The sequence below is a fragment of the Schistocerca cancellata genome, chromosome 4, assembly GCF_023864275.1.
Source record: "Schistocerca cancellata isolate TAMUIC-IGC-003103 chromosome 4, iqSchCanc2.1, whole genome shotgun sequence".
Classification (NCBI taxonomy): Eukaryota; Metazoa; Arthropoda; class Insecta; order Orthoptera; family Acrididae; genus Schistocerca; species Schistocerca cancellata.
In genome coordinates this window covers 583,511,486-584,563,903 of record NC_064629.1, presented here as the reverse complement: position 1 = coordinate 584,563,903, position 1,052,418 = coordinate 583,511,486, and the positions used below count along the sequence as shown (strand labels likewise).

The 1,052,418-nt window shown below is 43.7% G+C and overlaps 1 protein-coding gene and 3 pseudogenes across 1 annotated transcript; all 4 read right to left on the bottom strand.

The window, feature by feature from the left end:
* Window positions 1-194,235: 194,235 nt before the first annotated feature.
* LOC126183839 (relaxin receptor 1-like) lies at window positions 194,236-1,041,958 on the bottom strand. The gene is made up of 20 exons (XM_049926099.1): window positions 1,041,866-1,041,958; window positions 640,105-640,218; window positions 639,928-640,036; window positions 630,918-630,986; window positions 602,064-602,135; window positions 596,826-596,969; window positions 490,229-490,297; window positions 472,549-472,620; window positions 444,861-444,932; window positions 440,223-440,294; window positions 398,637-398,708; window positions 356,864-356,935; window positions 336,177-336,244; window positions 320,417-320,584; window positions 298,752-298,897; window positions 275,542-275,692; window positions 248,509-248,638; window positions 242,104-242,297; window positions 208,184-208,395; window positions 194,236-194,354 (listed from the first exon to the last, which is right to left on the bottom strand). The coding sequence occupies exons 1-20, from the start codon at window positions 1,041,951-1,041,953 to the stop codon at window positions 194,331-194,333; spliced, it is 2,118 nt and encodes a 705-aa protein (XP_049782056.1). The 5' UTR covers window positions 1,041,954-1,041,958; the 3' UTR covers window positions 194,236-194,330.
* On the bottom strand, window positions 545,175-545,291 carry LOC126185770 (5S ribosomal RNA; annotated as a pseudogene).
* LOC126186118 (5S ribosomal RNA) lies at window positions 621,084-621,201 on the bottom strand (annotated as a pseudogene).
* LOC126185718 (5S ribosomal RNA) lies at window positions 1,008,455-1,008,572 on the bottom strand (annotated as a pseudogene).
* Window positions 1,041,959-1,052,418: the final 10,460 nt, after the last annotated feature.

Here is a 1,052,418-nt window from a genome sequence, read left to right as displayed (position 1 = left end):
AAATACAAAACAATAAATAGGTGTTTACTTACTTTTAAAACCGATTAATCCTTCTGAACGAACAAACGAGAACTTGGTCGGCCCGAGGAGCGAGCAGCGGAGTGGGGGAACTAGCCCCGCCTCCCTCTCTCAGGCGAAGTCATCAACCACTTTTTGCAAGTCAGTGGTCTTTGTCAAAGTCCTTTCTATTGCAAGAATAGACAAATAACTTAGGTGTTAATCCGACATTGAATTTATTAAATATCATTTTATACGTCGCATACACGAAAATAGTCTTTCACATGATGCAGAGGAAGCTGAAATAGTCACTGCTATTTGACTTAATTTGTACAAATCGTGCCGGCCGGTGTGGCCGAGCGGTTCTAGGCGCTTCAGTTTGGAACCGCGCGACCGATACGGTCGCAGGTTCGAATCCTGCCTCGGGCATGGATGTGTGTGATGTCCTTAGGTTAGTTAGGTTTAAGTAGTTCTAAGTTCTAGGGGACTGATGACCTCAGATGTTAAGTCCCATAGTTCTCAGAGCCTTTTTGCACAAATCTTGTAACGCAATTTTATATTGCTCGAAACAGCTTGAGAAATGCAAGCGAACTGTCAGTCTTCGCTCTAGTTTGCTGTTCATGTCTAATGATAAGGTTTTCTAATATCTTGATTTCTGCCTCCAACGATTCAATATTGTATGAATAATTTTGTGCCAACGGCACTAATATTTGTTTATCCATAAAATATTCACTTTTTGGATTTAAAAGGGTCATTCTTTTTATTATTCCACAGTTTGAAATAAGACATCCATTTACGAAATACTAAAGATTTGAAATCAGTTGGCTGTACAGGTTCAAGGCTGTCATTATCCGCCAAATCACAAACATATTTCTTAAGATTCTTTCGGCACCTTTCGAATCCTACCAAAAAGAAGAGGAATCTGAAGGAATATTACCACCTATTTCTTTTGCCACATGTATACTTTCCTTCCATACATCAATGAAACCTGAAGCTGATTCTCGCATTTGATTGAACTGATCGCTTGTAGCTTCTCCTAAGTCGATTGCAGCAACAATATCACCGTGTTTGCCCTGAAGGAAACACGTGAACATGTGAAAAGGCATAAATGAAAAAGGAAAGAAAAATTTGACTTTGCACTAAATCCTGATGCCTCTGCTGCTCGTTCTAAATTTTCTGCCTGAATGTTTAGTAGGGATACAACGGTAGCTTCAACTGTCTTCTTCACAGCCAGACATGAAGCGTATTGACAGGCCCATCTAGTGTCACTTAACTTTTCTAATTCCACTTTTCCAAACTTCATTTTTATTTGTGTATCAATAAACATTCGATGCACTGCTGACCCATTGAGTCCCTGCAGTGTCATAATAAAAATCTGTAGCCGACTTGATCCCTCTGCATGTTGCTACTACGAAGAGATTCAACTTATGGTACATACTGTGTGCCTGTGTGTGTGTGTGTGTGTGTGTATGTGTGTGTGTGTGTGTGTGTGTGTGTGTGTAGATACCTTGTGGAACTTCCCAGCTTAAAGGGGCTTGAATACCTGCGCAACAACCACTCATAACTGCAGCTCCGTCATATGTTTGTGCAATACAGTAATTTAAATTAATTCCAAAGTTCGCTGTTTTATTTTAATGGTGACTAACAAAGAAGAAACATCCAGATTTTTTGCAGGTTCAAAGCCTAAAAACCTTTTGTATATGTCACCATATAAATAGTACGGAATGACACTTGATAACTGCTCAGTTTTTGAACAATGTTTTGACTCGTAACCATTAGGGCAAAATACTGAGCATTTTCACTTCATCTGAGATATCTTCTAGCACGATGTTGCTCATAGTGCTAAGAATTTCGCTTTGTATATCATGAAGTGTGTATTTTTCCCTTTTAGATTCAAGTTTTTTCCTAACACTCAAATCTACTTTCCCTATAAATTCCACTGACTCTAAAAAATTTCCCTTTTTGCACTATCTTTCGATTTATTATGACCTGTTTGAGTTTCTCCTTAAAGGGCTGTGTATCGAAGTACATCGGCAATCGTTTTTATGTATCCTCTGCTTTCCTGAACTTAACAACGCATACGTTTCATCTAACAGAGCGGCAACTGTTGAATTCTCTCCAAACATACTTTCTAAATTTTTAAAAGGCTCCAAAGCAACTACAGAGTTTTGTGTGTGAAGCCCTTCTCATGCTCTTTAAAGCCGGAAGTAGCCTCTATTGCACTTTTCCAAATAGTTTAAACCCTCACACACAAAACTAAGTAATTCGCTTTTTGTGCCTTGAGTTTGGGAACGGCGAAAATCGACGGACAAAAAAATACGCAGCATCATGTACGATGCTATATTCCAGCCATGGATTAGTTTTGTACCAACCTGGCTGGAGATTTCTGTTTCTGTCTCCAAACATGCGAAAAGTAAAATGCCTTAATAGAGGCTGTTTTGGTTCGTCAGTAGGTTTCGCAGATATATCGCGAGATGCAGCAGACGAATTCGTGCTGCTGGTGCTATTACTAGCAATAGAAAATAATTCTTTACCTTTATTTTCACTGAGTTTTTCATGTTCCAACTGTTTTAATTTCTTTCCTACTTCCACTTCATCATCATCACGAAACACAATCTTTTCTACGTCGCTTTCTGGATCGTGGAAACTAGCCTACAGATGTAGATACTGTAATGTCCTCGTTTGGCTTAATAACGTTTTGATGCAGACTGAAGAAATCTGATATGCTAGGCCGTTTTGTCGCGTTACTACGTTCAATTTCCATAATATGCATAGTTCACTGCCAAACAGCAAAACAGAGACCACAATGAAATCAAATATGCCTTTATTGTTTACCGTTAATGCAAAGTATTTAACACACGCGCAAACACAAAACAGACAGTGGGAGAGAACCGTTCGTTCGATACATCGATCGACTAGTTTTTTCACTTGTTGTTCAACAGGTGCGGATCAACGGATAGATGTATGTTAATTGTGTAGTCATAAAGTCCATTCGAATGTATTTGTACGTCGATACAAGTTACGTTAATTGTATAGAATAAACTGGCCTACCTCTGGCGCCGCCACTGGCTCACCTGCCAATCTTGCAGACTAACGCGTTGTGCGACAGACCTTACGAACACAAGGGTATTGATTACAGCAAGACAACTGAAAACTTGGTCCAGTGGTGGCATGTAACTGAACCAGTCTAACTCATGAAGTAAAATCTGTCTATGGATCTCTGTTTACAGTTGCGTTGTTTGTTGTGTTGTTTACTGATCAATTTATGGCCATCCTGTATTACAATGATAAGCTCTGAGAATTTTCTAGAATATGATGAAGGGACTGGAGCGCTAATGATTTGTATAGGAATTTATCTCTTAGGACATGAATTGGGCGAAACGTATTTTATTTGTGATAAACTGATTAATGTGGTGACAATAGAAACGAGGAGAACACGGCAATGCCACCACCCAACTTCCCGGGAATTTCACCCAGTGGGAGAAGTGTCAAAATAAGCGAACACGTGTCTCAAATTATCCGTTCTTAAAAAAACGACAGTCAAAGTTTTTGGGTTTTTTCCGAGGTACTTTATGTGTTGTATTGCAGCGCGTTATCCTCAGACGGAAGGGTGGTTCAGTGGTTTGCGTCGTAGACACATTAGGAACACAGATATTCAGAACACCACCAGCATCGTCTGAAGGCTGGTTTGCCTCAGTGACACTTCTTCGTATGAATCTCACTCGGGAAAGAAACGCCGTTAACACTGGCGAAATTTCACGTGTTCTCAATAATTTCGGCGCAAACCATACGAGGGGGATCACTTTTCCGAAAACTAGCGCTTGAAATTGATTATGAATCAAGATACCCTACAGGAATTTCACCGCAAACAATTTCAAATAATTATCTTATTTTTTAAATTCTTTCATCTGACATACAATTAGTAGACGAATAAGGACAACATCATACCAATACACACTGAAAAACATTCGTGTAGTGAGATTCTATAGACATGGGTATATAAATGAAAACGAAAATAAAAGTAATAATCGGGTTTCGAACACGGGACGAAAAATTAAAAAAAAAAATCTGCGACGCTAACCACTATGCCACCATTTCGTAGGTGAAAATTTCGCGGTAAAGTAGACATCGACACATAGAGTATCTACGGATAAGGCGAGACACGCATTCGCTTATTTTGGCCCCTCTTCCACTACACGAAGTTTCTAGGAAATAGGGTGACGGCACTAGCCTTGTTCTCCTCGTAAGTTATAATTGCTTTGAAGTAATGGGATAGGTGGTGGACCACCAACAGAATAAATATACCGCATTTATAACGTCACAATGTTTGTGTGTCTCATGTGTCGTTTAGTATAGAGCGTTTTAGTTGGGAACACATATAATAACTAATGTACAGATATATTCCCGGAGGGGCTGTATTATTTGGTTTATTTGACAAGTTTCGCTCATCAGATGCGAGTGTTCTCATATATTCATTTCCCTGGTGGCAACACGTTAAACTATTAAAGTTTAAAGCACAATTGGACACCATCGTCACGGTTCTTTAAGCCTTCTGTGGTTCTTAACCTCTAAATTAATTACAATGGTCACTGTGTCCCCTGCAAATCTTAGTTTGTTAAAAATGTAATAGTTACCAGTGTCTCAGATAATTATAGTTGTTACTGGTAATGAAGCTGAACTGAACTGTAACAACAGACTTTCACTTCACATTTAGCAGATTTTTCGGATATTTCGCGAAACCTTTCATTGAAAATATAAATAAACAAAAACATGTTATCACTAGACTCTTCTTTCTAAAAAGTTTCTGAGTGCCGCTAGAAAAAGTACATCGTGCCGTTTACATCAAACTGTAATTACTTAAAAAGTACGTATGTTGTGAATATACAAAAATACCACTCGTTTACGAAATTTTACTTGCAGAAATCATGGTTTAGATTTCTTGAAAAAATCACGATAAATTTGTAGTCTCTACGCAACGTGGGACGCCATTTACAATAAAAGCATTAGTCACCAGCCTTAAACAATATCCCCATCAGTTCCGACCTGCCACATACTTTTATACACTCCTGGAAATTGAAATAAGAACACCGTGAATTCATTGTCCCAGTAAGGGGAAACTTTATTGACACATTCCTGGGGTCAGATACATCACATGATCACACTGACAGAACCACAGGCACATAGACACAGGCAACAGAGCATCCACAATTTCGGCACTAGTACAGTGTATATCCACCTTTCGCAGCAATGCAGGCTGCTATTCTCCCATGGAGACGATCGTAGAGATGCTGGATGTAGTCCTGTGGAACGGCTTGCCATGCCATTTCCACCTGGCGCCTCAGTTAGACCAGCGTTCGTGCTGGACGTGCAGACCGCGTGAGACGACGCTTCATCCAGTCCCAAACATGCCCAATGGGGGACAGATCCGGAGATCTTGCTGGCCAGGGTAGTTGACTTACACCTTCTAGAGCACGTTGGGTGGCACCGGATACATGCGGACGTGCATTGTCCTGTTGGAACAGCAAGTTCCCTTGCCGGTCTAGGAATGGTAGAACGATGGGTTCGATGACGGTTTGGATGTACCGTGCACTATTCAGTGTCCCCTCGACGATCACCAGTGGTGTACGGCCAGTGTAGGAGATCGCTCCCCACACCATGATGCCGGGTGTTGGCCCTGTGTGCCTCAGTCGTATGCTGTCCTGATTGTGGCGCTCACCTGCACGGCGCCAAACACGCATACGACCATCATTGGCACCAAGGCAGAAGCGACTCTCATCGCTGAAGACGACACGTCTCCATTCGTCCCTCCATTCACGCCTGTCGCGACACCACTGGAGGCGGGCTGCACGATGTTGGGGCGTGAGCGGAAGACGGCCTAACGGTGTGCGGGACCGTAGCCCAGCTTCATGGAGACGGTTGCGAATGGTCCTCGCCGATACCCCAGGAGCAACAGTGTCCCTAATTTGCTGGGAAGTGGCGGAGCGGTCCCCTACGGCACTGCGTAGGATCCTACGGTCTTGGCGTGCATCCGTGCGTCGCTGCGGTCCGGTCCCAGGTCGACGGGCACGTGCACCTTCCGCCGACCACTGGCGACAACATCGATGTACTGTGGAGACCTCACGCCCCACGTGTTGAGCAATTCGGCGGTACGTCCACCCGGCCTCCCGCATGCCCACTATACGCCCTCGCTCAAAGTCCGTCAACTGCACATACGGTTCACGTCCACGCTGTCGCGGCATGCTACCAGTGTTAAAGACTGCGATGGAGCTCCGTATGCCACGGCAAACTGGCTGACACTGGCGGCGGCGGTGCACAAATGCTGCGCAGCTAGCGCCATTCGACGGCCAACACCGCGGTTCCTGGTGCGTCCGCTGTGCCGTGCGTGTGATCATTGCTTGTACAGCCCTCTCGCAGTGTCCGGAGCAAGTATGGTGGGTCTGACACACCGGTGCCAATGTGTTCTTTTTTCCATTTCCAGGAGTGTAATTACTTCGATTCTGTTTCCAGGTAAGTCAATAAATGTGATACGAAACAGCATGTTAAAATAACAGTTTTTTCTATGGAAAAGGTACATATATGGTGCTTGTTGTATAAGAACTCAGGATAACTTTCGTCTGCACTGAAACAACATTATTATTTTCTTCTTGATAATTAAGTAATTGTAAAGTAAAGTGAAATGGCTGTATTGACTGTGACATGTCTGGGGATGGTTTCAGTTGTCTGATTGATAAGGTTTTCTGTCTTCGTGTATTTTTATACCTTTTATTCGACCTGTGCGAGTCTTTGATCCTCTGTGTAAACGTTGAGCGTAGATAGCGAGTGGGTGGAGAGTATAGTGTAATGTTAATATTGTCGATCACAGTGGGAAAGAAAGAGAGAATGACACGTGATACCGGCACATTGCGTACACCTTCTGATCAGCACTAAGAGGGTGGCCCAGCTTAGCGTCATCATCACTAACTGTATCACGTGCCTAACTCCATTGTACCCTGGCGGATGGCCTCATCATCAGTTACAACTTCTCCTGTTGCCGGCAGATTTATGGCAATGAAAATTTCTTTCACAGCTGAGGATTCCGCCCATACCCGGGGGGCAAGGGGGGAAAGTTCACAAGCTCCTCCCCGCCCCCCCCCCCCAGGCTCGCAGAAAAAAAATATAGCGCTTTGAAGTATTTTTATTTCAAGAAAAAGATTTAAAAATCGGTATTATGCTCGTCCGTAACAAGGTTGGAACTGGAGCTTTTTTATGGCTAGTTACAAGTCACCATTCGTCTACCAAAGCATTAAAAATACCCCACACCCCCAGGTCTAACCCGCCAATCCCCTCTACCTCCCCTCCCCTACAAACCTTCGTAAGGACGCCCTTGCATCAGTGCGAATTACGGTTGCAGACAGTTGATATGGGTCTGGACAAGGTGAGCAAGGCTTTGCTGACAAAGCTGTCTTACCAAAACAACAGGAGTAGTGCTGCTACTCTTCGCGAGTATCGACACATTAAACGAATGCGGAGAGGTCTTCTTTCCGCGTTGCTGTTGAGGAACATGATTCGGAAGTTCCAATTAATTGCCGGCCGGTATGGCCGTGCGGTTCTAGGCGCTTCAGTCTGGAACCGCGTGACCACTACGGTCGCAGGTTCAAATCCTGCCTCGGGCATGGACGTGTGTGATGTCCTTAGGTTAGTTAGGTTTAAGTAGTTCTAAGTTCTAGGGGACTGATGACCACAGATGTTACGTCCCATAGTGCTCAGAGCCATTTGAACCAACCAATTAATTGGCCATTTTGGAATTGCTCCTGGGAGAGGCCGACGGCTAATTGCGCCACAGACTGTTGAAGGAGTTACTGTTCCATGGCTGAGAATCTTGGCGCAATATGCGATCTTCAAGCAGTGTACGAGCTGCGTCATGACAGCTGGACGTTCTATGATCCACCGTTTGAAAAGTTGTGAAATGATATCTCTAGTGCGGCTACAAGCTGTCTGGATGCAGATGGTCGTCACATTGCGTGACTTCCCTCTTATGTGGAAATTAAAATATGTTTCTTTCACTGGTTCATTCGTTATTTCTCTTCCACATGTCCTCACAAATGTTTCCACAAGGTTTCATTGGCCAACAATCACTCATTTTTCAAGGGGACCCTCTCAAATAGCGAAAGTTTAATTACAAACATCCTGTACACCTGGGCCCTAACTGCTTGTCATCTCCTAAACCTAGCCCGTGAAGCAATGAGCCACGACGCACGCTCTCCAAGCCGAGAGAACTGCGTATCAGTGGCGGCTGATCAGATGAGCGAAGGTAGGCCAGGCCTCCTCACTTTTCTGTAGTAATGGAGCATTAGCAATAATTATCTTTACGATAAATCCTTATGAAGTTTTGGCAGCGAATGCGAAAAATGTTAGCTTCTGTTGTTTCTTCTAAGCCACCAGCACCAGAGAGCAAGTCAAAGTACGAAAGCTTGGTCCTAACCTAAAGCAGACAGAGGCGCGAAGCATATGGCGAGGAGGGCAGACACAAAACAGGTCGCCTGCAAAAGTTCGGTTGCCATGGTAACCGTTACGTCACTGCTGGAAGCGGGAGAGCGGTACGTGCTGTGCGGCTCCATGCCACGGGAGGCGTTGCCTTGGCGCCACCTATATTGGTTTCTCTTACGTTAGTTGTCCTCATTTGTAGTAAGTACGGATAAAGCCCAGCCTTGTACAAGCACTGATGTAACAATTTTGAGTGAGGATATCTTTACTTCCTTGTAGGAGATTTCGGTTTCAAGGAGATGTGAAACTGAACGACATGAAATTTGAAGGAAGGACGTCCAATACCAGGCATACACCTCCTTTGGAAAGAAAGTCCAAAACATATACATTCGAAACATCACGGTATCAGCGGAACAAGTGGGTTTTGCGTTTGTCCTACAACAGAAAAATTATACTTCTGGCCGTGATTGCTCTTCAGCACAAGAAAAACTGTATGGTCTGTTGAGGGTTTCGACGATCTCAAGAATCTTTCTAGAGGTTTAAGGCGGCATGCTTCAACTAAATATCATCTAAGTAGTTTTATTTCAGTTAAAGAACTATCCAGACAAATGTTTAATATTTCAGAGCTACTTAATAAACATCACAGACCACTGGAAGTCAGATACAACAATGAAGTGAAAGCTAACAGAGAGATCATGAAAATTCTAATTGACGTCACACATATTTTGTGTAAGAAGGGGCTCTCTTTCAAAGGTTATTATGAGACAGAAGATTCCCTGAATCCCGGAAATTTCAGAGCAATATTTAAACGTGTGCTAAACAGAAACGAAGATTTGAAAGCACACTGGAAGAAAATGGGCTATTTGGGGGATTTTCAAACACTATACAATACGAATTTACTGATTATTTGTGAATATATACATTCAAATTTTTATAGGATCTGAATTTATGCTTTCATTGCGGGCTAAGCAACAGAAGTTTTGGACAAGTCACAATGCTCAGTTGTTGTGAGGCTGATGGACTGCAACGGCGACATTCAAGAAGATTTTCTGGGATTTCACGATGCTGCTGCTTTATTCATTGCGCTGATATGAAGAACAAAATGGCCCAGGCATATGACTGTGCATCTGTTCTGGCAGGAGAATTAAATGGCCTGCAAGCTAAGGTCTGTAAAACTGCCTCTCACGCTCTTTTCACTCAATGTTTGGCACATCGTTTAAATTTAGTTTGGCAATAGAGCTGTTCTTGTATAAAACCAGCAAGGACTTTTTTCTCCATACCCCAGGATATTCCTGCTTTTTCCACCCTTCTTCCAAGCGCACAACAATTTTGGACTGTATAGTTGGTATCTCTCGATTCTCGAAAACCGTCCGGAGCTAACTGAGATTTTAAATGAAATAATCGACTGTCCAGACTCTAGTACAACAACGACAGGAGAAGACTGTGGTTTCAAAAATAGTCTCCTAAACTTTGACTTTGCTTTTCTTCTCTCTCTTTTTCAAAGCATATTTTGAAGGATTGACTGATTATAACATTCTTCAGGAAAAAAAACAATGATTCCTAGTTTCGCAACAATGCTGTCTCAAATGCATAGATCACACGAAAAACTTAAGAAATGAAGATAAACTGATCGACTTTTTAAGTTCCACGAAATACTTGACTAATTCACAACCTGAGGCTTCCATGAATAGAGTTGAAATGATGGATGAATTCATTGGCACTCCACTGAAGTCAAAATACAGACAAGTGTACTTCGAGGTATTGGATAATACTGTAACACAACTGGAAACAAGATTTTTCACATTGTGATAAACTGCTCTTCCTTAAATTAGGTGATATTACTCAGTTCGCGAATTATGTTCAGCTATTCCCCATTGACGGTGAGGATGCATTATTACAAATGTATGGTGGTCCTTCAGTGGCTCGCAGTTGCGTGTTGAATAGGGGCTATATTTTCTTCCCAGCATAAATAAATATTTGTTTCACTCGTTAGTTCGAGAGAAGAATGACTGAGAACGAGAGGAACAGCATGGCCCAGGATCGCTTATCAGCTCTTGCTTGTACCTCAGTTGGAAAACGAGTACTGCTAATACGTGAAAACCGAGACATGTGGTATGACGATGTCATCGAAACATTCGGCAAGAAGAAGGATCATCGGGTTAATTTGTTTTACAAGTAATAACGCTCAAACACCCAATTTTCCAGTTCGTTTGTAAATAACAGTGAGTGTCGTTATTAAGTAGTAGTAGTAGTAGTGGTGGTGGTGGTGGTGGTAGTGGTCACCGTCGTTGTCGTTTTCCTCGCCGTTAGCAACGCTAGGAAAGGGTATTTTCCAATATACTTCCTGGTCTCACCAGAGTTTAGGCCCATGATCCGCCACAGTTGCGCATGCATAAACACGCATGTATGCTTGCGCTTTTGAAAACGCAAGTGCATGCGCAAATTCAAACAGAAAACAGGAACGCGTGGATGCACTCTTAATGGCATTTTCGAAGGTTCCAATAAAGAGTGAATTTCTCTTGCGAACGAAAACAGGGCTCTGGTTAGGGGCTATTACACTATCACATTTATTGGTTCAAAAATGGTTCAAATGGCTCTGAGTACTATGGGACTTAACATCTGAGGTCATCAGTGCCCTAGAACTTAGAACTACTTAAACCTAACTAACCTAAGGACATCACACACATCCCGAGACAGATTTATTGGATAAAAAAATTTGATCAGATGTCGGACAAAAAGCTTTGACAAAAATCTCTAACGAGCCGCAAAAATGTGGTATTACACTGTCATCCAATATTTCATCAAAGTTTCGGAATGGCGGACAGCAACTTGTTACTGTGCTCTGCAGTTGCGTGCTCTACAGTTGCATTGTGTTTGCATTTGGAAGAGGAGCGGGAAAAAGGAAAAGGAAATGCGCTTGGGTGTGGCCTTGTGTGTCACGGCGAGATAATAAAAGTACACAACAAAACCTATTACGGGAGCTGTCATTCGGGGACTTAAAGTTGTATGAAAATTACTTGCGAACGGTCGAGAGTACATTTCAGTATGTGCTCAGGAAAGTGGTTTCTCATATTACGAAGCAGAACACTCACCTCAGAAGTGCTATATCCGCCGAAGACAGACTTACCGTAACACTGTGATTTCTTGCAACAGGAGAAAGCTACAGTAATTGTCAGTATAGCACTGGAATGCCGAAGTGCACATTGACAAAAATAATACCAGACGCTATTTATAAAGCACAGAAAGAGGAATATATGAAAGCAAAATAACTATTTAGTACATAACATAGCCATGAAGAAATATTTTTATTTCTACAAAAGTTGAGATTTTCTCCTCTATATCGTCTGGGGTACATCCTGGGCCTACTTCACGGCTACTGGCCTCTGCAGTGTTTTTATAGATCTCGTTTCTTCTTACTCTGTTTTTATATTCGGGATGCTGCAAGTCATACAGTTCTTCATTTGCCTCTTACATTTCTATCAGTTTCGTTATAGATGCGATGCACCATGTAAATTCGGAAGCCGCGTTGATAGGCATTGAATGTGGGACATTTGCAGCATTCCTAGCGCTCCAAGTGTTACATTTACAATAAACAGAAGGCGAGCAACTTCTTTGATCAAATCTAAGGCGAGACGCTAGATTTGATCAAATAAACTAGACGAAAGGGGACGTTTTACTAAGGTTCCCTATTACACCACGTCCATCATAGTGGACAAAATAACTTTGTCCAATAAATAATGTCGGCCGTCGAAGAGCGTCGACGCGCTCGTCATCTGCTCGGCAAGCCTCAACCGTCAGAGCTCACCATGTTATGTAGTTGGTAATAGCGGAAACAGCCAAATGGATCAGATAGAGAATTACATACTTCGAGTAACACACATAGCACTCTTAGTGGAGTAGTAGATTACGACATGAATATATTATCTGGCTGATAAAATACTGACGGAACCAGTTGTGTATATTTTATAAATTTTTTAAAATTTTGCATTGCACTTTCATTACTTCGATTCGACAATGACTTGTTGGATGGATCCAGTAGTGTTAATGATAATTAAAATGACGTCAACGCCATTGAAAGTATCATGGGTGGGGGTGGGGGTGGAGGTGCAGGATGTTCTGAGAAGTGAGAAGGTCAGGTCATCTCGTCAGAAGAACTTTCCCCTCGGCTGAGAGTTGTGGGTACAGTACCGATGTGGTGGCGTCCTAGGGGTGGAACATACGCGGTGCCATCATCGAGCTGAGGACGCAAAGAACATCGACGAGCCGGGAGAATGAAATAAAATCGTTCCACCACAAAACAACATTAAAAAAAATTTCATAAGCGTTCTTTGTTTTGCGACTTTTCACTCGTATCCTTTTATAATGGAAATCCGGGAGGGACTGCCCCAACTTAGTTCTCGCACCACGGCAAAGACGAGTTATATAGATAGAAATCAGTGCTGTTCAGAAACAGCAAATTGAATGAAGCTCTAGAGCCTGACTGAAGCGGTATACCGAATTTGCGGCTGAATTAACATCTCTTTTAACTATACTCTACCGTAGATACATCGAACAAAAAACAATTCGCAGTAACTGAGAGAAAGCACAGGTCATACTCGCCTACAGGAAGGACAACAGAAGCGATCCCCAAAACTATCCTTCAATGTCGTTGACATCTAATTCTTGTAGAATCTTACTACATATCTTCACCTTAGTACAAACACTAACTTAAAATACTCGTAGCTGTTACTGAAACAAAAAGCGTTTCAAAACTTCTCGAAGCTTTAAAGCTTCACTGTACAAAAAAATGTCTGAAATAATTCTGGTTTGATGCGCTTATTTAGTTTGAAAATTTAAGTAATGTCCCGTTTGTTCTGATTTTACTTTAAAAACTGATTCCTTTTTCACCAAAATAGCAGATATCTACTTGTTGCACTGGTCCATATGGCGAGTTACCTACTTGTGATTTCCTAAAGAAGCCCAGCTGATATCATAATCACACTGATATGCAAAGAAATACATATTAATGTTGAAATATGCAAGAACTATTTCAATCATACACTGATAAGTCGAATCTTGTGGAATAAACTGTCGCTGATTCACTTTTTCACTTTCAAACATACCACGAAATTTCAAAAACAATTGTTATTGTCAGAAGTTATTCACTGCATCTTCAGATGATAATTCACATCCTTCCGAGTTAATGTGGTAGGTTCTCGTAAAATGGTCGATGGTCCTGTCCTAGTACGGGAAGCACCGACTTGAACAAGGACATCAACTCACTGTGCTTTTCTTTTGTTACAGGCAGGACAGAAATGTACAAAGAGTTGGTGTCTGATAGTAAGACCTTCTTGATTTTTCTTGTTTTCGTGTTACGTTCAAGAGCTCTAAACTCCTCATCAAAGTCTTTTTTTAATATCGCATAACAAATGAATGTTATTTTTTGATGTTTAATCAGCACATCCTCTGTCATCCGATTGGCTTCCCATTCACATCTTCTTTCCTAAAAGTCATGTCGTGATTCAGATGGTACTTCCAATAGATAACCTTTACATGGGTTATTTCGTGAACAACATATGACTTGTCACCCTCTCTTACTGCACTTCTGGCAATTGTCTTCCAACCAGCAGGCCAGTTCACTTTCCCGACTCTTTTATGTTCTGTAGGGTCTAACGAATGCATTAAGACGCATTGCACTTCACTATGACCAACAACCATGAATCGCAAATCAATGGTTTGTAGGTTAGATATTTTCTGATCAGCAGTCAACCACATTCCAGCAACAAACGTGTTTACATTCTGTACTCCACAGCGATCGATAAAATTGGAAATGTGGTTTACCATTGCAGGGAGAAATTTGAAATATTCGTACAAACAGTTTGCTGTCTCACGGCTTCCTAGTTTTCATTCTCTTTCCGACCACATGAAACAATCTAGAAGCTGGTAAGATATTTTCAGAGGAATACAATCTCGGTTCTCATCGTCCCAAAAGAGACCAACGTCGTCTATGCATTGTCTACAGTAGCGTTGCGTCCAAGAAAGATGAAGTTACATATGATTATAATACTCAACTTTTAGCAAAAGACAGCACTCGAGAGGAGAAGAACCAAGACAAGGAACTTTTGTGAGTTGCAGCTTCGATCTCCAGCAAGATTTGTTGACACCAATTTAACCCATCAACAATGTTTTGTTCTACAAGCAATGACTGTAATCTAGTAACTTTACAGTGTATGACGTATAATCGAAAGAAGAAGACTGATTCATGTGGTCAAAAATAGAGGGGAAAACAAGGGAATTGTGAGACAGCAAGATGTTCGTGCGAATATTTCAAATGTTTCCCTGCAGTGGTAAACCACATTTCGTATTTTAGCGGTCGTCTAAACAAATTTGTTGCTGCAAAGTGCTTGACCGCTGTTCAGGAAATACCTATCATAGAGACCACTGGTTTAAAATTTATAGTTGTTGGTCATAGTGAAATGGAATGTGAATCATCGCATTCAAAAATCACAAAAGTCCGAGTAAGATTACTTGATAGTTGATACTTCAGGCGTTGGAGCTGGTTTTCTCTAATCAGAGCACTCGTCACACCAGAACCGTTGGCCGTTGCCAAAATGCCACAACGATAGGTTATTTCATTTACAATTCTTTGTCTGACTTTCTTTCTTGATGTGTTTGGATCCCGAATCCTGGGTGTGGCCCTTTCATTTCACATTCATCAGACATGATAACCACACCAAAAACAATACCCTCATATATATATATAACGACCCTAGTGCGGATGAGTAGAAAAAACAAACCCGTAATGTTCGGATACAGCATTAATAGCATCCCGCTTGGCAAAGTCACGTCGTTTAAATATCTGGGCGTAACGGTCCAGAGCGGTATGACATGGAACGAGAGTATCAGGACTGTAGTAGGAAAGGCGAATGGTCCACTTCGGTTTATTGGGAGAATTCTAGGAAAGACCGTATATAGGACGCTAGTACGAGCTATTCCTGAGTACAGCTCGAGTGTCTGGGATCCGTACCAGGTCGGGTTAAAGGAAGACGTCGAAGTAATTTAGAGGTGGGCTGCTAGATTTGTTACTGGTAGGTTCGAACAACACACGAGTGTTTTGGTGGTGCTTCGGGAACTGAAATGGGAATCCCCGGATAGAAGGCGACATTCTTTTCGAGAAACACTATTGAGAAAATCTGGAGAACCGGCGTTGGAAGCGGATTGCAGAACGATTCTGTTGCGTCTGACATACTTTGCGCGTAAGGACCACTAAGATAAGATACGAGAAAACAGGGCTTAAAGGAGGCATACAGACAGTCGTTTCTCCCTCCTTCTATTTGCGAGTGGAACACGAAAGGATATGACTAGTAGTGGTACATGGCCGTAAGGTGGATTACGGAGTATCGATGTAGCTGTAGATGCAACGAAATACACACGTTTCACACACGGCATTACCTAACACTATTGGATCTTTCCGTGCAAGTTGCAATTCAGCGTCATATACACGATTATTATAATGACAGAGATCGGCTTACATTAAATAAGATTAGCACGACACTGCGTGTAGCCGAGTTTTTCAAGGCTCCAATTCATCGTAGCGACTGAGTCAGCTGAGTCGTAAACACAACCACCTTCCACAGTGTCGTAGCGTAGCAAATTGGTTAGCGTGTGAACCTGACGTATAATCCATGGTAGGTTCGGATCTCGTCAGCTGCAACGACATTTTTTGTTAATTTCTAAAGCTAATCAGATGACTTTCATTATTATTTTTATTCAGTTAATTGGTTTAAATGATTTTTTTATTTCTAATACTTCGCCGAGTCATTTTCATAGTCGTGTTGACTTTTTTATGTGCTCTTATTTTCCTTCCTGTCGTTCTTTCTTCGTTTGGAATGTACCTTTGACGCCTATAATTTGCAACCAAGTGCCAGTGCACAGATTTTTAACAGGGTCGGAACTGAAACTTTTTTATGGCTACCTACAAGTCACCATTCGTTCTCCAAGATATTAAAAATAATCCATACCCATTCCCCCTACAAACTATTGTATGGGCGCCTTGATCCGAGTTGAACTTCAATCTCATGACGGAGGCAGGTGACGAAGTTATCTATTTTCTACGAGGTGCTTTGGAACCCTGCAATTCACATGACCTATAACAGTCGTACACACAGTTGCGTGCTTCTGCAGTTCTGAAATGAACAAGAATCATGATGTCCGCCCCTGGATATAAAAGAACAACATGTTAACAAGAGATATAGGCTATGTGGGAGAATATTATTGCTATTTGCAGTCGCTTATACTCAGTTGCTACCTCAATGAGGTTTATGTTGTGGATAAGAATGACTTACTAGTCTTATGAAAATTAATTTAATTTTGCTTCGTGCCCAGTCTTAACCCTCTTAAATGACTTAAACATCTATAGTTGTCCACAACGGAAAAGGTTAATACAAGCATTTTCTCAGCATAATTGTTTTGTTTTGGATTGATTGGTTTCGATATGCATTGTTTCGAACAGCATTTGTTGACTGAATCCTTGTTTACACTTTTTACAACTGAAGAATAGATGAAATACTTAATTTTATTACTGTCTGCTCTTTATGTCCATTGGCCTTCTGATTGACTGTACAGGTTCCAAAACATTAAACTGATTTTTATAGAAGTTTACGTTACCGTATAACGTAGTGCAAAATACACAAAAGGCTGCTGCTCATCTGCTTCTTTTCCTGCCTGGGTAAAGTGGTGTGAGTTATATACGTCTTTCTCTGCTACGGAGTTAGTGACGACAGCAAAATGGGACACTCATTTGCTTGTTGCTGATGCAATAGCTGTTTTCTGGCACCTGATGCTTGTTACTCGCTGTTACATGGATATCCTGCGAAACACTTTCGATGGTATTGCATGTTACAGCCAGCGAACGTCGTGGTTGGAACACTGATGCACACGTTACGGTGGAGAAAGCGTCACGTACGTTGACAAAGACGTAGTGCGCGAACCTTGCTGGAAGTTCAAAGCAGCAGGAAGCCGTGTTCGACTGAATGCGGCAGGCGCTGTGAGGTAACTAAAAGCCTCGCAAATTAAAAGGACATTGAAGCTCAAAATAAGACTGGCTTACAAGCAACCTGAATCTGATTGCAAGAGACATTCTTTTATGGTCGCGAAAGAGGTAGTATACAAAAGTCATGTAACAAACAAGTGTAATGGACCATGAAAACTAAAAGACTTTCAAGAATCTCAGATGTAGAGGAACATCAGAAGTACCGATTATGCTCCTGTTTGCTCCACGTTTTACTGCTCTCTGAAGTTGCACATAAAAGTAGAACTCTGAAGTCAATCCTTACGAGACTCAATGTGAGAGAAGTAAATTTGTTTTCGGGTGTGTTCCTGCTCTGTAGTAGCACATAGAGACGCTTTAAGCTGTAGTTTAGGAACCTGCAGGACGGAAATATTCTATCCTATCGACATGTGGACCTCGAAACCTTTGCGGTATTATACAAAGTACTTCGGACCAAATACTATACCCTACATACTAATCAATAAAAATTTATTTCTAAATTCGATAGTTAGAAGCAGAATGCCATGTACCATCTGATTCAATAGCGCCTTTTGAAGGAACACTATTTGTTACAAAAGTTACTCCGATTTTAATTTTCGTAACATTAACGCCTTTTACCACACTTTTCACAGACTATGTTAATAAATAAAGCATCACAACACGTACTCTATAGTAACTTTGTATTTAATGTTTATTAGTTTTGCAGAAACATAATTTTTTTGTACTCATCTGCGCTCCGTCATATATGTCATATAAGGCTCTGAGCACTATGGGACTTAACAGCTAATGGTCATCAGTCCCCTAGAACTTAGAACTACTTAAACCTAACTAACCTAAGGACAGCACACAACACCCAGCCATCTCGAGGCAGAGAAAATCCCTGACCCCGCCGGGAATCGAACCCGGGAACCCGGGCGTGGGAAGCGAGAACGCTACCGCACGACCACGAGATGCGGGCTGTCATATAAGAACATTATATATTACGCTATAGGACCAAGACGCTGCTATGTTCGTTTTTTTTTTTTTTTTACAATAGGCCTATTTCTCCGTGATTGCCATCATCAGGTTATATCAGATGGTCTTGATGTCCATATACACTCCAGGAAATGGAAAAAAGAACACATTGACACCGGTGTGTCAGACCCACCATACTTGCTCCGGACACTGCGAGAGGGCTGTACAAGCAATGATCACACGCACGGCACAGCGGACACACCAGGAACCGCGGTGTTGGCCGTCGAATGGCGCTAGCTGCGCAGCATTTGTGCACCGCCGCCGTCAGTGTCAGCCAGTTTGCCGTGGCATACGGAGCTCCATCGCAGTCTTTAACACTGGTAGCATGCCGCGACAGCGTGGACGTGAACCGTATGTGCAGTTGACGGACTTTGAGCGAGGGCGTATAGTGGGCATGCGGGAGGCCGGGTGGACGTACCGCCGAATTGCTCAACACGTGGGGCGTGAGGTCTCCACAGTACATCGATGTTGTCGCCAGTGGTCGGCGGAAGGTGCACGTGCCCGTCGACCTGGGACCGGACCGCAGCGACGCACGGATGCACGCCAAGACCGTAGGATCCTACGCAGTGCCGTAGGGGACCGCACCGCCACTTCCCAGCAAATTAGGGACACTGTTGCTCCTGGGGTATCGGCGAGGACCATTCGCAACCGTCTCCATGAAGCTGGGCTACGGTCCCGCACACCGTTAGGCCGTCTTCCGCTCACGCCCCAACATCGTGCAGCCCGCCTCCAGTGGTGTCGCGACAGGCGTGAATGGAGGGACGAATGGAGACGTGTCATCTTCAGCGATGAGAGTCGCTTCTGCCTTGGTGCCAATGATGGTCGTATGCGTGTTTGGCGCCGTGCAGGTGAGCGCCACAATCAGGACTGCATACGACCGAGGCACACAGGGCCAACACCCGGCATCATGGTGTGGGGAGCGATCTCCTACACTGGCCGTACACCACTGGTGATCGTCGAGGGGACACTGAATAGTGCACGGTACATCCAAACCGTCATCGAACCCATCGTTCTACCATTCCTAGACCGGCAAGGGAACTTGCTGTTCCAACAGGACAATGCACGTCCGCATGTATCCCGTGCCACCCAACGTGCTCTAGAAGGTGTAAGTCAACTACCCTGGCCAGCAAGATCTCCGGATCTGTCCCCCATTGAGCATGTTTGGGACTGGATGAAGCGTCGTCTCACGCGGTCTGCACGTCCAGCACGAACGCTGGTCCAACTGAGGCGCCAGGTGAAAATAGCATGGCAAGCCGTTCCACAGGACTACATCCAGCATCTCTACGATCGTTTCCATGGGAGAATAGCAGCCTGCATTGCTGCGAAAGGTGGATATACACTGTACTAGTGCCGACATTGTGCATGCTCTGTTGCCTGTGTCTATGTGCCTGTGGTTCTGTCAGTGTGATCATGTGATGTATCTGACCCCAGGAATGTGTCAATAAAGTTTCCCCTTCCTGGGACAATGAATTCACGGTGTTCTTATTTCAATTTCCAGGAGTGTAATATCGCTGTCTTTGTTGATGTCACGAAAGTGTAAGTTTGCTCCTTTGATAATGGTGGTGCTATATTAGGTGCTAGACTGTAGCTGCTGCAGTTCTTTCTGAAGTTTTCCAATTATTAAAGTTTGTTTCATAATGACGTTACCTGACAGCTGAATTGATAGCACCAAAACAAAACAAAAGACGAACGCATCTCGCAGTATCAAAGCTAAGTACACGAAATGACAAATGGTAGTAGATCAACACAACACAAACACGTCTGTTATTTAGTTTTTGTGAAAGTGCTGTGTGTTAAAATGTACCACATATGTCTAAAAGAACGTGAAGTTAAAGTATGAGAACTGTTCATTGCCATAACAAAAAATTATGGTGACCACTGAAGATACTTTAAAATGAAGTGAAACGCGTTTTGTTTTAATAAGATCCTTATTACAGTTACAAAATAACAAGTATAACTCGTAATACTGCGATTACGGAGAAAAGAGGTCATAAAACAAAGAAGACATATGTACTGTCAATTTGATTCTGGGGAGAGAACAGACCACATCGTCAAAACGGGGATGAAAGAGAAAACAATTTGATACGTAACGAAGTACGAAGTAATTAACTGGTCATAACAGATCTAGAATGGAAGCGATGTTATAACATGGATAAATTGATTTATATTCTAACTTATATTTTCGTGGCGTGATTTTTCTGATTGTAGCTTAGCCACGTGCGAGCACACGTCACGAATTTGAAAATTGTCCTCCTTTTACAGTTTCTCTTTGGATGCAAGAGATGCAGTACACTATACTTGCGCATCACACGTAGCAATTCAGTATCAAAGAAAGTAAAAAAGAGCGTTCGAGAGTAAGTATATCTGTTCTTGCATAACTCAAACCTAACGATCAGCAGCTCACAGTTGTTGTTGTGGTTTTCAGTCCAAAGACTGGTTTGATGCAGCTCTCCATGCGACTCTATTCTGTCCAAGCCTCTTCATCTCCGAGTAACTAGTGCAATCTACATCCTTCTGAATCTGCTTAGTGTATTTATCTCTTGGTCTTCCTCTACTGTTTTTACCCTCCACGCTTCCCTACAGTACTAATTTGGTGATCCTTTGATGTCTCAGAACGTGTCCTACCAACCGATCCCTTCTTTTATTCAAGTTGTGCCACAAATTCCTCTTCTCCCCAAACCTTCAGAAAAGACTTCCTTACACTTAAATCTATACTCGATGTTACAAATTTCTCTTCTTCAGAAACGCTTTCCTTGCCATGGCCGGTCTACATTTTACATCCTCTCTACTTCGACCATCATCAGTTACTTTGCTTCCCAAATAGCAAAACACATCTACTACTTTAAGTGTCTCATTTCTTAATCTAATTCCCTTAACATCACCTGATTTAATTCCACTACATTCCATTATAATCGTTATGCTTTTGTTGATGTACATCTTATGTTCTCCTTTCAAGACACTGTCCATTTCGTTCAGCTCCTCTTCCAGGTGCTTTGCTCTCTCTGACAGAATTACAATGTCGTCGGCAAACCTCAAAGTTTTCATTTCTTCTCCATGGATTTTAATTCCTACTCCAAGTTTTTCTTTTGTTTCCTTTACTGCTTGCTCAAGATACAGATTGAATAACGTCGGAGATAGGCTACAACCCTGTTTCACTCCCTTCTCAATCACTTCTTCCCTTTCTTGCCCCTCGGCTGTTATAAGTGCCATCTGGTTTCTGTACAAATTTTAAATAGTCTTTCGCTTCTTGTATTTTACCCCTGCCATCTTCAGAATTTCAAAGTTGTCAAAAGCTTCCTCTAAGTCTACAAATGCTAGAAACGTAGGTTTGCCTTTCCTTAATCTATCTTCGAAGATAAGTCGTAGGGTCAATATTGCCTCACGTGTTCCAACATTTCAACGGAAATCAAACAGATCTTCCCAGAGGTCGGCTTCTAACAGTTTTTCCATTCGTCAGTAAAGAATTCGTGTTAATATTTTGGAGCCGTGACTTATTAAACTGATAGTTCGGTAATTTTCACCTGTCAACACCTGCTTTTTTTGGGATTGGAAATATTATATTCTTCTTGAAGTCTGAAGATATTTCATCTGCCTCACTAGGTGGAAGAGTTTTGTCATGACTGTCTCTCCCAAGGCTATCAGTACTTCTAATGGAATCTTGTCTATTGCCGGGACATTGTTTCGCCTTAGTTCTTTCAGCGCTCTGTCAAATTCTTCACGCAGTATCATATCTCCCATTTCATTTCCATCTACGTCCTCTACCATTTCCATAATGTTGCCCTCAAGTACATCGCCCTTGTACAGACCTTCTATGCACTACTTCGACCTTCCTGGATCAAGGTAGAAAGCTTTCATCGCATTACAAGCATTAGCTGCATAGATTATTTTGAGACCAGAACTGGTTCATGGTCGCAAGATAGCCTTATGTAAGCTGGTCGAGTCACTGGTAATTGACTCTAATTTATCAAAAATGCAGCAGCTACGATATCGTGAGTTCTCTGTTTTCCGCCGGATAATATTAATCCTAGTATCCCTTAGAAGATAATAGCAAAAAAATGCTGTAAAATATCTATGTAAACTACTGGTATAGATTCACTACAAAAGCGGCTATTATGTTAAAGCAAACAGAAACAGAGTTGTGAGACAAGACCCAAACGCTTGCCATCAGACGTTTCCTTCTCAAAAGTGGCTACGGTAAGAATAAGAGGAAAAAAAGGACTTTTCCTCATAAGTTCTGATAGTAAAAATAGTTATTGCCCCAGAGACACCTGCACTCACTTTAAGAATACGATGCAGACGTGACTAACGATGAATGGAATGTACATCATGTTCCACAGGCATGCACAGAATGGACTGGTTAGATTACCTCTGCCAACAGTTTGCATAGAAGCTGAATAAGCTGTGACTGTCTGTTGTTCAATGTTCTACTGTCAAATGACTCGTCTATATGGACGGTACTCGGCATTACCGACTTCGGTATCCGAGGAGAAGAAAAATAGTACACAACAAAGATGATGAGTGCTTATCATATATGAAATAATCTCGCTGCTCCTCGTTTAAACACGAATATAGTCATAAAATGATGTCAAAAGTATCAAATGAAACGTGACGACGCACATCTTGGGTTGCGCAGCATAAGTATGGACTGAACAAACTGTGATTGGCTTTATTGTTTGCCATTGATTGAAGCGCTATATTCTCATCCGACAAGCAAGCACTGTATTACGAGATACAGCAGTTCAGACAACTGAGCCAATGAGTGCGATACTGATGACTGGACTATAATATTCAACGGAATTGTGCTAATCCTGAATTTACGTCTTCCCACTTTTCTTTCCTGAGCGATGATGACGTTAGGGGCATACACTGTGTAAAGTTTGTGACGAATTTAGCTGTCGTGTAGATGTTGTTCGTGCTGCTGCTGACGGACAAATAGAACATTTGTAATAGCATAGCTAAAACTTTAAGATTTTTTGAGTGTTTTGCAATTCACCTCATGTTCGTAGTATTTTTTATCAATAAATATGGAGTTTTGAAGTCTTGTCATTCTCTTTGAAACATCCCGTAATCGTGAAAAATAATGGTCATGAGTTACACCCGACGTTATTTTTACTAGTGAAGATATCTCTTCGTTAAAAGTGACATTCTGAGTTCTGTTTGCTAGAAACTCTCCAATACTATCTCACAGCACGCCTGACATCCCCTACGGTCGCATTTTGTTCATTAGGTGGCAACGGGAAGTGCATGCAACGCTTTCCGGAAGTCAAAGAACACGGCATCAACGTGGGCGCCAGTATTTGCTGCTTTTTTGCTCTCGGGGACGAGAAAAACGAGCTGGATTTCACACGCTCATTGTTTTTGGAACACATGTTGATTCCTACACAGATATTCGGTCTGCATGAAGCTCATAATATGGGAGCATAAAATATGTACCAAAATTGTACAACAGACCCACATCAGAGATGTAGCCCTATAGTTTTATCGGTCTGTTCGATGACCTTTCTTGAAAACGGGAATGAGCTGAGCTTCTTCTCCAATGATTATGAACGCTTCGTTCCGCCAGCGAACGCTTGGAATGGTACGCTAATGTTAGAGGAGGCGCAAGTTCTTTCGCATACTTTTTGTAGAATCGCACTGGTATCCCATTAAGATCAGTGGCCATTCCTCTGTTAAGTGATTTCAGATAATTGTCTACACCATGTTCACTTATTTCGTTATCTGTCATTCTGACGTTCGTGCGATGATTTAAAGTAGGAACTACAGCGTGATCTTTCTCGGTGAAACAATTCTAGAATAAGATAATTGTTATGTTTTGCAGCCTCCTCTGTGTCATCCGACATTTTGATGCCATTGTGGTCACAGAGTATCTGGATAGATGGCTTCAATCCATTCATTGATTTAACATAAGGCCAAGAATCCTTAGGATTTTCTGTGAAGTCGGTAGACAGAAACTTACTTTCGAATTTGTGGAATGTTTCTCGCATGGGTCTTCCTACGCTAATTTTGGTTTCTTTCAGTTTCTGTTTGTCTGTGAGGCTTTGGCTACGTCTAAATTAGCACTGAAGCTGTCTTTGCTTTCGTAGCAGCCTTCTAACGCGGATAGCGTACCATGTGGAGTCTTTCTCATCCCTCAACAATCTGTTCAACACATACCTGTCTAAAGCGCATTTTACAATACTCTTGAATCGCGCACATTAACACTAAACATTGCTAGTGGTGGAGATGCAATATTCATGTCGATCAACGGGTAATCTGCAGTCCACTTCATGTCACTTTTGCTAATCAGGAAAATCTGTCTATCTTTCTTTGTATTCGTATTTACAACTGTATTCAGTGATGCTTTAACAGCCTTATGATCGCCGGTTCCCTGTTCTAAGCTAACTGACACAAAAAGTTTAGACATGTTTGTCACCAGCAGTCATAAGACGTGACCTTAGCAATCTGTTCTGCGACCCACTGCTCGAGATAATTTTCGGATAGGGCATTTAAAATAATTTTTACTCCATTTCCAACCCTTTCTATCCACCCTAATCAGTTGAGTCTCCGAGTCTATAGCCGGTAAGTTGAAATCTCCACCAATCTCCATGAACAGGATATGTACTCGAAATGTTCTACAAGTTCCCCCTCAAGTGTTTCGATACTACTGCTGCTGAGGCAGGGTGTCTATAAAACCATCCGATGATCATGTTTGATTCGCCATTGACACCCATCTTCATCCAAATTATTTCGCTTTCTGTATCTGGACTAACTTGACTAGGTATTATCGTAAGGTTTGCAGTTATAAACACGCGTCCACCACTGACCGTCAACCTATCTTTGCGATATAGATTCCAGTCGGAATTCATAGTTTCATTGCTGTTAACATCTCATTATAGCCAGTTTTCTGCCGATAGTACTACATGAGCATTGTTATCATTTAGTGAGACTATTTCTGGGTCCTTTCCTCAGACGCTCTTGCAGTTAACTAATATTATGTTAACAGTTTCTTTCCTTGGTATACCATGCCGAATGGTCTTCTTTCCCGATGTGTCCGCTATTTCCCTTATGGGTCCATCATCTGTCTAACACTGGAACTCCCAGTAACAAACAGTCCCACCCTGCACGCTTGTTCGAACTTTTTAAGAAGATCGGCCCGACTGCCAACAGGCGATGCTTCCCGTGAGACTTTCAACAGTGGGCAATACCTCAAACCTGTCTTTAAGGCGCAGAGGGGCAGTCGTGCGGGCAGTACCCACTTTCGCCTTCCGTCCAGAGGTTCGTGACATCGCCACGATTCGCCAGTCACCGTCAGATGAGTGTCGAGCGGCCGGACGTGAGAATCTGGAGGCACTGCGACATCACGCATCTAAGGCGACGCTATAGGCTTTAAAGGAAATAAAGCTTTCTACTGAGGTGCTCAAACGCCGCCATAGCACACAGTAGCAGCAGCCTGTTGCCTGTCGACAGCGGCCAACACAGCTCCCTACTGTTTACGGACAATGGCCAATTACCTCTGCATCCGTGCACAACAGATACAGTCTCTGTCCATCTTTAATCAGTTTTCGTCTATATCATAAGTAGTATAACATTAATACTTGGAGATCGTTGATGAAATCTAAGTTTTGCTGCTACACTATATCTGGTTTTTACTGCACTGCAAAGTAAGCTTACGCAGTGCTGATGCATTAAAATTTACGCGTAAACTTAGAATAAGTTAGTACACAGTACTGTGCTCAGTAAAATACACAGATAAAATTCATATCTTCACAGAAACACATGAAAGGAAAAACTTCACCAGATCCTGCGTATAAAACAGAAGCAGCTGCTGCTGTTCGTTACGCGTCTGCTCGATTCGGATACTCCTGCTACACTGGTACTAAACGTGGTGTTAAACCTCAAATGACACATAACTAATGATGTCAAGTAGACTTCTTAGAAAGAAGTGCGCCTACTTTACTCCAGATCCCAGCGCCCATCATTACTATTTTCTCTGGTTTCGGCTCTTGTGGATGAATGGGCTACCATTCTTTCACAGACATTCAGAGACATTACTGAAGGTGCCCGCAACAGAGTTCGAGCCGTCGTAAAGGGGAAGGGTGAATACATTTCATTTTAATGTCCACTAATCTGTGTCTGTATACTTTTGAACAAATAGCAGATATGGGATTGTCGAGGAGCTCCTGGAAGAGCTGAAAAATTAAGCGAATTCCAGTGTTACATTGTTGATTTTCTTTATTTAAACTTACGAATTGTCGCCTGAATACGTTTCTTATATTTCATTTTATCTGTTTCTACTATCGTGTTATAATTTCATGTATTGACTCTTTCCATGACCATGGAGACTTTTCCTTAACTTGGTTCCACGGAACAATAAATAAATAAATAAATAAATAAATAGTGCGTCCCATATAGGTGACACCGGTAAACGATGCATTTGTTCATCTAACCAACCCTGGAGGCGACCAAAAATGGTTCAAATGGCTCTGAGCACTATGGGACTGAACACCTGAGGTCATCAGACCCCTAGACTTAGAACTACTTGTACCTAACTAAGCTAAGGACATCACACACATCCATGCGCAACGCAGGATTCGAACCTGTGCCCGTAGTAGCAGCGTGCTTCCTGACTGAAGTGCCTAGAACCGCTCGGTCACAGAGGCCGGCGAAGGCGACGAAGCGCTTTCCATAATTTAGTGAGTCACCGTGTCGGCCCCGACCCTCTACGGACGTGAGAGAGCATTTGTGGTCCTCCGTTACCTTAATTAAATTCTGTTAAGCACATCCGGAAGAGGACTGAGCGAGATGTGTGCGACGTGGACCCAACTGTGACCAGGCTCCATGGTTTGTGGGTGGCAGGTGGAGGTTGAGCGACTATTAGTCAGGATGACTTCTTTACGCTTTAGACGTGTCGTGAGGTCCACACCACGGCACACGGCTGCATTCACCAGAGCGGAAGAAGATGGTATACTTTACTAGGTAAGTGTCTCTAATCCAGCTGCGCACTGACGTAGCTGCTCCATCATGTTCCATCAGTTGCTCAAGACTGTTATACATTTTGAACTGTCTTACGCTTAGGACATTTTTAAGAGTTTTCCCTTTCTAATTACATCACCGACGAGAAATTAAACACAGCTTTCTTTTATACACTGGAGTTTCTTGCTGCGAGTATTTCAAACATAGTTAACTGACTGTTTAGTTAGTGCGTGAAGTCACAGAAGTACTAACAGTCCCAAACTGGGGAATGACACACGAAAGGCGTTGGACATACTACATGGTTTTCTGTAAAAACGAGTGAAAAAAAACCGAATGAGTAAAAAAACACATTACTCGCTCTTACTTACACCTAATGCAACTACATCTACATCTACATCTACATTTATACTCCGCAAGCCACCCAACGGTGTGTGGCGGAGGGCAATTCACGTGCCACTGACATTACCTCCCTTTTCTGTTCCAGCCGCGTATGGGTCACGGGAAGAACGACTGCCGGAAAGCCTCCGTGCGCGCTCGAATCTCTCTAATTTTACATTCGTGATCTCCTCGGGAGGTATAAGTAGGGGGAAGCAGTATATTCGATACTCATCCAGAAACGCACCCTCTCGAAACCTGGACAGCAAGCTACACCGCGATGCAGAGCGCCTCTCTTGCGCAGTCTGCCACTTGAGTTTGCTAAACATCTCCGTAACGCTATCACGGTTACCAAATAACCCTGTGACGAAACGCGCCGCTCTTCTTTGGATCTTCTCTATCTCCTCCGTCAACCCGATCTGGTACGGATCCCACACTGATGAGCAATACTTCTTTGTTGATGGACTACATTTTCTAAGGACTCTCCCAATGAATCTCAGCCTGGTACCCGCCTTACCAACAATTAATTTTATATGATCATTCCACTTCAAATCGTTCCGCACGCATACTCCCAGATATTTTACAGAAGTAACTGCTACCAGGGTTTGTTCCGCTATCATATAATCATACAATAAAGGATCCTTCTTTCTATGTATTCGCAATACATTACATTTGTCTATGTTAAGGGTCAGTTGCCACTCCCTACACCAAGTGCCTATCCGCTGCAGATCTTCCTGCATTTCGCTACAATTTTCTAATGCTGCAACTTCTCTGTATACTACAGCATCATCAGCAAAAAGCCGCATGGAACTTCCGACGCTATCTACTATCTACCACAAAAGCGGAAAGACTTACATATATGCAAACGACAATGGTTCTTCCTGCGCAGCCTTAATGAATGAAACAGATGGGGACAAAAGTAAAAATGGTACATTGCGTGTTTTCCGCGACACACTTCACTACAGCTATTGCGTGTAAGTTGCGCGTTAACCTTACGTAGTTAAAATGGGAAGAAATAAACCAAGGTCTTCAGCTATATACTTAAGTCATGCGGGCATCAAGAAGAAAATAATTATATAAAAGTAGAAAGAAATTAAATTATTTTGTACTAGCAAAAATAACGGGAAAATGACAGAAGCAACTCCATCAGTGATACAGCCATGAAAACAGAGGAACTGAGCAGCAGGGGGAAACTTAAGGGCAACGAGATCTGGCCTCGAATCGTTACTGGTGAGCTATGCCGCTCCCTCCCCACCGTCCGTGACTGCTGTATTGAGGAAGCAAGACGCTCTTCCCCCGGGACACTGCGGAACAGATGAGCCGCTATCACGCAAGTCCTCCGTAAAGAATATGCGCTTCCGCTTACTGTTACTTCGTTACCCCTACGGCAATTTGCGACGGATTCTTTTCCCATCTGGTAGACCTTCGCGTGGGCGTTCCTCGTGTGTAACGGCCTTTTCTTTCGGAGCGTAATGTCCCGTCGACAGTGCGCTCATAAAAAGGACAAAAATTTTCCAAGGTACAACCGAGGACAGCAGCTGAAACTTTTACACTTGTGTACGAGGAAATTTCTAGGAAAACCCTTGGAAAAAGAAAACCATTATAGGCGGGCAATGTTGCTTTGAAATATACGCTTGATTGTACAACATTCACAGCAAAAGAAGAGTTCAAATGGTTCAAATGGCTCTGAGCACTATGGGACTTAACATCTGAGGTCATCAGTCAGCAAAAGAAGAACACGTTCTACTGACATGTACTACTTAAATTTAGAAACATAATTCCTTTGTACATTTTCATTTTCATGAGGTGGTTGATAAGAATTGGATAAACATTTATGATAGTTACCTCAAAAACTGCACTTAAGCAGACAAGACACTTTTACTTTCCTGTACCCAAACTTTGTACGTATCACATAATTACACTGATTCTGTAAAGTCGAATTTATTTCACTGAGGCCTACGATGAACGGTTTAACTGAGTGTTCAAATATGTGAGTCTACTTAATGTGTGTTCTGTTACTTTAGGTAATTAAGAGAGTGATCAGAGACAAAGTCAAAGATTATTTCCAGGAACTGAGCTTATCACACAAGATTTGCGTTTTAACAGTAAACATATCTGACGTAAAATTTAACTTTAGAGGACATAACGTTAAGTAAACTGTGGTTAAAATAACTAAAGGAGAAAATAAAATGTTACAGGAAGGCCGTTGGGAGTACAATCTCTTTGTATTACTACACTAAACGAAAAGAAGTGTTCCCATCCATTTAGACACGGGTGTGACTACGTAATGTTAATAGAGAGAAGGCCAGTAGGGACAAATAATGCGGTCTCGCATCTCCACGAATCACATACAGGGTGTCCACCCTAAGAGTTCTCAGGCGCTGACTGCTACCGTCAGGCAGCAGCGCTGCCCAGTCGCTGCAGGAGTACTGGTTATTCTTCGAGGTCTACTGTCTCTGTCATACATATCGATAAAACAAATATCGAACTAGACTAATTTGGGACCGCTCTATAGAACTGGCGAGTAAAATTCCGATTTAAAAACAATTTTTTTTGTAATGAGAAACAAACCGACACTATCTGTCGACACTGGGTGTCATATGAAAGACGCGATGAGTAATTTTTGTATGGTCTGACTGCAGCTACACGTTGCAAAAACGAAATTCCAAATATCTGCTGGAACATAGGAGAAAATGCACCTGACCACTCCTAGGAAGGTCACACAATGTGTTCAGTGAGACTGTTTGTTTCGTGAGGAATGATTTTGCATAGTATCTCAGCATCAGAATCTGCTAGTTTCGCTAACGTGGCTTGCAATAGTAGGAACTGACTAGTTGTAGAGTACTACCACAGCGGTGAAGACATCATTTGACAGCTCATACTGGGATGAACTGATACCAGTCCTTCTGTGGCACAAAATAACATGGTCCGTGTTCACTGCCAGTCTGAAAACGTAGCTAGATCTAGCTATGGCACTCCGAAATACATATCTCGTATTTTAGCACTGCTAAGCCTACCCCTGTGACAGGTATATACTGCCTGACGAAAAGCATCTGGACACCTATCATTGGTCATACCCAAGGGGTATATCAATCCATTGTCTTTACGACGGTTTGAACTCTGCTGGGGACACTTTGAATGGATGTGGAGGAATGCCAGCCCATAACCCGTTCTTACTCAAGAGTCGAAATCAGAGAAGGTATTGATGTTGGACACTGATTAGCGAAGTCGACGTGTAGGTCATCCCAGATATGTTCCATTGCGGGCAGGTTGGGATATGCGCAGGCTAGTTCGTTTCAGGAATGTTATTTTCCACAAAACATTGTCTCACACATGCTACTTCGTGACACGGTGTGTTGTCTTGCTAATACAAACAATCATCGCCTCCGAAATTTTCCTTTACTGTGTGCAGTACGCAGTGCTATGAAATATGTTCATATCCTTCCGTATTTAGCGTTTTCTTAAGCGTAATATGGGGGCCAGACCCTGGCCACGAAAAACATTTTCATACCATATCACCACCTCCTCCGTACGTAACTGCTAGCACTGTAAGTAGCCTGTTTATATGTTTGTACGTTGGCAGCGCTATAGACTGTATTAATATCGCTTACAGCGCTCTGCACCCTCGGTAAGAGACTCTGTCGTTGGACGGAGCAGTTAGTAGTTAGCGAGCGTCCGGCATGGACATGTGTCCTTCGTGGAGACTCAGTGTTGGTAGGATATGCATTGTAAAATGAGGATGGATGCAGTTGGTAATGTTTGGGTAGTGGAATTATTGACAACAAAAATCTTTGATCATTTGCCCTACAACATAGTGTGTGGCAGGTAGCAAAAATGGTTCAAATGGCTCTGAGCACTATGGGACTAAACTTCTGAGGTCATCAGTCCCCTAGAATTTAGAACTACTTAAACCTAACTAACCTAAGGATATCACACACATCCATGCCCGAGGCAGGATTCGAACCTATGACCGTAACGGCCGCGCGGTTTCAGACTGTAGCTCCTAGAACCGCTCGGCCACCCCGGCCGGCGGCAGGTAGCAGTCAAGTTTTAAATCTAGCTTAAAATCATTTCTTTTGGACAACTTCCTCTTCTCCATGGACGAGTTTCTGTTTCAGAAATGGTAAAAAAAGCACATCTAAATGTAGTTGCATGTGTAGAACTAAAAATTTCAGTAATATAAATATTAGCAATATTCATGAGTGTATATATAGTTTGTAATCTGACGTGTTCCACATCATATCGATAAAATAATCGAGAAAATGATCTGCGGAACATGACATATCTAAAACTAAACTAAAACTAAACTATACAATTTTTGTAACTGGATTTCACATGAATAAGGTAAAATCTCCTAAATTCACTGTTTACTCTTCAACAAAAACTTTCTTTTGCTAACCATATGCCTCCTAGTGGTTAGAGCCTATAGCAGTTAGAATCCTTTTATTTAGCTGGATGTAGATGCTACTTGCTGTAATTGGTGTAGTTCATGTTAAGAAGATTTTCTATGAGGTAAGTGACTTATGAAAAGTATGGGTTATTGTTAGGAGTTCTTCCAATTCAGGGCCATTCATTTGTGTTAATTGTTTGAAGCCATGTTGTCATTGTATAGCAGTAAGATTGCATTGGGCTTGTATACTGTGGGTGATAAATGAATAGGTTAAGTTTGAGTTGTCTTTGTCAGGGTAAATTCTGTAGGCCAGTGTTTGATATGATAAGAAAAGTAAACACTAAGAAGTTTCAGCACAACACATGATGGGAGGTAGCATTCTCCACGCATCTGTTAAACCGAAACACTTCCTTAGTATTGCGACAGGGAGTAACGTGATTCATCACTCCGAATCACTCGTTTCCAGTCATTCACAGTCCAGTGGCGTCGCTGTTTGCACCACCTCAAGCCTCGCTTAACACTGACTGTAGGTATGTATGACTTATGAGAAGAGCACTTTGGAACTCACGAGTGATTTCTTCAGCTGATATCATGCGATTTTTACAATCACCTTCCGTAATGCCCGACGGTCGGTGTCCATCAGTACATGAGGTATGCTTAGTTTTGGTTCAGCTGTGGTTGTTCCTTCGTGCTCCACTTCATAATCTCGTCGCCAAAAGTCGATTTAGGCAGCATTAGAAGGATTGGAATGTCCCTGATGGATCTGTTATTCAGGTGACATCCAATGACTAATGCACGTCCGAAGTCACTGAGCTCTCCTGAGAGACCCATTCTGGTGTTACTGCTTCTCTACTGACCATAAGTACTCCACGCTTCGTTTAATACTGGCGGGTTCGCTTCTCGCGGCATCTGGTGGTTAATTCAACATTACATAGGGATGTCCTGATAGTTTTGGTCACATAGTGTATAAGGTTACAGAAGAATAGCGTCACAAGGGCACACAGATTTATTCCACAGCGGAGTACAGGTTGAGCCGATGCCAGCGGCGCAACGGTGAGAGCTGCAGCCGCCCTGTGTGTGCCAGTTGAAGGGGCCCACTACGTCCCTCACTCGTCATGTTATACACTGATGTGGCAAAGGTCATGGGATACCCCCTAACATCGTGTGGAACCTCCTTATGCCCGGCGTAGTACAGTAAGTCGACGTGGAATGGACTCAACAAGTCATTGGGAGTCCCCTGCACGAATACTGCGCCATGCTGTCTCTGTAGCGGTACATAACTGCGGAAGTGTGACCCTTGCAAAATATTATGCACGAACTGCCTTCTCGATTATGGCACATAAACGTTCGATAGGATTCATGTCGGACGGTCTGGGTGGCCATATCACTCGCTTGAATTGTCTAGAATATTTTTCAAACCAATCTAGAACAATTGCGACCCAGTGACATGGCGCATTGTCGACCATAAAAACTTCAGCGTTGTTTGGGAACAGGTAGCCGAACGTAACCAGTTCCAGTCAATGTTCGGTTCAGTTGGACCAGAGGATCAGTCCATTCTGTGTAAACAAAGCCCACACCATTATAGAGCCAACACCAGATTGCACAGTGCCTTGTTGAAAACTTGGGTCCATTGATTCGTGAGATCTGTGCCACACTTGAACCCTACCATCACCTCTTACAAAACGAAATCGGGACTCTTCTGACCGGGTCACGATTTTCCAATCGTCTAAGGTCCAACCGATATGATCACGAGCCCAGGACAGGCGCTACAGGCGATGTCCTGCTGTTAGCAAAGGCATTCGCATCGGTTGTCTGCTGCCATAGCCCATTAACGCCACGTTTCGCCGCGCTTTGCTAGCGGATACGTTTGTCCTGTGTCCCACATTCACTTCTGCGGTTATTTCACACAGTGTTGCTAATGTGTTAGCACTGACAACTCTACGCAGACGCCGCTGCTCTCGGTCGTCACTGCGCTGTCCGCGGTGAGAGATAATGCGTGAGATTTGCTATTTTCAGCACATTCTTGATTCTGTGGATCTCGGGGTACTGAATTTCTTAACGATATACGAAATGGAATGTTCCATGCGTCTAGCTCCAACTACTATTCCTCGTTCAGAGTCTATTAATTCCCGTCGTGCGGCCATAATCACGTCGGAAACTCTTTCACTTCAATCAGCTAAGTGCAAATGGCAGCTCTGCCACTGCACTGCCATTTTATACCTTGTGTAAAGCGTACTACTGCCATCTGTATATGTGCATATCGCTATCCCATAGCTTTTGTCGGCTCATTATAATACAGCTAGGTTGCGCAACTCTTACTGACTCAAAACTGTCAATAACATAACACAAAAATTAAACAGGCTCTAGTCTCACTGGTCCTTCAGAACACATGAATACGCTGATTTTGATTTAAAAAAAGCTCGAACGTTTGTCAACCGTTCGCTTCAAATCTTCCGCGTATAATGCAGCAGACGTCGCAAGTGTTTTCTTGTTTGCTTCTATTGAGCTAACCATGCATACTTGGAAGTTCATTTTTATGGCTATCGAAAGAAAAGAATGGTATCAGCAATTAGTATTTACGAGGCTCTAAGAGAAAGGGATCGATGACCGTAGCAGTCTGGTCCCTTTAATCCCACAAACCAACCAACCTCTAAGAGAAAAAAACCACTATGCGAATATAGTTGATGGGGATCGTACAATTTTTGGAAATCAGATTAGAATCATGGAGCCAGAGGAGCCAGTAGTTCAAACTCTGGTGTTGTATTTGGGTAAGAGTGTTGTCTAAATCACCACCCAACTACTCACAGTTACGTTTAATATGATTTTTCTAATCACTTCAGGCGAATGGTGGGATGATTGTCAGCATATGTACAAGTCCTTCGTTCCACAACCCTATCCGTATCCAACCGGGCAAATGCTGCGTTTGTAATGACTTAGTTAGTGATGGGAAATTAAGTTACACCATCATTCAACCTTAAAATTAGAATCAGTCACTAGAGTCATTTTGGCAGAAGAAATTTCACTTCCTTTGTTCTGGGAACTACGAACGGCCAGAGCGGTGGTAAATTTACTTATCTGATCGGTGGAAGCTATTGCACCCGTCCTTACTGGTATGGATTGTTTACAATATCTGATGATATGTCAGATGATAAAGAGGCAGAGTACATACAACGGAAATTAAGTATCGAAATCAGGGACTGACAGAAAGAGCGCCAGATAAGCCTCAACATAAACTAATGTAATGTTGTGCAAGTACATAGGCGATGAAGCACATGTTGTTCCGTTACACATCGTCCAGTAATGATTACAATCGGTCGCAAACGTAAACTATTTAGGGGTATTAATCCCGAAAGATTTAACATTGAATAATTAGTCTAGATTTTACAAAGGCAAATCCCAGATTCAGAGCTATTCGAAGAATTCTAAGACAGCGAGAATCATTCACAAAAGACGTCGCACAGAACACTGCTTTCTGACCAGTACTGAGGGTTGTTCGTCAGCCCGGTTCCCTTACAAATTAATTTAACGGGAGGGGTAGAGAAAGTTAAGAGAAAAGGTGCGGAATTCATTACGTGTTTATATAATTAGCGTGCGAATCTCACAAAACGCTTAACGATGTTCAGTAGGAAGCGCTACTGGAAAGAAATAATGCGTCACCTGTCCCCTTAAGAGCGTGCACGTTCTTCGAGGCGGTGAGAAGTATATTATTTCCTCTAGTTTACACTCTTGCAATGAGTGTGATAGTAAAATTACGGAAATTTAAGTTGATACGGAGGCCAGTCATTCATTTGAGCACCATCCCCAAATTGAAAAGAAAGGGAATAAAGTGGTCAGAGCGGCGGCTTTCTGATTACTGCCGCAGGTGTAATAAAATGCACGTAGCATAAATTAATGGATGTTTTCCGACTGCCAATAACTTTATAAGACTTAATGACTTGTTTAATCAGTATGAGAGTGATATTTAGATTCATATATGATCCGGGAAACGAGCAGTGATAACTAAGACAGACCCTTCCCGTGGTTACTGATGGAAACTCCGGTATTGTTCTTTCAGGCAGTATTGGTCTCAAATGAAGAGAACTGGGTTCGACAGATTGTAATAAACAAGCAAATCTTATCTGAGCTTTTAGGCTGTTTTCCCTAACCGCAGCTGCAGGCGAACATTAGTAGTCTCTCTTTAACATCGCGTTTGTATAACCTCTTTTTTTTTTTTTAAGGAATGCTGTATTTTTGGGAAACCGAACTCAATGCTTTGGCTACTTATTTGTAAATACGGCACGTGTGAAACAGACACTGGCTAGCGCAGTTATCTTTTAAATTTTCCATGTGAACCGGACTCTAAATTAATGTGAAAATAAACATTGCAGGAAATTTTTTGGAGGTGTAGTTTCCAGGAATAAAAACTGAATTCCCATTTTCGTGCTGCTATGTATGTATACACTCCTGGAAATTGAAATAAGAACACCGTGAATTCATTGTCCCAGGAAGGGGAAACTTTATTGACACATTCCTGGGGTCAGATACATCACATGATCACACTGACAGAACCACAGGCACATAGACACAGGCAACAGAGCATGCACAATGTCGGCACTAGTACAGTGTATATCCACCTTTCGCAGCAATGCAGGCTGCTATTCTCCCATGGAGACGATCGTAGAGATGCTGGATGTAGTCCTGTGGAACGACTTGCCATGCCATTTCCACCTGGCGCCTCAGTTGGACCAGCGTTCGTGCTGGACGTGCAGACCACGTGAGACGACGCTTCATCCAGTCCCAAACATGCTCAATGGGGGACAGATCCGGAGATCTTGCTGGCCAGGGTAGTTGACTTACACCTTCTAGAGCACGTTGGGTGGCACGGGATACATGCGGACGTGCATTGTCCTGTTGGAACAGCAAGTTCCCTTGCCAGTCTAGGAATGGTAGAACGATGGGTTCGATGACGGTTTGGATGTGCCGTGCACTATTCAGTGTCCCCTCGACGATCACCAGTGGTGTACGGCCAGTGTAGGAGATCGCTCCCCACACCATGATGCCGGGTGTTGGCCCTGTGTGCCTCGGTCGTATGCAGTCCTGATTGTGGCGCTCACCTGCACGGCGCCAAACACGCATACGACCATCATTGGCACCAAGGCAGAAGCGACTCTCATCGCTGAAGACGACACGTCTCCATTCGTCCCTCGACTCACGCCTGTCGCGACACCACTGGAGGCGGGCTGCACGATGTTGGGGCGTGAGCGGAAGACGGCCTAACGGTGTGCGGGACCGTAGCCCAGCTTCATGGAGACGGTTGCGAATGGTCCTCGCCGATACCCCAGGAGCAACAGTGTCCCTAATTTGCTGGGAAGTGGCGGTGCGGTCCCCTACGGCACTGCGTAGGATCCTACGGTCTTGGCATGCATTCGTGCGTCGCTGCTGTCCGGTCCCAGGTCGACGGGCACGTGCACCATCCGCCGACCACTGGCGACAACATCGATGTACTGTGGAGACCTCACGCCCCACGTGTTGAGCAATTCGGCGGTACGTCCACCCGGCCTCCCGCATGCCCACTATACGCCCTCGCTCAAAGTCCGTCAACTGCACATACGGTTCACGTCCACGCTGTCGCGGCATGCTACCAGTGTTAAAGACTGCGATGGAGCTCCGTATGCCACGGCAAACTGGCTGACACTGACGGCGGCGGTGCACAAATGCTGCGCAGCTAGCGCCATTCGACGGCCAACACCGCGGTTCCTGGTGTGTCCGCTGTGCCGTGCGTGTGATCATTGCTTGTACAGCCCTCTCGCAGTGTCCGGAGCAAGTATGGTGGGTCTGACACACCGGTGTCAATGTGTTCTTTTTTCCATTTCCAGGAGTGTATTTTCAGTTCATACGTGTTTCACTTTATAGATAAAAACATCTTGACTAGGCATTCTGAAACATTATGTGACTTTTTTGTTTTTGATGTTACTGCACATTGGTACATATTTAAAACAACTAATTTGTTGATTTTGTGCTTAATGAAATGATACAACTTAATTTACTTTTACAGCTTCTGATCAATTTGCTGTGTTTCCCGCGTTACAGCACAGACTGAGAAATACAGTTTCACAGAACTTTCGAGCGTTTTCTGTGCGTTGAAACAAAAATTATTATTTTTTTTCCCTCGGCAGATTTTAGTGCACTGTATAACAGTTTAGCTGTCGTTTGAAATGATGGCTAGACAGTTAACAGAGATTTTAATTTACACTGTTTGTACAGAATAAAGTCTGATGGAAAGGAAACTAAGAATTTTTAAATTGTATATTTGGATAAGACAGGAAAAAACAGTGTATACGTGATTACCAACCTACGGTCACATAGAGAAAAAAACGAAGTCGTCGGGGAAAAATATCTGTGTATATAATTTAATTTCACGAAAAATCACTCTATGAACTGTTTTAAATCTATAATTCCTGTTTTTCAAAACAAAAAGAAACCCACGTAGTGTTCAGAGTGCCATTGAAGTTGGTTTTTGAATAAAAAGCAGAAACATGCCTGCGTTAAAAAATTAACATTGCTACACGGAATATGCAGTTTTGTTTATAAAAAAAAACGAGCTTACAAGTAGACTGGTGTCTGTTCTCGGACTGTTGCTTGGGATACCAAAGTTTGTATCTCGTACCTGACAGATATTGCTCTCTGACCCGGCTCTGAGTTTATTTTGACAGCAGTCCTTATCCTGCAGCTGATTACGAGAAATCAAGTAGTGGCTGAACGTTGCAATACAAAAGACTCTCTCGCAGCGAATTAACACGCGGCGCGACGCCTGAGGAGCGCCCCAAAGCCAGCTGGGTGAAAGCTGGGCGCCGGACCCACGTCACTAAGGCCACTCACTTTCGTAACGAGCGCTTCTGTCGCGACATGCAAGTGGCCAGCCTTTCATTCATCCGCTCACTGCACGTTATAATAAACATAATCGTCACCTAACTGTTCCACCGGACTCACATTCGGGAGGACGACGGTTTGAAAATGGCTCTGGGCAGTATGGGACTTAATTTCTGAGGTCATCACTCCCCTAGAACTTAGAACTACTTAAACCTAACTAACCTAAGGACATCAAAAACTTCCATGCCCGAGGCAGGATTCGAACCTGCGACCGTAGTGATCGCGCGGTTCCAGACTGTAGTGCCTAGAACCGCTCAGCCACGAAAGGGAATGACTAGTATTCATTGCAAGTAGTAGTGATTGCAACTAAATTGTATCCCTTGCGTAATTCCGCTGTGATCTGACGAACACAAAGATATTCAGACTGAATTGGAGTCTTCAGGACGTCCAGACTACTTCGTCACCCGATCTGGAACGTTAACATTGGTGGCAAGAATGACATGGTAAAACTGACAAACTTCATATATCGTCACAATTATTGTTTGCCGTTACCGACCAGAATAAAGGTGTGTGGAATAATCATAACAGAACGTAATAAGAACATTCTCTTGACAGTCCACGAATGGGTTGAGAATGTAAGAAAACGGAATATTTGCCATCTATTCATTTTAAATTGCAACAAGATCGAAGCACACAACAAAAGTTAGTGTGTCACCAGGAGCTGTCGCTAACATTTTCCACACCTGAGCTCACGCAGAACGTTAGCATCGAACGGTTCTGCCGGAAACGCGTCTTGCACGACGCGTACATTGCTACTAGCTGAGTCCCACAGCTGTACGTAATACTCACGGCAAAAATATCCAAAGGAGTGAGCCGAAATTAACATCACCCCATACACATACAGATATGTTTAGCAAATCGCTGGTTACGAAATACTGTTGATCCGAACATGTAGGGTTCAGTAAGAGGGGCGTTTTCTTTGACCTGTACCTTTGACAATTGTTTTGTGGCGCACAGGAGCTTTATCTTTATAAATGAAAATGCTTAACGTTTTTCTGTGTCATTTATTTGTATATACAGCCACTGATCTCACAGTCCTCATACAAACTATGGAGAAGGTAAGACCTGTATCGTAATTCTAGCTGTATGGAGTAGATGATATCCATGAGGGTAAAGCGTAGTGTTGCATTTATGTCGAGAAAAACGAAGGGTCGAGATATGTACAACGTGCCGCATTTCTCTAAGCACCATGGGGCCGATCTCCAATACAATAATCTTGTCTTTACACCACAGCCTGTTCTCCCCTTTCCACTGTCGGCCAGATAATAACATCGGCACACACTATGACTGATTGATACTTGTACTTCATTAAAAAAGGTTTGACTATGAATTTCTGTACAGTCTCAGTATTCTTTTACTTCATTATATTATTAAATAAAAAGCGGGCGTGATGCAGACGGATAGAGATGCTCATAGGTACTCGTTTTCTTACCCTTTGTAAGGAACTGTTGACGAAAAGACAAGAGCGTCGTCTAGAAAGTTGCTGTTACTTACTATTAAGCGTGCGAATAGCCGGTAAAAGAATTAAAAAGTTTCTCCGCCTAATAAGATTTACCCAACTGCTTCTCTCGTGAAATAAGGCCTAAAGGTCAGATTTTAACGCCTCATCGACGTCAGAATCATTGCAGATGGAATACTATTTCCGGTAGAGAATAACGGGGAAAGATAGTGACTTTGATTTGTTTAGGGAACCATCCTCGCATTCGCAACAAGCAACCGAAATCGTAATTCAGGATGGTGATATGAGCATATGGATGTCATCCTTCTTGAATGGAAATCCACTACTTTAACTGCGTTACTTTGATTTACTCACTGAGGGAAGTACCTTTTAATCAACAATTTTAGCTGCACTGGTCAGCCGGCCGGGGTGACCGAGCGGTTCTAGGCGCTACAGTCTGGAACCGCGTGACCGCTACGGTCGCAGGTTCGAATCCTGCCTCGGGCATGGATGTGTGTGATGTCCTTAGGTTAGTTAGGTTTAATTAGTTCTAAGTTCTAGGGGACTGATGACCTCAGAAGTTAAGTCCCATAGTGCTCAGAGCCATTTGAACCATTTGCACTGGTCAAGATACTGTTCACTTTTGGGATTCAGTAAGTGTGAATTCTCTTCTGTTATTCGGTCTGATTGAAAACAAATTGTTTCACCTTTGATACTTTTATAAGATTTGATTAATTCTGACTGAAGAGCTTCACAGGGTAACGCATCACACATTGAGTTATTAAATTCATGCGATAGTCAACTGTGCAACTAAGAACTGAAAAACAGATCAGCGTTGCGATGGATACGAATATTGTCAAACATACCAGTAATAGGCTAGCTTGGCACATGACGACATATGTATAAATTAAAACGTACAAATATAATACAGTAACCAGTCGCTGTGACTTTTCTGTTACGAAACTCGAAAATCCACCATTGTAACAGTGGCTAAATCGATATTTTGACTGCAATGTGATTTTCAAATGTTGAATATTATAAAAATTTTATAATACGATTAGTGATGTCGTATGGTTGAGAAACTAAGTAATGAATTCCGGTTTTTCATATCGTGCTTTAATTTTTGTTTCCGAATTATGTGTCGCGGCTTATTGTATCTGGAGAAGCAGATCAGCAGGCAAACTCTTAAAGTCAGAAACCATGGATATATCTTAAATCATCACGAGCGTTTCTAACGAACTCGCTGTCGACGTGGCTTCACACTCTCTCTAACGAGCATTATTTAACGGGAGCTGTACGTGTTGCTAGAGGCGGCGCAACTGAAGTGACTGGGTGGAGAAAGTCCAACAAGGTGCTGGCCGCTGTCTCTATGTCAAGTATCGTCCGAACTTCTTACTTTCTGCGTGGATATACGCGAACCACGGTAACTTCTTCCGTTTGATGTACTAGACAGTACGGTGAGCAGGCTTGAAACCATTACATTGAGTGAGTGTTAGTGTACATCGTCGGTAAGTAACTGCAACAGATCAGCACTCTTAGTAAATGAGATTGGTAAATTGTGTATCTGTCGTTTGAAACTAACAAAAGTTATTTAATGGGAATTAAAGTTCAGCTTGGCGAGGCACTGCAGGTCGATACGCCATTAAAGGCCGCGAGGGATTAGCCGAGCGGTCTATGGCGCTGCAGTCATGGACTGTGCGGCTGGTCCCGGCGGAGGTTCGAGTCCTTCCTCGGGCATGGGTGTGTGTGTTTGTCCTTATAATAATTTAGGTTAAGTAGTGTGTAAGCTTAGGGACTGATGACCTTAGCAGTTAAGTCCCATAAGATTTCACACACATTTGAACATTTTTGAACACCATTAAGGCGTGAGTCAAACTGTGTTGACTCCCGTGGCGAAAGGTAATACATCAAGTTTCTCTTTCAGGTTGTGTGTGGTTGACGCACTAGAATCGTATTCGAGAAGAGCTGGGATCTAAATCGGGTCCAGCAGTTCCGATTCAGATCTCTGGTGGCTATGCACATGGCTTCAACTGAAAGCCAGTTTCGTTTGTACAAGCTCACAGCGAATGCCGCCTTATTAACAAAGGTCAAGATGCCTACGAGATTTTAGGTCCAGCTTTCTTTTTGTTGTGACTTCACTGTCATCTCGGAATTCAGACTTTCAGGATTCCTATTTAAGGAAGTTTTAGATTCTTACTGATTACTGGAATGACCACACGCCATATACAGCACGCATCTACGTTGCCGTGTCGTTTAACCACTTGCTTTTGTGTGGCAGCGAGCTGAGACTGTAAGCCAAACGCTGGACGTGACAGAACGAGCCCTCTATTGTGAGAATTTGCACGCTGCAGAGATAAGCAAAACGTCAATTACAGACCCCTTTACAGATAGTACTTCACCATGCGATAGCGCATAATGGGAAGCCCACGTAAGAAGTGAAAAGCAGTTTGCTGTAGTAAAAAAAATTCAAATGGCTCTGATCACTATGAGACTCAACTGCTGAGATCATCAGTCCCCTAGAACTTAGAACTACTTAAACCTAACTAACCTAAGGACATCACACACACCCATGCCCGATGCAGGATTCGAACCTGCGACCGTAGCGGTCGCGCGGTTCCAGACTGTAGCGCCTAGAACCGCTCGGCCACTACGGCCGGCTTTGCTGTAGTACAAATAGCTTTATTTTCCTAATGGTCTCATGGATGAAATGAAGAGTGGAAATGAAAAACCTTATAACTGTCAAATGCGACATCTGTCATGGGAATGCAAAAACACTCTATCTCTGCTTGTACACAACTGACGTGCATCCAAAAAGTTGAGAAGGTGTTCTGATACCAAAGAATTATGCTGCTCATTGTATCATTGAAGAAAATTAGAAAATAAATACTTTACTAAGAACGTTCTAAGTACCATACCAGGAAATTGACAGGGTATAATTTTCAATAAGAAATTTTTTTCCAAACTGATTCTCGTATAGAAATAAACAGCAACCAGCCACCGTAAATAAAGCTGTTTATTTACATAAATAGACCCCTTATCGGTTCGAGCCGACAGGTTCCTCTTCAAATGGCTGGACATGTTTATATTATATCTATTATTGTTTACATTAACTGTTGGCTGTTTTTTTTTCCAACAACTAATATGAATTTGGACCGATTTCAACCAAACATGGTACACCTGTCACTTGCTGTCCCTAAACCATCGATGTTGGGGTAAGGACCACCTACTTATCAAAAGGGTGAGGGGTGAAGGAGTTAAAGCAGTGCGGCTCACGACGCACGAATACCCATACTTCAGTCATCTAGTATATGAGAATGAAAACATTTAGTGATCTGCGAAAAACTTTACACATAATTTCAAACGTTTACGAAAAATTTCTACTGGTGAACAACCTACAAAACATCACGAAAGGCACAGGTTAACGCTTACTACATATTCGTTGTCCCATCATGAAGCAAGACGATTTCATTTATTATTTCTTTACTACTTAGTGTATCCGCGATACATTTTGCAGACAGTATTAATGTATACCACTGAACGTAACAGAAGAATCACATCATTGTAACACTCGTAGTTCAGGAAATATGACGTTATAAACACTAAAATGCGTAAAAACTGCTGCATCATGTTAGACGTTTAAATTTATTACTTCGTTGCTACTACATCTATTCGCAACACTTTTCGCATACGGTGTCCGCATATGCCGCTGAATGTACTTACAATAATATATCACTCTACGACTCGTAGTTCAGGAGATACGACATCATGAACATTTAGCTGCGTTAAAATGAAACTGCAGGACGAAATTCGCTAGAAATGAACTATGTACACAAATATATGTGAAATATGTTTGACATTTGCGTACGCGGGCAGAGCCATGGGTAACATGTTCACCCTAAGCCTCTGGTACGATTTCAACCAAATTCGGTGCACATATTAGTTACGGTCAGGAAAGAAATGCTGTGCGTTCTGTTGGAGTGAGCGTGATAACATGGACAGTGAAGGGGGGAGGAGAAGATGGACACACAGCGAGGGGAAAGGAGGAGCTGGACGGGGAGAGGGGTGAGAAGCAGATGAACAGGGCTAGGGAGAGGAGAAAATGGACAGTGGAAGGGAAGAGGAGGAGATGGACACATGTAGGAATGAGGAGGAGAGAGGGGAGAGGAGGAGACGGACAAAGAGAGAGGATGTAGGAGGTGGAATTAGAGGGGAGATGGAGATGGACAGAAGGGGAAGGAGCAGATGGACAGAGGAGGGAAGAGCAGATGGATAGAGAGAGCAGCAAGACGGACAGGAAGTGGTTGGGGTGGTGGAGGAGGTGAACAGAGAGGGGCCGTGGTGGAGATGGACAGAGACGGGGTGAAGGACGAGATGGACTAATAGAAGATTAAAATAAATACATACCCAGGCAGCACAGGGTGCCAAGCTAGTGTAATATAAATGTGAACAACCGTTTGAAAATGAACCTCTCGTTTCGAAACCGGTAAAGTTTCGTATTAGCGCACTCTCCGCTAAAGGAGTGAAAACCTCATTCCGGTAACGGTGTTATTTGTGTAAATAAAAAACATTATTAATAGTGACTCGTTAATGTTTTCTCGTTTGCAAGAATCAGCTTGTATTTTCAACATACCCACGGTAAAAAATGTCAGTTTTTGACGAAATAGCAGGAGGGACGTTTTTGTTCCAAGTGTCATTAATACCAAGGCATTATGTATTGTTCGTGATAATACAAATACAGAAATACAGCATTAGGTTTGTGACTAACAGAGCAGCAGTCAACAAAAAGCACTTCTCATATCTTCTAAATTTTGTAACTCCAGACGGAACCAGAGCCTGCATAAAGACCTTGTGGCATATACTAACGCATTTTTGAAAGACTTTCCTCGTAGTGGCTGCTGGGTCAATTCTAAGGACATGCAACAGAGTACCGAGAACACAAGTAGCACTGAAAACGCGTTTTGTGATGAAATGGCACTTAGAACGTCTTTGATTTCCACTCTTAAAATGGTAAACCTCGTGTGCTATCCTTGTCACACTATCGACAAAAATGATCTTCATGTTGTCGGAAACACACAGAACCAAATTTATTGACCTTGTATTGATACGAGACCTTAGGTCACAACAAAATGGAATGGCTCTCTCGCAAAATACTGCAGTTATAAAATTCAGGACTCGAAATATCGGGAGTACGGTTTGGATCGCTATCCCGCCTTCCTTAATTGGATTTTCGTTATTTCCTAAAACTCTAAGCGAATGATTTCGTCCGCTTGCCACAGTCGATTACTTATACTTTTTTCATACATGGTTTCTGGGTACATGGTTCTTAACGAGACCCTAAACAATAAAAAATAGCCGGTTCCCGGAGCTCAAATCTCTTCAGAACACGTACCACATGTAGTGAAATAATAATCGGAAAACAAGTGTGCGAGTTTACTATTGTAAAACAAAGTCTTGTTTCATACGTAAAACACAGAGTTGTATAAGCAGGCGTTTCCTCTTATCGCGGTTCTTCTAAACGCCACAAATGAAATGTCTTCACGTTCTCAATATTGTTTCATACGTGAAGAGCTTAACAGCTATAAACATATCACTCTTGTTTATACTTTGGAGGAACTTGGAACCTATCACTTTGTAGAAAGATAACATCCGTTATGAGAGCAATACAGAGCCCTAGTATGTGACGCTTCTAAAGCTGAACACGGTAATATTGAACATTTTATACAAAAAGCAGACAAAATGAAAACTATAATGAACTTCATAGGTATGTAAATAAACATAAGACAGTTGCAGAAGAACTGAGGGCAGAAATATTGCTTTATGTGTTTTTTTAAGAAGTTTTGAAATAGTGTTAGCTATACTGGTACTTCTTCATGTGCTTTTCCCTTGTGAAGCTAATATTTTTTCATATGAAAGTCTGTAGTTTTATACCCGCCTTTATAGCAGCAGCTGTCTGCGAATAAATTTCTCCGCTAGCTAAGAACCAAAGTTGTTCCGTATAGCTGCGAGCGATCCCGTGCTGTGCGTTAGTGACGCTGACGCAACAATGGTAGGACACGGAAAGAAAACGTCTACCCCTTTTTTCTGTTCGCGTTGCTACTATTGAACATCGTAAATTACTGTGCTCCGTTTACAATGGAGCTGAGATGGTGCTAATTTGCAACCAGAGTAATGGTGGACATCACAGGCTGATCATAACTTCGCACAGAGACGGATGGAATTTTGATAGTTTTCAGGAATGTAGTGATCAGTTCTGCTGGCACATTTCTCCGAAATTCACTGGTACCGGTAAGTTAAACGAGAAAGAATGTTCCTAAAATATTGAATTTTTAAAACACTATATAAATTTGAAAGCACTTCAGACCACTTTTCCGAGACAAGTATCGAAATTTAACTCCACCATTTAACAGGCAATTAGATTGTCAGAACGCGGCCAGTAGAGTGAGATAATAGACGGTTTGAATCTAAGAAGAGATAATCTTTTCAAACAAAACTTCAAGCCGGAAATTCATAATTTGAATTATTGGGATCACTCTCCTTCTGCGGACTGTCGTATTAAGTTTCGATCATATATAATAAGCTGCGTAATGGATCTTTAACCATTTACTGGGACACATTTTATAAAAGTTTAGGAACAGAATTAGTCTTCTAATCGTCATTGAGATATTCTTGTGTCTTATGAACGTGTCATTGTTCGGTGCAGTGTTTGATGTGAGTGGTTAAGTCTGTACAGTCTGTTAATCTCCACTAGCAACGAGACGTACATACCATGTACAGTCACTTGTTAACGATCACAACACGTTTGAGAAAACCACAGGAAATTTCCCTCTAGTGTAGCTAAGTGAGTAGGGTATTCTATAAAAACGATTCACTGTGGTTATTTTGTACATACACCTCAACAGACAGGGCTCAGAGGCAGGTAGCGCAGTAGTTAAGTTTCAGAAATTGTTTTAAGGAAGGACGATGTTCAGACCCACGCTGGGACATCTAGGTTTCAGTTTTCCACCGTTTACCTAAATCATTTAAGGCGAAAAACGGTGTAGTTCGTTTGATAAAGTCATAGCCGAATTCATCCGTTATCGTTGTCCAATTGAGATACAGGTTCGTCTCCTCCAACACCGTAGACGACGATCTTTAAACACTAAACGGCCATTTGCTTACTTCCAAGAAAAAGGAAGGAAGATTCGGTGTTAACGTCCCGTCGACATCGAGGTCATTAGAGGTGGAGCACAAGGTTGGATTGCTTCAAGCATGGGGAAGGAATTCGGGCATGCCCTTTCAACGGAACGATCCCGACAACTGCCTGGAGCGATTTAGGGATTTAGATTAGGCTTCAGAAACGATTATAAGTTTTACATTATTATTTCAGTAAAGACGGACTAAGAGGAGCAATGGCAAATTGTAATTTTGTAGGATTTGAAGTGGAAATGCCGACCGCACTGTTCTATATTTACTTCTATAACTCACAAGACTTCGTGTACCATTGTAACGTCCTTATTTTCTGTTCCTATAGCGACTGGTGGGCGAAAAGAACCACTAGTGTTAAACCTCCGTATGATCTCGAATTCCTTTAATTTTACCCTCACGATCCTTTTTTGCGATATATATTCAGGAGAGAGCAATAAGCTGATGTATGTCCTAGAAACGTCGGCTGTCGAAAAATCGTAAATCACGACATTCCCCTTGTGTTTAACGAAATGAAACGAAGGAAATGATTTACAAAGTGCCTGTTCGACCGGTTCCTGAGTATTGTTCATCAATCTGGGAGCCTTACCAAGTAGCACCGATAGAAGATACAACGAAGAGGGACGCTTTTCGCCACGGGACCCTTTAGACGCCGAGAGAGTGTTACAGAAAAGCTCAACAAACTCCGATGAAAGAGGCTACAAGACAGACCTTGTGCACCATGGAGAGTTTTACTATTGAAATTTCTAGCGAGTATTAAAGGGAACAGTCGGACGACATACGCGGGTTGTTCTGAAAGTAAGATCCGATCTGGAGCGAAATGGAAACCGCAGTGAAAATCCGATGAAGCTTTGTATAGATGTTTCGGGCAATGTCTCTGACATGCCCGTACAATGCGCCATGTCACTTTTTTCACTTCAGTGCGCATAGTGAGCAAGTAAGGATGCCTGGAAAAATAGTGTCCACCGGCAAGTGTGAGGACCTGGTGAGAGATTTCGAGTATGTCATACAGCCCACATGACATTTCTCGGCCCCACTCTGCAGGTGCAATGTAGATGCTCCCGCAGCGCTTTCGATAGGGGGTGTTCGATCACTCACAATACAGCCCATAACTGGCTCCCCTTCACTTTCATCTGTGCACACATGAATCGCTGGCTATGACATCATATTGGCACAGACAACGAGCTGTAGACCAGCGTAGAGAATTGGCGGAGAGCACGGGCGGCTGCAGTCTATGACGAGGATATTGGAAAGCTGGTACAACGCTACGACAAATTTTTATGTCGGAGAGGCGATTACGTAGATACGTAGCTGGTAGGTGTAGCTAACTGTTGTAACTAAAACATTTTTGATTTTCTCTGTGATTTCCATTTCGTGACCGATCGGATCTTACATTTCGAATAGCTCTCGTAGTAATTCTTCGCACATACGAAATGATCATAAGAAAATTCGAAAAATTAGACCTGATACAAAGGCTTACTGACGATCATTCTTCCGACGCAACATTCGCGAGTGGAATGGGGAAGGGGGGGATCAGTTGGTTCAAATGGCTCTGAGCACTATGGGACTTAACATCTATGGTCATCAGTCCCCTAGAACTTAGAACTACTTAAACCTAACTAACCTAAGGACAGTACACAACACCCAGTCATCACGAGGCAGAGAAAATCCCTGACCCCGCCGGGAATCGAACCCGGGAACCCGGGCGTGGGAAGCGAGAACGCTACCGCATGGCCACGAGCTGCGGGCGGGGATCAGTTAGTGGCACCAAAAGTACCCTCCATTACATACCGTTAGGTGGCTTGCGAAGTATGATGTAGATGTGACGCTTGCCCCTAGAGTTCGATGGGAATATCCCTGGCACTTCCCCATTTTCTAAGGGAGACTGTGACGAAACGCGCTGCTCTTCTTTGGATCTTCTCTATATCCTCTGTCAACATTACCAGGTAAGGGTTCCAAACTAAGGAGCAATAGTGAAGTATTGGTCGAAATGCATACTTTGTGGAACCACTTCATGAGAATTCTCCACTGAATCTGTCGGGTATTTACCTTTCCTAGTGTTTCTATGTGGTCGATGCACTTCAAATCGCCCCGTACACATAAATACCGATGTTCAATGGATGTGACTGTCCCCAGTGCTCGTTCGGCAACCACTGTAGATAGTGTTGCCGCTGAAACTTCTCTGTCGTGCTGTTCTGATTCTCCGAAAAGGTTAATTAAAGGTGTAGAAACGGGTCTTTAAAAACTACGAGCATTCGGTGTGGTAGACAGCGAGGGAAGCGAGCTCGGCAGCGACGTGGCTGAGACTCACTCTTGAGCGCCCAGAGGTGTCCGCGCCGCAGGTCCCGCAGGAAGCCGGAGAGGTGTCTGTCACAGGCGTCAGACAGCGACGGCCTGCGGGGCCAGGCGTCGGCGAGCCGCCGCGGGCTCCAGGCGTCCAGCAGCGCCGGCACGTCGGCCGGGTCCCTGGGCGGCGCAGCCGTGGCGGGCGCGGGGGCGGCCTGGCGCGCGGGCTGAGGCACGCGCATGATGTTGGAGTCGGCGGCGGCGGCGGCGGCGGCGGCCAGCGCCGCGGCGACGAGCAAGGCTGACGCGACCATGGCCGGGCGTGCTCTGGCCGCCGTGCCGCCGTCCCGCGGCCGGCGGGCTCGCACCGCCTGACGTCACGCGCTTTCACTCTCCCCGCGCGCGTCTGTCGTCTGCGCCGTGGCCCACTTCCGGAGCTTCCGAGAAATGCGCACGGGCCCGCCACTGGACACGGACGCCGGACATCGCAACAGAGAGAGCCGCCACAGCTCGCGTGCCTTACCACTCTTTTTTTTCGCGCAGGCTACCTCCGCCGGAACGAGCCCTCGGACTTTCGTTTGCCAACCTTCGTCGATTTCTGCGAAATGCGAGGTCTCTTGTTAACCTACATTTAATACCTGTTCCCTCGTCTTCCATTTCAAGCACGTATAATACAGTGAGGTGAAAAAAATCGCGGGATACCTCCTAATATGGTGTCGGAACTCGTTAGGGTATTCAATATTCCAAGATTCACAGGGTCAAAAGTGTGTCGAGAATATAAAATTTTAGGCGCTACCTCTCACCAGGGACAACGGAGTGGTCGACGGTCTTCACTAAAAGCAGCGGTGTTTGTCAGTGCGAACAGTCAAGCAACACTGCAAGAAATATCAACAGAAATCAATGTGGAATACACGACGAACGTATCGGTTAGGACAGTCGGCGACATTTGGCGCTAATGTGCTATGGCAGCAGACGACCGACGCGAGTGTCTTTGCTGACAGCATGTCATCGCCTGCAGCGCCTCTCCTGGGCTCCTGACCATATCGGTTGGACCCCAGACGACTGAAAAACCGTGGCCTAGTGAGATGAGTACCGATTTCTGTTGGTAAGAGCTGATGGTAGGTCCGAGTGGGGTTCAGACCCACGAAGCCACAGACTCAGGTTGTCAACAAAGCACTGTGCAACCTGGTGGTGGCTCCATAATGGTGTGTGCCACGCACAGTGCAGCAGCTCGACATGGCATGGACTCAGCAAGTCGTTGGAAGTTCCGTGCAGAAATATTGAGCCATGCTGCCTATATAGCTCTCCATAAATGCGAAATCGGATTTTGTGCACCAACTGACCTCTCGATTATGACCCATAAATGTTCGATGGGAGTCATGTCGGGCGGTCTGGGTGACCAAATAGTTCCCTCGAATTGTCCTGAATGTTCTTCAAACCAGTCGCAAATAGTTGTTTCATTCATAAAAATTCCATCTCTGTTTGGGAGCATTAAATCCATGAGTAGCTACAGTTCGTCCCCAAGTAGCCGAACATAATCATTACAGTGAACGATAGGTTCAGTTGTAGCAGAGGACCCCGTCCATTCCATGCAAACACAGCCCGCACCATTATGGAGCCACCACCAGGTTGCACAGCGCTTTGTTGACAACCTGAGTCTGTGGCTTCGTGGGTCTGAACCCCACTCGGACCTACCATCAGCTCTTACCAACAGAAATCTGTATTCATCTCACTAGGCCACGGTTTTTCAGTCGTCTAGGGTCCAACCGATATGGTCACGAGCCCAGGGAGGCGCTGCAGGCGATGACATGCTGTCAGAAAAGACACTCGCGTCTGCCGTCTTCTGCCATAGCACATTAGCGCCAAATTTCGCCGACTGTCCTAACTCATACGTTCGTCGTATGTTCCACATTGACTTCTGTTGATATTTCATGCAGTGCTGCTTGACTGTTAGCACTGACAACTCTACGCAAACACCGCTGCTTTTAGTGAAGGCTGTCAGTCACTCTGTTGTCCCTGGTGAGAGGTAACGCCTGAAATTTGATATTCTCGGCACACTCTTGACATTGTGGATCTTGGAATATTGAATACCCTAACAATTTCCGAAATGGAATGTCCCATACGTCTAGCTCCAACTGCCATTCTATATTTAACGTCTGGTAAATTCCCGGCATGCTGTCATAATCACGTCAGAAGCTTTTTCACATGAATCACGTGAATACAAATGACAGCTCCGCAGATGCACTGCCCTTTTGTTTCTTGTGCACGCAATGCGACAGCTATCTGTAAGAGGTGCATATCGCTATCCCATGACTTCCGTCACCTGTGTGTACACCGCATGACGTAAAAAGTAAAGCACCCAGAAGGGAAGCGAGGAACGAAAAGAAACTTGACGGGATGAGAAGGTGTGGGATGTTACTGCAGCTATTACAAAATCGAGACAAGTTTACAAATAACTTGGCAGTAGTAGCCCACTTATCAGAATGGCGTTGCACCCCTTCTGGCCAGGATGCATGCACTGGTTCGGTTGGGAAGGCTGTCATAAAACCACTACATCCTCTCCTGAGGAAAGCTGACCCACAACTGTTGAAACTGGCCCTTAATATCACGGATAGTGGCTCTGGTGTGGACTTGGCGTCCCAGCTGGCCAGACATGCGTTCTGTCGGGGACAGATCACGGGATCTTGCTGGCCGCAGAATGACCTCAGCATCACACAGGCATAGTCAGTTTGATCATGGTTTTAAGGGAGATGACGGACATCTGACTAGGATTTTGCGGGAAGTTTAAGGCAGATTTAGTCGCAATAAATTTGAGCTTCCGACTACATCACGTCTTCTTGGAATGGGTGACAATGGAGACAAAAATATTAAAAAATTGCCATATTTTCTTTCATTTACTCTAATATATCGTACTTACTCTGGGGTAAGTCCAGAAACCGCGATAAATTTCTTGGAGTTGAAAAGCGTGTAATAATACTCACTTGTGATGTAAATTCAAGAACAGCATGCTCAAACCTATTCAGAGAACTAGTTTTAATAAATATTGCTTCTCAGTATATTTATTTATTACTTGATGAAGTTTGTTTTAAGTAATATATCTTCAGTCCTACTATTTTACTAATGTTTGGAACATCAATTTCTTTGTGTTTTAAACCTTTTAAAAAAAGTACCCACCTTCTTTTGTTCCTGTTTTCACAATACTCAGAGCACTTCGTGCAGTATTAATCTCTTCATATAGAGTATCTTCATTTACGAAATCAACAGTAAATTTTCCTACTATGACTTGTAAATGTTTGAAAGAATGTTGCCTGTAGCCGGCATTACTCCCATTAGCGATGCTTAAGTTACGCTTCCATAACACACAGTAAACTGGGTTACCATTGGAGGCCATTGATTTTAACAAAGAATATAGTTTCACCTACTTCTTTAAATAAACACATGAGAGTATTTAATCGTTTTTGCTTCGTGGAGTTTTTACATCTTCATTGTCACTGTAACAGTACACGATGGCAATTCATTCACTCCTGAAGCAAGTGGAGACACACGTGAACGCTGAACAGTATTGTTAGTACGATTATGGAAAGAAGTATACAAATAACAGAACATCTCATGTTGACTGTCCTGTAGTCAATTTAGAAATGAATAATGTAACGCGTTTGGTTAAACATAAACGTCTGTATAACGGGTTTTCGCGAGTCCTTGTTGCTTCCGTGTGTTATTTTATACAGTACCATAGATGCTGATCGGTATGTGGCGAGCGCATCAGTAATTGCCAGTACGGCCGAGAAACGAGTAGACATCCCCCTCTCACGATCGCTCGACGCAGAGGCTATGCCATTCTTTCCCCGTTCCTCGCGTTCCCTTGGGCCGCACCGTCTTCATTCCGTAGCAGCACGAACACAAAAGACTATACGTCTACGGTATATCGACTGTTAGACGAAAACTTTTCGAGATCTGTCAATCAGGAAAGTTGAATTATCGATAGTCCATCGCTGGGTTATATTTCTATGAGTGATCACTGACGAAATATAAGGGAGAGACAGTTGATTAATACATTACGTGATCAAAAGTATCCGGACACATGGATGATTTCGTGGCGCTCTCCATCGGTAACGCTGGAATTCAGTATGGTGTTAGACCACCCTTAGCCTTGATGACAGCTTCCACTCTCGCAGGCATACGTTCAATCAGGTGCTGGAAGGTTTCTTGGGGAATGGCAGTCCATTTTTCACGGAGTGCTGCACTGAGGGAGGTATCGATGTAGGTCGGTGAGGCCTGGCACATATTCGGCGTGCCAAAACATCCCAAAGGTGTGCTATAGGATTCAGGCAGTACATTACAGAGATGTTATTGTCGTGTAACTACTCCGCCACAGGCCATGCATTATGAACAGGTGCTCGACCGTGTTGACAGATGCAATCGCCATCCCCGAATTGCTCTTCAGCAGTGGGAAGCACGAAGGTGCTAATAACATCAATGTAGACCTGTGCTGTGATAGTGCCACGCAAAACAACAAGGGGTGCAAGTCCCCTCCATGAAGAACACGGCCACACCATAACACCACCACCTCCGTATCTTACTGTTGGCACTACACACGCTGGCAGATGACGTTTACCGGACATTCGCCATACCCGCACCCTGACATCGGATCGCCACGTTCTGATTCGTCATTCCACACAACGTTTTTCCACAGTTCAATCGTCCAATGTTTATGCTCCTTACGCCAAGCGAGGCGTCGTTTGTCACTTACCGGCGTGATGTGTGGCTTATGAGCAGCCGCTCGACCATGAAATCCAAGTTTTCTCACAACCCGCCTAACTGTCATAGTACTTGCAGTGGATCCTGATGCAGTTTGGAATTCCTGTGTGATGGTCCGGATAGATGTCTGCCTATTACACACTACGACCCTCTTCAACTGTCGGCGGTCTCTGTCAGTCAACAGACGAGGTCGGCCTGTACGCATTTATGCTGTACGTGTCCCTTCACGTTTCCACTTCACAATCACATCGGAAACAGTGGACATTGAGATGTTTTGGAGTGTGGAAATCTAGCGTACTGAGTTATGAAACAAATGACACCCAATCACCTGACCGCGTTCGACGACCGTGAGTTCCGCGGAGCGCCCCATTCTGCTCTCTCACAATGTCTAACGACTACAGAGGTCGGTGGTATGGAGTACCTGGCAGTAGGTGGTAGCGCAATGCACCTAACATAAAAAACGTATGTTTTTGGGGATGTCCGGATACTTTGGATCACATAGTGTAAGTGTGTCGAGAGGACAGAAAAAAATTTCTATAATACAAGAGATTCCTGTAAATACGAGAGAGTTGGTCTCACTAATTCATAGAGAAAAGTGCCATATGTGGATGAGCATTGTCCTGTTGGAAAAAGGCATGAGAGCTACACATGAGGACGCAGGATGTCCGTCGCGTATCGTTGTGTCGCCAGTCGCCAAACCATGGTGCCAGAAGTAACACCTCCGTGTCTCTCCAAAACACTGGAAAAAAGAGATATGTCCTCAGATGGCCGCCAAACTCGACGACGGTGGTGGTCCAGGGTAGTGAGAACCGCGATTCACCGCTGAAGACAAAACGACGCCATTCATCAACAGTCCGTGCTCTCTGGTCAGGGCACCACTCCAGACGCAGCTGTTTGTGTGGTGGTGTTAACGGGAGGCTATGCATGGGACGATTATTCCCTTGTCCGGCTGCCGCTTGTCTTCGATTAGTGGTGTGGGATGGCACAGAAAAGCACAGAGAGTCCATTACTTGTCTCGTATGGGAGGCGTAGATGTGAAGCGGTTACGATGTGCTTGATGCACAATACGCCGCGCACCCATTTTGGTGATCAGACGTGGTCGACTGGAACCTTGACGACGAATATTTTGCCGGCCACGGTGACCGAGCGGTTCTAGGCGCTCAGTCCGGAACCGCGCGACTGCTGCGGTCGCAGGTTCGAATCCTGCCTCGGGCATGAATGTGTGTGATGTCCTTAGGTTAGTTAGGTTTAAGTAGTTCTAAGTTCTAGGGGACTGATGACCACAGATGTTAAGTCCCATAGTGCTCAGAGCCATTTGAACCATTTTGACGAATATTTTTGAATCCTAACGTTCCCATCTAATATCGGGACCAGTGTCAGATCCGAATGGCCCACATATCCGGATACTGCACGATTCGACCAGCTAGCTAAACGCAGACTTACAACAAAGTCCCTTTCCCAGCCCCTTTCAAGTTCTGTCAGGTGCTGATAATGCTGTCTCAGACGAGTATGCGGCATCTGCGTGTCCTTCACAGTGATCACTCAACATCTGAAGCTGTTCACTCAACAAACACTAGTCTTGCCTAACCTTTACTACTGTGATGTAGTTCAACACGACACAAACAGTGAAAATTCGAAATGCCTCGAGCTAGTGATGAATGCTTGCGTTAGATACGTATGCAATATACGGTTGTTTGATCATATCAGTCCTTCATACTCCCACCTAGGATGGATACGCCCACATAAGGTACGCGATCTCCCCACGATGTGCTTACTATATCGATCTCTTAGTCACTGGTGCCCCAAATACTTATCTTCTCACATTAAACACCTATCATCATTTCACAACCGTATTACCAGACCGGATACGTCTAGCATCTTGGCTGTACCTTTACATAACATAAAATTTTTCTCCATGTCATTCTCCATCTCAGCCATAAGACTATGGAACGCGCTCCCTGTGATCTGCGTCTTATCCAGAACCACTCAACATTCAAGAGGGAACTCAAAACTTACATATTAGGGACGGTATAGCCACCATTGTTGTGCCCCTCTCATCTCTTCCTTTCTCCTGTCCATCATAGCTTCGAATTTTACCGTTCTATTTCTCTTCCTCTAACCTAGCTACCTCTTCTATATCTCTATCACCCCATTCTATCGTCTTATATCTCTGTTCGATGTGAATAACTCACAAGCTGCAAGAACATAACGAGAACATTCCCAACTAGCAACAGGACTGATTCATAAAAGAAAAATATGTTTGCTTTCGTATACATAGTCATTATTATTATTATTATTATTATTATTAATCTTGATTGTTATAATTATTTTTTTGATTGTTATAATTATCCTTGCATTACTGTTATAATCTCTATTTTTTTCTTTAACATTAATACTGTATAACGTGGTATGTCTATAATGTTCTGTACAAACTGAAATTCATTCAATCTGAGTTTGCCTGGTTAGGTGTAAGAGAGGGCCTGAAGGCCCTAATCTTGCCAGGTAAAATAAATGCACATATAAATAAATAAATACATACAACCTACCAGGCTCGGTAGCAACAATACATATAAATAAGTCTGGTGGCATCTCTACGTATCACAGAGAATTGCAATGTAATCGGAATGCATGCGATAGCATGCGCACGTAACTTGCTCCAAAACTCAGCGCATAAAAACGGGACGTTTCTGTACTCATACCTCGGGTTCTATTCGTGATAAAAAGATGGAGTCAAGTGTTCTGGATAGCCATTGACCTATGGACCATATGTTTGCCCAAGTAAAGGATGACTATCCTGCAGTACAGGGTCAAAATATGAATACTTCACACTTCCTCCTGTTTAGGCAAATGGAATAAATCTGTTGGTTCTTTTTGAATGTCATGTGATCTAAGGTGGGTCTGATGGAACTTATGGGGCTACCATTAGCTTATGCACGATTCCTTAGAAAACCTCAATAAAGCGTTTTTTACACTACTTACACCGTCACCAGCAGACCAAAACCTCTCCCGAGGATTCCAAGATGACTATGCACACATAAAAGGAAAGAGAAGACGTAGTTTATAAACTGACGTATAATTGAGAAATAAAATGTAAAGTGTCTTCGTTGTCAACTGATAACCCCACGTTGTAGTACTGAATAACATGCAACACTTTTTGGTACGCAAAATTCGGTCTGAGGCGTACGAGTAAAATTAGTTTTGCGTTGTTTTCATAAGAGTTACATGCTCTGATTCAACAAGGGAAAGAGGGGAAACAGTGAAAAAATGCTCCTATCGGAGTACAAAAAATGCGAATATGTTCCCGTTTGGTGTGTCCGTATAGGAAGTTACATAGACATACGACTTTATCTTCCCGGTGCTCCTGTTTTCTGTCAGGCGGTCTGTTGTTTAACCACATTAAAGGGAAGGTTAGATTTCAGCATCATATGTATCACGGTTAGTTCTTAAGCTTTAATTATCACCTCGAATAAATCAGGCAGTGACTATGAAATTCGGTCTTAATCCTTCACCCTTCAATGCAACGCATTTTTCCAAACCAAGGATACCTTGGCGGAGACCTTGGCTGTAGTAGTCTGCATATCGGCTCATCAGGAAGTGTCCCATCTCAAAACTCACACGCTCGTTATTCTGGAAATTACTGCCATGCAATGGGTATCTTTAGCTGAGGAAAGAGGAAAATGTCAGTTGGTATTACACTGTTCAGTCACATTAATATGCTCAGCTGGCAAAAGCCTGAATAACCAACTTTCGCATCCCGAGACAAGCAGGAAGAGAGTCAGTGAGGTTCTGGAAGGTACCGATAGGGATGCGCAGCCACCCGGACTCCAGTGCTGTGGCCAGCTGAGCCAGGTTTCTCGTTTGGGGATCCCTGGCGGAAACAGCCCGATCGAGGTGGTCCCGCAGATTCTCGATTGGGTTTAAATCCGAGGAGTTTGCTGGTTAGGGGAGTATGTTAAACTTACCTTGGTGCTCTTCGAAACACGCACGTACACTGCGAACTGTGTGACACGTTGCATTGCCTTTCTGGTAGATGCTATCGTGCCGAGGAAAAGCAAACTGTATTATGCAACAGTTCCCATTGCTCGAACTATCTTGGCGACATAATTTTCACTCTTATCACCCAAGTAGATCTCCTGTTGAGCTTCCGAAGTACTTTTTCTCTGCTACTCTGAATGTTTTACAACCTGAATCGGAGTATCTGTATGACCAACTGAGTCACAATGAGTACCACGTGCAGGCAACACAGTTGACGGCGACCATCGGTATAAAATAATTACAGTGAGCGCTTAGGAAAATTAATTATTATTGAAAATGAATCCCAATGCTTCCACAATAGCTGCACCATTAAATGAATTGTGCAAAGCTAATGCTATTTTTTTTAACCGCACGTAGCTGATGATCACTTTTTTGTGACACCTAAATGTGAGCAGGTTTTGCATTTTCTTGCGCGAGATTAGCCGAGCGGTCTCAGGCGCTGCAGTCATGGACTGTGCGGCTGATCCCGACGGAGGTTCGAGTCCTCCCTTGGGCTTGGGTGTGTGTGTTTGTCCTTGGGATAATTTAGATTGAGTAGTGTGTAAGCTAAGGGGCTGATGACCTTAGCAGTTAAGTCCCATAAGATTTCACACACATTTGAACATTTTGCATTTCCTTACAAATTGCCTACTCAGAGCTCAATACCTTATGAATAACACGACAGAATGCCTCTTAATTCTTAACAACGGAATCTTTCACCTACTGCTTCGGTGCAGTTCTGTCCCACTACGCACCGTATGGGCTTATGTTTGAAAATGTTTGTCTCAGGCCCAGAAGAATTACTCACGCATTGGAAACGAAGCCCTCGCCATTATTTCCGGAGTCGTGATACTCCAGAAGTATGTCTATCTTCTTGTGACCTCTTTTTAACTGTTCACATATAACAAACCAGTTCTGATAACTTTTGCACCTGCCCGTTGCATTTCTGAACTCGCCACATGACTAATGAGACAGCAACAGATCAGCCAACACAATGGGGCAGTGGAGGAAAAATTTGATACCTCTTTTCTCTACGCATACAGAAACATTTAGCACGAAATCGATCGACAGTATTAATATCATGGTTTTTTAGTCTATTATATTTTCCTTATTTATGTTCTGGATTTTTTCAGTGTTTGTAATTCGGAATGTGATTACACTGAGTCTGCTTCTTATGGAATGTGCTTGGAGAATAATGTTGTTGAGACAAGGGTTCTGGTTTGTTGTGAAATTTAGTGTTAAAAGTTGTTATTGTAATATGTATTTTTATTAGTCCTTCATTCTGTACGATTTTTATCATATTTTAGATGTGATTGTGCCCAAAATAAAAAGGAGTATATAAATGCTGACCACTATTCTCCACGGACGGAATACCGTATTTTCGTTCCTATACCAGTTTTTGTTTCTTCGTTGTATATTGATATGGCAAGCTATTCTCAGCAGAATAACGTAACGTGTCTGTTGTGCGTCTAACTGTGACTACGTTCTGCCGTAGTTTTACCTCTCACCACTGCCATATTCAGTAGCATGCCTTACAAACCTGTCGAGGGTGAAGAGGTTGGAATTTCTGAAAGTGGATCGTAACCACTATTTTTACCCTTTGACATGCCTTTCCAACCCTGTGATTTACGCTTTTGTTACGTAGTTTTGTATTCATCTGATACATCTTATTACAGTGCTTAGTGTACCAGTTTTACGGCCGTATTTGCTGACTGTTCGGCTGTGGCAGATGAGAACTGATTGTCTTATCATAGCCTGACTGTTTCTGAGACCTCGTAGTTTAGCAAACACATTACAATATTTCTGCGTCAGCATACGATTAGATCGCTTTCAATATCTTCAGCCGAAAGGAAGTAGAAATTCTCGCGTCCAGCTTGCAAACAGTTTGGCTGGTAGCTAAGCAATGCTGCGGGTCTCATGATTTCACTTCGCCTGTGGAACAGAATAAGTACTGTACGAGCCGCTCGTCTGGTTGGTCACAACACACATTACTTGCATTCTGATCAACCTGTTACACCAGACTGGCCATTCTGGAATTTTAATTAGCTTACCAAAACCCCGACCCCGACAGGTTCAATATTTATTAATTATAATATTAGTCTTTCTTCGTTACTACAAGGAAGGGTTACGAAACTTCCGTGTTCTGATAACGAGTCAGTCCTGTTAGTAAAAGATCAGTCTCGCTTCGAGCAGTTAGCTGGTGTTAGGAGAAAATCCACGTGTAGCAATATAATTTTTAGGCTGGTCGCGCAATGAGTTTCAATGGAAACAGAAACGTCATCACAGCTAATGGCACCCAGAACGACGTCTGATGTCTCTTACTCTCCCTCACTTTTCTTGATTGGATGGTGGTTGAACGCTCTCACATTTGTTAGTATACCTTTTCTCTTCGAGATTACGTAATATATTGCTGCCAAAAGTAGAAGCGTTAAAGAAAGCCCCCCATTCTGCACGATTATAACTTGTTAAAAGCTGTAGCCTGCCAACTGTATGTTGCATTGGCCCATTATTTATAATCACCAACTGCTTACGTACATTACTATAAGGTACAAGAATCCGCTTGATTCTAGTTTACAGTGTGTGTCTTAAGACAATAAATCTTATATATTAGAAATATATTCTTCTCTGAAATTCTTTTTGATCCATGTAACGGCAGGCTGATTGAGTCGTCTACTAGCTTAGATGAATCGGTTGGGAACTTAATAACAAACAGTGACGAATTTGGAAGAGTCGCGATCTCTCTTTCCGGATTTAGGTTTCTCGTATGTACAACCAAGCCAAACACTGGATGTCATTCTCCTGCGGAACCGGCCCGTTTCGCCAATTGACTCGTAATTTTGTGTCTTTAATTTATATTACATACTTATCTCTGTAATTCACACTGTTATCATTATTATATTCTGAAAATTGCACTAATGTTAACTTGACACCGTTATAACTACTGCTGGATGTACGGTGCTGGTCTTTGACTGTTTTTTAAGAACTTAAGTTTGTAAGTCGAACTCTTTATATTGTTCTACTGTGAAAATTGCATTTATGTTAATGTGGCACTTTTGTAACCACTGTTGTCTGTATAATTCTTTCTGCCGGAAGTCAAAAATAAACAAATAATAATAACACTAAGGCACATTATCTGAGTAACAACAGCTGCAGCGATTTTTCTCAAACTTTAACAATACTCCGTGTTTGATACCCTTGGTGTCAAAAGGAACTCTAATGTTAAGGAAATACTTTTGGGAAGTGGGTCTCTTAGTGCTACCCTTAGTTCCAAGTGTTACTACTTTGTCCTTAATCCGTCTTCGAAGTAGAAAAATTCACTTTGTAAAGGATAATGTGTGGAACAATGACCGCTGCCAGTCACAATATTTTTTTTAATAATAGAAGATAATTTTGTTTAAAACACGGTCGGTTCCGGGCTTGTGACCATCTTTATGTGGTTTACATTCAGGTAAATATTTCCATCCCAGTGCTGAAGATCAGTGTTTATATCACAAACAAATAATGTGATGATTACTAAATAGACACAAATGAAACCTCTGGAAGGGGCCAAGCGACATGTGTTGCAAAATACTATAGTCCTAACATAAAACAGGTGTATCCATACAGTTTTCAAGTTACGTTTATCAAATATTTTGTACAAAAATATTTCGTGTTTTACAGGATAACTGTATATTAGACACTATGCTAATTATTGATGCTTCCAAAAAAAAAAAGTGTGTGAAATCTTATGCGACTTAACTGCTAAGGTCATCAGTCCCTAAGCTTACACACTACTTAACCTAAATTGTCCTAAGGACAAACACATACATACCCATGCCAGAGGGAGGTCTCGAACCTCCGCCGGGACCAGCCGCACAGTCCATGACTGCAGCGCCATAGACCGCTCGGCTAATCCCGCGCGGCATGATGCTTCCACATTATGTCTTTGATAAAGTAGTATCACTTTAGATGTTGGTAACTCCAGACACGCATGCACTCACAACATCCAACGTGATTACATTTGGAAAACAGAGGTTATGGTCAAAGAGCTTAAGTCAAGGAAGTACAGGGATGTTACGCATACAGATACATAACTGATATTACAAATTATGAAAATGAAATTGATACATGATTGTGGAGCCGTATCTAGAATGGTTTCTGGTAAATTACGTAAGGTTAAATAGACATTTTTTTCCCAAAAAATTGCTAGTTGTAAGGGGAGCATGAAATTACAGTTTTTGATGTTGGAATATTCTTTTAAAGATATATACAAATGAGTGGTAGCGCTTGTTATTCCACACAACATTTGTAGATTAGACGATATTACATACGCAGTGTGAGCCCGAACTCCAACGACAAAATTTCGGAGGCTGTTCATCGATATTCCTTTGGTGTACAAGGGACCCGTGACCTGCACTTGTTCATTATAGAATAATAGCATTTAGTTTCATTTGTTACTCCCATTTATCTCTCTCTATGGCACTGAAAATATCTGCACACGAAAAAAATTATTCCATTAAATGAAGGCACTTGCTGTTGACAACCGTAATACCCACTTTTCCCATCGCCCTTAAGCATTCATTCAATTGTACTCGTTTCTGTCTATGGTTTGTCGTTCCGACAGTGTCAGTTGTACGTTAATAGTGATACACAGCAGAATGGATAGGTTTTTGCTAATGTAAAGTTGGCCGGCATTTATGGATTTATTGAATGCAGTAGAAGAGCGGTACAACGACGCTATGTTGAGCTATTCCCCTTAGAAACAGCATCTATTTGAGAGTTGTTACATTACTCTATGATTTGTGTTGCCCTTTTTGGTGACTGTATACACTGAGGTGACAAAAGTCAGCCGGCCCACGTGGCCAAGCGGTTCTAGGCGCTACAGTCTGGAACCGCACGACCGCTACGGTCACAGGTTCGAATCCTGCCTCGGGCATGGATGTGTGTGATGTCCTTAGGTTAGTTAGGTTTAAGTAGTTCTAAGTTCTAGGGGACTGATAACCAAAGAAGTTAAGTCCCATAGTGCTCAGAACCATTTGAACCATTTGACAAAAGTCAAGGGGTACCTCCTGATATCGTATCTGACCTACTTTTGCCTGGCGTTGTGCAGCAGCTCGACGTGGCATGGACTCAACAAGTCGTTGGAAGTCCCCTGCATGCTAGCTCTATAGCCGTCCATAATTACGAAAGTGTTTCCAGTGCAGGATTTTGTGCATGAACTGACCTCTCAATTACGTCATGTAAATGTTTGATGGGATTCATGTCGGGTGATCTGGATGGCCAAATCATTCGCTCGAAGTATCCAGAATGTTCTACAAACCAATCGCGAAGAACTGTGGCCCAGTGACACGACATCGTTGTCTGGGGACGTGAAGCCCATGAACGACTGCAAATGGTCTCCATGTAGCTGGACACAACCATTTCCAGTCAATGATCAGTTCGCTTGGACTAGAGGAACCAGTCCATTCCACGTAAGCACATCCCATAAGATTATGGAACCACCACAAGCTTCAAAATGGCTGTGAATTCCTAAGGGACCAAACTGCTGAGGTCATCGGCTACTAGACTTACACAATACTGAAACTAACTTAAACTAACTTATGCTAAGAACAACACACACACACACACACACACACACACACACACACACACACACACACACACAGCCATGCCCGAGGGAGGACTCTACATCTACATATATACTCCGCTGGCCACCAAGCGGTGTGTGGCGGAGGGCACAATTCGCGCCAAGTCATATTTCCCCTCCCTCTGCTCTACTCGCGGATCGCGTGAGCGAGAAACGACTGTCTGGACGCTTCAGTACGAGTTCTTATTTCCCTTATCTTTGAATGGTGATCACTGCACGATCTGAAAGTTGGTGGTAATAATATATGCTCTACATCCTCGGTGAAGACCGGATTTCGGAATTTAGTGAGCAGCCCCTTCTGTTTAGCGCGCCGTCTATCTGCAAGTGTGTCCCACTTCAAACTTTCTATGAGATTTGTAACGCGCTCGCGATGGCTAAATGTACCAGTCACGAATCTTGCGGGTCTTCTTTGGACCTTCTCAACCTCTTGAATCAGATCCAACTGGAAAGGGTCCCATACAGGACTCGAACCTCCGGCGGGATGGGCCACGCAATCCGTGACTTGGCGCCTCAAATCGCGCGTCCACTCCGTACGGCACCACCAGCTTGCACGGTGCCTTGTTGACAACTGGGCTACATGGCTTCTTGCAGTCTACGCCACCCTTGAACACTACCATTAGCTCTTACCAACGGAAATCGGGATTCATCTGGCAAGGCCACGGTTTTCCAGTCATCCAAGGTCCAACCGATATGGTTACGAGCACAGGAGAGGCACTGCAGGTGACGTTGTGCTGTTAGTCAGCAGCAGCCGGCCGAGATAGACGCAGCAACAGGGAAGTAACCAATTTTGTGACTTTTACGAGTTCCTAACCAGAAGCGAATTCTATAATATTATCTGTGTGCTTTAATAGTTTAGTTTCTTGACTTTCTGCATGTTAATTTAATATCTAATAGCCACAGTTATCGCGTTTTCGTTTGTGTTGAAAAGTAAACCGATTTTGTGGCATCTTACAAGTTCCTAATCAGGGGCGAATTATTTAATTTCACCTGAGTGCTTCGATAGTTAGTTTTGAATATCTGCATATTAATCTCATTTATTAGACACAACTCCTGAATTTTCGTTAGGTTCTACAGTAGAGTTCCGCAGCACATGCAGATAGTCCATTTATCTGCACAGTTTAGTTTTCCACAGTCCTTAGTATGGATAGGGACTGTGATTGTTGTGTGAGGATGCGAGACGAGATGACGAAACTTCGCTGTCCGCTCCAGGCTGTGATGGCTTTGGTTACACAGCTTGAAGCTGCAGTGGATGGACACCACTGTTGTGGGCCGTCTGTGAGGATCTAACGGACGTCCAGCACGTCTAAGTGCTCCAATCGGTCCTCACCGGTGGCCAGCCTAGTTACTGCTCGCACTGAGGTTGACCCCTCACTTGTGATCGAGTGGGAGATTGCCCCAGAGCGTAGCAGTCGGCGAAAGACTTCCCAGGGGGCCGTGTATAAGGTCTCCCTCATTATTCTGACAAATACGTTCCAGGTGCTGTCTGTGGCTGACACTATCGCTCAGCCAGATGCCGTCGCCTGTCCTGTTTCAGAGGAAACCTCCTAGCCTGCAAGATCCAGGCAATCATGGAGGGTGGGAGTATTGATAGTTGGGAGCTCCAATTTTAGGCGCGTTATGGAGCTCCTTAGGCGCATAGTTGCCAACAAGGGGAAGAAAGCCAATGTGGACTCCGTGTGCATACTGGGCGGAGTCGTTCGAGACGTGGAACTGGTCCTTCAGGATGCCATGAAGAGCACAGAGTGCAGCCAACTGCAGGTGGTGGCTCGCGTCGGTACCAATGATGTGTGTCACATTGCATTGGATCCTCTATGGTTTCGAGCGGCTAACACAAGTGGTAAAGGCTGCCAGTCTTGCTTGCGAGACGAAAGCCGAGTTGACCATTTCCATCATAGTAGATAGGACCGATTGCGGACCTCTGGTACAGGGCCAAGTGGAAGTCTGAATCAGAGGCTCAGACGGTTCTGCGACCGTGTAGGATGGAGATTCCTCAACTTGCGCCATAGGGTCGTTGGGTCTCTCGGGTTCTGCTGAATAGGTCAGGAGTCTACTAGATGTAGGAGGCGACTAAACGGGTAGCAGGGGCTGTGTGGCGTGGACTGGGCGGTTTTTTTAGGTTAGGGGGTCTCGGGAAAACACAAAGAGGGCTTCAGTCTCAAAGGGTACTGGCCGAACACAGGATGAACGCAGATACAGGTACCATCCGTACAACAGTTGTAAATTATCGTAGCTTTGTTGGAAAAGTACCAGAACTCCAAGCGCTAATAGAAAATACTGATGCTCAAACCGTTATAGGCAATGAAAGCTGGCTAAAGCCGGAGATAAGCTCAACCGAAATTTTTGCGAAGAACCTAACGGTGTTCCGAAAGGATAGGCTAAACACTTTTAGCGATGGCGTGTTTGTTGCTGTTAGAAGTTGTTTATCTTGTCGCGAAATTGAAGTAGATAGTTCCTATGAGCTAGTATGGGCAGAGGTCATTATTGGCAACCGGAATAAAATAATTGGATCCTTTTACCGACCTCCCAATTCAGATGATACAATTGTTGAAAGGTTAAAAAAAAAACTTGAGTTTGATTTCAAAAATGGGCTCGACTCAAACAACTATCGTTGGTGGTGACTTCAACTTGCCCTCGATATGTTGGCGAAAATCCATCTTTAATTCTGGAGGTATGCATAAAACATCATCCGATATTGTGCTGAACGCATTATCTGAAAATTATTTCGAGCACTTATTTACGAGTCCACGCGAATAGTAAACGGTTGTGAAAACACACTTGACCTCTTAGCAACAAATAATCCTGAGTCAATAACGAGCATCAAAACTGATACAAGGATTAATGAACACAGGGTTGTCGTAGCGAGAGTGGATACTGTAACCCCCAAATCCTCCAAAAATAAACGAAAAATATACTTTTTCAAAAAAGCAGATAAAAATTCACTTGACGCCTTCCTGAGAGACTATCTCCACTCCTTTCAAATTAATAATATAAGTGTAGATCAGATGTGGCTTTAATTCAGATATAGTATCAGCAGCAATTGAGAGATTTATACCAAATAAATTAACAAACAATGGAACTGATCCTCCTTGGTACACAAAATGTGTCAGAAAACTGTTGCAGAACAAAGAAAGAAACATGCCAAATTCAAACAGATGCAAAATCTTCAAGATTGGCCATCTTTTACAGAAGAGCCGCTCAGGATAACCGCGCTGTCAAGGCGCTTTGCCACGATTCACGCGGCTCCGACGTCGGAGGTTCGAGTCCTCCCTCTGCATGGGTGTGTGTGTTGTCCTTAGCTTAAGTTAGTTTAAGTTAGATTAAGTAGTGTGTAAGCCTAGGAACCGATGATCTCAGCAGTGTGGTCCCATGGAAACTTACCACCAATATCAAAGTTTTACAGAAGCTCGAAATTTGTCGCGGACTGCAATGCGAGATGCTTGTGATAGTTTCCACAACGAAACTTTGTCTCGAAACTTCGCAGAAAATCCAAAGAGATTCTGGTCGTACATGAAGTATGCTAGCGGCAAGACACAATCAATGCCTTCTCTGCGCGATAGCAATGAAGATACTACCGAAGACAGTACTGCCCAAGCAGAGTTACTAAACACAGCCTTCCGAAATGCATTCACGAAAGGAGACGAAGTAAATATTTCAGAATTCGAATCAATAACAGCTGCCAACATGAGTATGGTAGAGGCAGATATCCTCGGAGTAGTGAAACAACTTAAATCATCCAAAAGTGGTCTTGCACCTTAAAAATATTGGAACAGTGTTATGAGTGCACTTGTGTGTGAATCATATCGAGAAAACTATTGGTTTCCGGACCTACAGGAGTTGGAAAAAATATGGAAACATCAAAAACACAACACATTACCATGCCTAATTTCTGGACAGGTCCTGCACGGTTTTGTAGGGAATTTTGTACCATTTTTCCGGCAAAATAGTGGCAAGTTCTAGTAACGATGCTGGAGGGGGATAGCCATCACAAGTGCTTCTCTTCCAAGTAGACCACAAAGGCTCAATAATATTGAGATCTGGTGACAGTAGTGGCCAAGCAAGATGTAACAATTTATCCCTGCGGTCACGAATGAGTTGTGTTAACTTGGGCCTTTCGTCGTGGAACATAGCACCACCATTGGGTGTACCATGCGATGGACCTGATCAGAAAAAAATGGTCACATAATCCTTGGCAGTAATGCAAACTAGCAAGTAATCATGGGGTCTATGAAATACCACGACATGGCAAACTAAATCGTCACCGAACACTCGCCATCTTTAATTTTTGGAACATGAATTCGGTCAGAAGTTAGAAACAGTTATAACAAGACTCATTAGAGCAAATAACCTTCTTCCATTGCTCCATAGTTCAGGTTTCATGGTTTTGACACCACGTTATCCCGTTACGTGCATTAGCATCACTCATGAGTGGTTTTAGAGCTCCAGTTCGCCCTACAATTCCCACCTTCTGAAATCCTCCTGGTGTTGTTTTGGCGGTGACAGGTTTCGCGAGTAAGACATTCAGCTCTACAGTGACTTTTGCAGCTGTGGTCCCGTATCTTTCGTCACAATCCTCTTCAATGACTGTCCTTCACGACAAATCAACACACACTTTCGTCCGCGTTGTGACTTAGTGGATGATGTTATTCCGCTTTCCTTGAATGCGGTATAAATCTTCGACATGGTACCTCTTGAAACACTTTGGCTGCCTTGGTTACAGAAGCACCCACCATATGAGCACCAAAAGTCTGCCTGCGTTCCAGTTCACTTAGACGCGACAAAATGCACTGACAACTACACGCAACACTGTTCTGGCCACGACTAACACTTGCAACGTATTGAGAACATTGTACAGGTTCCGTTTACGGTCAGTTATAACAGCACAAACTGCAAATTTGGCTAGCATTTGCATTTTTTACCAAGCGTGCGTTTCCCGCTGTGTTTCCATATTTTTGTCCAACCCATGTATGTTTGTTAGTATTGTTGTTTGTTTATTTGTCCTCTACTTGGTCCTTACGTTTGTACGTATAGTGGTTGAACACCCTGTATATGTCAAGCAATTGTGTTTAATCTTTACTTCGAGCTTTTTGTAATGATTTTCGTATTTGTTTGTTGTCAGCCCTTGGTGTCATTCGAAATTGTACAAATGATAATTGGATTGGTGTTAGGACTTGGTTGATAACATGAGAATGATGGTACAAGCCACCATAATAAAATAAGCTCTTCATCTGAGAGGAGGCAGCTCTGGTGCAGTCTTTTAGTTAGGCACGGCAGTGGACGTCTTACATTATGATTAGTAGTGTAAACCCGCTTGGTGAGAGAGGTGTAGTCGTTATTTAAAAGCGCTCTGGGCTTATAAATGACATTGTCATGTTGAGAAAAAGGGAATAGAGTCGGTTTATTTGCTTACATGATGAGCAGTGCCAGGGGTACAAGCGACGGTAACTCCATTAGCCTCAGGCCCGTCCCGGAGGGGAGGGAAGTGAAAAGGTAAAGAAGACTAAGCCGATTGGCGTGTGCTCTGGCGACTCGCAACAGAACACAGCTCCGTTTTGCAACCGCTGCTCCAAGAGCTCTCCGTCTCACAATGCAGGTAACCTTGTGGCGTGATTTGATTGACCAGCTGACTTCACTGGTGACGATTCGACCTATTCCGGCGTGAACTGGTCGAATCTTATCGCATCAGTGGAGACGTAACGGACGAAAAAGGAGTTACTTTTCTTTTTTTTTTAATTCAAAAAATAAAAAACTGTCGATGTTGGTTCCTGGGGGCACGTTGTACAGTAGTATGATGACAACATTGCCCACTGCCATATTCAAATGGAGCAATAAGTTTTTATTTTTCGCTGTATGATGATAAAATTGACGCAATATTTTTGCTAGTAATTCAGTTTTCAATATCACCCCAAACATCAAATGATGAAACTATGGATGTGCAACCCTGAACAAATCAACGACTGCAAGATAAGTATATATCAACAGGAACTGTGAATTTAAGAGACTACTATATGGGGACTCGTTCGCTACGACAAAATATTAAAACACAAGTAGATCTGAACGTGAACCTGTGTGGCCATCATGTTTATGTCATGGTGTTGAAGTATGCCAGTCTAAAGAAGGATACTTTCTTACTTGGAGACTGAAAGAATCAACCAAGGGACTACGCGTGTAATGTGTGCTTGTTACTTTCTCTCCTACCGCATGGTCGTTCGATTGTAGTTTTTGTTTTGCCTCGGACAGTGCAATACGGATGTCCCTGAGACGCAGCGGGTCCTCAAGAGGAACTAGAGTGTCGCCAGAGCTGTGCGGCCACTCGCCTTAAGCGACTTCCGCGCGACAAGGAAGCGGCTGCGCCCCGGCGTTTGAGCGGAAAGCGAAACGGACGCGAAGAAAGTGCCCGCCAGTGACGATGGCAATTTTTTCATTGTGCTGCCCGTTCTTGACCACCAGCGGAAACACTGCGGAAGTGCAGGCTACGTTTCTCCCGTTCTAAATATTTTGTATGAAACAACTGGACGTAAATTTTCATAAGAATTTCGATTACAGAAATAATTGATAACACTTTATCATCTAAATCAAATCTGCATATACAAAAAAAGTTTTTTCCTGGTTACAAAACATTACTTCTAAGGTACTGTGATAGATACAGTTATGCGATTTGTTTCAAATAGTACGTTCACTTATAAAGTTTTTTTTATGGTGCTCGCTACGTTTGTTGCCTTTGGAATGCCTGGGAGATACTCGAGCTCTCTCCACAGTTTCACCCGAGCACGGGGTCGCGTGTTCTATTCCTGGCGGGGTCACGAGTTTTCACCTGCCTCGAGATGACTGGGTGTTTGTGTTGTCCTCGTCATTTCATCATCATTCATGAAAGTGGCGACATTGGGCTGAGCAAGGTTGGGAATTTGTACGGGCACTGATAATTGCGCAGTTGAGCGGCCCACAAACCAAACATCATCATCCAAGGTTTAATCAATGTCTCTTCCGCTACCGCCTCCACAACGCCTCGTATGCGTGCCATTTGTGTTTCCACATCAGGAACTGGTAAACTGAACATTTTATCCTTAACGTATCCCCATGAGAAGAGCTAATAGGAGTTGTCTGGTGAATGTGGTGGCCATGATTTTGTACCGTCTCTACCGATCTGTCTGTCCAGAAAGGTTTCATCCAAGAACTGAATAACAAACAGCATCCTGTGCGACGGTGCACCGTCTTCTTGAAACTCTACTTATGGTTGAAATTCCTGTAACTGAGGTCCAACATAAAGTTCCAACATGTCCATATAAACTGGTGCCGGGATGGTGGGCTCAGTGAAAAAGAACGATCCAATAACTGTGTTGTGCATCACGCACTCACTTTCGGGCTGTCTGTTATCTGCTGTACCACGGTATGTGGGCGCTCCGACCCAGATCCTGTTACTTTCCCTGAGATGTAAAAAAATCACGTCATCGGAAAAAGAAACTTAATTAAAGTAGTTATTGTCTGCGTCGATTCGTACCACTTTGCCCTTTGTGTGCATGGAAATGCACCCGTTTGTATAAAATCTTTACCAAAGTGCTCCAACGGATGGCCGTTTCTCTGCAAACATGGAGCGTCAATTTGCACGAACTACGTTGATATGCTGTACACAACACTATCGTAAATCACTCCAGGTCTACCGCTTCGTGCGTGTCACCACCACTGCCTGTCTCTTTAAATTTTTAATGCCATCCTTTGATGCTCTGCCTGCAGGATGTCGATCATATGCACATCGGAGCAGCGCGTGAACTGTAAAAGGTGATCGTGTTTCATGAACCCAGAAAACACATTGCACCTCCTGCATTGACGCCATTGAGACGGCAGCACTCCCACATTGTGCTGCCTGTACCGATAGAGAGAGAGAGAGGCAGAGAGAGAGAGAGAGAGAGAGAGAGAGAGAGAGAGAGAGAGAGAGAGAAATCAGGTGCTGTTAGAGAACATGTAGAAGTGTGTCCACAAAAACTTTGTGAGTTAATACGTGAGTTAATACGTAAGACATGTGGAAGTGTATCCATAAAATTCTCCATGAGTTAAGTTAGCATTTACAATAAGACACATGGCTGTAACTAACATAGTTCCTTAGAAATAAATTTCTGTAATCAGGTAAAGATTTTATGTTCATCCCATAAAATTTACAGTCCATTGTACAGGACATGATGGAGGGTACTTTGTACCAAAATTTTCGATTTTCTGTCCTAATTTCATTCGCGTATCGAGTGAGGAAAAAAACGGCTGTCAATATGGATTTGTTTATGCAGAGCGATGCTGAGAGAATTAGGTTAAGAAGAGACGCCAAAAGTAGTAGATGAATTTTGTTATTTAGGCAACAAAATAAGTCACAATGGCTGAAGAAAGGATATACACTGTCTACTCACATTAATGCGACCACCTGTCGGAAGTCTGAAAAACCACTTTTGCAGCGCGGATCGCTGTAAGACATGCAGGAAGAGATGCAATGGGGTTCTGGAAGGCACTCACAGGACTATGAGGTCATTCCGATTCCCGTGCCATGGCCACCTCGGTTGAGGACTGATGTTGCGAACAGTCCGATCGAGGTGGTCCCTCAGATTCTCGATTGGGCTTAAATCCTGGGAATTTGGTAGTCAGGAGAATACGGTAAACACATCCCGGTGACCTTCAAACCATGAATGAACACTGCGAGCTGTGTGACACGTTGCAATGTCCTGCAGGTAGATATCATCGTGCAAAGGAAAAACACACTGCACTTAGTGGTGGACATTTTCCCCAAGAATATATGCATACTTCTGTTGGTCCGCGGCTCCTTGGAAACCTCCCTTTTGCATGGGTGTGTGTGTTGTCCTTAGCGTAAGATACACTACTGGCCATTAAAATTGCTACACCAAGAAGAAATGCAGATGATAAACGGGTATCAATTGGACCAATATATTGTACTAGAAACGACTTGTGATTACATTGGGTGCATAGGTACTGAGAAATCAGTACCCAGAAAAACCAACTCTGGCCGTAATAACGACCGTGATACGCCTGGGCATTGAGTCAAACAGAGCTTGGATGGCGTGTACAGGTACAGTTGCCCATGCAGCTTCAAAACGAAACCGCAGTTCATCAAGAGTAGTGACTGGTGTATTGTGACGAGCCAGTTGCTCGGCCACCATTGACCAGACGTTTTCAATTGGTGAGAGATCTGGAGAATGTGCTGGCCAGGGCGGCAGTCAAACATTTTCTGAATCCAGAAAGGCCCGTACAGGACCTGCAACGTGCGGTCGTGCATTATCCTGCTGAAATGTAGGGTTTCGCAGGGATCGAATGAAGGGTAGAGCCACGGGTCGTAACACATCTGAAATATAACGTCCACTGTTCAAAGTGCCGTCAATGCGAACAAGAGGTGAAGAGGTGACCGAGACGTGTAACCAATGACACCCCATACCATCACGCCGGGTGATACGCCAGTATGGCGATGACGAATACACGCTTCCAATGTGCGTTCACCGCGATGTCGTCAAACATGGATGCGACCATCATGATGCTGTAAACAGAACCTTGATTCATCCGAAAAAATGACGTTTTGCCTTTCGTACACCTAGGTTCGTCGTTGAGTACACCATCGCAGGCGCTCCTGTGTGTGATGCAGCGTCAAGGGTAACCGCAGCCACGGTCTCAGAGCTGATAGTCCATGCTGCTGCAAACGTCGTCGAACTGTTCGTGCAGATGGTTGTTGTTTTGCAAACGTCCCCATCTGTTGACTCAGGGATCGAGACGTGGCTGCACGATCCGTTACAGCCATGCGGATAAGATGCCTGTCATCTCGACTGCTAGTGATACGAGGCCGTTGGGATCCAGCACGGCGTTCCGTATTACCCTCCTGAACCCACCGATTCCATATTCTGCTAACAGACATTGGATCTCGACCAACGCGATACGATAAACTGCAATCGCGATAGGCTACAATCCGACCTTTATCAAAGTCGAAAACGTGATGGTACGCATTTCTCCTCCTTACACGAGGCATCACAACAACGTTTCACCAGGCAACGCCGGTCAACTGCTGTTTGTGTATGGGAAATCGGTTGGAAACTTTTCTCATGTCAGCACGTTGTAGGTGTCGCCGCCGGCGCCAACCTTGTGTGAATGCTCTGAAAAGCTAATCATTTGCATATCACAGCATCTTCTTCCTGTCGGTTAAATTTCGCGTCTGTAGCACGTCATGTCGTGGGGTAGCAATTTTAATGGCCAGTAGTGTAGTTTAAGTTAGATTAAGTAGTGTGTAAGCCTAGGGACCGATGACCTCAGCAGTTTGGTCCCATAGGAAATCTGTTGATCCGTTGTGCCTTCCCGAATGACGGGAGCACCCAGAGGAATGCCACGAACACATTCCCCAGACAATAAAGCTCTCTCCGCCGGCCTGGAACTTACCGACGATTGTCGCCGTATGTTTGCTTTCAGACGTTTCACTCCGTTGGAGCATAAGCCGCGATTCATCGGAAAAGGCCAACTGTCGTCACTCAGTGGACATCCAGTTGCTGTACTGGCGTACAGTTTCCAGGCTTCGTTGCCGATGAAAGGAATCAGCCTGGGTGCATGTACCAGGCGCCTGCTGCAGAGGTACATATGGAGCAACGTTCGCTGAACATTCGTTAAGGAGACACAGTTGGTAGTTCTTTGATTCATTTGGGAGGTCAGTTGCTCAACTGTTGCACGTCTGTTCGCCTGTACAAAGCTTCGCAGCCGTTTTTCATCCCTGTCGTCTACGTTCCTTGGTACCAGTTTTGGATAGCGCCATTTCGTCATGTACGGTATATTTTAATCACGGTGGCACGCGAACAAATTAAAAACCGTGCCGTTTCGTAAATGCTTCCAACTTTCGGCCAAAAGCTGATGATCATGCCCTTTAGGACATCAGATAAGTCGCTCCGTTCCCGCACTACGACAACAGCTGCACTGTTTTATCCGCGTCCGCGCCCCCCCCCCCCCCCCCCCCGCCCCCCTCCCGCCACCCGATACGCTGTATATATCCTCCACTGCTAGTGCGGCCACCTGCCGTCTGTGAGTGGTCATTGAACGTTGTGGTCGAATACAGTCGGCGTCACATTATTATGACTGAACCTGTAAAAAGTAAGCTGGCATATTAAGAAATGTGTCTGTCACAAAGGGGAATTTGTTAACATCGAATATAAATTTAAATTTAAGGAAGTCTTTTCTGATTTTTTGTGGAGTGTAGTGTTGCATCGAAGAGAACCGTGAACGATAGACAGACAAGAAGAAAATACAAGGTTTTGATTTCAGTTGTTGTTATCCGTTTATCGATCAGAATCAGTCGAACAGTTCAAAAGTTTTCTCGTCTTTATATTTCCGGAAGGACCCTTGCCTGCTCTTCTCGCCACACTGTTGTCCTGTCCATCTCATCACCAGCTGTTCTGCAGACATTCTACTCCAGCCTGCTGTCTTTACGATCTGTCGATATGATTCTCCCCTGGCCCCCTTTGCCAGTGATTTTATAATTTTCGTAGTCCGAAAGATGGCGATAAGTTGTACATGCACTGCCTTTGAGAGTACTGCGTGCGATCTCCACCTGATAAATTCCAGTAAAGTTAGACGCACCTTCCATCGGATGCTTCTACCTTTTCTCATCTGTAAGAATGGCATTTTCTGTACGGAAAATGAGCTCGCATAAGGATGACATTTAAATCGCCATATACCATAGTAACATAAATACTGGAATAACAGTTTGGTAGTATTCAAGGTGCTGATGGCGTAACATTATTACGGACAGTGTATATCGGTGATGCTCTGTAATGGTTTAGATATTCCATTGTTATTCATGCATGCTAGATGAGAAAGTGGTGCTGGACGAAAGTACTCTCGCCGATACGACGGTGAGTTCTTTGATTTGCTGCGGGAGGAGATTGAGTGGAACTACAGCACACAAAATATTAGCTCATTTTATTACAATATAGATATGAAAACGTACAACTACCTCTGAACATTAGTCACTTGATACAGGCAATTTTACAAGACCCTTCACTTGAAGAACAACTAACATAATATTCACATTAACTTCTGTCTAATACATTTAATAAACTGACGGCCATTCTGAGACGGTGCTGTCGTCTTCATTGATGACTGTGAACTGGGTCGAGCGTTCCTTTGCTCAGTCGCAAGTAGACCATCGATTACGATCTCGTAACGAAGCTGTAGGAGGTGTGGCTACTCTGGCGTTTCTCATTCATTGGCGCGGCATGTAGCGACTATAGTTTAGTTTTCTGTGGTTTCGTTGCGATATGCCAAGCTTGCAGTGGCACCCCGTCCTTTGGTCTACTCTACATTCCTCTCCCTCACGGTCCCCCCCCCCCCACCTCCCCCAAACGGCTGCACTGTCGTCATATAGAGCGGATGTACATGACGACGGCGGGCGGGGGGGGGGGGGGGGGGGTGGCTGACTGAATGGCGACGCAGTGACCCGGGAACACTGGCCAAAAAACAGTCACAGAATGAACGCCAGTATCTATAGATGCAGACGCTGTGGTCGGTTGAATAGCAAATTGATATTCTGAGGTGGCGTGATGACGTTTCGGGGGCATGGCCACGGACGTTGGTTCTAGAAGCTGGACTATCGTGGAAAAACGTTCAGCAGTAGAATGTCTGACATACTCAGAAACGTGCAGCAGCTGGTTTTGGTGTTACCGCTGCAGCCCTGCAGAACCTTGGATGACGTAAGCAGAACGTCCAATGGCTTTTGTAACGATTCTGCGGTCCAAACGCTGTTTTCCTGCAGAGGCTTTGTAGAAGACTTCATCTTTTGACTGAAACTTACTGTGACCTGGCGGAACGAATTGTCACCGCGGCGGCCGCAGAACATGAAACAGGGTACGGTGTCCACGACCATGTAACAATTCCGCCGGTGACTTCCCGTCACGTGGAAAAGAGCAGCAGGAGGACAGAAAAATCTTTAAAGGTTGTTCCCATGTGTGGCGGAACGGAGTTTCTCCATATTGTCTTTGAACGTTCGAACTAACTGTTCAAACTATTGGAAATCGGCAGACGTGAATTATCTGAGACATTGACCACTAGAAGACCTTCAGACAAGTCGATACTGTAACTGCAGAAGTGGTGTATGTTATGGAGGCAACAAAAAGAAACTTACTGTAAGCGTCTACCGCTAACAACCATCGAGTGTTCCAGAACGGACCCGCAAAATCCGTAGAATGCATTACCGTGGTCCGTACGGACATCGGCACGCAAAAAAGCGTTGCGGGGGAGCTGACTCATGTTCCGCACAACCTTTACAAGGAGTTACTTAGTCGGAGCGTCTGGCCCATGCCAAGTACAGTATCATCTGGGGAGTTGCTTCGTGTGAACTACTTCCCAATGACCTTGATGCAGACAAAACTACCCGCTGTAGGGAGTGAGGGATCAAAACCCGCGCATCGTTGTTCTCTGTACGCAACAACAGAATACCTGATAGCGCGGATAGCACTTGACGATTTCTCAGATGAATCAAACGGCCTGTCGGTACCGACAGGTAACCCAGAGAATAAGTTGGTTGGTTGGTTGTTTCGGGGAAGGAGACCAGACAGCGAGGTCATCGGTCTCATCGGATTAGGGAAGGACGGGGAAGGAAGTCGGCCGTGCCCTTTGAAAGGAACCATCCCGGCATTTGCCTCGAGCGATTTAGGGAAATCACGGAAAACCTAAATCAGGATGGCCGGACGCGGGATTGAACCGTCGTCCTCCCGAATGCGAGTCCAGTGTCTAACCACTGCGCCACCTCGCTCGGTAGAGAATAAGTCAGCGTTCAAATGTTGAGCAGTGGGGCTCTACAACAGTTCATATTAATAGGCAGTATGAGAGCCCAACGTTGTAAGTTTTGTGCTGTCTGATAGGGGCATAGTTGGCAAGGTTGAAAATGGCCGTCAATGTTCGATGCTTTGTCAGCAAATATAATTTACAACTGTAAAAGTATTGGTGGAGCTTATTAACACCATAGATAATGGCAAGTGCCTCTTTTTCAAGCTGTCTGTAGTCACACTGCGGTTTGTTAAGAGTTTTCGAGGCAAAAGTAATAGGTCTATCAGAAGAATCAATTTTATGGGAGTGCACAGCTCTGATTTTGGAAGAAGATGCTTCCACATCTAACACGACAGGCATAGCTGGATCAAAATGAAACAGACATCGACGACTTAACTAATTGCTGAAATGCGTTCTGACGTTCTTTGGACCACACGAAAAGAACATTTTTCCAGAGCAGCCGGTTAAGCGGTGCAGCAATTTGAGCATCACTATGGAAAAATTTGATATAATAGGTGAGATTCCCCATGATTAATTGGATTTCCTTGATGTTACGGGTCGCCGGAAGGTCTCTAATCGCATTCAGGTTAGATGTAGCAGGATGAAAATCCTGTGCATTAATTGCGTGACCTAATTATTTCAATTTTTCTTGGAAGAAGGAGCACTTTCCTTTGTTGCACTTTAGATCAGCCGCAGAAAGAACCTGAAACAAGCAGTCTAAATTTGATAAATGTTTAGCAGGCGTATGACCTGTGACTACAACATCGTTCAAACGGTTTGTACAGGAAGGGACTTTCGCTTTTAACTATTCCAGGAACCATTGAAAGCCTGCAGGAGACGAACCACTTCCAAATGGTAGTCTTTGAAACTGGAACAAACCTAAATGTTAATCACACGGTATTGCTTGGACTGTTCGTCCAATGGTAACCGTACATATGCCTCAGTCAGATCTTTGAAAAGTATCTGTCCTGTCCCAGTGTGTCCATCAGTTTTTCCGAACTTGGAAAGGTTCCACGACAGTTTGCGGGTTTACTGTTGCTTTAAAATCGGCACACAGACGTAAAACACCTGAAGGCTCCTTGAGAGTGGCCAAGGGTGATGCCCACTGGCTTGCAGAAACAGGTTGGATAACCCCATTGTCTTTCCATCTTTGCAGTTCATGAACAGCTTGCTTACGTACTTGCGAGGCGGTGAAAAACTGATTTGTAACACCTTGTCTTGTATGCACAGGTTGAACAAATCAAATAAATCTACTTCAGACATGTTTGCACTGCTTCTAGAATTGAGCACATAATACTAAACGGGTTTTGTCACTCCATGAAAAGCTGCGGGAAAACTACAGATGCCAAGTACCAGGATTTCTTGTCCGTTGTAGTCAGATAAAATAGAACTGTGCTGTTGTAGCAGTGGGCTAGCTATTCTGTCATACATGTCTTTAGTATTTGGGGAACCAGATGCAGCACTATGCAACTGTAATGTAATCGTCTTTTGATCCACCCGTAACTGAACGGGAAGTTTGTTCGCCTGCCTGAATATTGCTGTGGAAGTTTTCCGCGGTGCGGATGTGCCAAGCGTCCTGTATGCAATCGTTGACAACTTTGTCACGGTGGCGCGTTCGCATTGCGGCGGCTATTGCCCGAGTCTGGCTTACCGAGGAAACATACTGTTTGAATGTGTCCTAGCTGTCGGCACTGGTAACATTTTGCATCACGACAAGGACAAGATTTTCAGTCGTGATTCGAAAACTACTGGGGATAAGACTTCCTCACAGATTTTTGTAGCACACGTTGTGTACCACGAAACTGAAAATTTTTGCTGCTATACTTTCTGTTCGTCTGAGCACTATTTTTAATCACTTTAACACTATCATGGACTTAAGCCTGTCTTGTGCACTATGAAAAACAAAAATACGCGGAGCCTCAAAGTCAACCGCTGCTGAGTCCACAACTGTTTGAGGTCCCTAATAGACATAACCGTGTTCAGATCAGCATCCAGCAGATTTAGAATTTCAGAATGAATGCTTGCGTCTGACACATTCTGCGTGATTTAATCTCTTAAAATGGCATCACTATATCTGATTCCTCAAGAACACTTAAACTGACAGTGCCTTATGAGCTCTTTGAGTTGGGCAGTCCATTATTTTAGTGTCTGTGCAGGCTGCTGCTTGAGACGAAGAATTTAAACCTTGCTGCTGCAACATGGACCAGAAGCTGAACAAGGTCGTTGTACTTGACTGATTCGGGACACAGTTGAAAACACAGACGGCAAATGTCGGCTCTAACGGTCGACAAAAAGAAAGCATTGCATTCCATACCTGTGATGTTGTATGCAGCAAAATGAACTTCCAATGGCGCCTGATATTCCGACAACTTTTGTTCTTGACTGTGGTATGGGCGAAATTTAGGCGCAGCAACCCGTGGCGGCGCTGCTTGCCGAGAGGGTAGCGATATCCGACGCTGGACAGTGAGTACCTGGCGTTTAATTTGCTGAGTAATTTCGTTTAGCCGGCCGGAGTGGCCGAACGGTTCTAGGCGCTACAGTCTGGAACCGCGCGACCGCTACGGTCGCAAGTTCGAATCCTGCCTCGGGCATGGATGTGTGTGATGTTTTTAGGTTAGTTAGGTTTAAGTAGTTCTAAGTTCTAGGGGACTGATGATCACAGCAGTTAAGTCCCATAGTGCTCAGAGCCATTTCAGCCAATTTCGTTTAATTACATTTCCTGTGGCGGCTCAGATATGGGGAAATATTTGATTTTATACATCAAATTCAAGAACAGGGAGATGGCAACACCAGGCGGTGAACCAACTGCACTCTCCCACACAGTAAGTATGCGGCAGATGAGGTAATTCTAGTCTGCGACCAGCGTCGTCACTATTTGTTGTGCCGAACGAAAATACACTCACCGGTACCACGATGGGTTCCTTGGTTTATTCGGGGCGAGATTGGGAATTATAATAAACAAAATATTAGTTAACTTTATTACAATAAAGATATGAAGATTTACTTAAATTGGTACAGCCCATTTTCACAGGAATGTCTGATTATTTACATCTGTCACTGAATATTAAAGTATCACTTGATAGAGACAATTTTACAAGACTCTTCACTTGAAGTATAACTGACATAATATTGACATCAATTTCTGCCTAAGACATTTAATACACTGGCGGCCTATCTAATACGATGCTGTCGTCTCGATTGGCGACTGCAAAGTAGCTCAGCCACAAATAGACCATCGACTGCGGCCTCGTAGCGAAGCTCCAGGAGGCGTGGCTATTCTGGCGTTTCTCGCTCGCCGGTGTGGCATGCAGCGACTATCGTTTCCTGCGGTTCCATTGCGAGTTCCCAACCTTGCTTTGGCACTCCGTTCTTCGGACGACACTGCACAGAGCGCCTTCCGCACCAATACTCATTTACATTTAACTGTGATCTGTTCATTAGTCACAAACGTCAAGTATCTAATAGCATCTGCCGTCGGCTACAAGTGGAACTACCATATACTAAATATAGCCGTGGGGAAGTCAACTGGCAGAGAGATTTTTCGGAAGAATGCGAAAGACTTGTAGGCGCCCTGCATAGGAGGCCACTAACTAAATCCTCATTAGAGCGATTATTGAACATTACTCATCGATATGAGATGTTTACCAAGTCGAGCTAACGGTACACATAGAGAAAATTCAAAGAGCTACGAAACTTGTTACAGATTGTTTATTATGGACGAAAACACTACAGAAGTGCTCGACTAACTCCAATCAGAGATACTTCAAGAAATATGTTGAGTACAGCGAATAGTCTTATTTTCAAAATTCCAAGAGTCCTCGTTCCAGTTGTAGTCAAGAAACATCCTATTTCCTCCAACGTTTGCCTTAAGCCATCGGCGCATGGACCGAGCAATTTGACGTTGAGAAGCCGGCCGCGGTGGCAGAGCGGTTCTAGGCGCTTCAGTCCGGAACCGCGCTGCTGCTACGGTTGCAGGTTCGAATCCTGCCTCGGGCATGGATGTGTGTGATGCCCTTAGGATAGTCAGGTTTAAGTAGTTCTAAGTCTAGGAGACTGATGACCTCAGATGTTAAGGCCCATAGTGCTTAGAGCCATTTGAACCATTTTTGACGTTGAGAGTTAAGTGTGCCGAGTTTCTGATGTCCTAGCATGGAAGAAGCACGTTGGGGAGTATTTCCGAGCGTGCAGAACACTGTCTGACATGCCAAACATTGTGGACGTGCGGTTGAAAGTTGACCAATGAGATAGAAGAACGCCACCTACGTCACATGCACGCCTTCTCTCTTTAGTACGGACTAGTGGGACGCCATATTGGTTTTCAGTTGAAGCCCATGTGTATATATGCCATCTGTAAGCATCGGAAAATTGAGGATCTCTCGAAAACCTGTCGTTACTTGTACGATTTGTTGTAATAAAACGCCGGTAAACGTCATATTGGTGGCTAAAGAATTATTGTAACTTCCGTCTTTTAAAAGTATGCCGTTTCAAGGCAACGGCGTATTAAAGATCCATAAGAAACGCAATGTTCTTGGTACAGTTTGTTATAATTAAATATGAGTTAGTAACATGTCTATGAGTAAAGCGTTCAGTGGACGGTAAGATGCAAAGTAAGATGTTTCAACATCTATGATTCATATAGTGTAATGAGTAGCGTTCTAATGTAACAAGCCGGCACGGTGGCTGAGCGTGTTCGGTAGGAGGATTAGCTGATTTCTTCAATTAAAAAACTGACTTGATGGATCAGCGATGAACTTGAACAAGCGTCATGGGACTTCCACCCCGAACAAATACAGTAAACAATAACGAACAAAATGAGATTAAAACAAATTTAAAAAAAACACAAAGTGTAAGAAGTTAAGAGATGATGTGTAGCTGGTTAGCGTCCAAACGGCGCAAATTATTGTAGTTACTAGGCTTCGCGTTATCTAATAGGGTCTAATACTTTCTTATTATTTTCATAAAAGTATATTCTATAAAATTCGGTGTTATGTAGATATAAGGACGATCTTTCTGAGGAGTGAGTTTGTTCGGTTAACTTGATCTAAAAGACAGCTCGCACTATTTGCAATAAGATATTTTGCACTTTCTTGTTTTAAATTCTGTATTTCACATATTGTAAAGATTCTGCTGCTGAACAAGAACAGTGATCAAGTTAAGAACTGTATCGCACTATTTGTACTGGAACTCTTATAAGCCGATGTCCTTACTGACTGGACATGGTATACTACGGACAGAACAACATAACTGAAGTGATATCAGGTGTTCCCCAAGGAAGTGTCCTGGGACCTCTACTGTTCCTGATCTATATAAATGACCTGGGTGACAATCTGAGTAGTTCTCTTAGGTTGTTCGCAGATGATGCTGTAATTTACCGTCTAGTAGGGTCATCCGAAGACCAGTATCAGTTGCAAAGCGATTTAGAAAAGATTGCTCTATGGTGTGGCAGGTGGCAGTTGACGCTAAATAACGAAAAGTGTGAGGTGATCCACATGAGTTCCAAAAGAAATCCGTTGGAATTCGATTACTCGATAAATATTACAATTCTCAAGGCTGTCAATTCAACTAAGTACCTGGGTGTTAAAATTACGAACAACTTCAGTTGGAAAGACCACATAGATAATATTGTCGGGAAGGCGAGCCAAAGGTTGCGTTTCATTGGCAGGACACTTAGAAGATGCAACAAATCCACTAAAGAGACAGCTTACACTACACTCGTTCGTCCTCTGTTAGAATATTGCTGCGCGGTGTGGGATCCTTACCAGGTGGGATTGACGGAGGACATCGAAGGGGTGCAAGAAAGGGCAGCTCGTTTTGTATTATCACATAATAGGGGAGAGAGTGTGGCAGATATGATACGCGAGTTGGATGGAAGTCATTAAAGCAAAGACGTTTTTCGTCGCGGCGAGATCTATTTACGAAATTTCAGTCACCAACTTTCTCTTCCGAATGCGAAAATATTTTGTTGAGCCCAACCTACATAGGTAGGAATGATTATCAAAATAAAATAAGAGAAATCAGAGCCCGAACAGAAAGGTTTAGGTGTTCGTTTTTCCCGCGCGCTGTTCGGGAGTGGAATGGTAGAGAGATGGTTCGATGAATCCCCTGCCAAGCACTTAAATGTGAATTGCAGAGTAATCATGTAGATGTAGACTACCGTATGGACAAGGGAGCAAATGTGCATTTTAATAGATCTAACGGGGAAATTTTACGCCCGTCCATTTTGTTAAGAGAGTGATGTGGCAGTTAGACACAGCCGACGCTGCGATAGCATATACCACGTTGAGTCACACGTACCGTATGCGTAAGTCGCATCATTTCTGAGCGTTCAGCAGCACATTGAACTCGGCACGCTCAACTTTGACGTTCGACAGCACAGTCCGTGTGCCGACGGCTTTAGGAGAGTGTACTTAGAGCAATCTGGGCATATACGGAGGCTACTGATGTCAGCCACTAATGGAACAGGAAAAGGGGAAGAGCGAGTGAAGTTTATGATGTTTCTTTCTAACATAACATTTACATCATATCATCATACTCACACCAATTCTTCGGCTACATTTTCTGAAAAAAAAAAGAAAATTCAGTTCAGTAGGGAGGACCATTGTAGAACTCTCCATTTCTCTTCCAAGTAAACTGTAAACTGGAAAATTACACATTTGTACTTACTGTGTGATAAATCGGAAGGTATGTTCGTATTTGAGACTATTTGCGTTATTGTTGTTATTATTGGTATGGACTCAGACTAATAACAATACCTGTTTAACATACAAAGCGCTGTAGGGAAAAAATTACGTAGCAGAAAAGTAGCGCAATTGAAAAGCTACTATTAATATTAGAAAAGAGTAGGAGTTTGTGGAATAATCTCAGTTGAATGATATTGAGAGTGTGTAACGTCTTCTACACCCCGATCAGTGAAAGCACTTGATCGTATCGGTCAAAGCATTTGATCGCGTGATTGCCTACCTGTGGATTTCGGAAGCAAAGCTATTGGTTCCGAATGCCATCGAATCGAAATGGGGAAAAACATACAACTCACTGTCGGGAAAGGCAATGACAAATCACTGAACTATAATATCTTTGATATGGGATTAGTAACGAATAAAAGGATAAAAGTTAGTACTGATCTTTCGCAGAAATAAATACCGGGTGTACATAAAGTCCGGAAACACTTTCAATTAATTGCTGCACAAGAACTAAACATTGTACAGATGTCATACATCTTGCACTTTGAAGAGAAACTATGAAAGTATTTTTACAAATACTCGATATGCGAATCATGAATGACCCGGTAGTCGTCAATACGGTAATCGAATTCTTGCCATACCCGTCCCAGCATGGCACCGTCGACTATGGCTGTCGCTTCCCCTATTCTCTCCCGGAGCTCTGCTACATCACGTGGTAGAGGCGGCACATATACCAGATCTTTAATGTGCCCCCATAGAAAAGTCACACGGAGTGAGATCTGGTGATCGGGGAGGCCATTTCATGAAACTGCGAACAAAACTCAAAACGCTTGTCTTTGTCGTCGTCATTGAGCTTCTGCACTAGCTCCAATTTGAATGGTTTCATAGACAGCTTCTGTCGCAGGACTTTCTACACTGTCACTGGAGACATTTCGAGTTCACAGGATACACGACGCACCGATTTCTTTGGACTGCATATGAATGTCTCTCGTACGCGCTCCACATTCACTTCACTCACACTGGGACGTCCGCTTCTCTTTGCCGGGCGGCCCGCATCTCGTGGTCGTGCGGTAGCGTTCTCGCTTCCCACGCCCGGGTTCCCGGGTTCGATTCCCGGCGGGGTCAGGGATTTTCTCTGCCTTGTGATGGCTGGGTGTTGTGTGCTGTCCTTAGGTTAGTTAGGTTTAAGTAGTTCTAAGTTCTGGGGGACTTATGACCACAGCAGTTGAGTCCCATAGTGCTCAGAGCCATCTTTGCCGGGCACAAGCAACCCGTCGTAACGAATTTGTTGTGCCAGTGGTAAATGGCCTTCCTTGTTGGTGGCTTCTTACCGTACTTGGTTCTAAACATCCAAGTTGTTTCTGTCGAACTCCAACATACAAAAAGCTCGCTCCGCACCTGAACTCGCCATGTTTGCGACTAGCGCTGACTATCGGCAAATTACCAAACTACGCTGTGGTGGTATACATGAAAAACACTTTCAGGGTTTCTCTTCAAAATGACATATGTATGGTATCTGTACAATGCTTGGTTCTTGTGCAATAAATAATTGAAAGTATTCCCGGACATTATGGTACACCCTGGATTTCCTCTGGCTGAATCGGTACGTATGTGGCAGCAGGCACTACCAATATGTTGTTGAACGCCGCGGATGAAAAAGGGATTTTTCTGGGGCTCATACCACGGGTTACATTGGTGACAAAAAGGTATGACAAGTGTTCTGGATAGCGCTTGTGCTATGGACATTTTGTGTACCCAACAGAAGGATCGTCGTACTGTAGCTATCCTGCACTACAGGTTCAAAATTTGAATATTACACATTGCCTCCAGCTAAGGCAAATGGAGCAAATCGGTTGGTTCTTCTTGCTTTAAATGTCGTCGACAGAGAGCTTTAAGGGGCTTGTGGAGGCACCGTTTAGTCTATGTATATCGTATAGACATGGCTTACCAGCCAATGATCTTCTTAAGTGCGGATGCACTCACATTGCCCGAACTTTTACGGGAATCGGTAGATTGACTGCCGCGAGTAATGAGTATAGTGGGCAGGGGCACTACGAACGTAGTGTGTGGACAGTAAGCTGGAAATTTGGGTCTCACGGGGAGCGTGCCAGAGATAAGTTCCTGTTATCGCATTGTCCTCTGTGTCCTCGGTGGCTCAGACGGGTAGAGGGTCTACAATGTAAGCTGGAGACCCTGGGTTCGAGTCCCGGTTGGAGCGCATGAATTCAACTGTCCCCGTTGATATTTGTCAGCGCCTGTAAGCAGCTAAAGGTCTGGATTTCATTGTAATTTATTTTATGTGTGGTTCCTGAGAAAACCCGATAAAGCTGTTTCACCATCAGCGGCGGATATGTAAATAACTAATCGCAGCAAGTTGTTCAAATTTCAACGGTATACTCTCTAGGAGATGTGCAATCTTCCGACATTCAAGCATATTTATCTCTTACCGAGGAACACCATAAAATCATTGTTTTTGGGTACCAAAAAACGAGCCGGGGATTCCAAGACGGCTATACACAGCAAATGGCTGTGATTTTTACCATATATTCCTATGATCCCAATCTCTAACATCCTTCAACATATTCTTGATATCATTATCAGTTTTCGAGATATAGAGGTTCAAATTTAATCTACTCGTAAATACGCATGTAAAATACTGTATGAGGCTGAAACGTGGTTTATAAAGTGCCGTAACAGGGAGAAATATGCTGTAAAGTGTCTCCGTTATTATCAGAAGGGTTGTGGGAACTCCATGTTGTAGTATTGAAGCAAATGTAAAATTTTAATGTTCGTAAAATCCGGTCTGAGGCGTGAAATTAGATTTACGTTATTTCAGTTTCACATAAGTTAACTAACAAAATTTTATTGAGCCATAAAGTTATTTTCGTATGAAGGGTATGCTCTGTCGTAGCAGGGAAAAGAAGGAAACCAACGGAAAAATGCTCAAGTGCAAAAATGGATAAAAAGGCAAGTACTTTCCTGTTTAAAAGACTCTGACTGAGAAGTGGGGTATCACCTACCTCATTCTACTTCCCCCTGCACCTTTAAGAATTTTCACAAAACTTTGGACCTGCCAACATATTTGCAACTTTTTATGCTGAGATAGAAGGAGATAGTGGTAGTGGGAAAGAGATGAGAAACTAACAAATATTGCAAGTTAGTAGACAGTGTTTGTGGTATAGAAACAAGAGGAGACAATGGTATTTTAAGAGAAAAAGAGGGACACAGTGGCAGTGGAGTGGAACGTAGTTGACAGTGCCGGAACAGTGCTAGGAAAAGAGTGAATGAGACAATGCCAGTGGGAGAGGAGCAAAGAGAGGGGGAAAGTTGAAATGGCTGAGAGCCAGTGATAATGAGAGATAATGGTAGTGAGTTGGGTTGAGTGAGTGAGTGAGAATGGGCAAGTGAGAGTGGATCGGTATGAGCGACTTACACCAATGGACTGCTGGGAGTGAGCGGGTTACAGTTAGGGGAGTTTGTGGGAGTGAGAGGTGAGTTGGTTGTTAAAAACAGCGCGAATATGCCCACATGCCAAAATTTTTGGGACAATTTTTAAAGGTGCTGAGGAAGGTAGAATGAGGCAGCTGGTATCCTACTTTTCAATCAGCGTCATTTAAACAGCAGCATATTCCCTTTTTTTGTGATCCGATAGGAGCATTTTTCCGCCAGTAAATTACTTGTTTGGATAATTTTGAAGCAATAAGGTTGCCAGTCAGATTGGACAAACTTCCTGTGAAATTAATTGATTGCAAAATACGTAATCTATTGATTGCGTGTATAACTCGATTACGTAATTTTGTATCATGCCTTCTGATGCAAATATTACCAGCGATTACTGAATTTACTGTGTCTGAATCACTCTGCTCAATAATTTCGGCAGACTATTGCTATCCGATAAAAAAATACTGTAATTACTTTAACACTGAAATGACCTTGAACATGAGGATACATGGACCACCAACGCAACAAACTAACACTTAGATTCACAAATTTTTAATTACAGAAATCAGTCAGATCAGAAAATTAAAACTTTCAAACTACTGAAACTCATTACGAACCATCAGCTGTTGAAACAACGTTGAAATACGGCAACCCAAGCGATCAACAGACAACAATAATTTACATGCGTAAGCAAATTGCTTTCAGTATATGATTAGTGCCAGCATCAAAATTACATTAAAATTATTACTTTCAAATAAAAGTACACTACAGTGAAGGCCTCTTATTATGCAAACTGACTGTTCGATTATTTGTATTTTCTCATGAATTTTTCAAAAGGAAGAAAATTCTGTTGTATATTTGTGATATAGTTGGAATCTTGCAATCAGGAACCTATCCCTGGTCATACTGATAGGTGTTAATAACGTAGTCTGCCACACACAATCTACACTGATACGAAACACTATATTCAAGGAAACTTACTGTTTTCAAAAGAGTCAGTGAGATTTAAAATTTAAATTATTGATCACTCTAAGCAACAGTCTTGTAGTTGTGTCGAACGTTGTACTCTAGCGGAGAGGTTGGTGGGCAGCGACAGTGGCGAAGAATTGCTCCATATCTACATCTACATCTACATCTACATCTATACTCCGCAAGCCACCTGACAGTGTGTGGCGGAGGGTACCTTGAGTACCTCTATCGGTTCTCCCTTCTATTCCAGTCTAGTATTGTTCGTGGAAAGAAGGATTGTCGGTATGCCTCTGTGTGGCCTCTAATCTCTCTGATTTTATCCTCATGGTCTCTTCGCGAGATATACGTAGGAGGGAGCAATATACTGCTTGAGTATTCGGTGAAGGTATGTTCTCGAAACTTTAACAAAAGCCCGTACCGAGCTACTAAGCGTCTGTCCTGCAGAGTCTTCCACTGGAGTTTATCTATCATCTCCGTAACGCTTTCGCGATTACTAAATGATCCTGTAACGAAGCGCGCTGCTCTCCGTTGGATCTTCTCTATCTCTTCTATCAACCCTATCTGGTACGGATCCCACACTGCTGAGCAGTATTGAAGCAGTGGGCGAACAACCGTACTGTAATCTACTTCCTTTGTTTTCGGATTGCATATCCGAAGTTTGTGACAGCTCATTACTTTGTATTATTGTGCAGTGGCATAAAATGTTGCCAAACTACTCTTCGATGTCTATTGCAAGCCACGAGTGTCACGCTTGCGAGAAATCGTATGTTTTTAAGAAGCACCTCGTAAATGTGTGAGAGTGGAGTCCGCCGTTTACGCGTGAGCCCACATCGTGGCTCATACACTATGTGATCAAAAGTATCCGCACACGCCAAAAACCATACGTTTTTCATATTAGGTGCATTGTGCTGCCACCTACTGCCAGGTACTCCACATCAGCGACCTCAGTAGTCATTAGACATCGTGAGAGCAGAATGTAGCGCTCCGCGGAACCCGCGGACTTCGAACGTGGTCAGGTGATTGGGTGTCACTTGTGTCATATGTCTGTACGTGAGATTTCCACGCCCCTAAACATCCCTAGATGTACTGTTTCCGACGTGTTAGTGAAGTGGAAACGTGAAGGGACAAGTACAGCACAAGAGCGTAGAGGCCGACCTCGTCTGTAGACTGAAAGAGGCCGCCGACAGTTGAAGAGGGTCGTAATGTGCAACAGGGAGACATCTAACCAGACCATCTCAGAGGAATTCCAAACTGCATCTGGATCTACTGCAAGTACTATGACAGTTAGGCGGGAGGTGAGAAAACTTGGATTTCATGGTCCAGCGGCTGCTCATAAGCCACACATCACGCCGGTAGTGACAAACGACACCTCGTTTGATGTAAGGTTCAAATGGTTCAAATGGCTCTGAGCACTATGGCACTTAACTTCTCAGGTCATCAGTCCCCTAGAACTTAGAACTACTTAAACCTAACTAACCTAAGGACATCACACACATCCATGCCTGAGGCAGGATTCGAACCTGCGACCGTAGCGGTCGCGCGGTTCCAGACTGTAGCGCCTAGAACCGCTCGGCCACTCTGGCCGGCTGATGTAAGGAGCGTAAACATTGGACGATTGAACAGTGGAAAAACGTTTTGTTGAGTGATGAATCACGGTACACAATGTGGCGATCCGATGACAGGGTGCGGGTATGGCGAATGCCCGGTGATCGTCATCTGCCGTCGTGTGTAGTGCCAACTGTAAAATTCGGAGGCGGTGGTGTTGTGGTGTGATTGTGTTTTTCATGGAGGGGGCTTGCACGCCTTGTTGTTTTGCGCGGCACTACAACAGCACAAGCCTACATTGATGTTTTAAGCACCTTCTTGCTTCCCACTGTTGAAGAGCAATTCGGGGATATCGATTGCATCTTTTAATGCGATCGAGCACCTGTTCATAATGCACGGCCTGTGACGGAGTGGTTACGCGACAATAACATCCCTGTAATGGACTGGCCTACACAGAGTCTTGACCTTAATTCTATGGAACACCTTTGGGATGTTTTGGAACGCCGACTTCGTGCCAGGCCTCACCGACCGACATCGATGCCTCTCCTCAGTGCAGTACTCCGTGAAGAATGGGCTGCCATTCCCCAAGCAACCTTCCAGCACCTGTTTGAAGGTATGCCTGCGAGAGTGGAAGCTACCATGAAGGCTAAGGCTGGGCGAACACCACACTGAATTCCAGCATTACCCATGGAGGACGCCACGAACTTCTAAGTCATTTTCAGCTAGGTGTCTGGATACTTTTGATCACATAGTGTACCTGCTGCTAATGACGTGGAGGGTAACTGAATTCCATGTCTAGAACTATGCGTTCTCCATCGCACACCAAGTTCCAGATTCACTGTTAGGAAGGCGTACCAGCCCTTACCCTTAGAATTCTCTTTGCCCTGTCGTATCCAAGGAATTACAATACTTACCGATAAAAATTATAAACACGGAGTTTTTTATTAGTATGAGCTTCGTAAAAAGTGCACAGGAAACGATGAAAATGACTATTTTACTTTGAATGTGAGCAATAAAGAAAGTTGTTCGTAACTAATATTGTTTTAGGTCGTTACAAGTGCCAACAAAGTTCCAAGAGTTACATGGTATTTAAGCGAAAGCTGAACGATTGTGCAAAATAACGAATGAAGGGAAGGAATACCTCTATGAAAATTTGCTCGATTGCAAGAAAAATTTAAAAAAAGTCGTTCAAATGGCTCTAAGCACTATGGGACTTAACATCTGCGGTCATCAGTACCCTAGACGTAGAACGACTTAAACCTAACTAACCTAAGGACGTCACACACATCCATGCCCGAGGCAGGATTCGAACCTGCGACCGTAGCAGCAGCGCGGTTCCGGACTGAAGCGCATAGAACCACTCGGTCACACCGGCTGGCAGCAAAATTTTTGGTTCATATATTCATTGTGCCCGACGCAGAGAAATTTGTGTTGTTTGGTAAGGGAGACCGCGCAATTGCAAAATCCTACGGTCACTGTATTAGAGAAAATACCGAGACTGTGTCTTACATAACAGTAAAAACTAACATCTACAATGCATGCAATTACTCCACTGAGAATAATGTCTACGTACTTTAAGTTAAACGAGACAGTATACCCGTTGGATACAAGCCATTTAATTGTTTTGTCTACAAGGATAATATGTTCTAAAAATACTGAGAGATTCCAAATTTAGGAGAGAATAATATAAGCAATTATTTGCCTCCAGTTACATCCGAAGTTCATAAATAATCGCCAGCCACTGTACAGCGCATGTGGGAGGTACATCGCAACAATATTGGCTACTCTTTCTCCTATTCCATTCGCGTATGGCCCGAGACAAAGATTAGTGTCGGCCTGCATTGGTTCAAATGGCTCTGAGCACTATGGGACGTAAGTGCTGTGGTCATCAGTCCCCTAGAACTTAGAACTACTTAAACCTAACTAACCTAAGGACATCACACACATCCATGCCCGAGGCAGGATTCGAACCTGCGACCGTAGCGGTCGCGCGGTACCAGACTGTAGCGCCTAGAACCGCTTGGCTACTCCGGCCGGCCGGCCTGTATTCGCAGGACACTTAACCTCCGTGTTATTTTCTTGAACCCTAATCGATGTGAACGACTATGGCAGTAGAGTTGTTCAACGTCTAACGTGGCTTTTCAAGTCCTATGGGAATTAATTTGCAGGAGGAGTAATCATTCTATCCGGATTTGAATACAGATATTAATTTTTTTTGAACGGAATGGATGGTGTCTTGAAGGGAGGATATAAGATGAACATCAACAAAAGCAAAACGAGGATAATGGAATGTAGTCGAATTAAGTCGGGTGATGCTGAGGGAATTAGATTAGTAAATGAGACACTTAAAGTAGTAAAGGAGTTTTGCTATTTGGGGAGCAAAATAACTGATGATGGTCGAAGTAGAGAGGATATAAAATGTAGACTGGCAATGGCAAGGAAAGCGTTTCTGAATAAGAGAAATTTGTTAACATCGAGTATAGATTTAAGTGTCAGGAAGTCATTTCTGAAAGTATTTGTATGTAGTGTAGCCATGTATGGAAGTGAAACCTGGACGGTAAATAGTTTGGACAAGAAGAGAATAGAAGCTTTCGAAATGTGGTGCTACAGAACAATGCTGAAGATTAGATGGGTAGATCACATAACTAATGAGGAAGTATTGAATAGGATTGGGGAGAAGAGAAGTTTGTGGCACAACTTGACCAGGAGAAGGGATCGGTTGGTACGACATGTTCTGAGGCATCAAGGGATCACCAATTTAGTATTGGAGGGCAGCGTGGAGGGTAAAAATCGTAGGGGGAGACCAAGAGATGAATACACTAAGCAGATTGAGAAGGATGTAGGTTGCAGTAGGTACTGGGAGATGAAGAAGCTTGCACAGCATAGAGTAGCATGGAGAGCTGCATCAAACCAGTCTCAGGACTGAAGACAACAACAACAACATTAATTTTACATGTGCTATTCAAGGTGTTGAAGTCTACCGCAGTCACTGTAATGAGCGATAGCATCAGCTCGATTTACACTAGGCGTTCCAAGTCACAAGGCGACTGGTATACACTGAGGAGACAGAAGTCGTGAGATACCTCCTAATATCGTGTCAGACCTCCTTTTGTCCTGCTTTGTGCAGCAGCTTGACGGGACATGGATTCAACAAGTCGTTGGAAGTCTCCTGCAGATATAGTGAGCTATGCTGCATCCATAATCATCCATAATTGCGAAAGTGTTGCCGGCGCAGGATTTTGTGCACGAAGTGACGTCACGACTATGTCCCATAAATGTTCGATGGGATTAATGTCAAGTACCCGAATTGTGCAGAATGTTCTTAAAACCAGTCGCGAACAGTTGTGGACTGGTGACATGACACACTGTCATCCATAAAAATTCCATCTTTGTATGCGAATTTTATATCCATGAATGGCTGAAAATGGTCTCCAAGCAGCCGAACATAACTATATGTTCATTTGGATCAGAGGACGCAATTCATTCCATGTAACCACAGTCCACACCATTATGCAGCTAGTACCAGCTTACACAGTGCCTTGTTGAAAACTTGAGTTCATGGCTTCGTGAGGTGTGCGCAACACTCGAACGCTACCATCAGCCCTTGCCAACTGAAATGGGGAGTCATCTGACCAGCCGCAGTTTTCCAGTAATTTCCGGTCCAATCGATACGGTCACGAGGCCAGGAGAGGCGCTACAGGCGATGTCGTGCTGTTGGCAAAGGCACTCGCGTCGGTCGTCTACTGCCATAGCCAATTAACGCCAAATTTCTCCGCGCTGTTTTAACGGATACATTCTTCGCATGTCCCACGTTGATTTATGTGGTTAATCCATGCAGTGTTGCTCGTCTGTTAGCACTGACAACACTACACAAAAGCCGCTGCTCTCGGTCGTTCAGTGGAGGCCGTTGCCACTGCGTTGTCTGTGGTGAGAGGTAATGCCTGAAATTTGGTATTCTCCGTACACTCTTGACACTGTAGACATCGGAAGAGTAAATTCCCTATGGATTTCCGAAATGGAATGTCCCATGCATATAATACCAACGACCATTCCGGGTTCAAAGTCTGTTAATTCTCGTCGTGCGGCTGTAGTCACGTCGTAAATCTTTTCACCCGAATCATCTGACTAAAAAGGACAGCCCTGCCAATCCACTGCCATTTTATACCTTGTGTGCGCGATACTAGAGCCATCTGTGTATTTGTATATCGTTATCCCACAATTTTTCTCACCTCAATGTACTTCCTTTGTCGGTAGCGTTAGGGGATTAGGTGTATTTTCCCGGGTATAGGGCTGCACACGGGAAAGCTTTCTGTGCACAACAGAAACACTGTTGGTATTGTGGGGCTATTCCTAGCTCTAATCAGAAACCACACAGTTTCCTGTGACGTCACAGGAACTTTGCTCGCCATTAGTTTACAAATTAGGTTAGACAGGTTCTCTCAGACGGCAGTACTGAGTAGCTGAACGATGGGAATTGCTGTGGGCGAGAAAGTAGCCAATTATTCTACAATTACAGTGCAGGTTTTTTAAAAGGTCTCAAATGTTCTACTAATTTTCGAGAACTGACCTGAACTCGATAAATGGAGGACAGAGAGGTGTCTTTAAATATGTTTTGGGTAGACGCCAAGCGACACTTGAGAGTTGCTCTTATGGTTGATCACATAGACTTACAGTAGTTTTAATTTTTGTGAGACAGCGAAATGTAGGTTGACAACCGTGTATAAACATGTGCGATGTCTGCCACGAGCGACCTCCATCAATTGTTTATAAAATAAATGCTGAGCTATGGCTCTGGCTCTGAGCACTATGGGACTTAACTGCTGAGGTCATCAGTCCCCTAGAACTTAGAACTACTAAAACCTAACTAACCTAAGGACATCACACACATCCATGCCCGACTCAGGATTCGAACCTGGGACCGTAGCGGTCGCGCGGTTCCAGACTGTAGCGCCTAGAACCGCTCGGCCACCGCGGCCGGCTGCTGAGCTATGAAGACCTGTTTTACTTATCGATATTTACATTGCTCGTAGTTACAAAATCTGACAGCACAAGTGGACTCTGGGATCACAGACGTGGGATCGACTGCAGCCATCGATTTCATCACATCACACTGATGAAATTCACAAGCTGGATTTCTGTAGTACTTGAGCTGTGCTGAGTGGAGGCTTGGACATTTTTCTATAGACTTCAAGCATAGGTAAAAACCTTCCCTCGTGATGGAAAGAAAGCGGATCTGGCAGGACCTGGACGCAAACTGTTATCGGCAATTCCGAGTTACGTAGATGAACGATGTCGTTCTGGTACAGGTGCGCGTTGTCTGACGTCTGCAATTTTGTTGTAATAATAGCTAGTCGATGGTTGAGATTTTACCTCAAGCCTGAGTAATTTTTCGGCGGCAGCTTTTTTGCAGACCGGTAAGCTAAACGTTACCTGGAGGAGGTGCTACTCAAAGAAACGTCTTAACAAGGTTGGTGAAAGTATTCCTGAACTGTGTGGTTTCCATGGAAATAGAAGGCTTCAGTTTTGGTGTGGTTTTCTGACCTTCATATATGTGAAATTTTATCCAGAAACTTTTCTATTTTGAGACTGTTGACGACAGAGAATCACCTGAGGGTGTTGGCAGTCCACAGGTTAGATCGTGCAATTTCCTCGTGCGCAATTGTATTACTGCAGGGAATGAATCAATAGCGTTATAGCTGTAACCTGTTAATCCAGTGTCGTAGGACACATCAAGGTTAGTGACCCTTAACAAAAACTTTCACTGATATAGCAGTGCAGATAGTTGGCGTGAGTCTTCAACAGTCCCTTCACCGACAAGGGTGCAATTATGACTTCTAGCAGCATCGCGTGCACCACAAAATCTTGGAGCGCATGGTCTGCGGCACGGACATTTTTTCGCTGTTTCGCTCAGCTAATAACAGGAAAATAACATTGTTATTAGTCTGTCTTGTACATCGGTTTTGCAAATGAAACGTCACCTACTTCCAGTGACTGTAATTAAAATTCCCTGAGCACATCTGTTGCATTTTCGTATCGGCTGTTTCGACCTGGCCGGCCGGTGTGTCCGAGCGGTTCTAGGCGCTTCAGTCTGGAACCACGCGACCGCTACGGTCGCAGGTTCGAATCCTGCCTCGGGCAAGGATGTGTATGATGTCCTTAGGTTAGTTAGGTTTAACTAGTTCTAAGTTCTAGGGGACTGATGACCTCAGATGTTAAGTCCCATAGTGGTCAGAGCCATTTTGTTTCGACCTGTTGCGGTCATAGCAATGTCTCTGAATTACTTCGTCGTCTTCTTTAAGGCCAATTTTGATAAGCTCCAACCACAGCGAACGCAAAATGGTCAGATGATCTGAATGATACACGTATCATGCTGTTTTAAGACTGCTGTGGGCCTTTTCTATTCATGTGTCTCCTTCAATATAATACAATCATAGGCACAGGAACATTCAGTCCGTGAAATTTATTTGCACTTTGCTTTAAGAACGCTTGCAAAGTCAATTTTAACTAGAGTGTCAAGAAACTTTCGATAACATAACTTTTCCGTAGCGGGGAGAATGGTGACGTCTGTGATAGGTCACACCAAGTATATAATAGTTCCCTCTTCTAGTTCAAGATGTAAGCATCTGATTGAAACTAATTGCAAAAATCTACCAAATTCTGGAAGGTCATCATGGCGCCTGAAAATAAATGCATTCCACATCCGTTACTAAACGTACTAAACTAAAGGAAGTGTAACTAGAAATGTTTCTGTGTGGCATTATTTGCTTTATAACAACACTCTTGCATTCGTATCAATCTTCCCTAGAATAAAAAGAGAGAAAAACTATTTTCCGTTAAGGTAACGGTTTTCTTAAAGTATTTATTTCACACAACTGTTTTTAGTGGCGACTGTTACAGTAAAGAAATCTATAAAGCACTTGTTATTTGTTACATAAGATTTGTTACTGTCGTTTCTTTAGACAAAAATAAGTAGCGCCAATTAAAGTTTTATTTCAAAGTAACTGTCTGATTGGGAAATAACTCCTCTTAACACGATTCGTTGAGGCTGTGGAACACAGTACAAAAAATTAATGAACATTAAAATGTTAATCAAATTCATCAATTAGGTTTGCAATCTGGTTCCTCAGCCACCTGGCAAACAGTCAGTTCAAAAGGGAATTGTCAGCCTCATCCATGCTGCTTTAGGGTTTGCCTCCATAAGACTGTTTAGAGTTGTCTCGGAACCAGACGTAAGTCTGCGATAATGTTGTCAATCAAGACACTAGTTTGATTAGAGGGACAGTGTATAATGGGCTCTCTGATATTATTTCGTCGTCAACTGACACTTACTGTAGTTATTCCATGCTGATGAAGTTAGGAGTCATTCACAGTTTCGCGAGAGCAACACATAGTCTGAGGGAACTAAAGACTTCTCAATGCTGCCATGCCTCAGAACGAGTGGTTTCTACTGACTCACCGTTATGCTGGAAAAGTTCTTCCTGTTGCAAGTGATGAGTAAGCCATCCGCGCAGACGCCAAAGGCTTTTCCCCGAGAGTTAAGGTGAAAGTATTGTTTCCGTCTGCATGATTTACGCACGTTTCTACTGCCGTTTTACATAAAACCTAATTAACTAATAAAATCCCTAAACAGTTACTTAAGTGTTTAGTCACGCTGTTCTTCCCTTGTGGTTACCCACAGAATGTAATGTGATTCGACCACAGAAAGTTTTACTGTTTTTCAACCGAGGAAGCTGATGAGCGATGGCGTATTATATTCGACCAGGAAATACACGGTACGGACTCAATACCGTAAAAATTCATGAACATTATTTGGGATGAAAGAGAATGAGAACTGGTGGCTTGAGTTTCATCTTCCATTTTTGCCATTTACAAACTCGTACATAAAAAATCCCAGATGCCATACTTTCACACATTTATTAGAGTCATGTCTACAATAACGCCAGAACTACGTTAAGATAAAATGATGATTAGGGGCTGCTTATTACAATAAGTAAATTTATTTAAGGCATTGTAACTTGTCGCATAATGGGAGCTACTTTTGTTGGTTAATAAAATATATCACTAGGCCACTGACGGAGGTATAAACTGAAGCATAATTCTAAAATTGTCATTTGTACAGTAAATGAGTATTCTTTCTTCGTCGGTCAGTGGTTATGCTTTCGAAAGATTTGATAGACGCCTGCAAGATAGCATGCCTAAGGAGATTTTCCTGGGTCAGGAGATTTATTTAGTGAGGCGCCGCAAGATTCAACATTAGGTTCATTACAGTTATTTATTTACGTAAATGCACTTCCATTTAACATAATTATATAACACGTAAAGTCAGTTGCGTTATAGACGACGCAGCTGTCTTAATGAATATACATATTGTTGAAAATTGAAAACAATACCTGAATTCTACTAAGCAACTCGCTGTCACAGTAAGTAATGGAGCGAAACGAATAATGAAGTTACCATACATTACTGATTTAAATTCACTATGACACTGTATTTTGGGTGGACTCATAAATAATGAACATGGTTTTCGTTAAATAAAAGCTTATGATACAGTAAGAATTATAAGCAATGCTCAACCACAACCATTCTGTAAGCAACTGTTTACAACTGTGCAGGAAGTGAGCATTTTAACTACATCTACACTGTAAAAATATGTTACCACGAAATTTACTGTAAACAGTTTATTGCAGTGCAGCGGGAATAATGGTGTTCACAATTATTACAAGATCTTTCATCACTCTTGATGAAATCATATTTTGCCTCGTAAGTGGTTGAATAATGCTGTTAGCAAAATAATTAAGTGCTTAACTAATGATACAAAATGCCTGACAATCAGAAAAGCTATATTTTCAAACCAAACACAGGTTCCTACTTGGCAACTCCTGTTCCACTGATTTCTTTCATTTAGAAGCTTATGGCTTACGTATTGCAAAATAATATCTTACTTCTGCTGTCAAGCTATTATTTTGCTGTTGTGCGAACTCATATGGATACAGTCTGCATAAAACCAAATATAAATGTGAAATATGTTAAGCAGCCTGTAAACTAACTTGTTCAACGACACTGTAATGTCATACTAAAGACACACAGAACTACTAACTAACTAAACTGAACTATTTTTGAATGAAAAGTCTCGGTTCCAAAACTCTTTTTATTAGTCACAATATTGTTGTAATATTGTTACTAACCCCCCCCCCCCATGACCCATGGACCTTGCCGTTGGTGGGGAGGCTTGCGTGCCTCAACGATACAGATAGCCGTACCGTAGGTGCAACCACAACGGAGGGGTATCTGTTGAGAGGCCAGCCAAAGGTGTAATTCCTGAAGAGGGGTAGCAGACTTTTCAGTAGTTGCAGGGGCAACAGTCTGGATGATTGACTGATCTGGCCTTGTAACACTAACCAAAATGGCCTTGCTGTGCTGGTACTGCGAACGGCTGAAAGCAAGGGGAAACTACAGCCGTAATTTTTCCCGAGGGCATGCAGCTTTACTGTTTGATTAAATGATGATGGCGTCCTCTTGGGTAAAATATTCCGGAGGTAAAATACACTCCTGGAAATGGAAAAAAGAACACATTGACACCGGTGTGTCAGACCCACCATACTTGCTCCGGACACTGCGAGAGGGCTGTACAAGCAATGATCACACGCACGGCACAGCGGACACACCAGGAACCGCGGTGTTGGCCGTCGAATGGCGCTAGCTGCGCAGCATTTGTGCACCGCCGCCGTCAGTGTCAGCCAGTTTGCCGGGGCATACGGAGCTCCATCGCAGTCTTTAACACTGGTAGCATGCCGCGACAGCGTGGACGTGAACCGTATGTGCAGTTGACGGACTTTGAGCGAGGGCGTATAGTGGGCATGCGGGAGGCCGGGTGGACGTACCGCCGAATTGCTCAACACGTGGGGCGTGAGGTCTCCACAGTACATCGATGTTGTCGCCAGTGGTCGGCGGAAGGTGCACGTGCCCGTCGACCTGGGACCGGACCGCAGCGACGCACGGATGCACGCCAAGACCGTAGGATCCTACGCAGTGCCGTAGGGGACCGCACCGCCACTTCCCAGCAAATTAGGGACACTGTTGCTCCTGGGGTATCGGCGAGGACCATTCGCAACCGTCTCCATGAAGCTGGGCTACGGTCCCGCACACCGTTAGGCCGTCTTCCGCTCACGCCCCAACATCGTGCAGGCCGCCTCCAGTGGTGTCGCGACAGGCGTGAATGGAGGGACGAATGGAGACGTGTCGTCTTCAGCGATGAGAGTCACTTCTGTCTTGGTGCCAATGATGGTCGTATGCGTGTTTGGCGCCGTGCAGGTGAGCGCCACAATCAGGACTGCATACGACCGAGGCACACAGTGCCAACACCCGGCATCATGGTGTGGGGAGCGATCTCCTACACTGGCCGTACACCACTGGTGATCGTCGAGGGGACACTGAATAGTGCACGGTACATCCAAACCGTCATCGAACCCATCGTTCTACCATTCCCAGACCGGCAAGGGAACTTGCTGTTCCAACAGGACAATGCACGTCCGCACGTATCCCGTGCCACCCAACGTGCTCTAGAAGGTGTAAGTCAACTACCCTGGCCAGCAAGATCTCCGGATCTGTCCCCCATTGAGCATGTTTGGGACTGGATGAAGCGTCGTCTCACGCGGTCTGCACGTCCAGCACGAACGCTGGTCCAACTGAGGCGCCAGGTGGAAATGGCATGGCAAGCCGTTCCACAGGACTACATCCAGCATCTCTACGATCGTCTTCATGGGAGAATAGCAGCCTGAATTACTGCGAAAGGTGGATATACACTGTACTAGTGCCGACATTGTGCATGCTCTGTTGCCTGTGTCTATGTGCCTGTGGTTCTGTCAGTGTGATCATGTGATGTATCTGACCCCAGGAATGTGTCAATAAAGTTTCCCCTTCCTGGGACAATGAATTCACGGTGTTCTTATTTCAATTTCCAGGAGTGTAGTCCCCCATTCGGATTTCCGGGCGGGGACTACTCAAGAGGACGTCATTATCAGGAGAAAGAAAACTCGCATTCTACGGATCGGAGAGTAGAATGTCAGATCCCTTAATCGGGCAGGTAGGTTAGAAAATTTAAAAAGGGAAATGGATAGGTTAAAGTTAGATATAGTGGGAATTAGTGAAGTCCGGTGGCAGGAGGAACAAGACTTTTGGTCAAGTGAATACAGGGTTATAAATACAAAATCAAATAGGGGTAACACAGGAGTAGGTTTCATAATGAATAAAAAAATAGGAGTGCGGGTAAGCTACTACAAACAGCATAGAGAACGCATTATTGTGGCCAAGATAGACACGAAGCCCACGCCTACTACAGTAGTACACGTTTATATGCCAACTAGCTCTGCAGATGACGAAGAAATTGATGAAATGTGTGATGAGATAAAAGAAACCAGTCAGGTAGTGAAGGGAGACGAAAATTTAATAGTCATGGGTGACTGGAATTCGATAGTAGGAAAAGGGAGAGAAGGAAACATAGTAGGTGAATATGGATTGGGGCTAAGAAATGAGAGAGGAAGCTGCCTGGTAGAATTTTGCACAGAGCATAACTTAATCATAGCTACTTGGTTCAAGAATCATGAAAGACGGTTGTATACATGGAAGAACCCTGGAGATATTAGAAGGTATCAGATAGATTATGTAATGGTAAGACTGAGATTTAGGAACCAGGTTTTAAATTGTAAGACATTTCCAGGGGCAGATGTGGACTCTGGCCACAACCTATTGGTTATGAACTGTAGATTAAAACTGAAGAAACTGCAAAAAGGTGGGAATGTAAGGAGATGGGACCTGGATAAACTGAAAGATCCAGATGTAGTACAGAGTTCGAGATAGAGCATAAGGGAACAATTGATAGGAATGGGGGAAAGAAATACAGTAGAAGAAGAATGGGTAGCTTTGAGGGATGAAATAGTGAAGACAGCAGAGGTTCAAGTAGGTAAAAAGGCGAGGGCTAGTAGAAATCCTTGGGTAACAGAAGAAATATTGAATTTAATTGATGAAAGGAGAAAATATAAAAATGCAGTAAATGAAGCAGGCAAAAAGGAATACAAACCTCTCAAACATGAGATCGACAGGAAATGCAAAATGGCTAAGCAGGGGTGGCTAGAGGACAAATGTAAGGATGTAGAGGCATATCTCACTAGGGGTAAGATAGATACTGCCTACAGGAAAATTAAGCAGACCTTTGGAGAAGAGTGAACCACTTGCATGAATATCAAGAGCTCGGATGGAAATCCAGTTCTAAGCAAAGAAGGGAAAGAAGAAAGGTGGAAGGAGTATATAGAGGGTCTATACAAGGGCGATGTACTTGAGGACAATATTATGGAAATGGAAGAGGATGTAGATGACGATGAAATGGGAGATATGATACTGCCTGAAGAGTTTGAAAGAGCACTGAGAGACCTAAGTCGAAACAAGGCCCCGGGGGTAGACAGCATTCCATTAGAACTACTGACAGCCTTGGGAGAGCCAGTCTTGACAAAACTCTATCATCTGGTAAGCAAGATGTATGAGACAGGCGAAATACCCTCAGACTTCAAGAAGAATATAATAATTCCAATCCCAAAGAAAGCAGGTGTTGACAGATGTGAAAACTACCGAACTATCAGTTTAATAAATTACAGCTGCAAAATACTAACGCGAATTCTTTACAGACGAATGGAAAAACTGGTAGAAGCCGACCTCGGGGAAGATCAGTTTGGATTCCGTAGAAATGTTGGAACACGTGAGGCAATACTGACCCAACGACTTATCTTAGTAGAAAGATTAAGGAAAGGCAAACCTACGTTTCTAGCATTTGTAGACTCAGAGAAATCTTATGACAATGTTGACTGGAATTCTCTCTTTCAAATTATGAAGGTGGCAGGGGTAAAATACAGGGAGCGAAAGGCTATTTACAATTTGTACAGAAAGCAGATGGCAGTTATAAGAGTCGAGGGACATAAAAGGGAAGCAGTGGTTGGGAAGGGAGTGAGACAAGGTTGTAGTCTCTCCCCGATGCTATTCAATCTGTATATTGAACAAGCAGTACAGGAAACAAAAGAAAAGTTCGGCGTAGGTATTGAAATCCACGGGGAAGAAATAAAACTTTGAGGTTCGCCGATGACATTGTAATTCTATCAGAGACAGCAAAGGACTTGGAAGAGCAGGTGAACGGAATGGACAGTGTCTTGAAAGGAGGATATAAGATGAACATCAACAAAAGCAAAACGAGGATAATGGAATGTAGTCGAATTAAGCCGGGTGATGCTGAGGGAATTAGATTAGGAAATGAGACACTTAAAGTAGTAAATGAGTTTTGCTATTTGGGGAGCAAAGTAACTGTTGATGGTCGAAGTAGAGAGGATATAAAGTGTAGACTGGCAATGGCATAGAAAGCGTTTCTTAAGAAGAAAAATTTGTTAACATCGAGTATAGATTTAAATGCCAGGAAGTCGTTCTGAAAGTATTTGTATGGAGTGTAGGCATGTATAGAAGGGAAACAAGGACGATAAATAGTTTGGACAAGAAGAGAATAGAAGCTTTCGAAATGTGGTGCTACAGAAGGATGCTGAAGATTAGATGGCTAGATCACATAACTAATGAGGAGGTATTGAATAGAATTGGGGAGAAGAGGAGTTTGTGGCACAACTTGACTAGAAGAAGGGATCGGTTGGTAGGACATGTTCTGAGGCATCAAGGGGTCACCAGTTTAGTACTGGAGGGCAGTGTGGAGGGTAAAAATCGTAGAGGGAGACCAAGAGATGAATACACTAAGCAGATACAGAAGGATATAGGCTGCAGTAGGTACTTGGAGATGAAGAAGCTTGCACAGGATAGAGTAGCATGGGGAGCTGCATCAGACCAGTCTCAGGACTGAAGACCACAACAACAACATTGTTACTAATAAAAACAATTTTACGGCCGAGATAGTTTTCGTTCAAAATTATTCATAACCGGTTGCTGCATTAGACAACCAAAACGGAGTAGAACCGGCATAAACTGAACTAGATAGATCACAGTCTGTATGTCCAACTTTTCATGGTTGTTTGCGGGACTCGGTTGTTCGCTACAGGATGTCAAAACAATCACCTTTCAGCCGTCTAATTTCCAAACTTATTTTAATTGGCTACCAGTTTCGGCTATTTAATACGCGTTCTTCAGGCCTTTAACTGACGTGTAAGAAGATTCCAACTTCGGTTCCAGGCAGCGTTCAAATACTGGTATCGTAATTTCTGCTTTCAATCATCACCTGCCGATCTGGTGCGGCCAAGATGAATTCATGGTCCGGCTGCAGACCTGAGCTGAGTATTGCAACAATTTTTTTTCAAGTTAATTGCTAATTTGTAGGAACTAGGTTCTTTTGTAAGTAATAACAGGGATATAAGTAATTGCTTTATATTGACAATAATTTTACTTTTTTGTGCAGTTTAAAGATGCATATATACATGTTTTTGGTTTTAAAGAAAATGTGGATTATATGCACAGCAGTGAAAAGATGATATATGTACAGCATTGCAGAGATCCACGTTTTTCACACATATATTGCTATGGATTTTCTTTTCTGTATGTTTTATATACAAAGGAGTGAATAGTTGATCTATGTATACAGCATTGTAGGGATAAATTTTCTACGTTTTCACTCTATTAACACTATGGATGTTTTCTGTATGGCTTATATATACAGTAGTGGAAACAATTTTTGAGAATATATATATATATATATATATATATATATATATATATATATATAAGTTGCCAGCAGAGCCTGTTCTGTTGATGGTGCGAATGGAGCGGTCTATTGCCTGTTGAATCTCTGGAACAGTTCTGGAAAGAATGCCACGAAGTGGTTCCTTCATCTTCGGAATCAAATAAAAGTCACAAGGACTTGAGTCCGGGGAGTAAGGTGTATGGTACAAATACTTCCCAGTCCCATAGACCGAACAGAGCAGCCACAGCTTGTGCTGTATGCGCCCGTGCATTGTCGTGCAAAATGATGGGTAGGTTGCGCAGAAAGTGCGCCGCTTCTTTCGCAAAGCTGGTCACATGTGATGCTTTAAAAACGAACAGTAATACGACTTAAGTCCTTGTTTTTAGTATACAGAGTGCTCCACTGATCACGAAATAAGCGTCAAACGAAAAAACTACGAAGTACGAAACTCGTCTAGCTTGAAGGGGGACACCACATGGCGCTATGGTTGGCCTGCCAGATGGCGCTGCCATAGCTCAAACGGATATCAACTGCGTTTTTTTTAAATTGGAACCCCCATTTTTTATTACATATTCGTGCAGTATGTAAATAAATATGAATGTTTTAGTGGGATCACTTTTTTCGCTTTGTGATAGATGGCGCTGTAATAGTCACAAAGATATGGCTCACAATTTTGGACGAACACTTGGTAACAGGTAGGTTTTTTAAATTAAAATACAGAACGTAGGTATGTTTGAACATTTTATTTCGGTTGTTCCAATGTGATACTTGTACCTTTGTGAACTTATCATTTCTGAGAACGCATGCTGTTACAGCGTGATTTCCTGTAAATACCACATTAATGCAATAAATGCTCAAAATGACGTCCGTCAACCTCAATGAATTCGGTAATACGTGTAACGACATTCCTCTCAACAGCGAGTAGTTCACCTTCCGTAATTTTCGCACATGCATTGACAATGCGCTGACGCATGTTGTCAAGCGTTGTCGGTGGATCACGATAGCAAATATCCTTCAACTTTCCCCACAGAAAGAAATCCGGGGACGTCATATCCGGTGAACGTGCTGGCCATGGTATGGTGCTTCGACGACCAACCCACCTATCATGAAATATGCTATTCAATACCGCTTCCACCGCACGCGAGCTATGTGCCGGACATCCATCATGTTGGAAGTACATCACCATTCTGTCATGCAGTGAAACATCTTGTAGTAACATCGGTAGAACATTACGTAGGAAATCAGCATACATTGCACCATTTAGATTGCCATCGATAAAATGTGGACCAATTATCCTCCCTCCCATAATGCCACACCATACATTAACCTGCCAAGGTCGCTGATGTTCCACTTGTCGCACCCATCGTGGATTTTCCATTGCCCAATAGTGCAAATTATGCCAGTTTACGTTACTGCTGTTGGTGAATGACGCTTCGTCGCTAAATAGAACGAGTGCAAACAATCTGTCATCGTCCCGTAATTTCTCTTGTGCCTAGTGGCAGAACTGTACACGATATTCAAAGTCGCCGCCATGCAATTGATGGTGTATAGAAATATGGGACGGATGCGATCGATGTCGATGTAGCATTCTCAACAGCGACGTTTTTGAGATTCCCGATTCTCGCGCAATTTGTCTGCTACTGAAGTGAAGTGCGGATTAGCAGCGACAGCAGCTAAAACACCTACTTGGGCATTCTCATTTGTTGCAGGTCGTGGTTGACGTTTCACATGTGGCTGAACATTTCCTATCCGGCGAACGGTCCGGACACTTGTATGATGTCGTCCAGGATACCGAGCAGCATACATAGCACACGCCCGTTGGGCATTTTGATCACAATAGCCATACATCAACACGATAGCGACCTTTTCCGCAATTGGTAAACGGTCCGTTTTAACACGGGTAATGTATCACGAAGCAAATACCTTCCGCACTGGTGGAATGTTACGTGATACCACGTACTTACACGTTTGTGACTATCACAGCGCCATCTGTCACAAAGCGAAAAAAGTGGTCCAACTAAAACATTCATATTTCCTTACGTACTACACGAATATGTAATAAAAATGGGAGTTCCTATTTAAAAAACGCAGTTGATGTCCGTTTGTCCTATGGAAGCGCCATCTAGCGGGCCAACTATAGCGCCATCTAGCGGGCCAACTATAGCGCCATCTGGTTTCCCCCTTCAAACTGGACTAGTTTCGTAATTTTTAATTTTTTCATTTGATGCTTATTTCGTGAGATATTTGGCCGAGTCACTATCAATGGACCAACCTGTATATGTAACTAAGTATATATATGTAACTAAGTATATGACTAAGTATATATAGTCATTCTCAAGCGAGTAGTGTGAGAATGGGAGGATCCTGATCCCATCCACACAAATGAAACATTTGTCATGGAGCGGCAGGCTGACTTCTAGCTACAGTGCAGTATGTATTGAAAGTGTGCTTGCCACACCATATATGGACCATCATCTGCAATACTGTGGAAGCACTACTCGTACTTGCGAACCATGGATGAAGGGTATCAGACGGATGCCATATTCCTTGACTTCCGGAAAGCGTTTGACTCGGTGCCCCCCTGCAGACTCCTAACTAAGGTACGAGCATATGGGATTGGTTCCCAAATATGTGAGTGGCTCGAAGACTTCTTAAGTAATAGAACCCAGTGCGTTGTCCTCGATGGTGAGTGTTCATCGGAGATGAGGGTATCATCTGGAGTGCCCCAGGGAAGTGTGATAGGTCCGCTGTTGTTTTCTATCTACATAAACGATCTTTTGGATAGGTTGGATAGCAATGTGCGGCTGTTTGCTGATGATGCTGTGGTGTACGGGAAGGTGTCGTCGTTGAGTGTCTGTAGGAGGATACAAGATGACTTGGACAGGATTTGTGATTGGTGTAAAGAATGGCAGCTGACTCTAAATATAGATAAATCTAAATTAATGCAGATGAATAGGAAAAAGAATCCCGTAATGTTTGAATACTCCATTAGTAGTGTAGCGCTTGACACAGTCACGTCGATTAAATATTTGGGCGTAACATTGCAGAGCGATACGAAGTGGGACAAGCATGTAATGACAGTAGTGGGGAAGGCGGACAGTCGTCCTCGGTTCATTGGTAGAATTTTGGGAAGATGTGGTTCATCTGTAAAGGAAAACACTAATAAAACCTATTCTTGAGTACTGCTCGAGCGTTTGGGATCCCTATCAGGTCGTATTGAGGGAGAACATAGAAGCAATTCAGAGGCGGGCTGCTAGATTTGTTACTGGTAGGTTTGATCATGACGCGAGTGTTACGGAAATGCTTCAGGAACTCGGGTGGGAGTCTCTAGAGGAAAGGAGGCATTCTTTTCTTGAATCGCTACTGAGGAAATTTAGAGAACCACCATTTGAGGCTGACTGCAGTGCAATTTTACTGCCGGCAACTTACATTTCGCGGAAAGACCACAAAGATAAGATAAAAGAGATTAGTGCTCGTACAGAGGCATATGGGCAGTCATTTTTCCCTCGTTCTGTTTGGGAGTGGAACAGGGAGAGAAGATGCTAGTTGTGGTACGAGGTACCCTCCGCCACGCACCGTATGGTGGATTGCGGAGTATGTATGTAGATGTAGATGTAGATACTCCTTGGTCATGAGAAACTGTGAGGTCACAAGTGCACACCCTTAGCCTACCTTCAAGTGGCACCTGCATCAATGTGTTATGCGCACATTTTGGATATGAGCCCGACAAACTCCACAGTCTGCAAGCAATTCGCCTAATCTTTCATCTGGTTGATAACCTTTGTGTTCTGAGGTATTGTGTCGTAAGTATTATCGTCCACATATCCAGGTTTGTCAAATTTCTCGGGATTGTACCTGATTACTTCATCAGTACAACAGCTATCCACCCAGTAGATGTGACTGACTGTATCCATATAAAGTGATTTGGGCTCAGCCAAGATTTAATTGTGCAAACGCATAGTGGAATCAATACATGCAGAGTTTGGAGTGGTCCATATACTGCTATAGACAGGCTTTGTAGACCTTACTAAAACCTTAGTCATCTCCACAGTGACTAGTTCTTCGTGGAAGAATGTGGCCCATTTAAAATTGGGCCTGATGATGTAATCTCTGGCACCATAACACGCATCCTGTCAGTATACTAAATGAATTTCATGGTGGTTTCAAATTTTTCCACGGTTTTGCCGAAAGCAGCTTATTCATCAATTTATAAAAAGATTTTAAAAATCACGTGTCTTGAGAGCTCTCTTTTTGGTATTAACATCGATGTACTCCTGCAACCATGAACGCTGCTTGAAGGAGGTGCATCAGTTGATTCTATTAAGTCTCACCCTTAAACTGAGACATTGCTGGAGGTTTCTGCAAAGCAGAATGTACTTATTCCCCAGTTTTGTCATTGGCTTGTGGATGAAATCATTTCGTGGGAATAGGCACCCTGGACACAGTGACAAGTCACTGTGCGTCATGCAAAGTGGCAGGATGTTCCACGTTTGTCTGCAGGGGATATCCCACACCGGTGTCTGTAGCGACATTTTTAATCTCGTCTTTCAGTCTGACAGTTTCATCTTCAGTCAGCCATGGGAAGTCTCCGATAGGCAGATACTGTTGCATGGCGTCTATGTAGAGATTGTTTTTAGATGGCCTGTAATCCTCCTCAATAATTTTTTGGTTATTCACCTTGGTGTACCTGTGCACACATCAGCAAAGTCGCCTGAGAATCCCACATTCAAGAAAAAACAACGTATGAAATTTGTCTAACCGTCTGAGGTTTATATGTGTCTTTCTTAACATTGTGCCCTTCGAAAGCCCAGGTTCGATGAAACATAAGGCAAGATCCAGATTATATGTGCCCATGTAGTCACTCTGGAATTTGTCAACAATGTCTATGAGCAGGTGCACAATGGTCTCCATGTATGTACAGTTTATCATTGGCACCAAATTAGACTTACCGAACTGCTGCCAAAGATTCACCATGTGCCTGTACTCTTCATACATTATCGGAGTGCCTGTGAGTTTGCTGGTCAATGCGATTATATTGGGCATTGTGTTTTTGCAGTTTATATTAAGTGAATCCAGGTATTCATGAGCAAAAACTCTCATCTTCGCCACACGCTGAAACTTTACGTCATGCAGCTTTGGTGAGATGCATATCCTCCGGACACACTGTCCCACCAAATTTCTGAGGAGATATGTGCATCATGAATTGTAATGAACATAGAAAGTGGAGGGGTATTTTTGGGGTGATTCGTTTGGCGAATGAAATGTAGTTTTTTACAGTCAGGTATGACACTGACCTTATCTTTCACTAACCAGAAATCATCCATGTTCTCAACAGCAAAGTGAGCATCATAACCACTCAATTTATAGAAGAAGACAGGTAGATGCTGTGGCAGTTTGTATTTAAAGTTGAATGTATTGCGAGGTGCACTGCGGAAGTTCCCCAATAGATGACAGTGGTCTCTACATGGAGGTCCCGATTTTCTCTCTAGCGGCAGCCCACAAATATGACATTCAACTGTGTGCTCATATAAGTCATTATTCTCCTGCACAGTGGTAATTTGAATGTTTTTGCGACAAACCTTATTAATACTCACTGGAAGTTGATTGAGCCCAGTGAGAAACCATCTTGCAAGATTATCCTCGTCGTACGACTCGAAATGACTGACGCTGGAATCATACAAGCATATAGCGTCATATGCCACTGCATATCGTACATACTATCCTGTGAAAGAGGTACAGGAAGCTGTAGGGTCACCTTCACAGAGTACCACAGGAACTAATAAGGACTCGAAGTCAGCATATACAATGAAAGGAACGTCTTCTGGGTGGTGGGCGTTTTCAACATTTAAAATGGTTCAAATGGCTCTGAGCACTATGGGACTTAACTTCTGAGGTCATCAGTCCCCTAGAACTTAGAACTACTTAAACCTAACTAACCTAAGATCATCATACACATCCATGCCCGAAGCAGGATTCGAACCTACGACCGTAGCCGTCGCGCGGTTCCAGACTGTAGCGCCTGGAACCGCTCGGCCACCCCGGCCGGCCTCAATATTCAAGAACTTTCATCGTGGGTAAGCACTTTTACACATACCAGTTCCTGGCTCGACCAGTCAGCCAGGTTTCTTTCTAAATGCTTGTTCTTCGTGACAGAGTTGAGACATTCGCGGCAAAAATGCCTTGTGCAATAATGTTTAGACAGTTTTCCAGAAAGCAGGTGGGACATAAATTTGCTTAAGATATAGTGATGCTTTTCACCCTCATAAAATAGCAATAAATATGTGTTGGGATGCTGATTAGCTACTTTGGAAAAGTAGTGGGGTCTGACGACTTTATGTCTCACATCTCCTGGCTTGCTTTTAGTCTTGTCTACACCAGACGATAAATGTGACCTGAATAATCAGGGTGTGTCTCTCAAATTTTGGTAGGTCTGGGATTGGGGCAGGAAATGAGATGCCTCCAAAGTTATGATGATCACAGACATCAGTTATTTCATATGTATCTGTAAGATATACATGCTTTGAGTAATAGCTATCACAAATCAGCAGCAACCATGCAAAGCACTATTTACCCTCTTTGGTATTATGGGCATTAATACATGCCTGTTTAGGAGCAATATGTAGAGGAAGATTGATGCAACTGGACTCTTCTTAACTGGATAAAAGACATGTGAGTACATATCAAGGAGGAGTTCACTTCTGAGCGCCTTATCAGATCCTCTTTCCTGCAAATTGGAAAAATAGCTCAGTGTGATGCTCCATACCACCCCACAAACCACGTGTCCCACAATATCACAACATAATTCCCACAAATTTTAACAATGTTTTTCCCTAAAGCATTACCAATTCATTTGGATAGGGGGAGGGAGGGGCATGCCAGGTCACAGTACTGAACTGCCTTGAACCTGATAGCAGTACACCAATGATTGTTGATGATTTCAGGGAGTTTCCTTTCCAACATTTCTCAACAAGCATGAAGGAAAGTAGTCGGGGTTCAGTACCCGACACTCGTATTATAAATGTGGATTTGCAAGATCCTGTCTGCGAAACAACCGGCAACTATGAAGGAGTTCAATGCAGCTGTGAGATTTACCTTGTGTTCATTAACAAGGCAGGCTGTAAGACTACGTCTGCTGCTGCTGGAACCTGGATGATGATGTGCCACTCTGGGCTGGGGCAACACGGCCACTGTATGTGGATCAACCGTGAGGGCACAAACTGGCCGGCCGAAGTGGCCGTGCGGTTAAAGGCACTGCAGTCTGGGACCGCAAGACCGCTACGGTCGCAGGTTCGAATCCTGCCTCGGGCATGGATGTTTGTGATGTCCTTAGGTTAGTTAGGTTTAACTAGTTCTAAGTTCTAGGGGACTAATGACCTCAGCAGTTGAGTCCCATAGTGCTCAGAGCCATTTTTGGCACAAACTGTGACAGCCAGATTGACACTCCAGGCTGTGTCAACAGGGTCACAAGGTGTGGCCACTAGTTTGAGGATGCAGGCTGGGCCAATGTAGTTACAGGTGGTGGTCGCCAGTTTGATTGTTCAAGCTGTTTTAGTGATGGACACATCATCATGTCCAGCCATGGTGTTGTAAGCCTTCGTCCATAAGGTGACAATACTCCTGTACAAGAGAGGGTTACCGATAAATACGCTCATACACAACAGGTATATTCATCTATTAATAATAATAATTTCTGATGCTTGCACTGTGGTTCACTGATGAGTTATTCTATTCAGTAGTCACCTTCATCGTCTGCTATACGGTTTGTATATTCCGATATTTTATGCTCCAGTTCAGCATTTAGATCAAAGCCACCATCCCAAAAATCAGCGGTGAGGGAACCCATGATCTGATCATGGAAGATTGGCTATGCTATGCTTGGAAGCAAGTCATCGACACCAAACGAACTAGCACGCTTACCAGTGCCATCACAATTACCAAATTCGAAACATCCCTTCATAGTGATGCAATAACCAATGCTCACAATTAAGTGGGAGAGGAACTGATCAATGCATTTTATTTTACAGACAACACCTGCCTGCATGTGTTGACTTTATATACCGGGTGATCAAAAAGACAGTATAAATTTGAAAACTGAAGAAATCACGGAATAATGTAGATAGAGAGGTACAAATTGACACACATGCTTGGAATGACATGGGGTTTTATTAGAACCAAAAAAATACAAACGTTCAAAAAATGTCCGACAGATGGCGCTTCATCTGATCAGAATAGCAATAATTTGCATAACAAAGTAAGACAAAGCAAAGATTATGTTCTTTATAGGAAATGCTCAATATGTCCACCATCATTTCTCAACAATAGCTAATCGAGGAATAATGTTGTGAACAGCACTGTAAAGCATGTCCGGAGTTATGGTGATGCATTGGCGTCGGATGTTGTCTATCAGCATCCTTAGAGCTGTCGGTCGATCACGATCCACTTGCGACTTCAGGTAACCGCAAAGCCAATAATCGCACGGACTGAGGTCTGGGGACCTGGGAGGCCAAGCATGACAAAAGTGGCGGCTGAGCACACGATCATCACGAAACGACGCGCGCTAGAGATCTTTCACGCGTCGTGCAATACTTTGGTGTTTTTTTTTTTTTTTGTTCTAATAAAACCCCATGTCATTCCAAGCATGTGTGAATTTTTACGTCTATCTACATTATTCCGTGGTTTATTAAGTTTTCAAATTTATACTGACTTTTTTATCACCCAGTATATCAACTACTGTGTGCATGATACAGGGCGTTTCAAAAATGACCGGTATATTTGAAACGGCAATAAAAACTAAACGAGCAGCGATAGAAATACACCGTTTGTTGCAATATGCTTGGGACAACAGTACATTTTCAGGCAGACAAACTTTCGAAATTACAGTAGTTACAATTGTCAACAACAGATGGCGCTGCGGTCTGGGAAACTCTATAGTACGATATTTTCCACATATCCACCATGCGTAGCAATAATATGGCTTAGTCTCTGAATGAAATTACCCGAAACCTTTGACAACGTGTCTGGCGGAATGGCTTCACATGCAGATGAGATGTACTGCTTCAGCTGTTCAATTGTTTCTGGATTCTGGCGGTACACCTGGTCTTTCAAGTGTCCCCACAGAAAGAAGTCACAGGGGTTCACGTCTGGCGAATAGGGAGGCCAATCCACGCCGCCTCCTGTATGTTTCGGATAGCCCAAAGCAATCACACGATCATCGAAATATTCGTTCAGGAAATTAAAGAAGTCGGCCGTGCGATGTGGCCGGGCACCATCTTGCATAAACCACGAGGTGTTCGCAGTGTCGTCTAAGGCAGTTTGTACCGCCACAAATTCACGAAGAATGTCCAGATAGCGTGATGCAGTAATCGTTTCGGATCTGAAAAATGGGCCAATGATTCCTTTGGAAGAAATGGCGGCCCAGACCAGTACTTTTTGAGGATGCAGGGACGAAGGGACTGCAACATGGGGCTTTTCGGTTCCCCATATGCGCCAGTTCTGTTTATTGACGAAGCTGTCCAGGTAAAAATAAGCTTCGTCAGTAAACCAAATGCTGCCCACATGCATATCGCCGTCATCAATCCTGTGCACTATATCGTTAGCGAATGTCTCTCGTGCATAAATGGTAGCGGCGCTGAGGGGTTGCCGCGTTTGAATTTTGTATGGAAACTCTGGCGCGTGAGACGATACGTGGACGTTGGCGTCATTTGGACCGCAGCTGCAACACGGCGAACGGAAACCCGAGGCCGCTGTTGGATCACCTGCTGCACTAGCTGCGCGTTGCCCTCTGGTTGCCATACGTGGTCGCCCTACGTTTCCAGCACGTTCATCCGTCACGTTCCCAGTCCGTTGAAATTTTTCAAACAGATCCTTTATTGTATCGCTTTTCGGTCCTTTGGTTACATCAAACCTCCGTTGAAAACTTCGTCTTGTTGCAACAACACTGTGTTCTAGGCGGTGGAATTCCAACACCAGAAAAATCCTCTGTTCTAAGGAATAAACCATGTTGTCTACAGCACACGAGCACGTTGTGAACAGCACACGCTTACAGCAGAAAGACGACGTACAGAATGGCGCACCCACAGACTGCGTTGTCTTCTATATCGTTCACATCGCTTGCAGCGCCATCTGTTGAAAATTGTAACTACTGTAATTTAGAAAGTTTGTCCGCCTGAAAATGTACTGTTGTCCCAAGCATATTGCAACAAACTGTTTATTTCTATCGCTGCTCGTTTAGTTTTTATTGCCGTTTCAAATATACCGGTCATTTTTTAAACACCCTGTAAATACTGCAACATTCCTCCAGGACCGGGATACTGTACTAGCCCTGGTATAAACATGCTGCAGACATAATGTCATGTGGCAGTTCTTTGAATTTGAGACACGGCGCACGGCTGATGCATGTCGTATGATTGTTTGCTGGAATGGTGGACGTTGGTGACCTGAAATACTTACCATGCAAACACTGAAAGACTAAATATAGAATATCATTTATTTATCACCCAGAGCGGAAAAGGAGAACGTTCATTTTCTGAATGAGGTGTACACATCAGTTCATACACTAAATTTTGGAGTTATTTCCATATACAGAGAGGCTTGTATTGGTCCCTGGCTGTAAGCAGCTGTCGACTGCTGTCGCTACCAGCGTCATATAAATGGAGTCTCAAATTATTTATCCAATTCTTCACGAGTAGCATTGACAATGTATGTTAAATACTTACCTGAGAGCTGTAACTGGGGTTATGGAGGAATGTCATGAATAAACAAATACAAAACTTTTAACTTCGATAGTCAAAAAATAACTTTAAAAGTATTTGTTTATTTTCTGATGCACACATACAACTGTTGTGTCACTATACATTTGCTGGAGTTTCTGTATTACTGGACGCCCCTGCTTCTCGAGATTCCTTATTGACACACTCTTGAAGATGTTACGCAACCACAAAACCTTTTCATGGTCACTGGTGTAAAGTGTGTTGTTATGATCATAGGTTTGGGGGATGTTACCATATTTTCATATGATGCTCTCTCACCATCACCCACGTTCCATGATGGTAAGCAAGCCATGCAATGGTCCGACGAATCTTAGTACACTGTGCTGTACTAAAAAGTCTGGGAAAATCAACGATTGTCGAATACGTTGTTAACACTGGCCAGTGTTAGAGAAGGCAACATCTTAAAACACAAATTGTCTACACTTGTAAAATCCTTGTATACCCATAACTCAGATGCTTGAGATGTGAAAAAGTTGACGTGGAGTAGAAACAGTGTGCGAATGAGAGATGTTTATAGTATCTTAACTGACGACACTTCTGAAGGAGGTCTTACGCATTTACGCGTGTTTGTCCGTAGACAATTAGCCCAAATGCGTCTACAGTAGGGATGCAGCGCAGACAATCTCTGACATGAGGAAATGCCTCCCCAGATGCGTCCACATGTTGTATGAAGAAGAAAAAACGTCTGCAGTGTTTATCCAGAAGTTACTAATGCCGCCCGCCGAGCAACAGACCGCAAGACGGCGTTGTTGGATGGATGAGTTTGCTTAAAGTTTAAGAGCAAGCCAGTTTATTCATTTACAACTGCTTGTTTTTTCATCTCAGTGTTGTCTAATTGGTGTTTAATGCAGTTCTGACCTAAGTGAATAAAAACAATTTCTGGTTTTTAATTGTAATAATTTTTTTGTTCCCACTTCCAGCTCAAAAGTAACTAGTACAATTTCCACATCCTTCAACACAGTTTCTTACAGGCACGGTCACTTATGTCAAATGTAACACTGTTCACAATAGTAGCTGACATACTCAAATATTGTAAAAGGCCACAATGCTACGGGGTTTGGCTCTCAAAACGTAGCACAGTGACAGACTGTGATCCTTCAGAGATAAAAAGTTAATGGATTTATTTGAATCATACAAACTAATACTGATTGTAGGCATTCCTGTTCAAGTTCAGGGCAACAGCACCAAAGTCATAGGTAATATCTTCTACTGATTGTTCTCTAGTTGACTGGCAGTGTATGAGAATTTTCTTTATCAGATCATGATCTACAGATTGTATTACTGGAAACGAATTAATATGCACTCGTATGTCAGTAAGCCAATCTCGATGGATAGGCTTGGCAAGAAGGCTACTTAATACGTTTCTATCAGCCTTTATTACTTTCCTCTGTAGATCAAACGCACAAAAGAATTAAGGGTAGATGTACAGTACTAATCATCTCCTGGTACCATAGAGGAATGCAGTTGGATCACATGTATAAGAATATGTGGTGTCATGATCACGTGACTCAATGTGTCTTCATCTTAGATCTTTAGAGTATATATTATTGAAGTGGATGTATATGAAAGTGTATCAGTGATATGTACAGAATGGAGATACGCCACATCCAGCTCATAAATCAGCACTGCAGTGTAGTTCGTGTGTGATGTGAGCTAGAGACCTGTTTTAGCTACACTAAGAGCATTTTCTCTAGGAATTACCATTAGTTTATTAAATGTATTGCAGAAAAAATATACCTATACCCAGGGAAATATAATAATATGTATACTGGAATTAAACACATTAAAACCTCTAGAAAAAATATTGATTTATTACAGCTCCATCTCATGTACACATATGTAGACCACCTTCCTCAGAATCAGACTCAGACAATCCATTCCACAGTTATAAATCGCAGCATAAAAACTAAGTTTTTTTGTATTGAATGATGTTCTACATGTATTGTAACTCTTAAAAAACAGTAATAATATATTACTTTTTTTCTTCTTCGAGTATTTAGACTTTTTAAATACATGTTCACTTTCCCTCCATCGAAACTACCTACCATACACCAGTATTTGCTCTGTTTTTTATGCATACTGAATTTACTGTGTGTGTAATCCCACCAATGAGCTGCTATGAAATCACCCAACTTGGAGCCAACACACAGACGATCTAGCATAATACCTCTCAGTGTCATCAAACACATTCTTCACATCGTCACGTAATGGATATACCTGGTCGGCAGAGAAACATATGGCATCACGTAACACATGGATGTATGAAACACTTTGTTATTTTAATAATCTTTATATTTTGCCACACAATCCAATAGTTTTAGTGCTGTGCCGCTAAATACACTTACTACTGAGGCAATAAGATGCTCGCCACTGGTGAGGCCACCGGTGTTGATGTTGTCTGGTCTGAACTCGTTGGTTAGCTAGATTTTAGTGTACAATAGTCTATAGTACAAGCGATACCAGTGTATTTGCTTGAACTGGACCTTCCTACGATGTTCCACATCCCCTATTTCAACTACCGCTGCCATACCTTGGTGTCAAGTGAGATGCCGACATTGACACACTGAACAAAACCGCAGTCGCTCAAATAAAACGTTCTCATCGACAGTAATATCACACTATTTATTAGGAGGGTTTACAATTATGCACGAACTCACTCCCTCCCATCCCCACCTCAGCTGTTGTTTACCAATCACCTTCCCACACCTGCCAAAAGGGTACCCTAGAACCGTTCTCCAAGACAATCAGTGCACTGTGTGTGTGTGTGTGTGTGTGTGTGTGTGTGTGTGTGTGTGTGTGTGTGTGTGTGAAAACGCTCCTCGATGCTTATGAATGCATAGTATCTACCCTCCACATTGAATTGATAGGTTCACAGTTGTCTATAAGAAGGCAGGACAGCAGTTCGTGAGGTTTCTGGTTTAGATGTAAGACTTCGTTCGATAGGTCGGTTGCCATAATATTTAACGTCGAGTGTACTGTGTTTAGTATATTGCACATCAGGTGTGGGAGCAAAGTAGTTTTTGTACGATTTATACAATGCTGATGGTAGAACTATCATGAAAGTTACTTTGACTTTCTTCCATGGAATACCGAAATACACATGTGAGTTGGTCTAATTTTGTTCATCATAAATGGTTTTTTCGAAAGCCTGCGACTGTGAAAACAATGGGTATGTTTATATATCACTTTTCTGCTACGAGTCTATTTTCTTTTGTTCATATTTTACACGTCGTGTGACGAATTGGTTCTCATTTTCAAGGGTATTTTCTCATTGTACTATGCTATTTTTACGTAATGTTTTCGAGGTGAGGCTCTGGTTTGTTTTGCTGACTTTACCGCTATCTATAAAAAACGCACAATTTTTAGTTAGCTATCGATTTTTATATGTAGTTAGTGGCGAAATTTGGAAGAACTTGTACTTACAATTTACTTACGGCCCATTTGCGCAGAATCTCACATATGTTACACATCGCACACAACTTTCAATGCGCAGTTTAAATCGAGAACAAATTACATAAACAGTTACAAAGATGGCTTTAAATGTGGATGACAGTATGATATGCTTTTGTACAGAAGTTATTTATTTTAACAACATGGATTATGCTCTCCTTACATGTATTTTACAAGGGTGCTTATTTCTGCGTGTCACTAATTTTATTGAAATAATTCACCGATACATTTTCAAGTTTTTCGTTTAACACTTCGTCTTCATACTTTCTGAATGTAAATATATCTCCAGTTCTGAAAAATTCATTTTATGCTCTTTGGTTAGTCGTTGGACTTCTTTGACATTTTGCTCTATTTTTCGAAAAAAATGGTTCAAATGGCTCTGAGCACTATGGGACTCAACTGCTGTGGTCATCAGTCCCCTAGAACTTAGAATTACTTAAACCTAACTAACCTAAGGACATCACACACATTCATGCCCGAGGCAGGATTCGAACCTGCGACCGTAGCAGCCTCGCGGTTACAGAAGAAGAAACAGCTCACATTATATAAGTATACTCACAGCAAGCCCACACCAGATTTGATTCTTGAATGTTAGTGTCTCATGCAGAGTTGTTTCATAGTGGTCCTACAGTATACTTGAGCTAGTGCATTGGAGAAACTGTTTTACCGTATGGCTGCCAAATTTTATAGGAATCTACATCTACATTTATACTCAGCAAGCCTTCCAACGGTGTGTGGCGGTGGGCACTTTACGTGCCACTGATGTTAAGACTGTGACATACTGCGTCGCTACTGAAACGGCGGAACACAAGTAGACAGTCAACATAGGTCTGGACAAAGTGAGTGCTGGTTTAATCGTAACGCTGTTTTATCACACACCATCTGCAACAGTTTGAAACACATCCTCTAGTAGAATCGAAGTACTGCAGCATGTTCAATTGCATGAATAGAAACATCAAATATTTAAAAGTGTCCTCCTGTATACGAGTGCACTCTTTCCGGTAAAACAGTTTAATTGTTCGTGGGCGGTCTCTTACTGAGATAGTCTGATCACCTATTTGATACACAGCTACTATGTAGGGTTGTCGAGGAGAGGGAGAACTAGGCTTGAGTAAGGATTGAACATCATTTGTGACCAAAATATTTATTGAACAATGTGTGCTTAAAAGATCAATCAAACCAATTTAGAAAAATTTACTACTAAGCATTCAACAATTAATTAAAAACACTTTAGGAACAATAACGAAAAGCCTCAAAAGTGATTAAATTTCGTAAATATGCACATCCATGATCATGTGCTGCAGTGTTTACTTTGCATTTAAGTAAGACTTCGATACACTGTCACACGGATCCACATTGTACTGTTAAAACATAGGAAACCCAAAATGTTGTGTATGGTTATGAAAATAGCTATGTTCAAGGACAACAAATGAGTTTTACACTTAACTATAACCGCTACAGTAGCAAATACTTTCAACAACTCACAGTACAGAGCCAAGGAAATGTGTTCCAGTTCCTTGAGAATTAATTACTTATCACTAACATTCGATTCCTATAATGAGTGACCATGTAATTATTAGGACACCAAAAACAATTTTAGTACTAGCTTATGTTACTGAAGAACGACGTAAGAATTTAAAACAGTATGTATGCTTCAAAACAACAGCTGCAACAAGAGAAAACACGACTTGTGGATGGCTCCCTGTAGGCGCCGCCCAGCAGCACCAGTACTGGTGGAGCAGTAAGAAATGCAGAAGTCGTCTGCATACAGAGAGGGTGAGACGGACGGCCCTACATCTGCTGCTAGACCGTTAATGGCTACTAAAAATAGAGATACACTCAATACAGAGCCCCGCGGGACCCCATTCTCCTGGATATGGCGGAACTATGGGAGGCACCAACTTGGACACGGAAAGTACGAAGCGACAAGAAATTCTGGACAAAAATCGGGGGCGGGCCTCTGATACCCCACTTGTATAATGTGCTAAGCATATGATGTCGCCAGGTGGTGTCATACGATTTTCGTAAATCAAAAAAGACGGCAACAAGGTGTTGGCGTCTGGAAAAAACTGTTCGGATAGCAGACTCGAGGGACACAAGATAATCAGTGGTAGAGCGACCGAGGCGGAAGCCGCCCTGTCACGGAGCCAGTAGGCCACGTGACTCCAGGACCCAACACAACCGCCGACACACCATACGTTCCAGTAACTTACTAAGAACGTTGGTGCGGCTGATGGGCCGATAGCTATCCACATAAAGCGGGTTTCTGCCGGGTTTGAGCACTGGTATATGGTGCTGTCCCGCCAGTGAGATGGAAAGACACCATCGCACCAGATCCGCTTGTAGTCAGATGAGAGATGTTTAATCATTGTGACTGTGGATCTGATCAGGCCCAGGAGCTGTGTCGGGGCAATGTGCAAGGGCACTGAGGAGTTCCCATCTGTAAATGGGGCATCATAGGGTTCACTGTGGCATGTAGTGGACGAGAGGACTTTCTCTTCCGTCCGCCGTTTGAGAGTGCGGAAGGCTGGGGGAGGGGTAATTCTCCGACGCAGAGGCGCGAGCATATTGCTCAGCAAAGAGCTCGGCAATCTTGTTTGTGTCGGTAGATAACACGCCATTGATGTTAACACCAGGAACGCCTGTTGAGGTCTGGTACCCAAAAACTCGTTTGACCTTTGCCCAGACTTGGGAAGGTGACGTGTGGCACCCAATGGTCGTCACTTACCTCTGCCAACACTCCTGTTTCCGCCTTTTGATAACCTGGCGAACGCGGACACAGAGCTGTTTAAAGGCTGTGAGGTACTCCAGGTAAGGGTGCCGCTTATGCCGCTGTGGAGTTCGCCGACGCTCCTTACTTGCCTCAGCGACTTCCGGCGACCACCGAGGGACTGTCTTTCGCTGGGGGCACCCTAAAGAACGTGGGATCGCGTTTTCCTCCGCAGAAACGATAGTTACCTGCTCAGCCACCACATAGATGTTACTGTGTGGGAGAGTTTCAATGGTGACAGCAGAGGTAAAAGTTTCCCAGTCCGCCTTGCTTAAAGCCCATCTGGGCTGGTGTCCGTGGGCCTGACGCCAGGGCAGTGACAGGAATATGGAGAAATGGTCTCTATCACATAGGTCGTCATGTGCTCTAGTGGATAGATGGAAGAAGGCAGAACTGCACACCGAGAGATCAATGGCCGAATATGTGCCCTGTGCCACACTGACATGTGGCAGCCACGGTATTTAAGAGGCAGAGGTCAAATTGTGACAGTAAATTTTCGACATCTCTGCCTCGGCCAGTATAAACGGTGCCACCCCACAAGGGGTTATGAGCGTTAAAATCTGCCAAAAGTAGGAACGTTTTAGGGAATTGATCAATCAGTGCAGCCAACGCGTTCAGGGGTACTGCACCAACTGGAGGAAGGTATACATTGCAGACAGTTATTTCCTGCGTCGTCCTTATCCTGACAGCTACAGCTTCAAGAGGGGTTTAAAGGGGGGGCACAGGTTCACTGCATACTGAGTTCAGGACAGACGCAGACACCACCTGACCCTTTATTATAGTTGCTATGGTTTCTGTAATATCGCTTATAGCCACAGAGGGCAGGGGTCTGCATTGCGGGAAACCAGGTTTCCTGGAGGGCAATGCAGAAAGCATATGTAAAGCTTAACATTTGCTGTAGCTCATCCAGGTGGTGGAAAAAACCGCCGCAATTACACTGGAGGATGGCGTTATCATGAGGCTGGGAACGCATGAAGCGCGCAAGGAGACAGGCTATGCCTCAGGGTCACCTGCTGCCTCAGACAGTTTTTGTAGCCATTTCCATGCTGGATGAGGCATCAGTGAGATTCAGGTCCGCAGCAGATGCTAAGATCTTCAAGCATCCTCAGATGCAAAACTGATAGGGAATGGTGATGTTGGGGCCACCAGAGGGTCCAGTTTCTTAGCAGTCTTCTCAGTTTGCTTGCTCTCACTTCTCTTTAGAGGTTTGCTGGGAAGATTTCTTCGAAGCAGCTTCAGATGCGGAGGAAGACCGTGAAGCTCTTCGTCCAGCAGCTTTTAGCTCCTTGAGCCACTGGCGAGCGTCCGCTGTGGCATTAGTGGAGACCTTGGAAGAGATGGCCTCGAAAGACCCCTTCCGCAAGAGAGGAGCCGGAGGAGGCTGTTGCTTCTCCAGCAGGGGGCAGGGGACCGATGTCCCCTGCGATTGGCGGGCATTGCTCCCGAAGTAGGTGCTTTGGGAGCAGCGGAGGAAGATTTTCCCTCTACCACCAAGGGGGAAGATGTATTCTGGTGGCCTGGAGGGCCCACTGTTCATGGCACAGAGTGAGGAACCACTGGCGCTTGGGACAGCGATGGTGATATAGCTGTAGCTGCAGCTTGTGTCGACGTCAACCGAATGGGGTGTAATATTTCGAATTTACGTTTAGCCTTTGTGTAAGTCAACTGGTCCAGGGTCTTGTACCCCATAATTTTCCGCTCCTTTTGGAGTACTGGGCAGTCTGGTGAGCAGGGGGAGTGGCGCTCTCCACGGTTGATCCAAGTGGGAGGTGGCGCACATGGAGTATCTGGGTGCAGGGGATGTCCGCAGTCTCGACAGGAGGCGCTGCAAGTGCTGCAGGAAGACATGTGCCTGAACTTCCAGCACTTAAAGCACCGCATAGGGGGAAGGACGTATGGTTTAAAGTCATAGCGGTAAACCATCACCTTGACCTTTTCGGGCAATGAATCACCCTCAGAGGCCAAGATGAAGGCACCAGTAGCAACCCTGCTGTCTTTGGGTCCCCTGTAAACGCGCCAGATGAAATGAACACCCTGCCGTTCTAAATTGACTTAGAACTCGTCAGACTGCAAGAGGTCATGATGGAAAATAATCCCCTGGACCATGTTGAAGCTCTTATGGGGAGTGACGGAAACAAGTATATCACCCAGCTTGTCACAGGCGAGTAACGCTTGGGATTGGGCAGGGGATGCTGCCTGGATCAAGGCTGCACCGTTTTGCATCTTGGACAGCGCTGTCACTTCTTCAAACTTATCCTCAAGATGTTCAACGAGAAATTGAGGCTTCGTCGGTAGAAAAGAGTCCCCATCGGTTCTGCTAATACTAAAAACCGTGGCGAATATGGATCTCTCTGCTGTGTAGCTCTACGTTCCTCCCATGGTGTAGCGAGGGCGGGAAACGATTTAGGATCATACCTGTTTGCATTGTATTCTATCTTGTCCTTCTTAGAGACTGATGGTGTCGTACGGTCACCAGCAAGAGGTGACTAGGTCCGCTTCATTGCGTTTCATCCGCCCTGATGCCACCTACTCCGGTCAGGGGCTCCCCCAACGGGCGCCACTCAGCCACAGCAAAGGCTGACTGGCATGATGGCCATTGCCGGGAGTCCTGATGCCCCAGGAAGACAGGCATCTACTCCTTGGCATATGTGGGGAGTTTACAGCTCAGGCATCAGCAGTGCAATCCCTGTGTTGTCAGGGGGATACTACCAAATGGGTACATGACGGCCCACCACAACGGGCTGGCTACCGTGCTGGATAGTGGGCGCACAGAAATCTAATATTGCCTTGCAGGCGAAAGAGGTCAGGAGACAACGGAAGAAGATGACATAGCCCGGTAAGTGTCCTCGCCCAAATAGTTGAATCGCAGGTGGATATGCAAAGCCATGACAAGAGATTCAGGAGATCTAATCTAAGGGCACTCGTGCACCACTCAAGGCGTCACTCCCCATATGGCCCGCACTTCTGTACAATTTTGAAGGTGGCAGGTCAAACCATAGAATGGGACCTGAACTCATAGGGCCGAAAAGTGAGAGACTCCTTTTAGTCGCCTCTTGCGACAAGCAGGAATACCTCGGGCCTATTCTAACCCCGGATCCGCAGGGGGCGAAAAATTTGTCACAAACAATTTAGCAGTTCGCGTTATGGTATTTTCTGACAGCCTATTTACTGATTTACAATTACTTGGCATCACAGTATGTCCCACAACACTACTGATCACAGGAATGAAAACTTATACAAATAATTAAATACATAATTAAAAAAACGAAACAGGTAGAATGGTGCGTCAAGCAGTTACCTCGGCCCACGCAAATACTGTTCATCAGGCAGCGCAACCCGTTACTTCAGAATCCAGCGGCTTTATCCAGGTAGTTACTCCACGGAAATAAAATATAGGCACCGCCCGAATAACCGAGACAATTCGGCGCATGACATTAGTAACTGCTAGTAATAATCAAATCGTAAGTGATATGTAACCACTCAATCATGGAACTGAACGCAATACGACTACGAGGGTAATTAAAAACCCACATGCCAATAAAGAGGCAGAAACCAAGCCTTCCAGGATTAATACAAAAAAAAATCCGGTCCTTATTACGGAACGTATACCAAAATCTCAACAAGGAGGTTAGTTGGTTGGTTGGTTTGGGGGATGAAAGGGACCAGACTGCTATGGTCATCAGTCCCTTTTTCCAAATACAAAGAACACCCAGAGAGAATAAAAACGAGGAACAGAATAGATCACAGACGATACAGAACAAGAGAAACTGAGACAAAGACAAGACAAAACGAACTAAAACCACACAGTGTGACAGTGGTTGGCCGACCATAGAAATAAAAAAGGAAAAGCCAACCACTTAGAAACACATTAAAAGATCAGTTTAAAATCATAGGCCAAAGGTCAGAATCAACACAAAACAATAAAATAAAACAGAAACACTCAGATTAAAGAATAAAAACTCCCTGCCCTAATAAAACGTAAAACTAAGGCAGCCATAACAGGGTCATCAGATAAAACGGCAGGGAGCGTATCAGGCAGCGCAAATGTCTGCCTGACCACAGCTAAAAGGGGGCAGGCCAACAGAATGTGGGCCACCGTCAAAGCCGCCCCGCAGCGACATACAGGAGGGTCCTCCCGGCGCAGTAAATAACTGTGTGTTAGCCGGGAGTGGCCAATGCGGAGCCAACAAAGGACGACTGAGTCCCTGCGGTTGGCTCGCATGGAGGACCGCCACACAGTCGTCGTCTCCTTAATGGCACGGAGTTTATTGGGTGTAATCTGATCGCGCCATTCAGCGTCCCAAAGCGCAAAAACTTTTCGGCGGAGGACTGCCCGCAAATCAGCCACTGGGAGGCCAACATCCAGAGATGGTTTACTCGTAGCCTCTTTCGCCAGGCGGTCAACATGTTCATTGCCCGGGATACCGACATGACCAGGGGTCCACACAAAGACCACAGAGCGGCCGCAACGCGCAAGAGTATGCAGGGACTCGTGGATAGTTGGTTGTTTGAGGTGAAAGGGACCAAACAGCGAGGTCATCAGTCCCTTGTTTCAAATAGACTCCATGCTGCTAACGGGACATCTCAGAAAAGGCAGAACAATAAAACGGAAAAAGGGGAAACGTAAAAGGGCAGTCACGTTGTCATTAGTAAAAACAAACGAGGAAAGTTGGCAAGAGAACGAACCCAACACTATGCTGAAGCAGCATAGGCAAGACCACCTGTGACTTAAAAGGGACAACCGCTATAATGCAGAAAGTACGGATGGGAATAGAAAAACTAACCAAGCCTTAAAAAGAAGGGGTAAAAACAGAGTAAAAGGGAAAGAAAAGAGGATTCCAGGCAGGGAGGTGAATCGGGAATCTCTGAACACCGCCTACAGTGGGAGACACCCAAACACTCACCGCCCTGCCCCAACACCAGAGGGAGATTAAAAACTTTAAAACTGAGAATAAAAACCACTCTCCCGGAGGAAACCTAGAACCAGAGAGACCATCCGGGAATCGTCAGCCAACATCAAAGGTAAAGTGTGGGGGAGTCTGTACTTCGCACGCAGAGCCAAAAGAAGGGGGCATTCAACCAAAATGTGGGCCACTGACTGGAAGGCTCCACAACCACATAGCGGGGGTGGCTCATCACGCAAAAGGAAACCATGGGTCAGCCTGGTATGGCCAATGCGGAGACGACACAGTGTGGTCGAGTCCTTGCGGGAGAGGCGAAAGGAAGAACGCCATGGGCCTGAATTCACCTTAATGGCACGAAGTTTATTAGACAGTGGAGTAGCCTCCCAAGAACTGGCCCATGACTGTGCAAAGTGGGATTTGATGTGAAGCCGTAAATCCGCTGCAGGAGGGGTTACAGAAAACGGGGGGTAAGTAACTGCTCCCCCAGCCAAACGATCAGCGAACTCATTACCCGGGATACCCACATGGCCCGGGACCCATAGGAAGTCAATGGAACAAGCAGCACGGTGAAGATCAGCGAGATGGTCATGGATGGCAGAGACCAAGGGATGGCGCGAAAAACACCGGTCAATAGCAAGAAGGCCACTCATCGAGTCCGTACATAACAAAACGCGGTTGTGTTGGGATTGTTTAATAAAGGTAAGGGCCCGGGATATGGCCATCAATTCCGCGGTAAACACCCCACATGAGGGTGGCAGCAGATGATTTTCCGTTCCAACAAAGGACGTGAAGGCATACCCAACATGATCAGCAGATTTAGAGCCATCAGTGTAAAAAACAACAGCATCCCGAAACTCCCATAAAATTTGGCGGAAAAAGGAACGGAACACCACCGGGGAGATGGAATCTTTCGGACCGCGACGGAGATCCATCCGAATTCGAGGCCGAGGAACTAACCAAGGAGGGGTGGAGGGGAGGGAGCGAGGAAGACAGGACAAAGAAGGAAGCCGAAAATCACGGTTAAGAGACGCAAGGCGCAGCCCAACCGGTAAACCCGCCCGAGGGCGGGAGTCAGGCGGGCGACGTCCATGGTCTGGAAATAGGATAGAATAGGAAGGATGAGCGGGAGAAGAACGGATAGTAAGGGCATAAGACACCAGAAGCTGGGACCGCCGAACAGAAAGGGGGGGGATCCCAGCTTCAACCAGGAGACTATCAACAGGGCTAGTAGGGAAGGCACCGGTGGCCAAACGGATACCACGATGGTGGACCGGATCCAGCACGTGCAGCGTGGAAGGAGCAGCTGAACCATAAACTTGACAACCATAGTCCAAACGTGACAGAACTAGAGCACGATAAAGACGGAGGAGAAGGGAACGGTCCGCACCCCAAGAGGAGTGGGCAAGGAAGCGAAGGACATTGAGTTTACGGAAACATCCTACCTTCAGGAGTCTGATATGGGGCAGCCAAGTGAGCTTGTTGTCAAAAAGAAGACCCAGGAAACGAAACTGTGGAACCACAGGCAATTGTTGTGCAGCAAGATAGAGCTCTGGATCAGGGTGGACCGTAGTACGGCGACAGAAGTGGACCACCCGCGATTTTAAAGGAGAGAATTGAAACCCGTGTGAGTGGGTCCATGCAGAGGCACGCCGTATAGCCACCTGGAGCTGCCGTTCTGCAGATGCCATCGAGGAGGAACTAACCCAAATGCAGAAATCATCCACATACAGGGCAGGAGCGACCAAGGGACCGACAGAGGCCACAAGTCCATCGATAGCAATGAGGAAAAGAAGGACACTCAAGACAGAACCCTGTGGGATGCCCGTCTCCTGGGTCCGTGGAGAACTAAAAGCAGTACCAACTCTAACTCTGAATGACCGATGGATCAGGAACTGGCGGATAAAAATCGGGAGTGGGCCCCGAAGACCCCACTGATGAAGGGTTACTAAGATGTGATGGCGCCAGGCCGTGTCATAGGCCTTGCGAAGGTCAAAAAACACTGCAACCAAATGGCGGCGCTGGGAAAAAGCCTGCCGAACTGCAGATTCCAAGCGAAGTAAATGATCGATTGGAGATCGTCCCTCTCTAAAGCCACACTGGTATGGGGACAATAGATCCCGAGATTCGAGGACCCAAGTGAGCCGACGGGCTACCAGCCGTTCAAGTAACTTACAGCCAACATTGGTCAAACTAATTGGCCGATAGCTGTCAACAGATAGGGGGTTCTGACCAGGCTTAAGGACAGGAACCACAATGCTATCCCTCCACTGAGAAGGGAAGTCACCCTGGAGCCAGATACGGTTAAACACCCGAAGAAGATGGTGCCGTTGTGGAGCACTGAGATGTTGAAGCAGCTGGTTATGAATGGAATCGGGGCCAGGGGCCGTATCATGAGAAGAAGATAGAGCAGAAAGAAATTCCCATTCAGTGAAAGGTTCGTTGTAAGATTCTGACGCACAAGTGGTGAAACATAAGGCGACAGCTTCAGCCTGCTGTTTTTGATGAAGGAAAGCAGCTGGATAGGAGGCCGACGCCGATGCCATGGCAAAATGGGTCGCAAGATGTTCTGCGAGAACTAATGGGTCCGTACAAATGCCATCTGGGAGGTGAAGGCCTGGGAGGGTGGACTGCCGATGGCAACCTTGGAGAGAGCGAAGTGTAGCCCATACCCGCGACAGAGGGACAGTGGAACCAAGGGAAGAAACGAATCGTTCCCAACATATCCGCTTGCTCTGTTTGATTAAATAACGGGCTTTAGCGCGAAGGCGCTTAAAGGTAGAAAGGCTGGCTACAGATGGGTGCCTCTTGAAGTGTTGCAAAGCTCGACGGCGATCACGGATGGCAATGGCAATGGCCGTACTCCACCACGGGACTGGCCGACGACGAAATTGGCCAGATGAGCGCGGGACAGCAAGGGTAGCCGCGCGAACAATCGCGTCAGACACGTCACGTACGACGTCATCAATACAACCCGACAAAGAGGGAGAAAACTCGACCTGTGCAGTGTATAGAGGCCAATCGGCGCGGTGGAAAGACCAACGAGGTAACCTATCCATCGGGGAGCGGGAAGGGAGCGTGATAATCAACGGGAAATGGTCACTATCACAAAGGTCGTCGTGTGGTAACCAGTGTAATGAAGGGAGGAGAGAGGGAGAAGAAAGAGAAAGATCAATGGCAGAAAAGGTACCAGGACCAGCACTGAAATGAGTAGGGGAGCCATCATTAAGAAGGCACAGGTCGTGGTCTGCAATAAATTGGTCGATAAGAAGACCTCGTCTAGATGGAAAGGCACTGCCCCACAAAGGATGATGAGCATTAAAATCCCCAAGGAGGAGGAAGGGAGGAGGAAGTTGCTGAAGAAGGGTGGTTAAGGCAGCAGGTGTGAAAGTCCTGTCAGGAGGGAGATAAAGATTGCATACTGTGACTGCAGAGTCTAAGTGGACCCTAACAGCAACCGCTTCCAATGTAGTTTGGAGAGGAATCCACGTGCTAGCAATGTCTGTACGGACCAACGTACAAACGCCACCAGAAGCCCGCAAGGGTCCGACCCGATTTCGACAGAAAACACGGAACCCACGGAGGGTCGGTGAGTGAGCATCAGTAAAATGAGATTCCTGGAGAACCACACAAGCTGCTGAGTAGGACGAGAGAAGGGATTTCAATTCCGGAAGGTGACGATAATAGCCATTACAATTCCATTGGAGAACCACAGAACGATGGTTTAAATGAGGGCTGAACACGCTGAATCCAGTCATACCGCCGGGTCCCCACCCGTCACCGACAAGGAGGGGGCGACGTCCATAAAAGACAGGTCAGAATCCGGTTGCGAAGTCGGGGAAGGGACCTCCGGTGGTACCAGAGGCTCTTTGTCCCGGGACTTATGTTTCTTCTTCTTTTCAGGCTGAGATCGAGGAGGGCTGTGTGGCATAATGGAGCCAGCTGCAGCAAGATCAGGAACAGAAAGAGACCGGGCGACCTGGGGGCCGATAGACCGCGGCTCTCGCGGTCGCCGCGCTGCAGCAGACCTCTGACCTGGAAGGTGCCGGGAAGGGGCATCCCGGGAGAGGCGCCCTTGACCGGCAGACGCCGAAGGAGTGGGACACTTCTCCGGCTGGGGAGGGGGAGCAGCGCCCAGAGGAGAGGGGGTGGGAGCCGCAGGGGAGGGGGGAAGGAGAGGGGTCCGGGATGGGGGTAAGGAAGGGGGAGGAAGGGATGAAGATGTAACCAAGGCGTAACTAGATTGCATGGACACAGGGTGCAATCGTGCATATTTCTTACGGGCCTCTGTGTAGCTTAAACGATCAAGGGACTTATACTCCTGTATCTTTTTTTCTTTCTTATAGACTGGGCAATCTGCTGAACGTGGAGAATGACTACCATGACAATTTACACATACAGGAGGGGGAACACAGGGACTCCCCTCATGGAGTGGACGTCCACAGTCACCACAGAGGGGGTCCTGGGAACAGCGAGAAGACATGTGGCCAAAACGCAAGCACTTAAAACACCGCATAGGAGGTGGGATGTACGGCTTCACATCACAGCGATAGACCATAATCTTAACTTTCTCAGGAAGGGTATCCCCTTCAAAGGCCAGGATAAAGGCACCAGTATCAATACGATTATCCTTAGGACCCTTCTGAACACGCCGGACGAAGTGAACACCCCGCCGTCCGAGATTGTCCCGAAGTTCCTCATCAGTTTGAAGGATGAGGTCTCTGTGAAAAATCACACCTTGTACCATATTTAGAGACTGGTGAGGGGTAATGGACACGGGAATTGTGCCAAGGTGGGTACAGGCACGAAGGGCCGCAGATTGGGCAGCCGAAGCAGTTTTTATCAGCAACGAACCCGACCGCATCTTGCTCAGGGAGTCCACTTCGCCGAACTTGTCTTCAATGTGTTCCACAAAGAATAAAGGTTTGACACTGGTGAAAGTATCTCCATCAGTCCTAGTGCAAACTAAATAACGGGGGAAAGGTTTTGCCCCTAGACGACGGGCCTGACCCTCCTCCCAGGGGGTAGCCACGGAAGGGAAGGCCGAAGGAGCAAGAGAAGCAGCACTTGAGGAATCAGTACCACGCAGAGAGACGGCCGCAGAAGAGCGGCCAGAGGTTTGGACCCGTATGCGTTTCATCTGCATAGCGTCCGCCCTGATACCACCCACTCCGATCAGGGGCTCTCCTCACGGGCGCCACCCAGCCACAGCAAGGGCCGTCTGGCACGGCGGCCATTGCCGGGAGTTCCGATGCTCCAGGATGACGAGCAACCACTCCAAGGCATGCATGAGGAGGTCACAGCTCAGGTATCAGAAGTGTGATCCCTGTGTGTTCAGGGGGCTCAACCAAAAGGGTACATAGCGACCCCACCACACGGGCTGGCTACCGTGCTGGCTATGCACCCTAGCATCAGACAACGACGTAAAAGAAAAGGTGGAATGTACTAGAAGGGCACACGTCGGAGACACTAGGTAAGGTGCTCTTCCCCAAATGGCTCACACTACGGAAGAGAAATTTTGGAATGGAGGTCAAACCCCAGAGGGGGACCAAGGAATGCCAAAAGGAGGAGATGATTACGCAACAAAGCCGGAGTGTAAAACCAACAGAACCAGGAGGATAGCGGGGGCCAACATAAGCAAGGACACCAATAGAGGGAGAGGAGAGGGCGAGGGGAAAGGGGTATGGAGGGGAAAGGAGGGGAAGGGAAAGGAAATGCAGCCCGGGAGAGAAAGAAGGCTGCAATGGCTCGGGGCCCCGTGCTCGCCACACACGTATCCACAAAAGAGTTGTGGACCCCCTGGGGGGGACTCGTGGATAGCCATCACCAGACGAGAACGAGGAAAACACTGGTCGAGAGCTCGTAAACCGCTCAGGGAATCGCTACAGATAACGAAGGACTCACCTGAGCAGGACCGGATATACTCTAGGGCTCGAAAGATGGCGACTAGTTCAGCAGTGTAAACGCTGCAGCCAGCCGCCAAGGACCGTTGTTCGGAATGGTCCCCTAGAGTTAGCGCATACCCGACACGACCAGCAACCATCGAACCGTCGGTGTAAACAATTCCAGAGCCCTGATACGTGGCCAGGATGGAATAAAAGCGGCGGCGGAAGGCCTCTGGAGGGACCGAGTCCTTCGAGCCCTGTGCCAAGTCGAGCCGAAGGCAAGGGCGAGGAACACACCACGGGGGTGTACGCAGAGGCGCCCGGAAAGGAGGTGGAACAGGGAAAAACCCAAGCCCACAGAGAAGCTCCTTGACGTGTACGGCGATCGGACAACCCGACCGGGGCCGACGGTCTGGCAGATGGACGACTGACTGCGGGAACAGGACACGATAATTTGGATGCCCGGGCAAGCTTAGAACATGGGCAGCATAAGCGGCCAGCAAACGATGGCGCCGGAACCGCAGTGGAGGTACACCTGCCTCCACTAGTACGCTGTCCACAGGGCTGGTGCGGAAAGCACCAGTGGCAAGGCGTATCCCGCTATGGAGAATTGGGTCCAGCACCCGTAACGCAGATGGGGATGCTGAGCCATAAGCCAGGCTCCCATAATCCAGACGGGACTGGATTAACGCCTGGTAGAGCCGCAACAGGGTAGAGCGGTCGGCGCCCCAGCGGGTGTGGCTCAAGCATCTCAGAGCGTTTAGATGCCGCCAACACGTCTGTTTAAGCTGCCGGATATAAGGCAGCCAAGTCAACCGGGCATCGAAAACCACCCCCAAAAACCTGTGGGTCTCCACCACAGCAAGGAGTTCGTCGGCAAGATAAAGCCGCGGCTCAGGATGGACTGTTCGGCGCCGGCAGAAATGCATAACGCGGGTCTTGGCTGCCGAAAACTGAAACCCATGCGCTACAGCCCAAGACTGCGCCTTACGGATAGCGCCCTGTAGCTGACGTTCAACAGCTGCAATGCCAGTAGAACTGTAATAAAGGCAGAAGTCGTCAGCATACAGGGAAGCAGAGAGAATTTCCCACGACCGCAGCGAGCCCGTTAATGGCTATTAAAAACAGGGAGACACTTAAAACAGAACCCTGTGGCACACCGTTCTCCTGGACGTGGGTGAAACTATAGGAGGCTGCGACTTGCACGCGGAAGGTACGATACGACAGGAAATTGCGGATAAAGATCGGCAGAGGGCCCCGAAAACCCCATCCATGAAGCGTAGAAAGGATGTGATGACGCCATGTCGTATCGTACGCCTTCCGCATGTCGAAAAAGACAGCGACCAGGTGCTGACGGCGGGCAAAGGCAGTACGGATGGCCGACTCCAGGCTCACCAGATTGTCGGCGGCGGAGCGGCCTTTCTGGTACCCACCCTGAGACGGAGCCAGAAGGCCCCGAGACACCAGTACCCAATTCAAGCGCCGGCTCACCATCTGTTTGAGAAGCTTACAAAGAACGTTGGTGAGGCTAATGGGGCGGTAGCTGTCCACCTCCAGAGGGGTCTTTCCAGGTTTCAAAACGGGGATGACAACGCCTTCCCGCCATTGCGACGGAAACACCCCCTCGACCCAAAGACGGTTGTAAAGATCGAGAAGGCGCCGCTGGCAGTCCACTGAAAGGTGTTTCAGCATCTGACAGTGGATGCCATCTGGCCCAGGAGCGGTATCAGGGCAAGCAGCGAGGGCACTACGAAATTCCCACTCACTGAATGGAGCATTGTAAGATTCTGGGTGGTTGGTGCGAAACGAAAGGCTTCGACGTTCCATCCGCTCTTTAATGGAGCGGAAGGCCTGGGGGTAATTCGCAGAAGCGGAACTCATAGCAAAATGCTCTGCTAAGCGATTGGCAATGACGTCGGAGTCAGTACAAACTGCTCCATTCAGTGAGAGCGCAGGGACGCTGGCAGGGGTCCGATAGCCGTAGACGCGTCGAATCTTGGCCCAGACCTGCGAAGGAGTGACATGGAGGCCAATGGTGGACACATACCGCTCCCAGCACTCCTTCTTGCCTTGGCGGATAAGGAGGCGGGCCCGCGCACGCAGGCGTTTGAAGGCGATAAGGTGGTCTAAGGAGGGATGTCGCTTGTGACGCTGGAGCGCCCGCCGGCGATCTTTAATCGCTTCAGCGATCTCAGGCGACCACCAAGGCACAGCCTTCCGCCGAGGGGACCCAGAAGAACGGGGAATGGCAGATTCGGCGGCATTAACAATGCCGGTGGTGACCGATTGAACCACCGCATCAATGTCGTCATTAGAGAGAGAGACTCAAGAGCGGCAGTGGAGGAGAACAAGTCCCAGTCAGCCTTATTCATAGCCCATCTGCTAGGGCGCCCAGAAGAGTGACGCTGCGGTAGTGACAGAAAGATCGGAAAGTGGTCACTACCACACAGGTCGTCATGCACACTCCATTGGACAGATGGTAAGAGGCTAGGGCTACAGATTGAAAGGTCAATGACGGAGTATGTGCCATGCGCCACACTGAAGTGTGTGAAGGCACCATCATTTAAAATCGAGAGATCGAGCTGCGACAATAAATGCTCAATGATGGCGCCTCGACCTGTTGCCACTGACCCATACCACAGAGGGTTATGGGCGTTGAAGTCGCCCAATAGCAAGAAAGGTGGCGGCAATTGGGCTATCAGCGCAGCCAGGACATGCTGCGAGACATCACCATCCAGTGGAAGGTAAAGACTGCAGATGGTAACAGCCGCAGACGGTAACAGCCTGTGGCGTCCACACCCGAACAGCGACAGCCTGTAAAGGTGTGTGGAGAGGGACAGACTCGCTGTGCAGAGTGTGAAGGACATAGAGGCAGATGCCACCCGACACCCTTTCATATGCTGCCCGGTTCTTATAATAACCCCGATAGCCACGGAGGGCGGGGGTTCGCATTACTGGAAACCAAGTTTCCTGAAGAGCAATGCAGAAGAAAGGGTGAAGGCTGATAAGTTGTTGGGGCTCAGCTAGATGGTGGAAAAAACCGCCGCAGTTCCACTGGAGGATGATATTGTCCATGGCTGAGAAAGGCGTGAAAGGACTGGGAAGGCAATTTACGCCGCTTGTTCACTCACTGCCACCGATTCAGTACCCGTATGAGAGGCATCCGTGGCGTCTGAGGGACCAGCGAGATCAAGGTCCTCAGCGGACGCTAGAATCTCGACGTCATCCTCAGACGCAGAGCGCGAAAGGTGCGGTGGGGTTGGTGCCACCGCAAGTTCTTTGGCCTTAGAGGTCTTTCTCTTGGACTTCTCTCGCTGAACCTTGGGTTGCACCAGCTGGGAAGGCTTCACCGATTCAGTCTCCGGGACAGAGGAGGATCGTGAAGCCCTACGCCCGGCCGCTGGTGAGGACTTATGCCACTGGCGGCCGTCATCCTTCCCGCTGGTGGAACCCTGGGAAGGGAGGGTCCCAAGGGAACTCTTACAGTTGAGAGTAGCCGAAGAAGTTAGACGTCCCCGACGGGTGTGAGGAGGTTGCTCCTGAGGTAGGTGGTGCAGGAGCAACCGGTTGGGTAGAGCCCCCCACAGGCAAGGGGGCAGGAGGAGTCTTACTGCTTATCGAGCTGGCTGGAAGTCTCGAAACTGATGGGGCTAGCACAGTTGTCGTAGCAGCTGCATAAGAAGATGTCATTCTCACAGGATGGAGTCTGTCATATTTCCTTTTGGCCTCAGTATAGGTCAGCCGGTCCAGGGTCTTATATTCCATAATTTTGCGCTCTTTCTGAAAGACTTTGCAGTCAGTCGAGCAAGGTGAATGGTGCTCCCCGCAGTTGACACAGATGGGAGGCGGGGCACATGGAGTATCGGGATGAGACGGGCGTCCGCAATCTCGACATGTGAGGCTGGAAGTGAAGCGGGAAGACATATGGCCGAACTTCCAGCACTTGAAGCACCGCATCGGGGGAGGAATATAGGGCCTGACGTCACATCGGTAGATCACCACCTTGACCTTTTCCGGTAACGTATCACCCTCGAAGGCCAAGATGAAGGCACCGGTAGCTATCTGATTTTCCTTCGGACCCCGATGAACGCGCCGGACGAAATGTACACCCCTGCGCTCTAAGTTGGCGCGCAGCTCGTCATCAGACTGCAAAAGAAGGTCCTTATGGTAAATAACTCCCTGAACCATATTTAAACTCTTATGCGGCGTGATCGTAACAGCAACATCCCCTAACTTGTCACAAGCAAGCAACCGTCGTGACTGGGCAGAGGATGCCGTTTGGATCAGGACCGATCCAGAGCGCATTTTTGACAAGCCCTCCACCTCCCCAAACTTGTCCTCTAAATGCTCGACGAAGAACTGAGGCTTTGTGGAGAGAAAAGACTCCGCATCAGCTCTCGTACAAACTAAGAATCGGGGCGAATAACTATTACCTCCATCCTGAGACTTACGCACCTCCCACGGCGTGGCCAGAGAGGGGAACGTTTTCGGATTGTACTTTTCAGCATTAAATTGAGCCCGAGAACGCTTAGAGACTGCTGGCGGCTGGCCGCCAGCGAGCTTCATTGTGGGTCATCCGCCCTGATGCCACCTACTCCGACCAAGGGCCCTCCCCACGGGCGCCACCCAGCCGCAGCAATAGCCACCTGGCAGGATGTCCATTGCCGGGAGTCCTGATGCCCCAGGGAGACGGGCATCTACTCCTTGGCATACGTGAGGAGTTAACGGCGCAGGCATCAGTAGAGCGATCCCTGTGTTGTCAGGGGGCTACAACCAAGAGGGTACATGGCGGCCCCACCACAACGGACTGGCTACCGTGCTGGATCTTAGGTGCAAAACTGTCCAAGGGCGTCGTCGCAGTTAAAAGAAACACTGCAGAGTGCAGCGTGGGAATCGCACCCAGGGACGTATCCTCGCCCAAGAGATGGAAAACGAGCGGGACACCATTGCAACGACGAAAAAGCCGGCTAAAGGTCCCAATGCACGACGGATACAGTGCACCACGTAAGGCGCCCTTCCTCAATTGGCTCGCTATTCGGAATAATTTAGAAAGATGGAGGTCAAACCCGAGAGGGGACCATCACATATGGCCGAAACATTTGAGACTCCTTTTAGTCGCCTCTTACGACAGGCAGGAATACCGCGGGCCTATTCAACCCCCGAACCCGCAGGGGGGCAAGGAGGTTAGGAGACTGGCCAGCCAACAGCAACTTGGTTTGAAAAGAATGACTAATGGTTTAACGGTAGCAAGGACTTCCACGTGGGAGTGAAAATCAACAAGATTTGAATAAATGGCTATGGTTGGCAAACGAACTTCGATTACTTTAGCAGGCAGCACTTTAAATATCAAGCAATGGGAACATATGCTTTTCTTCCAGAATTAACAAGTAAGCCAGTAAGCATCAAGCACATTCACAGCAATTAGTCATGTAAGTAACCAAAGTCGGCAAAGCTATCATATAAGAACGTAAAAACACGAATGTCTTAATTACAAAAAATCGCAAATTTACACTGGTATAAAAAACAGTTGGTACAAACAGGTGCAGGTCTCTCAAACTCGTACTCAGCATACTCACGATTGATGCTTAGGCAAGCAGGAAGTCTGAGCTGATATTTTTAGAGTTCTAATAGCAGTGAAAGTGGGTAAGACGCATAAACAGATGGCGCCATAATGGGAACGACAATAGAAGGAACATTTTGCGAGCCTCGTTCTGTCCCCACATTCACTCAACGCAAGTACGAGTAAGGTGCCTCATCTTAAGTTCTAAGACGGGACACTTCCAGCTTAACCAAGGAATAGCAACTTCGGAGGAATAGTTTCAGCCACCTCGAGTACTCTGAAGAAACTAGGATGAAAACTTATTCTCGAACACGTGGACCCAAGCGGAATACCGAAAGCCAGTCGACCGGCAGAGAAAGCGCACGGCTCAAATCACAAGCCATACCTGAAGAGCCCTTCCTGCTCCGCCGCCTGTTCGGCTCCCTCCTCACACTGCCACTCGCTTACATCAAAACAGCACACCCTCTTCTAGAGGCAGAAATGGCATACAGAAGACGTATTGTGACTTGTCGATACAGAACGGGTCAATCTCCCCCTCCCCCTCCAAAACATAAGCCTCAGACAAGGTTTTACGAACTTTCAATTTCTTCTGACCTCGTTTTACTTGACTCAGATCCTGAGTTCGACTACATTGTCCTACTTATTGATCCTGAATGTGACTGGAGTGGGAACTTCCAACGCTATACGATTCCAGAAAATGTAGAGACAGCTTACTAGGAACCTTACCACATGAACACCTAACCACAACTTTTTTTGAAAAAGTCTACTTTAACGTTTTCTAGACGATGTCCCTTGTTGTACTAAGCCGCTTCTCTGCTATGGGTTTGCTGAATTATTAGCCTTAGCCCTTCACCAGCCATCCTCTGTGGACTCGGCAATGGCGTTGTTGGGCAACAGATCTCGTATGCACCACAAGTTCGCTAAGGGAGCATGAAGGATATAAGATATCATAAGTGAAGCAGGAATAGTCTGATAGGTTTCATGTCTTTCGATATTAAAGGTGTAATTTAACCAGAGCAAGGTATGGTCCCAAAAAATATGAGTTTTTGAGTGGAAGCCAATAAGTGAGGATTTCAAATTGCGACTGACCCGTTCCGTGAATGATGACTGGGGATAGAAGAGCATACTGGCGACATTTAACTCTGGAGAGGAAATAAAAGTTAGAAAACTCCCTAGAAGTAAAAGCAAGAGCATTATCACTATCCAGGACTCTGGAGGGACCAAACCAAGCAAAAATTCTATTCAAATAGCTAATACTGTGTGCAGCTGTAGCCCCCTCCTCTATTAACCACGGTCTGCTACCAAAATGGTACCAGCTACGGCGTAGGGTTGTCTAGGAGGGGGAGGACTAGGCCAGTGTTAGGACTGAACATTTGTGATCAAAATATTTATTGAACAATATGTGCTTGAAAGATCAATCATACCAATTAAGAAAAAATTGCTTTTAAGCTTTCAACAATTAGTTAAACGTTAAGAACAACAAGAAGTCTCAAAAGTGATTATACTTTACAAGTGTAAGATCCCAAACATGTGCCGCAGGGTTTGATTTCCATTCAAATAAGACTTGAATACACTGTCACATTGACCCACTTTGTGCTGTTAAAACGTAGGAAACCTAAAATGTTGTACTTGGTTATGAAAATATCAATGTTCAAGGACAATAAATGAGCTTTGCACTTAACGACAACGTTCTGGAAGTAACAACTCTCAAGAGTTAGGCAAAGAAATTTTTTGGAGTCCAGTGGGATTTAATCACTTATAACTAAGTTTCAATTTCTATAATGAGATACCATGTGATTATTAGGACACAGAACTTTTGTGCAGGCTTATGTGACAGAAGACCAATGAAGAAATTTAATACAGTAAACCATGCTTCAAAACGACAGCCGCAACAGGAAGAATTTGTGTCAAAAACAATTTAAAAATTCGCCTCGTATTTTATGACAGCCTGTTTACTGATTTACAATTGCTTGTTATCACAGAATGTACCACAACACAATTGATAAAAGGAATGAAAACTTACTAAAACAATGACCTTAAAAATTACATTCAGTACCCCAAAAACACACACGCAGACACTTTCAAAAAATACAAAATAAAAAAAACCGAGACAAGTATAATGTTCCGTCAGCCAGTTTCCTTGGTCCATTCGGTTACTGTTGATCAAGAAGCAGTGCAACCCAAGACCTTAGAATCCAACCGGCTGCAACCAGGTGGTTACTCAGAGTAAATCAGATACAGACACCTCCCGGATAACAGAATTATACGCATGGAGCTAGTAACTGCTAGCATTACCTGGCAAGAAAAAGGATCTTTAAGTTCAGCAAATAATTAAATTATAAATGATCTTTAACCCCTCCATCATGAAACTGTAAACAATGTGGCTATGAGCGTAATTACACATCCAGATACCAATAAAGGGGCAGAAACCAAGCCCTCCAGTATTAAAAAGCAAAAAAACAATTTGAGCCTTAGTACTGAACTCATATCAAAATGTCACCAAGGAGATAAGAATATTCGCCCACCAGCCACAACTCAATTCCAAAACAACGTCCAATGGCGTAACGGTGGCAAGTGGCCGGCACGCTGGACGGAAAATCAACAACATTTGAATGGATGCATACGGCTAGCAAACGAACTTCTATTACATTAGCAGACAATACCTTAAATACCAAGAAACTGGCACCAAACCTTTTCTCTCAGAATTAACAAGTAAACTAGTAAGCAGTTAGTGAGATAAACCGAAGCCCACAAATCTACCATATATAAGAACGTAAAAACACAGTATGTCTTGATTACAGAAAATCACATATATACGCTGGTATAATAAGTAGTTGGTACAAACACATGCAGGCCTCTTGAACTCGCACCCAGCATACCCAGAATCGTGGCTGTCACCAAACTCAACATAAGTAATGTACCTCACCATAGTTCTAAGACGGCACGCTTCTATCTTAACCAAGGCGTCGCAACCAAGGACTTCCGCAGAAGGAATAGCTTCTGCCGCTTTGTGTCTTCCGGAGCCGCAGAATGAAAACTTATTTTCGGATACGCTGCCCCAAGCGGAACACCGAAGTCCAGTCGTCAGACAGAGAAATAACACTGCTCGAATCACAAAACGCTGTGCCTGAAGAGCCTTTCCTGCTTCGCCGCCTGAGCCGTCCGACTAACTGCTCACACTGCCACTTGCTTACGTCAAAGCGGCACGCCCTCCGCTAGAGGCAAAGATGGCATTCGGAAGGCGTACTGCGACCTATCGACACAGTACGGCCCTCTATTAACACTGACGGGGAGATAGTGTTTCCATGGAAGGAAGCTGCAATCTGCATTGAAACACTACATATACGCTTCCACTCATATAGGGATAATTTTACTTCAACATCACTGTACTGTGGATTTTTGAACACCACCACTCCACTGGATTTAACTCAGGATACGACAGCATTCCCATGCAGACGAAGACGCGTTTACAGGTGCTCTTGTTTAAGCTGTAACTGACTATAAACAACATTATTTGTGATGACATGGTTGGCCTTTGGAAGTTCTCACTTGACGGGTTGAGCGACTTGACGATAGCTGTTAAGATGTATTTTAGAAACATTTTTAAAATTTGTGTGTGAAATTACGGTTGCGGTGTTCCACCTTACTGAGGTGCTGCGCCTTATGTCTTCATCCAGCGTCCTGCTTTATGTCGCACATTGCTTATGAGGACTGGCTATCGCCGGCCGCTGTGGCAGAGCGGTTCTAGGCGCTTCAGTCCGGAACCGCGCTGCTGCTACGGCCGCAGGTTCGAATTCTGCCTTGGGCATGGATGTGTGTGATGTCCTTAGGTTAGTTAGGTTTAAGTAACTCTAAGTTCTAGGGGACTGATGACCTCAGATGGCAAGTCCCATAGTTCTTGGAGCCATTTGAACCATTAGAACTGGCTATTGTCGGCTGGTGCTCAGTGCACGTGCGTCTGGTTTCAGCTAAAATTATGAAGTATACAGATGTGCACGTAATTATACCAGGAATGTTTGAATATACAACATCCGCGGATGTACTTATACATGTCATATGAATTTTACTACAATAAGTCTCGCTTATGCGAATATTGGGACTAGGGGTAAACATGAGTAGGCTCTAATATACACTCTAAGACAAAAAACCGAAGCACCATGAAATTGGTCACAAATTGACACTGATACAGGTATCGACGGAAAAAGTAAGATTTTCAACTTTGGTGGCAGATAGATGAATGTGAGGCAGATTCAACACGCAGCTGGCAAGGGTAGTAAACAGGAGACATGTCGAAATCAGGACTCAAACTGTTTGCGAATTTACAGTCTGGAACCGCGCAACCGCTACGGTCGCAGGTTCGAATCCTGCCTCGGGCATGGATGTGTGTGATGTCCTTAGGTTAGTTAGGTTTAAGTAGTTCTAAGTTCTAGGGGGCTGATGACCTTAGAAGTTAAGTCCCACAGCGCTCAGAGCCATTTGAACCATTTTGTTTGCGAATTTGATTCCGCGTACCCAGTTGGACAGTAACTATGCCTCGCAGAGAGATGCATGAGCAATATACGCAGCTGTCAGGATTTGAGAGAGGGCATGTAGTTCGGCTCAAAGAAGCCAGTTGGAGTAATCGGCGAATTGCTCGACACTTGAATAGGAGCGATGCGAGCAATCCACGATGTTGGAAGGAATCGGTGAACCAGGGCCGAAAACAGCCAGCATCAAGAAAGAAGCAGTCGACTTAGAGAGACGACATAACGCGAAGACAGAGCAGTCGTCAGAGACGCTCTCAGAGCCTCAGATTAAACATTGTCATCTATCCGACTGCAACCGGTGCTTCACAAGGACCATTAATAGGCGGCTCTCAGAAAGGGGGCTTCTCTCACAGTGCTCCTTGGGCCGATTACCACTGACCTCTGTACACCAGCAAGCCCGTTTGCAATAGTGCCGGGCATATTCGGCCTCGAATCTCATTGAATGGAGTAGAATTGTCTTCAGTGGTGAGTACCGCATCGAAATGAGCCCCAACGATCAGCGAAGACGTCTCTGGAAACGCCCCAGACAGCAGTGGGACACCAGTCTCACTGTCATGCACCATAAGATCCGACAACCAGGTGTGACGTTCTGGGGTGCCATTTCATTTCATAGGAGGACCGTTTCGGTTGTCATCTGTGGCACCTGTAAAGCACAAAAGCACAGTGACTACAATTCGGCGAGACAAAGCCCCCCCCCCCCCCCCCCCCGCTCACGGCGGGAGTTTCTACTGCATGTCTTCGTGTTTGTCAAACCCTACCTTGGCCAACAAGGTCGCCTGACTTCCCCACACTTGAGAAAGTTTGGAGTATCATGGGCAGGGCCCTCCAACCAGCTCGGGATTTTGACAATCTAAATTTGGCACAATATCCCTCAGGAGAACATCCAACTACTCTGTCAGTTAATGCCAAGTCGAATAACCCCTTAACTTATTTCTCTTGAATAAATCATCCAATTTTTATGTAATTACTATAATTTATATGCATCGCGTCTACCGATTTTCGCCCCATTCAGATAATTCCTTCATGGTTCGTTTCCTTTTGTGTTAGTGTATATGTAAACAGTAGACTCACTGGACAGAAATTTAGATGAAACTACTGTGTACAACGTAAAGTGACTGTCAGACGACGATCCGCTATATAATGGACGCAAGCGGCGTCTTGAGCTCGCGCTAGCGGCGTATGAAAGGTGCAGCGCCATACGACACCTCATTTGCAAAAAAATCACAAAATTTCTGTGTTCCAAGGAGAGGGCGATTACGCACACAGTACAGCGCCTGTGTGTTAGCAAAATCACATACCAGCGGTGTGTGAAAGGAATGTTGTACGGCGCCGTCGTAACACCGGTGGAATCCTGGCATCGCGTAACTGGAATAATTTGCTGTATCAATAAAAAATGGATCGAAGGGTCTCTACCCAGCACAGAATAGAACGTAGATGATTCCTGCTGGGCGAGATCAAATTTTTGGGCGGGGAATGGTTGGCGGGAGCTCGATTCCCATTGGACGACCTCCCCTCCCCTCCTTCCCTCCCCATCCCGTGGGTGGCTTTGTCACGTGTCACCGCTGCACAACTGAATAAGCTGTAATATGACAGCAAAGGTCACTCGCAGTTCGGCTCGTGTGCCCATTGACCCTCTACTAACATGGGAACAAGTCAGGCTAGGCGCAAATTGAGACGCGTACAGCACGTGTGACGTGACACGACACTACAGCGCGACACGCACGTGCCGCACGAGTCGCGCGGGTCCAGCGCATATTGCGACGCGTACACATTTCACTGGCGATGCTCTGCGCTGACAGAACCGAGGTGCGCGCAACCTGTCATCTTTCTCAAACGATTTTACAGAAAATATTCACTGAAAATATTTGATTTTTGCCGTACTTGTAGCGTTATATGTCAGCTTCGTGGCGAAGTGTCCATCATCTTGCTAATGGCCATTCTTATTGTGATGTACACGTTTTAGTAAGACACTACGCAAAACTCAAAAAGTTTGCAACGAAAATTAGGGGTCTCTACGATTTTGCGTTTGGTGCGTATGTTGTTGCGTATGAAATTTAGCTAACATGTTAAATTTTTGTTTAGACTTGGGAGGAGGTCTCCATCTGCCTCCGTTCTCGAGAAAATGGATCCCATGTAGCGCGCTGACTTCCGATCTCACGCCCGCGAGAATGAAATGCTCGCAACATCTCTCATACTTCCTGAACCGCTCGAGACATCGAAACGAAAGTATGGCGAATGATAGCACACAAGGAGAAGAGTGTTTTCCCAGTTCATAAACACACCGAACTTTCTTATCTATGGCGATATATCAGTACTTATACTTCCCTTTTTATTTATTTCAGTCCAGTGACTGTAATTTTTTAAGAGTTATCGACAGCTAGCGAAACAAGAGCTCCCTAGTATGAAAATAAACATGAAATTTCTTCTTTTATGTTACTGCAAACCGACACTATGAGGCTTTTTGTAAGCTATTGAGCTCTGTGATTGCCAATTACTTGTTTAATGAGGCACTCCGTTTCGGAATTCTGTCACAATAGCTGCTGTGAGATGAGTTTGGCAAATTACACTGTGACAAAGGAAGTACAATTAAACCAGTCACCAAGAGAAATGTGGTCGTTACTCACAAACGGTGATGCTTCTTCGAATGAGAAAAGGTTAACAACTCACACAAAAATAGATTGCCAATTCTGTTGGAAAATTTGGTGGAACCCACGTAACCCAAGTAATCACAGTGAGGCTTCTATACATTAGATCGGATGATTTTTACCAGAAGCACAAAGGGATCACACCTATGGAGATTGTTGTTGTTGTTTTCAGTCCTGAGACTGGTTTGATGCAGCTCTCCATGCTACTCTATCCTGTGCAACCTTCTTCATCTCCCAGTACTTACTGTAACTTACATCCTTCTGAATCTGCTTAGTGTATTCATCTCTTGGTCTCCCTCTACGATTTTTACCTTCCACGCTGCCCTCCAATGCTAAATTTGTGATCCCTCGATGCCTCAGAACATGTCCTACCAACCGGTCCCTTCTTCTTGTCAAGTTGTGCCACAAACTCCTCTACTCCCCAATTCTATCCAATACCTCCTCATTAGTTATGTGATCTACCCATCTAATCTTCAGCATTCTTCTGTAACACCACATTTCGAAAGCTTCTATTCTCTTCTTGTCCAAACTATTTATCGTCCATGTTTCACTTTCATACATGGCTACACCCCATACAAATACTTTCAGAAACGACTTCCTGACACTTAAATTTATACTCGATGTTAACAAATTTCTCTTCTTCAGTAACGCTTTCCTTGCCACTGCCAGTCTACATTTTATATCCCCTCTACTTCGACCATCATCTGTTATTTTGCTCCCCAAATAGCAAAACTTCTTTACTACTTTAAGTGTCTCATTTCCCAATCTAATTCCCTCAGCATCACCCGACTTAATTCGACTACATTCCATTATCCTCGTTTTGCTTTTGTTGATGTTCATCTTATATCCTCCTTTCAAGACCCTCCATTCCGTTCAACTGCTCTTCCAAGTCCTTTGCTGTCTCTGACAGAATTACAATGTCATCGGCGAACCTCAAAGTTTTTATTTCTTCTCCACGGACTTTAATACCTACTCCGAATTTTTCTTTTGTTTCCTTTACTGCTTGCTCAATATACAGATTGAATAACATCAGGGACAGGCTACAACCCTGTCTCACTCCCTTCCCAACCGCTGCTTCCCTTTCATGCCCCTCGACTCTTATAACTGCCATCTGGTTTCTGTACAAATTGTAAATAGCCTTTCGCTCCCTGTATTTTACCCCTGCCACCTTCAGAATTTGAAAGAGAGTATTCCAGTCAACATTGTCAAAAGCTTTCTCTAAGTCCACAAATGCTAGAAACGTAGGTTTGCCTTTCCTTAATCTATTTTCTAAGATAAGTCGTAGGGTCAGTATTGCCTCACGTCTCCAACATTTCTGCGGAATCCAAACTGATCTTCGCCGAGGTCGGCTTCTACCAGTTTTTCCATTCGTCTGTAAAGAATCCGCGTTATTTTGCAGCTGTGACTTATTAAACTGATAGTTCGGTAGTTTTCACATCTGTCAACACCTGCTTTCTTTGTGATTGGAATTATTATATTCTTCTTGAAGTCTGAGGGTATTTCGCCTGTCTCGTACATCTTGCTCACCAGAGGGTAGAGTTTTGTCAGGACTGGCTCTCGCAAGGCCGTCAGTAGTTCCAATGGAATGTTGTCTACTCCCGGGACCTTGTTTCGACTCAGGTCTTTCAGTGTTCTGTCAAACTCTTCACGCAGTATCGTATCTCCCATTTCATCTTCATCTACATCCTCCTCCATTTCCATAATATTGTGCTCAAGTACATCGCCCTTGTATAGACCCTCTATATACTCCTTCCACCTTTCTGCTTTCCCTTCTTTGCTTAGAACTGGGTTTCCATCTGAGCTCTTGATATTCATACAGGTGGCTCTCTTTTCTCCAAAGGTCTCTTTAATTTTCCTTTAGGCAGTATCTATCTTACCCCTAGTGAGATAAGCCTCTACATCCTTACATTTGTCCTCTAGCCATCCCTGCTTAGCCATTTTGCACTTCCTGTCGATCTCATTTTTGGGACGTTTGTATTCCCTTTTGCCTGCTTCATTTACTGTGTTTTTATATTTTCTCCTTTCATCAATTAAATTCAATATTTCTTCTGTTACCCAAGGATTTCTACTAGCCATCGTCTTTTTACCTACTTGATCCTCTGCTGCCTTCACTACTTCATCCTTCAAAGCTAGCCATTCTTCTTCTACTGCATTTCTTTCCCCCATTCCTGTCAATTGTTCCCTTATGCTCTCCCTGAAACTCTGTACAACCTCTGGTTTAGTCAGTTTATCCAGGTCCCATCTTGTTAAATTCCCACTTTTTTGCGGTTTCTTCAGTTTTAATCTACAGTTCATAACCAATTGATTGTGGTCAGACTCCACATCTGCCCCTGGAAATGTCTTACAACTTAAAACCTGGTTCCTAAATCTCTGTCTTACCGTTACATAATCTATCTGATACCTTCTAGTATCTCCAGGGTTCATCCATGTATACAACCCTCTTTCATGATTCTTGAACCAAGTAGCTATGATTAAGTTATACTCTGTGCAGAATTCTACCAGGCAGCTTCCTCTCTCATTTCTTAGCCCCAATCCATATTCACCTACTATGTTTCCTTCTCTCCCTTTTCCTACTATCGAATTCCAGTCACCCATGACTATTAAATTTTCGTCTCCCTTCACTACCTGACTGGTTTCTTTTATCTCATCACACATTTCATCAATTTCTTCGTCATCTGCAGAGCTAGTTGGCATATAAACGTGTACTACTGTAGTAGGCGTGGGCTTCGTGCCTATCTTGGCCACAATAATGCGTTCACTATGCTGTTTGTAGTAGCTTACCCGCACTCTTATTTTTTTATTCATTATTAAACCTACTCCTGTATTACCCCTATTTGATTTTGTATTTATAACCCTGTATTCACTTGACCAAAAGTCTTGTTCCTCCTGCCACCGGACTTCACTAATTCCCACTATATCTAACTTTAACCTATCCATTTCCCTTTTTAAATTTTATAACCCACCTGCCCGATTAAGGGATCTGACATTCCACGCTCCGATCCGTAGAACGCCAGTTTTCTTTCTCATGATAACGACGTCCTCTTGAGTAGTCCCAGCCCGGAGATCCGAATGGGGGACTATTTTACCTCCGGAATATTTTACCCAAGAGGACGCCATCATCATTTAACCATACAGTAAAGCTGCACGCCCTCGGGAAAAATTACGGCTGTAGTTTCCCCTTGCTTTCAGCTGTTCGCAGTACCAGCACAGCAAGGCCGTAGTGGTTAGTGCTGCAAGGCCAGACCAGTCAATCATCCAGACTGTTGCCCCTGCAACTACTGAAAAGGCTGCTGCCCCTCTTCAGGAACCACACGTTTGTCTGGCCTCTCAACAGATACCCCTCCGTTGTGGTTGCACCTACGGTACGGCCATCTGTATCGCTGAGGCACGTAAGCCTCCCCACCAACGGTTCGTGGGGGTAGGTGTGGAGATTATCCCCTCCAAATTTTTGTAACTGATCGTACAGATACGCCAGCATACTAGGCAGCGAGAAGATAACCTTGTTTTACCTTTCTGCCTTGCTTCTTAATCACATGATTTTATAATATTCCTTGTTTCCTTATTCACTACCCTCTGTCCCTTCTTGCGATCTGAAAACTTCGCGGAGGCATATGATAAAATTCCAGCGGCCAATGGCTCATCAGTTACTGAAGTATGCATTTTTCTTGACAGAAGAAAAACAAAACAAAACAAAACTATACAGATATAAATAACAGAGAAGTATAATGTACTAACGAAGAAAACTAGAGCTTTTAAATGGGGGAAAACGAAACACTACCCAAAGACAGTTAAATTTAGTACACAGTAAGGCAAAATTTATCGTATGGGCAATACCACCACTGCGCATATGCGCCGTTCCGATGTGAGTATATGGCCGGGCTACTTTTCCGCTCCCTGCCTCAAATTTCCCTCGGTGCTTGCGAGGCACGCGCGACGCGTGGCGCGAGAAACTGTGCCACAACCACAACGCCGCGCGACCTGACGCAGGCGCGTGTCGCGTTTTTGTAACTTCACAGGTTCAAATAGGACCGCGCAAATTGCGACATGACGCGACTGGGACGCGAAAAACGCCTGCGTCAGGTCGCGCAGCGTTGTGCTTGTGGCACAGTTTCTCGTGCCGCGCGTCGGTCGTGCCCCGCTAGCACCGTGGGAAATTTGAGGCGGGGAACGGAAAAGTAGCCCGGCCATATACTCACATCGGAACGGCGCATATGCGCAGTGGTGGTATCGCCCATACGATAAATATTGTCTTATTGTATACTAAATTTTATTGCTTTTGTGTAGTGTTTCGTTTTTCGCCATTTTAACGCTCCAGCTTTTTTCGTTAGTACGTTGTACTTATCTGATATTTGTATCTGTATACACTCCTGAAAATGGAAAAAAGAACACATTGACACCGGTGTGTCAGACCCACCATACTTGCTCCGGACACTGCGAGAGGGCTGTACAAGCAATGATCACACGCACGGCACAGCGGACACACCAGGAACCGCGGTGTTGGCCGTCGAATGGCGCTAGCTGCGCAGCATTTGTGCACCGCCGCCGTCAGTGTCAGCCAGTTTGCCGTGGCATGCGGGGCTCCATCGCAGTCTTTAACACTGGTAGCATGCCGCGACAGCGTGGACGTAAACCGTATGTGCAGTTGACGGACTTTGAGCGAGGGCGTGTAGTGGGCATGCGGGAGGCCAGGTGGACGTACCGCCGAATTGCTCAACACGTGGGGCGTGAGGTCTCCACAGTACATCGATGTTGTCGCCAGTGGTCGGCGGAAGGTGCACGTGCCCGTCGACCTGGGACCGGACCGCAGCGACGCACGGATGCACGCCAAGACCGTAGGATCCTACGCAGTGCCGTAGGGGACCGCACCGCCACTTCCCAGCAAATTAGGGACACTGTTGCTCCTGGGGTATCGGCGAGGACCATTCACAACCGTCTCCATGAAGCTGGGCTACGGTCCCGCACACCGTTAGGCCGTCTTCCGCTCACGCCCCAACATCGTGCAGCCCGCCTCCAGTGGTGTCGCGACAGGCGTGAATGGAGGGACGAATGGAGACGTGTCGTCTTCAGCGATGAGAGTCGCTTCTGCCTTGGTGCCAATGATGGTCGTATGCGTGTTTGGCGCCGTGCAGGTGAGCGCCACAATCAGGACTGCATACGACCGAGGCACACAGGGCCAACACCCGGCATCATGGTGTGGGGAGCGATCACCTACACTGGCCGTACACCACTGGTGATCGCCGAGGGGACACTGAATAGTGCACGGTACATCCAAAGCGTCATCGAACCCATCGTTCTACCATTCCTAGACCGGCAAGGGAACTTGCTGTTCCAACAGGACGATGCACGTCCGCATGTATCCCGTGCCACCCAACGTGCTCTAGAAGGTGTAAGTCAACTACCCTGGCCAGCAAGATCTCCGGATCTGTCCCCCATTGAGCATGTTTGGGACTGGATGAAGCGTCGTCTCACGCGGTCTGCACGTCCAGCACGAACGCTGGTCCAACTGAGGCGCCAGGTGGAAATGGCATGGCAAGCCGTTCCACAGGTCTACATCCAGCATCTCTACGATCGTCTCCATGGGAGAATAGCAGCCTGCATTGCTGCGAAAGGTGGATATACACTGTACTAGTGCCGACATTGTGCATGCTCTGTTGCCTGTGTCTATGTGCCTGTGGTTCTGTCAGTGTGATCATGTGATGTATCTGACCCCAGGAATGTGTCAATAAAGTTTCCCCTTCCTGGGACATTGAATTCACGGTGTTCTTATTTCAATTTCCAGGAGTGTAGTTTTGTTTTATTTTGTTTTTCTTCTGTCAAGAAAAATGCATACTTCAGTAACTGGTGAGCCACTGGCCGCTGGAATTTTATCATATGCCTCCGCGATGTTTTCAGATCGCAAGGAGGGACAGAGGCTAGAGAATAAGGAAGCAAGAGTTATTATAAATTCATGTGATTAAGAAGCAAGGCAGGAAAGTAAAACAAGGTTATTGTTGCATGCACATTATCAGCATTAGTAAACCAATTATACAACAGGCTACACAAATGAAGAAAATGGTCGGTATTATTACGAAAGTACGAATATCATAACAGAGTGTCATGATTAGATATGTTTAATTTGTTGAAATGTACTGCTGACAAAGGCAGATTTACTTTCATGACAATGTTTTCCAATCTCCAGCTCACAAGGCACACATGCCTAACTTGTGAATTCCTGTCGCGCGCATTATCCTCCGCTGCTGACAATACACTGATCATTGTGTTGTGCGACAGATCAATTGTTTATTTTTCTCAATAACAACTATTTTATTAGCGATCACACATTGGCAGTTTGGCAAGCCGTAGGTGACTAACCAGTATCTGGCATGTGCCTATCACTCCACATGAAGGAACGCTCGCCATTATTTTAATACTGCTCAGATCAAGAGAAGAAGTAAAATTCTTTCGTAAGTTTCCATTCCAGTCGCTCAGTGTTAAAAATACGATGTGTTACGGGGATTCCACCAAAATTCCAACAGAATTGGCAATCTATTTTTGTGTCAGTTGTTAACCTTTTCTCATTCGAAGAAGCATCAACATTTATGAGTAAATGCCACATTTCTCTTGGTAACAGGTTTAATTCAAATGGTTCAAATTGCTCTGAGCACTATGGGAACTAACTTCTGAGGTCATCAGTCCCCTAGAACTTAGAACTACTTAAACCTAAGTAACCTAAGGACATCACACACATCCATGCCCGAGGCAGGATTCGAACCTGCGACCGTAGCGGTCGCGCGGCTCCAGACTGTAGCGCCTAAAACCGCTCGGCCACTCCAGCCGGCCCAGGTTTAATTGTAACTTCCTTTGTCACAATGTAATTTGCTAAGCTCATCTCACAGCAGCTATTGCGACAGAATTCCGAAACGGAGAGCCTCATTAAACAAGTAATTGACAATCACAGAGCTCAATAGCTTACGAAAAATCTCGTAGTGTCGGTTTGCAGTAACATAAAAGAAGAAATTTCACGTTTATTTTCATACTAGGAAGCTCTTGTTTCGCTAGCTGTCGACAATTCTTAAAAAATTACAGTCACTGGAGTGAAATAAATAAAAAGGGAATTATAAGTACTGATGTATCGCCATAGATAAGAAATTTTCGTGTGTTTAAGAATTGGCAAAACACTCTCCTCCTTGTGTGCTACCATTCGCCAAACTTTCGTTTCGATGTCTCGAGCGGTTTAGGAGACATGAGAGATGTTGCGAGTATTTCATACTTGCGGGCGTGAGATCGGAAGTGAGCGCGCTACATAGGATCCATTTTCTCGTGAGCAGAGGAAGATAGTGACCTCCTCCCAAGTCTAATAAAGAATTCAACATGTTAGCTAAATTTCTACGCAGCAACATATGGTGTAATACGCACCAAGCGCAAAATCGTAGAGACCCCTAATTTTCGTTGCGTAGTGTCTTACTAATATGTGTACATCACAATAGGAATGGCCATTAGCGAGATGATGGGCACTTCGCCACGAAGCTGACATATAACGCTACAAGTAAGGCAAAAATCAAACATTTTCAGTGAATAGTTTCTGTAAAATCGTTTGAGAAAGATAACAGGTTGCCCGCGCTTCGGTCCTGTCAGCGCGGAGCGTCGCCAGTCGGCGCGTGTGAAGTATGGTGTACGCGTCGCGATATGTCTCTGCACCTGGCGTAGCTGCCCGCTGGCGTAGCTGCATCGGAGTGGTCTGAAATAAGTTACAACTGGTGTAGCTGCCGGTGACGCTCTTCTGAGCGCCACGAATCAGCGCAAGCCGCTTAACGCTTCCAGGCGCTAAGCGGCAAGAGTTTCGGCTCAACTTCCCGCAACTCCGGTTGCAATCCTCCCCAGCGGGACTCTCCCGTTCTTGGGTAGGGTAATCTCAGTGTCAGGGGCCCGTTCACGTCGGATGACCCCGCGCACTGTAGGCCGCTCTCTTCTTTCCCCGCTCTCTTGCGCCGCGCATTGCACATCGCGCAGATAGGTCGTAGGGTCTCCCATCTTCCGTAGGGACACAATACACTGCACTTTCGCTGAAAAAAGCAATAATTGTCGTTTCATAAAAAGAGAAAATTTGCCGTACTTCCTTCCGTATCCGAATAAAATTCCTCCAAGCAGCAAAGATGTCTGAACTTTCCTGTGCTTCCCCACCATTAACTCGCAGCAAAGCTACAGCTCAAGAGGCGGGAATGCCGGCTACTCGCGCCAGCATTTCAGTCCCACTGTCCACCTTCCAAGAGACAGTCGGCTTGAAGGACAAGCAGATTGTAGATCAGCAAGAGCTTATCGCACTGCTGATGGGCAGTGAAAATTCACAAACAGCAACACACACACCACACACACAAGTGCCTGCTGAAAACTCGAAAGATATGCCCCCCCCCCCTTTCACCTCCGGCGGCCCAGGCACCGACGGAATTGGAGCTAGAGACGACGGAGGACACAACTAACACAGAAGACGGACCGTGGCAGCAGGTCGGTCCGCGACGCTGACAGCAGCCAAACACGCAAACAAGTGAGAAGTGAGCCCACAAACTCACGAAGCAACCGCCGAGTGCTGTTGCCAACGCCAACTACACCGCAAATTAACAACAACGGCAACACAGGGACCAACACGAACAACCCTGCGACTGCAGCACTCACAAACTCACAAGCAGCTACGCAGAATCCAAAAAAAAAACAAAGAATTTAGTAAGAAACACAACCCCACAACATACTACTCAAAACTCACCGGGGAACAAGCCGCACTGTACGTGGCAAACAAAACAGACTACTCGAATCTGCTGGAATTTCTTAAAGGAAGAAAGGTAGAGCATTTCACGTAGACAACAGTCCTTGAAAAGACACAGCAGTACGTGATCAAGGGGTAGAGTCACGAACCCCAACCGAAACAGTACACGAAGAACTCACTGCTCTCGGATGGGAGTGCATTCGGGTAAACCGAATGACAGAGTTTGGCACAGCGAGACCATCGCACAACTACAAGGCGGAATTGGCCGACACGGCCAAGTCCCGCGGCCTGTTGAAGTTAAATTTGTTTCTTCATATGGTCGTCAGTGTAGAGATTTACAATACGCCCCAACAATTCCACAACTGCCAGCGCTTTGCGCACGCGGGTATCCGATGCGGTCTCGCTCCCCGCTGTCGCGTTTACGCTGGCGGTCACACAACCCAACAGCGCAAACTCCGCAACACACCCTTGCAAGTGCGCCAACTGTGTTGCTGGCCATCCGGCAAACTACAGGGGGTCCATTGCATACAAAGCAACTCTGAGGCGCAAACTAGCGAAACACGCCAAACCTACCGCCATCACAATTCCGAAACCGTCCCCGCGCCCAGTAAGAAGTGGAATATCCTTCGCTGGAGTGGTCACTGGCAGCCCCAGCAGCGCGGGACGGTCAGAGGAGCCCCAGAGCTCAGGACACGCACAACAAACACCCCCAGCAACAGACACACAACAGACAAAAACTACACCTGACACCACACCAGCACCGGGCACACCACACGACACCAGTAACAACACCACCCCACGCCCTGACATCGCGGACTGCAGCCCACCACAGGCTACAAAAGACGCACCAACACAGGGACGACCACAGCGTCAGAGGAGGAGAAGGAGAAACAATCGAAACAGGAGGAACACGACCACACCACAACAAGTACACAGGCAACAGGACACCAATCCTCACGAACACAATCCGGACACCAACTCGACAACCCACACAACACACACACTCACTACAGTGAATACACAGGCGCCCACAACCGTCACACGAACAGCTGACATACAAGCCAGCCCTCACCAGACGCCAACACAGGCACAAGCGGCCGCTAACACGACCTACAACACACAGGCCGATACGCCCAACACTACGTCAACATTCCGGAGAATAATGGAAACATTATTCCCCGGACTCACGACCACCGAAGTAGTCGCGAAGATTATGGGGTGTGTCTCACAACTCTTCACGCAATTCATGTCGAGCACGCACTACAACATGGATAATACGCCACACCAGCCCCGAAACGCAGACGCTAACACAAACTCACAGATCCTGTTTTGGAATGCCAACGGGATCGCAAACAAAAAAGCCGAAATGGCTGCGTTCATGGAGCGAAAGGGTATCCGAATCACTCTTGTGAACGACGCCTCGCAAACAACTAAACATCCCAGGGTATTGCGTCTATCGTACCGACCGAGCGGATGGCAGGAGGGGAGGCGGTACAGCAATCATCATACACAGAGACATAGAACACACGAACATCGAGCTCCCTGCGCTTGAAAGACTAGAGGCCACGGCCGTCAGGGTCAAGTTCAACGGAGCCAACGCCGCACTGGTATCGATATACAATCCTCCTAAAAACATAGTAACACGCGATATCAGCACAGTACTCAACATAGCACCGCGGGTAATCGCCGCTGGAGACCTATACGCAAAACACCCCGGTTGGAACTCACGAATACGAGCCTCCAACGGCGAGAAACTATACAAACACACACTAGGCCGAAACTACATCATACTTGGGCCGGACGTTCCCACGTTCGTGCCTACACAGCCCCGACACAGGCCAGACGTGTTAGACATAGCCCTCATAAAGGGCATCACATGCACACTCAACCTTACTGTTGAAAACGGCCTGGACTCAGACCACATGCCTGTAATACTGCACACGGATGAAACACTGCAGGACATCGAACCACGCAGGATACTTAACTACAAGCGCGCGAATTGGGCACCGTTCAAGGAAACGCTTGATAGTCGTATTCCTGACACCCACGAAATTAACAACACGCAGCAAATCGATGAGGCTGTGGAGGGTCTCACAACTGCCGTCCAAGACGCAATGACTGACGCCATTCCATATACAGCACCAAGACAACACTCGACGGCCCTACCCAAGGAGATCCTGGGCCTTATCTCAATGAGGAACCGCCTCAGGAGATACTGGCAGCGTACCAGGCGCCCGTTATATAAACTGCACGTCAACAGACTCCATGGCATAATACGGGATAAAATACGGGACAGAAACTCGCTGGGATAGATACTATACGTCCTGGCGTGTGGCAGCTACCCAGACACTTCACCAGGGAGAAACATTACATTCCCACGCTACAAGGACCAGACGGCCCAGCCCACTCCGCGTTGGAGAAGGCAGAGCTTATGGCAACAACACTTGCAACGTCTTTAATGCCGAATCTGGTTCTCTCAGACCCAGTATTCACACTTGAAACGGACCAGGAGGTTACACGACTTGTAGCCCAGCCCTCGCGCAATGAAATTAGACGCACTAGCACAAATGAAATCACATGGGCTATCAAGCACACCAACGCTAGGAAAGCCCTTGGGCCTGATGGCATTCAAAACCGTGTCCTCCAGGAGTTCACGGATAAAACCGTAGAATACCTTACACACTTAACGAATGCCATCCTGAAACACCAACACTTCCCTGACTTTTGGAAGGCGGCCAAGGTTCTGATGTTCAGGAAGCTAGGGAAACACCACTCCCTCCCACAAAATTACCGACTCATCAGTGTGCTGTGTTCACTCAGCAAGATTGTTGAGACGATAATATTAAAACGTATCACTAGGCACTGCATCGCCAGACGCCCTAAGACCGGAGCAATTCGGCTTTAGGAATCACCACTCGACAACAACTACTCCTCCGCGTAGTCGAACATACAACACACGGCTACAACGTGAACAAAGCCACAGGGGCTGTGTTCCTGGACATCGAAAAGGCTTTCGACAGTCTCTGGCACAACGGCCTCATACGCAAACTAAGCGAAGCTGGTTTCCCGGACGGACTCGTACGTCTAATACACTCATATCTCACGAACAGGTGTTTCAACACTAACGTGCAGGATAAACAATCAACACAACATGGTATCCCAACTGGAGTACCCCAAGAAAGCATCCTAGGGCCTATCTTGTTCAACCTGTACATTAAGGACTTCCAAGCAACACAAAACATGACGTTAGCCATCTACGCGGATAACACCGCCATCCTTGCGCAAGATTGGAAACCGTCGAACATTAATTCACGAATACAGACAGCACTCGGAACAGCTGATCCTTGGTTGGAGCGATGGCGTATTAAAGTAAACGTCGACAAGTGAGAAGCAGTTCTGTTCACACGTAGACCGAAACTAGTGCGCAAACATCAACACAGTAGACCGATAACACTACATACACGCCCAATACGTTTCCGAGAGAAACTCAGATACCTAGGTGTCTGGCTGGACCGGAAACTTACATGGGGGACGACATCGAGTACGTTGCCAACAGAGCACACGCGAGGCTCAAACAGCTCTTCCCAATGCTCAACAGGGAAAGCACACTGAATAGGAGGGTGTCGAGGTCCATATACATGACACTGATGAGACCTCTGATGACGTACGCAGTTCCCGTCTGGGGATATGCAGCTCCTACACGACTGCGCCGCCTGCAGATCATACAGAACAAGGTGCTACGAATCATTAGCAACGCTCCACGCTACACACGCACCGTGGATCTGCAACATGAATACCGCCTTGATACCCTCAAGGAAGTATTCAAAAAACACGCCGCACCGCTATACAGGAACTCGAGACACTCGAACAATCCTTTCATCCTCACTCTGGGAAATTACGATCACAACCATAGGTGGAAGCACAAGCGGCCAAAGACACTGCTAGCTAGGGCATAGCCACATATGGTAAACTAACATACACTAACAAGCGACAAACGTCGGCAAGCCCCTTCATATCAGCAACACTGACTGGCAAGTACCAGCTGCTATCAGAGCCGACCAACAGGCCACAGCAGGGACACCGACGAGCTCGCCCACTGACGCACAAACAATCCGCCAACATCACCCTACACTGTGCATCCGGTATATGACCTGTCGGACACAAAAACGATAATAAACCTAACTGTTGCAGGTTGCTGACGCTGAACGAGACCTCTACACCGGCACACAGCGGCAGCCTCCGAGCAACACAACCGCACAACTTCAAAGGTATCGACATGCATGATACCCACTACTAACAAAGCCTACCCTTGCTCGACCTATCGCAGGCAGCAAGACATCAGCTACTGCTCTTACCACCCGACCTAACTATCGCAGAGGTTTTTTTCCCTTGGCTCTTGCCTTGGCACTTTTTTTCCTCTGCCCTTCAAACCGCTACCCTTCGTTTGACTTCGACCCAACCTATCTCCAGATGAGCGCGTATTAATGGTTAACTTTAACCAGACGTATGCAAATATCGCAGTACCATCCTGCGACACCTCACATCAGTGAAAACTAACCCTTATGCAGAGATGGCAAAGGGCCCGCGCGACTTGTGCGGATCGTGCGTGTACGCGTCTCATTTTGGGCCTAGCCTAAGGGTCATCTGCTGCATAGCCGTATGTTCAACAAAGTGCGGTAAATGACATGTTTCAAAAGATGAGTGCCTGCACCAGCATTATACTCTGTAGTCAGATCTAGATAATCATTGAATATCATGCGTAACAGAGTGGACAAGCCTCCAACCTCCACGCTATATGGTGGGGCATGGACATCCAACACTTCGTCACCTCCTCGTGTTCTCCGTGTCCTTCAATGACTTCCCATAGATGTTCGCCGGCCGGGGTGGCCGAACGGTTCTAGGAGCTTCAGTCTGGAACCGCGCGACTGCTACGGTCACAGGTTCGAATCCTGCCTCGGGCATGGATGTGTGTGATGTCTTTAGGTTAGTTAGGTTCAAGTAGTTCTAAGTTCTATGGGACTGTTGACCTCAGATGTTAAGTCCTATAGTGCTCAGAGCCATTTGAACCATAGATGTTCACGACAACAGCACGCGAAGAGCCCATCACATTGTCGTTTCCGAGATGCTCGCTCCCAGGCACAGACCAGAAACATTGTTCCCTTTGTCACACTCGTTTATGTCAGTGGATTTTCAAAAAAATGGCTCTGAGCACTATGGGACTCAACTGCTGAGGTCATTAGTCCCCTAGAACTTAGAACTAGTTAAACCTAACTAACCTAAGAACATCACAAACATCCATGCCCGAGGCAGGATTCGAACCTGCGACCGTAGCGGTCTTGCGGTTCCAGACTGCAGCGCCTTTAACCGCACGGCCACTTCGGCCGGCAGTGGATTTTCCCTTTTTCGGTCCATATCGTCGGTAAAACGATTCTCGTTTGTATACTTTCTATGCTGCTTTACATGTCTGCAGTTCGACAATGATGCATTCAGTCTGGCGGTGGGCAGTGGTCATAATGGTTTGGCTCATCGGTGTACCTCTTTCCCTACATAGGCTATTCCATTACTAGTGTAGAACATAAAGTTATTATAACACTTTTATTTGTTCTTTTACCTTTTCATTTCATAATAACGCGGCCAAATACCCGCGAGAGAAATAGAGAAGATAGCCGTACTTATTGTTCGGCCAGCTTATACTAGTGACAGGACATTGAACTTTCGTCAGGATATTTGTCACTGGTACATGCACTTAATGTGGTGAACTAATAATAAGTCTGCAGTAGCCTAATTTAAATCTAGGAGTGTTAAAGCGTAACAAAAAACTACATATTGTCATTTGAGAAGTTATTAGTCTCGTTATTGTTCATTCTGCCAAATAAGAATGGTATAATATTTCTCTGTGACACGTTTTCCAAGTAGAAGTGGAATAAAATCAAGCGACTTACAGTCTGTTAAGTTAATCAGTGGAAAAATTTATTTGACAACAAACTAAAATATTATACACGTACATCATACATAAAGTAAAGAAAAATGCAATTACGATTAATAATACGTCCAGTCACGCGCAGCATAGATAATTGCTTGGTATCTCCGAGACATGCTTTATACCGTTTTCCGCGTATTCACTTGGAGGAGGCCTCCACATGCGTCGAATTTGCGTTGAGAGCTGCTTAAAAGTGGAATTCTTTTTTCCTTAAAACTTATTTTTGATGTAAGACCATATACTTTCAATAGGAGTAGCGTCAGGCGACTGTGAGGGCCAATCCAGTACCTGCACATTTTCTCCTTTTTCCAGTCGCTGCATAGCCTGCTGCGGTTCTTCGGAAGATTGTCCTCCTGCAGTGTCCAATCTTCATTTTTGTCGATGAACCAACGTTTGGCAGTCGGTATCAAAAACAAATTTGTAACATTTCCTGTGCATTTAAAGTTTTGATAAACACGTGCAAATCCCAGAGAAGAATTCAAAATAAGCTAATGTTTTATGGGCATTGCATGAAGGATAAAGGTTCCCTCTAGTAGTTTGTGAAAGAACTAAGGCGATGTCTTTTACATCTGTGTGTAATGCCGACCACGCTCTTACTGAAGACTAAGGGTCTAGGGCACTGAGAATGTTTATGATGTCTGTTTTCGCTGGCTAGTGGCTAGCCGTAGATTTAATGCGCAGCGTAAATAAAGTTCACGCTTCTTGTCACCAGGCGCACATTCAGTAGAGCTGCCAGACGAGGCCAGTTTTTGCAGATACTGGACTAGTTACTGGTATTTTACGAGAGTAATATTTTACCAGCCTCAGTAGACCTGACGTTTGCAAGCACTTTTATATGCATTTAAAATTCTTATGAATCTCGAAAGATTGTCTGCCCAGCGGCCATATCACATGACATTCATTGCCAATGCAAACATTTCTGCAAAGAATATTTCGTAGTATACACACTGGCACTAATAAAAAAAAATATTTGTCAGTTAATGTGGGTGACAAATATTTTTCAGAAGATAATTCAGGTAGATGAAGAGAACTAGTTTTTGTTGCATTCATTGTACAGGGTGTTTCATGTACGGCATACGCGTTGTCTCCGGTGTTGTTACGTGAATCCTTACCTCCGTAGCCAGGTTGGCATCACCACATGATGCTCCGCCCCGTTGCTAGGACCTTCTGGATGTGGTGTATCCGTTGTAAACGATACCAATCTAGACCAGTTAGGAGAGGCGTTAGAAATAAGTAAAAGAAAATCGTTCTACCAGTTAGCACTTTAGAGTGGCGTGTCAGCAGTATCTTCTCACAGTGCCGTGCACTAACTCAAACTGCGGCTGTTCAGAGCATCTGTAGTGCACTGACGGACCAATTCAGATACGGCTGCTCAGCATCAGTACTACACCTCTTCATCACAGTCTATTCATGATGAAGAGGCTGATCGTGAAATGCTCTTTGTTTCCGATTAAGCATTCCTGTATTCATGCGGTTACTTGAAATCGCAGAACAATTGACGTTCGAGTTCTTAACAGCTTCATCAGTTGTATCAAGAGCTTCCGTATGATGTGGAAAAGGAATATGATGTGCGATTAGTGCAACATTAATTACTGAACCTATATTTTTCCATCAAAACATCTACTAAGCCGATTGTTTGTGTACACCTTATCTTTTAGTATTCTTCAAGAATCGTGTGGATTTAAAGGTGAAGAACGGGACCAGAAAACTATGTTACTACCAAAACCTTCTCGTGATATTATCATAGACGAATCAGCAGCGTGTAATCTTGCATTGTCCCACATGAAATAACTGCCTTTCGTTAGTTGTTAATTCTCTGGCAACGAGTTGCAGTATATTGTTCACATACCTGTCAGAAAAAAATGCAGAGTATGATTTTGGGATTCTCGACAGCACAGTCACCAGCACCCTTGCTGGGTGGAAGCTTGCCAACATCGTGAGGGGCAATATCTTTCCCCAAAGTCCATGTTTACAATGTACTGAAGTCCAATTTCCAAATGTAAAAACAGCCTTTATGATGCGCTGAACTGTGGCACTCAAAATCAATGGATAAAAATGAGCTGCGCTGTCGAGCTATCCATTCAGAGCTCGTTGACGTTCTCTCTTCAGCACTTAATTACCTACAGATTCATAAAACGTATTACACTGGTGTCAGCATCAGCGAGGTTGGTGGACAGGTTTACAGCCATGCATAGGCTTGCCATAATTCCACATATCAAAAACTTATAGTTGAAACGTGCAGGACCGAAATTGGTATGCAACAAGCTTCACACATTGATGCATCTTCCCGCTGGAGGAGGAAACCATATGTCAATTGACAGTGTCCTGTTCTCAGTCTGGCGAGCAACACTTTCTTCCATCAGTGCGGTTGGCATGAGGTTCGCCATGCCTCGGTGGTCGATTTGATTGACTGCAGTTTGTTGTTTTCCACTTCCAACCATCCATTTTTCCAATGACGTATGATTCTTCTGTGAAACAATAAGATGACGAAGTGCTGGGGGACAGCACATCGAATTATAACGTCTCTGCACGCTTCTTTGGCTGCTTTGTGGTCTGTGTCCTCTTTCCTGTATCTCGACGTGGCCTGGTGCCCACACTTCCATGGTCACTTGCACCAACGCAGTGTAAATTCCTGATAGACTATTTCTTTCGGCGAGAGCCGGCCTCAGTTGTCTTCCTTCCATCTGCGAAGTATGTTGTCTAGGTGGATGGCAGCATACTGTCGTCTGGTTGAGTGAAGTCATTCTTGGCCTCTCTGGATACTGCTGCTGCAGTAAAGTCCAAAGTGCACCAGGCCGACTCGCTCCTTAGTGCTGCTTTGGGATCTAACGTTCTTAATGCCTGATGGCTATTACCTGCCCGCATACTTCTAGAGCGCGCAGTCACACAATTTGTGTTCTCGTGTGCCCACCCTGCCGCAGGCTCAACTATCATTCATCTGTCTTTTGATTTTCAAAAAATGGTTCAGATGGCTCTAGGCACTATGGGACGTAACATCTGAGGTCATCAGTCCCCTATACTTATAACTACTTAAACCTAACTAACGTAAGGACAACACACACATCCATTCCCGAGGCAGGATTGGAACCTGCGACCGTAGCAGCCGCGCGCGGTTCCGGACAGAAGCGCCTAGAACCTCTCGGCCACCACGACCGGCTCTTTTGATTTTGCTAGATACAAAGCGTACCGGCCATTGTCAGTCAGGTAATGTATCAGTCCAATCGACGGGTTAAGAAATCTGATTTTTGGTCTCTCTCTGATGCTAGAGAGAAATATTTGTGTTCTCCTGCCTGTGCCTAAAGTGTCCCATTCATTTTGCCACAGCTGTAACCCGAGTTCTTTCATTATCTTTTTCGTACTGACCTCAATTCCAAGCATCCTTCTTACTTACATTTGATTGCCCTTTTTTAGCCAGTAATGGGCTCTTCTTTTTCTAGTTATCAAGTCCAGTGGGCATATTCCTAGAATCACCAACAAAGCATCATTGGGGGTAGTGCAGTAATCTTAGTAGCACCCCCTGTTGAACTCTTCTCATTAATGAGGCTGACTTTGCTGGCTGCAATTCATGAGCCCAAACGCTCGCACTGTATCCTACAAACGACGCTAATATAGATTGCTAGTGTGGTACGATTGTTTTCAAGAGAAGTCGAAATTGCCTCTTTTCAATGGTTATAATTTTATTGATCACGTTTGTACCTTTTCTGTTTGATTCCTCTATATGACGCGCAAATTTATGACATACATTCAGAAATACCCTTAGATATCTCGTAACTGCGCTTCTTTCTAATCGTTATATCATTTAATTTTATTTTAGAGTTTCTTGCTAGGTTCCCTTTCAGCAGGAGATGTGTTGCCTTGTGAGGTGCTAGTGACAATTTAACACTTCACCACTAGCTCTCAGGTTCATGGAGTGCCGCATTACATTTGTCTTACGCAATTCTTCTAGAGTCACCACTTACAATGAATAGCACGTCATGTGCAATTGCTTCCAGTCAGCTTGTGTTACCGCTGTTAAAGGCTCCAGTACTACATCTCAAAACTCTGGACCACACACTGATCCTTGCAGACAGCCTTTCGTTATTGCCTTCGTTATTTTATTTCCAGGGCATATCAAAGAAACATGTTTCTCGTGGCAATAATCTCTCAGACAGTTGCAAAGCGATTCTGGACGCTCGAGCCCCTTAGGCGACCAAAGAAAGACGGCGACCATAGTTTATCGTAAGCGCCAGCAATATCGATCATCATCGCGAGGGCGTGCGTAGAATGAATATCTGTCGCTAGCGAAATCGCCTTATTAATTGTGTCACCAGTTGACTTGCCTCTTCTAAACCCATTCTGGTATAGCATTCTGTGATCTTGTAATCTTTTGCATAACAGTTTTTCAGATATCTTGCTGAGAACGTTCAAAAAACAAATTTGGGTATTATTGGATCCTTTATTAATTATCAGCGTCTCAGCACTCTTCCACGGTGCAGGGGCCCTTTCTTGCAAGAGAAATTCCTTGAACACTACGCGCAAGTAATTATCTAATACACTACTGACCATTAAAATTGCTACACCACGAAGATGACGTGCTACAGACGCGAAATTTAACCGACAGGAAGAAGCTGCTGTGATATGCAAATGATTAGCTTTTAGGCGCTCAGTCAGGTACCGCACGACTGCTACGGTCGCAGGTTCGAATCCTGCCTCGGGCATGGATGTGTGTGATGTCCTTAGGTTAGTTAGGTTTAAGTAGTTCTAAGTTCTAGAATTATCAGCGTCTCAGCACTCTTCCACGGTGCAGGGGCCCTTTCTTGCAAGAGAAATTCCTTGAACACTACGCGCAAGTAATTATCTAATACACTACTGACCATTAAAATTGCTACACCACGAAGATGACGTGCTACAGACGCGAAATTTAACCGACAGGAAGAAGCTGCTGTGATATGCAAATGATTAGCTTTTAGGCGCTCAGTCAGGTACCGCGCGACTGCTACGGTCGCAGGTTCGAATCCTGCCTCGGGCATGGATGTGTGTGATGTCCCTAGGATAGTTAGGTTTAAGTAGTTCTAAGTTCTAGGGGACTGATGACCACATATGTTGAGTCCCATAGTGCTCAGAGCCATTTTGATTAGCTTTTCAGAGCATTCACACAAGGTTGGCGCCGGTGGTGACACCTACAACGTGCTGACATGAGGAAAGTTTCCAACCCATTTCTCATACACAAACAGCAGTTGACCGGCGTTGCCTGATGAAACGTTGTTGTGATGCCTCGTGTAAGGAGGAGAAATGCGGACCATCACGTTTCCGACTTTGATAAAGGTCGGATTGTAGCCTATCGCGATTGCGGTTTATCGTATCGCGACATTGCTGCTCGCGTTGGTCGAGATGCAATGAATGTTAGCAGAATATGGAATCGGTGGGTTGGGTTAAGGAGGGTAATATGGAACGCCGTGCTGGATCCCAACGGCCTCGTATCGCTAGCAGTCGAGATGACAGGCATCTTATCCGCATGGCTGTAACGGATCGTGCAGCCACGTCTCGACCCTTGAGTCAACAGATGGGGACGTTTGCACGACAACAACCATCTGCAGGAACAGTTCGACGACGTTTGCAGCAGCCTGGACTATCAGCTCGGAGACCATGATTACGGTTACCCTTGACGCTGCATCACACACAGGAGCGCCTGCGATGGTGTACTCAACGACGAACCTGGGTGCACCAACGGCAAAACGTCATTTTTTCGGATGAATCCAGGTTCTATTTACAGCATCATGATGGTCACATCCGTGTTTGGCGACATCGCGGTGAACGCACGTTGGAAGCGTGTATTCGTCATCGCCATACTGGCGTATCACCCGGCGTGATGGTATGGGGTGCCATTGGTTACACGTCTCTGTCACCTCTTGTTCGCATTGACGGCACTTTGAACAGTGGACGTTACATTTCAGATGTGTTACGACCCGTGGCTCTACCCTTCATTCGATCCCTGCGAAACCCTACATTTCAGCAGGATAATGCACGACCGCATGTTTCAGGTCCTGTACGGGCCTTTCTGGATACATAAAATGTTCGACTGCTACCCTGGCCAGCACATTCTCCAGATCTCTCACCAATTGAAAACGTCCGGTCAATGGTGGCCGAGCAACTGGCTCGTTACAATTACGCCATTCACTACTCTTGATGAACTGTGGTATCGTGTTGAAGCTGCCATCTAAGCTCTGTTTGACTCAATGCCCAGGCGTATCAAGACCGTTATTACGGCCAGAGGTGGTTGTTGTGGGTACTGATTTCTCAGGTTCTATGCACCCAAATTGCGTGAAAATGTAATAACATGTCAGTTCTAGTATAATATATTTGTCCAATGAATACCCGTTTATCATCTACATCTACATCTACATTTATACTCCGCAAGCCACCCAACGGTGTGTGGCGGAGGGTTTCTTCTTGGTGTAGCAATTTTAATGGCCAGTAGTGTAGTTCGCACTAGGACTTGTATTACTTAGGCAGGGATTCATTCTGGTCCGAGAGATTTTTCTTTTTCAGTCGTAAAATTATTTGCCTAATTTCTTCTTGTACGAAGGGCTACACAAATTTATTGCTTCCATAATCTTCCCATAACGTTTTGCGTAATCTACTCTGATCTGTCTCGCCTTCTTCTCCGTCACAGGAAGTAGTGCTTCCTTTAGCAGAACAACTGACTGACTTTTTCCAGCTTTTTGTTGCCTTGCCATAATTTCTTTTGAGCTTGGATGAGGCTGTTGGTGATCGAATTTTTTCGCAGACTATTTTATATAGAATACCCCAGGGATGGGTTTCTAAATTATCCTCCACGAATTGCTTACATCGTTCGAATTTTGTTTTCCATAACTCTTCCTTAAAATGTTGTTTAATATACCTGTATCTATGTAACCTTCGGATAATTTCTTCTTGGGTCATACTGCTCTGGTATAGAATCATGACTCTCCCTGTTTCACATCTTAATTTCTGCAGTGCCTCAGTCCAGATTCAAATTACTTCTCTAGAATCACCTAGCCTTCATTGCTCTATGTGTGGTCACTGTAGGTGCTTGCGCCTTAATATCTACACTATCATCCCATTATAGACTTCCCGGACACTGAAACACTCTTCTTAGTTCTTCCCAGTTACCCTCCTTGATGTTGCGTTTGGGCTTTACGCGCAAGTTTTCTGTAGCGTCTTGGGTTTCCCTTCTGGAGGTGGTATAGTGTATGGTATTATGATCAGTCGACGTTATTCCACTGTCAACATTCCAGCCTTTCACACTGTGTGCTGCTGCCGTATTTTCTGAAGTAACGTTAGTATTTGACGTTGTTCCGACCCTCCCTTCATAGGTTGGCGGATTGCGAGGTGCATTCAATACTTCTAGATTGAGTTCAATAATGGCCCCTTCTAGTTGTCTTCCACGGTCAGGGGGCTATACCACAATACTGACTTCGCATTTGCATCTCAATTCTTCCTAGACGACTAACAATCTTTACTCTTAGGAGATACTCGTCGATATCATCACTAAATTGAAAATACATGGGAACTAGTGTAAGTAGGCTGTTTATGTTTCCTTATTGGCAACGTTACGTAGCGCTCTGTATGAAAATCACTGGCTGTGCTGTGTGCAGTCTGTGGCTAGTTTGCATTGTTGTCTGCCATTGTAGTGCTGGGCAGCGGCAGCTGGATGTGAACAGCGCGTAGCGTTGCGCAGTTGGAAGTGAGCCGCCAGCAGTGGTGGATGTGGGGAGAGAGATGGCGGAGTTTTGAAATTTGTAATACTGAATATTATGAACTGCTATGTATATTATGATTTTTCAACACTATTAAGGTAAATACACTGTTTGTTCTCTATCAGAATCTTTCATTTGCTAACTATGCCTAACAGTAGTGCCTTCCGTAGTTTGAATCTTTTATTTAGCTGGCAGTAGTGGCGCTCACTGTATTGCAGTAGTTTGAGTAACGAAGACTGTTGTGAGGTAAGTGATTTGTGAAAGGTATAGGTTAATGTTAGTCAGGGCCATTCTGTTGTAGGGATTTTTGAAAGTCAGATTGCGTTGCGCTAAAAATATTGTGTGTCAGTTTAAGCACAGTCTTGAATAATTGTTCTAAGGGACGTTTCACTAGGATAAAACTCTCCCCCCAGTTAACATTTCCACACAGATTAAGTCTTCCGAACAATATTGTGATTTTTTTTCACGGTTATGGTTTTGTTAAATACTGTTACTGCTGCCACAGGACGTTGACTTTGGGTGTCTATAGGGGCAGTTATTGCCATTCTGGGAACCTCTCGTGTTTTAGTATACGTGTTTAGTCGCAATACATCTGACGGTAACTCTTCTGCAGCTCTTGTAGCCCTATGCACTACGCTGACACTCCTCTGACAGTAAGATGGCCTATTTTTATCTTCATTAGGGATGGCGGGTACATGATTAGCAAAAACGTAAGAAAACAGAATTCTAAAAACATAACCTTAAGTATAAGATTTCTTGCATCCTCTCAAACTTAAAATCACTTTGGGTTTCCGAGGGCGGAAATTTGTTCAATCCCTGGCTGTTTGTTGTGAAGTCTGATACATCCAGATACATGAGACAGTATGTATACCAAACGGCTTGTTGGCTTGGTCGCATGTGACCTATTCCTGAGCAGCCGCTCAAATATTGGCCGTTCCGCCACATTGAATGGCAATAACAGAAATAACAGAAGCAATTCTAATACACTCCTGGAAATTGAAATAAGAACACCGTGAATTCATTGTCCCAGGAAGGGGAAACTTTATTGACACATTCCTGGGGTTAGATACATCACATGATCACACTGACAGAACCACAGGCACATAGACACAGGCAACAGAGCATGCACAATGTCGGCACTAGTACAGTGCATATCCACCTTTCGCAGCAATGCAGGCTGCTATTTTCCCATGGAGACGATCGTAGAGATGCTGGATGTAGTCCTGTGGAACGGCTTGCCATGCCATTTCCACCTGGCGCCTCAGTTGGACCAGCGTTCGTGCTGGACGTGCAGACCGCGTGAGACGACGCTTCATCCAGTCCCAAACATGCTCAATGGGGGACAGATCCGGAGATCTTGCTGGCCAGGGTAGTTGACTTACACCTTCTAGAGCACGTTGGGTGGCACGGGATACATGCGGACGTGCATTGTCCTGTTGGAACAGCAAGTTCCCTTGCCGGTCTAGGAATGGTAGAACGATGGGTTCGATGACGGTTTGGATGTACCGTGCACTATTCAGTGTCCCCTCGACGATCACCAGTGGTGTACGGCCAGTGTAGGAGATCGCTCCCCACACCATGATGCCGGGTGTTGGCCCTGTGTGCCTCGGTCGTATGCAGTCCTGATTGTGGCGCTCACCTGCACGGCGCCAAACACGCATACGACCATCATTGGCACCAAGGCAGAAGCGACTCTCATCGCTGAAGACGACACGTCTCCATTCGTCCCTCCATTCACGCCTGTCGCGACACCACTGGGGGCGGGCTGCACGATGTTGGGGCGTGAGCGGAAGACGGCCTAACGGTGTGCGGGACCGCAGCCCAGCTTCATGGAGACGGTTGCGAATGGTCCTCGCCGATACCCCAGGAGCAACAGTGTCCCTAATTTGCTGGGAAGTGGCGGTGCGGTCCCCTACGGCACTGCGTAGGATCCTACGGTCTTGGCGTGCATCCGTGCGTCGCTGCGGTCCGGTCCCAGGTCGACGGGCACGTGCACCTTCCGCCGACCACTGGCGACAACATCGATGTACTGTGGAGACCTCACGCCCCGCGTGTTGAGCAATTCGGCGGTACGTCCACCCGGCCTCCCGCATGCCCCACTATACGCCCTCGCTCAAAGTCCGTCAACTGCACATACGGTTCACGTCCACGCTGTTGCGGCATGCTACCAGTGTTAAAGACTGCGATGGAGCTCCGTATGCCACGGCAAACTGGCTGACATTGACGGCGGCGGTGCACAAATGCTGCGCAGCTAGCGCCATTCGACGGCCAACACCGCGGTTCCTGGTGTGTCCGCTGTGCCGTGCGTGTGATCATTGCTTGTACAGCCCTCTCGCAGTGTCCGGAGCAAGTATGGTGGGTCTGACACACCGGTGTCAATGTGTTCTTTTTTCCATTTCCAGGAGTGTATATATATATACATGCCGCGACAGCGTGGACGTGAACCGTATGTGCAGTTGACGGACTTTGAGCGAGGGCGTATAGTGGGCATGCAGGGCCAACACCCGGCATCATGGTGTGGGGAGCGATCTCCTACACTGGCCGTACACCACTGGTGATCGTCGAGGGGACACTGAATAGTGCACGGTACATCCAAACCGTCATCGAACCCATCGTTCTACCATTCCTAGACCGGCAAGGGAACTTGCTGTTCCAACAGGACAATGCACGTCCGCATGTATCCCGTGCCACCCAACGTGCTCTAGAAGGTGTAAGTCAACTACCCTGGCCAGCAAGATCTCCTGATCTGTCCCCCATTGAGCATGTTTGGGACTGGATGAAGCGTCGTCTCACGCGGTCTGCACGTCCAGCACGAACGCTGGTCCAACTGAGGCGCCAGGTGGAAATGGCATGGCAAGCCGTTCCACAGGACTACATCCAGCATCTCTACGATCGTCTCCATGGGAAAATAGCAGCCTGCATTGCTGCGAAAGGTGGATATACACTGTACTAGTGCCGACATTGTGCATGCTCTGTTGCCTGTGTCTATGTGCCTGTGGTTCTGTCAGTGTGATCATGTGATGTATCTGACCCCAGGAATGTGTCAATAAAGTTTCCCCTTCCTGGGACAATGAATTCACGGTGTTCTTATTTCAATTACCAGGAGTGTATATATATATCTGTATTTCATTCATAAAATTCTGTACTCCCTACAAGCATCATGAGGAGGCTGACATATTAATTGGCAAACCGAATTTTCAGAGAAGTGTCATTTTTATCGAAAATCTAGTAGACATTAAACTGAGCAGACTTAATGCAGCCTTCCATAAACCCATTACACTAGGAATGGCGATTTTGCGTATTACCAAGACGCTCCTTTTCGACATCCACTGGACCTACATGTTCCAGACATCACTACCTCAGCCAAATTGGTCCTTCCGCACTGAAGACAGTGACGCTAACCATTTGGCTCCAGAGGTAGCCAGTTTCATTGTGTATGTAAAAACATGATAATGACAAATAAAACCTCCTCTGAATGCTTACATAAGTCAAGCAACAATGTTATAATATATTACAAAGAGACGCAAAGACCATAAAGTTCGCCTTAATGAGTGAACAAGATATTAAAGTTTTTCACTGCGTAACAGCAGGAAATGACATTGATACTTCTTGGTGCACTTTAGATCAGACGTTACATAAAGCATCAGATCCTACTGGATTTCTTGAGGAGATTTTACCTTCAGTAGTAGCTTGAGAATCTAATGTACAACAAATAATAATTCTGGATAATACTGCACATCATCTCTGGGTTTACATTATGGATGCTCTCTAATATTAATTACGTGATTCTTGTGTGGGAGCCAAGAGCATGTAACAGACAAAAAATTACATCACATATCGCGTTTTTGATCTTCTATATCTTTGCGAAGTGGGTAGATTGCAATTGGGACAACTCCCTCCACAGGACCACTCTTTCTATATTGCAGTAGCAGCAGCAGTAACAACAGCAGATGAGGAACTGAACCCGTGATCCTAAACATGTTTACTTAGTATATGCTTGTGAGTTACTGACGAAAACAGTTCGAGAGCTCGTTTATACAGGGTGAGTCACCTAACGTTACCGCTGGATATAATTCGTAAACCACATCAAATACTGACGAACCGATTCCACAGACCGAACGTGAGGAGAGGGGCTAGTGTAATTGTTTAATACAAACCATACAAAAATGCACGGAAGTATGTTTTTTTAACACAAACCTACGTTTTTTTAAATGGAACAACGTTAGTTTTGTTAGCACATCTGAACATATAAACAAATACGTAATCAGTGCCGTTTGTTGCATTGTAAAATGTTAATTAAATCCGGAGATATTGTAAACTAAAGTTGACGCTTGAAACCTCCGACGTTCAGTTGCGTGTTGTAACAAACACTTCATTGCAGGGGCCCAAACAGCTGCAACATACATTGCATTTCTATAGAATGATCTGCCAGCGTTGCTCGAAAATGTCCCACTGGAAACGCGTCGACGTATGTGGTATCAGCATGATGGTGCACCTGCGCATTCTGCAATTAACACTAGGCTGACCCTTGACAGGATGTTCGACGGGCGTTTCATAGGACGTGGAGGACGCATAAATTGGCCAGCCCGTTCTCCTGATCTTACATCTCTGGACTTCTTTCTGTGGGGTACGTTAAAGGAGAATGTGTACCGTGATGTGCCTACAACCCCAGAGGATATGAAACGACGTATTGCGGCAGCCTGCGGCGACATTACACCAGATGTACTGCGGCGTGTACGACATTCATTACGCCAGAGATTGCAATTGTGTGCAGAAAATGATGGCCACCACATTGAACATCTATTGGCCTGACATGTCGGGACACACTCTATTCCACTCCGTAATTGAAAACGATAAGCACGTGTGTACGTGTACCTCGCCCCTCATGGTAATGTACATGTGCGTCAGTGAAAAAGACCAATAAAAAGGTGTTAGCATGTGGACGTAATGTGCTGTTCCAGTCTCTTTTGCACCTAAGGTCCATCACCGTTCCCTTTGGATCCCTACGTAATTCGGTGCTCTCTGATACACACGATCGAACAGCGGAGGAGTGGTACTCAAGCGTCAACTTTAGGTTACAATATCTCCGGACGTAAGTAACATTTTACAATGCAACAAACGGCACTGATTACGTATTTGTTTATATCTTCAGATGTGCTAACAAAACTAACGGGGTTCCATTTTAAAAAAACGTAGGTTTGTGTTAAAAAACATACTTCCGTGCACTTTTTTATGGTTTGTATTAACCAATTACACTAGCCCCTCTCCTCACGTTCGGTCTGTGGAATCGATTCGTCAGTATTTGATGTGGTTTACGAAATATATCCAGCGGTAATGTTAGGTGACTCACCCTGTATATACTTTTTCACAAAAAATGTTGTGAGAGATGACATGATGCCATTTAATAATGAGATAGAAGTGGAAAGATATACATGTGTGGACACTCACAAACATGTGTAAGATGGCATTTAGTAGGGAAATATTTTAATTTAAGTGATGAGACAGTACAGAGGAAATTCAGAAATTTGTTTCTATTTCTAGGATAACTGACAAGAATTAATTAATTTACATGAGGGAGCGTATGTGAATCAGGTGTATACTATATGACGAATGAAGTACAGAGATATGTATGTGAGGAGAAGCAATGATTACTTTGTATCAGAGAGATCACATGTGTGTTTAAGGAGTATAATAGAGTAGTCAAAGTATGAACTACACAGAGATCACGGCATGTTTGAAATGAGCACAGAATTTCCCCTATCCCTCCTCTTTCCAACCATTAAGGGTGTGTTATTAAAATGAATCTTCAAATAACACAAAGTTATATTATTTCTGTGAAAGTCAAAGATAGTTGTGTACATAAACATACATCTAGTATAATATTAAAATGATTCCAAGTCAAAGATATGAATTATATGTCAAACGGTATGGATCCACACACCCATCCCCCCCCCCCCTTTCACACACACAAACACATCTCTGCATTTCATATATAAAATTCTGTACTTCTTAGAACATTTGATTGATTTCTCTGGAATTCATACTGTACATCAAATACTGTACTAGACTCCTTAAACACACGTGAACTCTTTCATTCAAAGTAATCATTTCTTGTTGCAAACGCAAACACACACACACACACACACACACACACACACACACACACACACAAACACACACACACACAAATATACAAAAACACACATACAAAGCTGCCCCGAAACGATTCGTTTTAAGCAGCTGGCACTGTGTCAGGAACGATATCCAGACAGACGACAGCCACGTAGTTGATATAACGTCCCTTTCATAGCTTTCGACAACTGTTAGCAAACGTAATCATACCGTAAAAAATACAACTGAGGATTGGATATGAGCTGCACCGTATTTTTGTACCAAGATATACTTTACTTTTGCCATATGTATCCAAGTGTCTCCTATCTTTCTTTGTGTAACTGGTGATATAGTCATACAGGTTTTGGATATCTCCGTAATCTTTCGCAAATGTTTCAGAAATGCTGCCCCATACATTGTGTTTCACCATTGGAAACAACGAAATTAACAGGAGATATCAAAATAGGAAGTGGTGTGGAAGTAACAAGTTTCTAGTATATAACCTTTGAACCATTTACGCAAGATTAAGTACCATAAAAGGAATAAAATTATAGAAACATCCAAACCCGCTATGACTACATCGCTAATTAGATAAGTATGCCAGAAGTAAGATATATATTGGTCCAAACGTACTCTTTAACTCAAGGACAATCCTCACTTGTAATTTTTACAGTAATATTCCGTTTGCCAACAGTCGCCAAGAGCTCTGAGAAGGAACTTGTATCTATTATGTGACTGTCGCCTGTCTGGATACCATTTCTGATAAAGACATAGTGTGAGTTGCATAAATTTATTTGGTAGGGGCAGCGGAGTCATCCTATATTGGTTTCTGGCTCGGCTCGAAGTTGGTGACGTGCGGCCAGGCAACATTCTATGGTGTTTCGAGACACATTTTACACTACACACTGCAGCGAATACGCAGAATTGCCGATTTATGGTAGTGTCAAATCGTCTGTTGTGAACAAAGTGACCATGTGATGTGGATTCACAAGCGCCTTTCTTCTCAACCCATGTATACTGTGACGCCTCCACGTTATCGAGACCTCCTTGTACAGTATGTGAATCCAGCTTTGGAAGAGGGCAACTGTGTGGAAACCACTGGTTCCATGCAAGATGTGGAACACTTCACGTCGCTCACCCACTGAAAGATCTACTTACTGCAACCTTCCAAGAACGTGTTATCCCCAGACGTTGTTCAGATGCATAGCCTGCAAGATCACCTGCTCTAATTCCATGTGACTTTTGGCTCTGGGGATATCTAAAAGAACGCGTTTACCAGGGACACGTTTGCTTGCTTTCTGTTCTTAAGACAAGTATACAGGAACATGTTGCTCAGATTCCACTGGAACAGCTGAGAACGACTGTCGATCACGGTGTTTTATGGATACAGCCCCTTGTCGGCGTCTCAGGTGCTCATATTGGACAAACTGTGTAAGCGGTGGTTTGTAATAAAATCAGAATTATACCTTTCTCACTTGTTTGACCATTTCTACCTACGTCCTGTTCCTAATCCATCATATATGGAAAAAAATTATGTACATGTATCTTGCATTCACAGTGCTTTATTTGCGCCTGGTGGCCAAAATTGGCACTAATCTTTTTTTTGCAGCGTAAATCGGCCCCATATTGACGCATTAGAGTATTTACAAGTTTCGCTGCCATGCAATAATTACAGTCCACACTGGACCTCTGTGAGCAGCTACACTTTAATTGTAACAACCCTATATACAGTATATATCTTTCATCTTGGAATCATTTTAATATCGTACCAGAGATATGTTTGTGTACTCATTCTTTGATCGCCACCATTTTTAATCATAATAATAACCTTACATTGATTAAGTACAGAAGCATGTAAATACCTTTAGGAAATAATGAATATCTTGACTGTCACAAAATAATGCATATCTGTGACTTTCAAGTTGAGGTTACAAGATTTTTTACTGTACATGTGGTGCAATTTTCAAGCATCATTTTAATACTGCACTCTGTTGGATTTTTTAATTTGTCTCATTATTTCACTGATTATTTCGTGCTTACTAAATGAACCTGTAAAGAAACATGCTGCTCTTCTTTGGATCTTCTCTATTTCCTCTATGAAATCTATCTGGTACCGATCTGAGAATGACAAGCAATATGCACGTACTGGCCGAGCGAGTGTTTTGTACGCTAACTCCTTTGTGAGTGAACTACATTTCCTGAATTTCAGTCTCTTATTTCCATTTCCTGCAGTTAGTTTTATGTGGTCATTTCACTTTAAACCGCTCCTTACGCATAAACCTAGATATTTTATACAAGTAACTGCTTTCAATGATTGTCCTGCAACTGTGCCTATGTGTCGATGTATACGCAATACGGTACATTTGCATTTGCTGATGGTCAACTGCCACTTCCTGCACCAAGTGGCGATTCTGTACTGGTCTTCCTGCATTTCGCTACAATTTTCGAGTGCTGCAAATTCTCTGTATACAACAGCATCACGGATATTGTGACATTATGCGCTAGGACACTTATATACTGAAGAGCCAAAGAAACTGGTACACCTGCCCAATTCATGTACGGCCTCCGCGAGCGCGCAGAAGTGCAGCAACACGACTTGAAATGTACTCAATTAATGTCTGAAGTGGTGCTAGAGGGAACTGACACCATGGATCCTGCAGGGTTTTCTATAAATCCGTAAGAGTACTTGGGGGTGGAGATCTCTGAACAGCACGTTGCAAGGCATCCCAGATGTGCTCAATAATGTTCATGTCTGGGGACTCTGGTGGCCAGCGGAAGTTCCCCGACGAGCCGTAATGTCACTACATAGAAAAACCTGTTTCCCAGAGACCGTTCGTTCTGCCTCATCCGTACTCAGATGTTGATGGTGTGTCCTTTGATATCGGTGTGACGTACTGGTGCTTGGTATTATGTATCCATTTACTTTGACGGCTGCTTAGCGACAATTTGCGTAAAATTGGCACACCGTTCTACACGTCCCCAAAGTTTCGACTCATTCGACCCTGTTTTGCAACACTCGTAAAGCTAAAAACTGTTATTAAAGATGTTAATGTCACGCTGTTAATGTCGTAATCTGAGAATAGGGCGACGCAATATACAGTACGGTGCAGAAAGAGTAGGTTCTGTTGTTTCATAGCATCAATTACTGTTAAAAAACTCGTTTTCTCTAAGCACACCGAGTACGTTACAGCATTAAACTCTACCGTTTCCCCTCTTAAGTACACTATGGCTAATACTGGGGGTAGGTCACTATGTCGCAGCAATTTGGTGAATTGAGGCACGCCGACGAACTCATTTTTTGATTGTCAGGTGAAGACCGCGAAGGCTAATGAGTTTTCTAAGGAAGCCTGCTATTATCACTTCAGCAACACGAAAGAGAAAAAGAAAACATCGCTGTTGATTTTAAGAGGATAAGTGCAGTATACTTCAGAAATGTGAGGTGAGGTTAATTAACGTTTCCAGTTTACGTGACAGTGAGTTGAGAGAAAGTGAGAACGAGCAAACTGTTCTTTTAACAGTTGTTAACTGATCGCAGTTTGAGTTCCTAGTTACAGTTTCCCGCACTTTACACTCCAGAAAATCTCAGGCATTAGTTCATATAAATTGTAAGCGCACTGCCAGCCTCTGGACCGGTAGAAAACAGCAAACTATCCGAAATGGATAAAAATGAAATTTCTCGTGCGCCCCATAAAACAATGTGATATCGCCATTATCGTCGATTCAATATTTGAATGATTAAGTGGATAGCATTAGTTTCAGTTTCAGACTTCACATCGGTAAGTATACCGTTATGCGTCATGTATCGTTATCCGAAGAAAAGTGCCGTCGTATACAGTCAGATCTTGACAACATGTCAGTTTGCTGCAAAGACGGACAATTAACTCTTAATGCTGATAATTTTAAAGTTGTGCCCTTTTAGAAACATAAAACTATAGCGCGTTTGGCTACACGACTGAAACGCATCACCTGGAATTAGTCACGATTCTTTCTGTTATGGCGTAAAGCGATTACATATTGTGGAAGAGACAAAAGGTAAGCATCAATTCAACCATAGGATATTGGAAAACTAAACTTTCTCTGAGGTAAGACTTGGTACGGAACACGTGTGAAACCTGTACTGAAATACAGTGCTGGCTCTAAATTCAGAACACTAGAAAGTTTATTTGTTGACCATACACAGTATTGTAGGAAGAATACATGATTAAATTTGTAGTCGATTTGGGGGTGTACTGGGTGCGAAATTCAATATACAGGGCTGCCACCTCGGACAGAAACAGTGGCTCAAGCCCAGCTCTGCATCGTGTGGAAATGAGCTTGGACGACACATGTGGATCCATCATTCCATTCTACTTCATCTGCATGCCAGACTTCATAAATAACAGTGGATAGCGAGTGGTGACGTACCAGTCCCTTAGCAAACCATAACAAGAAATTTTTAATGGGTGAGAGATCTGGAGAACGGCCTGGTCCGGACAACAATCGAACAACCTCTGCATCGAAGTATGTCAGGACAGTACGAGCATCATGTCGAATTGCGTTATCTCGTTGAAAGATAACATCACGGAAAACTCGACGATAAAGCACGGCCACCGGCATTAACAAGTCATAAATGTAACACCTGCTATCCAAAATTGCCCACTATGCGAACCAGAGGTGATCATGTTGTGTATCTAGTCTCACACACCATACAGTCAGGCATGGTGCTGCTCCTGTATGATGCTGACAAACGCAATCAGGCAACATTCGTTCTCCTCGCAGTCTGTACATATGCATACGTCATCGTGATGCTGTATGCAGAACTGGGTTCGTTTGAAAAGACAACGTGGTGCCACTCCTAAGTCAGTATTGTCGTTGGGAGCACCACTATTGGTGACCCTCTCCGCTTTCACGTCAATAGAAGCTGCAACAATGGTCGCCGCGCTGACAGTACGTGGAGCTTCAGACATCGTCGCACTGTCCATGTGAGTACTTCTCTTGCTTACTACAAATCCATTTCCTGACTCATGTTACATTACGTGGGTGTACGGTCTTCGCCTCTCAGGAGCTAGTCGCGTGAGAATTTATGATCCTGCGTGGCAGTGAGTTTGTCCCTTCTGGACCCATCCATTCCATATTCCCATGACCGTCGTGGGATGTCGACCAACGCGAACATAGTGAAATGATAAATCGCAGTCTCGGTAGGCCGGGATCGTGCCAGTGTCTAATTCCAAAACGTGTTGGTAGACATTTCTGATACTTCCACGATGCGCAACATGCTGTTCTCACCAAAAAATCAACACTGAAATGCTGTTTCAGAATGGGAAACATGCTGCAAAGTATTCCCTTATAAGGGATACTAGGAGTATAAGTGCAGATATTGTGAGCATTGGTACTTAATACACTACTGGCCATTAAAATTGCTACACCAAGAAGAAACGCAGATGACAAACGGGTATTCATTGGACAAATATATTACACTAGAACTGACATGTGATTACATTTTCATGCAATTTGGGTGCATAGATCCTGAGAAATCCCAGAACAACCACCTCTGGTCGTAATAACGGCTTTGATACGCCTGGGCATTGAGTCAAACAGAGCTTGGATGGCGTGTACAGGTACAGCTGCCCATGCAGCTTCAACACGATACCACAGTTCATCAAGAGTAGTGACTGGCGTATTGTGACGAGCCAGTTGCTCGGCCACCATTGACCAAACATTTTCAGTTGGTGAGAGATCTGGAGAATATGCTGGCCAGGACAGCAGTCGAACATTTTCTGTATCCAGAAAGGCCCATACAGGACCTGCAACATGCGGTTGTGTGTTATCCTGCTGAAATGTAGGGTTTCGCAGGGATCGAATGAAGGGTAGAGCCACGGGTCGTAACACATCTGAAATGTAACGTGCAGTGTTCAAAGTGCCGTCAGTGCGAACAAGAGGTGACCGAGACGTGTAACCAATGGCACCTCATACCATCACGCCGGGTGATACGCCAGTATGGCGATGACGAATACACGCTTCCAGTGTGCGTTCACCGCGATGTCACCAAACACGGCTGTAACCATCATGATGCTGTAAACAGAACCCGGATTCATCCGGAAAAATAACGTTTTGCCATTCGGGCACCCAGGTTCGTCGTTGAGTACACCATCACAGGCGCTGCTGTCTGTGAAGCAGCGTCAAGGGTGACCGCATCCATGGCCTCCGAGCAGATAGTCCATGCTGCTGCAAACATCGTCATCTGTTCGTGCAGATGGTTGTTGTCTTGCAAACATCCTAATCGTTTGACTCAGGGATCGAGATGTGGCTACACGATCCGTTACAGCCATGCGGGTAAGATGCCTGTCATCTCGACTGCTAGTGATACGAGGCCGTTGAGATCCAGCACGGCGTTCTGTATTACCCTCCTGAACCCACCGATTCCATATTCTGCTAACAGTCATTGGATCTCGACCAACGCGAGCAGCAATGTCGCGATACGATAAACCGCAATCGCGATAGGCTACAATCCGACCTTTATCAAAGTCGGAAACGTGATGGTCCGCATTTCTCCTCCTTACACGAGGCATCACAACGTTTCACCAGGCAACGTCGGTCAACTGCTGTTTGTGTATGAGAAATGGGTTGGAAACTTTCCTCATGTCAGCACGTTGTAGGTGTCGCCACCGGCACCAACCTGGTGTGAATGCTCTGAAAAGCTAATCATTTGCATATCACAGCATCATCTTCTTGTCGGTTAAATTTCGTGTCTATAGCACGTAATCTTCGTGCTGTAGCAATTTTAATGGCCAGTAGTGCATGTACCCAGTTCATTGTATTATTTGTTTTTTCTCTGCGTCTAAAACACTTCCCGCAAACACGTCACATAATTTACTACCTGATGTTATCTGCGTGGTCGTAAGTGCACCACGAAATGGACTACTCCTGTCTGCGTCCGCACTTCAATACCTGATCTGCTGCCCAGGAGGAATTAAGAATTAAGGGCTTCCTCTTGCAACATGTACTTCGAGATACTAACGAACCTAAAAAGATACTACTCCTAATAGCTGTAATCTTCAGTCTGTAAATAAAGTAAATAGTGATGCAATGTCGTGCAGTACACTTTCCTCAGTGGGCAATAAAAATATCTGCATTTTATACCCATAACACCCTGTATACATAACGTGGATGACGTTGCTCCTACCTACAGCGCGTGGTTGCCCCGAAATGCTAATTATTAGTATATCCAAACATGCGGTATACAACATGCTTCTTTGGCGATTGTTGCATACTGCCTTCAATTTTTTACAATTTTAATAACTAGCAGTGCAGTTATCAGGTTTGACTAAGGACTAATACCATGCGCGTGCTAAGTACGAGTGCTCACAAAGAGTTTACCTATGTCGAGAGTGTAACAGAAATGCTGAGGGAAATCAGTCGTCATTCGTTGAAAGGAAGTCTCATAATTTCTTATGAAAACCTGCTTAGAGTATCCAGGAACTGTTTCATAGTGTGGAATCTGTGAATGTTTTTCAGCCACCTACATTCATGGGTTGGACAAATACACTGCTCGCCATTGAAATTTCTACATCACGAAGATGACGTGCTACAGACACGAAATTTAATTGACAGAAATAGGATGCTACGATATGCAACTGATTAGCTTTTTAGAGCATTCACACAAGGTTGGCGCCGGTGGCGACACCTACAACGTGCTGACATAAGGAAAGTTACCAACCCATTTCTCAAACACAAACAGCAGTTGACCGGCGTTGCCTGGTGCCTGCTTAGAGAATCCAGGAAATGTTTCATAGTGTGGAATCTGTGAATGTTTTTTCAGCCACCTACATTCAGGGGTTGGACAAATACACTGCTCGCCATTGAAATTTCTACACCACGAAGATGACGTTGTTGTGATGCCTCGTGAAAGGAGGAGAAATGCGTACCATCCGGTTTCAGACTTTGATAAAGGTCGGATTGTAGCCTATCGCGATTGCGGTTTATCGTATCGCGACATTGCTGCTCGCGTTGGTCGAGATCCAATGACTGTTAGCAGAATATGGAATCGGTGGGTTCAGGAGGGTAATACGGAACGTCGTGCTGGATCTCAACGGCCTCGTATCACTAGCAGTCGAGATGACAGGCATCTTATCCGTATGGCTGTAACGGATCGTGCTGCCACGTCTCGATCCCTGAGTCAACAGATGGGGACGTTTGCAAGACAACAACCATCTGCACGAACAGTTCGACGTCGTTTGCAGCAGCATGGACTATCTGCTCGGAGACCATGGCTGCGGTTACCCTTGACGCTGCATCACAGACTGGAGCGCCTGTGATGGTGTACTCAACGACGAACCTGGGTGCGCGAATGGCAAAACGTCATTTTTCCGGATGAATCCGGGTTCTGTTTACAGCATCATGATGGTCGCATCCGTGTTTGGTGACATCACGGTGAACGCACATTGGAAGCGTGTATTCGTCATCGCCATACTGGCGTATCACCCGGCGTGATGGTATGAGGTGCCATTGGTTACACGTCTCGGTCACCTCTTGTTCGCATTGACGGTACTTTGAACACTGGACGTTACATTTCAAATGTGTTACGTCCCGTGGCTCTACCCTTCATTCGATCCCTGCGAAACCCCACATTTCAACAGGATAATGCACGACCGCAAGTTGCAGGTCCTGTACGGGCCTTTCTGGATAGAGAAATTGTTCGACTGCTACCCTGACCAGCACATTCTTCAGATCTCTCACCAATTGAAAACGTCTGGTCAATGATGGCCGAGCAACTGGCTCACTACTCTTGATGAACTGTGTACCTGTACACGCGATCCAAGCTCTGTTTGACTCAATGCCCAGGCGTATCAAGGCCGTTATTACGGCCAGAGGTGGTTGTTCTGGGTACTGATTTCTCAGGATCTATGCACCCAAATTGCGTGAAAATGCAATCACATGTCTTTTGCAGTATAATATGTTTGTCTAATGAATACCCGTTTATCATCTGCATTTCTTCTTGGTGTAACAATTGTAATGGCCAGTAGTGTATATGGAAACGCCGAGAGAAATGCATGCTTCAGATAAATGCAGATGCTACAAAGCCTTTAGGTTGCGCTGTTGTACTCGTATTTGACCACGAACAGTACCTGTGAGATGTCCTCAATGCGCTGCAAGTGTCCGTTGCGCTTAGAACAGTGTTCTGTGTAACTGTGTGAGCATTATGTGGCAGCTAAATGAATCTGAACCTGGGCAGATAGTTGGTGCTTCTATGGCGGATGCTGTCGTAACCAGCAGCCGAAGTGTTTGATGCTTCAAGAGGCACCGCATCGAAGATTTGTACCACATACGGGGAAACAGGAAAAACATCTCGACCAAGTCACTACGTTGACGAAAGTGTGCGCTATCATGTAATTGAAGAGGATTGTGAGGAAAAATAAGGAGACGACAGCCGAAAAAGTCACTGCAGATCTGAATGTTGCACTCGAGAACTGTGTCAGATCCAAAACAACACGAAGAGAGCTCCATAATCTGGGAATTGCAGAACAAGCTGGAATTCCAAAACTACTGATCAGTGATGAAAATGTGACTAATAGGAAAATGTGTTCCCGAGCCATAAAACCTGGACTGTGGAGCAAGGAAAGAATGTCGTTTGGTCGGACGAGCCTTGTTTCACATTATTTCCAACTCTTGGCCGAGTTTGCGTCCCAAACGTGAATCATGACGGGTGTTCTGTGATGGTTTGGGCAGCCATATCATGGTATTTTATGGGCCGAATTTATGTCCCAAGGGTGATTTGAGCAGCCATATCGTGGTATTCCATGTACCCCACAGTTACTCTGCAAGGTCGCATTTCTGCCAAGTGTTATGTGACCATTTTGGTTGGTCAGGTCCATCGCATGGTACAGTGTTTGTTCCCCAACGGTGACGCTGTGTTCCGAGAGGATGAGACGGCTATTCGCACAAATTGCATCGTCCAGGACTGGTTTTGTGATCGCGAGGATGAATTTTCGCATCTCCCTTGGCCACCACAGTCACCAAGTCTCAGTATTATTGATCCTTTGTCGCCTGTTTTAGAAAGAAGGATGTGTGATCGCTGTCAACCTCCATCCATTACGAGACAACTAAAATCTATTTTGAATGTCAACGGTTATCCTACACAATATTAGGCGTGGAAAGTGTTGTGTTCGTGATGTTTGCATATTTTTGTCCACCCTCCCCTTCCCCCTCCATATTACTCCATTGGGAAGTGTATTGATAGAATGAGTTTTATAGCAACACTCATAGTCTGTGATACACAATTATTCTTTCCATGTTCTATCGCTGAATAGAACGAGAAGAAAGACTAATGTTTGCTGCAATGGAACGTACCCTCTGCTATGCACCCTACAATGATTCACATTGTATACACGTACAAAATTAAAGGGCCGCTCTGGAGTAAATCATTAGCCAATTTACAGCTCGACAGCAATAACCGTTGGGCAGGCATATACACAGAACCATCTCCTCGCTATGAAATACGGAAACCACCGCCACACATTTGTACCACTGCTCACCGCACATCGTACAGTAAAGCGGTTTTCATGAGCACGGTAGAAGCTGATGACGAGGTACAAGTACGTTGAAAATCATATGAGGTGATGCATCCCTCTTGTTAACAGGGCACTGTAAGACAACAGGCAAACTTTTTTTGTTGTGGGGTTAGTTTACATGGGAGGAAATTAGGCATCTGAAAAGTCTGTCATCGACTCTCGCGAGTGAACCGTACGGAAACTTACTGTCCGATCACCTGCAGAGCAATGCAACGTGTTGGGGAAGCCAACCCATCTCGTTGGTCCGTAGGGCACATGGGTTGGGTTGCGTGGCCTCGCCGGGCTGGCAATCTGAGGACGGGACGGCGCCTACTCGGCGTCAGCGATTTCGAAAAAATTTATGGCATATGCAGGGCTTCGCCAGAAGTGAAAATGTCGGAAGTGGGAGCTCCAAATGGCCAAGCGTTTAGGAAATATAGCATTTTTGGTGCTGGTCGGGTGAGGCATGAGCCATTTATGTTAACGTGTATTCCAGGCAGTCCTTGATGTAACGGAAGGACTTCAGGATGATAATCTAATAGTCGTTGATTGGAGTACGTATGCAGAAAGTTGTTTTTATCTTCAGTTTTTACATTACCTTCACTGCAAATAAATCGAAAAAATGCTCAGTACACCGTATTATTTAACATTTACATTCAAACTGCTACCTGCCTGCCCGTACATATTTAAACGAAATAGTACACGATGTTATCACATTAATGTGACCATCGCCTATGTTTGACGTCAACCTGCAGTAACCACTCACAGAGGGGAAGTGGCAGCATTATCAACTGAGGGTATATAAAGGGAGGGGGGAAGGAGGGAGGGCAACGCGGGAAACAGTTCAGTCGTTATCATAATGCGGAAATAGAGAGATTTACCTGATGTCCTCTCAGACTATGCTGATAAAATAGCTCCATATTTAGCAATCATATACAACCATTCGCTCACAGATAGATCCGTACCTAAAGACTGGAAAATTGCTCAAGTCACACCAATACCCAAAAATGGAGGTAGGAGTAATCCGCTGAATTACAGGCCTATATCACTAACGTCGATTTGCAGTAAGGTTTTGGAACATATACTGTATTCGAACATTATGACGTACCTCGAAGAAAATGATTTATTGACACATAGTCAGCACGGTTTCTGAAAATATCGTTCTTGTGAAACACAGCTAGCTCTTTACACTAATGAAGTAATAAGTGCTATCGTCGGGGGATGTCAAATTGATTCCATATTTTTAGATTTCCATAAGGCTTTTGACACTGTTCCTCACAAGCGTCTTCTACCCAAACTGCGTGCCTACGGAGTATCGCCTCAATTGTGCGATTGGATTCGTGATTTCCTGTCAGAAAGGTGACAGTTCGTAGTAATAGACGGAAAGTCATCGAGTAAAACAAAAGTAATATCCGGCGTTTCCCAAGGAAGTGTTATAGGCCCTCTATTGTTCCTGATCTATATTAACGACATAGGAGACAATCTGAGTGGCCGTCTTAGATTGTTTGCAGATGATGCTGTCATTTACCGTCTTATTAAGTCATCAGATGATCAAAACGACTTGCAAAATGATTTAGAGAAGATATATGAATGGTGCGAAAAGTGGCAATTGACAATTAGTTCTAAGTTCTAGGCGACTGATGACGTCAGAAGTTAAGTCGCATAGTGCTCATAGCCATTTGAACTAAAAGAAATCAGATAAATTTCGATTACGCGATAAGTCACACAAATATGAAGGCTGTAAATTCAACTAAATACTTAGGGATTACAATTACAAGTAACCTAAATTGGAACGGTCACATAGATAATATTGTGTGTAGAGCAAACCAAAGACTGCGATTCATTGGCAGAACACTTAGAAGGTGCAACAGGTCTACTAAAGAGACTGCTTACACCATGCTTGTCCGCCCTATTCTGGAGTATTGCTGTGCGATGTGGGATCCGCATCAGGTGGAACTGACGGATGACATCGAAAAAGTACAAAGAAGGGCAGCTTGTTTTCTATTATCACGAAATAGGGGAGATAGTGTCACAGACATGATACGAATTGGAGTGGCAATCATTAAAACAAATGCGTTTTTCGTTGGGACGTGACCTTCTCATGAAATTTCAGTCACCAGTTTCCTCCTCCGATTGCAAAAACATTCTGTTGACACCCACCTACATAGGGAGAAATGATCATCACGATAAAATAAGAGAAGTCAGCGCTCGCACAGAAAAAAATTAAGTGCTCGTTTTTCTCGCATGCCGTTCAAGAGTGGAACGGTAGACAGACAGCTTGAAGGGGGTTCATTGAACCCTCTGCCAGGCACTTTATTGTGAGTAGCAGAGCAATCACGTAGATGTAGATGTAGAACCATCCATGGATTTCGGACGAAGGGTGGAAGCACTTCCCAAACGGCTAAGTCTTTAAATTGTTTGCGTGGCGTTGTGGTTAAAGTATACCATGCACGGCGAAATGGCGCTATCCAAAACCGGCGCCTAGGCAACTGTGGTGCACCACGGGCCATAACTCGCAAGGGTGAGCGACAGCTGTGGCGATTTGTACGGGCGAACAGACGTGCAACTATTGAGCAACTGACCGCCCAGATGAACCGAGGGGCTACTAGCAGTGTCTCCTCAACGACCGTTCAGCGAACGTTACTGTGCATCGGCCTCCGCAGCAGAAGCCTGGTTCAAGCACCCATGGTGACTGCTGTTCATTAGCGACGAAGGCTGGAATTTGCACGCCATTTCAGCAACTGGACGTCCACTAAATGGCGACAGATGGCCTTTTCAGATGAATCACTTTTTATGCTCCGAAACGTCTGAAATCAAACGCCTCGCAACAATCGTCGGAAGGGTCTAGGACGCAGAAGGGAATATATGGTCTGGGAAATGTTTTCGTGGCATTCCCTGGATGATCACGTCACTGTGGAAAGCACAGTAGGTCAACACAAGTATGCATCTGTCCCTGAAGACCATGACCACCACTACATGCACTTTGTTTTTTCTCGGCACGATGGTAATTACCGGCAGGACAATACAACGCCTCACACAGCTTGCAATATTCGTGCGTGATTCGTAGAGCACGAGGATGAGTTTACCGTACTCCCCTGCACACCGAACTCCCCGGATTTAAGCTCAATCGGGAATCTGTGGGACCATCGCGATCGAGCTGTTCGCGCCATGGTTCCTGAATAGAGACACCTAGCGCAGCTGGCCATTACACTGGAGTCAGCACGGCTCCACATTCGTGTCAGAAGTTTCCAGAATACCGCTGAATCTCTTGCTGTGTGTTTCGCAACGGCCTGCCCTGGAAAAGATGATTATTCATGCTTTTGATAAGTAGTGGTCACATTAATGAGACTGGACAGTGTAATAATATAGGATGAATAGTAGTATTTTCAGAGAGACACAGGACACAAAGCCCGTCTGGTACAATTGGTTCACATGCTGAAGCTCTCACGCATCGTACTATTTGGTGTGGCAGGTGGCAGACTCGCCAGATTGCATGAAGTGTAACACCTACACGCTGGCTGCGCTGTAACATTTCTCTAACGAATTTAAACAATCTATTCATTAAAAAAGGTATTCTCTCACATCTCATAGTCTCATTCATCAGCTTTATGATGAACTGTCTATTATTTCGTTAATGGTCGTAGTTATTGTGATATTATGAAAGTAAGTAACCTACTGCAAGAATTCCGAATAGTTTACAATTTGGTTTATTTTAGGTCACATATTGTTGCATATGAAATGTAGGTAACATATCAAGGAGATCTGTAACTACCTTCGTTCTTGAGAAAATGGATTGTATGGATTGTATGTAACGCACTCAGTTCCCATCAGGCAGAACCACAAGAATGAAACACTTCAAACATTCTTCATATCTCATAGATGGGTTTAAATATTGAAACGAGATTTTGGTAAATAATACCATGTAAAGATGAGAATATTTTACCGTATGGTTAATCTGCAAAACCTTATCTACAGGATGTACAAGTAACTACAGAGTTTTTCAATGAAGTAACTTAATATTTTTAGGGCCATTAATAGCTGCTGAAATGGGAATTGCTATGGGTTTGCAACAAAATAAGTCAAAAAATTGCTTTTACAAACTGTTGACTTGTGTTGGTCTCAGTTGCTAGTTTAAGAATACACTGTTTCAGGATTCCGCGGCAGTTTCAACTGCCTTATAATGATAATGAGGTGAATCTCTGTAACCTCAGCTGTGATTTTGCAAAAGAAGCAGACTGTAACAGGTCAACAATTGAAGTTTAGGTGTTACCAAATACTCGTCACTGATGAGGAAAAGAAGTAGTTTGAGGATAATAATTCAGCCACTTTTGTTGCAATTTCGGCAACTGAAGCTAGACCTTATCCATCTGACCATGAGGAAGATAGGTTCAGGATGAGACATTGTATGTTCAGGATGAGACATTGTATGTGTGTGTGTGGGGGGGGGGGGGAGGGTATGCATATGTTTAGCTGAAAGCATAGTCCTTCCCATGTCTTTGAATACACACGCTTATGGAGATAACGTGTCCTTGTGCCAGTACAGCAGATGGCGATTTCAGCTTACAGCACGCTCAACCTCACAGGGCTCGTCTAAAGGTAGAGTATATCCGGCGCTTAATTTGCGATGCTGTTCTGATCTGAATGTTACAGACCATATATGAAACGTTCTGTGAAGGCGTGTTGCTGCTAGATTTTCTGCTTCCAAGGCCCTACCTGGGATAAGGGCAGCTTTAGAAGAAGAACGGCATTACCCTTGTCGTATGTCCATTATTAAACTAACATATTTGATTCATTCTGTTGCATTAATTACAGTGTCCTCTCGCATTACTGTGACCAACTGTCTAAAACCCTGCTGCAGCGCGGACCGCTGCGAGACGTGTAGAAAGAGGTTCAGTGAGGTTCTGGAAGGCACCGACAGGGTTGTGGAGCCGCGCCGACTCCCGTGCCTTGACCAGCTGCGCTACGTTTCTCGGTTGAGGATCCATCACACAAACAGCCCGATAGAGTTAGCCCCACAGATTCTCGATTGAATTTAAACCCCGAGAGTCTGGTCGCCAGGGGATTAGGGTAAACTCATCCTGATGCTCTTCGAACCACTCACGTGTACAGTGAGTTATGTGACACGTTGCATTGTCCAGCTCGTAGATGCCGTCATGCCGAGGAAAGGCAAACTGCATGCGGGGGTGGACATGGTCCCCAAGGATAGATGCGTTTATACAATGTGCCTTCCGCGATGACGAGATGACCCAGAGAATGCCACAAAAACATTCCCCAGACGATAACACTCCCTCCTCCGGCCTGGACCCATCCGACGATTGTTGCAAGCTATTTGCTTTCAAACGTTTCATGCCATAGACGCCGACAGCCGTGTGTCAGATTGAGCATAAAACTTTATTCGTATGGAAAGGCCCCCTGTCGCCACTCAGTGGACGTCCAATTCCAGTTCCGGTACTGACGTGCAAATTCCAGCCTTCGTCGCTGATGAACAGCAGCCAGCCTGGGTGCATGAACCAGCCCCTGTCGCGGAGGCCCATACGCAGCAACGTTCACTGAACAGTCGTTGAGAAGACACTGTTGGTATCCCCTCGGTTCTTCTGGGCTGCCATTCGCTCAACAGTTGCACGTCTCTTCGCCCGTACACATCCACGCAACTGTCTTTCACTCCTGTCAGTTACGGTCCGTGGTGCAGCACAGTTGGCTCGGCGCTTGTTTTAGATAGCGTCATTTTGCCATGCACAGTATACTTTAATAATGGCGGCATGCGAATAGTTTACAGACTTATCCGTCAGGAATATGCTTCCACTTTTGCGTACAACATGAGAACTGCCGTTCAAATTATGAAATACTAACGGGTCTAAGCGAACTGGATAGAGTCTGCTCGGACATGGTCCTGTCAACTCAGCCGTACGTTGTCAATTTGTGTAGTAGTGTTATATATTGTGTAACTAACTATAATTGCTCGTCAGTAAGAACTCAACATCAAGTCTCATTCTACCGTTCATTAACAGTCATATTTAAGATTATGTGTTGGTGGTGTGTTATCACCAATGTCTGAACTTTATGGCTACTAGCACAGAATGTGGTGCTGAATGCACTTCTCAGTAATCAGTTGGTATCAATCCTGTGATAGCTTCCCAAGTCAAAGCTACCTAATTGTTATTATCAGCCTCGCCGTCACGAATAATAAAGTCGACGCTGATAGGTAAGTAGAAACGAACTTTTTTTGTAGCGATTCGATAAGAAAGAACTTGACAGCTCTTATTCAAACACAACTTTCCCTGTGCCACTAAATCATCCGAAAAGGGAGTACGGTGGGGATGAGAAGTAACCACTAAAAATCTGCAATCATTTATCACACTATGAGCAAGAGAGAGTCTTAAAACTTAATAGGTTAGAGAACCAAGATACCTTTCAGATGGTACAACGACTATTAACGAGACTAACTCACCCTAGCGGAGACAGCCGGCCGGTGTGGCCGAGCGGTTCTAGGCGGTTCAGTCTGGAACCGCGCTACCGCTACGGTCGCAAGTTCGAATCCTGCCTCGGGCATGGATGTGTGTGATGTCCTTAGGTTAGTTAGGTTTAAGTAGTTCTAAGTTCTAGGGGACTGATGACCTCAGATGTTAAGTCCCATAGTGCTCAGAGCCATTTGAACCTAACAGAAACACGATTTGTTTTCGCACAACAGAATTGACTTAATGCTCCTTCGAATTGATAACCTGCCAACAAATTTCATACAACTTGTTAAACTGCTTGGTTAGGTCATATCCATGGCGGTCTGAAGACTGGATTACAACAAGATCTATAGGGACATAGTTAGGGACCGTGGAAGGGTATACTTTGAACCCTTTCAAACAGCTCCAAAATGCTACGTATTTACGCGGATCCCCTAGCGTGAAACTGCAACAAGTATATGCATTGAGGAGCATACTTATCGTTGCCGAATTCAGAAAAGGGTTAGAGGAGTTAAGAGTGGACGCAATGTGACTTCAACATCCCTAAGTTCGATTGACATGTGTTCCTCCTGACACTAGGGTGATAACGGGCAATCGTAATGCCATGGCGACATCGCAGTAACCAACCCAAACGGACTCCTCTGAAGGTATCCGAATTCCGCGTTAAACACACAGCCACAATGCAAGTAGTAGGGGATTACTATACATGGATACTATAGTATCATCATTGTATGCTCAGTACTCGCACGAAATACACGGTTATCTAGAAGAGATTAGTAAGTTGTTGACTATGAAATGGGGCACAGTGTACTAATAATGGTTGACATAAACGCACGATCACTCTGGCACCGTGATCACAGTGTTAAATGGGAAGGATCTGTACAGCATATGTTTGAGGAAAATGACTGTACAGTTCTGGACAAGTACCAGTCTAAATAGTTTATGTGATAACAGGTGTTACAAGGACTCAATTCCAGTGATCATAATGACATATACAAACAAAGAAAGCAGGTCACTTGCATAGCAGAGGCTAACGCGAGGCAGCTTGATCTATCGCGGAAATTATCCTTGTGTTATGTAATGAAGCAGCACTCAATGACAGCCGGGTGGCAGCTCCGGAAGTTGCAGATATACGCCTGGCGGCTTACGAGAGTGAACGGAACGCTCTGCCTGCTTGGACGCTGCCGGTTGCCGACGCGCTGTGCTGACAAAATCGAGGCGTTAACACACCAGCTGTCCTGGAATCTTTCTCAAATGATATTGTAGGAAATATTCGACAAAATATTTGATTCTTTCACATCTTGTAGCTTCAGTCATCAGCTTCACTTTGTAGTACCTATCGTTTCATTAATGATCGTAGTTATAGTGCTGTTTCACAGTTTAGTAATGCACTGGATTTAATTCGAATAGATTGCAAAGAAAAATACCAGTCGTCATGAGTTTACGTTTGGTGCATGTAGTTCAGTCAACGAAGGAAAATTATTGTAAAAAATCATGTAGCCGCAAATTTTTGTACGGTGGTAGGAGGGAGTGTCATGAACAACAAAAAATGTTCAAATGTGTGTGAATTCTAAGGGACCAAGCTGCTTAGGTCATCGGTCCATAACTTAAACTAACTTATACTAAGAACAACACATACACCCATGCCCGAGGGAGGACTCGAACCTCTGGCGGGAGGGACCGCGCTGCCCGTGACATGACGCCCGAAACCGCGCGGCCATGAGCAACAACCAATCCTGGCCAGTGGGCTGTTTGGAATCCGGCTCTCTCCCTTGTCAAAAAACAGAGGGACAGAGTCAATGCTACCTCACCTGCGAATTCGTATTATCGATAGCTCTGTCTTTCGTCACCTTTGGTGGCACTAGTGTTCAATGTGTGTATTATCTTTCCCACATCAGTCCGAGAACAGAGATTTTAAATTTGCATGTACGTCACCTGGCAGTTGCAGTTGCCTTGAAAATGGCAGCGTGCTCTCCAGCCAAAACATCGGCGATGGCTTACAGGCTACAGATCTAAATGTCTGTTGTTAGATACTTTGCTTTTTCCTGGAATGATGTTTTATAGTTTTTTGTTTTTGTTTTTACGTGTTCCTCACTGCGGCTATTTTTCATTACATTATTCACATACTTATTTGGCTAATGTTATCTTGTTTATTTTGCTGCTTGGTGTGTCGAAATAGGCATCTGTATAAATTTGATGCCGTTAACAGAGTATGTGTGTGCATGATTAACACTTTTGAGATAATGAAAAGATTTCAGTTGCAGTTTTTCTCTCCTATGACAAGACTTGCAAAGCTATGGAATTTTAGGCAGCTACTATGGGTGGTAAACTGAATAAGTTGCACAAAGTTATTGCACGATTCCTTTCTTTTATTGTTATTTTGCAGTAGTTTTCTTGAAGATGAGAAGAAGACTGAACAGTATCCTCTGAGATCAATTTACCTTAATCTAGTTTACAGTTGTGTGACAGTGACACTCTACATCTAATTCTAACATGTCATAATTACGAATAAACAATTGCCACAAACTCGGTACTTAGAGTTATTGACATGCAATATTTTCCTGTAACAGTTCTTACACAAGAATATAAAAATGAAGAAAAAATAAATTAATAAAAAAGTAAAATAAAATAAGTTTTTAACTAGAAAGGTGTGTTCTCGATACGAATAATCTGCGCTACAGTGATGTAACGAAGTGAGTATGATGAGAAATGCTTCAAGCTTCCTGCTAAGGACTTCAGCATTTCGCCTCGTGCATGACCTGGAACAACAAATAATCGATGTTAATCAGTTAATACATAACGTGGAAATAATCGAAAAACAAATTTGCATACATTTTCTCTAGCATAGGTACACACTGTTGACCTGCACTAAACAATGTTCTTAAGACTTCAGACTCCCATTTAACTAGAGCGAGGTTCAGTTCCGCAACCAGCCGTCGTAATTTAGATTTCTGTGCCATTAACTACACAACTTCATGTAATTGAAAAGAATGCAAGTGGCTGAACTCCAGTTTATCACATCAGTAGTTCAGGTAACACTGTTATTGAAAACTTCACTGACGTACGTTAGTAGTGCATAATGCATGAGGCAACTCACGTGATGAACACTGTCAGAGTTGAAAAATTTACAGTATAGACAGGCTGCCTGCATGCACCCCACTCTCAGCAGTCTTGAAGACATTCAGCAGGGTCTGCTTTTGTCCAGTGGGACCAATGGAAGACTTATGATGAACCAAGGCAAAATGGATGGCTAATATTCTTATGGAATTTCTAAAACAGTTGTGGGGAAATGCAATTAGACAGTCATTCAAGTTAATGTGTAGAATCTATCGGGCCAGAGACATACCACTGGATCTTCAGAGGAACATGATCTACAGAATCCTGAAGAGAACAAGGGCAAGTAAATGCGAAAATTATCACTCATTAAGCTTGACTGGTCAAGTTTACAAGTTATTGACAAGAATCAGGTACAAAAGAATGGAAAATATAATTTAGGATATGATAGGAGGCAATCAGTTTGGCTTTACGAAACATAAATGTATTAGGGAGGCAGTTATGCCTTATTCTGTAGGAGAGGTGTCCGTGAAATAAAGGCGTTTTTATAGGATTTGCTGACCTAGGAAAAGCATTCAGTCATATAGAGTAGTGAAAGATGTTCGAAATCGTCACAAACATAAATGTACCTTGTACGGAAAGATGGGTGATATACAGTATGTACAAAAAACAATAGGAAACAATGGAAGATAAAGACATAAGTGCTCAAATTAAAAAGGGTGTTAGGCAGGGATACAGTCTCTTCCCTCAGTTGTAAACCCTGTGTATAGAAAAAGCAGTTGAGGAAATAAAAAGTTTCAGAACTGGGATTAAAATTAACGAGAAAATAATATCAATTATAAGATTTACTGGTAAGATCCTCATGCTTCGTGAAAACGAGAAAGAATTACCAGGAACTATTGAATTTGACGAATAGACTGTAGAGCACAGAATACTGACTGTGAGTAAACTAAAAAAAGACGACTGTATTTGAAGTCGCAGAAATGAGATAAGCGATACACAACATCAGAAATGGGATTATTCCAAAAAATTCAGACATTGTTGATTACCTGGGAGACAAAAGCCAAAACTGTCACCTGATATGGAGCAAATACCCCAAAACGCTTAGCAAGGGACGTATTAATGTTTAGTGTGTGGTTATGTTGCCTTTATTTATTATAGTCATTCAGTATCTTTTGTAAGTCATGCATTACGAAGCTTTATTTATCATCCCGAGAAAATAAAGTTATGCAATTAATTTTTAGTTTGTATGCAGATGCATGTCTGCAGTTCTGGTATACACCGGATTCCCCACGCCACAATAATGCAGCATGCCGCTAGAGGAGCCAAAACAAAATGGCGCAGTGCCTTGATATAGTGGAGTATCTTTCGGTAATTCATTTTCTGCATTTCTAGGGGAACAACATCGGAACAAACCACGCTGAGTTTGCAAGAACGAAACATCTTATGATACAGCGCTTAGTTGCACACATACTTCCATTACAGTGAAACAAATGTGATTGACAAAGAATGAAGTGGCACCCGATCTCAGTGTGCAGAATTGGGAGTTGCAAGAGAAGTGGGGGGCCTGGTGCTTGACGACCAGCGTAACACAATTGAAATAACAGTGCAAAAAGTGAAAATCCATCGTGGATAAAATCATTTTGTGTCCCCACAACTGAATAATGCTAATGTTAATGAAAAGCACAATTGTTGTTACATGTGTGTTTATTATGCCACAATTAGTTTCGTTCTGAATGAACATCTTCAGATAACAACATGTACCGGTGTTATAACTAAAAAAAAATATCTAATCATTAGACTGGACGCTACAAGGTACAGGCTAGAAAGTGAGCATCGCGCTTCACTTCATCGACCGCCTGAGACGTGCACATCCTCCAGCAAAGTGTCACTGCAGTTTCTAGCTCAAATCGCTGACTCAGTTTCAATTAGCAGTTTTTGACTAGTGTCATGTTACAGCTTTGCATGTCATATTAAGGTTCAAATGGTTCGAAGCACTATGGGACTTAACATCTGAGGTCATCAGCCCCCAAGACTTAGAACTACTTAAACCTAACTAACCTAAGGACATCACACACATCCATGCCCGAGGCAGGATTCGAACCTGCGACCATAGCAGCAGCGTGGTTCCGGACTGAAGCTCCTAGAACCGCCTGACCACAGCGGCCGGCTCATATTGAGGGTCACTTTAGACACGCGGCAAGGTCTCCCAGAGGAGGGCAGGGGAAAGAAGGGTAGGAGAGGGAGGAGACGGTAAGGGGGAAGTGGAGGGGAGGGGGAGGTCATCCAGTGAGAATCGAGCTCGCTCAGGCCCCTGTCCACATATTGCCCTCATCCAATAGGAATCATTTCAGTTCTGTACCCTTATGTGTAAAGACCCTTATTGTTGTATGAAATTATTCCGATCACGCAATGTCAGTGCAGCATCAGTGTTACACTAGCATCGTACTAGTGTTACGCTGGCGTCGCACCGAATTCAGCGTCGTGCTGCACTGTGGCCTGTGCTGTATCACAATAGCGAGATTTCACTGGCCTTGGTGTATACACATGTTGCGATTCTTCTGCAAGTGTAGCGTCGTGCAACACTCCTTTGACGAACTGCCGGCTCATGATTTTGCAAACACTCTAAGACGATGCGCTGTGTGAGTGATTGCCCTCCTCTTGGCATACGCAAGTGTTATGATTTTCCTGTAAATGCAGTGTCACATGGTAACCCTTCGGGACGTCTTCAGTGCGTGCCGGTGAACACCATGCCGTACGAGTAGCGTTTGACAGCCACTTCGTGTTGTACATAGAGTAATATTATTGACCATAAGAACTTCTTTCCCCTAGTCCCAATATTCACTAATCGAGATGTACTAAAAATGTGTAAATACAGGGTAGCTATATTTAAAATTTCATACATTTTAATTAGAGTGCCTGAAACCTATAGAATGTTCAGATGTCATGCACAACTTTAACATCACACGTTATCAACAATTAGGGGTGCCAGGTCATGTTCTTCAATCTCATTGTGGAAGAATGAACAGTACTATTGCTATTGTTTTGATCCAGTGTCACCTGTCTTTTTGTGCTTTTCCATAACATTTTGCGTGCAACAGCCCGAGTGTCTAAATTCAATTATAAATAACTTGGAAACGGTGCAATGTATCGAATGTTTTTCTTAACAATTATTTCTCAGCACAATCTACCCTGCAAATACCCTCACAACCTTGTATAAGTTGTACCTTATCTCAAAAACCGATTTGGTATACGACGTGATGTCGACAAAAAGTGTTAAATTATCGAAGCATAAAAGACAATTTTATGGAAATTACGATTTCTAAAACTAGGACAGTTGTAACGAGGACAGCCTCAGAAACATTTAAACCCGTAAGTGAAAGTGCAAAGAGGATGTCATAAACTACAGATGGAGGCAGAAGAGTAGAAGAAGAAGAAGAAGGAATCGCTATTACTCATTACATTAACGAACACAAAGGTAGAGAGTTAGACACCGCATACGGGGTCAGCAAGGATGAACCATGTATGCTAGGGAGCCACACTTTACGTCTAAAGTGGGAATACGAAATTTGAGAGAACACAATGTTTATTAAAGCCAATATTCTTCAAAACTTCAATTTCTGACTAGTATCTACCGAAAGAGGGCCAGGCATATGCTGAAATATTACGTATGACTAACACACATATGAAAGACAATATCACAATATGACAGATTTCAGAGCTTTGAGAAACACAAATCATCGACAGACCACGGAGACAGTCATTCTTGTGCTTCGCAAGCCTGCGCACAAAACATTCGCATACAGACACGTCATAATACAGGGTTTAGATCATAGGGCTGATTTCGCCGTTATAAATCAATATTCACGATCAAATAACGATTTTAAAATATATTTTAATGGTTAGAGGCACATATTAAAAATTCACCGCGAGCCTGCCTGTGAACAGTTGTTGTGGACAGGAACGAATCGATGTCCTGACAATCTACAAATCGCCCATGGGGGTGAATTTTACAACAGAAATTTCAAGTTGGTAATGAAACGATACAGAATAAATGACTACTTGAATTCTGTCACACGAAAGCGAGTATTGTGGAACGTTTGAACAATATTATAAATAGCTATATGTGGATGAGTCTCAGTATTTCGCAATGCAAAATTGTGCTTAAGAATTAGGAAATGCAGGTATTCACAGTTTCCGAAGTGCAACATACAAATCTGACATCGCACATCTTAAAGGACAGCATGGGAGAAGAAATTACTGGAGGTGTTTACCTACGGGATTGTAGAAAAGCTCTCGTAGAGCGTGTTATAAGACGTCGAGGTAACAAGGCTTTTGGGAAGTGGCTCGGCTTCCCATCAAAGAACAACAGCTAGGCGAACGTTCACAATTTGGTATACAAACAGGACACGTGAACTTAAAACCATACGGTAACTTTGCATGAGTGCTAGGAAGCACATTAAAGGCAGTGGTGGTATTCTCGATAAGATTGCATTTACCTAGATACAACTATGCGGACCTGCAACGAAGCTGAAAAAGAGTCTAGCTCATGGTGGTAAGGGAATTAGTATACTAGGCAACACCTGCGAGAAGCATGATATTGCTTACATTACAAATGAAGATCATCGAGTTGCAGACTGAATATTAGCAGATCAAGCTAGAGAAACATGTTGAAGAGAGGGAATAGGCATAGGACAGTGTGTTGCAGCATTCCTAGTTGATTAAGCAACGTGTGTCAAATCTAGAATGGGCGCTGGGATAACAGTGAATAATGCGCAGATGCAGAGAAGCAGCTACAGGAAGCTAAAAGGTATAATAGGGCAATGGAGGGTATAGCTATCAATAAAGTATTATGTTTAAAATCATACAAGAAAGGACATGGACTGTTAATAAAAAAAATCGTTCTAACTATACTACTGGACAGACCACTTACCAATACAGATTTGCTTAAACTTGTCAGAAAATTCAAAATCCCAAAATTTTATAGGATGTTTATGAGGAGTACATTACCAGATAGGACGTGGAACGGCAAGGAATGTGGTAATGTCAATTTAGACGTTTTAGGAGGATATGGCACTCACTGGGTCGCATGTGTTTAAAAAAAAGAAATACCTTCTACTACCTTGACTCGCACGGTGTTTTAAGACAACCTGAAGAATTGGGCCGATACTTAACCGACAAGAACCATGTGTTCTACAATTTTCGGCGCTTCCAAGACTTCAGTTCATACACTCCTGGAAATTGAAATAAGAACACCGTGAATTCATTGTCCCAGGAAAGGGAAACTTTATTGACACATTCCTGGGGTCAGATGCATCACATGATCACACTGACAGAACCACAGGCACATAGACACAGGCAACAGAGCATGCACAATGTCGGCACTAGTACAGTGTATATCCACCTTTCGCAGCAATGCTCCCATGGAGACGATCGTAGAGATGCTGGATGTAGTCCTGTGGAACGGCTTGCCATGCCATTTCCACCTGGCGCCTCAGTTGGACCAGCGTTCGTGCTGGACGTGCAGACCGCGTGAGACGACGCTTCATCCAGTCCCAAACATGCTCAATGGGGGACAGATCCGGAGATCTTGCTGGCCAGGGTAGTTGACTTACACCTTCTAGAGCACGTTGGGTGGCACGGGATACATGCGGACGTGCATTGTCCTGTTGGAACAGCAAATTCCCTTGCCGGTCTAGGAATGGTAGAACGATGGGTTCGATGACGGTTTGGATGTACCGTGCACTATTCAGTGTCCCCTCGACGATCACCAGTGGTGTACGGCCAGTGTAGGAGATCGCTCCCCACACCATGATGCCGGGTGTTGGCCCTGTGTGCCTCGGTCGTATGCAGTCCTGATTGTGGCGCTCACCTGCACGGCACCAAACACGCATACGACCATCATTGGCACCAAGGCAGAAGCGACTCTCATCGCTGAAGACGACACGTCTCCATTCGTCCCTCCATTGACGCCTGTCGCGACACCACTGGAGGCGGGCTGCACGATGTTGGGGCGTGAGCGGAAGACGGCCTAACGGTGTGCGGGACCGTAGCGCAGCTTCATGGAGACGGTTGCGAATGGTCCTCGCCGATATCCCAGGAGCAACAGTGTCCCTAATTTGCTGGGAAGTGGCGGTGCGGTCCCCTACGGCACTGCGTAGGATCCTATGGTCTTGGCGTGCATCCGTGCGTCGCTGCGGTCCGGTCCCAGGTCGACGGGCACGTGCACCTTCCGCCGACCACTGGCGACAACATCGATGTACTGTGGAGACCTCACGCCCCACGTGTTGAGCAATTCGGCGGTACGTCCACCCGGCCTCCCGCATGCCCACTATACGCCCTCGCTCAAAGTCCGTCAACTGCACATACGGTTCACGTCCACGCTGTCGAGGCATGCTACCAGCGTTAAAGACTGCGATGGAGCTCCGTATGCCACGGCAAACTGGCTGACACTGACGGCGGCAGTGCACAAATGCTGCGCAGCTAGCGCCATTCGACGGCCAACACCGCGGTTCCTGGTGTGTCCGCTGTGCCGTGCGTGTGATCATTGCTTGTACAGCCCTCTCGCAGTGTCCGGAGCAAGTATGGTGGGTCTGACACACCGGTGTCAATGTGTTCTTTTTTCCATTTCCAGGAGTGTAGATGTGGTTGATGCAGACTTAGAAGGCGATGTAAATACTGAATTGGAGCATAAAATATCGGAATATGCTTGCAGGATACCAAATGATGAAGGTGACAAGTGGATAAAACAGTGAACCACAGCAAAAGTATCAGAAATTACACTACTGGCCTTTAAATTGCTACACCACGAAGCTGACGTGCTACAGACGCGAAATTTAACCGACAGGAAGAAGATGCTGTGATATGCAAATGATTAGCTTTTCAGAGCATTCACACAAGGTTGGCGCCGGTGGCAGCAGTTGACCGGCGTTGCCTGGTGAAACATTGTTGTGATGCCTCGTGTAAGAAGGAGAAATGCGTACCATCACGTTTCCGACTTTGATAAAGGTCGGATTGTAGCCTATCGCGATTGCGATTTGTCGTATCGCGACATTGCTGCTCGCGTTGGTCGAGATCCAATGACTGTTAGCAGAATATGGAATCGGTGGGTTCAGGAGGGTAAATACGGAACGCCATGCTGGATCCCAACGGCCTCGTATCACTAGCAGTCGCGATGACAGTATCTTATCCACATGGCTGTAACGGATTTCGATCCCTGAGTCAACAGATGTGGACGTTTGCAAGACAACAAGCATCTGCACGATCAGTTCCACGCAGTTTGCAGCAGCATGGACTATCAGCTCGGAGACCATGGCTGCGGTTACCCTTGACGCTGACCGAGCGAGGTGGCGCAGTGGTTAGGACACTGGACTCGCATTCGGGAGGACGACGGTTCAATCCCACGTCTGGCCATCTGATTTAGGTTTTCCGTGATTTCCTTAAATCGCTCCAGGCAAATGCCGGGATGGTTCCCTGGCAAGGGCACGGCCGACTTCCTTCCCCGTCCTTCCTTAATCCAATGAGACCGATGACCTCGCTGTTTGGTCTCTTCCCCCAAACAATCCAATCCAATTTTTTACGCTGCATCACAGACAGGAGCGCCTACGATGGTGTACTCAACAATGAACCTGGGTGCACGAATGGCAAAACGTCATTTCTTCGGATGAATCCAGATTCTGTTTACAGCATCCGTGTTTGGCGACATCACGGTGAACGCACATTAGAAGCGTGTATTCGTCATCGCCATACTGGCGTATCACCGGTCGTGATGGTATAGGGCGCCATTGGTTACACGTCTGGGTCACCTCTTGCTCGCATTGACGGCACTTTGAACAGTGGACGTTACATTTTAGATGTGTTACGACCCGTGGCTCCACCCTTCATTCGATCCCTGCGAAACCCTACATTTCAGCAGGATAATGCACGACCGCATGTTGCAGGTCCTGTACGGGACTTTCTGGGTACAGAAAATGTTCGACTGCTACCCTGGCCAGCACATTCTCCAGATCTCTCACCAACTGAAAACGTCTGGTCAATGGTGGCCGAGCAACTGGCTCGTCAAAATACGCCAGTCACTTCTCTTGATGAACTGTGGTATCGTGTTGAAGCTGCATGGGAAGCTGTACCTGTACACGCGATCCCAGCTCTGTTTGACTCAATGCCCAGGCGTATCAAAGCCGTTATTACTGCCAGAAGTGGTTGTTCTGGGTACTGATTTCTCAGGATCTATGCACCCAAATTGCGTGAAAATGTAATCACATGTTGCAGGTCCAATGAATACCCGTTTATCATCTGCATTTCTTCTTAGTGAAGCAATTTTAATGGCCAGGAGTGTATTATTATTAATGATGGATGTAAGTGTTTGTTTGTTTGTTTGTTTGTGTGTGTGTGTGTGTGTGTGTGTGTGTGTGTGTGATACTTATCAGTCCTACCTTTGTTGCAGGATTATTTATGCCTTATGGAGGATGGATTACAACACTGTGGTCAGACCCCCGTATGATGTGTCCCTCATCACCACAGTCTACAGTATCAAACAGGCGGCCAGCACCATAGCGGCCCAGACCAGAAATTCAAATTGGCGACTGCTGCTTGTGACCCTGTCCGCTGAGGCACGAGCATCAAACTGATTGTCACTGCTTGTGACCCCATTGTTTACACCACCTTCAGTGGCCGCGTCGCCCTGGTCTGGAGCACCATGGCAATGTTCTGGATCTAGCAGTAGCAGTACTGCAGCCTGCCTTGTTAGTGAACACCAGGTAAATCATGCAGCGGTTCTGAACTACTCCTTAGGGGTTGGTGTTTTCAGGGATAGGACCTTGCAATCTGGCTCTGATAACACCAATGTGGTGTATCGAAAACAGCTATTCTCCTTTATGTCTGTCGAGCAGTGTTGGAAATGGAACACCCTGAGGTTGTCCACCATCAGGTGCATAGCAGTTCTGTATTGTGAGCTGGTGCATCTCCCCAAGGAAAAGGGGACGACATGTTATTGCACTGTATTTAGAAAGTGGATGCCCCCGAAGGAATAGTACGAAGTTTTCTAACGCAGAGCAGAAAGTTTATATACAGGCGTATAGAGCCACTGTTCCTAATTCTCTGATGTCGTTAAGGACAAGAATATAAAAGTTACTTGTCAGTAATACAGTGTTTGAAAATGCTTCGTTTTCTACACAACAGCCAATGCTCAGCACTCAGATTTTAGATGCCGTTGTTTCAGTTGTTATTCGTTTCATGAAAAGAATGGACTAGAGTTGTTATGTTGATGCATAAGTTAATGGTGTTCTTTTTTTGCATGTTGGCATTCCAGTTGCTATGGGTTTATTTATCGATTGTCATTTTTTCTTTGTAGTTCACTGTTGCTGTTTCTGTTTGCATATTGTCGTTTTGTCATTTGGAGATAGTGAGTGTGGCTGTGGGCGCTAGGAAATGGAGTACCAAGTGAAGAAATCGGAACATTTCCGATTTATTCTTCTGTTTTATTTCAGTAGAGAGGTAGTGTTCAGAGCCATTTGAACCATTTTGAACCAGAGGGCCCAGTCCATTCCATGTAAACACAGCCGCACCATTATGGAGCCACCACCAGCTTGCATAGTGCCTTGTTGACGACTTGGGTCCATAGCTTCCTGGAGTTTTCACAGTGGTCAAATCCTGCCATCAGCTCTTACCAACTGAAATCTGGGCTTATCTGACCACACCACGGTTTTCCAGTCGTCTATGGTCCAATTGATATGGTCACGGGCTCAGGAGAGGTGCTGCAGGCGATGTAATGCTGTTAGCAAAGGCATTCGCTTCGGTCATCTGCTGTCATAGCACATTAACGCCAGATTTCTCCCCTCTGTCCTGACGGATACTTTCTTCGTATGTCGCACATTGATTTATGGGGTTAGTTTACGCAGTATTATTTCACGCAGTTTTGTTAGCATTGACGACTCTACGTAAAAGTTACTGCTCTCGGTCGTTGAGTGAAGGCCGTCAGCCACTGCGTTGATAGTGGTGAGAGGTAACACCCGCAATTAGGTTTTCTGGACATACTCTTGACTCTGTGGATCTCTGAATATTGAATTCGCTAACGATTTCCAAAATGGAATATCCCATGCCTCCAGTTCCAACCACCATTACGCGTTCAAAGTGTGTTAATTCCCGTGATGCGGCCATAATCACGTCGGAAACCTTTTCACATGAATCACCCTAGTTCAAATGACAGGTCCGCCAATGTATTTCCCTTCCATATCTTGTGTACGCGATGCTACCTACATCTGTATGTGTGCGTATCGCTATCCCATGACTTTCGTCACCTCAGTGTAGTTTAGCACTGCCACTTACGCTGCATCAAGACAAACGCACGGCTTCTAATTGTAGTACTCCTCTTATTGTGTTAAACTTTTAGCATAAGATTGCCCCCCTGCATGAGTAGACTGCGACAACATTTTAAATTTTTAAATTCGGTCAGTATTTATACGAAATATGGAAAATCCAGTTTCCGTTGTTCCTGGAAGGCGTTAGATAGGCAACCTGCAACTGGTACTTCCTTCCTGGTTCCGGTATAGTCCCTTATTAATTTAGATGACACCCACTGACGTCTTACTCTTTCCTCGAAAGACGAAAACATTGCGTGGCAGGCATTTTCAAAGGGACGACGAGTTGATTTTCCAAGTGGAAAGTTTCATCGACAGTTAAATGCAGACATCTATAACCGAGATCTCCGCCAAGATGAGTCGCATTGAACAGTGAGTACGGAGAGTGAAACTGACATCATCAACAATTTTCTAGGTCGCGACTAGGTTTTTTCGAAGTGATAATTAAAGCTTTATGGCTACTCATTACGATAAACCAATGGTTCTCAAACTGTGGGGCGCGAACCACAGTGGGGTACGAGTGGTGAGGGAATGGCTCGCGGTATATTAAAAAAATATTTTCTTATTAACAAATAATTACGTTGATCTTCTCCTTCGCCGGCCGTTGTGGCTGAGCGGTTCTAGCTACTTCAGTCCGGAACCGCGCTGCTGCTACAGTCGCATGTTCGAATCCTGCCTCGGGCATGGATGTGTGTGATGTCCTTAGGGTAGTCAGGTTTAAGTAGTTTTAAGTCTAGGGGACTGATGACCTCAGATGTTAAGTCCTATAGTGCTTAGAGCCATTTGAACCATTTGATCTTCTCCTTCCAACATAGAAGATGCTGCTCACCTGGATCGAATTTCACCCAACGTCGGTGTTACGCCAGACGTGGCCAACGAAAATGAAACAGCGGTCATACTTTTATCATTGTTTGAATGATCGGTTGAGCTAGGTGGCGTCGGCCGTCGGCGGAATCGTCCATTGTCGGTTGCACTGCGACTATTTCCTTAACTATCACGAGCAGTGCAAGTTTTGTCTCGTGTATCCCGAAGCCACCTTACAATCTCTTAGACTTCGCGAGGACTTGACCGCAGTATGATACGGTTCCTGGTGAATGATAGACATGAGGACACCCGTGGTCCATCAGCCGGCGGAGGGGAGGGAGATACTCCAAAGGCGAAAACGAGACGGTATGATGAGAACTATTTATTGCTGGACTTCACGAAAACTACGATTAATTGTCAAGACCATTCGCAGTGCGTAATTTGTCTAATCATTTCATCTGCTTATAGCATGAAGCCTAACATGTTAAAGAATCATCTTGAAACCAAACATCCTCAATTAACGGGAAAATCAAAAGAATTTTGGGACCTAAATGTTTCATTATCTTCCCAGAAGAAAACTGCTAAAATTTTGAATGCGAATTGTAGTTTGTTACCAGATTTTTCATAGGATTGCTGAATGAAAGAAACAACACACTGTTGCAGAAACTCTAGCTTTATTAGCAGCGACTGATACAGTGTCAACAATTTTTGGTGACTCATTTGCTCAGTAGTCAAAAAGTATCCCAACTCTAATACCACAGTGCGTAGAGGAATTTTTAGACATTTCTGACGATTTAATCGAGCTGTTAATCGATAAATACATAACAACTGTTTTGCACTTCAAGTGGACGAAGCAACTGATATTCATAAAAATGTCCATTTGACTGCTTATGTTCGTTTCTTTGATGAGATTAACATTCGAAACTAATTGCTTTACTGTGAACCGATACTGAAAACAGCCACAGCTCAAAAGCCTTTTCTTAATCAAAACTAGATATCATGGATAAGTGCATTGTATTATGCACAGGTGGGGCTCGCTGAACTTCAGGAATTCGTGATGGACTGCAGGCGAAATTTAAAGCTGTAGTTCCTGATGCAATATGGACTCACTTCATGATACTTCGGGAGGCTCTGGTTGTTGAAGAACTTAGCCCATCCCTTTATGAAGTGTTGCAAACGGTTATAGAAACAGTTTAACTTATTAAAGCAACTACAAATTCAAGGCTTTTAAAACTGCTATTGGCGGAGATGACTGCTGAACACGTTCAGCTGCTCTTTTCTAGTAATTCTCGATGGATTTCACGGGGTAAAGCACTGAAAAGAATGTTTGAACTAAGGAATGAGGTGTTCTGTGTGTTAAAGGAGAAAAGTCATTCTCTGGCAGACTCTTCCGGCAACGGAGATTACCTATTGAAAGTGGCTTACCTCACTGATATTTTTGATAGACTAAATATTCTTAACACTTCACGTCAAAGTAATCAGACAACAGTACCCTCTTGAAATGAAAGGCGTCATCAGAGCTGCGGCAAAACCGTGTGGAAAGTGACATGTTTGATACGTTCCCTATTCTAGTCCCACAGTTAGAGGGCACAGGTAATCCGATACTTTCAATGGAGATAGAAGCTGGCTTCCTCATCATCTTGCAATACGAAAAGTTCATTTCTTATAGTACTTCAGCGACGAGTTCGATAAATTTAACTGAATTAAAAATCCGTTCAAAATTGCTCCTGCACCATCACGTCTAAATATAGAAGGGCAAGAACAACTTATTGACCTCACTTGAACAGTAGGTTCAATGAAGTGTGTTTCTTGGGGTTTTGGATACATACTAGCAAGGAACTGGCAATGCTGAGCCAAAAATACAATGAAGATCCTGATTGATTTTCCAACGACATACTTGTGCGAGACTACATGTAAGCAAAGAATTTCTGCTATTACATCACGCCTTGAGAAACTTTCTTATCAAAACCAAGCTCATTCATAACATTGAAATCTGTAATTTAAATTTTTGATGACCGTATAAGTCTCGTTTTCTGAAATGTAAATAGTGTAAACTTCATAGTTTTTGAATAAATGAAACTCTGATAAAGACAAATAATTTGTTCCGTATTTTGTTTATAATAATTCGTTTAGTTTTGGTTTCTGTTGGGGAAAATCCTTCTAAATTGAATTTGATAAAACAGAGCATAAGACAAAGAAAATATTTTAAAAGTGACTATTTTTATTAATAAAAATGTTTGGGTGCCAGATACTATTTTTCCTCACGAAGGAGGGGCCAGAGGAGAAAAGTCTGAGAACCACTGCGATAAAACAGATGACATCGTTCTGCTCCTGAACCGTTATTACAAAAGCGGAAGAAGTTCTGTGGCGCTTACTTTGACGAGCGGCAGCGACGTGAGATGCGAGCACTGTGCGTACTGCTGGCGACCGAGTCCCATGGGCTCGCGGCTGCGGCGGCGGCTGCGACGGTCGCACACCAGCCCGCACAGGCGCGCCCAGTAGCGCGGCGTCGTGAACGTGTACAGCGCCGGGTTCACCGCCGAGTTCACCGGCAGCACCAGCACCACCAGCCACGCGTACACCTCGCCTGCGCACCACCACAAATACTTGACAACTAAAACATTGACACTCGTACACCAGACCGCAACCGCACGGCTACATGTGTCATACATCAATATTACAACTGAACTCTGCCCTAAGATGCCTCGGAAGGCGCAATGGTTCCGATAGACCCACCGTGTCATCCTCAGCCGATAGGCGACAGTGGATACGGATATGGAGGGGCATGTGGTCAACACACCGCTCTCCCGGTCGTTGTCAGTGTTCCTGACTGGAGCCGCTACTTTTCGATTGGGTAGCTCCTCAATTGGCCTCACAAGGGCTGAGTGAAACCCGCTTGCCAACAGCGCTCGGCAGACCTGGAAGCTCGTCCACGCAAGTACAAGCGAAGCCCGACAGAACTTCGGTGATCTGACGTTACCACTGCAGCAAGGCCGCTGGCCGTATATCTATACTGCCTCACAAAAAAAGAGAAGCACCCAGAAGGGCAGGAGGAAATGAAATGAAACGTCAAGAGCTGAGAGGATAGCTGGAGTTATTGCAGTGATTACAAAATTGAGTCAGATTTACGAAGATCTTGGCAGCATGTGATTTTATCAGTCTGACATTGCACCTCCTCTAGCCTGGATGGATACACTGAGTTGGTTGGGATGCGCGTCATAAACCCGTTGTATACTCTTCTGAGGAAAGTTGACCCAAAACTGCTGTAGATGGTCTTTGATATACTGGGTACTGGGACTGGCATAAATTTCACGACTGAGCTGGGCTCACACATATTCTGTCAGTGACAGATCTGGGGATCTTGCAGACCACGGAGGTATCTCATCATCATACACACAGTTTGGAGAGACACGTACAATGTGTGGACTAGCATTGTCCTGTTGAAAAATGGCCATATGGTACTGCTGTATGAGAGGTAACACATGAGGCCGCAGGACGTCCGTGATATACCGTTGTACATTTAGATTTCCCTCAGTCACTACCAACCCTGACCTGAAGTTGTAACTGATAACTTCCCACACAATGAGGCCAAGAGTAACACTGCTGTGTTCCACAAAATATTGGAAGAATGGGATCTCTTCGCAAGTCGCCGTCGTACTCGCCGACGATGGCCATATGGAGTAATACAGAATCGCAGTTCATCGCTGAATACAAAGTGACGCCATTCATCAGCAGCCCGCACATTCTGGATATGGCACCAGTCTAAATGCAGTCGTTTGTGTTTGGTGTTAACAGCAACATAGCGTCCCCTACTGCTAGTCTCCAACCGATGACGAGGTATGTCACAGGATGTTTCGGAGAGACAATTTCTTGTTCTCGGATGGCAGGTGCTGACGTGAAGGGTACAACGTGCGTGGTGTACAAATCAGCAGTCCTCCCTTGTGGTGTTCAGACGTGATCGACCGAAACATTGACGACGTGTATGACTACTCTCACATTCCCGTGCAAGCCAACATTGGTCCACTGCCACATCCAAATTCCCCACATATCTGGACATTACACTATTTGACCAGCCCTCCAAATGGAGGCCGACAATGAGACCCCTTTCAAACTCTGTCAGGTACAGATAACGCTGTTTCAAACGAGTACGGGGGATCTCTGTGTCCTTCACACTGATCGCTCAACATCTGGCGCTGTTCAACCCCAGATATACGCTAACAGGCATTGTAACAACACTAAGTACGAACAACGTTAATAAACTCTGGCCGCGCGGGATTAGCCGAGCGGTCTTAGGCGATGCAGTCGTGGACTGTGCGGCTGGTCCCGGCGGAGGTTCGAGTCCTCCCTCGGGCATGGGTGTGTGTGTTTGTCCTTAGGATAATTTAGGTTAAGTAATGTGTAAGCTTAGGGACTGATGACCTTAGCAGTTAACTCCCATAAGATTTCACACACATTTGAACGTTCGAATAAACTCTGGTGCGGGTTTTTCACAAAGAACTGCAATTCCAGTCATTTATATATGCACCGATGGTTCTACTGTCAGTGAATCGAGATCGGTCTCTACCTGTTTCCGTGCAGTCAATGTGAACAGAAATGGATCCAATGGACGTATAGAGTCTTGCACCTCGCAAAATTCCACTGCTCGTCTTCAACGTACCAAAAAACACAGAAACTGGACAATAGCTAATTGGAAGCGTGTAGTGTGACCCCACAAGTAGCGATTTTTATTTATTTATTTTTCAAATGATGCAAGGCGTCGAGTACACGGCTATCGAATGAGGCTTTTAAGCTACAGCGTCTTGGGGGTTGGACTCAGGTCAGAGGTGGCTGCGCGGTGTTTTTCATACTATTACTTGCGCCTACGCATTCAGGCTGCCGTGAACATCACCAAGGATATTTATTTCAATATTCTTGATGACCAAGTGTAGCCATCTCTTCTACATCATCATGATAAGTGTGCTGTGGAGACTCCTGTCTTCCAAGATGACAGCAGTTCTGTTCACAAGGCTGCAAGTATACATTCATGGTTTGACAGCAGTCAGACAGCCTACAGAAGCTCGACTAGTCCACTGAAACATTCGACTTACTCCCACAGAGAATGCCTGAGATTGTTTGGGAGAGAGGTTCTAGTGTAGCGATCTACACCCCGGAAATAAATTTTGAATTAAATATTAATCCCAAAAAAAATATTTCTTGTCTGCCACATTGATTCCTGCAGTAAATATAGTCTATATTGGCCACCCGCATGTGGCGGTTCTCCTCCTGCAACCTCCCCTTTATGTTACACTACATGCACTTAACTTCAGACACTTCCACTGCTCAAGATGTGCCAGATGAGTTACATCTACTAAAACATGTGTAAATATATCTATATCTACATCAGTACTCCGCAAGCCATCTGACGGTGTGTGGTGTAGGGTACTTCTTGTACCACTAACTGATTCCCCCTTTCCTGTTCCATTCGCTAATGGTGCGTGGGAGGAATGATTGTCGGTAGGCCTCTGCATTAGCTCTCATTTCTCGATTTTTCTCGTTGTGATCATTTCGCGACACATATGTGGGAAGAAGTAATACCTTTTTCCGGCTCGTCCCGGAAAGTATACTCTCGAAATTTCAATAATAAAACTCTCCGTGGTGCAAAACACCTCTCTTGTAGCGTCTGCCAATGGAGTTTGTTGACCATCTCTGTAACGTTCTGTAGAAGGTTTAAGATATTATGTTGAAACGCACAACTCTTCGTTTGATCTTCTCTATCTCTTTTGTGTGTCCTACTTGATAAGGGTCCCAGATTGATGAAAAATACTCAAGCATCGGTCGAATAAGCGCCTCGTCACCCTTGATGGATGAATTGTATTTCCTTGACATTCTTCCTATGAATCCCAGTCTGGCATTTGCTTTCCCTACTAAATGTTTTATGTAGCCAATCCATCTAAAATCTCTCCAGATTAATGCTCTAGATACTTTATGGTAGTTACTGTTACAGGCAGTTTGTCGTCAAGAGTGTAGTTGTACAATAGGGGATTTATTTTCCTACGTATGCGCAATACGCTACATTTGTTTACTCTCAGGGTCAACTGCCAGGTCCTGCACCATTCATTAATGCTCTGTTGGTCCTTCTGCAAATCGTTACTGCCCTCTGGCGTTGCTATCTTCTTATACACAACAGTCTGCGAACAGCCTGAAAGTGCTTCCGACGGATTCTGCTAGATCATTTATGTCCATTGTAAACAACAACGGTCCCATCACTCTTCCTTTGGGGTACTCCCGAAATTACCTTTACATTTGTCGAGAGCGACGTGTTGAGTTCTACCTGCAAGAAAGTCGTGAATCCAGTCGCAAATCTGGTCCGATACTCGGTAAGCTCGTATTTTTTTTTTCCATAGTGGCCAGCAATAGTCTTGTCATACTTTGACGTATGCCTTATTCACTCACTATTCGCCTCTGGCAACGCCCTGTAGAATTACTGTCAAATAATCTGAAAGCACGTGTTTAGACTGTGAAGTGAGTGTCAGGAATTCATACACCTTTATAGAAACAGTGTACGTGGAAAGGATTCACAACTTCTACTTTCCTTTAAGTGCGCCAGATTCTTCCACGAAACGCACAGACCGGAGCAGGCACCGGATCTTTGACTTCCACTCCGAGGAAACTGCTCTGCTAGTGCTTTCTCCTTTATGAAATTAGCAGCAGCGACCGGTCCCGACCCCGCAGTGTCAGATCCAGATTCCTGCGAATGTCGGCGCTGCTGTCGTGTGAGCCTCGATGGCGACTTTCTTTTCACGAGCTGGTTTGACTTTCGGGATTCTGCGGAACAGTCGACATCTGGATGGCTCTCTGCAAGTAAACTTGCACCGACCGGAATTCAAATGAAAAACGAAGATTAAAAGAGGGTCAAAATTATCAACACCTATTAGTGTTACAAAAGGGCTGCCACAATGACATTTTATTTTATTTATTCGTAGAAGTGGCTCTCCGAAGATGGAAGAATAACTCAGGGGGATGCGAAACATTGTTAATGATGTACAGGTGTTTTCTTTACGTTTTTCTGATGATCAAGCCATTCTAGCACAAGTTGAAGACGATCCTTATTTCATGATTCGATCATTATATTAGGAATATGACAGATGGGCCGTACATACGAGTCTATGGAAAACAGAATATGTGGTAGTTAATAGTGACACTAGATTCGAAATTCACATTAGTGACCAAACAGTTATGAGACAGAAAGAAAAATTTAAATGCCTAGGAGTGCATGTTGGCAAAAATGTATTGGATAATACAGAAGTAAAATACAGAATAAAACAAAGCAGAAAAGTAATAGAGTGTATGGATTATTTTTGGTGGGACTGAGCTATTTCTAAAAATAAGAAAAGATTGGGTAGACTAATGGTTGAACCTGTCATATGCTGTGAATCAGAACAAATAAATTAAAGGCCTCAAAAGACGGGAATAGCTGTAGAAACGGATTATTTATGAAGCAGCGCCCGAATATCAAGAATCGAGAAAAACCTAATGATGAAGTAATAGGTAGAATGAGGGCAAATAAGACAGCGATATAAAGAATTGAAAGAAAATCATTAAAGTCATATGGGCATTTGTTGAGAATGCCAGATCATAAGTGGTCAAATAAAATTTTTGAATGAAATCACCGGGAAGACGTGACGTAGCACGGTAAGACATTCTTGGAATGACAACATCAAGGAAATAATGGATCATCGCGGTGTATGCAAGGACGATGCCCTTAATAGAGATGCTTCACAGAAGATATCAACAGTAAAGCAAAATATTAGTATTAATTGATCTTTGTATTAATTAATCATGTAATAATATAATAATAATTGTTTAACCAATGTTTTCGTTTTAAACCTTTAAAACATTAATAGCTACGTTCGTTGTATGGGGGGTAGCCGTGCAGATTTAATTACGATCTGGATAAAATAAAGTTACGGTTTGTTTGTTTGCAGGTACATGTCTGCACTCGTGATGCACACTGAAATCCCGACATCACATTATCGTCGCAAGCCCAACTCCATTTTATCAATGGGCTGCACCATTTTGGGGCACCTGGAAGAGACAGAAGTTGGAAACCTAGTCTGTTTGCGAATTTAATCTGCAAAGTTACGTAGAAATTCGAAGACGTTTTATTTTAGGTTTTATGTGCGCCACGGTTACAACATGATTACACAAAATATACCTCGTGACATCAGAGCGAATGCCCCATAAAGTTTAATGAAGTGTGCACCCGCAGTTTTGCCGTTGATCGATATTCGCCTAAAACGTACGTCCTTTCATCCTGTATATGAAATATATTTCCAATTTCGAATACAAACTACCTTCAGTTTGTTCCCGCCTGAACCGCTTTGCCTGGATAAATACGATATTGCAGTGCCTGTTCAAAAATTGTTCAAATGGTTCTGAGCACTACGGGACTCAACTTCTGAGGTCATTAGTCCCCTAGAACTTAGAACTAGTTAAACCTAACTAACCTCAGGACATCACACACATCCATGCCAGAGGCAGGATTCGAACCTGCGACCGTAGCGGTCTCGCGGTTCCAGACCGCAGCGCCTAGAACTGCACGGCCTTCAATGAATCATCTGCCAGGCACTTAAGAGTGATTTGAAGAGTAGCCATGTAGGTGTAGATGCAGATACATTCTAATTACTCATATTAGAAAAACAGGAAGGTCAAGATAAACTTGGCGTAAAAAGTGTAAGGTGGCAGAATAAATGGTCAGGTTCACACCTTACATGAGACCTTTACAAATCGCAATGAGAAGGTGAAGATGACACCTAACGTAAAACGACAGTTATGAGAACATTCGCCTATCAATATGTAATGCAAAAAGGGATGACAGCCAATCGACGGTAATCAACACACCATTCCTATACAACGCATGTCTTTGAGCAGAAGGTAGAACAGGGAATGCGAGTCGAGTCGTTTTTAATTTTGAAAAGCCAGCTCCACAATGTTGTAGCGAAACCGCGCTGTGGGAGTTACGCCAGCAACCACTTAAAGGAGTGGCAGGAAAATGGTTCAAATGGCTCTGAGCACTATGGGACTTAACTGCTGAGGTCATCAGTCCCCTAGACGTACCTAAGGACATCACACACATCCATGCCCGAGGCAGGATGCGAACCTGCGACCGTAGCGGTCGCGCGGCTCCAGACTGTAGCGCCTAGAACCGCTCGGCCACTCCGGCCAGCCAGGTGGCAGGAAAGAGGACAGCGACCCCGGGCCAGGTGATTCAGGCTGGAGGGCCGCCTGTAGCGAGGGCATCGGTACAAGAGCAGAGAAGCTTCAGAAAACTGGATTTCGAAATTCCAACGGGATACGAACAAAAGCAAGTGACGCATTTTCGTCCATCGAGTGTGACACATGGAAAGGTCAATGTACTTTAGCCGTCTAGAATGGGCACAAAACGTTCGATTGGCGAAAACTCACTAGGAAGGAGAAAATTACTGAAGTTTCGATGCAGTTTGATAGAAGGGACGTTGCGATTGGTAGAGGGTGTTTCTGCAAAATAAGAGGAACGCTCCTATTGGTCGAAAAAAGCCGTGATGTGAAAAAGGAACCCAAGTGGAGGGAGGCAGTTCTACCATGAGAGGACAAGAGAGAAATTTTGGTGAGGGCTCTTCTCTGAACTGGCGTCAAGTGGAGAACAGAGCGCTAAACGCTCCATACGACGCAGAGAAGAAATTGGTGTGGACACTGCATTCACAACGGCTGCACTCCAGCTAAAATTAGCTGTAGCAACGTTTAGCTCCAACTGTGGAGAAACGAACCAGCGTAATTAGTTAATTGTTCTTGCAGAACTGAGAGGGCTCTATAATATGTACGCTGCTCCAACCACGCGCGTGTATATCGCCACATAATAAGACTAGGGCTGAGTACATGTTTTCTCGCATAACGAGAAACATAATAAAGTTTCTGCTGGAAAGTTCAGCAAGGGCCAGATTAGTTTTGTAGGAATTTCAGTGGGAGAGAGCGTTCTTGCAGACAGCAGCACGTCGCAGCTTAAGGTAAATACCGTGTGCAGAGGCGTTAATTTTGTTGGTTCACCAGCTTGCGTCCACTGTAAAATCGAGCGGCCTTGGGTAATCTTGCGCTCAAATTTGTCACTTTACTAACCATCCACCGTAAACTTGATTGTCATACTAAATAGTACCGAACTTTGAACCGGAATTTTTCGTAGTACTGGCCAACATCATAACGTATGTGTAGGAGCAGTTTTGTAAAGAATCGTCCAATTAAACTTTCATATTATTGTGCTCAGGATTAATTTAAAGAAACCTCCAATTAAACTTTCATAATATTGTGCTTAAGATTAATGTTATTTCAGAGAGTTAATGTTTAACATTGTTTTGTATAAACTTATTTCACTTTTTGATGTTGGCAAGATGCGTTATCAAAAATGGTTCAGATGGCTCTGAGCACTATGGGACTCAACTGCTGTGGTTATCAGTCCCCTAGAACTTAGAACTACTTAAACCTAACTAACCTAAAGACATCACATACACCCATGCCCGAGGCAGGATTCGAACCTACGACCGTAGCAACAGCGCGGCTCCGGACTGGAGCGCCTAGAACCGCACGGCCACCACGGCCGGCAGATGCGATATCCATTGCGCTGTTTTTATGTTGGCGAATTGAAAACTGTGTGAAAAGCTGTAATTTGGTGAGAAATATTGCGACATTAACTTGTCATTTCACCTCACACAATTCTTCTCAGTTCAAAACAAAACCCCCGCGACCATACAAAATTATTTCCAGCATTATGTGGTAACGAAATCTAAACAACAGAGAGATCATTAGAAAACTGTACGAAACGAGTACGAACGTTAGAATGCGTTGTTAAATATCATCTACAGGGAAGTTCTACAAAATCGTAACTCCCGGAATTATAATGTCGTCTTGTCAGAACGTTATTAAAGAAAACCTACAGTCATATTTTCACAGATTTTCTGTTTTGCAGCATGAGTTACAACTGACAGATTAACCTGTACTTGTTCAGTTTTTCAAGTAAATGAATTGAAATTCTGAAAGTAGTTCTACCGGGATATTTGGTTCCACAGTTTTTTCATTTCTATGGAGGAGGCCATGATAAGGATATCCAAGCATATGTATGAAATCTGACAGAAAATGGGTCATCAGTACGTCGAACAACCTTTGTATCATGTAAAGGTTAATATTTGGTGTCTTATTTCTGGAATAGTTTTATTTTCAGTACCGTTACTCTATGTGTGGGGACTTCAGTACTGATTTTACAGGGCAAAATTATACAGAGAAGGAGGGAGTAAAACATTTCCTATCTTAACTGAATTTACTTTCAACAATGAGTTTCAGTACTTCAGCATTGACTTTTCAGGGCAGAATTATAGAATTAAACAGAGAAGAAAGAGGTAGAACATCTCCTGTCTTAACTGAACTTACCTTCAACTACCACTTTCCCAACAGGAATAAAGGCAAGCAGCAGCATAGCATTAGATGGTACATTTACTGATGTCTAAACAGCAGATAAATTTTATCTGGAATCGGCCACTCATTATCAGACAATGAGACACATATCTTACTATTGTGATGTATTAAGGAAGAAATGGCGAGTATTCGGGTACGTGAGAAATTTAGAGTTACAGTGTAACAGTGAGTACCTTTCCTACGCTTGAGGATCCATCAGTAACAGGATGTGTACAGTTAACACCATTTTGATGATAAATTCGATGTGCCCTCACGATTTTATTGTATTGTATGAAAGCATTTTTTCACTTCGAGCAGAATTCGAGCAGTAATATACAGTCATTTCGGGTAATACAGAGCATCAGTATCTCGCATAAAAGAAATGGGAACTGTACGATGGTTATAGTACGACAAAGAAATAATATTAGAGAGGCAAATATTATGGTTTCTGGAAATCGGATACATAAACAATAGAATTAAATCAAAACAGTTTGATACAAAGATTTTCAGTACGTCGCGTCTTGCAGCTCTCAGGCATTGAAGAACATACATTTCCAATTGTTTGCAATTGTGACAACAGACAAAATGCGAAACTAATCAGTCAAAAAATAAACAGCAGCTTTGGCGCCAAAAATTAAAAATGTGCAGCTTGTAGTGAGGACAGAGATAAACAGAAGAATAAAGAAGTTACTGACGTTATTGAGATATGCGGAAACTCACTTATCGTTTCTAGTATTCTGCGAATTAAGTGAATCAAAACATCTTATACAACGCCAGGTAAAAAGCTTTTTTTCATGATTTTTTTTTCAATGGTGCAAAGAAACTGAATATTAAGGGGTTGCATTTTGACTATACAGTATATCACAGAACACTAGTAAAAACTCTATTATTTAGTGGACAATGCTGTCGCCCTCAACTTGGTGATTCGACCTATATCCAGTCACTTAAATAACACTGAAAGACATTCGAACTGCTTAGATTCAATCCAATCACCTACACGTCACCTCTGTTTACAGGCATCCAGTGGAGAAAATTAGTGTGATATTCCAATACGAATAGTGGGGAAGTCAATATAAGTTCAATCCTACGTAAAATTGTTCTCTACGCCATTGCAGTGACTCTTTCGTCCAGTGTTGATTGTGTAGATACAACACTAAACAATTCGGCAAAAATGTGAACCTCAAGTTGACCCATAGAAGAGTATGTATGATACAGAGTAATAACCGCTACTAGTCACAAAAGAAGGTGACTTTATTTAATGCACGATCGGTTTCGGGCTTATGCCCATCTTCAAGAGGCTTTACATTCAATTACATGTTCCAGCGCTCAGTGTTTGAGATGAGTGTTTAAATAAAAAACAAATAAAGTGATGACGACTAAATAGAGTCAATTGAAACAGTTGAACGTTGTTAAGCGCCATGTGTTGTAAAGTATTATAGTACTTTCATACAACTGGAATATCCATGTCGTTTTCACATTACATTCATAATATTTTTCACAAAAATAACGCCATTTCTACACATTAACTCTATATCATACTTCATGGTAAATACTGGTACTGAATTTGATACAGCAGGTGTTCATAACTTCAGAAACACGTACATTCACAACATCTAACGTGTTTTCATAGGGAAACAGAGGTTATGGCCTACGACCATTGAAATCTAACATCTTTGGCGATAACCTCTGTTTTTCTATGTAAACACGTTAGATGTTGTGAGTGTATGTACTTCTGAAGTTGCTAACACCTACGGTATCAAAGGCATAACATGGAAGTACCAATATTTACCATGATTATAATATACAGTTGATGTGTAAAAAATCGAGATTTTTTTATGAAATGTGATGAATATAATGTGGAGGCGACATGGAAACTCCAGCTGAATGTAAGTACTACATTACTTTACAATACATGTCGCTTAGCAACTTCCAATTGTTTCAGTTGGATCTATTTAGTCACGATAACATGTAATTGAATGTAAAACCACCATGAAGAGGGAACTGGTCGTGCTTAAATAAAACCACCTTCTACTGTGGCTGGTAGCGATTATTATTCTACACCCTATAAAGGAACAGTCACAGAGTTCAGCTGCATCCATTATGGATATAATTCACTTGAAGACTAAGTATACTTTACGTGAGTTTGGTGAGTAAAGTCTGAAATCTATTTGGTTCATTCCATTTATTTTCACTTTTTTTATGAATGTTAACAAGCAAAGCCCTTGTATTGTTTCGAAGGTTACGCAATATTCTTCGACAGGTGCCAGAGAAATCCGTGGTCTGCGCGTGTCCGGTCAAAAGTCATACGAAGGACTCTCAATCTCTGGAATAAAAGAAGGCTACGTTGGTAAGAGCTTGCGTCATACTTGTGGTGTAAGCCATGATATTACTGCTAGTTGAAGAGACGAGGTCGACAGATGTTTCAAAATTAGCGGCTTGACCTCATCTATCAACAGCGGCAGGTACGGCGCGACCTACGCACATCCTGCAGCTAAACTTGGAGCGCCGTTGCTTTCACTCGAAGTTTTTGTAGCAGCTAAAAAAGTCTGTGGTGTGCATCTGTGTGAAGGATACTATTAAACAATCACTGAAATTATCTGTTTTTTCTTACCGAGTCCACGCCTTTTTCTTTAATAACAAAATGCCCCTCCTTATTAGCAATGAGAAAGGTCTCGAATTGTGTTTTAATTTGTTATATGTATCTTGCAGAATTCTAGTGAAGTTTCTCATATATCTTTTGTTCTGCAGTGCTGTCTGTTGATTGTGAATGTTTTCTGGTTGTTTGGCCTAATGTCCATTTACGGGATGGTTAGAAACAGTCTGGAAGCTTGTAAGTGTGTTACAGGTAGGTTTTTCTGAGAGATATTGTTAAGAAAAAGTTCGATACGATGCTCCGTTTCGGAGTTAATTAGTATTGAAGTTAGCCACTCAGTTCGTTGCACGAGCATATTCTAGAGGCGTGCTAGAATCGGTGTCGCGAAACTGTTTCCTAAAGCGGAACAGGAGAGCGTTACAAAAATTAGACATGGGACGGTAGTAATGATGAAACCCGTTCCGAAGTCTGAGAAGTCCATGCTCTATCGTCTATGCTATGAGAACAACTGAAACTAATTGTATATGACGGTCATAGCTGGGCACAAGACCGTTAATCCGTTAATCGTTAATTAACGAAGTTCACTTTTCGAATAACGGATTAAATTTTAATTTGATTAAAAATTAACGCATTATTTAACTACCGTTAACTTTCTTTGAGTCCGTTAATCGTTAATTATGTATCTACCACTTATGACAAGAATGACGCCACGCTGCCCGCGGAAGTCATGTTCGGGTCACGTAGGTGTGCGGTTACTCCGGGGTGCGCGCGATTGATGTAAGCAATCGAGTGTGAGCGAGAATAATTATACAGGCGTTGGCTGTTTATTGTTGTTTGTTTGCTGAGTTTTCGTTAAAAACTACTTTTTGTTCGTGGATTGACTGCGGAGACTAAAATATTGAATTGGATTCTAACTCGATAACTGATGAAAATCGGTGACAGCATTTACGTGATAACGTTAATTTTATATGCAAATCGGGAGAACAAATACTTTTCGATTGTAAACTGTTCTTGGCCGGAAAACATCAACAATTGGGGCTCACACTTCAGCCTTAACAATATGGAGCAACACATAAGGAGAACACATAAATCACTGTCTGCACAGTTTGAAGAAACATTGAAGGTAGGTTCATTTCACTACCGTGAAGAGTTAACGATTAACTTTAACTTCCTATAAATCTCCTGTAAAGTAACGCCTTAACGCGCAACGAAGTTAAGTTATTTATTAACGGATTTACGATAAGCGAAGCTAACTTTTTGATTAACGTTGCCCAGCTATGCTGGCGGGCCACTTGAATTTGCGCGTGCAACTGCCTGTTTGGCAAACTTCAATGCAAAATCAGTCGGTAATGGCGCAACGTATCGAATTTTTCTCTGAACAATTATTTCTGAGCGCAACCTATCTTACAACACCCTTGCAAGCTTTTCAGACGCTTTCTGAATACCCAGTATATCCTTTTCCTACTCTTCGAAGCATTTGAAGGTTAGTACTAATATCTTCTGTGTAGCGTTTATTTTCTGTTAGGTTCCTATTGAATGCATAAACGTAGCTTTCGCTTTTATTAGATTGCTATTCATAATTTATGGTTGGTTTTTGTCCTCTGAGATCAACGAAAAACACGTTAGAATTGCTATACTTAGTTTTGTTATGTCACATAATAGTATTTTTGCTTATCATTTATTTTGTGTATCATGTTTGTTACCACTGTATTATCCGTTCAAAATCTGATTTTGAGATTTGAGCCTTGGAATACATAACACGTTTGATCACGGTTTTTTAGAATGAATCTCATAATGACCTCCTTTATATCCTAATGTTATTTCTTCCGTCTAGATGATCTTTGTTTCCGTCTTTATTCAGTCAACTATTTATAGTTTGTAGCCATGATTAATAATTGCAGTATTAATTATGTTTAATGCTGTTTTCATAGTCTTTTGAGGTGGTTTGATGTCTACTGGCACAGTCTGCCATAGAGTGAAAAAGTGTGTGTGCAATGGTTGATATTAGGACTTACGTATTATGCGGTCGATTGTGGCTGATTTGTACGTCCAGGACGTATACGCTCTTGACAATACCATGATCAATAGTGAAGCCAATGCTTTTCGATGACATCCATTACTTTCGCCATTTTGTTTTTTTTCTCATTATAGAGGATGAGGCGATCGTCTACGCGACACCGAAAATAGATTACCTTACCGATTCATTTATTTTGTCAGAATAATTTATTGTCCAAATGCTCTGTCAAAGTGTTTGCTAGGCCTCTTGCAAGATAGGTCACCACAGACAGGCTACCTTTCCGCATGTAATTTCCTCTTGGAAGATGAAGTAGCTACGTGCAGGGACAAGTTCTGAAAGCATGATAGTCTCACATTAACAAAGAGCAAATAGCTGAAACTTTGATGGAATCACTATGTCGTTCAGGAAATTTATAAAAGATGCGGATAAGCATAACATATATAAAAATACCAATTTCATCCACTAGGAAAAAAAAACAACAGCGATACCAAAAGTAAACGTAGTACATAAGTTATTTTCTTATCAGAGTAGTGATTAATAAAACCGGCACTTGCATAGCAGTGCTGCTTTTAATCGGTACCTCCTGTACTGAGAAGTTACACGGTCCAGTTACATTAATGTCATCACCGCCTATGTTCGATGTCACCGTGCAATAACTACTTATAGACGGCAGGTGGCAGCACTAATAGTAAAGGGTATACAAAGTGTGTCGGAGAGGTGCGGAAACAGGTGGAGTGTTGTCGTTATGCGGAAACGGAGCGTTTTGTCTGGCGTCGAAAAGGGCATGATCATTGGCTTGAGGGCCAAGGGTGGAAGCATTCCCGAAATGGCTAAGACTGTAAACTGTTCGCGTTCCGACGTGGTTAAGGTATGCCGTGCATGCCAAAACCGTGCTATCCAAAATCGGCGCCGAGGCAACTGTGGTGTACCACGGCTGGTTCAAATGGTTCAAATGGCTCTGAGCACTGTGCGACTTAACTTCTGAGGTCATCAGTCGCCTAGAACTTAGAACTACTTAAACCGAACTAACCTAAGGACATGACACACATCCAAGCCCGAAGCAGGATTCGAACCTGCGATCGTAGCGGTTACGCGGTTCCAGACTGTAGCGCCTAGAACCACTCGGCCACCCCGGCCGGCCATACCTGGATCACTGCTTGGCTAAAGGCACGTAAAGTCTGGCATTTGTGAAAAGCTGATTAAGTGATTACCATTCTATTATATAAAGCACCTGACAACAATTTGCAACTATTGTTTCAGTATCTGGAAACATCAGACAACGGGTGTGAAATGCAGTCATGCCCTAAATTAATAGGACCGCTACCGACGGTCGTTTACGATCTGCCTTTGTTACAACCACTGGAAATGTTAACGAAGGAAGATGAGGAATTAGCACCTGTCGACAACGAAGTCGTTGTAGGTGAAGCACACCGTCGGACTGGGAAAGGAAGGCGGTGGAAATCGGCCGTATCCTCTTCACTGGAATCGTCCAGACATTTGTGTCTTACTGAAACAACGGAAAACCTAAATTAGAATGGCTGGGCGTAAATCTGAACCGCCGCCATCCCGAATGAGTGTCCATTGTCTTAACATTGCTCCATCTCTCTTGCTCATAGTTTAAGATATGCAGAAAGCTCCTTGAAGGTGGTATGCATACGAAGCGCCCACTCGCCACTCGTAGAAAGAGGACGCACTTGCAATATAAACGCCAACGTGCCCAATAGCCTACAGTTCAATTAAGGTCAGTTGGCTTCACGGGAGACGGAAGAGCTACCTTGCAAAGTGACACCAGCCCCTTTTTGATTTCTAGACAAAACGAAACTAATTTTTGTTCACATTAGAGAAAATAGTGCCTTCGGTCGAGGCTGCATCAGTGGGGCGGCACACTTCTACAGACTGTTCTCCACATAGATGCTCAACGAATAGTGTCTGCACAGTCCTAAGGAGATGGCATCCTGCCTGCTGACAGACGTTATTATGCTGGTGCTATAGCTAGTAGTTCTATACAACGTGACGCAAAGGTCGACCACAGTAATATCTGCAGTGTTAGCAGTCATCCACGTGATACAAATACATACTTGATACTTCGTAACAAGTTAGAGGAAGGCAAACGCAAACGATCTGTTACGCACATTTAGAGGCTAGTTCCATCTCCAGACCTGAATCTCGTAAGGAATGTTTGGATTTGTCTCAGGAGGCATACTGATGCTCAGAGTTATTCGTAGACGCTTTCCATCCTGAGAACAGCTTTAATAGCAACTGGTTCAGTGGCACTCGACTTGGACGTAACCGGTCTTTCGGTCACCACCAATACTTGTCTGGCAGAAAAAGAGAAAATTTGGGAGTAAAGGTCCTGATCGTCAGGTGGAAGAGAAAATGGTAGAGTGAAACAGTAGATCATCACATTAACTGCACATCCGCCGGCCGTGGTAGCCGAGCGGTTCTAGGCGCTTCAGTCTAGAACCGCGCGACCGCTACGGTCGCAGGTTCGAATCCTGCCTCGGGCATGGATGTGTGTGATGTCCTTAGGTTAGTTAGGTTTAAGTAGTTCTAAGTTCTAGGGGACTGATGACCTCAGATGTTAAGTCCCATAGTGCTCAGAGCCATTTGAACCATGTGAACTGCACACCCGTTACTGTTGTTTGGGAGTGTTGTACAATACACTAGCAATTGGTCTCCCACGCTCCTTTCCTTTCATTCCATACTAATCCATAACAATACAAATACGACTATAAATTGCACAACACTCTTAGCAGTCATCCACGTGATACAAATACATACTTGATACTTCGTAACAAGTTAGAGGAAGGCAAGCGCAAACCCGTTCTTCTACAACCTGTCGCAAGACGGCAATATGCTATTCTCGAATCGTTTCCAACGCTCGTTGCTTGAGTATGTAATCGCCTTTGAAGTGGAAAAAGAAGAAGATTATGGTTATAATTCTTTTTAAAAGAATTTTAGCTTATTTTTTTGTAGTAAGTTCCAGTGATTTATATTCTATGACGAAGTGCTATAATAATAGCTCAGAGGAGAGTGAGGACCTGTGTAGTGTAGGACTTGTTAGCATTCTGGAAAGAGATTTGTAATTTACAAAAATATAACCACTACGACTACATTTCATTCGGCTATTTTTTAGAAGAATGTCACCCATTCCTCAAATATTAAAATAATCAGCCAATAACAAGATGGTACAAACAAACACACATAATAAAACTTGTAGGTTAATTTGGTAGACAATCCAATGTAAGGAATTGCAAGGAAGATGATAAAGCATTCAAACATCGATATTTTTAGCCGAATTCACAAAAGACTTGTTTGATGCAACTCTCCAAGCTAATCTGTTCTGTTCAAGCCACTTCATCTCTGCATAGTTACTGCAACCCAGATTCGTTTGAGCTTGCTTACTGTAGTCAAGCCAGCTGTAGTCAAGCCTCCATCACCAAACTGATGTTTCCTTAATGCTTCAGGATGTGTCCTACCAAACTATTTCTTCTTTTAGCCAAGTTGCTCCATATATTTCTTCACTACCCATTTTGATTCAGCACTTATACATTAGTTACCCAATCTGTCCATATGATCTTCAGCATTCTTTTGCAGTACCACATTTCGAAAAGTTCTATTCTCTTCTAGTTTCAGTTGTTGACCCTCCGCTTTTCACTTCCCTATAATTCTACACTCCAGACAAATAACTTCAGAAAAACACTTTGCAACATTTTAATCTACATTCGATGATAACAAATTTTGGGAAATGCTTTTTTTTGCTGTTGTACTGAGATAGTTTTTTTAAAAGTTCAGTTAATTTGATTAATGATATTACTGCTGAAGGAGTGACGGGGAACTGGCTCAGTCAACACAATCACAGAAGGAGAGATCAGCTGTAGGTCTCGTTGCAAAAAGAATATTTACGTGAAGTGACTGGGAATCGAACTGTGGTGTGTAGATATGATAGTAATTTCTCCGCGACTAAGAGTTGAGCACTGCAGCTGCTACAGTACTGCATTCCAGTATGTCCTCACGGAGAAACGCTTTTCGATTCTGTGCGGGTGATGCATTCCGTACATAGCGCTATCCTGTCTTCGTCTCAACCAGAAAGTTTTAGAATGCTGAGTGGACGGGCTACTCGCCACTCATGTTAAATGGGTGAAACTTTTTGAGATTGGAAGAGTTTAGTTTACTTTTCATTCAAAACAGCTGAAAGGTATGCAGAAAATGTGGCTATGTTTCATATTGGAATGTTACATTTCCAAGGCTTTCTTCTAACTCACAATTCTTATAGATGTATGTACAATGAAAAACAATTAGAGATGCTTCCCTAGAAGAGTGTAGCCCTGAAAACGGGTCAACTCATTTTGGGGGAAAGTATCGCGTGCAAATTCCGTGATCATAAATACATCAATTTTCTGGCTATGTACTTATGGTTGCACATGTTTAGATTTTTGTAACTTTGTACTAAGAGTATTATCCGGAAAGTAACTTGAGTACTTTATTATTATAGCCACTAACAAGAGAAATGTATTATCGGAATTTCTGAAATCACCGGAGGAAGTGGCAACCAAACGACTGTTCAAATTGCTATATCGAATCTATGAGACTGGAAACACAACATCAAACTTTCGGAATAGCGCCATCCGCACAATTCCGAAGATAGCAAGGGCGGATAAGTGCGAGAACTGTCGCACAATCAGCGTAATAGCTAATTCATCCAAGATGCTGACAGTAATGATATGTAGAAGAATGGAAAAGAAAATCTAGGATATGTTTGACGGCAATCAGTTTGGCTTTCAAAAAGGTAAAGACACCAAAGAGACAATTCTGATACCACGCTTGATAGTGGCAATAAAGACGTGGAGAAATGAAGACACATTCATATGATTTTTCAGCCTGGAAAAAGCTTTCGACAATGTAAAATGTTGCAATTCGGCGAAAAACAGGAGTAAACTAGAGAGAAAATGCGTAATATACAATATGTACAAGAACCAAGAGGAAACAATAAGAATGGAAGATCAAGAACGAAGTGATCAGATTAGAAAAGGTGTAAGATAGGGATGAAGTCTTTCGCCTCTTCTATTGAGTCTAGACATTGAAGAACCAATGGCGGAAATAACAGATGACATTGCTATCCTAAGTGAAAGTGAGGACGAATTGCAGGACCTGCTGAATGCAATGAACAGTCAAATGAATACAGAATATGGACTGAGAGTAAACCGAAGAAAGACGAAACTCATGAGGAGTAGAAGAAGTGAGATTAACAAAAAATTTTGTGTCAAAATTTGTGACCATAAAATAGACGTAGTGAATAGATAGTACTATCTTGGAATGAAGATAACACATGATGCATAGGCAAGAAGGACATAAAGAGCAGAATATCACAGGCAAAGAGGGCATTCCTGGGCAAAAGAAGTCACCTAGTATCAATCATCGGACATAATTTGAGGAAGAAATTTCTGGAAATGTATGTACGTTTGGAGAACGGTATTGTACGGAAGTGAATCATGGACTGAGGTAAAACCGGAGAAGAAGAGAATCGAAGCGTTTGATATGTGGTGCTATTGAAGAATGGTGAAAATAAAGTGGGCTGAAAAGACAAGAAAAGAGAAGTGCGTCCGCATTATCCGTGAAGAATGGAACATATACACTGACAAGAAGAAGGGACAGGATGATAGGAAATTTGTTAATGCTTTAAGGAATAACTTCCATGGTACGTTAGTGAGCTGAAGAGTGTAAAAACTGTAGCGGAAGACAGAGATAGGAATACATCCAGCTAATAATTGAGGTCGATGGGTGCAAGTGCTGCTCTGAGATGAAGAGGTTGACACAACAAAAGAATTCAAAGAAGGCTGCATTAAAGTAGCCGGAAGACTAAAGACTCGAAAATAAATAAATAAAAGAAAATCAGATATACCTGAACTTATCGATTCAGGGAATTATTTTGTACTACGTGAGCCAACAGCAAATACGCATCTCTATGGAGGATGTTAGTGACTTATGACACAAACACAGAAAGTGGCTAAGTGCTAGGTAAGTTTGATTTATACCACAGAAAATACTGATGGGTGGAAATAATTCATCATATTCAATACTATTGTCAGAAAGTTTCTTCGAAGTAGTACATCAAATTTAAACGAAGCCAGTGCCTAGCTGTCAAATGAAAGTTTAAACGCAGCCAAAACCTCTCAGACAAACAGAAGCTAAACGATGTCAAAGTTAGCGTAAGGAGGGCTATGCGTGAAGCGTTCGGTGAATTCGAAAGTAAAATTCTATGTACCGACTTGACAGAAAATCCTAGGAAGTTCTGGTCTTACGTTAAATCAGTAAGTGGCTCGAAACAGCATATCCAGACACTCCGGGATGATGATGGCATTGAAACAGAGGATGACAAGCGTAAAGCTGAAATACTAAACACCTTTTTCCAAAGCTGTTTCACAGAGGAAGACCGCACTGCAGTTCCTTCTCTAAATCCTCGCACAAACGAAAAAATGGCTGACATCGAAATAAGTGTCCAAGGAATAGAAAAGCAACTGGAATCACTCAACAGAGGAAAGTCCACTGGACCTGACGGGATACCAATTCGATTCTACACAGAGTACGCGAAAGAACTTGCCCCCCTTCTAACAGCCGTGTACCGCAAGTCTCTAGAGGAACGGAAGGTTCCAAATGATTGGAAAAGAGCACAGGTAGTCCCAGTCTTCAAGAAGGGTCGTCGAGCAGATGCGCAAAACTATAGACCTATATCTCTGACGTCGATCTGTTGTAGAATTTTAGAACATATTTTTTGCTCGAATATCATGTCGTTTTTGGAAACTCAGAATCTACTATGTAGGAATCAACATGGATTCCGGAAACAGCGATCGTGTGAGACCCAACTCGCTTTATTTGTTCATGAGACCCAGAAAATATTAGATACAGGCTCCCAGGTAGATGCTATTTTTCTTGACTTCCGGAAGGCGTTCGATACAGTTCCGCACTGTCGCCTGATAAACAAAGTAAGAGCCTACGGAATATCAGACCAGCTGTGTGGCTGGATTGAAGAGTTTTTAGCAAACAGAACGCAGCATGTTGTTATCAACGGAGAGACGTCTACAGACATTAAAGTAACCTCTGGCGTGCCACAGGGGAGTGTTATGGGACCATTGCTTTTCACAATATATATAAATGATCTAGTAGATAGTGTCGGAAGTTCCATGCGGCTTTTCGCGGATGATGCTGTAGTATACAGAGAAGTTGCAGCATTAGAAAATTGTAGCGAAATGCAGGAAGATCTGCAGCGGATAGGCACTTGGTGCAGGGAGTGGCAACTGACCCTTAACATAGACAAATGTAATGTATTGCGAATACATAGAAAGAAGGATCCTTTATTGTATGATTATATGATAGCGGAACAAACACTGGTAGCAGTTACTTCTGTAAAATATCTGGGAGTATGCGTGCGGAACGATTTGAAGTGGAATGATCATATAAAATTAATTGTTGGTAAGGCGGGTACCAGGTTGAGATTCATTGGGAGAGTCCTTAGAAAATGTAGTCCATCAACAAAGGAGGTGGCTTACAAAACACTCGTTCGACCTATACTTGAGTATTGCTCATCAGTGTGGGATCCGTACCAGATCGGGTTGACGGAGGAGATAGAGAAGATTCAAAGAAGAGCGGCGCGTTTCGTCACAGGGTTATTTGGTAACCGTGATAGCGTTACGCAGATGTTTAACAAACTCAAGTGGCGGACTCTGCAAGAGAGGCGCTCTGCTTCGCGGTGTAGCTTGCTCGCCAGGTTTCGAGAGGGTGCGTTTCTGGATGAGGTATCGAATATATTGCTTCCCCCTACTTATACCTCCCGAGGAGATCACGAATGTAAAATTAGAGAGATTAGAGCGCGCACAGAGGCTTTCAGACAGTCGTTCTTCCCGCGAACCATACGCGACTGGAACAGGAAAGGGAGGTAATGACAGTGGCACGTAAAGTGCCCTCCGCCACACACCGTTGGGTGGCTTGCGGAGTATAAATGTAGATGTAGATGTAGATGAAAGCTGATGGAAGACATAAAAAAAGAGGAAAATGAAGGTTTATACGTCTCGTCGAGTACGAAGTCATTAGAAACGGAGCACAAATTCGGAGAGTGAAGTGATGTGTGGGATATCATCTGTATTATCTTCAAAGAAATTGTCTCGACCTTTGCTTTAATCAGTATAGGGAAACTAGGGAAACTTCAATGAGGATGACGGAACGTGAATTGTGTTTTGCCTTCCTGAATTCGAGTTTAGTGTCTTAACCACTCCGTCGAGTAGTTCAGTCAGAGTGAAATCAAGCATGGACAGCTATGCGAGAGGCGTCAATGAATTGGAGAACAAGATCTTACTTTGCTTGAAAGTCTATCACGACTTCTTGCTGCTGGCAACAGTCACCAGAATCCAGGGTCGCCTTCCCTAAGTTCTTCTGTCCAAAAATCTTCCAGTTACTCCACTGTGTTCACTGGGGATGCAAAAGAGGAAGACTCTCACCTGGCGTCTTGTCTACTGGGCAGGCATCAGGGTGGAACCTGGCCAAGCAGTCCACATAAGACCACCACACGTGACAAATCAGTCCAACCTGGCACAGAAGTACTTCATTTGGCTAAAGCCGTTGGAACATGTTCGTGAAGACTCAACGGATGCTTGGTTTGGATGTCATGTGATTCATGGACATTGATGCCCTTTATAATTTTCTGTTTGTTATAACATGTGGTCCAGCATAGCCAGAACCACCGTTCTATAACTGGAAAAGAATTTTTTAGCAGAAAGCGCTCTTTGTACCACAGCATCTGGCAATGATCCATAGTTTTTCAGCACAGTATGAAACGGTCTGTCACAGAAATTAAATTAAGCGCCTGATGACCACTCTTATTCGTCCGACATCCCATTCATACGTCCAGTCATTTGTCCATACATTCGAAATACAGACGAAGAAAGCAAGGAAAACCGTATCCGAAGAAGGTGCCTTTATGAAGCTATGGATAACTTACCGTACTGTGCCGAGATAGGACGTCACCACCAGTCCTTACTGGACTTGATTTGCTGTGAGTAGGAGTACTAGTCCAGTGGCCACTATTCCGCGGAGGCACCCACTTCTTAGTACACATGTTTGGTGGCCCTCAGAGATTGATTTCTGCCTCGGTCTTTGGAGAAAGTAACCGACAGACATTTTTAGTTGTAGCCAACAACAGACGGTTGACCCATCACTAGACGCAGTGTCTATCAGAAGTCTGAGAAGTCAGTGCTTAACAAACACATTTGACAAGGTAGCGCATCCATTCGTGCTCTCACAGCCACAGTTTCTAGCAGACGTTCTTGATGATTACTGGAAGTGGATTGGAGTGGAAGAATCACCACTGCCTACATCACTTTTAGCCATAACACCAGCAGATCCTGTATACCAACTGAACCTCACTGGCTCCAAGGCCATCCTATCCCACCATATGTAGCAGAGCCAAAGCTGCCCAGCAGCTACACGCAGTCCCCAGTTCACAGCATGCAGTACACGCTAGTGGAAATCCTAATGGCAGGCAGGTGCCCCTCCCTCGCCCCGGCATAGCACCACTTACACCCTTGTGGTTTGGTTAGAATGCCAATGGATTTAACATCTCTTTCAGACATTAAAGTGAACGAAGAAGTAGATGTGGTTGGGAAGATACGGAGCCATAATCCACAATTACACAACTTAGGCTACAAGCACTGGGAATTTAGCCAAAGCCGTAGCTTCAACTACGCTTTGGATGAAAGTTGACCCGTTCGCTCATCTGCGACTGTGGCTACAGCTTTTTATTTGTTTCCTGTTTGACAGTGCTCATAGTTAGCTAGAAAACGATCTTCGCTTATGTACACGAGTCACCTTGGTCCTCCTGGAGTCAAATTTTAAAATAAGGTTTGCGTCGCCATCAACAAAAAAGTTACAGTTTAAAATTATGGCTAAGATGATGTCTTTACAGAGAGAGCGCAAGTTGCATAGGACAAACATGGTGAAGGGAAACAGTTGTGTACTCTTCAAAGAGACCGTCTCGATATTCACCTTAATTGATCTATGGAGAATGCGGAAATCCTAAATTTTGATAGTCAGACAGGGATTTGAGCCCACTAGTCCAAAATATATGTCCTGTACCTTAGCCAGTGCGCCACCTCACTAGGTTATAATTACAGAGCGTGGGGAGTTACTCGAATCGACCTTATTAATAAGTAGGAAATGCTGTTCTTATGAAGGCTCAGTTTTGCTGTCAGTTCGACAAACTTCTGTTACTGAAGAGTTTTCAGTATTATTTATCATGGAAAAACTGAGGCAAAAGTGGTGGGTCTACTCATTACTGGTAATTTGAACTTAGGGAGAAAATGGTGCCCCTTGGGAAGTAATGGAAAGGAAAGTCATGTGCAGTCTGTGTGTAAGCCAGAGGGACGCATTCAACATGATAAACAGACAATCCCAACAGCAGTTCAAAGCACAGGGAAAAACCAATTGCAATTTGTGGCCCTCGTTCTCGCAAATGATGTCTGTTTCCTGTCGTTTGGAACTCTTTCGATGTGTCATTGAGAAGATTATGGCAGTCAGTCTTGTTCGTGCTGTTTTAACCGATGCTCATGCCATGCAGCATTGTTCCCAGAACACCTCAGTGAATGTGAGTGTTTTACCGAATGGCAGGGGTCAAACAGAAAAAAGGAGGAAAATTGTGATACAACGTCCGATCTATGACGATGTCATTACAGACGAAGGCCGAGCCCTTCCTCTGGCTTGACGAAAATTTGTGATTTTTTCTTTCAGCATACTAAACCAGTGACTTACCGATCACGACACGACACTCGGTCTGTACGAGAGACGTCGGCAGTTCTGTGACAACCTAGACAAATACTTCCTGGAGATCAATCATAAGGCTTAAAGCTGTAGAGTCCCTCTACAAACGTTTCAAGGATGCATTACACACCGGATGTTGAGCTGACTGTGTGCGAAATACATGAAAGGATATTTTTAGATTAGACGTCCCTACGTCTAATGAGGATAATAATTGAGGCACACAGTTCCAAAATATTTATACGAGACCACAAGAAACGCTGACAACAGACGATAACTTTAAGTCATTAGTGATGCAATGCTGAGACAGGCACAAAGTTAGTTTGCGTTTTAAACAAGATAGAGGTTCTCTAAAGATAACATAATACTTAGTATGGAATATTGGCTAAAACCAGAAATTGATATTAGTAAGATTTTCTGTGAAAAGACAGTCTTACAGATGGGTATTTTTTAGAGATAATTCTGCTGCTTAAGATGTCTGAGAAAGCATAACACATTTTGTTTTACAATTTTAGTTTCATCTTTTAAATTGTTTGCTGTATTGAAAAAGGTTCCTGAAATTTAAATTCGTTTACTTGTCCAAACATTTATTTTTGGATTTGACAGTTATCATTAACTGCGGGAGTATGGCTGAGCACAAAATATGTTGTTTTGTTGACATTTAATTACAAACCAGTTCCTCTGAATATTTCGGTTGATTTCTGTGTGAGAGTTATTTTATCTTCTATTGTCTCCTCAAACAAGTGTCATTAGTGTAAGGAAATAAATTTTTTTTAAAATCTTGGATACTTCTTTGTCTATTACTAGCTTGAAGCGAGCTGGAGGTAGAGTCTTATTGTCAAACACCAGTTTGGGCACTAAGAGCCATCTGTAATGAAATTGTTAATTTTGGCCTTCAAAGTGGCACCTCCTGTACATACTTTAGTTAAGATGGATAAATTAAAAATTGGTGAATGGCGCACAACTAAAAGCTTTCTGCAAAACTCTTACAAACGCTTTATCAAAAAAAAAAAACACTTAACACAGACAGTTCGAAACCCTGCACGTGATGAGAATTCATTAGATTTCTTAGCAGCGAATATTTAATCTTTCTATACAGCATTACTATGTTAAATAAAAGTGAAAAATGGCTACACAGTATGGAAAAAAACTACGGAATGTTCAAATGATTAATATCAATGCGTGCAGAAAACTTCTCCCTTGAAAATTGGTGAGCACATTTCCACAGGAAGTGAAATTTCCATTTACTCAATCCGTCGGCACGTATTTTGAAACAGCTCAGGCAGTAAAACTGCTGAATGATTCTGGGAGGCCATGAACGATATTGTCAGAAATATATGTTTGATACAGCGCCTCATGTGCTTAGTTAGTTAACTTGGAGCAACCCAACAAATGTCGTGTTAGGACGTCCCTCATGTTCTTTGCTTACACGCCACTCACTGCTTCGAATACGTATAATCTCGTCATGACTTCAACAAAAGACCAAACTGTTTGGTGTCTGGAAACAATGAACCAGTCTTCATTGTTTTGCTATATCTACCTCATCAGTACCTCCGTTAATGGTCCTAAAGCAAGGCTACCTTTGGGATAACTATCTTCCACGCAACAAATAAATGAACTCGAAGTGACGTTAAACACTATTCAATACTATTGAGAAAGCATCGTAACTGACGATTTGTTTCTCTTATTGTCTGTTTTATTATCTGCTTGTATCGACGTAGTACAAATACAAAGTCATTTTGAAGTTGTCCACTAGCAAATGCCGGTGACAGGCATCTCTGGATCTGAAGATGATCTAGCTCGGAAAGGACCAGTCACTTCGACAAAAAGTGTAATTTAAACTGTACCCAGCTAGGAAAATGATAAAACAATATCAGTTTTTCTTCTACCAACACACTGTCGCCTTTCTGAAAAAGAAGAGTTGGTGGACAAAGTGGTGGGCCACCTATACGTTACATTCATAGAGATGTATTCCAGCAAGTCAACGCAGATACACATGCTACTATAAGGAATTAAGTTTTTTTACCCTTGCTGTAAGCTCTGGATCCAGTGACGAAGTCATGATTAGCATATGTAGCATTAGTAGAAGGGCAAACTAAGTTCTGATGCATTTTGTTAGGGCGGGTTGTCCACATCAGGGGAGGTATGCAATGAGGGGCAAACATGTTGTTCTCATTTGATTGACAGGTACTTAACCTATTGTTCTGCTAAAAGGATCCTTCCTTTTGACTGACAGGTCTTTAACCTGTTCCCCCTCCCCTCCAACTCCCCTCCCCCCTCAGGAAACCTCCAACCCACCCCTTCCCCATCGCTGCCACAAGTACACTTTCAGGTCTGAGTTATTGGAATAGCCCCTTTCACTCTTATCAATTTCATTGACTACCTAATTAAATTAATCAATTAATTAACCTATCCCCCTCTGGTAAGCCCCTCTCCATTCCCACCATCCCTCCCAGAAATTGGTGGTGGGGGGTGGGGGAAGACTCAGTTGATCCGTCACTTGGAGGGAATTCGATTGCTGTGTATGGAATATTGTTTAATCAATTTAGACAATGTGTGGAATGTTAGGGGATTGAAGGAAATGTATGGAATATATGGAAACTGGTAGCTCTATGGTGGAGAGGAAGGATCTCGAAACAGGAAATTCTAGGGAATGTTGTTTCTTTATAAGATATTCAGTTTTCAGGGGTTGGAAATCTCTTGCTCATCGTTCTTAGCTGTTTGGAAAGATGTAGGTATTGTAAGAAGTAATTACATGGGGCAAACATGTTGCATAACCTAATATTCGGCACTGCACGCTGGGTGTCTTAACCAAATTTTCGGCCCTTTGTCGGCACTTCCTGGCAGATTAAAACTGTGTGCCAGACCGAGACTCGAACTCGGGACCTTTGCCTTTTGCGAGCAAGAGCACTTACCCACGAAAGGCAAAGGTCCCGAGTTTGAGTCTCAGTCCGGCAGACAGTTTTAATCTGCCAAGAAGTTTCACATCAGCGCACACTCCACTGCAGAGTGAAAATCTCATTGTTCTGTTTAGTGGTTTTCCATGTCACTCCCATTACCTAAAACTATTGTATGGTCTTTGATACCAAATTAAGTAATGAGTTAAGTCCTCTCACCATTTTCTGGTACACTCTTCGAATTTCACATGCTTTTGAACGCCATTTCTGCCGCATTCTTCTTTGTCACGCATCCCTCTAAACTATTGTACTGCATTTTACATAAAAATTATGCAAATTAAAATAGTGTTTTGCGTTTAGCCTGCTGTTCTGCTACATGTCATCCACTCACGCAAACCCTCCCCTTAACAATTGTACCACTAACACCACATTGATAAACAAAATTTATGCAAATTAATTAAATCGATATTCCTCACATGTATGTGCTATTTTTTTAATTTGCAGCATGCTTTTGGTTGGTGAAATCGATGGAATATAGTTTAAACAAAAGATTGCTAATAAAAAACACATCCCGCCACCTGATGCCCGACGCCAAAGCCGCCAACTCTGCACACGCCCCCCGGGAGTTGGGGTGTGCCGTCAGCCCCCACAAAATGACGACGTGGCCATCAGCTGCCGAACCACGTGGAGGCATCAGTTCAGGTCCCACGAGCACGTGGCAGCGGCATCCCCTTCATACTTGACACCTGAGAAATTCCTTTCGAAACACGTATCTACCTATGCACCATTGCTGGTGCAATGACACGTCCTTTCTACCTGTGGTCCAGCGAGATGTTTGCATAGCAGATCACCCTCAGCGAACTGTTCCAAAATGCGCACGTGCCAAAGCCACGAGCCACCAGTGGACAGACGAATACAGTTATGAGAGCTATTGCTGTCAGACCACTGTCGACAGCAGCCACCAGGTGAAAGTTGCATCAACAGTTAGATTTCTTCAAATGTTACACTGACGTCACATGTCTATGTAAATAAGAGCAAAGTCACCCTCTGGGCCGTGCGTATGTGTTTACCATTGCTGGCGCGATACCTCTCTACCTGTGGGTACTGATGTCACAGGTCACCCTACAGAAATCTGTTCCAATGCTTCCCAGAATAGCACAGGGGCTGCATGGAGTGGCTGCGCTGTTTGAGGCGCCATATCGAGGATTCTGTGGCCCCTCCCGCCGGAGGTTTGCGTCCTCCCTCAGGCATGGGTGAGTGTGTTGTTCTTAGTATAAGTTAGTTAAAGGTAGTTCAAGTAACATGTAAGTCTAGGAACAGATGACTTCAGCAGTTTGGTCCCTTAGTAATTCACACACATTTGAATATTTGAACATTTTGAATAGCACATTCCTAGCGATCCTAGTGGGACATGCCATGCACGCATGTTTAACTACCCAGCGTGGCTGATGCAATGCCGCGAAATGTTTGCGTGACCACCCACCATCTAAAAGTGTGTCAGTGTTGTACAGACATAACATGGCTATGTAAATAAGAAACAAGTCGACCTCTCGAAAATTGTAAAGACTCACAGAAATACTTAACACTCGCTTTTGTAGGAGCTTTCATGATGTCTCAGCTTGTCTGCATGCAAATTCTTGTCCTAACAGAACCTGTTTACGAAAGTAGTGCAGAATAACGCCGAATGAATTCCTCCTGACGGTCCTAACATGGCACCCCATTCATCATGTGTTACCCTTCCTGGAAATCGTTAAGTCCTGGTTTCAACTAACATCTCCAAAACGCGAACGTTTTCAACACTATGTAGAGACTCCTATGTCCCAGCACAAAGGATATCTTGTGAATGAATTGAGCATTATCATTGGCTCCTACTGAATTTACCCGCCAAATTACTGATGCCGCCGGTGGGTAAGCACTGTCCACCTTCTTTTTATTTCTGTAGACGAGACTTTCAGTGGCAAAAAACTATTTTGTACAGATTGCCACATTGCACCGACAATTAAACCCTGCAAAGTGACCTACAGATCGTCAAATAAGGAAACACTCTTACTCAATTACACTGCTCTGCCACTGAGGACGTAAACCTGAATATTAGGGGGTAAAACCGATCTCCAACTCGACAATATATCACTGTGTACCGTGTCGATGTAGTAAACATACAATACTTATCCTGTGCCATACAAAATCGGCCCTTTTGCATCACGCATATAGCTATCGACTGCCAGACACTTGTAAATATACCGCAAAGACAGACACTATAAGCACATTCACCGTAGGTATACTCCTCACTGCTCAAGATATTTCCCATGAGGTCGGGCAGTCATCCACTCCCAATGTGTGACCAGATCGCCCTCAGTGGACTGAAGTCACTCTCAGAACTGTTGTACAAAGTCGGGGTCGGTTCCCCTCGGCACAAAGGCGTCACTGTTTCTGGCTCTGACCCATTTGCTTGCTTGTTTACTTTCTTCACCCATCTCCAGATTCTGGGATTACAAGAACACATGTATTTTCACATGGTTTGCCAGAATATTAGCCGGCCAGTGTGGCCGAGCGGTTCTAGGCGTTTCAGTCTGGAACCGTGCGACCGCTACGGTCGCGGGTTCGAATCTGCCTCGGACATGGATGTGTGTGATGTCCTTAGGTTAGTTAGGTTTAAGTAGTTCTAAGTTCTAGGGGGCTGATGACCTACGATTTTAAGTCTCATAGTGTTCAGAGCCATTTGAACCAGAATATTACACTATTCACTTGATACTTCTTGATATCAAGCACGTAGCAATATCGCTTCCATAGCAGTATCGCTTACGCAACATAATTCCAAAGATATTGACTGGGAATTATTTCTCCATAAACCCTAAACTTTAGCGAGTTGTAGGGTTCTGTAAACCATTGAGTAACTAGAAACTTATCCCGTCTGCTAAGACCTATACATGAAAACTCGAAAACAGTAGAGGAAACTGATATTTCCACTCGTGAATACCAATGTCGATGATATAACAGATTCTAAATCATTCTTATAATTTACAAAGTCAACTAAGGTGTTCACCTGCTAGATGCACTCAACATGCACCACCATCTTCTTTCAATCGAATAAAGGCGGGAAATGTGAAGAAGCAGTCAATCGGACAATTTACATGGGAGGGAATAATGGGCCAGCGCAAACACATTTCCATATTGAATCTTCTCAAATTTCTACGTGATCACGAAACCTGTCCAACACATACTAAGTATCAGTCCGCTATTCGGCCGTCTAGAGGACGACATGGTTATGTTAACTACATTCCTGCATCCCAACAGGCATCTCCATTTGGACGGCGCCTGTCGTTAGCGGGAAACGTGAATCATTCCCACCACAGGCTACCGCGGCCGCCGCGACAATCATGTATAGACAGAATCGTCCTACGAAATCGGCCACATACATATTTGATCGCTATACTTACAATTAAATGCTACGATTTCGGTCTCAGTTGAACGACATTCGACAATGAGCGAAGTATCGGAAATACACCCTGCTGACGGCTGTGGCTCTGGAAATACACTCCTGGAAATTGAAATAAGAACACCGTGAATTCATTGTCCCAGGAAGGGGAAACTTTATTGACACATTCCTGGGGTCAGATACATCACATGATCACACTGACAGAACCACAGGCACATAGACACAGGCAACAGAGCATGCACAATGTCAGCACTAGTACAGTGTATATCCACCTTTCGCAGCAATGCAGGCTGCTATTCTCCCATGGAGACGATCGTAGAGATGCTGGATGTAGTCCTGTGGAACGGCTTGCCATGCCATTTCCACCTGGCGCCTCAGTTGGACCAGCGTTCGTGCTGGACGTGCAGACCGCGTGAGACGACGCTTCATCCAGTCCCAAACATGCTCAATGAGGGACAGATCCGGAGATCTTGCTGGCCAGGGTAGTTGACTTACACCTTCTAGAGCACGTTGGGTGGCACGGGATACATGCGGACGTGCATTGTCCTGTTGGAACAGCAAGTTCAATTGCCGGTCTAGGAATGGTAGAACGATGGGTTCGATGACGGTTTGGATGTACCGTGCACTATTCAGTGTCCCCTCGACGATCACCAGTGGTGTACGGCCAGTGTAGGAGATCGCTCCCCACACCATGATGCCGGGTGTTGGCCCTGTGTGCCTCGGTCGTATGCAGTCCTGATTGTGGCGCTCACCTGCACGGCGCCAAACACGCATACGACCATCATTGGCACCAAGGCAGAAGCGACTCTCATCGCTGAAGACGACACGTCTCCATTCGTCCCTCCATTCACGCCTGTCGCGACACCACTGGAGGCGGGCTGCACGATGTTGGGGCGTGAGCGGAAGACGGCCTAACGGTGTGCGGGACCGTAGCCCAGCTTCATGGAGACGGTTGCGAATGGTCCTCGCCGATACCCCAGGAGCAACAGTGTCCCTAATTTGCTGGGAAGTGGCGGTGCGGTCCCCTACGGCACTGCGTAGGATCCTACGGTCTTGGCGTGCATCCGTGCGTCGCTGCGGTCCGGTCTCAGGTCGATGGGCACGTGCACCTTCCGCCGACCACTGGCGACAACATCGATGTACTGTGGAGACCTCACGCCCCACGTGTTGAGCTATTCGGCGGTACGTCCACCCGGCCTCCCGCATGCCCACTATACGCCCTCGCTCAAAGTCCGTCAACTGCACATACTGTTCACGTCCACGCTGTCGCGGCATGCTACCAGTGTTAAAGACTGCGATGGAGCTCCGTATGCCACGGCAAACTGGCCGACACTGACGGCGGCGGTGCACAAATGCTGCGCAGCTAGCGCCATTCGGCGGCCAACACCGCGGTTCCTGGTGTGTCCGCTGTGCCGTGCGTGTGATCATTGCTTGCACAGCCCTCTCGCAGTGTCCGGAGCAAGTATGGTGGGTCTGACACACCGGTGTCAATGTGTTCTTTTTTCCATTTCCAGGAGTGTAGAAATATCTGTACCATTCTTATGACTTCACATACCCTTCCCTTTGCTGTCACAGTATTCCACGTCAAATCCATACCTTCCTTACGACTGGACATAATCATTTGCTTTGCAAATGTCAGAACTCAAATACATACTTTACAAGCCTGATGCTCGAGGCGAACCTATCATGCATCCCCTACTAGTAAGTATAATACTTCGCCAATAACTGATTGGTAGCGATACGAAATAATACTGACCAAATATAAACGATGGATGGACATGTCTCATAAGTTTTTTCTTGCGAGTGGAGCCACTGTGTCTTAGAAAGAGAGGCATAATCGTCTTACAGACCGTCAAATGTTAAAAAACACGATCGCAACAGCTTCTGTATGTTACTGTCACAAGCGGTCTTGGTTCTACTGGTGTATGTAAGTATCCATGTTAAAAGCTGTACTGGCTTTATAAATCGAGGTATGGCATTACCTCCAAATGAAGTGGTTTTACCAGACAAATACCGCGACACTGAATATAGACGGTGATCGCCAGAGTGTATATTATCAGACCAACAGTGCGGTTACACGTCGCCGACGGGGCAACCTCGTAATAAAATTACCGAATTTAGGAAGTGATTCGGCTAAGGAGCGACGATGACGGCGTCGACACACTCCTCGTCGATTGCCCGCTACGGTTGGGGCCTTTAGAAGCTAGTAAGGCTCGTGGACTCATGGGGCTCATACATGCATCCTCTGTTGTATCTTGGTGTTTGTTTGGTTTGATTTTCGTGCCGATATTATGTTTCTTGCCTGCAATCTTACCTATCACCACCTTGGTCTTTGCTGAACTCCACTTTGGCCTGTTCTGTATCTACCGGACTGTTCATGAATTCGACACGTTGCCTGCTTTATGTATCTTAAATTTCCTCAGTTTACAGTGTTTCCCTGACGTTCATTCAGCAAACAATACAGATGAATTTCAGACTTTGAGAAATGATATTTGGAATGCATTCCTTAGAAAAACAAACTGTGAACATGTCAGTCCTGATACGTGTTAAGACCTCCAACTACTGATTCTGGGCAAGTTAATATTATTGTTCTCTATATTTAAACATTCTTTGGAATCACTATCGATTCATTGTGGACTAGTTTTAATTTATTTATGATGTATGTTTCATGGTGAGTTAATTTTTCTCAAACACCTGTATATCATGAAAAATGGACTATGCTGTTCAGAGTGGTGATGGAGCAGTGATTAAAGTGTTATCACCTCTGCTCTACATGAATCCAGAAAAGAGTCCGTAAGGAATTGAGGTTATCATTTGAAAGGCAGCTCCCCATGTAGAGCCTTCACATCTATGTCTTCGGCATTTTTCATGATACTAAAGTGTAACAGTAGGAAAGTAAAATTGTGCTCGTACAAGAACTACTTAGTAAAGTGGAACACTATTTTTACTTAGTATTAAATAATAACAAATTTATTGACACCAAAGTTTTGTGTATGTGGTTCGCTGTGGCTTCATGCTAGCACGGAATTACTTGGAATTCTGTGCATCAATTTGCGTGAAGTTTTTTTAAGGCAGACGCAGTGAGTACTAACTGGGAATGTGGAAGCTGAACATGGCGAGGGCTCGGAAAGTGATGAGTGGCGCCCAGCAGGCGGCGTCAGTGACCACAATGAAGAAGAAGCGAGCCGCGAACTCCAGCTCACCCTGCAGCGAGACGGGCGTTGCGTGGCGCGTTCGGACGATGCTTATGAACATGCCTGTGTAAAGCGCTGCCATCACCAACAGCCTACAACATAACAAACTCAATTCTCATGAATATGCTCGTGTAGAGCGCTGTCACAGCCATCTACAGAACAACATAGCACACACAATGGTCACAAACATGTTCACGTACAGTGCCACCTGTCTGGGACATAAAATTTACAGTGCTCGCGAACATGCTTGTGTACAGCATTGCCATCACCACTGGTCTGAAACATGTTACACACAATGCTCACCACCTTGCCTGTGTACAGTGCCACCATCACCATCTGTCCAGAACATAATGCTGACGAACTTATCCATGTATAGCACCATTTCAGCATCTCCCTCCCCCCTCCCCCCACCCTCACCCCAGTCTGGAACACAACACATACAATGCTCATTAACATGGCTATATACCCATTTATCTAGAATATAGCACAAAAAAGCTCACAAACATGTCCATGTACAGTACCACTGTCAGATTCAGTCTGACTAGCTACATTTTTATTGTATTATATCATTATAAATGTGGTTTTGTGTAGTACCACTAGTGCTAACCAGCAAGAAAAGGTGCGTGTTTGTCAAGAACTTAAGTGTGTGCAGCACTGTCATCATCACTTACCTAAAACATCACAAACACATGAACGAAGTACAGTGACTGCACCACCACTGACCTACAATATAACACACAGATCTGATGCTTGTTCTATGACACAATCATCAGTCTGCAACTCCAGAAGTACAATGATCTTGAACGAGCCAGCTTATCACGTTACCACCAATCTTTTACAGCTTAATCACGTATAATTTCCTAAAATTATTGTGTCAACCATTATAAGAAAATTTTTCTCTAAATTATGATTGTTAATAAATGTTTTAAGATTTCTATTGTTAATGAAAACTGATCTTCAGCAGATTACTGGTGTGTATCACCCAACTGACAGATTAGTTAGGCATTCATACTTCCGTTGTAATTTGCACCAGGCAGAGTTAACTGTTAGGGGCTTGCAGGAAGACATTCCAGCAGGTACGCGACTTTTGTAAAATCCCCACTTTTCATAAGCAGTGTCTTTGGTAACAAACAGGGGAAACCTCAACTACAGAGAAGCAGATAACGTCCTCAACGTCTCGATTTTGTTAGCACTTTTATTAAACGTCAACTGACATTGACGGAAGTTCAGCAGACTGTATACAATTATCGTCTTCATACTGGAAGAATAAAAAAGCTCTGCGAGACAGATCATTGGTGTACTTATTAATAATCGTCTTCTTTTTCTGCACATGCTTTCTCGTCTTTCGATATTTCAAACTTTCACATCGGCTGCTCGTAAACCAACTTCTGGATTAGTGACACAGGCCACTGTACATCGTGTATGCAATTTTGACCTTTCTTTGTGATTCATAGAGATATTTTTACAGTTATAGCAGAAGAGGTAAAATGAGATGAAGCAAAAGGTAGGATTCAACATGCTATTCTCCTAAGTAAACATGGTAATGGTAATAATATACTTTAGGTGCATCTGAAACACTATCAGTGTACTTATAGGCTACCAATGCTGATCCATTTGGAGTTATTCAGTAATAAACAAGCAACCGCTGCTGATGTTGGCTTAGTACTTAAGAGTGATCAACAGCAGCCTCGTCACACTTTAAAAGAATAGACACAGATATGTACGTCGTAGACATTTTGTGTTGATACTTCGACAATTAAATTTATGTTTCCATCTAATACAGCTCATGCCATACTTTGCTATGTCGCTTGATCTCTGAGAAACAGTACCACTGGGGCTCCCACGGACAGCTAAACACGGATACAGATGGAAACAGAAAATCTGATGATATAATTCGTAATCTGTGTACCATCCTCAATCATGTGCGACTGTGGTGAGAATAACCAAAATGCACTGGTGCTCCTGTGCTGTGCTCTAGTGCCACATATGAGAGATTTATTAGTCAGCTTTTAAATTTGTATGTAAACATATAGAATATTTTTAGTATATACACTCCTGGAAATGGAAAAAAGAACACATTGACACCGGTGTGTCAGACCCACCATACTTGCTCCGGACACTGCGAGAGGGCTGTACAAGCAATGATCACACGCACGGCACAGCGGACACACCAGGAACCGCGGTGTTGGCCGTCGAATGGCGCTAGCTGCGCAGCATTTGTGCACCGCCGCCGTCAGTGTCAGCCAGTTTGCCGTGGCATACGGAGCTCCATCGCAGTCTTTAACACTGGTAGCATGCCGCGACAGCGTGGACGTGAACCGTGTGTGCAGTTGACGGACTTTGAGCGAGGGCGTATAGTGGGCATGCGGGAGGCCGGGTGGACGTACCGCCGAATTGCTCAACACGTGGGGCGTGAGGTCTCCACAGTACATCGATGTTGTCGCCAGTGGTCGGCGGAAGGTGCACGTGCCCGTCGACCTGGGACCGGACCGCAGCGACGCACGGATGCACGCCAAGACCGTAGGATCCTACGCAGTGCCGTAGGGGACCGCACCGCCACTTCCCAGCAAATTAGGGACACTGTTGCTCCTGGGGTATCGGCGAGGACCATTCGCAACCGTCTCCATGAAGCTGGGCTACGGTCCCCAACATCGTGCAGCCCGCCTCCAGTGGTGTCGCGACAGGCGTGAATGGAGGGACGAATGGAGACGTGTCGTCTTCAGCGATGAGAGTCGCTTCTGCCTTGGTGCCAATGATGGTCGTATGCGTGTTTGGCGCCGTGCAGGTGAGCGCCACAATCAGGACTGCATACGACTGAGGCACACAGGGCCAACACCCGGCATCATGGTGTGGGGAGCGATCTCCTACACTGGCCGTACACCACTGGTGATCGTCGAGGGGACACTGAATAGTGCACGGTACATCCAAACCGTCATCGAACCCATCGTTCTACCATTCCTAGACCGGCAAGGGAACTTGCTGTTCCAACAGGACAATGCACGTCCGCATGTATCCCGTGCCACCCAACGTGCTCTAGAAGGTGTAAGTCAACTACCCTGGCCAGCAAGATCTCCGGATCTGTCCCCCATTGAGCATGTTTGGGACTGGATGAAGCGTCGTCTCACGCGGTCTGCACGTCCAGCACGAACGCTGGTCCAACTGAGGCGCCAGGTGGAAATGGCATGGCATGCCGTTCCACAGGACTACATCCAGCATCTCTACGATCGTCTCCATGGGAGAATAGCAGCCTGCATTGCTGCGAAAGGTGGATATACACTGTACTAGTGCCGACATTGTGCATGCTGTGTTGCCTGTGTCTATGTGCCTGTGGTTCTGTCAGTGTGATCATGTGATGTATCTGACCCCAGGAATGTGTCAATAAAGTTTCCCCTTCCTGGGACAATGAATTCACGGTGTCCTTATTTCAATTTCCAGGAGTGTATATTCTTTATTTCGTAATCTTGCTATAGCTGTCATAAGGTAAAGAAGTAATATAAACGAATCATCATTATATCTAACATTTTAAATAATACTAACAGAATATCTTTGCATAATTCAAGAAGCGTTTCAGTTCGTTCATTACTTTCTTGGGTCAATGTATTTTGACGAAAATGAGAAAGATATTTTTTCCCTCGTGCCTTCTTTTGCTATAGCGAGCTATGGAACCCAAGTTGAAACAGAAAAAGTCCGTTAACACCCAATGCTAGTGGGTGAGTAATTACACTTAAAACCGTAAGACAAAAAAATTAATAGCTGATGACATGTATTAGGTGCATTCTAATATATGAAAAAAAGAAAAAAAAACAAATTGTCAGAGGTTTATTGATAATAATACACTCAAAAAAATTTGTTATTGGAACGAAAACTCATCAAACATGTGCGAATAAGTAACTAAAATCAAGATGTAACAGAAGAAGCAATGATATACAGGGTGGTCCATTGATAGTGACTGGGCTAAATATCTCACGAAATAAGCATCAAACGAAAAAACTACAAAGAACCAAACCCGTCTAGCTTGAAGGGGGAAACCAGATGGCGCTATGGTTGGCCCGCTAGATGGCGCTGCCATAGGTCAAACGGATGTCAACTGCGTTTTTAAAATAGGAACCCCCATTTATATTACATATTCGTGTAGTACGTAAAGAAATATGAATGTTTTAGTTGGACCACTTTTTTCGGTTTGTGATAGATGGCGCTGTAATAGTCACAAACGTATAAGTACGTAGTATCACTTAACATTCCGGCAGTGCGGGCGGCATTTGCTTCGTGATACATTACCTGTGTTAATATGGACCGTTTACCAATTGCGGAAAAGGTCGATGTCGTGTTGATGTATGGCTATTGTGATCAAAATGCCCAACGGGCTTGTGCTATGTATGCTGCTCGGCGCCGCGCGGGATTAGCCCAGCGGTCTAGGCGCTGCAGTCATAGACCGTGCGGCTGGTCCCGGCGGAGGCTCGAGTCCTCACTCGGGCATGGATGTGTGTGTTTGTCCTTAGGATAATTTAGGTTAAGTAGTGTGTAAGGTTAGGGACTGATGACCTTAGCAATTAAGTCCCATAAGATTTCACACACATTTGAAAATTTTTTTATGCTGCTCGGTATCCTGGACGACATCATCCAAGTGTCCGTACCGTTCCCAGGATAGTTACATTATTTAAGGATACAGGAAGTGTTCAGCCACGTGTGAAACGTCAACCACGACCTGCAATAAATGTTGATGCCCAAGTAGGTGTTTTAGCTGCTGTCGCGGCTAATCCGCACTTCAGTAGCAGACAAATTGCACGAGCATCGGGAATCTCAAAACCGTCGCTGTTGAGAATGTTACATCAACATCGATTGCACCCGTACCATATTTCTATGCACCAGGAATTGCATGGCGACGACTTTCAACGTCGTGTACAGTTCTGCCACTGGGCACAAGAGAAATTATGGGTCGATGACAGATTTTTTGCACGCGTTCTATTTAGCGACTAAGCGTCATTCACCAACAGCGGTAACGTAAACCGGCATAATATGCATTATTAGGCAACGGAAAATGCACGATGGCTGCGCAAAGTGCAACATCAGCGACCTTGGCGGGTTAATGTATGATGCGGCATAATTGGAGGAAGGATAATTGGTCCCCATTTTAGCGATGGCAATCTAAATGGTGCAATGTATGCTGATTTCCTACGTAATGTTCTACCGATGTTACAACAAGATGTATCACTGCATGACAGAATGACGATGTACTTCCAACATGATGGATGTACGGCACATAGCTCGCGTGCGGTTAAAGCGGTATTGAATAGCACATTTCATGACAGGTGGATTGGTCGTCGAAGCACCATACCATGGCCCGCACGTTCACCGGATCTGACGTCCCCGGATTTCCTTCTGTGGGGAAGTTGAAGGATATTTGCTATCGTGATCCACCGACAACGCCGGACAACATGCGTCAGTGCATTGTCAATGCATGTGCGAACATTACGGAAGGCGAATTACTCGCTGTTGAGAGGAATGCCGTTACACGTATTGCCAAATTCATTGAGGTTGATGGACGTCATTTTGAGCATTTATTGCACTAATGTGGTATTTACAGGAAATCACGCTGTAACAGCATGCATTCTCAGATATGATAAGTTCACAAAGGTACAAGTATCACATTCGAACAACCGAAATAAAATGTTCAAACGTACGTACGTTCTGTATTTTAATTTAAAAACCTACCTGTTACCAACTGTTCGTCTAAAATTGTGAGTCATATGTTTGTGACTATTACAGCGCCATCTATCACAAAGCGAAAAAAGTGGTCCAGCTAAGACATTCATATTTCTTTACGTACTACACGAAGATGTAATAAAAATCGGGGTTCCAATTTTAAAAAACGCAGTTGATATCCGTTTGACCTATGGCACCGCCATCTAGCGGGCCAACCATAGCGCCATCTGGTTTCCCCCTTCAAGTTAGACAAGTTTCGTTCTTTGTAGTTTTTTCGTCTGACGCTTCTTTCGTGAAATATTTGGCGCGGTCACGGCCAATGAACCACCCTGTATAATATTAACTGAAACACTGTAATAAACAATAAAAAGTATTAAACAACGCTGTAATCTGTGATTTCAATTGACAATTATAGTAGGTGAAAATACTAATTAGGCATTTAAAAAATGCGAAATTGTAAGTGTACGCAGACAGAAGTTAGGTAACAAGTCCGAGTCCGCGCAGCATTTACCACAAGAAAGTTGATTTCACTAGAAGTAACTGACAAATACAAAAACATAACTTAGTGTGTTAGCAGTTAAGAATAGAAATGATGCTCACCCTGTCATGTTGATCCCAAATAATATAAATGCAGAATACTGCCAGCCAAGGAAGAAGGGATCGTCAATATGCAGAGGAAAGCACATGCTGTTTATGCCGTAGTATCTTGTCGATCCGCGATAGTGTATTGCTGGAACAGTGAAAGAAACATCTTCAGCGCAATGTGACTTGTCTACAGAAGGAATACATATCTGATACAGTTTTGTCTAAGTTGCATGAGGCTATACAAAAGGAACGCTACATTTTATACTGGTCTTAAAATATGGCAGTCATACTTATCTCTCTTGAAATCTGTAGCATTCAGTTTATTCCAGTTTGAAGTATGGAAACAATACACTCGTTTTTGATTTTCTTCCCAGGATTTTTCCTTCCAAGACGCCTCTTAAAAGTGACTATAGCACCGTATGGAGGCATTATGCTGAATTACGTGTGCAATAAATTTAGCTTTTCTTAACTGTATGATGTCAATAAATTTCCTGTTTTGATTATGTCTTTTTAGAACCTAATCACTGGATTTTGTTTCTGTTCAAAATGTTTTTCTAAGTTTTCTCCAAAATCAAATCTCTGTTGCTAATCATGTTTTTATTTACTATTGCGAGATTTCAGTCTTCACGACCGTGTTTTCAGACGTTTCAAATAAATGTCTTGACAATTCATTTCCTATTTTCCAGAATAAGGTCGCTGTTTCCTTAGTAAATTACTTACAGAAATAAGTATTTTGAAGAAATCAACGTAATTAAGGATTTTTATTGTGACATATGTTGTGGCAGCATTGTTTTGCTTTATTTTCTGTGCTTATTTAATTTCAAGTAGTGATATTTCTTTTTGGTTGTAAAAAATCACATACGAATTGCTAAAACAATCAGGTTAAGTTGTTATGTAGATGTGTTAGGATATAATTCCGACGCTACCACACATTTTATCATAGGCGCTCTCAAATAAGATGTTAGTTTCGTTTTGTTGCACGTTACGTTCTGGCTGTACACTGTTCATGTGATGTTTAAATCTTAAATTGGCAGAGCTACAAGCAAGGATTTAGGCATGAAGAAGCTTCTGGGGCAGATCTTAATACCTACCACCTCAAATGTGGACTGGTAGCATAGACATAAGTTACGCAAAGAGCCGTTACCACGTTCTATGTGTTGCGACGTAAAGTCAGTGCCAGCACGCCAGTAGGGAACGACAGAGAAGAGAAGGCTGTGAGAAAAGGTCAGCCAATCACACGCTGATCGATCTCCCTCCAGGACGACAATGCGAGAGCAGCGGCCCCTAGGTGAAGACGACGTAAGCGCCGGGCCCGATTGGTGGCAGCCCACTTGGATAGCAGCTTCAACGTTAGCCACTTCGTTAGCCGACGCATAGTAACCTCTTCATTAGCAATCTCTACGTAGCACAGTTAGAGATCAGCAATCACTGCAGTTCAGTTAACAGATTTTTGTTAGAAGCGGTCGCTAGAAGTGTTACTTGTGTTTGTCTATTCTGAGGAAGACTGATTATTTTGTATGTCGCCCTTTTCTTGCAACATATCTGTGTAATTGCACTTCTACATCTACATCTACATCTACATTTATACTCCGCAAGCCACCCAACGGTGTGTGGCGGAGGGCACTTTACGTGCCACTGTCATTACCTCCCTTTCCTGTTCCAGTCGCGTATGGTTCGCGGGAAGAACGACTGCCTGAAAGCCTCCGTGCGCGCTCTAATCTCTCTAATATTACATTCGTGATCTCCTCGTGAGGTATAAGTAGGGGGAAGCAATATATTCGATACCTCATCCAGAAACGCACCCTCTCGAAACCTGGACAGCAAGCTACACCGCGATGCAGAGCGCCTCTCTTGCAGAGTCTGCCACTTGAGTTTGTTAAACATCTCCGGAACGCTATCACGGTTACCAAATAACCCTGTGACGAAACGCGCCGCTCTTCTTTGGATCTTCTCTATCTCCTCCGTCAACCCGATCTGGTACGGATCCCACACTGATGAGCAATACTCAAGTATAGGTCGAACGAGTGTTTTGTAAGCCACCTCCTTTGTTGATGGACTACATTTTCTAAGGACTCCCCCAATGAATCTCAACCTGGTACCCGCCTTACCAACAATTAATTTTATATGATCATTCCACTTCAAATCGTTCCGCACTCATACTCCCAGATATTTTACAGAAGTAACTGCTACCAGCGTTTGTTCCGCTAATATATAATCATACAATAAAGGATCCTTCTTTCTATGTATTCGCAATACATTACATTTGTCTATGTTAAGGGTCAGTTGCCACTCCCTGCACCAAGTGCCTATCCGCTGCAGGTCGTCCTGCATTTCGCTACAATTTTCTAATGCTGCAACTTCTCTGTGTACTACAGCATCATCCGCGAAAAGCCGCATGGAACTTCCGACACTATCTACTAGGTCATTTATATATATTGTGAAAAGCAATGGTCCCATAACACTCCCCTGTGGCACGCCAGAGGTTACTTTAACGTCTGTAGACGTTTCTCCATTGATAACAACATGCTGTGTTCTGTTTGCTAAAAACTCTTCAATCCAGCCACACAGCTGGTCTGATATTCCGTAGGCTCTTACTTTGTTTATCAGGCGACAGTGCGGAACTGTATCGAACGCCTTCCGGAAGTCAAGAAAAACAGCATCTACCTGGGAGCCTGTATCTAATATTTTCTGGGTCTCATGAACAAATAAAGCGAGTTGGGTCTCACACGATCGCTGTTTCCGGAATCCATGTTGATTCCTACATAGTAGATTCTGGATTTCCAAAAACGACATGATACTCGAGCAAAAAACATGTTCTAAAATTCTACAACAGATCGACGTCAGAGATATAGGTCTATAGTTTTGCGCATCTGCTCGACGACCCTTCTTGAAGACTGGGACTACCTGTGCTCTTTTCCAATCATTTGGAACCTTCCGTTCCTCTAGAGACTTGCGGTACGCGGCTGTTAGAAGGGGGACAAGTTCTTTCGCACTTGTGGATGATCGTGTGTAAAGGACTGTGAGAATTCTCAGATCAAAGTTAAGTCTTTGTATTTGTCTTGTTGTAATAAAACTCATTAATACGAGTTGTTTGATTGTTTGTCTAGCGAACTGAGTGTGCAGGATTCCTAGTCACAACACTATGGTGGGTAATTTCCCAGAATTTTGTCCAGGAACGGTGAGGATCGCCAGTTAATACGTACAAAGCGTATACATTCAGTACACAAAAGAAAACACAGGAAAAAAATCATAATTGATACGGTTACTGGAATGTTCACTATGTAAAGTAAAACTAAATATTAAAGTTTCTGAATAACGATTAATTAAGAAGTATGTGACTGCGGAATAGGACAGCGGCAATGACTGAAGCTGCCGAAGGTACCATACTACTTCAGAGCTAGTACTTCTTTAACCAGTTCAAGTTTCATGATGTGCCAGAGTACTCTCTGTAAAACCGAATTGGAATACCATCAGGACCTGGCGATTTATTTATTCGGTCGGCCGCTGCAGATGTGTGTCACACGTAACAAAAGTTCCGCTATATAGACCCACTTCGATGTCTTTCTGCAGGGTGCCATAGTTATGGTTACAGTATTAAAAAGATGTAGAGTAGTGGTATTACTTCTACTGACTGGTAACTACACACTTGGATTAAAGTGTTTGATATCATTGTAAAATGAAAGCTCCCAATAAGTCAACACGTTTAACATTGCATACCTAAGCTACGGTTGGTTACTGGCCATCTACATCTACAGCTACATACATATTCCGCAATCCACCATACGGTGCGTGGCGGAGGGTACCTCGTACCACAACTAGCATCTTCTCTCCGTGTTCCATTCCCAAACAGAACGAGGGAAAAATGACTGCCTATATGCTTCTGCATGAGCCCTAATCTCTCTTATCTTTGTGATCTTTCCGCGAAATGTAAGTTGGCCGCAGTAAAATTGTACTGCAGTCAGCCTCAAATGCTGGTTCTCTAAATTTCCTCAGTAGCGATTCACGAAAAGAATCCCACCTTTCCTCTAGAGACTCCCACCCGAGTTCCTGAAGCATTTCCCTAACACTCGCGTCATGATCAAACCTACCAGTAACCAATCTAGCAGCCCGCCTCTGAATTGCTTCTGTGTCCTCCCTCAATCCGACCTGCTAGGGATCCCAAACGCTCGAGCAGTACTCAAGACTAGGTCTTATTAGAGTTTTATAAGCGGTCTCCTTTACAGATGAACCACATCTTCCCAAAATTCTACCAATGAACCGAAGACGAATATCAGCCTTCCCTACAACTCCCATTACATGCTTGTCCCACCTCATATCGCTCTGCAATGTTACGCCCAAATATTTAATCGACGTGACTGTGTCAAGCGCTACACTACTAATGGAATATTCAGACATTACAGGATTCTTTTTCCTATTCATCTGCATTAATTCACATTTATCTATATTTAGAGTTAGCTACCATTCTTTACACCATTCACAAATCCTGTCCAAGTCATCTTGTATCCTCCCACAGTCACTCAACGACGACACCTTCCCGTACACCACAGCATCATCAGCAAACAGCCGCACATTGCTATCCGCCCTATCCAAAAGATCATTTATGTAGATAGAAAACAACAGCGGACCTACCACATTTGCCTGGGGCACTCCAGATGATACCCTCACCTCCGATGAACACTCACCATCGAGGACAACGTACTGGGTTCTATTACTTAAGAAGCTTCGAGCCACTCACATACTTAGCCACTCACATACTTGGGAACCAATCCTATATGCTCGTACCTTAATTAGGAGTCTGCAGTGGGGCACCGAGTCAAACGCTTTCCGGAAGTCAAGGAATATGGCATCCGTCTGATATCCTTCATCCATGGTTCGCAAGATATGTGAAAAAAGGGCGAGTTGCGTTTCGCAGGAGCGATGCTTTCTAGAGCCGTGCTGATGTATGGACAGCAACTTCTCTGTCTCAAGGAAATTCATTATATTCGAACTGCGAATATGTTCCAAAATCCTGCAACAAAGCGATGTTAAGAATATGGGTCTCTAATTTTGAGGATCCGTCCTTTTACCCTTCTTATATACAGGCGTCACCTGCGCTTTTTTCCAGTCGCTCGGGACTTTACGTTGGGCAAGAGATTCGCGATAAATGCAAGCTAAGTAAGGAGCCAATGTAGTAGAGTACTTTCTGTAAAACCGAATTGGAATCCCATCAGGACCTGGTGATTTATTTATTTTCAACCCATTAAGCTGTTTCACAACCCCAGGGATGTCTATCACTATGTCCTCCATACGGAAATCTGTACGAGACTCCCGTATGGAGGACAACTGGGTCATAGTAATACCACTACTCTACATCTTTTTAATACTGTAACCATAAATATGGCACCCTGCAGAAAGACATCGAAGTTGACCTATATAGCGGAACTTTTGTTACACGTGACACACATCTGCGTTGGATTCACATTCAGGATGAGTGTCTTATCAGTCCTCGTCCTGCTGCTCTGATTTAGGTTTTCCGCTGTTTCCCTAAATATGTTCAGGTGAACACTGGATTTAGGTCTTTGACAAGGATGAGTGAGATTTCTTTCCCCAGCACTGTTCTAGCCGAGCTGTTATCCGCGTTCCAATAACTTTACCGTGGATGGGATACATAAGTGGCAAGCAAATGAAAACGGGACGTATGGAAAAATCAAGTAAACAGTTTATTATTTCAAAGGTAATTACCATAACTGCTAATACATTTATCCGACTGAAAGACAAGTCGGTCAACGCCTTCATGAAAAATGTTTGCGGTTGCCTATGGAAACGTGATAGTACCCAGGCGTGCATCTCTTCGACCGAAGCAAAACGACGACGTGGAATGCCTGTCTTCAGGGCCCCAGAAATACGTAAATCACATTGGGAGGGATAAGGACTGTATTGGGATGTGTAAGCGCTTCGCAGCGAAACGTCTGCAGCGCGTTCCATACAAACTTAGCAACATGTGAGCGGGTATTATCCTGCAACAGAATGATGCCGTCAGTCAACGCGCTGCTCATTGACTTTCTGAAACCCCTTGCCACAATTAACTCACAGCGATACGTGGACACTTTGCAAAAATTGAAGCCCGCCATTAAGTCCAAAAGCCCAGGAACGTTGACGGACGGCATCATTCTGTTGTAGGATAATTTCCGCCCACATGTTGCCAAGGTTCTTTCACCTATGCTGCAGACATTTCACTGGATGTCCTATGCATCCTCCATACAGTCCAGATCTTTCCCCATACGATTTTCATACTTTTGGAGCCCTGAAGAAAGACAATCATGGATGCCGATTTGCTTCGGACACTGAAGGGCACGCCTAGGTACAATCATGGTTCTGTAGGCAGCCGCACGCGTTTTTAGTAATGCCACACATTTTGAGGCAAGGAGAAAGCGAGCATATTTAGTTCGTTAACATGTAAAAAATCCTTTTCAACAAACTTTTAATTGTCTACGACGCCTACATATATAAAAAATAAAATATGCTTACTAGACTAGTTCCAGTTGTCACTGCAACCATCCTCATATCAGGCTCGTATTAGACACCAATAGAACAAAACTGGATTTTCTAGAAATAAACATATCATGCAGTAACTTGCACTTGCATCAGAAGCAGGTTAAATGAGAAATATAGTGATAACAGCAACAACCAAATAAGAGGCAGGTTCAGCTGTAGCAACTAAAAATTTTTTACATTGAAACTGCCTCTGGCACAAGTGCAAGTTATTGCATGATGTGGTTATTACTGGAATAACAAGTTTTTGTTCAACCTGCGTCTAATACGTGCCTGAAGTGAGGATAGTTGCATTTACAACTGAAACTAGTCTAATAATCATTTTTAAGTAATTAAAAGGTTCTTGAAAAAATATTTTTCATACCATAGCAAACATTTTTCCATGAAGGCGTTGTACTAACAGCTTTGGCGATTACATCTGAAATAATAAACAGTTTACTTATCTTTTTTCCACCTATCTAGTTTTCATTTTACTGCCTCCTGTAAAAACTATGACCTTTCTTCTTTTATTTGGGAACAGGCGGTAATGTTTGTTTTTCCAGCTGATGTAGTCGCAGCAGAACGTAACACAGAGCTTAAATGTGTGCACCATTTGTAACCTGCTGCAATAGGTGATTCTGTGGCAGTGTTGACTGCCGACAGTCACTGCTAGTCCGCAAGTGGCTGCCATGCCTAAGCTCTGCATTTCGATATGCGTATCGTGTAAGAGGCGGGTCCTCGATCTTTCAATTTGTGATAAAACCCATAGTAATGTTCTGAAGCGGAAACATTCCATAGCAAGAATTTACCAGGAACGTCCAGAATTAAACAAAATCTTAAGTAAGTGCTTCAATGCGTGATTTGTTTGCGAAATACACACATCAAAAAAAGTTTTGCGTCACCCCGCTCTGGAGGCAGCCCCGCCAGGCTGAACACCTTAGACACACTGTCCAGCGAGTGCAGCAAGGTGGAGGTTCCCAGCTGTTATGGTGTGGCATTGTGTGGGGCCGACGTAAGCCGTAGTGGTCATGGAAGGTGCCGAAAAGGCTGTACGATACGTGAATGCCATCCGCCGAGCGATAGTGCAACCACTGGCGAGGAATTCGTCTTCATGGACGACAATTCTCGCCCCCATCGTGCACATCTTGTGAATGACTTCCTTCAGGATAACGACATCGCTCGACTAGAGTAGCTAGCATGTTCTCCAGACATGAATCCTATCGAACGTGCCTGAAAAGGGCTGTTTATGGACGATGTGACCCATCAACCACTCTGAGGGATCGACACCGAATCGCCGTTGAGGAGAGGGATAATCTGGACCAACAGTGCCTTGGCAAACTTGTGGATAGTATGCCACGACACTCATAACTACTTAAACCTAACTAACCTAAGGACATCACACACATCCATGCCCGAGGCAGGATTCGAACCTGCGACCGTAGCGGTCGCGCGGCTTCAGACTGTAGCGCCTAGAACTTCTCGGCCACCCCGGCCGGCCATGCAATGTGTGGTTTTCATGAGCAATAAAAAGAGCTGAAATGATGTTTATGTTGATCTCTATTCCAATATTCTGTACAGGTTTCGGAACTCTCGGAACCGAGGTTATGCAAAACTTTTTTTGATGTGTGTAGTTCACTCTTTCTAATAACCTCGACGTCAACGCGAGATAAAAGCGTACGGGTGTTTTATTCTATTATATGAAAGATTGTCACTGCCTAATCTAACCCAGGATATTGGAGCAGTCTGGTGATTGGGGTAAGAAGCCATTCACCACAACCTCTCGTTCCACTACCGACAAACAAAGACCTAAAAATCTTTATTTCTTCGGGCTCATAAAAAGAGAATAATTCCCGCTTCACCTTAGCCTTTTCCACCTCTCCATGACTTCATTCAACCGTATCTCTCTCTCTTTTTTTCTCTTTTCATTCTCCTTCGAGACGAAGTTTCATTTCCAATAACTAATTTACGCACGTAGTCACTCCATAATCCGACAGCACCACTTGAACAGTTAGCTAGGTGCTGTTTATGAACAATTCCAGTTTTCTCGGATAACTACAGACGGTGATATTCTCTTGGGCTCTAAATTTGAAAAGTTGGCGTTTTTACACTAGAAATCGACACATAAGCGTGATACGATCGTGTCTAATGTAATTCAGTAACAGCGAGACCGTTGAATGTTGATAGCTTTCCCGACAGGTGTTTTGCAGACAACAGCAAATCGTAGTGACTGAACAGCCACGATAGACAGGGTCGATCAAAAAGTAAGCCGTAGACAGCAGCATGCACATAAATATTAGAGCGTTGGTCAAGAAGGGGAAATTTAATAGCTTTTGGAGGAAATTCTAGTGCCCGACGAACGAGAGCAGCTTATACCTAATCTAAAATCAAGACATGGAAACCTGCGCGACTGCAACAACTTTGCTTAACGGATAAATGCGATTTCGAAAGATTTTATTCCCGAGACTTGAGCCGTTTGAAAGAAAGTGATTGTTGAGAACTCGCTCCAATTCATGAAATATTTATAAATGATGGTTTTCAACGAAACAAAACTTGTTGCTTTTGAAACTGGGTAGGACGCTGATCCCACAACTCGATAATAGCGCTCATGTCTTATAGTCTATGCTCATTCCGGAATGGTAAGCACCTCTACGAATACTGGCACAAAACTACAATAATAGCTGGGAAGCGAAATAAAATGTCATCGACGTTCATGTAAAATTTTCGGTCTGTTTTGGAGTCTCCTATGCTTTATGAACAGTTCCAGTTTTCTCGGATAACTACAGAATTCACCTCTTATCTTTAAGGCATTCAAGTATTTAAGTAAAACGTTAACAGAAATGGCACAGCAGCCATATCTGCCAACATACGAGTTTCAACGTGTTGCAACGTAGAAACATTAGCGTTATTGCCTCCTACTCTGCGTAGCAAGAGAACCGTTGGCAGTTGAGCTTGTTAAAATGCATAGCTTAGGCCTCCTAAAACCCAATCTCATGATTTTTTTGAATGATTACGCTCCCTCGTATCAGAATTACAGCACGCAAAGAAACCCGAACCAGACTCTAAGCAGTTTCCCCGATCACCGAACACATGTCCGATACTATTTACAGTTACACCGCTGCTAATTCCTTCCACTGAACAAACAGAACTACTAAATGAGACGTGCAGGACATCGCAGGGGTACCTGTTTAGGAGAGCTGTACATATTAGTCAGTCCCCTTAACAGGAGCGCTACAAAAAACATGACAGTCTGCCATAGCGCCCTGGATTCCTTCCCGCGATGCTGCTTCTCAGTGGAACAAGCGAGAGCAAAAGCATGACAGTCTGTGAGACTCAGTGAAGGATTTATGGTCGCTCATACAGGTTGGATCCGGTCCACGCCAACTTTCATTTTTTCCGCACGTACCCGACATTTCGTGGCCCACGAAGAGAAAGCAGATTGTCCAGCATCGCAGAAACAGGGAGGACCGGAAATTTTGGCAGAGACCGGAAATTTTGCCAGACTGGACGCCCAAGGTAAGCAAGAAATCGAATTAATGTGTATTACTTCCCGATAAATCTCACGTCTCTTTATTCCAGAAATGGAGCTACTTTCATCCGCTTTCAGCTTTCTAAAATTAATTTCTAGTTTTTTATGCTGATTTTACCATAAACCATAAATTTCAAGTATTCAATACTCTTTTGTTTCATTTTACTGAAAGAAGCAATAGTAAATGAAAAGGAAAGTGAAAGTCAATAATTATAAATGTATTACTAGTAGCGCGAAGCAGATTTCGCAGAAAAACACTAAAAATATCTGATAGCTTTGAAAGATGGAAGAAATTTTTTATCATTGTTAGGTTGTGCTTCAAGTGAATGAGTAGTTTGTATAGTTGTGTAGTAAAGGTGGCGCAGCTCACAATGTTGCAGCGATTGTGAATATTCAACGTAAATATCTTCAGTCCCAAGAAGGCCTCTCTGACAAGGCGTTATGCTCTGACCGGCACTGAAAGGCGTTTCATTTGTTAGGCTTGTACAGTCGTGGACAAAACGAGCGAGACCCCTCGCCTTTTCGTTATGCTGATCCGCACGGCTTTAAAGTCTGCTACACAGCATAACAGGCAAGGCGACGAAGTGCTACCAACATACAATGCACAGGCATGAAATTGAAAAACTATGCGAACGTTGTTAGACTGTTTTCAATCATGTGTAATATTATATTAATGCTGATTAGTGTGTTAAACACAACACCTAAATAAAAGATATAAGTGAAAGAAGAAACGCTAATTTGTATGAACTGTACTAATAAAAATGAGTTTCAGCTTATCGAGATAACATAACTGTTTTAGTAAGGCAAAGTAACCCAGAGAGTTTCGAATTAGCAAAATATTATGCGCTTTTGGCCGCGAAACTGTCCGTGTCAACGTTCAGACCAGTCATACTGGATTACCGTTGCTGAGCTACTATGAAAGTGTGCAGATTTAGCAATGCTTGAAGATTCATAATGAAATTCAGTTAAAAATCATTCAGTGCCACACTTAATTCAGTAATTGACAGAAGTGGAAAAAGTAGGCAGTAACAAGTATGAAATTCTACAAGAGTTTCATATTGACGTCCGCCGGCCGTGGTGGCCAAGCGTTTAAAGGCGCTACAGCCTGGAACCGCGCGGCCGCTACGGTCGCAGGTTCGAATCCTGCCTCGGGCATGGATGTGTGTGATGTCCTTAGGTTAGTTAGGTTTAAGTAGTTCTAAGTTCTAGGGGACTGATGACCTTAGAAGTTAAGTCCCATAGTGCTCAGAGCCATTTTTGAACCATATTGACGTCCACAGGGCGCCGGTACAGAATAAAGGCAACAATAAAACGTATCCGGGGCGCGAGAATTTCTTAAAATTGCTTTATTGATAGTCTATCTGCCTCCATCGAGATTAGAACCGAAAACAAACCAGACCTCCCTTGCGGTAGCAAACACCTTTCACTACGTTAGCAAAATGTTCACATGTGTTTGAAATCTTATGGGACGTAACTGCTAAGGTCATCAGTCTCTAAGCTTACACACTATTTAACCTAAATTATCCTAAGGACAAACACACAGAACCATACCTGAGGGAGGACTCGAACCTCCGCTGGGACAAGCCGCACAGTCCATTACTGCACTGCGCTAGCAGACAACCCAGGCAAACAGCCCTCTATTATTACCGCAGACATGAAAAAGCCAGCAATTCGTAATGAAAATGGCAAAAAGAGGCAGTTTCTGTTGCATAGAGCTTTCTGGACTAAAAAACATGAATTTTCTACCTTTATGTCGCCGCTTATGTGACAATCATTCGGGATGTTTATCGAAATAACAAAATACTGTTATCAGCGAGTAAATTTAGTAAGACAATTCTGCACCACCCCAGGAAATAAACGGCTACATAGCTGCCAAACGTATTCTACAATGTTCCGAATTCTCCATTAGACTCGCCACAGCCAGAAAACGTTCATTAGCCGAAGTGTTTCTTAATCTAGCTAGCAATGGGAATACTCGCACTTACCACGTGTATAGGCAAATGGATTTTATTTGCACTCCTGTAAACGTGATTTGGATCGAAAGCGTAGCTACGATTAATATACTGATGTATCGACTGCAATTAGAACATTTCGAATAAAGGTTAGGGGGATTTATTTATGAGACCCTCATCTTCAGTAACTGTCACAGCTATTTTCGTTGTTAGGATTTCGTCACCTAAATCGGTAAAAATGGAACCTTACTAATCACACTTTCTTGACCGTCTATCTGTCTACCCAACCCTTAAAACCCGTTTACCTCGAGTAAGGGTAGACATAATAAGCGGAAATGTGTCGAAGTTCCTGCGGTATACGGTCCCTTGGTGATGTAAAAAAGTGAGTTTCTATGTCAACGCAATCTAAAGATACGGCCGTTTATGTAAAGAAAATTTACGCGAAAGGTTAAAAAATGCCTCTAAGAACTACGCGACCAAACTGCTTAGGTCATCAGTCTCCTAGACCTACTTAAACCTGCCTAACCTAACACACATCCATGCCTGGGGAAGGATTCGAACTGAGGGCGCATGCAGCAGCGCGGTCCGCGATATGACGCTGTTGAACGCACGGCTAACCCTCGCCGGCAAGCTGTTAATATCATCTGGTGTTGTTAAAAAGTTATTCACTTCTGGTGAATGATTTTCTGCGCAATTCATTTAAGGTAGAATAACCTAAATATATTTGATGTTAGGGAAAAGGAAGGACGCCTAATTAATTTCCCCTTGTCCTTATTTATGGTGTTAGATTCGCAATCTGAGCATACGTACTATCCATAACCACACTTTAGCGCCAAGTCATAGTCACAGATATGCGAATACAACACATTAGCCTATACTTGAGGTATTTCGTTTCCCACGAAGTGTTGGCAGACGACTCCCTACCACTCCTTCGGCAACTGTAAATATATTTTGGCCGGTAAACAAGTACTTTTCCGGTTGATGCCACACAGAAAACGTTTTCGTCCGTGAAAATAACTCGCCTCCAAAAGTGGAGAGGTTTGTCGACATTTTCAGCAGCAAAAGCAAGGCGGGCTTCTCTGTGGGAAACAGTCAATGTCTCTTTCACAGCAGCGCTTCTTGCTCTCAGTCCACCTTCCCTTAGACGACGAGTGATGGTCTTACTGCTAACACTGAGACAGAAAGTCTGCTGAATTTGTCTTGCGTTTACAAATGGGTGGTTCTCACTGAAACGGCGTATCTTCCGATCCTGGGGTGCTGTTGTTGTTTTGAGGCGACGGCCATGAGGCCTCCATTCAAGTTACCACCCTCTTCCTTTCGTCTAATCCACCTGGCTACCGTCGACTTGTGAAAACCCGTAGTTCTTGGTATTTACCCACTTGAAAATCCCTCTGCATGGAGTCAAATTATAGCTCCCTTGTCTGCCTCAGCCAGATGGCCCATTTAGTGTTGACTGAATGGTTCGTCGCGGTTAATATCTGCTGTGAAAACAGTGCTAGTAGGAAACAGTCTGCCTCCTCCACGACTGCAGCCACAACGCAATGGCCCAGTATGTGTAACACGGAAATCGATGGCAAAAACGAGAGATCGCAAGCCCGTACCTTTGTCGTTACATAGTGGATCAACTTAGAATCTGTAATTTTTCTCAGAAGGGACTGGTCCGCTCTTGTCATGTCTTATCCCGATAAATATTACATGAAATGAAATGTTTACGTTTTGCATATACGGCAGGCCTAACGCAAGAAACTTTCCTGAAATATCTGAGGCAACCTGAAGAACACTCCGTGAATTTTAGCTGTAGAAGGTTGCCTTATAAGAAGGAGAACGTGTTTATCCTCGCTCGCCGTGTTTCCAAGTAGCGCAGTTTACTCTGAGGCATACATAGTTCTCGCCGGGCGTAAGAAGCGACTCGACTAACGAGGGGAACTCGCCAGGTGCCATACGCTGATTGTCCGGAAAGTTTGCTCAGTAAAGGAGAGGACAAAATAAGCGAATATGTATTTCGGCTTATCTGCAGACACTCGACCGTTTCCGAGAAAACGACGGTCAAAGTTATCAACGCGCTGTTGCTATAGTGAAGATACCTTTTGCGCCCCAGAATGCAATTGAAGCGGTGGCTCAGTGGGTACCGTCGTTCCTTCTTGATTCCCGAGTACGAGACCATATTGATTTTTTATTATTTTCTTCCTCCCTCTCTATGAGAATTATCTACGAATGTTTTTTTCCAATTTGTGTTGAAATAATGTTGTCATTATTCATCAAGTAACTTTCTGTGTAATTAATTAATTAAAAAAATAATAAACGAATGAGAAAATAATGTGAAATATTTTTGAACTCCCTTACAACCTGTAAGGTTGCAAGAACATTCACAAATATTTCACATCATTCTCCCATTCGTTTATTTTTTTAAACTCCTTTCATTACACAGTGCATTAATTGACGAATAACGACAACATTGCTTCATCATAAATTGGAATAAACATTCGAAGATAATCCAGAGAGCGAGGGGGGAAAAAAGGAACAACAGGGTTTCGAACTCGTCATGTAGAAGCAACAACTAAATTATGTTGTAATTGCGACATGTGAGGTACATTTGATACATTTGATTTGAACATCGAAGTTATTTGCAGTTTATTTATTTTTTGTTCGTTATTTTCTGCCATAGACAAACACTGAAATTGTCATGCATGGAGCAATAACAATAAATTTTTAACTACCTGTTATGGTACTGCAGTATCTGACAGCGTCTTCAGAAGTGGATATCGCATACGACGTTCCTAGGGTGTTTGTAAGTGGATATTGCAGACGACTTCGAACAAAATTTGAATGTAGCTTCGTAAAAGTTCCGTGAACAAACGATCTGACTTGCTGGCGAATGCAGTATATATTATTATACATGAGGTGAAAAGGTTTTCGCCGGGTGCCGTAGCCGAGATGTTCTAGGCGCTTCAGTCACGAACCGCGCGGCTGCTTCAGTGGCACATTGGAGTCCTACCACGGGCACGGATGTGTGTGATGTCCTTAGGTTAGGTAGGCTGAAGTAGTTCTATGTCTAGGGGACTGCTGACCTAAGCAGTTTGGTCGCGTAGTTCTTAGAGACATTTTTTAACGTTTCGCGTAAATTTTCTTTACATAAACGGCCGTATCTTTAGATTGCGTTGACATAGAAACTCACTTTTTACATCACCAAGGGACCGTATACCGCAGGAACTGCGACACATTTCCGCTTATTATGTCTACCCTTACTCGAGGTAAACGGGTTTTAAGGGTTGGGTAGACAGATAGACGGTCAAGAAAGTGAGATTAGTAGGGTTCCATTTTTACAAATTTAGGTGACGAAATCCTAACAACGAAAATAGCTATGACAGTTACTGAAGATGAGGGTCTCATAAATAAATCCCCCTAACCTTTATTCGAAATGTTCTAGTTGCAGTCGATACATCAGCATATTAATCGTAGCCACGATTTCGATCCAAATCACGTTTACAGGAGTGCAAATAAAATCCATTTGCCTATACACGTGGTAATTCAGATCCCAGTAATAATCCCACCGCGTTTTAGAAGTGCGAGCATTCTCACTGCTAGCTAGCTTAAGAAACACTTCGGTTAATGAACGTTTTCTGGCTGTGGCGAGTCTAATGGAGAATTCGGAACATTGTAGAATACGTTTGACAGCTATGTAGCCGTTTATTTCCTGGGGTGGTGCAGAATTATCCTGCTAAATTTACTCGCTGATAACAGTATTTTGTTATTTCGATAAACATCCCGAATGATTGTCACATAAGCGGTGACATAAAGGTAGAAAATTCACGTTTTTGAGTCCAGAAACTGCAGATCATTTTGCCATTTCCATTGCGAAATTGCCGGCTTATTCATGGTCAGGGCAGCAACGGCAATCCAGTATCACTGGTCTGAACGTTGACACAAACCGTTTCGCGGCCGAATGCGCGTAATATTTTCCTAATTCGTAACGATCTGGGGTACTTTGTCTTACTTAAACAGTTATGTTATCTCGATAAGCTGAAATTCACTTTTATTAGCACAGATCATACTAATTAGCGTTTCTTCTTTCATTTATATCTTATATTTATCTATTCATTTATATCTTATATTTATCTATTCATTTATATCTTATATTTATACAGTAATCAGCATTAGTATAGTCTTAAACGTGATTGAAAACAGTCCGCCAAAGTCGGATAGTTCTTCAGTTTCACACCTGTGCATAGTATCTTGGCAGCACTTCGTCGCCTTGCCTGTTATGCTGTGTAGCAGACTTTAAAGCCGTGCGGATCAGCATAACGAAGAGGCGAGGGGTCTCGCTCGTTTTGTCCACGACTGTACATCATGGCGAACAGTTTATTTATTAATGACAAATGACGCTAGCCGGCCGCAGTATACTTCAGGTGTAAGTGGTTTAAGATGAAGTGTTTATCTTTCACTGCTCCATAAAATGTGGTCATAGTTGCTAACAGTTCAGTACTCATGAAGTTCAACCAAGCACGGAGAAGGCTTACGCTAAGCGCGCATTACCGGCTGTTGCCACTGTGCGTTCGAGGTGATATGGCCACGATCTCATTCCAGGTGTGATCTATCCTTACTGCTATTATGTTATCATCTCGTATTGCACGTGGAAAATTGTAACAGAATGGTATGTGTACGAAACACTGGCTGTGTTGACACCCGTAATTGCTCTTAACAGGGAGGGACATCTTTAGTGAACTTTGTAGCTAACAGGTTTATCCGTTGTAATAGATATCGCGGTTTTGGCTCCTGTCCTAAAATATTACTGCTGATACCTGTAGCATAATAGGCATATATATTAATTTAAGAGAGTCAGCAAGCTTCGTTTAAAGTTATTTATTCACTTTCCACTAAAATTTTACACCAGGCACAATAAAGCTCGTCTGATAAGTTTTTCTCAGGGACGGGATGGGCTACTTGGTGTTCGTAAGTAGATGGAAATGGCTCTGACTTCTGTCAAGCAACTGGAAGACACTGCGAATGGATGTGTGGATGTGTTGAGAGGGCTACCGAGAGTCATGTACCACACTTACTAAAATACCTAGGATACTATCCTCTCCTGTGGTTACCATCTGTTCTGCAGCAAATACAGTATCTGTCACTAATTGTCATCTTGGCTGTGAGCGGCTAGCCAGTGGCAGGTTTAGGTGTCCTATATAAGGGAGACAGTGACCAAGGAGAACTCATGATTTTATACCTATCCCGCTATCCAACAAGTTCGAGGTGTTGTCTTCCTCTGAAATCGAAACTGAGCCAGTGAAACTCACATGACTTGTTGGGAATAGTACTGTGATTCGTGTCAAGGAGAGGCAAACACAATAGGGGGGTCAATCAGTCATCAGCAGTTCAAATGTACGGTGAATAATGCTACCGATTAGGGAAATGATAGTAAGGGATGGGAAGAAACAACATGCGTGTAAGCCTGAGCGCCTCATTCAACATGCTGAAGAGGTTGTTCCGACAGCCGTTGAGGGAACAAGGAGCAACCAAAAGCAGATTGTGGCGCACGTTACAACAAACGGTACGCACGAGACTTTTTAGATTAGGCGACTCTCCATCCCATCCAGATAACAGTAATTATAGGAAATCCAGAAGTGTCAATGTAAGATCGAAAGAAAAGCCCCAAGGCGAGAGCATTAAAATCCTAGCGATTAACCGCCCAAGCACTCGCAAAGAATTCCCAGAATTTGAAGCCCTCTTAAAAGGCAATGAAGCTCATATAACACCAGGTACAGATAGCTGGTTAAAGCTGGGCGTTGACTGTAGTGAGATTTTTTGGGAAAATGTAAGCGTATACTGGAACGTTAAACTAATGGGAAATGGAGGCGGTGTATTTGTCGCAGTAGACAAGAAAATCAAATTCATCGAGATAATAATTGAAACTGCATGTGACATTGTTGGCGAAAGACTCAGAATCAAGTGCGGGCTTAAAATTCTAATCGGATCCTTTGCCAGAGCCATTTCCTGATGTAACCGAAAACTTTAGAGTAAACCTTATTTCGCTTATATGAAATTTCTGTAACCATACTGTAATCATAGGAGGAGACTTTAACCATCACCAATCCATTTGGATGATTACAGATTTATTAGTGTTGGGTGTGACAAGACATCCTGTGAAACATCACTAAATGCCATCTCTGAAAGCTACTTTGAACATATACACTCCTGGAAATTGAAATAAGAACACCGTGAATTCATTGTCCCAGGAAGGGGAAACTTTATTGACACATTCCTGGGGTCAGATACATCACATGATCACACTGACAGAACCACAGGCACATAGACACAGGCAACAGAGCATGCACAATGTCGGCACTAGTACAGTGTATATCCACCTTTCGCAGCAATGCAGGCTGCTATTCTCCCATGGAGACGATCGTAGAGATGCTGGATGTAGTCCTGTGGAACGGCTTGCCATGCCATTTCCACCTGGCGCCTCAGTTGGACCAGCGTTCGTGCTGGACGTGCAGACCGCGTGAGACGACGCTTCATCCAGTCCCAAACATGCTCAATGGGGGACAGATCCGGAGATCTTGCTGGCCAGGGTAGTTGACTTACACCTTCTAGAGCACGTTGGGTGGCACGGGATACATGCGGACGTGCATTGTCCTGTTGGAACAGCAAGTTCCCTTGCCGGTCTAGGAACGGTAGAACGATGGGTTCGATGACGGTTTGGATGTACCGTGCACTATTCAGTGTCTCCTCGACGATCACCAGTGGTGTACGGCCAGTGTAGGAGATCGCTCCCCACACCATGATGCCGGGTGTTGGCCCTGTGTGCCTCGGTCGTACGCAGTCCTGATTGTGGCGCTCACCTGCACGGCGCCAAACACGCATACGACCATCATTGGCACCAAGGCAGAAGCGACTCTCATCGCTGAAGACGACACGTCTCCATTCGTCCCTCCATTGACGCCTGTCGCGACACCACTGGAGGCGGGCTGCACGATGTTGGGGCGTGAGCGGAAGACGGCCTAACGGTGTGCGGGACCGTAGCCCAGCTTCATGGAGACGGTTGCGAATGGTCCTCGCCGATACCCCAGGAGCAACAGTGTCCCTAATTTGCTGGGAAGTGGCGGTGCGGTCCCCTACGGCACTGCGTAGGATCCTACGGTCTTGGCGTGCATCCGTGCGTCGCTGCGGTCCGGTCCCAGGTCGACGGGCACGTGCACCTTCCGCCGACCACTGGCGACAACATCGATGTACTGTGGAGACCTCACGCCCCACGTGTTGAGCAATTCGGCGGTACGTCCACCCGGCCTCCCGCATGCCCACTATACGCCCTCGCTCAAAGTCCGTCAACTGCACATACGGTTCACGTCCACGCTGTCGCGGCATGCTACCAGTGTTAAAGACTGCGATGGAGCTCCGTATGCCACGGCAAACTGGCTGACACTGACGGCGGCGGTGCACAAATGCTGCGCAGCTAGTGCCATTCGACGGCCAACACCGCGGTTCCTGGTGTGTCCGCTGTGCCGCGCGTGTGATCATTGCTGTACAGCCCTCTCGCAGTGTCCGGAGCAAGTATGGTGGGTCTGACACACCGGTGTCAATGTGTTCTTTTTTCCATTTCCAGGAGTGTATTTTGGAACATCACTCATGATGGAAATACATAATATCTAATGGCAACAAATAGACCTCACCTCTTTCATGATGTCCACATCGAAACTAGTATCAGTCACGATGTAGCATCTGTAGCAAACCAAAGTACAAAGGGCAACTTAAACAATTATAAAGGTATATACGTTCAGTAAAATAGACAAATACGCAGCTGTGTTATATCTCAATGCTCAGGGCCAGAGCATATAGAGGGACTATGGTTCAAGGTTCGATGTACTGGATACATATGCAGCCAGGAGGACAGTTCATGGTAGAGAGCTCTCCATGGTATACAGTCATCGTAAAGAAACTTGTTAAAGAAACAGAGGCTACTGCATAATAGGTATAAATCAAAGCATAGCACTATAGACAGAAAAATACTGAATGAAACGTATTAGGCCGTGAAGACACCACTGTGTGAAGCTTTCAATGAGTACCGTAGCAGAATACTGTCAAATGACCTTTCACAGTACCTTAAGACAATCTGGTCGTATGTAAATGCTTTTAGCTGCACCATAGTTAGTGTCCAGACACTCAACCATGAGACGAAAGTTGAAATTGTGGATAAAAAAGAAAGCAAAAATGCTTAATTCAGTTTTCATATTTTCCTTTACAAGGGGAAACTCAGTAGTATTGCCCCAATTTAATTCTCGTACTATTGGAAAGATGAGTCAAGTAGACGTTGCTGTCTAGATGGAATCATTATCAGGTAATTGCAGCTGAGTTAGCCCCTCTATTAACTATAACCTATCGTAGACCGCTCGAACATAAAATTGAGCCGGGCTACCCGGTAGCTGGAAGAAAGCACAGGTCAAACACGTATACTAAAAGGATAGCAGAGATGATCCATAGAACTGTCGACCAATATCTGTGACATCCATTTGTGGTGGAATCTTAGAAGATATTCTGAGCTCAGAAATAATCAGGTATCTCGAACAGAATGGCCTCCTCCATGCCAGTCAGCAGCATTTCGAAAGCATCGAACGTGTGAAACCTAGTTCGCACTTTTCTCATATGACGTACTGGAAGTCATGGATCAAGGCAGTCAGATAAATGCAGTATTTCTCGATTTTAGAAAAGCGTTTGACTCCGTACCAAACTTACGCTTGTTATCAAAAGTACGATGTATGGAGTATCAAGGGAAATTTTTGAGTGGATTGACGATTTTTTGACAGGGACGCAGCAATTTGTGTTGAACTGAGAGTCATTGACAAATGTTGAGGTAACTAAGCGTGTACCTCAGGAAAGTGTGTCTCTTGCTATTTATGTTTCATATTAATGACCTTGCGGATAATATTAATAACAACTCAGACTTTTTGCAGATGATGCAATTATCTATAATAAAGTACAGTCTGAAAGAAAGTGCGCAAATATTCAGTCAGATCTTGGTAAGATGTCACAGTGGTGCAAAATGTGTAAGTTGCTTTTAAATGTTCATAAATTTTAAACTGTGCACTTCACAAAATAAAGTACCGTAGTATCATATGACTATAATATCAGTGAGTCATACTTGGCATCGTTAACTCACACAAATACCTGGGTGTAGCAGTCTGTAGGGGCATGAGCTGAAACGATCACATGGACTCATTTGTGGGTGAAGCAGATAGCAGACTTCGATTTATTGATATAATACTAGGAAAATGCAATCAGTCTACAAAGGAGATTGCTTAAAAATAACTCATGCGGCCCATCCTAGAACATTGCTCTAATGTTTGGGATCCGTACCAGAAAGAACTTAAAGGGGATAATAAACGTATACAGGCCAGCACGAATAGTCACAGGTTTGTCTGACCCATGGAGAGTGTCACAGAGACGTTGAAAGAACTGAACTGGCAGTCTCTCGAAGATAGGAGTTATTTATCCCGACAAAGCCTACTTACAGACTTTTAGGAACCAGTTTTGAATGATGACTCTAGGAATATTCTACAATCCCCTTGATATCGCTCCCGTAAGGATCGTGAGGATATGATCAAACTAACTGCAGCACGCCGTTTAAACACACATTCTTCCCGCGCCCCATACGTGAATGAAACGGGAAAAAGCCAAAAACTGATACCGTGGAACGTACCCTCTGCCATGCACTTCAAAGTGATTTGCAGAGTATGGATCTATATGAGTATGTACATTATTCACATTTTAGTTTGAGTACTGACTAATGGAAACCTACAGTCTTCACAGGTGACTCCTAGTTTATGTTTCAAGTGAAGGCAGAGAAGCCAGAAACCGCCATCTTTCATCAAATGTTTATGAAATGGATGCCTTATGCCCAGGCAGTGTCCGTCTGTGGGGGTATTTTCAGATGGGTACACCGAATCTACGTCTTTCGATGTGGAACTTTGATTGGTTGGTATGCTGAATTGAGGGAGGGGACCAGACAACGAGGTCATCGGTACCAACGGATTAGGGAAGGATGGGGAAGGAAGTTGGCCGTGCTCTTTCAAAGGAACCATCCCGTCATTGGCCTGAAGCGGTTTTAGGGAAATCACGGAAAATCTAAATGAGGAAGGCCGGACGCGTGTTTGAACAGTCGTCCTCGCGAATGCGAATGCTCCACCTCGCTCGGTGGATCTTTGACTGCATAAGTTTGTAAAGATGATACACTTCATGAATATGCGTTTCTGTATGTCAGTGAAATAGATGAGGTCATTCTATAAGACAACAACACTTGGAGACGCAAGAGTTGGTTCGTGGAAAACTATCTTTCAATTGGAATGGTCCGGGGAGGCGTGTTTCTACTCTAATTCTGTCTCGTCAGACGCCTGACACGCTGGGAGCAGCTTTTCAAGAGCAACTACATCTGCTTGCTACGGAGTTCATCGACGTCATTACTAACATTGTCAGGTTCCTCTGTGTGCTACGCTGGTGCTCAGGATATTCAAATCTCGTACTGACGTTCCTTGATTCAAACCAAAGTAGTACATCAATTTTGTGTATTTTAAATATTTCCTAAATTCGAATATAAATTCTATGGCTCGGGTAGTGTTTTGAAACTTTATTCACGTCGTATCATCAACTCCACATTTTGGCTATGTTTTATCACATTCAACACACGGCTTTAGGAGTTATTGTTTTCTTTGCCTTACGGACACCAGTGCACTGGGGAGAAATGGGAGGAACATTTCTTGACCTTTTGCACGCAGCGAGCATTATCAGCTGCAGTGCATGACAGCACATTGTGTCATTCAGTAGCAGTGAGGATGGAATACGCATAACACCTGATCCACACAGGGCAGTGGAGAGTCGTGTGGGTGATGCATAGTGGAATATAATAAAACGTGAATATATTAATGTGGAGTCGCCTCCTCAACTTCGTGGCTGTATGAAATTACAATGAAACCCAGACCACTAGCAGTTTACAGGCGTTGATAAATATCAACGGGGACAATTGAAAATGTGTGCCCCGACCGGAACTCGAACCCAGGATCTCCTGTTTACATGGCAAACGCTCTACCCGGCTGAGACATCGAGGACACAGAGAAAAGCGTAACTGCAAGGACTTATCTCTGGCACGTTCCCCGTGTGACCCACGTTTCCAACTTACTGTCCACACACTACATTTGTAGTGCTCATGCCCGCTATACTCATTACTCTTGGCAGTCAATCTGCGCATTCCCGTAAGTGTTTGAGCAATGTGAGTGCATCCACACTGAAGAAGATCATTGACTGGTAAGTCTTATCTATATGAAGATGGTATCTGTTCTTTCGGACATGTCTGAAAGAACAGATATCATCTGTGATCTTGCAGGTCTCGAAGAATTAAATTACAATGAAATCCAGACCATTAGCTGCTTACAGGCGTTGATAAATACATACATCAAAAAAAGGTTTGTGTCACCTCGGTTCCGAGAGTTGCGGAACCTGTACAGAAAATTGGAATAGAGATCAACATAAACATGATTTCCGTCCTTTTTACTGCTCATGAAAACCACACATTGCATGTTGTACCACCATACTGCGAGACCTTCAGAGGTGGTGGTCAAGATTGCTGCACACACCGGTACCTCTAATACCCAGTACCACGTCCTCTTGCGTTGATGCATGCCTGTATTCGTCGTGGCATACTATCCACAAGTTCACCAAGGCACTGTTGGTCCAGATTATCCCACTCATCAACAGCGATTCGGCGTAGATCCTTCAGAGTGGTTGGTGGGTCACATCGTCCATAAACAGCCCTTTCCTATCTGTTCCAGGAATGTTCGATAGGGTTCATGTCTGGAGAACATGCTAGTTACTCTAGTCTAGCGATGTCGTTATCCTGAAGGAAGTCATTTGCAAGATGTGCACGATGGGGGCGCGAATTGTCGTCCATGAAGACGAATGCCTCGTCAGTATGCTGCCGATATGGTTGCACTATCGGTCGGATGGCATTCACATACTGTACAGCCGTTACGGTGTCTTCCTTGACCACCAGCGGCGTACGTCGGTCACACGTAATGCCACCCCAAAACAGCAGGGAACTTCCACCTTGCTGTACTCACTGGACAGTGTGTCTAAGGCGTTCAGCCTGACCGGGTTGCCTCCAAACACTTCTCCGACGATTGTCTTTTTGGAGGCATAAGTGACACTCATCGGTGAAGAGACTGTGGTGCCAATCCTGAGCAGTCCATTCGGCATGTTGTTGGGCCCGTCTGTACCGCGTTGCATGGTGTCGTGGTTGCAAAGATGGAACTCGCCATGGAGATCGGGAGTGAAGTTGCACATCATGCAGCCTATTGCGCACAGTTTGATTCGGAACACGACGTCCTGAGGCTGCACAAAAAGCATTATTCAACATGGTAACGTTGTTGTTAGGGTTCCTCCGAGTCATAATCCGTATTTAGCAGTCATCCACTGCAGTAGTAGCCCTTGGGTGGCCTGAGCGAGGCATTTCATCGACAGTTCCTGCCTCTCTGTATCTCCTCCATGTCCGGACAACATCGCTTTGGTTCACTCCGAGACGCCTGGACACTTGTCTTGTTGAGAGCCCTTCCTGGCACAAAGTAACAATGCGGACGCGACCGAACCGCGGTATTAACTGTCTAGGCATGGTTGAACTACAGACAACAATAGCCGTGAACCTCCTTCCTAGTGGAATGAATGGAACTGATCTGCTGTTGGACCCCCTCCGTCTAATAGGCGTGCTCATGACTGGTTGTTTACATCTTTTGGCGGGTGTAGTGACATCTCTGAACAAAAAAATGGCTCTGAGCACTATGGGACTTAAGATCTATGGTCATCAGTCCCCTAGAACTTAGAACTACTTAAACCTAACTAACCTAAGGACAGCACACAACACCCAGCCATCACGAGGCAGAGAAAATCCCTGACCCCGCCGGGAATCGAACCCGGGAACCCGGGCGTGGGAAGCGAGAACGCTACCGCACTACCACGAGATGCGGGCAACATCTCTGAACAGTCAAAGGGATTGTGCCGTGATACAATATCCACAGTCAACGACTGGGACCCGGGGTGATGCAAAACTTCTTTTGATGCATGTATCAACGGAGACATTTCAAAATTTGCGCCCCGACTGGGACTCGTACTCAGGATCTCCTGCTTACATGGCAGACGCTTTATCCGAGTGCGCCATCGAGGGCACAGAGGATAGTGAGACTTCAGGGACTTATTCCTGGCATGCTCCCCAAGTGACCCACATTTCCCACTTACTGTTCACACACTACATTTGTAGTGCCCCTCTCCACTATACTCATTACTCGTGACATCTCAGTCTACCGATTCCCGCAAGACTTTGAGCAATGTGAGTGCATCCGCACTGTAGGTAAGCCTTATCTTTATAAAGATGGTATCTGTTCTTTCAGACATGTCCGACAGAACAGATACCATCTTCATATATCCGTCGCTGTAAGTCCGTTATTGGGTGCAATTTTATTCATACAGCAGTTTTCTCACTGGTATGAAGTTCCGCTGTCAATACCAAATGCCAACATAAAGTCAAGGAGTGTTCCATCCCACTTCCCTGGAACTTTTATTCTGCGACATCACCTAGTTCAGCATCAAGACAGCTAATTTAAGAATCAAATTACATACTACAAATACATTATGTAATACACTGAGATGTCAGAAAGTCATGGGATAGCGATATGCACACATGCAAATGGCGGTAGGATCGCGTGCACAAGGTATAAAAGGGCTGTGCATTGGCGGAGCTGTTATATGTACTCAGGTGATTCATGTGAAAAGATTTCTGACGTGATTATGGCCACACGACGGGAATTAACAGACTCTGTACGCGGAATGGTGACTGGAGCTAGACGCATGGGACACTTCATTTCGGAAATCGTTTGGAAATTCAATATTATGAGGTCCACAGGGCCAAGAGTGTGCCGAGAATACCAAATTTCAGGCATTATCTCTCACCATGGACAACACAGTGGCCGATGGCCTTCTCTAAAGTACCGAGAGCAGCGACATATGCGTATGGACTTGTCAGTGCTAACAGACAATTAACACTGCGTGAAATAACTGCAGAAATCAATGTGGAACGTACGACGAAAGTATCAGTTAGTGTAGTGCGGCGAAATTTGGCATTAATGGGCTATGGCAGCAGAAACCGTATCGAATGCCTTTGCTAACTGCACGACATCGCCTGGAGAAGCTCTTGTGTGCTCATCACCATATCGGTTGTACACTATACGACTGGACAACCATGGCTTGGTCAGATGAGTCTCGATTTAAGTTCGTAAGAACTGATGGTAGGGTTCGAGTGTTACGCAAACCCCACAAAACCACGAATCCACGTTGTCTACAAGACACCGTTTAAATTGGTGGTGGCTCCATAATGGTGTGGGCTGCATTTAGATGGAATGGACTGGGTCCTCGGTTATTTTCGGATACCTGGAAATCGTTTGCAGCGATTCATGGACTCCAAGTTCCCAAACAACGATGGAATTTTTATGGATGACGATGCGTCATGTCACCGGCCCACTATCGTTTGCGATTGGTTTGAAGAACATTCTGGACAGTTTGAGCAAATGATTTGGCAACCCAAACCGCCCGACATAATTCCCATCGAACATTTATGGACATAATCGACAGGTCAGTTCGTGCACAAAATCATGCGCTGGGAACACTTTCGCAATTGTGGACGCCCATAGAGACAACATGCCTCAATATTTCTGCAGGGGACTTCCGGCGACTTGTTAAGTCCATGCCAAATCTAGCAGCTGCACTCCGCCAGGTAAAAGGAGATCCGAGACGGAATTAGGAGGTATCTCATGACTTGTCACTTCAGAGTATATTAAAAAATGGATATTAGTCACGGCGGGCGCTAGTTATTATACTTCCAGCATTAGAGAGGATTGATTTAAATAGAATTTTCGTAAGAATGAGATAGCTATCACTTCACTACTAAACCGTTGATTTTCTTCTGTCATAATCTTTGAGATCCAGGAAGCCAGGAGCGTTTGTAACAGTGACTAAGCTGATCTTTTACTGTACCTGGAATGATAGCCAAACTGATGCCTGCGATCCAGATGAGGGCCAGCGTGGCAGCGGCGCTCCTCACGGCTAAGCTGGTGCTGTGAGACAGCGGCAGCGCGATCAGAATGAACCGCTCCAGCGACATGAACACCATTATCAGCACTGAAACCTGCAACAGTATTTGTGGTTTTCTTTCCCTGACAAATGAATTTTAAGAATCCCTAGTATTCGAGTGAATGCATGATAACAAATGCTTGAAATTAATTATATGGAAATAGGACGGTACTTCTAAATTAATTAGGATTTTGATACGATGGTTTTTCTGTTTTATGGGATTGTAGATAAGCTTCTTTTTATTTAAGGTAGGAGCTACTGATCTTGTCTCAGTTGATGAAAAATTTCTGACATTTACTAGCATGTTTTAAGGAAAACGTAGAGGCAAGGGACGTGCACTTTATCGCTAGAATTCATATAACTCGTATGAAATATCAGCAGGGTTTCCTTAGCATTAAGGGATTTATTAAAAAAAATGGCTCTGAGCACTATGGGACTTAACGTCTGAGGTCATCAGTCCCCTAGAACTCAGAACTACTTAAACCTAACTAACCTAAGGACATCACACACATCCGTGCCCGAGGCAGGATTCGAAACTGCGACCGCAGCGGTCTCGCGGTTCCACACTGTAGCACCTAGAACCGCTCGGCCACTCCGGCCGGCTAAGGGATTTATTGTTTTTTTCACAGTGTCTATTGCCTGTTTTTTTAAAACTCACGCAAATTGAAGTACTTAATAGAGTTATAGGACAGGTAGTTGTAACAAAGTGGTAAGCTTCCTGACACCTGTCATTATGTGGCTTTGTGGCGGTATACTCTTAAAATGTGTGAAACAAAAAGAGAAACCATTTTCCTTTATCTGAAGAACGAAGAAAAGGCCCAATTTAATTCTGTAGCATTGAAAATGTGAATGAAATGGATATTAGTGACCAAGGTGTTGAGAAATAGCTAAAATTGTTAAAATTGAACAAAGCTCCAGAGGTCGATGGAATCCCTGCCAGAGGCTATACCAGATTTGCTGCTGAGATAGTCACTTTTTAATCCATGATATACCTAGATTACTCTAAAAAAAGCGTACCCAGCGTTTGGGAGGGAGCATAGGTCACACCTGTCAACACGATGGGCATCAGACGTAATGTACAAGAAGGCTAGTACAAGTGATAAACAAAACACGACCGTCCATTATCCTTGACAGTTATTTGCTGTAGAATCAGAGAACGTAGTGTGCTCTAATTCTATTCAACTCGCTGCACTTTCTATAACTACGAGATCGATTATGATTAATTGACCTATTCCAAATCAATTACTTCCGATGAAAATTGCTTTGTTCGTCATAACCTTAATTCTGAATAAGGAAAGTTGGTTCTAATGTAACATAAAAAATGTTCAAATGTGTGTGAATTCCTAAGGGACCGAACCGCTGAGGTCATCGGTCCCTAGACTTACACTAACTTAAACTGACTTATGCTGAGAACAATACTAACACCCATGCCCAAGGGAGGACTCGAACCTCCGGCGGGAGTGGCCGCGCAGTCCGTGACATGACGTCTTCATCCACTACACAAAATTGCTTGAAATTGTCCGTCACTTTCCATATCAGTGTATTTACTTTATTTAGTTATTAGCTTCCTTTCGTATTTGGTTTCTCTTTTAAAAATTATGTCCAGTTTTACTAATATGAATTGGAAGTCTGAACCACCTGTTATTTGCGGGAACATAAAACGTTTTTTGGGGCAAGGTTTCTATCAACTAATCCTGACGTCTGACATGAAAACACTGCTCGTCTTATTTTTGATACTTTATTAGAAATGCCTTTTGAAGCGATTGATGTACTTCATTCGAAACTGCAAGTGAAAATACCACCATTCTGACAACTAGTTTCACTTAAAAGACCATGTTTTAATTACTATTAATTAATTAAAGCATCGATAAAGACGTATCAATAACATTCGGAACACTTCGTCTAAATGAAATGCAATTAAAGTTTTGTAATCCCTTGATCAGACAGAGTCGTTTGATTTGTATCATGATAGCCATCTGTTTGAAGTTTATTTTGGAATTTTTCTAGTCATTTTTGTTTTTGTATGTTTTTCAGCCTCTCCTCCATTTCAGCCTGTTTGAATCGGTATGTTATGAACACAATTTGCGTATGATTCTGTGGTGTGCGTACTGTAAGACCTTCGGTACACACACCATCAGATTATTTGACTTGTCGCTCTAACGAAGTAGGCGAGAGTCAGCAATATGACTCGTGGTCTTATCATGGCGTGTTTATCTTCTGCCGTTAGGTCAGACGATAGAAATGCCACTTGCACGCTTAGAGTAGCAGATTGACGGTGACCAACTTTAAACAGAACTTGATTCATTTTCACACACATTTATTAAAATAATAAAAAGCATAGACATTACGTAACTTGATTCTGGATGCTGTTTACAATTGACAATCTGAAGTTCCTTTGGTCTTGGTACGTTAATCTTATTCTCACATATCTCTGATACTTGACAAAGTGGCTATACATTTCTCTTCATGGCTATGTACAGGAATATGATAATCTTATTAGGCGCAGACTGAAACTTGACTATAGACTGGTACAGACAAATGCAGACTGACTAATCGGAGGTCTGTACACTCGTTATAGCACCTCGAGCGTTCAGGTATCACTGCGCGGGTGTGATCCGCGAGGAGAAAAGGTTCTACGTTAGCAGCAGTCTCATTGGCTGCGTTACATATTAATACGCGGATCGACGGAAGCAGAATTTGGTCCGTCTCGAAGGCAGCGCAATCTCGTAGTGCGGAGACGGACGAGTGCTGTGTCTGCGCTGTTGTGCTTAGCGGGGCGCGCTCTAGTGGGAAAGTTGTGTACGCGCTAACTACGCGGAACTATGTACACAACAGTTTCCAACCGACAATTTGTGAGGCATTGCCGATGTCATTTGGATGACCTGAACTGTTTGCTTTATTAGCTATCAGCATAACTTAAATTTCCACGATACTTAATTTGAATCATTAGGCAGGTGATAATTCTGATGTAGGGCTTTTCTGACTCCATGAGAACGACGTCACTAGGCACTAGAATAAAAGCGACAGGCGTGATGACTGGGTGTTGTGTGCTGTCCTTAGGTTAGTTAGGTTTAAGTAGTTCTAAGTTCTAGGGGACTGATGACCATAGCTGTTAAGTCCCATAGTGCTCAGAGCCAAAAGCGACAGGGAGGAAGCGGGCTGTCATTTCTGGCGGCAGTACTTTGGGTGGTTGTCGTGGTGAGAGTACTGACAGACGGTTCGCAAATGACAGATGGCAGATGTGCATACGTTTCCGAGTTGGAGCTTCAATGTTTTTGCCTAGTGTGAGGGTGGCGACACTGGATCACTGAGGCAGCAAGATACTTCTGTTGTTCAGTGCATTTTTCTCGTGTTGTTTATGTACTGAACAATAATAAACAAAGATTATTCGAAATGTTCCTCATTTGTAAAGTTAAAAGATCACCTCAAACACACATATGAAGTCGTGGACGGGCAATCTTGGACAACAAACGATTACGAGGTAAGTATATCCACAAGAGTATTGGACTTAGGAATCTATGTTAATGGTGGAGCTCCAATTAATGCTAATTAAAATAATCAATATGTAGCTCTAAAATGAGGTCCCTGCAGCCCGGGATAGATAGTTTAATGTATATGTTGAAGTGATATATAGCTTTTAAAATTTACTACAGAAGAAGAAATGGTTCAAATGGCTCTGAGCACTATGGGACTTAACATCTGTGGTCATCAGTCCCCTAGAACTTAGAACTACTTAAACCTAACTAACCTAAGGACATCACACACATCCATGCCCGAGGCAGGATTCGAACCTGCGACCGTAGCAGCCTCGCGGTTACAGAAGAAGAAACAGCTCACATTACATAAGTATAGAACATCAACAAAAATGAAGTGTGTCTACTCATAATGTTTACATGCTAACATGTGAAAGATGTTGTCAACGTTCTTCATCCACGACATAACAACATAAGTACTGTTGTGTTTTTTTCTTTTCTTTTTAAAGTGAAGTTTTTATTCAGTGTTAAACCAAGGAAGACATCACAATTTGTAATATTGACACAAACATCGACCCAGAGAGTAGTGGGGAGCAGGGAGAGCTTGGTGAACAGAGTAATACTGTTCATGCAACACCAGAAAACCTCTCTGACGTTTTAATTCAGATTATGGCATCCCTCACTCAATTAAAGACTAATAATGAAAGTTTGCTAAATACATTAAATGGGGTGAACAATAGTATGATCGAAAAGATTCATGCTGTTAATGTCGAAATTGCTTCTTCAAATGCAGATCTGAGGGCAGATAAAGTTGACACACTAGCAACTAAAGTCCAACAGTTAGAGAACAGGATTGATCAGAAAGAAAATTGTTTAACCACATTATTGTAATTTAGCATTTGAGGGTTGCTGCATTTCCCTACACTGATGAGACAAAACATGATCACCACATGCTTAATTGCACGTTTGTCCTTCTTTGGAACGATACATCACCGGTTCTGCGTATCAGGTTCAAATGGCTCTGAGCACTATGGGACTCAACTGCTGTGGTCATAAGTCCCCTAGAACTTAGAACTACTTAAACCTAACTAACCTAAGGACATCACTAACATCCATGCCCGAGGCAGGATTCGAACCTGCGACCGTAGCGGTCGTGCGGTTCCAGATGCGTATCAGGGATCCGACAGTTTGTTGTTAGGTTTGCTGTGGTATGTGGCATTAGATTCTGCGCAAAGGTCCTGTAATTCGCGTAAATAACAGGCCGCTGATTTGCGCAAACGGTGATTTCGCCCGATAGGGACCCAGATGGGTTCCATGGGATTTACACAAGGTGAATTTGCCTGGCGAGACATCAACGCGAGTTCACTATAATGCTCCTCAAAACGCTATAGCGTAGTTCTGGCTCCGAGACATGGACAGTTATACCGCTGAAAGATGACATCGCCGTAGGGAAAGACATCAAGCATGAAGGGATGCAGGTAGTTCGCAGCTGTCAGTGTGTCTTAGATTACTACCACAGGTCCCGTAGCATAATACTGTTCCCACCAGCCTGCGTCCTTGGCGCGCTACACGTTTCGAGCCGCCGCTCACCTCGATGACGGCGTTTGCGGAGACGACCATCGACCTAGTGTAGCAAAAATGTAATTCACCCGAAGAACCGATCAGTTTCCATTGGTCGACGGTCGAATCGAGATGGCCCCCTGCCCACTGCAATCGTAATTGACGATGTCGTTTGGTCAACAGGTGAACACGTAGCGGTAGTCTGCTGCGGAGCTGGATGTTCAACAATATACGGTGAACGGTGTGCTCCGAAACACTTGTGCGTGCAACATCATTGTCCTGTTTCGGCAGAGATACCTTATGTCACACCTATCCTACTTTAATGAGGACACAAACCTCTGAATCCCAGGTTCTGTGAAGAGTCGTGAACGTCCAACCATTTAGCGCCAAGTGGTGAACATTCGACCAGCTTCGCTATTTCAGAGATACCCGGTTACAGGCTATGCGTAATAATAATCTGTCCTTTGTGAAAGTCGCTTGTTGTTATTGTTGTGGTCCTCAGTCCTGAGACTGGTTTGATGCAGCTCTCCATGCTACTCTATCCTGTGCAAGCTTCTTCATCTCCCAGTACGTACTGCAGCCTACATCCTTCTGAATCTAGCTCCTAAGATAAGTCGTAGGTCAGTATTGCCTCACGTGTTCCCATATTTCTACGGAATCCAAACGGATCTTCCCCGAGGTCGGCTTCTACCAGTTTTTCCATTCGTCTGTAAAGAATTCGCGTTAGTATTTTGCAGGCGTGACTTATTAAACTGATAGTTCGGTGATTTTCACATCTGTCAACACCTGCTTTCTTTGGGATTGGAATTATTATATTCTTCTTGAAGTCGCTTATCTCGGTGGATTTCCCGATTTGCAGCCCATATCTTCTGTAGGGTGATCCTCCGTCCGTATCTGCTCCGCTTACATACTTTTGTTACCGCGTCACGTGCCCGCAATGTCACCAGGCGGCATCCAACGCCGCAGTGGGCAGTGGTCATAATGTTTTGGCTCATCAGTGCATGTTTGGTGTTGTGAGGAGGGAGGCTTGCTAGGGTAGCGCATACAGTTGTGCAACGCCACTGTGGCAGGGTGGCGTAGTGGTTAGCACATCTGCCTAGTGAGCAGGAGACCCAGGTTCCAACCCCGGCTTTGGTACAACTTTTCATTCGGCGCTTCAGTCTGCATATTTATACGCTCTAAAGAGTCTCACTACGTAGTCTAGATCTTTCTTCCGAGCTGAATACGAGAAATCTGCTTTTTCGTTTTTGAATAAACAGCCTGAAAGATGCTTCGAGGCCACAAATGTTGTCCATTCACTTTATGTGACAATACAATTATCTTTTTTGAAAAAAAATCTCTCTCTAAACATACTTTGGACAAACTACTGCATTAAGATGTATATGGAGATATTGACTTAATTACATTATTACCAAGGGTAAATGAAGAAAACGATTTCGAACACTTCTACTGTACTCTTTAGTCTCCTTTCCATTTTTCTGGCTGTTATTCATAAAGTCAGTGTATCTAGTCCATTTGATTGAGTTCATACACCCCGTTACATTGCTGGCAATTAAAGTTGTAACGCCAGGAACGATATGAAGAAACGAACTTTCACTTATTGTGGGTATTTTATATGTGTAAAGAATATATGATTAAATTTGCACGTGACAGAGAGTAAACATAGTGCGAAATATAGTACACAGAGCTGCCATGTCTGGTAGAAATAACGGCTGTAACGCAGCTCGGCATCGAGTCAAACTGAGCTTGGACGAAAGATACGGTTGCATAATGCCATGCTGCTTCATCTCTGTGCTGGATGTCATCAATCGTACTGATTGGCGACTAGAGGCGTGTCAGTCTCTCAGCAACCCATGATTAGACGTTTGCAGGGCTGAGAGATTTGGAAAAAGAGATGATCAAGGCAAATGTCGAACAACCTCGATGTCTAGGTACGTCAGGACAGTCTCCTGCCAAAATTACCGACTATGCAAACCAGAGGTGATCGGGTTGCGTTTGCAATGGTATACTCTCTGACATAAAACTGATAATACTCAAAGTCCGGCTGTCTGCACAGTCTGGCCACACTGTAGGCTGCGCAGCTCATAGAGGAAGTCTTGTCCTCTGTTCGAGTTCCTATACTATTTCTACGTCTCTGGTGTAGAGGTAAACAACACATCGTCTGAATGCAATGTCTCGCTGGCGAAACCTTCCTTTACCAAAATTTTTATAGCGCCTTTCGTCCGAATGCAGATGTCTTGAATGTAATGATAGCACAGCTAACATATATTTTACTTTCTGACGCATCGGTAATAACAGTTCAGTCCAATAATTCCCGGCAGACTACTTTTGAAAGCCACATGCATCAGATCTTCCCAGACCCCATTTGCTGGCACCCAGCAGCTGCTGCCGCAATGGAGGAATTTAAAATGTTTTACTGTTGTTGAGAGATGATGCACAAATAATGTCTATGGTTTGCTTATTACACTACTGTGCAAGACATGAGTGTGGCTCAGTATTAATTTTATAGTATTTGATCTAATATTATTATTAATATTATTATTAATGTTTTATATCTCGTTTCTTATCATTTTAGAAGCGATTATTCATGGAATTTTTTCTTCAGGAATTCGTATGTTTTCGTCAAGCCACAGTAACTGTAGTATAATGAGTTCTACTATCATCGTTTGATTTCTAACGTTAAACTTATATGATAAACTGCGTGAACACCTTGCAGTGCATGCACTATAGCAACGGAAGCACTTTGCATATTTTGAGGTCCACATATGGATTCATGGAGAGCTTAATGTTGATCGGAAGTGATATTTAACGAACTGAATTATATTTAAACCAACAAAATTGGCAATTTTTGAAGCTAACCATATGGAAGAAAGTTGCTAACGCCGGTGTAAGCAAACGTCTACAGCGGTCTAATTGATACTATACAGATTTGTCACAGAGGAACTATATTCACTTCCAAATATTTTTCTGACGTAGGGGTCCTACGTGACGAACGAAACTCAAATTTGTGTCGTTGACGGTCGAGTTGAAGTTGTTCGGTGACGTTTGTACAGCGAAGAAGCTTACTACTCACAAAGCCGATATACATGATCTTTAACACAACTTCTTGAGTCGAGCTTGTGAGAAGACTTCACGTGTAAAGGTCTTCTTCAGATTTTATTAAACATTTCTTCTAACAATTTGCAGCCTTTATAAACGAAACGGAAAATAAGAAGCTAGAGTACACTGGTCTGCAACGCGATTGTAAATCATAACAAATGCCGGCTTTGCTTCACAAGACTTCTGTGTAAATACATTTTTTCTTCTTTTTTTCTCTCTTTTCCCGCGAAGCGTTTTTGAGCCGGGTCTGGCTCTCCTTCTCAGTCCCGGAAGTGACTCGTTGATGAGCACAGCTAAAGGGCAAAACATGTACCTAAAAGTGTTTTTTCTTTGTACATATAGAACAAAGAAAACAATCAGCAAAACAGCTTGAAAAGACAGAAACGAGAAATGATAATGGGAATATACCGGGATAGCGCGCCTCGGCGTCTCTATCAGATAAGGACCACATCCGCTGACCATTTTAACCAATACGCAGTTGGTAAACGTAATATTTAGCATGTTAGCAAAATTTACCCCATAACGGGTCAATTGGGAGGCTTCCCCATATGCAGGAAGCATGTACTACTGAAACGTCAGAAAGTCCTCTCCCACACACCATAAACAATAAAATGTACAAAATCAGCAATTAATCATATCACGGAATTAGTATTCGACTTCGGAAAGCAGGAAACTGACCGCAGGATAATGTCGATGGTGTAAACAGTGACGGAAGTCTGGTGGGAAAGCAAGTTGATTCCGAACCCAGAGTCGGTTCTCCAGATGACCACTGTATGTAAATCTATGCGGAAGAGTGTCCAAGAAACCACACTGACAACATGTAGCCGTGTCACTAAGTCCAATTCGATGCAGTCATTCATTAGCTAAGTTATTAATGACTCTGTACCAAGAGGATGCCACTTCCATCGTGTGAATCTTGATACAGATGTTGGTCCATACATCTTTCCAACGAACACGCGGTGATAACAGTTCAACGGCATTCGAGCAGAACACCCCGTCCGTGAGAGCAAGCGAGAAGTGTGTCGTGACCACTTGCCACTTCAAGATGTCGTTCCTTAGGTAGTTCACCGGAATATAAAATTCTCGAACTTGACCCAGTTCGAAATGAATGAGACCTACGTCAACAGGCGAAGTAAGACTCACTTGTTGTAAGAGAGAAGCGTCGTGATAGTGTGCAGTTCTCGGGTAACAATCAGTATCATGCGTCGGAAATGCAATACAGACGCCTTGCGTGTGATATGTGAGAGAGACGAGCCTCCATGCGTGGGCGGCTTCGTCAAAACATCGTAACTTAGTTTAAATGTATGGCCTTTCCTTATAAATCGGCCAGACAGTTGTCGCAACTTTTTCACTACCATTCTGGGAAGGGGAAACAGCTGCGTGATATACAGGGTGAGTCACTAACTATTGCCACCAAGAATAACTCCGAAAGTATGATAGGAGCTGAAAAGTTTGTGGGACAAAAGTTGCATGGGACAACGGGGGTCATAATATGACGTTGGATTTTTGTTGCTAGGTGGCGTCACTTCAAATATATGAAGGTTAACTTTTTTTTAATGGGATGCTGTAGTTTGGTACTTATTTTCTGATAGTGGCTATCGAGACGAATCCAATGATGTGTAACAGTAAGGTATTTGAAGGTCAACGAAGGTCACAAAGATGACATAAACGTCAAGTTACAGAAGGTGGTCGAAGTGATGATCATTGATATCAATGCAGTGCTGCAATCTTCTTATTATGGATTGAGTGGTATTCCTTATCACTTCGGCAATTATCGAAGGACATGCTCTGAAAATTCTCTCTCGCATATCTTCAGGTTTAGTTGGAACTCTTTACAAACAATGTCTTTTACGAATCCCCACAAGAAAAAATCCAGAGGCGTCACGTGTGGCGAATGAGCCGGCCACGACACATATCCTCCACGTCAAATCCAATGATTTGGGATTTGTCTCTGCAACTCATTTCTAGCCATCAGCGAGAAATGTGCCGGACACCCATCGTGTTGATACCACATTGTGTTCCTTGTTCCTAAAGGTATTTCTTCCAATAATAGGCCTAATGTTTGTTGCAGGAATGTGGTGTACTTCCTACCATTAAGATTTCCTTCCATCAAATAGGGGCCTATAATTCTGTCCTCCAGAATCCCACACCATACATTCACCGACCACGGTTTTTGGTGTGCAACTTTCCTTCAGCCAACATGGATTTTCAGTTGCTCCATAACGCATGTTATGCAAATTAACATTTCCATGGGTCGTGAATGTAGTCTTGCCAGTAAATAAAATCAAATTAATAAATGCGTCATCCCTCTGAATCTGAAATTGAGCCCATCGGCAGAACTCAGTGTGATGCATACAATCCGTACGAGTTAATTCTTGGTGGAGACTGATATGGTAAGGATGATATTTATGGCGATGCCAGATTCCCTTGCGATTTGACGAGAACTGACTCAAGGATCTCGAACCACAGTGGAAATTTCCGTTTCCTTGTTAGTAGCTTTCCTTTGCCAGATTTGTTTCCGATGTGTTAAAGATTGTTCTCAATTTACCATACACATATTTAAATTTACAACGTGTAGGATGAGTACGCTGAGGATATCTTTCAGCGTATAAGTCTCTATCTCTCAGTGAATTTCGTTGGCATTCTCGGTAAATGAGAAGCACATCGACTTGTTCTTCGAAGGAACACATCATTCACATTCGCTTGATTCGACGATACTAGTCTTACCGGTCCTACTAGTGTTGCATTGCGAAACCGTCGAATGGTGTTTACATGTTAATGGTGCGTTAAATTGATACTATTTGCACGATATACGAGAGAGAATTGTCAGAGCATGTGCTTCGATAAGTTCCGAAGTGATAAGAAATACCACTCAGTCCATGATCAGAAGATTTTAGCACTGCATTGATACCAATGGTCATCACTTCGAACACCTTCTTTAAATGGACGTTCATGCCACCCTTCTTACCTTCGTTGACCTTCAAACACCTTACTGTTACACATCATTGGATTCTTCGCGATAGCCGCTGTCATAAAGTAAGTACCAAAGTATAGCATCCCATTTAAAAATACAAAGTTGACCTCGATATCTCTGAAGACACTCCACCTAGCAACAAAAAACCAACGTCATATTATGATGGCCCCTCTTGTCCTATTCAACATTTATCCCACAAACTTTTCAGCTACTATCATACTTTCGGAGTTATTCTAGGTGGCAATAGTTAGGGACTCACCCTGTAAAGGTTTTAACAGCGGTTCAAGAAACGGGACAAAGGCATAGCGAATTGCCCTGAGGCACTCCCCTACAGGGAACAACCGGCAACGTCAGCCGCCCACTGACCACCACTGACGCTGCCAAGTTCACAAGTTAGAAAGATCGACACATGCGGGAGCTGTAAAGCCAAACTCTCCAATAGGCCATCGAGATACGCGCAACTAACACGATGAAATGTCTCAGAGAATCTAAGAAGGCAAAAGCACAAGTAGATGTAACAGCCGCCACTGATACCGCATCCCGATACTCTACCACCGGAGTCAAAATTTAACGGCCAGGGAGGCAGTATTGACGTTTACCAATCACATGACCAAGCAATAACGACAATATGATGTTCACAGCCCATGCTGTGGAGACAAAGATGAGTGGCGTCAGGGGACGAAAATCAGCCGCTGTTAGACGGTCATGATGCTTCGGGATGAGAACATCCTTTCCCACCTTGAAGCTCGCAGGCACAGCTGTCCTCTGCAAAATATCACTTAAAATCGAAATAAAATTAAAAAAAATTATTATAAGAAGGCAAAAGTCGCTGTGGCTGCAGCCAAGATTTCTAATAAAACCACGACCAGTTTCACGCCAATTTAGGCGTATCCTCAAGTGATATAAATTGTATCTATAACATTATTTTACGCTGTCCTGAAGCCTCTCTCTGTCCTTCACCTCATTGAGAAGTTAAAATCAGCTAGAAGCATTTGTCAGTTTGATAAAATGGGGATGTCCCATATTGTGAGCTGGAGATGATAGACATGCCCGAACCCTGGTGCGACTCCGTGACATCCACACCAGAGGCCTAACAAAAACCCGGATACGCCACCCTCACAGCCTCCACTGGATGACAGGAGGCCACTACGCAATCTGTATCACCAAGAGAGAGACTTGACGCAGGAGGGACTCCACATTGGAAACGTGCATCCTGGGTACGACGTGGATGATACTGCAGCACCTGAACATCGACACGGGGAGCAGACAGCGCAGAATCCGTCTTCGGCTTTAACGGGGAAAGTTGCTCACGGATAAACTCAAGTTGGGCTGTGAACTGATATTAGAATTAGCACCTACTGTCAATTTATGTCGCTGTCCAACAGAATGTTTGAAAACAAAAATTCATTTAATTCAGTTGAATTGTTGGTGACGGGATGTTCTGTTTAATGTACATTGCAACGGAACGTATACCAGTGTAGTACTGAAGACGGTGGTGCTGACTCGACCAGTGTTTCCAGCCAGCCATATTTAAGCAACACATCCTTAAGATATTGGTCATCTGCCTCCGGCGACAAGTTGAAAACCAGCAGAATGGCACATTCAACATCATAACTGGCAAGCAGAACAACAGTAACTGATCCATCCCTATGGCTGCAAGAAACCTGACTGCTATGTCTAAGTAACAACCTGTCTATTTGCAGGAGGTTCATGATGTTTACAAAGAAGCTCAGAGTCAAAATATGCGGTGTGAACCCGATCTGAAATAACAACAAATGTTCCCAATAACCGATCATGAATTTCGAGGAAACTTGGCTGCACATTACGGATGGACTTACCAAACATGAAACTGAGTGTACTTTTACGTGGAATCATCCTGGTCGCTAGGGACAAGAAGCACGCGAATCTGCCACAAAAAAACAGAAAACAACACTAAAGGATAAGCAAGGTCGACTGTGAAGCAAGTACGCTCACAAATGAACAGACAGCACGGCAAGAGCTAACTGCTGCACTCGAAGCGCTACAGCGGAACTAAGGAGTAAACACGTCTGACCGCTGTCGCTGCTCAAGCGGAAATGAGCTAACCAGATGCCACTGGTCTCCCTCATCGCTATATTGGTCGCTGAGCCTCATAAAGCAATGTTAAAGATGAGAAAATTTGTCACTTATGTGATACACGGTATTCCTGGAGTCCAAAAATTAAATTTTTTGTCTCAATCTCTCATCTTACAAAACGATTATGTAGCACAAAACATCGAAGTGGAAAGGGAATCCCAAGTGAATTTAGCGCAACAGTTCAGGACCATATGAGAAAGTAAACGTACTGTCACAGGATTGCAAAATATTTGCACCCATATTAGCAAGTCTTAGCTGTTGTTCGGGCAGCTGTGTAACGAAATAATTCGTGTTCGTCCTATGTTGGCTCTCACAAGGGAAACTTCCCATCACACCCCCCTCACATGTAGTGGTAAGTTGGCCCATTGGAGAGACCGTAAAAAACTGAACACAGATCAAGCATGAAGACAGGAAGAAAGTGTACTGCACTGTGGAAGAGAGAAGCAAAGTAGAAGCAGTGAACGATCCCATAATATGAGTCGTGTGTAAGGATATATTACAGTCGTAAGTAAATGTGATGACTAGTGAGAGCAGCCGAGATGCGGCGTTGCCTTCTCACAGAAAAAAAAACAACAACAGATAAACGGTTGTGAACTATGTTACAACGAAGGTACTCAACAGTCAAAGCTTACAAAACGGAGTGCAAGAGGCATAACATGTGGTACCTGTGTGGAACAAATAGGAGGTACGTAACTCTTGAGGTCCCTTCGTTACACGTCGCTGTTGTAAACAGACATTACACAACGACACATACACAAATTTGAATTCAGCGAACAGACACATCAATGACTGGACGCACAGTTCGTAATTTTGTGAAAAAGAAATTTTGGGTATTAGGAAAATTTGAACCCGTATCTCGCACTTCGGAGTCTTAACAACGTGACCATATGACTACGTCACGAAACTCGTGAACATCGCTCGATATTGTACACATTACAGTGGGACCGTTCACAGTTTCTCTTTTGCTTCTTTTTTCCACACACCTTCTTCCCGTTTTCATGCTTGATCTGTGTTCAGTTTTTGACAGACCTTCCAATGGGCCAACTTTCCACTAAATCCGAGGGGGGTGCGATGTAGAGTTTCCCTTGTCAGAAGCGAGGCGCGAGAGTGTTTGGTTTTTATGCAGTGTTATCTCCTGATATTTTATAACTCTCCTTTGAGGATTCCTATACAGTGTGGACAGAAACAGTCCGAAAACCTTGTAAGGATGTTGCAGGTGTCGCGAATGGGTCGCAGATGTGAGTAGAAATGCATAAGATTGCATAAGATGAACGTGTAGGAAAGCAACCTAACGTCAGCCAGGGCGCTGGGAAGCAGGAGAGGTTGCGTTTTTGTGGTAAGGGACGCTGGAGCTACATGGTCAGCTAGGACAGAACGTTTTGGAAGGACGATAGGACACGGCAGACGTGCGTGATAGCAGGGAATTGCATCAGGCGAGCCTATATAAGCAGGGCCGCTGGTGCTGCTACAGATTCCTTCTGCAGTTGACTCCGACGCTGGACCTGAGTTACTCTGCCCTCGGGACGGGACACAGTTTCTTGTGGCACTTAGCTGCACAGGGTACATGCAGGATTTCCCAACTTACATTCACTGTGTTGGTGCCTTTTATGGTTCGACAGTGGTCTTATCCTACCTCGTGTTTCATCTCAGTTATTTCATCAGAAATATACGTCCTTTATCCCAACGAGTTCCCTTTTCTGCAAAGAATTTCCAGCTTGTTTCCAGCTCCAGGACTTCGAGCTGGACGAGCCACCTCATTACTGGATTTAGCGTCTAGCTCCCATCTTGATCCGCTCGCAGGAAACTACAGACGCGACACAAGGAAGACTGTGCTAAGAAATAATTGTTGAGAAGACAAATCGATACCTTGCGCCGTTTCTGAGTTAGTTAGCATAATAGTTAGCCAATCAGGCCGTTGTGCACGTAAATTCAAACGGCCCGCCAGACATAATTAGTATCAGTTTTTCTCATAGCGTAGTTGACAACGCACGAGACTGCTCAGCCCTTGGTTCGGGTTCGATCCTTACTACCACCCCATGTCCAATTTTTGTATCGCTGTCTTTTTCGGTTTTAGCAAACGATAGAAAGAACACGTCTGGCGACGCCGTGACTGACAGGCCGCCTAAATTTGCACGCAACAGCCTGATACGTAACTTCCATGCTAATTAACTTGGAAACGGCGCAATATATCGAATATTTTTCTTAACATTTGTTTCCCAGCACAACCTACCCTCAACGTCCTCACAAGCTTTTCGGACTGTTTCCGACCGCGCTGTATTTAAGGCTTTCAGTCAGATTGAAACTAGAATTCCTCATATTCGAAGTTTTCGAATGTGTGTCGGGGGTGGGTGGGGGTGTTGGGGGGGGGGGGGGGACTCTTAGCGCCGGTGTTGTATAATTTCAGCGCCGAGACAGCTAAGCTAATGATATTAGTTTCCGCTCATGCGTCATACGGCATCTGAAATACTGAGGAATATAATTTCCCATCATGATTAAAATTCCCCGAAATACAATTCTTTGATAGTTTTCAACGAATACTTATTTCAGTGGCATAAAAAGTAATTAGAAATCAACCTTCTCCCAAACTTCACGAAACAGTAAGATATAAAACACTTAGCACCTCGAAATCGACTATGTAGTCTTGTGCCGCATACAAATAGAATTTCACAACTATCATGAGAATGCAGAAGTACGCTGGTGGTGATGGAAGCAATTAACTAATTACACTCCTGGAAATGGAAAAAAGAACACATTGACACCGGTGTGTCAGACCCACCATACTTGCTCCGGACACTGCAAGAGGGCTGTACAAGCAACGATCACACGCACGGCACAGCGGACACACCAGGAACCGCGATGTTGGCCGTCGAATGGCGCTAGCTGCGCAGCATTTGTGCACCGCCGCCGTCAGTGTCAGCCAGTTTGCCGTGGCATACGGAGCTCCATCGCAGTCTTTAACACTGGTAGCATGCCGCGACAGCGTGGACGTGAACCGTATGTGCAGTTGACGGACTTTGAGCGAGGGCGTATAGTGGGCATGCGGGAGGCCGGGTGGACGTACCGCCGAATTGCTCAACACGTGGGGCGTGAGGTCTCCACAGTACATCGATGTTGTCGCCAGTGGTCGGCGGAAGGTGCACGTGCCCGTCGACCTGGGACCGGACCGCAGCGACGCACGGATGCACGCCAAGACCGTAGGATCCTACGCAGTGCCGTAGGGGACCGCACCGCCACTTCCCAGCAAATTAGGGACACTGTTGCTCCTGGGGTATCGGCGAGGACCATTCGCAACCGTCTCCATGAAGCTGGGCTACGGTCCCGCACACCGTTAGGCCGTCTTCCGCTCACGCCCCAACATCGTGCAGCCCGCCTCCAGTGGTGTCGCGACAGGCGTGAATGGAGGGACGAATGGAGACGTGTCGTCTTCAGCGATGAGAGTCGCTTCTGCCTTGGTGCCAATGATGGTCGTATGCGTGTTTGGCGCCGTGCAGGTGAGCGCCACAATCAGGACTGCATACAACCGAGGCACACAGGGCCAACACCCGGCATCATGGTGTGGGGAGCGATCTCCTACACTGGCCGTACACCACTGGTGATCGTCGAGGGGACACTGAATAATGCACGGTACATCCAAACCGTCATCGAACCCATCGTTCTACCATTCCTAGACCGTCAAGGGAACTTGCTGTTCCAACAGGACAATGCACGTCCGCATGTATCCCGTGCCACCCAACGTGCTCTAGAAGGTGTAAGTCAACTACCCTGGCCAGCAAGATCTCCGGATCTGTCCCCCATTGAGCATGTTTGGGACTGGATGAAGCGTCGTCTCACGCGGTCTGCACGTCCAGCACGAACGCTGGTCCAACTGAGGCGCCAGGTGGAAATGGCATGGCAAGCCGTTCCACAGGACTACATCCAGCATCTCTACGATCGTCTCCATGGGAGAATAGCAGCCTGCATTGCTGCGAAAGGTGGATATACACTGTACTAGTGCCGACATTGTGCATGCTCTGTTGCCTGTGTCTATGTGTCTGTGGTTCTGTCAGTGTGATCATGTGATGTATCTGACCGCAGGAATGTGTCAATAAAGTTTCCCCTTCCTGGGACAATGAATTCACGGTGTTCTTATTTCAATTTCCAGGAGTGTATATGGTGCCACGCAGTAATCAGTTCATTTGAGGATTCAGAAGAGAAGAAATCGAAAATTATGTTCATTAACGCAGAATGTGGACAATGTGTAATTCTGCGCATTCATACGTCTTTCACCTTGAGCTCTATACGTATAATGCATAATAACTAGCCTGCTCACTGCATTCGTTTCTTTTCTTCTTTGATCCCTCACCGATGAAAATAATCCAAATCCATGTCACTCATAGTTCTTTCCAATCTTACCAGCGACTTTATTTGTATGTTGTTGTTTGGCATTCGTAAAGCAGAAACTATGCCTGGTCCCATGAGGTGCTGGAACGAAGATGCCAATGGACTTACGAACTGTGTTCGAAACCGAATATCACAAGTGAAACATGCAGCTGACTACCCGGAATTTCCATGATAGTTTACGTAGCTGTTTAATTAAATGCTAAAAGAAACCCTAAATTATCCGTTGGCATAACTCATTCGAACAGCAGCAGAACAAAATAATTGTCAAACATTGTCTTCCATTTATAGACGCAACACTACAACCAGCAGCTGAACCAATGGTAAACGATGGTCGCGGTCACAAATTTATAGCTATCTGTAGCAGTGAGGAGTCCATACTACCTACTCTATTGTTAAATAGGATACTGTGATATGAATTTACATTATGTGATCAAAAGTATCCGGACACCCCGAAAAACATCCGTTTTCCATATTAGGTGCATTGTGCTGCCACATACTGCCAGGTACCCAATCTCAGCGACCTCAGTAGTCATTAGACATCGTAAGAGAGCAGAATGGGACGCTCAGGAGGATTAGGTTCAAATGGTTCAAATGGCTCTGAGCACTATGGGACTATGGTCATCAGTCCCCTAGAGCTTAGAACTACTTAAACCTAACTAACCTCAGGACACCACAGAACACCTAGTCATCACGAGGCAGAGAAAATCCCTGACCCCGCCGGGAGGATTAGGTGATTTTGGTTGTATACCACATTTTCTTATTTCATCTATGCAAGGTTGAAAACATTAATTGGACTCCACACTGCTGTGAAACTCTGGAACATGCACAAAGACAGTTGCTATTATATACGAGGAAAACACAAAGAAAATAAATTTAGTACTATCTCCATTGTTAACAGTTAGCAATATCACAAAGGTAACTGCTAATTATTGTGGATATTAAAAGAGTTGGAAAATCGAGTAAACAATAACTGGAAACAACTGTGTCAGAGAAACCATCAACGAAAACTAGAATTCGCTTTACAAACTACGATCGCGTTGTGCCATGTTATCTATTTACCGACGCTCTGTGAACGAATGTTATGTACCTGCCGTGTGCGCATGCGATATTTGCAGCTGTAGTTGGGGTGTACGTTTCTCTAGCCACCACACGAGCTACAAATTTGACAATTTTTAACATTTCAAAAAAATACTTGTAGGGTGCCTTAGCAGCTAAGATTTTGACGTAGCGTTTCTTTCGGTGCATTCTGTGTGTACAAATAATTTCAGATAGGTTTAGACATGTCGGGTCGGACCATTCCCTTGTGAGAGTATTAATTATCAGCGTGGCCAGCTTATTTACTTACTATCAAATGAATACCCTTAGCTGCATACAGGCGTTGATATAAGTCAACGGGGACAGTTGAAAATGTGTGCCCCGACCAGGACTCGAACGCGGGATTCCTGCTTACATGGTGGACACTCTATCCATCTGAGCCACCGAGGTCACAGAGGATAGTGCAACTGCAGGGACTTATCTCTGGCACGCCTCCCGTGAGACCCACATTCCCAACTTATTGTCCCGCACTATATTCATAGTGCCTCTGCCCATCACACTCATTACTCGCGGCTTTACCGCTGATTCCCGTAAGAGTTTGGGCACTGTTGGTGCAACCGCACAGAAGAAGATGGTCAAATGCCCGGTGAGTCTTAACTATATATATATGAAGATGGTATCTGTTCTTTCGGACATGTCCAAAAGAACAGATACCATCTTCATATTGTAAGATGGCAAGAACTATGCCCCTTACATGAAGTCATTAAAGATTACCTAACTCACGTTGAGCAAACAGTAGAGCTGAACAAAAATGACTGACAAGGCGCAATGCATCTTGTAGAGAGTATAGTACGGACGTATTGAAATAATTAATGTCGGTTGATGGTTTTAAAGTAATTCACACGACATGAAAACTTTGTGGAAGCGCGTCGATTTACTGGAGGCTAGTTTATCCTAGGGATGTATACAGAGCTGACTGTGGCCAACTGGGGAGCGGCGAAGGGAAGCGACAATAGGCAGCTTAGGGCGGCTCAAGCTCTGAGAAAGCGGTAACAGGGTGCAGCTTCCAGCTGGCTTAAAATGAGTGACAGTGAGTGGGTGGTTGACCCCATGCTGGTGTACTGGGAAGCAGATGCCTGTTGATAAATGTCCGTCGTCCCGTTTTCAGTGAAACATGCGAGTAAGCCGCGCAAAGCTACGGTGGAGCGGTCAACAGAGGCCAAAATATGCGTGTTCGTGACTATAGCAACTTCACATTGAATTCACGGTCTGCAGAGTCTGAAGTAAATCACGTGAAGAGCGACAGAATGAAATACGCCAGCCTCCAATGGGAACATAGGACCAAGGAATTTGAAGTACTCTCCTGGGAGTCAGAATTCCGAAAAAATTGGTGTTTTGTGAAGACGCTAACCTTAATGGGTGGCCTGGGAGGAGCTAAATAGCAGAAGTTGAGAGGAAGGAAAAATTTGTGGGAATTTGTTCACTTCCCAGAGCAGGCATTGATCGGCGCTGGGAATCGACGCATAATTAACGCGACTTGAGCTGCAATTGGCCTAAGTGATTTTGCTGGAAGGGGAAACCGAGGTGAAGAGCAGACTGGGAGAAGTCTCAGTAGAGGTCTTCTGTTCCCAGCTTGCCTAGAGTGCGGACGTGGCGTTCTTTACTCCGCTTGCCTGAGAAAGAGTGAGCATCTCTGCAGTTTAGGACTTAGCAAATGGAACGATTGAGCTCAGAGATAGAAAGTTTTGGTTCAGCTATGTACTGAGCAAGATAGCTAGGAGTGAATAGACGAGCGCAGCCTTGCAGCACCACGAGGCTGGTCGACGTCCTCACAACGATGCCACCCCGCCACGCTGAATTCGGTGATATTGCACCCGCTCTGGCTGATTAATTTTAGGATCACGTCGGCAAAGTTTCCATGATGGTTTCATGGGCCGTGTATTGTAGAATTCTTCTCGCACTTCGCATTACGCCTGGGTCAGTCAATAGGAATTACTTTTGATTTATCACGCTTTACTCCACGTAAACACAATTTATTACCACTGCCTGTTAGAAGAGTCATGTAATGTGATGATTGAAGGTCGTGAGTTAAAACAAATCTGTGCTAATCGACTGCATCTGTTTTCAATCAAGTAGTTGAAATCCCAAGTCACTTTCTTAATTAATTTTATGTTCAACATTTGCATCTGGTGTTCAATAGCTGAATATAACAACAATGTGCACCCCTTTTTAATTAAAAGGGATCAATTCTGAATCAATTAATGTCAACACTGCCACCGCAGTTCAATCAGGAGTCATAGGGCCTTATTACTTTCTTTGCGTTATCCGACATTGCGGCAGTTTTGCACTCTCTATTGATCTGTTAGTCAATTACCTGGGGTGAACACACACCAAAACCAGATAAGCAACGGGTGGGGTGTTAAAATATATAGCCTGTTTATTTGTCCCACGTCGTGAGCGACGAGGACTTAGAAAGTGCGGCGGCCGCCTTCCCGCAAGGCTTTCTGTCTAAGAGTGAACCTCACACCAAGACGACAGGCGATGGGTCCACATGACAATAACGAATATAATGTATCGATTTTAGTTTTCTTCGGAACCTCCACAGAGGTACACAGAACCGAGACTCATCTGAAAACAGGCCTTGTTGACACTCCCGTGTCCATTGTCGTCGTTGGATGCACAACTGTCGGTGCGCCTCTCACTGCTACCATTTCAAAGAAAGTCGCATCAAAGGTAGCCGTGCTAACAGTTTGTGGTGCTCCAGACGTTGCTGCACTCTCCTTGTGGGTACTTGCGTTGCTTCGAACAAGACCATTTTGTGACTCAAGGTACGTGACGTGGCTGTACGACCCTGTGCGTCCAAAAGAACAACATGTGTGTCATCACGGGCCGTAGTTACGTGGGGTCGTCGAGATCCTACATGGCGTTGGATACGACGATTTCGCATTGGAATCCCGACGGAACGCTAGCAACAATAATACGGAGCAACAAACTGCAGTCTCGATAGCCGACGATCGTGCCACTGTCGAATTCTGGCACGTACTGGCAGACGTTTCTCTTTCTTACAAGATGAAAAACCACGATCTTCTCAAAAAGAAACAACATTCAAATGAAATTTCCTTATGAAGTCCGCTGCTAAATCTTTTCTTACATAGGGTGGTCAGAAACAATGTGATTATCTTGTAAGGGTGTTACAGGGAAGTTTGTGCTGAAAAATAATTGAGGAAAAAATTCGATATGTTGCCCCGTTTCCGAGTTCATTAGCAATGGTCGTGCGGAGTGACCGCGCGGTTTGAGGTAGCATGTCACGGATTGCACGGCCTCTCCCGCCGGACGTTCGAGTCCTCCCTCGGGCATGTGTGTGTGTTTGTGTGTGTGTGTGTGTGTGTGGGTGTGTGTGTGTTGTTCTTAGCATAAGTTAGATTAAATAGTGTGTAAGTCTAGGGACCGATGACCTCAGCAGTTTGGTTCCTTAGAAATTCACACACATTTGAACATTTATTTTCATTAGCAATGAAGTTAGCCAATAAGGTTGTTGCGCATGCTAATTCAAGTGGCCCGATAGAAAAGGTGTCACCAAACGTGTTCTTCGTTTGGTTTGTTAAAACCGAATGAGACAGCGATACAAAAATTGGACATGGGACAGTAGTAAGGATCGAACCCGAATCTAAAGCTGAGCAGTCTCGTGCGCTATCATCTACGCTATGGGAAAAACTGACAGTAATTAAATCTGGCGGGCCGCTTGAATTTGCTGGCGCAACGGCCTAATTGGCTAACTTCAATGCTAATTAACTCGGAAATGGCACAACTTACCGATTTTTTCTTAGCAGTTATTTCTTGGCACAGTCTTCCCTGCAACACTATTAAAAGCTTTTCAGACTATTTGTGTCCACCCTTTGTACAGAACGTAGACACGTTACTCCCACCTACTTTGTGCTGTTGCAATAAAATAGTAATCGTTTACCTGTCCAGGATAGCTCATGTTAGTTTGATGTTTATTATACGTCGCCTTGATAGCACTGAAATTTTAATGGCCAGCAGTTAAAAAATGGCTTCAAGCACTATGGGACTTAATATCTGAGGTCATCAGTCCGCAAGACTTAGAACTACTTGAACCTAACTAACCTAAGGACATCACACACATCCATGCCCGAGGCAGGATTCGAACCTGCAACCGTAGCAGCAGCGCGGTTCCGGACTGAAGCGCTTAGAACCGCTCGGCCACAGTGGCCGGAATGGCCAGCAGTCTGTTTAATTTTACACATGCGATTTAATATAATTATTTTTTCTTTGCATTTAATTACTATTCACTCACTGTAATGGTATGTTCCATAATCGTGTAACAATGTTACATTTGTCTCACAGAATGAATAATAATTGAAAAGGATGCTCTATTTCATTGGTCCAGGTAATTCCGTTGCCCATAACTGTAAAGGCGAGACAGAGATGACTGAAGGTAGAGTGAGTGCATACTTGACCTCTGAGGACGTCATGGCGAGCATGCCGGAGAGAGTGCAGAGCCAGGAGGTGGTCCAGGAGTGCGCAGCGCGGTGGTAGACGCCCCGCAGCTGCACGTCCTGCCATCCAATCACCGCCAGGTACACCGACATCAGCATGTCAGAAGCTGCCGGCACACAAGCGACACACAGCTCAGTTAACTCTCTGCTTTAATCAGCAATACTGCCACGTCTGTAAAATGTTTGCAAACTGGGCTGTTGTTGGAAATGGAACAGTACCATGTTCTGTATGTCTCTCCGTGTCTATTGGCAAACTGTGGCTGTCCCCCATGAGAGATTCACTTCGTACACTCTCTGTTTTTGAGCGAAGCCTTCTTGAATTTCTGTTACTATTACTTCTGGAAAGCTACATACTGAAGTTGAGTTCATAGACCTGTTTTCCTTAGAGAGTAGCTTATCACATCTTGGCTTCACTATTCCTCGTAGAGTCATAGATAAGAGCGATTACTGGCATTCTTTCAGCGCCAACATAACCGGCTAAAATATATCTCGCTGTACTTGCAGCAGTGGAATGAGTCTGAATGGGTAACTTCACAGTACATTAGCATGGTCATCTGTGGCTTTAACAGTCGCTACTATTGAAAAAAAAAGTTAGAACTAAATAAAAACTCCATTTTCTTCATAGAGATTTTTTTCTGGTCCGAGAATGGTAATATGTTTGGAAATAACTGTTCCGCAGATGCTCTTCACTTTTTTGGCCACAACTAGTTTCAAGGCCAAAGTCCCGTCAACGACCGCTTCTTCCTCCTTTTTTTCCTGCCCTTTATTCCATATCTGCACGGGGTCACATTTTAGCTACGGGATTTGGCACTGTTAGTGGTAGAGGGTGGATGGATGCCCTTCCTGTCGCGCAACCACTACCCCCTCCCCCACCCCAATCACCTCCTCGTCCTGTAACGCACTCGGGACGAAAGTTGTGTACCCCATCTGTCTGAATGTAGTTTCACCCCATGTGAAGGAGTGCGGACGTTTTTTAAATACACACATCAAAAAAGTTTTGCATCACCTCGGTTCCGAGAGTTTCGGAACCTGTACAGAAAATTGGACTACAGAACATAAACATCATTTCCGTCCTTTTTATTGCTCATGGAAACCTCTCATTGCATGTTGTACCACCATACTGCGAGAGCTTCAGAGGTGGTGGTCTAGATTGCTGTACGCACCGGTACCTATAATACCCAGTAGCACATCCCCTTCCATTGATGCATGCCTGTATACGTCGTGGCTTACTATCTACAAGTTTGCAAAGTCACTGTTGGTCCAGATTGTCCCCCTCCTCAACGGCGATCCGGCGTAGATCCCTCAGAGTGGTTGGTGGGTCACATCGTCCATAAACAGTCCTTTTCAATCTGTTCCAGGCATGTTCGATAGGGTTCATGTTTGAAGAACATGCTGGACACTCTAGTCGAGTAATGTCATTATCCTGAAGGAAGTCATTCACAAGATTTGTAGGATGGGGGGCGCGAATTGTCGTCCCTGAAGACAAATGCCTCGCTAATATGCTGCCGATATGATTGCAGTATCGATTGGAGGATGGCATTCAGTTATCGTACAGCCGTTACGGCGCCTTCCATGACCACCAGCGGCGTACGTCGGCCCCAAATAATGCCACCCCAAAACAGCAGGGAACCTGAACCTTGCTGAACTCGCTGGACAGTGTGTCTCAGGCGTTCAGCCTGACCGGGTTGCCTCCAAACACGTCTCTGACGATTTTCCGGTTGAAGGCATAAGCGACACTCATCGGTGAAGAGAACGTGTAGTCGGCCGTTGTGGCCGAGCGGTTCTAAGCACCTCAGTCTGGAAACGCGCGACCGTTACGGTCGCAGGTTCGAATCCTGCCTCGGGCATGGATGTTTGTGCTGTCCTTAGGTTAGTTAGGTTTAAGTAGATCTAAGTTCTAGGGGACTGATGACCTCAGATGTTAAGTCCCATAGTGCTCAGAGCCATTTGAACCATTCGAGCCGTGTACCTCCTTCCTGGTGGAATGACTGGAACTGATCGGCTGTCGGGCCCGCTCCGTCTAATAGGCGCTGCCCATGCATGGTTGTTTACATCTTTGGGCGGTTTTAGTGACGTCTCTGAACAATCAACGGGACTTTGTCTGTGATACAATATCCACAGGCAACGTCTATCTTCAGGAGTTCTGGAAACTGGGGTGATGCAAAACTTTTTTTGATGTGTGTATATGCGAACCGTTAATTGAGGAGGAACGTGGTTACTATCCCGATATTCACCTAGCCGGACGTGGAAAACTGCCCAAAAACCACATCCAGTCTGGCCGGTACACCCGTTATCGTCGTTAAGCATGTGGGGCTAGAGCGCTTTCCCGAATTCCGGAAGTGGCGTGCTAACACGCACTGCCATCCAGGCGGGCCCCAGTATCAACTGCTCCCGTTTAAAAAATACACAACGAGTGAGTACCAGTTACCACAAGTCTACAAAGTATTGAAAAAAATTAAGCACCTTTCTACTTCCAATATTTAAATTAGATGTACAGTCGCCAAACACGTTTGACATTTATTTCGAATTTTTCGTTCTAACTTTCTCTTATAATACGACGGAATAATCATCAACCAGCTGCATAAAATAAATTTATTTCCTTAATCGATATCAGGCACTTAGTGCTCGTCTCCACAATTTCCCCAATTCTCCTCTCCACCCCACCCCCAACCCCCAGATTTAACTGCATTGTCTAGGTGTAGATAGGTAATTATATGAACCTATTAAGTTTCATACGTAAAATATTGTCATTTGATAAGTTACAGTCCCTACTACAAATACTTCTTTGGATATCCATTCAGTAAGTTGCAGTCAGTAGGTTGCGATCTGTACGCTAGTTTTAATGATTTGTATTGTTGGCTATATTCAGATGGTCACTAATTGCTATTTATTGCCAGTAAATTTTTAGTAGTATTTGACACACTATAGCTTGAATTTATATGCTGTTAGTTAGCTATATACAGTTACATTCAAACAGCTGCTCACCGCTACAATTAGTCCACCTTTTTCTGTTGGTACACCTGTTACATTTAGTAGGTTTTTTTAACATCTTTGCACAGATTTTTAGTAAGCAGATCATCTATAGTTCTAAGTAGTGGAGCATTTTCAGTTCTAAGTGGTTAGTCACTTCCATTGGCAGGTAGTTAACAATTTATTATTGCAGATACTAAACCATTTACAGCCTACATGTGATGATATATTGATATATTTTTGCTGCATGTGGTTAGCTATATGTAAACCATGACATATACCGGGTGACCAAAAAGTCAGTATAAATTTGAAAACTTAATAAACCACGGAATAATGTACATAGAGAGGTAAAAACTGACACACATGCTTCGAATGACATGGGGTTTTATTAGAACAAAAAAAAAACAAAAAAAAAAACTGCTAGACGCGTGAAAGATTTCTTGCGCGCGTCGTTTGGTGATGATCGTGTGCTCAGCCGCCACTTTCGTCATGCTTGGCCTCCCAGGTTCCCAGACCTCAGTCCGTGCGATTATTGTCTTTGGGGTTACCTGAAGTCGCAAGTGTATCGTGATCGACCGACATCTCTAGGGATGCTGAAAGACAACATCCAACGCCAATGCCTCACCATAACTCCGAACATGCTCTATAGTGCTGTTCACAACATTATTCCTCGACTACAGCTATTGTTGAGGAATGATGGTGGACATATTGAGCATTTCCTGTAAAGAACATCATCTTTGCTTTGTCTTACTTTGTTATGCTAACTATTGCTATTCTGATCAGATGAAGCGCCATCTGTCGGACATTTTTTGAACTTTTGTATTTTTTTGGTTCTAATAAAACCCCATGTCATTCCAAACATATGTATCAATTTGTACCTCTCTATCTACATTATTCCGTGATTTATTCAGTTTTCAAATTTATACCGACTTTTTGATCACCCGGTAGATATTCTATGCGTGAAGTTACAGATGCTCTACTCTATAGTTACAAGTAGTGTTTACGGTTAATAAGCGTTTTAATCATTCACGGTCAGATAGTCAAACTTATTTTACTTACTTCATACAACTTATGTGACTGTCGCTAGTTATATTTACTTCACGAAGTGTATTTAGGAAAATGTATTTTCTGAACTAGTTTCTGCGCTGTAACAAAAGTATACAACGGTGCCCATGTTTCCATCTCCTATAATTGTTTTTGACTCTTCGTTTCAGCTACTGACTGGGAATTATTTCTCCATTTACTTCAGCTACTGCTCCTCGCCCCTTGGTGCGTCTTGCGTGCTGTTTGCGCTGTCGTGTTTCCTGCTACCACTCTGCTGAAAACCCTTGCACAAGTTCATCAATGTGTTCTAAAACTTATAGTACCATTCACTTGGCATAAAACTTGAAACTTGTGTATATTCCAGTACTGGCTATGTCACTCTAATATAATTGTGCCCACGCTTCTTTTCCGCTTTAGTCACTTTCCTGCACTTAACATTAGCCAGTGATTGAGAATTGTCCCTCCACGTAACTCCAGTCATGGGTTCCAGCCCCATGATACGCTTCGCACTTTGCTTTTGCTGAGAGATTCCCTGCTAGCTTGCTACTAACCACACAACAGCTGTTTGGAGATAAGTTCCCAAATTTCCCATCCATAACGCCACTTGTCGTTGGTCTTAACTTAATTATTTATCGTTAGTTTTTTATGTATTACTTATTACGTTGCTTATATGCACTTACATTTCTGTTTATACCTTACGACAACTATAGCTTGTAGCGTTTGTTTTTATTATATTATCGTACTTTTACCCCCACCCTGATACCAACCTCAAGATACGCATGTCATAAGCTGATTATCTCCAGTTCTAGAATGATCTCTGCACTTGTTTAGCTTCTTCATATTATTTTTTCACAGGCACAATGAACCACGTGTAAGCATGTACGACCTCTTGTTGTATTAATGGATTCATTATTGTATTATTTATCGCTCTTGTATTTCTTTAGGACCACGGAAATATGCTGCATGCAGATTATTGTTGGCACTCGCAAATAATGCGATAGTTATAAGTATGCATCATTTTTATCTTTAAATTTTTTTTAATTTTCAAGTTTTTCGTCCTTAATGTTAATATACTTACCTAACTTCTACTTATTTGTGGTTGATTTTTCTGTATAGCCTTGTGAAAACCACACTAAGGCCTGAAGTCGGTTAAGGAAATTAAATCTCTTTCATGCAGCTGGTTGCAGATAATTTCGATATATACAACTACAGTTGCTGAAAATGGTTACAATACTAAATTTTCTTACAAAGATCAAGTATAATTCCTTGTGGTCTACGTGACAAATAAGATCTTCGCTTCAGAAGAGGTTGTTTGTTCACGTGAAACGTGAACTGCTGACAATGTTCTTTCTATGCACTCGCTGTGTGTAGTCAATAGCGATCGAAGGAGAGGAATTACGTGTGGACTGCTAGTGCCCACCGGAGGGCGTTGGTTCAAAGTATCAAGCTCTCGCTGGCACCAGCTCCACCCAGCTAGGAGGTTTCACCAACCTAACTTCTTTGTGGACTTCATTTCTGTAACATATCTTAGCCCTGCTGTGACTATCTGGCTCTTTGCAAACCAACCACGGCACTCCCTCCGTGTAACGAATTAACTTCCTTTTTATTCACACAAATTTACGTCTTGTGACAAGTTTGTTGCTCTGACCATTATCCGCAGCAAGTATATAAATATCCGTTTTATAAATTGAAACGTCTTTTTATTGCTGCAGTATATATTTTTTTATGTGCCAGACAGTTTTCAGGTTTCCATAAAGGCATCTTTGGTGGATTTAATATGGAATACATAGTTTTGTTTTTATGTGCGCTACTTATGGAATAGAAAACAGATTACGTCATAACCTTTTTATTACTGGATGTGTCCAAATTTATAAGTAAAGTGAACGAGCTACCTTTTATTTAGGACCAGATGAGAGAAAAACTAGATTTTGGTCCAAAAGCAAAACCGATAACTGAAAGTAATGTTTTTTAAATGTAAAAATTATAACGTGAACTTCATTCAAACCTAAAACATAAAAACAAAACTATATTATTCCAGATAAAATTTTTGACAAAACCAGGGATACAATGGGAAAAAATAGGAGGGAGCTTTTAACCCTGACCTTAAACGTATTGCGAAAATAACAAAATATTGTGGGGCTTTGAAGGTATTTATAGGAAGGAGGTATTTTTTGCCATTGTATTTCTGGTTTTGTCAAAGAAAATTGTCGTATGATATGATTATTTCTTTGTATTTTAATTTTAGAATTGAGTATTGTTATCCCTTTATAAATTTTTGTCTGTATGCTAGTTGGTCTTTTTTATGATTTCTCGCGACAATATAGTACGTTGATGAAATATTTTTAACCAATGTGTTGAAGTGTAGATTCATACCATATCTCTTTATTAATTTTCATCTCTATGATAATTGGAATTTTAATTTCATTTTGTGATTGAGTAGACTTTCGGATGACATATTTTTTTAACCAATGTGTAACAGTTTAGTTGTATACCATGTTTCTTCATAAAAATTTTTGGTTAGATTGTAGCATATGCATAAAATTTTAGATGTTTTGCATCTACATATTCTAACATCCTTTTTATTTTTCTTCACTCCTAACAATTACATTTACTGCGTATTAATTTCATTTAATGCGTATTTTCGTCAGATATGGATTGACTGATTTTAATATCATGGATTACTCTGTAGCTTGTATTTTACATGCTTACATTTTTTGACTTGATTGTAAAGGATTTATATTCTCACATTCATCAATCCTGTTTATATTTTACATCATATTTCATGTTATTGGTGTTTTTATGTAATAACAAGTGCACAACTCTTAATACTTCAGTTTTTTTAAATCTGATTATCACAGAAGTATTTAATCGCAACTCCTTTGGATTCGGTCAGGATTGTCATCTTTCACTTTGAATTTCTTTGACTTGTATTGCCGTACATCACATTTTGTCCTTGTGCCAATATGCCATCATATTTTAATCTTGTCACAATTTATGATCTTCCTTCGCAGTTACGGTTTTCTGTGGTAACTTACGTTTAAGCATGTATGACATGTGATAGATCTGTTATAATTTTTGTGAGTATCTTGATCGATTTAACGGTGTTTCTTGTTTTTTCTTAAATCGCATTGTCACATTGTCCGCTTTTTTATATTATACAGCTGCCATTGATGATGGTTCAGAACCGAAACCGGTAGCAAAATAAAAAATAGCATTATTACAGACAGTACTGTGTTATGCATTTTTTAAAATTTGTGCAAGCTGTTGACGATCGCCTAAGCAAGATGTTTGGTTTCTTATCCCTAATAGTTCAGAATTATGATACTCACCAGGATAGATGAGGGTGTTAAAGCACTCACTCCTAGCACACGGGGAGTCCCACCGGTGAAGTAACGACAGGGGCCGGTATGCCGACTGGACTGGACGTGGGTTTTAGGCGGTTTCCCACATTCTGCTACGTTATTACAGAACCGGTACCAACGTTACAGATACACGCTACGTCAACATTTATAAAACGTAGTCACACTTGAACATACGAGTTGACCTGGACACAAACAGATTACGTACACAGATTCCGTCGCAGGGGAAGTGGTGCCATCAGCAAGAGCATCCGGCCGCCAATTACCACTAGCACTGCCAAAGCCGATATAACATTGCGATTAGGTAGAGATATGGGAAAAGGCGATAAAGAAGACCTTCAGTGAGTGTACGATATTGCAGTGCTTGTGTTATTCAGAAATACGATGCAAAGTTCCGGCGACTGCAGCCGTTATGAAATACATTAAATGTATTCGTAGTTGCGAATATAGACAACCATTAACTGTACTTCAGAATTATGATAATCGCCAGGATAGTTGAGGGTGTTAAAGCCTCATAGCCACAAACAATCCAGAGATGATAGAGAGCATCATGACTGATATAGGGATTAGTGATCACAAGGTCGTTGTAGCTAGGCTCAATACCGTTTCTTCCAAATCCACCAGAAACAAACGCAAAATAATTTTATTTAAAAAAGCGGATAAAGTGTCACTAGAAGCCTTCCTAAGAGACAATCTCCATTCCTTCCGAACTGACTACGCAAATGTAGACGAGATGTGACTCAAATTCAAAGATATAGTAGCAACAGCAATTGAGAGATTCATACCTCATAAATTGGTAAGAGATGGAACTGATCCCCCGTGGTACACAAAACAGGTCCGAACCCTGTTGCAGAGGCAACGGAAAAAGCATGCGAAGTTCAGAAGAACGCCAAATCCCGAAGATTGGCTAAAATTTACTGATTGTCTCTTAGGAAGGCTTCTAGTGACACTTTATCCGCTTTTTTAAATAAAATTATTTTGCGTTTGTTTCTGGTGGATTTGGCACGGACTTCAATGCGAGATGCCTTTAATAGGTCCCACAACGAAACATTGTCTCGAAATTTAGTAGAAAATCCGAAGAAATTCTGGTCGTATGTAAAGTACACAAGCGGCAAGACGCAGTCAACACCTTCGCTGCGCAGTGCCGATGGTACTGTTACCGACGACTGTGCCGCTAAAGCGGAGTTATTGAACGCAGTTTTCCGAAATTCCTTCACCAGGGAAGATGAATGGAATATTCCAGAATTTGAAACACGAACAGCTGCTAGCATGAGTTTCTTAGAAGTAGATACCTTAGGGATTGCGAAGCAACTCAAATCGCTTGATACGGGCAAGTCTTCAGGTCCAGATTGTATACCGATTAGGTTCCTTTCAGATTACGCTGATACAATAGCTCCCTACTTAGCACTCATATACAACCGCTCGCTCACCGATAGATCTGTACCTACAGATTGGAAAATTGCGCAGGTCGCACCAGTGTTTAAGAAGGGTAGTAGGAGTAATCCATCTAACTACAGACCTATACCATTGACGTCGGTTTGCAGTAGGGTTTTGGAGCATATACTGTATTCAAACATTATGAATCACCTCGAAGGGAACGATCTATTGATACGTAATCAGCACGGTTTCAGAAAACATCGTTCTTGTGCAACGCAGCTAGCTCTTTAATCACACGAAGTAATGGCCGCTATCGACAGGGGATCTCAAGTTGATTCCGTATTTCTAGATTTCCGGAAAGCTTTTGACACCGTTCCTCACAAGCGACTTCTAATCAAGCTGCGGGCCTGTGGGGTATCGTCTCAGTTGTGCGACTGGATTCGTGATTTCCTGTCAGGAAGATCGCAGTTCGTAGTAATAGACGGCAAATCATAGAGTAAAACTGAAGTGATATCAGGTGTTCCCCAGGGAAGCGTCCTGGGACCTCTGCTGTTCCTGATCTATATAAATGACCTGGGTGACAATCTGAGCAGTTCTCTTAGGTTGTTCGCAGATGATGTTGTAATTTACCGTCTAGTAAGGTCATCCGAAGACCAGTATCAGTTACAAAGCGATTTAGAAAAGATTGCTGTATGGTGTGGCAAGTGGCAGTTGACGCTAAATAACGAAAAGTGTGAGGTGATCCACATGAATTCCAAAAGAAATCCGTTGGAATTCGATTACTCGATAAATAGTACAATTCTCAAGGCTGTCAATTCAACTAAGTACCTGGGTGTTAAAATTACGAACAACTTCAGTTGGAAAGACCACATAGATAATATTGTGGGGAAGGCGAGCCAAAGGTTGCGTTTTATTGGCAGGACACTTAGAAGATGCAACAAGTCCACTAAAGAGACAGCTTACACTACACTCGTTCGTCCTCTGTTAGAATGTTGCTGCGCGGTGTGGGATACTTACCAGGTGGGATTGACGGAGGACATCGAAAGGGTGCAAAAAAGGGCAGCTCGTTTTGTATTATCACGTAGTAGGGGAGAGAGTGTGGCAGATATGATACGTGAATTGGGATGGAAGTCATTACAGCAAAGACGTTTCTCGTCGCGGCGAGATCTATTTACGAAATTTAAGTCACCAACTTTCTCTTCCGAATGCGAAAATATTTTGTTGAGCCCAACCTACATAAGTAGGAATGATCATCAAAATAAAATAAGAGAAATCAGAGCTCGAACAGAAAGGTTTAGGTGTTCGTTCTTCCCGCGCGCTGTTCGGGAGTGGAATGGTAGAGAGATAGTATGATTGTGGTTCGACGAACCCTCTGCCAAGCACTTAAAGGTGAATTGCAAAGTAGTCATGTAGATGTAGATGTAGATGTACAGTGGAATGGCAACGGTGAAAATTTGTGCCGGACCAAGACTCGAACACGGATTTCCCGAGTATCGCGAGAGGTCGCCTTACCTCTTGACTATCCGAAACCGATTCACGGCCAGACCCAAACCTCCATATATCGTCTGCTATGCATCTAAATCCTGTACTCGTACATCCATTATGCATATTCCTGTACATGAGAAACAGTTTACTTGAAAGTAGCTTTACAGTGTCAGCGGATAAATACGATACTGCAGTGCTTGTGTTATTCAAAAACTGACAACATGTGGAAGCTTGGGTCTGGCCGTGAGTCGTGCTCGCGTAGCCTAATTGTAAGGCGACCGCTCGCAATAAGTGGGAAATCCGGGTTTGAGTCCCGCCTCGACATTAATTTTCGCTATCGTTTCGTATAGCTAGTGGTTGTCCATATTCGCAACTGCGAATACATTTAATATATTTCAGCGAATGTATTCCACTCAACATTGTTAAAAACCTGTAGTGTAGACAGAGTAGTGGAATCGGGTGTGAGGAATTTTTTTTTTATTTTCTCTTCGGTTCAAGCTCAAGAAAATCACGCAGATGAAGTTTCTTGTTTCTACAGTGCTGCAGGAAGAAGTCAAAGTCTGAGAAAACCGCTGCTATTAAAATGCAAAAATGGTTCAAATGGCTGTGAGCACTATGGGACTTAACGTCTGAGGTCATCAGTCCCCTAGAACTTAGAACTACTTAAACCTAACTAACCTAAGGACATCAGACACATCCATGCCCGAGGCAGGATTCCAACCTGTGACCGTAACGGTCGCGTGGTTCCAGACTGTAGCGCCTAGAACCGCTCGGCCACTCTGGCCGGCAATTAATGAGGCACCTTAATTCAGCTTCATTGTCAGTACGCATCATTACTGCTATAGGCGATTTAAAAATGACGAAAATCACGCAAATACTTCTCGGGTTTGCCGCAAGATAACATGGTGTAAGTCCCACAGTTCTTAGCCACAGCAACGCGCGGCATCACAGGTATTGCCCACGACGCGCGCACGGAAGCCCTCTGTTCGGCTCCCGGTAGGGAGCAGTATTGAACTGTATTTTCGTCCAACAGTAAGAGCTTTCCCGTGCATGTTCGACATTTTCACGTGGTTCCAGTAGTTATTGCTGCAAGACGCGTTTCATGACATTCGCGTGGCGGCGTCCAGATGTTCAAATGGTTCAAATGGCTCTGAGCACTATGGGACTTAACTGCTACGGTCATCAGTCCCCTAGAACTTAGAACTACTTAAACCTAACTAACCTAAGGACAGCACACAACACCCAGCCATCACGAGGCAGAGAAAATCCCTGACCCCGCCGGGAATCGAACCCGGGAACCCGGGCGTGGGAAGCGAGAACGCTACCGCACGACCACAAGATTCGGGCGGCGTCCAGATGTATCGGGGCCACTAGCAGGTATCATACATGCACGGGAAAGCTCTTACTGTTGGACGAAAATAGAGCTCTACAGTGCTCCCTACAGGCAACCGAACAGAGGGCTTCTGCGCGCGCGTCGTAGGCAATGTTTGTGATGCCACGCATTGCTGTGGCTAAAAACTGAAGTAAATCTCTACAACGTCCCGCGACCAAGTATAAGAGCTCTTCCGTGAATGAGTCACTCTTCTCATGGTCCCAATAAATTCGGATGCCGCCGCTTGAGTATCGTTAGCTGCGCCTTACAGCAGCAACTTTCATAACGAACTGGAGATCTCAAAAAGCTGTTTAGAAGAAATGTTTTAAGGTTTACATAATCTTACCAATCGACAAACCCAAGAAATGCATTTGCAACAGATCCGCCAGAAAAGCTTGAAAAGCACAAGAAGGAACTAGTTTCCGAATATTGCCATTCACTAATGAGTTATGGAATAATTTTTTGCTGAAACTCAGCCTACAAGTATTTTCAAAGTAGAGATGCATGCTATAATCATTATAGCTGGTTTTAGTTCTACAATACCCCAGAAAGTGTACTGCTACGGTCGCAGGTTCGAACCCTGCCTCGGGCATGGATGTGTGTGATGTCCTTAGGTTAGCTAGGTTTAAGTAGTTCTAAGTTCTAGGGGACTGATGACCTCAGAAGTTAAGTCCCATAGTGCTCAGAGCCATTTGAACCATTTTTTTTGTCACTGCCAGTATTTAACTTTCTCAGAAAATAGAGAAAACTTGCATAGTAATTCTAGGACAGGAAACAACCTCTAGAAAGATTCCAAGGCTTATCATTAGTGCCGAAAGGGGACAGTTACACGAATATAGTGTGCATGTATCCAAGAGCACGTAAGGTGATGCAGTTTAAGACTGAATTCAATCTTTCTTCTCAGTTGAAGAGTACCTTCACAGAACTTATTGAAATCAAAGTCTTATATTATTTTGCATCTAATATTACCATTATAATACATGATGTTTCCAAAGACATTCATCCGATTTTACAAGACTATACCTTCTCATGTGTGAAGATAGAAACTTGGGTTAAATTTTAGCTTATACATAGGACTACGAAATTTTTATTTTCAAAAGAACCATCTGCTTTTTCAAGGACATATCTTATACCACATTCAAATAAAACGATGAGTTACCTTTTCAATTAACGTTTAGGATCAAAGTTTACGTTTACGTTTCACAAGTGTACAGTGTGCCCTCCAGTGCATGCACGACAAGAGTCTCGCCGCGGTCACATTGAATAGAATGTTGGTCGTACAGACGCGTCAAGTGGTTAAAATGCTACGAAGTTTCGACCATGGACTCCATGGCCATTGTCAGATGGAATTACAGCTGATTGGCTATTGATACGCCCTTATATGCTCTAGTTGCCGGCTCTGACGTCACTGGTGCTCACGGTAGGCGATCACACATTGACCCCAAGTGCGGTGCTCCCGTTTCTACCTCGTTATTATTGCATCACACGGCGCGTTGAGCTGCAAACCACCATCTCACTTAGGGATATTGTTGGTGATTTTTAATTCAATGGCTTCATTAATAACACAGCTCCAGAAGTCGTTAGTGCGGGCCACGACAGATGTTTCGTCAAATTTGATCCAGTGATCGTTTTCCAGAGCACACTTAGGTAAAGTGAAATTTTTGGGGTAGCGTATACAATAAAACCTCTCACCGTTGAAACTTTTTGAAAGACCCAGTAGGATAAGGGTTCATAATCACAAGTACACTCCTGGAAATTGAAATAAGAACACCGTGAATTCATTGTCCCAGGAAGGGGAAACTTTATTAACACATTCCTGGGGTCAGATACATCACATGATCACACTGACAGAACCACAGGCACATAGACACAGGCAACAGAGCATGCACAATGTCGGCACTAGTACAGTGTATATCCACCTTTCGCAGCAATACAGGCTGCTATTCTCCCATGGAGACGATCGTAGAGATGCTGGATGTAGTCCTGTGGAACGGCTTGCCATGCCATTTCCACCTGGCGCCTCAGTTGGACCAGCGTTCGTGCTGGACGTGCAGACCGCGTGAGACGACGCTTCATCCAGTCCCAAACATGCTCAATGGGGGACAGATCCGGAGATCTTGCTGGCCAGGGTAGTTGACTTATACCTTCTAGAGCACGTTGGGTGGCACGGGATACATGCGGACGTGCATTGTCCTGTTGGAACAGCAAGTTCCCTTGCCGGTCTAGGAATGGTAGAACGATGGGTTCGATGACGGTTTGGATGTACCGTGCACTATTCAGTGTCCCCTCGACGATCACCAGTGTGTACGGCCAGTGTAGGAGATCGCTCCCCACACCATGATGCCGGGTGTTGGCCCTGTGTGCCTCGGTCGTATGCAGTCCTGATTGAGGCGCTCACCTGCACGGCGCCAAACACGCATACGACCATCATTGGCACCAATGCAGAAGCGACTCTCATCGCTGAAGACGACACGTCTCCATTCGTCCCTCCATTCACGCCTGTCGCGACACCACTGGAGGCGGGCTGCACGATGTTGGGGCGTGAGCGGAAGACGGCCTAACGGTGTACGGGACCGTAGCCCAGCTTCATGGAGACGGTTGCGAATGGTCCTCGCCGATACCCCAGGAGCAACAGTGTCCCTAATTTGCTGGGAAGTGGCGGTGCGGTCCCCTACGGCACTGCGTAGGATCCTACGGTCTTGGCGTGCATCCGTGCGTCGCTGCGGTCCGGTCCCAGGTCGACGGGCACGTGCACCTTCCGCCGTTCACTGGCGACAACATCGATGTACTGTGGAGACCTCACGCCCCACGTGTTGAGCAATTCGGCGGTACGTCCACCCGGCCTCCCGCATGCCCACTATACGCCCTCGCTCAAAGTCCGTCACCTGCACATACGGTTCACGTCCACGCTGTCGCGGCATGCTACCAGTGTTAAAGACTGCGATGGAGCTCCGTATGCCACGGCAAACTGGCTGACACTGACGGCGGCGGTGCACAAATGCTGCGCAGCTAGCGCCATTCGACGGCCAACACCGCGGTTCCTGGTGTGTCCGCTGTGCCGTGCGTGTGATCATTGCTTGTACAGCCCTCTCGCAGTGTCCGGAGCAAGTATGGTGGGTCTGACACACCGGTGTCAATGTGTTCTTTTTTCCATTTCCAGGAGTGTAATTCAATTGTAATGCATTTAAATACGTTACCTGGTCAAAAGTATCTGTATACCCCTATATAATGCGGGATACGCCATTAGATGTCACGAGAGGTGGACCCACGAGTATAAAAGAAAGTGCCCGCATCTCGTGGTCGTGCGGTAGCGTTCTCGCTTCCCACGCCCGGGTTCCCGGGTTCGATTCCCGGCGGGGTCAGGGATTTTCTCTGCCTCGTGATGGCTGGGTGTTGTGTGCTGTCCTTAGGTTAGTTAGGTTTAAGTAGTTCTAAGTTCTAGGGGACTGATGACCATAGATGTTAAGTCCCATAGTGCTCAGAGTCATTATAAAAGAAAGTAGGGAGTACTGCATTCTCAGTAGAGAAGCAGTGATATCAAACTGAGTCGGTCAGGAGACTCAGTGATACCTGCGTTGTTATACAGTGCGCATTATTTGTTAGACGTAAGACTGGCCACACTCAAAAGATATCTTGTACAACCCAGCTGTTGTGAGACCTGCCACATCTTTAATTGGTCTCATTAAATGCCGGATATTTCACTGAGGACTGAAGATCGATTTTATTTTGTGTCTTTCCTGCAAGCGGATTGTCTTGCCCAATACGGTGCCACAGAACAACAAAAAAGCAAGTTACTTTTCCTGGTCTTACTGCGATTCTTGTTTGAGACCACTTCATTTATTTGGTGATCGTTGTAGCTGTTGTTCCCGAAGATCTTGCGTAGACTGCTTGGCGCTTGGGACAGGTTACTGGCGTCTGATATCGTTCGTGTTTGATGTGTCAATGTTTGTAACACAGTGCACTTCTGTGCCGGATGATGACGGCTCATGGCGAGCAGGTACAGATCGGTGAAAGTAATTTTTCTGGAGATTCTGTACCCAAGGCATACATTGCGTTTGTGGCAGAAGAGGAAGTCGAGGAAGGGCAATGCAAAGTCTTTTTCTACTTCCGTACCGAATTGCATGTAACTGTTAATACTGTTGAGATATTTCAAGACTATCGTCAACGAATAGGAAAAAACAACTAGGCTTTAATGGGGGTGTGTCTCAGTCAATATCTAGACGATTGTCAAACTCGTCCCATAATTTTGTGAGTATTTCTTTATTCCGGTAGTCACTGCGGTTACTATGTGGTGCCGCGGTTGACCAAAAATTAGCCGGCCGAAGTGGCCGTGCGGTTAAAGGCGCTGCAGTCTGGAACCGCAAGACCGCTACGGTCGCAGGTTCGAATCCTGCCTCGGGCATGGATGTTTGTGATGTCCTTAGGTTAGTTAGGTTTAACTAGTTCTAAGTTCTAGGGGACTAATGACCTCAGCAGTTGAGTCCCATAGTGCTCAGAGCCATTGAACCAAAAATTTTTCGGAGGGAAGGAGCATAGACAGAATCTTTCCCATCGTCCACATAAAAAAACTGTGGTTTCGTCAGAAGAACGAGTTACCGTGGCGACTTAATCGCAAGTAAACATAGTGACTGCTGGAAGCAACAACAAATGAAAGACGGAAGCATAGACACGCTCAGAAGCGTTTCCATACGGTACCGCACCAGCTCGCTTACTTACGGCACAGCGGACTGTTGTTCTCTGTGAGACGAGACTAGTATCTTGTTCTGTGTCAAGCAATACGTAAATGTACGTGGAAAGTAATAAATACTCGCTACATTCCTGTGGACAAAGATGGCAACAAATCTAAGTATTTCACCTTTTTCATGTGAACCGATATATTATACGTTGTAGTATTATCTCAGACCTCTCCACGAGTAAAGCTAAGAATCCACTACCGTACCGACGGGTGTTACTTCGTCCGGTACAGCAGAAACAACTTGTGATCAGGCGACCTTGGATAGCAGTGGTGTAATGCGAGATTCAACGATGAGACAGCTCATTGTTAAAAATGCTTCAACATGCAGTTGACTGTGGGGTGGTGGTCCATCACTCTGAGAAATGAAATTGAATATGTTCTCGCCGTTGTGGAAAAAGCTGCTGTTGGGTAATGAATTAGCTAGTATGTGAGCTTGCGAGGTAGCTTTGTGAGGGAAACCCTACAGGAAACGGCACGAGTTTACAACTGATACGAAGATAAACTATTAATTTCCACGACTAATTTTTAAATTCCACACAGGTTTCTAATGTCATTCACGTGGAAGACAGTCATCCGTTGAATCTTTTGGAAAGACCCTGTACGTTAAGCTTTCATAATATTAAGTAATTTCATTGTAATGCATTTAAATACACTATCTGGTTAACTGTGCCCGGTAATCCATATGTAATGCGGAATACACCATTAGAGGTCGCGAGAGTCCGCCGCTCGTGGTCTCGCGGTAGCGTTCTCGCTTCCCGAGCACGGGGTCCCGGGTTCGATTCCCGGCGGGGTCAGGGATTTTCACCTGCCTCGAGATGACTGGGCGTTTGTGTTGTCCTCATCATTTCATCATCATCCAGGAAAGTGGCGAAATTGGACTGAGCAAAGATTGGGTAATTGTACGGGCGCTGATAACCACGCAGTTGAGCGCCCCACAAACCAAACATCATCATCATCTAGATGTCGCGAGAAGCGAACCCACCAGTACACATGGAGGTGGCTGCTACTGTGTTGTCAGTAGAGAAGTAGTGACAACAGACTGGGTTGGCCAGGAGTACTCAGTGACATAGAAGTGGACTACTCATTGGATGTCTTCCGACCATCAGATGCAGCAGAGACATTTCAACCCTTTAAATCTGCACAAATCGATATTTGGCGATGTGACTGTGAAGTGGAGACGCTAAGGGACAACCACAGATAAATGTAGACCAGACAGACCAAATGTACTGACGGACAGTGACTGTCGAGTGCTGCTGAAGGTGGCTGGAAAAAAAAAAACCGCATGAAATTGTCGGAAGGAATCACTCGTAAGTTTCAAAGTGCTACCAGTAGTTCGACTAGCACAATGACTGTGCGTATGAAGTTAAAAAGAGTGGAATACAACGGTCCAGTAGCTCACCACTCATTTCTGTAGTCAGTGCTAAACGACGCTTGAGGAGGTGCAAAGGGGAACGCCACTGGACAGTGGATGACTGGAAACGAGTGATCTGGAGTGATGAATCACGTTATATCCTGTAACAATCCGAAGGAAAGGTTTGGGTTAGGCGAAAGCTTGGGGAACATTTCCTGCCATCGCGTGTAATGCCAACATTGCAGTATGAAAGAGGCGGTGTTACACTATGGGTGTGACTTTTGTAGCTTGGGTGTGGTCTCGTTATCGCGATTAAGAAAACCCTAAAAGCCGAAGAACAATAACACGTTTAAAGCATTGCGTAGAGCATGTGAACTGTTCGGAGACGATGACTGATTTTATCATCTTGCCATTGCACGCTGTCATTAAGCGGGATCTGTAAGGGAATGATTTACGGATAATATCATTCCTGATATGGAGTAGCCTGCCCAGAGTCCTGACCTGAGCTCAACGTCAGACGTGGCACTGTGTTGTCACAACACTGCGCACACTCACAGTGATAATTAAAAATTTAAATAATTGAGAATGGTAATTAATAAACGTAATTATTTGGGAAACATATTAATTCATGCAGGATTTTGTTGTAATAAGAAAGCGGAAAGCAGCATAAAGATCGGAGTATACAGACTGAAGTATACAGACTGGAGTAAGCCTATCAGAATTGACTAAGAGGGGACAGGAGCGCATTCGGGGCTGGTGCGGACGGCGGCAATCAGTATCACCAGTCAGCATTGTGGGAGAAGCCAGCAGGGCCTGGAAAGTGTAGGAGCAGGCACAGGAATACAGAGAAAGGACCAGACGTAGACGTTAAGATAGTGTTCTGGGGGGGGGGGGGGGGGGAGCGGACACCTCTTCACTTTGGTACCTGAGGACGAGTCCATCTTCAGACCCAATCAGAAAGGAGAAATAGTGCACTATTCATTTTATTGTGGCGGACAACAGAGAAGTCCTCGTATTTATTAAAGCAATGTTTAGAGTTTGTCTCCGTATACGTAAATCGTAGAGAATGATGTAATTACAACCATAATGAATATTGGGTAAACTATGACGGCGACTGACGTCACTGCAATCAAGACTCGTGAGCAGTGGGGAGAATCAACAGTCTTAGAAGAGACGCGGCTCGCCCGTTGAAAAGGACAGATGTGCGTCAAGGGTCGCTGCGCTTTGATTGCTCAAGAAGCTTTGCTAATGCGCATTCTCATACTGTGCTAGTAACGTTATTTAACTAAAGTATCGCAGGAAGTGGACATTAAGAACGTGTTTGAATTATGTTTCTGCTGGTGATAAACTGCTGAGGTTTAGACTCTGGTGAGCGAAGCTTAGGGAGTGTGTGACACATCAATCCTGTTTGTGAAAGTAGGCTGTATTCCGTATACTGATAAGTTGTTAACTATTCCAGTTTCGTGATACTGTCGTCGCCAATGACCCTTTGGTCATGACTAGCAATTTGTGGAATTCGTTGATCTGCAGGATACCAGATTACTTATTTGCGGCTTTCATAACTATCGTTGAGTAATGTGAGAAACCCCACTTGGCAAAGAGCATTAATTTTCCTTTCCAACATATATTAACTGCGTTGTGGTATTCACAAAATATAAACTCTTACCTGAGTGAAATTTCGTGTCTGGCTTTTGTACCACTAATAACGACACACTTGCGTTTGAGCAAGCTCTGTGATCTCTGATAGGCGCTATCTTTGAATTTTTTTCGCTGTAAGGACGAATGTAAAACCACTTAATTTGAGGTCGCTGGGCCTCCACAATACAATCGAATTCTACCAGAGTTAGTTTCCCTTTACTAGCAGCTGTACTGATATTCCCCAAGCGTGTTGTGTTAAAAACTTAATTAGGCAGAATTGGGGCGTAGGGTATTGATAACTATACTTGATGTAAGGTCAAGTGAGTTTCACTGGTTGGAACAGTGCGAATTACATGCAGGGATGCAACACTGACTGCTAGGTCAGTACCAACATAGTGTCACGGACCCGTGTAAACTGCCGTCTAACAGAGAGCTATGTCCAACAGTACATTATCCTCCAAGGTTACCCATTCCATATTGTGTCAGGATTCGCCGATGTAAATTGAATGTGTTTTACACCAACGTAATTGTTAGATTCACATTGTAAATTAGTCTGACCGTGAGGGAATATCGGAAATGTTACAAATGGAACACCTTTGGGATGATTTAGGACGTCAACTTTGCTCCAGACCGCAGTGTCCAGCCTCACTACCAACTGTGGATTCGGATCATGAAGAATAATGGACTGCCATTTCTGCAAAAGCATTCAGATACCTGTGTGATCTTAGGCCTTCCCGACGAATCAACCGTCTGCACTGTTGTCGTGTATCCGCTCGCGTGCAGTCGTTTTCGTAACACGATATTTCGACAGGGTACCTTGCCGTCGTCTTCAGGGATACATGTAGAATGAGCGTCTTTGCTACATTAGGCCTCCTTTACACTCCCTTCCCCCACTGACGGTCACACGCCGAGACAAGTGGAATTGTGGCGCCTACGGTGCCACTGGATGCTGGTCGCGAACTCTGATCCCTCAGTACTCCTGCGGCCTACGTCGAAAGCGAAAGTAGCTCTCGGCCGACGCTGTGATTTTAGTTGGCCGAGTGCTGGGATCCAAGCTTTGCTGACAGTGGACCCAGGGTCTCTGTTGATTAGTACGTCAGCCACTCGTATTTCCTTTATAACACAGTCAGAAAACCACGAGTTCTGTCTCAGAACATCCGTTTCTTTACTTCATGGAGTCCGCCATAGCCATGCAGTGTTCCGCGACTGCAGATTTTGTTGGTTGATTAAGTTCGGTGTGTCCTCTGTGTTCCCTGAATCTTTTCCCATTCTTTACACAGTCTCCTCGATACACGTCTTACCGCATCGGCATGGAATGCGGTAAAAACCTGATTTATAGTGGCCCAAGCCATGTTTCACTGTAGCTATTAGGGCATACGTTTTTCGAGGTGGACGGAAAACATTTAATTTTTACGTCGAGCAAGGGCTCTGCCGATTTTCTTCGATACTTTGCCGGCGTACGGCATATACGTCATTGTCTTCTCCTCGTCGTCGTTTTCTGTCCGCTGGGCTTGTACTTGCTGCCTCAAAGCATGTCTGTTTTGTTGAAAACGTACTTAAGGTGGTTAAGCTCCCTTGGTAAGCTTTCTTCATCCCAATTGCGCGGTCCCTGTGTACCAGTTTACGTAGCACACCCTCACGCTGAGAAGCATGATGGCAGCAGGCAGTGTGGAGATAAAAATCGTTGTGCGTAGCTGTCCTGTACACAGTGTGTTCTTAAGTGCCGTTGATTCCGCGCTTTACTAAGACTTCCAAAAAAGGGAGTTTGCCATTCTCTTCCACTTTCATAGTGAATTTGACACTAGGATGCAAAGAGTTCAGATGTTGGAGGAACTCCTGAAGTCTTTCACTACCATGGGGCCACACCACAAATGTGTCATCAATATATCTGAAAAAGCATGTAGGCTTAGAGATTAGTCACTATCGGGTTGACTTTCTCAACTAACCGTAATCAGCAAGCGGCACTCTGATGAAGAGGGATACCACAGCAAAGCTTACTGTAAGGTCCTAGTCACGGGAGCAAAGTTCCCGCACCTGTTGAATGAAATGCACAGAGTTCTTGATGTGGTGCTTATGACACCAAGATACACTGTCGAAGTATCGTGTTACGAAACCGACTACTACATACTGGACACCCGACAACAGTATAAACATTCAGATACCTCACTGAATTTGGCTCCAGTAGATATAAGGCCGTCGTATAGGCAAAGGGTGGACGTCCCCCATAGTGATGTTCAACAATAGATGTCCGGATACTTTCGGTCGGTTAGTGTAGAACACAGAGCTGTGACTGACCTGCGAGGTTGCGGACGACGAGGCTGACGACGCGGTTGTCGGCGGCGCTGGCGGCGTGCCCGCGGCCCAGCAGCACGAGCGCGTTGCCCACCGCCGTGCAGCCCGCCGTCGCCCACAGAGAGGCGCGCAGCTCCGGCCGCGACAGCAGGTGCTCCGCCGACGACACGCCTGCAACACAGCCCCACCTCTTGCTCTCACCTCGTATATCAAATCCCTATTTATATAGATTGTACGAGAAACGTTCGGAAACTTCACACCTTTATGGCAAAAAAGGTAAAAACTACAGTTTTTTACATTTAATACCCATTCCCTATGCACTACCAGACAAATTACTAGTCACGCCTTTAAATGAGCACACATGTCACTTGGGTAACTGTAAATGGTGTACGAGGGGCGTTTGGAAAGTCCGTGCAAAAATAAAAACTACTTACGTGTTTGGGGTAAACCTTTTTTATTTTTCGACATAGTCTCCTTTTAGACTTATACACTTCGTCTAACGCTGTTCAAATTTGTTGATCCCTTCCGAACAAAATAAATTTTCCAAGTCTGCAAAATAGCTATTAGTTGCTGTAATCACCCCCATGTTTTAATAAAAACTTTGTCCCGCCAGTCATTTCTTCAAATTGGGGAACAAATAGTAGTCCGAGGGAGCCAAGTCTGAAGAATAGGGGGTATGTGAAACGAGTTGGAATCCTACTTCCATTAATTTTGCGACCACAACTGCTGGTGCATTGTCGTGATGGAAAAGGACTTTTTTGTGGTCCAATCGTTTTTCTTGCAGCTCGGTGTTCAAACGGTCCAATAGCGACGAATAATATGAACCTGTAATAGTTTTACCCTTTTCCAGATAGTCGATGAGGATTATCCCTAGCGAATCCCAAAAGACAGTCGCCATAACCTTTTCGGCCGAAGGACTGGTCTTCGCCTTTTTTGGTGCAGATTCTCACTTGGTAACCCATTGTTTAGATTGTTGTTTGGTCTCAGGAGTATAGTAATGTATCCATGTTTCATCCACAGTGAGGAAACGACGCTTAAATTCCTGCGGACTCTTCTGAACAGCTGCAAACCATCCTTGCAACACTTCACGCGATTCTGTTTTTGGTAAAGCGTGAGCAATCGCGGAACCCATCTTGCGGATAGCTTTCCCATGTCCAAATATTTATGCAAAATATTATATACCCGTTCATTCGAGATGCCCACAGCACTAGCAATCTCACGCACCTTAACTCTTCTATCATTCATCACCATGTCATGGATTTTATCAATGATTTCTGGAGTCGTAACCTCCACAGGGCGTCCAGAACGTTCAGCACCACTTGTGCCCATACGGCCACTCCAAAAATTTTGAAACCAGATATAAACTGTTCTAATAGAAGGTGCAGAGTCGCTGTAATGTTTATCAAGCTTCTCTTTAATCTCTTGAGGCGTTTTTCCTTTCATAAAGTAATGTTTAATCACCACACGAAATTTTTCTTCATCCATTTTTTGACAATCACTCGACTTCCTTGATACACGCGAATGCCGAACACAAAGAAATAGACCAATAAGGCTGGAACTTGGTGTGCATTCTTTCCAAAGATGCTAATAACTAAACATGATCTCGATACGCGCCAGTGGTGCCATCTCTCGGACTTTGCACGGACTTTTCAAACGCCCCTCGTAGAACTGATACTGAGAGATCGTATAGCCCTCGATCGCTTAGATACATTGATGAGCCAGAATATTCTGACCACCTATCTAATAGCCGGAATGACCACTTTTGGCGATAACAGCAGCGACGCTGGATTAAGTTACTCCCCAAGACGCAGTAGCCGTGCGCCGTCACCGTACAGAGGTGCCAGCTGCTCGCCTAGCCGCCGAATTCAGCCGGCACGGTAGCTCAGGGTGTTCGGTCAGAGGGCTAGGTGCCCTCTGTAATATAAAAACTGAGTGAGTAGATCAACGCTGAACTTGAACAAGCGTCATGAGACGTCCGCCCCGAACAAATACAATGACCGATAGTGAACAAATTGAGATCAATTTTAAAAAAAAATCCGGAAAACAAAGTGAGGTGACCATTTCTATGGACGTGACCACCACAGATACCAATCCTCCATGGACGAGAGCCACCAAGGTTTCGGGAAATCTCATTGGCGACATCGATGGCCAACGTCTCCGGACGCTAATGGACTTCCGTTTTCGTAATGCCGTATGCTTACCGTCGGCAGCTAAACAAGACTATGATCCGTGATGCGAAAGGGTGCTGAAAAGCGCAAATGGTAAAACGTGCAACCTTCAGCAACATGTATTATAAGAATAGCTAACAATAATGCAACACCGCCCTTCGAATTTATCGTTTTAAAGAGTGCAACCATAACGTTTTTCTGGGATGGGACCTCTGGCAGGTATCACAAGCAGCAAGCAGGTTCAGAGCTCGAGAGCGTCGCAGCTATTTCAACGAGCTCACATGACAAAGATTGCTTTGGGTGGTTGTTTGCCGTTGAAGGCATTGTTATCCTGCCATCATCAATGAGACGAGTTCCAGTCGTCAATGAAGATGCTCTGCTAAACTGTGAAGGATGATCTCAATTTCAGAACCAGTCCAGGGAGGGCAGCTTAGTGTCACCGACGAAGAATCGTTCTTCTCCACCACTGCAGACAATGCGGGGGAGGAGCTGCCAAAACGATTAGCCCTGACTGAGGAACAATACCGGTGAGTGATAGCGATTCTGCGTCAATTTTCGGATGCTTTCAAGTCCAGAGTGGAGAGAAGAATGGTTCAAATGGCTCTGAGCACTATGGGACTCAACTGCTGAGGTCATTAGTCCCCTAGAACTTAGAACTAGTTAAACCTAACTAACCTAAGGACATCACAAACATCCATGCCCGAGGCAGGATTCGAACCTGTGACCGTAGCGGTCTTGCGGTTCCAGGCTGCAGCGCCTTTAACCGCACGGCCACTTCGGCCGGCGGAGAGAAGACAACACCAATCTCTGTGAGAAATGTTTGGATGGCAAAGCGCCTATCAGACAACAACAAAGCTTCCAGATTTGTGAGGATCACTAAGTCCTATTGTGACTGTAGTAAAAGTATGGTAGTATTAATTGAGGTCAAACATCCATGGTAGCAGCAAAATGTTGTCCTGCTGTGGTGCCCGTTGCACGCTAAGAATATTAAACTTAGCCGGCCGGAGTGGCCGAGCGGTTAAAGGCGCTACAGTCTGGAACCGCACGACCGCTACGGTCGTAGGTTCGAATCCTGCCTCGGGCATGGATGTGTGTGATGTCCTTAGGTTAGTTCGGTTTAAGTAGTTCTAAGTTCTAGGGGACTTATGACCACAACAGTTGAGTCCCATAGTGCTCAGAGCCATTTGAACCAATATTAAACTTACAAGGGAATGGCCGGCCGAAGTGGCCGCGCGGTTCTGGCGCTGCAGTCTGGAACCGCGAGACCGCTACGGTCGCAGGTTCGAATCCTGCCTCGGGCATGGATGTGTGTGATGTCCTTAGGTTAGTTAGGTTTAACTAGTTCTAAGTTCTAGGGGACTAATGACCTCAGCAGTTGAGTCCCATAGTGCTCAGAGCCATTTGAACCATTTTTTTTACAAGGGAATGGTCAGACTTGTCATGCCGAAACATGTATTGCTTTTTTTAGCACTGTTATTTAACTGTGCAAAAGGTCCGTATGCAAAACTGTAGCTGCTGGCATGAACTGGAAGTCACCTAAAAAAAATCACGAACATGGCTGTGTTTCCTGCTTGGCGTTTGCAGTGACGGCTGGCCACCCCTGGAAATGGCGAGTCGCGAGCGTTGTGCACATGGTCGGCAAGTGCGCCCGTCTTATCGCGGCGTTCACTAAAGAGGAATATCGCTGCACGGTTTTGGTGGAAAGGGGAATCGAATATTCGTTTCTGTGGCATGCACGTCCTTTTAATTTCTTGTACGTATTTCGAAACATATCGTTCTGAAACTGGTTAGAGATGTGAAAGATGTTCTGTACATGTTCATCTATACTCCGCAAGCCACTTTACGGTGAACATTCAATCTCCCCTCACAGGTGATGGTGAACCCCGTAAATGTTTTGCTGCTTGCCATGGAGATATACCACAGACGCCAAATGAAGCAATCAACGGAAAACACGCGTGAAGACTATGTGTTGTGCGATATGGTTGTTAAACTTGTAGACGAGCATGTAAATGGCGCAGACATGTGGCTACAAGCAACTGAAACACTCGATATTGCAGACTGTGAATCTACAGACGGCGAAGACACGGACGAAAGTTGCACTCATGAAGACTCTTCGAGTGATAGCGCCACGTACTATCATCAATTATCTCCGAAAGTAACACCAGCAACTACAATTACCTTATCAGACAAAGAAAAAGCGGTGACGTATTGGTTGAACGAAAGTGGTAAGAAACACCTACGTGTCAGTACTGTTCAAAATAAGTATCGCTTTGTCCGTTCTGAACGTGAATTGTATAGATGGAGAAAGGAAGTCGCTGGACGACGTAAGAGTCGATTGGAAATTGCGACGGAGATAAATGCGCGACGTTTTTAAGCTGTTTACCAATGCCAAACAACAGTCATTTAGTGTCAGCGATACAACGTTGCGTGATTGGCCGTTAGAGATTGCCAACGCGATAGGCGCTAAAGAATTTACAGCTTCTCAAAGTTGGATTAGTCGCTTCAAAAAATCACATAAAATTGTGGCAAGAAAAATAACAAAATTTGTATTGAGAAACAGGTCGGAAAATGAAGTGACCCAAATGGAAATGACAGAAGCTTTTCTTACGAATGCAAAAAATAAGATCGCTAGTTTTAGTGAATCGTACGTGTACAATGCAGATCAGTCAGGTTTTCAAAAAGAAATGCGTGCGAAAAGAACACTGTCATTCAAAGGGGAAAAACATATTGAGGCGACTGCGCAGTCCACGACTGCACTCACCCATTCATACACTATAATGCTCATAATTAGTCTGTATGGTTCATTGCTGCCTCAACTATATGTGTGTCTTCAAGAACCAACTGGACGTTTTGGACCACGTGTCAAAAGAACAATGTTCTACGCAAACAATCTTGTGGTAGACGCATCGAAGTCTGGAAAAATGGGAAATGAAAACGTTACACTTTTCATGCCCCATGCTTTTCTTCCGTTCTGCGGGAACAAATCTCTTCGCCTTCTAGATTCGTGGTCAGGTCATAAAAGGTCTGATTCATTAAAAGCTGTATTTCGAGCCCACCCTGACAAAAAAGTAGAGATACTTCAGATTCCACCCGGCACGACGAGCATAATTCAACCTTTAGACAGAGAATTTTTCCGTCAGTGGGAGGCATTTTACAGAAAGCTAACAGAGAAAATTGTTGTGTGCACATCACTGCAATTTCCTGTCTATCACGGTGACAATATTCTCAAGCTGCAGTCAGTAGTACATTATCAATTTTCCTCCCCACGGTTTCAGAATTTGATTAAATATACGTGGCACCCCTCGCAGTATATACTGATACTAGGCCTGATTCATTCCTAACACCAGCCGAGTTTTGTCTACGGACATCTAACAACGTCTGTGATTCGCAGGGCTGTCATATGTCGTCTTTGCTTGTATGTTCTTGGTGCACAAAAAAACTATGTTTTGAACATTGTATCAATATTTCGCATTTTTGCGGTAATTACAAGAAATAAAATTTGGACGTGTTCTAAACCATATATTTATTTGTGTCTATTTCATAGCTATTTGGAAAGAATGTTGTAGATAACATATCAGCCATATTTATCAACGAATGTTTAATTATTATACGATCGCTTTCACTGGGGGAATCAGCTCTCACTGCTGTGGCAAGAGAGCGGCGCGTAGCTAACGCCACCTTGTCACTAGATGGCGTTGGTATAACGTAGCGAGAGAGGTCAGGGTTGTACAAGGGGCAGTTATAAGTGCGGAAACCATGCGACAATAATGTCTTACTTCATAAGATTGTTTACAGACTTCCAGGTCATGTCAGCAGGTAAAATTCTGCATACAGACTTCTTGCAAAGTTAACTCACAGTGGTAAAAAAAGCAACACAGGTTTCGACATGACAAGTCTGACCATTCCCTTGTTAGACATGTTATCTCCTTTGTTTTTGTCCACTCTTTTTATCGCAGTTGCAGATGGACAAGTCGTATAGGTTAACTGCCGTCTTTTGCAACTCTAATTAAAGTCTTATTGAGACCAAACTCGTTTCACTTTATTCTAAAGTATCTTCAGTGTTCACTGTAACAATATAGTTTTTTCGCTTACAATTTTCTTTCATATGATTATGAACAGTTTGCATACTTTACTCACTACTATAAACAGTCTTTATTCTTTTCTTTACTCCTTTTTTCTGGGGGGGGGGAGGGGGAGTATCACTCCTCTCACCATTTCGTGGGTTTTATTTTCCTCTTGCGTGATGCGTTTGTATTTTGTTTGTTTTGGTAGTGGTGGAAGCGTATGCTATCGCTCTGTGAGATTTTCTAAGCGTTTATATTTTACGACTAGGGAAAGTGTGTGTGTGTGTGTGTGTGTGTGTGTGTGTGTGTGTGTGTGTGAGTGTGTGACGGGAGATATGTCCTAGCTGCTGTGTGTGTGTAAAAAAAAAAAAAAATATCAAATGGGTGTGAATTCCTAAGGGACCAAACTGCTGATGTCATCGGTCCCTAGACTTACACATTACATAAACTAACTTATGCTAAGGACAACACTCACACCCATGCCCGAGGGAGGACTCGAGCCTCCGGCGGGAGGCGTCGCAAGGTTAGTGACATGACGCCTCTAACTGCGCGGCCACTCCGAGCGGCGCTGAGTGTGTAAGTTATTGCTTTACTGTGGTGCGGTGGTGGATGATCTCTGGTGGGGATATTGCCTAGTTTGTGATACTATTTTGTGTTGTCGAAGGGGATTGTTCTTTCGCAATAATATGTTGTATTAGTTTAAATAGCGTCTGATTTCTGATGTTTGTCTGCTAATTTATTACGTGTTTCTCCTCTATTATTGCGTTTTGAATTTCGAAGTCTTCTTGTAGTTTCAGGAGATGTTTCTTGTTGCTGAATCTATTTTCATTAATTCAGCTTTACCTCCATTGTTAACGCCTAGCAATACCACAAAGGCAACTGATAAATATTATGGATATTAAATGAGTTGGACATTCCAGCGAGTGGAAACTGCGAACAAACGTGTCAGAGAAACTATTAATAGGGACTGAGCCGGCCGTTGTGACCGAGCGGTTCTAGGCGCTTCAGTCCGGAACCGCGTTGCTGCTACGGTCGCAGGTTCGAATCCTTCCTCGGGCATGGGTGTGTGTGATGTCCTTAGGTTAGTTAGGGTCTAGGGGACTGATGACCTCAGATGTTAAGTCCCATAGTGCTTAGAGCCACTTGAACCACTTTTTTTTTTTTTTTTTTTTTTTTTGCAAAGCGGTAATATATCACAAAAAAATGCACATCCGATTATGAAAATCAAAGTACATTATTTGATATTTGGGAAAATGATATCTTGTGACACCGTCTACCCTCCCGCAATGCACTCTTGGATTACATTTAGTGTTAACCAGAAACAACGACGTGGACGTAGTAGTAATGTGTTGTCTTCGTGGTGCTTGATTTTGGTGAGTCCCCTTGCCTCTCACTACTTCGAGGTGCTTGATTACTGTGAGTCCCCTTGCCTAGCACTATTTCGGGCTGCTTGATTACTGTGAATCCGTTGTTTCTAATTCACATTGCAACTCTGTGTCTGAATAACAATTCGACATGTATTACTGTCTCCGCGCTAATGTTTGCACATTCATTGCGAATTCGATGCCGTATATCTTCGGGGGTTGTTGGTACATCCATGTAAACTCTCTCTTTTAGCTATCCCCACGGGAAAATATCGGCAGAAGTCAAATCGGGTGAACGTGCGGGCCACGTTTGAGGACCTCTTTGTCCAATCCATCGACCCGGATAGTTTCGATTGAAAACTTCTCGAGCTAGTCGTGAATAATGCGCTGGGCATCCATGTGTTGAATCCACATATCGAGTCTCGTCTGAAGTGGATCATTGTCCATTAGTATAGGTAAAACATTTTCCGTAATGTCGGTGTACATTTGACTAGTAAGATTACCTTCTGTGAAATATGGGCCAATTACCTGCGTACCTAAACTACCGCGCCAAACGTTGACACTTCATGGACGTTGATGTTCAAATTGCCTTACCGAATGAGGACTCTCCTCTGACCAATAATGTATGTTATGTCGATTCACTTCACCACGATTCGTTAAATTTGATTCATCGGAGAAAAGTATCTGTGAATTGAAATTATCATTGACTGTCAATTGTTCCTGTAACCAGTTGTAGAAATTCAGGCGATTGTGAAAATCATCACCATGCAGTTCTTTATGCAGCGATAAATGATATGGATGCCATTTGTATGTACGCAGTATGTGTAGAACACTTCTTTGCGAAATTCATGAACCTCGCGCAATTTGTCAATAACTAATATGAGTATTTGGAGGAACCACAGCTAGAACATTCACTGTGTTATTATCGTTTGTCACAGGCCGCGATCGGACTCTTTCTCTAAGTTTATCACTTCCCGTTTCAGTAAACAGGTGGACAGTGACGAGCTTCGTCAACATTTCTATGAGTCTCAAAGTATGCGGCAATGATATCGACCTTCTCTGCAATCGTTAACATTGTGGAGTAATTGCAACGTAATGGTTATTTTTTTTTCTTTATTGCATTTCGATATTCCCCCCCCCCCTCAGGCTGGCAGCAGCGTAATAGGCCGCTCTACAGCCTACAGAAAAGTTGAAAAACATAATGAGAATATAAACAAGCAAATAAAAACAGCTGATAAAACGGTGACATTGTGAAAAAAATGTAAAATGGCGGAAAGTTGTGGAATTTAAAATATGAAAACACGACGTTGACGATGAGGATGAAGACATACAGTAAGTAGACAGGCACAATTAAAAAACACGGCGGCAGTCTGGTTTCTATTCGCACGAGATAAAAAACACAACCAGCGACAGTATAGTGGCTGTTGGCAACACTGACAGGGGACGCACAACACTGACATTCACTTGAAACAGCACTATAGAGGCGACACGGTGGCAGATGGGGGTGGGGGGAGGACCTGGACCAATGAGGGGGGAAAAAGGGAGAAGGGCAAGGAAAAGGGGGGGACCGGTGGAGGGATAGGTCACAGAAAAGGGGAGGGCAGGGCGGACGCGAGAATAATTGGGGAAGGCAGTGGAGGGGAAAGCAAAAGGACTCGGGGGAGAGAAGGGAGTCAGAGAGAGGGTAGGCAGGGAAAAAACAGGATTGAAGGTGAGGGGAAGGAGCCCAGGAAAAGGACAGAGGGAGGGAGGGGGAGGTGAGGATCAGAGTTGATAGGAGGGGTAAACGGAGGGAGGGAGGGAGGGTATCATCTGGGAGGTGGAGTTCATGGAAGCCACCTTGGGAAAAGATATGAAGGGTGTATAGCTGGAGGGTAGGAGGGACACAGTGGTGAAGGCGCAGCAGAGAGCGGGGGTTGGAGAGGAGAGGAGCAACCAGGGGATGAGTGGGATCAAGTCTGCAGGAGGTGTAGAGGACGCGGATATGTTCGAGGAAAAGGAGCAGATAGGGCAAGGGAACCAGTTCGTAGAGGATCCGGATCCGCATGGGGGACGGTACGTGTATTTGGAAGGCGAGGCACTGTGCATGGGGCTCGAGGATCTGGAGGGACTTATAGAATTTTGGGGGGGGGGGGATATCCAGACAGAACTGGTATAACAGAGGGTGAGACGGATTAAGGATTTGTAGGTATGGAGGATGGTACAGGGGTGCAACCCAGAGAGGTGTTTAAGGAAACAGAGGTGGTTGTGGGCTTTGGATTGGATAGTGTGGAGATCAGGGATCCAGTTGAGGTGATGGTCAATGGTGAGTCCAAGGTAGGTGAGGGTGGGGGAGAGGTGGAAAGGACGAGTGCAAATGGTAAGGGGAAAATCAAGGAGCTGGAAGGAGCGTTAGTACGACCTATGATGCTTGCCTGGGTCTTGGAAGGATTGATTTTGAGAAGCCACTGGTTACACCATGTGGCAAAAAGGTCAAGGTGATTCTACAGAAGGGATTGGGATCGTTGTAGGGTAGGAGCAAGGGAAAGGGAGGCAGTGTCATCGGCATACTGCAGGAGGTGGACCAGAGGGGGGGGGGTTGGGGCATATCTGTCATGTACGTGAGAGGGGAGAGAGCAGAGCCCTAGGGCACACCCACAGAGGGGTAGAAGGTGCAGGAATGGATGATAAAGTAGGAGGAGTGGCAGGAGACGAAGGGGGCAATCAGATGGACATAGTTAATAGGAAGGGCGTAGGTCTGGAGTTTAAACAGGAGACTGGGATGCTATACACGGCTGTAGGCCTTTTCGAGGTCGAGGGAGACAAAAATAGTGGAGCAACAGGAGTGAAACTGGAGGGAGTTGGTCATCGGCAGAGAAGGAAAGTCATTAGCCACACTGCGTGTTGGGAGGAGGTGGTGTTGGTGGAGGTGGTGATGGTTGTGCCAGGTAAGGATGGATTCCAAGAGCTTGCTGAACACTGAGGTGAGACATATAGGGCAATAGGAAGAGGCATCAGATGGAGGCTTGTTGAGTTTGGAGAACATCAGTATATGGGAGTATATCCACAGGTTGGGGTAGAAGCCAGTGGCAAGGATTACATTGTAGAGGGCGGCAAGGACTATAAGGAAGGAGGTAGGGCAGTGTTTTAGATGGCGATAGGTAACGTGGTCATGGCCGGGAGCAGTGCTGCGTTTAGTGTGGAGTGTTAGGCTGATTTCCTGTGTAGTGATGGGAGCGTTAAGTTCAGATGGTGGTGTGTGGCCCAAATACTGGAAGCTAAGAGCAAGGGGAGGAGCGGAGGTATCTTTACATTCCATGACATCGGGGAAGAGGGAATAATCAAATTGGGGATCATTGGCAATGAAAAAGACATCAGATACATGGGAGGCAAAGCGGTTGGCCCTACTGACGTTAGCAGGAAAGGGATGGTCATCAAGGAGGAGAGGGTACTGCAGGGTGGGGTGGTTTCCAGTAAAGTGGTGGAAAACAGACCAATACTTGGAAGAGTTTATTGGGGGCGTGGCGTTGAGTTGTGTGTATGTCTGTCGCCAAGCATGGCGTTTCTTCACAGTTAGCATGTTGCGGATGTGTCTTTGTAATTGCCAGTGGTGCAGTGGTGGGTGAGTGTGTCCCAGTCACCAGTGTAGAGGAAGTATTGGTAGAGGCGACAGGATTCACGAAGTAGAAGACAGCCTGTGATGGCAGGGCTGGACGGTGAGGGTAGATGGCTTCGGTAGGGATATGGGTGTCTACGCCGTCAGACAAAGTCTGGTGCAGGGAGGCAGCGGTGCAGGAGATGTCATCGGGAAATCGGAGGGAAGGGTCGGGGCCCTAGACCTGGGTGTGGATGGCGTCCCAGTGCCCCACTGGCATGGAAGTAGTTGTGGGCACGTTTAGGAGGAATGTCAGGACGAGGAACGGGGCGGGGATGGCGACCATCCGAGATAGTGAGGAGGATGGGGGCGTGGTCACTGCCAATTAGCTCCAAGAAATCCGCAGTGACGTGCCCAAGGAGGTTCGCAGAGACTAGGATCACGTCGGGAGTGGTATTAGATTCAGGTCAGGTGTATTGGGGGAGGGGAACCAGGTCTGCGTGGAAGGTGGTGATAAACTGATGCCACCACTGGAGTTCGGCAGGAGCACGGCTGCGGATATTGAGGTCTGCGGCAATCGCACAGGTGGAGAAGGTGCGGTCAATGTGGGCCAGGAATCGTACGGGTTGGGGGTCGAGATGGTTACGGTCTGAATCATTGAAGTAAAATGCACAGTCTGAACGTGGACTGAATGCATGATCACGGTCAGTGCTTCATTTGATTGTTGGAGGTGTCACATGATAGCATTATCAAAAATATTAAAAAAGTACTTCGACTGTCTTAATCTGATGTGAATTTCTTTGAGGTAGTACTGTTTTGCAACAATTGCCACCTCATTTCTATCTTTGCCCATTACAGCACCATCTATCACGAAACGAAAGAAATGTTTCACATAAAACTTACACATTTTTTTTCACAGAGATTCCAAATATTCAATAACAAATAGGTGACCCTATTTAAGATTTCAATTTCAGCCTCCCTCCCTCCCACCAAGAGTGGTGCAGGGGGATCGACCATTATGTTAATGGATGTCCCTCTTCGAGGTGAATAATGTTTATTACCACTTTTTTTAATCCGATGTGTATTTCGCTAAATATTCCGACAAACAATTTTAACACATCCTTCGAAGTCTACGGATTATACCGCCTGGGCTAATCTCAGGGTGTAATCTACGGTTTCTAGACGCCTCATGCTGTTGTTACTGTTGCCGTCTGTCTGCCTGCTTGCCTCCCTGCTATGTCTGCCTGCTTTCCTGCCGGCCACTGTCGTCCGTCCGCCGCCGTTGGCGCCGACTGGTGCTCGCCGCCATCCGCCACTGTTGTCTTACATCCATCTGCCTGCCTGCCTGTCTGCCTGCCTATCAGCCGCCATCCGGAGCTCACCGCCGCCGCCGTCCGGAGATCCTGGGCCACCCCCTTTTGCCATCATCGTCCAGCCGCTGCCCAGAGGTATTCGCCAGACCACCTTCACCGCCTACTGGAGGGACTCCAGCCCACTCTCGCTGAAGGCTCCCACGTCGCCGCCGCCGCTGCCATCGCCACCACCGCCATCCTTCGCCACCGCCACTGTCCTCGCTGCCGCCGCCGTTTCTCGTTCTTGCCGCCGTCGCCGTCGCCGTCGCCGTCACCACCGTCACCGTCTTCAACTTCAACCCCCACTTGCACACCACCACCATATCCCACCCCACCACCTCCATCATTTTCACCTTCCCCTTCGCTGCTCCAACCACCGCGACATGGAGATCATCCACTGCTCCCATCCCCATCCTCACTTCCCTCCCTGTCCACCCTGATCATGCGCCGTTTTCGGCTGTCACTTCCCTCGACTCTCCCTCCACCAGCGCGGTTGACAACTGCAGGATGGTCATTGGAGCCTGTTAACGTGCTGCAATACGTCTCTCCAGCGCCTCCCACACGTGCTCGACGGGATTTGAGTAGGGGGAACGGTCAGGCCAGTCCATTCGCCGAATATCCTCCCTTTCCAAGAATCCCTCCACATGCGCTGTTCGATGCGGCTGCGCATTGTCATCCATCGAAACGATGTCAGAGCAGAATGCACCGCTGAAAAGACGCACAATGTGACGGAAAACAGTGTCACACTAACGTTGACCGTGAATATGCCGTGTTCAAAAAGTTGGAGGTCAGTACGCCCACGCAACATTATGTCTCCCTACACCACAGATCCTGGGTCACGTAAGTCATCATGCTCGACAGAGTTCTTGAGTGCTTTATGTGTTTCCTCCTTTCCCTATAAGAGGGTACGAAAATAACTACTCAGCCTGACTCTGCCCCCATCCTAGAAGATCACGAGATCCCACTCCTATTTGGTACAGTCCGTATGTTCGTGACACCATCGTAAACGGTGCCTTCGATGTGCGAGTGTCGACGGAACGCAGCGTACTGGTCGTCGGTCAAAAAGATCACTCCAATGCAGTCGCCGTGCCACTGTGGAGCGTGACACTGTGTGCCTTGCAGTCCTGTTAAATGTGGTTACAATTTCACCGGCTGTTTGCCGTGGGTCCCTTCTGACCTGTTGCACCATGTATCGGTCATCTGCTGCTGTAGCTTCCCACGGTCGACCACCTTCACTGCTTCGGGCAACAGTGCCTGTAGGTCGCAATGCTCCCCGCGCATGTGAAACAACGGTGTGAGCAATTACAAACTCCTGGGTTACACTCGTCACACTTCGTCCTTCTTTCAGTTTCCCGATGACTCTTGCCCGTCTGAAGTCAGATGTCGCCTTCAGGCCATTTTTAACCACCACAGTGCGCAATAACTGCTCGTTGATTGACATATCCTTCCTTTCTATTCCCGATCCTTCAACCGAATCGTGTTGTAGGGACAGCACCATTTGACGCCATAGTCACGCTAATCTCACACCGTGTGACGTACAGCTCTTTGTGCACAACCAGGAGACGTGGCAACATGCATCCGCAATTTCTTTTATTTCCACCTAGTTGTTAACATGTTATGTTAATTTATTTATTTCGTCCTTAAGGCTGGCAATAATGTTGACCCAGTACCTATGCAACCACGACGGATGGATGATTTGCTAACCAGCAGTGAATGCAACAATAATTTCGTCTGGGTCAATGGTCTGGTGCAAGCCATTAAATCGTAGGTCACTTCAGTTTCTTACATGTCTCTAATCTACCTCAGATATCTAAGCGGAGAATGGGCACCTACAGTTTAAAGTGGAATCCCAACTGCATGTAGTTCCTGAAGACTCCTCACATTGTTGTAATGTGAAGGCTAGATTAAAGGCAGACTGAAAATTTCCGTTGTCCGACCAGGATTCGATACAACCACCTCTCGGTTTCCACTGGATCAACAGGCTCGACAACACTGACAGTAGTACATCGAGTGAATTCGCCTCCATTTTGCGCGTAGCACGCATTTCTAGATAAACACTCAAAAACTAGCTTTTTGAAGCAGAAATTAGTTGCATAACTAAAAAGAGACGTTAATAAATACAGCCTAAGCGGATACATATCACCTTCATTGAAAAAATGTATGGCTGTGGTGCCCACTATGAAGGAGATTCTGCATGATATTAGTTTTATTCTTGCGCATGTCTTATGGTGCCACGTTTCTTGACTGCTTTATTTCCTGCTATTGTAAGTTTTCTCTTGAAATGCAATCTCTAGCCCAGTCTGATTTAGTAAATGCTTATTTAATCCAGCTGTGTAAGCGATTAATTAGGATATCTTTGACGTCATTGCTTCTAGGTGGCTGTCCGGTAGATTCACGATGATAAGTACAACAACAGTACGACGAAAGATAAAAGTTGACAATACTAATATTAATAACTGAGTGAAGGTGAAATTTGTATCCATATTCCGATTTACAACAGTACGAGCTCTATTTATTATAATGATTGAATTGGATGTTTTAATGCACTGTAAATGTTTGTTAGAGTTTACTGACAATCAGGAACTCTATTCTTAAGGGATCACGGTGATGTTACTTATGTTACACTGTTTATCAGGTTTCACAGATACAAACTACAATTAGAATACTGTGGGTGACTGTAATATGCAAAACCAAAGGACCGTGCAGTTGAGAGTTTGGAACATTAGCAGTAACTTAATGATTGCAGATGAATAAGTGTATCTATTTCCTAGTACAGGATATAACGTTATTTTGATTTTGGGTGTTCGACAGCAAGGTACACGCTACAGGACACGCAATAGCTAAACACAATACCTTTGTGTCGTACACCTAGTGTTCTGTGTCACCAATGGACAACAGCTTTAACATGTGTTTCCATCAGTCCTCCTGACAGTTAAATTTTTGTGTTTTGTTGAGAATTATTATCACATTGTCTCTGCCGTTCATAGATAAAACGTTTTAAGAATCTTACCTGATGCGATGCATATAGCAATTTCATACTGGGACATTTATAACGATGTTTCCTTCGTATTTAGGGACTATGAGCTGTGACTTAGCCAGTAGCTTGGTTTGTAGGACCTCTACCAAACAGATTCTCATGGGTGTCTTACACTGAATCGGGCCAGTAGAATACCAGGTGTGGCGAAAAGCAAGCTACGTTCAGAATGCCAGACCTAAACACAAGCAAGGTATCAACACTTACCGTCTGTACTCGGCTTGCATTTTGGGACAGTCGGAGCATATTTACAGTAATTGAACGTCTTGAAATACCTGAAACACAAGCAGAACAAACATTAAACTATCTGAGAAATAAAGCAATCTCATTGTAAGGCAATGGTAAGTGCTTTACTAAACCAAATACTTAAAATTAGAAAAAAATGAATCAGTTGCTTGTTGTGTTGCCACAGGTAATCGTCTCTAGTAAATAAGGTAAAAATAGGTGAAAGAAATTATTTTTAAGCTTCTCTACTATATCGGGGAGAAGTGTACCTTTGTCCACAGTCGCTGGGTAGATGAGAGCAGCTTGTATTCACTGCAATTATGTTTTAGTAGCTTATAAAAGGTAGGCCACAACAGAACTCTCATTTGCTGCTCTCTTCTGCTTGGGCTCCTATAGCGCGTTATTCATAACACAACAAAACGCTTCTCTTGTTACAAAGTGGAAAAATCTGCATCCGACTTACAGCGGTAAAACTCTCAGGGAAGGATCACGTACATGCGTGTAAAGCTGACAGAATCATATTGGACTTTACAGTGCGATGACTTTGGAAATATCTTTCCACAATGTTCTCATTTCGAATCTGACTAAGCCATATGTGGGTTAAATGGAATATAGAAGTAACTATCTATAGTGAATCCGATAACCTGTTGGCATAAGGAGGGACAAGTCAGCTTGCAGCATGTACACGTAACGAAAAATTGTTCGTGCGCACCTGTTTGCTGTTTACTCATAACTGAATATATTAGTGAAACATACATTACAGGAAAAAAATGCAACAGACTCAAGGACTGTGTTCATTGGCACCAGGGTATAATATATGCATACTGAGGGGTTGTAATGTTAGTGAGTCATTTGTCACGGTCATCAGCGATCATACAGCACTCAGGAGGCCTGTCTTCTGCACCCTCTGCTTTGACTCCTCAGGTAGTAACTGTGCTGAGTATAGAGTTGAACAGCGTTTGCAACATTCATTCTAGGGTACGACCATGCCCCACCGACGAGTTAGATGTGTCCATCTGTGTTGTGCAGTTGTGATTAGTGAGTTAGTTTTTATGTAGCAGCTTGAGCTTTTCCTCTCAGAAGCGCCACAGTCGGGTAATTTGCTCCTTTGCGTCGATCTGTTTGCACTTTTTCAGTTACTCCTCACTGTTCTGTTTGTATTTTTTATATTTTATTAGGTTTTTTACACAGTACGATATGGACAGGGGCTTGGTGTGAACGGGCACAGGGAGAATTGGCCTCTGTCTCTAAACAGCTGCGTTGGCTACAGTCGACAGTGTTTTGGCTGCTGCTCAAAGCTGTGGCCACAGCAGGGCTCCGGTGACAAGACCCGTGACATCGTTGGTGCCGTTGTAATCCCCTGGTGACCTGACTGCCACTGCGGCCGATTTTGCTGCCCAGTCCAGACAAGCGAGGAGGGCTGGTATGCTACTTATTGGGAGGTCAAACGTTAAATGGGTAATGGAGCCCCTCAGGGAAAAAGCATACAGGGCGTGAGGGAATGTCAGTGTTCACTCGGTATATTTCCCGGGAGATCTCGTCCTGGACGAGGAGAAGGCTCTGTCGGTGGCTATCGAGTGCACTTGGTGCAACCGGCTGCAAATAGTGGCACATGTCAGCACTACTGACGCTTGTCTCATGGGTTCTGAGGCTATCCTCGGTACCTTTCGGCGGATGGCTGTTCTCGTGAAGGCAACTAGCATCGCACGCGGGGTGCAGTCTAATCTGACTGTTTGCAGCATCGCACCGAGGGTCGATCGAGGTCTTCTGGTTTGGGACGGAGTGGAAGGTGTAAACCAGAGGCTCAGACGACTCTACGACAGTATCGGATGGGAATTTCTCGACCTGCGCCATCGGGTGAAGAGTTGTAGGGTTCCCCATAATAGGTCAGGTATTCATTACTCACAGGAAGAGGGTACTAGCGTAGTGAAGTACGTGTGAGACGCACATGAGGTTTTTTAGGTTAGAGAAACCCCCACTCCCTCCCCTCCCCCCCCCCCCTCGACCCTTGGGATCAGACACAAATTGTCTGGCAAAATCGAAGTTACACCAGTCACAATGATCTCAGAGAATGCTCGTCCTCACAGATCGGATACAGAAAAGATTACTATGATATTAGTAAACAGCAGGAGCATCCAAGGATAGGTCCTAGAATTATTATCGCTTATTGAAGATTATAATGCTCAGACACAATTAGGAACAGAAAGTTGGTTGAAATCAGAAGTGAACAGCAGCAGAATCCTAGGTTCAGATTGGAATTTTTATCGTAAGGATAGGTCAGTCGCCAATGGTGGTGGCGTATTTATTGCAGTAAAAAATTCGTTAATATCTAGCGAGGTTATCACGGATTCCGAATGTGAATTACTCTGGATGAAGTTAAGCATCAAAGGTCGGTCAAAAATTGTAATGAGATGGCTTTATAGACAGTCAACTTATCATGCTGTTGTAATAGAGGGTGACTTCAGTTGTCAGGTATAGGTTGATAGATTCGTGCTATCAAAACTGGTGCCAGAGATAGGAATTCGTGCGATATTATTCTGAATGTCTTGTCCGAAAATTACTTCGAGTAGATAGTTAGAGCACTAGCGACAAACAGACCTGAACGTATCGAGTCAATTAACGTACAGGAAGGTACCAGTGATCAAAGGGCTGAGATAGCAACTATGACCACGGGTTTTACAAGGAATGATAATAAAGGTAGAAGAATATTTTGCTTAGCAAGATTGACAGGATACAAACTGCAAAGTTTCTGAATAGTCAGCATCAAATATTCGGTGCTAAGGGCCAAGATATGATGCACAAATGGGAAAAATTCAAACACATCTTTACACATGCCTTACACAAATATGTTCCGAGCTAGATCATAAAGAATGGGTGGACCCACCGAGGCTTCAGAACAGATTCAAGAAAAGTCAAAACCTATATGACAAACGGAAGTTGAAAGAAGCGAAAATGAGCACGAGGAAAGCAATGAATGAAGCGTTGAATCACTCTGAATGTAAAATTTTGTAAACCGATCTGAGTAAAAACCCGAAGAGGTTTTGAACTTACGAAAAATCAGTGAGTTCGATATCCTCTATTCATTTACTCAATGACCATACTGGCACCGAAACTGAATATAAGAGAGAGATGGTCGAAATACTCAATTCGGTCTTCCGAAATTATTTCACCGCGGAAGATCGTAACACCGTCCCTCCTTCCAATCATCGTACGAACGTCGAAATGACAGATATTGAGATAACCGATCGCAGAATAAAAAAGCAACGAGAGTCGCTTAGTTGTGCAAAGCTATCAGGACCAGGTGAGATACCTATAATATTCTACAAAGATTACGCGAAAGAACTTGCTCCCCTTCTAGCAGCGGTTTATCGTAGATCGCTGGAGCAAAGAAGGGTACCTAGCGACTGGAAAAAAGCGCAGGTGATTTTCGTTTTCAAGAATGGGCGTGGGACAGATGCACACAATTATAGGCTTATATCGTTGACGTAAATCTGTTGTAGAATTATAGAATATGTTTTATGTTAAAGAAGTATGACTTTTTGGAGAACGAAAATCTCCTCTATAAAAATTAACGTGGGTTCCCCAAACAGAGATCTTGCAAAAAGCTCGCTCTCTTCCTCCATGAGTTCCACAGCGCTGTATACGACGGCGCTCAAGTAGATCCACTAATGCACAACCACACTATTGATGACAGATTACTGGAAACAGCATCTACCGTTAAGTATCTAGGAGTAACTACCATGAGTGACCGTAAATGGAATGACCACATAAAACAAATGGTAGGAAAAGTAGAGGCCAGAAATTCGTAAGAAGTATCTTAACGGAATGTAACTCATCCACGAAGGAAGTGGATTACAAGGCGCTTGTTCGATCGATTCTTGAGTATTTTTCATCAATCTGGGCTCCTTGAGAGGTAGGAATAATAGAAGAGGTAGAGAAGATTCAACGAAGGTAGCCGCGTTTCGTCATGGGATATTTTAGTCGGCACGAAAATGTTACCGATATGCTCAACAAACTCCAGTGGCAGACGCCACAACAGAAATATTGTGCAGCACGGAGAGGTTTACTATTGAAATTTCTAGAAAGCATTTTCCGAGAAGAGTCGGAAACTATTTTATTTCCTTTCACATACATCTCGTGAAATGGCCAAGATAAGAAAATGCGAGAAATTAGAGGCATTACAGAGGATTTGTATTGTATTGTGTTGTATGGGACTGGGGACCTAGAAACGATAGAGCGGCTTCGTCCCCGCCGTGGCCCGCAGTGGTTCACAACCCCACAACAGGCTACAGCAGTCCACTCACCCCACCGCCGCCCCACACCGAACCCAGGGTTATTGTGCGGTTCGGCCCCCGGTGGACCCCCCAGGGGACGTCTCACACCAGACGAGTGTAACCCCTAAGTTTGCGTGGTAGAGTAAGGGTGGTGTACGCGAACGTGGAGGAAGTGTTTGCGCAGCAATCGCCGACATAGTGTAACTGAGGCGGAATAAGGGTAGCCAGCCAGCATTCGCCGAGGCAGATGGAAAACCGCCTTAAAAACCATCCACAGACTGGCTGGCAACAGAATTACCCTCTGACACACACCATTAGGTGGCTTGTGTGGTATGATGTAGATGTACTCCTGTTGAACTGCTGCAGCTATTTGAACAGGGTCGCATTGTGGAGCTGCAGTAAGCTCGATGGCTTCACATGTTGAGCACATTGCATCGGTGGTGTGTCACTGCTTTCAGCACTGCTCTGTGGAACATTCACTCGCCTGTAGACCAGGGTCTGGACGTCCGCATAGTACAGACGCATGTCAAGATGTATGCATTGTGTGAGCAGTGGTGGACGACCGAACGACATCCAAGGAAGATATCTGGGCATATGTTGCACCTGCTGTTTTATCGTAGACCATTGTGATCCGCGTGCAGCAAGATTAACATCACACATGCCCCTGGCCAGACTACCACTGCCATCTGGACACCGCCAAGATTGGCTACTCTGCTGTAGTGAAAGAGTTGACTGGAGAGTGGAATGGAACTCTGTTGTCTTCAGTGATTTGAGTAGACTCTGACTGTATGTGAGTGATGGGTGTACACGTGTATGGCGTGGACATGATGAGCTGCATATTCCAGAGTGTATTCGCCTTCGACACAGAGGTACCATCCCAGGATCCATGATGTGGGAGGTAATCGGTTACAACGCACTGTAAAATTTGGTGTTTCTACTGAGTAAAGTAATCAGTGTATACTACATTTACAGGCTGTTGTTCTTGTGGTACCCCCATTCTTCGACGGGAAGGTGACGTGCTTTTTCAGCAGGCCATTACACGTCCATATACGGCTGTTGCTACGCATCGTGCTCTTCGCAATGTACAAATGCCGTAGCCAGCAAGATGACCAGCGCTCTCGGCAACTGAACGCGTATGGGGCAGGATGACGTGGTACTTACTCGTTCTCCAAGCCTACAAGAACCATTGCCAAACTGCAACAAAAGGCGCAGGATGATTGGTATAATGTATCGCAGGATGCCATTCTGCACCTTTTCTGATGGTACGCATGCGAGAATACACGCCTGCGTTGCCGCCACAGGGGGATACAGAGTGTACCGATTCGACTGTTTCGGCACCTTTTACTGTGGCATGTATGTTTCACTCGGCCTGAATTTGTTATCATATACTTCTAGTATTATGAACTACTTATCTCCTCACTTGACAATAAAATGACGTTGTCTCTGAAGGTGTTGCATTTTTTCCCAGCAATGTATTTATGTTCAGCAAGCAGTCGAGATAAACAGCATAGCGTAGCTTCACCTACTTTTGAAACGGCATCGCCATGGAACTCCCGGTCTTCAAATTTAGAACTACATCGACCCCTTTTTTGTGCAACTATTCACAGCCAGTCGTATGAAGTGTCATATCGCCTTACTTGTGTTTTCACGGGGCTCAGATGCAATTACAGTACAATTATAATAGGTAAAATATGTTTACTTCAGTATATTGGTAGACAGAACTGTTAAAAGCAATACCCGCATTGCACACCATCCATTTCCGAAATCCTCTTCAACTACAGGGAAAATGCACTGCTGCCCATAAAACTGCAATACCATGAAGGCGGTAAGCAACAAACATCAATAAAATCTTCAGGGGTTCTTTGCCACACAAGATCACAGTTTGAGAGCTCACAATGCCATCTCACGCGGCGAGAAACCAGTGACGATTTTACTGCACTGACACGTCTCGAAAATCTTTAGAACAAACATAAAATTGACATTAAGTGTACTAAAATTTTGAATACGCAAATGATTATCATTTCAGCACAACCATACACAGTAGTTCGGAGTTACTTTATCTACATTCTGCAAGTAAGGAAAGATTACACAGCGGTTTTCTCAGTGACACGTTTCACTTCAATGTTGTTTGTTTGCTAGGAGAACGTTTATGTCTCATTGAATAAGGAAAAGCGTCTACCACCAAGAGTCGGAATTCGACAGCGGCAGACTCGTGGGTTATTGAATCTGCAGTTTATCGTTCCATAATACTGCTGCTGGCGTTGATCGGGATCCCACAACTGTCAAGCGAATAAGGAATCGATGAGTTCAGAAGGGCCATACCCTATGCCGTTCAGGATCACAACGACCCTACACAACTGGCGGGAAGAACTGATGTACACTCCTGGAAATGGAAAAAAGAACACATTGACACCGGTGTGTCAGACCCACCATACTTGCTCCGGACACTGCGAGAGGGATGTACAAGCAATGATCACACGCACGGCACAGCGGACACACCAGGAACCGCGGTGTTGGCTGTCGAATGGCGCTAGCTGCGCAGCATTTGTGCACCGCCGCCGTCAGTGTCAGCCAGTTTGCCGTGGCATACGGAGCTCCATCGCAGTCTTTAACACTGGTAGCATGCCGCGACAGCGTGGACGTGAACCGTATGTGCAGTTGACGGACTTTGAGCGAGGGCGTATAGTGGGCATGCGGGAGGCCGGGTGGACGTACCGCCGAATTGCTCAACTCGTGGGGCGTGAGGTCTCCACAGTACATCGATGTTTTCGCCAGTGGTCGGCGGAAGGTGCACGTGCCCGTCGACCTGGGACCGGACCGCAGCGACGCACGGATGCACGCCAAGACCGTAGGATCCTACGCAGTGCCGTAGGGGACCGCACCGCCACTTCCCAGCAAATTAGGGACACTGTTGCTCCTGGGGTATCGGCGAGGACCATTCGCAACCGTCTCCATGAAGCTGGGCTACGGTCCCGCACACCGTTAGGCCGTCTTCCGCTCACGCCCCAACATCGTGCAGCCCGCCTCCAGTGGTGTCGCGACAGGCGTGAATGGAGGGACGAATGGAGACGTGTCGTCTTCAGCAATCAGAGTCGCTTCTGCCTTGGTGCCAATGATGGTCGTATGCATGTTTGGCGCCGTGCAGGTGAGCGCCACAATCAGGACTGCATACGACCGAGGTACACAGGGCCAACACCCGGCATCATGGTGTGGGGAGCGATCTCCTACACTGGCCGTACACCACTGGTGATCGTCGAGGGGACACTGAATAGTGCACGGTACATCCAAACCGTCATCGAACCCATCGTTCTACCATTCCTAGACCGGCAAGGGAACTTGCTGTTCCAACAGGACAATGCACGTCCGCATGTACCCCGTGCCACCCAACGTGCTCTAGAAGGTGTAAGTCAACTACCCTGGCCAGCAAGATCTCCGGATCTGTCCCCCATTGAGCAAGTTTGGGACTGGATGAAGCGTCGTCTCACGTGGTCTACACGTCCAGCACGAACGCTGGTCCAACTGAGGCGCCAGGTGGAAATGGCATGGCAAGCCGTTCCACAGGACTACATCCAGCATCTCTACGATCGTCTCCATGGGAGAATAGCAGCCTGCATTGCTGAGAAAGGTGGATATACACTGTACTAGTGCCGACATTGTGCATGCTCTGTTGCCTGTGTCTATGTGCCTGTGGTTCTGTCAGTGTGATCATGTGATGTATCTGACCCCAGGAATGTGTCAATAAAGTTTCCCCTTCCTGGGACAATGAATTCACGGTGTTCTTATTTCAATTTTCAGGAGTGTATTATTCACTCGCCCGTGCAGGATCTACAGCCACCTCACATTCCTTGCGTCAGAAACTGACTTGCTTGCAGCAAGACAAATATCCACACGGGTATTGCAACGACGTTTGGATCACCACGGAGTGTCAGCAGGGCGGCCATTGTTGTGGCTTCCCTTGACACGGTAGCAGAGAGAGGCGCGCCTACAGTGGTGCTTGAACGAGACGACACAGGAATGATAACACGCTGTCACTTCAGATGTGCCCACTTCCTCATACAGGATCATATTGGACGATGCTCCGAGGAGAACTAACGTTGCCAGGTTAACACTCATCGTCGTCATACGGGCCCAACTCCTGGTGTGGTATTGACTATATAACTCTGTTTTGCATAGTCGGTAATTTGGACAACAGGAAGCTGTTGTCTGGCATTGTATGGCCTGTGAATGCGTCTTCCCTTCTAGACCTCCGTGACGTCATCTTTCAACAATTTATTACAAGGCTACATGTTGGTTGTGTTACGCTGACTTACTTCGAGACGGTCAGTGTTTGACTGCTTCTTTGGTCAACACGTTCTCCTGACCTCTCACGCGTTACAAATCTCTCACCATGGGTTGCGGGACACTAGCACGTCACTACTTAGTATCCACTGCTATTGATGTATTCTGTCATGCAGCTGAAGTAGCATAGATTAATTGTAGTAAAAACTCAATTCGGCTCAATGTCCAGCCGAGTAAGAGACATTGTTGCTGTGAGATGTGACAGCTCTGTCTACTAAACTGTGCAGCCTGTACACCCGCAAACCACCCACAGAACTAACCATGTATTCTTTCTATTATGCTCTAAGGCACAATATTTAAAATTTCCTTATTTTTTGGGTTTCTGCAATTTCAATGTATTTCAGATTAGCAGTTCGGTCAACTCAAAATTCCCGTGCGGAACGGAATGGATTATGGGGAGTAAATATTCCCTGTGAGTTTTCAAGCTAACTTTGGAATAAGTTAGAAATTTTGCATTATTTCACAAGTGACAGAGAACTTTTGCCACTGTATGGTTATTTTCTTTTACTTCCAATGTCAACCCTCCACAAAATTAACTGAAGGCAGTTTTGTGCCTAGTATAGAATTATTTGTTACTAGCGAACCCGGCCATGTCTCGCAATTACTAAATATGTATGGGAATTGGATGTACGTCCTAATCACCAATTCCCCCACTCTCCGTCCATCATGTCCTACCCCCTCTCTCTGTCGATCTCCTCCTCCTCCTCCATTACTGTGTCCGTCTCTTCCTTCCTCCTGTCTATGTTCATTTCCTCCCAATCCTTCTCTTTGTGCACCTCCTCCTCCCACTTCTCTCCGACCTACAGCCTTCTTTATTGTGTTATTATTTATGACAGTATTCTGCGTAGTTTTAATCTGCGACTGGGGAACATTACTAAGTTTCGAACGTAAGTGTAACTTTTCTCTTTTCTGTTAAAATCACCTGCGAGGAAGAAACCAGAACAGTATGAATTTTTGTTTAAAGATATGTAGAAGGACAAAGAATACGTATGAGAGAAACAATTTGTCTAATGGTTTAAATATCATGAGATTGTAGTTAAAAGTGACTTCAAGAAAGAAAACGCAACCGCATATTTTCACAGAACAAAACAGCATATAATTTTTTTCTCACATTCGGTTTTAACAGAAAACCTGTAAATCCTTGTTTAAAAATATATATAGCCTATGTCCGTCTGAATCTGCGAGTACATTAGAGTATTGTGTAAAAATTTGAAGTAAACCGTCAAGAACAAATTAATAACACCCATAAGGTGTTTCCGTCCTAATCTATACCTAATTACAACTAAAAACCCTTAAGATGGTATCTTGCTCATTAAATCCTAAAAATTAAGCATATTTATGAATAATGCTGTACCCAGGTGATGATGAGACGTAAATATATTGAGTTTCCTCGAAATTAAAAAAGATTCTATTTGCAAGACAACTGACTATAAATTCTGGCTGAAAATCATATTGCCGTCTGTCAACATAGTCTACGCGTCATGCTCAACGAAACAGAAACGGATTACACCGAAGCAACTGTTTGTCTCATTTTCATTTGTCTTGTTTTAGACATCGTGTTTCGGCACTTAGCCACTTAATTTTTTTTTCTGTAGGTGTACCATCATCAGTACACATTTTCCGAATGAAAGGTCACTCTAGACCAGTGGCTCCCAACCTGAAATTTTCTGAAGGGTAAAAACTAAACGATTTGATTCTGTTTCAGTCATGAAAATGAATTATTTTAGAAAGATCATTACTACTATCACAATTTTGTAAGTCTCTAATACTGATTATATAAGTTATCAATAATTACTTTTTCTCATTTGATAGCATTAATGCGACGGATGTTAAGGTTCTTCACTAGTCCATCCACTACACACATATGTTGTGCTTTGTCCCGTACATCGCCGATGATAAAAGTGAGACATGTTCGTAAAAAATGCTGAATATCTCAAGAAAATGTCTTCTCCAAATTGTAGATAGTACTTGCAGAAGTCCAGAAATTGGTTCACTACTCGCATCGAATCTGATAAATGAATTAATTCACAGCACGAAGCAGCAGTAATTATATAAGGGCTACTATAGTGCTGTACATAGTATTATCATTAATATTAGTGACTGTGATCACACAAAAAGGAATAACAGCCTGAAGTCTTCCAATTTCTGCCAGTTCAGAAGTAAGGAGTGCAGCAATCAAATGATTTACGTACATTAGATATAGTGCACACATTTTAACTTGGCTGACTTTAAATGGGGTTGCAGTTGCAGGTGCCGCAAGTGCCGCAATGGAGAGGAGTAATGCAGGGGAAGTATGTTTTGTAACCAGTGTCTACCCTCACTGTTGATAGTTAGCTTTCTTATCTGAGAAGGAGTTATGGGTAGCACTTGCTGTGCAACACGAATTCCTTTGTCATTCATTCTAAAACGCGCGCGCACACACACACACACACACACACACACACAGGCACACATAAACTGAATATCATTCATTTGTCATAATTTTAAAAATTAAACTGTTCCAAGAAAAGTCTTCCATTCTACATTTTAGTTAGATGCTAAAGTTAGTGGTATGTGGGTGATGGGGTAGGTGGGACAACATATTTGGGGGGGGGGGGAGGAGTGCGGGGGAGTGGTCTAAGAAAGGTTGGGAACCACTGAGTCTAGGCTCTTATAAGCGATACGGTCTTCTTCATGTTTTCTAGTGTCATCTTCTCACTTTCCAAAAGCTCGCTGTAGTCTTATCTCTTGAAATTCAGCGAAGATCTCCGTCGGTCCATCAGCCATCAATCTCTGAGGTCACAATATATAGGGGTTGGGCAAAAATATGGGAACACCGCGAGAAATGCATGCTTGAACATAAACGCAGACGCTAGCCAAGCCTGCAGATTGCGCTGATGAGCAATATTTGACCACGTACGTCACCTATACAGTGTCTTCAGTACTACGCATCAGCCGTGGTCAGAACAGTGTTCTGTGAAGTTACGAGTGCATTATGTCAGAGAAAAGTGAATTCGAACGTGGGTAAATTGCTGGTGCTCTTATGCCTCCATAACAGAGGTAACCGAAGTGTTGGTTGTTTCAAGGGGCACGGTATCGAAGATTCACGCCCTCTAGAGGGAAAAAGGAAAAGCATCATCCGCTAACTCACAACGTGGACAAAAGTTCATTTGGAGTGATAGTGATACAGGTCACTGAAGAGGATTGTGACGGGAAAAAATAAGAGAACGACAGCCGCAAAAGTCATTGCAGAACGGGATTTGCACTCGCGAGCCATGTCAGCACCAAAATAACAGGAAGGGAGCCCCAGAAGAAGGGAACTACAGGGCGCGATGGAATTCCAAAACCACGCGTTAGTCATGTAAATGCCCGTAACAGGGAAAAATGGTGCTGAAACCTTAATACCTGGACTATGGAGCAATGGAAGAATTTCATTTGGTTGGGTAAGTTTTGCTTCACACTGTTTCCAGCTTCTGGCGGAATTCACGTCACAAGGGGTGAATCATGACTGGCTTCTCTGATGGTTGGTGCAGCCATATCGTGGCATTCCTTGGGATCCATTGTTACTATGCATTACTGCCAAGGATTATGTAACCAGTTTTGCTGATTAGGACCACCCCATGGTACAAGGTCTGTTCCTCAGTGGTTCTGCTGTGTTCCAAGAAAACTAGGCCCCTGTTAACGCAGTTCATATCGTCCAGGACTGGCTTTGTGAATACGAAAATGAATCGTCACATCATCCGTGGGCACCATGGTCACCAGATCTTAATGTTATTGAGCCTCTGTGGTCTGCTTTGGAGAAATGGGTGCATGATCGCTATCCACCTCCATCATCGTCATCTGAAGTTGTCTCTGTTTTACAGGAGAAATGGTATAAGATTCCTTTGAAAACCATACAGGTCTGTATTTATCCATTCTGAGACGACTAGAAGCTGTTTTCAATGTCAAAACGTTTCCTGCACCGTGTTAGGCATAGTAATGAATTGTGCTTTTGGTGTGTCCATATTCTTTTCCATACCTTGTACGCAGCAATAGATGGTTGTAAGCTTACTGAGGGCAGCGAGGTGGAGATCAGCACCACTGACTCCATAACAAATGCGAGTAATAATGCGTTGATGGGAAGCTAGGCTGCAAACATAGTATATTTCAAAAATGGCTCTGAGCACTATGGGACTTAACAGCTATGGTTATCAGTCCCCTAGAACTTAGAACTACTTAAACCTAACTAAACTAAGGACATCACACAACACCCAGTTATCACTAGGCAGAGAAAATCCCTGACCCCGTCGGGAATCGAACCCGGGAACCCGGGCGCGGGAAGCGAGAACGCTACCGCAGGATCACGAGTTGCGGACTAGTATATTTCGCACCGGACTGTCGTGTGCAAGTAAAATAACAGAGCAGCTTTCGAACGTATTCGCAATGAAAGGCTACAGTTAACGCAAATCAGCATATCAGAGTCCAGCAGTAACTAAAACCAGTCCAGGTGCAGCAACAGGACCATTATCGTTAGACTGTGAACTGCGGCGCGTTTCCGGAACCTTCATGCACAGAGCTAAACTGCCTGTTGCCGCCCAAAGAGTTTCTTCACATGGTCTCTTCATGGCAGTCCTATGATGACGGGTAAATCCATTGCTTATTCCTCCCGCAGGTTGCTTAGTCTCTATCCTTTTTCCTATTACTATCCTCTTCGGTTTCTTAACTGCCTGTGTCTTGCAGCGGACTCCATATCGATATCACTGTCCAATGGGAGTTCCAAAGTCTCCATATGAGCCATGCTGCTTGGCTGGGATGTAGAATCAGGGGAGCTGACGAACTTGTTGAAGAACATGTTGAGTACTCGACAATTGTGCACACGAGCATTACCCTGCAGGAACAGCACTTTCCATGACATCGCAGGAAGAGAAACAGAATGGACTGGATAATGCTCAGGATGTATCCTGTGTTGTTTGGTGTCCCTTCAATGAACGAAAGAGCCACATGGTCATGAACTGCGATATTTGCCGTTGATTGGCACTGTACTTCCAAACAGAATCTACTTTTTTAACTAAATGCAATTTAGTGTCATTCATGTCTATAGTTGCAAACGTTGCTTCGTCAATAGAGGCCAGCTGCATGGTGTTTAAGAGTATAAGCCTGGCGAACGGCATCTACTGCTTATGGTCCTGTTAGAAACTCGAGGAGTGTGGTGGCCAGTAGATTAGAAACGACTGCTCGTATGTTTCGGCGCGTCAGAAGTGAATCCATATACCTCTGGCGCCTGTAACCAGGATGAGAAGCGTGTGTATTTCCACTAGAATCTGTCTAGTAAAATTTTTACACTGCCAACGTATTGGGAAATTCTTCAAAAGCGCCATTAAGCCTCTCTTAGGCTCATAATACGACGTCACTGAACTTCACTTAATTGTAGAAATTGTTCTCGTCGAAGCCGTCTTGGAATATCTGCAATCGTTACTAACCCAACGTGATGTTCAGAACATAATTCTCTGTGAGCAGCCACAATACAGTAGTTAAGGGTCGTCGTTTCTTATACCACCTGCAGAATGGTCCTTTTAATAATAATATTTACTACCATCTGCCAGCATCCTTTGGAAATACGGTGTTCCTCCATCGCGTCTTTAGAAGTTTCGGAATGCATTTTTCAAATAACACTAGAATGTATTAGCAATCCTTCAAACTCTTACAGGTACAGTATGAACAGGCACTCTTGTTAATATTTCCATTCCATAGATGATGTTAAATATTAGAAATCGAAGTACGAACAGTATTATAAACGTCGAATTTGTTGTAATTTCATTACGGCTGCACTGTTGTAAAGTATTTCTCCTACTGATAGTACGTTTATGGAGTTTCTAAAAAAAGCATACCTAACGCAAAACAGGTAGAATTTTTATGTAACGTGGAAGTAATAATATAACTAATACGCAGTTAAGGTTTCACACTAATTATATCTTTATTCCATGATGTTTAGGTACGTACTGCAATGATATTAAAAACATTTACAATCCTCAGTATCGATGAAAAGAAGATCAGAGCTGTTTTGATTCAAGAGTACTCTTATGTTGTATTCTTCTTCTTCTTCCTTTTCCGTTTCTACTACAGGGACGGAATTGTTATAGGGGTTGAGGCGATGTTTATCTGTGTACCCACCTGTCTGAGTCTAGATTTAATCTATGTTCAAGTGTAACGACGTTTCTCTAAATGTCTGCGTAGCGTGTTTCTGAGGGCAGACTCGGGTACCAGCCTGGTATTTACCTATCTGGACGTGAGAAACTGCCTAAAAACCACATCCAGGCAGCCATCGTTGTTAACCTGAGAGGTGGATTCGATTAGGGGCAGGCTTAACTTCTCGTATCCTGGAAGTGGCACTTTAATACGATAGACAATAGGGTGGCTACTTGTATTGTATTGACTTCTTGATAATATTGATGGATCAATTATTTTAAGTTTATTACCCGTCTACGGAGCAGACTTCATTTTGATAGTAATCGTATTGCCTGCAGAATGGTGAATAATTGGCTATTTATGGCAATATTCGAGTAGGGTGCTGCATTGTTGGCGTACTGTTCAAATAGTGCGCCTACAGACGTACGACTTAACAGCCCTCCGGCGCAACGGACGCTGAGCTACATTTTACTCAGAATCGCCTTGGCTGTGAGTGTCTCTCTTGTTCGCAGCGTCACCTGCTTTGCTTGTGGAAGGTGGTAAGCGGCACTACACTGGATCACAGAGTGGACACTTACTCACCAGTCAAGTTTCCTTTATTCTCTTATTTTCATTTTCCGCTATACAGCGAGACGAGTTTAATTTTCAGTGAAGGATTACTTCAGTGCGCAACCTGTGAACTGGATTAAGGTTCCGTTGCTTTAGTTGGCAATGCTGCAATCTTCAAGCTATGCATGTTCAATGCGGAGCTCCTGCCTCCCACGCCAATGTTCCTGTCGATACCAATCTTTGCTGTCACTCTGCTTCAAACTCAGTGAAGCGTAGCATATGGAACTTGATGTCCAGTTCCAGGTACACACTCAGATTCTTCACCTTTCAGAATAACGACACACATAGTCCATTTCTTTTCAGCATACACGTTAGTTTAAATCTGAAAATTTATCTGAAATATGTTCAACTGTGACTGCATTTATATGCTGTAAGGATATATAATATGCAATGGACTAACATTGAATGATGTGGGATTCTAATAATGTGCAAAACAACAAACAAAAAGCGAGGAGAAGTCGTAGTATCCCAGTTTCCCTCTTACACATTCATTTGTGCTTCTTTCCATACCAGTGCTACCAATACTAATGACCATCCTACCAGTATCTACGTCATTTATGTAGTGCACAAGAACTACCAAACTATAGTTTTGGTACATCGCAGCTCTTGTCAAGAGGAAGAGATCAATGCTTATTTTCCGTTAGGCAGCAGGTCAGATGCTTAATTGTGGACGCAAAGTGGTTAATGTATACGGCCAGACGTCGTTGACGTCGCCGCCCAGGTACTGCCATGCAGATAACATCAGGACGCAAAGTTTGTGACGTCTTTGTGGGAAGACACAGAGAAAAAAAAACCGAAACACTGATGTGAGTACATATTAAGGTATTGTATTGTATGGAACTGGGGACCTAGAGACGTCGGAGAGGCTTCGTCCCCGCCGTAGCCCTCAGTGGTTCACAGCCCCACAACAGGCTACAGCAGTCCACTCACCCCACCCCGCCAAGAGTTCGCGCAGAAATCACCGACATAGTGTAAATGAGGCAGAATAAGGGGAACCAGCTTGCATTCGCCAAGTCAGATGGAAAACCGCCTTGAAGACCATCCACAGATTGGCCGGCACACCGGACCTCGACATTAACCCGCCGGGCGGATTCGTGCCGCGGACCAGCACGGCTTCCCGCCCGGAAATCAGTGCTTTAGACCGCACGGCTAACCTGGCAGGCACATATTAAGGTGCCACATATAAAAATATATCCACTTAAAGCCGTTACCCCCTGTACATATAGGTGATTTGAGTGTGTACAGTGTGCTTGATTTAGTTCTAACCTGGCTGGGAGTCAGGTCGAACTGATTTTGGATGACAGATATGTGTACGTCATTCCTTGCTGATTCGGCTGCTTGCCAGAATTCATCAATAGTAGTGGTTGACAACCAGTGACTTGCTAGTGTCTCAGCAACCCGTGGCCAGATGCTTGCAGTGCGTGAGAGATTTGGAGCATATGCCGGCCTGGGCAACAGTCGAACATCCACAGTCTCGAGTTAGATCAGTATAGCACGGCGATCTTGCGTTAAATTGTTGAAAGATAACGACACGGAGACGTCTAAGACAAGACACAACCACAGTTCATGCTTTGTGACAAATGTAACGTCTGGTGTCCAAATTACCTTCTGTATGAACCAGAGGTGATTGTGTTGTGTACCCAGTACCACACCAGGTACTATGCCCCTATCAGACGACGAATGCAATCTGGCCACGTTGGTTCTCCTCAGAGCAGCTTCACACGCAATTGTCAATCACGATGCTGTATGCAGAAGTGGGACACACCTGAAATAACGACGCGTTGCCAATCCTGTATCCAGTGCTGTCATTAGGGGACCACTGTAGGCGCATCTCTCTCTGCTGCCGAATCAACGGAAGCCACAACAATGGCCGCCGTGCTGACAGCCTATGGTGCCCCTGACGTTGCTGCACTGTCGTTGTGGATACTACCTGGGCGTGATGAAAAGTAATGCCTCCCGCAATTTTATGTGACAACTCTTGAAGTTTTCTTAAATAAAACAAACATTATTAACATTCTACATCTTTATTCTTCATGTGTACGTATTTGCAGCTCTCTGGTGCTAGAGGGCCGCGAATTGTAGCGTATAACATGGAGGTGTGTAACGTAACTATGTCCGCGCGTGAGAAACATCGCGCTGTAATCTAGTTTCGAATTCGAAGAGTTCGTCCACGCATGGAGCACCCTCTCCTTCAGCGTGGCAATGCCAGAACACACACGAGCGCTGCGACGTCTGCAACAGTTCAACGTCTCGGGTTCACCGTCTTTGGTCACCCTCCATTGAGCCCCACTTGGCCCCATCCGATTTTCATCTGTTTCCAAAACTTTAAGAACATTCTCGAGGAATTCACTTTGACGGTGATGAAGCGGTAGAAGCAGAGGTGAGGTTGTGGCTCTGCCAACGAAGTGAAATATTCTACAGTGACTGTATCAACAAACTGGTCTCTCGTTGGGAGAAATTTGTCCGTCGCCAGGGTGACTACGCTGATAAATAAATATGTAGACATGGGGGAATAAATACTTTTATTTAAAAAGCTTTATGGGCTTTCACACGGAAAACTTATAGGCATTACTTTTCAGCGCGCCCTCGTAGTATTGCTTAAAAAAAAGCCCATTTCTTGTCTCAAGGAACGTGACTTGGCTGCAAAAGAACCAGTCGATTCCATATCGACATGATATGTAGTACATTTAATGCTCCACTTTACTTCTCCCTTCCGGAAACCAATCATAATATTTTAGCCCAGTATTGGGATACGTCCATGGCTTCTTTCTTTTTCAGCCACAAATCGTCGAGGTTGATCTGTAGGGGCAGTCTTGACGGCATAGGAGGTGTTTCATGTCTTGCGTAGTATCACAGTCGCATTTGTCCACGTTACAGTGAACTCATCTGATCATGTTTGTTTTCACCCGGGACACCCAGTGTTCATAATCGGTTCAAGATCCTTCATATTTTCCAGGTTGTCGTGGAGCCAGGCTCGCACTCAGCGCCAAAAAGACGATGTCGATCATCTATGGTTTGTCTGAGCCTCTCCGCGGATTAGTGAGATGCTCTTTAGTAGCTGGGACTCGCAAGACCAGCAGTTCATACGCCCTGTTGCTATTGGACATGTTTCATTAAGGCTGCATACCGGTCAGGTGTATTCAGCTGTATAGAAGCATAGTACATGTTCGGTGGTTCTCAGGATACTTGGTTTTGCTCCCCTTTTGATGTTTACGATTTTGTGTAAAATATTATTCCTGGACGCCATATTTGACGGATCTTTTCACAGTCGTGTCTATATTTCAGAGTTCTATCCAATGTTACATCCAAATGTGTTGGTTTATCTGTTTGTTCCAATGTGGCATTATTCCAGGAAATATTGATTTTTTCGCTTTGCTTGGCGATATGAAGATGACAAGTACTCACTTGAATCTCCAAAGGACTTGGTTTAAGGGAGTTACTTTGATAATATCCTGACAAGACTCTGAGTGCTTTCTCCAGCCTCTGCTCTACATCCTCGAAAGGTTTGCACTGTGCTGTGATTGCCAGGTCATCTGCATATAAGATAGTATGATTTGGTACTGTCTGGGCTTTAGTGTATAGGTTTAAAAAAGGGGGGGGGGCATAACGCTTCCCTGGGCCAGTCGATTTTTTTTTTTTTTTTTAGTTTCTTCAAATGCATTTCTTTCCATTGAGAACGACGTAACATTCTCTATTTCGTAAGAGAGAATCAACGAGATTGACAAAATGGTTATCTTTGAGTTCGTTATAGAGTTTCTGGAAGAGCAACTTACGGCTGACTGTATCGTATACAGAACTGAGCTCGACCAGTGTTAGCCTTGTAATCTTTTTATTTTCGTTCTCTTCTTCTATATGTTCTGCCAGGTACAGAATTTGGCTGGTGCATGATTTGCCAGGTCTACAACCAGGCTGTTGAAGGATAAGTTTCAGATCGATAGAGTCTGCCATGCGGTTCATAATGAGTCTCTGATACAATCTGTATAGGTGACGGAGAAGGGATATAGCTCGATAGTTTTTCGACGACTCTGGTTCCTTTCCAGGCTTCAGCAGCGCCACTAGCCCTGCCTTTCTTCAAATCTTGGGGCTTTACAGGTTTCACGGCAATGGTTGAAGAGCTGCAGTATCCACGTTTTGGCACCCGAGCCAAAATGTTTGAACTGCTCCATACACATGCTATCCACTCCAGCCGTTTTACTGTTTTTCATAGTACTGAGGCCCTGTTTGAGTTCTTTAATTGTGAAAGGCGTTGAGAACGTATAGGTTTTCGATTGTAGGACCCTGCTGATTTTTACTTTGTGATGTTTTGCATTGGACTTTCCATTCAAGAGCAGTTGGTCGACTACCAGGATGGGTGTTACTTCAACAGGCTCTCTGGTGTCTTTTGGATCACCGTTGAGCTTTTTGATAAGCTTCGATGCTATTTTGCTGTTGTGTGTCATGTTTATCCTCTGTAAGGTCTTGATCCATCTATTGTGCCTCCCTTCACTTAGCATTTCCATTGGTGCTGTACTACATATTATGGTTTCTTCATTAAAAGGATGTTTCTGACAGTTTCTCACATTTAGAGAACAGTTTCTTAGGTATATGTGATAGGCCTGGGATGAATTGCTGTCTGCATCCTCGTGGTATGTGTTGCCTCGAGATTATTTGTAGTACTTTTGCAAATACCTGGTAATTTTTTATGTAGGAGTGAGGTTCACAATGGCTTCGTCAGGATCCTCGCGAAAAGATGTCCGCTTGGCTTTTCCGAAGTTAAATCTTCTGTGGAACGGCACTGTAGTGGTCTTAACTGCGGCATACAGGTGTATCCGAATTGGTTTGTGTTGGTTTCGAGGAATGGGACGATATAACATTTTAATACAGCAGTCTTGTATCTTAGAGCTGGTGATACAGTTATCGGGGCTGTAGACACACTTCCACATTTTACTCGTAAAGGAGCAGGGAAGTTTAGGATCATGAACGATAGAGAGAACACCTGTGTGTTTCGTTGTAGCCCCAGTTAATGCTGTGGCTATTGAACTATCCTACCATGACTTTGGTATTCTGGTTGTTAAATATTTTGGTGATGAGAAAGCGAATTTTTCTCCTGCAGGTTTGTACAAGGATGCGACTGTGAAATCTCCACTTTCGATTGTTAGTATTACAATACCAATTTGAAGCTTGTTTATTGTCAGTTTCGTGGCTTTCAATTGTAATGGTCAGCAGTGTAGGTAACGATATTTCTGATGATACCAGTAATGTGTAGGGGTGCAGATAGTACAATACAATCAATGTAACTTAAGTAACACTGAAAACAGTACTTACACAAAATCTAATTTCTTCAGCAACGTGAACATCGTGGTGTCTATGTTCTCTATGTTGATGGCCCGAAGGTCTCTGAAACAAGGAGAATAATGAGAACACAGTTTTCTTTTTTTCAGGAAGCAAGTGTACGTTGCGTTCTGTGTTCAGCTAAAATGAAATTGGCAGATTACACATTGCTGGTACGAAAGCAGTGTTGACCTCGTACAACCTGTTATGTGGATGGTTTGCTATGTGAATAAACATCAGAAGTTACATGCATTTTGAACATTGAAAAATTCCATTTTCCTCGAACACAATCCCTTGGATGCAGCTGCTTTTTTATCTTCAGTGATAATTTAAGTATAGGCCTATGTATACCGAAAATATATTTAGAAACACCTGACAAAAGATAACGGCGGCCTGTCATTAGTGATGCCCGTTATAAGTAACGGCTATCTGTCATGAGAGTTGTGAGACATCCAGTGCACAGTGTTTCTGAAGAAATTTCCAATTTCGCTTTTGTGATCCGTAGGTCGAGTTAACCTAAACCAAAACTGTTCATGAAGAGTTACATGTAATGATCACATTTAAAGGATATTGGTTCTTATTAAATACGAACTGTTGTAAACAAAGTTAGGTCACCAGCTCAACAGAAGGAAGAACCTAAAATCATGCAACACGACATTCTGTTCCACGACATTTATTGACGGTGCCAATAAAATACGAGGAGTAACTCAGTGTGTTCAGCGACTCTGTATGTCGTGTGTCGCACCCTGCAATCTTTAGTTCCATTGCAGATCATATGTACACAAGAAAATTGGCTTGTAATCCAGTCTTAGGTCGTCTGCAATAAAACGTTGTGAAACAGGTGGAAGTGACGATTGCTATTAACGACCAAAAACCCGCTTTCAAGCAAATAAAGCTTATTTCTGTCAGGTGCATCCTTCTTGATGTGGCTATATTCACAAGTGTTAATATGTTATTCATATCTTGGAATAAGTTGTGTACAGGGTAAATAAAAATATACCGACAAACTTAGAGGTGTTATAGAGGACAGAGAATAGGTACTAACACTATCTGATAAGAAGTAACTGGGCACACCTATGTAATGTTGAACTGACGACTATATGTCACGAGAGGAGGACCCGCCAGTATAAAGTGGCAGCGAGTGCTGTGTCGCCAGTAGAGATGCAGTAACAGGAGAATGTCGGTCGGGAAAGCTCAGTGACTTCGAACGTGGATTAGTCGTTGAGTATCACCTGAGTAACATATCCATCAGTGATATTTCAATCCCATTATAACTGCCCAAGTCTACCGTTTATGATGTGATTGTGAAGTGGAAACACGAAGGAACAGCAACAGCTAAACCAAGACCAGAGAAACCTCATGTACAGATGGACAGGGGCCGTTGAGCAATGTGGTGGCTGGTTATAAAATATTGCATGAAAACAGCGGAAAATATGACTAGTGAGTTCCAAAGTGCTGCAAGCAGTCCATCTACTACAGTGACTGTACGTTGGACATTAAAAAGAATAGGGTACAGTATTCGAGCAGCTCTTCATAAGCTATACATTTTTGTAGTCAGTTAGGGGACGCTTGAGGTGGCGTAAAGAGCATTGCCACTAAATGGTGTATGGCTTGAAACGATTGATTTGGAGTAATGGATCACAATTGCAGCAGCTAAGTACAGAGGCCGTGGTGTTATGATACGGGGGTGTTTTTGTGGTTAGGGTGTGGTATGCTTATTGCACTCAGGAAAATGTTGACTGGGGAAGGGCATAACACACTGCACGGGATTGTGTACTGCGTACAGTAGCTAGCAGTTCGGATGCGATGGATGTTTGTATCAGCATAGCAATGTACCCTGTCATAAGACAGCATCTACGAGGCAGTGATCTGTGAACAATAACAGTCATGAAATGGACTGGCCTGCATAGAGTCACAACCAGAATCCGATGGAACAACACTGGGATGAGTTAGAACATTGACTTAGTTCCAGACCTCAGCGTCCGAAATCACTACCTTCTCTGGTTTCGGTCTTGAAGAACAATGAGCTGCTATTCTTTCACAGATATTCAGACATCTCACTGAAAGTGTGACGAACAGAGTTCAAGGCGTCATAAAGATGAATGGCAGACACATAACATATTAATGTCCATTATCATCCAGAAATGGATGGGGATACACAAACACCCCCCCCCCACCACCACCACCACACACACACCGGATTGTCACATACGCTGATGATCTGTTCGTTTTTGTGTCAGCAAACCTAAGAAGAGAACTGGAAACCAAAGCCAGTGGCATTCTACACAAGATGGGCAGATGGTGCCCGAAAAACATGTTCGCTGTGGTTCCCGGACAAGACAGTCTACACATTACTGCAAGAAGAACTACAGAGAGACTCGATTATAAAACTGCACAAGCTAATATTCTCAGAAAACACGTAACTAGATACTAGGACATACAGACTGACGATCGATTGACATTTAACCAACACATAAAAAAGGTAGCTGATAAAGCAGAAAAAAAACTTGTACATAATGTCACGCGCTTCAGCACAGTCACTTAAATACTTACACTATAAGAATGTGTCAGCGTGCCTTGTTTGAATCAGTAACATGTTTTGCGGTGAGCACAGCGGTATACACACGGCGTCACAAAACGATCAGAAGCGTAGTTGCGCGCGGTCAAAGAAGTGCTCTGTTGAGACTATCAGTGGCTTTCGGCAGCACGTCAGTGGTAGCACTATGCGTAGTGCTTACAATATATCCGATGGCACTAGCTATTAGTGAACGAGCTATGACATTACTGGCTGAAGAGGGGCAGACTAGATAAAGTAATAGAAATCACGAGGGAAGATGTAAAGCAAAAGCGTCAACTAAGACTGTGGCGAGCGAATGCGTGGCAGCGAGAGTTGACAAGTTGTCATAAAGGCCCTTGAGTTTATTCCTTTTGCCTAACATCCGGGAGTGGTTGAAAATGCGCCACATAGACTCCAGTCGAGGCACTGTGCGCTTTTAACAAGACACGGCCCTGTCCAATACATCTTTATCGAATGCACCTCTGTCAGCGAAGAGAGTATTACCGTCGGAAACGAAGAGCCCTGAGCATATACATCTACAGTGCACACAACATATGCGGCACTGATAATTTAATTTCACACATGAATTTATAGAGGGACCCATATAGATGGGAAGACCTGAAAAGAGCCGCTGACATTATATCACGCGTACTGCACGGTTCAGTCACATTAATATGACCGCCGCCAATGTTCGAGGTCAACGTTTAATAATAACTCACACATGTCAGGTGGCACCACTAGCACTGGAGGATATAAAAAGCGTGTCTGGAGGAAGCGGAAAACAGTGCAGTCGTTGTGTTACCAAGGAAATCGAGCGGCTTATCTGATATCCAGAAGGGCATGGTCGTTGGCTTTCAGACCAAGGGTACAACCACTTCCGGAACGGCTAAGTTTGTTAACTGTTCGCGGGCACCGTGGTTAAAGTATACCTTACACGGCAAATGGCGGTATCCAAAATCGGCGACGAGGCAGCTCAGGTGCACGTGGAGATGTATAAGGGTTCGATCAGAGGTGCAACTGTTGAGCTACTGACCACACACCCCCCTCCCCCCCACTCCTCCTCCGTACACCGATTAACCAAAGGGCAACCAACAGAGTTTTGTCAATAACTGCTCAGTGAACGTTGCTGCTTATAGATATCTGCAGCAGGCGCCTGGTTCATGCACTCATGTTGACTGCTGTTCATCTGTGACGTAGGCAGGAATTTGTACGCCAATACTGCAGCGGGACGTCCACTGAACGGGGACAGGTGGCCTTTTCAGATGAACCATTTTTTATTCATCATTGGACCGATGGCCGCCGTCGTTTACGGCGTAAAATGTATGGAAGCTAACAGCCTTCAAAAAGCGTCGGATCGTTGTGGTCTGAGAAATGTTTTCGTGGCATTCTCTAAATGATCTTCTCTTTCTGGATAACCACAAGTATGTATCTATCCTTGGGGATCATGACCATCCCTACATGCAGTTTGGTTTCCCTCGGCATGACGGCATCAAACAGCAGGACAATGCAACATGCCACACAGCTCCCTGTGTATCAGTGTTGTTCGAAGAGCACCAGTATGAGTTTACCATCAAACTCTCAGGATTAAAACCCAATCGAGAGTCTGTGGGACCATCTCGATTGGGATGTCGCGCCATGGATCCTCGACCGAGAACCCTAGCGCAGCTGACCACGGCACTGGAGTGGCCATGGCTGCACATCCTTGTCAGTACCTTCCAGAATGTCACTTACTCCTTCCTGCACGTCTCGCAGAGGTACGTCTACAAAAGGTGATTATTCAGGTTTTTGGCTTGTGGTTACATTAATGTGACTGGACAGTGTATATACCGAATACATAGAAAGACGACTGTTCAGACGAGCTAGACTGACAATTTCCCGAGATGAACTTGACCCATGGGAAGCATCAAGACATAGAACAGAAGGAAAACACTAGCTATGGCAATAACAGTTTATAGCTCATGAGCGAAACATTGGATGCAAAATGGAGCACACTACACTGACACATTGGCGGCTAACACCTTCTAAATCAGGGGGCACCAATAAATAACATTTGTAGACTTTAACTGGCTATAACCATGCAGGTTTGTGCCATGAATAGGCACGTTAAACCTGTAAGAGCTGTTGTGTAGAAGCAATACCACTAGGTAACTAGATCGTATATACATGGAATAGGCCAGCCAAACACAGAGCGATACAAAGGCTTACATTAAATTAGAATAGGATAGTTATTAGAATAGAATAGCATAGAAGACAGGTTAAAGGCACCAGGTCCATGTTCATTCAGAGGTGCTTCTCTACAATCAGTTAATCATTAGGATTAGAAATGAGTATGCCACACGGAGGCGAGTGGCTCGAAATATGATGCTACCAGTGTCCTCGCATTTGGAATGGCACTGGTGAAGGGAACTCACATATTATGTTCTCTCTTCTTCTTTCTTTCCTCCTAATCAAACAATCTTAAGTTAAATTCTTATGAATTTTCAATCTAAAGCTATTTTTAAGTATTAGTTTAATTGTAAGGTCATATGTTACTAGGATACAATAGAAATGTCTTTTGAATATTTGTAAAAAAATGTAAAAAGCGATCCATTCCGTTACCTAGGTGATGGACCATCAGTAGACATAAACGTTAAACTAAAATGTCAACTCGTTCTCTAGTGTCGGCTTTTGAGGAACAATGGGCTGCCATTCCACTGCAGATACCTCATGGAAAGTGTCCTCAGCACAGTTCAAGCCGTCATAAAGGCGAAGGGTGGACACACCTTATATTAATGTCCATTAACAGGTTTCGGGATACTTCTACGAGTAATGAGATAATGTATGCCCAGAAATGTTACAGGGTGTCGAAGTTACGCCTGCCACTACACCATACCTTTTGCAGCAAACATAGGTTCATACGCTGACAGACAGCAGGCGAAACTCCTCGCAACGGGTCTAACAGTATTTAGGGCGTTACATCCCTTCTAACAAGTCCACGTGTGCTACAACAACACTACCGAAACCGGCGGGATTGTCACTGATACGCCTCACGTTTACTGCCGAAAGAATTGCCTAGCGGCAGAGTTTTTCCGCTGTTACTTCGGCGCTCTGTGGCTTCTTTCCATGACATTTGCGTAAATAGGGTCCAGTCTCCACTGTATTACTCATGACTCCCTCAACAACCTCAACAACCTCAACAACCTCTGGGGTTAGCAGTATATATGAAACGCATCTTTACCAAGACATGGATAATACTGTGCAACTTCATGGACGAATATGGATTAGAAGGAGAGTTCTTCAGAAATGTAGTTCACCTAGTAATGAGACGACATGCACAACGCTGGTGTGATCCATTCTTGAACATTACTGAGTAGGAGTACAACAGGCATTGGGGACCAGATTTGATTTTTGACCTTTGACCTTGACCTCCTTCACCCTTCCCATCCATTTCCTCTCTGCCCCAGATATTTGCCCTCTCCTCCCCTCCCAAACTTCTCTTTGCCCAACCCTACTCCATTCATCCTTCCCAAGCCATGCTCATTTCCCTCCCTTCGCTCCCCAAAGGGATGCCCCTTTCTTGGAAATGAACCAGTCGGATAGCTTCTAAGCTAACACACTTTAGCCTGTCAAAAGCCTGTATAACCACCTTTTGCAGTGCACACCGCTGTGAGACATGCAGGAATTGAGCAAGTGTGGTTCTGGAAGGTATTCACGGGGATGTGGAACCATGCTGATTCCAGTGCTGTGACCACCTGCGCTAGGACTCTCAGCTGATGATCCGTGGCATGTCGAGTCCGATCGAGATGGTCCCACAGATTGTGGATTGTATTTAAATATGGGAGAAAATATAAACTGCATGTGAGAGTGGATATGGTCCCCAAGGATAGGTGCATACTTGTGTTGGTTCACTGTGCTTTCAAGAATGACGAGGTCACTCAGAGAATGTCCTCCAACCAGAACCCTTCCGACGATTGATGCAGGGTGTTTGCTTTCAGATGCTTCATGCTGTACAAGCTAACAGCCATCTGTTCGATGGAGCATACAACTGGATTCGTCTAAAAGGGCTACCTGTCGCTACACAGTGGTACAGTTGCGTTACTGGTATGCAAACTCCAACCTTCATCGCTGAAGAACAGCAGTGAGCTTAGGTGCGTGAAGAAAGCTCCTCATGCAGAGGCCCATATGCAGTAACGTTCGCTAACAGTCATTGAGGAGACACTGTTGGTAGCCCCTTGGTTTATGTGGACGGTCATTTGCTCAACAATTGGAAGACTCTTCGTCTGTACACATCTCTGCAGCCATCATTTACCCCTGCCATCTACAGCCCTTGGTGCACCACAGTTGCCTCAGAGCCGATTTTGGTTAGTGCCATTTTGCCATGCACGGTATACTTTAACCGTGTTGGCACATGAAAATTATACAAACTTAGCCATTTCAGAAATGCTTCCGCCTTCGGCCTGAAAGCCAACGATCAGGCCCTGCTGGATTTCAGATAAACCACTCCGTTTCCACATAACGACCATGACACTTTCCACATCTCTCAACATGCATTATGTACCCTCCAGAACTAGTGCTGCCACCTGCCGTCTGTGTGTGGTCATTGAATGTTAACATCGAACATTTGCAGTGATCACATTAACGTGACAGGACCATGTATTCACAAAATCACAGTTCTGTATTTTACACCTGTATCAGTTCAGCTAATGATATTTCTCAACTCTGTCTTCAGCCAGTCCATTTTGTTGGAAAGAGGCCACTCGGAGAGTTTCTAAAGTAACACAAATATAAGCGCTCCCAATAACAGCTCAGTATTTCACTGCTATAAAAACGAAGCACCCTGTCACATTTCTCAACTCGTTTATGTGCTATGCCCTTTTGTTGGAAATAGGAGAATCAGAGAGCTTCTAAGGCAGTTGAGTTACACCTATTTAGATCTCCCAGTTACAGATCAGTATTAAAACCGCCATAATAATTAAACAGCCGATAAGACGGCCTCCAATGTCAAGAGACTCAAGTCAATTGCTTTACACTTACGTTTTGAAGCTGAAGATATGTAACTACCTGTGTATGCAAGATTTCTCAATGACCCATGCACACAAAACAGGTGTCTGTGCCATGAATAGCATCAGTGACTTTCAACTAGTGGCTGCCATCCTTTTAATATCTACCTTACAGCTTAGTCAGGAACTTGAAACATGTTAACATCTGCAGAGGCGCATTCAAGAATATTATATTTCGTCAAGTAGACTTAAATACAGAACGAAATGCATGCTGGGAAGGTGAAATGCACAATGTGATTGTTTATTGCAAACACATATTTTCTACTGAAATTTAAGAATTCGGAGTTTTTGCTGTCGTTATCATTCAAATTGAAATCGTGTATCAATGCATTATCTCATGATTTGTGGCAGTAGTAGATCTCATTAAGACATTGGCTCACATGAAGCTGGCGGTGGCCACAGCAGAGTCTCACGTCTGAAACCGTGGCCTGGCTCAGTCCGACCTGGTGGTGACACATCCATCACCATGCATGTGGCCATCAACATGTCAAAGATGGTGACGATAGGTATTGCTTAGATTGCAAGACGAAATATCAGGGACAGCGTCGTATTTAAGGAAAACTATGTTATTATTGAATCAAGTAGGCACAAAATTATTTTTGACAAACCCAAAGCTCTAGGGATAATGGTTCGTGAGCCAAGAAATGTTAAAATGTGCTAGACAGAGACTGATAGCTTATCACGAAGCTACCTCAAATATTTACGACTTTATTAAAAGTAATATATGTATGTGATCTGAAACTTTGCGTTACTCATATAATAACATTTATAAAAATCCCATGCATAAATAAAAAGAAAGTGGCTTCAATGAATGATAAAAAACTGCGGGGAAATTGTTACAGAAATCATTACAATGAGAGAAAAAATGTGCGCTATTGAAACCAAAACACAACACATAATGCATTGACAACTACGGAGAATGTGTACTATATGATGTTGATTAAATTGATTCTTCAGTACATAATTCGATGCAACTTGCCTACAGCTTCCCCTAGAATGCAATGTAAAATGGGATTATCGACAGAAAACGATAAAGGCTTCATATTCAATGATAATAGGAACACCATTGGGTAGGGTCATTTTCGAGAAGACATAGATTGTTAGTAGCTGTGTGAGCAACAGGAGGAGATTTAAAATTAGTAAGGTAAGGGTAAAGTTCCGTGTTCTAGTCCTGCATGGGCCAAGAGGTCCTAACTGACAGCCATGTCACACATACTCTGCCAATGGCGTCTTTCGATGTGGTATAGAGGGCAATGTGGCCAGCACACTGCTCTCCCATTCGTCGTCAGGTGTCTTGACATTGGAACCGCTACTAAGCCATGTAATTCATGTAGTAGCTCATCATTTGGCCTCACAAGGCGGAGTGCACTCTGTACCAATAATCCCAAGGAAAAGCCTTGGCAGTAGCAGGAATCGAACCCAGGTCCTCCAGATGACAGTCAGCTGCGCTGACCACTCAGCTGTGGAGGGGGACGATTTAAAAAAATGTTCAAATGTGTGTGAAATCTTATGGGAGTTAACTGCTAAGCTCGTCAGTTCCTAAGCTTACACACTACTTAACCTAAATAATGCTAAGGACAAACACACACACCCATACCCGAGGGAGGACTCGAACCTCCACCAGGACGATTTAAAATTGATTTAACAGTGAAATACTGGTTCTGGATCTAATCAACTGAGATTGTAACATATATGTAGATATAGATTGGATGTGATAGTTATAGTAACTGAAATTAGAAACTATGTGTTATGGAAGAATTGTCATAATGAAAGTGTAACACTGGTTGTACATGTATCATGAAAATATAGTTGTCCTATTTCCAGGAAATATGTATGACCTATGAAAGAGTGAAAAATACGATTGTCTGTTTCCTTTTCATGACAGCGAAATACTGAACTGCTACTGAGAGCGCTAAATATGTGTAACATAATTGGCTTAGAAGCTCGATGATTAATATGTTTCCAAGAAATGAATGTGGCTTATGAAAGTAAGGGGAGAGATAGGGTATGGGATAGGAGTGAAGGGAAGTGGGAGAGTGTAGAGGAAGGCGAAGGGGGTAGCTGGAGGATGGGATGAGGGCAATTGAAGGGCGAGAAAGTGAGATGTGGAGTGGCGTCGTGTCAAGCTCAAGGTCAAATGTCAAATGATAAATTTCGTCTGTAAATGCTGTCGTCGTCCTACACGATTAGTTGGGACCCCGTCGACGTCAGATTAAAGAAAAACGTCGAAGCAGTCAGTGGTGTGATGATAGAGTCGTTAGAGAGAGTTGTGGAAAATGCTGTGAGACTAGATGGGAATCCTTGGAAGGAAAACGATAATATTTTCACAAAACGATATTGGGGAAGTTTAGAGAAACGGAATTTGCGCCAGGCTGATGAATGATTCTGCTGTCAACAATGTTCGTCTCATGTAAGGGTTGTAGAGCAGAATAAGAGAAATTTCGGTTTAGACAGAGACATAAAGGCAACCATTGTTCCTTCGCTCCATTTGAGAGTGTATCAGGAAAGAAACTGACTGAGCAATGTTTAGTGAAACTGGCTAAAAAATTAGTCGACCCCCGAAGACATCGGTCTAATAACTTGTAAATCCGCCTGTAGACAGGATACCGACCTCAATTCAGCGAGGAAGAGATGCAGCAAGCTTCTGCAGGTATGCTACATCCAGCTGAAACTGGTCATTGATGATTAGATCCCATATCCCATAGATCTACCAAACTCTGGGAATGGTGATTGCTAGGACTCCCTCGCTGTCTCAAAGAGTCACAGACATTTTCTGTGATATTAATATCGCGGGGATTTTTGCGCTATTCGAGGTACGATCGAATGCCTGAATGTTCATCAAGCAAGTAACATATATATGCAGCCCTGTGAACACGGCTGTTATTATCTTGGAAGACGGGAGTGTCCACGGCATCCTCACTATGGATATGTAGAACGATTGGCAACACATGGTAACCGAAAACGTGGAAATAAGCATCCTGGTTCATGTTCATAGTAACTTGAATGTATGTGCCGAAGTTATGGTGCGAAAAACACCCCCAAAGTCTCATACAAACACCTCTGGTTTTAACTACACCCTCTACACACTGCAGGTTAAAACACAATCAACGGAACGCATCATTCGAAGAGAGGATAAACCGCGACTAGTGAGACCACACTACACAAATACAGTCAGCTACTGTTTAATTTCTAAGTTGTTTGGTAGATTTAAAACATGACGTTGAGAGAAATGGCCTTTCGCGAGATATGTTTCCCCAAAAGTCCATCACGTTCTGTTTCATTAGCACCAGTCGCTCGGAAACGAGTAGATATGTACCTGCCGGCCGGAGTGGCCGTGCGGTTCTAGGCGCTACAGTCTGGAACCGAGCGACCGCTACGGTCGCAGGTTCGAATCCTGACTCGGGCATGGATGTGTGTGATGTCCTTAGGTTAGTTAGGTTTAATTAGTTCCAAGTTCTAGGTGGCTGATGACCTCAGAAGTTAAGTCGCACAGTGCTCAGAGCCAGATATGTACCTGCGTTTATTAACAGCAGCAATTTCTGTCGGCTTTGAAACCAGTTATCATTGACAAATTGTTACACTCCTACCCATTTCCTGTCATTTAGAAATTCTTACGACCACTGTTGTTACGTCGTGTTACATGGCTGCTAATGGTGCACTATTCCTTGTAGACACATTGGACGGTCCGCGGTGATAGCGCGACAAATAGAGCAGATTCAGCCACATTGTGTTCCTGGGCAAATCCAAGCACTATAACACTATTCTGCCATTCTGCCTCGAGTCCATGACGATCCATCTTATCACGCTGACTGCATAAAACCGACTGGTACATTCACACGACTTCACTGCCAAGATTCACGTCAGCAGTGGAGAGTAATATGGCCGCCTGGTACCAGTTATACAATATTTGAAGCACACACAACCAACAGAATGCTTTTTTAATGGGACGACTCATATTTTGTTATGTGTGCTTCTATAAATGCGGATTTAATGAAGCTTCCGTCGATTTCCGGTGCAATCCCTGTTCAACGGAACTGAGAGCTCAACCTCTAAGTCTTCGAAGTCAACGAAACGTGGAAGCATAACGGTCCTTTCTTTTACGACGGTAAGACGTGATGTTATAACACTATTTGTTTATGGTTCATCTAATTTTTTTTTAAATTTTTGCTTTAAAATTTTCGCATATCGGTACTATATTTTCTGTATATGTAAAGTGTGCTATACTGAAGATTAAAGTTCTTTACATTGTATGTGATAAGATAAGATTTTTTTGGTATTTTACTTTTGCACAGTGTGAAACGTTAATTTAAAATGTGTTTTATTAGTGAATAATCGTTATTGAACTTTAAAGAAACTGGTTCACTCTGTTATTTCATCCTAATTATACACCTATATAGCGTTCCTTCTTGGTGTTTGATTAATTCGAGTAGCCTGTTTTACAGACTTGTGAAGTGCCAAGTTAACATAAAGAGGCGCCATTTAAATTGTTTTTGTGTTAATAACGAGATATATGTGTGAGGGACTAAATCCTGAAGTAATGAAAATTTTAGAGTAATAACACGTCCATGCTTTAGTACATTACAGAGAAATAAAGTCAAACCTTTTTTGTTTTTAAAGTTTTCTTAACTATTCCAAAGTGTTATAGTAAAAGTTTGCTTACATAAAATTCAGTCAGAGTGAAGTAAAGTTAGTAGAATCTGTTAACTGACTATACAGAGTTAGTTGAAAGAGGTAATAGCTTTTGAAAGTAAATTCCACTAAGAAAGAGGTTTTCTTGAAGTGAAATGTTCAGTATAAAAAATGTGTGCTTTTGTGTCTAAGTATTTTAGTATTTAAGTTTATTGGTTATAGGAAGTGCTTTTCTAAAGGTCCCCCGTGGCCAAATCTTTTTTAGCTTCTTTGAATTTATCCACTGGGCTTCTTCTCTATTAAAAACGTAATGGGTAAGGGTGTAGTAGTCAAATAATTCCAGTCTCTGCATTGTTTACGTGGAGTAATATTTATTTGAAGAAGCAACTTAAACAGTAGCAAGAAAGTAGGCAAAATTCATACTTCTGCTTTCCCATTACTTCACTGTTTCATTGCCTGGATAGGCGGGCGATCGTTAGTACATATTTTAAGCCACTAAATGAACTAGGAACTGAGTTGTCGTAGCTTCAATATAATACTATACGTACTGCGTTTCTTTCTAACCGCTGGGTAAGATCTTAGGAGATGAACTGAATAGTCTGCTTTACTTATCCATTAGACGCAACACACTATCAAATCCTGTAAAAAGGGCAACTCTATTGACTAACTTTTCTTATTAACAGGACTATCCTCCCATAATGTACTTTATTTGGAAACTAAGCTAAATTTAGTAAGAGTCTTGTCCGTGTCAACAAAGAGACAGGGTTTTGTGTTATTTAGGTAAAAGCATACTAAATTACAATAGTAGTAGTATGGTTATAATGTCACCGTCATCCGCTACAGAGCGATTACTATACGCTACTGCAGAGGCATTTTTAATTCATTTGCTCTCGATTACACATCACATCAAATAAACATTTAATAACAAATTGCTAAACCCTTGTAAAATTTACGATTGCGATTGGTACCAATTCGTAGTTCCCGCCAATCTGATATTGTCCGTGTGTGGTGTAAAACAGGACATTTTGCACTTATTTTGTATGTAGCAGACAACTGGAGATCTTATAATTGCAGTTAACTAGTGCAATAAACTATAAATTATGACTTCTTTTGAATAAAATATGGAGTAGTAAAACTTATAATGGTTTGGTAGCAATTTAACATTTTCCTCCGCTTAGGATAACTAGAGCAGGACTCACAGACGTACTTGGTGAGAACTGTTCGTCCAAGGAAACAGTATTCTGGTATGTGCATTACGTTTTCAGTGAGGATCAAACAGAATGAGGATTTGTCAGTCCAAAATGCTTCCAGGTTGGATTAATAAAAAATAAAGAAAAGTTAAGATGGTTCTTACAATGTAAGGTTTCACGGCCGGTATTGTCTTCACTTAAAACTTCCGGGCTGATAGGCCGTGGTCGAAGTATAAAACTCTCTCCTGATGTTTCGTCTCCGACTGCGGGAGATATCCTCGGAGGTAAAGCGCCGCTTTACCTCCGAGGATGTCTCCCGCAGTCGGAGACGAAACGTCAGGAGAGAGTTTTATACTTCGACCACGGCCTATCAGCCCGGAAGTTTTAAGTGAAGAGTTAAGATGGTTGTTTCAATGCTTCTAGTGCTCTACATAGTCGCATTCGGGAGGACGACTGTTCAATCCCGCGTCCGGCCACCCTGATTTAGGTTTTCCGTGATTTCCCTAAAATCGCTCCAGGCAAATGCCGGGACGGTTCCTTTGAAAGGGCACGGCCAAATTCCTTCCCTGTCCTTCCTTACTCCGATGAGACCGATGACCTCGCAGTCTGGTCTCTTCCACCAAACAATGCAAAATCTACATAGTCTCCCCGCACTTCTGTACAAAGTACAGAACGTTCATAAAAGAACCTGAGAATGTTAAAAAAAAAAAAGTTCTTCTTTCGGATGTTGTTCATCTCGCGCTTCACATTGGTTTGAATATCGTTTATGTCGTCAAAGCGTTGACGTTTCATGTGAATTTCTGAACTCTGGAATTTTGTGGCAGGTTCGCGTTGATAGCATCAAGTCTCGACACTTGTTATGATTTTTTCCAGAAAAGAATCACCCGCGTTTTGCATTTCAGCGAAGTCACAGTAGGCGCCCACGATTCGTTGGTTTTGTTCCGGAGTCAAGATGTGTGGGACAAACTATGCACAAATTTTCTCTTCTTGAAAACAATCTGGAGAATGTCTTAAGCACTTGATTTACAGTTGTTGCTGCATTGTGATTTTAATGCAACAACATTGATACACTACAGCTACACGTCCACTACTTAACACCGCCCACTCAAAACTGACTGGTCGAATGGACATCATTCTGTGTTTATGGCTGTTAGTTCTAGATGCCATCCTAATTACATCGATAGTGCCGCTGATATGCCAGGTACACGTTTCAGTCACATTGATATGACTACTATCAGTGTTCTTCGTCGACGTGCAATAATCACTCACAGACGGCACTGGCAGCACTGACAGTGGAGGGTATATGAAGCATGTTGGCGGGACGCGGAAAACAGTGCAGTCGTTGTGGTAATGCGGAGACGGAGCGATTTATTTGACGTCCAAGAGGGCATGTTAATTGGTTCAAATGGCTCTGAGCACTATGGGACTTAACTTCCAAGGTCATCAGTCCCCTAGAACTTAGAACTACTTAAACCTAACTAACCTAAGGACATCACACACATCCATGCCCGAGGCAGGATTCGAACCTGCGACGTAGCGGTCGCGTTGTTCCAGACTGTAGCGCCTAGAACCGCTCGGCCACTCCGTCCGGCCATGATAATTGGCTTTAGACCCAAAGGTGGAAGGATTTCCGAAACGGCTATGTTTGTCAACTGTTCGCATCCTACTGTGGTTAAAATATACTCTTCATGATAAAACGGCGCTACCCCAACCACAAGCCAAGGCAACTGAGGTGCAGCAAGGGCCATAGACGACAGGATGAACGACGGCTGCGGAGATGTGTACGGGTGAACACACGTGAAACCGTTGAGCAACTGACCGCCAGGTGAACTAAGGGGCTACCAAGAGTGTTTCACCAATGACCGTTCACAGAACGTTGCTGCGTACGGGCATCTGCAGCAGGCGCCTGGTTCACGGACCCATTCTGACTGTTGTTCATCGACAACGAAGGCTAGATTTTGCACGACAATACGGAAACTGGACATCCACTGAGTGTCGACAGGTAGACTTTTAACATAAAACACATATTATGCTGAAGAGGACAGATGGCCGTTGGCTTTTACAGCGTGAAACGTCTGAAAGCAAAGGGTCAGGCCGAAGCAGGGAGCGTTATGGTGTGTGAAATGTTTTCGTGATATTCCCTGGGTGATCTCGTCACTCTGGAAGGCACAGTGGATCAACACAAGCATGCATCTATCCTTGTGGACAATATCCACTCCTTCATGCAGTTTGTTTTTCCTCCGCACGATGGCACCTACCTGCAGGACAATGCAACATGTCATACAGTATACGTGAGTGGTTTGAAAAGCACCGAGATGACTTTACAATACTCCCATGGCCACTAAACTACATGGATTTAAAACCAGTCGAGAACCTGTGGGACTATTTCTATCAGGCTGTTCACGACTTGGTTCCTCAACCAATAAACCTAGCGCATCTGGCCACAGCACTAGAGTCGACATACCTTCACATCGCTGTTGGTATCTTCGGGACCTCACTGACTCTGTTCCTGTGCGTCTCACAGCGGTGCACGCTGCGAAAGGTTGTTGTTCTGGCTTCCGACAGGTGGTCACATTAATGTGACTGGGCATTGTATGTAACATCTCGGGATATTTTGACGGACGATGGACGTTCACATCTAATGAATGTGTAGTGATATCTCTGAGTATGCCGGAAATACGCTGAAGATCCAAAAAATGCACAATGGACATGAATAGATACAGGTGATCAGATAGAATGCTTACGTACATGTCACCTGCGACAGTCGTATCTAGACGTATCAGGTGTCCCGTATCACTCCAGCTGCACACGTGCGACAACATTACAGAGCCTCCACCAGCTTGAACAGTCTCCTGCTGACGTGCAGGGTCCATGGATTCATGATGTTGTCTCCATACCCGCACACGTCCATCCGCTTGATACAATTTGAAACGAGACTCGTCCGACAAGGCAATACGTTTCCAGTTACCAACAGTCCAATGTCGGCGTTGAAGGGCCCATGAGAGGCGTAGAGCTTTGTGTCCTGCAGTCGTCAAAGGTACGCGACTGGACCTTCGGCTCCCAAAGCCCATATCGATGATGTTTCGTTGAATGGTTGGCCCGCTGACACTTGTTGATCGCCCAGCATTGAAATCTGCAGCAATTTCCGGAAGGGTTGTACTTCTGTCACGTTGAACGATTCTCTTCAGTCGTCGTTGCTCACGTTTTTGCAGGATGTTTCGTCGACCGTAGCGATGTCGGAGATTTGATGTTTTACCGGATTCCTGTTATTCATGGTACACTTGTGAAATGGTCGTACGGGAAAACCCCACTTTATCCTTACCTCGGAGATGCTGTGTCCCATCGCTCATGCGCCGACTATAACATCGCGTTCAAACTCACTTTAATCTTGGTAACCTGCCATTTTAGCAGCAGTAACCGATCTAACAACTGCACAGACACCGCTGCATCGTATTCTGCCTGTTTACATATCTCTTATTTGAATACGCATGCCTATTCCAGTTTCTTTAGCGCTTCAGTGTAGCAACTTGTGGATATCCTTCTCACATAATATGAAATGCATTTCGTTACCAAAATAGGGAATATTTTGTTAGTTTCCCTTCTTAGCGTCTTTAACATGGCATTCTGCCTGTTTACATATCTCTTATTTGAATACGCATGCCTATTCCAGTTTCTTTAGCGCTTCAGTGTAGCAACTTGTGGATATCCTTCTCACATAATATGAAATGCATTTCGTTACCAAAATAGGGAATATTTTGTTAGTTTCCCTTCTTAGCGTCTTTAACATGGCACCATCATGTTATAACGTGATAAGTGCTTAATGCTAGTAACAATTAATTTATGTTTCTAATGACTGAGTCATTTTGAAGGGACTTCTCATACTGATATTGAATAGAACACAGATGTCACACGTCGTGTCCCTACGATGCATCGAATATCTTAAGAGACGTAAAACGTAAGAGCGGAGTTGAAAATTCGACGCATAGCACAGAGATGACGATGATATTAATGTATTTCCACTTGTTATGGTGGTACGTTGTGCACAATAATGTGAAGTGCCAGCTCGTTATGTAAAATATGTTTTTACGAGTATTTTGAAAATTGTCATGTTTTGTATCTTTCGTTCAAGTGAATAAACTGGAACACCGAGCCGTAATAAGTACTTTGTCTTCGATGCTTCATCGCCACCAACGGAAATTCATCAAAACTTTATAATGAGTCTGCTCGTTTTCATCTTTCCCAGTTTACGGACGAGTAGTCGTATTCTAAGGTAACGGTGTTTCTCTTGAAGTGGTACATATGGAGGACGCCCAAATCTGTAACCAAAGTAGAAAAAATATGAAACGAATGGATCTACCTCGGCTATTTACTGCTCCTTTAATATTCTGTGAAGTGCGAAATGTTTCACGCATCATGCTCATTTTCATGCAAGTTCAACTGAGGAGGAGCGCGAACATAACGCCACAGTTACAGCCAGTTTCTGTGATTTCACGTAGTGTCAAACGATACATCAATCACAATACGAGATGCACAAAGTAGCAAGTCACCTCTCCGTTGAGTGGCGGCCGGTTACTGTTTTAATCTAATGTCGCTGAATCATTAAATTTTATTCTTCCAAGCGTTTACGCAAAGTAGCAGCCATTTCATCTTCACCAAATGAGACGGATACCGCAACTACTTAAATGGCTAGTTTCCTGCAACACTGTACTATTGACGATATGCATACATTCAGGCCTCGCCAGATCATTTAGCTAGCGAAAGTCTGTGCTCTCGGCTGGCCTGGTGGTCGCATTCGTCAATAGTACTATGTTACAGGAAACTGGGAGTTTCACGAATGATAGTGCGGATCTTAGTGAAGCTGAATTGCAGCTACTTTGCGTAAACGCTTTTATGTTTAGGTGCCAGTGACTCTATGACGTTAGAGTAAGCCAATAACTGAAGTACAGTCGGTGTAGATATGACTGGCTAAATTTTATATATTGTACACTGAGGTGAAAAAAGTCATGGGACACCTCATAATACCGTGTCCGACCTACTTTTACCCGGCGTAGTGCACCAGCTCGGCGTGGCATGGGCTCAACAAGCCGTTGGAAGTCCTCTGCAGAAATACTGAGCCATGCTGCCTCTGCAGCAGTGCATAATTGCGAAAGTGTAGCGGGTGCAGGATGTTGCCCACGAACTGGCCTCTCGATTATGCCCCATAAGTGTTCGATTAGATTCATGTCGGATGATCTGGGCGGTCAAACCTTTCGCTCGAATTGTCCAAAATATTCTTCAAACCAAACGGGAACAGTTGTGCCCCGATGACACAACATACACTCCTGGAAATGGAAAAAAGAACACATTGACACCGGTGTGTCAGACCCACCATACTTGCTCCGGACACTGCGAGAGGGCTGTACAAGCAATGATCACACGCTCGGCACAGCGGACACACCAGGAACCGCGGTGTTGGCCGTCGAATGGCGCTAGCTGCGCAGCATTTGTGCACCGCCGCCGTCAGTGTCAGCCAGTTTGCCGTGGCATACGGAGCTCCATCGCAGTCTTTAACACTGGTAGCATGCCGCGACAGCGTGGACGTGAACCGTATGTGCAGTTGACGGACTTTGAGCGAGGGCGTATAGTGGGCATGCGGGAGGCCGGGTGGACGTACCGCCGAATTGCTCAACACGTGGGGCGTGAGGTCTCCACAGTACATCGATGTTGTCGCCAGTGGTCGGCGGAAGTTGCACGTGCCCGTCGACCTGGGACCGGACCGCAGCGACGCACGGATGCACGCCAAGACCGTAGGATCCTACGCAGTGCCGTAGGGGACCGCACCGCCACTTCCCAGCAATTTAGGGACACTGTTGCTCCTGGGGTATCGGCGAGGACCATTCGCAACCGTCTCCATGAAGCTGGGCTACGGTCCCGCACACCGTTAGGCCGTCTTCCGCTCACGCCCCAACATCGTGCAGCCCGCCTCCAGTGGTGTCGCGACAGGCGTGAATGGAGGGACGAATGGTGACGTGTCGTCTTCAGCGATGAGAGTCGCTTCTGCCTTGGTGCCAATGATGGTCGTATGCGTGTTTGGCGCCGTGCAGGTGAGCGCCACAATCAGGACTGCATACGACCGAGGCACACAGGGCCAACACCCGGCATCATGGTGTGGGGAGCGATCTCCTACACTGGCCGTACACCACTGGTGATCGTCGAGGGGACACTGAATAGTGCACGGTACATCCAAACCGTCATCGAACCCATCGTTCTACCATTCCTAGACCGGCAAAGGAACTTGCTGTTCCAACAGGACAATGCACGTCCGCATGTATCCCGTGCCACCCAACGTGCTCTAGAAGGTGTAAGTCAACTACCCTGGCCAGCAAGATCTCCGGATCTGTCCCCCATTGAGCATGTTTGGGACTGGATGAAGCGTCGTCTCACGCGGTCTGCACGTCCAGCACGAACGCTGGTCCAACTGAGGCGCCAGGTGGAAATGGCATGGCAAGCCGTTCCACAGGACTACATCCAGCATCTCTACGATCGTCTCCATGGGAGAATAGCAGCCTGCATTGCTGCGAAAGGTGGATATACACTGTACTAGTGCCGACATTGTGCATGCTCTGTTGCCTGTGTCTATGTGCCTGTGGTTCTGTCAGTGTGATCATGTGATGTATCTGACCCCAGGAATGTGTCAATAAAGTTTCCCCTTCCTGGGACAATGAATTCACGGTGTTCTTATTTCAATTTCCAGGAGTGTAGTTGAATGGCTGCAACAAGTCTCCAAATAGCCGAACATAACCATTTGCAGCCAATGATCGGTTCAGTTGGACAAGAGGGCCCACTCTGTTCCATGTAAATACAGCCCACGCCATTGTGGAGTCACCAACATATTGCACAGTGCCTTGTAGACTACTTGCGTCCACGGCTTCGTGAGGTCTGCGCCACACTCGAACTCTACGATCAGCTCTTACAAAATGTAATGAGGACTTATCTGACCAGGCCATGGTTTTCCAGTCATGTAGTGTCCAACCGATATGGTCACGAGCATTGGAGCGGTACTGCAGTTAATGTCGTGCTGTTGTCTGCTGCCATGGTTCATGAACGCCAAATTTCGCCGCAGTGTCCTATAGGATAAGTTATTCGTACGTCCCACATTGATTTTCGCGGTTATTTTTCGTAGTGTTGCTTGTCTGTTAGTACTGACAACTCTACACAAACGCCGCTGCTCTTGGTCGTTAAGTGAAGACCGTCGGACACTGCGTTGTCCGTGGTGACAGGTAGTGCATGAAATTTGGAATTAACGGCGCACTCTTAACACTATGGATCTCGGAATATTGGATTCCCTAAAGATTTCCGAAATGGAATGTCCCATGCGTCTAGCTCAAACCACCGTTCCGCGTTCCAAGTCTGTTAATTCCCGTCGCGCGGCAGGGTACAAATGACAGCTCCGCCAATGGACTGCCCTTTTATACCTTGTGTACGCGATACTACTGCCATCTGTATATGTGCTTAACGCTATCCTATGACTTTTGTCACCTCGGTGTACTATAATTGTTGTATTGTTTGAAAATACATGGAAGTACACGAACCAGTTATAACTATCTCTTTACATACGTGTCTCTTCCGGGGAAATTGCTTTAAAGGATTGAAAATGGGAATGGTGCCAGAAACAAGTCAGACATGCCAGAATATTAAAGAAGAATAAAACAACTGAAGTGGGTAATTTTACTTATAGATTAACGACACATTTGTGGCACCATTAATGGACCCTACGTAACGCAGACGAAAATACTGAATAAGTTCGCAATGACGTGTTGTGTTACTTGCGACGGAAACTATGCGAAACAGCTAGCGCCATTTGAATATCAGAAGAAAGGATTTGCTATAACTGTAACAACCTTCTTGTAGAATTAACTACGAGAAGGTTTGTGGAAACTGGGTGCCACATTTCTCGGATGCTGGCACAAAACAGACGCGACAAAGGATTTCTCAGCAACGTTTGGACACCACTCAAAATAATCGGTTTCCTTTCGTGTCCCGATAAGTTGCTGGGAATGAGACACCGATTCGACTCTTCGTGTGAGAAATAAAACAGCAATTAAAGCGGTCGGCAGAAGCCAGTAGTGCTGCATAACCAAGACCAAGTCAACTTTTCTCTAGGATGAAAGTGTGTTCTTTTAATTATTTACCTTCGAAAGAATAAAACATCAGCAGATAAATCAGGGCAATGCACCTGCTCTCAAGGATGACTTGACGTTGCCAGAATGGGGAAATAAGAATGTTTTGCACCCTCTGACTTCCACTTATTTCAACATTAAATAAATATATATCAGGCAAACTTTTAGACTGAAATGAAGAGATTATATCAGCCAAATATGGATATTTCACAGGCCTCACAGAATATAAGGACTGGAAAACTTTGGACAAATAGCGAACAACACTAAAATCAGGTACATTTTTCATCAAAAGAATCACGTACTTTCACTTCCAGGCCGAGGACTATTGACCACGGTGTCATGGTGTGACGTCAGATAGCTGATGATGCTGTTTACATGAGACCCCCAGATATATCTGTGTTGCGACACATATTTCAGCATCAAATAACAGTCCGGGGCTTAGCAACACAAGTTTCAAAATGAAATGATTCGCAGTAACACGACTAGCAATGCTTTACTGCCGGAATTGATGGATTTTACATACCGTAACACGTCCCTGGCTTCGATTAGATACGTGATTCAGTGTATCACGCTGCAGCGGGGTGGATTTTAATTCATCATTGTTTGTTTGTGCTTCCACACTCAGCTAATAGAAATTCCCCACCCTCCAACTGTATGACGCAAGGTAACTTTCCGTACATGGTTGTCTCTGCCAGCTGAAAAAGACCTTCTTCTTTACCTCTCAGTTCGCTTCTCCCTCATTCCAAATAGTGCATAGATGTCCCTGGAAACGTATTTTGTCATAAATTTCATTGAACTTGGGACCGCAGCTACGACAAATTGCTTAAATTACTTCTTGACGCTTTCAGCCGTCATTTGTTCTTTATTTGTGTTATTGTTGTATAATTTCGGCCTTAGACCACTTTCAAGTACCCAGATACACCGAAGCAACAGGAATTCAATGCATTAGAAATCGTTTAAGTTTTACATACTAAAAAATCAGAACATAAAATGCACGAATGGTACATTTTGCCACACTATTCTCTGCATATGCTATATCTGAATGGCGACTGTTCTCATTGTGCTTGTTAGTGCAAATTTCGTAGATGTCATAAAACCAGTGTCACTAGAACCTTTAATACGGGTGCACGATACATGTTTTAACTTACATGTATTTCGACGTACTAACGCATTTGACTCACACTATATGGCTGCACGATAGTTAATGTGAATATGGCACTACGGAAAATGCTGCTACAAAGAGCTTATACTAAACTACACGGAGCACATTCACAGATGATGTAGTCGACAAACAGAGAAGAGACACATAATTGTGACCAATAGTCTATGTCCATCAAGTTCACCCACATAGAATTAGGGTCATGGGCTTGGTTAAATAAAATGGACAAGGTATATAAATTACCAGCTGAGTAAAATTATATAGAATATATGGTAGTCTTGTAACTATACAGGGTGTTCGTAAAGTTCGGAATTAGATGATATTTCGAACTGAAATCCATGTCCGGAAACGTACCGTTCCTGCGCTACAATTATTTGAAAACATGTTGGTTCAAATGGCTCAAATGGCTCTGAAAACTGTGGGACTTAGCATCTGAAGTCATAAGTCCCCTTGACTTAGAACTACTTAAGCCTAACTAACCTAAGGACATCACACACATCCATGCCCGAGGCAGGATTCGAACCTGCGACCGCAGCGGTCGCGCTGTTCCAGACTGTAGCGCCTAGAACCGCTCGGCCACTCCGGCCGGCCATGATAATTGACTTTAGACCCAAAAGTGGAAGGATTTCCGAAACGGCTATGTTTGTAAACTGTTCGCATCCTACTGTGGTTAAAATATACCCTTCATGATAAAACGGCGCTACCCCAACCACGGGCCAAGGCAACTGAGGTGCAGCAAGGGCCATAGATGACAGGATGAACGACGGCTGCGGAGATGTGTACGGGTGAGCACACGTGAAACCATTGAGCAACTGACCGCCAGGTGAACTAAGGGGCTACCAACAGCGTTTCACCAATGACCGTTCACAGAACGTTGCTGCGTACGGGCATCTGCAGCAGGTGCCTGGTTCACGGACCCATTATGACTGTTGTTCATCGACAACGAAGGCTAGATTTTGCACGACAATACTGAAATTGGACATCCACTGAGTGTCGACAGGTAGACTTTTAACATAAATCACATATTATGCTGAAGAGGACAGATGGCCGTTGGCTTTTACAGCGTGAAACGTCTGAAAGCAAAGGGTCAGGCCGAAGCAGGGAGCGTTATGGTGTATGGAATGTTTTCGTGATATTCCCTGGGTGATCTCGTCACTCTGGAAGGCACAGTGGATCAACACAAACATGCATCTATCCTTGTGGACAATATCCACTCCTTCATGCAATTTGTTTTTCCTCCACACGATGGCACATACCTGCAGGACAATGCAACATGTCGTACAGTATACGTGAGTGGTTTGAAAAGCACCGAGATGACTTTACAATACTCCCATGGCCACTAAACTACGTGGATTTAAAACCAGTCGAGAACCTGTGGGACTATTTCTATCAGGCTGTTCACGACTTGGTTCCTCAACCAATAAACCTAGCGCATCTGGCTATAGCACTAGAGTAGACATACCTTCAGTCGACTTAGCATCTGAAGTCATAAGTCCCCTTGACTTAGAACTACTTAAGCCTAACTAACCTAAGGACATTACACGCATCCATGCCCGAGGCAGGATTCGAACCTGCGAGCGTAGCAGCAGCGCGGTTCCGGACTGAAGCGCCTAGAACCGCTCGGCCACAACGGCTGGCAAAAGTAATTGATCGGGCGTGGCCCAGTACATCAGTTGTCTTACAGTTTCGCTGATTAACAACCAAAGAAATTGCCCATCTACTCGTTGACGGGTTCTTTTCAACGTTATGTAATACACTCCTGGAAATGGAAAAAAGAACACATTGACACCGGTGTGTCAGACCCACCATACTTGCTCCGGACACTGCGAGAGGGCTGTACAAGCAATGATCACACGCACGGCACAGCGGACACACCAGGAACCGCGGTGTTGGCCGTCGAATGGCGCTAGCTGCGCAGCATTTGTGCACCGCCGCCGTCAGTGTCAGCCAGTTTGCCGTGGCATACGGAGCTCCATCGCAGTCTTTAACACTGGTAGCATGCCGCGACAGCGTGGACGTGAACCATATGTGCAGTTGACGGACTTTGAGCGAGGGCGTATAGTGGGCATGCGGGAGGCCGGGTGGACGTACCGCCGAATTGCTCAACACGTGGGGCGTGAGATCTCCACAGTACATCGATGTTGTCGCCAGTGGTCGGCGGAAGGTGCACGTGCCCGTCGACCTGGGACCGGACCGTAGCGACGCACGGATGCACGCCAAGACCGTAGGATCCTACGCAGTGCCGTAGGGGACCGCACCGCCACTTCCCAGCAAATTAGGGACACTGTTGCTCCTGGGGTATCGGCGAGGACCATTCGCAACCGTCTCCATGAAGTTGGGCTACGGTCCCGCACACCGTTAGGCAGTCTTCCGCTCACGCCCCAACATCGTGCAGCCCGCCTCCAGTGGTGTCGCGACAGGCGTGAATGGAGGGACGAATGGAGACGTGTCGTCTTCAGCGATGAGAGTCGCTTCTGCCTTGGTGCCAATGATGGTCGTATGCGTGTTTGGCGCCGTGCAGATGAGCGCCACAATCAGGACTGCATACGACCGAGGCACACAGGGCCAACACCCGGCATCATGTTGTGGGGAGCGATCTCCTACACTGGCCGTACACCACTGGTGATCGTCGAGGGGACACTGAATAGTGCACGGTACATCCAAACCGTCATCGAACCCATCGTTCTACCATTCCTAGACCGGCAAGGGAACTTGCTGCTCCAACAGGACAATGCACGTCCGCATGTATCCCGTGCCACCCAACGTGCTCTAGAAGGTGTAAGTCAACTACCCTGGCCAGCAAGATCTCCGGATCTGTCCCCCATTGAGCATGTTTGGGACTGGATGAAGCGTCGTCTCACGCGGTCTGCACGTCCAGCACGAACGCTGGTCCAACTGAGGCGCCAGGTGGAAATGGCATGGCAAGCCGTTCCACAGGACTACATCCAGCATCTCTACGATCGTCTCCATGGGAGAATAGCAGCCTGCATTGCTGCGAAAGGTGGATATACACTGTACTAGTGCCGACATTGTGCATGCTCTGTTGCCTGTGTCTATGTGCCTGTGGTTCTGTCAGTGTGATCATGTGATGTATCTGACCCCAGGAATGTGTCAATAAAGTTTCCCCTTCCTGGGACAATGAATTCACGGTGTTCTTATTTCAATTTCCAGGAGTGTACATCCTCTTCCTATTCGGGTGTGCAGCGTCTCCTTGGAGCACCACAGTCACGCTTGCTGAAGGTGAAGGTATCCTTTCTCGAAGCTGTTGCGTAACTGTGGAGAAAAGGGTATGGGATGGAGTCAGACGTTGTGGAGATCGATGTTGATAAAGGCGACAAGCAACTCTTTCATTACCGTGAGATCCGCCATTCAGGAGGATCACCGGTGTATTCTGCAAAAGTGTACTAAGCCATATTGCTCTAACACTCACAGACATGTGAATGAGGCTCGAACCAGGTCAGAGAGGTAGGACAGAGGACAATGACATCAGACAATCCGACGTAATCACCCCCACCATGATTGCTCAGTTGCCTACCTACCTAACAAACATGTTCTCTAACAGCTGTAGTAAGGAAATGGTACTTTTTCGGACCTGGGTTTCTCTTCAAAATATTATGTACTCACTGCAACTCCTAGAATCTTGTAATAGGAATTTCCGAACACCCTGTATAATAAGATAATTCTACAACAGCTTATGGTTACGTGGCTATATGGTATTCGTGTATTGCTGTCTCGTATGTCTGTCATCGCACCTTACCTCACAACCGAAGCAACGCCAACCACTTTGCATCCCATCTATCTGACACCTTCACAATACTTGATGATTTCCACCTCGATTACTTCATATTCCCTACAGTACAGAACGCACCAGTACCTCTGACCTCCCTCTTGCTGCCATGCTCAGGTACCTAGACAACATATCGCAGACAGAGCACAATACATTGAACAAGTACTGCATAAAAAACTCACCACTCCTAATCAAAACTGCATTACCTGCAGATACCCGAGGGAATACCTACTCTCCTTTCTAGAAATCCTAGCCGCGCAATGCAGTGTAAGCCTCCACACAGGTTTCTATCCTGAACCATCGAAAACCTCTCGAATTCTTTCCTCAGACCCAACTAACCTGTTAATGCCACCTCCTCAGAAAACGTGGCTTACGTCCCTTCTCTTCCGATGACCAACCCTCTGGCTGGCCCATCTCCTAACTCACTACAGTAACAACCGCAGATCCACCATCTTTGTACCCATGATCTCGGAAGATCGTATGACCGTGTAAGGCGCCCCGTTCTACACTTAAAGGCCCAGATCTACGCATTTCCAATAAAGTATTTCCACACTGGCGCAACTTTTCTGTCCAATCGGCTTTCCTGTGTCACCATCAACAACAACAACATCTGTTATCTTCCATCCTATTGCAAGTGTACCCCAAGGATCTGTCCTCTCTCCATTTCTGTATGTCCTATACATAGTGAAGGTGCGTAAGACATCTCCTCACGGGGACTGATGACCTCAGCAGATAAGTCTCATAGTGCTCAAGCTATCTCCTCACGTACATCTCCTCCAGTATGCTGATGACACTGCCATCCTTGCTCTCTATCCTACTCATCAGATTCCTCAAAGGTCCCTCCCAATCCATCTCAAGCAGTTTACATCCCGGTGCATTCAGTGACTTCTCATAGTAAATCCTTCTAAAACCCATCAATAATTATAGCGCGAACTGCCCACAGTTTCCGCGCCCGTAACTTTTACCTTATAATTCACTTCAGTCCTGTTCTGATAACTAGCACACTAAAGTAACACAATAACGCTTGATATCCAACTAACATGGAGATCCCATCTGATAACCATTCAACAGAAATCTCACAATAGACTACAGCTACCAATCTGCCGAATAGGGGGATTGCACCATTCCAATGTAGTCCACACCTTTAAATTCCTGATTCGACACACCCTCTGCTACTTCCCGGCGGGGTCAGGGATTTTCACCTGCCTCGAGATGACTGGGTGTTTGTGTTGTCCTCATCATTTCATCATCATCCCGGAAAGTGGCGAAATTGGACTGAGCAAAGATTGGGTAATTGTACGGGCGCTGATAACCACGCAGTTGAGCGCCCCACAAACCAAACATCATCATCATCATCACACCCTCTGCTACGTAAACGTAGCATGTTCTTCCCTTCCTCCGAAATTCTACCAAGTCCTATAGAGCCTAGAACTCCATACACTCTGACTAGCCTCTCAAAACTGCTAATGCTCTCCTACACGAATCCTTTATCAAAATACAAGATAACTCTCCTCTGTACTGAACACCTACTAATATGTAACACGACCTGTAAAACTGACGCTAACTAACGTGCAGTTCCCCTTGTTCTCCAATCCTAGTACTCTTCCGCGTCTATACCAAAACATCCCACAGCACTACACCTTCATACCCATCACATTCTGTCCGACGAAACTTTGATCGCTTTGTAACGGAAAAGCGTCACATTTAAATTTCAGTGGTGTGATGCAATTGCTAATTATTTCATTGTTAACAGGGGACAGAGATGTTGCAAATTGTTGAAATAACTAACAGAAATGCAGCCTGCTGACGTCGTCGACAAGTGCCGGTATTTCGAAAGCAGCATATCCTGCCATTTTCAAGGCATAAGTGGCAGGGTGTGCTCCTGTCGAGATATCAGCAGTTGGCGACGACGTCACCTGGCTGCAATCCCATAAGTCATTTTAACATTATATGCGCCTGGAGATTCTCAGATCTAGCATGTTATAAACTGATTACTAAAGTATAATCTGATTAGCAACTGCACGCTTTATTTCACTGTTATATACTTTTGAATTTGAAACGATCATATATAATCTCTTTTTGGAGAAGTAATAACTTATTATACATAAAGTGTGGTATTCAGCTAACGAAACTGGGAAGCTACATTGAAGTGCCAAGGAATCTGCTATACACGTGCGTATTCAAATACAGAGATGTGTAAACAGACAACATACAGGCAGGCAGAATAGGGGGCTGCGGTCGGCAACGCCTATATAAGACAACAAGTGTCTAACGCAGTTGTTAGATCGGCAACTGTTGTTACAATGGCAGATGATCAAGATTTAAGTGAGTTTGAACGTGGTGTTATAGTCGGCGCATAAGTGATGGGACACAGCATCTCCGAGGTAGAGATTAAGTGAGGAATTTCCCGTATAACCATTTCAAGAGTGTACCATGAATAACAGAAATCCGCTAAAACAACAAATTTCCGACATCGCTGCGGCCGGAGAAATATCCTGAAAGAACGGGAACAACGACGACTGAACAGAATCGTTCAACGTGACAGAAGTGCAATCCTTCTGCAAATTGCTGCAGATTTAAATGATAGGCCATCAACAAGTGTCATCGTGCGAACTATTCAACGAAACATAATCGGTATGGGCTTTCGGAGCCGAAGGAGCACTCGTGTAACCTTGATGACTGCACGACGCAAAGCTTTACTCCTCGCCCTGGCCCGTCAACACCGACATTGGACTCTTGATGACTGGAAACATATTTCCTGGTCAGACGAGTCTCGTTCCAGATTGTACCGAGCGGATGGACGTGTACGGGTATGGTGACAACATCATGAATCCATGGAACCTGCACGTCAGCAGGGGACTGTTCAAGCTAGTGGAGGCTTTGTAATAGTGAGGCGTGTGCAGTTGGAATGATATGGGACCCCTGATACGTCTAGATACGACTCTGACCGGTGACACGTACGTAAGCATTCTATCTGATCACCTGTATCTATTCATGTCCATTTTGCATTCCGACGGACTTGGGCAATTCCAGCAGGACAATGCAACACTCCACACGTTCAAAATTGTTACAGAGTGGCTCCAGGAGGACTCTTCTTAGTTTAAACACTTCCAGTGACCACCAAATTCCCCAGACATGAACATTAGTGAGCATATCTGGGATGCCTTGCAACGTGCTGTTCAGAAGAGCTCTCCACCCCCTCGTACCTTTACGGATTTATGGAAAGCCCTGCAGGATTCATGGTGTCAGCTCCCTCCAGCACTACTTCAGACATTAGTTGAGTCCATACCACGTCGTGTTGTGGCACTTTTGCGTGCTGGTGGGGGGCCCTACACGATATGAGGCAGGTGTACCAGTTTCTTTGGCTTTTCAGTGTATAAGGCCTGTGAACTGACTAGCTTTTCCGTAGTCGTTTTCGTTTCTGGAACGCCTTTTCTATGGGAGAATGTGCTATAGACTGACGCAGGGGACAGCGTCAGCATGTGGTTAGTAAGTGGCAAGTGCGCTCATCAAGATATTAATACGAGGGCTATTTTTTTGTCAAGGTCCGATCGATCGCGTAGTTAAAACCACAGTCATAATCCGATGAAGCTTTACGTAGATGTGTTACGCAGTGTTTCTAGTATGCTCGTTGTTCGCGTAACATTGCAGTTTTCAGTTCTGGGCATACAGTAACCACATAAAGATGTCTACAATAATAAAGTTTGCTGCCATGTGTGAAATGCATGGTGTCATTCCATTTCTTCACGCTGAGGGGTTTCACCTGTTTTCATCCAGCCCACGTAATGTTACTGTCGTGCGTGACAGCAAAGTGTGCCAATGGTGCAGGAACTTTGAAGCAGAATGCACAGGCGTTCATGATGCTGGCGATCAGGGTAGGAAGAGATTATCAATCGATGATCTTGCGCAACGAGTGGATAAGGCGATTCGACAAATCTTCTATGAAGGACAACGCAGAACAAGCTAAGAGGAACGTTGTCATCAGGTGTTGTTCCTCTCTATGTCAATGCTCGGTTGCAAACTGCAGCTGCTATAAAGACGCTCCTGCAGAGTTTTTGATGTGAGGTATTTGATCAACCTTTCTTTAAAGTCTCAACAATTTTCCCTCACTCTAAAATGGAAATTTGTGGTAGTTATCAACAGCTTCTATTTAAAGCGTTTTAACTTATAAGTGGTCTTTGATAAGACCGCGTCTTAATTTGATTACACTTACTGATAACTAGTATGTAGTACAGCAATAATGTAACAGACGGGCAATTACAATGAAGTGACAAAAGTCTGCGGAACCTCCCAATACTGAATCGGACCTCCTTTTGCATGGAGTAATGCTGCAACTCGACGTGGCATGGACTCAACAAGTCGTTATAGTCCCCTGCACAAATGCTGATGTATGCTGTCTCTATAGCCGTCCATAGTTGCGACATATTACCAATGCAGAATTTTTTGAACTAACTGACCTCTCGATTACGTCCCATAAATGTTTGATGGAATTTATATATAGCGATCTGGGTTGCTAAATCATTCACTCGAATTGTTCCCGAACATGGAGTATTGTCATCCATAAGAATTCCGTCGTCGTTTACGAACAAGAAGCCCAGAAATTGCTGCAAATGGTCTCCAAGTAGCCGAACATAATCATTTCTAGTCAATGATCGTTTCAGTTGGACCGGAGAACCCAGTCCCTTTCACGTAAACACGGCACACTCCATTATGGATCTTCGCACAGTACCTTGTTCACAATGTGGGCCCATGGATCTCTGCAATCTGCACCACGCTTTTTTTGTTATTCACGTCATGTGTTCCCGTGTGTGTTAAACACACATTTTACATCTTCAGAAAGCCAACAGCCACAGACATTATCATACATGCTTCATCCGACTACCCGCAAAATCAAAAATTAGCGGCCCTACGACACATGTTATACGTGCTAAATAATATCCCACTCAGCAAAGAAAATTATAAAAAAGAGTTACAAACAATACAACTCATAGCCACTAACAATGGTTACAGCACCCATATAGTAAAAAAACTCAATCAGATAATTAAAACACAACTAAATAAAAACCAAAACAAGCAGAGACCACAGAACCCCACAGACACTACAGCACACACGGGAACACAAAACAATAGCACTCATGACGTGAATAACAAAAAATGGTACAGTTTAAATACAAACACACAGCAACACACACGATAGCAACCATACTAAAGAAACAGGGATTACAAATAGCTTACAGAACAAGAAACACACTACAATCACATTTACAAATAACAGAAAAACCAAATAAATACCAAGAAGCAGGTATATACCAGTTAGAGTGCTAAGAATGTAAATCAGTATATGTGGGGATGACAAACAGGAACTTTAAAACTAGATATAAAGAACATATAAGAAGTTGGAAATATGAAAACATCACTCTACTTTCGCCGAACACCTGATGAAACGTGGACATAAACCATCCAACATGGAATGTGACATGATAGTTGTCAGAGTGAATAATCACAACAAAAAGTTTCTGACGTTGCAAGAAAACTTTAACATACAAAGAGCCATTGCAATGGGAAAGAAGGTACACAGTGACCAAATCCATATAAACAACAACTCCCTGATCATGCTAGCCATCAAAACAATAACATACCGAAATGAAAAGCCAGGGTAAACAATTAATGAATCTCCTTCCCCTCTTCTCTCTCTCTCTGCCTGTCTGTCTCTCTCTCACCTCCCCTCCCTCCAACACACACACACACACACACACACACACACACACACATGAACTCATATTTATTAAAAAAAATCATTTTCACACAGCAAAATACACCCACACCCACACACGAGACACACACACAAACAACACAAACTAATATATATATACAACAAATGAAAAACATCAAATACAACAGAAACAAAACACAGAAAAACACACAACAGTTGGCAGCACTAGACACTGAAAACACAAATACGTTGGTCACCAAATGGAAGTGAAAGAGAAACATGCGATGTGACAAATGTGTATAAACAGCGCCAGAAATCTTCCAGCTCGAATGTGAAGACCAACAAATACATCTCCAGGAACATATACATGTGTTAACAGCGCTTGAAATCGTAAGTAACATCGAACGATACATTCACAATATGGAACTTGTGCTACAAAAGTTTCTTCTAACGTAAAAAGCATGAGAAAAACGCGACAAAATGTAATATATCAGCATATTATATCTATCACATAATACGTTTCTTCTTCTTCTCTTCTCCTCAGCGATCATTGACCCTGTAGACCACGCGCTGCGTCACCTATCTGTATGTATAAAAAGGAACATGTATTTCAGCCCACTGATGATGCTTCCCAAATAAATGAAGCGAAACTCGTATGGCAACAAACAAACTGCCTTCATTTAGTTGCATAGACGGTACATACCTCAAAAATGGCTCTGATCACTATGGGACTTAACATCTGAGGTCATCAGCCCCCTAGAACTTAGAACTACTTAAACCTAAATAACCTAATGACATCACACACATCCATGCCCGAGGAAGGATTCGAACCTACGACCGTAGCGGTCGCGTGGTTCCAGACTGAAGCGCCTAGAACCGCTCGGCCACATCGGCTGGCTGTCAAATGGTTCAAATGGCTCTGAGCACTATGGGACTTAACATCTATGGTCATCAGTCCCCTAGAACTTAGAACTACTTAAACCTAACTAACCTAAGGACAGCACACAACACCCAACCATCACGAGGCAGAGAAAATCCCTGACCCCGCCGGGAATCGAACCAGGGAACCCGGGCGTGGGAAGCGAGAACGCTACCACACGACCACGAGATGCGGGCAAGAGGCTGGCTGTCACATACCGCCACAAACCTTACTTTTCTCTGATTAATTTACATAGCTTCAGAAAAAAACACTTCAGCCCACATAAATTGCTACCATTTTAAAACAAAATAAGGAAATAAATTAACCTTCTGTTACAGGGCCAACTAGAGGTGATAATCTGAAAATGTTCCAAGTGATCTCCAGTAATTGTGCTGTAATAAATGTAATAATGTAAACCGTAGTCGTGGATGCAAGATATTTCCATTCAAAATTATGGGCTGCAAGAATTGCACCATCTTACTTCAAGAATGAAATCAAAAGGTAGATAATACGGCGTGGTTGGTTCGTCTAAATACACTCCTGGAAATGGAAAAAAGAACACATTGACACCGGTGTGTCAGACCCACCATACTTGCTCCGGACACTGCAAGAGGGCTGTACAAGCAATGATCATACGCACGGCACAGCGGACACACCAGGAACCGCGGTGTTGGCCGTCGAATGGCGCTAGCTGCGCAGCATTTGTGCACCGCCGCCGTCAGTGTCAGCCAGTTTGCCGTGGCATACGGAGCTCCATCGCAGTCTTTAACACTGGTAGCATGCCGCGACAGCGTGGACGTGAACCGTATGTGCAGTTGACGGACTTTGAGCGAGGGCGTATAGTGGGCATGCGGGAGACCGGGTGGACGTACCGCCGAATTGCTCAACACGTGGGGCGTGAGGTCTCCACAGTACATCGATGTTGTCGCCAGTGGTCGGCGGAAGGTGCACGTGCCCGTCGACCTGGGACCGGACCGCAGCGACGCACGGATGCACGCCAAGACCGTAGGATCCTACGCAGTGCCGTAGGGGACCGCACCGCCACTTCCCAGCAAATTAGGGACACTGTTGCTCCTGGGGTATCGGCGAGGACCATTCGCAACCGTCTCCATGAAGCTGGGCTACGGTCCCGCACACCGTTAGGCCGTCTTCCGCCCACGCCCCAACATCGTGCAGCCCGCCTCCAGTGGTGTCGCGACAGGCGTGAATGGAGGGACGAATGGAGACGTGTCGTCTTCAGCGATGAGAGTCGCTTCTGCCTTGGTGCCAATGATGGTCGTATGCGTGTTTGGCGCCGTGCAGGTGAGCGCCACAATCAGGACTGCATACGACCGAGGCACACAGGGCCAACACCCGGCATCATGGTGTGGGGAGCGATCTCCTACACTGGCCGTACACCACTGGTGATCGTCGAGGGGACACTGAATAGTGCACGGTACATCCAAACCGTCATCGAACCCATCGTTCTACCATTCCTAGACCGGCAAGGGAACTTGCTGTTCCAACAGGACAATGCACGTCCGCATGTATCGCGTGCCACCCAACGTGCTCTAGAAGGTGTAAGTCAACTACCCTGGCCAGCAAGATCTCCGGATCTGTCCCCCATTGAGCATGTTTGGGACTGGATGAAGCGTCGTCTCACGCGGTCTGCACGTCCAGCACGAACGCTGGTCCAACTGAGGCGCCAGGTGGAAATGGCATGGCAAGCCGTTCCACAGGACTACATCCAGCATCTCTACGATCGTCTCCATGGGAGAATAGCAGCCTGCATTGCTGCGAAAGGTGGATATACACTGTACTAGTGCCGACATTGTGCATGCTCTGTTGCCTGTGTCTATGTGCCTGTGGTTCTGTCAGTGTGATCATGTGATGTATCTGACCCCAGGAATGTGTCAATAAAGTTTCCCCTTCCTGGGACAATGAATTCACGGTGTTCTTATTTCAATTTCCAGGAGTGTAATATGAGATGTGAAGATACTGTGGAAGCAAATCTGTACGCACTGTTTCTGACAAATCAAGCATTCTACTAACATTTTATTTCGTAATTTTTAAGGTAACAAAAAGGGACAGATCCTTGTTAACAGAAATTTTGGTGATTGTGCTTTAGGATTAATACAGTAATAGTTAATTTTTATTTTCTTATTTCAAATACCTAGTATGTACTTTGCTTAAATCCTATCCTTAAATTATTATTTGATAAGTGGAAAAATAGTTGCATTTAATGCTATGTTTGTGTAGTTCATTTACGTAAGACAGTGAAAACGTGCACCTTTGATGGGTCGCACTGTGACAGTACTTGATTAAATTCAGTTGCTTCGTTCCTCAAAATTAAAATAAATTCAGTCTGTAAATAATAGCTGAGTTCATTCTTGTTTGAAAACGTCCATAAAGTGACTGCTGGAAAAATAATTCGCTAAATATCTTTTGAGTTTCATTCTGATACTAAAAACTAAAAGTTATTTTTTTCAAAGATAAGTTCATGAACTGTTTCAAGTTTGAGGAACAGTATTATTCCCAAAATTCGTCCCTTCGGGATTGGCGACTAGTATTAGAAGGCAGAATTAATTGTTTCCAGAAGGAAAGTTCTCAAGATGAGTTTGTATTGATTCCTGGTTCAACTGTAAATACTAGCACTTTGTTTTAATGGGAAATCATTATACCATTACCAAAACGACAATTAAAGGTTAGAAGCGATTTGAAGTGTTAGCCTTTGTTTCTTGATAGAACGACCTCCTAGTCTTCACTAAACGCTCCGGAACAGGTACGATAGCCTAAATAACATTCAAACACACTTCGAAGTAGTTAACAGCTGTAACAGAGTCTAACTGAAGCCTAAATAGTTCTCAAAATATAAATTTTATTGCTCTTCGAGAGTTCGTACTTAGACGCTACGGAAGGCATTCAAGATTGTGGCAAGGTAACGCATCATTGCAACGCGACCAGCCACTTGTAATAAAAGACGACAAAAGTGCACTATAATTGGAAACAGAGCAGAGGTATGTAACTTCCTCTTATCCGGCCGTGAAATATGCCCAGATATACAGGCATCCTACCACATCTAGCAGGATACCCCTCTCCTTCCTTTGTTAGGGTTCTTGTGCCCACCACTCCCCTCCACGCACATCCTAAGCCTTGGTTCGGAACCTCTCTGTCAGCACCTTCGCCGCGCGGGATTAGCGGGATTAGCCGAGTCGAGCGGTCTAAGGCGCTGCAGTCATGGACTGTGCGGCTGGTCCCGGTGGAGGTTCGAGTCCTCCCTCGGGCATGGGTGTGTGTGTTTGTCCTTAGGATAATTTAGGTTAAGTAGTGTGTAAGCTTAGGGACTGATGACCTTAGCAGTTAAGCCCCATAAGATTTCACACACACCTCAGCGCCTTCCCAGATTTCTTAAACAAACATCCATCCACATAAACCCCTATTACACACCACCCAAAACCATACAAATACCTTAAAACCCTGACCCACGGCAGTCTACATAAACTCACCATTTCATTCTCCTATGTGTAAATATTTCAGACAATCAGCAAATCGACCTTTTATCTTTTAACCAACGCAACTCACCATTTGTCTTTTACTTTTGTGAAAACATTCAATTTTTAACTGTATCAAAAAATTTACTGGTTTAAAATTTATGGAATCGTTTAGCTGTAGCCAACACCAGGCCGATGGTGCAAGAGGGAAATAATAATAACGGAAAAGTAAGATGACTGTGCGCCCAGTGTTCGTGTAACATTTACTGATTGTCAAAGTATTTAATTCGTGTTTTTCCGCTTAATAGCATACTCTAAGTTTGGCTAAGACTAAAATTTTATACTAGCGCAAAAAAAAAAGAAAATTACAGCTGCAGGAAGTATCAAATCATTTAAGGTAAGTTGTCAGTTCGCCTATTCGATTCAGACTTGAAAATGCAATGATATAATTTCATTATTGCTCAAGGTTTCTCATAAGAAAAACTCAATTCAATAAGAAGATCAGGAAAGATTTTCCTGATCACGCACACATTTTGAATCAGAGGAGTTCATTAGGTCGTTGGTCATAATCGCCAAGCATAGCTTAAAAGCACTACTGATAAAGGAACCTAATATTTTTCGATTCTGCTATGTTTCTGTCGCACGTAATTGTCTCTTTCCAATCAAAGTCATTCTGAGACCGAATTTTAAAGTCAAGGTTGCAAGGTAGAATACGCCACGTGTAGTCCAAAACGTCTGAATAACACAGTCGTACTTGTATACGTTCAGGATACTGCTTACACGTTCGTAAAGCCAAAATCATTGACGAACAAAAAGCCACTAACCTAAAGTCAGGCACTTTTGCATTGCACATAGTGGAACCCACATCAAGCTGAACCAAAACATTTCTTCTGATTCTACAATCCACTCTTTTCATCATTGCCCACTCACGAACTAATTACTGACATACGTCAAGAACAGAGCTTCTCACATATAAGACGACCAGTAGTGCTCGGTTAAGCCGACCAATCGAAGGCCCGTGTTCCTCGAGTTCCTGTAGCGAATCATGACTTTTCCTTCATTTTGGAATCCAACAAATGTAATATTGTTATTGAGATAGACACAGGAGGTAGACGTTACCAAAGCACATGATCTTGTAGACAGGAATGTGTTGTTGAATGGTCTCTGTGCCAGAGGACTGGACGCAGAACACACGAATTAGCAAGGGATGCCTTGAAAGGCACAACTGCTAGGGTCATAAATCGAGGCACAGTGTCGGAAACCTTTGAAATAAAGGCAGGAGTTCGTCAAGGCGCTGAGTTGCCACGGATTCAGTTGAACTTGCCACTGTATGACGTGCTCCAACAGTGCAGACTGGTGTACAAAGCCATTGTTATTGAAGGTGTACAAATTGGGTACAAAATAAAACATAACACCACAGTAGACTGCCCAGTATTTGCCGTTGACATGGCTTTGCTAATGATAACGAAGAAACAGCAAAAGTGACACTCGAAAATGTTGCTGTCGTTGAACCATAAGCGAGCCTTAAGACAGCGTACTAAAATATCAACATCTTGAAAGCAGAGACCTACTGGAAGATTGAAGGTCAAGAGGTGAAATATATGAACAGCTTCCGTTACCTAGGGCAAAACATAACAGGCTAGTTAGAGACCAACAAGGCCATAATAAACAGTTCCCAAACGCTGCAGAAACGGCTATATTTTGGAAAGACAAAGTGTGGAAAGAAAAAGCTGTCCAGGAACCCTATACTGAGACATAATAATTATGTAAAAAATCAGAGATATCTCATTTTACTCAGCGAAAGGAGAAGGGGAAACGAAAGATTTATAAGTGACAAGTGGGGCACGAATGAATAAGATGCAGCCTGGATGGATGGATCGAGCCAGGGAATGTATGAGAGTGTTGAAACAATTTCAAGCGCGATGCTGAACAGAAGACTGACATTTGCCGGGCACTTCATGAGGATGGAGGGCAACAAGTTGAGGAAAAAGACATAAAACGCAACATGCTTAGTAGTGATTAACTAGAAGAAAGATCTCACAGAGTATTGGAAACCAATTGGAATAAGCGACTACATCCACACCCATGACTGCAGCATAAGTTCAGCAATAGGGATATACTAGAAGGTCGTAGGTGGACTGATGCCAGAATCAAAATTAGGGCCGACCGTTGTGGCCGAGCGGTTCTAGGCGCTTCAGTCTGGAACCGCTAGACCGCTACGGTCGCAGGTTCGAATCCTACCTCGGGCATGGATGTGTGTGATGTCCTTAGTTTAGTTAGGTTTAAGTAGTTCTAAGTTCTAGGGGACTGATGACCTCAGATGTTAAGTCCCATAGTGCTCAAAGCCATTTCAAAATTAGGATCACGGAAGCAGAGAGAATCAGCAGCAGTAAAAGAATGAATAACTACTGGAAACAAAGAAGACGTGATGGAAAATTCACCCGTAATCCTAAAGGGTCGAAATAAACCAAATAAATGAAAACAAACATGAAAAATTCCTACAACTCCAGTTTTTTAGTTAGTCTAAATGTGTTACGTAGTACTAAACTATACTGAGACATAATAATTATGTAAAAAATCAGAGATATCTCATTTTACTCAGCGAAAGGATAAGGGGAAACGAAATATTTATAAGTGACAAGTGGGGCACGAATGAATAAGATGCAGCCTGGATGGATGGATCGAGCCAGGGAATGTATGAGAGTGTTGAAACAATTTCAAGCACGATGCTGAACAGAAGACTGTACTACTACAGAAGACTGTAGTACTAAACCACGCCATTGTCCTTGAAAATGTTATATGATCTGACAATTTCAATGATATTTTAACACCGTGTTCCAATATTATACATTTCCCATAAAATAACTTAAATATTAGGCCTTCTATAGTCTTCTGAGTTACACGTTTGAGTTAATTTTATGTCAACATATTGCGAAAATTTCATGTTGTGATTTTCGATTCGTTTCATGAAAACAATTGAATGGATAAATTTTAAATTTGGCAAAGGTAAGTCTCTAAATGTTGTGAACATGAAACTAAAGTAAAATATACATTGACGAAAAGAATCACAGTACCAAGAAATAATTAATTTAAAGTAACGAAATTTCGTGAGTACATTTGTCTAAGTAATATATTTAAGTGATTAACATTGCAATTTCACAGTTTATTATAAGCGCGACATATGCCATTGCAAATGCGAAATGCTGGTACATTAATAACCGGTGTATCTGCCAAAATGTTTAATATAAGCTCGCAAACGTGTGGTGTACAGGTGCAGTACGCCAGTTTGTGGGACAGATTATCATGCCTGGTGCACTTGATCAGTCAATACGGGGACGGTTAATGCTGTTTGTGAATGATCTGGAGTTGTCGTCCGAGATGTCCCATATGTGCTCGATTGGAGACAGATCTGGTGATCGAGGAGCCCAAGGCAACATGTCGACAAATTCTAGAGCATGTTGGATTAGGAAAGCGGTATGTGGGCTAGCGTTATCCTGTTGGATAACACCCTCTGGAATGCTGTTCATGAATGGGAGCACAACAGGTCGAATCACCAATTGACGTACAAATTAGCAGTCAGGGTGCGCGTGACAACCGCGAGAGTGCTCCTGCTGTCTTACGAAATCGCACCTCAGACCATAACTCCAGCTGTAGGTCCACTGTGTTTAACACGCAGACAGGTTGGTTTCAGGCCCTCAACTAGCCTCCTTCTAACCAACATACAGCCATCACTGTCACCGAGGCAGAACCAGCTATCAGGAAATACAACAGACCTCAACCCCGCCCTCAAATGAGCTCTCTCTTGACACCACTGAGGTCGCAAATGGCGATGGTTTGGGATTAGTGGAATGCACGCTACAGGGCGTCCGGCTCGGAGCTGTCCTTGGAGTAACCGATTTGTAACAATTCTTTGTGTCAGTTTGGTGCCAACTGCTGCACGAATTGCTACTGCAGATGCAGTACGAAGCAGCAGAGCCATACGCTGAACACAATGGTCTTCCCTCTCGCTAATGTCACGTGGCCTGGCTGTCCTGAGCCCCGTATTCTTGCGACCGTACATTCTCATGACCACCGCTGCCAGAAATCATGTGCAGTGGCTACATTCTTGCCAAGCCTTTCTGCAGTATCACAGAAGGAACATCCAGCTTCTCGTAGCCCTATTGCACGACCTCGTTCAAACTCAGTGAGATGCTGATAATGACGTCTTTGTCACCTTAAAGGCGGTCTGCTGACTTCAACTCACCACGTCCAATCTCAAAGTTAACTAACGTTCACCACCATTACCTACATTAAAGCAACCTCATTTGCATATTCATAGTGGCGCTCCTAGTGCAACTCTTATGTAACTGGTGCGAAATTTAAGTAGACATCATCTTTCAGATGTAGAAACACGCCTACCAAGTTTCTTTTACGTCGCACTACTGCTTCTTGATGTAGCGATTTTTCTTCCGTCAATATATGTCTTGTCATACAAACCAAAATTATCAGGAAATACTGTGCAATATGTTGAAGCAACACGCTTGCTTCTTGAGTTGGGGATTTCCCGATTGATGTCAGACAAAATATTGATATTTTGTTTCTGTACTTGGCTCCGGCTATAGGCTCTTTCTCGCACAAGGCTACCAACCAATTTGCCTCTTTCAATACGGAGGTGACAAACATCTATTAATTACGAGTAGAAACAGTTCCATATTCTTCACTGGCTTTCTGCTTGTTTATTTAGTGGGTTTTAATACCTCGTAATAGTGGCAGAATAAGGCACTGCTCATGCACTTGAAGTGGATCTGGGAAACCTTAACAAGTAGAAAAGCACAGGATAAAATATGCTAACATTTGCAGCTCTTTCACGAATGCTTCTCATGTCTTGCTTGAAAGCTGGACTTGTCACCAATCAACTCGTAAAGATTATAATCATTTTCTTACACTATCAAAGTGATTCAGCGATGAGCGTAATGTTATATGTTAACCGACTGTATCTCATTTTTATGAAACACAGAGGAATCTGATCTTCCTTTGAATACCACTTGATGAGAATTATCGGTGAATATAAGTTTTCATTTCATCACAGATTTTATTTACGTGAAGGGCCATGCGTGCAGAAAGTTACTAAAATTTTTTAAGTGATGTTACAGTCGTAATACTCACAATGACTGAAGATTTGTCAGGTTTTGGAATAAATCTCCTGGTATGAAGGTAACTGGATTATTTCCAAGGGACCTGCAAATAGAAAAAAAACAGGTTTACTTACATATAATCTGTGACAGTTCTTCAAAACGTGTGATACCTTAATTTAGCTTCCACAACTACTGTTCGTAGTTTTCAGCATAAGAGGCGCGAAACAATTAGTATATCCTTTTCGAATTAAAATAATTATTAGTCACTTATCGATAGTTATTTTCAATTTCCGAAATTTTCCCTTACAGAAAGCACAGAGCTATGCACTGCATTTCTCAGTCTTCCTTAGAAGAGCATTAGGACGCTGAGCAGTCACAGAGAATTGGTGACACTTTTTGAAATACTTGCAAATTCAAACCCTAGCACAGTAGTACAGGAGAGAGTTGTTGGATTATAATTATCTGGACCACCTGCGAGCTACTCGTACATATAAATCCTTATTTAATTCCACAAAATATCAGTTTTCAAAAATCATACTTCTTATCCGTCGTTATCGACGTCTTACAAGAGTAATGGAGACCCATTCACAAGAAGTATTTAGTAGTATGTTCGTTAGTCCAATATTCTGTGCAATTAATAGTAAAAAAAGTTTCTAAATGTGTGGATTGTTGGCTTCGAGGCCTCAGTCTTTAGACAAAAGCCATCAGTACCCTAAGCACACAAGATTAACGCTGGTATAGTGCCTGACAAATGTGCAGAAAACATGTAAAAGTTACCATTACCCTACCACCAGGAATAGTCAATATAACTGTATAATTTTGTTCCTCATTTTGTTGTATACAACCTACTTAACCCCTATTTTTAATGCATTTTCCTCTCTTCTGCCTATTGAACGTGTATCTACAGCTGCAGAAACGGGGTGGAAATTACCTAAAAAAATCACGAAAATTGGTAATTCCCTCTTTGTCTCTTGCAACAAGGACTCGGGTACAGCCGCGCGGGATTAGCCGAGCGGTCTCAGGCGCTGCAGTCATGGACTTTGCGGCTGATGCCGGCGGAGGTTCGAATCCTCCCTCGGGCATGAGTGTGTGGATGGATCTGAGCACTATGGGACTTAACAGCTATGGTCATCAGTCCCCTAGAACTTAGAACTACTTAAACCTAACGACATCACACACCACCCAGTCATCACGAGGCAGAGAAAATCCCTTACCCCGCCGGGAATCGAACCCGGGACATGAGTGTGTGTGTTTGTCCTTAAGATAATTTAGGTTAAGTAGTGTGTAAGCTTAGCAGTTAAGTCCCATAAGATTTTAAAAAAAAATTCCGGTACTTCTGGTTTTCGATAGCTGTTGTTACAGCGAGCCGTTTGTTCACGATCGGGGAAGCTTGTCTATCTTGTTATTGGCACAGCGTTTATGAATTTTTGCCGTGTTCATGACCAAGGAGAAGAAGAAGCTACGATACAAGTGCCCAGGTAGAAAAGAACAATTGTAAGTTTATTAAGCCTCAGGAGCAGAATACAATAACACCTCAAGAACATGCAGGCCTATCACAGTTCCGAGGTAACTCTAAGGAAGAGTACTTATGGCCGACTAGGTGCTAGTATTTTATTTATGAGGGCACGAATCGCCGTGTACTAAGGCAGTGGCAGTAACGTCTGAAAACTGTAACATGTTTGCCTATGCAGCACGGCAGTGCAGTGAGTCCCACTGGGCCATGATACGTAGCAAAGATTGGTATCGATTTTTGCATACTGATACTGTGTCGTTATGCTAGATTACCACTTATTCTGTAGTATAAATCGAAATGGAGGTTACACAACGACCAGAAACGCGAGAAGCAATTTAAAGTGAAGCCGTTGAAGTTCTGAAGCGCCAGGTAGCCGCGTTACTCCAGGGTAAAGGAGAACAAAACCGGCGTAATTGGTAGTTTCAGACTGAACTGGAAGCGTTACAAGTCGCGACTAGGCTGACGCAATCTTAGTAAGGGGATTCCACGACGTTAGTGAACGTTCCTGTCCCATACATTGGTCCTATGGTGGCTAGTCTCATTTCGCCTTTTTCTGAGAAACATCTGAGGATGTATTAGCATATCTGGATGATATGAGAAAGCAGATCGATTAGGGAATTGGTTTGATGCTACATGTCTGTCTACGGTTAACGGGTGACGCTAAAACATATGTCACATACCAGGTAACCCTTAGTACAACACAGACATCTGACCAACTGGCCGATGGGCTTAGACAACGCTATCATAAGCAAAATATTGCCAAATTTTTAAGGGAAGCTCATGGGATTTACACAGAAGCACACTGAGTCTAGAGGTATTCTCTGATAGAATTCGTAAGGTGAAATCGCAGATTCAAAAATTGACGCACAGTGCAGAGGCACAGTGCAAAGGCAGTAGTGAATATGGTCTTGGATTTACTCGTAAGCGATATTTCGGCGGATATGTGACGACACGTGAGGATGGAAAATCCTAGTGATCTTGCGTCAGTTATCAGGATTTCCATATAGCTGGAAGAAAAAAAATGTTCAAATGTGTGTGAAATCTTATGGGACTTAGCTGGTAGGTCATCAGTCCCAAGGTAACACACTACATAACCTAAATTATCCTAAGGACAAACACAAACACCCACGCCCAATGGAGGACTCGAACCTCCGCCGGGACCAGACGCACAATCCATGACTGCAGATAGCTGGAAGAGATAGATATTGCGACTCAGAAACGGAGTGTTCGTTCGTATTCTCCTCTGCTTCAGATGCGGACAAGTAGGCCTCTGAAGAAGCAGCGGAACCAGTCTCAATGTTTTTAGTGTCGTGATGTTGGGCGTAAGACACGTGATGGCAGAAGTAGGAAGCAGGATAAACACAATCGAAGGAAGAGTTAGTTACACGCAATCGGAACTATCGTAATCCTCAGAGTTCATTCCCAATAAAACGGTACACTGCAAGGACATGTGTTCGCTTGACACAATAAATAATGAGGAACATAAATTCTGGGTGGTCACTAGTGATATCTTGTCGATTGTTAGTAGGACAGAACGGAACGACTGAGTGGCAGATTTCATGAATGGGATGGTTAGGGTGTTAAAAGATACTACTGGCGTTATGTAGATGCCTGTAAGTTGGTTTGATGCAGTTCAGAAAAGAAGTATAGTCGTATCCACTTCGCTATTTTGTGAAGATGTGGAGTCTGAAGAAGTTGTAGTGCCGACCGAAGTACATGCGGAATGTACTCAAGTAAATGAGTGTGTCAGTAGTAACATGACTTTACACCACTGGGTGTTAATGGTTGTTATTTTGAGGTCGTGGAGCCTGGGATGGATGTGTAGGAAACTTCATGTGCTACTGAGCTTTTTGTCGTTCAGAGTGGTGACTTTAAAATACACTGAAGAGCCAAAGAAAATGGTCACCTGCCTAATATCGTGTAGGGACCTCGCTAGCACGCAGAAGTGCCGAAATACGACTTGGCATGGACTCGACTAATGTCTGAAGTAGTGCTGGAGAGAACTGACACCATGAATACTGCTGGGCTGTCCATAAATCCGTAAGAGTACGAAGGGGTGGAGATCTCTTCTGAACAGCACGTTGCAGGGAATCCCAGATATGCTTAAGAATGTTCATGTCTGAGGAGTTCGGTGGCCAGCCGAAGTGTCTAAACTCAGAACAGTGTTCCTGGAGGCACTCTGTAGCAATTATGAACATGTGGGGTGTCGCATTTTACTGCTAGAATTGCCTAAGACCGTCGGAATGCCCAATACACATGAATGGATGCAGGTGATCAGATAGGATGCTTATGTACATGTCACATGTCAGAGTCGTATCTAGACGTATCAAGGGTCCCATATCACTCCAACTGCTCACACCCCACACTATTACAGAGCCTCCACTAGCTTGAACAGTCCCCTGCTGACATACATGGTCCATGGATTCATGAGATTGTGTCCATACCCGTACACGTCCATCCGCGCAGTACAATTTGAAACGAGACTCATCCGACCAGACAACATGTTTCCAGTCATTAACTGTTCAATGTCGGTGTTGACGGGCCCAGGCGATGCGCAAAGCTTTGTGTCGTGCAGTCATCAAGGGTACACGAGTGGGTCTTCGGCTCCGAAAGACTATGTCGATGATGTTTCATTGAATGGTTCGCACGCTGACACTTGTTAATGGCCCAGCATTGAAGTCTGCAACAATTAGCGGAAGGGTGGCATTTGTCACGTTCAACGATTCTCTTCAGTCGTCGTTGGACCCGTTGTTGTAGGATGTTTTTGGGGTGCAACGATGTCGGAGATTTGATGTTTTACCAGATTCCTGATATTCACGGCACTCTCGTAAAATGATCCCCACTTCATCGCTATCTCGGAGATGCTGTGTCGCTCGTACGCCGACTATAACATCACGTTCAAACTCACTTAAATCTTGATAACCTGCCATTATAGCATCAGTAACCGATCTAGCAACTGCGCCAGACACTTGTTGTCTTATATAGGCGTTGCCGTCCGCAACGTCGTATTCTGCCTGTTGACTTATCTCTGTATTTGAATACGCACGCCTATACCAGTTTCTTTGTTGCTACAGTGTAGATACTATGGAGGATTCAGAGGAAGTTACTGATGATATTAGTTGTGTTGCCGGTGTTGTGGGTATTGGGGACCTACAGATACATTTTTTTCCCGAAGGATGCAAATTAGTCTCCATTTCGGACGACGCCACCTTCTCCAATGGAGGAAGGGAAGAAGAGAAAAGGGGGAAAGGTGCTTGTAATGTTAATGTGCTAGCCAACAAGACTGAATCCTTTCAGAAATGTGTTCCTGAGATTCAGGGTGAATTTGACTATACTTGCAATGTTATGGGTTCTGAGGATAAAAGAAAACGTCGCGTAAATGTTAGTAAAAGCAGTCAAATTCGTGGAGACATCGTTCCACCCAAAGGAGACAGCTAGGAGTGAGACAATGTCGCAAGAGTCTATTATCATGAAAGTAGAACGACTTATACTGCGTACGGCGTCATTGAGGTCACTGCACATGGTAAAGTGCCGAAGAGCACAAAGAAGTTGGTTTTGAATAGGGAAGGTATAAGGAAGCATGGCACTGCAATGCGTAGTTGATCTGTAGGTAATTGTAAGATAAGAGAGGTAATTAAAGCTACCGACCAGTATGCTGTATGTGATAGTATCGCAAGTAGTTTGTGTGTAAACATAATTGAAAAGATGTGTGGTTTGAGGAAACACTAGGGGAACTTGTTTCAAATACTGTGTTCCAGATGGTGTACTGAAACAGCAGGTTAAAAAACCACTTGACAGACACAAAAGTAATCCACAAGGTATGACGTAGATGGAGCTAGGAGACAACGGAATCCTAATAAATGGTACTTTTTGTGAGACAGCCGGAACAGCCTTTCGCCTACCATCCACAATTACGAGTACGAAAATGATCGAGTTGATACATTCTTTGCTGTTTTGGACAGAGAAGTCGTTAGAGATATTGCCAGTCCAAAAGCTAACATTTCTAACTCATATACGAGTACCAACCAGCAGCAATACAGAAGCGGCGGATTTCCGCAGAACAGATGTTCCAACACATCTAACAGTACCACGAAAAGCAGTGTAACCAGATTCTGAACATAAGCTTTTCAGCTACCAGTACTGAAACGATTCTGCTCGCCATTTGTGAAATTTAAGTTTATTATAACGGAAGAACTGTACAACACCCAGGATTACCTGTGGATCAGTTACTTGTTGCCAGGTATAGCGATATGACAGGAAGTACAACGGAGTATTCAAGTCGTATCGTAAAGATAAACACTAGAAAGTAAAAGTAAAGCACTGATTTCGAATTAGTGTAACAGGTTAAGTGAATCGTGATTTATGAAATTACATTCCAGTTTGAAACTGAGATATCCCATGAAGGTCGAATTAATTGAACGTGTGTACTAGTTACATGAAATGGCGAATACGGCTAATCATCAGTTGTATATGGGATTGATGACAATGAAAATTTGGGCTGGACCGGGACGCGAATCCGGGTTTCTCGCATTACGCGAGCTGTCGCCTTAACCGGTTTCGCTATCCGTCCACGACTCACGGCGTGACTCAAACTTCAATATGTCGTCGTTCCTGCGCCACAACCTGTACTCTTGCACAAATTATGTAGTTCCCGTATAGGGGAGGACCTTTTAATTGAAAGTCGCTACCTGGTATCGACGAATAAATACGATATTGCAGTGCCTGTATTGTTTAGACGAATAATGCTATGTTCCTTGGAACATGCATGCATTCCCGAACGAAAAGGCACCGCGGAGAATGCAGCCGTTATGAAATACATGAAATGTATTCGCAGTTGCGAATACCAACTATCAGCAGCTGTTTAAGGAAACGACGATAGTGAAAATTTGTGTCCTCTTTACGCGGGCGGTCGCCTTAACCACTTTGGCTATTCGTGGAGGTTGTGACTCAGGAACGACGATTTATTGAAGTTGGGATCTGGCCGTCAGTCGTGCTCAGAATGTCAATATGGTTAAGGAAACCGCTCGCATAAAGCAGGAAATCCGGGCTCGGGTCCCGATCCGGTACAAATTTTCATTGTCGTCATTCCTTTATGCAGCTAACGGTTGTTCGTGTTCGCAATTGCGAATACGTTTCATGTATTTCATAACGGCTGTAGTGGCCGCAATGCTTGTTCGTTCGGACATGCAAGCATATAAGCAGGAACAGTCCATCGTTCATCTCAGCAAACGGGCACTGCAGTATCGTATTGTGTGTATTCTAGCTAGTAGAGTACAAAAATTTGGGACGAATTTTGTATAGAATAGAGGGGGGGGGGGGGGAGTGTCGCATGCTGCGCAGCAGAATAGTAATGAAGCAAGGGATAAAATACACTCCTGGAAATTGAAATAAGAACACCGTGAATTCATTGTCCCAGGAAGGGGAAACTTTATTGACACATTCCTGGGGTCAGATACATCACATGATCACACTGACAGAACCACAGGCACATAGACACAGGCAACAGAGCATGCACAATGTCGGCACTAGTACAGTGTATATCCACCTTTCGCAGCAATGCAGGCTGCTATTCTCCCATGGAGACGATCGTAGAGATGCTGGATGTAGTCCTGTGGAACGGCTTGCCATGCCATTTCCACCTGGCGCCTCAGTTGGACCAGCGTTTGTGCTGGACGTGCAGACCGCGTGAGACGACGCTTCATCCAGTCCCAAACATGCTCAATGGGGGACAGATCCGGAGATCTTGCTGGCCAGGGTAGTTGACTTACACCTTCTAGAGCACGTTGGGTGGCACGGGATACATGCGGACGTGCATTGTCCTGTTGGAACAGCAAGTTCCCTTGCCGGTCTAGGAATGGTAGAACGATGGGTTCGATGATGGTTTGGATGTACCGTGCACTATTCAGTGTCCCCTCGACGATCACCAGTTGTGTACGGCCAGTGTAGGAGATCGCTCCCCACACCATGATGCCGGGTGTTGGCCCTGTGTGCCTCGGTCGTATGCAGTCCTGATTGTGGCGCTCACCTGCACGGCACCAAACACGCATACGACCATCATTGGCACCAAGGCAGAAGCGACTCTCATCGCTGAAGACGACAAGTCTCCATTCGTCCCTCCATTCATGCCTGTCGCGACACCACTGGAGGCGGGCTGCACGATGTTGGGGCGTGAGCGGAAGACGGCCTAACGGTGTGCGGGACCGTAGCCCAGCTTCATGGAGACGGTTGCGAATGGTCCTCGCCGATACCCCAGGAGCAACAGTGTCCCTAATTTGCTGGGAAGTGGCGGTGCGGTCCCCTACGGCACTGCGTAGGATCCTACGGTCTTGGCGTGCATCCGTGCGTCGCTGCGGTCCGGTCCCAGGTCGACGGGCACGTGCACCTTCCGCCGACCACTGGCGACAACATCGATGTACTGTGGAGACCTCACGCCCCACGTGTTGAGCAATTCGGCGGTACGTCCACCCGGCCTCCCGCATGCCCACTATACGCCCTCGCTCAAAGTCCGTCAACTGCACATACGGATCACGTCCACGCTGTCGCGGCATGCTACCAGTGTTAAAGGCTGCGATGGAGCTCCGTATGCCACGGCAAACTGGCTGACACTGACGGCGGCGGTGCACAAATGCTGCGCAGCTAGCGCCATTCGACGGCCAACACCGCGGTTCCTGGTGTGTCCGCTGTGCCGTGCGTGTGATCATTGCTTGTACAGCCCTCTCGCAGTGTCCGGAGCAAGTATGGTGGGTCTGACACACCGGTGTCAATGTGTTCTTTTTTCCAATTCCAGGAGTGTATTTTTGAAACGGACTGGGACGACGCTATGTGGAGATTGTTCATCGAGTATGAAACGATGGTGTAACCAACTTCAACACTAGCAAGAAACAAAGTACAAACGAGCAAGGAGCTCACTTCCCCAGACTGTGCGAGAGAGAACGCCAGGAACGCCAGATTCAGCACCTAGACAACAGTGTAGCTCAGACATAATGTCTTCTGTAACTGGACTACATGTAGTAACTTCACCTAGGAACAACGCAACAAAGCCTTTCAGGTTGCACACTTTACGTAAAGGAATACTACGAAGCTAGATAATTTAACATTATAGCCAAGAGCACTGACAGGCTCGACAAACGGGGCACATTCAGTCATCTGTACAGGGGCATCACGACAGCGACTACTACACTACTGGCCATTAAAATTGCCACACCACGAAGATGACGTGCTACAGACGCGAAATTTAACCGACAGGAAGGGGATGCTGTCATATGCAAATGATTAGCTTTTCAGAGCATTCACACAAGGTTGGCGCCGGTGGCGACACCTACAACGTTCTGACATGAGGAAAGTTTCCAACTGATTTCTCATACACAATCAGCAGTTGACCGGTGTTGCCTGGTGAAACGTTGTAAGGAGAAGAAATGCGTACTATCACGTTTTCGACTTTGATAAAGGTCGGATTGTAGCCTATCGCGATTGCGGTCTATCGTGTCGCGACATTGCTGCTCGCGTTGGTCGAGATCCAATGACTGTTAGCAGAATATGGAATCGGTGGGTTCAGGAGGGTAATACGGAACGCCGTGCTGGATCCCAACGGCCTCGTATCACTAGCAGTCGAGATGACAGGCATCTTATCCGCATGGCTGTAACGGATCGTGCAGCCACGTCTCGATCCCTGAGTCAACAGATGGGGACAGTTACAAGACAACAACCATCTGCACGGACAGTTCGACGACGTTTGCAGCAGCATGGACTATCAGCGCGGAGACCGTGGCTGCAGTTACCCTTGACGCTGCATCACAGACAGGAGCGCCTGCGATGGTGTAGTCAACGATAAACCTGGGTGCACGAATGGCAAAATATAATTTTTTCTGATGAATCCAGGTTCTGTTTACAGCATCATGATGGTCGCATCCGTGTTTGGCAACATCGCGGTGAACGCACATTGGAAGCGTGTAATCGTCATCGCCATACTGGCGTATCACCCAGCGTGATGGTATGGGGTGCCATTGGTTACACGTCTTGGTGACCTCTTGTTCGCATTGACGGCATTTTGAACAGTGAACGTTACATTTCAGATGTGTTACCACCCGTGGCTCTATCTTTCATTCAGTTCCTGCGAAACCCTACATTTCAGCAGGATAATGCACGACCGCATGTTGCAGGTCCTGTACTGGTCATTCTGGATACAGAAAATGTTCGACTGCTGCCCTGGCCAGCACATTCTCCCGATCTCTCACCAAGTGAAAACGTCCGGTCAGTGGTGGCCGAGCAACTGGCTCGTCACAATACGCCAGTCACAACTCTTGATGAACTGTGGTATCGTGTTGAAGCTGCATGGGCAGCTGTACCTGTACACGCCATCCAAATTCTGTTTGACTCAATGCCCAGGCGTATCAAGGCCGTTATTATAGCCAGAGGTGGTTGTTCTGGGAACTGATTTCTCAGGATCTATGCACCCAAATTGCGTGAAAATGTAATTACATGTCAGTTCTAGTATAATATATTTGTCCAATGAATACCCGTTTATCATCTGCATTTCTTCTTGGTGTAGCAATTTTAATGGCCAGTAGTGTATAAAACCCTTGCCTTCATTTCAATCGCTCTCAGTCAAGACATTCTATCAGCATCACTATTACGGGTGGAAGACCAGCTCTCCTTATTGCAGGATGATCTGATGAATACAACGATGTGTTACCAGCCACCATCAGTTTGGAGTCTACGGCTACGAGAGCGCAGCCGTCCGGCTGTGGAGGGAACTTCAACTCTGTGAGCTGCCTTCCTGCCGGTCACACCTGCGACTACCCAAAGATGAGGGCTGGGCTTACCTTCCGTGGCCGTGGACTAAGAACAGATCTGCCTATCTGCGAGCCATTCAACTTGAGAGCAGGGCAACTGTAGAGCCACTTCTGGACAGTAAAAGTACTGCCTTACCAACTCTATGCTGGGACCGTCTCTTGGACTGTCCTTCGTATCACTGTTGGATATTTCGCCTACATATCATAACCACAGCTGACAACAGGGGCATGTAGAATTCTGGGGCTGAGCCTAAGCGCAGCTTCGCTCAACGAGAGGGCTGTCGCTCCGACAGACGTCCACAACTACACCAGGTTGCCGAGACGCGCCGGCCACCGTACCCTCCTACGACGTGGCCGCTGCACTGACCGCAGACAACACCAGGGGCCGCTCCAGCAGATTCATCGCCGGGCGCTGGCGCACTATCCTGCCTCTCCGAGCAACGCGGGCACAGCACGGCCTCTACTAGGCCATGATGGAAGGAAGACAGAATGACTGTAAATTTCTAGGAAATAAATGACTGTTAAGCAATACTGAGGATATTCAGACCAGTTGTCAGTCGTGTGGTTATTGCTGTAATATGTTTTGGGACAACGTTATCCCATTTTTAAGTGCTAAAAAGAAGAAAACATATAAAACAATCCTCCTTATACGGAGAAACATATAAGCATACAGACATCCTGAGTTATAACCTACCTCAAAAAATTTTCATGCCATTAGGCCTTGTCACAACTTAAAAACAAGATGCACGCGTGCATCATTAGTTAACAATAAAACATAAAGCCAGTGTATCCACCGTTCCCGAGGTACACTTGCAAACTCTAAGTTGTGACGAGACCTAATGACATAAAAATTGTTTTTGGTAGGCTGTAGCTCATGACGTCTGTGATCATTACATGATCTGTCGGTATAAGTAGGATTGTTTTATCTGGTTTCCTTGTTTTTAGCTCTTGAAAATGGGATAATGTTGTTCCGAAGCATGTTGTGGCAATAATCACACTGTTCCCAACTGGGTTGAATATCCTTAATATTGCTTGAATAACAGTTGTACGATGGCTTCACATCAGTTGCCGCCCGCGGTGCCCAAGCGGTTCTAGGCGCTTCAGTCCGGAACCGCGCGACCGCTACGGTCGCAGGTTCGAATACTGCCTCGGGCATGGATGTGTGTGATGTCCTTACGTTAGTTAGGTTTAAGTAGTTCTAAGTTCTAGGGGACTGATGACCTCAGATGTTAAGTCCCATAGTGCTCAGAGGCAGTTTTTTCACATCAGTTAAATGACTGTTAATTGAATGATGTCTCATAAGCGCCTCGGTGCACCATAGGACTACACATCCGTTCGACTACTCTGCACCCACATAGGAGGCCGCATCTGGCGGGTTCCTACAGCACGAATAATGCCAATAATCAGCGTGGATAGTTCACTGTTATCTGTGCAACTTGTTCGTCTTCAAGAATCAACCGGAAATTTTGAACCTAGTATGGAACTATCAATGTCCTACACAGAAAATTTTCTGGTAGTCCATCGAAGTCTGAAAAAATAGGAAATGAAAGGCTTATACTTTTCATGTGCCACGCTACTCTTCCGTTTTGTGAGAACCGTATCGGTCTACTTTTAGATTCTTGATAGGGTCATAAAAATATCACCACTAGAGAACAAACATTGTACCATGGCATGGGCTAGATCAGCCAAAATGGTCACATAATCCTTAGCAGTAATGCAACCTTGCAGGATAGCCACGGGGCTCATGGAATACCTCCATATGGCTAACCAAATCATCATGGAACCGCGCCATGTTTCACTCTTGGGCGGCGCCACGTTCTCCTACTACGGACATCCGCTTCACTGATATGTGGTGTTGGAGCTCCCTTCATGTTGCTTTGGTGGAGACAGGGTTCGCGAGTGGGACATTCTGTTCTGCAGTAACTTTTGCATCTATCGTCCTCTTATTTTTCGTCACAATGCTCTTCCGTGACTCTACGACTATCACAATTTCGTCCGCGTTTCGACTTAGAGGATGATGTTTTTTCCGCTTCCTCTGTAGACGGTATAAATCTTTGATATGGTGCCTCTTGAAACACCAAACACTTTGATTATCGTGGTTATGGATGCACTCACCATAACAGCACCAAAAATTGGTCCCGTTGGAATTCACTTTGCTCCGACATAATGCACTTACAGCTAAACATAAAACTGTTCTGACCGCGACTGACACTTTCAGTGTATTGAGAACACTGCACAGGTACCATTCGTCGTCAAATACAACAGCGCGACTTGCAGGTTTGGCTAACGTCTGCATTTATGTTCAAGCATCCGTTACTCACGGTACTTCCATATTTTTGTCCAACCGCTATCTGACACATATCGTACTTGTTTTTCAGTAACTCCCAGTTCGTGTCGGCAGCTGAAATTTAGCATCTGGAGTGGCAAAAACATCAGGGAAGGTTTCGGCGTGACTAGTCTGACTATTCCCTTGTAAGCCTTCCATCTGTGTGGCGAGTACCCTATGTGTATAACAACGCGTCACTCTTTCTGTTATGTCTCATTTCTATCTTCAAAACGTTAGATGATAAACCAGTCATAATACTGAAGTATCTCTCTGCTCCTTTCCGTAAGCAATTGTGCGAGAAATTGTTCTCCTATGCCAGTTACGACATATATACCTGTCACCCAAACTCAGTATACAGCCAGTGTCTAAGTCCTTCCTCTTTTTATGTGGAGTAACTGATTCCTTTTTACGACGAGTCCGTAAAAATTTTTATGATAGTATTTACCAGTTGTCATTCAGAACATTGTAGTGTGGTTTCAGCCATTTGCAATAAGTAACCGATTAGTCACTCTACCAACTACAAGTACTAACACAGTCCAGATAAGCTGAGTCCTTGTGATACGATAACGACAGGCTATCTAAAAAACCCTTTTTTCATAGTTGGTGCCCAGCGTGGGTTGCATGTACAGTATCCATATGTGATAATATTTATCCGCTGTTTGTGTAAGGTAACTCTAGGAGCAGCTAATTCATGAAGCTTTTAGTCAGACATAGATTATTCCTTTAATCACAAGTACCGAATCGAATAAAAGTAAGCAGGATTATTTATGGCCTTTAAAGAGCTTTAATCCCCACATTTGATATACAAGATCTACGACATGATGTGGGTAAGGGACTCACTTCACACGCAACAAAGGATAAGGTCACAATGAAACTTTACTCTGCGCATCATGTCTGTTATGTGCAGAACCAAATTTACAATATGAAAACAAAGCAGAATTATGTGGAGGAAGAATCTGACTTGAATCAACCATTACCTAAACATAACTCTTCATAAGAGGGATCTTTGCATTATAGTCATGCGAAAATTGTGTAGCAGACTCACGAATGCAAATTATGGCGTGAAGTCAATTTTGTCTGGTGAGTTCTGCAACAGCAAGTGTACAAAGGCAACGTGTTAAAAACGAGAGTGAAGCATACTGCTCTAAGCAAATTCAGAACGAGTAGACCTTGCCCGTGTAATGGATTGAATAACGGGTGAAAATTTGAACAATGGTTATTCGATACATAATTTATCAGCAACCCAATATAAATCTAAAGCGCATGAAACAAAAGCAGGTTACGAGCATAATACGCAAATGTGGTGAAAATGTCGCCGGCATAACTTGAGTAGTTTACTTCCTTGTATGTAAGCAAAGGGATGAAAAGTTTTTTGTTTAGTAACTGAAGTGTAGAGAAATGTAATTTTATACACGTAGGGTGAGTATACCAAAGACATTTCATAAATTTTGGCCACATAGTTTATGTTCTTCTTTCTGCGTACGTATAACCTTCCAGTTTATTAGAAATAGTAGAAGAATAGTGTACATAATCGAGTTCTACGACAGTGTTACAGTAGCCCAGTTGTGCAAATTCATGAGCTTTTTATCAGTATGCTGGAGTCACTGAGGTGATAAGAACAACAATTGATGAAATGAAGCATAGCGCAATTCCTGAAAGCTCGAGAAGTCATATTAGTTTATTAAGTTACTTTCCCTTAAAACTCTTTTCTGAAAGATGTGTGATTACATTTACGTTGTAATGTGTGCACTACTGCATTGCACTTAGAAATTTACAGGTTTTTGGAAAATTCTTCTTACAAACTCCTAAGAAGTGTAAGGAGGACAGTGCGAAAAATTATACAATTAGAAGCCCATGGTCGTGTAAACCATTTCCATGCTACATAAACAAACAAATAAAACAATGTATTCGTCTCTCACTTGCCTCTAAATACCCCGTCGTCGACGGCACGTTAAACACTGAACCTCCTTCTTTTTTTTCTTTTTCCCCTGATAGTCCGTAGTCTCTGGAACTACCATAACAGTTAACTGTTATCATCCTTTCACATTGGGGATGTGGGATAGTAAAACATACTTTTTTATCTTTTTTTCTGCGTTCCGTAATTACCATGTATTTACACATGCTATATATGTATCTAATGATATAATTATCCACTCAGCGCTTGCTATCTATCCTAGGACTTTGTAAGAAAAAATTATTAACGGTCTATATGTTGTTTGTTTATCAGGAGTGTTTAACGTGGATACATTATTATTCTGAAACAATGTACTTGGTAATAAAATAGCAATGTAAACCGTAAAACCGCGACTTGTGTGTGTGTGTGTGTGTGTGAGAGAGAGAGAGAGAGAGAGAGAGAGAGAGAGAGAAAGAGAGGGACAGAGAGAGAGAGAGAGAGAGAGAGAGAGGACGCAAACGTGCAGCAGGGCACGGGATGCGCCAGCCTCGTATTACGGAAGAGAGAAAACAGCGGTGTGGGAAATCAGAGCATCGTCTGTCTTCAAAGGAGGCCAGTAGGATTGCGCAAGACGCGGGCACACGCAACACCAATAAAGCGCCATAGGTGCTTCTGACTTTCTCTCAAGTGACTCCAGCAGGGAACTTCCTGGCATAGTCATAGGACTAACCTTTACGTTTACGTGAATACCTAAACAAGGGTGCTGAGCACTGACATTCGAACATCTTAGAATATAACCAGTGATAACGGCCCGAGTTAGAAAACTCCGTACCCATCCTTTAGGACTAGCAGTACGGTGAAGTCACAAAAAATCCGGAAGATATTTGGTTTATTTTACAGAATTGTTGTTGGTACTGTCGCATACAATTTCATGAGGGATTTCATCACCTTTATATGGTCTTTCTTTAGAAAATAAGAGCTTAAGCATGCGATTTTCTATACGTATATATATTATATTTACTGGGGCAGGTGTTTCGAAAACTGATCTCACGCTCTGCTCTAATATCTGTCGCCTGGCCTTTATTTCACCTCTGAGTCAGTTTCTACTCTGCTTTCTATCCACTTATTCAATATCATACAGAAAGGATCAACATTCAATGCATCCAGTAAAATCTGAGGAATTGTTTTCCACAGGAAGTTGGTGGTACATTGATTGTAAATGAAATGTTAAAACTGTTTGCCGGACCGGAACTTAAATATCTACCTATCGCAGACAGACCGAGACCAATTCCGCTATCCAAGCACGCCAGGCATACAGAGTCGAAGCTTCAACTTGATACAGGCTACTCCCTATTTATTTCAAACGCGTCATATGTAATAGCACGCTGTACGCTCCGCAAAAGTAACATATGAGTACCAGTTTCAAACAATGATGATCGACATCTACATCTACATAAATACTCCGCAAGCCACTCTACGGTACCCTGTTCCACTAGTTGCCACTTCCTTTCGTGTTCCACTCGCAAAAAGAACGAGGGAGAAACGACTGTCTGTATGCCTCCTTACGAGCCCTAATTTATCGTACTTATCTTCGTGGTCTCTACGCACAATGTATTTTGGCGGCAATAGAATCGTCCAGCAGTCAGCTTCGAATGCCGGTTCTCTAAATTTTCTCAATAGTGTTTCTCGAAAGGAACGTCGCCTTCCCTCCAGAGATTCCCATTTGAGTTCCCGAAGCATCTCCGTAACACTAACGTGTTGTTCGAACCTATCGGTAACAAATTTAGCAGCCCGCCTCTGAATTGCATCGATGTCTTCCTTCAATCTGACCTGGTACTGATCCCAAACAGGACGCACCAGCGTCCTATATGCGTCTCCTTTACAGGTGAACCACTTTTTCTTAAAATTCTCCCAATAAACCGAAGTCGACCATTCACCTTCCCTACCACAGATCTCACATCATCGTACCACCGCATATCGCTTTGCAACATTATGCCCAGATATTTAAACTATTTGACTGTGTCCAGCAGGAGACTTGTAATACTATATCCGACCGTTACATTTTTGATCTTCCTACTCATCCGAATTACAGTAACTTACATTTTTCCACATTTAGGGATAGCTGCCACTCATCACATCAACTGGAAATTTTGTCTAAATCGTCTTGTATCTCCCTACAGTCACTCAACTTGGATACCCTACCGTACACCACGGCATCATCGGCAAACAACCGCAGATTGCTGTCCACCATGTCAGCCAAATAATTTTTGTATATAGAGAACAACAGCGGTCCTACCACATTTCACTGGGGTACTTTGACGATACCCTTGTCTCTGATGAAGAATCGCTGTCGTGGATAACATACTGAGTTCTAGTATTTAAGAAGTCTTCGAGCTACTCACACATCTGTGAACTTTTTCCATATGCTCGTACCTTCGTTAACAGCCTGGAATGGGGCATTGTGTCGAAAGCTTTCCGGAAAACTAGAAATATGGAATCTGCCTGTGTGCCCTTCATCCATAGTTCTCAGTATATCTCGTGAGAAAAGGCAAGCTGTGTTTCGCAAGAGCGATGCTTTTTAAAACGATGCTGATTCGTGCACATCAGCTACTCAGTCTCAAGAAAGTTCATTACATTCGAACTGAGAATATGTTCAAGGATTCTGTAGCAAACAGAACTTAGAGTATTAGTCTGTAATTTTGGGGGACCGTTCTTTTACCTTTCTTATACAGGGTTGATAGTGACCGGGCCAAATATCTCATGAAATAAGAGTCAAAATGATAAACTACAAAGAAAGAAACTTGTCTAGCTTGAAGGGAGAAACCAGATGGCGCTATGAATGACCCAGTAGATGGCTCTGCCATAGGTCAAACGGATATCAACTGCGTTTTTTTAACTACGAACCCCCATTTTTATTACATATTGGTGTAGTACGTAAAGAAATATGAATGTTTTAGTTGGATCACTTTTTCGCTTTGTGATAGATGGCGCTGTAATAGTCACAAACATATGGCTCACAATTTTAGACGAACAGTTGGTAACAGGTATGTTTTTTAAATTAAAATACAGAACGTAGGTACGTTTGAACATTTTAATTCGTTTGCTCCAATGTGATAAAACATACCTTTGTGAACTTATCATTTCTGAGAATGCATGCTATTACAGCGTGGTTACCTGTAAATACCACATTAATGCAATAAATGCTCAAAATGATGCCCGTCAACCTCAATGCATTGGCTAATACGTGTCACGACATTCCTCTCAACAGCGAGTAGTTCGCCTTTCGTAATGTTCGCACATGCATTGACAATGCGCTGACGCATGTTGTCAGGCATTGTCGGTGGATCAGGATAGCAAATGTCGTTCAACTTTCCCCACAGAAAGAAATCCGGGGACTTCAGATCCGGTGAACTGTCATGAAATATGCTACTCAATACCGTTTCAACCGCACGCGAGCTATGTGCCTTCCATCATGTTGGAAGTACATCGCCATTTTGTCATGCAGTGAAACATCTTTAGTAACATCGGTAGATCATTACGTAGGAAATCAGCATACATTGCACCATTTAGATTGCCATCGATAAAATGGGGGCCAATTAACCTTCCTCTCTTAATGCCGCACCATCCATTAACCCGCAAAGGTCGCTGATGTTCCACATGTCGCAGCCATCGTGGATTTTCCGTTGCTCGATAGTGCATATTATGCCGGTTTAAGTTACCGCTGTTGGTGAATGACGCTTCGTCGCTAAATAGAACGTGTGCAAAAAATCTGTCATCGTCCCGTAATATCTCTTGTGCCCAGTGGCAGAACTGTACACGACGTTCAAAGTCGTCGCCATGCAATTCCTGGTGCATAGAAATATGGTACGGGTGCAATTGATGTTGATGTAGCATTCTCAACAGCGACGTTTTTGAGATTCCCGATTCTCGCGTAATTTGTCTGCTACTGATGTGCGGATTAGCCGCGACAGCAGCTAGAACACCTACTTGGGCATCATCATTTGTTGCAGGCGTGGTTGACGTTTCACATATGGCTGAACACTTCCTGTGTTATTAAATATCGTAACTATACTCCTGGAAATTGAAATAAGAACACCGTGAATTCATTGTCCCAGAAAAGGGAAACTTTATTGACACATTCCTGGGGTCAGATACATCACATGATCACACTGACAGAACCACAGGCACATAGACACAGGCAACAGAGCATGCACAATGTCGGCACTAGTACAGTGTATATCCACCTTTCGCAGCAATGCAGGCTGCTATTCTCCCATGGAGACGATCGTAGAGATGCTGGATGTACTCCTGTGGAACAGCTTGCCATGCCATTTCCACCTGGCGCCTCAGATGGACCAGCGTTCGTGCTGGACGTGCAGACCGCGTGAGACGACGCTTCATCCAGTCCCAAACATGCTCAATGGGGGACAGATCCGGAGATCTTGCTGGCCAGGGTAGTTGACTTACACCTTCTAGAGCACGTTGGGTGGCACGGGATACATGCGGACGTGCATTGTCCTGTTGGAACAGCAAGTTCCCTTGCCGGTTTAGGAATGGTAGAACGATGGGTTCGATGACGGTTTGGCTGTACCGTGCACTATTCAGTGTCCCCTCGACGATCACCAGTGGTGTACGGCCAGTGTAGGAGATCGCTCCCCACACCATGATGCCGGGTGTTGGCCCTGTGTGCCTCGGTCGTATGCAGTCCCGATTGTGGCGCTCACCTGCACGGCGCCAAACACGCATACGACCATCATTGGCACCAAGGCAGAAGCGACTCTCATCGCTGAAGACGACACGTCTCCATTCGTCCCTCCATTCACGCCTGTCGCGACACCACTGGAGGCGGGCTGCACGATGTTGGGGCGTGAGCGGAAGACGGCCTAACGGTGTGCGGGACCGTAGCCCAGCTTCATGGAGACGGTTGCGAATGGTCCTCGCCGATACCCCAGGAGCAACAGTGTCCCTAATTTGCTGGGAAGTGGCGGTGCGGTCCCCTACGGCACTGCGTAGGATCCTACGGTCTTGGCGTGCATCCGTGCGTCGCTGCGGTCCGGTCCCAGGTCGACGAGCACGTGCACCTTCCGCCGACCACTGGCGACAACATCGATGTACTGTGGAGACCTCACGCCCCACGTGTTGAGCAATTCGGCGGTACGTCCACCCGGCCTCCCGCATGCCCACTATACGCCCTCGCTCAAAGTCCGTCAACTGCACATACGGTTCACGTCCACGCTGTCGCGGCATGCTACCAGTGTTAAAGACTGCGATGGAGCTCCGTATGCCACGGCAAACTGGCTGACACTGACGGCGGCGGTGCACAAATGCTGCGCAGCTAGCGCCATTCGACGGCCAACACCGCGGTACCTGGTGTGTCCGCTGTGTCGTGCGTGTGATCATTGCTTGTACAGCCCTCTCGCAGTGTCCGGAGCAAGTATGGTGGGTCTGACACACCGGTGTCAATGTGTTCTTTTTCCCATTTCCAGGAGTGTATCCGGCGAACGGTCCGGACACATGGATGATGTCGTCTAGGATACCAAGCAGCATACATAGCACACGCCCGTTCGGCATTTTGATCACAATAGCCATACATCAACACTATATCGACCTTTTCCGCAATTGGTAAAGGGTCCATTTTAACACGGGTAATGTATCACGAAGCAAATACCGTCCGCACTGGCGGAATGTTACGTGATACCACGTACTTATACGTTTGTGACTATTACAGCGCCATCTATCACAAAGCGAAAAAAGTGGTCCAACTAAAACTTTCATATTTCTTTACGTACTACACGATATGTAATAAAAAATGGGGGTTCCTATTTAAAGAAACGTAGTTGATAGCCTTTTGACCTATGGCAGCGCCATATAGCGGACCAACCACAGCGTCATCTGGTTTCCCCCTTCAAGCTAGACGAGTTTCGTTCTTTGTAGTTTTTTCGTTTGATGCTTATTTCGTGAGATATTTGGCCCCGTCACTATCAATGTACCATCTGTGCTTTTTTCCAGCCATTTGGGACTTTGCGCTGGGCGAGAGATTCAAGATAAATGCAAGCTAGGTAAGGGGCCACTGCCGTAGGGTACTGTTTGTAAAATCGAACTCTGATTCCATCCGGACCTGGTGATTTATTTGCTTTCAAATCCTTCAGTTGTTTCTCTACGCCAGGACAATGATCATTATTCATAAAATCGGAAAAATTTTCTTTTGCGATCTACCACTGAACTAAGGTAATCTTCCAATTTTTCTGGATCGTTATCGTCCTTTATGGTAGCGATGCCCCATTTCATAAAAAAATTGATGGACATGCTCTCTAAGATAGATGAAACATGATATTTATCATCAGATTCCCGGCCTCATCACCACACTATCGAATAATGGACAAGTTGATAAAACTGAAAAATATCGGCCGATTAGTCTGAAAAATAAAACCTCCACATTTCTGACTGCTGTAGAGTACAAAGGAGCAAACCTCGAACTCAAAGAGCTACTGGACGCAGATAAGTTTGACACTAAAATATCTAAATGTCTAGAGACGCAGTATTAATGTAGAAAAATAATTGCTTTCATAGGTCCCGCTCTATAGAAATCCTTTGAGAATGTGAGGTGAAATAAGGCCCCCCAAATTATGAAGAATTTGGGATGAAGTACACAGAAGAAACGAAGTGCGAGTAAAGAAAGTAGAAAACAAAGACAGGTTCGCATTAAGGAAGATATAAGGTGCGATTGCAGTATATCGTAGTAGTTATACAACTCATTCATCGAAAAATCAGTTAAGCGAGAGGAATAAACTTTCCGAACAAGAATTAAACAGTAAAATAAAAGAGAAAACCCTGTTAAGATCCGCAGATTCTATTGTCCTTCTTTAAGGAAGACTTAGATAAACTGCTGAGTTGAATGGAGAGCAGCATTTGGAGTAAAACATACCGTTTAATGAGATCGGTGACTGACTCATCAAGTTCTGTTTATTTTTGACTCTATCACCTTTTATGACAAAGTCATAAACGGTATCGGCTCACAATGGTCATCTTCAGATGCTACAATAGGAAAAAATAAAAAAAGTTATATTAATATCTTGAAAGAAGTAAATATAGCTTTACTAGGTCTGCTCGTGAGTTAAGTAATGCAGAGTTAAAATACGTGTGGATCATACCTGTGGGCGGAATTTGGTGACAAATTTTCATGTGATGTCAGACTGAACAGAATACCAAAAATTATGGTGTTGGTGTTTCTCAGCGGACTGTTCAACGTGTCTAAAAGCAGTGGTGTAACACGTTGCCACGAAACATGGCGTCATAATTATTGTAATCGGAAAAAATATCCTGACTGAGAAGGACCGCAGACGCGTTTCATGGTTCAAATGGCTCTGAGCACTATGGGACTTAACTACTGAGGTCATCAGCCCCCTAGAACTTAGAACTACTTAAACCTAACTAACCTAAGGACATCACACACATCCATGCCCGAGGTAGGATTCGAACCTGCGACCGTAGCGGTCACGCGGTTCCAAACTGAAGCGCTTAGAACCGCACGGCCACACCGGCCGGCTCGCGTTTCATGGCTTCAGAATCAAAATCGCTTCCAGAATTTGCTACAGGCAGTGACTGAAGTACCATCCCTCGCAAGGGGCTACTGCTCGCATAGGCACATAAAGCTGCACGTCTTCTATGGGCTATAAACCATCTAAAGTGACTGACGGAACATACTGTGGTTTGACGAATCACGTTTTGCCTATACTCAAATCACGCACTTCGTCTAGTGAAGCGAAGGCCAACTGAAGCATTTCATTCTGAATGTGTACAAGGTCAGGGTTCAAGCCGCTGTGGTGTTTTGGAAGTGTTTCTGTTATCACGGGCCCGCTCATTGAGGTAACCACTAACAACAGCTAGCATATTTATTTAAACATTCTGAACGATCAGGTGTTGGTTTCAGTCAACGAGTAAGCTATTTTTCAAGACAATAACGTAAAGTTACAGGTTTTCTGAACACACCCGCACCCTATTGCATATCGATTGGCCTCCAACCTCACCGGACTTGAACCCCAGAGAAAATTTGTGGGACACATTGGAACAGTGGGGAAAACATCGACATCAGGTGGAACTGCGCGATCAAACCCTCAGCGAGTGGCTTAACGTGAATGCGATGCGACGTACCTGCACAACCTTGTGGACTCACTCACTAACCGAATCCAGACGGTTATCAGGGGCTAAAGTACACATTATTAAATGATGACTGTAATGATTTCCCTATGGATGACTAATTTTTTTGTCCGATGAGTTTATCTAGCGGTTTACTTTCTTCAACATTATGTAACACTTGTAGTTGTTCTCAGTGTTATCAGTATTACGTCCCTCCTTTTGCATATGTAGGCCTAACGCTGTTTTATTGCGGACGCCATGTGAAACTGTTCAGCGGGAACCATAGCAGACGTTTTTATTAACCAGTTAGAAACCACTTTTCAAGGTTACTTCAGAAATCGTTACCAACATGTCATATGTTCGTTGATGATTGAGTTATTCTATATGAGGGAACAAGATACAAATGGAGAACCTGACCAAAACAGATTGAGCAGTATGTCAAAAATAAACAGAACTTTGTGGAGAACAACGTGTTGGTTAAAGATAACCAAATGAAAGACAATAGTCATAAAAAGTGTAAAAAGGGTTATAATAAGTGTTCAACACAGGGGCGACCAAGACATCGTTGAAGATGCGAAAGATTTATGCTACATTTTGATTCAGATTACAGAAGATCGCCGAAGTGAGATGGAATTAGTAGCAGATCGGTGGAAAAGATTTTTTTGAACCTGATGCAGTGTGTGTGTTCTCGTAGTAACGACGACAACATCTGGAAAAGTAATGTTTCTCTGTAGACGTCCGGACGAAATTTACAAGCCAGTTTGTAATGTATCTAAATAACATTAATGTGACGTGCATCTCTGAGAAGTATGTGGTGGATTAAAATGTACGGTATTTATTTGTTTTCTTGTTCAATACATACAGTACGAGATACATGCAATAATCAAGCATCGACGTAATATACTAACACTGCTGAAGGGAGACGAAATGGAATTATGGTAGCGGCTAAACCTTGAAACACCGGAAGCAAAGCTCACATTCTACGGGTCGGAGCGTGGAATGTTGGATCCCCTAATCGGGCAGGTGTGTTAGAAAATTTAAAAAGGGAAATGGATGGGTTGAAGTTCTATATAATGGGAATTAGTGAAGTTCGTTTACAGAAGGAACAGGACTTCTGGTTAGATTAATAAAAATCAGAAAATCAAATAGGGCTAATACAGGAGGAAACCTAATAACCAATAAGAAAATGATAACGCGTATAAGTTACTATGAATAGCATACTGAACGCACTATCGTAGCCACGATAGACAGCTCCGCCAATGCACTGCCCTTTTATACTTCGTGCAGCTGCCGCCATTTGTGTATGTGCTTATCGGTACCCCATGACTCGTGTCACCTCAGTGTATTCCGATTCATGTCCGTGTAGGCGACGGCTTTTACGTTGTCTAAGTGGAGCCACAGTGATGTAGGTGTTTTGAAGTAACCGTTATCTACACCAAACAATGTGACGTCGTAACCATACTCAGGTCCAAATCCGAAAGCAGGATCGTCAGTGAAGCACAGCACCTAGTAATGAAAGCACGTTGATTACTGAAACCAACGTACAACCGGAACTGAACTGCCTTGTGAACGAAGAGTGCTGCTATTTATACAAACATCGAATATTCCTGAATATTGAAACTGTAGAAATATCAGAAATTTCTAGAATCTTCAAGGAATGGTAAATACTATCAGGGGCGATTTAAAAGTTTCCGTTTGAAAGACGTACTATCCAGAATTGGTATGCCAATCAGGCAAATTCGCCATGAGAGTTGAGGCAATAATCCCACTGACACACGGGGTTGAAGATATCCTCCTTGTCATGCTACATGAAGAATTCTGTAACTACCTGCTGCACATCCTCGTCCAATAGGAATTCAAGGCCTTTTTTAAGGAACCGAAGACGTGATAATCGCATCGGAAGAGATGAGGACTGTAGGGCGGCTGCTCGAGTGTCTCACACTTGAGTTGGCGCTACTTCTGTGTTACGAGATTTACGATATGTCAACGTTGTAAGTAGGCTGTTTAGGTTTTTATGTTGGTAACGCCACGTAGTGCTCTGTATGAAAATCGCTGACTGCGCTGTGTACAGTCTGTGGCTGGTTGGACTCATTGTTGGACTATTTGCTTGTGTAGTGTTGGGCAGTTGGATGTGAACAGCGCGTAGCGTTGGGCAGTTGGAGGTGAGCCGCCAGCAGTGGTGGATGTGGGTAGAGAGATGCCAGAGTTTTGAGAGCGGACGATCTGGACGTGTGTCCGTCAGAAAAAGGAAATTTGTAAGACTGAATGTCATGAACTGATATATATATATATATATATATATAATGACTTTTGAACACTATTAAGGTAAATACATTGTTTGTTATCTGTCAAAATCTTTCATTTGCTAACTATGCCTATCAGTAGTCAGTGCCTTCAGTAGTTAGAACCTTTTATTTAGCTGGCAGTATGGGCGCTCGCTGTATTGCAGTAGTTCGAGTAACGAAGTTTTTGTGAGGTAAGTGATTCGTGAAAGATATAGCTTATTGTTAGTCATGGCCAGTCTTATGTATGGGTTATTGAAAGTCAGACTGCGTTGCGCTAAAAAATATTGTATGTCAGTTTAGTGATGATAAGAATAAGTAAAGAGAGAACTGTCTGAGTACGTTCAGTTTTGCTCAGCTGTATGAAAATCAAATACCGTAGACGTTTACCAGCACAGTCATTCTTAATTTTTGAAGGGGAAGTTTCAATGTGCGTTATCATGAAGCAGCAGCACCCCTTCTCGGTGGGTTTTGAAAGATACGCTGCCTCATAGAAATTCTTCATTCTCCGAGAGATGTCCTTCGATAGCCAAAAAAAGGAAAAAAAGAACAGCACGTTGGTCCTGTTTGAACGCATTTGGTAATAACGTCGCCATAGTTCACATTTCCGCATTTACCGTACACACGTTGAAAAGTCACAAATGCCACACTAATCCATTGTCTACATGTCGGTGCTTGTAATCCCGCGTAGGAGTCGCACTACGATACAAATACGTGCAGAAATGCTCTCAAACAAAAACTTTTCAATCGGCCCTCATAAAAAACAAATATGTATTATTTATCGGATTGGAACTGGAGACCCGCAGCCCGCCAGCCAACAACGCTTACCGCTGCACCACAGTGCGCGCAGCGTAGCTCACGGCAATATACACTCCTGGAAATGGGAAAAAGAACACATTGACACCGGTGTGTCAGACCCACCATACTTGCTCCGGACACTGCGAGAGGGCTGTACAAGCAATGATCACACGCACGACACAGCGGACACACCAGGTACCGCGGTGTTGGCCGTCGAATGGCGCTAGCTGCGCAGCATTTGTGCACCGCCGCCGTCAGTGTCAGCCAGTTTGCCGTGGCATACGGAGCTCCATCGCAGTCTTTAACACTGGTAGCATGCCGCGACAGCGTGGACGTGAACCGTATGTGCAGTTGACGGACTTTGAGCGAGGGCGTATAGTGGGCATGCGGGAGGCCGGGTGGACGTACCGCCAAATTGCTCAACACGTGGGGCTTGAGGTCTCCACAGTACATCGATGTTGTCGCCAGTGATCGGCGGAAGGTGCACGTGCCCGTCGACCTGGGACCGGACCGCAGCGACGCACGGATGCACGCCAAGACCGTAGGATCCTACGCAGTGCCGTAGGGGACCGCACCGCCACTTCCCAGCAAATTAGGGACACTGTTGCTCCTGGGGTATCGGCGAGGACCATTCGCAACCGTCTCCATGAAGCTGGGCTACGGTCCCGCACACCGTTAGGCCGTCTTCCGCTCACGCCCCAACATCGTGCAGCCCGCCTCCAGTGGTGTTGCGACAGGCGTGAATGGAGGGACGAATGGAGACGTGTCGTCTTCAGCGATGAGAGTCGCTTCTGCCTTGGTGCCAATGATGATCGTATGCGTGTTTGGCGCCGTGCAGGTGAGCGCCACAATCAGGACTGCATACGACCGAGGCACACAGGGCCAACACCCGGCATCATGGTGTGGGGAGCGATCTCCTACACTGGCCGTACACCACTGGTGATCGTCGATGGGACACTGAATAGTGCACGGTACATCCAAATCGTCATCGAACCCATCGTTCTACCATTCCTAGACCGGCAAGGGAACTTGCTGTTCCAACAGGACAATGCACGTCCGCATGTATCCCGTGCCACCCAACGTGCTCTAGAAGGTGTAAGTCAACTACCCTGGCCAGCAAGATCTCCGGATCTGTCCCCCATTGAGCATGCTTGGGACTGGAAGAAGCGTCGTCTCACGCGGTCTGCACGTCCAGCACGAACGCTGGTCCAACTGAGACGCCAGGTGGAAATGGCATGGCAAGCCGTTCCACAGGACTACATCCAGCATCTCTACGATCGTCTCCATGGGAGAATAGCAGCCTGCATTGCTGCGAAAGGTGGATATACACTGTACTAGTGCCGACATTGTGCATGCTCTGTTGCCTGTGTCTATCTGCCTGTGGTTCTGTCAGTGTGATCATGTGATGTATCTGACCCCAGGAATGTGTCAATAAAGTTTCCCCTTCCTGGGACAATGAATTCACGGTGTTCTTATTTCAATTTCCAGGAGTGTAGTACAACAATGGCTGTCTCGTTACGTAGTCATAACACTATAGCATTATTTAACAACGGTAACGAAACGTACGTACCACAAGCACAATGGCCAAAAAATCTGGCATCTTTGAAGCATCACGCTAATATCGTGAAACACCACCTCTATCCATGAAATGGCCTGAATTCGGTGATTTGGAGAGTCCACAAGCTCCTTCAGGTGTGGTAGATCCAACGCAAGCCACTCATTGCTGATCAGATCCTATTGTGCTACCAGACTGCACAGATGTTGAGAATTACTCAAACCACGTACGTATTCGTGCAGCTCTGTGAACATGAGTATTGTCATCTTGGAAGACGGGAGTATCCGCATCAATCTCATTAGGAAGAGGCAGAAGAAAGCCCAACTCTTAGGCACCTCCGAAGTTGAAATAAGCTTTTAGGTTAACGGTTAGGGTAACCTTAATGATCAGACCAAGTCCTGGTACGGAGAACACCCTCAAACCGCCACAGAACCACCTCCGCACACAGAGGGGCGGTGCAGGCGAAATCGCGGCTCCTCGGACCGCGCAACATGTCTAGTGTGATTTACTGTCCAGTTTCTGTGTTATTAGGCCAAGTAAAGACGTGCAGCTCCTTTCTATAATTCTGTCACGTCCCTTCAACCCATTTTACTGATCCGATTCCATGCGACCTCGACATTTCTCTACCATCAGTTACGACAACGGCGCTGGATCACATGACTAACTTGTACCAATTTTACACTATGTGTAACGTTATAAAACGATCAGTATGCTCTTTTAAGGGGTGTGTAATATTGCATCCGGTAACTTACATTGTGTGAAATGGCTGTATCCACAGATACTCCCCGACCAGACCGCAACTGCACGCACACCCGTGTCCCACGGGTGGCCTAGATTCAGGCGTCGTCCCGCTATCGCCTCAATAGTCTGCAAGTCAGGTACAGCCATCAAATAAAAATATTGAAACAACGTGAAAAATGCATGCTTGAATGTAAACGCTTATGCTAGCCAAGCTTGTGGGTTTTGATGATGTACTTCATCACGAACAGAATGTGCAGTGTCCTCAATATGTTGCAAGTGTCAGTTATAGTCAGAACAGTGTTCGTGTAGCTGTGAGTGCATTATGTCAGAGCTAAGTGAATTAGAAGGTGGAAAAATTGCGGGTGTTTCCTTAATTAAGGTAGCTGAAGTGTGTGGTGTTTCAAGAGGTACTGATCAAATTTTTATATCGCACACACGGAAAGCAGAAAAAAATTCATCCGCTAAGTCACGACGCGAACGAAATTGTGAGTTGATTGCTCGTGACGGACGGTCGTTGAAGAGGATTGTGACAATAAATAAGAGAATGACAGTTGCAAAAGTCACAGCAGAACTGAATGTGGCACTCGTGAACCTTGGCAGCACCAAAATAAAAGGAAGACAGATCCACAATCAAGGAATTGCAGGGAGAGCTGGTATTTCAAAACCACTAATCAGTGATAAAAATGTCCGTAACAGGAAAACGTAGTGCCGAAAGCATAAAACTTGGAATATGGAGCAATAGAAGGAAATCATTTGGTCGGATGGATCTTGTTTCACACTGTTCCCAACTTTCGGCCTAGTTTATGTCCCAAGAGTGGAACATTGTGGGGGTTCGCTGAAGATTTGGGCAGTCATATGGTGTTATTCCATCAGCCCCATGGTTACTGTGCAAGGTAGTATTACTCCTTAGCATTATGTGACCATTTTGGCAGATCAGGTCCATCCTATGGTAAAATGTTTGTTCCTCAATGGTGATACTGTGTTCAAGACGACAGAGCCCCTATTAAAACAGCTCGCATAATCCATGACTGGTTTTTGTGAGCACGAGGATGACCACCACAGTCACTAGGTCTCAATATTATTGAGTCTTTGTGGTCTACTTTGGAGAGAGGGGAGCATATGCGTGATCGCTAGGCACCTCCATCATTGATATCTGAAACTGCATGAAGAATTAATAAGATTCCCTTGAAAACCACACAGGTGTTATATTTATCCATTAATAAACGACGGGAAGCAGTTTTGAAAAAATGGTTCAAATGGCTCTGAGCACTATGGGACTTAGCATCTGAGGTCATCAGTCCCCTACAACTTAGAACTACTTAAACCTAACTAACCTAAGGCCATCACACACATCCATGCCCGAGGAAGGATTCGAACCTACTACCGTAGCGGTTGAGCGGTTCCAGACTGAAGCACCTAGAACTGCTTGGCCACACTGGCGGGCTAGCAGTTTTGAATACCAAGCGTTTTCATACACCGTATTAGGCAACGTAATGCGTTTTGCTTTTGGTCTTTCCATATTTTTGTCCGTCTCCTGTACGACGACAACAGTTTCGGTTTGCAAGTCAGCACAACAAAACTGTTATGGCTGGAACTTACGATGCCACCTCTGGAGGTGTGTCGTTTGAGAGATACAGAGGCGAGCGAGTGTGCCCGGACTTACCATATTTCACTACTAGTAGCGCCACGTCACCATACCGCGTCTGTGCGTACGCAGAAGTATTGCACAATAATTAAAAATGAAATTAAAAAGTTAAAGTTGCTTTTTCAAACTTTATCATAATATGCTTTAGTGTAATAATGTTGAATCTGTCAAGTCTCAAACGTAATACTTACGTGAGCCCATTAAGCTACCTCTAATTGTTTTCGAGTAATTTACTGAATTTGGAACAAAAACGTCCTTATTTGTAGTAGATTAAGAATCTATTATATTAATGCTAGAACGCTTTTGTTACAGCACATGATAAAACCTATTAAATAATACAGCCATAACAAGTTTTACGACTTTGATGTTAATAACAAGCAATACAAGGTCATGTTCTACTGTCAGTTCCGTTCTAAAAATGCTAGAAGGCAAAGCTTTAATGCAGGCGAGCTAAACCCTTTTCTGTAATTTTAACCAATTTACCTACATGCATAGAAAAGTTACGAAGATTTTAAATTGATCCATAACGATGTTATTAATTATTGTGTCCGAGAAAGCGGCCATTTAGAGACTGCTATCGTGGGCATAGGGCGGATGACAGCAGGTGTTCCCTTGGCCGTCTGCTGTGCCACATATACAAGTACAGCGCGAGAGGCAAGAATAGGAGCCGCCCAGAGTGGCCGAGTGGTTCTAGGCGCTTCAGTCTGGAACCGCGCGACCGCTACGGTCGCTGGTTCGAATCCTGCCTCGGGCATGGATGTGTGTGATGTCCTTAGGTTAGTTAGGTTTAACTAGTTATAAGTTCTAGGCGACTGATGACCTCAGAAGTTAAGTCGCATAGTGCTCAGAGCCATTTGAATTATTTTTGTAGAATAGGATTCACTTCGCACCCAGCCACCGTAAAAACCGCGTCAATCAAACGCCGGAGTGCGCGCTGCCTCGGATGACGTCAGAAACAGGCTATTACAAAACGCTTATTTTTCAGTAATAATAGAAAGTGAACTCGCGAGGACTGTACACCGTCCTGGATCGCTTAGATTTCGCAAAAGTAACTGTTAGTGTGCCGCCCGTAATGTTAACAAATCTGCGTGGCAAGTGGTGACAATTATTTTCCACTTTTATGGCTAGCATTTATTATGATTGTCAGTTGTCAGGGCTAAAGACAATTTAGTAGGAACTTACCGTAGGGGTCGCCTCTGAACTGTTGATAGTGCTGTTTAGGATAGACAGATTTACTGTCAGTTTGAACATAATGTATGTCACAATGTTGTGTGTGTGAAACTTTACCAAATATATGTATCAATTTTCATTTATAATCGTAGTCCTGATCCCGCTGAGCAAATAGAGAATAGAAACAATTCTTTCAGTGGGCTGGACAAGAATGTGGACTTGCAGACCGGGAACTATGGTCAGTATGTTCTCCATAGTTTCCAGGCTCTCGTAAAAGACGGCGAACAATATTTACAATAATTCCAATTCCCTCCTATGTCTAATTATTATTAATCAACCCGCCGCCCCACACAGGCACTAATTTCCTCAGCAAGTGGCGTTCCAATCGATGGCAGAAGGTGCAACCAGTGCGGGACTATTTCCATCCTCAAGTCAAGCGCCTGAAAATAGTGAGTGCCATTCACCAGTACTTAGGCTGCCGCATGCCGCACGGTCTCCGAGAAGCCAGTCATCGTCGGGGTGTCATGATACTGTCATCACTTCCTGACTCATACCAGACCTGTACAGCAACCTGCAGTGTTATTTATTCCTATAATTCTTCCTTAATAAATAAGTTTCTTGCTAACAACAAGGGCTACATATATGTAAGGGGCAGTCAACTGAAAACCTAACGTGCGCCATAACACACACACTGCACGACAGGGGGACCCGGTTGTTTCTTTCCGATACTCTCACTGTTTTGGTAGGGGAAAAACATTGTGCCGCATCACAGTTGGAGGCGGTTGTTGGGTTATGACCTTAGTTGTAAGCGGATTGGTCTAGTGTGGTCGTCCATCTGCCGTAGTAGCGAACGGCCAGCTCCTACGAGTCGATTACCCTTCAGACAGACGTGTAGCAGGCTTGGCCTACATTCCTCGCCCGTACGCTGCACGGACTCGGGCGATCACACAGAAACAAGTTCCTTGGGCGGGGAACCACAATCGAACGAAGGCCACGGTTTAACGATTTGGTTGGGAAACACTGCTACATCCTCCGTTCAGCCTGGATCTTTCACCGTGAGATTTTCATATGTTTTGTGACGTGCGCGGAGTTGCAGAGTGCAAGAGTGGGTGCGGTTATGGATCGGTCAGCGGCAGACCGTGTTCGACGAAACAAGAATTAACGTCTCACCTTTTAGTGGGATAAATGTCTTAGCGGGGGTGGCTATTACTTTTGAATGGAACCATTCAATGGATCCGATGTCGCGTGTAGTCGGTTGTCATTTGACTGCCCCCATACGTCTAAAATACGAATTTATAAGAACCTCTGCGTGACTGAACATTGTTCATAAATAATATAATTTCGATATTTTGTTTTTTATGATTGTGTTTTGACTGAAACAAGGCACATAATAAAGTATAAAGTAAACGTCAGCTGATGGTGTTACATTATGTCATTTTCACAAAGCTTTTTATTACAGTACGTGGAAACATTTATACAATAATATATGATGGATATTTTGATATGAGTAAATAGACTTGTGTTATACAGCTATTCCATAAAAATCCACTGCATCGCAGTTCATAAAACGTTGCATGTAATAAGACATATGGATGTACACTGATGCACCAAAGAAACTGGTATAGGCATGCGTATTCAAATACAGAGATATGTAAACATGCAGAATACGGTGCTGCAGTCGGCAACGCCTATATAAGACAACAATGGTCTGGCGCAGATTACTGATGCTACAATAGCAGGTTATCAAGATTTAAGTGAGTTTGAACGTGGTGTTAAAGTCGGCGCACGAGTGATGGGACAAACCATCTCCGAGGTAGTAATGATGTGGAGACTGTGCGCCGTGAATATCAGGAAACCGGCAAAACATCAAATCTCCGACATCGCTGCGGCCAGAGAAAAATCCTGCAAGAACGGGAACAACGACGACTGAAGAGAACCGTTCAACGTGACAGAGGTGCAACCTTCCACAAATTGCTGCAGATTTCAGTGCTGGGCCATCAACAAGTGTCAGTATGCCAACCATTCAACGAAAGATCATCGATATCAGCTTTCGGAGCCGAAGGCCCAATCGTGTATCCTTCCTAACTGCACGAAACAAAACTTTACGCCTCGCCTGGGCGACATTTGACTATTGATGACTTAAGACGTGTTGCCTGGTCAGAGGAGTCTCATTTCAAATTGTATTGCGCGGATGGACGTGTACGGGTATGGAGACAATCTAACGAATCCATGGACTCTGCTGTCACCAGGGGACTATTGAAGCTGGTGGAGGCTCTGTAGTGGTGTAGGACGTGTGCGATTGGAGTGATATGGGATCCCTGATACATCTAGATACGACTCTGACAGGTGTCACGTACGTAAGCATCCTATGTGATCACTTGCATCCATTCATGTCCATTGTGCATTCCGACGGACTTGGGCAATTTCAGCAGGAGAATGCGACTCTCCACACGTCCAAAATTGCTACAGAGTGGCTCCAGGAACACTATTCTGAGTTGAAACACTTCGTTTGGCCACAAAACTCCCCAGAGATGAACATTACTGAGCATATCTGGAATGCCTCGCAACGTGCTGTTCAGAAGAGATTGCCACCCTCTCGTACACTTACGGATTTATGAACAGCCCTGCAGGATTCATGGTGTCAGTTCCCTCCAGCACTACTTCAGACATTAGCCGAGTCCGTGCCACGTCGTGTTGCGGCACTTCTGCGTGATAGCGAGGGCCCTACACCATATTAGGCAGGGTACCAGTTTATTTGGCTCTTCGGTGTATATTATGCCACATACAGATTAAAAATATTTGTGTTCATTTTTTTGGCCTTTTCACTAAATTTTGGTCTGAGACCTGTTATTACTTTGAACTATTTCAGTTTTGTTGATGATTTTCGTCAATGTGCTGCAATCACCGCCATTGTGATTAAGGGTTCACAGTCTCAAATGTATGTCCAACGTATGTCTTGTTTGTGCCAAGTCCTCAGTTGGTTAGTTAGTTTCATGTTCCTTGGATTGTTTGTATGATTAGTCTTGATGATGTGGAAAGAGTCATTTTAAATTCACATTACACATCCATATATAAATTTTGCTACATCCTGACCATTTACAAGTGTCTTATTGAAACACAGATGAGAATAACTAACTGTCGCTGTAAACAGTGAGATTGATATTGTCTCATATTAATAACTCCGAAGAAATCTGGGTGGACTTGGAGGCTATGTCATTTTGACAAGAGTAGACTCGCATTCAACATAACTGCTCTTGAAATCCCCGTCAAGCCATCCAGATTTAGCTTTCAGTGCTTTCTCTGAAAGGATTAACGCAAACGCCCGATTGATTCCTTTGAAACACATAGCATAGGGACTGCGTCACTTATCTCTCATTCTTTAGGATCTTGGTTCCAATCCCAGCCCATTCAGATTCATCTTTTCCATAGGTCCTCTAAGTAGCTTAAGGGGTGGTTTACTATCTTTGGACCGAAAAAAGCATCTTATTTGAGAATTTATTCTCGGGATGTGTGATGGATATCAATGTCAAATTGTGTCAAAATGTTAATTGATATCTCCTCTACCAACTGGAATGCTTTCGACAGGAAATGTCGAAGAGCAAAGGCGGAGGAGCCGTCGGAACGAAACAAAATTTCGATGTAGACTTCCACGAGCAATATATCACAGGTCATCCGGCTCGTCTGACATCAAAATTGAGTTGACGTTAGCGAAGTATGTAAGATTCTTTAGGAGTTGTACCTCCTTTAAGTTATTTGGACCAAATGGTGGCCATTTGAAAAAAAATAGGGTTTTTTCATCGATTTTTCGACCTCGTCGGCCAAGTAAAAATATTTATAGTCGATGGATCGGAATAAAAGTAGTGCAACTCCTAGACAATTTAGTTATCTTCGTCCGAAACAAAGAATCATGCCAGTCGGTTCGGTAGATTTGAAGATACCATACCGCGCGATAAAAAAAAAGTCATTTCGAGAAAAACGCATTTGAAGTTTTGACTACATATAAATGCAATATTATGCAACTTACGTTCAATCTGCTATTCTGAGTCCATAAACTAGTCCATTCTCTTCCTCATAGAGGGCGTTCTGCTCGATCTGGGCCATCCTACGCTGCTCCGGAGCCGCTCGTACGGCCGGTGACAAGCGGTTGTCGGCCGCTTGAATTCGGTGGTCGTCCGAATGCTTGGCAAACTGCGTCGAATAGAGTCCCAGGGTGACGTCCATCGTTGTCATGGTCTTCAGAATTGATGAATACCCTTCGTTGAAGCTGTTCACTGTCAGGAAATTCGCAATCTCCACACTCTTCGCACCAGAATGCAAATGCTTGAGGGCTAACTTCCAAACACACGCGTTCAAACTTTCATTTGAATTTTGTGTGTTTACTCCCAAGCACCGGTACAACAACTCGTCCTCCGAAAGGGCCTCGTAGATCGGATGAATCACTTTTTGAACTTCTTTGGAGAGCGGCTGGTCGTGTTGATAGTCGTCCAGATGTCCGGTAGCCTCTGCAATGCGCCACTTACACAAATTAGTTTCCCCAGCCGAACAATTTTGGTGTTGTGGGTGGTCATCCGTCGAAAACTTGTGGAAATACGTTGCCCAAATTGCCTTCTTCATCTGTTCCACCGAATTGGAATGCCGTCGGATTGCCAAGCCGTAGTATGTCGTAAGTTCCTTGAACACTTTATCAGTTTTAGTCATGGGCAAGCACTTACAATAATTTTTCCCCGCTACAAAGTCGAAATTCCCGAAAAAAAACTGGTGCGTGAAAAAGGCCGATTTCAGGCAGGTGCATTTTTTTGTTCAACCGCGAATAACAAACATTTCTGTTCCGTATTCGGAAAAACCGTTTCAGGGGTGGATTCTTAACACTTTTATCGAACCAAAAATGCAATTTAAAAAAATCGCTTTTTTGAACCAAAAGATAGTAAACCTCCCCTTAAGGCGAATGCCGTGGTTGTTCCTTTGAACAGACAAGGTCTGATTCCTCCCCCATCATTGTCCAGTGCGGGCCTTGTGTTACGTCTCATATGACCTTGTCGATAAAATGGTAAACTCTAAAATTTCTTCAACCTTTCTCGTAACTCGAAGGGCGAGGATTAGGGTCCGCCTGGGGAATGGATGTCAGTCTAAAATGTGCCGTCACCGTATACCTCTTCTGTATACCAGATTGTAATTAGTAGAAATTTGTTAGACTCTAATTTGGTGTGCGGTGTATCATCCAAATAGGTTTGTTTTTACAAAAGGTGCCCGACTTCTATAAATATCACAAAGATGGTTATGTGACTAAGTTGTCAAGAAAAACATCGCAAAAAGAAACAAAACGTAAGTTGTGTTCCAAATCGTATTGTGCAACTGCAAAGTAACATTTGACTGTATTTCTTGTCACTGGTTTATAGTACCGGGTGATCAAAAAGTCAGTATAAATTTGAAAACTGAATAAATCACGGAATAACGTAGATAGAGAGGTACAAATTGACACACATGCTTGGGATGACATGGGGTTTTATTAGAACCAAAAAAATACAAACGTTCAAAAAATGTCCGACAGATGGCACTTCATCTGATCAGAATAGGAATAATTAGCATAACAAAGTAAGACAAAGCAAAAATGATGTTCTTTACAGGAAATGCTCAATATGTCCACCATCATTCCTCAACAATAGCTGTAGTCGTGGAATAATGTTGTGAATAGCACTGTAAAGCATGTCCGGAGTTATGGTGAGGCATTGGCGTCGGATGTTGTCTTTCAGCATCCCTATAGATGTCGGTCGATCACGATACACTTGCGACTTCAGGTGACACCAAAGCCAATAATCGCACGGACTGAGATCTGTGGACCTGGGAGGCCAAGCATGACGAAAGTGTTTAACCATATCAAGGAAGCTATGCACTGTGACAGTAATCTCAATGAGAATGTGAAAAGAGAAGGATCTAATATCGTGGTTAATAGATAGACCTCACATCACATTTAACTTTGGTGTCTTACCTCACGCCTCGTTACACGAAATTCTGCTGTACTGTCCATTTACAATAATGACAGAGAAGTAGGTTAATTCGCAGTTGAAAGTGAAATGCTAAAGGAACAATTCATAATTATCCAGTATGATCACAATTACTATGATAAATATCATACGCATTGGTTGTCACCTTATTTTTACGCATATGTAATTCGAGTTAATAAAAGAAATCATGTAATACTTCCTGGCAGATTAAAACTGTGTGCCGCTCCGAGACTCGAACTCGGGACCTTTGCTTTTCGCGGGCAACTATTTTACCATCTGAGCTATCCACGCCCGACTCACGATCTCTCCTCACAGCTTTAATTCCGCCAGTACCTCGTCTCCTATCCTCTAAGGAGATACCTTCCAAGGAAGGTAGGAGACGAGATAGGAGACGACCTCTAAGGAGATACCTTCCACGGAAGGTAGGAGACGAGATATTGGCGGAATTAAAGCTGTGAAGACGGATCGTGAGTCGTGCTTGGGTAGCTAAGATCGCCGGCACGGTAGCTCAGCTTGTTCGGTCAGATGGCCAGCTGCCCTCTGTAATAAAAAAAAAAAAAAAACTGAGTGAACGGATGAACGATGCACTTCAACAGGTGCCATGGGAAGTCCGCCCCGAACAAATGCAACGAACAATAACGAATAAAATGAGATAGGCAAAAAAAAAAAAAAGGTAGAGCACTTGTCCGCGAAAGGCAATGGTCCCAAGTTCCAGTCTCGGTCTGGCACACAGTTTTAATCTGCCAGGAAGTTTCGTATCAGCGCACACTCCGCTACAGAGTGAAAATTTCATTCAGGAATCATGTAGTTTGACTTCTTGTAACATATGAATTTTTAATAGAATATTGTTAAACTTAAGCAACAACTTTTTCGCGATTGAGTTTGTAATGGGATAATCATGACTAGGACGCAGAAAAGGCATCGTTGTGCATCAGGTCAATGGCTCCTCTACAGTCACTCGTCTTTAAGTAACGTTCCGAAACGTTTCTCGTGCCAGTTTCTTGAAATGCTTCATTCAACGCTTTAGAGACTTCCGTGTAGGCGGAACATTTCCTCTGACTCACTAATGTCAGCACTTGGCTCGAAGAGCAGGATTTTCTCAGTATGTATCGGAAGTCATGACGCTTGAGTTTCTTAAGGAAACCGCGACTCCGACTTGCGCACATTTCAAGACCATAGTTTATTCAGTGAATGCTGCTAACACGGTAAGACAAATTACCGTCCAAACAGGTTTTGATGCACAAGAGACCAGAGAGCCACAGACATACCCACTGGATGGCACTTTACGTGCTAAACAACGTGCAAACTTGTAAGTGAATCGGACAGAGAAGGAAGCCGACTTTTCAGCGTCCGACATCTAGTGCCAGGGCTGCTGTAGCACTTAGAATGTAGACTCATGAAATGCCATTGATAAATTGCTCTTCATCGTGTGCAGCTAATACTACAGTAGGATCATGAACACTAATTACATCTAGAATTATAGCACTCATTTCTTACTTTGTCATTATTAATTCTAGCATCTTTCTAAAAATTATAACAAAATTGGAACAGGATACTCTCTTATCTTTAACTCTATTACATCCACCAGTCTCATTATTATTATTTTTTGCCTTTTTCCTAAATCATTTTCTATGGTTATAGATCTCGGTAATAATTGAATACAGTAATGTGGTTTTTAGTTTCGGGTTTGTGCAGTAAACACTTTTTAAAATAACAAAAATGATAATTTATTGTCAATAATAATAATAATAATAATAATAATAATAATAATCATTAGTAATAATAACCGTATAAAATGGAATGTAGTAGCTTCTAGTGAGCTGGTTGTATGTAAATACCAGCAACCAAGGAATAAATAAGGCTGATCTTATTACATAGTGTTGAGTAACACAGAAACTCAGTAGCTGCAGAGTAAAAGAAGGACGCTTGGTTCTGGGGGGTGTAAGACCCAGGTTTCACGAAGCAGTGTCACTCTATAAATATAGACCCTTCTATATATTTTTAGTATTTTACTGCGTTGGTTACTTACATCAAATATTTGACATTTCAGTAAAAAAAAGGGCAATATCTCAGTAAAATATTGACGTTTGCTGGTTTCCTAGTGAAAACCTACGTGCCGTACAGAGCAATGAAATTGGAACCCCAATTATTGTGACCTCTTTAATCACCACACTTTATGTACGTAATTTATAGTCGTGAAGTATCCATAAAAAAACATTTGACTTGTCAACAGTAATGAACGAATGCGAAAAGACGAGAGGTGATAGACACTTATCTGCAGCAACACTAGAGATGTACTATAGTAAGAAAGGGTTTTTTCGAATATAAATGTAAGGTGAGGTAAAATGGTCACACTAAAGGCGATTGGATGTTCACCAAATCATGGTTACTGAAAAAATCTTTCCGCTTACATGTACTGAATCTACATATCATCAGACTAAATATTTACAGTTAAAAATATATATATGGCGAGTAACACCTACACTATCCGGTGAAAAGTATTGGGGAGCAAAATAACTGACAATGGTCGAAGTAGAGAAGATATAAAATGTAGACTGGCAATGGCAAGGAAAGCGTTTCTGAAGAAGAGAAATTTGTTAACATCGGGTATAGATTTAAGCGTCAGGAAGTCGTTTCTGAAAGTATTTGTATGGAGTGTAGCCATGTATAGAAGTGAAACATGAGCGATAAATAGTTTGGACAAGAAGAGAATAGAAGCTTTCGAAATGTGGTGCTACAGAAGAATGCTGAAGATTAGATGGGTAGATCACATAACTAATAAGGAGGTATTGAATAGAATTGGGGAGAAGAGGAGTTTGTGGCACAACTTGACAAGAAGAAGGGACCGGTTGGTAGGACATGTTCTGAGGCATCAAGGGATCACAAATTTAGCATTGTACGGCAGCGTGGAGGGTAAAAATCGTAGAGGGAGACCAAGAGATGAATACACTAAGCAGATTCAGAAGGATGTAGTTTGCAGTAAGTACTGGGAAATGAAGAAGCTTGCACAGGACAGGGTAGCATGGAGAGCTGCATCAAACCAGTCTCAGGACTGAAGACCACACCAACAACAAATAATTAACTGAAAACCATCACAAAGGGACATAATAATGGATGATAGATGTGTATATAAAATTATTTAGAATTCAGTCTGTACTATTACGGCTGGTAAATTGACTTAAATATCTCTTATCGGAGAAAGTAGATCAAAAATGAACTGTTGGGAAAAATGGTCACCTAGCCGCATTTTCCGACGAGTAGCGTGGCTACATTTCCCGACTGGATGCCATGTCGCCATTTGTGATTCACGGGTGAAACTATCACACCGAAAGAAACAAAAAGGAACTGAATTTGCAAGCCAAAAGACCTTGTTTGAACACTGATATTGTAATAAAGTAATACGTTTAACTGAGGTAACAGGAATAATATAAATGACTCGTCTTACATGTTAGAACTAACCTGACCACATCCCGGTAGTCAGCAGCGCTGTTGAGGGCAAAAAATTGCAACGGACACTTTTCCGCCCTGGACACGTTATCCTACCTTTCCCTACTAATCGTTATACAAGAAACCAGAAATTCCCTAATTTCAAAAATATGCTCCCCTGGAATATTTATATTATTTTGGGTCAAGCATTGCTCGTGTTAAACCTGTGAGCCGGAGCAGGACCGCAACTCGAAACTGGATCCTTGCCATTCTTATGCAGTGCGCAGACAATTGTGCTCCCCGTACAAGCCTAGAAGCTTCACCAGGTCACTCTTATCTCATCACACAAGTAGAAACTTCTCACAAATGTTCATAACAGCTTATGCTTCACCCTACAAAGTACAAGGTAGTTGTAATTAAACTTTTGCTACTTCAATCAGTGTAGGCGGAAAACTAATTACCATATGGGTTCCCAACTTTATAGGAATGATGTTCAGACTGCGCCCTGCAGTATTTGCGTTGTTAGTAATGCTAGTGTGATGACTTGCCGTTAGACGCTGGTACTGGTATGGTGACGTAGGATGGAACCACAAGCATCACTGGTCATTACAGTCGCAGATAGTCAACATATGTCTGGACTAGGTGAGCAGCGCATTACTCGTAAAGCTTTTTTATCAAAACAGCAGTAATAGTGCTGCTGCTCTTCGTGAGCATCGACGCATTAAAGTAATACGGAGAGTTTCTCTATCCGCACAGGGGCTGAATAATATGATTGGGAAGTTTGGACTAACTGGCGATTTGGGAATTGCTCATGGGAGAGGCTGACGACCATTTGCAACAGAAACTGTTGAAGAAGTTACTACTTCCATGGCTGAGACTGCTGGATGCAATCAGTGATCTTCAAGTAGTGCACGAGCTGTGTAATGACAGCTGGACATTCCATGGTCCACTGTTCGAAAAATTTCACGGTTGTGAAATTATATCTTCAGTGCGGTTCCAGGCTGTCGTGGATGCACATTATCATCACACTGAGCAACTTTGTAAGCTAGAACGTAAGCGTAGCAAGGAATTAACAAACGTAACCCTGTCATGTGGAAATTAGAATGTGTTTCTTTTAGTGATTTCTATGTTATTTCTCTTCTGCATATCTTACAAATGTTTTCACAAAGTTTCATTGTCCTCCGGTCACTAGTCTTTCATGGGGCCTGTCAAGCAGCGAAAGGTTTATTGTCACAACCCTTAAGGCCTGTGTAACAACGTAACAATCGAGAGCTAAGGAATAATTATAAGATACAATTTAATTAAAAAATGTTTCGAGTTTCGTGCACAATACTTACAATCTGCTGAGGGTCCCGAGTGGTAAGAACACTCTGTTCTGTAGCGTCATGAGCTGGTTCTCTGATATATCTCTGAAAACAAACGAGAGTCATCTGTTAAAATAAATACATCTGTGTCTTACGATGCCTTGCGCCATTATGATATGAATAGTAATGTAGTTTTTCCTACGCATTAACATTAAATGCGAATAAATACAATGAATACAAATAAGACTTATTTGCTCTACTCGTTCACTCGCGAGGTCATTTATTGCTACACTGTCCATTCAAATTAGAGTGACCAACTGTCAAAAGCAGGATTAACCACCTTTTACAGCGCGGACTGCTGCGAGACGTGCAGGAAGAGTCAGTAGGGATCTGAAAGGTACCGACAGGGATGTGGAGCCATGTCGACTTCAATACAGTGGTCACCTGCTCTAGCTTTATCGGTTGCGGATCCACGACACGAATAGCTCGATCGAGTTGGTCCCACAGACTCTCGATTGGGTTCTAAGCCGGGAAGTCTGTTGTCTAGGCGAGTACGGTAAACTCATCTTGGTGATCTTCGAACCACGCACGTACACTTCGAACTGTGGGACACGTTGCATTGCCCTGCTGGTAAAAGCCGTCATGCCGAGGAAAAATGAACTACATGTGGGGGTGGATATGATAGACGCATATTTGTGTTGATCCACTGTGCCGTCTAGAATGACGAGATCACCCAAGGAATGCAATGGAAACACCCCTAGACCATCCTCCGGCCTGGACGTTTCTGACGATTGTTGCAGGATGTCAGTTTTCAGACGTTCCATACCATACACGTCAATGGCCATCTATCCGATGGAGCATGAAACGCGATTCGTCTGAAAAGGCCACCTGTCGCCACTCAGTTGACATCCGTTAGCCGCACAGGCGTTCAAATTCGAGCCTTTGTTGCCGCAGAGCAGCAGCCAGCGTGGGTGTATAGAACCAGGCGCCTGCTGCGGAGCCCATACACAGCAACGTTCGCTGAACGGCCGGTCAGTTGCTCAAAGTTGCACGTGTACTCGTCCATACACATATCCGCATCTTTCTTCATCCCTGTCATCTACGGCCAGCGGTGCACCAAAGTTGCCTCGGCGCCGTTATTGGATAGCGCTATTTTGCCATGCACGGTATGTTTAACCACGACTGCACGAGAAACTTACCAGTTTCGGAAGTGCTTCCACCCCGGGCCCGAAATCCAATGATCATACCCTTCTAGATTACATATACATCACTCCGTTTTCGCATTACGATAACGATTGCACTGTTTCCCGCATCGTCCGATACACATAATACAGGGTGCATATTAATATAACCGGCAAATGCAGGGACGATTTCCCGACTGAAAGTGGAGAAGAAAGGTCCTAGGAACATGTATCCGGAAATGGACGGTGTGTGTGCAACGACAGCAAATCGTCCCGGAAAACAGTACAGAGCCGCATCGCATCCACTTCCCAAGAGATGTTCAAAGCGGCCTCCGTGGGATGCAACGTACGCGTTCACGCTTCGCATCATGGATTGCCACACTCTTTCGTACGTTCCGTCATGTCCCTGAACAACCTCACAGGCGTCGTGAAAACGCTGTTGAAGCGTATGCGCATTAGGAACTGGTTCAGCATACACAGTGCTTTTCAGATGATCCCAGAGGTAAAAATCCAGGTGGTTTACGTCCGGTGATCTAGAAGGCCATGTTACACGGCCTCCGCGCCTATCCAACGTCCGGGTAAGATTATGTTGATGTGTCTCAACATCCTGTAGGTCCTGGTCCTCCAAATCTCGTGTACGTATAGTCCGCCGCCTCCCTGGACGTTCTGAAAGGGCCCATGGTCACAAAGACACCCAAATGGGCTTGAAATGTTGCGTGATGTGGTTAGTGTATGTGAAGATAATGTTTCGGTATAGCCGTGCTGCCTCTCGGCTGTTTTCATCTGCTTGGCCATACACAAACAGCATCTCAGCTTGTTCCCGACAAGAATACCGGACCATTCTGCTGATTACAGTACGCTGCATCAGTAACATAGCCTGCAACACACAAGGAGTACACGCCACACGTAGTCAGAGGAACTTTCATTCGTCAGAGCAATCTACCGTGGGAACGATGCATTTCCGGACACATGTTCATAGGACATTTTTTCCTCCATTTCCAGTCAGGAATGCGTCCCCGCAGTTTTTCGATTTTATTGACGTACACCTTGTATACCCTACACTACTTGTGCTGCCACCGGCCGTCTGTGAGTGGTTATTGCACGTTGGAGCCGAACATAGGCGGTGGCCACATTGATATGACAGGACCGCGTATTATGTTGGTTGCGAGGCCGCTACACGGGTAGAAATTATGCTCAGACTTAACACCAATCTCGCTAAGAAAATGTCCAACCACGTACTGAAATGAGAGGAGTAATGTGAACTATCTGAGAGGATGATAGTGGACGGAGATATACACAAAGAAGGAAGGTGACTGTTTCTTTGCTGCACCTACTGGTTGTAAATTTTCATGGGTGGCGTGCTACAACACGCGGATCAAACATACACTATCGGTCAAATGATTTCGGTTAGCCACGAAAAAAGCTTGAAACTTTACATCGATACACAAACACTTTGTACAAACTAAATGGACCAACAAAATAAGTATTTTCTCTCTTTATCATTTATACAATACATTACGGTTCACATTTTAGCATCTTCAAAGTATCCACAATTTGCTCTCAGAACAGCTGCACGATCTCTTGGCATTCTGGCGATCAGATTTTGAAGTGATTTTGCAGATATTGCAGCCCATCACGTCTTTAAATTATTCCATAGATCTTCAGCATTAGATGACCTCAGTTTTCTGACCTCTCTGTGAAATTCATCCCATAAAAGTTCAATGTCATTTAAGTCAGGTTACTGACTTGGCCATATCATATTATTCAGTTCCCTACATTTTTCTTTTCTGTTGACATACCCTCTGCACAATTTAGAAGCATGATTGGGACCTTGCAGAACAAACCTATGGCTAATAGAACAATAATTTTCTTGCGAGATGGAACTGCATTGTTGATGAGTAAGCCATGGTATCCTTCCTTCTTTTATGTTCCATTAATTCTCACTAGACCACCAACTTTATCAACCGAAAAACATCCTCACACCATGACAGACCCTCTACTACGCATCACCATTGGCGTCAGACACTACTCTTTATACGTCCTCCACGAAGTCGACGAACAAACATCGATGGCTTCTAAAAACTTCAAACTTAGATTCTTCCGTGAATAACACCTTGGACCATTTCTGCACACTCAAGTTCTTATGTTTCTTTGCGTAATAAAGGATTTTTGTCCGCTATACAGCCGTTTGTTCAGGGAGATGGCGTTTCACTGTTGGGACAGAGATTGGAGCTGCTCACGTACTAGTTACTTCCTCGCAGATTTCAGGTGCCGTACGAGCCCTCTGGCGTTTACTTTGTACACGTTTGAACCGATCCTCCGTGTATGATGTTAATCGGGACCTCCAGATCACGACACTCTTTCACTGACAGCAGTTTGCTTCAACCGCTGCAACGTATACACCAATGTAGACTGCTCTAGGCAAACGTTTGTTGCTACTGGCTTACTAGAATAGCCTTCCTGATGCTGCAATTACTGCACGTTTTTCAATTCCAGGCTCTTGCTTCCGTTCATTAAGGGTTATATGGTAAAACCTGATCAGGTATACAAACACACTGCTAGAAGCACACAATGTCTTGTAAACTAACACCAACTGAACTGATCGTATACAGACAGCCGACGGAATGAGGCACATTCGAATGGAACCGTCTTAGGTAAAGGCACGTCAATGCTGTGGACACTCATCAGTGCCCCTCTAAACGAAGAACCAGTCAAATACACAACAGAGGCCCATCTTTACATGTTTGTACTTGCTTTATTATCAGAATGGGAATATGATAGAATATCCAAAACGAAATCCATCTTTTAACCACATATTCGTAGTTGTGATAAGTGACTGAAAATTTTGACCGGTAATGTAAGTGATGGAAAAAGGAACTTATCAGCAATTCACTGCACATAAATGAGTGACTAATCAATCCTCTTCTATATCAAAGGTAAGGCGATCTGCGATCGGCGTGCTTCACTAGGGCTGGACGTATGCTCTTGCCTTCCTCAGATCTTTGAACCAAGATTCCTCCAGAATTATACGATGGCCTATGGTTTAATGTGCTCCTTACCACGCTGCAACCTGATATTTTTCCCACATACAAACTGTTTCCAGAAAGAAAAGAGAGTGATTGTGGTTTTAAATTTGGACATTCGCTGTTCTAGGTGGACACAATTTAGCCACCGAGCAAAACAATAAAGAAATGATTTTGACATCATACTACTAATAAGATATCAGTTTTTGCAGTAAATTTCACATGAGCTATTCGTACACTCCTTGACACACACACACACACACACACACACACACACACACATATACATACACACACACACACGCGAGTACACGCGCGCTAGTGCGCGACGCAGACGTTATATGTAATATACAGAAAGGTAAAACAACTGGATACAACTAATACAGGAAAGAGAACGAGCGTGCATTTGCATCGCTGAGACAGGAACTTCTCCCAAACAATACAACAAGCAAATTTAATTTACTTACAAGTGTTCTAGATGTTTCTGGTTCCTAAACGCATTAACATCAATTGATCGGATGGCATTTCTTCTCAGGTTCCTAAAAAAACAAATTTATTCAATGTTAACATATTTCTCTTAAAAAGTTCAAGTACATTGAATTTAAAATGTTGAGTACGTGCCACAAACATTTCACTGACAACTGGTTTATGTATACTATGCGCTATGAAATAATGCTCATGAACAAGTAAAATGATATTACTGTTCTTCTACACCAAATTTTCTCCAGTGTAGATTCTCGCCGTTTTATTGCAGCTCACATTTCATTTCTAGCTATGTAAATTAGATACAAATAATTCTATCTGCGCTCTTCCAGGGGAACATTTTTAAACATTATTTCCGCTATTTTGCAGGTTTTTATGGCACTGCAGAATACCGAGAAATGAATGTAGCTGCAATAACACCGTAATGAAAGAACAGTAAAGTTGATTACACCTACGTCAGCGCCTACGGGCCACCGTAGCATGTGGAGCGAAGTGCACACAGTGTACAAGCGTCTTCATATTCCATTCGTGAATTTGACTCCGTATAACTGCATAATTACAGGACCGTAACAGTTTTATTCTCTATATGCACCACTGACTCTTTTTTTAATTATAGGCGTTCTCTCGTTACGTATAACGATTTATGAATCTTCGAAGCTATTTATTTTGCGGCTAACCGAAGGGCCCCAGGTTCTTTTTCCGGCCACGTCGGACATTTTCTCTGTTTGGGGACAGGGTGTTGTGTTGCCCTCGCGTTCGTATCGTCATAATTGACATTCCATTATTGAGAGGGCTGTATGGGCAAATCCCCAAAACCAGTAAATAAAAGAAAAAAATATTTTACAAAACCCTTTACATCAATGCATATTGTTGACTCCACTGAATGTATATTGTTTATGTTCTAAAATTGAAGCACCTGTCTCTGTTACGCATCTCAAAGCCTTTCAAAAGCTCGCTTTATAGCGAATAATCATAAATGCAAAATTCCATGGGAAATTTAACAAATGCTACGTTTCTACATATCCAGTGGAAGAACCTCTGTAGTATTACTTGGAAATCGTAGGTGAAGATATAAACGACAATAATGTTTCAATCAGCTCTGGAGCGTGCATGGGCGAGGAAACAATTGAGTTAAGTACCAGGTCGATTCCCACCTTCAGAGACTTGATTGCCATTCTCCAGCGGCATTGGCACTTGTTCCCGCGCACCGACCACCTGTTACGTACTTTGTGCGTGGCTCATTTCGTTCACTACTCAATAAGCACAGCCACTACAGATATATAGAACTTTTAAACGTCTGTGCTGGAGCAACAAAACCATGCCAGAAAATGAGTGGGGCTGTTCTAAAAGTTTTTAATCATCAATTATGGTTTGCATTAACGGGGAAAACAATATAGAATTCGACAATGACCGACCGCGCTCCTGGCGTGCTAATTTCAATCCTCAAGAATAAAATTTTTAGCTTTTTAAGCATGCAGAATTTTATTTTCAAATATTAAGGTGTTTAACTTTGGAGAATGGAGAGACTTTACAAGAAAGAAGAACTTTATTTAGTTTTTATTTTGTTTTCAAGAGAGAAGGTGTTTAGTTTTCCAAGGAAACAGCCATTGAAAGCAAGAATTGCAAGCGTATGTACCTATGCTTATGATGCTAATGATTTGTCAATCAGAAGAGTGGCTGGAGATGTAGAAGGAGGCCCATTAAAAAAAAATTGTTTAGGCAACTACGAGCAATAGTTAGGAAATCCGCATTCGAATCCCGGTCTGCCAAAAATTTCCAGTAGTCACTAAATATTCATTACCTAGCAGGTTTATCATACCTGAGCGGTTTGATATCATCTCATGTTTTTGCATCATCATCCCCATAGATCCATTCATTTCATGTCAGTACATTTAATTCATCTCAAATAAGTAAGAATTGATATGCTGTATTCCGTTTGACGCTGAACGGAAATGAAAAACAATTACCGGCGTGTAGTTCCCTAGGTAGTAAATAAGTGGGTGATGTTAACCCCTCTCTTCTGTTAAAACGTGAAATAAAACGTAGAATAGTGGGAGAATGCGTTAGACTGTAGTGATAGCTGAAATTTCCGAAAAGATGGAAACTTATAATCCACTCGAAGCATGAACGAAAGAAAGTTAGTAGGGATGATAGTACACGAAATGTGTACTTATGAAAAAAAAAAAAATACACGAAAGTGAGCCTCCTAAAATTAGATAGATATGGACCATAGTGTTCCAGAGATTAGTATTATCAAAAGGAAATTACGTTGACCGTGTAACAACACAGTGAATGATATCCGACACGAATATCATCACAGCTGAAACTGACATTTTAATAACGCAATTTTGTATGCAAAGTTTACCTAGAGGGTCGAGATTCATGCCTTGAACCTTTATTGGAAAGAGATAGTAATTTACTGTGATGACGATACTCTTTTCTATTAAGTATTATTCTAATGAGCTCAGAAGGACAATAATCTAACTTTTGGTGTGACGTCCAGCAAACTTGTAATCCATTTCGAGCGAGCCAGCCCACGACGAAGATGATGAAAGTACCTTCTGTACAAAGTTACTGTTGTCGAATGAGCATTCCTCCATTCTCTGCAGGAATAGTACGTGTACTGCCAGCAGAGGAAATGTGATCCGCACGTTACCATGAATTAGGAAAAATCATAGCATCAGTAACAATTACTGAAATCATAAAAGGTATTTGCATGAAAGTTGAATACGTTGTTACCACAGTGGTGTCTAATGATATGTGTCTGCTAAAGGATCTTTCTTCCTATTGTGGCCTATAATACTTCAGATACCTGTTCCATCTCGACTTGAGTCCAGCCATAACTTATAAGACGCGTCCCATCAACAACACACTTTTCCAAACCCGTCATTTCTCTTACAGAGAATGGAATTCTACGAAATTAGAGGCCAGGCCATGCTATTGCGTAACTGTGGCCAATGCATAACGAGGGACATATATCAGAACGATGCTGAGAATTTTTAGAACCAGCAGGCGTCGGGGAACTGGACTTTGATCTATTTCAACACCGGCGCACAATAACTAACTCGCGAACACACAGCAATGCAGGTCAAACACACTATTTACGGCAAAAAGAGGAGGAGGAGGATATTAGTGTTTAACGTCCCGTCGACAACGTGGTCATTAGAGATGGAGCGCAAGCTCGGGTGAGGGAAGGATGGGGAAGGAAATCGGCCGTGCCCTTTCAAAGGAACCATCCCGGCATTTGCCTGAAGCGATTTAGGGAAATCACGGAAAACCTAAATCAGGATGGCCGGAGACGGGATTGAACCGTCGTCCTCCCGAATGCGAGTCCAGTGTGCTAACCACTGCGCCACCCCGCTCGGTTATTTACTGCAAGGTAGAGGCTTTGTGGTCAGCATACACTCTATAAAATACCGTTTGCCGAAGGTAATGCCAATGATAACTGGCGAAACGTAAGATTTCCAATTGTGAACGATAGGCTGGTACGGGTATACAGACTGGAAATTGTTGCCTATATACGAGTCATCTTGCTGTAGCCATGTGTACGAGACAGTATGGGTATGAAGGCGATAGAGAAAGTCATCGATAACGCCATAGAAAATTTATGGGCGGAGACGGAGCATTTGCATGACCTCATCTAAGCACCAGAGACGACCTTTGAAACAAAATTCTAAATGCGTAAGCGAAGGTGACAGAAAATGAGCGATTTAATGTCCACCTACCGTCCTGCACGCACATGTTTTCTACAGTCGAAGAGCACCGGAGGATATGTCAAGTGCCGAAAGAAACCTTCCTAAGGGACGAAAAAGTCTTACGTAGAACCTTTGTCTCTTTGCAGTGTTAGTTTCGGATTCTACACATGAAACAAATTAACATAGGTCCTCAACAAAATGACTTGTAACATGGGATCCGAACCAAACACACTAGTCGTGCCGTCACGTTCCAGCCTGTCCACTATTCCAATGAACTACTGATGTATAACAGTATCTACTACAATTTGTCACTTGTGCGTCCTAGACTCCAGCTCCACATGAGGTTCCTTTTCCATACCTCTAATCCAAGGAAACTGATGTCACAGGTTTTCTTCAGGGAGCATGACTCTGAGCACTATGGGACTCAACTGCTGTGGTCATAAGTCCCCTAGAACTTAGAACTACTTAAACCTAACTAACCTAAGGACATCACACACATCCATGCCCGAGGCAGGATTCCAACCTGCGACCGTAGCGGTCGTGCGGTTCCAGACTGTAGCGCCTTTAACCGCTCGGCCACTCCGGCCGGCCTCAGGGAGCATACTTCGTGCTCAGTATCAGTCACACACACGTTTTGTACTTGTAAGCAATAATGTATTCCTTTTAAGGTGATTGTTCCTTTTGTAAATTTATGGGTAGCCCAAATTTTAGCTCCAGCCAATTTTTGTACTGTGAATGAATCTCTAAATGGATGAAATTGGTCTGGCATAATATCTAAACAGAAGTCTAAAATAACAGCTCAGATATGAGTGAGTGGTTCAAATCTTAAACCATATGATGAAGTAGTTTCGTGAAATGCATTAAAATCTTGACTCCACAGGCTTGGGGAGCAGTAGTGATCCTTATAACTAGTGCTACATGCATAGCATTGCATTGTCATTTGATGCAAAGGGAATGACTCACAGTCAAAACATTAACTTATTAATGGAGTCAGAAGAATATTAAAGATATTAAAGAAGACATTTGCCTGCGAAAAGGACTGCTGAGCTTAACATGCATCTAGGGAAGGAGAATAAGCGAAACAGTGTGTTGCATACTACAAAATGAAAACAATTGCGCTAAAGCTTCTGTTGGCAAACCTCTTATAACGCTGAGAAACACAAAGCAGAATCTTCAGTGGTGCAAGGAGCAGAAGAAAGGGACTACCGACGAGTGAAAATATGTAATGTGTTCTAAGAGGCTATTTCTACACTTTCTTGCACTTTAGAATTTTTTACGTATAGTGTACAATTCCGACTATACTCCTTCAATTTTAAAATGCCTTGGAAGTTTTGTCATATTTTGGATAGTCATATTATTGTTTGCCCCCAGGTACTACTGTTATACTACTGCTATAACTTGGAAGGTCGTTTAAACCAGGGCTTCCCAACTTTTTCAGCTAGCGGACCCCTTCTTTAGTCGAAAATCCATGGCGGACCCCTAGTTAGTAAAGAGCACAGTAACTTTAAAATTCAGAGCGAAGCCCATGGGAACTGAAAGCTTCTTAATGCAAGTGCCATGTCCCCAACGACCCCCCCCCCCCCCCCCACCCCGAAGTACCAATAGACTTTGGTTTAGAGATGAATGAAAACAACTTGAAATTAACGATCCAATTTGAATTACCACTGTATCCAGACACTTACTAGTGGATTTTTCTCCCTTTGTTCAACACACTATAGCCTGATTAAAATTACTTGGTAATTGACATTTCACACGTTGGAGCTTCCTTCCTCCAAGAGCAATCAACGTCACATCGAAACTGTTCGCTGTTGACAAGCTGCCTCTTGTTGTATGTTCACTTCCACTGTTTTTCTACTTTTGTGTAAGGAGCATGCATATTTCGTAACAGCCGTGTGTGTGTGTGTGTCTGTGTCTGGTTTTTCGTGAAATCCGAAGAAAAATGTTCAGATGTATGTAAAGTCTATGGGACTTAACTGCTGAGGTCATCAGACCCTAGTCTTACACACTCTTAATCTAAGTTTTAACTTCCACTAAGGACAAAACACACACACACACACACACAAACACGTGCCCGAGGGAGGACTCGAACCTCCGGCGGGAGCGGCTGCACAATCCACGACGACATGGCGCCCTAGACTGCGCGGCCATTCCGCGCGGCTGTGAACAAAAGAGGCAGACCCATGATTCGGGATACAAACACATCACGAAAGAAAATAGGCCAAGTAATTGCCTTTAAAGGACTACTGTGACTTCTGTTGTGCAATTTGTGGGAATACATTCACCCAGTTTACATGCGTTTCCAAAACCGCATTTCGTAAGCCGATGTCCCATTTCCGCTTTTGGTTGGTCCGGTAAACACTTCAAAATCGATTCTGGAAATCTGCTTCTATAAAGCCGTTTTCCAGTTCCACAATCGATTTTCGTACCCATGTAAACAGTTCGGAAAATATAGTTATTTTTACGTCTTTGCGTATCTACTGAACGGCAGCTGTCAGTCCATAGCTGGCAGCTAGCAGGCGGCATTGCAACAGTGTAGTATCAGTTGGTAGCTGGCAACTGGCAGGCGGCGTGGCAACAGTTTAGCCACAGCTGACAACTTCAGCTACTACTTGCTCAATGTATCGTGGCAGTCAGCCTTGACTGTAAACAAATTAGGAAAAGAAACAAACAGACTCTCTTATTTCTATATAAGAAGACAAAGCATTTCACACAATGTAAGACTTGTTTTCTCAAAGGGCCGGCCGCGGTGGTGTAGCGGTTCTGGCGCTGCAGTCCGGAACCGCGGGACTGCTACCGTCGCAGGTTCGAATCCTGCCTCGGGCATGGGTGTTTGTGATGTCCTTAGGTTAGTTAGGTTTAAGTAGTTCTAAGTTCTAGGGGACGTATGACGTAAGATGTTGAGTCCCATAGTGCTCAGAGCCATTTGAACCATTTTTTTTTTCTCAAAGGAAACAATTCTGGCAGAGGTGGTTTACCTTTTACTAGGTGGCACGTGAAAAGTCCTCATTTGTTTACGCTCGCAGCCAGTTGCCACAATATAGTGTCACAGTAATAGCAAATAATTGTAATTGAAGTATAGGCAGGCCATATTTTTAACTGAGAGGACGGAATATGTTATAAAGAAAAGAAATTAGCTTTATAGATCATTTTAATTTTCGTAACAAAAATATCAATGCCAACAGAATTCAATTAATAATTATTCTGTAAATTATAGAAGACAGAAGCAAAATTCCTACAGAGTCATAGTTCAGGTACGTTCACTGGGCATCTACGAAGAAAATTGATTTCTTCTTTACTATGATGAATCTGTAGGAATAATAATGGAATTCTAATGTGATGGTTGAGGGTGCTTCTGCTGACACAATTTTGAAAAGTTGGGTTCAGTTCATGACAACTGGAGAAGGATGTCTGGTTCCGCATCTAGACAGCTTCGGTACTTAGTTTTGTGGGCGGCATAGATCAAGAATCCAGATTCACAGATGTATGTTGCGGCAAACGGAAGAAGTACACGTTTTGCCTTTTCAACAAGGGGGTAGTTTTTCTTGTTATCCAAATGGATCCAAAAGTATGAGTAACCGTCAATGTCAAAACTTGATTTGAAGGTATGGTCTGTGGCAATTTCTATCAACAACTCATATTCATTTGATGACAGAATGTTCGGCTTTTTGGATACAGTGAATGGGTTGACCACCCATTCGTATTTCTGCAGCTTGTCATCTTCAGCTGTTGGGAAATAATGCTCCAACAATGACATCAAGCTTCGGAGATGTTCCAGGATTTGATGAAACAAATTCTTCCCAAGCGCCAATGTTTTATTTTTCAAAAACTCCTTGAGAAGATGAAAACACTCGATCTCCCCCTCCTCGACACTCTCTGCCCAAAAATTGATTTTCCTCTTGAATGCTCGAACTTTGTCGATAGCATTGACGTTTGTTTCACTTTGCCCTTGGAGTGAAGTATTTATTTCGTTCATTTTGGAGAAAATATCTGACAAATAGGCAAGTATACACTGCCAATTTTTATAATTAATAAGGTCTGCTAATTCGGTGTTATGCTCCAAACGAAAGCTAAGACTTCCAATCTTAATTCGTACAACCGAGAGAGTGCATTCCCATGTGAGAGCCACCTCACTTCTGTGTTGAGAAGCAGCGAACGATGAAGGCTTCTCATATCTTCACACAGTATTGTCAAAGGTCTTGACTTCAACGGCCTTGATTCTATGTAGTTAATGATTTGAATGGATTCGTCTAAAACTTTCTTGAACGAAACAGGCATTTGTTTCGTAGCTAAAGCGTATTGGGGGAGAGCACAATGACTACTGCTGCAATTCTTGGCGTTTTCTTTTATTTTCGTTATTGCTCCGACTGTAAGACCCATCATAGCTTTTGCACCAGCCGTGCTCACATCTATGCAATTAGACCATGAAACTTCGTTAGTCTTTAAAAAATCATCCAATAGACGGAATATTTCAGCACCTGCTGTTTTGGCAGGTAGTGGTCTGCACGATAAGAGGTCCTCCTCAAAACATCAAGAATATTCATAACGGACAAAAGCCAATAAAATCGCTAATCCTGCAACATCAGAGGATTCATCTATCTGCAGAGAAAATGAACAAGAGTGTCTTTCACATCATTTGACATGTCAACAATGCGTCTTTTGACAGTTTGATAATGGCACCGAAAATACAAGCTTTACTGTCTTTTCGTCTAGCATGCAAGAAACAGTATCATTAACACACGACTTTATGAGATTTTCTGTAATGGTATGATCTTTGCTGTTTTTGCCACTCGATAACTAACCAGGAAAGAAGCTTTTAATGAATTTTCATTAATTGTTTTTGCATGAGTTTTCATGCAATGCTGAGAAGCAGCTAGTTCATCACTCTTGTTTTTGAAAAAATCGATGTCTTTAGCCTAGAAATCCGGGTGAGTACCTTCAAAATGATGGCGCAATTTACCTGGAACCATTGAACTGTTCGGAAAGACAAATTACACACTGAGCTTTGCTCTCCATTGTCTCCATAAAGCCCATTTCTAAATAGCTTTCGTTGTACTTACGCTTCTTGGTTATTCAACTTCCATAGGATATTGCAACCAATGGAGTACTTGCAGCATTTTCACATAACAAATCCGGCTGTGGAGCTTCTTGTGACTGTTTCTCCTTTGGTCGTCCTCCCTCCTCGTTCATTTCAGCTGGAAACTTGTGAAGGCGATGGAGAAACTGCACGCTTCTTCAATGATACTGACTTCAGCCACCGATCCATGTTAGAAGTAATAGACTGGTCAAAAATCGACTTATGAAATAGGTAGTGCACTGACAAAACAAGTTTAACATTTAATGATGCCTGGGGCCGCATACGTGCCAGCGAGCGCTGTGATTTGTCGAAAAAGCTCGCTCCGCGCATGCGTAAAAGGTTTCAGCGCATCTAGCGCCGTGAGCCGGCGCACAAACGAACCCCGTATTGTTGCGAAACAGTCGATCACAGAAGCCGCATTCTCCGGCACTAAACTGTGTATGCGTTCTCACTTAGTAACCGCAAACGATGCTTGGGAATACGACCTGAAGTGAAAGCACACATGTTTTTTACACGAAAAAAATAGTGATGAATTTGATTTTCACATTTTTATTCAATAATTTTACTCATTATTTTACACCACTTGGTGAAAGATTGTCCGCGGACCCTCTAGAAAGAGCCGGCGGACCCCTAAGGGGTCAGCGGACCACACGTTTGGAAGCCCTGGTTTAAACCATTTAAAATGACCGTATTCATTCAAAGCCAGAAACTGTTCACAACAGGGAATGATACATTCCAAGATGATAATGTCCCCTGTCACCTTGCCAGAATTGTCAAAGTTGCCCTTGGCCTCCAGACTTCGAAACAGAACGTCCTTCCTGGCCTGCTAAAAGTCATTTGAGTATTATCGATCACCTGTGTCCTCAAATAAAAATAAATGAAACTGAACTGTTTCTTTACAAAGAAAATTGTAAAATCCTGTTGATCGTTACCCAGTATGTGAATACATCGATCTCTAAAAAGACTCAAGCTGTTATAAATTTCAAAGGTGGCCCTACACTATTAGGTGGCGTTTGTATAGCTTGCACCGTTTATACAGTACCAGTTACGTCGATACTGGAAAGCCTACACGACAGGTAATTTGCCAAATGTCATTCCTAACATGTCACTTAGACTGCTACCTGGAATTTCCTATTACTCCTGCCGTGAACGCTTTACTTTATTTGTAATCTGTTTAGAAAATCTGCGCAGCATTAATTGCGCTCTGCTTGAGTGCAATAACCGTTGTCGGGTGAACCGGTTGAAAGTTTGATCGTTTGCTGTAAGCACTCAGTGACTTGCATGCTGCTGCACATGGCGAGGGTGAAAGCGGAAGAGACGCCTGGTCGGTAATTAGCAACTGCAGAGCAGTAATCACGTGTCTCATTGTTACAACTGCCAGCGAGGCACATCCCAGCTACTGTGTAATAGAAGCTGATACCTTTATCTCCAAGGAACGTATGTGGAGGACATTCTACGTCGCCAGCAAGTATAAGATGTGAGCATTGCAGTATGGTATTCACTATAACTGAGGTGTGTTCTTTTCAGGATGGTAGAATATGTGTAGCGTCAAGACTGTGTCGAAGCTACTTTGGAGGAAGAAAATTACATTACATTCATAAGCCTATAGATTTCGTGGTCGTTGTCACTGAAGGTAAAATCTCTCGGGTTATTATGCCGCGAGTGTTTAGCCACCCACGAACACCTGAAGATTTCTGAAGAAGGTCGAAACGTCAAATATCGAAGAGGAAGTTTGAAGAGGAATACGACGTCGCCTGATAACAAAGAAGATTTTATCTTCAAATAAGGTAATAGTTTATCTGCCCACGAAGTTTGAGTCATTAGATACGGAATAATATATAGGAAGGACAACAATTTACGAGTACCCAAACCCGTGTTTGAATCCAATTCCTAGCCTAACCTTAACTCGTATTGATACATCTAGGTTAGTGGTTCCCAACCTGAGGGTAATTACCCCATAAGGGGTAAAGTGAAATTTTCTGCCGGCCCGTGTGGCCGAGCGGTTCTAGGCGCTTCAGTCTGGAACCGTGTGACTGCTACGGTGTCAGGTTCGAATCCTGCCTCGGGCATGGATGTGTGTGATGTCCTTAGGTTAGTTAGGTTTTAGTAGTTCTAAGTTCTAGGGGACTGATGACCTCAGATGTTAAGTCGCATAGTGCTCAGAGCCATTTGAACCATTTTTTGAAATTTTCTAAGGGGTAAAAACAAAATAATTCGATTGGTGTTATGGGTACGAAATTAAATTATTTTTCAAATATCGTTATTAATATCGCTATTTCGTAGGAATGTAATAATTATTACTAAGTTACCAGTCATTATCGTTTTTCAATCACGAGCATTAACCCGTGACGCAATTCGATTGAGGTTAAAGCTTATGAAACGAGCGTATGAAGATCTTCTACTCACATAGTTCACTCCTTAGACACAATTATTTTACTTTGCACCATTCATCTATGAGACCAAAATTAAGACGTATACATCAGATATGCTTCGATATCTCATCCGGTAGTTCCTGCAACGGACCACAAATTGGCAGCAGATAATCCATCTAATTGACGGCACGACGCCACAGTAACTACGTAATGGTTAATAAATTGTTGTGGCCCTTCACAATGTTATTATTATTAGTAGTAGTTGTTGTCAGACACAAAGCTTTGGCAGCTAAGGTCTTCCCATTTCAACCAGTTTAGAAGTAAGGAGTCACGCAAAGGAGTAATTTACAAACAGTAAGGGGTTGCGCACGTATTTCAATTCGGTTGCTTTTAAATTGGGGTGTAGAGTGTGGGTGAAGTAAGAGTCGCTAGGGAGAGGAGTGGTACAGAGGAAGCATATTTTGTAACAAGTGTCTGTCTCCATTACAGACAGTTATCTTTCTTCTCTGAAGAGAAGTTATAGGTAGCACTCGCGGTGCACTTCTAAGTGCTTCATCATTCTATAAAAGAGGTTGTTAGGAAAAAACAGAACCATTAGTTCATGATATAATAAAACACCTACAGAAATTATAATTCGTCATTCTGAAAATAAAAGTGTTCGAACAGAATTGTTTTTGATTCTAAAATTTAGTTAGACACTGATGTTGACGTATGTGGTGGGGAACGGTATTAGTAATATCTCACTGCACTCAGGGGTAATGGCCTCAGGAAAGCTGGGAAACAGTGATCTAAGGAAACCATAACATTGTGTGCCGAATGTTACGCAAAATAGCAAAAAAGTGTTGGACACACAAATCAGCATACGAATAAAACGCGTAAACACAATGGAAAACAAAGAATTTACTTATGGCTCAAAATGGCTCTGAGCACTATGAGACTCAACTGCTGTGGTCATAAGTCCCCTAGAACTTAGAACTACTTAAACCTAACTAACCTAAGGACATCACACACATCCATGCCCGAGGCAGGATTCGAACCTGCGACCGTAGCGGTCGTGCGGTTCCAGACTGCAGCGCCTTTAACCGCTCGGCCACTCCGGCCGGCAATTTACTTATGTATTTAGAATATTTCTGATATGTACGGGTTGAATGTTGCATATCAGTATAGTGGCGATAAGAAGTGTCATTACCACCTAGCAGTAATGCAGCACGTGTAATAATGTGCGATGCTGTTAATCTGCAGTGGAATAAGAAACCGCAGTTGCTGTAGTCATCATTTTATTTGCATGTGCTTCCCAGTTACTGTCTGCAAGGTTGTGAGAGATTCTCTTTCGAGACTAGTTTCTTGGGCAGGTTACAACAATGTCGTTGTAATGTCTAGGAGACTTCGAGAAAACTCTGTATAATTTTGGGAAATAGATTACATGTATAAGGCACGATCAAAAAGTTTACGTGTGAAGGCCGTACAATACAGAACCGGCATGCCAATCAAGAAAAATCGTCGTCAGCATTGAAGAAATCGTCTCGCCGACGCACCGTGTTGAAGATACCCATTTGACCTATTTGATAAAACACTTTGTCCTTTTGTGTGAAGACGTGAGTAACTGTGTGCTGCACAGCTCTCGTCCGGCAGGAATCGTCGACCCTTCAAGGCCCTTTGTAAGGGAGCGAAGGCGTGATAACCGCCTGGGGAGAGATCAGGACTACTTGACGGGTGCTTGAGTGTCTCCCACTTTAGTTCGCGTAACTTCCGCATTACGACATTTGGGATATGGGGACGTGAGTCATCATGAAGCAGCAGCAACTTTTGTCGCAGTTTTCCCGGAGGCTTCACCTTAATTGCATGCCTTAATTTCTCCAGAGTTGCGCAGTTCCGCTTCCTACTCATGGATAACCATGTTCCTTGAAATCAATATGCAGTGGGCCCCTGTAATCAAAGAACAGAGTGAGTGTCACCTTTCTAGTAGACTGGTGGAACACTGGGTACCATTCCACAACGGTGGTTTGCGACAGACATGCTACCAGATACACCGTCTCCTTTCTCCGATGTATTTCAATCGGAATTTGTCCTTTGGCAGCCAAGAAAAAATAACAGCACGTCGATGATGCTTGTATGCATTTGGTAATAATGTCGCCACATAATGATCGAAGCAGACGAAATGAATTAAAATTTTTGCTGCGGCCGAGATTCAAACCCAGGTCTTCTTGCTTATTAGGCAGAACTGCTAACCATTACACCACAGTACGATGTTCATCACTGTTGCACGAACTACCTAAGCTGAGTGCCCTCCCCAACACAAGCTTCAATTCATTTTTCCCTTACATATTGTCACTACTGCCAGTGCTCTCCGATATTGGCAAGCACCCCAGCATTGGACGTAATGGGACGTCCGTGTACCATTGGTGATCTTATAGACTTTATAATTAAATGTTTCTATGAGACATTTCAGTCTCTTTTTATTATCTACGATGATTATCGAAGCAGACAAAATGAATTAAATTTGTGCCATTGGTGTAATGGCCAGCATTTCTGCCAAGCCAGCAAGAAGTCCCGGGTTCGAGTCCTGGCCGCAGCACAAATTGATCTCCACTGATATTTGCTTGAACTCGTTAAGTATTAACAATTTGAATGCTGTGATTCCAGTATTATTAATATTTATCTGAATTATTGAAGAGTTCCTAGATAACAGAACGCAGCATGTCATTCTCAATGGAGAGAAGTCTTCCGAAGTAAGAGTGATTTCAGGTGTGCCGCAGGGGAGTGTCGTAGGACCGTTGCTATTCACAATATACATAAATGACCTTGTGGATGACATCGGAAGTTCACTGAGGCTTTTTGCGGATGATGCTGTGGTATGTCGAGAGGTTGTAACAGTGGAAAATTGTACTGAAATGCAGGAGGATCTGCAGCGAATTGACGCATGGTGCAGGGAATGGCAATTGAATCTCAAGGTAGACAAGTATAATGTGCTGCGAATACATAGAAAGATAGATCCCTTATCATTTAGCTAAAAAATAGCAGGTCAGCAACTGGAAGCAGTTAATTCCATAAATTATCTGGGAGTACGCATTAGGATTGATTTAAAATGGAATGATCATATAAAGTTGATAGCTGGTAAAGCAGATGCCAGACTGAGATTCATTGGAAGAATCCTAAGGAAATGCAATCCGAAAACAAAGGAAGTAGGTTACAGTACGCTTGTTCGCATACTGCTTGAATACTGCTCAGCAGTGTGGGATCCGTACCAGATAGGGTTGATAGAAGAGATAGAGAAGATCTAACGGAGAGCAGCGCGCTTCGTTACAGGATCATTTAGTAATCGCGAAAGCGTTACGGAGATGATAGATAAACTCCAGTGGAAGACTCTACAGGAGAGACGCTCAGTAGCTCGGTACGGGCTTTTGTTGAAGTTTCGAGAACATACCTTCACCGAAGAGTCAAGCAGTATATTGCTCCCTCCTACGTATATCTCGCGAAGAGACCATGAGGATAAAATCAGAGAGATTAGAGCCCACACAGAAGCATACCGACAATCCTTCTTTCCACGAACAACACGAGACTGGAATAGAAGGGAGAACCGATAGAGGTACTCAAGGTACCCTCCGCCACACACCGTCAGGTGGCTTGCGGAGTATGGATGTAGATGTAAATATACACAACCGGGAAAAACATTTTGCAACTGGAAAGACGACGCCGATTTTGATCCAATGATGGCATATGCCACCTGAGGGACAGTAGACGTGCTGGTAGGGTTCCAACGTCGTCTGTCAAGAGATATCGTAGTGGTCTAGCTACTAGAGCGTCATCTGTCTCTACCCGTAAATAGGGAATACTCACAGCCAAAAGGTTCAGTGTAGTGCAAACGTTTGGAACGAGTAGGCCACCATGCCACGGAGACCGACTCGTGCATTCTATAGCCAACTGAGCAAGTTTGAAAGGGGCCAAATTTTGGCCTTTCGAGAAGTGAAATGGTCCTTTCGGAGAATTGCCACAGAAACTGGCTATGCTGCGTCAGTTGTGCAGCAATGCTGGTATGAGTGGTCGCATGGACATTCTTACGCCCGTAGATGGGATTGTGAACGTCCAAGCAGCACAGACGCCTGTCGTCTTGTAAGGCAGCAGCTACCACAGCATAGATAAAAGGTCTTATGAGCCTAAATGTGTCAGTACGAACTGCTGCGAACTGTTATGAGTAGTGGGACTATGGGCATACACACCTCTAGCCCGTCTTCCATTCACACCACACCATCGATGTGACGTGCACGGTTCGACTGATGCCGTCACAGGGTCACTTGAAAGATGGGATGGCACCCCGTGGTCTTCAGCGATGAAAGCAGACTCTGCCTGCACGCAAGTAATGGTTTATTGCACGTAGTACGTAGACCCGGTGAGCGCTGTCTCATAGAATGCATTTGTCCAGCGCTCGTTACATGCAGAATGTCGTTAGACCAGTTCTTTTGCCGTCTTGTAACAGGGAAGTGATGTGTTGTTCCAACAGGTAATGCTCGCCCACACACTGCCCGCGAATCTCTATGTCTTCCGCATGAGGTGCGGCAATTTCTCTGGCCGCAAGATCTCCCGACGTATCCCCAATCGAGAACGTGGTGGATTTGATGTGGCGAGAGGTGACTCGTGCGACCCGTCTACCAACAATTCTTACAGAACTACGTGAACAGGTTCTAATGCGTGGTATAACGTATCCAAGGACAGTATTCGCCAGGATAGATTGGATGCCAAAGTCAGCGCCTGCATTCCCACCCGTGGCAGCTGCACCACGTACTAATATGGGTGTTTCGGAGTGGGTCGATATCTAGTACCTCAGAACCGCTCGTGCTATTGATCTGTATATGTAACCATTTCGTGTAGTCCATGTGCACAATTGCAATAATAAATCTTGAGCGAAATGAAAGCCTCTAAAAGGATGTAATTTTTCGTGCAGTTTATTTACCAGAGAAGTTCATATGGTAATACAAATGATGTTAAACTGCTTTCAGTCTGCAAGGTCTCCAATATAACACATTAGCGCTAGATCGTCTGCATATTGGAATTTGGTTGGCGTACTAGAAAGTACGTAAAAAATATACTGCTTGGCAAAAAAGTGAAGCACCCAGAAGGATAGGATGAAACGTAATGATTCTTCACGGGTTGAGAGGATATGTGATTTTATTTCAGTGATTACAAAATTGAGTCAAATTTACAAAGAACTTGACAGTGTGAGCCCACTTAGAGGTATGACGTTGCATCTCCTCTGTCCTGGATGCAAGCACTGATTCAGTTGGAAAGGTTGCCATAAAGCTGTTGTATCCTATCCTGAGGCAAGCTAACACACAACTGTTGTAACTGGTCCTTGATATCCTGGGTCCTGGCACTGGAACACAACTGACGTCGGAACTGGTCCCATACATCTTCTATTGCCGACTGATCTGGGAATCTCGCTGGCCACTGGAATAACTTGAGGTCACACAGACAGTTCATAGATACACATTCCGTGTGTGGAAGAGCATTGTCCTACTGAAAACTGACACTACAATATAATGACATGAGAGGTAACACATGAGGACGCAAGATGTGCGTGATGTTTCACGTCGCCATCAGGGGTTCCTCAGTCACTACCAGCCGTGACCTGAAGTCACACCTGACGGCACCCCGCACCTTGATCCCAGGTGTAACTCCTCTGTGCCTCGTCTCCCAGTGTAACTGCCATAGGCTACTCACCGACGATCGACATCCGGGGACCTGCAGAGCTACAATCATCGCTAAACACAATGCGGATCCTTTCATCAGGGGTCCATGCTTTCAAGTCCAGCACCATCCCAAACGCAGCCGTTTGTGTTGTGGTGTTACGGCAGGTCAAATATCGGAATGTAATTCCCCAGTCCAGCTGCTACTAGTCTCCGACCAATGGCGTTAGATGACACACAATGTTGCAGGAAGTCCATCAGTTGTTTTCGGGTGCCAGGCACACATTTGAAGGGTTTACTATATCTTTTGTACACGATACGGCGATCCTCCCGTGTGGTGGTCAGACTTCCTCGGCCGGGACCTTACCGACGAGTATGCCTGCCATCACGTTGCCATGCAGTCCAACATCGGGCCACCGTCACTTCCTAACGTCCCAGAAATCTTGATATCACACGTTTCGCGACGCACAATGAGCCCAAATGGAGACGCACAATGAGCCCCTTTCAGAATCTATTAGGCCCTGATGACGGGGTCTCACACGAATACACATCATTTCCGTGTCCTTCACAGTGATCACCCGACACCTGACGCTGTTCATGCTCGTTATACACTGAAGCGCCAAAGAAACTGATATAGGCATGCGTATTCAAATACAGAGATATGCAAACACGCAGAATACGGCGCCGCGGTCCGCAGCGTCTATATAAGACAACAAGGGTCTGGCGCAGTTGTTAGATCGGTTACTTCTGCTACAATGGCAGGTTATCAAGATTTAAGTGAGTTTGAACGAAGTGTTATAGTCGGTACACGGGCGATGAGATACAGCATCTCCGAGGTAGCGATAAAGTGGGGATTTTCCGTGCGACCATTTCACGAGTGTACCGTGAATATCAGGAATCCGGTAAAACATCAAATCTCCGACATCGCTGCGGCCGGAAATAGATCCTGCAAGAGCGGGACCAACGACGACTGAAGGGAATCGTTCAACGTGACAGAAGTGCAACTATTCCGTAAATTGCTGCAGATTTCAATGCTGAGCCATCAAAAAGTGTCGGCGTGCGAACCATTCAATGTAACATCATCAATATGGGCTTTCGGAGCCGAAGGCCCACTCGGGTAGCTTTGATGACTGCACGACACAAAGCTTTATGCCTCGCCTGGGCCCATCAACGCCGAAATTGGAATGTTGATGCCTGGAAACATGTTGCCTGATCGGACGATTCTCGTTTCAATTTGTATCGAGCGGATGCAGGTATGGGGACAACCTCATCAATCCATGGATCCTGCATGTCAGCAGGAGACTATTCAAGCTGGTGGAGGCTCTGTAATGATGTGGGGAGTGTGGCTTTGGAGTGATATGGGACCCCTGTTACGTCTAGACACGACTGTGGGAGGTGACATGTACGTAAGCATCCTATCTGATCATGTGCGTCCATTCACGTCCATTGTGTATTCCGACGGACTTGGGCAGTTCCAGCAGGACAATGCGGCACCCCACACGACCAGAATTGCTCAGAGTGCCTCCAGGAACACTTTTCTGACTTTAAACACTACCACTGGCCACCAAACTATCCATACATAAACATTATGGGGCGTATGTGGGATGCCTTGCAAAGTGCCGTTCAGAAGAAATCTTCACCCCCTTGTATTCTTACGGATTTATGGACAGCCCAGCAGGATTCGTGGTGTCAGTTCCGTCCAGCAGTACATCATACATTAGTCAAGTCCATGCCCGTCCTGCTGCTGCACTTCTGTGTGCTCACGAGGGCCCTACACGATATTAGGCAGGTGTACCAATTTCTTTGGCTCTTCAGTGTATACCCTACTTGGCAACAACACGAAACACGGACAACACTCATGAAATATGGTGGACGTTCTGCCTGGCACAAATAATTGCAGCTAGAATCATTTACATACTTACCGATGGAGTGTATGCGTACGAAGTTGCATTGACATCTGACCATGACTTCCAGATACTTCACTTTTTTTTTGTCAGGTTGTGTACACATGTGACTACATTAGTTTTTATTATTCTGAAATTTCAGTCGAAAGACGTCCAACCATTAGCAAGGCTAGTCGTTAGCTAACACTTGAGTATTAATTTATGCCTACTTATTCTTAATACACTCCTGGAAATTGAAATAAGAACACCGTGAATTCATTGTCACAGGAAGGGGAAACTTTATTGACACATTCCTGGGGTCAGATACATCACATGATCACACTGACAGAACCACAGGCACATACACACAGGCAACAGAGCATGCACAATGTCGGCACTAGTACAGTGTATATCCACCTTTCGCAGCAATGCAGGCTGCTATTCTCCCATGGAGACGATCGTAGAGATGCTGGATGTAGTCCTGTGGAACGGCTTGCCATGCCATTTCCACCTGGCGCCTCAGTTGGACCAGCGTTCGTGCTGGACGTGCAGACCGCGTGAGACGACGCTTCATCCAGTCCCAAACATGCTCAATGGGGGACAGATCCGGAGATCTTGCTGGCCAGGGTAGTTGACTTACACCTTCTAGAGCACGTTGGGTGGCACGGGATACATGCGGACGTGCATTGTCCTGTTGGAACAGCAAGTTCCCTTGCCGGTCTAGGAATGGTAGAACGACGGGTTCGATGACGGTTTGGATGTACCGTGCACTATTCAGTGTCCCCTCGACGATCACTAGTGGTGTACGGCCAGTGTAGGAGATCGCTCCCCACACCATGATGCCGGGTGTTGGCCCTGTGTGCCTCGGTCGTATGCAGTCCTGATTGTGGCGCTCACCTGCACGGCGCCAAACACGCATACGACCATCATTGGCACCAAGTCAGAAGCGACTCTCATCGCTGAAGACGACACGTCTCCATTCGTCCCTCCATTCACGCCTGTCGCGACACCACTGGTGGCGGGCTGCACGATGTTGGGGCGTGAGCGGAAGACGGCCTAACGGTGTGCGGGACCGTAGCCCAGCTTCATGGAGACGGTTGCGAATTGTCCTCGCCGATACCCCAGGAGCAACAGTGTCCCTAATTTGCTGGGAAGTGGCGGTGCGGTCCCCTACGGGGGTTAATAGGAATATAAAAAAAGGGAGGAAGGTTTATCTGTTTAGCAAGAGTAATAGAAGGCAGATTTCAGACTACCTAACAGATCAAAACGAAAATTTCTGTTCCGACACTGACAATGTTGAGTGTTTATGGAAAAAGTTCAAGGCAATCGTAAAATGCGTTTTAGACAGGTACGTGCCGAGCAAAACTGTGAGGGACGGGAAAAACCCACCGTGGTACAACAACAAAGTTAGGAAACTAGTGCGAAAGCAAAGAGAGCTTCACTCCAAGTTTAAACGCAGCCAAAACCTCTCAGACAAACAGAAGCTAAACGATGTCAAAGTTAGCGTAAGGAGGGCTATGCGTGAAGCGTTCAGTGAATTCGAAAGTAAAATTCTATGTACCGACTTGACAGAAAATCCTAGGAAGTTCTGGTCTTACGTTAAATCAGTAAGTGGCTCGAAACATCATGTCCAGACACTCCGGGATGATGATGGCATTGAAACAGAGGATGACAAGCGTAAAACTGAAACAATAAACACCTTTTTCCAAAGCTGTTTCACAGAGGAAGACCGCACTGCAGTTCCTTCTCTAAATCCTCGCACCAACGAAAAAATGGCTGACATTGAAATAAGTGTCCAAGGAATAGAAAAGCAACTGGAATCACTCAACAGAGGAAAGTCCACTGGACCTGACGGGATACCAATTCGATTCTACACAGAGTACGCGAAAGAACTTGCCCCCCTTCTAACAGCCGTGTACCGCAAGTCTCTAGAGGAACAGAAGGTTCCAAATGATTGGAAAAGAGCACAGGTAGTCCCAGTCTTCAAGAAGGGTCGTCGAGCAGATGCGCAAAACTATAGACCTATCTCTCTGACGTCGATCTGTTGTAGAATTTTAGAACATGTCTTTTGCTCGAGTATCATGTCGTTTTTGGAAACTCAGAATCTACTATGTAGGAATCAACATGGATTCCGGAAACAGCGATCGTGTGAAACCCAACTCGCTTTATTTGTTCATGAGACCCAGAAAATATTAGATACAGGCTCCCAGGTAGATGCCATTTTCCTTGACTTCCGGAAGGCGTTCGATACAGTTCCGCACTGTCGCCTGATAAACAAAGTAAGAGCCTACGGAATATCAGACCAGCTGTGTGGCTGGATTGAAGAGTTTTTAGCAAACAGAACACAGCATGTTGTTCTCAATGGAGAGACATCTACAGACGTTAAAGTAACCTCTGGCGTGCCACAGGGGAGTGTTTTGGGACCATTGCTTTTCACAATATATATAAATGACCTAGTAGATAGTGTCGGAAGTTCCATGCGGCTTTTCGCGGATGATGCTGTAGTATACAGAGAAGTTGCAGCATTAGAAAATTGTAGCGAAATGCAGGAAGATCTGCAGCGGATAGGCACTTGGTGCAGGGAGTGGCAACTGACCCTTAACATAGACAAATGTAATGTATTGCGAATACATAGAAAGAAGGATCCTTTATTGTATGATTATATGATAGCGGAACAAACACTGGTAGCAGTTACTTCTGTAAAATATCTGTGAGTATGCGTGCGGAACGATTTGAAGTGGAATGATCATATAAAATTAATTGTTGGTAAGGCGGGTACCAGGTTGAGATTCATTGGGAGAGTCCTTAGAAAATGTAGTCCATCAACAAAGGAGGTGGCTTACAAAACACTCGTTCGACCTATACTTGAGTATTGCTCATCAGTGTGGGATCCGTACCAGATCAGGTTGACGGAGGAGATAGAGAAGATCCAAAGAAGAGCGGCGCGTTTCGTCACAGGGTTATTTGGTAACCGTGATAGCGTTACGGAGATGTTTAACAAACTCAAGTGGCAGACCCTGCAAGAGAGGCGCTCTGCATCGCGGTGTAGCTTGCTCGCCAGGTTTCGAGAGGGTGCGTTTCTGGATGAAGTATCGAATATATTGCTTCCCCCTACTTATACCTCCCGAGGAGATCACGAATGTAAAATTAGAGAGATTAGAGCGCGCACAGAGGCTTTCAGACAGTCGTTCTTCCCGCGAACCATACGCGACTGGAACAGGAAAGGGAGATAATGACAGTGGCACGTAAAGTGCCCTCCGCCACACACCGTTGGGTGGCTTGCGGAGTATAAATGTAGATGTAGATGTACGGCACTGCGTAGGATCCTACGGTCTTGGCGTGCATCCGTCTCCATTCGTCCCTCCATTCACGCCTGTCGCGACACCACTGGAGGCGGGCTGCACGATGTTGGGGCGTGAGCGGAAGACGGCCTAACGGTGTGCGGGACCGTAGCCCAGCTTCATGGAGACGGTTGCGAATGATCCTCGCCGATACCCCAGGAGCAACAGTGTCCCTAATTTGCTGGGAAGTGGCGGTGCGGTCCCCTACGGCACTGCGTAGGATCCTACGGTCTTGGCGTGCATTCGTGCGTCGCTGTGGTCCGGTCCCAGGTCGACGGGCACGTGCACCTTCCGCCGACCACTGGCGACAACATCGATGTACTGTGGAACCTCACGCCCCACGTGTTGAGCAATTCGGCGGTACGTCCACCCGGCCTCCCGCATGCCCACTATACGCCCTCGCTCAAAGTCCGTCAACTGCACATACGGTTCACGTCCACGCTGTCGCGGCATGCTACCAGTGTTAAAGACTGCGATGGAGCTCCGTATGCCACGGCAAACTGGCTGACACTGACGGCGGCGGTGCACAAATGCTGCGCAGCTAGCGCCATTCGACGGCCAACACCGCGGTTCCTGGTGTGTCCGCTGTGCCGTGCGTGTGATCATTGCTTGTACAGCCCTCTCGCAGTGTCCGGAGCAAGTATGGTGGGTCTGACACACCGGTGTCAATGTGTTCTTTTTTCCATTTCCAGGAGTGTATGTGCGCCGGACTCGGAGAGAAGAGAGCTGCTGGCGGAAGTAAGGCTGTGAAAGCACGTCTAAGTTCTGACTGGAGAGCTCAGTCGGTAGAGCATTATACCGTAAAAGGGAGAGGTTCCAGGTTCGTGCCCCGGTCCGTCACGTAGCTTCAATCTGCCAGTAAGTTTCGGTGATAGTGGTATTAGCAGCATCAAAGCTCGATTTTAGTCCTCTGCAAGAGATTATTTCTGCATTACACCTTATGTTCTGTTTATTTAGTACCATTCGAATAGCCGGCCGGAGTGGCCGAGCGGTTCTAGTCGCTACAGTCTGGAACCGTGCGACCGCTACGGTCGCAGGTTCGTTCCTGCCTCGGGCATGGATGTGTGTGATGTCCTTAGGTTAGTTAGGTTTAAGTCGTTCTAAGTTCTAGGGGACTGATGACCTCAGAAGTTAAGTCCCATAGTGCTCAGAGCCATTTGAACCAACCATTCGAATAAGGAACTAAGTATATGTTAAATCATTCGACTAATATGATTACGAAAGAGATTCTTTTCCGCAAGTGGAAATGTGTAAGAACACAATGAACATTTTTCACATATTGATAGTATATTTTTCTTACTGTCGTTGACTTATACTCCGTTGTTACTGTTATTATTATTAGTGATATTAAACAATGGGATATAAACTACAATCCAGAGTCCCTGCATCATCAATAATTATACGTTATAAGGCATTAGTTATCAGCCACTAAACTGACGAAATATCTTGGCTATTTGTTTGCTGCCTTTACCGGCTTCTAACAGTTGGTTCGTCTTCAGACAAAGCAGTACAATTTAGTGGCTGGTAGCGATTTCTCAATACCGGGTGATTAGAAACAGCCTGAAAAGCATTGTAAAGCTGTTTCAGGATAGGTGGTGCTGAGAAATGATGGTTAGGGAAAAAATTCGAAACGTTACGCCGTTTCCAAGTTAATCAGCATTGAAGTTAGACAATTAGGCCGTTGCACGCACAAATTCAAGCGACCCGCCAGATACCTTTTGTGTAAGTTGTTCTCATGGTGTAGATTTAGCGCCCAACAGGGCTCAGCATTTGGCTCGGGTTCGATTCTTACTACCGTCTCATGTCCAAGTGTCGTTTTGCTCTACTGTTCGCTTTTAGGAAATAAAACGAAGATCACGTTTGGCGACACCGCCTCTGGCTGGCCGCTTTAGGTTATACGCGCAACGGCCTGACTGATTACCTTCAGTGCTAATTAACTCTAAATTGGCGCAACGTCTCGAATTTTTCTCTTAACAGTTACTTCTCAGCAGTTTACCCTGTAGGAGTCTTACAAGCTTTTCAGACTTTTTCTTACCATCCTCTATAGGCCCAGTTATGCTGAACATTTATCCATTGGCAAAAGCAAAGTACACTAATTCACCCTGTATACTACTGTAGTATTTATAGATCGGCATGAGAGCCATTTTACACGGGAGGCCCAACAGTAGTTTTGCTGCTGAGTTTCTACTTTTCGGTTATCTTTGTCATAAATGTAACCAGAAGTCAGTCTCTTCGATTTATAGGCAAAACATAGTCGCATTTACTGTTGGAAATTAATCAAATTTTTTGTGGTTGAGTGATGTGTTTCATTTTCCGTAGTGCAGCTACGTCCACGGAAATCAACTCACCCAAAAATCAAGCCAGAAGATTAACACAGAAAAACAGCAACCTGGAGCGCAACCTGGTACCCTGTGCACAAAAAGTCATGACGTTAGTAATCACATATAGATACCGCTAAGGACATCCCTTCTCCATTCCTTCATCGTACCTTCACAGCTATAATGCACTGTGTCTCTAGATAATGTCCACATACTCGATGTGCGAAAACCTTGCAATTCCTAGAAATATCGCCCCAAATATAAAATAAAAAAAATTACATTTTACAATTCATTAGGGTGCGAGGATTTCTGATGTACCCGCCTGCTTCTTGGCTTACGTCAAGCTTTGGCTGTCTGTGGATTGCGTCTGTGTAAAGATGACGTTCTCTCTGTTGTGGATCGACGCCGCTATCAGCTTACCCTTCTTTATTTAACAGGTACGATCGGAGAATCGTACCTGCATTTGTGTCTCTGGATATTTGAATCTGGCTAAAATGAGTTGAAAGAGGTCACGGTAAAATATCGCAGAAGTTGCATTCCTTAATTATTTAACAAAAATTAGTAGAAATTTTCTATGTCCACAGTTTCGACACTCTCGCTATTTAGCATTTTAAGGAGACCAATACAGTGGACTTTGGAGTGCCAATTAATGGCAGAAAGGTTACTGGAAAGAGTGCTCATGCCACCACGTTCTAAAAAGTGTTCGTACGCCTTGGGCAGCAAGTAATTGCCATCCTTTTGCAGACAAGATTTACAGGAAAATTCACATCAGGAAAAATCTTACGTCGTATTCGGTTTGGCCGTGGTGCACCAGCTTACGTATGGCGTTTGCGTTTCATTGTCTAAGCCACATGATTATCGAGGTTCCTTTGTCTGAGCCACTTGGTTATCGAAATTTTAGGGAAGGCATGATCTCCAATAAACATGCCCTCAAAAGCAGCCTAGCACATGCTAGAAGCAAGGGCTGAAACTGCGACAGGATACAGTTATGTGCAGTTATAGCCTCAGTGCTGACAACCGGAGCAGGTGTCGTAGAACGGACGAGCTGTTCGCTCATCTCTCTGCTTCGTTCTTCCTTCCTTGTGCGTTTATGGGGGCTTATATGGCCTCCTTGAGCCTTTTTTAAGCACACACTCTTTTTAACACCGTGTTTCCGTAATAACGTGTTTGCAATAGGTTTATGTGGCAGTAAGAAGCAACTGACAGCACCATTTATGAACAAAGGGCGGGGAAGCGGGAGTGGGGGGGAGGGGGCAGATAAGGAAGCTAAGGAGTGGCTTTCCTTCCAACTGGTATCCCTCTGCCTAGGACTGGTGAAGGGCGCAAAAACTACTTTCAAGTCCCCATCTTGGATGGGCGTCCGTTCAGCCTGCTCTACCACATTAGACACTGTTAACTGAAGTATTAATGCGCTGAACGGATGGTCTCGACTTATGCCTACAAAATAGTTATCTTCACGAGGATCGATAAAATGCTCATAAGTACGGGAATTATGAGTTAACTATTTTCACAGATTGCACACAAAATACTCAATAAGAAGATTCCTGAATGAATGTTAGATTATGGAATGCCGAATCAGAAGCGTCTAGGTTTGGCCTAAATTCACGTCTGTCATTTCCTTTAGCCGCCATCTGTCGTGTCAAGTGAACAACCATAAGAAGTTATGTGAACAGACACTATAGTATCACAGGTGGCAACTCTTAATAAAGCTGACAGTAAAAATTTTGTGTATTTTTCATATTTTACGCGTTATTACCTTATCACCTATACAGGGTGTTACAAAAAGGTACGGCCAGACTTTCAGGAAACATTCCTCACACACAAACAAAGAAAATATGTTATGTGGACATGTGTCCGGGAACGCTTAATTTCCATGTTAGAGCTCATTTTAGTTTCGTCCACCTACGCTCAATGGAGCACGTCATCATGATTTCATACGGGATACTCTACCTGTGCTGCTAGAACATGTGCCTTTACAAGTACGACACAACATGTGGTTCATGCACGATGGAGCTCCTGCACATTTCAGTCGAAGTGTTCGTACGCTTATCAACAACAGATTCGGTGACCGATGGATTGGTAGAGGCGGACCAATTCCATGGCCTCCACGCTCTCCTGACCTCAACCCTCTTGACTTTCATTTATGGGGGCATTTGAAAGCTCTTGTCTACGCAACCCCGGTACCAAATGTAGAGACTCTTCGTGCTCGTATTGTGGACGGCTGTGATACAAACGCCATTCTCCAAGGCTGCATCAGCGCATCAGGGATTCCATGCGACGGAGGGTGGATGCGTGTATAGTCGCTAACGGAGGACATTTTGAACATTTCCTATAACAAAGTGTTTGAAGTCACGCTGGTACGCTCTGTTGCTGTGTGTTTCCATTCCATGATTAATATGATTTGAAGAGAAGTAATAAAATGAGCTCTAACATGGAAAGTAAGCGTTTCCGGACACATGTCCACGTAACATATTTTCTTTGTTTGTGTGTGAGAAATGTTTCCTGAAAGTTTGGCCGTACCTTTTTGTAACACCCTGTATAAACTGGAGATAACGTAGTCACTGATGAACTCTAAGAACGCAGAGTTTATCATATTCATAACTTTCAACATCCAGTTAGTTGTTCACGGTTGAAGAATACTGCATAGATTATTGAAATCTGTCATTTCATCTTTATTATTTTACAAATTTCGTTCTAAATCAATTTAACTGTGGTATTTAGTCAGAGAAAAAAGAAAACGAAATAACAGAAATGTACGTCCATTTATTACTAGCACGACGTAAATAAATCTTGGTGTGGTTTTTGAATAAGGTATTACTTTCTCCATCAACGTTTCAGGCACAAATTAGCTTATCAACACCAGATGGTGTTGTGGATTTAATTTCAGATAAAAGTAAAATCTTTCCCTAATCGGCTGGGGTTAGCCGTGTACTGAAGGAAATCAATGAGATCGTGCTTTTGAAGTCTAACAGCATCTAGCGTTGGACAAACAATTCCATACTAGTGATGAAAAACGGAGAAATGTATCAATTGCGTACCTTTCTACATCACGGTGTAAATGAGAATGGCAAGTTATTGGAGAAAACTGGATGTCGGTTCTATTTAATCTGTTATTTCTACCTACGCATAACCTTTTTGCGCAAAAAGATTATTAAAAGACAAAATTTACATTAGGTTATGCGTTTTCCACATCAAGAATTTTTACAACTTCAGTCCTCCAATGATGATTTGAAATATTATGTAATGAAATAACGCCTCAACAACGCACATTCAGTCATTAGAAGGTGCGAGAAGACAGTTCTACTTACAATTGTGTAAGGCCTCTTAATGCGGCAAACAGATCCTCCCCAATCAGCTCTATGTTATTCTCCTGCAGCATTCTGAAACGAAACAAAAAGTCGGTTGAGTGTCAGCACGAAAAGAAGATTTACATTGATAATACATAATAAAAGAAGAAGTCTCTAACTATAGTAATACAGTAATAGGTGAAATATATGGTGTTCTGTCAATCCTGAAGTAGACCGAGATTGTGGAGGAGTGACATGCTGAATGTCATACGACAAAGTCAACTATAATAACTAAGAAAATATTAAATATAAAATGTTATATTAATTGAAATGTTGCGGTGCCCATCCGGATAGCCGCTCGCGTTAACGCGCCGCTTCCAGGTCTTGGTGAGGTTAGACGCCACAGATTGAATCCGCCTAGCGTGCTATTTACTCTAGACGCAGACAGATAGGTTACACCGATTCCGTACCGTGAGTGTTGGTGGCATCAGGAAGGGCACCCGGCCACCATCTATCACTACCATTGCCAAATCCCGTCTAACAATGACGCCCCAGTAGATAACGGAAGAAGGCAACGAAGAAGAAGTTAAAATGTGATAGTTTGCAATCACTAACGAGGTCTGTCAAAAAGTAGAAGTACTTAATCTAAAATAATGCTTTTATTTAACCGAGAGGTATTTAGTTCTTGACTATTTCAAAGTACTCCCCTTCTCTATTGACACACTTGTTCCACCGGTGATTGCACAGCTTTCAGTTTCTGTGACGAATTGTCCTTAATATCATCACTGTTCTTGATGGCTTGTTGATTAACCACAGATTTTCAGTTCTGGAAACTAAACAATATTACATGGAACGAGATCTTGGAAGTTGGGTGGCAGGAGGAGGACGGTCGTTTGAGTTTTGGCACAATATTTGTGAAATGAGAAAATTAAGTGAGCCGACGTGGTGTCATGGTGGGGGAACCATGAGTTGCCCTTCCGTAAATGTTGTTTTTTTGCCAATTTTATACCACAATCGCTGCAAAAGTCTTGTATAATAATGGTGGTCGGATGTTTGACCTTTAGGCAAAAATTTGAAATCCACGTTACCAATGCAGTCGAAGAAAGCAGGGACCATGCCTTTGGTATTCGTTCAATATTAGCGTCCTTTTTTGGAGCACGGTGATTGCCTGCCCACTGTAATAACTGGACCTCAGTCTCAATGTCGCAGCCATATTTGCGATACTATAATCTATGGATGATTTTTTTTATTTAATTTTTTTTTTTTTTTTTTTTTTTTTTTTTGCACCCATGCTCCTTCATCGTGTAGTTATTATTTCGCGGATTTCTTGCAGATGTTAGCTGGATATCCCTTCTGCTCTTCTGTCATCAAAAGAGCTTCAAGCATTGCTCATCTCGATGGATGTTCAGTTATTTGGTTAAAATTTCATGACACTAACAAACTGTGATTCATATTTCTTATACAAGTTCTCTGACAGACGACGGTTTTCGCGCAACAGATCCTTGATATTCTGACTGATATCGAAGAACACCCTGGTTATAGCAGGAATCGGGAAAATCATTCGTGAAATTATATATGACCTAGAGCATTATCTCCGTATGTTTGGAACATAACGTTTCTGTGCATATTATTCCCATTTTGACGCAAAAGTTCACATTGTATAGTTGCTCCATTAAATCAAAGTCACCACGAACACAGTAATATTTTTTACTCACATGGTAATAGCTCTGAAAGTAGAAGAGACATCAACGGTGAGAAAAAATGTATTTACTCGTAGGGTTGTGAAGACCACAGTGCTGTACGTCGCTAGCACACTTCGTCACCATCTACATCTACCTCTACATGGATACTCTGAAAATCACATTTAAGTGCCTGGCAGAGGGTTCATCGAACCACCTTCACAATTCTCTATTATTCCAATCTCGTGAAGCGCACGGAAAGAACGAACACCTATATCTTTCCGTGCGAACTCTGATTTCCGTTATTGTATCGTGGTGATCGTTTACCCCTATTTAGGTCGGTGTCAACAAAATATTTTCGCATTCGGGGGAGAAAGCTGGTAATCGGAATTTAGTGAGAAGATTGCGTCGCAACGAAAAACGCCTTTGTTTTAATGATGTCCAGCCCAAATCCTATATCATTTCTGTGACACTCTCTCCCATATTTCGCGATAATACAAAACGTGCTGCCCTTCTTTGAACTTTTTCGATGTACTCCATCAAACCTATCTGGTAAGGATCCCACGCCCCGCAACAGTATTCTAAAAGAGGACGGTCAAGCGTAGTGTGGGCAGTCCTAGTTAACATCTACCACGTACAAAAACGTACGGTTAGTTTTTATACAAACTGTGTACTTTGAAGCTCTATGATTTATTTAATTTTGCTTAGAATTTAAGATATCCATTCATCTCTAAAATTTCCTATTTTTGAAGTGCATTCATAATTTGACAATACAAACTTCTGAAATAAAATTTCTAGGTTTTTTACTCTACCTTGCTTCGATATGGTTGTTACGATTTTATCTGTGTTTGGATACACTAGAAATGAGGGAACGAAATATAATTACTTGATCACATATTACTTCTGCCGCATCATACATATTAGATACTTATTTTTTTCTGTTTAAATCGTGTTTCGTTAGTATCCATACCTGTTCTAAGAACTTAAAGATGAATGACATTGGCTCAGTAAATTCTGATCTACTATTCTCTCAGCATTTTTGCTCCAGGAAACCTAGCTCCTTATTGTATTCTACATAATATTCCAATGGGTATGCAGTATTGTACTCGTTCTTAGAAATGATGCAATTCGAAGGCCTTCAATTAGGCAGTGTCACTGCCAATACATTTAAGGCGTAATTGAGTTTAAATATGTATATTAAGGCATCATTGCCACAGGCATTTTTGCGTGCTCTTAATGAAATCGCACCAGAAGACAAAGCATAGTCTTCCTAGCCGCCTTGCCGCGTGGTGTAGCCGCGTCGTCTCAGGCGCCTTGTCACGCTTCACGCGGCTCCCCCAGCCGAAGTTTCGATTCCTCCCTCGGACATGGGTGTGTTCATTACTGGGCAAGAGGCTACCGGTTTTGGACCATCCACGGTGCATGCCGTATTCAAATGGCCCGTTGACTCAATGAAAATGAGTTATTTTTTTGCATGGCCTCCAAGCTCAACGCCCTATTTCTTGCTATTCCAGTATGGTTTATTTGGTGAAAACCATTCAAAAGCCAAGATCGTTTATATATATAAGCGACACTTTGTATTCAGTCTTTATGGCGTAGTGAATTCCTATTGTCTCATTCAGAGCCTTACAAATTTAATGCACATAGGCTAGTTCATGACGACACAACATTTGTAAAATCAGGCCACATATTAATATTTCCCGAATGCTTTTGTCTTAATTTTCTTTAAACAATAAAATTCGCAAAACGTTTTAAATTTACAGTTGTTCAATTCTGAAACACAAAGATTTCGTCTAAAGATGCAAAACAACACTGGGCACTAGCAATAAAAGGAGAAACATAGACGTAAATAGATTTACGGAACACAGAGTGTGCCAGCGTTGTCTCGCAGCCATCTTCATTGGAATTCACGTTTACCAATTTACCTTAGGAGCCTGATGCAACATTTACACCTAACACTTCATCACCACATCTCAGTTTCTAAGCAAATACCATATACATGTAGTTTTTGTAGGAGAATTCTCAGTTCGCAAGTATGTTAACTTGGGTACCTGAGAACACTGGCAAAGTTTCTGAATAGAGAAACATTCCAATACAGTGAACAAAAATACGTAGTATGACTGTTTAACTACCCTCTCTTCTTATCTCCTATTTAAGCAGTATATACGAGCCTTAGAATACATTAGAATTCACTGCATGCTTTCTCCCCCATAAGAGCCATTTGCAGCGATATGTCCTTTCTGTATTTCAGCGTCACTGCGGCAGCTGGCTTAAGGCAACTCTACCACTGGTCCTACACTTTGTATTCAGTCTTTATGGCATAGAGAATTCCTATTGTCTCATTCAGAGCCTTACAACTTTAATGCATAGGCTAGTTCATGACGACACAACATTTGTAAAATCAGGCCACACATTAATATTTCCAAAATGCTTTTGTCCTAATTTTCTTTAAACAGTAAAATTTACAGAACATTTTAAATTAACAGTTGTTTAGTTCCGAAACACACTTCGCGTAACTTCGTCAATCTGTGGCCTATTTACACAACTTCTAAAAACACGTGACGGAACAACACTTCGGAATTAGAAAAGGGCCGACCGTTGTGACCGAGCGGTTCTAGGCGTTTCAATGTGGAACCGCGCGACCGCCACGGTCGCAGGTTTGAATACTGCTTCGGGCATGGATGTGTGTGATGTCCTTAGGTTAGTTAGGTTAAGGTAGTTCTAAGTTCTATGGGATTGATGACCTCAGATGTTAAGTCCCATAGTGCTCAGAGCCATTTGAACCATTTTCGAGTTAGGATAGGGGGCTGTATTTCTACGCAGCGGAAGAATCATTACAAACCATCAACTCCGAAAGTCTAACATGTGTACTTTATTATAACATACAGATGAATATGAAACTATCCTCATAACTTGCTAGCCGGCCGGTGTGGCCGTGCGGTTAAAGGCGGTTCAGTCTGGAACCGCGTGACCGCTACGGTCGCAGGTTCGAATCCTGCCTCGGGCATGGATGTGTGTGATGTCCTTAGGTTAGTTAGGTTTAATTAGTTCTAAGTTCTAGGCAACTGATTACCTCAGAAGTTAAGTCGCATAGTGCTCAGAGCCATTTGAACCATTTTGAACCATAACTTGCTACAGTAGTAGCCGGCGAATCAAATCAATTCATATTCGCTTATACCGTTGCTAATTTGAAGCCAGCACACAAAATAAGACACAGGGAGATGGAAAAATCGAGAAGATTACTGAAAATGCATTTAACTGAAGTGTTTTGGAGAGTGAGAAGATGGTTGATATTTCAAAGGAAAGATATCACTTCACTGTGTGCCTGTGCTTTGCGAAATGTATAACTACACAGGAGGAAAAAACAATTTACTTAAACATACTACGTCGATTTTGTTCCAACGAAGAGATATGCTACCTGCACGATAGTACATGTGCTGATAATGGTTTCAACGTCGTCCGCCAACACATAGCGTAGGGGCATAGCTACCTGAGCGTCATCTTTGCCTACCCTTTAATAGGGATCATTAAAGGCAGAAGGCTCAGTGTGGTGCAGATTTGTGAATCAAGCAGGCAACCATGCCAAGGAGACAATCTCGTCATTCCTACAGCCAACAGAGTGAGTTTGAAAATTGTGGCCTTCAGAGTGGAGGGATGGTCCTTTCGGAGAACTGCCACACAAGTTGGACGTGGCGCATCAGTTGTGCAACGATGCTGGCATCAGCGGTCACGTTAACATTCTCACGTCCGTAGACAGGGTTCTGGATGTCCACTCAGCACAAACGTCAGCCAGAATCGTCGTATTGTAAGGGCAGCAATGGCTGATCACACAGCTACTACAGCGCTATTAAGAGGTCTCGTGAGCTCAGATGTGTCAACACGAACTGTTGCGAATTGGTTATTAGCAGCGGGACTATGGGTACGCACACTTCTAGCCCGTCTTCGGTTCACGCCACACCATCACGGGGACGTGCACAGTTCGACTGGTGCCGTTACAGGATCACTTGGAAGATGAAATGGCGCATCTTAGTCTTCAGCGATGAAAACAGATTCTGCCTACACGCAAGCGATGGTTGTTTGTGCGTATGGCGTAGACCTGGCGAGCACTGTCTCGTAGAGTGATTTGGTCCAAGACATCCGGTTCCATCACAGGCCTTACGGTCAGCGGTGCGATAAGCTACAACCCTCGTACACCTTCGGTGTTTCTGGAGGGGACGCTATCCAGCGTACGTTACCTGCACAATGTTGTTAGTCCCGTTCTTTTGTCAGTCTTGCAACACGAAAGTGCTGTGTTGTTCCAACAGGATAATGTTCGCCCACACAGCTTGTGAAACTCAACGTCCTCTGCAAGATATGCAGCAACTTCCGTGGTCGGGCGCTGATGACCACGCCGTTGAGCGCCCAACAAACCAAAGATCATCATCATCACCTTCCCTGGCCAGCACGATCTCCTGACTTGTCAACAATCGAGCACGTGTGGGATATAATGGAGTGAGAAGTGACACGTGCGACTCGTCAACCAACAACTCTAACAGAAATACTGGAGCAGGTTGAGCAGAAGTAGCATAGCGTACCCTGGACAGCGTTCGCCATCTGTGCTATCGACTGGATTCCAGAGTCAGCAGCTGCATTGCCGCCCGTGGAGGCAACACCACGTACTAGTATGGCTGTTTCAGCATTGGTCGATACCTGGTACCTCAGAACCGCTTGTGCTATTGATCTATAAATGGAATCATTTCATGAACTCAATAAGCAATGTTGCAACAATAAATCTTGGGAGAATTGGAAACCTCAAAAATTGTGTATTAATTTTTTCCAGCCGTGTAATTAAGCTTTATAGTAATGGTACAGCAGCAGCAACGCAAGCAACGCTCTGCATTCTGTCCCTCATAAGCCAGTCGGCACCGCTAGGCCAATAGAATCATCGGATATCTTAGTGAGGGGCTTGGCCTCAGCACACCGCTCTCTGGCTGATGTCGGCTTTCTTAACTTTGGAGCTGCTACTTCTCATTCAGTTAGCTCCTCAGTTCGCCTCACGAGGCTGAATGCACCCCTGTCCAGTTCTCTCACCGAGGAAAAGTACCCGGGAATACCAAGTATCGAACCCAGTTCCTCCTCGTAGCAGCCAGCATAGCTGATCAGTGAGCCCTCCCCCCCCCCCCCCGCCCCCCGCGACACTTGGCTTGCTAACGACGGAAAAAAACAAGAGCTGAAGGGTGGGAGTCGCTAGACGTCTCATTCAGTGTTTACTTGCCAGATAATTTTTCACTAAATGAGCAGCCTTTTCATGGAGAAGGAATTTCTGAACAGTCGTTCATTTGAGCTCCGATAAAGAAAATGACGCGAAAATAGTGCGCAAGAAATAGAAATGAAACCCACTGTTTTGCTGTAACAAAAACTACAAGTAACTTATATGAGTAAATTGATCATTTACATGGTTGAATATCTACGGTCGTGTATTATACAACAGCAAACTGCATATTATCAGGGTTCGGATTGTGAGGCTTGCTGATTATCCGTGTACAGTTCAGCGATTTTAGAAAATTAAAAACGAAAAAGAATTAGAACGAATATTATCGTTTAAAATTTACTATTTTGTATTTGAATCGTATTTTAACAATAGACTCTCAAGTCCACCGTCGGACGTTCCCGGAAATTTTTCTATTGTTTCCTAGTTCATCTTCAGGTAAATGAGGTGATTCAGCACTTTTAACATAACCACTGCCAATTTCCTATCCGTATGATTACGTAGTCACTACTTGATGAGCTGAAGTTCGAATATTTGCAACCCGTCGTTTCAGTCGAGTAACGCGTAAGTAATGTAATGAGCTTTCATATGTGACATGTAGCACGTCTTACAAATACAGTAAATAGGAGTTTCCAGTAAAAAATATGTATTTCGGATTATCCATTTTTTCGGTTAGCCGTGCTGTCAAGGGTCTGCAGTAATCCAAGCGCTTGCTGCATATCACAATAATGTAATACATTCTCGAGAGTAAGGTGAAAAGCTTCCGACCTGCCACAGAAATTGCGTTGATAACAATGAAGTGTCTCTTTAATAGTTCCTAGTTATCCAGTACCCTAAATCAAGTGAAGGGGAAAGTAGATATGAGTCTGTTTCTTCATTTACAGTAGAAATGGTTTGCCGAGTTGAAACGTCGCCCTACCTCCGTTGAAACTAATGCACATGAAGAACGTCCCTGAACTTTGACAACAAATGAAAACACAACAAAAATGCACACTATGGTACCGAATAATCGACGGTGAGAAATATGTGAAATAGCTGACTCTATAGCACAATAAACGGAAGCATACGGTAATGCTTGTATCATAATTCAACCATGAGAGTTCCTTGGTAAAACAGGTGCTGCACTTGTCAAACGCTGAGCAGTATCAAATACGAAAACAAATTTTTCAGTGACGTTTAGACTTATCTTTCAAAAGAATTCATCTTATTTTGTTTGCTTGTATCTTATTAATGATGAAACGCCGTCCAACAGTTCAAGCTAAATCTTGTGGACCGACCCTCTTGACTCAAAAGAAAATGACATCTTACATCGGATCAATGTATCTATCAATAAAGGGGTTTTAAAAATGAGTAAACTGAGAGATCTGAATGAAGTACTGTTAGAACATTCACTTTCTTGAGCAGATTTGAGGCCCTGTAACTGTCATCTATTTTTTACCTAAATAAAAGTCTGGGCGAAGTAGTTTTGGGTCCAAAAAATATGATATGGCAGCCGTAAATTAGCATTTCGTAAATATTCCACAATGCATTTGAAGGACTGATCGTACTTGCAGGATTACCTTAGCATAATTTCTTTGACCTAAAATGGAAAGAAAATATCAAATACAAATTTGAACCAACGTTCAGGAAAAAAACAGAACGCTTTGAACGACTAGAGATAGGACGTTCATATTTGCATGACATGTACATTAGTGTGTTCTGTAGAAATGATTAATATTTCAGTCACCTCGGTTCAGCATGTGTCCTGTTGCCTTGTAGGCCCAGCGTCAGCCACGGGCCCTGATAACTTGTCCTATGCGTTATGGCATCGAACGCGTGATAAGGCGCGAATGGCGTCTTGGTGGCATAGTCAACCATGCTACATTCATCTGGTTCCAAAGTTCATCTGTGGTGGTTGGCATTGGGTCACAGCGAGGCACACGTTGTTTCACAATATCCCACACATTTTCGATTGGAGACAAGTCTGTTTGTCTGGCGGACCAGAGAAAGAGGCTGACATCCTGTGACACCAAGAAGACACGTGTTCGTGAAGCAACATGTGGTTGTGCGTTGTCTTGCTGAAAAATGGCTACGGGTCGCAGGATGTCATTTAAGTAGCTCACACTCATCGCAGTGCCCTGGACACGCACCGACTTTGATTTGTGGTTGTACCCAATAGCATCCTACACCACAAGGCCTTGAGTTCGCGCTGTACGTCTTGTGCGAATGTTGTCACTGTGATGCCGTTCCCCCTGTCTGTGGCGAAACAAAATGCGGGCATCATTTTTAAAGAAAGAGAACCTGGATTCGTCTGAAAACATTGCCTGATGCTATTTCCGTCCCCAGTGACGTCGTTCCATACACCGATGCCGTCTAGCATGTTTCAAAGATAGGCGGAGAAGTGTACGACGCACATGTAACCCTTGCCATAATAAACGGCGACAGACTGTAACCCCTGATAGCATACAATGTGTTCAACTGTTCCACTGTTGCGCCAGAGCCGAGGATTATGCAGGTCTTTCCTGCAAACTCATTCAGATGATGAGTCGTGTTCTACGGCTACCGTGAACCATTCGGCACACACCCGTTGCACTGCAGAAACACTTCGCCCCACACATGCAGCAATTTACCCGATGGTTGTCTCTCATGTCAATAACGTGTCCTCTTTCAAACTCACTGATTCGACGGTACTGTTCTCGTATGCGTTTGCGAGGCCTTCTGCACGTCTACTCAAGTCACAGTGATCCAGTATCTTCGGTTTATAGTGGCAACAAGAGCCACAAACACATTTTACAGGTAGGTTGTGTTGCACCACGATATCGATGATGACCTCGAAGCCGCGGCCGACGTGGTTCAAACGATAATCATTTCTGCAGAACATACTAATGTACATGTCCTGTGAATATGAACGTTCTATTTCTAGTCGTTCAAGGTGTTGTGTTTTTTTCTGACAATGCGTGTATTTTACATAAAACATAGTCTTTGAGCTGCAAAGCCGAAAACTGTTGATTTTGCCTTCGTTTATGGCCTGCACCGACATGATTATGAAGCGACGAATCACCAAAATTTCGCATCACTACAACGGCTTGTGGATGCTCATACGTGTGTCAGGTGTTTGATTAAAACAGCAGTAGAAACGCGTTGTTTCTAATGGAAGGAAGCATTACCTTTTGGAGTTTCCTTTACGGATGAAAGAGAGCGTCAAAATGTTAAGGTGTCACATCTCTGAAGCAGCGGAAATGTTAAACTAAAGGCACTACCGTTTGCTGTGAACAGCATAACGATCGATTTCGGCAACTTCATGACCGTTACCAGCAACTAATAGTAATAATCGGCCGAAACAGTCACCAGGCTATGGAGGTGAACGTAATTCGAGTGCAATAAAAGGCTAACGTACATCCGATCGTGCATATCTTCCTCTCCACATGCGGCCCGCTTCCCACGTTGGTCAAATCTTCGAAAGAATTTTATTTTTATAGTCTAAGCCGCTTCTCGTCTATTTCCTTTTACAAAATAGTTATAATCGTCAAACATTATCGAGATATTTGGTTCCAAGTTTGCGTTTCATTTAAGTTTAAGAATGCGACATGCTTCTTGCACAAAACTTTCTCGTTGTTAAATCATGATGTACAATCTACCGCACTCGGTCATCTGATATATGTATCGCGTCGACTATTTTATACACTTCAGCGTCTACATTTATACTCTGGAGGTCACTGTACTGTGCGTGCCGGTAGGTATATCGTGTACCTTTGTAGTTTTCCCCTTTTCTTGATCCATTCTGAAATGGTCCATGGGGAGAACAACTGTCAGCAAAGCTCTGAACGAGCTCGAATTTTTCTGATTTTCTCGTTGTTGCAGTTTCGTGAGATGTAACCACAGTGTTGTCGATATCTTCTTAGGACTAATGCTCTCATAATTCCAACAAAAACTTCTTCATGATGCACAATTTCTCTTATGTAGCTCCTGCCACTGGCTTTTAATGAGACTCGCTTTGACCCTCTCGCGTTTACTAAACTATACTGTGACGGATCTCGACGCTCTCATTTTGATTGTCTCTGTCATCTCTATTCATCCTACCTGATATGGCCCACAGACAGATGGTTTATAAACGGAAATTGGTTTAAGCAGTCCTTTTGTAAAATATCACTTTCGTGGCTCTGGTTCATTTGATACAGGACATCTTACTGAACGGCACGCCCTGACCGGTATTCGGACCTATAGCCAAATCATCAGTGGCATACACTGTGCACTTCTACATCAAACGACACTTTGTGATGGTTAAAAATGATGGTGACCTCTGCGGTACACAGATTGTCTTGTGTACATGTTGTTATTGTGGTTGTGGTCCTCAGTCCAAAGACTGGTTTGATGCAGCTCTCCATGCTACTCTATCCTTCGCAAGCGTCTTCATCTCCGAATAACAACTGCAGCTTACATCCTTCCGACTCTGCTTACTTTACTCACTTTTTGGTCTCCCTCTACAACTTTTAGCCCCCCACACTTCCTTCCAGTACTAAAGTGGAGACGCGAGGGTTGAGGCGTCATGTCTCGAACTGCGCGGCCCCTCCCGCCGGAGGTTCGAATCCTCCCTCGGGCATGGGTTTGAGTGTTGTTCTTAGCATAAGTTAGTTTAAGAAGTGTGTAAGTCTAGGGACCGATGACCTCAGAGTTTGGTCCCTTAGGAATTCACATGCATTTCAACAACTAAAGTGGAAATCCCTTGACGTCTCAACCGATCCTATCTGTTAGTCAGGTTGTGCAACAAATTTGGACATGTTATAATTGTGAAAATGATAAACGATCACACTTCCTGGCGGTTTCACTTCCTAAGATTTTTTCAGTGAACCTGACCTGCCACCAGCTTTCCCTAGAGCTACTTTTTGGGTTTTGTTACATATTAGGAGGCTCCCGATGCATATTACTACGTGTTTACAGTTGTTACTGTATACAGTGATTAACAGTCACTCGTGTAATCAAACAATAACGGTTTATTGTCTATTTATCAGTAATACGTTACAGGTATTTATGTAATATCAGCTTCCATTTCCAGAAGCAAGTGTCGATCTTGTGCAGCTCTACCAACATTACGTTTCGATACAGAATACACAACGCCATCACCCTCATCATAACAACCGTTGGCGAAAAGCCTCACTGAACTAACGAAGTTACCCACTAGGTCGTTCATACACTGATCCAAAGAATTACAACACCAAAAAATAATTAATGTAGAGTAACAAAATTTTTGGAATACATTTGTTTAGGTAACATATTTAAGTGATTAACATTGCGAGACAACAGGGTAATACACTCCTGGAAATTGAAATAAGAACACCGTGAATTCATTGTCCCAGGAAGGGAAAATTTATTGACACATTCCTGGGGTCAGATACATCACATGATCACACTGACAGAACCACAGGCACGTAGACACAGGCAACAGAGCATGCACAATGTCGGCACTAGTACAGTGTATATCCACCTTTCGCAGCAATGCAGGCTGCTATTCTCCCATGGAGACGATCGTAGGGATGCTGGATGTAGTCCTGTGGAACGGCTTGCCATGCCATTTCCACCTGGCGCCTCAGTTGGACCAGCGTTCGTGCTGGACGTGCAGACCGCGTGAGACGACGCTTCATCCAGTCCCAAACATGCTCAATGGGGGACAGATCCGGAGATCTTGCTGGCCAGGGTAGTTGACTTACACCTTCTAGAGCACGTTGGGTGGCACGGGATACATGCGAACGTGCATTGTCCTGTTGGAACAGCAAGTTCCCTTGCCGGTCTAGGAATGGTAGAACGATGGGTTCGATGACGGTTTGGATGTACCGTGCACTATTAAGTGTCCCCTCGACGATCACCAGTGGTGTACGGCTAGTGTAGGAGATCGCTCCCCACACCATGATGCGGGGTGTTGGCCCTGTGTGCCTCGGTCGTATGCAGTCCTGATTGTGGCGCTCACCTGCACGGCGCCAAACACGCATACGACCATCATTGGCACCAAGTCAGAAGCGACTCTCATCGCTGAAGACGACACGTCTCCATTCGTCCCTCCATTCACGCCTGTCGCGACACCACTGGAGGCGGGCTGCACGATGTTGGGGCGTGAGCGGAAGACGGCCTAACGGTGTGCGGGACCGTAGCCCAGCTTCATGGAGACGGTTGCGAATGGTCCTCGCCGATACCCCAGGAGCAACAGTGTCCCTAATTTGCTGGGAAGTGGCGGTGCGGTCCCCTACGGCACTGCGTAGGATCCTACGGTCTTGGCGTGCATTCGTGCGTCGCTGTGGTCCGGTCCCAGGTCGACGGGCACGTGCACCTTCCGCCGACCACTGGCGACAACATCGATGTACTGTGGAACCTCACGCCCCACGTGTTGAGCAATTCGGCCGTACGTCCACCCGGCCTCCCGCATGCCCACTATACGCCCTCGCTCAAAGTCCGTCAACTGCACATACGGTTCACGTCCACGCTGTCGCGGCATGCTACCAGTGTTAAAGACTGAGATGGAGCTCCGTATGCCACGGCAAACTGGCTGACACTGACGGCGGCGGTGCACAAATGCTGCGCAGCTAGCGCCATTCGACGGCCAACACCGCGGTTCCTGGTGTGTCCGCTGTGCCGTGCGTGTGATCATTGCTTGTACAGCCCTCTCGCAGTGTCCGGAGCAAGTATGGTGGGTCTGACACACCGGTGTCAATGTGTTCTTTTTTCCATTTCCAGGAGTGTATAAGTGTGAGATAAGCCATTGCAAATGTGAAACGCTAATACATTAATAACCGTTGTAGCCATGAGAATATTGAATGCAAGTACGCAAACGTACATGCGTTGTATTGAATAGGTGGAGCTGTCAGTTCGTGGGATGAAGTCCCATGCCTGTTCCGCATGGTCGGTCAATAAAGGGATGGTTAATGCTTTCTAACCAGCACACGGCCAACACTGACACCCAGGCAGAACAGGAATTTATCAGAAAATACCTCAGACCTACACCCTGCTATCTAATGTGCCCTCGCTCAATTCCACTGAAATGGCAAATTTCAGTGGTTTGGGGTCAGTGGAATGCACGCTTTAGAGCGTCTGAGTCGGAGCTGTCTTTGAAGTAAACGATTTTGAACAGTTCATTGTATCACTGTGGTGCCAACTACTGCTCAGATTGCGGCTGCAGATGCAGTATGGTACGCCAGAGCCATACGCCGAACACAGTGATCTCCCCTCTCGGTATTGCCACGTGGCCGTAAGGAGCCCGGTCTTCTTGCGACCGTACATTCTCGTGGCCACCGCTGCCAGCAGCCATGTACAGTGGCTACGTTCCTGCCAAGTCTTTCTGCAGTATCGCAGAATGAACATCCAGCTTCTCGTAGCCCTATTACACGACCTCGTTCAAACTCAGTGGGGTGTTGATAACGGAGTCTTTGTCGCCTTAAAGGCATCTTGGCTAACATCAACTCACTACGTCCAGTCTCAAAGGTAACTAACGCTCACGAATATTGCAGCGTGTATTTAAAGCAGACATGATGTGCATCCTCACACTAGCGTTACTGGTGCCACTCTTCTGCGACTGGTGCGAACTTACGTGAATAGACATCATCTTTCAGATGTAGAAACACGCCTACAAACTTCTGTGTATGTCGCAAAACTCCTCCTCGGTGCTGCGATTTTTTCCGTCAGTGTATATATAGTAGCAGTTTCTTGCAGTATGCCTGAAGTTACTTTCATATCTGAAGATTTCATCCTATTAAAAAAGACGTGCTGGAAACTATCTGTTAGTACACTCTTTGATCAAAAGTGTCCCGATAGTTATTAGTGGAGATTAACTCTTTCAGACCCTCTGGTTACAATTGTGTACCTCAACCTGTACTTTATTTTACCTGCAACAAAAGTATTTTTTCCTAATAGATACCTGAGGTACACATTTCCGAATGATCAACCTTTTCATCATACGGAAGTGCTGCCAACTGTTGCGTATCACTATGAAAATATGAGCAAGTCCATGTAGCACTGCGTAGCAGCTTGTGGCCATAAGACTACACGGATGTGGTCAGTTCGGTATATTCCACTGTATAATTGCATATTATTGTTGTCGTTTTGCTTGGTAATTATTGAATGATCATCTTGATACTGATCACCATATACAATACTTCGTAATTAGTTATTTTAGTCCATAATATGATTCCAAGTGTACAAAGTATGTTCTGGAAACAGGTGCATATTTCAGTATAAATCTTGCATCTAAAATCATTAAAAAATCTCCTAAGAGCATTGCCACATAAAGAAAAATATTCCTTCCTCCAAATAAAATTCTGGTCTGAAAGTATTAATACGGGGCCTGTGCACCCTTCGCCTTTATGACGACTTGAACTCTGCTTGGGACACTTTCAGTGAAGTGTCTGAATGTATGTGGAGGAAAGAAAGCCCATAACTCCTCAAGCGAACAGATCGACGCTCTGACTTATGCCAAAGGTGTCGCACTGCGTTCAAGTAGAGACTCTGGGCACGCCAGTCCATTTGAGAAATGTTATTGTCCACAAACTATTGCCTCACAGTTTCTGCTTAATGACGGGGTTCATTGTAATGCTGATATAGTCAGTCATCATCTTAGAAGTATTCCTCTACAATACGCAGTACACAATAGTCAAAAATGCGTTCATATCTTTCCACAATTAGCGTTTTCTTGAACACCCTAACCATGAAAAATATCCTTATACCGTCACTCCCTCACGGTATTGGTACTGCAGGAGATGGCAGGCATTGGTCTCCCGACAATCACCAAACCCAAATCCTTACATCGGATTGCCACAGGTCATGGTGTGATTCATCGCTCGAAATCACTTATTACCAGTCATCCACTGTCTACTGCCAGTGCTCTGTACACAACCTCACGCGTAGGTTAGCATTGACTGCAGAAATGTGTGGCTTACAAGTTCGACCATTGTATCCCATTCTTCTTATCTCCCAGCGCACAGTCATTGTGCTAACTGGACTTCTGCTAGCAGTTTGGAATTCGCGAGTGATTCTTTCCGCTGATTTCATGCGATTTTTTATAACCAGTCTCGACAATGCTCGACGATGTCTGTCCGACAGTACATCAGATCTTCCCTGACTTTTCTTAGCTGTGGCTGTTCGCTCGCGTTTCCACATCATCAGGTGTCGACTTGGGCAGCTTTAGAAGGATTGTAATTTAAGTGATGGATTTGTTACTCAGGTGACATCTAATGGCTAGTCCATGTTCGGAGTCACTGAGCGACCCATTTATTGTTACTGCTTTTCTACTGACGACACAATACTCCCAGCCTCCCTTTATTCTCATATTGGCGGGTCCGCCTCACGTGGTATCTAGTGGTTATTTCCGCATTATATAGGGGTGTCCGTATACTTTTGCCGCGCGGGGTAGCCATGCGGTCTGAAGCGCCTTGTCACGGTTCGCGCGGCTCCCCACGTCAGAGGTTCGAGGCCTCCGTCGGGCATGGGTGTGTGTGTTGTACTTAAGATAAGTTAGTTTAAGTTAGATTAAGTAGTGCGAAAGACTAGGGACCGATTCCCTAAGCAGTTTGGTCCCATAGTCCTTACGATAAATTTCCAATTTCCGTATACTTTTGATAAGACACTGGACATGCTCCATCCAATCACAAAGCTAGCCCGACATTTAGTATGCTCGTATTTTGTTCACTAGCGACAGTACAGAACTGTAACGAATACCTACAGAAAGCAACACTGCGTGAACTTGGGAGCAGCTATCTGAATCGTATGAGCGACTGCTGTTAACAAAATCCATGTTGAGACCTACAGATGAAATGTTACGTCTCCAAACGACCATAATGCCTAGCAAAATACGTATTCCATAGCCTCGCAATAGTCTCAACTGTACGTATCTGCTCGAAAACTCTCCTTGGAAAAGGGAAAGAAATATAGCTCTTTTTACAATCTCTTGCAACCCTTTGTTATTTCAGCGATTTACGATAAACTGCTGCTAAATAGGTGCACTTACTGTGATATGATGCTCATAGAATCGTACAGGTGCCACTTTAATACTAAACCTATTCAAGGTGATCTGGGACCAGAAAATTCTTGCGAAATGAATGTAATAACAGAAGGGTTGAGTGACTGAAGATCAAATGTTTAGTGTTCGGTATTTACATATACACCTGGTCACCCGCAGATAGGCGAACAATATACTGTAAAGCCACACAGAGTGTGACGGAGAAAACTCTGTCTTCTCGATATGCTTCACACTCAACGATAATGCAGTGGGGATTACGGTAGCATATCACGCGTGTGTGCTTTCTGGTTGTCTACCACTGGGCGCTCTTGCTACAAAGTGAAGTCATAGGAGACTTACCATTACTCTAACGGCACAACTCCACAGTGCAGTTCGGGGTAGACATGATTGCGCATAAAAGTCAAATGTTTTAACGTCACTGCTGACACCTATTTAAAACACACACACACACACACACACACACACACACACACACACACACACACACACACAACCTCACTTGTTTGTAGTCTTAGAAACAAATCTGATTAAATATACCAACTTATCCTTTGGTATATGTCCATGTCATTTGTCTGACAAGATCTCTTACTTCTGATTTAGAATTCCTGTAAGAAGCATAATTTACGGAAAGAGAGATTTAATTTATTGCATACTACAGTAGTACACAATTTGTTCTTGGGAGACACAGATGTCGGTTGTAACGTAATAATTTTTTACATTTGTGTCACGTAAACTAGTTACTAACACAAAAACTAACAATTACTTGTCTCTACTGATTGTGTTGATTTTTGTACTCACAGAAGTTTCAGTCGAGGTAGCTCGGGAAATTTCTCACCTTCCAACGTGAGCGCATTCCTTGACAAGTCCCTGAAATCATAGACATTAGCTATTTAGTGCGATTCAATAAAATGTAAGATAAATGGAAATAATGGTTTCAGTAAAAGTTGTAGGGCACTAAATCAACAGTTCTATTACTGTAATTCATTTTCGAAAATAATACAAAGTTTCTAACAGAGTCATTCTGTATATGTTCTTTCTACCTAAAGGTTCATTTGTTTGCGGTAGTTGTATAGTTAACATTCCTTTTTGCTCGAACATACCATTGACAGCTACGTCTTTAGCTACGGAACTTTAGCATATGTTGCATGGCTTGAACAAGGAATGACCCTTCGCATCATTACAGGAACCATTCGTCATAAGCGAACCCTAAGCAAGACACGTAGTCTCGATTGGAGCCAGTTTCCCCTCGAAGATTAGTGGCGCATCGTAGGCTCTGCACAAACTTCATTAGCTAGATATAAACTAAAGTCTGCACAAAAAGGCCTCGGAAGGCCCAACGGTACCAACCGACCACCGTGTCATCCTCAGCCGGTGGGCGTCACTGGATGTGGATGAGGGGTATGTGGTCAGCACACCCTTCTCCTGTCCAATATATCTAAAAAAATTGTTGATAAAGTGGAAATTTATAAAGCTTTTTGTGTTGAAGTGATATAGGAATTTAATTCCTTTTAGAAGGCAAAACAGAATAGACATACGGCAATGTTATAAATGTTCATCGAATTTAACATGCTACATGTACTCTACAAGTACTTTGATCGATTGCAAATAGTATCTGAACTTTCTTAAATAATAAAAAATTGAAAAACTGATTATGGAATCATTATATCAATTATTAATGACTTTATTCGTTTACCTGAAATATTCGAGGTTATACTCTAGTCTATAGAGGCACTGGACCTTAATATTCCAAGATACGTGAATATTTGCTGGGTAACCAAGCGTCTACCTAGCCCATCAAGGAAGAATACCAGCTTAACAACAGAAAATGTGCCTGTGATCAGCTACTGACCAAAGTAGTGTCAGCTCTGAACGACATTCGATTTTTGACCCCGAAAGTATTCTCGATTAAAGGCAAGAGTCGCCTTTTTTCAACTTAATAATCGTCAATTACTTTGTAAATTTATACACTCGCGATACTGTTTGTGATGTCCGCAGCTCGTGGTCGTGCGGTAGTGTTCTCGCTTCCCGCGCCCGGGTTCCCGGGTTCGATTCCCGGCGGGGTCAGGGTTTTTCTCTGCCTCGTGATGACTGGGTGTTGTGTGATGTCCTTAGGTTAGTTAGGTTTAAGTAGTTCTAAGTTATAGGGGACTGATCACCTAAGATGTTAAGTCCCATAGTGCTCAGTGCCATCTGGACCATCTGATACTGTTTGTGGCAATAATGGTCATCAGATTTTCGTATAAAGCGATCTAGAACAATAGTTTCGGACATCACTAGTAAAACCATTTCGTTTCTGCCGCACGAAAATACTTTCTATCCAAATACATGTTGTAATATGGCATATCAAGAGTGCGATTAAAATTAAAATATCACTTTGTACAACAGCAGAACGTACCCCAGACGGAAGTGAGTTCCATCTTCACTAGTAGGGTAGTAAGATACAGCTGTACAGAGCATGCTTCATACTGTATTTTTCACACAATACTGCCGTTCATGTCTTACGAACTGATATCCTGAAAGCCTGTCTACTTACTGTCGTGAACACGTAAGCAACCAATGAATTGGTTTGATTTTTTATCCAAATGCATGCTATCAATTTGTTATTAGTGATATATGTGCGGATATGTAAAAAATCGAGTTTCAAAAATTTCTGTTTTATTTACTTTCTCTTCTCATGAACCATTCACCTTCCCGGGGTGGGGTGGCTTGCATGCCTAAACGATGCAAACGGCAGTACTGTAGGTGCAACCATAACTGCAGAGAAATCAGACTAATCTGTGGTTCCTGAAGAAGCACAGCAGCCTTTCTAGGAATTGCAGGGTAAATGGTCTGGATGATTGACTGATCTGGCCTTGTAACATTGGAAAACATTATTGTGCTGGTACTGCAAACGGCTAAAACCAAGGAGAAACTACAGTCGCTATTTTTTCCTCGAGGAAATACAGCTCTACTGTATGTCTTAAGGATGACGTCATTCTCTTGGCTAAGATATAATGGAGGTACAGTAGTCCACCGTTTGGATCTCCAAGATCTCCAAGCGGAGACTACTAACAAGGAAGTAGTAATCACGAAAAGAAAACCGGAATTATATGCGTCGGAGCGCGGAAACCTAGCTGTCTTAATCTGATGGGCAGCTTAGAGGATTTAACAAGAAGTTAGGTATAGTAGGAATTAGTGAAGTGTGGTGGCAAGAAGAACAGGGCTTCTGGTCACGTCAGCATAAAGTTATCAAGAAAAATTCAAACAGGGATAATGCTGGGGAAATGCCTAATAATCAGGAATAGGAATGCGAGCAAGATTCTATGAGCAGCATCATAGAACGCATTCTCGTAGCCAAGATAGACACTAAGCCAATACCTACCACAGTAATACAAGTTTATATGCCAACTAGCTCCTCAGATGACACAGACATTGAAAGAATGTATAAGATAAAGGAAATTATTTAGATAGTTAAGGGAGGCTAAAGTTTAACTGCGATGTCTGACTGTAATTCAGAAGTGGAAAAAGGAAGAGAAGGAAAAATAGTAGGAGCACACAGACTGCGGAGAGGAATGAGAGACGGACGAACCCCGTGGAATTTTGCACGGAGCACGATTTAATCTTCACTAATACTAGGTTTATGAATCATAAAAGGAGGCTGTACACGTGGAAGAGACGTGGGGGAAGGACGGTTTCGGACTGGTTATACGATGGTAAGGCACAGATTTAGAAATAAGATTTTAAGCTGTGAGATGTTTCCAGGGACGAATGTCGACTCGAATCATAGTTTATTGGTTTCAAACTGCAGATTAAATCTAAAGAAATTGCAAAAGGTAGGATATTCAGAAGGCAGGACCCGGCTAAATTAAAATAACCAGAGGTTTTTGAGAGTTTCGCTAGCAGCATTACGCAACGTTGGACTGAAAATGGGAAAAGGGGTACAACAGAAGGCAAATGGGTAACTTTGAGAAATGAACTAACGAAAACAGGAGAGGATCGCATAGGTAAAATAACCACGCCTAGAAGAATCCTTGAATAACACAGGAAATTATGAATTTAATTGACTAAAGTAGAAAATGTAAAAATATAGCTAACGAAGCATGTCAAAAGGAAAACAGATGTCAAAAAATTAATGACAGAAGTTGCAAAATTTCTAGAAGACAACTGCAAGGCTGTACACAAGCATGAGTTGGTGAAAGATAGAGTTCACCTATAGGAAAATTAAAGAAGCTTCTGGAGATAAAAGAAGCTGCTGTATGAATATCAAGAGCTCAGAAGGCAAACTAGTACTAAGCAAAGAAGGGAAAGCTGAAAGAGAGAGGGAATATATAGAGGGTCTAAATAGGTAAACAAAATTGAGGACAATATTACAGAAAGAGAAGAGGAAGTAAGTGAAGATGGCATGGGAGATGTGACACTACGAGAAGAGTTTGAGAGAGCACTGGAAGACCTAAGTGGAAACAAGGCCCTTGGAGTAGACGACATTCCCTCCGAGTTACTGAGACGACTGGCAGAGCCAGATATGACAAAACTGTCCCACCTTGTGAGCAAGATATAGATACAGGGGAAATATCTTCAGACTTCAAGAAGAATTTAATATTCCAATTTAAAAGAAGTGAGCTGCTGACAGGTGGGAACATTACCGAATCATCATTTTAATATGTCGCGGTTGCAAACTATTGAGACGAACCGTGCAAATGCTGCTACAATCCACACGCGAGAAGATCAGTTTGGGTTCCAGAGAAATGTAAGAACACTTGAGGCGTTACTGATCCTGCGTCTTATCCTAGAAAAAGCCAACTTTATAGCAATTTTAGATTTAGAGAAAGCTTTTGACAATGTCGACCTAACGACACTCTTTGAAATTCTGAAAGTAGCAGTGATAAAATACGTGGGACGAAAAGTCGTTTACGGCCGGCCGAAGTGGCCGTGCGGTTAAAGGCGCTGCAGTCTGGAACCGCAAGACCGCTACGGTCGCAGGTTCGAATCCTGCCTCGGGCATGGATGTTTGTGATGTCCTTAGGTTAGTTAGGTTTAACTAGTTCTAAGTCCTAGGGGACTAATGACCTCAGAAGTTGAGTCCCATAGTGCTCAGAGCCATTTGAACCATTTTTGAAAAGTCGTTTACAACTTGTAAAGAAACCAGACTGCAGTTATAAGAATTAAATGACATGAAAAGGAAGAATTTGTTGTTATTTAATCTGTACATCGAGTAAGCAATAAACGAAAACAAGGAGAAATTTGAAAAACGAATTAAAGCTCAGACAGAAGAAATAAAAACTTCGAGGTTTGCCAATGGCGCTGTAATTCTGGTAGAGACGGCAAAAGAGTTAGAAAAGCTGTTGAACGGAATGAGTAGTGTCTTAAAAAAGAGGTTATAAGGTGAACATCAGAAAAAGTACAAGTGCAACGGAATGTAATCGAAATAAATTACGCGAAGCTGAGGGAATTGGTTTAGGAAATGAGACTCTTAAAGTGGTAAATGAGTGTAACTATTTGGGCAGCAAAGAAATGAATGATGGACGAAGTAGAGAGTATGTAAAATACCGACTTTCAATAGCAGGAAAATCATTATGAAAAAGAGACATCTGTTAACATCGAACATGAATTTAAGTGTTAGGATGTCGTTTCTGAAAGTATTTGTCTGTAGTGTAACCTTGTACGGAAGTGACACGTAGAAGAGAAGCAGTTCAGACAAGACGAGAATAGAATCTTTTGACATGTGTTTCTACGGAACAATGCTGTAGGAGGTACTGAATACAATTGGGGTAAGCACTATGGCACAACTTGATCGATTAACAGGACACATTATGAGGCAGTGAGCAGGATCAAATGGATGTAGGGTTCAGCAGTTATTCAGATATGAAGAGGCTACATCAGGATCAGCTAGCGCCAATCAGGCTTCGGACTGAAGGCAGCAACAACGAGAGCATTTACTTTATTTTGATTGCAGAGGTTTACATGGTTAAAGCGTCTGCTTTAAATGCGAGCCATCCATCAATGACTTGCAGTCGATGTATTACAAATTATTTCACCATACGTGCGACGGTGACAGTCAGTCCCTTGTTTTCCAGTCCATTATATACCTAGTGAAGAACTGTCTGCTGTGTAAACTAACCAACACAGTTGTAACAAATAGTAAACTCAGCCGCCGTTTGATACGACAGAAATATCACTGAAATGGAGTACCTGCTCATTGTAAGTTCTCATCTTCCAAGTCCACTACCTGAGGAATCGGACATCAACCGGGGTACCAGATCACACGACACGCACGACAGCAGTGCGGGCTACGTGATATCTGAATTACGGATCGGCATTACCCATTACGAAGCAAGTGACCTCTTTATTTTGTTTCCGGCTTGCCGCATCCTAATACGTATAGTTTATATAATTTAAACAGTTACAGGGTGTAAAGAGTACTCATTAAGATCTAAAATTTTGTGTTACAGATTTAACATAGAACGACAAGTACACTGACGAAAAATAAATCACGTCACCAAGAAGGAGTTGTGCAACATAAACGAAAGTTGGTAGGCGTGTTTCTACTTCAGAAAGACCATGTCTATTCACATTTTGCGCCAGTCGCATAGGAGTGTGCTAGTAGCGCTACTATGAGGATGCAAATCAGGTTTGCTTTAAATACGCTCTGTAACGGTTGTGAGCATTAGTTACCTTTGGGACTGGACGTAGTGAGTTGATGTTAGTCAAGAATGCCTTTAAGGCGAGAAAGACACCATTACCAACACCTCACTGAGTTTGAACGAGGTCGTGTAATAGAACTACGAGAAGCTGGATGTTCCTTCTGTGATATGGCGCAAAGACTTGGCAGGAATGTAGTCACTGTACATGACTGCTGGCAACGGTGGTCACGAGAATGTCCTGCTATAAGAAGACCGGGTCCGGATAGCCACGAGGCGCTACTGAGAGGGAAGACCATGAAGTTTGGCGTATGGCTGTGGCGTATTGTACTGCATCTGCAGCAGCAATTTGAGCAGCAGTTGGCAACACAGTGACACAACAGAGTGTTACAAATCGGTTACTTCAAGGACAGACCCGAGCCAGAAGCCCTGTAATGTGCATTCCACTAACCCCAAACCACCGCCGTTTGCGCCTTCAGTGGTGTCAAACGAGAGCTCATTGGAGATCAGGGTGGAGGTCTGTTGTGTTTTCTGAGGGAAGCTGTTTCTGTCTTGGTGCCAATGATGGCTGTGCGTTAGTTATAAGGTCAGGTCAGGGCCTCAAACCAACCTGTCTGCGTTGTGCTGCCATTCACGAAGAGCATTCCAGGGGGTGTTTTCCACCAGGATAATGCTTGCCCACATACCACTGTTGTAACCCAGCATGCTCTACAGAATGTCGACATGTTTTTTGGCCTGTTCGATCACCGTATCTGTCTCCAATCATGCACATGTAGGACATCATCGTACGGCTGACTCCAGCTTCATTCACGTATTTATCCGTCCCTGTATTGATCCACAAGTGCTCCAGGCATGGAACTCCATTCCACAAACTGATGTCGGCACCTTTACAACACAATGCATGCACCCTTGCATGCTTTCATTCAACATTCTGGCGTTTATACCGGTTATTAATGTACCAGCGTCCCCCTTTTACAGTGGCTTATCTTGCACTTACATTAGCCTGTGATCTTGCAATGTTAATCACTTAAATATGTCATATAGACAAATGTATTCCCGAAATTTCATTATCTATATTAATTATTTATTTGGTGCTGCGATTTTTCCCGTTAGTGTATTAGAGTTAGGAAATGTGTATATCTCTTGAGGCAGCTCACGACGCATTGATTACCAAGACTATATTCCTGCACTATTTGAGAATGAGTGCACTTAGCGACTTCCAGAAAACTTTTAAGAAACTTTTTCTCGCTGACATCGCCCACAAAACGATGAAGCGAAAAATGTAGATCGGCAATCATCAAAGTTTTCGTTTCTTCTCTCTGAACTTAATTTTCATTTCCAAATTTCTGTTTAGTTTCCTTCACTGCGAGCTCATAGCTCAGACTGAATAACATCGCGGATAACCTATAGCTCTGTCTCATTCCCTTCTCAAGTACTGCTTCCCTTTCGTGTCCTTCGACACTAATAACTGCAGCCTAGTTTCTGTAAAATTATAGATAACCATTTGTTCATTCCTTAGTCCTTAAGAATTTCAAAGACTGTAAGCCATTCAGTATTGTCAAAACCAATCTCTAAATTTACAAACGCCACGAAACAAGGTTTGCTTTTTTCAGTCTGTTCTGTAGGATATGTTTTAGGATCAGTATTGCCTCGTGTGCTCCTACATTTCTGCGTAATCCAAACTAATCTTCTCCTAGGCCGGCCTCTGTCTGCTTTACATTCTTCTGTAAACTGTTTATGTCAGTATTTTGTAACCACGAGTTATTACACTGATAATTCGTTAACATTCATTTCTGTCTGAACTCGCATTTTTTGAAAACGGGGCTATTACATTCTTCTTGAAGTCTGAAGGTATTTCTTTCATACCAGATGGAATCATTTTGTGTGATCTATTACCCCAGTGGCCTCATAATTCTGAGGGTATAACTTCTGCTCGAGGTTTCCTTTTTCCTTACGGTAAGTCTGAAGTGAAATGTTTAGAGTCAGTGTGTAATTTGGGTTTCATCTCACGGCTGTGATAGATGCACTTTTAATGCGAAAATCGTTTTAAAAAAGGCCAGACTGTCCGCAAAGTCACGGATAAATGAAATCCCCTAATTACCCTACTGCTCGTCATCGCATTATTGATCAACGAAGGTGTGTCTTCATTGGAAAATGAAATGTCTTCAACCGTTGATTGATGAAAACATCGTTGACGGATAATAGCTACTTCGAAGCCGTCGCCGGAAACTGTGTGCAGCCGACACTATCTCAAATGATTGAGCAGTTCTTCAAACAACAGTAAGTGCTCAATCTGTTTTTCTTAGTTCCTTAGTGCGTGTTTCGTGCTCATTTGTTAACGGTAACACTACGAATCGGATAACAGATTTGTCGTGTGAAACACCACAAACCAGATATTTCAAGCTACATGGTCGGCACTGTCTACATCTACATCTACATTTATACTCCGCAAGCCACCCAACGGTGTGTGGCGGAGGGCACTTTACGTGTCACTGTCATTACCTCCATTTCTGTTCCAGTCACATATGGTTCGCGGGAAGAACGACTGTCTGAAAGGCTCCGTGCGCGCTCGAATCTCTCTAATTTTACATTCGTGATCTCCTTGGGAGGTATAAGTAGGGGGAAGCAATATACTCGATACCTCATCCAGAAACGCCCCCTCTCGAAACCTGGCGAGCAAGCTACACCGCGATGCAGAGCGCCTCTCTTGCAGAGTCTGCCACTTGAGTTTGCTAAACATCTCCGTAACGCTATCACGGTTACCAAATAACCCTGTGACGAAACGCACCGCTCTTCTTTGGATCTTCTCTATCTCCTCCGTCAACCCGATCTGGTACGGATCCCACAATGATGAGCAATACTCAAGTATAGGTCGAACAAGTGTTTTGTAAGCCACCTCCTTTGTTGATGGACTACATTTTCTAAGGACCCTCCCAATGAATCTCAACCTGGTACCCGCCTTACCAACAATTAATTTTATATGATCATTCCACTTCAAATCGTTCCGCACTCATACTCCCAGATATTTTACAGAAGTAACTGCTACCAGTGTTTGTTCCGCTATCATATAATCATACAATAAAGGATCTTTCTTCCTATGTATTCGCAATACATTACATTTGTCTATGTTAAGGGTCAGTTGCCACTCCCTGCACCAAGTGCCTATCCGCTGCAGATCTTCCTGCATTTCGCTACAATTTTATAATGCTGCAAGTTCTCTGTATACTACAGCATGATCCGCGAAAAGCCGCCTGGAACTTCCGACACTATCTACTAGGTCATTTATATATATTGTGAAAAGCAATGGTCCCATAACACTCCCCTGTGGCACGCCAGAAGTTACTTTAACGTCTGTAGACGTCTCTCCATTGGTAACAACATGCTGTGTTCTGTTTGCTAAAAACTCTTCAATCCAGCCACACAGCTGGTCTGATATTCCGTAGGCTCTTACTTTGTTTATCAGGCGACAGTGCGGAACTGTATCGAACGCCTTCCGGAAGTCAAGGAAAATAGCATCTACCTGGGAGCCTGTATCTAATATTTTCTGGGCCTCATGAACAAATAAAGCGAATTGGGTCTCACACGATCGCTGTTTCCGGAATCCATGTTGCTTCCTACAGAGTAGATTCTGGGTTTCCAAAAACAACATGATACTCGAGCAAAAAACATGTTCTAAAATTCTACAACAGATCGACGTCAGAGATATAGGTCTATAGTTTTTCGCATCTGCTCGACGACCCTTCTTGAAGACTGGGACTACCTGTGCTCTTTTCCAGTCATTTGGAACCTTCCGTTCCTCTAGAGACTTGCGGTACACGGCTGTTAGAAGGGGGGCAAGTTCTTTCGCGTACTCTGTGTAGAATCGAATTGGTACCCCGTCAGGTCCAGTGAACTTTCCTCTGTTGAGTGGTTCCAGTTGCTTTTCTATTCCTTGGACACTTATTTCGATGTCAGCCATTTTTTCGTTTGTGCGAGGATTTAGAGAAGGAACTGCAGTGCGGTCTTCCTCTGTGAAACAGCTTTGGAAAAAGGTGTTTAGTATTTCAGCTTTGCGTGTGTCATCCTCTGTTTCAATGCCATCATCATCCCGGAGTGTCTGGATATGCTGTTTCGAGCCACTTACTGATTTAACGTAAGACCAGAACTTCCTAGGAATTTCTGTCAAGTCGGTACATAGAATTTTACTTTCGAATTCACTGAACGCTTCACGCATAGCCCTCCTTACGCTAACTTTGACATCGGTTAGCTTCTGTTTGTCTGAGAGGTTTTGGCTGCGTTTAAACTTGCAGTGAAGCTCTCTTTGCTTTCGCAGTAGTTTCCTAACTTTGTTGTTGAACCACGGTGGGTTTTTCCCGTCCCTCACAGTTTTACTCGGCACGTACCTGTCTAAAACGCATTTTACAATTGCCTTAAACTGGCTGCCGAGGGTGAGTAGCACTTACCACCCGTCTCATTGCGCTGACTGAATCGAAGGCGAGTACATATTGTGTTTTTTATAATGTCCAGTTTTCACATCGAAGACATCATAAAATGACAACCTGGATGAGTCGTGAGGAGCTTTAGCTACAGCACCGCCTCGTATAACTCACAAGTAGCAGGCAATACCTCTGTCCTTTGATTAATGCAGTTTTTAATGTACTTTAGCTGGTAGTGTAGCAAAAGCGACGGAGGTAAAGTTCCCAATTTACTTTCAACTTATCGAAACTTAAAAAAGCGTAAAATAGGAGGGAGTGGGCTTTTAAACTCTTTTGCAATACGTGTAGCAGCTCTTTGTACTGCAGTTGTTGCTATTCCAGCTGTCGTTTTTGAAGTTGTTGCTGCATCAATTCCTTGTGCTCCTGTTGTTGCTGTTCTTGTTGTTTGTGCTGCGTTACTTGCTGCTACACTTGTAATTGATGGAATTTATATTGTCAGTGATGTATTCTTTGCTGCCACACCTTCGAGAATTGTGAATTCATAATGTCTTGATATATAGAAATGAGTTAGGATCTTCGTCACATTTGCAGTATACCCGAACAAGTTCCTTATGACAGTGACCGCAGAGAGCAATTTCACCGTGACCAGTGATCAGCAACAAATCCGGTTCACCCACTGTTATCAAGGGTAATCAGGGCTTCAAACTATTTACAAGCAAAGTTACAACCAGTAATCGAAGCCAGAGTGGTCGTAAACCAACGTAAATAGTCCAGTCAGTAGCCAAGCTAAATTTCAAATTAAAAGGAGGATCGTCGTAGGCGAACTGTTTCATGGAGCGTAAAGAACGGCTTCACAGGACACAGCGAGCTGGCGTGTTGCGGTTTTACAAGCCACTTGTCAACAGAAGTCCTGCTCAGAAAATCGCCTGTCGCCTCTGTTGGAGTGTGCTACACAAGCTGGGAGCTGCCACGCTGAAATATGCTCTATGCAACCTATTCTGGTTAACTCACTTTTACGTAAAATTTACATTAGAAGTCCCGTTTACAAAGTCTCAGACATCGCGGTGAGCTAAGTTCTAGCATTGCTTTCCTTATGCTTAATCAATCAATCTTTCTGATATACTGAAATTACACATAATCCTGCAGTTGGTAGGGAAGCGTAATCACTAGAAGACCTACTTCATGAGTTGTTAGCGAAGCCATCTTGGGTTTTTAATAGCTTTTAAAAAATTTTAAAAATTTTAAAATAATGTTAGACACTTATCATATCAGTGGAATGTCTCAGGGTTGTTATTCCTTCTGGTTTTATTGTTATACAGATGTTCACCTGAAGCTGTAGCCTTCAGTGCCATGAAAACGGCATCGATCTAAAAATGAAGGAGCAAATACAGCTGAAGCGGTTTATTAATACCCAACATGATTACTCATAGCTGTGGATGCCCTACCTACAAAGTTGTCTGATAGTGAAGTATTTCCTCCGCTAACGAGAGCATTGCTGGAATTGATTAGCACGAAACAGTGTTTCAAAAAGCCATAAAAAGAAAGCCAGCTGTATGTCCCCAGAGACTAATCGTACTAACAAGGAATTAGTACTAAATATCACCTCAAAACCTAATCGACTGATGTGTCACTGTGTAAAAGAATTTTGCAAGCAAAATTTTAACTGCCGATGTGAAATGAAATGTTATTTTGCACACGGTTTCTCGCGTGAAATTCTCTAATGTACTTTGGCGCTACAAGGTTCTGAGCTCTTTTGTCATTGCGCAGTACTGAACTCACCGATTAAGAACAATTACGCTTCAGTCTGGAACCGCGTGACCGCTACGGTCGCAGGTTCGAATCTTGCCTCGGGCATGGATGTGTGTGATGTCCTTAGGTTAGTTAGGTTAAAGTAGTTCTACGTTCTAGGGGACTGATGACCACAGATCTTAAGTCCCATAGTCCTCAGAGCCAAGAACAATTACAATGCATCGAACGGTTCATAGATCAATACAGAGTATCTTTTTATCTATAGCGTTGCTACCAAATTGATATGTAGTACACAAATATATACAAGATTCTCAACTCATCAGCATTTATTTATTGAAACGATTACAGAAATTTGGAACACTGATACGATTTTGTAAATATACAATTCAATGTGTGATGAACATACTATTAAGGAAAACGTTTAACAATCACGTGAGTTGCAGACAAACTCACAGTATACACTAAACTGGACCAGAGATCGTAATGAATACGGCCAAATGTTTACGCCTTTTGAAGCATGATAAGCATCTTCAAAAATGTTCAAATGTGTGTGAAATCTTATGGGACTTAACTGCTAAGGTCATCAGTCCCTAAGCTTACACACTACTTAACCAAAATTATCCTAAGGAAAAACACACACACCCATGCCCGAGGGAGTACTCTAACCTCCGCCGGGATCAGCCGCACAGTCCATGACTGCAGCGCCTGAGACCGCTCAGCTAACTGCGGCCGGTTCAAGCAACTATGTAGTCTATGTGAGTTACAGGAAGACATACCACATAGCGGGTAACCATCTAGGAAAGTACACGAGAAGATATCACTAGGCTCGTAACTCCGTTGAAAGCGAGTGATAGAACCCTAACAGTGAGGAGTAGTCCAAGGCTTACGTCTGCGAGTCGGCGTCCTCCGACAGTAGGAATCGTCATATCAGCGGAGGTCAACGCTGGTTGGAAGATACTCCGAATGGGGAATCGCAGATCGGTCGGCACAGTTGCCTTGCGCATCTCTCGACGATTACTGACTTGCGGATGCCATGCAAGAGGCAGAGGTATACAGCGCAGACTGGTTTCGGAGACGTGACTTGCGCAGTGAAATAGGCCAATGCTGGCTACGCCTCCTGTCGTCGAGTGGAACGCCACGTGGGGCCCTATTCTGTATCGTTCATACCGATCGGTGTATTGGTTAGTCTCGGTAGTGACGTCATTTTCGGTTCTTTATCGAAATATCCTATTCAGCTTTGGATTTAGTGATAGTGTTACTAAAGAATCACCAGATGACGCATCCGGTTGGAAAGTGAGTTCGTAATAGACTATTTTCCTTTGTTAAAAATATGGTTAGGTTAGGTTGTTACTGCGAATGATTACACGAAAAAAAAGTTTACGATCAATATTCTCTCAAAATACGTGTTATTTTTATGCAAATAAGAGTTTAAAGATCATTAAATATCAAGACATCGGCTCTGCTTACGTATATTACATGAGTGTGAACTGACGTTACTAGTGCCATTGTGTACTTTTTCCATAAATGGGTTAGTTGGTAATTATCGAAACGTGTTTACAACTTTCAAGTAACAATGGAAAGCAATTATGTGAAGCCTGATATTGGAAACCTTCCAAACTATCACGCATTTATGACTTACACAGCACTGTTTGGCAACGAAGTCAGCCTACGTTCCTCTCCAGAATACTATAACAAATGATCACTGCGTGTCTTTTGTTTGGTGTGGCCAAGTGGTTAGCGCGCGGGAATGCGAAACGAAAGGTCACGGATTCGCGCATGGGTGGATTCAAAAAATTTTTTTCCTCTTCATATATGCAACACGTTCTGAGACATTATTATTCGTGTGAGTTAAGATTTTTCTGCAACAATTGTTATTACTCACATGTAAGAGCGCACTTCCTCAGTAATGATTTCGTGATTTTTGTGTGTTTAAAATATGAAATAAGAAATTGTTGGAGATGAAATTGCTGTGAGTGAAACAACCGACAGTGACCTTTATATTTTTTCTTGTCAGAAATAATTCACCATTTCTTCCCGAATATGTAGCGATTTCCGAGTATGCGGTTAGACAGGAATCAAGGGCACAACTTAAATTACTGGGAATGTAACTAGCAGCAGTCATCTTCATAATCTTGCTTGTCACAAGTACTTATCTGCCATCGAATCCTCAACCACAGTAGATCTCTGCCGTAATATTTTTAGACTATAGCACCATATACGAAACATTTTCATTCATGAGATGCATGTTATAAACTTCGACGAACTGCAGGAGCTCTCGAAAATACGTTTTTTTTTCTCAATTTTGTTTTTAAGACCCGAATCGTTGACATATCATATAGGGAAGTGGGCTACTTAATCATTTGGATCTCTAGGAGCGAGTTATAACCACATTCTTATTCTATGAAACTCTCAGAATCAATTTTTCGGGACTTTTTATAGATGTACTAGTACAATGTTGTACTAAACACTATTCCTAACTCATTTTCCGAAACGTAAAATCCAAAACACGGTGTCAATGTGAATGAGAATAAGATGACATGATGCAGCATTTACGACAATCTGCAGAATACAGTCAAATACGCTATCGTTATTATGCATGCATGGAAACATGCGGTCAGAGAAACTGTAAAAAATTTTATGCATTTCAGCTGAGAATCATGGAAACGGATATACTGCGCCTGATACTGTTAAGGAGGAGGCAAGGGCGATGAAGGCGGGCACGTCAGCTCGATGGAATGCGGCGTCATGCGTTATGGCAACGTAAACGCAATTTTCAGTACTTGGAAGAATAGCGCACCTGTGTCGTCTGCTAGCCACTTTGTGTTTGCGGCGCTGTGAGCGCTGCAGTGCGCATGCGCGGATGTGCGGCCGCTTGCTTTTGATTGGGTTGCACGACATGAACCGACAACAGCGCTTAGGTTTTCTAGACCCGAACGGTATCGCTACCGAAAAGCATACTTCATAACACAGGGACTAGACCATTCGGTGCTCTTGAGTACCGAAACGATCGGCACAATGGCGGAAAGATACAGAATAGGCACCCTGTCGGCGACACTAGCGCCTGCAGTGTTGGCGTTCTGACTACCTGGAGTTAACGCATTGTTATACTGTTGTTGTACTAGGCTGCTTCCCGGGAACTGTTGTGGTCGTAGATAGCCTGCAGACGCCTGTGCAGGACGCGTGTGTATGTGAAGCTGCTATCCGTTGGAGACTAGGTGCGGATACACTTTGGTATGTCTATCGTAAGATTTTCTGCACAGGACATTGTCCGTCGACCACATGGTCTGGAGTATCTAATAGGTTCTTGAAGGCTACGATATTATGTAACGAAAAAACGAATCTCATCATTGACATATGTAATCTAACGCCTACAACAAAGAGAAAGAAACCGACAGTATCTGATTGCAAGGTTAGTGGTGAATATTGAGCACGTCAAATCGTGTAAATACACTCATGTTCAGAAAAAAACAGAAGATCTTAAACGTCTAGTGATAGGACGTTCGTATTCACAGGACATGTACGAGGGTCATGCAATAATTAAAGAGATAAATTGGTCTGGGAAAAAACTGTTAGTGGGGTAAATTTGGTACTTTTATGGCTTTAAGTTGGCATCACTGAGATGAGCCCTGATCAGCTGATGTATCAATATTGTTTTGTTTATAGCCTCAAAAATACATTTCAAGATGGCGAGTCCGTTTGAAACGTCTACATTAGTTGAACAACGTTCTGTTATTCGTTTTTTATCTGCTGAAGGCGAGAAACCAGCGAATATATACTGTAGAATGTATAAAGTTGCTCGCTCGACTAACCGCGCGGACTAACGCGCTGCTGCCCAAGCGGGAAGGCGTCCCGGTCCCCGGCACGAATCCACCTGGCGGATTAGTGTCGAGGTCCGGCGTGCCGGCCAGCCTGTGGATGGTTTTTAAGGCGGTTTTCCATCTGCCTCGACAAATGCTGGCTGGTTCTCTTTATTCCGCCTCAGTTACACTATGTCGGCGATTGCTATGCTAACACTGTCTCCACATACACATATACAATTACTCTACCACGTAAACATTGAGGTTACACTCGTCTGGTATGAGACGTTCCTGGGAGGCGGGTGGGTGCAGGGGGGGGGGGGTCCACTGGAAGGCCGAACCACATAATAAAACTTGTTTCGGTGTGGGGCGTCAGTGAGGTGGGTGGACTGCTGTGGCCTGTTGTGGGGTTGTGAACCACTGAGAGCTACGACGGGACGAAGCGTCTCCGTCGTTTCGAGGTCCCCAGTTGAATACACACAATGCACACACAATGTCTAAAGTTCGTGGTGAAGGTTGTATGAATCGTGCAAATTTTTACAAGTGATTAGAGCAGTTCAAAAATGGTCGTGACTCAGTTACAGACGAACACCGTTCTGGCCGACCAGTTGCGGTTTCAACTCCCTCACTTAAAAGTCGAATTGATGACATTATTCGTGCCGTCCGCCATGTAACTGTGGAAATGATAGTTGATAAGCTTCAAGTTAGTACTGGTACAGTTCGTAGCATTATCTATAACAAGCTGAAGTACTGCAAGATGGGTCCCAAAGGAGTTAACGCACCTAAACAAGGAAACAATGTTAAGAGTATGCACAGAGCTAAAGGAACGTTATGAAAGAGAAGGTGAGCACTTCCTCAACAAAATTTTAACTTGTGATGAAACACTAGTATGAGCCAGAATCAAAAGGACAAAGCATGGCGTGGAAGCACACCAACTCACCTGTCAAGAAAAAATTCAAAACCAAAGCGTCAGTAGGAAAAGTCATGTTGACGGTATTTTGGGATGCTGAAGGTCCAGTTTTTTGTGATTATCTCGAAGAGCAGCGTACAATTAACGGCCAACACTACTCGGATTTGCTTTTAAACAAGGTGAAGACAGCCATGAGAGAGAGACGTCGTAGATCTCAGAGGAGAGGTGTGATTCTCCAGCAAGACAACGCACGTCCTCATATTGCTCAACTAACCCGTGAAATCATCGACAAAATGCGCTAGGAAGTACTGCCTCATCCCCCTTACAGTCCTGATTTAGCACCTAGTGATTTCCATTTGTTTGGTGCACTGAAGGAGGCATTACATGGGAAGAGGTTCCACAACGATGACGTGAAAAAGTTTGTGGCAAATTGGTTCAAATATCAAGAAAAAGAGTTCTTTGCAGCCGGAATAAAAAAGCTTTTAGCCTGTTGGAACAAATGCATAAACGTTCAAGGGAACTATGTTGAAAAGTAGAAAAAGTATTGTTTTGTAAAAATAAACGCTTTTTTCTCCAGACCAATTTTTCTCTTTAATTATCGGATGACCCTCGTACAGTAGTATATTCTGCTAAAATGTCGGCCCGCAGGTACGAGGTCAACATCGATACCGTGGCGCAGCACCACCTACCGGTAAAATGTGCCTGCTGCTCTCGCTGTCGCTGTAAACTGAAGATAATGATTCAGTGTGAGTTGAGCAGACGCGCAGGATGCCTCGCAGACGTATGTGCGAACCGTACCATCAAATAAGCGATTTTGAAAGAGAGTGCATTGCCGGCATGAGAGAATGTGATGCATCTATTCGGAAAATTGCTACTAGTATGAAACGAAGTGTTTCGGCAGTGCAACATTGTGTGCAGAATGTCTCACGGAAGGCCGTAGAACACTAGATGGGACATGTCACTACCCACACCACCCGAGAAGGTCGACACCTCATCCGAATGGCATTGCAGGACAGATCTGCTTCCTCCTCGGCTCTGGCACAACAGTGAAACAGTGAAACATATCGTACACTATCAGGGGTGACAGTCCGTCGCCGTTTATTACGGTATGGGTTACATGCGCGTCGTACACTTCTCCGCCTACCTTTGACGAATGTGCAGTAACATGCAAGACGGCAATGGTGTATAGAACGACGTCACAGGAGAGGGGAATGCCGTCAGATTGAGTTTTCGGACGAATCCAGGTTCTGTTTATTTGAAAACGATGGCCTCATTTTTGGTTAGTTGCAAACAGGGGTACCGGCATCACAGTGACTGCATTCGCGCAAGTCGATATTGAGTGCAACCACAACTCACAGTTGGTGCGTATCCAGAGCACTGTGACAAGTGTGACCTACGTGAATGACATCCTACGACCCGCAGCCATGCCCTTTCTGCACAACACTCCAGACGCCATATTTCAGCAAGACAATGCACGACCACATGTTGCTCCAGGAACACGTGCCTTCTTGGTGTCACAGAATGTCAGCATTTTGCGCTGGCCCGCCAGACCACCGGATTTGTCGCCAATGGAACATGTGTGGGATATTGTGAAACGATGGATTCAGCGCTGTGACCCAATGCCAATCACCACAGATGAACTTTGGGACTAGGTGAATGCAGCACGGATGGCTGTAACACAGGACGCCATTCGCGCTTTAAAGGCGTCGATGACATCACACATGGAACAAGTTATAAGGGCCCAAGGCGGAATTTTGCCTACTAGGCACCAGGACACATGCTGACCCAAGGTGGCTGAAATGGTTATCATTTCTGCAGAACATACTAATGTACACGTCCTGTGAATACGAACGTTCTATCTCTAGTCGTTCAAGGTGTTCTTTTTTTCTGAACATTAGAGTATTTAGCGGTAATACTAAGAAGAAATTTGATAAGAGATGATCATGTACAATCGATATTTGGGAAAGTGAATGGATGATTTAGATACACTAGAAGCTTTTTGGGAAAGTGCGGTGCATCTCTAAAGGAAATCGTATAGTGTGTACAATTCTAGAATATTCTTCCAGTGTTTGGAGACCTTGTGAAAAAGGCACGACTACAGACGTCGAATGAATTCAGAGATTCGCTGTTAAGATCGTAACAGGTCGGTATAGCTCATACGAAAATGTAACAGAAATGCTTGCAGAATCGAAATCGGAATCTCATTCTTCAGCTTCTCCCGGCGTGCTGGAACGAAATATTTCACGTGTGAACTGTCAGTGTCCAACAGGCGCAATATTTCGGCAAACGACCATGTTGCCATCATTAGGAGCATTCGGCACTTCACCCGTAAATTAAATGGGAATCCCAGGAAGAAAAACGACGTAGTGCTGGTAAAATCTTGTTGGGTAAGTTTAGAGAACTTGTACTCGTGTAAGGATCAAAGAGCTCAGGTCACGTACAGTCATTCGCTCAATACACGAATGGTTCAAAATGGTTCAAATGGCTCTGAGCACTATGGGACTTAACTTCTAAGGTCATCAGTCCCCTAGAACTTAGAACTAGTTAAACCTAACTAACCTAAGGACATCACACACATCCATGCCCGAGGCAGGATTCGAACCTGCGACCGTAGCGGTCGCGCGGTTCCAGACTGAAGCGCCGTTAACCGCGTGGCCACGCTGGCCGGCTACACGAATGGAATAGGAAACAATATTGATAGGACGTACCGTCCGTCATGTACTGAATATTAAGTTGCAGAGTATTTATGTAAATCCAACATCTACAAACATCATCGTTACTGCCAATTGACTCCTATATCATTCTGAAACTTCGTTTTTCCAATTAACCGGTTTACATTCAGCACGGTCAAAACTAAATTCCCTCAAACACTGTAATGCCACGTTTCTTATCATTTTCCTTCAGTCAACACTCCTTTTCTCTCAAGATTGTAATCGTTACACATTACAGAATGTGTAACAAAAGCGATAGCGTTTTCTATGCTGTTCGGAAACGCATTGTTTCAGCGTTGTGGGGCATCCAAGTTTGACAACGGTTGCGTCAAAACTTCTTTGGATTGTGTACAGTTTCACAATTAATTATGCAATCCATTAGCCATCAGTGTAAAATGGATCCATGAAATGCGTCTGGAGAACGTTTCTTTTATTGAGTAGGATTTATAGAAAAAAAATCCGCTTCAGTTGCTAGTGTCACTCCCTGTCGTGTCGTTCAAGCAGACGCTGTGGTTGCCGGTCTCACGCTCCCATGCGTTTGTCTAACGTGGGTCTGATCCCCAATGAGTAACGTGCCCGACCACCACACATTCATGTTTTCATAATTATTTGACGGTACGTGAAGGTGAAGCTTTAAGCGGCGAAACCTGTCGTCGAATAAATTAACAAAATTACTAGCATCTGAAGAGGATTTTTATTCTATAAATATGTTCCTCAGTTGCGGATGTCCCCCTGATAAAATATTTTGTTTATTGAGCAGGATGGTAAACTGATCAGATTTCAAGACGGAAACCATCTCCGGAAACTCATGGTTTGGGACCTGTGAGATGTCGAAATCCGCCCAACCCCCTTACAATGATGGCTGATGGGCTGCAGAACTAACTAGGATACAAACACAGTCAGAAGACACACAATCGACACTGACGTATTCAACACTGAATTTGATGAATACTCTGATTTGTTCACACGCTGAATTAACAATCACAATACAACAAGAGAATTAGTTCATGAACTGTCCATATCAAGTCAAAGTCCGTTAGAGTCCGAAACGGAATACGATAGTTTAACTAGAATATTCAGGGGTCAAAACCCAAATCGCCGTCCACCATATCAAAACCCTCAAATGCAGAATTCAGAATATATACAAGTCCATAGGCAACCGTATGTTTTCACTATCGCTTCATGCGATGTCACTAGCTGCTCAAAGATCCAGAGCAGGGGAGGGGCCAAAACTTGTATAGGGATTTCCGGTGAAACAACCACGATTCTCCTTCAGACCACTTGGAGCGCACAAAGTGTTATCACATCTTTTTATTATTGGTTGATACAAAGTTCTTCCACATTTTGGTTTTTGTTCGAATTCATAATAATGAGTTATGTAAATGATCCCAATATTTGTTTTTGTTTTGTGCAAACAAAATATAATTTCTTCGCATGGTGTTCTGTGGACTCACATATAGTCCCTGCTTACGAATACGTCTGTGCACTGCACAATTTAATTGCGTATGTTGCTCGTATTCCACTTTGTATTTCTTCGGATCCGTTTTTCGTAATTTCTTGCTTTTAATGGAGGAATCCATGAAGCAGCTTTTAACAGAATTGGTGTTAAAGTTTATTACATCTTTTCACGAAGTGTGTATGTAGTACTGCTTTGAATGTTGTTGCTTCTTTCCAATGAGTGTGCTTCGTAATTTTAGTGATAGTACTATTATTGTACCTGGTGCTACTACTCGGCAAAAATACTCTACATCAAAATGCACATTTGTACATGGGATTGTATGGTATTGTGTAAGCACACTTCCATAGTACTAAAATTTGTTTTTAGTACCCATCAATAACATTTGAACACATTTGCGTAACTAATGTTGCATTTTTAGCATTTCTAGATTTTTCTAGGTGTTCTAGAAACACACAGTACTTTAAAGTGTGAACTGAGGTGGACTCCACTGAAGCTGCTACTTGTTGCCTTGAGTTTATTTGTAACTGAAAAATCTTGAATTCTTTTGTCCTTCCGATATTTTTTTATCTGTTACAAGACCAAAAATTGGCATCTCAGATGACTGTATTTCTAATTAAAATGTGTTTGTTGTTGGCATATTCCTAACGGTTATATTTTCATGCAACAAGTCAGTAACACGTTATCCTCTGTTGTTGTCACACCAAGCAGATCGTTCAATCAGAATTATATTCACACACATTGCTGTGGCAATATTCAGTGCAGGAGAAATCTTTTCCCATTGAATGGGTTAATGGCTTAGTATAGAGTGGCTTAATATAAATTTACAGCACTAGGTCTAATGATTTATCGTAATATGAAGGTGGATTTGGCCTTTATCACGATGTTTAGCTATATTTGCCTAAACTAGTGCTGGCAATGGCAAGGAAAGCGTTTCTGAAGAAGAGAAATTTGTTAACATCGAGTATAGATTTAAGTGTCAGGAAGTCGTTTCTGAAAGTATTTGTATGGAGTGTAGCCATGTATAGAAGTGAAACATGGACGATAAATAGTTTGGACAGGAAGAGAATAGAAGCTTTCGAAATGTGGTGCTACAGAAGAATGCTGAAGATTAGATGGGTAGATCACATAACTAATGAGGAGGTAGTGAATAGAATTGGGGAGAAGAGGAGCCTGTGGCACAACTTGACGAGAAGAAGAGACCGGTTGGTAGGACATGTTCTGAGGCATCAAGGGATCACAAATTTAGCATTGGAGAGCAGCGTGGAGGGTAAAAATCGTAGATGGAGACCAAGAGATGAATACACTAAGCAGATTCAGAAGGATGTAGGTTGCAGTAGGTACTGGGAGATGAAGAAACTTGCACAGGATAGGGTAGCATGGAGAGCTGCATCAAACCAGTCTCAGGACTGAAGACCACAAAAACAACAACAGTGCTGAATTTACACAGGTGCAGTTAGCAGTGCTACAAATTCCACTGTGTCGGTTGAGCTATTCAATGCAGTTGATTTACAGATCCGTTCTGTAAGAATTTACAGTAATAATAAATGCAGTGAAACTAAGCTTGCACTGTATTCAGTAGTAAAATTTACAAAAATATAACAATATCAGGAATATTGTTTTTTTTTTTTACTCTGTTATGCAGCAGTAGCAGATCGACAAGATTAAAAGCCAAAGAACCACTTTTCACTACACATCCTTTATCATCCTCCATTGCTACTAACATGTATCACTTTAAAACATGTCACTCATCCTCCACAAACAAACCTCCCCAAACCCACCATTAAAGAGAAACTGGCCTGTTATCCAGTTCCTCTATCTCACACGTACACTATTTCTTTACACTGAAATACTTTTAAATTCTTTTTATATACAATCTGTCTTTTTGTAAAATATGAAAGGAAGGTGCATAGCCTTTTGTAAATAGTACTGAATTTAGTTATAGTAACAAAAGCAAAACAGTCACAGTATTTAAAATAAAGCTAAATTTGACAGCTTTGTAAAGAAACCTGACTGTGAAATTAATATATCATTGATGTGATTTATTTTTCTTTCTGAGTTTTTGGTTTGAACAACATCCTGCAGAAGTAAAGTTGGATCACACTAGAAGGAAAAATTCCGGTTTGAGATTAAAATACTAATGCAACTACCCTGGGTGTAGAAGCGATTATTCTTTAACCCTAAACCCAAAACCAAACTAGCAGAATAAACATGTCTATAGATTCCAACCTGCATCAAAGAGCGAAACGTTAAGAAAAGTTAAATAAAGCTGAAGATATCAGCTATAGTTATTGTTATGTGTGCGATCATTTTTGAGAAGCAGATCTGGCAAATATGTTTACGCACTGGTTAAATCCTGGGAAAGCTTCGAAGTATATGCCACTGGTTTTATATCAACCTCCCCCCTCCCCCTCCTTATTTCTGCCGCTCAGATGTTAGTATTAGTATTAGTAGTAGTATTAGTAGCAGTAGTAGTACTACTGACAGTGTTTTCCCTTCAACGTCACGTGCAAAATAGAAATACACATAACACTTAAATGAAATGTAAAAAATTGTGTCAGAAATAAATCTTGAACTTACTCATACACATGGTTTCAGTATTTTAAAAGACTACAAGATCGATGTCCTCCCTACCCATTTAGAGAAAAAAAGGCAAAAAAATGTTCTTTGAATGCGTGTCACTAACAAAATTTTTAGGCTACACTCTTGAAATGTATACTTTCTCTGCTCGAAATTTATTTCCCAGTGGTTGAAGAGAAATGATATTTTGTGTGTTTAGTAAATTTAATTTTCTTGAAAATGACTATACAGGACACTTTCAGATGAGTAATATATATAAATATTAATTATTAGGAGTTGATAGAAATCGAGTTTCTTAGACATCAGAACACATCATTATTTTGCAGTATACATGTATCTCTTAGTTTTTGACTGAGATGTCTCAAACATTTTGTAGGGTCGCAAAAATATTTGGGTTTCCAGTACTGCCATTTACAACTAGACAACAAAGCCCATCCATAAAGCATGAACGAAAAATATTGTCATCTGATATGCATATATCGAAAAGCAAGAGTACGTATTTTAGCGACATATTTTATCTTAAGTAGTAGGAAGATGGGGGCATCAGCGCAGTTTTGATATCAAAAAGATAAGCAAATTAATTAAATTGATCAATTAATCATACCCACTCCCGCCCACGACCACGCCCACCACCGCACCCCAGCTGCATGTGTGCCCAACCCCCTCCTCCCCCTCCACCCTCACCGACCCCAACCCTCCCCCAACGTACCCTGTTGGCGGGAATTTCGAATTTTGGTGGGAATTTCGAACTTTGGAGGGAATTTCTTTGTCCCAGGACTATGCTGACATCCCTCCCCACCCCCCACTTGGGAATTGGCGAGATATTAAAAATTACCAGTACCCTTTCCGGGACTCAAACCCTGGTCCTGCTCAGTGGAAAGGCCAAGTGCAACCCCCCTTAACACCATTAAATCGCTAGACGCGCTTGGAATTCATGGGAAATTAAAATTGGTGGTGCCCTTTCTGGGACTCGAGCCCTGGCGCTCCTGTTCGGAAAGCCCAAGTGGACCCCCACCACATAGTAACTGTCTAGATGAGGGAGAGGAAGGTTAGGTTAGTGTACTCTATTTATTTTGGTAGGGAAACTGACGCAAAGATCGATCCTAATTATGTAATTAATCACAAAGATCGGACCTCATCACAGAGCTATAAGCATAGCACTACACTGATGGCATAAAATCGCAATACAGCACAAAAACTGACGATACCATACAACTGGTGTTATCCTGCTCGGAAAAAATTTCGCAATACCACTCGAAACCAGCGACAGAAACACTTAAACTCTACCCTACATCTACAAGCTGGCGGGATAAAGGCTGAGGTGTAAGGTACTATCTTTATTGTTTTTGGTGGGAAATACGTTCAGCTGACTAGATGCTGGTGCTGGACAGACAGAAGGTTGAAAGGTGAATTACCGACAAGCATACAGTATCTATCGTTGTTTGACGTCAGAGTTCGCTACAGATGCCTACTAAGAATCACTCTATAGCCCAGATAATCGAAGCCAATACACGCTATTACAGCTGATGGAAAAGATGCATCACAGTTATAATTACACTTTGAAATTGTCGTGAACAACCAGCACTCGTACTGAATGGGTCATAATGCTGCACATGTACTGGGTAAAATCGTCGTCCTAAAAGACTGCAGCCGGCCGGTGTGGCCGTGCGGTTAAAGGCGCTTCAGTCTGGAACCGCGTGACCGCAGGTCACCAACGCCTCCAATAGGCCTCTCGTTCAGCGATGGAAAATACTTTTGTTTAACGTCACTTAGGATGCTCCAGATGGGACCGAGAGAGAGCACGGTCTCATAGAAAAGTCGCTCGCCATTCTGCGCTGGACTATTTAACATCAACTCGAGTCCTATACTAAAGCAACTATTAAAAAAAGTAAAAAAAAAACATTCGTGGCGATAATAAATGTCCTTTTTCCATGAAAATAGACAAAGTCCATTTTCATTTAGTTTTATGAGCAAAATCAGTATAGTTTTTTACGTTCGATTGCACTTGCATCTGTCAGCCGGAATGGCCGAGCGGTTCTGGGCGCTACAGTCTGGAACTGCGCGACCACTACGGTCGCAGGTTCGAATGCTGCCTCGGGCATGGATGTGTGTGATGTCCTTAGGTTAGTTAAGTTTAAGTAGTTCTACGTTCTAGGGGACTGATGACCCCAGAAGTTAAGTGCCATAGTGCTCAGAGCCATTTGAAACATTTTTTTGCACTTGCATCTAATTTTTTTGTAACTTCCAGCGAAATGTACCGCCACCTATTACAAATGATCAGCAGAGACATACCCATCCTGCATAAAATCAGGAAAAAAAAATCTTCGACTTTTGTGATGCAAAAACTACCGATCACCGCAGAATGTCCTCGTTATTTCGAAATTAAATTTATCATGAGAGTCACTTTGCATGGCGTCTAATTTTTTTTTTCTGTAGTCGGATTACACTCACCAGGTAGGTCAAATGGGAATCAATGGAGGGAACACAATGTCCTGTCGAGGACCACTATTGAGAAGTGACATCTGAAAGAGGGATTCTAGAGCCCACACCTTACTCGTACATTTCGCGTAAGGACCGTTCTATTAAAAACACGATCGTCGCGACTACATTACCATCACCCTGCATAAAAAGCGGTCTTGAGTCTACAGGTACACACAGGTATATACATACATAGTGTTACGCTTTTTGGTAGAAATGCTATCAGTGATTTTGAATCAAGTCTATCCATTCAACCACTGACTTGCGTTGGATCCTGTATAGACATCTTTTAATGAATACAGCCACTGGTGAATCATATTCGTGGCACTCTCATATCTCGAAATGAGTCACCTTTTTCGAACCTATCTGCTAAGGATGCCATACGGCAGAAAATCCAGCGGTGTCTTTTAGGCAGTCCCTCTGCATCTTGTAACTGCACTTAAGTTTATGCCCCCACCATCCATGCAGCTTAGTCTATGTGATCCCCCCAAATTTAAGTCTTTCCTGTATGAAAGTCGGAGAGTGTTATATCTAAGACCTTCAGCATCCTGTAGGGAAACAGGACGAGCTGAGTTAATGCGACAGGAGTGCGTGTTGACCACTCTGTAGAAATGGGAACATGATGTCATATCTCTGCCAACCGTGTGTAGTGTGTAAGACTAGCGCCAAACGAAACTTTTCCCTGCTACAAAAGGTAGTAGGAGAGATAGTACGAGCAGTTACGGTAGTGTTTCTTGTTGGGAAAATTAGGAAGACTACACATCATGGAGGAAGGACGAAGATTTTGCGGTATATCTCCAAACTACATCCATGTAGTCTGAAGGAGATCTGTGTCTCTCAGGGTACATTCTTGATTATCACCCAAACATATGTGGCGATCCTATTAAATATACAGGTATTGGTTCACTGGAGCAGGTGGTTCGTGATCATAGTCGCTTCCACAGACTGGTGTAAAATTTCATCACCTTTACTGTAGGACGACCATATCCAACAGACTATCAATCATACGAGAGGATTCCTGTACTGCTCCTTCATAAGCAGTTTAATACATTGTTTTTTGTTGTTGTTGTAACACATCCAATCAGTATACACTACCATACACAGTTTTTTTTCTACCATGACTTAGAGACCCGTGTCAGCTGGTGCTAAACCGACATTAACATGCTTTGATCCTCTGTCTCTCACAGAGAAGTGAACATCAAATGGCATAAACTGTACAGCTACCACGCCACAGACTGATAGAAATAAAACACAGACACGATGTTTCTCATTGACAAAAATGTGAAAGACATCGCAACATATGGAAACTGGAAGAGCCTACGGCATTGTAGAGCGCATCCAACAACAATTCGAAGGTGATTACCTATGCAGTTAATCTCATCTCCCCATCGAAAGGGTAGCGGATGTCTCGGTGCTCCATTTGGAAAAGCATTTTTCCTTCATTTTGCAGTCATGTACATGATTACTCTTTCAGTGTCGACCATTGGCGGAAGGTGCTGTTCACAACACGCGTGAGGTAGCACAAATAAAAGAGGTGCTTTATCTTATTGGTGAAAAAAAAATAAAAATAAACATAAAAGCTTGAATAGGGTATCACAGCATATGTAAGTAGGACGAACCTGTAACAATGAGGAACGCTTCCAAGCAACTGTATTAAGGTGATGACCTCTACATTTAATCCCATCTTCCACAGCGACAAGTTCCCTCCATCTCAACGGAGTGGTGTCAGTCAATCATTATGCGGTGATCAACAGCATACCCAGTGGACTGTCGGGATTAGAAAGACACCATTGATATGGGGCGATGTACAGTAATACACACCGCATATGATCAGTTTTAGCAGTTTTTCCCAGAAGTCAGAGACAGCAATATCCACCACATTCTGCAGCCTGTTCAGAAACAGAGTGAGCTGAGTTAATGCTATAGGAGCGTGTTTTGACCACTCGGTGGAAGTGGGAATATGTTCTCATAGCTCCACCACCTGTGTATGATGTGTAAGGTCAGCGTCAAATGAAGCCTGCTCCAACAACTCGACGACAGTACGGACAGTTATGGAGGTGTTTCTTGCTGGGGAAATTAGGAAGACTCAACATCGAAGCAAATCCACGTCCCTCAGGATCCATTCACATCTATCACCCAAACATTCTATCATGGTTATTCTGTACCATTCAGCAGAGAAAAATTAACAAACAATCTGCGTGCCGGCGTGGAGCACATGTAACGATCCTATTACACATACAGGTATTGATCCACTGCACAGACCAGTGTAAAGTTGAATCGCCTCTACTGTAGGACGACCGTATCCCACAAATTGTACAATAAGTAGCAAGAGACGCTCCCTGTGACCCTGTGACCCTCTGTCGTTGTTTGAAACATTGCTTTTTCTGCTGTAACACGCTTTGTAAACTGCCATAGATTTGTTTTTCCCGCCACGATTTTGAGGTCTGTGTCAGCTTCTAAACTGACATTAACATGTTCTGGTCTAATGCTCCTCGCAGAAAACTAGACGTCGCATGGTATGAATCATGTTGCTACTGTTGCTACCATAACACATGACACACACTGGATGATTTTAAATAAAAGACAGCTACAACATAAGGAAACTGGAAGAGCTTGGCGGCGTTGTGGAGAGTTTCCAAACTGCTGTCCGAAGGTGATTGATGAACCCTACATTTAAACTCATCTGTCACTGTGAGGGAATAGCTGATGGCTCTGCATTCCGTTTCGACTGATTCCTCATACTGCAATCATGTACGTGGTCACTGTTTTGGTGCTAGCCATACCTAGAAGGTGTTGCCCCTCCACCAAAACTCTTTCTCTATCTCAAACAAGCGATGTCAGTCAATCATTACGTGGTAACCAACAGCGTACCAGTGGACGGATGGGGTGGAAAAGACACCGTCGATGTACTGTAACAATAACCATCACAGTTGATAGTGCGAACAATTTTAGCAATTTTACAGTAATTTCAACACCCACCAATGATGCATCAGCATGTTTCCCGATTTCCGTATAATCGCTAAACCGTCCCTTCTCTGTTTTGCGAGTATCATTGTGAATGTAGATAGATGACTGTGCAGTACGTCCGTTCATTGTTAATTCTCTAACATATACATCATCAAAGTATACCAGACAGTGCTCTACATATTTCTAGCAACTTGACAATAGTGCACAATTCACGATCTATCTCTATGCGAATGGGAGTCATAGAGCATTCTCGCAGTCTTGGGATAAAATTAGAGACTGAAAGACTCCCCCACACTGTCTTTGACCAATCTACCCTGCAGTACCATTACCGATTTAATCTGCAGCTGACCAGAAGTAGACTGCTACATTCTGCATCCCGTGAATGAATGGAGCTTGCCAAGTCCTCACCCATCCAAGTGCACAAGATTTTTCCAGACGTGCCCATGTCGAGGAGGTTAGCACCCCTTATCGGTGTATAGTGGTAGATTTTAAAGTGCTGTGATGTAATGGCAGACGGTTAATAAGAACAAGAAACGAGTGGCTTTCATGCATGATGGAGCTCCAGACAGATGGAGTTCGAAGCATTTTATGTAAATCAACTATGCTATCAATTTTAAAGTATTGTTCTAATGTCTGGGATCAGTACCTGGACGGTATCAGTAAGAGGGAACATAAACACATGCAGCCATAAAGCTACACGGTTCTGCACTTAAAGCAGGCTGTAATGTTAGATTGCTTCAGTTTCCGACCTATCAGTCATATGGGGCGCCGTTATCATTCAAATGTAAAAAATATATTTCCACCACATTACATACATCCCTCCTGGAGGTTTCTCTACGATAAACTATGATAACAAACTGTAAAATGGAAAAAAAACCACTTCCTTAAAATATCAATTCTGCGTGATATGTGCACAGTGTAGCTTTCCAGAGATGTATAGCGTCCACTGTTCACATCCGCTCATGGTTCAGAAATTATACTATGCTTGCATCAGTCCTATATAAATTGATCGTTAGTCGTGGAGAATACCTTTCACAAGGAAACAGATAAACGCATAGCAGCAGCGTCCGACATGTAAAATTACACATCATACCACCACTAACTCCGTAAAAAGGACATCTCTCAAGCAGTTGTATACATGGGGATTGCAGTGTCTCACAAATACCTATCGTTAACTTAGAACCGTCTTAGTTATGAAACTGAAGCTTCGACTTTATACCCAAGATGCTACAAGAGAATGGAGTACACCATATAAATATTCGTTCGTTTAGAGAAATGTGTCGAAACAGGATGGTCACGTTTCATCACACATGAGATGGAAGTCCTCCGACGACGGAGAGGTTTGCTATTACCGATCGCAAGTAGACAGTGCTCTAAGTCAAATACAGAACACGTGGTTGTGTACGAGTCGAACTCAGACTATGTCATGTGACTCATGTATCCTGACAGAACAGCGGAAAACATGGTCAAATGACCTTCGCCAACATCTCCCTCCCTCTCTAGAATGCATCATCAGTCTGCCATTAAATCGTACCACATTACAGCTCCATATCAATCGAGCACACCGTCCACTCTCTGTTATCCTTTAACGCAGACGTGTGTAAGTTTAGATGGTTCTCTGTTTTCCTGAAAAGTGTCAAATACAGTAGTCAACTCGTATGATCACTTTTACCTCAATAAACATACAGTACAATGATGCCTCGACGGAAAAGAGTGATTATTTCCCTGGCCCCCTCCGCTTCCATCACAACGTTTTCTCAGATTCCTATTGCTGTCAAATGCTTGTTCCCATGTACAAGAATTGTTCTGCGCCAACCAGAAGACACGCAATTACTTTCTCAATTACCCCACATTTCAGCGTATTTTCCCTCAATTTGTAAGTATTTTCCATCATTTTTCGCAATTCCATCGATTTTTTTATGTCACTTCAACCCTTGCGACCATGACATAACCTCTCGTTCCGTGTTCCAAACTGCTTGTAAATGTAGTACAGCAGGCAACACTTAGCAAAAATTCACTATTTTTCTGATCGGGAGGCGTAGTATAGCACTGTACTCGATTGCATCCAGTGACCCCCACCCAGATATTCCACATTTGCAGTGTGTTTGCGCTGTTTTTTTTTATGTCTGTGTATGTGCATGTGTCGCGGACAGCTCCCTATGGGGTCGATGGAGGGAGGGAGGGGAGAGATATCGATTTTCGGCTGTTTGTGACTGTACATCGACGAGAACGCAAGTTCAAATACTGCCTCCTCTGCAGTCTTTTAGGACGACGATTTCCCTCAGTCCATGTGCTGCATTATGACCCGTTCAATATGAATGTTGGTTTATCACGACAATTTCAAAGTTTAATTAGAACTGTGATGCATTTCTTCCATCAACTGTGGTAGCACGTATTTGCTTCGATTATCTGGGCTGTAGGGTGATTATTAGTAGTCGTCTGTGGCAAACTGTGATGTCTAACAATGATAGATACTGTATGCTTGCAGGTAATTCACCTTTTAAAATCCTCTCTGTCCAACACCAGCATCTAGTCAGTTGAATGTATTTCCCACCAAAAAGAATAAAGATAGTGTCTTACACCCCAGCCTTTATCCCACCAGCTTGTAGGTGTAGGGTAGAGTTTGAGTGTATCTGTCGCTGGTTTCGTGTGGTATTTCGAAATTTTTTCTCAGCCGGATAACACCAGTTGTGTAGCACCGTCAGTTTTTACACTGTATTGCGATTTTATGCCATCCTTGTGTAACGCTATGTTTATAGCTGTATAATTAGGCCTGATCTTTGTGATTAATTACGTATTTAGGATCGATCTTTGCGTCAGTTTCCCGACCAAAATAAATAAAGTACACCAACCTAACCTTCCTCTCCCGCATCTAGACAGTTTCCATGCGTTTGGGGTGCACTTGGGCTTTCCAACCAGGAGCGCCAGGTTCGAGTCCCAGAAAGGGCACAGTCATTTTTAATTTCCCTTGAATTCCAAGCGCGTATGGCTGTATAATTGTGTTGGGGGGGGGGGTGCACTTGGCCTTTCGCCCAGGAGGACCAGTGTTTCAGTCTCGGTAAGGGTACTGCCAATTTTTAGTTTCCCGCCAATTCTCAGGTGGGGAGGGATGTCAGCACAGCCCTGGGACCGATAAATTCCTGCCGAAATTCGAAATTCCCACCAGAATTCGAAATTCCCGCCAAAATTCGAAATTCCCGCCAATAGGGTAGTTTGGGGGGGGAGGGGTGGATGTGAGTAAGGGGAGCGGGGAAGGAGGGGGCTGTTGCACATGTGCAGCTAGGAAAACATGAGACTTCATCTAGGGGGCGGGGGGGTGGTAGGGGGGAGGGGAGTGATTAATTGATCAGTTTAATTAATTTGCATATGAATTTAATATCAAAATTGCGCTGATGTCCCCTTCTCCCTACTACTATTGCATTCTAAGTTCAGTGCCAAGAAAATGGGAGTGCTGCTGTCGTTCTCTGCTTCTGTATCGTGACATGGGACTTTTATTTCTTATATCTTTGGTGTTCTGTGACCCAAAGTGCTCTTCCATGGTCGATGCAGGTCCGTCTATAATAGCTATAATAGCCACTTGCCATAGTCGTGGACACCTCCAAGCACAGACCGTGCTGTCTGTCAGCAATTGCACTGCTTCAATACCGATGTATGAGTCGGAGTGACAAGTCACTGTTCACATAGTTCGATATTGTCTTTTTATACATACTGTGTACTTGGATTATATTAATGTACGTCCAAATATTTAACCATCGATTCGTACATCATATGACGATACTGGGCATCTTCTGTCAATGGCTTCAGGTAGCATCATTGTACTTGCTCTGGGTGGTTATAATTTAACTTTCTCTATTTAACACGTTATAACACCAAAATTAATTACCGTACAAGTACCAAACTTGGTAGCATTAATGTCCAGAGTATGGGGTGCATGATTTCCATGCATCACTGTGCCACCGTCCATTTCCACCAGATGACATGATCAGTCATCGTGATTCATAGTCTCACACACCTGACCAGTCGCAGTGCATCATGAGCTTGGACAAAAGGAACAGGAAATAATCTGTGGAGCTCTATAATCAAAATAATAGTAATGCTGCAGCTGCACTTCGAGAATATCGCTGGATGAAAGGATTACGGAAGGGTCCTCTTTCTCCACCTACTGTGCGGAGCATGATGAAGAAGTTCGAATCGACTGGAGAACTGGGCGTCGCTCAGGGAAGAGGCTGACGACCGGTTGCACCACAGGTAGTTGAAAAAATCGCTGTGGCTATGGCAGACAACGCTGCGTGCAATTCTCGATCGTCAGGCAGTGTGCATGCTGTTTCACAACAGTTGAACATCCCGTGGTCCACTGTACAGCAGGTTCTTTGAACCATTCTCAAATGGTATCCATACAAGACCCATATTGCGCAGCAACTTGCACCACAGGACACACAATGAGGTGTTGACTTCGCTCTCCACTTTCTCGCAAGAACTGAAGTTGACAATGACTGGTCTTGGACCATGCTATGGACAGACGAAGCTCTTCTCCAGTGGGTAACGGTTCTTTCGTGACTTCCAGCTTGGTGCACATGGTGCCCCGAGCTATTGCTGTCCATTCTTCTTTCCCTGGCTGCATTTCTTTCACCCAGCCGTCCGTCCCTATCGTCGTTCCTTCCCCATTGTCCCCTTCATCCCCTCTCTTGGTGTTCTGATTTATATCCCTCTGGCTATCCACATGGTTCCCTGTATTGTTTGCAATTTTGTTCCTTCTGCATGTTCTTTCATCCGTTTTTGGTATTTATGTCCACGCTTGAGGTTTGACCTCCACTTCTAAATTTTCTGTTTTTAGTGTGAGCCATTTGGGGGAGAACTCCCTCCCCAACATCTACGATGAGGACTCCTCTGCCCCCTTCCTTCCCCTCTCCGTTCCTTGCTATAGCCCTCTTCCCCCCCGTCTAGGTCACCAGCACATGTAGCCAGTCCGTGTGGTGGGGCTGTTATATCCCCATCTGGCTGAGCCCCCTGACAACACAGGCATCATGCTACTGATATCTGAGCTGTTCCCTCCCCATGTATGCCAAGGAGTGGTTCCTTGTCTTCTTGGAGCATCAGAACTCCCTGCTACAGCCACTGTGCCAGGCGGCCCTTGCTGTGGTTGGGTAGCGCCCATGGGGAGAGCCCCTGACTGGAGTGGTGCATGAAGCGTACCAAACTGCAAAAATCTGGCCGTTATCAAACGGCCGTCTTTCCAACTGGTGAAGGATCATTGAATGCTGCTTTGTATGACCCAGTAGCCTTCCCTTTCCTGGGAACATTATGGGAGGAGGGCTAGCCTCGCCATCTAGGGATGAAACACTTTCCCCGCTACCTCGTCTGTACTAGGACAGATGGGGACATATTCACTGCTACTAAGCCATTGTTTTTATATGAAGCATATCGAGGACAAGTTAGGTGAAGTGGAGTCTTTTACTAAGATTCGGTCAGTCTCCCTATCGATCAATGTTTCTTTTACCAGACAGTGTGCAAGTCTTCATGCTTGTGATCGTCTTGGCAATTTCCCAATGTCTATTACGCCTCACTAATCTCTGATAATGGTCTAGGGAGTTATTTCTTTATAAAGACCTCATCCTGCAAACTAATGAGGAACTCTGGGCTAATCTTGAGTGATATTGCTTTCATTTTGTTCGACTTGTGTAGAAGGGTCGCAAAGTCCACCGCACCTATACCGGAGCCTTCATTCTGGCTTTCGAGGGGGATACACTCCTAGAGGAGGTCAAGGTTATGTGCTACAGATGTGAAGTTGTACATCCCATCACCCATGAGGTACTTTCGATGTTTGTGTGTTTTGGGCGTATATCTTCCCACTGTACGGTGGACCCTCTCTATGGTGACTGTGGACACCCACTCCATGGGGGAAGCCCCTGCGTTCCACCAGTGTCAATTGTCATGACTGCCATGACTGCCATGACTGCCGTAATATCCAGTTTACAAGAGAGAAAAGAAGATCCAAGAGTATAAGTCACTGGATCGCCAGTCTTATGCTGAGGCTCGCCGAAAGTATGAGAGACTCCATCCAGCGTCACTACCTTCAACTTTTGCCTCTGTTACTTCCTTTCCCCATCCTACCTCTTCCTTACCCCAGCCCCATCACCCTCTCCCCTCCTCCTCCGCTGCAGTTCCGTCTGGGAGCCGCTCCCTCTTTCAAAGACGTGCTTCCATTCTTCAGCACCTGCCAGTGATGGGGCTGCCCGTCTGGTCCTCTCTCTCCGGTGTCTCTCACGCCGCAAGCCTCCTACCACAACTCGGCCATGAGACGCACCATCTGTGCACCCAAAGGTCTCCTACTCTCTTTCGGTTACGGATCTTGCAGACATCTGTACTCCCCCTGTGCAGTCCTCCACTTCCAAAAGAGAAGAAGAAGAAACATAAGTCCCAAGACAACCCCCCCCCTCAGTGCCCCAGAGGTGCCAACTCCCCACTCACAACCTGAATCTGACATCTTATTTATGAATGTCAGCCCAAACTTTTCTGTGACGACCAGTGACTGAGTGATATGACCTCCACTCGGCTTCTCTATGTCTAACCTGGACTCTCACCACACGATCATCCACTGGAATTGCGACGGATACTATCATCACCTACCGGAAATGCAACGTCTTGTCTCTTCCTATTTTTGCTCTTCAAGAAATGCACTTCTGTGATGGCCATTCTCCAACATTTCGTGGTTATCGGTCTTTCTGTCAGAACCGTGCTGGCCCCAGGTTAGCATCTGGTGGGGTCTGCACTTTGGTTCACTCCTATGTCATTAGTGACTGGATCCCCCTACGTACCAACCTGCAAGCAATAGTGGTTAGAGTGCAAAAGGCTCCAGCAATCACTGTTTGCAATGTCTACTTCCCTCCAGGCAGGCCACTTCTATATGTTGAACTGTCCACCTTAATACAGCAACTCCTGCTCCAGTTTCTCCTCCTTGGGGACTTCAATGCCTACCACCCACTGTGGGGAGTGCCGCTTCGACGGATAGGGGCCTCCTAATTGTCCAACTTATTACAGACTTCGATTTTTGTTTCCTTAGTTATGCTTCCCCTACCCACTTCAGTGCCACACATGACACTTTTACTGCTATAGATCTTACGATCTCCTCCCCTGCCCTCGTGGCTTCCCTACGTTGGTCATTCCATGATGACCTTTGTGACAGTGACCACTTTCCGGTGATTCTATCGTTCCCCTGCTGCCTCCAGGCAGACAGTCCCCCATGTTGGGCATTCCACAGGGCCTATTGGCCTTTATAAAAGTCTGCTGTGCACTTCGACACCTCCGTCTTGAATTGCGTTGATGTGGTCGTGGGTCGTGCACGGCCTCTCTGCCACTATTCTTCATGCTGCTGGCACTGCTGTCCCCCTATCCACAGGTCCCCCACGTCGTCGACGGGTACTGTGGTGGACCAAGGATATAGCATTCGCTGTTTAGGACCACCGACGGGCGCTGCAGCGATGTAAGCGACACCATTCACAGACCAGCCTCATCGCTTTTAAGCGTCTTCAGGCTAAGGCTCGTTACCTTATTAAGCAGAGTAAAAAGGAATGCTGGAAGCGCTATGTTTCCTCCCTGGGGACGTATGCATCTTCACTGCAGGTTTGGTCCAAGCTCCATAGCCTTCTGCGCCGCCAGTAACAGTTAAGTGTCCACAGTCTTAACTTCCAATGTGCTCTGTGCAGAACACCTCGCGACACACTTTGCGATGGCACTGGCGTCCTTTTCCTATCCTGCTACCTTTCTCTGATAGAAACACCGAGTTGAACAGACCCCCCTCTGTTTCAGTCCACAACACGTCGAGCCCTATAAGGAACCATTCACTGAATGAGAATTCTTGCAGGCTCTTCACTCATCATGAGACACGGCCCCAGGCTTCGATTCCATCCACAACCAGATGATCCAACACTTGGACGTTCCCCAGGGTCTCCTCAGGGTCTTCAACCACATTTGGCTCAAGGGTGCTTTACCGTCGCAATGGCGAGACAGTTACAGTTATCCTCGTCCTTAAGCCTGGGAAGAACCCAATGTGTCTTGGCAGCTACTGTCTTATTAGCCTGACGAATGTACTTTGTAAACTGCTCGAGAGGATGGTTAGCTTCAGATTACGTTGGGCACTCGAATCTCAGGGCCTTTTGTCCCCATATCAGTGTTGTTTCCAGGCAGGATGACCTCCAACCGACCATTTACTCAGACTGGAAACAGCAATCCGACAGGCTTTTACTAACCGCTGGCACCTTTGACCTACATAAGGCATACGACACGGCTTGGCACCATCACATTTTAGTTACCCTCCATGAATGGGGCTTCCATGGTCCCCTTCAGATTCTTATCCGCAAGTTTTTATCTCAGCAGCTCTCCGGAGTTCACGTTGGAACTTCACTCAGCACCCCTCGGATTCAGGAGAATGGTATCCCACAGGGTTCTGTGCTAAGTAACACATTCTTCCTCATGCCCATCAATGGGCTAGTAACCTCTGTTGGGCCTGTGACAACTCCAGCATTGTACGTCGACGAATTTTGCGTCTGGTGTAGCTCCCACACGGTAGCATCTGCTGAGCCCCAACTCCAAGGCATTATTCGATGGGCCTCTGCGTGGGCCATCTCCCATGGCTTCCAGTTTTCTCCCTCCAAAACGCGATTTATGCATTTCTGTCGTCACCCCGATCCGGAACTTTATTTAGGCGACCAGCTTCTCGATGTAGCAAAGTCCCGTTTCTTGGGCCTTATTTTTGATAAAAAGCTGACTTAGATGCCCCATATTCGCCACTTAAAGACTACATGCATGCAGAAGCTTAATGCTCTCCAGTATGTAATGGTATGATGTACCATAGCAGCACGTTAAAAGTGTTTCAATTGAATCGATTCTGCATTATTTCTCTTCCTCATGTCCTTGACATTAATGCTACCAAGTTTGCTACTCGTACAGTAATTAGTTTCCGTGTTATAACGTGTTAAATAGGGAAAGTTTAATTCTAACCATCCGGTACATATCAATAAGAAGTAGACAGCATTCACAGCGATTCCTATTACCTGCACTGCGAGATTAAATGTTATATACAATACCTTTGAAGTTCAAAATTCAGTCAAAACTTTTCTTTTCCCACAATTATCTTAAATTAAGAAAATGAAAGTAAAAGTGCCTAATGTTCGCTTGTATTTCTGACATATCCTTAAAGAAAGTTTTATTCCAATGACTACTTCATTCATGCAATTTTGTCATATGATGATATGGTTGGAGACCGTGGCTGTTATTTGATGGTGTTGGGACAAACACTCCAAACCGACATTTCACGTAAGTCACATCCAATGAAAAATCTGGAACGCAACCATCTGTGTGGCGTGCTTATAATTTTGTATTACTTATATTTTAGGACAATTAGTCTGTAAAAAAGAGCACCACATGTTGTAAGGAAAGCATGTAAACCGTCTGAAGATGAATCATAACGATTCGAAACCGGTAACGGTACCCTTTGAATAAAGGAACTGAAAGTAAATTTGTGGCTGGTTGCTGTCCAACACCATCAACATTTGACTACTTCATTGATGTTATAATAGTGTTACTTTCTGGATCCTGCAAGCATCAGCAACTGAAACAACCCATAGCTAGCAATATTCAGGGGTATCCACTTCTTCATTACGTGTGTGACACCGGTGAACAACGTTTCTCAGAACAGAAACTTGAGTAACTTTCAGTGTGTATCGGCAGTTAAAAATTAGCCTGTGAATTTTTCTATTATGTATTATGTTAACAACGAGTAAGAAAAAACTACGAGGTTTCGACCTGCCACGTCAGACAATTTGCTTTTAAAACCACTTTGATTTACTTCTTCTTACGAACCTAAAAATGTTGAGACTTTGCTGACGTACTGGTCTGTCAACGTGCGTGTGTGTGTGTGTGTGTGTGTGTGTGTGTGTGCGTGTGTGTGTGTGAGAGAGAGAGAGAGAGAGAGAAGAAAGAAAGAGAAAAGGCTGAGAGAGAGAGGAGTGGGGGGAGGCAATGGATGGTCCTTGGTCTAGGCTGCCGTCCAGGGCCCGCCTATTCCACCAGCGGACACGGAGACTGGCGGTTGAGAGATACTAGCTGCGGCAAGTGACTTCGGGCTAGACGGCAAGGGTTCACGTTGCCTTATGAGTCCGCCTGCGAGTGCGCAACTTCAGATATATCAAACATGTCCCGCAGTTGCACGTTTATAACCACTCTGACCTTTTCTGGCAGGAACCGTTTCGCTCGCACTTTACCACAATCTCGTCATTGCTCTCTTTCCTTCAAAATTACGAAATGGAACTTCGCGTCGGCTGTACATTTGTTACCTTTCAGGTATCCGAAAGAATACCACGCCAACGGTTATTAACGAATTTATGCTCGTGTGGGATATCAAACAGGATTATTTTATTGCATTGAGCATTTTTTGGTGAGGATGACGCAGCATGTTTTTTGGATGAAGTGTTGTCTACAGTTGCAGCAGTAACTCCACGCGTACCCCCTGCAAGTGTGTTGGAATCCTTGCTGTTCTTGCTGTATATTAATCTTCTGGAAGACAACATAGTAACCTTAGACTCTTTATCGATGAATCAGATATCTCTAATGAAGTACTAGCAGATATAAACTGCACAAATGTTCAGTCAGATCTTGATAAGAGCTTAAAGCGGTGCAAAAATTGGCAACGTGCTTTAAATGCCCAGAAGTGTAAAACAGAGCGCCACACAAAACGAATAAACGTAGTATCGTTTGATTAAATTATCAGTAACTCACAACTGGAAGCAGTCAACTCACACAAATATCTGGGAGTAACAATGTGAAGATATGTGATATGGAATTATCACATAGACTCAGTCGTAGGTAAAGCAGATGACAGACTTCGATCCATTGGTAAGATAAGTGGGAAATCGCAATAAGTCTCCTAAGGAGATTGTTTGAGAAACGCACGTGGGAACCATCCTAGAATATCGCTCAAGTGTATGGGATCCGTACCAAATAGAACTAACAGGAGATACTGCACGTATACAAAGAACTGCTACACGAATCGTCATAGCTCTGTTTGACCGACAGAAGAGCGTTACAGAAAGTCCGGAAAACCTTAACTGGTATATGCTTGGAAAAAAAGGTCAGCTATCCCATGAAAGCCTATTTACGAAATTTCAGGAAACAGTATTAAATGAAGACTCTAGGAATGTTCAGTAGCATCCCGCATACAGCCCCCGTAGATTCCTCGAAGAAATGATAATAATAGCGGCACGGGCAGAGCCACTGAAGCAATCATTCTTTCAGCGCTTCATACACGAATGGAATAGGAAGAATCCCTAATACCTCACAGTGATTTGCAGGCTATAGAAGTAGTGCAGACGTAGATGTAAATATCCGAACCACCACAAACTTTTATTCCTTATAATTGGTGGGTAATATTTATCCGTCCGGATAGGCGTGCGTGTTGAAGCTCCACTTTCGGTACAAAAGGAGAATAACAGGATGGTACCCAAGTCCCTCCTCAGTTGCGCGATTCACAAACATTTAGAAAACTTCCTCTCCATTTCACATTAATAGCACTATACGCAGACAGTTGGGGCGCATATATCCCGACCCGGAGGATAACGGGCTGGCGACAGGAATGGCACTCGGCCACCCCTTAAATTAACAAGCCAAATCCGTTCATAACCATGCCAACTCTGCTCCACTGCGGGACAAAGGCACAAGGGAAAAACAGAAGAAGACGAGGAATGGTTAAATATCTTTTCTATCCTTCTATGTGAGGAAAGAGCACAGTTTATGATAACCCACACTTGCGGTGACGTAGAGAACGGAAGAACGAAACGGGCAGCTCCGAAGGTAAATGACAGGGGATTTGACGAAGTGACCGAATAACCAAAGCGAGTCCAGAGCGTAGCAAAGTCGTCTTAAGAGTTTACAACAAACAAGGAAGCAATCCAAGTTACAAACCTATATCAGGCAAGGTCAAAACCAAGACCCTACTATTCAATGGCGTGTAACTAAAGGCTTCAGATTTATTTATTTATGTATTTCATTAACAGTACAGAGTAACCAGCCGTCTTGAAATGTAAGGTGGGTCGGATACTTCTACACATAACAGCAAAGACTTATTATTACAATCGTATTGGTATACAGTTGTTAATACTTTTTAAATAATATGGAAATGAAGTCCCATGCTTCTTAACAGAGCGTAGGGGAACGATGCGAGAGACCCGCACAGCCGTACTAACTAGGCAAGGTCCAAATGGAGGTGGGTTGCCGTTATCTTCCTCCGACCGTAATGGGTATGAATGATGATGATGAAGACGACACAACGCCCAGTCATCTCGGGCAGGTGAAACTCCCTGACCCCGCCAGGAATCGAACCGGGAACCCGTGCTCGGGAAGCGAGAATGCTACCGCGACACCACGAGTTGCGGACTTACATAATATAAAGAACATAATATATAAAAGTTTTTCTAAGGTTACAGAGAACTGAGTGCTCAGCAGTTGTTATAGTGGTCCTATAAATTTTTAATTTATATAATGTAAATGTCAAAGAAAAGAGAAAAATGTAATACAGTAAGTGTGGTGAAAATAAGGTGCAATGTGTAGAGGGAAGTGATATATTATATTTGGATGTGTAATATAGTCTAAGTATCTTGTTGGTTGATAATAGCCTATTTCTACATATTTCAGGTACCAAGGTCTTGGTAGAACCTCGAGCTATTCTCATCTGAACAGTTTGCATTTATGTATGTTTATTGCGTTTGTGTGTATTGATATACTGCTTGGAGTGTTGTATGTCAGGACACTACATGATATTCAGTAGTTGCTCGTTTATCTTGCTGTTGGTAGTTGTGGTATATTCTGTATGATACCTTACATACATACGCGGTGGTATGATACAGGTTAAATACTGATTGAGGATTTGATACATGGAATACATAAATATCAGCGTTACGTGACCAATGCACTTATGGTTGTGAATTTATTACTAGTAATACAATGCGGTTCATTGGTACCTGAGTGCAGTATTCCTTAAATAACTTATTACATTACATTTTTAGTTTTATATATAGTTTATACAGAAAATATATTTGATAAAATAAATTCATCGATTGTAGCTTTACATAAAAAAGAGAATATACTTCTGTCTACACATAAGACGAATAATACATTACTGCTTATGTACAGCATACTTCGAAACGATGTGCAATGTGTCGTTGGGGAGGAGGAGCCTCGTAAAAAGAGTTCTTCGAGCCTTCTCCTCCCAAGCGACGTTACCTTATTACTACAGTCTTAGTGCGTGGTGTCGATGTTTGTTTTATGATTGTTACTGCCTTCTGTGTTGTGTGTGACTATGTTATGGAACGCTGTGTCAAGTGTTGTTGGTTTGGGTCCTTTTCACGTGTTGATCCTTTCTGAATCATATACACTTAGTGCGTTGGTTCCTTCCTCGGTTTCGGAATCTGTGGTCGTGCTTGTGTCCTTGTATGTGGTTTGTTGTGTTGTTTGTACTTGTGTACGCTTCCTTCCATATGGGGTTTGGCTCTTACATTCTTCATGCAGTGTGTTCGATACAGTATCAGCTACGCTATTTATTGTGTGTTCCAATCATCGAGATTACGTATCATTCTGGCGATGTCATTGTCTTTCTGTATAGGTCTCACGCGTGCTAGAGTGTTACATAGCAGTGTGACATGTTCTGGTGTCCCAGATTCTCCGCAAATGCATATTTCATTGTTAGTTAGTCCCATACGGTTTAAGTGTACCAGGTACGGCCCATGGCCTGTCAGGAAATGGACCATCCTCCGGCTTCGGCTGACATGTTTCAGTTGTAATCTTTCGCGTACGCCAGGAAAGAAAGAGCATACTCGGTGACCCTTGTCGGATGTCGCCCACACTCTCTGCCATGTTTGTATCCGCCATTGTTTCATTTGTCTTTTGTTTGTAACTTAGGTTCCTGTAATTTATTTGACTTTATCGGACCTGTCCGTCTTAAGCTAGTAAAGTGCAGCTCTATAACAAATTGCTATGTCCTTAGGGCAGGTCCCCATCACAACGCAAAGTGCATCTAGTGATGTGGTGTCGTAGGTTCCGCTCATTCTCAGGAGTACATTGCTTTGTCCTTGACTGGCAATTATCTCGTTAGTCTGTATTTTCAGTCTATGAGTCCAAGCACTTGGGCGAAGCATGTGATGGATTCGAATATCGCAATTTGATAGGCCCTTATCGCCTTAATAGGTAATTTGTACTGAGTTGTGTTGAGTCTTGCTAGTTTGGGCATAATTTTGGAGGCTTTGTCAATTATCAGTTGATATAATCGTTAAAAGTCTGTATTTCCTCAAGATGCAGTCCTAGATAGCGTGTGGCTTGCTTCCTCTGTATGCTAGTATTGTCTAATTTTAGAACTAGGTTCCTCTGTAGTGTCCCTCTGAGCAGTAAATATACAGTTTTAATGGACGCTATTTTTAGTTTCTTTTCTTTACACCAATTGTTCATTTTCTCATGCAGTTTCGTGCTTTTTATCTCTAGAACTGCTCTCGACTTGGCTGACACCACTACGAGCAGGTCATGTGCGTACGCCACCACACCTCTTACCCTGTCGTCGCCGTCCAGGCTGTTCGGCAAGGACTCGATTGCGATATCGCAAAATATTGGTTCGCAGATCGAGCTCTTTGTTATTCTTGCCAACCTTGCGTGTACTAGCCCTCCACTCCGCCACTCTGCCTCTGCAGTAGTCGAGGAGGCTATTTTAGACGGAAGCCTATAGCCGCATTTCTCTTAACCTGGCGAAAAGGGACGGCCACCAATGGTTGTCAAAAGCCCCGGCTATGTCTATTAATATTGTAGACACGTATTTGTCGCTGATGCTGTTTGTTACTGTCAGTGCTTGTTTGACGGCGTCTTCTATTGATCTACCGTCCCTGAGTCTAATTGACCTGCCCGATTGTAAGCGGTCACACAGCAGCCTTTCCTGTACCTTGGCGAGAGTGTTTAAGAGGCACATCGATGGGTACGTTTTGGGATCTGTTGGCTCCGATTTCGAGTAATTTTAATTTTATCCATTGTTTTTCAGTGTTTCGTCCGCGACTGTTTTATTTTCGTAAAATGAAGAACAAACCGCCTTCAGTCACAAGTTGCGTTTATTTACTGCACTATGCATTTGGAGCACTGGTGGCTCATTTCAGGTGCTTTTTAGTGATTTACATCAGGTTTTTTAGTTGTTTGCCTGTTGATATTACATTTTTGTGTTACAACATGATATATTGCAGACATAAGTTTAACGGCGTTAATAATATGAAAATAACTTACAGTTTAACATTGTATGATGTCTGCTTCTGTTGTGCAGATGGTATACACAATATACATCTTTAATTTTGCAGTACATACTGGGATATATACATAGTCACACACTTTTTCGCACATTGTAGTAGCAGAACGTAAACATGCCAAAGATTCTCGTTCATACAGATGTTATACTTCTAAATATAATCGGTTTTCTTGTTTCACAGAAGATAATATGATACAGTATTATTAGTACACAGATATTATTAAAATAATTATTTGGCACCATGTTGTAGGTTGTCAGCTGTTTGTACTATTATAGATTTGATTCCTCAGGAAAAAATAAACTTTTAAAGGCGTAGAAAAAAATTTGGGTGTTAAACTCTGTTTGTTCATTCCACAAGTTTCCGAAATATTTTTCTTTGTGTAGCATTATTTTTAACTGTTCTAGTAGATTAAGTTTTTTACTGTTGGGTTCTGTGTGAAGTACAGTTAGGCTGTTGTGGATGTCGTCAAATCTGTGTTTATTAATATACATGTGTCCAGAATGAGATTTTCACTCTGCAGCGGAGTGTGCGCTGATATGAAACTTCCTGGCAGATTAAAACTGTGTGCCCGACCGAGACTCGAACTCGGGACCTTTGCCTTTCAGGGCAAGCGCTCTACCATCTGAGCTACCGAAGCACGACTCTCGCCCGGTCCTCACAGCTTTACTTCTGCCAGTATCTCGTCTCCTACCTTCCAAACTTTACAGAAGCTCTCCTGCGAACCTTGCAGAACTAGCACTCCTGAAAGAAAGGATATTGCGGAGACATGGCTTAGCCACAGCCTGGGAGATGTTTCCAGAATGAGATTTTCACTCTGCAGCGGAGTGTGCGCTGATATGAAACTTCCTGGCAGATTAAAACTGTGTGCCCGACCGAGACTCGAACTCGGGACCTTTGCCTTTCGCGGGCAAGCGCTCTACCATCTGAGCTACCGAAGCACGACTCTCGCCCGGTCCTCACAGCTTTACTTCTGCCAGTATCTCGTCTCCTACCTTCCAAACTTTACAGAAGCTCTCCTGCGAACCTTGCAGAACTAGCACTCCTGAAAGAAAGGATATTGCGGAGACATGGCTTAGCCACAGCCTGGGAGATGTTTCCAGAATGAGATTTTCACTCTGCAGCGGAGTGTGCGCTGATATGAAACTTCCTGGCAGATTAAAACTGTGTGCCCGACCGAGACTCGAACTCGGGACCTTTGCCTTTCGCGGGCAAGCGCTCTACCATCTGAGCTACCGAAGCACGACTCTCGCCCGGTCCTCACAGCTTTACTTCTGCCAGTATCTCGTCTCCTACCTTCCAAACTTTACAGAAGCTCTCCTGCGAACCTTGCAGAACTAGCACTCCTGAAAGAAAGGATATTGCGGAGACATGGCTTAGCCACAGCCTGGGAGATGTTTCCAGAATGAGATTTTCACTCTGCAGCGGAGTGTGCGCTGATATGAAACTTCCTGGCAGATTAAAACTGTGTGCCCGACCGAGACTCGAACTCGGGACCTTTGCCTTTCGCGGGCAAGCGCTCTACCATCTGAGCTACCGAAGCACGACTCTCGCCCGGTCCTCACACCTTTACTTCTGCCAGTATCTCGTCTCCTACCTTCCAAACTTTACAGAAGCTCTCCTGCGAACCTTGCAGAACTAGCACTCCTGAAAGAAAGGATATTGCGGAGACATGGCTTAGCCACAGCCTGGGAGATGTTTCCAGAATGAGATTTTCACTCTGCAGCGGAGTGTGCGCTGATATGAAACTTCCTGGCAGATTAAAACTGTGTGCCCGACCGAGACTCGAACTCGGGACCTTTGCCTTTCGCGGGCAAGCGCTCTACCATCTGAGCTACCGAAGCACGACTCTCGCCCGGTCCTCACAGCTTTACTTCTGCCAGTATCTCGTCTCCTACCTTCCAAACTTTACAGAAGCTCTCCTGCGAACCTTGCAGAACTAGCACTCCTGAAAGAAAGGATATTGCGGAGACATGGCTTAGCCACAGCCTGGGAGATGTTTCCAGAATGAGATTTTCACTCTGCAGCGGAGTGTGCGCTGATATGAAACTTCCTGGCAGATTAAAACTGTGTGCCCGACCGAGACTCGAACTCGGGACCTTTGCCTTTCGCGGGCAAGCGCTCTACCATCTGAGCTACCGAAGCACGACTCTCGCCCGGTCCCGAGTTCGAGTCTCGGTCGGGCACACAGTTTTAATCTGCCAGGAAGTTTCAATATACATGTGGTTAGCTATTGTAGATTTTTCAAAATGGTTTAGTCGAAAGGCGTCGGTGTGTTCTTTATACCGTGTGTGGAAGGTTCTTCCAGTTTTTCCTATATAAAATGCAGGGCAATTGATACATTGCAATTTATATATTCCACTGTGTTGTGATATTGGCTTGTTTGAGTTCACTGTGTGAGGTAGTGGTATCAAAGTTTGCTGTTTGTGGAGAAAGATATTTTAATATTTTTTTTAATAAGATGGCTATTTTTTGTGATACTGTGCCTAAGTATGGAATGCTTGTGAAGATTTGTTGTGTCGGTAGTTTTCTTTTCAGTGTTTTTGTGAGTGATGTTGGTCTGAATTTTTCTAGATAGTTTATCAATTGATTTTACAGAGTAACCATTATTTACTGAAATTGTTTTGATAGTATCTATTCCTTGTGTTAGTGCTTTGGGTTTTAAAGGTAATGTATGTGCCCTGTTCAGCATTGATCTAAATGCAGCATACTTATGTGTGTTCGGTTGGTATGAAGATTCATGTATTGTCAGTATAGGTTGGTTTTCGGTAAATGTACAAGTTATGTTCTTGTTGTTCATTCACAATTGTGAGGTCTAAGAAATTTATGGAGTAATTTTGTAGCGTAGCAAGTTTTCCCTGCTTTATGGTTTCTGGTAGTGTGGACTTTCATGCGTTTTCACTGAACATTTCCCCTGATAGTGTCTCCTTGCTTTTGTTGACTGTTGAATGTACGTTTCTGGGGTGATTGCGTCTGCTGTTGTGCCGGTGCAGGATGTGTCTTTCTGTTCAGCTACCTTACTGTTTCGTTTTTCATAGTGATTGCGTGTGCAACTCCCGTAGACAAAACGAAGTGGCATAATACAGGGTCTACATTTGGTTGTATCACATATTACTTGTTAAGCGGGTAGTGTGCAATTGTCTTTGAGTTTGCCTGTGGTGTTGCATTTCTTGTGAACTCTGTGACATCTTCATTCTCAGGATGTTGAAGGATGTTATTACATTTCTTGGTACCATCTCGTAGCATTTTGTCTTCCACTTCGTAACCTCGTAAAAGGAGACCAGCCTGGAAGATGGTCCAATCAAACATGTGATGTTTCAGGTGCCACTTCATATTCAATTGCACCCTGCATGCACATGTCGTCTATATAGTCGGTAATTGTATTGTCTCCCAGAACTGAGGCATTAGATTAGTACTAATAAATGCATTTGGGGGTTGTAATAACCCCATGTGTTGCCGCTCTCCACTAGACTCTCATCCTAGTCGAAGGCCATTTGTACATTTGCCTGTTTGTGTTATTAGTTACGTCTGTTCCTGTGTGTGCTAGGGGAGTGGATTTCTGATAGTTGTGGTAGTACTTATTATTAATGTACGTTGTCCAGCACATCGTACTCGGTGACAGTGAGACAAGTGAGAAGTGAGAGACTGACTATCAAGAGCCGAGCCACGTTATTTTGCAGTAAACAATCATTCTGGGGCGGTGCCACTGGACGCGATTGCCGCAGCTGTTGCGCCTCGCGTGGGTGCCAGCTACGTATGTAGTCTGTAGCCCAAGTACCTCTGACGTATTCTCCCAATCGATACTCGGGCTACTCGAGGAATCCGAATCACCGTCGGATGCTAAAATACCCCTACATCGTACATCGAATTACCTCCTCAATATTAGTCCCCATAATAACGTCGCTAAATTAAAGTTTGCTTGTGGGATGATATTCGCCTTCAAGACAGACGAACCTAAAGTTGGTGATGGAAGACATTCATCGCCGGTATTTGGAAAGAAGGGAGAAAGCGTTGCAGACATTTCTGATGATTAAGTTAGGAGACAATACCACAGTGAAAACAACACCACGTAGTACTGTATAAACTGACAATTGTAACGGTAATACGTCCGTCGGATGTTAACTTTATGTTCAGCGGTCCCCTTGGTGTTGGACGAGAGAAGCAGATGGTATACTGTCACTGGGTTTCACTCTCTATCTTTGTTCAAACATTACTAAGTGAGAATGTAGCACTTAGATTCCACCTATTGCGAAACAATTCAGAGCTGTGTGGACGTTTATTTCACGAAACATAAATGCCAAGTTTTAGAAAACTTACAGTTAAAACAGGGAGTGGAACGTGACTACATAGGCTTTCCCAGTGTAATAACTGATAATATTCTTCTCGAGTCTGCGATCAGAAGTCATCTTGACACAATATTTCCGCGGTCTACCTGGCCGCCATCTTCAGGTGAGTGAACCATTGCACGAACTCGTCGCCTGGCCGCCGTTTGGCCAACGGTGTTTGCATGTGTGAATCACATGCAAACGTTAAGTGGCGGCTAGAGCTTTCACACGTAATTCCCAATAGCCTCTGGCCGCATTCTTGAGGCATAGCATTCATATTCCTTCCACAAAAGGGATTTAGCGATCTCTGCTGTCTCGCTGGGCGATGCAAAAAGTCATCTGCTGTCAGTTTGTGCTGCACGCTGTTGAGAAGGTAGTTCAGTTTTTCGTCTTGATATGTCAGGTACAAGAAAGGTATTCACCAAAATTCTCGTAGAAAAAATCATACTTTGCAATATCTATTTGTCACACTTTCATGGGTACGATTCGAGTTATTAATAAGTATAATTCTGTTTCATTCCCATATGTAGCTAAAGAAAACATTGTCAAGTAGGTCAGCAGACATGCTTGGACCTGTACTAACATCCTTTGTCTCTGACATCATTTTGACGGTATTTCAGAACTCACATTCTGACGACATAAAGTAGAGCCTGTCCCATTATTGCAAGACAGCCAGCATGACAAAGTGTCATCTTGAATTTCCCATCAGTTTATACTGAGGACAATAAATACCCTACTCCCACATAAAACACACTAGCACAACTGGGCTCCGTTCTTAAATTTCTCGCCAGAATTTTGATTTTCCCTCCAAAATTGCAATTCCCGCAATTTTATACATAGTGCAATTGGGCTTTGTCAGGAGGGAGAGGCTGGACGTAGGGGGTGCGGAAATCCTATAACATATTGATGACATCATCAGTGACACATTTTGGCCCAGAAATGGCACTACTATTGTAACGATATAATACTACTACACTGGACGTCCTAAGCTCAGCAGCATTACAGCAAGATATTCCTCACTTGCAAGCTTCTGGAATGGCATCAATAAAATATGCACTCAAATTTCCACATGCTTCTGGTTTCTGATTCTCTCAAGTGGAATAATTGTACAATATACTAAGGCCATTGTGAACTGCAAAGATAACAAAGCTAACTGACAAGACAATGTTTCAGGGTGTGCGAATAATTTTATAACGGAAGTAGTGATTTATCTTTCTTTGCTAGAAATTGCATCCTGGCCTCTCGCGCTGTTGAATGGAAGGTTCACTTCAATTAATGCTCATTACAGGCTTCTATGAAGTCTGAAAGCAGAAGCAAATTATGACAGAAACCCTGAAATTATTCTTACGAAGTTTGTGTTGGTAAGTAAAAAAAGTAGATACTACCCCGTTCAAAATTGCTTTCCTGAGAACTAATAACACAAAATACTTTTAACATCTTCAAAACAACGTAATACACCAGAATACAGAGTATTGGTCGTTCGGAGCTATATAATTCTCCAAGCTGTCACACATGAAGATACTATGCGTAAGAATAAAATAACTAAAGATTTTTCTCAATAAGGTACGCGAACTGTGGCGGAACTAAAATGTTGCCATCTGGACCATGTTTCCACGACACACACATGCTGCACCCACATCAGCGTCGTATGTGCCACAAAGCGTCTCTTTGAAGACCTCGACGAAGGCTCTTTGACACAGATGTTGGTTAGGCCTGTATAGTGTCGCCAAATTGTAATCACTCCCAAACGAGACCGAAATCTAACCTTAGCCGCAGAACTATGAGTAAATCGAAGGATGTCTTCAAGACAATTTGCCTGCAAAGCATTCAGTCGTCACAGGAATTTCAGTTACATAGAAAATCCCCAGAGCATTTGCTTTGTATGACAGACGCGTAGATAACGGCAGTGAACTGACCTGCTTATTATTTTTGAGTCTGCAACATCCATCTGGATCATAAATGTATGGAGGAACGTGATCTTTACAGATGAGTTCTACACTGATGTGCCAAAGAAATAGGCATGAGTATTCAAATACAGAGAAATGTAAACAGGCAGAACACGGCTCTGCGGTCGGCATCACCTATGTACGACAAGTGTCTGGCGCAGTTGTTAGATCGATTACTGCTTCTACAGTGGCAGGTTATCAAGATTTAAGTGAATCTGAACGTGGTGTTATAGTCGGCGCACGAGAGATGGGACACATCGTCTTCGAGGTAGCGATGAAGTGGGGATATTCCCATACGACCGTATCACGATTATACCATGAATATTAGGAATCCGGTGAAACATCAAATCTCCGACATCGCTGGGGCCGGAAAAAGATCCTGTAAGAACAGGACCAACGACGACTGAAGAGAATCGTTCAACGTGACAGAAGTGCAACCATTCCGCAAATTGCTCCAGATTTCAATGCTGGGCCATCAGCAAGCGTCAGCATGCGAACCATTCAACGAAATATCATTGATATGGGCTTTCGGGGCCAAAGGCCCACTCATGTACTCTTGATGATTGCATGGCACAAAGCTTTACGTCTCGCCTGGGCCCAACACCGACGTTGGACTGTTGATGACTGGAAACATGTTGGCTGGTCGGACGAGTCTCGTTTCAAATTGTATCGAGCGGATCTACGTGTACGAGTATGGGGACAACCTCATGTATCCATGGACTCTGCATGTCAGCATGGGGCTGTTCAAGCTGGTGGAGGCTCTGTAACGGTGTGGGGCGTGTACAGTTGGAGTGATATGGGACCCCTGACACGTCTAGATACGACTCTGACAGGTGACAGGTACGTAAGCATTTTGCCTGGCCACCTGTATCCATTCATGTCCATTGTGCATTACGTCGGACTTAGGAAATTCCAGCAGGACAATGCGACGTCCCACACGTCCAGAATTGCTGCAGAGTGGCTCCAGGAACACTCTTCTGAGTTTGAACACCTCCGCTGGCCACCAGTCTCCCGAGACATGAACATTATTGAGCATATCTGGGATTCCTTGCAACGTGCCGCTCAAAGGAAATCTCCACCCCCTCGTACTGTTACGGATTTATGGACAGCCCTGCAGCATTCGTGGTGTCAGTTCCCTCCAGCACAACCTCAGACATTATTCGAGTCCATGCCACGTCGTGCTGCGGCACTTCTGCGTGCTCGCGAGGGCCCTACATGATATTAGGCTGGTGTAACAGTTTCTTTGGCTCTTCAGTGTATTTGTGTGCATAGAATGATTCCCGTCGCACGTTAGACAGGTGAGGACGGTAACTGGTACGACTCTCCAGGTGTATAGTATGTTTAGACAGTAATTCCAGTACGAATCAATAAGTTTTTGTAGGCGAAGAATTCAAAAGGCCAGTGACATCTCCGGATATGAATCCTCCACAACTTTGTAGAGACGAATTCAGCTCTTTTCCAGGAATGCGAATAGATTTCTTAAACCACTTCATACAGAGTATGAAACGATGCTCATAAAATGAAGTAGCTAGAAGTAACTGTCTTAATTTTGTGTAAGTTTTTTCTGGATTTTACCATTATTTTCTTAACGAGTGTCTTTAGTTTCAAAACTTTATAATTATCTGTATCGAAGAATATTTTATGCGTCATGTTCTCTAGACAAGATTTGCGTTACGATGTAGCTATACCGGAAACATTTTCGGGAATTTTTCCATCATTTCAGGAGTTTGCTTAAGTTGTGGTAAGTAGAGTAATGCTAAGAGCTGTAAAGAAACCGACTCGAAGTTGTAGCGTTGAGAACTTCATATTCCTGTTTATAAGTTTCTGACATCGTATATCATTCATTCATCTCTTTCGCGTGAAACCAGTTTCTGGGAAGAAGTCAATGAAAGTAGTCGACACAGTTTCGCATATTGACCGAGTTATTCCTTCTTTCTTTTCAAGTGAAACCAGTCTATAGTTTTACTGTCGTCTGAACTATGTATTTTATTCGTTTTTCCAACTGAAACCAAACTTCAGTATTTTTATTTGACTGAGCTATATCCATCATCATTCATTCTTCTGAACTGGTAGGTTCCTACCCCTAGAACTACGTGAAGACACTGTCGGGGGTACACGAAAGTTGAAATAAGCGCTATACGTAAGCATTTAATCACATACTGAATAAACAAATTAATATTTTACTCATTTAAAACTGATTTATTTATATATTGTTCGAGATTAATAACTAACCAAACTGTATCGTTGGGGGTACAAAGTTAAGCATAAAAGGTGCCGTAGGAGTACGTGAAGAGGATAGGAACATTGCCAGATTTCAGGAACTGTTTGCATTCTGTTTTACTGGAAAGCAGTGGTGGCGGTGGCCATTAATTAAATTTGAAAACTTGCGGCGACCACGCGCAGTCGACGTAAGCAGCCTCCAGCAGGCTACCAGGGCAGCATCCGTCGCGAGAAGGTGGCCAACTAGCGCGTGGGCCGCATGCCTTCACGGGCGACGAGGCCTCCCCCTTGCGTCGGATGTATTCCTGGCTGCCAAAGTCTGCCGACGGCGGTACCACACTCCCGGTCCCAATGATGGATGTTGCCGCCCCTGGTAAGACTGACTGACGGCTCCTCCCTATAACCTGAGCTGAACTCTCCACCATGTTCTCCCCAAAGTATAAGATATTCATTCTTGTTCACATATAAGTCACAATGTGAGTGGAGATTTCTAGTTAAATGTATTGAAGAATTCGTCGCAACTGGTGTCTGCCATGGCGTCCACAAACGGAAGGACAGTTAGTTATGTGACTACGAAAAATAAAATTTTTCATAATATTTTTGTCTTGTGAGAAATGTTTCATGGCAAAGTGAAATCTGAATACAAAACCGAATAACAATCAAATTCGAGCAAAAGATCCGTGTACTTAACATTATAATTACGAAGTATTTACTACGTATTATACCTGAAGAGGATAAGAGTGTTATGTTCTTTTTGCTATAAAGAAACGGGATCAGTCGTCGTCATCTTTCTCTTACGCTTTGTTTTGTGTCGAATGCAGTCGCTGTATCTGACGATATGAGATTAAGTATTTCTAGCATTTTCTAAATACAGCGCCACCAGTTAACACAGCATAGCTGGTGGACGACAATGCGCCGCCATTACGTGGCAAATTCGAATGTACTCAAATATTGATTTTCGCCTTTTTCAGTAACAGCAAGAGACTACCTAAAAGTATTCCACTTAAGAGTGTCTATCAGAGTACAGATATGTTTTCCAGGTTTTCTCAGTCTCTACAACGTTTTATTTCCAAGCTACGAACAGCACCTTCGTCCTGTACTACTGTTAGGAATTTAAATAATATAAACTATATTCGGCCCCGTAAATGGTAAAAGTGATTTTAAGTAACTTTTCAAAGATAATATTCAGAATAATATTCACTTTTACAATTCTTATTTCGCTCTTGTCTTAAGGATAGACCACATTGAAAAGTTATTTTTCGCAAATATTAGACAGGCTTGTAGTCAGATTAATACTAAACAGACCCGTACAGTGACAGACGAAGTATTGCTTAGCTGTGAACTGCACCAATCATTGCAAAAATGATTTTGGCATGTTTAAATGACCCAGAGCAAAGAAAAAGATGGGCCATGCATTGCAGCAGAGAGAAGACGTGACGCTCAATTGTGTAGTGTAAGTATATAATAAAAGTAGCTACAAACGTGAAACTAATTGTTTACAATTGCGTTTCTTCCCCCAGTCGAAAACTATACTGAAACGGTTTGTATCAGAAATTTTCGATTCCTAAGATATTTTTGCAATAATACGTAACCCTATTTCCTATATAGGTGCGGTAGGACGAGTGATAATGATGACATTTATATAGCGGGTTGGTCATTGTGGGTCATACTAACCTAACATGAAATGCACAAAATGAATACTGGTTAAATAATACACGAAACTGCTAATAAAAATTCGTTTCACTGTAACAGGGACTATACTTCCCCCCCCCCCCTCTGTACAACAAAAATGCCGCATTTCGAACAGTACCTACTTATGGTTAAAAAATAAACACCACTTTTGCAAGTGCCTGTACACGGGCAAAAACTAATAAACAGGCACAGGTTGTTACTGTACAATACCGATATTTTAAGACATTGGTACGGAGTTTTTAACTCATTATATTTAATATTTACAAACTACCACGCTAGTTCCGAGCCTACATTTCTATCGCCGTGTAATATAATATTTCAGTATTTTTGTTATATGAAAAGCAGCAGCAGCAGCAGCAGCACTCCGTCTTCAGGCCGCAAGCGGCCCATCGGGACCATCCAACCGCCGTATCATCCTCAGGTGAGGATGCGGATAGGAGGGGCGTGTGGTCAGCACACCGCACTCCCGGTCGTTATGATGGTTTTCTTTGACCGGAGTCGCTACTGTTCGGTCGAGTAGCTCCTCAATTGGCATCACGAGGCTGAGTGCACCCCGAAAAATGGCAACAGCGCGTGGCGGCTGGATGGTCACCCATCCAAGTGCCGGCCACGCCCGACAGCGCTTAACTTCGGTGATCTCACGGGAACCGGTGTATCCACTGTGGCAAGGCCGTTGCCGTTATATGAAAAGGACACTCTGAATATTTCTATAGACACGAATTAGTATTCGGTTCACTTCATATATGCAATATCGAATATTTTGCAAGAAATGTTGTAAAAAGTTGCATAACCACCCACCAAGATAAACACTGCCGAATCCTCAAAATTTGGAGAAACATGGCGAACGATTCAACCTGCTAAAGAGGAGCTCTAGTCCCAGGAGTAAAACGCATTCATTCACACAGCAGAATCGTGTCATTCGATTGTCTCGCCTTTAAATGAAACCACTCACACCCAGAAAATTACTGAAATGATCGATGTAGCCGACGTGGCCACAGAGATTAGTTTCATTTGGTTGTTGATTCATTCGACTGAAAAAACAAACTGGCTGAAATAAAAATCGACCGGCGAATCAGTTCTTAAAACCAATAGTTTTTCCCTTCAATACACATTAGAGACTGTAGTACTGAACAGAAACTGGGAGATCAATGCTATATATGTGATCTAAGTTTCCCGGCGTATTTTATTTTTTCGCGTAGAATTTTCGCGTGTCCGGCCAGGTCATTTAGTAATTACTACGAAATCTTTCGGCAAAGACTCGTACAGGTTGTCAAAAAAAAAAAAAAAAAAAAAAGTCGTCTTCTTTTAATCAAGGAGATCACAAGATACGGGAGTGTGACGTTGTCTGTAGGTCCGGGTAAGATTAACCAATAATATGGGCCCGTCAGGAGATAGAAGTGGACAGAGACATACGAAGAAATGCCAGGTTAGCCCTTGCAACGTATTCTTCATAACGCGCAGTACCAACGGGGAGGGGGGGGGGAGTAGGCGGGTGCTGGTACCATGTGCATACCTAAATAAAATTAAACTCCGTCTGAACAGACCTTGAAGACCCAATGGTGCCGACCGGCCGCCGTGTCATCCTCACCCAAGGGCATCGCTGGGTGCGGTTATGGAGGGGCATGCGGTCAGCACACTGTTCTCCTGGCCATGGTTAGTTTTCGTGACCAGACGCGAAATAAAATTTATAATTCAAATTTCTTTAATATTTATATTGACATTTATTAACAAAATATTGTATAAATAGCTACTGATGTGTAATAAAGGTCCAGAAACAATGAATTTCTTCTAGCACTCTCTACAAAAATGCACATAGTATTTTTCCCTTTTTTTCGTCTTTTCAGTTTATTTTGTCTTATTTTCTTGAGCAATATCTCTTTACGTTGGGAGTAAATCATTACAGAGTTACTTAAGATCACTTTATTATAATTAAAGCAATATTATGGATATTTTAGGATAAATACAGCAGTCTACATTAGCTCTGGGCTCAATAATTCATCACTTTCTTCGGAAACGTTTTCACACTTGGAACATATACCAGTTTTCTTGCTGTGTTTATTGCATGCGTATCTCTTACAATTGTTACGGATCATTGTTGTTTTGTTCACTTTATTGTACTTCACTGCTTTTGACTGGCTTTCACAACAACAAAAATGACATCTTCCCCTTCCTTCCTCAGCTTCCTTTGCAGCGAACTACGGCTAGATATTCCGTACAAGAATACCTCCCATGGGTGAAACCACACAATTCTGAAGTCCTCTAATACTTGTAACCCTTTCATCAATAAGCTGTAGTCCAAATTCTTGAAAAAACAGCCATCTCTTATTTGATTTTGTCTTATTCCACTCTAAGAAGTTGATCAGAAGCAGTGTATAACTATTTAACGCAGCTATGTCCACAGCAGTGTAAAAAATAGATAACGGCTGAGAGGTGGCATGAGCCCCCTCTCATATTTCTATCTTACGATTCTCCTCTCTAATTGCATGTGGTGGAAAGTTGCTATTCCTTCACACGCGGACTTCCCATGCAGCGTCTCTCGTCACCCGGGTGGTCCAGGGACAGGCGGGCTCTGCTGAACACTTGAAAGGGTAAGCCGACAGGTGTGAGGGAGTCGAGTGAATGCTTTCCAGACGCTGACATTGTCAAGAGGCACGCCCGCAGAGGCCTGAAGTAGCGGCTGGGCTAGAGGTTCCGTTACTGTGCAGAAACTTAGCGAAAACACTTTCTGGAGGGCTACCAGCGAGGCGTGGGAATGACTTGTGGACCCAGGCAGTTGTGGCGGGCAAATTCCCGCGTTTTCTGCCTAATCGTAACTGTGATTGGCTTGCTCAGGGCATAGCTCCGTGACGTAGCAAAATCGGCGCAGAAATTGGCGCCAAGAATCTCCATTGGTGGAATGGTAGTGTTCCAGCAATGGAGTGGAATTTTCCGCCGGTTTTCGAGTTGCTGATTGGAACATTTAACCACGGCCACTGTCGTGAGGGCGGGAATGTTACGTGTTCGGCCTGTACGGGTGCTCTAGGGTAGTCGGCTCTCGCCTTTCGGTCGAGGACATCGAAGCAACCAGCCATCGCCTCCGGTGCGCCAGATCGTGTCTGGCAGTTAAGAAGACAGTTTGGTAAGGTATGTCCGCAGCACCAGCAGACAGGGATTTTCCTAGGTGATAATCAGACCTCAGCAGAGAGTGCCTGTTCGTCTTTTTCTAACTTTGTTCTGTCTTGGGTAACAGCAATTAATGTTGGGTTGGCTATGTGTTTTCTCTAAGATTTGAGTTGCAAGGAATTGGCTGCACATACCACTTCGTCATAATCCTCACAATCTAAACTCCTGGAAATGGAAAAAAGAACACATTGACACCGGTGTGTCAGACCCACCATACTTGCTCCGGACACTGCGAGAGGGCTGTACAAGCAATGATCACACGCACGGCACAGCGGACACACCAGGAACCGCGGTGTTGGCCGTCGAATGGCGCTAGCTGCGCAGCATTTGTGCACCGCCGCCATCAGTGTCAGCCAGTTTGCCGTGGCATACGGAGCTCCATCGCAGTCTTTAACACTGGTAGCATGCCGCGACAGCGTGGACGTGAACTGTATGTGCAGTTGACGGACTTTGAGCGAGGGCGTATAGTGGGCATGCGGGAGGCCGGGTGGACGTACCGCCGAATTGCTCAACACGTGGGGCGTGAGGTCTCCACAGTACATCGATGTTGTCGCCAGTGGTCGGCGGAAGGTGCACGTACCCGTCGACCTGGGACCGGACCGCAGCGACGCACGGATGCACGCCAAGACCGTAGGATCCTACGCAGTGCCGTAGGGGACCGCACCGCCACTTCCCAGCAAATTAGGGACACTGTTGCTCCTGGGGTATCGGCGAGGACCATTCGCAACCGTCTCCATGAAGCTGGGCTACGCTCCCGCACACCGTTAGGCCGTCTTCCGCTCACGCCCCAACATCGTGCAGCCCGCCTCCAGTGGTGTCGCGACAGGCGTGAATGGAGGGACGAATGGAGACGTGTCGTCTTCAGCGATGAGAGTCGCTTCTGCCTTGGTGCCAATGATGGTCGTATGCGTGTTTGGCGCCGTTCAGGTGAGCGCCACAATCAGGACTGCATACGACCGAGGCACACAGGGCCAACACCCGGCATCATGGTGTGGGGAGCGATCTCCTACACTGGCCGTACACCACTGGTGATCGTCGAGGGGACACTGAATAGTGCACGGTACATCCAAATCGTCATCGAACCCATCGTTCTACCATTCCTAGACCGGCAAGGGAACTTGCTGTTCCAACATGACAATGCACGTCCGCATGTATCCCGTGCGTGTTCTAGAAGGTGTAAGTCAACTACCCTGGCCAGCAAGATCTCCGGATCTGTCCCCCATTGTGCATGTTTGGGACTGGATGAAGCGTCGTCTCACGCGGTCTGCACGTCCAGCACGAACGCTGGTCCAACTGAGGCGCCAGGTGGAAATGGCATGGCAAGCCGTTCCACAGGACTACATCCAGCATCTCTACGATCGTCTCCATGGGAGAATAGCAGCCTGCATTGCTGCGAAATGTGGATATACACTGTACTAGTGCCGACATTGTGCATGCTCTGTTGCCTGTGTCTATGTGCCTGTGGTTCTGTCAGTGTGATCATGTGATGTACCTGACCCCAGGAATGTGTCAATAAAGTTTCCCCTTCCTGGGACAATGAATTCACGGTGTTCTTATTTAAATTTCCAGGAGTGTAGTTTAGGGACAACTTCACATTCACAGCGTTTGTTTGAGTATCCAATTTGAGCCAATTTGATGTATTGTAAATGTTTCATGTGTTTTTGTTTATTATTTTGTGTTTAGTCTTAATAAATCATATTGTTATTTTGGACAGAACTTTCATTTTGTTAATCGGTAGAGCAACCCTATCATTCCTCACTATGTTAATGAAACCTTTGTTTATTTAACTTAACTATCAAATTAAATTATTGCAGGTGCCAAACTCTCTTCTGCTCTACTGGCAGGGTTAATTAGAGTCAGTTCGCGTATTTTTTTTTTATCCTTTCGCAACAGCAAAGTCGGAGTTAGAATAGGGGGGGGGGGCTTAGAGCATCATTTACATAGGTAGATTCTAGAAGAATTTAATTTTAAATACACTGCTAGCCCCGGCACCTCGCATAAAATGGCGACCCTGCCAGGATCTTCCCTGTGAATCGCTGATAAGCAAGTGGTATTATCAGTGGTGACACTCAGAATTTTTTTTGCTTAATTTTTTATTGATTAATACCCAAGTTTTTTTTGGTAGTTCCGCGTTTAGTTTTAAGTAGCGGCGCATGATTACAGTTTTTGTTTTCAGTGTATATATTTTTTTGTTCATTGTTTTTGTGCTCCTTTGATGGTGTGTCCGTATCACATCACACTTTGTTGGGTTTGTGTGCGGTTTCTGTACCACAACAAATCGTGCGTATAATTACAGCATTGGAGCGGCGTTGTTGAAATTTTATGTCTATGTGTAAAAATATATGGAGTAGATTAATTTTATTGTGCATTTTAGATAAATTTGTTTTTCATGAATGGTAACGAGAAGTAAGGCACGACTGTTATCGTGTGAAGCTAAAACAAAAGAGGATAGCATAATGGATAAGGGGCAGTTTACCGACGGGAATAGGTTCGGAGATGAGATGGGCACATTTTTAGCAGGACAGGACGCCAGGGTCATTGATGAGGAAGGTGGTTTGGACGTGATCTTAGAGCAGCGTTGCGGCCGTGATTATGATAGTGAGGTAGAGGATGAAACAGAGACAGGCACACAGGTCGAGACGGTAGCAGAAGTTTATAATCAAACGAACGAGAGCAGACAGGGGCTAGCTCGGCCACGTCAGAGCTCTAGCGCCCAGGTGTCCAGAGTTACATCTCCCACGTTTGAAGAGGATCAAAAAGATGACGTAAACCCAATACTGAGCTTCCTACGATCAATGAAAGAAGAAGCTGACGAACAACGTAAGAAGGAGAAGGAAGAAGATGAGAAACAACGTAAGAGGGAGAAGGAAGAAGAGGAGAAACAACGTAAGAAAGAGAAGGAAGAAGCTGACGAACAGCGTAAGAAGGAGAAGGAAGAAGATGACAAACAACATAAGAAGGAGAAGGAAGAAGCTGACGAACAGCGTAAGAAGGAGAAGGAAGAAGATGAGAAACAACGTAAGAGGGAGGAGGAAGAAGCTGACGAACAGCGTAAGAAGGACATTGAGGCAATAATTTCGCATATAGGGGAAATTCGTGGGGAATTACTAACAATAAAGAAAGAATGTGGAGAAGCAAAACAAATGTCAATGGTAGCACAAAAAGTAGCAGGCCTAGCCAAAACGGCAGCAACAGGGGCAATGAAAATCGCAAAAGTAACTTCTCAACTCGCAGAGCGCTTGCGACGTGCGACACAAGCACACTCAAAATCCCTAGCGGTCTTAAAGACTCAAGGTAATATTGTGGTTACGAACATCACGAAACGAATGAAAGAAGTAGAGAGTCGGATAGCAAAACTAGAGCGAAACGGGCACACGAGCACTGCGCGTTCGGATACCAATGATGGAGTACACAGAATTGTGTCTCCGAGGAAAAGCCCGCCGTGCTCTAGCCCAGTGACAGAGTGCGGAACTAACAATGCAGACGCAGAAACAGAGAGTAATAGCTCCAATAATTGCAGCCCACTTAGAAGAGTGAATGCTGAATGCCACGTCCACTGTGATACAGAAGTAGCAAATCACAGTTATCAACAGGATAGATCAGGACACTCAGCAGACGTGCAAGTATCGAAAACGAGTGACAACAGAAGTGCGAGGATCGGACAGGATTTTGATCACAATCACATCCTGTCGATACTAAAATTCCAGAAGTTCAAAGATAATGGAGGGTCGATGCATCCGAAGAGCTGGGTGACGCAGTTTACAAATTCATTACCGTCATCATGGCCAACCCAGGCAAAATTAGAATTCATGTGTGGACACATCGAAGGCCAAGCCGCGCAAAAGATGCGGGGTGTGGCAGCGACGTGTCGGACTTATCGGGAATTTGTTGGTGCATTCCTGCGCACCTACTGGTCAAAGGAAACGCAAGACAGGATTAAAGAGGAAATAATATTTTGTCCTGAACTGGAAGTGTCCGGGCATAGGAACGCAACCAAATTTTTTGATGATTTACTCAAGAAGAATCAGTTTTAGATAGTCCATATAGCAACGGAGAAATCATTAAATTTTGCTTTTCCAAATTGCCTGCTAGGTATCAACAGACACCTGTCGGGAAGTGTGGATCTGACATAGAAGCATTCAAGAGTCTATTGCGCGAACTCGAAGTAGTCTTCGATAAACAAGACGCAAAGGACAGGAAGAAGGCGCAAAATAACAAATACCACGGGCCAGCAAGGGAAGACGACAACAGATCGCATAATCGCACTCGTCAGTTAGGAAACCAGGGTTACGGAAATCAAGGTTACGCTATTCAAGGTTATGGAAACCAGAGACACGGAAACCGGAACGTCAGGGAACAGGGTCAATCTAGACAAGGAATCTGGGACAGGAGGAATAACGAACGGCAAAGCGACCGTAATTGGAGAGAGCGAAATCAAGGACAACAGGAGGACCAGGAGATTGAAATTAGACCTGCAAATCCTAATGCACGTCAGAGGAGGGGGAGTCTAACAAGGGATTGGCGCTAGTCCATAGGATTCCACCACATCTCTCACACAAAGAAGTTCGTGGAATAATAGTAGTTTAAGTGGTGTACATAGTAGAATAGGCAAATATATGAACCTTTCTTCGGGCAACAATAATTGTTGCATTAATAGATTAAGATTGTTAAATTATTAACACGCTGCGTTTTCTCGCATAAGAATTTACTGCTGCTAACTTTTTTTGTTTATGTTCGCGACCTCCACTGTCGATGCGATAAGAGGCACTACCTTTCCATGAGCAATGTTTTTGTCCTTTCCTATCTGGTGTCCATGTTAAGGGATAGTGATGAGTGTCGAGATGTCGCACAAACGGGCGCATACAAGAACGTGCTCTTAGAAGCGTTCTGAGAAGTCGTGATACGCTCCATAGCGGCCACAACCAGTTCGTGAGACGTTCATACCAATGCTTGCAGGCACGCGTCAGTGCACTGCAAGATTGTGGTATATTGCGTGATTTCGAGGATGAATATGGGCAGTATAGTTTTTACAGTGATGCGCCAGCATCGTTGTCTTGCAAGTCGGGGTGAACCTGTGAGCGTTTGACTCCAATGGTGCCCTAGACGGTAGAAATGCGGGCATAAAGCCTACCATGCCAATGTGCTGGTTGGGGATTTAGCGTGCTGCTTGTGACTGTCACAGATGAATAACCAAGGAATTATACTTGGAAATTCGTGACATACTGTGTAGCTGATGTGTGGTGGGCGACGGAATCCTCAACAGGAACCAGTCCTGGCTTGGTCATATTACATTGCCTCTGGAAAGGTGTGCTTTGATCGCGAATACTGCATCACATAGAGAAGGAAGTTGCAACTATAAATTTATTGTCGTGTATAGCCATGGCTAACCCAGTCTCTGGAGTTTCAGTGAGGCGTAATGAAAACTCGGAGGTCATGTCGTACGGCGCGCACATCACTGTCGGCAATAGCGGCGAGCAGCGAGACATCTCAACGGAACAGGAATTACGTAAGAGTGTTGTATAAGGTAAAAAAGAAAAAAAAATTAATAATAATAGAGAGAGTACCATATACTAGGATAAATTAAACTTTAGGATTTTACAATGACTAGATCCTTAAAAGTGTGGCGGTTTTCTACCACTAGTGTTCAGCAGAGTGCGCCTGTTGAGATGCTATTTTTCAGGTCACCAAACCACAGACCCGAGATGGAGGGACGACGGGCGAGTGAAAGTAGCATAGTTGCATGTTCTTTATAGCACAGTAAAACTTAGACCTGCATAACAACATAATTTAATTAAAAGACATAGAATGTAGATCGTTGGCAAATGGTAGTTAATTCTTGAGCATGTCTACTGTCGATCTATATAATTAATAGTAATATTAGTGCGGGCCCGCACATTCAGCTGTTCTTCCAGTGTAGTGTCACACACCATGTACAGTAGTGAGACCGGTCTCTATTTTGTTATAATGATAGCCATAGATTAATAACTATAAAAGTAAAATAAGAGTGTCTGAAATGACAGACCATCAGTGTGTCATTATGTAAATTTATTATAACATAGAAGGTCATGGGAAAAAGTTAGGCATAAGATTTTTGTCAGAACTGTGCAGATGACGGGTATTGTGGGAATGCAGAGGCCAGCCAGCGCAAAAACAAGAGGTCTTCGGCTACCTGCCAGAAGGCGAGCGTCCAGTCCTGCAAGCTGACAGTCACCGGGCCGTATACCTGAGGGATTAGGCGGGATCCTCGTCGGGCCACAAGCGAAAGTGAGGCTGGCCGTTGACACTGACACGCGCCCCACACGCGACAGCCTGCTAGCTCTCCGGACACGGCAGCCGTTTGGAGGGATTCCCTGCGGCAGACCACGTTGTCGTGAGTACACGAAGAAGATCACATATCGTGTCAGAACCTGCGCCTCATGTGCCTCAGGATAGAAAGGGATGCTATATACTCACCTGTTTGGGTTTTTACAACTCACTAGCATTGGCCGATCTGCATACACAAAGCAGTATCGTGCCACACTAACAAATGTATGGTCTCATTTCTAACTTCTCCTCTCTATTAGAGAGCAGTTTTAGCAATCGTTCTCCTAGTTCGATCCTGTATGGACGACCTCACACACTTGTGGAGTCACTCCACGTGCCATCATCCCTCGTCGAACTGCAATATTGGGAAACGTAAAGTACTGTCCAGCGAGGGAAGAGACCTAGACTAGTGATGTATCCCAACAATTAGACCTCAGAGACAATTAATCGACGTGAGGAGAGCCTATCACTGTGTCTTCCTACCGTACTGCCGTGATCATATGCGTAGGTCTTGGTGCAATCTCAACAGAGTACTGCAGATGCTCCAGCACACCCTATTGCCGTTGCAACAACGTAGCAACAACACCCGACGTTTAGCCCTATGTGATGTCAGTACTGTGGAATTTGTGAAACGCTTCGAATATTTCTAACAATGCGATTTAGTGCCTCATTCTCAGCACAGTCGTGAACTTTGTGCAATGTGCACGCACAACTTGATTCCCATGAACCTTGTTTTTTTTCTTAAATTTCTTTCTCTAACGTTGTTTTTGTAATGTATGTTGTACCTTGTATGTGTTTGTGTTTTACACTGTAATTCTTATTACAAATTACTGTATTGTTCTCCACACCATGTTTTTTTGTATTTTGTATTTATTGTTGTGTGTATGCAAACAGTGTGCCTGAATTCCCCATAAACCGAAGCAGATACCACCACTGTCATTGTGAATGGACCATCAGTTCAGGGAACATTTTGTAAAGGTTATTCTTCTGCAGGGAGACAGAATGAATCAGAGGTTGTAATTAGATTCTGAAAGCTCACAAAGAGATTGTTAACTTAAATAGTATCATGTGTGAGTGAGTTCAGGTTAGTTTAATGATTAAAATTGTTGTAACATCTAGGGCATTTAATTGCGGAGCACTCCAACTCTGATTGTAAAGAATAAATTGCTCTATATTTGGCTCACATGCCCGGGCCATATTTAGAGAGTGAATGTCTGTGTGAATCGGTGTTTGAAAGGGGCTCCCTGGGTATGGATGTGTGATGTGAGTGTTAGTGTTCCATATTAAGAAGGTGAAGTTGGCTACATCATAAATAATCCTCCCTCTATGAGCTGCATTTTTCAGTTGCAGTGATTTTCTTTATAGAGTGCGGCATGTGCAGCCAGTTTGCGAGATTGTTCTTGGGCGATTGACACACTACCTTGCTCCTAAGTGAGCCAACCGCACACCAATTACAATCTAAAATGGCGCAGGGGCAATGAGAGGTGGCATGAGCCCCCTCTCATATTTCTATCTTACGATTCTCCTCTCTAATTGCATGCGGTGGAAAGTTGCTATTCCTTCACACGCGGACTTCCCATGCAGCGTCTCTCGTCACCCGGGTGGTCCAGGGACAGGCGGGCTCTGCTGAACACTTGAAAGGATAAGCCGACAGGTGTGAGGGAGTCGAGTGAATGCTTTCCAGACGCCGACATTGTCAAGAGGCACGCCCGCAGAGGCCTGAAGTAGCGGCTGGGCTAGAGGTTCCATTACTGTGCAGAAACTTAGCGAAAACACTTTCTGGCGGGCTACCAGCGAGGCGTGGGAATGACTTGTGTACCCAGGCAGTTGTGGCGGGCAAATTCCCGCGTTTTCTGCCTAATCGTAACTGTGATTGGCTTGCTCAGGGCATAGCTCCGTGACGTAGCAAAATCGGCGCAGAAATTGGCGCCAAGAATCTCCATTGGTGGAATGGTAGTGTTCCGGCAATGGAGTGGAATTTTCCGCCGGTTTTCGAGTTGCTGATTGGAACGTTTAACCACGGCCACTGTCGTGGGGGCGGGAATGTTGTGTACTCGGCCTGTACGGGTGCTCTAGGGTAGTTGGCTCTCGCCTTTCGGTCGAGGACATCGAAGCAACCAGCCATCGCCTCCGGTGCGCCAGATCGTGTCTGGCAGTTAAGAAGACAGTTTGGTAAGGTATGTCCGCAGCACCAGCAGACAGGGACTTTCCTAGGTGATAATCAGAGCTCAGCAGAGTGTGCCTGTTCGTCTTTTTCTAACTTTGTTCTGTCTTGGGTAACAGCAATTAATGTTGGGTTGGCTATGTGTTTCCTCTAAGACTTGAGTTGCAAGGAATTGGCTGCACATACCACTTCGTCATAATCCTCACAATCTAGTTTAGGGACAACTTCACACTCACAGCGTTTGTTTGAGTATCCGATTTGAGTCAATTTGATGTATTGTAAATGTTTCATGTGTTTTTGTTTATTATTTTGTGTTTAGTCTTAATAAATCATATTGTTATTTTGGACAGAACTTTCATTCCGTTAATCGGTAGAGCAACCCTATCATTCCTCACTATGTTAATGAAACCTTCGTTTATTTAACTTAACTATCAAATTAAATTATTGAAGGTGCCAAACTCTCTTCTGCTCCACTGGCAGGGTTGATTAGAGTCAGTTCGCGTATTTTTTTTTATCCTTGTGCAACAGCAAAAGTCGGAGTTAGAATAGGGGGGGCTTAGAGCATCATTTACATATGTAGATTCTAGAAGAATTTAATGTTAAATACACTGCTAGCCCTGGCACCTCGCACGGCCACCTTCTTGTAGTCCTCTTAGTTGAAAATTTTCTTATCATTTAATCGACTGTGTTAAGACCGCCTTTCGTCTCATTGCAATATAAATTTATGACTGTTTCCTCCTTAGTGTCAGTAGGTGAACGAATTGCAGTGTCATAATATTGAGTCGACAGCAACAAAATGGTTTTTTGGGGTTTTTCACAGAGGATATATGAAACAAGTGTGGTTGGGGTATTTCCAGTACTACAATCACTGAAAGCAAATTTACTGGAATATAATTCTGTTCTTGAGATGTCTTCAGTTCTTGAGGTATTTGCTTCCTGTTAGCTTGTAATGTTCCCACGAGAGTTAGCTTGTTATTCCTCCACAAATCTTCGGCCAAATCAACTGAGGTGCAATACCTGTCTGCGGTGACATTGCTCCCTGAGTTATGTATAGGAATAACCAGGCGTTTCACTACAGCGGCAGGTCAATTTCATTGTTGTGGACAATCATTTTTCTTCTCTGCATATGGCCCCATCCTGAGAACTTATTTAGTTTTAGAGTCTGTGAATATTCGTAGCTCAAATGGTTCAAATGGCTCTGAGCACTATGGGACTTAACATCTGAGGTCAATAATCCCCCAGAACTTAGAACTACTTAAACCTAACTAACCGAAGGACAGCACACACATCCATGCCCGAGACAGGATTCGAACCTGCGACCGTAGCGGTCGCGCGGTTCCAGACTGAATGAATATTCGTGTAAGTATACCATACTCCAGGCCTTCTTTCCTGATGACCTAGAAGGGACACCTGCCACGGAACAATGACAACTTTCCATCAATAACAGTGTGCATCCAGCAGAATAATATCTTGGCAGTAATTCATTCATATTATCAAATACTTCTCGTACTGCAGCAAACTTGTCATGTTCCCTGCGCTCGCGTCTCTCTGTCATTGATTATTACTATTTTAGTAAGCTGACGAAATCTAGTTCCACTTGTAGTAGCAGTATAAACAAATCTTCCTGAAGTGTTGGACCATAAATCGGGAATAGATGACTTACTGTTGCTCTCCTTCCCCGTGATAATAAGTAACGCTACATATGTCATGAACTCAAGTTTATCTGTTTTGGGTAAATTCTGTCTCAGTGCTTCTTCATTGGTACGCTTTATTACGATGTTAACAATTTCTGGAGAAAAAATATTTTCAAATGATTCTCTTATTGTTCCTACTTTACCTTCATTTCTTAAGTCTTCTCGCTTTGTGCTACTCGCCTTGTGATATGAGGAGGTTTGGACGTAAAAACTTTTCCAATGGTTGCAAAATACTTCTCACTGACCTCACCAGCTGCCTAATCATCCGCTGCAGGTACCCAGAGTTCGTCTTCAGAGTCTGTGTGTGCACCATCAATATCCACATCCCGCGGAGAACATATTCCTCTTCAGTTTCACTCGCCCCTTCATCGCTATCACCAAATTAAATTTCAGAATTTGTAGATTCTTCTAGAATGTCTGATACTTCTCTCTCAGTAAGAGAGCGACGGAACATTTTCAGTCACAGGTGTTTCTCATACTGGAGGAAACTGTACTGAATAGAAAAATAACAAGAAACAATCAGAAACCAAAGAGAAACTAATCATTGTTGAGATCATTGTTGCTACCTACAAAGAGAAATTCAGTGCTCAGAGGTCGTGCGGAGTGGTTGCGCGGTTAGAGGCGCCATGTCATGGTTTGCGAGGCCCATCCCGTCGGAGGTCTAGTCATCCCTCGGGCATGGGTGTGTGTCTTGTTCTTAGGAATGCCGGACATTTGCCACGCCGGACATTTGCCACACTTGCCCCTTCGCCAGGTAGCTTGAGTAGCGATCCCGCAGGTAAGGGACGCCCTTCCTCGTACTTGTTCTGTCCGATTTCAAACCGCCGTCTCCACATATTACTCGATACAACCAGTACGTAAGGGACCTTCTTCGACATCTTGGCGAAATACAGAGCTTCTTTTCCGAAATCGAAATACACTCCTGGAAATGGAAAAAAGAACACATTGACACCAGTGTGTCAGACCCACCATACTTGCTCCGGACACTGCGAGAGGGCTGTACAAGCAATGATCACACGCACGGCACAGCGGACACACCAGGAACCGCGGTGTTGGCCGTCGAATGGCGCTAGCTGCGCAGCATTTGTGCACCGCCGCCGTCAGTGTCAGCCAGTTTGCCGTGGCATACGGAGCTCCATCGCAGTCTTTAACACTGGTAGCATGCCGCGACAGCGTGGACGTGAACCGTATGTGCAGTTGACGGACTTTGAGCGAGGGCGTATAGTGGGCATGCGGGAGGCCGGGTGGACGTACCGCCGAATTGCTCAACACGTGGGGCGTGAGGTCTCCACAGTACATCGATGTTGTCGCCAGTGGTCGGCGGAAGGTGCACGTACCCGTCGACCTGGGACCGGACCGCAGCGACGCACGGATGCACGCCAAGACCGTAGGATCCTACGCAGTGCCGTAGGGGACCGCACCGCCACTTCCCAGCAAATTAGGGACACTGTTGCTCCTGGGGTATCGGCGAGGACCATTCGCAACCGTCTCCATGAAGCTGGGCTACGGTCCCGCACACCGTTAGGCCGTCTTCCGCTCACGCCCCAACATCGTGCAGCCCGCCTCCAGTGGTGTCGCTACAGGCGTGAATGGAGGGACGAATGGAGACGTGTCGTCTTCAGCGATGAGAGTCGCTTCTGCCTTGGTGCCAATGATAGTCGTATGCGTGTTTGGCGCCGTGCAGGTGAGTGCCACAATCAGGACTGCATACGACCGAGGCACACAGGGACAACACCCGGCATCATGGTGTGGGGAGCGATCTCCTACACTGGCCGTACACCACTGGTGATCGTCGAGGGGACACTGAATAGTGCACGGTACATCCAAACCGTCATCGAACCCATCGTTCTACCATTCCTAGACTGGCAAGGGAACTTGCTGTTCCAACATGACAATGCACGTCCGCATGTATCCCGTGCGTGTTCTAGAAGGTGTAAGTCAACTACCCTGGCCAGCAAGATCTCCGGATCTGTCCCCCATTGTGCATGTTTGGGACTGGATGAAGCGTCGTCTCACGCGGTCTGCACGTCCAGCACGAACGCTGGTCCAACTGAGGCGCCAGGTGGAAATGGCATGGCAAGCCGTTCCACAGGACTACATCCAGCATCTCTACGATCGTCTCCATGGGAGAATAGCAGCCTGCATTGCTGCGAAATGTGGATATACACTGTACTAGTGCCGACATTGTGCATGCTCTGTTGCCTGTGTCTATGTGCCTGTGGTTCTGTCAGTGTGATCATGTGATGTATCTGACCCCAGGAATGTGTCAATAAAATTTCCCCTTCCTGGGACAATGAATTCACGGTGTTCTTATTTCAATTTCCAGGAGTGTATTTATAACTTTTGGGAAACGAAAGCAATACCGACGATTATGTCAGTATATAATTAGTTCTGCCAAGTATAAATATAGATCCGTCTGTCTTTACGGTAGCTTCCTTTCACGCTTACTGGTCGCGATAGAAACAGTCCATCGGCAGGGGAGCAACAAGAAAGGAACGTTGTAAAGAGAATGCGAACGTACGCTATTCATTTCTTTTTTATCACTACATTTGTGCCTACTTTAATTACTACAACTGCATGCCCAAAAGACAATAAGGAAAGAAGAAGTGGGGATGTGAATGTTTCAAAAGAAGAACGACATACTGCATATTAATTTACTCTCTAAAATCCGATATCCCTTGCGGCGAAACATTAGTTAATGTGTAGCGGGACAATGTTCAAAACATGACTGAAAATACTTTCACTAAACAGAGATAAGAACATCTATGATTGACATGTCATCTAAAGTCGACGTACAATTTTGAAATGTTAGAAATAAGGAAATGAAGTAATACAGAATGATATGCTTGTAACGTACGTCGTTGTTCTGCATTGTTTAGCTCTGGTATTTACAGGGTCACAGAGAAAGCATCCTAGGTTTTGGAGGCAAAAGCCGTAATTGTAATGATCTACACTACAAAAGAAACAAGAAGCACAACTTAAGGAAAAATAATGTAATGTGTGTTTCAGCTCACAAACGACATTGGAGCAGATGGTTCCTGTGACTTAGTATGGGCAGAGGCTATGTTCGACAACCGGAATAAATTATTAACTGGCTCCTTTTACCGACCCCCGGTCTCAGATGAAACAGTTGCTGAACAGTTCAAACAAAACTTGTGTCTCATCACAATTATAGTTGGCAGTGACTCAATCTACCCTCCGTATGTTGACAAAAATACATTTTTAGACCCTATTGTAGATAGAAAACAACTTCCGTAATTGTACTAAATGCTTTTTTTAAATTATTTTGAACAATTAGTTCACGAGGCCAGTCAAATTGTAAGTGGTTACGAAAACACACTTGACCTCTTAGCCACAAATAATCCTGAGCATCACGACGGATACAGGGATTAGTGAACACACAGTCGAGTGAGACTCAATTCCGTAACAAAGAAATTCACCAAAACTAAACGCGAAATATATCTATTTATAAAAGGTGCTAAAAATTCGCTTGACGTCTTTCTAAGAGACAATCTCCAACCCTTCCAAACTATGTAAGTGAAGAGCATATGTGAGTTCAATTGCCGGCCGGAGTGGCCGAGTGGTTCTAGGCGCTACAGTCTGGAACCGCGTGACCGCTAGGGTCGCAGGTTCGAATCCTGCCTCGGGGATGGATGTGTGTGATGTCATTAGGTTAGTTAGGTTTAAGTAGTTCTAAGTTCTAGGGGACTGATGACCTCAGAAGTTAAGTCTCATAGTGCTCAGAGCCATTTGAATTTGGGTTCAATTCAAAGAAATAGTATCAACATCAACCGGGAGATTCATACCAAATAAATTAATAAGACACGGAACTGATCCCCCATGGTACACAAAACACGACAGAAAGCTGGTGCAGGAGCACCGAAAAAGGCACGTATAATTTAGACGAAAGCAAAATCTCCACGATCGGCGAAGGTTTACTGAGGCTCGAAATTTGGTGCGGATTTCAATGCGAGATGCGTTTAATAGTTTCCACAATGAAACTCTCTCTAGAAATGTGGCGGAAAATCTAAAGAGATTCTGGTCCTATGTTAAGTAAACCAGCGGAAAGGCTCAGTAAGTACCTTTACTGCGCGACAGCGATGAGGAGGAGGATGGGGAGACAAGAGACCCAACCCTTCGGAGCAGGTAAAATCGTGGCAAATGTCCGGCGTGGCAAATGTCCGCACACAGTTCTTAACATAAGGTAGTTTAAGTAGTGTTTATGTCTATTGATCAATGACCTCAGCAGTTTGGTCCCTTAGGAATTCACACACATTTTTTCAGTGCCCAGAGCGTGTAAACCGCCGAAATGTTACAATTTATGAAATAAAACATTCATTGTCGATTCACATTTACTGCTAAAAAAGTACACATTATGACGACCGTGATTAGACTTACATTAATGGATTAAGTTTATCTGAAAAATTTATATATTTGTAAAATTTGGTAGAGGAAATAAAAAACAATAAATATTTTAACAGAATTTTAAAATATGAAATGCAAATGTAAATTACAATATTCACAAAAGGAGGGCACAATGTACCCCCTCCTTGTTATTATAAGTGTTAAGGGTAGGAAGTAAAAGTTGCGATCTAGCGCTATGGGCGACTGTGTCTCGCAGGGCTTTCCCCGCAGATGCCATGTATCTCGCAGTGCTGCCTCTGTTGTATGCTGACCATAGTGTCAGCCACCCGTCACGAAGCGTCTGTGGTGGCCGGCTTCCTCTTCGTAATCGGCCTGAGTGGCTGGGAGGAGGTGGCGAGGGTCGGCATGGTGTCCTCCACTTCCTTCCACCCCGTGGCGGTAGCAGGCTCTTCTTTTGTGGCAGCCCGGAGGTCGTGTGAAAGAGTAGCACGTAGTTGCCCCAGCTGGAGGCAAGCCTCCGTCTCCGCAGCTAAGGCGGCTTGGAATGCGGCCCTCTGCCGCCATGACGACTTTGAAGCCTGCAGTTATCTGCCCGACGACATCGTACAGTGTGGTGCGTATGTCGTCATTCCTCAGCTGCTGTGTCGTCTGTGGGGTGGGCGGTGTTTACGCCTCGCCGGTGTTGGAAAATTTCGGCCGTCCGCGGACAGGGTGAACTACCACCTTCCACCGGCTCCTTCCTCTGCTGCTCCAGCCTCGAGTTTGTGGATCGGTGTAGTCGTCGTCTTCGCCTGTTTGTCCTTGTGGTTGGGAGCGCCATCCCGCAGTCGGTGCGGTTGCGGCTTGAAAAGGCCCTGCAGTCCCGTTCGTTGGCAAGACAGCGGGCGCACGTCGGCGTTTCTTTCTTGCCACGGCCGCAGGCGCTGCTATTGTGCGAGCCTAAGCATTTAACGCATTTCGCGGCGTTGCAGCGGAGCTTCGCAAAGTGTCCTTCTTGCTGGCACGTGAAACACTGGGACACATGGTCCAGTCCTGGTAGGAGAGCTTCCGCCTTCCGCAGTTCGAAGATTTCGTCGCTAATGGTGGGCGTTTGTACGGCGATGATGAACAGCTGCGGCCTCTTCTCGTTCGTCCGGTTAAGCCGGAACGTAACAGCCCTTCCCAGTCCGCCTTACCGTCACATATCCAAGGCTACACCTTGAGGAGTGCCTTGGTTGCCTTCTCTCGCTACTCTGGTATAGCTGATTCGTACACAAGCGTATCTACGATGTGGGCGCGCGCAGCGCTCTCGAGTGTCCTGCAGTCGGCCAAACTTGCTGCCTGCAACTCGATCGTGACATAAAACTCAACAAACTCGATGCAAAATTCGTGCTTCCAGCAGATGGCTATCTCATGGGACAACTCTTTCCACCCCGAATCTCTGTAGTGGATATGCAAGGGAGCGGCAGCCTTCTGCCTTCTGTTGATCGGCTAACTCTCTGAGGTGCACTATCGAAGGCCCCTTCACTTTCTTCAGTCCGCCTCGTCTGCTCATGCTGTGGCGCGAAAACATGACAATTTCTTCTCGCGTCGTGAGAACGACACACAACAATTTGCTCTCCGCACTCGCCACAGCACGAGCACGCCGTCTCAGCTCTCTGTAACGCAAAGCACCGGAGCGCGCAATAGCAGCTGTGCGCTCGCCTCAGCTGCTCGGCTTCTCTCCGCATCCTATTTATATTGGCTGTTGCCTGTATCGCTATCCGTGCAGTTGCGGCAGATGATGGTGGTATGGTGGGGGTAGCGATGCCCAGCTCCAAACGCTGGTCTCCAGCGTTCACGCTATCGCTAGCGAGAGCGAAACTCACTGTACCGGGACGCTATTCTTTTTCTAGGCTCAGTGCAGGGTTCCACTCCTGACTCAGTTGTAGGCCGCTACCTTTATTAACTAGACCATCTTGGACCTCGATGTCAATGGCCTCTTTAATCACGCAGTCCCAGGAGGAAGATTGTCTAAGTATTTTTGTGTTGGCCAATGTTTATATTATGATCGGTCACAGCTTATTTGGTGGTCTGACATAATTTACTGTGGTGTGTATGTTCATGCCACCCTTCTTCTAATGTGTGTACAGTTTCTTCAATGTATGTTTTGCCTCACTGGTAAAGGATTTGCTTGGCCCCTAGTTTTCGAAGGCCTAGATAATCCTTAAATGAGCCTAGTAGCATAGCGCTTAGAAGGAAAAGTGCAGTTACTTCTGTTTCCGTTATATCTTTCACAATGGTGGTTGCTGCGCCCATCGACAGACTGTGCAGCGGTCGCTTGTGGCTGGCTGAAGTAGATTTCTGACAGTGGGTTCGTAAGACACATTTAGTATATTGTTGTTGTGTTTAGTTTTGTTTCGTGTGATAAATAATTTTTTATCAAAAAGTAACGGTAGACTAATGATTTCGTCAGTGTTTGTACACTTTTTCTGCAAAACTAATCCCGATAGCCTTAGTGGCAGTGAAAACACGGAACTATTCGCAAAAGATATGAGTACCTTAATGTATCAGGTACGCTCAACTCTAGAATACCGCGCCGGCCGAGGTGGCCGAGCGGCTCTAGGCGCTACAGTCGCAGGTTCAAACCCTGCCTCGGGCATGTATGTGTGTGATGTCCTTAGGTTAGTTAGGTTTAAGTAGTTCTAAGTTCTCTGGGACTGATGACCTCAGAGGTTAAGTCCCATAGTGCTCAGAGCCATTTGAACCATTTCTAGAATACGAAAATACCACTCTACAAAGAGTCCCCTTCATACAAAATATTAAATGACTTTTACGAAACCATTTGCTAAAAAAACAACACATTTTCTCAAACGGAACACTGGAATTTCTGTCGCGCAGAAGAGTGTATTGGAAGTTTCTCAGTATTTATGGTTCAAAGGTTTTAAGTACGTAATGGCAAGAAAAGCCAACCAAAACCCTCCGGAACGTCATTTTGGAATTTTGGGGTCTATAAGTCGTGAAAACCACCCATCAACTGTATATTTTCTGCAATTACATATGTTATAGCGCGTGTATGTCCCCGTTAAGATGACTGTATCTGTATCAATGAACTGTGAACGGAATTCAGATGCGTATATATGCTAAAGAAATGATGATAGGGAACAAACGCATTAACTTTCTTGCTGAGTACAAAATTAAGGACAAAATGGTGATAGCGGACTGGGAGAACGATGTTCTTATGTCAAAAAGCTTAATAAACAGAGCGGGTGTGTGAAGTGTGCTCACACCCTTATGAATAAAAAGCCGTCTGCACAAAAGTTGGAACCTGCACAGCCATAGAGGACTTCGGCTCAATAAATGCCCTTTCTTATTTGACTTACCGTCCGAAAGCGTTTTCAACATTCTTTTACAGGTTGAAGTAGTTCTTGAAAGGAAACTGTCCTCCCCTCAAATCTATGGGGTGATATATTTTATGAGTGTGTAGACAGCACTGAAGAAATTGTTTTAGGAACATGTGATTTAGGATGTTGTTGGAACATAAACTGAACTTTGCCTGTAAATTAATTTTCCATTACATGAAGTTCTATGCCGCTTTTTCTTTCGTACGAAAGAAATCTGCAACGACCTCTTGTCAGCGAAGAGTGCGAAGTCATCACGCAAGCTCTCCAAGGTTTCCGATAACTAACAGCTACAAATTATATGGATGAGTTTATATTATCTTATTTCTCCTATGTTTTAGTGTATATTATTGATCGGTATGTGTCTCTATAGAAGATTTTTTGCATGTTAAGCTATATTTCCATTTCCGTCAATACATTTTATTTCCTTTTTACACGTGACCCGATGTTTCATAATTGCCTTAAAGGACGTCAACGTTTTATATTTCAATGCAGATCGCATAGTTCACTTACCTTATCTTAAACTTGTCAAACACAGCATAACCGGCAGGCCCGCGGAAACTTGACGAGTGCCTATACTTTTTCTTCTAGACGCTGTGCTAGAAGTGTCAAGACGAAATACTGATTTAACACTGTGTCGCTCCAAGATCCTGCCGACATCATGGAAGGATTGCCGACAAACGGGATGCGCACTAGTGACTTGTGCCCTTCTTTTTCTGTCTAAACGCACGCTTCATCTATTTGTGCTGTAATCATTAATTTGGGATGTCGTCTTGAGGTGGTTCAGTTCAGTAAGAAGGTTGTCTTGATCGGAGATGGATCGTGTTCTGTGAATAAGTGTGCATAAGACTCCTTCATGCTGCGAGTTGTGGTATCTACTGGGGGAATACATATACAGATCAGTGTATGTAGGTTTTCTGTACATGCTGTGTCCCAAAATTCCACTTTGTTTCCGTTTCACCAGGACGTTAAAAACAGGAAGGAGACATTCTGTTCCAGCTCCACGGTACACTGTTGGGAGTGCACAAAGTTGAGGTTATGGAGAAATTCACTTAAGCTGCTCCGTCAGTGTGGTCAAAAGACAGACGTGTCATCCACGTGTTCGAGGATCATCAGCGCTGTACCACCGAAGAGCAATATTGCAAGAGCGGCCATCCATGAGTTACGCGAATTCACCGTTCTGACTGCTGACAAAGGGAACAGTGCGATATTGCTCCTACGTTCAGAATAAAAAACAGATGTTGTATGGACTTCTCGATGACGCGGCGTACAGGACGATAGAAGGAGATCCGACAAGTCGCTTCCAGAGAAAAATCACCGAACCTCTTCGCAGTACCCTTGATGCGAAAACTCTTAAGAAACTTCGATCACTATTGCTGCACCACACCGCCACGAATGTACGGGCTGCCGGGGTCCACAAGAGGATATTCCACTGCGCTCCGTAGTTAGCAATATAGGAGCAGCAAAATACGGACAGGCCAAACAACTGATTGCCTTCCTGAGTCCTTCGGGGAAAGGCGAAATCACACCCGCAATTCCATTCATTTAGTACAATATATACAAGAATTTTGCCTCAGTGATAGTGACATGCTGGTGAATTTCGACGTAGTGCCCGTTTCACCAGGGTACCACAAAAGGAATCCATGGAACGTCATAAGAAAGGTGTTCGACGCCAGTCTGACGATACTGTTCGAGTTCGTGTTCACTTCAACGTACAGTCTGTTCGAGATGGAAATTATTATGAACAGCGTCAGGAAACAAACAAGTCTAGCAATTATACGAAGAGCAAAAGTAGCTTAACTTAATTGTATGAGAAGCCCAGTAATATGATTATTCCAGTTAAAGTTTTCATCAGTGTGTACACCCATAAATCTGGAGCATTCTACTCTATTTATTGACCCCTTTTCATGTGCTACATCAGTCGTTGGTATGACTCTATCTGTTGAACCGAATTAAATATAGTGTGTTTTCTCAAAAGTTAGGGATAGTCAATTTTCAGAGAACCACTTAATTTTTCCCTTTCTCTCCAATGGGATATTATCGTCTTTGAAAAGTACCAATTATGCATGTTGAATGTTACGTGGAAGGTGATTCACACATATAAGGAACAGGAGTGGCCCAAAAATGAACCCTGTGAGTCTCCCTTTGTGACTTGTCCCCAGTCACTAAATTTTTCTTCCTTTCCAACGATGTGTGAATTATTTAGCACAACTGCTTGCATTCTGTTTCTTAAGTACCATTCAAACCAGGTGTGCGTAAAGAAATAAATTGCATAAAACTTAAGTTTTTCTAAGAGTGTCACATGATCTACACAAGGAAATACATTGGAAGACCACAAAAAATATCAGCGGGCTATATTTTATTGTTTAAGACTTTTAAACTTCTGTGGGTGAATGTGTAAATAGCATTCACAGTTTAGGAACCCTTCTGGAATCCAAACTGTGATATGCTAAGTAAATTGTGTCTACTTAAATGTGACACTATTCTTGCGTACATTATTTTTTCATATATTTTGGGAAAAGATGTCAGTAGTGAAACTGGACGATAATTATTTAAGTTCTTGTCGCATTTCATATAAAGAGCCAGTGTCTTCTAAGATAAGCTGTAGGTCTGATATTGCCTCAGGTGTCCCTACACGTCTTCGGAACCAAAATTTATCTTCCCCAAGGTCAGCTTCTTTTTCCATTATTCTGTAAATTATTCGTGTCAATATTTTGCAAAAAATGGTTCAAATGGCTCCGAGCACTATGGGACTCAACTGCTGTGGTCATAAGTCCCCTAGAACTCAGAACTACTTAAACCTAACTAACCTAAGGACATCACACACATCCATGCCCGAGGCAGGATTCGAACCTGCGACTGTAGCGGTCGTGCGGTTCCAGACTGTAGCGCCTTTAACCGCTCGGCCACTCTGGCCGGCTAATATTTTGCAGCCACGACCTATTGAATTGATGTTTCGGTAATATTCCCATCTGTCTGTACCTGCCTTCTTTGGAATTGGAATTATTACATTCATTCTGCAGACAGAGGTTATTTCCCCCGTGTCATGTATGTACGAGTACATACCAGTTAGAGTATTCTTGTCATGATTGCTTGTCCCAAGAATCTCAATATTCTGAGGGAATACCGTATATTCCAGGGGTCTTGTTTCGACATAGGTCTTTCGGTGCTCTGTCAAATTCTTCTCGCAGCAGTATCATATGTCTTGTCGTCTTTACCTACTGCCTGTTCTGTTTCTATGGCATTGTCCTCAATTTTGCTTCCCCTGTACATAACCTCGGCATATATGAGTGTAATACTGCCATAAATAAAATAAGGACACCACCAAAAAGTCTCATACAGGCTAGGTTAAGCCAAGATATTACCCATAAACTCAGTATATCTGTTAGAGTTACGTCTGCGTCATTTCATTATTCTAGGAGAAAGTATTCACGTGTCATATTCCTTTGTCCACGAGTAGTCACAGTTTCATCAACAGAATAACAGAAAAAATAAGCCGTAGAAAAGCACCACGAAGAACGGTGCAGGTATCCCTTCGCCTGCGAAATGGCCAGCTCTCGAGAAAGAAATTAAACACTTAGTGGCGTGGAGCATATCTGCGCGCTGCACAAACATTTTCTTCAGCGATGCGTCGTACGTTAATATTACCAAGAGAAGACGCGTCTTGTGTGTGTCACCACTCAGCACTAGCCCTTAAGGGTGCCTAACGCAATTCGGAGAAGCATGAGCTGCGAGCTCTCGTGAAAGAAATGAAACTCGTTCCAAGCTAACCTTCTACGTGGAGGTAGCTTCTGTGTTACACAGACATTGCAATACGTGACATGTCACGTGTTCATATTACGAAGTTCTACATCTACACTGATCGGCCAGATAATAGTGGCAACCGACCTAATAACCGGCAACTTTGGCACGGATAACAGCGGCGACGCGTCGTGGCATGGAAGCAATGAGGCCTTCGTAGGTAGCTGGAGAGAGTTGCAACCACGTCTGCTCGCACAAGTCGCCTAATTCCCGTAAATTCCGAGGAGGGGGGCGATGAGCTCTGACACCACGTTCAATCACATCCCAGATGTGTTCGATCAGGTTCAGCTCTGGCGAGTCGAGGGGCCAGCACATCAACTGGAACTCGCCACTGTGTTCCGCCTTGTGGCATGGCACATTATCTTGATGAAAAACGCCGCTGCCGTCTGGAAACATGACCGTCATGAAGATGTGTACGTGGTCAGCAAGCAGTATACGATACTCCTTGGCCGTCATGGTACCTTGCAGGAGCTCCACTGGACCTTATTCCTGGCGTAGTGCAGCAGTTTGACATGGCGTGGACTCAACAAATCGTTGGAAGTCCTCTGCAGAAATACTGATCCATGATGCCTCTATAACCGTCCATAGCTGCGGAAGTGTTACTGTTGCAGGATTCTGTGCACGAACTGACCTCTCGGTTATGTCCCATAAATGTTCGATGGAGTTCATGTCGGGTGATCTGGGTGGCTAGATCATTCTCGAACTGTCCAGAATGTTCTTCAAACCAATAGCGAACAATTGTGGCCCGGTGACATAGTGCATTGTCATCCATAAAACTTCCAACGTTGTTTGGAAACATGAACAAGTAGCCAGACATAGCCATTTCCAGCCAATGATCCATGCAAACACAACCCACACAACCATGGAGTCACCACGAGCTTGCACAGTGCCTCGTTGACAATTTAGTCCATGGCTTCATGCGTTCGGCGTCACACTCGAACCCTTCTATCAGCTCTTACGAACTGGAATCGGGGCTCATCTGACGATGCCACGGTTTTCCAATCGATATGGTCAAGAATCCAGGAGAGGCGCTGCAGGCGATGTCATGCTGTTAACAAAGACACTAGCGTCGGTCGTCTGCTGCCATAGCCCATTAACACTAAATTTCAGCTGGCCGAAGTGGCCGTGCGGTTAAAGGCGCTGCAGTCTGGAACCGCAAGACCGCTACGGTCGCAGGTTCGAATCCTGCCTCGGGCATGGATGTTTGTGATGTCCTTAGGTTAGTTAGGTTTAACTAGTTCTAAGTTCTAGGGGACTAATGACCTCAGCAGCTGAGTCCCATAGTGCTCAGAGCCATTTGAACCATTTTTGAACTAAATTTCACCGCACTGTCCTAACGGATACGTCCGTCGTATTTCACACATTAATTTCTGCGGTTGTTTGACGTAGTGCTGCTTGTCTGTTAGCACTGACAAATCTCTGCAAACGTCGCTGCTCTCGGTCGCTAAGTGAATGCCGTCGGCCACTGCCTAAAATTTGGTCGTCTAGGCATGCTCTTAACACTGCAGATCTCGGAATATTGAATTCCCTAACGATTTCCGAAATCGGATGTTCCATGCGTCTAGCTCTAACTGCCATTCTGCGTTCAAAGTCGGTTAATTCCCGTCGTGCCGTTATAATTACGTCGAAAACCTCTTCACATGAGCACTCGCAGTCGAGCAGCAGACCCGAGCGGAACGCTGCTCTCTGCACCTGGCGTAGCTGCCCGCTGATAGCTCCTCGGAGTGGTCTCTAATAAGCTGCAACTGGCGTAGCTGCCAGTGACGCTCTTCTGAGCGGCACGAACCCGCGCAAGCCGCTTAACGCTTTCGGGCGCTAAGTGGCAAGAGCTTCGGCTCAACTTCCTACAACTTCGGTTGCAAATCTCCCCAGCGGGACTCTCCCGTTCTTTGGTAGGGTAATCTCAGTGTCAGGGGCCCGTTCACGTCGGATAACCCCGCGCACTGTAGGCCGCTCTCTTCAACCCGCGCTCTCTTGCGCCGCGCATTGCACTCCGCGCAGATAGGTCGTAGGGACACTCCTCTTCTGTAGGAACACGATACACAGCGCTTTCGCTAAAAAGCAAATATTGTCGCTCCTTGAAAAGAGCAAAATTGTCGTGCATCCATCCTTCCCTATCCAAATAAATAAATACTCCCGAAACAGCAAAGATGTCCGATCTTTCCTGTGCTTCCCCACCACTCACCCGCAGCAAAGCTGCTGCACAAGAGGCGGTAATGCCGGCTACTCCCGCCATCATTTCCGTCCCACTGTCCACCTTCCAGGAGCAGGTTGCCCTGAAGGACAAGCAGATCGCGGAACAGCTGGAGCTGATCGCAGAGCTGATGGGCAGTGAAAACACACTGACAGAAACACCCACAACACACACACAGGCACCTGCTGAACAACAGAAGGACATGCCCCTATTTCACCTCTGGCTGCCCAGGCACCGACGGAACCGGATCCAGAGCCGACAGAGGACACAACAAACACAGATGAAGACGGGCCGTGGCAGCAGGTCGGCCCAAGGCGCAAACAGCAGCCAAATACGCAAACAAGTGAGCCCACAAACTCACGAGGCAACGGCCGAGCGCTGCTGCCAACACCATCTACATCGCGAACAAACAACAACAATAACATCACAGGGACCAACACAAACAACCCTTCGACTGCAGCAACCACAAATATACACGCAGCTACGCAGACACAAACAACACCGCGACTGGCTTCCCACCGGTCATCATTCACAACTATGGAGACCTAAGTCTCCTAAACAAGGAATTTAAGAATAAGCACAGCCCCACAACATACTACTTCACGTACAGGACAGTGCTGGAAAAAACACAACAGTACGTGATAAAGGGGATAGACTCACGAACCCCGACCGAGACAGTACACAATGAACTCTCTGCTCTCGGGTGGGAGTGCATTCGGGTAAACCGAATGTCAGAGTTCGGCACAGCGAGACCGTCTCACAACTACATGGCGGAATTGGCCGACACGGCCAAGTCCCGCGACCTGGTGAAGTTGAAGCTGTTTCTTCACATGGTCGTCAATGTAGAGATTTACAACACGCCGCGCACCCCCCAACAATGCCACAACTGCCAGCGCTTTGCGCACGCGGGTATCAGATGCGGTCTCGCACCCCGCTGCCGCATTTGCGCTGGCGGTCACACGACCCAACGCTGCAAACTCCCCCATACAGCACCTCGCAAGTGCGCCAACTGTGGTGCTGCCCATCCGGCAAACTACAGAGGGTGCATTGCATACAAAGCAGCTCTGAGGCGCAAAATCGCGAAACATGCGAAACCTACCGCCATCACAGTCCCAAAACCGCCCCCGCGCCCAGTAAGAAGTGGAATATCCTTCGCTGGAGTGGTCGCTGGCAGCCCCAGCAGCGCGGGACGGTCAGAGGAGGCCCAGAGCTCAGAACACGCTCAGCAAACACCCCCAGCAACAGACACACGACAGACAAACACAACACCTGACACCACACCCGCACCGGGCACACCGCACCAAACCAGCAACAACACCACCCTACCCCCTGAGATCGCGGACTGCAGCTCACCACAGACTACAGAAAACGCACCTACACAGGGACGACCACAGCGCCAGAGGAGGAGGAGAAGGAGAAACAGCCGCAGCACGAGGAACACGACCACACCACAACAAGTACACAGACAACAAGACACCAACACTCACGAACACAACCCGGACACCAACTCAACAACCCACATAACACACCCACTCACCACAGAGAATACACAGGCAACCACAACTGCCACACGAACAGCCGACTCTCAGGCCAGCCCTCACCAAACGCCAAGACTGGAACAAGCGGCCGCTAACACGACCAATAACTCGCAGGCCGACATGACCAACATTACGACAACATTCCAGAGAATAATGGAAACATTATTCCCCGGACGCACGACCACCGAAATAGTCACAAAGATTATGGGGTGTGTCTCACAACTCTTCATGCAGTTCATGTCGGGTAGGCTCAACTGGACTAGCTTCCAAGCCACTATCACACCGCTTTTTACACTACTACATGGATAATACACCACACCAGCCCCGAAACGCAGACTTAAACACAATCTCACAGATCCTGTTTTGGAATGCCAACGGGATCGCAAGCAAAAAAGCCGAGATGGCCGCGTTCATGGAGCGGAAGGGTATCCGAATCGCTCTTGTGAACGAAACACTGCTTACGCCTCACAAACAATTAAACTTCCCAGGGTATTGCGTCTATCGTACCGACCGAGCGGATGGCAGGAGGGGAGTCGGCACGGCAATCATCATACACAGAGACATAGAACACACGAACATCGAGCTCCCAGCACTTGAAAGACTAGAGGCTACGGCCGTCAGCGTCAAGTTCAATGGAGCTCACACCACACTGGTATCGCTATACAATCCTCCTAAAAACATAGTAACACGCGATATCAGCACAGTACTCAACATAGCACCGCGGGTAATAGCCGCTGGAGACCTCAACGCAAAACACCCCAATTGGAACTCACAAATACGAACTTACAACGGCAAGAAACTGTACGAACACGCACTAGGCCGAAACTACATTATACTTGGGCCGGACGTTCCCACGTTCGTGCCTACACAGGCTCGACATAGGCCAGACGTGTTAGACATAGCCCTCATAAAGGGCATCACATGCACACTCAACCTAACGGTTGAAAACGATCTGGACTCAGACCACATGCCTGTATTACTGCACATGGAAGAGACACTGCAGGACATCGAACCACGCAGGATGCTGAACTACAAGCGTGCGAACTGGACACTGTTCAAGGAAACGCTTGATAGTCGCATTGCTGACACCCACGAAATTAACAACACACAGCAAATCGATGAAGCTGTGGCGGCTCTCACAACTGCCGTCCAAGACGCAATGACTGACGCCATTCCATTTACAACACCAAGACAACACTCGACGGCCCTGCCCCAGGAAATCCAGGGCCTTATCTCAATGAGGAACTGCCTCAGGAGATACTGGCAGCGTACCAGGCGCCCGTTCTATAAACTGCACGTCAACAGACTCCAGGGAATAAAATTCAAACATTCAGAAACGAACAATGGGGACAGAAACTCGCTGGGCTGGATACCACACGTCCTGGCGTGTGGCAGCTAGCCAGACATTTCACCAGGGAGAAACATTACATTCCCACGTTACAAGGACCAGACGGCCCAGCCTACTCCGCGACGGAAAAGGCAGAGCTTATGGCCACAACACTTGCAGCGTCCTTCATGCCGAATCTGGTTCCTTCAGACCAAGCATTCACACTTGAAACGGACCAGGTGGTTACACGACTTGTAGCCCAGCCCTCGCGCGACGAAATAAGACGTACTAGCACAAATGAAGTCACATGGGCTATCAAGCACACCAACCCTAGAAAAGCCCCTGGGCCTGATGGCATTCAAAACCATGTCCTCCAGGAGTTCACGGATAAAGCCGTAGAATACCTCACACACCTAACGAATGCCATCCTGACACAACAACACTTCCCTGACTTTTGGAAGGCGGCCAAGGTCCTGATGTTCAGGAAGCCAGGGAAAGACCACTCCCTCCCACAAAATTACCGACCCATCAGCCTGCTGTGCTCGCTCAGCAAGATTGTTGAGAAGGTAATACTAAAACGTATCACTAGGCATTGCATCGCCAACGACACCCTAAGACCGGAGCAATTCGGCTTTAGGAATCACCACTCGACAACACAACAACTCCTCCGCGTAGTCGAACATATAACACACGGCTACAACATGAACAAAGCCACAGGGGCCGTGTTCCTAGACATCGAAAAGGCTTTCGATCGTCTCTGGCACAACGGACTCATACGCAAACTAAGCGAAGCTGGTTTCCCGGACGGACTCGTACGTCTCATACACTCATATCTCACGAACAGATGTTTCAACACTAACGTGCAGGATAAACACTCAACACAACACGGTATCCAAGCTGGAGTACCCCAAGGAAGCATCCTAGGGCCCATCTTGTTTAACCTGTACATTAATGACTTCCCAGCGACACGAAACACGACGTTAGCCGTCTACGCGGATGACACAGCCATCCTCGCGCAAGACTGGAAACCGTCGAACATCAACTCACGAATACAGACAGCACTCAGAACAGCTGAGCCTTGTCTGGAGCGATGGCGTATTAAAGTAAACGTAGACAAGTGCGAAGCAGTTCTGTTCACACGCAGACCGAAACTACTGCGCAAACACCAACACTGTAAACCGATAACACTACATACACGCCCAATACGTTTCCGAGAGAAAGTCAGATACCTTGGTGTCTGGCTGGACCGGAAACTTACATGGGGGGACCACATCGAATACGTTGCCAACCGAGCGCACGCGAGGCTCAAACAGCTCTACCCAATGCTCAACAGGGAAAGCACACTGAATAGGAGGGTGTCGAGGTCCTTATACATGACACTGATTAGACCTCTGATGACGTACGCAGCTCCCGTCTGGGGATATGCAGCTCCCACACGACTGCGCCGCCTGCAGATCATACAGAACAAAGTGCTACGAATCATTAGCAATGCTCCACGCTACACATGCACCGTGGATCTTCACCATGAATACCGCCTTGATACCCTCAAGGAAGTATTCAAGAAACACGCCACACGACTATACAGGAACTCGAGACACTCGAACAATCCTTTCATCCTCACCCTGGGAAACTACGATCACAACCACAGGTGGAAACACAAGCGACCAAAGACACTGCTAGCTAGGGCATAACCACCTATGGTAAACTAACATACGCAAACAGCGACAAACGTCGGTAAGCCCCTGCATATCAGCAACACTGACTGGCAACTACCAGCTGCTATTAGAGCCGACCAACAGGCCACAGCAGGGACACCGACGAGCTCGTCCACAGACGCACGAACAATCTGCCAACACTCCCTCACACTGTGCCTCCGGTATATGACCTATCGGACACAAGACCGGTAACAAACCTAACTGTTGCAGGTTGCAGGACGCTGAACGAGGACTCTGTACCAGCGCCCAGCGCCAGCCGCCGAGCAGCACAAACGCACAACGTCAAGGTATCGACATGCGTGATACCCACTACTAACAAAGCCTATCCTTGCACAACCTATCGCAGGCAGCAAAACAACCGCTACTGCTCTTGCCGCCCGACCTAACTTTCGCAGAGGTTTTTTCCCCTTGGCTCTTGCCTTGGCACTTTTTTTCCTCTGCCCTTCAAACCGCTACCCTTCGTCAGATTTCGACCAATCTATCTCCAGATGAGCGCGTATTAATGGTTAATCCTAACCAGACGTACGCAAACATCGCAGTACCCACATCCTGCGACGCCTCACTTTAGTGAATACTAACCCTTATGCAGAGATGGCAGTAGACCTTTTGTGTTGGCCATCATGCCGGTGTGGGCGTGGAGGGGCTCCACCTCTATTTTAAAAGAAAATCTTCACATGAATCACCTGAGTACATATGACAGCTGCCTTAATGTAGTGCCGTTTTATACCTTGTGTATGCGATACTACTGCCACATGTATATGTGAATATCGCTATCCCATGACTTCAGCCACCTCACTTAATGCAACCTTGTGGGAATCCAAAACACTTGAGCACTGCTCAAGAATGGGTCACACTAGTGTTCTATATGCGGTCTCCTTTAAATGTGAAGAACACTTCTGTAAAATGCTCCCATTCCATTTCATATCACCTTTATGTTTGATAGATGTGACTGTGTCAGGCAGTACATTACTAATGCTGTATTCGAACATTACGGAATTGTTTTCCTATTCATCTGAATTAACTTATATTTCTCTAAATTTAGTGCAAGCAACTATTCATCCCACAAAGTAGACAATATGTCTAATTTATCTTGCATCCTCCTACTGTCTCTCATCGACGACACCTTCCCGTACACTGCAGGATCATCAGCAAATAGCCACAAACTGCTGCTCATTCCATCTGTCGATCATTTATAAGAGGGTCACTCCAAAAGAAATGCATACTATTTTTGTAAAAATACAGTTTTCATTCTGCATGTGTGAAAGTTTTACAGTGTGTAGACACATCCTTCCCGCTTGTTTTTAAACTTAGTTCAACCTGTTCCCGTGACTGGCGCCGTCACAGCATGTCTTCAAGGTGGCTGCTACACTTGACGTTCGTCATAGAATTCCTGTGCTGTGAAAATGAGACAGTGGGAAACATCCACAAGAGGTTGAAAAAGGTGTATGGAGATGCTGCTGTTGATCGCAGTACAGTTAGTCGGTGGGCAAGCAGGTTACGTAATGAAAGCGGGCACGGCAATATTGAGGATTGTCCTCGCAGCGGCAGGCAGGCGTCGTACTGCACACACTCCAGACAATGTGCAGAGAGTTAACGAATTGGTGACTGCTGACAGACGCATCACAGTGAACGAATTGTCACGCTACGTTGGGGTAGAGAAAGGAAGTGTTTGCAGAATACTGAAAGTGTTGGCGTTAAAAAAGGTTTGTGCTAGGTGGGTTCCCAGGATGTTGACAGTGGCTCACAAAGAAACAAGAAAAACGGTATGCAGCGAACTTTTGGAACACTACGAGAATGGTGGAGAAGAACTTCTTGGAAGAATTGTGACAGGTGATGAAACATGGCTCCATCATTTTGCACCAGAGACGGAGAGGCAATCAATGGAGTGGCATCATGCAAATTCACCCAAGAAAAAAAATTCAAAACCACACCATCTGCTGGAAAAGTTATGGCTACAGTGTTTTTCGATTCCGAAGGACTCTTGCTTGTGGACATGCCAAGTGGAACCACCATAAATTCTGATGCATATGTGACGACACTGAAGAAACTTCAAGCTCGACTGAGTCGTGTTCGACCACATCGGCAAAAGCAGGATGTTTTGCTGTTGCACGACAATGGACGGCCACATGTCAGTCAAAAAGCCATGGAAGCGATCACAAAACTCGGATGGACAACACTGAAACATCCACCTTACAGTGCTGACATGGCTCCATGTGACTATCATCTCTTTGGGAAAGTGAAAGACTCTTCGTGGAACAAGGTTTGAAGATGATGACTCCCTTGTGCACTCTGCCAAACAGTGGCTCCAACAGGTTGGTCCGGGATTTTACCGTGCGGGTATACAGGCGCTGGTTCCAAGATGGCGTAAGGCAGTTGAGAGGGATGGAAATTATGTGAAGAAATGAAAATATTGTTCCTAAAGGATGTATCTACACACTGTAAAACTTTCACACATGTAGAATAAAAGATGGATTTAAAAAAAAATAGTGTGCATTTCTTTTGGAGTGACCCTCGTATATATAGAGAACAGGAGCGGTCATATCATACTTCCCTGGGGCATTTCTGGCGATGCCAATATCTATCATGAATACTCGCTGTCAAGGACAACGTACTGGATTCCATTACTTAAGAAGTCTCCTTCGAGCCATTCACATATCTCGGAACCTATCACTATGCTCGTAGCTTCACTTTTTCTTCTGGTATTGTAATTATGTATATTATTGTTCCTTTTGAACTGCAGTGGATTGTTTACAACAATCTTTAACAGGGAATAAACATTCTGTGTAGCAATAGTGAAAATGTCCAATTCCTTAAACAGACGTATAGAAGGGGATCGTGAGTAAGCACCAGATATTATTCTTACGGCATGTTTTTGAACAATAGACACTGTCCATCTTAAAGAAGAGTTACCCTAGAACATCCGCCATATGACGCTTTTGAATTGAAATACGCAAAATATATCAACTTACTGATTTTTCTCTCGCCAAGATTTTCGATGATTCTGTGTGCAAATGTTCAGTACTTGCACATGTGCAGAACTGAATATGTTGTGTCTTTCTGAAATTGCATGTGAGACCATTTGCAGAAAACCATTCAATCACGCTTTTAAAAACATTCTTCACCATTTCTCCTGTTGCTGTATGTATGATTGACTTAATTTTAATATCAGTTTCATCGGCGTAAAGAACTAATTTTGCTTGTTGTTTATTAGACGGAAAATCGTTCATCTGATATTGGGCCTTGGGGAAACTCATATATGATTTCTCCCCAGGCAGAAAAATCTCCCCTGATTACAATCGCCGGGTTACTAAGTGCTCCTTTCTGCAATCTTTTGGTTATGTTTGACACTATCCACTGGTTGAATATGCCATCAATTTCATAAAACCCCAGTTTATCTAGAGGAAAATTGTGATTCACACGACAAATGCCTTACATAGTCATAGAAAATACTAAGCAGTGCTATTTCGTTATTTAATGCTTGTAAAATGTGGAGAGTGAACGTGGAAATGAAATTCTCAGTAGGAGGACTCTTTTGAAAGTCAAACTGTGATTTTATTACTTTACATGTGGCAAGCGGCTTATTGCCCAAAAGCCTGCTCTAAGAGCCTCTTCCGTTCCTCTCTGTCGAGTGCACTCATTGTCCATTTGGTGTTGATGTTCATCCCAGCTGTGTCCTCCCGGATGTTACCTCGCCACCTAATTTTGAGGCTTCCCCTTCCTCTCATTCCATTATTGTTCCATAGAATGCTATTCTAAGTAGCGTATTCTCCGTTATTTAACCTTTTCGTCTTTAGAACTTTGACGATGTTATAGTGATTGTACAGCTCTTTTTATTCGTTATTATTTCTTATTCACAATTCCATGTTATTTTCATTATACCAAGGTCCAAAACTTCTTCTTAGTTTTTATTTCGAATGTTAACAGTTATTCTTCATCTTTCCTCCAAAATATTAACGCCTGACATCCATATAATGTTATCGGTATAAAAGTCAATTGATACAAGCGGATTTTGTAGTGATCTTTTCTTTAGAATATTGATGAAACTAAAATGTGCTTTGTTTGCTGTTGCTAGACGGGCATCTATTTCAATGCCCGTTTTATTGTTGTTATTAAAAAGACTTCCTGAGTAACTGAATCGGTCAACATTCGTCTAACCGAATCCATTTACAGCCAAATATTCATCACTTCCGATTCTCTTGCTTATAACTAGATATTCTGTCTTTTCATGTAATCCTGTAATCTCAATGATTTTGTAATAACTTTACTCTGTTTTGATTAATTCTGTTTTGAAATACACTCCTGGAAATTGAAATAAGAACACCGTGAATTCATTGTCCCAGGAAGGGGAAACTTTATTGACACATTTCTGGGGCAGATACATCACATGATCACACTGACAGAACCACAGGCACATAGACACAGGCAACAGAGCATGCACAATGTCGGCACTAGTACAGTGTATATCCACCTTTCGCAGCAATGCAGGCTGCTATTCTCCCATGGAGACGATCGTAGAGATGCTGGATGTAGTCCTGTGGAACAGCTTGCCATGCCATTTCCACCTGGCGCCTCAGTTGGACCAGCGTTCGTGCTGGACGTGCAGACCGCGTGAGACGACGCTTCATCCAGTCCCAAACATGTTCAATGGGGGACAGATCCGGAGATCTTGCTGGCCAGGGTAGTTGACTTACACCTTCTAGAACACGTTGGGTGGCACGGGATACATGCGGACGTGCATTGTCCTGTTGGAACAGCAAGTTCCCTTGCCGGTCTAGGAATGGTAGAACGATGGGTTCGATGACGGTTTGGATGTACCGTGCACTATTCAGTGTCCCCTCGACGATCACCAGTGGTGTACGGCCAGTGTAGGAGATCGCTCCCCACACCATGATGCCGGGTGTTGGCCCTGTGTGCCTCGGTCGTATGCAGTCCTGATTGTGGCGCTCACCTGCACGGCGCCAAACACGCATACGACCATCATTGGCACCAAGGCAGAAGCGACTCTCATCGCTGAAGACGACACGTGTCCATTCGTCCCTCCATTCACGCCTGTCGCGACACCACTGGAGGCGGGCTGCACGATGTTGGGGCGTGAGCGGAAGACGGCCTAACGGTGTGCGGGACCGTAGCCCAGCTTCATGGAGACGGTTGCGAATGGTCCTCGCCGATACCCCAGGAGCAACAGTGTCCCTAATTTGCTGGGAAGTGGCGGTGCGGTCCCCTACGGCACTGCGTAGGATCCTACGGTCTTGGCGTGCATTCGTGCGTCGCTGCGTTCCGGTCCCAGGTCGACGGGCACGTGCACCTTCCGCCGACCACTGGCGACAACATCGATGTACTGTGGAGACCTCACGCCCCACGTGTTGAGCAATTCGGCGGTACGTCCACCCGGCCTCCCGCATGCCCACTATACGCCCTCGCTCAAAGTCCGTCAACTGCACATACGGTTCACGTCCACGCTGTCGCGGCATGCTACCAGTGTTAAAGACTGCGATGGAGCTCCGTATGCCATGGCAAACTGGCTGACACTGACGGCGGCGGTGCACAAATGCTGCGCAGCTAGCGCCATTCGACGGCCAACACCGCGGTTCCTGGTGTGTCCGCTGTGCCGTGCGTGTGATCATTGCTTGTACAGCCCTCTCGCAGTGTCCGGAGCAAGTATGGTGGGTCTGACACACCGGTGTCAATGTGTTCTTTTTTCCATTTCCAGGAGTGTAACTTATTAATGCTACATCATATACGTAAGCAAGTCTAGTAATACTCACCTCCTGTAGTTGGATCTTTGTGGACTAGCTGCAGTAAATTCTCTATCGATATTCTCTAAGCCGAAGTTAAGTAAAATAGGTGGAATGACAGTCCAGTATACGCCTTAAACTTTATACAATTTCTCATGCCGGTGTCTTTATATGTCATAACATTTCGTCTATGTATATTTTAACTAAACTGATTACCTTTGAGGGTATTTCAGATTCCCTTCTTATATTTATCGGTGCCTGTCGATGTACGCTATCATAGACCTTTTTGAAATCTAGGAGTAATATGTGGGTATCTACATGGAACTACCACGCCTTCTCAGTTATTTGTCTTAGAGTGAATAAATGACCCATCAGGATCTACTTCCGCCGAAACCGCATTGGTAGTCCCAAATTAGTTCTTCAGCTATTGGGATCAGGCTGTTTAATAGGCAAATCGATAGGATGTTGTGACATCGATCAGAGCAATTCTTTTGTCGTTATCGTACACAAAATGATCATTCTTCTTAAACATGTAGGTTACAGTTGCGGTTTTCCAGTTTGTAGGTATGGTGTCCGCTTTCCAAACAGTTTCTATCAGAGACTGTAGTTCTAATTCAAGTTGTGGTCCTCCGTTCTTTAAAAACTCATCGTATATTTGGTCTCCACCACAAGTCTTACTATTCCTTAATTTCTTTATTGCTTGCTGTATTTCTTTTGCCGTTAGGGTGGTGATTTTCACATCAGCTGTAACAGATTGTTCAAAATTTGAAAGTAAGACTCTGGATCATTGCAGCCATCTGCAAGTTGTGGCTCATGTCGGCATCGAAAACGCCTGTCGCTTGGGTTACGAGGTCATTCTCAATTCATACGGGCGGTTGGCGAAAGTGGTGAAGACTCTTGGTTTGGTGCAGAGGGTGCAAGGAGAACTCGCAATATGCAGTATTGTTCCCAGAGTTTCGGGGCCTTTGATTTGGAGCCTAGTGGAGGGTCTCAACCATAGGCTTGTTCGACTCTGTGACGGTCTTGGATTTCCGGGCCTGAGTTACCCAGTGGGAACTCACCTTGATAGACGAGGTTTGCACTGCATAAAGCAAGGAGCTATTTGAGTAACAGAGTACTTGGGAGTGCACATAGCTCTTTTTTAGTCTAGGTGGTAGGTCGAAGCACTCTCATGAACACTTGCCAAACGACACGCGGATAGCAAGATCAGACAGCATTCAGAGTAAAGACACTTCGACTTCCCAAATTTTATCAGTAAATTGTCGAAGTGTTCGAGACAAAGTACTCAAATTTATTGCTCCCCACAAAATTTCCCGCGCTGACATTAGTCTCGGGGCCTGAGAGCTGCATGAAGGCCGGAATAAAAAGATCCGAAATATTTAATGAAGCATGGAACGTATATCGAAAAGACAGATTAGACGCCTTATGAGGGGCAGTGGTCATTGCAGATGACAAAAATGTTGTCTCTAACTATTTCGAACTCCCATGTGATAGTGAAGTTATCAGGTCGTGTATAACTAGTCTAGGTGAAATCAAGTGAATTGTTGGGTGATTTTACCGGACACCCGATTATGCCGTGACAGTTTTAGAGTCATTCAAAGGAAGTCCACACTCATCACATGCAATGTTAGTTGGAGACGATTTTGATCTACCGAGTATAGACTGGGACGCCTATTGATTCAGTGCATGCTACGGACAGGCAGTCTTCTGAATTAATGTTGAAAAAGTTTTCAGACAGCTAGCTACAAAAAGGCCTGAACTTATCGAAGGTGTCAGTATACGATTGTTTATCGTGATGTCATCATAGCGACGATGGTTTCTAAAGTTAATAAATCCATCAAGAAGGCAAGGAGAGTATTGTTTCTAGAGAGAGTACATAAGTATTTGTTAGGATTCTGCTTAGAAAATGAATGGACATTCTTTTAGTTCTAGTATGGTGGATACAGAGTTAAACAGAGTGTAAATCGCGCTCTGGATAAGTATGTGCAGAGTAAGAGACCAAGCGTTATTTTGTAACAAAACTCAGAAAATGCTGAGGAATCAAAGGCTGTTTCAATCTTGCTTCAAACTACAACGCGCAAATAAAGACGGCAAATGCAAGTAGAAATTCGTGCATCTGCAAAAAGATGGACGTACGAAGCATACAACAAATACCACTGCCATACCTTAGCAAAAGATCTTGCCAGAAACCCGAAAATATTCTGACACTAAAGTAAAATTGCTAACCGCGTCGAAGGCTTCCATCTAGTCACTCGTTGACCATTCTGGTGGGCAACAGAAGACAGCAAAAGCAACGTGGAAGTTTTAAATCTCGCATTTAAGAAATCACTCACGCGCGAGGATCGTACAAACATACCGTCTTTAGAGCATCGTACAGACTATCGTATGGAGGACCTAGTAATAGGCATCCCTGTCGCAGAGAAGTAACTGGTATCTAGAAAACAAATAAGTCGCCACTACCGTATGAAATACCAGTTCGTAAATCTCGCTCAGCGCGAAGTCCCAGCCGACCGGAAAGAAATCTCAGGTGACTCCTGTATATCCCTTCCAGACTCTCTTGCTGCAGTTGTGTACATTAACTTTTACTGTGTCTTAGCTGCAACAAAAGAACTTTTTCCCAATGGAAACCTGAAGTACACATTTGTGAATATTCAATCTTTTCATGTCGCGCAAGTGCTGCCAATGTTGGGCATCACTATGAAAATATCAGCAAGTCAACATAGCAGCGCTCAGCAGCTCGTAACCACCAGAATACATGGATGTGTTTGGTTCGCTATATTTCACTGTATAATTAAATATTGTTATTATTATTTTGCAGGGTAATTATCGAATGATAATTTCAATACCTATTACAATGGAGAATATTTCGTAATTAGTTATTTTAGGCCATAAAATCAAGCCATGTGTACAAACAATGTTTTGTAAACGGTTACATCTTTTTGCATAAATCTTGCATCTAAAATCATTTAAGAAAACACCTAAAAGCATTACCATATAAATAAAAATTTTCGTCTCTCCAGAATAGAAATTCAGGTCTGAAAAGGATATAAGAAAGGTGTAGATTTACAGACCAATTTCCTTAACATCGGTTTGCTGCAGAATTTTTGACCATATTGTCTGTTCTAATGCAATAAACTTCCTTGAGGCGGAAATGATTCTGTCACTCAGCACAGTTTTAGGAAGCATCGCTCGTGCGAAACTCTGCTTGCCATTTTCTCACAAGTTATTCTGCGAACCACTGACGAAAGGCGACAGGCAGATTCCATACTCCTAGAGTTTCGAAAAGCGTTTGACTCAGTGTCCCACTGCATACTGTTAACAGAGGTATGAGCATACGGGATAGTTTCCCATATGTGTGAGTGGCCTGAAGACTTCTTAAGTAATACGATCCAATACCATGTCCTCGACAGCGAGTGTTCATGAGAGACAAGGATATCATCAGAAGTACCCCAGGGAAGTATGATAGGCCTGCACTTACTCTCTGTAGTCTGTACATAAATGGTCTGACGGGCAGGGTTAGCAGTAACCTGTGACTGTTTGCTGTCGATGCCGTGGTGTGCAGGAAGGAGGCGTCGTTGAGAGACTGTAAGAGGATACAAGAGGACTTAGAAAAATTTCCTACTTTGTGTAATGAACGGTTGCTTGTTCTAAATATATAAAAATGTAAGTTAATGCAGATGAGTAGGAAAAACAGTCATGTTGTGTTAGAATACAGCATTAGCAGCTGCTGCGTGACACAGCCACGCCGATTAAATGCCCAGGCCTAACGTTGTAAAGCAATATGAAATGGAACGAGAATGTAAGAACTGTAGTAAGGAAGGCGAATGATCGATTTCGGTTTATTGGGATAATTTTAGGAAAACGTTGCTCATGTATAGAGGAGACCACGTAGAGAGAACTAGTGCTACCCGTTCTTGAGCAATGCTCGATTTTTCGGGATCCCCACCAGATCGCATTAAGCGAAGACATCTAAGCAACTTACAGGCGAGCTGCCTGATTTGTTACCGGAATTTTCGACGAACACACAAATGTTGGGGAGTTGCTTCGAGAATTCAAATGAGAATCACCTGATGGAAAGTGACATTCTTGTCGGGGAACACTATTTGAAGTTGACTGCAAAACGATTCTACTGCCTCCAACGAATATTTCGCGTAGGGACGACGAAGATAAGCTAAGAGAAATTGGGACTGGTACGGAGCCATATAGATAGTCGTTTTCCTCTCGCTCTGTTTGCCAATGGAACAGGAAAGGAAACGACCAGTAGTGGTACAGGGCAACCTGCAGCACGCACCATACGGTAACTTGCGTAGTATGTATGTAAATGTAGACATAATTGTTTCTCAGATGGTATACTTTTCTTGGTACGTCACCTTCTTAAAAATTCTGTAAAATTACGTCAGTAGTGAAACAGGTCGGTAGTTATATCTGATATAGGGGTTTAACAATGGCAGGATTAGTTTCTGCACAGCAGAAAGAAGCATGTCCCTAAAATGCTGTCTACCTCTCTTGATATGCTGCGCATGTGTGAATGTTCCCCCGGTAAACCCTATACTTCAGGTAGCCCCACAGCCAAAAATCACAGCGAGTCAGATCAGGTGATCGTGGCGGCCAAGCATTTGGAAACGCTCGGCTGATAATACGATCGTTTCCAAATGTATTTCGTAGAAGCAGGTGAACTTCACGAGCGATGTGCGGTGGGGCCGCATCTTGTATGAAAACTGTTGAGTTCAATGCGTCTCTCCCCTGTAGGGCGGGTGTGACATGCTGACGAAGCATATTGCAGTAACATTGGCTAGTCACACTGCACATGTTTTTGTTCTTGAGCGCCAATCTGTTCAAAAAAGAATGGGATAATTATGAACTTAGCGGTGAAGCCACACCATACAGTGACACGTTCACCATACGGACGAACTTCATGCAGAGTGACTGGAGGTGAAGATCCCCGCACTCGGCAGTTCTGTGTGTTCACCGCACCCGTCAGAGAAAAATGAGCTCCGTCTGTCCGTAGGATGGTCCAGAGTCAGCCCTCGTTTACTTCAATCCTCGCGAGAAAGTGGCGAGCGAAGTCAACACGTCGTTGCGCGTACTGTGGTGGAATCTATTGTACGATATGGCCCTAGTACGGATACCATTTTAGAATGGTTCGAAGCATCTTTCGTACAATGGACCACGGGATGTTCAACTGTCGTGACACGGCACGCACACTGCCTGACGATCGGGAAGCGTTGTCTCCCATAGCAACAGCGATTTCATCAACCATCTGTGGTGCAACCTGTCGTCAGCCTCTTCCCCGACCGAGCCCAGTTCTCCAGTTGATTCGAAGTACTTCACCCTGCTCCGCCCAGCAGGTGGAGAAAGATGACCCTTCCGTAATCCTCTCAGCCGGCGATTTTCTCGAAGTGCAGCTGCACCACTACTTTTGATTTGATTATAGAGCTTCACTAATAATGACCTGCTCCTTTTGTCCAACATCATGTTGACACGTCAACAAGTGCACTGCGACTGCTCAGGTGTGTGTGTCTATGAATCACGATGACTGACCACGGCACCTGGTGGCCATAGTTGGAACTGGACGGTAGCGATGTGACGCATGAAAGTCATGCACACAATACTCTGGATATTAATGCTACCAAGTCTGGTACTCGTACGGTAATTAATTTCCGTGTTACAACGTGTTAAATAGCAAAAGTTTGACTATAATTACCCAGTATATTTAATAAATGATTATTAAACACATTTGCTACTCGTGCTTCATAATTTACAGCACTTCCATTTAATTCAATAGTGACGTTATCCTGTTCTCTAGGACGTTGACGTGCCTCTCGTTTCACTACGTGGTATATAACCGTAAGTTTGCTTTCCGAAATACTAATTTCTGACGGTATGTGCATGTTCCTTGATTTTTAATAACTTTTCGTAGTAATTTAGAGAATTTTTGTAGCGTGTAAGTACTGCATGATCTGTTCTTATTCTTTCCAGCAATTACATTTCCCTTTTTCTTCCACAAAGTACCTTAAACCCTCTGGTGATCCGCGATTTTTACATGGCTGTTTCATGGCCTTTCTGACTAACTTACGCGGAAAGCTATTTTGAGATGTCTATTTGAATTTATCATGGAACAGATTTAAATTTTGTGTCAGAATTTGGTTCATCATAAATTTCATTCCAGACCACCTCCCGCAAACTATTCTCAAAAACTTTTGTTCTGGGCTTCATTAATTATTCTAAGTAATTTCCACTGTGAAGTATCAATACTGCAAAGGACTGTTTCATTTATCCTAACTAATTGTGCATCATGATCAGGGGGAAGATTTGCAACTGGTTATACAGTTATTGCCTTGCTTTGATCTTCATCGCTCGTGTGCGATTTCATTAATTATGGTGTACGCGTACGTGGACAAAGTGTTTGCGCAGCAATCGCCGACATAGTGTAACTGAGGCAGAATAAGGGGAACCAGCCCTCATTATCCGAGGCAGATGGAAAACCGCCTTAAAAACCATCCACAAACTGGCCGGCACACCGGACCCCGACACCAATCCGACGACCGGGTTTTTGCCGGGGACCGGCACGCCTTCCCGCCTGGAAAGCAGTGCGTTAGACCGAACGGCTAACCGGGCGGGCTGATTCTATTGTAACAAAACATACACTTCCAGCTACAATGTAAAATGGCTTGAAATTGAATCTCTCTTTACAAACCAATAATTTCACGTATATTTACCTTATTAGTTGCCATCGTGTGCATCATACAAGGGTCATTCCATAAGTCATGGCAACTATGGTGTATCATGCGAACATGCGGCATCACCGTAATCGCAGTAAATACACTGACGGAATACATTTGTCTAGGTAACATATTTAAGTGATTAACATTGCAAGATTACAGGTTAACATAAGCACAAGATAAGCCATTCCAAGTACGAAATGCTGGCATATTAATAACCGGCATAACCACCAGAATGTTGAATGCAAGCATGCAAACGAGCATGCATTGTGCTGTACAGGTGCCAGATGTCAGCTTGTGGTATGGTATTCCATGCCTTTGCACATGATCGGCCAGTAAAAAAAAATGGTTCAAATGGCTCTGAGCACTATGGGACTTAACATCTGAGGTCATCAGTCCCCTATCCTAAGGACATCACATACATCCATGCCCGAGGCAGGATTAGAACCTGCGATCGTAGCGATCGCGCGGTTCCAGACTGAAGTGCCTAGAACCGCTCGGCCACAGAGGCCGGTGCTGGAATTGTCATCCGATTATATCTCGTATGTGCTCGATTGGAGAGAGATCTGGTGATCGAGCAGGGCAAGACAACATGTCGACATTCTGCAGAGCATGTTATGTAACAACAGTGAGTGGCATGTGGGCGAGCGTTATCTCGTTGGAAAACACCCGCTGGAATGCTGTTCATGAATGGGAGCACAAGAAGTCGCATTACCATATTGAAGTACAAATTCTCAGTTAGGATGCGTGGGATAACCACGAGAGTGCTCCTGCTTTCATACTAAATCGCACCGCCGGCCACAGTTCTAGGTGTAGGTCCAGTGTGTCCAGAATGCAGACAGGTTGGTTGCAGGCCCTCAACTGGCCTCCTTCTAACCAACACACAGGCATTACTGGAACCGAGGCAGAACCAGCTTTCATCAGAAAACTCAACAGACTTTCATCCTACCCTCCAGTGAGCTCTCGCATGACACCACTGAAGTTGCACATGACAGTTGTTAGGGGTCAGTGGAACCCACGCTGCAGGGCGTCTGTCTCAGAGCTGACCTTGAAGTAACAGATATTTAACTTTTTGTTGTGTCACTTTGGTGGCAACTGCTCCTAAAATTGCTGTGTCAGCTGCAGTACGATGCGTCAGAGCCATAGGCCGAGAGCAGTCGTCTTCCCTCTCGATAGTGCCAGGTGTTCATCCGGACCCGGTGTTCTTGCGACCGCACATTCCCGTGGACACTCTGCTAGCAATCATGTGGCTCCATTCCTGCCAAGTCGTTCTACAATATCGCAGAAGGAACATTCATCTTCTCGTAGCCCTATTACACTACCTCGTCCAAACTTAGTGAGGTGTTGATAAGGGCGTATTTGTCCCCTTAAAGACATTCTTGACTAATATTAACTCATCACGTTAAATCTCAAAGGTAATTAACGCACACGACCGTTGCAGTATTTATTTAAAGTAAATCTGATTTACATCCTCATAGTGGCGCTACCACATTTACGTTGCTGGCGAGAAATTTGGATAGACATCAACTTTGAGATGTAGAAACACGCCTACCAACTTCCAGTTCCTTCTAGGTGTTGCGATTTTTTTTTCTGTCAATGTACATTCGAAAGCCCCCGGTCAACATCACCGAAATCAACCGACAGACTACGACCGCATGCGAGGACGGCTCGGTACGAGCGCCTGAAACATTGAGTGTGATCTTGGCTGTCATACAAGATGGATCCTTCCGCACCCACGCTACTCATCAGACCTCATTCCATGCGACTTCGACCTCATTCCACAGCTGAAGAAACCACTGTTTGGGAGGCGCTTTGCAGACGGGACGGATACCCTCACGGCATTTCAGTGGTTGGTGGCACACATTAATGGCAATGCCAGTGACATTCAGTGACTTCCCCGTCGTTGACAACGCTGTGTGGGTGCACTGCGGGTAGTTTGAAGGACAGTAGTTGATTTTGATTCATTTTGTTCGTTTTGTATTCCTGCTCAATAAATTTGCCCAGAATTCCAATGCGTGTGTTTCATTTCAGCCTTTGCATGACCTCCCGTAATCGAACCCTATTTTGTGTTTCCGCTCATATGGATTCATATACACGCTGACTTACCGGTTCAATGCACATCATGGAATTTCCATAATGTCGCATTGTCGCGAAACATACCATAGTTTCCATGTCTTATGGAATGACCCTCGTATTTCCCTTTGGTTTCCCTTGTATACATTAGGCCTAATGACGCTAATATTTACTGAAAATCAGAACCATCTTTTATCCGCTGTGAGACGCTTTTTTAGGTGTATCTCCCATGAGCTAACCCCATGAAGCTTGGCAGGAAAGCAGTGCTCGATATTTTTTTCACGCTGTTTAAAACCAGAGTTTTAAAACAACTGAGCTATCTCATTGAAGTAAGAGGTCAAAATATCTGCAATGAGACAGCAACTTTCTCATGTGTTGCTATACACTCCTGGAAATGGAAAAAAGAACACATTGACACCGGTGTGTCAGACCCACCATACTTGCTCCGGACACTGCGAGAGGGCTGTACAAGCAATGATCACACGCACGGCACAGCGGACACACCAGGAACCGCGGTGTTGGCCGTCGAATGGCGCTAGCTGCGCAGAATTTGTGCACCGCCGCCGTCAGTGTCAGCCAGTTTGCCGTGGCATACGGAGCTCCATCGCAGTCTTTAACACTGGTAGCATGCCGCGACAGCGTGGACGTGAACCGTATGTGCAGTTGACGGACTTTGAGCGAGGGCGTATAGTGGGCATGCGGGAGGCCGGGTGGACGTACCGCCGAATTGCTCAACACGTGGGGCGTGAGGTCTCCACAGTACATCGATGTTGTCGCCAGTGGTCGGCGGAAGGTGCACGTGCCCGTCGACCTGGGACCGGAACGCAGCGACGCACGGATGCACGCCAAGACCGTAGGATCCTACGCAGTGCCGTAGGGGACCGCACCGCCACTTCCCAGCAAATTAGGGACACTGTTGCTCCTGGGGTATCGGCGAGGACCATTCGCAACCGTCTCCATGAAGCTGGGCTACGGTCCCGCACACCGTTAGGCCGTCTTCCGCTCACGCTCCAACATCGTGCAGCCCGCCTCCAGTGGTGTCGCGACAGGCGTGAATGGAGGGACGAATGGAGACGTGTCGTCTTCAGCGATGAGAGTCGCTTCTGCCTTGGTGTCAATGATGGTCGTATGCGTGTTTGGCGCCGTGCAGGTGAGCGCCACAATCAGGACTGCATACGACCGAGGCACACAGGGCCAACACCCGGCATCATGGTGTGGGGAGCGATCTCCTACACTGGCCGTACACCACTGGTGATCGTCGAGGGGACACTGAATAGTGCACGGTACATCCAAACCGTCATCGAACCCATCGTTCTACCATTCCTAGACCGGCAAGGGAACTTGCTGTTCCAACAGGACAATGCACGTCCGCATGTATCCCGTGCCACCCAACGTGCTCTAGAAGGTGTAAGTCAACTACCCTGGCCAGCAAGATCTCCGGATCTGTCCCCCATTGAGCATGTTTGGGACTGGATGAAGCGTCGTCTCACGCGGTCTGCACGTCCAGCACGAACGCTGGTCCAACTGAGGCGCCAGGTGGAAATGGCATGGCAAGCCGTTCCACAGGACTACATCCAGCATCTCTACGATCGTCTCCATGGGAGAATAGCAGCCTGCATTGCTGCGAAAGGTGGATATACACTGTACTAGTGCCGACATTGTGCATGCTCTGTTGCCTGTGTCTATGTGCCTGTGGTTTTGTCAGTGTGATCATGTGATGTATCTGACCCCAGGAATGTGTCAATAAAGTTTCCCCTTCCTGGGACAACGAATTCACGGTGTTCTTATTTCAATTTCCAGGAGTGTATTTTAATTAATGCGAATTAATTAAAACATAATCAGGAATATATCGATTAACTGAAAAAAAATTATTCAGTGTTAGTACTCCACAAATCAAACGGAATCGTTAAGTATACATAAAAATAACATTTCATACTACTTTTATTCTTGCAATTTTATGGTAATTTTTTATGTCTTTAACACTCTTATCGTTATGTCAACTTAAATGAATAAACTCTCCTTCCGAACAGGCCTTGAAGACCCAACAGTGCCGACCAACTGCCGTGTCATCGTTAGCCCAGGGGCGTCACAAGTTGCGTATATGGCGGTGCATATGGTCAGCACGCCTTTCTCCTGACAATTATCAGATTTTGCGAGCGGAGCCGCTACTTACTAATCAAGAAGCTCCTTACTTGGCCTAACATGAGCTGAGCGCACCGCACTTACTAGCAGTTCTTAGCAGATCATGACGGACAGCTATGCAAGTGCTAACCAAGCCCGACAATTTCGATGATCTGGCAAGAACCGGTGTTACTACTGTGGCAAGGCCATTACCCGATTTAATAAGCATGTTATAAATGTAATTTTCTTTAATACAGAACCACTATTCTGTGGGGGACTCCAGTCCCTATTACGATGATCCACGTAGAAACTTGGCCTTCAGCTTAAATTAAGAAGTTATAAAACATCCTGGGAGATCCAAACTGTGTACCGTAGCGAGATGCGAACGTTCTAGAAAATATAAATTAAATAAAGATGTATATTGTCATGAATTACGTCTCAGCTGATGCTGTAACAGTGACGGAAAGAGCCGCTGTGCCATGAACAGCTGGTTGAGGTGGACGTCGGGGAATGTGCAGCAGTGGGCGTCGAGTTTGTATTGACGTATACCACATATGTGAGGTAAGTATATCCCTTTGAGATTATTTTATAGCGTGATTAATAATTTCAACAATGTTAAATTTTCGACAACGGTGTTATGGTATTTTTCCGGCAAGTGGAAAACAAACACACATTAAACAATGTTTTTTTTTTCAAATTATTCATTGGCAATATAATATCGAAATGTTCTCAGGAAGTCAAGGGTAGTTATCGACCTGCATCTGAAGATAAAACAAAGATAACAGAGGTCAGAGAGAATAGTATAGACACGAATGTTGTGGATCTGCTGATCCACATATTACGATACGTGCTGAAAAGTAATGCCTCCGATTTTTTTTTGTGATAACTCTTAATAGTTTTTTCAAGTAAAAAAAACGTTATTAACATTCTACATCATTAATCTTCCTATTTATACATTTGCAGCCCTCTGCCGCAAAAGGTCTCTGAACTGTAACGTGTAACATGGGGTTGTGTAACGTAATCGGGAAGCGAGGTCCGATCGGTCGCGGAGCGGAAATCACTATGAAAATCAAAAATTTTTTATTTGCTACAGTTAGATCTTCCAGCTACTTCTCTACATAGTCGAAATCCGACGCAGACACATGCCGTAGCGTTGTACCAAATTTCCAGTACCCTCGTCATAGAAGGCAGCAGCCCGTGCTTTCCGCCAATTATCTACGCTGGTCTGCAGCTCGTTGTCTGTGTCAAAATGTTGTCTTCATAGCCAGTAGCTCATGTGAGCAGAGATGGAACTGCTCACTGTGTGCTCAAAACTGAAAACAGTGACCTGAAGCGATCGACGGGCATACTAAAGACACTTCCAACGCATTTGTGCAAAGCTTCATCGGATTTTTCACTGTGATCTCCATTTCACGCCAGACCGGATCTTAATTTCCGGATAGCTCTTGCGTGTTGGTGCTTAATGAACTCTCCGTCCATACAGGGATTGAAGGCCCAACGGTACCGACCGACTACCGTGATAGCCTCAGCCCAGAGACATCACAGAATATTGATATGGAAGTGCATGTGGTGATCACATCGCTCTCCTGAGCGCTGCGACATCTGCAACAATGAGACGACTTGCGTTCACTGTCGTCGATCATCCTGCATGCAGTCCCGACTTGGCTCCATTCGATTTTCGTCTGTTTCCAAACCTTGAAGAACACCTTCGAGGACTTCACTTTGATAGTGATGGAGCGGTGTAAGCAGAGGTGAGGTTGTGGCTTCGTCACTGATGTCAAACATCATACAGTGATGGTATCAACGAACTAGTCTCTCATTGGGAGAAATGTGTTCGTCTTCAGGGTCACTATGTTGATAAATACACTGAGGTGACAAAAGTCGTGGGATAGCGATATGCACATACACAGAAGGCGATAGTATCGCTTACACTAGGGATGAAAGGGCAGTGTACTGTCGGAGCTGTCATTGGTTCTCCGGTAATTCACGTGAAAAGTTTTCCGAAGGGAATTAACAGACTTTGGACGCGGAATGGTAGTTGGAGCTAGACGCATGGGCCATCCATTTCGTAAATCGTTGGGGAATTCAGTATTCCGAGATTCACAGTGTCAGAGTGCCCAGAATACCAGATTTAAGGCATTACCTCTCACCACGGACAACGCAGTGGCCGATAGCCTCCACTTAACGACCGAAAGCAGTGGGGCTTGCGTAGAGTTTTCAGTGCGAACAGACAAGCAACACATCGTCGAAAAACCGTATTCGTTAGGACAGTGCGGCGACTGGAAAACCGTGGCCTGGTCAGATGAGTCCCGACGTCAGTTCGTATGAGCTGATGGTAGGGTTCGAGTGGGGTGCAGACCCCAGACCCCACGAAGCCATGGACGCAAGATGTTAACTAGGCACTGAGTAAGCTAGTGGTAGCTTCATGATGGCGTGGGCTGTGTTTTCATAGATCTTTGACTGGAAATGGTTGTGTACGGCTACTTGGAGACAAGTTGCAGCCGTTCATGGACTTCATGTTCCCAAACAACGATGGAAGCTTTATGGATGACAGTGCACCAGGCCACAAATGTTCGTTATTGGTTTGAAGAACATTATGGACAATTCGAGCGAATGATCTGGCCACTCAGATCACCCGACATGAATCCAATTGAACATTTATGGGACATAATCGAAAGGTCAGTTCGTGCACAAAATCCTGCACCGGCAACACTTTTTGATTTATGGATGGCTACAGCATGGCTCAAGATTCCTGCAGGTGGCTTCCAACGATTGGTTTGCATGCCACGTCGAGTTGCTGCACTACGACGTGTTAAAAGAGGTCCACTTCCAATATCTAACACACTTCCCAACGCATTTGTGCAAAGCTTCATAGGATTTTTCACTGTGCTCTCCATTTCACGCCAGAGCGGATCTTAATTTACGGATATTAGAAGCCATCTCATGACTTTTGTAACATCATTTTAAATATGTAAGCAAGATGAATAAAGACGTAGAATTTTAATAACGTTTGTTTCATTTAAGGGGGTAGGACGTCAACGGGCCGACTTCGAGAAGGAGAGGCACCACAGGACATTTTAATTTTCACTGTCTATACTTTTACAAATAAATTCAGAAAACTTTGTCAGCATGATCAGGAAGGATTCAGGATTCACACTCATAGCAGTGGAAGTTCAAAAACACGAAAAAATAATATTTTTTAAATGTGAAATTTCATGATTTTTTTCACTTACTGTTGGCTGCATTTGTTGCTATAGGTACACTTTTCTTCGTAAGTAAGAGAGATTCTTCGATGAAATTTGCACAGCTTACAAACCATACTTACAGGTGTATGAAACTCTAGAATTTAGTTAATCTATGGAAAAATGAATGGGCTGTTACGTTTTAAACTTCGTGTTTAGAGAAAACTCGAATTTTATAGTTAATTATCTCAAATTTAACACAGTTTTTAGCAGATTTGGGAAATTCTAGAGTTTCATACACCTGTAAGTATGGTTTGTATGCTGTGCAAAATTCATCGAAGAATCTCTCTTACTTATGAAGATAAGTGTACCTACAGCAAGAAATGTAGCCAATACCAAGTGAAAAAATGATGAAATTTCACATGTAAAAAAATTTGTTTTGTTATGTTCCTGCTGCTATGAGTGTGAATCCTGAATCCTTCCTGGTCATGCTAACAAAGTTTTATAAATTTATTTATAAAAGTGTAGACAGTGTAAATTAAAATGTCCTGTGGTGCCTCTCCTGCTCCAAGTCGGCCCGTTTCACATCTTACCCCCCTTAACAACACTTAAGAGTTTTCACATAAAAAATTCGGAGGTATTACTTCGTACCTTCATGGAGGGTTGAACACTTGCCACATAAACGTTGTATAGATCTGGAGGTGCATCCCTTTATCTCTTACTAGCACAGGCTATTAGTTGTAGATGGATTACTTACAACCAGACGAGGCTCCGCAGGCCGGCCAAGTGTTGCAGGCGAACGTGGTGCAGGCGGTTGCCGTCCAGGAAGAGCCACAGCAGCGAGGACAGCTGCGACAGCTGCGGCACGCTGTCGCCCCGCAGCGCGTTGTCCGACAGGTACCTCAACAGACACGTCTTCCCTCTCATTCAGCTCGCCACAAGTGGAAGAAGGTAAAGAAGTAGAATGACAAGTTGGAGGATCTAGGAGAGACAGCTACACAGTATATTTCTATTGACCAGTGAAACACGTACCCTGCCATTCCAACAAGATTCGAGACTGGCTTAATAAGAAATAGAGAAAAGTGAAGATGGTTTTTATGATTCAAGTGTTCTACGCAGTGTCCCCCTACTTGAGTACAACACACAGCGTTCATATAACCGTGTGCAACTGTCAGAAAAGTCCTCCTTTGGGATATTGTCCAACGCACGCGTCACATTGACTTGACTGTCGGTCATGTCGTCAAGAGCGTTGACCATTCATGTAAATTTCTGCACCTTGTCGTTTTGTGGTAGGTTCGTGTGGATATAAGTAAGTCTCATCACCCGTACTGAGCCAGGCAGTTCAGTGGTTCGCACAGTGGACTCGCATTCGGGAGGATGACAGCACAAACTCACGTCTGGCCATCCAGATTCCGTAATTTCCGTAAATCGCTTCGGACAAATGCCGGGAGGTTCTTTTGAAAGGATACGGCCGCTTTCGTTTCCTTTTCTTGACACGATTCGAGCTTTTACTCCCTCTCTACTGACCTCGATGTAGACGGTACGTTAAACCCGATCTTCCCTTCTTTTCTTTTTTCATCACCCGTGATCACTTTTCCCAGAAAAGTATTGTCCACATTTTGCCTTTGAATCAAGTCGTGGCAAGTCTCCACGCGTTTCGGCGTCAAGGTATCTGGGAGAAACTCTTCTTCAAAACTTTCTGGAGGATGTCTTGAACACTTGACTTAGAGATACTTCTCCACTGCGGTTGGTGACACAACAATGTAGTCACGCTCCGGCCACTTCTCCACTACGTAACACTGCTTGCTGACAACTGACTGGTCGAATGCTTATCTGTTGTTTGCAAATATTAGTTCAAGCAGCCACCGTAGTTAATGGTCTGACGTCGCTTATACGCCAGCAATAAAATCAGTCTCGAAACTTTCCGGACAGGCGATGTACAATCAGGACCCTTTTCCCAATATGTGACATTCATAGCATGTCTTAAGGAACAGTTGTAGATGGATGATGTTGTTGGCGATTATTCATTAAATTTTTCAGGGTACAGAGCCACTTGATGTTCACAGAATGGCTGTAGCAAAAAGCCTCTCGAGCAAAAATGTGTTGGTAAAATGTAAGTTTCGCAGGAAAACTGCAGGTGTGTGTGAAGTGAACCGTTATGAAAAAGCTGCTGCTACGTTATCATACTATGTCACACATATACAGTGTGTCCCAGTTCCTTTAGGATTGTGCGTATGAAAAATAAAAATCATGGATTATGCCACGAAATCACTGTATTTATTCGCAATAGTATCCACCAGAATTAATACACAGCTAACATCGCATTAAAAGTGTTTTGAAATAGTCACTGTAGTCCTTTTTTGGAACTGCATTTATTGCTGCAGTACAGTTTTCTTGTCTGTCCTTAACTGTGTCGTAACGGTACCCTTTCATTGGAAACTTCAATTTGTGGAACGATCAAAAGTCGGTTGGGGCCAAATCCAGCGAATACAGGGGGTTATCCAGGCCTGTGAAGCATTTGCTGGCCCAAAACTCACACAAGATCTTCGCTTTTGGGGCTGTCTTGAGCTGTTGTGGGCTGTTGTGGGCTATTGTGGAGGAGTGACCAGTTACCTGTCTCTTTGTACTCGGGTCAGAATTGACGAATTCTCGCCCACAAACACGAAACATAACATAACACTTGCTGTTGCCTAACTAATCCACCGCCATTTTCCGACTAGTGCTAGACAAGTACTGTTACATTTAAGGTAAGGGCGCCTGCTGCAGCGATGCTAGCACTTTGATCTTTTATGCGACTGTCGTTGCAATTTGAAGGATCGTAACTCAAGTGTACACGAGAGAGCATTGCAGTTTGGAATTTCACACAAGCAGTCCTAACGGAACTGGCACACACTGCGTATTCAAGGAGTACTGAACTAATCAAGGAGTTGAATCATCTTCTAGAAAATTAAGTCTACGTATAATGCAGTCCGATATCACGTGTCAGTTATGCAATAAGGACACGTACACAATACACACACGGGCACAAATGACTTGAAAATACAGGGGTGGACAAAAATATTGAAACACGAAAAACCCAACACAAGCAAAGTACAGTGTAGGAAAATCGGTGGCATTCAAAACAGATTCCAGTCGTCCTGGAACGGATAAATACACCGATAAACCAAAACATTATTGCCACTGCCCATCGCGACGTTCGATGCCGCCTGGTGGCGTTGCGGGCCCGTGACGCTGTAACAAAAAAAAATGGTTCAAATGGGACTTAACATCAAGCTGTAACAAAAGATGTAAGCGGAGCAGACACAGATGGAGGGTCACCCTAACGAAGACATGGACTGCAAATGGGGAAATCCACTGAGATTAGCGACTTTCACAAAGGGCGTATTATTATAACGTAGAGCCTGTGAATGAGTATCTCAAAAACGGTCGAAGGTTCACGTGTTACTGTCGTGAGCATCTACGCAAAGAGGGAGGCCAGTGACACTACCACTAGGCGCTAAATGTTTGGAAATCCACAAGTTTTCACAGAAAATGGGGCACGGAAGCTTGTCTGCTCTGTAAAGAAGGATAGATGGTGATCTGTGGCATCTATGTCCAAAGAGCACAATACTGGTGCATGCACAAGGGTTTCAGACCACAACGTACATCGTACGTTGTTGAACATAGAGCTCCACAGCAGACCAGCCCTAGTGTTCACACGTTGACCCAACGACATCGACAGTTACGATTGCAATGGCCACGGTACCATCGATATTCGACCGTCAATCAATTGAAACGCGTCGGTTCTTCAGCTGGATCACATTTTTGCTACACTAAGTCGACGGTCGTCTCCATAAACGCCTTCATCGAGGTGAACGGTAGCTCGAAACGTGCAGCGCACCACCACCTGCATCCCTTCAAGCTTGATATCTCCCCCGACGGCGATGTCATCTTCCAATAGTATAATTGTCGGAGCTAGAACCGTGCTACAGTGGTTTCAGGAGCATTATAGTAGACTCACGTTGATGTTTTGGCAACCAAATTCTCCTGATGTAAATCCTGTGGAACCCATCCGGATCGCTATCGGTCGCCATCACCGCGTACCCATCTCAGTGGCTCGTTATTTACGCGAATTACGTAACCTGTACATAGACATCTAATGCCACATATCTCCACAAACCTAGCAACGAACTGTCGGATCCCTGATATGCAGCATCAGTGGTGTATTTCGTTCCAAAGACGGACAAACAAGGTATTAAGGAGAGGGACATAATGTTTTTGCTCATCAGTGTGTAAATCCTACATCTACATCAATATACATATTTCATAAGCTACCGCATGGTGCGTGGCGGAGGGTACCCTTTACCACTATTAGACATTTCCTTTCCTGTTCCACTCGCAAAGAGAGCAAGGGAAATATGAGTATCTATACGCTTCAGTATGAGCCCTAATTTGTTCGTGGTCCTTACGCGAAACGTATGTTGGCGGCAATAGAATCGTTCTGCAGTCAGCTTCAGATGCTGGTTCTCTAAATTTTCTCAATAGTGTTCCTCGAGAAAAACGTCACCTTCCCTCCAGGGATTCCCATTTGAGTTCCCGAAGCGTCTCCGCAATACTTGCATGTTTTTCAAATCTACCGGTAACAAATCTAGCAACCCGCCTTTGAATTTCTTCGACATCTTCCTTAAATTCGATCTGTTAGGGCTACCAAACACTTAAGCAGTACTCAAGAATAGGTCATACTAGCGTCGTATATGCGGTCTCCTTTGCAGATGAACCACACTTTCCAAAATTCTCCCAATAAATCGAAATCGATCACTCGCCTTCCCAACTGCAATCCTCACAAGGTCTTCTATGGTATTCAAAAGAATCTTATACCATTATTCCCGCAAAATAACGGCTAGTTCAGGCAACTATGATGAAGATGGACAGCGATTACGCGTTATGACTGTGGCGGCCGGGGAAGATGCACCATTTCATCTTCGCGCTCACAAAACATGTCCTCGACGATGCGAGCAGTCCCCTTGAAATACAGCGTCACCATTGGAGAGCAACCACTCTACCATTAGATGGACCTAATCAGCCAAAATGGTCACATCATCCTTGACAGTGAAGCGAACTTGTCAAGTAACCATGAGGGTCTATGGAATACCGTGTTATGGCTACCCAAATCATCACTGAACCCCCAGTCATGTTTCACTCTTGGGACGTAAACTTAGCAAGAGGTTGGAAAGAGCGTGAAAGAAGATTCATCATGCCAAATGACATTCTTCCATTGCTCCATGGCCCATGTTTTACGACTTCGGCACAATGTCTTCCTGTTAAGGACGTTTGCATCACTGATTAGTAGTTCTGGAATTCTATATCTCCCTACATTTCCCTGCTTGTGGAGTTCTCTTCATGTTGTTTTAGGGCTGACAGAATTCGGAAGTGCAGCATTCAGTTCTGCAGTGATTTTTGCAGCTGTCGTTCTCTTATTTTTCCTTACAATTCACTTCAATGGTCGTCAGTCACGCTCACGTAAAACACTTAGGTCCGGGTTGTCACTTAGCTGAAGGTGTTTTTCCGCTTTCCCTGTATGTAGTACAGATCTTCGATACGGTGCCTCCTGAAACACCAAGCACTTCGGCTACATTGGTTACGGGAGCACCCAACATTCGAGCGCCAACAATTTGCTCACGTTCCAATTCAATGAGCTCCGACATATCCACTCACAGTTACACAGAACACAGTTCTGACCACAACTGACACTTGTAACGTATTGAGGACATTGCACAGGTGCCATTCATGGCCAAATACAACACCACAGCCTGCAGGCTTAGTTAGCATCTGCATTTATGTTCAAGCATGCATTTCTCACGGTGTTTCCACATTTTTGTCCAACCCCTGTATGTGCGAAATGTAGGCACTAGGAATAATAAGCACTCGCGAAAGTAAAACTGTAGCTTACATGTTAACAGAAAACTACGAAAGCTTTTCAGAAACAGGAGAACAGTTGTGGAAATAATATACTAACAATCTTTCCAGTTGTGTCTGCCCATCGAATAGTCCAGGTGGAAGAAACTCAAGACCATTGTCATCCAGGTTCCTGAAAGAAGAGTAAAATATTATATTGCTTCAAAATCACCAGAAATTAAAATTTTATGTTATACACTGGATGAGGGGACAGAACAAGTGAAAGAAGAAAACTTTCCTGTTCTTTCTGGACTGCTTAACTCTCTAAAATAGATCAATTATAACGATAAGCTGGTGACTGTCCATCACGGACCCTGCACGCTATGATCAGAGAAGCTAGCTGAGCATATTCAATACTGTGACCCAATTTTAAGCTGATGTCATTAAGGTTTTCTTTTTTCCTACAGATATAGCCTTACACGTAGAGCGTTACAGACGGGATGGCGTGCCAGACTTAGATCGAACCGGCACTCTGGATTAACGAGAGTTGATTTGGTACAGTGGCTAGCCTGAATGTTCCATACTCTAGTTTAGGATAATACCGGACGTGTTACTGTCTCACATAAAAGAATACAAAAATCCCATTACATACATAACAAGGTTCACACGGTTCACGCACAGGCGGCGCAAGTCACTTTCCTCCATTAGATTTACTGACGACTGCTGCAGCAACATAAATAATTGCCAAATCATTAACTAAACCGAATCTCTTAACCAGGGTAGATTTATAGAATGAAAAAAATTATTATCAACTCTTTCCAAGGCAACATCAATATGTACAGGAGTTTCCCTATTCCAGTTGTTCATTTCTAGTTGATCACTCATCCATCGAGTTGCAAGGTTGGCTCGACCGTCTTTTAGCGAGGTCATATTCGCCCTCCCTAGCAGTCATTGTTCCTTTCACCACTGGCGAGCGCTGTTTAAATGAGTGTTACACCTCAGTATGGACAGACAGAGCACTGAGAGCACATCCCTGTGGACATCAACGACCTGGATTTTGCCATTACAGAACTGCAGCTACTAAGAAAAGACTCGCGTAAAAGGATTAGCATAGCCTGACCAGGCATCCATGGTATAATCGACCACCCTGTCAGGACCTGCCCACAGAGTAATAAGTACCAGGAAACACCTCCCTATGCTTTATGCCATGCTGTAAAATACCATTTACGAAGCTAGTGAGACAAAGACTCGAAGGAAAAATTATCCGAGTCAGACTGTAGCAGAAGTAGGGGTGTTATTTCCTTTTTAGTGCGACCAGGTAGATGGCCACGCCATGGGGACGTCTCTTGGCTGTTAGCAAAGCAAGAGCCGATGTCTGTTACCCAGCGGAATTTCACTTTGTTCCCCAAGACATCGGATTTTCTACAGCGTCTTTTAAGTTGGAAATAAATGTGCAAGAAGTCCCGAAAAAGTACCACTGTTTACTGACAAGTGTTAACAGCGTGAGAAGGGGATTACAAATGATAACATCTGCATTGTAGGATTTCTGAGACTATTTGGTGAAAGACCTGATTTTTGAGGTATTTTCTGGAGTCACTAAAAGCTATGAGCATCGGACAGTATTTCTACGTGTAAAAGACAAGCTGCAGGCCTTGTGTTTAAACGTGTTGCCTATATCAAATCGGAAGTTAGTGATCTATAGTGTCCGACTAAATATTTCTTCCAGTACAGAAAATTTACAAGAATTTCCCGTGTGCCAAAATGGAGTCCTGAGTCGTTCTTCCGATTTTTTAGACAAGAGTGTGGCTTAGTGCGTATTTGGTTGGTGAGAAAAGGCCTGTATTAGATGATGAAGTTGTTAGTAATCTGGAAATGTTGTTCAAAGAAAAAAAATTAACTTGACAGCTGTAAATTGAACCTAATGTATCGTATTTGTTTCCATGGAAACCTGAAGTGTCTTATGTGATACCTGAATTTCGAACAGTTATCCTGGTTTACACTTGCGAGGATGTTCTCTTGACGTGTGTCCGGTGCTCTACGTTCTTCCATCTAGTAATCGAATCTTGAGTATTTTTTAAAACACTTGGATGACTGAAAGGTATACAGGGTGTTACAAAAAGGTACGGCCAAACTTTCAGGAAACATTCCTCACACACAAACAAAGAAAATATGTTATGTGGACATGTGTCCGGAAACTCTTACTTTCCATGTTAGAGCTCATTTTATTACTTCTCTTCAAATCACATTAATCATGGAATGGAAACACACAGCAACAGAACGTACCAGCGTGACTTCAAACACTTTGTTACAGGAAATTTTCAAAATGTCCTCCGTTAGCGAGGATACATGCATCCACCCTCCGTCGCATGGAATACCTGATGCGCTGATGCAGCCCTGGAGAATGGCGTATTGTATCACAGCCGTCCATAATACGAGCACGAAGAGTCTATACATTTGGTACAAAGTTGCGTAGACAAGAGCTTTCAAATGCCCCCATAAATTAAAGTCAAGAGGGTTGAGGTCAGGAGAGCGTGGAGGCCATGGAATTGGTCCGCCTCTACCAATCCATCGGTCACAAAATCCGTTGTTAAGAAGTGTACGAACACTTCGACTGAAATGTGCAGGAGCTCCATTGTGCATGAACCACATGTTGTGTCGTACTTGTAAAGGCACATGTTCTAGCAGCACAGGTAGAATATCCCGTATGAAATCATGATAACGTGCTCCATTGAGCGTAGGTGGAAGTACATGGGGCCCAATCAAGACATCACCAACAATGCCTTCCCAAACTTTTACAGAAAATCTGTGTTGATGACGTGATTGCACAATTGCGTGCGGATTCTCATCAGACCACACATGTTGATTGTGAAAATTTACGACTTGATCACGTTGGAATGAAGCCTCATCCGTAAAGAGAACATTTGCACTGAATTGAGGATTGACGCATTGTTGGATGAACCATTCGCAGAAGTGTACCGATGGAGGCCAATCAGCTGCTGATAGTGCCTGCACACGCTGTACATGGTACGGAAACAACTGGTTCTCCCGTAGCACTCTCCATACAGTGACGTGGTCAACGTTACCTTGTACAGCAGCAACGTCTCTGACGCTGACATTAGGGTTATCGTCAACTGCACGAAGAATTGCCTCGTCCATTGCAGGTGTCCTCGTCGTTCTAGGTCTTCCCCAGTCGCGAGTCATAGGCGGGAATGTTCCGTGGTCCCTATGACGCCGATCAATTGCTTCGAACGTCTTCCTGTCGGGACACCTTCGTTCTGGAAATCTGTCTCGATACAAACGTACCGCGCCACGGCTATTGCCCCGTGCTAATCCATACATCAAATGGGCATCTGCCAACTCCGCATTTGTAAACATTGCACTGACTGCAAAACCACGTTCGTTATGAACACTAACCTGTTGATGCTACTTACTGATGTGCTTGATGCTAGTACTGTAGAGCAATGAGTCGCAAGTCAACACAAGCACCGAAGTCAACATTACCTTCCTACAATTGGCCAACTGGCGGTGAATTGAGGAAGTACAGTACATACTGACGAAACTAAAATGAGCTCTAACATGGAAATTAAGCGTTTCCGGACACATGTCCACATAACATCTTTTCTTTGTTTGTGTGTGAGGAATATTTCCTGCCCGCATCTCGTGGTCGTGCGGTAGCGTTCTCGCTTCCCACGCCCGGGTTCCCGGGTTCGATTCCCGGCGGGGCCAGGGATTTTCTCTGCCTCGTGATGGCTGGGTGTTGTGTGCTGTCCTTAGGTTAGTTAGGTTTAAGTAGTTCTAGGTTCTAGGTTCTGGGGGACTGGTGACCATAGATGTTGGGTCCCATAGTGCTCAGAGCCATTTTAATAAAAAAAAAAAATGTTTCCTGAAAGTATGGCAGTACCTTTTTGAAACACCCTGTATAACACTGATAATGGCGTAGCGATTATTTTAACCCTGGCTTAATGATGCTGGCGAGTCTTATCATCACCGTTTCATGGACGTAGCAGTGCCGAGAAGTGGCTCATGTCTGCCGATAAACTTTTCCTTGTGAATCAGCGACACAATACATTGCGCATTTGTCTCGCACCCTGAGCTTCGTAATAATGGATGGATTACGGGCGCGTTAAGCGTGGGTAATCACGTGACGTCCATGTGTGTGTGAGAACGAGAGGACAGATGTTTCAGTGTAGCTTTTAAATTGTGGAGCCGGCCGGGGTGGCCGAGCGGTTCTAGGCGCTACAGTCCCAGGTTCAAATCCTGCCTCAGGCGTGGTTTTGTGTGATGTCATTAGGTCAGTTAGGTTTAACTAGTTCTAAGTTCTAGGGGACTGATGACCTCAGAAGTTAAGTCCCATAGTGCTCAGAGCCGTTTGAACTATTTTTTAAATGGTGGAGGCTCTCTTCAAGTTTCCATAAATCTTGTGCATGCAGATCACCGCCATTGTTGCTACTATAATGAGGACATTTGACTGCGGGAAGTGGATTCCCGCCAACGATGGTCTAAGGTCTATTTGTGAGTAATGTCTGCCACAGCTCACTTATCACTTGAGGACGCAACGTATGCTGGACAATATACGTTCTTATACTATCAGTAACCCAGTAATAAATATTCTCAAACATTCTCACTCTTTCACATGGAAGAACACTAGACGCAGTCACCTGGGGTACAAAAATTCCAGCCGGGGAAGGGGGTGAAGGGGGTGGGGGGGAATTTGGCGACAGGGAGGACACCTGGTCACCCTCTGTCACTATTATTATCAAATCCAGTTTATCATGTCGAACGCGTGAAGATACGGAATAAGGCCAGACAAAAGGAGATATACTAGCTTAGCAAGACATACATATCTGATGATAATATACATCGAAACCAGTCATAAAATAAAGAAATACTTTTTTCGATCAAAGACTGTCTTAAATTCCACAAATTTTATACACTGCATCACTATGCCCTCCACTGTGCTTGTGTCACATTTCATTAAACGTACTTATGCTCCCCTAGTAAATCTACAATGACAATTATGTCCATGCACAAAAATTTTTGTGGCTTACCAAAGAAATATAAAAGTTCTGTTCTGTTAGGTTGCTCGAACCACATAAATTTATAAATTCAAGACTAGTCTCGCAGCACTAACGTCCTTAACGGTAGAAAAGCAAACAGGTGTCCTCAACTTTATTTAAGTAGCAGTATGAATGTGGGCAGGAATATTAAGTTGGAATCAAAGAAATAGAAAGCAGTAAGTCACTGCAAAAATACGCTTTATCTTTCAGCTTGCCAATGGATTTATTGTTCTACGTTTTCGGCGTTGGAGCCAGTTTCCACATTATTCTTGGCTGTAGACTACGGTATACTGTAAAATCATTAACAAATGTACCGGCCATACCCTCAGCTGACTTCATTAGGTTATGTAATACTACTGGAACTATGAAACTAGAATTCTAAATACACTGAGTTTACCCAAGTACATATAATCCTTCGAGAGGAGGTTAATAAATTTTGTAGTCTGGTCATATGACAGAAATGGAGAGGAAGGAAGCTGAGATACTGTAAGCGCTCTTGGTCCGCGTATGTAACGTGGAGTTCTTCAGCCCTCCAACATGAACAGCAAAGATGATTACAAGCTTCCATTGTCTTGGCTGCCAATACTAGACGGCATACAAACCGACAGCGGTCGCGAGGCATAGCCATCACGTGCAGTGGTAAACACTTCCGCGGAATGCATGCAACAAGGAAGCCACCACCCGTCAATCGGAATTTTGTAATTTCTTATATTTATAAAACGTGAAGTTCAAAAGTCAAATATGAAATAGTAATAGCCGAAATAGTTCGATACAACTCTCAAAAATTCTCGAGAAAATCGACATTGAAGATTTCTGAGGGAACATACTTCACTTAAGGCTATTTTTCTTCTTTTATCGCTGTGGTCTTTTCTTTCGTTTTATTTTTTTCGTTAAATTCGAATACTTACATCATGTAAATATAAAATTCATCGGATATGTACTAATTAACAAGTATTTAATCATTTCTTATAAAAATGCACGTCTTCTTATTTCTAATTACATATTGCACATATTCTAAAGGAAATTCTCAATTGTAATTATTTTATAAAAGAGTGCTAAAATTAAAAAAACGCATTACAAATATATTAACAATAGTTCATAAAATATTGATAATTAAGAATTTATATTTGCAATGAAAACTGGAATTTTGAACCCAGTGTGTAATTAGAAACAAGATGTTGTGCATTTTTCAAAAAAAAATTGTGATTAAACATTTGTTAATCGGCTTATATTGTATATATGCTGACATAGATATTCGAATCAAACGAAAACTAGAATAAAATTAAAAATGTGACCAAAGTGGGATTCGAACGAGCGTTCAGTCGATAAGCAATTATCGCCCTCCAATGCTAGCGGGTGAACCACGCGACCGCTCATGACAGTCGCCTTAATGTTAATACATTAAAGACTCTCCGAAAACTTCAAAGTCCATTTTCTCGAGAAGTTTTGATACTTGCACTGAACTGCTTTCGTTGGTTAACATTTGTGTTCTGAACTTCAGATAGCATAAATAAACAATTTAAAAAATGTGATTGTTAGGTGTGGTCCTTGTTAACACCATTTTAACCTTTATCGACGCCAGCGGAATCACGCCTCAAAGCAGTCCCCCCCCCCCCCTAATTCGCCAAATTCTGCCACTAAAATGCCAACATAATTTATGCCAATAAAAAGCCTCAGACGCTCATTCCCGATGTCCAAACATACGGCGAAATTTATTAAACTCTTGTTATAGGTGCTTAGGAGGAGCAGAGAAGGCAGTAGATTAGAGTTCGAGTGAAATTGTTCCAATAACATTACGTATTGTTTCTAGAATGAAATTTTCACTCTACAGCGGAGTGTGTGGTGGTATGAAACTACGTATTGTGATGAATGTCACTTAAAACATTGGCTGAAACACTGGTTCGCCATTTTTTCAATACAGTCACTTCTACAGTTCACAAATGTTTTTTTGAAAAGTAGCTTTAGTTTTGCAGAGAGTCATACAAATCTTAATACTACACACAAAAAAATGCATTTCTGTACGCATATCTATGGCGTGGCTTTTAGACACATTACCAGATATTAAAACATTTGTTTATTTTCAGCTTGACAGTTCACTCCCAATTCACCATAGTTCTTAATACCTCTGAACTATATCACCAGTTTCTTTGGTGCTGAATGTACTGTAAATATGAATCCTGTGAGCCACGCAATGCGTTTTTACTTCACACTACAGAAATCAATACTCTATAACAAGAGCAAGAAGTACATTTAGTGCAAAAGTAAATGCAACCTTTGGATTCTCCAGTGGGCTTTCTCCTTTTAAGAATACGTCAGGTGCCACAGTTTGCACATTGACATTAGCAATTGTAATCTTAATCCTCTTAATTGGTATAACTGCTTACCTGTTTCGAAGAAAATTATTAGCGTTGTTTTAAAATTTTCCAGCCCAAAATCCCATTGCAGTTGATAAGTGTTCTGAAGCCGCTAAACGCTTTCCAGTATTGATCGTGACCTCGATAGAGGTTCAGTATTTGCAGAGTGTATAATTAAACTTTCGCTGTTTGAGCCGTGTAGACGGAAAATTATTTACTGAGTGGTTATTCAACTTTACGGGAATGATGTTCCGACTGTGTGTTACAGAATTTACATCGTTAGTAGTTTTAGCGTCGTGACTCGCTATTAAGCCTTGGTATTTGTACGGCGACGTAGGGTTGAAACACAAGCATCACTGTTCATTACAGCTGTAGACAGTCAGCATGGGTCTGTCCAAGGTGAGCAGCACTTTACTCGTAAAGCTGTTTCGTCATAAGAACAGCAATAGTGCTGCTGATTTGGCGAGTATCGACCCATTACAGTAATACGGAGAGCTCTTCCTTTTGCGCCGGGGTTGAAGAAAATGATTTGGAAGTTCGAATTAACTGGAAACTTTGGAATTGCTCTGGCTGAGCCCGACGACCAATTGCACCACAAACTGTTGAAGTTACTGTTGCCATATTCGAGAATGCTGGACGCAATGTGCACTTTTCAAGAAGAGCACGAACTGTGTCATGTCAGCTGAATATTCCATAGTCCACCGTTCTAAAAGTGCTACGAACAACTGCGAAATGTCTTCAACTTTTTAGTCCTGTCTTCCCTAGTTGCGTGTAATATTACGGTATGTTGATAATTTATAGTTTTTGGACCGTCTGACTACAACTGAATGAAACACAATTTTCGTGCCGTCCGGGTTTCGCCTTTATTCTCTGCAAGGCATCTTCAGTGGCAGGTTGCGTGGGCGGTTTTCTACATCATTCAGAAACCAACATCGTTATGCAATTGATTTTGACTTTTGTGCCACTGTAGAACTGTTTTTAGTATTTACATGAATATAACTTGGAATTAAATCGTTCTTTTTACATGTTTTGTTGAATTGTATGTGCTGTATCGTCTTATGGAGTCTCAGATGTATTTTCTTGAACCTTTTGTACATGTTGACAGGGAATTTCGAGTAGACTTTGTTCTTACGTTTATAGCAAGGGTTTAAGTTGACGACAAGTGGCTTGGGAACATTTTGTGGAGTAGTGAAGCATACTTTACGCTCATAGTGGCAATTAACACTCAAAACTGTCACTTTTCGGGATCGCCACCGCAAACGAATGTTCATGAAGTTCCTCTGTATAGTGAATGCGTCACTTTGTGGTGTGACTTCATGGAACGGTATACGACTGGTCCATTTTTCTTTGAGTAACTCGGGCCCTAAGGAACATGGACATGCACATGAACGGTTCATGTTGCTGTGGGAGGGAGGTGCTTTGTTCTCAACTGTTTTAATGCACGATGGAGCTCCACCTCACGCTGTTGGTGAAGTCGCTCCGTTAGCCTTTAACACATTTGGAGAAAACCGAACCATAGACCGATTGTTCCCCACTGCGAGGCTAACAAGATCTCAAGATATGAACCCGTGTAATTTCTGGCTTTGGAATTAGCTGAAGGACGGGGTTGATCAGCAGGATACTAACACACTTTGGAAGTTAAGATGAGCATACCGAGTAAAGTAGCAAACATCGAGACGTTTCGGGCAGCAGTAGAGCAATCTCTAGTGCGGTTCCATGCTGTCGTGGATGCAAATGGTCGTCACATTGAGCAACGTTTTTAACCTGGATTGTAAACACGTAACGTAGTCAACAAGTGTTTGCCTCTCAATTGGAAATTAAATTGTGTTTCTTTCAGTGGTTTATTTTTCATTTATCTTCCGCATGTCCTTACAAAAGTTTCCACAAAGATTCATTATCCTAGGATTACTCATTTTTCCTGGGGCTCTCTTAAGTAGCGAAAGAGTAATTATAACCACAGAATAAACACACCAAAAAGGTATTGCCTCACCCCGGTTCCCATAACTCCCCAAGATAGACGTTGACTGTGGATATTGTATCACAGACGCAGTCCCTTTGACTGTTCAGAGATGTCACTAAACCAGCCCAAAGATGTAAACAACCATGCATGAGAACCGCCTATTACACGGAGGGGGTCCGACGTACGATCAGTTCCAGTCATTCCACAAGGAAAGAGGTACACGGGTCGTATTGTCTGTAGTTCAACCATGCCTAGACGGTCAATACCGCGGTTCGATCGCGTCTGCATTGTTACTTTGTACCAGGAAGGGTTCTCAATAAGGGAAGTGTCCAGGCGTCTCGGAGTGAACCAAAATGATGTTGTTCGGACATGGACGAGATACAGACAGGAACTGTCAATGACGCCTCGTTCAGGCTGCCCAAGGGCTGCTACTGCAGTGGATGACCGCTACCTACGGATTATGGCTCGGAGGAACCCTGACACCAACGCCACCATGTTGAATAATGCTTTTCGTGCAGCCACAGGACGTCGTGTTACGACTCAGACTGTGCGCAGTAGGCTGCATGACGCGCAACTTCACTCCCGACGTCCATGGCGAGGTCCATCTTTGCAACCACGACACCACGCAGCGCGGTACACATGGGCCCAACAACATGCCGAATGGATCGCTCAGGATTGGAATCAAGTTCCCTTCACTGATGAGTGTCTCATATGCCTTCAACCAGACAATTGTCGGAGACGTGTTTGGAGGCAACCCGGTCAGGCTGAACGCCTTAGACACACTGTCCAGCGAGTGCAGCAAGATGGAGGTTCCCTGCTATTTTGGGGTGGCATTATGTGAGCTGACGTACACCGCTGGTAGTCATGGAAGGCGCCGTAACGGCTGTACGATACTTGAATGCCATCCTCCGACCGATAGTGCAACCGTATCGGCAGCATATTGGCGAGGCATTCGTCTTGTAACGTGGCTGTAATTTCGCACCTTACAAGCACTCATCTACATACTCTGCCGTGATTTACAACCGGAATTAGGTATCATTTGATACGTTGTACATCGTATATATGAATATTTAAAGAAGCTTGACATTGTCACGTACACCTTGTAAATAATTGTTAACGCTTATTGCATGAAAGGTGACGGAATGTCTTTATTATCAAAACGGCATAATGAATGATCGCCTATACTAGTAGAGGTTGGAACGCCAGTGGAAATGAAACGGCAGGCGCAACTCAAGCCGTGGGTGGAAAATCCAGCACAGGTGTGTTGGTCCTGCTGTACACAGGAAGTGTCAAGACGGACGGTCTGGGCACCTGAGCGCGGAAGCACAATACAACGGCGGCCGGCTGGTATTGTAGCGGGGGCCGGAAGGATAACCGGTTAATACTTCAGAAACTCTGAAAATCTTGATCGCAGCAGAGAGGAACGAGGAATCGTTACCTCGGAAATCGCGGGCTGGGTTATTTCCGAGGGTTTTTACTCTGAGAAGCGTACCGTTGTATGAGTATAGGTATTTCCTCGCAAAATTTCCGCGTTGGACGACAAAAGACTAAAATATGGTTGGTCGGCGTTCGAAGAATCTGTAGAGAGGGAGGATATTCCATGATTTCGTGAATATGATTCGCCTTCTGAGTTACGACGGAGGGGAGCCGAGCTTTGGTGGGAAGCCAGCGGTGGAGAGAAGAAGTCTTCCGTTTTGTGCGCCCATGTTGGACGGTCGCTCAGTATTAGATTTTGTTGGTACAGACGGACTTGCTGTCTTTTCTCTCAGGAGATTTTATAGTTAGAATGGTTAGGCACTGTACTGTTGCGAACTTATACGATTTCGGACTTTGCCTCCTGGTAGGGAATAGTCGTTGAGTACGCATTCAGTGATTGAGAGTACTTCCTCTGTCTATACTCACGTAGAGACGCTGTCTGAATTCCATCCTTGTGGCTGGGAACTCGCTTTTCTTGTCCGTAGAACACAGAGAAGAGAAGGCAGTATTACATCATACTAGTCACGGGACCGCCTTCTGCCGTCCTAGTGTTTGAAAGAGTTTTTATTTTGTGGCTGGAGTTCTTCCATCGTCGCAGACGTGTATGAGAACGATCACTCCAACGCACCAGACGCAGTACATACGGTGATATTACTAATTGCTTCGGCTTATTAGGGCTATAAAGCTAAACAGCTGTGATCACGTAAATTTTATTTAAACTGAGGTTGCACACCACTGTAGATCATCATTGAAAGTAGTGTCTTCTAGTGTTTGATGTCAGTCATTTCGCATTATTTATCTTAGATCGCGTAGCCATAAAAAGGGCAGATTTGGGGGCAATTCATCAATCATATTAGTTTGAAAATCCATTTTTATCTCTTCCTGTACACTGAACATTGATAAATAAACATTTCTAATATATAAAGGGGTTTTAATCCGCAGTAAATGTATAAGCAGAAACAGAATTTATCATTTGTAGTTACTAGTTTCCTTAATTATTCATTTATGTTTACGTTGTAATTTATACGTTAAAGAGTAAGAAGGAGGATATAATATCACCCTTAAGAGATCCTAAGATCTGCTTCAGGGGGTAGTGAGACAGGGCCAAATCTTCATTTTTGCGTTCAGTATTTTCCGTTGCGCACATTCATTTTATACGTGCCTGGAGTAGCATCTTGGGAGTCTTTATGGACGACAATTCGCGCACCCATCGTGCACATCTTGTGAATGACTTCCTTCAGGATAACGACATCGCTCGAATAGAGTGGCCAGCATGTTCTCCAGACATGAACCCTATCGGACATGCCTGGGATTGAAAAGGGCTGTTTATGGACGACGTGACCCACCAACCACTCTGAGGGATCTACGCCGAATCGCTGTTGAGGAGTGGGACAATCTGGATCAACAGTACCATGATGAACTTGTGGAAAGTATGCCACGACGAATACAGGCATGCATCAATGCAAGAGGTCGTGCTACTCGGTATTAGAGGTACCAGTGTGTACAGAAACTCGTCCACCACCTCTGAAGATCTTGCCGTATGGTGGTACAACATGCAATGTCTGGCTTTCATGAGCAATACAAAGGGAGGAAATTATGTTTACGTTGATCTCCAGTCTTCTGTATAGGTTCCGGAACTCTCGGAACCGAGGTGGAGGTGATGCAAAAACTTTCTTTGATGTGTATTTTCTACGTCCTTATGCGAATACGAAGTACCAGAACTCATCAACTTCACTTCTTAAGCTTTATTTCCTTCATCCAATTTTTCTCCACGTTTCAGATCTCAAGCTAGGAACTCAGCGTGATGGTGCAATGTAAGATACTGGGCTTGCTTTCGACAGGACGGTGGTTCAGCTCATCGTCAAACCATCCAGATTTAGATTTTACGTTGTTTCTTTCAACTGATTAAGACAAATGTTGGAATGGTCGTTCGGTGAGGACACCACCGAATTCTTTCCCCAAGTCGAACTTGTGCTGCGTCTCTAATGACCCCTTCGTCGACGGGACGTTAAACTCTTAATCTTCCTTCAACTTTCTGACCAAGTTCAAAGCACGTTCAAGAATAAAACCAAAGCTTCCAGTCAAATTCAAGTATAACGGCATAGTTTATACATGAATTACATACATAATGGTTTGATATATTCCTTAATTTAACGTGTATGCATCTGAAAACTATGAAGAAACCCTACCTTTTTTTCTGACAAAACGGAAGTCTCAGTCAATAAACAAAAAATCTAAAAAATTATGAAAATGGTATCATGACACCAACTAGTGCAACAGTTGGGATAATCACATTGAACTCAGTTCAGATGTCAACTCATCAAACACTTTGATAATTAAGTACGGTAATCTCTGCATTCACATGGGTTTCAATAAGCACAAATATGAGCGTGAATGCTATTATAGATAGCCTGATGTAGGTATGATCTTATTAAACGTATACCGATTATAGCTAATTCAAATCAGATGGGCGCGGACTCGTATGGGATGGATTTATTTGGGTTTGGCCAAGACTTGTTCTATATCGGTGGAGCTCTGTTACTTCAATAGAACTACTAGTTAAGCAAGCCAATGGCAATGCTAGTCTTGACTGAATTCCAGTCTCTGATAATGCCTCTGCAAGTATTTATGTATTTTTTCGTTACCACTCCATTTGTTTTATAGACTACATTTTCTTTATTAATAAGATACTGAAATTTAATATATTTGTCTTTATTAAGATTCTGTTTTAACTTTATCTTTATGTAATATAACTGTACGTAAGCTAACAATAAGTTTGAAATCCCTCAGAATAGTAATTTATAACTTAATAAAGATTTGGAAAAGCAGGTTCTCATGTTTAAAGCAATGCACACGTGGAATCAATGCTTAGGAAACGGTCTTATACAAAGAGGAAAGATGGCATCGACGTAACGGGTCTTATATCTTTGACCACAATTTTGCTTGGTCACAGAATCAGTGCAGGGTATGGACCTATCTACGCCGGCGACTCCACGTGGTATGTTGATGGCTAGACTGGTGCCACGCTTGTCACTGCGTAATCTGGCCCATAATGAAATCACAGGCATGCTGTGTGGCTATATGTGGTGTCCTCGGAGGGTTCTGCTTCAGTCTATCGTATTATAGTGATGGCTGCATAGTATTAGTAGCTACTGTGGTAACAGCCAACGAGTTTAAATTTCATAGAGTTGCTATACGTCCGCCATATCTGAAGCAAATTGAATACCCGTCCGCCATTTTATCTGTACAAAAATGGTTCAAATGGCTCTGAGCACTATGGGACTTAGCATCTATGGTCATCAGTCCCCTAGAACTTAGAACTACTTAAACCTAACTAAGCTAAGGACATCACACAACACCCAGCCATCACGAGGCAGAGAAAATCCCTGACCCCGCCGGGAATCGAACCCGGGAACCCGGGCGTGGGAAGGGTGAACGCTACCGCACGACCACGAGCTGCGGGCTTTTATCTGTAGATAAAGGCGTTCTCTGCTGTGTTACCCTCAAACCCCCCCCCCCTCCCCTCCCACGATATTGACTTTGACTAACTTCAAATAGCTCATGCTAGCTTCAATCCTTCTCAGAAAACAGCAACAGCGGTGATTTCTATCTGCAGTGGCAGCAACAAGCAAAGTTGTAGTCGAAATACCCATAAACTTTTCAATGTAGACAAAACTGTAGGACGCCTCAAAATATTTTCGCCCAGCTGCGATAACTTCTTGTTGCTCGCAAAATGAACGTAAATCAACGCAAAATGAGCGGGTACCGCCTGAGGATAATGGAGAAAACTTCGAAATGCGTTGTGGTTACATGATAGAAACTGTATTTTTGTCTATATGAAAATATGTAAAAGCAGTATAATTATTAAGTTGCAGACATACTATGTGCTAATGATGACTCATTGAGAGTATTGTTGACCAAATTGTAGAAAGTTGCGAGATTTCGCACTTTTTTTATAAATGTTGTGGAAAATTAAAGATAGTTGGGACTGCCTTGGATAAAGGGCGTCTCTGCTCATTTGCGTCGTACATATGTTTCTCTACAAAGTGATTTGAGCAGATGTAGCCCGTTGTAGTACGAAACAATTTGTCCCCTTTCATATTTCCTGCCCATTTCTACGTTAGCTCCTGCCAGTTAGATTTGCGCAATTGAACGACAAACACACTTTAGGCACGTTTAATTTATATTTCGGTAAACAAACTGCAAAGAAAAATTAAACGATGCACCAAATAAAGCATTTCGCTTTCCACGTGGACATGATTGGCTCCTCTCAGTTTTCTGATCACCGTCAACATGGCGGCCGAGTTAACGTTGTTTGCCACAAGGAGTGCTGTAAATCGTGTTTTAGCCACTGTATGAAATGTAAACTCGTTGGCGACAGCAGTCTGGCAGATATCATTGTTAAACAGCATAAAGGGCGAATGCTAAGTGTAGTAGTTTGGGGTCCAGAACTGCAAACACAACATTAGGGAAATTTTAAACTCTGTGGCATTCCCCCTCATTTCTGCATCAGTTGGACTAACTACTAAATCGGCTATAAACTGTCGTTATCTTGAATTTATTTGAGAACTATTCAAAATATTTGTTTTTTTTGTTTGTGTTGCTTAAAATGCTAGTTTAATGGTAACCTACAGTAAAGTATACTGCTAGATGAAATTTCAAGTTTGTGAATTGTGATATAGAGTCAAAGTAATAAATATTTCTACGGAGACCGGTATCGGATTGAGAGAATGACTGGGAAGGATATCGACCACGCACATCGCAAAAGGACCAGTCCAGCATTTGTCTAAAATGATTTAGAGGAACCATGGGAAACTTATACGTAGTGACCAAACAGAGATCCGACTAGCTTACTTACGAAAGCAAGTTTAGTGTGCTAACCACTGCGGGACCTCTCTCGGCAAATTCAGTTGAGCAGACTGCTTCTAATGGACTGAATTTGTCTCAGTTTAACACTAGAAATCTTAATTTTGTGTTATAAGAGAGACGAATGAAAATTATATATAATAAATATAATAGAGGCACACAGATTGTTAGAGGACATTGTTGAATTAATCAGCAGCCAATTGCACAAAAGAAATTTTATTCCTTTGCCGGTTTCAAGCACCTATTGCCCTTCTTCAAAAGAATGTACAGAAAAAATATACCACAAACAAGTAGAAGGCAGGTAAGAATAATGCAAAGCTCGTAAATGGTTACGTGGTTCATGCTGCCTGTAAAAACATGGTATAAGGAAACCAAACAACAAGTGCTTACATCATGCCAGTACTGGCACCAATCAGCCAATGATATGCATAACTTGTAGATGGTCTCAAGCTGGGGGTAAAAGTACGATAAAATAAAAAAAGAAAACTCTTTCATCAGTGAAAACGTAAGTGAGCATAAGCAGCGTACTCAGTAATACACAAAAACCTAATGATAAAATAAGTTAACACAAACGACACGTGGCGCTATGGATGGGAAATTTGGAAACTAATATCCGAAACAGCTGTAGTGAGGTCATAAGGGTGCTAGCAGGGAATCTGTCGGCGACAACAAAGTGCATGAGGCTGGAAGTCGCAACTGGGGTAAGTGGAGGGACAATTCTCAGTCAGTAGCTAATATTAATTGTCAGGAAGTTCTTGTAGAGGAAAGGAGGCGTGTGCACAATTATATTGTAGTGAAACAACTAGTACTGGAATATATGCTGGTCTCAAATACGATTCGTGAAAGAACGGTAACTAGCGGCATGCACACCAGTAGTATGGTAAATTTTATAACACGTCGCTGAACTGGTGTAGAGACGTCAATAGCGTGCTAGCAGGAAATAAGGCCGCACAGATTCCGCACCGCGAGATGCACCAAGGTGCGAGAAGCAATAACTGGAGTAAATGGAGAAATAATTCCTAGTCAGTAGCCAAAATGTAGGGTCAGAAATAACTGTAAGAGAAAGGAAACGTGGGCATCGTTATATACTTTTATTACAGTGGAATAACTAGTTGAGAAATGTGTGCAAAGTCCTAAATACGGTTTGTTAAGTAAATGTAACTGGCGACATTCCTATTAGTTCTATCAAATCAGTACAGTAGGTTACACTACCTGACACAGACTGAGTAAAAGTGCTTATTAATCGTAAATACTACTTCCAACCATAAAGTAGACCATCTGGAATTTTAAGAATAGAATGTCTGTAGGTCATTGTTTACATATAGCTAATCACCTGTAAGAAAAATGAATCACCATTTGTAGGCTGTGGCTGGCTTTGCATCTGTAACAATAAATGGTTAACTACCTGGCATTGTAAATGACTAAACATTAAAATCTGAAAATGCTTCACGACTTATGTCTGTAGATGCCTAAGAACCTCTTACTATACATGAACAAGTTACCAAAAAAGCTGTGTTAAAAATATGATGAATAAAGCTAACGATATGTAACAAATGTAACATACAAATTGCAGCTGTGAGCAGCTTTTTAAATGTAAGTGTATATAGGTAACTAGCAGCAACAAAGCGCAACGCTATATGGTCAAGCTACAGTGAGTAAAATACTAACGATTGGCTGTAAATAGTGAATTAGTGGTAAGTTGAGTATTGCCACTGTCTGCAAATTATTGAAACTAGCGCACTGATTGCAATCTACTGAATGCAGTTTACTGAATATAACAACATATTGAATAACAAAGAAATAGTTGTAGCAGCTACTGCAACCTGACAATGTTCTGCCTGTGAGAATTAACAGATTCATATAATTAACCACCTGCACCTAGGGAATCCAGTTACATATAAGAGACTAATTGCAAAGCATTGCAGTCGCAATAGACCAATAATGAGAAAGACAAGGTGGCGAGGGGGGGGGGAATTGGGGGAATTTAGGGGGGAATTGATTTTAACAACATGGAGGGTGAAAACAGAGAGAAACTAAACAATATACGAAAAACTGTATGATCAAAACGTATCATGTATGGCATGGGTAGAGGGAGCGAGTTGGGGGCTGGATGGCTTCGGAGGGGGGTGGGGGGAGGTGCGATAAGGTGGTGAGCCAGGTGGCAAAGAGTTCGTGGGATGGTGGAGGTTGCAGGGAAAGGAGGAGGAAGAAGTGATTAATAGGAACAAGGGAAGAAAATTGGCTTATAACAGCTGGACTCTTACTACTGACAAGATGTAGCTATCAAGGTAATTAGCTGCTATCTGATTACATAGACTACCAGCAAACTACTGAGGCTATTTTTTTATTATTTTATTGTAATTTTACTCCCACCCTGAGACCAGCCTCAAGTTTTTCATGTGACTGGCTGATTGGTTTCAGTACTGGCAAGATGACTGCACTTAATATTTGGTTTCCTTATACGATGTTTGTACAGGCACTATGAACCACATGTAAGCATTTACGAACTCTTTTTGCGTTAAGGGATTCATTATTGTAATACATATTGTTCGTGTATTTTCTAGGACTATAGAAATATGCTGCATACATCACTCTTTAGACGCTCACAAATAATGCGATGATTATAAGTATATACCATTTTTTGTCTTTACATTATTAAGCTTCTCGTTCCTAAAACTTAATATTTTTACCTGACTTCTACTTGTTTGTGGCATATTTTTCTGTACAGTCTTCTGAAGAAGGGCACCATGTGCCTGAAATCGGTAAAGGAATAAAATTTCCTTTGTGCAATTGGCTGCTGAGTATTTCAAAAAATAGAAATGCAGTTGCTGATGAGGAATTAAATAAAACATTCCCGTGTATGTTAGATTACTATGGATCCGGAGACAGGCCTCATTTTGGGGGATATATGCTGAATTACTGAGACATAGAACTTTCGATAGCACTACCTTTCTCTCTGTCTATATCTCTCTCTTTCTTTCTTTGTTTCTGTTACAGTATCCGTCATCCAACCTATCGGGCTAGATTAATAAGACAGTTATGTCCTTTTCGGAAGGCACGTATTTGAAATCCCTGTCCAGCCATACAGACGTAAAATGGTAGGCATTCGGAAGCTCGTGGCTAGCCTAACGTGTCCAAACATTGCACATTTGGATACAACCTTCCTGCCTGCCTTGTTTTCTTACTATCGTTATGTTTAGCTCCGCTATCAGATCTTCGTTTCTACTGAAATAGCCACCTGAATGAACTAAAAACTCCACCCGAACAGGTCATGAAGCCCCAAAGGTACCGACCTGGATGCGGATATGGAGGGGCATGTGGTCAGCACACCGCTTTCCCGGCAGTATGTCAGTTTACGAGACCGGAGCCGCTACTTCTCGATCAAGTAGCTTTTCATTTTGCCTCACAAAGTCCGAGTGCACCCGGCTTGCCAACAACACTCGGCAGAACGGATGGTCACCCATCCAAGTGCTGGCCCAACCCGACAGCGCCTAACTTCGGTGATCTGACGGGAACCGGTGTTACCACTGCGGCAAGGCCGTTGGCTAGCTATCTGAATGCAGACATCAAAATATACTTTTTTCTTTCATTCTTAGCAACTTAATGATTTACTCCATCATTCGGATAAATTTTAAATTCAGTTTGCAGAAAGTGCCTGCATGTTTTTCATTGTGTTGTCATTTAGTGCCAGTGACATTACTTGCCAGTCAATCCTCATTTAATACTGTAGGTATGACAACATTGTGATCACTTGTTAGAATGCGTGTAACATATCACCATATCATGACTGGAGTTTATATTGGCGAAGAGAGAAAAGGACGTTGGTTAAAGTTTGAGCTATCGCTCACATCGCAGTCATTAGAGCGAGAGTGAGAACACTACCTTATCCCTTCGGTTAAAGAACTGGCCATAGTTTTGTTAAAGGAAAATTACCAGAATTTACCTGAAATCATTAAAGGACATGACAGGAACAAGGCTGGGGTAGCTGAATTAGAGCTTGAACCCTCCTCCTGCCGAATATGTGTCCGGCGTCTTCACCACTTATTCACCTATCTCGTTGACTATGATGAGTAGGACTGCGTATGTCCGGATTTTAATCTTTGCAGGTCATCCATTCAGCGTAATTAACACTTACATTAGTAGCAATCTGCTGAACTGGTTACCGTGTTCTGTAATGATAACTGATGTTAATATCACTTGTCACACGATTTCCGATAGAGCGTTCAAATGGTTCAAAAGGCTCTGAGCACTATGGGACTTAACATCTGAGGTCATCAGTCCCCTAGAACTTAGAACTACTTAAGCCTAACTAACCTAAGGACATCACACATATCTATGACCGAGGCAGGATTCGAACCTGCGACCGTAGCAGTGGCGCAGTTCCAGACTGAAGCGCCTACAACCGCTCGGTCACCGCGGCTGGCGATTGAGCGTTGCTAAATCTTCTAAATCAAAATATCACAATTTAAACGCGAAGCCCACCATCTTTCGGCGCTTTCCGCGCTGGTTTTACCCTTTGCAACCCGTCAACAGGATGAAGAAAGCGTGAACAGCATTTGAAAACGACACACTCTTGATCATATTCACCAGTGAACTAGAAATGGAATTACTTATAGACCAGCTGACGCTAGTCAGTGTAGACTGTCTAGAGATCTCAAACGAGACTATAGGCAGGACTGTCGGAGGGATCCTCCGAGGGGTCACAGAATGAGTTCGATCACGCCAAGGACACTGTATGGTTCCGAGGAACCACCAGCAGCGAACAGCAAGTGCTAAGGAGGCTTAAACACTCACTAGACGAGTTGAAGGCAGATTCCACTAAGGAAGCTAGTCACTACGAAGCCAGATGATAGTGAGAGCCGAATAGTCAGCCAGAGTTACGCCTTGAACGACTGTTGTGATTTCAATAATCGCCCTCTCTCGAATCCACCAGTAACGTAATATTTAAATTTTAATTATCTGATGTGGAGGCGCACTTCTAGTCGTCTATTACATTCTGAATATCCTAACTTCGTGAGCCTGTTACCGTAGTAGAGATGTAAGCCCGACTGAAGAAACTCTAAATAACAGCTTGCTGTTCAGCCCCGTAATATGATGTCATCAACAAATCACAATCCAATATTCAGTTACGTAATGTAACATCAGTTTTCCTACAATCCGTGTGATCAAGGTGCGGTGAAAAAATTCAAATGCAAGGCAAATCTCTCCTTGTAATACCGTAACCGCTGCACTTGTCGGCAGTCACATAGGTGTAGAACTCTAGTTACACTACGGTCACAACTATGAGCTTTAATCTCCATGTTATTTCACCATGTAGCATCCTATATGGTTTTCCGGAGGCGGCTGTGATTGACATTAACCGTATCGACTTAATGTGCTCCATAGTTTCAGTGTTTAGAGTCCTTGTCAATGAGCTATTGCACACCCCATGAAAAGAGGAAAAAGGGTGCAATCTGTATGTAAACAGACAGTAATATAGAGTTTCAGTTTTGAGGGAAAATAGTTTGAACGACTCCGAATAAAATTTGTCAAATGAAGTACGGTGACATTCACATGGCTGCTTGAGGAAACATTGTGACTACCACAGATCGACCTATACCCCAAATACAGTTCGAAGCAGTATTGATATACACTATCACGTGTAGACAGTTTACGATGAATGGTGCACATGCGAGTTGTCCCACGAATATTGGCAGGGTGTTGCTAATTATCTCAGAACAGCGACATGAAACTTGTAACGTTATTGAGGCAACCAGGGAGACTTTACAATTTATACAACACCAATGGTGGAACAAGTGTGCTTATTTGAGATGTTACCTCTGTAGGAGGTCGTACAAAGCTTTGTTCACTCCCACGAAAACGCAGTTGCTCACAGAGTGAGGGGTCACATTCTGGCACACTACAAAGAGGAGGAGAAATTCGTCTCCAGTGCAGCACTAAAGTTTGTGAAACTCACGGGTATATTAATGCAACAGATTAATAACGTGACAATTCCCAAAGTATATGAACGCTAGAACTGTAGACTTTCTCTGAGTTTGAGAAATGAGTATGAGGTGAAGCCATGGAATGGATCATCTCGCGGCAATGACCTGTATGATGTGATCAAGTGGCGCATGATACTGGACTAGTGAAGTGTGGATACACCGAAAATTATGTTGCCTGTACACCTGTTGACCTTGTCAAGTATGCACACTGTTCCATTTCGCTATTTTAATCACTCCATTGAAACGCCGCATTTGCACTTCGGTGACAAAGAAATATGATTCTATAAGTACTCCATGTTTTCAAGAAATTTTTAGATACTTGCTAAATACTACCTCTTTCATGACTTTTGTCATAATAGTCTGTTACACGGTATTATTTTTAGAGACTTGTGGATCCTTAGTTTTCACATTAGTTAAATTTCACACATCAGTAGCATATAAATGCAGAGTTTTACAGAAAAATTATGTTGGTGGATGGTAGAAGGCACACATCTCCGTATTTTAAAATCGTTTTTGTTCGATTTTAGCTTGCGTACATCTCTTGTTAGACTTCCATGTCACTAACAGAAATATTGATGTTCTATGGGTGATCGAGTGGGCTACTGACCAATATTTTTATTATGAACACTGCAGTTCCTTTGAAGGTTAGCTGCAAACATACTTCTGAGCTTATTTATTCATTGAAACGCCGGACAGAGCTCATGTATCAAAGATGAACTGCACCTGCATAATGGGACATGCGTCACAGATCAAACACTGTGGCTTAACGACCCATGCGTCACACGTAAACCGACGCGCCATGACAGCCTGTATATGCAACGAAGATGAAATACAGTGACCTGGTAGAGTTAGTGCCGCATATTAACAAACATAGCGCCACATAGGTGGAAAACTGCAAGTCACGCAAGGATTGTGGGTCGTCCGAGTTGCCTCTCAAACTGGTCGCAGACGTCGAGATATCAAATGCCAGACATTCACAATTCAAACTTTTCACAATGCAAGAAAAATCCATAGTGTATTCATTGGAATATCTAAACGCAAATCCTCATCTCGGCTGATTGAGCTGTTTGTTAATTGTATTTAAATTGTTACTTTGACTACAGAATCCCAAAAAATTGAAGCTATGGCCAAAATCGGACCGTTCTCATATTCCATGAAATGACACATAAGCGATCAGTGATAGATCCTGTTGAATGAATCTAAAGTGGCTGATCGTTACAGTTTTAGAATCCATTGACATAGCCTACATTTACATGATTACTTTGCAGTTCACTGTTAAGTGCCTAGCAGAGGGTTCATCGAACCTCCTTCAAGCTATTTCTCCACCGTTCCACTCTCGAACAACTTGCTGGAAAATGAACACTTAAATCCCTTCAAGCGAGATCTGATTTCTCTTACTTTATTATGACCAAGACTTCTACCTATGCAGATGGGTATATTTTCGCATTCGGAAGAGAAAGTTGATGGTTGACATTTCATGAGAAGATCCTGCCACAACGAGAAACGCCTTTATTTTAACGATTGCACCCCAATTCGCGTATCACATCCGTGGCACTCTCTCCCCTGTTTTGTTATAATGCAGAACGAGCTGCCCTTCTTTAAACATTTTTGACGTCCTCCCCCAATACTGTCTGATGCAGATGCCACTCCGCGCAGAAATACTCCAGAAGAAGACGGACAAGAGTAGTGTAGGCAGCCTCTGTAGTAATCCTGTTGCATGTTGTGTTTTGCCAATAAGGCACAATCTATGGTTCGCTTTCCCCACAACATAATCTATGTTTTCATTCCAATTTTTTTAAGAAAAGCACTCCGTCTTCAGGCCACAAGTGGCCTACCGAGACCATCCGACCGCCGTGTCATCCTCAGGGGAGGATGCGGATAGGAGGGGCGTAGGGTGAGCACACCGCTCTCCCGGTCGTTATGATGGTATTCTTGACCGAAGCCGCTACTATTCGGTCGAGTAGCTCCTCAATTGGCATCACGAGGCTGAGTGCAACCCGAAAAATGGTAACAGCGCATTGCGGCCTGGATGACCACCCATCCAAGTGCCGATCACGCCCGACAGCGCTTAACTTCTGTGATCTCACGGGGACCGGTGTATCCACTGCGGCAAGGACGTTGCCATCAGTCTAATTTAAGCTATTCCTAATTCTAATTCCTAAGTATTTAAAGAAATTCACGGCCTTTAGATTGTTGTCCTCCACAGAGTAACAGAAATCGGCAGATTCCTTTTACACTGAAGCGCCAAAGAAACTGGTATAGGCAACCGTATTCAAATACACAGATATGTGAACAGGCAGAATACGGCGCTGCGGTTGACAACGCCTATATAAGACAACGAGTGTCTGGCGCAGTTGTTAGATCGATTAATGCTGCTACAGTGGGAATTTATCAACATTTAAGTGAGTTTGAACTTGGTGTTATAGTCGGCGCACAAGCGATGGGACACAGCATCTCCAAGATAGCGACTAAGTGGGGATTTTCCGGTACGATGATTTCACGAGTGTACCACGAATATCAGGAATTCCGTAAAACATCAAATCTCCGACATCGCTGCGGCCGGAAAAAGATCCTGCAAGCATGGCACCAACAATGACTGAAGAGAATCGTTCAGCATGACAGAAGTGCAACTATTCCGTAAATTTCAGAAGATTTCAATGCTGGGCCATCAACAAATTTCAGCGTGAGAACCATTTAACGAAACATCAACGATATGAGCTTTCGGAGCCGAAGGCCGACTCTTGTACCCTTGATGACTGCACCACACATAGCTTTACGCCTCGCCTGGGCCTGTCAACACCGATGTTGGACTGCTGATGACTGGAAACATGTTGCCTGGTCGGGTGAGTCCTGTTTCAAATTGTATCCAGCGAATGGATGTGTACTGGTATGGAGACAACTTCATGAATGCATGGAACCTGCATGTCAGCAGGAGATTGTTCAAGCTGGTGGAGGCTCTGTAATGGTGTGGGGCGTGTGCAGTTGGAGTGATATGGGACCCCTGATACGTCTAGATACGACTGTGACAGGTGACACCTACGCAAGCATCCTATTTGATCACCTGCATTCATTCATGTCCATTGTACATTCCGACGGACTTGGTCAATTCCATCAGGACACCCCACACGTCCTGAATTGATACAGATTGGCTCCATGAACACTCTTCTGAGTTTAAACACTTCCGCTGGCCTCCAGACTCCCCAGACATGAATATGCATATCTGGGATGCCTTGCAACGTGCTATTCAGAAGATATCTCCACCCTTTCGTACTCTTACGGGCTTACGGACAGCCTTGTAGGATTCAAGGTGTCAATTCCGTCCAACACTGCTTCACTCATTAGTCGAATCCATGCCAAGTCGTGTTGCGGCACTGCTGCGTGCTCGCGGGAGACCTACACGATATTAGGCATGTGTGCCACTTTCTTTGGTTCGTCAGTGTATTACTTATGTGGACGACTTCACACTTTTTATTGTTTGGAATCAATTACCACATTTCGCAACATACAGATATCTTGTTTAAATCATTTTGTAATTGTTTTTGATCATCTGATGACTTTAATAGACAGTACATGGCAGCATCATCTACAAACAGCGTAAGAGAGCTGCTCAGAATGTCTCCTAAATTGTTTACATGCATCAGTACCAGCAGATAGCCTATGAGACTTTCTTGGGGAACACCAGATATCACTTCTGTTTAACTCTATGACTTTAAGTCAATTACTACGAACTGTGGTCTTTCTGAAATGAACTCACGATTCCAGTTGCACGTCTGAGACCTTACCCCGTAGCCACATAATTTAATTAGAAGTCGCTTTTGAGGAACGGTGGCAAATGCCTTTTGGAAATCTAAAAATATGGAATCAATTTGACATGCCCTATAGATAGAACTCATTACTTCGTGAGAATAAAAAGGTAGTTGTGTCTCACAAGAACTATATTTTCTTAATCCCTGTCGACTATTTGTCAATAAATGGTTTTCTTTCAGGTAATTCATACAGTTTGAACACAGCACATGTTCCAAAATCCTACTACATATCGACGTTAGTGATATGCGTCTGTACTTCAGCAGATCACTGCTATTTCCTTTCTTGAGTATTGGTGTGACCTGTGCTGCTTTCCAGTTTTTAGGTACTAAAGGTACTGAAGCCGTGTTCTTAATTGCAGCGTATAGCAGATTCCATAGTTCTGGTGTCGGAATTCTACTCGTTATCCTCACCTTCTGTTGTCTTCTTAATTTAATTTTTACACAAAACTTCTACTACTATGGTGTCCCTCAAGAACATTCAACTCTTCGTAGACCCATTCCAATGTTTTCTGCCTCTTTATAACAGTATTTGACATTGGACATAACTCTTCTATTGTACTGAATGAAAGTGAGGAACATTTTGTTCAGTGGTAATCTTGGTAGTAGATGTTTCTCCCTGGACTCCACTGTTTCAGGTTACATCTGTTATTTCAAAGAGCGTTGTATGCCTCAGCTCAACAATTGTCGTATAAATTATCACCCAACTGCAGATTCGCTAGGTTCAAGGGTGCTGCCTTTCTACTGATGTTCTCCGGTGAGCTTCGGGAGACAGTGGGTAGCTCCTCTTTGGTCAAGTCAGAGGCGCGTACGGTGTAGAGAGAAAAATTTGTGGTTCATACAAAAACAACAAATATAAATTGTTTGCAGGATTTTGTACTTCTTGCGAGCCAACTGATACTAACTGCACAACCCAAGGTACGATAATCATTACTTACGCTTTCTTATTATGCTACTCTGTGGTGGACATGTATACAATGTATGGCATCATACACCAAACGTTGAAAAAGGTTTGTCCGCAGCTCGTGATCGTGCGGTAGCGCTCTCGCTTCCCGCGCCCGGGTTCCCGGGTTCGATTCCCGACGGGGTCAGGGATTTTCTCTGTCTCGTGATGAGTGGGTGTTGTGTGATGTCCTTAGGTTTGTTAGGTTTAAGTAGTTCTAAGTTCTAGGGGACTGATGACCATAGATGTTAAGTCTCATAGTGCTCAGCGCCCGTTGAACCAATTTTTGAAAAAGGTTTTTTATTCATTTCATGACCGTTTTCGATGTCATCAGCTATGTCTTTCTTGTTGAAATAATATATCTCCTTTCTCTGGTATCATCCCACATCTTAGCGGGGTCGGCATGATAATCGGGATTTGGCAATGTTTGTGGCAGAGGGTGACCCTATGCTTTTTTCTGTCGCCAACCAACCCTTCCCTGCCTACCCCCTACCCCCTACCCCCTACCCCCCACCCCCTACCACCTGGCCCCTACCCCCTACCCCCTACCCCCTACCCCCTACCCCCTACCCCCTACTCTCCTCCCACTCCCCACTGCCCCTTCGCAGGACGGAATTTTCAATTTTTATACCCCAACTGTCAGCGTCTAGTGTTGCCCCATTGAAATTATGAGAATGTTTCGAAGTGTTTGTGAATCATGTAACTGCAGCGAGACATGGGTACAAGCCTGGTATTCACCTAGTTGGATGTGGAAAACCTCCTGGCCGGTACACCAGCACTTTCGTTAATCCGTCGGGTGTACTTGGTCAGGGGCAGGCGGGTGGTCGCAAATACTGGAAGTGGCGTGCTAACGCTGTTGGCCTTGATAAACTAGTATATAAAACAGTTTCCTTCTGTTTCATGTACTGGTTCTGTAAGACAGAAGTACGTTTCTACTGTTGTGTAATTAATGTGCATATAACCTTAACAGAGGGAAAAGAGTCAGGAAAGTGTCTCTAGTATTCTGTCATTAAGCGTATCTTAATTATTCGCCATAATCATTGGCTTTATTCACCACAACCTGATCCTTCCGCTCGAATATACTCCTCTGTTCTCTAAATCCTGAGCGCAGTTTGTGACTCCTGAAACTTGGAAAACATCCATAACTCACTTCCATCTTTGCACTTTTGCGTACTCCTGCTATGGAAGATAATATTTGAAATTGGTAACGTCTGATAACCTCATCCTAAAATATGCTATTCTGTGGCCAGGTGTGTCTAAATGTGGCTCTATAAAAGTTAGGTTGTAAACAAGAATGACGTTTCAGCGCCACGTAGGGCATCTTAATCTTTTCCATGTAAAAACTGACGAAGGTGAATCGAAACTTCTCGGAGTCATCAGTTTGGCCTAACAAGAAAGAGACAGATACTTTTACATTGTTGAAGACTATACCAGAAGGTTCAGTAAAAAAGGAACGAGCCGGAGGCTGTAAAATGAAAACTGGTGGAGGAATCTAAATCCAATTGCATACGAAAGAAGGTGTGTTCCCTATAAGAGGACAGAGACCCCAAAGTCGCCGCTGGAGGTACGTGGGTCCACATCCATGTGACGCCAGAGCAAGCACGTGCAGGCGACGATTATCAGCTGCACTCAGTCGTGCTGAAAACAGTGAAATACAGGCTTTAAAAGAAGATCAAAAGCGTGTAATGCGTTTCCTGAAAGCTGAATAGGGAACAAAAATTCATCAAAAAATAGCACAAGCGTACAGGGAGCACTGCATGCCCATTGCAAGTGTCAAGACGTGTCACAGGCGATTAAAGGGCGGCCGGAAGTCGTTGGCCGATGACGCGCGTTCTGGAACGCAACATCGCGTTATCGACGCCATTGTCCAATGCCCTCATTAATGAAGGCTGGCAAGTTGCGGTGGCAGCCATTGCCTGGGAGATCGCTTGCGCGTCGTAACCGCAACGGACATGCAATGCTCTCCGAATACTAGCGCCATTCTTCGATGAATTCCTTTTCTCCGCATACTATCAGCCGTAACGAAACTCACTGTAGTCCTTTGATCATCTATTGAAGCTTCCATTGCTCGGTATTCAGCATTGCTCAGTGCAGTGGACGATCGGCACGTGCTCTGTAGTCACGTGGGTGTGCGTCCATGTCCCTCTAGCACCGAGTTTTCTCTCTCAGCGCTCTTATAAGGACCACATAATCTTCAGTATGCAATGGAATTACGATCCCTTCAGCAGTTTTCATTTTACAGCCTGCAGAGGTTCCATTTTGAATGCACCTTATATATGAAGAAATTCACGTCTGTGTTACAAGTCTCTGGGAATTAAATTAAACAGAGTTCCATACAAAAAGGTTTTTTTCACAAAGTTAATGCATTTGATGACCACGTAAATTAGATTGACAAATTCTATGACTGATGCAAAGAGTTAAAACTTTCCACCACTTACGTATCATGTCAAGTTGTTGTTGTGAACATGCGGACTAAAATATGTACAGGTTGTAATAAGGTGCTACGGATAGAGAATCCATATAGCTACTTACAGGACGTTTAATGAATAATTACTGAAGGCGTCAGCAGCGATAACTTGGATTGAATTGTTGTTCAGCACCCTGAAACCATAAGGAAACATCCGGTAAATAAAAAAGGCATAATGTGCATAAATATTGCAGTATATACAAATATAAATAATATTCTACCGTCTACATGATTACTCTGCAATTCGCGCTTAAGCACCTGGCAGATAGAATCACTTCCACACTATTTTTCTATTGTTCCACTCTCGAACTCTTAAATCTTCCCGTGAGAGCTCTGATTTCTCTTATTTTATTACGATGATCACTTATCCCTATGTGCCTATCTAGATGGACGTCAACAGAATATTTTCGCATTAAGAGGAGAGAGCTGATGATTGAAATTTCGTGAAAAGATATCGCTGCACCGAAAAACGCCTGTGTTTAAATTATTTCCACTCGAATATCATACCGTAACCTTTTAGGCGATAGTACAAACGAGCTGTCACTGTTTGAATTTTTTCGATGTCCTCCATCAAAAATTTAAGACGGCTGGTCACACTGTCTGCAAAATGATTCATATGGGGTGTCCCAGGAGGGATGGTCAATATTCAGTGATATGACAGGAATGCTCAGTTGAAGCAAAAACTTTACATGGACATACTCCCTCTGGGGATTCTCATTTGATTTCGGAAGCACCTCCGTGACGTTTGCGTGTTCATCGAAAATACCTGTAACATAGCTAAAAGCGCGCCTCTGAATTGCTTCGATGTCTTCCTTTAATCTGACCTGGAGTGGATCCCAAAAACTCGAACAGTATTCAACAATAGTTCGCAGTAGTGTCCTATGCGCTGCCTCCCTTACAGATGAACCACAATTCCTAAAATTGTCCCAATAAGCCGGAGTCCACCTTCCCTACTACAACCCTTACACGCTCATTCCCTCTCATAATGCTTTGTACCATTACGCCTAGATATTTAATCGACGTGACTATGTCGAGCTGCATACTACTAATGCTTTAATCTAACATTGTGGGTTTGTTTTTCCTACACATCTGCATGTTATGTTATGCTATGTTAACCGGGAGCCTAGAAACGTCGGAGAGGCTCCGTCCCCGCCGCAGCCGCAGTGGTCCACAACCCCACGACGACTACCGCAGTCCACTTCACCCCTCCGCCGCCCCACACCGATCCCAGGGTTATTGTGCGTTCGGCCCCCGGTGGACCCCCCACCCCAGGGAATGTCTCACACCAGACGAGTGTAGCCCCTGTGTTTGCATGGTAGAGTAATGGTGGTGTACGCGTACGTGGAGAACTGGATTGCGCAGCAATCGCCGACATAGTGTAGCTGAGGCAGAATATGGGTAACCAGCCCGCATTCGCCGAGGCAGATGGAAAACCGCCTAAAAACCATCCACAGACCGGCCGGCTCACCGGACCTCGACACAAGTCCGCCGGGAGGATTCGTGCCGGGGACCAGGCGCTCTTGACCGCTCCAGAAAGCCGTGCGTTAGACCACTCGGCTAACCGGAAGGGCACACATCTGCATTAACTTACATTTCTCTTCATTCTTTGTCATTCGTCACACCAAATAAAAATTTTGTTTAAGTCATCTTGTATCATATGTCTTATCCGTCCAACCTTTTTTGACTTTTTATTCTAGCCCAACCTACCTCGTTGCTTTCAATGTCGTTGCTCGGGACGTTTTTCTTCTGTTAATCTAGCCCGTCGATCGCGCACTTGTCCGTGATGTGTTGTGAGTGAGTTAGTGCGAGGGACTGAGTGTGCATCAAAGAGAAGCATCGGTTAACAGTGTTTATATACGTGCCGGCTAAAATGCCACACATCTACACTAATAAAGAATATGGAGATATGCTTCTGCTACTGTCGAAGAATACCGCCAGCGTTTTCCGAAGAGTCGAATTCCTGATCATAGAGTGTTTACCAGAGTTTTCAGCACATTGTGTGAAACAGGTGTTCTTCCAAGTTCCCATTTTTCTACTCAACGTGTAGTTCAAAGACCTTTCCAGGACGGCAACACTTTGTTGATATGGTGCAGCGTTGTCGTACTATCAACACACGGCGACACTCTGCACGTATGAATGTCCCATGAAGACGTGTACGGTGAGGTAAGTGACGCTGACAAAGTGTAGAGTATTATAACGCAGAGCCTGTCAACGAGTACCTCGAAAACGACGAAATTCGTCAAATGTTCACGTGCTACTGTCTTAAGCAACTACGGAAAGAAGGACAAGGACAGTGAAACTAACCCTAGGATCTAAATAGTTGGTCTCTTTACAAAACGTGGGGTTCTGAGGCTTGTCTGTGTCTCGGAGTGCACCGCTTGTGGTACATTGTTGAACATGGAGTTCCGCAGCAGATCACCTCTACGTGTTTACATGTTGACCCAACGATACCGTCAATTACGATTGCAGTGGTCACGAGACCATAGATGAATGGAAACCTGTCTGCTCTTCGGGTGAATCAGATTTTTGGTGGCCGATCGGTTCTAGGCGCTACAGTCTGGAACCACGCGACCGCTCCGGTCGCAGGTTCGAATCCTGCCTCGGGCATGGATGTGCGTGATGTCCTTAGGTTAGTTAGGTTTAAGTAGTTCTAAGTTCTAGGGGACTGATGACCTCAGATGTTGAGTCCCATAGTTCTCAGAGCCACTTGATCCATTTTTTTTTTTTTTTAGATTTCTGCTGCACTAGCTCGCTGGTCGTCTCCACAAACGGCATAATTGAGGTGAACGGCGGCTTGAAACGTGCAGCGCAGGCTAGTGGGAGCAGTATTATGCTGTGGGAGACGTTCTCCTCCGCTTTCATGCGACTTGTGGTAGTAATCGAAGACACACTGACAACTGCGAACCACCTGTATCCCTTCATGCCTGATGTTTTCCCCGATGGCGATGTTATCTTTCAGCATGACAATTGTCGTGTCTCTGGGCCAGAACCGCGCTACAGTGGTTTGAGCAGCTTTATAGTGAACTCATGTTGATGTCTCGGCGACCAAATTCACCTGATGTAAATCCTATGGAACGCGTTGTGTCGCTATCGTGCCCCATCAGCTCGTACGCAAATCAGCGGCCCGTTATTTACGCGGATTACACTACCTGTGTGTAGACACCTAATGCCACATACCTCCACAAACCTACCAACGAACTGTCAGATTCCTGATGCGCAGAATGAGTGATGTATTTCGTTCCAAAGACGAACAAAGAAGCTATTAAGCAGGTGGTCATAATGTTTTGGCTTTTCAGTATATACAGATTATGAACAACGGAGGGCTTGTAAAACTTCCTTAGGGAACGCTACTTCTGTTGCAGTCGATGATTTTCTGTGAATTACTAAAAACTGTGATCATTATGACAGGAAATCACGAATCCAGTCGCACATCTCAGGCGAGAGTGTAAACCAAAGTAGCTTAGTTGTAAGATGATACTTCAAGATGTAGTCCAGGACGATATCGAATAATCAATGAATTAGGGAAGGAATAAGGTCAAGTCTTCAAATGGACGATCCCCGCAGTTGCCTTAAGCGGTTTAGGGAAACATTGACATCTTAAATATGAATAGTGTGGCTAGAATTTGCCCCGCTTTCCTCACAAATACAAGTCCAGTGCCTTATGTACTGAGCCCCCTCTTTGGTTCGCTTAGTTGTACGTGGAATTAAGTAATATTCGAAACTAGGATGACGGTAAAGGTCAACCACAAGTTTCTCCATGCAGACATCAAAACTACACTCCTGAAATTGAAATAAGAACACCGTGAATTCATTGTCCCAGGAAGGGGAAACTTTATTGACACATTCCTGGGGTCAGATACATCACATGATCACACTGACAGAACCACGGGCACATAGACACAGGCAACAGAGCATGCACAATGTCGGCACTAGTACAGTGTATATCCACCTTTCGCAGCAATGCAGGCTGCTATTCTCCCATGGGGAGACGATCGTAGAGATGCTGGATGTAGTCCTGTGGAACGGCTTGCCATGCCATTTCCACCTGGCGCCTCAGTTGGACCAGCGTTCGTGCTGGACGTGCAGACCGCGTGAGACGACGCTTCATCCAGTCCCAAACATGCTCAATGGGGGACAGATCCGGAGATCTTGCTGGCCAGGGTAGTTGACTTACACCTTCTAGAGCACGTTGGGTGGCACGGGATACATGCGGACGTGCATTGTCCTGTTGGAACAGCAAGTTCCCTTGCCGGTCTAGGAATGGTAGAACGATGGGTTCGATGACGGTTTGGATGTACCGTGCACTATTCAGTGTCCCCTCGACGATCACCAGTGGTGTACGGCCAGTGTAGGAGATCGCTCCCCACACCATGATGCCGGGTGTTGGCCCTGTGTGCCTCGGTCGTATGCAGTCCTGATTGTGGCGCTCACCTGCACGGCGCCAAACACGCATACGACCATCATTGGCACCAAGGCAGAAGCGACTCTCATCGCTGAAGACGACACGTCTCCATTCGTCCCTCCATTCACGCCTGTCGCGACACCACTGGAGGCGGGCTGCACGATGTTGGGGCGTGAGCGGAAGACGGCCTAACGGTGTGCGGGACCGTAGCCCAGCTTCATGGAGACGGTTGCGAATGGTCCTCGCCGATACCCCAGGAGCAACAGTGTCCCTAATTTGCTGGGAAGTGGCGGTGCGGTCCCCTACGGCACTGCGTAGGATCCTACGGTCTTGGCGTGCATCCGTGCGTCGCTGCGGTCCGGTCCCAGGTCGACGGGCACGTGCACCTTCCGCCGACCACTGGCGACAACATCGATGTACTGTGGAGACCTCACGCCCCACGTGTTGAGCAATTCGGCGGTACGTCCACCCGGCCTCCCGCATGCCCACTATACGCCCTCGCTCAAAGTCCGTCAACTGCACATACGGTTCACGTCCACGCTGTCGCGGCATGCTACCAGTGTTAAAGACTGCGATGGAGCTCCGTATGCCACGGCAAACTGGCTGACACTGACGGCGGCGGTGCACAAATGCTGCGCAGCTAGCGCCATTCGACGGCCAACACCGCGGTTCCTGGTGTGTCCGCTGTGCCGTGCGTGTGATCATTGCTTGTACAGCCCTCTCGCAGTGTCCGGAGCAAGTGTGGTGGGTCTGACACACCGGTGTCAATGTGTTCTTTTTTCCATTTCCAGTAGTGTAGATCATAACCTGAATTGGAAATCTTACACCATAAAATTAATGAATTTATTTAGTTCAGCTACATTCAGAGTATACATGACTACAGTTGTAGGAGATAACAATGACTAAGTGAACCTATACCACATAATTAAATTAACTGAAGTATATGAACTACTTGAGAAAAAAATCGACTTACAGAGGTCAAATTTTCATAGCGCATATGAAAGTCATAAGAATTACTACGTAGGGACTTCAGAATGTAAGTTACACATGTCGTCCCACACTAAGACTATTGCACAAAAAAGAGCATTTTCAGAAGAGAGCACATGTTCTGAATTTCCTGCAAACACCGTTTTGTTACGAAACGGATAACAGGTGCATTAAAGTGTGGGAGTGAAATGGTGCGTGCAACATCAAATACGTAAATAAACGTGTATTTTCCACAAATAACCACCTACCTTTATATAATTTCCACCACTGTAAATACAAGGTTTAACAGTTATAAGTTTAGGTATTTTTATAAGTAGTAATTTAATATGAACGTACATCAATGTGTTGGTTGTTTTTTCTCTTCTCCAAACAGTCTTCCCTCAAAAAGATACAAACTTCACGACCTGAACGTTTTCTGCGTGGTCGTAACTGTATTTGACGAATAGCAAAACGTACATACAGCTTCGTTAATACCAAATTTAGTCATATATGATGAAGTGATATTGCAAAGGCGCTTTTGTCAGACATGTTCCAGATGTATATTCTACATATACATTATTCTGTTTATGAATATATACATTCTTTTAATTTTATTTATCTTTCAATCTTGTGACATTTTGTGTTTTCTTTTTTACTTTTTGCTGTTTTTTTTTTGTTTTTGTGAGATTCTCAGATTTTATTATTTTATATTTGAAATTGTTTGTACATTGTTGTTGTAAGTCTGTACATTAACGAAGAAGTGCGGAACTGTCTCGGTCAAATAAAATGCTGCGTGCACTTTGATTTTGTGCACAAAGCATCGTAACGTACGTTGAAAACGTTAGAACTTTTATTTGAAGTGTCTCTTTGTATATGTTACCGTTTCAACGGCATTCGTTCAGGATTTTTTTTTTTTTTTTTTTTGTAAGAAGAGGGTGTTTCGTGCTCTTAAATACGTTCCAAATACGTATCTCTTATCTTGGTCTACACTACGCCATATTCAACGCCGACCAAAATCGAATTGTACTCCTTGTGTAGGTTTACTTGTTAGCGGTGCAGTTACGACCACGCAGAAAACATCAGGCAGTAAAGTTTGTATCGTTTTTGAGAGAAGTATGTTTGAAGAAGACAAAAACAACCAACACACTGACGTGTGTTCGTATTAAAGTATTACTTATAAAAATACCTAAACTTATACCCGATACACCTTGTATTGACAGCAATGGAAATTGTATAAATGTACGTGGTTATTTGTGGAAAAACCATGTTTATTTACGTATTTCATGTTGCACGCATGTTTCCTGTACAGTTAACAAAAGAAAAAAAAGAAAGAATATACTCTCACTTCAATATTAGAATTAGGCCGTGTACTTGAAAACTGAAAATAGGCAGCTTTCCTGTAAGAAGGGGCGGAATTACATAACGCGCACAGTGGTGAATGTCAACAGTTCCCTATAGTTACACTTTGGAGGTGTGTCTGATAATGTCGTACGGCAGTTATTGTGATAATCCCACGCGAAAAGCCTCTATCGGATGAAGAGCAAACAGGTATTAAGGCGTACAAGGAAATGGGCCTGTCTAATCGCCAGATTGCTAAGAAATTAAAGCATTCCACTTGTGTTGTTGACAATTGTATCAGAATGCGTGCACAGTATGGCAAAAACGGCAAATACATTAGAGCATGAGAACTGTCAGCATCTCATACTCTTTTGATTCCGTGTAAAGCAAAAGTCAACCTCTTATGTTCCTCTCAAATCGTTGCTGATTTACAGGTACGTCAGTTCCAGAGGCGTTAGACAAATCCTGGCTCAAGACACTGATCTGGCAGTGAAGAAACGGTTCCATAAGCCACCTTTAAATAATGGGCATAAGAAGGCTCGACTGAAGTTTGCGGAAGAACATATCTCGTGGACTGTGAACTAGAAAAAAGTAATTTTCAGTGATGAGAAGAAATTTAATTTAGATGGGTCAGATGGTTTTCAGTATTCCTGGCATGATCTGCATACAGAAGAACACGTTCCGATGAGTAGAAACTTTGGTGGTGGCAGGATTATGATCTGGGCAGCATTTTGTCCTAAACGCACGTCTAACATAACACGGTTTTGCACCTTAAAATGAAGTCCTATCATTACGCAGGAATGCTGGAAATTGAATTGGTTCGTACTGCATATATGAGGAATTTCACAATGATAATTTACTATTCCAACACAATAACTCTGGGATTCACAAGTCTTCCAAGAAAAGGTCGTGGTTTCGAGATAAAGGAATTCCACTTATGAGATGGCCTTCGAGAGGTCTGGATTTAAATCCATTGGAGAATTTATGGGGCATCCTAGCACAACGTGTTTATCACAATGGCTGTGGCTGTGGCCGAACTGGATCTCACTCTCGGAAGAAGAAATCACCGCCCTTATACAATCAGTGCTTAAGAGGATTTTCGCTATTATTATGATCAATGGAGGTTCGACTAAATATTAGGTCACTAAATGGCTCTGAGCACTATGGGACTTAACTTCTGAGGTCACCAGTCCCCTAGAACTTAGAAGTACCTAAACCTAACTAACCTAAGGACATCACACACACCCATGCCCAAGGCAGGATTCGAACCTGCGACCGTAGCGGTCGCGCGGTTCCGGACTGTAGCGCCTAGAAACACTCGGCCACTCTGGCCGGCTATTAGGTCACAGTTGCGATCTTTTTACTGTATACGTTTGGTTATTCTGACAATAATTCATAAGTGCGTTTATATCAGTTTGCACCCCTAAGGTTGTCTTGTTTCCCTCAATTTCTTAAGTACCAGTGCTAATGGTAATATGAGGATATACGAGGGTTATTCGGAAAGTAAGGACGATCGGTCGCGATATGGAAACCACAATGAAAATCCGATGAAGTTTTGCACATGTGTGTTGGGCAGTGTCTCTAGTATGCCAGTCGACCGCGTTACGTCGCTATTTTTAGTTCTGAGCACACAGGGAGCACATAAAGATACCTAGAACAATAGTGTCTCCCGCCAAGTACGAAGGCCTGGTGAGGAATTTCGCATGAAGCTATTACATTACTGTCGTGCGTTTTCTTCTTCGAGACACTTCTCAGCTGCATTCTGCAGGGGTAATGAAGATGCTCCTGCATCATTTTCATTTGGAAATGTTTGATTACCCACAATACAGCACGTAATTGTCTCCATCTGTGTTTCATCTCTGCTCACATGAACCGCTATGAAGACAACATTTTGGCACAGACAAATAGCTGTAGGCCAGCGTAGAGAATTGGCGGAAAGCACTGGCGGCTGCGTTCTATAACAAGGTTATTGGAAAGTTGGTAAAACGCTAGGACAAAAGTCTAAGTCGGATAGGCGACTATGGAGATAAGTAGCTGGAAGTTGTAGCTAACTGTTGCAAATAAAACAGTTTTGATTTTCAATGTTGTTTCCATTTCGCGACCTATCGTTCCGTACTGTCCGAATAGCCCTCGTATAGAAACATCTCTCTCTCTCTCTCTCTCTCTCTCTCTCTCTCTCTCTCTCTCTCTCTCTCTCTCTCTCTGTGTGTGTGTGTGTGTGTGTGTGTGTGTGTGTGTGTGTGTGTGTGTGTATACTGGTATTTACTTTCATTATCACAGAAAAGCATGAAGAACTGTAAACTGTGGCATGAAGAACTGTCAACTGTGTGTAATAAAATTACATGGACTAGGTAGAAGAGGGTACTCACATGTGTGTGAGGTCTGGTGACAAGCCGGTGGGCACGGCGGACAGCCCGACGCCAGCGCAGCGCAGCGCGGACCCGAGGCACCAGCAGGCGGCTCGTGCGCCTGTCACCTCTGCAACACACCACACATCCAGCTCTCGCTCAGCATACGCCGCAGGCGCGCGCTCTGCATATGCTTACCGCAAGATTCCTCCTTTTCCTCTTCCTCGTCCTCGCCTTCCGCCGCCAGGACAACCGCTGCACCACTCGCGTTGCCCACCATCTCGTTCACGAACGAGTAGCCGTTTAAGTCAGCTACGAAACACAACGTTACCATTAGCATTAATTTTCGTATCGTTTCGCACACAAAATACACTCCTGGAAATGGAAAAAAGAACACATTGACACCGGTGTGTCAGACCCACCATACTTGCTCCGGACACTGCGAGAGGGCTGTACAAGCAATGATCACACGCACGGCACAGCGGACACACCAGGAACCGTGGTGTTGGCCGTCGAATGGCGCTAGCTGCGCAGCATTTGTGCACCGCCGCCGTCAGTGTCAGCCAGTTTGCCGTGGCATACGGAGCTCCATCGCAGTCTTTAACACTGGTAGCATGCCGCGACAGCGTGGACGTGAACCGTATGTACTTTGAGCGAGGGCGTATAGTGGGCATACGGGAGGCCGGGTGGACGTACCGCCGAATTGCTCAACACGTGGGGCGTGAGGTCTCCACAGTACATCGATGTTGTCGCCAGTGGTCGGCGGAAGGTGCACGTGCCCGTCGACCTGGGACCGGACCGCAGCGACGCACGGATGCACGCCAAGACCGTAGGATCCTACGCAGTGCGTAGGGGACCGCACCGCCACTTCCCAGCAAATTAGGGACACTGTTGCTCCTGGGGTATCGGCGAGGACCATTCGCAACCGTCTCCATGAAGCTGGGCTACGGTCCCGCACACCGTTAGGCCGTCTTTCGCTCACGCCCCAACATCGTGCAGCCCGCCTCCAGTGGTGTCGCGACAGGCGTGAATGGAGGGACGAATGGAGACGTGTCTTCAGCGATGAGAGTCGCTTCTGCCTTGGTGCCAATGATGGTCGTATGCGTGTTTGGCGCCGTGCAGGTGAGCGCCACAATCAGGACTGCATACGACCGAGGCACACAGGGCCAACACCCGGCATCATGGTGTGGGGAGCGATCTCCTACACTGGCCGTACACCACTGGTGATCGTCGAGGGGACACTGAATAGTGCACGGTACATCCAAACCGTCATCGAACCCACCGTTCTACCATTCCTAGACCGGCAAGGGAACTTGCTGTTCCAACAGGACAATGCACGTCCGCATGTATCCCGTGCCACCCAACGTGCTCTAGAAGGTGTAAGTCAACTACCCTGGCCAGCAAGATCTCCGGATCTGTCCCCCATTGAGCATGTTTGGGACTGGATGAAGCGTCGTCTCACGCGGTCTGCACGTCCAGCACGAACGCTGGTCCAACTGAGGCGCCAGGTGGAAATGGCATGGCAAGCCGTTCCACAGGACTACATCCAGCATATCTACGATCGTCTCCATGGGAGAATAGCAGCCTGCATTGCTGCGAAAGGTGGATATACACTGTACTAGTGCCGACATTGTGCATGCTCTGTTGCCTGTGTCTATGTGCCTGTGGTTCTGTCAGTGTGATCATGTGATGTATCTGACCCCAGGAATGTGTCAATAAAGTTTCCCCTTCCGGGGCAATGAATTCACGGTGTTCTTATTTCAATTTCCAGGAGTGTATTTGTCAGACGAGGACCAAGTGAAAATAAATATACAAAATCTGAGCATAATATCCCAAAACCCGCATGTAATGCTGGTTTCACCACTAGATGTCACTAGAGGCGGACCTCTCAGTATAAAAGGAGGCGTTTACTATTGTGTTATCAGTAGAGGAACAGTAACAGCGGAATGAATCGGTCGAGTTAGCTGAGTGACTTCGAACGTCGACTAGTCATTAGGCATCTCTTCAGTAACAGACCAATCAAGGACAGTGCATCGCTTCTACAGCTACTCAAGTCAATTGTTGTTGATGCGACCGCAAGTGTAAATGTGAAGGAACAACGATAGCTAAACCAAGAGTAGATGGAGAGGGACCGTCGAGCACTGCAGGTGGTGATTGTACAAAATCGAGTGAAATCAACAGGAGTGTATTTGTGTAATACGGGTTACAATAAACTAAAGCTTCAATAATGCTTACATCATTTAAAGCATAGTCTAACTAATTTTTTGTGCCGTGTTGTTAGTGAGCCGTGGGTAGGCCACATCATGGTGGAATCTATAAACTATCCGAAGTAATGGTTGGAGGCCGCTAGCCCTGAAGCATATCGATTTCATGTACAGACATGAGTCAATGTCGACCCCCTCCCACCCCCACTCCTCCCTCCACCACGCCACACCAGAGCAAAAGTTGTGGTTGCACTGCTCTCTAAACGGCTGTGATCACGTTCAGTGGGGTTGCTGACTTACCATGTCCTTATAGAAGGGGAGAATCGTCCGGGGTGTCAGCAGTGTCAAACTTTGTCAAGAATGTCGTCCCTTGCTCTCCGCATTGCAAACTGTCGTTTTCAACAGTGAAATGTGTGGGAACCAACCCCTATGTAGTGGTGGAGGGGTGGCCACATTGACGTCCTTTATGGCACACCCTGAGGCCTTTCCGTGTCGATTCTGAGCTGTGGTGTGTCTGAAATATTTTCTTCGGCCCCCAATAAGTTAACGGCATTATTTCAACGCTAGACTTTGCTGTTGTGACTTCCATTGCAGAGGCGTCAAAAGAAGGGATGAAATGTGGGTAACAGGGCGGGGGGGGGGGGGTCGCATTGTGTGACACGTTCACGATGGATTGGACAGCATTGTGGTGAAATTTGGTGCCAACGTGATTTCATTAAGCCCACCTTAAGCCTCACACTATCTTGTGACCTCTGGCCTTTATTTCGCATGTGCGACAACGTGCTGTTTGAAGTTTCGTCAAGCCGGAGAGCACCGTTGCCGGGCGCCACGCTTTGGCACCGTTACAGAGGAAGATTGTAGTCACCTTTGAGCCAAATTTCAAATTTCTAAGTCGCAATGGAAGACAATTACCGTGGTTCGAAAAATATCCCTTTGCTTCTGTTCCGTAGTGCAGTTCATTATTCTTCATATCATATGCTGCCTGAGCAATGGTCGTAATCCTGCTGCCTACACAATTATACCAGACAAAATGCGGAAAAAAGAAAAAGGATGAGTACACTCTACATCTCAGCTTTTCGATTACATTGCGCGGCGTTTCCCATTATACCACGAACACATAGAGTACACGAACAGTTCAAGTGGAAAGAAACACTTTCTGTAGCAACTTTCGCTTCTTAGGCTGTTGCCAGTTCGTGCAGAAGGCCATTATGTTATTTTTATTTCAGTGATTATCAAATGCAGTTGACGATACGCACTGGGTAACCGAGGTAGCTGGTGAATGGCGATACTGTAGAACAAGAAAGAGAATGTACTGAAGAGTCTAGTGCATCTCCACGGGGTCAGAATTCTCATCTGTTATGACACATTCTCCTTTACGGCAAAATCATGAGGCAGCCACAGTTGTAGTTCAGTGTCTCTGTTGGATTGATTCTACCTTACTAAGCATAACGACTAGTTTTGATTCGCACTTCGGGCAACCATTTTTAACAACCACGAACAGACTCTCTTCACCTGTTGTAACCAACGTGAAAAACGTAGGTTTTCACCGTGTCTCCAAATCCACGTTAAATAGAATACCCTTACGCTGTCGATTGGAGGAGAGTCGATTTAGGTTGCGCCATACCAGCTGCAGATGTTGTGGCGTGTAGAAACTATGTCACCAGTTACCACGCCTGCATTAGAAATTTTATTTTATTTAATAAGACAACTGTAATGAAAGGTGAAAGGACGTTTACGTCTTATTGTATTTGAATTTCGAGGCTAGAAAACAACAGGGATAGGTGACAGGTTCAAATCCCAGTAAGGGAAAATTTTTTATCGCGTCATTTCAGTTTCAAACATCTCCTTATTGGTGAAACAAAGTTGGTACCTAACGCTGGATAGTGCTTCGTTAAAAATGCACTTAGTTGTTGGATTCAAATCCCTGTCCAACACGGTACTTAACTTCATGTCATTTCAAGCTTAAATGTAACGCACTTTGCTACTGGTGAATGGAACCATATTTAAAATCTCTCGTGGTTACATAGCACGTCAGTGGTTGATGGTAGAAGTCTCAGTCCAATCCTAAAATTTTCGTTACGTAATTTCAAATAGAGACTTTCTAACTCATACCGGCCAAAAGTAAGATACTTCCTATCTCTTTATGCCTATTTAATCATGACGATCGATGATATGTTCGACAATCTGTCAAGCAGAAAAACTTTGCTTACTTAGCATTGGCTACTTGTGGTGGATTTGAACCGACTCCAGCATAAGTCGTATAAAGTTCAAAAATGTGCACAACTAGGTGCTCAATGATACGTTAGATGTTTAATGCCTTGTGTAATAAATAAGAAGAATAGTGAAACATGGAATGGGGGCGAACCGTAAAAGAAGAGAATCGAAGCGTTTGGGATGTGGTGCTATGGAAGAAAGTTGGATATTAGGTGGACTGACAAGATAAAGAACGGAGAGATTATCTGCAGAACAGGCAAGGAGCGAAACATCTGGAAAACACTGGCAAGAAGGAGGGGAAGGTTGATAGCACATGTGTGAAGACATCAAGAGATAGCTCCCATGGTACTAGAGGAAACTGTAGAGGAAGATATAAATTTGAATATATATAATTGAGGAGTGTTGTACGTGGTCTCGCGGTAGCGTTCTCGCTTCCCGAGCACGGGGTCCCGGGTTCGATTCCCGGCGGGTCAGGGATTTTTCCTGCCTCGAGATGATTGGGTGTTGTTGTGTCGTCTTCATCATCATCATTCATCCCCATTACGGTCGGAGGAAGGCAACGGCAAACCACCTCCATTAGGACCTTGCCTAGTAAGGCGGTGCGGGTCTCCCGCATCGTTCCCCTACGCTCTATAAAAGAAGCATGGGACTTCATTTCCATTTTTCATAATTGAGGATGCAGGATGCACATGCTACTCTGAGATGAGGAGGTTAGCACAAGAGTGGAATTCGTGTCGGACTGCAGCAGACCAGCCAGAAGAATTATGACTCCAAAAATTTTTCTTTCAACATATTTCCTTAGATAATAATTTGACGCTAAATTTTCCTAACATATTTTTTACCTTTAAATGGGTTCTAAGAAGAACATGCTGTAACGAATTAGTGTCAGTCTGTAGGTAATGATAGTAATGAAAATCTGCGATAACTATCTGCCTTTAAATCATAACGCTACGATAAAAATAATCACAGGTCTTAAATTTCTGACACCTATATAACATAAACTGGAAATAATAATAAAACAGTTTCTTTGTTAGGCAGTTATATACAGAAAATTGTTATAGTAATTACGATGGATATCCGTGAAAACTGTCAGTTTTAGTCTACAACTGCATCTTCATCAACATTCCGCAAGCTATCTGACGGTGTGTGGCGGAGGACATTTCTTGTACCACTAACTGATCCTTCCTTCCCTGTTCCACCCGCGAATGGTGTGTGGAAAGAATGATTGTCGGTATACGTCTGTGTTATCTCCAATTTCTCGAATTTTCTCACTGTGGTCATTTCGCGATACATATGTAGTAGAAAGCAATATGTTGTCCGACTCGTTCCGGAAAGTACTTTCTCGAAATTTCAACAGTAAACCTCTCCGTAATGTACAACGGCTCTCTTATAGCGTCTAGAGTTTGTTGCGCATCTCTGTACCGCCCACGCACCGATTAAATAATTCTGGAAGGAAATGCAACACACTTCGTTGAATTTTCTCCTACTCATCCGTCCAGACTGATGAACAATACTCAAGAACCGAACGAACAAGTACCTTGCGAGCCACTTCCCTCGTGGATGAGTTTATTACCTTACGATTCTTGTCATGACTCTGTCTGGCATCTTTTTTACCTACTACTTGTTTTATGTAGTCATTCTACTTAAGATCGCTCCGAATATATACTCCTAGATGTTTTACGATAGTTATTGTTTCCAGCAACTTGTTATCATTAGCTTAGTTATACAGTACGAGATTTCTCTTCTTATGCATTGGCAATATGTTATATTTATTTGCCTTCAGGCCCAAATGATAGTCCCTGCAACATTTCACAACTTTCCGTAGGTCCTTCTGCATACTGTTACTGTCTTCTGGCGTTGCTACCTTCTGATAAACAACAGCATCATTTATGAACAACTTTAAACAGTTTCCGACAGATTCTACTAGACATTATATGACCATTGAAAACATTAACGGTCCTGTCACGTTTCCTTGGGGTACTCCCGAAATTTTCTTTAAATCTGTCGGTTTTGTTCTGTTAAAAGAGAGATATTGAGTTCTAGTTGCAAGGAAGTCTTTAATCCAGTCGTAAATATGGTCCGATACTCGGTAAGTGCGAATTTTTTCTCTAAATGGCATTTCGGGACGTGTCAAACGCCATGGCATCAATCTGATCGCCAACGTCTTCAGTGCTGTGGATCTCATGGAAGAACAGAGCGAGCTGAGTTTCGCAGAATCGCTGTTTGCGGAATCCGTGTTGATTTTTAAGGAGCAGATTTTTGTTCTGCAAAAAAGTTACAATACGTGAGCATAAAATATGTTCCATAACTCTACAAAGATTGTAGTCAAAGATATAGGCCTATAATTATATGCGTGCGTCCTTCGACCCTTCTTGAAAACAGGAATGACCTGCGTTTCTTTCCAGTTGCTACGTACCCTTCCGTTGCTCCAACGACCTACGACAAACTGCTGTTAGAAGAGGAACAATTTATTTCACATAATTTTTGTAGAATCCTGTATGTATTTCGTCTGGTCCTTGTGCCTTTCCACTACAAAGCGAATGCCGTTGTTTTTCTATCCCGCGATCAGTTATCTCAATATCTGCAATTTCGAAGTGCTTACGATGACTCAGAGGAGGGACAGTATTACGATCTTTTGTGGTGGAACAGTTTCAGAAGACCGAATTGAAAATTTCGGCATCCTCTCTGTCATTTTCTTTTTAGGTGCCATTGTGGTCACTTAGTGACTGAATAGATGATATCGAACCGCTTACGGATTTTAAGCAAGACCAAAGCCTTTACTCATATCAGTTGATAAAATTTTACTTTTGAAGTCATTGAACGCTCCTCTCATTGCTCTCTTTACACTAATTTTCACTTCATGCAGCCTTTGTTTGTCAGTTAGGTTTTGACTTGTGATTGAGTCTGTGATATAGCAATTTTCTAACACAATTATTAAACCACGCTGTGTCTTTCCCATCTCCCAAGACATAGCTTGGAACATATTTGTTTGACACATATTGAATGATGCTATTGATTTTTTTCCATTTGTGCTGCAAATCTTAATCCTCAGCCCAAATATTTGATGTTGAACACTTAGTTAATCTGCAATTTGTATCCTACTACTCTTGCTAAGCAATGATATTTTCCTACCTTTCTTAACATCCTCTGTAATAGCCGTAGTCATATATGTTATCACAGCCTTATGGCCGCTGATACACTCCTCTACATTAACTAATTCGTGAAGTTGAGGTCTATTTGTTACTAGGAGGTCTAAGCAGTTACCTGCCCGAGTAGGTTCTTTAACTATGTGCGTGAAGTAATTTTCGGACAAGACATTCAGAATAATGTTAGAGCAATCCACATCTCTGGCACCCGTTTTGATAGTATGACTCCAAAATCTCTATTTGGCAAGTTAAAATCACCACCTATTGCACAGCATGATCAGGAAGCCTATTCATGAAATTCTGCAAATTCTCTCTGAAGCACTACAGCCACTGACGCAAGTGGTCTATATCAACGCCCTATTCCCATTTTTGTCCCACCATTGAAACTTAACTTCACCCAGATTAACTCAATTCCGAATCCTTGATGACCTCGCTAGATAGTATCGAAGTCTTCACGGCAATAAATACGTAGCAACCATTAGCGATTAATCTATCCGTACGATACATATTCCAATCTGAATTTGGGATTTCGTTGCTATTCACTTCCGGTTTCAACCCTCTTTGTGTTCTTAATACCATCTCGTCTTTATAACCTTCAACAAACGATACTACTTCTGGGGCCTTAACCATGGTTGCTCTTACAGTTTACTGGTATCGTATTAACCTTTTTCCACGGGGAGGAGCATTTTCTGAGAATAGTGTGGATGATGTATCTTCTATTTCGGCAGGCTATTCATCACTAACCAGAAGGGTGGGATCGCGGGGGCCGGTGGGAGGGGGAAGGTCCCTCTAACGTAAAAGAACAATTTTACGCACTGTAGATTCTTCCATTAACCCGTATTATAATCTCAGACTTTCCCCTTGGACATGCTTCAAGGCCACCATAATCTGCGTGATTGCCCCATACAACAGCAAGTGTCAACCAGGTACTAACTCCAAACACTGCTTGTACATCACAGGTAAAGTTCAGATGGAGTCTACGAAAAACATTTGGAACTCCAATCAATTGCTGTTTATTAAACTGCCCAGCCAAGTCAATATCAATCGCCTTCAAACTGCGATACACAGGTACGCTGCGCTGCCAGCGACGACGGTAACCACATCGCAGAGGCATTGCTGTGGCAATTATTTTACAATTGCCATTGCCGACTTTCGCCCATATAAAGAGGTACTCATCAGCATTTAACTTCTTCTTCCTTCTCGTGGTCAAAACAAATGGCATGCTTGGAACAAGAGTACCATAAGGCTGTTTGGCCAAGAGTCCTGTAGTCTCAGCTATACTCCATGTCTTCCAAGCCAAAATGTTAGCATCTGGAAATGCTTCAAGGCTACCATAGTCTGCATGATTGACCCATACAACAGCAAGTGACAACCAGGTACTACCTCCAAACACTGCTTGTACATCACAGGTAAAGTTCAGATGGAGTCCACGAAAAACATTTGGACCTCCAATCAATTGCTGTTTATGAAACTGCCCAGCCAATTCAATATCAATCGCCTTCAAACTGCGATACACAGGTACACTGCGCCGCCAGCGACGACGGTAACCACGTCGCAGAGGCATTGCTATGGCACGTTTCGTGGACCTCCGGAATTGACCCCTTTAGACTTTTTTGTAGGGCAGAATGGTGAGTTTTGCTTACGAAACCGCTGTACTGTCAAAAGAAGACCATGTTAAACAGATTGTGGGCGCAGAGGAAGTTATTCATTGTAGACCAAGTATTTTTGGTGTAGTGCATGCGAACTTATTGCACGAGTAAAAGTTGTGTAACGAAGATGGTCTCCATTTTTCAAATAGTCTTTCTATTAATTTACGTAAGAAATAGCAAAATTCACGCCAGAGTTAGAAGCGAAATTCTACACTCCTGGAAATTGAAATAAGAACACCGTGAATTCATTGTCCCAGGAAGGGGAAACTTTATTGACACATTCCTGGCGTCAGATACATCACATGATCACACTGACAGAACCACAGGCACATAGACACAGGCAACAGAGCATGCACAATGTCGGCACTAGTACAGTGTATATCCACCTATCGCAGCAATGCAGGCTGCTATTCTCCCATGGAGACGATCGTAGAGATGCTGGATGTAGTCCTGTGGAACGGCTTGCCATGCCATTTCCACCTGGCGCCTCAGTTGGACCAGCGTTCGTGCTGGACGTGCAGACCGCGTGAGACGACGCTTCATCCAGTCCCAAACATGCTCAATGGGGGACAGATCCGGAGATCTTGCTGGCCAGGGTAGTTGACTTACATCTTCTAGAGCACGTTGGGTGGCACGGGGTACATGCGGACGTGCATTGTCCTGTTGGAACAGCAAGTTCCCTTGCCGGTCTAGGAATGGTAGAACGATGGGTTCGATGACGGTTTGGATGTACCGTGCACTATTCAGTGTCCCCTCGACGATCACCAGTGGTGTACGGCCAGTGTAGGAGATCGCTCCCCACACCATGATGCCGGGTGTTGGCCCTGTGTGCCTCGGTCGTATGCAGTCCTGATTGTGGCGCTCACCTGCACGGCGCCAAACACGCATACGACCATCATTGGCACCAAGGCAGAAGCGACTCTCATCGCTGAAGACGACACGTCTCCATTCGTCCCTCCATTCACGCCTGTCGTGACACCACTGGAGGCGGGCTGCACAATGTTGGGGCGTGAGCGGAAGACGGCCTAACGGTGTGCGGGACCGTAGCCCAGCTTCATGGAGACGGTTGCGAATGGTCCTCGCCGATACCCCAGGAGCAACAGTGTCCCTAATTTGCTGGGAAGTGGCGGTGCGGTCCCCTACGGCACTGCGTAGGATCCTACGGTCTTGGTGTGCATCCGTGCGTCGCTGCGGTCCGGTCCCAGGTCGACGGCCACGTGCACCTTCCGCCGACCACTGGCGACAACATCGATGTACTGTGGAGACCTCACGCCCCACGTGTTGAGCAATTCGGCGGTACGTCCACCCGGCCTCCCGCATGCCCACTATACGCCCTCGCTCAAAGTCCGTCAACTGCACATACGGTTCACGTCCACGCTGTCGCGACATGCTACCAGTGTTAAAGACTGCGATGGAGCTCCGTATGCCACGGTAAACTGGCTGACACTGACGGCGGCGGTGCACAAATGCTGCGCAGTTAGCTCCATTCGACGGCCAACACCGCGGTTCCTGGTGTGTCCGCTGTGCCGTGCGTGTGATCACTGCTTGTACAGCCCTCTCGCAGTGTCCGGAGCAAGTATGGTGGGTCTGACACACCGGTGTCAATGTGTTCTTTTTTCCATTTCCAGGAGTGTATTTCGTTTTATTTATGTTGACAAAATTGACTGTTTCTGTAAAACTTTATCAACTAAATATCATACAACAACGTAAATGAAATGTTATTACAAGAACCATATGTGAATGAGGAATGCTAAACTGACGACCTGACTGCGCCAGTGGTTAGCACACTGGACTCGCATTCGGGAGGACGACGGTTCAATCCCGTCTCCGGCCATCCTGATTTAGGTTTTGTCGTGATTTCCCTAAATTGCTTCAGGCAAATGCCGGGATGGTTCCTTTGAAAGGGCACGGCCGATTTCCTTCCCCATCCTTCCCTCACCCGAGCTTGCGCTCCGTCTCTAATGACCTCGTTGTCGGCGGGACGTTAAACACTAACCTCCCCCCCCCCCCCCTCCTCTCTGACTGCACCATCTGCAGACGTACCATCATCTTTCCTCTTTACTTCGTTAAAGGTTTAGACGTCCAGTCGAGACGCGGCTTCCTTGCCTATGATGAGCTTCTAGTAGGAAGTCAATTCACGTCCTCCAGCACAGCATGTCAAATTTTCGCAGCTCTGGGTTTTGAACCAGCAGCTGTATACGTCTACCGAGCGACGGGACTGTTGATTTTTGTGGGTACGTGGCGTGCCGGAAAACCGTGAGCCTTGTTGTACATGAGGCGTGCCCATGTTGGGGCGGCGCGTATTACGGCCCGTGGGGTGACCGCCCGGTAATGCTCTCGTAAACAGAGACACACACGCGACGAAAACCTGTTTGCTAACAGAGACTATCACACACTGCGTACTTTTTAGTTCTCTATGCAACCTGTGCAGTTTGCGGCTAGTGCAGTTGGACTACTGAACAGCGCATCATAAACAATCTCTTTACCATTCTGTACTTTCTTAACGTTCGTATCTCTGTCGCTAAAAACGGAACCCTTATAGGTTCACTTTGTTATCTGTCTGACTCTCCATCTATTAAGACCCTGTTACTCAGGAACGGGTTGAGTTATCAAGTTGATATTGATGTCAAGTACTAAGGTCTACAGTGCGTTGACGATGTAATAACTTTAAGTTTCTAACAAAATGTAATCAACAGAAATGACCATTTAAACTACATATTTTGATACTCTCAAACTCACTACATCTACACGACTGCTCTGCAGTTCACAATTAAGTGCCTGGCAGTCGGGTCATCGAACCACCTCCAAGCTATTTCTTTAGCGTTCCATTCTTGAACAGTGCGGGGCAACAACGAACACTTAAATCTTTCCGAGTAAGCTCTGATTTCTTTTATTTTTCTTATGATGATAATTTCTCCGTATGTACGTGAGCCTCAACAAAACATTTTTGCGTTCGAAGGAGAAAGTTGGTGACTGAAATTTCATGAGAAGATCCTGCCTCAACAAAGAAAGGCATTGCTTTTATTATTCGCATATCATACCCGAGGCACTCTCTCCCCCATTTTGCGACAATACAAAACGAGTCACACTTCTTGGAACTTTCAGTCACATGTATTGAGGCTCCAATACCGCGCAGCTACACTCTTGCAGAGATGGGACAGCGTAGCGTAGGCAGTCTCTTTAGTGGACCTGACGCATCAAGTGTCCTGCCAATAAATCACAGTCGTTGGTTCGATCTCCCTACAATATTATCTATGTATTCTTTTCACATTGGTTCAAATGGCTCTGAGCACAATGGGACTTAACATCTGAGGTCATCAGTCCCCTAGAACTTCGAACTACTTAAACCTAACTAACCTAAGGACATCACACACATCCACGCCCGAGGTACGATTCGAACCTGCGACCGTAGCCGTCGCGCGGTTCCATACTGAATCGCCTAGAACCTCTCGGCCACACTGGCCGGCTATTCTTTTCAATTTAAGTTATTCGAAACTGTAATCTCTAAGTGTTTAATTGAATTCATAGACTTTAGATGTTTGTGATTTATCCTGTTACCGAAATTTAACGAATTCTTTTTATTAATGACGTGGTAACTTCGCATTTTTCATTATTTAGAGTCAATTGGCACTTTTCGCACCATACAGATATCTTACTTAAATCATTTTGCAATTTGTTTTCATCATCTGATTCTACTAGACGATAAATTACAGCATCATCTACAAAAATCCAAGATGACTACTCAGAATGTCTCCTAAATCGTTTATATACCGGATGATGAAAAAGTCAGTATAAATTTGAAAACTGAATAAATCACGGAATAATGTAGATAGAGAGGTACAAATTGACACACATGCGTGGAATGACATGGGGTTTTATTAGAACCAAAAAAATACAAAAGTTCAAAAAATGTCCGACTGATGACGCTTCATCTGATCAGAATAGCAATAATTAGCATAACAAAGTAAGACAAAGCAAAGATGATGTTCTTTACAGGAAATACTCAATATATCCACTATCATTCCTCAACAATAGCTGTAGTCGAGGAATAATGTTGTGAACAGCACCGTAAAGCATGTCCGGAGTTATGGTGAGGCATTAGCGTCGGATGTTGTCTTTCAGCATCCCTAGAGATGTCGGTCGATCACGATATACTTGCGACTTCAGGTAACCCCAAAGACAATAATCGCACGGACTGAGGTCTGGGAACCTGGGAGACCAAGCATGACGAAAGTGGCGGCTGAGCACACGATCATCACCAAACGAAGCGCGCAAGAGATCTTTCACGCGTCTAGCAATATGGGGTGGAGCGCCATCCTGCATAAACATCGTACGTTCCAGTAGGTGCTTATCAGCCAGGCTGGGGATGATGCGATTCTGTAACATATCGGCGTGCCTCTCACCCGTCACGGTAGCAGTTACAAAACCAGAATCTCGCGTTTCCTCGAAGAAAAATGGCCCGATAACGGTAGATGTGGTAAATCCAACCCATACCGTGACTTTCTCGTCGTGCAATGGAGTTTCCACGACAGTTCTAGGATTTTAGGTAGCCCAAATTCTGCAGTAGTGGGCGTTGACAGACACTCGGAACGTGAAATGAGCTTCGTCGGTCCACAACACGTTACTCAACCAATCGTCATCTTCCGCCATCTTTTGAAACGCCCACGCAGCAAATGCCCTCCGCTTAACTAAATCGCCAGGTAACAGTTCATGATGCCGATGGATGTTGAACGGATAGCATCGGAGGGTACGCCTAAGTGCCAACCAAACAGTAGTGTATGGAAGGCCGGTGCGACGTTCGACTGCACGAGCGCTGACTTCCCCGTGCATAGACGAACCCGCTACAGTCCCATTTGTTCCTGAACTGTCTCAGCAGCATTACGCTTTGTGCTCGGTTGGCCACTACGGGGTCTATCGTCTAAACAATCCGTGGCTTCGAACTTAGAAATCATTCTCGCCACAGCTCCATTTGTCAACGGACCTTTACCCGTTCGAAACCCCTTCCTATGGCGATAGGATCGTAACGCTGAACTAGCACATTCCCCATTCTGATAATACAGCTTCACTAAAAGCGCCTTTTCAGGTAACGTCAACATGCTGCGACTGCTGGCGCATCTGATTCTCTCTCTCATTACAGCTCCTTTTATACACGATTGTCATGCGCAGTCACTGACGTTTTGCTGACCAGCGCAATCTGTCGGACATTTTGTGAACTTTGTTTTTTTTTTGTTCTAATAAAACCCCATGTCATTCCAAGCATGTGTGTCAATTTTTACCTCTCTATCTACATTATTCCGTGGTTTATTAAGTTTTCAAATTTATACTGACTTTTTGATCACCCGGTAGATCAGGTACAGAAAAGGGTCCTAATACTTCCTTGGGGAACGCCAGATATCACATCAGTTTTATTCGATGACATTCCGTCAATTTCTGTAAAATGTGACCGTCATAAGAGGAAATCAAAAATCCAGTTGCACAACTGAGGTGATAGTTCGTAGGCGTGCAGTGTGATTAGAAGTCGCTTGTGGGGAACGGTTTCAGAGGCCTTGTGAAAATCTAAAACTATGCAACCAATTTGATGTCCCCTATCATTATCTCTCATTACTTCGTGTGAATTAAGAACTAGCTGCGTTTCACAAGAACGATATTTTCTTAATGCGTGTTGGTTATTTGTCAATAAATCGTTTTCTTCGAGGTAATTCATAATTTCCGAACACAGTATAAGTTCAAAAATCCTACTGCAAATCGACGTCAATGATACGGGTTTGTAGTTCAGTATATTACTCTTGTTTCCTTTGTTGGGTATGTATGTGACCTGCACAACTTTTCAGTCCTTGGGTATGAATCTTTCGTCGAGCGAGCAGTTGTATATGACTGCAAAGTATGGAGCTATTGCAGCCCACAGGCTTAGCCGTGCGATCTAACGCAAGGCTTTTCGGATTGGGAAGGAGCGCCTGGTCCCCGACACGAATCCGCCCGGCGGACTTGTGTCGAGGTCCGGTGAGCCGGCCAGTCTGTGGGTGGTTTTTAGGCGGTTTTCCATCTGCCTCGGCGAATGCGGGCTGGTTCCCCTTATTCCGCCTCAGTTACACTATGTCGGCGATTGCTGAGCAAACAAGTTCTCCACGTAGCCGTACACAACCATTACCCCACAAAGCAATCATAGGGGCTACACTCGTCTGGTGTGAGACGTTTCCTGGGGGCCAAACCGCACAATAACCCCGAAAGAGTGGTTCGGTGTGGGACGGCGGAGGGGTGAAGTGGACTGCGGTATTCGTCGTGGGGTTGTGGACCACTGCGGCTGCGGCGGGGACGGAGCCTCTCCATCGTTTCTAGGCCCCGGTAAACATACAATACGGTACAATACAATGGAGCTATTGCATCAATATACTCTGAAAGGAAACTAACTTGTATACAACTGGGACCGGAGGCTGTGCTTTTACTACGTGATTGAAGCTGTTTCGCTACATTTTATTTTATTTTTGTTTTTGTTTTTTAGTCAACAGTCTTGTGATTGGCTTGATGCTGACCGCCACGATTTCCTCTCCTGTGACAAGCTCTTCATCTCAGAGTAGTACTTGTAATCCTGGATGTTTTTCGATCTCTGTCTTCCTCTACAGTTTCTGCCCTCTACAGCTCCTTCTAGTACTATGGAAGTTATTCCCTGATGTCTTAACAAATGTGTTCTCATCCTGTTTCTTCTCCTTGTCAGTGTTTTCCACATGCTCAAAAATTGTTCAAATGGCTCTAAGCACTATGGTACTTAACATCTGAGGTCATCAGTCCCCTAGACTTAGAACTACTTAAACCTAACTAACCTAAGGGCATCACACGCATCCATGCCTTCAACATATTCCTTTCCTCTCCGATTCTGCGCAGAATCTCCTCATTCCTTACGTTATCAGTCCACTTAATTTTCAACATTCGTCTGTAGAACATCATCTCCCACAGTCCGTGTTTCACTATCAGATTATGCTGTTCTCCAAACGTACGTTCTCAGAAATTTTTTCTTCATATTTGATACTAATAGACTTCTATTGGTTAGGAATGCCCTTTCTCCCAGTGCCAGTCTGCATTTGACGTCCTCCTTGCTCCGTACGTCATTGGTTATTTTGCTGCCTAGGTAGCAGTATTGCCTAACTTCTTCTATTTCTTAACCATCAATGCTGATGTTAAGTTTCTCGCTTTTCTCATTTCTGCTGCTTCTTATTACTTTCGTCCTTCTTCGCGTTATTCTCAATCCATATTCTGCATCCTTTAGACTGTTCATTCCATTCAGCAGATCATGCAATTCTTCTTCACTTTCACTCAGGACAGCATGTCATCAGCGAATCGTATCACTGATATCCTTTCACCTTGAATTTTAATTCCACTCTTGAACCTTTTTTTTATTTCCATCATTGCTTCTTCGATGTACAGATTGAACAATAGGGGTGAAAGACTACATCCCTGTCTTACACCCTGTTTAATCCGAGCACTTCTCCCTCTTAGCCCTTCTACATGTTGTGTATTACCCGTCTCTACCTATAGCTTACCCTATCTTTCTCAGAATTTAGAACACCTTGCACCATTTTACATTGTCGAACGCTTTTTGCAGGTGGATAAATCCCATGAATATGTCTTGATTTTTCTTTAGCCTTGCTCCCATCATCAGCCGCATCGTCAGAATTGCCTTTCTTGTGCCATTACATTTCCTAAAGCCAAACTGATCTAACATGTCCTCAATTTCCTTTTCCATTCTTCTGTATTTTATTTTTGTCAGCAACTTTGATGCATGAGCTGTTAAGCTGATTGTGCGATGATTCTCCCACTTTTCAGCTCTTGCAGTCTTCGGAATTGTGTGGACGACATTTTTCCGAAAGTCAGATGGTATGTCACCAGCCTCATACATTCTACACACCAACCTGAATAGTCGTTTTGTTGCCACTTCCAGCAACGATTTTAGAAATTCTGATGGAATGTTATTTATCCCTTCTGATTTATTTGCTCTTAAATCCTCCAAAGCTCTCTTAAATTTTGATTCTAATACTGGATCCACTATCTCCTCTAAATCGACTCCTGTTTTTTTTTTTTCTATCACGTGAGATAAATCTTCCCCCTCATCAAGGCCTTCAATGTATTCTTTCCACCTATCCGCTCTCTCCTCTGAATTTAACAGCGGAATTCCCGTTGCACTCTTAATGTTACCACTCTTGCTTTTAATATCACAGAAGGTTGTTTTGACTTTTCTATATGCTGAGTGCGTCCGTCCGACTATCATTTCGTTTTCGATTTCTTCACATTCATTGCAGGTTGTCGCTCTATCATGACCATGTTTATAACTGCAGAAGTAATAACGTTTGAGAGAGGCTATTAAAGCGGCCACATTTTCTCCTCATGGCGAATTCTGCTCTGCAGATCTCTCTAATTATAAAAAACTTCATCTCCCTTCATGATTAAGTGTGTTCCAGGTGTAACTTTTGCACGAGTTGAAGAACTTAAAAAGATTGGATATAAGGTTTGTCTAAACAAAAGAAATGTATTTAACATCTCGTGGAAATCAGGAAAGTAAGGAAAAAACTAAAGTAATTCAAGAAGTATGCAGAAGGTCTTGGACTTGGCTTTCTTTGCGAAACCGGCCAGCATAATCCTCTGAGATTTAAGGCAGAAAATTTCTTTTTGTGTCGTGACAAGGTCTTGAGCCCTAAGGAATACAGATCTAGTATGTTACAACCCTAATTAAATGTAATTTGAGCTCCTATAACTCTGTTATAAGGATATAATAATAACATGAAATCAATTACTATTTCGTATTACAAAACTGTGTTCCATCTACAATGATGTGCTACATTTTTGGAGCTTTCTCCTACAGCCTATACCCTCACATCTTCCTATTCAATGCTCGCGTCTTAACATTAATAAACATTAGAAAAACATCTACAGCCTTTGTACTCCATGCTGAACACAAAAATATGTCTATCAGAAATCACTAGATTGTACACTGCCACATTACTTATGCACTACCTTCACGCTGCCAGTATCTTTACTTGTTGTGATTCGAGTTTTTATGACTTTTCATTTTCAAACATATACAGGTTCTAAAAAGTATAACTGCAGATATTTTTATTCATAACTGAGAACAATGTACTGCACAACATTAAATCAGTATTTAATCATTTGCAGACTAACAATTATAGCTATTAGGGGTAGTATGTTTGGTTAGTACGTCTAAATACTCGTGGTTCGAGCAAGCCATTAACACTTATTTTTCACTGGGCAGAAGGTCAGGTTTTGAAGAGTGGACACAAGGACACAGAACGGTTAGCCTACAGTGAGAGGCATAGTCCACATCGTGGTGTAGCTACGACTGTGCAGAAAATATCAGGTAGCAAATATAAGAAGTGTTTGTGGGAAGACTGTTCGACGCAGAGAAAAAGCAAACAACACACTGATGTGCGAATATACTAAGATAGCACATACAAAAATATCCGCACTTATAACCGGTACACCCTGTATATGGAATGTCGTGACATGTATTAGAGGTATTACACGCAAACAAATCGACCACATCCCATTTTATGGCGGCGAACTATTATTACCGAATAGAGAAGAATCATGACGTCTGAAATCTGTAATATATATTGCTATATTTGGTGTTTAGATTACAAAAGTGCAATCTCAACTAAGAAGTGCACCGGCTAAAACATTAGTCATCCGCAGAAGGTATCACACTAATACCAGGTAACACCGCCTCTAACCTGGATAATGGCTTCAATTTGGCGAGGCAGAGAGAACTCAAATTCCTTCAGATATGTGGTGTCACCGCCAGACACCACACTTGCTAGGTGGTAGCCTTTAAATCGGCCGCGGTCCGTTAGTATACGTCGGACCCGCGTGTCGCCACTAGCAGTGATTGCAGACCGAGCGCCGCCACACGGCAGGTCTAGAGAGTCTTCCTAGCACTTGCCCCAGTTGTACAGCCGACTTTGCTAGCGATGGTTCACTGACAAAATACGCTCTCATTTGCCGAGACGATAGTTTGCGTAGCCTTCAGCTACGTCATTTGCTACGACCTAGCAAGGCGCCATTATCAGTTACTATTGATGCTGTAAAACATGTACCGTTCACCATTTATGGATTAAAGTTAAGTATTCCTCAGCTACGTCCTTTTTTTTTTTTTTTGCTAGTCTCATTTCCTTGACCTGTTCCAGACCTCACGCCAGCCTGTGTGAGCTAAAACGCGTGCCTTTCGGCTTCCTCTCATAGTGGGTTGGCTCTCTTGCCAATCCACAACAAGATACACCATATCTACCAGAAGCCACTCATTGACGATTAGATCTCGTAGAGATAGCAGCTTGTGAGGATATTGACTGTTGTGTTTTATCCGCAGTTTCTAATGATCCCAGACATTTTCTATGGGATAAAAAGCGTATGATTTAGCGAACCAGTCGAGATGTGATAGGGTGCCTGAGTGATCACTCAACGAGGAACGTATGTGTGCAGTCCTGTGAACGTAGCTGTTGTTGCCTTGGAAGGTGGGAGTGTCCACAGCAGATTCATCATGAAGCTGGAGAAGAAACCGACTGTTGAAATAACCATCCTGGCTCATGTTCACGGTAAAAAGAATCAGCAGCCCAAGTCATGATACAGAAAATGTCCCCTAAACATTATCAAACCATCTCCGGTTCGAACTACAGTCTCCACACTCTGCGGGTACGGCCTCAATGGGCCACTGGCGCATTCGACACCTTCCATCATTTGAAAAGAGGTAAAACAGCAAATCATCGAACCACACTAAACGTCTCCGGTCAGCTACTATGCACTTTCTGTGCTTCTTGGCTCATTTTGAAGCTGTCGAGACTTACTTTCCGCTATGAACAATGATATTTTGTTTGGTCCCCGACTACAAACTTCACGCAGTTTCCTTCGCAATGTTCATTTAAAACACATTGACATGGATCTACAATCACTGACAGCAGCAACTCCAGTCGGATTTCAAACCAGTTGCCACTGACAAGGTGTAACACTCGTCTCCTATTTATAGAAAATAAATATGTAATTTAATTTGCGAATACATTTATAAAATTATTATTTACATTTTCAAACTTGCCTAAGTCGGGATTATTTCTACTGCATAAGCACTTGCAAAATTTGTCGTACTTTTAACTAGAAAAGTTGCAGGGCAACTACAGTGATCAGCCAGAACATTATGACCGCTGTCCACCGCGACGCTGGATGCCCCCTGGTGGCGGAACGCGGTGAGAAAAGTATTAAGTGGAGCAGACAAGGACGAGGGAAACTATGGGCTGCGGGCTGCAAATGGGGAAAATTCATTGAGATAAGCGACTTTCACAAAGGGAAGATTGTCATTACGCAGAACCTGTGAACCAGTATCTCGAAAACGGTGAAGCTGGTCGAATGTTCACGTGCTACTTTCGTGAGTACCTACAGAAGGAGATAAGACAGTGAAACTACCACTAGGCGCTAAATGGTTGGACGTCCACGACTCTCCACAGAACGTGGGGTTTGGAGACTTGACTGCTCTGTGAAGTAGGGTAGGTGGCAGCTCAGCCGAAGGAGTACAATACTCGCGCACAAGTGCTTCAGACCACATCGTTCATCGTACATTGTTGGACATGAAGCTCCTCAGCATACCACCCCTATGTGTTCACATGTTGACCCAACGACATCGTCAGTTACGATTGCAGTGGGCACGGGACCATCGGGATTACATCTACATCTACATCTACATCTACATTTATACTCCGCAAGCCACCCAACGGTGTGTGGCGGAGGGAACTTTACGTGCCACTGTCATTACCTCCCTTTCCTGTTCCAGTCGCGTATGGTTCGCGGGAAGAACGACTGTCTGAAAGCCTCCGTGCGCGTTCGATTCTCTCTAATTTTACATTCGTGATCTCCTCGGGAGGTATAAGTAGGGGGAAGCAATATATTCGATACCTCATCCAGAAACGCACCCTCTCGAAACCTGGCGAGCAAGCTACACCGCGATGCTGAGCGCCTCTCTTGCAGAGTCTGCTACTTGAGTTTGCTAAACATCTCCGTAACGCTATCACGGTTACCAAGTAACCCTGTGACGAAACGCGCCGCTCTTCTTTGAATCTTCTCTATCTCCTCCGTCAACCCGATCTGGTACGGATCCCACACTGATGAGCAATACTCAAGTTTAGGTCGAACGAGTGTTTTGTAAGCCACCTCCTTTGTTGATGGACTACATTTTCTAAGGACTCTCCCAATGAATCTCAACCTGGTACCCGCCTTACCAACAATTAATTTTATATGATCATTCCACTTCAAATCGTTCCGCACGCATACTCCCAGATATTTTACAGAAGTAACTGCTACCAGTGTTTGTTCCGCTATCATATAATCATACAATAAAGGATCCTTCTTTCTATGTATTCGCAATACATTACATTTGTCTATGTTAAGGGTCAGTTGCCACTACCTGCACCAAGTGCCTATCCGCTGCAGATCTTCCTGCATTTCGCTACAATTTTCTAATGCTGCAACTTCTCTGTATACTACAGCATCATCCGCGAAAAGCCGCATGGAACTTCCGACACTATCTACTAGGTCATTTATATATATTGTGAAAAGCAATGGTCCCATAACACTCCCCTGTGGCACACCAGAGGTTACTTTAACGTCTGTAGACGTCTCTCCGTTGATAACAACATGCTGTGTTCTGTTTGCTAAAAACTTAGATCGTTGATCATTGGAAACGCGTCATCTCTTCGGGTGAAGCACATTTTTGCTACGCTAGGTCCATCGTCGTCTTTACAAACGCCATCATCGAGGTGAACGACGGCTGGAAACGTGCAGGCGCAATGGACGTAGGCTGGTGGGAGCAGTATTATGCTATGGGAAACACTCTCATACACTTGCATGGGACCTGTGGTAGTAGACGAAGACACACTGATAGCAGTCACCGCTGACCACTGCCTCGCTGGATTCTGTCACTAATGGTCAGTAAACTTTCCAGTGGACATACTTCTTAGTTGGATTTAGACTAAGTTAACTAGAAAGTTTATCTCTCAAACTATCAGTGATTAATTAACTATTCATTCAGGCTATACTGGTCAACTTAGCTTTTGTTCTTCTTTTGAACTCTGATTGAGAAGATTAATGCCTTAAGTGAACCATTTTTAGTTGCGTGGAATTGCTTCTGAGCTAACTGTTGTACTGTGATTAACTGTATGCTCAGTGACTTAAATAAAAGAGCTTGTAGTAGGCTGCTGGGAACATCAGTTAATGAGTGTTGTTCCACTTCATTAACAACGGTAACCAGTCCAAATGATGGTGGGAAGTGTTTGTCTCTGATATTTGAAAAGGGAGGAAGTTTCGGACATGACGTCTCGTCAATGAGAAGGTCATTGGAGACAGAGCACAAGCTCTGTTGGGGTAAGAGTGTGAAAGGAAATCGGCTTTATACACTTCCAGGCAATCATTCCAGAAGTTTGGTTAGGGAAACAACAGAGAGCTTAAATATGGATAGCTAGATAAGGATTTCAAGGACTGTCCTCCAAAATGGAAGCCCACTGTCTTAGCTAATGCGCCACCTCCAACTATCCCATATTCATCTGCAAAGAGGAGGAGGATGATAACCACTATTCTGCGCACCAAATTTCTGGGTTAAATTCCAAACTCTCCACAGTGTCTCGTACAGAAAAGGCATTTGACACTTTTGATGATGATCCGTCCATCGGATTTCTCTTTGATGGTATCAGAGAAATGTGGGTGATGTGCTGGAACTGGATTTCGCTCCCATTCTCTCTTTTCATTGCACGTTCATCCACAACAACGCCGACACAGCATAACGCTACTCCAATTAGCAGAATCACTCATCATTTTAATTTAAACGGTACATATACGGCCTTGACACTTCGTTACAGACAACGAAAAATCCCCTTCACAATGACCCTGCCCTCGATGTAAGTCTACACAAAATGTGTACGTGGATTATGTTCTTTCGCGATCGTAGTTTACTATAGATGTCTTGAGCAGAGATACGTTCGCTTCGATTGGACAAGAGTGGAACTGATTTACACAAGTAGCCCCCTGTATTACCAACATTTATTTTTAACAGGCTTCTAAAAGTAATTATGAGTTCAAACGTTATGACACACAGAAATAACGTTCTCTATTGAAATCATCATGGGCTGCGAAAACATTGTTCACGTGAAACTCATTTCGTGCTCTTCGTGCATGATTTCATCAGTGACACCGATGGACGAACCCAGGTAGGTCTGGTGTTTCCACTGCTGCAAAAAGATTCAGGACCACTTAGAGGTCTTTAGAGCAAAGTAATGTGTAACGAGGTTTTCGACTGAGTAAAAATTTCCTAGCGCGTGGGACATATCGTTGGAAAGTCAGTTATCTATAGACACTGATGTAATGCCTGGAGCCATCCTAACGTAATAGGACCGTTGCGTTCATATTATTCATGGATGACTCATTCCCTGACTATTCGCAGGTGATGCAGTTACCTGTGAGTAAATTCTGTCTGGTAAAAAGTACATAACATCTAGTTAAATATCACTGAAGTATCAGCCTTGTGCCAAGACAGGCAAATAGTCAATGTAGAGAATACAAAGTTTTACTCTTCACGAAACTGTAAAGTGTGATATCCCTTGAATACAGGTTTAATAAGCCATATATAGAGTTAGTCCTGTCACACGAATACTCTGCCTGACAAAAAAAGTGAACCACCCAAAAAGGGAGGAGGAAGTGAAATGAAGCTTGGCAAGATACGGTGTGTGATGTTATTGCAGTGTTTATATGGCTAGTTCAAATGGCTCTGAGCACTATGGAACTTAACATCTGAGGTCATCAGTCCCCTAGAAATTAGAACTACTTAAAACTAACTAACCTAAGGACATCACACACATCCATGCCCTAGGCAGGATTCGAAACTGCGACCGTTGCGGCCTCGCGGTTCCAGACTGAAGCACCTAGAACCGCTCGGCCACACAGGCTGGCCAGTGTTTATAAATCGAGTCAAATTTACAAATAAATTTGCAGTATGAGACCACTTTGCAGTATCACATTGAATGGTCTCTGACTTGTATACAGCATCTGACTCGGTTGGGAACGGCGTCATAAAGCCACTGTGTTCTCACCTGATACAAGATGGCCCGCAACTGTTGTAACTGGTACTTGCTATTGCAGCGGTACCTAGCAGTTACTGTTGAACGTAGTTGCTCTTCCAAACAGCATTCCATACGAGTAAACCATAATAACTTGCAGCTGTAATCCTGCAGTCAGATAGTCTAAGCATGGGCTAGAATTACGAATTAATAAAACATAGAGAAATACAAAACAAAACTTAAATGAATAATTTAATAATAAAGTTTCTATTCTAACGTCCATAATAATGTAGACGACTGAGAATTATGTTGAATAATGTTCAGTCAAGAAAGGTTATCTTAGATAAACGGGAAGTGGTCCTACGATATTCAGTTAAAATACAGACACAAAATACCCTTGTCAAATGCAGTAAAGTTACGTCGACAATGTTACAAGAATGGTAGCAAAATCCCCAAAGTAAATAGCCATCGAAGATACGCGAAAAATAAGTCCCTTTCGTAATCACAACACACGAAATATTCACCAGCTCAAAACAGTTCCGGGTTCAACATGATGATTCACAAATTAACACACACAATACAGAGAATAGTAACTCATACTATGTCTATCCTCAGTTCCGTAATACAAGCGGAAAAAGTTAAGAGTCCTACTCTGGAGCACATTCAGACCTCTTGAAATATAAAACACTTTCAGAAGTTAAAGCATGGTAGCGATTGTTTACCATCCAGAATCTATCACCTGCCCCATAAGAAAACACAGAATATCACAGGCATGTCTGCCTTCTTCCAGAACGAACATCCAAGTGTCCCCTACAAGATCTAATCGAAAAGTATCCTACAAAGTTAAAGTATCATAGTGGCTGTTCATTGCCCAGAATCTAGGGCAGGTCTGTCTTCTTCCAGCACAAACGTAAAAGTGTCTGAATCGCTCCCCTGAGCTCTTTTCTCGAAAATGTCCCAGTCTCCACTTGACTCTTCTGGTATTCCGCTACTGTCTACTTTTCCATTGGCTGAAGGCTGTCACCACCAAAAATGCATCGTACTTAAGCTCTATAGACACAACTTGTAAACTTCCTGGACTAAACTAATATATTACAATAATATGTAAATAATGAAATGTTATAAATATTCAGTCAGAATCAGATCATTCACAATAATTACAAGTAAAGGTCGTTTCACAAGTGAATAAGCTAGTATTGTTGCACAAGTGCGCTCATGTTAAATGAGAACAAATCGTCATCAGATTTTGTTTAAACAATTATTATGCCTTGTTGACAGAAGTGTCTTTTGGTTCACTTTCCATTTGTGGTGTCCGCTAACACATGCCACTGACCACTTTAAAATCAGCACAGTTTTTTACAGCATTTTCACTCAACATTTGAATAAAGATACCGGCAAAATACTAAACTCTTCATTAAATAAAGACACAAGTATGACAAAATGTGAGGTACTCATGCTGTATTCATATGCTGTGTAACTGTGGAGTGTACGATGCATCTCCAAAAACATATAAAAGACATCGTAAATCAATAAATAAAATAGATACAGATATGTAGCTTTCAGGGCTGAGAGCTGTAATGCTATGTTATCATCTGAGATACCATATGTTCAAATCGCATGTTGCCTTTAATAGTTGTTAATTCAAGGGTCACTGTGAAAAATTTTATTCTTTGTGAAATATTGACTTCTGTCGTTTTAAAAATATTGAAATATTGTTGTGTCACTGGATGCGCCTCATTTATCACAGATGTATTCAGATTTACATTAATATTTGACTGTCAGTTATGGTCGAACTTCAAAGAGTTGTGAGAAGCCATCTTTCAACTTGTCTGACACTCTTCCATTTCTTGGAGCACTGTCTACTGCACAGAGGCCGTGCAAGCCACAGCTGCCAAACTTTCCAGCTTTGGTAATTACCCATTATCGGCGACGCTACTCCCTTCTGCACCTGGCTGGCCGGTACTGGACGCGACACTCCCTTGGCCCTGGAGTCACACAGCTAGTTCTCACCCACACGAGGAAATGCACCTCCCCTAAATACTAGCCCTAGGTCTGCGAATAACTCTCCTACATACTCGTAACGTTAAAATGATTTGATACTGAGACGGAGTTGACGTCCGAGCTAGTCCCACACGTGTTCTACCAGGAACGTATCTGGAGATCTTGCTGACCAAAAGAGTTCCTCACCATCATGCAGATAGTTCATTGACACACGTGCAACGTGTGGACGAGCATTGACCTGATTAAAAATGCCACTTCAGCATTGTCACATGATATGTAACACATGAGGATGAAAGATTTCCATGACCTACACTTGTGTTGCTCCCTCAGTAACTGCTGGCTGTGCCCTAAGTCATACTGATGGCTCCCATTACCATAACATCTACAGTAATATCTCTGTCCCTCTACGAAACACTGGAAGAGTGGGACTTTTCCACATGTCGCTATCATACTCGCCGACGATAGTCATCTGGAATAGTGAAATGAAATGATTGTATGGCATTTGTTGGGCGAGATATCCCCTTCGGGGTTCGGCCCCCATATTGCAAGTCTTTTTAGTTGACGCCATTTCGGCGACACAACACTCAGTCCCATGCCAGGAATCGAACGCGGCCGCCCTTGCGTGGTAGGCAGTAACGCTACCGCTGCGCTACGGAGGCGGACATCTTGAATAGTGCTGAACAGTGATTCACTGGTGAACGCAGAGCGACACCATTCATCAGCAGTCCATGCCTTCTGATCATGGTACTATTCCAGACGCAGCCGTTTGTCTTGTGGTATCAACAGCAGCAGCCTACGCGTGGGTAGTAAACGCATAGTTTGGCTGCTCCTAGTCTCTGACCCATGGTGTCGACGACGACTATACTTGCCCTCAAGTTCACATACAGTCCAGCATCGGGCCACTGTTACATCGCCGACCGGGGTGGCCGAGAGGTTCTATGCGCTACAGTCTGGAACCGCGCGACCGCTACGGTCGCGGGTTCGAATCCTGCCTCAGACATGGATGTGTGTGATGTTCTTAGGTTAGTTAGGTTTAAGTAGTTCTAAGTTCTAGGGGACTGATGACCTCAGAATTTAAGTCACATAGTGCGCAGAGCGATTTGAACCACTGTCACATCTTAATGCCCCACGAATCTGGAAATTGCACGATTCGACCAGCTGTCCAAATAGAGCACCACGATCAGACCCCCTTCAAACGCTGTTTGATGTTGATAACGCTGTCTCATACAATTAGGCGGCATCTCCCCGTTCTTCACAGTGATCATTTAACATCTGACACTGTTCACCCCCTCATATACCCTACCAGGCCTGCTAACAACAATAAACACGAAAAAGTCACAAACAGTCACACGAGAAATAAGACATGAGGAAATAGGATGTCTGTGGCACATCACTGTGCTGGCGAGTTCCCCAGCTGTGACCTAAAGTCATACCTGATGGCTCCCCATGTCATGACGCTAAGAGTAATATCGCTGCGCCTCCACAAAAAACTGGAAGTATGCGACCTCTCCTGAGGTCACCGCCATACTCGCCAACGACAGTTATCAGGGATAATGCAGAACAACGGTTCATCACTAAACACAGTACGATGCCGTTCCTCGGTAGTCCATGTTTCCCAGTCACAGCACCAATACAAACGCTTCAATTTGCATTGTACTGTTGACAGAAGTCTGTGCATGGGACACTTATTTCCTAGTCCAGCTTCCGCCAATCTTTGACCATTGGTGGAGAATGATACATAATACTGCAAGGAGTCCGTTACTTGCTCTTGGATGGCAGGCGCAGATGTGAAGAGATTGTGAGTTGCTAGGTGCACTGCACAGCGATCCGCCCTTGTGGTGGTCAGATATTGTCCACCGGAACCTTGAAAGTGGTTCAAGTGGCTCTGAGTACTATGGGACTTAACATCTGAGGTCATCAGTCCATAGAAGTTAGAACTACTTAAACCTAACTAACCTAAGTACATCACACACATCCATGCCCGAGGCAGGATTCTAACCTGCGACCGTAGTGGTCGCGCGGTTTCAGAGTGAAGCGCATAGAACCGCTCGGCCACAGCGGCCGGCTACAAGGAACCTTGCAGACCAGTATGCCTGCCATCATGAAGTATGCCTGCCATCATAATACCATGCAGACGAACATCTGGCCACTGTCACATTTAAGTGCCACACAAAACTAGATAACGCGCGATTCGACCAGCTGGCCAAATAGAGACCTACCATGAGGCCCCTTTCACACTGCTTCCGGTGCTGATAGTGCTAACACGCACGGAAGCACGACAACTTCGTGTCATTCCCAGTGATCACTCAACATCTGACACTGCTCACGCTCCTCATATACGCTACCAGGCTTGCTAACAACAGTAAACACGAACAACACTAATGCACCATAGTGGTCATTCTACCGGTCAGAAAGAACTGCAACTCTAATCATGTACATACCCACCGATGGTGTGTACGTGTACGAATTTACATTAGCGTCCGACCATACCTTAGAGATGCTTCAGTTTTTTTTGTTTTTTTGTTTTTTTTTTTCAGGCAGTATATTTGGGAGTAACAACGTGTGAAGCATGAAGCCGAACAACCACTTTGGCTTAGTTATATGTAAGGCATGAGTACGCTACAATTCATTGACACAATACCGGGAAACAGCAAGTTATATGAAAAGAGACTACACACTGTAAGTAGGCTGTTTAGGTTTTTATGTTGGTAACGTCACATAGCGCTCTGTATGAAAATCACTGGCTGTGCCGTGTGCAGTCTGTGGCTGGTTGGCATTGTTGGAATATTCGCCATTGTAGTGAGGGGCAGTTGGTTGTGAATAGCGCGTAGCGTTGCGCAGTTGGAGGTGAGCCGCCAGCAGTGGTGGATGTGGGGAGAGAGATGGCAGAATTTTGAGAGCGGACGATCTGGACGTGTGTCCATCAGAAAGAGTAAATTTGTAATACTGGATATCATGAACTGATATATATATATATATGATGACTTTTGAACATTATTAAGGTAAATACATTGTTTGTTCTCTATCATAATCTTTCATTTGCTAACTATGCCTATCAGTAGTTAGTGGGTTCAGTAGTTAGAATCTTTTATTCAGCTGGCAGTATTGGCGCTCGCTGTATTGCAGTAGTTCGAGTAACGAAGATTTATGTGAGGTAAGTGATTCATGAAAGGTATAGGTTATTGTTAGTCAGGGCTAGTCAGGGACATTCTTTTGTAGGGATTATTGAAAGTCAGATTGCGTTGAGCTAAAAATATTGTGTGTCAGTTTAGTGTTGATCAGAATAAGTAAAGAGAGAAATGTCTGAATACGTTCAGTTCTGCTCAGCTGTTTGAAAATCGAATGACGTAAGAGGTTTATCAGCACTGTAACTCATTAATTTTTCTAAGGGGACGTTTCAACACAGAACACTTGTACGACCAGTATTTGTATCTGCTCAAGTGTATTTATTCTACACTAGTTCAGAAACCCAGTGTTGCCGGTATATTCATTTACAGCTGTGCCAGAGACTTTCTGTGTGTGACATTTTATTTGACTGATAAAATTTCTTTGTATACGACGTTTGACAGAGTATGATTGGGGATATGGTTGAAGAGCTTGTTTTCTTCACTATCGTGGGTGAGAACCACGTAGAGCTATCCATGCGAAAAGCAACTGACACTGATGTACGTGCACGCAACACGCAGAATCTGGCCTTGTGCTTTGTGTATGGCCATGACATACCATAACCTCTCCGGGAATGTACACTTTTAAAGCGAAATGGTAAATTGTTAGGCATAAGCAGGATTCGGGGCTATACCCCTCACCTGCGCCACTTCCCATCAAAATTTCTGCTTCAGTGATGTTACCTCGGAAAGAAGTAACCTTACGCCTATGTGAGCGAAGGTTTCTGAGGAGCGAGATAAAGCATGACACTCTCGTTCAGAGTTATGTCGCACCTCACTTTTGAAATAAATTTGCAGAGAGTGAGTTAAAGTCTGATGTTCTCGAGCCACATCAAATCTTGCCTCACAATCTTCATCGGATTATTGAGACTGCATAGTTCTCAGTCTTTTAGCCGTTCTGGCGTATTCAGTAACACTCGACCGCTTTCCAGGCATTTTTATTTGTAAACAAAACGAAATCATAATGTGATGAGTAGGCACCAGAATCACAGAGCAGGCTCAATAAATTCTTTTTTCCTAGCAAAGAACATAAATAAAATCCATGGAAAGAAGTGAAGCTCAAATGGTTCAAATGGCTCTGAGCGCTATGGGACATAACATCTGAGGTCATCAGTCACCAGAAGTAAAGCAATGTCGTTAAATTACTAATACACAAACCGAAGTTAGTAAATCCATACATCATGCCCAAGTAAATTCACTGTTAATATACACAAAAATAAGATTGCGGCCCTTAATTCTGTCATTGACTTAATCTTCCGAAAATACAGCTGTCATTGAGTTAGTAAACGATCTCACAGCGCCATCTATTGGTTCCTTTGTGTACTAGGAAACTAATAGCGCCATCTGCTTGGTTCATTGATGTGCTACGGTGTGATGGTTAAACATCCGAACTACTAACAAGAGGAACCCTCCATAAGTCGCCCTCTGACGCAGACGAAACTTCGCAGAATGAAAGAAGAAATAAAATAAAAGGACACTTATTTTGGTTTAGGTGCCAACACTCAATAGTTTCCGAGAAAATGACGGTTAAAATTACGACGCTACTTTATCAGTCTTTTTACACATACTGGATGTATATGTATCAGTAGTATTATGAATGAGAGCACTTATTCGAGTTTTTGCGATCCGCATTAAAACCCAATATTTCTTGTTATTTTTTTATCGTTGTTTGGTGTGAAAGCATGTGACATCAATATTCTTTGTGACATCGTGAAATACAATGGAATTAGTGGCGAAAGAAATAAGTATTCCAACACTTACCAAAAATACATTTTACCATCGCAACTCTTATATAATTTTATGTTATTAACAATAATTGAAAATAAATTCCTTCATACTCTTGGTTGTTTGTCGATGGACAAGACGTGTCTCCCAGTCTCGACGCTTGTCAACTGATCATGATAACTACAGATGAGACAAGCGATTCGACTGCACCCGTTGTGAGTGCTTCGATGCTAGCCGATCCCTCGCCACAAGACGGCCTGGGTCAGGCAATGGATGACAATGTTACGAGTAGGCACACAGGGATCACGCAGATCCTTGTTCAGAACATAAAAAATGGTAAAATCAGTCAGGCCGCAATTCAGGCTATTAAAAATGAACTGGCTACGTGGCCTGTCGCAAATGCGAAGCTTGAAAGCCGCATAGAGGAACTGGAAAAAAAAATTACAGACTACGAAAACAACAAGTGAAAACGTGGACTGGCGTGACCGCGCAGGTGGCACCAAAGGCCCAAATAACAAAAGAGCCTATAGCTAAAGTTTCCAAACGACCGGACACGGCCGTCTTCCCGTGGCCCGAGCCCGGCCAAAGTATTAAAAAGGTGCAACAAGTATTTACTACCACAATAAATCCGGCGCGAGAGAAATCAAGATAAACAGAGTAAAAGCAACCAAGAACGTGGTGATAGGTGATGTTGCCACTGAAGATGATAGGATTAAGTTACTGAGTAATCAAAAACTATGTAAGACTGTGAAATGCGAACACTCTAAAAAGCGTAACCCGCTGGTTATCCTGTACGATGTTCCACCGTCTTTAAAGGACGAGGACCTGTATGAGACCTTGTACCAACAGAATATTGTCGATATGGACATTGAGACTTTTAAGAAGGATTTCAGGCTAAGATTCAGCACCGGACCTCGGGATCGTAATGTCGTTCATCACGTTGCTAAGGTTTCAGGTAAATTGTGGCAATGACTCACGACTATGGGCAAGGTGTATATTGGCTTTAATGCCATCAATGTGAAAGATTATTTAGTGATACCTCATTGCCACAATTTCTGGGATGTCGATCACATTCAGAAGCACTGCAGCTGGGGTCCGGTGTGCTCCAAGTGCGGTGCTGAGTACCACATAAGGAAGGATTGCAAGAAATCGAGTATACGCATTCCATGTACGCGAAGGGGCAAGAAGGCCTGTGGTGCCACTGGAAGGACCTGTCCCACTTACAAAATGCTAGAACAACGTCTAATATCCCGTATTGACTATGGCTGAGGCCATTATCTTGACTAGGATGGCAAGAAAGAGGAAGTCTCCGAGTAAACGGAGGAGAGATGTTGAGAGTTCGTGCCAGTTTAAAGATTTTTTGAAGTCACTCTCAGAAGCGAGAAGTAATAATGGTTGATGCTTGCATTCAGACTGAGCCCCTGGCTCAGGCTGGCGTCTCCTCCTCCTACAACCGGAGGCACGGTCAGACAGATGAAGCAGAGAGACATGTGGGGCGACCAGTTGTAGCAGGCCGGCCAGTGGTAATCCAGGGCAGCGAAGTACTAGACAATCGCTCTAGAGCACGCACAATCAGCAGTACCTTACCTGCACACATGAAATAGCTACAGCACCGAATACAAGACAGCACTGTAACCAGTACGGTGCCAATTAAGGAATGCCACTAGTGAGAGGTCCGTGCGCTGAACCAAGAAGCGTATACCCGAACTTAAGGCATGCCATGCACCTCTCGCGCTCGGAGCAGCCGCCTATCGTGCCGACTGCCCTAAGACATGTCGTTCGCGTTGGGCACAAATATAGAAGAAAAGTCTCCTTCTCGACAATGGAGGCTGTGAATAAATTACAGTTAAAGTCGATGAATCTCTCCACTGACTTTGGAACCCTGCGTGACTTCGACACGAAAGTCTTTGAAAGAAGAGATGAAAGATTCGATCCAGACGAAATTTATATACAGTCAGTGTTAGCTAATTGGCGCATTACACTAGATTGGAAAAAGAACTGGCCCGAGTGCAATGTACATACATATTTTCAATAATGCCTTTCCAGATAAATACCAGACAAATAAATACACACAATAGTCGATTGGTGATGCATGAGCTGCGGAGGGTGGTGGAGGAGTGGAGACTGGATGTAGTCTGCCTACAGGAGCCCTACTCCCAAACTAGGCGAATTTCTTTTATGGCTGTCACTTGGCAGGTAATAGATATTGTAGATGAGCCGAAATGAACACTAATTGTAATCAATAAGGTACTGCGTGTCACAGTCATGTCACAATTGTGAGACAGCCCGGGTAACGTCGTGGAGCTTCAGTCAGCTGCCGGACTCGTGTATATCGTGAATATATACTTCCAGTATGGAGGTAATTTGAAGATTACCTGCATTACCTCACACGAGTCACCGCGGCGTTGCGGGGGCATAAGGGTCACTCGAGATGCAAATGGAGAGAGAGCCGAAGAGCTCATAATGGCTTCTCAACTAGTTTTTGTAAGTAGACCTGGGAATCCCTCCACCTATAGGCTCTATAACGAATGCCTGAGACTTGACAAATTTCCTAAAGTCCTGAAAAAGGCAAATGTTGTCATCATGAAGAAACGCAAAGATAAGGACCCAATGGAAGCCAAGTCCTTTGAATGACGGGGCGTGCCGCTGGGACATGGGGTGGTAAGTTCAATTTAACTTCAATAAAAGTGATTGGAAACAATTGCCTCGGGAGTGTGAAATTCCTCCATTGCCAGAGAGTGACGAAAACGTGAATGGACACGCCGAGGACCTGGTGGGATCAATAGTTAGAGCAGTGAACGCTGCTGTACCAACCAGGAAGAGAGCCGTTGCGGCCTCTCCATCCCAATGGTCTGCCGAAATTGGACGTATGCGTCAGTCTGTAAGAATGGCGAGGAGGTACTACCAGCGAAGTGTGATCTGACATCAAAAACAGTACCGGTTACAAAGGTGTCGTGATGCCAAGGAATTGTTCCAGAAAGAACTAAAGGCAGTGAGAATTAAGAGTTGGGAAAAGTATGTGCTGCACCAGCTAGCCACTGACCCCTGGGGAGTCCCTTACAAGCTGGTTAGGGAAAAGATATGATCTCCCCCTGCATTGTCGACCATCCTGGATGGCAGGAGACTGCTGAGGTGCTCCTTCGGACACTGCCGCCAGATGATGACGAGCACGAGGACACAGAAGTGCAACGCCAGATCCGCAGGGATGATCTTGCTGCGTACGCTAACAACACCGTGGTGTACCACTTCTCTGAGATAGGGGCTCGCATAAAATCCATGAAAACGGGGAGGGCTCCGGGGCCAGACAGCATTGTGCTGTTCCTCGCCCCTGAGCTATTCGCACCTCTAACTAGGCTCTATAACGAATGCCTGGGCCTTGGCAAATATCCTAAAGTCTGGAAGAAGGCAAATTTTGTCATCATAAAGAAACGCAAAGATAAAGACCCAATGGAAGCCAAGTCCTATAGGTCAACATGTCTTTTAGAAGTTTTGGGGAAAATGTTTGAGAAGCTATTGGCTGACAGACTTGCAGCACACAGGTGCTGTATGGGATGAGCGAAAGGCAGTTTGGCTTTCGCCCGGGACGACCTGCGTCTGACGCAATCGCCCTGGCGGCCGAGGTCTGCAGCTCAGCCCCGAATAAGTATGTAGTGGGCATCATGGTGGACATCAGTGACGCCTTTGACACCCTGTGGTGGCCTTTGGTCTTCTCATGCTTGCGGGAGAAGGAGTGTCCAGGGCCGCTATCTACATCTACATCTACATCTACATCTACATCTACATGATTACTCTGCAATTCACATTTAAGTGCTTGGCAGAGGGTTCTTCGAACCACAATCATACTATCTCCCTACCATTCCACTCCCGAACAGCGCGCGGGAAAAACGAACACCTAAACCTTTCTGTTCGAGCTCTGATTTCTCTTCTTTTATTTTGATGATCATTCCTACCTATGTTGGTTGGGCTCAACTAAATATTTTCGCATTCGGAAGAGAAAGTTGGTGACTGAAATTTCGTAAATAGACCTCGCCGCGACGAAAAACGTCTTTGCTTTAATGACTTCCATCCAACTCGCGTATTATATCTGCCACACTCTCTCCCCTATTACGTGATAATACAAAACGAGCTGCCCTTTTTTGCACCCTTTCGATGTCCTCCGTCAATCCCACCTGGTATGGATCCCACACCGCGCAGCAATATTCTAACAGAGGACGAACGAGTGTAGTGTCAGCTGTCTCTTTAGTGGACTTGTTGCATCGTCTAAGTGTGCTGCCAATGAAACGCAACCTTTGGCTCGCCTTCCCCACAATATTATCTATGTGGTCTTTCCAACTGAAGTTGTTCGTAATTTTTACACCCAGGTACTTAGTTGAATTGACAGCCTTGAGAATTGTACTGTTTATCGAGTAATCGAATTCCAACGGATTTCTTTTGGAACTCATGTGGATCACCTCACACTTTTCGTTATTTAGCGTCAACTGCCACCTGCCACACCATACATCAATCTTTTCTAAATCACTTTGCAACTGATACTGGTCTTCGGATGACCTTATTGGACTGTAAATTACAGCACCATCTGCGAACTGCTCAGATTGTCACCCAGGTCATTTATATAGATCAGGAACAGCAAAGGTCCCAGGACGCTTCCCTGGGGAACACCTGATATCACTTCAGTTTTACTCGATGATTTGCCGTCTATTACTACGAACTGCGACCTTCCTGACAGGAAATCACGAATCCAGTCGCACAACTGAGACGATACCCCATAGGCCCGCAGCTTTATTAGAAGTCGCTTGTGAGGAACGGTGTCAAAAGCTTTCCGGAAATCTAGAAATACGGAATCAACTTGAGATCCCCTGTCGATAGCGGCCATTACTTCGTGCGAATAAAGAGCTAGCTGCGCTGCACAAGAACGATGTTTTCAGAAACCATGCTGATTACGTATCAATAGATCGTTCCCTTCGAGGTGATTCATAATGTTTGAATACAGTATATGCTCCAAAACCCTACTGCAAAGCGACGTCAATGATTTAGGTCTGTAGTTCGATGGATTACTCCTACTACCCTTCTTAAACACTGGTGCGACCTGCGCAATTTTCCAATCTGTAGGTACAGATCTATCGGTGAGCGAGCGGTTGTATATGATTGCTAAGTAGGGAGCTATTGTTTCAGCGTAATCTGAAAGGAACCTAATCGGTATACAATCTGGACCTGAAGACTTGCCCGTATCAAGCGATTTGAGTTGCTTCGCAACCCCTAAGGTATCTGCTTCTAAGAAACTCATGCTAGCAGCTGTTCGTGTTTCAAATTCTGGAATATTCCATTCGTCTTCTCTGGTGAAGGAATTTCGGAAAACTGCGTTCAGTAACTCCGCTTTAGCGGCACAGTCGTCGGTAACAGTACCATCGGCACTGTGCAGCGTCGGTATTGACTGAGTCTTGCCGCTTGTGTACTTTACATACGACCAGATTTTCTCCGGATTTTCTACCAAATTTCGAAGCAATGTTTCGTTGTGGAACCTATTAAAGGCATCTCGCATTGAAGTCCGTGCCAAATTTCACGCGTCTGTAAATTTTAGCCAATCTTCGGGATTTCGCGTTCTTCTGAACTTTGCATGCTTTTTCCGTTGCCTCTGCAACAGCGTTCGAACCTGTTTTGTGTACCATGGGGGATCAGTTCCATCTCTTACCAATTTATGAGGTATGAATCCCTCAATTGCTGTTGCTACTATATCTCTGAATTTGAGCCACATCTCGTCTACATTTGCATAGTCAGTTCGGAAGGAATGGAGATTGTCTCTTAGGAAGGCTTCTAGTGACACTTTATCCGCTTTTTTAAATAAAATTATTTTGCGTTTGTTTCTGGTGGATTTGGAAGAAACGGTATTGAGCCTAGCTACAACGACCTTGTGTTCACTAATCCCTATATCAGTCATGATGCTCTCTATTAGCTCTGGATTTTTGGTGGCTAAGAGGTCAAGTGTGTTTTCGCAACCATTTACAATTCGCGTGGGTTCGTGGACTAACTGGTCGAAATAATTTTCGGCGAAAGCATTTAGGACAATCTCGGAAGATGTTTTCTACCTACCACCGGTTTTGAACAAGTATTTTTGCCAACATATCGAGGGAAGGTTGAAGTCCCCATCGACTATAACCGTATGAGTGGGGTATTTATTTATTACAAGACTCAAATTTTCTCTGAACTGTTCAGCAACTATATCATCGGAGTCTGGGGGTCGGTAGAAGGAGCCAATTATTAACTTAGTTCGGCTGTTAAGTATAACCTCCACCCATACCAATTCGCTCGGAGTATCTACTTCGACTTCACTACAAGGTAAACCACTACTGACAGACACAAACACTCCACCATCAATTCTGTCTAATCTATCTTTTCTGAACACCGTCTGAGACTTCGTAAAAATTTCTGCAGAACTTATTTCAGGCTTTAGCCAGCTTTCTGTACCTATAACAATTTCAGCTTCTGAGCTTTCTATTAGCGCTTGAAGCTCAGGGACTTTCCCAGCACAACTTCAACAATTTACAACTACAGTTCCGACTGTTCCTTGATCGAACCACGTCCTGTATTTGCCATGCACCCTTTGAGATTGCAGCCCACCCCGTACTTTCCCGAGGCCTTCTAACCTAAAAAACCGCCCAGTCCACGCCACACAGCCTCCGCTACCCGCGTAGCCTCCAGCTGAGTGTAGTGAACTCCTGACCTATTCAGCGGAACCCGAAACCCCACCACGCTATGGCGCAAGTCAAGGTATCTGCAGCCAACACGGTCGCAAAACCGTCTGAGCCTCTGATTCAGACCCTCCACCCGGCTCTGCACCAAAGGTCCGCAGTCGGTTCTGTCAACGATTCTGCAGATGGTGAGCTCTGCCTTCATCTCGTAAGCAAGACCGGCAGCCTTCACCAAATCAGATAGCGGCTGGAATCCAGAGAGAAATTCCTCAGATCCAAAGCGACACACGTCATTAGTGCCGACATGTGCCACCACGTGCAGCTGGCTGCACCCTGTGCTCTTCATGGCATCCGGAAGGACCCTTTCCACATCAGGAATGACTCCAACCGGAATGCACACTGGAGTGCAAACTGGATTTATTCCCCTCCTTAGCCGCCATATCCCTAAGGCGCCCCATTACGCGCCTAACATTGGAGCTTCCAACTACCAATAAGCCCACCCTTTGCAATTGCCCGGACCTTGAAGGCTGAGAATCATCCTCTGAAACAGGGCAGGCAGCTGCATCTGGCTCAGCCAGAGACAGTACCTGGAACCTGTTTGTCAGACGCACCGTGGAGGCTTTCTGATCAGCATCCAGGGACGTCTTTCGCTGCCTGCCACGCCTTGGAACGACCTCCCAATCAACCACAGGCGACGGCTCAGCCCCACTGCGTGCAGCAACCAGGGCAACCACAGCGGCAGACCGATCTTGGGACAGACTGGACGAGGTTGACATCCCCGTGATACCCAAGTCCGGCTCCCCACAGTGGTGCCCATTGGCAACAGCCTCAAGCTGTACGACCGAAGTCAGCGCCGCTTGCAGCTGTGAGCGAAGGGATGCCAACTCAGCCCTCATCCGAACACAGCAATCACAGTCCCTGTCCATTCTAATCGATGTTGAACAACTGTTACTGAAACACGAGTCTGTGCCTAGGTAACGCAAGGGAAACACGCAAAGAATGTATGAACTATCCTGTACAAATGCATAACGACTATGCTAGAATCTGCCTGGATTTACGATTACAGTAACTAAAACTCGAAATTACACCTCCTATACGAAACTATGTAACAAATAAGTGAGCTAGGAGTATACGACTTGCTGCTGGCAGCTGCTTATCCAACAGCGGCAGGGAGCTATACGGCTGTCTGAGGAGCTATTGTGAAGAAAGAGAGGTCTGACTATCACCTCCCAGCGGAATAATAAGTGAAACAATCACCAAGGGGTGTCCACGGGGCTCCGTCCTGGGGCCACTCCATTTAGACGTAAATATGGAGCCCTTTTTGGAAAATCTAAAACTTAGTGACGATGATGTGCTAGAGGTGATGGCCTACATGGACGACCTCCTTCTGCTGGTTGATGGCCGTAGACACGAAGGCCTAGAAGCAAAAGTGGAACGGGCCATGACCTCACTTGCTGAATGGTGCCACAAATCGAAAATGAAGATTGCACCAAACAAGTCGACGTACTTGCTGCTCAAAGGTAGTTTAATTAGAAACCCCACTGCGAGGATAGAGGGAGCACCAGTTCTTCGGCGTAGCGAGGCTCGATATCTTGGGATAATTATTGATGAAAAATGGAATTATACGGTCCACATAGGCGCCGAAGCCAAATGATCGTTAGAGGTCTTAAATAACCTAATCAAATCAACATCGGGTGGAAAAGATTCCATTTGCCACCCGACCTAATCAAACTTTATCATAATAGCATACTGACTTGTATAGTAGGCTACGGGCCGGAAGACTGGGACACAGGCTCACGAGGGTGATGTCTGCCACGGCTGTGAGGGGGGTGCAGCGGAATATGGTGTTACGCTCTGTTGGAGTGTACAGAACAACTACGGGTTTTTTTTTGTTTTTTTTTGCGTTGATGGGGCTGTGTCCTTTAGACATTAGAATCCGTGAACAGGCAGCGTGGTATTGGGCAACTAAGGGCAAAATTGACAAGACCATGGAAATTATGGGGGTATAAGTGGGAGACAAGTTAGCAGTCAGGAGAAGAGGGGAGGAGTTATGGTAAGAGTCATGGGAAAGCGAGGAAACAGGACGGAGGATTTTCCAATTGCTACCTGACGTTAGAGATTACAGATGGGGTACTTCAAGCCGTGGCGTTGAAGAAGGCACTCCTGATCACGTGATCTACGAGTGCCCAATATACAATGATGTGGCAACTGAACTAAGACGACAACGGCCCAATAATGACACCTTCTCTCTACTAAGACACAATGATACCTTAGAAATAATTAACACTTTGGCAAACGAGGTATCACGAAAGAATCTGAGGGCATTTATAAGAGACCATAAAGGTCAGTGAATGAGAAGAATTGACTAGAGACTGAAACGCACCTGCCCAATAGGTCGACATTCACGCGCTCCTGGATTAGGCGGCAGGTGTGTCACCAACCCCGAACTAACAATGGTACTTAGTTAGTAGTTATTAGGCTCTAGTACTTTTAGAATAGAATGTAGACATAATTAGCAACCATTAACATGTTAGGGACTGCAATGAGGTAAAGCAATTGGGCCAGCGTAGTGCCAGGGGCACGTCCATTGGGATTAGCTCGGTGGGTAGGCCAATCACGATAGGTTTATAAGATCTGCTGGCACACATGTAACGCTGCAGAGGTCATAGCTTTTCTGTATGCTTATACAGTAGATCAGTTGCAAACATTAACCTTGTCCATAGTATTAGCCTTTAAGAAAGTATGTAGCTGCAGTTGTTAGTGAAGAAGCTGAAGACCCACTAATTAGCTTAAGAAGTGGATTATGATGTATGATTAGTGTATTTGGAGTAAAGAATTTCTTTTATAAAAGTAGAAGTGATACAATTACAATAAGCGTCTTGATCCATCATCAGTTGCAGGCTCCAGTTTTCAAGAAAATCCTTCGATATGCGTGCCATGAAATTATGGGCAGATCGCGAATTATTTAGCAACCTTAACGAGGTTTGTTTTCCTAATGATGTTCACACTAAAAAATGTGACAGCAGCGTACAGTTTGTGCCTTCGCACGTTGCTAATAGTGGTCTGAATTTTTACGCTTGGAATGTTTCTGTGATACGTGTCGTCATGTCGAATGCACCGGTTCTCTTAAAGCAGAAAAGTAAAAATGAAAACAAAAATTGAAATATTAGGATTATATGTTTTTCATTTTAAATGAGAGTGATAGCTTTTCAAAGTAAATTCCAGTAAGAAAGAGGTTTTCTTGAAGTGAAATGTTCAGTATAAAAAGTGTGTGCTTTAGTATCTAAGTATTTTAGAACTTAAGTTGGTTGGCTATAGAAGTGCATTTCTAAAGGTCCCCCCTGGCCAAAATTATTTTTAGCTTCCTTGAAGTTATCTGCTGGGGTTTTTTCTTTGAGAAACGTAATGTATAAAGGCGTAGTAGTCAAAAAGAAATTCCAGTGTCTGCACCAACATAGTTTACGTGGAGTAATATTTATTTGAAGAAGCAACTTAAACAGTAGCAAGAAAGTAGGCTAAATTCATACTTCTGCTTTTCCAATACTTCACTGTCTCTTTGCCTGGATAGGCTGGCGACCGTTAGTACATATTTTAAACCAATAAATGAACTTGGAAGTGAGTTGTCCTAGCTTCAATATAATACTATTCATATTGCGTTTCTTTCTAACCGCTAGGTAAGATCTTAAGAAAAGAGTTGAATAGTCTAATTTACTTATCCATTAGACACAACACACGCTTGAATCATGTAAAAGGGTAACTCTACTGATTAACTTTCCCTATTAACAGGACTATCCTCTCATAGTGTTCTTTATTTGGAAACTAAACTAAATTTATTAAGAGCATTATACGTGGCAATATAGAGACAGGGTGTTCTGTTATTCAGGTAAAAGCATACTAAATTACAATAGTAGTGGTAGGGTTATAAACGATGTCACTATCCGATCATGATCAAACACAGCATCAAGAAGGAAGCTGTCGACCTAGAGACACGACAAAACGTGAGGACCGAGTAATCGTCAGAGACGCATTCAGGGCCCCGGATTCATCATTATCAACGAGCTGACGTGCAACTGGCGCTTCAGTTACCACAAAGATCATTAACAGGCGCCTCACAGAAAGGAGGCTGAGCCCAAGGTGTTCCTTGCTCCGACTACCATTGACCTCTGTTCACCAACAGGCTCGTTTGCAGTGTTGTCGGGCACATTCAGCCTGAAATCTCATTAACTGGAGTAGAATTGTCTTCAGTGACAAGACCCGCTTCGAATTGAGTCCCGATGACCAGTGAAGGTGTGTCTAGAGACACCCAGGGCAGCAGTGGGATGCCAACCTGATTGTCGTCCGCCGTACGGCCCGACAACCAGGAGTGATGGTTTGGTACCACTTCTTTTCGTAGCAGGACCTCTTCGGTTGTCATCCGGGGCATCCTTACAGCACAGCGGTTTTTCGACGATATTCTATGCCCCTTTTTGGTGCCAATCATAGCAAGTCAGCCAGGGCTTACATTCAGCAAGATAATGCCCGCCCTCACTCAGCGAGAGTTTCTACTGCTTGTCTTTGTGCTTGCCAAACCTTGCCGTGGCCGGATAAATCGCCCGGATCTCTTCCCAGTTCAGAGGCCCTCCAATCAGCTCAGGATTTTGATGATCTAACGCGCTGATTGGACATAATTTGATCGATATTCTCAGAAACAACTCAATCAGTTATTGCCAAGCCGAATAACTGCTTGCATGAGAGCCAGAGCTGGCCTCCATCATTTGTGAAACTCTTTGTCTTGATTAAATCATCCACTATTTTTGAAATTGTAATCATTTTTTTGCCTCAAGACGAACATCACGTCTACCGATTTACGTCCCATTCGGATAGTTCCTTCGTGGTGCGTCGCTTTCTTTGCCTTAGAGTGTATTTTTAACACAATTTGAAAAACTTGTTTTTTATGTCATCAGTTACATCGTATTTCGCTAGGTCACAACAATATTGTACCACATTCATGTGCAACAGTAAAAGATAAAGAAAAGAAACGACATGGATTGAACACAGGGCGTAAAAATAAGAATTTGTGCTCTTAGCCATTATGTTCCTAATTTATTTCCTCTGGCAGTGCCTAACAGACTTATAAATTAGCGTTGAAACTTTAACCATCATTTTCTCGGAACTTCGCACTGTTCCGGTGGAGCACTTCGGTGGAAAAGATATCTGATTATCGTTTGACAGGTGATGCCTGCGAGAACGGGCATGGAGTAACTGAAAGGCAACCGAAAGGGGGAGTATAATTCCGACTGTGGCGGTGGAGTTCTCGATCACTGGTTGCCTATCACTGAAGCAGTGTCTAAGTTGGAGTGATAGCTCTTGGACAAAGGAACATTACTTCGAGACTGTTCCAAAGTGCGGCACTTTGGCGGCGAGCGCTTTGTTTATGTTACTGTGTGTTTCGGCAAGCAGCTAGTGGAAAACAGTACGAGTGTCCACTGGATGGGAGCAATTTTACAGGTACAAACTAAGGAGGGCTGTTAATCATGGTTGTGTTTGCGTGGAAGTGAAGACCTAGCGGCTTTCGCCTTGCAGTACTGTGGTGGAGAGCGGCGAGTAACCATTCTTGCATGATGGTTGTCGGGGCACTACTTTACTGAGGCATGTTTTGCTGATGTGGCCTTGAGTGAATTATCCCTTTCTGCGGTACCTTCTGGCTGAACATTACTGATTTGTAATGCATTTTGTGAGCCACCGGTCAATTTAGTTGTTTAAAGTTCATGCTGCCTCCTCAGATTAAAAATAGCTAGCAATTATTTCTGCTTGTTTAAAGACTGAATTTCTGACTGCGCATTCTTCTAAAATTTTAAAACTTTTATCAATTATGGATGAAGAACACTGTGATGAATAAAGGTTTCTTGAAATTACTGCAACCAGTCGCCATTTGTGTTGTTCTTCAATTTTTTTTTTATTATTCCACTACCGGTTTCGAACTGCCTAGAGATTCATCATCAGATGGAACACATATTAATTGCCTGCAGCAGTGGGGGGTCATGAGCTGTGGCAAGACGTATAATCGATACATGTAAGCAGTGAGTGTGGAGAGAATTATTCACATTATGAGATATATTGCGTTGACTTACTTACAGTCATTAGTATTCGTTGGCTAGATGTTGGTGTACACATGAATCTGGAAAATATACTGAATGTTTCTCAGTGACGTTAAATGTACTGCGCTTTACGCGCTTAGCCACAGGTTCCACATTCCACGTGCTTTACAAACGTAAATAAACAAAAAAGTAACCTAAAGTTACTTCAAAGAGTTGGTGTTAGGACAGAAATACTCTTTCTTCAGCTCCTATAATACACCCTGGCGTCAGTAAGTATCTATCTACACTCCTGGAAATGGAAAAAAGAACACATTGACACCGGTGTGTCAGACCCACCATACTTGCTCCGGACACTGCGAGAGGGCTGTACAAGCAATGATCACACGCACGGCACAGCGGACACACCAGGAACCGCGGTGTTGGCCGTCGAATGGCGCTAGCTGCGCAGCATTTGTGCACCGCCGCCGTCAGTGTCAGCCAGTTTGCCGTGGCATACGGAGCTCCATCGCAGTCTTTAACACTGGTAGCATGCCGCGACAGCGTGGACGTGAACCGTATGTGCAGTTGACGGACTTTGAGCGAGGGCGTATAGTGGGCATGCGGGAGGCCGGGTGGACGTACCGCCGAATTGCTCAACACGTGGGGCGTGAGGTCTCCACAGTACATCGATGTTGTCGCCAGTGGTCGGCGGAAGGTGCACGTGCCCGTCGACCTGGGACCGGACCGCAGCGACGCACGGATGCACGCCAAGACCGTAGGATCCTACGCAGTGCCGTAGGGGACCGCACCGCCACTTCCCAGCAAATTAGGGACACTGTTGCTCCTGGGGTATCGGCGAGGACCATTCGCAACCGTCTCCATGAAGCTGGGCTACGGTCCCGCACACCGTTAGGCCGTCTTCCGCTCACGCCCCAACATCGTGCAGCCCGCCTCCAGTGGTGTCGCGACAGGCGTGAATGGAGGGACGAATGGAGACGTGTCGTCTTCAGCGATGAGAGTCGCTTCTGCCTTGGTGCCAATGATGGTCGTATGCGTGTTTGGCGCCGTGCAGGTGAGCGCCACAATCAGGACTGCATACGACCGAGGCACACAGGGCCAACACCCGGCATCATGGTGTGGGGAGCGATCTCCTACACTGGCCGTACACCACTGGTGATCGTCGAAGGGACACTGAATAGTGCACGGTACATCCAAACCGTCATCGAACCCATCGTTCTACCGTTCCTAGACCGGCAAGGGAACTTGTTGTTCCAACAGGACAATGCACGTCCGCATGTATCCCGTGCCACCCAACGTGCTCTAGAAGGTGTAAGTCAACTACCCTGGCCAGCAAGATCTCCGGATCTGTCCCCCATTGAGCATGTTTGGGACTGGATGAAGCGTCGTCTCACGCGGTCTGCACGTCCAGCACGAACGCTGGTCCAACTGAGGCGCCAGGTGGAAATGGCATGGCAAGCCGTTCCACAGGACTACATCCAGCATCTCTACGATCGTCTCCATGGGAGAATAGCAGCCTGCATTGCTGCGAAAGGTGGATATACACTGTACTAGTGCCGACATTGTGCATGCTCTGTTGCCTGTGTCTATGTGCCTGTGGTTCTGTCAGTGTGATCATGTGATGTATCTGACCCCAGGAATGTGTCAATAAAGTTTCCCCTTCCTGGGACAATGAATTCACGGTGTTCTTATTTCAATTTCCAGGAGTGTATTTTTCTACTGTAAAATATCATGTCGTAATATGGCAAAATTGACATGTGCTATTTATAAAATCTATTAAACGATCAACTTGAAATATAATGACAACTACAATTATAGCACTGCAATTTCTATTTACATTTAATTTCTCTTTTGTTGAACTAACATTGAAAATAAAATGTCCAGACACTCTGTGACCAAAATGGTACTGAAACAGAGGATGACAGACTAAGGCCGAAATACTAAATGTATTTTTCCAAAGCTGTTTCACAGAGGAAGACTGCACTGTAGTTCCTTCTCTAGATTGTCGCACAGATGACAAAATGGTAGATATCTAAATAGACGACAGAGGGATAGAGAAACAATTAAAATCGCTCAAAAGAGGAAAGGCCGCTGAACCTGATGGGATACCAGTTCGATTTTACACAGAGTACGCGAAGGAACTTGCCCCCCTTCTTGCAGCGGTGTACCGTAGGTCTCTAGAAGAGCGTAGCGTTCCAAAGGATTGGAAAAGGGCACAGGTCATCCCCGTTTTCAAGAAGGGACGTCCAACAGATGTGCAGAACTATAGACCTATATCTCTAACGTCGATCAGTTGTAGAATTTTGGAACACGTATTATGTTCGAGTATAATGACTTTTCTGGAGACTAGAAATCTACTCTGTAGGAATCAGCATGGGTTTCGAAAAAGACGGTCGTGTGAAACCCAACTTGCGCTATTCGTCCACGAGACTCAGAGGGCCATAGACACGGGTTCACAGGTAGATGCCGTGTTTCTTGACTTCCGCAAGGAGTTCGATACAGTTCCCCACAGTCGTTTAATGAACAAAGTAAGAGCATATGGACTATCAGACCAATTGTGTAATTGGATTTAGGAGTTCCTAGATAACAGAACGCAGCATGTCATTCTCAATGGAGAGAAGTCTTCCGAAGTAAGAGTGACTTCAGGTGTGCTGCAGGGGAGTGTCATAGGACCGTTGCTATTCACAATATACATAAATGACCTTGTGGATGACATCGGAAGTTCACTGAGGCTTTTTGCAGATGATGCTGTGGTGTATCGAGAGGTTGTAACAATGGAAAATTGTACTGAAATTCAGGAGTATCTGCAGCGAATTGACGCATGGTGCAGGGAATGGCAATTGAATCCTGACGGATATTCAATGGCACAGCTTCCAAGAACGGGTCCATTACGTGTCGTAAGAAGACTAAGTATGCGGGACCCGGAGCTTTTATGGGAGAAGGTATGGTCCAATCACATGACGGTCTAAAATACCTGCCCACACGTTAATTCCAAACCTGTCTTGAAATCCCTGAACATGCGTGGCATGAGGGTTTTCGTCCTTCCAGACATGACTATTTCGAGAATCCGCTGTGAACGTACATTCATCTGTGAAGAGAACTCGACGTGGAAACAGGGGTGCTTTGATGCAACAATGCAGGAACCATGTGCAGAAGGCGACGCGTTGTAGAAAGTCTGCTGGACCCATAGCGTGTACCCTTTGTAAGTGGTACGGATGTAATTGTTGGCCTGCCGGAGTGGCCGAGCGGTTCTAGGCACTACAGACTGGAACCGCGCGACCGCTTCGGTCGCTGGTTCGAATCCTGCCTCGGGCATCGATGTGTGTGATGTCCTTAGGTTAGTTAGGTTTAAGTAGTTCTAAGTTCTAGGGGACTGATGACCTCAGCAGTTAAATTCCCATAGTGCTCAGAGCCATTTGAACCATTTTGTAATTGTTGCTCATGCAGGACGTCCAAGACGGTACTGTGACTAACAGCCATTGCCCGCGCAGTTGTTCACGAACTCGTTGACGGGCTATCTTCAGTGTGACGCGGTACACCTTCTTCAAATTCGGAAGTGCGACGACGCCGTGGAGCACCACTGTCCTGCCTCCTCACGGTGAAGGTACCCGTTTCTCGTAGCCGTTGTGTAGCTTGGGCAAGCAGTTTGTGCGATGGAGTGTGACGGTGTGGAAAACGTTCGTGATACAGCCGACTAGCATCTCTTCCGTTACCTGAAGCTTCGCCATACACAAAGAGCATGTCTGTGTATTCCGCAAACATGAACTACACCATGTTTCCTCTATCGATCATGCACAGGTTTTGACTCGGTATCACAGCAAAGCGGACACTAAGTGACATCTGGGGATCGTCATCGTGTCTACCCTGTTGCATACCAGGACAGGGAACTCTGAGTCGTTTTTCTTGCCCTAAGCAGACGTTGACGAGGTACACATCTGAATTGAAACTGTCGTAGAACGGGAACGATACGGACATGGGTTCCTATTCAAAATGTTCTGTACTCACTACTCTCTACATGTCCTAGAAGCTTGTAACGGTAATTTCCGACCACCCTGTATATTGGAGTCATCTGCACTTTCTTCCAGTCGCTTGGAGCTTGACGCTGGGCGAGAGATCCACGATAAACGCAGGATACGTAAGGGGCCAATGTTGTAGAGTACTCTTTGTAAAACAGAACTGGGATTCCATCCGGATCTGGTGATTTATTTGCTTTCAAGTCTTTCAGTGGTTTCTCTATACCATGGATACTTATTACTACATCGTCCATACGGGAGTCTGTTCAATGGCCAAATGATAGTACGTTTGTACAGTTCTCCTGTGTGAACGACATCTTTAATGTGGAATTTAAAACTTGGGCTTTCGTTTTGCAATCCTCAACTGCCGCACCAGACCGGTCACCAAGGGACTGAATACAAGCCTTAGACTGCCAACTCCTCTAATGCGTCTCCTATCACGTATGTTATATTATTGTGGTGGTTGTGGTCTGTGCACCCTATTATATAGCAAATCGTTGGCGTCAGTCCAACTTTTTTGTGTTGCAGAGAAACCAAACCATTTAAAAGCTCTGTTCACTTGACGTCTTATGACCATCTCTATGTGAAACACATATTGCTCTGAGATCTGCATTTCCTCTGTGTAACAGTGTCCTTCAATTTCAGTACGACTGCTATCCTTTAAAATGTAGTCTCTGGGATTTGTTCTCATTACTTTAGAAACTGTAAATATCTCGATTGACCAGTTTGGTAGGTATGACTTCTCGAATACTGTGTTGTGTTTTTAAATAAATACTAAATGACCCACATTGAAGTTCTGTTTGTGTTGATCCACCATTTTAATACTATTGTATATTGCGTCTAAGGGTCTATTATCACAAACATCGATTGGTCTCATTTGTATTGTGCGATGTTCGGTTTGATCATATTGCCCGATTATTTGTGAGAGGATATCTATCCATTTGTAAGAACCATAAAGATTAAAGCACATCTGGATTTGAGCTTTCACTGTTCTGTTCACTGTTTCGACGGTACTTGCCTTGAGATGCACGAATGTCAAGTAGTGGTGTTTTCCGTACCACTCCATCACAGTCTTGAAATGTCTGTTGTGAAACTCCCCACAGACTGAAAATTCGCATATTTTCACAAACGTAACTTCTATGTATGTAGGTTTACAAGGTTGATAACTAGACAACAAAAGAAAGGTAACAATAACGATGCCAGTAGAAGTCTCCTAATTGAGGGAAACAAAAATTCACTTCTAATTTTCCACACAGGTTTGTAATAACACACACACTAATAAAAGTCCGCCACTGCCGGTCCCAAGTCCGGGGCTTCATTTCGCAAGTGACGAGGAAGGAGGAGGAGGAGGAGTAACACCTCGTTAAAAAAACCTGGGTCCATCTGGCTCCGGATGGTAGCACCCTGTAAGGGCCCCTGCCTAGGGTTACTAGGTGAAACCTGGTCAACGGTTTCAAAGGCGGAAGAGGAAGTTCAGATTCCCAACGGCGGAGAGAGCGGAAGAACTACCTCCAGGACTCACAATCTTGGTTGTATATTTTGTGGCCTTTGGGCTACACCCAAAATAACTTTCATCAATCATGGAAGTGTGTGATGTAAACTATTTTACCCCAGGTGGACGATCCACCGTACGCCAGTACGTCAGCAGACATTCGGATTCTGGGGAGTCTGCAACATTGCACAAAGACAAGTCGGAGTGTCTTGGAATCTCATCCAAATTTCAACATAGGCAATCAACGTACCTAGCAACTTTCAATGCAAACTCATTGTTGGAAACAGGAAAACTAAAATATCTAACAGATACGCTAAAGAACCACAACGTACTCATAACAGCCATTCAAGGAACACGATACATGGATACAGATACCTTCGATTCCGAATCAACAAACAAATCTTAAACTCAATAGTTGGCTTTGATTACCAATCAGAAAGAATCTCAAGTCTTACATTCACAAGCACAAACAAAATCTACACAATTATCAATGCACATGCCCCTATAAACGAGGATAACAGGAAAAACAAAGAAAAAGTGGAGGCCTTTTGGAATCATATAGATGACATTATTCAGAAAATTCCAGACAAAAACATCATCATTCTTCTTGGAGATTTTAATGCACAGATTGGTAAATAAAAAAGATATAAGAAAATAGTGGGAAACTATCCGGCACACAAGAGAACAAACAGAAATGGTGTGAGACTAATAGAACTTTGCCAAGCACACAATTTAATTCTTAAATCCACAGCTTTCAAGAAACTACCACGAAGACAAAAGACATGGGTATCTCCAAATCCTAGCCTTGGGGAATTTCAACTTGATCATGTGGCAATCAAGATGATTTCTAGCAAAGAAATCATGGGGTACTCAGGGGTACAAACTTGGATTCAGACCACCACCTCTCTAAAATTAAGTTCAAAGTCATCCCAAACAGGAAACGCAGCATGAAACAAATTAAGGGTCGGAAGTATAGCACAGAAAAGATATTAAAATCAGAGGAATTCACAAAAGCAACAGAAACTATTCAGACACAAAGCTGGGGGGATATCAAGGAAAACCTCATTACTACAGCCGAACGGATAGCACCTAACAAAAAAAGCAAAAAACATGCCTGGTGGTCGCTGCAATGTGATGCCCTCATTGAAACAAGAAACCAGGCATGGCAAAATTGGCAATCACAGAAAACAGAAGAAAGTAGACTGAATTTCATTACAGTTAGAAAACTGGTAGATAAAATATAAAAAGGATTAAGAAGACACATGAAAACAAAACTCTCCTCCAAATTGATGAAGAATTTGCTAAAAACAACAAAAGAAGCTTTTACAGAACTTTCAAACAAAGGTTATCAAGATACAAAGCACCCACCCTCCAATTTCGAGATGTAAAGGGGACCATCGCTCACAAAAACACGGAAAACTGCAAAATACTAGCAGGCTACTTTGAGAAACTCTTGAATTGTGAACCCATCCTTGAAAAATTTGAATCCAATCCAAACAACCGTGAGAAGCCGGATTCAGAACCACCGACGACTGGAGAACTACAGAAGGTCATTTCAGAACTTAAAAACAACAAGGCGTCCGGAGAAAATCAAATAGTGGCCGAAGTATGGAGAAAGGCTGACAAAGATGCAGTTACATCCCTAATGTGTGTTTTCGATCAAATCTGGAAAGAAGAAGAGATCCACGCAGAATGGAGAACAGCTCTCATCCACCCTATCCACAAGAAAGGTTTGAAGACAGACCCCAACAATTACAGAGGAATATCACTGCTGGATATAACATACAAGATTCTTTCTAAAGTCCTTTTGAACAGGGCAGAGCCGCAACTTGACCCGCAAATCGGGGAATACCAGGGCGGTTTTAGAAAGGGTAGATCATGTTCGGAACAAATACTAAATCGCAAAAAACATTACGGCATACCAAAATTCAAGGGCAAAGACATACGTAATCTCCTTCATTGATTTCAAAAAAGCATATGGTTCGATTGATAGAGAATCTCTGTTATCAGTCCTGGAAGAAATGGGTTTGGATAAGAAAACAACTAATATTATAAAAGCGACCCTTACAAATACATTTTCGAAAGTTAAATTTATGGGCGAACTATCGGAACCCTTTGAAAAAAAAAAAAAAAACGGGAGTGCGACAGGGCGATGGGCTCTCACCGTTGCTGTTCAATTGTGCGCTTGAGAAGTAGTCAGAGAATGGAACACAAATATTAAGAGTGGTATAAGACTGGGTTGCAAAAAGAAGGACCTTAAAGAAAATTGCATTGCTTTTGCAGATGATATGGCCCTGTTTGCTGAAACAATGGAAGAAGCACGGGAGCAAATCCTTGACCTAAAGAAACAAGCAGCTAAAATTGGTCTTCACATCTCCTCTGAAAAAACTAAGATATTTACAAACATCAAGCACTCATGTAAATACCTCAAAGTTCAAGAACAGAAGATTGAAACAGTGAAAGAATTCAAATATCTCGGAGAATGGATTAGTTGGAATGCTGGGGAAAGCAAAGCAATGGAATCCAGAAAAAATAAACTTGAATTGGCCTTCCAACTAACAAAAAATACATACAACAAAAAATCCCTTTCATGGGGGTCCAAAATTACACGTTACAAGACAGTGATTAAGCCAGAAGCACTGTACACAGCAGAAACACTTAACATGAATTTCAAAGGCCAAATGGAGAAACTTGAGCTAAAGGAAAGAAAAATTTTAAGAAAAATCATTGGGCCAAAATTTCAAGACAATAAGATTATATACATCAAAAATGAAACTCTCTACAAAAAAATTGAAAATCTTTCAGATTCTATGCGAAAAAGGAGATAACTTTTTATGGTCATCTTCTCAGAATGAATTCCAACAGATTAACTAAGCAAATCTTTGACTTCTTCCGTAACCGAAGAACGAAGCCCAACTGGTTTAAAGAAACTGAGAAAGACCTAGTGGAATTGAAGATTTCAGAAAATTCACTTATTGATCGAACTGCTAAATTAATTACTAAAGATGAAAACATAAGGTTCCAAGACAAATCCACACAAAAGTCCAAACTCTTCATCTCGGAAGAAGAGAGGAGGAAAAGATCAGAAAGAATGAAGAAATACTGGGCCCTAAGAAAAGAACAACGCACAAAGAAATGATTGATCCAGCGTACCCCAAAGAGGGTGAAACGAAAGAAGAAGAAGAAAAGTCCAATTCAGAGACGAAGACGTTTTCTTCACCGGTCGAAGTCCACGAGGTCAGCATTTGGAGTGAACTGATCTTCGGGGCTGGTTCTAGTCCCTAAATAGCTGTCTCCAGCCAAGCAGGTTTTGGCATAGTGATACTTTCTGCAGGCCGTGGCTCGAGCTCCCCCTGCAAGAAATAGTGCTCGGAGTGTCTGTTTCCATGATCTTGTATGTAAATAGCCGGTGTTTACCATGGTGCTTTTGGTACGCCTTGGACATAGACAACCCCGTCCTGTGTGGTGTAATATGGGTTGCCGACCCTCCGGAGCTATCTTGGCTCCGGCATAAAACCCACTGTGATCGGTTTGAAGGTTTTCAGGGCATCATTCACTTTTCTGTTTAATCAGTGACAAGAAATGCTTACTGTGCGTGATTCTAGCAATATCCACATACACTACTGGCCAGTAAAATTGCTACACCACGAAGATGACGTGCTACAGACGCGAAATTTAACCGACAGGAAGAAGATGCTGTGATATGCAAATGATTAGCTTTTCAGAGCATTCACGCAAAGTTGGCGTCGATAGCGACACCTACAACGTGCTGATATGAGGAAAGTTTCCAACCGATTTCTCATACACAAACAGCAGTTGACCGGCGTTGCTTGGTGAAACGTTGTTTTGATGCCTCGTGTAAGGAGGAGTAATGCGTACCATCACGTTTTCGACTTTGATAAAGGTCGGATTGTAGTCTATGACGATTGTGATTTATCGTATCGCGACATTGCTGCTCGCGTTGGTCGAGATCCAATGACTGTTAGCAGAATATGGAATCAGTGGATTCAGGAGGGTAATACGGTACGCCAAGCTGGATCCCAACAGCCTCGTGTCACTAGCAGTCGAGATGACACGCATCTTATCTGCATGGCTGTAAGGGATCGTGCAGCCACGTCTCGATCCCTGAGTCAACCGATGGGGACGTTTGCAAGACAACAACCATCTGCACGAACAGTTCGACGACGTTTGCAGGTCGGCCGGGTGGCCGAACGGTTCTAGGCGCTACAGTCTGGAACCGCGCGACCGCTACAGTCGCAGGTTCGAATCCTGCCTCGGGCATAGATGTGTGCGATGTCCTTAGGTTAGTTAGGTTTAAGTAGTTCTAAGTTCTAGGGGACTTATGACCTAAGCAGTTGAGTCCCATAGTGCTCAGAACCATTTGAACCATTTTTGACGTTTGCAGCAGCATGGGCTATCAGCTCGGAGACCATGGCTGCGGTTACCCTTGACGCTGCATCACAGACAGGAGCGCCTGCGATGGTGTACTCAACGACGAACCTGGGTGCACTAATGGCAGAACGTCATTTTTCGGATGAATACAGGTTCTGTTTACAGCATAATGATGGTCGCATCCGTGTTTGGCGACATCGCTGTGAACGCACATTGGAAGCGTGTATTCGTCATCGCCGTATTGGCGTATCACCCGGCGTGATGGTATGGGGCGCCATTGGTTACACGTTTCGGTCACCTCTCGTTCGCATTGATGGCACTTTGAACAGTGGACGTTACATTTCAGATGTGTTACGACCCGTGGCTCTACCCTTCATTCGATCCCTGCGAAACTCTACATTTCAGCAGGATAATGCACGACCGCATGTTGCAGGTCCTCTACGGGCCTTTCTGGATAGAGAAAATGTTCGACTGCTGCCCTGGCCAGCGCATTCTCCAGATCTCTCACCAATTGAAAACGTCTGGTCAATGTTGGCCGAGCAACTGGGGCACGTCACAATACGCCAGTCACAACTCTTGATGAACTGCGGTATCGTCTTGAAGTTGCATGAGCAGCTGTACCTGTATACGCCATCCAAGCTCTATTTGACTCAATATCCAGGCGTATCAAGGCCGTTATTACGGCCAGAGGTGGTTGTTCTGGGTACTGATTTCACAGGATCTATGCACCCAAATTGCGTGAAAATGTAATCACATGTCAGTTCTAGTATAATATATTTGTCCAATGAATACCCGTTTACCATCTGCATTTCTTCTTGGTTGGTTCAAATGGCTCTGAGCACTATGGGACTTAACTTCTGAGGTCATCAGTCCCCTAGAACTTAGAACTACTTAAACCTAACTAACCTAAGGCAGGATTCGAACCTGCGACCGTAGAGGTCGCGCGGTTCCAGACTGTAGCACCTAGAACCGCTCGGCCACCCCGTCCGGCTTTCTTCTTGGTGTAGCAATTTTAATGGCCAGTAGTGTATCTTTACAAATTCATTGAATGAAATATCAGTTCCTATACGTGCTTAGCAAGATTTGCTTTGAATTCAAATAGTCTTGTTTGGAGGTTATAGTGACGTTTTAATTATCCCTCACGAATTGCTTTGGGATTCTGGAATATGTCTAGCTCAAATAAAATACGTCAACACCCTTCTGGCGACCAAAATAGAAATGTTTTCAAATTTGATGTTTTTCCACAGCAACATCATCTAATATGTACATGGTGTTTGGCTTTACTTTTTCTGGTAATGGGATATCAGTGATTTTACTGAATGTCAGGTATATGACATCATCGACACCTTGCAATATCTCCTGTAACAGACGGTATTTGGGTTGATACAGCGCTCTTGAAAATATACATACATGCTCAAAGTGGACTGCATCTGGGTGTGTTGACAGTAAAGTGCCAAAATTTGCTTGCTGCAGTTGGATGGATCCACAGTTATTGCTCTCATATCATCAAGAAGGAGTATCCCATTCTTCTTCTTCTATACCATCACGTGACCAGTCTCTTACAACACATTATCCTTGTGACAAGGATGCGTCATCCACCATGCCATGATACCAAGTACATCAGGTATTGATGTGTAACGTGCTTTCATAGATAAAAAAACACTTGTAATTATTATATGTGTAACTGCTGTAGCGAAATCAGTAACTGGTACCTTACTGACTAAGCTACAATAGCTAAACATCAATCCATTAGAATGAAAGGGTTATTAAATATGAAAAACAAAATATTTATGGTAATATAGTATTATTTCTTTATTTACACATCAGCAATGATACAAAAATTACAACCCATCAGAAAATTCACTGGTTGATTTTTCATAATAGCACAGTATTTCCTGAATAAATGTTTCTTACATGCACTACATTCTGCCTGTATTTCCCTCAAACTGATATGAGCATCACAAAACATGGGTATTCCATCCATTAAATTAGCATGGATGGACCCCATGCCTTTTGGAGCAATAGTAGCTGACTTTGACACTGGATTGATACATCAACTGAAGCACTATTCTAAATAATTCACATATATACTACATACACAAAGATAGTTCATGATGTTATTGTATACAAGTTGAATACATGGTAGCCAGCGGTGCAGTATCTCTGACACAAGAGCCAACACCATACTTAATCCAAGTGGGTTCATAACAGCAGAGTGCTGTAAATAGATGGATAGACCCCCAGATTTCACCCTGAGTGCTGCGTCACCGAACATTCATGTGAGTAAACCACACTTTAACACAATTCGTCACATTCTCAATGTTCATCACGACATGCCATTAACCATCTGCTTCTACACCTACATTCACTTTGACCCACGTTAAATTATATGTAGAAGTGAATAGAAGTAACACACTGTGAGCAGTTGGTATCTTCTCATTCCCTACATCAACACTCTGTCCTTGCAGTATCGCTCGAATGTTCCATTGTTCAATAGATGGTGCCTATGTTGAAGTCCAATACTGAGCTGCACCATACTGTTTGGGACTCCTGGTGCACTTCTGCGAGTTGTGGGTAGGAGTATTCGTCCTCTGCTGTTGGCTGTCTTCATCACACAAATAGACGAATGGCACAGACAATAGCAGAGCCTTGTCCTGCTCCAACATGCTGACCAGTTCCACTACAGGACCCCACACGCTGGAGGTCGCTGTAGCTGCTGCATGTCTTGACAAGTTGTGCTGTTGTGGTGCTGCAGGTCTCAACAAGCAGGACAGCACCACCGCTGTAGGTTGCAACATGCCTCAGGTCACAGCCACTGCCAAACACAGAAGAAGAAGAGGAATTGTTACATGTGATAATAATAATAACAACTGTTCTGCTGGGAGGTGCTAGATGATCTCGGCTGCTGTTGATGATGCTCCATGGTTCTTCCTTCCACTGACTGGCTACAACTGAGACTGCTGATATACTGCACCCGCCTTATTCCCAGATCTTCTGATCATGTGATCGGATGCAGTGTTTCCAGATAGATTTTCCTGCCCTCTGGTGGTGATATTGTGAACTAGATCAGTCGATCTGGGGCTGCGGAAGAAGTGTCAATTCTTGCGCTGTGGAAGACACAGGTTGACAGTCTTTTCAAAAGGATAGGCATTACCAGCACAAGCAACCACCTGCATGTGTTGCGAAATGCATTTTCAAGCCATCCCAATGCGTCACCACTATCTGCCGAAAAGAATTCATCTTAGTCTCCTCCATTATCATTTCTTTCGAATCCCCATGTAGGAAGCTATGGATGTAGTACCCAGCTGCATGCACATAGTTATTAAGATTCTCTCTGTCTGAGACTAACATCACATCAGTTCAACACATTCTGCACTCCACTGTGGCTATGAGCGACTGATGTTTTCTCGCCAATTTCAAGCGTTATTAGAAAATTCTTCCAACAGAATAACACCAGTAATTTCCCAAACAAGGAATAAATCACCCTGTGTCCTTCCACATCGGCAGCTCAGTAGAGACTGAGCGTTTCCTGCCAATTTCTAGGGGGAAGGGGAGGGGAGGGAATGGGAGCAGTTGAGACGAATGAGGGCTGGGAATTTCCCAGGAGGAGGGGGGAGGCCTTGGTATTTTCCTGAGGGCTGGAGTAGTGGATGGGGGATTCATTGACCAATTTAATTAATTAGTCAATTAATGTCCTTGCATTGGCTCTGCTCCACTACTAGCTACACGTTCCAGCTCAAAAATGGCTCTGAGCACTATGGGACTTAACATCTATGGTCATCAGTCCCCTAGAACTCAGAACTACTTAAACCTAACGACAGCACACAACACCCAGCCATCACGAGGCAGAGAAAATCCCTGACCCCGCCGGGAATCGAACCCGGGAACCCGGGCGTGGGAAGCGAGAACGCTACCGCACGACCACGAGATGCGGGCACACGTTCCAGCTACTTCTCTGCATTGTCCCTGCTCCGATTTAGACATATGTCGTAGCGTTGTACCAACTTCGCAATATTCTCGTCATAAAAGGCAGCCTCTTATGCTTTCCGACGAGTTTCTGCACTTGGCTGCAGCTCATTGTCTGTGCCAGAATATTGTATTCATAGTCAGCTGTTCATTTGAAAAGAGATAAAAATCAGAGGGAGGCAAATCCTGGCTGTTTGGTGGATGATCAAGCACCTCTCATAGAAAAAAACTGCAGAAACGTCCTCATTGCCCCTGTAATGCGCGGCCGAGAGCTGTCACGAACAGGGAATTACATGACAAATACGTTATGTGGGGTTGCATGAAAGCAGGCGAAATCTCTCGGAAGGCACCCACATTTGGCGGGAGACACTATTTTCTAGACGTTTTTCCGCCCTCATTGTGTGCTCAGAATTGAAAAGAGCGACATGACGCTATTTATGGGCACACTAGAGACACTGTCCAACACATCTGTGCAAAGCTTCATCGGATTTTCGTTGTGGTTTTCATTTCGAGACCGAATGTTTCTTACTTTCAAAAAAAAAAAAAATGGTTCAAATGGCTCTGAGCACTATGGGACTCAACATCTCAGGTCATAAGTCCCCTAGAACTTAGAACTACTTAAACCTAACTAACCTAAGGACTTCACACACACCCATGCCCGAGGCAGGATTCGAACCTGCGACCGTAGCAGTCCCGCGGTTCTTACTTTCAGAATGGCCCTCGTTTTTTTGCTATTTGTGAAGGTTGTCATTCTTATTTCGGAGTTTTTTTAGCTCTTGCGAAAGAATTTCTTAAGTACGAGGTAAATTCAAAGAGTAATACAACAATTTTTTTCTGTAAGCTGGTTGGTGTTATTCACGATTCCAACATAACATTTTATTCCCCACTATTTTGGCTACAAAACCCCGTATCTCAATATAATCTCCGTTCAATGCTACGTATTTACGTAATCGTACTGGGAGCGTCTGAATGCCAGCATGGTACCAGTCTACTGGTTCACGTCGGAGCCAACGTCTTATTGCATCCCCATCATCGACGTACTGCTTCCCGTGGAGTGCGTCCTTCACTGGCCAAACATATGGAAGTCAGAAGATGCGAGATCCTGACTGTTGAGTGGATGAGAAAGAACAGTTCAATGAAGTTGCGTGAGCTCCTTTTTGATGCGGAGACTTGTGTGAGGCCTTCCGTTGTCATGGAGAACGAGGTGTTCGTTTGCTTTTTTTTGAGGGTAGCACAATTCACTTCAGAGCTGATCGTTGCACCGTGAAGGAGGACATCAAATGGAGCAACCCCTTCAGAGTCCCAGAAGTTTGTCGTCGTACCTTTAGCGACTTTGATGAAATATTCCCTATACGTTCTCCCAAGTTACGCTCATGTTACCTGTGAAAACCTCTTGAAAATTAATCTAGTAGTTTTACAGATTAGCGTGTTTAAAGAAAAAGACTTGTTTTAAGTATAGTTGCAGGAGTAGGAATAATATGATAATGTGTTCATCGATGTTAGCACTAATCGTGTATACATATACTGTAAACTGACTCGCTCTACATCATTTGGATAAAAGAATCGTTCAAATCATCTATGGAACATGTAACGAACTAAATAACTGACATGGCGGCTTCACATAAAACATTTAAATCTTAATATCTTTTCCTTCCGTGATCAGATTTTAATGAAATAAACCCTCTACGCTGTCCCAAGCTAAGCTGAAGCTAACTGAGGAAATCGCATGAAAATTCGTATAGTAATTTTGGAAATTGTGTTATTGAAACAAGCAGACACGACGGTTTTCCAGTTGTATTGTTGGTGTAGATATAGGTCAGGTAGGACTAACGGGAGCATCGAGAGCATACAAAGACGAGTGATGCTATAACACAGGATTTTAAACTGGCGAGGACTGTAACGGAAAATCGTAACTGGCAGGAACTCGAAGAAAGACACCGTACACCTTAAGAAAATGTGGTTATTAAACGTCGAGAACCATCTTTCACGGCAGAAAATACGAATAATCTTCAGGCCCCAAGATATCGGTCTCGTGGAGGTCGGGCCGATAAAATTAGGCAAATGGCAGCTGGAACATAGGCGCACAGGTGGTCGTTCTTCGCACGTCAGGGGAGTGGTAAAAAACGTTCATATACGTTTCAGTGAAAAATACCTTCATATATATAGAATACAAGCAGGCTGCATTAGTAACGACGTTCAAGAGCTTACTGAAATACCGAGTTGCATGTTTTTTTTTCAGTTATCACTACAAACATGAAGCAGAACTGAGGCGTATATTGTCAGTGCTGTTTGCAGGCTGATGATGCTAATTTAAGTGATCTTTTCAAACAAGAAAAATAAGTAGCATACTCGTGTACACTGGAGTAAAAACTAGATAGGCTCTTACGGATACATGGTTTTTAGTGTATTTCACCATCATCAGCTAAGATAATTTTTTACCATTTAAGACTACTTAGGTTTCTGAAACCAGATTTTCACCACTCACTGATTTAGCGAGGCATTTGTTATGCAAAGAGATATCAGGAAAATCAGCGAGAAATTTCATTGAAGCAACCAAGCAGATTAGTCGTTGGTGAGCAATTTCTGGTGCGTAAACATGAAGTTTGGTATGATGAAATCATTATCGTGACATATCCTCAAATTTCCAGACCGTAGTAATTAAGTACGCTTGGTATGCTGAAAACAGGGTGGCTAAATTCATATAGTAATAAACAAAGTCGGAGGTTTACAATTTTAGCCGATTTTTTGGATACATCATTCATTTTACTAAGAGCCCGCACAACTAACTCCATGTGACAACAGGAGTCGTGAGACGTGGAGAAAGCTAGCGTATTACGGGCCTCTGCTGTCAGCACCAGAAAACAAAAGCGCAGATGCAAAAAGGGGAGCAGCCACCAGCAGCATACCAACTCGGGTATAAAGGGCGCTTCATTGCTAACAATATCCCTCTTATCCCGTTGCCCTATTCATTGCGAGTAAACTCGTGAGTTACGAGAGACTTCTTTATATTCTGCAGCTCTCTTGGAGATTCGTAAATCATAAATCTCATGCTAGCTGCCATTACGTTCTTCGTTCCAAAGCTCTTCCGTGTGAAAAGAGTGCGGCTGGACTGCGCACTCTCTATCTTGGGATAACATCCTAACTGCTGTGGCGTTGCCCCGGGTAACCACAGGCAGCTCATACAAATCGCACGGAAAAAGCACAAAAAAAGCAATAAACATGTCACATAAGCAGAGCAGAAAAGCGCGCACAGGCACGGAGGACATATGGCTGAAGTCACTACTCCATAGCAACAAAAGCAACAAAAACAAAGCTACAAAAACTTTGAAAGCACACATGTAACTAAACGAAAAGCGGCCTTTATCACGTTGCATGAAAATCCACATAGCTCAGCAACCCTAGAAACGGCAGATAGAGCGAATTCTGAACGTAACACATAGTTACCCATAGCTATGCGCCGCATGGCCGTTAGCGGAATATTGTCACGTAGAAGAATGTGTAATTAGATGAATGACGAATACCAACTTCACTTAACGAAGGTTTATTCAGCACTTGTACCTACAAGAGCGCGGAGCGAACTGCCTCCGGCCATAACACATACGGCATATATACAGTTACAGAACATTCCAGTACAATGATTCTTGACATTTGTGGATACTTCTCGAATGTACTCGAACCGAATATAGAAATTAAATTTTACAGTTCAGGTGAGTTTTGAACTCACGAGCGTCCATGAAACAGTCTAGTATCATAACCACTACACCACGGTGACTGTACTACTCAGCTTCTTCTGCGAAACTGCTCCCTCCTTAAGAGAACAGCGTCTCGGTGTCACGTCCTCCTAGTCGGTCCTGCATACTCCGACTCCCGATGACTGATGTTCGCCCCGGCGGTGATCTTCTTAGAACTTCCTTTGCCGCCACACTCTTCGTCACCTTTCCGCTTGTTGCCTGTCGCTGGAGCTTCGAATTTACCCTGGGTTGCAGCATCGTTATAGGGGGCTTCATTCGAAAGTAGTGGACCCTATCTCTGATCTTTTGTCGTCTCGTGTCGGGGTCGAAATCTTCAACTTCACAAGTAGCATCAGACAACTGTTTTACAACCTTATAACGTCCAAAGTAGCGCCTGAGGAGCAACCTTCCAAACGGGAGTGAAGATCCAGACGAGGTCACCAGGCTGGTAGACAACATCGCGGTGGCTCGCGTCATACCTTCGGCGATCGGTTTCTTGAGCCTGCAGCGTGCGGAGTCGAGCTAACTGTCGAGCTTCCTCAGCTCTGGTTAACACCTGGCCGATGTAGTCGTCGCCCACGTCATCAGGATGTAACGGAAACAGTGTCCATCTTCGTAGTCGCCTCACGCCCATGCACTAGGAAAAAGGGCGAAAATCCTATGGAATCTTGTTTGGCGGTGTTGTAGGCAAACGTCACGAACGGTAGCACCTCATCCCAATTGCTCTGCTCAACATTGACGAACATTGATAGCATGTCGGCCAAGGTCTTATTAAGGCGTTTAGTAAGCCCGTTAGTTTGCGGATGGTAAGCAGTCGTCACGTGATGAGTAATGTTGACCGACGGTTTATCTCTGTCACAAGATTCGATTGAAAAACTTTCCCTTGATCCGTAATTAACGACCTTGGGACACCGGGTTTTAATAAAATGTCTTCCACGATGAATTTAGCTACCTCGAATGCTTCGGTTGTTTTCGTGGCTTTTGTAATGGCATAGAGTGTCTGATAATCAGTACATACAATAATCCATCGATTGTCACTAGCACACGTTGGAAATCGTCAACACCCTGGAAAGGCGTTTCGACTGGTGATATTGGTATGAGTCGGCCAGGTGGTTTCTGAGGAACTGCCTTTTTCCTCTGGTACTCTCGACAGTGCGACACATAGTGACGGACGCTCCTAAATAAACCTGGTCAGAAAAAACCCCTTGCGGATCCTATCGTATGTCTTAATAAATCCTAAATGTCCGGCCTCAGGTGCGTCATGGAATTTCTATAGAACATCTAAGCGCATGTGTTTAGGAATCATTGGTAGCCACCTCTTTCCAAACGGATCAAGGTTTTTCTTGCAAAGTAATCCATAAACTGCCTTAAATTGTCCATTCACATCCTCTGACCGATTTAAGACAAGGATAATGTGAGATACCTTGGAGTCCTTCTTCTTCTCAGCAGAGAGATCCTGGAGTGCAGCGAGACAGTCACTACCTTCATCAAAGTCTTGATGGTCTTGCACAGGGTTTCTTGAGAGACAGCCGGCATCTTGGTGTTTTCTTCCACTTTTGTACACTATGGTAATGTCATACTCTTGAAGACGTAGTGCCAACTTGGCGAGTCTTCCTGTTGGATTCTTAAGACCTATCAACCAACTGTGAATGGCGTTCCATAGAGATACTGTCGAAATCTGCACATGGCCCAGATCACAGCAAGACATACTCTTTCTGTAGTTGAGTAGTTTATCTCAGCTTTTGTAAGTGTCTTAGAAGCATAAGCTATAACCTTCTTTTTCCATCCGAAATCTGCACCAGAACAGCACCGATCCCATACCCACGGGCATCTGTGTGTAGTTCTGTAGGTGCTCTCTCATCATACAGACCAAGTACAGGGTCAGTCATCAGAGCTTTTCGCACCACATCGAAAGAATCTTGTTGAGCACCACCCCAGATAAATTTAGCATTGGCTTTTAACAGCTCTTGGAGTGGCCTGGCTTTGATACAAAAGTCTGCGATAAAACTACGGTAATAAGAACATAATCCTAGGAAGCTTCTCACATCTCTAATACTTTTAGGAATAGAAAATTCCGTTACAGATCTTACCTTTTATGGGTCTGGCCGCGCACCTTCGTTTGATACAGGGTGTCCAAGTATTTTGATTTCTTTTGCTCCAAAGAGACACTTTCTTGGATTAAGTTTCAGTCGGCCTTGTTGGAGACCCTTAAGAACGGCCCTCAGTCTTTTTGCGTGTTCATCAAATGTCTCTGAGAACACTATAATGTTATCTAAATAATAAAGACACATCGTCCACTTCGGGTGCCTTAGAAGATTATCCATCATCCGTTCGAAAGTTGCTCGTGCATTACACAAACCAAACGGCATTACCTTAAACTCATACAGGCCCTCAGCGGTGATGAATGCAGCTTGGTCAGGATCAGCCTTATCTATTTCAATTTGCCAGTATCCCAAGTACATGTCCATGGCTGAGAAGAACTTAGCCCCCTTCAGATAATCGAGTGTATCGTCAATTCGTGGAACGGGGTAAACGTCCTTTTTAGTTACCTTATTAAGCTTCCTGTAATCAATACACAAGCGCCAACTGCCATTCTTCTTCCTGAGGAGAAGCACTGGTGACGACCATGGGCTCTGCGAAGGCTGAATGATGTCGTTCTTCATCATTTTCTCTACCTCGTCGCGAATTATTCGACGTTTCGTTGCTCACACGTGGTATGCTCTCTGACTTCTTGGTTGATGGTTTACAGTGCTAATCCGGTCATTTACCGTCGATTTGTCTAATTTGCTCTTCACCTGTGGACTGAAGCATTCAGAGATCTCTTGAAGAAGGGCAACTAGCTCATTCTGTTGTTACTTAGTGAGATCTGGTGATAGTCGAGCTAGAAGAACACAGTTCTCCGAATCCGTTCTTAAACGAGATGACAAAAGCTGGGATGACCGAGTTATTCTTCAGTGGTATGCTTCTCTTACATTCCACTACTAGTTCCCATGACTTGATGCATGACATGACACGTTACAGTTACCTTTCCAGCACACATAGTCTCCGCACACTCGGATGCGCATCTTCCTGTCCACAGTATCTCATCTCGTCTAGCATAATCTTCGAGCGACCACAATCTGTTATTGCCTGAGAAGCTTTCAAAAAGTCCCATCCGAGAATGACGTCATGACTACACTCTTGTAAGACGATGAATTCTAAGGGTTGTGTATGGCCACTTATACCCACACGAATTACACATCTTCCTGTAGGTTTTGCATATTTCCCATTAGCCACCTTCAGCAGAGATGTTTTGCTGTCGACGAATAAGGTTTCCTGCAAATGGCGACGGTACTTCTCTGAAATGACTGAATATGATGCTCCAGAATCCACAAGAGCTTGGGCTGGTCGCCCATCCATGAGGATATCAACGTAGTTTCTTATCATTTTTGTAGTGATCGACGGCGGAGGATTTTCTCCTCGGCGGTCTCACCTCCAAGGACGGTCGCACCCTTTAGTTTTCCAGGTTGCGGCGCCTAGGTGATCGGCTGGAGCTTCTAAACGGCGATGGAGACATTGATCGGCGTGTTGGGGAGCGTCCTCTCAGCGGCTAGCTTGCGGTGATTGTGAACTACGTCATCCTGCACCCACATCTTTTTGTTCATCTTCGTCGTCCAGGAGTTGGCGTCGGCTAAGATCGGTCTGCTGTCTTCTGGCGCGGACGTCACCAAATATCCGCTGCCTTTCTCAACAATAGCGCACCACATGTCCCGGTCGTCCGCAGTTGAAAGATACTGGTCGGTTATCCTGGGTTCTCCAGACGTCAGTCTTCCTAGGTGCCCAAACAGGTTCCTCATGCGGCATGGTAGGAACGTAACTTCACCTGGGTTTCGACTTTTTCACCGTTTTAAATGGAAATGAAGGACGAGACATTGGGTTCAATATCTGTTCCACTTCCTCCCTTATGACCTCTTGAAGCGTCTCGGTTTTTTGCTCGCCGTGCAGTCCAAGTGCCTTCTGAACTTTCTCTCTCACTATCTGACGAAAAACACTTGTGAAATCAGTTCCTCCCTCCATAACAGACAGCGATATAACATTTGGAAGCCGTTCAAACTTCTTGCGTGTAATTCTTTTTTGATGCATTGTCTCGATATACTGGCACCATTTCATGAAGTGGTCTGCTGTCGAAACCTCCTTCAGGAGTAGGGCTTGGTATATGTCCTCAGCAACACCCTTAATGAGATGTGCGACCTTATCTTCCTCCTTCATTCTAGGATCAACTATTTTACACAGCTCGAAGACGTCTTGAATGTAGGATGCTGTAGTTTCTCCTGGACGCTGTGCCCTGCACTTTAATTTACCTTCAGCCTTGCACTTCTGGCGTTGTGTGTCGCCGAAATACTTGCGCAGTTCCGCCTGGAATACTTCCCAGCTCGTGAACTTCTCCTCGTTGTTCTCATACCATTGCTTGGCAGTGCCCTCCAAGTAGAAAAATACGTTAGCCAAACATACGGTGTCATCCCATTTGTTAAATTTGGCTATACGCTCATATACCTTAAGCCACTTGTTCGGATCTTGGCCATCGTCACCAGAGAACCCGGAAGGATGTCTCATGTGGTGGCACACAGTTGCTGTCATCGTAACGTCCTCTTCTTCTTCTGTCTCCGATAGATTGCGATCTATTGAATATGTCCCGAACTCGGGTTTCTTGCCACGTAAACGGCAACTCTGTCGTGGCCTGATGGGAGACACTGTGTCGTCGATAGTGTGCGCTATCACTAGTTCCAATATCCGGCGCCTCCACCAGAATAATATCACGTAGAAGAAGGTGTAATTAGATGAATGACGAACACTAACTTCAGCTAACGAAGGTTTATTTAGCACTTGCACATACAAGAGCGCGGAGCGAACTGCCTCCGTCAGAACTCTTACGGTATATATAGTTACAGAATATTCCAGTACAATGATTCTTGACATTTGTGGATACTTCTAGAATGTACTCGACCCGAATATAGAAATTAAAATTTTACAGATCAGGTGAATTTTGAACACACGGTCCTCCATGCATCAGTCTAGCGTCATAACCACTACATCACGGTGACTATGCTACTCCGTTTTTTCTACGAGAATATCCACACTTGACACAAAAAAGCCCATTGCTGAAATTTGAATTATCCGCAGGAGCTAATCGCATAACGGCGTATACAGATCAACGCCGAGTCATTCGTGGCGTTGCAGACTTAGTAAAGGAGCTTCATGTCGTGACGTGGAGTTAAGAAGTTGCAACGTAATACATACTCAGTGGTATAGCAGACTGTCTAGTAGGCAACTACCTGTCGACTGGGTTATTCTCCATATATCATCCCGTCCAAAGGCCTTCAACTTCAGTTGCTTTCTGCAGTTTACAAGGAAGGGAATTTGTGAGGTGAGTAATGAAGCCCTTATTTTCTGCCATCTTCTCTCAGGCAGCTAGTGTGATGATTCACCAAGGTACCCACGGGTTTTGGCAGGGGATCAGGCCAGTTTTCTCGCATGGTCGTTTTCGTCTTTGCCATGCGTTGTCAGTAGGAATTAGGTCTGGTGCAGAAGGCGGTCAATCGAGAAGAGAAATCTCATTATGTTCTGCAAGCCACTCCTGCACCATAGATGACATGTGTATATGGAACTGCTTCTGCTGGAGGTAGTTTACTCCCTCGGGCTATAGTCTTCGCACTAATGGTACCACAAAATTACCCATAATATGGGTGTTCTGGGAGGCATCAACACAACCATCTATGCTGTGAAGCATTGCAAGTCCAGGTGAAAACATCAAGCCCAAACCAGTCCTAAGCAAAGAAGGGCAAGCAGAAAGGTGGAAGGAGTGTATAGCACGTCTATACAAGGGCAATGTACTTGAGGGCAGGATTATCAAAATGGAAACGACGTAGATGGAGATGAAATGGGAGATATGATACTACACGAATAATTTGACAGAGTACTGAAAGATCTAAGTCGAAACAAGGGCCCAGTAGTAGAAAATATTTCATTAGAACTACTAGTAGCCTTGGGAGAACCAGTCACGACAAAACTCTTCCATCTGGTGAGTAAGGTGTATGAGAAAGGTAAAATACATTCATACTTCAAGACGAATATAATAATCTCAATCCCAAAGGAAGCGGGTATTGACAGGTGTGAAAATTATCGAACTATCAGTTTAATAAGTCATTGCTGCAAAATACTAACGGGAATTATTTAGAGATGAGTGGAAAAACTGGTAGAAAGCAACTTCGGGGAACATCAGTTTGGATTCCGTTGAAATGTTGGAACACGTGAGGCAATACGACTTATCTTAGAAGATAGGTTAAGGAAAGGCAAACCTACGTTTCTAGTATTTGTAGACTTAGGGAAAGCTGTTGACAATGTTGACTGGAATACTCTCTTTCAAATTCTGAAGTTGGCAGGGGTAAAATACAGGGAGTGAAAGGCTATTTACAATTTGTACAGAAACCAGATGGCAGTTATAGCAGTCGAGGAGCATGAAAGGGAAGCAGTGGTTGGGAAGGGAGTGAGACAGGATTGTAGCCTATCCCCGATGTTATTCAATCTGTATACTGAACAAGCAGTAAAGGAAACAAAAGAAAAATTTCGAGTAGGAATTAAAATCCATGCAGACGAAGTAAAAACTTTGATATTTACTGACGACATAGTAATTCTATCAGAGTCAGTAAAGGATCCGCGAAAGCAGTTAAATGGAATGGACAGTGTCTTGAAAGGAGGATATAAGATGAACATCAACAAAAGCAAAACGAGTATAAGGGAATGTACTCAAATTAAATCAGGTGATGCTGAGGGAATTAGATTAGGAAGTGAGACACTTAAAGTAGTAGATGAGTTTTTCTATCTGGGAAGCAAAATAACTTACGATGGTCAAAGTAGAGAGGATATAAAATGTAGACTGTCTATAGTAAGGAAAGCGTTTCTGAAGAAGATAAATTTGTTAACATCGAGTATTAAGTGTCAGGAAGTCGTTCTGAAAGTGTTTGTATGGAGTGTAGCTATGTACGGAAGTGAAACATGGACGATAAATAGTTTAGACAAGAAGAGAATAGGAGCTTTCGAAACATGGTACTACAGAAGAATGCTGAAGATTAGATGGGTAGATCACGTAACTAATGAGGAGGTACTGAATAGAATTGGGGAGAAGAGGAATTTGTGGCACAACTTGACTAGAAGAAGGGCCGGCCGGAGTGGCCGTGCGGTTCTAGGCGCTACAGTCTGGAACCGGGCGACCGCTACGGTTGCAGGTTCGAATCCTGCCTGGGGCATGGATGTGTGTGATGTCCTTAGGTTAGTTAGGTTTAATTAGTTCTAAGTTCTAGGCGACTGATGACCTCAGAAGTTAAGTCGCATAGTGCTCAGAGCCATTTGACTAGAAGAAGGGATCGGTTGATTGGACACGTTGTGAGGCATCAAGGGATGATCAGTTTAGTATTGGAGGGAAGCATGGAGGGTACAAATTGTAGACGAAGACCAAGAGATGAATACACTAAGCAGATTCAAATGGCTCTAATCACTATGGGACTTAAAATCTGAGGTCATCAGTCCCCTAGACTTAGAACTACTTAAACCTAACTAACTAAGAACATCACACACATCCATGCCGGAGGCTCGATTCGAACCTGCGACCGTAGCAACAGCGCGGTTCCGGACTGAAGCGCCTAGAACCGCGCGGCCACAACGGCCGACTAAACAGATTCAGAAGGATGTAGGTTGCAGTAGTTCCTCGTTGATGAAGAGGTTTGCACAGGATAGAGTAGCATGGGAGCTGCATCACACCAGTCTCTGGACTGAAGACTACGACAACAACAAAAGGAGAGGTTCAAAGCCGGTATGAAATTACACGAGCTTTCTTGTCTCATATTTGTTGAAAATCTTGTTTCGAACCGCATATACTGTAAATTATTCGAAGAAGAAAGGCCTGGTACTGAATTTCTTGAAATGCTTTAGTACAGACTCTGTGAAGCAGAAAGAGCTCATCTACTACACTTCGTGCGCGATCCTTGCAGGACAATGGATGTTCAGTTTACGGTCCTCCTGTGCAATGATATTCGAAGATTATAGACACTGTGCACTATGGTGGCACCAGGATTATCACACTGCCTTTCAACACAATCTTGTTTTCCCTATTTCCCAGTATTATACAAGGAGTTGCTTTAACAGTAGAGATTAGATACAAGTTATATAGGTTTATACCGTCTTTTGAGAGTCGCGCGGGGTAGCCGAGATGTCTGAGTCGCCTTGTCACGGTCCGCGCACCTACCGTCGTCGGTGGTTCGAGTCCTCCGTCGGGCATGGGTGTGTGTATTGTCCTTAGCGTAAGTTAGTTTAAGTTAGGGTAAGAAGTGTGTAAGCTTAGGGACTGATGACCTCAGCAGTTGGGTGCCTTAACACCTTACCACAAATTTGGAAAACTTTTTCTGTTTTTATGTTCTATTGGTCCATTGCCATCTTGCGAGATGGTAGTGGATCCACAAAACATAAAAAATGAAATGTATTTGCTGTAAGTGAAAGTGCCGTTTGCAAACATCTGACATATGTAGATGCGTGGACACGTGCACTTTAAGGGAAATGAGGTTATAGATAAGCACGTCTGCATCGTACACATTCGAACTTTATATGCTGTCCTTGTGCATGCTGTCGTCCACACGCTAAGACACAGGGCCATGCATCAGCGAGAACAATTTCAACTGAAATGTGAGCCATCAAGTTGTAGTCAGCCTCCGCCACATACTGTAAGTTGATTTCGTAGTATAGATGTAGATTCCAGCTTTCGCCTACTCAAGAGAGAAAAATTTCCTTTAACGCACCTTCGAATAAACCATAGCCATTTTGACTCGCGTGTTCGTTCTCTAGTAAGGACGCGCAGTGATTGTTGTATACAGATATACGTAGTATAAATTTTAAATGAATGTGTTCCATACAATAGAAATATGTAGTAACAGGACTACATGATGCACTGATCTCTATTTTGCGTAAAGATGAATGGAATGTGGTAGAGCCGGCCGAAGTGGCCGTGCGGCTCTAGGAGCTACAGTCTGGAACCGCGTGACCGCTACGGTCGCAGGTTCGAATCCTGCCGCGGGCATGGATGTGTGTGATGTCCTTAGGTTAGTTAGGTTTAAGTAGTTCTAACTTATGAAGAAAAGTGTACCTTTAGCAACAAATGCAGCCATTAGTAAGTGAAAAAATGATGAATTTTCACACGCAAAAAAAAATTATTTTGTTATGTTTTTGAACTTCCACTGCATTGAGTGTGAATCCTGAATCCTTCCTGGTGATGCTGGCAAAGTTTCATGAATTTATTTGTAAAAGTATAGACACTGGAAATTAAAATGTCCTGTGATGCCTCTCCTGCTCCAAGTCGGCCCGTTTGACGTCCTACCCCCCTTAAGGAAAAAGATTGTAGTGCCTTCTCAGTGAGACTGATAGGTTCATATATTTTTAAAGTTATTAAAGTTACATTGTTCTGACGTATTTTCTAGTTTCACTTGTGTTAGTGTATGTTTACTTCTACAAATGTCATACGTCAATATTAGCCTGGTGAAAGCCTCTCATTTGACGCTACTACTCTAATAATATAAAGCATAGAAAATATAAGTAATTTTAAATCATCTGCGCCCAGAGATGAATGTATGTTTGCCAGTAGCAGTAACAATGGAAGAGAACAGGTGTGAATTAACCAACGATTTTCTTGTAATTGTGTGGTAAGCAATATCTGATCAACGGCTGACTTCAAATGTATGACATTCTTCCTCAAATATTTGAATCTGTCATGTGTTTCGCTTTACATATAAAATATCAGCTGTTTTTTTCTTTTCTCGTAGGTCGTGAAAATGAGTTCGTCCTTCTTCATGTGCGCTTTCTTCCTCATTTCCGTGTGTTATGTTTCACGTTAAATATTCCTTTTCTTTCCTTTCCTTAATGCCCAATTACCAGCGTTTGTCTTCATCTTTTTCGGAATAGAATTTCAAGTTTCTTTAGCGGCATTTGTCTTAGACTGTACCACTGTATTTAGGAAACAGAATGACCATTAAAACGAGTAAAACCGATAAACGGCATCGTACACAAACGTACTGACGCTAAAAATGCTGCCGGAAATCCGTAGATGTGACTGCCCCTCGTCTCAGTAGCTTGACGGTGTGTAGGAACCTCTCAGTTTTGCTACATTCACGAAGGTGTAGCTCGCAATGATGTAGTAATAACTTTCGTCAGGTAGCAGCCAAAGCGAGACCATGCAAGCACTGATGTCTAAGACCCACAAGCCTATTAAATCTGTGACTATCCGGTTTTATACCCGTTGTGTCTTTCGAGTGATAAAAATAGTCTATGGTACTTTTCAAACTGTGTTAATTTAATTTTTGATGAAGTAACTGGTGTTTTGTCTGTGGCAACTTCCACCTTTTTTGAATAGTCTGCACCGCTTTTGCATCGTATCACCCTCCAATCCTTCATTATCTTCTATCAGTTGATCAAATGTACCGTCATCATAATTCTAAAAGGTGTTTTTAACATTCTATTTATCTTCTGGGCAATTTGTAATTGGGAGTGGTATGCTTTCCATAAACCTGTAAATCGACCTACCCAATCAGTTTTAGGGGGAAGTTGATTTATGCACGATATCCGATCAATGCTTGCAGTTTTTTCGTGTAGCTGAATCATAGACAGCGCTGAAAGTCATATTAGCTGCAGAGAAACAAAACAAAAAGAAAGGATTAACCAGGAGCTAGGTTTCATAGTCAATAACTAATACAACTACCAGGCCATGTCTAAGACCAAGTCTATATATTCTGCCCTATCCGTGCACTTTTTCACAGTTAACTTCACGTACTCTGTGAAATCTTGCACTCTTTCTCTCACACAAGGGGTGGCCTCGTTTACGGCAGATACTGTTTCAGGCGTTCTCAGCAAATAACATAGGACAGAATTTTGCCTATTATCGCCAATGGTGATTTGTTTTCATGTTTGGTCGAAGGTTCATCTTTTGTGGCAACCTGTACTTGATGTTTGTGGAATCTGCTCATATATCGTTTCAGTTAGCCTTTGTTTTTACTTTGGGTTATGACTATTGAGGACCGCTTTTGGACCTAAATCTTACACTGTTAGCACTTCCCTACTTTTTTAATAGCGTACAATTGCCTAATTTTCAATCTATGTCTCCAAAAATTTAAATCTACGCATACCAGAGAAAACATAGTTCCTGTTTCTGGTGCGTATTGTATTGTTTCGTTTATTAGATCTGTATTTAATGTAGTTTCTTGTACAGTTTCCTGATTGATTTAGCAAAAATGAACAGATATATTTCCGCTACTGTGTTAGGAAAAGACAGTGTAGAAATAACAGTAATTAGTCAGTAATTAACTATGACATCGTTTTGCCAAACCAGTTAGAGATAACTTTCCAGCTTCGGTGAGTTACAAAATATCTTTTACATTTTTGCAACTCGTTGCTTGTAGAATGGATATGAACTGCGACGCATGGTGGTGCTACGACTAAATCAGAGGAGTAAGTCACTACATTGTTGTTATTTTTTACAGTGGGGTAATGTTGGTTAATTCTTACAAGTATGTCTTGTGATCTTCAGTCGGAAGACTTGTTATATGCAGCTCTCCACGCTAGTCTATCCTGTGCAGTTATCAGGTTCATAACTGTATTACAGCCACGTTTCTCAAAATCCTTTATCCTGTGTAAGTCTTTTCGTCTCCACATAGCCCCTGTAACCTACACCCACTGGAACCTGATTGCTATAGTCAAGGCTTGGTTTCTCTCTACAATTTTTATCTGTTGCACTACCCTCCACCAACAAACACACGTTTCTTGACGTGTCAGGATTCTATCAACAAATGCTGATTCAGATTCTCTCTGCTAGTTCTATGACTTATCCATCTAATTTTTAAAATTCTCCTGTAGCATCATGTTCCAAAGGCTTCTATTCTCTTTTTGCCTGAATCTATCGTCCACGTTTCACTTTTGTACAGTGCTACACCCCAGACAAATACCTTAAAGAAAATCTGCCTAACACTCAAATTTTTATTCGTTGTTAACAGATTATCTTTTTCAGAAGAGCATTTCTTGGTATTGTCAGGTTACATATTATAGCTGCGTGACTAATTATATCTAGTTTTAGTGTCTCACTTTATACTCTAGTTCAGGGGCGGCCAAGATTTTGGCTCCCAGCACCAGAGCCCTCAACGTCGCTCCACATTTGCCCCACCGCAACGCCACGCTGTCTGAGCGCGAGGAGGGGAACAGGCGAAAATTTAAATGACAATGCGGCCGCACTGCATAGAGCTTGGTTTTATATTTCACATTTGTCAACAACATAGATCACAAACAAAATAAATTTTCAATATTATTTAATAATTTTGGTGCGCTGAAGATTTAGTATAACTTTAATCTGATACTAACTGTCAGCATATGGACAGACGCAGATAATTTCACAGAGGCTCGCACTTTAAGGTGTCACATAATACAGACTTATTTATTTTCATAATCGAAAAAAGGACTTTCACATAAAAATGTCGATCGAAATACTGTAGCACATACGTAATCCCATAATGGAGACTTGGAAGCTCTACCTGAGGAAAGCAATGTAGACATCCTGGACAGTTTTAATGTAAAATGATTTGTCATTATAACCACAATTACACTGCAGGTCAGTCAGTTACATCAACACATGTACTACACATGCACAGGATTGTTTTCAACTAAAACGACAAACGGTATCGACAACGGCTCGAAAACAGATGTATCTAAATCTACATCTACATCTACATCCATACTCCGCAAGCCACCTGACGGTGTGTGGCGGAGGGTACCTTGAGTACCTATATCGGTTCTCCCTTCTATTCCAGTCTCGTATTGTTCGTGGAAAGAAGGATTGTCGGTATGCCTCTGTGTGGGCTCTAATCTCTCTGATTTTATCGTCATGGTCTCTCGCGAGATATACGTAGGAGGGAGCAATATACTGCTTGACTCCTCGGTAAAGGTATGTTCTCGAAGCTTCAACAAAAGCCCGTACCGAGCTACTGAGCGTCTCTCCTGTAGAGTCTTCCACTGGAGTTTATCTATCATCTCCGTAACGCTTTCGCGATTACTAAATGATCCTGTAACGAAGCGCGCTGCTCTCCGTTGGATCTTCTCTATATCTTCTATCAACCCTAACTGGTATGGATCACACACTGCTGAGCAGTATTCAAGCAGTGGGCCAACATGCGTACTGTAACCTACTTCCTTTGTTTTCGGATTGCATTTCCTTAGGATTCTTCCAATGAATCTGTCTTGCATCTGCTTTACTAACGATCAACATTATATGATCATTCCATTTTAAATCACTCCTAATGCGTACTCCCAGATAATTTATGAAATTAACTGCTTCCAGTTGCTGACCTCCTATTTTGTAGCTAAATGATAAGGGATTTTTCTTTCTGTGTATTCGCAGCACATTACACTTGTCTACATTGAGATTCAATTGCCATTCCCTGCAGGAATGCGTCAATTCGCTGCAGATACTCCTGCATTTCAGTACAATTTTCCATTGTTACAACCTCTCGATATACCACAGCATCATCCGCAAAAAGCCTCAGTGAACTTCCGATGTCATTCACAAGATCATTTATGTATATTGTGAATAGCAACGGTCCTACGACACTGCCCTGCGGCACACCTGAAATCACTCTTACTTTGGAAGACTTCTCTCCATTGAGAATGACATGCGGCATTCTGTTATCTAGGAACTCTTCAATCCAATCACACAATTGGCCTGATAGTCCATATGCTCTTACTTTGTTCATTAAACGACTGTGGGGAACTGTATCGAACGCCTTGCGGAAGTCAAGAAACACGGCATCTACCTGTGAACCCGTGTCTATGGCCCTCTGAGTCTCGTGGACGAATAGCGCGAGCTGGGTTTCACACGACCGTCTTTTTCGAAACCCAAGCTGATTCCTACAGAGTAGATTTCTAGTCTCCAGAAAAGTCATTATACTCGAACATAATACGTGTTCCAAAATTCTACAACTGGTCGACGTTAGAGATATAGGTCTATAGTTCTGCACACCTGTTCGACGTCCCTTCTTGAAAACGGGGATGACATGTGCCCTTTTCCAATCCTTTGGAACGCTACGCTCTTCTAGAGACCTACGGTACACCGCTGCAAGAAGGGGGGCAAGTTCCTTCGCGTACTCTGTGTAAAATCGAACTGGTATCCTATCAGGTCCAGCGGCCTTTCCTCTTTTGAGCGATTTTAATTGTTTCTCTATCCCTCTGTCGTCTATTTCGATATCTACCATTTTGTCATCTGTGCGACAATCAAGAGAAGGAACTACAGTGCAGTCTTCCTCTGTGAAACAGCTTTGGAAAAATACATTTAGTATTTCGGCCTTTAGTCTGTCATCCTCTGTTTCAGTACCATTTTGGTCACAGTGTGTCTGGACATTTTGTTTTGATCCACCTACCGCTTTGACATAAGACCAAAATTTCTTAGGATTTTCTGCCAAGTCAGTACATAGAACTTTACTTTCGAATTCATTGAACGCCTCTCGCATAGCCCTCATCACACTACATTTCGCTTCGCGTAATTTTTGTTTGTCTGCAATGCTTTGGCTATGTTTATGTTTGCTGTGAAGTTCCCTTTGCTTCCGCAGTAGTTTTCTAACTCGGTTGTTGTACCACGGTGGCTCTTTTCCATTTATTGCGATCTTGCTTGGCAAATACTCATCTAACGCATATTGTACGATGGTTTTGAACTTTGTCCACTGATCCTCAACACTGTCTGTACTTGAGACAAAACTTTTGTGTTGAGCCGTCAGGTACTGTGTAATCTGCTTTTTGACACTTTTGCTAAACAGAAAAATCTTCCTACCTTTTTTAATATTTCTATTTACGGCTGAAATCATCGATGCTGTAACCGCTTTATGATCGCTGATTCCCTGTTCTGCGTTAACTGTTTCAAATAACTCGGGTCTGTTTGTCACCAGAAGGTCTAATATGTTATCGCGACGAGTCGGTTCTCTGTTTAACTGCTCAAGGTAGTTTTCAGATAAAGCACTTAAGAAAATTTCACTAGATTCTTTGTCCCTGCCACCCGTTATGAACGTTTGAGTCTCCCAGTCTATATCCGGCAAATTAAGATCTCCACCCAGAACTATAACATGGTGGGGAAATCTACTCGAAATATTTTCCAAATTATCCTTCAGGTGTTCAGCCACAACAGCTGCTGAGCCAGGGGCCCTATAGAGACATCCGATTACCATTCTGAGCCTGCTTTAACCGTGACCTTCACCCAAATTATTTCACATTTCGGATCTCCGTCAATTTCCTTCGATACTATTGCACTTCTTATCGCTATAAACACGCCTCCCCCATCTCTGTCCAGCCTGTCTCTGCGGTATACATTCCAATCTGAGTTTAGGATTTCATTACTGTTTACGTCTGGTTTCAGCCAACTTTCTGTCCCTAGTACTATATGGGCATTGTGACCGTTTATTAATGAGAGCAGTTCTGGGACCTTTCTATAGACGCTCCTGCAGTTTATTATTAGCACATTAATATTGTTATTCCCTGTTGCATTTGCCTACTCCTACCTTGCCGCGTCTCAGGAGGCGTCTTGTTAGGCCTAGGGAGGGAATTCTCTAACCTAAAAAACCCACATGTGCACTCCACACGTACTCCGCTACAGTTGTAGCCGCTTCCGGCGTGTAGTGCACGCCTGACCTATTCAGGGGGATCCTACATTTCTCCACCCGATAGCGGAGGTCGAGAAATTTGCACCCCAGATCTCCGAAGAATCGTCTGAGCCTCTGGTTTAAGCCTTCTACTCGGCTCCAAACCAGAGGACCGTGATCGGTTCTGGGAACGATACTACAAATGGTTAGTTCAGATTCCATCCCGCGAGCGAGGCTTTCCGCCTTCACCAATTCCGCCAACCGCCTGTACGAACTGAGGATGACCTCTGAGCCCAGACGGCAGGAGTCATTGGTGCCGACATGAGCAACAATTTGCAGTCGGGTGCACCCAGTGCTCTCTATCGCCGCCGGCAGGGCCTCCCCCACATCTCGGATGAGAAACTTTACTATTTGTGCCACCAGTTTTTTCACGTGTTCCCTGCTTGCAAATTTAGGACAATGTGTTTCTTGATGTACAGAACAATGAATATCGTCCGTCAATCGTTGTAATGTTTTGGTCTCTCATTGTCAACTAAATCTATAAATTCTTAGTGCATGGCATTTTAATGTCGTCCCATTGCAGATACGCAGTACCTGTCGCTTACGTGAAATGAGAATTCTCATCCCTCTCTTCTGCCATTCCCATTCATCTTAAAGGATTCGATAATTCGCTAGACTGCCTCTTTTTGTGTTAACAGCCACTGGACCTGTGAACGTCCTTCATACCACGAACGAGTAACGAGGAGTAAACAGCGCTGACGTCACGATTCTGCAGAACTCACAGAGTTGTGCCGACTGGAAATGTTGAATGAAATACTGTATCACGCTGTTCCGAGCACTTCCCAGAAGGACTGAGCAAAGTGGAGCGACAGGCCGGGCGTGGGCCAGCACGCTGCACGTATGAAGTCTGGCACGCCGTGGCCTGCCCAGCTCTAACTCCTTCAGCGTCGTCTGATATAATTCGAACAAATTCCATTACTCACGTTTTATATCTATTGGAATTCAGATAATATTTCCTTTTCAAGACAATATCCATTATTTGCAATAATTCTTCAAAGTCCTTTTCCATCTGTGACAGAATTAGAATTTGATCGGAAAACTTCGAGCCGGCCGGTGTCGCCGTGCGGTCCTAGGCGCTTCAGTCTGGAACGGTGTGACCGCTACGGTCGCAGGTTCTAATCCTGCCTCGGGCATGGATGTGTGTGATGTCCTTAGGTTAGTTAGGTTTAAGTAGTTCTAAGTTCTAGGGGTCTGATGACCACAGATGTTAAGTCCCATAGTGCTCAGAGCCATTTGAACCAATTTGAAAACTTCGAAACTCTTTATTTCATCCTCTTGAACTGTAATTCCATTTCCACATTTATCCTTCATTTCCTTTACTGCCTGCTCAGTGTGATTATTGGATAACATGGGAGATAGGCCAGAATGCTGTCTTACTTCCTTCTCGACCACTAGTTCCCTTTCGTGCCCTTCGACTTTTATAACTAGAGTCTGGTTTCTGTAATAGTTGTAGATAACCTTTCACTCCTTGTATGTTAACCCTGCTACATTCAGTATTCCAAGTAGTGTATTCCAGTTAACATTGTCAGTCTTTCTTTAAATCTAAAAATGCTATAAATGCAGGTTCACCTTTGTTCTGTCTATCTTCTTAGGTCATAGGCTACGTATTACATCGAATGTTCCTGCATTTCTGTGAAACTCGAACCGATCTTCCCTGAGGTCGGCTTCTACCAGTTCTTCCAATCTTCTGGGAATAATTTAAGTTATCGTTCGGTAATTTACACACTTGTCAGCACCTGCTCTCTTTTCAGCTCAAACTATTACATTGTTCTTGAAGTCTGACGGTATTTCGATTTCCTTAGATATCTCGCATGCCAGGCGGAATAATTTTGTCATGGTTGGTTCTCCCAAGGATCTCAATAATTCTGAGGCAACGTCTCCTCTCCAAGTGCCTTGTTTCGACTTTGGTTTTTCAGTGCTCTGGCAAATTCTTCTCACAGTACCATGACTCCCATGTCCTATTCATGTAGCTGCTCTTATCTTTCCATAATATTGTCTTAAAGTTTATCTCCCTTGTATAGACCTTCTACATATTCCTTCCAGCTTTCGTCTTTTTTACTGACTAGTTATTTGAGCTCTTAATATTCAACAGCTTATTCTGTTATCACCAAAATTTTCTTTAATTTTTCTGTAGGTGGCATATATCTTTCCCATAGTCTTGCGCGTTTCTAAAGCTTTACCTTTCTGTTCTAGCCATTCCCGTTTTGGCATTTTGCACATTCAGTCAGTTTCATTCTTTAGACGTCTACTTAACTTTTGCCTACTTCATTAGCTACGTTTTTATATGTTCTCGTTTCATCACCTAAATTCAGTATCTCATGTGTTATCCAAGGATTTCTACTGGTCCTTGTCGTTTTGCCTATTTGATCCTATGCTGCCTTTATTATTTCTTCTTTCAAAACTAACCATTGGTCTTCTGTTGCACTCCTTTCCACCGTTTCAGTCAATTGTAGCGTAACGCTCGCTTTGAAACTCTCAACAATCAGTAATTCCTTAACTGTATCCAGGACCCATCATCTTATTCTGCAGTTTCTTTAGTTTTAATCTGCAATTGATTACCAATAAATTTGCCCTATAATTGTTTAGCAGTTTAATATACGGTTTTGAAACATCTGTCTTAAAAATATATAATGTATCCGCAATCTTTCTGTCTCTCTAGGTCTCTTCCACTTTTTTCATGATTTCATGATTCTTAAACCAAGTGTTAGCAGTGATTAAATTGTGCACTGTGCAAAGTTCTAACCGGCCGCTCTCCCTGTCGTTCATTTCCCCCAGTCCATTTGTCCTCCTATTTTTCTTTTTCTTCTCTTTTCTGCTGTTGAAGTGCAATCCCTCATCAAAATTAAATTTCGACCTCTCTTAACTATACGAATCATATATTCTTTCAAATGCTTCGTCTGCAAAGCTAGTAGGCAATTTATCGTGCACTACTATGGTAGGTGACGCCTTTGTGTCGATCTTCGGCTAGGATAATGCGTTCGCTGTGTTGTTCTTAGGAGCTTACCCGCATTCCTATTTTCAGATTCATTGTTAGACCTACTCCTCCTTAAAACATATTGCGCTCTGCTTTGACAACTAGTAATCACCTGGCCGGATGTTCTTTTATTTCTGCCAATGCGTTTCACTAATTCCCACCACACCGAACTTCAACCTATTTGTAAATTTTCTAACCTACCCACCCGATTGAGAGAACCAACATTCCACGCTCCAACTTGTAGAACATTTGTTTTGTTCTCCTTGATTATAAACACTTTTCTGAGTGGTCTCACTTCGGGAATCCGAACGTGAGACAATTTTACCGCATGAATGTTTCACCCGAGAGGTTACCATCATCATTAAATTATACTACGGAATTCCATGTTCTCGGGGATTACGACAGCTGTAGTTTACCATTGGCTTCAGCCGTTCGCAGTTCCAGCATGGCAAAGTCTTTTGGCTAAATCAGTCAGTCATCCGTGCAGCTGCTGAAAAGACTGCTGCCCTTCTTCAGGAATCATATGTTAATCTACCCTCTCTACTGATACCCATCAGATGTGCATGCAAGCTACCTCAACTCGGTAAGTTCCATTGTTCATGGAGAAACTTACAAGTATATACACATCAAACATAAATCCTTGATACCAATGCAAACTTACATTCACACGTGTACTCCAGCGATTACATCACGTCTCGTTTATAAAAATTTGTGGGCCAGAAGTTGCATACAAAAAGAACAAGAATAACCGTAGACTCTCGCAGGAGCGTTTCGTTATTGCATCCTATTTTGTAACATGTATTGGATACACCACCTATGTGCGTATATATCAATATTGCGTGTTTCCAAGTAGGAAAAATGTTAAAAAAGAATCAGTGTAAGCCACTGGAGGTAGATGACATGTACAAATTCGGTGTGCCGAAATTAAGACACTGTTAAATAGTTCGTTACTGACTGTCACCTACTCTTCATTTCGTGTACCAGTTACGAGTTTTATCAGGCGGTCTATATTTCCGATAGACAACGCTGTGTTTTTGGTGCATCCAGGACCCTTATTTTGCACCGCCTGAATGATTTAAGTTGGCAGTCATTAACTAGCTCTACTGAGGAGATACTAAATGTTATTACAGACGGTATCTAAGTTCGTTTAATTTTAATTCCCTGCCTGGAAGGAACAGACGAAAAGTTACTCACTATTCCTCTTGATTTTCCATGCAGGTCGTCTTCAAATGTTAGTCTTTAGCCAGTGGTCACTCGTAAGTATTTCACAACTTCATTGCGCTTAATGCCGTGTCCGTTAAACAGTCTGGTCTCTAATATTGGCCTATATATTGTTAAATGCATCATTCTTGTATTTTGTGGATCTGAAACCACCCTGTTCCGTTCACACCATTTCTTTAGCCTTCAGAGGGCGCGCGCGCTTCCCTCCGGCTTAGAAAGCCCGACACGGTTCACCTATTTTGCAGTTCCGTGGCCAAGGTCTTCAGTGCCACGGGGACCACCAGCTTCCTACACCACTCCGCTAGATTGGCAGCTCTGAGAGAGGCAGCGCGCTGGTAGGCACACTGAACTCGTGCACGAAAGGGTTGGGCTTCCAACTCTGTCCGCTACCTAGATTAAGATTTCCCGTGGGTTCCCTAAATCGCTTGAAGCGAATGCTTCAAGATATTATTTCAAAAGGAGAAGACACATTTTCTCACTCATCCATTTTCCCTCCGAGCTTGTACTCCATTTATAAGTACGTCATCGTCGACAGGATGATCAAGCGAAATCTACTTTTCTTCTTATTTTAGGATAGTAGCAAATTATACGAGCTCGTACGTGACACCAATCAGCCCACAGAAACTGAATGCAAGCTCTGAGACCTGCTTCATTAGTCTATCACACTGAGAAAGAAATCACACTGCACGGTCTTTAAAACCGGATTTTTACTGAACAATTTGGAATTATTTAGAAATAATATGACTGATATTTAGTCACAAATCATACGCAAGCGGATTAGTCTTCTGGCATGGCGGTAATGCCGTCGCTTTCCTTTCCGTCCTTGCAAACAGATTGTCCAGCAGCTGGCGTCGGGATTAGTTGGTTCCAACACTTGCTGCATTTGCAACTGTCTCTAACGATGGAATTCAGGATTTATGGCACGGACGTTATAGTAAATAAGGCTCATGTACGCACTTCATACTCCTCTATCAAAATACCATTTCAGGGAAACCTCCAAACCGATGACTTCGAAACATTTTCGATCCTCTGTGGGAAGTTCTCCTTACATGGGAACTTCATTGTCGGGAACATTACGTGGAACATGAAAATCGTCAGAGACAGTCGGTAGCATGCAGAGTAGTGAGACCATCTGTGGTACGTCCTCAATGTCAGCGTCATATATCTTTCTCACACTAACTTAGTAAACTCCAGAAACGTTTTGCACTCAAATAATTCTCCAGTTACCTATCCGCTCTGATTCATCAAGAGGCCGTCGAAGAACGCGCGTTGGATCTCTTGATCCAGCATCACGGGAAGCTAACCGGCTTTTCGCTGATTCCTAGCACAGTATGTGTATGAACTGTCCTTCAGTTTGTATGTGGTTGGTGTCTCCCGAGTTTCACAACTCCTTGCTTGTTTTATAGTGAATCCTATAAGCATGTTACTTATCTACAGTACACTACATCTAACAGTACGTTATAATGAAATCTCGAGATGTGCTACTTGGTAAAACTACCAGCCATCTCAGCCCCATGCAGATTAAACATACTAACAGTAGACAGTAATGCGTTTATGTAAAACTAAATTACAGTTACCATTTACGTATGTTACTGTACTTAGCACACGCGTCCACCACCGCGGGATGAAATTTAGTCAAGGCGTCGGGGAGGGGGGGGGGGGGGGGGTAGGAGGGGGGGGAGTGGTGTTAATGGCGTTTAGTTTACACTGAGAAGCGGTTACGGTGAGGCGTTTCAACCTAAGGATGCAACCTATACCTTACCAGATCAACAAATGTAGAAGCAGTCTATTGGCGAAACCTGAAAAAACACCATTCATACTGGAACTAACTGGCACTAGCCTGGCATAGATTGCGATGCATCATGAAGTGCATGTTTATTACTTGTGAAATGTTTCCAAAAAAAATCTGTAGGACTCGCCATGCAGTGCAACACGTTAGGGAGGAGACAATATTCCCAATTTTCCTGTTGTTAGAAATGGCACATAAACGAGTTGAAGTAATCAGATGTTCATGGCGAACAACTGAACACAGCTACTAGTGTCAATTTGGGCGTCATCGTTTAAGAAGACAACGTTTTATTAGGGGCCAGAATCTATATCGTGTGCACTTTTATCACCTAATCTGGTGATATACTGTCAACTAGCCTTCGTCGATAAAAAATGACAATAACATCATCGGAATACCATGAAACTGTGACACACACACCATACAACCGTATCCACGTATTATACTAAACGCAGACACAATAGCTTACAGTCAAAAGCATAACACAGATCCGACAAACACAGATTGCGTGAAACTCAACTCACTCTATTCGTTCAGTCGATAGAGATCTTGTCCACCAAAGGCAAAGATCCCATGTTCGAGTTCCGATCCGCCACAAAGGTTTAATCTGCCTGGAACTTTCAAAAGACTATTTGCCTGACATGCTCAATTCACTTCGTTCATTTCGGAAGCAACCTCAGTAGCGACTTTAAGTGGATCTCTTTTCAAATCCTTGCCACAATGGGACTGCAATTAGTTATAATGTGTAGTCCAATAGTTATAAACATTTGAGAGCACGATTTCAACATCCCGTTTTCACTGGCAGCGATCGCTGCGATGCGACTTTCTGTCATCTTTTTTGTTGTGGTGGCTCTATGCAGTTCAGATTCCGTTTTATACTACAAACGAACGTTATGCACTAATTAGATATCACTTGCCTCAAAGCAAATTCAGCTTCGCGACCATTACAATTCTTAAAAAGAGAGCAATATTTTTTATCTATAGTTTGTACGTGTCGGTTGAACGCTGTAAGACAGCATAGGGGAGAGCGTTGCAACTAGAAACACATGATGTTTTTTGGCCAGTACTCCATTCCAGTGACTGATTGTAGAATCACTTGAAGGAATACGCACTACACACCGCCATAAGCAGTTTCCGTCATTTCCTACAGTTTTGTTCTTACTAGACATGTGAGTGTGATTCGAGCAGCATTTGTAAATACTTCGAGTTCTACACATTCAAGTGATGGGTAATATATCAAAACTGTGGCTCTGTAAACTTTATTGGCGTGGTAATTGATGGTATTCATATCGGAATATGTCATCTTGACTCAAGACCGCCGAAATATTGTGTCAAGGTGACGTTATGTTCTGGATGGAGAGCCGATATGACTATATCAAAGCTACTTTGAATCTATTGTTAATTCCTCAATTACAGAACTTTATGGCAAGTAATATCCTCTAATTATACACACATCCCAAAGAAAGTTTTGCATCACCTCGGGTCCCAAAGTTCCGGAACCTGTAAAGAAAATTGGAATAGAGATCAACATAAACATCGTTCCCGCCCTTTTTATTGCTCATTAAAACCACACATTGCATGTTGTACCACCATACAGCAAGACCTTCACAGGTGGTGGTCCAGAATGCTGTACACACCGGTACCTCTAATACCCAGTAGCATTGATGCATGCCTGTATTTGTCGTGGCATACTACCCACAAGTTCATCAAGGCACCGTTGGTCCCGATTGTTCCACTCCTCAATGACAATTCGGCGTAGATCCCTTAGAGTGGTTGGTGGGTCACGTCGTCCATAAACAGGCCTTTTCAGTCTATCTCAGGCATGTTAAATAGGGTTCATGTCCGGAGAACATACTGGCCACTCCAGTCGAGCGATGTCGTTATCCTGAAGGAAGTAATTCACAAGATGAGCGTGATGAGGCCGCGAATTGTCGTCCATGAAGGGAAATGCCTCGCCAATATGCTGCCGATATGGTTGCACTATCGGTGGGAGGATGGTATTCACGTATCGTACAGCCGTTACGGCGCGTTCCATGACCACCAGCGGCGTACGTTGGCCCCACATAATGCCACCCCCAAACAGCAGGGAACCTCCATCTTGCTGCACTCGCTGGACAGTGTGTCTAAGGCGTTCAGCCTGACTGGGTTGCCTCCAAACACGTCTCCAACGATTGTCTGGTTGAAGGCATATGCGACACTCATCGGTGAAGAGAACGTGATGCCAATCCTGAGCGGTCCATTCGTCATGTTGTTGGGCCCGTGCGTACCGCGCTGCATAGTGTCATGGTTGCAAAGATGTACCTTGCCATAGACCTTGGAAGTGAAGTTGCGCATAATGCAGCCTATTGCGCACAGTTTGAGTCATAGCACGACGTCCTGTGGCTGCACGGAAGGCATTATTCAACATGGTGGTGTTGCTGTCAGAGTTCCTCCGAGCTATAATCCGCAAGTAGCGGTCATTCGCTGCAGTAATAGCACTTGGGCGGCCTGAGCGAGGCATGTCATCTACAATTCCTCTCTCCTTGTATCTTCTCCATGTCCGAACAATAATCGCTTTCGTTCACTCCGAGACGCCTGAACACTTCCCTTGTTGAGAGCTCTTTATGGCACAAAGTAACAATGCGGACGCGATCTAACCGCGGTATTGACCGTCTAGGCATGTTTGAACTACAGACAACACGAGCCGTGATCCTCCTTCCTGATGGAATGACTGGAACTGATCGGCTGTTGGGCCCCCTCCGTCTAATAGGCACTGCTTATGCATGGTTGTTTACATCTTTGGGCGGGTTTAGTGACATCTCTGAACAGTCAAAAGGTTTGTGTCTGTGATACAATATCCACAGTCAACGTCTATCTTCAGGAGTTCTGGGAACCTGGGTGATGTAAAACTTTTCTTCATGTATGTATTTTTAAAGTTAGTTATACAACGTGTGGACTGTAAACCTAGGCATACTGGTCGTGCACTATCTGGAACCTCAAAACAGGACAAGATCTTTTGCCATGAAATACGACATATTTGCATTTTAAATGAGCTTTGTTAATGTCTTAGCAAGTTCACCGGTCTTTAAAACGAACATTTCTGTTAGTTTCCAATAGCTTTAATATCAAAACGTGGATAACCTGTAATTGATTTTTGACAATACTTCTGCTTAATTTGATTCCACTTACTGATTATTGGTGTGTATTAGGGTAATAATGTAACAGATAGATGTCTAAATAAAGTACTGAAAAGATTTTCTTTATTGCACCTTTAAATTTCAAGAGAATGACCACTTTGCATCTTGAAACATGTTTTTACATTTGGAAAAACCTGAATTTTCCTGAGTCACTTTTGTAATGCCCGGAAATGCTACAGCACATAAATATTGAATGCCATCATTAAGAAATGAAGTAAGTAAATATATTAATTTGTTATCACAGAGCTGGCTAGAGGCGAAAGTAAGTGTCCCAAGTTTCTCCCCTACTAAAGGAAGTTCACTATTCCTTTTCTTATATGGAGTGTTAGGGATGTAAGTGCAGATATTTTTGTTGGTGGCTAAAGACAATGTACTGAGCAACATTACGTCAGTATTTACTTCATTTATGTAACGTGTTTGCAGGAAGACTACTATAATGAACGACGTTCCTAACGATCCCCACCTGTACAAGTGTTTTTCAACATTGTACTATGCTTCAGTTTCTAAGTATGGACCAGTTAATCGTTTCTGTCTGTACTATTCCAAAATTCTAGATGCTGCCTATTGTGAATCTTGATGGCTGTTTCTTTCGGAAAGGAATAATGTATAGTGTATGGATAATCGGGACTGGAAACACTTATCAGAAAGAATTTAAAGAACACAGTTTCTCGAGTGGCCATACGGAAGCATGTGCTGTGTACAAACTTTGGAAAACGAATGATGCTATTGCCAAGCATGTTGAAAATGAAATTCGTAAAGAAGCGCCACTTTGGAAAATGGTTCTTACAAGATTATTCTATATCATACTTAATCTAGCAACAAGTTCATTGGCTTTCAAAGGGCATCGAGAGAACTTAAGTCAGGAGGAAGGATACCACGGCAATTTTCTGTCCGTTGTAGAGCTTGTCGCCTGGTATGATCACATTTTGTGGCAAGTTTTGTATATACCCAAAGGTAATCATTTTCATATAAGAAATTTTTTAGCATTTATTTTTTGTTTATTTTTTCAATTTGCTTACATTCGAAAACTTTTTAAAATCACTCTTTTTTTTGTTTTTAGGATCTACAAGGTATTTGACTCCATCAATTCGAAATGAAATGATTGAGTGCATAGGGAAAAAACTTGACATTAAGCTGCTAGAACAAATTGCAGCATCACCGTTTTTGCCGTCATAATGGATACTGCATAGGATATATCGAAGGTAGATCAGCTAAGCATTGTTCTGAGCTATGCAGTAATAACCAGATCGGAAAATGGACACCCAATCGATATAAAAGTAAAAGAATTATTTCTAGGCTTTTATGCAGCCATCGAACATGGCGCAGCAGATTTTGTCAAGCAGGTGACTAAATTATTTTTTAATGACAAAAATATTGATTTAAGGTGTGTAGGTCAAAGTTTGATAAGGTCAGTTTAATGAATGGTGTTTATAATGATGTACAAAAACACATTGAGAATATTCAGCCAAATGTGGAGTATGTACATTGCGCTAGTCATAATTTGAATTGAGTGATAAATGATGCCGTTAACAGTTGTCTAGAAGTACAGATTTTTTTCCTAACAGTGTCAGACATATAACTCTTTCGGGAATAGCATTAAGCGTTGGGATCTACTGTCGAAATTCACTAGCGAATCACAAACCACTCTAAAAAAATTTAATCCGAGTAGATGGCCTAGCACAGTTAATACGATATCTACAATAAAACTTCGTATCTTTTGTACATATAACCGAGGCATTATGAAAAATAGTACTAAAGAGTTCCAGTAAATATGAGTGTAGCGAGGCAGAAAGTATTAAAACAAAAATTCTACATTTCGAGTTCGTATTCCTTTGTGAATTAATGCAGCACATATTGAATGACATCAATTTTACGCATCCAGAATTTCACAAAAACGCAATCTTGATTTGGACGAGTCAAGTAGGGTTTTAGCAGATATTAAAACAAAATTGATATTTTATAGACATGATTTCGAATCATTGTAGTGCAAAGCCAGTGAAAATGCAAAAAGATGTGATATAGATCGCAATTTGCACGAAAAACGGCAAAAGAAAGTTAAAAAACATTTTGATGAAAATGGGTTCTGACCACTGATTCTAAACAGGGAAGAAATATTTAAAGTTACTATTTTCAAAAGTGTTCTGGACGCAATAATAGCTCAATTAAATACACGAATCTGTCAAATATTTAATTTTCTAATACCATCATTATTGCTCACTGGAGATGAAGCAATTTCATTACAAAAATGTGATCAATTCCAAATTAAAAATTTTGATATAATAGACGTTTTTTCACTCCAGTTTATTGATACTTATCACCTTGTTCTACCTAAATTGACTCCAACATGGACTGTTCACCACTTACGTAAGGAAGTCATAACTAACTACGCAAAGCTAGAAAGAGACATTACGGAAGTGTTTACTGCAATTTTATTATTTTATGTACCTGTCACTTCTGCAACGGCCGAAAGACCATCCATCAAAATAAAAAATTATCAAAACATATTTGGGGAATAGTACGAGTCAAGCCTGATTCCGATATTTGGCACTCATAGCAATCCAAAACAAGGCAGCATCAAGTCTACAGTTAACGGTACTTATTGATGATTTTGCAAAAACTAAAGCCAGAAAAATATTGTAAAATAAATTGTTAAAATAACATTTTCTCCTTCGTTTTATTTACCTATATTAGATGTAATCAGCTACAGGAACGAAAACATGGCCCCTTCCTCTGACGCTTACCGACAGTTGCTGATCGGAAATCGTAGCTCTAAACGAAATCAGGCTAATCGGTACGGCGCACTGAGCTCACAGCGCACTAGTTTAGCGAGGGTGATTTGCTGGCACTTACAACAGCCAGCCTCCCCGCACCTCTGTGTCGCCGCGGAAGTGTAAGTCCTGACTCGACTGCTCCCAGCATGTTTTGCGAAAAAGAATGGCGCTAAGCATAATGGGACTTAACATCTGAGGTCATCAGTCACCTAGACTTAGAATTACTTACACCTGACTAACCTAAGGACATCACACACATCCATGCCCGAGGCAGGATCCAAACCTGTGACCGTAGCAACAGCGCGGTTCCGGACTGAAGCGCCTAGGACCGCTCGGCCACAGCGGCCGGGCATGTTTTGCGGCAAGGGGCCACGTTTTCGTAACTGAGTAATACTTCTTCATTGTTTAGTCGGTCGGGGTGGCCGAGCGGTTCTAGGCGCTACAGTCTGGAGCCACGCGACCGCTACGGTCGCAGGTTCGAATCCTGCCTCGGGCATGGATGTGTGTGATGTCCTTAGGTTAGTTAGGTTTAAGTAGTTCTAAGTTCTAGGGGACTGATGACCTCAGAAGTTAAGTCCCATAGCGCTCAGAGCCATTTCATCCATTTTTCATTATTTTTACTAACTTCTGCCCGAAACTTCGTTCTTCTAGTATGGACCAACATTGAAAATTATCCAATGGGATCCTTTTATCAGTATGAAAGTATCCAGTGTCCTACCCAGGTCGAACTCTATCCATGTGCAACATTTCATCCAAATCTAGTCAGTAGTTCTTGCGTGAAAGTGCAACGAACAAACAAACTTTCACATTTATAATATTGTCTACATCTACATCTACATTTATACTCCGCAAGCCACCCAACGGTGTGTGGCGGAGGGCACTTTACGTGCCACTGTCATTACCTCCCTTCTCTGTTCCAGTCAAGTATGGTTCGCGGGAAGAACGACTGTCTGAAAGCCTCCGTGCGCGTTCGATTCTCTCTAATTTTACATTCGTGATCTCCTCGGGAGGTATAAGTAGGGGGAAGCAATATATTCGATACCTCATCCAGAAACGCACCCTCTCGAAACCTGGCGAGCAAGCTACACCGCGATGCTGAGCGCCTCTCTTGCAGAGTCTGCCACTTGAGTTTGCTAAACATCTCCGTAACGCTATCACGGTTACCAAATAACCCTGTGACGAAATGCGCCGCTCTTCTTTGGATCTTCTCTATCTCCTCCGTCAACCCGATCTGGTACGGGTCCCACACTGATGAGCAATACTCAAGTATAGGTCGAACGAGTGTTTTGTAAGCCACCTCCTTTGTTGATGGACTACATTTTCTAAGGACTCTCCCAATGAATCTCAACCTGGTACCCGCCTTACCAACAATTAATTTTATATGATCATTCCACTTCAAATCGATCCGCACGCATACTCCCAGATATTTTACAGAAGTAACTGCTACCAGTGTTTGTTCTGCTATCATATAATCATACAATAAAGGATCCTTCTTTCTATGTATTCGCAATACATTACATTTGTCTATGTTAAGGGTCAGTTGCCACTCCCTGCACCAAGTGCCTATCCGCTGCAGATCTTCCTGCATTTCGCTACAATTTTCTAATACTGCAACTTCTCTGTATACTACAGCATCATCCGCGAAAAGCCGCATGGATCTTCCGACACTATCTATCTGATGCACCACACATAATATGTACAGGGTGTTTCAAAAATGACCGGTATATTTGAAACGGCAATAAAAACTAAACGAGCAGCGATAGAAATACACCGTTTGTTGCAATATGCTTGGGACAACAGTACATTTTCAGGCGGACAAACTTTCGAAATTACAGTAGTTACAATTTTCAACAACAGATGGCGCTGCAAGTGATGTGAAAGATATAGAAGACAACGCAGTCTGTGGGTGCGCCATTCTGTACGTCGTCTTTCTGCTGTAAGCGTGTGCTGTTCACAACGTGCAAGTGTGCTGTAGACAACATGGTTTATTCCTTAGAACAGAGGATTTTTCTGGTGTTGGAATTCCACCGCCTAGAACACAGTGTTGTTGCAACAAGACGAAGTTTTCAACGGAGGTTTAAGGTAACCAAAGGACCGAAAAGCGATACAATAAAGGATCTGTTTGAAAAATTTCAACGGACTGGGAACGTGATGGATGAACGTGCTGGAAAGGTAGGGCGACCGCGTACGGCAACCACAGAGGGCAACGCGCAGCTAGTGCAACAGGTGATCCAACAGCGGCCTCGGGTTTCCGTTCGCCGTGTTGCAGCTGCGGTCCAAATGACGCCAACGTCCACGTATAGTCTCATGCGCCAGAGTTTACACCTCTATCCATACAAAAATCAAACGCGGCAACCTCTCAGCGCCGCTACCATTGCTGCACGAGAGACATTCGCTAACGATATAGTGCACAGTATTGATGACGGCGATATGCATGTGGGCAGCATTTGGTTTACTGACGAAGCTTATTTTTACCTGGACGGCTTCGTCAATAAACACAACTGGCGCATATGGGAAACCGAAAAGCCCCATGTTGCAGTCCCATCGTCCCTGCATCCTCAAAAAGTACTGGTCTGGGCCGCCATTTCTTCCAAAGGAATCATTGGCCCATTTTTCAGATCTGAAACGATTACTGCATCACGCTATCTGGACATTCTTCGTGAATTTGTAGTGGTACAAACTGCCTTAGACGACACTGCGAGCACCTCGTGGTTTATGCAAGATGGTGCCCGGCCACATCGCACGGCCGACGTCTTTAATTTCCTGAATGAATATTTCGATGATCGTGTGATTGCTTTGGGCTATCCGAAACATACAGGAGGCGGCGTGGATTGGCCTCCCTATTCGCCAGACATGAACCCCTGTGACTTCTTTCTGTGGGGACACTTGAAAGACCAGGTGTACCGCCAGAATCCAGAAACAATTGAACAGCTGAAGCAGTACATCTCATCTGCATGTGAAGCCATTCCGCCAGACACGTTGTCAAAGGTTTCGGGTAATTTCATTCAGAGACTACGCCATATTATTGCTACGCATGGTGGATATGTAGAAAATATCGTACTATAGAGTTTCCCAGACCGCAGCGCCATCTGTTGTTGAAAATTGTAACTACTGTAATTTCGAAAGTTTGTCTGCCTGAAAATGTACTGTTGTCCCAAGCATATTGCAACAAACGGTGTATTTCTATCGCTGCTCGTTTAGTTTTTATTGCCGTTTCAAATATACCGGTCATTTTTTAAACACCCTGTAGGTTTCATTTCTTATGCCATGCTGTGGGCGGTAAGGAGCTGATGATGAAGTAGTTTTGCATCTGTACAGTATTTAGCTTAGTTTAAATCGAGCCCAATTTCATTTTTGCCCCGGGGCCCTTGGTTACATAGCTACGCTACTGGAAGAAATGTCACGGCCGCAAACCTGCCTTCGCGCGATGCTTAAGGTGTCCCGAATTTCTGTTTTTCGAATGTTTCTACGATCGGTATAATCCAAGGGAATACGAAAATCTTCCTAAAGAATAAATATAGGAATATAAGAACGAAGAATTGATGTAAGGATGAAATACAGGAATATGAGAACTTAAAAAGCTTGTAACCCCTGAAAATACCATACACATTAACTCGATAAGAAACATTTGTGCAGTAATCTTCTACGGACATGAGTAGATAAATGAAAAAAATAAAATAGAAAAAGGAATCGGGTTCCGAACAGTAACGCAGAAGTGAGAGACCACGACGCGAGCCACTGCGCCACCTGTCATGCCGTGCTTACCGATCGGTAAAAGACATCTCATTACATCGAAACTCTTAACGCTCGTTTGCTCAGAAACGCTCGAGCATGTATGGATAGCAGAAACACGTGTTGGCTTATTTTGGCTCCGAAGAGGACGTTTCTGCGAAATCGGATTATGGAACCTGCCGTGTTCTCCTCGTGAGACTATAACAATGTAAATAAAACCTTGAGTAGAAATTCCTCAAAGTCTGTCCTATGTAGCATCTTGCATAAACTTAACATTTTAAAATGTGGACGTGGTCCTCTAACGTAGATGGCTTTGCACAAACGGTAACGGAAGTAATCTTTGAATCAAAGGCGAGGTGTGCTAGTAACGGACCGCCGATTACAGCTGCAGATAAAACGCACTGACGCATTGTTTTTTAATATATATTTAAATATTTATAGGTATTTTTCTCATATTTCAGTTGCGGGCGTACTTCATACTCGTAAAACGTGCTGTTAAGCCGAGGCGCTTGGGACTTTAGCGGTTGTTAGTGTGACAAGTGCCAGTTTGGCAGGCCACAGGGGCTGCAGGTCAGCTACATTCTACATTCCCGTTAACTTCCAGCAACAGCGATTAACCGTGCGCGCGCATCCCAATGCAAAGTCCATCCCCTCTTTTGCTTTCGTAAGAGAAAGAGGGCTGCGAAGCTGTTAAAAGCAGCTGATAATCGTGTAGCGGCTACGATTCTTTAGCTCTTCTAAAGAGACGTGTGTTATTCTTTCGCGCACTGCAGTGCTGAAAGTGTTCATATGTAAATCAGAGTACATATTTTAGTGTTTCATAGGAATTTAATACGTCTTATTATTTGTTCGTTACAGATTTAGTTAACACGTATATTTTAATCATATTAAATTAGTTTCTGTTTAAGTGTGAAGTTGGGTTGCTGAAGCCACATGGACGAATTAGCGGGTTCCTATAAAAATATAAACATATCATATTGTAAATCTGTGCTGGAAAGTCTGTAGACAGTTCCATTTGGTGGACGCAATTTTGAGCGAAAATGTGACGCGATCAAACCTTCGACATGTAAATACAGTAACTAAAAATTTGTCAGACATTTTGAAGAATCTCGGTACCCCTCTTACTAATGGCTAAGCGGCTGTAAAGAGACAAAAAATTGTACTGTTCTTCATCTGGTTTCCTTTCTTATGATGCCTTGTGGACAAAAAATGGTGTGAGTGACATGAACAATTCCGACAACTTAAAGAAACGGCGTCAAAATCCCAAGGATCATATTACATATCTATGGACAGTCATTAAATTTGGCGGTACTGTGATAGATTTTTGTTTGAACAATGCCTTGGTATTAAATACCCGTAGATATGTAGTTAAACTGCCCAGTTAAGCTGACCTCATTGACCACAAGGTACGCATAAGCCTTTCGGAATTATTTCAATTTTCAGAAATCTACCCATGTGCAAAGGTAGGAAAAGGGCAAGAGCGTTACCAGTTGTGTACATAACCCCAGATGACAGAGTACTTGATATCAAATGTTCAGAAGCATAACGAAGAAGTGAAGCAAAACAGACACTTTGTGAGCTGTTGAACTGATGTCACATGTTTTGTAGCAGGACAAGAACTTCAATTTGAGGACACGATGAAGCAAAGAACAGTGATGAACGGAGCAAGCATGATGAATTGTTACATTTAATGGCACAGTAAGATTAATGTTTGTCAAATCACTTGCCGACGTCAACTGTTTTTCAAGGTATCTCAAGGGACATACAGAATGACTTCGTCGATTCTAGTGCTGAAACACAGAAATTTTGAAAGAACTAAAAGAAATGTTATTTGTTACGATTATTATAGATGAAATGGTAAATACGCAAACCAGTCCCAACTTTTTTGCGATATGTGTCATTCACTGGTGAAGTTGGGGAGAGATTTTTGGAATTTGTTTATGTCAGTGATATCCGAAATGTTACTAGCATAGCGGAGCATCTGTTTGGCTTCATAAGTGAATTTGACTATTGTAGAAAACTTGTAGCTCAGAAATATAATGCCTGTGCCGAAAAGCTAGGCAACATAATGAGTTACAAAACCTTTACAGGCAAATATCCTTCAGCTCATAAATGAATTTATTAGTGAAACAGTCTGTTGAACATACACGGGAGTGTGTCACAGTGCAAAATATTTTTTTCAGGCAATTTCTGGTTTAGCCGCTTTTTTTCTCCAAATCGTCTAAAATACCCAACGCTGTGGATGAGTTGGTCAACCGATATTTTTCTTCAGTATCCAGCACCAGATAGTTATATAAGAGCATATTAATCGAGCTAGTGGTGAACTATAAGACTGAACTAGAAGAGCTTTTCAAGTCTATGAAAGATGATTCTAAGGCGTTGGATGACAACACACGAGCATGTGCCAAAGACGTTTACATGACACTTGACCAATTTAGTTTCAATTTCTTGCTTAACGTGTTTCCGTATTACTTCCCAAGTCAGCAGATCTTTTCAAAATACTGCAAAACTCTTTGATGTCGACTATTGATTGAAGGAAGTTGGCTAGTTTAAGACTGAGTTACACTAACTTCCCCTTAAATTTGGAGAAGTATGATCTAAAACGGAGCCAGAAGAAATCCATAGCTAGTCTCCAAGAAAGAAGAAATGGAATGGCACGACTGACGGAGGAACATCTTACTGTACTTTGCTTTGCGTAACTGCTGATACTGTGTCACGTCAGCTAACTGGCAAGTATGCTGACTTGGATAATTTGGAATTTCTTTCACTTATAAATTATGAAAAGTATAGAACATATACAGATAACTTCCCTGTGGCTGCATTTAATTCCTTGAAGGTTTCCTATAGTGGACATTTTAGTATCCCTCGACTATGGATAGAACTATCTGTGATATGTTCTTCAGACGAACTCCGGAACCAGCTAGTGTTCAGACGAAGTCCGTATCTCACCTCCTGTGTTCTCAGTGGAGCAGTACCTGAAGTATCAAAACTAATGAAATTAAGTTTAACCATTCCTGCAACTAGTTCTTCAAACAAAAATGTCATTTTAATTTAAGACGATCAAAACTTATCTTTGAGATACACAGTCGTAAACCAGGCTTTCTCACCTTTCTCTGTTGTCCGTTGAAAGACAATTGGTCAAGTCCGTGGAACAACAAGAGTCACTCTAAGATTTCGTAATTGAAGCTTTCGACAAGAAGGATCGTAGAATTTACCTCAAATATAAATAAAATAGTGTGTACCGGAACTTTTAATATAATCCTTATTCGTGTAGAAACTGTAATAGTTATTACCCGAGTATCCGGTATCACTCAGTAGCCCTAATCTTCACGAGGTTGGACCTTATCCTGGAGTAGATGGCATAAGACTGTATTCAGTGTAATACTAGGGCGTGATGTGACGCAATAATGGATAATTGTAAACAATAACATAATACTAATAATGGCAATAATAACAATAATTACTTAGATAATCGTAAACAATAACATAATAATAATTACAACAACAGTAATGTTGCTTTTAAAAGGGATTACAGTTATGAATACCTCATGCCTCATTACCATTTTGAATCTATAACAGATGGTATTGCCTCGTAAGTCACTCAATAATTTGAATTTTATAGCCGTCACGACTGAAGCCACTTGCGGCTGTCGTGAATCCACGCAACAGCGCTCAAATGCTAACGACGTCGGCATTCACGATCGAATATCCAGCAGCCACAAGCACTTGCGCATAGTAACCAGGCGATGCCTCTCAGAGATCTCTGATTGCCACACAACGAATCAGCATTCGCCGTCCCAGGTTTATCACCGGCGGTAAATTTGCTCGCTTCTCTGTACACTACTTGCAGAGGGCAAAGGGAGGTAGCTGTTATTTGCAAGTACCTGTCCTACATTCATACAGAAACTCCAATTCCGTGTTGCTTCTTTACATTTCCATGACAATTAAATGTTAAGCAACTGGCTATATTATGAATGAGAACTGCAATATTCTTGCGTTTTACCTGTAGCTGCTGTAAATTCATTGATCTTGCATGCAGCTCAGTCTTTCCTATTCTTTTTCGCTAGACAGAGTACCTTATACAGGAGAGCCAAGTATTGGCGCGTGACATTCGTTGCTACTAACTGAGAATTACTTGACATCAGCAAAAATTGAGTGTTTATTTCTTAAAGTAACGTAAATAATGCCTTAGCACAAATTTTTGTATAAAAATTCAGTATAAAATTTTGTACGTAATATTTATTGCGAAATGCCGTGCCTAGACGTATTACTATATTAAAATAAAATCGGTGGAAGAGAGCGACCTAGGGAGTACGACAGCTGCAGTGGAGGGCAAGACAGTTAGGTGCCACATTGTCTTTCTTGTTGGCTATGCTTAACGCTGAGTCTATCAAAATGTGGATTTTACTGACATAAGGGCTAACAGTTAGTGATAACGTGTATAAAAACTGAGTAGAGACTGTGTGATTTCAAGTGGTAGACGTTTATGATTTTGCTGATCGTAATGGCTCTACTGTAAGAGTCATAGAGGAAAGAGGGCAGTCCTCCTTGGAGGGAGTTTCTCAATTAATAACGTCTGGTATATCTAATTTATTAAGCAAAACTTTTTTAAAGGCACACTATGTCTAACGGAGTTGAGTTTTGCGGTTTAATAAACGATCGATCACCTACGCTGAGACATCGGACGTTGCGAGCAAAATGTGCTGAAAAGCGGCAGTTGTGGGCAAAGTGAAAGTATTGGCTCCTCCTGGATATTACTACATACGAAGGAAGATGTGCTGAAAAATTATGCCTCCGTATTTTCTGTGTAAAAACTCTCAAAGCATTTTAAGTAAAACAAATTTATTCACATTCTACACCGTTATTCTTCGTGTCTGCATATTTATTTCTCAACTTAGTCACCCTAGCGTTTATTTCTCCCAACGAGACACTATTTTGTTGAAACCGTCACTGTAGAAGGTTTGACTTTGTTGACGGAGCCACAATCTCACCTCTGCTTGCACCACTTCATCACTATCAAAGTCAAGTACTCGAAGGTATTCTTCAGCGTTTGGAAACAGATGAAAATCTATGGGCCCAAGTCGAGACTGTATGCGGGATGATCGAAGATAGTGAACCCAACGTGTCGGATTGTTGCAGGTGTCGCAGAGCTCGTGTGTGGTTTGGCATTGTTATGCTGAAGGAGACGGTGCCACATGTGTGAACGAACTCTCGAATTCGAAATTCGATTACAATGCACCGTTTCTCACGCACTGACATAGTTCCGTTACACACCGCCATGTTGCACGCTACAATTTGGAACCCTCTAATGGCAAAGGGTTGTAACTTGCGTCAGCAAAGTGGGAAAGTCGACCGAATAATCTGCAGGGCATGTAATACCTCGTTTCCGATACTGAGAATGAAATAAAAAAATCGTATATTGCTACATTTTTATTTACTTTTCAGAAAAGTTGTTTGATTTAAGTCTGTCTGCCTCTTAAGAGCACCAATAATAAATATTGGTATACACTCAAATAAAATCAGGGAAGGTGCCACGCCATCTTCGCAAAATAAGCGAATGAGGCAAAGAGATACAGCAGCCGCACCGTCCCGCTCAATACGACGAAGAGGAGCGCTATGCTCCATACATCTTCGTAACGGAAGACAACTAATAAAATTTGCAAAAATTGACATAATGTTTTGCAGGAAATCCACGTACACCGGTTGTATAACAATAGTTTACTTCCCGTCTTGATTGCATTACTATTTTTTTAATTAGCCAGTTTCGGTTCAACATGACCCATCTTCAGATCTGTAGACAACACTAAAATAGCTAATCAACAAATACTCTACGAAATACATGATCTTATCGTACTATACCATCACCAAACATCAAATGTACCACCACGTACCTGATTATATCGGTTACAAATATGTCCCGTCCAACAAACAGCAAAATTTACATGCAAAATTACTGGAAAAAATATTGGTCCGATAGAATCCACGTCATTAATATAGCCCACAAGGCTACTGCCAACATGTGGCGTCTGGTACATTTGTCGCATTGGAATAAAACACACACACACACACACACACACACACACACACACACACACTGAATTAGTAACATCATTTTTTTTAAGAATACTGCTCCTGGAGAGATTTAATTAAAATTTAGGATTGTAAGGATTAAAAGACATTATAAAAACGTTATAAATATGTGCTTGCTTCCCCATGTGATCACGGTTTTGATGTCGTCTCGCGAGCTGATCAGTCGTCTGACGACCGCCGCCGTAAGCCGAGGGCCGCGCAGACGGGCCCCCTCCACCGATGTCAGGCACAGCACACTATCTTGTTACAACTGTCCCACACCATCTTCACTGCCGAAGTCCTTGCAGTTAAGGACACCTTTCAATATGCGGCAAATCAGTTCAGCGATATACTTATTATCACGGATTCGAGGAATGCACTCGAAAATCTGAAAAAGCAGAAATGGGGTCCCAACACTAGCCGTCATGTACACGATGTAATTAAGTTACTCTAGCAGTGTGAACCACCCCCCCCCCCCAATTGACCATGGACCCTGCCGTTGGTGGGGAGGCTTGCGTGTCTCAGCGATACAATTGGCCGTACCGTAGGTGCCACCAAAACGGAGGGGTATCTGTTGTGGGCCAGACAAACGTGTGGTACCTGAAGAGAGGCAGCGGCCTTTTCAGTAGTTACAAGGGCAACAGTCTGGATGATTGACTGATCTGGCCTTGTGACACTAATCAAAACGGCCTTGCTGTGCTGGTACTGCGAACGGCTGAAAGCAAGGGGAAACTACAGCCGTAATTTTTCCCGAGGGCATGCAGCTTTGCTGTATGGTTAAATGATGATGGCGTCCTCTTGGGTAAAATATTCCGGAGGTAAAATAGTCCCCCATTCGGATCTCCGGTCGGGGACTACTCAGAAAGACGTCGTTATCAGGAGAAAGAAAACTGGCGTTCTACCGATCGGAACGTGGAATGTCAGATCCCTTAATCGGGCAGGTAGGTTACAAAATTTAAAAAGGGAAATGGATAGGTTAAAGTTAGATATAGTGGGAATTAGTGAAGTTCGGTGGCAGGAGGAACAAGACTTTTGGTCAGGTGAATACAGGGTTATAAACACAAAATCAAATAGGGGTAACGCAGGAGTAGGTTTACTAATGAGTAAAAAAATAGGAGTGCGGGTAAGCTACTACAAACAGCATAATGAAGGCATTATTGTGGCCAAGATAGACACGAAGCCCATGCCTACTACAGTAGTACAAGTTTATATGACAACTCGCTCTGCAGATAATGAAGAAATTGATGAAATGTATGATGAGATAAAAGAAATTATCAGGTAGTGAAGGGAGACGAAAATTTAATGGTCATGGGTGACTGGAATCCGAGAGAAGGAAAATTGAGAGAAGTAAACATAGTGGGTGAATATGGATTGGGGGAGAGAAATGAAAGAGGAAGGCGTCTGGTAGAATTCTGCACAGAGCATAACTTAATCATAGCTAAAACTTGGTTCAAGAAACGTAAAAGAAGCTTGTATACATGGAAGAATCCTGGTGATACTAGAAGGTATCAGGTAGATTATATAATGGTAAGACAGAGATTTAGGAACCAGGTTTTAAATTGTAAGACATTTCCAGGGGCAGATGTGGACTCTGACCACAATCTATTGGTTATGAACTGTAGATTAAAATTGAAGAAACTGCAAAAAGGTGGGAATTTAAGGAGATGGGACCTGGATAAACTGTCTAAACCAGAGGTTGTACAGAGTTTCAGTGAGAGCATAAGGGAACAATTGACAGGCATGGGGGAAAGAAATACAGTAGAAGAAGAATGGGTAGCTCTCAGGGATGAAGTAGTGAAGGCAGCAGAGGATCAAGTAGGTAAAAAGACGAGGGCTAGTAGAACTCCTTGGGTAACAGAAGAAATATTGAATTTAATTGATGAAAGGAGAAAATATAAAAACGCAGTAAATGAAGCAGGCAAAAAGGAATACAAACGTCTCAAAAATGAGATCGACAGGAAGTGCAAAATGGGTAAGCAGGGATGGCTAGAGGATAAATGTAAGGATGTAGAGGCTTATCTCACTAGGGGTAAGATAGATACTGCCTACAGGAAAATTAAAGAGACCTTTGGAGAAAAGAGAGCCACTTGTATGAATATCAAGAGCTCAGATGGAAACCCAGTTTTAAGCAAAGAAGGGAAAGCAGAAAGGTGGAAGGAGTATATAGAGGGTCCATACAAGGGCGATGTACTTGAGGACAATATTATGGAAATGGAAGAGGATGTAGATGAAGACGAAATGGGAGATAAGATACTGCGTGAAGAGTTTGACAGAGCACTGAAAGACCTGAGTCGAAACAAGGCCCCGGAAGTAGCAACATTCCATTGGAACTACTGACGGCCTTGGGAGAGCCAGTCCTGACAAAACTCTACCATCTGGTGAGCAAGATGTATGAGACAGGCGGAATACTCTCAGACTTCAAGAAGAATATAATAACTCCAATCCCAAAGAAAGCAGGTGTTGACAGATGTGGAAATTACCGAACTATCAGTTTAATAAGTCACAGCTGCAAAATACTAACGCGAATTCTTTACAGACGAATGGAAAAACTGGTAGAAGCCGACCTCGGAGAAGATAAGTTTGCATTCCGCAGAAGTGTTGGAACACGTGAGACAATACTGACCCTACGACTTATCTTAGAAAATAGATTAAGGAAAGGCAAACCTACGTTTCTAGCATTTGTAAACTTAGAGAAAGCTTTCGACAATGTTGACTGGAATACTCTCTTTCAAATTCTGAAGGTGGCAGAGGTAAAATACAGGGAGCGAAAGGCTATTTACAAATTGTACAGAGACCAGATGGCAGTTATAAGAGTCGAGGGGCATGAAAGAGAAGCAGCGGTTGGGAAGGGAGTGAGACAGGGTTGTAGCCTGTCCCCGAAGTTATTCAATCTGTATATTGAGAAAGCAGTAAAGGATACAAAAGAAAAATTAGGAGTAGGTATTAAAATCCTTGGAGAAGAGATAAAAACTTTGAGGTTCACCGATGACATTGTAATTCTGTCAGAGACAGCAAAGGACTTGGAAGAGCAGTTGAACGGAATGGACAGTGTCTTTAAAGGAGGGTATAAGATGAACATCAACAAAAGCAAAACGACGATAATGGAATGTAGTCAAATTAAGTCGGATGATGCTGAGGGAATTAGATTAGGAAATGAGACACTTAAAGTAGTAAAGGAGTTTTGCTATTTAGGGAGTAAAATAACCGATGATGGTCGAAGTAGAGAGGATATAAAATGTAGACTGGCAATGGCAAGGAAAGCGTTTCTGAAGAAGAGAAATTTGTTAACATCGAGTATAGATTGAAGTGTCAGGAAGTCGTTTCTGAAAGTATTTGTATGGAGTGTAGCCATGTATGGAAGTGAAACATGGACGATAAATAGTTTGGACAAGACGAGAATAGAAGCTTTCGAAATGTGGTGCTAGAGAATAATGCTGAAGATTAGATAGGTAGATCACATAACTAATGAGGAGGTATTGAATAGAATTGGTGAGATGAGGAGTTTGTGGCACAACTTGACAAAAAGAAGGGACCGGTTGGTAGGACATGTTCTGAGGCATCAAGGAATCACAAATCTAGCATTGGAGGGCAGCGTGGAGGGTAAAAATCGTAGAGGGAGACCAAGAGAAGAATACACTAAGCAGATTCAGAAGGATGTAGGTTGCAGTAAGTATTGGGAGATGAAGAAGCTTGCACAGGATAGAATAGCATGGAAAGCTGCATCAAACCAGTCTCAGAACTGAAGACAACAACAATAACAGCAGTGTGAAAGTCAACATACATGCGTCCAGTTACTATGGATCAAGGGAGATACTGGTATCTCATATAATGAGATGGCGTACCGCCTGGCGAAACAAAGTGTGACTGATGGCCAACCTTACTACACCTGCCTCCCACATACTGATTTTGTTGCTGGCGTAAAGAAAAGGGTTCATCAAGAATGATCACATACGTGAGAGATCTCAAAATAGTCCAAAGATGCTGTGTCCCGTCCCTTGTGAGCCAACTACAACACCGCATTCAAACTCACTTAAATCTTGATAACCTGCCTTTGTAGTAGCAGTAGCTGATCTACCAATAGCGCCAGACACTTGTCTTCTATAGGCGCTGCCGTCCGCAACGCCGTCTTCTGCCTGTTTACATTCTCTGTTTCTGACTACGCATTCCTATAGCAGTTTCTTTGGCGCTTCATTATATGTAGTAGTAATACTTCATAATCGGAGGTGTATAGGCAGTTGTATCTGAGATTCAAGTCACAGAATGTGCTTAATGAAAATGATAACGAGGACCATAAAGTGTTGAAATAGGTCACAGTTTTGTGTGTTGTGCATGTAGTATCCGTTCTTTATGTTCTGATTCTAGTTTCATATTAAGTACAAACTTTACAACTGTCAAAAGATGCTATTCTCATTAGCCTACATACGGCAGTTTTGTGAGTTAACATTAATAGTAAGTATAATCTTAAATATTAATTAATATTTCATAACATAAACTGGATACACTACTTTTTCATTGGAAGTATGGGATGTTGAGACTCGGTTAAATATCAGTTCCGAGCTATGAGGCTGGTGGTTTGTTTATAAGTTAGATTTTCATCAACATCTAGTTTTCTCAAAATTTTGTTTCTCTGAACTGGTCCCTTATGTTTCTCAGTTCCTCAGCTACTTACATATTTGTTTAAGAATATTAGAAACTTGTTCATCACTCAGACGACACTGCTACTTAACAATGTCTCACATGCCTATATCGCATGTCTGTATCATTTGTTACTGAACTTGTAAATAATTTTAGAGTAAAATATTGATAACTGTGTCAATAATAATTTTATACATGTGGTAACAATTCTAGTGAACTCGTCTGACTATCGTAAATCAGATATTGTCTTTGGATTTTTCGTAGCGTATATGTAAGCAGTTTTGGTATTTTTAGTGAAGTTATTGGATGTCAGTTTTAACATAGTCAATTCCTAGGCCATTTTGCCTCGTCCCCTCAAGCACACAGCGGTGCACTTTCCCCTACCATTCGTGATTTCCAAGTAGCTGAGTCGCTGTAACCTACCAGGTCCCAATGTCCCAAGTTCAAGACCCAGTCCTGTAAACCGTTTTGATCTGCCAGTAACTTTCACATTAGCGCACACTCCGCTGCATATTGAAAATTCATTATGGAAACTATCCGTCAGGCTGTGGCTAGCGAGGGGAAGGCCTCAGATATAGCCAACCGATTCGGCTCACGTTTGGAAGGTTGCTTCAGTACGAGCTAAAATAAAAGACTCTAAAATATTTTGCCTCGATAACCATCCATTTTTGAGTAAGCCACCCCTAAAGTTAATCATGGGCAGTCAACTCGAAATTGACGGAATCGGCAGATAATTGAGAACTGAGCATATTTCATCTGTGTCATCTATCTTGCTTAGCGCACGTCTAGCTTATCTACACGAGTAGTTATGTATATTTTTAATTTTTTTTACTAATTGTCACTCTTAGAATGCTTCATTTCACTATCATTTTTATATAATGAATATTATTAACCTTTCATTTCCGATTTAACAGTTATCAGCTGTATGCTATTACGTAGTTAACTGTAGCCTTGATATCCAGCAATCAAAGCACTGGGGGCGCCTCTCCGAGCCTGTTCATTTGAGGAGTTGTTATGTATCGTATTCAAGTATGTATAGTTGTGTATAGAATTTAATTTGGTTTATAATTTAGGCTCCTACTATTATACTACCCTTTAACTTTCTTTTTGAAACAGATCTTTTAAGGATTGCTTTGTAATAAGTCGAAACTAGCGATTATACCATTTGTGTGACCTGAGTCTGAAACATATAACAATAAAAGAGTAGAATATGACTGTGCATGAACAAAACTTCGCTATCTGTACCGTCGTCGACAGAAACAGAGTCATTTATTAAAAAAAACATTGCTGAAACAGTGTTTACGTAGAATTTATAAACTGAGAAGGGAATTACCATCGCAATTGCTCGTAGGATCGGAGGTAGTCTTTTATCTTTACTTTCAGTGGACATGTAATATCAGTTCATTATTTGTGTCACCAGTGTTTTAATGCTGTTTGGCGGTAAACCATAACATAATTTAATCGAAAGTTAAACAGTTACCCGAAGCCATTAATATCTGATGCAAATAACTCTCTATAAACATTCGTTTAAAATAAATATTCATTTCCAGTAATATTTTTCATTGTCTATCATGACTTGTGGGTGTCTGTGTATGTTGCATGTTCTCTTTTGAGACGAACGGTGACTCACAGCGCCTTAACAACTCTAGCACAGTAAAAGTAAAATAAAATAAATTAAAAAAATTGAAAAAAATTGAAAAAGGGAACCAAAGAGAACGTATTATGAAAGAAGCATGAGAACGATTTATAACTATTGTCCAGAAGTTCAATGCTGTGGAAACAAATGTGAGGACGAAACTGGGGGAACGGTCATACCGTACCGTTAACGAATGTAATTTTTTTGTGACGGGTGGAAATGCTGCGTTCGAAATCGTCATAACTCGAAACGAATTGTTTGACGTTCGGTTCCGTATTGAAAATTTTCTGGGCTAAATGGAAACTTAACCGATGTCAAATCACATCTCCGTTCACAGAAGATACAGTAGCTGACGTATAACCTCATAAGGTGGAGCCACGCTGGAACGGCATGTGGTGCCACTTGGTTACACAAATCGTGGGAAATTGCGCTAAATGAATCGACTTGTGTTTTTATTGACTGATTTAGTAAAAGACGGAAGGATTATCCTCTGACATACTTGCCAAATCTCTTGTTTTCGATCATTAATTATTACTGTATTAATATTCACATTTTGTTGATAATAAAATGAGAGAACCTCTTAAGAAATGTTCAGATGTGGGTGAAATGTTATGGGACTTAACTGCTATGGTCATCAGTCCCTAAGCTTACGCACTACTTAACCTAAACTATTCTAAGGACAAGCACACACACCCATGCCCGAGGGAGGACTCGAACCTCCGCCGGTACCAGCCGCACAGTCCATGACTTCAGCGCCTTAGACCGCTCGGCTAATCCCGCGCGGCAAAGATAACCTCTTGCTATTACGCTATCATTACGTCTCAAAACACAATTTAATTGTCAACTTTTAGTAGATATTCGAATAACTAGAAAGAGCCGAATCATTTCGTGTGTTATCGGCTTCGTACCACATGCCTGACTAGCGAAGTTTGCACCAAACAGGGCAGTTGCTAGTTATGCACCAAACAGTTCGGGTATTAAGTCGTAGGGAGTACAGTTCAATTACTAATTTAGATGGAACACAGTGGACGTCTATCATATCGAATTTGCGAACAATGAAGAGTGTTATTGACTTTAGGAAAGTGCAACTTGGCTTGTGATGCGATAATAACATGTTTTTACTCTGTTTGAAAGAGATGAAGAACTGTTTTTTGATGATTAGTAACTTTGTGTGTGATTTCTGAAGGCGTATGCGTTATTACGCAACATTATTGTTCAGTTTCGTATTTTATCCGAATAAATTTGCATAATAAGAAACTCCTGGCATCCGTATAAACTAAAGAACTTATTATTACAATGAGACAGAAGCTTAGCCTGTTTCATTGTTGTTCCATGAAAGCATCACAACAAAAGCAGCGGACTGAAGATCTACTTGCTATTTCTGCGTTGGGACGCATCACCACTTGTAGATGCCAGGTTGGTCGACTTATTAGAAATTCTAAGTTTTGCTCTGACGCGGCAAGATGCAGCTTCGTCCCGTACACGTCCCGTTCCTCCTTTTTAAATGGAGACAGTTACGTGCCATCTGAGCTAAAGCAGAGAAGGGAATCGTACTGGTGAATCATACATTCATTGCGATCGAGAACGCCTTAATGTATTATAGAATTCCTGATGTAAGTGAGTTTCTGTAGAAAATCTGTCAGAAAAAGATATTTTTCTTAATGCTGCAAAAGAGCGTGAGTTAATACACTGTGTGTAAGTCACGCAATGTTGAGGATCTCCACATCTTAAAACATGGACCACCAAATGGTCATTTTCGATAATGTTGCTGCCTGCATTATGTGTTCAGGCCCTGGCCATGTGATCGTACGTTCAGAAATGTTGAACATAATCGTTTTAGTGATCCAGGTACTAAGGTGCGTAGAGGTATGATGTTGCGTAGAAGTACTGATCAACAAATCTTTGAACACCATTCACACACCGGTCAAAGCCATTGTGATACTGTACTCCTTCCCCATCTGCATCTTTTCAGCGTTGCGTTGCGCCTTGGCTTCACTTTTATGGATGACAATGAGCGACCGTATCAAACAGCACAGGTGGAGCAGCTGTAGGATCGAGAGTATATTCCGAAAATGGACTGACCTGCCCGTTCCTCCTCCTTCATTCCCTTCGAGAACGCGTGAGATGCGTCGGGGAGACGTATTTCCGTACGTGCACATGCACCTTGACAACCGCGCTGGTGGAGGATGGAAAGCCTTACCACAAGAATTCCTTACCAAGCACCTTGGCCAGCACAAAAAAAAAAAACATTGCAGAACATGCACTGCTGTCCGTGGTGATCACAAACCCTATTAACAACCATGACCTTCATATTGTAATGTCCAGGTGTTCATCAAAAACCGCGATGTTTTCAGTGCAATTATTGTCATTGAATTAAAGTGCCATTTCTGTTCGTCTCATTGTGTATCTCTTTCAGTTGCCTTCTGTACTGTACTGTACTGTACTGTACTGTATTATACTATACTGTAGCAGTTCATTCTGCGTATGGTCCAAGTTTCATAGAGCTGTGATGCTTGACAGTGGTACTCAGTACGAAAGTTACTTTCTTCAATAAGTTTTGCACATCAGTACACTTACATAATACATTTTAAAAAGACTAAAGTAAATGCGTACACAAAATCCACAATGAAAAATTTCCCAGACAGCGTTAAGTTATTAAAAAAATGAATGACACATACACTGAATATCAATCCCGTCTGTCGGACTCCGTGCAGGACCTTGAAAAAATTCAGTGTATGACATTGGCCCATATTTTGGAAAACAGGAAAGGATATAAGCGTAATGAAATATACACTCCTGGAAATGGAAAAAAGAACACATTGACACCGGTGTGTCAGACCCACCATACTTGCTCCGGACACTGCGAGAGGGCTGTACAAGCAATGATCACACGCACGGCACAGCGGACACACCAGGAACCGCGGTGTTGGCCGTCGAATGGCGCTAGCTGCGCAGCATTTGTGCACCGCCGCCGTCAGTGTCAGCCAGTTTGCCGTGGCATACGGAGCTCCATCGCAGTCTTTAACACTGGTAGCATGCCGCGACAGCGTGGACGGGAACCGTATGTGCAGTTGACGGACTTTGAGCGAGGGCGTATAGTGGGCATGCGGGAGGCCAGGTGGACGTACCGCCGAATTGTTCAACACGTGGGGCGTGAGGTCTCCACAGTACATCGATGTTGTCGCCAGTGGTCGGCGGAAGGTGCACGTGCCCGTCGACCTGGGACCGGACCGCAGCGACGCACGGATGCACGCCAAGACCGTAGGATCCTACGCAGTGCCGTAGGGGACCGCACCGCCACTTCCCAGCAAATTAGGGACACTGTTGCTCCTGGGGTATCGGCGAGGACCATTCGCAACCGTCTCCATGAAGCTGGGCTACGGTCCCGCACACCGTTAGGCCGTCTTCCGCTCACGCCCCAACATCGTGCAGCCCGCCTCCAGTGGTGTCGCGACAGGCGTGAATGGAGGGACGAATGGAGACGTGTCGTCTTCAGCGATGAGAGTCGCTTCTGCCTTGGTGCCAATGATGGTCGTATGCGTGTTTGACGCCGTGCAGGTGAGCGCCACAATCAGGACTGCATACGACCGAGGCACACAGGGCCAACACCCGGCATAATGGTGTGGGGAGCAATCTCCTACACTGGCCGTACACCACTGGTGATCGTCGAGGGGACACTGAATAGTGCACGGTACATCCAAACCGTCATCGAACCCATCGTTCTACCATTCCTAGACCGGCAAGGGAACTTGCTGTTCCAACAGGACAATGCACGTCCGCATGTACCCCGTGCCACCCAACGTGCTCTAGAAGGTGTAAGTCAACTACCCTGGCCAGCAAGATCTCCGGATCTGTCCCCCATTGAGCATGTTTGGGACTGGATGAAGCGTCGTCTCACGCGGTCTGCACGTCCAGCACGAACGCTGGTCCAACTGAGGCGCCAGGTGGAAATGGCATGGCAAGCCGTTCCACAGGACTACATCCAGCATCTCTACGATCGTCTCCATGGGAGAATAGCAGCCTGCATTGCTGCGAAAGGTGGATATACACTGTACTAGTGCCGACATTGTGCATGCTCTGTTGCCTGTGTCTATGTGCCTGTGGTTCTGTCAGTGTGATCATGTGATGTATCTGACCCCAGGAATGTGTCAATAAAGTTTCCCCTTCCTGGGACAATGAATTCACGGTGTTCTTATTTCAATTTCCAGGCGTGTAGAAACAATCCTGTCGGAGGAACATTCGCAACTGAGCATTATACCAGAGGTTGAAAATACCGCTACAGTTGTAAGGTTCTTTTATTTAGAACACGACTGCTTTCGAGCTCTTATAGGCCCATCTTCAGGTCTCGTGAATTGCTGCTATTGCTCCGAGCGCCGCAGTAGACGAGTACAAGACGCGCGACACCTGAAGATGGACGTATAAGAGCCCGAAACCGGTCTTGTTCTAAATAAAAGAACTGTAACGGTATTGTCAACGTTTGGTAATGATATATACTATGAAGCAATTGAAACACAGGAAAGAAGAGGGTTGTGGCAGTAACCAATAGTTGCTCTCTTGTTATTACATCCTGTGCTGAGTGTCAGAAGTAAATTTCTAGATAGTCAGGATTCTGGGTATCCAAAGGGAATGTTCCACAAAATTTCGGGCACGTATCTGCATAAATTTCACTTCTTCTTCTGATATTTCGGCTGTATTCTGTCCAGCCATCTTCAGAGTGAGCCGAGGTGACTGACGTGTCAGATTTTTTTTCTCCTTTCTTGTAATTTCAACTCCTCATCCTGGGCAGGGTGGCAGCAGCATAGGCGCTGCTCTTCAGCCTACACATGTTACAGTGGTACAGGAAGACATTTAAAACAATGAAAAGGAGAATCATGGTTGAACAAAGATATAAACAAGAGGGAACATAATGAGAGGAAGTATACAACAAAAGGTGTGACTGTAAAATGGAGATAAAAACAAAAAATATTTTACACAAAAACCACACACACTGAAAATTAAAAGACAGAGCCAGACACAAGTCCAAGTATGGCAGAGGCATAAAAAGTCTCATAACGATTAAAACATCCATGTGATGGGCGGCGCAGCACTGAAAAACCACAGATGGCAGGAAGGCGGTCTCATCAGCACAGGGGCGGATCCAGGATCTCGGTCAGGGAGGGGTAAATTTTTTGGTACCTGCCTTCCAAAAAATTAATTGCAAATAAAAGCATTAATACTCTATATACGCACACACACACACACACACACACTATATATATATATATATATATATATATATATATATATATATATATATATATATATATAATATTCTGCTTTTAGTTTAATTGTGTATCACTATGTGTTAAGTGTGTTTAACGAAATAACTTACTGCATTACCTAAAAAATATTCTTCAAATACGACACGTGCACTTGAAAAACTCCGTGTTTGTCTGCTAATGTAAAATAATCTATAAAAATGCTAATGTTCGTTTCCATTCTTAAATCTTCGAAATTAGTTCACCAATTGCTTTCATATGACAGAATGTTGCCATCGAATTCGCGCATGTGTTTATACGCAGCAATGACGATACGACTGCGAAAAGTTATAATAGGGTATTTGACTGTGTTCAGGAAATCATCTTATATTGTTAATTACGTCAGTATCTGTTTGAATCTGCTGACCATAACATTTATATTCTTACTGTATGAGAGAATGGATTGTGAATGAATTCACAGATGTTATTTTCGTGTACATTATTACATTTGGCTAATTAATGTTCGTTCACATTCCACATAAAAAGTGAGGAGAAAGCCAAAATGGGGGAGAAGCGTTCATCCAGATCGAAAACGTGCAATTGCAGAATAAAAGAGACTGTCGTAAGGTTCTCACTATTTGCAACTAATGAGAATATTTTCAAGTATTCCTTCGGTGTCCATCGCTTAATTATCAACACCATCTCTTTGCAAATTGCCACTAGAAACAAAATCATACATACGCACTGCAGGGAAAGTGCTAAAAAAGGGACACAGATCGCTCATGCCTCAGCGAATATTATCATTTTATTCGTAGTATAGTTCTTTCTTCTGTAGTTTATTCACTAAATGGAAGAGGCTTCAAGGTCTCTTTTTGAATTGTTGCATCAAACTGCGTGCCATTGTTTACACCTTCGACTTCAAGTAAAACATACTAGATAGGCCGACGTAATCAGCCACTAAAGCAGTCGGAAAAAAAAGATCGGTCACGGACCGGGGGGGGGGGGCGGGGGGGGGGGGAAGGGGGGGCAATTGCCCCCATTGCCCCCCCCCCTGGATCCGCCCCTGCATCAGCATATTGGGGGAGGTGTACAAGCGGGGGTGGCTTGGGCATATCAACGGTGTACAGGAGATAGAGGAGAGGGGAGAGGTCGAAGCCTTGGGGGACGCCAGCAGTGGGATAAAAGACACGGGAGTCGAGCATATGATTAAAAACCACACCACATGACGACACTTTAGAACTGCACAGAACAGAACTGGCGCAGCACACTCGACAATGAATAAAAACTGGGAGAATCTGCCTGGGTTGGGGATACGAGAGTGAAGGGAATAGGGGAAAGGGGCGGTGCTAGAAGGGGGGAGAGAAGGGGATGCGGGATAGGGTGGGTGACACACCGAAGGGGCCAGGGAGGGAAAGGACGGGAGAGGAAAACAGCCGAGGAGGGAGTTCAGAGACTCAGGAGGGAGGAGAGGAAACTGGAAGGAGGGGATGGGAAAAGAGGGCCTGGGGAGGGGGTGAAAACAAGGCCGGGCTATAATTGGTAGGAAGCGTAGACATCATGTCGAAGTTCATTGTCTGGAAAGGGGAAGTGCTGGAAATTGCCCTGATGAAGGATATAGAGGGTGTGGAGGTGGAGAGAGGGTGGGATACAATTATAGAGGTGTGGCAATGGGTGGGGGGGGTGGCGAGGAATGGAGATACCGTGGGGTGGGGGGGGGGGAGGGTTCAAGTCTGCAGACAGTGTAAAGTATTGAGATATGTTGGAGGAAAAGGAGGAGGTGGGTGGGGGGAGGGGGGGGGAGGTTGCACAGGATCCATGTGTGCGACAGAAGGCGGATATGGAAGGCAAGGTGCAGCACATGGAGTTCATGGATTTGGATGGCCTTATAAAAGTGGGGGGGGGGGGCGGAGATCGAGGCAACGCTTGCATAACAAAGGATAGGATGGATTAGGGATTTGTAGGTGTGGAGGATGGTAGAAGGATGCAATCCCTGTGTCCAGCTGGACAGGAGTGTCAGGAGGCAGAGGCGGGTTTGGGCTATCTGCTGGTTCGTCAGGAGATGAGGGGTCCATGTGAGTTGATGGTCGAGTGTGAGCCCAAGGTATCTCAGGGTTGGGGTGATCTGGATGGTACGACCATAAATGGCGAGGTAGAAATCATGGAAACGGAAGGAGCAGGTGGTGTGGCATATGATGATTGCCTGGGTCTTGGAGGGGTTGATACGAAGGAACCACTGGTTGCACCAAGTGGTGAATTGGTCAGGGTGGCTTTGGAGCGTTCGTTGGGACTGTTGAAGGGTAGGATATACAGCCAGGAAGGCAGTCTCATCAGCATACTGGAGGAGGTGTAGAGGCGGTGGTGGCTTGGGCATATCAACGGTGCACAGGAGATAGAGGAGAGGCGAGAGGTTGAAGCCTTGGGGGTCGCCAGCAGTGGGATAAAAGATACGGGAGTTGGTATTGTGGAGGGTGACATAGGAAGGACGGCGTGAGAGGAAGGAAGCGATCAGACGGACAAAACTGATAGGCAGGGCGAAGGTTTGGAGTTACAGAGGAGACCAGGATGCCATACACGGTCGTAAGCATTTTGGAAGTCGAGAGAAACAAAAATGGCGGAGCGATGGAGAGGAGGTGAGGGAAAGGAGGTGGTGTGGATTAAGGTGGTGATGGATACGACGGGAGAGGGCGGAATCGAAGAGCTGACAGGTCAGCACTTGCTCCGTCCTTTTAAAGTCATGACTGAGCCACTGCGCATGTATACATAGGGCGCCAGAGAAGTTGATCGGCTGCAAAGAGGTAAACATGTGCATGAAATTAGATCTGTGGCTGCACGGTCGATCTACAGGGTATCGTCGATGTATCACTGCGAGCTGCACCGTTGTGACGTCTTTGTGAGTTTATTAGAGAAATTTCCGGATTACTATTAATTAAATTCGTCGCCAACCGAATTTCAGTTGCTTCTTTCACTACTGAGTCTCAGAAAGATGACGTCGAGGTTAAAATTTCGACGTTATCGTAAAACATAGAGTACCCAGTGTCAATACAGTGTTCTGCCACTGCTGATTTATTAGGTTGTAAGAGCCGGGTGTACCTGTGATGCTGTGTCCATCTCTCATGGACTGTACGTGTCGTCTGTCCGATGTATGAACGGGCACACTCACAAGGGAACTTGTAAAACCCAGGCTTCAGAAGCGCCAAATCATGTTTAACGGAACCCTGTGCTGCTGTCTCTGGCGCACAGGTGCTTCAGTCTCAAAGGGTGCTGGTCGAACATAGATAGACCGCAGATACAGGAACCATCAATGTAACAATTGTAAATTGTCGTGGCTGTATTGGGAAAGTACCAGAGCTCCAAGTGTTAATAGAAAGCACTGATTCTCAAGTCACTATAGGTACTGAAAGCTGGCTAAAGCAGGAGGTAAGTTCAACCAAAATTTTTGCCAAGTATCTCTAACGGTTTTCAGAAAGAATAGGCTAAGAAAGGTTGGCGGTGGCGTATTTTTTTGCTGTTGGAAGTAGTTTACTTTGTAGGGAAACTGAAGTAGATAGTTCTTGTGTATGGGGAGAGGTCATTCTTGGTAACCTCCCAACGCAGATTATACAACTGCTGAAAGGTTCAAAGAAAACTTCAGTCTAATTTCAAACAAATATCTGACTCATTCAATTATAGTTTATGCTGACTTTAAATTACCCTCTTTATATTGGCGAAAATACATGTTTCAACGAGTAGGTACGCATAAAACATCATCCGAAATCGTGATAAACGCATTCTCTGGTAATTATTTCGAGCAATTAGTTTAAGAGCCCACTCGAATAGTAAACAGTTGTGAAAACAAACTTGAACTCTTAGAAACAAATAATCCTGAGCTAATAATGAGCATCAAACCGGATGCAGGAATTACTAAACAGAGGATTGTCGTAGCAAGACTGAATTTAGTAACTCCCAAATACACAAAAAACCAAAAATATACATACTTGAAAAATCAAATAGAAATTCACTTGACGCCTTCCTGAGAGACAATCTCCACTTTTTCCAAATCACCAATGTAAGTATAGACCAGATGTGGCTTGAATTCAAATAAATAGTTCTTACAGAAAGTGAGAGATTTACACAAAGTAAATTAATAAACGGCGGAGCTGATCCCCTATGGTACGCAAAACAGGTCTGAACACTGTTGCACAAACAACGAAAAAAGCATTCCAAATTTAAACGCATGCAAAATCACTAGATTGGCTATCTTTTATAGAAGTTCGAAATTTAACGCGGACGTCACTGCGAGATGCTTACAATAGTTTCCACAACGAAGCTTTGTCTCGAAGCCTGGCAGAAAATCCAAAGAGATTCTGGTCGTATGTAAAGTACGCTAGCGGCAGGATACAGTCAGTGCCACCTCTGGGATATAGCAATGGAAATACTATCGACGACAGTGCTGCGAAAGCAGAATTACTAAACACAGTCTTTCGAAATAACTTCACCAATGAAGATGAAGTAGATATTCCAGAATTCGAATAAGTAACAGCTGCCAACATGAGTAACTTAGAAGTTGATGTACTCAGAGTAGTGAAGCAACTTAAATCACTTAATAAAAACAAGTATTCTGGTCTAGACTGTATACCAATTAGGTTCCTTTCAGAAGATGCTGATACAATACCTTCATACTTAAAATCATATGCAACAGCTCCCTCGACGAAATATCCGTACCCAAACACTGGAAAACTGCATAGGTCACACTAATGTTCAAGAAAGGTAGTAGGAGTAATCCACTAAATTACAGGCCGATATCATTAATTGGAACATATGTTGTGTACGAACATCGTGAATTACCTCGAAGAGAACGGTCTGTTGACACACAGTCAACACGGATTTAGATAACATTGTTCTTGTGAAAGACAACTAGCTCTTTATACACAAGAACTGCTGTATGCTATCGAAAAGAGATTTCAAATGATTCCATATTTCTACATTTCCGGAAGGCTTTTGACACTTTACCACACAAGCGGCTTGTAGTGAAATTGCTTCCCTATGGAATACCGTCTCAGTTATGTGACTGGATTCGTGATTTCCTGTCAGAGAGGTCACAGTTCGTAGTAACTGACGAAGCGTCATCGACTAAAACAGATGTGATTTATGGTGTTCTCTAAGGTAGTGTTATAGGCCCTCTGCTGTTCCTTATCTATATAAACGATTTAGGAGACAAACTGAGCAGCCGTCTTAGATTCTTCGCAGCTGATGTTGTCATATATAGCCTAGTAAAGTCCTCATAAGAACAAAACAAATTGCAGAACGATTTAGAAAAGAATCTGAACGGTGCGAAAATTGGCAATTGACCCTAAATGATAAAAAGTGTGTGATCATCCACATGGGTGCTAAAAGAAATCCGTTAAACTTCGGTTACACGATACATCACTCAAATCTAAAGGCCGTAAATTCAACTAAATACTTAGGAATGACAATTACGAACGATTTAAGTTGGGAAGAACGCTTAGAAAAATGTTGTGGGGAAGGCAAACCGAAGACTGCATTTTATTCGTAAAACACTTAGAAAATGTGACAGATCTACTGAAGAGACTGGCTAAGCTACGTTTGTCCGTCACCTTTTGGAGTACTGCAGCGCGGTCTGGGATCCTTACCAGATATGATTAATGGAGTACATCGATAAAGTTCAAAGAAAAGAAGCATGTTTTGTATTATCACAAAACAGGGGCGAGAGTGTCACTGCGCAGAGAAAATATGAAGATGCACATCCGCAGGGAATATTCGAAATAAAAGAAGGAGTTTGAAAAACATTGCTAGATGTTGTCTTTTGGGTAGAAAAACTCACCATTAAATAGTCAGGGTGGACGTGGAAGTTGTGGATCGTAAGAAAGTCGGAGAGCAGTTAGGACAGACAGGAGGGGATGTACGTCATGCTTAGCTGAAAGCCAGAGCCCGAAAGATATTCTATATGTAACGCGACACTTTAGCAGAGACTTGCAGCCAAAATGTCATGATTCCTCTTCCACGCTCTTTCTTGACTGTTGTAGTGGCGGGCTTGTCAGCCAATGTGTTTTACGAGAACAAACAGCTTCTGTAAATGTAAATACGTAAAAGTGCAACCAGTCACTTTTTTGAATAGTTATTTATTATTCCATGAACCGGTTTTCGAACCTTTTCAGGTTCATCTTGAGATGGTTTTCTGAAAGCTACATCACTGTTTCTAGCATAGTGCTGCGTGCCGGCTTTCGACAGTATGGGCGGATTTTTATCGTTAGTGTCCACCTGTCTGGTTCCATTTTGATAGCCAGTTGGTACATCACTTCACAAACTTTTACACAGTCTGTATACATTTACAATGTGACAGCGAAACTTTGCCATCCTTAAACAACAAAAACGTTAGCCTAGCATGAACTTAGCTATTGGCTTCGTTAATGTGCCTGCCAATATTTCTTTTTCTGTTTAGCGGAAAGAAGAGTGGCTGTCAACTGAAAATTATAACATAACAAAAATATGCACTGCAGTTGGTGAAATGTTACTTATTATAGAAGTATAATTATTGTTATTGTAGTTCAACAAACACACAGCCATCCTGATATCTAAGGCAGAGATACTTAAAAATGACTCGAGTGAAGGAGTGTGTCTTCTTACGACGGGAGGAATACACGCAGCGATATTGCATGAAGGCATGAAGGAGTAATAGTAACACGATGGACGTAAAGATCTTGCAGAATACATCTTCATGGAGGGTACCACAGTCAAATATTTACTGAATTAATGCAGAATTTTTTCTTCACTTGAGCCGTTATTTATACGTTTTCAGCACTGTTTCTGCCTTATAAAGATGTTATCTAGTGAATATCCGTACAGAAAATCATATTTATGTTACTGGTACAAAATAATAACACAGTGGAGTGAAGGTAGATTACTGGAAAAATAGTTACCTTTTAAATTTGCCAAATATCTAAATTGGCAGCCTCTTCACAATCTGTGACTCAGTTAGTATAGGTTTACAAACTGTGGTAGGTGTTTCGACAGTTTTCACATTTATTTTGTGCCGATAAAGTTCGAGATACGCAAAGACATTATGCTGACCAAAGAATAAAAGTGTGGATGTTTAATAATCTCATTTTACATGTAAATAGAGGAAATTATAAAATAAAGTAGGATAAAAATTATTAAAGATGATACAAAATAGGGAGTTAAAAACTTAAATTTCCCTTAGTATGTAGATAATATGAATAATTTTATTCGTCAGGTTTATATTATGTATTTAAAGATAAAGAAGTAAGAGAATGCATGTTAAGGAACCCCAAAGTCCCAACATTGCGTACAAAATCATAAATACCTATTGTTAGCAGTACTGATAGTGCCTCATATATTTTGTGCAAAAATCTTATTTAATTACTCAGGAAGTTCTATACAAATTAGAAAAAATAAGCAATACAAATAAACAGGAATTAACCAAATCAAAAATACTAATATTTTAAGTAGACTATAGACATAGTTGAAAGTAACTTACCCAAGCCCAAGATGGTATGTTCAGGCGAAGTCTGTGAGCTCATTCAATTACTTGAAGTTACTCTTTCCTATAACTACTCTAGATTCTTCGTTTCACATATCAAAATGAAATTACTAACAACCAGACGCTTCAGCGATGGGAACTGCACAGCAGGAATCTTGGCTGACATATTCATCAATAATACGGAAGAAAAGTTTTTGAGAAATTGAAGTAGAGAGCAGAAAAAGTTATTTACTATAAACGCTATGTCGATAACATCTTAGTTTTTATAATGGTACAGAAAACGACAATGCCAACATGCATGCATAAGCACACATAATAAGATCAAATTCACAGGTGAGTTAGAAGTAAATAACTGTATTGACATTTTAGATATAAGAATAACAAAAGAGGATTCGAAGCATAGGGTCGGAATTTTTTTGGAAATCAACAGCTACAGACACATTAATCAATAATAAATCATACCACCCAGTAATCCACAAAAATGCATACTTGCACACAGTGTTACAGAGAATAGTAAATTTTCAGCTTGATGAAAGTGAAACTAACAAAGAAATAACAATTCTTTAATGAATGACTTTGATCAAAAATGATTAAATAAATGTGGTAGTAAAAGGTGAAATTTGCTTGGAAGTCAACAACCAGTGGCATTATTCTGGAAAGAGAAATAACTAAACAAAAGAAAAATTTTCATTTCTTCCATGATATGGTAATATTTCAAATGAAATAGACAGAATTTTTAAAACAGGAAAATCAAAACCGGATTTCGCACGGAAAATGAAATTTAAAATACGCTGACAGAAAAAAATCGCAGCATTAAAAAGTAATTAATGTAGAGTAATTATATTTAGGGTATATGCCTGTCTAGGTAATATATTCAAGTGATTAACATCACAAGATCACAAGTTAATATAACTGCGAGACACGCCATCGCAAATGTGAAATGCTGGTACATTAATAATCCGTGTAACCGCCAGAATGTTGAATGCAAGCATGAAAACGTACATGCATTGTGTTGTCCAGGCGCCGGATGTCAGTTTTTGAGGCAGAGTTCCATGCTTGTTGTTGTGGCGCAGTGGTTAGCACACTGGGCTCGCATTCGGGAGGAAGACGGTTCAGTCCCACGTCCGGCCATCCTGATTTAGGTTTTCCGTGATTTCCCTACATCACTTCAGGCAACTGCTGGGATGGTTCCTTTGAAAGGGCACGGCCGATTTCCGTGTCCTCATCCTTCCCTAATCCGAGCTTGTGCTCCGTCTCTAATGACCTCGTTGTCGACGGGACGTTAAACACCAATTTCCTCCTCCTCCTGTTTGTTGCACATGGTACATCAATACAGGGACATTCAATGGTGTTTGTGGATGACATTCGAGTTGTCGTCGGATAATGTCCCATATGTGCTCTATTGGAGACAGATCTTTATGTGGATGAGCGTTACCCTGTTGGAAAACACACCTGGAATGCTGTGCGTTAGTAGCAGCACAGCAGATCGAATCAACAGACTGACGTACAAATTTCCAGATAGGGTGCGTGGGATAACCACTGGAGTGCTCCTGCCTTCATATGAAATCACACCCCAGACCATAACTCCAGGTGTAGGCCTAGTACGTCTAGCACACAAACAGGTTGGTTGCAGGCCCACAACTGGCCTCCTTATAACCAGCACACGACCATCACTGGCACCGAGACAGAACCAGCTTTCATCAGAAAACACAACAGACCCCCACCCTGCCCTCCAGTAAGCTCTCGCTTGACACCATTGGAGTCGGAAAATGGCGGTGGTTTGGGGTCAGCTGAATTCACGCTACAGGGCGTGTGGCTCGGAGCTGCCCTTGAATAAGTACTGCTCAAATTGCTGCTGCAGATGCAATACGATGCGCCAGAGCCATACGCCGAACACGATGATCTTCCCTCTCGGTAGTGTCCTGCGGCCGTCAGGAGCCCGCTCTTCTTGCGACTGTGCATTCTCGTGACCACCGCTGCCGACAATCATGTACAGTGGCTACATTTCTGCCATGTCTTTTTGCAGTATCGCTGCAGGAACAGCCAACTTCTCGTAGCCGTATTATACGACCTCGCTCGAACTCAGTGAGGTTTTGATAATAGTGTCTTTGTCGACTTAAAGGCATTGTTGACCAGCATCAGTTCATCACGTCCAGTGTCAAAGGTAACTATGCTCACAACGGACATAGAGTGTATTTAAAGCAAACCTGATTTGCTGGGCGCTAATGACCATAGCAGTTTTGCGCCCTAAAACCACAAAAAAAAAAAAACTGATTTGAATCTTCATAGTGACGCTTCTAGCGCCAATCTTCACTGAATGACGCAATATTTTTAAAAGAAACTTCCGCCATTTTACTGTTAACTGTTCATTTATTTTACGCAGTCATGATTTTGGCTTTATCGTCTTTATAACCAACCACAAGTGCGTATTGAAAAGTTAACATATGTCTGTCCGGTCTGTGTAATGACATGGTCGAGAAATCATATTTATGGTCTTATACACCAGTTGTCGTATTACAGGACACGAGTATATATCTAAGATACATAATATAGCTGGCATTGTATTAAACAGCTACTATATTCCTGAGACCTGCATTCGTCACTTCTGATCAATTGAATCTACATACTAAGGGAAATTGAGATTTTCGAACCACTATTTCATAACACCTTTAAATATTTTTTGTCTTATTTTATTACTTCCTATATTTAGGCATACAGCAAGATTATTAGATCCCCACACTTTTATTCTTTGGTCGACTATATATCTGTGCACGTTTTTCGCCTTATAAGCACAAAATAAATCTCAAAAATATCAAAACACTTAGTACAGTCCGTAAACCAATATGAATCTAGACACAGATTGCGAAGACGCTGCCAGTTTAGACACTAGGCAAATTTAAAATTTATTTACTTTTTTCAGTATTTTGCATTCACACTATTATGTAGTTATTTCGTATTGGTAACTTAAGTACGCTCTTTTGTACAGATATTCACTAGACAACGGCTTCATAAGCTGAAACCGATAGTGCATATAAATAAATAACAGCCTAATTGAAGAAAAAATGCCGCATTCATTCTTGCAGAGTAGCCTGGAGGTGCGTGTTCTGTGGACCCAATATGCAGGATACTCCTTACATTCAGGGCAGCGTTATGCAGCTGGTAGAGAATTGTAAACTAAGTGCTTTGAGACAAGAAACTAATGATCCTTGCCTTCAGGGAAACGTTATGCAGCTGGTAGAGAAACGAAAACCAAGTGTTTTGAGACAAGAAACTAATGGTCGGAAAACATTAAGTGTTTTGACGTTAATAAATTACACTTTGCAGCGACGTATTAAGCCCATAAAAACTGTTCTTTGTGATGACTGCCAGTCTTTTAAAACTGACGGATGTTTATTGACTAACTTTCTCTTACACTACGCTTTCTGCGAAATATTCTACACTACTGGCCATTAAAATTGCTACACCACGAAGATGACGTGCTTTTGAGAGCATTCACACAAGGTTGGCACCTGTGGCGATACCTACAACGTGCTGACATGAGGAAAGTTTCCAACCGATTTCTCATACACAAACAGCAGTTGACCAGCATTGCCTGGTGAAACGTTGTTGTGATGCCTCGTGTAAGGAGGAGAAATGCGTACCATCACGTTTCCGACTTTGATAAAGGTCGGATTGTAGCCTATCACGATTGCGATTTATCGTATCGCGACATTGCTGCTCGCGTTGGTCGAGATCCAATGACTGTTAGCAGAATATGGAATCGGTGGGTTCAGGAGGGTAATACGGAACGCCGTGCTGGATCCCAATGGCCTCGTGTCACTGCGAAACTCTACCTTTCAGCAGGATAATGCACGAACGCATGTCGCAGGTCCTGTACAGGCCTTTCTGGATATAGAAAATGTTCGACTGCTGCCCTGGCCAGCACCTTCTCCACATCTCTCACCAATTGAAAATGTCTGGTCAATGGTGGCCGAGCAACTGGCTCGTCACAATACGCTAGTCACTACTCTTGATGAACTGTGGTATCGTGTTGAAGCTGCATGGGCAGCTGTACCTGTACACGCCATCCAAGCTCCGTTTCACTCAATGCCCAGGCGTATCAAGGCCGTTATTACGGCCAGAGTTGATTGTTCTGGGTACTGATTTCTCAGGATATATGCACCCAAATTGCGTGAAAATGTAATCACATGTGAGTTCTAGTATAATATATTTGTCCAATGAATACCCGTTTATCACTGCATTTCTTTTTGGGGCAACAATTTTAATGGCCAGTAGTGTATTTTTAATTTTTTAGAAAAGTTTTCAGTGTTCCATCTGAAAATGGTAGATGGCTGAAAATGTAATGGTAGACTTATAAATAAATAATTTTAACAGTCGAAAGATTATTTTTGCTGATTGCAACCTCCAGCTTTTCAGGACAGTAGAAGACGTTGAGTTTGCTTTATTTAAGGAAAACCGAGATTTTCGCAAACTCTGAGTTACTGAAATGAATGAACACACAACGTATCCAAAAACACACTGTCAGGAACATTCACTAACATTTCTGAAAATGACAGCAGAGGAAATGATACATGTGACTGAAATAAACTTCATGCTTCATATTTGGTCCATGATAATTTGCAAATGATTCGCATTATATAGCTGAACATGGTAATCTCTGGCTCGTTACTGCTGTTAACGGTATACTGAAATCAAAGGACTTGCAAGTCTTAGACTCAATCGTCCGAAAAGAATTTTATCTGGGCGCTGATTGCTTCTTTGTTGAACCCTGTCAACTAGTATTCTGCGTGGTCTCAGATTTCGAGAGTTCAGGATGATGATACGAATCTCCCACATGCTACAATCAGTCCTTTAAAACGTAATGTTATGGAACAGACGAGGACTGGATATATTCCTGGAGTTTTCTCTACATGCGGTTTGTGCGGAAATCTAAGCATCATCCGTGTACTCGGGAGGACTCAGCTATACTCGGTTTGTGATGGCTCATGTACGCTGTCTGATCAGAAGTAGCTCGAGGCGGGGAGAATTGTGTTGTCAGTAGAGAAGCAGTAACAACAGACTGGATCGGTCATGAGGGTACAGTGACCTCGATCGCTGACTACTCACTCACCGGTTGTCACCTGAGTAACAAATACATCAGGAACGTGTCAACCGTTCTAAAGCGACCACGTCGGCTGTTGTTGACGTGATTGTGAAGTAGAAATGCGGTGTAACAACCACAGATAAACGCAGACCAGTCAGACGTTATGTATTGACGGACCGCTACCATCGATCATTGCTAACGATGGTTAGAAAAAATCGCATGAAATCCGCGAAAAGAATCACTCGTTAGTTCCAAAGTGCTACCAGCGGTCCAGTTAGCACAATGATTGCGAGAAAGGTAATTAAATACAATGATGTGCAATTGATCGAGCAACGCCTCAGAAGCCACACATTTCTACATATCAAAAAAAGTTTTGCATCACCTCCGTTCGGAAAGTTCCGGAACCTGTAAAGAAAATTGGAATAGAGATCAACGTGAACATCATTTCCGCCCTTTTTATTGGTAATGAAAACCACACATTGCATGTTGTATACAGTGAGACCTTCAGAGGTGGTGGTCCAGATTGTTGTACACACCGGTACCTCTAATACCCATTAGCACGTCCTCTTGCATTGATTCATGCCTGTATTCGTCGTGGCATACTACCCACAAGTTCATCAAGGCACTGTTGTTCCAGATTGTCCCACTCCTCAACGGCGATTCGGCGTGGATCCCTCAGAGTGGTTGGTGGGTCAAGTCGTCCATCAACAGCCCTTTTCAATCTATCCCAGGCATGTTCGATAGGGTTCATGTCCGGAGAACATACTGGCCACTCTTGTCGAGCGATGTCGTTATTCTGAAAGAAGTCAGTCACAATATGTGCACGATGGGGGCGCGAATTGGCGTCCATGAAGGCGAATGCCTCGCCAATATGCTGCCGATATCGATATGGTTGCACTGTCGGTTGGAGGATGGCATTCACGTATCGTGCAGCCGCTACGGCGCGTTCCATGGCCACCAGCGGCGTACGTCGGTCCCACATAATGCCACCCCAAAACAGCAGGGAACCTCCACCGTGCTACACTCGCTAGACAGTGTGTCTAAGGCGTTCAGCCTGACCGGGTTGCCTCCAAACACGTCTCCGACGATTGTCTGATTGAAGACACACGCGACACTCATCAGTGAAGAGAACGTGATGCTAATCCTGAGCGGTCCATTGGCCATGCTGTTGGGCCCATCTGTAGCGCGCTGTATGGTGTCGTGGTTGCAAAGGTGGACCTCGTCATGGATGTCGGGAGTGAAGTTGCACATCATGCAGCCTGTTGCGCACAGTTTGAGTAGTAACACCACGTTCTGTGGCTCCACGAAAAGCATTATTCAACATGGTGGCGTTGCTGTCAGGGTTCCTCCGAGCAATAATGCGTAGGTAGCGGTCATCCACTGCAGTAGTAGATCTTGGGCGGCCTGAGCGAGGCGTGCCATGGACGGTTCCTGTCTCTCTGTATCACCTCCATGTCCGAACAACATCGCTTTGGTTCACTCCGAAACGCCTGGACACTTCCCTTGTTGAGAGCCCTTCCTGACACAAAGTAACAATGCGGACGCGACTGAAGCGTGGTGTTGACCGTCTAGGCATGGCTGAACTACAGACAGCACGAGCCGTGTACCTCCTTCCTGGTGGAATTACTGGAACTGATCGGCTGCCGGACCACCTCCGTCTAATAGGCGCTGCTCATGCATGGTTGCTTACATCTTTGGGCGGATTTAGTGACTTCTCTAAACAGTCAAAGGAACTGTGTCTGTGATACAATATCCACAATCAACGTCTATCCTCAAGCGTTCTGGGAACCAGGAAGATGCAAAACTTTTTTTGATGTATGTATAATGAATGCTAAGAGATCCTTGGAAGGTATAAAAAGTGACAGTGGATGACTCGAAACAAATGATTTGGAGTGACGAATCATACCATTCCCTGTTACAATCCGATGAGAGGGTTGGGGTTTGGTTGATGCCCAGAGATAGTTACCCACCATCGGGTGTAATGTGAACAGCTAAGTATGGAGGGAGTGATTTCATGGTAAGGGGATATGTTTCGTGGTTAGTTGGTTAGGATTTGGCCTCCTCATTTAACTTAAGAATACGCTAGCTGCGGAAGGATATTAACTCATTTTACATCACTGTGTACTGCTTACAGTAGAGGAACAATTCGGAAACGACAGGCTTGGCAATGCAGCCTGTCATAAAGCAACATCTGAGAGACAATAATTTGTGGACAGTCACATTCCTTAAGTGGACTGGCTTGCCCAGAGACCTGACCCGAACAAAATGATACCCCTTTGGAATGAGTTACAACGTCGACTTCGCTCCAGACCCAGTGTTCAACATCACTAACTTTTAACTTTTATGGTTTCCAATCTTGAGGAGGAAGAAAGGGCTGCCATTCTTCCAAAGGCATTCACACCTCAGTGACAGTGTCCCAAGCAGGGCTGTCAGGTGATGGGTCGACGCACCCGCTATTAATGTCCACTCATAAGTGTCCAGATACATTTGATCAGCTAGTGCAATACGAGTTGCATGCTGTCTGTGATTGGCATGTCGGCTGTGAAGAGTGTGGTAACCATCTCCTTCTAGTCGACTGACGATTTGTAACTTTTGAGTTCTATACACAAGTGCCACAGTATAATTATCAGATGTGAACATATATATATATATATATGTAACACCCCACCCGTTGCTTGTCCGATTTTTTTGCGTGTGTTCGCCCCTGACAAACAATTTACAGAGAAATTGGGAGTGGAACTGTACGCAAAAATGGATAACGCTAGATTTAAATGTGGCGCTGTCACGCCTAATTAATCTGCGGTGGTAGCGTTGACGATAAATCACGCCTGTTTTTACTTCCAAACATGAACGATCACGAACACTTAGGGTGTTCAATGACACCAAACACATACACAAAAAAAATAAAGCAAAAGTGGAAACAGTAATTGCACGTGATACAACTATTTAACGTTACTCCTAACACAGGCTGAAGCGGGAGCGATCTCACCGTAATGTTCCTGTTGCAGCGGCGGTCTCCGACGGCGACGGCGCGACTGTGCGGTTGGCGTGTGGCGTCTCGGAAAGTACACTCCTACACTACTCGGACAACAGACCGCTGTCCATAAGCTTCTCTATTTGCAACGATCTTCCCGGCAGCAAAGAGCTGGCGCGGCTAACGTCCACTCAGAACGAAAGACCAAGACGGGAGACGACTTGGCTGACGTCCTCTCAGTACGAGAGCCCAGAACGGAAGACCATTACTGAGAGTCCAGCAAGATCGCTCTTCACCTTTGTTTTCTGCCCTCAACTTTTACCGAGCGAATCACATCACTAGAAGCTCTCAAAATACCAAGTTTGCCAGTGCCGACCAATGTACGGCCTGGGAACAGAACTCTTTTCCACCATTCTTTTATTTCTACAAAATTTCACAAGTAAGAGCACGCACAGGAAGGCCCGTCCAGCTATCCACTGCACTGTTTTGGTAAACACTTGAACACCTGCAGCCGCACGTCCTTCAGAGGTTGGCGACCGCTGTGGCCTCTCTAAACGGATTACAGAAATCTACCAGTTCACCATTCATACCGTCAGGCTGTGGCCTTCGGCGGCTAGGCGGGGAGGTAGCCGAGCTCTGTCTCGCGTACTGCCTTTCCGCAAAATACTATAATTACAAAATCGTGGAATTCTCGCGTGCCGATGCGTTTCCACATAGATTTCCTACACCGTAATTTAGAGTATGACTCCAACAAAACCTAAAGTGTCACGTTAAATGGACTCATGTAAGGTGCAAGGCCGTTGCCACCTATGTCTCATGCATGGAACAGCACTTCTGAGCCCAACATCGTCACAGGTGATAGCCAGAAGTGGCCCTTATTGCTGGCATTCGCGGGCCCAGACGTTTACCACCTTCTGCAACAACTTAACCCAAAAATGAAACCCCACCCTTTTCTCTACGACATGTTGAAGTCTAGTTTGTTAGAATACTTTAACTCCCAGGTACATGTGGTGGCAGTCCGCCGAAAGTTTTTCGGCCGCCAGAAACTTAACAGATTGTCTTACTACAACTGGATCGCCTGCCACCACGCTTAATCGTGTGACTGACGTTTCCAGTGTTGTAACCCTCAGTGTCATCAATCATAAACAGCTTTCTTTGTCCAGGACATCAGTTTCGCGCATGATTCCAACGAAGGTCAATACTTGGCTATAATAGCTCTAGTATTACGTTATGCATATTAGCATATTCTTCTTTTGTGCCTATTACGACTCATATACCTCTGTAAGGAAAAGCTAATTATACGTTTTTTCACTGGTTATTCATCATATAAGTTCAATCCACTATGTATGTGTAGAATGGACATTAAATATAGACACATTAATTCTTGTGTACAAAATGTACTCTTTATAACATATCTTAGAGATATTCTGCATCTATGATGATACACTTCAGCTTATAACACTAACTTGCCGTGAAACAAGCTAATGTTACCTTCTGAGAGGATTTAGAATTTTGACCGCGCATATATCTAATAGACAAAAGTATCGGATTATTATTTTGAATATGGTGAAACAAACAGAAAAACTAAACGTACTTTAACCCTGGGAGTTAATGAAAGTGGTAAAATCATAAGTGAATAAAAAAATGAACGTTCGCCAGACCAATTAGACACATTAATTTGTAAACGTATGTTTAAGAAAATTGAATATTGGTTATTGAAGTTACTTTCGTTAATATTTCCCTTTGAATAGTACACAGGATACAAACTGACACAGTGCACTCTGCACTGTGTGTAGCAGCAGTTACGAATAACGCACTCACCAGTAACTACAGAAAGCCAATTTGCACCAAGCTCATATTAATGACAGCTACACTCAAGATCATTACTTAATCAAATACTGAAATGTTACTGCATGAAGTGCAGAACTAAATTTGAACATGAGAGGCTTCTATCTTAACTGACATGAAAAAATACAAATAAAGATTAATAATATCATAAAAACACTGTTTAAACTCCTCTGCATATATCAATTTTCCTTAGCAGCAGTCATAGTTCAATTTTCTTTCTAACAAGTGGAGAATATGATGGGGACCCATAAACTAGTATAGTTTCACTAGTCAACGCTCTCTGATTATTACAGTAGAAAAGACTAATTCAAAAAGGTAATCATTCACTTCACTTGAAGTAGTTCATAGTTTACTTTGTAAGACAATAAAATACAACACAGGGCTTAATAAACTTCAAAAATAAGGAACCATTAATGATAGAAATCAAAACCACACTTTTTTAAAATGAGCTTAACTTATTTGCCTTTTTTCACCTGTGAAGCAGGTATTTTAGACAATAATATTTACATAATCTTGCACTGTATACCTACAAAGCTATACTTTCTAATAAATTAAGGATACTTTAGCAAAATCCCATCTAACTTCACTTTTGTGGTTATAACTTTAACTACTCCTTTTACATTAGGTAAAAAATCACTTTAAAACATTTGAATGCAAGAATTGTTCGTTTAAATCAGAATACTCGGTTTTAATAGCACTTAGGTGAGGACCCCGCATAGGTTCGTGATCAGGATAGAAAAATATGGTTCTGGACACTGATTATTATTAAAACCACACACAAATTAACTGGTCCATGTCCATATACATTACTGAGTGTATGAAGTTAGTGAAGCAGTGGCGAAGATTGGTGCAAGCGACATGGCAGCAGACTGCACTCACCGCTCTTGATGTTCGAATGCTCTATAAAACTCTTCTTGGCGTCGGATTTTCACCATATTAGAGCCATTCCTGTTTGCCGAGAATACCAAATAATAGCCAGATCCACATCCGAGGTAAATCCTTTAGAAAGCAGCTTCCATTTGCCTCTCTTGGCACCTTCAAAGTGTACTGTGCTATAGCTAGCCACATACTGCGTACCGTTCACACTAAGGAGCCACTCAGTTCTACTGCCAAAACCACCTTTCACATCGCGCCATGCCACTTCCGTTGCGGAGGGATTTCCCTGCATATTTTATATATTACAAATACATGTGCCCTAAGTATAAACCAGCTTTCAATAAACATTTCCTTTTTATGAACATTCACATATTATAATAATTTTTCATTTTAACAAGTCATTTTCCGTTTCTCATGTATACATTACAAAACTGTAATTTTCCTGTCACAAATCGAGGACTTTAAATAACAAAGAATACACACTCTATAATTGCAGATACTGAGTTGCATAATATAAACCTACTTCTAATCGATTTGTGTTACAAGCTGTCATATACCTCAAAAAAAAAAAAAAAAAAAAAAAAAAAGGTTGTGCACATATCCAGTCAAGTGCTGATAATTGATAATTTTTCAAAGCGGTGCCACGACTGACAGCTTGCTTTAAATATTCGAAAATGTAAAATGTAGTATCCTATTATTACAATATCAATGAGTCACAATTGTAAACAGTCAAATCGTACAAACACCTGGATGTAACAATTTTTGGAGACATGAAATGAGTGACCACTTAGGTTCACTTGTAGGTATAACAGTGGCAATTAGTTCCGCTGTGTCGACGCCTTGCTCCTACTCAGCCAGCAACCGAAAATACAGACAGGGTACGAGGGTGTCGACCACACAGGGAACACTTTCTTTAGATCACAGTCAAGGGATGGCTGCTGTCTGCCCAGCCGCTACGTCGGCGGCACCGTCCACGTTGGCCTTCGCCTCCAGGAGCTGTCAACTATGTACCTACACCAATCATGGCCACTACAGCAAAGAGATTTGGACTCCAACACCATGACCAGCAGTTGGACTTCATAATAGTTGTCTTCGTTTCTCATCGGCAATACGGCAGACTTAAACTTTTCTGTGTCCCTTCAGGAATTTAACTTTTGCTCATCCTCTCGGGACTTTAAATTTTTCGCATACCCTCTGGACTTTGATTGTGGACTTTAATTGTCTATGGACATTGAATTTTGGAGCTTTCAATTTACTGCGACATTTACAGGCATTCAGTGTACAAATATTACTGCTGTTTTTTCAGTATTCAAGAAGTGACTTGTTTTCAATTACTGTGTTGCCAACTAACTCCCCTCGGAGAACGCTGTTTACGTTTGTTGTAATAAACTTCATATCAATTTTTTATCTAGATGTTTTTGCTGCACTATCTTTGGCAGAAGTATCAGTTGGCGAAAAGGTATATTTTTCGTGTCATTGTCTCAGGTGTGTGCTCCTGACACACAGAGATAGTGTTTTGGCGTGTGTTCTTGCTCTTTCAAATACATTTACTGTCATGTTGCTTTCAGCATGACAGAACCAGTGGTTATCTCTGCCCAGGTGTTGTTACTGCTCTAGCAGATGCAGTGTAATCATGAATTACTGATCGAGCAGCTGGTGGCCATCTCCATATCACCTTCAGTGATCTCCAACCGTCTCTCCCGGATCGCGTCCATGAACAAATGCATTTTGACAGCGCACGCGCCGTTCCAGCAGTTTTACATGAAGGTCGAGCCATGGGTGAACTGTCACATGCATGGATCAGCTCTTCTTAGCCCATCGTGCCTTTTTTTCTGGCGTACGCAGGCCTAGACGTGTACCACCTGCTGCAACAACTTAACCCAGAAGTGGAACCCCTCCTCTTCCCTACGACATGTTGAAGTCTACTTTGTTGAAATACATTGCCTCCCTGGCACAAGTGGTGTCAGCTCGCCATAAGTTTTTCAGCTACCAAAAACTTAACAGACAGTCTTACAGTGACTGAATCGACTGCCTCCAGGGTTTATCTCATGACTGCCGTTTCCAGTGTCGTAATCCTCAGCGTCATCAATCGTACGCAGTTTCCTTGGTCCAGGACATGATTCTTGTGCATGATCCTAATGAAGGTCTATGTATGGATCTCCTTAAATTGAAGGACCCTTCCTTTTTGATATGTCTCCCCATTATCAGAGCTTTTGAACAGTCTCTCAGATTGTCAACCACCCTGCGGGACCGACCACAAGTGTTCTCCTCCCGAACAACGCGCCACCAGCAGCTCCATTCACACCCTTAACTGGGTCGGATTCACACAGTGCAGGCAAAGATTCAGCAGCCAGACGCCGTCTTCAACAGCACCAGTTCCTGCAGCCAGTGTTTTTTAGTCCCAAGAGACGTCAGTGCCCTTAGCACCGAACTAAGTGCACCTCTTGTGCGAAATCCGGACATGGGACTGAAGTGCACCAAGCTACACTCAAAACATATGTTGACTGAGAACAAATAGACCCCTCCTACGTGTGGCTGGCCGACAGGGCAGGCCTGTTCCCGGACGTATCCTGCATCCAATCTATCTTTATTCAGTCACTGCAATCTCTATCGATCGTGGTAGCCATCAACAACGTGCCAATTGAGGTGTAGATAGATATATGGTCTACTGTGACCACCATAGACTGGCAATCTTATTGTTGCATAGGGGGCCCCTCCCCTAAAACCTTTTGAAACTCCACTGCACAGATACAGAAATAACATCATTTAAGTCGATGGCTAGTTTATAGTCCCCAAGTACAGTACTATTAGCTATTAGACTACCCTTACAGCCATGACGTTGGTCGCCGACGCTCCTGGTGCCATCTGCTTCTTGGGCCTAGATCTGTTCAACGCGCCTGGCCCAGAAGTTCACAACCCCGCCACCACCAGCAAGCCACTATGCACCATCATCTACCTAAAGGACCTCTTCTCCAAGTTAAGCTCAGTATTCATTCAATCCTCTTCAGGTGTCATGATTTCGATACACATGTTGGTCGTCTCTGATCAGCGATACCAAAGTTCTTCAAAGCGAGAAATGTTACCTTCGCACTCAGAGACAAACCTTGGCTAGACCTTCAGTAGTTGCAGGCAGGATATTCTCACTCCCATCCACAACAGCCCACTGCCCCCCTTAGTCATCATAGAAAACCCAAACGGCACAGAGCGCATTTGTGGAGTTTCAAGACATTGGATGTCAAGCTCATGAAGCGTTACACCACTGAGGACCCACTGGTTCACGAGGTACTCTACCTCGTGCAGCATAATTGAACACCAGACCAAGCAGCTGCAACACCCAAAGGCCCAGGCCTAATGGTATCACTATAACTAGCTCTCTGCCTCATTGATGTGCTTCTGCCTCAGAAGGACAACAGTCGCACCAGTCTCATGATACTGGTAGCCCTCCAGCAGCATGTCATGCCTCTCTTGCACATCAGGCACTTGGGCGTTGTGCTCACAATACGCCTGGTCCACGAATATGTCTATTGGTAGGACATGGATGTGGCAATCATCCACGTGTTAACCTCTTGCCCTTTGCCAGAGCAAGCAGACCACCACTCCATGTCGTTTTTTTCCCTTGTCCTGACATTTTCGCCCCCTGGTCCCGTTCAAATACACTCCTGGAAATTGAAATAAGAACACCGTGAATTCATTGTCCCAGGAAGGGGAAACTTTATTGACATATTCCTGGGGTCAGATACATCACATGATCACACTGACAGAACCACAGGCACATAGACACAGGCAACAGAGCATGCACAATGTCGGCACTAGTACAGTGTATATCCACCTTTCGCAGCAATGCAGGCTGCTATTCTCCCATGGAGACGATCGTAGAGATGCTGGATGTAGTCCTCTGGAACGGCTTGCCATGCCATTTCCACCTGGCGCCTCAGTTGGACCAGCGTTCGTGCTGGACGTGCAGACCGCGTGAGACGACGCTTCATCCAGTCCCAAACATGCTCAATGGGTGACGGATCCGGAGATCTTGCTGGCCAGGGTAGTTGACTTACACCTTCTAGAGCACGTTGGGTGGCACGAGATACATGCGGACGTGCATTGTCCTGTTGGAACAGCAAGTTCCCTTGCCGGTCTAGGAATGGTAGAACGATGGGTTCGATGACGGTTTGGATGTACCGTGCACTATTCAGTGTCCCCTCGACGATCACCAGTGGTGTACGGCCAGTGTAGGAGATCGCTCCCCACACCATGATGCCGGGTGTTGGCCCTGTGTGCCTCGGTCGTATGCAGTCCTGATTGTGGCGCTCACCTGCACGGCGCCAAACACGCATACGACCATCATTGGCACCAAGGCAGAAGCGACTCTCATCGCTGAAGACGACACGTCTCCATTCGTCCCTCCATTCACGCCTGTCGCGACACCACTGGAGGCGGGCTGCACGATGTTTGGGCGTGAGCGGAAGACGGCCTAACGGTGTGCGGGACCGTAGCCCAGCTTCATGGAGACGGTTGCGAATGGTCCTCGCCGATACCCCAGGAGCAACAGTGTCCCTAATTTGCTGGGAAGTGGCGGTGCGGTCCCCTACGGCACTGCGTAGGATCCTACGGTCTTGGCGTGCATCCGTGCGTCGCTGCGGTCCGGTCCCAGGTCGACGGGCACGTGCACCTTCCGCCGACCACTGGCGACAACATCGATGTACTGTGGAGACCTCACGCCCCACGTGTTGAGCAATTCGGCGGTACGTCCACCCGGCCTCCCGCATGCCCACTATACGTCCTCGCTCAAAGTCCGTCAACTGCACATACGGTTCACGTCCACGCTGTCGCGGCATGTTACCAGTGTTAAAGACTGCGATGGAGCTCCGTATGCCACGGCAAACTGGCTGACACTGACGGCGGCGGTGCACAAATGTTGCGCAGCTAGCGCCATTCGACGGCCAACACCGCGGTTCCTGGTGTGTCCGCTGTGCCGTGCGTGTGATCATTGCTTGTACAGCCCTCTCGCAATGTCCGGAGCAAGTATGGTGGGTCTGACGCACCGGTGCCAATGTGTTCTTTTTTCCATTTCCAGGAGTGTAGTAATGATGGTGGAGCCTTGACAGCTGGGATGTAAAGGAATGGATGAAGTGGTCTGCTAGAACATAAGAAGCAGGAGGAAGGGCGCAGTATGCTTCAATGCTACGTCATTAGTTTCACAAAAAGCGGAGAATTCGGCAGAAGGAGACAGAGGACCGTTGTCAGAGATAAAAGTTTTTGGAAGACCTGGATTTCATGGATTCCTTACTGGGGTACTCCTGATTAATTGTCACAGACGCTGGCAATGGCTCTCTGTACATATAACGCATGTTTAACACGTCCACAGGGCAGAGCATTCAAACTCTTTCTCGCATCTTTCCAATTTGAGGTCTTCCAAAAACTATTATCTCTGACAACGGTCCCCCCCCCCCCCCCCCGCCCCAGGCTTGGTCAGCCCCAGCAGAAAAACTCCATCGCCGACCACAACGGTCGCAATTATCTACCTATTCATCCCACCAGCGCCCACCTCCACTCTCAGCAGTCTCGCCCCCGCCAGTTCTCTTTCCAAGATCCTGTGTGTGCCCTCGTCTTCATTATAGATCGTGTGCATTGTTTTCCTGCGGTAGTTGTCAATCTTCTGCGCAAGAGCATAGCTGAGGTGACACTTCAAGGTGGCACAGTGTGCTGTAAGCAGATTAAGCAATTACAGTCCTTCTGTGCCCCACCCCCCTCCGGGGTCTGGTTGTCTACAATCACCTTTCTTTTTCCAGAGGTGATGTCCTCCTCAGTGCCCAATCTGGACAACACAGGCCTATCTCACCTCAAGCCTGTGGCTGGCTCCCTGGAGGAGCCTTTAGCTGTTCCACACGCCACACCTGTGCGAACGCCGATGGAGGTGGATCCGAGTCCTCTCAGTTGCCGTGTCTGCTAGCGAGGATACAGCCCCTTCCAGGGATGTCGTGATATGCTGTGATCCCTCTTTCCCTTTGGGTTGGGGGATAGTGACAAATGTTGTGTCAATGTCTTGTGCCTACTCAGCCAGCAACCAACAGCACAGACAGACTAAGGGGGCATGGACCATGCACGGGACAGTTCTTCAGTTGATTGACAAGTGATGGCTACAGTACCCTCAGCCACCAGGCGGCTACCCAAGAGCTGCCAGGGGTCACTGGCCCCATGGACCATCTCCCACCCATGGTGCACATGACCTAAAGTAGTACCTGCAGTATTCTGGCACCTGGGCAGTACTTAGGCTGGTGCCGGGGTATGCTCAGGGAGTTTGTCCCAAGTGAGTTTCCTAGGCCAGGTGCTGATTGCGAAAGCATTCCCGCAATCAGGATCTCACTCTCGAGCCGCCGCTACGACGGCATCGCTCTGCATGATGACCTTCGACTCCAGGAACTGCCAACTACTGACCTACACAATTTTTGAGCTCTTCATTGAAGACACGTGGACTTCGACGCTGTTACCAGCAACTGGACTGTGTACTATTTGTCTTGTTATCCCCAGAAATACGCTGGACCTAAACTATTGTGCATCCCTTCAGGACCATAACTTTTACTTGTCTCCTTGGGACTCTTTTGGATGTCCCTTATGGGCTCTGAATGCGACCCACTTCGCGTATGGACGTTGGATTTTGAAGCTTTCAGTTTACTGTGACATTTTCAGATCCTCAGTCTACAGATATTATAGTTGTTCTTCCAGTATTCAAAAAGTGAGTTGTTCTTAATTATTGTGTACCAGACCAACTCCCATCGGAGGAGGTTGTTTATGTGTGTTAACAACAAACTTACTAATCATTTAATAGCTGGGTATTTTTCCTGCGCCGACTTCGGCGGACATATCAGGTTTAATACAAGCTACTGGGAAAATGCAGTCATTCTACAAAGGGGACTGCTTACAGAATATTTATCACACCAAACCCAGAATATTGCTAATATATGTTGGATACATATGAAATAGGACTAACAGGACATATTGAATGCATACAAAAAATAGCAACACGAATGTTCACAGTTTTTTTTATCAGAGACGCAGTTAAACAGTGATTTTTCCAGCGCTCCAGAAGCTAATTGCATAGGAAGAAACACTAAGATATGGTACTATCCGCCACGCACTGCACTGTAGTTTGTAGAGTATGTATGTACATGTAGATGTCGATTGTAGATCTAAAACGTAACTGAAGGAAGCTGCATGGGAACAAATCAAATGTTTTTGGGCTGGCATGGAGGTTGCGATGATATGTATCAAATTTTGTTTTCGTACATCAGTAAAAGTTTTAAAATAACGTAAGTCAACTGACTACTTTATCTGTGGAAAGGTTTTGTGTACACAATTTATTAAATTTTCGTATCTTGTTTGTTTCGTTAAAACATTCACTTAGATCTAGTTCTGTTCTATTTATCGTTAAAGGAAATTCATCTAAATTGATACAAAGAAAACAGGTTTCACAGCTAATCTGGGAACTTTTGTTTTTGCAGTCGTACAAAATGCGGAAACTGTTGCCCAAGGATATCATTCCTATTCATATCACCTTTCAATTATGATTATATACACTACTGGCCATTAAAATTGCTACACCAAGAAGAAATGCAGATGATAAACGGGTATTCATTGGACAAATAAATTATACTATAACTGACATGTGATTACATTTTCACGCAATTTGAGTGCATAGATCCTGAGAAATCATTACCCAGAACAACCACCTCTGGCCGTAATAACGGCCTCGGTACGCCTGGGCACTGAGTCAAACAGAGCTTGGATGGCGGGTACAGGCAAAACTGCCCATGCAGCTTCAACACGATACCACAGTTCTTCAAGAGTAGTGACTGGCGTATTGTGATGAGCCAGTTGCTCGGTCACCATTGACCAGACGTTTTCAATTGGTGAGAGATGTGGAGAATGTGCTGGCCAGGGCAGCAGTCGAACATTTTCTGTATCCAGAAAGGCCTGTACCGGACCTGCAACATGCGGTCGTGCATTATCCTGCTGAAATGTAAGGTTTCGCAGGGATCGAATGAAGGGTAGAGCAACGGGTCGTAACACATCTGAAATGTAACGTCCACTGTTCAAAGTGCCATCAATGCGAACGAGAGGTGACCGAGACGTGTAACCAATGGCACCCCATACCATCAGGCCGGGAGATACGCCAGTACGGCGATGACGAATACACGTTTCCAATGTGCGTTGACCGCGATGTCGCCAAACACGGATGCGACTATCATGATGCTGTAAACAGAACCTGGATTTATCCGAAAAAATGACGTTTTGCCATTCGTGCACCCAGGTTCGTCGATGAGTACACCATCGCAGGCGCTCCTGTCTGCGATGCAGCGCCAAGGGTAACCGCAGCCATGGTCTCCGAGCTGATAGTCCATGCTGCTGCAAACGTCGTCGAACTGTTCGTGCAGATGGTTGTTGTCTTGCAAACGTCCCCATCTCTTGACTCAGGGACCGAGACGTGGCTGCACGATCCGTTACAGCCATGCGGATAAAATGTCTGTCATCTCGACTGCTAGTGATAAGAGGCCGTTGGGATCCAGCACGGCGTTCCGTATTACTCTCCTGAACCCACCGATTCCATATTCTGCTAACAGTCATTGGATCTGGACCAACGCGAGCAGCAATGTCGCGATACGATAAACCGCAGTCGCGATAGGCTACAATCCGACCTTTATCAAAGTCGGAAACGTGATGGTACGCATTTCTCCTCCTTACACGAGGCATCACAACAACGTTTCACCAGGCAACGCTGGTCAACTGCTGTTTGTGTTTGAGAAATCGGTTGGAAACTTTTCTCATGTCAGCACGTTGTAGGTGTCACCACCGGCGCCAACCTTGTGTGAATGCTTTGAAAAGCTAATCATTTGCACATCACAGCATCTTCTTACTGTCGGTTAAATTTCGCGTCTGTAGCACGTCATCTTTGTGGTGTAGCAATTTTAATGGCCAGTAGTATACAATGTACAGCCAAAGTCATGCATTAACATGACGATGCTGTAGCACGATTGCCTCAGTTAATTTTTGTGCTTCCACCAGTTCTGGTAAAGGCCTCATGTTTCCTGTGTGGGCTCTTTACTCGTTCGTACATTGTGCAATATCACTTGAGAGATCTGAATTAACTGAAAATGGTGAGGTACCTTCTATTTCTAGTGCTGGTATCGTTGAGATGGTTAGCAGAAAAGGTAGAGGAATAAACTGCCTAATGAGGGTAACCTATTAGTTTATATATTCTAACTATTTATTGCATCTTAAGGTTGAAAAATTAAATTGTGCAAGATTATACAGTGTTGGTTTAAGGGCAGTCAAATGAAAACGAGACAGATGGAAAAAAGTAAGTAAACTTATTATTATTTCAAAAGTAAACCCCAAAACTGTTGATACACTTATCCCATTATGAGGCAAGACGGTCAACGCTCTCGTGAAAAAAATGTTTACTGTTGCCTATCGTTGTACCCAGGCGTGCACCTCGTTGTCCGAAGCAAATTGACGACCACGAAAGTCTTTCTTCAGCGCTACAAAAACATTAAAATCGCATGGGAAAAAATCAGGCCTGTATTGAGGCTGTGTAAGGGCTTCCCAGCGAAACTTCTGTAGCGTACTCGAAACAAGCTTGGCAACATGTGGGCGACCATTACCCTGCTACAGGATAATATCATCCATCACATCTATCGGTATTCCTGGGTGTTTGGACTCGATGGCGTGCTTCAGCATTCCTGGGTGTTTGGACTCGATGGCGTGCTTCAACATTCCTGGGCGTTTGGACTCGATGGCGTGCTTCAACGTTTTCAATGTCACAAGACTTGTACATACCTGCAGGACCAAAACAAGTGGCTCGCCAGTGGTCATTGCATGAGCAGCTTTTTAAAGTGAGCATACGGGCACTATCAGTTAAACTGTGGTCCATTCACGAACTCAGGGTGCAGAATTTGGTGAGATTAGCTGAAGTTAAACTAACTAAAATACGCTTCTCAGGAGTGATGTCTCGGTAAGAACAAAAACGGAACCTATCATCAAACTTCACAAGGCAGCGATTACCCCGTGAAGAGTTGAAGCCATATCTCACGTCCGCATCCTCAATCGGGTACTAGAAATTTTCACATCTGCCTCCGCCCACGGTCATCACTGGAATGCTTCCCGGCTGCTTCACTCCATTCCTGACACAAGAAACGATTCTTCATGCACCTCGTTTCTCAGCACCACCTGGCTCTGCATACGAAAAAGTGCAGTTTCTTTTAGCCAGTCACGTTTTGTCAGCAACTTAGCCGGCAGCCAGGTGAGGCTGTTTAAAGGCCTATCCCCTCTATGTGGAATTATGGGGTCTGGCCAGACAGAAGCTGATTTTCTGCCGTCTCCTCCTAGTAAACTCGAATCGAAAATTTCCATATTAGAATAGAGAGAACATCTACATCTACATCTACATCCATACTCCGCAAGCCACCTGAGTGTGCGAATAAGACAGTATGTTTGCCGAACCAGCTTCCTAGTGCCAGCTTCGCTGAGAATTTTAGAACCTTTTAGAAGTGTGTGAAGTCTTATGGGACTTAACTGCTAAGGTTATCAGTCCCTAAGCTTACACACTACTTAACCTAAATTATCCTAAGGACAAACACACACATCCATGCCCGAGGGAGGACTCGAACCTCCGCCGGGACCAGCCGCACAGCCACGACTGCAGCGCCTTAGACCGCTCGGATAATCCCTCGCGGCAGAACCTTTTAGAAAATATCCTGTTGTTAGGCTTGCGCCGGAACCTATGAATAACTCTTCCCCTTCCTCTATTTGACCCAATATAATTCCGAACGTCTACTGAGAAGAGTTATTCATCCAGCCACGCCTCTACAGGTACCAACGGACCACGTCGTGTGAGGAGGATACATTGTTACAGATCGGCGAAGAACTTAACTGAAGTCTGGTATGTCGCCCAGCGGTCAGCCGCTAAAGGATTTCTTTCTCCAACTCGCTTTAAACTTCCTGAAAAGAGCGCGCAGCCAGCTAGACAGTCAGCCACTAAAGGATTTCTCTTTCCAACTCGCTTCAAACTTCCTACACAAGACTCTCTGTTATTGTCATGGAGACACGTCCCTTGAAGCGCCACAGACAGAGCTGCTTACGTAAAGTTTTTTGTGGCGATGACCAAGTCATCTTTCACGAATAGATCCTCCCTACACCGAAGGCTCACCACACGTTTCTTAACTCCGGGTTGATACCATGAACTGAAATTACATTACGGTTTAAGAATTTAATCTCTTTTACCGGGTGATCAGAACTGTCATGTCCCTGGCTGTACTATAAGATTCTACTACCTTATAATTGGAAAGTTGGATAACGGAGTTCCTATTTATTAATCTTCTCCTATCAGAGGGTGGGAGCGGAAGTCAAGTAATAAGCGGAGATACACAATTATTTTAATAAAATGATCCCACCACCAATTGGCAGGGATCGTTTCAGCAGTACAATAGATAAAATAGTTTTCTGAAACGTTGAGAATTCCACATAGCCGAGAGAGATATACTAAAGATGAAGAAATTATTCTCGCATTCAGGAAGAAAATGGTTCACTGCCCCATCTGGCAACCGTAAATAAAGTTTTTGAACACATCGGCGTTCTACTTATCTTTTCTAATTAAATAATTGCCTTCGGAGCTCGCAAAAAAATGGAGCAAGCACTGTTATTGTAATTTTAAACGGCCAAGTGTACAAGAAGTTAAACAATTCCGATTACAGGCTTCTAAGAAATTTAGAGTGGACTTAGCAAAGTAAGTTCTGGTAAAGAACCCATATATGGAAACATACCGTTTGGATATAAAATAAATTTGAAGATTGGATCACTTTTATATCTTCCGCTTCATTGTACGCACACAAACGGAGACGAGGGAACCATCTTCGTTCCCTGTTATAAATGTCACATCACATACCATTTTCGTCCAACTATAACGACGGCCACGAGGAACAGGTACATTCACAACCAGGAGGACTGACTGTGGTACTCCACAGGTGCCCGACACTCTCTTCTTCGAAGATGATGTCCCTTGTCATGCAGAATGAAGAACGGAGGGAATATTGGGGTTTAACGTCCCGTCGACATCAGAGTCATTAGAGACGGAGCAAAAGCTTGGATTGTTTCAAGGTTGGAGAAGGGAATCGGCCGTGTCCTTTCAAAGGGACGACCCCAGCATCTGTCTGGAGCGTTTCAGGGAAATCACGGGTGATCTTAATTAGGAAGGCGGCGTGCAGATTTGAATGCGAGACCTGTATGCTAACTACTGCGCCATCTCAATCAGCCACGCAGAAGAACACCGGATCACATGTACTCGAAACATTGCCCATGTCATGGGCTCCTGTAACGCCCACGCTCCAGAGCTTATTGACTCTCCTGTGTACGAACCGGTAAGGGGAAGATTTGAAAGTAATTCGATCTTCAAATTTACACTGCCTCATAAAAATAGTTAAGCACACAGAAAGTGGAGGAAACGAAATGAAACTTCACAAACTGAGAATGTAAGTGATGCTATTTCAGTGATACAAGAAGGAATCAAATAAACGAATAATGTAGCTGTATGAGTCCACTTACCAGTATGACGTTGCTACCCCTCTAGTCTAGATGCTTGCATTGATTCGGTTGGGAACGGTGTCATAAGGCCATTGTATCCTCTCCTGCGACAAGCTGGCCCAAAACTGTTGTAAATGGTCCTTCATATTTTGGGTAAAGACATTAAAATGGATTTGAGGTCAGATCTGATCCCACTATGTTCCATCAGACTAGATCTGGGGATCCTTCCGGCCACAGAAGTACCTTATTATCGCACAAACAATATATAGATACACGTACCATATGTACAATAAGTGAAAGAGCACTGTCATGTTTCAAAATGGCACTAGAATACTGTCGCATGAGAAATAACACATGAAGAAACAGGATGTCTGGCGCCAGAGTTCCCTCAGCTATTACCAAATGTGACCTAAAATCATGCCTTGTGCCTGCCCACGTCGTTACTCTAGGAGCAACACCGCTGTACCTCTCCAAAAACACTGGGAATAGGGGCCTCTCCAGAGGTCGCCGATATACTCGTCAATGACACTCTTTCGAGGTACTGCAGAATCACGATTCATCGTCGAACACCATTCATCAGCAGTCCATGTTTCCTGGCTCAGCACCATTCCAAACCCAGCCGTTTCCATCTCAGTGTTAACGAAAGCCTGCACATAGGATGGTAGTTCCCTAGTTCGGCTGCTGCCGATCTCAGACCAATGTTGTGGAATGACACAGATGTTGCAGGCAGTCCGTTACTTGTTCTTGGATGTCAGGCACAGACATGAAGGGATTATGGTGTGACTGGTGCACAGTACAATGATCCTGCCTAGGGGTGGCCAGCCGTGGTAGGCCGAAACCTTGAATACCAGAATGCCTGCCCTCACGATACCACGCGGTCCAACATCTAGTCACTGTCACATCTGAACGCCCCATAAAACTGGATATTACACGATACGACTAGATGGTCAAATGGAGACCAACAATGAGGCCCCTTTCAGTCTCTCTGAGGTGCTGATAGTGCTTTCACGCACAGGTATGCTGTATCTTCATGTGCTTCCCTGTGATCACTCAACATCTGATACTGTACACGCCCCTTATACAGTTTTCCAGGACTTGTAACAACGTTAAACACAAAAAACACTCGAGCGTGGCGCAGACCCCAGGAAGCTATGGACCCATGTTGTAGACAACGCACTGTTAAAGTAAGTAGTGGCTCCGTAGTGGTATGGGCTGTGTTTACATGGAATGGACTGTTCCTGCTGAACCGATTATTGACTGGCAATTGTTATGTTCGGCTACTTGGAGGCTATTTGCGGCCATTCATCAACTTCTTCTTCCCAAACAACCATAGAATTTTTATAGATGATAACATGCCGTGTCACCGGACCACAATTGTTCGCGTTTGGTTTGAATATCATTCTGGACAATTCGAGTGTATGATTTGGCCATCCATCGAACATTTATAGGTCATAATCGAGAGGTCAGTTCCTGAACAAGATCCTTCACCGGCAACACTTTTTCAGTTATGGACGGCTATAGAGGCAGCATAGGTCAATATTTCTGCAGGGACTTCCAAAGACTTGTTGAGTCCATGCCACGTCGAGCTGCTGCATTACGCCAGGCAAACGGAGGTTTTATCACCCTAGTGTAATGCTCTCTGGTAGTCGCTCTACCTCTCACAGAGAATTGCGAGTAAAAACCCACCGATGGTGTGTATGTGTATACAGTTGCATTGACATTCGACCATGTTTTATAAAGGTTTTTTACATTAAAATGTTAAAATTTCGGACATGGGTTCCTTATCAAAATTTTATCTACTAAGTCCCCTATTCAGCCTTTAGAATACTGTATTAGGAATTGCGGGGCACTATGATACAGTCTTGGAGTTTTCTCAGTAGTGAAAGAAGTATGTTTTGGGTAAGCAGTGAGTGAGAATCTCTGGATGCAGTTTTGTCATCGCTTCTTTGGATTACCTGTACACGGCTTCATATAAGAGGTGACTAACAGAAAATTAAAGGAACAAATCATTTCCAGTAGGTTTGAGATGGTACCCACGTACACCATACAGTGTGATTCTCAGCTTCAGTTTTTAAAGTAATTTCTTCCACTCTTCAAGATACCTTAAATGCAGTGCAGACTTAGTACATAAATAGCTAGAAAGCTATCTTCTTTTATTTATTTCTTCTGGATATTCGCCATGACGGCGTGTTAGTAATATTTGTTACTGTAGGAGTTGTATGTTTATTTTCAGTTGTAATTAATTTTATCATTGGTGTATTTGTTGGAAGACTGATACCTTGTACTAACTTTTTTGCGTATTGTATCTGCTTATTACAACCGAATTATTTCGGTAAGTAATTTGGTATGACTATGTCCAAGAGCATTTAGGTAGTTCCGATTCTTCTCATACTTTTTATCGTAGGTTCATTATTAACAAAATTATTATTCCCATATTTTGATTACTTGTGTTTATTTTTCAGAATTATGTTTTGTTCTGAGATTATTTCATCGTCTCCAAAAGGAGATAGATTTCTCACTATTCCATAGAGCTTTTTATGTTCATTTTCTGTGTACATGTTGTTGTCAGGAAATTTTTAAATTTATGTAGCAGCATTTTGTGTGATTATTACGCAGACACGAAGTAAATGATTACTGTGAAGTTCATTTTCTGTTTACATGTTGATGTCAGGAAATTTTTAAATAAATGTACCAGCATTTTGAGTGATTACTACGCAGACATGAAATAAATCATTATTGTATTGGTGACAGTCCTTAGTATATTTTCTCTCTCGTAATAAGGAAAACTAGGAATAATTATGAAAAATAATTACAATCCAGGTTGAAGAAATTAAAACATTGAGGTTTGCCAATGGCCAATCATAGACAGTAAATAACTTTGATCAGTTGAATGGGATGGATAGTGTCTAAAAGGCACATTATAAGATGAATATCAACAAAAGTATAACAAGGGTAATTGATATAGACAAATGCTGACTGAATTAAATTGGGAAATGAGACACCAGAAGTAATACATGAATTTTGTTATTTTGGCATTAAAATAAAGGACAGTGGCCAGAATAAAAGAGATATCAAATGCGGAATAAAAGTATTTCTGATGAAGGTTAATTTTTTTAGCATGAGATACAAATGCAAATGTAACAAAATATTTTGTAAAGGTATTTGTATGGAATGTAGCCTTCTACAGAAGACAAATATGGAAGATAAGCAATTCAGACAAGGTAAAATCGAAGTTTTTGAAATGTGGTGCCACAGAAGAATGATTGAGTTTAGATGGGGGAGATTAAATAACTAATGCGAAGCTAGTGAATCTAGTGGGAGGGAAAAGAAATTTATGGCGCAACTTGACTAAAAGAAGAGATTGGTTGATATAATCATCCTGAGGAGTCAAGTAATCGTCAAATCCTTGGTTAGAAATGTAGGGGCGTAACAAATGTAGAAGGAGACCACATACCAGCCCACATATAATCATGTTTTATAATACTGCATTTGAAGGCTCACGCTAGTGTACGTTAGCCAGCAATCAAGATCGGTAAATCTACACATCCTGCAAAGTGACAGGTGGTCATGAAGCATGGAAATGGTGGTGTGAGTAGAAGCTGGTCGTATAGAGAGAGTATGGTGATTCACTTGCTGGGCTTGCCACTAAGTGCATATCTTTGTCACTCTTTGCTGCTTGAAAGTTTATACATGATCCTATTTATGCTAATGACATTATTGACAATGACAGCTTTCTAGATACAATTTCAATCAATATAAAGCTACACACAAAAATTAATTAGATCCCAGTTAACACTGTAAATCATAGACAGACTGAATCAACTAGTCACCAGTGCGCCCTGAGCAGGAATCACGGGACAGTTAGGCTAGCTCGCTAGGCAGTGTGTAAGTATATTTTCCACTAGCAAAATTTTCGTGATAATGAGTAGATATTATGTATTACTGAAATTAAGTGAAAGGCCATAGCAACCTTGGGATTCAATTGTAACCCAGTTTTCGATGGGTATTCCTGCTGATAGTACATCAGTTTGTAGTGACACGTAAAAATGAACCACTGATTGAAACTGTCTCACAAATATCTATTTACGAACTCATACTGTCATCAATATAGCTAAGCAATTATTTGAACTCGTGATCTATGATGGAAACATTTAAATCACATTGGCTCTAAGATTAATTTTCTCATTTTTGGTACTGAGAGAGTAAAATGAGGTGACATCCTTTTATTTTGAGATATTCCCACTCGCCATTCAATTATTTACTGTTCATTGCTCTTATGTTAGGATCTGCAACTGGAGGAGGAGAGAGGCAATGGGGAAACCGGGACAATTTTAGAAGAGATGGTGTCAGAAACCTCGCATTGCTAGCATCGGGAAGATTGTTAGACATCTCAATTATGAATTGGTCAACGTAGTCCTCCAGACCAACAATACACAAAGAACAACTTGCGCTGTTAGCGTAACCAACACAGTAATGTTCAAGGCACGAACATTTCACGTTTCATCCTAATTACATAATTAGGACTTGGTAGGAACCGATAGACTTTGCATCCTTTATGGAGAAACAGCTATTAAACAGTATGTAATTGACATAGCTGAAATATTTTGAACAGTGAATATCATATCTGAACTTTGGAAACAGCGCCGGCCGTCGTGGCCAAGCGGTTAAAGGCGCTACAGTCTGGAACCGCAAGACCGCTACGGTCACAGGTTCGAATCCTGCCTCGGGCATGGATGTGTGTGATGTCCTTGGGTTAGTTAGGTTTAATTAGTTCTAAGTTCTCGACGACTGATGACCTTAGAAGTTAAGTCGCATAGTGCTCAGAGCCATTTGAACCATTTTTTTGAAACAGCCATTAAACAATGACTACATGGTATGGTACAAATTATTGTGATCAGTGACTATCACGTGTGAACTTGTTAATTGTGATAGGATTTGGGTAACTGCTATAGTAGACACTATTTTGAATATTTAATATAAAGTGTGGCAAAGTTTATCACACAAAACATTGAATTCTTGGAGAGAACTTTGATTTTGAACTGTTATAGTGGATTATGCTCTTACAAATAGTGACTTTAAATATTTCTTTAGGATAACAGAGATTATGATTGCAAGTTAAATATGAACAGTGAACTTTGGGAAAGAACTTTTGGACTGTTCCTGTGGAACATTTTTTATGAACAGTAACTGCATAAATTGCTATGACCGATGCTGTTTTGCAAGTGAAGTGCTATCTATAGTGAACTCAAGTGCTATACTGCATGAACATTTTATGAGATGATATATTAGCACTGTGAACAGTGGACGTGTTCAGGCAATAGCTATGAAACAGTGAGGATTATTGCTAGCTGTATGTGGATCTTAACTCCCAAGCTGTCAGTATGATGAAAGCACGTAAATTGTAACTGGACAAGTGAAGGAGGTTATCGCATTGGACAGTGTGGAAGTGACTACAGATGTAATTATGGCAGAGGCATGTTATTGGCAACTTACCTTCGCAAACGTGGTTACAAACTCAACAGCAGGATACATATGATGGACAGCGAGAGTGGTCATGAGTCGAGCAGTTGCAGATGTGCACTATCGGTCACTGGTTGATCTGCAAGTGTAGTTTCAACTTCATGTCCGCATGGAGGCAGCAGCAGACTTTGCAGTGATTAATATAAGTTGTTCTTACAATATAACTAAACAAAAGAATTTTTGTTTGAAATTTTAATAAACCTCTCCTTCCTATTTTAGGACTTATAATTTTTGATATTTGTGAGTCACTGTTATTGTAGAGAAATCAAGATCAGTTCTATTAAGAAAAATATGGATAATGAGACTATCACACTCAAGGACATGTTGATAATAAGAAGAACAATATTAATCAGTTAATTAGCAGTGAGAATGATAATTTATTTCATTGAGCTAACATCAAAATCTAGAATATCACGAGCATGTTGGGACAAATAAGTGATACAATATTATTCAAGACAGGGATTTAAATTGTGGTATAGTGATTATTCACTTTGTCATCTTAGGACTTGTGATTTATTTGATTTGTGGACTATAGTAACAGTATCTAACGAAGATAAGTAATGTTAATGATATTATGGGCAATAAGATTCCAATAGGGAGAAATATTGTCAATATGGATAGTGACGTTAATGTGTTAGTTAACAATAAATGTGATAAGATGCTTTATGTTAATAAATCTCAGAGATTGAAGGATGATGTCAAAGTTAGGCCGATGGATAACAGAAAGTAAATAATGTCTTGAGTGAAACAGTGTTAGTAGGTAATAAGAACATATGTAATGCTAGTGCACTGGTCGAATATAAATAATTATTACCTGAAATAACAAGACTTGGGAAGGATGTACCAAGAGCAATTAAGAAAATGTATAAACAACTTGGGCAAGATTTGCCAAATGCAGTTAAGCAGACTACTAACAACTTGTGCAAGATTTACCAAGTAAAACTGGGCAAACTAACGATAAGATTGAACAAAGTAACACTGTAACCATTGAGCAACTTGATCAGCTGGTCAAATCTTTTGATAAAACACGTAAGGAAATTAAAACTGAATTAGTCGAATGAACTCTGAATTGATGGACTGGGAAAAATCGTTAATTACTTGGAATGCAAGTACTGAAAATAATGAAATGTAACAATTGTTTAAAAATGTTGAAAAGGAAACATTGGTAGGGATTATTTGTAAGAAAAGTAAAGTACAGGAATATGGTGATGAAATGGGAAGAGTGAGGATCAGAATTATGAATTAAAGTTAGCCATAGTTGATATAAACTGAAATATGGGAATAAAGTTGAATAAAGGACAAAACAGAGGTTAAACATATGGAAGAAGTCATTATTGGTGGTAGGGAGAGTAACGTTAATGCTGAAGTGATGAAGGATGAAGTTAATTGTTACATAAATGGTAGTGGTAACAGAAAAATTCCAAGTGTAGATAAGTTAGACGAAAAATATGTAAATAAATCGATGTGTGAATAAAATAATATCGTTTATGACATAGCAAACCAGAATATTGATTTCAAGATTTGAATAATGAAGTTGAACTTCATTGGGTTAAAGAAAAGTATTAATGATGTAATTAATCATCTACTACCTCAGATATCAAGCTATGATGAAATAGTAGCCCTTTCAAACTATGGTTGGTTGGTTGGTTGGTTGTTTTGGGGAAGGAGACCAGACAGCGTGGTCATCGGTCTCATCGAATTAGGTAAGGATGGGGAAGGAAGTCGGCCGTGCCCTTTCAGAGGAACCATCCCGGCATTTGCCTGGAGTGATTTAGGGAAATCACGGAAAACCTAAATCAGGATGGCCAGACGCGGGATTGAACCGTCGTCCTCCCGAATGCGAGTCCAGTGTCTAACCACTGCGCCACCTCGCTCGGTTATCAAACTATGGTCATGGCTCAAATGGCTCTGAGCACTATGAGACTTAACTGCTCTGGTCATCAGTCCCCTAGTACTTTGAACTACTTAAACCTAACTAACCTAAGGACAACACACACATCCATGCCAGAGGCAGGATTCGAACCTGCGACCGTAGCGGTCGTGCGGTTCCAGACTGTAGCGCCTAGAACGGCTCGGCCACTCTGGCCGGCGCTTCTGGTCATGACCTAGTGACATAGAAAGCCATAGGTAATAACATTAAGTACAGGTTCAGATTAGTAGATGTGTAAATATTAGTATTATATATTGTAGAGTCATTTCAGTGCTTTGATAATGGTCTGTCGCGTTGGCCAGGAATATTGTATACTTATGTTATTTGTATGCGTAGCTTACAGAAGAAACTACACGGAGTGCTGTCACAAAGAGAGATGTCGATTCAGCTGAGCATTTAATGACACCTATGTACGTGTGACGCAGTTGTTAATAACTTGTACCAGCTGAGACTGTGGACGGACAACCACCAGTTGTTCGACCAAGAACGCAGCAGTGGCCTGCACGATGCATCGCCAGCTAGCATTTGTCAGAGTGACATAAAAAGTCAGGTCTTGTTTATAAATAAGCCAAGCAACTATTAACTCAATGAATAAGCACGTAAAATGTGTGCTTTATATTGAAGCCAGTTTGTTTATATTAACAAATATTAATGTGGAAAGCATTATTCAGCCGTGCCCAACTATGCGTTTTCGTGAACTTCGCTGCCTATCTGTGTTTGGTTTCCCGGCCTTGTCGCGGTTACGTTGTTGTTCTTCTTCCTTATACGTGTGGCAGCAGTGATGTGTATCGATATTTGCGCCGTGTACTATCTTTGGTTTGGTGTATATAGTTTCTGGCAAGGGGGGTCTGGAGTGAGTCGGCCGGTTGTTGCGGACGAGGGAAGTTATCTCCGCGCGGTGCAGTCGGCTGGGGCCGCTGGTAGCCCCTGGGCAGTTTCAGAGCGTGTGTGGAGCTGTCCGCTCGCTATGAGCTTTGTGGTTCACCGATCCAGGACGTCGAAGTTGAGTAGTAGTTTCAACTACCCAAGCCACTTCTATTCATGTTGTGGTGGTTTGCTGTTGGGAAGGTTTTCCGGTGAGCAACACCGAGTGGTTCTACTGTTGAGATTTAGCCGCCATGTGGTTTAATTAACTATTTTGGTCGACTACGATTTGAGTGCACCAATGGAATTTTCTGTCTTGTGGCCGTTAGTGTTCTGGTTACCTGCCCTGGACACTGACGTAAATTCAGGCAGTGTTCTTTTGAGCAAAGTTAACTATTACTGTGTTTCAAATTCAAGTGTACCAGCGGAATTTTTGGCCTAGTGGCCGTTAGTGTTCTGGTACCCTGCCCTGGCCTCTAACGTAATTTCAGGCAGCGTCCTTTCCTCGCCTGTTGTCGCTGTCCAACATGGTGTGTAATTTTGACAGCTCCATTGTGGATTATCACGTTTGTAACATTGCCGCTTTGATTTCTCATGTACTGATTAACGCGAAACAAGTCGTTGTGTCGGTCGGTCCGTGGCTGTCCCCTGGTTGGATTCCAAGAGATCAAGTACGGTTGGGCTCACCACCTGTCTCGCCAAAGTGAACGAGGGCAGACCGACCTCCCTAGAGGCCTTCTGAGTGCCACCGGTGTTTAATTATCTGTTGTCAACTATTTTAAATTTTGGGCTTATGGTTATTTGTTTGTTTTCTTAAAATTGTGCAAAATTAATTTTTAATTTATCTTTAAAGCTTAAACACTGCAGCCTTCTGCCTTTAAACATATTTTAAAATTTTGAAGTTTAATTGTGGCCCTCAGCCATTTATATTGTACATTGTGTATGTTGTTTTTTGAATTATTTTATTGCTATCTTAATTGGATTTTATCTTGTTAATACACTCCTGGAAATTGAAATAAGAACACCGTGAATTCATTGTCCCAGGAAGGGGAAACTTTAGTGACACATTCCTGGGGTCAGATACATCACATGATCACACTGACAGAACCACGGGCACATAGACACAGGCAACAGAGCATGCACAATGTCGGCACTAGTACAGTGTATATCCACCTTTCGCAGCAATGCAGGCTGCTATTCTCCCATGGAGACGATCGTAGAGATGCTGGATGTAGTCCTGTGGAACGGCTTGCCATGCCATTTCCACCTGGCGCCTCAGTTGGACCAGCGTTCGTGCTGGACGTGCAGACCGCGTGAGACGACGCTTCATCCAGTCCCAAACATGCTCAATGGGGGACAGATCCGGAGATCTTGCTGGCCAGGGTAGTTGACTTACACCTTCTAGAGCACGTTGGGTGGCACGGGATACATGCGGACGTGCATTGTCCTGTTGGAACAGCAAGTTCCCTTGCCGGTCTAGGAATGGTAGAACGATGGGTTCGATGACGGTTTGGATGTACCGTGCACTATTCAGTGTCCCCTCGACGATCACCAGTGGTGTACGGCCAGTGTAGGAGATCGCTCCCCACACCATGATGCCGGGTGTTGGCCCTGTGTGCCTCGGTCGTATGCAGTCCTGATTGTGGCGCTCACCTGCACGGCGCCAAACACGCATACGACCATCATTGGCACCAAGGCAGAAGCGACTCTCATCGCTGAAGACGACACGTCTCCATTCGTCCCTCCATTCACGCCTGTCGCGACACCACTGGAGGCGGGCTGCACGATGTTTGGGCGTGAGCGGAAGACGGCCTAACGGTGTGCGGGACCGTAGCCCAGCTTCATGGAGACGGTTGCGAATGGTCCTCGCCGATACCCCAGGAGCAACAGTGTCCCTAATTTGCTGGGAAGTGGCGGTGCGGTCCCCTACGGCACTGCGTAGGATCCTACGGTCTTGGCGTGCATCCGTGCGTCGCTGCGGTCCGGTCCCAGGTCGACGGGCACGTGCACCTTCCGCCGACCACTGGCGACAACATCGATGTACTGTGGAGACCTCACGCCCCACGTGTTGAGCAATTCGGCGGTACGTCCACCCGGCCTCCCGCATGCCCACTATACGTCCTCGCTCAAAGTCCGTCAACTGCACATACGGTTCACGTCCACGCTGTCGCGGCATGTTACCAGTGTTAAAGACTGCGATGGAGCTCCGTATGCCACGGCAAACTGGCTGACACTGACGGCGGCGATGCACAAATGCTGCGCAGCTAGCGCCATTCGACGGCCAACACCGCGGTTCCTGGTGTGTCTGCTGTGCCGTGCGTGTGATCATTGCTTGTACAGCCCTCTCGCAGTGTCCGGAGCAAGTATGGTGGGTCTGACACACCGGTGTCAATGTGTTCTTTTTTCCATTTCCAGGAGTGTATTTCTTGTTGGAGGCCTTCAGCCGTGAAAGAGATGCATTCGGTAAAGATTCGGCTATATGCCGCTTTGGTTGTAAAGGTTATTAAATTACAATAAATGACAATTAGAAGCCGAAACTGACTTCAGCCCTTGGCCCTTTCCACAATCCTATTACCTCTTCTGCCCAGCGGGTTTAGCGGGCGTATCAATTATTGTAATTTCATTTTTCAGGGATATTACATTATTCTACTTATCTAATGTGGGTCTTATCGAATATATGTTACATATATTATGGTGTTGGACAGGAATGGAGAAGGAGTGCTACATACATCTGAACGCCATGACCAGCCTGTGTATCGATAGCTGCTGCCACAATTGCAACAAGAAACATAAGCTTATGGACCAAAGAAGTAACTGCGTCGTGAGTGCAACAAATGAAATTTGTTATATATTGCATGTAGAGATCAGATAATTATTAACAATTAAGTATATTGTAATTGTACAATGAAGTATAAGAGCTGGATCATTAATACAAATTATAATAGGACGTGCACCTCAGGAATTAAAGTAAAAATGAAATTTCTAGTATTAATAGACGAAAATATTAGGGAAACTGTACAGTAGCTGTGTGGATAAGCCCCAGTAGGGATGGAGTCTTCTTTATTTTTTAAGTTTTCCACTTTTTGTTGAAAACAAACCCTAAAAAACATGTTGGTTGTCAGACATGTGGCCTTTAGGCTAGGTACATTTCAGGCCACGTTGTATCATGTATGCTAGGCAGCCGTCAAGATAGGAAGACATACCCAACTCACAAAGCGTCAGATGGTTATGAAGCACGAGAATGGTGTTGTGAGTAGAAGCTGTACTTTTCTGTAGCGTATAGAAAAAGGTTTGGTACCAAGCGCGTAACTCTGATTGTTTCTGTTTACAGCTTAAATATTTATAGACGCCTATACCTGTGCTAACGACATTTAGCCACATTGACAACTTTCTAATAATAATTTCAATCAATATAAAGTTACTCACAAAGCATTATTAAAGATTTCATTTAATGTTGTAAATCATAGGCGGACTGAACCGACTAATCAAAAGCACGGCATGAACAGGTAGGCTCCAAACTATCTCATCAGGCAGTTCGTAACTATATTTCACACCAGCAACATATTCCTGATACGGATCGATTCAGATTAAGGTATACCCTAAACCAGCCTCGGAAGACGTTTGTATCCCAGCTTTGGACTAGTGCTCCGAGAGTCAATACGTGTGTCTTGGGTGTGGTTGGCAGTGGCGTGTAATAGCGAACTATTGTTCGAAACAGCCCTGGAAACGTTTACGTACGATCTCATACTGTCATCAAAACCGTGTGGTGGTATTTTCGTGACTTTTCGTGGTGTTAGATAAACTATTATTAGACTCTGCGATTTTTTATGCAGACAGTGATATTAGATTGGATGTAAGACTCAGTTTCCTGATTGTCGAGGTTGAGAGAACTAAAGCTGGTGGCATCCTCTTATTTCGAGACTTCCATAGCAGTAACGTTGAGATATTTCAGCTTGCAATTCTGTCACTCAAAGCTGGTCGCTCGCATGTTACGATCTGCAGATGGAGGAGAAGAAAGCCGATGGAGACATCGAGACAACTTTAGAAGGCAGAAGCTAAGTAAACTTCCCCTTTTTGAGCCGTGGAAAATTGCTAGGCCTCTTACTTACGAACTGGTCAACGTAGATCTCCAGATACAATTCGCAAAGAATCTAAATCCAAGCAAAAATCAGCTATTTTGGGCGACTTCTGCTACTCCATAGATGAATTTCTATTTTAAAAAGCAATAGGTTATTAAAAAAGAACCTTAGTTTTAAGCGTAGTTGAAAAATACATCCATTAATGTTAAATTTTGGCCAGTTTGTCATTTAGGAACTTGTAAATGCTCGGCATGTGGCCATCGACTGAAACTAATGAAGCAAACATATCTTGTATGTAAACTAACTCGTTTCCCATCACTTCGGTAAAAATAAATTGCTGAAATCGTATATGGAACATGCAACTAACTTGAGTGGAAAGGTGTAGCAAAGTAGTAAAACTAGTATGTAACTAAACTGTAAAGTCGTAACAAAATTCTCAAAACGAAGATAAGACCAGATTGAAACCTTTAGAGCTGGAACTTCTGACAGGGTAATTGACAAATACCATCCCGCTGTGACACAACGTCTCAGGCACTTTGTTAGTTGTATCTTGCTACACCGCAGTTCCATATGTCATTTGTATTTTTTTTTTAATTTTTAGACAGTTACATTCTAGAAGGAACGAAGTGTAAGAGAGTTACCACAAGCGTAGACGTCTTCATCGCTGGCATCTGGGCAGTCTGCGTGTCCGTTACACATGTAATGCTGCGGGATGCACAGCGACGAGTTGCTGCAGGCGAAGCTGGCCCGGGAGCAGCTGCCTGAAACGATAGCATCACTGCTTAGTCGCCAGTCTTGGGCATGAGGTCAGCTGCGGCTCTGCTACGTCGGTTGTCCAAGAATTGTGCGCTCTGATGCAAACTGTCGCGGAAATGCCGGTGCCGTAAAGATAAGAGCGTGCTCCTTCGCTGCAACAAGAGAATGAGAGTTCATCGCCCAGTCCGAGTCGAGGTCATTTGCCACGAAGCACTGGCACTGCTGGACAAGAAATGGGAACGGAGTGCGAACCCTGAGGAAGGCGTCATCTGTAGTCCTGATACGCAGCTGTCACGGTATCTGCCAGGAGGATTTAGGGGAAACAGCGTTAATTGGAATGAGGACAGTCAACCCCCCCCCCCTCCCGTGAACATAATTCCATTATCTTAACCGTTGAACAAGCTCGCTCCAGCCTCCAGTCAACACTGTTGGCTTCGTCAGCGATAAGAGGGAATTCTAGTGATATCAGTTAGGGATGAAAATAAACAGAGGAGTTCCTGTTTAGTCAACTCCTTTTTGGCAATCTCCCTAGTACAGATGAGCCACAAAATTGTAAACAAACGTATGTGACCACATCAAACAGGATTAATTTAGAACGTGTCTCTTAAGAAATCGCCAGATTTATGAGCATGTTGCTAATCAACGGGAAGGGCAGTGAGTAGAAATAGACTGCAAGTATACAACTTCGGCTTATAGAAGAATTGTTTTATCAGCGGTACATTGTTACAGTCGTAAACATTAAATACTTAATACTCTTAAATGATGTTAAAATACATAGAAAAATCATAGCACACATAGACACAATAAACAGACACTTCTTTAATCTGAATCCTTACTGACTACATCATTAATCCATTTCTATGAAAAACGTCCTTCTACATGAAAACGATTATAGGAATATGAAATGAACAAACGAAATCGATAATGGAGCAGTCGATTATCTCGTACTCTTAGGTGACAAAATTAATTGGATACCTCCTAATATCGTGTTAGCCCCTCTTCTGCTCAGTGCAGAGCACTAACTCAATGTGTCATGAACTCAACAGGTCGCTAGAAGTCCCCTACAGAAATACTGAGTCATACTGCACCTGTAGTTGTCCATAATTTCGAAAGCGTTGCCGGTGCAGGATGTTGTGCGCGAACTGACCCCTCTATTATGTCCCATAAATGGTCTATATCATTCATATCGGGCGAGCTGGGTGGCCAAATCATTCGCTCGGTTTGTCGATAACGTACTTCAAACTAGTCGCCAACAGCTGGGGCCCAGAGAAATGACATCGTTGTTTTGGAAACTAAAGTCCATGAATGGTTGAATATGGTCTCCAAGTAGCCGAACTTGACCACTTACATTCAATGATCGATTCAATTGGACCAGAGGACCCAGTCCATTCCTCGTAAACACAGCCCACACCGTCATGAAGCAACCACTAGCTTGCACAGTGCCGTGTTGGGTCGATGGCTCCATGAGGTCTGCACCATACTCAAACCCTACCACCAGCTCTTACAAACTGAAATCGGGACTCATCTGACCACGCCACGGTTTGCCAGTTGTCTAGGGTCCATCCAATAGGATCACGAGCCCAGGAGAGGCGCTGGAGGCGATGTCGCGCGTCCCACATTGATTTCTTCTGTTATTTCACGCAGTTTTGCTTGTCTGTTAGCACTCACAATTCTACGCAAAAGCTGCTTATCTCGGTCGTTAAGTAAAGACCGTCGGCCACTGCGTTGTCGGCGGTGAGAGGTAATGCCTGAAGTTTGGTATTCTTGGCACACTCTTGACACTGTGGATCTCGGAATACTGAATTCCCTAACGATTTATGAAATTTAATTCACCATGCATATAGCTCCAACTACAATTCTGCTTTCAAATTCTGTCAATTCCCGTCGTGCGGCCATTATCATGCCAGAAACTTTCTGACAAGAATCACGTGGGTACAAACGACAGCTCCGCCAATGCACTGCCCCGTTATACCTTGTGTACGCGATACTACCGCCATCTGTATGTGTATATATCACTACCCCATGACTTTCGTCGTCTCAGTGTATTCTGTGCGAGTGGTGCCCCATAGCTCTAAAGTATTTCAAAAAAAGTCACATTTTATAACCGCTCAGTGCTGCTGATTAATGAACCTTTATTAACCGTCGGTTAGTGATCATGTGGCTTATTTGAGGTACTCAAAATTTATTTCTAACAGCTTGTATGGCAACGTTCTTAGTGTGGCGTCAAATAGAATAAAAACCGTAGTGCGTCACTGCTGTCAATAGCAAAATGCATTGTATAATCAACAGTAAAATGCACCGGTATAGTTAATCAGTCTTCGTACAGTGTCATCAGCTTCCACCGTTCTGTGTGGAGCCCACTCTACATTATTTGGTTAACAAGACGACTTGCTGTTGCTCTGCAACGTGAAACTTCCAGTGCGAATATGACACACTTTCGATTATTCGGGCAGCGCAGTGCCAGCAGTGATGTCTACAGGGTTAACGAAACGTGATTGTCACAACCTGTGGTCCCTTCTGAAACATTACGTTAGAATCTCGAACTGTGAAACATATTTTTGTGCAGTAGAAAACAGTACGAAAAAATATTTTTTTCCTTTCCTTCAGAGAACGTCCGTTAAAAACTACTCCGTTCTTCCAGATCAGTTTTACAGGTCGACTCAAAAAAATACAATCAAGATAAAAGGCATACTCTGAAGCGACAGCTCACCGGGATTGGTATTCCCAGAAGAACGGGAGAAATTAATTCTCGCGAAAATACAGCTTCAGCCAGATGGAAACCGGTGGTGGGTAAACAACTGCTTGTTGGTGCAATGCAGCATGCAATTCTTTTCGTACAATCCACAGACTAAGAACAGGTTTTCAACCTTTTAACTGCTTTGGACGTGTTAACGCGCGCCTTTGTACCTGTCCCTGTGTGCTCTGAACGCGTTTACACGCGCCACCAGTCCTTCTACCTGGTACTCTGAACGTATCTACGCGTAGACACGTTCAGAGTAGACTAGTTTCAAAAGATTCCAAACCTGGTCTACCTACATTGTTACAAGCAACGAAAGCTACAGTTAGCCACCCGTTACCCAAACTAGAGGAAGAAGATACTTTCATTAAAGAAAAATTTAACCTCGCACCACAAAATAAAGTAGGCCCATTAATAAGAACAAATTGAGTAGTTTTACCAACTCCTCTCGTTTCGTTCTTTTTACCCTTCGCAGAAGATGTCGAAGCACCTAGAGTGCCGTCCACATTGATAAGTGATTTGTAAATAAGCATTCGCCGACGGCGACGAAAGCAACGTTTACGCGTTTACACGCGCCACCAATCCTTCTACCTGGTACTCTGAACGCATCTACACGTAGACACGTTCAGAGTACCTTGTAGAAGGACTGGTGGCGAGCGTTAACACGTTCAGAGCACACAGGGACAGGTACATAGCTGCGCGCGTTAACGCGTCCAGAACAGTTAAAGGGTTAAAAATTCAGTGAGAGAACTGACACGCACGGTCTTGGCGACCCCATGTCTGAAATCTTGCAGATGCAGTTACATGGGAGAATTTATTATATTGTCATCCCTCTCCCCTGACATCTCACGTCAGTGCTTCCGAATCGATAGAAAACGGATACTCTGAGGGCATAATGAATTTCGTGTTGGTTCTGTGAGTTTTTACGATCTGACGCACCACTACAGTATCAGCTAAAGTTCAAATGTTGAACGCTGTATTCCGTTAACTTGAAGTTTATTAAATGTTTAGTATGGGACATGAACCTGTTAAAAAGTTGTTCATTATAAACTGTAATTCTATTGCGTAATGTATCGTCATGCTGTATTGCATTCTTATAAAGCAGATGTGTGCCTCAATAAGTCAATGGCTCAGTATCAGACTAGAAACCCAAAGGTCCAGAACTGAATGTTCGGTAGCTCCTAGGACTTTCTTCTGCTTATCGATTCTTTCACCTCTAGCTCTGGTTTGTCAACCTGAAAAATTCCAAGTCTAACCGTGGTTCGGCGTCCACGTAAATTTAACTGATTCGGCAAGTCAGTTCAAAAGCCAGAAGCAGATAAGGAGTATGTATTCAAGCCTATATCAGGGTTGAAGACAGCTCATTTACATAGAGAAGGTGACTAAAAAGCATTGAGAGCTTAATGTGGTACCTCGCTTAATATTTATTACTCTCACAAAACCAACTGATGTTGTTAAGCGCTCTAAGTACTTACGGTATTTCCGAAAAAGCTGAATTAAAATAATGTAACATTTTATGTTGAAGTGTACCAAGCGGGATGACGTAGTGGTTAAGATGTTGAACTTGTTTTCAGGAAGAACAGCGTTCAGATTCCTGATTGACATTGCTATTTATCTCTCGTAGAAGAGCTTTACGAGCACCTCGTTCAGGCCCGGAAGACTCATGGGATAACGATGCGCCGCCGTCACGCGGATGTGGTACGGAGGAGCTTATGGTCAGCACACCGCTCTCCCGGCCCTTTCACCGACTTTCCAGACCGTAGCCACTACATCTCATTCAGTTATTTCTTCAGTTGGCATCACAAGGCTGAGTGCACCCCTTCCCACCAAGGAAAATTTCTTGGCAGTATCGGGAATCGAACCAGGTTCTCCGTATGGTAGCCAAATACGCTGACCACTCAGCTACGGAAATGGATTTACATCTCATGTGGTTTCCATTAATCGCTTTAAAGAATATCTAAACAATTTCTTCTCAAGGTGCGATGGCCGATTCCCTTCCCCATAATTTATCCAGTTGGCTAAGCTCCGCGGTTAATTTTTTTATTACTTAAAGAATTTCATATCACGTTTTCCGGTTTTACGTATCTGGTAACTGTGAGACATTCAATATTGTTGCAACACTGACACAGACAAAAGTAGAATCGTTACCGCAGCTCATCTGTTGTATCATCCGCAAATGCCTTACCTTTTGCCTTCCATTCAATGCGACGACATAGTCTGATGCACGTAGATGTACTTACTGCAGTTTTATAATGTCTAATCCATTTCAAAATACCTGCTAGTCTGTTAGCTACGCGACAGTCATAACCAGAGACCGGATTATATGAAGGGCTTATTTCAATAGTGGTACAAGTCCATTACCTCCACTTTTCTGCCTATAATGCTTCTGAAATTAATGATCTAAACAAACAGAAAGAAAGGTTTATCCCTAGCAAGAAGCCACATGCTTGAATATTTCTGGTATCTCAACTGCAGATTTTTCAGCGCTCGTTAGGACTCTGTATCTCAATATGAACAAAAATTTACTTGTATCACTATTGAAATAAGCTCTTCATACGCATTTGCATATTTGGCACCTTTTCACCGGTTATTGCATATTCCTACGAAGAACTAGTGACGATACATATTTTCGCTCTATGATTATAATACTTTAAAAATTTAGACGGGCGGTCTCTAGCTCGATCTAGTTTTGATGTCTCAAAGATTGACCGCGACATAGAAGTGCGTGCCGTCGCTGGGCGAGAGGCCACTGCCTAGTGAAATCATTACGCAAAAAGGATCAGGAACAGGAAGACAAAGTCAATGCCCCTGCGCCCGCGCCCCAGGTTAATCCCCTCCGCTGTCATATCGTACGCGTCGGCAACAAACTACGCAAGCTTTTAGTCGAACGTCCATTGTTTTAGTTTAGATTTTATTTATTTGTACGCAGTTGAACGTGTTTACGACGTGTAGTATGTAACGTGTGTGCGCCATTCCGCCCAAAAAAGAAGCGTCGTTTCGTGGATAGCTGACCATCCTGGAACATTTGCATTTGGTAGAATTCTTTTATATTGTCGAGTTTGCGAGAAAAACGTTTCGTGCAAAAAAAAAGTTTCAAATATACCAGTATGTCAAGAAAAGTCTTCATATCGCAGGAATGCAGAAGAAAGGACCACGACAACTTCTGACAACAGCAAGTTGCAGTAGCAGGGATTTGTCCAAAGGTCGGTTTAACATGGATCTATGTGAAGCATTCATTGCAAGCAATATTCCTCTTCAAGAACTTACAAACCCTATCCTCAAAGGCTTCCTGCGCAAATATTGCTTGAATCAAAATATACCAGATGAATCAACATTGCGTAAAAATTACATACCGACAACTTACGTAAATATTCTGGAAGACATACGCAACGAATTCAAGGACAGCATTATCTGGATATCAGTTGACGAAACTACAGACACTTGTGGCCGTTACATTGCAAATTTAATTGTTGGTGCTTTAAAAGAAAGCCTTCTTCTTCCTGTTTAGCGGCCTGCAAAGAACTTGAAAAAGTAAACCATTCTACGATCGCCAGATTTCTGAATGAGGGTATTAGAAAAATATTTCCAGAATCTTCTGCAGATGAAAGGGTGTTTGTGCTTATTTCAGATGCTGGTCCCTATTTGATCAAAGCAGGAAAAGTCCTCTGAGTATTGTATCCCACTTTGATTCAAGTGATGTGCTTTCCCCTTGCCGAAGAAGTACTTTCCTCGCTTTTGAATGTAAATAAACTAATTTCATCCACAAAGAAAGTGTTTCTAAAGGCTCCTGCTCGCATCAAGACCTACAAAGAAAAACTTCCAAATGTGCCATTACCTTCCAGTGGTAACTCGTTGGGGTACGTGGGTCGAAGCGGTGTTGTTTTACAACGAACATTTCGAGGCCATTAGAGGCGTACTAGTAAACGATTTCGGCAGTGCAGAGGCTTTGGCAGTTTGCCAGTGCAAGGAAGCTTTTAATGATTCCGGTATTAATAAAGAAATTGCTGTGATTAGCACTCTTTTTTCCCATATACCTGCAAGTATTAAGAAGCTTGAAACCCAACGTTTGGTGTTGAATGAATCTATTCAGTTAATGTATAAAATTATTCTAGTGAACTCCTCATTGCCGGAGGTATTCCCAAGAAAATATAAGGAAAATTTGGAAAACATTTTAAACAATAACACAGGCTTGGAACCCTTGTGCCAAATTGATAGTTTTATTAATGGGACCGGTGACCTTTTACCAAAACAATTAATAACACCCAAATTCAAATACTGCCCAGTTACCTCAGTTGATGTAGAATCGTACTTTTCTTCTTACAAAATTGTTTTGAGTGATCGAAGACACAATCTTACTACCGAACATTTGGGACAGTACTTGGTCGTTTACGTTTACAATAGCAGAAAAATGTAAAATAAATTGTAAATGATGCTTTGGTCCAATAGTAATTAATAATAATTAAAAGTTAATGCCGTTCAAAAAATTCATGATTGTATGTAGCTTTTTAAATAAAATATTACGAAGTTTTTGAGCGTGCTCCTCTGCGTACGATATATCTCGAAGTTGGTCCTGTACATATCGATTGTTTCGCTGCGACTCACTCGATCGCATCCCTTTGTTACCGACAACAATAGCAAAGAAGGAATTATTCTTGAAAGACTGTATGCGTCCCCATTTTGCAAATTTTTAGAAAGTAATCCCAGAAAGGCCCCTTTCTAACCTCTACCAGAAAGTATTCAGAAGATAATATCAGGGTTCTAAATGTATGGATTTTTCGCATGGCCGGCGCTCTTCCCCATAACTGATATGCACAGGTTCGACTTTAAGGTATAATGCACGCAGTAACTACCATTTTTTAATTATTTGGTCTTGCGTATTTCGACATTTTTAATGCATTTTTAAGCATTTTTCATGCATATTTGCATGTATATTTTAACGTTTTGAGGATGCATATAATCCGGTCTCTAGTCCTAAAGAACAATAACAAGTATGGTCGATGTAATATGCATATAACTACACGCATCTAAACTATCATTTATTTCACAAACCACCGCTTGAAACTGGGTTGTTTGATCATCTAAACAGAAAAACCCTAAGATCCGAAAACTATAATTTCTCAGACGCCACTAATTAAATTTCAGTTGTGTATCTTATTATACCGAATTCACCTATTTGAAATCTGCAATGCTATCAGAAAAAAATCGTTATTATACTTGTCTAAGGGGCAATCACATGAAAACGAGACAGATGGGAAAATAGAAAAGAATTGTTCATTATTTCAGAAATAATCAACATAACTGTTAATAGATTTACCCCAATATGAGGCATGGAAAAATGTTTGCGGTTGCCCACTGAACCAGAGTTGTACCCAGGCGTGCACCCTCTTCTTCCGAAGCAACTCGACGGCCGACAGTGTCATTCTTCAGGACTCCAAAAGTATCGAAATTGAATTGGGAGGGATCAGGACTATATGGAGGTTCTGTAAAGGCTTCCCAGTGAAACTTCTGCCTCTTACTGCTTAGTCGATACACTCTTCCCAACATATGGACCGCCATTATCCTGAAACAGAATGACGCCGTCCGTCAACATTACTGGCCGTTTTGAATCGGGAGCGCGATTTAATTTTTGCAGAGTGTCCACTTGGACACTCATCCCCCACGCAGTCCCGATCTCTCCGCACCCAGTTCCCATGTTTTTGTAGACCTGAAGAAAGACATTCCTGGCCGTCGATTTTCTACGTACGAAGAACCGCGCACCTAGGGACAATCATGGTGCCGTAAGCAACCGCAAACAGCTATTCTTGCAGGTATTGACCGTCTCGTCTCACAGTGAGATTAATATATTAGCAAGCTATGGCTATTTATTTTGAAATAATAAACAGTTTACTTGCTTTTTTCCATCCGTCTAGTTTGCATATGACTGCCCCTTATATTCAAAAATATGACGCACGTTTCTCTGTAGTGACGTTTCTATGACACAAAACTACGCGTCAGAATTTTGTTTTGAATGATGTGGGTGAATCTAGAATAACGATATCTATATATGGGAGATTATATGACTCAGTCTGTATACAACCGTCGAGTGGCAATTCAAATGACAGTGGAATATGTCCAAAATCAAATGGCTCTGAGCCCTATGGGACTTAACATCTGAGGTCATCAGTCCCCTAGCACTTACGACTACTTAAACTTAACTAACCTAAGGTCATTACACATATCAATGCCCGAGGCAAGATTCGAACCTGCGACCGTAGCGGTCACGCGGTTCCAGACTGAAACGCCTAGCACTGCTCGGTCACAACGGCCGGTGGAATATGTCCAACTTGTCTTGTTAGGTCTTGGTCGCAGCGTTGGAGGGAATTTTCTGGATCTGCCTCCAACATACCTCGTGTTTACTGAAGTTTTCGACAGTTGTCCTTTCTGACATCGGACAACAGAAAGTGCTCGGATAGCACGGGTGTCGTCAATCTGCTTTTCATGCTCTAGCATTAATGAGTGATAATTCGTCTTACCGTTTGTCGCTCTCTTCTAACAAATGCAAATCGAGGCCCAGCATATCACTGTCAAAGTGAGAAAAGAACAAGAAATAGTCCTCGAATGCCGTACTATTAATATGGCGCGGGATACAAATTCGTTTACTATCAAATTATATGAGAAATTATTGTGTGTATTGTTCGATGACATTATTGTAGCCGTTCTGATGAAATACAATGTCTGTAGTCTCCATAACGATATTGAGTACTCGATAAAATATTTACAAATGGTTCAGATGGCTCTGAGCACTATGGGACTTAACTTCTGAGGTCATCAGTCCCCTAGAACTTAGAACTACTTAAACCTAACTAACCTAAGGACATCACACACATCCATGCCCGAGGCAGGATTGGAACCTGCGACCGTAGCGGTCGCGCGGCTCCAGACTGTAGCGCCTAGAACCATTCGGCCACTTCGGCCGGCCAAATATTTACAACTTACAGTTAAGTAAATAGGATATTTTGATCAAATGAATTTCAATATCTCATCACAACGCTACTGATTCATTTAAATGAAAATTATACTGAAAACGAAAGCTACGAGTGTTTCGTCTGTTAGCCAAGGAATTAAATGAGTCCTGATTGATCGTTGCAACTAAAGTAAAAAGTCCGGAGACAGCCATTCGGCGAGAACAGTTGAGTATATTGGTTGTCACATGAGATGCCAAGTACCCTACAAGCCACATTATTTTCTATGTTTCTTGTTAAAATAGCGGATAGATTGATATTCTGTTACTACAGTTTATTAGAAGAGAAGTTGTTAAGTTTCAGATATTGGAGAAATAGTGGAATCCATACGTGTACCAGCAAAAATACACTCCTGGAAATGGAAAAAAGAACACATTGACACCGGTGTGTCAGACCCACCATACTTGCTCCGGACACTGCGAGAGGGCTGTACAAGCAATGATCACACGCACGGCACAGCGGACACACCAGGAACCGCGGTGTTGGCCGTCGAATGGCGCTAGCTGCGCAGCATTTGTGCACCGCCGCCGTCAGTGTCAGCCAGTTTGCCGTGGCATACGGAGCTCCATCGCAGTCTTTAACACGGGTAGCATACCGCGACAGCATGGACGGTAACCGTGTGTGCAGTTGACGGACTTTGAGCGAGGGCGTATAGTGGGCATGCGGGAGGCCGGGTGGACGTACCGCCGAATTGTTCAACACGTGGGGCGTGAGGTCTCCACAGTACATCGATGTTGTCGCCAGTGGTCGGCGGAAGGTGCACGTGCCCGTCGACCTGGGACCGGACCGCAGCGACGCACGGATGCACGCCAAGACCGTAGGATCTTACGCAGTGCCGTAGGGGACCGCACCGCCACTTCTCAGCAAATTAGGGACACTGTTGCTCCTGGGGTATCGGCGAGGACCATTCGCAACCGTCTCCATGAAGCTGGGCTACGGTCCCGCACACCGTTAGGCCGTCTTCCGCTCACGCCCCAACATCGTGCAGCCCGCCTCCAGTGGTGTCGCGACAGGCGTGAATGGAGGGACGAATGGAGACGTGTCGTCTTCAGCGATGAGAGTCGCTTCTGCCTTGGTGCCAATGGTCGTATGCGTGTTTGGCGCCGTGCAGGTGAGCGCCACAATCAGGACTGCATACGACCGAGGCACACAGGGCCAACACCCGGCATCATGGTGTGGGGAGCGATCTCCTACACTGGCCGTACACCACTGGTGATCGTCGAGGGGACACTGAATAGTGCACGGTACATCCAAACCGTCATCGAACCCATCGTTCTACCATTCCTAGACCGGCAAGGGAACTTGCTGTTCCAACAGGACAATGCACGTCCGCATGTATCCCGTGCCACCCAACGTGCTCTAGAAGGTGTAAGTCAACTACCCTGGCCAGCAAGATCTCCGGATCTGTCCCCCATTGAGCATGTTTGGGACTGGATGAAGCGTCGTCTCACGCGGTCTGCACGTCCAGCACGAACGCTGGTCCAACTGAGGCGCCAGGTGGAAATGGCATGGCAAGCCGTTCCACAGGACTACATCCAGCATCTCTACGATCGTCTCCATGGGAGAATAGCAGCCTGCATTGCTGCGAAAGGTGGATATACACTGTACCAGTGCCGACATTGTGCATGCTCTGTTGCCTGTGTCTATGTGCCTGTGGTTCTGTCAGTGTGATCATGTGATGTATCTGACCCCTGGAATGTGTCTATAAAGTTTCCCCTTCCTGGGACAATGAATTCACGGTGTTCTTATTTCAATTTCCAGGAGTGTATTCTTGAATTGCTCTGTGGTTTACAGAAATTAAAATATTTACAATTTTGACTGTTATAAAAAAGTGGTAACATTTAATGTAAACGATATACTTCATGGAAGCACTTTAGCTTTTTTGTTGCCCACAGGCCTGAGTATATTCTAAGTTCATGTTTGTAGGTGGTATGAGTGGAAACCTGCCCTTCTTAAATGTGTTATTTGAATGGAAACCAGACGATCAGATTAGGCACAATGCATACCGTCAGCAGACAGACGTCTGTCATGAAGGGCAGAAATTGTCTGACGCCTGATGATCGTGTGTGGAGGCGGTCCGTAGGCCTGCTGACGCACGTCTCAGGGTTGCAGTCATACGGCTTTAGCCGGAAGGTGTTCTAATTGCCTTTTAAGCCGGAATCATGAGTGAATGTCTGATGTCTCTCATAGATAACAAGGGTAATTTGAAGGCTGTGCAGTATCAATACAGGAATCTCCTACCTCTTTTCGTGCCTTACAATCAATATTTCAGTGACGTGTTTGTCTTTCAAGATGAAAATCAATGAGCGCTACCCTCAGCCGGCAAGGACTCAACCGAATGGAATAGTGTGCGGTATCTGCTGACATGAACCATTCTGAGTATGCTTCGGGTCAGCTGAACCTTGCAGTGCTTCGTCGTAGGAACCTTATTCACACAAATGATGACGTCAGGAGAGCCGAGGCGTTAGCTGCAACCTCTCCGCCAACTTGAGGACAACATGCCAAGCGCATTAGGGCGTGAGTTCACTAGCAACTAAACTTTCGCAAGTCACTTGCAGACGATATTTCCGCAGGTTCTTCGACGTGTAAAGACCCCAGCAAGCCGGGTTCCACAAATTTCGTTAACTTTCAGAAGTTGTTTCCGCAAACTAGCGTAAACAATTTTTGAAGTACAAGTAATTTACGTTGTATACCATGTTTTGCGAGTGCAAAATGTCTCATTTAGATCATACGCGTTTTGCTTTATTTTAAAGCATCACAAGTTGTTACTGTAACAATGCAGTTATTCTGTTTGCCAAGATCGTAGACAGTTCTCATTTTTACATCACTAGTATTAAACAGTTTTAAATTATTATTATTACTCACAAGTTTTGTAAACTTCTTCATTCCTAATGTTCTTCCACACACAGGTACTCTATTTTTAGAACATTGCACTTCACCGACACTGGGTATACTTCCGTTTTCATGTTTTGTACCGCACGAGGTAGCGCAGTGGTTAGCACACAGGACTCGCATTCGGCAGGGCGACTGTTCAAACCTGCGTCCGGCCGTCCTGATTTAGGTCTCCCGTGATTTCCCTAAATGTACTATACATTTGATAAAGCAAACTCAGTTAAGAACACAAGTGAAGTAGCAACTAAAGTTAAGGACATAAATATTCTTGCAGGTGCCAGGTTTGCCTCTTTTGATGTAACTAACCTATTTACAAATGTACCAACTGAAGAAACAATAGATATAATCTTTGAAAACTTAATAAAACATAAAAAATTGTCAACTGCAGAAATATCAGAAGTCAAGCACATGTTACAGCTAATATTGTCTCACAGTTACTTTACATTTAATGGGAAAGTTTATCAGCAGAATGTGGGTCTTGCCATGGGCAGCAGCATTTCAAGTTTTCTGGCAGACATATTTCTCAATCATCTGGAAAGTAAGTTCTTTAATGAAGACAATAGACTCAAAAGTAAAATATGTTGCTGGAGATATGTAGATGACACCTTGCTGCTATTTGATGGAACAAAGATGAGCTCGAAGAACTGCTAGCAGTATTCAATTCTTTCCACAAAAACATAAAATTCACAACAGAACATTAGGACAACAAGAGCATAAACTTCCTGGATCTTCAAATCACCAACCACCAAGAAAAACACAAGTTCAGCATACACAGAAAACGCACATACACAGACATAACACTGGACAACTCATCACGCCATCCCACTACACAGAAACATACTGCATTTAGGTCCATGCTACACAGAGTACACTCCCTTGATTTAGAAGAAAACACTGTCAAGAATGTGATAGATACAATAAAGAGCATTACCATAAGCAATGGCTGCACAGCAAAAACAATTGACAATTTAAGCAGACAAATACACAAAAGCAAGACAACGAATGGACACGCTGAGAAAGAAGGGAAAATATTCGCCAGTATCCCATACCTGGGCCCCATATCACAAAAAAAATCGCCAACCTTTCCAGAAAAACAAATGTAACAGTTGCATTCTCAACCAATAATAACTAAGGAAACCTACTCATCCATAATGTAAAATCAAATACACAAACATACAACAACAGCGGATTGTACAAAGTATCATGCCCCAGTTGTCCTGCCTGCTATGTAGGGAAAACAGGCAGAAACTTCAAGACCCGTTTTCAGGAACATACAAATCCTTTTAGGCTCAAAAATTTCGAAAAATCAGTCATTGCACAACATGCGTTGGGAACTAAACATGTCATCAACAGTCTAGAAAACAATTTGGTAATACTACATAACGTAACCAATGGTAAGACCCTAAGTCTGTTAGAACAACTGGAGATATACCACCACAAAATCAAAAAACCAGAATCTGTGTTAAATGAACAAACGGATTTCACAAGCCATAATTATTTCAGTAATTTTAAATACCTATTCTAAAGTTCAAAAATGGTTAAAATGGTTCTGAGCACTATGGGACTTAACATCTGTGGTCATCAGTCCCCTAGAACTTAGAACTACTTAAACCTAACTAACCTAAGGACATCACACACATCCATGCCCGAGGCAGGATTCGAACCTGCGACCGTAGCAGTCCCGCGGTTCCGGACTGAGCGCCTAGAACCGCTAGACCACCGCGGCCGGCTATTCTAAAGTTATTCCTTGCATATGTCAATTGTTAATAGTTATATATTCACCACTACGAATAAATTCATCTTTGACAACACCATGTGCAAAAACATCTGTGAAGCGTTTATAAACATGTGTGTGCAAATGTACATCCTGAATGAATTGAGATGTACTAAAACGACGGAGACAAGAATGTTTGCCTGCACTAAAACGTTGAAAATGCTTTCCTTGGATTATGTGGCAAGTTTACACTGATCATTTTCCACTATTTTGCACATATTTTCAGAGTTCGACTTACGAAATTCATAACCTAACACTAAACCTTTTCGTGACAGGAATATGCATGTCACCTCATTCAGTAGAAGAAATAAAAATAGTATTAAGACAAAGTACACCTGACGATGGACCCACAGGGTCCGAAATGCATCGTGTAGTTAGTAAAACACGAAAAAGTTGTGACTGAAGGCGTTGTTTAATTCATACCTCCAATGTTTTGAATAGTGACGTTTTGAGCTGCAAAATATGGATAAAATTAAAACGAAACAAAATAATCGCAGTTTTCTGATGCAGCATTATTAGGAGGTTAATAAAGCCAAAAAATTGTAAAAGTTTACCTTATACAGATGATATATACAGAAGCAAGTGGGAGTTTCTCATTCCATGAAATTTATACAGGATGAGCAGAAAGTCTAGCCCTGATTATAAAAATTTATTACAGAATAACCGTTTGACATAATAATTTACATTTGATGCCGTTACATAGGTTAGTGTTACTAGTTTTTTTTAAGACCACTTAAGTTAGTAAACCTCAAAGTGTGCTCCCTTGATAGCTCGGAGAATGTCGAGGCGGTGTTCCAGTTGGGAGCCAGGTGTTTCGTAACATGTCTTCTGTCACAGTACTCACAGCAGCTTGTATCCTAGGCTTCAGTTCGTCGACGTCAGCAACTGGTGTGACGAAGACTCTGTCCTTGATATACCCCATAAGAAAAAAGTCAAGGGGCGTCATGACTGGAGAGGGGAGCAATGTGCGGATCGGTGGATTTGAAGGAACGGTACAACACCCTGACCACCGCCGCCCAGCGGCAACCGGCCGAGTGCCAAAGGGTTGAGCTCGCTCCCCTTCGACACAAAGCCGCGCAACCAGTCGCGGACTGCCGCGAAAGAGCTTCGGCTCGCAGCTCCCGGTAGACTCCGGTTACCCAACGCCCCCAACGTGATTCTCACGTTCTTTTAGGGACTCTGAGGCAGTACCAGGGCTCCTCCACGGGACCACGCCCGCGTGCTGCAGGCCATTCTTCTTCCGCACCTCCTTTAGGTGCCGCGTTTGCACCAACAGCTCATGTTAGCGTAACGTAGGGAACACCCACTTCAATAGGGAACAAGGGACACCTTCTCTCGCCTATCGAGAAAACCATAATTGTCGTTTCCCCCTTCCCACCTAATAAATAATCCTAAGTGCGAGGTGGCGGACGCTGCTAGCACTTCCCCTGCTGTTACCCGCAGTAAGACTGCAACACACGAGGCGCGAGGATCGACTGCACCCGCCGAAACTCGCGCCCCGCCCGCTACCGAAGGCAAGGGAGCGGCTGGCGACGTTCGACAGCTTGGCGCGAAAGCGCAAAAGCAGCTCGAGCCGCGCCGGCTAATCACCGAACTATTCGGGGCGGACGTCTCACCCACCAAAACAGCAACACTGAACATAACTTTACACTCCCCCGTCACTGGATAGTCATGTACCATTGTCTCACCGACGCCGCAGCCTCAAGAGATCGAGTCAGCGGCGGCAGTTGTGGACACAGAAAACCACTACACAGAGCCCTGGCAGGTGGAGGGCCCAAAACGCAGACCCAGAAAAACACCAAAACAGACAATCGAGCAACCAAACTCGCTAGGCAACCGAAAGGCGCTGTTGCCTACACCCACTTGCTCATCTCAGGCTAGCAACAATATTAACACGAAACAAAACGCAAACACAGCTGTGGCGAACAACAACAAAGCACACAAAGCCACAGCGGTGCACACACAACACGAGACTGGTTTCCCCCCAGTCGTTATACAAAACTATGGGAACCTTAGTGCCCGTAACACTGCATTCGCGGCAAGGCACATAAACAGTACACTACACGCAAAGTACTCGGGGGATAGGGCCTCACTGTACGTTGCTACAGACAACGAATATAAAGATCTTCTGACCTTCCTCAAAGATCGGAAGATCGAACACTACACGTACAGAACGCTGGACGAGAGAACCCAGCAGTACGTGATCAAGGGAGTGGATCCCAGTACCCCCAACGAGACAGTACAGGCGGCGCTTTGTTATCTGGGCTTCGACTGTAAAAGTGCCTCCCGGATGACAGGGTTCCGCACACACGCACCGCTACCACACTACACGGTTGAGTTAGCCGACACGGCTGATTCCCGTGCCATCCTGCAGCTAAAGAGCTTTCTGCGGATGGACGTACGTGTAGAACTTTACGAACCACCCAACGTCCCCCAACAGTGTAACAACTGCCAGCGGTTCGGCCACTCGGGCCTCCGCTGCGGCGTGGCAACTCGCTGCCGCGGATGCGCTGGCAGTCACAGATCCAACACCTGCACACAAACACAGCCAAACCAGCGACGCTGTACCAACTGCGGTGGGCCCCATGCGGCAAACTTCAGACAGTGTAGTGCATACAAACAGGCGCTGAAGCGTAAACAAGGCAAGAGCAGGGTACAGTACTACATACCACGCCCGAGGCCAGCGCCGAACCCAGTAAGGAACGGCGTAACGTTTGCCACGGTTGCACGCCCTGGCGGAACGGCACAGGCCGCGGAACCTCAGCGCCCTTCACACACACGAGAAACAGCCGGTGCAACAGCTACACAACAGCCACAGACAACACCTGAAAACCAACAAGCATCGGTACCAACACCTATACCCCCAAACAACACGACCCCACTCCCGGAAGTCACGTGCTGCGAAGAAACGCACGCTATACAGGAAAACACATCCACACAAGGACCCCTAGAACCCCAAGCCCGTACGCGTAAACACAGGGCGGGGAATACGAAATCACCACAACAGGCCACCCAGCAACAACAGGTCAATAACACACAGGAAAACAGTCAACAAGAAACCGAGACTGTATCTCACACTACCATCCCCCTCACCACAGAAGTAACACAGGCTTGTAACCTCTGTCACAAAACATAAACACAAATGCCACTCCCAACAACACACCAATACCCGCACAAGCGGCCGCTATCTCCACAACAGCACCTCAGGCTGCCACACGCCACACCAACACATCACCTGGGGGAATACTGGAAACACTATTCCCTCGACACACGACCATTCAACTCCTTACCAAGATACTGACGGCCGTCACTACACTCATCACCTAGCTCATGAGCGCCGAACCCGGGCAATACTGGGCTGTCATACACACTGCCATCACAACACTCTTTCACACTCTTATATGAATAATATACCACACCCGGCCCATAACGCAAACCCGCACACACTATCACAGATCCTGTTCTGGAATCCAGACTCGATCCACAACAAAAGGGCAGAATTTGCCGCGTTCATGGAGCGCAAGGGAACCCTTGTCGCGCTACTGAGCGAGACTAAGCTTAAACCGCACAAACAATTAAACTTTCCTGGCTACTGCGTCTATCGTACTGACCGACCGGGCGACGCAGTGGCAGGTGGAACTGCAATCGTCATACACAAAGACATTGAGCACACAAACATAGAGCTCCCTGAACTTGAAAAAATCGAGGCTACGGCCGTCAGAGTCAAGTTCAACGGAGCCTACATCACACTGATATCGGTATACAATAGCCCTGTAGGCATTTCAACACGCGATATCAGCACACTACTCAACATTTCACCGCGAGTAATAGTCGCTGGAGATCTGAACGCAAAACACCCAGAATGGAATTCACGCTTACGAAATCCCAACGGCAAAAAACTGTACGAACATTCACTGGGCAGAAACTACATTATACTAGCGCCGACTGAACCGACGCACATTCACTATCAGAGGGGACACAGGCCAGACGTGATAGACATGGCCCTCATCAAGGGCATTTCATCGACACTCAGAGTTGCCGTTGAAAACGATCTGCCCTCAAACCACCAACCTGTAATACTATCCATCGAGGAAACACTGCAGCACATGGAACAACGCAAGATGTTGGACTACGGGCGTGCGAATTGGACATTGTTCAAGGAAACGCTCAATAGCCACATCCCACCCATACACGAAATTAATGAAACAGCACCAATTGACGAGGCAGTAGAAACCCTCACTAACGCCGTCCAGGACGCAATGGCAGGCACTATACCTGGTCGCACCTCACAACAACACAGTGCGGCCCTGCCCCAGGATTTTCAATGAGGAATCGCCTCAGGAGACAATGGCAGCGCACCAGGCGTCAGTACTTCAAACGGCACATTAACAGGCTACAGGGCATCATACACGATCAAATACAAACACATAGAACACAACAGTGGAACCAAAAACTCGAAGGGCTGGACACCGCACGACCTGGCGTGTGGCAACTAGCCCGCCACTTCACCAGGGAGAAAATATACACCCCAACGCTTCAATGACGTGACGGACCTGCATCCTCAGAGGAAGCAGAACTAATGGCCCGCACACTCGCAGCGTCATTCACACCGAACCTGGTACCATCAGCTCCAGTGTTCACACTTGTTACTGACCAAGAGGTTACACGCATTCTAGCCCAACCATCGCGCGACACATTCGACATGCTAGCACAGCCGAAGTCTCCTGGGCTATAATGCATTCCGCTGCTAGGAAAGCCCCTGGTTATGATGGCATTCCTCCAGGAGTATACGGATAAAGCAACTGAGTACCTAACACACGTAACGAATGCCATACTAAAACACCAACACTTCCCCGCCTTTTGGAAGACGGCCAAGGTCCTGGTGTTCAGGAAGCCGGGGAAAGACCACAGCCTCCCACAAAATTACCGACCCATCAGCCTTCTGAGCTCTCTCAGTAAGATTGTTGAGAAGGTGATTCTCAAATGCATCACTAGGCACTGCATAACAAATGACATCCTGAGACCGGAGCAATTCGGCTTCAGGAATCACCACTCCACAACACAACAACTCTTACGGGTCGTTGAACATATAACACATAGCTTCAACATAAACAAAGCTACAGGGGCGGTGTTCCTGGGCATCGAAAAGGCTTTCGACCGTCTATGGCACAACGACCTCATTCGCAAACTCAGCGACGCGGGATTCCCCGACGGGCTGGTGCGTCTAATACACTCATACCTCACAGACAGGAGTTTCAACACTAACGTGCAGGGAAAACAATCAACACGACACGGTATGCACGCGGGAGTACCCCAGGGAAGCATCCTAGGGCCCCTACTGTTTAACCTCTACATAAACGATCTCCCAGCCACACACAACACAACGATGGCAATCTACGCGGATGACACAGCCATTCTCGCGCAAGATTGGAAACCATCAAACATTACGTCACGCCTACAGACTGCGCTCAGAATGGCTGAGCCTTGCTTGGAGAAATGGCGTGTTAAAGTAAACGTCGACAAGTACGAAGCCGTTCTGTTCACTAGAAGACCGAAGCAACTGCGCAAACACCGATACTGCAGACCAATAACTCTACATACACGTCCAATACCTTTCCGTGAGAAAGTCAAACACCTCGGTGTCTGGCTGGACCGGAAATTACTCTGGGGGGACCACATACAATACATGACCAACCGAGCTAGCGCGAGGCTCAAACATCTCTACCCTATGCTCAACAGGCGTAGCACACTGAACAGAAGGGTGTCGAGGTTCATGTACATGAGACTTATCCGACCCCTGATGACGTACGCAGCTCCTGTCTGGGGATACCTGCGCAGTCTGCAGCTCATACAAAACAAAGTACTCAAAATCATAAGCAATGCTCCATGATACACACGCATCGCGGGCCTTCGACATGAATACCGACATGAGACTCTCACGGAGGTAATCCACAAACTCACCACAAGACTATACAGAAACTCCAGACATTCGCAGAACCCGTTTATTCTGAATCTGGGGAACTACGACCACAACCATAGATGGCAACATAAAAGACCAAAAGACATACTTGTAAGGACCTAACATCTATGGCCAAGCATACGCAAACATAACGGTGCAGGTGAGCCCCTGTTAATCAGACGCCATTACTGGATATCCAGCTGGAATACATTGCCGAATAACTGGCACCACGCAGGGAAGCCGTACCGTACACTGCATGCAGACAAGCTCCACACATGCCCCACACAGTGAGATGATCTATGGCCGATCTCCCACTACTGTATAACGATCTTGATTGTTCCAGGAATGTAGCGGCTGCAGCAACTGGGATACATCGCCATCGCTTGCCACGGTAATGATGCGTGATACCCATACTAACAAATCCAACCTTGCATGAACTATCGCAGCTAGTAAGCCACTACTGCTCTTACTACCAATCCCACTGTCGCAGAGGTTTTTTTCCCACGGCACGAGCCTTGGTACTTTTTTCCCTCTGCTCTTCAAATCGCTACCCTCACTCGCGTTTCGTCCACTATCTATCACCTGAAGGACCGTGTTAATGCGTAATGTTACTCAGACGCATGGATAACATCACAGCCCAGCATCCTGTGATCCACTTACTAGGTAACTAACATGTTTACGGAGGTGACAGTATAACTTTTGGTTTGGTCACCACGTTGGTGCGGGCGTGGAGGGGCCCCATCTCTCTTTGCCCTGACCACCCTGCTCTCCAGACATTACGCCCCTTGAACTTTTTTTTCTGAAGCTATATCAAGGACAGAGTCTTCGTCACACCAGTTGCTGACGTCGACGAACTGAAGGCTAGGATACAAGCTGCTGTGGGTACTGTGACAAAACATATGTTACGAAACACCTGACGGGAGCTGGAATACCGCCTCGACATTCTCGGAGCTAACAAGGGAGCAAACTTTGAGGTTCACTAACGTAAGTGGTCTTACAAAACAATAGTAACACTAACCTATGCAACAGCACCAAATATAAATTATTCTGTCAAACGTTTATTCTATTATAAATTTTTATAATCAGGTCAAGACTTTGTGCTCACCCTGTATTTCGCTCCTACACGCCCGAAGACACAGAGGATAATTTGGTAACTGAAACAAATGCCACATTCTCCAAATAAAAGGCTATTTACTACAAATATGCATTTATGTTTGCAGTAATATAAAAAAACTAGCTAAAATTTGTAGACATTTGTATCGTCATTTTACATCCTCTTCTGATGAACAAAGTAATCGGTAAATTCATTTCGTACTTCCTTAGATATGGCCAATTATACACTGTCGGAAAAAGTGCAACACCCTCAAGGAATGTGTCGAGTGGCAACATGGTATAATATCTGCATATTGAGGAGTAGTAGTGTTGGTGATTCATTTGTCACTGTCATCGCCGATTAGCTGGCGCTTGGGATTTTGTCTGCGCGTTCACTGTTTTGACTCTGCAGGTAGTAACTGTGCTGAGTTCGGGGTTGAGCAGTGTCATTCTAGGGGACAACCACGCTTCGCGGACCACTACATTTTCCTGCCGAACAACTTCAGCTATTTTAACAGGGTCGCATTATTGGCCTGCGAAATGCTGAATGGACGTAACATATTGAGCACAGTGTATCGCTGGTACGTCACCGGTTTCAACAGTGATCTGTGGAACATTCCCACAACGGTAGACCAAGTTGTGGAGGTCCGCGTGCTGTAGACGCACGTCTAGATCGATGCACTGTGCAAGCAGCGGTGGCCGACCGAACATCGTCCAGGGACGAGCACCTGCTCTGTCACTAAGGACCGTTGAGAACCATCTGCTTGCAGCAGGACTAGGATCACATGTAGTTCTGCCGAGGCTGCCTCTGCCAGCGCCACACCACCAAGCACAGCTACTCTAGGGTCGTGAAAGAGTCGACTGGAGAATGAAACGGCGCTCTGTTGTCTTCAGTGATGAGAGTAGGTTCTCACTTATGCGATTAATGGACGTACACCTGAACAGCGTAGGCCCGGTAAGGACCTATTCCGGAGTGCATTCGTATACGACGCACAGATCCCCCACCACCACACCCCTCCAGGCATCATGGTGTGGGGCGCCAAAAGTTTTGTCGCGCGGTCACATTTGTTGTTTCTGTTAGATAAAGTAACGCGTGTCAGCTACAGTCCACATGTTGCTATCCTCTTGTTACTGACAGTTCTTCGACAGAAAGTTAGTGTGGTTTTTCTAAAGGACAAAGCACGATCACATACGGCTGCTGAGACGAAACGTGCCAGCAAGCTCATCAGATCTCTCGGCAACTGAACACTAATGGGACATGGTGAGCCGGGAACTTGCTCGTTGTCTGGGACCTGCAAGAAACGTTGCCGAATTGCAACAAGAGATGCAATATGCTTGGAAAAATTTGGCTAAGGTTGCCACTCGGCGCCTTTATGATCGTTAGCATGCAAGAAAACGCGCCTGAGTTGCCTCCAGAGAATCCTACATATTTGATCTGCATTTTTTATCATACACTCCTACAGTGATGAACTAGCTGTCATATCACGTTTCAATAAGGCGAGCTTGTCCTTGAGGGTGTTACATTTATTTTTTCCGGTCGTGCATATGTTTATGGGTTCCAGTGTACATTTGTTTCGACGAGTCTCTCTCTGCACCCTTTTTCTTGAGGTTTTTAAATGTTGAGAATCAAATGTGCCAAGCAGCGCATAATGGGAATTGTACACTTCTCTGTTATAAATTTCTGGAGAGCACAATTCATCGTGGCAGTTTCCCTCGATTTTTAGGGTGTAGAAGAACTGGTGTTAATAGCACTCGGAAACATGTGGATATAAGTCCAAAACATTTTTCGGGCACATTTCTTGCTCTACAGAGCCAATAATTAAACACCCAATTTAGCATTGGTTGACCTGTAAAATGGTAGCTTTTCATAACACAGTTTTTTAGTGCAAATGTATAGTTAGTAAGAATGACGTATAGTGTCTGAACAGTCCTACCCTCTAAAGTTCAAGAAACGTAACTTCAAAATATTATACTCAGGATAGTCTGGCAGTTAATAATTATTAAAAACTTCACCGTCAGATAGTCTACCATTAGTGCCTACATCTAAATATACAACTCTACATTCAGGCCTAATCAGTGTTAATAGCACAGTACTATGGGTGGCTTTATAATTGAATCTTGGGAGCCTGTGTCACTATACCCTTTATATGCATATTATTAATATGGTTTGGAAAATCTCAGCAACTGTAGAAAACAACAACTATACCGGAAGTTTGACTCTTGGAAAATACATACTACATTGTATTTATTTTAGGTAGTTGAAAGCGCAAGGAAGAGAAACAAGTGTGAGTCAAATTCTTTCCTTGATAAGACATTCACAGATTCAGAAGACGCTAAAACTCTTATAAAACAAAAGAAAATCAACGAAACGAACACCGAAGCTATTCTACAGAGTGCAACTGTTGGTGGACATCAGGTGTTTGGGAACTAAGGGGTGTCACAGCTACTTTTACTGTCGCAACCATCAAGCAAGAAAAAAATTAAAACGGATTATACAACAAATAATTCTGAGAGTTTCAGCAGAAGATGAAAATGTGACATGTTGCAATGCTTCTTGGATGTCAGTTGATACAAATTTCGCGTGCGCGCCGTCCTACGATGTTTTTTCTGATACTGCCGATGCGTATCATCCACAAGGTAACTCTCTAGTAAATTTTCTGGTACAGCGAATTATGTGAATGAGCTTATGGAATATCTAAACACTAATGTTCAAGTATTCAGTTTCCAAACAATCATATAAAGCCGTACAGGAGATAGCAGTCGGGAACGATACGAGATGTAGTGCACTCCGGGACTCGGAAAAGACACATGAGCTAGTGGAAAACACTTCCTAAAAAGAATAGAGTTAAATATGTACAAAATGTTGTTACGGACAATAACTATATCCATTTCCCTTATTTGATATTTAAGATTTTATTCTCTTATCTGTGACTAAAAATCGACGAGTAACTAAAAGCACACTTCGTCTTTAATAACAACAATGCATGATATAGCTTACCGCATTTTTGTATGCTACTTTCGAGTACTTGAGTCTACAGTCAACAAGAGATGTTCAAAACCTGCATAAGAAATTCTCAGAAAGTACTTAATTCAAGCGAACTCCTGTGATTTTAGTTCACTCAATAGCGTTTCTTGAAAATGTGAGTATATTCGCCTCTGAATCCATTTATTCACCCAAAAAGAAAAAGAAAACCCCGCGATCAGGCCTTAAAGACTACACGATAGTCGACCGACCGCCGTGTCATCCCCAGTCATTCATTATACGATTCGTTATGGAGAATCATGGGATCAGCGCAGTGGACTTCCGGCCGTTGTCAACGTTCTGACCTTGCTCCTTAATCGGCATCATGGGGCTTAGTGCACCCCTGTCCAGTCCTCCCACTAAGGAAAACATGCCCGGTAATACTGGGAATCGAACGTAGGTCCTCCGAAACAGGATCCGTCGCGTTGACCACTCGACTATGGAGGCGGACTTTCTTCGCCTAACTCTTCTTTCTTCTTAATTTTTGATTGACAGCACACTTTGTCTTTAATAACAACAATGCAACAACGGCTAGGAACCAGTATTCTGACTACATGTCCTGAGCCGCATCCATTGAGGAGGAGGAGGAGGGGGAGAAGATCACTGGTTAACATTCCGTCGACAACGAGGTCATTAGAGACGGAGCACAAGTTCGGATTCGGGAAGGATAGAAGGAAATAGACCGTGCCGTTTCGAAGGAACCATCTCGGCATTTGCCTTAAGCGATTTAGGAAAATCACGGGAAACCTAAATCAGATGGCCGGATGCGGGATTGAGGTGTCGTCCTCCAGAATTATATTCCAGTGTGCTAACGATTGCGCTACCCTTCTCGGTCCCTCATTCCACCATCTAATCTGGGAAGAAAGAATAATCTTCAGAGGGAATATAAGAAAATTTCCAACAACCATCAGCCGTCAATTCATAAGGACGTACGTGGTATCCTAATCGACAGACTCCGCTCCAGATATCCCCCACTCAGAAGATCTAGCAACTTGGTGGCCCATAACTTCTATCTCCACGAAGTTTGGACGCAAGAATGATATGACAACTCTGCACTACGGCTCCATAGCTCTTTCCAAGCCAACGACAAGCCGTGGGAACATGATCTGCTCCAGAACAGATGAAGTATACTAAACAGGATCCAGAGTAATCATGGGAGATGAGGTGACCTACTATACTGCAACAACGGAGGGCGCCTGTGGTTCTCCAAGACAGACTGTCAGACACGTTCATGAAGAATGCCCTCAGCATTCGTACTTTGGAAACCCGTCGGGCTTCTTGGACCGTACAATTTTTTGAGAAACTATGTAAATAATATGTCTGTAATTTATGTACATATTTTATTTGTGTTTATGAACCGATATATAACTACCATACGATCAATAATAATAATAATAATAACAGCAATAATGCAACGGCGGTGGCGGTTGGTCTAGTTTTTAAAGACGCCACTGTAAACTTTGACTTGACTGTCTCACGAAGTGACCCTAGTAGAAATACCAGCAAATACTTGCAGCAAGTTCGGAAATTAACTTGTCTAAGCAACTTTCAGACGTAATCATGCTCATGTTTGTATTTTAATGTAAACACCTCCGCAAGTACCTGCAGAAATTGCTTGCTAGTGGGCACACGCATGTACAGGCCACAAGACTGGGTGACATGGTATTGAATGTCACCCAACAGTAGATGTTGATTGCACAGACGTGAAAAGACATGTACTTTCCAACAGACTGTCTTTATTATTATTATTATTATTTTGGTTATTGTATCGTATTTATTTCACAATAAACTTATCTGTTCAGTTTTACAAGGCTTATTATTTCATTTATTGCACCCCATGACTCTAAGCCCGCAATCGTTCGCAGATGCGTGGGTTATGCAAAACGGTTTTTGGCAGATTATTTGTGTTCAAATGCAGATTATAAACCATTTCAGCGATGAGGCTTATCGTCGTGCGTTTTCTTTCTCTCTGGTGAGTTAACCCTGTGGTACACTTGTCCACTGCAGTGGACAGCTGTAAATGTCTTTGGCGTATCCAATCAGTCCTGAGGCTAAAAGCTCATGCAGCCCACTCCAGTGGACACTCCCTACTGGTACTGTGACCTGCGTGCATTTGCAGCTTCACCATTGACTGAAATAGCCGATAAGGATATTTGTTGATGAACTTGACAAGCACGTTAACACGGCAATAGTCATATACAGGGACTGAACCAAAACATGGAAACACTACGAGAAATGCATGCTTGAACATAAATAAGAATGACAGCCAAGCATGCAAGTGGCGCTGCTGTATTTGACCACGAATAGTACCTATCCAATGTACTCAGTCAATTAGTAATGGAAGTAAGCTGTTTCTACGACAAATAGTTTATTCAAAAAGGCAGTTGGTCCCCCCCCCATGACGTCACACTCCCAGGAAATGGCGTCATATTTGGCGGGAAAAGGTCAACTGGGCTACCTACACGAACCTAATTCTCTACCCCCTCCTCCTACTTCTATGGCGTCATCCCCCCTTATGATGTCACCCCTGGAAATGGTGGGAAACGGTCAGTCTCTGTCCAGCTGCTGGAGAGAAAGGGTAGGTTAGTATTCTTTATTAATTTTTGTTCGGAAACTGAGATAAAGATCGCTCCTAATTACAATCTGTATACATAGTGTTATACATAAAAGCGCCAAAAATCGCAATATGGCTCAAAATAGAGGATGTCACGCAACTGGTGTCATCCTGCTGGAAAAAATTACAGTACCACTCGAAACTAGTAATAGCCAGACTCAAAATAATTAGTAACTCTACATAGGAGGCTCCCTTCACCTAGAAGTCGAAATAAATCTCTCTGCCCTATATGTGAATTTACAGGAAAATGATAGTTAAACAAGACCCTAAACTGGTATATGCATAGAAATTAAGGAGAAACTATAATTGCAGTGATGTTAAAAATCCGACTACACATATCTGCTACTGATAATAACACTGTGCTAAAAACGACTGCGTGAAGAGTAACACCACTTCGTCTATAAATTACAGCCATATACGGCGGGATATAAAAACAAAACGAAAAAGCTTTGTAAATTACCATGTGCTAGCTCAGGGTCCCATGCTGCGTGGAGGGTGGGGGGGAGGTGTTGACGCATCATGTTGTTAAGGTGGTGGTGTGACTTGATTGACACTCTGCTGGCGACTAGCAAGATATCTGTCTGTTAAGCAGCTCTTCCTAAACATATATTCTGCACTGTATTCGTAGCAACTGAAGAAACACATGTCTCCACATCGATAAAGTATAGCGAAAATTCGGTACTGTAGAATGTCATAGGTTATATTTCCACTAAGTATAGTCTCACACGGGAAAAAAACTCTGTTCTTATATGTCACATCCCCCCCCCCCCCCTGCGGGTCTGGGGATTAGAATAGGCCCGAGGTATTCCTGCCTGTCGTAAGAGGCGACTAAAAGGAGTCCATCCCCCTCACGGGGGTAGTTAGCGCCTGCGTCCGGAGACGGACGGTTCCACGACCTATAATTGTGGTCTTTTTGGTTTTTCACTTCTCGTTTCTTCCTTCCTTTTGTTGGTTCCTTTCTTTGCTCTTCTCCACCTCACTGTCTTCCTTACTCTTTCCCTTGATTTCTCCTTGCCTTCTCATTGCCTTCTTCTCCTTGCCTTCTCATTGCCTTCTTCTCCTTGCCTTCTCATTGCCTTCTTCTCCTTGCCTTCTCATTGCCTTCTTCTCCTTGCCATCTCATTGCCTTCTTCTCCTTGCCTTCTCTGGTCTCCGCCTCGGCGTTTGAGACAGCCTGTCCTCTTTCTCCCTCTCTCTCTTCTTTTTCCTCTCCTTCCTTCCTCCCTGTGCGTGCCTGAAGGCCGACCCACGCGTTCGCATGCGTAGCCGGTGACGGGGTAACGCGTAATTCCCCGCCCTGGGTAGACATGTAAGGCACGCGCGTACCCCCTGGTAAAGGCCAGGCCCGGGGAGGGGTGATTGCCTGAGCTGATACCTTCTGACCATGCCGATTGGTCCCTCCGTCTGTTTCTCGGGAGGTGTGACCTGAGGTGTAAACATTCACCTAAGGCGGGAGTGCCCTCTGAGAGGGTCCCCACAAGGAAGGAGCGCGCCATCGGAGACGCTGGCAATCATGGGGGATTCCTCCGCAATGGATTCTACTCCATCTCTTTCGACTTCTGCCCAAAAACGGAAACGTGACCAGCCACCAGTGACAAAAGTACTACCGCCTGCCCCACAGTTCCTCGTCGTTTCTCGATCTGAGGACGGAAAGGATTTTTCCTCTGTCAACCCTTTCGTTATCCAGAAGGGCGTAGATGCCATAGCCGGATCTGTCAAATCTTGTACCAGGTTGCGTAACGGTACCTTATTACTAGAAACTGAAAGTGCCTTTCAGGCACAAAAACTGCTTCGGGCCACACTCCTGTACACGTTCCCTGTCCGGGTGGAGGCCCACCGAACTTTGAATTCGTCTCGTGGTGTAGTCTATACTAGCTCCCTCGACGGATTGACTGACGAGGAGATTCAATCTTTCCTCGCTGAGCAGGGCGTGACGGCTGTCCATAGGGTCATGAAAAAGGTCAACAATGACCTTGTACCGACCCGGACACTTTTCTTGACCTTCGATAGTGTTAAGCTGCCATCGCGCATCAAGGCGGGCTACGAGGTTATTTCTGTTCGCCCCTATGTCCCGACACCTACGCGCTGCTACCAGTGTCAGCGTTTCAATCACACTCGACAGTCTTGTTCCAATGCGGCTAAATGTGTCACTTGTGGCAGGGATGCCCATGAGGGTGACTGTCCACCTCCGTCTCCTCGTTGTGTGAACTGTCAGGGTGACCATGCCGCATCCTCCCGCGACTGTCCTGTCTATAAGGAAGAACGCTGTATCCAAGAAATTCGGGTCAAAGAGAAAGTGTCCACCTCGGCTGCTCGCAAGCTATTGGCTAGTAGGAAGCCCGCGCTGCTCCCAGCGGGGAAATACAGTACTGTCCTCGCCTCTCCTCGGACTACCAGGGAGGTAGCAACCCAGACATGCGACCTGACCTTCAGCACCACGGTCGTCCGTTCGGCCAGTGCTAAGATCGCGCGGTCGACGTCTCCTCTTCCTCCCATCACCCCACAGACACCAGCCCCTTCATCAGCTTCTGCTAAGACGAAGACCCCGAAGTCAGATGCACGGGCCTTCAAGAAAGAACCATCCCGTGCAGACTTCCTACGTACCTCGACCTCCCAGCCTTCGACCGGTACTTCCACCAAACGTCCTTCCAAAAAGGCTCATAGGAAGCACAGTTCTCCTTCTCCGCCACGGCGCATTTCTTCTCCTGCGCCACCCAGCGGTTGCCGCCCCAGGCCGTCATCCGTTTCGCCTGGCCGCACCCCTGGTAGCCGTACATCTGGCCGTTCACCGGCGGAGGAAGCTCCCCCTCCCGGCCATCCTCCCGAGATGGCCGATGAACCTATAGACCCAATGGACGATGACTGTCCGCCTACTGATAGCGGCGGCAGTGCCCTCAGCGGCCTTCGAGGTGACCCCTTCTTTCATCTTCCTTTTCTTACGATGGCACTTATTCACTGGAATATTCGCAGCCTTCGCTCCAACCGAGAGGACTTGAAGTTGCTGCTCCGCTTGCACCGTCCGCTCGTCGTAGCCCTCCAGGAAACGAAGCTACGCCCATGCGATCAAATTGCCTTGGCACACTACACCTCTGTGCGTTTTGACCTACCCCCTGTGGTAGGTATCCCAGCTCATGGAGGGGTTATGTTGCTGGTCCGGGATGATATTTACTACGATCCCATCACGTTGCACACCGGCCTGCAGGCAGTTGCCATCCGCATTACTCTCCCCACTTTTACGTTTTCCTTTTGTACCGTTTACACTCCATCGTCATCTGCCGTTACCAGGGCAGACATGATGCAACTTATTGCTCAGCTACCTGCACCATTTTTGTTAACTGGAGACTTCAATGCCCACCATCCCCTTTGGGGCTCTCCAGCATCCTGCCCGAGGGGCTCCTTGTTAGCAGACCTTTTCAACCAGCTCAATCTTGTCTGCCTCAATACTGGCGCCCCTACTTTTCTTTCGGACACATCTCACACCTATTCCCATTTAGACCTCTCTATATGTACTCCCCAACTTGCACGCCGGTTTGAGTGGTATGCACTTTCTGATACATATTCGAGCGACCACTTCCCGTGTGTTATCCATCTCCTGCAGCATACCCCCTCTCCGTGCTCCTCTAGTTGGACCATCTCCAAGGCAGACTGGGGGCTCTTCTCTTCCAGGGCGACCTTTCAGGATCAAACCTTCACAAGCTGCGATCGTCAGGTCGCACACCTCACGGAAGTCATTCTCGCTGCTGCTGAATATTCCATCCCTCACCCTACTTCTTCTCCACGTCGCGTACCGGTCCCCTGGTGGACCGCAGCATGTAGAGACGCTTTACGTGCTCGTCGACGTGCTTTACGCACATTTAAACGCCACCCTACAGTGGCGAATTGTATCAATTATAAACGATTACGTGCTCAGTGTCGTCGTATTATCAAAGAAAGCAAGAAAGCCAGCTGGGCTGCTTTCACAAGCACCTTCAACAGTTTTACTCCTTCTTCTGTTGTCTGGGGTAGCCTGCGCCGGCTATCTGGCACTAAGGTCCACTCACCAGTTTCTGGCTTGAAGGTCGCGAATGACGTCCTTGTGGCCCCTGAGGCTGTCTCCAATGCCTTCGGCCGCTTTCTCGCAGAGGTTTCGAGCTCCGCTCATTACCACCCTGCCTTCCTCCCCCGCAAACAGGCAGAGGAGGCTAGGCCACCTAACTTCCGCTCCTCGAATTGTGAAAGTTATAATGCCCCATTCACCATGCGCGAACTCGAAAACGCACTTGGCCGATCACGATCCTCCGCTCCAGGGCCTGATTCTATTCATATTCAGATGCTGAAGAACCTTTCTCCTGCGGGTAAAGGTTTTCTTCTTCGTACATACAATCGCATCTGGATTGAGGGACATGTTCCCGCATGCTGGCGCGAGTCTATTGTTGTCCCGATTCCTAAGCCGGGGAAGGACAAGCACTTGCCTTCCAGTTATCGACCTATCTCGCTTACCAGCTGTGTCTGTAAAGTGATGGAGCGAATGGTTAACTCTCGATTGGTTTGGCTGCTCGAGTCTCGACGCCTACTTACCAATGTACAATGTGGATATCGTAGGCGCCGCTCTGCTGTTGACCATCTGGTTACCTTGTCGACCTTCATTATGAATAACTTCTTGCGGAAGCGCCCGACCGCGGCTGTGTTCTTTGATTTGGAGAAGGCTTACGACACCTGTTGGAGGGCGGGCATTCTCCGCACCATGCATACATGGGGCCTTCGCGGTCGCCTCCCTCTTTTTATTCGTTCCTTTTTAATGGATCGACAGTTCAGGGTACGTGTGGGTTCTGTCCTGTCCGACACCTTTCGCCAGGAGAATGGGGTGCCACAGGGCTCAGTTTTGAGCGTCGCTCTCTTCGCCATCGCGATCAATCCAATAATGGATTGCCTCCCAGCTGATGTATCAGGCTCCCTTTTCGTGGACGATTTTACCATCTATTGCAGCGCGCAGTGTACACGTGTCCTGGAGCGCTGTCTTCAGCGTTCTCTTGACCGTCTTTACTCCTGGAGTGTCGCCAATGGCTTCCGTTTTTCTGCCGAGAAGACGGTCTGTATTAACTTCTGGCGCTACAAAGAGTTTCTCCCACCGTCCTTACGACTCGGTCCCGTTGCTCTCCCAATCGTGGAGACAACCAAATTTTTAGGCCTTACATTTGACAGGAAACTTAGCTGGTCTCCACATGTGTCATATTTGGCCGCCCGTTGTACCCGTTCCTTAAATGTCCTCCGTGTTCTCAGTGGTATGTCGTGGGGAGCGGATCGAACCGTCCTACTTCGTCTATATCGGTCGATCGTCCGCTCCAAGCTGGATTATGGGAGCTTCGTATACTCCTCTGCACGGCCATCCATCTTACGCCGCCTCAACTCCATACAACATCGGGGTTTACGACTTGCGATCGGAGCATTTTATACTAGTCCCGTAGAGAGTCTTCATGCTGACGCTGGCGAATTGCCACTCACCTACCGGCGCGATATACTGCTTTGTCGGTATGCCTGTCGGCTACTGTCAATGCCCGACCATCCGTCTTATCATTCCTTTTTTGACGACTCTCTCGACCGTCAATACGGGTTGTATGTCTCTGCCCTGCTACCCCCTGGAGTTCGCTTTCGTCGCCTCCTTCAACACCTTAATTTTTCACTCTCTGCAACCTTTCGAGTGGGCGAGAGCCACACGCCACCTTGGCTCCAGGCTCAGGTCCGCGTTCACCTTGACCTCAGCTCGCTCCCAAAAGAGGTTACCCCCGGTTCGGTCTACCACTCCCGTTTTTTGGAACTTCGTTCGAAGTTCATCAACATGACTTTCATTTATACAGATGGCTCTAAGACCAATGACGGGGTCGGGTGTTCCTTTATTGTCGGGGCACAAAGTTTCAAATACCGGCTCCATGGCCATTTTTCGGTCTTCACAGCTGAGCTCTTTGCCCTCTACCAGGCTGTTCTTTACATCTGCCGCCACCGACATTCTGCTTATGTCATCTGCTCCGACTCCCTGAGCGCCATCCAGAGCCTCAGTGATCCGTACCCGGTTCACCCTTTCGTACACCGGATCCAACGCTCTCTTCAGCAGCTGGTGGACGTCGGTTCTCCGGTTAGCTTTATGTGGGTTCATGGCCATGTCGGTATCCCTGGGAACGAAGCTGCAGATGCCGCGGCCAAGGCTGCGGTCCTCCAGCCTCGGACAGCTTCTTGTTGTGTCCCTTCGTCCGATTTTAGCAGGGCCATTTGTCGGCGCATTTTATCGCTGTGGCATGCCGATTGGTCTGCACTTACAGACAACAAGCTTCGGGCCTTAAAACCTCTTCCCGTGGCTTGGACGTCCTCCTCACGCCCTTCTCGGCGGGAGGAGGTAGTTTTGGCCCGGTTAAGAATTGGACACTGCCGGTTCAGCCATCGCCATCTGCTGACGGCTGCGCCGGCGCCGTTCTGCCCATGTGGGCACTTGCTGACGGTTCGACACATTTTAATGTCCTGTCCAGATTTTAACACACTGCGTCTAGATCTTAACCTGCCAAGTACTTTCGATGCCATTTTAGCGGATGACCCACGAGCAGCTGCTCGTGTTCTTCGTTTTATCAACTTGACAAACCTCTCTAAGGACATTTGATGATGCTGTTTTTTAATCCTATGCCTGTCAGTCTGTCTTTTATCGTGTTTTCCCTTTTAGTTGTTGTTTTAAACTTGTGCCTCGCGGTGCATTCTTAGAGTAGTCAGGGCGCTAATGACCATTGAAGTTGTGCGCCCTAAAACCACAAAAAAAAAGTCACATCCCACCACAAAAAACACGTGATTACTGCTCCAACTTGAGAATCACATCTGTGGCCACTGCTGTTCTCCATTGCAGTACATAGCCGCATCCTACTGTGCCAGCACCACCAGGCAGCTGCTCCAACTTGTCCCCTAAGTTAAAGTCCAAAGTACACACTGCCTAGTAGGAACACACATCCATTAGGTCATGTGTTTCAAATGATAATGGGAAATGCGGCAGAGTCCCACAGACGAGAAATCTATGAAAGAAAACAACGTGGTCTCCTACTCAAGAGAAAAAAAAAATTACCCCTATGCTAAAAATTATCACGATATATACCTCACTATCTGGGAGAATTTTTGAATACTGCGTCACATCATTGTGCATGCTTTTATGAAATGAATGGGACCGCTGTACATTGTGCAAGTGATCACTGGCGTTGTCCGCTTCTGAATGTGGTACCTTGTAACGAACCAAGAGTCCAGTACAAAGTGCTGCTGGATGGTGAGAGAGAGAGAGAGAGAGAGAGAGAGAGACTTGTCTCACTCTGACAAATAAATGTGATGTCATGGATCAGACCACCTTACAGTTGAACAAGGGATTGCTAGAACATTCGCTCAAAGTCTGAACCACATTGATTCCTAAAAATATTCCTTCAGAACTTCCCATCAACTGCCATTCCCGATTGGAAGTCCATTCAAAAGAGGCCCTCTGATTGGCTACCTGTGAAATGTGGTGAGTCTATATAAGTCCACAACCCACCTCCCTCATCCTCCTGTCTGCTGAGGTGGCTATAGTTATCTATCTGCTTTCTCTCTGTGCATGTGCGTCTTTAAAAATGAAATGCATTATCCAAAATACCAACATTAGCGGCAAGCCCTGTAGATCTGTAGAAGATAGACTACCATGTAAGTAAATATTTTTTTCATAGATCTGTGGTAATCGTGTGGAAATCCGAAAAATTCTACGTGTTAAATTCTATAGTGAATTTCTCGTCAGTAAATCCGTTTCTTTTCGCTCATTACAGCACAGATCCAGGATTTTATTCTGGCTTGTGAGGAGAGACAGGAAGAGGAGGTCGCTGGACCATGGCAGGCTCTTCGGCCTGCTCCTGTTGAGGTCCAACCTCCTCTACAGCCGATGCATCTATATTTTTATTTAATATCATTCTTCGTTCTACAGCTAGTTAACCGGCAATATCTCGTGGCGGGTTACCTCCACACTTGACCCCTGTGCGGGTGCCGCATGCGTGACCTGTGCAGAAGCCAACAGTAGTCGTAAGGGACAAACTTGCATGCTACTGCTCTGAGGTGCAGTGGGGCCTCAGCACACGTCCACGGTCAGCTTCCCCGCAACTGGGCTGTTCATTCTGGCGAACCTGCGATTTGGTTGCTCACTGAGCTCGAGAAGCTTTCATGGGAGGTCGATAATCATTACAGCAACATCGTCCCCATGACTGAGTCAAAGGAGAATGATGATTTGTACAATAAGGCTGTCATATTTGTCGTTTGTCGCTAGATTGGAAAGCGGAAACTCCCCATAAGGGCCATTGTCACCTAACAGGGAAATTCTGCAGTGTGGTTCACAATGAATACAACCAGAAGTATCAATTACAGCGACACGTATCCGTTTTCTTCCGTAATTTGAGTGGGTATGATGCTCGCTTTCTTGTTGAGCGTGTGACTGATTTCGGTAAGAAGAACGATCAGGTCAGTGTTCTGCCTGAGAGCGTCGAGAAATATATATTATTCTCCAAACGAACGAGGCCTATAATTATGTTGCGCTTCCTCGACCCCGCTACGTTTTATGCAGGCACCACTCCAGAAACTTGCTGAAAAAGTGTATCACGGTGACATGCACATCACATGAGGAGCATTTCCCGATGACGCCAAGTTTCAGCTTACGACTAGGAGCGGGTTTTCCCATATGAGTATCTGGACAGTATGGCAAAACTCGATGAAACAAGACTATCTGACATAGCTGCATTCTCCAGTAATCTCACTGACTATACCATAATGGATGCAGGGTGTGAGCATGCTGTGAATGTGTGGCAGGAATTTAATATCCCAACTTTTGACGAACATGCAAAGCTGTCAAAGCAAGCACATACGTGCATTTGTTTGCAGGTTTTTTTGAAAAATTCTGGACAGTGTGCATGAGCACATACAAACTCGACCCCGCCTTTTATTACACAATACTGCGGTTGTCTTGGGATGCAATGCTCAAGAAAACGTAGAAAACCATCTAACTATTGACTGATTTGACATGCTTCTTTTCCTTGAGTGAGGGATCCATGGGGGCTTTGCGAATGTCTCCATAGACACACCAAAGCAAATAACCCACATGTGGGTGAGTTGTTCAACACATCCATTGAGTCTAGTTATATCATGTATTCCGACGTGAATTACTTGTACAGGCATGTCGTGCAACAACTGATGACAATTAGTAGGTTTCAGATGGTGCCCTAAGAAGATCTCAACAGATGTAAGATATTTAAAACTGGTGGCACAGCAGATGATTCTGATGTAGGGTATATTGTGGAGGTAGACCTCGCATACCCTATTAGCATGCATGATGCTCTTGCCTATTACCCAGTATGTCCAGAGCGACTAGATCTGCAAGGCACAGGTTCCATCCCCAGTTTGATAACAACACTGGGGGATAGGAAGAGGTATGCTATTCACTACCATAATCTCCACCAGTGTCTTCAGTTAGGGATGGTTCTGTTTGGAACTAGGTGCGCTATCTCCTTCAATCAGGGTTCCTGGTTGAAGGTTTATATTGATTTAAATACCGCACAGAGGGGGTTCAACGTGTGATTTTGAAAAATATTTTTTTAAAATTGGTTGACAATGCAATTTCTGGAAAAACTATGGAGAATTTAAGAAACTTCCGTAGTATTCTTATTAGAAGCACATGGGAGGGCGTTATGGCGTAAGGAAATGCTTCGACAGACCAAATTTCAAATGGGTCATCATATCCAAGAAGGACTTTGTCGCTGTGGAGATGGCGAAGATCGCAGGAGAGTTCACAAAACCTGTTCATGTTGGGATGTGCATGCTAGACCTATCCAAATTCCACATGTACCAATTACATTATGAGTGTACAAAAACTCATTTCGCTAGCCAGAAATTTACTTTCTTTGGATACAGAGTTTAATCTACTGGGTGAAGAACTGCAATCCATATGAAGTAATTAGGTACCACGGCAATGAATTCGACACACCCTCATGCACACCAACGATCCTTATGGTATTGTTCTGCAGAACAAGAAGGTTACTGCACTAATGAAAGATGAGGAGAATGGATTGCTGACTGTGGAGTTTGTCAGTCTGCGAGCAAAAACGTACGCATATCATACACTGAGAGGTGCCACCCAGAGGTAGGCTAAGGGTGTGCATCATGGTGTGTCAATGGCCCCCATGGTTGAGGATTTCTCGGGGTGCCTGTACAGTGGTGTTCATGGTGCTCCACCACAACCATGGAACATAGCGCAGCAAACTAGTATTCAATCACAACAGCATGAAGTGTGCACTGTGCTGCAGTGTAAATTTGGCCTGTCGCCTCGTCGCGAATGTGTATGGAATAGTATGACCTTCTCATAACACTGATAACAGTAGTAGTAGATTGCACACTATGTATGCTATAGTGTAAATAGTTTTTTCATGCACATCACACCATGTAAAATATTTCTTTTTTCATGCATACCGTGTGTGTCACACTTTGACTGCACACCATGTGTGCCTTGTTTATAGTTTTCATGTGCTTGTGTAGATAAAATGATAAAACGATAATAAAAAATTTTGTTTAAAAGAAATATGAATTGCAATATACTTTATTTTTCAAAAAATGGCTCTGAGCACTATGGGACTCAACTGCTGAGGTCATTAGTCCCCTAGAACTTAGAACTAGTTAAACCTAACTAACCTAAGAATATCACAAACATCCATGCCCGAGGCAGGATTCGAACCTGCGACCGTAGCGGTCTTGCGGTTCCAAACTGCAGCGCCTTTAACCGCACGGCCACTTCGGCCGGCTTTATTTTTCAGTCATATAAAAATGTGTACCAAGTACAAACGTAATAGTCTAGTTTTTAACTTTTACCTGCTACTAGCCATCACAGTCCGATTAGTTTTTTAGTATTTCTTTTACCCAGTCGAATGCCACTTGTAGATATTTCGGATACATCCACTGTTATTATTGCAGTATTTTCCATGCATACATAGTCCGTTGTAAAAAACTGTCATGTTGTTCAAAATTCCTTACACTGTAGGCTATAGTTATTATTTGTAATAGTAATAGCTGAAGGGCAAGAAAGTGCCTCTACTTGGCTGTTCAGTCACATTGTAAAATACGAAAGTTTCTGTTTTCTAGTCGAACCAAACTGTAACTATTTCGCAAAGTATCAAAAACGCATCTCTTACCTAAAAAAGAACTAAACTGCATCACATGAAACAAATTCTATCTGTTAATTTTATCTCAGGAATCAGTGTGCAGAAGGAATGACAGTGTATCACTGAACACTGACATGCATCTGTGTCTGTGTCTAAAAGAACCGAATTGTATCTCAAGAACAAAATTGTATCTCATGAATTAAATTGTATTTGTAAGAACTGAATATACGAAAAAATTCGTTACCATAATCATGTCTTTCTTGTTGTTATTTACAGAAATACTAACGCATATGTATATACATAAAGGATGTATAGGAGACAATTGACATTAGTTTTAAACATGAGTGCTATCAAGCAGGTGAAGTTTAAGTTGCAGAATAGGGAAATATATGTCATGACTGCATGGGACTCTATGCCTGTCGTGCTGCACGTGTTTGGTTGTGGGTGCAGGTGGCACGTGACCGTGTACGCTTCGAAAGACATATAACACACATGGCTAAAATTACATCTCCTGTGATTGAGGAGAACCACGGAAAATTACGGGGTAGAAATTCGTTAATTCCTCATCCAACATAAAAGTAATTTTACATTTCCATACGCAGACCCAGCACTATTTTGACACGTCTTCTTCTTCTTGAGTCGACAGAGGAAAGGTCACCTGTATAATTCCAAGTCTTGAGTAGCAGAAAACTTGAAGATTCGATGCATTCATATGACCTTCCCCTCCCCTTTCACGTAGATGAGGGCATCTGTGAGGTAAAATAATCGAAGTGATGTCTCTGTATCTTTATAGGGTATACCAGGATCCTCCCAGTGAATTCCATGGTAGAAACGTGTTCGCCACTTGGCACTCCTCCATGTTTTACAACACTTCACATCCGTGAAAGACCTCAGTGACGTAATGCATGCTGAGAATGTCTCTGTGATACCAGAATCTTCTGTGTACGCTACAAATGAAACATCTTTAAATATGAATTGTCCATGCTCTTCATCACGGGAACCCTGAACGGCCGTAATGGTGTTCACACCTTGAGATGTCATTTTGAAATGATTCAGGTATGGCTCAGCTTTTGTTCATTTATACAGCTAGTTACATAACACCAGTGAGCGGGCAATAGTTAATCACACAGTCATGTAGAACTAGAGCATACACTGCGGTGTGTTCAGGAAAATTTGTCGAAGATTCAAATTTAATTCTCACATCTATAGGCTCTGATTTAATTATCACGTTCTGTTTTGAGCAATCTATTACGATGATTGGTTCCAGCTCCTTGAATTTCCATGGGCTAGTAAGAAGCAGGGAACTGTACATAGATGTCAAATGCTAGACTGCATACTTTTTCATCCCACTGGAGATGTAAATTATCATACAGGTAGAATTCAAATATCAGGTAGACTCTGACATTAGTTAACTTACAGTTAGCATATTTGATGGAATCGTTTGTTTTATTCCCTCTTATGTTAGTCTGCAACGCAAGTATGGTTAATCTAGGCGTGTCCGATTGAGCAGAGGTCTTAATAGACCGTGTCTGTCTACTTGCAGTCGATAGAACTGGGTATTCAAAACGCTCCCATGAACGGAAAGACAGCGATAGAAATACACCTGCAATGAGAACTTTTAAAAGCTTTAAACGCCGCTGATCCAATACAGTGTGTGTGGAATTCTCCAAATTATTTTATTGACAGTGATCTTGATCTCCTCTTGTGCTCTTTGAATGTATGAATTGTTATCCGTTGCCCACCATACCAGAATAAATTCCTGTTTGACATTTAAAATAAGTTTTTGCATGTCTTCAATGTATGCCCTAACCAGTTTTTTAGAGGTATAAATGCAGTAAATCTCATGTACTGTACAGCTGTTCTACCCACTGGCTCTTCAGTGAACCATCCAGCATAGTCTAAACCGTTCAAGTCCGAGGGAAAGCAAAGACATACGTTTTAAGAGTTGATGTTCTGCCTAAACAGCGTGCATGGTCAGTCTCAACTCTGTTAAGTCCATAGTGTATCTCATGAAACAGGAAAGCTAAAACATTACGTGTAAGGTCCGATTTCACTGTAGCAGTGCTGTCTCTTTTCGTAACTGATCTATCAAAATGTACGAAGCTCCTGCATGGTAGGATTAAAGCGTCTTGGTGTTGGATGACAATCCTAATTTCATCATTGTTGTTAAATTTGGTTGAAGCATAAGGTTCATGCAAGAAGTATTCCTCACGTATAATAAGCTCATCATATTCTACTGCTTTAGTTATATCGAACGACGCCATTGTGAAGTTTCAGACCTACTGATTTAGGAAACTCGTAGTTCACACATGTTATCACCTTGCGGTTTTGTTGTGAAGTGTCACGCTGTGCGCTGTTCAAATGGCTCTAAGCACTATGGGCCTTAACATATGAGGTCATCAGTCCTCTAGACCTAGAACTACTTGAACCTAACCAACCTAAGGACATCACACACATCTATGCCCGAGCAGGATTCAAACCTACAACTGTAGCAGCAGCGCGGTTTTGGATTGAAGCGCCTAGAACCGCTCGGTCAGAACGGCCGGAGGTGTGAGCTGTGCACGTCGGTTTTATATCTGATCACTATCGTTGCTTTCTGACCACTGGCACACCTCAAGTCTCAGTCTGTTGAACGTCGCCGCTGTCGCTCTTAGTCTTCCGGCAAGGTGGTGTCTCTGTTCTCACTGACGGGTAGGGGGCTGGTCCACTGCAAGTCCCGACTAGTTAAAGGTCATTGTTGGTCTCTGCCCATTCGAAGTCAGTGGTTGTTCCGCTTTAGATGTGCCTGTAGTTCTACAGAGATTTCCTCACCACGAAAGTCGACAAGTTGATTATCCTGGTCTTCAATACACAGCACCAAATAGTCCCATGTCTGGACTGTTACTGGGAGGTATACAGTGTTGGTAGAGGTCTCAGTAATTTTATACCCAGTTTCAACTGATGGGAAGAATCCCTAAATTGTATCCATCAATCTATTGTTGAGATAGGAGTTTGTTGCAATGTTGCACTCGACACGGATTGTACTGGTAGGAAGTATATATACTGACTGATCAGATCTGTAAAATTTATTAGGATTCTTCTTCAAAACCTGTCCTTTTATGAAGTCAAGCAGTCGTCTTACTGAACCCTTCGGGTTGAAGTCAGTCATTGCATTGACTGTCTTTATTTCGCATTTATGTGTATTGATGTTTGCGCATAGCACAATCCCTTTTCCAGGCCGCATTAAAATTTCATTTAAATCATCAATATCGTATGCACCAGATTCTGTTTCCACAATTTGTTTTCGACCATTAATTTCCAGATGAAGTTTATTTTTAACCTCTGTGATATTCAGAATGCTGTTTTACGTCACCAGTCCAATCAATGGCCGGCCAGTGTGGCCGAGCGGTTCTAGGCGCTACAGTCTGGAACTGCGCGACCGCTACGGTCGCATGTTCGAATCCTGCCTCGGGCATGGATGTGTGTGATGTCCTTAGGTTAGTTAGGTTTAAGTAGTTCTAAGTTCTAGGGGACTGATGACCTCAGATGTTAAGTCCCATAGTGCTCAGAGCCATTTGAACCAACCTTTTGCACCCAGACATAGATAGAGCAAAGGGGCACCTGTTCTCCTCCGACATCCTACAAGAAACACAAACAAAACTCGCTTCCGGCTGCTATGGTTGTTTTTCGGAACAGCGCATCCTCAAAATCTGCGCATGATCCTTTCGACACAAGTCTACAGTAGTCACTGTCTGGCCAGGTTAATAATATACACACTACACTTGTATACGACGGAAGTTCTGAGTCGCATGTTTCTTGTCCTTCATAGATGTCAGTAGGTATCGGATTTGTTTTTCGTGGAGGTCTGTAGACTGACTTAATATTATGCCTCTTGAGAAGCCGGCTTATCTTTTCCCGTAACCGCGCCACAGAACGGAAGGTTTACGACCGTCTTGCTATTTTTCTCGGCTGTGTGTTTCTTTTTAGTCCTTTCCGAGAAGGCGTGAGAGTTGAATGTTCTTTTCTACTGAAAAGAAGGAACTTGAGCAGCGCGCCATGTCTGGCTTATAAAAACAGTAATTCACTCTCTCATTGTTAACTGATACTTAAAAATGTGTCTGGAAAATGACTACAAGCCGCGTCACTCTGCAGAGGCTGGCCATTGTTTTATTTTGGACTGTGAGCTTTCATTAAGTTACGAAATGGGGAGCAGCACAGTGAGGTTTTATTGCTCCGTCGAACAACACCAGGCCGTAATCTCGGGCTCTTCTGGCGAGTAGCTTGTTCTACAAAGTGGCGTAGTAGTTAAAACAAGTCGTTGCCACAATGAATGGCACGCTATAACGAATGCAATAAATGTTTGTGGTTCTATAATTACACAAAGGCAGAAGTTTCCTTTAGAGGGACATTACGGACGCGACATACCGTTTGCTCTATCAGCTTCTGTTCGCAATAGCGTGGAATTGAGTGCTTCATAGTTACCAAACCAGACCATGAATTTTAGTGTATTTCGCAAATTTCAGATAGCCATAGACTTCATGCCGCTGTGGAACATTTAGTGGGTCACTTTTTTTTTATGAAGAAGCATTCAGGAGCGAGCACCTTTCTTTTGACAAACCTAAATACCGTTGTCAAAATTTTCACCGAGTCCGCCAAAGCAAATACGAAACCGATCCAACCTCGTGGCCAGCAAGGAGCACGTTGCAGAGCCTGCGTTACTGTCCGTGGTGGTCACACACCCCATTAACAACCACGTCTCACCTTTTGTAATTTCCAGGTGACCATCGTAAATCGCGATGACTTCATTTAACAATTTCCTTTGAATAAATTTGCCTTTTCTGTTCATCTCATTCCGTATTTCCTTAAGTCAACGTCTGTACTTTACTGTAGTAGGTCTTTCTGTGTATGATCCAAGTTACATCGAGCTGTGTTATTTGGCAGTGACGCATCTTGCGAAAGTTATTTTCGTCCTGAAGTTCTGCACACAAATGTACTTTGAATGGCACAATGTGGTGGTCTACTGTAGGATGATGAGAATCAGCGCTTCCATCTCAGCAGATATAAGGCTGTTACCTCTAGTCGGAATGATAGTGTCTAACATATTGGTATAGAATGATTTTTTTTGGGGGGGGGGGGTGAAGATGGTAAACGGGGTATGATGTCTGTCTGCTGCTGTTCGAAAAGTGTGGAATGTGTGAAAATTTAAAAGCAGTAATACTGATTTATAAACTTTTCAATAGTTCTGACGATATGTTTATCATGTACTCTGTGTCTTTAACTGTGTGTGCGTCCAGTTACGTCCCGTTTTCTGCCCTACATACATTTCAACTTGCATCTCACGCCGATACCTGTGAAAGAAGACATATTTTCTTTTGGGTAATATGGACACTAGTAAGATATTTTTTGTACATTTATTTGTTTGTTGGTGTTGCTTAAAAATTACGGAGAAGCATCCTAATGGGACCAACATTCTTGGTGGATCTGGCAACTGAGAACCGAACTCTCTTAATGAATCCTTAAGCGCAGAAATTGCATTTGATGCAAATGTAGCAGTTAAATTAGCGACCTCTACCACATCTAAAAAGATTGTACGGATACCAATTTTGGAAACACCAGAAAAAAGGAGGAGAAAACTGCGTAGGTGTTCACAGACCGGAAAATCCTACAGAGTTTGAAAGCAGCGCGGCAGAAACGCATTGACAACAAAAAAAGTCTTTCAAACACCAAACGAGGTGGAAATTTAAATCTATCGCTAAAGACAATGACTATACTTTCAAACACCAGACGAGGTGGAAATGTAAAATCTACTGCTAAAGACAATGACTATGTTGTGTGTAAAAGGAACTACTACAATAAAACGGACCGTAAGTGGACTGTATTCATTGCATTCACTGTAAGAAGTTGTTTCGTAAAACATTCACAGGTGAAGTAGATATGTGTAACGACTGTGCTGTAAAATAGTAAATATCAACCGGAGAATGGGTGGTAATTGCAATACAAACTTTTATTTCGTATTTCTTGACAGAAAAATATGTAATAAAATCGGTGATGGTATAAAGTTTATTTTGCCATCTTACACCGATCTTCGGAGTTAGGCGCCTAGTAGTTCAAACTGTAAAAATACTTATTACGGGCCATGAAAATTATTATTTTATGAAATACACAGATTTTTGTTTGAAGAAGCATTGCTTAACACGCGTGATTAATTTCATTCTGGAAATCTCAATATTGTAGTCGTAATTTCATGTAGAAGCATAGTCGCGACGTACTATATGTAGACCTTGTGTAACCATAAACCGTTACATCTATAAATATCCTAAGTTCATATAAATCATATATACAATTACAAGCCGTCGCTTGCTTTAATCATAAATATACATCTGCGTGATGCCAAATGTTACTATCTTTACACAAATAAAAGTATTATCTTCTCAATAACCTTCAAAATCGTGAGCTACACCCTTCATTTCTATATATGAATTATTGAATTTGCTCAAGGCACTTTTGTTGCCTTTGTCAGTGGTCACTTTCAGAACTCAAATTAATGATCACATTAACTAACTGAATAAGACTGAACCTTAAATTGCTGGTGTACCTATGTGCCGCCACAATAAAATAAAACCGTGAATCGTAGAGAGAGTATGAATGAGAACAGTGGCGTATTTAAGTTTACAAAATAATGACAAGTTTCATTAATCCTTTTGTAACCACAACTAGCTAATTAAACTTACAGAAAAATGACAAACACAAATCATAAAAGGAAAAGTGTTTTATTGGCAAAGCATACATTGGGGTGGAAGCTATACAAATTCTCCCTTTAAGTAATCCCTTTAACAGCGCAATCTGACTTTGTTTACATGAGTCCACTGTGAGGCCCAACTATATTCAAATGGAATATTTTAGCCTTTCACCTTTGTTCAGGCTACAGCAGAAAACAGCGCACTGTGGGCAAGAAGCGGTGCGCTGCAGCAGTTGTAATATTCTGGCGCGTCCACGAAAATTTGTAGACTACGCGGTCTGGCATTCTGATTATCAGAACGCGGGAAACTTCCCTGTCAGAGCCTTGTAATCCCGGAAGATTTGTGTGTGAGGCGCACCCGTTCGCTGGCCTGACCAAACCAATTTTAATCACAGGTACGACAGTGCGTGCTGGAATTGTAAAACGTCAGATGGCCGACTCAGGACGAATACGTTCACCCTCTTGACACACGATATGTCCGAGATGATAAGCAGTTCCACTGTCGGTACAATTGGAAACTGCCACTGGCTCCTAGTCCACCACAAGATACAAACCAGAAATCTGGCGCACTAGGGAAAGAGCTGAAGTTCTCCATCACGGGAGGACCAGAAGACGAAGAACGCCAAGAATCAAAACCACATTCCGCCCAGCCTCGGTACTGGAGCCGAATTAGTAAAATAAACCACCCCCTCATTGCATAAAACAGTCGAACTATACTCTACTCATTAAAGCTCTCCTCTTGACTGTTCTGTTGGCCTGGTAGCCAATCCAGACACAGCGCTGGGCTTCCCACGCTAGGGAGCAAGCCTCCTCTTTGTATATCCTGAGAGCAGCCAAGCAGTGACTCCAAATCTCTCGTGCATGATAAAAGGAGACTTTAGACTAGGGAAGCGTCGTCCTCATGTTTTGGCAAAAAACATGTAACTAGATGGGACCACAGTCCCTCATTTACAAAGTGATCTTTTTTTTTTTTTCGAGCCGACCATTTCCAATTTCAGAAAGAAGGTTGTTAAGCTTACGTCACAGTCGTGCCCATGAAATGTACGTTTTTGCCGCTCAATTCAGCGACTTCTTGGCGTCATGGGAGCTTACAGTCCTACCTCCACTAGACACATACACCAGCTGCTCTGTATGTATCTCCCAGCTTCTAACATGAGAATGCACGGAGTTCTAAGACCTTCCCACCATTTGCACAAAGGCTCGGTTTTCAGGAGTCTCTCTTAAATGGCTTGCTTCACCCACTTTCCCCCATCTGAGCGCCTTGGCGATGGACTGCCGCCTGGCCTAGGTAAAATGTTTTGCGAACTGGCGCCCTTCTGTCCCATCCTAAGTAGAAAGAGGTGAGGGCATCGGCCAGAAGTCTCTCTGCAGGTAAATTTCACTGAGCGCTGCTTCCCAGAATCATACAGCCAGGTCGTCGCTGTTCGTCAGTCTTATAGCTGGCGCGCTGCCAAGATGACGACAGCAGACCTTATCGGCCAGGGTCAAAGGTCAAGTGGTCAGAGAGCCGATGTAACATGCTGTTCTCACTCTATGCCGACAGATTCTAGATGTACCCTTGTCCGGTTCTCAGCTACGCTACAAATCACTTTATTTATGAAAATACAAAGTACAATCGCTAACAAACTTTACATATTCACAGGTACCTTTGCCTTTGATCCAAATAAATACAGTTTCATTAGATGATAACTTACGTCTACTACGTGTATATAAAGTAAAGGGCGAGGGTGACATATAGGTAGATTTGCCAAAGTCTTTATTAGCATTTTCAGTAACATGATAGGTTCTGTATGCGATGACATCTCGGTCGACAAAGCTTTCGAGGCCAGATACATTTGGGACACCTGAACCACCACGTACAATAGCGACGGTTAACCATCCGTTGCCATGTGTGAAGGAATCATTGATGTCAATGCTGAAGTTCAGTCTACATCCACAGAAGACTGCTGGTCCATCGAGTAGAGAGTGTGCAGCGACAGATTTTATAGTATTCTTCTTCTTGTCTGCAGCAGATGTTGTCATTTCAACGTCTTCAATTGTTTTATATATAGTATGTCGTGAACGTCGACGATATCTTCTGTAAGGCATCTTGGCAGTTCATTTCTCCCTGTTCTCAGTCGCCTCCAATAAGGCTCCTCGGGTTCAAGTTCTCTACAAGCTACACCTGCAGTTATGAGAACATTCTCCCCACAATTTTCCCGTGTAAAAAAGTCATAAACCATACATACAAAGTGTAGTACTGGGGAACACCGAGATCGCGATCTAAAATATGAACATAAATCTGACTGACAACGTTGATAAAGAGATAGAGAGTGTATGGAGAATACTCATCGCACTTTTCTAACTGCGAACAGTGTATCTCATTTGGAGTACAGACAGGTGACAACACGCACTCCACAAAACGAATATTAGATAGGCCACCAAAACAGATTGCTTAAAATCAAATATCTGTCCCTATTCATCACATAAAAAATTTAAAAACGTATTCATAGTATTGAAACAATGTCACAGATTGCAGTGTGTAACCCCTTCCATATAAAAAAAGACTTGTAAAGTTTTATCGCAAGTCTCGAGCTAGTGAAAAAACTCAAAACCTGATTGGGATTTGTAGAAACGTCTGCTTCTCTTCAGGCCACTTTACCACAAACAGCAAACTGGCTTGGTGAGTGCTGTATAATCACAAAATACAATGAATTTTAGTAAATGAGTTCATTCGTATAGGGACTTAACAGTGATCATGAGTGTGCCCACAATCTAAACTGGGGAAAGTAGGGAGAGGGGTTCTTGATTACTCGTGTAAGATTTACGGTGTACGACAAAGAAATAGCTTTAAGATTTAACGACAAATGGCTCTGGTTACATACATTAGTTACCGGTCAGTAACTGGATTTCTTCAAAATTATTTGATACGTCAGTGCAGGTTGCGGCTGGATGCGAGTTTTGATTGTGTTTCTTGTAGGGTATGGGAGAGTTACAGCTGCCCCTTTCCCCTGTCCCTCTCTGCTTAAGCCCTCAACAACGATCGATATATGGGAACATAAAGAAGTCGTTGCAGAAACGTGGCATACGATGAGCGTGAACAAAGAGTCGGACAAACCGGCCACATTTATATTAAGTTCCATTTCATCGGTGATGACGGCTGAAGGTTAGTGCAGAGTGAAACCCACCCATCGCGAGATTGAAATAGTCACAGTGGAGATGCATGGAGACTAACGTATTATATGCAAATGGGTAAAGAACGATCGATAAAGATAGGCACACGTCGTAACGGAACGCTATGTGTTCACACTAGCTGGGATGTCAATTCATGTAATCCAGCACTAAACTGATACTAAGAAGCGGAATATAGTATCACAACCAAGAAACTAGCAACGATGGGGTTTATTAATGGACGAAGAAATAATCAGAACAATTGTTCTTGAAAAATTTATTTATTTATTTATCCATCTTTAAGCATTTACATGCAATCGATGTCGTCATGAGTAATGTACAATTTACATATTAAAAAATATAACTATTGTGAGGTATCACACAAAGCTAAAGTATACATTTTAAAAGAACATACATAATAAAGGAATACATTTGATGCATAAAGATATCCCACATAGCTAAAGTGTGCATTTTAAAGAATGTGCATAATAAAAGAATACATTTCATACATAAGGATTTCTCCACATGTTTAACAGTTAAATGTGGAACTACAGAGACAAAAAGGCTTAGGAAGAGGTACAAACTGAGTTGCAAGTAGTATCGTAAGTCAGGTCTATTTTTGAAGAGTTTTCAAATTCTTTAACACTGTAAAAAGCTTGGTCTTACAGCCGTTTTTAGTCTTACTTTTAAATATATATTAAGAGAGACACAATTTACCTGCACAGGTAATGTGTTGAAAAGCCTTATTCCCATGTATTCATAACAGTCTTGTGTTTTCTTGAGTCGAGTTGTTGGTATGTTTGACGAGTGTTATGATTATGAACGGACTGCCTAAGGTTGTAACTGTTAAAGTTTTCTTTTATGTACAAAAGGCAGCTGTATATAAAAAGAGAAGGGGCTGTCATTATCTTTAATTCTTGGAAGTATGACCTACATGATATGTTATTTTTGGTAATCATGTAGGTGAATCATCGATTTTCCACACTGCTGAGAAGTTAAAGAACAGGAAAAGTGTCGTTCGAATATTTCAAAACGTCGCTATTTACTTTCTCAATATGATACAAATACATAAATACATAAAAAATACATAAAACAAGATTTAGAAGACAATTCATCGATCCTCTTTAACTTAAACATTGTGTTTCGCTTTCCTTCTAAATACCAAGAAAAGATAAAAACAACAGAATGTTTCTCTTTCAATGGAATTAAATTTTTCGCTAAAAAAAGGTGAGGGTGAGAGAGAGAGAGAGAGAGAGAGAGAGAGAGAGAGAGAGTGAGGTGGCGCAGTGGTTAGCTCACTGGACTCACATTCCGGAGGACTTGCAACGCCGGAAATGCATATCCTCCTATTTCCATCTATTATACTATAATTTTTTTCCTTGTTTTGTTACCTCAAGATATAACATTTCTGTGTCTTTATATATTGTAATTGTTTTACTGTTTGTATATATATATTTATGCATTTATGTTTGTTTGTTTCGTAAATATTATTTGTATTTTTACGCTGGGTCTTGCCTAAGGAAAACTGCTATCGAACGATTACATCGATAGGTCGTGTGAAGAATGAAAGTGTGTAGGATATTTGGTGGTGTTAACTCGGCCGCGTGGAGCGCGGGCAGAGAGGGTCTGGCTGGGGTAGCGAGTGGAGCAGGTGTGTTGTGTGAAGCTCCCGCGAGTTGCCGCGCTTTCGGGGTTTGGCAGCATGTAATTGCGCTCTACTTGCGATGATAGTTTCTGACATGGTGTCGCGGACGGGAAGCATTAGCTAGCGCACATCAAGAGCCCGTTTCGTCTGGTGACCGTGTCGAGAAGAAGGCGCGCCAACATCCAGCTTCTGCAACAGCAACGGCCGACAATGAGTGACTGTCGCCACCTCCTCGATCGACGGCTTCAAACCTTCAATCAACCAACAAGGAAGACTGGAAGCACGTAAAGTTTTAGAACTGTATGGCAGACCTCAGTTTTTCAAACTGTACCATTTTCGTAACTATAATTACAGCAACTTAGCATGAACATTTGTTGCTCATTGTCCCAATTGCATTACCAAGCAGGGTCCCTTCCTTTTCCGGAATGAACCCGAATGTCGTTGAAATTCAAACGCCAGCATTAAAGTAATTTTATAGCATTTTACTGCTTTAATTTCAAAGTTCAGTTAAAGTATTCATAGCTGGCTACAATACTTAGATTACACAAGCACAAATTAAGAGTGCGAGTTTTGTTACCATATTTTAGCTTACCTGTGACTGCAGCTCAGCTTGGTACGTACTAAATTTTACTATTGTTAATTGTTCAGAATCATTTAATTCAAGTTCAAAGTTAAATCTCTTATTTCTAAATTGCGTAGATTCAAGTTGCTTTTGAAATGATTGTTGAGGTAGTCCAAGACTAACCGTATTTTACTGAATTTCGTTGTGCTTCAGAAAGAAAGCTCACTATTAACTTCAGTCACTAAATTAACTTCCGATTTTCCTGTTTTATTAATTCTTTTGCTAAATTAAGTCAGAGTGTAGCGAAATTTATTACTTCTGACAAACTTTCAGTTTTCACACTACACGTGTCAACCTTCAGTTGCCACATTTCTAGTGCTAATTATATGTGTAATAACCTTTCTTTTTCAGTTACTATAGTAATTGTCCTTAGGACTGGCGACCGTAATTTCCCCCAAATCTCAAATATCTAATTACCGCTAGTTAATTGCTAACGTAACGGCCGCACATTTACTTTCTTTATTAACTTTACCCCTTTCCAAAATTAATTTCCACCTGTTTCATTATCATTTTTCCTTTCATTTAGATGTAACTCTTTCCTTCTTCTTTACCGACAGATTAACTTCGGTGACGAATGCTTTTCCCAAATTTCCATTAGGTACACGCGGTTTAATTTTTCACTGTCATTAAGGTCGATAAGTGAGGGGGAGGTTACAGACTACGTTTCAAGTCCATGTCCTGTCATCCAGATTTAGGCTGTCTGTGATTTCCCTAAATCGCTCCAGGTCCTTTGAAAGGACACGGCTGATTTCCTTCCCCATCCTTGAAAGAATCTGTGCTCCCTCTCTTATGACCTCGTTTTCGACAAGACTTTTTACTCTAATCCTCCTTCACTCTTTTTCACTTGAAAACGATTTTCAATGAATATGTTTCATTTATTTATCTTCTTACTATCTGAGTACCTGGCCTTGCCTGGGAACGTATTTATCTCAGTCTTCTATTAGTCCATCGTCTCTCCCTTCCTCATTCTGGCTATCTCCTCTTCCACCTCCTTTCTGTCCACCTGCTCCATCCCCCTGTCCATCTCATCCTACCCCCCTCTCTGACCCTCTCCTCCTCTTCCTCTCTCTGTCCATCTCCTTCTCTTCCCTCTCTTTGGCCAGCCGAAGTGGCCTTGCGGCTCTAGCCGCTGCAGTCTGGAACCGCGGGACCGCTACGGTCGCAGGTTCGAATCCTGCCTCGGGCATGGATGTGTTTGATGTCCTTAGGTTAGTTAGGTTTAAGTAGTTCTAAGTTCTAGGGGATTAATGACCTCAGAAGTTGAGTTCCATAGTGCTCAGAGCCATTTGAACCATCTGAACCCTCTCTCTGTACATTTCCTCCTCCCCTCTCTCTCTATTCATCTCCTCCTCCCCCCTATATGTGCCCACCTCCTCCTTCTCCCTCGCTGTCTGTCTATAACCACCTCCCCACTTCTCTCTCTCTATATTATCAGATCAATCTCAATTGTGGACTCGTGGTTCTCACTCCCGCAGTTTTTTGTACCATATTAACACGTGTACCAAATTTGGTTGAAATCTTTCCAGGCGTTTAGGATGAGCTTTTTACACATAACATTGCCCACGTACACACATTTGAAATATATTTCACATATATTTTACACATTTTACACGTATTTGTACCAAATTTCTCATGAAACTGTAATGAATTTCGCCGTGCAATTTCATTTTCACGCAACACAATGTTTATGACATCGTGTCTTCTGAACTGTATGCTGCACAATGATATAATTATACAGATACATTCAGTGGTATATGTGGCTACTGCCTGCGAAATGTGTTGTGGAAAGAGGTACTAGAAAATGAGTAATAAATAAAAACGTCATATATGATGCACCAGTTTTTCACGTATCTCAGTATTTCACGTCATCTCTCTTAAACTATGCGAGAAAGGAACTGGTATAGGCATGCGGATTCAAATACAGAGATATGTAAACAGGCAGAGTACGGCGCTGCGGTCATCAACGCCTATATAAGACAACGAGTGTCTGACACAGTTGCTAAATTGGTTACAGCTGCTGCAAGGGTAGGTTATCAAGATGTAAGTGACTTTGAACATGGTGTTACAATCAGCGCACGTAAGAGAGGACACAGAATCTGCGAAGTAGCGATGAAGTAGGGATTTTCCCGTACGACCATTTCACGAGTGTACCTCGAATATCAGGAATCCGGCAAAACATTAAATCTCCGACTTCGCTGCGGTCGGGAAAAGATCTTGCAAGAACGGGACAAAATATGACTGAAGACAATCGTCCAACTTGACAGAAGTGCACCCTTCCGCAAATTGCTGCAGATTTCAATGCTGTGCCTTCAACAAGTGCCAGGGTGTGAACCATTCAACGAAACATCACCAATATGGGCTTTCGGAGCCGAAGGCCCAGGCATGTACCCCTGATAACTCGTTGTCCAGAAGAGTCCGAAGGCACAGGATTGCATTCTGCACAGCAGAATGAAACATGTCCGTAGGTATGCTGCCTACCTCTCTTGATATGCTGCGCTTCAGATCAGCACATTTGTGAATGTACTCCTGGTAAACCCTCTCCTTCAGGTAGCCCCACAATCAGAAATCACAGAGAGTGAGATCAGGTGAGCGTGTTGGCCAAGCATTTCGAAACGATCGGCTGTTACTTCGATCGTTTCCAAATGTGTTTCGGAGAAGCAGCTGAACTTCACGAGCGATGTGCGATGGGGCCGCATCTTGTATGAAAACTGTTGATTTCAATGCTTCTCTCTCTCCTGTAGGACGCGTATGACATGCCGGCGAAGCATATTACAGTAACGCTGGCCAGTCACACTGCACGTCTTTGGTTCTTGACAGCCAACCTGTTCAAAAAAGAATAGGCCAATGATGAACGTAGCCGTGAAGCCACACCATGTGGTAACACGCCCACCACGCAGAGGAACTTCATGCACAGTGACAAGAGGTGAAGATCACCACACTCTTCAATTCTGTGTATTCACCTCATCCGTCAGAGAAAAATGGGCTTTGTCTGTCCATAGGATGGTCCAGGGCCAGACTTCGTCAACTTCAATCCTTGCAAGAAAGTGGAGAACGAAGTCAAAACGTCGTAGTGCATCCTGTGGTACAAGCTGCTGTGCGATAAGGCTCTGGTACGAATACCGTTTAAGAATGATTCGAAGCACCTTCCGTACAGTGGACCACGGGATGCTCAACTGTCGTGACACAGCATGCGCACTACCTGATGCTCGGGAATTGCGCGTAGCGTTGTCTACCATAGCAACAGCGATTTTATCAACCAGCTGTGGTGCTACCGGTCGTCGGCCTCTTCTCGGAACGACGCCCAGTTCTGCAGCTGATACGAACTTCTTCAGCATGCTCTGCACAGCGGGTGGTGAAAGAGGACCCTTCCGTAATCCTTTCAGCCGATGATATTCTCGAAGTGCAGCTGCAGCATTACTATTGTTCTAATAACAGAGCTTCACCAATAATGCCCTGCTCATTTTGTCCAAGCTCATGTTGACACGTCAACAAGTGCACTGCGACTGGTCAGGTGTGTGTGACTATGCATCACGATAACTGATCACGGCACCTGGTGGCCACAGTTGAAAATGGACTGTGTGCTTCGATGCACTCCATACTCTGGACATTAATGCTACCAAGTTTGGTACTCGTACAGTAATTAGTTTCCGTGTTTTAACGTGTTAAATAGGGAAAGTTTAATTATAACCAGCCAGCATATGTACATGCAAATTTTATATGTACGGATTTATGCACAATGCAGGATTTCTCTATGCCCAAGTATTTTTTAAAAAATGGTTCAAATGGCTCTGAGCACTATGGGACTTAACTTCTAAGGTCACCAGTCCCCTAGAACTTAGAACTGTTTAAATCTAACTAACCTAAGGACATCTCACACATCCATGCCCGAGGCAGGATTCGAACCTGCGACCGTAGCGGTCGCGCGGTTCCAGACTGTAGCACCTAGAACCGCTCGGCCACTCCGGCCGACATATTTTAAAAACTAAATCAGTTTTTGATTTAAGATACTTGGCCTCTATTGTAGAATAATACGTACATAAAAGATATCGAAGTTGTCATATAATCTTCGCAATGTGCCACGAAAGCAAAGCACAGTACGAAATAAATATTAACAATACACAAAAGCTGAAAATCCACTACCACAAAGTGAGGGAGCGCGGAGAGGTCAGCTTAACTTCCGATATTGAAATACGATGTCCGTTTTCCCACCTACGTCAGTGTCCAAACTTTCTTTCAGAAAAGCTTGACGTTGATGTTCTGTATGAATGCCTCCATTCGGACGGCATTGTGCAATGTTTTGACGTCGTATTCCGTCACGTCGAGTCCCAATCGACTTTAACACGGATGTAAAACGACAGTGATTCCAAGCATACGGCATTTAGGTCACGCTGTCCTCTTACAACCACGACACGACGTCTTACGTAGCACCAACACCTCCTTCCAGGCCGCCTATTGCAAATCTTGCAACGACTAAACTGCCCGGGCTTCAAATTCAGCGCAAGGAAGACACAGTTTCTGGTGGTCAGAGGCAACTCAATTTCTTAACGTTTCAGGCAGCCCGGTCCCATGGAATTACATAGCGCAGTATCATAGTGTTTTGCTAAACAACAGGGCCATGTGACGTTAGCATATCTGAAACGTGCGGACCTCAGCATGCTATACAACCCATCCTCAGTTTTGGAACAGCAGCTCGACGCCATTCCTCACAAGGCGATGCAAAGCCCCGTGCTTCATTTTGTCACGGACGTGTATGGTTTGCTCGGTGCGACGCGTATACAGACACTAGACAAAGATCCGAGAAAGTTTCCCTCCGCACGGACACAGATCCAAGAGATATCAGAGCGACCACTTTACACTCACATCCTGTACTCTTTAAAATAAAACACGACAGTCGTAAGAACACAAATAACTAGAACCTAGTCAGCGTCGGAACAAGATATCCAAAGCTGCTAGGCAGCCTCGGCAAAGAAGGAAGATAACAGAAAATACAAAGAAACGGACGCGAACCACCGAATGATGAACCACAAAACGACATAGTGATCTTTGAAATCCCAAACGATCTGGTGACAGTAGACCTATTCTCTCTCTCACTCTCTCTCTCTCTCTCTCTCTCTCTCTCTCTCTCTCTTTCTGAATATCAGTAAAAACGTATGACAGTCGGTAGTTTGTACTCGACAGTGACCAGGAAGTAATCGGCTAAATGTTCGTTGTGATTGAACCACTCCTGTCGCTGCAAGCTGAAGAAGATTTTATTAAAATCTGTATTTAAAACCGTAGATATTTCCTCATTTCTTGTTAAGTTCTTAATAGAAGTCATGAACCGTAGAGTATCATATTCAGGGAATGAATGTTATGGTGCAGATACAGGAATCCTGAATCGCCGTCCTCGGCAAGATTGTAATTACGTCGTGTTGATGACTGTGATGAGTGATCGTACAGTGTGGTATTGAGTTTGTGTTGTTGTGGATGGAGGGCAGGGAGAGGGTGAAACTTGGTGTTGGCACACAGCCTACTCCTCTCGGATAGCACATACGGGGCCGCCGAGCTGAACGATGTCATCTGACCCATGGATCCCCATCAACTGCGTTACGTACACTCTCTTCATGAGACACTGAGGAGGGTTTTGATACTGGCACGAAGGCTGGTGATCAGGAACTGTACGCCACCATCTCTGCTCACCTTGCCGACCAAATGCTGGCAGTGGAAATTTTCCACCACCAGGGTTCGAACAGGCTTACCTCCGAGTCGAGCGCTACGTCACAAGCGTGCGTTAGTGACGTCAGTAACAGAAGTCATTATCACAACAAAAATTACTTAACATTAAGTTAAATTGCCGTTTTCAAATCTGAATGAATTAGCGTTCAAAAATAAATGTTTTTAAGAGAAAAGCGAAGGATGATTAACGTTATCTACTCGTCAAATACGAAGTCACTAGAGACAGAGTACAAGTTTGAAAAGGACAGAGATAGGACTAATCCTTCTCATAGGCTTGTCATAGCCTTAAGCGATTTAGGGAAACGTTAATCTCGGCGCTCGGACGGGGATATGAACGTCACTCCTGTCGAATGCGAGCCCGGTGACTTAATGCCTTAATCGCTGCGCCATCTCTTTCGGCACAGGTTCCAATTAGCATTGCAGTTCGATTTGTTTCCTTTTTGTAGGTTTTACCGGCTCATTTAGACGAACATCAACGTATTATCACACTCTACTTCTCCTACGTCTTTATATAACACACACACAAAACTGTTATGTTAACGTTCATTACAGCTAGATCTACATCTACATACATACTACGCAATCCACCATACGGTGCGTGGCGGAGGGTACCTCGTACCACAACTAGCATCTTCTCTCCCTGTTCCACTCCCAAACAGAACGAGGGAAAAATGACTGCCTATATGCCTATGTACGAGCCCTAATCTCTCATATCTTATTTTTGTGGTCTTTCCGCGAAATATAAGTTGGCGGAAGTAAAACTGTACAGCAGTCAGCCTCAAATTCTGGTTCTCTAAATTTCCTCACTAGCGATTCACGAAAAGAACGCCTCCTTTCCTCCAGTGACTCCCACCCGAGTTCCTGAAGCATTTCCTTAACACTCGTGTGATGATCAAGCCTACCAGTAACAAATCTAGCATCCCGCCTCTGAATTTCTTCTATGTCCTCCCTCAATCCGACCTGATTGGGATCCCAAACGCTCGAGCAGTACTCAAGAATAGGTCGTATTAGTGTCTCCTTTACAGATGAACCACATCTTCCCAAAATTCTACCAATGAACCGAAGACGACTACCCGCCTTCCCCAGAACTGCCATTACATGCTTGTACCACTTCATATCGCTCTGCAATGTTACACCCAAATATTTAATCGACGTGACTGTGTCAAGCGCTACACTACTAATGGAGTATTCAAACATTACGGGATTCTTTTTCCTATTCATCTGCATTAATTTACATTTCTCTATATTTAAAGTTAGCTGCCATTCTTTACACCAATCACAAATCCTGTCCACGTCATCTTGTATCCTACTACAGTCACTCAACGACGACACCTTCCCGTACACCACCAAAAGATCATTTATGTAGGTAGAAAACAACAGCAGGCCTACCACACTTGCACAGTACTTCACGGTACTTCATAAACCAGTCACAAACATTATTTCGTCCCCTTACTGATGTTTCAGGATTAGAAGTGCACAGGCCTAAGAGGTTTCAGGTGTCCTAGTCATTTACAAGAGGTGCAAAAGCTAAAAACGCAAATAAAACGAGGAATTCGAAAATTCAGCAGTATGTACATTTTTGTTTAATCTTTCTGCTGTCGTTTCCATCTTTTATTCCCAAAGTGCGAATAAGCCAACATGATTTTATTTGCACTTCAGAGTATCTTCTTTGGTACTTGTAGTATCCTCGTCGCCATTGTAGTCTTGTACTGCAAGGAAGAAAGGGAAAGGATGTTGTTATGGTTGGCCAGTATCCTCATTCTACAACACAAATGCCCATGTGGATTAATACGGTTCTTCATTTACATGAACAGATAGCTACTACTTGAATACAGTCCATGTGTTGTGGTACAAGCTCTTCAGTAATAGCCCTCTTTCAGACAACATCGGTAATCTTGCTATTACAAACTTTAGTCCCACTGCTGTTAAGCCCAAGTCCGGCTATGTACTGTCGTAACCTGTTGTTAACTACTTCCACGCTGTGATTGAACTGACAGACACTAAACTGGACTGTGAGTTAGTGAGTCAGTGAGGCCCTCCGGTCAGCGGCGGTGGCCTAAATACATGCTGTCGAGCGGGCGATGCGGCTTGTTGCTTGTCAGTGTGTCTCTGGCCTCTCTCGTGATAGGCGCACTTGATCCAGCGCCTACTATCGATCTTCGCGCTACAACTTTGCCGACCGGTGGGCTGGCGACAGCTTATGTCAGGGCAGTACTAACATGGCTTTGAATTGAAGTCTCAGTCATTTGAAAGAATTTTAACATCGTTATTTCTTTCCATGCCTGCAATTTTTTGTTTGTGATGGTACACGTCTAATAGTGTTGAAGAAACTGATATTCACATTTGGGATTTCTGTCTGTAAGACGTATTCTGTCTTATCGTTAACGCTTGATCTTAACCAAAGATGGGACAGACAGTTGCATAACCTCAGAATCTCATACACACAAACACTCTCTCTCTCTCTCTCTCTCTCTCTCTCTCTCTTTCTTTCAGATAACCAAGTTAGTGTACAACTTAGGACTACTGAACAGATTAAGTCCGAACATTATCTAACAATCATAGTTTCTGAACAGCAATTCACTCTTGCTACCTACGGAGGAACTATAGTGGTTAGCCGTTAGCTTTTGCATTATTCTTCAGTTGGGCGTCAGATCAAAAACCAGCCCAGCCATTTAGACATACTCCTCCCACAACTCCCACAATTTCCTTTGAAAAGGGAAAACTGAGATCAATCCCCATCATTTCCCAATTCCAGTTTGTAAACCGCCTCTAACGATTGCGTCGTCGATGAGACGTTAAACCCCAAACTTCCTTACCTCCCTTCATATTGCCATAGCGGGCACGTGTGAACATGTTACCAGGGTGTTGTGTACATAGTTCCGCGTAGTCAGCGCGAACACAACTTTCCCACTAGAGCGTCCCGCTAAGCACAACAGCGCAGGCGCAGCGCTCGTCCGTCTCCGCACTACGAGATGGCGCTGCCTTAAAGACAGACCAAATTCTGCTTCCGCTGATCCGCGTGTTAATATGTAACGCAGCCAATGAGATTTCTGCTAACGTAGAACCTTTTCTTCTCGCGGATCACACTCGCGCAGTGATACCTGAACGCGCAAGGTATTATAATGAGTGTACAGACCTCCAATTACTCAGTCTGCACCAGTCTGTACCAGTCTATAGTCAAGTTTCAGTCTCCACCTAATAAGATTACGATATTCCTGTACATCGCCATGAAGATAAATGTATAGACACTTTGTCAACTATCAGAGATATGTGAGAATAAGATTAACATATCATGACCAAAGGAACTTCAGACTGTCAATTGTAAATAGCATCCAGAATCAAGTTACGTAATGTTTATGCTTGTTATTATTTTAATAAATGTGTGTGAAAATTAATCAAGTTCTGTTTAAAGTTGGTCACCGTCAATCTGCTACTCTAAGCGTGCGAGTGGCATTTCTATCGTCTGACCTAACGGCAGAAGATAAAGACGCCACTATAAGACCACGAGACATATTGCTGACACTCGCCTACTTCGTTAGAGCGACAAGTCAAATAATCTGATGGTGTGTGTACAGAAGGTCTTACAGTACGCACACCACACAGGGGTTGGTGAGACTGGCGACAGATATACAGGGTATTTCTTATTTTCAGTGGGACCTCGAAAGAAGACCTCAAAATGTGTAATGTAAATTTAGGCGCTTCCTCTGGAATATGGAAAAAAAAGATGAAAGATAATATCTTCAGAACTGGTGCCGAAATAAATACATTTCAGTAATTTTCAGTTATTTCCATATTCTCTTTTAATATTTAGATTGAGCAGATTACCGAGAGGAGAATTCTCTTTCTTTCTCTGCCTGTTTTTTTTCTAAGACTATCACGTTATTTTGTGAACTAGACAGTTTAAAAACTACTTACAAATACTCTTGCAGAAGAACAGTGCGTACAACACAAAAAGTGTTGGCTGATGACTAGTTAATAGCAACATGGCCTCTTTCACATTTTTTTCGAAAATACTTTTTTCCGAATGGAGAACGTCCAAGGAAGCGATATCTAGTACTACCCACCACTCACATGATGAATGGGTGTGTCGTTGTTTGTCTGGCAAAAGTACGGTTATTTATTATTTGCCGGCCGAAGTGGCCGTGCGGTTCTAGGCGCTGCAGTCTGGAACCGCGAGACCGCTACGGTCGCAGGTTCGAATCCTGCCTCGAGCATGGGTGTGTGTGATGTCCTTAGGTTAGTTAGGTTTAACTAGTTCTAAGTTCTAGGGGACTAATGACCTCAGAAGTTGAGTCCCATAGTGCTCAGAGCCATTTGAACCATTTATTATTTCATCATTTTTCGGTAGTTCATTCAGGATATTATTAACTCATGTACCGGTTCTTCTGCTGACAACCTTCCAGAAATTCTGAAGGTGAGTAGCCTGCAAGATTTTTAACGCAATTTACACTATAGAGTGAAAACGAATGCTTCGACTCGCCATGAAAACTGCAAGAAACAACACGGGTGTCTATGCGTCCAGCTAAAATTCTTAAACGACCAGTAACAAGTAAAAGTAGCAATCTGCAAACTCTTACGGTATATATTTTGTATGTTTATCCTAGTGATTGGACGTCTAAAGAACTTCGGCCGTTCACTTATGTAACAAAATGAAACGCCTACAGCCGTCCTTACGACGTCATCTTTTACACGGCTACTAGTTTCGGTGCTTCAGTGCACCATCTTGCCGGCCAGAGTGGCCGAGCGGTTCTAGGCGCTACAGTCTGGAACCGCGCGACCGCTAAGGTCGCAGGTTCGAATCCTGCCTCGGGCATTGATGTGTGTGATGTCCTTAGGTTAGTTAGGTTTAAGTAGTTCTAAGTTCTAGGGGACTGATGACCTCAGCAGTTAAGTCCCATAGTGCTCCGAGCCATTATTTTGCACCATCTTACCGCCTTAGATGACGATGACGGGGTTAACACCATTCGCATACACGATTCATCACTGGTGAACATCTATAACTGGTTTTCGCAGATTATCTGTAACAGCAACGTTGTCAACCCTCACTTATCAACTTAACAGTTGATGGTTGGAGAGACATCAGCGTTAGCTAAGGCCTGAACATGGCGCACTGAAGCACCGAAACCTATATCCGTATAATAAATGCCATCGTAAGGACGGTTGTAGGCGCTGAATTTTGTTACGTACAGTATAATTTGTACGCCGTGACAAGGATGCAGTTTTCTCAACAAAATTCGCAGTCTGTGGCGTTGAATTAGTGTAGGACGATCCTCGTAATAAATTTCAGTACCCCACAGCTAAAGTACTGAAATGACAACTGTACCCTGCCCCACCTGTTTCACATTTTAGGGCCACAAGCATATTTCATACCTCGGTGGAAAAAAACGTTCACTGCTCTTGGCAGCCTTACGAAAGATGAATTCCGACATAAATTGCTAACAAAAGAACTAAATTCTGGCATGTTTCTTTTTACAGGCAGTGTGTGTGTCTGTGTGTGTGTGTGTGTGTGTGTGTGTCCTAATTGATTGTTCAGTGCAGGGATGTCATGGGCGATTATCGTTACTCCCGAATAAAGCGAAGTGGAGCGCAGAAATTTAGGTCCCCTTCTCATGCCCTAAGTCTATGAGACCTGCAGACAGGTCTGGTACTCAGTCCACTAATCACACTACCACTTCTCCTCCATTTGCCGTCAGTGTATCGAAGAAGAAATTTTTTTTCTTCCGTCTGAATTCGAAATAGTTACCATCGAGAAAGCACCACAACAATGGTGTGCGTCAGCGACCCCTGTTAATGATATGGGTAAAGACGTCATGCTCAATTGAAATAAATTTAATGCTGACGAAACTAGCAAATTAACAAGTTCGACATGACAGAGAGGAATACTTCAGCCAGTCTGTACACTTAAAGTTGTTCGGAGGAACAAAGATGTCTCAAAAGCTGCAGCTGCAGCTGCAGTCTGCGCGCTGCCACATACTAAAGCCACAAGAAAACCAAATAATCTCACAAGTAGTAAACGCCAGCCTTACAAGTCTGCTAGAAACAAACGGCGGTCTGTGTAGACAGAACCGCAGTATGTTTAGTTTTGCTTATGTAAACAAACGGGGCAACAGTGAGCAGGTCTCGTCTTGCACTGCAGAAAGCCTCAAGTCACGTGCAGCGCTACTAGTTAGTGACGGAAGAGTCACAATTAATCCGCAAATGCTCTGCATAGCCATCGAAACACACTTTGGAACAGGTATCCCTTATCTCGTTTACACCTTTTGCTAAGCACATGAGATTTCATCTATTTTATAAGTGCTACAACACGATTTATAAGAATCTTTCCAAAAATGTCAATAAACGATATCCTCAGATATTGGTTAATAAAACGAACTGTGCGCGTGCGTTTTGCCATTCATCGGGCACGTCAGCATATCCAGAAAAAACAATAACACTGGAAGTTAAGTACACTTTTAATACGAATGAATGTAAAAAAAATGGGTAATCAGCAAGATATACATCTCTGTCACATGCCACCTTATGGTGTGTGACGGAGGATACTTCGTGTACCTCTGTAGGTTACCCCGGTTCCTGTTGCAGTAACGATTGGACCACGAGAAGAACCATTTTTGGTACGCCGCCGTGTGAGTTCGAATCTCTCTAATTTTACCTTCACGGTGTTTTCGCTAGATACACGTAGGAGGAAACAATATTTGGATGATTCTTCTAGGAACTCGCGCTCTCAGAACTTTAACAGTATACAACATCGTGATGCGCAACGCCTTTCTTGTAGAGTGTGCCACCGTACTTGGCGTTTACTAAATAAACCTGTAATGAAACGTGCTACTTTTATTAGAGCCTTCTCTATTTCTCCTATCAAACCTATCTGGTATGTATCCCAGATGGACGAGCAATACTCAAGTATTAATAGAATGAGGGTATTGTACGTCATTTTCTTCGTGGGTGGACTACGCTTCTTGAGGAATCTTGCAATGAATCTGAGTCAAGCATCTGCCTTGTCTGCGACTAGTTTAATTAGTTTACGTAGTCGTTCCACTATCAATCGCTCGGTACACTTACTCCCGGTTGATTAACGGATGTGCCTGTTCCCAGTGATTATTCTGTAATTGTGTAGCCATACAGTTAAATATTGAATGGATCTGTAACACGGGGAACAGAGGTATAAAGACTGTTAAATAACAACTTCGTCATCAGTTAAATGTCAGGATTCACACTAGTGTCACTAGTTACTGCCTGCCATCCACGTGGAGCACGTATTGTTCGCACCGCGGACTTCCAGCACTCAGCCACACACAATTGATTTCATCAAAGTGTACGGACCTGAAGAAGGCGTTGATGCAACGTCGAAACTAGTAGCCAAATAAATATGAAATCTGAAGTACAGCTGGAGGAGTTTCATTTTTAATAAAAACAAGACAGATGGAAAGAAAGTAAGTAAATTGTTTATTACTTCAAAAATAATCGCCATAACTATTAATACTCGTACAGTTATCCCACTGTGAGACAAGACGGTCAGTACCTTCGTGGGAAAAATGTTTGCGAACCATGATTGTACTCAGGCGTGCGCCTCTTCGTCCGAAGCAAATCGACGCCATGAATATCTTTCATCAAGGCTCAAATGCGTGTGTGTGTGAAATCTTATGGGACTTAACTGCTAAGGTCATCAGTCCCTCTTCAAGGCTCCAAAAATATGAAAATCACATGGCAAAAGATCGGTACTGTATCCACAAGATTCTTCCGAGTACTCTGTAGAAGTTTCGCTGGGAGATCCTTACACATTCTCCATACAATCTCGATCTCTCCCCGTGCGATTTCCACATTTTTGGAGTCGCGAAGAAAGACATTCGTGGCGTCGATTTCTTTACGACGAAGAGATGGACGAGTGGGTACTATCGTGGATCCGCAGGCAACCGTAAACATTTTTCCACGAAGGCACCGACCGTCTTATCCCACGATGGGATAAATGCATTAACAGTTATGACGATTACTACTGAAATAATGAATAGTTTACTTACTTTTTTCCGTCTGTCTCCTTTTGCATTTGACTGTCTCTCGTATTTTCTCTCTTTTCTTCAAATACACATCGTCGTTGGAGTAAATGACAACTAAACCCCGCCCGAACAGGCCATGAAGGTCCAACGGTACCGACCGGCCGCCGTGTCATCCTCAGCCCACAGGCGTCACTGGATAGGGATACGGAGCGGCATGTGGTCAGCACACCACTCTCCCGGCCGTATGTCAGGACCAAATGAAGCAACCACGAAATCTCATATTAAAACAGCCTAAGCACAGAAGAATCAGTCAGGAAACTAGCTGAATTCAGGCTAAGAACGACTAAACGGGAAGAGAGAACCAACTGCATCAGTAAACAGCATTAATTAAATTGAAAGTGGACTCCTCTGTGTTCCCTACGCCTCTGGTTCACTGCGACACGCAGTGTTTGCAATATAAATCAGGAATTAAGTGCTGGAACATGGCAGTGTGTTAAAGAGTGTGGGGAAGATGCAGCGATCCTCGGGAATTCTCTCGTCTGATAATCACCCGAAAATCTTTGATCACGGACCGCAAGAGGACAGAGTGTTGAGTCCTATACATGGCATGTTGTGAAGAGATACAAGTTACCTCTAAGAGTTAAATTATGATTCATCCATACTAGTGAGCTAATTTTTATTTCACTTGCTTACTTGAAACACTGTAGTCCATCGTTCTAGAGCAGCCATTATACTTACAAATCTTCAGTAAATCCACAAGGTTCTGTGGCCACCTAGTCTCAAGCCAACTGAGGTAGATAGTCACATTTTAGGTTATTAACTTATTATTACACTGTTGCATATTTGTAACCGAAGGAGGCTAGACTCTTATGTGGGACGAGCGAATTTCAAACGCGCAACCAGCTTTTCCCATTTACGTACACTGTGATTAACCTAAATCACTTCACGTGAGTGGTGGGATGGCTCCTTCGAAAACGTGCTGATCAATTTCTTTCTCGTTTGAGAGACTTATCTACTCCTAATTACCTCGATATCGATTGATCGCTAAATTCAAATTAAATCGAGTCAGTTGAACCCATTTCATGAATTCTAGTCATACTATATGTCTTAGCACACTTACAGTATAATTTCAGGTTATATTTTATTTGTTCTCAGGAATATGAAGCCTCTAGAAAAGGGACAAGTCGATTTGTTTGTTTACTTACCGATGCAAATTCCAATTCTACCCCACAAATATCTGTGAATGGAAGGCTGCAAGATTGATTCTTCCTCCGGAACGAGTAGAGTTAGTAGTGCTGTGGGTTAGCGTTACCAACTTAAACTTGTAGTTGCGAATCACAGAGCGCAGGAAGTATGGGTCACTGACAGGGACATAGACTAGACCGGAACGACACGGGGAAGCAGTTGGTAGGTTGGTTTCTAATGGTAAATTGTCCCCACCACCTGAGGGAGAGGCACGGTCCGAGCAGCAAAGCCAGTGGTCACTTTCCGTCTGGGTATCTGTGCGTATAGGTCGCTTTATGAGCAGTCCACTCATGATGTGGACAAAGATAGTTGACCTACGTAGTTTAATTCGAGAGTGCGATTAATTATTTTATTTTAGTTTCGGCAAATATGGAAGTGATCGTGATCCCTTTTTCATTGCCTTTTTTGCCTTATGACTAGCTTGGTTCAATTTTTTAATAGTATGCGTACTAAGTCCTGAGTAGTATTTTTCCTGATGCCTTAACATAGTTGTAATTATGTTTGGCAGTGTAGTCCTTGTCTGTTAGTTCACCACATGTCCCAAAATTTACTGCTACTGTTGAACAGAGTGGTTCAAATGATAGATCGCGAAGTAACGAGCCTAGTGAATACCTATGTGTGTCAGAATTTCTATCCTTATTGCATTTTTGCATTTTCTGAAGATAGTGCAGCCTCAGTCCGACAGCTCACCACGTGTCCCAAACCTTGCTAATACTGCTAAAAGGGCAATTCACATTGAAGAATGCATGGTTCGGAACTTGATAAATACTTGCTTATGCAGGAAATTCAGTTTCGTTGCGGAATTAGATATTTTCATAACTTTCAAATAATCGCCGTGGACACTTGCGCCAGGCCTGACGCACATCCCTGCCATTATTGTTTACTCCCAAATCACATCAATGACAGTAAATTGTAGATGTGAACGTGGTTTGTTTTTCTTTTTCTCTTGTGTACAAGTGCATTGATCCTGATCCCATCCATTGTGTTGCTCTATATATCTCAAGAAGTGGTGCTGGTTTGCTTACGATTGTGCCTGTGTTGCCCACATTTCCTTCTCCGAGTGTCTATTAAAGGACCATTTAAGTTATGTCTTGCCACTGAACGCATCTAAATGTCAAGTAGTCTACCTTCATTGATGTCGTAAATGTCCTATGATATGCAGAGATGGCTTTTTTTTTCAAATGTATATCAAAAACTGCTGCTTGTATGGAATAATTTTTCGTGATTAATGAGCCTTGTATCTCATTTAAACATACTCTCCACTGCACAATTTCACTTCCAGTTCACTCTTATATAAATATCCGAAAGTAATAATATGAATGACATCAATGCGTGTACTTTTAAAAGAGAATGTCAAGTTGAATGATTAACTCAATAAACTTTACGTCAACGTATCACAGATGACATCACTTTCTTTTTTCCCTCATGCCTGCGACAATAGATAAGACTCATCTTCGCTGTCAGTCGCGCAAGACCATAATTACTTCATCCATTAGGCCTGTTCAGTAGTTTGATCTTTCTTAACGAGATAGGCATGAAGGTTAATGAGTGTGACCAGAGGAAGAAAAATATAGATGTTAAGACAATCAACTGTGGAAGAGACAGTGAAAATAAACAACTCCCAGTCCAAGCAGAACACCCTACCTTCAAAACCTCATGTTTCATTTCATGTTTTGTCTTAAATGACTTAAGTGGAAGTGAGCAGCCACTTCAGCATTTGTCCAAAGCCACTCATTCAGCGATAAACTTCCTGAAATTCAAATATTATATTAACACGTATCTTCCACTTAATCCAAAATCTTGAAACAGTCGTCTCCCAGCTCATGTCGTCAACAGGATCTTTGTCTGTGAAGGGTGCGCATTTTCTGCAGTTTTCCATACATCACATCCAGCTCACTGGATTCGCTTTCTTATCACGATAAGTGTATGCAGTTTTAGGTTATCATAAATTACACATCTTTTCCAGTTATCTTTTCTATCCTCTAATCCTGACGAGTCCATCCGTTATCTTCTCTTTTCTTTAAAAGACTTGAAGTTTGTTTCCACTTAACTTCTAAGTAGAAAGGTGTAAAGTGCCGTTGGACCAATGATGGTGTTGTAAATCTTTATCTTTAGTCGGTACTATAGGGCTTTTATAAGGTATGCGTAACAGAAAAGGAGACCTTCGTGTGGCGGTGTTGTACGTAATCCCAGTTGCACAAGTAGAGTTAACGGCTTCACAGGAACTTCATCATTCTGGCGAGTCGTTTCCGCAGTTTGTTGTACGATAAATTCCCACAGATCAACACAGAGAGCATTTAATCAATTTATTAGTGCAGAATTGGAACATGCTTCATAAATTTATCGCAAGGTGATGTAGATGCACGGAGAACAGTGTTTCGCACGGTGTACTTAATTCAAGTGGCGTCACAGTTATGAGGCCGAAAGTGTGGACCAGACGACCCTTGAGCTGCTTTAAAAATTTCGATGGTAGTTCCTAGATCATCTTTCTTACAGTCCTGATACATCCCAATGTGACTCACATGTCTTCGGCCCCTTAAAAAGTATCTGAAAATTCAGAGGTTCACCTGTGCAGGGAAGTGCAGGACTCCATAGAGATTTAAATCCATCAGCAACCCAGAAGTTTCTACACTGAAGCCATCCACTCATTTCCTAAGCACTAGGATCAGTGCATCAGTTATGTGTAGTTGTACTGTTCCATACGAACTGTAATTATAATATTGTCATTAAAATTTCTTTTCACATGACTGTAGTCTCTTTTTCATTTGGATAAAACTTATATTTTCAGTATATTTCGACTACCAGAAACAGCGGTTACCTGATTTATCTTCTCCCTTAAATCAATGTCTAATTCACTGCGCACCGGAACTTAAGTTAGTCCACTCATTTTAACCTTATTACTCCACCTGCTAAAACTGAGACTTAACTGCTAAGGTCATCAGTCCCTAAGCTTACACACTACGTAACCTAAATTATCCTAAGGACAAACACACACACACCCATGCCCGAGGGAGGAGTCGAACCTCCGCCGGGACCAGCCACACAGTCCATGACTGCAGGGCCTTAGACCGCTCGGCTAATCCCGCGCAGCGGGAATGTGTCTATTTGTATCCTACAGTAATGGTATATTCCATCTTAATCTCACTGATTTGTAAGCCTACTTTTGTAGGCTATTTCACAACTCCTGCTAACATTCTATTCAGCTGGTCTGTCTTGACACATCACCACAATGTCATATTTGTTGGCTCACCGTGTCATTTATACATTATTCCACTGTCATTTATCTCACTGCCTGGTGACACATTCCGGCACTTGACAAAATAAGAGTTAAGATAGTGTATCACATTTCTGGAGTCTGAGTTACATTTTAAATATCTCAGATAACTATCCTTCATACAGCACTGCTATCACCGTCCTTCCCACGTAAATTCTCGTTAGGTTAATCAAATACTAGGGTGTATTTCACTCGTTCGAGATACTACACGGACCAGTCACATTAACGTGTCCACCTATCAAAAGCCTGAAACATCGCGTTTTGCAGTGTAGGGGTGCAGAAAGAGTGTCAGTGAGGCTCTGGAAGGTACTGACAGGGGTGTGGAGCCATTCCGATCCCAGTGCCCTGGCTAGCTGCACTAGGTTTCTGAGTTGAGAATCCATGGAGCGAACAGCCCGATCGAGGTGATCCCACAGACTCTCGGTTAGGTTAAAATCCAGGACATTTGGTTCGCAGAGGAGTACGGAAACTCATCACGGCGCTCTTCGAACCTCGCTTGTACATTGCAACTGTGTGACACATTGCATTGTCCTATTGGTATATGTCACCGGGCCTGGGAAAATAAAACTACACGTAGGAATGGACATGGTTCTCAAGGATGGAAGCATACTTGTGTTGATCCTTTGCGCCTTCTAGAATGACGAGATGGCCCAGGTGTTAGATGACCTATGAATTGTCATCCGTGGAGAGTGAAATGAGACCTCAGGATGACATTAGATTTTTTAAAATTATCTTCTTTATTCTGGGCCTCGGCTGTAGTACATCAGGAACGGCTTGGCAGAGTCGTCCATTTGACTCTCATGCAAAACAATGGACGTAAGGCATAGCTGACAGCGCAAAGAGCGGGGCCGAGCACGGTGTCACTCGAACTCCGCCGTCAGCGAAGTCTCCGGCTGCGACCGTGATAACAGTGTGGTAGCGCAGCTGACGTTATAACAGAGGCGGTGATGATCTCCGTCCAGCGGGTAGGTACACTTCTGCTCCGGCGACGGCTGCTTTCGTGACTCAGGGCAGGCTACCCCAGCCCGTGGTCGAATAGAGGACCCCATACTGCATTCCAGATTGGGTTGTTTTGGGGGAAGAGACCATACTGCGAGATCATCGGTCTCATCGGATTAGGGAAGGACGGGGAAGGAAGCCGGCCGTGCCCTTTCAAAGGAACCATCCCGGCATTTGCCTGGAGCGATTTAGGGAAATCACGGAAAACCTAAATCAGGATGGTCGGACGCGGGATTGAATCGTCGTCCTCCCGAATGCGAGTCCAGTGTGCTAACCACTGCGCCACCTCGCTCGGTTGCATTCCAGAATGTCGATCCAGGTGTTAAAGTCTCGTGGTGTAGGCTGTGACACTGACATGAGAATATTTTAGTACGTGAATGGATGAGTACTTATACACTCCAGACTATGTTCGTTTAGGGCTTACGGCACATACTCTAAACACATCCTTGGTGGCAAATGAGGAAAGGGTGCCATCCTTCCGCCAACATATTGCAGCGTCAGCTGTTGCTATACTGCGCCCAACTGGCTCTGCTTTGCAACGACTGTCAGCCGTATTTGCTACGCAGTGCATAACCCACGTGCTGCCTGTGGCTGGCTCTGTTGCAACTCACTTCTGTTCTGGGGTACTTTCTGACCAAATACGGTCGATATACACAGGGAATGCCACAAAACATTCCCCAGACCCTAATGCTATGAGCATAAAACGTGTTTCATCTAAGAAGGCCACTTCTCGCTACTCAGTGGACGTCCAGTTGCAAATTCTACGTTCGTATGCAGCAACGATCATTATGCGGTCGTTGAGGAGACATTGTCGAAAGCACTTTGTTTCATCTTGGCGGTCAGCTGCTCAACAGCTGCCCGTCTGTTGGCCCACACATCTCCGCAGCTGTCGTTCAGCCCTGTCATCTATGACCGGTGGTGCACCATAGTGCCTCGGCGCTTGCTTTGGATAGCGCCATTTTGCCATACACAATCTATTTTAACCATGGCAGCATGTGAACAGTTTAAAATCTTAGTCTTTTGGGAAATGCTTCCATCTTTGGTCTGAAAGTCAATGATCATGTCCTTTTGGACGTCAGACAAATCGCTCTGTATCCTCACTATAACAACGACTGCACTGTTTTCTGCCCGCCCCCGATACGCTTTGTATACCCTCCACTGCTAGTACTGACATCTGCCGTCTGTGGGTTGTTATTATACGTTGACGTCGAACATAGGCGGTGGTCACATTAATGTAATTAGAATGTGTATGTAATCTGTCACGATGCGTGTTGTTCTATGCCATTTCAAAGTCGATCAGAAGGTTTCAAGTATTAGTTTTGCGGCAATCTTCCTCCATTCCACATATTTATCTAAAAGTGCACTGATAAGCCAAAAATACGACCACTGTCCATTGCGACATTTACTGCCACCTAGTGGAGCTGTACGCACATGACGCGGTAAATAAAGTATGTAAGCAAAGCAGAGACGAATGGGGAATCTACCCACAACATCATCTACCAGGAACATTTGCCGCCTTCCAGTGAAGAACTAAAGTTCCAGAAAATCGTTATCGAAAACTATGGCAAGAAAACAAAGGCCCCCGGCACCACAAGTATGTGCATCGACTCCAATGGGACTTAAGGAAACGTTTCAGTGAAACACTGAAGCATGGAAGGTCAAGATGTCCAGCTTCCTACTACAAACAGGAGATTAATGGTCACTGGCGAACAAGTTACGGAACGAAAGGACACGAAAACAGCCACTGTTCACACAACAAGGTCTGTCACGTACCCTCTGTGCAAAGCACAGTCCTTCGTGACAACATTCGAGGAAGAATCATTACTCATGCAGCAACCGCTGGACGTTTTGTACAAGGTCTACGAATACATCACCAACCAAATGGCCGAGCGTATTTACAACGGGAAAACGTTAGCACCTCAACTTCTCTCTAAACCATCAGAAGTGAACTCGAAAAACTGAACAAATGCCATGGCTCCAGGACCTGATAAAATATCAAACGCGTGCCTTAAGAGTCCCCCCAAAAAGCTCTTGGTACTACTAACTCGCATTAACAATGCCTGTTCCTAACCCAGTATTTTCCAGTCAAGTGGAAATGAACCAAGGAGATTCCTATATCACAGAGTGGCAGAGATCTCAGGAAAGATGCAAACCACCGTCCTGTAAGTCTTCTTAGCAGCCTCAGCAAGATATTCAAGCAGGTAATCAAGAACAGCACCTCCCTCCCGTCCCACTCTATCTATCTATCTATCTTTCTTTCTTCCCCCCCCCCTCTCTCTCTCTCTCTATCTCTCTCTCTCTCTCTGCCAGCCGCTGTGGCCGAGCGGTTCCAGGCGCTTCAGTCCGGAACCGCGCTGCTGCTACAGTCGCAGGTTCGAATCCTGCCCCGGGCATGGATGTGTGTGATGTCCTTAGGTTAGTTAGGTTTACGTGGTTCTAAGTCTGAGGACTGATGACCTCAGATGTTAAGTCCCATAGTGCTTAGAGCCATTTGAACCATTTTTTTGATGATTTGAACCATCTCTCTCTCTCTCTCTCTCTCTCTCTCTCTCTCTCTCTCTCTCTCTCTCTCTCTCAGACACACACAGACACACACACAGACACACACACACACACACACACACACACACACACACACACACTAGACGAAGCGATACACCCAGAACAATTTTGATTCCTACCAAAGGTCTCTCCAGAGCTCCAACTGCTGCGACTAACTGCGCATATCACGAAGAACTATAATCGTAAAAAGTAACAACTGCCGTTGTTCTGAAATTTACTGTCTATGTGATAAAATTTGGAATGAGCACCTGTTCCAGAAGGTTCAGGAGTCCATACGTATACCGAACTGTCCTTCAAAACCCCAAATGTCGCTTACCCGAGGGATCAGTTTTGTCCCCTATTTTATTCACAATCTATATCAACAACAGCCCCAGCAGACATATGCGCAAATCGCTTAGTTCGCGGATGATGAGGTGGCTTTCATGAACGGATGGAGACACGCGACTGACACTCGTCATCTCCAGCGCTAGGTAGCCCTTACTAGCGAAATATATATATATATATATATATATATATATATATATATATATATATATCATCATCATCATTTAAGACTGATTATGCCTTTCAGCGTTCAGTCAGGAGCATAGCCCCCCTTATACAGTTCCTCCCTGATCCCCTATTCAGTGCTAACATTGGTGCCTCTTCTGATGTTAAACCTATTACTTCAAAATCATTCTTAACCGAATCCAGGTACCTTCTCCTCGGTCTGCCCCGACTCCTCCTACCCTCTACTGCTGAATCCTTGAGTCTCTTGGGTAACCTTGCTTCTCCCATGCGTGTAACATGACCCCACCATTTAAGCCTGTTCGCCCTGACTGCTACATCTATAGAGTTCATTCCTCATTGTGGACACCCTCCTGCCATTGTTCCCATCTACTAGTACCTGCAAGTTATATATATATATATATATATATATATATATATATATATATATATATATATAACAAATGAGGAAATGCAGAAACAAAGTAATTACATTCGTCGACTTCAGGATGCATACGATTCAGTGGACCGTGAAACCCTGTTTAAAATCATGGAAGAATTTGGGATCGTCCGAAAGTAAAGAAAAATCACAGAACAGACACTTAGAGGAACAACATCCAAAGTGAAATTCATGGGCGTAATATCAGAACCCTTCGAAATCAAAATTGGAGTCCGGTCCGACAGGGGGACGGACTATCCCCGATGCTTTTCAGCATTGTTCTAGAAAATTCTAGAAATGATCATCAGGGAATGGGAATCTCATGTAAAGAGCATCCAAATTGGTATCAAAAAAGAGAACCAAATTAAAGTCACGTGCCTTGCTTTCGCTGACGATATTGCAATTATTATCAATAACAGAACAGAAGCGATTCACGCAATGGAAAAACTACATGAAATTTCGCAGAAAACCGGACTACAGATATCTTATGAAAAAACCAAATATATGGAAAGATTAATCCTCTTTAATCACAAAATATGGTAAAATTGCACAAGTCTGCCATTTTAAATTCCTCGAAGAAACTATACAGTCCTCAGGATTAAATCTAATCGTCAATGAACAAAGAATCACCAAGCTCTGGAGGCCTACAAGCTAACATGGACGCATTACAACAAGAAGTGCATTCCGACAGACGCAAAATTAAGGCACTCCCAGAAGCAATCTACGCAGCTGAAACAATGGTGATTGATGGTCATTCAAAAATTAGAGAAATACAAAAGCAGGAAATAAAAATTATCAGGAAGATTTTCGGGGCAATTGACAAAAGCGGCATTTGGATGAAGAGACCACAAAACGAGCTCTATGTAAAGACCAACACAGTAACAGACGAAATCAGAAAACGCCGAGCCAAATTTTATACATATGTCTACAGGATGGACCACTCCAGAACAACAAGGAAACTTTTCAATATTATAACAAAGAGTAAATGCGGCACAGAATGGCTGAGAGAAGTCCACAGAGATCTGCAGCAGATCAACATAAAAAATCTCGAATACCGCACAGAGTGCCGGAATAAAAACGCAAATGTAAGGTTTCAGGAAAGAACATCGCGTCAGCCTGGTAAAAAATGAACAGAAGAACGCTAGAAGGAGCATTCTGAGAGGATGAAGAGTTTTTGGGAAGCAAAGAAGAAAAACATCCGGAGATGAAATTACGAATTCAAGTTCAATCGCTCTCCTAAAGGGGAATAATAATAATAATAATAATAATATAAATTGGAAACAGCCCTAATGATATCGAAGGATTATATGGAAAAATTTGCGGCTCTGCAAGAATGTACTCACATTCTGGCACGGGGTAAAATATCTCTTCCAAAAGATACAGAAACTGATAACAGACAGCAAGTACCAGTACAAGAAATTAACACAAGATTAAAATGAAAAACATATGTCAAAAACGAAAGAACGGTTATTTAGAAGGAAAGTTTGTAAGTGATATGAAGAATGATAGGAGCTGTACATTAATAAAATTTGCCAAGAATAACATGCTGGTCCTTAACATACTCTTTCGGAATAAAACAAACAGAATATGGACTTTGTATGGAAGGAAGAAGTAAGTTTAGATTTTAAGGTCCCGTCAGTGACAAGGTTATTAGAGATAGAGCTGAAGCTCAAAAATGGAGAAACATATCAGCCGTGTCCTTTCGAAAGGAACGATGCCAGCATTTACCTTAAGCGATATTCAATTTAGGAAATACACCTAAAATCAGTATCTGAATGGCGCGAGCCCATTTGAACACCGATCGCCCCAAATGGTCTTGCAAGGAGTAAACGTACTGTATACGAAATTAAATATATTTTATTTGACAAGTAGGAAAGTTTACTGGATGTAGTGATTCTTAACTTCCTTATAATTATAAGTTTCTTCGTAAAAATTGACAAAAAGCAAGAAACAAATTGGTAGGAAAGGTAACCAGAAATGTTAATCCTATTTTCACTATTTGTCTTCTGCGATCCATCAATTTGCAGACAGATGTTTCAGATCAAATGCTCCATAATCCTGCAGTTACTTCCTTCTTCAGCGTGTGTTTTGAACGCCAAATGCTCACCATATCAAAGACACACACCAGTATCTAAGCATACATCACTCGCTAGCATTTCGTCTCTGAATACGTCAACAGTTTCAAAACCACCAGGAACGTGTTTTGACTTTGCTTCACTACACCGTTCGTTCCTATGTATTTGCGTCGTTTTTCTGTCAGTTTGCAGATCGCGCTAATGAGCTCGAATTTGAGCATTTTGAAGCAAACCCACTACCCTTAGTCCGCAGATCACTGTCTCGCGGTCGCGTTCTGGCTTCTAGAGCACGAGGTCTCAGGTTCGATTCCCGCTGGAGTCTGAGATTTTCACCTGCCTCGAGATGACTGGGTGTTTGTGTTGTCCTCATCATTTCATCATTGTTCCTTAATGTGACGAGAATGGACTGAGCAAAGGTTGGGAATTTGTACGGGCGCTGATAACCGCGCAGTTGAGCGCCCCACAAACCAAACATCATCATCATCACTACCCGTACTTTAAGTCACATAGTATTCTTCGAATCTGTATTTTAGCCTTGTCTTTTAATCTGAGCACCGATCAGATGCTATTTTGGACATATGTTCTATTTTATTCATTATCTTCTTTTGTTCTGTAATCGAAGTAGACGTCCAGATGTCTTGAAGTCTAGAGAAAATGTAATAAAATTCTTGAAAACTCCAAGATTTGATTTGACAGTTTTTGAATGTACGTAACACCGACAAGTAGGAGCAATATCTTGCTCTCTGAACTTCTGTGTTAGTGAAACGGTACAATTATTAGTCGTTAGCAAAGAGAAACGATTCGCAACAGGTTTTCATTCCTACAACTGAAATAGATTTTATGGCTGTGTAGGAACAGAGCGTGAAAATCTTGTATGTTTGGTGCTCCGCAGCTTGTAAGCACTTGTTAAAAGACATGCGACTCATGGTGTTAACAAGAGGTCTTCTAACAAAACAGTGCTTGTTACGTTGTTTTCTTCTGACTGCTCCATCTGTAGAAACACATTTGTTTTGCAGGAGAGCACCACGTGGCATTTTCATATAGCACTACACTGGAATAGTCTACACAAACGTATTTTTACTTTAAATATTAAAGGTATTGCACGTTTTCAAAAAACTGCCATAATTTTTTTATATCTGAAATCGTTTACACTAGAGAAAATTGAAAAATGATGGCCTATAAAGACATGACACAGAAACACCGTATATATAAACATGCTACGTAGCGAGCACTAGTTAACAGAGCCAGTAATATACCAATGGATAACTATGTAAAGCATGAATAACTGAACACGAGCAAACAAACAGCTGCAGCAGATGGATACGGTGAAACTATTAGTGACAAAAACATACAGAAAAGAAAAAACAATAACAGACAACAGATACACAGAAACAAAAAAGAATTCCACTTCTTGCATACCATTCAAAAGTAAACGCTGGTACAACACAGCAAATATTTTCAACCCACACATCATTAACATCGGTTTCACAACTTATAACAAACTGCAACACATACATAAGACACAACATGAAACACAGCACAGGCTAAACACGTAGACCGATAAACACACACAATCAGGCAATTACAAAATTTCGTGTAGTTCTTTCATAATCCTGCTTACGCTAAACTGAGAGAGACTACCAAAATAGGTAGAATGAATTCATTAAAGCTTTCCACATAAATGATTAGGCCGAATTAGAAATAGCCACCCACATTAACGACACTGGCCATGCACTCGAAGATATCGTGAATGGTCGTTCATATGTAAACATAAAATGGGTAAGGGACAACTAATGGACCTGCATACAGAACTAGAAAGTTTCGTCCATGGAACACTACAAAATAACTGGTAGCTACATGATAGGTAACAATACACATTTCTTCAAAAATATTTCCGGTGTGGAATATTCGTTTTATTAATATAAAGAGTTAACGGAAAGTATTTGTCTTAACATTTCTTAAAAACTAATAAATGCCAAATAATAATAATATTTAATATGTGCCACGACATATACAGGGTGTTACAAAAAGGTACGGCCAAACTTTCAGGAAACATTCCTCACACACAAAGAAAAAAAATATGTTATGTGGCCATGTGTCCGGAAACGCTTACTTTCCATGTTAGAGCTCATTTTATTACTTCTCTTCAAATCACATTAATCATGGAATGGAAACACACAGCAACAGAGCGTACCAGCGTGACTTCAAACACTTTGTTACAGGAAATGTTCGAAATGTCCTCCGTTAGCGAGGATACATGCATCCACCCTCCGTCGCATGAAATCCCTGATGCGCTGATGCAGCCCTGGAGAATGGCGTATTGTATCACAGCCGTCCACAATACGAGCACGAAGAGTCTCTACATTTGGTACCGGGGTTGGGTAGACAAGAGCTTTCAAATGCCCCCATAAATGAAAGTCAAGAGGGTGGAAGTCAGGAGAGCGTGGAGGCCATGGAATTGGTCCGCCTCTACCAATCCATCGGTCACCGAATCTGTTGAGAAGCGTACGAACACTTCGACTGAAATGTGCAGGAGCTCCATCGTGCATGAACCACATGTTGTGTCGTACTTGTAAAGGCACATGATCTAGCAGCACAGGTATAGTATCCCGTATGAAATCATGATAACGTGCTCCATTGAGCGTAGGTGGAAGAACATGAGGCATCACCAACAATGCCTGCCCAAACGTTCACAGAAAATCTGTGTTGATGACGCGATTGCACAATTGCGTGCGGATTCTCGTCAGCCCACACATGTTGATTGTTAAAATTTACAATTTGATCACGTTGGAATGAAGCCTCATCCGTAAAGAGAACATTTACACTGAAATGAAGATTGACACATTGTTGGATGAACCATTCGCAGAAGTGTACCCGTGGAGGCCAATCAGCTGCTGATAGTGCCTGCACACGCTGTACATGGTACGGAAACAACTGGTTCTCCCGTAGCACTCTCCATACAGTGACGTGGTCAACGTTACCTTGTACAGCAGCAACTTCTCTGACGCTGGCATTAGGGTTATCGTCAACTGCACGAAGAATTGCCTCGTCCATTGCAGGTGTCCTCGTCGTTCTAGGTCTTCCCCAGTCGCGAGTCATAGGCTGGAATGTTCCGTGCTCCCTAAGACGCCGATCAATTGCTTCGAACGTCTTCCTGTCGGGACACCTTCGTTCTGGAAATCTGTCTCGATACAAACGTACCGCGCCATGGCTATTGCCCCGTACTAATCCATACATCAAATGGGCATCTGCCAACTCCGCATTTTGAACTGACTGCAAAACCACGTTCGCGATGAACACTAACGTGTTTATGCTACATACTGATGTGCTTGATGCTAGTACTGTGGAGCAATGAGTCGCATGTCAACACAAGCACCGAAGTCAACATTACCTTCATTCAATTGGGCCAACTCTAGGTGAATCGAGGAAGTACAGTAAATACTGACGAAACTAAAATGAGCTCTAACATGGAAATTAAGCGTTTCCGGACACATGTCCACATAACATCTTTTCTTTATTTGTGTGTGAGGAATGTTTCATGAAAGTTTGGCAGCACCTTTTTGTAACACCCTGCATATGCTCATATCAGAATAAATCAATTTTATTGTTTTTACTGTCTTAGCAAGTGAAATATGTTTATCTTAGTAGTTAGGAGTCTCTGAACTGCAAAAATCTGAATGCCAGAGTGTTAAATCGTTCAAATGGCTCTGAGCACTATGGGACTTAACTTCTGAGGTCATCAACCTTATAACTTAGAACTACTTAAACCTAACTAACCTAAGGACATCACACACATCCATGCCCGTGGCAGGATTCGAACCTGCGACCATAGCGGTCGCGCGGTTCCAGACTGTAGCGCCTAGAACCGCTCGGCCACCCCGGCCGGCGCCAGAGTGTTAAGCCATGACTTGTAATAAGTGGGCTCAGTGTACCAGGGTAATTAATTTCTAGTAAGAATGTAAGCCCAGATATCAGCGAAATGATTTAAACCCGCACACGGTAAGGCAAAAAAAACGACGCACTACGAAGGAATTATGAGAATAGGACGGAAATTGGTATATGTGATGTACGACATGTACAGACAAACAAATGATTACAATTTTTAAAAAAATTGGAAGATTTATTCAGGAGAACGAACTTCAAAAACTGAGCAAGTCAGTAACGCGTTGGTCCACCTCTGGCCCTTGCCCAAGCACTTACTCGGCTTGGTATTGATTGATAGAGTCCTCCTGAGGAATATCGTGCCAAATTCTGTCCAATCGACGCCTTAGAGCGCCAAAATCCCGAGTTGATTGGAGGGCCCTGCCCGTATCGCTCCATACGTTCTGGATTGGCGAGACATCCATTGACCTTGGTGGACAAGATCCGGTTGGCAAGAACGAAGACAGGCAGCACCGTGTGCAGCCGGCCGTTATCTTACTGAAATGTAAGTCTAGCGTGGCTTGCCATGAAGGGCAACAAACCGCGGTGTAAAATATCATCGTCATATCGCTGTGCTGTAAGGGTGCCACGGATGACGACCAAAGGAACACTGCTGTGAAAAGAAATGGCACCCCGGACCACCACTCCTTGTTGTCGGGCAGTATGGTGGGCGACACTCAGGGTGGGAACCCACCAATGTCCAGAGCGTGTCCAGACACGTGTTCAGCTTTGACTCCCTGGGTCTGAAGTAGAACTGTTTTTATTGATGAGAGCCGCTTTGAACTGAGCACCGATGATTCGCGGAGAGGTGTCTGGAGACGCCCCAGAGAGCAGTGAGGTACAACCCTATCTATCGCCATACGGCCCAACAACCAGGCGTGTCATTTTATTCCATAACAGAACCCCTTTGGCTGTTATTCGCGCTCCCTGACAGCCGAACGGTATGTCGTCGCTATTGTACGCCCCGTTTTGTTGTCCTTTTCGTTGAAGCGAGAGCTTCAACTGCTTGTCTTCATGTTTACATTGCATTGTGCTGCCACCTACTGCCACGTACTCCATATCATCGATTTCAATACTCATTAGAGATCGTGAGAGAGCAGAATGGGGCGCTCCGCGGAACTCACGGACTTCGAACGTGGTCTGGTGATTGGGTGTCACTTATGTCATACGTCTATACCCGAGATTTCCACATACCTGAACATCCCTAGGTTCACTGTTTCCGATATCATAGTGAAGTGGAAACGCGAAGGGATACGTACAGCACAAAAGCGTACAGGCCGACTTCGTCTGTTGACTGACAGATACCGCCGATAGTTGAAAAGGGTTGTAATGTGTAATAGGCAGACATCTATCCACACCATCGCAAAGCAATTCCAAGCTGCATCAGGATCCACTGCAAGTACTATGACAGTTAGGCAGGAGGTGAGAAAACTTGTATTTCATGGTCGAGTGGCTGCTCGTAAGCCACACATCACGCTGGTAAATGCCAAACGACGCCTTGCATGGCGTAAGGAGCGTAAACTTTGGACGATTGAGCAGTGGAAAAACTTTGTGTTGAGTGACGAATCGCGGTACACAAAGTGGCGATCCGATGGCAGGGTGTGGGTATGGCGAATGCCCGTGAACGTCATCTTTAAGCGTGTGTAGTAACATTCAGAGGCGTTGGTGTTACGGTGTGGTCGTGTTTTTCATGGCGGGGGCTTGCACCCCTTGTTGTTTTGTGTGGAATTATTACAGCACAGGCCTACATTAATGTTTTAAGCACCTTCTTGCTTACTACTATTGAAGAGCAGTTCGTGGTCGGCGATTGCATCCTTCAACACGATCGAGCACCTGTTCATGATGCACGGCCTGTGGCGGAGTGGCTACATGACAATAACATCCCTGTAATGGCGTGACCTGCACAGAGTCCTGACCTGAATCCTATAGAACACCTTTGGGATGTTTTGGAACCGCGACTTCGTGCCAGGCCTCACCGACCGACCTCGATACCTCTCCTCAGTGCAACACTCCATGAAGATTGGGCTGCCATTCCCCAAGAAACCTTCCAGCACATGATTGCACATATGCCTGCAAGAGTGAAAGCTGTCATCAAGGCTAAGGATAGGCCAACACCATATCGAATTCCAGATAATCTGAAACTTACGTGTCAGCACTCCAACCATCAACTGCGAATCCAGTAATGCTGGCAACTGATGGGTTATGCATGGGGATCGTATCAACCTGTACCTCATCCAAACAGCCTGAAGATGACGCAATGAAGCGTTGAAACTGGTAGCGACAAAACAAAATAAAATCATAAGGACGGCTGTAGGTGTTTTTATTTTTTGTCACAAAATACACTGAGGTGACAGAAGTCATGGGATAGCGATATGCACATACATAGATAGCGGTAGTATAGCGTACACAAGGTACAAAATGTCAGTGTACTATAGGAGCGGCCTTCACTTAACAGCCGAGAGCAGCGGCGTTTGCATAGAATTGTCAGTGCTATCAGACAAACAACACTGAGTGAAATAACCGCAGAAATCAATGTGGGATGTTCTATGAATGTATTCGTTAGGACAGTGCGGTGAAATTTGGCGCTAATGGGGTATGGCAACAGAAGACTAACGCGAATGCCTTTGCTAACAGCGCGACGTCGCTTGCAGCGCCTCTCTGAGGCTTGTGACCACACCGGTTGTACCCTAGACGACTGGAAAACCATGGCTTTGTCAGATGGCTTCCGATTTCAGTTGGTAAGAGCTGATGGTAGGAATCGAGTGTGGCGCAGTCACCACGAAGCCATGGACCCGTTGTCATTAAGGTACTGTGCAAGCTGGTAGTGGCTTCCACAATGGTGTGGGCTGTGTCTACGTGGAATGGACTGCGTCCTCTGATCCAACTGAACCGCTCATTGACTGATAACGGTTTTGTTCGGCTACTTGAGACCATTCATGGACGTCATGTTCCCAAACTACGATGGAATTTTTATGGATGACTATGTACTTTGCCATCAGACCACAGTTTCTTGCGATCGGTTTGAAGAACATTCTGGACAGTTCGAGCGAATCATTTGGCTAGCCAGATCGCACGACCTGGATCCCAACGAACATTTATGGGACGTTATCGATAGGTAAGTCGTGCACAAAATCCTCCATCAGCAACACTTTCTCAATCATGGGCGGCTATAGAAGCAGCGTGGCTCATTATTTTTACAGGGCACCTCCAACGACTTGCTGAGTCCATGTCTCGTCGACTTCCTGCGCTACGCCGCGCAAAAGGAGGTCCGACACAGTTTTATGACGTATTACATGACTTTTGTCATCTCACGGTATTTACAAGATTGACACGGAAGTGACCCTTCCAGTGTTATGAGAAGCACAGTTAGTGGAAAATTTGTACAGAACTGTTTGCTAACAATAGAGGTGTTTTGACAAAATTGCAACATAGTCTGTAATGCAAAACTTAGTACCAAACTGGTGCGAAAACGGCTCTGTAGTGATTTTCATTAAGAACGGACAATTCCGCGTCAGTTTCATTGTAAATATTTTTCGGGCCAGTTTTATTTTGTTCACTCTCTATAGTGATGAGTCGTGGCTGTTACCTCGACCATCCATCTTGACTTCATTGTTCAATGATGTACCAAAATCGTGCTATGGAATAATTAATAATTATTTTATGTGAAAGCCACGGTGAGGCGAAACAAGAGCTCTATCATTGTAAAAGGTAGAGAGGCGAGCGAATGTGCCGGGGCGTAACGCAGTTCAGTGCCACGTCATCATAACGCGCCTGTGCTTAAAATACAAAGGACTGCATCATAATTTAAGAGTGAAATTAAAAATTAAAATAACTTTACCAATCTTCGTCAATGTATGCGCAAGTATTAATGTTATCATCTATCAGTCTCAGAATGGTCAAATGAATATGTTAGGAAAATTATACGAGCTTAAGAAAAAAATGAGTGGCTCTGAATAATAAATCTAGAAAGCTAAAAACTGGTCATAATACTCAAAGGTATGTCACAATCAAAAGTTACATGTCTCAGCCTGATTAGATAAATATTTTGGTTAAAATCGGCACTTTTACAAAAAATCGAAGCCGCTACAGATCATACACAGAACGCCTCAGTTTTATCTAAAATCATAAAATATATGACACCAGTAAGCTACCTCTATTAGTTTTCAAGTTATTTACTAAAAACCAAATTTGGAACGAAAACGTCTTTATTCGTGGTAGATTAAGTATCATTTGTATTTGTAATAGGAAGCTATAATTACAGCACTCTATTACTTTCATGATGAAATACAGTTGTACCAAATTTCAAGACTGCACTGTAAATAACAATGCTTACAAGGAATCTTAAAGAGGCAGTTCAGAGGTCACATTCTACTGTCGGTTCCGTACTATAAATTCTAGACGGAAAAGTTTAAATGCAGTCGAGCTATAACTTTTTCAGTAAAGTAAAGCAAACTAAACTATATTTACATAAAAGTTAAGAAGACTGTAAACTGTTAAACGACGGAGCTAATAATTAATACGCATCCGAAAATGGCGGTCCGCTGAGCCCCTGTACCATGTAAATACAGCCTGAGGGATAGTTGTACGACTCACTTCACACTGAGATATCAAACTGTAAATGTCAGTGAAACGCCCGCGTGCATTGTGCTTCGGATGACGTCAGAGCTGGACAGAAGTGAATGCGTTTTCGGTAAAAGTGAGAAAGGAACTCGCAAGGACTCTATACCGTCCTGGATCGCTTAGATTTCACGGAAGTAGCTGTCCGTGTGCCGCCCGTAACGTTGACAAAACCACGTGGTAAATGGCGAGATCATGTCCACACTTTCAAGGTGAGCAAATAACTTTTGGTGATCAGAAGTCACGGCGATAGACCACTTTACTTGTAACTTCTTGTAGAGGTCGCCTCTGAACTGTTAACAGTGCTGTTTCCGATAGGGGTATCAGTTACACTACTAAGACTTATATTTTGTGCGTGTGAAATTTTGCAGAATATGTCAATCAGTTAAAACTCAAAACCTTTATTTATAGTCATAGTTCCTGATCGGGCTGAGTAGATAGCAAGTAGGAACATTTTCTTTCAGTGGGCATAAAGTGTAATGTGAACTTGCAGACTGGAACTTATGGTCAGTATGTTCCCCATTGCTTTCTGGATGACCGCAAAAATAGTTTTCAGGCTCTCGTAGACGACCAAGGTAGGTGGAAAGCACACACAGACAATTTAATAGTCCTTTTATAATGACATAATGAAGTAACGACCATTTCATTAATACCCGCTGCCCCACAATGATGTCTATTGTATTAGTTTTTAGCGACGACTCATGTCGTAATATAAGCCCAGTCATTCTACATATCCGTTTAATTATGTTCTGTGTTAGATATCTATTCTCGTTGGCACGTTGAAGAACTTCTTAATTTTATATTTACTCAACACATTTAGTCTTCAACTGTCTCCTGTAACACCGCATTACAAAGGCATCCAGTCGTTTCATTTTGTCCTCTCCATTGTCCAAGTTTCACAACTACACGGTGTTGAGATCCAAACACAGATTTCATTAACATTTCTCTTACATGAAGAGGTATATTGTTGGATTTTAGCGGCTGTTTATTCTTATTACAAAGCGCCTTATAACTATGCAATCCTGAAAGCTTCCTTCTTTTTCTCTTCTATTTTCAAGATATCAAAATTCGTACGTCTCTTCAAGTACCTCATGTTCTAGTTCAACATTTAGCCTTCTACTATGTCCACCTGTCGTGCACAACAGTTTTTCTTTTTTGTGTACATACGTGTTTCAGTCATTCCCTAACACTCTTTACACTGCATTAAACGCTAGTTCCCCTTCCTATTTACTTTCTGTAATTACTACTATGTCTTCAGGGAACTGTATCATGTCGAAATTCTATCAATGACAATTGAATTTCTTTTTAGTATTAGTGGTCGTTTCCAGGTGCAAGATACTTATAAGAATATCATGGTATGTATGAGAGCTGAACTTGTTTTTTATTTAATATTCAGCAGCTGATTTCGTTCTACAGTGGACCATCTTCAGGTAATATAAAACACGAACAACATAGACTGAAATTGTTTACTGAATAATAAACTTAAAAAAAGTGCAGTTCTTATGCATACATTGAAATTCCTCATTTATTTAATTTCAACTAGCATTTTATCAGTACTGGGGTTTTATCACCATAAATTCCAGAATTTGCAAAATTTTTGAGGTGTGAAAATAGATTTCCGTACAGAGCGAAGTAGCACAGTGCTAAGTCATTGAACTTGTATTTGGGAGAACGGCGGGCAAATCTTATCCGTTCAGCTTGATTTATATTTTCCGTGATTTCTTTAAATGGCTTAATTGGAATCCTGGGATAGTTTCTTTGAAAGGACACAAGCGATTTCCTTCCTTACTTGTCCTCAGTCTGAGTTTGTACTCCGTCTCTAATGACCTCGCCATCTACAGGGCGTTAAATCATAATCATTCTGCTTTTTGATTTCCGAACTCTAGTCAATCTAATATCTTCTGTGGTTCCCCGATACATTCCGTACATATTTTCATCTTAATAAGTGTAATCGCATTGAGTAACCTGTGCTGAGCACGGAAATCTGTTAATCTTTTTCTCCAAATATTTCGCTTGCCGAGACCGAACTGTCTCGTTATATTCTGTTTCCCACCTTCATTGACGACTGCATTATGATAAAATTCTTATCCTCTTTGACCACATTATAGATTCATAAATATTATCTGATACTTATTCATCTTCACTATCATTTGAATCTGTACGTGCAATTATACTTGTCTAATGATAAAATCAGATGGACATCCGTTCAATTTCACCATCAATGTTCTTTCTGTTTTCTGCATATAGCCCTTTACTGTGTAGCCAATTTTCCTATTCATCATTATTTCTACTTCAGTATAAGTAATCCTATTACTATCCCCACTCCAAGAATCCCCTTACTCAGGCGCTGAATCTCCTGATTTCTAAAATATTTATCTGGGTGCTTTTATTTCTAACTTTACATTTTATAATTTATTATGCTGCGTTAGTGTTCTACAGATCCACATGCCCTCTCTAACTATCACCTCTTTTTTTGCGAGAGCTCCTTCCATGTAGTGCTTGCCCAGATATCCGAGTGGGGGATTACCCGGCTGTAAATCATCACGACATTCTTAGCACAGAACTACCTGTACTAGGAAAAGTTATTGTAGTGATTTCCCATTGCTGTCCACATAAAAATACTGCACCAGCTGAAGAGTTCCCTGGCCGAGCGGTTCTAGGCGCTACAGTCTGGAACTGCGAGACCGCTACGGTCGCAGGTTCGAATCCTGCCTCGGGCATGGATGTGTGTGATGTCCTTAGGTTAGTTAGGTTTAAGTAGTTCTAAGTTCTAGGGGACTGATCACCACAGGAGTTAAGTCCCATAGTGCTCAGAGCCATTTGAACCATTTTGAAGTGTTCCCGACCACAACCACGGTAACTTCACAATTGCCGATGAAATCTCCTAAATTTTATCGCGAACTGTGGCTAGTGGAGAAACTATTACTTTCCTCCGGGATGGAGCTTCTCATTGTGCCAACCTAGCAGAGAGGCTTTCTGCTTACTCTACCGAGTCTCGTTAGTCCCTTAGTGCTGCCGTCTTCACCGTAGCTTTGACAAGAGGCCCTTACAAGGTACAACCAGCAGAGTCAGATGAACTATGGTTTTTTTTAAGGAGACGTCATTCCGCTAGCAATGCTAGCAATGCATGTCCAAACGAACTTTGCATCGTAATCAGAATAACGCAAGCACTGCAATATCATATTTGTTTGCCGATATCCGGCAAGCGACTTTCAAGTACAACATCTGACCTGTACGGAAATGTACATATGGATGTACGAGTACAGGTTGTAGACGCATGGTTGACGACATATGGAAGTTTGGGTCTGGTGGTGGGTCGTGCACGGATAGCCAAATGGTAAGGCAACCGCTAGCGGTAAGTCCCGGTCCGGCACAGATTTTCACTGTCGTCACTCCATTCTACAGCTGATGTTAATCCTTATTCGCAATTACGAATTCATTTGATGCGATATAGGAATGGATCATCTTCCGCGTCACGCCCCATTAAGTGCTGGAGAGACAACCCCATTCGCTTGGCTTTATTCTCGTGTGGGAGTCGCCGCAGTACCCAGCAAGTTTATGTCTTCCGGTAGCGCAACGTGCCTTGCATGATATCCACTACATTGTCAATGGAGGTGCTGAGTGCAGGTGCAATCTGATTCTCATGAAGGCGATGGTCGGGTTGAATCAAATGTTCGATAGGGCACACGTTGTCATCTGAGGTGCGAGTGCTTGGCCACTCTATCTTTTGCTCGTCTCGTACATCTATTCTACATTTTTCGTAAGTTAGAGTCGCTCCGTAAACATCTGCTAGTTGGCAATGAATTGAGGTTGGGAATTTTTCTTCAAATCTCAAAGTATTTTTCAATTCGCACTAATTGCAGGCGGGAATTTTTCTTCAAAGCCAAAAATATTTTTCAGTTTCCAGTTCAATAGCCGACTATATATCCGTTATAGCCTCCACTCTGAAGCAGTATCGAAGAGTAACAGTATAGCTACCTTCACCAATCAGTGGCATTTTAAAGCTCTGATCGTCCATTCTATAAAAATATAATGTAATACGCATGGTGTATGTATGCAACCGTTAGGGTTCTTTTTGCCTCACTTATTGGACCAATCTCGCACTTAACTTCAACTGTTATTCTGTTATACCAGAAACATCCACAAAAGTAACTCAAATATAGCATTCATCAGTTCGAATGCTGGTCTGAATCATTTCCACAAGTTTACTCTCTATGGTCCTTAACAGATGCCACCTCTCCAAAATGCGAAGATTTACAGTTTAATCTCGAATGCGAACCACAGCGCTGCATAGTGTGTTTCACTTACTAAAATCACTGCATAGGTGAAAATCTCGTTAAGTGCCATAGAAATTCTTAGACTCGACTGCAGATCGAATTTATAACTTTTGGTAGCACAGTCTGACGCTTTCCCACTGTGCCACCTAACGACATACTCCAACTCTATAGGAAGTTTTAGACCTACTGCAATGCTGTTTTTTCTCGAAAAGGATACTACCGAACTTTATCTGGGGAAATGCATTTTAGGGAAACCCATGAGGGAGAAAACGAACCCCATTTCACGTTTTCAAATAGGGACGTGGTACAAAATTAGTACCGCTGAGCCGGCCGCGGTGGTCTCGCGGTTCTAGGCGCGCAGTCCGGAACCGCGTGACTGCTACGATCGCAGGTTCGAATCCTGCCTCGGGCATGGATGTGTGTGATGTCCTTAGGTTAGTTAGGTTTAAGTAGTTCTAAGGTCTAGGGGACTGATGACCACAGCTGTTAAGTCCCATAGTGCTCAGAGCCATTTGAGTACCGCTGAGCAAAGGTCTGAAATCTGATCATTTCTATTTGGAAACTGTGTTTCTTGCAGAGTCTATGATACCATTAAAACACTCTTCCAGACATCGTGCCATGCCACCCAAGCGCAATTGATGGCTAAATCCTATGTGGTTGGTATTTTTTGTAGATTACTTGATGACTACAGTGTCGAAATTGGCCAATAGCAGATAAAATGGAAATTGTACAGCCCATAACAAACAGTGTTTTCTTTTGAAAAGTATATTGTTGCTGAGGACCCATGTGTAAACAACTTTATCAAATTACATGGTATTTGCCTCTGACATTCTCCGACGCACACTGGCAAAGACTAGTAACAAAGTTGCTAATATCTGGCAAATTTTTCCATAGGTCAGGCCATAACTAAAATCGAATCCTTCCCGGTCGGTGGATCGCTAGAAGATGGTTGCCGTCACCAGATTTAGCTCCCGTTGATTATTTCTTCTGAGGACACATCAAAGACATTGTATGTCAACAGCAACCTACAAAGAAAGATGATATGAAAGACTGAGTTCGCGTCAGGGAGGTTGGTTCGCGTAGCTTGACCCCGCTATTAACTGCGGAGATACCTCTGGGTACTCACAGTACTAAGGCTTTAACTAAAACAGTCTTACATAAAACAAGCTGGTAGGTATTTTAATATCCAATACTGTAAGATAAAAGAGAAAAATGTTTTTTCCTAGTAAATTTGTAAGTGGTAAAATCACAAAGTTTGTGCAAAGTTAGAAGATATGAGAAAAACTTTCCTCCCGGTGCAGAATAATCCTACGAAATTACTTTTTCCTTCCTTAACAAATCGCCAGCTCCAGAAAAATGTTTTAGTAATAACAAACTGACGCAAAAGTTAAAATATGTTTAGACAAATGGACAGTATTCAGAGCTCTGTTTTGTACCATGTTCCCACTGGAAATTCCGAGTTGAGTACGTTTTCTTCGGTTTCCAGCACCTTCCCGGCAACGCACGGTTCGCTATTCAGTTAACCTTTATCGATTATCCTAAATTGCATTCTTACGAAAAAGACAGAGCATACAGTTTTAGAGAAAACTGAACGGGTAGTGGGCCCTACGTAGCGTACGTATTACATTTCAGTAACACAGTTTACCTTGTATACCACAAATCTCTGAGTATATTTAATACGTGAGTCTGAAACGTTTCCCCGAAGGGTACCATACAAAAATAAAGTATATTTATTCACCTACAAAGTCATTTCAGTTGAGAACAGTATCCATAAATAAAGCTGCTTGAAACTATGAGCGAACGCATCTACTGAAATTTATCGAGCATTGGACGTCCACCGAAGTGTGATGCAAGTAGATTTACGCTCTAATCACGGCAACTGCCTACACAGCTCCGAATCTAATTCGTAGCATATGATACAATGTCAGTACCGTAAGTACTGACACACCCAAAAACTAATTGTATGTACGAGTTCCATACGTGATTGAATTCTCAGACTGTAATATCTTAGGCTCCTATCGTAAATAGATTTTTTTTCATGATACAAAATACATGTTTTCGGTACCAACGTACAGTCCTCCATTAAAATTCTCAGTCGCTTGACACTAAACACGCTAAATACGTTTTCATATGTATGGTGCAGACTCTGGCATTTGACCCTGAAAGTAAATAAACGTAACATATTGGGCATACATAGGAAAAGAAATACACTACCTTACAGCTACACCATTGATGACAAACAACTAGAGACAGCGAGACGGCCGTCGTGGCCGAGCGGTTCTAGGCACTTCAGTCTGGAACAGCGCGACCGCTACGGTCGCAGGCTCGAATCCTGCCTCCGGCATGGATGTGTGTGATGTCCTTAGGTTAGTTAGGTTTAAGTAGTTCTAAGTTCTAGGGGACTGATGACCTCAGATGTTAAGTCCCATAGTGCTCAGAGCCATTTGAACCATTTGAGCCATTGGAGATAAAAATGGTTTATATGGTTCTGAACACAATGGGACTTAACATCTGAGGTCATCAGTCCCCTAGAACTTAGAACTACTTAAACCTAACCAACCTAAGGAGATAACACATATCCATGCTCAAGGCAGGATTCGAACCTGCGACCGTAACAGTCGCGCCGTTTCGGACTGAAGCGCCTAGAACCGCTCGACCACAGCGGCCGGCCATTGGGGACAGCGTCTGCCGTAAAATATCTATGCGTAACTATCCAGAGCGGCCTTAAGTGGAATGACCATATAAAACAGATAGTGAGAAAAGCAGACACCAGACTCAGATTTATCCGAAGAATCTTAAGAAAATGTAACTCACCCACGAAAGAAGTGGCTTTTAAGGCGCTTGTTGGCCCGATTCTTGAGTATTGTTCATCTATCTGGAATCCCTATCAGGTAGGACTGATAGGGGAGATAGAGAAGATCCAACAAAGAGCGGCGTATTTCGTCACGGGATCATTTAGCTGATGAGAGAGCGTTATGGAGATGCTAAACAAACTCCACTGGCAGACGATACAAGAGATACGTTGTGCATCACGAAGAGATTTACGATTGAAATTTCGGGAGAGCACTTTTCTGGAGGAATTAGACAACATATTACTTCCTCACACATACACCTCGCGTATTGAATACGAGGAGAAAATTCGATAAATTAGAGCCAATACAGAAGCTTACCGACAGTCATTCTTCCCACGCATTATTCGCGAATGGAACAAGATTGGAGGGATCAGATAGTGGTACCGAAAGGTCCCTCCGCCACACACCATTAGGTGGCTTGCGGAGTATGATGTAGATGTATGGATATCAGTGAAAGAAACCCAATTACGTTTTTCGATCTCTGCTTTGTATTCCAGTTAAATTATCCTTCCAGCGACTGTAAAACGAAACAATGCAATAATCGCAATAGTATAATAGGTTTGTGCGAGATTGCTTCATTAAGCACCTGAAATACGACAATTTGCATATGACTCATTACGCGACTTTGATTACACCGCACACCTGAGTATGTATGCTACTGCAGACGATGCACGATGCGAAAGTGCCTCACTATGCATTAGATTGCAGTCAAATAAGTAATTCAAGTAATCTAATCAAACTATAATTTATAGTACAGTACATCTAAATTGAACTACTTTAAATCAGCAGCCATTTTTTCACACGTTATCGAAAATTTTACTTAAATTTGACTTTTTTGATAAAATTTAGTTAGTTCTGATGGAATGGAGGCTGTCTCTTGGTAAGGCGTCAAGAGAATTTTTATCTGCTTTTTAAATAGATGTATTATGCATTTATTTTTGGTAGGTGTGGATTGTGGTCACTAATTTCTGTATCCACCATAATATTCCCTATTTTCTCGGGATTACTTGTTGCTAAGAGGTCGAGAATGTTTTCGCATCCATTTATACTACGAGTGGGCTCCTGATGTTTTCCCGTCCATTTACGCTTGGAGTGAGTTCCTGAACTAATTTTTCAAAATTATTTTCTGAGAACGCTTTCAGAACGATTTCGGACGAAATTTTGTACCTATATATGACTTTATCACGTATTTTCGCTAACATATCGAGGGTAGATTGAAGTTACCATCAATTATTACTGTATGAGTGGAGGTACATATTTGAAATTAAACTCAATTTCAGCAAATATATCATGTGAGTCGGGGGGTCGATAAAGGGAAACAATTATTTATTTACTGCGGATGTCAAGTATAACTTCTACCCATACTATTCATAGGAGCTATCTATTTCAATTTCACTGCAAGATAAACTACTTCTGACAGCAATAAACACTCCACCACAAACTGTATTTAATCTATCCGTTCTGAACACGATTAGGTCCTTTGTAAAAATTTCGGCTGATCTTATTTCCGGCTTCAGTCGTCTTTCAGTATCTATAGCGATTTGTGACTCAGTGCTTGCTATTAGTGCCTGGAGTTCTGTTTCTTTCCCAAATGAGCTACGACAATTTACTACTATAGCACCTATGGTTCCTGGGTCAACCCTTGTCCTGTTTTTAATCTTCACCCTTTGGGACTGTAATCCTTTTAATTCTTTTCCCAGACCGTCCAACTTAAAAAATCACCCATTCCACTCCACACAGCCCCAGCTACGCGTGTAGCTACCTCCTGAGTGTAGTGAACCTGTGACCTATTAATTGCGCCAGATAACCCACATACTGTGGCGCAAGTTAAGGAAGCTGTAGCCTACACGGTCGCAGAACCGTCTGAGCCTCTGATTCAGACCCTGCACTCACCCATGTATCAAAGGTCTGCAATCGGTCTCGCCGACGAAGCTCTGCCTTCTCGCAAGCAAGACTGGCAGTCTTTAGCTATCCACTTAGCCGATGGAAACCAGATGGAATATCTTCCGATCCAAAGCGGCACATATCATTAGTACATTACAGGTACCCAAAAAAAGTAAAGCATAGTTTGCTGAGACCTGGCGGAACAGTCCAAGGTATTGCAGAAGGGAAAGGAAAAATTGTCCATCATAAAATTACGTATTGTCAGAGTTAGGAGAAATTATTTTACGTATCATTCTGAGAGTGTCCCCACTGGAGCCATAAAGTTAGGCCATTATATTATGAGAAACATTAATATTCCTCAAGCGGATTTTCTGATTCACTGCAGCCTAGAAAGTTAAGCAGTGGGGATGGCAAACCATTAATCAGAAAGAACGCTTCGGCTGCTGGAAGAGGTCGGTTGTGCGACGAATGGCAGATGCACCTCTGTGGCATAATAAGCTTTGTTTTTACTCATGTTGAGTTAGCAACGTCTAATAAAGAACAGTGAATTTGTGTGGCGTTGATAAAGCATATTTTAACATAAAAGTTTTCTGAGTATTGTACCGCGTCAGAATGTAAAAAAACTATATTATACGGATACAGTAATGGGCATATTTTGATATGTAACAATCTACCCAGACTTATAAGATGACAGATAATCAGCAAAGCACATGCTGTGCGATAGCCATTACTTCAACACATGTCGATAAGCAGAACGATGTGTCCCATCTAGTTGCTTACTTCCTCAGTGTTGTGAGCATATTGGCGCCGATGACCTATTGCTGGTGACGATGGGTTTTGATAATTTTTGTTTGTCTTGGAGGATATCGTGTTTTAATTGTCTTCCGACCCTATACTATCATGGCGTTGCGGTCCTATGTCCCGTTTGGCAGAGAGCATAAATCATACGCTGCACAGTAAACAAATGCTGCTTAGAAGTGTAAATTCATATCTGAGTAATTGTTTCATTCGGGCCAGAAATGTCGTATTATTCGTAAATAACTACGTTCGTGTGAGTTCCGTGAATTGTGATAAATGCACGTGTAACTTTGTACAATTGATGTACACCTACCAAACTGAAGGATACTGGACCTCAAGAAGATTGATTTTGAATTCATTGACGCATCACCTCCCCCAGGGTGTTGTTGTCTTAGAGTAATTCACCATCAGAGTTCATATGATGGAGTACAGGGTGCCAGTAATTGCACTACAGGTGAAGGCAAGGAAGTTGAACAGGTCGAGGATGTGCGATTGACTTGGAAGACGCAGTACTAACGGGTAGGTCTGCATTGGAAACTGACAAGGGTACCATCAGACCTGTTACTCACCGATTTTGACGAGTCTTAGGTATGTTGTAGAGAGACCTGTCCCGAGTACTTGCTTAGCGGCTTTGCAGGTGACGGCACCCAGTTTCCGAAAAATTGAGGTTCAAGTTTTTTGTGCACCTCCTATACCCGTAAAGTTAGAGGGCGTGCAGTATAATGTGGCCGGTAGATGCGCAGTCGGCAGGGTAATAAGGGTGAGGATAGTGGTAGTGTTGTGGACAAGCGGTGAGCGCTCTGTAGGTAAAATGACGAGCGCTAGATGTGAATTGCCGCTGTAAATTGAAGCCTAAGCTCATATTTTCTGGAAATAGTAAGTGGAGCCTCTCCACGCCCACACTTGCATGAGGACCATACAAAAAGCGCTACTATTACCACTATCACCTCTGCTTTGGTTAGTATCTAAAACCGCTAAAAATGTAACAAAAGCAGCGATTTATTTTCAGCTGACTTGTTAAAAATTCGTAGCTTTTAGAGAAGTGTCATGAGTGGTGAATTTGGAGTAAAATCTACATTTCTCTTGTACCCATGTTAACATTTGTTTCTTTTGCCAAAGCAAAGCACAGTTTACACAATGTCACCTCGCTAACATGTCGTGCAGACGTTGTTGCGAGAGAATTCTGAAACAGTAGTTTATTAAGTGAGGAACTGAGGACAACTAAGGTCAATAGCTTATGAAAAAGCACATCTTCGATACTAAAATAAACGTGTATTGTTGTTCCAAAACCCATAGCATTTTCCGTTTCACCAGCTGTCGATGGCGCTTAAAAATTTCATTCTTTCATCGGAAAAGTGTGTAGTTAGTGGAATAACATGGTAGATAATGGAGTTCCGCATAATAACCATATGACAAAATACTCTGCCCTTTGCGTTCTATCATTTATCAGAACCTCATTTCGATATCTCAAATCGTTTATGTGATATGAGGAATGTTATGGATATTTAATTCGGGGTTTGACGCTGGCACCCGCAATCGCAAATGAGTGCGCTACGTAATTTTCTCAAGAATGGTAACAGATAAGAGACCTCCAGCCATGTCTAAAGAAAAATTCAATATTAGCTAACTTTCATATTATGTAATATGCACCAAGCGCAAAATTTTGGTGACCCCTATTGTTCTGTCGTTGCAACTACAAAAATGCGCGATTTTTTTCACCAGAGGCGTTTCGCTTTATTGAGGTAAAACATCATCGGTCGTGATTTTCGGTTGATTTCTCGTATACATAGGGAAATGCCGTCTGCTAACACATCGCTGTTTTTCTGAGTTAGCCACTGATAACTTTGGTCTAATTTTGGGTTGGATTGTTTTTGGGGAAGGAGACCAGACAGCGAGGTCATCGGTCCCATCGTATTAGGGAAGGACGGGGAAGGAAGTCGACCGTGCCCTTTGAAAGGAACCATCCCGGCATTTGCCTGGAGCGATTTAGGGAAATCACGGAAAACCTAAATCAAGATGGCCGGACGCGCGATTGAACCGTCGTCCTCCCGAATGCGAGTCCAATGTGCTAGCCACTGCACCACCTCGCTCGGTCTATGCACAGTAGAATTCGATATTTATCAAAGATAAACAATGAAAAGCAAACTATATCTCCAACACATAAATCGATACTGTAACACCAATGTATAATTATAACAAAACAAAAGTACATAATAATTGAAAAACAACATTTACAATCTTATAGCGCAAGTAAAGAAATTATAATTCAACCAAATATTACACATTTATATTTATGTGTATGCATCTACAGGGTGTTTCAAAAATGACCGGTATATTTGAAATGGCAATAAAAACTAAACGAGCAGCGATAGAAATACACCGTTTGTTGCAATATGCTTAGGACAACAGTACATTTTCAGGCGGACAAACTTTCGAAATTACAGTAGTTACAATTTTCAACAACAGATGGCGCTGCAAGTGATGTGAAAGATCTAGAAGACAACGCAGTCTGTGGGTGCGCCATTCTGTACGTCGTCTTTCTGCTGTAAGCGTGTGCTGTTCACAACGTGCAAGTGTGCTGTAGACAACATGGTTTATTCCTTAGAACAGAGGGTTTTTCTGGTGTTGGAATTCCACCGCCTAGAACACAGTGTTGTTGCAACAAGACGAAGTTTTCAACGGAGGTTTAATGTAACCAAAGGACCGAAAAGCGATACAATAAAGGATCTGTTTGAAAAATTTCAACGGACTGGGAACGTGACGGATGAACGTGCTGGAAAGGTAGGGCGTCCGTGTACGGCAACCACAGAGGGCAACGCGCAGCTAGTGCAGCAGGTGATCCAACAGCGGCCTCGGGTTTCCGTTCGCCGTGTTGCAGCTGCGGTCCAAATGACGCCAACGTCCACGTATCGTCTCATGCGCCAGAGTTTACACCTCTATCCATACAAAATTCAAATGCGGCAACCCCTCAGCGCTGCTACCATTGCTGCACGAGAGACATTCGCTAACGATATAGTGCACAGGATTGATGACGGCGATATGCATGTGGGCAGCATTTGGTTTACTGACGAAGCTTATTTTTACCTGGACGGCTTCGTCAGTAAACAGAACTGGCGCATATGGGGAACCGAAAAGCCCCATGTTGCAGTCCCATCGTCCCTGCATCCTCAAAAAGTACTGGTCTGGGCCGCCATTTCTTCCAAAGGAATCATTGGCCCATTTTTCAGATCCGAAACGATTACTGCATCACGCTATCTGGACATTCTTCGTGAATTTGTGGCGGTACAAACTGCCTTAGACGACACTGCGAACACCTCGTGGTTTATGCAAGATGGTGCCCGGCCACATCGCACGGCCGACGTCTTTAATTTCCTGAATGAATATTTCGATGATCGTGTGATTGCTTTGGGCTATCCGAAACATACAGGAGGCGGCGTGGATTGGCCTCCCTATTCGCCAGACATGAACCCCTGTGACTTCTTTCTGTGGGGACACTTGAAAGACCAGGTGTACCGCCAGAATCCAGAAACAATTGAACAGCTGAAGCAGTACATTTCATCTGCATGTGAAGCCATTCCGCCAGACACGTTGTCAAAGGTTTCGGGTAATTTCATTCAGAGACTACGCCATATTATTGCTACGCATGGTGGATATGTGGAAAATATCGTACTATAGAGTTTCCCAGACCGCAGCGCCATCTGTTGTTGAAAATTGTAACTACTGTAATTTCGAAAGTTTGTCTGCCTGAAAATGTACTGTTGTCCCAAGCATATTGCAACAAACGGTGTATTTCTATCGCTGCTCGTTTAGTTTTTATTGCCGTTTCAAATATACCGGTCATTTTTGAAACACCTTGTATGTATTGATAGTATCTTGATTACATTTAGGTACAGCTTGAAAATGAGCCATGCCTGAAATCGGCAGCAATGCATCTATAAAAGAGCAACTCTGGTGGACTATCATTACAACGCACTTTTTTAGTTAGAATTGAGACCATATTTAAGATTTTTTTGCCGTTAGCTAAAAGAAAAAATATTTGCAGGATAGGATTCCCAAGTTCTGGTACAGTACAAAAAATTTCATCCCATACTTTCAAACTGAAACTTGCTTTTTGGAATGTCATTTATTGTAATAAATTTAAGGTGACAAGCGTTAAAGGCTGTATCATATACAATAATGTGTTTCTTGGTATTTGCATTACCGTGGTATAAATTTGCATCTGGATTTATAGCAGTTTGTATAGTACCGTAAAGAGATTAGACGACCTGAATAGAAGTTACGCAATGTGGGTATCACACAAATCAGGCGAAACGCAATTCAGTTCATTTAGATACTTTTGAGGATGATAATACTTGCACATTACTCTGCTACGATCAATAATCATGGTGCTGGTAACGCGTGCGCCGATTAATCGGCACCGTCATCAGGAAGAAATGTAGCGTCATACGCTGCTTATGGACACCTATAACTCATCTATTGATCAGCGTAACCTGATACAGTTGTTTCATGAAATTGTATGTTTGACAGCATTTGTTTATGGCTACAGTGTTACCCAGTTTGTGCTTTGTTGTACAAGTCCCGTGTGCGTTTTAACATTCGCAACTACACGTCCTGGCGTCCCATCGGATTAGGGAAGGACGGGGAAGGAAGTCGGCCGTGCCCTTTTAAAGGAACCATCCCGGAATTTGCCTGGAGCGATTTAGGGAAATCACGGAAAACCTGAATCAGGATGGTCGGACGCGGGATTGAACCGTCGTCCTCCCGAATGCGCGTCCAGTGTCTACGTCTAATTTTTAGATGTTCTGCAGCACTATGCATTTCTTATGTTTTTCACAACACACTTTTACGCACACACTGTTTGTTTTTGTACTTCAGGTATGTGTTGTGGTTTATGTTTTGTAGTGTTGCCAATACCCTCGAGAATTATAAAGCAACTACGGACACTATGGCCACACAAATGAAGAATTTAATGTCGCCAAATTTTTTATCCCTAACCTTTTCCAATTTAGCGCAGTGCCTTATTCAAATGCAAATATTACATTAATTATGACAATTAACGAAATGATGGGCCCGTCATCAGGAAGCTGACATAGGAAGTTATAAGGAACATAGGAAGTTATAAGGAACGCAAAAATAATTTTTTTTACGGAATAGTTTCTGTAAAAATCTTTTGAGAAAGATTGCAGGGTGTGCGGCTCGATTCTGCCAGCTTAGCGCATCGCTAACCAGCTGGAAGTGGACAATTTTGGCCTCTCCTTCCGAACAAACGAATGAATTTGTCCAGGACTTCGGACGAAAATTGGTCACTGTGCACCGGCCACCGTATTGTGCGCGGACTCTACGTCTGGTTCGCGCAGGCCAGCATAGCACAGCAGCCAGCTTAATGGCTGCTATGCTGAAGGTACAGGTTAAGTTCCTGCCAGTGTTCATTTTTCACCATTATCACACAGAATAATGTCATTAAATTGTCATGCAAAATTATACGAAAGTAGCTATTTTCGCAGTAGTAATTTCATTAATAAATCAATCATTACAGCAAACGTTCTTCAAATGAGTGTTCCACTTGTTACAGAATAGATTACAGAATCGTCTTACTCGTTATCACTTGCATCGCTTGCTGTGCTAGAACAGAATTTCGGATGATATTTGTCGCAGAAGGAACCGAAAAAAATTCGTAGAGCACCACGTGTATATAATGAAAGCTACTGGCTTGTAGGCACATGGATTTTTCTGAAGCGATACCGGCAAACATAGTTCGATTAAATTCAGTAAGGTTGTTCTCTCTTCGATCCACTTCGATTTGATTCTCGCGTATTTGGTCATTACTGTGAAATCAGGTACACTAAACCGATGCAGAATTAAAGAATGTATTTTTATGGAATCTAGCATCGAAGTGTTTCCAATATTAATTTTTAACAAGTCAGAATATTTTTATATTTTTCGTAAAAATTAACTTCACAGATTTGGCAAAGTGGAGCTAAAAAAGAGTAATTCTGGTGCAATTGTCTAATCAGCCTGCACTGTCCACAAATCAATAAAGTGCAGAAATTTTTGTCGCCCTACGTACAGAAGAATGACACATTTTAAAAAGTCTTCTTGGAGCGCTTTCGTTAAGTCCCCCAATTTCGTGCATGTCATCATTACATTTTTTAATTTATGAGTCAGCTCTTCAACTCTTTTTTGAACAATACGACCAAATCTGCCGGATGGTTCTTAGAGTTAAAAAAAACCGCAAGGGCATATCTTTCCTGACGCAGTTATAGATAATGTGCTCTAATGGAATAATTAGTTTTGTTCGCATCTTTTTTCTGTAAAGAGAAGGTTATCACCCCTTGTACCACAGGGGTCTATTCCACGTCGGTTGGTACCGGCAGCCGGTTTGATCGGTATCAATTACATAATCAAGATCAAAATTAGAAATGAGTTCTTTCGTCAGTATCTTGAATGATATATACGTTTTAATGTTATTCTGTACGACGAAATTGAAAAAAAGTACACTGGCAGCATCTGAACCAGTACTGCCAGTATGGTAGCCGTTAACCTCAGTCGCTAAGTTACTCTTGCTTGGGCGAAGTGATACTAGCGTTACGGGTACAGAGGTACGTACAAAACATCAACATCGATTTTCTCAGAAAATAGGTTCAAAAAATGGTTCACATGGCTCTGAGCACTATGGGACTTAACTGCTGTGGTCATCAGTCCCCGTAGCGGTCGCGCGGTTCCAGACTGTAGCGCCTAGAACCGCTCGGTCACTCCGGCCGGCCAGAAAATAGGGACCGCCGCATGAAAAGCCGCTTACAGGTAGACAGGACAGGTCCCTCTACAACATACCTAATACCCATCAAATGCCGCGCGGGATTAGCCGAGCCGTCTTAGGCGCTGGAGCCATGGACTGCGCGGCTGGTCCCGGCGGAGGTTCGAGTCCTCCCTCGGGCATGGGTGTGTGTGTTTGTCCTTAGGATAATTTAGGTTAAGTAGTGTGTAAGCTTTGGGACTGATGACCTTAGCAGTTAAGTCCCATAAGATCTCACACACATTTGAACAACTAATCAAATGCGATTAACAGGTCTGAAGATCCCCTTGTGAGTCACGCACCCCTGTTAGGGGTGCCTAGTGCTGGCAGTTTATTCCATAGTAAGTTGTTGGTTAGGATAAACCGATCTGTTTTCTTCCAATTATCATCTAAATCCAATTAACTTCAAACACGATAAGAATTAACTGGTATTCCAAACATTTAAAACAAGGACGAAGGGTATAGTGATAATATTTTGCGGTTTGGCACTGATCCCCTAGAGCAACAAATTCTTACGAGTTAATATTAAAACGTCTCCGTGGAGTCGTTTCATAAGACGCTTGTCTCACTGGATTCTGTGCATTGTATACTGTCCACCACCTGATTGCGGTTTGCTTTATTAACTTTCCCAGAAAGACTGAGCAGTCAAACTAAAGCTGATGAAATGATATCATGTTTGATTTTTTTGTGTTCCATAGGAAATCATGACCTGTATTTATTACGTTTTTCCCTTCACCCTACCCTATGTGTGCGTGAATGTGACTGAATGAGTATTTTACGAGTGTTTTCACTGAGAGTTTTCATTGATCACCGGGCCCTACAAATTTTAGTGAGCGCGAAAATTGGACAGGGAAGACTAGGCAGGTGGCCCCTTTTGCTCCAAGAGTATCAGTTCCTTATAGAATACATTCCGGGAGAAATGAATGTGATTGCAGACGCGCTGTCACGTGTTCCGATAGGGCTCAAACATACAGAGGAAGGTGATTTAGGGGAGAATAATTTTAGTATCATGTACATCAAGGGAGTTGCATTTGAAAACTATATCAATGCCTCGCTGAGTGACATTAGTCACGAGCAGGAGAAGGATGAATTGTTGTGTGACATTAAAACGAAATGGCATGACAGGAACAATGCCGCGCTGCGGCAGCATTACCTGGTGCGGAATGGTATTCTGTTTAAGAGGCGAGGAGTTAACGACGCCCGGTGGCTATTAGCTATTCCCGACGAACTAGTGAACAAACTGTTATGGTATGTGCACTTGAGCTACGGTCAATTTGGTGCACGGAAGTGCTTAGAAAAGCTGCAGGAGACCCGCTACATCAATAACATGCTGAAGCGAATTCATCGTGTCATTAGAGTTTGTACGCCCTGTCAGCGAGCAAAACCGCCCACTGTATCATATGCCGCACCACTGCATCCTATCGTTCCTAGCAGGCTCAGGGAACTCGCGGCTGTCGACCTCCTAGCGCCTCTCGTTCGTTCACAGAGACGCTATGCGTATGTGTTAGTGGCGGTCGAACTCACATCCAAATTCGTGTGGCTGACACCCTTGCGACGAGCCACGGGAAGAACGGTGGCGGCAGCCTTTGCTAACCACTTCCTAAAAGAAGTTGGTCCCGTGAAGCGCGTCATCTCAGACAACAGACCGCAGTTTATATCAAGACTTTGGAAACGTTTGTTAGGGAGAAGGAAAATTAAGCCAATATTTATATCCTTATTTCACGCACCCTCCAATGCGAGTAAGCGAACTATTAAGGAAATAAACAAATTGTGTCGTTTATATTGTAGTCGCAATCATCGGTGGTGGGATACGCACCGAAGTACCTTCCAAGACCTTCTAAATGAGTTGTCCAATGCCTCGTCTAAGCTGCCACCTGTCCTAGTGCTAAAAAATCACTGAACCACCGAGTAAGATTTAAGAGACTGTGCCTTGGCCAACAGAACCGAGGTTACGGCACAGAGCTGTTGTGAACCTCGCACTGGAGAACATTAAAAAGGCGGCTGATGCCAGGGTGAAAGCATATAAAAGGAGAACTAGAGAAATAAAATTCACACTGGGGCAGAAAGTGCTCGTGAGGGCCCACAAGTTGTCGAATAAGCGGACAGGGGTGTGCAAAAAGTTTTTCAATCTGTTCAATGGACCTTACCTAGTGACGCGTATTCCACATCCGAATGTTGTGGACTATAACTGTATCTATATTTTGTTGTTTTGATCTGAAGTATATGTTCAAGGCAGCTCTCCCGCAAGCAGGTTGTGTGGCAGCAAATAATACTGCATGTACTAAGAAAAGAGGACAGGAGACTGCTGATCATGGTGACATAAAGCATCGAATTTAAACTTATTTTTTGCTAGTATGCTAATCAGCAGTTAATCGTAAATTAGTAAATGAATGAAGTAGCTTTAGAGTTTAAAAAAAACATTAACGAGTTTAATATATTTGTATGTTGTAATAAGAATGATTTTTTAGACATGAGGTTTTGTGTATGTAATCTTATCAATTAAATAATGTATGACATTTATGATGTTCAAGGGGGTGCCAGTCAATGATTTCAGTCGATATCATGAACTAGTGTTACCAACTCCAGAGAGAGAGAGACACCACACCACAAACCTGGATAGTGGTAGTATTCTGTATCGAAAATATAGTGCAAACGCCTTAAATTAGCGGACGAGTTCCGTTGTGATAACAAGTAGATTTTGCATTTTATTCTATGTGGGATGTAGTTAAAAGTAGCTAACAGTTGTTGGAATGTCGCTAACTGATTTTCCTTGTACTGTCTTTATTCCTACTCGCAAAATGTGATCGCAATCCCTTTTCAAGGAGCTCGACTAATCCTTCTGGTACCATAATTTAAACTGATTACCTTTAACATTGTAATTGAAGGAGTAAATCCACAAGATTCTGAGATAACTGTTGTAATTTTCTTTATTATTCACAGATTATTGATTTCTTTTGAATGTTTTATATTTATTGAATTAGCCAAATAAGTTTTCTTTGATGTGTGAGCACACTGCTCCTATATAATTTACATTGAGTAATTTACTTTGTTTCTTGTGATATAGTAGTGCTTAAACAGATCAGTGCATCAAACATTAGACAATTTTGCATAGTGACTACTGAGTACCTGTTTAAGAAAATTGTTCGAACATTAAATTTTTATACATGTTCTAAAATGTTTTTCTAAAATTTCTTGCCTTTGGTGCAAGTAAGCATTAAAGATTTAGCCAGTTCTATTTTATTTTCGATAAATTGCCAATTATGGGTCAAATTTTTAGTCCAATGTTAATTAGATGAATGCCTTTTTTTATGGAATCTTAATGGACCAGTTAAGTTTTATGCATTTAACCATGCTTTTTAAGAAACAATGCGAGATGGTGTAGTTTGAAATGGAAATCGTTTACCGTATGTTCAATTTGTCAGTGCAGAATTGCTTGGGTGGAGCACACTGATGAACGGTGAGGCCAGTTAACAGTGGAAGTCTGGGGACGGGAGATAGCGTTGCTCGGAAAACATTTTCGCTCGAGCGAGCTGACGAGACACTGCCGCAGCATAAGGAAGGGTGGGCACTTACCCCTACCTTCCCCTCCCACACCACGCACAGGCCGATGGGTCTGCCAGGCGCAGTCTCTGTGTCCGCGGCAGCCACTAACCAGACCAACCAACCGGGTCGGAGACCGCACGGAAACAACAGATGGTTCAAATGGCTCTGAGCACTATGGGACTAAACATCTGTGGTCATCAGTCCCCTAGAACTTAGAACTACTTAAACCTAACCAACCTAAGGACATCACACACATCCATGCCCGAGGCAGGATTCGAACCTGCGACCGTAGCAGTCGCGCGGTTCCGGACTGAGCGCCTAGAACCGCTAGACCACCGCGGCCGGCGGAAACAACAGATGACAGGTGCCGATGAAACTGGAGATAGAGAAGGTCTGGCCAGTTGTCAAGCCATAATCACGTGAGCATCTGCGCTGACTACATTTCTAACTCGGTGTGGAAGAGGGCGTGCCTGAGAAACTGACAATTGCACGCTGCACGTTGCGTTATTGAAGAACGGAGAAAATGTGGAATGGTTGATGTCCTCTGCTGCCTTGGATGGTGCGCAGAAGAGCCAATAAGCACCATCTTTGCGCGAGGACAGCGTAACGACCACGAATAGTCGCTCAACCACAAAAACGAGCGTGACAAGAAGAGTTGGATGCGCAGTTTCTAGTGGCATTGTGGGCCGCTGCTGAGGTGCCATCCCACCACGATATCACCTGACACAGGTTGTGAGCAGTTGCTGCTAGACAATTCTGGTGGCACTACATATTGGTCGATGCTCTGTGCTGCAGAGGGTGACACAAAGAAGAGACAGTCAGTGTCGTTCTCGCGCCAGAGCAGCCACATGACCAAAACAGCATCGAGTCACGAGGATAGAAGAAAATATTTAGGTTACTTTTTCTGCAATGGGCTGTTACACGTCGCTGAGACAGCAGTAACCACAAGAGATATGTTTGACATTCTGAGTACTGAGGACGATATAATCGTCGCAAGTGCAAGTTGCGTCTACAAATTGGCTTATGACGTTTCTCAGAGACGACAGTAGCTGGGCGAGTTCTCACTGATGTTTCTGAGTACGGAGAACAATAAAATCGTCGGCAAAATGGACAGTTGCATACACTACTGCGAATTAGGTCGACAAGTTGCCTCCATCTCTACCTAAATGTGAAAATTTGGAAGTGTCGAAAAGGGTACAGCAACGTGATTGTGCAGTGCAGTTTTCAGTGTGGCAAGTGATGTTTTTGTAAACGAATGTGCAAATTTTCCAGCATTTTTTCTCATGTTCATCATTCTCGAAAGACCAGATCATAGAAATACAGAGTGCCTTTATAAATGATTGCATGTACATTTTTACGAGATTTTTTAAAGGATCTAGATTTCAAATGATTAATTTTATGAAATTATATGTCTCTGAATTTTAATATCTTCATGATTGGATTAATTTGCTCGTCAACATATCTGCGTAGATGCAAAGTTTTTTTTGGTATATATAACTTGTTTAGTCGAGACACCTTGTTTCCTTTTTCTTTGTAACATGTGGTCGAGATACCTTGTTTCCTTTTTTTTTTTTTTTTTGTAATATGGTATGTTAACGTTCATGTAGCGTTGAGAGGAATCATTTTGTTGTTCACATGTTTCTTAGTGGCGTTTTATGTCTGATAATTTGGTCCATACCAGTTTTTTGTGACATGTCAGAACCTTGTTTTCATGACTCTACTATGTTTATTACTATGATTTTTGTATTCTGTGTAACATTATGTCTATGTTTTGTGTAAGTTTATTACTATGATCTTCTGTATACTATGTAACACTATGTCTTTCTGTCATATTCTTATGATGTTGTGCATTATCATTCTGTTGTGGTACTTTGCAAACAAATCAATGTCCCTTCCGCTGACCAAATGAGGTCCATTTTTAATTCAGTAAATTAGTACCACAATTAACTTTCACTATAAATTTTAAATTTCTTTAATTAAATATGATTGGGGATAAGATGTTCTACTGTGTATACTATTTTAAATCATACCTACACATCATTTTGTTGTGGTACTTTACACACAAATGAGTGCCCTTTTTGCTGACCAAATGAGGTCCATTTTTTTTAATTCAGTAAATTTCTAGCACAAGTAACTTTCACTAGAAGTTTTAAATTACATTAATTAAATATGATTACTGATAACATGTTTTATTGTGTATACTATTCTGTATCATACCAACACGTTATTTCTGTTGTGGTACTCTCTACATAACTGTTGTTCCATTGCCGACAGAATGAGGTCAACATTAAATTCTTTAAATTAGTACCACAGGTAAACTCATACTATAATAGGTTTCGTATAACTTGTATTTTCCTTGAGTTTTGCAATTACTGGTTGCCTGAATTTATACTTTTTTTCTTTGAAATTGGCAAGGTGAAAAGCCTGTTGGGTAACGTCATAGCATGGCAATAACGTACCGTGCAGTCTTTTTAGGTGGGTTCAGTGTGATGAAACGTCTCTGTGGAGTCGTTTCATAAGACGCTTGCCTCACTAGATTCTGTGCACCGTATTCTGTCCACCGGCTGATTGCGGTTTAATTTATTAACTTTGCCAGAAAGATTGAGCAATCAAACTAAAGCTTATTAAATGATATTATGTTTCTTTTTTTGTGTTCCATAGGAAATCATGACCTGTATTTATTACGTTTTTCCCTTCACCCTACCCTATGTGTGGGTGAATGTGACTGAATGAGTGTTTTTAAGAGTGGTTTCAGGTTTCTTTTGTGGGGGACGCTGAGTTGGTTGTCATCTACCAGGAGCAGGTGATGTTTGCTTCTCGTTTGGAGGGTACCACAGGATGACCAACTTAGGATCTCAGTACCTGGACAGAGAGGTTTACCGCTTTTAGTCTGAGGTTGGTTTGTCTGACAGGTTGGTGGCGGAAGTCTACCCCTTTGGTAGCTTCCGATGCACCGGCAGTTACGTGAAGCTCGGTGGAGAAAGGACACTGCAACTAGCTGTTGGTGATTACAGTTCGTAGCTCCTAGAGAAGGTTTCTGCTGATAGGAAGTAGGTCGGATTAGAACTTTCCTATGTTAAACTCATGGAATATTTAAAGTACTTCAGCTTAACTGAAGCGTGTGTAGTTATGCATTTTCGGAAGGTGGCATAATTATTTTGTTAAAAAAATCGGCGATGATGGTGGTTGAAATTAAAAGTGTGGAAGTTGCTTTGTTTCTTTCGGACATCATTGTGTCGAATTTCTAGCAGTGAATATGTTTAGGAAAAGCTAGTCAGTATAACTTCGGGTGAACGTGAGAATAATAGTGTTTTCGAGCGAGTGTGATTTTTATTGTTCTTATTTTGTATGTTTTCGTGGAAGATGCTATTGTCCCTTTGTGTTCGTCTCGTACCTCGTGTTTGGTAACCGATGATCCTTCTGGTCTACTACAGCACTGCAGTAGGTTTTCATATTACCAGTTTAATTGTTTCGTGTGTATAATTTCAGTAAAATGTCAGTTCTTCGTGAGCATAGAGGAAATGTTTGTAACGGTTTCTTTCTGAACGGACCACGTGTAAGTTGAGACGGTTGTGGGGGTTTCTGCCTTGCCGAGTTAATTTTATGTCGTCGTGGCAAAATCATTCTGGTATTGCACCATTAAAATTTCTTACATTTGTGCTAGGTTTAATGTCTAATTTCTGAATAGTTAAGTCGTAATCAAGTTTACCGCGTGCTGAAGTTCGGCCGTTCATAAGCGGCAGGCGCGGTTTCCATGTCGTATATCTACTCTACAAACCTTTCGAATTGTATAATCCAGCCGGCCAGTGTGGCCGAGCGGTTCTAGGCGCTTCAGTCCGGAACCACGCGACCGCTACGGTCGCAGGTTCGAATCCTGCCTCGGTCATGGATGTGTGTGATGTCCTTAGGTTAGTTAGGTTTAAGTAGTTCTACGTTCTAGGAGTCTGATGACCTCAGATGTTAAGTCCCATACTGCACAGAGCCATTTGAACCATTCTGATAAGCCTCTTTCCAAGCTACTGCATGAGCATAATGGTGATAGGTGTCTCTCTGAACTCTTTCTGTCGTAGGTGTGTAGACGGAATGATTGAATTATTGTGTTCAACTTCCCTTTTGTGTGTTTTTTCCTTTTTTATTGCGCTATTCTACAATTTTTTGGCGAATTATTTAGTTACATTTTTTATTCAGGCACCAGTCATGTGTATTCATTCATAGGATGTGCATCAAATTCAGCCATGAAATAAATGTGCTACGTAAAAGATAAATTCAGCGTCCTTTATCTTTCTCATTGATGCCACTTTTCAAATAAATATTCTATTCCCTGATTTTTTTAAAGTTAATCTGCTTGGTTGTGATGAACAATAATGGGAAATAAATCAAAGTGAACGGTGTACTGTCTCAAAATTAAGGAATTCACATTTAATTAAACAAGCTCATTGATGTATGACATACAATGCTGTTCATCTTGTTAGTTTCTTTGAAAAAATTTCATTCGTATAATTAAATTCTTAATTTAATTAAACTGATAATTTACAGTTTGGTCTTTTCTTAATTGTTAGGAAGGGCATGGGCTGGTGGCGACCCTATAATTTTTAAATTTATGATTGCTCTTGTGAGGTGGCTTAAACAGGAATTGCTCACATGGGTTGCACCTCCATTATTCGTTATTTTAACGACAGTATGGCGTGCTGTTAGAGCTTTTTGTCTCGCAGTAATCAGCAGACAGCGCTAGCTCTAGCACGTTGCAGTTGGAGCTGTTAACGCTTGCCAAACAATTCGACGGTCTTCTGGTCTGGTGGTTTGTAGCGGTCATTCAGACACTGATTGCTTTGTATGTGAGCCATATTTTATGCTTAGCGGGCGACTGTAACATCTGCACGACCGGTGTTGAGTGCATTACAGTTAAATGCCCACCCATTTTTGAGCAGCATTTCGGTGCAATTTCTCTCGAACGCTTTTACTCGTCGAATTGCTGTTTAACTCAGTTCCATTGCTTGCTATATTTTGAAATGATGCTACCGACATAATAATAAATGATACAATAGAAAGTAGGCTAAAAATCTTAAAATAAGCGATAAGTCCAGTGATGAGCATTGTTTATCGGACACTAAGTCCATAGCTGAGATTATAAATTTAATCTTTCAGGTCTGATAATTTGGAATTTACCGACAAAGTTTGTATCATTCCGAGTGGTTTCTTCGGGCCGCAACCACATTCATGAGCAGCTGAATCACATTCCTACTTGGTAGTGCATAGCACTCCGTGGCACTCTGCGCCAACGCGTCATGGTACAACTCCAACGAAATCCCAAAGCGTTGGGAAGTTGTCCTGATGAAACTTCCTGGCATATTAAAACTGTGTGCCAGACCGTGACTCGAACTCGGGACCTTTGCCTTTCGCGGGCAAGTGCTCTACCAACTGAGCTACCCAAGCACGACTCACGCCCCGTCCTCACAGCTTTGCTTCTGCTAGTACCTCGTCTCCGGGTAGAGCACTTGCCCGCGAAAGGCAAAGGTTCCGAGTTCGAGTCTCGGTCCGGTACACAGTTTTAATATGCCAGTAAGTTTCATATCAGCGCACACTCCGCTGCAAAGTGAAAATCTCATTCTGGAGCTGTCCTGATCCGTGAACACTTCATTGCCACACACAAATAATGGACTTTGGTTCCAAGGCGCGCATATCTCACTCAATTGCGTCCAATGGTGCTGAATATTTATTTATTTATTGTTTATTTAGCCTGACCCTCTCTCTTATATCTAACCAGGAACAACACATACTAAAGGTATTACAAAAACATTCACAGATATAATAATAATAATAATCACCCTCATCGTCAGAAGTATCCTCAGTGACAGTGGCAACTCAATGTATAGTGTTTGACAGTGATGAAGATGATTAAAAGGAAAATGTAAGTGAAACATTATGTAAATAGACACACACAAAAAAATAACACCCGTGGAGGCTTGGGAAAAGAATAGACCTCCGGTATGTTCTGCCAGTCGTAAAAGGCGACGAAAAGAACAAACCACTAATAGGGCTAACCCCCCTTTTAGTGTGATTAGTTGGTTCAGGACAGAACTAATGAAACTTTGGACAAGCGCTGTCATGGTCGGGGACGACGCTTGAACCCTATGCCCGTCCACAATGGTAGCGACACTGCTAACCACACGGAAAATGATTTAAATCCAAATAGAGGTGTTTTGCAGGAAATTCTTCCTGCAACCACTCTAGGAAAACAAAGACAGAGGATGAGATGGTCAGATGAAGTTAACCGACACCTCATGTTCTGTTATTACGAACTGGATACAGATCACAAGTATACACAACATTTATTACCAGATACCCAGAATTAAAATTTTTAACAGAACAATGGCTAGCTGATCAGATCCGTGTAATAATCAAAAATAAAAGGATACCCCAGTCACAATTAGAAAACATCAAACAACAAGTACAACAAATACTGGAACAAAATAATGTGCAATCAGAAGAAGAAGAAAATACAAGACAGCCACCAGAACAAGCACAAATAGAACACGAAGTGACACACATGTTAGATATAGAAGAAAAATTTCAGCTGGCCTATATAGAATACAAAGACACAAATACAGACATTAGACCATTCTTGCATAGTCCACCAAATAACCCACAAGTCGAAACAACAATAACAACTATCAAAACAATCATACACAACAAAATAAATGAAAATACAACTATGGAAGAGTTACAACTACTGGTCTATATAGGAGCACTCACTACACTAAATATACATACTACGCAGAGATCAGAACCAATCAACACACAGAAGAAACTCAGAAATCCAGCATGGCAACACAGGCTACAGATCAGAATAGAAAAACTGAGAAAAAACATCGGATAGCTAACACAATTTATAAGAAATGAAATATAAAAAAAAAAGACGAAAAACGTTAGGTAAAAGTCTCACAACAAGAAGCGACAGAGCAATTAGATGAAAAGAAGCAGAAATTACAAGCATTGGCCAAACGACTTAGAAGATACAAAAAAAGTGAAAACAGAAGAAAACAAAACCAAACATTCAACACAAACCAAGAGAAATTTTACCAGACAATAGATAACTCACATATTAAAATAGACAATCCACCAAACATAACAGACATGGAACACTTCTGGAGTAACATATGGTCAAACCCGGTACGACACAACAGACATGCACGGTGGATACAAGCAGAAACAGACACATACAAGATGATATCGCAAATGCCTGAAGTGATAATTTTGCAACATTAAGTCACCGGAGCAATTAATTCTACGCACAATTGGAAAGCCCCTGGAAAAGATAAAATAGCAAATTTCTGCCTAAAGAAGTTCACCTCAACACATCTAACGCATCTAACTAAATTGTTTAACAGTTACATTGCAGACCCATACACAGTCCCTGATACACTTACACAAGGAATAACTTATCTGAAACCTAAAGATCAATCAGACACAGCAAAGCCAGCAAAATATCACCGCATAACATGCCTACCAACTGTGGTGTCACCGCCAGACACCACACTTGCTAGGTGGTAGCCTTTAAATCGGCCGCGGTCCGTTAGTATACGTCGGACCACCGTGTCGCCACTATCAGTGATTGCAGACTGAGCGCCGCCACACGGCAGGTCTAGAGAGACTTCCTAGCACTCGCCCCAGTTGTACAGCCGACTTTGCTAGCGATGGTTCACTGACAAAATACGCTCTCATTTGCCGAGACAATATTTAGCATAGCCTTCAGCTACGTCATTTGCTACGACTTAGCAAGGCGCCATTACCAGTTACTATTGATGCTGTAAAACATGTACCGTCAAGAGCGATGTTCACCATTTATGGATTAAAGTTAAGTATTCCACCAGCTACGTCAGTTTTTTCTACAGTCTAATTTCCTTGTCCTGTTCCAGACGTCACGCCAGCCTGCGTGAGCTAAAACGCGTGCCTTTCGGCTTCCTCTAATAAAACGGGGTTGGCTCTCCTGCCAATCCACAACACCAACAATATACAAAATATTAACTTCAATCATTACACAGAAATTAATGACACATACAACACAGAACAAAATTATAAATGAAGAACAAAAAGGCTGCTGCAAAGGAGCACGAGGATGTAAAGGGCAACTGATAATAGATGCAGGGGTGACATATCAAGCTAAAACTAAACAAAGGTCGCTACACTACGCATACACTGATTACCAAAAAGCTTTTGATAGTGTACCCCACTCATGGTTACTACAAATTGGAAATTTACAAGGTAGATCCTAAATTGATACAGTTCCTAAACACAGTAATGAAAAACTGGAAAACCACACTTAATGTCCAAACAAATTCAAATAATATCACATCACAGCCAATACAGATTAAGCGTGGAATATACCAAGGAGACTCATTAAGTCCTTTCTGGTTCTGCTTTGCTCTGAACCCACTATCCAACATGCTAAATAATACAAATTATGGACATAATATTACTGGAACATACTAACACAAAATCACACATTTGCTACACATGGATGATCTAAAACTACTGGCAACAACAAATCAACAAATCAACCAATTACTAAAGATAACAGAAGTATTCAGCGGCTTTTGGAACAGACAAATGTAAGAAAAATAGCATAGTCAAGGGAAAACACACTATTTGACAACCACAGCGACTGCATTGAAGCGAGGGAAAAACCGATGACTATAAATATCTAGGATACATACAAAAAATAGGAATAGATAGTACAAATACTAAAGAAGAACTAAAAGAAAAATATAGACAAAGACTAACAAAAGTACTGAAAACAAAATTGACAGCAAGAAACAAGACAAAACCTATAAATACTTATGCTATACCAATATTGACCTACTCATTTGGAGTAGTGAAATGGAGTAACACAGACATAGAAGCACTCAATACACTTACACGATCACAATGCCACAAATATAGAATACATCACATACATTCAGAACCAGAAAGATTCACATTAAGCAGAAAGGAAGGAGGAAAGGGATTTATCGACATAGAAAACCTACATTATGGACAGGTAGACAATTTAAGAAAATTCTTTCTAGAACGAGCAGAAACTAGCAAAATACACAAAGCAATCACTCATATAAATACATCGGCTACACCATTGCAATTTCATAACCACTTCTACAACCCTTTAGATCACATAACATCAACAGATACGAAGAAAGTAAATTGGAAAAACAAAACACCACATGGCAAGCACCCGTATCATCTAACACAGCCACACATCAATCAAGACGCATCCAACACATGGCTAAGAAAAGGCAATATATACTGTGAGACGGAAGGATTCATGATTGCAATACAGGAACAAACAATAAACACCAGATAAATGCAGACTTTGCAAACAACAAATAGAAACAGTAGATCACATCAGAAGTGGATGTACAATACTAGCAAATACAGAATACACCAGAAGACATGACAATGTAGCAAATATAATGCATCAACAACTTGCCATACAACATAAACTAATAAAGCAACACGTTCCCTCATACAAGTATGCATCACAAATAAACTGGAGAATGATGAATACAAATTATACTGGAACAGAACCATTATAACAGATAAAACAACACCACATAACAAACCTGACATCATACTCGCCAATAAAAAGAAGAAATTAACACAACTAATCGAAATATCCATACCCAATACAACAAATATACAGAAGAAAACAGGAGAAAGAATTGAAAAATGCATCCAACTGGCTGAGGAAGTGAAGGACATGTGGCATCAGGATAGTTGACATTATACCAATTATACTATCAACTACAGGAGTCATACCACACAATACCCACCAGTACATCAATGCAATACAGCTACATCCAAACGTATATATACAACTACAGAAATCTGTAATTATTGATACATGTTCAGTTACCCGAAAGTTCCTAAATGCAATGTAATATATACCGTACAGTTAAAAGGAAGTCACGCTTGATCAAGGTCCGCGTCACTTTCCATTTTTAACCAGACATAACGTCTGAGAAAGGAAAGAAATAAAAATAATATTAATGAAAATAATAGCTGACACTAATCATAATAATGATAATAGTAAAGCACATTAAGAATGGTATAGATTAGTTTAGTATATTTGAATATATGTTTAGCATTATAGAAGTGGAAGGGATACAGAAAAATGAGAAGACTGAAATGACAGTGGCTCTTGGGAAAGGACAGAATTTAAATAAAAAACTCTGTCAACATGGAGGAGGGAAGCGTCGTAGGGGAGAGGGTATTGACGAGAGTGAGATGCAAACTAGTATATGGGAGAGATGGCTATTGCAATACAAGGAATATAATTTCTCTGATTTTTTAGGAAGATTGTTCAAAGTCGGGTTCCTGATACAGAAAATGATTATAGAACAAGGAGGCGTTATGTGATGGTTTGGAGAAGATTTTGCTTTGTTGAGATCTAGTATTTCCGTTGTGCTGTTCAGATAGTAGTGTAAAAGTTGAAGTGAAATAAGAAGGAGTGTAATAGTTGAGAAGACGACAGAGCAGACGTAGAGTATGATAGTCTCTACGTTCATCGGCAGGCAGCCATGATAATTGTTCGTAGGCAGGAGTGATATGGTCGAAGTAGCGTACGTCACAAATGCGTCGCACACAAGTATTCACCGCCAGTTCTAGACCGCGTGAACTTCCGTACAAAAGTTATTGGAGAATAGCATCACCACTGACAAGTACGAGGGGTATTAGTGACTCTATACGCTTCTGTTTATGATCGAAAGGAGATAATTTTTGTATTTCTGTTGTAAATGAAATGACGCCGACACCTTTTTACAGGAGGCAGTTGTGTTTTCAGTCCAGTCTAAGTGATGGCCTCGAATCAACCCCAAGTTCTTTGCAGAAGATACAAAGGTTATATCTGTCCTGTTTATGATTAAGCATGGAATATTTTAAGTTTTGTGAGGGATTGCTTTAATAAACTAATCTTTCAATGCCCTATATGAGAATGGCCTACTATTCACCTTAATTTTGAAAGCTTTTTAAAGCCTTTAGAATGAGGTGTCGAAGCTCAGGGTTAAAATACCGTAATGGTTTCATTTAAAGGACGATGTTTTCATTACTGCTAATTAATTGAAACATCGATAAAGATTCATCGATAACTTTTCCAAAAAAGAAAACAAACTACCTCCATTCGCAAATCGTGATTTTTACTTCTATATACAATGCGTTTCGAGCCATAGCGGCTCAGCTGAGGTGCTTGATTAGTCTACATTATTTTTTTCAAATTTAGGTTACAGTTGGTTCTGTGAAAAGAAAATAGGTATATTACAAGGTGGCACGTTGTGACTACAGTTTTTAGAAAACCAAGAAAAATACGAAAAATTACTTACTTTTTCCAGCAGTGGTTACGTAGTTTTTAAGCACAATATGAGTAGATGTATTTACATACATATACACACTTTTCGTGTCATAGCACATTTGTAAACAGAATTTAAATATGTCAGAGATTAATCAAATATAAATATGTTACATTTCTGTCTACCCACAAGTGTTACTATTTCTAATATGAGACACGATATTACATTATTATTTATACATGGATGTAATTTGCAAAAGAATTTCTGCAAGATAGCAGATGTGACTTTACGTTGTAAAGTGGTTACAGCTATTAAACATTTCTTTCTTTAATAAAAATAAATTTCTAAAATTGCCGAAGAAACTTCTTAAACTCTGTTTCTTCGTTCAACATATTTTCAAAAAATATTTCTGTGCGTAACAGTATTTCTGACTGTTTTAGCATATCAAGTTGCCTATTATCGTCTTGTGTGTGGAGTAGACTTGGGCGGTTTTGGATGTCATTTAGTGTGGGTCTGTTCATATACATGTGATTAGCTACTGATAATTATCACAGTGGTTGAGCGTGGAAGCATCAGTGTGTTCTTTGTTGCATGTATGGAAGGTTCCTCCTGTTTTGCCTAGGTAGAACGGAGGGAAACTGTTACACTGTATATTTCACTGTATTCTGTTATAGGGGTGTTTATTTTCACTGTGTTGAGGAAGATATAAATATACTGGAATTTTTAAATAAGTTATCCACTTTTTGAGGTGCTTATCAAGATTTGTGCTATGTCAGTTGCTCTTCCAGTGGTGTAACTAAAAATTGAAGTTGGCGTATATTTTGTTGGAAATTTTATCAATTGTTTTTGCTGAGTACCCGCTATTCATTGCAATTGCTTTGATGGTATCCAGTTCCTATGTTCATGCTTTAAGTTTTAAAGGTACAGTGTGTGCCCTATTCAAGACGGACCTAACTGCAGGATACTTACGTGTGTTTGAATGGTAGGATTATTTGTGTGTTGTGATATCAGTGTAAGATGATTTCCTGTAAATGTAAAAGCTGTGTTCCTCCTATTCAGTAATAATTGTGCAAAAAGAAATTTTAGAATGGTTTGTCAATGCTCTGTCGCAAACCTTATTTTATCCTGGAGTGAACTTCACTACATTCATCTTTTGTGTCACCGAATAAAGAACAGTGTTATCAACATATCTCTTCAAATAAAGTTTTTTGCAGCAAGTTTTTTACAATATAGGTGATGCTAAGGTATTTAGATTAGGAAACGGAACACTTAAAGTAGTAGGTCAGTTTTGTTATCTGGGTAGCAGAACAACTGATGATGGCCGAAGTAGAGGGGGTATAAAATGTAGACTGGCAATATCAAGAAAAGAGTTTCTGAAGAAAAGTGAACTGTTAATATCGAATATAGATTTAAGTGTTAGGAAGTCTTTTCTGGAAGTATTTGTATGGAATGTAGCCGTGTATGGAAGTGAAACATGGATGATAAACAGTTTAGATAAGTAGAAAGTAGAAATTCTTCAAATGTGGTACTACAGTAGAATGTTGAAGGTTAGGTGGGTAGATCACGTAACTAATGAGGAGGTACGGAATAGAACTGAGGAGAAAAGAAATTTGTGACACAACCTGACGAGAAGTATGGATCGGCTGATAGGACAATTCTGAGATATCAAGAGATCACCTGTTTAGTATTGGAGGGAAGTGGACGGGGGGGGGGGGGGGGGTTAAATTTGTAGAGGAGATAAAGAGCTGAATATAGCAAGCAGATTCAGAAGGACGTAAGTTGCGCTAGTTGTTCGGAGATGAAGAGGTTTGCGAAGGATAGGATAGCAAACAGAGCTGCATCAACTCGGTCTTCGGACAGAAGACCACATCATATTAGATTTCCTACCCTGTACACCAACGAATCACCTGCAAATTTAACCATATATTCTTCCTACTATACTGTAAGTAAAATTTCGTTATTTACTGTACTTCCTGATGTACTTTCATTGTCCGGCTGTGTTCATCTAGCTACATACTCTGCAAATTACACACATCAAAAAAAGTTTTGTATCACCTCGGTTCCGAGAGTTCCGGAACCTTTACAGAAAACTGGAACAGAGATCTACATAAACATCATTTTCGCACTTTTTATTGCTCATGAAAACCACACATTGCATCTTGTACCACCATACAGAGAGACCTTCAAAGGTGGTGGTCCAGATTGCTGTACACACCGGTACCTCTACTACCCAGTAACACGTCCTCTTGCACTGACGCATGCCTGTATTCGTCGTGGCATACTATCCACAAGTTTATCAAGACACTGTTGGTCCAGATTGTCCCACTCCTCAACGGCGATTCGGCGTAGATCCCTCAGTGTGGTTGGTGGGTCACGTAGTCCATAAACAGCCCTTATCATGTTCGATAGAGTTCGTGTCTGGAGAACATGCTGGCCACTAGTCGAGCGATGTCGTTCTCCGAAAGGAAGTCAGTCACAAGATGTGCACGATGGGGGCGCGAATTGCCGTCCATGAAGACGAATGCCTCGCCAATATGCTGCCGATATTGTTGCACTATCGGTCGGAGGATGGCATTCACGCATCGTACAGCCGTTACGGCGCCTTCCATGACCAACAGCAGTGTACGTCGGGTCCACATAATGCCACCCCAAAACAGCAGGGAATCTCCACCTTGCTGCACTCGCTGGACAGTCTGTCTAAGGCGTTCAGCCTGACCGGGTTGCCTCCAAACACGTCTCTGACGATTGTCTGGTTGAAGGCATAGGCGACACTCATCGGTGAAGAGAACGTGATGCCAATCATGAGCAGTCCATTCGCCATGTTGTTGGGCCCATCTGTACCACTCTGCATGGTGTCGTGGTTGCAAAGATGGACCTCGGCGTGGACGTCGGGAGTGAAGTTGCGCATCATGCAGCCTATTGTGCACAGTTTTTCATAACATGACGTCCTGTGGCTGCACGAAAAGCATTATTCAACATGGTGGCGTTACTGTCAGGGTTCCTCCGATCCATAATCCATAAGTAGCGGTCATCCACTGCCGTAATAGCCCTTGGTCAGCCTGAGCGAGGCATGTTATCGACAGTTCCTATCTCTCTGTATCTCTTCCATGTCAGAACGACATCGCTTTGGTTCACTCCGAGACGCCTGGACACTTCCCTTGTTGAGAACCCTTCCTGACACAAAGTAACAACGCGGACGCGATAGAACCGCTGTATTGACTGCCCAGGCATGGCTGAACTACAGACAACACGAGCCAGGTACCTCCTTCATGGTGGAATGACTGGAACTGATCTACTGTCGGACCTCCTCCATCTAATAGGCGCTGCTCATGCATGGTTATTTACATCTTTTGGCGGGTTTAGTGACATCTCTGAACAGTCAAAGGGACTGTGTCTGTGATACAATATCCACAGTCAACGTCTCTCTTCAGGAGTTCTAGGATCCGCGGTGATGCAAAACTTTTTTTGATGTGTGTATTATAGACTGCGTGGCAGAACGTCATTTACTTTGCTTCCAGTCCTGTACCATCGACTCGCTGTAATAGCTTTACCTGTTGTGTACCTTGTATATTGGTATTTAAATACATTATATTTCAGATTTAGGTGAATAATTGTAATTAACTTTTATATGTTTCTTAGGCAGCCAGGATTGGCATCTGGTTGCTATCAAGAAAGTCACACCAGTTCGTATTAAAAGCGCATAAATAGAGACTTACCGACAATCATTCTTCCCACGTACTATTCGCGAGTGGAACAGGATTGGAGGGGGGTCCGCGCGGGATTAGCCGAGCGGCCTAGGGCGTTGCAGTCACGGACTGTAACGCTGGTCCCGGCGGAGGTTCGAGTCCTCCCTCGGGCATGTGTGTGTGTGTGTGTGTGTGTGTGTGTGTGTGTGTGTGTGTGTGTGTGTGTGTGTTTGTGTGTGTGTGTGTTTGTCCTTAGGATAATTTAGGTTAAGTAGCGTGTAAGCTTAGGGACTGATGACCTTAGCAGTTAAGTCCCACAAGATTTCACACACATTTGAACTTAGGGTTGGAGGGCTTAGGTAGTGATACCGAAAGTACCCTCTGCCACACACCATTAGGTGGCTTGCGGAGTATGATGTAGATGTAGAAAATATGGCCTCGATCATAAAATGGTTCAAATGGCTCTGAGCACTATGGGACTTAACATCTATGGTCATCAGTCCCCTAGAACTTAAAACTAGTTAAACCTAACTAACCTAAGGACATCACACAACACCCAGTCATCACGAGGCAGAGAAAAGCCTCGATCATAAGATACTGCCTGTGGGCGCTTTGCCTGAGGACATGAGTTATAGGACCAGAAAGAGATTTTCACTCTGCAGCGGAGTGTGCGCTGATATGAAACTTCCTGGCAGATTAAAAAAACTGTGTGCCGGACCGAGACTGCCAGGAAGTTTCATATCAGCGCACACTCCGCTGCAGAGTGAAAATCTCATTCTGGAAACATCCCCCAGGCTGTGGCTAAGCCATGTCTCCGCAATATCCTTTCTTTCAGGAGTGCAAGTTCTGCAAGGTTCGCAGGAGAGCTTCTGTAAAGTTTGGAAAGTAGGAGGCGAGGTACTGGCAGAAGTAAAGCTGTGAGGACGGGGCGTGAGTCGTGCTTGGGTAGCTCAGTTGGTAGAGCACTTTCCCGCGAAAGGCAAAGGTCCCGAGTTCGAATGTCGGTCCGGCACACAATTTTAATCTACGAGGAAGTTTCATGAGTTATAGTGGTTATCGGAATTGCGTTCGGCGATGTGAGATTAGTGGTTGGTAAAGTGTCCTAGTACAGTTGGCGTGAGAGGTTGTGTTGTCTAGAGTACGATGCGCCTCCAGATACTCGTAAGTAGAATACCGCGGCAGCTGCCCGAGCCCGGTTGCTACTACAACTGTCAGGTACTGCTTTGCTACATGTGCGAGCTTATGACTCACGCTTGAAAATGAATATCATCAGTCTTTGCTAAGACAGTAAATTAAGCTTGCCGCTGCTTAGCAGCGCGTCTTAAATCAGAGCTCTGCGCTTACCTTACGCCTGAAGGGCGTATTTGAGCATGTGCAACTGGGAGTCACTTGCGACGCGGCGTGACTATAGTGACAGTGTTGCAAGTAAGTCACACAGTTTCGATAAGTCTTCCGATAGCCAAGTTATTTTTGGGTTACATCAAAATATGTCTAAGAAGAGCTGCAAGAAAATGCTTCTGATCCACGTGCAGATGGCCGTGCGGATCTAGGCGCTTCAGTCTGGAACCGCGTGACCGCTACGGTCGTAGGTTCGAATCCTGCCTCGGGCATGGATGTGTGTGATGTCCTTAGGTTAGTTTGGTTTAAGTAGTTCTAAGTTCTAGGGGACTGATGACCACAGATGTTAAGTCCCATAGTGCTCAGAGCCATTTGAACCATTTGAACCACGTGCAGACTACACCTCCTATGGTAATCTGGGTCGCTATTGGACACTGCAAATCGAAAGTTCTTTTTCAAAGGTCGTTTATCTTCTCTTTCCACAACCTTTCTTTGTGATTTTCTCTCATATCGCAGGTAACCAACACGCACAAAGGTTGCTGCAGAATCACTAAATGGCCATAAAGACGCACTGAGTTTTCTGGTGGTGTCTCCTAAACCATCGACGGATTCTGTCGAGTCTGTAAGTAAGTCAGACATCTGTTACTGGGGCTGTTTGCGTTCTCCCATGGGGATCACCTGCTACAGCCGAGGGTCCCTACCCATTAGAAACTGAATAGGGAAAATGGAATTGCACCCAAACCACAGCCCCCAAGAAGCGAATTCTTTACGTGCGTTTATGAGAACGTCACCCTCCTTCAACGGATGATAATTATGATTTGGCGGTGGGTTACCGTGTCCTGAAGATAGACGTGTTGCATTAGCCCCTTCGATTTTGGTGTGATCATGAAGCTGGATGTTCAGCGATCGACAAATATTTATGTCTAATAGAAATAATGATCGCTGATTGATGTACACTATGTGATCAAAAGTATCCGGACACCTGGCTGAAAATGACTTACAAGTTCGTGGCGGCCTTCATCGGTAGTGCTGGAATTCAATATGGTGTTGGCCCACCCTTAGCCTTGATGAGAGCTTCCACTCTCGCAGGCAGACTTTCAGTCAGGTGCTGGAAGGTTTCTTGGGGAATGGCAGCCCATCGTTCACGGAGTGCTACACTGAGGAGGATGAAGCCTGGCACGAAGTCGCCGTCCCAAAACATCCCAAAGGTGTTCTATAGGATTCAGGTGAGGCCTCTGTGCAGTCCAGTCCATTACAAGGATATTATTGTCGTGTAACCACTCCGCCATAGGCCGTGTATTATGAACAGGTGCTCGATCGTGTTGAAAGATACAATCGCATTCCCCGAGTTACTCTTCAACAGTGGGAAGCAAGAAGGTGCTTAATACATCAATGTAGTCCTGTGCTGTGATAGTGCTACGCAAAACAATAAGAGGTGCAAGCCCTCTCCATGAAAAACAGGACCACACCATAACACCACCGCCTCCAAATTTTACTGTTGGCGCTATACACGCTGGCAGATGACGTTCACCGGGCATTCGCTATACCCACATCCTGCCATCGGATCGTCACATTGTGTACCGTTTTTCACTTTTTCGCTCCACACAACGTTCTCCACTGTTCAATCGTCCGATGTTTACGCTCCTTACACCAAGCGATGTCTCGTTTGGCATTCGCCGGCGTGATGTGTGGCTTATGAGCAGCCGTTCGACCAGGAAATCCAAGTTTTCTCACTTCCCGCCTGTCATAATACTAGCAGTGGGTCCTGATGCAGTTTGGAATTCCTTTGTAATGATCTGGATAGACGTCTGCCTACCTGTCATAGTACTAGCAGTGGATCCTGATGCAGTTTGGAATTCCTTTGTGATGGTCTGGATAGATGTCTGCCTATTACACATTACGACCCTCTTCAACTGTCGCCGATCTCTGTCAGTCAACAGACGAGGTCGGCCTGTACGCTTTTGTGCTGTACGTGCCCCTTCACGTTTCCACCTAACTACAGGTATCACATCGGAAACAGTGGACTTAGGGATGTTTACTAGTGTGGAAATCTCGCGTACAGACGGATGACGCAAGTGATATCCAATCACCTGACCACGTTCGAAGTCCGCTGAGTTCCATGGAACACCCCATTGTGCTCTCTCACGTTGTCTTATGACTACTGAGGTCGCTGATATGGATTACCTGGTGGTAGGTGGCAGCACAATGCACCTAATATGAAAAACGTATGTTTTTAGGTTACCACATTATGGGGAAAGGAAAGATTATTGACATATGCTTCCTTGTATTGAAGTTCCCATTGCGAGACATTCGATAGATATACTTTTCTTCCATCGATTCCCAAGTACTTTTTTTAAGCATCTCTGTTACTGACCTGTTACAATCTCAATAGCACGTACTGAAATTCATTCGACGTATTTCCTCAGGTCGATTAGATAATGGTCCCAAATGCTGAAGCAGTACTGTAGAATAGTTCGCAATATCGTCTTGTATGCAGTTTACTTAATAAATCATCTGCGTTTTGTACGATTAAGTCTTCCATCAACCGTCCCAGTTATTGATCACAAGCGTTCATTGCGCTTCATAAACAGCTGTGTTACCTCAGAGTGCACATACGAAGTGTCAGACTTTAGACTTTTACCAGTAATACTGTAAACATCTACGTATATCATCTTTTATTATTCCATATTTAAGTGGAGACACCAATCTGCACACTATGTAGAAGAACTGTCTACATCGTTCTATAACTCCTTACAATCACTGAACGTCGATGCTTTCCTGTCGCCAAAGATACCGTCAGCAAGCAAGTTTAGTGTGGTGCTGCACATTCCAAAATAAGAATACACCACCCTCAGCAGCAACCACAGACTTATGGAAATAGTAAATAATGTTTCCTTCAGCTTACTGCCTGGGCTACAGAAAGTCGAAAATAAGCAACATCACGCACACATGATGCTCCCAGCACTGTCTGGTACATTGTAGTTGACCAACGACTACATCCATACCACCTCCAGCGCTCCATACTACCTCCAACTCCTACACACACACACACACACACACACACACACACACATACACACACACACACCATGATTACCTTGTTCCCCTCTACAAGTTCTAGAAGTTTATAGCGGTAATTTTCGAACGCCTTGTAGAAAGTACTGGTGAACTTGTATCTTAGAAGAAAGCAGCTTGGAATACAATGTGAATCAAGCCCTCAAGAGCGTCTTTTACTCATTGCTTTGATTTTAATAAACACTAGTTTGAGCTTACAATGACTACAGTGAACAAGTACGTGGCAGTATTTGGCTGGTACTTGCCTGAATCTTGGTTTCATAGTTATATTACTGTTGGCCATGCGTTGTGTTAAGAAGAATTTTTCTAGTCAAGTACTAAAATTTCGTAGCTTTGGATGAGAGCAAACCTATTTTGCACATACATTTTTCCGCAGAGCTTGTATTTTTCCTCGATAACGTGAGTATGCAGAGAAGGCAGACAAATTAGCTATCCTTCATGCAAGGGTCTCGTAAGCCTGCGCCAGCTATTCAGAGTTCGGTAAACGAAGGTGATTGATGGTGTGTCTGAAACGTATTTGACGGTGAATGTGTGACCAGTTATGAGCCATCTGCAGTGAGGAGGTTGATTGTGATTTAACGGCTCGTCGACAGCGAGACCACTAGGTAGGCAGCACTAAATCACATGCAGAAAGACATGCAAAGGCATCAGCTGTGCTTTCACCGGAAAATCGACTTTTGCAGTCACCTGATGAGACGTTTGGAAAACTGTGTAAAATTTCATTCACAATGGTCTGATGGGCATTTGTTTCCTCCCAAACTTCGACACTGCCTCATCTCATATATATATATATATATATATATATATATATATATATATATATATATATATATATATGTGTGTGTGTGTGTGTGTGTGTGTGTGTGTGTGTGTGTATGTGTGTGTGTGGGTGGGTGGGTGGGTGGGTGGGTGTGGGTGTGTGGGTGGGGGGGGTGTTTTTTTTTAACGTACACTAAATTCACCAAGTCGTACATCGTCACGATGTACCCTTTATAATTACAATAAAAGTGCCATTGTGAAATCAAATAGAAGGAAATCGATCGTAAAATTTTCTTAAGAAACTATGCTGGTGTTCGCCTGAAGTAATTTACTGAAATAACAGAAAACCTAAAACAGGATGTCTAGACAGAGATCGGTTACATATGATTCATAAGCCAGATCTGGTCGACACATATTTTCACCTGCCCCGTCTATTCAACAATATTTATGCCTAAAATTTTGGGGAATAAGAACACTCCATCTTCACATATGTTTAATAAGGAAAAAGAAGGGCTGCAAAGTACACTAGAATACTGCGTAATTTAATATACTTTTTTTTCAATTTAGTAGGCAACCAGCATCCAATACACCGAGCGAGGTAGCGCAGCGGTTAGCACACTCGTTTGAACCACTTGCGCTAAACGTTTATAACACAAATGGGATGATAGCTATCCACCTCATAATGGTTCTTCCTCTGTTTCTAATTTTGGATAACTGCACTATGACTCCATAGGATAATGGGGTGGGAGGGGAACAGGAGGGACACCCTCATGGCAGATACGATAAAAAGTGAAATAATATGTCGTATGCATTCTATGTAACAATATAACATCTGGTTGTGTATGTGGTCAGAACCTGGCATCGTGTCACGGTATTGCGCTAAGGCACTCACGAGTTACCATTCGTTATATTCGTCATTGTATGCCACGTATAGTTGACAATCGAAGCATGCATGAACACTCTCTGCTGGTATTTTATGAAGGTGGAAGACGGGAGGGTAACTTTCAAATTTCAATACTCAGGCGAAGTGTGCTGCTAGTTGTTTAGCAACAATGCTGGAGTCATATTAAATGTCACCACCCTGATAGATGCCGAGTATACTGCAGTACGACCGGCGCTTACAAATACCGCATACTTTGTCTCGTCCTTGACAGGAGGAGATCCGGTTACATAAATTTCTCAAAACTGCTTGTGTTTTTTAATTGGAGAACTGGCCCGAGCTCAGAGTCTTTCGAAGGTGGTTAGTGCACCAGACGATGGATGTTGTTTACGTTGCAGGAGCGCTGTCTACAGCTTGTAATGGCCACTGCTATTTCATGGTTACATCTCAGTACAGGTCTAGAGGTGTTGTTGCTTCTGCGGCTTGTAATATCGCAGTAGTAGTATTTCGGTTGCTAAGGGCAGATAAGGATTTAAAGAAATGGTGAAGCGATGCTAACCAGAATTCTTAAAATTCCAGCGCGAAGGCAGTTCTAATATGTGACGGCGCGGCGTAGAAAGAACGACTAGAAAATGGCCACTGTCGCTTAAATAATCATGCGCCTTCCAGTAACACAGGAGAAAGCTGGCGATACAGAGCTATAGATGAACAGTCGAGAAGGTACAGGGCTAAAATCAGTGGAAGACCTGCAGTTTAGAAAACAAAGATTAAAATTTAAAATACACTTCTTCTAGTAGACTGCCTCAGTAAGAGATTTTGGAACTGCTCCACAAAGGCTTGTCGGCAGCAAATTACCCCAAGCTCAAGGGGTATGAAGGTACTTGAAGTTAGTGATCATCCTGTGCTTGACTTTCCCCTTTTGTAGGTCTATAAATATTACTGAGCGTAAAATCTATGTCTGCCATATGTACAGAATCAGTGATCTTCCCCTTTGGAGTCTATAAGTACCACAAAGCATTTATATAGTTACTATTTCCAGCGAACTATTCAGTAGTATCTGTTCACTTAAACTGGTCTCATGAACCAAAGTACAAACCCTTCCCTAACTACTCTCATTGTCTACTTGATATTTTATTACGCACTATAATGGATGAGAATAGGAGAGTAGTCTGTAAGGTTTCCAGTAGGGCTATAGCAATCACTGGGTAGGGTGTTATTTGGTGTTTAAGTTCTGAGAGGCGGCGGAAATAGCCCTTCCAGTTCCAGTGCATAATCGTTGCGTGGGTTTATGAGAAAAGGAGGAGGGGGGCGGCGGAGTGAAAGCGATGAAAATTTATATTATAACCAAATGTGAGTTGATATACCTAATGTGAGAGATTCTGTAGGTGACGATAGGGGATCCGAAGCCTTTTAAGTTACCAGATTTGTCTTTCGCTTTGGTTTCTTTCCTTCCTTTTTCTTCTCTTCCTTACAGCATTTATTTCAAGTTAGGAAATGTCTGGATAATTTTTGGGGCTTGAAACGATGGTAGTTTGTGAGGGGGGTTTTAGTGTGGGTGGTTGCCCTCCCTATTAAGGGATCTGTAAGGGAGGGTACTGCTCTATTCGGAGAAGGAAGGCTGTAGTACTCAGGGTAGATGAAGAAGAGGTAGTAGAGGAATGAGGCCTTCTTTTTCATGAAGGGGCATACGTGGGAGGCCATCGGGACCTTGTGTTGATGGAGGTCGGTAGGGGAGTGAGGTTGGGGGGCAGGGTGGATGGTGGACACACGTTTTGGCCGCAGATGGCACACTTGTTGCTACTTGTGCGAAATGTTTCGTCATTTGCACTAGATGTAAGTTTTCGTACTTGTTTCCAGCTTCAAGGTTAATTGGTCAAAGGTTTTGTACTCTTGTATTTCGCGTTCATTTTTAAAGACCTGGCAAGTCGTTACATGGGGTATGACCTTCCCACAATTAATACAAAGTGGTGATTATAGGTATTGAGTATCACAGTCTGTGTCGATCGTACAGCGTGATGGACATGTGACCAAACAGAACGCATTTTAAACATTGCATAGGAGGCAGTACATAAGATTTTATGTCACAGCCATAGACCAACATTTTCACCTTTTCCGCGAATGAGTCACATTCGAAGGCCATGGTTCAAATGGCTCTGAGCACTATGGGACTTAACATCTCAGGTCATCAGTCCCCTAGAACTTAGGACTACTTAAACCTAACTAACCTAAGGACATCATCCACATCCATGTCCGAGGCAGGATTCGAACCTGCGACCGTAGCGGCCGCGCGGTTCCATACTGAAGCGCCTAGAACCGCTCGGCCACTCCAGCCGACGAAGGCCATGGTGCATGCTCCCGTATCCGTCATATTATCTTTGGATTCTTTCTGAGTTTCCCCATAAATCACCTATTTATAGTGCAAGATCACGATGAAACATCGTCATTTCCGTCATATTGAGGCTCATATGAGATTTAATTGGGACTGGGATAGCATAAAGTTCGTTACATGAGAGTAGCGCCCGCTATTGTGCGGGTGATGACTGATTAATATAGCCACAGGATAACCCGAGGTGATTAACTGTTTCAGGGGAGCCTTTATCCTGTTAGCTATGACGAACACGTACTCCTGGGCATTGGAAACACACCGCTCACGCACAAACAAACTCGTGCGGCTAAGCGATAATCCTACCTCCTTATCACAAAGGGTTAGCTACCATTCTGGATTTTTGGCACTTGTGCCTATAGCATACTGACACATCAGATGTATACGCTGGGATCGCATATGTGGTAGGGCGCGTACCACACTAGATAATTTTCCCAGCACAGTGCGGAGTATAGAGAAAAAACTTGGGTAAACGAGGGTTAAACCTGTTAACTGGGACTCTGCTTGATTATTCGAAAATGATGAAAGATGTAGGCTAAGGATGGGAGAATGACCAAAATCGGAGCCCATGGGCAGGTCTGTTCCGTATCAAACAAGCCGCCATCGGTTATCGGTTGGGTTAAGGATAGTCAGAGAGAGGGCGAGAGGGAGGGGTTGAGGCATGAGGTAGAAAAAAATGTCTCAATGACTCCATGCTCACGAAAGAGTAGCAAGCTCCATGGTCAGTGAGATTAGGGAACATCAGCCAATAGCTATATAAAAGCAGGAGAGGACGGGGAAGGAAGGAAAGCTTTGTCCTCTACCCAAGGTACAGCATCCTACGCTTATGTAAAGATACGTACGAAATAACGTGAATTGAGATTTAAAACGTTAGGCAGAAAACCGTTATAAACTACACGAAATCATCATTAAGAATTAGCAATTAAACTGTAAAACATTCATATTCTTGCACAGTAACTACAGAGTTCACACACCTCTTTTTTATTCTAGGCGCAACCATAGAATATTATTACAGTTAAACCGATTTCGGCCCTCTTCACATTCTACAATAGGAAAAATGTGATTGCACCTGTTTTAAAGTCTTATAATATTTACCAAAAAAATACCAGTCCCTGTTGTTAGTGCACAGAACAAAAATAAAAAGTGATAATAAAGTTTAACAGATTCTAAAACAAACTATACCGGTCGCTTACCGACTTGCGCGGAGGAAATGCTATGTCGAGTCTTCTCTCTCTGCTTGCACGCCAAGGTCTGTCAGTAAGTGGACGCTTGCACTATTTCCAGTCGTAAAAACGCTGCCCATCTCTTCCCGTAAGGCGTTCTCCAGTGCAACCACTTAAGACAGCGAGTCCCTAAATATATCGAAGTAACCATTGTTCTGAAATTCGCTCTACTCTTTAAACCCTAGATTACTAAGTCCTCGTAAAATTTATGATTGAAAACTATTACCAATTCGCGGTTCCCGCCAGTTGGGTACTGTAAGTATAGAGTGTAAAACAGGACATATTGTACTTATTCTGTATATGACTTACCACTGGAGACCTTGTAACTGTAATGAACTAGTGCATAAACTATAAATAATAGCTCCCTTTGAATGAAAATGGTAGTAGTAAAATTGAAGATGATTTAGTAACAGCGCACAAAGTTTTAATATTTTTTAAAAACCTATCCACGACCGGAATATTAAGCAAGCAACCGCACGCATCTGACCAAATGAGTTAGTGTGTTTTTATCAACGCTCACCCATCACCATATACGAACCGCACTAAAACTTCGATACTCCACCGGAAGCAAACGTTCAAAATATATGGACATAGGCTCCCCATTTAAAAACAGTCAGTTCACCGCCCCATTCAACAAAGTTAGTCTGTTCAGCGTTCTTTCTATAGCCTGGGGGTGTAGTCAACAATATCGGTCCTACCACACTTCCTTGTCGTGAATGATGTACTGAACTCCGCTTCCTAGAATGTCTGGCCTTAAAGTCTCAACATACACACGTTTAGTTTCCTAAGCAACAGTGTTAACCCATATCGAAGGCTTTCCAAAACTCATAAAACCTAGCATCAGCCGGCGACCCGACATTTATTGGCTTCTGGCGTTCGTGGACGAGAAACCAGAGCTGGGTACACAAGATCGGTGCTTGTGAAATGCGTGTTACTGTTACTTAGAAGTTATTGCCATAACTCAAAAATAAAAAATGCCTGAGTACAACATATACTCCATAATTTGTCAAATTTATATCAATAAGAGAGACCTGATGTGCAACGAATCTGTCCTCTGATGCCCGCTAAGAACTGAATGGTCTGTACCTTTTTCCTAACATGAGGGATTCGTTGATGCTCCAGAGATTTGCGGTAAACGAGGGGCCAGTTTGTGCGTGTAATCGATAGAGTGGGTGGTTGGGGTTTGAGGGATTAAACAGCGTGGTCATCAGTCCATCGATCAAGAAGTAATTTATCTGGAGTTAGTGACGTCAGCTAGCAATTTGATCGAATTACGAAAATAGGTAGGAGTGGTAAAATCGAAGCCCTGAAAACAATATTGATGACAGAGCTGAGAAAAAAGTTAGAGAGAAGTAAAGTATATGTGCCGGGTCGACACTTAGGTCAGCGTAGACGAGGGCCTCCCGTGGCTCATCTGTGGCGAGAGGAACTCCAATCGCATCTTACCCACGACCATATCTATTAAGGGTAAAGATCACCTTCTACCTGAGAGATTCGTAATAGTAAAAGTAAGGAGGCTAAAACGGTATCTACATAGTAGTAATTGGTCCATCGGGCGCTGACACGAAAGTGACAGCATCGCCGGAAAGCGGACGCTGTCACAAACATCGCAGTGTAGCGACCATTTAAATGAAACCACGAGACTGGGGAAAGAGATCTTAGGGTTGACACCGAAAAGATGCCAAGGGCGGCACTAAATTGAGTGGGAATGCACAAATCAAGAAAGGAGGTACTTCCCTACACGTAATGGTACGCATTGAAATTCCCAAGTAGGTGGAAAGGGGTGGAGGATTGTTATTTGGATGAGGTGGTCGTCTCAAGGTGTGTAAGTGCCCTGCCTAGAAGAAAATAAATGTTACGGACGCTGACCACTGGGGTCGTTCGCACTCACACCTCTATTGCTTCCAGAGCTGTAAGTATGGGAATCCACTCACTCACAACATCTGTGAGAACCAATGTACAGACCCCTCCAAATGATATTTATTGGAGCCAGTATGGTTCCGGCAAAATGCTGGGTAACCTTGAAGAGTTGGACAACGGTCGTCAGTGAAATGGCTTTTTGGGACAGCAACAGAGATCGCGGAGCCAGAGGAAATTAGTTGTAGCATTTATAGCAAGTGATAAAACATCTACGGTAATTCCATTGAATTATCACGTAAAGGATGTCCTGGTTAAGCGTGAAGGGGCCAGGAGGACAGATCACGCTGCGAGATCACTGTCTGTCATCAGTAGGGGTGGAACACCAGAAACAAACATAGGTTCAGAGTCTGGCTCCGTGAAAGAATATGGTGCCTCTCGGGTCACCAGAGTAGCCTCCTCCTGCGATATCTACTTTTTCTCTATCACTGCTTTTGTTGATCGACAATCTTATGAGCATTTATCCGTTATCGACGTGGGAACGTCAGAGGAATGGGCTGCCTTGGGACCCGCGGTCTGTGTTTCCTTCAGCCACTGACTTGTGTCAACTTGCTGGTCCGTAAATTTCTAGGGAGCCCTTTCACCAGTAGACGCCGGAGGAGGATATCACTGAAGCAGCATAATTATAAAAGATCACATTTTTTCCAAGGTCCAAAATATGAAAGACAAACCGAGATCTTCAGTTCCTGGATTTTACGTTCCTTAATGTTGGTAGCACACTTCGGAAATCTGAGATGGTGGTCGTTTCTTCAACTGACATAGACATGTGGTAGCGCACATGATGAATTTTGTGAAGTTCTCAAGCGACAGTCCGCAAAATGGGTCGTATGTATTGTACAGTTGGTGACAGAATTCACGAGACCCCTTCCCTCATCGTTATCCTGAACTGCACAGCTTTACTGTCTGTCAGGACAGCATAATATACAAGAAGACGAAGTGCTATCAGCATATTGTCTATAGGTGCGAAGTCGAAATACTATCCAAACATTGTAAGCCAGTTTTAGATAATGTCGAAGACATTATTGCTGCTAATTAATTTATCGCTTATGTTTACCTGCTGTGTTCAATAAAGGAACGAAAAAACACACTGTACTAATACAAATGAATTACAATTTATTATGGTAACGTTATGAAAAAAAGTGTTTTTTAATAAAACAAAGTAACGCAAATTGTCACGAATTATCACCGTGATGTATGCTTTTAAAACACTTTCCCTTATTAATGATACAATTAGCAACACAACTCTAATACATAATAACACACATTAAAGGACAACATAACACTATGGATCTTCGCTTTTTGTAACCAAATTTTGTAAGCTGCAAATACCATATATTTTCAGATCACAAAAACAAACAGTACAAGAAAATATTTCACGATGACCGAAAAATATTATTAAAAAGCTGCGAAGATAATTAAACAAGTGAATCGTTGTAGTGCAAATTCGATTGCAGCTTGTGATAACATGAAAGGTGAGGCAGTTGTTATGACAATGTGAAACAAGGAACAAAAAGTACCGACAGTAATGTGTCGGATATGTCATTCTTAAGCAAAATTGTTCTATAAAAACCAAAGAGACCCGAAGTATTGTCTATTCGTAAGGATTGCAATATAACTGCTGGTGATACTTTGTCAATAAAAGTGAAAGGCGCCTGCAGACTGAGCTTTTCGATTTCAGACAGAGAGGAACCGAAGCAACAAGTTGACGTTACCGTAGGCGAGCGTGGGGTGGAATTTCTATGCAGTATCTCGCAGTTGGTGCATTTTGCTCGTAGTTTATTTCCCGGTTGTTTCACATTAACTGTTGTTGTTGTTGTTGTTGTTGTTGTTGTTGTTGTTGTGGTCTTCAGTCCTGAGACTGGTTTGAGGCAGCTCTCCATGCTACTCTATCCTGTGCAAGCTTCATCGTCTCCCAGTACCTACTGCAGCCTACATCCTTCTGAATCTACTTAGTGTATTCATCTCTTGGTCTCCCTCTACGATTTTTACCGTCCACGCTGCCCTCCAGTACTAAACTGGTGATCCCTTGATGCCTCAGAACATGTCCTACCAACCGATCCCTTCTTCTAGTCAAGTTGTGCCACAAACTCCTCTTCTCCCCAATTCTATTCAATACCTCCTCATTAGTTATGTGATCTACCCATCTAATCTTCAGCATTCTTCTGTAGCACCACATTTCGAAAGCGTCTATTCTCTTCTTGTCTAAACTATTTATCGTCCATGTTTCACTTCCATACATGGCTACATTCCATACAAATACTTTCAGAAACGATTTCCTGACACTTAAATCTATACTCGATGTTAGCAAATTTCTCTTCTTCAGAAACGCTTTCCTTGCCATTGCCAGTCTACATTTTATATCCTCTCTACTTCGACCATCATCAGTTATTTTTCTCCCCAAATAGCAAAAATCCTTCACTACTTTAAGTGTCTCGTTTCCTAATCTAATTCCCGCAGCATCAGCCGACTAAATTCGACTACATTCCATTATCCTCGTTTTGCTTTTTTTTATTTTCGTCTTATACCCTACTTTCAAGACACTGTCCATTCCGTTCAACTGCTCTTCCAAGTCCCTTGCTGCCTCTGACAGAATTACAATGTCATCGGCGAACCTCAAAGTTTTTATTTCTTCTCCATGGATTTTAATACCTACTTCGAATTTTTCTTTTGTTTCCTTCACTGCTTGCTCAATATACAGATTGAATAACATCGGGGAAAGGCTACAACCCTGTCTCACTCCCTTCCCAACCTCTGCTTCCCTTTCATGTCCCTCGACTCTTATAACTGCTATCTGCTTTCTATACAAATTGTAAATAGCCTTTCGCTCCCTGTATTTTACCCCTGCCACCTTCAGAATTTGAAAGAGAGTATTCCAGTCAACATTGTAAAAAGCTGTCTCTAAGTCTACAAATGCTAGAAACGTAGGTTTGCCTTTCCTTAATCTTTCTTCTAAGATAAGGCCTAAGGTCAGTATTGCCTCACGTGTTCCAACATTTCTACGGAATCCAAACTGATCTTCCTCAAGGTCGGCTTCACCCAGTTTTTCCATTCGTCTGTAGAGAATTTGCGTTAGTATTTTGCAGCTGTGACTTATTAAACTGATAGTTCGGTAATTTTCACACCTGTCGACACCTGCTTTCTTTGGGATTGGAATTATTATATTCTTCTTGAAGTCTGAGAGAATTTCGCCTGTCTCATTGATCTTGCTCACCAGATGGTAGAGTTTTGTCAGGAATGGCTCTCCCAAGGCCGTCAGTAGTTCTAATGGAATGTTGTCTATTCGCGGGGCCTTGTTTCGACTCATGTCTTTCAGTGCTCTGTCAAACTCTTCACGCAGTATCGTATCTCCGATTTCATCTTCATATACATCCTCTTACATTTCCATAATATTGTCCTCCAGAACATGGCCCATGTATAGACCCTCTATATACTCCTTCCACCTTTCTGCTTTCCCTTCTTTGCCGGCCGGTGTGGCTGTGCGGTTAAAGGCGCTTCAGTCTGGAACCGCGTCACCGCTACGGTCGCAGGTTCGAATCCTGCCTCGGGCATGGATGTGTGTGATGTCCTTAGGTTAGTTAGGTTTAATTAGTTCTAAGTTCTAGGCGACTGATGACCTCAGAAGTTGAGTCGCATAGTACTCAGAGCCATTTGAGAGCCATTTCCCTTCTTTGCTTATAACTGGGTTTCCATCTGAGCTCTTGATATTCATGCAAGTGGTTCTCTTTTCTCCAAAGGTCTCTTTAATTTTCCTGTAGGCAGTATCTATCTTACCCCTCGTGAGATAAGCCTCTACATCCTTACATTTGTCCCCTAGCCATGCCTGCTTAGCCTATTTGCACTTCCTGTCGATCTCATTTTTGAGACGTTTTTATTCCTTTTTGCCTGCTTCATTTAGTGCATTTTTGTATTTTATCCTTTCATCAATTAAATTCAGTATCTCTTCTGTTACCCAAGGATTTCAGCTAGCCCTCGTCTTTTTACCTACTTGATCCTCTGCTGCCTTCACTATTTCATCCCTCAAAGCTACCCATTCTTCTTCTACTGTATTTCTTTCCCTCATTCCTGTCAATTGTTCCCTTACGCTCTCCCTGAAACTCTCTACAACCTTTGATTCTTTCAGTTTATCCAGGTCCCATCTCCTTAAATTCCCACCTTTTTGCAGTTTCTTCAGTTTTAATCTACAGTTCATATCCAATATATTGTGGTCAGAGTCCACTAGGCTATCATAACATTCATATAATGTGTAATTGTTAAAACAATCTGCTATTTTAAATATTACGGCACTTGTGGCATAATATGACTCAGTGCATAACGATAATTTTCATTTCATTGCGTCTTGGATGCTGTTGGAATGCCTTAATCACGCTGTTAAGATCGACGTTGCACACATCTACTTGTGTCTTGATACAGCTGCTCATCAGCTCTTGATTAACTAAAAAGTTGAGGGTCCCATAAGTAGTTTAAAACCAGAAGAACAAACAGGCATGGAGACTAGACAACTCACTCTTTACGTCACCATAGAATAACTTGAAAAGTTAAGCATTGGTATGGCAGCAAATTTAGATGAAATTAAGTTGATGAAATAAATTAAACATTTCGAGATGAAATATAATCATTTCTTCCATAAGCATTTCCATTTTTAAATCATAACTACACAGCCAACAAACGCCATATATGTGTCAGTGAAGATCTCCTCGAGTCGGTTTAAAAACTTTGTATCTCGTCATCCCAGTCCCAGTGCAATGCTGTCCCCGACTCATACCCTACAATTTCATTTTAAAAAAAAAAACCTCAAAAATGGTATAGTTTCAGGAAGGGCATCAAGAAGAGATAATAAAAAAGTTCACAAAACACAGGAAATGAAAAATATCAGTTTCCAAGGAATAAATACGATCAGCAGTTTCCCTAAACTGTATCTTACAAAGGGAACCCGCGACAGGTAGCCGTCTGACGCAATCGAAACTTTGTTTGCTGAATGGAGGGTGGAAATTACTTTGACTTAGGTACCAATACTCAATAGTTTTCGAGAATATGGATAGCCAAAATTATGACACTCTATCATCGATTAACACATAGCATTAAATCAAGCGTTTGTGTATCATAATAGCTGGGAGCATAGTTGCGAATTTTTGTGGTCCGTGTTCAAATCCAACATCTCTCTCTCTCTCTCTCTCTCTCTCTCTCTCTCTCTCTCTCTTTCTGCAGAAGTATAATCATTTGAGATCTTGTGAAAAACAGGTTTTATCATCACAGACATTATACAACCTGACAAAAAAACATGTGAATTCTAGTATTTAAATTTTCGTCATTTATTTATACTTCAAGAGAACCAGTGCATTCCCAAGGGTGATATATATATATATCATAAAGACATTCAAAGCGTAGAAATTCAGAGCACCACGAGCGACGTAGAAAGGCATATATGCCACGATCACATATTTTAGTGTGCATATCATCAGGAAAAGCAACCTCGTTAATGTTGCTAAATACCTCGCGATCTAGTGATAATTTCGCAGCAAACCAAGCATATCAAATCATTTTCTCGGCAGATGGAACCTGCAATTTATTATGTATCCAGGCGTGTATTTTATTCTTCTGTGAAAAAGCCACTACCTGGTTGATTGATAGTCAATAAAGAAATCCTAAGACAACTCCTTCCCATAAATTTTGTCACTACCTTGATTTTGTACCCTGAATCTAAAGATGGAGAAACTTGTTGTATTGTCTACTGGTTAATGCCTACTTTTTCTACTTCTGTTAGTTAAATGAATGCATCGTTTGTTATCTGGATTTTTTTGTGTATCTACCATTGTATTGTATTGAGCTGGGGACCTAGAAACGACGGAGAGGCTTCGTCCCCGCCGTAGCCCTCAGTGGTACACAACCCCACAACAGGCTACAGCAGTCCACTCACCCCATCGCCGCCCTACACCGAACCCAGGGTCATTTTGCGGTTCAGCCCCAGTGGAGACCCCCTATCCCCATCCCCCCTCCCCCTCCCCCCCTTCCCACACCCCACCCCCCCCACCCCCTCCCATTGGGAACGTCTCACACCAGACGAGTGTAACCCCAACGTTTGCGTGGTAGGGAAATTATGGCGTACGCGTACGTGGAGACAGCGTTGGCGCAGCATTTGCCGATATAGAGTAACTGAGACGGAATAAGGGGAACCGGCCCGCATTCGCCGAGGCAGATGGAAAACCGCCTTAAAAACCATCCACAGACTGGCCAGCACACCGGACCTCGACACTAATCCGCCGGGCGGATTCGTGCCGGGGACCGGCATGCCTTCCCACCTGGAAAATGAATCTACCCTACTGCTACGTTTGCATACTTTCTTGGTAGTCCTGCAACGCTTGAACTGTACTGTGGACTGAACGTAGACACAGACCGTTTCGAAGCCAAAAGTGAGTATTATCGCGGTAATTCGTTACAGTTTTGGTTAACTTGTTTCAATAAAAACTACTTTTTTCTTAACGTTGTTACGATAATTTGTAGTTCATTTTTATTAGTACAGAGCATACTACTTTTTTCACAACGTCATTATGATAATTTGTAGTTCATGTTTATTAGTACAGAGCATACTGCTGTATTTATTGAATACAGCAGATAAACATAAGAGATATATTAATCAGCAACAATATATTCTTCCATAGTGTTTAAAAAGTAATACAATGCTTGGATAGTTTTTCAAATTCACGTCTCCAAACAGTATCTTGGTAGCACCTCGTCTGCTTACATGTTATGCTGCATTAACAGCATTCACAATAACATGAGTAATGGTGGGGGGGGGGGGGGAAATATCGCGAATTCTGTCACCGACTGTGCACCTGGACGACATTTGCTCGAAGTATTGTATTTAAAGCACCACATCGAGGCTTCACATCACAGCAGTAAATCACGATTTTGACCTTGTGTGGACATGAATCCCCTCAGAAGCGAGGTTTAATGCTCCAGCGTTTGGCAGGCACGACGTACAGGACGCGTCAGATGGGTCCCATGCTTCTCGTAGTTTTCGAGTAGTTCTGCATCCGTCTGTGGCGTTAAGTCCCGATGAAAAAATATACTCTGTCCCATGTTTAGTCGCTTATGAGGAGATACGGGAACAGGTACGTCACCAAATTTTTACCGGGAAGGTAACGTCCGTGACTGTGTAGGATTCGCCATTTTAATCAAGATAGAACCATTTCGTAATTTAGTATGGGAAAATAATTCTCCAGATATATTTTCAGTATTCTCCATAAAGAACTTTGGCTTAATATAAAGAAAAGACCCTCCATCTGTCCGACTACAAACGCGGAACTGTGAGGAGTAAGTTTCTGCAAACAGCTCGGCTTTGCTTTCCCCTCAAGGCGTGGCCAAGGAATGGAAGTTCCTATGGATGTAACAATCCGCCTAAGAGTTGTTCGGACTGAAGAGAATGCCGGAGTCTCGCAGCCACTGGTTGACAGTTCAGGTCTGCTGACGGTGCCAGATACCCGCCGTGATGCCACCTACTCAGAGAGAGGGCTGTCTCCACAGGCGCCTTGCAGTCAGAGAATTGGCCATCTGCTCATCACAACGCAGTATCTAATATGCTTTAATCAGTTAACGGATAATTTTTATTATTATACGGTGACATTAACGAAAAATGATTAGCTGTAGATCAGAATACTAGTTTCTGTCTTATGAAGATCCACCTTCGAGCGTTACTTGTACACGATACAGTAGGTACAGATATATGTGGCGGGAAAAACAAAAGCGGCTCTTGTCCCTCGGTAGAAAGAAGACCACAGGATCTGATGGATAACCTCATAGATTCTCTATCGATTACAGCCCCCAGGGATCTCGCACCACATGTCAGTAATCGGCGAGTATGGGACCCCAAGATACTGCAGTATCTACACTGTAGAGCATGAGGTTCCGTGTGACCGCAGCCACGTATTTGCTGATAAAAACGAGAGACTGGTAAACATGAATGTATCGGAGCACGAACGCTATGCACGACTGCGGGAGCACAACAAATAGGCAACAGATAACAGTTATTAGAGAGAATTCATAGGCATTTTTCCCTCGCTCAATACACGAATGGAGTAGGCCAAAAATCTTCAATACTGCTACGAAGCACCCACCACAAAGCACCGTATACTGGCTTGAGATATACAGTGTGATTAGAAACAGCTTGAAAAGTTTGTAAGGCTGTTGCATGGAATGTTGTGCTGAGAATTGTTAAGAAAAAAATTGAATATGCTGCACCGATTCCGAGTTAACTGCCATTGAATTTAGCCAGTCAGGACGTTGCGCGCGCTTGAGAGACGGTGGCGCCGAACTTGTTCTTCGTTTGGTTTCTCCAAACCGAACAAGGGAGCGATACAAAACCGATTGGACATGGGACGATAGTAAGGATTGAACCCATACCAAAAGAAGAGTAGTTTCGTGCGCTATCACATACACTATGAGAACAAATCACAGTATTTATATCTGGCGGGTCGCTTGAATTTGAGCGCGCAACGCCCTGATCGGCTAACTTAAATGCTAATTGACTCTAAAACGACGCAACATATCGCATTTTGTTCTTAACAATTATTTCTCAAGAGAATCTACACTGCAACATCCTTACCAATTTACAGGCTGCTTCTGACTGCCATCTTATGTAGTTGTAGATTAACAGAAGCTGAGCTACTGTCGTTTTAGAGGAGGTCGTCCGAGAATGGGAAAAGGAAGTAGCCGAAAAGTCGTTACTGAATAAAGTTCAGATTGGAGGTAAGAATAATGGTGTTACTTAACTGCCTTACATACGTCTATGATCTAGAAATCCTGTCACGAACACAGACCTGCAAAAGAAAAAATAACATGAGACTACAGTGTAACTAGGCCTTGTTTTCTCGAGGAAAATGTGATTACTGGAACCGCTGTTTCCATTCCTATCGGCAGTGGGGCGTCGTCGTCTACTCCTTTTAAGTTTGATGTCTGTCCGTTTGTAGAAAATAACTAAAGCGAGTTACCTGCGGTCTGCTATCCATTAGCTGACATTGCAGCTACTGTTCTTAAAAGGAATTAACTTTTGTTTCAGTGACCGGAAAAGGAAATTCACTCACATCTACATTATGGTGTCTAAGTGTCTTTATTTGCCTTAACTAAATAACTTCTACTTATATTAATAACTAATTTTGTACTGAAACTGTTTATTACTGTGCAACAGATACATCCACTGATGGAATAAACACAAAACAACGAAATTGCAGTGCCTGAGTTATTTCATTTATTTAATCGTATGGCTATGGCCCCCCGTCGGGCAGACCGTTCGCCGGGTGCCGGTCTTTCAATTTGGCGCCACTTCGGCGACCTGCAGTTGATGAGGATGATAGGATGATGATGACAGTACAACACCCAGTCCCTGGGCGGAGAAAATTCCCCAACCCAACCGGGAATCGAACCCGGGCCCAGAGGATTGACAATCCGTCACGCTGACCATTCAGCAACCGGGGGCGGACGCCTGAGTTGTGAAGAAGTGCGATGCAAAGTTCCTTCGGACATGCATGCTTATCCAAAGTAGCAGGCATTGCGGCTACTACAGCTGCTATGAAAGACATGAAATGTATTCGCAGTTGCTAATATGAACTTCCTCCAGCTGCATAATGGAATGGTGACAATGGGAATTTGTGCTGGATCGGGACATGAGCCCAGAGTTCCCGCTTTACGCGAGAGGTCACCTTAACAGCTTTTCTTTCCTTTTTTCATATAAATTAGTCGAATCACATGGTCCTAACAATAAAAAACATAACAAAATTACAATACAAAATGAAACCTGATTGACTGCGTTGAATTTTTTTAGTAAACAACAAAAATCAGTATACAGCCAGACTGAGGACACCCTTCTGGTAATATAACATAAGAACGACGACCACTTGAAAACATCAGAAAATAAAAGCTTCCCAGTCCCAACGCTTCACATCAGGGATTCGAGTGCGTCTTCTGGGAATACAGTTTTGTTCAATGGTCCATTGCAAGACGCAGATCTGTGTCCATCACATTCAACTTCTCTTACCGGTACTGATCAACTGTGTGGTGATCCTTGAATGCACTGTTTAAGTAATTTCCATAAGTCCGACGATATCTGTAATAGTACTGCAACTGATCGTGTTGTTCCTGTAAGAAAGTTCAAAAGTTTGGGGACTGTAGGTCTCAACCAGGGGAAGGAACATTCCGGACTCGATCGTGTGAAGCGTTACTCGGAGATAGAAGGCAAGCATCTTCCAAACTAGAAACCACATATCCGCGGAAGGTCCACATTTTAGGCGATTTTCATCCATGTCGCTCACATGATATCTCATGCACGTTGGGGAGTCAGCTAGAGTAATGTGGAGTCTACATCTTGTCCGTAACTTCTCGTTGACTACGCGGTACAAGATGGTGAGGATCTCCGTTATGAAATATTTTTGCTGAATCGCTAGTTACACCGCGGGCAGCGCTATTCCTGGGTGGCGAGCCCCAATCACATTCCGTTGTTGATTCGTCATCAGCAGGTCGTGGACATCACCCGCTATAGGTGCTCTGGTATAGGAGAAATTCGTGTGTTCATATCCATAAACGAGGAAGAATATTTTCATGTGGGAGAGCGCAGGCGCAATGTGAGGGATTCAAGAGGACGCCATTACTGATGAAGTAACCAAAGACCGCCTGGATCCGCTGTGCAATCAGTGGATTCATCATTAGGATCTGCGCTAAGTGAAGTGTCCATGTGGGCGTTAATTAAGGAGACCCTTTGGATACATCTAAAGCCCAGAGGAGGTGGCCTCGGACACCCGGGTGTAGAGCTTGTAAAAGGGGTTTATATTTCAGTGCCATCGTACGGTGGACATCACTCATAAATACGATTCCCAAACAGCTAAGCGTATTCATGATCTGCAGTGGAGCCACACACCCCTCCTGGTGACCTCTGCTGATTTCCATGACATATGTTCTGACCATGTTCATGTTGCTGTCTGCCGGCTGCTGTGGCCGAGCGGTTCTAGGCGCTTCAGTACGGAACCACGTGGCTGTTACGGTCGCAGGTTCGAATCCTGCCTCGGTCATGGATATATATGATGTCCTTAGGTTAGTTAAGTTTAAGAAGCTCTAAGTCTAGTGGACTGCTGACCTCATATGTTAAGTCCCATAGTGCTTAGAGCCATTTGAACCATTCTGTTGCTGTCTACTACATCCCCATAATGCTCGATCCATCCTAGTGTCATCCGCATCTCCTCTTCAGAATGGTCGAGAAAGACTAGATCATCTGCCTAAGCATGGCACTGAAAATTGTGTTCTCTCAGCGTGATCACCAGAAGATGTTACTTCAGCGCACATGGAAGTGGCTCTGTCATTATAGCACAGAGAATCACTGAGAGGGGATATCCCTGTCGCACCGAACATAAGATGGGGATGTGTCCTTCTACCCTGCTATTAATCACCATCCTTGACGAGGCACCATGCAGAGTGCACATGATCATGCCAGTAAAGGTGGCAGGGACTGTCATACGAACTATCATGGCTGTAAAGAATAACTCACTGTGTCCGTATACCAAGCCACTGTGCATCCTACAGGATGACACAAGGGCGACCACATCTCGATAGTCGCTAAGGGCTTTCTTGATATTACTGCCCTCTACCCCCCCCCCAAAAAAAAGAATGTTCATTTGAAATAACTTGGTAAAATATTCGCTTAAGACGTATTGCCAAGATTCTGGTAAATATCTCGAAATGACAGTTGAGGAGGGTGATCGGGCAATAATATGCAATGTGTGTCCCTCCAGCTGCTTTGGGCACCAGAATAACGAGACCTTCCATGAAAGCCAGTTGAATAGGGACAGCAGTTCTTGGTAAATCACCTTCACCATGGAGCCATCGAATCGTTAAGCATCCGGTAGAATTCCAATGGAAACCGTCTGGACCTAGTGGTTTATTAATTGCCCTCTTGGCAAGGACGTCTGCAATACAATCACTCATGACCTCCTCCAAAAGGGATGCCGATGCCACATCATCAAGTGTGCCAGCGAGGGCTGGTGGACTGCTGCGGAGGTCTCATCATTGTCATGCACCTCCTGATATATTTAGTCATAGCAGTTGATGAATGCATATGCGATGTCTGCCTGGATCGTCACCCTGCCACCGTCTGGGAGATCCAGAGCATGTACCAATGTTCGTCGTCTTTGTTGCCGTTCAGAGATAATGTGTGGGCAAAGGGAGGTTCTTCTCCAGTCCTATACTGGCGTATAACTTGCACTATAACACCTTCAAGTCTATGGTAGCTAAGGTTGAGAATCTTCTCTTTGGCATGATGGACCTCTGTCTGGCAATCAGGGGATGGTGGGAGCCCTGTAAGTTCTCGGAGAATTGCATAATAGAAGTCCTTCGTTAGTCAGTGCCAGAGCGATCTTTCCCAACCATAACTAATCAGCACATCTGTAAAGCCAGTTTGTTGCATTCGAGCCACGATCAAAGCCAAGATGGATACGGCAGCAATCGACGTTCACATGAAGCCCGTGTACTCGCTATGAGTTGTGTACATTCCTGATCCCATAGGAGTGTCACATTCAGCTTCCATGTTCCCCAATTTCTCCACACTGTCTGTCTCCGGAAGTTGACTATGCAGACGAGTGCATTATGGTTCAAGAAAGCCATGGGCCAGCAGTCCGCTACTAGAGTCGCCGTCGCAAGGCTGCAGGAGATGTAGATGCGATCGAGTCTCCTGGCGGAATGACTGGTCACGTAAGTAGCGCCAGGGCGATCACTATGAAATACCTCCAATGTATCAACAAGTTGCAGATGTTGTACCAAGATACCAAGAGACACAGTTTGTGACGTGGGGTGTAGTTTGGATGTTGGTATTTCTGAGACAGCACACTATTGAAGTCTCCACCAATAACAACGTGATCACGGTGGCCCAAGAAGAGAGGCGTAATTTCTTCCGCATAAAATCGTGACCAGACTCGTCTTCCCCTGCATGTCAAACGCCTGTCCCAGTGTCAACAGCAAGTACATCACATTGGTTACCTCTACTCCATCTCACACAAAGGCAGCCATTCCACTGCCTCTTATAGCAGCAAGAGTGATGTAAGCAGTAAACCTGTAGATGTCTGCTAAGGTCTCCAGTCGAACTGCCTGCAGTAGAGCAACATCCATGTCAGCAGCCCTGAGCACAACGTGTAGTAGTTGAAGTATGATACAAGTGCCAATGACGTTGAGACTGATGGAGGCAATCTTATAGGTTAGCAACTTGTTTGCAGGCAGTGGGAAGTTCATAACAAAAAGGGGAGGAGGTGTAATTGCGTCAACAGGTCAACCAAACTGAGCCGTCCCTTCACAGACAAAACGTTCTACCATTCCTGCGCCGCCGAGGCAAAAGTCGGCTATGTACCCTCGGCCAAAGATTTGGGAACATCATTTGCCCATGTCATCAGGTGAGTGGTAAGATCTTCAGACGCCTCCCCAATGAGATGTGGTGGCTCTGTGGATACCTCGCATGAAACAGGGCGTTGTTTGTCACATTGGCCAACAATCTATGGTTGCACGTCCAGCAAGAGAGAATCGGCAGCCAGCGTGGTGGAAGGACACTCATCGCAATCTGACATAGACGCGTCCATTGGAAGTTCATCGTGGTGGTGAGAGGCTGCATCGGACGCGACTATGTTGAGGGTGCGCCGGTAGAGGTCATGTTTCACTTCTTGTACCTAATTGAGCACCACAGTATCCGAGAGTGCTTCTCATTGACAGACGACAGGAGTGAATCCCGATCCCGACGTCAAGACACAAAGACAGTTGTGGGTACAACCATCATACTACCTCCATACCACAATAAGGCTTCTCTTCGCCTCCTTCTAGAACTGGTGGAGCAGTATGGGGACAGTGTTAGGCGTCAGTTTTCCTTCCTCGTCCTGTCTCGACATTCCCGGTTGTGAAATACCCTGTGGGTGATCTGGACCATGCATCTGACTAGGATCCCTCCAGAGCGCTGCTGCGTTAGTGAGAGGTAGAGGTGTCAGGATGGTGGAAGGCGTCAAATTCGTAGGTCGGAGCTAGGCAGTCTGTCGCTGCAGGCACTCTGAGCAAACGCGGCCCTCTTTTCCGCACATGAGCAGGTCTTTGGCTGCCCATCATACGTGATGATCACTCTGCATCCCCCAGTGTAAAAATAGGATGGAACATGCCCACTGAGTTCAATGCGTAACTGTTGCAATACATTCAATACAGAGTAGGTGGTGAATGGTACCTGCTTCTCCACGACATTGCTGAGATTCATTCCATAAGGTCTGAGTGCAGCCATCACATCGTACATCAGAACTTCGAATGGGAGTTCGAATATGCAGATCATCCTGAATCCGAGACATGCAACAATGTTGCGATCCAAATTTCGGAACTTGAGCCCATCCTTCATCTTCTCTACAATCGTATCACATGCAGCACCAGTTACTACACTACTGGCCATTAAAATTGCTACACCAAGAAGAAATGCAGATGATAAACGGGTATTCATTGGACAAATATATTATATAGAACTAACATGTGATTACATTTTCACGCAATTTGGGTGCATAGATCCTGCAAAATCAGTACGCAGAACAACCACCTCTGGCCGTAACAACGGCCTTGCTACACCTGGGCATTGAGTCAAACAGAGATTGGATGGCGTGTACAGGTACAGCTGCCCATGCAGCTTCAACACGATACCACAGTTCATCAAGAGTAGTGACTGGCATATTGTGACGAGACAGTTGCTCGGCCACCATTGACCAGACGTTTTCAATTGGTGAGAGATCTGGAGAATGTGCTGGCCAGGGCAGCAGTCGAACATTTTCTGTATCCAGAAAGGCCCGTACAGGACCTGCAACATGCGGTCGTGCATTATCCTGCTGAAATGTAGGGGTTCACAGGGATCGAATGAAGGGTAGAGCCACGGGTAGTAAGACATCTGAAATGTAACGTCCACTGTTCAAAGTGCCGTCAATGCGAACAAGAGGTGACCGAGACGTGTAACCAATGGCACCCCATACCATCACGCTGGGTGATACGCCAGTATGGCGACGACGAATATACGCTTCCAATGTGCGTTCACCGCGATGTCCCCAAACACGGATGCGACCATCATGATGCTGTAAACATAACCTGGATTCATCCGAAAAAATGACGTTTTGCCATTTGTGCCCCCAGGTTCGTCGTTGAGTACACCATCGCAGGCGCTCCTATCTGTGATACAGCGTCAAGGGTAACCACAGTCATGGTCTCCGAGCTGATAGTCCATGCTGCTGCAAACGTCGTAGAACTGTTCGTGCAGATGGTTGTTGTCTTGCAAACGTCCCATCTGTTGACTCAGGGATCGAGACGTGGCTGCACGATCCGTTACAACCATGCGGATAAGATGCCTGTCATCTCGACTGCTAGTGATACGAGGCCATTGGGATCCAGCACGGCGTTCCGTATTACCCTCCTGAGCCCACCGAATCCATGTTCTGCTGACAGTCATTGGATCTTGACCAACGCAAGCAGCAATGTCGCGATACGATAAACCGCAATCGCGATAGGCTACAATCCGACCTTTATCAAAGCCGGAAACGTGATGGTACGCATTTCTCCTCCTTACACGAGGCATCACAACAACGTTTCACCCGGCAACGCCAGTCAACTGGTGTTTGTGTATGAGGAATCGGTTGGAAACTTTCCTCATGTCAGCACGGTGTAGGTGTCGCCACCGGCGCCAACCTTGTGTGAATACTCTGAAAAGCTAATCATTTGCATATCACAGCATCTTCTTTCTGTCGTTTAAATTTCGCGTCTGTATCACGTCATCTTCGTGGTGTAGCAATTTTAATGGCCAGTAGTGTAATTTGATGTAAACCACCCTGCTAAAAACTGAGAGATGGATTCCAACAAGATCGGTACAGGGGATCTTCACATCATCTCGAAGAAATCATTCGACTTACAGCACTTCCGAACGTGCGTATTCATTGGACAAGATAAATTGAGAGACGTTTTCCAATATGAACTGACCATTTACTTCAAAAGACACTAACTCACATAAAAGCCGTTGAAGCACGAAAACACCTCGAAAGCACGCGCCGCAGTGAGGACATAAACAGTTCCGTCTGCACTGCTTTGCTGCCAAAGGTAGACTGCCACTTCGGCTATATGAGCACGACTCACAGCCAGGCCCAGACTTTCATATCTCGTCGTCCATGTGTCATACCTGTAATCAAATATCCCATTAATTTTATTCTCATACGGGAAAAACCTTTTTTTTTATTTGTAAGCCGCAAGCCTGCTATTGACCGACAAATACGAAATTGCAGTGTCTGTGTTACGGAGAAGTACAACACAATGTTCCTTCAGACTTGCAAGCAATTTCGTATTTATCGGCTGATACCAGGCCTGCGATTTTCAAATTAAAAAAAAATATTTCCCCTGTACGGCATTAAATCAATGGAATGTATGAGTACAGGTATAACACATGGACGACGGCATAGAGAAGTTTAGGTCTGGCCATGAGTCGTGCTCAGACAGTTGAAGCATTTAAGGCAACCACTCGCGTGAAGTGGGAAATCCGGGCTCATATCCTGGTCCGACACGAATTTTCGTTGTCATCATTCCATTACACAGCTGGAGGTGGTTCATATTCGCAACTGCGACTACGTTTCATGTCGAAGTACAAAAAGGTGGCCACCAAATTTCTTTCAAGAATACAAAATACATAACCAGCAACAAAGTATGGCGAAACAGGAGTTGACAGTTTCAGATACAGTCGTGAAATAGTACAGATGAAAACGCTAGTGAAAAGGAAGCCAACAACACTAGGGGATAGGAGATGGTTGTTGCTCTTTCGTTGGATGCATGTCCTATACAAGGCAAGAGCAATCTCAATAAAAGCTGAACACAGGCTATATAGCACTGTGATCAAAACCGAAGTCTGTACTGAAGTGAATGCGACAGAACGGAAGGAAAGGCTGGACTGAGAGAAGCCGAGAAGTTTGAGCGCAATATCCTTGGCAAAATAATGGGTCCTAGGAAAACAGACAATAGTAGAGACTTCGAGGAAAAAGCGCGTGACACAGGGATAATGAACAGCTGATAGAGCCGGCCCTTGTGGCCAAGCGGTTCTAGGCGCTTCAGTCTGGAACCGCGCTGCTGCTACGGTCGCAGGTTCGAATCCTGCCTCGGGCATAGTTGTGTGTGATTTCTTTAGGTTAGTTAGGTTTAAGTAGTTCTAAATCTAGGGGACTGATGACCTCAGATGTTAAGTCCCATAGTGCTCAGAGCCATTTGAACCATTTGAACAGCTGATGGGGTCAATAACGAAAACGACAAGTTGAGTCCTGTGGCCATCTATTCAGGATGAATATAACCTGACTAACAAAGCAGTTTCTTAACGTACTGGACTCTGAGAAACAGTTCAAGGAAGTACGGGAGTACCTCAAGATCACTGAAATAAATTAAATGGTTCAAAGGGCTCTGAGCACTATGGGACTCAACATCTTAGGTCATAAGTCCCCTAGAACTTAGAACTATTTAAACCTAACTAACCTAAGGACATCACACACACTCATGCCCGAGGCAGGATTCGAACCTGCGACCGTAGCAGTCCCGCGGTTCCGGACTGCAGCGCCAGAAATAAATTAAAAGGACAGCGGTAACCGATCAAAGAATAGACCACTGATCAAAAATCTTAAGGGCTTCCACGATGATCAAAAGAAGAACTGTGACTGTACAGAAGAGAGACGACAGGCAGCCAGAGAAAGAAGGCAATGCTTTTGGGCTGCACAAAAGGACTCCGTAAATTCCTTTTATGTTCTATAATGGCCGTAAACGAGAGAAAAAAACTATACTGAAACCAGATCTGCAGATTCGGACAACACTTTCCCTATTTTTTTCCTAGCAGCCCCTAGCACATATTCGAATTGAAAGGTTATGAAAGTTCCTCAGTTGCAGGCAATGAATCCCAAATTATCTGCAGCTTACTTCAAAATACGTTTGCTAGACATAAACTGAATAGTTATGATAAAATTCTATTTGCCAGGCGGTATGTCAAACAGGTAATACACAAGCGTCCAAAGTTACCGAAAACTGAAATGCAGTTAACTGAAAAGATCTTCACAATTTCATGTCCATATTTCACTCAGATTGTCAATCACTAAATTCTTGAAACGCAATGAAGCTCTTTCCGCTATACGAGTTGTTGTTATTAGAGTCATCCGAGGTAAGCAACACCTTTCACGTACTGACTGTTCCAAGCGTGGACTATACCATTGAGAGGGCTAACCAAACTGATCCACTGTGGCTTCTAACACTGAGTGTCCGCCTCTCTGCAACGATTCTAGAAGAATGGGTGTATCTGGGAGAGGATGGAATACAAACTAGGAACTTCCTCTCTGAAGCTTAGTTTGACCCAGACTAGTGACTACGAAATAGGTCATTCTTAATTCACCTATAACTTTCCCGTCTGGGAGTTCACTAAACTGACGTATTTTATTTTTGAGAGAGGTTTATTTTCCAGTAAATCTGGAAAACTACCATCCCAATAATACAATAAAATTAACTAATAAAAATTGAAAACAAGGCAGAGTATAGCCTGTCACCACCAATGCATTACTTTCGAAACTGACTTTACTCTAAAATATTGTGGTTACAAGCGTTAAATTTGGTGCAGTTTTATGAGTTTCTAAGTTGAAATTGGTGCCGAAATTTCTGGACTGTATAACATTTCCAAAGGTTGGTCAATCTACCACACTTCTATGTTTTACAGAATATCAAATTTTTCTCAATAATTTGGAAAATAATAGAAATCTCTTAGAAGGCCTTTATGACGTTGTCAAAGTTAAAATATTCATCTTCTGAAAAATTCAAATTTGTAGCTATCGTTTGCAGCAGCCTTAAAATTTACGAAAAAATCTGGAATAATGATAACAAATAATAATAATTATGTCAAACTTGGAATTATATACTTTCACAAAGATGTGCCTTGAATTTTCTAAAACTTTACATAGCTCACAAATACGGTATATTTTGGTGATGCCTCATTGCGCACTAATTACTAGCAAGCGAAAATCGCACGCATAGCGCTGGCTGCTACATGCAGTAAGAGGAAGTCGCGTACCGGCTGCAATCGTGACTCACTGGCACCTCCGGTGCGCATAGGAAGGAGTACCCCCTACCCCTAAAACATAACAGGTCTTAGAAACGTGGTGAATTTCTAGCTAAATTTGTAGACAGTGTCTATTAGACATTGTGCATCATTAAAGAGTTGAAGTGCGTTCGCTCGCTGCATACGTAAGATGGCGGTCACTAACCCCGGGCGGGTATGTGTAGGGATTTCGAAAAACGTCAGCACATAACGTCGCGGGCCCTAAGCAGCAGCAGCAGCAGTAGTAGAGCTACACCAGTCCATCGATGCTCGGCAGTAGCCATCAGCTATTTTCCCAGCCGGGTGCTTCCTCCTCTTGCACACAGGCACCCACTGGTGCCTGTGTCACTGTAAAAAAATACGAGTAGAAAACTAAGCGTCACAGTTCTAGTGTGTTGAGGGCCTCGCATATTGTAAGGATGCAGATATCAAAACCACGATACATATCAAATCATACTCTTAGCTATCTCTGCTGGATCGATGATTACAGTAGGCGTGGGGATATCCCTTTAGCTAGGGAGTGGGGTGACCTATTGACACCTCCAAAAGAGGTGTGCAATAGACAGTCTCCGCAGTGAGAAGCACCATACTCTACGTGAAAACTTCGGTATGAATAGTATTGTGAAGTATTTATTCTAGGTAATACTCAGCTATCCGAATCAGTATATTTTTTACAACTGCGACTGAATTTAATTTTAAAAAATGGTTAATGCACGAGACAATGTGAATAGTGAATGTGTTCCTTAGCTAAGTGAGTTTTTTAATCGACATGGGGAGCATTTTTATTGACTGAAGATATAATAAACTCAGCGTTACTTACAAATTGTCTTATTCCAAGAGGCTTATGCATCATAGTATTTTCAGTGAGAAAGATATGTTGAACAGAGACGGTCTCTGTTTGAGAGGACACGTGTCAAATAGGCACATGGTCAGGAACATTATTATACTGCTACTTGCACCTCAGGAGTACGTTTGTCCGGCAACACTATCTATAGGTAATCTGACACAGAGTCAAAACGACCGTAAATCATAAGTCAAGAAAAAGAACAGTAAAACAGAAGCATCAAAACACACAGCTTACATGTGGCTCCCTTGTGACAGGACCATTTCACTCTTTGGATACCATCGCTTCAAGAAAGTAGAACACGAGTCTTATATGCATAAAAACTTAACTGAGACTCTGTAGATGTAATAATGGAAGAAAAAAGAAAAGAAGAGGAGGACTGCCCATGTGGCGAACATACCCTGGACGAGCAGATGCAACATAACACACACAGACAATAATACTAATATACTTGTGATATGGTCCTACTCAAGTCTGGATTTATCGTTAGTAGGAGGGGGAGTGGCAGGGCTAGGCCAAGTTCCGGGGGATCGAGTAATACAGGCTCCGACAGAGATAGCGAGTGGCGCGCCTCAGAGTAGGCAACTCTCTCAACCCAAATACGCGCCCAAGGAACAGGGTACAAGATTACGATTGGGTGCGGAACATCGGAAACCAATGTCGGCCCTGCCTTTCTTGTCTTCCCAAAGTCGAAGAATGTATATAAAAGGATATAGCAAATGTATGGTCATTGCGCATTCAAACCAACAACCGGGGCACAATTCTCAATAATGATAGGTTAATTCTCAGACATTATATATATATATATATATATATATATATATATATATATATATATATATATATATATATATATACAGGATGAGTCACCTAACATTACCGCTGAATATATTTCGTAAACCACATCAAATACTGACGAATCGATTCCACAGACCGAACGGAGGAGAGGGGCTAGTGTAACTGCTTAATAAAAACCATAAAAAAATGCACGGAAGTATGTTTTTTAACACAAACCTACGTTTTTTTTAAATGGAAACCCGTTAGTTTTGTTTGCACATCTGAACATATAAACAAATACGTAATCAGTGCCGTTTGTTGCATTGTAAAATGTTAATTACATCCGGAGATATTGTAACCTAAAGTTGGCGCTTGAGTACCACTCCTCCGCTGTTCGATCGTGTGTATCGGAGAGCACCGAATTACGTAGGGATCCAAAGGGAACGGTGATGGACCTTAGGTACAGAAGAGACTGGAACAGGACTTTACGTCCACATGCTAACACCTTTTTATTGGTCTTTTTCACTGAGGCATATGTACATTACCATGAGGGGTGACGATGTGGCCGTGCGGTTCTAGGCGCTTCAGTCTGGAACCGCGTGACCGCTACGGTCGCACGTTCGAATCCTGCCTCGGGCATGGATGTGTGTGATGTCCTTAGGTTAGTTAGGTTTAAGTAGTTCTAAGTTCTAGGGGACTGATGACCACAGATGTTAAGTCCCATAGTGCTCAGAGCCATTTGAACCATGATGGGTGAGGTACACGTTCGACGGGCGTTTCATAGGACGTGAAGGACGCATAAATTGGCCAGCCCGTTCTCCTGATCTTACACCTCTGGACTTCATTCTGTGGGGTACGTTAAAGGAGAATGTGTACCGTGATGTGCCTACAACCCCAGAGGATATGAAACAACGTATTGTGGCAGACTGCGGTGACATTACACCAGATGTACTGCGGCGTGTACGACATTCATTACGCCAGAGATTTCAATTGTGTGCAGAAAATGATGGCCACCACATTGAACATCTATTGGCCTGACATGTCGGGACACACTCTATTCCACTCCGTAATTGAAAATGGAAACCACGTGTGTACGTGTATCTCACCCCTCATGGTAATGTACATGTGCGTCAGTGAAAAAGACCAATAAAAAGGTGTTAGCATGTGGACGTAATGTGCTGTTCCAGTCTATTCTGTACCTAAGGTCCATCACCGTTCCCTTTGGATCCCTACGTAATTCGGAGCTCTCCGATACACACGATCGAACAGCGGAGGAGTGGTACTCAAGCGTAAACTTTAGGTTACAATATCTCCGGATGTAATTAACATTTTACAATGCACAAAACGGCATTGATTACGTATTTGTTTATATGTTCAGATGTGCTAACAAAACTAACGGGGTTCCATTTAAAAAAAACGTAAGTTTGTGTTAAAAAACATACTTCCGTGCATTTTTTTATGGTTTGTATTAACCAATTACACTAGCCCCTCTCCTCACGTTCGGTCTGTGGAATCGATTCGTCAGTATTTGATGTGGTTTACGGTAACGTTAGGTGACTCACCCTGTATATTAAAAAGCTAAAACTATGTAATCAACCACGTCACAAGTCACAAGCCCAGAGTACAACTGCTAATGGCTGTAAAATATTTGGTAATAACAGTATTTTCAACTGTATGCTGATTGAGAACTCAAGGGCGCTCTGTCGAAAGGCTCTACTTGTGGCTTGCCATTAAACAAATTGTGATTCAACGGCGCACGTTAATAACAACAGGAAATATCAACGGCACTCTGTCGAAAGGTAGTAGTCTTGCCAAGTTATTAATAATCACAGAGCAACAACGTATTTGGTTATAACAGTAATTTCAACTGTACGCTGATTGAACACTCAACGTCGCTGTGTCGAAAGGCTCCTCTTGTTGCTTACTGTTGAACAAATTGTCATTCAACGGTGCACGTTAACAACAACAGGAAAATTCTGGGAACACTAAAAAAAAGCGAATCCGAAAGATGCACACTTGCAGATCAAGTTGACAATCTACCATTTAACGGTGAACACTCACACGCGACTACAGGCAGATTCAAACTGTCAAACAATGAGCGTCGCTCTACCAGGAGGCAAAACTCGCCGGTGCAACCTTGCGGGCAGCAAAATAAATAGCAAACAACCGGCACATACTAGCAACCAAGAGTCTAGTCTGCGTGAGGCAGTTTCACAGACCAACGGCCACAGTTTAAACCACAACGTCCAGTTTAAGGGGGGGGGGGGTACATTGCACAAGGAAAGTGCAATCTTGCCACAAGAAGCCGGGAACGCGACAATACGAACGGCAGAACATCATGCCTCCAGGCACATCGCCTCACCGCCCTTCTTGATGAGTAGCAACACAAACCGCGACGAGGCGTGGCTTCCCACCTCGAAACAGCTCACCGTATGATACAATCCCGCTCGCGAAACGCGGACGTCCACGCGGGCCACCTACCGCAAAACTCTCCGAACCCTAGTACGTCCTCTCTCTCCTAAAGCCGCCAGCAGTCGCACGCTAAGCACCGTGATCCCCTCTGGCGATGCGCCAGAGGAAGGAGAGCACGGCTCAACTTGTGTGTACTGAAACTTTAGGTAAGAAAGTTCTGACCATTTCATGTATGGATAATATTTTCTAGATCAGTAATTGTAAGTGTAGAATACTTAAATGGAGCCAAATATAGTGATAAGTGGCATTAAGCAGAGGAGGGAGGATTATCAAACAGGATATCTAAGTATTACAGAATTTATGCAAACAGACAGTAACACGGACGAAAGCGCAGTAAATGCAACCACACCTCAAATGGTACGACAAGAAAACATAGAGGCAAGGCAATATGGCGGCGAGGTCAAATATGCAGAACCGCCAAAGACAGCATTAAGAAAAAGTCCAAATTTAATAAATACACTATGTGATCATAAGTATGCGGACACCTGGCTGTAAATGAATTACAAGTTCGTGGCGCCCTCCATCGGTAATGCTGGAATTCAGTATGGTGTTGGCTGCCAAAGACAGCATTAAGAAAAAGTCCAAATTTAATAAATACACTATGTGATCATAAGTATGCGGACACCTGGCTGTAAATGAATTACAAGTTCGTGGCGCCCTCCATCGGTAATGCTGGAATTCAGTATGATGTTGGCTGCCACTCTCGGAGACATACGTTCAGTCAGGTGCTGGAAGTTATATTGGGGAATGGCAGACTATTCTTCACGGAGTGCTGCACTGAGGAGAGGTATCGATGTTGGTCGGTAAGGCCTGGTACGAAGTCGGCGTTCCAAAACATTCCAAAGGTGTTCTATAGGATTCAGGTCAGGACTCTGTGCAGGTCAGCCATTACAGGGATGTTATTGTCGTGTAACCACTCGGCCACAGGCCGTGCATTATGAACAGGTGCTCGATCGTGTTGAAAGATGCAGTCGTCATCCTCGAATTGCTCTTCAATAGTGGGAAGCAAGAAGGTGCTTAAAACATCAATGTAGGCCTGTACTGTGATAGTGTCACGCAAAACAACGAGGGGTGCAATCCCCCTCCACGAAAAACACGACCACACCGTAACACCACCGCCTACGAATTTTACTGTTGACACTACACACGCTGCCAGATGACGTTCACCGGCCATTCGCCATACCCAAACCCTGCCATCGGGTCGCCACATTGTGTACCGTGTTCGTCACTCCACATAACGTTTTTCCACTGTTCAATCGTCGAATGTTTACGCTCCTCACACCAAGCGAGGCGTCGTTTGGCATTTACCGGCGTGATGTGTGGCTAATGAGCAGCCTCTCGACCATCAAATCCAAGATTTCTCACCTCCCGCCTAACTGTCATAGTACTTACAGTGGATCCTGATACAGTTTGGAATTACTGTGTGATGGCCTGGATAGATGTCTGCCTATTACACATTACGACCCTCTTCAACTGGCGGCGGTCTCTGTCAGTCAACAGACGAGGTCGGCCTGTACGCTTTTGTGTTGTACGTGTCCCTTCATTTTTCCACTTCACTATGATATCGGAAACAGCGGATCTACGGATGTTTAGCAGTGTGCAAATCTCGCGTACAGACGTATGACACAAGTGACACCCAATCACTACTGAAGTCGCTGATATGGAGTACATGGCAGTAGGTGGCAGCACAATGCACCTAATATGAAAAACTTATGGTTTGGGGGGTGTCCGGATACTTTTGATCGCATAGTTTATCATAGCAGAACTTATAGAAAAGATCCCAAAGGAACTAGAAAAGGACGCGAATGAATTCAGAGATAATTCAAAGGAAACTTAAGAAAAAATTGATCAGCAAAAGAGAAACAGCGAAGAATGAAGAGAAGATATGAAAACTTAATTTTAAGCAGTAAGTGATAATGTGGAAAAGCAAAGGTGTGTTATGAGGAATTGTTTATGATGTGGAAAACCGAAACTGATGTGGAGGAGGTAGAAGGGACTATTTTGGAGATACTGAATGATACTGAAAATGATAACGAGAACACGGATACTTCGCCAGAAGTAAATGGAGTACATATAAATAGTACAGAACCTATAATTGAAAAACACTGTTGTACAATTCGAGAAGAAGGGGAAAAAATTGTTCAAATGGCTCTGAGCACTATGGGACTTAACATCTGAGGTCAACAGTCCCCTAGAACTTAGAACTACTTAAAACTAACTAACCTAAGGACGTCACACACATCCATGCCCGAGGCAGGATTCGAACCTGCGACCGTAGCGGTCGCGCGGTTCCAGACTGAAGCGCCTTTAACCGCGTGGCCACACTGGCCGGTAAGAAGGGGAAAGAAAGCAGATTGTTTTTGATAAGAAGTGATGATAATTGTGATAAAGTGCGAAAACAAAAACATGAAAAGAAAACAAAAAGAAATATTGGCAACTTAGCTGGGAGGCTCAGAAACTGAAAAGGGATCTACTCCGAAAATTCCAAATTTATCGACATCTTTAAAGGGACCTACGAGGTGGCACATAATCCGCATCCTAATAACTTTTACATACTATACCAAAAGTCAAAGAAAAATTTGCGAGTATGAGTATTGTTGACATGAAACCTCATAAAATTAGAAGTAGTCGGAATAAAACTATGGCTGCCGTAACAGTACAAAATGATGAAAATTAAGAGTGAGAGCCCGGAAACTTAAAGTAAGTCTTGGACTGTGTGATCTTGTGAGCATATGGGAGAACAACGTTTTGCACAAAAGCGACGATCAGCTGAAAAAAATGACAGAGTCATTGGAGACTGACTGTAGATATTCAACAGTGAGGAAGTGTTTTATTTTTTATTGTTTGTATACCGGCTGTCTTTATTTTATGAACAGTATGATGTGTGAAGTGGTTTTTTGTATATTTTGAACAGTTTTCTTATTATAATGTTTCATTTGCACAAAGTAATTAAATACAGCCACGTCAGAGTGTACATAGGTAACGTTTACGTAACAGCTCAGCGAAGCATTTACGTCGCCTCGCATGTAGGATAGCAGTATTGTCAGCCATGTATCGTGTTCAGCTGGATTGTTTGTTTCATGTTACGAGCCGTAGAACGGGCTGGTGCGGTAGCACAGCAGCAGGGGCAACAACCGACGCTGGCAGACACATGGGGGTTGCATTACATCACAGACTTGAAGCCGATGTCCGTCGTCTTAACTAGCCCAAGACGTTAAGTTCACCGGATGCATACCGCAATAGTTCGCCGCGGTGACACTTCCCCGTGAGATCGCTCTGACTGTGTCGTATTACTAGAGCAAATACGCAGTCAAGAACAGAAAAACGTTCGGAATTGCCTTCCTGAAACTGTGTTATTTATGTAATCTCCATAATTTTTAGTACACTACTGGCCATTAAAATTGCAACACAAAGAAAAAATGCAGATGATAAACGGGTATTCATTGGGCAAATATATTATACTAGAATTGACATGTGAACATGTTCACGCAATTTGGGTGCATAGATCCTGAGAAATTAGTACCCAGAACAACCACCTCTGGCCGTAATAACGGCCTTGATACGCCTGTGCATTGAGTCAAACAGAACGTGGCTGGCGTGTACAGTTACAGGTGCCCATGCAGCTTCAACACGATATCACACTTCATCAAGAGTAGTGACTGGCGTATTGTGACGAGCCAGTTGCTCAGCCACCATTGACCAGACGTTTTCAATTGGTGAGAGATCTGGAGAATGTGCTGGCCAGGGCAGAAGTCGAAGATTTTCTGTATCCAGGTAGGCCCGTACAGGACCTGCAACATGCGGTCGTGCATTATCCTGCTGAAATGTAGGGTTTCGCAGGGATCGAATGAAGGGTAGAGCCATGGGTCGTAACACATCTGAAACGAAACGTCCACTTTTCAAAGTGCCGTCAATGCGAAAAAGAGGTGACCGATACGTGTAACCAATGGCACCTCATACCACACGCCGGATGATACACCAGTATGGTGATGACGAATACACGCTTCCAAAGTGCCTTCACCGCGATGTCGCCAAACATGGATGCGACCACCACCATGCTGTAAACAGAACCTGGATTCATCCGAAAAAATTACGTTTTGCCATTCGTGCACCCAGGTTCGTCGTTGAGTACACCATCGCAGGCGCTACTGTCTGTGATTCTGCGTCAAGGGTAACCGCAGCCATGGTCTCCGAGCTGATAGTCCATGCTGCTGCAAACGTCGTCGAACTGTTAGTGCAGATGGTTGTTGTCTTGCAAACGCCCCCATGTGTTGACTCAGGGATCGAGACGTGACTGCACGGTCCGTTACTGCCATGCGGATAAGATGCCTGTCATCTTGACTGCTAGTGATAAGAGGCCATTGGGATCCAGCACGGCGTTTCGTATTATCCTCCTGAACCCACCGATTCCATATTCTGCTAACAGCCATGGGATCTCAACCAACGCGAGCAGCAATGTCGCGATGCGATAATCCGCAATCGCAATTGGCTGCAAACCGACCTTTATGAAAGTCGGAAACGTGATGGTACGCATATCTCCTCCTTACACGAGGCATCACAACAACGTTTCACCAGGCAACGCCCGTCAATTGCTGTTTGTATATGACAAATCGGTTGGAAACTTTCCTCATGTCAGCACGTTGTAGGTGTCGCCACCGGTGCCATTCTTGTGTGAATGCTCTGAAAAGCTAATCATTTGCATATCACACCATCTTCTTCCTGTCGGTTAAATTTCGCGTCTGTAGTACTTCATCTTCGTGGTGTAGCAACTTTAATGGCCAGTTGTGTATTTAAAACAGTTGTTGCGCGCACACGACATAAATAATGAAGCAGAAGCACTCGTAAACAGTAGTTTGCTAATGTTTTGGGCCACTTAAAATGGCGGCAGGCACTGCCCACTTTGGCTTCAAAATAACGTACAGCGTAAGTCTGTAATGCAAACTCCCTTCTCTTTATACCTCCATAGGCAGAGCGGCTGCAAGTAGTCGGTAGAGTGGGAAGTTTCAGAGGCGCTTTCAGCGACCGCCGCATGACAGCCTCCCCACCAGAACACTGAGCTCAGCAGCCAGAGACAGCTCACGCAGACATCGCCTATGACACATGTGACACACTACGGAGGCAGTGCAGAAGAAATCGGCTGGCTGCGCGCTATACCTTTTCAGCGAGCGCGTGTGCAGTGCCCGGTGCAGGTTTTTTCATGTTCCTCTGTGTTTTATTTTTTCTTGAAACGTGTGCGACAACAGCGTGAAGCGAAGTGATTTCTTTACTTACTTCCAGTAACCGTCAAACTTGCACAGAAGTTTGTTTTTATTTAAATGGTCACCAGTCCAGGACCTTTGTAGTCCATTATGTTGGTGTTATGATAATGACCTGCAAAAGTCCGAAACTGGTCACCATTAAAATAAATACAAACTTCTGTGCAACTTTGGCGGTTTCGAAATTTTATGGAAGTGATACCTGTTCTTTTCGCTTTGTTGTGGCTTCTTTCACCTTTCTCAAATACACAAAATCGGCGCTACATATAAGCATTTTCTTAAATAAATAAACTGAAGCCTCAGCCAATTTTAGCAAAACCCCATTAGTTTATGAAGGACATAAGTACTTTTTTTGTTTCAACTATTTAGTGTGAGGATGATTTCTCTACGCTTACACTACTGTTTTTCTTCTTAATTCGAGCATTTGAGAATATAAACTGAAACGCAAAGAAACTGGTATAGGCATGCGTATTCAGATACAGATATATGCAAACAGGCAGAATACGGCGCTACGGTCGGCAACGACAATATAAGACAAACAAGAGTCTGACGCAGTTGTTAGATCGGTTACTGATGCTACAATGGCAGGTTATCAAGATTTAAGTAAGTTAAAACATAGTGTTACAGTCGGCGCACGAGCGGTGGGACAGAATTTCCGATGTAGCGATGAAGTGGGGATTCTCCCGTGCGACGATTTTACGAGCGTACCGTGAAAATGTCTTGAATGGAGAATCTAAGATTAACATCAACAAAAGCAAAACGAGGATAATGGAATGTAGACGAATTAAACCAGGTGATGCTAAGGGAATTAGATTAGGAAATGAGACACTTAAGGTATTAAATGAGTCTTGCTATTTGGGGAGCAAAATAACTGATGATGGTCGAAGTAAAGACGATATGAAATGCAGACTGGCAATGGCAAGGAAAGCGTTTCTGAAGAAGATAAATTTGCTAACATCGAGTATAGATTTAAGTGCCAGGAAGTCATTTCTGAAAGTATTTGTATGGAGTGTAGCCATGTATGGGAATGAAACGTGGACGATAAACAGTTTAGACAAGAAGAGAATAGAAGCTTTCGAACTGTGGTGCTACAGGAGAATACTGAAGATTAGATGGGTAGATCACATAACTAATGAGGAGGTATTGAACAGAATTGGGGAGAAGAGAAATTTGTGGCACAACTTGACTAGAAGAAGGGATCGGTTGGTACGACATGTTCTGAGGCATCAAGGGATCACCAATTTAGTATTGGAGGGCAGAGTGGAGGGTAGAAATCGTAGAGGTAGACCAAGAGATGAATACACTAAGCACATTCAGAAGTATGTAGGCTGCAGTAGGTCCTGGGAGATGAAGAAGCTTGCACAGGATAGAGTAGCATGGAGCGCTGCATCAAACCAGTCTCTGGACTGAAGACCACAACAACACCATCGTGAAAATCAGGAATCCGGTAAAACCTCAAATCTTCGACATCGCTGCGGCCGGAAAAAGATTCTGTAAGAAAGGGACCAACGACGACTGAAGAGAATCGTTCAACGTGACAGAAGTGCAGCCCTTTCGCAAATTCTGTCTGATCACCTGCATTCATTTATGTCCATTGTGTATTCCGACGGACTTGAGCAATTGCAGCAGGACAATGCGACACCTCACACGTCCAGAATTGCTACAAAGTGGCACCAATGACACTCTTCCGAGTTTAAACACTGCCGCTGGCCACCAAACTCACCAGGCGTGAACATTACTGAACACACTTGGGATGCCTTGCAACGTGCTGTTCAGAAAAGATCTCCACCCCCTCGTACTCTTATGGATTTGTGGAGCCCTGCAGGATTCATGGTGCCAGTTCCCTCCAGCACTTCTTGAGACATTAGTCGAGTCCATGCCACGTCATGTTGGGGCACTTCTATGTGCTCGCGGGGGCCCTAAACAATGGTAGGCAGGTGTACCAGTTTCTTTGGTTCTTCAGTGTATGATAAGCTTTGATTGTCTTTCATAATTTTGTGATGCACGATATTTATGGGAATCTTAAATTTATTCTGTATAATTGAAAAGTATTGGTATTTTTATATAATTTAAATTTCTAAGTTTATGATATACAGAGATTTTAAAATGGAGGAGTAACAGTTTTTGGAATATCATATGAAGGTGAATTTTATACTTGTGCTTTTTATAATAATAGGGGGAGTGTACCGGCCGGCTCGCAGAACCGGCCACTACTGTGATTTCCCTTTCCACCTGCAAATGTCAGAAGTGAACAGTAAGCAGAAGCAAGCTTGTGTCTCTATGTGCACTGGAGTCGTATATCTTCTTCCTCTCTTCAGTGCTTTGTCGGCTCCGAGTGCTCGGTGGTGTTGCTGTAGCTCTTAGCTCACAGAAGATAATTTTAAGCCTGTGGTACCTGTTTTCAAGGTAAGTGAATAATTTCGTTGCCAAAATTTGGTTATCTGTGTTATGTAAGGAATGACATTTGACAAACGTTTCATGACAGTTTCTGCATGCAGCACCGGACACTCTATTGTCTTTCACTAATGACCAGAAGTAATTTCTGTTTTTAAATTATATTTTCTTCTTCTTTTTCTTTTCACATTTTAATTGAGGAAAATGAGAAAAAGTAAGAGGAAAATGGAGTGAACAGTGCATGAAAATGACTGTGAGCAAGGATATGAGTAACTAGATGACCGCAAGGAAGGCAGCAGAAGCATTTTCAGCAATTAGAAAAGAAAAAGATCGCCACCGAAGAGAAGAGACTAAAACCACAAAAAAATAAAGTCTGAAAGAGAGCTGAAGAAAGCTAAACTTAAATCGGGTGTTCAAGAATTAAAATATACATGCAAAGGATGGCCATGGAAAGCCACTTACAAAGCAGCGAAGAAAACTGTAATTTACTGGAAGTAATGGGTCAACAGAAGAGACTGCAAACAGTACTCTATGTTTGGATTCATTTGAAGAAGACTAGGTGCTGTGTACCAAGTGTAGAGCTGGGCAGCTGTTGGATGTATGGATCAGGAGAATATTTTGTACTTTATTTGCGATCTCTGTAAAACAGTGAACTAAACATTTCTAATCTGAGCTGAAGTAGTAACAACTGCTTATGGGTTCTATTATTATTAGATAAGTATTAGTGAAGTGTACCATTAACAGCCGATATTATCACGGAAACGACAACGTCCGATACCCTAAGACACTTTCTACAAGCCTTTAATTGCAGCTCTTTTACTTTCGATGGAATTAAGTACTATAAATAAAAAATGCTGATCATTACAGCCTGCTAATCATAGAACATGTTTCGCGGTAAGAGAATAGTATATTAATATTCCGATTAACCAGCACAGTTACGCAGCAATTTCAAGAAACTTAAGCTGGCCGATACTGCACGACTCTCCACTACTACACTCCTGGAAATGGAAAAAAGAACACATTGACACCGGTGTGTCAGACCCACCATACTTGCTCCGGACACTGCGAGAGGGCTGTACAAGCAATGATCACACGCACGGCACAGCGGACACACCAGGAACCGCGGTGTTGGCCGTCGAATGGAGCTAGCTGCGCAGCATTTGTGCACCGCCGCCGTCAGTGTCAGCCAGTTTGCCGTGGCATACGGAGCTCCATCGCAGTCTTTAACACTGGTAGCATGCCGCGACAGCGTGGACGTGAACCGTATGTGCAGTTGACGGACTTTGAGCGAGGGCGTATAGTGGGCATGCGGGAGGCCGGGTGGACGTACCGCCGAATTGCTCAACACGTGGGGCGTGAGGTCTCCACAGTACATCGATGTTGTCGCCAGTGGTCGGCGGAAGGTGCACGTGCCCGTCGACCTGGGACCGGACCGCAGCGACGCACGGATGCACGCCAAGACCGTAGGATCCTACGCAGTGCCGTAGGGGACCGCACCGCCACTTCCCAGCAAATTAGGGACACTGTTGCTCCTGGGGTATCGGCGAGGACCATTCGCAACCGTCTCCATGAAGCTGGGCTACGGTCCCGCACACCGTTAGGCCGTCTTCCGCTCACGCCCCAACATCGTGCAGCCCGCCTCCAGTGGTGTCGCGACAGGCGTGAATGGAGGGACGAATGGAGACGTGTCGTCTTCAGCGATGAGAGTCGCTTCTGCCTTGGTGCCAATGATGGTCGTATGCGTGTTTGACGCCGTGCAGGTGAGCGCCACAATCAGGACTGCATATGACCGAGGCACACAGGGCCAACACCCGGCATCATGGTGTGGGGAGCGATCTCCTACACTGGCCGTACACCACTGGTGATCGTCGAGGGGACACTGAATAGTGCACGGTACATCCAAACCGTCATCGAACCCATCGTTCTACCATTCCTAGACCGGCAAGGGAACTTGCTGTTCCAACAGGACAATGCACGTCCGCATGTATCCCGTGCCACCCAACGTGCTCTAGAAGGTGTAAGTCAACTACCCTGGCCAGCAAGATCTCCGGATCTGTCCCCCATTGAGCATGTTTGGGACTGGATGAAGCGTCGTCTCACGCGGTCTGCACGTCCAGCACGAACGCTGGTCCAACTGAGGCGCCAGGTGGAAATGGCATGGCAAGCCGTTCCACAGGACTACATCCAGCATCTCTACGATCGTCTCCATGGGAGAATAGCAGCCTGCATTGCTGCGAAAGGTGGATATACACTGTACTAGTGCCGACATTGTGCATGCTCTGTTGCCTGTGTCTATGTGCCTGTGGTTCTGTCAGTGTGATCATGTGATGTATCTGACCCCAGGAATGTGTCAATAAAGTTTCCCCTTCCTGGGACAATGAATTCACGGTGTTCTTATTTCAATTTCCAGGAGTGTACATTTCACCCGTGTCTATGCTCTCTTATCAGTGGTTTTGTTGTGATGAGTCACGGTTGGTAAGTGAGATAGTAATTTACAAATAGCTGTGTACGTACTGGTGTAGATACACTCCTGGAAATTGAAATAAGAACACCGTGAATTCATTGTCCCAGGAAGGGGAAACTTTATTGATACATTCCTGGGGTCAGATACATCACATGATCACACTGACAGAACCACAGGCACATAGACACAGGCAACAGAGCATGCACAATGTCGGCACTAGTACAGTGTATATCCACCTTTCGCAGCAATGCAGGCTGCTATTCTCCCATGGAGACGATCATAGAGATGCTGGATGTAGTCCTGTGGAACGGCTTGCCATGCCATTTCCACCTGGCGCCTCAGTTGGACCAGCGTTCGTGCTAGACGTGCAGACCGCGTGAGACGACGCTTCATCCAGTCCCAAACATGCTCAATGGGGGACAGATCCGGAGATCTTGCTGGCCAGGGTAGTTGACTTACACCTTCTAGAGCACGTTGGGTGGCACGGGATACATGCGGACGTGCATTGTCCTGTTGGAACAGCAAGTTCCCTTGCCGGTCTAGGAATGGTAGAACGATGGGTACGATGACGGTTTGGATGTACCGTGCACTATTCAGTGTCCCCTCGACGATCACCAGTGGTGTACGGCCAGTGTAGGAGATCGCTCCCCACACCATGATGCCGGGTGTTGGCCCTGTGTGCCTCGGTCGTATGCAGTCCTGATTGTGGCGCTCACCTGCACGGCGCCAAACACGCATACGACCATCATTGGCACCAAGGCAGAAGCGACTCTCATCGCTGAAGACGACACGTCTCCATTCGTCCCTCCATTCACGCCTGTCGCGACACCACTGGAGGCGGGCTGCACGATGTTGGGGCGTGAGCGGAAGACGGCCTAACGGTGTGCGGGACCGTAGCCCAGCTTCATGGAGACGGTTGCGAATGGTCCTCGCCGATACCCCAGGAGCAACAATGTCCCTAATTTGCTGGGAAGTGGCGGTGCGGTCCCCTACGGCACTGCGTAGGATCCTACGGTCTTGGCGTGCATCCGTGCGTCGCTGCGGTCCGGTCCCAGGTCGACGGGCACGTGCACCTTCCGCCGACCACTGGCGACAACATCGATGTACTCTGGAGACCTCACGCCCCACGTGTTGAGCAATTCGGCGGTGCGTCCACCCGGCCTCCCGCATGCCCACTATACGCCCTCGCTCAAAGTCCGTCAACTGCACATACGGTTCACGTCCACGCTGTCGCGGCATGCTACCAGTGTTAAAGACTGCGATGGAGCTCCGTATGCCACGGCAAACTGGCTGACACTGACGGCGGCGGTGCACAAATGTTGCGCAGCTAGCGCCATTCGACGGCCAACACCGCGGTTCCTGGTGTGTCCGCTGTGCCGTGCGTGTGATCATTGCTTGTACAGCCCTCTCGCAGTGTCCGGAGCAAGTATGGTGGGTCTGACACACCGGTGTCAATGTGTTCTTTTTTCCATTTCCAGGAGTGTATTTATGAGTGTATGTGTAAATGTGTGTATTGCCGATATACAGGCACATAATGAATGTGTTTCTATAATGTTGCAATATGTCAAATCTGAATGCATCCATTATATTTTCTTATTACATTTTTAAGAAACTCCCCAATTCATACATTCGTACATAAGTAGAGTTTTTAGGGGTTTTTCTGGCTCACCTAGTAATGGAGTTAGGTTTGCCACCAAAGCAATACATACCAACCCTCTCTTTCTTCCATTACGACGCATTACAGTGAGTTCATTCTTCATCCGATCTGCCGAAGATGACTAGTTGATGATTAACACAATCAGTTAATGGACCTTAGTGAAAGTCAGCTCATTAAAAGACTCTCGCGTTCTATATGTAAAAGCACGACGTCTCTCTGTTTGTCGTACAGCCTTTAAACGACGCCGTTGTTGTGAGTCTTCAAGCGTCTCAGAAGCTATAGGAGTCGTGTGACGCTCAGCGCATAAAATGCGACTTGCTTGTGACTGTTTAAATGTCTCTGTAGCTCTTCAGGCCGCCTGACGTTCTGCATCTACACACTTAGAACTTTGCGCTAAGTCAGCGGTTCTCGGGCTTCTCATCGGATATTATTATTAAATCTCTACAGTATTTCGCCGTAAAAATTGTCCAGGTGACTTAGCAACTCTTTTTAAAATGTCAGAAACGGCATATATGAATGAACATTGGATTCACACTGTCACAGAATAAACACGAAGAGTTGCCGACTTCAGCGCATCTATCGTCTGTATCCCACTCATATTTTCCATATTAGGGGTCTTAAAATCGGTTCATCAGTTTAGTCGTGAGTAACGTATATTCGATTTTATAATATTAATATGGATTCGTTATGAAAATTTCATAAAAACTGTTTTAAAACTTTTACTTGTAGAGATGGATATGTGATAGAGCAATGTTGTGTATTGTTCATAGCAGGTTCTCAATGCGCGATTGAAAGAAGAATTTATAGAGTTTGCCTCAGATTTTTGACTTCATAAACTCTCTGTAATGTCTCTTGCGGCGGTCTCTCCACGATATTTTCAGAAATTTTATAAATTATATAACTCAGTACATATCTCGAAATATCTCTTCTTATCTTACCGATTATCAATGCAAGGTAGTTTCAAGCCCAATTATTCCTTGGAGCGTCCATTTACTCCATGGAATAGCTTCTCTGCTATCTATGTTCTCTCTTATGAAAAGAATGGGAACTTCTTGCCGATTAGTCGTGAAAGAAGGATGTATATGTATGTATTGTTGAGCTAGTCGCCATCGTGATGAGATTCTGTATGAGAAGGAATTTAATACATGAACTAAACTAAAGTAAGTGTGTTCGCGTATTATTTAACTGATTATTATTGAGAGTGTCTGCTTACTACGCTGTGTTGCACGGGATCAGTGGGGAACGTCTGATTTACACTGGACGAACCTGCCGTTTTGTATGCTCAAGATATCCAGTTACTTCAAATAAATAGGCTAACACGGTCTTACCAGCAGATCTCCGGTCTACCCCATGTGATCACCGAAAGTTAATAATTATTACAAATGTTTCCAGGAGATCGACTGACAATTTTCGTCGCACCGAGACTTCGAAATTGCTTCACTGCCTTATGGAATTTAAGTTAAGCTCAATTAAATCAGGATAGAACAGTATTGAACTGTGTGAATGTGATAAACCTGCTTTGTCAATGAAAATTCCCTTAATATACGCATGTTTTTACTATCCTGATCAGTGAAGCTAAATCAGGCCGGTGTGAGAGAGGTTTTTAAATTTTTGATCCCACACAAAAGATATTAAATTTGGCTTCACTGTGACAGGACTCATTTTTGAGCATTACTTAAACATTGTGTGAATTTTATGTTGCGTGTGCACGAGAGAAAAGAAGACGAGGCCTGTTCCAGAAGTCACAATTTCGCCACAACCTACGAGAACGTCGTTCAGGCCAGACAATATACAATTAAATTTTTGTAGATAGAAATTTATAATAACTATTTAAATGTCTATCGGTTTGAATCAGATTGATTGGGTTGAACTTTAGATAGGAAGTGTTTATTATAAGTGAGTATTATGCAAAGTTTAGGTCAGTGACATTACTAACTCAGATGCGAGTGACTTTATATATTTGTTGTTCTGTGTATTAATGGTTCTTACTAGGGCGGCTTATAAAATGGCAATGCAACAGCAGAGCGAATCACAACAGCCCTCAGCTGTTTCTGGGTTTAGTGAAACATTAGACGCTAGCTTAACTGAAGTAGTGCCTAGCGGCAGCATTAGTCAGGCCCCACAACAAAGCTTAAGTGTTTCGATGTCATCTGAGCAGGACGAAATAAACCCATTGACTGTAATCATGCAGCAGTTAACACTGTTAGCCAAAAATGTAACAGACTTAACTAAAGCGCAAATAGAGACTAAAAGGGAAATAACTAAAGCGCAAATAGAGATTAAAAGGGAAATGAATGAACAATTAGCAGCCAATCAAGTGAAAGTCCAGGAGCAATTAGAAGCTAATCAAGCGGAATTAAATAATAAATTAATAGAGAGTTTTCAGAAATTTGATGATAAATTAAATAAAACTGCGGAAGAATTGAAAATTCAGAATGAAAAGACAGAATTAAAATTAGCTGCTCAAATTGAGCAAGTCACTCAGCAGTGTAATGAAAATGCGAAGAAGTTACGCCTAGAGCTAACTGAGTATGTTGCTACTAAGCTTGATACTATTAAAGAGCAGGTCGAGTCAATCCCACAGATAGTTCAAGCACAAGAACAGATGCAATGTTCTATCGCGGTAATTCCGGTATTAGTTGAAGTTCAAGATGAATTAAAGCAACAAGTAAATGAGATGTCAGCAGATATGCAGGATTTGAGAAAATCACAAGACAAGATCCCGAAGGACATCCAAAATTTGGATAAATCCATAAATAACATAAAGGAGAGACAAGTCGAAGTTGATCATAAGGTAAACATCTCGCGGGGAAATTCTCGCAGTTAAGTTTAGAAAGGCAAAGCATTTCTTCAGACAATATTGAACATACGGTCAGAGCAGCTATACAGTCTATGACCGAGAGTTCTGAAGAAAATTTATTTAATAAAGGTTTTCGAGAAGCCAAAGAACAACTAGGCGAAGAACTTAAACAATGGAAAGAAAACATTGAGAGATCTTTCAATCTATCTCGAGAAGATTTGTGTTCCACGCAAGGAAATGAACCCATAACAAGATCTATCAATGAAGCTACATTAATTATCTGACCAAGTACAGACAGGGACATTAATGCACACGTTCGTTTTTGCAATCAACATCAAGCCAAAGAACAACTAGGCGAAGAACTTAAACAATGGAAAGAAAACATTGAGAGATCTTTCAATCTATCTCGAGAAGATTTGTGTTCCACGCAAGGAAATGAACCCATAACAAGATCTATCAATGAAGCTACATTAATTATCTGACCAAGTACAGACAGGGACATTAATGCACACGTTCGTTTTTGCAATCAACATCAATCACAACACTATGAGGGTAGTCATAATGACTGTAATTGTAAAAGCAATACTGAGGAGAAAATGTTGAAACAACGTCAATTCCAGATCTACAACCCAGACAAGAAAAATGTTCATCCCGTAGTGTTTATAAGAAGTTTTAGGGGAGTTTTGCCAAAAAATTGGAGTGAGTGGCAAAAGGTTAGTTTCGTGACCGGTTATATTCAGGGTTCAGGAGCTATATGGGCATCTGATATGATATCAACTTGGGACACATATGAAGATTTTGAACGAGCATTTTTATCCAAATACTGGTCTGAAGGAGCACAAGAACGTTTATGGCAGGAGGTATTATACCCGGAACCTTTTTCCTTTTCACGTGGGTCTTTAAAGAAATACTTTGAGAAATATATAAACAAATCGCGGTATTGGGATAAGCCTATGCCTCTACAAGACGTGATTGGCATATTACAATCTCGACTTCCGGCCAGCATCAGAAATAGAATGCTGTATATTAATGAGCATGACCTTGACTCTTTCATGACTACGCTTGACACTATAGATATGATCGAGGAAGATGAACATCGGCTAAGACAACCGGTTATGCAGAGGAGAGCGATTGAGGCGCCAAACGCAAACCGGAACGGAAACGGATTTAATAATTATTATACTAGGAATAGTCAGAGATTCAACGGAAACAATTGCAACGGAAATGGAAATTTCAATAACTGTGCTGCGAGGGGCAGATTCAGAGACAATCGAACAGGTCGCAGATACAACCCAATGTTTGGAAATGCAGATTATCAGAACCAGCAGTCTTCAAATAATAATAATGCGTACAGAAATTCTGACCCTCAATTTGAAGCAAATAACACAACCAGTCATCAACAACAACCAGTTATAACAGAAGTAGTAGATGATTCAAGAGGAAATAATAATCGACATTTAAACTGAAGAGGACCGCTTTATGCTCCGTAAAGTCGGTCGGGGAATACAAAAGGGGCAAACCTGTTTTAAACGAAATTAATTCCGTGGCAATGTTGAGATATAATGAAGGCGAATTAATGACAGATGAATTGACGAGAGACTTAGAGGCCTGTGTAGTCGAAGATAAAAGGGTTCCTGTGTCTGAGATCATCACAGAAGTGGGAGGAATTTTAACCAATGTAGTATTGGACACAGCTTCATCTACAGACGTAGTATCTGGAACTTTGTTTCGCAGAATTAGTAAAATTAAGAAAATCCATGTTCTACCAGTACAAAATTGCCGAGTTACAGGTGCAGTGGCAGCAAAATCCCGGAACGTCAAGATACAAACCCTTATAGAGATAAAATTGGGAAATTTAGCTAAACAATGCACATTCCTCGTAGTGGAAAAGTTGTTAGTAGATTGTATTCTTGGCATTGGAACTTTGCAAGCCTGCAGTTGCAAGTTGGACTTGGCAGAAGGAAAGGTGCATTTTAAAATCGAAGATCAATTTGTTACACTGATCTTACTGAGAAAGGAGGCAGTGCATGAGCGATATTTCCGTGGTGCTGCTGCGCAGCTGATTTGTGCTGAAAAGAATAATATGTGCCGACTACCGACAAGTCAATTCAATGATGATGTGATGATGTTTGGTTTGTGGGGCGCTCAACTGCGTGGTTATCAGCGCCCGTACAATTTCCCAACCTTTGCTCAGTCCAATTTCGCCACTTTCCTGGATGATGATGAAATGATGAGGACAACACAAACACCCAGTCATCTCGAGGCAGGTGAAAATCCCTGACCCCGCCGGGAATCGAACCCGGGACCCCGTGCTCGGGAAGCGAGAACGCCACCGCGAGACCACGAGCGGCGGACAGTCAATTCAAGAAGAGGATTTCAGACAAACAGTCGAACAGAAGATTGCAGAGTCAGATTGCCTAACGGATAGTCAGAGGGAACAATTATTCAATATATTAACAGAATATGAGTCAGTTTTCGATGAAAAGCCCGGAATTATTAGAGGATATGTTTGTACATTACAGATTAAGCCCCATAAGACATTTTGCCGCACACACTATCCCATTCCCTGGCGATTAAAACAACCAGTTCAGGAAGAGATACAAAAAATGTTAAACTGGAATCTTATGGAACCGTCGAACAGCCCATATTGTTCTCCGTTGCTTGTTGTACCAAAGCCAGGAGGAAAAGTTCGATTCGTATTAGATGCAAGGGAAATTAACAAAATTATAGTACCTGTGCGCACACATCCGGAGAACATCGATGAGTTAATACAGAAATTTCAAGATGTATCCTATTTAACCAGTATCGATTTGAGAAGTTCGTTCTGGCAAGTCCAATTAGACAAGGACTCAAGAAAATATACTGCATATGGAGGGAGAAGCTATCAGTTCAAGGTCGTTCCGTTTGGTCTCAATATCAGCTCTGGAGTTTTTATTTCTGCGTTGGATTATGCCCTAGGGCCAGAACTACGTAGTCGAATAACAATTTTTGTGGACGATCTATTAATTGCCTCTAAAACATGGGAGGAACATGTACAACTTATTAGGAGGATTTTTGCTGTGTTCAAACAAACTGGTATAACTGCAAATCTAAAAAAATCTCAATTTTCTCTACAGAGAATTAAATTCTTAGGACATATGATTAATGCAAAACGCATTCTTCCAACAGAAGCGAAGATTAGTGCGATAAAAAATTTTCCAACTCCAAGAAACAGAAGACAACTGAAAGGCTTTATAGGCTTGGCTTCATTTTTTCGTCGAGTTATTAAAACTCAAGCAATGAACTCTGAAGCACTAAACCGGCTCCTGAGGAAAGATGTACCATGGCAATGGTCTAATGATTGTGAAAAGGCTTTTTGTGAAATTAAGGATCAACTGATAAATGCTCCGTTATTATACCACCCTGATATGAATGTCGGATTCTGTTTAGCCACTGATTCATCAGATGTCGGATTAGGATCTTGTTTATTTCAAATCAGGTACATCGATGGTGTAAAAACCTTTTGTCCAATTGCATTTGCTAGCAGAGTTTTATCCACCTGTGAAAGAGCATATACCACTACGGAATTGGAAGCTTTAGCAGTTATTTGGTCTTTGAAAAGGTTTAATTATTACGTATATGGCTCAAGGATAGCCGTTTATTGTGACCACCAATCACTAGCCTTTTTACAAACTTGTAAGTTGTTGCATCCTCGCTTGTCAAGGTGGACGCTGGCGCTGCAAGAATATCAGTTTCAAATTATTCATGTAGCCGGAAAAGAAAATATTATAGCTGACGCGTTGTCAAGATCTCCAGAAGGAATAACACCTGAACTGGATGTAAATAACAAGGCAGAATTTCCAGTGCTTCTTCTTCAAGAAAATAATTACAAGTTATATTATATTCATTTATGTAAGACAATGGCTCAGCTTCAGAAGAAGGATCGACGATGGAATGCTATAATACGACAATTCAATCAACAAAATCCTATGGTCAATTTGGAATACTACCGGCTTGAGAATAATATTTTATTTTTTTAAATCTGGGAAGGCTGAGAATCCAAAGTGGTGTGTCTGCATACCCGAAGAATATGAAGAACGATTAATTTGGTTTACACATTTGACCTGGGGTCATGTTGGTGTTGTAAAGTGTGCTAATAAGATTAGATATTATTGTTACTTCCCAAATATAAGGCGAAAAGTGCACAAAGTCATACAGAAATGTATTCTCTGTCAAAAGGCTAAGCCGGACAACAAGGGAAATAAAATTGCGCTTCACTCAATAATACCTGAAGCACCAAGATCACTTATATCATGTGATATTTATGGACCACTTCCTAGAGCCAGAGGTGGTGTTAAGTACATTATTGGATTCTGTGATGTGTTTACAAAATATGTTAAACTATATCCTATAAAATCAGCAACTGCAAGAGCTGCCGCAGTAAAGTTTGTAAATGACTACATTCCTCATGCAGGGATTCCAAAATCTATAATCTCCGACAATGCGAAGATATTTACTGGATATTTATGGAGAAAATTAGTATCACAACTAGGAATAAAACAGATATTTACATCTTGCTATCATCCACAAGGGAATTTAATTGAACGGGTTTTTCGAGAACTAAACAGATTCATAAGAACGTACTGTCATGATAAACAAACTACCTGGATAAACTATTTGACCGAGTTTGAGCAGATTTATAATAATTTACGTCATAGTTCTACAAACTTTACCCCGAATGAACTGATGTTCAGAGATAACGAAAGAAACTTTTGGGTAGATAACTTGCCTAAACTCGAGGACACCAAAATGTCATGGGAAGCAAAAATTCGCAATGCTCTCATTAATGTTACGGAGAAAGCAAGACAGCGAAAGGAAATCCATGACAGAAACATCAAACGGATTCAGACTTTCAATATCGGACAAAAAATTCTTTTAAGAAGACACATCAAGTCATCAAGGTTGAAGAAGACCATCAGAAAATGGAATCTAATTTATACAGGTCCATATATAATAGTTGATATACCTAATCCTGGTGCGTATTTATTAGCACATCCGGATTCTGGAAGAATAAAAGGATTATTTCCCCATGTAGACCTAAAGAGGTACTTTTAAGGAAAGTGTTTCAAATTAAATGAAAAGTCTGTATGAAGTATTTGAGCGTTAAAAAAATAAATAATAATAATAATAATTGAAGTGCGAAGGACAGTATGCCTCAGCTACTGTGATAGGTTAAATGACAGCATGCCAAGCATCTGTGATAGTTTAATGAACAGTAAGCGATTGCTTCTGTGATAGTATAGGAATATTTAGAAAAGTAAGTGGAACTGTAGCTATTGCTGCTGTGAAGACTTACGGATTATCTGTCTACACGATGATCACCAAAGAAGCTTATGCGTGTGAAATAATATACATTCAGGGAGTGTTAATCTCCAGTGAGAATAAGTTTACTGAAACTATATCATCGAATACGGCGCTTGCGTGTGAAGTTAGTGTTTGTAAACTGACAGTTCACAGGAGAACAAATGAACCGCGTTAGGAAATTAGAATCGATTGCTACCGTCCACAGATACAAAGACTCGCTGGGTTTTTTTTTTTTTTTTTTTTTTGCGAGCTAAATTCTATTCAAGAGAATTTAATTAATCAGCTTTGTGTGTGTTTATAAAATTAGAGTTAATAAGAAAGTTCTTCATTGAATTTGTAATAATGTGTCATTTTCCAGTTGGATTTGTTTATTGTTATATTGCATTCATATATGTTCATGAGAAAATGCAGCATTTGGAGTATAAAAGAGAAAAATTTGATCGTCAATAACAAAGATTAATTTCAGCTGGAGAGATCATGCAGCAAGACTTAATTAAACGTTCTCTTTCAGCAAAATTTCAATTCAATCATGTATGAGTAAGATATAATTTTTTTTGAAATTGTCTCAAATAATAAAGTTTTTAATATTCTGACATGCTATCCACATTCGTACTTGAAACCAAATTAGGAAAGATTCAGATCTACTTCCACCTGGAAAAGCCAACGAAAAAACAAATTAAATAAATAAATAATTAAAACCAGGATTAGAACCTTTCGGCTTACCCAAGAAGATGGATGAAATTATCCATGTTTTCAAAAATTGTTTTCCGATCTGGAGTTGTGATATTGTGCAACTACAGTATCGATTAAGACACCTAGGTGTGGAAAGTATAAGACGAATGGATTTTCCCATTCCTCAGATGGAAGATTGGATGGATCAGGTCCATATTTGAGTTCAAAATGAATCTGGTAAATTCGACTAACCCTTCTCTTCCAGGAATCTTTAATAGTTGACCATTCCTTAGACGAATTTCGATTGTTTCATGCCACAATCCTGAGTACCTGTTCCTGAGGTTCCTTCTGGTCTGTCAAATCCGTTACGTCTCCTGTCCGGTACGCCAATGCGACGCCTGTCCTCCGTGCTGTGTCCCATGTTCCTGTTCGATCAGTTTCACCGCAGTTCAGCAAGACATCGATGAAGAAAATTTTTCAGAAGATTGTAAAAAAAAATTGCATGTGTAAAGTTTTATTTTTTTCTATGAGGCAGATTTTATCTTTCCTATGAATTCTAGATAACTCTCAAATTTCTAAATTATTCTGTCTTTCCTATCATCTGTGATACCTAGTTGGGGTCTAAGCCTCCAGGTTTTCCGGGGTTTCCCTGTGAAGGCCAGTTCCTGAATAGGTAGACCTGATTAACAACTATATAAGTCCATCTTCCCTGGTTGTGTACGTGGGATGCGGGTATGCCCCAGTACACGTGAAAGCAACAACTACGTATCTAGTAACGAAGATACAAAATCTCTTTCAATTCTTGTAAAAAAAAAAATCTTACTAACTTCTTAAAATTTATAGGAACGTATGTTCCACAAATTCTAACGAGTTAGCTAAGCCAATAGTTAGCTCGCAAAGTGGATACGTATCAACTTTGTCGCTGCGAGGGGCGATGTAATGTCTCTTGCAGCGGTCTCTCCGCGATATTTTCAGAAATTTTATAAATTATATAACTCAGTACATATCTCGAAATATCTCTTCTTATCTTACCGATTATCAATGCAAGGTAGTTTCAAGCCCAATTATTCCTTGGAGCGTCCATTTACTCCATGGAATAGCTTCTCTGCGATCTGTATTTTCTCTTAAGAAAAGAATGGGAACTTCTTGCCGATTAGTCGTGAAAGAAGGATGTATATGTATGTATTGTTGAGCTAGTCGCCATCTTGATGAGATTCTGTATGAGAAGGAATTTAATACATGAACTAAACTAAAGTAAGTGTGTTCGCGTATTATTTAACTGGTTATTATTGACAGTGTCTGCTTACTACGCTGTGTTGCACGGGATCAGTGGGGAACGTCCGATTTACACTGGACGAACCTGCCGTTTTGTATGCTCAAGATATCCAGTTACTTCAAATAAATAGGCTAACACGGTCTTACCAGCAGATCTCCGGTCTACCCCATGTGATCACCGAAAGTTAATAATTATTACAAATGTTTCCAGGAGATCGACTGACAATTTTCGTCGCACCGAGTCTTCTAAATTGCTTCACTGCCTTATGGAATTTAAGCTAAGCTCAATTTAATCAGGATAGAACAGTATTGAACTGTGTGAATGTGATAAACCTGCTTTGTCAATGAAAATTCCCTTAATATACGCATGTTTTTACTATCCTGATCAGTGAAGCTAAATCAGGCCGGTGTGAGAGAGGTTTTTAAATTTTTGATCCCACACAAAAGATATTAAATCTCTTCAGTTTCGAATTTTCCGTGGTTACCACACAAATTTTTCTTTTATTTATTTTATCAAAATTTTTACTTCATGTAGATTGGGAAAATGTTTAGTGAGAGGATGTAATGACACAGATATCGATATTTCGACTACATATTGAATCTTAACCTTACCCATCTCTGCTGAAGCAAAGAGCACAGGTGACATGGATGTACCGTCAGCTAGGGAATGGGGTGACCTATTGGTGAATGAAAAAAGGTGCGTATTAGGAAGTCTGCTTACTGAGCTCATGGCGTGAAAAGCACTGTTCTGTGCCTGTGAACTGTGGCGCGAATAGTATCGTGAATGTATTCTAATTAATTTATTCTAAGCAATATTGTGCTACTCAAATCTGTATATTTTTTATAATGGTGGCAAATCAGGATTTAAAAGAAAAAGCTTATGGCTAACTCACAGGTCAGTGTAAATAGTGCGAGTGTTCCTCAAGCTAAGTGAGTTTCTACATCAGTGTAGAGAGCATTTTTATTGACTGAAGATATAATAACCTCTGTATTACTTACAGAATTCCAGGAGCCATATTCATCATAGAGTATTTAGTGATAAAAGTATGTTGAAGATAGATCTCAGTTCGAGAGAACACTTGTCACATAGACCCAAAAAATGCCTCTGAGCACTATGGGACTTAACATCTGAGGTCATCAGTCCCCTAGAACTTAGAACTACTTAAACCTAACTAAGCTAGGGACATCAGACACATCCATACCCGAGGCAGGGTTCGAAACTGCGACCGTAGCAGTCGCGCGGTTCCGGACTGAAGCGCCTAGAACCGCTCGGTCACCACGGCCGGCCGCATAGACACACGGTCAGGAACGTTGTTATAGCGATACGTGTACCTCAGCAGTAAGTTTGTCCAGTAACATAGTCAATAATCCGACACAGTCAGAATGACAGCATACCAAAGGTCAAGCAACAGAAGCGTCGAAACGACTGGACATCTTACTGAATGAGCCAGGTAACTTCTCAAAATATTTGATGGATCACGTAAGGCCTATTACGACATAATAAGTTTCCTCCAAGAAGCGAAAAACGTTAGTAAGTGTAGTAAGCGAACTAAGGCAGAAAGTGTCAGTATGAGTCATATTCTATGCAGTCTGGTTAGACAGATAAGAGAACTGAGAGGGGAAAGCGAATGATTAAATCGTAAGAATTCTAAACAGGATCTTAGAGCGCTGAAAGCCAGTTTTGAACGGCATACATATGCTCACTCTTTTCTGTCGGAGTTCCACAAAAGCTTAAATTGACTGCAACAGCCAAGATATCGAAGTCACCAAGAGCAAGGATGCCAAAGAGATTAAGGTGAAGTTCGCCGATGCAATAAGCTCAACGACAGACAAGATGAAGGTCAAATCGATCATGATGGCCAATATCGTCGTCATAGCGGGAACGTAGAATGGGTATGACTGCAAAATCTTCCAGAGAAGCTAATCAGGTACATAACATTTAATTTGAACCACCGAAGTAGAAGTCATCTCTGCTAACGATTTGCAATGTACTCAAGGCGGAGAACAAGAAACTTCAGATAACTTACGGGAATCTAGCCTGGTAACGTCTTCAACAACCGCCGATATTTCGACAGGTGAGCAATCTGACGTTTTCATGCAAGCAAGTAAGTGCAGCTAAAGCGAATTTAAAACCTCAGTTTGCAGAGGAATTCCGCAAAGATAACATACATACACAATGTAAACGCTAACGCCACCACACAACCAAAGAAGACAGACGGCAGAAGTTATCGATAATGAAAATTAATAAACAACGGGTGAGTTAGCATAAACTGGGCTCCTCTGTGTTCTGAGAAGGCAGAGTGCAGGATTCCACATAGAATTTTAGGAAAAACCTTCAGCTCTGTTTACAATGTTACTTGCTAATTTCAACTGCTTCCTTAATAATACTAGCCCAATAGCTGGAAGTGCATGCCAGAATCTCCGTGTTATTGTATTTTGTAAGATGACCGATGCCAAGCAGACAATTTGTTCGGCTGTTGTAATTGTGTGTGACTCTTATGCTCAGTACACCGTTCCACCACGGTCCCGATAGTCTAACCAATATATGACATACCACAGCTGCAAGGAATACTATACACATCCGATTTACGCAAAGCAAGATCATTCTTTACGGAATCTGAAAGGATCCTAATCTTAGACGGCGGTAGGAAAACACATTTCACATTATAGTTCCGCAAAATACGACGAGTGTTGTTGGAAATGTTCCCTGCATAAGGCAGAAAGGCCGAAAACCTTGGTGCCAACTCGGTATTATCATCACCCACCGACTGTACGGTTGGTCGACAGAGCAACGCACGTCTGATTTATCTTTCACTGTATACATTCTGACAAAAGAATACCTCAAGATTGGTTAACTCAGCCTACAAACTCTCGGGGTCTGAAATGGCATGGGCGCTGTGAACAAAGGTACGAAGTATCCCTTTACGCTGAGCCGGATGATGACAACTACCAGCCTGTAGATACATGTAAGTGTGACTAGGCTTCCTACAAACAGCATGTCTCAATGTTCCGTCAGACTTCCTCTCAACCAACACATTAAGGTTGGGAAGCCAGTTATACCGTTACACCTACATCGTGAAACGAATATTCGGGTGGATTGAATGTAGGTGTTCTAATAAGTCGTTCTTCTCACTGTTGTGAGGTCAAATAACAAAAGTATCATCTAAATATCTGAAAAAACACGCAGGTTTCAAAACCGCCGATTCCAAGACAAGTTCCTCGAAGTGTTCCATAAACAGATTTGTAATTATAGGTGACAACGAACAGCTGTCGCTGAACATTGTCGTGGCCGCGGTCAGTCTACAGAATTTAACAACACGGAGATTCTGGCGTGCACTTCCAGCTATTGAGATAGTGTTAATAAGGAAGCAGTTGAAATTAAACTAGCAAGTAATCTTATAAACAGAGATGAAAGTTTTTCCTTAAATTCTGGATGGAATCCTGCTCTTTCCCTTGTCAAAAAGCGGAGAAACATAGTTAATGCTACCGCACCCGTTGCTTAGTAATTTTCGCTATCGATAACTTCTGGCATGTCGGCCATCTTTGACTGTGTGGTGGCGCTAGTGTTTACAGTGTGTGTGTGTGTGTGTGTGTGTGTGTGTTTTATCTTTCCCGAATTGCTCTGCAAACCAAGGCTTAAATTCCCTTGCACACCGCTTACTTGCTGTGTTTTTGCCTTGAAAATGACCGGGTGGTAACTTGTTGAAATATCGATGGTTGCCGACGACGTCACCAGCTGCATTTCCGTAAATTATTTGAACATTGTAAACGCAGAAAGAAACTCAGATCTCAAAATAGGAAAGTTATCGAAGATGTACAGCTGGCAGGATAGAACGGCTGGTTTGCTTTCCTCTTTGGATTCTCAAAGAAAGTTGTGATTCGCTTCGTTCTCCATACTTCAGCCGCTGAATTATTTATCTTATCACTGGAATCCACTGCGGACGCACACAAGATTGCTTGTTCAGTTAAGTATATGAGTTCTAAATTATCAAAATCAGGAATATATATATATATATATATATATATATATATATATATATATATATATAAAACGAAGATCAAGAAAATCAAGCTAAACTGAATCAAAGAATATCTAATAGACTAATCAGTTGTGCCATTAGGTTATCGTGATTTGGGTTCATCTGAGTAGCGAGTCCAAAAAAGTATATTTCTAACCACAGAAACTTCCGTTCCACAAGCGACTTTCGTACGCAGAGGATCCATAATGGGAATTTTTATAGGAAACAATTAGTAACCGCTCTCCTACAGCGGTACCTAACGCTCAGGTTGAATATAACGGTCGTAAAGAATACGTAATGACACTGAGAGGCGGTCTTTACAAAATTTTCTGCATGGATCAAATCAAATGTTTAACACTTAAATTCTCATTTATATAGGTTGACTCTTACACAGAAGATAATAGCAACTAGCCACTTTTTATAATGCTATTTATTTATGTAAATAGCGCTGTTATCGGTTTCGAACCGACAGGTTCATTGTCAGACGGCTAGTTCACATTTTACATTAGCATTCGCCTTTTGTTTCCCCAACTGACGAATCAGTCTGCACTGGAACATAATGGGGCGAATTTTTCATCGTAAGTAACCGAAACATCTTCCCTTTAATAATTCGATCACATCACTTAAAATCATTGTGAGGCACAATAAAAATTAAAAAGACAATGTCTCACATATTGTTTTGGTTGTAGGGCACCACCTCCCAAGGGGAATTTCGTCAGTTGGAGAAACAGAAGGCGAAAGCCAATGTAAAACGTGAACTAGCCGCCTGAAGACGAACCTGTCGGTTGGAAACCGGTAACGGCGCTATTTAAATAAATAAATAGCATTGTAAAAAGTGGAAGATTGCTGTTATCTTCTGTGTAACAGTCAACCTATATTTTGTACACAGTCACGGGTTCAAAATGTCAGTTATTGACAAAATAGCACTCATTTATATTCTGTGTTTCATCTCTTTTTACGTCTGTAAGGTAGTAAATCATCTGGCAGGCATAAATTAACATTTGTGTTAATAGTGATTAGTACGAAACTTCCTGGCAGATTAAAACTGTGTGCCCGACCGAGACTCGAACTAGGGACCTTTGCCTTTTGCGGGCAAGTGTTCTACCATCTGAGCTACCGAAGTACGACTCACAAACTTTACAGAAGCTCTCCTGCGGACCTTGCAGAACTAGCACTCCTGAAAGAAAGGATATTGCGGAGACATGGCTTAGCCACAGCCTGGGGGATGTTTCCAGCAGGAGAGCTTCTGTAAAGTTTGGAAGGTAAGAGGCGAGGTACTGGCAGAAGTAAAGCTGTGAGTACCGGGCCTGAGTCGTGCTTCGGTAGCTCAGATGGTAGAGCACTTGCCCGCGAAAGGCAAAGGTCCCGAGTTCGAGTCCCGGTCGGGCACACAGTTTTAATCTGCCAGGAAGTTTCATATCAGCGCACACTCCGCTGCAGAGTGAAAATCTCATTCTGGAGTGATTAGTACGTTTGTTCATCTACATTATCGTAAATGCCACTGTTAAATTACCGAAATATTCTGTATTTGAGTGGCGCAAAGCCTAAGCCACGTGAATCAGCTGGATCCTCGAACTTGCGAGATGGGCGAATAAAGTACTTCGAGGAACAAGGCAGATTTCCTCAATAAATTAATTTGAAATTCACATCCAGTTCAGTTCCTTGGATTTTAACAATGTCTGCATGGTGAAAGTATTCTCAGTTCCCGTGCTTATCACAAAAATCACAGGCCATACAACTGGACGGACAGTTCCTTCCGAATACGAGACCTGTGTATTAACGAATGCGACCACCTTAATCAATGGCCGCCCTTAAGTCGCTTTAAAGCTACCTGCTTTCGCTGCGCCGTGTACCATAGTTGTGTTCAGTGCAAAATGAAAATATGAAACACGATGACACTTCACAGGTAGTTTTCCACTCATGACTTGATAAACAAACAGAAAAAATATGTTTGAATCTTGTAAATTTATGTTAATGAGCAAATCAATTAGAGACAGGGTCAAGAGGAATGGCATTCACTTTCTGATCATAAACATCATGATTAATGACAGCATACATTGCTGCATTTGCTGTATTTCTGCTCGGAATGAACACACTCTGCATTAAAATTTATGAAAAATACTGGTGATGCATTGTGGTATCTGTTCCACAAGACACCGAAGACATTTTGGAGCCATTTAATCCGTGCACACTCAGCCGACGGCCACAATTTACGAAGAGTGGTCGGAGTTCTGTACAAATCGCAGACGTTTAGTAGGCTGGCGTCCCAGATGTGCCCAATAGGACTGATGTCAAGTGACCTTGGTGTGACACAGCACCCTAAAGTTTCTGGAGAGTTGGTAAATCCTTCTGACACGGTTCGACGGCGACAAATGACGCACTACCGTTCTAGAGGTTCACGTCGCCTGTGTGGTTCTAGAGGCGAACAAACGGAGGCACACGTTCCGACAGTGAGTCGATGTATAGTCCATCATGCACACATTCCACACCCTACATCAATAACATATCTTAGCGGTGTACATTGACAAGAAGAATGCATTGCCTCAGGTGTTCTTAGACGTACCGACGCCCTGCCATCGCCGTGCAGCAACGTGTACCGTGACTCATAATTCCAGATGACCTTTCGTCATGCTCCGAGTGTGTAATATTTGTGTTTCTGTGCCTATGCTGTGCTCTGTGACATATGGTGTGATTTCAGTACCCTGTAGCGAGAAATTGATACTCGATGAATGCTCACCAGTTGTTGTCCTGTATGGAATTGAAGAGTGACTTGTTGTAGTGTCGGCTGTCTTACCCTCTATTGGATTCCTTGATGGTTTATGACGTTTTCCCCTCTGATTTTGAGTCTGGTGTTGAGCAAACCACCGGGTCCGGATGGAATCGCAGTTCGGTTTTACAGAGAGTACACTTCCGAACTGGCGTCTTACTTAGCTTGCATTTATCGTGAATCTCTCGCCAGAGTGAAGTGCCAAGCGACTGGAAAAAGCACAGGTGGCCCCTGCACGTAAGAAGAGTAAGAAGGACCCTCAGAATTGTAGGCCAAGATCCTTAACATTTTTAGTAGAATTATTAGGTACATTCTGGGTCGCAATTAATAAATTTCCTTGAGACAGAAAAGCTTCCGTCCAGAAATAATCACTCACTTGGAAAATATCGCTCACTCGAAACTCGTCCTTGCCTTTCCTCGAGCAATTTCCCGCAAACCTTAGATGAAGAGCAACAGACAAATTCCATATTCCTACATTTCCGGAAAGCGTTTGACATACTGGACCACTGCAGACTGTTCGAGCGTAAGAACAGATCCTCAATTATGTTAGGGACTCAAGACGTCTTAAGTAACAGAACACAGTACGATTTCCTGGACGACGAGTGTTCATCAGACACAAGAGTATCGAGAGAAATGGCTCAAAGAACTGTCATAGGACCGCTGTTGTTCTCTATACACGTAAAATAATCTGACAGGGCGAGCAGCAATGTGCGACTCTTTACTGATGATGCTGTAGTGCGCGAGAAAGTATCGTTGTCTGCAGCAGGACACTGGATGGCCAAAAATTTCTGTTTGATGTGATGAATGGCAGCCTCTTATAAATATAAAAAAAATGCGAGTTAATGCAGATGAGCAACAAAAACAGTCTTGTTATGTTCGAATACAGTATTAGTGGTGTGCTGCTTGTCGGGTCGCATAAATACCTAGGTGTAACGTTGCAAAGCATGAACGCATAAGGTCTGCAGTAAGGATGGCTAATAGTCGACTCCGATTGACTGGGAGAATTCCAGGACAGTATGGCTCGTCTATACAGCGACCGTGCATTAACGCTAGTGCGACCCAGTCTTGAATACTGATTGAGTGTCAGGGGTTCTCACTAGTTCGGATGAAAAAAATACATCCAAATAATTCAGAGGCGTGCTGCTAGAGTTATTACTGTTAAGTTCGATCAACGCTCGAGTATTACAGAAATGCAACTTGAACTTAAATGGATATCCCCGAAAGGAAGACGATGTAATTTTAGCGAAATACAAGTTGCAAAAGCTACAATTTGCATGAAAATGTTATGAGAAGAAGCGGCTGTTGGATTCACTTTAGAGACTTTCAGATATCTTGACTACACTTTGTATTATTTCCAAATATGCCTTATGCGTTTGACACTCCTTCGTTTTCAAAGGCTCTAAGATACAATACAAAACTAGTATCAAAAGATAAGAAAAATGTAGCATTTTCACCACTAATTAGAGACAAACCATATTGAGTAGAATATGCTTCTTAGCTTACCAAACGTTATGTTGTAATGTGAAAGATATAAAACGGTCAAATAGATACATTTTATCTCGTCACCATTCTATCATATTTTTGAATACGCTTGAGCAACTGGAAATTTTAGAGAGTAAAATAAAATTTTCGTCAGAAATGCTAGATGAACAAATAGATTTTTCAAAGAATTGGTTTTTCTGTTTATTTACTGGGCACTTGTAGATACATTCCTACCACTACCCTGGGGCCTCAGTAGGTGGCGACACACTGTAGTGGTATACTTTCTGTGCTAAATACAGTACCATTCTGTATTTCACCCTCAAGGTTATGAATCTTGGCGTGATTTCCATCTGTGTTTTGCTATTTTACGTTTTTCTTCTGCCGTTAGGTCAGACGATAGAAATGCTACTTGCACGCTTAGAGTAGCAGAGTGACAGTGACCAACTTTAAACAGAACTTGATTAATTTTCACACACATTTATTAAAATAATAACAAGCATAAAAATTACTTAACTTGGTTCTGGATGCTATTTACAATTGACAATCTTAAGTTCCTTTGGTATTGGTACATTAATCTTATTCTACATATATCTCTGATACTTGACAAAGGTGTCTATACATTTATCTTCATGGCTATGTACAGGAATATGGTAATCTTATTAGGTGCAGACTGAAACTTGACTATAGACTGGTACAGACAAATGTAGAACTCGTACAGACTGGTACAGACTAATGCAGACTGGTACAGACTGGTGCAGACAAATGCAGACTGACTAATCGGAGGTCTGTACACTCGTTATAATACCTCGCGCGTTCATGTATCAGTGCATGAGTGTGATCCACGAGGAGAAAAGGTTCTACATTAGCAGCAATCTCATTGGCTGCGTTACATATTAATACGTGGATTGGTGGAGGCAGAATTTGGTCCGTCTCTATGGCAGCGCCATCTCGTAGTCTGGAGACGGACGAGCTCTGCGCCTGTGCTGTTCTGCTTAGCAGGGCGCACTCTAGTGGGAAAGTTGTATATGCACTGACTACGTGGAACTATGTACACAACATGACTAAAGCTTAATTATTCACTACACATGTAGCTGCATACGCTCGTCTTGGCCACCGAACGATAAATTATTTGTAAGGTATTACACAGCACTTGACACCACGTGGTCTAAGCCGAAAGCACCTATAACAAATGTAATATAGCTAATACACAGTTCTTTCACATTATTTTTAATTAAGGGTTGTCATTTTGTACAATATTTGTAGTCATAGAACTACAGACAGTTTAAAAGATATTTTGAGTATGTCAGTTTAATTCCATTTACCCCTCTCTCCACCAACTGGATCTTAATTGCTTTTATGGCATCTTAAAATGCCTTCAAAATATTATCTTTTAATCAAAACGGATTGTTATAAGAAAACAAGTTTGTAGTCACAGAACAAACAAATGATCTTATATACGCTATTTTAAATGTTCCAGATTTAATGCTGTTGTCCTACTCCCCCCCTTTAGTTTCTTTAATTCTGAGTTTGCTAATTTATCATAAGTAAAATTCCAGCATATGTATTATATGATTATGTCTAGTCTGTAAGAGTTATCTTGGATTCCTATGGAAAAAAAATGTTATATCTAATGTGTGAAAATGGGAATCAATTACGTAAGGTTGCACAATTATCATTGAACCATTATTATCATCACTGTTTAACTGTTTTAATGTGACTAATTCTGGATAGTGTTTTGTTTAAACTGATGTATGGTGGTTGAGGAGTCTTAGTTCAATAAGGTAATGTGATTGGTTGCCATGAACTATAGATTGTACTGATGTATGGCATTTAAACGTTGCCTCTTCTCAGTTTGTATGAATTTCCTTTCTGTGTGGTGATTATGGATTTGCTCACTGTTTCACTAAGTTTTGATGTAATTGGCCATTATCGCAATGCATGTGCCCCAACAATTCTTCAAATTTAATTGTGCTTTCGTCGAATGACATTTCAATACTTTGTAAAATATTACAGTCCCTTCGTCAGGAAAGTACCAGGACAGGTCTTTTTATTTCTGTTTGCAGTGCTAGAAAGGAACAAATGTTTTTATATTACTTGGTATGTGTGCGTCCTTGAAATGACCTTGACCATGTTTCCGTGCAAACTCAGTAGGTGGCAGGGCTGTGCTTAGCAACACATAGTTTGGGTTCTTGGCACACTAGTTACGGTGACACGATGGATGCTAATTGTGAACAAGGAATTAACATTAAATTTTGCGTTAAGCTCAGTAATACCCCTAGTGAAACGTGGACAATGATCAAACAAGGATATACAGGAGAGGCACTTTCAAGAAGTCATGTTTTCGAGTGGCAGAGATTCGTGCAAGACGATCCCAGTGCTGGTCGGCCGTCTACAGTACATACCGATGCAAATTAGGAGAGTGTAAGGCAGTTATTGCAAGAGGCCATCATGTAGCCTAACTGAGCGTGCGATAGCAGAAGAACTTAATTTGAATCGTGATCTGTATCATAAGATTGAGGGAAACAGAAACAATGCAAAACTCGTCCATCACACACTAACAGACGAACAGTAAAAGAAAAGATGAAACATTTCTGTTTGGATAGAGCCAGACAGATTCCATCACTTCTGTCAGATTATTGCTGGGTATGAAACTTGGTGCTACCAGTACGACCCTCACAAGAAGCATCAAACTGCTGAATGGTGGAGTCATGGATCACAAACCCCAAAAATGTCAAATGACTACCTTCGAGAACTAAGACAATGTTGATCTCATTCTTTGATAATAATGGATTAACTCATCATGACTATGTTCCTCCACGTCAGTCAACCAAACTCTTTACATCGAGGTCTTGAAACGTTTGCGACTAGCAATTCGACGTCGCCACCTGGTTTGTGGCATTCTCAGGACTGATTTTTACTGTATGACAATGCAAGATTCGTACTGCTTTAACTGTTACCGAGTATCTGGCCAGGCATTCTGTTACTGCCATCCCACATCCGCCATATTCGACCGACCTCTCGCTTTGCGATTTTTTCTTGTTTCCACAAGTGAAAAGGCGACTGAAAGGAAAGCTTCATCAATTTCTCTGCTTGCTTTCAAGACCTCTAAAAGCGTTGGTAACTGTGTATAGACAGCCAAGGGGACTACTTTGATAGGAGCTAGGATCATTATTTGGCAAGTGCAATTTTCTGTTTTTTTTTTTTTTTTTTAATCTATCCTGGAACTTTTCTGACAAAGGGAGAATAATGGTATTTATGAACTTTTACTGATGCAGTTATTTTATACATTGTAATTAGTTGAAATTTATGCTTTTTAACAGGCAGTTTGCCTCGTTGTACCGTAGTGCAGGACAATGGCTTCTTTCGTTGTATCATCTGCAACTTTTCAAAGTTATTACCCGTTGTTTTGTAAAAAATACCTTTTGTAAAACATTGTAAAATGAATTCTCATTAATTATTTACTGATGGATATTGTTTTATATGATGTAATGTTGAAAAACTTAATTGTAGACAAACAAATGCTTCGCGTACCGCATGTATAGCATCGCCTAGTGGCTTAATTCACTGGAAAAAAATGGTTCAAATGGCTCTGAGCACTATGAGACTTAACATCTATGGTCATCAGTCCCCTAGAACTTAGAACTACTTAAACCAAACTAACCTAAGGACAGCACACAACACCCAGCCATCACGAGGCAGAGAAAATCCCTGACCCCGCCGGGAATCGAACCCGGGAACCCGGGCGTGGGAAGCGAGAACGCTACCGCACGACCACGAGATGCGGGCAATTCACTGGAAAATTTGTAGTAAGATCTTATGGGACCAAACTGCTGAGGTCATCGGTCCCTAAGCTTACGCACTACTTAATCTAACTTATATTGATAAATGAAAAGCACCAGTTTGCTTTTGTTCTACAATATTACTTTTATTGCTAACCGGTTTTCGGCTTACAAGGCCATCTTCAGACATTTAATAAATGTCTGAAGATGGCCTTGTAAGCCGAAAACCGGTTAGCAATAAAAGTAATATTGTAGAACAAAAGCAAACTGGTGCTTTTCATTTATTATTATAATGTTGTTCTACCAAGAACCGACGGAAGATTCTGTTAATATAACTTATACTAACTTACACTTAGGACAACACACACACCCATGCCCGAGGGAGGACTCCAACCTCCGACGGGGGGAGCCGCGCGGACCGTGACAAGCTGAGACTTGGCATCATCTGGATATGCAGTCTGGTGATATGTATATCCTACTGATGAATTATTTCAGCAAGTTTCTGAAGAGTTAATTGCATGAACCGTAATGAATCCAGGAAATAGAGCCCAATTTGTGGCGTGATTCGCTTGGAGAATGAAATGTAGTTTTCTACATTGTCGGATAACATTCTCACCTTATCATTCTTCAACCGAAAATAACCCAGCTGCTCAGTAAGAAAGTGAGCAACATACCTACTGAAATTATAGAAGAAGACGGGTATGTGTCACGGCAGTTGGTACTTCAGGTTGCATCAACGCACCGCACAAGCATTTCAAGCTCAGAGAGCTTGTCTCCCAGAGTAATCCCAGACGTAAGATTCGAATTTGTTGAGATTGGAGTCATATGAGAATACAGCTCGATACACTGTCACATTCGATGCGTGTCGTTCTGCGAAAATGGATTGTGAGGCACTGGGATCACTTTCGCAATGCGCCACAGGAACTTATAAGCACTCGAAATCAGCAAATACGACAAAGGGACAGCGGTACTGGTGATAGTTGTTCTTTACATTAAGGGCTTTTCATCCTCAAAAGTAGCAGTAAATCTAGATGTCTGGGATGATGACCCGCTATTTTGGAAAAGTAGAGGGGTCCCACTACTTTATGCATTACATCTCATGGCCTGCTTTTTTTTTCATCTACAACCAAATTGTAAACGTTAGCTGAATAATTGGGGTTCTGCCTTCCGAATTTTGGTAATTCATGAATTCTGAGAGTGAATGAGATGCCTTCAACGCTATAATGACAACAGGCATTAGATGTCTTGTATGCACATGCACCATATGCATGTTTCAGGTAATTTCCATCAGAAGTCATAAGCGATCACGTAAAGCCATATTCATCCTCCTGTTTGGTATTCTGGACATTAATGACATTAATACACGCTGTATGAGCAGAAATATCTTTGGAAGAAGGATGAAACTGCCCCCCCCCCCCCGAATTAACTGGCTCAAAAACATGGGAGTACACATTAAAGTGAAATACACAGATGACCACCATACATGACACTCTTTCCTGCATAATCGAAAAATGGCTCAGTATGACGCTCTCAGAACATTTTTCCGTGAGAGCCCAGATGTCTCTTATTTTATCGGGATGATCATTTCTTCCTATGTACGTGGGTGCCAACAGAATGTTTTTGCATTCGGAGGAGAAAACTGGTGATTGAACCTCCCCCACTTGGCGATAATACAAAACGAGCTACCCTTCTTTGAACTTTTTCTATGTCATCCGTCAGTCGCATTTGATGCGGATCCCACACAGCATAGCGATACAATACTCACCGTTAGGACGGACAAGCGTGGTGTAAGCAGTCTATTTAAGAGACCTGTTGCACCTTCTAAGTGTTCTGCCAATAAATCACAGTCTTTGGTTTGCTCTACCCATAACATAACCTACGAGTATGTGATCGTTCCAATTTAGGTTATTTGTAATCGTAGTCCCGAAGTATTTAATTGAATGTGCAGCCTTCAGATATGTGTGACTTATCGCGTAATCGAAATTTAGCGGGTTTCTTTTAATACTTTTATGAATAACTTCACACTTTTCTTCATTCAGGGTCAGTTGCCACTTTTCGCACCAGACAGATGTCGTATCTAAATCATTTTACAATTCGTTTTGGTCATCTGATGATTTTACAAGATGGTAAATTACAGCATCATCTGCAAACAATCTAACGTGGCTACTCAGATTGTCCCCTATGTCGTTAATATAGATCAGAAACAATAGAGGGCCTATAACACTTCCTTGGGGAACACCGGATATTACTTCTGTTTTACTTGATGACTTTCCGTCTATTACTACGAACTGTGACCTTTCTGGCAGGAAATCACGAATCCAGTAGCACAACTGAGGCGATATTCAATAGGCACGTAGTTTGGTTAGAAGATGCTTGTGAGGAACGGTGTCGAAAGCATTCTGGAAATCTAAAAATATGGAATCAATTTGACATCCCCTGTCGATAGTACTCATTACTTCATGAGTATAAAGAGCTAGTTGTGTTTCACAAGAAAGATGTTTTCTTAATCCGTGCTGACTATGTGTCAATAAATCGTTTTCTTCGAGGTAATTCATAATGTTCGACCACAGTATATTTTCCAAAACCCTACTGCAAATCGACGTTAGTGATACGGGCCTGTAATTCAGCTGATTACTCCTATTTCCCTTTTTGGGTATTGGTGTGACTTGAGCAATTTTCCAGTCTTTTGGTACAGTTCTTTCTATGAGCGAGTGGTTGTAAATATGGAGCTATTGTATCAGCATACTCTAAAAGGAATCTGACTGGTATACAATCTGGACCGAAAGCCTTGCCTTTATTAAGTGATTTAATCTGCTTTTCTGCACCGAGGATATCTACTTCTATGTTTCTCATCTTGGCAGTTGTTCTTGATTGGATTTCAGGAATATTTGCTTCGTCTTCTTTGGTGAAGGAGTTTCGGAAAACCGTGTTTAACAACTCTGCTTTAGCGGCACTGTCATCAGTGACTTAACTGTTGTTATCGTGCAGTGAATGTATTGATTGCGTCTTGCCACTGGTATGCTTTGTGTATGACCAGAATCTCTTTGGGTTTTCCGCCAGATTCCGAGACAGACTTTCGTTGTGGAAATTATTAAAAACATCTCGTACCGAAGTACGCGCTATATTCCGAACTTCTGCAAAACTTCGCCAATCATGGTGATTTTGCGTTCTTTTAAATTTGGCATGCTTTTTTCATTGCTTCTGCAACAGCGATCTGACCCGTTTTGTGTATCATAGAGGATTAGTACCATCATTTATTAATTTATGTGGTATGTATCTCTCAATTGCCGTTAATACTATCCCCTGGAAATCTTTTCTACGCTTACATGATCAGATCGGATGGAGTGGAGCATTTTATCGGTTTTTTTAAATAGATGTACTATGTGTTTCTTTTTGAAGGTTCTGGGTGTTACGGTATTCAGCCTAGCAGCAACTGCCCTGTGTTCGCTAATCCCTGTAATCGTCATGATACTCCCTATTTGTCCAGAATTGTCTGTTGCTAAGAGGTCAAGTATGCTTTCGAAACCATTTACGCTTCGAGTGGGCTCATGAACAAATTGTTCAAAATAATTTTCTGAGAAAGCATTCAGAACAATTTCGGATGGCGTTTTATGCCTGTCGCCGGCTTTAGCATATCGAGGGTATACTGAAGTCACAACCGACTATAATTGTATGAATGGGGTCAGTAAGGAAAAACCTTGCAATAAATACATTTTCTATCAACATCCTTACCTGAGTTTTTCACGTAAAATTCGGAAAAATAACAAAATACATTTTGCGAGGTATGTTTTTCGTTTCTTCTGGAAGTTTTACTTTCCGTGACATTATGCGTTTTAGAATGTTGATCCTCTCTATTCGCGCTCCGTCTCCTTGAAAAAATCATAGCTTTTTCAGTACGTTCTCGAGTTACGCATAGTGGTTAATGAGCGAGGGAGAAAGTTAGCTTCGCCAGGAACATCCCTACCAATAAACCAAAGGAACCAGCAATTTACAAATGACACCCTTTATAAGAACCCCTGGAAACAGATGTGTTTGCTCCCAATTGCTTTGTTTTATTCAGTTACCCGATTCGGTCATTATGAACATAGTTAGATTCATGAAAAAAAAAGGATGCGCATACCTATGAGTAAGAGCATTATGATAGGTTGCAGCAGTATAAGTAGTAGGTTAATTCACGTGACTTCAGAAGCAACTGACAAATAACACACCTGTCTCATGAAGCTTAGTGAAAGAAGCAGATGAAAATTTTACCTGGGAGTGGCATCGTCGCGAGATATAACAACATGACAATATTCGAACAGTGATAAACACGCATGATCCGTAATGTGTGACCGCAGTTTTCACACTGCGCTTGCAGTTTGCAATGCAAACAACTGACAGTGTTTGGCTGATAAGTGTCACTAACTTTAAGCACGGTTTACAGTGCTGTGTTACAAAGCCAGAGATAGGATGTATAAGATTCCGCATGGGACAAAACAGGATGAGTTTAAAATCTAATTTAAATACAGTTGGAGCATAAAATTTGGACCGTTAGTAAGGTATTAGGTAAAATTAGAAATGCCAGCTAGTAGGCCGGAGTGGCCGTGCGGTTCTGGGCTCTACAGTCTGGAGCCGAGCGACCGCTACGGTCGCAGGTTCGAATCCTGCCTCGGGCATGGATGTGTGTGATGTCCTTAAGTTAGTTAGGTTTAATTAGTTCTAAGTTCTAGGCGACTGATGACCTCAGACGTTAAGTCGCATAGTGCTCAGAGCCATTTGAACCATTTTTTTTAAATGCCAGCTCTCAAGTGCGTACTACATGCACAGCACTTTATGAAATGACTTGAAGGCAGCGTAGCGGGACAGAAAATAAACCACAGGTAGAACGAGATAACGAAAACAGAGCCAAGAAGACACAAATCTAGAAAATTAAGGACGTGCAAACTTGTGAGTAGTATGTGTGAGGCATGGAGCCAGGTACAAAAGTCAGAACGATAGGGTCAGAAATCCAGGCTATGCAAGGACTGCGACAGCCTGTCAAACAGTGAAAAATAGGAGTTCGTGTGAGTACTAAGTTTAAGGAGACAGATATGTTATTTGTCAGATGGTTCTGAAGTCATAGGAAACAACGGTACTATTTATATTGTAACCTATTCTAATGCTCTTATTCATAAGTATGCACGTCCTTTCTTTATATGAATGTGATGATGATCGAAATGATCGAAACCGGTAATTGCATTAAATAAAGAAATTCGTGATCAAAGAATGCTTTAGTTTCTACGAATTATTAAACAATGAATCGCTGCAACCTTCACCTCTCACCACCCTGTGCAAGATCGGGTTCTTCAGTGTCAAGAACAGTTCAGTGTCAGGTAGCCACCACAGCGGTGGTCTTTGCACAAGCGAAAGGTAAACTTTCGCGGGTAGGAGGTGGAAGTGGCCTTCTGACGAAGCGTGACGGAAGTAGGCTAATTAAACGACTAACTAGTGTGACAGCGAACGGGTGGTGAGAGAGAAAGGGAGAGAGAGGAGGGGGGGGGGGGTCTTCAGGGAATCGGTGGCTGCCTGTAATTAGATATCTATTTCAGTACTCTTCTGCAAAGGTTTCTTTTAGGTCAGCCGGAAACGCAGCTGTGCCGAAGGAAATTGTGTAACTTCCTGCGAACAAAATGACAAAAAAAAACAAAAAAAACGTACTCAGCGATTGCTAAAGCCATAGTATTTCCCATTCCGATAGGCGACGAAATGCTGGTTGGATCTAAACCTACGCTTACGCGGAATCGCAGACAATTTTACAACGAATAAAAATGTACAACTACAGTTGAATATGTGCTTTATTTTCGTTAAGAGTGCTATGGCTGCCCAATCAGGCCGGCCGGAGTGGCCGAGCGGTTAAAGGCGCTACAGTCTGGAACCGCGGGACCGCTACGGTCGCAGGTTCGAACCCTGCCTCGGGCATGGATGTGTGTGATGTCCTTAGGTTACTTAGGTTTAAGTAGTTCTAAGTTCTAGGGGACTTATGACCACAGCAGTTGAGTCCCATAGTGCTCAGAGCCATTTGAACCATTTTTTTGCCTAATCAGATACTAAATTGAATCTTGGTGATTGATTTTGCTTGAACTTATTATAAATTTTAAATACGCTGCCTGGAAAGTAATGGCGAATTAGTTACGTGTAAGAGAAATTTTAGTAAAACATGCCCGTAGACAAGGTGCTGAACAATTTTTAACCTCTCGACGTTTATTTTTGTGTGGCTGCAAGAGAGTAATCGGGAAATTCGCGAGTCGGTTCTTTCAAAACAGGACACTAAAAATCAACTAACGAGGAAGAATCACCCATAACGCAACTGCGGACATCCAGCTTCTACTTAAACAGTTCGTAAGTTTTTTATCGGTTACCGCTAAAGACCAACGAGTGTTTCAGGACACAGTACAGACGACATGAGATGGAATGGCTGCGCGATCTATAGTAGTGGTCATGTTTAGGATTCTGCAGCTGCAGCAGAAGTTCAGCGAACTTACGGACTTTCTCGGTGAGTCCAAATTAGAATCATCAGTAAGACACAGCAGTAGAGTTGGTTGAGGCAGAAGACTGCGCGGACAGGAGAAATGATATCTGCTTCAGAAAGTCTTTTATCCCCATCGACAGATATTGAAATTTTGTATACCATGTTAACATGTTCGGGACGCCGGTGGCGCAGTGCTTAGCACGCTGGAGTCGCACTCGGGAGGACGACGTTTCATCTACATCTAAATCTACATTTATCTACATTTATACTCCGCAAGCCACTCAACGGTGTGTGGCGGAGGGCACTTTACGTGCCACTGTCATTACCTCCCTTTCCTGTTCCAGTCGCGTATGGTTCGCGGGAAGAACGACTGTCTGAAAGCCTCTGTGCGCGCTCTAATCTCTCTAATTTTACATTCGTGATCTCCTCGGGAGGTATAAGTAGGGGGAAGCAATATATTCGATACCTCATCCAGAAACGCACCCTCTCGAAACCTGGCGAGCAAGCTACACCGCGATGCAGAGCGCCTCTCTTGCAGAGTCCGCCACTTGAGTTTGTTAAACATCTGCGTAACGCTATCACGGTTACCAAATAACCCTGTGACGAAACGCGCCGCTCTTCTTTGAATCTTCTCTATCTCCTCCGTCAACCCGATCTGGTACGGATCCCACACTGATGAGCAATACTCAAGTATAGGTCGAACGAGTGTTTTGTAAGCCACCTCCTTTGTTGATGGACTACATTTTCTAAGGACTCTCCCAATGAATCTCAACCTGGTACCCGCCTTACCAACAATTAATTTTATATGATCATTCCACTTCAAATCGTTCCGCACGCATACTCCCAGATATTTTACAGAAGTAACTGCTACCAGTGTTTGTTCCGCTATCATATAATCATACAATAAAGGATCCTTCTTTCTATGTATTCGCAATACATTACATTTGTCTATGTTAAGGGTCAGTTGCCACTCCCTGCACCAAGTGCCCGCGTCCAGCCATCTTGATTTAGGTTTTCCGTAATTTCCGTAATTCACTGCAAACAAATGCCGGGATGGTTCGTTTGAAATGGCATGGCCTATTTCCCTCCCCGTCCTTGACTCACTCCGAGCTCGTGCTCCATCTCTAATGACCTCGATGTCTACCCAATCTTCCTTCCTTCCTTCCTTCCTTCCTTCCTTCCTCACGCCGGAGCTCTGGCCGTAGGCTTACGCTGAAGTTGGGCCTCGCAATTCACATTCCACTGACTAAGAAAGAAGAAGCCGGTCGTGACCACATTTTAATATAACTTCATCAGTCACAAACTTGGTACGTTGCGTAAATTATAACTTCCTGTCGTAATAACTGAAACAGGTTTTTCGAAATTTTCTTGGTACATTTCCACACAGTTGGAAAGTTAAATGAGGGGGAAAGTTAAATGAGGGCGTGTTGTACAGCGTCGTCTTCCACACATTTAAATGTTATTCCTATAGTCCGTTTATAAAACGAACGTTAATTTACCGTAACGTAAAATTATTTCAACAAGCAATATTTGCCAATGTCATAAGCTTTCCACCGGTTTTATATCGAACATTGTTTATTTACATACAATGCAAAAAGAAGAAAATTGTAATGTTGAGACTGTCCTTTAATATTTAACCATAAAGTAATTCTTATTACGGATATCCCTAGGTAGATCAGCTGACGTCCACCAGGGCGCAGACTTTTATACGCAAAATAGTTAGTACAGAAAGTATTGGCAGATATATCCTCAAATATCCGCATTCCCACATACCGATAATGATAGGTCTTTTATAAGGGGTAGCCAAATGGAAACGAGACAGAGGAAAAAAGCAAGTAAGCCAAATAATTTGTACCAGAAAATAAAGTTAACGTTTGAAAACTAGAACAATTGTACCGTAATGGTTCAAGACGTATCTATTAAAAAATCTAACTTATGCAATAATTAGCTGTACATATAGAATCGGCACGTATGAATCATTCTATCAGTGAAAATTCATGCTATTCTTATCGGTATAAGGAAACCCATTTTGAGCTCCTCATCCGTAGAGTACTGAAGCACTCACGTGGATGAGTCCGAAATTAGAAGAGAGATCGATATTTTAAAGCAGGTTGCAAGGAGTACCGACTGTATACCAGGTATCGTAACCCAACTGTTCCCCATATTTAAATATCAGTAAGCAACTAAAAGTACAGACAGCACTTTAGGGGAAAAAAGCAGCTAAAGCAAAAGATAAACTCTACTTCTGGAAAAAATAATTCCAATGTACTCTTAATTAGTGTAGTAACAAAACATAAGGAAGTATATGAGATGATTACATTTAAAAATAAATAGGTCAGTCGATTCTGAGATACCTGGTATGGAAGAACCAAAACCACAACACATTACCATGCCCTAATAGGATGCAGGAAAGTTGTTGTCATACAAAACAGCTTCCAGTCGTCTCAGAAACGATAAATACAGATCCTGAATGTTTTTCGAGGGAGCCTCATACCACATTCCTACAAAATAGTGGCAAGATCAGGTAACGATGACGGAGGTGTAAAGCGATCACACATCCTTCTCTCCGAAGTAGACCACAGCGGCTCAATAATACACACGGAGGGAAAAAAATCGCAACACCTAGGAAGAGTTGTGCGACGCAAACAAAAGTTGGTAGGCGTGTTTTTACATGTGAATGACAACGTCTATTCAGATTGAGTGCCCGTTCCAAAAGAGTGGCACTCGTAACAAATCAAGTTTGTTTTAAAGGCAGGCTGTGACGGTCGTGAGCATTGGTTCCTTCGAGATTGGACGTGGTGTGTTGATGTTAGTCTTTAAGGCGACAAATACGCCGTTACCAACACCTCACTGAGTTTGAACAAGATCGCGTAACAGGGCTGCGAGAAGCTGGGTGCTCCTTCTGCGATACTGCAGAAAAACTTGTCAGGAATGTAGCCACTGTACATGATGGCCAGAAGTGATGGTCGCAAGAAGACCGGGCTCCGGACGGCCACGTGGCACTACTGAGAGCGACTACCACCGTGTTCGGCGTGGAGCTCTGACGTATCGTACTGCATCTGCAGCAGCAGTTTGAGCAGCAGCTGCTACCACTAGGAACTGTTACAAATGGGTTACTTCAAGGACAGCTCCGAGCCAGACAGCCTGTAGTGTGTATTCCATTGACTCCAAACCACCGACATTTGTGACTTCAGTGGTGTCAACCGAGAGCTCATTGGAGGCCAGGGTGGAGGTCTGTTGTATTTTCTGATGAAAACTAATTCTGCCTCGGTGCCCGTGACGACCGTGTGTTGGTTAGGAGGAGGCCAGTTGAGGACCAGCACCCAACTTGCCTGCGGGCTATACACACTGGACCTATCCCTGTAGCTATGGCCCAGGGTGCGATTTCGTATGACAGCAGACACGCTCTCGTGATTATCCCACGCACACTGACTGCAAAACTATATGTGGTGTCACCGCCAGACACCACACTTGCTAGGTGGTAGCCTTTAAATCGGCCGCGGTCCATTAGTATACGTCGGACCCGCGTGTCGCCACTATCAGTGATTGCAGACCGATCGCCGCCACACGGCAGGTCTAGACAGACTTCCTAGCACTCGCCCCAGTTGTACAGCCGACTTTGCTAGCGATGGTTCACTGCCTACTTACGTTCTCATTTGCCGAGACGATAGTTTAGCATAGCCTTCAGCTACGTCATTTGCTACGACGTAGCAAGGCGCCATTATCAGTTACTATTGATATTGTGAATCATGTACCGTCAAGACCGACGTTCATCATTAATGGATTAAAGTTAAGTATTCCACCAGCTACGTCCGATTTTCTAAATTTTAATTTCCTTGTCCTGTTCCAGACCTCACGCCAGCATGCGTGAGCTAAAACGCGTGCATTTCGGCCTCCTCTAGTAACACGGTGTTGGCTCTCCTGCCAACCACAACACTATACGTCAGTCTGATGATTTGATCAATTGTTCTGCCATTCACGAACACCGTTCCAGGGGGTGTTTCCCAACACGATAACGCTAGCCCACATACGGCTGTTGTAACCCAACGTGCTCTACAGAGTACATCAAATGAATTCGCCTTTGCGAATAAGGACAACCATCAGCTGTAGACTGGAATGACGACAATGAAAATTTGTGGTGGACCGGGACTCTATCGGCCGGCTGCGGTGGCCGTGCGGTTCTAGGCGCTGCAGTTCGGAACCGCGGGACTGCTACGGTCGCAGGTTCGAATCCTGCATCGGGCATGAATGTGTGTGATGTCCTTAGTTTAGTTAGGTTTAAGTAGTACTAAGTTCTAGGGGACTGATGACCTACGATGTTAAGTCCCATAGTGCTCAGAGCCTTTTGAACCATTTTTTTGGGACTCTATCCCGGATTTCTCGCTTATCGCGAGCGGTCGCCTTACCATTTGGCTATCCGTGCACGAGTCACGGCAAGACCCAAACTTCCATATGCCGTCAACCATGCGTCTACATGCATGTCCAAAGGAACTCTGCATCGTAATCAGAATGACATAGGCTCTGCAATATCGTAAGCTCTACAGAGTATCGATATGTTACCTTGACCTGCTCGATCACCAGATCTGTCTCAAATCGAGCACATGTGGGACGTCATCGGACAACAATTCCAGCATCATCCGCAACTAGTATTAACCGTCCCTGTACTAGCCGCCCAACTGCAACAGAAATGGAACTCCATCCCACTAACTGACATTTGGCAACTGTACAACACAATGCATGCACGTTTGCACGCTTCCATTCAATATTCTGGCGGTTACACTGGTTATTAATGTACCATCATTTCACATTTGCACTAGCTTATCTTGCGCTCAGGTTAATCTGAGATATCGCAATGTTAATCATTTAAATATGTTATCTGGACAAATACATTCCCGAAGTTTCATTACTGTACATTAATTAATTTTTGGTGTTGCGATTTCTTTCCGTTAGTGTATATACAGGCTTGGTGACTGTGGTGACCAGAGGAGATTCGATAATTAATCCTCCTTATCACATGACCAGTGCTGGACGATGCGAGCTGTGAGAAAAACTGCCCTATCGTCTTGGTACGCATAATAATCACTGGGGAAGAATGACTGTAGCATCGGCTGGACCTGATCAGCCAAAATGGTCACATAATCCTTGCAGTAACGCGACCTTAAAAAGTAACCATGGGGCCCATGGAATACCATGATATGGCTCCCCAAATCATCACCGATCCGCTGACATGTTTCATTTGTGAGACGGAAACACGGGCAGAAGTTACAAACAGGTTAAAGCAAAAGTCGTCCTACCAAATGACTTTCTTACATTGCTCCATATTTCATGCTGTGTGGCTTCAGTACCACCTTTTCCTGTTACGGACATTTTTCATCACCGCTGAGTAGTTTCAGAATTCCAGCTCGCCCCCCGTTCTCTGCTTATGGAGCTACCTTCGTATTTTTTTGGTGCTCACAAGGTTCGCGAGGGCGACATTAAGTTCTGCAGTCACTTTTACGACTGTCATCCTGTTTTTCGTCACAATCTTCTTCATTTCAGTCTACATAGGTATTCCGCAAGCAACCATATGGTGCGTGGTGGAGAATACTCTGTACCACTACTTGTCATTTCCTTTCCTCTTCCACTCGCAAATAGAACGAGGGAAAAACAACTGTCTGTATGCCTCTGTACGAGCCGTAATTTCTCGTATCTTATCTTCGTGGTCCTTACGCGCAATGTACAGGGTGTTTCAAAAATGACCGGTATATTTGAAACGGCAATAAAAACTAAACGAGCAGCGATAGAAATACACCGTTTGTTGCAATATGCTTGGGACAACAGTACATTTTCAGGCAGACAAACTTTCGAAATTACAGTAGTTACAATTTTCAACAACAGATGGCGCTGCGGTCTGGGAAACTCTATAGTACGATATTTTCCACATATCCACCATGCGTAGCAATAATATGGCGTAGTCTCTGAATGAAATTACCCGAAACCTTTGACAACGTGTCTGGCGGAATGGCTTCACATGCAGATGCGATGTACTGCTTCAGCTGTTCAATTGTTTCTGGATTCTGGCGGTACACCTGATCTTTCAAGTGTCCCCACAGAAAGAAGTCACAGGGGTTCATGTCTGGCGAATAGGGAGGCCAATCCACGCCGCCTCCTGTATGTTTCGGATAGCCCAAAGCAATCACACGATCATCGAAATATTCATTCAGGAAATTAAAGACGTCGGCTGTGCGATGTGGCCGGGCACCATCTTGCATAAACCACGAGGTGTTCGCAGTGTCGTCTAAGGCAGTTTGTACCGCCACAAATTCACGAAGAATGTCCAGATAGCGTGATGCAGTAATCGTTTCGGATCTGAAAAATGGGCCAATGATTCCTTTGGAAGAAATGGCGGCCCAGACCAGTACTTTTTGAGGATGCAGGGACGATGGGACTGCAACATGGGGCTTTTCGGTTCCCCATATGCGCCAGTTCTGTTTATTGGCGAAGCCGTCCAGGTAAAAATAAGCTTCGTCATTAAACCAAATGCTGGCCACATGCATATCGCCGTCATCAATCCTGTGCACTATATCGTTAGCGAATGTCTCTCGTGCAGCAATGGTAGCGGCGCTGAGGGGTTGCCGCGTTTGAATTTTGTATGGATAGAGGTGTAAACTCTGGCGCATGAGACGATACGTGGACGTTGGCGTCATTTGGACCGCAGCTGCAACACGGCGAACGGAAACCCGAGGCCGCTGTTGGATCACCTGCTGCACTAGCTGCGCGTTGCCCTCTGTGGTTGCCGTACGCGGTCGCCCTACCTTTCCAGCACGTTCATACGTCACGTTCCCAGTCCGTTGAAATTTTTCAAACAGATCCTTTATTGTATCGCTTTTCGGTCCTTTGGTTACATTAAACCTCCGTTGAAAACTTCGTCTTGTTGCAACAACACTGTGTTCTAGGCGGTGGAATTCCAACACCAGAAAAATCCTCTGTTCTAAGGAATAAACCATGTTGTCTACAGCACACTTGCACGTTGTGAACAGCACACGCTTACAGCAGAAAGACGACGTACAGAATGGCGCACCCACAGACTGCGTTGTCTTCTATATCTTTCACATCACTTGCAGCGCCATCTGTTGTTGAAAATTGTAACTAATGTAATTTCGAAAGTTTGTCCGCCTGAAAATGTACTGTTGTCCCAAGCATATTGCAACAAACGGTGTATTTCTATCGCTGCTCGTTTAGTTTTTATTGCCGTTTCAAATATACCGGTCATTTTTGAAACACCCTGTATGTTGGCCGCAATAGAAACGTTCAGCAGTCAGCTTCAAATTCCGGTTCTCTAAATTTTCTCGGAAAGAACGTCGCCTTCCGTCCACGGATTCCCATTTGAATTCTCGAAGCATCTCCGTAATACGTACTGTTCGAACCCGCCTCTGAATTACTATGATGTCTTTCTTCAATCCGACCTGGTACGGTTCCCAAATATTCGAGCAGTACTCCAGAAAAAGTCGCATCAGCGTCCTAAATGCAGTCTCCTTTACAGGTGAACCACTCTTTTCTAAAATTCTCCGGATAAACCGAAGTCGACCATTCGCCTTCCCTACCACAGTTCTCACATGGTCGTTCCACCTCTTCTCGCTTTGCAACGTTATGCACAGATATTTAAACGACTTCACTGTGTCACGCATGACACTAGTAATACTGTATCCAAAAATTAAAGCTTTGAGCTTCCTACTCATTCTCATTAACTTACATTTCTCCACATTTAGGGCTATCTGCCATTCATAAAACCAACTAGAAATTTTGTCTAACTGGTCTTGTATCTTCCTTGTCACTCAACTTCGACACCTTTTACCGTACACCGCGTCAAAAAAAAATGGCTCTGAGCACTATGGGACTTAACTGCTGCGGTCATCAGTTCCCTAGAACTTAGAACTACTTAAACCTAACTAACCTAAGGACATCACACACATCCATGCCCGATGCAGGATTCGAACCTGCTACCGTAGCGGTCGCGCGGTTCCAGACTGTAGCGCCTAGAACCGCTCGGCCATTTCGGCCGGCTGTACACCGCGTCATCATCAGCAAACAACCGCAGAGTGCTGCCCACACTGTCAGCAAAATCATTAATGTATATAGAGAACAACAGCGGTCCTATTACACATCCCTGGGGCACTGTTGACGACATCCTTGTCTCCGATGAGCAGTCGCCGTCGAGGACAAAATACTAGTTTCTATTATTTAAGAAGTCTTCGAACCATTCACATATCTGTGAACTTACTCCATATGCTCGTACCTTCGTTAACAGCCTGCAGTGGGGCACCGTGTCAAATGCCTTCCGGAAATCTAGAAATATGAAACCTGCCTGTTGACCTTCATCCAAAGTTCTCAGTATATCATGCGAGAAAAGGGCAAGCTGAGTTTCGCTCGAGCGATGCTTTCTATAGCCATGCTGATTCGCGTATATAAACTTCCCTCAGTCTCAAGAAAGTTTATTATATTCCAGACGAGAATATATATATATATATATATATATATATATATATATATATATATATATATATATGCAGCAGACAGGAGGTAGGGATATTGGTCTGTAATTTTGCGGGTTTGTTCTTTTACCTCTCCTATATACTGGAAACACCTGCGCTTTTTTCCAGTCGCCTAGGACTTCGCACTGGGCGAGAGATTCACGATAAATGCAGAGTACTCTTTGTAAAATCGAACTGACCGTCTGTCACGATTATTCAGCACACATTTTCAACCACATTGTGACTTAGCTGATGATATTTTTACACTTTCCCTGTAAGCGGTATAAATCTTCGATCGGTGCCTTTTGAAACACCAAATATTTGGACTACTCTGGTAACGGATGCACCCATCTTACGAGCCAAGTTCGAGTTCACTTAGCTCCAGCAAAATGCACTCACATTCACAGAACACTGTTGTGATCACGACTGACACTTGCAACGTATTGAGGATATTGCACAGGCACCGTTCATGGTCAAATACAACAGTGCGACCAGCAGGTTTGGCTAGCATCTGCGCTTACGTTCACGCATCCATTTCTCACGGTGTTTCACACTCTTATCCAGTGCGTTCATATCCGTGTGACATTCACAGGTGGCAATGCAGACACTGAATCTCGTATGGAGTCGATAGTACAGGCGGCGAATACTGTCTTGGGATACTTCATTCCACATCTGCGCGACCTCTTCGTGCATCTATGAAAGAATTGTGCTTGAACGAGTCGCATGAGTCACTTGGCATCCTACTATGTCCCACAGGTGGTCTAGTGGTAGCAAGTCCGACGCGCACGCTGGTTGGGGGTACTGGTCCATGTCTTGTAGAACACGTCGAGTTTCACTGGCAATGTGTGGGCGCGGATTATCCTATTCTAATAACACATCACCCTCTTGTTACAAGTACGTCAAACGAAACGGTCGAACAACATTCTGTAAATACGGAAGTCTGGTGAGCGTTCCTCCCACTTACACCAAAGGTGAATGAGAGTTGTTGATTATCGCGCCACAGACTATGAGACCTTGAATAATGCTCCCTTCGAGGAAGCGTCACTAGGTCTACGCCGTGCGAGCAAATGATCGTCAATTGCGTACGGGCAGAATCTGCTTTCATCGCTGCAGATCACGGAGCGCCAACAGCCTCCAGGTGATCCTCTGACGGCACAAGTCGTGCCGTGCACATCGATGCGGCGGCGTGACTGGTAAGTGGACTTGTGGTGTACGTGCCCGTTGTCAAAATGCAATAAATATAGTAAGCAGTTTTCAACAGTTCGTTTCTTACACTTAAGGTGTAACGTTTGCTCATATCTGTGCTGTGGAGTGTGTACGATCTGCCACTGCCTTCTTTACAATATGGCGATCTTGGCTGGCGTCAGTATACGTGCGGCGTCCAGAAACACATCTGCTATGAGAGTGTTCACGTGTTAAATGTTACCAGCGTCGCGCGGAACTGACGTGGCTTGTTCAGTTTTAAGTCCATTCTCTGAAAAGGCCGCCTCAGTACTCAAAAGGCCACAATTTGGCCTCTGACTCGCTCAGTTGGCTGTAAGATGCACGAGTGCGTCTCCGTGGCGTCGCGGCCCCTTATCTAATTGTGGTTGATTACGACTAGTCTTATGCTCAGGGTTCCATTTTCAAGGGTAGAAACAGAAAGCATTCTGGTAGCAATGCTACTACGCCATTTGCGAACGGACGTCGTTGGCACCATTATTAGGATATGAACTATCCTCTGGATCGGTTGTCGTTGGTTCAAGGCGACCTCTTGTGTCCAGGTGCTCTAAATCTTTTTTCCGTCAGTGTACGTAGAGATGACATATAAAGGAGGAGTCTTTGGACGATTGTTAGATGATTAATGAGAGACATATTTATGCGCATCATCAGCTTCCGTATAACCTTTTATAAAATGTGCTACTAGTTCTGGTCGATATACACCATCTGCTGGCACTGGTCAAAAATTCGTTGTATCATTTTCCTTTCTCATGTGTTAAACGTAGTACTGTTAATACTGACTTAAATAGACAAACTTCAGTATTTATATCAAATGTCAAACACTTCTGATAACTGATACATCTGTAATCTTGCCGAGAAAGCGACGTATAAACTTCTTGTGAGACTTGTCCAAATAACTCTTATCACGTTCACATAGCTACGAAATCGAAAATTTCGTAACTGTATTGATGAAAAACGTATTCCGCTTGTCTGTGGGCTATTGTTTTGTATATTTAGTGTTCAACGTCAGTTACAGCAAGGTCAATGACCACTAAGGCAATTATGTTTAATACGTGACAAAGCAAAATGCTATAACAAATTTTTGACTAGTGCAAGAAGATGGTGCTTATACAACGGAACTAGTAGTACATTTAATAAATTTACAGAGCAGCTGATGGTCTGCTTAATATGTTTTTCATTGACATATTACAGCTCTGAAACATAACCTTGTAAAAGTAAGATAGGTTCTTCAGTAAATAACAGTAAAGATAAATTTTCTTAATAACAATAATAATATGGCCCCTTACAACGTTAAACGTAATGTTAACATTTCTAAGTCCTAAATCGTGCTAAAAATGGTTCAAATGGCTCTAAGCACTATGTAACTTAACATCTGAGGCCATCAGTCCCCTAGACTTAGAACTACTTAAACCCAACTAACCTAAGGACATCACACACATGCATGCCCGAGGCAGGATTCGAACCTGCGACCGTAGCAGCAGCGCGGTTCAGGACTGAAGCGTCCAGAACCGCTCGGCCACAGCGGCCGGCTAATTCGGGCCTTCGGGAGTGAACAAAATGAATTGCAATTATCGTCCGAAAACCTATAGAACACTGTAGGATAATAGTCGGCCTTGATGCCACTATAATGTGTTGACTACCGATTTTTACTCTCACAGAGAGTCATCTTCAGACTATCAAGATCTGTGCAAAATGGAGTCCCTTCCAAAGCTTACAATTAATATTCTAATGCTTGACATAGGCCTACGTACAAGTACTTATGTCATCTTTTTTAAAAAAGTGTTTAGGGCAGATAGGCAAGATTTACAGAACACGTTTCATTGGGAGTAAAAAGATAATTGATTATGTTGCTCTTATTTGTGTCCACAGTCCTGCAGTATTTTTGAAAGGATAGCATTTGATGAACATTCGAAATCTACTTAGCGTTCAGCAGAGCCTGTCGATAATCACTTAAGCATGTTGCATAAAATTTCGACAAGAACAGTTTTTGAGTGGACGAATTACGAAAACCCAGTCGCAATATGCGAGAACCTGACAAGCTACTACATCAACAGAGTGAATACAAACACTGTGCTTACTTTAGAAACTTCGACGACCAGCCACGCAAAAACAGTAGTCGTCGCCGCTCCAGCCCCCGCCCCCATCGAAACCGTGTCACGTCCGAAACTGCGCGAGAGCTACGCCGCCTCTTACCAGCTACTGCCGCAAGCACGCCTGACAACGCCATCTTGGTGGTCATCGTAGAACTGTTTATGCTGTTTGTAGACAAAGGATTATGTAAGCAACAGAAATCTAATGAATTAACTTTTAAAACTGTTTTATAGTTGTATTATGATTACTTAACGTGTAACAAGTACAAAATAAGTAGGAAATATAAGCTAAGCGATGACTGACTATGAATCATGCATTCCCTGTATCGCGTACGGGAACGAAAGTGAGTAACCAGCCTGAAACTTATCGAAGCGTGTGTTGATAAGCACTGATTATTATTACCGGGATTGGGCACCAGCTTGATCAAAGATAGTTAATCCAGCGCATAGTTTCACGCAGATATCGTTCAAAACTACGCACGGAAGGCACCAGTCTTCGCATAGTACTTTACTAGCTGCCTGTTCCGTAGTTGTGAATTTAAATTTGTGTCTCTTACAGAAATAAACCGTTTGCCTCCATAAGTGTGTGGTCGATAAAGCTGACTATCATACAGGGAAGCTGGGTTTGATTCCCGGTACTGCCAAGGATTTTTCTTTGATGGAACGACTGTACAGGGTGTACTCAGTCTCGTGAGGGCAACTGAGAAACTGCTAGATAGATTAGAAGCCGTTCGAAGGTCAAGAAACCCGAAAACAAACGGGAGTGCAGTGTGCTGAACTCATGTATCTCCACACCGCATCCGATGACCCCATTGTCAGAGTATGACATGGCGGTCAGTCGGGCCCGATTGTTCCGTGCGAAAGCTACCTTTTAGCTTACACAAATAAAAAACGTCTTTAATATGAAATAGCTCTCTGGAGTGAGGAGCATAATTGCACACTTCACAATGACGCTACCTGAAGTAGCAAGTACTGGAATTATAAAATAAATTTCAGTAAGAACTATGGCTCCTTGGACTATGAAATGAGTTGACGAGACGCAAGTGTTGGCTGTACTTGTAAAGTAGTGACTGGCAGGTAGCATTACGCTGCGAAAAGTTGTGAATGTACCTACGTCGGGCAGCCGAGAATGGTCCAAGCTGCATGTGTAATCTCGCTGTGGCTCTCAAAACTGATAGCATCTTGTCTACGGTCTGGTCGAAGTGTATTACCTCGCTGCCTGAGAGATTCAGCAGACAGTAGACCCGAGAGACGCTCGATATTCCGCCGCACGGAAGCTTTATCCGGTCACTGCTCGAGAAACAGATTAATCATCGTGTTTCCTAGCACCGTGAATAAATATCCTCGAACTGATTATTACATCAAACTAATTTGAGACAGCACAAAACATTTCACTGTAAAAAAGATTTTACGCAGTGCTGGCCATTGAAATTGCGACGACTGGAATAAAAGCAAATAACGAAATTTTACTTATTGTGCGTTTACAGTATAGTAGAAATAATACATTATTAAATTTATAAACGATTTGGGGGTAAACAGAGTGAGAAATATGGTACACGGAGTTTCCAGCTGCAGCAGCAACAACGGCACTAACGCTCCTAGACATCAAGTCGAACCGAGCTTGGATGAAACATAGCGATACGCCATTCCAGGCTGCTGCACGTTCATCAATGGTAGTGGCTGTGCCAGTGGTGGCGTCCTAATCTCTCGGTAGTCCATGACCAGATGCTTTCCGTGGGTAACAGACAGGGGAATGTGCTGGGCAGTACAGCAGTAGTGTCGAGGTAGGTCACAGATCGGAAATTCATCTCAAGTGTAAGGTGTGTTAATAGTGTCAGACTTTCACCGAACTGCTCCATAATTCTGCCCAACGCCATCGCAGACGTGTCACACATTAGGAAGGTCGTCACACCACCTCTTACCCATATTTCATCCCTTTGACGCCTCTGAATCGAGGTCAGAGACGAGGCGTCCAGCGTTGTAATCGTGGTTTTCTTATGGATGGCCAAGGAAAACTATTAAGACACTCCACCGCTAAGAACTGGCACGAAAAGACCTTACAGGGTGGTGTAAAGGACGTCAATGAAACCATCGCTTTCCTTGGGAAGCTGATTCCCACACATTTCGCGGTCGATAACGACTGTCCGCAATGTGACGAGCAACAGGACGACATTCTTGACAACATTTGACATTGCTGACACCCCTAGGTGACTCAACCCTTTTCTAAGGACATAATGGGCTTGCAACCGCATTGAACTGAACGTGCTTGCAGCCCTTTGGAGTGCAGTGTCACTGCAGTTTTTCCTCTAGTCCACGGGGTGGTATCACTAGGGATCGTTCAAAATCATTCGACGAAATTCGAATGTGATCAGAAGCAGCAAAGATTGCTTATGCACTCACAGCTCTCTTTCTTTGCACCCTCCTGTGGGGTGATGAGAGACGGATGCGAAATCGACACATGCGCGAATAAAATGGCAAAGCATCCTCTAAGGCCGCCCAGTATGGCAACACCACCGGTGTCAACAGCCCGCCATTGTTCAGACTTTCAAACGTGTATTGTCTCTGTACAGGTACATTTTTAAAGCGCTCAACAATGGTGGGTTGGTGGGTGGCAATGTTGGTGATGCCGAACTGGGGGGGTCTTAGAAGCATCTTTTGCCATTTTATTCACACATGTGGCATTGTTGCAACCAACAAGTGATTACATCACAGGAGGGCAATGAAGCGTGCGTGGGTTGTCAGCAGTGTCAAAGGTTCTCAAGAACTTCGTTCTGTTGCTCATCGCACTGCCGACTGTCATTTTCTACCGCTAAATGTGTTGTAACGGACGCCCCAAGGAAAGGAATGGATCCATTGACGGCCTTTATGCCACCCCTTAAGGCCTTTTCTTGACAATTCTTAGCGGCGCTGTGTCTGAAATGTTTTCCTCAGCCACCCATAAGAAAATCGTGATGTCAACCCTGAGCGTCATGGCTCTGTCTTCTATCGTAGAGGCTTCAAAAGAAGGAGTAAAATGTGGGCAAGAGGGCTTGCAATGATGTTCCCATCGTGTGACACGTCCACGGCGGTGTTGGGCAGACGTTTTTTGATGAAATCTAGTGCTAATGTGACATCATTAACTCACCTTACAGCCCACATTAACTTCTGGCCTTTGGTCCTTTTTCACATGTATCGGCATCTTCATGTTTGAAGCGCCACCGGTTCCGAGGGTGACGTCGCAGGGTGCCACGCTTTCGCACTATTACGGAGGAAGTATGTAGGTATGTTTGAGACAAATTTCAGATTGCTACATCGTAATAGGAGACAATTACTTCGTTTCGAGTAACTAATCCTTTAATTCTGTGGCGCAGTGTATATTCCAAATCCCCTCGGCAATATAAGTGTAAATTTTTAGCACAAATATTTGAAAACTTGAATTTAATGGATATTTCACACATTCTAGTGTTGAGGTTGTAACATTGCCTGACAAAGCACTATCGCTTTCGATTTTTAATTTTCGACGCTATTGGTTGTTATAAGCAAGTTCTTGTGAAAGCATGCTTTCGTATGAGACGTCATTATGGAATACACAGCTTTTATCTACGACAAACATGTAGGAAAATTCCGAGACAATGCTAATGTACTTATTCTTTTCAGACAAGACGAACATAATTTGAGGCTTATATTCAGCGATCGTGTTAATCGATGTATGACTTTAATACAGCTCTCGAAATGTATAAACTAGCACTGAGTAAGAATCCATATAATTTTCTGGTTGTAAGCAAGTATGATGATTTAAATAACAGGCGAAATCGTATTGATTTCAATTACTACATTTCTGTTTGAGATCATGCGCTACACATGAGCAGTGGTTTAAACTGAGACGTTTGCTTGTAATTGCTTCAGTTGTAATTGAACAGTGCAGTTGTTAATATGTCTCTCAATTCGACTCAATGAAAGATTAGTCTTAAAAGTCAGGTGCTGAAATCTCGACGAAATATTCGCAAGAAACTAGCCTTGCTGCAAAAAAGGCAAGCTGAAGCTGACTCTGTACTTTGAAGAGCATTGAGACCTGTTTCTCAACCGCTAGAGCTATTCTGACAGGAGAATACGACATACCTAGACGAAAGAGATGGTTCTGAAGAAAACAGCGTGTTATTGAAAGAAGAAGATGAAGAAAAAAAGGAGATGATGATGATTATTATTATTATTATTATTATTATGGAGATAAAGCAGAGACATGAAAGGAAGTTATTTCGGCAGCATGGGGTACACTGGCAACATTTTTTAGTAAACCAACAGACAGAACACATGTTACTGTATACGGTATCAGATTTGAAGCAACAACAAAAGTGTGGATATTGGTAATTCGCAAGTAGGCTGTCAAAGGAGATGGTTTAGTAATTTACAATGTGAGATACCCAGGAACTAGAATGTTATATAATCAACTAATTAAATTAGACCTTCTAAAACGAGGCACACAGCTCGAGATCTTCAAAATTACGGTAAAATTCTCGGGACTCGCAATGCGCATAAGCAAAGCCATCTCTCTCACAAACCATTAAATTCAAATCTAGGCTATAAATACACTCAAATCGTTAAGCCTGCATTAAGTAAAATTGATGGATGAACAGTGACAGATGATGAATTACATATCGATTAAGAAAGGGAACGAAAATGCACTTGAACTTAGCGATTGTAAACATTCTCCACTGAATAGCAAGTACTTATCGATTTTATTTACTAGAACACTGTGTAGAAATGAAGTGTTTAAGTGATTAGTATTATTGCTAGCTTCGAAAGCAGTCGTCAATAATTCACACGATAACATCTGTTCGCGAAGAATTGATTATCGCCTAATAATTCATGACGTGACGAAAATACTAGAGTGAAAGACTAAATTAAGAAGCAGTCTACGTAATCATTGATTTCGATCCAAAATCACGTACAGGATTATGCGTTTCTGCAGAAGAATTAAAAATATTAGTCAGTACTACTTCGAGAATGTGGAGTCAGGCAACCAAAGCACACTGCAGATGACAGCCTGCAATATGTAAAGAAGTACGTAATCTTATCTGTCGCACGGATGCTGGCGCGCATACCGTTGCTGCTGAGACACAAACCGCTACATTTAAGCATTATCTGCACAGCAATAGGAATTCTCTCTCCATAACACAAAGAGATACTGATGTATTAAAAATGGTTTGCCACCAACATTCTTTTTTTAAATTCAGAGCATCTTCTCTGCTTCTATAGAGTCATGCAGTCATGAGGAGAAGATAGGTTTGATTAGCCTTCGCAAAACTGGAGGAGGAAGATTCAATTCATTTTTTTTTTTTTTGTGTCGCAGAAAAAAAATTCTCAGGTTGTTTAAGTTGGTTGGTTGGTCTAGGTAAGGAAACCAAACAGCGTGGTCATCGGTCCCACTGGATTATGGAAGGAATGGGAAGGAAGTCGGCTGTGCCCTTTGAAAGGAACTATCCCAGCAGATGCCTGCTAACCACTGCGCCACCTCGCTCGGTGCTTGTTTAGGTTTTATATGTTTCCTCAAGCTTGGTTTTTGTGAGAAAGGGGCCTTTTCCCGGGAACGTGATTCAGCACATGAGAAGAAATTCCTGCTGACTGAGCAGGGAAGTTGGGGTATAAAAGCAAAAAGACTCGCCAAGAAGTTTATTAGCTGATGCTGAAACGTTGGAGAGTCAACATTACGGTTGCTGTCTCCGCAAAAATACACTGCCGGGCAAAAATCTTAACATTAAAAAATAATTAATGTAAGGTAATGAAATTTCGGGAATACTTTTGTCTGGGTAACATATTTAAGCGATTAACAATGCAAGATCACAGGTTAATTTAAGCGCAAGGTAAGCCACTGCAAATGTGAAATGCTGGTACATTAATAACCGGCGTAACCGCCAGAATGCTGAAAGAAAGCACGCAAACGTGCATGCATTGCAAGTACAGGTGACGGAGGTCAGTTTGAGGGATGGAGTTCCGTGGCCGCGCGGGATTAGCCGAGCAGTCATGGACTGCGCGGCTGGTCCCGGCGAAGGTTCGAGCCCTCCCTCGGGCATGGGTGTGTGTGTTTGTCCTTAGGACAATATAGGTTAAGTAGTGTGTAAGCTTAGGGACTGATGACCTTAGCAGTTAAGTTCCATAAGATTTCACACACATTTGAAGATTTTTTGGAGTTCCGGGTCTGTCCTACTTGGTTGGCCAATACAGGAACTTAATTCACTAGTCCCTTGCACTGACACCCTTTGTTTCCTGTTAGCGAGGTATGACTTGAACCATTTTGCAGCACTGCCCGTGACACCATAGAATTCTCATTTATTTAAAAGGATGTTGTGGTTCACACATTCTAAAGCCTTTGACAAATCACAGAAAATACCTGCTGCTTGTAATTTGTTATTTAATGAATTAAGTACATTTTCACTGTAGGTGTAAATAGCCTTCTCGATATCAGAACACTTCAGAAATCCAAACTGTGTTCTTGATAAAATGGTTCAAATGGCTCTGAGCACTATGGGACTCAACTGCTGAGGTCATTAGTCCCCTAGAACTTAGAACTAGTTAAACCTAACTAACCTAAGGACATCACAAACATCCATGCCCGAGGCAGGATCCGAACCTGCGACCGTAGCGGTCTTGCGGTTCCAGACTACAGCGCCTTTAACCGCACGGCCACTTCGGCCGGCCTGTTCTTGATAATATGTTTTTTTTTTGTGCTCAGATGGTTGAGAAGCTGCCTGTACATTACTTTTTCTAAAATTTTTGAGAATGCTGGCTAAAGTGAAATCGGTCTGTAGTTTGATGGTATCTCTTTATCCCCTTTCTTGAATAGAGGCTTAACATCTGCATATTTTAGCCAGTCAGGAAATGTCCCAGTTATAATTGACTGGTTACACAAGTAACTTAGAATTTTACTAAACTCACAAGAGCATGTCTTAATTAACTTTGTTGATATTTCATCGTAACCACTAGAACCTCCTCAAAGAACTGGGTATACTAACTACTGCCTCTCAGTATATTTACTCCTTAATGAAATTTGTCCTAAATAACATATCTCTTTTTCCAACAAACAGCTCAGTTCATACATACAATACCAGGAACAAAAATGATCTGCACAAGGACTTAAAAGCACTTACTTTAGTTCAAAAAGGGGTCCACTACTGAGGAACACTCATCTTCAATAATTTGCCAGCAAACATAAAAAATTTAGTTACAAATAAAGATCAGTTTAAAAGGAGCCTGAAAGACTTACTAGTGGCCAACTCCTTCTACTCCATTGTCGAATTTTTTAATAGAAACAAATGATGTATTGTATATATTCATACTATTAGTATTGTTATTTCAGCTTAAAAAAAATACATGTTCCACATCCACGAGGATCTCCTCAGCACGGATCTATGGAACGAAAAACTAATCTACTCTAATCTAATCTAATCTCTAATCTAATCTGGTTGTGGATGACGCTCGAGTTGTCGTCCGACGATGTCCAATAGGTACTCGGTTGGAGGCATATCTGGTGAACGAGCAGGCCAAGGCAACATACCGACACTCTGTAGATCACGTTAGGTTACAACAGCTCTATCGCGTTGGAAAACATCCCCTGGAACGCTGTTCGTGAATGGCAGTACAACAGGTGGAATCACCAGACTGACGTACAATTTTACAGTCAGTGTGCGTGGGATGATCACGAGAGTGCTTCTGCTGTCACGCGAAATCACACCCTGACCATAAATCCAGGAATAAAAAACTAAACTTCTCCCGAACAGGCCATGAAGGCCCAATAGTACCGACCGGCCGCCGTGTCATCCTCCTCCCACAGGCGTCACTGTATGAGGATATGTGTTCAGCAAAATGGTTCAAATGGCTTTGAGCACTATTTGACTAAACATCTGAGGTCATCAGTCCCCTAGAACTACTTAAACCTAACTAACCTAAGGACATCACACACATCCATGCCCGAGGCAGGATTCGAACCTGCGACCGTAGCAGTAGCGCGGTTCCGGACTGAAGCGCCTAGAACAGCTCGTCCACCACGTCGGCTGTGGTCAGCACACCGCTCTCCCGGCCGTATGTCAGTTTCCGACACCGGAGCCGCTACTTCTCAATCAAGTGGCACCTCAGTTTGCCTCACAAGGGCTGAGTGCATCCCGCTTGCCAACAGCGCTCGGCAGACCGGATGGTCACCCTTCCAAGTGCTAGCCCAGCCCGACAGCGCTTAACTTCGATGATCTGACGGGAACCGGTGTTATCACCGCGGCAAGGCCGTTGGCTAATTCCAGGAATAGGTCCAGTGTGTATAGCACATTGACAAGTTGAGTGCTGGTACTTAACTGGCCTCCTCCTAACCAACACACGGTCGTCACAGGCACCGAGGCAGAATTAGTTTTCATCAGAAAATACAACAGACCTGCACCCTGACCTCCAATGAGCTCTCGGTTGACACCACTGAAGTCACAAATGTCGGTGGTTTGGGGTCAGTGGAATACACGCTGTAGGGCGTCTGGCTCGGAGCTGTGCTCTGTGGTGCCAGCTGCTGCTCAAATTGCTGCTGCAGATGCAGTATATGCCCCACAGCCATACGTCGAATACGACGGTCCTCCTCTTGGTAACGTCACGTGGCCATAAGCAGCCCGATCATTTTCCACCGTACATTACCGTGACCACAGCTGCCACCAATCATGTACAGTGGCTGCATTGTTGCTAAGATTTTTTGCGAGATTGGAGAAGGAACATCCAGCTTTTCGTAGCCCTATTACACGACCGCGTTCAAAATGGCTCTGAGCACTATGGGACGTAACTGCTGAGGTCATCAGTCCCCTAGAACTTAGAACTACTTAAACCTAATTAACCTAAGGACATCACACACAGCCATGCCCAAGGCAGGATTCGAACCTGCGACCGTAGCGGTCGCGCGGTTCCAGACTGTAGAACCTAGAACCGCTCGGCCACCCCGACCGGCACCTCGTTCAAACTCTGTGAGGTACTGAACATGGCGTCTTCGTCGATTTAAAGGCAGTCTTGAGTATCATCAACTCACCACATCCTATCCCAAAGGTAACTAACACTCACGACCGTTACAGCGTCTATTTAAAGCAAACCTGATTGGCATCCTCATAATGGAGGTACTAGCTCCACTCTTATGCTACTGTCACGAAATTTTAATAGATATCGGCTGTAGAAACACGCCTACCGACTTCGTTTATGTCTCTCAGCTTCTCCTTGGTGTTGCGATTTTTTTTTTTCCATCAGCGCATTTAAGAACAACAGGCACTGCTGCTAATAAGAACTAAACATAGATTTCTTGCTTATCAATTACTTGCGGTAATACATGTAGGAGGGATTCCTTGTTACAGGACTTGGAATGCAGGAGTCTGGAATGAAGTACAGATGGAAAGCCTGACATCAATAAAGAAAGGGTGGCGCCATTCGACATTTAACGCAAAATGTGTCACCACCAAATTTGAGTCAACGATGTTGGTTCATCCGAAAGACCGCAAGATGTATCTAGTATCAAGATTCTCGACCACCAATCCTATCGAACTCCTTTATCTCAACAGCGGTAACGTGTGCATAATCCACTGAGGTGACGAAGGTCACGGGATAGCGTTATACACATATACAACTAGCTGTAGTATCACGTACACAAGGTATGAAAGAGCGGTGCATTGGCGCAGCTGTCATTTATAGTCAAATAATTCATATAAAAAGGATTACGACGTGGTTATGGCAGCACGTCGGGAAGTAAAAGACTGTACGCGGAATGGTAGTTGGAGTTAGATTCGTGGGACAATCCATTTAGGTAATCGTTAGGCAATTCAATATTCCGAGATCCACAGTGTCAAGAGAGCGCCGAGAATAACAATTTTCAGGCATTAGCTCTCACCGTGGACAACGCCTTCTCATAACGACCGAGAGCAGCAGCGTTTCCGTAGAGTTGTCAGTGCTAATACACTAGAAACACAGCACTAAATAACTGCAGAAATCTACGTGCGGCGTACGACAGACGTATCCGTTAGGACCGTGCGGCGAAATCTGGCGCGAATGGGCTAGGGTAGCAGACGACTTGTGCGAGTGTCTTTGTTAACAGCACGACATCGCTTACAGCGCCTCTCCTGGGATCGTGACCATACAGTTTGGACCTCAGACGACTGCAAAGCCGTGGCCTGGTCAGATAAGTCCCCATTTTAGTTGGTGAGAGCTGATGGTAGGATTTTAGTATGGCACAGACACCACGATTCATAGATCCAAGTTGTCAAAAAGGCACTGTGGTGGCTCCATAATGATGTGGTCTGTGTTTACTTGGAATGGACAGGGTCTTCTGGTACATCTAAAGCGATCACGGAATCGAAATGGTTATGTTCGGCTACCTGGAAACTATTTGCTTTCATAGACTTCATGTTTCCAGACAATGATGTCAACGGGCCACAATTTTCATGATTGGTTTGAAGAACATTCTGCTCAACTCGAACGAACGATTTGGCTACCCAGATCGCCCGACGTGAATACAGTCGAAGGCTTATGGGACATAATCGAGAGGTCAGTTCATGCACAAAATCCTGCACCCAACACTTTCGCAATCATGGACGGCTCTAGAGGAAGCATGGCTCAGTATTTCTGCAGCGGACTTCCAACGACTTGTTGTGTTCATGGCACGTCGAGATGCTTCACTACGCCGAGTAAAAGCAGGTTCGACACATCATTCGGAGGTATCCCATGACTTGCTCACCTCAGTGTATATTGTGGAAGAGAGACTAACATAGTCATAGTCGATTTTGAAAATATTGTTACGTAATTGTTATATAGACGAACATGTCACTTTCTGTTCAGAAAGTATCATGCAGTCGTAGAACGAAAGATCTTAATTTAGATCTCTACATGAAGACTTGTGACTCTGTTTTATTCGCAAAGGTATTTAGTTCTCACATACAAAGTCGTTGGTGATCTAAAAGCTTTTACAAAGGTTAACAAGATAATGGCATAATCGCTTCAGAGAGAGTGCTTTACCGAAACCTACAATATACTGATTTTGAAGTGAACGATATGTGTGTATTTACTACAGAGAAATGATTCTACTCGAGTATAAGAAGATGGTCGATCGCTACGTTGAAGATATATTATTCAGAATGTACGTAGGTAGCCTCCAAAATGCTATTCAGTGGCGTTTCGATTTCATTAAGGCAGTTTTAGCAATAAAAACGTGCTTTACTAATGGAGTTGTTTCAAATATCGACTCAGATTACAAGAAACTATTATTTGTAATAGATGATACTGTAAAAAGTATGTAAGATGATGAAGAATGTGCTTTACATTGATGTATTTCCACTGTATATGATAGTCAAAGTTCTCTTTGAAAACATATATATGTAATATTTATTTTTAGATGTGTGTGTGTGTGTGTGTGTGTGTGTGTGTGTGTGTGTGTGTGTGTGACAGGAAGTTACTACAGGTCACATATTTATAAGGAGTATTTGACATATGAAATACACAGATATATGTGTAGTTATCTATGATGTATGTACAAATCTATGTATGTATGTATTAGAGAGAGAGAGAGAGAGAGAGGGAGAGGGGGAGAGGGAGAGAGGAAGAGGGAGAGGGAGAGAGATCGAAAATGATTACTTTCCATAAGAGAAATCACAGGTGTGAAGAGTATTTTCGACACCTAAGAAAAAGAGAGTAAAGATTAGTTTGAGAAAGGTTTTTAAGATGTACCGTGTAGAATTTGACATAAGAAAAACAGAGAGATCATATGTCTGTAAGGAGCACAGAATCTGACATACAGATATGACATTTTACGCATGTAATACTCATCTTTGACTTTGGAGTAATTTTTAATATTGAGTCAGAGGTATGTATGTGTACATAATCATCTTTGACTTTCACACAAAATGTTGTAACTTGACATCATTTTTATTAACGATAATAATAATATCACACAGGGTGGTATGTGAATACCTTTCAGAAATAATAATATTTTTCAAGGGAAATAATGCCTACCTTTGACTTTCAAGTGGAGGTTACGCCATTTTTCTTTCTATATATGTGGTGCATCATTTTGATACTACGCTGTGATTGGGTCGGAAATAGTGTAATTTGACACTATTTTTACATATTATTTCAACACTACACTCTGTTTGGTGCGAAAGAGAAAGAGGAGGGGAGGTGTACATTGGAAATAATGTGATTTCACACCATTTTTAGACATAATTTAAGTACTACACTCTGATTGTTTGGTGATAAGGAGGAGGGGTCGTGGGATGTAAAGTACAATTGGTTTGTTTCCATCATCTTGTGATATTTTAATACTGCACTATGACTAACTGGAGACAGGGAGAGAGCGGGTTTGTTTAATTTCCCAATAGCACAATTGGGCTATTTTCTAAGACTATGCTCTTACTGGATGGAAAGAAGAGAGAGAAGGGGTTGTAAAGCGCCCAATTTGTCTACTTCCATCACCTTGGATTTTTATATTTACATTCTGCACTCTGATTGGTAGGAGGTAGGGAAGGGGGGACGTGGGATATAAAACTCAACTGGTTTGTTCCAGTCATCTAGGATTCTTAATACTGCGCTATGATTGGCTGGGCATAAAGAAGAGGAGTTGTGAAGGGGGGAAATGGGGAAAGGGGGAGAGGGGGGAGAGGGTTTTTAATTTTCTGTTTACGCAATCAGGCCATTTCTGCCATCTTGATTTTTTTCATTTGCTCGTTTATTTTCAGTACTGTGCTATGATTGGCTGGAGATAAGCAGGGAGAGGGGAAAGGGGACCCACTGGTAAGATGGCGACATCACTGATAAGGATAATGACCTCATGAGTTCAAAGTCATCGATGACGTCATGTGTGATGACCTTGAAGGTCAATAACTGCATTCAGGTTCCAAATGAGCCAAAACGCCAAGATGGTGTAACTAAGGATTCTAACTGTTCAGAATAGTTCATATGTACACTGATAACATGAAATTAAAAAGAATAATGAGACAAAATGAAGTAATGAAACAATAAGCAAAATTCCAAACTTCTAGATTTACACTCTGACTTGTTTTTACAATTTTAATTTCCATGTTTCCCTAGTGACTCTGGGGTTAATATTTATGCGGCAAGTGTAACAATCGTACGGGTTGGTTAGCCTACCATGTTACGTTGCCTAAAATGATCACAGAGATCAGTAAAACAAAATTATTTTAACAGACATATAAAAAATATCCGTTGTACAATACATTCTACTTGCTGAAGGACACGGAGCAGGGATTTGGTCAAAGTATGTAAGACAGATGAATAACAATAAATCACCATTGTCTTTTCACACCAAACGTTCCGCAATTCTTTTTTCAAACTTACACCAAAGCTCTGCAGCGTATATTGCCAACATCTTATCCCCATGCTAACATCTTATCATATTCCTGAGCTCAACATCTCTCTCATTATGGAAGGATGTTGACCGAGTTTTTTAGGCGAGCAAATGAGTAGTTGCGGTGCACCAAATGAAAACAAAATACAGTGGTCAAGATCCTGGTGTCAGCTGGTGATGAGAAATGAATGAAAAGAGTAGGAGTAGCTTCTTACATTATGAATGAATGCGTGTATGACGTGTGTAGCGCAAGATTTGATAGGTGGCACAAAAAAATGTATGGACAGTGTGTACTAGATTTTTACATTGTGAAGTAATTCTTTGCAAGAATGTATAAACAAAACAATATTGTACACTAGTGACAAACCGAACGATGTTGTGCTGTTTTTAACAGTGCCTCCAACCCCATCCGGCTATCTTGATATGGGTTTTGTGTGGTTTCCATAGCCGGCAGAAGTGGCGGAGTGGTTCTAGGCACTACAGTCTGGAACCGCGCGACCGCTACGCTCGCAGGTTCGAATCCTGCCTTGGGCATGGATGTGGGTGATGTCCTTAGGTTAGTTAGGTTTAAGTAGTTCTAATTCTAGGGGACTGATGACCTGAGAAGTTAAGTCCCATAGTGCTCAGAGCCATATGAACCATTTTTTTTGGTTTCCATAAATTACTTCAGGGAGATGCTGAGATGGTTCCTACTATAACGACACAGTCGACTACCTGCCCCATCCTTGTCAAACTAGGCCTATATTCTAAGTATGTAAATGTCTTTATGAATGAAATATGTTTCTTGTTCCTACACTGTAATACCACGACATTTTCAATATCCCCCTAAAAGTGAAATAACGAAGTATGCGGTACCACCTGATTCCTGGCCAGATTTGGATTCATTTTCTTTCACAAAATAATATTACCTATAACTGTGGATGTTCAAAGATTTTTCCAGACGTCAGGAGAAAGTTTTACGTAAATATGTTTTTTTGGTTTGTGCATCAGTATGTTAACATACTGCGAAATTAGACTAAGAAGATTTGTTTGCAAATAATCAACAGCAATGGCTCTAAAAATAATCCTAGTATAACAAGAAGGTTACAGGCTGAATTTTCTCATCATTTTATAAATATTATCAACAGCTATAATTCTTAAAAACATTTAAAGAGGTACATATTCGGAATAAAAATTTGATAAATTAAATCTATTGCAGAATATAAAATCAGACTTCACACTAGCATTATATTGATTCACAGAATGTTATCTATTAACTGTGGATGTTAACAGAGTTTTCCAGACGCCGGGAGAAATTTTGCCGTAAATATATTTTTTTCGTTTATAGATCGAGAAGTTCACATACTGTAAGGATACACTAAGATGGTTGATATGGGAGGAAGAGACCAAACAGCGAGGTCATTGGTCTAATCGGATTAGGGAAGGATGGGAAAGGAAGTCGGCCGTGGCCTTTCAAAGGAACCATCCCGGCATTTGCCTGAAGCGATTTAGGGAAATCACGATACACTAAGAAGATTAGTTTGAAAATAAGTAACAGAGAATGCTCTAAAAACAAAACTATATCGTTTATTATTATTTTTACCACACAATTTTAAATGTAATCAAATAGTATGTTACTATTTACATTCTTTATTTTTATAATATAGATATGTAACCGACATCCCAATGTAACAAGAAGCTTACAGCCTGAATATTGTCAACATTCTATAAATATTATCAACAGCTGTCATTCTTAAAAAACATTTAAAAAAATACATATTTGCAAGAAAAATTTGTTGCAGAATATAAAACCGGAGGTCACACTAGCACACCACCTGTCAAGTCTTCGCAGTAAATACTCGGAAAACGAATTCACGGAATCCAGATACTGACGGCTCCAGTATGCAAGTATCGGTATACCAGATTATCTATACATGGACTGCATAGGGATCTGTAGATGGTATAATTGAGATGCCGAATCTGGTTGTCTCAGTAAAATACGAGGTGCATTCAAGTTCTAAGGCCTCCGATTTTTTTTTCTCTGGACTGGAAAGAGATAGAAACATGCGCATTGTTTTAAAATGAGGCCGCGTTCATTGTCAATACATCCCAGAGATGGCAGCACCGTATGGCAGATGGAATTTTACCGCCAGCGGCGAGAATGAGAACTGTTTTAAATACTTAAAATGGCGGCGTTTTCCTTACTTGAACAGCATGCAATCATTCATTTCTGAATTTGCGTGGTGTGAAACCAATTGAAATTCATTGGCAGTTGACACAGTTGACACATGTGGTGATGGAGTTATGGATGTGTCGAAAGTGTGTTCATGGGTGTGACAGTTTAATGAAGGCAGAACATCGTGTGGCAACAAACCGAAACAACCTCGGGCTCGCACAAGCCAGTCTGACGACATGATCGAGAAAGTGGAGAGAATTGTTTTGGGGGATCGCCGAATGACTGTTGAACAGATCGCCTGCACAGTTGGCATTTCTGTGGGTTCTGTGCACACAATCCTGCATGACGACCAGAAAATGCGAAAAGTGTCATCCAGGTGGGTGCCACGAATGCTGACGGACGACCACATGGCTGCCTGTGTGGCATGTTGCCAAGCAATGTTGACGCGTAACGACAGCATGAATGGGATTTTCTTTTCGTCGGTTGTGACAATGGATGAGACGTGGATGACATTTTTAAATCCAGAAACAAAGCGCCAGTCAGCTCAATGGAAGCACACAGATTCACCGCCACCAAAAAATTTTCGGGTAATCGCCAGTGCTGAAAAAATGATGGTGTCCATGTTCTGGGACAGCGAGGGCGTAATCCTTACCCATTCCGTTCCAAAGGGCACTACGGTAACAGGTACATCCTACGAAAATGTTTTGAAGAACAAATTCCTTCCTGCACTGCAACAAAAACGTCCGGGAAGGGCTGCGCGTGTGCTGTTTCACCAAGACAACGCACCCACACATCGAGCTAACGTTACGCAACAGTTTCTTCGTGATAACTTTGAAGTGATTCCTCATGCTCCCTACTCACCTGACCTAGCTCCTAGTGACTTTTGGCTTTTTCCAACAATGAAAGACATTCTCCGTGGCCGCACATTCACCAGCCGTGCTGCTATTGCCTCAGCGATTTTCCAGTGGTCAAAACAGACTCCTAAAGAAGCCTTCGCCGCTGCCATGGAATCATGGCGTCAGCGTTGTGCAAAATGTGTACGTCTGCAGGGCGATTACGTCGAGAAGTAACGCCAGTTTCATCGATTTCGGGTGAGTAGTTAATTAGAAAAAAAATCGGAGGCCTTAGAACTTGAATGCACCTCGTAACTTCTCAAAACATACGGCTGTTTGGCGTTTTTGCTTTGTTAAAAAAATTCCTTGAATATTTTGGATTTCACGTGGCTTTACCCTCAGCTATAGTCATTCTACATACAGCTACGTACACTGGTGTCTCTAATGTGCAGTATTAATTGGTTCTAATTTTTTAATAGTTTGGTCGGTTTTATGATACTGTCTTTTTTTAGCTACAACGTACTGAACCGTTTTCCACTTGGATTGTTATAGACATAAGTTCGCAATCAAACAAAAAACCTCATCCATGTACTGTTAAGCTACGAATCATATACATTCGGAATTATTCTCTTGCTTTTGTATGTTGCTTCTAAACAAAGAGTTTTTCTCGCTTTTTACTGCTACTGTCTAAGAGGAACAACCTTAACACTATGATTTTCTGGCAGACGTATTGAATAGAAATTCATCTTTCAGATCATGTAACTGTGTCTACTTACGAAACCGCAAGAATGTGCCATAGAATTAGTCTCGTCGTTGTGTTAACGTATTTTGAATAGTTGAATGTTGCAGATATAGGACTTTAAACTCGTCAGTACTCCACTCTATCCTGTTTCAAAGGGGCCTTTCTTTATTAGGTAAACGGGAAACCTTAAAGTATTCACGGGCCGTATTACACAGTCGGCGCCTCTTCTTCACTGACGGTCCGTATCTCATTCCACTATTACAGCAGCAGTTAGCACAAGCTACTGTTACCACTTAGTTAATTAAAAATGTAATAATTACTGAAGTAACAGTAAATTACTCGCCTTCTTTCATCCGGAAGATGTATCCATATTAGTCACCATGTTTTACATGTTTGCTTCTGTAGCATGGAAACAGTATGAGGGTAAAGGTTGAAGTCCTCGGTCTGTCAGTCAAAGGCTGTATTTTTTGGGTTGGAAATATTCTTATTTCACGGCGTAGTATCGTTTAAGGCCAATGAACTTTATCCGAAGCTTTTACACAGTTTATTCCATCTCTAAATTGAGATTCATCCATATCTGTGAAACAGCTATCTACGGCTGCTATAAACTCTTCATTGTGTTCGGAAGGTCTTCCTGTCAAATTTCTTTATGTGTGAGAGTAAGTAGTCAGTGTAAAGTCTGATGAGTAAGGTGGATTTACAGTTTTTGCTTGAAATGCTTAAGTTTTTTGCCTTAGCCACTGTACCTTAGTTGGCAGGTACATTGTCCTGATGAAAGATCATTGCTTTCGTTTTTGTAATCGCGGTTTCTTCTCACATACTGCTTCACCAGCTTGTCCATGAGACAATTCGTTACGAGTGGGCCTACTCTGAAACAGCGCTAGGTGTCTTTCCATACATCTTTTCTTGAATCAGTGTGGCCTTGAGCTGAGTGGTTTGGTTATTTTTTTGGTGAGTATATTTCATGGTCGTGTTTCCGTGAGTTTGCGATTTTGTGATGGCTGACCTGAAAGAGCAGCATGACTATACAATTTTTTGCTTCAAACTCATAAAAGTGCTGTAGAAACGCAAAAAATGCTTAAGTAAACTCCTGGACATAACACTTTATGTCGGAAACAGATTTATGACTGATATAAGCGTTTCAAAAATGGGTGGACGTCGACTAATGATGACAACCGTCCGGAACGGCCGCGATCGGACAGCGCCCCAGGAAAGGTTCAGAAAGTCAGGGTTCTGACTCTGAAGGATAGTTGGCAAACTACCTGAGACCTCTACATCGCACTGGTAGTACGTTATAGTAGCTATGGTCATATTCTACCAGAAGAATTGAACTTGAGAATGGTGAGGCGAAATTTAGGTCACTTCTGCTTCATGACGACCAGAAGCAACATCTCGTGGAAGCCTGCAGGCAACTTAAACAACTGTTTCAGAATGATCCAAATTTCGTTCAGTGGTTGAGACGGGTGACGAAAGTTGGATTTATGGCTGTTACCCTGAAAATAAGCAGCAAATCTTGCATTGCAAGAGTTTTTCTTCACTTCTGCCGCAAAAGCTCAAGTCAAGAGTAACATTAAGTCCTTGTCAACATCTTTTTTTTTTCTTTCATATTGCAGAAAATATCATTACATCGTGACAAATGTCGACGGTGGTGTGTGGTGTCTTGTTTTGAAACAAGCTTTTTACATTCATTCACTGTGCTTGCTGTTGACAATAGAAATGCCTAATTTACTCTTCACCCTCAAGTTAGCATTTAGTATTGTTCCGTTATCCGTCGTATTTGTTTTTCCGGTAGTGTTAGTTGTACGTCAAAAGTAATACACAGCAATATGGTTAAGTTAACTGATGGAGAGTTGGCCGATATGCACCTCGTCTCTGGGTTCACTGAATGCGACACAATGACGCTGTGTTGGCTGTTACCGCAGTGACGATAACCACACCACAGTACTTTTGCATCATGTAAGGCTTGTTCCATTACTGAGTGTTTAGTGGTTTAAGTTTTGAAAGTATTTTCAAATACATAAAGTAAGTGAGCTAAAAACCGAATAAATCATCATTACATTAATAATTGTCAATGAAAAGCACAATATTGTGAGTGTTCTATAGTACCTATTTATTTTGTTAACCGTTTCCGGCTTATCAGGTCATCTCAGGCTTTAACTGAATGTCGTCGCCAAAGAGGGTACAATATTCAAGAAAAACGTAGGTAAGTATGTTACACATCGGGAGTAAGGTACAAATACAGAGTAAATGTCATCTTTAATAGTGCAGTGGTAATACAATTAAAACTGTTAAATTTAAACATCAAATAAATATTAGGGAACAAACAAGAAATATATCAAACACTAGACGCGAAAAAACAGTGATTATAAGCTAAAATTAGTATGTGACAAGAATACTGAAGAATAACTTGAAAAGGTATTACATATGAAAGGCGATATAGACACAGAGTAAACGATAGAAATGACATTGTAAAAACGTAAATATTAAGTACACAGACAATCACAATGAAATAAATACATAAATACAAGATAAATGGAGGAATATAATTGAACAGACAACAGAAAAACTTTGAGGTTCACCTGAAGTTTAGGAGAGGAATCATTGAGCAGCGTTTTGTCATTTAATAGCAAATCATAATTGTGTGCCACATGTTTGTTGATTTCCAGAACTTCCAACAGATCAAGTTTTTGGTCTATTTCTTGCAAATTGGAGCACATGGACTGAGACTGGTAGCGGTTGCTCTCACTTAGTACATGTGCAGAAAATGTTGAGTCATAATTCTGCAAACCCAGCTGCGTTCATGTTCAGGGAACCTAGCTGCTATGTCTCTGCCCGATTGACTAATATGAAACTTACCACAATCAAGACAAGTAATTTTATATAACCAGCTGTTGGCCAGTAATTGTGTCTTATTTATATTATTAAAAATGCACTGATGTGTGGTGTTCCTCACATAGTAGTAAATCCTGTAGTTGCAGGCTTCCACCGTTTCAGCTACGGGCTGAAGGTATTACTGTGCCCGTAGTTGCAGTTTTTCTTTAAATTTTGACACAATATATTTGTGAACAGATGACAGTGGTTAGGTTTTGGAAGTTCAAGGATTTGTTACCAATCTCCTTTGCGATCTGAATGTTTTTATGTTGGTTGTTTAAATTACGAAAAAGTTTGAGTTGTCTTGTAGCGTCTGTCCACATACACAGTACATCATTTACATATTGCACTCAAAGGTTCCTTCTTCAAGAAACATTGTTGAATACTGTGCATGATTATTTCACGTGAAAGTGGACTCAGATGGGACCCCATAAGTAAGTCATCTAACTGTTTGTACACAGTCCCTTAGAACTGGGAATAGTTGTGCTAAGCGTGTTTGGGCGGCCGGTCTCAAGTCATTCATTTCCACAGGGTTGGTATTAGATCTACACATCGTCTCTGCGAGTATATTAACACATTCTGCATCTGGTATGTTGGAAAACAAACTGTAGACATCAAAGGATATAGATATATTATTTTATTTATAAGGTCCACAAAGTTTGAAATACTATGCGTTAGTTTTATTTTTTTTTTTATTTTTAATTGAAATACGAAGATTAGTTGCGAGCTAGTAAGATATAGCTGTGTAGGAGGATACAGCTGGACGGGTGGTTACACCTTACTTATGTAGTTTTGGAAACCCACACAAAATAGGTCGGACTGGGTTCATATCACTTAATAATTTCGCTCCAAAATCAGAAAATATAGTTTTGGAAGAATCAGTTACATATTTTAACTCATGTTTGCATTACTTAGTAGGATCTTTGGGAAGAACTTGGAAGTATATGGGAAATAGTAAAGCATTCACTTTCTCAAATAATTACGCTTGTTCAAAAACACAGTTGTATTGCCTTTATTTGATGTTGTAGCAATGATATCTTGCTGATGTAATTGCTTTTTAAAGATACTGAAGGTGTGGAGCTCTAGATACTGTCTGTGAAGTGTTACAGTCAAACGTTGTGTGTATTAAAATACATGAACAACTAAATGTTTTAAATAACGTTTTTAGCTAAAGTGTATTTAGTATATACCCTCATTACATCTAGTTGTTTTCCTGTTCGAGGATGGAAAGGAACGTGTTTAAAACCTTTCTCAAATACATTTTGTTCATTTCTCCAAAGAACTAAGTCAAGTGCTATTTTTATTTTACTGATATTGTTAATTTATTTTAAATGTTTTACTGGCTTTGTTTTTTCAAGTTAAGCATTAACATCTTTCTGATTTGTTCCCTTTATGATTATTTACTGTTTGATTTTAACATTTTTAGTTGCATTACCACAGCTCTGCCAAAGATGACACTTAAGGTATTTGTATCTCGCTCTCGATGTGTAACTTTTTTTTTTTCGACGTTGTTCTTGGATATTTTACCCCCTTTGACCACACTTTGCTTCCTGTTTACCGCTAGTGACCCATCCCAGCTTCGAAAGGGAAGCACTAAGTATCTGTGCCCGAACACCTTGTATTCCATTGCAGTAATCTTGTTTGCAGGCCACTTTCATATACTGTAGTTACAAAGCTTTAAGCCATGCACACCAGGTAAGTTTTCAGAAGGCACAAATGTTATCTGTTTCGTATTTAATTGGTGTTTGAAGTACCATCTCATGGCAGTGATAGGTGCTGCAGGCTACCATTTTACCTGGTCCACCTGACTGCAGTACCAGCTCGGGGCGAGCAACCATCATTTGCCGGCCGCCCGAATACAGCGTCAGTACGGCGCGGTCCGCCTGACTGCAATTGGTTTGCATCTAGTAGTGGACCTTTGAACAATAATGTACTCCGAGAAGACGTACCCAAGTCCCTGCTGTGGAGAGTTGGGACCAGACAGTTCTTATTTTCTGATGTGCTAGTGGTCGTCGCTGTTGTACTGCAGGAAGAGTGTCATCAGTTTGCTTGTATTCTGTATTACACTGCATTCTAATAAAAGACAATGCTGTCCTGCAGGTTTCTGTTGTATTGTAATTATATAGTTTAGGGGAAAAATGGGTAGCTTCGTTGGTTTCGCTGAGGAAGGGCCCGGGTTCGATTCCCGATACCTCCTCAGACTTTTTCTGCGATAGGGAGGTCGGGTATGGCGTTCACTCAGCCCTTGTGTGGCCAAATGGCGAGTTCTTTGAATAAAGAAGCAGCGGCATCACGAGGATTCATATACTGGCAATAACGGCTGGAAGGATTGGCGACAAAGTGATCACATGTCCCCATGTTCCACGATTACGGACGGCTCCTCGTACTGCCTTGTAGGTAGCAGTCTGACAGTCGGAACAGGGTAAGGCCTTATCCATGACTGATGTTTACTTAGAACAGACCACAGATTATGAAGTTGTCCTACCAAGAAGTGACGGAAGAATCAGTTAACATGATAAAATGTACCACCACAGCACAATTATCCGTCTCTTACAGTAGACTATTGAAACAAAAATCAAAGCCAACACAACACATTTTGTTCCACAAACATTGCTTGCAACGCAAAATTACGCCGAAGTACGTCATCATAACGTCAAGAGGAACGGGCGCACATTTGATATTCGTACTTTGCACAGAATTATAGCGTATCACACTGTTTCTCGTTCTCTTCCGCTCTACACTTAAGACCATGAGGGAACAAGCGAGAGATCCGAGCGGCGTAGCCTTTATAACTGTAACCGCATCTCTGGCACGAGTTGCCAACTTTACGTTCGCGCACGAGCCCACTGGGCGCTACGCCGCCTTTGCGTGCTCTACTGTAGCACATGCAACATTTTTTTTCCGAAGGGAGAACTGATCCTGCATCAGCGTGGTGTGGGACGTACCAGCATCTCACCACGCCTGGGAACAAATAGCTGTCACTATAAACAAGAAGCATATACAGAGTGTAATGTGTACAAGCGTACGTACTTTTATATGTGGTACCTTAATATGCACACACATTAGTGTGTTGGTTGTTTTTCTGTGCATCGAACAGTCTTCCCACAAACTTTACGACCTGATGTTTTCTACTTGGCTATAACGCACCACTAAACAAAGCCGCACTAAGTGGACTACGCCTGTCAGTATAGACTGACCGTTTGCGTATACGCATCCACACTTCAACACCTGACCTACCGGCCAAGGGAAAATAAGCATTAATGGTTTGCTCTTGCCACATGTACTTGGAGGCACTACCCAACCTAAAACAATACGTCTTGTGATACCTATACAGTAGAACCCTGCTAATCTGTTCCCTACAAGACCGGGGGCATAGTTGGAAGGCAATAGGGGGCGGATTATCAGAGGAGCACTTTAATTGAGCTGTAACATCACAGTACAGTACTACTTGATTTTCAGCTGAAAATACTGTCTGAAATATTGTTCAATGTTAAAACAATAACAAAACGAAAAGGAAACGTTGACATTCTAAAAAATCTTACACGGTAGTGTAGTGTACAGTAATGTCTGTACTGTAAAATACATCTGTATCGTAAAGTAAGATATTGTTACTGTGAATGAAAGTGTAACTTATGTGCATATCTTATTACAATACTGAATTGTCACACGCTTGATTTGAAATTGACCCTTTAAAACATGAAAAATCACATGGTAAAAAAGTTCTGTTCATAAGCAGGACGAAAAAAGTCTGTAAGGTTCTTTTGCTTAACAGACGACCACTTTGATTTTGCCGCGATGTTCAGCCATTTCCAAATCCACAAAATGTCTATTATGGTAGACGTAGAGCTTTGTTCGATGTACTGAAGGACTATATCAAATGCATTTTTAGCAACTCTGTGTGACAGGTTAATTTTCTTCGTTGTCGTCATCATCTTTCTCGTTTTCATCAATCGTTCAAGTTACAGAGTGAGTGATTTGGTCGTCAGTTAAACCTGCTTCCGTTTTGCAGTCAACGTCAGCTGTACTGAAACAGTCAGTCACGTCACTGGGCTCAACTGCGGTTGTAAAGACAGTGTCACATGTTTTCGTATAGTTGGTTCCATAAATTAGTTTTACAGACTTTAATATGAAAGAAGTATGCTGTCACTAATTTTTAAAACAAATGCGTGCACAATAACACTGTTGGAGTGAGAAAGTGAGAAACAAGTTACTTCATACAAAAACCGATCGAACTATCGCACCTAGCAACGGTCAGCTGCCTGCTGATCCATATCGCAGAGGATGAGTCATCAACGCGTACGTAAACATCGACGTGTACGTAAACAAACACCAGAAATCGGATGGTCAGACTAAACGGTGAGTCGGACCATCCGAGGTCGGATTAGCGAGGTTCTACTGCAATTATTAAGACACAAAGGAGTTAGAGACATTAGCTGCCAGTGGGCACTGATTTATATCAAATGGGCAAGTTGAAAATTTGTGCCGTTCAGGGATTCGAATTTATGATCATTACGATAACACAACACCCACTCCCTTAGCGGAAAAGATCTCCAACCCAGCCGGGAATCGAACCCGGGCCCCTAGCATAAGATAATTTTTTATCTCATTATGTTCGGTACTATTCGTTCTGTTTGTTCGGGGCGGACGTCCCATGACGATTGTTCAAGTTCATCAGTAACCCATTAACTCAGTTTTTTATTATAGAGAGCAGCGAACCCTCTGACTGAACACGGTGAGCTACCGTGCCGGCTGAATGGAAATGAGCGTTTGGCGTCATTGGCCGGGAGGCCTCTACTACGGTGGACTATCTACACTGATACCCGTTACTCCGTGTATATTAGTCACAATTAACGCGTTAAAGATAAGCGGTGTCATACTACTTCTCACCATCCGTATTTTCAGCATAAAAGTAACTTTGGGCAATCCTCGAAGTAGTGTTGTACTTGTGTATACCGTAAGAGGTACACTATGTGATCAAAAGTATCCGGACACCTGGCTGAAAATGACTTACAAGTTCGTGGCGCTCTCCATCGGTAATGCTGGAATTCAATATGGTGTTGGCCCACCCTTAGCCTTGATGACAGCTTCCACTCTTGCTGGCATACATTCAATCAGGTGCTGAAAGGTTGCTTGGGGAATTCTTCACGGATTGCTGCACTGAGGAAAGGTATCAATGTCGGTCGGTGAGGCCTGGCGCGAAGTCGGCGTTCCAAAACATTTCAAAGGTGTTCTGTAGGATTCAGGTCAGGACCATGTGCAGGCGAGGCCATTACATGGATGTTAATGTCGTGTAACCACTCGCCACAAGCCGTGCATTATGAACAGGTGCTCAATCGTGTTGAAAGATACAATCACCATCGCCGAATTGCTCTTCAACAGTGGGGAGCAGGAAGGTGCTTAAAACATCAATGTAGGCGTGTGCTGTGATAGTGCCATACAAAACAATAAGGGGTGCATCACCCCTCCATGAAAAATACGACCACACCATAACACCACCGCCTCCGAAACTTACTGTTGGCGCTACACACTCTGGCAGATGAGATTCACCAGACAGGCATTCGTCATACCCACACCTTGCCATCGGATCACCACATTGTCTGCCGTGATTCGTCACTCCACACAACGTTTTCCCACTGTTCAATCGTCCAATGTTTACGCTCCTTACACCAAGCGAGGCGTCGTTTGGCATTTACCGGCATGATGTGTGGCCTATGAGCAGGCGCTCGACCGTGAAATCCAAGTTTTCTCACCTCCCGCCTAACTGTCATAGTACTTGCAATGGCTCCTGATGCAGTTTGGAATTCCTGTGTGATGGTCTGGATAGATGTCTGCCTATTACAGATTACGACCCTCTTCAACTGTCGGCGTCTCTGTCAGTCAACAGACGAGGTCGGCCTATTCTCTTTTGTGCCGTGCGTGTCCCTTCACGTTTCCACTTCACTTTCACATCGGAAACAGTGGACCTAGGGATGCTTAGGAGTGTCGATATTTCGCGTACAGACGTATGACACAAGTGACACCCAATCACCTGACTACGTTCCAAGTCCGTGAGTTCCGTGGAGCACCCCATTCTGCTCTCTCACGATCTCTAATGAGTACTGAGGTCGTTGGTATGGAGAACCTGGCAGTAGATGGCAGCACAATCCACCTAATATTAAAAATGTTTGTATTTGGGAGTGTCCGGATACTTTTGATCGCATAGTGTAGTTAGCACGGGGCACCACAAATATATCCAGAATGAGAATATACACTGAGCCAAAATATTATGACCATCTGCTTACTAACATTTTGGTCCACAAGCCGTGCAACAACGATTCTGTCCTAGATAGGTTTTCTGAGGTAGGTGGCGCAAGCCACGCAATTCCCGTCAATTAATGGCCGGTGGTTAGAGAGCTTGGAGCTGACGCCCGATAACGTCACAATGTGCTCTGTCGGGTTCAGATCAGACGAATTTGCGGGCCAAGACATGAACGTGAGTTCACTATCATCTACTCATATCACTGTAGGACAATTGTGGCCTTCACACGGACATTTAAATGCCGAAAGTTGTGATCGCCTTCCCGGAAGACATCGAGCATTAAGGGATGCAGGTAGTTTGCAATAGTGTTCAGGTAGTCCACAGCTGTTGTGGCGCCTTAGATTATTACCACAGGTCCCATGGAAACCCTGCTCAATATCCACCATAGTATAATACTACTCCCGCCGGTATGTTCAACAATGCGCCTTGAACAATGTAGTCCAAAACACTTGTGTCTGCATCAGCATTGTTCTCCATCATCAGATCTGACACAGATCGCCACCTATCTTTCTTTATTGGGCGGGCAATTCTATGACCTCCATGTCGCGTGATGGGGTACGGATGTCCTACAGCTTGTCGCCTATTCCTGGTTTCACCGTCTTTCAATCAGCACGCGAACAGCCGACGTGTTTCGCCGTTTCCGTGATGGTCGTTCCCAGGCGTCGGCTCTTGGTCAAGTTAATAATGTCATTTGGATTTCCCCATTTATAGCCCAAAACGTCACTGCTATGATTCCCCATTCGTCTCTACTCCGCTTCCGTCCTTTCCTCATCACGTGCCCGAAACGCCACCAGGATACATTTAATCTCGCGTTGGTCAGTGGACATAATGAGTTGGCTCATCAATGTATGTGTAGCGGACAATGTAGTAAATTTCCTGACGTAAGCAAGTATTTTTTTACGTTTGTAGCTGGCTAATAACATCACCTATATTGTTTTCTTAATGAAACTATATGCGTTTTGTGTGGCACTGGAAGGACCCTTGGAACTTGACCAAATACTATCAAATAACAAAACAGCAAACAACTGTCCCGCCGTTATGGGAAGAGATACCACAAGTGTTTACCAAACTGAACCAAATGCAGAATTTAATAAGAAGATGGCCCAAAAACAGGCAGCAAATTAACAACCAGATCTTTCTCCTGGGGCATAAACGATGGGATGGTGCCCAAACAGCGAGAAGCACATTTGGCTGTGTCCTAAACATCAAACAGAGACTGTGAGTAAGGTGCATGAAGCCCTCAAGAAACATGAAATGGTTCTTTATGGGTCATGGCTCTTACAGCATCTACTGGCTTCCAATGGAGCGACGAAGCATCTCCGAATGTGCCTCTGTTGACGAAGGCAATCCGTAACATACTGTCTAAGAATGTCCGCTGTATTGATGCTGATGCTGATCGGCAGCAACTGAATCGCCACAAAAGAAAATAGGGTTGTGCTCTACCAAAACTAGAGTTCGCCGGTTTTAGTACACTACGTCAATGACGTAGTAAATGGTAGGGTTACTGCCACTGGTAGCATTGGTAGGCAAAGTATCATAAATTAATGTATGAGAGAGAAACTTGCAGCCGACGAGCTCTCTTTGCTTTTGTTTCTTTGTTTCTTTTCCACATTATTATAACCGCATATCATTCAGTGTTAGTCCATAATGTTTTTATATCCTTACAAAATATAAACTGCATTTTATAAGTAATAGAAATTAGTTGACATCATAACTTCTGCTCTTTTATGTAAGCAAAGCAACTATTTTTGATGCAAGTACAATTTACATGCTCTAACATAAAAAGCTATATAATTACTGTTATATTGTACTCAATAAAACGTTCTTCATCGTGATCAAAGGCAAGAGTTTCCTGTTATTATTGATAAGTGCGAAAGCTGTTCACGAATAACAGGAACATGTTGAAACCTCGACGAAGTACTGAAACGATGTTCGATATGTTCTTGTTTTGCCACTCTTTTTATTTTACCTTTTTTGAGGAATTGCGTTCTCTAGCGCTACATAACAAATCCGTATTTTTTTTTAAATTTTTGCCACAACATCCCTCTGTTTCACGCTACAAATCAACAGTTTTCGAATAAAATCTGACTTAAACATTGACATTTACAATTTTGCTATAAATACTGTTTATTTTTAAGTAGCATATAGGAAGATAACTGTGTACGAGGGTTGGAACTTAAATAGTGGCAACTATTTATTCACAACCGACACAAAAGAGTTACATGTTTGCTTTTGTTACTTTCCTTCAAAGTAGCCACTAGCATTGTGTAGAACCCGTTGCCAGCTATGTGGAAGGCGTAGTATACCGTTAGCAGAGCCTGTTTTGTCGATGGTGCGATTGGAGCGGTCTAAAGTTATGGTGATTCTCGCGTACGACTGTGATGGTGTTATCCTAATGCATTACGTTCCTCCACGGCAGACTGTCAATGCACAGTATTACTGTTCGTTTTTGGAGCATCACCTGCGACCAGCTTTGCGAAGGAAGCGGCGATACTTTCTGCGCAACCCACCCATCATTTTGCACGACAATGCGCGAGCGCATACAGCGCAAGCTGTGGCTGCTCGTTCAGTCGATGGGACTGGGAAAACTGTACCATCCACCACACTCCCCGGACGTAAGTCTTTGTGACTCTGATTTGATTCCGAAGATGATGGAACCACTTCGTGGCATTCGCTTCAGAACTGTTCCAGAGATTCGACAGGCAGTAGACCGCTCCATTCGCACCATCAACGGAACAGGCTCTGCTAACGGTATACTATGCCTTCCACATCGATGGCAATGGGTTCTACACAACGCTGGCGACTACTTTGAAGGACAGTAACAGGTGCAAACATGTAACTCTTTTGTATCGGTTGTGAATAAATAGTTACCATTATTTAAGTTCCAACCCTTGTATAACAAAAATATGCCATAGGTTATGATGTCCTTCATACACCCTGATTCAGTTTCTATACGGTTCATCGTTTCCGGTTTTTTAGGGTAGTAATAAGACACTGATCCCATACGTATACAAACTGATTGAAATGAGGTAACGCCCGATAGGTATGCAACACACCTCATGTACAGGTAACGTGGTTGCAATCTTAACTGACCGAGTCTACTAGGAAAACTGGTGGTGGTGGTGGTTAGTGTTTAACGTCCCGTCGACAACGAGGTCATTAGAGACGGAGCGCAAGCTCGGGTTAGGGAAGGATTGGGAAGGAAATCGGCCGTGCCCTTTCAAAGGAACCATCCCGGCATTTGCCTGAAACGATTTAGGAAAATCACGGAAAACCTAAATCAGGATGGCCGGAGACGGGATTGAACCGTCGTCCTCCCGAATACGAGTCCAGTGTGCTAACCACTGCGCCACCTCGCTCGGTACTAGGAAAAACTACCGTAGTCTACGCATACTTATGATAGTCCACGGTAGCCTACAGCAGTTTTACAACTCTACAAGAATCCCCCGTAGGTCAACTCTGGGGTGCGTTTCCAGTTGCGTCGCACACTGTGATGCACCTGTTATCTGTACAGTAGCAGAACTGTCACTGCATAAAATCCGGAACATGCACACTCTTTTGAAAATGTGTCACTCTTGTTAGTGTGAGACAATGTGTGTAACTTACTTTCTGAAGTCGCTATGCAAATACTAACATGAAATACAGAAATATGTGAAACAAGTGTCCATACTGGATCTATCATGATGAGCTCGAACACATGATATTTCAAAAGAACGTAACGCCAAGACAATGGAGGACTTTAAAAAGTATATACAGAAATTATATGACAAAACAACGAAGCATAATTTCGACCGTACGATACCTCCAGAATGTTGACACATCACATTCAGAACCATCATAAAGAGTAAGATTACTAAGAGTTACAATAAACATAAGCGTCACTAGCAAATTAATCACAGATGACCTCTAAAAATTATTCGACGTTAATATGAGAGTAAATCAAAAAATGCTAAAGGCGTAGAGAAGTTAGCAAATCAGTGGAAGCTCTCGTGTGAATTTTTACATTTTTAGCATATATTGTGACTGAATTTACATTAGCTATTCCCTAGTTGCTTGCATCAGGTTACATAAACACTTCCTTACGTAAATTACCATGACTTATGTTTAGAAATATGTGATCTTGCTTCTCTCAATGAAATTATAATAATAACAGTAATAATAATCATAAAAGCACAAAAATATAGCAACGAAAAAGTGAAAAACGCGTAATTAAAAATAGAAAAAATACCATAACTTCAGACCATCTAATTATGCCTGAAATATAACGTACACTCCTGGAAATGGAAAAAAGAACACATTGATACCGGTGTGTCAGACCCTCCATACTTGCTCCGGACACTGCGAGAGGGCTGTACAAGCAATGATCACACGCACGGCACAGCGGACACACCAGGAACCGCGGTGTTGGCCGTCGAATGGCGCTAGCTGGGCAGCATTTGTGCACCGCCGCCGTCAGTGTCAGCCAGTCTGCCGTGGCATACGGAGCTCCATCGCAGTCTTTAACACTGGTAGCATGCCGCGACAGTGTGGACGTGAACCGTATGTGCAGTTGACGGACTTTGAGCGAGGGCGTATAGTGGGCATGCGGGAGGCCGGGTGGACGTACCGCCGAATTGCTCAACACGTGGGGCGTGAGGTCTCCACAGTACATCGATGTTGTCGCCAGTGGTCGGCGGAAGGTGCACGTGCCCGTCGACCTGGGACCGGACCGCAGCGACGCACGGATGCACGCCAAGTCCGCAGGATCCTACGCAGTGCCGTAGGGGACCGCACCGCCACTTCCCAGCAAATTAGGGACACTGTTGCTCCTGGGGTATCGGCGAGGACCATTCGCAACCGTCTCCATGAAGCTGGGCTACGGTCCCGCACACCGTTAGGCCGTCTTCCGCTCACGCCCCAACATCGTGCAGCCCGCCTCCAGTGGTGTCGCGACAGGCGTGAATGGAGGGACGAATGGAGACGTGTCGTCTTCAGCGATGAGAGTCGCTTCTGCCTTGGTGCCAATGATGGTCGTATGCGTGTTTGGCGCCGTGAAGGTGAGCGCCACAATCAGGACTGCATACGACCGAGGCACACAGGGCCAACACCCGGCCTCATGGTGTGGGGAGCGATCTCCTACACTGGCCGTACACCACTGGTGATCGTCGAGGGGACACTGAATAGTGCACGGTACATCCAAACCGTCATCGAACCCATCGTTCTACCATTCCTAGACCGGCAAGGGAACTTGCTGTTCCAACAGGACAATGCACGTCCGCATGTATCCCGTGCCACCCAACGTGCTCTAGAAGGTGTAAGTCAACTACCCTGGCCAGCAAGATCTCCGGATCTGTCCCCCATTGAGCATGTTTGGGACTGGATGAAGCGTCGTCTCACGCGGTCTGCACGTCCAGCACGAACGCTGGTCCAACTGAGGCGCCAGGTGGAAATGGCATGGCAAGCCGTTCCACAGGACTACATCCAGCATCTCTACGATCGTCTCCATGGGAGAATAGCAGCCTGCATTGCTGCGAAAGGTGGATATACACTGTACTAGTGCCGACATTGTGCATGCTCTGTTGCCTGTGTCTATGTGCCTGTGGTTCTGTCAGTGTGATCATGTGATGTATCTGACCCCAGGAATGTGTCAATAAAGTTTCCCCTTCCTGGGACAATGAATTCACGGTGTTCTTATTTCAATTTCCAGGAGTGTACATAGAAGGTGGCACGAGTTTCCAATTAATTCTAAACTAAAGCTCTAGTACTCACGGATTTGTGCCGACCTCGGTAAATTCGAGTCCCAGACTACTGCCTGTATGAGATTTCACTTCCTAAATGAAGCGTGATAATTTTTTGGGAATCGATACAAATAGATTCGCTGTATCCTATGTGGTTTACCCGCATTTAAATTGTAGGTGAAACATATTATGCTTATACTGAGACTTAGTCGCATACAAGTACAGTTACAAGTAATAACACAAGATACAAAAGAAAAATGGAAACAACTGTTAAATGTATAGGCTGAATCACATAGAACTGCTTCTCCTTTTTTCCTTTCCCGGTTTCTACGTGGCAGGCATTGTTATACGGGTTTTGGCAATGATAGTGAGAGTTGGTGGTCATATGCTCTTCCTGACGCCCGCATCCAAAGTAAACATCACGTTCAAGTGAGAGAACGTTTTTTCAAATATTTACGTAGCGTGTATCCGAGGAAGGACATGGATGTGGGAAACCGGCTAAAAAGGCCCACCAGCCCTCGTCGATAATCTGCGTAGAGTATTCTATTCCTGACTGGCTCGGCTCCCCGGATCCCGAAAACTGCCCTTTAACGCGCTAGGCTATCCTAGCAGGTGATTATTTAAACCTTCCAACTCTTTTATATCGTGAATGGTCCGAGATATGGTAACGGGGTTTTCGGCAAATGATGATAGACTGAGTGGCATGTAATTTTGTTGCACGGGTAATACTTTCTAGTCTTCTATCAACCGAAATATGGAAACGAATGTTGTAAGTAGATTGTTTATGTTTTCTTATTGGCAACGTTACGTAGCGCTCTGTATGAAAATCACTGGCTGTGCTGTGTGCAGTCTGTGGCTAGTTTGCATTGTTGTCTGCCATTGTAGCGTTGGGCAGTTGGCTGTTAACAGCGCGTAGCGTTGCGTAGTTGGAGGTGAGCCGCCAGCAGTGGTGGATGTGGGGAGAGAAATGGCGGCTCACCTCCAACTGCGCAACGCTACGCGCTGTTAACAGCCAACTGCCCAACGCTACAATGGCAGACAACAATGCAAACTAGCCACAGACTGCACACAGCACAGCCAGTGATTTTCATACAGAGCGCTACGTAACGTTGCCAATAAGAAAACATAAACAGCCTACTTACAATGTGTTTTCTTAATGAGGCGATGTAATTTCTAGAGCTCTTGAAAAAGGCGAGTGTAGTTATATAACGCTCGTTGTCGTTCAAACTTTTTGCAAAAGCATCCGAGAAATGTGCTATAGCCGAAAGACGTAGCTGCCGGATGCGGGTACTGCGGTGGAAACTCCGGCAAGTGTGGCTCTCATGCCGCGTTCCCTTGTCATATGCAGCAGAAGTTAGGCGGACGCTACTAAGACAAAAGTTATTTACGCTTGGCCTACTTTATACGATATAGATACAGGGTAAGTTATGAATGCTGTAAATGGAACTATGTGCTAACTTCTAGTGTATCAGAAGGTGCTTAGGTTAAAATGGCTCTGAGCACTATGGGACTTAGTTTCTGAGGTCTTCAGTCCCCTAGAACTTAGAACTACTTAAACCTAACTAATCTAATGACATCACACACATCCATGCCCGAGGCAGGATTCGAACCTGCGACCGTAGCGGTCGCGCGATTCCAGGCTGTAGCGCCTAGAACCGCTCGGCCACTTCGGCCGGCAAGGTGCTTAGGAAAACTATTTCAAATGCGTCTACATCCTCACACCATCCGTTCAAAAACTGTCGAGACTGATTTTATTCCTGGCGTATAACAGACGTCAGCGCAGAAACTACGGTGCAGCTTGAATTAACAACTGTAAACAATCTATGTACCATCGACCAGTCAGTTGTGATCATGCAGTGTTCAGTGGTGGACGTGCGGCCATATTGTGTCAACGTTGTTGTGTTAAAAGTTGCAATGGAGCACGGACTGAACATCTCTAAATTAAGTGTTCAATGCATTATCCAGAATTTTTTGAAGGAGAGAAAAAATTGTGCAAAGTTTGTGCCTCACACCTTGACTTCTGAACAAAGCAGCGACTAGTGGACCCTTGACGCAGCTTTATTGAAGCGCTAAACACGGACAATTATTTTCTGGAAAAAATCATTTCAGGTGACAAGACTAGGTGTTATCAAAACGAACCTACCACAAAGTGCTGAATGGGTCTCTGATGCTTCGTGAAGGCTGAAGAAAGTGCAAATGTGACGCGCGAGTTGAATAACTTCCCAACGAAGGACTTTTCTAACTGTTTCGCAGGGTTTATGAACGATCTGTACCTTGTCCTCAAGCGAGGAAAGCTTTTGCATAATATCTGGAGCTCTAAAACCACCATCTTAGCTTTCCTCTGTTTTTGTACAGAACTCAAAATACAGCCAAAGAGTATCCAGACATTGCCCTCACCATGGACACTCTAACGACGTATGGAGTAATACCTCCTTCACCTTGACCAAGGACAGAACAATAACTAAAAACCCACTAACACACCTATACGGACATGGGTCCACGCGCACATACACACACACACACACACACACACACACATACACACAGGCGCTCGGCTCACGTACATACACACACGTACACGCATTAGACTTAATCTAGCTATATAACGCAGAAAATGTAATCAACGCTGTAGGTGCCCCAGCACTGCTCCATCCTCACTGTGGCGGCGAAAAAATCATTTTTGTAATAGTTTGTAGCATTATTCGTAGCTCCATTTTTAGATTGTAATAACTTGTTCTCACCTAATCGTACCATTACCTACTTTTTGTGTAATAATCACTGTGACAGCAACTTTAATTGTACCCTTGTACCACAGTTGAGACTAGCAACTCTCAACCAAGCACAGTTGTCTTGTGACAGCGAGAGCGAGAGCACCAGCAGCAGCACAGTACTGTTTGTATAAAGCGTTTATTTTGCATTTTGTTTACGACCTTCCACTAAGGAAGGGATTCTATTTGTGTTTATCTGCTCTGCATAGTAACTAACAGTTCTTGATAAAACTTTACGTAGTTTTCGTGTTAGATTTCTTAGTGTTTTCTTGATCGTTTAGAACAGAAAGCGCCCTAAAACCGTCTTTGTTTGTTTCGCGGCCGTTAGCCACTAGTCACTTGAATCAGCAGTTGTCTTGTGACAGCCAGAGCGAGAGCACCAGCAGCAGCGAGTACTGTTTGTATAAAGCGTTTTTGTACTTATTTGCTGCGCTTAGCTTTTAAATAGTTTTTCTGGGAAAACCTAGCGTAGTTTTCGCGTCTCGTATTTCAGTGAGTGTTTCTTGATTATCAGAGTAGCTCATCAGAAGATTATCTTGGGAATTTGTCACCGTATAGGGTAGGGTAAACATAGTCATGTGTAGGGACTGTGGTTGTTGTGAGCGGACGCAAGGAGAATTGGCCACTCTTCGGGGGAAGGTGGAGGCTTTGTCTGTTAGGCTCATCGAGCTCGAGGCGCAGGCGTCGGCTCGTAGTGGCGTTGGGGCAACTGTGGTGAGACCTATGCCTACTTCGGTGGCCTTGGAATCACATGGAACCCCTGATGTCGCTGCGTCTTCCGGCAGTGAGCATCTTACCGGTCAGCCATCACTCCAGGGTGAATGGCGGACAGTGGTGGGCTCTCGCGTGCCTGGCCGAAAGGCGAAGGTGGGATCTGGCCGCGTGGCAGCTGCCTTACCCCTTTCCAACAGGTACGGGGTGCTTCCTAGTGGTGATGACATCGTTTCCGAGCCACCACAGGATGCCTCGCCTGTTGGGCCAGTGGCCGATTCTCCGGCAAGGTCCCGACAGTCACAGAGGGCGGGCCTATTAGTTATAGGGAGCTCCAACGTTAGGCGGGTTATGGAGCCCCTCAGGAAAATAGCGGGTAGGTCGGGGAAGAATGCCAGTGTGCACTCGGTGTGCTTGCCGGGGGGTCTCGTCCGTAATGTGGAGGAGGCCCTTCCGGCAGCTATTGAACGCACTGGGTGTGACCGGCTGCAGATAGTAGCACATGTCGGAACGAATGACGCCTGCCGCTTGGGTTCTGAGGCCATCCTTGGTTCCTTCCGGCGGCTGGCTGATTTGGTGAAGACAACCAGTATCGCACGCGGAGTGCAAGCTGAGCTTAATATCTGCAGCATAGTGCCCAGAGTCGATCGCGGTCCTCTGGTTTGGAGCCGTGTGGAGGGTCTAAACCAGAGGCTCAGACGACTCTGCGACTATAATGGTTGCAAATTCATCGACCTCCGTTATTGGGTGGAGAACTGTAGGGCCCCCCTAGACAGGTCAGGCGTGCACTACACACCGGAAGCAGCTACTAGGGTAGCAGAGTACGTGTGGCGTGCACACGGGGGTTTTTTAGGTTAGAGGGACCCCCCCTTGGGCGAAACGATAAAATACCTGACGGCTTACCAGAGAGGACATTATCATCGTTGATAAAGAACGTCCGTCCTCAGAGACCAAAAACAGGAAAAGTTAACGTAATGTTGGTAAACTGCAGGAGTATCCAGGGCAAGGTTCCTGAATTAGTATCTCTTATTGAAGGAAATAGTGCGCATATAGTATTAGGAACGGAAAGTTGGTTAAAACCGGAAGTGAACAGTAACGAAATCCTAGACACAGAATGGAATATATACCGCAAGGATAGGATAAACGCCAATGGTGGAGGAGTATTTATAGCAGTAAAGAATTCAATAATATCCAGTGAAGTTATTAGCGAATGCGAATGTGAAATAATCTGGGTTAAGCTAAGTATCAAAGGTGGGTCAGATATGATAGTCGGATGCTTCTATAGACCACCTGCATCAGCAACCGTAGTAGTTGAGCGCCTCAGAGAGAACCTGCAGAACGTCGTGAAGAAGTTTCGTGATCATACTATTGTAATAGGGGGAGACTTCAATCTACCAGGTATAGAATGGGATAGTCACACAATCAGAACTGGAGCCAGGGACAGAGACTCTTGTGACATTATCCTGACTGCCTTATCCGAGAATTACTTCGAGCAGATAGTTAGAGAACCAACTCGTGAAGCTAACGTTTTAGACCTCATAGCAACAAATAGACCGGAACTTTTCGACTCCGTGAATGTAGAAGAGGGTATCAGTGATCATAAGTCAGTGGTTGCATCAATGACTACAAGTGTAATAAGAAATGCCAAGAAAGGAAGGAAAATATATTTGCTTAACAAGAGTGATAGGGCACAAATCGCAGAATATCTGAGTGACCACCATCAAACGTTCATTTCTGAGGAAGAGGATGTGGAACAAAAATGGAAAAAATTCAGAAACATCGTCCAGTACGCCTTAGATAAGTTCGTACCGACTAAGGTCCAAAGCGAGGGGAAAGATCCACCGTGGTATAACAATCATGTACGAAAGGTACTACGGAAACAAAGAAAGCTTCATCATAGGTTTAAGAGTAGTCGAATCATAGCTGATAAGGAAAAGCTGAACGAAGCGAAAAAGAGCGTAAAGAGAGCAATGAGAGAAGCATTCAACGAATTCGAACATAAAACATTGGCAAACAATCTAAACAAGAACCCTAAAAAGTTTTGGTCATATGTAAAATCGGTAAGCGGATCTAAATCCCCTATTCAGTCACTCGTTGACCACGATGGCACCGAAACAGAGGACGACCGAAGAAAGGCAGAAATACTGAATTCAGTGTTCCGAAACTGTTTCACTGCGGAAAATCGTAACACGGTCCCTGACTTCAGCCGTCGCACGGACGCCAAAATGGAAAATATTGAAATAAACGATATCGGAATTGAAAAACAACTGCTATCACTTAGTAGCGGAAAAGCATCCGGACCAGACGAGATACCCTTAAGATTCTACAGTGATTATGCTAAAGAACTTGCCCCCTTTCTATCAGCAATTTATCGTAGATCACTGGAAGAACGTAAAGTACCTAGCGACTGGAAGAAAGCGCAGGTCGTTCCCATTTTCAAGAAGGGTCATAAATCAGATGCGAATAATTATAGGCCTATTTCGCTTACGTCAATCTGTTGTAGAATAATGGAACATGTTTTGTGTTCTCGTATTATGACGTTCTTAGATAATACAAATCTCCTTCATCATAACCAACATGGATTCCGCAAACAGAGATCATGTGAAACTCAGCTCGCCCTATTTGCCCAAGAAATTCACAGTGCCGTAGACACTGGCGAGCAGATTGATGCCGTATTCCTGGACTTCAGGAAGGCATTTGATACGGTTCCGCACTTACGTTTAATGAAAAAAATACGAGCTTACGGAATATCGGACCAGGTTTGTGATTGGATTCAGGATTTCCTACAAGAAAGAACTCAACATGTCATTCTTAACGGTTCAAAATCTGCAGATGTAGAGGTAATTTCGGGAGTACCGCAAGGAAGCGTGATAGGACCTTTATTGTTTACAATATACATAAATGACTTAGTTGACAACATCGGTAGCTCCGTGAGGCTATTTGCAGATGACACGGTTGTCTACAAGAAAGTAGCAACATCAGAAGACTCGTACGTACTCCAGGAAGACCTGCAGAGGATTAATGCATGGTGCGACAGCTGGCAGCTTTCCCTAAACGTAGATAAATGTAATATAATGCGCATACATAGGGGCAGAAATCCATTCCAGTACGATTATGCCATAGGTGGTAAATCATTGGAAGCGGTAACGACCGTAAAATACTTAGGAGTTACTATCCGGAGCGATCTGAAGTGGAATGATCACATAAAACAAATAGTGGGAAAAGCAGGCGCCAGGTTGAGATTCATAGGAAGAATTCTAAGAAAATGTGACTCATCGACGAAAGAAGTAGCTTACAAAACGCTTGTTCGTCCGATTCTTGAGTATTGCTCATCAGTATGGGACCCTTACCAGGTTGGATTAATAGAAGAGATAGACATGATCCAGCGAAAAGCAGCGCGATTCGTCATGGGGACATTTAGTCAGCGCGAGAGCGTTACGGAGATGCTGAACAAGCTCCAGTGGCGGACACTTCAAGAAAGGCGTTACGCAATACGGAGAGGTTTATTATCGAAATTACGAGAGAGCACATTCCGGGAAGAGATGGGCAACATATTACTACCGCCCACATATATCTAGCGTAATGATCACAACGAAAAGATCCGAGAAATTAGAGCAAATACGGAGACTTACAAGCAGTCGTTCTTCCCACGCACAATTCGTGAATGGAACAGGGAAGGGGGGATCAGATAGTGGTACAATAAGTACCCTCCGCCACACACCGTAAGGTGGCTCGCGGAGTATAGATGTAGATGTAGATGTAGGTCCACTACTAATAGTAATAATTCGCTCTACATGTCTACTTCCTGTTTTATTTATATATTAAATTTTCTCTGCATTTATTCGTACTTATTATTTATGTATTTTATTTTTTATACTAAAGCTTTTGAATTTAAACACGTAATATCACGAACGTACTAAGTCCTTACATACAGAAACTGCAAACAGGATGTAAACACCTAAAAGATATGAACCAGTTTAAATTTCCTCATATAACGGAATTCCTTCTTTTTATGAATATGTACTTGTGTATTTCCTTATTTTTATTAATACATAAAAATGGCCAATTGCTCTTTAGTAATATACGTATAGGTAATAAATGAAAAAAATAAATTATACTCGTATAACATGTGGCTAAAAATGGTGGACTGAAAACCTTTAAGCAGCCCGCTTTACACAATCAGAACAGAGAATGAAAAGCGCAAAAGAAGGAAAAATATCCACCAGGCAGCCTGTTTTTTAAACTGTCCGAAATAGACTTATTGTATTGTTCTACATAGAATAAAAATCCGTCCTCTACTGAACTGAATAAAGAAAATGAAAATACAAAATTCCTATTATATATTAATTTAAAAACGGAACATTTTAATTTTGTAATTTCCTAATTATTTCACTTTCCATCCGAATCAGTGGGACAGAAATTCACATAATATCATCTGATTTTATACTGACGTGTTAAACATAAGATGATATTTAACTGTGTAAGCTGTACGTTATATCTCAAGAAAGCTCCCCAGACAGTAGTTACATTTCAAAAAAGTTGTCCTGAAAGTAGTTGAAAACTGATAAACATCGACAAAATTTTATGTATGCAACTATAAAGTAAAATATAAATTTCTGTGTGATATGAAAGTGAAATGTTCTCTAAATGAATCACGTGACTTCGGCACTTGAAAGAGCTTTAACAGTTACAAGTGTGTAGTAAATTGTAACACGTAAAGAGCCGAAGTAGCATAATATTTCTTGTTAAGGTACGCTTTAAGTGAAATCTGAGCTGAGTTATATGGAGACTTAATCGGAAAGTTTACATTTCAAACATATTTTTGCGAACTCATTTGCATTCATACTGAATTTATATTTCATGCCGAAGCCAGTGGGGGGCTCGTAATTATATCGAGAGCGGACCCATGTTTGTGGAACGTGTTTTGTTCTATTATGGTATACTTTCACCTATGTTAGTATTCATTACTAATCATTACTGTACAGAAATGTTGCAGTTAGGAGCCTCTGGCACCCCAAGCTGCAGATTGTGTCGCTTGAGCCTCAGACTGACTCTGGTTACAGGTCTTCTCCGACACCCTGTAAAGAGGGAGGGAGGACAGGAGGAAGGAAGATCAGGGTTCAGCGTCCCGTCGACATCGACGGCTCTGTAGAGAGGGGACATTGTGAAACGGATCTTATCCCTAGTATGCTTCTTTTTTGAAATTTCTTTTTTTTTCTTTTCAGCCTGTTATCTGTATGATAGAACAGACCGAATGTTGCACACGAATTGGCATGACAAATAATAACTAAAAAAAGTCTACATACCGGGCGATCAAAAAGTCAGTATAAATTTGAAAACTGAATAAATCACGGAATAATGTATATAGAGAGGTACAAATTGACACACATGCTTGGAATGACATGGGATTTTATTAGAACCAAAAAAATACAAAAGTTCAAAAAATTTCCGACAGATGGCGCTTCATCTGATCAGAATAGCAATAACTAGCATAACAAAGTAAGACAAAGCAAAGATGATGTTCTTTACAGGAAATGCTCAATATGTCCACCATCATTCCTCAACAATAGCTGTAGTCGTGGAATAATATTGTGAACAGCACTGTAGAGCATGTCCGGATTTACGGTGAGGCATTGGCGTCGGAAGTTTTCTTTCAGCATCCCTAGAGATGTCGGTCGATCACGAATCACTTGCGACTTCAGGTAACCCCAAAGCTAATAATTTCACGGACTGAGGTCTGGGGACCTGGGAGGCCAAGCATGACGAAAGTGGCGGCTCAGCACACGATCATCACCAAACGACGCGCGCAAGAGATTTTTCACGCGTCTAGGAATATGGCGTGGTTCTAATAAAACCCCATGGCATTCCAAGCATGTGTGTCAATTTTTACCTCTCTATCTACATTATTCCGTGGTTTATTAAGTTTTCAAATTGATAATGACTTTTTGATCACCCGGTACTATCATTTGGCCACCTGACGCACAGATATCTGTTCATCCCGAAACCAGAATGTACACGCTTGTAGTCTATTATACTATTCTGGCCTGCACTACTATACAACACTACACTACACAGCACTCCTGTTGCGAATGCAGGGTGAGAAGAGAGGAAGAAGGCTACCTTGCGCGAGGATCCAGAGCAGCGTGGCGAGCAGCAGCGCGCAGGCTGCGGCCGCCGCCCCGCACAGCGCGCCTCGGCCGCAGCGCATACCGGCTCCAGTGGACGCACGCCCTGCCCTGTGCTCTGCGCTCCGTGCTCCGTGCGCTGCCGAGCGCCACGCCGGACTGCCCATCGCCGCCGCGGCCGCCGCCGCCGCCCCCACTCCGGTATCGCGCGGTTGCGCAGCGCGACGCATCGCCCACTCACGCTGCAAACCACCTTTCGTGAAACACAATGTTGTTTACCGCCGGCCTCACTCAGGAAACTCTATCGCTAGCGTAGTCAGGACCCTCCGTGGGTGATAGCGTCTCTTATTTCCTAACGTCAGTACATCAGTTGTGTACCAGCGGAACAATGCTCCTATCAGAGCACTAAAAAAGTGATTATGCTGGTGTTTCAAAAACACTCTGACTGGAAACGGGGTATCAGCTGCCTCATTCTGCCTCCCTCAGCACCTTCAAAAAATTCGCCGAAATTTTTGCCATACAAACATATTCTCACTTTTTTAAACATGCAACTCAGCTCAAACTTCCACAAGCTTCCCCCACCGTAACTCACTCACTGCCGCTACACCCACTGCCCTTTCTCACTCACTCATAGTCATTATATCTTCGTGCCTCTCTGTCATAGTCTCCTGTGTCACAGTCACAGTCCCCTTCGTTCTGTCCTACTACAGTCTCCTCTCACTACCACTGTCCCCCATCATGCTCTCTCTCACTGCTAAAAACGGTTCAAATGGCTCTGAGCACTATGGGACAACATCTGAGGTCATCAGTCCCCTAGAACTTAGAATTACGTAAACCTAACTAACCTAAGCAGATCACACACATCCATGCCCGAGGCAGGATTCGAACCTGCGAGCGTAGCGGTCACGCGGTTCCAGACTGAAGAGGCCGGCCGTTGTAGCCGAGCGGTTCTAGGCGCTTCAGTCTGGAACCGCGTTACCGCTACGGTCGCAGGTTCGAATCCTGCCTCGAGCATGGATGTGTGTGATGTCCTTAGGTTAGTTAGGTTTAAGTAGTTCTAAGTTCTAGGGGACTGATAACCCCAGATGTTAAGTCCCATAGTGCCCAGAGCCATTTGAACCAGACTGAAAAGCCTAGGACCGCTCGGTCACAGCGGCCGGCCTCTCACTGCTAATATCTCATGCTTCCCTTCCTACTGCTGCTGTCTCTTCTCACTGACGTTATCTCTCTCTTCCTCGTTGTTACTCCCATAAACTCTGTCTCTCATAAATGGCTTTCACTCACCTCCACTTCCTCTTTCTCTTTACTCCTCCACCTCCTGGCACTGTCTCCTTCCCTTTTATCCTAACACTGCTCTGTCACTGTCAACTATGTTCCACTGCCAGTGCGTCCCTTCCTTTCTCTCACACTGCCGTTGTCTCCTTCGTTCTTTCTACAACACAGCCACTGTCTAGTGTCTTCCAGTAATTATTAATTTTCCGTCTCTTTGCCACTGCCACTGTCTTCTACTCTTTCAGCACAAAAAAAGAGCGAATATGTTCACATGCCAAAACTTTTGGAAAAATTTTTAAAGCTCGAATGAGGCAGCAGGCAGCACACTTTTCAGTCAGAGTCTTTTAAATTAAATAGTCAAGAACATGTTCGCATCTTTCGTGTTCCGATAGAAGCATTTTTACCCTCATTCTCTTCTTTTTGCTGCTGCATCAGGGCAAGTCATTCATATAAAATAAACTTCACGGGTTAGTAAAATTTTGATAGTTTACTTACGTGAAACTGAAATAACGGAAAACTAATTTTGCACCTCAGACCGGATTTTAAGAACACAAAAATTTTGCATGTGCTTCAGTAATACAACGTGGGGTTCAGAGATGATAACGAAGACACTATGCAGCATACTTCTCTGTGTTACTTCATTTTTGAACTACTTTTTCACCCCACACTGGATCTTACGTGCGTATTTTACATGTACAAGTGGAGTAACTTAGAACCTCTGCCTTGTACCACAGTCACTTCTTCCCTTTCTTGTTCTACTCGTGAACTGTGCAAAGCAAAAACGATTGTTGGTAAGTCTCCGTGTGAGCTGAAATCACTCTAATTTTACCTACATGATTTTTTCATGTAATATACACAGGCAGAAGCAATGTGTTGGTTGGAGTAGTAAGACAAAGTTCATTCTGCCCCACTTTCCATTGTTGCCAAATTTATTCAAGATGGCGGATCCAAGATGGCGGCGATAGATATGGCAACGTCGTAATGACGTCATGCAGAGAAATTCAAATTTGGCTGGAAGCTAGGTTAACTGGGCTACCTCCACTGCCTTAACTCCCTCCCCTCCCCTGGAAAATGATGGGAAGTTCAAATTCCAGCAGGACAATGCAACATGCCATGCCTACCTCAACTAACCTAAGAAAATGGCGGGAAAATAGGTCACTTGGGCTACCTCCACTAACCTAAGTCATCTGACCGCCACCTCTTCCTAGGAATTGGTGCTAAAAGGACTCAGCCTGTGCTGGATAGGATGGACATAAGTCTTTATTTGAACAGTCTTTATTTAAACAATTTGAGGCAGTAGCTCCATCCAGTGTGTCCACCATGAGCTCCGGAGTACAACTGATGTAGTACATAGTACTGCCACCAAGGGGCACTGTCGTCCCATGGCAGTCTGGGTGGGGAAAATGGCAGAAAAATGACTCAGCCTGCGCTAGACTGCTGGAGAGAGGAAGGAGTGTGGCTTATTTATTTTAGAACAATTTATTTTAGAACAATTTTAGAACAATGGACTTGGTATAGTATATTTATTACACTGATACAAAACATTCACTCTGACATGATTGGGGTCACACTACATAGCCTAGAGACCTGCAAACTACTCGTAAATCACCGAAGCAATGCCGTACACTGATGTACCGACACACAAACGACTCATAAATTACCGAAATAATGCAGTGCACAGCATTCAGACCTACAAACTACTCGTAAATCACCGAAATAATGCAGTGCACAGCATACAGACCTGCAGACCACTCGTAAATCACCAAAATAATGCAGTACACTGATGTATAGACACACAAACAACTCGAAAATTGTTAAAATAATGCAAACAGACTCACTAATTCTAAACTGTCAAAATAATGCATTACATAGCCTACAACCAGCAAACTACTCGTAAGTCACCGAAATAATGCATGTAAAATGCTCTGCAAACCTGCGCACAATGCTTAAACAGTCGGAAATAATGCAGTGCACAAACACTCATTGCACATAAAAAAAACGCTTTAGAACTGTCGTCAATCGCAACTTATCAGCAAACTGTTCCAATGCATACACGCACCAACGCTGCGAGCCACTGCCAGACTCGCGAATACAGGGGTGCTAGCTATTGCTCTCAGGCCGCTGTCGATGGCTGCCAGCAGGTGAAAGTCGCATCTATTTTTGGGTATACCATTACAGTTCTTTGAGTGTTATACTGATGTCACATGTCTATGTAAATAAGAGCCAAGTCACCCTCTGGGCTGAGCACATGTGTTTACCATTGCTAGCACGATACTTCTCTACCTGTGGATACTGACGTCACAGGTTGCACTATAGTAATCTGTTCCAATGCTTCCCAGAATAGCACAGGGTGCATTGTTCCTAGCGATCCTAACGGGAGATGCGAGCTGCATCTAGCCATGCACACATGTTTACCTGCCCAGAATGGCTGACGCATTGCCACAAAATGTTCGGGTAGCGACTCATCATTGCAGGCGCATCTAAAAGGTTCTCAATGTTATACGGACGTCACATGGCTATGGAAATAAGAGTCAAGTCGACATCTCAGAAATTGTAGTGTCGCAGAAATAGTTAACAATGGCTTTTATAAGAGCTTTAGTGATGTCTCAGCTTGTCTGCATGGAAATTCTGGTCCTAACAGGACCTGTTCACGAAAATAGCCAGAATAACACCAACTGCTTTCTCCCTCGCTACCCTAATGGGACAGCCCATCCATTACTTTTGAGCCCCTTCTTGGAAATAGTAAAGTGCTGCACAAATAGCTAACCATCGCTTTTGTTGTAGCTTTCGTGATGTCTCAGCTTGTCTGAATGGAAATTCCTGTCCTAAGAGGACCTGTTAACGAAAATAGCCCATAATAACTCCGACTGCATTCTTCCTGACGGTCCTAATGAGGCATCACGTGTTACCCTTCCCGGAAATCATAATGTCCTGCTTTCAACATACGTCTCAGAAATGGTGAACTTCCCACCACTAAAAGCATTCATTATTTATCTGTATGCTTGCAAAAACGCCGTTAATCATTAAAGCGTTCTTGTTACCTGGAGGGAGAGAGAGAGATGATGGCTGCATCAAGCCCTTCCAGAAATAGTGACGTTCCATAAAAGTTTCTCATTGGCTGAACATTCAAATGAAGCTCTTTCATTGGTCGCCTCGGTCTCAATATAAACCGACAACGAACCTCCATCGTCCTCAGTCCACTGCTGTCCACCTTGTTGTGCATTCCATCGTCTCTGTATGTACTTGTTGTTTTCTCTCCGCAAGATGAAGAGAGGTAGCTGCAGAAATGCTTCAGAGTGTATTGAAGAGGCTTAGAGTTCTGGAGACAGGATTTCCAAGGGAGTAAATAATTTCTATTTTGAGTGTACATTTTCGTGTGTGTATGTTAAATTCGCCTAATTAATTCCGTCTTCTTGTTATAGTACAACTCCTGGATTTTGTCTTGGAGTGTGAGGAGAGACAAGAGGGGGCTGGACCGCTGCAGACTCTCGAAGTCCAGCCTCCTGTGTTGGATTCACAGCCAGGATTGCCATGTGGGTATAATTTCCATAGTAATTTGTTCTTGTATAGTAGCGATTCAAAATTTTCTTATTTCATACTTGTGTTTTTCCTCTAGCTCACTTGATGCAAATGCAAACTGAGCTGGAGGCAGAGCTGGGGGCTGAAAAGAACTATCCACTACAGCAGCACCAACGCTATGTGAAACAGCCTCCAGCTGAGGATAACGAACAACACCACTCACATAAGTATAGAAAAAAATCCATGTGTGATCTTTCTGTGTAACTCGGCATTCAAAATAAATAAAATTATGTCTCGTCCTGTTACAGGAACAGCTCTAGAGGAGTTCGAATTGTTGGACAAGCAGCTGGAGTCTTTTCATCATCAGATGCAGGAACAGCCTCCAACAAATAACGAGATGACTGAGCAGCATACCTGTAAGTTAAAAAAAAAGAAAAGATTGCATTTGTACGTGCCTCTAGTAGTAGTAGTGGTAGGAGTAGTATAAGAAGTTTTTTTTTCTGTAACAAATCGGTTTATATATCTTGTTTGTTGTTGTTGTTGTGGGCCAGACAGACCGATTGACAGATTTTGATGAGGATGATGACATACCTGAACGGGTCAGACAAAGGCGCTCTGATCTGGCGCTATCAGATAATGATGATAATGACTCTTTTAAGAGTGTGGTGGAGTCGCCCGGTGAAGTGTTAATGCCCTGGAGCCAGAGCGAAAGAGGTAATTACTCATTCTGCTTATAATCTTGTGATCGTTAGAATTCTTTCTTTCACTATGCCAGAAATGGTAAGCAATGTACTTAAGTATTATTTATTTTCTCTCTTCTTCTACAGCGGTCGCGTCTCCGCAGCCGTAACACTGTGGCGTGCATACCGGTGGTGGCTACACCTTCTTCCTCACCAAAGCGGCGCCCAGTAAGGCACACATCGGCTATAAGGCGCTACTACTTGCTGCGGGGGAAGCCGCCGCCGCCGCCCTGGCACCACTGCTCTGGTGTCCGAGGGCCGAGAAACGAACCACACCCCCCACATTACAGGGTCGCGTCTACAACTGCATCAGGAATCATCGCCGCAGCCTGGCTATTCCCACGCTCTGATCCGTTAGCACCGCAACATCCTCCTCTGTCATCATCATTATCATCATCGTATGAGCTTCGTCAGAATCGGGGTAAACGCAAGGTATGTGTGCCTCAGCGCATACCGACTTGCTCTCCCCAACACCATCATCAACGGGGTGGACTCAGAATAGAAGATATAGAAGACCCTGTGGCTAGTGGTAGTTCTCTCCCCCGTTCTTTTAGTGAAGGACGTCAGATCAGTGATACCATACCGCAGTTAGAATACTCGGTGATTGCAGACGCTTTTGAGGAGCGAATCTCTTACACCAGGATCAAGAACCTGGCACGAGGGTAACAGGACACTGTTAGTTTTCTAAGAGCATGCCTTCCTGTCGTGGAAATGGAGTTCCTCAAGGTAGTCAATGATCCGCAGTATCCCGCCATTAAACGCAGTGTGGTGCTCGGCATAGAATCATCTCACCCCACCCCTCGCCCCCCACGCACACAAAGTTAATTCTGGTGTTGAAGAGACAACTTTTCGGAGGAAAATCGCGTGATAACGTGGAGCACGTCAATCCCCGAGTGGTTTCGTAAATCCACCTTGAGTGCTTTACTGGCTCGGTTTTCTAAGATGGAAGTCAGAGGGTGAGCTAAAGCACTCAGCCGAACACTACACCTGGACATCCACATGTCTATGATCCGGTAAATGGAGGGTCAGGCTATATCAAGCTCCCTAAAGATATAGCTAACAAGAGGGCATGTATTAACGTTGAAAATAAAAACGATCAAGCTTGGCCGGCCGGAGTGGCCAAGCGGTACTAGGTGCTACAGTCTGGAACCGCGCGACCACTACGGTCGCAGGTTAGAATCCTGCCTCGGGCATGGATGTCTGTGATGTCCTTAGGTTAGTTGGGTTTAAGTAGTTCTAAGTTCTATGGGACTGATGACCTCAGAAGTTAAGTCCAATAGTGCTCAGAGCGATTTGAACCATTTGATTAACCTTGTTTTGCATGGTCAGTCCTGACTTGCGAGAGAAATTACGATCGAAGGGGTCATCCTGAACATCCCAGTACATACCATGTGGGTAATAATATTCGAGGGTGCTATATCTTTGATGGTATCGACTCCCCCGTCAAGATCCAGGACATAGCCAAATTTGAGTTGCAGAATACCGAAATATCGGTTCATTTTTATTGCCTAGAGAAGAAAAGCAAGCCAGATGAGCAAGACAAGCATATTGTCATCGATCCCCTCCATTTCTCAAAAGTTGCTGGTGATCATGAGTTGCATGCTGCTCTTCTCTGAAGATGATAACTGTGTTTGGACCAAATACATATCCCGACTCCTTTCCGCTCAACTATCAACTAATTATTGTGTAAAACATATCTACATAAGGTGCCTGAATTATTTCTCCTCAAACAAGTTATTAGTGGCACATCTGGTGGACTGTGCTTCCAAGGACCTGGTACATGTTATTATGCCTACTGAGGAAAACAAATTCATAAAGTTTAAGAATGCTCACCACCGGGAGCGTTGCCCATTTGTAGTGTACGCCAACTTTGAATGCTTCCTCGCTACTGTGACCCGCTGTGAAAGTGACCCCACAGCCTCACACACCACCTTTACAGAAAAACATGTACCATATGTGGCAATGCACCAAATTGTATCGTCCTATGATTTCAGACTTAATTGCTACAAATCTTATGTCAGGGATAATCCTGTGGTTTGGCTGCTCACTGAGCTCAAAAACTTTTCATTGGGGGTTGATAAGCTTTACAGCGACAACGTTCCCATGACCAAATGGAAGGAAAATGAATATTTGTGTAATAACACGATTGAGTGTCGTATTTGTGGGCTGCTGTTAGACAGAAAAGCGCAAACTCCTCATAGGAACCACTGTCATCTTATGAGGAAATTCCCTGGCGCAGCTCACAATATGTGCAATTTGAAGTACCACCTACTAAGACACATACACTTTTTCTTCAACAATTTAAACGGATATGTCACTCACTTTCTAGGTGAGCACTTGGCTGATTTCAGTTGGGAGGAAAATCAGGTCAGTGTCCTACCTGAGAGCGTCGAGAAATACATTTCATTCTCAAAACAAATGACGCCAAGACTTACGCTCCCTTTCCTTCATACGCTATGTTTTGTGCAGGCGCCACTCCAGGGACTCGTTGAAACTGTACCGGGGAGGATATGCATATCAATCGAGCTGCATTTCTCGACGAGGAAAAGTTTCCGCTTGTGACTAGGAAAGGAGTTTTCCCATATGAGTATATGGATAGTATGGCGAAACTCAACGGAACCAGGCTATCCGACATAACTGCATTTTCCAGAAACCTTACAGGTGATGCCATAATGGATGCAGAGTATGAGCAAGCCATGATTGTCTGGCGGGAATTCAGTATTTCAGCTTTAGGAGAGCATGCACGGGTTTACATGGCTTTACATGCACTTTCTTGCGGACGTTTTCGAAAACTACCGGAGTCTATGAATGCCCACATATTCTCTGGATCCCACCTTTTATTACACGGCACCTGGGTTGTCTTGCTCAAGAAAATGAAGTGCAGCTTTGAATTATTGACCAATTCTGACATGCTTCTTTTCTTTGAGTGAGGGATCCGTGGGGGACTTTGCCAATGTGTCCATAGGCACACGAAAGCAAATAACCCGCTGATGAGAGATAGGTTCAATGCATCCCTTGATTCGAGTTACATACTGTACCTGGACCTAAATAACTTACACGGGCACGCCATGCAGCAGTCACTGCCGATTGGTGAGTTTCGATGGGTGCCTGAATACGAATTCAGGGGATTAGGTGGAAAAATCATGGGGGATATGGCAGCTGATTTGAATACGAGACCTTCCATACGTGTGACTTTGAGAAAGATTTTTATAAATTAATGAATAATTCAATGTTTGGTAAAACAATGGAGAATTTGAGGGAACAACGTGAAATTTTGATTAGAACCGAATGGGATGGGCGTTATGGCGTAAGAAAATCCATTGCCAGCCCAAATTTTAAGCAGGTCACCATATTCAATAAGAACTTCATTGCTGTGGAGATGGCGAAGACTGCAGTAGAGTTTACGAAACCTATTTATGTGGGAATGTGTATACTAGACCTGTCTAAACTCCAAGTGTACCGCTTGCATTATGAGTTTGCGAAAATTCATTTTGCAGATCCTAAATTACTTTATTTGGATACAGACAACTCCATCTATTGGGTGAAGAGCTGTGATCCATACGAAGTAATGTGGTGCCATGCAAATGTATTCGACATGTCCTCATACGTGGCCAATAATCCTTATGGTATTATTCTACAGAAATGGAAGGTTATCAGTCTTATGAAGGACGAGGTGAATGGATTGCTGATTGTGGAGTTTGTAGGTCTATGCTCAAAAGTGTATGCATATCACACATTGGAATGTGCCACCCAGAGGCGGGCTAAGGGTGTGCGTCATATGGAATCGAGAGCTCTCTCTATCGAAGACTATTTGTGGTGCCTGTACAGTGGTATTCGCGGTGCTGCACAGCAGCCGCCGCATATGGTGCAACAGAGCCGTATTCGATCGAGAGGACACGAGGTGTACACTGTGGAACAGTCTAAAGTCGATCTGTCGCCTCATGACGATAAAAGGGTCATTTGTGATGACAGTATTGAAACTCTCCCGTACTCACACTACTCACTTGTAGCGAGAGAAGGGGTAGGGAACTGTGATTGAGTGAGAATGAGAGAGAATGAGAGAGAGGGAGAGAGAGAGTGTGTCTGCAGAGTACTGGTATGAACCTTTTATCATAGCGTAAGTAATTTTGTGTGTGTGTGTGTGTGTGTGTGTGTGTCATGTAAATATTTTTGTGCGCTATGTACATCTGTATAATACACACATAGAGATGATGTGTGGAAAAGAAAGGATAAAAAAAAAGATCAAAATTTATATACACTACTCGCCATTAAAATTGCTACACCACGAAGATGACGTGCTGCAGACGCGAAGCTTAACCGACGGGAAGAAGATACTGTGATATGCAAATGATTAGCTTTTCAGAGCATTCACACAAGGTTGGCGCCGGTGACGACACCTTCAACATGCTGCGATAAGGAAAGTTTCCGACCGATTTCTCATACACAAACAGCAGTTGACCGGCGTTGTCTGGTGAATAGTTGTTGTGATACCTCGTGTAAGGAGGAGAAATGCGTACCATAACGTTTCCGACTTTGGTAAAGGTCGGATTGTAGCCTATCGCGATTGGGGGTTTATGATATAGCGACATTGCTGCTTGTGTTGGTCGAGATCCAATGACTGTTAGCAGAATATGGAATCGGTGGGTTCAAGAGGGTAATACGGAACACTGTGCTGGATCCCAACGGCCTCGTATCTCTAGCAGTCGAGATGACAGGCATCTTATCCGCATGGCTGTAATGGATCGTGCAGCCACGTCTCGATCCCTGAGTCAACAGATGGAGACGTTTTCAAGACAACAACCATCTACACGAACAGTTCGACGACGTTTGCAGCAGCATGGACTATCAGCTCGGAGACCATGGCTGCGGTTACCCTTGACGCTGCATCACAGACAGGAGCGCCTGCGATGGCGTACTCAACAACGAACCTGGGTGCACGAATAGCAAAATGTCATTTTTTTATGAATCCAGGTTCTGTTTACAGCATCATGATGGTCGCATCCGTGTTTGTCGACAT

Coding starts and splice junctions, on each gene's coding strand:
- LOC126183839 (XM_049926099.1), bottom strand. CDS start 1,041,953: ATGCGCTGCGGCCGAGGCGCGCTGTGCGGGGCGGCGGCCGCAGCCTGC. Junction 248,639..275,541: donor CAGTTTGGCTATCATTCCAG/GTACAGTAAAAG, acceptor TCACTGTTCCAG/CAATACACTATCGCGGATCG. Junction 208,396..242,103: donor GTTCAGCTTCCACATTCCCA/GTTAGTACTCAC, acceptor GGTGGTGCGCAG/GCGAGGTGTACGCGTGGCTG.